Below are 1056387 nucleotides of genomic sequence, written 5' to 3'. Positions count from 1 at the left end.
TTTGTGAAGTGACACAGCAAGTCCTAGTTGGTTTCTTTTATTTGCAGATCCTGATTGCCTCTGTTCCATCAACTGTCTTTTATGCTTGCTATCAAAATTAAGTGTGTTAGCTTTCATCATACATGGTGGTCCATGAAGCATATTGGACATTCCACACAGAAACCTAAAAAGATGAGCATGCAGATTCTTTTTGAATTATATTCCTTGAAATAAGAATTAAAAATGGTTGTCAGTATTTACATGTACCCCAAGATGATTTGCAAATCAATAGAATACGCTGTTATTACTGAAAAGTGCAAGTAGCTGGGCATATAAACATTTGTCGGTGGTTTCTCTAGCTGGTTGAAGAATGCCAAACAGTTTTTAAGTGGGATGGTTTCTTTGAAAAGGACGTGATCGATTTCCTTCCCCAATCCTTCCTCAGCCTGAACTTGTTTAGATTACATTAGATTTACTTTTATTCCAATTGATCCGTAGAGAGGAGGTCCTCCAGGATGTAGAACATGTCAGAAAAACAATAATACATGACAAATATTAACATCTGAAACAAATAAGCTAATATACCTTCCACAGGTCCCAAGTGGAATGATAGTCATTTTTTTAATGAACACTATATGAAATAATCATTTTACAAACACTCATTTACTAAGATTGCATTAATGCACTGAATTTAAAATTAAAAAATGTTTTTTTCTATTTATAAGGTAGTAAACATATAATAGAACTAAAACAATACTTATTTACAATGACCACATTACTGCAATGAAATGATGCAGAAGTTAGATTATACACACACACACACACACACACACACACACACACACACACACACACACAGAGAGAGAGAGAGAGAGAGAGAGAGAGAGAGAGAGAGAGAGAGAGTTGGTTCTACTGAGAAATTCATCAATGGAGTAGGAGGAGTTGGCCACCAATAAATCCTTTAAGCTTCTCTTAAACTGAATTTCATTGGTTGTTAAGTTTTTATGGCTGCTGGCAAGTTATTGAAAATGTGTGAATAATGCACACCTTTTTGTACAAGAGTAACCGACTTTAAATCCTTGTGAAGATTATTCTTATTTCTAGTATGGATTCCATGAATTGAGCTGTTGGTTTGAAAAAGTGATGTGTTTTTAATGACAAATTTCGCTAAGGAATAAATATATTGGGAAGCAGTAGTTAGTATCCCTAGTTCCCTAAACAGGTTTCTGCAGGATGTTCTTGAGTTCACACTACATATAACTCTTATTGCACATTTTTGTGCCCAGAAAACTTTAGCTTGGCTTGACCAATTACCCCAAAAAATAATACCATATGAAATTATGGAATGAAAATAAGCATAGTATGATAGCTTTTTCATTTTTATATCCCCTATGTCTGACACAATTCACATTGCAAATAAACATTTGTTAAGATGCTTCAGCAGTTCTGTGGTGTGCTCCTCCCAGTTGAATTTATGACACCCCTTACAAGTTCTGAAATGCATGTAGTGTGTTTTTTCAAAGTTTTGTGACAAAGAATTGGCTAGGAACCAGTGATTAATTTCCACAAATATTTTATTACCCGATATTTCTAAGACTACACTTGATTTGCTAATTATTGCAATGTTTGTATCATCGGCAAACAAAACAAACTTGACATCTGGTAATGTTACTGATGAAAGGTCGTTCCCAAAGACGGAACCTTGTGGGACCCCACATGTAAATAGTTCCCAGTTGGAACTCCTCTTCTTTCCTAATAACACCCTTTGTTTCCCTCCAGAGATATAAGATTTGAACCATTTTGCAGCATTTTCTGTAACAACATAATATTCTAATTTACTTAAAAGGATATTGTGATTTACACAGTCAAATGCCTTTGACAGATCACAAAATATACCAGTTGCCAGCAATTTTTTGTCTAATGAATTAAGTACATTTTCACTGTAAGTGTAATAGCCTTCTCAATATCAGAACCCTTTAGAAATCTGAACTGTGACTTTGACAGCATGTTATTTGTGATACGGTGGTTATAAAGCTAATTGTACATTACCTTTTCTAAATTTTTTGAGAATGCTGTCAAAACGGAAATTTGATGCTATTTCTTTATCTCCCTTCTTAAACAGTGGCTTAACTTTAGCACATTTCAACCATTCAGGAAATATTCCACTGATAAACGACTGATTACACAGATAGTTTAATATGTTACATAACTCAGAACCACATTCTTTAATTAACTTTGTTGATATTTCATCATGCCCACTAGATGTTTTTGATTTTAAAGATTTTATGGTGGACATTACTTCTGGTGTCCTGCTTCACTGTATCCCATATTGTCTTTATTTTGTTATCTGATATGACTATCTTTTCCTTGTAATATATTTGCTTTGATGTCTGTATTACAGTCTTTAATATTTTGCAGTATTTCTTGTAATGTGCTATAGCATCACCACCAGAGCTGTTTCAGGTTAACAGATACAGTTTTCTTTTTGTTTTACAAGCTACATATATTCCTTGAGTAATCCATGGCTTCTTTGTAGACTTTGCTCTAACCTTGGTTAGTTTTGAGGGAAAACTGTTCAAATAAGGTAAACACTTTATTAGCAAAAGTGTTATATTTTTCATTCATGGCATGAGCTCTGTAAATATCACTCCAGTGAATGTCACTGAGGTATGTCCCAAAATAATTTTTAGCTTATGGATTACCTTCTTGAGCTCAGATTTAACAGATTTTATATCCTCTTCAGTATTAACATATAACAGAAGGACTGCATGTTATGTCTGAGAGGTCTTTGACTATTGGTTTTGTAATGTAATTTTGTTCATTGGACTTTTCTATAAAGATACTATCAGTGGTTGTTTGTGAGCAATTGGCTACCCTAGTGGGGAACTTTACAGTGGGAATGAAGTGTTACTAATTCAAATAATTCTTATTGGGAGAGTCTTTAAGGAAATCTACATTGAAGTCACCAGCAACCACTATTTCTTTGTTTTTGGTTGTTAAATGGGCCAGTACAGCTTCAAGGTGGTTTAGGAACAGATTAAAGTTACCTGCAGGTTCTTGATATGCACTTAATATTATGAAGGAGTTTTAGTGAAATTCTACTTCTGTTGCACATGCTTCCATATGCTGTTCCATGCAAAATTTATGAATGTCTATGTTCTTAAATTCATGACAGTTCCTGATGAATGTGGCAACTTTTCCTTTCTCCATTCCTGCTCTACAGAAGTGAGATGCTAACCTAAATCCTGTGACACTTAAAAGTTCTATACCACTGGTCACATGATGTTCAGAGAGACAGATTACATCAGCTAGGTTTGAGGACTTAATTCATCTATGCAGACAATTAATTCAATAATTTTATTTCTCAGTCCTCAAATATTTTGATGAAATAAAGATAGATGAGTTAAAATTGGGTAGAGTTGAAATTTCTGCTGATTGTTGAAAATTATTAACTGACAGCTGTTTATGCTGATGTAATAAGCTAGAATTATGTTTTTTGGTTTCTTTCTCAAACTGAAGGTTTGTCTCAATCCTAACCTCTCTTAAAATTTGGTTTCTTTCTGTCCTCCCTACCCTAAAAAAGGGTCTTTTCTGAACCCTATAACCACAGGTATCTTATCACTCATGACAGTGCCTCCCCTCCTTTAACTTTCCTGCTATTTTCCCAGCCAGTTTACTCTTCCCTTTCCTGTTGAGGTGAAAGCCATGCCTAGTATAATCCCACCTATTGAGAGAATCAACAGGAACCACACCAATGTGTGACCTGGCACTCGACATAAGCAGCTGTTACAACTCCAAATAAACTCTCTTGACAGAAGACTTCAAATGAGGTCAGTCATGGTGCCCAAGAACAGATACAAACTCAACGCTAGTATGCTTCGATGCTGATGCAATCTTTGCCAGGTCACACTCCATACTGTACCCAGCATCTCTGTCAATACTATTACCTGGCCCACCCACTATAATCACAGAATCTTTCTTAGTGAAATCTTTGCAAAGTGATCCTAACTCCTCTGTCACCTGCTCCAGACCAGCACTAGGTTTAAAAAAGTTGGTGACCTTGTATTCTGATCCTAGTTCATCCTGCAAAAGTTGACCAACACCCCTTCCATGGGAACTACCTAACAACAACACTTTCTTTCTCTTTAATGATTTCCCTACATTCTTACTTATAATTTGCTGCTGAAAGTTTGTTGTACCCTGTCTACACCTGCAACTGCAGGCTCACCAGTTTCTTACTGAAGCAATAGGTCAAATCTATTTTACACATTCACCATGAAGCTGTCACACAAAGTTCTAGGCCTGTTCCTCTTGTTGCCACTTCCCACCTCTCTTTACCCTTCTCCCTCCTTAATCTGTCAAGATCTCCCCAGGCCCTGTCTAATTCAGTCTGAAGGGCGGCAATTTTCCCCTCCTGTTCTAGCCTCTTCCTGTCTCTACTAAATATCCTACAAAACCACTGATGAGTCTAATTTACTTTCCCTATTCCCATGCCACTACAGTCACCCACGTGGAAAAAACTACAGCATCCGTCACACCAAAGCCCCGACCTAACAATTCTACGGCAAGTCAAGCACTTTTCACTCATGGTAAACGTAATAATTTATTAAGATAAGTCAGTTAAATTACAGATAAACACGGAAATATGATTCCACAAATTTGGCCTGTACGCAACTGTATGTAAACAAGAACAACGGTCCAAAGTTTCTTTAACGACAACTTAAAAGTTTACGCTACTTTCCGGAAATGTGAGTTAAATAATGGAGAGGTACGCTATAGTTAAATTGCTAGAGAGCAAAGAACAATTAAACGAAATTCTTTAGATCTGCTCCGGCAAAACGTAAACAGAAAATACGACTGTAACCCGACTGTACAATCTTTTCGCGTTTTCTGCTATAGTACGTAAAGAAAAATGAAACCTTTAATGGTACGCTTAAAAAGCACACTAATGCACCTATTTACTACGCAATCAGTACTAAACTAATTGTTGTTATAAACATGTCTCATTAGAGAGCACTCGAATGCGTTAACATTAAAGGGCGCTTTACACGTTCCGATTGGTCTGTGCAGACTAGATTCACAGTGGCTGTCTGCACATTTTACGTTGCATGTAAGCGTCCTGATCGTAGGTACAGTTTTGGTTCTTTGGTTGATTCGAAGGAGGGGACCAAACAGATATGTGAGAGGTCCCACCTGAAGCGATTTAGGGAACTCACTGGAAACCTAAGTCAGCATGACCGGACGCGGGTTTGAACCGTCGTCCTCCCGAATGCGAGTCCAGTGTCCTAACCACTGCGCCACCTCGCTCGGTAGGTACAGTTTTGTTCACTCTGGAATTCATCGGGGAACAGTACAGAGGCTTTGGCAAAACTGGGTAAATTTTCTTATAAAGCAATCCTGCTGTCTACAGCTACTGTTTATTTCGCAAGTTGAAAAAAAAAAGGCTAAAACGCGCGTCACACTCACATGTTAATCTTTTAAAGGCCTTAAAATCTGAAAAAGACGGCTGGTTCTACTGTATAATAGTGAACGGGAAAGACATTTTTGGTACTTTTGCGACATTTCATACCATGCATACAGACATAATAGCGTAACGAGAAAATCAGTAAGTGCTTACGAGAGACTTTTAGTGACACTGCCATTTCTAGCAACTGGTAAAAGATATGCTGATCTTAAACTTTATGTTGTGGTGTCATCATTATTAAGTCACATCATTCCAGAAACATGTTGTGTTACATACACAGTATTATGGAAGCAATATTTGAAAGTGACAATAGAAGTTTAGCACAGCTCTTTATTATTTTCCAGTGTGGTTAAGTTTCTTAATCTCGTACAGTGAAGGAAAGTTGTCACATTTACAAATTAAATGTATTTACAAATTTATACGTATGGAATATAGGCCTATTAAAATGTGAGAGACATCTTCTTTCTCCAGTGTATTTAATTTTTGTACACTACGCACTGAAGATTGTCCTCCATCCAAAACACTAACTCTCGTTTGTCAGGGTGATTAACTGTTTCGTTGTTACGCATCTTCTATGTTCTGTGACAGTCAGTCTATTTTTAGATTACCGGTAACTGAAACAATGTGAAGTACAAAACTTATTAAACATTAATATTTTAAAATGATGAACAGTTTTAAGGAGTCAGTATGGTAGTAGGAAATATATTCTACTGCGATTTTTTTGTTGTCAACAAAAAAATGTTTATATTTTCAATTTCCAAACTCTGAGGAAGACTGGAGACACATCTATGTAGTTTGAAGAAAAATGGAATTTCCCACATGCTCTGGGGGCCATAGATGTAAAGCCTAGTTTACATGACGACATTAGGTTGCGCCACTCGTTGCGTGAAATGAGTTGCACGGAAATGGTTTCATATTTGACTGTAGACATGGCGAAACCAGTATATACTTCAGTTTCGTCGTTTTGTGAGTTCCTGAGTCGTGTCTGAAATGATAATTTTGGCAGCTGCACGTCGCACGAGTTGTGATGAAGTTAAAAGCTTGTTGCGCGGAATCGGTGCATAAGAAAAAATAAAAAACGTTTTTCGATTCGTGACTGACAGACATCAGCTCGGTTGCTCAGCATCCTTGCTGAAATAATTTGTAATGGAAGACCCAAGAAGTTTTTTTAATTATCTTAGAATGTCACCAGAACTGTTAACGTTTCTTCTAAATAGAGTTAATTATACGATAAGGAATAAAGATATTGTAATGCATGAAGCACTGTCGCTAGAACCGAAATTACATATCACATTACATGGATTACAATCGAGAACACTGGGCATGCTATAAGATGCGGTTTTAGTTGGTGATGACGCTTTTTCATTAACACCAATGATTATTAACAATAATAATTATTAACACTGACAGCAGTAATTGTTCGAAGCAGGCCGCATTAAGAAAAGAATAGTTTGCAAACTACTCTCTTGAAGATAAATGGCTCTGAGCACTATGGGACTTAGCTTCTGAGGTCATCAGTCCCCCAGAAATTAGAACTACTTAGGCCCAAACGTATCTAACCTAAGGACATCACACACATCCATGCCCGAGACAGGATTCGAACCTGCGCTCGTAGCGATCGCGCTGTTCCAGAATGAAGCGCCTAGAACCATTCGGTCACAAAGGCCGGCTTCTCTTGAAGATAGATCTGTACAGTGGTAATATTTCAAAATTCAAATATATGCGAATGGGGAGTAATGTGAGATATTTTAAATAGATGAATATTGAATAAAGAATGTAGCTTCTTGATTTGTGTACATTCCCTCCTGTCAACAATATTCCTTATTTTGTTTAAAAAAAAAAAAGGCCGGCCTAGGTGGCCGAGCGGTCCTAGGCGCTACAGTCTGGAACTGCGCGACTGCTACGGTCGCAGGTTCGAATCCTTCTTCAGGCATGGATGTGTGTGATGTCCTTAGGTTAGTTAGGTTTAAGTAGCTCTAAGTTCTAGGGGACTGATGACCTTAGAAGTAAGAATTACTTTTGCATGTATTTTTCTTAATTCAGTTGTATATGTGCTCCTAATTCAATAAATTTTTCCCTGCAGCTCAGATATTGTCTAACTATCTATGTTCTGATCGCAGCAGTATGTTGCTTATTTTTGTAATCATCATCACTTAAATCCCACAAATACCTCTGCAAAAGCATAGATATCCAAAAAGCGAACATTATTCTCCGTTCCCCACTTCATATTTCAGTTTGTTTACACTCTACGAACACACATAACCTCAAAACTCATACAACTAGTATTACCAGAGGACCAGGCGTGAGTCGTGCTTCGGTAGCTCAGATGGTAGAGCACTTGCCCACGAAAGGCAAAGGTCCCGAGTTTGAGACTCGGTCGGGCACACAGTTTTAATCTGCCAGGAAGTTTCATATCAGCGCACACTCCGCTGCAGAGTGAAAATCTCATTCCGGAGTATTACCTGAGTTGGAACACGCCGAAACTATTTAGTTTCACCAACGAGTTGCGCAGACGCGCGGCGCGCATGCGCAGTGGCGAGTAGCGCAGTTGCCTGCAACCTAGTGTCGTCCTGTGAATTAGGCTTAAGCCTGAAAGCATGTGTGTATTATTCCTCCACCGAATAACGGATCATTCTTTTGTAATTACAAAGGATATAACAGCATAATTTTGTTGGCTATTGTCAACGCTAACCACGAGCTCATAGTGGTTGATTTAGGAGTCAATGGTCGTATTTCTGACGGAGGTGTTCTAGAACATACAGAGTTCTACAAAAGGGTAAAGAACAATACGCTGAAAATTCGCAAACCTGAAACTATTGATGATCTGCCGCTTGTTTTTAGTTGAGAGGAGGCGTTTTCCTTGCAGACACATCGAATTTAACAGAAGAGTGACGTGCTTCAACTACTATTTGTCAAGGGCTCGCAGAGCTGTGGAAAACGCATTTTGGATTTTATTTGCAAGATTTAGGATTTTCCACACAGCAGTCGCTTTGAAACCAGAGCACACAGATGTTGTTGTGGTGGCATACTGTGTTCTGCACAATTTCTTGCGGCATAAGTGTGCTTCTGCTTATATTACACCAGAATATAGGGTAGATCTGTAGCCCAGGATACAAATCAGCTAGTGGGATTACAGATAGGGCACAACAGAAACTGTTCATTAGAGACCAAGTTCTTTCGACAAAATTTCGTTGCCTATTTCACAGCCAAAAACACTACAGAATGATTAAAGTACCGACAGTGCCTTCGAAATGTGTTGTAATTTACGTGCTGATGTGCGTTTTTGTTCAACTTATCTGAATAACTATTTATATGTACACAAATTTGTCACGCTGATTAAAATGAGCATATTTATAAAGTCTGCAACATTCTTTCACTTACCGTATTTTCTGTTGAGTCAGTGCCTGATGTCGATGGCCAAGGAAGTTTATGGTCCTGCAGAAAAGAAAGAAGCTCAAAATACCAAAACGTTGGTGTATGTATGTATTCACTGCCTGCCCCTGAACGACTTGTCTGCTGCACTTTTTAAAAAAATTCCATCCTAGACTATCCAGATTATTAATTTTCTTGACAACCACATCACGATTAACATTTGGCGGCCTGACAGGTTGCACGTTTTTTGTTTCTATGACTCTATTCTTTGCTTATAATTTTCCATGCAGATGGTTGTTGTTGTTGTTGTGGTCTTCAGTCCTGAGACTGGTTTAATGCGGCTCTCCATGCTACTCTATCCTGTGCAAGCTTCTTCATCTCCCAGTACTTACTGCAATCTACATCCTTCTGAATCTGCTTAGTGTATTCATCTCTTGGTCTCCCTCTATGCTTTTTACCCTCCATGCTGCCCTCCAATGCTAAATTTGTGATCCCCTGATGCCTCAGAACATGTCCTATCAACCGGTCCCTTCTTCTTGTCAAGTTGTGCCACAAACTCCTCTTCTCCCCAATTCTATTCAATATCTCCTCATTAGTTATGTATCTATCCACCTAATCTTCAGCATTCTTCTGTAGCACCACATTTCGAAAGCTTCTATTCTCTTCTTGTCCAAACTATTTATCGTCCATATTTCACTTCCATACATGGCTACACTCCATGCAAATACTTTCAGAAACGACTTCCTGAGACTTAAATCTATACTCGATGTTAACAAATTTCTCTTCTTCAGAAACGCTTTCCTTGCCATTGCCATTCTACATATTATATCTTCTCTACTTCGACCATCATCAGTTATTTTGCTCCCCAAATGGCAAAACTCCTTTACTACTTTATGTGTCTCATTTCCTAATCTAATTCCCTCAGCATCAGCCGACTTAATTCGACTACATTCCATTATCCTCGTTTTGCTTTCGTTGATTTTTATCTTATATCCTCCTTTCAAGACACTGTCCATTCCGTTCAACTGCTCTTCCAAGTCCTTTGCTGTCTCTGGCAGAATTACAATGTCATCGGCAAACCTGAACGTTTTTATTTCTTTTCCATGGACTTTAATACCTACACCGAATTTTTCTTTGGTTTCCTTTAGTGCTTGCTCAATATACAGATTAAATAACATTGGGGACAGGCTACAACCCTGTCTCACTCCCTCCCCAACCACTGCTTCCCTTTCATGCCCCTCGACTCTTATAATTGCCATCTGGTTTCTGTACAAATTGTAAATAGCCTTTCGCTCCCTGTATTTTACCCCTGCCACCTTTAGAATTTGAAAGAGGCTATTCCAGTCAACATTGTCAAAAGCTTTCTCTAAGTCTACAAATGCTAGAAATCTAGGTTTTCCCTTCCTTAATCTTTCTTCTAAGATGGTAGCGACCTGTAAAGTTCTATAAATTCTGTTACAAACTCTCGGGTGTAAATCCGCGAATCTCCAGAAACATCACTCATACTAAATTCTGCTTATCACAACACCGACCCAACAACGACACGGTGCTCGCCAAAGCAACAGTGGACTGAGCGGTTAGTCTGAGATGCCGCTTACAGGCTCAGACTTGTGTGTGTGCGTGATTTCAAACCCGGCTAGACTTTGCAAAGGCAACAGTGCAGACCAAGGCTTCTGTTGAACCAGTTTCACGCAACGACATGTCTGAGCAAACACGGTCTGTACAGAGAGATCTGATTACATATCGGTGCGTATAAAGAGAGCCTATCCTACGTGAGCGCACTGTTGCGAATGTGAGGCGGCGCGGCGACCATGCGAAAGTGTCAGACAGTTGCCAACTGTCGAACTGTCATACGGCGAAGTGGACGCGATCAGTTGCTTTGACAGTTTTGCGCGAAGGGACGTATTTTGTGGTCTTTATTTCGACCTACATTGGCAGAAATTTTGATTAGTGCTCTGCTTCGGACAAGAGAAATAAAAATTATAATAACCACATAATATCATACTGTGAGTGGGAGTAAGTTGTCAAAATAATTTATACTCTCAGTAAATACATATAACACACAGTTATTAAGCAGCGTTGTTTGCGTTTTTTTAATATATGATTTTTTCCAAAATACAAAAATCCTTCACTCTCCAAAAAAAAGGTACTTCAAACACGTACCTATAAAACATTTATCAAGCAGCATAGGTAACATTCTTTGTATATTGTTCAAAATACAGTTGTAAATTTTACCTCACTTGCTCAGCTGCTCGCTAGGAAGCATATATCTTTTTTAATCTGTCTTGTGCTGTTTTAGGTATATTTCGGTATAATACTGGAAAAAACCGATCTCAGCTTCATTTACTGATTCGAGATCATGGATGCTGTGTAATAAAGTTATAGCATTCACAGTATTTACTGCATGTTCTACAATAGTTTCGATAAGTTTTTGCACAATTCTGGATTTATCTTTTATAGAATCAAATGAACATTCAACGACCAATCTTGCTTGAGATAACCGAAAGTCTTTCTTGGAAAAGGCCCCACTAAATATTCCTTTAGAGAAAATGCTGGATCCCCTAGGAAAACAGGTAGGCTCTTGTCACTCGATCCTGACAAAATTATTCGTTAGGTATTTTGTCTTCCCTTATCTATTGCATGTCAAAAGGGGCGTTCATCGAAAATACCTACGCGGTGCCCTTTACAGTAGGAGTGTATATTCACCGTAACGAGCCTATAATTTGCATCAGTGACAGCTAATAATCCAGTGGAAGAGACGGATTTATAGCGATAACACTTGGAAACAGATTTACTCGGTTTTTTAATGTGAATGTGTTCCCCATCAGTACATCTGAGACTACCGTCTACTGAGCTCAGCGTGAGGAGAAAGGCGTGTGCATGTCAGTGTGTGTGTGTGTGTGTGTGTGTGTGTGTGTGTGTGTGTGTGTGTGTGTGTTTCTCCTACAAGCTTGAAAAAGGAAGTACATTCCGAAAGCTAGGCAAGCTCTGTAACTTTTGATTGTGTACCTACCGACGACGCAACACTGCTGCCTTTTTTGTGAGTCATCTCCTTTATTCCTAAATAATTCGTAATGAAAGGGATCTGTAATTTCCCACATTATTTTTCTTACTTTCCTTAAAAACTGGGTAACTTTTGCCACTTTCCTACAATCATGGAAGGTACCTGACATCAAAGATGAATTGTACACATTAGACAGTGTGAAATGTACCAAGTTGGAGCCTAATCCATCTGTTATACTTTCTGCTCCCAAGAATAACCATTTTTTTTCTCTTTTGCATTCTATATCTAATACAGCTGCATATACAGGGTGTTACAAAAAGGTACGGCCAAAATTTCAGGAAAAATTCTTCACACACAAATAAAGAAAAGATGTTATGTGGACATCTCTCCGGAAACGCTTAATTTCCATGTTAGAGCTCAATTTAGTTTCGTTAGTATGTACTGTACTTCCTCGATTCACCGCCAGTTGGCCCAATTGAAGGAAGGTAAAGTTGACTTCGGTGCTTGTGTTGACATGCGACTCATTGTTCTACAGTACTAGCATCAAGCACATCAGTACATAGCATCAACAGGTTAGTGTTCATCACGAACGTGGTTTTGCAGTCAGTGCAATGTTTACAAATGCGGAGTTGGCAGATGCCCATTTGATGTATGGATTAGCACAGGGCAATAGCCGTGGCCTGGTACGTATGTATCGAGACAAATTTCCAGAACGAAGGTGTCCCGACAGGAAGACGTTCGAAGCATTTGATCGGCGTCTTAGGTAGCACGGAACGTTCCAGCCTATGACTCGCGACTGGGGAAGACCTAGAACGTCGAGGACACCTGCAATGGACGAGGCAATTCTTCGTGCAGTTGACGATAACCCTAATGTCAGCGTCAGAGAAGTTGCTGCTGTACAAGGTAACGTTGACCACGTCACTGTATGGAGAGTGCTACGGGAGAACCAGTTGTTTGCGTACCATGTACAGCGTGTGCAGGCACTATCAGCAGCTGATAGGCCTCCACGGGTACACTTCTGCGAATGGTTCATCCAACAATGTGTCAATCCTCATTTCAGTGCAAATGTTCTCTTTACAGAGAACCTTCCAACGTGATCAAATTGTAAATTTTCACAATCAACATGTGTGGGCTGACGAGAATCCGCACGCAATTGTGTAATCACGTCATCAACACAGTTTTTCTGTGAACGTTTGGGCAGGCATTGTTGGTGATGTCTTGATTGGGCCCCATGTTCTCCCACCTACGCTCAATGGAGCACGTTATCATGATTTCATACGGGACACTCTACCTGTGCTGCTAGAACATGTGCCTTTACAAGTACGACACAACATGTGGTTCATGCACGATGGAGCTCCTGCACATTTCAGTCGAAGTGTTCGTACGCTTCTGAACAATAGTTTCGGTGACCGATGGATTGGTAGAGGCGGACCAATTCCATGGCCTCCACGCTCTCCTGACCTCAACCCTCTTGACTTTCATTTATGGGGGCATTTGAAAGCTCTTGTCTACGCAATCCCGGTACCGCCGGCCGAAGTGGCCGTGCGGTTAAAGGCGCAACCGCAAGACCGCTACGGTCGCAGGTTCGAATCCTGCCTCGGGCATGGATGTTTGTGATGTCCTTAGGTTAGTTCGGTTTAACTAGTTCTAAGTTCTAGGGGACTAATGACCTCAGCAGTTGAGTCCCATAGTGCTCAGAGCCATTTGAACCAATCCCGGTACCAAATGTAGAGACTCTTCGTGCTCGTATTGTGGACGGCTGTGATACAATAAGCCATTCTCCAGTGCTGCATCAGCGCATCAGGGATTCCGTGCGACGAAGGGTGGATGCATGTATCCTCGCTAACGGAGGACATTTTGAACATTTTCTGTAACAAAGTGTTTTAAGTCACGCTGGAACGTTCCGTTGCTGTGTGTTTCCATTCCATGATTAATGTGATTTGAAGAGAAGTAATAAAATGAGCTCTAACATGGAAAGTAAGCGTTTCAGAACACATGTTCACATAAAATATTTTCTTTCTTTGTGTGTGAGGGACGTTTCCTGAAAGTTTGGCCATACCTTTTTGTAACACCCTGTATTATACGTACAGGAGCATATAAAATTGTTGTTAATATTTATATTCTTGATTACAATGGTACAAGTGGTTTTGCTATAAGCCTGCATAATTAAAAGTTAGGGTAACTGAAGTTATGACAATGCCATATAACAGAAAAATATTTCGAGCTAGTCAACAGCATAGGAGCTACCATTACCAGTCATTCAAAAGCAGAAATTACCTACTTTCTGAGAACATATTTGAAATTATCCGAAATTAATTAACTTAGGGAATAACGGGCACCAAAAGTTCAGACCCTCAAAATTTAAATTGCCATTTTTGCAGGAATGTTTACAAGATTCTGAACTTTGACGATGTAATTTTATTTCTGTATTTTTACACCACCTCTCACTAATCAGTTCAGTCAGTAAGAATTATTTTGAATAATTCATAATCATGAAACATTTATTGTAAGATGGATGACATATTCATAAATAAGGGTTTTCAGATGATGAGTAATAATATTATTCCATATACTTTTGTGAATTATTAACCTGAAACATTGTTTATGAAGCAAACAATAGTAAAATGTTAGAGACCATGCAGAATAGTAAAATCTAACCTAGCCAAATTTCAAAGCATTAAGTAGTTTCAGAAATCATATCATGTTCTTATGCCAGTTTTTTAAGTAGCCACCCCTTCCGCAAAATAACAGGTAACATCTCTATGTTGGTTTGTGAAAGTCAGGAATCAGAAAACATTTTGGTAATATCTCCGTGTTGACAAAGTGAAAGTTGTGGTCAGGAAGTAAACACTAAACATCTATGTAGCCTAAAGTGGATGACCAATGAACAACCATTTTAGCTATGCCATGTATGTAATACAATTTTTTATAACCTACATGAGCGTGTGGAAACACACAAAATCGAGTTATAGGGCAAATAAATAAGTATTCATGCAATCACCTACAGAACTGCCAAAGAAGAATCACAGTCTGTTACTTCAGAGTCAGTTTTATGAACAGACTGGTGTTAGTGGAAGGGGCATGGCAGCATGTTCATGGTCCAGGACTCACTAGCTAGTACCTTTAGTATGTGCAGTGAAGATGAGCATAACTTTGTTTTATATTATATGTAAGCTGGATCAAATTGTGTGGAAAGTAAAGAAATTGTACAACAAGGACCAAACAAATGAGGCAGTACAGTTGTTAAGACACTGACCCAATATTTAGGAGGATAGTGTTTGCTCTGTCTGGCTACCCTGATTTAGGTTTTCCTAAATCATTTCATGCAAATGCCAAGATAGTTCCTTGATCAAGGTCATGGCTGGCCAGGTGTCATATCCTCATAAAAGGATACTTACATAATGTGTGTGCATATATATTTTTGAACTATTTATTTTGATTGTACAGTGACAAATTCTGTATGATTGTGAAATGATCCCTGGGCGAATCAATAAATAAACAATTAATGCATTAAGTAGTTACAACTGCAGGCACTTTCCTCATTCATTTACCATAAGACTGACAGCAATTAAAATGACTAGTAAATAAAACAAGCTGACAAATAATGATGTGTAGCTTGACTACACATATAAGCAAACAAAAAATTTGCGTTTGAGGGAGTCCTGTAGCGTATGTGCTACATTGCATGCTCTAATCTGATGCGAGTATATAAGCTCCGACACGCAGGCAAGGTATTAATGTGGCATTTGTGTCTTTATGATGTGCATGCGGTAAATACAGAAACACTGTTGTAAGCCAACATGGGTCATGACATACTTACTCGAGAAGCCTGCACTCATATCAGAGATGAAGCAAGATATTTGGTCATCTGTTTCTTGGCACACGATTAGCTGCATATGGGAGGAACAATGATGGGGTCAAGCTGAGATGTTTGAGGTCTCTGAATGACTTAGATGTTAAGCTAAGGAGGTAGATATGCTGATGACGGGGGAAATGAGACTCTGGGTTGGCTTACTGGTCTGCTTTTTTATTCCTTCTTCACATGTTAACAAGGAGCATGCAGAGGAGCACAGGGATTGGTTTACAGAAACACAGATGATGCTTACTAGATTCTCCAGTCAGTTAACAGAACCTCATCAACATATAAATTTGTTAAGATTCGGGTATACACAGTAATATATTGTATTACAGATCATGAGCTATGGAAGAGCCAGATTCTATTGTTCTCATTTTCTCATTAAACCCTAAGTTTCGAGAACTCATCACAATATAAATTGCATAAAGACATATGTACATTTAGACAAATGTATGATGATAACCAATAAATCTATCCCAGAGCTACATATAGGCAAGCTTTGCAAGTCCTTGGTGCCTGAAGTTAACTGAGTCTGACTGCTCACCTATATAGCATCTGCTGTAGGCTCATCCATCTGGGGCAGTGTTGCTGGATCTCTCGTATTCTCAAAAGTTGCTGAACCCCTGCCTTGCTTGTTCTTTAAGGACCTCTATATATGGCGTTTGAGGCTGTTTGCTAGTAGATGGTATAGGACTGCATTGCCTTTTGCCTCAACTTCGCAACTGGTGCACTTGAAGTCAGAGGTTTCTCAATGCGTATGACCTCTTAATGGACTGATGAAAGCAGCTTGCACTGTGCTACTCCACCTGAGTTACAGGAGTTAGAGCTAATATTCATACTTGAACGATTTTTCATTTTTTGTAGCAACCTTTCATGATTTGATCATTACAGTGTGAACTATGGTGATGTTAGTACTAAATGTATCCAGACAGGATAAACATGATGTAATTCTTTTCTTGGCTGCCAAAGGACAAACACCAGTAGACATCCATTGGAGAATGAAGAATATGTATGAGGTAGCATGTCTGTAAAAAACCACCTTTGTGTAATGATGCACCAAGTTGGGTGCTGATTGCGATTCAACACAAGATGCCGGTCGATCGGGGAGGCCAGCCACATTTGTTACGGACAACAACAACTCAAGTGAGAGACACTTGTGCACCTACCCTATAGCTGTGATCTGACCCCATGTGATTATCATGCCTTCAGTTCCCTAAAAAAAGGCCCTGAAATGTCAATGATTCCTGTTGGATGAGGATGTGCAGCAGGCAATTATGGACTTCTTCACATTGCAGAACATGGTGTTTTATCAAAGTGGTATAATCAGTCTGGTGCATTGGTGGATGATTGATTAAATGCTCACGGCAATTTTGCCTTACCAGTTGTGGACTGTACAGCCTTTGAACAGTAACATTTTGATCACCCCTTATAATATGATTTTTGACAAAATATTTACACTGATACAAACCAAAACACCAACCTGTTACACGTTAATGTTGAGGACTCTAAGGTGATATTCACCGTTATTTGTAAGGTTTAGCTTTGAAAGTAAAATAATATCTCAGAAAAATCTAAAATTTACAAAGCCCACCAGAAAATGGGAATGAAGTTTTGTCTCCTCTCAAAGTCAAGTGTGGGTATTGGCCTGAATAAAGCTGATAATATTAAGGACGATGACAACAAGAGCAATGAAGGTCTGCAGCATCTGGATATCAAGAAAAGAATGAGAACTGGGAGAGCATAATTGGTGCATCAGTGATCCACTGTTAGTTTACCACTGAGGTAGCACTATTACATTTCAAAAGCTACAGGCCTCAATAGCGTTAATACTTCAGTATATAACCGCAAAGTTGCCTAGTTTGAGATGTAATGATATTGAATTGTCCTAGTACTCTTTATAACTTTTGATACTGAAATGGAAATAATTGTCTTAACATTATAAATATAGCAGAAGTAGACTTTAGCAGCACTAGATGAAAGTGTATATTTCAGCGCTCAGCTAACAATTTTGTCCTTATAGCTGAGATCACTAACACACACTTGTCAGCTGGTACTCAGCTTGGAGTAGCTGTATCACATTCTGGCTATGTAAAATGTTTCATTGTCAATATTTTGACTGCAAATGGAGGAGAGGCGATGGCATGAAATTCATGATCAACACAGTTTTTATCAATATTCTGGATTGGATAACAAACTTCACTACAGTGTCTTATGGTGCCAGGGCATGTGGCCCTGCTGGCAGTGATCTGTGTGTCAGATAGAGATGTGAAGCTCAGTGACCCCATTAGTGCTATTCAAGAGGTGTAGGTTATGTGCTAAAAGCAGTTTTCAGCTTCTTCCTCCTCTCATTGTCATCAATACAAACAGTATACTACACTCACTGCTCTATCGCAGTCCTACATAGGAAAGTTACAGTGCTGCTCAGGAGATGTCAACTAGAAAGACTTCCACCAGGCTGTAAGCCATACAAATTAGAAAGAAATTAAGTTAAGTTTTACCTAGTATTTATACTTCACAGTAGTTTCTGTTACAAATTAGGGCTTGCTGGTTCTGATTACTACAAGATAATGTACAGGATGCAAAAAAAGATTGCTGACAACTTTCAAGGGGGTACAAGGGCACCTCGAGAAACAAATTAAAGATAGGAAACCATGCCTGGAAATGACACTATAGATCATCGAGGTTGTAGAGACCAATACTTGCCATAGGCCACTCGTTCAGCAGGAAGCACATGTTTAGCAGTCTCTACAATGTTGTGACAGGTTCAGTGCCAACTAATGTACTAAATACTATACAAGTATGGGTCATTGTAAGAATTTGCAATCATGGTACTTCAGTAAAAAAGTTCAGGTTTACTGCCGAAGAATCGATCTAGTGCTAAGCATTAGTGTCTTTACTCTAACAGTACTTTATGTAATACAGTTGGAAGATGTATCCCCACGTAGGTTCCCATCCTTAATTTGTTCCTCATGATACTCACTACAATTGTTAATAATTGTTTGGTATTTTTTTGTTACATCCTGTATATCTGAATGTTTTCTTAAGTTATTTAATAATGGTTTGTTTGAGTTTCATAAAGACACCAGACACCTAAAAATATTCTGCGTAGGCCTAACTGAGTGAAGTTAGCTCAAAACAAGAAAAGACATGGTAGATCATAAAATGAAAAGGCTACAACAGAAGAATGTTTTCTTGTCAGAGAATTCAATTCCCACCAGCAATATGTAATGTGTAATTTCTGACAGATATTAATACCAATATTGGTAAATCAAGATTTTGTCTTAATTTTCTTACTGTTTTCTGTGTAGATGTGAAATCATATTAACTCAAAAATTAGTCAGAAGTTGAATATTGAACTCTGCTGTAATTAAGGAGCTATTTGTTCACAATGAGGGACACAGAGAACTTCTGAGTAACTTTTTTAAATAGTTTACAAGCATGACATATCCTTTACAATTTTGTTTCTGCCATCTTATTTTTATAATCATGTTTGTTGTTTAAAACATTCTCATATATTCTAAGTGTATGTGTATTTGGGCTGACGACAAATGCGGTATTGTTATGAGATGATCACTTGTGAATAAATAAATAGGTCATTAAAATATGGTATCAGAAGGAACTGTGTACAGCTACAAACATTATTAATAGTCATAATGAACCTCATTGGCTGATGACAACAATATGGAAAAATTAACTGCTTCTATTTCCCATTTAGGAAGGAATTCGTTATCTGTCTCCAGTTAATGCAAGAATATGACACTGGTGATAGTTAACAGAAGTTTATTCATTGTGGTTTCATGACTTTGAGCTGTTAGCTGTAAGGAAAGATAACTGTGCTCAATCCAAAAGCTGGTTTGAAAACTTCAGTGTTTTATCAGGAACAGTTTTCATCAAGGTGCACACTGTCTTACTCAGCCGGTTACAGGGTGGCCTGTAGTTCAATATGCGCTCTAAACTATTGTGCAACTTTGTATTTTTGATACATGCAAATTATTGTCAGAAGTGAAGAGTGTCACTGAAAATCCTAGAACCAACTGGGGATTTAACAACTGGACCTTAGGTTTTGGAGGGTGTCATGTGACCACTAAATTATTGACCTGCTTGCTGCTAACAATATAGAAAATATTATTCTCACCAAGTGGAAATTCCATAAGTTGAATGGATATTCTTCCTTGAAAAATTTTATATCCTGTCAGTACATATTATTAATGGCTGAGACTGGAATGTGTATCAGAAACTACTGAAAAGAAATATAAGTAGACAAGCCATGTTTTTAGCCCCAGTGTGTTCTAAATACAAGTTAATTGCAAATATTTCATCAGTTCACTAACGTTCTTTCAGCAAATGTATCTTTCTAGATGCATGGCATTGATTTTACATATTGTTTTTCAAACTGAGGAAAAAAAGTTTGCATACACAGCTTGGGCCCATGTAGTAAATTTTTCTTGAAAAATCATAAAGAAACTTTCATATTAATATGTAATTTAATTACCAATCTCTTTAATATATGTAATGGTTGCATAGAAGAGTGTAATGGTAACAGACTAAATAAACCACAAGTTCTATCAAAGGTAATAAGGGTGTGTAGTACCAGTAGCTAAAGTGACAAACATAGGCTCCCTACACCTCACACATTCGCGCAGAACTGCGCATTTTAGGCTGCTTGGATTCCTTTTGACGCAAGCTTTCTTCTGACTTGAGTTTTCTATCATTCTGAGGATATTTATGAGTCATTTGGGATGACACATTTTGTATTGCAAGATGGCGTCAAGTGAAGTTGTATATGTTGGCAAAGTGAACACAAGTTACAGTGAAGTGGTGAAAAAGCAATTTTGTAGCGACTGTAACGGGGAAATTAGGGAGCTAAATGAGCGCTTAATAAGTCTACAGCTCATAATGGATCCATTAAGATGTGAAAATTCCCACTTATCAAATGAAAATTCTGTACTGCAAAAGCTACAAATACCACTAGTTCCTGATCTGCAAACAAGTAGGCCTAAACTGCAAGACTGGAAACAAGTAAGTGCTGTAAAAGTAAAAAATGTATCAACCACAGAAAATGAACAAATGTTTGTTGATAAAAACAAGTGTAGTGTACTCTCAATAAGTGGTCGCAGTGATTGCAGTACATTTAGGCCTACAGAACTTGATAACGAACATACTGGTAGTAGATGTAATTTTGAAAGAAACCCAATGAAAAGTGCGAAAATAAGATACAACACTAGATCCTCAGTAAAAAGGTATAATGAACATCCAAAAACTACCGTAATTAAGCATAAATAGCTCCCAAAAACTAATGAAAGAAAGACAGTTAATAAGGAAAATTGGAACAATTCAGAGTGGCAAAGCAGTCAGTGACTCCTTCAACGAACTCTATAATTCTGGTACTCCAAAGCACACACTAAGGTGCAATGTCACTATACTGTCAGACAGCTGTGGAAGAAATCTAGCTGAAATCCTAAATAACTCAAATAAACTTCTTCAACTGAGTAGTGTTGTGAAACTCGGCGCGAAAACAAAACAAACATCGTACAAGATACCAACTTGAAAGGTAATTGTATTATTGTCTGGTGCGAATGATATGTGGAGCAATGAAGCTGATATCTGCATTGAAGAAGCTCTGAAGAATTTCCTTGAAGAAAATAGGCAGAAAAACACGATTGTCGCTACTGCCCCGCATCAGTACGATCTGACCTATAACTCGTGTGTAAACAAGGAAATTAGAAAAACAAATATTAGAATTGAGGCACTATGTTCAAACTATGGAAATAGTTGAACTCTAGATATAGGAAAGTTGGACAGAGGTTAACACACTAGCTGCAGATTGTACTTGAATTATGCAGGTAAACGTTATTTGTGTGAAACATTAATTTAAATAATAAAGGAAAGGAAAGCCTTATGTATAAAAACAATTCGTTCATAAGTGAAAGTAGACCTACAGAAACCTTTTTTAGAGTAAAACAACTCTCACATTGCATACGTTAAGGCAAAGTACTTGACAACAACATAAAAAATGACAGTAAGCTCAAAATAATATCACAAAACGCCCAATACATTAGCAACAAAACTGGAGAAATTGACGACTTTCTAAGTGGAAGTAGTCCCTATATTTATCTTGTGAGTGAACTAGGGTGCAAAACTGAAGAAATGTGTAACATTAATTTAAGTAATTATAACACTGTCAGTATGTATTGTGGGAAACAACATAAAGGGAGTAGTGTCAAAAATAATGTCCAATATAAACAAATTGACTAGGTAGATCAATTTGCATGTGAGATGATTTTTGAAATAGCTGCAATACGAATAAAGCTTGGAAATAGCCGTTTAATAATAGCTAGCCTGTACCAATCCCCTGACAGTAAAATGGAAGAATGCTTTTGTCGTTTAAAGGAACTTCTTGATAAATTATCATCTCATAAAAAACAGACTATATGTTGTTGTTGTGGTCTTCAGTCCTGAGACTGGTTTGATGCAGCTCTCCATGCTACTCTATCCTGTGCAAGCTGCTTCATCTCCCAGCACCTACTGCAAACTACATCCTTCTGAATCTGCTTAGTGTATTCATCTCTTGGTCTCCCTCTACGATTTTTATCCTCCACGCTGCCCTCCAATACTAAATTGGTGATCCCTTGATGCCTCAGAACATGTCCCACCAACCGATCCCTTCTTCTGGTGAAGTTGTGCCACAAACTTCTCTTCTCCCCAATCCTATTCAATACTTCCTCATTAGTTATGTGATCTACCCATCTAATCTTCAGCATTCTTCTGTAGCACCACATTTAGAAAGCTTCTATTCTCTTCTTGTCCAAACTATTTATCGTCCATGTTTCACTTCCATACATGGCTACACTCCATACAAATACTTTCAGAAATGACTTCCTGGCACTTAAATCTATACTCGATGTTAACAAATTTCTCTTCTTCAGAAACGCTTTCCTTGCCATTGCCAGTCTACATTTTATATCCTCTCTACTTCGGCCATCATCAGTTATTTTCCTCCCCAAATAGCAAAACTCCTTTACTACTTTAAGTGTCTCATTTCCTAATCTAATTCCCTCAGCATCACCCGACTTAATTCGACTACATTCCATTATCCTTGTTTTGCTTTTGTTGATGTTCATCTTATGTCCTCCTTTCAAGACACTGTCCATTCCATTCAACTGCTCTTCCAAGTCCTATAGACTATAATAGCAGGCAAAGTGACCATTGACTCCTTGACTAATAGTATAAAGTATCTTAGATCTATTGATATGTTACAGTCCTATAATTACACCCGTGAGAATTCAACACCAACAAGAATAACACGTGTCTTTTAGACATGTAATGACCACATTATTACAAACTTAGCAAGGAAGAGCTTGTAGTTAGAACTGTTGAGAACCACATTTCAGATCATACTGCATTAGTCCTAGTGCTTTATTCAGACAAAGAAATAGTATTTCATGAGGATCTCTTTACCTATAAAAGAGAGCTAGACTATCACACATTAAAGGAACCCTGGACACATAAACTGGAATCAGGTAGACCTATATGAAACAGAAGATATTAATGAAAAGTGGGACAAATTTTGTACAACATTAACCCATTGCGTTAATCAAGTGTGCCCAGTGGTCAAAAAACTAAGGAAAGGTTGCAGTTCCCAGAATCTTAAACTTCCCACTAATGTGATGAAATTAAAGGAAAATATGAAATATTTATGTATGCTTTTTAGAGACATCAAACTGCAGTACTTCCAATCTAAATATAAGGCCTGTAGAGAAACCTTCAGGGAAGCACTTAAAGACATTAAAAGCACAGATGTATGCAGAACAGATGAGGCAATCCAGCAATGTTTGCAAAATGGCGTGGAGTATGGTAAACAAAGAAAGCAGGGGAAGTGAAAATCCAGTGCACAATAACATAATAATAAGAGGCAACGAAAAATTGCTGAGTGACCCAAAGGAAGTATGCGAGAGATTAATAGACCAATTTAGTAAGATGAGTAGGGAGGATGTGATTGACCCATCACAGGCACTAAATCCCAGTAATGCAGTAATTTATTTTTCCTGAGATGTGTTACAGAATTGGGAATTCTGAAAACCATTTCCAGCTTAAAAGCAAATACATACAGTGGCTGGGATGACAGCTCAGCCAAATTTCTAAGAGAATGCAGTGATGAATTAAAAAAGCCACTACAACATTTAATAATCAGCTTTTTCTCAGGGGTCATTTAATGACTTCTTTAAAAGTCACTCAAAATAAGACCGGTGCATAGAAAGGGAATAACTAGCGATAGGCTTATTATGTTAAAATCAGTACTTAATAAGTTGTTGGAAAAGCTACTTCTTGATCAACTTGAGTCATTTTTCTGCAAGTACAGTTAACTAAAAAGCTCTCAGCATCATTTCAGATGGGCAGATCTACAATAACACCTGTAGCTACATTTTTCCAAGCAGTATTGGGTAAACTTGATGATGGAAATAAAGTTATTGGCACCCTTTTAGACCTCTCCAAGACCTTTGACTCTGTGAATCATTCTGTTCTTCTATATAAATTTGAAACTTATGGTGTCAATGGAGTGGCATTAGAGTTGTTAAGATCCTACCTTGCTGACAGGAGACAATGTGTTAAACTGTATCATACAACTGGGGGATGTACACAAACAGTAAAATCATCTTAAAATTCTTAACTGTGGAATCTCTCAGGGAAATTTTATCAGGTCACTTTTGTTCATTGTGCACCAGTGACATGATAATTCTACAAAATTCAAACCTAGTAAATTATACTGACGATACCCCCTTCCTAAGCTGGGGCGCTATAAAACAGTTAGCAGTGCAAAATAATACAGAGAACATCAACCTCATCACAAAATACCTTACAAAAAACAAATTGGCACTAAGTAAGGACAAGACAATTCTCATGGAGTTTCTGCTAAATTATAAATCAAGACAAGTGGATATTGAGCCAGGGTTGTCAGTTGAAATGGATGATGCTTTCCAAATAAAAGAAGCAAAATGCGTATGGCAACAAACAAACTGCCTTCAGTTAGTTGCATTGATGGTACATACCTTCACGACCTTAAAGCAACTAAGGGAAAGACGGAAAATAGAAAAAAATGACGATAAATCCCTGGGTATTATAGTAGATGTTATGGCGTTAAGTCAAGTGCCGGCATGCCAGTCAGGAACAAAAGAGAAGAGATGACTGTGAGAAGAAGTCAGCCAATTGCGCGATGACCAGATCTCTCTCCAGGGTGACAACACAACAGTGGCGACAACTATGTGAAGAGGACATATGCGCCGTGACCGACTGGTGATGCCCAGTTCACTAGCAGCGTCAACTCTAGTCACTTCACTTGTACTCTCTATGTAGGACAGACTTGGGATTGTCTATACTGAAGAAGATTGTTTTATTTTGTATGTCGCCCTTTGCTTGTGACACACCTGTGTAACTGCAAAAGTTAAGTATTGTAATTTTCTTTTTGTAATAAACCTAATTAATACGACTGGTTTCATTGTTTGTCTAGTGATCCGAGTGTGCAGGCTTCCTTGACACTACATATTTGACGACACTACATATTTGGCCATGAGGAGGCGAATGTGACAACCTAGAGCCTGGCTGCCACAATGTTGTTTTGTTGTGTTCTGCTGGCGCCTTAATGCTACCTTGTCTTTTCTTTGCAGGGGTGTGTTTCCATGTTTTAACAGTGTCTCTTATAGTGTTTTCTCTATTCAGTGTTTTCAGGTGGGCGATGAAGAAATTATCTTTGCTTCTGTGCTTATTTTTCTTGCTTGCATTGTCTATTTGTCACATTTGCCTATTTCACAATGAGCAGCTCACCTCTCCCACCTCTGCTCAGGAACCTCAGCTGCAAGCGATAGATGCAACGCAGCTAACACAGACGTCTCAGTTTCAGACGCAGCAGACTGAGACCCTACTAAACACAGTACAGCAGCTCCGGGTAAACCAAGCCACTAACGCAGCGCCACAAGCAATAACTGTAGCTTCGAGTGCCACACCGCCTTTTCGCCTGTTTAACGAAAGAGAAGAAGAATGGCTCGAGTGGTTGCAACAGTACGAAGCCGATATCATTGCCCACAAAGTGTCAGTTACTGTGAAACTACATTACTTTTTGTCAATGGTGTGAAGTGCAGTCTTTCGCCTCATTCAGAAATTGTTCCCTAATGCCACTCCGAGTGATCTTTCCTATGACCAGGTTGTAGATTCACTCACTAATTATTATGACCAACAAGTGGATGTGGTGGCAGCTAGGTACCAATTCTTTCGTTGTAAGAAAAGGTCAGAACCAACTTATCTGTATGACGAGGAAATTAAAATTCAAATGTGCTTGTGGTGCTTTATATTCAGACGTTATGTTGCGTGATGTGATCGTGTACAATGCAACTGATGTCAAACTAAGAGAAGAGATTTTGAAACAGTCAGATCCATCATTTCAGCACGTAGTGCCTCACCAATTAGTCAGGCTGAGTCGTCCTTTGCTCACTACCCGCCCAGTAGGCAGCAATAGCACGCACATGCCAAGCTGTGCAAACAGTTCTCCACACAGGCAAATAGAATTTAGTCATGCCCTTGGTGCTATTCACGGCACAAACGCCAAGATTGACCGTCCAGACAAGCACAGTGTTATGCTTGGGTCAAGAAAGGCCACATGCAATTCGTATGCTTGTAACAGAACAAATATGAGCATTCTGCCCACTCACAAAAATTAGTCACAAGGCCCACATAATCAATGCAGTGTATTCAAAGCCTACGGCAGGCACTAGCAAAACTAGCAAGCAAACAGTTTCTTCAGTGCTATGCCAGTCCAGCAAACTTTTTGTTCATTTGCATGTTAGTGGAAAACATGTGAAATTTCAGTTGGACATGGGCACCTCAGTTACATTACTGAATCATAACACATTTCAACTGTTAGGCTCCACACGCCTGTCTAAAACTAGCACACACCTGACGAATTATAATGGACATGTCATTCCAGTTCTCGGAAAATGTACTTTGCCTGCCATGTATCACTCACATACATGAACTGTGGATTTCACTATGCTACAAGCACGCAATTGTGAGAACATATTTGGCCTTGATTCATTTGATTTGTTTGGCTTTAAAACTCAGGACAATGTGTTGTCAGTGTCCCCATTCAATGCCAAAGACAGTGTAGATAGCTTGCTGAAAGAATTCCCCGAACTTCATTCTGAAGGTTTAGGCAAGGCTAACAATTTTGTTGCACATATTACTATGAAATGCAATGCTCAGCCGAAATTTTGCCGCTCCAGAACTGTTCCCATTGCATTACAGTACAAAGTGGTTGATGAACTTAAAGAACTGCAAGATAGCGGAGCTATTGCGCCCATACAAGCTAGTCAATTGGCAAGTCCACTGGTTTTGGTCCCCAAACCTTCAGGTCACATTTGCCTCTGTGTTGACTTTGTCTACAGTCAACCCCAAACTCTGATTGATACTTATCCATTGCTGCACCCAGAGGATCTCATGGACAGATGTGGCGCTGGTCGCTACTTTTCAAAAATTGATTTGCATGACACATATTTTCAAATACCACTAGATGAAGAATCTCAAAACGTGTGTGTTGTGAACACTCATTTGGGCTTGCTTAATATTTGCGTTGGCCTTTTGGCAGTGCTTCCGCACCCACCATTTTCCAATGATATTTCGAACAGCTGGCTGCTCGAAACTGTTCAAATTATCTGGACGATATTGTCGTAGCAGGCCATACACCTTAAGAACACATTGCAAATTTGCGTGCTTTGTTTTGTATGCTATCTGCGGCAGGGCTAAAGTGTAGACTGGACAAGTGATTTTTTTAAACCTGAGTTGCAGTGTCTTGGTCATGTCATAAACAGTCAAGGTGTACATCCTCTTCAGTCACATTTGTTAGCCATATGAGACCTGCCAGTTCCTCACACTCTCACAGAGTTGCAGTCAGTCTTAGAGAAAACTCACTATTATATTCGGTTCATGCCGAATGTTGCACAAATCGTCGTAAGAACGTCTCCTTTGTTTGGACAGTGAGTGCCAAGAACCTTTTCAAAAGCTTAAAGATGCATTGCTCAGTGATCGACGCTTGGTTCACTTTGATCCTTAAAAACCAGTTGTGTTGCAAATTGACACCACTTCTTATGCAATCGGTGCAGTGCTTTTGCCCAGATTTGGTGATAAAGACAGGCCTATTGCTTTCGCACCTGTAGCGGCACCACCGTTTAAGATGGGATAAGGTTAGCTTTGATGCAATATTTCTGAGCGCACAAGTTACAGCCAGGTGCAGGCCTGTTGACAGTAACTTACGCTACCAGCGGTTGAGAAGTAGAATGGAGGCCACAGGGCCATAGACCCGCTGAAAAGAGTAAATGCAGCGGTTTGCATGGTACAAGTTACAGGCAGTAGGGGCACACTGGCCCAAACCAGGTATTATGAGTACATGACTCGGAGCAGTGCGTTAGAAAAACAGAGGTGCATAGCCTCGTACAACCAGGCGCCAGTTCACTAACAAGGCATTCAAGTGTGGCAACTCTCTTGGATGGCGGGGCGTGTCACACCACCGACTACACGCAGCAGCAGATGGGGCGCCAGTATTCCAGTCCACAGCAGGTCGCTGGTTCGAACCTCTGAGGCCAACGTGGGTTCCACAGCCAGCCAGCGGCGGGCCACACCACGGCTCGCTACTGTGGGCAGTCTTGTTGGCTCCCAACACATGCCGGAGGCATCCCGAGGTGAGCGCCACAGATTTGGCTTTCGGATCACAGGTGCTTGTTGTCACCATGATCCTAACCGTGACTGCGAATAGGCATGCAGGGGCCGTCCTGCAGCTTCCCGTGAGCGGCGCTGAGACAATGGGGATGGAGGCTGCTGAGTTGGCTGCCAGCGCATCCTGACATCGTCACAACTCAGCGGCCATACAAGGCCGACACACAGCACTGCACTGCACGGGTCGCTGAGGCAGCCATTCCTCGCCAAGCCGTTTCACAGACAGTGAAATGGTGTCCTCAACATTGCAGGACCTGGTGACGCAGACCGAGAGGAACGGGGGCACTGTAGCTGGAAATAATAAACCACATGGGAAACTCGAACGAGTTTTAATATGGTGCATCCTGACAGTTTCCATCCTCGTCCAACATACCGCTACATTTGGTGTCAGAATAGCAGGTGTCGTCTGTACAGTATGACATTCGAGCCCACCGCCTACATTACAGTCACAAAACGTGGTGAGTGTTGACTAATTTTTCTTTTTGACTGTTGGATGTTTTCTTTCTTTTCTTTTGTTTGTGTTTTGAGCATGGCTCCTGGCAGGCCATTTTAGATGTTTTGCGTAGGCATAGATTTTTTTTGTCAGGATAAGTGTTAGTGTGTTTGGGGCAGTAAGATGTTGTTTTTTGAGGCATTTGATTCCTTTGGTATTGGGGTATAATGATACTGAGTATGATGATACGGAGCTGTAGGAAGTCAGGTTATTCTTGTACTTAAACGTTTTGTTTCAGGACTAAATGGGAACGTAAGCAACACAATGGCAGAGTCAGGGATGCAAGGTGTGTCGGAACCAGAAGCGGTACGGATTTTGTTGTAAAAGGTAGCACAATTCACAGTGGACAATAAGCAGTTGAGAAGTGAATTAACATTTAGAAGTGAGAGGGAAATCGCATCGGATCAGTCGTTGCTGCCTAGGGTACCACAGCAGGAGATTGATCCACTTGCCACGAGTTTGATTATTCCGTTTTCTGGCAAGGCATCTGAGGATGTGCGTTCGTTTGTGGAGGACTTGTAAACTTCAGCTGTGATGAATGGTTGATCTGATGAACAGTTGTCACATGTAGCCAAGATTAGATTAACAGGTGAAGCGAAGACATATGTAAGGTGTTCTGAGGCCTTAATGAAGGCAGGACAGTTTAAACAGTTAAAGGAGTGGCTTTTACAGAGGTACAAGAAACAGAATAGCGCTCGGTACTTCAGGGAGAGGTTGAGTATAAAGACGATGAGGCAGAGGAAGACGGTAGAGAAATTTGCGGACAGGATACGAGAAATTAACGAGTATACTTACGAGTTGGGTCAGAGCGATGAAGCAAATGGTGTTCTGTTGCAGGAGGCCGAGCAAAGGGCAGCTGATGCATTTCTGAGGAGGTTACCGGCGCATATGTTGCGTCAAGTGCGTGAAGGGACGCCGAAAGATTTGTATTTGGCCATTCAGCTGGCAATTCAACATGAGGAAATAGACGTGGCAACGGGGGTACATGATAGACAAGCAGTGTTTACAGCGGGTATAAAATGTTATAAGTGTGGCCGTACAGGACATGTGCAGAGACAATGTACCCAGTCACCGAGGAATAGTGGAAGGGGTGGAAATCAGCAGCGTGAAGGATGGAGAAGTCGAGTTAGTAGAGGTGGACAATCGTTAAATGGCAGAGGGGGCCCAAGACCCACCTAAGGGAGCTCCTGTTTAATTTCAATGCTACAAATACGTATGCAGAGGTGGAGTGTTCAGTGGTAGGATCCATAGGAACTAAAAAGTTTAAGATTTTGTTGGACACAGGGGCACAAGTGTCAGTGGCCACTAAGTGTTTAATGGGACGAAGGAAGTTAGACCCACCACGTTACAGGTTGCGTGGAGTGGGGGATAAGGAGGTCACACCTTTGGGGTCAGTGACTGTTGACTTTGGCATAGGGAAAGTTCGATTTAATGCATGCATGGAGGCAGTACCATGGGTAAGCGAGGGCTACGACATGATCCTAGGAGTAGATTTCTTGCATCAACATCATACCAAAACTGACCTTGAACAAGGAACTGTGGAACTTGGTGGAATGTTATTTCAGATAGGGGAAACTGTTGTCTATGCAGAGCTGTCACGAGGGCCGTTCAATGCAATGAACAAACCAACTGAACTGCCTACATTAGCATTAAGGCTTAATTCGCATGAGTGTGTGTCTAGTGGGACCGGGAAGCCGCTTTGGGTAAGTGTAGAATTAGATCTACCTGTGGGTATGGTATGTGTTATCGAACCATTGGAGGATAATTAGGTTTTGGATCCATTAGCTCATTTTGTGAAATGTAGTGTTGTACGCATACAAGAGGGAAACGACGGGCGAGTAATCCCCATGAAAGTGGATAATTTTAGCGCTGTAGAAGCGAATTTGGGAAGAGTTTTAGTAGCGAATTTAGATGTACCGGATGACGAAGACTGGTGTTCGAGAGGTAGGCGCAGTGATTCACGACTAACTGCATTGCGAAACAAAGTTAAGCATTTGAAAGGAGGAGACAGAGAGCATATAGAAGAATTGTTGTGAGAATTTAAGGATTTGTTTCTTTTTTTTCCGTGAGGACCGTTACCAGCAACTCCATTAGTTGAACATAGGATACCAACAGGGAATGAAGCACCTGATTACCGTAAACCATACAGAATACCGAGGCATTTGCAGCCGATTGTGGAGGATTTCATTGATCAACAGCTTACAGACGCTATAATAAAGCATAGTAATAGTTCCAGAATGAGATTTTCACTCTGCAGCGGAGTGTTCGCTGATATGAAACTTCCTGGCAAATTAAAACTGTGTGCCGGACTCGGGACTAAGTTCGAGTCTCGGTCCGGCACACAGTTTTAATCTGCCAGGAAGTTTCATAGTAATAGTTGCTGGGTAGCGGGCATTGTCGTTATGCCTACAAAATGTATGGATGGAACTAAGAAATACAGGTTCTGTTGCGACTACCGATACCTTAATAATAAGGCAGTAACTGATGCATACCCCATTACAAACATATCACTTAGGACAGTGCCAGTACTTTTCTGCGATGGATTTGACAAGTGGTTATCATCAGTTAGAGGTCACTCCAGAGGATCGTCAAAAAACTGCTTTCTGTACTATGGGAGGCCATTACCAGTACATCAGAATGCCATTCGGGTTGAAAAACGCTCCGGCAATACTTCAGAGGTTGCTAGAGATTGTCTTGAGGGGTTTAAAAACCACGACAGTGTCTGGTCTATTTGGATGACATTATAGTGTTTTCAAGTAGTATGGAGAAACACAGACAGCGGCTAAGGAAGTCTTTAAGAGGTTAAGAGCAGCTCGTTTAACGTTGAGCCTGGAGGAGTGACATTTTGCATTGAAAGATGTGAAATATTTAGGTCGTATCATCAGTAAGGAGGGAGTGTGAACAGATCAGAGGTTGGTACAGGCTGTAATGGATTTTCGGGAGCCGAAAGCAGTTAAGGAAGTTTAATCATTCGTCGGAATTTGCAATTTATATCGAAAGTTCTTGAATGGCTTAGCAGCTATAGTACAGCCATTGACGCGATTTTTACGGAAGGGTGTGAAATTTGAGTGCACAGCAGAGTGTCAGAAAGCGTTTGACAAACTGAAAAAAGTGTTAACATCAAGTCCGGTTCTTGTGTTTCCAGATTTTGAAAAGGAGTTTATTCTAGCATGTGATGCATCGAATCAAACATTAGGGCGTGTTCTTAGCCAGGAAATTGATGGGAACGAACATCCTGTAGCCTGTGCGTCTAGGCAGCTGAATGCAGTAGAGGAATTTGTCAACAACAGAGAGGGAGACACGTAGTGTAATCTATGGAATCACATGTTTTAAATATTATTTATATGGGACTAGATTTCGGGTAGTGACAGATTATGCTGCTTTGAAGTGGTTGTTGGGGATGAAGGATCCGTCCACTAGACTCACTAGGTGGGCTGTGAGGCTTAGTGAATTCGACTACAATGTGGTGCACAAACTTGAAAAGAAGTACGGTACTGCGGATGTACTGAGTAGAAAGGTGGCAAAAGTAGAAGTCATAGGGTGTGACCTAGCAGTATGGCAAGAATTACGGGCCACTGACAATGATTGTAAATTGTATCGGACACAGCCACAATTTAATATGTATGATGGTCTTCTGTGCAGGGAAACGAAGTTCGGGCCAAGGGTAGTAGTGCCAGCGAAGCTGAGAGATGAGGTTTTAAAAGAAGCACATGGTCACGTGTTATCTGGTCATGGTGAGAGTAGAGCGACGAATAGAAGAATGGCGGAGAGGTATTGGTGGAGGGGTAGGAAAGTAGATGTGGACCAGAATGTCAAGAATTGTATACCATGTGCGCAGAGAGCAGATTTGAGTCGGAAACAGATACAGCTGCAACGAATGCTGGAAGTGTCATGTCCATTTTCTGTGTTGGGAATTGATGTCTTAGGACCTTTAGAACAATAGACCATTTTTCGAGGTATTTGGAGATGGTGGCTATGTCAAATCAACAGGCAGCAATAGTCCGACAACTGTTAGTAAATAACTGGATTTTGAAGTTTGGTGTACCGGAGACGATAATTACTGACCAAGGAACCAAATTCATGTCGGATTTAATGAAGGAACTGTGTAAATAGTTGAACATATAGAAGTTGAGGACAAGTGCGTTGCATCCACAGGCGAACGGAAGGACAGAACGAGTGCACAGAACAATCGGGAAGCTACTGAGCCTTTATGTGGGTTCTCATCACCGTCAGTGGAACGAGTATTTGAAGCATACTGTATGTGCATACAATGCAAAGGTCTATACAAATACTGGTTTGTCTCCGTATGAGGTAGTGTATGGGCGAAAAATGCCGTCACCGTTTGATTTAGTGATGCTACAGAAAGGAAGGACCGGTCAATCTGTATATCAGTTCGTGAGAACAATTTGGGATGTTTGGAAACGAGTACAAAAGGCGAATACGAAGGATTTGAAAAGGCAGGATGACGCAGTGAAGCAGAAAGGAAGTTTACCACAGTAAAGAGTAGGGCAATGGGTATTGCTATCCAACCCCTATATGCCAAAAGGGAAAACGATGAAGTTCGTCACGAGGTATCAAGAGCCATTCCAAGTAGTTGAAACCACATCCCCCATTAATGTTAAGCTTCAGCTGCCAACTAGAACAACGATAGCACACATTGGGCGGTTGTGGCCATTTAAGGGTTGTCCGGATGTGATTCCAGGCATGTCACAGGAAGGGAAGAGGAAGAAAGAGAGAGTGGAGAGAGGCGTTAAGCGCAGGGAAAACCAGGAAGATAGAGTACAGCATGATGTAGCGTATGCTTTGCGATCCAGAAATTAGTGGAGTATTTGTAGTTTTTTTTTTGTTTTCTTGTTTTGTTTCATTGGGTTGCGTAGATAAATTAGGCGTTGTATTTTCGTATCCCCCCATGAACCATGGACCTTGTCGTTGGTGGGGAGGCTTGCGTGCCTCAACGATACAGATAGCCATACCGTAGGTGCTACCACAGCGGAGGGGTATCTGTTGAGAGGCCAGACAAACGTGTGGTTCCTGAAGAGGGGCAGCAGCCTTTTCAGTAGTTGCAGGGGCAACAGTCTGGATGATTGACTGATCTGGCCTTGTAACACTAACCAAAATGGCCTTGCTGTTCTGGTACTGCGAACGGCTGAAAGCAAGGGGAAACTACAGCCGTAATTTTTATCGAGGGCATGCAGCTTCACTGTATGATTAAATGATGATGGCGTCCTCTTGGGTAAAATATTCCAGAGGTAAAATAGTCCCCCATTCGGATCTCCGTGCGGGGGCTACTCAGGAGGATGTTGTTATCAGGAGAGAGTAAACTGGCGTTCTACGGATCGGAGCATGGAATGTCAGATCCCTTAATCGGGCAGGTAGGTTAGAAAATCTAAAAAGGGAAATGGATAGGTTAAAGTTAGATATAGTGGGAATTAGTGAAGTTCGGTGGCAGGAGGAACAAGACTTCTGTTCACGTGACTACGGGGTTATAAACACAAAATCAAATAGGGGTAATGCAGGAGTAGGCTTAATAATGAATAGGAAAATAGGAATACGGGGAAGCTACTACAAACAGCATAGTGAACGCATTATTGTGGCCAAGATAGATACGAACCCCACACCTACTACAGTAGTACAAGTTTATATGCCAACTAGTTCTGCAGATGACGAAGAAATTGAAGAAATGTATGATGAGATAAAAGAAACTATTCAGATAGTGAAGGGTGACGAAAATTTAATAGTCATGGGTGACTGGAATTCGAGAGTAGGAAAAGGGAGAGAAGGAAACGTAGTGGGTGAATATGGAATGGGGGAGAGAAATGAAAGAGGAAGCCGTCTGGTAGAATTTTGCACAGAGCATAACTTAATCGTAGCTAACACTTGGTTTAAGAATCACGAAAGAAGGTTGTATACATGGAATAACCCTGGTGATACTAAAAGGTATCAGATAGATTATATAATGGTAAGACAGAGATTTAGGAACCAGGTTTTAAATTGTAAGACATTTCCAGGGGCAGATGTGAACTCTGACCACAATCTATTGGTTATGAACTGTAGATTAAAACGATTAAAACTGAAGAAACTACAAAAAGGTGGGAATTTAAGGAAATGGGACCTGGATAAACTGAAAGAACCAGAGGTTGTACAGAGTTTCAGGGAGAGCATAAGGAAACAATTGACAGGAATGGGGGAAAGAAATGCACTAGAAGAGGAATGGGTAGCTTTGAGGGATGAAATAGTGAAGGCAGCGGAGGATCAAATAAGTAAAAAGACGAGGACTGGTAGGAACCCTTGGGTAACAGAAGAAATATTGAATTTAATTGATGAAAGGAGAAAATATAAAAATGCAGTAAATGAAGCAGACAAAAAGGAATACAAACGTCTCAAAAATGATATTGACAGGAAGTGCAAAATGGCTAAGCAGGCATGGCTAGAGAACAAATGTAAGGATGTAGTGGCTTATCTCACTAGGGGTAAGATAGATACTGCCTACAGGAAAATTAAAGATACCTTTGGAGAAAGGAGAACCACTTGCATGAATATCAAGAGCTTTGATGGAAACCCAGTTCTAAGCAAAGAAAGGAAAGCAGAAAGGTGGAAAGAGTATATAGAGGGTCTATACAAGGGCGATGTACTTGAGGACAATATTATGGAAATGGAAGAGGATGTAGATGAAGATGAAATAGGAGATATGATACTGCGTGAAGAGTTTGACAGAGCACTGAAAGACCTGAGTCGAAACAAGGCCCCCGGAGTAGACAACATTCCATTAGAACTACTGACAGCCTTGGGGGAGCCAGTCCTGACAAAACTCTACCATCTGGTGAGCAAGTAGGTACTGGGAGATGAAGAAGCTTGCACAGGATAGAGTATCATGTAGAGCTGCATCAAACCAGTCTCAGGACTGAAGACTACAACAACAACAACATTTTCGTACGTTGTATGTGTTTCTGAGTATTGTGAGCCTGCTAGGGAAAGCAGTCTTTTTGAAGAGGGAGGAAGGGTGATGGTGATCCCTGTCGTCAGGTCACTGAAAAGGGGAGCGTTGAGCAAGTTTGTAGAAGTAAAAACTGAGGCAGTATTGCTGATCTCGGTAGTTAACAGCTGGTACGCCGAGATGACGAGGGAGGAATTACGGAGCTGCCATAGAGGGAAGGTAACGGTCTATCCAGCCAGGGTGATAAGCACCAATCCGGATACGTGCACGGTGCAGTTATTTTTAGCCAGGAAGGTAGGAATAGGCTGTCGAAGGGACATCATGGAGCCAAAAATTGAACTTGCAACGGGTTGGGATGTATTGGATCTTCTCCACCTACGAAAAGTTAATAGTAGTAACAAGTTGTTTTGAGCAGGAAGTATTTGCCGAAGCGAAACGTATAGAGCCCGAGGGCAGCTGAATTTTAATCAATGGAACTGCGTGTAACATAATAGGACCAACCTTCCATCTGCCAGCGTCAATTTCAGGAGTCACGCAATTGAAGGTTACACAGCCACAGCTGTACTGTCCAGAATCAACTTTAGAGCTTTTGCCAACGCAGAATCTGACGTTGCTAAATCTGGAGTCAGGTCTGTTGAGATCCATAAACCATTTCATTCCAGAGCAAGAGGGGTGCATATCAGCCGAATGGCTTGTGCAGCATGTTGCTCAGATTTAGGGAAAGACAACGACAAGTAGCGATCATTTTGAGCACCTCTGTGCCAAGTGCCATTGTAGCCTTAACTTTGTTGTGTGTTGTTTTCATTCTGATCAGGTGGAGAGCCAATTTCAAGAGGGAACCGACGGTAGTCCAAATCCCAGTGGATTGTATACCAAGGGCGTAAGATGGGTAGGTAAAGGGTTGATCGAGCATTAAGTGGAGTGGTCATCCAATAAGGGATTTTTACGTTTTGTCTCATATCATGTGTTTTAAGAGGACTAGACCACATCTAAGTTTTCTAATAGTAGTAGTAAATATGTCCTAAGTATGTGCCGACCCAGAGAAGTTTAAGAGTAGTTAGAGGTCGACCCGGGGACCGGGTCTTTCCGGAGGGGGCATAATGTAGTGGCACCACCGTTTAAGATGTGTAAAGGTTAGCTTTGGTGCAATATTTATGAGTGCACAAGATACAGCCAGGTGCAGACCTATTGACAGAAAGTTACGCTACCAGCGGTTGCAAAGTAGAATGGAAGCCACCGGGCCATAGACCCAGTTTGCATGGCGCAAGTTACAGGCAGAATGGGCACACTGGCCCAATCCGGGTGTTATGAGTGCATGACTCGGAGTGCTGTGTTAGCAAAACAGAGGTGTACAGCCGCATATAAACAGGTGCCGGTTCACTAACAAGGCATTCAAATGTGACAGCTCTCCTAGACAGAGGGGCGTATCACACCACTGGCTACACGTAGCAGCAGATGGGGCGCCAGCATTCCAGTCCACGGCAGGTCGCTGGTTCGACCCTCTGAGGCCAACCCAGGGTCCACAGCCATCCAGCAGCGGGCCACACCACGGCTCGCTACTGTGGGCAGTCTGGTTGGCTCCCAACACATGCTGGAGGCATCCAAATGTGAGGGCCGCAGATCTGGCTGTCCGATTGCAGGCGCTTGTTGACGCCGCGATCCTAACAGTGACGCGAAGAAGCAAGCAGCAGGCCACCCTGTGGCTTCCCACAAGTGGCAGTGAGACAATGGGGATGGAGGCCACTAAGTCGACTGCCAGCGCATCCTGACGTTGTCACAACTCCGAGGTTGTACAAGGTCGACACACAGCAGTGCACCGCATGGGTCGCTGAGGCAGCCATTCCGAGCCAAGCCATTTCACAGACAGTGAAGTGATGTCCTCAGCATTGTGGGACACAGTGAGGCAGACCAAGTGGAATGGGGGCACTGTAGCTGGAAATAATAAATCACTTGGGAAACTCGGATGAGTTTTAATACGGCGCATCCTGACAGTTTCCATCTTCGTCTAACATATCGCTACACATCTAAAGTGTTGTCCAAAGTTCATTGTAACTATTAACAAATAGAGAAAGGGGCATTGGCTATTGCGTGTGGTGTCACCAAATTCAACCATCAATCATATTGTAGAAAACTCTACTTAGTAACTGATCAGAAGCCATTGCAGCCCATGTATCATTCAATGAAGCCAGTTTCTATACGAACTGCCCAAAAATTGCAAAGATGGGCTTTGCTGTTGTCTCAATACCAATACACAGTAATGTATCGTCCGACAGCTAAACAAGGTAACGCGGAAGCACTTTCACGTCTTCCAATTGGCCCTTTGGCCCTGATACAGACTTTGACGCTTCTGCTGCAGCTTGTTGTCACATCGATGCTCACGATTCTGAATTGCTTCATTCCTTTCCTCTGAACTAAAGGGAAACTGCACAGGCCACGGAAGCTGATTCAGATTTCCACATTTTTGTAAAATACATTCGCAGATCTTGGCTCTGAGCACTATGGGACTTAACATCTGAGGTCATCAGTCCCCTAGAACTTAGAACTACTTAAACCTAACTAACCTAAGGTCGCGCGGTTCCAGACTGAAGCGCCTAGAACTGCTCAGCCACACCGGCCGGCGCAGGTCTTGGCTTCGTTCATTGCATAGCATAAAGAACTCTGTGGTGCTCCAATACTTTGCACATTGGCATAGCCTGCTGTATGTCAAGGTGTGATTTTTGTTCAAATTGATGTGAGTTGATCCCCAAAGCTTTACAAAAAGAAGTGTTGCAATTACTTCACCAAGGACACGAAACAATTAGTGCGACACTGTACTTGGCAGTGTATGGACACCCAAATAGAACAGTTGACATAACAATGTCACGCATGTGTGGAAAATCAGTCCGCTCTGCCACAAAAGTTCTCTGCATACTCTAAGTCGCAATCACCATGGCATATAGATTTTGTAGGACCTTTCTGGAACACTCGTTGGTAGATTGTGGTAGGCTCTTATAGCAAGTTTCCTTTTGCTGTGCCAATTAACTCGGCGACGTCAGGTAGAAGAGTTCAGGCGTTGCCCTCTGTTTTTAGCCTCGAAGGTTTGCCTGAACTCAGTGTCAGATAATGGCCGTCAGTTCACGTCAAATGAATTTGAAACATTCTGTGAACGCGATGGCATATGACATCTAACTAGTACACCGTTGTATCCAAAGTAAAACGGCAAAGTTGAAAGTTTTGTCACAACCCTCAAGCAGCAGATGGTCAAACTTTGCACCACACTCACCAGATATCAAACAATGCAATTGTTTCTCGCCTCCTATCGTTCGCATCCGCAAAACGGAACATCGCTGGAGCAATTGCTTCAGGGGCGACGCCAGCGGACACTGCCCCACCTGCTCCACTCTCCTAAGCAACCGGCACCATAGGAAGGCCGTAAGTATCACTTTGCTCCGCATGAGACTGTGTTTCTCAGGGTTTTTAGTGGTAGCAGATGGTGGACCCAAGGCGAAATCCTTCGTCGACTTGGAGCATGTACGTATTTCATTTCAGGCCCAGACGGATTACAGCGCCGACATCACAATGAAATTCGCCACTGTCATGTGCACTGTGATTCTTCTGTATTTCTTCACCCAGATTCACAGATCCTGAGGAGAGAGCGGCCACAGCAGCCGCCAGAGGGTATCATCACGACACTGTGGGACTATCCCATGGAGACGGAGCCTTGTCTCCTCCACCTCCTCTCGTCCTACCGATAGAGTTGGACCTGCACACGCTGTAACAGCTGACACCTTCTACATCTTCGTATGGGCCTCAGGAGCTGGACACGTACCCTTCTGGGCGTTTCCCAGGAGACGTTTCCACCAGAGCAAAGGCCGGATGGTGGGTTACGACCGGAAGTCTGACGTCCCCTGCAACAACAGCTTCCAGTACCTCAGAGCATCCACGCTGCTGCCTCCCCTCCCGTTGTCGTGCTAGTTATAAGACGACAGTCCGTTGCTTTGGGGGAGAGGGAGAGGTTGGTTGGTTGGTTTGGGGAAGGAGACGAGACAGCGTGGTCATCGGTCTCATCGGATTAGGGAAGGATGGGGAAGGAAGTCGGCCGTGCCCTTTCATAGGAAGCATCCCGGCATTTGCCTGGAGTGATTTAGGGAAATCACGGAAAACCTAAATCAGGATGGCCGGACGCGGGATTGAACCGTCGTCCTCCCGAATGCGAGTCCAGTGTCTAACCACTGCGCCACCTCGCTCAGTCGGAGAGGGAGAGGAGGAATGTTACAGTGTAAAGTCAAGTGCGGACACGCCAGTTGGGAACGAAAGAGAAGAGACGGCTGTGAGAAAAAGTCAGCGCATTGCACGCTGACCAGACCTCCCTCCAGGGTGACAATGTGAAAGCAGCAGCCCCTATGTGAAGAGGACATAAGCACTGCGACCGATGGGTGGCACCCAGTTCAATATCAGCACCAACACTAATCGCTTTGCTTGTACTCTCTATGTAGAACTGACTTGGGACTGGCTATACTGAAGAATATTGGATTATTTTGTATGTCGTCCTTTGCTTGCGACATATCTGTGTAATTGCAAAAGTTAGGTATTGTAATTTTCTTGTAGTAATAAAACTCATCAATATGACTGGTTTGATTGTTTGTCAACTGATATGAGTATGCAGGCTTCCTAGACACTACAGTAGATGAACATGTTACATGGAAGGAGCACATCAGTAATATGTGCAAAAAAATCTCCTGTGACACATTACTGCTAAAATGCCTTTCAAACATAATAGCACACCTGCCTTAAGACGAATCTTTTTTGCAATCATAGGCTTCCACCTGCAATATGGTATTGAGATTTGGTGTGGGGCAGAGTCCAGAAAAGAGCAGTTAGGATAGTAGCTGATATTAGTAAAGGTCAGTCCTGTAGAGAATACTTCATTAAGTATAATATACTAACAGTGTATTCATTGTATGTTCTCAGGACACTACTGTTTGTAAAAGAAAATCAGGAGCATAGTATAATCAATAGTGAAATCTATAATTATAATACAAGAAGTAGAGAGGATTATCACATAAAATGTAGTAATAAAAGAGCAACAGTTCATAGTCCATTTTCTGCTGGAAGACATTTTTATAACAGACTGCCAAATAATATAAAACTGTTAAATGGTAACATATTTAAGACAAAATTAAAGGAACTGTTAACTGATAAATGTTTGTACTTCATCAAGGTTTTTTAATGTTGTTGTGTATAATTTGTTTATTTCTAAAGTCTTATTAATGTTCATATATTTATAAACAAACTATGTCCACGACTGAGAAAGTTATTATGGACAAACAAACCATTTATTTATTTATTTATTATTTATTTATTGTTTATTATTTTGTAAATTTGATATTAATAGCAATTTTCACTTATATTCTGGTGAGTATTTTTATTGCCTGACTTTAAGTCCTAGTAGTGCTCCACAAGCTGTTCACAATGACATCTTAGTTAAGCATGATTTCATGCTACTTCAATTTTTATAACTTTACACAAAGCTTATTTATTTATCTTTCACCCACTGGCCGCTTTTTCTGTTGGATATGTCAAGATATACATCGATATGTTATAAGGTATTTGGTAACCACATAGAAAACTTAAAAGATTAGACAAGTAATTCAGTATAACCCAAAAGGGGCCTCAAATGTCGGGAAATACCCCAAAGTTGAATGACAAATGTTGAACATGTCACCAGACTATGTATGTCGTCGTACATGCCATGGTTGGGCTTGTTGATCCTTCTCTCGCCAATAGGGGCAGCGCTACACGTTGCTCCACTAGACTACTCTGTTTGCAAACATTCTTTCTAAATTTGGTTCGTTCTAAACATAAAAGTTACAAAGTTATTGTCCTCACCATAAGCAAGCAAAAGCTGTTCTCTTTTGTGTTTATTTCCTTTCGCCTCTTCATTTTTTGTTTACAGACTTTATACAGTAAAGAATATTTAGGTCATTTCCTGGTAGTGATGGAATTCGGAAGCCTATACTTATTTGATTGAGATGCATTGCGATGGTTTTTTTGCTGTACTGTACATTGCAGTTAACCAGTGGGGAGCACAAAACCAGTAAATAAAATAATAAATCTTACATCAATGTATGCACATAAGCAATGCAAAAAAACACTGCCTGTGAGGCACAAGACTTGAACCCTGAACCTCATGCACTGAAGTCATGCACATATGCCCAGAGCTACACCAAAGTGAATACTTGCCCTGGGTTGGGTTGATCAGGTGTTACAGACAGACAGGCTGCACCACTGTACGTGCAGTGAGGTACGTCATCTGGTAAGGTCACATGTTCAGTGTTTGTCACCCACTTTTGGGGTATTTCCAGACATTTGAGGCTGCATGTCTCTTATACTGAATTGCTTGTGTCAGAGTCATCTACATCACTTTGGGGGCTTCAAACGTTAATAAGAATCACCCTGTGTGTGTCTGTAAGTGTGTATATATATATATATATATATATATATATATATATATATATATATATATATATATATATATATATATAAAAACTGTGAGGATATAGAGTTTACACCATATAAGCAAAATTACACACATACCTACACGAAGTAGTATCAGACAGAGTTAAGAAAATACGTGCAGGTGTGCAAGGAAATATATATAGTTGGGTATCTGTAAAGTGGCCAGCACAACACCTTTACATGATTTTACATGGAAGTTGTAGAAGAAAATCTTATTAAAGGATTTGTATATTTGCATCTAAGAACTCCCTTACACTGTAACAACAGGCTGTGACTAGCTGACAACTTAGTCTTTGTTTGAAAGTAGATAGTGTGTTTAAGTTCTTTCTACTGCATGGAAGCTTCTTTTATAAAGTATGCATCTGGTTCTTTCAGGGTCTTTGTCACTTTAAGTCTATTTGTATTCATGTCGTAGCTGTCTTTACACCTAGTGCTATGAGTATGTATATTTTCGTTCATCAAAGCAGTACAGTTCATTTCTTAAAACAATTGTTCCATATAGGTAAAGAACAGACACTGTTCATATTTGTAATTTTTTGAATTTATTTCTTCAGGACTGCCTAGGTAATAGGTTTCCAATGCACCTAGTAACCATCTTTTACATTTTGAGCAGTCTACATATGTGTATATTATCTGGACTGCTCCACATATGTATACAGTAAAAAGTATGGATAAGTTAGATTATAACACATTTTTAATAAAGTATCCCAATCAACAGTTTGTGATGTTTTTCATGAGAAATATATTTGTGCTAATTATGGAGCATATTTTATCTATAATAACCTCCCATGCAATGAAACAGTCCATCTTTGGAGCGTGGTATATTATCATAGGATAGAACACAGGTGGAGTGATTGACTGAGTTCAGTGATGTTTATAGAATTCACTTTTAATACACACCATTTCATATAAGAACATATTTTGAAGCAGTATTGTACAGATAGAAAACCATTAGAAAACAATAATTTTACAGAAAACAATGATCCATAGTTACAAACCAGCACAATAGTAAACTAATTTAAATTTCAGGAGCACAAGACTCTTATCCTATGTGTCAGACTGATGTAAGAAGTGGGTACCAGACTTGTAAATACCTTAAACAACAAGTACAAGAGCAACCACTGAGATTAATTTTAAGAAAAGATGAGAAATCACTTAATCAAAAACCAAGGCAAACTACATCATACCAAAGTTTTCCCTTCAGGTTAGTTAATCTTGATAGTTCTGAAATATGCCTTAGTGAAAAGACTTAATAATGGCCAGTGGATGGGTTTACCAAATTTAAAAAATGAATAAGCTAAACATAAGCACTGTCTCTCAGTCTGCACAATCACATACATTTTAAAGAAAAAACAGACAACTCATGACATCTAGAAAACTTACAACCTTTTCTTAAAAGCAAATGTAGGAATTATTACTTTTAGGAAGAGCAAGACCACAGCTAAAGCAATTAACCTGTCCTGCAATTTTAGTCTACCAGGTATTTAGCAATGCTCAACAGGCAATATTTAACAGGGAGGCCACAAATATATTAGCAAATATCATAAGCTATAAACGCTGTTCCTTCCCTTATTTGTCAGTTGGTTTGGAAACCTGGTGGCACACCTTTACATCCACTCCTTTGATACCCACCTCCGTTCAAAGTACAGGAAATGACATCTCTGACTGCACCTGAAATGGACAAGTGTTAGGAACGTGCCATACACAGTAAACTCGCACTTCTAAGAACAAATAACGACCTCAAAACCAAGTCAGTCAGCACAGCACACATCAATGCCAAACTGCAACATCACCATAAGAAAGAGTGTAGCAAACCAGGATTGAACTGTGGTCAAGAACTGGTGTACATCCACGGAATTTGTATTATATGAAAGCATAACACAGGTCAGTGATCAATTAGTCCACACTATAGATGAACGTAAGACAGAAATAGTGGTGATGTGGCCATCCATACACAGTACCTGACTAACACTGTACAATGTAGATGCAATAACAACGCCTGATTTCCTCTTTGGCAGGATATGTCACGTGCAGTATATTTTCATCCACAGTCTGTTCATGCTTCAACTATACAACACCATGCAGCATGCAGCAGGTAACCTTCTCTTTGCATGGGCATTACAAGTTACTGTATAATGCCACACAACATCACGACAACCAGCAAGAGCTTCCAAATGCTAGCACACATGGCCACTGCTCACCCTGTGCTGGCCAGATAAACCACCCCTAGCGAGAGAGGTCACAAACACAGTTGGGGTAGGAAGTATGACCAACCTACTTGGCTAGTGCCAACCTAAGCTCATAGTGCTCTACACGACACACCATCAGTCCCAGAAACTTGCTGCAATGAACTTCTGAAATACATCAGCCCCAAACATTGATATCAAGATCATCTTCTTTGGATCCCTGATATGCTTGTACTCTCATGAAAGTTGTTTTACTGCCATTTATAAAGAGGTTGCACCCTTGAAAATCTTTATATGCACTTCCCATGATGAAACAACTCCTGAATTCAAGGTCTTCTGCACATTAACTGCTGACTACTAGAGATGTGTTGTCAGCATACATGACCAGTGATAGATGTACAGCTATTGGCACATCATTTACGTATAGAATAAATAGTAATGGTACCAGTATTGAACCTAGTGGTACACCATGCTTTGCTTCTTTGAATGCTGTATACATAGTTACCAGTCTGTTGCCTATTTTAAATTTAATATTCCCTATTGTTGTTGTTGTGGTCTTCAGTCCTGAGACTGGTTTGATGCAGCTCTCCACGCTACTCTATCCTGTGCAAGCTTCTTCATCTCCCAGTACCTACTGCAACCTACATCCTTCTGAATCTGCTTAGTGTATTCATCTCTTGGTCTCCCTCTACGATTTTTACCCTCCACACTGCCCTCCAGTACTAAATTTGTAATCTCTTGATGCCTCAGAACATGTTCTACCAACCGATCCCTTCTTCTAGTCAAGTTGTGCCACAAGCATTCTTCTGTAGCACCACATTTCGAAAGCTTCTATTCTCTTCTTGTCCAAACTATTTATCGTCCATGTTTCACTTCCATACATGGCTACACTCCATACATATACTTTCAGAAACGACTTCCTGACACTTAAATCTATGCTCGATGTTAACAAATTTCTCTTCTTCAGAAACGTTTTCCTTGGCATTGCCATTCTACATTTTATATCCTCTCTACTTCGACCATCCTCAGTTATTTTGCTCCCCAAATAGCAAAACTCCTTTACTACTTTAAGTGTCTCATTTCCTAATCTAATTCCCTCAGCATCACCCGACTTAATTCGACTACATTCCATTATCCTCGTTTTGCTTTTGTTGATATTCATCTTATATCCTCCTTTCAAGACAATGTCCATTCCATTCAACTGCTCTTCCAAGTCCTTTGCTGTCTCTGACAGAATTACAATGTCATCGGCGAACCTCAAAGTTTTTATTTCTTCTCCATGGATTTTAATACCTACTCCGAATTTTTCTTTTGTTTCCTTTACTGCTTGCTCAATATACAGATCGAATAACATTGGGGAGAGCCTACAACCTTGTCTCACTCCCTTCCCAACCACTGCTTCCCTTTCATGTCCCTCGACTCTTATAACTGCTATCTGGTTTCTGTACAAACTGTAAATAGCCTTTCGCTCCCTGTATTTTACTCCTGCCACCTTCAGAATTTGAAAGAGAGTATTCCAGTCAACATTCTCAAAAGCTTTCTCTAAGTCTACAAATGATAGAAACGTAGGTTTGCCTTTTCTTAATCTAGCTTCTAAAATAAGTCGTAGGGTCAGTATTGCCTCACGTGTCCCCATATTTCTATGGAATCCAAACTGATCTTCCCCAAGGTCGGCTTCTACCACTTTTTCCATTCGTCTGTAAAGAATTTGCGTTAGTATTTTGCAGCTGTGACTTATTAAACTGATAGTTCGGCAATTTTCACATCTGTCAACGCCTGCTTTCTTTGGGATTGGAATTATTATATTCTTCTTGAAGTCTGAGGGTATTTCGCCTGTCTCACACATTTTGCTCACCAGATGGTAGAGTTTTGTCAGGACTGGCTCTCCCAAGGCCGTCAGTAGTTCTAATGGAATGTTGTCTACTCCCGGGGCCTTGTTTCGACTCAGGTCTTTCAGTGCTCTGTCAAACTCTTCACGCAGTATCATATTTCCCATTTCATCTTCATCTACATCCTCTTCCATTTCCATAATATTGACCTCAAGTACATCGCACTTGTATAGACCCTCTATATACTCTTTCCACCTTTCTGCTTTCTCTCCTTTGCTTAGAACTGGGTTTCCATCTGAGCTCTTGATATTCATACAAGTGGCTCTCTTTTCTCCAAAGGTCTCTTTAATTTTCGTGTAGGCAGTATCTATCTTACCCCTAGTGAGATAAGCCTCTACAGCCTTACATTTGTCCTCTAGCCATCCCTGCTTAGCCATTTTGCACTTCCTGTCGATATCATTTTTGAGACGTTTGTATTCCTTTTTGTCTGCTTCATTTACTGCATTTTTATATTTTCTCCTTTCATCAATTAAATTCAGTATTTCTTCTGTCACCCAAGGATTTCTATTAGCCCTCATCTTTTTACCTACTTGATCCTCTGCTGCCTTCACTACTTCATCCCTCAAAGCTACCCATTCTTCTTCTACTGTATTTCTTTCCCCCATTCTTGTCAATTGTTTCCTTATGCTCTCCCTGAAACTCTGTACAACCTCTGTTTCTTTCAGTTTATCCAGGTCCCATCTCCTTAAATTCCCACCTTTTTGTAGTTTCTTCAGTTTTAATCTACAGTTCATAACCAACAGATTGTGGACAGAGTTCACATCTGCCCCTGGAAATGTCTTACAATTTAAAACCTGGTTCCTAAATCTCTGTCTTACCATTATATAATCTATCTGATACCTTTTAGTATCTCCAGGGTTCTTCCATGTATACAACCTTCTTTGATGATTCTTGAACCAAGTGTTAGCTATGATTAAGTTATGCTCTGCGCAAAATTCTACCAGGCGGGCTCCTCTTTCATTTCTTACCCCCAATCCGTATTCACCTACTACGTTTCCTTCTCTCCCTTTTCCTACTACCGAATTCCAGTCACCCATGACTATTAAATTTTCGTCTCCCTTCACTATCTAAATAATTTCTTTTATTTCATCATACATTTCTTCAATTTCTTCGTCATCTGCAGAGCTAGTTGGCATATAGACTTGTATTACTGTCGTAGGCGTGGGCTTCGTGTCTATTTTGACCACAACAATGCGTTCGCTGTGCTGTTTGTAGTAGCTTACCCGCATTCCTATTGTTTTGTTCATTATTAGACCTACTCCTGCATTACCCCTATTTGATTTTGTATTTATAACCCTGTATTCACCTGACCAATAGTCTTGTTCCTCCTGCCACCGAACTTCACTAACTCCCACTGTATCCAACTTTAACCAATCCATTTCCCTTTTTTCATTTTCTAACCTACCTGCCCGATTAAGGGATCTGACATTCCACGCTCCGATCCGTAGAACGACAGTTTTCTTTCTCCTGATAACGACGTCCTCCTGAGTAGTCCCCGCCCAGAGATCCGAATGGGGGACTATTTTACCTCCAGAATATTTTACCCAAGAGGACGACATCATCATTTATTCATACAGTAAAGCTGCATGCCCTCGAGAAAAATTACGGCCGTAGTTTCCCCTTGCTTTTAGCCGTTCGCAGTACTAGCACAGCAAGGCAGTTTTGGTTAGTGTTGCAAGGCCAGATCAGTCAATCATCCAGACTGTTGCCTCTGCAACTTCTGAAAAGGCTGCTGCCCCTCTTCAGGAACCACACGTTTGTCTGGCCTCTCAACAGATACCCCTCCGTTGTGGTTGCACCTACCGTACGGCTATCTGTATTGCTGAGCACACAAGCCTCCCCACCAATGGCAAGGCCTACTTTGAATAAATGTCAGTAGTTAGTGGGTACACTGAATGGGGCTGGGGTTTGTTTAATGTATACTTTTTTTCTGATGACTTAATTATTTAAATACAGATAATATTATGTAGTGAAGTGAATTAAATTAATTTGGTAAGCTAGCTAGCTACATTGTTAAGCTAGCTGGCTTAACAATTTCATTAATTAAAATAATTAATTCCTCTGTGTAAATTCATCTATATTTAATTAATTAACCAGTCAAAAAAGAGATACATTAAAAACACTTCAACTGTGCTCAACCTACCCACATACAATTATATGTATGAATTCACATCAATTCTGAGTGCACTAAACATTACAGGTTATTTCTAATACCATCTAATTAAAGTCCATATAGACTGAATTGAAATTTTAGTTGAAAAAATGGGCATTTGGATCACACTTCAATTAATTTATAAAAAATAATTTGATATTAATCTAGATCCAATGCTGACATCTAGTTCCCATTAAATGATGGAAACAGAAGTTATAAATAACATTGATATTTTACATGTTATTCATTTTGGTGCATGAAAGCCCATGTTACATGAGAATGTAATGCTAGATTATTGTGATATAAAACATGTTTAACATATATTTCAATTAATTAAAAATGAATTAATATCTTGTTTTAATTAATATTTTATATTTTATTCATTTTGGTGTATCAGATTCATTGTTGAATGGCCATACAAATCACTAATTAATTTCAAATATCTGTCTGTTTTATATTTTATCTCCATGTCTACTATTGAAATATTCACAATTGATAATGTTACATAAAAAATTTACTTGTACCTCACTAATCTCCTTAAAGAAATTAGTATTGCTGTCATTGTTCAGCTTCTTCAGTAAGGCTTCCATTTATATGTAACAAAAATTTATTAACAAAATTTAAAATCTGCATAGTACTGTATCACAATTTTCTAGAACTATTCTTTTATCATTCTGAAATGATAATTCCTTCTTAACTAGATTGTTGATTAAATTTTTAGTAGTTACATCTCCAGTTATTTGGTTGTATTCTAATTGTATCTTTTCTTTCAATTCATCCTTAGCTTTTCAGTATTCTTGTAGTTTAAAGTGAATCCCTTTGTTTTCATCCCTGCGTTTGTATCATTTTCCTCGAAGTAATAAGTTTTAGTTCCAGTTGAAGCCCAATCTGTTTTTCAGTAATTTCTTAATTCATCTATCCATTCACCTAGAAAACAACTTCTATCCACAGTATTTTCACCATTATGAATGTGTACTATACTTACTATATCAAAGTATATAATAGCTTTTCCTAGGTTATCTAATACATCATATCATTTGAGGCTCGCTTTAGATGTAGTGAATGCTGCTATAAAAATGTATGTAGATTTGCTACTACATAATAATCTTTGAAATTGTACTTCATCTGAACCATATTGTCATTAATAAAATTTATATCTGTATCATCTAATCGAACATCCAATAGTGTCTCATAAAATTATTGTAAATCTTTAAGTTTTCCCATTGTCCAAATTTCCCCTGTAATGAATTCAGATTATCTTAGCAACAACTCATTTTCTTGTGTCTAATTTTGTTCTGTCTAGATCTAAGTCAATATTTACTTTTCCTCTACATATTTTATATACATCTTACTAGTTTCAAACATATGGGGGCTTGTGTCTAATTTTATTTTCAGATAGGTATGAAAGTGACAGCACTATGCTTTCAGGTACCCTAGTTTCAACTACTTTTGAAAACCATTAGCTTTTATGTCTTTTAACAAAAATTTTGCATTTCTAATTCTAGCTGCTTTCAGGCAAATTTTATAAAAATATTTTCTATATAAGCGGAAGCAAAAAAAAGAGTTACCAACAGAAAGAAATATTCTACTACAGAACTTCTTGGAAATAAAAAAGACACATAAAGAAAAATTTGGCTTATGGCTACTTATAAAAAATTTAAATAACAATAATCTTATTACAAATATTGGAGGTATTAATCACATAAAAGGAGAAAATAATTAGAAGAGTTTATACTAGTTACAGAAACATTTTTCGACATTATGGTCACGAAAATAACAGCTTTTAGAGACTGTGATGGAGAAATGAAAAATAATAAATTTCGTGTAAAAAATCGGCTTATGGCAATTTAATACTTTTTTAGCATTTAAACTTCCTAAATTTAATTTGTCTAGATATGGAGTTAAAACACAAATTCCTTATATCTCGTAACTCCTTTAATACTGTATCCAGCTGAACATCAGCTGATGCTATTTTAAATGGGATAGCAATAGGATTTTTATATTTTTGCTAAATAATTTATATATCTTAATACCATTAATTGTTTGCACATTAGAATCTAGTAAATACAGAATTTATGTTTGTAGCTAATAAAATGCATATAAAATATGTAAAAGAAAAAAATAGATATTGACTTAGATCAAGACAGAACAAAAGTAGACTCAGGAGAGCGAGGTGTTGCTAAGATATGTCTGAATTCATTGCAGGGGAAATTTGGACAATGAGAAAACTTGAAGATTTATAACAATTTTATGAGACACTACTGGATGATCGATTAGATGATATAGATATTAATTTTATCAATGACAGTATGGTTCAGATGATTTCAAGGATTATTATGCAGGAACCAATCTACATATATTTTATAGCAGCATGCACTACATCATATGATATGTTAGATAAGCTAGGAAAAGCTATTATATGTTTTGCTATAGAGAGTGTAGAGTACACTGATAATGGTGAAAATACTGTGGAGAGAAGGTGCATGCTAGGTGAATGGAATGATGAGTTAAGATATTACACAATAACAGATTGGGCTTCAATTCGACCTAAAATTTATTACTTTGGGAAAAATGATAAAAATACAGGGATGAAAATAAAGGGATTCACTTTAAATTATAAGAATATTCAAAAGCTGAATGGCGAATCTATGATAAGATTAACAGAGGATGAAGTGAAGAAAAGGTATAGTTAGAATACAACCAAAGAACTAGAGATCTAACTACTAAGCCAGCCATGGTGGCCAAGTGGTTATAGGCGCTTCAGTCTGGAACCGCGCTACCACTACGGTCACAGGTTCAAATCATGCCTCGGGCATGGGTGTGTGTGATGTCCTTAGGTTAGTTAGGTTTAAGTAGTTCTACGTTCTAGGGGACTGATGACCTCAGCTGTTAAGTCCCATAGTGCTCAGAGCCATTTTTTTTGTAACTACTAAAGGTTTAATCAACAATTAAGTTAAGAAAGAATTCTCATTTCAGTGTGATAAAAGGATAGTTCTAGAAAATTATGATACAGTACCATACGGATTTTAAATTTTGTTAATAAATTTTTATTCTATATAAATGAAAGCCTCACTGAAGAAGCTCAACAATGGCAGCAACCCTAATATGTTTAAGAAGATCAGTGAACTACACGTAAAATTTTTATGTAACATTACCAGTTGTGAATATTTCAATACTAGACATGGAGATAAAATATGCTTGGAACTTAATAACTAATTTAAAATTACTATGCCAGACAGATAGTTGAAATTAATTAGTGATTCAGATTTTCAATTTTTTGAGGTTGGAAATATTAAACCAAGATATGCAGATATAAAGAAATAATGTAACTAAAAAGTAATGATAATGAATTTCATGATTTACAATTTTTGGTTTAATACTGATTTTTCACGATAATCTAGTGTTGGATGGCCATCCAACACTGAATTTTATACACCAAAATGAATAAGATATAAAGTTTTTGTTAAAACTAGTTACTAATTAATTTTGTTTAATAAATTCTAACATATGTTAAGCTTATTTTATATCGCAATAATTTAGTGTTACATGATCATGTAACAAGGACTTTGATGAACGAAATCAATAAAATGTAAAATATTAATGGTAATTATAATTTCTATTTCCATCATTAATGGTAACAAAATATGTATAATGGATGTAAATTAATATCATTATTTTTTAAAAATTAATTCTAGAGTGATCCAAGTGCCCATTACTTTCATCTAATATTTCCTTTCATTCTATATCAATTTTAATTGGGAATGAAAAAACTTCATATATTTTAAAGTAACTCTAGTGTGGCCAAAATGCCCATTATTTTTAACTAAAATTGTATTGCATTCTACATGGATTTCTGTTAGACAGTATTAGTAATAACATGTAATTTTTCAGTACAGTCCAAAGTGATGTGAATTTCTACATGTAGTAGTCTTTAGCCTGAAGGCAGTCTCTTTTTTTGACGAATTAATTAATTAGATACAGATAAACTGATATAGATTTAGTAATTAAATTTGTTAAATTAATGAAATTAATTAAGTAATTTAATTATTTTATTTATATAAATTTTTCTGTGTTTAATTTGCTTCATTCATCACAGACAGAGTATCCATTAAAAACACCCTCACTGCGCTCAGTGTGCCCACTTAGCACTATCTTGAGAATATTATTTTATCTGCTTCTTATGCCAAATTGTTTTAATGTTTGCAACAGAAGTTAAAACCCTTTGATAGGTCAAGGAACAGACTACAAACTGAATATTTTCCAATTCGTGACAAATTCATAACAATCACGCTCATATGCCAATACTAGTACAACATTTTAGGCAAAAGTAAAAATGCATGAAAAACACATAAGGCATTATCTAGCCTTGCTCAACTTTGTTTATGTATTATGTCTTATAATTATTAAGGTGCCTTTATTCTGTTCAATGCTAAGTGTGTGCGCACATTTCCAACAGTGCAACTATACAATTTTCTCGAAGAAGAGGATTCACATGAAGCCCCCATTATATGATGCACCTACAAAACTGGTAGCATGCTGAATTAAAGCAAGACAGACAATCAAACCAAATGTGAACTTTCGTCAACTAAGGTGTAACATATACAAATCGAAAATTACTATTTAAAGTAATATGAATATTACTCAGCAATAAACTATTACTGATGTACAGGTGGCTGTGAGGATCATACAGACACCTTTCATTGCTAAATGCCTGAATTAGGACGCTTAATGCCTGTTTGGAACAGGTCCATTCTATTTCAAGAACACAAAGAATTAGGACAAAGAATGCTGTTCACAAATAGCTTGTATAAAAGAAAGGCTACTGACAAAAAACATTTCTTTTGTTTCATTAGTGCATTTATGACAATTTACTTACTGAAAAATGCATAAAACCTCCAACACCAAAAATCTGAAGTTACGTACTAGCCACAGGAATCAACAACAACCGAAAAGTGTAGTATAGATTTTGACAAATATTATTGCTATGGTGTTTTAAAAACACAACTGAGGAGCCTGACATTTTTACAAGAAAGTGATTGGGTAACTTAGGCGTATCTTCTCAACAGACCACTAGAAACTGACACTGGACACTGATGAGCAAAAAATTCATAATTGGGAAACATAACCTCCATTCTAGTGGATTCTGATGTATATGACGTTTCCATTTTGAAGAGTCTGGGCATGTTAAACCACATCTTCTATTGTTAAAGTTGTAGGTCTATAAACAACTTTTTTATAAAATAAAGTATAAATGATGCATTTAAAATTAATTAAACTTCACATAACGACGTAAAATGTCTCTTAAGCAGGCTATTTCTGTTTTAGGAAACACCACCAAAATGTTTTGTTTTGAAATGTGAAATACAAAAGTTGAAACTGCTGTGGCGAGTGTCGACCACAGCCAAGCATAATCGCTGCTTTATATTCACCTCTACGCTGATTTCTTTGATTTGTCTCCCTTGTCTTATGTTTCGCTCCATAATTTGTGAAGTATCATGTTATATTGTGTTCTTATATTGAATAAATCAACTCATATCATTATGTGATTGACTGTTACTAGTGTAGTCTACATTGCTGCCATATGTAATGTCCACACTGGTAATAAGCTACCGGTTGCTGGCTGACAAAATATTGTCAAAGCTTGCTGATATTTTTCTCATCCGTATCAGTCAAGTGAAGAGTGTGTAGCAGCTTTAGGACAAAAAGGCTGCACCAACTTGCTGCTACAGTAAGATTGTATTAAGAGTGAAAGAAATTTTGCAAGTTTATATTTAGACAACTCAAGCAGCTAAGAAGAGAAACATTTACTCACTGCATAGATCAATTTGATAATTTTTGTGCGACTCTGATACAATTACACAGTGGCTACCACACATTTTTTTCGTTAATATGTATTTGAATAGGTAACAAACGTAAGTCTTCATTTGCAACTGGAACTATAAACTGTCTTAATGTACATGAATAATGAATACACGCAGTTTATTTAAACTGTTGTGTTATTGGAGGAAATGCTTTTATTTTACCATAAAATAGCAGTGCAATGATTACGATTTGTCCCCAAAAATCCATTGCGTTATGAAAGTATGAACGCACATAAACATGACAGTCCAAAACTCATGGAGCTGGGCGCCGCCAACATTGCTAGGTTAACTTAGCCAGCCATCCAAATAAAATGGAAGATAATACAGACTGTTGCTTCATCACATCTAGCCGCTGGTTGCACATTGTTCTGCACAGCAAAGGCATTTCCGCTTGTTAGTGTCTATCAATATTAATCCATTACTGAGGTGGCATGAGACGAGATTCCCTATGTTGTAAAGATACTAAAATGTTTGAACACATATTTCATTACCTATGTGGTCAATAATAACTGCCTGGCCACTTTGTTTGCATTTCATTGGATTGATCAAGATTGACTGTGACCATAGCTCAGTGCTGACCTATGTAAACTTTTCACAGCTCAGTATATGACAAAGAATACTTATGAAGCGAGGTAAGGTGACAGCCCCAACCACATTTCAACCATGAGTGTTATTGTGCAGCCCTTTGTGTCTATCTTGCAGAATCATGCTACTTTCACCTAAGCTATGGCGTTTTAAATCCACCAGTGCTTACTCTCATAGCAACAATCACAGTATTGCCAATGTCTGGTAGGACCCCAAGATCTGAATACTTATCCCCACCACAAGCGAGGCTCGCTGTGTTCTTCACTAAACACATCATAACTTCTTCACATTTATTCCTGCCATCTGAAAAGAAGTAATGGACTCCCTTCAATATTCTGTATCATCCTGCACCATTTGTCAGAGACAGCAACTGTTACAGAAGTGGGCTGACATTACCAAGCACTTTGTAATCACCCCGAACAACATTACATACCCTCTCAATCTTCGAAGTTTCATTTCGTTTCCACCTTCTCTTGAGAATGCTTCACTCTTGTCACGAAGTACATATCAAAGAGTAAAACACAGAAGTGCAGGTACAGGCCACTCGTTCACCTACTAAGAAATCTAGAAGACTGTCACACTGGATATGTGTACCTAATTTTACTCAAATAAGTTATTGACGAGTTGTGGGTAGCTGCTGTACATAATGAGCAAGGATTGTTCCCTAGCCTAATGCATTCATGGCCTTGTTGGTTGGGGCTACAGAAGGCCATGACTGTCATAAGACTGGATGGATGAGGAGATATGTTCAGGAGATGTGTCTAACTCAAAAACTGCTCAGCCTTTTTTACACTACATTAATAGCAAACAAATGCCATTATTGAAGTTTTTGAAAGTTATGTATGCTTCTTGAGTAAATACTCTGTTTTTATTGTTTACATACTGTAATAATTGTTTACCGACTGCTACATCATAGAAAATACATTTTAACAGTGGAAAAGACTTTTTAAAGTATAGATTGAAAATACAATGACTTCCCTAATTTTATTCGATACAACTATGGAAAATATACTGTGATTATCTTTCCTTCTGTAGAGTATCATGAATATGAAGCAAATAACTTTTTGTCAAACATTCCTAATCATAGTTTTTTCAGACTGCATACAACTTGAATCTTCCTAAGGAACTAAATATACACTCCTGGAAATGGAAAAAAGAACACATTGACACCGGTGTGTCAGACCCACCATACTTGCTCCGGACACTGCGAGAGGGCTGTACAAGCAATGATCACACGCACGGTACAGCGGACACACCAGGAACCGCGGTGTTGGCCGTCGAATGGCGCTAGCTGCGCAGCATTTGTGCACCGCCGCCGTCAGTGTCAGCCAGTTTGCCGTGGCATACGGAGCTCCATCGCAGTCTTTAACACTGGTAGCATGCCGCCACAGCATGGACGTGAACCGTATGTGCAGTTGACGGACTTTGAGCGAGGGCGCATAGTGGGCATGCGGGAGGCCGGGTGGACGTACCGCCGAATTGCTCAACACGTGGGGCGTGAGGTCTCCACAGCACATCGATGTTGTCGCCAGTGGTCGGCGGAAGGTGCACGTGCCCGTCGACCTGGGACCGGACCGCAGAAACGCACGGATGCACGCCAAGACCGTAGGATCCTACGCAGTGCCGTAGGGGACCGCACCGCCACTTCCCAGCAAATTAGGGACACTGTTGCTCCTGGGGTATCGGCGAGGACCATTCGCAACCGTCTCCATGAAGCTGGGCTACGGTCCCGCACACCGTTAGGTCGTCTTCCGCTCACGCCCCAACATCGTGCAGCCCGCCTCCAGTGGTGTCGCGACAGGCGTGAATGGAGGGACGAATGGAGACGTGTCGTCTTCAGCGATGAGAGTCGTTTCTGCCTAGGTGCCAATGATGGTCGTATGCGTGTTTGGCGCCGTGCAGGTGAGCGCCACAATCAGGACTGCATACGACCGAGGCACACAGGGCCAACACCCGGCATCATGGTGTGGGGAGCGATCTCCTACACTGGCCGTACACCACTGGTGATCGTCGAGGGGACACTGAATAGTGCACGGTACATCCAAACCGTCATCGAACCCATCGTTCTACCATTCCTAGACCGGCAAGGGAACTTGCTGTTCCAACAGGACAATGCACGTCCGCATGTATCCCGTGCCACCCAACGTGCTCTAGAAGGTGTAAGTCAACTACCCTGGCCAGCAAGATCTCCGGATCTGTCCCCCATTGAGCATGTTTGGGACTGGATGAAGCGTCGTCTCACGCGGTCTGCACGTCCAGCACGAACGCTGGTCCAACTGAGGCGCCAGGTGGAAACGGCATGGCAGGCCGTTCCACAGGACTACATCCAGCATCTCTACGATCGTCTCCATGGGAGAATAGCAGCCTGCATTGCTGCGAAAGGTGGATATACACTGTACTAGTGCCGACATTGTGCATGCCCTGTTGCCTGTGTCTATGTGCCTGTGGTTCTGTCAGTGTGATCATGTGATGTATCTGACCCCAGGAATGTGTCAATAAAGTTTTCCCTTCCTGGGACAATGAATTCACGGTGTTCTTATTTCAATTTCCAGGAGTGTAAATCAATCTTCGAGAATTCTATCTGTGTTTACTAAGTACTGCCACGTGTTTGTGGACATGGCTGTTGCTGGTACAGTGCTCACATGAATTTGTTGCTTTCGCAGAGAAGGTTGTGCTTGTACCACATGTTTCTAATAATTTTCTTAATCAGCAAGCACCACACTGTCAACCACACATGACAGTTCAGCACACGCATCTCCTACAGTAATCTTGCACAGTTGCATATGGCCATTGCGTTGGGCATGTCCTATACCACGAATCCACCAATGGGTGCTCACCAGATAATGTCACATTGTAACTCCACACCGCTCCCTTGTCATACACCAGCCCATAGCACTTTGGCCATAGAGAAATTCTTGCATATTATTCACAAAAATTACTATTTGTTTTTATTGATACTAGAATTCATTGTCGAGCTAACATGGGAAAAGATTTTCTGCAAAGTGAGGGTTGCATTGTAAAGATAGCTATCCTGGAAGAAATATTTATGCACACCTCAAATGTCTGTCATTACCTATGTAGTATTTGATGCTAATAATTTTCTATCTAGTTAATAATTTTGCTTGTTATTTTATTGGATTGTTCACTGTTAACTGCAGCCACTAATTCTCATATGTAAGATTTATCATTAAGTTTCTAACATCAGTAAGGGTACCACTCCTTGTGAAGTACATGGCTTTATTTGACACCGGTAATTCGTCCTGGTGTCTTTTGCAGAACCATGCCTCTTTCATCTATTATGGGAAGAGTAGCCCTGAAATTAATCCTACTTTAAACCAGTCAGAGTTTACAAAATATGGGTAATATGTCCAAAACACACACACACACACACACACACACACACACACACACACACATATATATATATATATATATATATATATATATATATATATATATATATATATATATATTATTGCCAACAACTAGTGTTCGTTTCTATTAGTTACTGAATTTGTACTCTTTCTGTGAACAACTGTGCTTGAGGATTTTTTACAAATGACGTCTACTTGTTACGATGATTGAGTGTAGTTCCTAATAATCATAGTCGAGTATTGCCTCCTTTTACTTTTCCTCTCTGTTAACTTGCACATCGTCAGTAGGCCTGACAGCGAAATGTGGATACACAGCTGGGCTGTGCTGTGCTGCACGTTCCTCTAAACTGATAAGGCACATCTTGAGCTCTGGCTGTGTACCTATACTGCTACACAGATGCAGTCGATTTCATTGAAGCGAAATGGTGTCGGCAGTAAGCCATATACCTGTCAAAACAACTTCATGATTTAAAAAATCGTCTTGTTTAACCTTAGGTCTGTAAGAGTTAACGAGAATCAATTAATGAAGCAAGCTCAAGCGATCACTTTTATTTACTTCAGCCACTAAAAATTTGACAGTGCCTCATGATAGAGAAGTTAACGACTTGGTTACTCGTTCTGGTAGCGTCCATTAGTATGCACTATGTATCTGAAGAAGGTACTCAGAGAAGTTTTCATACCACATGTGCTAAAAAAAATGATACATCTACAGTATAGTATGCTACAGTTTCGTGTTCCTCATTTCAAGCCCGTAATGTGGGAAAAATGGCATTCTGTATGCAAGTGTTAGATCTACTGTTAGTTTAATTTAATCTTCATAATTACTTAGGGAAGAATATGTAAGGGATAGCAGCATATGTCAAACTTGCTCACTGCAGTCTGTGCACTTATACAAGGGAATTGTTTTATCAAGATAGTAAATGCCCTTCTTAGTGTGTCTGCCAGTTCAGAGTCTTTAGCTGTCTTGTTAGATGAACCAACAAGTCATAGATGTGGTTGTTATCGCTGTTTTTAGTATAATAAGGATGTTCCTCAACCAGTAAGCATCCCATGTACTCAAGAACTGTTACAAGACAAGCATTTTATAATATACAAAAACTTTATAACCTACACTTTTCACCATCTTCGCAATGAAGCAACAGCTGCAGTTACATTGGCCCTGACAACTGTAATCTGAAAGGAAAAATTCAACTATTATTCACAATGTGTATTTAGAGCATAGGTGGGCAACTAGCAGCCCACAGAACAGATATGGTTATTTCAGTCTGGCCTGTGGAAGAAGTTTGTGTGAGATAAAGTGAGGCAGTCGCATTGTGCTCAACCCGGGATGCATTTTCATCGATTAGTGCCTGTGCTTGGTTCACCCAACGCCACCTAGAGCACTGTTGAGTTGGCGTAGGGTTGCCTTGGGTTCGTAGCTCATGACTCAGTCCAGTGAGAGTTTCACTTACTCCATGCATGTGCAATGCCATTTCACCACTGCTGGATTTTAGGAACAAAGAGAAATGCGTTTCCAGTGTGAGCATGAAGTTGTGGTCCACATGCTCATGTGAGAGGGGGAGACAGCTCAATACTTTGAAAGTATGTGGGGAGAAGTGCTGGGTGAGGGAAATAAAAGTGGCCCAGAAGAGTGCATAAGTTTGGGTTACCATTTCTGGCAGCATTCACGTAGGAGGACAAGACCTATAGTTACTTCCAACAGGGTGGAGCATCAGCCCATACAGCTGGCCGAACCTTGGACCACATTTATACGATCTTCACGCCTGAGAGAGTTGTTAGTAGAGCTATCCAAGTCACTAGATCTGTCAATGTGTGATTACTTTGTGCGGGAAGTCCTCAAGTCGAAGGCAGATCACAACAATCCTCACAGTCTTCAAGAACTGCAGTAGAACGTTTCGGAAGAGACTGCAGCATTTCCAGCAGTTCTGATCCGCCTTCACTAACTAGCTGATGAGGGCCCAGAAGGGCCAAAGGATGAATGGTGGTCACTTTCAACATATGCTATATTTAGGTTAGTACTGTATTTCCTTTTCTCTGCTGTGTTTCTTTGTGCCCTGGAACTCTGGGCCATTTTTATTTGCCCCACCCTGCACTTTTGCTTCTGCATCGGTATCAACAACACACACGCACACACGTATACATACTGCTTACTCACTATGTCTGTGCTCAGTTCGAGAACCTTTTTCCTCAGAAAAGGCTTTTCTTTTGCACCTTCTCCCCCGTTCTCTCATGACTTTGACCCGTTTCAATTTTCGCTACTAACTGGGATACACATTGTATACAAATCTGTCACTTAGATGCCCCTGTCACTCCTCTGAGAATGGTGCCCCAAGTTGCGGCTTTTGCCATTCGGGCCTGTCTGTATTATTCAGTGATACATCGCAGACATTGGTAGTAGGGGAGAAAGGCACGAAAATGACCTGCTACTCTGGAAATGTGCGAGCCTTAACTTGGGGAACAAACTACTAGTTATCTGTCGTCAATTGGGATGTAAAATTCTTCCTGTTTGTTAATTTGGTTCAAGTGTTTCCGCGTGCCTTTACTGACTTTATCTGCAAAATGTCTGGCATTAAGAAGAGAAAAATAGATTCTGAACACCACAAATTCCAGTACAAATGGACGGAGGATTATTTCTTTATCGTCTACAAAGATAACCCTATTTGCCTTTTGTGTAGTGAATCACTATCTGTTGCGAAGTAAATATAACATGAAAAGGCACTTATCTACTAGTATGAAGCACATTCCTCGACAATAGCTAGTGGGGGAATTGCAGAAGGCAAAATTAAAATATTAATTGCCGATCTGGACAAGAAATAGCAAATGTTTGCCAAACCGAGGGCACAATGTGACAGTTCGGTTAAAGCTAGTTTTACAGTAGGTATAAAAATTGCGAAATCATTAAAACACTTTGCTGAAGGCGGATTCGTAAAGGAGTGCCTCTGGACATTGCAGATGTACTGTGGCGGCGACTGAACATATCAGAACCCTGAAACTATTAAAAATGAAGATAATTTATAGTGAATTAGCAGAAACCAATTGCTTTTATAGGCGCTTATTTTTCCATGACGACATTTCAAGATATGTGGCATCCTGTCATCAGATATTTACATTTATTTCCGTACATGAACATTGTTCCCTTACCAAGTGCATTGCAGAATTTTGTTATCAAGGCTTTAAGGTAGCTATTGTAAAACGTCGCAAGTAAAGAAACAATTTTCACAACGTGTAAATAAATGTAAACATCAGAGAATGGGCTGAACATAAAATCAGTTCACTGTCAAAAACGTTGTTTTAAGGCATAATTTGCTGCCTGTCGTGTCGGGAGATGGGTGACGTTCATATATGTTTGTTACCACATAAACGTTAACGTCATGATACTATAGTTTTGACGTTACGTGCTACGAGTGCTGCTGTCGCGTCTTGTGACGAGGTGGCCTGTGATTTTGGGCAGGAGCCGAAGTCAGTGGCCTGCATTACTCTAAGATAGCAGTTCATTTGAAGATCTATAACTTATTATTAATTTTGGGGAGATTCGGCGTTGTCTCCAATCATCAAGTCCAGAAACTGAGATCACACCCTTTCTTTCACACCATAGTGTGTAGTTTTAACTACCCTAAAATTTTTTTGTGCTAATATATATAAACGTCCTAAACTCGTTTTCTCAGGGTATATAGTCTTTGAGTATGGAGAAAGCTAATGTTGTTTCTATTTAGTTTAAACTGAGGACCGATGCTTGGTTTTCCTGTCTGAAGCAGACTTGTAAGTAGTGAAATTACGTATCAGTGTGTAAACTGACATGTAGAAAGCTGTGCGTATGTTTCTCTTATAGATGTTTACAGCAAATCTTTCTTTGCTCAGTGCAAGAGTCTCATCAATTGAACACATGGAACCTAGATGGACATACAGTAAATAACTGTAAGATGTGGCTGTTAGATACAGCTTGTCAACTGGCGCGCAGCAAGCTGTGAGTCCATTTCTCTGATAGCTACACTCCTGGAAATTGAAATAAGAACACCGTGAATTCATTGTCCCAGGAAGGGAAAACTTTATTGACACATTCCTGGGGTCAGATACATCACATGATCACACTGACAGAACCACAGGCACATAGACACAGGCAACAGGGCATGCACAATGTCGGCACTAGTACAGTGTATATCCATCTTTCGCAGCAATGCAGGCTGCTATTCTCCCATGGAGACGATCGTAGAGATGCTGGATGTAGTCCTGTGGAACGGCCTGCCATGCCGTTTCCACCTGGCGCCTCAGTTGGACCAGCGTTCGTGCTGGACGTGCAGACCGCGTGAGACGACGCTTCATCCAGTCCCAAACATGCTCAATGGGGGACAGATCCGGAGATCTTGCTGGCCAGGGTAGTTGACTTACACCTTCTAGAGCACGTTGGGTGGCACGGGATACATGCGGACGTGCATTGTCCTGTTGGAACAGCAAGTTCCCTTGCTGGTCTAGGAATGGTAGAACGATGGGTTCGATGACGGTTTGGATGTACCGTGCACTATTCAGTGTCCCCTCGACGATCACCAGTGGTGTACGGCCAGTGTAGGAGATCGCTCCCCACACCATGATGCCGGGTGTTGGCCCTGTGTGCCTCGGTCGTATGCAGTCCTGATTGTGGCGCTCACCTGCACGGCGCCAAACACGCATACGACCATCATTGGCACCAAGGCAGAAGCGACTCTCATCGCTGAAGACGACACGTCTCCATTCGTCCCTCCATTCACGCCTGTCGCGACACCACTGGAGGCGGGCTGCACGATGTTGGGGCGTGAGCGGAAGACGACCTAACGGTGTGCGGGACCGTAGCCCAGCTTCATGGAGACGGTTGCGAATGGTCCTCGCCGATACCCCAGGAGCAACAGTGTCCCTAATTTGCTGGGAAGTGGCGGTGTGGTCCCCTACGGCACTGCGTAGGATCCTACGGTCTTGGCGTGCATCCGTGCATCGCTGCGGTCCGGTCCCAGGTCGACGGGCACGTGCACCTTCCGCCTACCACTGGCGACAACATCGATGTACTGTGGAGACCTCACGCCCCACGTGTTGAGCAATTCGGCGGTACGTCCACCCGACCTCCCGCATGCCCACTATACGCCCTCGCTCAAAGTCCGTCAACTGCACATACGGTTCACGTCCATGCTGTCGCGGCATGCTACCAGTGTTAAAGACTGCGATGGAGCTCCGTATGCCACGGCAAACTGGCTGACACTGACGGCGGCGGTGCACAAATGCTGCGCAGCTAGCGCCATTCGACGGCCAACACCGCGGTTCCTGGTGTGTCCGCTGTGCCGTGCGTGTGATCATTGCTTGTACAGCCCTCTCGCAGTGTCCGGAGCAAGTATGGTGGGTCTGACACACCGGTGTCAATGTGTTCTTTTTTCCATTTCCAGGAGTGTATTTACTACAGACTGTTCTTTGCTTAACGCAAGCATCTCGTCAGTTGAACACATGAGACCTAGACATGCACACAGACAATGAATAAATGCTAGGGCTTAAGTCAGTGTTATGTATTTCTTACATAAATCCATTATTATTCTTGTGACATCACAATTACATGATTCTGTACTGCACCGCATGCAAATTACAAAATTTGCTCGAAGGGTGTGGAGCTTACATGCAATTGCCCGACTTTGACATTAAGTGTGTGTGACATCGCTAGATCATTCAGATACAATTATGTTTACAACAAATAATGTTGGGAGCCCATGAGATTTGTACATGGTGCAGGCAGGCTGCAAATGACAGCATTCATGAATCTAAGTATAGAAAAAAATCATTCATAGAGGCGTCCACTTTTTTTTGGGTGGATAGGCCCCCTGCACTTATATACAATTTGCCTAGAGGACTAACATTTTACTGGATAAAGTTCCAAGGCGTCACGCTTCATTGTCAAAGTATTCCAAACTCACATAAATAAAATTTACCAGGGTTATAGCTGCTATAGACCCAACACAAGCGCCCCTGTTTGGGGTATAGATGTTCAACGATAGTGTAGTATATATGATGTTTTTTGGATATCCCCAACAGCAGTGCTGCATGCAGGTAGCACATGGGTATGTCGGATATCAGGTGTACATCAGCACACCCACATATCATGAATGTCACTGTTGTTTTTAAACTGGTCCATGTTGTTGAGAACAAATTTCGTTAGTGAGTAGATGTATTGTGAGGTTGTTGTAAGAAATCCCAATCTTTTAAAAAGATGCCTACAAGGTGTGCGACTATGAACCCCACACATTATCCTAACCACTTTCTTTTGTGCAGTGAATACTTTTTGTCTAAATGTTGGGGTAATATATATATATTAATAAATTTTGTTTCATATGTGCATTTCTTGTGCACTTGATACGTTCCACATCATAACAGCTACTGTACAGTGCGATTGATCAACGGAACATACAACCAACTAACTCACTAACATACATGTGAACTACAGCCCACTGCAATGAGATGTGCAAATTCAACAACTACGTGGTACTAAGTCTCTGCTGTGCTAGAAGCAAATTGAAGGTCTTGGCCCACACTGCAAGAAGCATGATGTCAGCTGCTTCAAGTCAACTCTCGTTCCCACAAAAAGCACAAATGCGATAACTACATGGTCTGTTGACTTCTGTGCAATGTCTTCTCTGTTCTGAAATCAAGTCCCTTTTAGTGTCTCTTTTTAGGGAAAAGTCAGAAGTCACTCGGTGCTTGGTCAGGGCAACAGGTAGACTGACAAACCACAACCATGTTGTATTTGGCCAAAAACTGTATTAATTGAGAGTGATGAGCAGGTGCATTAGCATGGTGAAGTTGCCAATTGTCCACTGCCAACAAGCTTGGCCATTTGTATCTCACTGTTTCACAAAGGCGATGCAGGACCGTTTGGTAGTACTCCTTATTGACATTAGTACCTTCTGGGGCGTACTTATGATGGACCACTCCACTGGAGTAAAAAAGGATGGTCAGCACAACTTTCACATTGCTGTGGACCTGCCTCCAATTTTTGGGTCTCACAGACGATGGATGTTTCTATTTCAGTGACTGAGACATTGTTTCTGGGTCATAGCCATAAACCCAACACTCATCACCAGTGATCACTATGACAGGAAAGTTTAGATAACTGTTCATAGTATCCAATATGTCCTGTGCAACTTATGAACAAATGTGGTTGAGAACCTCCTGAGGCCCAAATGGATTGCATGGATCCAGTACTAATTTTATCCTCATCTGCAAGTTCTGTGATTGTGCTTTGTCTATCCTGCATCGTCAATGCTCTTTCTTGACCACTAACAATCTCATTTGCAGGTGCTGAAAGCCTACCTAACATGCTACACTCTTCACTGATGAGTGGCCACCTTTCAAGTGTTTGTTCCACTCCTTTATCAATGTGGTACCCATTGCTTCACCCCCAAACAATTGTCGAATCTTGTGGATTGTTTCAACTTGACAGGTGCCAAGCTTAAACAAAAATTCAATGCAATAATGTTGTTCCACATTTTCTGTCATTTTTCTCGCAGCAAAAATTCCGACGACTACTACAATAAAAAGTAAGGTCAGATACTTTTGAACAACCCTCATATAATGGTGTGCATCTCGACCCTTGGCTGCACTCTGTTCACCCGGGATAGCGGTTAGGAGGACCACCATAGGTAGCTGCGCACAACTGTTGCTTATTACAGTGAGATAATACAAGTTATATTTCAAGACAGGTATCCTTATTTACAGAACATTAATAATACTGGGAGCAGGACTAGCCATATAAAGTCCATCACTCGGATTTCTGAACTGACAGTATAAATCTATCTTTTTCTGGAAGGCTCTGAGGAATAGATACAGTTGAAGTTTGAAAAATATATAGTAATTACATGTATTTACATATGTCTAATGGCGTTAGGAGTCAGCATAATTATTTTTTGATGTTAGGAGAGGTCATATGAGACCACTGTGGTACAGATATTACTCAGATTCGCTACCGAAGGCCACCTGAAAAATGTCTGCACAAGGCAGAAAGTGCAGGTCGTCGTTCGATCCTGAGAGAGGAAAAACCAAATGAAGCAGAAGTGAGGATGAAATGTCTGAGTGATATGGGGATAGATTAGTGACATGTGCTTGTTATGTTTAACAAATTTCAGAATGGTGTTTGGTACATGTAGTGCCAATGGACACTCAAAGGAAGAAATGAAGTTTACAGTATTTTGGTCAGTAAAGAATGTAACAAGAACGTGGTGAACATAGTATCAATCGGCACTTTCAACCTACCGAAGATCGAGAAGGAGATGTAGTGTTTGTCTGCATTGTGAAGCTACCTACTTGCTGCTGTGGGACGATCCACTTTGGAACAGCTTTTGGTTGTATAACGTCTCCTGGATAAACAATATATGAAATCATGATAAATTTTAATTAACGTCATTTACATTTTTATTATTTCTTTGTGAAATTGAAAGGCAAATATGTAAAAGTTATCGCAGCGTCCGGCGGAGAAAGAGACCGCCACAGACAATTAATTGGTCGCTGAAACTAAGATGATAAAATTTCATTGTGTTTTATATTTATAACCGAATTAAGGCCAATAATTTCTCCATTCTTCTTCACTTGCCGACGAGTGCAAACGCACGAAGCGCTGTATCTTTATAGTATCTGTATAGTAGTCGTGTTTTGTCTGTTGAAACATTAGCCGCAATTAGGGGCAAGATTCTGTAAAAATGTGTGTATCGTAGGAAACTTATATTTTAAAATATAATCGTATATGACAAAGTGTGATATTAATTTTGTAGATAGCTGCCCCAGCCATAATACCTATTTTTTTTGGACACGGAGCAGAACGATGGTTGGCGGAAGGTGCCGCAGCTACAAGCACAGAAATTAAATATTTCAGCAGTCCGTCTACAGCGCGGGAGAAAGAAAAGCAACAACAGGAAATAACATCAATCCATTTCTCTTTCAGTGAAATTAGCAGATGCGGAGGATAATATTTTATCCCGCTGTGAATTTTTTAGTTAGACATTGGGAAAGATGAGCAAAGACTGCACTCTGAATTTCACGTAAAATTTCAAAGCAAATAATTAATTTTGGTAAGATTCCTGGTGGGTTAGGTCTGATCTGACTATACAAAATTTAGACAGTTAGCTTTTGTGTCTCATGTTCTACGAGCAGCTTGGCAAAAATATTTCATCGTGCCAGAGAAATCCACTGCATATTTTTCAAGTGTAGCCTTATAACATAGAACATGGCTATAACTGTTGGCAAAAGTTTCAATAACCAAAATCAAGTGATATAATATAGCAAAGAATAGTAAACAGTTACAAATTAATTTACCATTTCTTTACAAATTCAGACCAGAGAATGCAAACAAATTCTGTATAATTCGCACTGATAGAAAATCCCACCACAGGGTTAACTTCATGTTGTTATTCATCTCTCCAAAGGTAATATCACAGAGTATGATTTAAAATCAAACTTCTATTGTTAGGTTGTCGCAAACTCTCTGAAATTCTTGTAAGATGCAACATAACATAATACACAAAATTAAAATCAAACAAAAGGAGAGACAGAGTAGTTGGTATACAATGAGACCAGCCTGGCTCTAGCAGGCTATTACCTTAAGCCGGGACCAGCCATTAGATGTATCAGGTGATGCAGCAACATCGCCAAAGCTGCCCACTTCTACATGATAGGATGTGCCAGATCGTCTTTCTTGAAAACAAATGTATTGTTTCTGACAACAAAGCATGAGTTAATTTGATATGTCGGTATTAGTATTATTATTTAATTCCTTGATGATTCAAGTTATTGTAAGGTGGAGGCAAATTTAAGCAATTTTTTAGTAGAATATGTTTTTATTTACGTATATACACCAAACATTGGTCTTTTATATGCCTTATGTTTAGCCTGAATTGTAATCAGATCTGTAGGTACAATTACATTCCTTGGCAGTCCTTCAGTAAATTCAGCTTCCACTGATTTTTTTATGCTTAAAATGTTTTCAGTATACAACCACAATGTTAGGGTGCCAGTGGCTGTTAGTTTATTTGAAATGGATTCTGCACATTCGTTTACATCTTCATAGACTTCAACAACTTCTTTACATTCTCCCTTATTTTTGGAGAAGTGCATTACAACTATCAGGTAATGTTTTATTGCCCTTATTTGAAGCGTCTTAACCTAATGAAAACGGAACATTTTGCTTTAATCCACTTAGTAGTTTCTCTTTAGCATGGGACAGAAACACATTTTTTATGAACACTATACTTTTATTTTTGCCGCATCTTTCTTTTGTTGCTCTGAAAACATGTGGCTATAGCTTATTACTTAAATCTTGAGAATTGTAAGAATGGTGGTGCTTCACACTATGATAAGTCAAAGTTAATTCTGTTGCAGTGATTTCGTTGTTTTCTGCAAAAGAATTGTTTTATCAAAAATTTAAAAGGAGACTAATTTTTCTTTTCTGTGATAATATTCGCTTTGTGTCTTTCTGATCGTAAATGTTTATTCATAGCCTTCACACCATCATGCTTAACAGTAAATGAGATACTGCATGTGCTGCACTTAAGCATACACTCATCACTATCAACTTTTTGTAACCATTCCTTATAATTTTTGTCCTACAACCATTCTTCACAGAAGGAATGTAGATATAATCTCTTCATTTCACTGTTATTGCTCTCTATTCTGAATTGTAAGAGGTAGTCTATTCACACATGATCCAAGCACTCCAGGAATTGCTGGTAAACTGATAACTGACAGTGAACGAACGAACACAAAAAATTGATGTTGCCATGACTTATCAGTATGCCTTTAATAATGCACAAGCCAAATATTACATATGCAACAATGAAAGTTATAGCGTTTTGTTACAAGTATAAATTAACATTGGAAGAAAAGTTTCTCTGGTTAGCGTCTGGAGATCTGGTAAGCTTACTCTCCTTCAGTGATAGAAGAAGATCTTAAGATCACAGAAGGAGACTTCCCTGAAAAAATTATAATGCAGTGTTTAAGAAGACAGAGTGCTCACAGCTGCAGGAGCAGAGGCTTAAGAATCTAATTTACACTGCTTACTGCTTATGCAACACAGCATGCCCTTGAGTGTCAGCTTAGGTGGCAGTCGCATATCCACCGATTCTGTAAGACACTGTGGAGTAATCTGTTGGAGTTAGCTCGCCAAACTCTTTTTCCCATCAGTAGAAACCATCGCTCAACTCTGTGATTCGTGCTGTTCATCCACAAAAGAAGAAATGTATGGGCCAGGTGTGACCGTTGTAGGTACAGAACTGTGTGTGTAGAAACAGACTGGTCCTGCAGTGATACTGGAAGCTGTAAGAAGACAAAGAATGGACTATTACTTCCTAAAAATGCACATCCTTTAACTGTTGGACCTTCAGACTGTGGGAAGACTAATCTTGTTCTATCACTGTTAACGTATCCTGAGGGGAATTGCTTCAAGCGTGTAAATATATTTTCAAAAACACTATTTGAGCTCAAATATCAGCTATTGCATAAGATTTTGTATGCTGTCGATGGAGTAACATACTAGACTTTCAGTTAAACTAGCGATTCTCCACTGTCTGGAAAAATAAAGCCAAACAGGATATTTATATTTAATGACATCACAGGGAAAAACCAGGATCAGATATCCAAACATTTTGATTTGGCTGCCATATGAAAGTTGATGTCTTCCTATTTGAATAAGATATACTCCAGGATTCTGAAGCAGTTGGTCAAGGATATGAGAACCTTATTATCGCCCACAAACAGGTAAATGTGAATTTAAAGCATATTTACCGATCGCATGTAGCAACCAACATGCCAGTCAATGAGTTTGTTACCATATGTGGGAATAACACACAGTACAACTTTCTGATTATTGAGTAAATGAGGAAAATCAGTGACGATCAATATAGACGAAAATTCCATGAGATTCTGCTTAAAGGATAGTGTACCAGTATGTGACTATGTCAGCATATTGTAGGATACAGGCAAATCCACATGTATGCAATGTCTTAATTCTGTGGCATGAAGCACAAGCCAAAAATACGTTTATAAGTCGACAGAAAAATCGAGGCTATAATCACAAATCTGAAAGGCTCTATTGAAAATATCGGCAAGACCCTGAAAAATCATACTACTGAAATGCAGACTTTGGGGATGGTATGTAAGTGATAACTGTAAAGGCTCATGAAACTGGGAAAAAATTAGAGATTAAAAAAAATCTTGCAGAAGTAAATGCTCAGGAAGAAGACAATGAAACCCTTCCGACATTAATCAGTGTAGTAAAACTGGAAAAGTCTTAAACATACGAAGAGAAAGCCCTCTATAAGAGTATATATGTTGGATACTATCTCAAAGTTGGTTTAGTATGCAGCAGCATGTTGACAAAAGTCTCATCAACACGGAGAAGGCTAATCATTGGAAATTAAGACTGTTAAAATTAGGAAGTTTTAGTGGGAAGAGTCTCTCTCTCTGAAATGTTTAAGCCACAAATACAAAGCATTAAACACCCCTCACATTAGGTAGATGAAACCACAAGGAAAGGAGAGGAAGAAGGAGAAGAAGAAGGCTATACTACCACCGATTTCATGAACCATAATAGTGCTCTCAAATAAGATATAACTTAGGGAGTCAGCTGCAATCAACCGTATGTGGTGGGAAAACATCCTATATGCTTAACAAAGCACACCATTCATGTTGGAGAGAAGGAATTGGACTGAACACCCAGTTTAGTTGAACTGATATTCCTGAAAACTTCGAACCGCAAAATGTTGCATTCATCAGTGTCAGTGGCAAAAAGTGCCATGAAGTAAGAAGGAGTCAGAAGGGGACATGTAAAAACGATGAGGGTTCTACCAGTGCCTAAGACATTTGCTGGATTATCACATTTCTAATTCCAGAGCTTGCAGGACAATCAGCAGTTGGATCACTAGCAAGAGGAGTACATACCGTAGTCAGACCAGTATAGAATTCACAGAACTCAGAGGAGGAACCATAGGGAACTAAAAGGCATAACAGGATGATCGAAGCCATCGCTATTGGTAAAACCATTCAAGAAAGAGATTGGACTGTTTATTAAAAAAAGTACCGTAACTATACTACTGGACAGACTGGTTATCGATACAGATCTGCTTAAATTAATCATACAACTCAAAATCCCAAGACTTTGTGGAATGTTTATGTGGAATACACTGATAAAGATGCTGTGGGAATGGAAAGAATGTGGGCTCGTAAATTTAGACATTTGCAGGAGGATCTCGAATGCACTGTGTTGCATATGTTAACAAAATGGAATAATGTGCTCCAGTTTCCTTCTTATGGGGGCTTGTGTCTGCCTGAAGAATTGCGCCGTTGCTTCACTCACATCCATGTGTTCTACATGTTTTAATGCTACCAGGACTTCAATTCAGACCTCTGTGGTCATATCTGCATAATTTTTCTCCTAAAACTGGCATAAAAACAAGCAGCATGCACGTTACTACATCAGTTGAGATTTAGATGTGATGCCACACACTCTGCTTTTAAGAAAACAGTTGTTTGTACACTAGTGGCCGTTAAAATTGCTACACCAGGAAGAAAAGCAGATGATAAACGGGTATTCATTGGACAAATATATTATACTAGAAGTGACATGTGATTACATTTTCATGCAGTTTGGGTGCATAGATCCTGAGAAATCAGTACCCAGAACAACCACCTCTGGCCATAATAACAGCCTTGATACGCCTGGGCATTGAGTCAAACCGAGCTTGGATGGAGTGTACAGGTACAGCTGGCCATGCAGCTTCAACACAATATCACAGTTCATTAAGAGTAGTGACTGGCGTATTGTGACGAGCCAGTTGATCAGCCACCATTGACCAGACGTTTTCAATTGGTGAGAGATCTGGAGAATGTGCTGGCCAGGGCAGCAGTCGAACATTTTCTGTGTCCAGAAAGGCCCATACAGGACGTGCAACATACGGTTGTGCATTATCCTGCTGAAATGTAGGGTTTCGCAGGAATTGAATGAAGAGTAGAGCCATAGGTCGTAACACATCTGAAATGTAGCGTACACTGTTCAAAGTGCCGTCAGTGCGAACAAGAGGTGACCGAGACATGTAACCAATGGCACCCCATACCATCGCGCTAGGTGATACACCAGTATGGCGATGACGAATACGTGGTTCCAATGTGCGTTCACCGCGATGTCGCCAAACACGGATGCGACCATCATGATGCTGTAAACAGAACCTGGATTCATCCGAAAAAACGACGTTTTGCCATTTGTGCACCCAGGTTCGTCACTGAGTACACCATCGCAGGCGCTCCTGTCTGTGATGCAGCGTAAAGGGTAACCGAAGCCATGATCTCCGAGCTGATAGTCCATGGTGCTGCAAACGTCGTCAAACTGCTCGTGCAGATGGTTGTTGTCTTGCAACCGTCCCCATCTGTTGACTCAGGGATCGAGACGTGGCTGCATGATCTGTTACAGCCATGTGGATAAGATGCCTGTCATCTTCACTGCTAGTGACACAAGGCCGTTGGGATCCAGCACGGCTCCTGAACCCACCGATTCCATATTCTGCTAACAGTCATTGGATCTCAAACAACGCGAGCAGCAATGTGGCGATATGATAAACCGCAATTGCGGTGTGTAGGGAAGCAGCCTACTCACGCTGTATAAAATTCACATCAGTTTTTCCATTGTGTGCCAGGCTAGTCCGCTGTAACTAGCTCTGACATCATAAATGTTGCGCAATACTTTAAAAATCAAGCAAATAACCTAAAATGTTTCTAGCATGTCAGGAGTAATACTAAATTAATATGTGTTGATTATCAGTTCGATAACTTTAACCATTTTCGAAATTTGGACTTTTTCTGTAAAAATCATTGGCGCAACAGAAAAGAGCTAGAGACTTAAAAATTTATATTTAGATTCCTTTTTCATAATTATTTAATACAAACAGTCTTTTGGATCTCACAAATTAAGATTTTAGTTAAAATTCATAATTTTCTGGTTTCTGTCTTAAAAATTAAGGAAGCAAGATAGATTAAGTAGGCTAATAAATAAGGCTAGGATGTTTATAGTTAAGTAGAATGGAGATCTGCTATAATTATAAAGATGTGAAAAGTTTCATTTGAATAACTATAAAACTATAGCGATAGCGTATCTCCAAAGGGCAAGTTCAGAGCTCGTCTACTGCGTGCAGTGTAATTATATTAATTCTCTCGCCCAAAATATTTAACTTAGCCACGTAAAACTTTTATTATGATTGCTTACCTGTGTGCTGAATGCACATTTAAATTGAGAGCTTCATCGGCCATCAGCAAAAGGAGCTATGATTTATTCAATAACTTAATGTGGTGCATTACTAGCCCAGCGGCTATTCGGGAGAGCCGATTTGATCAGGCGTTCCGTTAGCCGTCCGCACTGCAGTTTTATATATAAGAACGCTGCGCGAGGAAGCAAGGCCCCAGTTCTCTCCAGACGCTGAATAGCACGCCATCTGTGTCGGGAGTCGCGTCACGTCGGTATCATTGCTATAAACAGCCTCGGATGCCGTATTAAGTTACTCGGGATACGCGTAACCATGAAATCATTTTCGAGATAAGTGTTAATTCTGGGATGATTTTAATTATCTATCTTCAGTTTGCGTATGTAGTATTTTCATGTGCCGTCGCGGGACAGACATTCTACCATTATTTAGCGTCGCGTTTGATGAACCTAATCATCAAATTATGGCGAGCATTCATTTAAATATTTAAATTTGGACAGTTATAGTGGCATCAGCGCATTAGACTCTGAACTGCTCTGTTAGTTAGATTGTGTGGATTCTTTTTTTTTTCATCTGTGACTTTCAGAATATAGAGAAAGTTTTTTTTTCACGATCGTTTTTGATTATAAATCCCAGACAATCTCCTAATTCCTCAGAGCTATAAGCTGTAGCTATAAGTGTATTTCTCAGATGAAGTGGGCACTAGGAATTCTAATTACAGGCTTCATGCTTTGCTAATCACTTTCTGGTTGCCAATATTGTAGTTAGAGAGCCAGTGTTGAGAACGGCAAACAACAGCATAAATAATAGGAACATTTATAGAACGGTAAGTAAATTTCCTAACCGCCGCCCCACATATGGTGCATCGGCTGGGAAATGAAGTGTTTCTACATTCTACAAACATTTTATATAACAGCAATTAAATATTCCTATCAGCCGCCCCACGTATGGTGCATCGGCCGGGAATGGAAAGAAACTGAGTAAAGTGAAAGTGACTTTTAAATATTCGGATTCGCGAGTGAAATGCGACACGCAACTGAGTAATAGAACAGTGAAAGTGTTACGTGTGCATGTGGACGACGCAATTGGATTAACAATGCATCTGGATTGACGGAGCTGGCACCGAGTCTAGCGGCGCTGCCGGCATCGAGAGAAGCGAGTTTCGCCTCTCCGCAGTGGTCCGCCCGAGCAGCCGGAGCCGCACCTGCAGTTGCGGGCCACGCAAACACACAACAGCTGTCGGAGTGCAGTCTGCAGTTCAACGCGCTGCGTCGCATCAGTAATCGTGGTACACCGCGTAGGCAACGCCATACGTCATGCAGAAGGAACTAAGTTAAGTGAAAAGTTGTTAAAAATTTTACTAACCTGCACTAAAAGACTGTCGGCAATGGAACTGCCAGTAGAAACTGAGGTTAAACTTAAATCAGAACCTATGTCTGTTGAGGGAACTGTAAATCCAGCCAATGGTTCAAGTGTAAATATGCGTGAAAGTAGTAATGTTAAAGTGAAATATGAAGTATTGTCTCCTGACAGTAGTGTGGGAAGGGGCAATGATTCAATAACAGAGACCCCTGTAGTAAAGCAGAAAGCAGAAATTGTTAGTTTATTGAATGATAGTTTATCTGATGAATTAAAAACGAAACATCCATCAGAGGTGGTAGAGTTTAAACAGGAGAAGTTAAATATGACTGATCAATCAGAAGTTTCATTTAGTTTTGATGATTCTGGTGTTGGAGCTAGTTTTTCGTCACCTGAGTGTGAAAAGAAACCAACTAGTGAGCAACCCAAAGATACTGGGGCTATGGATTTAAATGTTATATTTCAAGCAATAGCTGCCAGTAATGCTAAAATGACAGCTGAATTAAAATCGGATATAATTGAGGTAAATAACAGGATTGTGGCCAGCCAGACCAATTTTAATAAACGGTTTGAGGTAATGGACAATAAATTAGAATCCAATAAAGCTGAATTAGAAACTTTCTTCAAGACTGGGTGCAGTAAGTTGAAAGAGGATCTAGATAGTTTGAATTATAAAATTGATTACAACCATGAGGATATTAAGAAAAAGGTTGCTCAAAAATTTTCTGAAATGTATAAAACAGTAAAATCCGATGTTGCTGAGGTTCGCAAAGACTTCCAAATGGAAGATGCGAAGCTGGAGCACAAGTTAACAGAAAAGATCGAGGCGGAGTCTGAACTGTGCTCAGATAGGTTTAAAGATGTTAATATAAAAGTAAACATATGTCAAGCAGAAGTAGATGCAATCAAATTTGATACTACTCATATTGTGCAAAGAGTAGATAATGTTGAAAAGAAAGTAGAAAATATTAGTACTAACATTGCTAACATTGAGAGTAAAGTAGCTTCAGTAACTTCTGGCAATAGTAGTATGCAACAAATTGTAGCTGCAAACGCCGCTTTTATCGGGTGTCGGCAGTTCTTGCGGTTCGATCCAGATAAAAATATCCACCCGCTAGATTTCTGGAACGATTTTGAAGATGTGATTCCACCAGCTTGGTCTGAACGAGAGAAAATCTCATTTATTGGAAGCCATTTAGCAGGTGACGCCATGCGTTGGTCATCTGATGTTATGTTGAAGTGTAAAACATTAGCGGAATTTAAAACAGCTTTCATTAATGAGTATTGGTCTAGTAATAAGCAAAATGAAGTATTGAGAGAATTTTGGAGTGGTAAACGCTTCAATGCAGGCAAGGAATCTATTAAAGAGTTTGCTAGGTCATGGATTTCACGTTTGTCACATTTGGCCGAAAAGCTAAATCCTGAAATGATAATACTAGGTCTTGAAGCCAAACTGCCATGGTATTGGCAAACTAGAATTATATCTGCCCCTAGAGACAATCTGGATCGTTTCATTGAATATTTGGAACGTGTAGAACGTGTTGCTGCCAATGAGGAGCAAGCACGTAATAACAGAAATGCTAATAACACTAGTAGTAATTTTAAGAACGAGCAGAATGGCAATGTAAACATCAGAACAGTAGGTGTTTGTCATCCTAAGAGAGGTAGGAATTGGAGAAATAATTATCAGAACCAACAATGGCATCCAAGTGATAATAATTTTGTTCCAAACTAAATTATGCATGTAAACAACAGTACCTAAAGCAATGCTGTGCCAGTTAACTATAATGAAAATAAAGGAAACAGTAGTAGGCCGAGGCAGGAAAACTAGTGCCCGTCTATGAGGACACTGGCGCTCACTAGGCGGTTACTTTTCCTAAGCCAGTAGTTACGGGAATTGGTAAGACAGATCAGAATACTCAGACTGAACATGTGGATGAAGAGTCGGTAGCGTCTAAGAGTACAGCAGAAATATTAGATCACTCACAGTATTTGATAGATGCCGTGTTAGAGACGCTTTCTAAGTGGGAAGAGAAAGAGAAGGCGCAGCAGTGTAACGATAGGGAGGAGCTACAAAATACTGAATTATCAGGTGAAGAAGCAGAAGAAATTCATGGTTATATTTACGATGAGGATGATGTACTCTTATCTAAAGTGCCTGTGCAGGATGTTGATAATGTAATAATAGATTTAGGACAGGAGATAAGTGAGAATGTAGAGGGTAGCCTGTTGCGGGTCGATGAAGCCAGTAGCTGTGGCCAGTTGTCACTTGAGAAGGAACCCGACGATAATGGTGAAAGTGGTTTAGCTGTAACTAGTGTTATGCCCGGTCTGGAGGCGCAGAATCGCTCAGACTACAGTAATTTGGGTCATGTTCAGCAAACTAAATGTAATGAAGTCGTGCGGTGTTTCGATTTGAAATTAATAGACCGACTGGAAAAGGCAGCTGAAAATGTAATTCAGGAAACCCCTACATACTATGACCTAAATGTAATGAAGACAGATGTCGATCACTTTAGTTGGAGACAAATGCCAAAGGAACTATTGGATGAGTTTGAGGAACCACCTGTACAAACTAGAATAAGCCACCCTATAATAATAGTGAATATGTTGGGTATCAATGTACGTTGTCTCTTAGACAGTGGAAGTGAGTGAGGTGAGTGCGATATCTCAGTCCTTCTTTGATGCATTACCTGGTAAAGACAAGCTTACAGTAATGAGGGTATCAGGACTAAGAATAATTTGTGCTACTGGCAAGGTGTCAAAAACGGTAAAGCAAGAAGCTTTGCTGCCCTTTAACATTAATGGTAATTTAATTTGTCATCCTTGCTTAATTGTAAACAATCTCAGTATTGAGGTTTTAATTGGCATAGATTTCTTGTCAAAATATCAGAGTGTTGTTGACTTTGAAAGAAGCCAGTTAAAAATGGTCTTGCCGATAACTGGAGTAATTACAGTACCTTTTAGTGATAAACATGTAGTAACTAATGATGAAACTTGGGAGCTGCCTATACGAGTTCTGAAAAATAGGAGGTATTGGGACGAAGGTGTTAATCTTAGTAAAAATAAGCTGAACACAGAAGAAGAAGAAGCAATTATTTTAGACAAAATAGAAGCTAAATTGCAGGAAATCGATAAAATTTCAGCTAATCAGAAGGAAGAACTGAGACAGGTTTTAAAAAGGCATCATAAGGTATTTTCAGATCGACCTGGCGTGGTCAAAGGTTATGAATGTCAATTAAAGGTGAAACCCGGCCAAGTGTTTTTCAGGAAGCCATACCAAATACATGTAGCTAGGAAGGAGGCAGTTCGAAAGGAGATACAGAGAATGCTAGAGTGGGGTGTGATTGAAAAAGCGGTCAGTGAGTACAATAATCCTCTTGTTGTTGTACCAAAAAGAGACGGGAGTGTCAGATTGGTCTTGGACGCTCGTTGGTTGAATGAAATAGTGGTTAGGGAAAGTGATAGACCGCAGAACATGGACGAGTTATTGCAAAAGTTCCGGGGAGTAAAATTCTTAACTTCTATGGACATCACGTGTGGATATTGGAATTTGCCACTGGCGGAAAGTTCAAGGAAGTACACAGCTTTCTTGTACGAAGGAGTTTCTTACCAATACCGTGTGGTACCTTTCGGGCTTAATATTTCTGTTTGTGCCTTCGTACGTGTGATGTGCCATGTTTTAGGACCAGCCTTAAGTAATAAAATAACAGTCTACGTAGATGATCTGTTAATAGCCACTCCTACCTGGGAAGAACACATAGCTTTATTAGTGGAAGTGTTAGAGGCTATTGAGAGAGGTGGCATGAAACTAAAGATTGAAAAGACAGAGTGCGTTAAAGGGGAAATAGGTTTCTTGGGATATATGATAAGTGGAAAAGGTATTCGGAGTGACCCAGGCAAGCTAGCAGTCATTGAAAAATTTGAGGCTCCCAGGAACAAAAAGCAGTTGAGATCGATGTTCGGTCTTTTCGGCTTCTATAGGCGTTTTGTTAGTGATCAGGTTTTTAATGCGCCCTGTCTTCACCTCCTGCAGAAAAAGAATACCCCTTGGGTTTGGACAGCAGAATGTCAACAGGCGTTTGAGGTGCTTAAACAATCTTTAATTAATAGTCCTATTTTACATCATCCTGATTTTGAAAAACCATTCTACATGTCTGTTGATGCTAGTGGCTATGGTATAGCTGTGGAGGTATTCCAAGTAGAAATAGAGAACGAACAAGAAGTGCACAAGACTATAGCTTTCGCAAGTCGATCTTTACAGGCAGCAGAGAGAAATTATGGCATCTCAGAACTAGAAGCATTGACAATTGTATTTGGGGTACAGAAGTTTGAGCAGTATCTATTAGGTCACAAGATAATTGTTTACAGTGACCATAAGGCGTCGACCTTTTTAAAGACCTGTAAGTTGTGGAATGCTCGTTTGATAAGATGGTCATTGTATCTCCAGCAGTTTGACCTTGAGGTTAGACATATTCAAGGGAAAGTCAATCTAGTAGCTGACGGGTTATCTAGAAGTGTGGAGCTCTGTGATGACGCGGGAATTACAGCAGCAGACCTAAGTGAAGTACGAATGTTTGCGTTGCACGAAGTAAAGGAAGAAAGTGCATTAAAGAGGGTGATTAAGAACTTGAGACGTGAGCAGAATGCAGATGACCAGCTGAAATTAGTGAAGAGCTATTTAGGAGATGCGAACTATCCAAAGGTTTCGCAATGCTATTGTCTGCATAAAGGTATTCTGTTTAGGAGGAAAAAGGTAGGTGTTTCTGAGTGGAAGCTGTGCTTTCCCTCACAACATGTAGACTTACTAATCGACTATGTACACCTGAGGTATGGGCATTACGGTACAAAGAAGTGCATTGCAAAATTAAAAGAGAAGGTTGTGTTTAACAACATGTACCGCCGTGTGGCCAAGCGTCTAGCATCTTGTGTAGTGTGCCAGTAAGTCCGTGCAGCTAACACCAGAATACAAGGGGATATGCATTCAGTAGAGCCAACTGAAACCCTAGAATTACTGGCTTGTGATTTGTTTGGCCCTCTTCCTGTTTCGAGAGGTGGTTGCACCCATGTTTTTGTTGTTGTGGATGGATTCAGTAAATATGTTAAGCTATACCCAATTAAAAGAGCAAATGCAAAAACATTGGTAGAAAAATTGGAAAAAGATTTCTTTGTGAACATTGGCGTTCCGAAGAATTTGCTGTCAGACAATGGGCCTCAGTTTACTTCTGATAGATTTAAAGAATGTCTGGCTAAGGTCGGAGTGAAACATCTGAAAATATCTGCGTATTTCCCCCAAGGAAATATGAGTGAACGTATTATGAGAGAATTGAATAGGCTTTGCAGGACTTATTGTGCTCGGAAGCACTCAAGTTGGGCAGAGCACATTAAGTATTTTGAGAATTTAATTAACAACTTAAGGCATGATGCAACTGGTTTTGCGCCTTGCGAATTGATGTTTGGCCAATAACAGCACAATGTGATTGCAGATATGGTAGAATTCCCTATTCTAACGCAAATATCTACAGACGAGAAGAAATTAAAGGCTAGGGCAAATATAAGAAAAAGAGCATTGGAAAGGAAGAAGCGTCATGACGCAAAAGCTGTACCCACCAGTTTTGAAATAGGTCAGTTAGTCCTTGTCAAAACCAAGATAAATCAAAGAAAATAAATGCAGAAACAAAGAAATTCATGTTCGTATACCAAGGACCTTTCAGGATCATAGGAAAACCACATGCCAATGTATATAGGCTAGAGTACCCTAAAAGTAAAAAGCTATTAGGTCTCAGGAACGTGATCGACCTAAAGAAATTCATAGGTAGTGAATGAATGCTGTAAGGAGGAGATTGTTCTGTAACCTCTACACAGTGTGGCAGCTGTGCAGTCCCAGCTGTGTGAGATCTTCTTTCCTTTTCAGGTCTCACTCATTCTTCATCTTTCCTATCCACAAAAATTTCGGCTTTTACTCTTAAACACATTAAATTTTCCATTATGGTTATCAAGCCAATAATAAACTAATGAATGCTGTAGGGAGGAGGTTGTTCTGTAACCTTTACACAGTGTGGCAGCTGTGCAGTCCCAGCTATGTGAGATCTTCTTTCCCATTTCAGAACTCACTCATTCTTCATCTTTCTTATCCACCTAAAATTGCGACCCCTTCTTTCCAATACAAAGATTTTCCGTTATGGTTATCAAGCCATGAGTTCTGTAACCATTCTATCCACCGATTAATGAAGAAAATACCTAATGTGACAAACCTAACAGTGACATAAACAACAGAGAAGTATGACGTAATTAAGATACAAATGTATTTGAGTAACAAGTATGTATAGAACCCTGGTAATATTGTAAGTACAAAGTGTTGTGTTATTGGAAATGGTCCACCAACAATATTTAAAAAAGATATACAAGTCGTTTATAAGCAGGATCTGAAGTGGCAGTGAAACCTATTGTATGCTGTAGAGCTAACTAATTAATAGTAAAAGAGATTGCTTAGTGTTATGAAAAATATGCAGATAAGTTGTAAAAATGAACTCACCTTGTGTAGCAAGGAATGGCAGTATAATAGAATTGAGTAGTGTTTGTGGTTGAGACGTGAAGGACATGTCCCTGAAGTATTTATAAGGTTGGAGCTGGCCATTATTTTGGTGTAGTGTGTGACAGGACACACCTACATGTATTGAGGTTATGAGTTTGGAGGCGTGAATGCGACCATAGGTACCCTTATGTTAGATGAGACAGAGCAGCTCATGGTGTCCTATAGGTTTAAGGAATTTAGCATTACGCTCGTCCATAATTACTTGATGCACTTTAGTGGTAGGTCGAGAGAGACTACCTGTGGTTTCAGCGTCCGATCGAGTGGAAATGGATTGCCACGTGAGCAAACTAATCAGCTGCAATACAATATAGATATGAAATAAATGTGCTGTCCTATGCTTTAAATGTTAATACAGTGAGTGTTAAATAAGTAAATACACTAGCAACATATTTGAGTAACATAATGGCAGATATGAAACATTATTTATAGCTCAGCATAAATACACTTCGATGAAGTAAGTACATAATTGCAGATGTGGAACTGACACAACAGCAGAGGACCAATAAGTGGATTTAGTAGTCAACTAAACGTAGTGCGTTTTGAACACTCAGAACTGTACTATTAACAAAAGTTACTCACATGTACAAAGAATCTGAGAAAACAACTACTAATCAAATATACTCATACTATCTCTAAGAATAAGGTAATCGAAGATGAGTCAGCTAAGTAAATAAAATACAAATGTATCAGGAATGTACCGAGCATTGGTTCAGTGTTCCGGCCCAGAAATAATAAATTGAAATTAAATAGGATTTATGATTGTATGCCTTGAGCAAAAATTTTCTCTAGTAAGTGACTAACGGCGTTTTGAGCCATTTGTTTACCGATTTTATGACAGTCAAGTAACCGTGAGAGTAAAATTAAAAAAGATCTGTTAACTTTGTTCCAGCAAAATATTGAAGGATAAAATGTATATATCCCCATTTCATTGTGTCCCACCCTTAGATAATAAGTGAACAGAGTCTGAGGGACTCTTTTTGTTTGTTCTACAGGACAAACCAGATAATGGCAGCCTGGTAGCTGCGTGAAAGCATGGAGTGACTTGGACACAACTCACAGTGACCCGACCCCTTTCCCCATGTAATTTAGAGTGAGCGTGAAGGATGCACACCATAGCAACTTCCCCTCCTCTACCCTTGTGAATGGAAGTGTAGAACACCAGCCAAAGCGGCTACAACCACGTGTGTAAAAATTATTTGTGAAATTTTCTTTCAGGTTTAGAAAAGACTGCTAAGATATAATCATCTGTTTATGTATCTTGAATAACTATTATTTTCTTTGAATTTGTGTACGTAAAAATGTATTTAATGGATTTAAGATTTTCATAATTTTACATATTTTATGTGTTTGTTTGCTAAGGCAATATGTATGCCACAGTGTTTCATTGATTTTGCTTAGATTTTGAGGGATAATGTTGCTTAAGAGGCAGTGAACATGCCAACGATTTAAATAATTAATGTAGGTAATCAGCTTTCTTTTAATATTTCTACATGTTTACATTTAAATTTTAATTTTCATAGGAAGTTAAGCTGTACTCTTGCTTCCCTTTTTGTAATTAAATTTTTTTTTCGTTCATTAACATTCAAAAACAAAAAAATTTAAGCAGAGGATGATGTAGGGAAGCAGCCTACTCACGCTGTATAAAATTCACATCAGTTTTTCCATTGTGTGCCAGGCTAGTCCGCTGTAACTAGCTCTGACATCATAAATGTTGCGCAATACTTTAAAAATCAAGCAAATAACCTAAAATGTTTCTAGCATGTCAGGAGTAATACTAAATTAATATGTGTTGATTATCAGTTCGATAACTTTAACCATTTTCGAAATTTGGACTTTTTCTGTAAAAATCATTGGCGCAACAGAAAAGAGCTAGAGACTTAAAAATTTATATTTAGTTTCCTTTTTCATAATTATTTAATAGAAACAGTCTTTTGGATCTCACAAATTAAGATTTTAGTTAAAATTCATAATTTTCTGGTTTTTGTCTTAAAAATTAAGGAAGCAAGACAGATTAAGTAGGCTAATAAATAAGGCTAGGATGCTTATAGTTAAGTAGAATGGAGATCCGCTATAATCATAAAGATGTGAAAAGTTTCATTTGAATAACTATAAAACTATAGCGATAGCGTATCTCCAAAGGGCAAGTTCAGAGCTCGTCTACTGCGTGCAGTGTAATTATATTAATTCTCTCGCCCAAAATATTTAACTTAGCCACGTAAAACTTTTATTATGAATACTTACCTGTGTGCTGAATGCACATTTAAATTGAGAGCTTCATCGGCCATCAGCAAAAGGAGCTATGATTTATTCAATAACTTAATGTGGTGCATTACTAGCCCAGCGGCTATTCGGGAGAGCCAATTTGATCAGGCGTTCCGTTAGCCGTCCGCACCGCGGTTTTATATATAAGAGCGCTGCGCGAGGAAGCAAGGCCCCAGTTCTCTCCAGACGCTGAATAGCACGCCATCTGTGTCGGGAGTCGCGTCGCGTCGGTATCATTGCTATAAACAGCCTCGGATGCCGTATTAAGTTACTCGGGATACGCGTAACCATGAAATCATTTTCGAGTGAAGTGTTAATTCTGGGATGATTTTAATTATCTATCTTCAGTTTGCGTATGTAGTATTTTCACGTGCTGTCGCGGGACAGACATTCTACCAATATTTAGCGTGGCGTTTGATGAACCTAATCATCAAATATTTAAATTTGGACAGTTATAGTGGCATCAGCGCATTAGACTCTGAACTGCTCTGTTAGTTAAATTGTGTGGATTCTTTTTTTTTTCATCTGTGACTTTCAGAATATAGAGAAAGTTCTTTTTTTTTTCACGATCGTTTTTGATTATAAATCCCAGACAATCTCCTAATTCCTCAGAGCTATAAGCTGTAGCTATAAGTGTATTTCTCAGATGAAGTGGGCACTAGGAATTCTAATTACAGGCTTCACGTTTTGCTAATCACTTTCTGGTTGCCAATATTGTAGTTAGAGAGCCAGTGTTGAGAACGGCAAACAACAGCATAAATAACAGGAACATTTATAGAACAGTAAGTAAATTTCCTAACCACCGCCCCACATATGGTGCATCGCCCGGGAAATGAAGTGTTTCTACATTCTACAAACATTTTATATAACAGCAATTAAATATTCCTATCAACCGCCCCACAGGTGGGGCATTCCTCCTGGCTCGTATGATCCATACAATGTATATTGTTCTACACATGATTAAATCAATTAATTAATACTGGGTTTCTTGAGGAAAGAAGTTTTGTTGAATATAACCGAGAAAATTTACAATCATATCAAGAAGTTCATATTTTATCTGTTAGCGAATTCTGTATCGAGCATAATATTGCAAGTAACCATTAATAAATACTATCTATGGATTCTTCTCAACAGTGAGACCAGGATACTAGATACCACATCACTGTTGCAGAAGCAACCAAAAAAGCATGCCAAATTTAAAAGAATGTAAAATCCCCATAATTGGCAGGGTTTTGTAGAAGTTCGAAATATAGTGCGTACTTCAATACGAGATGCTTTTAATAATTTCCAAAATGAAACTCTGTTTCGGAATCTGGCAGAAAACCCAAAGAGATTCTGGTCATACATAAATCAATGGTAGGTTTTGGAACATATACTGTGTTCAAACATTATGAAGTACCTCGAAGGAAACGATTTATTGACTCAAAGTCAGCACCGATTCAGAAAGAAGATATAGTTCTTGTGAAACACAACTAGTCATGAAGTAATGAGTGCTATAAATGGCGGATGTCAAATTGATCCCATCTTTTTAGATTTCCCAGAAGGCTTTCGAAACCATTCCTCATAAGCGTCTTCTAGCCAAACTGCGTGCCTATGGAATATCGCCTCAGTTGTGCGGCTGGATTCGTGATTTCCTGTTAGGAAGGTCACAGTTTGTAGTAATAGATGGAAAGTCATCGAGTAAAACAGAAGTAATATCCAGAGTTCCCCAAGGAAGTGTTATAGGCCCTCTATTGTTTCTGATCTATATTGATCACGTAGGAGACAATTTGAGTAGCCCTCTTAGATTTATTGCAGATGATGTTGTCATTTACCGTTTAGTAAAGTCATCAGGTGACCAAAACTAATTGCAAAATGATTTATATAAGATATCAGTATGGTGCAAAAAGTGGCAATTGACACAGAATAAAGAAATGTGTGAAGTTAATCACGTGAGTATCAAAAGAAGTCCGCCAAATTTCTATTACACGTTAAGTCACAGAAATCTGAAGGCTGTAAATTCAACTAAATACTTAGGGATTACAACTACAAATAACCTGAATTGGAACGATCACATAAATTGATTTATTGATCCGTTTTCATCTACAGCTACACAGTGTGCTAGAGATATTTGGATTTTTATGTTAATATTAACAGTTTATATACAATTATGCTGATGTACATAATAACTCACAGTAAAATATCAGTTAATGATGAACACTTACATAAATGTTTTACACTATATACAGAGAGATAATATACAAATGTTCTTCTGTCCATTGGGTTAACATAGAAAATTTATTTTTCTAGATATTCATTTACTGTGTAAAAGTAGTGATCAAGCAAGTACAACTTCAACTTAGATTTGAAATGACCAATGTTCTGTACGTGTTTAATGGTATCTGGCAAGGCACTGCATAGTTTGATACTAGGATGGATAAGACTGTTTTGAACTAACTTTTTGTTGGCACTTTGAACATGTACATCCAATTTTCGTCTTGTATCTTAGCTGTGTATTGTGTGAATTTGAGTGATGAGTGGTCTTTTTGTGTGTAAGTTTTGTTTTAAATACAAATGGAAGTGGTAGATAATCGCAAAACATATAGACCATTGTTTCAAAAAAGGATGATTTTGCCTCTTCCCTGTATATATATACAAGGGTGAGGCAAGATCATCCTTTTTTTAAACAGTAGTCTATATGATTTGCAATTATCTACCACTTCCACTCTTCTTATAATTTTTGGATTTTGAATGTTTTATGGCATCTCCAGAATTTCCCCAGAACATAATCCCATACCAGAGGTGAGATTGTACAACTGCATAATTTACAGACAGTAGAGTGTTGTAGCTGGTACAGTTTTTTAATGTAACCAGCGCTAAACAAGAAGCTAGTAATTTTTTGTTCATTTGCTCAATATGTGCTTTCCGTTTCAAGTTATCTTGCAGATGAAATCCAAGAAATTTGGTACAGGCTGTTTTGGTAATTGTCCACATAGCTCTAGATTGGGTGATATCAGATTTTTTGTTTGTGCTATGTGTATATATCCATAGTTTCAGTTTTTTCAGTGTTTATTATTCAGTCATTGTTATTTAAATAACACATTAACCTGTCAGTGGCTTCTCATCTGATTTTTAAAAGGTTTCTTCTGAGTTTCCTGTGATTAGAATGCTTGTATCATCAGCAAATTGAAACATCTTACTGCTCTCATTGCTTATGTTTAGGTCATTTACATAAAGTAAGAACAGAGCAGGACCCATTACTGATCCTTGTGGCACACCATATTTAACAGTCATTAGTTTGGAATTATATTTCCCATTGACATTATCCCTTTCCTGATCTATTTCTGCATATTGTTCCCTGCTTTTAACACAAGAGTTGAACCAGTTGTTAGCTGTTCCTCTGATGCCAATATTTTCTAGCTTGTGTAGCAATTTATCATGGGTTATGGTGCCAAATGCCTTTGACAAATCTGAAAATATGCCAGTGGTAAGTTTTGTTGTGGGTAGAGATAACCAAAGACCGTGATTCATTGGTAGAACACTTAGAAGGTGCAACAGATCTACTAAAGAGACTGCTTACACCACTCTTGTCCTCCCAATTCTGGAGTATTGCTGTGTGATGTGGGATCCACATCAGGTGGGACTGACAGATGACATAGAAAGAGCTCAAACAAGGGCAGCTCGTTTCGTATTATCTCGAAATAGGGGAGATAGTGCCACAGTCATGGTTTGTTAATTGAAGTGGCAATCATTAAAACAAAGGCATTTTTCGTTGTGATAGGATCTTCACAGGAAATTTCAATCACCAGTTTTCTCCTGTGATTGCGGAAACATTCTGTTGGCGTCCACCTACATAAGGAGAAATGATCATCACCATAAAATAAGAGAAATCAAGGCTTGCACAGAAAAATTTAAGTGCACGCTGTTCGAGAGTGGAACGGTTGAGAGACAGCTTGAAAGAGGTTCATTGAACCTTCTGCCAGGCACTTTATTTTGAATATCTGAGTAATCACGTAGATATCGATGCAGATGTAGATACAAGGGTTTTGAGGTGCTGAGAACACTGATACATCGCCCAGTAAATGTTCAGACATTAAATCATCTCTAGTTGAACATTGTTCACCAAGACAGGAATCTAGTCGATTTCTAAGGAGCGAAAATCATAATACATCGTCATCTGAATCAGCATCAGTATTATGGGTTTAAAGTATAAAATCAAGACACACACTAGTCAGGATGTGACTTCACAACAGAAGGACAGAGTGGAAACATGTCAGAGTAACGAGTTCCTTAAATTGATAGGACTGAAACCTTGCAATGACTTCACTGGATACAAAAACTCCAATTCAATATGACAAATGAATCAGGAATATGTCTGCCACAAACATTATGCTTGAGCTAAATTTTACACTAATGAAAAATGAGAATTCCCATCCAATATCAAGATAATTTAATAATCCCTGGCAACAATTTCCTTGGAGGGCACATTTATGAGGAATGTTGGGAGCACTCCACCAGGAACAAAGTGACTTACATGTAATGCATTTGCCTTTCTGTTTCAAGAAATATGATATGAATGCCATACAGGAACTGATTCTTATTTGAAGTGCTACAGGTAAGAAGGCATACATTCACCAAGCATAAGCCACAGAAAATAAAATTGCGTTGGATAAGCTAGTGAGGAAAGTGCCCCATGTATCTGTGTCAGATGAGGTGCATCTGAAACTCTTATGTGTACTGAATTTTGGAGTTTAGCTGCCATTAACTTTCCATTCCTGGGAATCTACAGGTATCTAGTTCTACTGACGACATCCATACAGTCTTGGTCAATATAGACATCTGTTCAAGTGGAACCACCTCATTTCATTATTCTGAGACAATAAACAGACAGGAGAGGGAATATGAAGAAGGATCCCAGCATATTCAACAACTGTAAATTACCCAATGCAAGAAATTCTGAATATTACCTGTATGATAATCTACATCTTTCAAGAAATAATAACAGTAGTGGTCTAATGTACAATATATCCTCCAGGTTTCACTATTCTTACTACGAGGACGTTAAATTTAAAGGATAAGTGCCAGTTACCGTGATCAACTGTTCAAAGCAAAATTAGAGTATAAAAAACAGAATTGATAGACATCCATATTGAATTTGAATCGTCAGACAATTACCCTGTCAAACAGTGAACATCGTCGAGAGTGTGTAAGGCTTCTATGAATAGTGTGGACAATTTGTGTTTGAAGATGTTGCATTTACTGTATTCACCAACTCTGGACGAGTATTAATGATGTCATCCACTGTCGCTGCTTTCCCCAAATCATTTAGAACAGTACAGAGTGCTAATGCTGGATGGACAGCAGCATGGTGGACTCGCTTTCACCACAGAAAACAGTGGGATTGCAGTGTGAATATATAACGACAGTGCTCTGAATCTATGATCATAAAGACAGCATAGTTCATCTCAGAGGCTATTGAAAAGTTTCATGGTTGCATACCAACTTCCAATGTACATCAGTAAGGAATGTTGAAATGTCCAACCGCCCATCTATTCAAAGACTCAGGAAAATGTATGACAGAGACACAAGTGATTACATCTGTGCTTTAGAAAATGTACAAATACTTTCAAGATCACTTGGTGAGTGGGGCAGCGACAGCTGTAGAAATCCAACTGAATAAATAAATAATCAAAACAGCACAACAGCTGCTATGAGAAGATTTATTAATCTCCTATTGGTTCACAACTAGTTTTGTGACTTTAAAGTCACATCCTCAGGTGTGAAACACTTGACCTATAGCAGGATAAAAAATATTTTTTTCAACCTTCGTAGGCTAAGCCATATGAAAAGGTTTTTAATTACATTGTAAATTACAAAAGAAAGACCGCAGACCATTTTTAGCCATGGAAGCCGTCTGTCAACTCACCCCTATACTTATGCTGATCATAGCATAAAAATGCAATCATACAAAACTTGACACTAAGCTAAATACGAGATGTAACCTAGAACAAATAGGTATACAAAGAACCCAAATAAATTTAACTTCTTAAGGGTACAGGGCACTTATAAATGTCGGAAAAATTGAAATATTTTTATGACTTTATTAAATTCTATAGTCTTTCCTGATTACATTGATATATACATTATAGGGTTTCAAATGAAAAATGATTTATATATACCGAATTTTAAAGTTACGGTCGTGAATGCCACCATGCCCATTTTATTTCTGTTACAGAAACCAGTATTATTTCGAAAAGAACTGTTAACTTTCTGTTTCCAGCGTTTATACGTATGATACATTGTATATGTTGGTGAGAATGCAGGTTTCTAGTGTATGTAAATGATTCTCTATGCTAGTATTTACTTTGTTTCGCTGAAGCAATTTGTTCATGTGTTATTGAATATTTGTTTCCCAAGTGCTACATATATTTGTGGATGTACATATCCTTTGGTGCACAATAAATAAGAACCACGCCACACATCAAGAAATTCAATAAAAGGAAATTCGGTGGTAACCAGTTCACAAACAAAGCAAGCCACACTGTTGAAAGTAACCCATGTGCTCCCACATGGCACACCTCCTGGTGATTCAAATTTTTGTGTTAACAATGACGCAGTTTGTAGTGGATTTGTTGTTGTTGATGAGGCCATCTTATCTTCTTTGATAAAGGAAGTGGCGAAATGTAAAAAATGTGATTGTTTATACTGTCTGGAAATAACTGAACAACAAAGTAGGAAGAAGGGTTTAGCGTCAAAATTAGTTCTTTTCTGTAGATTCTGCAATAAATCTACCTTTAAATTGACTTCGAACATTGTTCATAATCTTACAATGTTAATTTGAAGTTGGTGTAAGCAATGGTTCCAATAGGAAAAGGAAAAAAAGGCTGCTCAAACGTTTTGTGGTTTGATGGACCTTCCTCCTCCTCCCAGTAGGTTCAGCAAGTACATAAAAATGCCTTTAGGTGTCTTGACGGTTGTCTCTAAAGCATCTATGAAACGTGCAGTAGAAGAAACTGTAAATATCAGTGGAACCAGGGACACTGTTGTTGCACTTGATTTGACATGGCAACGTTGAGGACATCGTTCCTTGAATGGTGTTGTAAGTGCTACTTCTCTGGAGAAAGGAAAAGTTGTTGATGTTGAGTGCTTATCTAAGTACTGTCACACCTGCCATGGTAAAACTGAAGAACACATTGGCATCAGTGTTCTAAGAATTATGGTGGTTACAGCGGAGGTATGGAGTGTGATGGAGCTCTAAAAATATTTCAGTGTTCGGTGCCTGTTTATACCATTAGATATACGAAGTACCTAGGTAATGGGGATTCTAAAGCTTTCAATAAAATTAATGAGTTCAATGTTTATGGTGATACACTGCTAACAAAACTGGAGTGTTGTGGACATGTGAAAAAGAGGATGGGCGCTAAACTGAGGAAGCTACAAAGAAAAATGAAAGGAAAATTGCTATCTGGTGGAATATCTCTGTCTGGCCAAGGCAGATTGACAGAAACTGAAATAGACCTTCTTCAGAGTTATTATGGACAGGCCATTAGACGAACTGCAGCTCTGAATGATGTTATAGCAATGAGAAAAGGCCACCTACTTTCATATGTTGTCCACAGATGACCACCCAGTTCATGGACTTTACCCTAAAGGAGCAGATTCTTGGTGTGGTTATGAAAAAGCAAAAGAAAGTGGTCAAATATACCATCATAAGCATTCTCTTCCTGAGCGTGTTAGGAATGAAATAAAACCAATTTTTAGAGTCCTAAGTAACGCTGTTTTGCTAAGTAAATGTCTTCATGGGGCACTCAGAATACAAATGAAAGTTTCAACCATTGCTTATGGCAAAGATTACCCAAGAATGTTTTTGTAGGACTAAATACATTAAAAGTTGGTGTACTACATGCAGTGATATGTTTGAATGATCGAGTGAAAGGAAGGTTGGAAGTCCTGAGAAATTGTAGCATAAAATGTGCCTCTAATATAAAAGATCATTTGCTTGTGTGTGACAGACAATGGATGCATGAAGACGAAGGATTAGCTTTTCAAGTTACTAAAGAAGCAAGAAGTGCTGAAAGGAATGCCAAGAGGAAGCTTGAAGATGAAGATTTTTATCATTGTAATATACATAATAGTTGGAATTAAAGAGGTCTAGTACCTCAGCCATCAAGCCATGCATATCTGGTAAAAATTTGGTCTCCTGCAACAATTGAAGAAGAATTTTGGAAAAAATTGCATCAATTTCGTTTTAATTGTTTTAATAACCCTAATCAGGTTCAAAAATATTCGAAATACTTCGAATTTGTTTAGAAAGTGTGCTGCATTACCTAATGTCAACAAAAAAACCTGTAAAACATGTACATTATAAACAGTGCCTGAAAGAAATACGTGTTGATTTTTACATAATATTCAGCTGGAAAAGTACCCTGTATCCTTCCTTAACTTAACGATTTTTTTCAGATTATGTTCTAAAAGATAATTTTATTTATGAAAAATATCCTATAATGAATGATATTACATAGACATATAAAGACAGCATTTAAAACTCAGAGTAATAAGACATAAAATTTTGAAAATCACCAGTAGTATACTCGTGGATTGGAAATTGACTAAAACATCCCAAAACATGAAGTCACTTCATAGTTACTGTGTAGCTATGAAATCTAACCATACGTTTCACAACGGCTTCCTGTGAACATAAATCTTGGAGGAGCTGGATGGAGCACAGTGGCTGTATTCATCTTGTACCACTGGTTAGCACTTGTCGCTCAGCTGACGAACTGTCATCAGTTTCAGTTTCTAATGCAGTAACATCACATTTTCATTCACTTTCTGAGCTGCTAAATTCAATGTCAGACTCAGGCTGAGTGCAGTAATCCTTTTTTTGAAAGCACTCCCTAAACAAAAATATAGGAGAGAATCCGAAAGCAGGAGTTTTGTTGTCGAGTATCCAAAGCAGCACACAGTAAAGACAATATCTAGTGGCGAACATCTCAACCAAAACACTACAGCCAGGCTACAAATGTAACACCAGATGCTCTCTAGTTGCCGAATACGTAACTATCAGTGCTGAAACGGTTGTAAGTGGGGTTTTATTTTTTCGAAGGTCTCTTCTTAAGTTGCCCAAGTATACTGTCAAAATAATAAAGACGAGGTAGCTTAGGGTTTTGTGTTAAGGGCTTAAAGAAATTCTGGTGATAAATGATGATCACTCGGAAGAAATTGGGAACCTAGTCTAAGAACTTCAAATAATAAATAGTGCTTACACAAGCAGCACTGAGAAGACATACATGGAGGGCCTGGCACACAGAATAGTACATACTGAGAGTCTAAGAGTAATACATGGAAAATCAATCTCTTGCGCATGTGTGTAAAGATGCGCTCAGGTAAGCCAAGTTGTAGCTACAATAGTTATAAGACGCAGTACAGTGCTAGTATAATCCAAATTAAAATTAAAATTAAGGATACCTGCCAGCAATGAAGGTATGGAAGATATCTGTACAATAAAACATCTCTACAGAAATCATATTGATAAAATTATAGAAGTTCCACAAACACTAATGGTACACTGTGTGGACAGACTAATATTTACAGTGATTTATCTTTGGCGAAAAAGTAAATAGCAGGGGATCATATATCAACTATTAGTGAAGCTGCATCACTGGAGGAGACTGTCACATAATAAAATGAAAATAAAAATACTAATAAAAATGACATAACACGACTGTGTTGAGCCCAAGTGCCCATAAAAGACAAAATTCCAGCTAAGTTAACCATTGAGTATTATAATGAATTATATAGAAACCAACCACAAACTGTTTTGAATGGGGCTGTCACATACAAGAGGTCAGAGAGAATAAAATAACAGAAGTTACAAAAATTACCAAAATCAATAATTAGCAAAGCAGAGGCAAATACAAAATTAGTAAAGATTGTGAACTACAAAAAGCTTTTTCTGTAATCAAAAGTTACCAATAACACAGGGGGAAGGAATAGCCAGGATGGGAAATCAAGGTGAAGGTACCTGTCCACTAATACCAATTACGTTAAAGCAACAAATAACGACCAGGGTTCCTTTACAATTTCATTGTTTTCTTTATATCTGTTTGTTCTAGTTTATGTCTTGCATATAGTCCACTATATGGTTTGGAGGATTGCCTTTTTATGGTCTGAACAGCATATGGACAGGGGATATCTATGTTTTATTAAGGGGTAGCTTCAATGTCTAGAAGAGGTCTGTGGTCTTTCTTTTGTTATTTACAATACAATTAAAAATATCATCATGTAGTTTGGCCTGTGTGGGTTAGAGAAAAGTTTTTTACATCTTCTTCAGAACAGTTGTTTGGCACCTGAGAATACAAGTTTAAAAACATGAAGCCAATTGGAGATCAACAAATCTTCTCATGGCAGGCGTTGTTGTTGTTTATTTATTCAAATACTTTTAAGTAAGATTGTAACTAATGATACTGTCTTTTTCCAAATGTTTATTTAATTTATTCACATATTTCTATATCTCTTAGCTGCTTTTATCTGTCAGTAGTCATTGTATATTACCTATATTTCTCAAGGATTGGTGTTATAACTTCAGAAGTGTCTTTGATATGATTCAAGAAGCACCATCTTTTCCTCAGCTGCCTGTATCCAAGGTGCCATGTAGGCCTCCTTGTACACAGTAACAGGCAAACCACTTAATTCATGAACTAAGGTACACACCTTATCTGGAAAGTGAACTTTCTTCATGATCACTGCACTTATGTTGGACATGTATGTCACAGCCCTTTTTACGTACAGGCATGTGTAACTGCACTGCATCACGAAATGGTCATGGCCAGAAACACCCTGGCTGCAGAACACCAAATGCCTGCACTAATCCCCAACACTTCCCACAATAGCAGCACACAGTGGCCAGTACACATACGTCCATGATCGCTGAGGTGTGGGCAGTGCTCCACAATAACACCCATGAAGTACCAGCCTTTGGTGGTGCCGTATGCAGCAATAAAAATGATAAATGCGATAAAAACTGGGTCATAACAGATGTAACAAGGAAGAAGGAAGAGCTAAAAACTCCATATGATCATTTTTGGATAAAACCAATGTGAGGAAACTGTGATCTATACAGGAACAAGAAGATATCATATAATGAACTGCTAAAAGAAACCAAATCCATTTATTACCAAAACAAAATTACAGCTTCTAGTGATATCACAAAGACCATATGATTCTACATAATATAAATAAAGACAGCAAAGGAGTTGATACGAAAAACGATGGGAACATAACTAGCAAGTACGATGTTAAGAAAATGGATGAAAATGGAATCTCACAAGGACATAGCTAGAATTTTGTCGAAAGGGGGACCAGATTTGTTGAAGAAGACAATAAAAACACTCTTTTTATTTATATTGAAAAATATTTATTTATTTTTTAATTTTATCTTCATAATTTGCTTTCGGGAGGGCTCAGCATGATAACTTCCATTAATTGGCAAACAAATTAAAACTCTGGTATAATTTATTGGTCCCTAGGTAACAAAACACAGCTCTGTCCCCTAATATAAGGTTCAGTATCACAGAGCAGAAGAATCTTAATGTTGTACTGATTAACTTATAATGTTGAAAGGCTCAAACCTCTTTTGAAAATAACTGTCTTTCTTCTACTACAATCTTGTATTTAAGTTTCCAGCTTATCTGAAACCAAGTCAGAAGTCCTTCAGCTCGTCAAAGCATCTCAAGTTCCTCAGTTCCATCTCAAATTAACTACCATTTCATTAAACCTCTTCACTTTCCATAAGCGATCAAGAACATCTTTTTAAATTATCATTTCAACAGCCAACTTGAAACTATAGCAACCAAATTTATTTATGAATAAACTGGAATACATGAATACTATGAGCTACAGTATTGCGATCTGAACATTGGTTCATGCATTGATTTCAACTAGACTTGTAATGTGCACAATGTCACAAATGAGTCTCCATTTACCCATGATAATATGGTTATACAGTCTTTGATGTTGATAAACTGCTTTGTGATATACAACATACGTTATCCCTTAAATGGCGTTTATTTACAAATATGTTAGAGTTGTCAGTTGCGACAGATGGAACACTGTTCCACGGATATTACGAATAAGGCATTTCACTGTAGAACATTTTTCTTTTAGTAAAATTTTAAGATGTGATAGATCGCCATTCCTCAAGCGATCCATATCTATGCACAGATACTAGTACAAAATGACTATTGCTAACAGCCTTCCAATGTAAATATCGCTGAGCTATGCATATTGTCGAAATCTTACTCAAATCAACATTAGGAACAAACACCATCACCCCCAAATTGCTTCAGTTATTGTAATGTTACAACAAGAGCATAATTGATGAAAGGGATGTGGAAGGGAGCAAGGGTGGGAATTCAGGCTGCATTTGGCATGGATGAATTCAAGCAGCCTGCTGAAGAAATATTTTAGAAAAGACAAATTACAGAATCTACTGTCATCACAGACCCCTTCCGCTCTCCTCAAACCCCTTCCTGTCGTTCAGTACCAGAACTTGTTTTCATAACTGAGTACTGCCTAGGTGACGAGATTGGGAGATATATTGACATTTGGGCTACTAAAGATAGAATCCTGAGCAATTTTTTTTAAAAAGAAATGCAACCATCGCCGTTTGCGTGATATTTTTGTTTACAACGCAAATTTGGGAAACACATTAAAATCCAGGTGTATTTTTATCCACTGATTTTAGTTTAATGTTATTTGTAGTTACATTTACCACTCTGATACTTGTGAAATACTGAAACATTGCAGACCCAAAGTTCTAATAGTCTCCGAGTAACATGCTAACATTAAACTGCTATCGATAGGTAATTAGTGCACACATATTTTTAACTTACCATAATGCTAGTGCACGAATCAAGATTCATTTCCTCTTCAAACTTGTCCATAATTAGAAACTATTAGAACACACAGAACAAAAGCAATAAATGGCAGCACTGTATCAAAAATGGTTCAAACGGCTCTGAGCACTATGGGACTTAACAACTGAGATCATCAGTCCCCTAGAACTTAGAACTACTTAAACCTAACTAACATATGGACATCACACACATCCATGCCCGAGTCCGGAATCGAACCTGCGACCATAGCGGTCATGCTTTTCCCTACTGAAGTGCCTAGAACCATTCAGCCACACTAGCACTGTATCAACCAAGCAGTTCGTTTGAAACTATTAGTTTTGTAAAACTTCCTGGCAGATTAAAACCCTGTGCCAGAGCGAGACTCGAACTCGGGACCTTGCCTTTTGCGGGCAAATGCTTTACCAACTGAGCTACCCAAGTACAACTCACGACCTGTCCTCACAGTTCTACTTCAGCCAGTACCTCATCTCCTACCATCCAAACTTTACAGAAGCTCTCCTGCGAACCTTGCAGAACTAGCACTCCTGAAAGAAATGATACTGCGGAGACATGGCTTAGCCACAGCCTAGGGGATGTTTCCAGAATGAGATTTTCACTCTGCAGCGGAGTGTGCACTGATATGAAACATCCTGGCAGATTAAAACCGTGTGCCAGAGCGAGACTCGAACTCGGGAACTTTGCCTTTTGCGGGCAAATGCTCTACCAACTGAGCTACACAAGCACGACTCACAACCCGTCCTCACAGCTTTACTTCTGCCAGTACCTCGTCTACTATCTTCCAAACTTTACAGAAGCTCTCCTGCAAACCTTGCAGAACTAGCACTCCTGAAAGAAAGGATATTGCGGATTGCTTTCGTAGTTATCTAACCCACAGTGAAAGAAAATTGTTACTTGATTCAATAGGCTGACATCAAATACGAAATTAGACTCTTGTATCAGCATAAAGTAAAATGTAATTACAAATTTCACTAATTACTCTTACATGTGTCTATATATTCTATCAACAGACAATATGTTGACAGTCTAAGCCTAGTCATCATCTGGATATTAAGTCAGTGTCAGTCCACATAAACATGATCAGTAAAAGACAGTCTGTAGTCAGCAAATCGTTACATCAATGTATCAGCGATGTCTGCCATAAATTTTTCACTAAGCTTTCTGTATCAGTAACACTAACATCTGTGTATTACGATCAGTTATCAGAGCTCTATTGTGTTCAGTAACTATGTGTTCAAAGCAGCTTTGTGATATTCATCAGTCAGAATTCAGTTGTGGAAGTGCAATCTAAAATGATTGTCTCTGTCAAAATGCTTCATAGTCTATTGGAAGTATCTACCTGTGATTAACATTCCATATAAAATCTTATAGACAAGCCTGGGAACTGTGTTGCCATGAGTGATAATAAATGTGAAAACTGGCCAAGTTAACTAAATTTGTGTTGCATCTGTTCCTTAAAAACTTTCTACCTAAAACCATATTTCAGCAAGCTAAGGATATCTGGCAAATGGCTAGCAAGTGCCATCAGTAAATCATAGGCGAGTCATGTTCCACTAGGGTAGTTGGAAAGGACTTACAGAAGACTAAAAAACATCCATAAAGAAATGGAGACTATATTCAAAACTAAAAGAAAAATCTGTAAATTAAGTTGATGTACATAATTTATGACGAAAATAAAAATTAGTATTCATAACAGTAGGAAGTGTCTTACATAACTTTCAGAATGACTCCAATATGTATGTAGGTGTGACCTGAAAATAAAATTAATGCGTGACACATTGCTTAAGCTATGAATGTTTATTTTGACTATAATTTGATACTTCCAGACAAATAAAAATATAATGCATATCTATTATTTATTTGTTTGGCAGAGAAGTGCTACTCCTCTCTTTATCCAGTGGGATTGAGGAAGTTCACTTGGTAATAACATAGCTAGCACAAAATTTGTTGATAGCCCATTTGTCATAATTATTCCTCGACGTTCAGGTGTTCTGTAGAGTGGACATACGTAAAAGTTTCTCCATGTTAACTTAGAGATCTCTGCAATTTTAATCCAAATTATTGGCATCTCTTCCTGTATTTGTTTCGGATATTGATCTGCCAGCTGGTTCCTGCAACATTAATTTGATACATTCATTGCTCTCATGTAGTGGAGTATGTGAGACAAATGTTCCATAAAATTTCGCAGCCACATACATTTCACTTCTTCCTCAAATATTTCGGCTATATACTGTCCAGCCATCTTCAGAGTGAGCAGAAGCGACTGACACTCCTGCAATTGCCCTGTCTTTTTAAACCCTCAGACCTTGTCACTGCGCATGTGACGACAGATATACAGTGTGCCAGAGACTTTGATCAGCGGCAAAGAGACACAACTTATGCATGAAATTAGATCTATGACTGCACAGTCGACGAACACAGTGATACTGTTGTATAACTGTGAGCTACACTGACGCGATGTCTTTGTGAATTTATTACAGAAAGCGTTGGATTCCATGACTTGTCCAAGCTGAAGTTGCTATCTCTATAAATTAAATTCATCACCAACTGAATTTCAATTGCTTCTTTCACTACTGAGTCCCAGAAAGATGAAATCGAGGCTAAAATTTCGACGTTATCATACACCATAGAGTGCCCAGTGTCAATACAGTGCTCTGCCACCGCCAGTCTGTTAGGTTGTAAGAACTGGATATACCTGTGGTGCACTGTGCAGCTCTCATGGATTGCACGTGTCGTCTGTCCAGTGTATGAATGGCCACACTGACAGGGCTTTCGAAGTACAAATCATCTTTAATGGAACCTAGGAATGCTGCTGTCTTTGGTGGAGGGTGAAAAATCCTAGCTCTTTGTGTTTGCTAAGGATGCGTCCTATTTTTTATGATAGGTTTCCCACATATGGCAGAAAAGCCACAGATTTAAAACTTTACTTATGGCCACTGTTGGTGTCATTCATAGTGCCACACATATCTGCTGTGGAGAGTACCCATTGGCTTCAAAAAGTCTTCTCAACTGTAGAGGCTCGTCCTCCAGACTGCTGTCGTCAACAATGATATGTGCTCTGTGTACCAGATTTCTGAGTACACTCATCGTCTGCAAAGGATGGTGGCAGCTATGAACATAAACATAAATCAGTATGGGTTGGTTTCTGATATACTACACGTCCCAAAGGGCCATCATCTTTGTGTTGTACCAAAACATCCAAAATTGGAAAGCACCCATCTTTTTCGATTTCCATCACGAACTGTATTTGTCTGTGAATGGAATTGAGATCATTTAAAAATTCTTTAATTTATTGTCACCACGGAACTGTACTACAAACGTGTCATTGACATACCTCCAAAATACTGTGGGATTCAAACTAGTAGATTTCAGTTCATTTCCCTCGAAGTCTTCGATAAAAAATTTGGCCACCAAGGGCGACAAAGGACTACCCAAGGTGACAACATCAGTCTGTTCATAAAATTCGTTATTGAATTAAAAATATGTCGAGGTCAAAACATATTCAAACAAAGCTGAAAACTCTTTATCAAAGGTTTTGCCAGTGAGAAATGATGATTCTGAAAGAGGAACACTAATGCATCTGAACTGTTCAGTTTGAGTGATTCTACACTTGAGAAGAGTTTTTGAAGCCAATGGGTACTCTCCGCAACAGGTATAAAAGGCCCTACGAATGGGACCAACAGTGGGCATAAGGAATGCAGAAGACACACAAAGTTTTAAGTCCGTGGCTTTTCTGTCATACGTGGAAGCCTACCATGAGAAATGGGATGGATCCCCAGAAAACACCAAGTGAAAGTGATTTTCACCCTCTGCTAGAGACAGTAGCACTCCTGAGTTCCATTAAAGAAGATTTAGTGCTTTGGAAGCATGGCATTTACAAGATCCCCTTTGAGTGTGGCCGTTCATACATCAGATGGACAACATATATGCTCCACAAGAGACGTACAGTGCAGCACAGGTATACCCAGCTCTTACAACCTAATAAACTGTCGCTGGCAGAGCACTGTATTGACACTAGTCTATGGTGTATGATAACGTCAAAATTTTAGCCTTGACTTCATCTTTCTGGGATTCAGTAGTGAAAGAAGGAATTGAAATTTTTTTGGTAACGAATTTAATTAATAGAGAAAACGACTTCAGTTAGGACAAATCATGGAATCCGGCACTTTCTGTAATAAACGCACAAAGACATTACGACAGTGAGCTTTACAGTGATACAACAATATCACCATGTGAAATGACTGTGCAGCAATAAATCTATTTTCATGCATATGTTGTACCTCTTTGCCGCTGATCAACGTCTCTGGCACCTTGTTCATTTATTTATTTATTTAGATTTTTTTACGTGTAGTCATCAATATGATGGCTTTTGCAAACATCACGTACAGTTACAAACATAAAATACATTTAGATCTTAGCTTTACAGGTAATAGTTAAACAGTAAATTGATGCTTGTCAAAATACATTACATCTTAGACATATTAATTCAGCCAATTTTTTTGTACATTATTTCACAGCTCTTAAACTTAACCATTTAAAATTCTTTGAGTGAATAGTGACACTTTTCAATTAAGAATTCTTTTAGTTTTGATTTGAATTGCTTTTTATTACTGTATTTCTTGGACTCTGGCAGTTTATAATACCGTATCAGTCCATTAGTATACGGGCTCTGGTCCATCATTTTTAATCTTGTTCTGTGTCGGTAGTAATTTTCTTTGGACCTGGTGTTGTGGTTACATAAATCACTACATTTAGTTACTTCAGTTTTCTGTGAGACAAAAAAGTAATTAATTTATAAAGATACAAAGAGTATATGGTGAAGTAGTTGTGTTGTCTCAAAACATCATGGCAAAAGTCTTTGTAGCCTAATCCATGTATAATCCTTAACCCTCTTTTTTGTAGCAATAGTACTCTGTTAAGGTGAATGTCTGCAGCACAACCTTCAATTTCTATACAGTAGCTAAGATTGGGATGGATACAGTTTTAAGCATGTGGGTGGGCACCATTTTGGACAGTTGGCTAAGAAGGTACAGCCCATTTGCTGACTTTTTTACATTCAGCGTTAATGTGGCTAATCCACCAGAGGTTTGAGTACAGATGGCTTCCTAGAAATTTACATTTGTTAGCTTCCTCTGCCACTATGCTGACTACCTCATTTATGCATGAGTAGTGTGAGCTGCCAGTTGTAAATATTAGCATCTGGAATTTATTTACATTGACCTTTAATCCTTGTACATGAAAATATGGATTTAATTCTAGTATCCCATTACTTGCTGAAAATCTCAGTTCCTCACAATCTTTACCATGAAATAAAAATTAGACGTCGTCAGCATAATTTACAATGTGCGAGTTAATGGGATGTACAACGTCATTAATATATGCTAAAAATAGGAAAGGTCCAAGAATAGAGCCTTTAGGGACCCCTGTGTCACTGTTTCACTTGTGGATTTAAAATTTAAGATGTTATTGTCAATTCGATGTGTAAGTTTGGTACACTGTTTCGTATTCACCAGATAGGTGGATAGAACTTTCATTGATGCATCACTGATATTGTACGCCTGCAGTTTTTTAAGAGAAGCTCATGGTTTACTGAGTCAAAAGCTTTGCTCAGCTCAAGGAATATTCTGGCTGAGTGCACACCTCATTCTATATTCTATACTTCATGGAAGAAACTGGTAATAGCATTGGCCGTGCTTAGGTCTTTCCTAAACCCATACTGCGATTCAGTAAGCATTTTGTGTCTTGAGAAAAATGTAGAGTTGGGATAGGATAACTCTTTCAAATATTTTACTGAAGGTAGAGGTTAGTGATATCGGTCTAAGAGGTGTGACTGGAAAGTTATAAGAATGGATCCGCTACTGCTTACTGGTTTGGTGTGCAGGTGCATAGAGGATAGGGAGTGATTCATTGCCTTGTGCTTGAACGCCCTCTGACAGGAAACTGTGTTTCCTTTATTCAGTTCATTGTGGCAGCTGGTTGAGTGCGGGTCTGTTAGGGCTTGTTGCCGGATTCTGTCAGTGTGAATAAAAACGGAGCAAGAAGTTTGTGTGAAATTTTGTTTTAAAACCCAGAAATCAGCTGCTGAGACCTATGAACTATTAAAACAGCTTTTGGATATAATTATATGAGCCAGTCAAATATTTTCGTCTGTTCAACAGATTTAAAAATGGCCACGAATCATTTGAAGATGAACCATGGTCTGGCCATCCTTCCACCTCCAAAACGAATAAAAATGTAGTGAAAGTTTGTGACTTAGTGTGCTCTGATCATAGACTTACAATTAGTGAGATGTCTAATGAACTTAATTTAAGTTTCTATGCAGTTCAGTCAATTTTAACTGAAGATCTTAGTTGGGTGCTACACCATGTCACTGCTCCGGTTCATCATGCCATCTCCATCGTTGAATTTTTGGCCAAATTCAAAATTCCTGTGCTTCCACAACTGCCATATTTCCCTGAATTGGGCCCTGCGGACTTCTACCTGTTTCCTAAAATGAAATTTTCACTGAAAGGGAAGCGATTTGACTCGACTGAAGACATCCAGGCAAATACGGAGAGCATCCATAACAAAAAAATTCCAGGAATGTTTCCAAAAGTGTAAACACCGTTGGAGTCAGTGTGCTCAGTCAGAAGGGGACTATTTTGAAGGAGATGCATCACAGTAGCATGTAAGTACTACCATTGTAAATTACAAGCCCATTCTTAAAACTTTCCTTCACTCCTTGCATAATTAGAAACTACTTCTTTATTTCCCTTCTTATGGATTGGCTGAATTACACTTATTTTTAAGGCATTTGGGTATATGTTTTCATTAATACTACAGTTGATAAGATAGGTAAGAGGTGTAGTTATTTAATTTGCACATTTCTTTAACACCACACTTGGGATACCATCCCATCCAGATGAGTGCTTGTTCTTCAGCTTTTGTATTGTGTTAAATGTTTCCTGTTCATTAACCTCCATAAATTCGAGCTCTATACCATCCGTGACATCATTTGGTGTGCCAGCCTGTAGATCTATAATAGGAGCTGGTTGGTCAAAAGGAGAGATAAAATGCTTATTGAATAAATCACATACTTCATTTGGATCTTTCACTAGATGGCCCTCATATCTAATTTTCACTGGTTCACTTTGTCCCTTGCTGGTGGCTTTACAATGTTTATTGATTAGTCTCCAGGATGTCTTACCTATGGTGGTTGAGTGCTCTATTGCATCATCGTTTATCTGTTTCCTCTAGTGTAAAAGGTCTGTCTTAAAAGTTCTGTGGCCACATGTGCAATGGGGTGGCCCGCAGGTTTAAAAGGACTGAGTAATTGCTGAAGTGTTAGTCATCTTTGTTCACTCTGAAGATGGTTGAACGATATACAGCTAAAATATTAGAAGAGGGAGTGAAATTTATGCCGCTGCACGCCTGAAATTTTATGGAACACTCATTACATGATGAAAATATGAAGATGCACAAATCAGACAAATGTTTGTCTCTGCCTTCTCCTTTCTTTCCGTGACAATACAAACACTACAGTATACTGCTCTACCTTTGGCTTATGCTCACCTTCAGATGACAGTTACATGTCAGGAACATTATCCACAGGCTGAAGGAAGACAATGGAGAACAAATTTTGTTGAAACTTTACCAAAAAAGGAAGACATCATTCTTGCCTTCAAAGCCCATTACTCAGTAATGGAATTTACTATTTTTAGAGTGTCTTTTGAAAGTTGAGGAAATGGAAATGAATGAATTTAGCCAATAGTGTTTGGATTAGTAAATTGTTTTCATTCATGGCAAGATATCTTAATGTCCTAGATGAAATTCCAAACTTCCATTCAGTACATGATGTGGTGTCACCGCCAGACACCACACTTGCTAGGTGGTAGCTTTAAATCGGCCGCGTGTCGCCACTGTGTGATCACAGACCGAGCGCCACCACAAGGCAGGTCTCGAGAGACTGACTAGCACTTGCCCCAGTTGTACGGACGACGTAGCTAGCGACTACACTGATGAAGCCTCGCTCCTTTGCCGAGCAGATAGTTACAGACCTATCTCTTGCCTGCGTGAACTAAACGCGTGCCTTTCGGCTACTTCCGTGGCGTGGCTGTCTTGCTACGCCACAACACATGATAACCAGGTGAACTGGTTCAATGCTTAGGGCATTGTACTTGGAATTAGTCAAAATTGAAGTGCTATTCCGCAGTTGGTAATCCTGATTTATGTTTTCCACAGTTTTTCTTAATGTCTTATGGTGAATTATGGAGTGGATTCTTAGAAAACAATATAGTACATTATCGTACTTATATGCAGAAAACATAGCCATAATATTGTTTTTAACATATTTTAATGCAGTTGAAGTAAATTATGCATTACAGTTTCACATATGACTTTTAAAGACATTCACGAAAGATTGTAACTGGGACCTCTTGCTTTAATGTAAGGATTAGTCAGTTTTACAATTACAGTAACTTGCTCAGTGAAAAATATGCCTTAAGCTACTGGAACATGTTTTTTTCTTCATATATACAATGATTTCTACTTCATAATTTATTTGATATTTACGTTGTAATTTGTTTTTTAACTATTATTATTTTGCTATTAGAAAAACATTTTTAAACACGACATTGCTTTAAAAAAATGCTACCCACCTCAAGCAAGGTGGCATACAGAAATTGAGAGACAACAGTATGTAGAAATAAAAATGTTTATTTTATATTGTGGAAATCTGGAATGTGAAGGCAGACTGGAGATAGGCAAACGTCTCTATAGAGTAATGCAAATGTTTGAAAAGCCATGCGACAATCTTAGAAACAGGGATCAAATACTTGCAATTGTAATCAAATTAATTGTTGAGATTATTTTATTGTAAAGGAACAGAGAAGCGATTTTTGTCTGTGTTGTGTCCATTGAAATTTAAGTAGTGTTTTGAGGATAAGAAAGAGATTACTCAAAAGCGCTGGATATTTAGATGTCTATGATGATGATAAAGTTTTTCAAAATAGTGGCTGGTGAAATTACAGGAATGACTCAGTGTAAAAGACTACAATCAACAGTGAAAATCAGTGAAAATGAAAATAATAGACTATTAAGGATAAATGGACACACCAAAAAATATGTTTCATGAAGGGACATGATGTAAAATAGAACAACCTGTGAAAATTGCACGTTATTTCTTTAGAACATTGAGAAAGTTGGAATGGAGAGAATACAGTCAGTTCCACAAGAAACAGTATGCATAATGTTAAATGTAACATCTGCAGCAACATCTCTGGTAGTACCTGTAATCAATGAACTTTTACACATTGTATAGATAAACAGGGTGGGACTTGAATGTTTTGTTTCGTCAGTTACAGTTTTGGCTATTTGCACTAATTAGCGGCGAATTTAAACGCGTAAAAATGAACAACATTTATCAAAAATGTCTTCTGAGCTCCATTAGAGAACTCCTTGGTTCAAACAAGGCAAACTAGGTGCTTCAAGAGGATAATGGTCCAAAACATCGCAGCCGTCTCTGTACAGTGCAGAAGTAAGACAATTGGGTGTCCTTGATGTGTTCGCCTGCAATTCCTCCAGATGCAAATCCTATCAAAAGTGTTTGGTCATATATTAAGGTGAAGCTTAAAGGAAAGCCAATATATACTTTGAAGCAGCTGTCATATAAAATCAGGTTGATTTGGATACTGTTACTGTGAGAATATGCAGAAAATCTCATGGAAGGCATGCCAAAAAGGTGCCAAGCTATAATTGATAACAGCTGAAATTGGATATCAGGTAATTCTGCAATTAGTAATAACACGTCTTTTCATGTAAATATATGCTCATAATAGTGTCTTTTATTTCATACAGATAATGGTATACACTTTCTTGTGGACCTGTCTGTATACAGGGTGCTCCATTGATAGTGACCGGGCCAAATATCTCTCGAAATAAGCATCAAACGAAAAAACTACAAGGAATGAAACACGTCTAGCTTGAAGGGGTAGCCGGCCAGCGTGGCCGAGCGGTTCTAGGCGCTACAGTCTGGAACCGCGCGACCGCTACAGTCGCAGGTTCGAATCCTGCCTCGGGCATGGATGTGTGTGACGTCCAGGTTAGTTAGGTTTAAGTAGTTCTAAGTTCTAGGGGACTGATGACCTCAGATGTTAAGTCCCATAGTGCTCAGAGCCATTTGAACCATTTTGAAGGGGTAAACCAGATGGCGTTATGGTTGGCACGCTAGATGGCGCTGCCATAGGTAAAATGGATATCAACTGCGTTTTTTAAAAGAGGAACCCCCATTTTTTATTACATATTCGTGTACTACGTAAAGAAATATGAAAGTTTTAATTGGACCACTTTTTTCGCTTTGTGACAGATGGCGCTGTAATAGTCACAAACGTATAAGTACATGGTATTACGTAACATTCCGCCAGTGCGGACGGTATTTGCTTCGTGATACATCACCCGTGTTAAAATGGACCGTTTACCACTATTGTAATCAAAATGCCCAACAGGCGTGTACTATGTATGCTGCTCGGTATCCTGGACGACATCATCCAAGTGTCTGGACCGCTCGCCAGATAGTTACGTTATTAAAGGAAACATGAAGTGTTCAGCCACATGAGAAACGTCATCCACGACCTGCAACAAATGATGATGCCCAAGTAGGTGTTTTAGCTGCTGTCAAGGCTAATCCGCACATCAGTAGCAGACAAATTGCGCGAGAATCGCGAATCTGAGAAACGTCGGCGTTGAGAATGCTACATCAACATCGATTGCACCCGTACTATATTTCTGTGCATCAGGAATTGAATGGCGACGACTTTGAACAGTTCTGCCACTGGGCACAAGAGAATTTACGGAACGATGACAGATTTTTTGCACGCGTTCTATTTAGTGACGAAGCGTCATTCACCAACAGCGGTAACGTAAACCGGCATAATATGCACTATTGGGCAACGGAAAATCCACGATGGCTAAGACAAGTGGAACATCAGCGACCTTGGCGGGTGAATGTATGGTGCGACATTATGGGAGGAAGGATAATTGGTCCCCATTTTATCGATGGCAATCTAAATGGTGCAATGTATGCTGATTTCCTTCGTAATGTGCTACCGATGTTGCTACAAGATGTTTCACTGCATGACAGAATGGCAATGTTCTTCCAACATGATGGATGTCCGGCACATAGCTCGCGTTTGGTCGAAGCGGTACTGTATAGCATATTTCATAACAGGTGGATTGGTCGTCGAAGCGCCATACCATGGCCTGCACGTTCACCAGATCTCACGTCCCCGGATTTCTTTCTGTGGGGAAAGTTGAAGGATATTTGCTATCGTGATCCACCGACTACGCCTGACAACATGCGTCAGCGCATTGTCAATGCATGTGCGAACATTACGGAAGGCGAACTACTCTCTGTTGAGAGGAATGTCGTTACACGTATTGTCAAATGCATTGAGGTTGACGGACATCGTTTTGAGCGTTAATGTGATAATTTCAGGTAATCACGCTGTAACAGCATGTGTTCTCAGAAATGATAAGTTCACAAAGTACATGTATCACATTGGAACAACCGAAATAAAATGTTCAAACGTACCTACGTTCTGTATTTTAATTTAAAAACCCTACCTGTTACCAACAGTTCGTCTAAAATTGTGAGCCATATGTTTGTGACTATTACAGCGCCGTCTGTCACAAAGAGAAAAAAGTGGTCTAACTAAAACATTCATATTTCTTTACGTACTGCACGAATATGTAATAAAAAATGGGGGTTCCAATTAAAAAAAACACAGTTGATATCCGTTTTTACCTCTGGCCGCGCCATCTAGCGGGCCAACCATAGCGCCATCTGATTTCCCCCTTAAAGCTAGACAAGTTTCGTTCTTTCTACCGTAGTTTTTTCGTTTGACGCTTATTTCGTGAGATATTTGGCCCGGTCACGATCAGTGGACCACCCTGTACATTAAATGTTCAATTGTGCATATTGGAGTAAACAAAAATGCAAGGCACATTATGAGTCAAGTACAGAGAATCACACACAGTTTTAGAACTACGTTATTTCATAGGTCTTACTATTGAATTTTAAGCCAAGTGGGGAATAAGCCATTACACGGAACTACTCTGTTTTTAAGAACATTAAAAATGATTAACTGGTGTGTTAAGGGCAGTTACTGGCAGCAGACTCTCAGTGTGCTGTACTGTAACATATGATACACTAGTGGTCATTAAAATTACTACACCAAGAAGAAGTGCAGATGATAAACGGGTATTCTTTGGACAGTTATATTATACTAGAATTGAGATGTGATTACATTTTCACACAATTTGGGTGCATAGATCCTGAGAAATCAGTACCCAGAACAACCACCTCTGGCCGTAATAATGGCCTCGAAACGCCTGGGCATTCAGTCAAACCGACCTTTATCAAAGTCGGAAACGTCATGGTACGCATTTCTCCTCCTTACACGAGGCATCACAACAACGTTTCACCAGACAACGCCGGTCAACTGCTGTTTGTGTATGAGAAATCGGTTGGAAACTTTCCTCATGTCAGCTCCTTGTAAGTGTCGCCACCGGCGCCAACCTTGTGTGAATGCTCTGAAAAGCTAATCATTTGCATATCACAGCATCTTCTCCCTGTCGGTGAAATTTCGCGTGGTGTAGCAATTTTAATGGCCAGTAGTGTATAAATGCATCATTATTGATTAGTTTTGCTACTGGTAGCTCGAGGCAGTAAATTGTTGAACTGACAATGAGGAAATTACGTATCACTTTTTAAAGAAGTCATGTTCAGCATCTGTATGCTTATACCAAGCTATTTAACCTGGCAAGAGGAAAAAATTAATTCATTCAAAATTTACTCATGGTTGTCAAAGACCCATTGGCACAATGGAGTTGCACCAGTAAATGAGACAGATGAATCTGAGAGTACATTTTCAATGTCACTGACATATGAATGATGGACAATCTCAAGATTTGCCACACTAATGATAACCCAGAAGAATCACGTGGTGGAGTACACTGCAATCTGCAGTAAAGTGATAGTTGCCATGTACACAATGTGCAGATACAAAATTTTAATGAGTGGTTTCTCAGGTTTCAATTAAAGGCCTGTTCCTCAGATACACAGCAGGACAGCAGGATAGTGAATTCTTATGTATGGATTTAATGAGCATAGGGCAGAGACTGACACACTCCTGTGTCAACACATTTCATGTGATAGAAACTGCACTGTGGTGCTATAGACTGAAGATGATCTTTGAAGGGGAGGTAGTAAGCAGCAAACAATAAGACTACTGGATGCACCCATTTCCACATCTCCATCTACGCGGAAACTCTGCAAATTACATTCAAGTGGCTGGCAGAGGGTTCATCGAACCACCTTCACTATAATCCTCTATTATTCCACTCTTGAACACCCATAATTTTCTCTTCTAGCTCTGATTCCCCATATTTTATTCTGATGATTGCTTCTTACTATGTAGGATGGCGTCAACAAAATATTTTCAGAGGAGAAAATTGGTGATGGAAATTTCGTGAGAAGATCCCGCTACACTGAGAACACCTTTGTTGTATTGATGTCCACCCCAAAACCTGTATCATGTCTATGACACTCTCTCCTCAATTTCTTGATAATACAAAATGTACTGCCCTGCTTTGAAATTTCTCGACGTGCTTTGTTAATCCTATCTGGCAAGGATTGCAGACTGTGCAGCACTACTCCAAAAGAGTATGGTCAAGCGTAGTGCAGGCAGTCTCTTTAACAGATCTGTTGCATCTTTTAAGTGTTCTGCCGATAAAATACAGTCATTAGTTAGCCTTCCTCACAACAATGTCTTTGTGTTCTTTCCAATTTAAATTGTTTGTAATTGTAATTTCTAGGTATTTACTTGTATTTATTGCTTTTTGATTTGATTGATTTATCGTGTAACCTAAGTTCAACGGATTTCTTTTAGAATGAGATTTTCACTCTGCAGCAGAGTGTGCGCTAATATGAAACTTACTGGCAGATTAAAACTGTGTGCCGCACCGAGACTCAAATTCGGGACCTTTGCCTTTCACGGGCAAGTGCTCTACCAACTGAGCTACCCAAACACGACTCACGACCCGTCCTCACAGCTTTACTTCTGCCTGCACTTTGTCTCCTACCTTCCAAACTTTACAGAAGCTCTCCTGCGAACCTTGCAGAACTAGCACTCCTGAAAGAAAGGATATTGCGGACACATGGCTCAGCCACAGCCTAGGGGATGTTTCAAGAATGAGATTTTCACTCTGCAGCAGAGTGTGCGCTGATATGAAACTTCCTGGCAGATTAAAACTGTGTACCGGACCCAGACTCGAACTCGGGAGCTTTGCCTTTCACGGGCAAGTGCTCTACCAACTGAGCTACCCAAGAACTACCCAAGCACTTTCTTTTAGCACTCACGTGGATGACGTCACACTTTTCATTACTTAGGTTCAATTGCCAATTTTGGCTCCATAAAGATATCGTATATAAATCGTACTGCAATTTGTTTTGATCTTCCGATGACTGAACTAGATGACAAACAACAGCATCATCTGCAAACAACCTAAGATGTCTGCTCAGATTGTCTCCTAAGTCATTTACATAGATAAGGAGTAGCAGAGGGCTAGAACACTACCTTGGGTTTGCCAGAAATCACTTCTGTTTTACTCAGTGACTTTCCTTCAATTACTACAAACTGTGTCCTCTGGGACAGGAAATCACGTATTCACTCACATAACTGAGATGATGTTCCATAAGTACACAATTTGATTAAAAGCTGCTTGTGAGATCTAGAAATATGGAATCAATTTGAAACCTCTTATTGATAGCGCTCAACACTTCCTGTGAGTAGAGAGCTAGTTGTGCTTCACAAGGATGATGTTTTCTGAATCTGTGTTGACTGTGTGTCAATTAACAGTTCTCTTCAAGGTACTGGTAATTCATAATGTTCAGGTACAATATATGTTCCAAAATCCTGCAGCATATCGATGTTAATGATAGGGGCCTGTAATTTAGTGGATTACTTCTATAGCCTTTCTTGAATATTTATGTGACCTGTGCAACTTTCCAGTCTTTGGTAATGAGTCACAACACCAAATACACCTCAGTTGTATAGCTTGACTCGCTTGACATCTGTGAAGACTCTTCTTCATGGTGGGATTTAGTGAACATCATGTGTAAATGAATGAATGAATGGATGAATCACAACACCAAATGACCCTAACACAAAAACACAGCAATTACATGTAGATATATGCCAAAAAAGTTGGCTAAAGCTTGGGTGCTGACATTCGCCACTTCTGAATTACAATAGAAATACTACAGTGCAATTAGTCAAGTGTTCTGGTGACCTGTTTTGCAAGTTCAACCATTCTACAATGTAATATCAATAGTTAATTAATGAAAAGGAAACCATTCAGTTCCAGCTGAGGTTAACAAATCCAAGAACTAAGGAATTTTATAATGTGCTGAAATAATAAAGCATGTATTTTCCAAAGAATAGCATAACATACTGAACAGGTTACTAGATTTAATCATCAGTTATGATTCACATTTTCAAGTTTTTGTTTATTTCAGATGTCATTCCTGAGATTTTTATTAGAATAAAATTATTCATTTTCTGTTTGCTTGTTTAATTTTATATGTGTGAAGTGGTGGTTAGTTTCTAATTTAATATGCAAGAGGTTTGTTTTTGTATATTGTGACATTATAATGTTTTCAAAGTTTAACAGAAATACATAAAATGTACCAGTCCAAATCACGTTAATTTCAATTTTCGAAGATGCTAAAAATTCTTTTTGTCCTACATAATATACCACTCTCTCAATTAAATCTGTCGAGGGTGTGTTATATTTAACATTAATATATGTCAAGGGGACCCAAAGCTGTGTGCAAATGTGGGCTGTGCCCCCTGTCCGCCTAGCTTTCAGAGAAAGGAAAGATACAGGGTGTAAACGGTATAAGGCGCCAAAATTATACCGATGGCACATCTCGCAATGCTTGACAAAAATGTCTAGTAACATGTTTGCGTATTCCCTACGGTTGTCCCAGAAAAAAACAGTTCGTCTCAGGATAATGGTTTTGGAAAAGTAGATACTTGGCCGTTCTCGTACGTAAGCAATCGGTTCCTGTTATTGCCCGCTGCGCGTGTTGACATCGCGAGCGTAAATCGTAAACACATAGGCAACTGCGGCCTGAGTGGCTGCGTCATTTTAATACACCGAGCGACGACAGTAGGCGAGTAACCTGTGCAGGTGTTATTGCAACTCTGTTAACTGTTAAGATGGAAAGGAGACTTACTATAGGTGAACTATGCATTTAATTTATGGCGAGGCAAAAGGTGTTGCGAGGGCAGCTGTACGAATTTATCGAGAACGCTTCCCACAACGACGACTTCCTGCACGAAAGACATTTGCTGCTGTCCACCAAAGGTTTGTGTCATTGTTATTCTCTACTTGTATGCGATTATTATGCATTTACATCTTAATACAGTACAGTTGTTATCTGCACCTTTGTAAATTTTCGTCCGTATGCGAAACGTATCTTCTGATATGCTTTCCGTTTTTGTTACATCATGACAGAATACAACTGACGAGTACGTATTTAATTTCCTTAGATTGAGAGATACTGGCTCTTTACTGCCCCGCGCAGAAGGCAGAGGCCCACAACGCGCCGATCGTACATTGCAAGCTGAGGGAAGAATTCTGGACCGCATCCAGGAGGATCCTTCTCAGAGTACTAGAAGCATCGCCCGCCACGTGGGTATATCGTACACTTTGTAAGAGGAGCGTCTGCGGCCTCACCACATTCAACGCGTACAAACATTGGAAGAACAAGGTTTCCCTCCACGACGTGAATTCTCAGAGTGGTTTTTGTTACACAGTGCGCAGTATGATTTTGTCAACAAAATACTCGTCACAGGTGAAGCGTGTTTCACTCGCGACGGAATAACTAATTTCCATAACATGCACACGTGGAGTGTACACAATCCTCGCCACGTAGTGGCAACACATTTTCAGCGACGATTTTCCGTAAATGTGAGGGCGGGTATGCTCGATAATTACATTATTGGGCCCTATGTTTTACCTGCACGTTTGACTGGTAACTATTACCGAACGTTTCTAGAGGAAACATTGTTACCACCGATGTTAGAAGACATTCCGTTAGGCATACGTCATAACATGTGGATCCTCCACGATGGTGCTCCACCCCACATTGGTCACAGAGTACGCAGATTTTTGGATAGTCGATTTACAGGACGATGGATCGGGCGTTCGGGTCCACGTCGATGGCCAGCACGCAGCCCTGATTTAAATCCACTGGATTTTTACTTTTGGGACCATATGAAAGAACTTGTTTACGCCGAGCCAGTAAATAATGTGGACGAATTGACGCAGAAGATTTTAGATGCTCCTAATACCATAAAGGCCAATGTGCATGTGTGTGAACGAGTGCAATGAAACTGGGTTCGCCGTAATGAAGCATGTGTAGAAGCGAATGGTGGTCATTTCGAACATTTATTGTGGTATTGGTGTAAGAGGAAACGAAGTACAGGGTAATGGGTTTTCTTTTCGTTACGATGTTGTTGTACAGAAGGAAAATAATGTGAATTTAGTATTCGTTATGGCATTGCCGTAAAAAGGTGAAACAGTTGATTGTAAATAATGCACAACTATCTACTTGGTGATTGATTGAATTTGTACTAATGGAAATACATTGTGTTTGATATTAGCTTGTCATTACTACTACGACCTTCGTTATCAACTTGTTGAGAAACAGACTGGTTGTATTCAATTCACGTAAAGCGAATTACACATTCTTCACAACCCAAAAACCGTTTACATTCCTTTTTTCGGTACCACCTGATTATCACACCACGTCGTTGTACACGTCCAATGATTTCAATCCTCTGGTCGGCTCGTTGCCTTTCTCTGGCCGCCCCGTCATTGTAGGCAATAAGCTCGGTACTCCGTGTACTGTCGGTTGACTACGTAAACAGAAATGCGTATACTATCTATCCTACGAACATTAGCTTTTAATAATACAAAAATAAAGTACATGATGCAAGAAAATGTCATTAGACTTTTTGTCAAGCACACAGAGATGTACCATCCATATAATTTTGGCGCCTTATACCGTTTACACCCTGTATAGTGCAGTCAGGCGTTTTTCCCTAAAGGAAGTGATTTAAAAGTCAATATTATGCCAGTTTTGAACAGGGTATGAAGTGAAATTTTTTATTACTATTTACAAGCCATCATTTGCCTTCCAAATTATTAAAAATACTCCATATTGTTTGGGTACCTTTGATATACACTCCTGGAAATGGAAAAAAGAACACATTGACACCGGTGTGTCAGACCCACCATACTTGCTCCGGACACTGCGAGAGGGCTGTACAAGCAATGATCACACGCACGGCACAGCGGACACACCAGGAACCGCGGTGTTGGCCGTCGAATGGCGCTAGCTGCGCAGCATTTGTGCACCGCCGCCGTCAGTGTCAGCCAGTTTGCCGTGGCATACGGAGCTCCATCGCAGTCTTTAACACTGGTAGCATGCCGCGACAGCGTGGACGTGAACCGTATGTGCAGTTGACGGACTTTGAGCGAGGGCGTATAGTGGGCATGCGGGAGGCCGGGTGGACGTACCGCCGAATTGCTCAACACGTGGGGCGTGAGGTCTCCACAGTACATCGATGTTGTCGCCAGTGGTCGGCGGAAGGTGCACGTGCCCGTCGACCTGGGACCGGACCGCAGCGACGCACGGATGCACGCCAAGACCGTAGGATCCTACGCAGTGCCGTAGGGGACCGCACCGCCACTTCCCAGCAAATTAGGGACACTGTTGCTCCTGGGGTATCGGCGAGGACCATTCGCAACCGTTTCCATGAAGCTGGGCAACGGTCCCGCACACCATTAGGCCGTCTTCCGCTCACGCCCCAACATCGTGCAGCCCGCCTCCAGTGGTGTCGCGACAGGCGTGAATGGAGGGACGAATGGAGACGTGTCGTCTTCAGCGATGAGAGTCGCTTCTGCCTTGGTGCCAATGATGGTCGTATGCGTGTTTGGCGCCGTGCAGGTGAGCGCCACAATCAGGACTGCATACGCCCAAGGCACACAGGGCCAACACCCGGCATCATGGTGTGGGGAGCGATCTCCTACACTGGCCGTACACCACTGGTGATCGTCGAGGGGACACTGAATAGTGCACGGTACATCCAAACCGTCATCGAACCCATCGTTCTACCATTCCTAGACCGGCAAGGGAACTTGCTGTTCCAACAGGACAATGCACGTCCGCATGTATCCCGTGCCACCCAACGTGCTCTAGAAGGTGTAAGTCAACTACCCTGGCCAGCAAGATCTCCGGATCTGTCCCCCATTGAGCATGTTTGGGACTGGATGAAGCGTCGTCTCATGCGGTCTGCACGTCCAGCACGAACGCTGGTCCAACTGAGGCGCCAGGTGGAAATGGCATGGCAAGCCGTTCCACAGGACTACATCCAGCATCTCTACGATCGTCTCCATGGGAGAATAGCAGGCTGCATTGCTGCGAAAGGTGGATATACAGTGTACTAGTGCCGACATTGTGCATGCTCTGTTGCCTGTGTCTATGTGCCTGTGGTTCTGTCAGTGTGATCATGTGATGTATCTGACCCCAGGAATGTGTCAATAAAGTTTCCCCTTCCTGGGACAATGAATTCACGGTGTTCTTATTTCAATTTCCAGGAGTGTATATTGTTCTTTTGGTTCACATTAAATCAAACGATGGGTACTCCATGTTGGAATATTGACAACATAAGGAAAAGGTAGTTTGCTTCTGACTGTAAAAGTGGCACATTTGGGTATAGACAATAACAACAAAAGACTATTACACATTTAGCTTTCAGCCAAAGCCTCCTTCAAGAAAGAAAACAGATACACATTCATTCACACAAGCAAGCACTTGTCACACACACATGACCACCTTCTCTTGCAGCTCACACCGGAATGCAACTATCAGGTAGAACGAAATCAGCAATATGAAGTGGGCAGAGAAGTGGAATGCAGAGAGAGATATGAGTGCTGTCTTGTGGAATGTGCAGGGTCTAGACCACGAACAGACAGTGAGGGGGAGGGGGGAGGGAAAATGGAGAGCAAAAAAGAAGACGAGAAGGGAAGGGGAAAAATGGGAATGTGAATTGCTTGAGAGCAGCACACAGAGAGGGTAAATGGTTCAAATGGCTCTGAGCACTATGGGACTCAACATCTTAGGTCATAAGCCCCCTAGAACTTAGAACTACTTAAACCTAACTAACCTAAGGACATCACACACACCCATGCCCGAGGCAGGATTCGAACCTGCGACCGTAGCAGTCTCGCGGTTCCGGACTGCAGCGCCAGAACTGCACGGCCACCGTGGCCGGCAGAGAGAGGGTAAGGGGATGAGAATAGGGAGGAGGTCATAGTCAGAGGGTGTGGAAGCTTTTGAAACTGTTGGATGGAGGATGCAGGGGTATTAGGTTACAGTAAGTTGAGACCGGGATAATCTCAAGAACAGAGAATCTGTTGTAAAGATAAATCCCATATGTGTAGTTCAGAAAAGATGGTAGTGGAGGGGAGTATCCAAATGGTATTCACAGGTGTCCCGGCATCTGGTGGGATAGGTTAAGCCTGTGACGGGGCTGGAATAGGAAGTGTTGGATGGATGGATTGGACAGGTCTTGCACCTCAGTCTTTCACAGGGATATAATCCCTGTGGCAAGGGATTGGGATTGGAAGTGGCATGGGGATGGAATAGGCTGTTGTGGGTGTTGGGTGGATGTCAGAACAAAACTTCAGGAGGGGTGGGATGGATTTTGGGCAGGATGTCTGTAGTTTCAGGGCATGATGATAGATAATCAAAGCCCTGACAAAGGATATGGTTGAGTTGTTCTAGTCTGGCGTGGTACTGGGTGACAAAGGGGGCACTCCTTTGTAGCTGGTTCTTGGGGGTGGTGGGTATGTGGGGAAATGGCATGGTTGATTTGTTTGCAAACTAGGTCTGGGGTATAGTGTCTGTCTGTGAAGGCCTTAGTGAGAGCTTCAGCATGCTGCACCAGGGAGTTTCTGCCACTACAGATACTCTGTCCCCAGATGGCCATGTTTTATGGTAGGGTGTGGAAGGGATGACAGCTGTCAAAATGCTGGTACTGTTTGTTGGTTTAATATGGACAGAGGTGTAGATGGAGCCATCAGAGAGGAGGAGGTGAACTTTGGGTTGAGGTTCTAACATTATGAAGGAATGATGATCAGGTCTCTTGGCCCTGGTCCAGATCACCAAGAAATCATCAATGAACCTGAATCAGGCTAAGGATTTGGCATTTTGGGAGGCTAGGAAGGTCTCCTCCAGATGCTTGAAAAACAGGTTGGCATATGAGGGTGCCATTCAGGTGCATATGGTTGTGCTGAATATTTGTTTGTATACCTTAACAGGGCAGTAGGTTTGGAGTTTGAAAGATGCTGGGAAAGATAGTGTTCAACAGAAGTAAGACTATGGGCATGAGGGATGTTGGTGCAGGGAAGTGGCATCAACAGTGTTGAGTAGGGAACCAGAAGGTAAAGGGGTTGGGAGGGTGGAGAGTAGGTGAAGGAAGTGGTTGGCGTCTTTGACATCAGGCTAGATTACAGGCAACTCATTGGAGGCGTTGGTCAATGAGGGCCAAAGTTCTTTCAGTTGGAGCCCAGTAACCAGCAACAATGGGGTCCCAGGATTGTTGGGTTTGTGGATTTTGTGAAGCATGTAGAAGTTGTGTCTGTCAGTGGGTGTCATGATAGTGTGGAGGGAAATGGATTCAAGGGGTTTAAGCAGGGATTGGAGATTATGTTGGGCATCTGGGATGGGAACACTCTGGCAGAATTTATAGGTGAAGCAGTCAGATAACTGGCAGAGGCTTCCACCAGGCAGTCACTGTGATCATGACGATGGTGGTGGAAAATTTGCCTGCAGGTGGAATGATTAGGTCAGGTGTTTTCTTGAGGTTGTGTATGGCTGGCCCTTCTTCTTCAGATAGGTTGCTGTTCTGAGGAAGGGACTTGGGCAAGGAAGATGAGGCCAAGTTGAAGGTAAGGCATTCCTGGAAGGTGACCAGGGTATGGTTGGTGGGGGGGATGAAGATTGGTCGTGGTATGAACTCAAAAGGCAGGGTTCAAAGCTGGGATCAGGCTGGATTTGGCTGGCAGGACTGGTGGCAAAGAAGTGTTTCCATTGCAGGGATCAGGAAAAGGAGAATAGGTTTCTTACAAATCCACTATGGTTAATTTGGGGTTAGGGCTAAAAGAGAGGTCTTTGAATAGAACTGAAGCTTCTGTGGGGATGAGGGTTTTGCTGGAAAGGTTAGCAATAGTGTTCTGGGGATGTTTCAGATCTGAATTTGGTGGAGTTTTGGTACGGGGTTTGGTGGGATGTGACAAGTTGAAAAGGTCATCTAGGCAGGAGCTGGGTGCTATGAGGGGTTGACAAGGAGGAAAACTGTGGGTAGGATAGGCTTTGGATAGTGGTGGTGTGAAGTGGCAGTAGGATGTCAGCAGATTGGATAACTTATGGAGGTAGTGTCTGGAAAGCTCCTCCAGTTGCTGGAGAACAAGGGATACAGTTTCAGAGATGTGATGTATTTAGCAGGATTGCGCATTACCAGAAACTTGTGGAGTGAACAGAGATGGTTCTGGAATGGCTGTGCCATAAATATGTGTTTTTGCAGTATCAGGTTTGTGAGGGCCAGGGACTGGTGGGATCTGAAAAGATGAAGGTCCTTGTGAAAGTAAGGGTGGGGCACAGAGAAAGGAATTTCTATGGTTAGGCTATTGGGAAAAAGGGAGGGGGGGTTGCTTGCGTGCTTCCATGGTTTAGGCATAATTGAAACAGGATGTGGCAATGCGTTTTAGCCAGGGAAAGGGGTACTTTTTTGAACTGGTGCAGAAAGATGGAACAGGGGTCCACTTTGAATGATGCGGAAATGGGCAAATGACAGTGTTTGACAGTTGTGAGGGGAGCTGGATAACAGAAAAGAGACATAAAAGAACATAAATACACATTAAAAAAAGACCAACAGATACGTAAAAATACGCAAAAATGAGCGAAACTACATAAAAATACGCACAAATACGTTAAAAAATGTACAGAAACGTGGGAGAAAAGGAATGGATGTGGTACAGGATTATGCATGTGTTGGAATAAGAGAAGAAAGTGGGAAAGGGGATTAGTTATGTCAAGGGTCACAAGTTTTTGAGGCATGGGTAGGTGTGAAAAATAAAATTCAGACCTATGTAAGGATGAGAGAGGAAGAGGGATCAATAGCAATAATTATAATTTTAAGAATCTGGGGTCTCAGATGCTTCATCAACAATACATGTGGTCATGTAACCATGTGTTGTGTGTGCATTAGATCATTGTCACAGGGTGGCTCATAAATATTTGTGGTTTTCAAGGTGGGGAATAAACACAAGAAAGAAGAGAAAGAATGGATACTGAGAAGGTTAACACTATAGAGAATAGCAACAAATGAAGTGATCACAGGCCATCCTGTGGTACAACATGTAGCTGAACATAAAATGCATGGGTTCAATGGCAACTTCACAACCTGGGCCATCTGTATTCTCTGCTCCACCACCAGCTTTTGTGAACTGCACATATGTGAGCTATCCTTACAACACATTCTCCACTCCCGAAATTATCCTGGCCTTCAGCCTTTGGTAACTCACTATCTCTACACCCTCCACCCAACAGCTTCCCCCTCTGTCCTATCATCTCCCCCCTATTCTCGTCCTCTCACCCTCATTGTTAACCAATCACAGCCAATGCACCTGCCCATCTTCCCCATTTCCTGCTCCTCTCCTTTTTTGCCATCTGTTTCCTCTCCCCTCCCTTTCCCCTCTCTGCCTGCAACGCCATTATACTGTACCTGTTGGCAATCTAGTCTCTGCACAGTCTGCCAGACAGCACTCTTATCTCCCCCCACCCATACTCTGCCATCCATTCCCCTTCCCTGCCCCCTCCAGACTGCTGTTTCCATTCTACATGACAGTAGCATTCTGGTCAGTGCTGCCAGAGATGGCAGTCACATGTGTGTGAGATGTGCTTGTTTGTGTGAATGAATGTGTATGCATTTCCTTTCCTGAAAGAGGCTTTTGCCAAAAGCTAAATGTGTTTCTATTTCTTCATTAGATATGTCTGCATCTCAATGTGTTATCTTTACAGTGAGTAGTACACTATCTTTTCCTTATTTTCTTTCATACAAACATGCAGTTGTACACACTATACACATTTACCAACAATTTAATTGAAACACTTAAACAATACTTCTATTTTGACTCAATGATTAACCTTTTAGAAGAATAAAAGAATAGACTGTTACATGTAAATTAGTATTACACAAATGAGAGCTGGCATAAGCAATTTTAACTTAGTTCATAATATTTCTTTTAAAGTTTAATTAATTTTGTCTTTATTTTAAAAATTTTCAGAATTTTTGTGAGAAACAGTGGTCTGTGGAAATGTTCTATGCCTTTAGATTCATAAGATTAAATTACTGACTGTAGGTGAGTAAGTAGTCTGGAGTGGGCAGTTGTACAAAAGGGTCTGACACAAGAATCAAAACTGTGAGGTAATGAGAAATGCATGGACCACAGCAGTGAGATTTATTTAAATGAAGGAACTGTCAAAACTATCAAGGCAACACTAAGGGATTAATACACTAAAGGGCCACAGAAACTGGTACACCTGCGTAATATCGTGTAGGGCCCCCACGAGCATGTAGAAGTGCTGCAACATGACGTATCAGGGACTTCACTAATGTCTGAAGTATTGCTGGAGGGAACTGACACCATGAATCCTGCAGGGCTGTCCATTAATCCATATGAGAGCGAGGGGCTGGAGATCTCTTCTGAACAGCATGTTGTAAGGCATCCCTGATATTCTCTACAATGTTAATGTCTGGGGAGTTTGGCGGCCAGAAGAAGCGTTTAAATTCAGAAGAGTGTTCCTGGAGCCACTCTGTAGCAATTCTGGACATGTGAGGTGCCACATTGTCCTGCTGGAATTGCTCAAGTCTGTTGGAATGCACAATGGACATGAATGGATGCAGGTGATCAGACAGGATGCTTAAATATGTGTCACCTATCAGAGTCATATCTAGATATGTTATGTGTCGCATATCACTCCAACTGCAAGTGACCCACACCATTAAAGAGCCTCCACCAGCTTGAACAGTCCCCTGCTGACATGCAGGATCCATGGATTCATGAGGTTGTCTCCATACTCACACATGTCCATCCACTTGATATAATTTGAAATGAAAGTCATACAACCAGGTAACATGTTTCTAGTCATCAACAGTCCAATTTCGGTGTTGGTGGGCCTAGGTAAGGCATAAAGCTTTGTGTAATGTCGTCATTAAGGGTACACGAGTGGGCCTTCATCTCCTAAAGCCGATATCGATGATGTTTCATTGAATGGTTCACAAGCTGACATTTGTTGATGGCCCAGCATTGAAATCTGCAGCAATTTGTGGATGGTTGCAATTCTGTCATGTTGAATGATTCTCTTCAGTTGTTATTTCTCCCGTTCTTGCAGGGTCTTTTTCCAGCCATAGCGATATCAGAGATTTGATGTTATACCAGATGAAATGGCTGTACAGGAAAATCCTCACTTCATCGTTACCCCAGAGACGCTGTGTCCTGCACCAAATATAACACCATATTCAGACTCACTTAAATCTTGATAACCTGCCATTGCAGTAGCAGTAGCCAATTTAACAACTGTGCCAGACACTTGTTGTCGTATATAAGAATTGCCGACTGCATCGCCATATTCTGCCTGTTTATACATCACTGTATTTGAATACACATGCCTATGCCAGTTTCTTTGGCACTTCAGTGGAGACTGATGTTGTGAAATTGAATTAAGAAGTAGAAATTGATCTGAACTGTGAAACGTTATGGATGTTGGGAATGCATGAATCCCAATATTTGAATTTGTGTTAATGAGAGAATAACTGTTTAAGTTGAATACAGAAGTAAAGTGATTTATGGGAACTATAGCAATAGGAACATTAAATTGAAACTAAACTCTGTCCAAACAGGCCTTGGAATGCCCGATAGTACTGACCAACTGTCTTGTAATCCTCAGCCTTCCGGCATCACTGGATGTGATATGGAGGGACATATGGTCAGCACATCACTCTCTTGGCTGTTGTCAGTTTTCATGACCGGAGCCACTACTTCTCAATCAAGTAGCTCTTCAATTTTCCTGAAAAGGGCTGAGTGCACCCCGCATGCTAACAGCACTTGGCAGGCTGACAGTCACCCAGCCAAGTCCTAGGGAAGCCCAACAGTACTTAACTTTGGTGATCTGACAGGAACCAGTGTTACCACTGCAGGAAAGCCATTGGCAATATGAACATTATGTACGCCAATTATGATGAAGGCCTATGTCAGATCAGTGAGTGCAAATTTTTAGCAACTGTGCTGTGTGAATAGGCTACTTACAATAAAACAGGAAAAGTGTTGTTTTACTTTAGTTTCAAGAATTACATCACTAACTGAAATAGAAATTATCAGAACACTGATATTTGGACAGATATTTATTACTAGGCCATGGATGAGTTTATTACTGAGCATGGATAATCCAAATTTATTTACTCTGCTGGCTATTACAATTGCAAGAGCATGAAGGTGACATGCATTATGATTTCAGCACATCAAAAAAGTGGCTATAGTAATACCACCTATGTTCTGTTTGTAAGGGAAGATTAAGGAGTGAGTGTCTCTCTCCAAAATCATATTTGAAAGTGTTTTGCTTGTAAGATGATTGTGTTATGTCTCACGTAGGAAGAAGAAGCTTCTATCAACACACATCAAAATTCAGCAACAGTAGGAGTGTGGCCTATTGAGACTGCAGCTTGTCATTCCTTGACATCACTGCTTACGCTGGCCAGAATCCTACGATTTTCGTGCAAATGTAGAATCAGTGGTTCCAGAAGGATCATATCCAGTATTACGCAGGGTTTCAATGGCCCTGCATTACTAATGTTTGATAGGAGAGACATACTGTTTGCTCAACAATGCAGTATCACACTGCCATGTCACACATCATGAGTCAAGAAACAAGACGGTTTGCAGCAAGATGAGTATCCACTGGGCACCATGGATTGTATCACAGTGCCTGTTACAGCAGCTACCCTTGATGTGGCAGCAGAAAGAGGTGCACCTGAGCTTGTGCACCCAATTACTGCACTGGACACACAGGAGTGACACCACAACATCTATTTGGAAGAGTGGCGTCTTTGCTGTATCCAGTGTTGTCTCTCTGCTGCCATGTTGGGAGAAGCCACAACAGTGGTTACCATGCTGACAGTCCACAGAGCTCCAGAGGTCACTGCGCTGTCAATGAGGATACTTGTCTTGCTGTAAACAAGTCCATTTCCTGACTCAACTTATGAGACATGGCTGTACATTCATGCACAGCTGAGTGAACAATCTGTCCACATTCTCAGGTACCAGTCACATGGAGCCATTGAGAACCTGCATTGCATTCAGTATGGCTCCCCTGAACTCATCTATTCCATTTTTGCATGACAGTCACAGAATCTGATAAATGTGAGTACCAATATTGTGAAATGAACCACATTCTTGATGGGCTTTCCTACTGTTGCTGAGCTCCGGCATGTGCTAGTAATCATTTTTCCTATTTACACAATGCATAACACAATCTTCTTACAAGCAACCAACAATAAAATGTGATTTCTGAATGAGAAATCCATTGAGTAATATTTTCTCATATACAGAATGTAAATTGGCTTATGTAGTGCAGTTGCAGTGAAATGTTAATCATTTACCTAGCCAAGCATATGCTACACATCATGCCAATTTGACATTTGTTATTTCCTGCCTTAATTGTATTACAATTTTAATGACCAGCAGTACATTGCAATACTGAATGACATGTTGGACTGTTACATGCAATACAACACTGTCAGAAATCTAAGTAGTCTTAACCATCTACTTATGGTGCTGCTACCTAGTATTTTCATTGTGAATACACAAGATATCATAAAATACCAAATATGGAATACTGATTTAACAAAGTAATCACCTGATACAATCCCAACGAGCACCATCCAAAAACAATCCATATGTATAGACACCATCATCTGGAGCCTCATTCACAGAATAAACTGAAAGAACTTCAAAGTCAAAGTCCAACATGCAAATGTGAATGCCATGTTTTCTGGCATAATTTAACTTAATTGCACTAAGAAAGGCTTGAGTGAAGAAGAATCCTGGTAACCAAAAAGATGATGGTATTCCTTTTTCACACCAGTCCTGTAACACCAGTGAAACAAAGTTTTCGGATTATACATTATACTGTAAAAGTACAGTAAATTTTTGTGGATAAAGTGTAAAAATCTCTTTTTAAGTACAACTTCCACAAGCTTCCAAATACATATAGCATTGTACAGTATTAAGAAACTCAGGATGGAAAAAAATACCTATATGAAGCTAGGTGACCGGTGACCAAATAGGGGGAATTTTGAGCAGCAGATAGGGATGAATGATTACCCACAGTCTACCATAGACAACTGTCATCTTTTCTTTTAGCTTTCAGTTTGGATACTCTACCTGTAATATCTTCTAGCTATATATCACAACATTCACCTGTTATGCCCCCTACCTATTTGCAAAGGTGCCAGCAGCTGTACAGTGTGTATCTCCACTTTTATTTTCTCTCCTTACCCTGTCCTACACCACCTGCTACTCCTTCACTTTCCTACCTTATCTGTGTTCAGCTGGTCCAACTGTCATCACTATTAGCAGCAACTGGGATGTAGCATTGGGAGAGAGAGTGGCTGTGTACATATGAGCTTTAAATGATGACAGCAACAAGAAAGTGCTTCCAAGGTCCATTCATAGATCCTTCTTTCCATCTGACCTATCATGTTGTTGTTGTTGTCTTCAGTCCTGAGACTGGTTTGATGCAGCTCTCCATGCTACTCTATCCTGTGAAAGCTGCTTCATCTCCCAGTACTTACTGCAACCTATATCCTTCTGAATCTGCTTAGTGTATTCATCTCTTGGACTTCCTCTACGATTTTTACCCTCCACACTGCCCTCCAATGCTAAATTTGTGATCCCTTCATGCCTCAGAACATGTCCTACCAACCGGTCCCTTCTTCTTGTCAAGTTGTGCCACAAACTCCTCTTCTTCCCAATTCTATTCAACACCTCCTCATTAGTTATGTGATCTACCCATCTAATCTTCAGCATTCTTCTGTAGCACCACATTTCGAAAGCTTCTATTCTCTTCTTGTCTAAACTATTTATCATCCATGTTTCAGTTCCATACATGGCTACACTCCATACAAATACTTTCAGAAACGACTTCCTGACACTTAAATCTATACTCGATGTTAACAAATTTCTCTTCTTCAGAAACTATTTCTTTGCCATTGCCAGTCTACATTTTATATCCTCTCTACTTCGGCCATCATCAGTTATTTTCCTCCCCAAATAGCAAAACTCCTTTACTACTTTAAGTGTCTCATTTCATAATCTAATTCCCTCAACATCACCTGACTTAATTCGACTACATTCCATTATCCTTGTTTTGCTTTTGTTGATGTTCATCTTATATCCTCCTTTCAAGACACTGTCCATTTCGTTCAACTGCTCTTCCAAGTCCTTTGCTGTCTCTGACAGAATTACAATGTCATCGGCAAACCTGAACGTTTTTATTTCTTTTCCATGGACTTTAATACCTACACCGAATTTTTCTTTTGTTTCCTTTACTGCTTGCTTAATATACAGATTAAATAACATTGGGGACAGGCTACAACCCTGTCTCACTCCCTCCCCAACCACTGCTTCCCTTTCATGCCCCTCGACTCTTATAACTGCCATCTGGTTTCTGTACAAATTGTAAATAGCCTTTCGCTCCCTGTATTTTACCCCTGCCACCTTCAGAATTTGAAAGAGAGTATTACAGTCAACATTGTCAAAAGCTTTCTCTACAAATGCTAGAAATGTAGCTTTGCCTTTCCTTAATCTATTTTCTAAGATAAGTCATAGGGTCAGTATTGCCTCACGTGTTCCAACATTTCTGTGGAATCCAAACTGATCTTCACCGAGGTCGGCTTCTACCAGTTTTCCCATTCATCTGTAAAGAATTTGTGTTAGTATTTTGCAGCCGTGACTTATTAAACTGATAGTTCGGTAATTTTCACATCTGTCAACACCTGCTTTCTTTGGGAGTGGAATTATTAGATTCTTCTTGAAGTCTGAGGGTATTTTGACTGTCTCATACATCTTGCTCACCAGATGGTAGATTTTTGTCAGGACTGGCTCTCCCAAGGCCGTCAGTAGTTCCAATGGAATGTTGTCTACTCCCGGGGCCTTGTTTCTACTGAGGTCTTTCCATGCTCTGTCAAACTCTTCACGCAGTATCGTATCTCCCATTTAATCTTCATCTACATCCTCTTCCATTTCCATAATATTGTCCTCAAGTACATTGCCCTTGTATAGACCCTCTATATACTCCTTCCATCTTTCTGCTTTCCCTTCTTTGCTTAGGACTGGGTTTCCATCTGAGCTCTTGATATTCATACAAGTGGCTCTCTTTTCTCCAAAGGTTTCTTTAATTTTCCTGTAGGCAGTATCTATCTTACCCATAGTAAGATAAGCCTCTACATCCTTACATTTGTCCTCTAGCCATCTCTGCTTAACCATTTTACACTTCCTGTCGATCTCATTTTTGAGACGTTTGTATTCCTTTTTGCCTGCTTCATTTACTGTGTTTTTATATTTTCTCCTTTCATCAATTAAATTCGATATTTCTTCTGTTACCCAAGGATTTCTACTAGCCCTCATCTTTTTACCTACTCGATCTTCTGCTGCCTTCACTACTTCATCCCTCAGAGCTACCCATTCATCTTCTACTGTATTTCTTTTCCCCATTCCTGTCAATTGTTTCCTTATGCTCTCCCTGAAACTCTGTACAACCTCTGGGTTAGTCAGTTTGTCCAGGTCCATCTCCTTAAATTCCCACCTTTTTGCAGTTTCTTCAGTTTTAATCTACAGTTCATAACCAATAGATTGTGGTCAGAGTCCACATCTGCCCCTGGAAATTTCTTACAATTTAAAACCTGGTTCCTAAATCTCTGTCTTACCATTATATAATCTATCTGATACCTTCTAGTATCTCCAGGATTCTTCCATGTATACAACCTTCTTTTATGATTCTTGAACCAAGTGTTAGCTATGATTAAGTTATGTGCTGTGCAAAATTCTACCAGACGGCTTCCTCTTTCATTTCTCTCCCCCAATCCATATTCACCCACTATGTTTCCTTCTCTCCCTTTTCCTGCTCTCGAATTACAGTCACCCATGACTATTAAATTTTCATCTCTCTTCACTACCTGAATAATTTCTTTTATCTCATCATACATCTCATCAATTTCTTCATCATGTGCAGAGCTAGTTGGCATATAAACTTGTACTACTGTAGTAGGTGTGGGCTTCATGTCTATCTTGGCCACAATAATGTGTTCACTATGCTGTTGGTAGTAGCTTACCCGCACTCCTATTTTTTTATTCATTATTAAACCTACTCCTGCATTACCCCAATTTTATTTTGTATTTATAACCCTGTATTCACGTGACCAAAAGTCTTGTTCCTCCTGCCACCCAACTTCACTAACTCCCACTATATCTAACTTCAACCTATCCATTTCCCTTTTTAAATTTTCTAACCTACCTGCCCGATTAAGAGATCTGACATTCCACGCTCCGATCCGTAGAATGCCAGTTTTCTTTCTCCTGATAACGACGTCCTCCTGAGTAGTCCCCGCCCGGAGATCCGAATGGGGGACTATTTTACCTCTGGAATATTTTGCCCAAGAGGACGCCATCATCATTTAACCATACAGTAATGCTGCATGCCCTCGGGAAAAATTATGGCTGTAGTTGTCCCTTGCTTTCAGCCGTTCGTAGTACCAGCTCAGCAACATTTTGGTTAGTGTTGCAAGGCCAGATCAGTCAATCATCCCCTGCAACTACTGAAAAGGCTGCTGCCCCTCTTCAGGAACCACATGTTTGGTTGGCCTTTCAACATATACCCCTCTGTTGTGGTTGCACCTACGGTACGGCCATCTGTATCGCTGAGGCACGCAAGCCTCCCCACCAACAGCAAGGTCCATGGTTCATGGGGGGAGGTGACCTATCATATTGTGGAAAATAAGGGATTTTACAATGAGAAATGTAATACAGGATGATGATATGTTGAAAGCATAATCACATTAGGTAGATAAGCTATAAAAGTGGTTGTTAATAATTATTGTTTCATGACAAAATGCTATGAAAATGTGTAAAAAGAACTGTTACAACCCTTCTGCATTGACATGGAATATAGTTAAGCTAAATGTATTGAATCTAATTAAAGGCTACAACAAATTTGGTCCTGTGACAAAAAGTGCCATTCTTTATTGTATCTCCTCTATCTCACCTATCAGTCCTACCTGATAAGGTTCCAAGACTGATGAGCAATACCCAAGAATCAATCAGATAAGTGCCTTCTAAGGCACTTCTTTTGTGGATGAGTTACATTTCTTTAAGATTCTTCCTATGAATCTCAGTTTGGCATTTGCTCCTCTTACTATTTGTTGTATGTGACCATTCCACTGAAGGTTGCTCCAGACAGTTACTCATAAGTATTTTATGGTAATGCTGCTTCCAGAAATTTGTCGTCAAAAGTGCATTTGTATATAAGTGGATTTGTTTTCCTGTGTATGCACAATCAGTTGTACATTAGTGGATTTCTTTTTCTACATATGCACAATATGTTACATTTATTTATGTTTAGGGTCATTGCCAGAGCCTGCACCATTAATGTATCCTCTGCAGGTCTTTCTGTGAACTGATACTGGCTTCTGGCATTGCTGATTTCTTACAGACAACCATATCATCTATGAACAGTCTTGAGGAGCTTCCAACACTATCTAACAGATCATTTCTGTACATTGTAAACAGTAACAGTACTGTCACACTCCCTTGGAGTACTCTGGAAATTATCTTTGCATCTGTCAATCTTATTTCATTAAGTGTGGCATGTTGAGTTCTGTCTGTAAGGAACTCTTGAATTCAGTGGTAAATCTGGCCTTATACATGGTGAACTCATATTTTATTTCAATAAACAACAGAGTGGGGTGGCGTCAAATGACTTCCTGAAGTCAAGGAACATGACATCAACCCAAGTGCCACTGTCTACAGCACTATGGATCTCATGGAGGAACAGAGTGAACTGAGATTTGCAACATCTCTGTTTGCCAAATCCATGACAATTTTTGTAGAGGAGATTTTCATTCTCCAAAAATGTTACAATTCTTGAATATAAAATATGTTACATAATTTTACAATAGATTGAGGATATATGCCTATAGTTATGTGCATCTGTCCTATGACCCTTTATGCAAACAGGAATAACATGTGCTTTTTCTAGTCACTATGCACTCTTCATTGCTCCAGCAAACTATGCTAAATTACTGCCAGAAGGGTAGCAAATTCTTTTGGATAATGTTTGTAGAATATTACAGGTATCTCATCTGGTTCTGATGCCTTTCCAGTACTAAACAATTATAGTTGATTTTCTATTCCATGATCAGTTATCTACCATTTTGACATTCATATGATGATTGAAAGGAGGGGCTGTATTATGATCGACCAAACTCTCTTAGGCTTTGTTATGTCCGCACTATAACACAAAAAATATTCCGTGATAACCAAATTTATTTGACCTTCCGTCACTCAAAACAAAACTTAAGTTCGACTACACAACACTTTGCTTGCTGTAGCGCCAAGGAGAAAACAGAGTCACTAGTAGAGAATACAAGTCCAAACCACAGCCAACCAGTCGATACCGACGTGTCTCAAGTTTCCAGCCAGGGTGCCCACAGTACAGTTCGGTCGTCGTGAATCCAGCAGCCGGGTAGTAACACAGCCATCGGCGAAGATTGAACAGGTTAAATGGGCTCAGGGAGCTTGCTTAAATCCGCAGGTCCGGCCAATCAGAGTGTTGGTAGATGGCACCTTTATACGGTAGCTCACTCTGGTGGCAAGGGCAGCGTCGCCAGGGTAATCCATATCGATAGTGGTGTGTACGCTGCCCCTAACCTCGCGACGACACATTCACTTGTGCCAGTTGTTGACATCGTACTCGCTGTGTGCTGAGCATGTTGTAGCACACCACGCCAAGTTGATGGCTGCTGTGCGGCGGCCGATATGACAGGCTTTTAGTTAGATTGGATAAAAACTAGATTTATCTTTGTATTGGACAATATGACATGTATTTATGTTCTTTAGTAATTACTATGGTGTTGAGATTTATATTTTATGTATTCTATGTTTAATGAGTAAATTATCTCCTCAAGGTAATATTCAGACTGTTCATTCACAATAATGTCAGACAAATCCATGTCTCTGGCACCAGTTTTGATAGCATGAGACTCTCAATCTATACCTGGCAAGTTGAAGCCATCCCCTATTCTAACATCTTGATTTGGAAAGGTTAATGACATTATGCATGTTCTCTCTGAAGTGTTCTATCACTAGAGGTCCTGAATGAGACAGTCTATAAAAGCATCTGATTGCCATTTCTGACTGACCTTAGATGCTTAACTCCACCCAGACTAGTTCACTTTCAGGATCCATGTTAACCTTGCTAGATATTATGTAATTTTTTACTGCAGCAAATATGCCACTACCACCGGATACAACCTATTCTGATGATAAATATTCCAATCTGAACTTAGGATTTCGCTGCTGTTCCTTTCCGGTTTCAACAAGCTTTCTGTTCCTAACAATAATTCTGGAATATTTCCTTGGATGCTCCAGTAGTTTACTGTTATCATGGACTCAACATCAGCACTGGAAAAAATGAAAGAAATGTTTACAATCTTTTCATATTTAATAGCTAACTCATTGGCTTCAGACCAAAAACTGGATAACCTGAGGGAATCTTTACTCTGCTCCTTCAGTTCATTTATGTCCTAACCAGAATTGATGAAAGTTGTATCATCTGCATAAAGGACAGATTTGCATGGTATATTGCTGGGCATGTCATTTATGGATATTATGTACAGTAGTGGCCCAAGTGCTAGTCCTTGGGGAATGCCTCTAGTAAAATTCAGAAAGTGTGGCTTTTGATCATTGTAGCTTATGATTGGTATCTTGTAACTGAGATAGGGTGTAATGAGGGAGCATTCATCTGCAGCCATTCACACACTCGCCTTTCAGATGGTGCAAGCCATGCCTTCCATGTTGGACTTCTGCACTGTGAATGTTGCAACGGACAGTTATAGAGCCTCATTTCCTAATGCTTTGGTGCCATTCTCATCTGCTTCGACAGACTGCTTGCTTGCACCTTACACAGTGCCGTTTGTGTCAACTGCGCCAGCCCAGCATCCATGTCATATGAGTGATACAAGGGACTCACATATGGAATGAGCTGCACCTTCGTTGCCACCATCAGGCCGCTTACCGACCCTGCCCGCACCATCTGAGGACAACCCAGCAATGTGGTTTGCACTATTGGAGAACTTGTTTGAACTGTACCGCATTACTGATGACGATTCAGAATTCCTGTGCCTCATGACTCAAACGCGTGGCCACACAGACCTGATCTGCAACCTACTTCTGATGCCGCCGCTAACTTCAAAGTATGATTTCGCAAAACAGACTATCATCAATCACCTTTCGCGTTCCCCACAAGAGGTTATTCTGCGAATACTGCACAAGGAACATCTCAGTGCCTGCACCCTATCTGAGCTTTGGCACCAGCTGTGCCTCTTGAGCAGATAATGCCTGACGAAACCCTGTGGTCGGTGTGGTTATCAAACCTGCCTGCAGATCTCCAGGTTCATCTCCTCCCCCACGCCCTGGAATCCATCAGTTTGCACCTGCAGATGGCTGACCAGTTTTAGTCACTCACACACCAGTGCTACCAGCAGGAGATCATGCCACAGATTGGTACTCCTGCACTGGTACCTCTCCCAGCTGCAGGCAGCGGCAGGCTGCGCTCGGCCTCCCAGATTGCAGCGCCACCTGGCACTCGGCATGCACACACTCCGCCCACTGAGCCGCTGTATATTGCACCTGCACCTACTACCCTGCAGTACAAAACTGAACACGTAGAGGATGATCGACCACCTCCTCTTCCAACGTACCCTCACTGTTGGTACCACACCATATTTGGCGACTACACAAGGAAGTGCCGTCCCCCTATGCAAGCATCCGAAAAGCCAATCATCCGATATGCGCCAACCCCTTGCTACATTCCATCCATGTCTCTGTCCTGTCAAATGGCTGCCTTTAGGTCAAAGACTGTTCTTTGAGCTGCAACTTCTTTGTGGACACTGTGGCTGATGTCTCAGTCATACCTAAATTGATGGTCACATGCCCCCTCACATGCACACGCTCTCTCCTGTGAGCCGTGAACTCATCAATACTCGAGACCTGCGGCTCTGTCGAGCTTCAACTCTGCCTCTCTAAAGGAATCTCCCACCCCTGGATTTTCCATGTGGCGGACATCAGAACCAATCCTGGGAATTGACTTCTTATCATCTTTAAACGTCATTTGAGGTTCTCTGTTTCACCACACCTGTAACTCTCACATCCCATGTGACTGTGCTCTACCACCTGCTCCGAGTGTAAACGCCATTAACTGGTTAGTGCATCAGTGAGTGGCTCATGCGAGCAGGTCATGTGCAACTGTGAATCACGTCCTGGCAGAAAGTGCCAAGACATGTGCCCTCCGCTGTGAGAATGCCGTTTTGCAATATCGCATTGCACCCAACAGGACGAGCTTGTGCAATTACAGCGTACATCTAATCACACCATTCAGCAGTGCCAACACCCGAGCCTGCATCTGCCACACCTGACAGGTCTGCTGACAACAGCACATAGGTTAGCAACACCATACCTATCTCATGAGACTCCAGTCGCAACCACACAGTGTTACCACTGCCTCCCCCACCCCCATCAAATGGTGTGTCCCATCTCTCACTTGTTTCACAAACTGACACACACACTCTCATGAAAATCCAGCTGTTGAACATTTAGTTTCCAACGTCATGAACGGAACTGTTCACCACATCATCACATCTGAGGGCCCATCTATTCGTCTCAAGGCTCGTCGCCTTAACCCAGCTCTGACCACGCCCGTGCCACCACGTGAGCGCCTGCCCAGTGTGTTGATAAACATTTCCCCCCTCTTGAACCTCCTCACAAGGCTTGCTCCATAGCTCCATGTGTGTCAGCAGCGTCGCCACCGTTGAGCGCGCCTCTCTCGCACACTACAGACAATAGTCAGCATCTATGCACACCACTCGTGCCCGCCTCATGCTCAGTACTCTCAAATTCCATCCGCGCTAGCCGAACATAACAAAAACGTGACTTTTTCGCTGCCATTCCCCTCTTGAGCAGACAACTATGCTGCTTCCAAGCCATGTGCCCCTAATAAATCAACCGACACCACACCCTGCCTGTGCGCAGTCGTTGAACATTCAGTTTCCAACGTCATGAACGGAACTGTTCACCACATCATCACATCTGAGGGCCCATCTATTCGTCTCAAGGCTCGTCGCCTTAACCCACTCAAGTTATGCTCGGCTCGCCAGAAAATATAGGAACTTCTTGAGGCGGGAATTTTACATCCCTCCGATAATAACTGGTTGTCACCCATACACCTCACTCCTAAACAGGACGGCTCCTTTTGTATGTGTGGCGATTACAGATGCTTGAATGCTAGAACTGTGCTGGTCAAATATCCTATATGAAACAGTTCCAACTTCACTCAGCTACTCGTGGGTGCTATAATTTCCAGCGCACTAGATTGCAAACACGCTTATCACCAAATCCCAGTTGTACCCAAAGACATTTTGAAAAAGGCAATTAGCACCTCTTTCGTGTTGTATGAGTACCAGTTCATGCTATTTGGGTTAAAAAACACCACCCAGATGTGACAACGCATTATTGACTCTCTCTTACTCCAGCTTGACTTCTATTTAGTACATCTCAATGATATACTGATCTGCAGCAAATCTGCACAAGATCATGAACACCACATGACGATAGTAAAGGACGCTCCCTCATCAAATGGAATGGAGATCAGCACTGACAAACTGCAACTGCACCAACAATCTGTCCAATTCTTGGGGTACACAGTCTCGGCCACCAGTATACACACCCCTGAACCTAAGGCGCAATCAGTCTTATACATGCCACTCCCTACCACATACAAAGAGCTCCTTAGGTTCCTGGGAACGATAAACTACTACTGTCGTCATTTGCCTGCAGCAGCCGACAAATAGGTAGAGGAAGTGTGTTTACTTTCATCAGAGTAAGTAAGGACTTATGAAGTAAGTGTTGCATATGCTTTTGTAAACAGTCAATGTTTTAATTTCTCATCTTTTTCATTTTTTGTCCTCATTTGCTCAATTTAACTCTGTTTGAAATTAATTTTTTCCACCCTTTGCCAAACCTAAAATTTTGCTCCCTAGTCTTGCCTAGTGTTAGAAATGGCCCTGGTTGCAAGGATAACTTCTATCAATGTAATTCAGAAAAGCTGGTGCTGGAGGTAAGGATCTAGGTGGCATGGGTTGTGTACCAGCATTTCAACTTGAACATACTGTACTCAGCAGCACGTTTCACCACTGGGTGGTACCGCACACTTGCTGTTGTCTCCCTCCAATTCATTCATTTTTGTGTGACAATAGACAATCGGTTCAGTATAAGTCTTCCTGACATATTCTGTGTGCAAAGAATATCCATACAAACTTCAATGTAAGGACGGTGGAACTGCTATTAAATGGAGTTAAAATATGTTAATTCAGTAATTACAAACAGACACAATTCAAAACGAAACAGGGACATAACAGAGGAATATGGAGCCAGATATAATTATGAGCTGTGTAATTAATATGTAGTGGTGGTGCTCCAAGACTAAATTTCACAAAGTATGAGGACAAATAGTGCATATAAATTTTTATCCTCACGGACATAACAGAGGAATATGGAACCAGATATAATTATGAGCTGTGTAATTAATATATAGTGGTGGTGCTCCAAGACTAAATTTCACAAAGTATGAGGACAAATAGTGCATATAAATTTTTACCCTCAGGGACATAACAGAGGAATATGGAGCCAGATATAATTATGAGCTGTGTAATTAATATATAGTGGTGGTGCTCCAAGACTAAATTTCACAAAGTATGAGGACAAATAGTGCATATAAATTTTTACCCTCAGGGACATAACAGAGGAATATGGAGCCAGATATAATTATGAGCTGTGTAATTAATATATAGTGGTGGTGCTCCAAGACTAAATTTCACAAAGTATGAGGACAAATAGTGCATATAAATTTTTACCCTCTTAGTGTTGCATGTCATTAATATGAATGGAAACAATGAACAAAAACCAATATCATCATGAAAATTTCCCTAACATAAATAACTGAATAATCTTCTGAGTAATGATTACTTACTTTAAAAAAATTTACACGTTTTTGCAGATCTGAGATGTAGCTACCTAGTAGTTTCACACTGGGATATGATGCTTTAATCCAGAGAGAAGGAACTCGATTCTCCACCAAGGAAAGGATAACATCTTCAAATGTAGAAGTGAGGGATGATAAACCATTAACACAATCTAGAAGTGTATGAAGACTAGTTTTAATGGTGTTTAACAGAGTATTGAAACGTCCAACTTCTTGATTCAGTACTGAATTCATGGTTTCTTGATAGAGTGCTGGATACTTATCATATATATATTTCTCATCAAATTTATCTGGTATCTGTAAAGCAAAGAAATTCATTAGCATTAATCAAGAACATATATATCTGAAAGTTATTTATTTAATATCAATGAATAAGAAACATGAACTAAAAATACAAATTATTGCACTGTTATTTCCTCAATAATTGTGATTTATCTGCGTTTGGGTGTATAGGTTGTTCATATAAAAATAAGATGAAACTGGTTTGAATGGCTTCATATACCTCTAGGTTAAAATATTTGACAGTTATTTGTCATATTAAGTGTTAGTGGATGTTCCAGAACTCTCTTCAAAACATTTAGAGCTGTAGTAAGAGGGTTTGTTTACATGAGATGTGTAAGTGATAAATACATGGAGTGTTTGTACTGTGACATAAATGAAAACTATGAGTCTAAGAGCAGCAAATTATTGACCAACAAGTGTTTCAGTGAAGATGGTTTATAGTCATAAATATTATCCAAGATTCCATTTGCTTTCTCTAATAGAAGTTCTGGTGTTTTATCAATGATGATAATGTTACTGTTATCAACAAAGAGAACTTTTCCTCCATCTCTTATAATACCTCAAAAAGTCATTATATAAAGGTTGATTATAATTAGAGTTCCAGTTTCAAAATGCTGTAAAAAATGAACCACTGATTTGAATGACATCAAATTTGAATGGAATATTATCAAAGAAGGGGGAAATGTTATCAAAAAATGTTTTACAACTAGCTGGCACTGTAAGTGACAGAATATGCAAAATAAAAGACAAGCAATATGCAGCTGTGCCTCAGATTGTGTCAGAGACAGTCAGCATGACTGTCTCAATGTAGGATCACGCACTGCTGGTAAGGCTCTTTTAATAGAGTGGTGCCTGTGTGCTAGTAACTCTGCAGAAATTCTACACATGGATACAGAAAAAGGCATTGCTCCAATGTTTGCAAAAGGCGTGGAGAAACTGATATTAAAATTTAGAAGATAGGTTCCTTTAAAGTGCAGTCTACCAGAGCAAGGAAAATAGGTGATCGAACATCAGTAGGAGATGTGATGACAGCATTACAGGAGGTTTTGAGTGGAAGTGTGCAAACATGCATTGCATGGGGAATTACCCAAACTTTGGATATACCTGTGAGCAAAGTGCATAAAATTCTACAAAACATCCTGCATTGATATCCATGCAAGATTTCCCATGTTCAGGAATTGCTGCATGCTAACCAGCCAGTAAGACAAACATCTGTTCTAAAGTGTCTTGCTTGCATGGAAGCAGACTATGAATGGCAACGGAACATTCTATTGAGAGATGAAGCCCATTTTGATCTCCAAGGACATGTCAATACCCAGAACTGCAGAATACAGTATGGGTGTAGTAACACTGTTCACGTTTACGTCGCACTTCACTTAGCATAGACCGGGACTGTGTCCTAGGCATGCCCGATGTTAACTCACTGGACACGGCCCATGCTGCATGAGTTGTTGTTGTTGTTACGCCGGCAGAGGTCGCGTCCGAATCCTCGCATGCCCTCTGGTGGACGGGACTCTACTTGCGGCAACTACCGTCCATGACACGCCGTGCCGATGTGTGCCTCCCGTGATCTTTCCAGTGGCTACTGCAACGGGCAATGGAAAATCCACTTGCACATCAACTGTTGTTGCTTTATTCTGTGAAGATAATTGTGTGGTGTGGGTTGACAACCCTGTTTGTAATTGGGCAGTATTTTTTCAAGGAGATGGGTCCTGTGGGTTCTGTTACCTTTATCATCACTGGCAAATGCTATGAGACTCTTTTGTATACAAATCTCATCCAGATGCTTCAGTACTGTGAATGTGTGGCTAGGATCATTTTTCTGCAAGATGATACTCTTCTGCACATTGGACAGCCAGTGAAGCAGATGCTGCAGAGGCATTTTGGAAATGCTAGAATTATCAGCCATCATTTCCCTACAACCTGGGCCTCCAGATCACCTGACCTTAATCCAGTTGACTTCTGCTTGTGGGGTTATCTGAAAGATGCTGTGTTCAGTGCTCCAGTTACAAACATAGCTTAACTGCAGGCATTCACTGTGCAACACATTCTTAATATGACCCTTGACATACTTTGATCTGTTATGGAACACACTTTGTCTCAGTTTCAACTTGTGGCAGAAAATGTTGGACAGTATATTAAACATGTATTGTACCAGTGTCATGACAATTAAAAATCAATTTCATTCTTAATTTTTGTGTTTTTTGGTCTCAGGACAGTTAAAGGCTGATGTCAGTGTTACTTTTAATGTGGTTTTCAGTCTCAGGAGAATTAAAGACTGATTTTTTCCCATCTGATGTGTTACAACCCTGCTGTGGTGGATGGGCTTACCTAGCTAACAGTGCCACAAATGTTGTGTATACATGCACATTGCACAGTGTGGTTGTTTTAATGTACAACACACACCATAGTAATTGTATTGTTATTCATCTGTCATTTGTAGGCAAACCCATTTATGTTATGATTCTTACAGCACTATCTAAAGGGAAAGTTTTAATTTTTTGTTTGTTTTCATAACACTTACACCTTCTTTGATAATATTCTCTTCAAATTTAACATCATTCTGGACAGTGGTTCTTTTGTTACAGTGTTATGAAAATGGAACTTCAATTACACACACCAAAAAAAGTTGTGCATCACCTCAGTTCCAAGAGTTTAAGAACCTGTACAGAAAACTGGAATAGAGGTCAACATAAACATCATGTCCACCCTTTTTATTGCTCATGAAAACCACACATTGCATGTTGTACCACCATACAGCAAGACCTTCAGAGGTGGTTGTCCTGATTGCTGCACACACTGGTACTTTTAATACCCAGTAGCACCTCCTCTTGCATTGATACATGCCTGTATTCATTGTGGCATACTATCCACAAGTTCATCAAGCCACTGTTGGTCCAGATTGTCCTACTCCTCAATGGCAATTCAGCATAGATCCGTCAGAGTGACTGGTGGGTCATCCATAAACGGCTATTTTCAATCTACCCCAGGCATGTTTGATAGGGTTCATGTTTGGAGAACACGCTGGCCACTCTAGTCAAGTGATGTCATTATCCTGAAGGAAGTCATTCACAAGATGTGCACGATGGGGGTGCGAATTTTTGTCCATGAAGTTGAATGCCTCTCCAATATGATGCTAATATGGTTGCACTATCGGTCAGAGGATGGCATTCATGTATTGTACAGCCATTACAGTGCCTTCCATGACCACCAGCAGCATACATCCGCCCCACATAATGCCACCCCAAAACAGCAGGGAACCTCCACCTTGCTGCACTCGCTGGATAGTGTGTCTAAGGCATTCAGTCTGACTGGATTGCCTCCAAACACATCACAATGATTGTCTGGTTGAAGGCATATGTGACACTTATTGGTGAAGTGAACATGATGCCAATCCTGAGCTGTCCTTTTGGCATGTTGTCGGGCCCATATGTACTGCACTGCATGGTGCCATGGTTGCAAAGATGGACCTCACGATGGACATCAGGAGTGAAGTTGTGCATCATGCAGCCTATTTCCCACAGTTTGAGTCATAACACAATGTCCTGTGGCTGAACGAAAAACATTATTCAACATGGTGGCTTTGCTGTCAGGGTTCCTCCGAGCCACAATCTGTAGGTAGCAGTCATCCAGTGCAGTAGTAGTCCTTGGGCGGCCTGAGCAAGGCATGTCATTGACAGTTTGTGTCTCTCTGTATCTCCTCCATGTCCAAACAACATCATGTTGGTTCACTCCAAGATACTTGGACACTTCCCTTGTTGAGAGCCACCCCTTCCTGGCACAAAGTAACAATGCAGATGTGATCAAACTTCAGTATTGACTGTCTATGCATGGTTGAACTACAGACAACACGAGCCGTGTACCTCCTTCCTGGTGGAATGACTGGAACTGATTGGCTTTTGGATCCCCTTCATCTAATAAGTGCTGCTCATAGATAGTTGTTTACATCTTTGGGTGGTTTGAACTGTCTGTACTGAATTACTCAGTTAAACTTACAAAATGACCTATACAGAGGCTTCCTATATGTTTGGTGTCATAAATCATTTGGTCATTATCTTTAATTACTAAATCATTTTGTTCCCTGACAAACACTCCTAAAAATGGATTCTAACTATGCTCCATACTCTTTTGATTTTATTTTCAAAATTATTAAACTCTGAAATGAGAGGCATACCTTTAATTTTTTAAATAACTCTTCTCATTAAAGAAAAATATTTTACATAAAATGTACATATTTCTTGATACTTTAATCCATTTTGTTATAGTAAAGCATTAAATTTAGGATTTACATTTACTGCCGCATACACCTCTATCCAGCAGCTCTATCCAGCTGATGGCTTGCAGATTCCTTCCAAAGATGTCTATTGTGAGGCCATTACTAGTCTGATTGCTTTTATAACACATGACTTATAGTTGTTGCATTGTCCTCAGTTGCCAGAGACACTGGTCATGTATGTGTGTGCTTGCCATCTGGCCGAAAGTTCATATATTTAGCAGTAGTTTGGTGTGACTGTCTGCAGCTCAGTGTCTCCTCTATATGGTGAGTAGCTATCTATCTTTTTTGTAACATTGTAATTATTCCATCCTGCATTTTCCATTGTTTCACATCTATCATTTTCCATTTGTGATTATTTTTCACATGCATGACATCTCCTCCTTTCTCCATATGCTTCTACTGTAGGAAGTTTCTAATTTATAATCTTCAGAATTTAAAATTTCCGTTCCTGTACTTAAATAGTGCTCATATAGGCAAAGAAAGAATGTCAAGTAAATATCCATTTACTGTTAGGCCACATTATTTGGTTGGTTGTATCCACAGTCCTACAATATTTTTGAAATGACTAAATTTTCTATCTGAATTGCAATTTCTGCCATTTTGCCATTCTCAAGTGACAGCTCCTTATGAAGTTCATCAATGCATAATTGACATCAGGACAGAGTACTCTTAAAAGGGACAATGTGTATTTACACACTTCACAGTGAGCTGTCATTTGAGGATTGCAAACAGGTGTAAATCATGATTGTTAATAAATTCATTTATTGATGGTACTGATGGAAAATGTTGTCATTTACACTTATTGTTTTACTTAGCCAGTGATGGCATTGATGGCCAAAATCAACATTGACAGCCAAATCGTATTAGAAACAATGAGAAAAATGATTGTCTTTGTCTTTCTGTTCCAACAGTTGTCTTCTCTCATGTGCTCTGGACTCAAGTGTTCTCTTAGTATTGTGTATGTACTAATTGAATTCATATAAATAAAGTGTCTAATTCATGGCAACAGTATCCAAAGATTATTCCATGTACTCACCAGTATCAAATTATGACAAGTTAAATTGCAGCTGCTCAACTAATTGAAGAGGTATTAGGGGGTATCAAAAGCAAGGAACATGTGACAGGTGTATACCTAGACCTGGAAAAAGCCTTTGATTGTGTAAATGTTGAGATCCTATTAAACAAGCTATGGAACATGTGCATTAGAGGTGTTGCTTATGACCTAATAAAGTGTTATATGAGCAGTGGAAAACAGTTTGTTCTGCTTAAAACGGAAAGTGGTGTCTACAAATCAGAGATCACTTACATAAAATATGGCTTGCCCCAGGTCTCTGTGTTGGGCCCCCTTCTGTTCTTGATATTAAATACTGTACTATAAATTTCAAAACTGTTCTGTATGCCAATAACATGTCCGTTATGTGTAAAAAGGTATCATATAATAATGTGTAATAATGTAACAAAAGAAATTGTTCAGTTTTGTAATGAAAGCCACTTAAATGTAAGTGCCAGTAAAACATGTTTGATGGAGTTTAACAAAGGAATTTTGAACAATGAAATTAAATTATAACTTGGCAAAGAATTGGTAAAGAAAGAGTCTAGTGTAAAATTCCTTGGTCTAACAATCCAAAGCAACCTGAAATGGGACACATTTATTGACTCCCTAGCAACTAAGTTGTCAAAAAATATTTTTGCAATCAGTACTATTAGCAAGTTCTGTAAAGACATTATAGTCCTAAAGACTGCATACCATGCTCTTTTCTCCTCTCACTTGAAATATGGTACTGAAATTTGGGGGGCAACAACCAAAGTTAATCTATATAAGCTACTCATTCTTCAAAAAAGGGGTGTGAGAATAATCTGTGGAGCAAAATATAGGGAATCTTGTCGCAACTTGTTTCCAAAAACAGGGGTGTTGACTGTTATAAACACATGCATCCTAAAAGCCATATTGCTTGTGAAAAGGCTGCACCAAAACACTTATTCGGATTTCCACCAGTACAATACTAGAAATAAAGAAAGATTTTACATCAGCAGCCACAGAACAGCACTTTATGAAAAGGGGCCTCAATACACAGGTATAAAATTAGCTAATGCACTGCCTAGTGCAGTCATGACTTTTCCTACAGTTAAACTGAAACATCAGCTTAAGAAATTTTTAGTAAACCACCCTTTCTACACATTAGAAGAGTACCATAATTATATGAAGAACAACAAATGCTTTGTGAAATTATGTAAATAGAAATCAGTAAACATCTTACTGTAATTTTGTTGTAAATTAATGTTGTATTCAGAAGAATGTGTCTTGTGCATTGTACAAATAACTGCAATCATTACTGTTTCTTTGTACATGTGTAGGGTACCATTCGATGTTGAATAAAGCTATTATTATTATTATTAAATAACAAAATTATGAACTTTGTTCCTCAAGCCCCTCATATACTGGTCCTGGTAGTAAATATACTTCCCAATTTCTCTATTACTGTCTTTCCACAACCTATGAATGTGGAGGTCATGCTTCATGTATTCACATACCCAGATAGCATAACTCAGACAACTTCAATGTTAGCTTTCACCACAGTCCCACCTACAGACTTAACTGCTGCAACTTGAAGAGGTATTTGGGATAAGTGGACATACAAAACATCAGATTACGAGAGACCTTTGAGAGAAATTGTCAGAATAACTAAAGGAAGACCATGAAGAAATAAATATAAAGTCTATGGCCTTTCTACTATATGTGGGAAATATATCTTCAAAAATTGCCAAAATAATGAAGACAAATAAAGTGGGTATGATCGTCCACCCACAGCCAAGATAGTAGCTCTTCTGGGATCTGTAAAACGTGATCTGCTATTAAGAAAGGTGGGTATTTAATGAAATTAACTCTTGGTGTGGTGAAAATTACATCAGACAAACAGTTCACACTGTACAATAACTGTCTACAAATATCAGAGACATACCCACCTTCTACATCCCAACAAATCATGGCTTAGCACTGTATTTCTGCTGGCTGTTAGTTACTTAGTTAGCTAGTTTCATCTACCATGAATCATGCTTCACAATAAATTTTAATGATGTGGAGTGAGTCACTTACATTCACATTTCAAATTAATTTATAAATATGACTACATGCTGACCGTTTGTAAGTTTTATTTTGTTTTTTAAATATACAGATGTGAGTCAATAATTCCTGCCAATCACCTTTTATAGATTACAATAATAGAAATTATTCTACGGAACAGATGGAGTTGTCAAGGAGAAACTTATTAATTTTATCTTCAAATTTCACTTTGCTCTGTCTGAGACAATTTGTGCCACTAGGTAAGTGACTAAAATTTTTTTGACAGCATTGTGCACCCCTTTTTGTGTAAAAGACAACCTTAATGTGGAGTAATGATTTTTTTTTCATTCTGCTGCTGTAGTTATGAACATCATTGTTTCTTCTGAACTGTAGTGTATTGTTTACAACAAACTTCATGAGAGTATAAATCTACTGTGAGGCAGTAGTCAGAACGCACAACTCCTTAAACAGATGTCTACAAGATGATTAAGGGTGAGCACCACATATTATACTTACAGCACATTTTTGAGCAATGAAAACTTTTTTCTTAAAAATGAGTTACAGTAGAACTTTATTCCATATGACATTATTGAATGACAATAAGCAAAATATGTCAACATACTGATTTGTCTCCCCCCAACATTTGCAATGATTCTAAGTGCAAATTTGGCTGAACTAAGTTGTTACTTACCATATAATAGCGATGCTGAGTCACAGATAGTCACAATAAAAAGACTGTCAGAAAATAAGCTTTTGGCGAACAAAGCTTTAGCATATTCCATCCTGGATTTTCCGTAGTTTAATGTGGTTTGAACTAAGCTGTTTTAGGAGTTTGAAAGAGTGTTATTTCCATTATAAATTCTCATCAATATAAACACCTAATAATTTTGGAGTTTCCAACCTATTTATAATTTTCTCACCATGCGTTATGTTTATCATTGGTGCAGTACTCCTAGCTGGTCGGAATTGAACATGTTACGTCTTTTTAAAATGGAGGGTGTGAACATTTGTCAAAAATCAGTCAGTGTTACTTTTGAGAACATTGTTTACCATTTCTTTTGTGTCTGTATGTACACTTGGATTGATTAGAGTACTAGTTTCCTCTCCAAAAAGAACTTGTATATTAGATGTAAGATTGTTTCCATGGATTATGGGGAAAGGCAAGATACTTGTGACAGACTCATCCTCTTGGTGAAAGGAAGCTGTAGAAATACAATTAACAAACAATTTGCTCAACTGAAATGAGGGTTTCCAAATGAACAGATCATGGATAGCACTCATTTCATGCCTGCACTTTAAAAGGAATTATTGTTATGTGTCTTTGTTGCCTGAATACCAATGTATGTCATTTATTTTAATAATTTCTGTGTTTTATTCTCAGATACATAAAGTTTTATCAGGATTCAGGTACCCTGTTTTGAAAGAAGTCAAAATAACAGAATAGCCCCACAGAATGTTTAAATATGCACAGAAAAATAAGGATAGCATATTTCATCTTTTTTTTATGGGTGTTGCAATCTATATCAACCAGTCACTCAGTTGCTCCATTAATAGGTTGGACCTGAAGTATCTGTGTAATCAACAGAAATTTGAAGCTACTCGTATAGTCATTGATAGTTGTAAGCTAGTAATAATATCCTTATACAGGTCATCTAAGGGTATCACCTTTGTGTTTCTAGAAAATTCGACATGCTGTTATATGTAGTTAGAGAGACAAAATAGTATTTGAATTTATAATTGATAATGATCACAATATGTTAAGTAAAGAAAGATTAAAGGAAGATAATATTAGGCCTAATGAAGAGTTAGAGTTTGAGAGTAGTAATGAGGAAGAGGACCATGCATTGCAAATTTTGGTGATAAGAATCTCAGTAAATTAGCTAACTATGCCTACTTTCATTCACTGCTTTCAAATGGCATCATACTGGGGTAATTCATCATTGAGGAGAAAAGTATTCATTGCTCAAAAACGTGTAATCAGAATAATTGCTGGAGCCCACCCACGGTCATCCTGCAGACATCTACACTCCTGGAAATGGAAAAAAGAACACATTGACACCGGTGTGTCAGACCCACCATACTTGCTCCGGACACTGCGAGAGGGCTGTACAAGCAATGATCACACGCACGGCACAGCGGACACACCAGGAACCGCGGTGTTGGCCGTCGAATGGCGCTAGCTGCGCAGCATTTGTGCACCGCCGCCGTCAGTGTCAGCCAGTTTGCCGTGGCATATGGAGCTCCATCGCAGTCTATAACACTGGTAGCATGCCGCGACAGCGTGGACGTGAACCGTATGTGCAGTTGACGGACTTTGAGCGAGGGCGTATAGTGGGCATGCGGGAGGCCGGGTGGACGTACCGCCGAATTGCTCAACACGTGGGGCGTGAGGTCTCCACAGTACATCGATGTTGTCGCCAGTGGTCGGCGGAAGGTGCACGTGCCCGTCGACCTGGGACCGGACCGCAGCGACGCACGGATGTGCGCCAAGACCGTAGGATCCTACGCAGTGCCGTAGGGGACCGCACCGCCACTTCCCAGCAAATTAGGGACACTGTTGCTCCTGGGGTATCGGCGAGGACCATTCGCAACCGTCTCCATGAAGCTGGGCTACGGTCCCGCACACCGTTAGGCCGTCTCCCGCTCACGCCCCAACATCGTGCAGCCCGCCTCCAGTGGTGTCGCGACAGGTGTGAATGGAGGGACGAATGGAGACGTGTCGCCTTCAGCGATGAGAGTCGCTTCTGCCTTGGTGCCAATGATGGTCGTATGCGTGTTTGGCGCCGTGCAGGTGAGCGCCACAATCAGGACTGCATACAACCGAGGCACACAGGGCCAACACCCGGCATCATGGTGTGGGGAGCGATCTCCTACACTGGCCGTACACCACTGGTGATCGTCGAGGGGACACTGAATAGTGCACGGTACATCCAAACCGTCATCGAACCCATCGTTCTACCATTCCTAGACCGGCAAGGGAACTTGCTGTTCCAACAGGACACTGCACGTCCGCATGTATCCCGTGCCACCCAACGTCCTGTAGAAGGTGTAAGTCAACTACCTTGGCCAGCAAGATCTCCGGATCTGTCCCGCATTGAGCATGTTTGGGACTGGATGAAGCGTCGTCTCACGCGGTCTGCACGTCCAGCACGAACGCTGGTCCAACTGAGGCGCCAGGTGGAAATGGCATGGCAAGCCGTTCCACAGGACTACATCCAGCATCTCTACGATCGTCTCCATGGGAGAATAGCAGCCTGCATTGCTGCGAAAGGTGGATGTACACTGTACTAGTGCCGACATTGTGCATGCTCTGTTGCCTGTGTCTATGTGCCTGTGGTTCTGTCAGTGTGATCATGTGATGTATCTGACCCCAGGAATGTGTCAATAAAGTTTCCCCTTCCTGGGACAATGAATTCACGGTGTTCTTATTTCAATTTCCAGGAGTGTATTTAAGGATTCAGGGATCCTCACAGTAACCTCACAGTATATATATTCACTTATGCAATTTGTTGTTAATAATCCAACCCAGTTCAAAAGTAATAGCAGTGTGCATAGCTGTAACACGAGGAGAAAGGATGATCTTCACTATGCAGGGTTAAATCTGACTTTGGCACAGAAAGGGGTAAATTATGCTGCCACAAAAGTCTTTGGTCACTTACCAAACAGCATCAAAAGCCTGACAGATAGCCAACTAACATTTGAAAATAAATTAAAAGAATTTCTAGATGACAACTCCTTCTACTCATTGGCTGAATTTTTAGATATAAATTAAGGGAAAAAAACTTAAACATTAGTGTCATGCAATATTTTGTGTAATGTAATATCTTGTACAGACATCTTTTATTAACCTGACACGTTCCACATCATTACGAAGTGTCGTATTCATGATCTATGGAACAAGTATTAATCTAACCTAATCTCATGCTATCAGTCATTTGACCATGTCTGATAATTATTTTGGTAAGCAGGATGATAGTTTTTCCAGGGAAAGGATTAATGAGGATTTGTTGTATAAAGAAGATCTCATGGTAAGTAAAAATGAACTGTGTGGCATCCTATAGGAACAGCAAGTGTACAAGGGATACATGATAAGTGTTTACTGGGTAGTGGTAGTGATTTGAATGTCATTTCACAGGCATTTTTTGAATCTATTAAGAACACAGGGGGTATAGTAGTGATGCATGTTTCTGTAATAAACATTATTGGTGCTACTGGTAAGCTATCAAAAAGTGTGAAACAAGACGTACTATTAACTGTGGAATTGGCAGGACAGCTGTTGGAGATAAATTTCTTGGTAATTCAAACTCTCAGCATTCATGTAATATTTGGGACTAATTTCTTGTGCAAATGGTGTGTAAATATTGATTTTGGTAGTGGTAAGTTTAGTTTTAATTGCAACAGAAGTAGGCATGTAGTATCATTTCTGGAAGGTATGGACAAGTGTGTGCAAACTGAAATAGATTTGCCATTAAGAGTTTTGACCACAGAGGAGGTTGCTGAGGAAGAAGAGAAGGAGAGAGTAAGGTTGGAAATAATAAAGGGAGTTTTAATTGTAATTTCTATAAACATCAAACAATGTGCAGTTTCAGTTCCTGTTATTGTGAGGATATACACTACTGGACATTAAAATTGCTACACCATGAAGATGACATGCTACAGACGTGAAATTTAACTGACAGGAAGAAGATGCTGTGATATGTAAGCGATCAGCTTTTCAGAGTATTCACACAAGGTTGGCACAGGTGGCGACACCTACAATGTCCTGAAATGAGGAAAGTTTCCAACCTATTTCTCATACACAAACAGCAGTTGACAGGCATTGCCTGGTAAAACGTTGTTGTGATGCCTCGTGTAAGGAGAAGAAATGCATACCATCATGTTTCCGACTTTGATAATGATCGGATTGTAGCCTATCGCGTTTGCGGTTTATCATACTGTGACATTGCTGCTCACGTTGGTCAAGATCCAATGACTGTTAGCAGAATATGGAATTGGTGGTTTCAGGAGGGTAATATGGAACGCTATGCTAAATTCCCAATGGCGTTGTATCACTAGCAGTCGAGATGACAGGCATCTTATCCACATGGCAGTAACGGATCGTGCAGTCACATCTCGATGCCTGAGTCAACAAATGGGGATGTTTGCAAGACAATAACAACCTGCACGAACAGTTTGATGACGTTTGCAGGAGCATGGACTATCAGCTCGGAGACCTTGGCTGTGGTTACCCTTGATGCTGCATCACAGCCAGGAGCGTCTGCGATGGTGTACTCAACGACAAACCTGGGTGCACGAATGGCAAAACGTCATTTTTTCGGATGAATCCAGGTTCTGTTTACAGCATCATGATGGTTGCATCCGTGTTTGGTGACATCGCGGTGAATGCACACTGGAAGTGTGTATTCGTGATCGCCATACTGGCGTATCACCCGGCATGATGGTATGGGGTGCCATTGGTTACACGTTCGGTCACCTCTTGTTCGCATTGATGGCACTTTGAACAGTGGACGTTATATTTAAGATGTGTTATGACCCGTGGCTCTACCCTTTATTCAATCCCTGCGAAACCCTACATTTCAGCAGGATAATGCACGACCACATGTTGCAGGTCCTGTACGGGCCTTTCTGGATACAGAAAATGTTAGACTGCTGCCCTGGCCAGCACATTTCCCAGATCTCTCACCAATTGAAAATGTCTGGTCCATGGTGGCTGAGCAACTGGCTCATCACAATACGCCAGTCACTACTCTTGATGAACTGCGGTATCATGTTGAAGCTGCATGGGCAGCTGTACGTGTACACGCCATCCAAAATCTGTTTGACTCAATGCCCAGGTGTATAAGGCCATTATTACGGCCAGAGGTGCACACAAATTGCGTGAAAATGTAATCACATCTCAGTTCTAGTATAATATATTTGTCCAATGAATACCCATTCATCATCTGCATCTTGGTGTAGCTATTTTAATGGCCAGTAGTGTATAAGGGTCCGATTTTTGGTCTCGAGTTTCAGATGAAGAACTTGTATTTGTTAGATCAACAACAATGCATCCACTTAACTGTGAAATAAGTGGAACAGTCCATGTGTTAAAACCATGACAGTGTTTGTTCAGTTTATTTGAAAGACTGTGAAATGTGTGGTTCAGTTTTTACTGCTCATAAATATTCAACAGTAAACTATTGTAGAATTATGATGACATATGCCTGCAAATTATTAATGAGGCTTATCAAAAGTTAACCAATAGTGCACTGGCCATATTAACTGTGTATATTGGGGGTTTGTGAATAGTGAAAATAAATGCAAATGTGTACCTGTCGTCTACATCATTTAAAGTAGTCAGTCTTGATCTTCCACTCTCCATTTTTCAGCCAGTGCAGCAATGCAGTACATCGACACCAAAGACAATCAAGAAAGAAATAAAGCAGGAGAATATCACATAATCAATTGAAGAAGTAGGAATAGTAATCCATCACAGATTATTCCAAAAACTGGCTGTAAACCACTGGCTAATACGCAGATGTCTTCCTTCTCTGAGGTCTCTCAGTCTTGTCCTAAGAATGGTAAAACTGCTAAAGCCATCAGATAGTGTAGATATATATGAAATATCTTGTAACATACTAAAGAAAGTAATAGATTGTATTGAGTATCCCTTAACATATTGTATAAACAAGTGCATAGCTGAGGAATATTTTTCTGATGAGCTAAAAGTGTCTAGGTTAGTTCCAATACATAAAAAAGGAGATACTGACTCATCTTCAAGTTACACGCCAATTTCTATAGTCCTGGCTTTTCCTAAAGTACAGGAATGTGTAATTTACCAACAATTATATGTTTACTTTGAAAATATAGGAATAATTAATGAATCACAGTATGGTTTTAGGAAAAATTTGTCAATGGTTGATGCTATAGACTCTGTAGTCAAATAAATACATCAAGTGTTTGAGGATAAAAGCTTTTCTCAAGCCACTTTTTGTGGTCTAAGTAAAGCGTTTGACTGTGCAGGGCACAACCCTGTCTGGAAAAAAATGAATTCCTTGGTATTGAAGGCAACAGCCTTAAACTTTTAAAATTGTATCTACAGAACTTATCTGTGTTGGCAAGGAAACGTTGAGAATAGAACAAGTTAAGGTTGGTGTTCCTCAAAGATCCATATGGGGCTCTTTTTTGTTCCTAATAATGATCAATGATCTGCCATCTTTTATAAAGTCTAGTTCAGTTCTATATACATATGATACAACCTTTCTTCATTGTAGTAATAATCTCAGCAGCCTTAAAAGTTGCGTAGACAATGGAACAAGCTTCCAACTAGTTTAAAGCAAATGTCTTCTTATTGAATGACAACAAAACTTAGCATATGGTTTTTAGTCTGAAAGACAAGCTTCATCAGATGATCATAGTTATTTTAAGTTCTTGTGGGTATATTTAGACAATAAATTATCTAGTGGTCAACATGTACAATGTATTAGTGTTAAGCTGGCGAGAGTAATTTTTCTGTTAAGCTGACTTATGGACTGTGTACTCAAAAAGTCTGTCTGAACATCCTGTTTTTCTTCCTTCCAAAGCATACTAACATATGGTACTATTTTATGGGGGAGCTCTAGTTGTAGGCATAAAAGAGATGTTAGGGTATTTACTCATTTTTCTTACAAGGCACACTGTAAACTATTGTTTTGTGAACAAAAGATCATGACTAATACAGTTATAAATATACTACATTTTTATTTACACATAAAAGAAGTTACCAGATGCAAAATACAGAGAAAATGTCCATTGTTAGAGAACAAGAGGCAACAGATGCAATTATACCCCATACCACAGACTCTCAAAATCACTGAACAGTTATGAACTCATGGGCCACAAATTATTTAATAAGATTCCACAATCTGTATGAGAATTACCCGTACAGGCATTCAAACAAATGCTGTATGACTGACTAGTTACCTATCCATTCTATGACATAAATGAATTTTTCAACTGTAATATAATATTGTTATTTCTCTTAAATTATCAATTGTGTTGTATAACATGTGTTACATTGTCTGTTGATGTAATGGGCGGATGGCAATAAAATTATTATTACAATATTAGTGGTCTGAAAAATAAGGTAGAAGAGCTTCTTGTCTGTTTGAAAAATTTAGAGAATTCTGAAAAGATAGACATCCTGCACCTATCTCAGCACCACATAACCACAGGGTTAGATAAGCTACATTTAAATAATTACACTCTAACAGCTTACTCATGCAGAACAAATATGGGAAAAGGAGGGGTTGATACATATGGTAATACAGAATACAAGTTCAAAAATATTGAGACAAGTAGATTTTATGGTGATCTGCACATAGAAGCGAGTACCGAAAAATAGTTCACTTTCAATTGCAGTGGTATACAGATACCTACTGGGAAATTTTGAACTGTTTATGAGGAGTCTTGATTTCTTACTGTGATATCTGTCAGACAGAAGCAAGCAGTTAATAATCTGTGAAGAATTCAATGGAGATTTTCTAAGTGATTCTGATAGGAATAATGAGCTGGAAACCTTAATTGGATACTACAGTTCAATCTCAGTAATAAAAGCTTCCAACATGGGGGGATGAAGACTGAGGGAGTCAAACTAATAATGCTTTCCTTGGTAAGGTTCAAAGCAAGAAAATAACTGTTTAGCTGGTAAACAAATGTTCTCTCTGATCATAACACATAATTAGTCAGGATTAATAACATAGTGCTTTTCTGTATGGAAACTCATGAATAAAAATCATTTAGAATAATTGACGACTTCAGCAAAAATGTTTTTGAGAATAGTTCACAAGAGATGACCTGGGATGAAATTTATAATGAACCAAATGCTAACATAAAATTTAATGTATTCAATGATAAATTCATATCATTATCTGAAAATAAGTTTCCACATAGGCCAATCAAAAGGACATTAAACAGCAATGTAAGAGACCATGGATCACTAGAGGGATTACAGTATGATGTGTAAGAAAAAGAGAAATGTGTCTTTTGCAAGAACAAGTAGAGATCCTGCAGAAGCTGGACAACATGAAAACTACTCAGAATTACTAATAAAGATTAATAGAATATCATTGAACATGCACATAATCTCAGAAATCAGTAATTCCAACAACAGGCTTAGTGCTATATAGAATGTAGTGAAAGCAGAGATGGAACAGACAGTCATAGAACAGGATAATATCACTACTGAACTGAATGGAAGGGCTATAAATGAGAGTCACAGGTAGCAAATCTATTTAATAATCGTTACTTAAATACTGTAGAAAGCAAGGGGCAAAGGGTTCAAGAAAAAAAAACCAGCAGTATGCTGAAAAAAATAACTCTCATAAAATTCAGTTCTATGAATGTATCACCAACTTCTCTTTCTGAAATTAAAAAATTGTACATTCTCTCAAACACAAAAGCTCATCTGATTTGATCGTGTCTTCAATACACTGATGTATGTAATGCATCACTAATTCAAAGCATTTTTCCAGAGAGAGAGAGAGAGAGAGAGAGAGAGAGAGAGAGAGAGAGAGAGAGAGAGAGAGAAACATACTTTGTTAAACTTCTCTTTAAGAAAAGTGATAAGAGAGACATCAGTAGCTACAGACCTTTTTCACTACTGACAGGATGAGATGTATTCTAGAATAGTATCTCATCTTAGCAACAATAAGTCATAGTCTGGGTTTTTAGAAGAGTTGCTCTACTGAGAATGCCATTTACATGTTCACACATCAATTTTTACCAGAATTAAATAATAAAATAGTCATGGTTGGTATTTTCTCTGACTTACCCATGACGTTTGACCACGTGACTCACAATGTTCTCCTAGATAAATTGAAGCTTTGTGGGATTGATGGTATAGCAAACTAATGGATGGTTGGTATTTTCTGTGACTTACCCATGGCTTTTGACCACATAACTCACAATATTCTTCTAGATAAATTGAAGCTTTGTGGTATTGATGGTATAGAAAACCAATGGATAATGCCGTATATAACCAAAAGAGTGCAGAAAGTTTTATTTAGAAATTTAGCCAATATAATCTGGGGACACAAATCTGACCAGGAAGAAATCACATATGGGACTCCCTAAGGCCCAGTCTTGGTTCCACTATTGTTCCTCATATATATGAATGAACTTCAACCTAATATACAACAAACAGCACAAGTTCTTTTTGCTGATGACACTGGTATTGTAATCAATATAAGCATACATTCATAAATGTAAGTAATTGTAAACAATGTTCATAAAAGTAGTATTGACTAGTTTTCTGTGAATGATCTCATGCTCAATTTTAAAAAGGCACAACATATTCAGTTCTGTGCATCAACGTAAAGTATAACACATGGTGAGGAAATAGAGTAGAAACTTCAGAAGTCTTAGGTGTCCATATTGATGAAAATTTAAACTGGAAAAAGTATATTTTGGAATCCCTGAATATAGGTCAGCCACATTTCCACTTAGTATTATTGCAAATCATGGGGAAAGAAAAATCAGTATGTATACATATTTTTCATATTCTCATTCAATAATGTGTTCCAGAATAATATTCTGGGGCAACTCATCTTTTAGGAAGAAAGTTTTCAAATATGTGCTGTATGAATAATATATCATGCTCACTTATGATCGTCTTGTAGACATCTGTTTAAAGAGTTGGGCATTCTGGCTACTGCTTCACAGTACATTTATTCCCTCATGAAGTTTGTTGTAAATGATACACTACTGTTCAAAAGAAACAATGGTGTACATAATTACAGTACCAGGACATTTAGTACTCCATGTTATGGTTGTTTTTTAGCACAGAAAAGAGTGCACAGCTCTACAACAAACTGAAAACGTTTCTCCTTGACAAGATCCTCCATTCCATAGCAGAGTTTGTATTTCTGTAATGTGTAAAAGGTGGTTGGTAGGAATTACCAACTCACATCTGCATATTTAAAAAAAAAAAAAATAAAATAAAAAACTTACAAATGTTCATCATGTAGCCATATTTATGCATTAATCTGCGATATGAATGTTAAATGACTTGTTCCACATGATTACAATTTATCATGCAAAATGGTCCACGGAACATGAAACTTACTATCTGTAACTGACAGTCTGGTGCCAACTATCTTATCTCTGACATCTGATTTTACTGCACAGTATATCACTTCGTCAAGTGATTTTTATTCAGTTGTAGACTCACCTTGATGATGCAATGCGACTATCAGCTGAAATATCAAAAGAAGAAATACTATTGTTCCAGCAACATCCTGAAAGACCATGGAATAATACTTCTAATGATGTGTGATGCATTAAAGAATCTGTTAGTAAGGATAATAATAACAAGTTATAAAAATTTAATTACCACGTCAGAAAGGTAGAGTTTTGTGATTTTTTTTCCGCTCAGATTTAGGTACACATCTTGAGCCTGGGTACACACTGAAATTAGCATCTTACAGCAGCATAGCATACCAAAATAAAATGGTGAAGCCTATTTATAAAGTGGAATTGGTTCGATGCATTTCAAGGGGAATCACACTGCATGAATTCATCCTGTGGTAATTGAAGTGTGCCATAAAAATGCACCATCATATAACATAGTTATTAGGTGAAGCAGATGCTTCCTGTATGGTCAAAGAATAAAAAGGCAGATTACCTTTCTGCAAATAATTAGAAACTGCAAGACAAATGGAACCCTTAGTTCTTGAAGACCAGTATATCACAACTGAGACAATAGAGTAAAAAATGAAAACCACTCATAACTCAGTTCTTAGCTCTTGCATGAGATGTTGAACATGACAATGTTTGTAGCCCACTGGGTTCCACAACTGTTCATACACATTCAAAAAGGACCCTCCCACCCCCTCCCCTATCCCAACCGCCCTGCCAACTTGAGGCACCAGTTAAAATGTTGTAGATGTGTCAGGCCTCCCAGATGGACTTCTTCAGACACTTGATCACCATGGATGAGTACCACATATGCCAATGTGACTCCGAGACACTGGAGCCCTGCAAGCAGTGGAAATGTGGATTCACCACTGTGAAAAAATGTAAAAGGCCTAACATGTGGAGTGGTATTTGGGATTGCTGTGGTGAAATGTTAACAGATTATGATCACCTGAGCAAACTGTCACCAGAGTTGTCAAGATAAAGTGTCAGAGAGAATTATAAAAGGAGATGTTGTTGATTCGCAACAACACACAACCCATTCTGACATGATGCAGTCACACAAGCTGCTTCTCAATATTAGATTAGATTCAGTTTTCGTTCCATAGACCCAAAAAAACGAGATGAATCTCGTGGGTGTGGAACGTGTCAGAAAGCATAACATAAAAATATAAAACATTTGAATATAATACTCACTACCCAGATCATTTGTCAGGAGATCGGCAAAATAAGTGAATAAAATGCCGTAAACTGGAACAGCTAATATTTATAGAATTAATACACTGTCAGAATGAAACATTGTTATGCACTATTAATAACTTTATCATACACAAAATCCCTAATCTTGACTGTTGTGACATTTTTACTTAACCTTGCTTAACAGTCTCTGTTAAGATATTCATCTATACAGGGTGTTACAAAAAGGTACCACCAAACTTTCAGGAAACATTCCTCACACACAAATAAAGAAAACATCTTATGTGCACATGTGTCCGGAAATGCTTAATTTCCATGTTAGAGCTCATTTTAGTTTTGTCAGTATGTACTGCTCAGTGGAGCACGTTATCATGATTTCATACGGGATACTCTACCTGTGCTGCTAGAACATGTGCCTTTACAAGTACGACACAACATGTGGTTCATGCACGATGGAGGTCCTGCACATTTCAGTTGAAGTGTTCGTACGCTTCTCAACAACAGATTTGGTGACCGATAGATTGGTAGAGGTGGACCAATTCCATGGCCTCTACACTCCCCTGACCTCAACCCTCTTGACTTTCATTTATGGGGGCATTTGAAAGCTCTTGTCTATGCAACCCCGGTACCAAATGTAGAGGCTCTTTGTGCTCGTATTTTGGATGGCTGTGATACAATACGCCATTCTCCAGGGCTGCATCAGCGCATCAGGGATTCTATGCGATGGAGGGTGGATGCATGTATCCTCGCTAACGGAGGACATTTTGAACATTTCCTGTAACAAAGTGTTTGAAGTCACGCTGGTACATTCTGTTGCTGTGTGTTTCCATTCCATGATTAATGTGATTTGAAGAGAAGTAATGAAATGAGCTCTAACATGGAAAGTAAGCGTCCACATAACATATTTTCTTTCTTTGTGTGTGAGGAATGTTTCCTGAAGGTTTGGCCATACCTTTTTGTAACACCCTGTAGAGTAGAAGGAGTTGCCTATCAAAAAGCCTTTCAAGCTTTGTTTAAACCATGCTTTATCTGAAACCAAGTTTTTAATGGTTGCTGGCAATTTATTGAAAATGTGTGTTCCTGAATATTGGGCCCCTTGTTGGATCAAGGTAAGTGTTTTTAGGTCTTTATGTAGATTGTTCTTATTCTTGATATTGATACTATGTATTGAGATATTGGTTGGAAATAGAGATATATTACTTGCAAACAGATTTCATTAAGGAATAAATATACTGCGAACTAGTGGTTAGACTACAAAGTTCCTTGAACGGGTTTCTACATGATGTTCTTGAATTTACACCACAAATGATTCTTATCACACGCTTTTGCACCATAAAAACTTTTGCTCAGTTTGATGATTTACCCCAGAATATGATCCCGTATGACATAACAGAATGAAAGTAAGCAAAGTATGCAAGTTTTTTTATATTTATATATCCTACATGTAACATCATTCTTGCTGCAAATACAGACTTGTTTAGATGCTTAAGCAATTCTTTGGTATGCCCTTCCCAACTGAATTTATTATCGAGTTGTAATACCAGAAATTTAACACTGTCAACCTCTTTTATCTGCATGTCTTCATATGTTACACACATGCTAGAAGGAAATCTCGTACAGGTTCTGAACTGCATATAGTGGGTCTTCTCAAAGTTTAATGACGCTGAATTAGCTTTAAACCACTTATTAACGTCAGTGAAAATTTTGATTAGCAGCTATTTCTAAATCTGTACTTGACTTGTTACTTTTTGCAATATTTGTATCATCAGCAAACAAAAAAAACTTAGTATCTGGCAATGTAACAGACGAGAGGTCATTAATGTATACAAGAAAAAGCAATGGGCCCAAGATGGAACCCTTGGGAACAACACATGTAATTAATTCCCAATCAGATGAAGACTGACTGCTTACTGCACAAATAAAATTTTTCCCTATGCTTTGTATTCTCCAGTGACGTCTTCCTGTTTCCTTGGATGAAGAAATCCTTATTTGGCAGGTGTTGCCTGAATGATGGAAGGTAATTTTCAATGTATACTTCTACAGTCAAGGTCTGAACCAAGTCATACATTGGTGGGAAAATGAGTTGCATTCAAAGATAAATATGTTGAGAAGGACTAACACCATTACTAAGTTTCATAGAAACTACTAGATCTTTTCAAGGCAATAATTAATGTCATTAGCAATAGTTACTTTTCCTTTGAGGATATCACATAAAAAGAAATCGACAACACTAACACAAGTACTTTAATCATGCTGTCTTGTGCTATCCTGTTCCTGTGTCATTAATGGGAATTCTCTGTATTTCAGACTTCCACCTCTTTCAGATTAATTGCTAACAGTTCTATGGTTGGAATGCAGGGTGAAGAAATGCCCATCTTTGTACCTCCAGAATATCATCATTACTTCATTCTCATCAGGTTTGATGTTGACCTCCACCTCACTGATAGCTGGTTCAGGACTATTGTTCACATTAAACATTTTAGTCATGCACTAAACAGTCTCACCACCTGTAGAATTCTCACTGCCTGAATGTTAAGATCTTGTCAGTGACATGACTGATTAACCCTGAGATTCTGATTTTGTTACAAAACAGATCTCTCATGTCTTGTCATCAAGTACTTATAATACTCCTCATCTATCTGATGACCAACCATGAAAGATTCAATCTTTACATCACACAATACCATTAATGTGTTGAACAGCTGAACCAGGCTTTTGCCGGAGCTTGCACTTCCATTTATCATGCTTCCAAAGTAGTATTCTGCTGTCCACTCAATATCTGTAGTTTTCTTGTCTGTCCCTTTGTTATTCCCAGTACCAAATCAATAGGCTCATAAGTCATTTCCCTGCAGAAGATCCTAGTGCAAGATCTGTCCTCTGCATCTGCCCATTGCTTTCTATTATGTCACTGACAGGGGCAGGCACCCCCTGTCCCATCAGACACACAACTGACTATGAAAAGAACCATACAATTTATAATTGTGCTCTGAGGCTACTATGTAAGTGCAATCTCAAATGAAATATATGCATTGATATATAGCCATTAACTATTTACTGCCAAGATCCAACTGAATTCTTAATTGTGTAATATGCTCCCAATATAATGCCTTCTTTACGCCTTCCTCCTCATAATATTAATTTTCGTCAGTTGTACTGGCAGGAATGCTCACTGTCCCCCCTGCAGTCAGCCTCTGTTAGTAATTGTCTTCCACCTGAGTCTGTCTTTATTCTTGTTCTCACCCAATTCCAGTCTCTTGTTGCCTTGTCAGGTTAATTCTCCAACTGACACTTTTCTACTCAGTCTGACCTCAAACATTCTATTCATATCTGTGCACTTTATTTTTAATTGTTCAATTTGTTATTGCTTTCACTATTTTCTGGCCTACATTTCATTGCCTCTTCTCCTTTTATCTACTTTCAGATAAATGCTAACAGAATGAAAACTTCTGTATATCTTTTACTTACATTTATTATACCTAGAGGAAAAAATCTTGTAATTAGTGCTGCATATTATTTGTTAATACCTTCTGCAATATATGCATCAGCATGTGATCCACCATGTGTAAGTCTTTATATTTCACACTTAACAAGTTACCATATGCAGATCGTAGGCTTTGAATGAAATGCCTGGATTCATTAATTCCACATATAATTCCAGCATTAGAATGAAGACCAAGTATTTCAGTTGTTGATTGAGTAGGAAGTGCCTGCAACAAATTCAATAAGTGCAAAAATTCTTACAGTATAGCTATCACGGTAAAGCATTTATTAAAATGTATGTGCCATATACTGACCATAATGTGCTCGATGCAAGAACTGTATGTTGTATCTATAGGGAGCCTGTATTTTTTATTTGTTGAGGAGAATGTGTAATGTTGACTGTATACAACACTGCTGTTGATGAAATCTAAAAGTATGGTGTTAAGTGTTCTTTGGTCCCATTCATCCAGTATATGTCCACCATAGTTACACTCTCCTACTAAGTACCTGATGGCTTCGTAAGGAACATCAACTGATTGATTTATGTGTACCTAGAAGACAAGACCAACTATTAATTTAGCACAGTTCAAGAAAAAGGATGAATACTAATAAACCACAAAGCTTGTAAAACACTGAAGAAATATACAACATAAACCGTATGTAACTATTCAGCTGATCTGTGTATATTTACAGATGTATATGTTGGATAAATGATCAAGTAATAACATGGCAATTAATTAATAAATTTACTTATCTATCAGGTTCCATGGGACTATACGAGCCACAGCTTCGTGGTCAGTCAAAAAGTCACTGCATTGTTTACAGAATGCTGATTAGAAAATTTTTGGATGAAATAATTGCTAAAACACAAAAATATTCTGAGAAAGGATATGAATGAATAATGCATTACAGAGAAAAATTCTGAACAACTGTATCTCTTGTACAGACTAGAAGGAGTGTGTTATGAGGAAACCTTCCATCTTGGATTTAAATACTTGGCATTTGTCACTAATTTTTTTCATCACTGCTGGAAACCTGTGGAACAGTTAATACCTTTCTATATGATGCTTCAGAAAGTGTTATCGAAGAGCTTATTAGTTTTTGATCAATTTGAAATATGGCAAGGTAGAATCATTCTCCTTGTTATTATTGCATTCCTACAGATAAATTATTTTTTCCTTATTTTTTATTGTGTCCAACCAAATAGACAGTGCTTATATTATGTATACAGTACCCAAAATTCACGAATTACTACTCATACAATACAATACGTAACTTTAGTATTTATGTTATAATTTCCAGTCTGCTAGGTCTTGTGGTACATTTATTTCTGTGAAAACACATTTATTTAAGACAAATTCATAATTAGCATGTAATCATCAAAAAAGTATGGGCTAATAACAGTTTCTGCCCAGAACAACCTGACTCAGTGGATAGCAATAATTATCCTTTTTCACTAAGCGGTTTCATTTTTCCAGAAACTCATTGACTTAGAAGATATTCATAACTAAAATTTGGCTAGAGTCAAAAGCACTTTCATCATTTGAGCCATTCTGCTTGTTTAAATCTCAGATTTGACTTTATACTTTTGTTACCCAAATTTTTCTGAACCTGATAACGCCTTTGGTTATTTACTTATGCCATTAATTAAGACTTTGGCTATGTTAACAAAATTCCAAACATGGTAATTTTCCATGAGAGTAGGGAATCCACGACAGCAGTATATAGTGTATTAATCAAATAGTACACTGAACTTTAATACTTTCCTAATTGACTATCATTTAGTTAAATCAGATTATTGTTGGATTAAACAGAAACTCTAATGCTAATTCTGACCTATAAAATTTTGTAAACTAATATTTAATTATCAAGATAACAATATATCATTGTGCCAGTCTATATAGGCATATACCCTACCACACTAAAAAAAATCCTCATTTTGTGATTACCAACCACTGAATCAACATTTCTAAGTCAGTTCTAAAGATTACTATCTATTTTTGTAAGAGTTTGGGCTTGGTAATCAGCACAGAAACATTGGCAACATTATCACATAATAAGATATATATCACAGCTAAGGCACATTTTTGTTGTCAGCTGAACATGTGCACTGAGAATTTTCTGAAAAGAAGAAACAAAACTGATCTGGAAACATAATCTTAAGTACTAATACAATATGTTGCCAGAGGTCTTAAAATTATGACTGGAAATACATGAGACTCAGAACTAAGTATACTGACAATGAAGACATTAAGTTAATTTGTTACAAGCAAAAACCTTATGTACTGATACCATATGCCAAGACAAACTGTCCACCAAGAAAAAGTTAAGGTTCTACACCGATGTTTGTGATAAGATTTGATTGCACATTTATTTTATGAGAAGTTGGATATTAGTGTTATAAAATGAGACATTGGAATAATGCAGTGTGAAGTGGTAGGAGTAAATAGATTAAGAGTCTTGAGTAGCACTTGATGATTCCAGTAATATAACAGTCTAAAACAAAAAATAATAAGAAAGTGAATTTTATAACAGTTTATGAATGAAATGTGAAGAAAATTTGAATATTTGTGCTAAATGATTATCAATGGCTGTATTTAAAATGTTAACTGTACATATTAGAATCAGATGTGCTTGGCCACAAATGGACTTTTGACTAGAGTAGTGGTCACTTGACTTACTGAGCTGAGTGCATGGAGAGGTTTTGTGAGGTCTTTTGCTGGTGGGCACCAATCTGCTAATATCTCCTTCTTTTTGAAACAACATTATATTTTAGAACCTTGAACATAATTTGCCTGCAAACTGCTCTACATGCACTGTTAGATGTATAACAAATTTAATATGTTCTTGGTGTTATAATAATGAACCAAGTCCAGTGGCTTATTGATATACTAAGATCTCTTCTATTTCATTTTATATCTTTGTATCAATGTACCCTGTGTTGAGCCAGTGCTTGAGATAATCTTATATATTGCAAATAAATCAACTGTCTTGCAATACAAGGGATTTATATTTGTCAGAATTGCCTTGATTCCAAATACATGTTATTGACTGACTAAATTTCATAGGTCACTTGTTTAAAATTAAAACTTGGACATAAATGCAATGGTGGACAATTGCTCCCCTCAGTGGGTGAGCCATCCACAAACATTTAGGTTTTTCACTAGTCCCCTTCAGTGGGAAAGTAGCTTTAGATTGTTGTTTCCTCTGCAATTTGCTAGGCAAAAAAGGAATTTGTTAGAAAGTGGATGTTACACTCCCAGTATGTTGCAACATCATGACTTACCTTGAGTTTTCTACTGTTAATTACTATGAGTGGTTCTGTGACTAGTAATCAACCAGTCAACAACCTGTTGAAAATCCATGGCTCATGTTAGATAGTAAAGTATATCATGAACCTAATTGGGCCTACATATTACTAACATCTTTAATGTGAGTAGTGGAACACACGTGTACTAGTATTGCTGATGATATTCTGTTGCTTCCTTTAACTGATGTCTGACGAACAACTATATTTACTGTCATTGGTTCAGGAGCTTTGAGTATTGGACAGTTATGTGCACAGTGTTATGAGTGAACTAAGTGAATGTTAGAATTGTATTATGTGTACTAAGTGAATTACTGTGAATCCTTAGTTATGAACTAGCTACATAATTTACCACTGAGTTATGATATTTCTTCCTAATGTCAAATTATAAGATTGGTTAGCTTGCTCGCTCAGAAACGTTGCTATGAAGGAAATGGTACTGGTCAGATCATATGAGAGTTGCTTGTTACCGGAAAAGTCATAAGGGCTGGTCTTTGCTTCATTGGGTTATGATAAAAATAAACCCATTAATTAGTGAAAGTAAAATCCATGGTGTTGTGCCTGTTACATTATTCATTAATTAGAGATCCTAAACATCTTTCAGTAAGAAACTCAGAAGTAATGGAGCTACTGAGGAAATAAGAATCTACAACCAAGTGAGTAATCTAGTAATCTTACACATGGTGCCACATCATTTTGTAGGTGGGTGCAGGAAGGGCACAGTATGTATTGGAATAGAACATGTGCCAGTGTAAAAAGCTTGTTATGAAGGAAATAGTACTGCTTTGATCACACAAAAGCACTTGTTAAGTGATAATTAAAGTTCCGTTAGTTGTTAGAAATTGGGTTATGATAAAAATAAACTCTGGCACTGTATGAATGTTGCAGGTTCTTCTGAGTAAGTCAATATTGCCAACAAAAAGCCCCATGATGGAATATATGTACATGGATGGACGAGTAAAATTCTGAGATACTTGAACAACAGCCTACATGAAGTTTGCAAAATGATACTCAGATCAGTCTTACCACCCTTTTCTGCTATAAGAATGTTCTTGGTGAGAGCATAGTGTTGCCCAAAATATAGCACCACAGAAGATAATAGGGTAAAATTAAACCAAGTAAGAGAGCCTTCTATTATAACTTCAAGTTGAACAAATATATTTCCAGGAAGTCACAACACATGAAAGTCACAGATCAAGTAAACAGATTAAGACGTGTGTACACTATAACCTCCAAATCATAAATGAGTCAAAGTCTAGCGTCTGCTGGCTGGCTGGCTGCTTAGGTGGCTGCTGCTGCATGGCTGGCAGACAGCGCCGTATGTAGAGGATGCGCGTAACTGCGCGGCGGAACTTTGAAAGATCGGCGAGTCACGACACTTTCCCCCCTTGGAAGTTTTTGCACAGGTCTTGATGGAGGTGGCCTGTAGATTACTAACATCGATAGGTGTTGTTTGACTGGCCGTAAAGTCTCGAGGAGGAGGCTTCCCGTACGGGCGGAAGTGTCCCCGATGATAACGGGTCGAGATGACAGGAGACATGGGGGTCGAATCTGCTGGGGCCCCGTGCATCAATCTGCCCGTTGCGGCAAGTCTGGTTGTTATAACATGAGACGTGGGCGATGTGTCTGTGTCTGTAGGAGAAGGAGGCGAGTAGAGTTGCTCCGACAGATGATGGTCATCTGGTTCCTGCATGGGCACGTCTCCTGGTGGTGTCAGTTCTTGTGCTGGCACCGATATGATGCTGAGAGAACTGCGTTGTGAGTAATGAGAGATTCCAGTATCCCGAGCATCAGGTAGAGGCAAAGGTGGTGTAGCGGCATCCAGAACAGGCGTTGCTGGCACACGAGGCCGAAGCTGGTCCGAATGACGCACTGCAACACCTGTGTCCGTCGGGACTTCATACAGGTGTTGGCCACACTCTCGTAAGATGTGACCAGGACTCAATTTTGGCCGTCTGCCCTATACCCGTACCCATACAAGGTTGTTGGCGGTGAACCGGCCAAGCGAAGACACCTGCAGCTGTGAGGTGGAAGGCTGCAGAAGATGAAGTAGCGTGCGGGGCTATTGGCCATGTAAGAGCTCAGCCGGGCTGTGCTTGCCCATGGGGGTGAAACGGTAAGAAGCCAGAAATTGGAGAAGCACATCATCAGCACCAGAAGAAGTCAGGAATTTCCTCATCTGAGCCTTAAATGTACGAACCAGTCATTCAGCCTCACTGTTTGATTGTGGATAGAACGGAGGGGTCGTGACATGCATGACACCATGACGGGTGCAAAAACCGGAAGAAGCAGATTGCGGACTATTATCAGTAACAAGAGTAGAGGGAAGGCCTTCCAAAGAGAAAATGTGAGCTAGAGCATTGGTGGTTGCTGCGGTGGTAGGCGATGTGTAACGGCAATGAAAGGAAAGTTAGAGAAGGCGTCAATAACGAGAAGCCAATAAGTACCTAAAAAAGGTCCCGTGAAGTCAGCATGAATACACTCCCAGGGCTTCTCAGACGAAGGCCACGGTGACAAAGATGGCATCGGGGTGGTGGCCTGTGACACACAAGAGCTGCAGGCAGTGACCATATGTGTGATTTCAGAGTCGATGCTGGGCCAGTACACATGACAGCGCACCAGAGATTTTGTTCGAGAGAGACCCCAGTGCCCTTGGTGAAGGAGATGCAAGACCGAAGCACGCAAAGATGCAGATACCACAACATGCGGCAAAGCATTTTCGGTGGAAAGGAGAATAACACCATCCCTAGCCATGAGGCGGTAACGCAAAGAGTAGTAGTTCCGCAACGGATCAGAAGTCTTAGCGGATGGACGATCTGGCCAACCCTTCTGAATACAGCGTAACACCCAGGAGAGGGTGGGGTCAGAACCCGTAGCAGCCGCCAGCCAGTCCCTGGTGGTGGAAAACCCATCCACAACTCGCTTCTCGGCAACGTCCAGGTGGAAATACAAAAGTTCATCCCTATCGAATGCCAGATCAGAACCCATGGGAAGGCGAAACAGTGCATCAGCATTTGCGTGTTGAGCCGTCGGCCGGAAATGAATCTCATAATTGAAATGAGACACATAAAGAGCCCAACGTTGGAGGTGGTGTGCAGCCTTGTCGGGAAGTGACGTTGATGGAAGAAAGAAGGAAACAAGTGGTTTGTGATCCGTAACAAGATGAAACTTGGATCCATAGAGAAAAACACCAAACTTATGAAGGGCATAAATAATGGCCAAAGCTTCTTTTTCAATTTGAGAATACTTTTGTTGGGCACCCGTGAGTGTTTTGGAGGCATAAGAAATGGGTTTTTCAGAACTGTCAGAAAAACGGTGCACAAGGACTGCACCGACCCCGTATTGAGAGGCGTCCATGGCAAGAACAAGATGTTGGCCAGGTTGATAAGTAGCCAGGCACGGGGCCTATTTCAGCATAGTCTTCAATTTCTGGAAAGCTGCATCGCATGACGGGACCAGTGAAAAGGCACGTTTTTGTGCAACAGGCCATGCAACAGCTGAGCCACTGAAGCAGCAGACGGTGAAAACTTGTGATAGTATGCTATTTTCCCCAAGAAGGCCTGCAGTTCCTTAACAGATGTAGCACGAGGAAGGGCATCGATCGCAGCGACAGTTTGCTGAAATGGACGAATACCATCCCGAGAGAGTTGAAACCCTAAGTGCGTGATAGATGCCTGAAAAAATTTTGATTTCTGAAGATTACAATTAAGACCATCAGTCTGTAAGACATGAAAAAGCGTGTGGAGATTTTGAAGATGTTCATCAGTGGTAGAGCCAGTGACAAAAATGTCATTCTGGTAATTTATACACCCAGGGACAGTGAGCAATAATTGTTCCAAGAATCGCTGAAAGAGATCAGGGGCTCTGGCAACCCCGAATGGCAATCGTTGGTATTGATAGAGGCCGAAAGACGTGTTAAGGACCAGAATCTGCCGGGAAGCAGTGTCAAGAGGAAGTTGATGATAAGCTTCTGACAGGTCAAGTTTAGAAAAATACTGGCCTCCAGCAAGTTTAGTGAACAATTCTTCAGGTCAAGGCATAGAGTAGGTGTTGATAAGGCATTGAGCATTTGCAGTGGCTTTGAAATTGCCACAGAGACGAATATCACCATTTGGCTTAGCAACGATGACAGCAGAGGACCACTCACTGTAAGTGACAGGAAGCAAGACCCCTGAAGCAGTGAAACGATCTAGTTCCCATTTGACCTGATCACGAAGGGCCACAGGAATGGGCTGAGCCCAAAAAAACTTAGGCCAAGCAATGGGTTTGAGCCTGATATGAACTTCAAAGTTGTTTGCATGGCCTAACCCAGGAGAAAAAAGGGACGAAAATGTCATCGACAAGGAATCCAATTGAGCATAAGGAATAGCATCAGAGACAATATTGACAGAGTCATCTATGGAGAACCCAAAAATGCAAAAGGCAATGAAACCAAAGAGATTCTCCGTGTTACTATGGTCGACCACAAATATGGGAGCAGTGTGAATGACAGATTTGTAAGATACTTCAGCATCAAATTGTCCCAAGACAGAAATCTTCTGTTTATTTTAAGTCTGTAATTGCCTAGTAACAGGTGACAGGATTGGAGAACCCAACTGAAGATACGTCTGAGAATTGATGACAGTGGCAGCAGAACCAGTATCCACCTGCATGCGAACATCTCAACCAAGTATTCTGACAGTGAGGAATAACTTTCCTGAAAGAGAAGAAGTACAATTGACAGACAACACAGAATCAGAATCAGCATCATGTTCATGAACATCATGTATGCAGTCAGATTTGCACACGGATGACACATGACCCTTTTTTTTTTTTGCATTTGTGACACATGGCCCAATGTTGTGGACAATCTTCTCGTGAATGTTTCGTAAAACACAGCGGACATGAAGGAAGTTGCCGTGGATTTTGCTGCAGTTTCTTAGAGGTTTGTTTACAGTTAGGCCGAGGCTGCACTTAGGGGCATACTGCGGCCACGTCGGCTGGCGGGGACACGCCACACGCTTCGTCAACATCGCACAGAGGTTGTATTTCCCCGACATCGCCCCATTGCCTCTATTTGCGCTCCAGCAGCATGAGAAATTTCAAAAGACTGAGTGACGGATAGGACTTCATCTAGAGTCAGATTTGCCAACTGAAGGGCACGTTGCCTAACTTCTTTGTCGGGCGCCGATTGGATAATAGCATCCCGTACCATGGAATCAGTGTAGGATTCTTTGTGAACTTCCGTAACAAATTGACACTTTCTACTGAGGCCGTGAAGTTCAGCAACCAAAGCATGATAGGATTGATTTGGTTGTTTTTGACAACGATAAAAGGCAACACAAGAGGCTACCACATGCGTTTGCTTTTGAAAAATAGACGGACAGAAGTGAGCACATTTCAGCAAAGGAAGATGCAGGATCTTTCAAAGGAGCCAATTGCGACAACAACCGATACATTTGAGGTGAAATCCATGAAAGGAACAGAGACTTACATGTTTGTTCGTCCATGACATGAAATGCCAAGAAGTGCTGTCGAAGATGTTTTTCATAATCAGACCAGTCTTCCGCCGTCTCGTTGTAAGGAGGAAAAGTAGGTAGAGACAACGACGAGAGATGCCCTGCATTTGATGCCGCAACAAAATCATGAATCGCATTTGTGAGAAGCGTTTGCTGTTCTATGAGACCTTGCAATAGTTGCTCTAAAGTAGCCATGAAAACATGTGGGTCAACGATGGGAAAGAAAAATCCCATCCTTATCACCAATTGTTATAACTTCAAGTTGAACAAATATATTTCAAGGAAGATGCAATACATGAAAGTCACAGGTCAAGTAAACAGAGTAAGACGTGTGTACACTTTAACAGTCAAATCATAACTGAGTCGAAGTCTAGCGGCCGCTGGCTGGCTAGCCGCTTAGGTGGCGCTGCTGCTGCATGGCTGGCAGACAGCGCTGCATGTAGAGGACGCACGTAACTGCGCGGCGGCACTTTGAAAGATCGACGAGTCACAACACCTTCATGTTTCAGTGTCAAAGACAAAGGAAACAATTCTTGTAGTGAAGATAACAGCATCAAGTTTCTGTACAAAGACTTGAATGTGTTACTTCCAAGAATGTCTTCCATTTATCCTCATTCCTGAGAATTTAAAATAGTCAACTCCACTGTCTGTTTGGCCAGCTTGTAAAAATAAAATTTAGCTTTTACAAGAGTTCCAGGTCAGAAACTGTATGCATTGCATTTTGTTTTAGCTACATCATTTATATTATGTCATATGTCTTTTACAATAACATTTGTATCATCAGTAAAGAGAAAAAATTTTCTAATCAGCTGCCATGTTCAGTGGCAGATCATGTATATAGAAAAGCAACAGTTTAGAATTGAGCCCTGTGGCACCCCATGCTAAATGATCCCAGTCAGATCAAAAACATTTTCCGTGTTTACTGACACTTGGGAAAATGTTCTGCTTCTTAATTTCCAGATGTGAAGTGAATCATTAATGAGCTTTTTCCCTACTCACATAATGTTCCAACATATGCATAAGTGCTGCATGGTTAACACACTCAAATGCTCTTCTTAAATGAAAGAGAGTACTTATTGCCTTCATCCTATCATTGTGCCCTGCAAGTGCCTCACACATTAAAGAATAAATAAAAAAGTCTGTTGAAGTTCCTTTCCTGAGGCCAAACTGTGTGTCTGATAACAAATTATGGGCACTGAGATGTGCTAGTACTTTCCTACACATTCCTTTCTCAAAAACTTTTGACAATGCAAGTAGCAATGAAAATGCCCAGTAACTGACTATTTAATCTCTTTCAACCTTTTTATTAAGTGGTTTCACTAATGACTGTTTCAGGTGTGATATGTGGAGCATCCACATTATTCCCTGATACATCTTTTACAATTGACCATACAGTTTTAAACTTCTTCTGAGAGCATTCTATTCTCTTGGAGAATGGACTGTTTCAGTCTGTCTGATGACATTCCGTAGCACTTTTTGGTACTGTTTGCAGTCAGATTCTGTTGCTGGGGTCTGACTATCCTTTCTATTATGGTACAGCACCTGCTTCCTCGTACACAATATTCTAAAGCCATTATTTATACCAATCAGTTGTTTCTTAGTATTGCTTGTCTCCCTGCAATTTTTTAAGGGTAAAGAGCTATCAAAGAATGTGACAGAGATTTGAAGAAATTAATTATATGTATCATTCAAGTTATGTCTTTTGCAGAATTTGTTCTAAGTTTCAGATCAGGACTTCAACAATTACAAAGATATTTCTTACAAGGGAAACTCCATGTCACACTCCCCTCAGGTTTAGTGGTAAAGTAGCTTAGTGGATAGCTCATCAAAAGCTGAACACAGATCAAGCATGAAAAAAAGAAGAAGATGCACCAAACTGTGAAAAATGAAGAAAAATAGAAACCGTGAACAGTTTAAGCTCAAGATGTGCAAAATCGAGCAACTTGCAAGAATGATGGCTTTGTGGTTGTGTGGTCATGGTGTTGGACTACAAAACAAGAGCTCTGTGTTCAAATCTCCATATATATATATATATATATATATATATGGTTATAATAAAGGGAAACATTCCACGTAGGAAAAATATATCTAAAAACAAAGATGATGTGACTTACCAAATGAAAGTGCTGGCAGGTCGACAGATACGCAAACAAACACAAACATACACACAAAATTCAAGCTTTCGCAACCAACTGTTGCCTCATCAGGAAAGAGGGAAGGAGAGGGAAAGATGAAAGGATGTGGGTTTTAAGGGAGAGGGTAAGGAGTCATTCCAATCCCGGGAGCGGAAAGACTTACCTTAGGGGGGAAAAAAGGAAAAAAGGACGGGTATCTCTGCCCAAACTCTTTGTCTTTAAATACGTCTGCTTGTGTCTGTATATGTGTGGATGGATATGTGTGTGTGTGCGAGTGTATACCCGTCCTTTTTTCCCCCTAAGGTAAGTCCTTCCACTCCCGGGATTGGAATGACTCCTTACCCTCTCCCTTAAATCCCACATCCTTCCGTCTTTCCCTCTCCTTCCCTCTTTCCTGATGAGGCAACAGTTTGTTGCGAAAGCTTGAATTTTGTGTGTATGTTTGTGTATCTGTCGACCTGCCAGCACTTTCATTTGGTAAGTCACATCATCTTTGGTTTTTTATATATATATATATATATATATGGCACAAGACGGATTTGGAACCAGCTCTTCCCTGTTGCAGTTAAAGACTGTGGCCAACCATGACACCAGAGACTTCCAGTGTAACTAATTGTTGCACATCTTAATATTGAACTTGTCACTGTTTCTATTTTGATTATTTTTCCCACAGTTCAGAGTTCAGTAAATGTTCTTCCTATTTTCATGCTTGATCTGTGTTCACTTTTTGATGGGCTATGCAATAGGCCATCTTACCACTAAATCTAAAGGGGGTGCAATCAGGAGTTTCCCATGTTATTAGTTCCAGGGTACTCTACTATTACTGTAAAGTATTTTCAATCCTATATGTAAAGGAATTTGTTGTTACCTGTTTAATATCATCTGACATCTTGCTGTGGAACTGTCACTTCAAAACAAGACTAAGGGAAAGAAATTCATAAATAATTTCAGTTGTTGCTGTGCGAAAGATGACTGGCCTGGCTTGCAAAAGAGTCATCATTTGGACTGCATAGTATAGTAAACCAAAAGCAGCACAATGTAGAAAAAAAAAGCTCCATTAACAACTGCACCAAAATGATTTTTTTTTTTTTTAAAAAATCCAAAACATAAAATCATTTGTAAAATAGTGAAATATTTATAAATTTAGGAAAGCTGTACCCATGAAAAAAAAAGTGAGTGTCATAGTGGGGACAATAGGTATATGTAGGTAAGTTGTTGAATATCAGCTTTCACAAGTCAAATATTTTTCCTATTGGAGGTGTAGGGAAAGAGGAAAAATCATGGGAATAGTAAAGCTCAACGTATGTTATCAGAATTACTACCTCAAAAAAATATGCAAAAGATGAAATGGGAAGATTAAGCGAATGTCAGAGATGTGTCGTGGAAAGTAAATCTTTTATAACTTGGAAGTTTCTGCCCTCTTTAATAACATGAAATATTAATATCCTTTTTATTTATATTGCAAAACTAAAACTAGTTTTGCCAAAATTACTGGTTAAAATGAAAGCTTTAAAAATTTCTGTAATATGAGGAAATCATTCTCGGACTTCTTGCAGTATCAATTCTTCATCTACACCCTCCATACGTACTCCGCAAATCATGATACAGTCTGGGGCAGAGAGTACCCTGTACCACTACTCGTCATTTCCTATCCTGTCCCACTTTCAAATAGAATGAGGGAAAAATGACTATCTATATGTAGAATCATTCTGCTGTCAGCTTCAAACACTGGTTCTTTAAATTTTCTCAATATCTACATCTACATCAACATAAATACTCTGCAACACACCATATGGTGTGTGGCAGAGGGTACCTCATACCACAACTAGCATCTTCTCTCCCTGTTCCACTCCCAAACAGAATGAGGGAAAAATGACTTCCTATATGCCTCTGTATGAGCCCTAATCTCTCTTATCGTATCTTTGTGGTCTTTCCACGAAATGTAAGTTGCCAGCAGTAAAATTGTACTGCAGTCAGCCTCAAATGCTGGTTCTCTAAATTTCCTCAGTAGTGATTCACAAAAAGAACGCCTCCTTTCCTCTAGAGACTCCCCCCAAGTTCTTGAAGCATTTCCGTAACACTCGCATGATGATCAAACCTACCAGTAACAAATCTAGCAGCCCACCTCTGAATTGCTTCTATGTCCTCCCTCAATCCAACCTGATAGGGATCTCAAACGCTCGAGCAGTACTCAAGAATAGGTCATATTAGTGTTTTATAAGCGGTCTCCTTTACAGATGAACCACATCTTCCCAAAATCCTACCAATGAACCAAAGACGACTATCCGCCTTTCCCACAACTGCCATTACATGCTTGTCCCACTTCATATTGCTCTGCAGTGTTATGCCCAAATATTTAATCGATGTGACTGCGTCAAGTGCTACACTACTAATGGAGTATTCAAACATTATGGGATTCTTTTTCCTATTCATCTGCATTAATTTATGTTTATCTATATTTAGAGTTAGCTGTCATTCTTCACACCAATCACAAATCCTGTCCAAGTCATCTTGTATCCTCCTACAGTCACTCAAAGACGACACCTTCCCGTACACCACAGCATCATCAGCAAACAGCCGCACATTGCTATCCACCCTATCCAAAAGATCATTTATGTAGACAGAAAACAACAGCAGACCTACCACACTTCCCTGAGGCACTCCACATGATACCCTCACCTCTGATGAACACTCACCATCGAGGACAACGTACTGGGTTCTATTGCTTAAGAAGTCTTCGAGCCACTCACATATTTGGGAACCAATCCCATATGCTCATACCTTAGTTAGGAGTCTGCAGTGGGACACCGAGTCAAATGCTTTCTGGAAGTCAAGGAATATGGCATCCATCTGATACCCTTCATCCATGGTTTGCAAGATATCATGTGAAAAAAGGGTGAGTTGGGTTTTCAGGAATGATGCTTTCTAAAGCCATGCTGATGCATGGACAGCAACTTCTCTGTCTCAAGGAAATTCATTATATTCGAACTCAGAATATGTTCGAGAATCCTGCAGCAAACCAATGTTAAGGGTATTGGTCTGTAATTTTGAGGAATCGTCCTTCTACCCTTCTTATATACATCCGTCACCTGCGCTTTTTTCCAGTCGCTCGGGACTTTAACTTGGGCAAGAGATTGGCGATAAATGCAAGCTAAGTAAGAAGCCAATGCAGTAGAGTACTCTCTGTAAAACCGAATTGGAATCCCATCAGGACCTGGCGATTTATTTATTTTCAACCCATTCAGCTGCTTCACAATCCCAGGGATGTCTATCACTATGTCCTCCATACGGGAATCTGTACGAGACTCAAACGGCAGTATGTTTGTACAGTCCTCCTGCATGAAAGATTTCTCAAATGCTAAATTTAAAATTTCAGCTTTCGTTTTGCTGTCTTCCGTTGCCAGGCCAGACTGATCAGTGAGTGACTGGATGGAAGCCTTTGACCCACTTACCGATTTTATGTAAGACCAGAATTTCCTTGGGTTTTCAGCAAGATCTTTTGCTAAGGTATGACGGTGGTAGTGGTTGAATGCTTCGCACATTGCTGTTTTTACAGCAGCATGAATCTCTACTAACTTTTGCCTGTCCTCATTCTCCCAATCTTTCTTGTACCGCGAGTGCAACTGTCTTTGCTTCCTGATGATTCTCTGAATTGTGCTGTTAAACCACGGTGGGTGTTTTCCGTCTGTAACCCACTTTTTCGGCACATACTTGTCCAATGCGTGATTTACAATGTGTTTAAAATTTGCCCATAATTCTTCCACGTCCATCATGCCGGATGTAAATGAAGTCGATTCATTTACTAAGTGGGATGCTAACAACTGCTTATCTGCTCTTTCTAGTAAGAATACTCTCCTAGCCTTCTTGACAGACTTTTTAACTTTTGTAACCATAGTCATAATGACAACATCATGATCACTAATCCTTGTCTCAACACTGACACCATCTATGAAGTCTGGTATGTTCATGGCTACCAGATCTAACATATTTCCATTATGCATTGGCTGTCGATTTAGCTGCTCAAGACAGTTTTCAGACAATGTGTTCAAAAGTAATTCACACAACAGCTTCTCTGTAACACCTGTAATGAATCCATAGACATCCCAGCTATACTAGGTAGGTTGAGGTCGCCTCTGACTAATATAGCATGATCTGGGTACTTCTGCAATACAGAATGTAGACTCCCTCTGAATGATTCTAGAGCTGTCATGGTGGAACCTGGTGGCCGGTAATAATACCCAACAATTAACTTTATTTCCCCTAGCCCTGTTAAACGTGTCCAGATAACTTCACAATCACACTCTATTTCGACCTCAGTAGACACAATATTTTTGTCAACTGCAGTGTCTAATCTGTCTTTCCAATACACGTTCCAACCCTCACTAAATATTTCAGAACTTCCTATCTCAGGGTTCAGCCAGGTCTCAGTCCTGAGAATAATTTACGTGCCACATGCTTCCTGTAGGGTAGTAAATTCAGGAACTTTATTCTGAACACTCTGAAAATTTACTGCTAATATCTTGATAGCTGATGTGTCTTTACACTGAGTGCATTCTGATTTCCCCACGTGCACGTCGACTGATGAGTGTTCATCAGTGTGTGTGTGTGTGTGTGTGTGTGTGTGTGTGTGTGTGTGTGTGTGTGTGTGTTTGGAGCTTATGGGAGCTCAACAGTGAGGTTATCAGTGCCCTTACACTCATTAAAACAAGTGAGTGTGAAGATAATCTCTAAAATTGTTGCATAGGGCTATGGTCTATGTGAAAATGAGTAAGGAAAACCTCATTCTGTTGATGTGGCTGGAGGGAGGTATGCCACAGACACTTTGTGAGCTTTACTAGATGGAGCTTATTGCTTGTCACTTCCATCCTTTCATCCCCCCACCAATGCAAAGACTCTGGATCTCAACAGTGAGGCTATATCATGCAGTGGATTTTCACACTGAAATAACTGAGGATCATGACACACCTCTTTCACTGCTAGATACACCCTTTCATTCCCCATAATACTCATGTGCCCTGGTACCCAGCAGACAGGCACCTCTTTCCCCAGTTGTTGTAGTTGGAGAAGGACATCCTGGATATTCTGGACTACTTTATCTGCTGGATACAAATGTTGCAGAGCGAAGGACACTCAGAGTATTGGAACAGACAAGAAATTTAGCAGTTGAAGCTGATCTCAGCTGCTCTAGTGCTCACAGTTTCATATATAATTCTGTGTGAAAGACAATAAAGTCTTGAGGCAGTTGGATCTTTAGGACATGATGTGGGAAAACAGCAGAGCAACAAACAGGTTCCCCATGTTTAGACCCATCCATAGAGACAGCTATATAATTGCTCATATAGAATGGTAGAGAATATTGCATTAAAAACAGAAGCAAGACTGCAGTCTCTCCTGTTGTGCACTAAATCAAAAACCACCCTGGGCCTCTGCAGTAACAGTGATAGCAGATAGTTAAAACCCTGGTTTTGTGGCTGTATTTTCTCCACACCAGGTGACTCCAGCATATGCTGCACTCAGATCCCAAATGGCACTGTTGCTCATGGGTGATTAGAGAATAGGCATTCCAGAGATGGACGAGCATCAGTATGGCATGCAAGTGATTTCTGAACTGTGAGGAACTTATGTACCTGATGCACCACAAGGAGCTGCCACTGGACAGTGAGTGTCAGATCCTGAGCTTCAGTGCAGAGACTGGTTATGGGCCTGGTCCTGTAAGCTTCTGTGGCTAGCCTAATCCCCTCATGGCAGATAATATCAATAATCTTTAGGTTAAGATGGCCTCTCTGACCCATACACTGCGCACCCATAGTCCAGCCATGAATGCAAAAAAGACATATAAAACTAAAGAAGACATGCCCTATCTGCTCCCCAAGACCTGTGGCTTAGACACTTGATGATTTGCAGTGCCTTCTGGGCCCTGGCTTTCAGGTCTCACAGGTGCAGTAATCACGGCAGTTTTAGACTCAAAAGTGAAGCCCAGAAAACTCACTGAGTCTTAAATGTGGAATGGTGCCCCTCATCTGCAAGTTAGGTAAATTAAAAATATGACAAGAATGATTAAAATGAACACACACACACTTGTCTGCAGAAAACAGAAAACCCATCTTTGCCACCCTCTCCCCTAACCTCTGCACTGTAAATTGCAACTGATGGCTCTCAGTTGCAATACTGGAGGAGGAACAGAAAACAAAAAAAATTGTACGCAAATAAGAAGCACTGTGCAGGACTTCTTAATGTAGACATGATGCTGTTGATGGTCATGGAAAAGTGGGTAACACTTAAAAGACTGCACTGAGGAACAACAGTCTCCTGCTCAAACTGATCTGACAGCATGTCACCAACTTGAGACCTAAAAAAGAACTTAGACAGGAGGGACCATATGAAAATGGGGAGCTGGGTGTGAAAGCCCCATTGATGGACTTATGCTAGAGTATTGTGTCTTTAAGTAGTGTCACACACCCTACTGATACTGAAAAATATACTGAGACAGTGCTGTTTATGTAGGCAAGTCTGCTGAACAGCCACCTCTAGTAGGGCCAGGTTGTCGACAGTGGACCAAAATCTCCAGAATCCACAGTGGAATTGGCTAAGGAGCTGCCTGGTCTCTAACAACCAGACCAGGTGACAGTTAACCATGTGCTCCAGGGTCTTTGCTACACAGCTCATAAAGTCAATGTTTCGGTAACTACTGGGACATGTGTGGCCCATTCCTTATTTCTGGAGAGGTATCATGATTGCCTCTCTCTATGATTTGGGGTAGTTGTCTGTCTGCCATATAAGATTAAAACATTCAAGGAAGATTTCCTTTGATGCCACTGGCAAATGTCAAAGCATGTGGTAACTGGAATGCTTGCCATGACCGTTTCTTGCTCTCCTTAATTACACCTTGAGCCTTGGCTCTTGTGACATGAAATGCTGTGATGTTCTCAGCTGTTGGGTAGCACTTCAACTGCCAGAGCCACATGCCTGGCACAGATAGCACTCACTAGTCCACCAATGTACATCTTGACTCCTAAGATGGCCTGAGGACTTTGAGATGGATAAGTCAGCAGCATGATGGGTCACCATGTAATGTGGTCCACCCATTCCTGGACACTGTCATGGTGTTCAAATACTGCCAACTGGCTGAACAATGTCCAGTTAGCCCTGCTGACCATCTATTTTGGTGGCTTCGCTCAAGCTAATGCTCCATGCAGTGGGTGAATGCGGAATGGGAAGTGGTCAGTGGAATGAAAGTCATCAATGACTTCCCACTGAATGGAGTCTACGAAGGCTGGAGAGCTTAAGGAGAGGTTGTTGGCTGAGAATAACCCAGTAGCAGCACAGAAATGAGTAGGAGTACCAGTGTTTAGGGTGCACAAATCTGGATATGTCATTAGGCTCTCCAAAACCCAACCCCAAGGGCAAGTGGAGGTCGAGCCCCACATGACATGTTGAGTGTTGAAGTCTTTCAGGAGTAGAAATTGGTGAGAAACTTGTTCCATAAGATCTGTGAGAGCCACAAAGTCTACTGCATCAGACAGAGGTAAATACAGTGATCAAAATGTGATCCTCCAACATGTGTGAATTTTAATTGCAACTGCTTACTTGTCAGTAGCCAGGGGGAGCAGAGGAGTGGTATGCATTACTTACAAACACAACTACCCTCCCTTGGCTATGTTTCCAGTCAGGTCATCCTTTCAGTGAAGTGTATAGCTCTGTAGCACAGGGGTGTCAGTCGATTTAAAAATGTATTTCCCCTAACAGGCACAGGGGGCGTTCCTGTGCCAGCAGTTTCATCTACTCCACACAAGTCCTGCAATATGGGAACCATGTATCATGGGGGTTATATATTCACCCTGTCTTTCTGCTGGGAAGGGGGCCCATAATGGGTGGGGACTCAACCTTGGAGCGAGATGATTGCCCCAGTCTGACATCAAAGTCCTTTAGCTCTACTGAAGAGTCAAGAGAGACATAAGTAAGGATGACATTGAAATTGTTGGACTGTTTGCTTCCAAATTCTGTCAGTGGTGGACGCTTGGCCTCTGGGTAGGCTTCGGAGCCACAACTGCAACAGTGATAGTGGCACAACTGGACGGTGGACCACACTGTGCCTTGGGGGAGCAGGGACCTCTGCAGTGTTAGTGACCACAGACTTGTATGATGTTTTGGGAGGAAGTGTAGGCTGTGAAGTAACTGCAGCAGCGCCTGACAAATGCAGGTGATAGTGCTAATACTAAATGTCTTCATTTGCGTAGCAGCATTGGTTTTCTGTACTGGTTGTTTAATGACTGCAGCAAATTAGGTAGTGAATGTCAGGACTGCATGGTCTTATAATTCTTCTTGGCCTCACCATAGGGAATCTGTCTTGTGATTTTAATTTCCTGGATCTCCCATTCTTCAAGGAAGAGAAGTGAAGTCTCTTCTCCCAACAGGGTGAGCCCCAGAGCAATTCACACACTTTGGAGGAGATAAACATCTGATTCCTTTGAAGATGGTATTATTACATTTACCCCAAGTGGTTTCTTCCTTACATCCAAGAATGGTATGCTCAAAGCTCTGGCATTTAAAACAGTGCACTGGATTGGAGACATAAACCACATGGTTAAGCAAAGAAAACCTGCCTTAATATGTTCTGGGAGTTTTGTGCTGTTAAAAGTGATGATGAATGAGTCAGATTTAATCAGATCACCTTCTACCCTTTTCATAATATTCTGCATAACTTATTGGCCCATTCAACTTTCAGGTCTTCTTTGGGGATGTCCGTCAGGTCTCTGCATATCACAACACCTTTACTGTAGTTTAATGTGGTGTGGAGCTCAGTGTCAATGGCATATTCCCCAAGGGTGTCAGCCTTCTGCAGGTTTGTCACTTGTTGGGAACTTAATGTTTTCACAAACAGTGTCCCATTTCATAAATGCTTAACTGAATTTAAAGTATGTGCAATCCCCTCTAAATCCTTTTGTATTTAAAAATGTGACACTTTTTCAAAACTTCTTTCTTTCCTTTTAACCAATAAAAGCACACAAACCCTCTTATTTGAATAGATGTTGGTACCCACTGGAGATCCACATACTCCACTGGGAGGTGGAAGAGAAAACTTTGTAGGATCCATGTCAGCCCCACGAGCAGCTAAAGAAATAAAGTCCACCGAGACAGCGCATCACAACCTTACATAAGACTTATACAACTGCAGTGCAGCAGGTTCCCCTGTACTTGCCCGCTAATGACTGTTCCACCTCAATAGTTACGCATCTCATCACTGTGCAGCACATGTTGAGACTGAGGGGGTTTTAATAGAGGTTTTTACCATCCTCATGATTCAGGCAGTCAAGCTTAGATACCCATTCCATGTGACGCACAATATTCCACTGCCATGTCATTCAGTGGTCACTGTAGCACGTCCAGAGCTTATGATGACAGCGGACTGTCAACACTTACTACTCCCCAGTGCAGGTTGCCAAGCCTCCACTCAGCAAATGAATGCTGAGCCCCTGAGGGCAATTCCCTTTTGTGTTCCCAAAACATCTCTGAAATACTTGTGTGTTGTTCAAACCTACCAGTAACAAATTTGGCAGCCCACTTCTGAATTACTTCAATGTCTTCCTTTAATCCAATCTGGTGTGAATCCCAAACACTCAAGCATTACTCAAGAATGGGTCACATGAGCAACAACAATACTGCCATACAAGTCTGGTGTGGCAGTAGAAGATAGCAAAATGAAAGCTGAAGTTCTAAATTTCACATTTAAGATATTGTTCATGTGGGAGAATAATGAAAACATACCATCATTTGACCATTAAACAGACTCCCATATGGACAACATAGTTATAAGCATACCTGGCTCAGAGAAACAACTGAAAGAGTTGAAAACAAATAAGTTGCAACAACCAGATAGAATCTCAATTAAAGTTTATAAAGAGTAGTCTGCCACATTGGTCCCTTGCTTACCTTGCATTTATCATAAATCTCTTGCCCATTGCAAAGCCCCATGTGGCTGGAAAAAAATGTGGGTGACTCCTGCATATAAGAAGGGTAAAAGAACGGACCTGTAAAATTACAGACCAATATCCTTAACATTGGTTTTCTGCAGAATTCTTGAGCATATTCTCTGTTTGAATTCAATAAATTTTATTGAGTACAAGAAGCTTATGACTGTGAATCAGCATAGTTTTAGAAAGCATCTCTCACTTGAAATGAAGCTTGACCTTTTCTCACATGATACACTGCGAACTATGGATGAAGGGCAACATTCAGATTCCATACTTGAGTGGGTTAGAGACTTCTTAAGTAATAGAACACAGTATGTTGTCCTTGGCAGTGAGCATTCATCAGAGACAAGGGTATCATTCAGAGTGTCCCTGGGAACTGTGATAGGACTCCTATTATTTTCTATATACATATATTCTCTTGCAGGCAGGGTAGGTAGCAATCTCTGGTTGTTTGCTGATGATTCTGGGATCTACGGGAAGGCGTCAAAGTTGAGTGGCTGTAGGAGGATCCAAGATGACTTAGATGAAAACCAAATAACTTCATTGTCACACTCAGATTCAACCTCAATAGAGACAATATTTTTGTTGACTGTAATGAACACTCCCCCACTAATAGCATCTAATTTGTCATTTTGATATACATTCCATGACTCACTAAATATTACACAGCTTTCTACTTCATGTTTCAGTCAACTCTCAGTCCCAATAGTAATTTGAGTGCAAGAACATCCCTGGGAGGCAATAAATTCAGGAATGTTGTTATGAATACTTCAACAATTTACTGACATAACAGCATGGACTTCAAGGTTAGTGCCACTGTAAAAGGCAGTGTGAAACTCAAAAATGTTTTAGAAGGTGTAGATAAGTGTAACAACAAATTTTCTAAAAACAATATTGTTGTTATTATTGCTGGTTCAAATGACATTTACTGCAATGAATCATTTAACATGCTAACTCAGCTAGGTATAAAACTGCAACAGTTAAGAAAATCCAAAATAATAGTAGGAAATTTCCCAAAACAATATGATCTCCCTGACTGGTCATGTGTAAAGATGGAGATCAGAAAAGTTAATTCCAGATTGTTTAGTATTTGTAAGAAGTACAATAATGTCAGTGTCCTAGATATTAGCAATTATGACAGAGACATATTTGCCACTCATGGTTTGGATATGAACAGAATGAGTAAACAGAAATTTACAAATGAGCTTATAAACTTGCTAAGCTCTAAATCAGAAGCAAACTCTGTAGGCACAATAGCACTCAGCTGGCCAGATCAGGGAAACTTGTGAAGGGCCCAGAAGGGAACATCCAAATTGTAGATGAGCGTCCACCTAATTTACAAAATGCAGCTTGTACCTTGAGATGTGAAGCAAAATATCCCAAAATTGACCAAGATAATTGTGAAAGGGAACATCTTGAGTACTTACTAAATAATGCAGAATCTGATTTAGGTTTACCAGAGCTGAATACTAAACACCTTTGTTTCTTTCACATCAATATACAATCAATATGAAACAATTTGCCTGAATTAGTAATAATTTTAGAAGAGTTACATTGTTATGTTCTGTGTCTTAATGAGCACTGGCTCACAAAAAATGAAAGCCAGTTGTACATTCCCGATGGCTACAAAATAGTCTGGTTATTTTAGATCCATTATGCAGAAAGGAGGTGTAGCTATACTTGTAAGAGATTATGTTAAACTTAAATTCAGTATAATAGATATTAAGCATTTAACTCAAGAAGGAGAATTTGAAACTGCTGCTGTTAAGTTCCAAGAATGCCTGGTTATTGTGATTTCCATATACTGCACTCCCAGTACTGACTCAAAAGTTACAGTGGACCATTTAGAAAAATTGTTATTGTTTCTACTCAGATATAAGACATATAAAATTTTTATCTTTGGAGATATTAATATAGATGTGAATGTGCATAACTGTCAAACTAGCCTCCTGTTAGATGTATTGAAATCATATAATTTCTTCTGTCTCAACAGTATACCCACAAGACAAAATGCATGCCTAGATAATGTTATCTCAAATGTCTGCAGAAATAATGTTGTCTTGGATGTTGTGATACCTATGCTGTCTGACCATGATGGCATATTTCTAAAATTAACTGAGCTTGGCAAAGGTCAAGAGCAAACAATAGAACCTAGGGCAGTGAGACAGCTAAACCATATAAACATAATAAATATGACACATAGAATTATGAGTGTAGACTGGAATGTCACTGCAATTCAAACTGACTCATTTACTGGAACATTTCATTGCTTCAAATATACAGTTGTAAATATCTTTAATGAGTGCTGCCCATTTAAAACAAAACCAAATTGGTTACATACCAAGAAGCAGAACAGAACTTCCAGCAGCTGGTGTACACCTTATCTCCATAAATTAAGGGTCTTACTATATGCTTATGATAAACTAAAAAAGATGTACAGGAAGGAGATTGCTGAAGCTAAAATAAGACCAATGGTGATTACACTTTTAATTCCAGCAACAAATGCAAAGCAGCATGGAGTGTAATTAAAGCAGAAACTAGGACTACCACAGAAAAATTACCCATTCCCTTAAGTGCAGAAGAGCTTAACAATTACTTTATAAATGTTGGAAAATTTTCTATGAGCGATGAAGTTAAGGCAAGTAATAATCACAGAAATTCAGATAGACTACCCGTTTTATGGAAAGATTGATCTAACACTGGTTTGAAACTTTTCAGTGGAAAACTGTTGACCCCAAGGAAATAATAGGTGTTGTCTCCAATATGAGCAACTCTAGAACAGGGGATGTCTATGGTCTGACCAATTTTATCCTTAAAAATATTGTAAATACAATCTGTCACCCTATGAGTTTCCTTATAAATCTTATGTTCACAAAAGGAGTATTTCCAGACAGCTTGAAGTTAACCGCCATATTGCCTGTGCATAAAAATGGAGACAGAAACACACCCAAAAACTATAGGCCTATTGCAATAGTCCCAATAATATAAAAAATTATTGAAGCTGTAGTAAAAAACCAACTGAATGATTTTTTGCAAGTAATAACCTCTTAAACAAGGCTCAGTATGGGTTTCAAAATGGATTGTCTACAATTAAGGCCACTCAAAATGTTGTGTTGTCTGCTCTGCATAGCTTTGAAGATAGACAATATACCTATACCACCTTGCTGGATCTTAGCAAGGCCTTTGACACTGTTTCGCATAATATTTTAATAAACAAAATAGAACATTATGGAATAAAAGGCAATGAACTGGCATTTTTTGCAAGTAATAACCTCTTAAACAAGGCTCAGTATGGGTTTCAAAATGGATTGTCTACAATTAAGGCCACTCAAAATGTTGTGTTGTCTGCTCTGCATAGCTTTGAAGATAGACAATATACCTATACCACCTTGCTGGATCTTAGCAAGGCCTTTGACACTGTTTCGCATAATATTTTAATAAACAAAATAGAACATTATGGAATAAAAGGCAATGAACTGGCATTTTTGAGATCATATTTATCTAACAGAAAACAGATGGTGGTCATAAATCCAAACAAAAAATCTGCTTTTCAAAATGTTGTGTATGGGGTCCCACAAGGTACTGTGCTGGGACCCTTCCTGCTTGTTATATATGTAAATGACTTGCCAACTATGGTGCCATGTAAAGTAGTGATCTATGCAGATGACATCACTTTCATCACATCTCATAGAGATGAAAAGGTTGTGATACAAATGAATGAACTAATGATGGAAGAGGTTAGTGAGTGGTTCAGGGACAACAGATTAAAGCTAAATGATGATAAAACAGAACACATACTTTTCTCCCTTAGGAAGCTTGATACTGACCTGCACAAACTCAAGGAAAAGTCAGTGAAATTGTTAGGCATCCATCTTGACAGTAAGTTATGTTGGAATACCCAGACAGAAAAAGTTTGTAATAAGGTATCAAGAATAGTGTACCTGATAAGAAAATTAAAAAGCTGTGTCAATCAAGACCACCTCCTTATGGTCTATTATGCATTTTTCACACACATTTGAACTGTGGGATAATACTCAGGGGGAACTCTGCTGGAGCTAAGAATGTCTTCCTGTGGCAGAAGAAACTAGTAAGGTGCATTTTTGGTCTACAAAACACAACTTCCTGCAAAGAATACTTTACAGAATACAAAATACTTACTGTTCCCAGCTTGTACATACTGCGAGTTCTTTTCTACGCCAAAGAGAATGCTCTTATTATATATAAAAACAAAGATGAGGTGACTTACCGAACAAAAGCGCTGGCAGGTCAATAGATACACAAACAAACACAAACATACACACAAAATTCAAGCTTTCGCAACAAACTGTTGCCTCATCAGGAAAGAGGGAAGGAGAGGGGAAGACTAAAGGAAGTGGGTTTTAAGGGAGAGGGTAAGGAGTCATTCCAATCCCGGGAGCGGAAAGACTTACCTTAGGGGGAAAAAAGGACAGGTATACACTAGTACACACGCACATATCCATCCACACATACAGACACAAGCAGACATATTTAAAGACAAAGAGTTTGGGCAGAGATGTCAGTCGAGGCAGAAGTGTAGAGGCAAAGAAGTTGTTGAAATACAGGTGAGGTATGAGTGGCGGCAACTTGAAATTAGCGGAGATTGAGGCCTGGCGGATGACAAGAAGAGAGGATATACTGAAGGGCAAGTTCCCATCTCCGGAGTTCGGATAGGTTGGTGTTGGTGGGAAGTATCCAGATAACCCGGACGGTGTAACACTGTGCCAAGATGTGCTGGCTGTGCACCAAGGCATGTTTAGCCACAGGGTGATCCTCATTACCAACAAACACTGTCTGCCTGTGTCCATTCATGCGAATGGACAGTTTGTTGCTGGTCATTCCCACATAGAATGCATCACAGTGTAGGCAGGTCAGTTGGTAAATCACGTGGGTGCTTTCACACGTGGCTCTGCCTCTGATCGTGTACACCTTCCGGGTTACAGGACTGGAGTAGGTGGTGGTGGGAGGGTGCATGGGACAGGTTTTGCATCGGGGGCGGTTACAAGGATAGGAGCCAGAGGGTAGGGAAGGTGGTTTGGGGATTTCATAGGGATGAACTAACAGGCTACGAAGGTTAGGTGGACGGCGGAAAGACACTCTTGGTGGAGTGGGGAGGATTTCATGAAGGATGGATCTCATTTCAGGGCAGGATTTGAGGAAGTCGTATCCCTGCTGGAGAGCCACATTCAGAGTCTGGTCCAGTCCCGGAAAGTATCCTGTCACAAGTGGGGCACTTTTGTGGTTCTTCTGTGGGGGATTCTGGGTTTGAGGGGACGAGGAAGTGGCTCTGGTTATTTGCTTCTGTACCAGGTCGGGAGGGTAGTTGCGGGATGCGAAAGCTGTTTTCAGGTTGTTGGTGTAATGATTCAGGGATTCCGGACTGGAGCAGATTCGTTTGCCACGAAGACCTAGGCTGTAGGGAAGGGACTGTTTGATGTGGAATGGGTGGCAGCTGTCATAATGGAGGTACTGTTGCGTGTTGGTGGGTTTGATGTGGACGGACGTGTGAAGTTGGCCATTGGACAGGTGGAGGTCAACGTCAAGGAAAGTGGCATGGGATTTGGAGTAGGACCAGGTGAAACTGATGGAACCAAAGGAGTTGAGGTTGGAGAGGAAATTCTGGAGTTCTTCTTCACTGTGAGTCCAGATCATGAAGATGTCATCAATAAATCTGTACCAAACTTTGGGTTGGCAGACTTGGGTAACCAAGAAGGCTTCCTCTAAGCGACCCATGAATAGGTTGGCGTACGAGGGGGCCATCCTGGTGCCCATGGCTGTTCCCTTTAATTGTTGGTATGTCTGGCCCTCAAAAGTGAAGAAGTTGTGGGTCAGGATGAAGTTGGCTAAGGTGATGAGGAAAGAGGTTTTAGGTAGGGTGGCAGGTGATCGGCGTGAAAGGAAATGCTCCATCGCAGCGAGGCCCTGGACGTGCGGAATATTTGTGTATAAGGACATGGCATCAATGGTTACAAGGATGGTTTCCGGGGGTAACAGATTGGGTAAGGATTCCAGGCGTTCAAGGAAGTGGTTGGTGTCCTTGATGAAGGATGGGAGACTGCATGTAATGGGTTGAAGGTGTTGATCTACGTAGGCAGAGATACGTTCTGTGGGGGCTTGGTAACCAGCTACAATGGGGCGGCCGGGATGATTGGGTTTGTGGATTTTAGGAAGAAGGTAGAAGGTAGGGGTGCGGGGTGTCGGTGGGGTCAGGAGGTTGATGGAGTCAGGTGAAAGGTTTTGCAGGGGGCCTAAGGTTCTGAGGATTCCTTGAAGCTCCGCCTGGACATCGGGAATGGGGTTACCTTGGCAAACTTTGTATGTGGTGTTGTCTGAAAGCTGACGCAGTCCCTCAGCCACATACTCCCGACGATCAAGTACCACGGTCGTGGAACCCTTGTCCGCCGGAAGAATGACGATGGATCGGTCAGCCTTCAGATCACGGATAGCCTGAGCTTCAGCAGTGGTGATGTTGGGTGTAGGATTAAGGTTTTTTAAGAAGGATTGAGATGCAAGGCTGGAAGTCAGAAATTCCTGGAAGGTTTGGAGAGGGTGATTTTGAGGAAGAGGAGGTGGGTCCCGCTGTGACGGAGGACGGAACTGTTCCAGGCAGGGTTCAATTTGGATGGTGTCTTGAGGAGTCGGATCATTAGGAGTAGGATTAGGATCATTTTTCTTCGTGGCAAGTGATACTTCCAGCAGAGAGTACGAGTGAAGGACAGTAAATCTTTGACGAGGGCTGTTTGGTTGAATATGGGAGTGGGGCTGAAGGTGAGGCCTTTGGATAGGACAGAGGTTTCGGATTGGGAGAGAGGTTTGGAGGAAAGGTTAACTACTGAATTAGGGTGTTGTGGTTCCAGATTGTGTTGATCGGAATTTTGAGGTTTTGGAGGGAGTGGAGCTGGAAGTGGGAGATTGAGTAGATGGGAGAGACTGGGTTTGTGTGCAATGAGAGGAGGTTGAGGTTTGCTGGAAAGGTTGTGAAGGGTGAGTGAGTTGCCTTTCCGGAGGTGGGAAACCAGGAGATTGGATAGTTTTTTGAGGTGGAGGGTGGCATGCTGTTCTAATTTACGGTTGGCCTGTAGGAGGATGCTCTGAACAGCCGGTGTGGATGTGGGAGAGGAAAGATTAAGGACTTTTATTAAGGATAGGAGTTGACGGGTGTGTTCATTGGCTGAGTTGATGTGTAGGTGAAGGATTAGGTGGGTGAGGGCAATGGATTGTTCAGTTTGGAACTGGTATAGGGACTGATGGAAGGAAGGGTTGCAGCCAGAGATGGGAACTTTGAGTGTGAGGCCTTTGGGGGTAATGCCAAATGTCAGACAAGCCTGAGAAAATAAAATATGCGAGCGTAATCTGGCTAGGGCGAAGGCATGTTTGCGGAGGGAATGTAAATAAAACTTAATGGGGTCATTGTGGGGGTGTTGTGAGGGTGACATGGTATTAGAAGGTGGAAAGTGTAACATGAGGTGAAATGAAAATGAAAATAAAAATATATGGGGAGAGATAAAGGTGAGCCGGAAAGAAACTGGAGATCTGGAATGAAAAAAGGCGAAAAGGTGTTGGTTACAGATGGGCTATGTTGGACTTGGGTTGGTAGACAACGATGTGCATAAAGGTTAGGTGGTTGTGTTGCCGCCAAAACACGTTAAAGGACGGAGAAATTCGGGAAAATTTCGAAAAAACTGCGTGTAGTATATTAAATGGAGTGGTATTGTGGTGGCAGATTATGAAAATGAGGCTAACAATTGTCTGACGAAGAAATAATGGCGTTAAAACCTGTGGGAAGCGGCTAAAAATGATCAGTGATGTGGGAAAAACGGAAATGGAAATAAAGCGAAAGTTATTAGAACTGGCCGAAATGCTCTTATATATGAAACTTGGGCTAATGCCCATACTTATGAAACCAGGAACAGAAACTTGATAAATGTCCCCTGAACTAGACTATCCAAGACAAAAAACAATTTTACACACATTGGCAAGGTGTTTCTGAACAAAATACCACAACGTAATAATGAACTACCACACAATAAATTTAAAATGGTGATGGAATCATGGCTAAAAAGAAAAGCTTTCTATAATGTTCAGGAATTTTTATGTAATACTATAAATGATTTAACTGTAATGTGAACTAAATTATGCATATTATAAAGTGGATAATATAAAAGTGGAAATTGAAATTTATGTAAGTTTAATATATAACATTGTATTCTGTTGCCCACAAAGAAATAACTTGTACTTGACAATGTCTTATGCAACAGCAATGTTGTCTTCAGACAAATAAAAGGAATTGATTGATTGATAAAATTTTGACAGTCAAAGTGTCTTTACCCTGAATGCAGTCTGACTTCATTATTTGTATATCAACTGGTAGGTGTTCATCAGATTACCTCAAACTACTGCCTAGCATAACAAACCTCTGTTCACTCTAGAAGTACTCTGCTACCCAAGTAGCTGATTCCTTTGTGTAGTGTTCCCCTGACGTATCAAAGGGGTCCTACAATTCCTCATCCAATAACACGTCTCCAGAAATCTGCAGCCAAGACTGCCACCTCTGCAGCCAAGACTGTCACCAGAGTCAATGAAGCCTTTCAGTGAGGCCATCCACTTGGCTCAAAACCAAACACCTGATAAGATCAGGAAACAATGCTACAAACTGCTAGCTGCACTTGCATTCAGCAGAGACCAGTAGCCTTCATCGACTTCAACAGCTGCCTGTATGAACTGAGGAGGGCCTCAGAATCAATGTGACTGGCATAAGTGAAGCTAATGTGAATCACAACATGCAGAAGACTACACCTTGCAAGCCTCTTCCACATCTTACACGAGGACCCCTTTCAGACACATCAAGTGCAAAGTGGCTTTCTTTCCATCCTTGAATGCTATCTCTCCAAGGGGCTCCATCATGCACCTAATGTTGGAGCTCCCAATAACCAGAAAACCTCTACCAATGTATGCCTGATTGGGTGTTGCTGAAGGAACAGCCATTTCTTCACTTGCAGGACATATAGGTGAGACCAGGTGGCCAGTCCCCATCTTAGCCCTCTGCCTCGGGCAACACAAACATGTTACCATGAGCCACTCACCCTGCTGTGAGGGCAGATCCACTGCACTGGGTACACTAGGAAGTGTCTTTGCAGCAGAGCCCATGTGATGGACCAGATTCACTGGTATCAATATTATCTGGTGCAGCAGCCTGAAGGTTGCTGACCATAGCCAAATGTGCATTCAGCTGTTAGCAAACTGTGGCCAACTCCTCCTGGATCTGCACACAGCATGCAGCCATCCAACCCATGGTAGGAAGGCTAACTTAAGAAGACAGACAGAAAGATAGATATGCAACCTGCTACTTTCCTGATGTGTCACCAATGGATGCTGATGCCTTAATGAGCTATGTAGCTGGCTGATCAGAAGAAATGAGTACTGTGCTACAGGCTGCCTGAATGTACAAATACAGATAAAAACATGATATTAAACTGATTCAGTAGAAAAAAACACATTGAATTTAACAAATATTCTGCTAGAAAACACAGGAAAAGCTAAATATGTGACTTGCTGCACTAGAGATATCAACAGGTGACAGCTGAGGGCATGACTGACTGGCTTACTAAACAAATGGATGCTTGTCTACAAAAAAGAACAAATGAGCAACTACAGAGCTACAGCCTGAATGAATTTACACTTACAAAGCATGAAATTAAACCTCTTAAATAGAAAAGATGTATGGAATTTAAGAGGTAGATTACTAGGAAAACACAGGAAAAGTTAAATACATAACTTACTTCTCTGGAGATGTGAGTCTGGGTAAAAACTCAATCTGTAACTGATTGCCACCATTAGCTTTATCAGAAGCAACTGGGTTTTATCCAGAATCAAAGCAGCAAGAAGTTCAAGAAAGTTTTATACAAGTGCAGTCACAAAAAACTTCAGTCTCATGAGCAAATCTTGTAGTAAGTTGCAAAATTTTTAGAATTGTTGGTAGTATGTGAATAGCTACGTGCACCAACATAAGGTGCACTGTGAAACCTCAGAGAGTGACTGGATTACGATTGAGAGTATGATTTCCAAAACAGATGCATAAAGCAGCAGTCTGTATAGTCTATTGTTAAAAATTTTTAAAATATGCATTTACTACACTGCAGCACTAAAGAAACTGGTATAGGCATGCATATTCAAATACAGAGGTATGTAAACAGGCAGAATATGGCACTGCAGTTGGCAATGCCTATATAAGACAGCAAATGTCTGGTGCAGTTGTTAGATCAGTTGCTGCTGCTTCAATGGCAGGTTATCAAGGTGTAACTGAGTTTGAACATAGTGTTATAGTCAGCAAATGAGTGATGGGTCACAGCATCTCCTAGGTAGTGATAAAGTGTGGATTTTCTGGTACAACAATTTCATGAGTGTATCATGAATATCAGGACTCCAGTTAAACATCAAATCTCCAACATTGCTGCAGCCGGAAAATGATCCTGCAAGAGTGGGACCAATGACGACTGAAGAGAACCATTCAACATGACAGAAGTCCAACCATTCTGCAAATTGATGAAGATTTCAATGTTGGGAATTCAACAAGTGTCAGGGTGTGAAACATTCAACAAAACATCATTCATATAGGCTTTTGGAGCTGAAGGTCCATTCGAGTACCCTTGCTGACTGCACAACACAAAGCTTTATGCCTTGCCTGAGCCCGTCAAACTAACATTGAACTGTTGATGACTGGAAACATGTTGCCTGGACGGATGAGTCTCATTTCAAATTTTATTGAACAGATGGATGTGTACGAGTATGGAGACAACCTCAGGAATCCATGGACCCTGAATGTCAGCAGGGGACTGTTCAAGCTTGTCAAGGCTCTGTAATGGTGTGAGGCGTGTGTGGTTGGAGTGCTATGGGACTCCTGATAAGTCTAGAAATGACTTTGATAGGTGACTTGTATGTAAGCATCCTGTCTGATCACCTGCATCTATTCATATCCATTGTGCATTCTGATGGACTTGAACAATTCCAGCAGGACAATGCGGCACCCCACACATCCAGAATTGCTGCAGAGTGTCTCCAGGAACACTCTTCCACTGCCCATCAAACTCTCCAGACATGAACGTTATTGAGGATATCGGGAATGCCTTACAACGTGCTGTTCAGAAGAGATATCCACCCCCTCATAATCTTCGGGATTTATGGGCAGTCATGCAGGATTCATGGCATCAATTCCCTACAGCACTACTTCAGACATTAGTTGAGCCCATGCCATGTCATGTTGCGGTACTTCTGCATGCTCGCGGGAGCCCTACACGATATTAGGGAGGTGTACCAGTTTCTTTGGCTCTTCAGCGTATATGTAGACAAGGTGCCTCCATTGCCATGTTCCATGCATTATTCAGTAAATGTGAACCAAAGAATATGAACATATCCATCTGATGATCTGCTATTATTTTAAAAGAAGTTGTTTAGTGGCAAGGTGTGTGTGTGTGTGTGTGTGTGTGTGCGTGTGTGTGTGTGTGTGTGTGTGTGTGTGTGTGTGTTTGTCAAACAAGATACACAAAGATTTCAGTCAGTGGTAGGATTTTTTTCTGCCACTTATCACTTTTTTCCCTCTGCAAATTATTTGTACACATGAAAAATGCCATGAAACAATGTCTTCATGCTAAGAGTATTTTTAATTGGTACATAGTACCTTGTCTTACTTAGGAACTGAAGGCCCAGCATTTGGAGTCCTCTCACATGATGCTTGACAGTTGCAATCCTGACACCTTAGCACTGATAGTCATTCTCATGTGGTTCTACCAATTTAATCTAGAGACCAATTGTCAGTCATTATCTGAATCATTATTTACAAAACTCCACCAACAAAATCCATAATGTACCAGGTGATCAAAAAATCAGTATAAATTTGAAAACTGAATAAATCATGGAATAATGTAGGTAGAGAGGCACAAATTGACACACATGCTTGGAATGACATGGGGTTTTATTATAACCAAAAAAATACAAAAGTTCAAAAAATGTCCAACAGGTGGTGCTTCATCTGATCAGAATGGCAATAATTAGCATAACAAAGTAAGACAAAGCAAAGATGATGTTCTTTACAGGAAATGCTCAATATGTCCACCATCATTCCTCAACAATAGCTGTAGTCGAGGAATAATGATGTGAACAGCACTGTAAAGCATGTCCGGAGTTATGGTGAGGCATTGGCGTCGGATGTTGTCTTTTAGCATTCCTAGAGATGTCGGTCAATCATGATACACTTGCGACTTCAGGTAATCCCAAAGCCAATAATTGCATGGACTGAAGTCTGGGGACCTGGGAGGCCAAGCATGACAAAAGTGGCGGCTGAGCACATGATCATCACCAAATGACTTGCGCAAGAGATCTTTCACACATCTAGCGATATGGGGTGGAGCACCATCCTGCATAAACATTGTACATTCCAGCAGGTGTTTATCAGCCAGGCTGCGGATGATGCGATTCTGTAACATATCGTCGTACCTCTCACCCATCACGGTAGCAGTTACAAAACCAGAATCATGCATTTCCTCGAAGAAAAGAGGCCTGATAACAGTAGATGTGATAAATACAACCCATACCGTGACTTTCTTGTGCAATGGAGTTTCAACGACAGTTCTAGGATTTTCGGTAGCCCAAATTCTGCAGTTGTGGGCATTAACAGACCCTCGGAGCATGAAATGAGCTTCGTCAGTCCACAACACGTTACTCAACCAATCGTCATCTTCCGCCATCTTTTGAAACACCCACACCGCAAATGCCCTCTGCTTCACTAACTTGCCAGGTAACAGTTCATGATGCTGATGGATTTTGTACAGATAGCATCAGAGGGTATGCGTAAGTGCCAACCAAACAGTAGTGTATGGAATGCCGGTGCGATGAGCGACTACACAAGTGCTGACGTCCCCATGCATAAACGAACCTGCTACCATCTCCATTTCTTCCTGAACTGTCTCAGCAGCATTACGCCTCGTGCTCAGTCAGCCCCTATGGGGTCTATCATCTAAACAACCCGTGGCTTCGAACTTTGAAATCATTCTCGCCACAGTTGCATTTGTCAATGGACCTTGACCCATTCGAATCCCCTTCCTATGGCGATAGGATCATAATGCTGAACTAGCACATTCCCAATTGTGATAATACAGCTTAACTAAAAGTGCCTTTTCAGGTAATGTCAGCACGCTGCGACTGCTGGTGCATCTCATTCTCTCTCTCATTACAGTTCCTTTTATACACGATTGTCATGCGCAGTCACTGACGTTTTGCTGTCCAGCGCCGTCTGTTGGACATTTTGTGAACTTTGTATTTTTCTTTTTTGGTTCCAATAAAACCCCATGTCATTCCAAGCATATGTGTCAATTTTTACCTCTCTATCTCCATTATTCCGTGGCTTATTAAGTTTTCAAATTTATACTGACTTTTTGATCACCCGGTAAATAAACAAAAGAATATGGAGCCTTTTATTTGCTATAAGTGACCAAACTATCATAACTGCATTTGCAGAAGTTAGGATAGTGGGTACAATTTGCTGAGCTGGAGCATACTTCTATAAAAATGTTGAATCAATTTAAGAGAATTGATTGAATTTGTGGCTTCATGGGATCACATTCTACAATGAGAATGCACCATGCAACATACCAGTGAAAAGAGTGGCATGAATGAGAAAAGTTAAGATCACATTTAACTATCCCAGATGAGACAAACCATTTATGACTTACCACGAAATAATGTGATAAAGACTGGTATTGGGAAATATGTGGCTCAGATTAGATATTTGCCTCACTATTGTCATAGAGGTTGATCCAGATACATTGGCTTTAATACCCTCCAGTTGCTTAACTGTGTAATATACATCAGCTGTCAGCGACCTTACAGTCTAATTTACCAGACATTAGCTAGTCATTCTGAATAATGAATAACATATAGTGCAGCTGATTGCATTACATAAAATAAATGATATCAGGTGATGTCACAATTAAATGATGTAGTTGACCATGCATGGTTTAATCACTCAGAAGCTCTTTGAAATAAGTGAAAGTGGTGGTCCTGTGTAAAATTATTTAAATAATTAATAATACAATAAATCTCTCAGTGAAGCTAGGTATAGTGTTTTAATCAGAAAATATATCAGATTCTCCAATACTAACTGTACATAGAGCTCAACTCAACAGCATATCTCAACTACAGAGTTTTGGCTAAAAGCCACATCACATGATTATTTTCAGAGTCGCAACAATTGTTATAGTATCTAAAGCAACTGCATGCCATCTAAGTTAAACCAGCACTTGAAAACTGTTCTTACAACTCCCCAAATGTGACTGCATCTTTACCAGTGTAGCATGAACTCCCTCTTTCACATGGTCCCCTGGTTCCCAGCTGGCCTCCAGACACCCCATCAGTACCACTCAGTGCCAATAAGACAGTTGACAGCATACAGGACCATGCCAATGGAGGCTACAGTCTGCCTCCCTTCTTAACTCTAAGTCTTAATAAAATTGAATGCATCATAAAATGGAATTCTTAATAAAATGAATCACCTAATTTTGCCTTATACTGTTACAATAAAACTGTTTACATTATATGATGTTCAGTTCTTTCTGGTTTGAGTGGTACCAGACAACACATATTTCATGCAATAATTTCATATAAATAATTAATAATGTACTTCCACATAGTATGGTATTAAAGAAATGCATGGATGATTGATGACAAAAGTATCATGCTGAATTCACTGTGTTCATGTGGAGGGCATGATGATCTGTCATTCGTCTGCAATAAATCTATGTTATAACTAATACTTTAATGATTCTGGCTGTGTAGCATTCACAACCAATAGCTAGAGTGCAACACTATGGTGTGATATGATATCTGAAGAGATCACATGTAATGCTTACTTATGATTAAACTTTATGTGATTCTCACATGATTTGCTTCCATTCAAAAGCTAATTTACAAAAAAATGGCTCAAATGGCTCTGAGCACTATGGGACTTAACTTCTGAGGTCATCAGTCCCCTAGAACTCAGAACTACTTAAACCTAACTAACCTAAGGACATCACACACATCCATGCCCGAGGCAGGATTCGAACCTGCAACCATAGCGGTCTCGCGGTTCCAAACTGTAGCGCCTAGAACCGCTAATTTACATATTATCAGAGATATCACAGGTATTAGTATTACAATAGAAGCATTATGGCTGCTTAGTGATTTTGCTGTACTCACATTAGTTTTATGATGAACAGTTGAATTACTATTTAGTCTTTAATGTTTGAATATTCCTTCACTTTTTAAAGTAACAAAAGTCTCAGTTCTTATTGCTGTCCAAGCATCCTGCCTGCCACTGGTCCCTTAATGAGCATGGAATTGCCCTCCTTGTATCTGCATTGACCAGTCATTTATATCAACTCCCTAACCACCACTGGGTTAGGAATTCCCCAGTGCTGCTCAATCTGGGTGGCTGGACCATCACCACCACTGCCAAACAATACTTTCATGCCCTCAAGAATTTAAGATCTAAATGTAGATGGCTGGGCCTTCTACCAATACATATTATCTTACAACCTGTTCACTATTTTATGACGAAGCTTCACCAAAACATCTAATATCCACTTTTTATCTAAAAAGTGAAAGAAACATTCAGTCAGAATTGTTTTGAATCCCACGAATGACCATGCCTGTTAACAAAATATTCTTTAGAAATCTTATCAAGGGTCTTCCATAAGCCACTTGAAAAAATGAAGAATTTGAATTATTTCTGCATAACTCAGAAGATGATCCACAGATGTGTTTTATTTATCTATTTATTTACTTTTGAGGTGGAGAAGATGGAGGTCTGTAGTAAATTTTAGGATACTTTGGAGACATTTATCAATAATACTGTATTAGAATAGTCTTGTACTATAATGAAAAACAAGGCAAAGTTCATGAGAAAGTTATAAACATAAAACACAATCAGACATGAACATTACATATGGTAAGACAACAAAAGATTGTGTTAAAAATGAATAAATTAAATGGAAAAATGATATAGTTTTTCTAAAGATGTCCCTTGTGTGTATTTCTAACTTAATTGTGGCTTACATTTATGGTGCATAAATCAGTGCCAGTGAGTTACTTTAATATTGCTAATTATTTAGTTTGTAATAACCTGAAGCTGTCTGATTGAAATATTCAGATCTGATTCATTGAAATTATATGGTCTGTTCCATCCAATAGCACCATATTTCCGCCTTTCTTGTATAACAGCATGGAAAAAACATAATGAATATAAAAGTCTTCTGAACTCTTTGTCCTTTCCCTTGCATCCATTGAAGAACTCTGGTTCCTTAATTATTCCTGATATGAATGAATGAAGTAATTTTTCCTTCAGTACTGCTGGAGTCTCATTGACAATCTTTACACTCTTCTGCAGAATTGCTTGTGAAAACTGTAAACATTGAAAAATAATTTTATCAAATTTTAAATATGTGATAGATCATTTGTAATCGAAACTGTGTTAATGAATCATAACAGTTTTGTTTTATGTAGCTGCTATTTTGTTCATGTACAACACAAAGAAAGTAGGCATATGAAGCATTTAAACTTAGCTATGAGAAGTATATGAACACTGACAGATGGTATAGGGATGCAACAGGGTTATAGTAACCACTGTACTTGACTTTTGGCTGTGATTCAGTTTGTGAATGCTGAAAACATTAAAACATACAATCTTTGTGAAATATTTGAGATCTGGGGTTCAATCTATATGTTAATTAACATGCATCTTATATCTACAGACTCATAACACATGCAATGTCATATAATTTGTCGGACTTCCTACATTATGTACAGGGTGTCTCTCCTAAAAATCATCAGGCATATTTTTTCTGACATTTGAGGAGATATTTGCAATTATTTTTTTGCATCATATAGTTGGAGTGAGCCCATACAAATAGTGAACATCACATCTTTGATGTGATGCCCAGTGTCAGTGGAAAGTTTTGGTTTGTTTACTGCTACAAGGAAAATGATTTTTAAAGAGGAATTTTATGTGCCCATTTGAAAGAGCAGTCCCATTTTATCAGTATGTATTAACAGGGACAGTAAAACGTGAGGAATAAACAGTATTCCAGAAGCAGCTCAATAGTACTGCTACATGGCAGTAGCAGTCAGTGTGGGACATGTTTTTTTGATGCAGAACTATTGTAAATTCTCCAGCTGTTATCAGTGATGTTAAAGAGTCAAATTTAACTATGTTTCACACATGTTATAGATAGTTTTAGAAAAACTGAAATATTTAGGATTAGGTGCTCCAGGCTAAAGCAGCTAAAAGAGTCCAACTACTAATTCAGAATCTCTGAAAAAGTTTAATTCAAAGTTGACAGTAATCATGATTGCCTACACATGACTGGATCAACACATCAACTGGAGGGCTGAGGATGTGTTACGTAAGAATGAATCACCAGTTAACTACAGTAACAATTCTATTCTTCGCTGTTGGATCATTGAAAAAATACTGAATCTAACAAATTGAATTGATTTATAAAACTGGGAACTGAAGTATGACAAGTGTTAAATAATAACCTCATCTGGAAGAAAGAAAATAAATTTGTGTCATCACATTTTGCAAAATAAAAAATGGGTCCAGGAATATAAGTGGCAATTTAACCCTCTTCCATATTTGCCCTAAAGGTGAAAGGAGGTTCTGCAGAACCACTAACACTTAATATTTCTAAGTTTGTGTTTATAAGGTTTTCAGACAGGGACAAAAATCATTTTCAGACTATCTTAAAACTTCTTCACAAAAAGAAGCTTATCTTATTTGCTTCTCCATTTCCTAATGTTATGATGAATTAAGCTTAAGTAACTTTTCAGAAACTTCTTAAGGAATTTGTTGGAGCCTTTCCATCACTGCAGTCTCTTTTAAAACTGTATGCCTGAATACTGATTACTATCTAAAAAGAATGTCCTTGTGTATTAGTAATTATGGGGGTCATGTTTTGCATGATGATGGCACCTATATATTCAGTACAAGGGACTTAGCTACATGCGCCTTTGTCTCTTATTTATATTTATAGAGTAAGTACTAATCACCCACTCCCAAATTAGCAAAAGTCACAGCAATATTATTGCACATTTTTTCAGTCAGTGCAACTTGTCAAAGTCTATATTTCTTGATCATATTGAGCACCACACTTTAAGTGGCATTAATTTTAATGATTAATGGAAACTAACTCAGCTATATTATTACACATTTGTTGGGCTATGACCAGTTTCATTCTTAAAACATCTTCAGGTTGCCAGCTTTAGTCTTGGCTGTTGAACCACAACATTAGATTAGATTAGATTAGATTTACTTCATTCCACTTGATCCGTAGTGAGGAGGCCCTCCAGGATGTGGAACATGTCAGAAAAACAACAATACATGACAAATATTTACAACTAAAACAAATAAGCTAATGTACCATTCCACAGGTCCCAAGTGGAATGATTGTCATTTTTTTAATGAACACTATATGAAAGAGTCATTTTACAAATACTAATGCACTGAATTTAAAATAAAAAAGTTTTTTATTTATTTATAAGGTAATAAACATGTAATACAACTACTATAATACTTATTTACAATGAACACATTACTGCACTGAAATGGTGCAGAAGTTAGATCGCTGGCAGGTCGACAGACACACAAACAAACACAAACATACACACAAAATTCAAGCTTTTGCAACAAACTGTTGCCTCATCAGGAAAGAGGGAAGGAGAGGGGAAGACGAAAGGAAGTGGGTTTTAAGGGAGAGGGTAAGGAGTCATTCCAATCCCAGGAGCGGAAAGACTTACCTTAGGGGGAAAAAGGACAGGTATACACTCGCACATATCCATCCACACATACAGACACAAGCAGGCGTATTTGGTCTTTAAGTATGCCTGCTTGTGTCTGTATGTGTGGATATATATATATATATATATATATATATATATATATATATATATATATATATATATATATATATATATATATAAAAAAACAAAGATGATGTGACTTACCGAACGAAAGCGCTGGCAGGTCGATAGACACACAAACAAACACAAACATACACACAAAATTCAAGCTTTTGCAACAAACTGTTGCCTCATCAGGAAAGAGGGAAGGAGAGGGAAAGATGAAAGGATGTGGGTTTTAAGGGAGAGGGTAAGGAGTCATTCCAATCCCAGGAGCGGAAGTTGGTTTTACTGAGAAATTCATCAATGGAGTAGAAGGAGTGTGTGTGTGTCTATATATATATATATACAAATCAGTTGGTTTTACTGAGAAATTCATCAATGGAGTAGAAGGAGTTGGCCACCAATAAATCCTTTAGGCTTCTCTTAAACTGAATTTCATTGGTTGTTAAGCTATTTATGGCTGCTGGCAAGTTATTGATAATGTGTGGACTCCTCATTTTTCTTGGCCAAGAAGACAGGAAATTATCTTATTTCACAACATGTTATTTTAGCCTTCATACAATGATTGAAAGGAGGAAACAATTTTAAGAAAAACATGTTTTGCACTTTTCCCTGTCATATTCCATGTTGGTGTCATTATAATCACTGGTTGTGTCTGGATGGATGGCTTTGATTTGCTTACTGATTTAGCATAAGATGAAAACTTCTTAAGATTTTCTGTCAGATGGGTAGCTAGAATTTTACATTCAATTGAGTTTCAGTATTGGTTCTGCTATGGAAGGATACTGTCGTCAGAGTGTGACTTGCTTGAAGATATTTGAGAATTCTAACCTTCAAATTTAAGTTGTGTCTTTATGTAATTACATCATAAGCATCAATAAAATATTATATTGCTCATATGGTAAGTGATAATGTGACTGAGACCTTATGATTCTAATGTACTGCTTTTCATATGCACTGAACCACGTGAATTTTTAATGTCAACATTATGTCTATCCTTTATAGACAGAACAATGTCAGGTTATGGGAAAACTGTGAGAGTCGCTTACATTAGGGGCTTCATTTTCATTCTACCAGTTTTCTTTTTTTTCTGAATGTGCTTAACTTTTGGTCACTAGAGTGTTTTGTATGGTTTCTGACACCAGCTTTGTAGCATTCATGCCAGTCTACTATAACTCAGTTTCACCTTCATCTAGACACAGGTTTTCTCTCTTATCTCAAGTAACAAACCAATATTACTGTTCAGTAAAACACTCAAGAGTATGCAGAACTGTTCCCTTTTTAATTTTGTATATTACCTTCATCCATTTCTCATAGCCGTTTTTCCCCATTAAAGTCACATTTAATGAGAAATTAGTTGTGCCTGAAGAGAACAAATTCTTTCTTCTGTTCAGAAATTGTCTTATATTTTCTGCATTGCTTATATAGTTCCATGGAAGAGGCTCAATGTGACCCCTGTCAAAATTTCAAGTGACTCAGTGAAAAATCAACAACAAAAATTGTATGAGTCACTTGTAAAGTAATTAACCTATGGCAGCAGCCACTTGCTGGGCAAGAGCCCTGTCAAGGAGATCAATTTACTTGCCAGTATAGACTGTATAACTACATTGACTTATGCCAATTATGGTTTATGGTAGAATGTGTGGGAGTCACTGTGATTGCAAGTCACATGTAAAGTTGACAGAGCCACTTACTATTTAGGTATGGCCTTCATCATCACCATATAATAAAATTAAACAACTACAGCCATCATTTGCTGTTATTCTACCGCATTGGAACCGGTTTTGGTGACTCAATACACCATCTTCTGGCCTTAACTGACACTTAAGAGGGTCAAACTCCAATTGTATAAATGATTCCATCAGTAACCAACATCTATGAACTGGCTTGTGTCTGCAACTATCAACTACCAATGTGACAAAAGGTTCATGAAACAGTTAGCCTCTTTGATGTCTGTGATGAGAAAATTGAAATTAAAAGCATTCTGCAAGATAAAATCAATCTGCATTCATAATGTACCAAAAGTAGTTATGGAGGAACCATTGTCAGATGACAGGCAGAATGATGCGAGTGGTTGATATTTGTAGAGGGGTCCATAAAAATACATAAGTCTGAACTGGTGTTCACAAGGAATTCCTGTCTGGATTTTCTGACAGTTGTGTACAGGTCCTGAGAGGCTGTTTGGCAAGAGGATGCATCTATGTCTCGATGCTGTTTGCTTTCAGATATGCACAAGGTGATACATATTTTCTTGCTAGATCCTCAAACATTCTGTGGAACCAAAAAGTCACAGATGACTGATCTGTATCGCTGGATGTCAGCAAATTGACTCCTAAATGAGTACTGGAACACTGGGGATATTGCTTGTACAGAAGCTTGCACCGTAATGAGTGAGCAGCTCCCTCAGTTGTGCAGCTACAGAATCTACCTTATTGGATGGGCATTCATAGTCTGATTCTATAATATTGGGAGGTCGTACAGTGTTGCTGTGTGTTGTCACTGCAGTGCTGATGGATGGCGGAGAGAGTGCATTATGAATGCAATCAACTATCTCTGCTACAGTGTCCAATATTACCTCAGCCTGAGTTGTGATTACTGTCCACACTTATGCCAGAAGTCAGCCAGCCCAGAGCATTATGAGTAGAGTACAGAAAGTTCCCATGTTTGATATGCTTCAAAGATGTCACAGGAATTGAGGTTTTCTATCTTGTTGGGTAAATACTTGCTATATCTGCTGCTTCTCAGATGTGGAACTACATTGATTCGGCTCAGATTTAAACTTGAGGTAACTATCAGTTTCTGGACATGCCACAATAATGTCTTCTACCTTAGCAGTGTAGTGATGATCTAGGTGACTCACCACCAGAGAAAATTTCATAAATTCAGCTATGATTTCCAAACAGGGAAACCTTGCTTCCACTTGTTCAGTACATAGAGTTGATTTATGAGACCAAAATGAAAATCTACAGTGAGGCATGAAACTGCAGGTTTTTCACTCCCTTCTGTTTCTAATTGACCTCGCAGCATTAAAAATATATGGTCATAACTGCACTAAAATATACAGTCAATAACTAATGGTTCACTAATCACATCGGGGTCAATGAGACAGTTATGAGAACAGTTGGATGAACGTCCTGAAGCATATGCATTCATTATAATTAAGCAGAATTAGTTACTGACTACAATTATGGAATTAACACAATAACATTCAGAATACGTTACACATACTACCTACATACTGTTTTGCAATGTATTTTTGTCCATAATGAACATCTCAGTTAAATGGTAAGCTGTTAACCAACAAATCATGAATCTTAAAAGCCCCAGTAAAGTTTTCAGAACAGTAATCACACTTATTTATACACAACTTCAATCAACCCCCAAAGTAAAGTCTGTCTTTCAAAAAACATTGATAACAACATCTGACACTGTATTTCACAACATCTCTGGTGGCTAGGTTGCAAACACTGTATGAACAGTGATTAGTTTTCAGTTTTGCAACAGCCACCAATTATCTTGTTGACTGAAACGGATCTTTTCCTACAGTCTACTGAAGTGCAGCCAGTAGGACTGTGGTTAAGTCAAACTCTGTTCTACAACCTTTCTTCCAGAGGGCCTGGCCCAGTGGCACAATAAGAGAGCCTCTGTGAATTGTGGAAGGTGTGGTGAGGTAAACTGAAGATCTGAGTAATTCTGTAAGGTGCATGTGGATTGCATAACTCTCTCTGCACTATCTATGACAGGTTTTAGACCTTGTCTGGCACACAATTTCAACTGTTTGTTAGTACCTGTTTAGGCTACTTCAAATTTTGAAAAATGAAATCAGTGTGATTGCATGACTGCAGTATTTGGAATCAGGTGGTCAAATATTTTTTAAACACATTATAGATAATACAGTGATGCAATTCTGTACAAAAATGAAGGCATTTGCTGAAAAGCAATTTCCACAAAATCTTGTGGCAGAATCATATTATGTCAGTGGATCATCTATATTTTTCAGAAATGGTTTGTTAGTAGTTATTCATACACAAATAACATTAAGCAGTCATATGGCATTAATCAATATGTGTGAGTTAACTAGTATAAAAGTTACAGCTTCTCCTTGTGCTTGGATAAGGTATTATTAGCATTTTGTCAACCTAGGAAGGGTACACACATGTACAGAGTACACAGAAATTAAACCCAAAAATTGGAAACACGTAGAGACCCATCAAGTATGAGGTAAACAGCTTTGCAGCACATAACATATTATGTGGTTTCCAATAATATTCACTGATGCAAGAGTACCTTTTTTGTTGAGTAGCTTGTGAGCCATAATCTAAAACTGTGTTTTGTATTTTCACTGCTTATGTTTTCCCATATATTTTCCAAAGTGTTCATCCATGGAACTGCTAAGTGGCAGTTCTGTAAACACACCCATTCTCCTCCTTCCTGAGCAAATGTAAGCAAATTTTTTACAGCATCTTCCTGAAAAATAAAGTGTAGAATCAATTTTAGAACACAGAGATGAATATTTTTGTTAAACTTATTGTTTGTGTGTTCTTTGCTAATAAGCATAATGTGTGGAGCTTTGTAGATAATTGTTGGTATTGTTTTGCCTTGAGATTTATGTCAGCACATCAGGTAATCATAATGAATTTTCACTGCTCCTGCAGAGTTTCAAATCAGCTAATGACTGACCAATCGAATAACCAAACTATCATCTTAACAGAAAATAATAAAAAAAGAGAAAAACAATAATTTTGTAGTAGTATAAAATGTATTTCATTAGACAGTTGACTTTACCAAACCAACATAAATGAATAATTTCTCGATTGGAAGTAAATTACGGCAAACAAAAAGGCTGCATTTAATTGGTGGAAGAATAATAATTTATAATGAATAGGTATTCAATGTACACACAGAGATATTCAGTGGTCATAAGTATGTGTGTAGTAACTTTCTTGGATGATGTCTGTTAAAATCACTAGCTATGATTTGTATTTGCGGGCAAAGCTCCTGGTCATTCTTGCATTCGACATTGAGAAAATATATCAAGACATGGTTTCTATTGGCTCCTGAAATAACACTAAAACGATCTCTTTGACACCTGCAGTCTTCTTCTGCCATCTCTTTCAGAACTCATTCAACTCTATAATACAAATGTTGGAAATACGGAAGTGTCCGATCTAACCCATCGGCTTTGACCCATGACGTCACAAATATAGCGGAAACGACAATTCCAATATGGCGGATATAGAAACGTTGCATACGTATCACAAAGACGAAAACACATAGAAAAACAACACACACAAAGGTTTCACAAGAACAATCTGCTAACATTGATAGCAAACAAAGATAATAATAAACAAGTGGTACTCAAGGCCAGGCAGGGGGGGGGGCTGCGCCCCCCCCTGACGCCCCCCGCCAAAAAAAAAACTCCCAACCTAACCTCGTATTCAGGGCTACGCTACAGATCAATGTGTAGGTCAATCAAAAGATAAAAAAAAGAAACAAATAAAAAAAAAAAAAAAAAGAAAAAAACAATATTGATTCATTAGACATAACGAGTAGCGACAAAACATATAGACCATAAAGATTGAACAATCTAATGGCAAACTGATAAAAGCCTCATAGACGATGTTAAAACAAAAAGTACAGTAAAAAGGTAAACTATATATTACAGGCCCTAAAACTCCTACTAAGGTAACGTCAACGAGGCAACATCTACAAACACGCCACACTCACAAACCAAACTCCGCGCCGTAATGACGTCACACACCACAACACCCTTACATCACGGGTCAATGCCGACGCGTGAGATCGGATGTTTCTGTTGACCCCAAATGTTCATCTCTGTCGATTTTAGCTTTCTTCATAATGTTTCTCTGATATTTGGAAGAGTGTTTCAGTCTTTTCTTTGAATCACTATTGGAACAAGCCTCTTCATCCATTTTCACAAGAATACTGAAATCAGCAATACCAATTTATTCTATGCAGTGGTATCACACATTACTGTAACACCAACAGCTGAGAGGAAAAATAACCAAATTCCTGGACTTTGGGTGTTTCTGTACGTTGTTCAAACTTTCTACCTCTGTTTGCATGGCAGGAAATGATTGGAGGGTACCACAGGTGAATGCCTCTGATGTATGAGCCTTGCAAACACATCACAGATAAATTCAAAGTTCAGTAAATTTCTTACAGTTCTTCTTAAATCCATTGTGATCCACTTACCTACACTCTTAGATTAGCATTTATGAGCAAAGTAATATGACAGGATGTGATTTGGTCTGAGTAAGAAGAGTACATCTTGAGGTGAACTTTCCTCATGGACTAGATACATATTCCAGGCTAGGTTCTACACAGTTATTTGCTTCAATGGCAATGTTCTTTCATTTAAAAATTCAAAAAAATGACTCAAACCTTCAGTCAGTAACTAGGAATCATATATGTTTCCAAACTCCACAGAGATTCACTTCCATAGCCTGCAGAACTAGCTCATAAGTGAGAATTACATGTCATTTACCATATCCACAGGCTGCAGAATTTGCACAAATGGGTGCTACCTACTGTCTGAAGTAGCTAGTGTCTGTACCATTATGATGTTACCAGATGTGTGATCATTTTGGGTTCATCTCAGAAAGTGTAATAATAAAGGAAGTGTATGGAAGGCAGGATAAAGTATTGTACTACTTTAAAAAAAATATATTCAGTTTTCCTTAATCATGTTTGACTTATCCACAACTTTTGCCAAGTAGTAGACAGATATTAAGCGTGCTTATTCAAGCCATGCTGGAACAGGATGGTAGATCCACAACTGTTCAGATATTAACCGTTAGATATTAAGCAGTGAGCAGTGAAAAGTTTCATGCAGTCGAGTAGTACAGTTTGCTTAATAACATACCTGTCCTTCTCCAAGTGATACTACATGTAACTTAGAAGTGTAATCCTTTCCCTTAGCAAATTTATCTAGTTCCTCTGTGGGGTCAGTACCAGGTGACAGGATAAACAGTAGTGGTGATGTGATGTCTGAATCTTCAAATGATTTTTCCAGATCAAATGTTGGTGGTGTTACATACTTTCTGCCCATTAGATTTTCAATAAATAAAGCAACTGCATCTATTACCTGTGGAATAATAGTAAATATATTTTATATAGAGTAATTTACTTCTCATGTGGCACTAATCACAATGTTCACTTGAGTGATTAGGATCTATGGCAACATCAAAAAACAGAGAGAGTAATTAATTTTCATGAAGCATGACGTGCAATGGAAATTATATTTATACTCAGTCTTTTCAAAATAAGTGTTAAGGAAACTAAATAATACAAGTTTGAGGTGTGTGGATTGTTGAATTATGATAGACTGCTTCTGTATGAATATTTCAGTATTATGACCTCAGTTTTCGTGTGACACTACTGTTGCATGTTCTCTGTGCCATAGCCCCAATCTACAATGCAGTTCATGCATTTCAAAACCTAAATTTTCTGCCATATTTCTATACTTATTTGTAGACAAGCCCATTCATTTTCAGAGACTTAAAAACTTGGTTTAAAGTAATAGTCCTCTTTACTGAAAACTTATCCATTACAGTGTTTTGGCAATCTAACTGTACACTGAACATCTTGTAGCAATCATTATTTTCTTTCATTTTCTGTATATACTTCTATTAAATATGAAAATCACAATCGTTTAAAACTCCTGAAATACTGTGAACTGAAATGATCTTGACGGACCTAATTAGTGCAACACTGGCATGTGTTGCGCAAATGTCCTGTTTATTGCCTTGCTGTAGAACAATCAAACAGAACTTTTATGTCCACACACAGTTCCTTGCAGCAATGCTCACTATCAGATTCTGATAATGTTATTTCAAAGAATTTGTAGAGGAACACTGCCAAAGTTTAAATCCCATCGATATAAATCCGCCTTTTGTTGGCTTCTCTATTCAGAAATGGAACACACACACATTGCCATCTCAGAGTTTGTCCTCACAATGGACTACCAAGTCTTTTAAGGCTACAGTCAGTTTCCTCTAATCTTCCTGAAAGATTACTGCAGGCACAGTTATATTTATTTAGGCTCATGGATCCTAGTTGATGATTTTCAGCTGTGTACTGGGTGCATCGTTCAATTTTACAAGCAGATTAAGGAAAAAATAACATCTATATTCTGACCTCATTTACCAATTTACATGATATCAAGGCTTAATTCTAGTGAATACAAAATGTACTGATAATAGAATAATAGGTCAGATTCTAAAGACATTGAAAAGATGATTATTTGTGTTTTTAACATTTATTGAGAAGTGACATCTTAAATTTAGTTTAATTAAGAACATTCACTCATATAGGATGTAAATTTATATGGAGATCCACTTTTTACTTGTTTCACCATTTATGCAATTCTGATTACATTACTGTGCAATGTTTGCAGATCACATTCTACCTCCACATTTTCTGCCTTAAATGATTCTACTTCTGCTCTGGTCTCTCTAATAGCAGTGATTGTTTTGGATTGTTATGGCAAACACAGAGCTGCAGCTATTGTAGCATTTTGTCACTTTGGTTTTCTGTGTTGCATCCATTGTTCTCCTATTCTGTCAATCTATTGATTTTTATCTATCATTCTGAGTTGGTTAAGAACCCCTAATTATGTTGACTTAGTAGGTTTATGCTGTGTTGTCACCCAACATGAAACCAAACTCGTATGCGTAACTGTACTTCTACAGTATTCTATTGAGGAAAAAAATTGTAATTATGTTATGAAAACTGATGATTGTTTACACTATTAATAATATTTGATGACATTTCTCATTCTTCTACATTTGAATATTCAATATTTCCCTATGCTATGTCAAAGGTTTGGAAATTGGATCTGTCATGCTTCCTTGTGCTATGTCATTTCATTATCTTGACTCTGCTGGGTAATGAACACTGACATGCATTACATTGACTTTGTATATGGTTCAGGAAGCTGGTATGTATTAATGAACATGGACTGAATATTATTAGCTTATGTGAATGTTTATGAAGATTTACATTTGAAACTTCCTGGCAGATTAAAACTGTGTGCCCGACCGAGACTCGAACTCGGGACCTTTGCCTTTCGCGGGCAAGTGCTCTACCAACTGAGCTACCGAAGCACGACTCACGCCCGGTACTCACAGCTTTACTTCTGCCAGTACCTCGTCTCCTACCTTCCAAACTTTACAGAAGCTCTCCTGCGAAACTTGCAGAACTAGCACTCCTGAAAGAAAGGATATAGCGGAGACATGGCTTAGCCACAGCCTGGGGGATGTTTCCAGAATGAGATTTTCACTCTGCAGCGGAGTGTGCGCTGATATGAAACTTCCTGGCAGATTAAAACTGTGTGCCCGACCGAGACTCGAACTCGTCCCGAGTTCGAGTCTCGGTCGGGCACACAGTTTTAATCTGCCAGGAAGTTTCATATCAGCGCACACTCCGCTGCAGAGTGAAAATCTCATTCTGGAAACATCCCCCAGGCTGTGGCTAAGCCATGTCTCCGCTATATCCTTTCTTTCAGGAGTGCTAGTTCTGCAAGTTTCGCAGGAGAGCTTCTGTAAAGTTTGGAAGGTAGGAGACGAGGTACTGGCAGAAGTAAAGCTGTGAGTACTCTTGACTCTGCTGGGTAATGAACACTGACATGCATTACATTGACTTTGTATATGGTTCAGGAAGCTGGTATGTATTAATGAACTCGTCCCGAGTTCGAGTCTCGGTCGGGCACACAGTTTTAATCTGCCAGGAAGTTTCATATCAGCGCACACTCCGCTGCAGAGTGAAAATCTCATTCAAGATTTACATTTTATTTCAATTTGTACTTACTTGTAATTTTCAGTATTTTAATAAATGCTGATATGATTTGTCTGTACACTTAGTTACATGATGTGCACCATTTGCTTTTGTCTTTTTTTAAGTTTTTTAAAAATTTTCTCATGGAATATTATACTCCTTTTACCATTATTGGGGAGCAAGGAAGGAACTGATAAGGATCAAGGGAGATAGGGGGGAGGAGGGTGCTTGGGAACTGGTAGCTGGTAGGAGGATAGGAAGAAAGAGAATATGATCTGACAGTTTTAATATCTACACCAAAAACAGGTATCTGCCACTGCCAGAGTTAAGTGGAGAAGAGCCTCAGGCAGAATGAGGAGCAGGAAATGTGCAGCACACTTCAACCAAGGAATGTACAAAGTGTTAGGAATAAGGAAATGCTGCTGCTAGGTAGTAGCCATGGGCGAGGTGTAGGCCCTCAGTTACAGGGAAATTTAGGGGGCAGCGTACCAGGCCACCAGCATCTTCAAGCCTAATGCAGGGCTAAATCATGTGACAGAGGACTTAGGGTCTTTATGTAGGGACTTTACACAAGACCATGTAGTGATAGTGGGTTGGACTGGTAACAGTTTGGACAGGAGTGGGACGTATGACAAAAGGTGGTGAAAAATACTGAAACAATCACTCACGAGACAGATTTTAACACTATAAATATCACATATACCAGATGTCACAAAGGAAAACAAACAGTTGGAAACAGTAACATGAGGTATTTCACAGGCTTAACAATCCTCCATCAAAACATGCAATCAATAAAAATTAAAATACAATTATTACAAATTGAGCTCCGATATTTGAACTGCACAGTAGTTTGTGTTACTGAGCACTGATGCAGAGACACAGAAATCCAACATGCAGTATTAACCTTGTATGAAAGGGTAACCTCTTACTGCAGAACAGCTTCAAGGGATGGAGGATTGTGCATTTATATCAGAAAAGCAACACAGTGCAAATCAATACATGACCTCAGTACATTAAGTGGAGACAAACACTTTGAAATATCAGTTACTGAATTAACAAGGCTTAATATCACCAAGAAATTAATAATTTTGTGTGCGTATAGATCTCCCAGTGGTAGTGTGCACACCTTTTTCGATAAATTAACAGAAGTTTTAGATAAAGTCTCAAGTACAAACATCAACACAATTCTGTGTGGAAACATTAATGTCAACACTAATATCATAAATGAATCCAGCAGCACCCTCTTAAATATCCTTTTGCATGTCCCTATTGGTCAATAGTGCAACAAGGGTTACTACAATAACTACATCAGTATTTGACTATGTGGCTACAAATATGGACAGGGAAAAATGTGATGTAGCTGTAAAAGATCTCAGACTATCAGACCATCTCCCTCAAATAACCACAGTAAAATCAGGCATCAAATCATTCCCTAAACTACAAGCCTACAAATGACTTCTATCAGAAATCAAAATAAAAGATTTTTCTAAAGAAATAGCAAAACAAACTTGGATGAAGTGTATAAGGATAGCAATGTGAATATGAAATTCTCTAAATTCTCCACATTATTTAAACTGAACTTTGAAAAGGCATTTCCAAAAATATGCATGTCTGTATCAAAATCTCACAAAGAGAGATGGATAACGGCAGGTATTAACACTTAAAAATAACCTCGGTTCCATGAAACAGTGTCACAGTGACCCAGAACTCTTAAATTTCTATCATGGATAGGAAAAAATCTATACAAAGATGCTAATTGCTGCAAAGAAATATTTAATGACAAAATAATATATAATGCAGAGAATAAAAGCAAAGAAGTCTGGGATGTTATAAAAAAGGAAATGGGGAGAGTCAAAAAAACACAGAATAATATACTGCCAAGGGAGGGGGATAAAATCATAAATGATCCACATCACTTAGCAAACTATGTAAATGAGAATTTTTCAAGTATTGAAGAGAAGTTACAGCACAAATTCCCTGAAAAAAATATAACACCTGTAAATAATGTTGCACTAAATACAATTATGTTACTTCGAACCACAGAGAATGAAGTCAATAAAACTGTTCAAAAACTAAAAATAAGTAGTCAGTTGGCTTAGATGAAGTACCAATGTGTGTACTGAAACAATGCATAGGGATTATACAAGGCCCCTTAACAAATATAATAAATTAATGTTTCAAATCAGGGACATTTCCAGAGCAGTTAAAACAGGAAAGAGTTGTACCTTTGCTTAAGAAAGGTAATGCAGAAGACATTGAAATTTAGCAGCCCATTTCCTGCTGTCACCATTCTCAAAAATAATAGAAGCAATTATGAAAGGCAGATTAAGGAATTACCCGAATAAATTTGATCTTTTAAGCAAATCACAGTTTGGTTTCTGAAGTGGTAAAAATCAGAGTCAGCCATAGTAGAATTTACAAAGGTTGTACTTGATGTTCTTGATAAAGACGAGCGTGTCACAGGCATATTTTTTGATCTTCCTAAGGCCTTTGACACAGCTAATGACTGGTTTCGATCATACCCAGCAGATTGGGTACAAAGAGTAGAGATAACACGTACTTCAAATAGATCTAAACATTTAGTAAAACACTTATCAGAACAAAAATACATTAATATAGGGGTTCCGCAAGGTAGCATATTAGGACCAATGCTATTCCTGATGTACATCAATTACTTTCCCAGTAGTGTTACTCATGGTGAAAAAAGTCTCTTTGCTGATGACAGCACTATTATAGTCACTGAATAAACAAGAGAACTCCTTCCAGAGAAAGCAAATGAAGCTTTCAAGGAAGTTTATGATTGGTCAATGAGCAATAAAATGACACTGAACATAAAGAAAACTAATGCCGTGAATTTCAGTTTGAATAGAGAAAATGGCAATGTTAAATTAAATGTAAATGGTGCCTCTATAGACTGTGAAACAAATGTAAAATTTCTAGGAATGAATATTGATTCAAAGTTATAGTGGTGTTAACACACAAAGGTACTTGCAAATAGAATTTCATCAGCATGTTATGCCCTTAAAGTCCTATCATCAGTGTGTAGCATGCAGTGTCTTTCAGTTACATATTATTCATATGTACACTCAATTCTTAGCTATGGCATTCTTTTTTGAGGAACAAATGCACAAAATATGAACACGATTTTCAAACTCCAGAAAAGAGCCATAAGAATAATAGCCAGAAATACAATAAATTACCAAAAGAGATTAAAGAAACTGCCGAAATACACTTATTTAAAAAGGCAGCTAAAAAGCACCTGTTATGGAATACATTTTCTACATTGAAGGATTACCTAGAAAAAACAAAGTAGGGGCTTGGTTAAAAAATTATACAAAGAAATATTAATAATGACTATAAAACATCCAACATTCCACATACCACCTTCACACTATGTTTCTTTCCTTCATTTTTTCTTTTCTAGGAAAACTACCCCCAAGCTATGCATAGCACAATACTAACACCTCTTCCTCTTTCTGAGCTCAACAGGGATGCTGACTCAATTTTTCACGATAGCAAATGGTTAGTTGTAGTACAGAAAATGGCCCAGAGATCACCAATGTGTGTGTGTGTGTGTGTGTGTGTGTGTGTGTGTGTGTGTGTGTGTGTGTGTGTGTGTAGTGAGTGAAGTGTTATGAAACAATGTGTGTATAGTGTGTGCAGTGACTGGCAGTGAGATTTTAGTGAACAGTGTGGGATTACATTATGTAATATGTTATTTGTAAAAAAAAGAATTTTATACCAGGAGTAAATATAATGATTGTCTCCAAGTAGAAGTCTGTAAGTGTATGTGTATACAAAGTAGTTTATTTTAAATTGGTCTAAACTTGTAAATACTTTGACATGTCCTATATCCTTGTAAAAAGGGATCTATGGATAAATAAAGCTACTACTACTACTACTACTACTACTACTACTTGCTTGCTACATTGCTTTAGTGTTACTGAATATGTTTCAGAACATTTTCTCTGCAACTGACTGCATTTCACATGCTTTACTGAGGCTGATATTTATAGCAACTTCAATTCATTCTTTGTTCTAGCATAGCTTAGTGATTGAACTCTATTATGTGTGTTTGATCATGAGTGCAACCCACACCAAAATGATGTCTGTGTAGTTATTATTGGAGCTAATGATGTATATAAAAACGAGTCAAAAATGTAGTCAGAGCACTGCACCAAACGTTGGAAAGAATTGGACAACAAAAAACGATCATCATTAGCATTCCACACAGACATGACTTAATAAAAAGTTCATGTGTAAATACCGAAATAAGTTTCACAAACAGAAAGTTTCAGAAAATTTGTAAAGCATTTAAACCTGTCAAGTTCTTAGACATTAGCTCCAAAGAAAGACGCTTCTTTACTGGCCATGGAATGCACAGAAACTGCTGAGGAAAACATGTACTTGCTAATGCATTGTTAACAGAAACATCCAAAAAATATGAAAACACCACACCACCAATCGCACTAAAAGCACCCATGTCTAATGAAGTGTACTATTGGAAGAAAAAGAAACAGCTGCATCAAAAAATTCCCTTGCAATTAATGAAGAAGCAGATAGGAAAACTTCACCTACAAAATCACAAGAAACTAGCGGCGAATTATTACACAGTCAAAATTTGGATGCCGTTATTCAAACAACAGCTCAACAAGGAAAGTCTACGAGATCACAACATACTCCCACAACATCATATTCGTCATTGGAGAGTCACGTTTCTTCTGGGAGTACAGTCTCAAGCAGTAAGATCTCAACACCTCTGAGAAGATCGTCAAGAAAAACAAAAAAAGTATCAGCTAATAACGAAGGTTTTTTATGGTCAAATCCCATCTTTCGCAAGAGGACACAGCAGACATAAATCTTCCTCACATAGAGCAACGTGACAACCTTAACATATACTGTCACAATGTACAAGGATTGAAAAATAAAGTGAACTTGAAATTCTTACAAGTGATACTAATGTTTTGTCAGACATGCACTTACTGTGTATTAGTGAACGCTGGCTAAAAGAGTCAGAATTACCTTATCAATATACAAAACTTCAGATTAGTCCACCACTATTCTAGGAAAAATTACAAAGGTGGTGGAACTTGTATATACATAAGAAATAGCATTAGCTGTGAACCTTTCCATCCCTGCGAAGTGTATTCCTTAGAAAAAGATATTGAAATAGCTGGGGTAGTACTTGCCGACCTAAATATGTATATAATGTGTGTATATAGATCACCTAGTGACAACGTTTCAGTCTTCCTCAGAAACTTTGCACTATTGCTAGAAAAAGCTTGTCACAACAACTCAAAAAATATAATAATATGTGGTGATCTCAACATTGAGTTCCTCGAGGAATCTGCTCAAAAGTCCCAATTAGTAAATTTAATGATATCATTCAACTTAAATATGAAAGTTATATGTCCTACGAGATTAAACAGGTGTCTTGATCAGGTTGCTACTAACATTGATTGCACTGTAAAAGTTATAGATTTTGGTTTTTCAGATCACAGTGCACTAACAATATATTTTAATCCACCACTCAATGTACTCGCAACAGGAGAAACAGTTATTAAATGTAGAAGTTATGGTGATAGCAACATAAACAACTTTGTACTTAGCTTAGAGAAAGAAGACTGGAAAAGTGTATTTACTTCCTCAACGACAAATGAAAACTATGACAATTTTCTGCAGATATTTAAATATTACTTTAATTGCCATTTCCCAGAGAAAACAAAGACTATCACTAACAAAAAACAGAATGCTTGGGTCACAAAAGGTATTAAAACTTCATCAGAAAAGATGAGGCTGCTGCACAGACTTAGCAAACTGGACAGTGGCAAATCCAAAGAGTTCAAGGTATACTATAAAAATTACAAAAACACATACAGGAGAGTTATCAAATGGGCTAAAAAAGCTCATAATGATAAAACAATTAGGTGCTCTTCAAACAAATGTAAGACCATCTGGGGTATAATAAATGAACAGACTGGTAGAAAGTTAAGGATAGAGCATAAAATCACACTAAATATAAAGGACAAAAGACTGAAAATGCACATAAAATTGCCAATAAATTCAACAGCTATTTTTCAGAAATTTCCACAAATCACCTAACCAACTCTTCAAATACTGTTCACTCTCCTCCCACAAATCTCCTGACTAACTCTTCAAACACTGCACACTCTTGTCTCAAAAATAATACTCCTCTGAACTCCTTTTTCCTATCTCCTACAACACCTTATGAAACTGAAGATATTATTAAAAAAAAAGAGTCAAAAAGATTTGTTCTGCAGGGCATGATCTGATACCCTGCTTCTAACTTCATAAGTGTTCAAATTACATCAGTGGACCCCTGTCAAATATCGTAAACACCTCATTTCTAGAGGGAAAATTTCCAAATCAGCTAAAACTTGCTAGAATTATACCTCTCTACAAGAAGAGAGAGAAAACGGACATGACAAACTATAGGGCAATTGCTATACTATCTGCCTTCTCAAAAATATTTGAATACTGTATGTTAACAAGATTAGAAATATGTTTAAATTCTAACAACATAATCACATCTCCCCAATATGGATTTCGGAAGAATAGGTCCACCACACATGCTCTGTATGCATTTCTAGAAAAGTGCTCAAGTTTTGTTGACCATAAACAACCTGCTGTTGGTATATTTCTTGATCAGTCCAAGGCCTTTGACATGGTCGACCACAAGCTGCTGCTTATGAAACTCCATAAGTATGGGATTAGAGGTGTAGCCCACAATTGGTTCCATAGCTACCTTAGTCAAAGAAAGCAATGTGTAGAAATAAGAAAATCAGAGACATTCAGGCACTGCAGGTCAGATATACCACACACAACAAATGGTGTCCCTCAGGGATCTGTCCTTGGCCCTGTTCTTTTAACATTGTTCATAAATGATCTACCATAACGCATACCAAATGCCAGCTCCTTTCCGTATGCGGATGACACAAATATCCTGATAACCAGTAGAGGTGACACATTGCAAGATGCAGTTAATGAAACTACTTGTCATTTACAATCGTGGTTTGAAGCAAATAGACTACTCAAAAAACTTCATTTCATTTCATTTCATTTTATTATCTTCCTGTATATCATTTACATGATGTAGGAATTGTCACAACAAAGTTATCATACTAGTACAAGTACTACAGACATAATAATGGAATATCACTTTCAAGACATTTTTTAAAAGTACAAGTTTAGACATACAAATTAAAATTTTTGGAAATAAATTTACACACAATCAAAGTACTCATCTACATCATAGAAAGTTTTGCTTAAAAGGTAATTTTTAACTTCAGTCTTAAATTTTACTTCATCTATTATTGCCTTCATGTACACTGGCAGAGCATTGTAGAGTTTTATTCCAAAATAACTTACATGCTTTTCGGTTTGTGTTGTCCTTACCCTTTCTACATACAAATTCTTACGAGTTCTAGTATTATAATTATGGCAGTCCTCATTTGTACGTAGATTTTTCATATGTGCTCTTGTACACAGAATGCTTTTAAAAATATACAGTGCTGGTATTGTGAGTATTTGCAGTTCTTTGAAAAGGGGCCTACAATGAGTTCTTGGAGAGTTATGTGTTATGATTCGTACAGCCCTTTTCTGAAATTTGAAGATATCTGTTAAGCTCGATTTAGTTTTACCCCAGAACACTATGCCATAAGACACGATGGACTGAAAGTAAGCAAAATACACTAGTCTAGTACAGTCTGTGCTGCATACTCTAGATAATATCCTCAATGCAAAACATGCCGAATTGAGCCTGTGGGATAAGCACTTCATCCACACCTGTGTCAATAATAAAAACAGTTGCGCAACAAATTATAAAGCCCCTGCTACATATTGCCAATTTGTCTTTCAGCGAAGGTGTGTTTCCTGAGAGGTTGAAAATCTCTAAGGTTAGACCTCTGTTTAAAAAAGGAGATCCATACGAGGTAGAAAATTATAGACCAATCTCCCTTCTCCAATCATTTTCAAAAAACTGTAAGTATGAACTTCCATACTAGACAAAATCTAACCCCCATCAATGCAGTTATAGTTATCAGCAAAGATGACATTACAAACAGGCAGGACACCAAATTTCTTGGACTTACCATCAGTAACACACTAAATTGGAAACCACATATTGAGGCATTGTCACAAAAGCTTAGTAAAACCTGCTATCTATTACAATCATTAAAAGACACAGCCAGTGTAGATACCTTGAAGCTGGTGTACCATGCCATGTTTGAGTCTGTCTTGAGCTATGGCCTAATCTTCTGGTGAAAGAGCTCTGATTCTCTCACAATTTTCAAGTTACAAAAGCAAGTAGTAAGAATAATGAAATGTAAAAAGAGAACTGAACACTGTAAACCACTATTTCAACAGCTAAAAATCCTGCCACTGCCATGCCTCTATATATTGGAACTAGCTTGTTTTACAGTACAGCACTTGGACGCGCTCAACAGAAATGCAGACCGCCACACACATGACACCAGAAACAAAACACAGTTACAAATTATAGCCCACAACACAAAATTATATGCGAATTAAAATATACAACCACCTCCCAACAGACATAAAAACAAGCAAAAACCCACAAATAATGAGAATTAAACTAAAGGAACTGCTACTAAATCACTGTTTCTATTCCATACATGAATTTTTTGAAACAAAATTTTAATTACTTGGAATAAGCTGTTTATTCAGTGGAAGATATTTCTACTTTGTAAGATAATTTAATTATTGTATTTTATCTATATTCTGTCTGTATCTCATATATGCATTCTGCTATGTGAACTATGTACCACAATATTTTAATTACTTGTAATAAGCTGTGTATTCACTTGTAGATATTTCTACTTAGTAAGATAATTTAATTATTGTTTGTTACTCATATTCTGTCTGTATCTCTTATATGTATTCTGCTATGTGCAGTTTGAACCACCGTCATCTCTCATCACACACCACTTTTTTTATATTTTGTCTCATATATCCTATATGTATTTTGCTATGTAAGTTATGTGCCACTACTGTCATCTCTCATCATATACTATCTTAACACAATTTTTCAAATTGACTTATCCTATATCATGATGTGCTTAGCTGTACAAATTGTATGATCTACAGGACCAATAATAAATCAATCAATCGATCAATCAGCCCTCGTAAAAACTGTCAGTAACATAGATTATACCATGATTAAAGATGCTATTACTCAAAATGTGTCAGATCCTGGTGTACATGAACAGATTCTTAGGTATCCTGATCCAAGCTTGCAACATGTTTTGGAATTAGTGAAGTATCAGAACTGATATGGTAGTGCAGTGGTAGACTTTGTTTCTGCTCCTGTCTGTGTCATTCAGAGTCATGGTAGTTACATTTAATGTAATGGTAATGATGTTGGGCTTGTCGTTCACATTCTGAGACATGCAGCATCATAAACAAAACCAGTGTTCTACACAGTGCGCAAGTGGCAGACATGCCCCTGTCATGATGCTAAGCTCTACCATTGTGGCAAGCATGTTCACTTTCAATCTCTTTGCAGAACCACAAGCAAAACAAGCACTCTGCATGTTTTACAATGTCTCAGTCAATTGATGTAAATGCAATTTTTTCAAAGCCAGATAGTGATTCTAGTGTTGATTGCTGCAAGTCAAGTGCAACAGCAAATAGGTAACACACTTCTTCCATTCAGTGTCAGGCTGATAAATTGTTTATCACCTATGACTCTTTTCAAAAGTAGCACATATGAACTGTTAGGCAATACCAAGCTATGTAACTCGCAACTCTTTCCGCTTGCAGTGGGCATGACATCCTTGTACTAGGTACTTGCAGCCTACCAGCCACATTTCATAACATTACAAAAATGGTCTCACTCACAGTGTTGTGCTTACGTGAAAGTGAAAATATTTTTGGTGTGTCTCTTTTGATCTGTTTGGTTTGCACATCCAAGATGATGATCTCTCTGTGAACCCTCTGTAGCTACAGACAGGGTACCTGAACTTTAGCTCAACTTTATGCTGAGTTTAGTGACATTTTTCAAGATGATATAGGCAAAGCTAACAATTTTGAAGGTCACATTACCATGAAAGACAATGCACAGACATGGTTTTGCTGAGTGTGACCCATTCCCCACACTATCAAAGATAAAGTGGCACAGGAACCCTTAACCTGGCAGGACAATGGTGTGATTTCCTCTGTAGCAGCCAGTCAAATTATCCTTATGTGCAGATTTCAAGGCAAATATAATTCCACAGACTGTGACTGATGTTTTTGCCTTGCTATGGCCTGAGAAACACATGGACAAGCTTGGTGCAAATCTCTTCTTTTCCAAGACTGATATTTGTGACGCTTTTTTGCAGCTTTCTTTGGATGAACAGTCCCAACAAGTTTTGTGATTAACAACCAAATGAGTTATTTAAGTTTTTGCAGTTGCCCTTCATCACTGCATCAGCATTTGCTTTTTTTCGGTGTTAACTATTGCAGTTGATTGCTACAGTTCCTTCTTTGAACTATTTTGATGAAATGATAGTTTTGGGTTGTTCTCCCAAAGAACATCTTTCGTCTCAGGAAATTGTTCAAGTACTCTTAGATGCTGGGTTAAAGTGTAATAAAGCCAAGAACTCTTCCTTCCAGACTGAGACTGAATATTTAGGACATATTATCAACAGCAGAGTATCCACCCTTTGCAGTCACACATAACTGCCATCCAGGATCTCCCAGCTCCTCAGATCATCACTGAATTCCAGGCTGTATTGGGTAACCTGATGTATTACACTCAGTTCATTCCAAATACTTTGCAGATTGCAACTCAACTGCATCATCTTCAGTGAATGAATGTTCTGCTTGGGTGGACTAGGGGGTGAAAATCTGCATTTCAGAAATTGAAATATGCTTTATTGAGTGATTACTGTTTTGTATGTTTTGATCCCGCTAAGCCAGTCATGCTGGCGGTTGACACACCGTCTTACAGGGTTGGCACTGTTCAATCACACAGAGTTGAATTGTTGGGCAGACCATTTGCCTCTGCATGTGAACTTCTAACCAAAGCACACTGCACTTATTCATAGGTTGAGAAGGAAGCTCTTGTTATCTTATATGTCATTACCAATACTGGTATGGCACAAAATTTTACTTGGTGATGGACCACAGGCCACTCACCTCACTGTGCAGCCCTTCAAAGCTGTCTGCACATGGCACAAAAGTTGCAGCATTTGTCATTGTTTCTTTCCAATTATCAATATAAAATTGTGTAATGACCAAGCATTCAAATACATACACTCTTTCTTGCCTACCAGGGCAGTCACACTGTGTAATGAAATTTCCTATGCTATGACCAACTGCATCACATTTTGAGTATGTCAAATACATTTTGAGTTTGACTAAAAATTATTTTTTTAAAATTAGTATTTCATGTTTTAGTTGTGAACAGCAGTTAATTGTCTTCCCTTTGGACTTTAAACTTTCAGAATCATCAATATATTTATGATTTTTACTGATGAAAAACTACGAATTTTCTATTTGATATCATAGGAGTCATTTATACAACTTAATTTTTTAATTGTTATTTTTTGCAGTAGAATGTGATACTTTCAAACTTACAAGGAGTCCAAAAATCATCTTATGTATAAGTGATTTGTTTCATGGACTGACCTGGCTTGGGTGGAATATTTTTAACACAATTAATTTTTGAAAGTGAGAAAGCCTTGTTTCCCAAGGTGCTGGTAACTTCTCAGTCTGTGGCTGCAAGTGGTTCATATATATTTTCCATTCCTCTTGCCTTGTTTCCACACTTTCTGAAAATCCTGCAAACACAATAATGAATTAGGGTCTAAAATGTTAGGAGACCTTACATTGAAAAGATACTTAATGTTTATTTTAACATTTTGATTATTTAAATGTTACTGCAGGACTTTTAGTTCCATATTTCTGTCTCAACAGATATTGTTACAACATATTGTTGTCATTATGCCCTAAAACCATTACTTCCAAAATGTAAACTTACATCTGTTCTGAAACTAGTTACGAGTTTGAAGAATATGATCAGTGGTAAGTGTTAAAGTTGACAGATATTATGCTCCTAGAAGGTAAGGAGTTTGTGTAAAAGGAGAGGAATCTAAAAGGTGGAGCTTAGCCTAACTGAGAGGCAGATCTGTCATGAGTGGAGACAGATGAGTGTACTGACTTGTTGTAGGCCAGATTCTAAGGCAGTCTGTCCAGGACAGAATAAACTTAGGAGGCATACATGTATGGAGTTTGATATTTCTTAAATGGGGAATTAGAAAATGAGTAACCAAACATCAGTTGCTGAGGGAGCAGGGAGGAGAATGAAAATTGTAAATCATGAAATACTGGTTACAGAGGATATGCACATAGCAAATGATGCAGACATAGTGATTACTATTGTAATCTCATGTTGCAGTATGTGAGTCACAGCTTTTGATCTATTACTCAATACATGGTATCGAGTATTCCACTATCTTTGAACCACACTCTACATTTATTATTCGTATTGAATGTAGTACGGAAGAATTGTAGATTATAGACCTACTAATGTTAAACACACTATTTCATCAACAAAAACACAAACTTTTACTATTTGTAATAATGTATTTTTGAGTTTGTAAGCAGTTAACATGAAGTTGTCAAATCTTTAGGAATATTAATGAAATTTTGAATTGCAGTTATTTTCATATGTCATTATCTTTTTGAAGTTCCGGAATATCAGCACACAAATATCAACTGCTTATAAAGGTATAATATAAATTATGAAGTAATTTGCTAAAGTAAAATATGCATTTCTCAAGTGAGATTACACGTAACTGTTGGTAACTGAAATAATAATGCTTTTTATAGGAAGCTAAATATTTAGGACTATAGATCTACAGTTCATATTTTATGAAATTTAACTTTGGAAATCTGGGTATTTTAGAAAACTATATATGAAGAGTACGTTTATGTTTTCCCATGAGTGTACTATCATGTATAAACAAATTTGTTCTAGTTTTTCTACATTGTAAATTACATAAAATTCTCTTTGCAGTAGTACCTAAATTGACTACATTGTTGAGGTTTTACATAATTAATTGTTATTGAGACCTGCAGGGCAATTGATAGTTGTTAGAGTTACACAAAGAAAGCAGTTCCATACAGTGCAGCTATAAGAGTCTTGTAATGGTAGTAAGCTGCATGGAATAAATGAAGAACTTATCAACTAAGGGGTGGCAGACTTTTTTCATTTCAAAAGAAAGATACCTTCTGTGAAATGGATAAAGGATCCAGCATTTTTCAAGAACAATAGCAACAAGGTTTCTGTAGTGGACAGTATATACACTGTGTGATGAAACTGACCTGGATTTCATAGTCTCTCCTCAATAACACCAAACTGGATCACCTCAAAGATGAAAGTTTACAAAATGTGGAATGATGGTCATTCAAAAGTGTACCCAACATCAACATTTAGATTTAATTATCATACACCTTTATTCCTTGCAAAGTTTAGTTGTCAAGCACAGCAACCAGATTTTACTCTATGAACAGATTGTTAACACACTTATACAAGTGGTGAATCTGAATGTTCTAGTGTGAAACAAAAACAATGTTTCTATTTATACAAAAATATCACAGTTCTCACTTAGTGCAGTTCCAGTTAAAGGCAATTACACTCCAGTGGTTCAGATAAGTGAGTCCATCATATGAGCTGTGAGTCTAATAACGGCTCAATTTGATAATAATGATAGTTCACAGTACTTGTGGATCACATTACAGTTCAGTTAAAAAGCTCCATTAATTTAGATTACATGTATTATTTGACAGTACCTACACACTAATATTAATGAGTTTCACAGTTGTCAGAACATGTATTTTCACTTATAGGATGTGCATAATAGTAGCACAAGTCAATAATGAATGGGCATCTGACATAGATGTTACTCATTACCTCTCAAACCATGGAATAACTTTTTCAGATCTGAGAAGTACACTCAGTAACTTCATGACAGGGAAGTGAGTGCTTTTTCTGTGAAGTAAGCAATGAAAAAGACTGTGATGTACGATGAAGGTGACACTGGCAGTGCTGAAACCTTCACTGGGATGTGGCAGAAGTGTTGTCAGCTAACAGTGAAAGGTGTTGTTGCAGCAACATGCCTAGAATATGGAAAGGTGATGGAGATTGAATGTTTGATAAAATACTGCCATGAATGCAAAGGAAGCAACCAGGATCATGTTTGTGTTCTGAATTTCTGGGTTCAATTCTGAAATGGAATCAGAGGAACCTTTCAGAATCCTTTGAAGGTCATAAGAGATTTGTGCTGCACATTTTGTGAAGCATTTTAGAGACGAAGGCTTGAAAATGTGTGCAAATGTGTTCAAAACTACATTATGTAAGCCAGAAAACAATATGGTCCACAACACTGAGTCCAGTTAGTATGACATACATATTTTTTTTTATTACAGTCTCTATTTCCAGAGATCTTCTATAGTTTGTCTGCTTTACTCTTTCATATTATCTGATAATTCAAAAAGTAATGTGTGAGAATGCCAAGTCATAATTCATGTCCACATTTTCATTCTCATGCAGCCATAAAAAAACTTAATTATGTCTAATAAAATCAGATATATACATATATGAGGTGATTTTTTCCACCCTGTACAAACTCTGGGGATTGATCAATGAGAGGATACAGAACAACAAAGATTTAATGAACTTATGTTGGAAATTCATGGTTTTCATGCTAGAGACCATTTTATCTCATTATACATTGTTACAGAGACTGCGGCCCAATACAGACTGTACCATACAGCCACACTTACAGTATGAGTTGAAAATGGTTCCCATGTGCCTCAATACACGCTTGTATGTGCCATAACTTGTTCTGTTACACACATTCACATTGGCCAGGCTGCATCTTAACAACGTCAAAGGCAGCATCAGTACGCTGCTCTAGTGTTTCCACATCTGGAATGGGCTCTGCATACACAATACTTTTGAGATGGCCCATAACCAGAAATTGCATGGGTTGTGATCCAGTGAAAGAGCAAGCCACACAACTGGACCCCCTCTTCTGATCCATCGACCAGGGAAAGCCCGATTGAGATGCGTCCAGATGTTAACCACAAATGGGGCTAGAACACTGTCACGTAACAGCCACATAATCCTTCAAATCATCAATGGAACTTTTTCCAGAAGGGGAGGCAAAGTCACCTGCAAGAAACACTGACTGTTCTGGCCTGCTAGGTGACTTGGACGGAAGACTGGTCCCAAGACACAGCTGACAATTATCCCGGCCCACACATCCCGGATGCACCAATGCTGATGATTCCCTGGTAGTGTACTATGGGAGTTCTGCATACTATCCCAGCTATTATTGTTATGAAAGTTGAAGATACCACTCTGCATAAAGGTGGTCTCATATGGAAATACAATAGGTGACACAAATCATGGTATCGTGGTTGCCTAGTGAAGAAACTAGTGACAAAACTGGTTCTCATGTGGAAATTCTGTCACTAGTAAGTTCTGTAAATGCTATAAGTGATAAGGGTATTAACAATTGTCATGAAGAATGTTCCATACAGTCATGTGGATTACCCTGAACTGGCAGCCCAATTGCCTGCTACCAACATGGCGCTAATAACATTTTCCTCCAAGTCTGTTGTCTGAACATTTTGAGTACATCCTTCATGATTTCCTGTTTCCTGCAATGACCCTTGATCAGTTCTATTAGAAGTATCACTCTGGGTCTCTAAATATTTGAGCTTCCCCCTTGAGGCTCTTGATGGACTTGACCTAACATCCAGTTGGTTTGTAGATGTACTTAGTCAGTGTCTAGCTCTTGGTAACATAAACCAATTGCCAACAAACTTATGTTCTCCAGTCCTATAACATGTTTTAGGGGGCACAATAACATGTGCTAATGACAAAATAGTATTAACTCATGCAAGGGAAACATAAGAACACAACAAAGTGTATTTTCTAACAGGGCAGTCAACTCAAAAAGTTGTATAGTATATCTTTCCTCAATAGTACTCTAATGACAACTTTTGACATGTGAAAACAGCAGAAACATGGGTGTGGCCATACACTGAGAAAGCTTTAAGTTCATTTTTAAAAGATTTCCCAGTGTCCAATTCAGTTCTTTTAACTACTATTTTGTTCATTAAACACTAAACACTGATTTAAGGTGAAAAACTGAAAATCAAGTTCTTGTGGGGATTCACAAGCAAGTGACCTCAAAGACAGATTTCCATAGTTAAACAAAAGTGATGCCATTTGTTTGCCACTCAGATGGCATCACCAAAGTTGCATCTGGAAACAATCCCATGCAGTCACCTTGCAGTACATGGGAGGGGGTACATTGCACCAGTACTAGTCATTTCATTTCCTGTTAAACTGGCAAATTGAGCAAGAGAAAAATGACTCTCTATATGCCTCCATACAAGCTCTAATGTTTCTTATCTTATGATAGTGGTCCTTACGCAAAACAGGCATTGGTGGAAGTGGGATCATTCTGCAGTAAGCTTCAAATGCTAGTTCTCTAAATATTCACAGCAGTGTTCCTCAAAAATAATGTTACCTTTCCCCCAGGGTTTCCCATTTCATATCCTGAAGTATCTCTGTGACACCTGCACAATGATCGAACCTACCAGTGACAAATCTAGCAGCCCAGCTTTGTATTACTTTGATGTCTTCCTTTAATATTACCTTGTGAGGACCCAAAATAATCAAGCAGTACTCAAGAATGGGTCACACTAGCATTCCACACTTAGTCTGCTTTGCAGATGAACCACACTTTCCTAAAATTTGTCCAATAAACCAAAGATAACTATTTTTCTTTTCTACTACACTCCTTACATGCTCATTTCATTTCATATTGCTTTGCAATGTTACACATAAATATTTAATCAATCTGTGTCAAGTAATACAGTAATAATACTGTATTCAAACATTACTAGGTTGCTTTTCCTACTCATCTGCATTAATGTACACTTTTCTATATTTAGAGCTAGCTGCCATCCATCACATCAAGTAGAAATTTTGTCCAAGACACCTTGTGGCTTCCTACTGCCACTCAACAATGACTCCTAATGATACCCATGCCTCTTAGGAACATTTGTCATTGACATCAACAGGTCAACATACTGCTTCATATTACTTAAGAAGTCTTCATGCTCCTCACATATTAGGGAACCTATTCCATATGCCTGCACCTTCATTAACAGTCTGCAGTGTGGCATGATGTGAAATACTTTTTGGAAATATAGGATTATGAAATCTACCTGTTGCCCTTCATCACTAGTTTGCAGGATATCAGGCGAGAAAAGGGCAAGCTGAGTTCCATGCAAGTGATGCTTTCTAAATGTGTGGTGATTTGTGGGCAAAAGGCTTCCTGGCTCAAATAGATTTTTATTATTCAAATTGAGAACATGTTCAGGAATTCTGCAGCAAACTGATGTTAAGTGTATTGGTCTATTATTCCTGTGGGCACAATTGAATGACATCACTTGTAGCCATGTCACAAAAGCTAAAGTCACTCAAACATTTTGTTGACACTTTCCTTCCCCCTCCAATGATTAGCATTACAAGCAAAACAAGCAGCCACCATCTTGATGTCAAGGGTTCCTAAGCTATTATATTTGGTGTTTTTAACATTTTTTTCTGCTTTTTATGAAGATATGTGGTTTCATTGATGCACTGCATTAATGATATCTGCAAAATGCATCATTTTGACTATAGTTTGTTGAGCTACAGTGTCTGGAAGTAAAAATTTGGTATATAAAACGTTCATGAGCATGTGGCGGTCATCGACCACCGGAAGAGAGCAGAGTGGTATCTCTGTGCACTGACACGCTCTTAGGATGCAGGTCTTGCTGCCCGCCTTTGTGCAGTGGTGTTTACGTTTCGACTGGTGACACTTGTGAGGCTTGTTTATGTGTGTATATGTGTAATTGTGCAGTTAGAAAAAAGAGTTTCATACAAGTGGTGTTCAGGTTATTATGGCAGCTAAGCTACCTCTAATTTAGTGTGTGTTACCCCCACCTATTCCCAGTGTGGTTCCCCAGGGTGTCTCACAGGTGATAGACGTGATTACTAACAGTACCTGTCACCGTTTGAACACCACGGAAGGCCCCCCAGTACGCAACAAGGCTCGACGCCTTTATGCCACCAAATTACAGCATGCAAAAACCGCTGTACAGGAGCTGTTAGATTCAGGTATTGTCCATCCATCCAACAGCAATTGGTCCTTGCCTATCCATCTAGTGCCCAAGAAGGATGGTTCTTTTCATCTGTGCGGATGACAACATTCAACAGTTACTGAATAGCGAGTCCACCTCATTCTCAATTGAGCTCTGCCGAATTCCAGGTTCGGCCTTACCAGTCCTCTCTGACATCTCCACAGGTACTGCCCACCCCCTAGTACTGCGCCGTAAGTTATTTGCCGTAATCCACGACCTAGCACATCCCAGTATTCAGGCTACCACATGCCTCACAAAAGAGTGATTCGTTTGGACTGGGGTTAGAGCAGACAGCAAAAACTGGACACGGGCATGCATACCTTGCCAATGCGCTAAGGTCGGCCATCACACCCCACCGTTGGGTTCGTTTGAGGTACCGAAAGGCAGGTTCCGTCACGTCCATCTTGACCTGGTTGGACCGCTCCCTCCTTCCAAGGGTTTCCAATGCATTTTATCTATCATCAACCGTGTTAGTCGGTGGGTGGAGGCGATTCCAATAACAGACATTACCACTGACTCTGTCGCATGGGCCTTCATCGCCTTGTGGATCGCGCGGTTCGGTTGCCCATCTTGGGCCACATCGGACCAAGGACGACAATTTGAAGCTGTGCTCTTTGGAAAATTATATGATCTATGCAGTGCAAACAAATTATGTACAACCGCCTACCACCCGCAAAGCAATGAGTTGGTCGAGTGCTGGCATCGCACATTGAAAGCAGCGCTGATGTGCCACATCAGATCTTGGTCCGAAGCCCTCTGCTGGGTACTACTAGGTGTCCGTTCGGCTTACAAAGACGATTTGCAAGCCTCCCTAGCGGAATCGTTGTACGGGGAACCCCTTGTCCTCCCATTACAATTCGTTGATGATTCCAATCCTCCCCCACAGTCAGAACTTCTGACGCTTATAGAACGCATCCGACACTTCGCCGCGAATGTACACCCCCTGCCCCCACGAGCACACACGGTCCCTCGTGTCTTCGTGCACAAAGACCTACACGTTTGCGATTATGTGATGCTGCATAATGATACGGTACGACCCGCAGTACACCCGCCCTACTTGGGCCCACACAAAGTGATAAGCCACTCGCTGCAGACCTTTGACATTCTGTGCAACGGTAGTATACAAACAGTGTCCATCTCGCACCTTAAACCAGCTTGGTGCCTCAACGATGAGGCAACTTCAGAATACAACTTCCACCCTGACCACACTCTTGTGCCACCTTCCATCTCTAATACCTCAAACGCGGCGAACCAACCCCCCCACCCCCTCCAGTACCCGTGACACATGTGATGATGCATGTGATGATGCATGTGTCACCAGTGGTTCGTGTTCTCCCCCCAGCTCAGAGGCTGCAGGAAAGGTCACGTGTGAAGGTTTCACCCCTCCCTCCCCTCACCTTAGTGTTTCTGTCGACTGGCTGACGCAGACCGATGACACCAGCATCGCCGTTTTCCACGTAGACGTGTCACCTTTTCTCTGTCTCTCCAGCTATGAGATGGGACACTGTTTGTCCTGCACGTTCCCCCCTCCACACACACACACACACACACACACACACACACACACACACACACACACACACACATTGGACGATTCAGCCGCCCGGGTTACACTCCTACGCATGTTTGCAGTACCGACAGATGCGGAGGAGGCGGTACTCACCGCTTTGATAGACGAGGACAGCCACCTCTGCATTCGCCTGCCATGACTGCAAACCATGCCCCTGCATCGCCGGGCCGCTTGATCCCAGTTTCCCATTTCGGCCGCCCGCTACGCCCACCGGCATGGCACCGCGACTTCATCACAATGGACCGATCACCACGCCAACCTACATCACCTCCTCTCGCCGTGCTCCGCTTGGAAGGGGGGAGCTCTGTGGTGGTCATCGATCACCGGAATAGAGCAGAGTGGTATCTCTGTGCTCTGACATGCTCTTAGGACGCGGGTCTTGGCGCACGCCTATCTGCAGTGGTGTTTACGTTTCGACTGGTGACGCTGGCAAGGCTTGTTTATGTGTGTATATGTGTAACTGTGCAGTTATAATAAATATGAGTTTCATAGAAGTGGTGTTCAGCTTATTATGGCAGCTAAGCGACCTGATTCCCATAAGTGCATAACGGTTAATTCATGTGGTGAAAGTATGTGTTTTGACTTTTGGTGCATGGATAAGATTTGTGAGTGAGTAAGCAAGTATTATTTAAATAACTAGAGATAGGTGGTTTCTAACTGCACAGCAGTTTACTTAATTTTTCAAATGATGATAATTAATGCACTGTGGGCAGTATATTGGCATCTAGTATAATGGCATCTTCAGCACTCTTAAAGACTTGCCCAGAGGTTTTGAGAAAGGAAGTTATAAGGTTTCTGGTAATAGTATAATTTCAGATTGAGTGTAGCTATTAGTAAAGACATTAACTATATTACAATGTCTTTTAGTGTATTTAAAAGAAGCATAATTCCAAAATTCGTTATAGAATAATTTTCATATTTTGTCATAGCTAAGTGATGTGTGGTACAAGAATGAAAATACCATCTTTCAAATGAGATTTGAGGGCATTGTGAACAGCATCTAACACATCACATAAGAATGCAAAAATTGCAATTTTGAGGATGTGAAGTAAATATTGGAGGGATGACACATAATCACCAGATCTCAAATATCAAACTGCAACTTTTAATTTCACTCAAACAATAACTGCATCTCTAAAGTGAGTATCAGATTTTTTAATATAGCTTGATGTGTGGATGAACATTTTTTTGAAACTTATTTCTGTTATCTGAAAGGGGTTCAGGAATGGATTTTTGTTCATGAGTGCTACCTCCTTCATAAGTATCTTTGTTGCCGCTGTGTTATTTCTATGTGAAATACAGTTCCAAATTTAAAATTATTCTTTTCCTTGTTCTTACTGGATTCTAGGCACAGCTCAAATGTCATAACCTGAATGACAAAACCAATGTCTTTTTGAATAATCTCAGTTGATGCCATATTGTAAGCTGCACAACTAGAATTTTGCAAGGGGCATGAGGAAACAGCATCATGTGGCACCACTGCCATATCAGACATCTGTGACCTGCTGTGGCATCATTTTAGTTGTACATTGAAACAAAGCTTAATGTTAACAACCTTGATCTTCCTGATGCAATTAACAATGATGACAATGCAATTATTTCACATAACAATTATGTAGAAATGTATGTTTTGAATGAAGCAGATGATGTTGATGAACAAAAATATTGTCTTGTTTTGAAAGATGAGTATTTGTCAGAGGAAAGTGAAAGTGTTGTATTTAAACAGTCAAACGCATATGGTTTGCCAACATTATTCAAAATTTGTGGGACACAAAGAAACTGTTTGGGAGAAAATATCTGAATTTTATAAAAAATTACTGCTTAACTGGTGGGAAAAGCATCAGAACAAATTTTGTAGTTAGTTTAAAAGTAGTTCAAAAGTAGTCAACGGCCTTGCCGCAGTTGTAACACCGTGTCCTGTCAGACTACAAAAGTTAAGTGCTGTCGGACTGGGCTAACACTTGGATGGGTCACCATCCGGTCTGCCGTGTGCTGTTGGTAAGCGGGATGCACTCAGCGCTTGTGAGGCAAACTGAGGAGCTACTTGATTGAGAAGTGGCAACTCCAGTCTCGGAAATTGACCTATGGCCGGGGAGCGGTGTGCGGACCACATGCCCCTCCATATCCGCATCCAGTGACGCCTGTGGGCTGAGGATGACACGGTGGCCAGTTGATATCTTTGAGCTTTCATGGCCTGTGTGGGAGGAGTTAGTTCAAAAGTACATTTTGATAATGTAGCAAATGATTATGTTTCCTGTGAAATGTTTTTCCTTTCTGATGAGAAAATTCTTAATTTTGAGTTGTCAGTTTCATTATGGGAAAAAGTTGCTAGTGTATGTGAAAGTACAGATATGTTTGTCTGTTCAAAAGTTACACAATTTTATTTTGAGGTATATTTCAAAGAGAGACTTGCAGTAAAACATACAAATAAAGTTATGTATAATTATGGGGTTTTAATGGAGAAGGAATCACAGAATACGTAAATTAAGATGGTCAAAAACCTGCCAGATAGATTAATATGTGACAGAGAAACAACAGTGATGTATACAAATATGTCTCAAAAGGAGAACTGGAAGACTTTTTTCTTTGCTTCATTTGCTTTACGAACTTTCTATTTTTGCTGTATTATGCTTTGAGGTAAGTTTTACACTGGACTGTGAATAAATTATGGCTATTTGATACTTCAGATTATATTGAACTAGAATTTATGCCATACTGTAATATTTAATGCTTTTGTCTATTATATGGCATTACATGATGACAGACATTACTTTTGGTTCATAGGATTTTTGTAATGGACTGTGCTGCACTAATGGTGACTTAATTATATGAGAATTATGCCATATTTCATATTTTGACATCTTTTATGAAAAGCTTATGTGGAAAACAGTTTTCAAATAATGATATGAAATTGTCACAGAATAGATTAAATTTTTTGTCAATATTTGATGCATTATAAATTTCATCCCAGGTTATCTCTTTTAAACCATTCTTTAAAACATTTGTCGTGGAGTTATTAATTATTCTGATTTCCTCTGAGGGGTATCTATACTACAATGCACTATGTTATTTATCTTAATTAGCTGTGAGCTATGATGAGAGAGAGAATTTGTTAATGAGTATAGAGTCATTTTCTTGCTTTGAGCTTCATAAAAGAAAACATCAGTTAGGGTCCTATCATCTTTATTAACCCATGTTGGAAAGTTAATTACTCAGATCTAATTATAGGGTCCAAATAGGGATACAGATAATTTTGTCTATCAGAATCCTTTAGAAAATCTACATTGAAATCACCAGAGCCTTTTGACTGCTTGCTACTTTCTGACAGACAACATACTAAAGAATCCATATTCCTTATAAACAATTCAAATTTCCCAGTGGGGATCTATATACAGTTACAATCTACAGTAAAGTATTTTTCAGTATCAGTGATCACTAAAAAATCTATTGGTCTCAATGTTTTTGAACTTGTGTTCTGACTTAATATACGGGGTGATTCAAAAAGAATACCACAACTTTAAAAATGTGTATTTAATGAAAGAAACATAATATAACCTTCTGTTATACATCATTACAAAGAGTATTTAAAAAGGTTGTTTTTCACTCAAAAACAAGTTCAGAGATGTTTAATATGGCCCCCTCCAGACACACGAGCAACATCAACCCGATACTCCAACTCGTTCCACACTCTCTGTAGCATATCAGGCGTAACAGTTTGGATAGCTGCTGTTATTTCTCGTTTCAAATCATCAATGGTAGCTGGGAGAGGTGGCCGAAACACCATATCCATAACATACCCCCATAAGAAAAAATCGCAGGGAGTAAGATCAGGGCTTCTTGGAGGCCAGTGATGAAGTGCTCTGTCACGAGCTGCCTCGGGTAGTTTGGTTTTCAGCTTAGTCAACAGCGCCTCAAGCGAACAAATGTACAACTAAATGAAACTTTATAGCTCCCTTAATTCGCCGACAGATACTGCTTAGCTCTGCCTTTTGTTGTTGCAGAGTTTTAAATTCCTAAAGTTATGGTATTCTTTTTGAATCACCCTGTATATAACAACTCCTCCTTTTCTCATGTTACAGCTACATGAGTAAGATGCTATGGTGAAATCTTTTATACTTAACTTTCCTAGCCCTATAGTTAAGGGGTGCTCAGATGGACACAGGATGCCCACCTTTTCAGAGGCCTCTAAATTTCACAAATAGACTAGAAGCTCTTCTATCTTATTACTACTCCTCCAATATGCTGTGCACTCTTAAACATTTTACGGCACTCTTTGTTTTAAATTGTTTCACAGCACGGTGCTAAAATCCTGATTGTAAGCTACCCCTCTGACCCTAGCCACCTCAGGTATCTTGTTTTGCATGATGATGTCCCATTGTACATTTTCTGCAAGAAACTGAGCCACCCTATCTCTCCCTCTTTTAACAGGTGTAGGCTGTATTGAGTGTATACCATATCCCAACTGTAACAACAGGCACTGCACCCTGTAACATCATAGATTATGGGTCGACCTACGACAGCATTTGCACAACTTGTGTACGGGCCGCTAGACACCGCCACGAGTGCTAAGAGTGCATTGCGGTCGCAGGCGTGCGTGTTGCGCACGGGCCGCGAGGTGCCGCCACGAGCGCAACCGTATATAAGCTCCAACGGAGTTCGGCCAGCTCTCATTTTGTTGGCATCTCATTTTGTTGGCATAACATTTTTGCCTATTCTCTTATTTGCTTAGTTGCTTAGCTTTTATTCGTTTATGGCTCATGTTATTGTGCTCTCTTTCAGCCATTCAGATTGTTCTGATTTACTCCTAATTTAGAAGTGCTCATTTTGGCATTTCACTTTTGCATATTTCTCATTTTGTTAATAATATGCTCCTTATCTTTTTACAGTTAAATTGGTTAACAAAGTCTCATGTACTGTTTGTTCATTTCAGCCTGTTCATATTTTGATGTTCTTTAAATACTGTAATAATTATCGGAAGCATTTCTTCCCTTAAACTTATGTAAAGTATTCTCGATGTAGGATTTGTTCTGTGACACAAGTGTAAGGTTTTGAATATAAATTATATACAAAACTGTGCTTTAAAAGGAATTTATTTTTCAGTTTGTACTACATCAGACAACAATTTTGTGATATGAGGGAGGAATTTGAGGGGCAAACCCATGGAAATAGTCTTAAGTGATCCCCTTTAAAAATAAAGATTTGTGTGACACTGAAAGACGTGACACTGTAGCACCGAAAATTTTTATACGTCACACTAGAGGCACCGGAGGGATTTTGCTTAAGCCTATATCTAAAGTAAGTTCACAATTTATTCGATAGCCGGCTGGTGTGGCCGTGCGGTTAAAGGCTCTTCAGTCTGGAACTGCGTGACCGCTACAGTCACAGGTTCGAATCCTGCCTCGGGCATGGATGTGTGTGATGTCCTTAGGTTAGTTATGTTTAAGTAGTTCTAAGTTCTAGGGGACTGATGACCACTGATGTTAAGTCCCATAGTGCTCAGAGCCATTTGAACCATTTTTTTATTCAATAAAATAGGAGTTATATGTATATTTTTATTTTTCTGGTAAAAACTGGCATTCTTCTAATCTATGTCTGTTTTCTTTCTCATGTAAACGAGTGTATGAGCAATTGTAATTATAAATGGATTCTTCAAAGTTGATGGTTTAGCTGGTCAAACGAGGTATTTGGTGAGCAACGTACTTTATTTTGTCCTAGTGGTTTATCTACCTGTAGAACACCCAAGTGTAGTGAATAGTTTCCAACTGATACTTAGTGAACAAATTTCTTTTCCTATGGTATGTAGCATAGCGGGTAGTGCTGTAGATAAGTGGAACCACGGCTAAGTGTAGTCAAAACAGGTCACTGCGTAAGCATGAGGGACATGTGTCCCTGAATATTTATCCGTATTTCGTGTGATGACTAGCCTAAGATTTGAAATTGACATGTGTAATCATGGATTTAAAGGAAGTAGGTGAAGAACAATTGGAGACTAGTGAGACTGAGGAATTAAAAATTGCTGAAAATCTTCCCAGTATACAAAAGCCGCTATATTTTTTCAAGTAGGTGAGATGAATAAAAAACAGGAAGCCGTGTCAATACGAGTAGATGACATACATAAGTCAGGAATCAGTGTCGGCACAAGTAGGCAAAATGTCTTGTAAGATAGGGCAAATTTCTCAAAATCAAACACAAATGGCTCAAGAAATAATAAATCTCAGACAGAAACACGAGGATGCGGTCAGAGACTTAAATTAGGATGTAAAACAGTTAAAAGGAAATTGTCATTAAAGCATACGGAAATATCTGTAGAAATATTCTCTGGTAAAGGAAGCCATAAGTTCCATCTCAAAAGAACAAGAAAGACAATCGATAGATCCAACTGCTCGGATTTCTTAAGTAAAAATGCAAATTACTCAGGAATTATCTCAATGGCGAAGGGGAGTAAATGAGCAATTAAACAAATTTAGTAATGAGCTTACTGATATCAAAGAGGTAGTCAAGAGTGATGTTTCCATGCCAACACATGGAGAGAACGTAGTAGATGCTAGTACACAAAAGCAGGGGCAAGCCACCGAAGTAAATTCTGAGGTAACTCGGGATCATTACTGGGGGCTATGACACCTTATGTAAATGTCATTATGGAGGAAAACATTATCAAACAGAGGAGGGGTCAGTCATTCTCACCTGACATGAGTGGGGTGCATCCAGTAGTATTTATTCGTTCTTTTCATGGCATGTTACCCACAAAATGGATGGAATTACAAAAGATGCATTACGTAAGTGGATTCATGTTAAATTATGCGGCCTTGTGGGCCACTGAAGTCATTGAAAAATGTTCCAGATATGACGAGTTTGAAAAAAGGTTTCTCGCGAAATATTGGTCTTTAGGGGTACAGCAACAACTTCGTGAGGCTATATTAAACCCTGAGCAGTTTAGTTATAGCAAAGGAATGCTCCAAAAGTATTTCGAGAAGTATCTGAATAAAACAAAATACTGGGATGAGCCAATTTCGCATAAAGATTTGTTGTGCATTCTTAAGAGTAAGATGCCTATTGATATACGCGAAAAATTAATTCACGCCCCAGACGCAAACATTGATGAGTTTATGCCCATCCTAGATGCAATTGATTTGATGCAGGAGGATGTGCGGGCAAGATCTCTAAATCAGTCAGTTGTGGAGGAATGGAAATATTCAGCGTCGCAAGCTGGCTGGCAGAGAACCCAGCTCGGTGTACCAAAGCCAAGACAATAACAACGCGTGCGGCTACTGTAGAACAGGCCGGTGGGAACAAGGTACTGTGGATAGGAGGCAGGAACATAGGTTCACTCCAGGGTACTACAATAATAACGAAATAACACAAAACAGAAATCCAGGGGGACAAAATACCCGGACACAAAACCCAATAAATCAAAACTGGTGACAGCATCTGCCACCAATAGTAATTGATCAAGTAAATGATACCGAAATGCGGCCGATTTCTCAGCCAGCGGAAAACAAATTACTGCCGCATTAAGTCCCGAAGTGCAGGCGGGTGGGCGAGATAGGGATGATTCTGATTTAAGATTAAAAATGTTAAGGTACAATGATGGCACTGACATGAGAAATGAATTGTATAACGAGGACACTAAATACAGTACCAATCATCTGGCAGTTATAAAACCTGCCGTTAAAATATTAATCGAAGGTATATCAGTGAACGCAATATTTGATACTGGGTCTGATATTAATGTGATTTCTATGGACTTATTTAGACAGATCACTAAAGCAAAATGGGTGCCAATATTGCCAGTTAGCAATTGTAAGGTTTTGGGAGCGATTGGAGGGAGAAGTAGAAGCGTGAAAATACAAGCCCAATTAGAGATAGAATTTGGAAATGTAGCAATTGAATGCATGTTCCTCATAATTGATGCGCTGATAGTGGACTGTATTTTAGGGTTTTATTTTTTGCAAGAAAAGGACACAAAGATCGACTTTTCTAACGGGATATGTAAGTTGAATATCAAACAGAAAATCATCTCTCTAAAATTACTGAGGATAACCGACACACATGGAAGGTTTTGCCCCGGTATACAAATAGTTCATTTCAAGAAATAAAACTACAGGCTCAGGGAATCAGGTTCAAGAAATAAAATCTGACCAACATGAACAAATGTTAAAAATAGTCTCTGAATCTGCTCAGCTGTCCTCAGAGCAACGTTCTGAATTGTTTAAGGTTCTCGTGAAATACAAACAAGTATTTGAAGAAAAACCTGGTGCAATTAGGGGATATGAATATAGGATGAATGTCATGCCACATAAAACCTTCTGTCATAGTTCGTACCAAGTACCATGGACAAAAAGAAACACAGTTAGTAATGAAATTCAAAAGATGCTTGCATGGAACATCATAGAACCATCTGACAGTCCCTATTCAAGCCTTTTACTTGCTGTAGACAAACCAAATGGACAAGTACGACTAGTTCTTGATGCAAGAGAAATCAATAAAATTATAATACCGGTGAGAACAGGGCCTGAGAGTATAGATGAATTGGTACAGAGATATCATGGCATAAAATATTTTTCTAGCCTCGATATCCGACATTCCTACTGGCAAATTCCTATTGCGGTAGAATCTAGGAAATATACAGCCTTCATTCATGCAGGAAGAAGTTACCAATTCAAAGTTTTACCATTCGGTTTAAATACAAGCTTAGGTGTCTTTATTGCGGCACTTGCTGTTGGGTAGGGAACTTGTGAGTAAGATATCACTGGTTGTAGACGACATTTTAATCAGCGCAAATAGTTGGGAGGAAAATATGGAAATACTGGAGAATGTATTAAATAAGTTTTTGCATGCTGGTATTACAGCTAATTTGTGTAAATCGAAGTTTGCACTAGAGAAAATTAAATTTTTGGGCCATATGATTGATTCGTATGGTATCCTACCAGATAGTGAAAAATTGAATGCCATAGCGAACTTTCCAGTGCCCAGAACAAAATGGCAATTAAAAGCTTTTCTGGGACTGGTGTCATTCTATCGCCGATATATTCCAAATCAAATACTAAATGCGGAGCTGTTGTTGCATCTTCTCAAAAAGAATACGTACTGGAATTGGTCTCCGGAATGCCAGTCGGATTTTGAAAAAATCAAAGAGGCTTCATTAAATGCAAAATCACTCTGTCATCCTGATATGAGCATTGAATTTTGTTTGTATGCAGACGCATCCAATGTGGGATTAGGATCATGTCTGTTCCAAGTTCAAAATATTGATGGACAACCCACCTTTTGCACAATTGCATTTGCGAGTAGGACTTTAACCTCATGTGAACGGTTTTACTATACTACAGAATTGGAACTACTTACCATTCTGTGGTCATTCTGAAAATTTCATTATTATTTACCTGGTGCACATACCAAAGTGTATTGTGATCATGAGGCGCTAAGCTTTTTGCATAGTTGCAAACTCCTACATGCATGGCTTGGCAGGTGGTATCTTGCTTTGCAAGAATACAGTTACGAGATAGTGTGCATCAGTGGTAAGGACAATATTGTTGCTGACACCCTATCTCAGATGCCCCAAGGACTAAACGAATATTCTCCATCCTCAGATCTAACATTGGAATTTAACATGTTTCTAATGAAAGATGAGGCAAATAGACAGTATTTTGTTGACTTAGGTAAAAATACAGCAGCATTGCAAGATGCCGACCCTCGGTGGAACTCGGTTAAACAGGAGCTATTGAGAGGTCATGATCCAAAAATCATCAACCATTACAGACTTGAAAAACAGGTGCTATTTTATAGGAAGAATCCTGCATCTGAAAAGTGGTATGTATGCCGGTTGATTGTCTAGACTGATTAATATGGTATACCCATAACACCTGGAGGCACTTTGGGGTTATTAAGTGTGATAATAAAATTGGGACATGTTATTTCCCCAATCTTAGAAAGTCCAGAACTTGATTCACACTTGTGTAATTTGTGAAAAGGCAAAAGCCATAAATATATGTAGAAAAGGTGAACTACACCCAGTTTTACCAGACTCTCCATTGCAGATTTTAGCAGTCAATGTTTGTGAGCCATTCCCAGTAGCCAGGGGTAGTGCAAAATTCTTTGTGGCATTTTTTGATGTTTTTACAAAGTACCTCAGAATTAATGTTCTTAAGTCAGCAAAAAACTCTTCCACATTTACCTCATCCATGTGGAAAAGGTGTTTGGCCACTCTACAAATTAGGCAAATACTTGTGTCCAAATATCATCCGGAAGTGAGCCCTGTAGAAGGGTATTTCGTGAGTTTAATAGATTTGTAAGGACATATTGCCATAACAACCATACTGCTCGGGTCAGTTATGTAAAAACCTTTCAGGAAATTGTAAATAATCTTACGCATTCGGCAACAAATCACACTCCAAAGAGCTCATGTTCAAAGGCCCGAACAAAATGAGTGGACAGAAATTTGGCTGAAATGTGCAAATCAGAGCATCTTCGACGAAAAGATCAGGCAGGTGACCATTTTTTTATGTCACCAAGCACAATTGAGGAAGAAATATTTTGATAATAGACTAACTGGGAAAAGAACATTCTTAGTCGGTGATAAAGTCCTGATTAGAAGTCAAGTGAAATTGTCAGTATTGTCAAAAAGGAATAAAAAGTGGCAGCTATTATATACTGGACCTTTTTTAATAGAGAATATACCCCATCCTGGCGTGTATCTATTAGTGTATCCCAGTACCCTTAAACAAAAGGGGCTACATCCTCATCAAGACATTAAAAAGTATATAGATTAAAAAAAAACCAGGATGACTGTACAGATAACCATCTTGGACTGAACATTGTATGTTGCTACTAATAAATTTGCTTTTTCACTGTTTTATTCAAAATTTTCAGCAATACACGTTAACTGTCTAAAGATGTCTCCTACACTCACCTAAAAATTGATTATATTATGTGATATGTGAAAGTACAGGAAGTTATAATGAAATAATGTAATATCGAGGTAACACATTTTCTATATAAAATTTAAGTGAGTCAAGTAGAATTTTGTAAAGATGCTTCCGGTAAAATGTTGATAAAACAAATATTTCTAATGCAAAGGAATGAGGATAATGTAGTGTAAGGAACAACATAGAATGTTTTTTTTTCTTTAATATAAGTACTAAATAAATATAAGACCAACTGTAAAATTGTTCCTACTATAACAGGACAATTAGGTCACAAATAGTGGAAACATAGCATGAGACAAAATCTTATGAGAGTTATGGTTCTCTATATGCAAATTAATACAAGAAAAGACTCGGAAGAGTGAAGTCCTTTCAACTTGTAATTCATGAAAGATAAGTTACTTGCACTCATTCAGGAATACTTTTCTCTCCTTTTTTTTCTTTTAATATATACAAATATGTACTATTTTGTATATATATATATATATATATATATCATTTGAGGCTAGACATGTGATGGGGAAAAAAAAAAAAAAAAACGGAGTCATGTGAATATAAACTTGAGTACAAGAACAATGTTGACTATAGCTAATAGTCGCATAGCTAATAGTCGCACGAAATTCATAGCACCTACTTACATTCTGAGTAGTGGTAAGTCCAAAAAGGGCAAAGAAACAAGGAAATATGCATAATATACCTAAAATGCAAAAATTATTTTTGTCTCTAAACAAAAGAAAATACCTTAGTCATAGGACAGGTAAATGATGTACCCTATCAACGATGAGTGATTAACCACTGCTTGACCTGAGGACCTTAAGAAAAAGAGCAATATTCAAAATTTCTAAGTGCTATTGGACTACTATGTACTCAAAATATGTCAATAGCCAGTAAATTGGAAAGGATAAGGATATACAAATGTTACCTTATATATTTGAAATGTATGTCTGTTGAACATCATTACTCGAAGGACTCGGATAATTTGAGGCCTTTCGAGCCAACCTGACATATATTCTTTTTGAAAAATAACTTCTCGATGCAAAAGGTTGGATATGTATATGTGTGTGTGCTATATATTTCTATACAGATTTTTAAAGTAGTACCTTCAAAGTTAACGAAGTACACTACAGAAACATTTCATCTACATAAACGATTTCCAGACGTTTCCATGTACAGTAGATGTCACACTGTATATACAATGAATTTTCAAACAGTGTAAATGCGTGTTAATAATTACCACTTTTGTAGTTAAATAAAACCTGTAAAATAAGTAAATATTTACACCAAAGCATCAACTGAAATATTGTACAATACCTTCTCTTCAATAGAGGTAGAAGAATATATAATAAAATGTTTTGTATTACTGTCATTATACTTTTGAAATATGACTAAAATGTTTTGTATTTATATCATTATATGTGATAATCAATGATTATTTTGTGAACCACTGAATGTAAAGGTGGTAGAAACAAGGATAGTAATTTGAAAATTTAAAGTAAAATTTTGCGATCGGAGTAAACTGACAAAATGTGTCAGGCATTTAATAAATTAACCGCCTTCCACATTGGGGGCCATGTAACATCATAGATTAAGGGTTGACCTGCAACAGCAATCGCACAACTTGTGTACGGGCCACTAGACGCCGCCGCGAGCACTAAGAGTGCATTGTGGTTGCAGGCGCGCGTGTTGTGCACGGGCCGCGAGGTGCCGTCACGAGTGCAACCGTATATACGTGCTGACGGAGTTCGGCCAACTCTCATTTTGTTGGCATCTCATTTTGTTGGCATCACATTTTTGCCTATTCTCTTATTTGCTTAGTTGCTTAGCTTTTATTCGTTTATGGCTCATGTTATTGTGCTCTCTTTCAGCCATTCTGATTGTTTTGATTTACTCCTAATTGAGACGTGCTCATTTGGGCATTTCGCTTTTGCATATTTCTCATTTTGTTAATAATATGCTCCTTAGCTTTTTACGGTTAAATTGATTAACAAAGTCTCATGTACTGTTTGTTCATTTCAGCCTGTTCATATTTTGATGTTCTTTAAATACTGTAATAATTATCGGAAGCATTTCTTCCCTTAAACTTGTGTAAAGTATTCTTGATGTAGGATTTGTTCTGTGACACAGGTGTAAGGTTTTGAATATAAATTATATGCAAAACTGTGCTTTAAAAGGAATTTATTTTTTCAGTTTGTACTACGACTACAATTTTGTGATATAAGGGGGAATTTGAGGGGCGAACCCATGGAAATAGTTTTAAGTGATCCCCTTTAAAAATAAAAATTTGTATGACACTGAAAGACGTGACACTGCAGGCACTGAAAATTTTTATACGTCACAACACTTATGAGATTTCATTCCAGTCAATATCAGCATACTCAACTAAGTTTTCACATGGCTAACTGCAGTGTTAACCCAAGGCTGGTCATGATACTGTAGGTCCTACACAAAACTCACACCTATGTGTGAAGTTGCTTCTCCTGTTTCATTGAGATCACTCATAATTAATTCTGTTATATCTGTCTTTAGCCAGGCAGTTACCACCTCTATGTAATATGATCACCTGATCCTCATTGTCAAAATCTTTACACAAATTCCCTATATCCTCTGTCACCTGGCTAATGTTAGCAATTAGCTTCATGACTATACTGATTAGATATTGCATTCCTAATTTTTCCTGGTCTGTCTGGCTTATGCCTCTTCCATGGCTACTACCTGTCAGCAAGACTATTTCTTCCCACTCTCTTTTGGTACCAACCAACATTTAGTTTCTTCACTAGAAGTTTACTGCACCTAATTGTCATCTACAGCTGAATGAGACCCACCTCCTCCTACCTCAGATAATACATAAAACGTATTATTTAAGGTAAGCTCAAATGCAGATATCAAAGCTAAAGAGCTGGTCCTCTGTTACCCATTACATTTACCTTTACCCAGTACCAAGAGTCTTTTTCCTCCTTTGATCCACCTAGTTCAAATCTCATGCAGTCTAATTCACCATAAAGGGCACAAATCTTTGTCACCTGTCCAGTAATTCTCTTGTCTTTTTCACAGAGCCTATATTTCCATGGGAGATCCTTACTGGGTTCCTGATTCAATCGCCCTCTAAAACCCCCCAACAGAATTCCAACCCAAAATCTACACATATTCCCTATCTGACTACCCTACAGCAACATCCATAATTTTCATGCATTGCAACACAAACTGAACCCTTAAAAAAAGAATTACAGCAATTAACGCTACAGAAATTTTTGTCATTTATGAACTGCAAAAGTTAGATCTACAGTTTAGCATTTCAGGTGTATGATATAACGTAAAAAATTAATTATTTCTGCTTAAAACAAGAACTCAGCACACACTTAGCTGCATTATCTGTTAATTAACTTATTCACGAAAAATGTAGCTTCTAATCACCACTTATCATGAGTTATATTACATATTGATAACAGACAATGTTGATTATCAGCAGAATATAACCTACTACCTTCGATATAATTTTACATGATAGTATAAATACTTCAGATCATGAAGTCTGCAATTGCTCAAATTTAGGAGATATAAAGGAATACAGTTAATTTACTCCATGAAAGTCATCTATTTGTAGCTATTAACACAGGCTCACCAGCAGAAAGGCACCGGAGCTGTTTAAAGACAGATTGTATGATTTAGCCGCTCAACATTCATTATTTCGTTATGCATACTGTATCTTTTATGCCCTGGGTTTCATTCCACACTAATTCATAGGAAAAAAGAGACATAGGGCATGGTGTTTAAGCAAGAATTCCAGCAAAGAAGGTTAAGGTAGATGACTAATCCCAAGAGACATGAAACAAGAAACAATAAAGATGAAAACTTATTAAATTATTTTATGTTCCTGTATTTCATACATAACTCATGCAGTTAAACAATTTTCTTTGGAAAAGATAAAGCAGACTGTCACTCTTTAAGGGGAGACCTTTAACCAATAAAGGCTGTTGTGACTCAGTTCAGCTTGTGTCAACACAATTATGACAAGTAAAAATTGTTTCTTTTCTGTTACATGCATATTCTGGCAGTATCTCAAGCACAAATATTTTGTATAAAATTCTGGGTGTGTGTGTACTGTAACAGTCTTGAATCTCATATTGAAGTGTGTGATATAGTTTTTAATGTATTGGTGGATACACAGTATTGAGTATTGAACTATCTTATGACCACATTTCACATTTATTATTCATTATTTAATATTGTTTGGAATAATAGTAGAATAAATACCTACTGATGCTAAACAAATCATGCCATCCCAAAAACTACAAACTTTAGTAATCTGTAATAATTTTTTGAGTTTATAATCATCTATAACAAAATTTTCAAATCTAAAGGAATATTAACTCAACTCTGTAGTGCAGCTCTTTGCACATAAAATTACTGATTTTAAAATTCCAGAATTTGGCTTAGAATTATCATGTATGTTTTATAATATATAACATAAGAACTGATTGTTTACAGTTCATATTTTATCAAATTTAACTTTTCAAAAACTCTGTATTTTAGAGAAATTTATATGAACAATATGTTTATGCTTTCATCTGAGCATACTGTCATGTACAAATAAATCTGAACATGTTTTTCTCCATTACAAATTAAACAAATTATTGTTTTTAATAATATGTAAAATTGATTTCATAAGTGATCACAGCTGAGGGTACAGGGCAGTTGGTAGTTGTTAATGTTAAACAAAGGAAGCACTTCAGTAAAATACCAGTTTTAAAAGTTTTTTCACGTCTGTTTTACTTATTTCAGTTACATATTTGGTCACACAGAGGCAGAGGTACATCATAAGGAAAACTCTTGAGTTGATGAGGCTTAAGGTTTGAGTATAATTTCACTAATTATTAATTGAACTTGTACCCACACCAGGAAACAGATACATATAGGCAACACTATCCTTGAACACTTTCACTATGTTTGTTACTATTCATGCAATGTTTAGTTTGAAATATTTACAGCACAGAAATAAATTTATTTCTGCTCATGTGAATAATGGAAACAGATCAGCTGAAAGTGGCAATGCTCAAGAAAAAAATTAAAACACATGGAAGCTGTTTGAAATTCGATTGATATGCAAATATAGGCCTATATTTCAATGAGTTTGTGTTGTATTCTTTGCTGTGTATATACTGAAGAATCATATTCTCTGTTTATTTATGATAGCACTGGTGAACCTATAATACTTTATGAAGCATGAAAACGGCAAGCACAACTGTGCAATTCTATAAATACATTGTTTATAAGATGTTTCTAGAGTATTTTATAATGCAGTGCCATATGCATGTTTAACCAAAAGTCACTTGTATTGTCTTGAGAACAGCCACATTATGTGATATTCATAGCAACAACATAATGACTATTTTCAGCACACATCACTTATTGGAGCACAGTTTCTGTATGCAGATGTGAATATTTGTGTTTTATGTAAAGTTCATTCAATGTCATCCACATATGACTCAGAATCATATTTTCAGGTTTTTGTAGGTGTGCTTGCATTCTTACTCAGATTCTAGTGAACTGCTTGTGACAGTTTGCCTTCTTTATTTCTTCGTTTGCTGTCCTTGGTGTTGACATACTGCTTTGTGATACTGGCTGAAGAAAGGGGTGTGGAAGTACAATACTAACTACTTTAAATAATGTAGCCAACAGGTCCACAGTTGCGTTTTGCAGTATTTTACATTCACTGTTCACAACCCCCCAATAATGCAGTTATATATTGCCAGTGCACTATTGTTTTAACTTTCCATACACCTCATTAATAGTTTGCAGGCAAGCCTCCACATACTGCTACAATAGTTTACTATTGAACATCTACGAGCAGTAAAAACCTAACCACAAAGTTCACAGTTCTTGAAGAATAGAAATGTATGTACGGAGCAGACACTGTTGTTGTTTTAACACATGGCCTAATTGTGTGACACTTATTTCACAGTTAAGTTGAGGCATTGTTGTTCTTCTAATCAACACAGGTTTCTTGCCAGAAACTCGGCCATGGACTGACTGTCTTGTGACCAAAATTGGGCCCATGTATATCCTCACAATAATAGGTACACATTGGTGAAAGTTAAATTTACAGAAATTACAATTATAACTCTACTCATTAAATTAACTGAATACATCAAAAAGTTCATCCCTTTTAATAGTTTCTTATACTACAAGGTTTAGCCAAATTTGTTTAAATGATGAAATTAACATGTATGATTATGCAAACAATACTTTTGACAAAACTGTTAATTACTTTGGAATTAATTAAGGGCTGGCTTTGCTAACATGTTTTGCAATAGAGCCAAATAAATACTTTAAGAATACTATTAATTGTTCCTTCAACTATTTATAATTAGTACTGAATTTATATTTGTTTGTATGTCAACAATAGAATTTAAGTTATTGAACAGTTACTGATTTCACCCTATACCTAATGATACCAGCTAGTCACAGTCAAATTAAATTAGAAAATTAATTACATACATAAAACAAAGCAAAAAATTAGCTCTGGTGTTATATTCCTTAAGACTAAGGGCCAAACTTTCTTTTTTATGAAAATGCAGATTATATCATACTCCTGTATGTTAATGGTAATTAGTTAGAGGTGAAAAAAATGAATTTTAAGAAGGCAGATGGCAAAACAAGAGGGGAAGTAAAATTATGCTGACTTGCTTTGTCACATGCTGTAGTTTGATATGTTAACTCTGATATGGTGTTGACTCACTACAGACCACTAATTTGTAACTTAAGTTATGTGAGATTTTAATGAATGCATGGGTTACTATTTTGTCAGTAAAGCTGACTCTCAGTTGAGATGCAAATACCCCGGACTGGGCATTTTGTAAGTGTGGACAGAGCAACAGAAATTCAGTATGGTGGAAAGCTTATTGCAACTACTCTTTGTAATCAGTCAGTGAGTCAGGTTATATTTTATAATAAATTATGAGACAGAATTTCTGGTTGTAACTTACTTTCAGGAGGCATAATATTTAGCATTGCTGTCAGACAATTATAAAAGTGTGGCAGTGAAATTAGAGAACTAAACTACAATCAGTCAAAATGACTAGTGATATCTTTGGCTTTTGTAGCCTTTAATCTCAGCTCTCTGTTCTTCCAATTGGTCGGCAGCTATCAAATTGTGTTTATTACACATTTCCTGTTAAATTTTTCAATAAATTACTGCACCTTTCTCCTCTTCTCTCAGTATATACATTGTTTTTATTGTGGTTAATACTGTCACAGAACTAAAAGTGACAGAGCTATCCTAGCTTTCAGAGCTATTGTTTCTTCTTACAGAAGGAGAGAGGGATTTGTTGGTGAAGGTTAAGAAGAAAAGGTGTGTCACTCAGACCTTAGAATGAGAGGGACACACCTATAGTGAGAACTGGCTAGTAATTTTATCTCATAATCTAATGTCTCTTTGATTTAATCTTCCTCTAAAGCAAAGGTATATTTTCTGAAAGATTTAAATGACTGAATACTGAACCATTGATTAACAATAGCTTTTCAATAACTTCCCAGTTTGGCTTCTGTAGAGAATCCTTATCAGGGAAAGATCTCACTAGCTCATTTTGGTAGGTTTATGCCCTAGCGGGGGTCTCTGATAGCAAAAGTAAAAATATGTTACTAAAGGAACTAGAATATTGTGGAGTTGAAGGTATGCATGAATGGAGACATATCTCAATCTTAGAAAACAGAGGGCTGTGTCAAGAAATGATGCCATGGAAATAATACAGTATGAGGAAACACTAAATATGGTGTCTCAAAGTTCAGTACTGAATGCACTTCTGTTCTTAATGTGCATAAATAATTTACCAGTAACATTGGAGAAATCTTCAAAAATGGGCTATGAGTAAAATTTACTGATAATGGGCCCACATACATTGCTACAAGACACATCCAGGATAACAAAGGCACAAGCTTGCTTGTGGTTCACAGCTAACAGATTAAATATTTATTTTACGAATACTCATACTACATAAGTTCAGACAAATAGTAATGACTATCTGCTTCCCCCCCCCCCCCCCCCCCCCTCCAATGAACCATGGACCTTGCCATGGATGGGGAGGATTGCACACCTCAGCGATACAGATAGCCGTACCATAGGTGCAACCACAATAGAGGGGTATCTCTTGCGAGACCACACAAACGTGTGGGTGTGGTTCCTGAAGAGGGGCAGCACCTTTCTCAGTAGTTGCAGGGGCAATAGTCTGGATGATTGACTGATCTGGCTTTGTAACATGAACCAAAACGGCCTTGCTGTGCTGGTACTGCCAACAGCTGAAATCAAGGGGAAACTACAGCCGTAATTTTTCCCGAGGGCATGCAGCTTTACGATATGATTAAATAATAATGGCGTCCTCTTGGGTAAAATATTCCGGAGGTAAAATAGTCCCCCATTCAGATCTCCAGGAGGGAACTACTCAGGAGGGTGTTGTTATCAGGAGAAAGAAAATTGGCGTTCTATGTATGGGAGTGTGGAATGTGAGATCCCTTAATCGGGCAGGTAGGTTGGAAAATTTAAAAAGGGAAATGGATAGGTTAAAGTTAGATATAGTGGGAATTACTGAAATTCGTTGGCAGGAGGAACAATACTTCTGGTTGGGTGAATACAGGGTTGTAAATAGGGGTACTGCAGGAGTAGGTTTAATAAAGGATAAAAAAATAGGAGTGCAGATAAGCTACTACAAACAGCATAGTGAAAGCATTATTGTAGCAAAGATAGAGATGAAGCCAATGCTTACCCCAGTAGTACAAGTTTATATGCCAACCAGCTCTGCAGATGATGAAGATATTGATGAAGTGTATGATGAGATGAAAGAAATTATTTAGATAGTGAAGAGAGATGAAACTTTAATAGTCACGGTTGATTGGAATTCAATAGTAGGGAAATGAAGAGAAGTAAAAGTAGTAGATGAATATGGAATGGGGACAGTGAATGAAAGAGGAACCCGCCTGGTAGAATTTTGCACTGAGCATAATTTAATCATAGCTAACACTTGGTTCAAGAATCATGAAAGAAGGTTGTAACATGGAAGTGAGCTGGAGACACTGGAAGGTTTCAGATAGATTATATAATGGTAAGACAGAGATTTAGGAACCAGGTTTTAAATTGTAAGATATTTCCAGGGGCAGATGTTGACTGACTACAATCTATTGGTTATGAACTGTAGATTAAAACTGAAGAAACTGCAAAAAGGTGGGAATTTGAGGAGATGGGACCTGGATAAACTGAAAGAACCAGAGGTTGTAGAGGGTTTCAGAGAGCATTAGGGAAGGATTGACAAGAAATACAGTAGAAGAAGAATGAGTAGCTTTGAGAGATGAAATAGTGAAGGCAGCAGAGGATCAAGTAGGTAAAAAGACAAGGGCTAGTAGAAATCCTTGGGTAACAGAAGAAATATTGAATTTAATTGATGAAAGAAGAAAATATAAAAATGCAGTAAATGAAACATGCAAAAAGGAATACAAACGTCTCAAAATTGAGATCGACAGGAAGTGCAAAATGGCTAAGCAGTGATGGCTAGAGGACAAATGCAATGATGTAGAGCCATATATCATTAGGGGTAAGATATGTACTGCCTACAGGAAAATTAAAGACGCCTTTGGAGAAACGAAAACCACTTGTATGGATATCAAGAGCTCAGATGGAAACCCAGTTCTAAGCACAGAAGGGAAAGCAGAAAGGTGGAAGGTGTATATAGAGGGTCTGTACAAGGGTGATGTACTTGAGGACAATATTATGGGAATGGAAGAGGATGTACATGAAGATTAAATGGGAGATATGATACTGTGTGAAGACATTGATAGAGCACTAAAAGACCTAATTCAAAACAAGGTTCTGGGCGTAGACAACATTCCATTAGAACTATTGATAGCCTTGGGAGAGCCAGCCCTGACGAAACTCCACCATCTGGTGAGCAAGATGTATGAAACAGGCAAAATACCCTCAGACTTCAAGAAGAATATAATAATTCCAATCCTAAAGAAAATAGGTGAAAATTAGCAAACAATCAGTTTAATAAGTCATGGCTGCAAAATACTAACACGAATCCTTTACAGATGAATGGAAAAACTGGTAGAAGCTGACCTTGGGGAAGATCAGTTTGGATTCCATAGAAATGTTGGAACACATGAGGCAATACTGACCTTACGACTTATCTCAAAAGATACATTAAGGAAAGGTAAACTACTGACCCTTCGACTTATCTTAGAAGATAAATTAAGGAAAGGTAAACCTACATTTCTAGTATTTGTAGACTTAGAGAAAGCTTTTGACAGTGTTGACTGGAATACTCTCTTTCAAATTCTGAAGGTGGCAGGGGTCAACTACAAGGAGCAAAAGGCTATTTACAATTTGTACAGAAACCAGATGGCAGTCATAAGGGTCGAGGAGCATGAAAGGGAAGCAGTGGTTGGGAAAGGAGTGAGACAGGATTGTAGCCTATCCCTGATGTTATTCACTCTGTATATTGAGCAAGCAGTAGAGGAAACAAAAGAAAAATTCAGAACAGGAATTAAAATCCATGGAGAAGAAATAAAAATTTTGAGGTTTGCCGATGACATCGTAATTGGAACACGTGAGGCAATACTAACCTTACGACTTATCTTAGAAGAAAGATTAAGAAAAGGCAAACCTACGTTTCTAGCATTTGTAGACTTAGAGAAAGCTTTTGACAATGTTGACTGGAATACTCTCTTTCACATTCTAGAGGTGGCAGGGGTAAAATACAGGGAGCGAAAGGCTATTTACAATTTGTACAGAAACCAGATGGCAGTTATAAGAGTCGAGGGGCATGAAAGGGAAGCAGTGGTTGGGAAAGGAGTGAGACAGGGTTGTAGCCTCTCCCCGATGTTATTCAATCTGTATATTGAGCAAGCAGTAAAGGAAACAAAAGAAAAATTCGGAGTAGGTATTAAAATTCATTGAGAAGAAGTAAAAACTTTGAGGTTCGCCGATGACATTGTAATTCTGTTAGAGACAGCAAAGGACTTGGAAGAGCAGTTGAATGGAATGGACAGAAGATGAACATCAACAAAAGCAAAACGAGGATAATGGAATGTAGTCAAATTAAATCGGGTGATGCTGAGGGAATTAGATTAGGAAATGAGACACTTAAAGTAGTAAACGAGTTTTGCTATTTATGGAGTAAAATAACTGATGATGGTTGAAGTAGAGAGGATATAAAATATAGACTGGCAATGGCAAGGAAATCATTTCTGAAGAAGAGAAATTTGTCAACATCGAGTATAGATTTAAGTGTCAGGAAGTCGTTTCTGAAAGTATTTGTATGGAAGTGAAACATGGACGATAAATAGTTTGGACAAGAAGAGAATAGAAGCTTTCAAAATGTGGTGTTACAGAAGAATGCTGAAGATTAGATGGGTAGATCACATAACTAATGAGGAGGTATTGAACAGAATTGGGGAGAAGAGGAGTTTGTGGCGCAGCTTGACAAGAAGAAGGGACCGGTTGGTATGACATGTTCTGAGGCATCAAGGGATCAAATATAGCATTTGAGGGCAGTGTGGAGGGTAAAAATCGTAGAGGGAGACCAAGAGATGAATACACTAAGCAGATTCAGAAGGATGTAGGTTGCAGTAGGTACTGGGAGATGAAGAAGCTTGCACAGGATAGAGTAGCATGGAGAGCTGTATCAAACCAGTCTCAGGACTGAAGACCACAACAACAACAACAACAATCGTAATTCTGTCAGAGAGAGCAAAGGACCTAGAAGAGCACTTGAATGGAATGGTCAGTGTCTTGAAAGGAGGATATAAGAGGAATATCAACAAAAGCAAAAGGAGGATAATGGATTGTAGTCAAACTAAATCAGATGATGCTGAGTGAATTAGATTAGGAAATGAGACACTTAAAGTAGTAAATGAGTTTTGCTATTTGGGGATAAAAATAACTGATGATGGTCGAAGTAGAGAGGATATAAAATGTAGACTGGCAATGGAAAGGAAAACATTTCTGAAGAAAAGAAATTTGTTAACATCAAGTATAGATTTAAGTGTCAGGAAGTGGTTTCTGAAAGTATTTGTATGGAATGTAGTCATGTATGGAAGTGAAATATGGATGGTAAATAGTATGGACAAGAATGGAATAGAAGCTTTCAAAATGTTGTGATACAGAAGAATGCTGAAGATCAGATGGGTGGATCACATAAGTAATAAAGAGGTACTGAATAGAATTGAGGAGAAGAGAAATTTGTGGCTCAACTTGGCTAGAAGAAGGGATCAGTTGGTATGACATGCTCTGAGGCATCAAGGGATTATCAATTTAGTATTGGAGGGCAGCATGGAGGCTAAAAGTTGTAGAGGGAGACCAAGAGATTAATACACTAAGCTGATTCAGAAGGATGTAGGTTGCAGTAGGTACTGGGAGATGAAGAAGCTTGCACAGGATAGAGTAGCATGGAGAGGTGCATCATAACAGTCTCTGGACTGAAGACCACAAGAACAACAACAACAACAACAACAACTGATACCATAAGTAGAGATTAATGAGTACCAACTAAATGAAACTCCTTGTGTGGAATTCCAAAGTAACCAGATGGAAAACAAACTACAATAGTACCTAACATGGATAAGGGAGAAAAGAAGTGGAGGTGTGCCTGCTTTGCTTTTGGAAATCTCTCTCATTGTTTTGACCTGTGCATGAGATTGTTACTGTATTTTGCATACTTTGGGATGGTGTGGATAGAGGGAGGAGAGGTGGCAGACACAAAAAGACGTTGCGGTGTGTACTCAGTAGCTTGAAGGAAGGCAGCTGGCCGACTGATTAGGAGTGCCAGAGCTTGTGAGAAGCAGTGCAAAGCAACACAGAGATGCGAATTTGGAGGGGTGATACTACTACAGAGAGGAAACAGCTGGGGGGACAGTGTGGTGACAGTGAGTTACTAGAGACTGAGGCCAGGAAGGTTGTGGAAGTGATATATGTGTTGCAAGAAAAACCCCCATCTTTGTAGTTTTGGAAAAGCTGGTGATGGAGGGAAGCACCTCCTAGATGGTCTGTGTTCTGAAACAGGCATCAAAATTTGATATTGAAACCTGGTAGTCAAGGGAAGGCAGGATTTGGTTACGGTTGTGGACGGGGTCATAATCAATTACTATTGGTTGCCCTTTACAGTTACACACAATTTATTTTGAAACAATAATTCCAGAATCCTCAATAAATAAAAAATACCACACATTATTAATGAGGGAATAAACAGCTGTGTAAATAATAGTGTTTTCAGTGAGTTACAGTTTAGCAAATCACCATTAAATACAGATGCAACAAATAATGTTTTAAAATCAAGCCACTGTGATCTGGGTTGAAGGCCCTACACGTCAGGAATGGCAATAAATTAAGAATTGTTTAAGAACTCGCTGCAATTTACAACTTACAGGTATTGAAATATTAAGGTAAGTCGCACCAAACACATCGGAAGGCATCAGTCACCAGGAATGGCAGTAATAAGGTTGAAACTTCCTGGCAGATTAAAACTGTGTGCCGGACCGAGACTCAAACTCGGGACCTTTGCCTTTCACGGGCAAGTGCTCTACCATCTGAGCTACCAAAGCGCGACACATGACCCATCCAGAATACAGTGTTTAGAGCGCCCGGAATGAGAAAGGAATCATTATCTCTCGAGTAGAAGAATCACCAACTGGCTTACAATCAAGAAAGTTGTCAAAACTACATGCCTTACCAGACAGCAGTGGCAAGGTAAGGAAATGCACACTGCCGTTACATACACTAACCCCCAGGGCAGGTAATTGGGGTGTTAGCAGCCACCAGGCAAGAAAAATTACCACTGGTTGAACTTAACAAATTGTAACAAGTTGAATGCAGTAAATAGTAATAAAAAGTTGAGGAAAGCAAATCAGATCCACCTTCCCCAAGCACTCCACTCACTGTTCTTTGCCTTGGCGACACTACAAGCAGCAACACATACCCAAGTCACTGGAGAATCGCGAGAAGTCACAATGGTGGAGGTTTCTGTAATTGAATTGAAATGCACTCATCTTAAAGCTTGCTGGATCCGGTTTACAATGAAGCCGTGCACCCTCGTGACCTCAGCCCTTCCATCTAGAAGTCCATGCGTGCCGCCAGCAGTCTTGGCGTGTTCCTGCACTGCTCGGACCTGGCTTCTCCTCAGCCCCAACTGAACTCGCAGACTCAGACGACCCAGCAAAACAATGATGTTGCCCCAAAGATAGGGCAACAGTTACTATATATCAATAACTGCCGCTACTGCCACTAGTGGACAGGCAATGCTTGTGAAACCAAGTGGCAACAGTCAACACGAGAAGAAGACAAACCACCGCAATCATGCCAACTAAACAATACCGTCTGGCCTCTGACGGAGGGCAGAAACCTACAAACAGCACCAACACGAGCTGCAGCACAGCTAAACCTCCCCCTCCCAAGGACAAACCCACCTGGGGGAAAGGGCGGGGGGGGGGGGGGGGGGTGATAGGAGACCCAACTAGCTGGGCCTAAATTCTGCATAATCTTACAAGGACCCAGAAAACAAGGAGTAATTTTACCAAGGTTGCCAACACATACCTCCCTCTCGGGAAAATTATGGACATACACCTGATCTCCTAGCTTACCCCTGAAGGCTTGTCAATTATCATTATACGAGGTGTGGCTAGAAAAAAACTGGACTGATGCTGGAAAAACATTTATTTACAATTATTTACAATTTCATGTTATCTCCTTCAATGTACTCTCCTCCTCGGTCTCTACACCGCTCCATACGAATTTTCCACTGTTCATAGCAACGCTGCAGATCATTTTCGGTAAGTCCATACATTACTTCCATCGCTTTTTCTTTTACTGCTTCAACAGTCTCAAATCTAGTTCCTTTCAAAGCTGACTTGACTTTAGGGAAAAGAAAAAAGTCACAGGGGGCCAAATCAGGTGAGTAGGGTGGATGATCTAAGATGGGAATGTTGTGTTTTGCCAAAAACGTCTTCACTGACAACGCACTGTGAGCTGGGGCATTGTCTTGGTGAAGGATCCATGACTTTTTTCTCCACAAATCGTTCCGTTTTCTCCGTACTCGCTCACGTAGGGTAGCCAGGACGCTAATGTAGTAATGCTGATTCACTGTTTGTCCCTCTGGTACCCAATCAATGTGCACAATCCCTTTGATGTCAAAAAAAACAATCATTATTGCCTTGAATTTCGGTTTTGACATTCGTGCTTTTTTTTGTCGTGGAGAACCAGGAGTTTTCCAATGCATCGATTGGCGTTTAGTTTCGGGATCGTAAGTAAAAAACCACGATTCATCGCAAGTAATAACATTTTGTAAGAAGGTGGGATCACTTTCAATGTTTTCCAGGATGTCAGAACAAATCATTCTTCGGCGTTCCTTCTGTTCAATTGTGAGACACTTTGGAACCATTTTTGAACACACTTTGTTCATGTTGAAACTTTCATGAAGAATCTGCCTAACACTTTCCTTGTCAACTCCTGTTAACTCAGACACTGCTCTGATTGTCAAACGGTTATCTTGTCGAACAAGTTTACCGATTTTTTCAATGTTTGCATCAGTTTTTGCTGACAATGGTCTGCCAGTGCGAGTGTCATCACTGGTGTCTTCGCGGCCATCTTTAAATCGTTTAAACCACTCAAACACTTGTGTTCGCGATAAACAATCATCGCTGTACACTTGTTGTAACATTACAAACGTTTCACTTGCAGATTTTCCTAGTTTGAAACAAAATTTGATGGTAACACGCTGTTCTTTCTGTACACTCAACATTTTCCGACGCACAGACAAAGCGTCAACTACTTAAAACAGACGCCACGGGCAGACTGAGTGCAGGAGGCAGATGAAACTCGAGCAGTAGGCGGAGCGAGAGTCACGTGACAGGCCACGCGACTTTCAGCCTTATTGCATTCGTTTTATTGTTTCACCAGTACTAGTCCGGTTTTTTTCTAGCCACACCTCGTAATGACCAGCTTGTCTGTTGTGGGCCTCACGTGATTCCAGTTTTCTTTGATGACCTGAGGGGTGATCTCCGCAGAAATTAGGTCTTGAATTCCACATAAGTTCGAAAGGGGGGAATTAACAGTATAAGCAAACGTCAAGGAAACCAGAGTAGCCTTCAAAGCCTTATGGCTGGCGGTATTTTAAGGCAAAGCCAAGCCAAGGCAGACTAGAATCCCACTTACTGGGAGACTTCTGATGAAAGATAATCAGTGTGGTTTTAAGGTTACGATTGACCCTCTCCTCAAAGGACCCCTGCAGATAATACAGAGTGGTAGTTACATGCTTAACACCACTTTGAAAACAGAATGCCTTGAAGGGAGCCGAAATAAAGGCCAGCGCATTATCACTAACGATTTGCTTAGGAGGTCCAAAAACACTAAATACGTTAGTTAAGTGAGCAATTATGGTGGCAGCAGTCACATTATGACACGGAAGAAGCCAGGTAACCCTAAAAACACATCAATAATAACTAATACATACCGATGGCCTCTTTTGGTGTGAGGTAAGGGCCGAACATAATCAATATAGAATTCGTCCATGGGGCAAGATTCACGCTCAGAACTAAGGAATCCCTCTTGAAGAGCGTTATTTGGTTTGGCCACATGACACAATTGACACAAAGAAACCATTTCTCTAACATCTTGGTCAATAGACGGCCAAGTAAAATGCTTCTTAATCTTCTGCAAGGTGTTATAGGGTCCTAAATGCCCACTAATCAATGAGTTGTGAAAATAACGGAATACGGGGCATACTAGGGTGCCTGGCAGACAGATCTAAATCTCCTTGGTACCTCCCACCCTTTTACACAAAATGCCATTCCTGATAATGTATTCATTCAAATGCTCCCCCACACAAAGCCTTTTCTTAACAGTTCGCCAAGTGGGGTCCTGATCCGGATGGTCTTCAATGTCACTGAACAAATGAAGACTACCACCTAACATGACACAACTAAGATTGCCTTCCAAAGCTTCTTGGGTGCCCTCACTAAATGGTTGTTCAGCAAACATATGGCTGAGAACACTCGCGAGCACATTCTCAGTGCCTCTAATGTGCTTAACCTTGAACTGAAACGCTGAAATGCATACTGCCCACCTCATGATACGACCAGTTTTACGCAGCCTGACTAGCACCCAGCTTAAGGCTTGATTGTCAGCCTTTAGCTGAAATACTCTATGTTTGTTATAAAACTGGTACTTATCCATTGTGAACAAGACAGCCAATGTCTCACATTTGTAAACAGAATATTTAGGCTCGATGCTGGTTAACTGACGAGACATGTATGCTAGTGGTTGCCTTTGACCCTCGAACTCCTGAAGGAGGACTTCCCCCATTAGATGCATCGGTTTCAACTATAAATTTATTATTAAAATCAGGCACTCCGAGAACTGGAGGACTACCTATAGCCGCCTTGATGTGCTCAAACATGGCCTCTTGAGCAAGTCCACACTCAAAACGGACCCATTTTCGGCACAGTTCATTTAAAGGAGCTGCCAACTGAGCAAGTTAGGGACAAAACACCTAAAATAATTCGCCATCCCTATGAACTAGGAAATCCTTCACTTATCAGTGGGCAGCGGAAGGGCTCTTAAGGCTTTAGTCCGCTCTTGATCAATGCGAATACTCTCGCCCGATACTAGGTGACTTAAGAAGGATACCTGCTGCCTGGTTAATGTCACCTTATTGGGTTTAACAGTCAAATTGGTCCCCTGCAACCTAGCAAAACCTTGCTGGATGTATTCCAAATGCTCTTGAAATGAACGACTATAAATTACCAAATCGTTCAGGTAATTGTAAACACAGAATAATTTCAAGTCTCCAAGAATATTATCCAGCAAACGAGAAAGGATGTTGCACCAGTAGCCAAACCAAAGAGGGCCGTATTAAACTCAAACAGATTACAATCAGTACAAAATGCTGTAATGTGCTTCCATTCTTTGGCTAAGGGAATCTGACAATGGGCTTGATTTAGATCGAGCACAGTAAATGAACTAGCCCTGGCAAACCAAGTAAAAGAGTTATGAAGATCAGGTAAAGGAACCAACTCGAGGACAACTTTCTTATTTAGGTGACAGTAGTCAACAACAGTCCGAAAGTACCACCCCTGATCCTTAGGGATGAGGAATATAGGGGGGGGGGGGCATAAGTGGATGTAGGAGGCCTAATAACTCCATGCTCAAGCATTTTGGAGATCTTTCCCCTTAGTATCTTCATCTTAGGCAGTGAGAGACGATATGGGGACTGCCTGATGGGAACATGGTTAGAGAGATGAATATGGTATTAAAGAACATTAGTAATGCCCAGTATATCACAGAGAAGCTCTGGGAATCTCTCCAACAAACCCCTAGTTCGAGGCCTACTGGGAAGAAACATGTGTGAGATCAAACTCACTAAGCTTAGCATCAACAGCCAGCATCTTGATGCACCTTACATTTAATACACTCACAGAACCAAAATTTCTGACCAGAAGTGAACTTAAAGAAAAAGGTGTACCCAGAATAATCAAAGACAAGACCAGTTTTACCGTTAAAATCACATCCCAAAATCAAATCAACCAGCAGATCCTTAATCAAGGCCAAAGACAAGTGCCACGAGAAATCCCCAACCAAGATACTCACTTGGACCTAACCATGCAGAGGCAACAGCTGTCCGTTGGCAACCCGACATCTCTGCACCGAAGAAGGGCCTGGCCTGTCTCGCAAGATGACAAAATTCAAGAAACCATTCCAAGCTCAACGATGAAAAGGAGCTACCAGAATCCAAAAGGGCTCAAATAGGTTTGCCACCTACTCGAGAACAAATATAAGGCAGTGGGGATGATGATCAAGCAGCGACATGGGCACACCAGGGTTTAAAGGCTTGACCCCAGGGTTGCTGCCCAGCCGGGTGTCATTTATTGGCTCTGGGTGTCCAAGGCTGAATGCAAGTGTGAACTAAATGCCCTGTTCGACCACACCTGAAACAACACCACAATTCCCCTTTAACAGACTCAGCTTATGTTGGTAATCCAGAGTTCCCCTCAGTAACACCAATGGGCTGAATTTTAACTTCATGGTGTCTATTGTCCAAGAGTGGCAATGCAGATATCGCTTCAACGGCAGCATGAAGTTCTTCCCAAGTGGAGGGATGTCCATAAAAAACAAAATGTGACTTATCCGCTGCGCACATTCCCCTCAGGACAACTGCAACTAACTCCTTTTCTGGCAAGTTGACTAACAAGGCCAAACAGGCCGTCTTAACTCTTTCCACATAATGATGCAACTCATCCCTATCTTGCTGCATCTGCCAAATATAGTCACACTCGAGTTGTTTACAAACTCCCGTGGTCAATAGTTCCAGGAGTTTCACAAATTTTGCATCCATGATACACTGCTAATCTATTACCCCCCCCCCCCCCCCCCAGTTGTTGTCATGGGATTCAACAGAAGCTCAGCTGTGACTAAAATGGAACTGCTGAGACTGGGCCAACCAACCTGGGGCCATCAACAGTGGATTGCTAAGTGTGGACATAGAGACAAACAATGAGCAAATAGATAAGTGGAGATCATGTTACAGATAAATAAGTCCAACGAGTAATCCAGAGAGAGAAAACTTGACACATAGTGAAGCAGAAGTCAAGAACAACAGTGTATTGTTACAAGTGAAATGTTAGCAAGGTGAATACACCACTGTGTCTGGTGCGGTGGAAATTAAAGAGTGTTTGTGAGCTCTGACTGGTCAAGAGAATGATGCATGGCACTACCAGTAAGCTCCATGAGCTCTCCCAGATACAATGGCTCGGCCTACCAGCAAATGTCAAGTTTCATGCTACTCAGCAGGCTTTCAAAGTTTTCAGATATGTCTCATAACAGTTTTGGTGGAATTCATAACTTGTCTAACACATATCACATAGTGAATATTACATTATGCATCCTTATCATTTATTGTGTGTATCCTTTGGGTGGTGCCATATCATGAATATCTTCAGAAAGTCATCCAACCATAACTTAATTTGAGTTTGGTACACCTGGACTCCTTGATTGTGCTTGCTCACTGTCATCAGTTGTCTATTACCATAAGTTGCAAACATGCTTCAGCAGTAACTACTGGTGGAGTATGGTGTGTGGGAGAAATTTGAGAGCTTTGATTAACTGCCTGGCTCATGAGAATGGTAGAAATATTCATAGAAGACACCCAACTTCATTGCTAGCTATGTGCTGAAATAGTTAAAAGGTGATACTGAAACATTTGCTAGTGAGCAATCTCTATGATACTTACCACTGTTCAGTTGTATTAAAATGCACGGGGCTCTGCTTAGGTGGACTGTACAGCTCCCTTATTACCTCGACACTAACACTGATCCTAGCCCAATATCTAGTATTAAACTGAAAGATTCTCTCTCTAAAATTGATTGCTCACAGATAAACAGTAATAGAAAAAAGGCAATACCTGCAAAATACGGTGCTTGGCTTATGAAACAAATCTTTTGCCATAGCTCTTGTGGAAGCCATTCCTCACATGGATTCAACATTTCGTTCTCACAGCCCCCTGAAGAGAGCAAAAGAGCTAATTCTTCAGGATAAAGCTGATTGTTAGACCTGTAGTACATAAAACGACAATATAAGGCCACAATTACCCTATAGTGGAAAATATAGAAGGAGAAAAAGTTTTAAAATGTATTTTATTCTACATTTAGATGTAAGTGAGATCATAAAATCTAAGTACAAATTTCTACTCACATCATAATTGTTGTACAGATCAGGAATGAGAACAGCAGTTTATCTTTCGCAAACAATGAGCGGCAGACCTTAGTGTACAGGTTATATGTAAAGGACTCTCGAATATATTTTAAATGCTCTTCATGCGACACAAATGCCAGACTGCAAAGGAGTCAAAAGGTTTTAGTATTTGAAGAAGTATTTCTACAGAACATAATATGGGACACTAAAATATTATGAGAACGGAAACAATGGTACTATTAAATCTCCAACAACAGTATTGTTTAGATTTCTGGTCAGTATATGCATAGAGTAAAACTAATAAACAACTTCAGAGATTCATTTTTAGATTGAAACCACCTTTTATCAAAAAATGTTAAGTGCAGAGTTTAAATTAAAAGTAAAAATTTTAAAAAGTGCAACGTAAGGAGAAAAACAGAAATATACCAAGTACTTTGTTACAAAATTAACTCATTGGATAGTCATGTAATCCCATCTCAGTCATTGCCATGTCTGCTCATGTGTTGTACTTATAAAATGGATCAATTACATTCATAGAGGTTTCATGAAGGTGCCTTGCTTACATATACAGAAAATAAGGAGAAAATCATGTTTTGACATGCATATCACTCTGTAGTTAACAAGGCACAAAACAGGAAAGGAAGATTGCTCAATACCCAGGAGGAAACAGAGGATTTCAATATCAAAACACTACATTCAAAATGGATTTTAAATGAACGAAGTAAATTTAGCCAAAATTTTTATTTCAAAATTTTTGAAGAGTAGGCTTCTTTATGATGTCATGTGCTCTATGTGTCCCCAGACCATATGAGGTAGTGCCTTGTTAATTATATGCTTTACATGACACCCAAGAGCTGATGTGACAGCTCCCACCTGTCTGTATGCTCTGCAGCTGTACAGGACATGGCAGAGACGATCCTCTGTCATTCAATTATACATTCACATTTTACTACCCTTTGCTGGCAAAATACTTGTATCTCTGTTTACTATGGTTTTACTTATGCTTGGGTCCTTCTGCAGTTTTATATACTCTCTAATTAAAGCACTGAACAGCCATAATCATTCCATTTTTGGGAAAAGTGGACCCATGATGCCAGTAATCATTTAGCTTAGTTTCTTTAAATACTGAAAACTGTAGTTGATTAGTGTACTTCAAAAAATGAAACTTAATGATTATGTTACAGTTTTTTAAACATAAAAAATTGTAATTTCCCCACATTTAAGCAAGGCATGATCATGTACCATTTACAAACGTTACTGTTCCATTTTATAGGGATGCTGCATGAGCAGTCATTACAGTTGATGTCAGGTGACTGATATAGGTTCTATGTGATTGTTTGACTTGCTACTTTTATAACAAGATACTGAGTATATTTTTATATATCTCTTTATTTTGTAGCGGTTAATTTTTCTATATAATAGTAACATTGTGTTTTGCCTTTTCTGCATTTCTTTTAGCTCTGATGATGGCTCATAAGAGTCAAGATTGGCAAATTTTTGTAAGTCAATACAATGCAGTGAATACAACTATGAGTTAAAAACAAGTAGGTCACATGCTCCAATTTAAGGATGTCAAATTTCTGAGACGCCCCAAGACATCAAAAGATACTGAATATCTGGAAGGAGATGTTCTAATTAAAATTGTAGGTAGAATCATGCCACTGACCTTATAATTTCTTAACGAAAGGTGTGACTGGACTATTGGTATCCAAATGAGAACATTATGAACACATCATGAAAATTTCACTAATATTTAATAAAATGTGTTTAAAACTAAAAAGAGAGCCAAATGATACACTGCTCACTTTCAATACAACATACCGTATCATGAAGATGCATATGGGAGACATGATGTATGAATTTTCTTATGATATTGGTAAATAGTTTTAATGTACACCAACATTCCTAATGTGATGAATATAAAAAGGTAGCATACTAGGGGTTTGCATTTAACAGCACTTTTGAACATATCTAGTGCCTCACATAGCTGCTTAGTAAATTTCTGTCAGTGCCTGTAGTGACCACTATCAGACCTCCTCCAGTCAAGCATCTGTTTTAGGACAAGTGGCTTATTTGGTTGGCCTGATCAAAAGGTAAAGCAGAAGACATACAAGATGATTGACCCATTTCTCTGCTATCATCATTCTCAAAAATAATAGACTCAGTTATGAAATACAGATTAATGAATTACTTGAATAAACATAACCATCCAAATGAATCCCATATTGGGTTCCGAAGTTGTAGAAGTACAGAATGAGCCATAGGTACATTCATAAAAGTGGTAATTGAGGCTCTTGACAAGGATGAGGATGTTGTAGGCATATTTGTAGATTTTTTAAAGGCTTTTGATGCTGTTGCACATTTAGATGTGGCTAAAAACTGGTTTCAAGCATAGCTGGCAGATAGGGTACAAAGAGTGGAGATAACAGAAACATTAAAAAAGGCCAAACTTTTAGTGAAACACTAACCAGAAACAAACTACACACATCATAAAAAGTTTTGCATTGTATCGGTTCCCAGAACTCCTGAAAAAAGACATTGACTGAGGATATTGTATCACAGAAACAGTCTCTTTGGCTGTTGAGAGATGTCACTACACCCGCCCAAAGATGTAAACAACCATGCATGAGCAGCACCTATTAAATGGGGGGGGGGGGGGTCTGACAGCTGATCAATTACTGTCATTCTGCCAGGAAGGAGGTACATGGCTTGTGTTGTCTGTAGTTCAACCATGCCTAGATGATCAGTACCACACTTTGATCACATCCACATTGTTATTTTGTGCCAGGAAGGGCTCTCAACAAGGGAAGTGTCCAGGCATATTGGAGTGAACAAAAGCGATGTTGTTCGAGCATGGAGGAGATACAGAGACACAGGAACTGTCGATGACATGCCTCATTCAGGTTGCCCAAGGGCTACTACTGCAGTGGATGACCGCTACCTACAGATTATGGCTCAGAGGAACACTGGCACCATGTTGAATAGTACTTTTCATGCAGCCACAGGATGTCATGTTATGACTCAAATTGTGTGCAATAGGCTGCATGATGTCCAACTTCACTCCTTACATCCATGGACAGGTCCATCTTTGCAACCACAAAACCATGCAGTGTGGTACAGATGGACTCAACAATATGCCGAATGAACTGCTCAGGATTGCCATAATGTTCTCTTCACCAATGAGTGTTGCATATGCCTTCAACCACACAATCATCGGACATGTGTTTGGAGGCAACCCAGTAAGGTTGAAAGCCTTAGGCACACTGTCCAGTGTGTACAGCATGGCGAAGGTTCTCTGCTGTTTTGGGGTGGCATTATGTGTGGGGCCACAGTTCCACAATTTGTGTCATCCATGCAATTCACAGATGAGACCACCTTAACATGGAGTTTTTATCTTCAACTTTCATGACAGTCATCTGTGTGATAGTATACAGAACCCCCATGGTATGCTGACAATGAGTTATGAGCATCAGTGCAGCCAGAATGTATGAGCTGGGATAACTGTCAACTATATTTTTGGACCTGTCTTCCTTCCATATTGCCTAACAGGTTGGAACTAACAGCGTTAATCATGGGTGACTTTGCCTCCCCTGATGGATGAAGTGCCATTGATGATACAAAGGGTTATGTAGCTGTTAAATTATGGTGCTCCAGCCCAATTCATCCATAATGTCCGGATGCATCCCAGTCATGTCTTCCCTGATCAGTAGATGAGATGAGGGGATCCAATTGCATGGCCTGCTCATTCACCGAATCTCAACCCATGTAATTTCGGGTTATGGGGCTATCTAAAAAGTACTGTGTATGCAGAGCCCATTCCAGATGTGGAGACAATGGAGCAATGTATTCATGCTGCCTTTGACAGTAATTCAATATGGTGTGGGGTGTCGAGTGCAGAGTCATGTCGCTCCCAAAAAAGAATAAAATATACAGTGAAATCTTGTAAGAAGTGTCAAAAACATGTAGTTAAAGGAATTCTGTGTGTTAAATGCAACTTAGTGTTACATGAAAAATGCGCCAGAGTATGTTCAAAATTCATTAGCGACAATATACAATGGTCATATGCCAACTGTTTAGAACAAGAAAACAAGTGTTTATCATTGGCAGTGAAGTCAAAAGATGAAATTATAAACAAACAAATGTTTTATTCCACTGTTGAGCATATTTACATGCAATTGTTCAAATGGTTCAAATGGCTCTAAGCACTATGGGACTTAACATCGGAGGTCATGAGTCCTGTAGACTTAGAATTACTCAAATCTAACTAACCTAAGGATATCACACACATCCATGCCTGAGGCAGGATTTGAAACTGTGACCATAGCAGCAGCACAGTTCTGGACTGAAGCACCTAGAACTGCTTGACCACAGCGGCCGACCATGCAGTTGTTGTCATCAGTGTTGACATAATAATAATAACAATAATAATAATATAAACATCTACATGACAAATGTTATTAACTACAATATAATAATCCAAGATGGATACAATACATATTTTTGCAAATGTCAGTAACAACAAGAAGTTTCCTAATAGATTAATTACAAGATAAATGAACTACATAGTTCAGTGAATGACAAATAAATAATCAAACAGATATTTAACAATAAGCACACGAAACAGAAATTAGATAGTTCCACAGTGTGGCATATGTACAGTTTGCAGTTAATTTATAGTTCATTCTCATAAGGAAAATGGGTCATTTATCATATATTCAAGGAACTCTTGAGGAGAGTAAATTACCTTGCTTTTGATAAAAGTGCTGCTAAGTGATATAGACACTCTGGAAAGTGAATTATGACTACTGAGAGAAGAAAATACAGACCTGAAGCGTCAAGAAAATTGTAGTAGCATCAAAACACCAGTTGTTGAAGAGCATACACAAGAAAATGAGAGAAACATTAATAATGGTCAAAGCAGCAAAAATGGCTGGAGTGATACACTTCTGAAATCCTCAAAAGAATGTGTAATGCTTTTGGAACAAGCTGAAGAGCTTAATTAGGGAATAAATATAAATGGAAAAAGTGACATACAATAAAGAGTTTACAAGCAGCTCAGTAGTGATACGAATCCTCTCAAAGAAGAGTTCCTCACTAATGGAGCCCGATTGCTGAAAAACATTGAAGTAGTACCAAACACAAAAATTGATGTTTGTCCAGGAATCAAGTCTCAAGAAATGAATAACATCTGAATAGCTTATTAAGCTTGGAAGAAACTTCAAGAGGTGAATCCAGCTGGAACTACAAATCTGTTTTCCTACATGTGGGGATGAATTCTTTTTGAAGCTGTAGTGAGGAAGAAATTGTCCATACTAGAAACATGATTCAAATGGCAAGACACCTCTAAAAAGCTTCTCGGATTGTAATAAGTGACATAATATATAGAAGGTCAGTGAGTGAAATATACAAGCAAGAATAAATTCTTGTATCAAAGAGCATTGCAACAGGTTAGGAGCTGTATTTATAGATCCTAATAAATCCTTGAGTAATAAATATCTGGGGAAAGATGGTTTACATCTTAAAAAATTGGGTTTGAAAACATTTAGCAGAATGTTTGCTGATACTTGTCAAATCATAAGAAACAAGGGAAACTAAAAAGTGCTGATGGGGATGTTAAAGAATCTAAATGACTTCCAACCAATAGTAAACATAAAATTGTAAACGGAGCTGAGTGTACATATGTCAGGCACTGCAATGAAAATGTATTAAATACTGAATACTCTGGTGACAAAATCTCTTTAATAGATAAGCTTGAAATTTTTTGGCCAAGATTAAAAATGTTAAAGTAATTTGCTTAAATGAACACCTGGCTTAGTGAAGGTACAATAAAAATCTCAAGTAAAATTGAAAACTTTAAGGTAACGACCATATTTTGTGGGAATAATAAATCAGGTGGAGGTTCATGCATACTTATTCATTCAGATTTAAATTACCATGTAAGACATGACTAACTGTTTAAATGACGAGTGTATTTTTGAGGGTTGCTGTGTCAAATTCAAGAACCTAAACGTTGTTATAATTTTGATATATAGAATCCCAGGGAAAGTCACAACTGAGTATTTCATATGTAAATTTCAGTTTTTGCTAGAACACCTTAGTAAAGAAAAAAATGAAGAAAATTGTAATTTCTGCTAATTTCAATATCAATGTGTTGAGTGAAAACGGCAGAGCATCAAAATTCATTGACTTAATAAAAAATAAAGTTTCAAATTAAATTTTGCAGAATCAATGAGCAAAATGGTCAGTCAGCTATATGCATTGACAATATTTTAACGAATTATGTTTTTAAAGATGTACACACATTTTGCTTAGAGTTAGGAATTTCTGATCATTCAGCATTATTCATTGAGTTACCCAGATCAAGTAAGGAAGTTCACTGTAAAAAGGTCTATTTAAAATGAAACTTTAATCAGGAAAACATCATTTCATTTCATGACAAGCTGAATGAGACAGACTGGCACTCTGACAAAAATATTTCAAGTACTGCAATTATGAAGCATTCTTAAGTAGTTTTTTTAAATGTTTCCACCTAAAACTTGTCTTAATAAAGTGACAAAAAATTAAAATGGATCACTAAATATAAAAAATCTCTATTGCTAAGAAAAGGCAGCTACATAATGAACTAAGATATAATAAAAGCACTGACTTTGATGAATATGTTAGATGACACAAAATTATGTTTAAGAAAGTTGTGTAGGCAACAAAGTAAATGGCAGATAATAGTTTAATTTGAAGACATGAGAATAAATCAAAGGGAGTGTGGTCATTTGTGAAATCTGAATTAGGTATTACAGTGTCTAGTCATGAAAGTTGTAAAATCAAGCTTGAAGACAAGGTTATTGTGAATCCAACTCAAATTTAAGATACTTCAATGAATTATTCATTAATGTAGTGAAATCAAATGTCAGTGTTGCAGATTATGACAATAAAGTATGTACTTTCAGACTTGATAAAGTCTTGGAATGCTTCACAAAATTTAAAGCGGTGTCAGCGACAGAAGTAGAAAACATTATATTACCACTGAAAAACTAAAATTCTTCAGGTTAGGCTGGGATAGCCCCAAAAAATCTCAAATTTGTATGTAAAATAATAGGACACTCATTATCTACAATAATAAACGAGTCTTACCAGCATTGATGTTTCCCAGAGGTGCTAAAGTACACAGAAGTAAGACCGCTGTTCAACAAAGGGTCAAGACAGGATATGGGAAATTATTATCCCATATCTCTTCTCCCAGTCCTGTCAAAAGTATTTGAAAAAACTGCTACCATCCAGATTCAAAATTTTATTGAAAAATATCAGATTATTTTGAAAACTCAATTTGGCTTCCAATGTGGAAAAAGCATTACACATGCAATAAATGAATTTGTTAATAAGATTAACACATCATTAGACAATATGAATAAAGTCACAGGGACCTTTTGTGATCTCACAAAAGCTTTTGACTCAGTAAATCATGCCCTTCTTATCAACAAACTTGTCAAGTATGGAATTAGAGTTAGTGCTTTGTAGTGGCTTACTTCGCACCTGAGTAACAGAAAGTAAAGTGTGGTTGTCTCTACAAATACTGCAAATTACTTTTACAAATGGAAGACAGTAATACAATGTGTCCCTCAAGGTTCTACCCGAGGCCCTTTTTGTTTCTGTTTTACATTAATGCCCCATTGGTCTTATTTGCAGATGACACAACTGCATTAACAGAAGAACAGGAACCACAAGCTGTTCCTATCAGCATCATCAATACAATATATTATTTAGAAACTTGGTTTCATCTCACTTGATTAACCCTAAACATCCCAAAAGTCCATGTGATCCAGTTCAGAACAAAACAGTCAACATCCCACGAAATTAAAATAAATCACATAAATCAAAATCTAGAAGAAGTGGATTCTGCAAAATTTTTAGGATTAAACCAGGACAAGAATTTAAATTGGAATAAACGTGTTGAATATCTATTAAAAATTTTATGTAGCTTTGCTTTTGCAGTGCAAATATTGGCTAATGTCACTGACCTGGACACAAGGAAAATTGCATACCATATCTACTTCCATTCAGTTATAAGATATAGTATCGCTTTTTGGGGAAATTTAAGCAACTTAATGTGACTACTGAAATTATTGAAAAGAATTGTTAGAAACGTATGCTGCACATCCTAGAAAATCATGTCACCCACAACTTAAAAATCTGAAATTATTAACAGTGTCCTCCCTATTTATCTATTATATTATAATTTTTTATGTAGCAATTTAGAATTATACAAGGAGAATTGCTTTGATCACACTTATAACACAAGAAATAAAGAAAAGTTTATGCTGCCTGCTCAATGTATAACATTGTATGCTCAAACACCCCGGTATAAGGGAATGAGAATTTACAACAAACTAAAAGCCAAGAACATTCTGATGCATGATTCTCTACTTCAGCAATGCTACTACTCAGCTGATGAATTCATGAATGATGAACTGAATATTTGAGCAGGATTTAGTTTATCAATTGTCCTATTATGTAAATATGCGAAGGTATCTTTTCACAAAAAGCTACATTAATGTTTAAAACATCTTATTAACCATAGTTTTATATCAATGAAATTGTATGAACCATATTTTGACATGGCTCCTGCACTCTAATAAAATTATTAGCTTATGTATGATACAAAATGAAAAATCACAGTTCACAAGACACTGTTGGGATGCCGCCAGGCTGATGTGAATATGCAAGGCAGAACATGATATGGCATGTACACACATGCATTGAGGCACATTGAAACCATTTTCAACACATACTGTAACTGTGGCTGCATGGTACAGCGTGTATTAGACTGCAGTCTCTGTAACAATGTTTGTTCGAATAAATGGTCTCTAGCATGGAAACCATGCATTTATGACATAAGCTCATTAGAACTTTTTTGTTCTGTATTCTTTCATCGATCAGTCGCTAGAGTTTCTGCACAGTGGAAAAAAATCACCATGTATTTATATCACAGTTTATGATGATTTTGTTATTACAGATAAAAATAACATTTATTTTGCAACAAAGAAAATAATATATCATGTACGTATGTAGCCTTTTTAGATCACGGTAAATATGAATTAAATCTTTTTGGGTGTTCGGCTGTTTCATTATGAATCACTAAAATAATTTATCATCAATTCTCTACTGACAGGCTAAGCTACTGGGTTCTGGGCATATAGTTACACACACACACACACACACACACACACACACACAGATATATATATATATAGAGGGAAACATTTCACAATGGAAAAATATATCTAAAAACTAAGATGATGTGACTTACCAAACGAAAGTGCTGGCACGTCGATAGACACACAAACAAACAAAAACATACACACAAAATTCAAGCTTTCACATCAAACTGTTGCCTCATCAGGAAAGAGGGAAGGAGAGGGAAAGACGAAAGGAAGTGGGTTTTAAGGGAGAGGGTAAGGAGTCATTCCAATCCCGGGAGCGGAAAGACTTACCTTAGGGGGAAAAAAGGATGGGTATACACTCGCACACACACACATATCCATCCACACATATATAGACACAAGCAGACATATTTAAAGACAAAGAGTTTGGGCAGAGATGTCAGTCGAGGCGGAAGTGCAGAGGCAAAGATGATGTTGAATGACAGGTGAGGTGTGAGTGGCGGCTACTTGAAATTAGCGGAGATTGAGGCCTGGTGGGTAACAGGAAGAGAGGATATATTGAAGAGCAAGTTCCCATCTCCGGAGTTCGGATAGGTTGGTGTTGGTGGGAAGTATCCAGATAACCCGGACGGTGTAACACTGTGCCAAGATGTGCTGGCCGTGCACCAAGGCATGTTTAGCCACAGGGTGATCCTTATTAACAACAAACACTGTCTGCCTGTGTCCATTCATGTGAATGGACAGTTTGTTGCTGGTCATTCCCACATAGAATGCATCACAGTGTAGGCAGGTCAGTTGGTAAATCACGTGGGTGCTTTCACACGTGACTCTGCCTTTGATCATGTACACCTTCCGGGTTACAGGACTGGAGTAGGTGGTGGTAGGAGGGTGCATGGGACAGGTTTTACACTGGGGGCAGTTACAAGGATAGGAGCCAGAGGGTAGGGAAGGTGGTTTGGGGATTTCATAGGGATGAACTAACAGGTTACGAAGGTTAGGTGGACGGCAGAAAGACACTCTTGGTGGAGTGGGGAGGATTTCATGAAGGATGGATCTCATTTCAGGGCAGGATTTGAGGAAGTCGTATCCCTGCTGGAGAGCCACATTCAGAGTCTGGTCCAGTCCTGGAGAGTATCCTGCCACAAGTGGGGCACTTTTGTGGTTCTTCTTGTGGGGGACAATTGTTAGCCTCATTTTCATAATCTGCCACCACAAAACCACTCTTTTTAATACATTTACACGCTGTTTTTTCGAAATTTTCCCGAATCTCTCCATTCTTTAACGTGTTTTGGCGGCAACACAACCACCTAACCTTTGTGCACATCGTTGTCTACCAACCCAAGTTCACCACAGGATCAACATAGCATAGCTTTATCCAACACTTTTTCGCCTTTTTTCACAACAGATCTCCAGTTACTATCTCCAGTTATTTTCATTATCATTTCAACCTCATGTTACACTTTCCACCTTCTAATACCATGTCACCCTCACAACATCCCCACAATGACCCCATTAAGTTTTATTTACATTCCCTCTGCAAACATGCCTTCACCGTAGCCATATTACGCTCGCATATTTTATTTTCTCAGGCTTATCTGACATTTGGCATTACCCCCAAAGGCCTCACACTTAAAGTTACCATCTCTGGCTGCAACCCTTCTTTCCATCAGTCCCTATACCAGTCCCAAACTGAACAATCCATTGCCCTCACCCACCTAATCCTTCACCTACACATCAACTCAGCTAATGAACACACCCGTCAACTCCTATCCTTAATAAAAGTCCTCAATCTTTCCTCTCCCACATCCACACCGGCTGTTCAGAGCATCCTCCTACAGACCAACCGCAAATTAGAACAGCATGCCACCCTTCACCTCAAAAAACTATCCAATCTCCTGGTTTCCCACCTCCGGAAAGGCAACTCACTCACCCTTCACAATCTTTCCAGCAAATCTCAACCTCCTCTCATTGCACACAAACCCAGTCTCTCCCATCTACTCAACCTCCCACTCCCAGCTCCACTCCCTCCAAAACCTCAAAATTCCAATCAACACAATCTGGAACCACAACACCCTAATTCAATAGTTAACCTTTCCTCCAAACCTCTCTCCCAATCCGAAACCTCTGTCCTATCCAAAGGCGTCACCTTCAGCCCCACTCCCAGATTCAACCAAACAGCCCTCGTCAAAGATTTACTGTCCTACACTCGTACTCTCTGCTGGAAGTATCACTTTGCCATGAAGAAAAATGATCCTAATCCTACTCCTAATGATCCAACTCCCCAAGACACTATCCAAATCGAACCCTGCCTGGAACAGTTCCGTCCTCCGTCACAGCGGGACCCACCTCCTCTTCCTCAAAATCACCCTCTCCAAACCTTCCAGGAATTTCTGACTTCCGGCCTTGCCTCTCAATCCTTCTTAAAAAACCTTAATCCTACTCCCAACATCACCACTGCTGAAGCCCAGGCTATCCGTGATCTGAGGGCTGACCGGTCCATCGTCATTCTTCCGGCGGACAAGGGTTCCACGACCGTGGTACTTGATCGTCGGGAGTATGTGGTTGAGGGACTGCGTCAGCTTTCAGACAACACCACATACAAAGTTTGCCAAGGTAATCCCATTCCTGATGTCCAGGCAGAGCTTCAAGGAATCCTCAGAACCTTAGGCCCCCTACAAAACCTTTCACCTGACTCCATCAACCTCCTGACCCCACCGACACCCCACACCCCTACCTTCTACCTTCTTCCTAAAATTCACAAACCCAATCATCCCAGTCGCCCCATTGTAGCTGGTCACCAAGCCCCCACAGAACGTATCTCTGCCTACGTAGATCAACACCTTCAACCCATTACATGCAGTCTCCCATCGTTCATCAAAGACACCAACCACTTTCTCGAACGCCTGGAATCCTTACCCAATCCGTTACCCCCGGAAACCATCCTTGTAATCATTGATGCCACTTCCTTATACACAAATATCCCGCACGTCCAGGGCCTCACTGCAATGGAGCAGTTCCTTTCACGCCAATCACCTGCCACCCTACCTAAAACCTCTTTCCTCATTACCTTAGCCAGCTTCATCCTGACCCACAACTTCTTCACTTTTGAAGGCCAGACATACCAACAATTAAAGGGAACAGCCATGGGTACCAGGATGGCCCCCTCGTATGCCAACCTATTCATGGGTCGCTTAGAGGAAGCCTTCTTGGTTACCCAAGCCTGCCAACCCAAAGTTTGGTACAGATTTATCGATGACATCTTCATGATCTGGACTCGCAGTGAAGAAGAACTCCAGATTTTCCTCTCCAACCTCAACTCCTTTGGTTCCATCAGATTCACCTGGTCCTACTCCAAATCCCATGCCACTTTCCTTGATGTTGACCTCCACCTGTCCAATGGCCAGCTTCACACGTCCGTCCACATCAAACCCACCAACAAGCAACAGTACCTCCATTATTACAGCTGCCGTCCACATCAAACGGTCCCTTCCCTACAGCCTAGGTCTTCGTGGCAAACGAATCTGCTCCAGTCCGGAATCCCTGAACCATTACACCAACAACCTGACAACAGCTTTCGCATCCTGCAACTACCCTTCCGACCTGGTACAGAAGCAAATAACCAGAGCCACTTCCTCATCCCCTCAAACCCAGAATCCCCCACAGAAGAACCACAAAAGTGCCCCACTTGTGACAGGATACTTTCCGGGACTGGACCAGACTCTGAATGTGGCTCTCCAGCAGGGATACGACTTCCTCAAATCCTGCCCTGAGATCCATCCTTCATGAAATCCTCCCCACTCCACCAAGAGTGTCTTTCTGCCATCCACCTTACCTTCGTAACCTGTTAGTTCATCCCTATGAAATCCCCAAACCACCTTCCCTACCCTCTGGCTCCTATCCTTGTAACCGCCCCTGGTGTAAAACCTGTCCCATGCACCCTTCTACCACCACCTACTCCAGTCCTGTAACCCGGAAGGTGTACACGATCAAAGGCAGAGCCACGTGTGAAAGCACCCACGTGATTTACCAACTGACCTGCCTACACTGTGATGCATTCTATGTGGGAATGACCAGCAACAAACTGTCCATTCACATGAGTGGACACAGGCAGACAGTGTTTGTTGGTAATGAGGATCACCCTGTGGCTAAACATGCTTTGGTGCACGGCCAGCACATCTTGGCACAGTGTTACACCGTCCGGGTTATCTGGATACTTCCCACCAACACCAACCTATCCAAACTCTGGAGATGGGAACTTGCTCTTCAATATATCCTCTCTTCCCATTACCCACCAGGCCTCAATCTCCGCTAATTTCAAGTAGCCGCCACTCACACCTCACCTGTCATTCAACATCATCTTTGCCTCTGCACTTCCGCCTCGGCTGACATCTCTGCCCAAACTCTTTGTCTTTAAATATGTCTGCTTGTGTCTATATATGTGTGGATGGATATGTGTGTGTGTGCGAGTGTATACCCGTCCTTTTTCCCCCTAAGGTAAGTCTTTCTGCTCCCGGGATTGGAATGACTCCTTACCCTCTCCCTTAATACCCACTTCCTTTCGTCTTTCCCTCTCCTTCCATCTTTCCTGATGAGGCAACAGTTTGTTGTGAAAGTTTGAATTTTGTGTGTATGTTTGTGTTTGTTTGTGTGTCTATCGACGTGCCAGCGCTTTCGTTTGGTAAGTCACATCATCTTTGGTTTTTTTTATATATATATATATATATATATATATATATATATATATATATATATATATATATATATATATATATATATATATATATATATATATGTTGGGTGACAACAGATATCACATCCTCGTATGTAAGATGCCTGTGGAGGGTATAGTGTGGAAGGTTATTGCCTGTGCTATTGTCACAGATGAATGGTAGACAACAGTAAATCAGCAGCTCGTACTCAGGGGCAACATTTTCCTGGAACAAGATGACAGTGCTGCTAGCCCATTCTCTTTTGGCCACTTTTTTTATACTATTGAACTCAGGTCTTGTGGAGCTGCTGCTAGTGAACACGCATGACCTACTGCACTGGAATTCTTGGCAGTCAGACTATTGATGAGCTGTAGCCATCCTCACTGTTACTGCGACTGGAGAATTTAACTATCTCAGTAGCAATATTATTTTCTGCAACTGCATCCATGGCTGCCAAGCTAGCATATGTGCACCTCGAGAACTGATAGTGGCCACAGTCCACATGGTGTTTGGCAATGAACTGAATGGAATTTTTAATGTATGACTGTGTGGGGCCTATCAGGCTGTGTAACTTGTCGGTCAGATGATAAAATCTTCTTGGGTTGACAGCCAGTTCAATGCGTCATTCTCTGGCAATGTTTCAGCACGTTTCTTACTTGCCATCTTCAGGCAAAGCATCAGAATCGGTGAGGCAGTGCGTGGTGATGTGCACTCGTGCATGATTGTCTCAACTGGCCCAATGATGCAGAGCAGCCCATAGTCCAGCAGGTATAAGGACGTGGATGAGATGTGAATGTGACACTTTGCCTGAAGTTGGCAAGTAAGAAACTTGCTGAAACTTTGCCAGAGAATGACGAATTGACTTGGCTGTCAACCCAAGAAGATTTTATCATCAAAATTTGTTAAGAAAGCTTGCAATCTCATCTTGTTGGTCAGATGTTTTGCCATATGGTAATGGTTGAGATGATCCAATTGAGGAGTATCGTAAGAGGCCCTGCTTATTTCTGCACCACAGTTCGACCTGGCAAAGTGAATGGCTCTTGTTGCTGAGTCAGCAAAATGGCATCCTAAGGAGGATATCACATGACACCTGTAGGTGGCCTGGTGCAGAAGCATGCATTCAATAAGAAAAAAGGGATGTGCTATGGTGGAGCAGATGCTGGAACACATATAGAAATTCAGTGAGGAGTGATGTAGTGAAGTCATGACAATAAGAGTATCAGTCTCTAGTATTGTGGTTCTGTCTTTAGGTTGTCTAATCTGTATTTACTATAGGTGGGAAACCACCTGACCACTTGAACTCCCAGTGCATCAGTTGCAGCAGTTGTTTAATATTAGGATATAGTAATTAAGTTAATAAGCAGCCAATGAAGATTGTAGTTCATACTGGACTATAATAAGAAGAATCAGAGTACATTGTACATATATGCGTAACCATGAAACGTGTTGTTAAGAATTTTTTCAGATATGTAAACAGATGACTATCCAGTAGACCAGACCTCTCAAAGAGGAGAGCAATGGTGGACCTAGTTCTGTGTGAAAAAGCACATGGGTCTTGTGATTGAATCAGCAGAATGATATCATAAAGAGGATATTGCAAGACACCTCAGCAACTATGTGGCCTGATGCAAGAACATGGTTTCAGCAATCTGACACTGCAGAAGACACATCCCAGGTGCCCTACAAGTAAGATTTACTACACATTACAGCACCAGCAGGGCTTCTGGAGGCATTGACATCATGATCACTCAACAACTACACCAAGAATGCTTACCTCATTATGATGTAGAGGCTAGAAGCACTGCTGCTTTAGAAATACTAGCTGACCTGGCTTGCATAAATATTATGTAATTCAGATAGAGACTATGCCATCATCAGAAGCTACTAGTCATGAGGACAGATCCACAATGGTTGATTCGAAATGAGTCAACAAGCATACTCCGCCAGACTCTTTCTATACTAGCTGCTGATTAGTGCTAAGTCTGGATGCTGCAGGCTTGTGTCTTTCTACTGGTGGTTCACCCACTGAGTGACTGTCATCTGCTGCTGGTCACCTTCCTGGTGGACTGGGGTTAGAGCCTGGGAAATGTAGCTGCCCAGCCGTCACTGCCTGAGGGGGAAGACATTATCACTGTTCACAGCCCTGTGCAGGAACGTGCCACAATTTCGACAACTGCCATCCACTCTGGGGGCCACAGTTTGCCTCCACCATCCCTGATGTATTTCAAGCCAAGCATTGTAAACAGGCCAACTGCTGTGACTGGCTCTCCTGTTTATGTTACCACCTCTGCTACCATACTGACTACAGCACTCTCCTGGCTGCCACCACCATCGCATTAGATAACATGTCACATGCTGTTCGTATGATGGGCTGCTGCAGACACTGGTGTGCTTCAGTTGTCCAGTGCTGCCCTGTGTAATGGTGAGCATTAGCTGCTGCTTCAGCACTGTCTTTGCTGCTGTACCTGGTATCAAATAAAGCAATTATTCAATGAGTACTAGTTCCATGATGGACAACCATCTGTCACCTACCACCACACCAAGCAGCCACATCCCAGGAGGGAGGGGGGGGGGGTCTGCAACTGCAGACATCCTGACTTATCACAGCTAGCAACACCACTCACTGTAGCACTCAGGCAACCCTGATCATGACATTTAATAACAGGTGTGGTTGCCGATATCTACAGCTGTATCTAGGACCCTATCTCCAGCCCCAGCTTGCATTGTCAAAATGCAGTAGGATGAATGCAGCTTTTTTTCATATTTTTTTATTTCATTGCAAGCGTTACGGCAAGTCTGTTGGTCTTCTACCAGAGTCTTAATCGTATTTTTATGTGCAGTATGGGGAAACTAAACACAGGTGGTGTTCTGAGGAGTGTTAAAAATCTATATTAGTCTGCTCTATTTGGAACAGTCAGTGTATTTTGTTGTGAGGAAGGAGTATGGCTCATTGTTTCTAAGTGTCTGAATCATGAACAGCCATCTGGGAAATGAAGTTAAATAATAGCAACAAGTATTATGTTGGTATTACATTTTAGTTGCTCGTATTCATTCTATTTTGTTTTCTTGTTATCTGTTTTCTGTGGAACTGATAGAAGGGCAACCATGTGAGGGTTGAAAACACAGGGAGCTACACTTCAGGGTGCATTGTGTGCTTTGGCAGTTGAGTTAGCTCAGATGAGGGCAAATAATGCAGTCAAATTTAAGAATATGAAGGCTATGGAGGGGAAGAGGCCAGTGCCCAGTGTATCTGTCCACACTTATGTGGAGATGAGCCAGAAAATATGGGACATGTGTTGGATTAGACACAAGGAAGAAATATTAGGAATATGAGAAGGCTTGAGAGATTAAATAAGAGTAGTAGTTGTGTGTAAGTAGAAAGTCAGGGGAGGGAAGTTAATGCTACAGACTTAAGTAATGCAGAAAGTAGTAACAGTGTGGAAGTTAAGGGAAGTAATGTGGGTTTATTGGCTCCAATATCTTGTGGAAATTCACAGTCTGAATCCGTTTTAGCGCCATACAAAGTGAAAGTGTGCTGTATTAAAGTAAATGAGTGTGAAAAGGAAGATTGACGATACTGATTTAGGTTCTGTAGTATCTACCCCAATGGGAGACAATGAGTGCTGTTTACAGGCCTTAGAATCTGGGCAAGGTGTGACCCTGGCTGGGCATGTACACTCTAATACTTATGCCAATGATTTTTGAGTCAAGCATAGTGTAGCTAAAGATGGTAATTTTGTTGTCTGCAAAGGATGCACACAAAGCTTCTGATAATGTAGTTATGTTGTAAATGTTGTGGATAAAAAGTGTTGGAGAAGAATTATTTTTACAGTCTGCAGGTACAGTACCACCTGTGAAGACACCACTCCCACAGAGGATGGAAAGATTTAGAAGAATAAAGAGGAAAAGTACTCATTTGAATAGTGACTGGGGTCACTATTTTTCAGTGCTGTGGCATAAGATAGTAGCAGTACCATAGCTGTTGCAGAAAGGGCCATGGAAGCCAGTGAGCACAGGGCTGACCAAAACACCAGAATATCAGATGCAGCAATACCATCAAGCTGTTTCCACAGTGGAGGGCAGTGGCCAGTAGCCACAATGCCAGAGACAGAGCAGAAACACAGAGCAACAGTGGCAAAGATAGGTAATTTGATAAACCTTCTGCTGCTGCCTTGTTTTGCTTTATGTGATTGGAAGCAGTGCCTCAGCAGAACAAGTTGCCACCAAACCTGTGGAACTATCAATGATTTTTAGCCAAAGCAGTCACAGTCTGGTGGCACCATCTACAAAGAGAGGAGTGCATTTGGTGATGGGGTGGCATATTTCTGCAAGCAGCCACCATGAGACCCCACCACCTAAGAGCCTACGGGTGATTCTAAGTCCACTGCCATGAACTTGGAACCTTCCACCTGGTGGGCCACCTCTGGGGTCACTGCAACCAAGTCAGCCATCTGCCATGGACTGTTTCCTGCACTTTTGCAGGCAAACTGACACTCTGTCACATCTGGGGGTTGTCTTCCCCTACAAGAAACATGATAGGTTCCTATGTCTACTGGCATGTCCACGCTGATTTCAGAGTCAGGCTAAGATGATACATGTGCCACCACAGACATCGCATGTCAGTGTTATAGCGTGGTCTTCAGAAGGCCACTGGCTGCCCATTGCATTAGCAGTGCCATGCTCGCTGGTGTGAGCACACATCAAAGAGGCATTGCTACCACAAAACAATGCTAGAGTGCTGTAGCATGTTTTCTAATAAAATTTATGACTATTAATGGCTTAAATAATGTAAATATATTATAATAATTAATATTTTAAGTTAAATAATATACTCAATGCAGTGTAGGTGAAATTTCTTATGTGCACACATATAGCACCATCTGCAGCTAGCTTTTCTTAGTGCTAGAACCTGTACTTTCAGGGAGTTGGCTTTTACTATATGTCATATGCATACCCTTCTAATCCAGACGCCATACTTGTGTTTTATTGTATACAAGACAATTTTTACATTGACAAGAGCCTTATGTTAATGGATCACTATACTTGGCATCTAATCTTCACACCTGAAATACTATGTTGCTGGAGTCTTAAGTTGTGGCTTGTGTTAATTTGTGTTCTTAAGATGGATGTTTCATGTGAAAAGAGCTATTTGGCTTCATTCATTGTACCTTACCAGCATGTGATGTAGCAAAAGCATACACTTATCTTACAATTTTTTGTTTTGTTTAAAATATTTTTGGAACCACTAATGTAATGTTTAGGGTCTGTTACTCCTTCTGAAGAAGATAATTTTAAAATTGTTGAACTCTAGGTCAAGAGTTCCAATAAACCTTTATTTGCAACTGGTTGGCTGATTTTTTCAACCTCTTCAAGTTTACTGTCATGCAGTTACTGAACTTACAGCCATGTTTAAGATTTTTTTTTGATCAAGTCGAATGATATGTAGTAATGATTGCCATTCCAAATCAGCAAGTCACTACAGTATCACAGCCTGAGGTAAAATAATCATCGGCAACAGTCTAATAACTTCATGTTTGATTCAACAAAGCAGTCATGTCAGTTATTACAGGGGCAGAAACTATGGACTAGCCCATTGCACCCACAAGCTAATGGTAGATCTGAGCATGTACAACTTACTATTGGTAGATTGTTGAGTTACTACTTCTACAGCCATCACAATAATTATGATGTTTGCTTACCATTTGTCATTGCAGTATATAACCCAAAAGGGCACACCTGCACTGGGTTTTTCCCATATGAGGTAATGTATGGGAGAAAGATGCCTTTGCCATGCAGTACATCCAAACCAAGGACTGGGAGGAACAAAGAGCAAATTCAGAATTTCACAAAGATATTAAGGGAAGTAAGGGAAGATGTACAGAGGGAAAACACCAAATATCTGGAACATTTAGAAAAACTAGGAAAACATGCAGAGAATATAGAGTAGGGTAGTGTGTGTTGCTGTCAGATCCATATATCCCAAAGGGGAATACCAAGAAGTTTATTACTCTGTGCCAAGGGGCATACCAGGTCATCAAGATAGTGCCACCAGCAAATGCCAAGCTACAATTGCCAACTCAAATGACTATGGTTCATGTTGGATGCCCATGACCTTTTGAAGGCACTCCAGATTCATTGCCACATGCGTCAACACTGACCACTAAAAAAGGAGCAAGGAAAGGTAGGGATAATGAGAATCAAAAGGATCTTGTGCAAGCTACATGTGTGATACCATATGGGTTGAGATCTCGTGCATAAGAAAGAAGGATATGGAGTACGATGAAATTTAGTTTAGTATAAGTTGTGGTCTAAGATTATTTTGGGGTAGTAATGTTAATTATGGTAACTTATGGAAGAGGTAGGGAGGACAGTTTGTACTTGCTGTACAGTGTGATTTCCTTGCTAGAAAGACTTTGGGGGAGAAACTGTAAATATTGTGTTTTATGTTGGTGTGTCATCACCTTCAAAGGTGTTTTTGTTTGTTATCTATTCACATGTGAAGTTGTGTGGGGGAATGTAACATGTTTCAAATGGGGTTGGCTATCTTAGTTGCTTCAGGATTTCATAGCTCACGTTTCAAATGCTCTTTCTGTCATGTCAGTATTTTGGATAGTTATTCTTGCATCCAACATAAGCTTGCCTGTGACATTTCATGTAATCACCACTATGAGAATTTACTTCCTTAGCCACAGCGCCATTCAGCTATGTTGCTTGCTTGAGTGCTCACCTCATTCAAGGAGTTGCAACAGCTTGTGTCTATCTTGATGCACCATCAGAGGTTCCTTTATGCTGAATTGTGCCTGGTTATCAACACATTCTGTTCTGTCTATGGCACTGTCAGTGAAGATCTTTAAAATTTTCTGGCTGTACCAAATATAGTACTCTGCTGTGCAACATTCCCCCAGCCTTTAACAAATCTGCCACAGATTTCTCTAAGCTGCCTCTGAAATAGTCTTGATGGACATGTGCAGAATACAATTTATACAGTTTTTCTGATTCTGGACTCAATCTGTCTAGTTCAGACAACATAGTTCCTCAGTCATGTTCTTAATTCTCCAAGCTTATTTTTGAAACTCATATGAGGAACTCACATTCTTAAAAGGTCACATTCCATGCACATTAATATTTACAAACTAATACAATCACTTTCACATACTACTCACAACCGTTCTAGAATTCACAATCTAATGTACTCTTCCATGGCTAACAGGTAATTAAATACTCTTATTCTTTCTTAAATATTCTTACTTCTATTAATAAACCTGTCTACTGTTATTTGGTGCACAGGTGGTTCAGAAGCAGGTACAGGTTTCTCCTTTTGATAGATACTGAGCACAAAGGGGTGAATAGAACCAGCACAGCACTAGGAGCTTTGACACTTGTGATCAGTACAGCCTGGCATTGCTCCTCGCGATAAAATTGTATGAGTTGAAACATGTGCTCCACATGGCTCATTCCTTTTGTGATGGTATGAATTTGTGTATGGAGTGTAGGAGGTCTGATTTATGAAGATTAGCTTCTTGGCTGACCACACATCTTGTGACTTTTCTGGCCAATATAACACAGGTTGCATCAGATTTATGACAGTCATCCCAGTGACAGTAGCTGGGAGGCAGAATATCATACTCACTATGCCACAGGTTGTAACATTAATTAGCATCCTGCTATCTTGCAACTCCATCCATTTCATCCCTCTTGGTTTCCCTTGTTCATAACAATCACCACTTCTGGAGTGAATACTGAGTAAACCCTTGCATGCCTACTTTTTGAAAGTAAGTGTAAGGTGCAGCACTTCTCATGACATTCAGCTGCTTCTGTCTTAACCTGAAACAGTTGTACTCTACTTGAGTATGTACTAGTATGAACCATTCTAGCTGGGCAGACTGTAGGACTCTCTCTTTGGCAACCCTGTTGCTATTCCACTAATACTATTGTTGTGTTGATAGTTCGTATTGACCACGAAACTTGATATCTGTGAATTCCCATTCCCATGCTATCATATATTTAAACACAATGAATCATACTTCTTGCCTACAACAAAATGCACTGCTTGTTCCAAACAGTACAAATTAACATACACACTCAGTTAGGTAGTTAATTTCATGTTGCATAGATCATTTACATTATAAATTGTAATGGTGTGGAATAAGTGATTTTACATTCCCATCATAAATTAATTGTAAATATGGCTAAATGCTCAACATTTATAAATTCTTTTAACATACATATGTAAATTAGTAGGTCATACCCACCACCTTTTACACATTACAATAACAGAAATTCTTCTGTGGAATAGAAGGAGTTGCCAAGGATGAACTTTCTTGGCATGTTTTCAAATTTCACATTGTTGGCTGTCAGACATTTTATATTCCCAGATAAGAGATCAAAAATTTGAGTTACAGCTCTGTGGATTTCTTTGTGTGATAAAGACAATTTTAATGTGTAGTAATGAATGTCAATTTTCCTTCTGGTATTGTAATTATGTACATCATTGAACTGAAATTGATTATTTGCAAAGAACTTCATGAGGGAATAAAAATACTGTGAAATGATAGTCAGAATGCCCAACTTCTTAAACAGATGCCTTCAAGATGGTCGAGCACCACATATTACTCTTGCAGCACGTTTTTGAGCTATGAAGACTTTCTTTCCTAGAGATGAGTTACAACATGATTCCAGATGACATTACTGAATGAAGAAAGGCAACATAACTCAGTAAGCTGATTTGTCTCTCCCCAAGATTTGTAATGCTTCTAAGTGTAAATTGGCTGATCTAAATAATTGTAGGAGTTCCAAAATGTGCTATTTCCAGTTTACATTCCTATCAATATGAACACCTAATTTTTTTCAAATTTCCATCCTGTTTATTATTTCCTCACCAAGTGTTACACTTATCATTGGTGTAATGCTTCTACATGTGTAGACAGAACATGTTGTGACCTTTTAAAACTGAGAGTAAGACCATACACAGAAACTCAGTCAGTGATACTTCAAAGAACATTGTTTACCACTTCTCCTGTTCCTGTGTGTATACTTGGACTGATTACAATACTAGAATTGCCTGCAAAAAGAACTAATTCTGTTTAATGTATATTATAAGCAAAATCATTTCCAGAGATGAGAAACGATAGTGGAACTAAAATTGAACCTTGGGGAACCCCATAAGAGGTTTCACACCAGTCGAGATAACAACTTCAACAGTATTAGTTGAATTACTTAGCACAATTTTCTGCATTCTTTTGGTTAGATATGAATGCATCCATTGATTGGCTATACCATCAATCCCATAAAATTTAAATTTCTCAAGGAGAATACTGTAACTCACACGGTCAAATGCCTTAGATAGGTCACAGAAAACAGCAACAAGTGCTACTTTATTATTTACTGCTTGCAAAATTTGGTGAATGCATATGTAAATGGGAATCTTGATAGAGAAATTCTTCTGAAATCCAAACTGTAATGTGCTGTTGCCTTAACTGAAATCTTGTTTCATGTATTTGTTTCACTTCTTATAGGGAATTAGTAATTTTTTAGCTCATAACTTAAAGGACAATCAGCAGGATTAGTTTAAACCAACCAAAATGCAGCCTCAATGTGAATACTGTTTTCAATCACAGGCTGAGGCTCTAAATGTACCTCAAATAATATTCTCTCCTGTAGAGCCTGTCTCATCTGTGGAAAGTACAGGATCTGCTATTACTCACCCACCGCCTGCAAGTGGCATCTCAGTGGAAGATCTAGGCACCTGGCCAGGTTATTCGGGAACCAGGGAGGACTCAGGGTGTTAGACTGATCCCCTAACCAACAAGTATGAGGTGCTATCTTTCACTGAAACTGAAACTGAGCTAGTGGGACTCACTTTACCTGTTCTGTGGAAACCTGTTTTTTATGGTGTCAAGAGGAGGCAACACAATTTATTAAACATTGGAAGTTCAAATGTACAGTGAATGATGGTACCCCTTATGGAATTGCCAGCAGGAGGACTATACCAGAGACTTTGAAGGTTGTGTGACAAACTAGGCTGTGATATCCTGGACTCACGTCATAGAACTGAAAACTGTAGGGTCCCTCTAAATGAGTCAGGTGTGCACTACACATCAGAAGCTGCTACTCAAGTAGATGATTGTGTGTGGAGTTCACAAAGGGGTGCATCCAATTCAGATGATGACAGCTGTAGGAAACTGAGAACAATTAGAACCCAGAAGTTTCAGTGTAAGATCAAAAGAAATGCCTCCCACAGGCGAGAGTATTAAAATCCTAGTGGTTAAATGCCAAACAATTTGCAAAAAAGTGTCACAGTTTGAAGTACTCCTGAAAAGCAGTGAAGCTCACATGATACTACTTACAGAAAGCTGACTGAAACCTGAAGTTCACAGCAGTGAGATTTTTGGGGGAAATTTAATTGTATATTGATAGGATAGGCTAAAGGGAAATGGAGGTAGTGTATTTGTTGCAGTATCCAAGAAATGCAGATCCACTGAGTTAAAAATTGAAGCTGCATGTGAAAGTGTTTGCTCAAGACTCAGTATCAGAGATGGGTGTAAAATGATAACTGGATAATTCTGTTGCCCAACTGACTCATCTTCTAATATAACTGAAAACTTTAGAGAAAATGTCAGATTGCTTGTACATAAGTTCCTCAATAATACTATAAAAATTGGTGGAGACATTAATCATCCTACACTCAAATGGGAAAATTACAGTTTGTTAGTGGTGGTCATGTAAAGTCATGCTATGAAACATTACTAAATGCCTTATTTGAAAACTACCTAGAACAGATATTTCAGAACCCCACTCATGTTGGACATATATTGGATCTAAAGGCAACAAACAGACCTGACCTCTTTGAGGATGTCCATAATGAAACTGGTATCAGTGACCATGATGCAGTTGTGGCAACAATGATTACCAAAGTACAAAGGACAAGTAAAACAAGCAGAAAAATACATATGTTCAGTAAACTAGGTAAAAAGTCAGTAATGTCATATCTCAATGAGGAACTTAAAATTTTCAACTCAGTGGAGGAACAATAGAGGAACTATGGCTAAAGTTTAGAGGAATAGTTGACCATGCACTAGACAGATGTGTACCCTGTATAACAGTTCATGATGGAAGGGACACTCCATGGTATACAGTTAGTGTAAGGAAACTTCTAAAGGAACAGAGACTACTGCACAATATGTTTAAAAGAAAGCATAGGGCTATAGTTAGAGATATGCTAAATGAAATTAATTTGGCTCACAAGAGAGCCTTCAATGGCCATTGCAGCAGAATATTATCAAATGATCTTTTACAATACCCAAAGAAATTCTGGTTGTATGTGCTGTTATTAGCACCAAAGTTAGTGTCCAGTTCTTGGCAAATGAGACAGGAATTGAAATTGAGGGTAGCAAAGTTTAAATGCTTAACTCTATTTTCAAATGTTCCTTTACAACAAAAAACCAAGGACAATTGCTCTAGTTTCATCCTTGTCACACTGAAAAGATGAGTAAAATAAGTGTTGGTGTCTGTGGTGTTGAGAAGCAGCTGAAATAATTAAAAGTGAACAAAGCTCTAGGGCCAAATGGAATTCTTATCAGATTCTATACTGTATTTGTGGCTGAGTTAGTTCCTTTTCTAACTATAATCTATCATGGATACCTCACTCAATAAACTATGCCTAGTAGTTGGAAGAAAGGACAGGTCACACTTGTCTACAAGAAGGGTAGTAAAAGTGATCCGCAAAACTAATGTCCAGTATCCTTAACCTCAAATTGTTGTAGAATCTTAGAACATTCTCTAAGCTCAAACATAATGAGGTACCTTGAACAGAATGTCAACCAGCATGGGTTCTGGAAATATAAATCATGTTATATAGTGAAACCTTTGGATCAAGGCAGTCAGGTACATGCAGTATTTCTTGATTTCCAAAGTTCTTTTGACTCATTACCACATCTACACTATGTGATCAAAAGTATCTGGACACCCCCAGAAACATATGTTTTTCATATTAGGTGCATTGTGCTGCCACCTACTGCCAGGTACTCCAAATCAGCAACTTCAGTCATCATTAGACATTGTGAGGGAGCAGAATGGGGCTCTGTGGAACTCACAAACTTTGAATGTGGTCAGGTGATTGGGTGTCATTTGTGTCATATGTCTGTACACGAGATTTCCACACTCCCTAGGTCTGTTGTTTCCTATGTGATATTGAAGTGGAAATGTGAAGGGACATGTACAGCACAAAAGTGTACAGGCTGATCTTGTCTGTTGACTGACAGAAAACACCAACAGTTGAAGAGGGTCATAATGTGTTAAAGGCCGACATCTATCCAGACCATCACACAGGAATTCCAAACTGCAGCAGGATCCACTGCAAGTATTATGACAGTTAGGTGGGAGGTAAAAAAACTTGGATTTCATGGTCAAGTGGCTGCTCATAAGCCATACTTCATGCCGGTAAATTCCAAACGGTGTTGGAGCATAAACATTGGATGTTTGAACAGTGGGAAAATGTTGTGTGGAATGACAAATCACAGTACACAATGTGACAATCCAGTGACAGGGTGTGTGTATGGTGAATGCTCAGTGAACATCATCTGCCAACATGTGTAGTGGCAACAGTAAAATTCAGAGGTGGTGAAGTTATGGTGTGCTCGTGTTTTTCATGGAGGGGAATTGCACCCCTTGTTGTTTTGCATGGCACTATCACAGTACAGGACTACATTGATGTTTAAAGCACCTTCTTGCTTCCCACTGTTGAAGAGCAATTCAAGGATGGCAATTGCATCTTTCAACACTATCTAGCACCTGTTCATAATGCACAGCCTGTGGCAGAGTGGTTACATGACAGTAACATCCCTGTAAGGGACTGGCCTGCACAGAGTCCTGACCTGAATCCTATAGAACACCTTTGGGATGTTTTGGAATGCCAACTTTGTGCCAGGCCTCACTGACCAACATTGATATGTCTCCTCAGTGCAGCACTCCATGAAGAATAGGCTGTCATTCCCAAAGAAATCTTCCAGCACTTGATGGAACGTATGCCTGTGAGAGTGGAAGCGGTCATCAAGGCTAATGGCGGGCCAACAACATATTGAATTCCAGCATTACTGATGGAAGATGCCACAAACTTGTAAGTCATTTTCAACCAGGTGTTTGGATACATTTGAGCACATGGTGTACGTTTATTGTCAAAAGTTTGACCATATGAAGTATCAAGTGAAGTTTGTGACTGGATTGAGGACATTTTGGTACTGAGGATGCAGCAGGTTATCTTGAATGGAGAGTCATCACTAGATGTAGAAGTAACTTTGGGTGCACTCCAGGTAAATGTGTTGGGACCCTTTCTGTTCATGTTGTATATTAATGACCTTGCAGTAATATTAATAGTAACCTCAGACTTTTGCTGATGATGCATTTATCTGTAATAAAGTACTGTCCAACAGAAGCTGCATAAATATTCAGTCAGATCTTGATAAGATTTAAAATTAGTGCACAGATTGGCAACTTGCTTTAAATGCTCAAAAATGTAAAATTGTGCACTTCACAGAATGAAAAAACAAAGGATCCTATGACTATAATATCAATGAGTCCCAGCTAGAATCAGCCAACTCATGCAGATACCTGGGTGTAACACTTTATTGGGATATGAAATGGAATGATCACATAGCCTTAGTTGTGGGTAAAACAGGGTTGGAGATCAGTTTTCTGGAAGAATACTGGGGCAGTGCAGTTAGTATACAAAGAAGATTGCTTACAAATCACCCATGTGTCCCATTACAGAATATTGCTCAAGTGTGTGGAACCCATACCAAATAGGTCTAACAGGGGATATTGAACATACAGTATATAGAGAAGTGCAACAGGAATGGTCACAGGTTTGTTTGACCTGTGGGAGGATTTCACAAAGATTCTGAAGAAACTGAACTGTTAGACTCTTGAAAATAGATGCAAACTATCATGAGAAAGTCTCTTTACATAGTTTCAACAACCAGCTTTAAATGATGACTCTGAGAATGTACTATAACCTCTATGTATTGCTCATGTAGGGATGTTGAAGACAAGATTATATTAATTAGAGCATGCACAGAGGCATTCAAACAATCATGTTTCCCATGCTCTGTATGTGAATGGAATGGGAAGAAACCCTTATAACCAGTAAAATGGGAAGTAACCTCTTCCATGGAATTCATGGTTTTTCAGAGCAGAGATGTAGATGTAGATGTTAAGGATATTACCATTGATGAGGTGAGATACTATTTAAGAATACATCACATTCTCAAATATTTTGGAAAATTATGTCATCAGTGGAACAGATTGGTCATTATTATGATCTCTCCTATCACCATTCTTAAACAGAAGTTTGACAACAGCATATTTTAGTCTCTCTGGGAAAATGCCATGAGGTAGTGATTCATTACATATTTTGGGTAAGACCAGGCTTATTATATGGGAAAAAATCTTTAGTACTCTGTTGAAACACTGTCAAAAGCAGATGAGCTTTTACTTGTTAGAGCATACATCATTTTCATAATTTCAGAAGGATATGTTGGTGTTGTGATTAATTTTTCAATAAAATGTGCTTTTTCTCTGGAACTATTTGTCCCTATACGTTCTACTATATTTAAGCAATGATTATTAAATGTATTTGCTACCTGCGACTCATCAATTAGGGTCCTATTGTATTTATCCATAACTGTTGGAAAGTTTATTGCTGAGCTCAGATTTTAGGATCCAAATAAGGTTTCCAGGTGATATTTCTTATTAGGATCCTTAAGAAAATCTACACTGAAATCACCAGAGACTATTAACTGATTGCTGCTTTCTGACACATAACATAGTAAGGAATCCAGATTCCTCACAAACATTTCAAAATTTCCCACTAGGAATCTATATAGAGTGACAATTAAAAGAGAACTGTTTTTCAGTATTAATTTACAAGCACACACTGCTATGAGCTGATCACTATGAAATCTACTGGTCTCAGTGTCTTTGAACTTGTCTAACAACTCCTCCTTTTCCCATATTAGTTCTGCATGAATAAGCTGCTGCAGTGTAATCTTTTATATGTAACCTCTTTAAGCCTGTGGTTACTTTTTTTTGTGCATTATTAAGAGTTTTGTGGGGCTCTTCTGTTCTTTTGACTTATTTCAAAACAAGGTGCCTCAATTGTGACTACAATCTAAAAAAGGTACCTCTCTGACACAAGTAACTACAGGGATCTTCCTTTGTATGATGGTGCCCCCTCCTACCCTTATATCACCTCCAAGAAGGTCAGAAAACTTATCTTTCTCTCTCCTGTTCAGGTGTAGGCCATGTCTAGTATATCTCCATCTCTCAATTGTAGCAACAGGCACTACACTCATTAAAGGTTTCATTTCAGTCAGCATCAGCTTGCTCAGCTCAGTGTTCACATGGCTCACAACTGCGTTAACACAGTGTTGGGCATGGCACTGTAGGACCTCCACAGGACAAACCTATATGTACAGTTGCTACTCATGTTTTATTCAGTTCACTCCTAATTTGTCCGTAGCCACACAGTTCCCTACTTCACCTAATGTGATCACCTGATCCTCTTTGTGAAAATCTTTAAACAAATCCCCTATGTCCTCTGTCACCTTGCTAGGCACTTGGCTTCACAATACTTGTGACCATGTACTGCATTCCTAACTTGTCCTGGACCATCTGGCCTACAACGCTGTCATGGCTACTACCTAGCAGCAAGACTCTCTTCTTCACTCTCTTTTCTTGTACTGACATGCCCTGAGTTTCTTTGTTAAAAGATTGCTGTACCCTACTGTGATGCTGCACTGGATGAGGCACTTTTCCTCCTACTACAGGTAACAAGTTGAGATTTGACAACACTATAGGCTCAAATGTAGATGAATTTGAAGAGCTGTTTCTCTTTTACCCATTGCTTGTTATCTTTACCCACTTTCCATGATGTTTCTCCTTGGTCAATCTATCTACTTAAAATTTCATGTGCTCTAATTCAGCCTGAAGTGCACAAATCTTTGCCACCTGTTCAGCAAGTCTCTTCTCTGTTTTGCAGTGCCTACAGTTCCATAGGAGAACCTCTTTGATTTCCCCATCCAGTTCCCCACTACCGTGGGGAATGTTCTGTGTTCACTTCCCTCTCAGTTTCAAAAAAAAGGGTACACATTCAAGTTACTATTATAGTCATCCAGCTTGGCAATACCCTATGCTCTATCATTATCTCATAAAATGGCATCAATAAAGAAAAAAAGGTCTTCACAACACAACAGCCCACAGTAACAAAATAAACATGTAGTGTAACCTGAATATATCCAAACAGTGACCAAAAATAAACTATTTCACATATTGTCAACAAAACTTTGAAAAAACTCGTGTCATTCAGTTTTTCCACGCTGTGGTCAAGTGCATATGGCATTTTTTGTGTTCCTATATTATTGACTTTCAATCTCTTTCCTTTCTTCTTGAACTTAAAATACTGCACTGGTGATGACACTGCTACTAGTGTAAAGCACCTTCTATTTAAGCTAATGGCATTTCCATGCTTTCTTCCTGGTTTATGCACTATCTAGCAAATCTTTCTTCCTGGTTCATGCACTATCTTATACTAAAATTAACTTAATTTCAGAGACAAAAGTGTCACTCTACTTGACAGATCTTTTAATCCCAGTAACCACTTCATTGTGGCATGGCCTGTAACTACCATAAATTTTCTTCCATAGAGATAACAACAAGCATATATAATACTGTAGATGACATCTCTTCCACAGTAGAGTAATTTCATTCTGGTTTATTTAACTGCCTTAATGCATACACCGCTGGGTGTTCTTTACCATCCAATACTGGACTATTAATGCTTGTTTTAACTTATCAAATGTGGTCTTACAGTCAGTACTAATCTAAACTCTGTCTGAACATGCCTCAGAAAGCCTAGTGGTACTGACCGACCTCTCTGCCATCCTCTGTCAATAGGCATCACTGGATTCGGATATGGTGCGGCGTGTTGTCAGTACACCTCTCTCCTAGTCGTAGTCAGTTTTTGTGACTGGAGGCGCTAATCCTCAATCAAGCAGCTCGCCAATTGGCCTCACAAGGGCAGAGTGCACCTCACTTGCCAACAGCACTCTGCAGAGTGGGTGGTCACCCATCCAACTGTTAGTCAGATGTGAGAGTGTTAACTTCGGTGATCTGATGGGAACCAGTTTTACCACTGAGGCAAGGCTGTTGGTTTGATAGTCAGTAGACAACTGAATCTTTGCTCTTTTCTTTAGAAAATGGTTTAATGTCTCAGCAATTTTCACAAACCTTCAATGGATTTGCTGTAATAATTACAAAGACAGAGGAATGTTTGAAGCTGTTTTGTTGTCTCTAGTGGCAAGAAACCCTGTACTGCAGAAATTAAGTGCAGATCAATTTTCACACATTCTTGACTAATTATGTGTCCCAGATAATTCACCTTCATGGCTACACTGTGCCATTTATCCATACTCAGTGTCAAGCATGCTGTATATAGCCTCCAATTCTTGTAAATGTTATTCCATGTTTTTGGTAAACACAATTTTGTCATTGGAATAAATCTGTCAAATTTTTGAGACCAAAGAGCTTTTTATGATATTGGTAAGTGACTACATGGGGCCATAAACATGGTACTGGGCTGGTCTTCTTCCAGTTAGTGAGAGCCATATTTTAAACCCAGCATGGAAAAGTATTTACACTAACCTATGTTGTCCAATGTCTCCCTATGTTTGGAAAAGGACATGCACTGATTATATTTCTTGCAGTCAGATACCTGTAGTCACTGTGAAACCTGTGGAGACAGTTATTACCAGTGCAAAGCATGGGCTATCAATATGTTCAATACTGCCATCATCTAACTGCTGGTCAATAAATTCCTTGGTTATTGGTTGCAGGTGTTTTGCAGCTCTTTATGGTTTCCTGTGTACTGCAGCTTTAATTTCTATTGTTATTCTATATTGCATGACTTATGCCACTCCTAATGGCCCCCAGGATACAACAAATTCATAAATATTAGTAACAAAGCCTCTACCACTGCTCTATTTCTTCATTCCAAATGCTTCATTTTTTCGTCTGATGCAGATTCATGCACTGATGGTTTGCTAGTGGCAAAGGTCTTCACCATTTTATTGCTTTTTTTTTTTTTTTTTTTTTTTTTTTGCATGGAGACACCAACTGGTGTCTTTTGCAAACGTCATAGCATTTTTTTACAAGTTTAGTACAGTCATATATACATATGTGATTACATATACATGATATAAATGTACCATTGTACCTAATAAGGCGCAATATTGGGTGTTGCATCGTACCTATTACAAATATTCAGATTTTACACAACTTTATATATATATATATATATATATATATATATATATATATATATATATATATATATATATATATATACGATTGAATATAATAGAGGGAAACATTCCACGTGGGAAAAATATATCTAAAAGCACAGATGATGTGACTTACCGAACGAGAGTGCTGGCAGGTCGATAGACACACAAACAAACACAAACATACACACAAAATTCAAGCTTTTGCAACAAACTGTTGCCTCATCAGGAAAGAGGGAAGGAGAGGGAAAGACGACAGGATGTGGGTTTTAAGGGAGAGGGTAAGGAGTCATTCCAATCTCAGGAACGGAAAGACTTACCTTAGGGGGAAAAAAGGGACAAGTATACACTCGCACACACACATATCCATCCACACATACACATTTGTAAAGGCAAAGAGTTTGGGCCAAACTCTTTGCCTTTACAAATGTCTGCTTATGTCTGTGTATGTGCGGATGGATATGTGTGTGTGTGCGAGTGTATACCTGTCCTTTTTTCCTTTTTTCCCATAGGTAAGTCTTTCCGTTCCTGGGATTGGAATGACTCCTTACCCTCTCCCTTAAAACCCACATCCTTTCGTCTTTCCCTCTCCTTCCCTCTTTCCTGATGAGGCAACAGTTTGTTGCGAAAGCTTGAATTTTGTGTGTATGTTTGTGTTTGTTTGTGTGCCTATCGACCTGCCAGCACTTTCGTTCAGTAAGTCACATCATCTGTGCTTTTAGATATATTTTCCCCACGTGGAATGTTTCCCTCTATTATATTCAATCATTAATTTGAACCCAACAACTACTTTTGTTATTGTCACTGTTGCATTTCGAAATATTCCCTGTCATCTTATTTTCTCTTTCTTTTTTTGCAAGTAGTTTCACTTTGTATTCACCTTCTCCTCTTTACCGAATCTACCGTACAATTTTATCCCGCCTATATATACTCACTAATACGTAACCCACATCCAAACCACAACCAAAAAAATTTTTTTTTCCGCTTTCAACAATACTGCTGCCACAAAATCCACCGTTCCCAGTTCACAAACAGTTCCTTTCAGCTATTAAACAGTCATTTCGTCCAGTTGCAATAACTTTTGCTTTTTTTCCATTTCCGTTTTTCCCACGTCACTGATCTTTTTTAGCCGCTTCCCACAGGTTTTAACATCAGTATTTCTCCGTCAGACAATTGTTAGCCCCATTTTCACAATCTGCCACCACAAAACCATTACATTTACACGCAGTTTTTTCTAAATTTTCGCAAATTGCTCCACCCTTTAACGTGTTTTGGCGGCAACACAACCACATAACCTTTGTGCACATGGTTGTCTACCAACCCAAGTTCACCACAGGACCAACATAGCCCAGCTATAACCAACACTTTTTCGCCTTTTTTCACACCAGATCTCCAGTTACTTTCTAGTTCACCTTATCTCTCGCCATATACACTCCTGGAAATTGAAAAAAGAACACATTGACACTGGTGTGTCAGACCCACCATACTTGCTCCGGACACTGCGAGAGGGCTGTACAAGCAATGATCACACGCACGGCACAGCGGACACACCAGGAACCGCGGTGTTGGCCGTCGAATGGCGCTAGCTGCGCAGCATTTGTGCACCGCCGCCGTCAGTGTCAGCCAGTTTGCCGTGGCATACGGAGCTCCATCGCAGTCTTTAACACTGGTAGCATGCTGCGACAGCGTGGACGTGAACCGTATGTGCAGTTGACGGACTGTGAGCGAGGGCGTATAGTGGGCATGCGGGAGGCCGGGTGGACGTACCGCCGAATTGCTCAACAAGTGGGGCGTGAGGTCTCCACAGTACATCGATGTTGTCGCCAGTGGTCGGCAGGAGGTGCACGTGCCCGTCGACCTGGGACCAGACCGCAGCGACGCACGGATGCACGCCAAGACCGTAGGATCCTACGCAGTGCCGTAGGGGACCGCACCGCCACTTCCCAGCAAATTAGGGACACTGTTGCTCCTGGGGTATCGGCGAGGACCATTTGCAACCGTCTCCATGAAGCTGGGCTACGGTCCCGCACACCGTTAGGCCGTCTTCCGCTCACGCCCCAACATCGTGCAGCCCGCCTCCAGTGGTGTCGCGACAGGCGTGAATGGAGGGACGAATGGAGAGGTGTCGTCTTCAGCGATGAGAGTCGCTTCTGCCTTGGTGCCAATGATGGTCGTATGCATGTTTGGCGCCGTGCAGGTGAGCGCCACAATCAGGACTGCATACGACCGAGGCACACAGGGCCAACACCCGGCATCATGGTGTGGGGAGCGATCTCCTACATTGGCTGTACACCACTGGTGATTGTCGAGGGGACACTGAATAGTGCACGGTACATCCAAACCGTCATCAAACCCATCGTTCTACCATTCCTAGACCGGCAAGGGAACTTGCTGTTCCAACAGGACAATGCACGTCCGCATGTATCCCGTGCCACCCAACGTGCTCTAGAAGGTGTAGGTCAACTACCCTGGCCAGCAAGATCTCCAGATCTGTCCCCCATTGAGCATGTTTGGGACTGGATGAAGCGTCGTCTCACGCGGTCTGCACGTCCAGCACGAACGCTGGTCCAACTGAGGCGCCAGGTGGAAATGGCATGGCAAGCCGTTCCACAGGAGTACATCCAACATCTCTACGATCGTCTCCATGGGAGAATAGCAGCCTGCATTGCTGCGAAAGGTGGATATACACTGTACTAGTGCCGACATTGTGCATGCTCTGTTGCCTGTGTCTATGTGCCTGTGGTTCTGTCAGTGTGATCATGTGATGTATCTGACCCCAGGAATGTGTCAATAAAGTTTCCCCTTCCTGGGACAATGAATTCACGGTGTTCTTATTTCAATTTCCAGGAGTGTATTTTTATTTTCATTTTCATTTCAGCCTCATGTTACACTTTCCACCTTCTAATACCATGTCACCCTCACAACATCCCCACAACGACCCCATTAAGTTTTATTTACATTCCCTCTGCAAACATGCCTTCACCCTAGCCAGATTACGCTCCCATATTTTATTTTCCCAGGCTTGTCTGACATTTGGCATTACCCCCAAAGGCCTCACACTTAAAGTTCCCATCTCTGGCTGTAATCCTTCTTTCCATCAGTCCCCACACCAGTTCCAAACTGAACAATCCATTGCCCTCACCCACCTAATCCTTCACCCACACATCAACTCAGCCAATGAACACATCCATCAACTCCTATCCTTAATAAAAGTCCTCAATTTTTCCTCTCCCACATCCACACCGGCTGTTCAGAGCATCCTCCTACAGGCCAATCGCAAACCAGAACGGCATGCCACCCTCCACCTCAAAAAACTATCCAATCTCCTGGTTTCCCACCTCCAGAAAGGCAACTCACTCACCCTTCACAACCTTTCCAGCAAACCTCAACCTCCTCTCATTGCACACAGACCCAGTCTCTCCCATCTACTCAATCTCCCACTTCCAGCTCCACTCGCCCCAAAACCTCAAAATTCCAATCAACACAATCTGGAACCACAACACCCTAATTCAGTAGTTAATCTTTCCTGCGAACCTCTCTCCCAATCCAAAACCTCTGTCCTATCCAAAGGCCTCACTTTCAGCCCCACTCCCAGATTCAACCAAACAGCCCTTGTCAAAGATTTACTGTCCTACACCCATACTCTCTGCTGGAAATACCACTTTGCCATGAAGAAAAATGATCCTAATCCTACTCCTAATGGTCCAACTCCCCAAGACACTATCCAAATTGAACCCTGCCTGGAACAGTTCCGTCCTCCGTCACAGCGGGACCCACCTCCTCTTCCTCAAAATCACCCTCTCCAAACTTTCCAGGAATTTCTGACTTCCAGCCTTGCCTCTCAATCCTTCTTAAAAAACCTTAATCCTACTCCCAACATCACCACTGCTGAAGCCCAGGCTATCCATGATCTGAAGGCTGACCGATCCATCATCATTCTTCCGGCGGACAAGGGTTCCACAACCGTGGTACTTGATCGTCGGGAGTATGTGGCTGAGGGACTGCGTCAGCTTTCAGATAACACTACATACAAAGTTTGCCAAGGTAATCCCATTCCTGATGTCCACGTGGAGCTTCAAGGAATCCTCAGAACCTTAGGCCCCCTACAAAACTTTTCACCTGACTCCATCAACCTCCTGATCCCACCTACACCCCGCACCCCTACCTTCTACTTTCTTCCTAAAATTCACAAACCCAATCATCCCGGCCATGCCATTGTAGCTGGCTACCAAGCCCCCACAGAACGTATCTCTGCCTACGTAGATCAACACCTTCAACCCATCACATGCAGTCTCCCATCCTTCATCAAAGACACCAACCACTTTCTCGAACGCCTGGAATCCCTACCCAGCCTGTTACCCCCAGAAACCATCCTTGTAACCATTGATTCCACTTCCTTATACACAAATATTCCGCACGTCCAGGGCCTCGCTGCAATGGAGCACTTCCTTTCACGCCGATCACCTGCCACCCTACCAAAAACCTCTTTCCTCATTACCTTAGCCAGCTTCATCCTGACCCACAACTTCTTCACTTTCGAAGGCCAGACATACCAACAATTAAAGGGAACAGCCATGGGCACCAGGATGGCCCCCTCATACACCAACCTATTCATGGGTCGCTTAGAGGAAGCCTTCTTGGTTACCCAGGCCTGCCAACCCAAAGTTTGGTACAGATTTATTGATGACATCTTCATGATCTGGACTCACAGTGAAGAAGAACTCCAGAACTTCCTCTCCAACCTCAACTCCTTTGGTTCCATCAGATTCACCTGGTCCTACTCAAAATCCCATGTCACTTTCCTTGACATTGACCTCCACCTGTCCAATGGCCAGCATCACACGTCCGTCCACATCAAACCCACCAACAAGCAACAGTACCTCCATTATGACAGCTGCCACCCATTCCACACCAAACGGTCCCTTCCCTACAGCCTAGGTCTTCGTGGCAAACGAATCTGCTCCAGTCCGGAATCCCTGAACCATTACACCAACAACCTGAAAACAGCTTTCGCATCCCGCAACTACCCTCCCGACCTGGTACAGAAGCAAATAACCAGAGCCACTTCCTCATCCCCCCAAACCCAGAACCTCCCAGAGAAGAATCCCAAAAGTGCCCCACTTGTGACAGGATACTTTCCGGGACTGGATCAGACTCTGAATGTGGCTCTCCAGCAGGGATATGACTTCCTCAAGTCCTGCCCTGAAATGAGATCCATCCTTCATGAAATCCTCCCCACTCCACCAAGAGTGTCTTTCCGCCGTCCACCTAACCTTCGTAACCTCTTGGTTCATCCCTATGAAATCCCCAAACCACCTTCCCTACCCTCTGGCTCCTACCCTTGTAACCACCCCCGATGTAAAACCTGTCCCATGCACCCTCCCACCACCACCTACTCCAGTCCTGTAACTCGGAAGGTGTACACGATCAAAGGCAGAGCCACGTGTGAAAGCACCCATGTGATTTACCAACTGACCTGCCTACACTGTGAAGCTTTCTATGTGGGAATGACCAGCAACAAACTGTCCATTTGTATGAATGGACACAGGCAGACAGTGTTTGTTGGTAATGAGGATCACCCTGTGGGTAAACATGCCTTGGTGCACGGCCAGCACATCTTGGCGCAGTGTTACACCGTCCGGGTTATCTGGATACTTCCCACTAACACCAACCTGTCAGAACTCCGGAGATGGGAACTTGCCCTTCAGTATATCCTCTCTTCTCGTTATCCGCCAGGCCTCAATCTCTGCTAATTTCAATTAGCCACCGCTCATACCTCACCTGTCTTTCAACAACATCTTTGCCTCTTTACTTCTGCCCAACTGACATCTCTGCCCAAACTCTTTGCCTTTGGCCCAAACTCTTTGCCATTACAAATGTCTGCTTGTGTCTGTGTATGTGCGGATGGATATGTGTGTGTGTCCTTTTTTCCCTTTTTCCCCCTAAGGTAAGTCTTTCCGCTCCTGGGATTGGAATGACTCCTTACCCTCTCCCTTAAAACCCACATCCTTTTGTCTTTCCCTCTCCTTCCCTCTTTTCTGATGAGGCAACAGTTTGTTGCGAAAGCTTGAATTTTGTGTGTATGTTTGTGTGTTTGTTTGTGTTTAATATTAATATTCACTTAAAGAATATAAACACTTGTCAATCAAGAAATATTTCAGTTTCTCTTTGAATTAGTTCCCTTTGTGGCACCTTATAGAGCTCAGTAATCTGTTGTACCATATTTGACCACTAATGCATGGACTATGGTGTTCTTTTTAATTTTGTTCTTTGTCTGTAGTAGCAGTCTTTATTTCTTGTATTATAGGCATGCATATCAGAGCACTTTGTTGCTTTGTTTTGATGTCTCACAAAAAATATAATTAATTTGTAAAGATACAGTGAGTAGACTGTGAGGTATTTATGATGAACAAAGATTTCCCTGTATGGATCTCTATACCCTAATCCATGGATAATTCTGATTGCTCTTTCCTGTAGGGTTAATATTCTGTTCATATGTATGTCGGCAGCACAACCCCATATCTCTATCCCATAATTAATCTGTGCAAAAATGGTTCCATAATAAATTGTTTTTAATGTCTGATGTGGGACTACTTTTGATAACTGGCTGATTAGATGTAATGAACTGCTGATTTTATTGCATAAAAATTTGATATGGTTTACCCATCTTAGATTTTCATCTAGGTGAATACCTAGAAATCTGCAGCCTTCTGTGTCCACTACTTCCATTCCACCTATGTTACTGATAGAGGTTTGGTGTGAGTTTGTAAGTTTGAATGGCAATAACTGAGATTTACTGATATTAACTTTCAAACCTTGATCTTGGAAATAAGTAGTTATTTGACGTAGGCCCTCAGTTGCTACCACCGTTAACTCATCATTTTGTTTACCAATAAATAACAGTGAGGTATCGTCTGCATAGGTTACCAATTGGGAGTTGAAAGGTTGCTCTATATCATTTATGTACGCTAGGAAAAGGAAAGGGCCCAAAATTGAGCCCTGGGGTATGCCTTGCGTGACTGTCTCATATTTGGACTGGAAATTAATGATCTGATTATTGATTTTGTAAGTCAGCTTTGTATACTCCAGAATGAGATTTTCACTCTGCAGCGGAGTGTGCGCTGATATGAAACTTCCTGGCAGATTAAAACTGTGTGCCCGACCGAGACTCGAACTCGGGACCTTTGCCTTTCGCGGGCAGGTGCTCTACCATCTGAGCTACCGAAGCACGACTCACGCCCGGTACTCACAGCTTTACTTCTGCCAGTATCTCGTCTCCTGCCTTCCAAACTTTACAGAAGCTCTCCTGCGAACCTTGCAGAACTAGCACTCCTGAAAGAAAGGATATAGCGGAGACATGGCTTAGCCACAGCCTGGGGGATGTTTCCAGAATGAGATTTTCACTCTGCAGCGGAGTGTGCGCTGATATGAAACTTCCTGGCAGATTAAAACTGTGTGCCCGACCGAGACTCGAACTCGGGACCTTTGCCTTTCGCGGGCAGGTGCTCTACCATCTGAGCTACCGAGGCACGACTCACGCCCGGTACTCACAGCTTTACTTCTGCCAGTATCTCGTCTCTTGCCTTCCAAACTTTACAGAAGCTCTCCTGCGAAGCTTGCAGAACTAGCACTCCTGAAAGAAAGGATATAGCGGAGACATGGCTTAGCCACAGCCTGGGGGATGTTTCCAGAATGAGATTTTCACTCTGCAGCGGAGTGTGCGCTGATATGAAACTTCCTGGCAGATTAAAACTGTGTGCCCGACCGAGACTCGAACTCGGGACCTTTGCCTTTCGCGGGCAAGTGCTCTACCATCTGAGCTACCGAAGCACGACTCCGCTGCAGAGTGAAAATCTCATTCTGGAAACATCCCCCAGGCTGTGGCTAAGCCATGTCTCCGCTATATCCTTTCTTTCAGGAGTGCTAGTTCTGCAAGGTTCGCAGGAGAGCTTCTGTAAAGTTTGGAAGGCAGGAGACGAGATACTGGCAGAAGTAAAGCTGTGAGTACCGGGCGTGAGTCGTGCTTCGGTAGCTCAGATGGTAGAGCACCTGCCCGCGAAAGGCAAAGGTCCCGAGTTCGAGTCTCGGTCGGGCACACAGTTTTAATCTGCCAGGAAGTTTCATATCAGCGCACACTCCACTGCAGAGTGAAAATCTCATTCTGGAAACATCCCCTAGGCTGTGGCTAAGCCATGTCTCCGCTATATCCTTTCTTTCAGGAGTGCTAGTTCTGCAAGGTTCGCAGGAGAGCTTCTGTAAAGTTTGGAAGGCAGGAGACGAGATACTGGCAGAAGTAAAGCTGTGAGTACCGGGCGTGAGTCGTGCTTCGGTAGCTCAGATGGTAGAGCACCTGCCTGCGAAAGGCAAAGGTCCCGAGTTCGAGTCTCGGTCGGGCACACAGTTTTAATCTGCCAGGAAGTTTCATATCAGCGCACACTCTGCTGCAGAGTGAAAATCTCATTCTGGAAACATCCCCCAGGCTGTGGCTAAGCCATGTCTCCGCTATATCCTTTCTTTCAGGAGTGCTAGTTCTGCAAGGTTCGCAGGAGAGCTTCTGTAAAGTTTGGAAGGCAGGAGACGAGATACTGGCAGAAGTAAAGCTGTGAGTACCGGGCGTGAGTCGTGCTTCGGTAGCTCAGATGGTAGAGCACCTGCCCGCGAAAGGCAAAGGTCCCGAGTTCGAGTCTCGGTCGGGCACACAGTTTTAATCTGCCAGGAAGTTTCATATCAGCGCACACTCCGCTGCAGAGTGAAAATCTCATTCTGGAAACATCCCCCAGGCTGTGGCTAAGCCATGTCTCCGCTATATCCTTTCTTTCAGGAGTGCTAGTTCTGCAAGGTTCGCAGGAGAGCTTCTGTAAAGTTTGGAAGGCAGGAGACGAGATACTGGCAGAAGTAAAGCTGTGAGTACCGGGCATGAGTCGTGCTTCGGTAGCTCAGATGGTAGAGCACCTGCCCGCGAAAGGCAAAGGTCCCGAGTTCGAGTCTCGGTCGGGCACACAGTTTTAATCTGCCAGGAAGTTTCAGCTTTGTATACTGCTTGCGGTTAAATAAATATGTAGCCAGCAATTGCAGGGATGCAGCATTTACGTTGTATGACTCAAGTTTACTTAAAAGTAACTCATGGTTTACCGAGTCAAAGGCTTTAGTGAGGTCTAGAAATATGCCAGCTGTTTGCATTCCTTGATCAAGGGCACCATATGTTTTGTGAAGAAATTCCGTAATGGCTGTGATAGTACTATGATCCTTTCGGAATCCATGTTGTGTGTCAGCTAGGAACTTATTTTTCAAGAAATAGTCACTAAGTTGTGTCAGCAGCACAACTTCAAATACTTTGCTGAAGACAGGTATTAATGATATGGGCCTGAAACGTGAAACCTCTTCCTTGGATCCTTTTTTATGCACTGGTTGTACTGTGCTCCATTTCAATACATTTGGAAATATATGTTCTCTAATACTGCAGTTTACCAGGTGGGTGATTATTTTAACTAATTCCTTATTACATTTTTTAATCACAATACTACTCAAACCACCCCATCCAGATGAGTACTTATTCTTTAGGTTATTTATTATCCTGCCTATTTCTTTTTCACTTACTTGTTTGAATTCAAAAGGTGGCTCTTCAAAGGGGCAGAGCTTTACCTCACTACTCACAGTTGTGTTATTAACTGGACTAACAGCTACAGATATAAAGCATTTATTGAAAACATTGCAGACTTTATTAGGATCTTTAATTGTGTTTCCTTCATGTCTTATATTTACAATTTCAGTTTCTGGCTTCGGTGTGGCTTTGCAGAATGAGGTCTTGGCTATATTGTCTGACTGAGCTATTTCACTGCTGTATATCTGTTTTCTTAGATTTGAAAGGTCTTTCTTAAAGATTTTCTTGGCTTCATTGTGCTTGGCCTTAAAAACCTGCAGGTTTGTTGACTTGTGTAACACATCCAGGTCCTGGATGTTTTGCCTGAGTTTTATCATATTTGCTGGAAGTATCAGTCTGTTGGTTTTTGCACTTTGGTTATGGGTGAACACTCTTTGTATTTTTTTAACAGGGCAGCATCTGTCAAAGTGTCTTAGCATAGTATCACAGAATTTGGCCCATTTATTTTCAGATCCTTCAGTCTGGTAAACCAGATCCCAGTCCTCTATAGCTAATTTATTTCTTAGGGCAAGGATGTTACCCTCTTTTAGGATTCTTTTATTTGCGGTAACTTTCGTCATTTTTGGGATGCTTGTGTTTACATACTCTACAAGCTGGCATTTGTGGTGAGAGTAGTAAAAATCCATATTCCAGCACCTAACACTGTCTTTAATATGTTTACATAGTATAACGTAATCAATTCTGCTAGATGTGGACTTTGTTACCCTGGTATCACTATTTACTACATTTACGAGATTATATGGGTTAAGAGTATCTATTAACCTCATATTACACAAACTGGAAGATTTTGCCTCAATATTCAGATCACCAAGTATAGTTAGGTCACTGGGACCACAACGTCCCACTACTCTACTAAATATGTCTATGAAGCTAACTACATCAGCCTTTGGTGGATGATAAATCCCAATAACTTTATGTTTTCTCATAACCTCTCTACACTCTTTGGTGTGGACTTCGATGCCTGTCACTTCAATCAAGCCTTCTTTGTTGTACTGGTCTAGATAGTTTAATTTCTTGTACTCAAGATTCTCACTAATGTAAACTGCCACACCACCACTCTTATGTTGCTGTCTACAAGAACTATTTGCTACGGAGTAGCCCTCTAGTTTACAGTAAATAATTTCATCAGATTTTAATCCATGCTCAGTTAGCACTACTATATGAGGTGACTGTTCATTTACAAAAACCTGTAATATATTAAGCTTATTTCTAAGGTACTGTATGTTTAGGTGCATGAGCCTTAGTGGTATTTTTAACTGGTCACTCTGATTATCTTCCTTTAAAATGCACTGAGTTGGTTCACTAACAGTTGGCTTTAAATGTAATAGTTCCCCTTCCTGTAATATACTAAGCACTTCACTTGCTCCCTATGCTTCTGGTACTATGCAGTGATTTTTTTCAGTTTGTGTCTTCAAACCTGGATCGTATCTTTGTCTGGTGTTTATATTCCTCTCACTATTGTCACACTGGTATATAAGCTGGACAGTTTTACTTACATCTTTTTCCATGTTTTCTTTCTGCTTACTCGGTACCATAAAAAATCCTCACTTAGTGTAGCAGGTCTCCTAGTCCTCAGGCATCTGTCTTGATTGGAAGCTGCTTCTGCTGTTGATCTCCCAGGCCTCAGGTACCTCTTCTGTGTGGTTGCTGTTGCTGGTGGCTACTGTGCTCCCCGACTTGGTGACTGCCCTTCTTTGTTAGCTGCTGTGGCTAATGACCTTTGTATATTTTCCTCACATGCATTTTCATTGCCTTGAGGTAGTATTATGGGGTCTGCTGTTCTGAATGCTGTTGCTGATGATGACAGCTCTGCTGATGATTGTGGTGATTCTGCTGCTATTGGTTTATCTGACACTGCTGCTGAGAATATCTGAGCCTTTGCTGCTGCTACTGGTGTTTGTTGTAGCTCTACTGCAGATAATGATGGTTCCACTGTTACAGACAACTCTTGTTTTGGCGGAATTGGGATTGGAAACACTTCCATTACAGATGACTCATTAATAAATTTAAGTATTTCGGCACTAATAATCTTTTTCCCTTTTACGTTCATGTGGAGACCATGTCTTGTGAAGTGCTCTCTGTGAACACTGTTTATCTCTACGAAGGTCGTATTCTGGAAACCTCGACACATTTTCTCAAATAGCCTGTTCGCTGTAACAATCTCGATGTTTACGCACGAGTTTTCCATCAGATCGTGTCTCCTGGGGATGTTAACAATGTAGAAATGCACCCGAGGCATCCTTTTGATTGCTTCCTTTAGGATTCTCGTTGCACGCCAAGTTTCATTACAGTAAACATCATTTGCGCCTCCTATTATGATGCAGCTGTTACCCGTCGTTAATATGTTGTCACTGTTTTTCAGAATTTCGCGTAATGGCGCGCCTGGTTTGATGATGCCTGTTACATTAAGGTCTGGGTGATTTCTTCTCATAATTTCCGTAACTCCTCTCCCATGACTATCTGCAAAAATATATGTCTGTTGCTTGTATCCTTGCTTATGCATAACGTGGTTGTTTACTTTTTTTTCTTTACGAATATTTACCTTGTGTTTTTCTCCGTTTAATCCACTTGTATATTTTTGTGTGGATAGTTTGTTCATATTTTTATCCATAGATGCACTATTAACACTTTCTTTTCTTGTGTTTAATTCACGACCTATCCATAACATTCTCTTCTAGGATATCTAAGTCGGCACAGAGTAAACCCTTTGGCAGACTTAACTCGTGCATGCCAAAATTATCTATGCTCGCCAGAATTACCATTAGTTTCCTGTACACATAGTATGCTTTAATGTACAAAACATTTATAGGTGAATATACATGAAATAACCTTACTTTTAAAGGAAGCTGTCAAACAGAAAATGGCTGTGTTGTCTATAATGTACTGATATAAGATTCTGATATAGTATCAGTACAATTTAAGAAACATACATATATAGTGAGCTTTAAGAAATGTGTTTAGCATTGTTGCTGCAACATAATATTTAGAAAGGATATGGTGACTTTTCTGATGCTTTCTTTTTCAAAAGTTATGCACTAAGTAACCATTTTGTATGACAGTGTGGCAACAGAAAGGGGTTATGGAAAGTAGAGCTCAGATGTATAGCATTTAGCTGTAACAGTACATGTAGTTGGGAATTATGGATTAAATGGATATACATAGCATTTAGTCGTAATGGTATGTGTAGTTGGGGATTATGGATTAAATGAAAATGCATGCAGATAAATGTGCCTAAGCCAACATGCTGAAAATAAATATAAAAGTGATAAAACTTTTGGCTACAGGAACAGTATTTTCTAACAAATTTGAAAATGATTTGAAAGAGGATATTCTAACATTTGAAGAGATATGATGTTTGGTTTATGGATGTTAGATGTAAGAAATTTTGCTTTCTATGTTTGCATAACGAAACAGATTGCCCCATAATCTCAATGTAGAAGAAGCCATGACATGCAAAAAGTGGCAGGTGTCCTTTCAAGAAAGATTACTGACTCTGAGGGAAATGATGAAAGTTCCAAGCAAAACTTCAAGGTTTCAAGGTCTAGCCAAAGAGCCTATGAGTTGATGAGTAGGCTATTTTTTTAAAAAAAAAAAAAAAAAAAAAAAAAAAAAATATTAACCAAAGCAAAGGAGAATAAATCCAGAACTACAGCTTCACCTGTGAAAAGGAAATATTTTTCAGACTCTGTGTGGAAACCACCACAGAAACTGATTCAAGAAATAGAGGAATGATATTGTGAGTTGTGTGAGGAATGTTGAATATAAAAAATGATCACTTGCAGGAAATGCATAATGTGGATTCATGGAAAGTGTGGAGAAAAGGAGTGTAAAAGTCATTTAGTAATTCCTGAAAATAGTGATGTTAGAACTAAAATATGGAAGTTTTGCTTAAAGTTAGACTAGTATACATCTTCAAGCTTAGGGAGAGGATGCTACAATTTATGCACCAACTGATACAAATTAGGAAACCAGAGTTCTAATTTGTACCACTTAGAAATGCTTAGAAAATTTAGAGCAGAATTCTCAGAATTTCCATCGTTTGAATCAGATACCAAGGACAACAACTTATAGTTGAGGATGGCAATGTTTAAATAATTTTGTAACTTAGTACTCAAAAGTGGTACAATTTAGGCAACTCTCCCCTAATACTTGGCTTGTTAGGTCAATACCCACACTTACTCAGGCTAGTTTTACCATACCTCTTGGTACTTTTTAATGCAGATTGGTCTTAAGTGCATATACCTGCAGTTTATTTGGTACCACCTTCAAAATTGCTGACTCTTGCAGTGATGTAGAACTTGCAGCAGTCATGCGCAGTTCAAACAATGTCACACTGAGTTTGATTTTATACTGCAAAAAATCAATTTTTGTGTGATGCTTACCCAGAAATTTAAGCCCTTTGCCAAGCAGTGTTATTCCTAGTTATGTCACATCATTCATACCCCACAGAATCTATAATGTGGAGATTCAGTTCTTCCTACCTAAGAGCTCCAGACCAACAATTATAAAATAAGCCCCTGTATCTACCAAAAATTGATGTTCCACTCCACTTACTGCGTCAAAAAAGCAGAATTCCATCTTTGGATGCATTTTTGCAGTATTCTGTGTTACTAGAAATGCCATCTCATGGTTGAGGCATTTCCTTTGTTGTTTAACAAACTCCTGTCATTACATTGTCTATCCTGTTTTCTACTTCGACACTCACACAGCTGGTGCCTACTTCCTCACAATTGTAACATTTGGATTGGCAGCATTGCTTCTTAATGTGACCTGCATGCCAACACCTATAACACTTTACCTCCAAGGAGAACACAGTTCAGTCATCTCATCCTTTGGTAAAAATGTCGATTTCCTCAAGCTTTGTGACAACACTGATACTATCAGCTAAATCATGTATGTTTTCTATTCTTACCTTTCTCAATATGTCAGCTGGAGGTCCCTACAAAAATACATTCAATGCTCTGTTTTCTCCCTCCTGCAGAATAACTGTCTGTTTCCATATGCTGCATCAGTTCATAGGTTTGCATGTTAATTTTTCTAATTCTATCTGAAAATGCTTCTGCTGATTTATTGCACTTTTGTAACTAACCATGTAGACCATTCCCAAAAAAACCTCACACTGTTCTGCTTGTGGTACTATTGGTAATGTATTTAGCTAGCTGTTCAAATGTCTATGCTTGTTTTCATCCTTTGTGATACATGGAACATGACTGCACAACACCTAACAGCTGCAAGCTAGTCACATACAAGCACATCTGATCTGACAAACGACCTAATTTAGTGGCAGCCTTCAAATAATTAATAAATCCTTGGTTGATTTCCCTGAAAATGGAGTCATTAAACTAGCTGCTACAGGATCTGATGAAGGGAGAAATACATATGACAAGGTTTTTGCCTCTGCTGGTTTGGAATGTACACAGCCACTATTGTCTTGTTAAGTGTCTACCTGTTTGCATCACAGCATTACTTTCTAACAGTGTGGCTACTTGCCCCATCAAAAGCCGAACTGCTTCATGTATCACTGCTGCATGCACTTCTGGCATTTGTGTAGACTCCATTTGATAAATGTAAGAATTATGATGGGATGTGGGTGCAATTACACATCCAAAGACACTAGAAAACTAATCTTTATGCATTATTATGGCCCACTGAGATTTAGTACACTGCCATGTTTCATGGCTAACCCTTCTACAAGTATCACACACAACTGGCATTGCCTTTGTGCATGGAAATTCATCATACCCAGACAAATTACAATATTGGCATCTAACACGCCATACAAATGCACTTGAATTGTGGAAGGTCAGCAGGTTCCTGTGGCTTCATAAAAGTCACTTTCATACTGCAGTGAATATTCTATTTAATATTCATGGCTGAATACACAAAACAAATTCTAACCAAAGATGCACTCACCAACTCACAGAACTGGATTGATAGCACTGCCAGTCAAATGGTGAGTGGCAACAGGGCAATCCAATGGCCAATCGGAGTGCGTGGTGCAAAGTTTCTGTAGTTTAAAAATGATGCTTTGTTGACCTACACAACATTAGTAAGTTTGGTTCCTACTGGCATCAGCTATCCAGGGTTAAAATTTCATGACACAATTTTTCTCCACCCTGTATACTGTCTAATTCAAACAGGCATTGTACAATCATCACTATGCACTAAACATGATGGGAGATCCATGACAGTTGAAACAAGCTGAGTCAACAAGCTGCCTTCAACAGACTGCTGCCTTCACTAAGTCTGAATTGCTGCTGGCTTGGTGTCTTTCCACCAATGGGTCTTCCACTAGGTAACTCATCTGCTGCTGTTCACCTACTTGTGTACTGAGCCTGGGCCATAAAGCTGCTCAACTGTCACTGTCTGAATGGATTAAAACTGTCACTATTCACCACTCTGTACAGGCACATGCCACTGCCACTGTACATGCTGGGGGCTGTAGGTCAGCCATCTTGTGTAAGAACCTCTGATACTTTGCTGACTGCACCTATCTGCTGGTAACTGCAATACCTGAGAGAACATGCCATGCACTATCTGTACAAAGAGCAGCTGCTGACACCTGCATACCAGGGCCACTGCTCCTGCAGTGTCTTCACAGCTTTAGTTGTTGTGGAATAAAGGGAAAAGGGATTATTCAGTAGTACTATTTACATGTTTCACTACCTCCTGACAGCGGCCAACACATGACTGCAGCCATACCCTGTGTGGTAAACAGTAGACATTCTGACCTATCACTGCCAGCCACTCCACCCACCTTCACAGCCATGCACCCCTAACAGCTACATTATGTACCTTCTGTAACCATTTACAGAGTGACCTAGGAAGAATGGTTAATATTCAGGGATATGACAGAAACAATCATTCTAAGCGAAATAGTCTAGTAAACATGGGCTCTAAAATCAATACCTTAAGAGCTATGTGTGAGCTTTGCTAATGTGAAACACACATCTTCTACTGAATCAGTGCTTATAGTCCTCAAGGCATGCACTTTAGAGCTGATGTTTAATGGACATTTTTTACTTGTTTTGGTCCATACAACCTCTCAAAATGAAAAAAGCAAAGAGCTCGCCGTAGAAGAGTTTTGTTTCATAGTAATTAAGACGAAGAACTGGTATAGCTATTAATGTACACATTTTAGACCACATGTTTATGCTTCAAATGATCATTCCTGTCATATCCCTGAATACTGACCATTCCATCTGGGATACCCTGTGTTCTTGATTGGACTGGAACTTTCAAGGTAAGCTCTTTGACTGTCAGCAGTGATTCTAAAACCTGTAATTAGAGCTTGTGACTACCTTTATCTTCTAGCTGTGGGGTCACTTCTCAATTCTTTGTATATGGAATGATTCAGAAAATCACTCATTTTGAATTCATACACTGTACTGTCCATGATTACTGTGAGATTTCTGTTGTATTCCTGTAAAATAAAAACCTCTTTACTGTTCCTGTAGCTAATTAGGGCAACTCTTTTTTCATTTCAGGTTGAGACAGTTTCTGGAGTGACACTGTGAATGATTGTATGATGTCTTTTGTATGAATACACTTGCAACCAATTTGGTCTTCCCTCTTCCATGTAATGTGAATTTGACTCATTACATTTTTGTGTCAAACAAAATGATACACAACAGTATGCTAAGTGAGAAAATAATGGCTGTCCACATTATAACCAACAACATACCACCTGTAAAGCACCTGGTCAAAAAGCTGTAGTCTGGAAGATCTGTGTTGGTCTAGTGCCTAGCAATCTACGTACCTTTTAGGTTCTGCATCTTCAAAGTGCAACCACATCATCGGCGTCTATAAATCATGTCTGATCTTACCTACAGGACAGCTAACAGCACATTTTCCGCCAGCATATGAATTCTGAGAATGATTTTGCTACAAAAAATAATACTCTGAGAAAGTTGTTACACTCATAAATAAATCATGAAGAAATCTAGTGTAAGCTTAATATATTGAAACTTCAAGTGATGCCCTTGCAGAATGATATCTGACAGGATTTTACTTCTCTCCTAACTGTTAGAACTCATAACTTCATCAGGTCCTAATTTTCCTCTGGCTTTAAACATCACCTTGGACTCATCTATCTCTTTGGAAAAAGAAGTCTCTGCTGCTGCAAAATAAGCAGTATTTTTGCTTAAGACACAGTTCCTTTCTATCTGCCAGCCTTTGAACTTTCTAAGCACCACAACTTCACCTGCACCCCAATGACGTGCATTATCTCAGGCACCACTGTCCCAGTCGGTGACAATGCTGGAGCCCACTCACTCCTGGTACTCATGAATTTTGTTGATCAACTGAATTAAAACTATTCATCTCATGATTCAGTACTCAGATCATGTTGCTGTATTCATCAAAATTATTACAGTACAAATCTCTATACAACTAGATATGCTTATACTTGCTCCATTCTTTCTTTCGTTATTTTAATGTACCCCACCATGGGTAAGAAGTACAGTGAGTGTGGATATTGGGCACACATAACACTACCATGTCTGAGAGTGGTGTACCATTGAATAAAAAAACTGTTAGGCAGCACATATGTAGTCACCTAGCAGATAATCTGTGTTGGCATATTCCCCACAGTGTGAGACAACTGGTTTCTTTTCTTTGGCATGATCACAATAAATTTACAATTTTTTGACACTTAACTGATTCACTCAATGCATAGGCAAGTTTTCACATTTGAAGATAATACTTGCTTTTCTAAAATAAAGGCTTAATCACACTGGTAGTGCAATGCACTGCTTATGCAGCTTCTGAAACATCTAAGCTAAGATAAGAGAGCAACAGGTAGTTGTTCTCCTGTTCCTTTGTCTGTTTTGTTTACACTGTACCACATAGTTCATTGTTTAGCCAGCACAAAAACCTGTCATCTAATAATGTAAATATATTTGTCCATCTGCATTATGCTACAGCCAACCAGTACCTTCAGTATGAAAACGCAACATTTATTCACTCTTGAACTAAGTCATAATGAAAGTTCTTATACTTTTCTGGCAATCCATTGTCATCTCATAGAATCGAGTGTAATACCAGTAGTTTGCATATTCCCAACACAATATTTTTACTTCATAACTTGGTGTTTTCATCAGGTGTTTCCTAAGACAGGTCACTTTTCTGACGAATTGTTTATGCCTGGGAGGTGCCTGGTGTTCACTATGCCATCCTCACAAATTGTGGCTCTTTCTTGTGGTGGTCTCCATCTCCAGGCATTCCTTCTTCTGCCAGTGCCCATTATGGGTGCCTTGATGCTGTAGACATTCTTCATGCTGTTTGCAACCACTGCAACTTTCACTTGTGGCCATGTCATCTTGCTGGCATTTTGAATTCTGTGTACGCCTGTAAGGTGTGCTACCAGTGGCATCGGGCTGCTGTTGGCATTGCATATTATGTCTGTGCATGCTGCAGCAATCTCTTGTGGTGCTAGCAGCCTTCTGGTGTTCCTTATTATGTCTACTCCCAGGTTATGGGGTGCCCAAAGTTTCATATGGTTGATGTTGTTCTTTGTCTTGTTTGTGACCAGTGAGACTGTCTCCCAAGGAGGTAGTTATTGCCTGGTGCTTTGTATGAGGTCTGGTCATGTTAATTATATTACGGTTCATTACCAGAGAAGGGAACTTCTTTCTGGGGTTACTGTAATAGTTCAAAAGCTCTAAAACAAAATGATTGTACCGCATTGCTGGCTTGGAGGCCACATCCAGGGAAGTTCGGCCACCAAGTGTGAGTCTTATTTCAGTTGACGCCACATTGGGCAACTCGTGTGCCAGTGATGAGGATGAAATGATGATGAAGGCAACACAACACCCAGTCCACGAGCAGAGATAATCTCCAACCTGGCCGGGAATTGAACCTGGGCCCACTGCATGGGAGGCAAGCATGTTGCCATTCAGCTAAGCAGGCGAACTCCAAAGCTGTATTCCACACCATACTAAGTTAGTATTTTGTTGATCAGGTTCCCCACCATCTTGATTTCAGTAGATTCATTGATTACACTATTTCAGAATCTAAGGGTTAAAGCCAGGATCCCGGTTTTGTCACAATTTAAGGTGCTTTTAAGTTCCAAGCTATGTTCTGTTATTGATGATATAGTGGTCTGCCATAGCATGATGCATCTTTCGCTCTTTGGTGTTCCTTACATCTTATGTCCACTGTTCTGGTGATTTGACCAATGTAAGACATACCAAATTCACAAGTTATATGGTAAACACCAGGTTTTCTTAACTCTCAGTCATTCTAGACTGTTCCACAAGGGCCCTGATATTGCTGGATGGGCAGAACTCACTTTTGATTTTGTGTGTCTTCAGGATTTTGCTGACCTTAGCAGAGATTGGCCCTGCATATGGTAGAAAGGCATCCTTCATGGTCTTTTCTAGTTGTTACTCTTCCATTGTACCAGGTCTGGCAGGATGGAATGCTTTGTGGATGTCCCTGGTTCAATATCCATTGTTCGTGAACATTTTTAGATGTTCTAACTCTGTTTTCAAACTGTCTTGGCCAGAGATTTTCTTGGCTTGATGTACAAGTGTTTTGAGCACCAAAGTCTTCTGTGCTGCAAGACAGAAGCTGTCAGCCTGTAGTTATAAGCTGACGTGTTGATCTACACGCACTGTGGCCAAATGTGCCATGTGGCTTATACTACGGCATTCAGGAATGGGAGTTGAACACCATTCTCTAGTTCCATGATGATCCTAATCTTGGGAGTTCTTTAGTTCATATGGTCCAGGAACTCATCCAGTCTTTTCTGTCTGTGTGGTCAGATGAAAAATATTTCATCAACATATCTGAATAGACATGTTGACAGATAGGCAGCAGTTGTAAGGGTATCATCTTCAGATTTCCCCATAAACAGATTTGTCACTGCTGAGATAAGAGGCTACCCATCACTGCACATACAGTCTGCTCATAGAACTGGCTTCCACATAGGAAGTAAGTAAATGTTAAAATATTCTTAAAGAAACTCAGAAGAGCTCCATCAACTCTCTCACAGATCAAATTGAATGCATCCTGAAGTGGTACCGTGGTGAATAGAGAAACAATGTCAAAGATGACCATGATGTCTGAGCTCAAGAGTCATGTGTTTATGAGGCATTCAAGAAGTCTGAGTGTAGCAGATGTGATGGACATACTTTCCCGCATATGATGCTAACATCTTATTAAGGCACATGACTGTAGGGTAGGTAGCTGCTTCAATATTGCTCATGATTGGACAAAGTGGTACACCCTCTTTACAGATCTTGGGTAATCCATATAGTCTGGGTAGTGCTGGAGCCTTAGCTTTCAGTTGCTTGACAACTTTCTCAGGCCATCCTGTTCCTTAAGAATGGCCTTGGTTTTTCTGTTCACTCTATTGGTGGTGTCCTTCTCTAGTGGACTGTAAGCAGGCTGCTATAAAAGTTGACAGATCTTTTGGTCATAGTTGGTCTTCTGCAATATTATCAATAGCAGAAAATTGTCTGATAAAACCAGGAGCTCAGCTCAAGCTTCCAGATTCTGGGATTGTGTCATCAATGAATCTGTTGAAATCAAGATGGCAGAGCACCTGCTCAGCCTGAAAGCAGCATGTTAGCTCAGTACCACATGGAATCTAGATTTGGAAATATTACAGAAACACCAGAAAAAAACATGATACCAGCTCAGTATGACACGGAATCCAGCTTTTGGACTACTACAGAAACATTGGAAATAAGTTCACTTTCTGGTAATGAACTTCAGACAGCGAAGTGTCTAATTGATGGGTTCAGACCTCATACAGAGCAGAAGGTGGCAACTACCTCCTCAGGAGACAGATAGGGAAAAACAAGATAGCTGGAAACATCAACCACTTGAAGCCTCAGGCACCACACGACCTGGGAGCAGACATAATAGGGAACAGCAGACAGTGAATACTGCAGCATGCACAGATATAATACGCAACTCCAATAGCTGCCTGATGCCACATGTTGTGTCTTTCATATGTGCATACTGAATTCAAAGTGCCAGGAGGATGAAAGTTTTGATTCTCATAATGTGATTGTTTATCACACTTATCATACTGGTGAAGTAGTGATAATGACTTTGGTAGATTATATTATTATTCTGATAAGACGTTGACTCTACACACTTGTAGGAGACTTAGGGCAGTGTTTTCATTTTGTTTGACTGACGTGGTGTATGTGAAAATATCTCTGTACCTGGTGATTGTTCTGTTTGTTATCATCAATAGAGGTGACCTTGAACCACAAAAGAGCCCCATAGTATAAACAAAACACATTGATCTTGCCAAAGTCCAAGAAGTGATTCTTCTTGGAGTTGAAGCTCTCTGGTTTGCCCTGGGACAGTCACATTGTGTGTCTATGTGACTCAGTAGCTGTGTGTGGCTCGACTGTGTGATTGTGCAACATAGGGCAGCAAAGACATAAGGCCCACCACAGGTAGCCCACTGTGCCTGCCCACTGCTCCCTAGCTTTGCTAGGTATGGCAGGTATATTTATATAGACTGGATATGGCTGATAATATTAATAAAGCTGAGAGTGGTATATAACTGTGACCACATCCAGTCATGCTGCAGTCTGGCTCTGGCTGCTGCAAAGGCAACTGCATTGAACACAGCTACTGAGCTATGGCCTGCTATGGGTGCATTACTGTGCTACTGTATTCAACAGTATTCTGAACATTGAAGCTAATGGTGGTGCTCAACTAGGTGTGGCAAAGAATAAACTGAAAGGAGTTGCCTCTAGAAAGTTGCCACTAGAGAAAGTAGTGAGGTCATGAACAGCAAAAAGAACATCTACAGCATTACAATAGAGCTAGGAACATGCCTGGCAGATGCTGACCTAATATGGAGCAGCATGGGATGGCCACCACTGGAGAAGAGAGTCAGAACAGGCATAGATGGAACAGGGAACTCCTGGAGAAATACACCACTGCAAGAAACAGCCACAGGAGGTGTGGACAGCATCGTGAACACCAGGCACTGCCCAGGCATGAATATGGGATCCAGTCAACATTGTGACCAGTCTCAGGAAACACCTCATGAAGACACCAAGTTATGACATTGAAATGTTATGTTGGGAAGATGGAGAACACCAGCAGTACATCCAATTATATGAGTCAAAATGGTTTAAGGAACACTCCACAAATATGAGGCTATCTGTGTGCTTCTGGCCTCAGTCCTGTTGAACTGATCTGGAATACTTTCAAGTGAGATATGCGCAACTTGGACACAGTTCTCACCAATCTCTATGAATAATGGGGGACAGTTGAGCAATTATGGATTAGGCCATTTGCTTAACACTGTCAATGTCTCATGGATTACGTGACACAATGCATCATTGTTGTCAAAATTCAACAGATATATTACACTCTTTGAAAACAGTTTGAAAGCATTCTTTGTCACTGATTTAAATGTATTTGGGTTTGCATGCTTGAGATACACAATCAGAATTCACATTTCGTCATCAGAGATGAAAAACAAATTAAAATTTGGAGTGTTTGGTAGATGATTAAGAAGAGACAGCACAAGTCTTCAGGGACCCCATAGTTAATATGTTTCTAGGTCCCATGTACCATGGATTCACATGTTGCTACCAGAGTGTTAAACAACCAAGTAAATTAAAAAAATTCACAACAGATAAATCATATTTTACACATTATCACAATGGACTGATAATTATGTATCTCATATAGTTCAGTGTTATTCACATAATAGCTTAAATGTAAATAAGAGAAATTACAGATACATACTTCTTTCCATGAGATGAAATGTACAGATTTATGAACCACTCCAGTGAAAACTGGTACATGTATTCAATATTTGGAAGATCACAAATGCAATAGTAAAGGAGAGCTGCATGATGAGCAACAGGTTGGTAACTCTGCCTGAAATTATCAATTCTTTTCTGAGTCTCCTTAGCTGCTATTTGTTTCACTGTAATTTCTTCAGACAGCACCTGGAACAACATCATACAAAATGATGAGGCATGAAATCAATGGCCTCTAGAGCAATAAACACTAAAAATAAAGTACAAATCGAGTACTCGCTAAAATTTTTTTATTTCAAAATCGTAGTGTATTACAGGTCATGAGGCTTACTCACACACATTATCTCACACAAATAAAATTATACATTAATAGGCAGAAGCAGCCACCAGATGCTACATCTGTGGAAAAAAATAGCATCTGCTTAGAATGAATCCACTACTCTCTAATCTCTCTTTTCTACTTCTGTTTTTATCACTAATACTTCAAGCAAAACATTTATGTGACTTTACACAGACTGCACATACTAGCAAAGTCAAGATCTGCTTCATATAAACATTATAGTTATATGGAATTTATATCTTTCAGTTGAAATACACACAATACACAGAATAATTTCCTAGGTACAGCTGAGTATATATGAGACACTTGCCACAACTAACAAAAGAAGCTATGGAAGTGAGACAGACTAGAGCCTACCGGGTGTTGTTACATCACAGTCATCTGCCTGCTAGTACAATTAGAACTGCTGCTGTGATGTCAGGTAGTTACCATATCATTGGGCAGCCAAGGGACTGGAGCTGGAATACCAATGCTGCAGCAGGAAGGCAGATCCACTGCAACATTTGTTACCTCATTACTTCACATCCAAGCCATGGTTTTGTTGTGGCTTACATGATAGAAACTGATGTAACAAAACAAGGCCAGGCCAAGTCCATATAAATTATCATATTTTTTTAGTCAAAGGTAGCACAGTCTGTCAGCTACCAGTACTGAGTGGGGACCTATGAGGGACTATGAGCCTACAAGTCTACATAGATCTATCAGTCGTTATCTCTGGACTCTGCCACTGCTAGCTGCGGCCCTTCTACTGACACCAAGTACAATGCTGTCAACTTACCACCCTCCGTCTGGTGGGCCATCTGGGAGAATAATTCAGCTGCTACCAGCTCTTACCCTGATGGTTCACAGCTCAAGCCCTGACTGTTCATCCATTCAGTGGCCATCCCCTAAGCAGGCAGACTCCTTGCTGCCTGGCTCTGCTTGTGTGGGCAGTCACCACTGCTGCTGTGAGCCATCTCATTCACCCTAGGTTCATCACATGATACTGCACATGCTACATCATGCACTGCTGGCCAGTCACTAGTCCGCATTACATGCCACCTCTCACTGCTGCAGTCATTGTCATGGCAGAATTGGTGCCATTGTTACCTCCATCTGCATGGCACTGCAAGCTGTCAAGCTGACAGCTGACAGCAGCCTCTACTTGCAGACTATACACAACTTACACACTTGGGATGCCAACCCTCTGAGTATCATCATGATGGTTGTAGTTGATTAAGCATAAGCAGATGCTTTAACACAGATGTTTGTATGACAACATGTTGAACAGTTACCAGATATCCACTCATCACGCCATTGCTACCACATCTAGGGTAGTGGACCATTGGCATCCTAACATCGCCCAAGCCACTCGCATTACCCAACATGGGGGTCTACCACTGCAGTCTCTGTCTACATTTTGATGGCAAAAGAAATTTGCCGGCCACCATCCCTGGGGAAGATGGCTTTACCATTACTGGGAGTGCAATGTTTTTGTGCTTTTGTTTGATTGCAAGGGTCATGGTGAGCCAATGGGTTTCGGTCTAGTGTTTCTTTCCACTATAGGGAAAGTACAGGGTGTTTCAAAAATGACCGGTATATTTGAAACAGCAATAAAAACTAAACGAGCAGCGATAGAAATACACCGTTTGTTGCAATATGCTTGGGACAACAGTACATTTTCAGGCAGACAAACTTTCGAAATTACAGTAGTTACAATTTTCAACAACAGATGGCGCTGCGATCTGGGAAACTCTATAGTACGATATTTTCCACATATCCACCATGCGTAGCAATAATATGGCGTAGTATCTGAATGAAATTACCCGAAACCTTTGACAACGTGTCTGGCGGAATGGCTTCACATGCAGATGAGATGTACTGCTTCAGCTGTTCAATTGTTTCTGGATTCTGGCGGTACACCTGGTCTTTCAAGTGTCCCCACAGAAAGAAGTCACAGGGGTTCATGTCTGGCGAATAGGGAGGCCAATCCACGCCGCCTCCTGTATGTTTCGGATAGCCCAAAGCAATCACACGATCATCGAAATATTCATTCAGGAAATTAAAGACGTCGGCCGTGCGATGTGGCCGGGCACCATCTTGCATAAACCACGAGGTGTTCGCAGTGTCATCTAAGGCAGTTTGTACCGCCACAAATTCATGAAGAATGTCCAGATAGTGTGATGCAGTAATTGTTTCGGATCTGAAAAATGGGCCAATGATTCCTTTGGAAGAAATGGCGGCCCAGACCAGTACTTTTTGAGGATGCAGGGACGATGGGACTGCAACATGGGGCTTTTTGGTTCCCCATATGCACCAGTTCTGTTTATTGACGAAGCCGTCCAGGTAAAAATAAGCTTCGTCAGTAAACCAAATGCTGCCCACATGCATATCGCCGTCATCAATCCTGTGCACTATATCGTTAGCGAATGTCTCTTGTGCAGCAATGGTAGTGGCGCTGAGGGGTTGCCACGTTTGAATTTTGTATGGATAGAGGTGTAAACTCTGGCGCATGAGACGATACGTGGACATTGGCATCATTTGGACCACAGCTGCAACACGGCGAACGGAAACCCGAGGCCGCTGTTGGATCACCTGCTGCACTAGCTGCGCGTTGCCCTCTGTGGTTGCCGTACGCGCTCGCCCTACCATTCCAGCATGTTCATCCGTCATGTTCCCAGTCCACTGAAATTTTTCAAACAGATCCTTTATTGTATTGCTTTTCGGTCCTTTGGTTACATTAAACCTCCGTTGAAAACTTCGTCTTGTTGCAACAACACTGTGTTCTAGGTGGTGGAATTCCAACACCAGAAAAATCCTCTGTTCTAAGGAATAAACCATGTTGTCTACAGCACACTTGCACATTGTGAACAGCACACACTTACAGCAGAAAGACGACGTACAGAATGGTGCACCCACAGACTGCGTTGTCTTCTATATCTTTCACATCACTTGCAGCTCCATCTGTTGTTGAAAATTGTAACTACTGAAATTTTGAAAGTTTGTCCGCCTGAAAATGTACTGTTGTCCCAAGCATATTGCAACAAACGGTGTATTTCTATCGCTGCTCGTTTATTTTTTATTGCCGTTTCAAATATACCGGTCATTTTTGAAACACCCTGTGTGTGCAGACAGTGTTCTGGAAATTGTAGAATATGTGCATTCCTTTGTTCAATTTGAATGGGCAACATATTTGGTTTTGAGGAACGAGTGTGGCTCATTGTGTTTAACCGCTTTAAGTTGTAGTCATAAATATCCATGCAGACAGAAGTTTAATTTACAATGATGATGAGGTCCCATACTCCGAGGAGTGTAGAGGATGATGCATGAGACCAGAACTGCTGTACTAGGCAAGGACCTAGTGGAGGTGGTTTGCCATTGCCTTATTTACAATAACAAGTGTTATATTAATAGTATATTTAAGTGTGGCCGGCCGGGGTGGCCGAACAGTTCTAGGCGCTACAGTCTGGAACCGCACTACTGCTACAGTCACAGGTTCGAATCCTGCCTCGGGCATGGATATGTGTGATGTCCTTAGGTTAGTTAGGTTTAAGTAGTTCTAAGTTTTAGGGGACTGATGACCTCAGAAGTGAAGTCCCATAGTGCTCAGAGCCATAGCCATTTAAGTGTGCTCATCACCATTTTATTATGTTCTGTTGTCATTTGTTGGGTTTTTGCGAAGTTATCAGAGGGTCAAACACGTCATTTTAAATACCACAGGGAGCTACACTGAATAAAATGTTGAAACTTTTTGCAGTCAAAGTGGCTCAGTTGCAAGCAGATAGTGGAAATATATCTAAGAAAATAAAAGCTGTGGAAGCAGACCAAGTGGATATAGCAAAGGGAGTAAAAGTTGCGAAGGAAAGGAAACTGAAGAAACAGAGAAAATGTGAGTGGAATCTAGTTCTTGATGGGCTTAAATCACTAAGTATCTACCTTCAGCAACAGAGTGCTAAGATTTTGAGGAAGCATGAGAGAGTAAGATAAATGAGTGTTCATACATAAGCTGAACGCAAGTTGAAGGAAGTTAGTAGGGTGACTTTAATTGATATGAAAAGTTTAACATTGTGGAAGTTAAGAACACCAATGAACAATTATCAGGTCTGATATCTTGTGAAAATATGGGATCTAGCTGAAGTGTCAGAGGAAGTGATTGTGTGCTGTGCTGAAGTAAATGAGTGTGGGAGTAGCAACATGCATGATATTGATTTATGTGCAATAATATTTATGCCATTGAGTGATATCTGCATCTATACCTTCATATATACTCTGCAAGCCATCATACAATGCATAGCAGGGGTGGTTAACATGTACCACTACTAGTCATTTCTTTTCATGTTCCATTCACAAACAGAGCAAGGGAATAATGACTGACTAAAAGCCTCCACATGAGACCTAATTTCTCTCATCATATCTTCATGGTTCTTATGTGAAATGTGCATTGGTGCCAGTAGAATGGATCCACATTAGGGCTCAAATGCTGATTCTCTGAATCTCTGCAATAGTGCCTTGTGAAAAGAGCATCATCATCTCTTCAGGGAATACTCAAATGCTGATTGAGTCTACTGGCAACAAATCTAGCTGCATGTCTCTGAATTGCTTCAATGTCTTCCTTACTTCTTGCCTGTTGGGGATCCCAAACACTTGAGCAGTATTCAAGAATGGGCTGCACTTGTATGCTGTATGTGGTCTTCTTTACAGATGAATCACACTTTCCTAAACTACTCCCAAGAAACTGAAGTCCGCAACTTGCCTTCCTTATTACAGTCCTTTCCATTTCATATCTCTTTGTATTCACATTCTATCTGGACTTAGTGACTTATTTATTTTCAGCTCTAACAGTTGCTTCTCTGTGCCAGGGATGCCTATTTCTATAATAGTTCTTATCAAGGGGCTGTGGAGCATGGTCCAAATGTGCAGGGATGTGCATGTGCCAATGATTTTTGTGTCATGAAGAGTGCCACTACAGACAGTGATACTACAGAGGATACACAGGAAGTTTTTAATGATGTTATTTATATTGTGTATTTTCTGAATAATCAAGTAGTACAGGATAACTTTTTTCTGAATGATGCAGATTCTTTGCCACCTGTTATCGTGCTGCTTCCTTAGAAGTAAGGAGGGAGGAAGGATAGAAAGAGGAAAACTACTTGTAAGGCTACAGATTCAGCAGAAAAGTCTGAGTCATTGCAGGAATGTGTGCTTGAGGATTAGAATAAAGTCAGCAATACCTGCAGTGTTATGGGTACTGAGGGTAAGAAAAAATGTCAGGTAATGGTTCGCCAGCAGTGCACAGTTGAACTTGTGGAGAAATTGTTGCAGCTGAAGAAGACCGTTACAAATGCTACATTGTTGCAAAGATCCATTACCTTGAAAGTAGAGCCAACTAAACTGCATATAACATCATTAAGATTCAGTTCACACACCAAAATGAAGCCGTTTTCGTAAAAAAAAACCTTACAAGATGACATGACACTGCAAGACATAACAAGACATAGTTAGTTTTTAATTAGTGTCAAAAAGAATGGAAGAAATGAAACTACTGACCTGTGTATTTTCAGTGTTAATAGCAGACACAGAATTTGTAAGAGCATAGTCTCAAAGATGTATTTACTGAGGAAACATAAGGGTAACTTTTGTCTCAGAGACAAAGTTCTGGATGATGTGCCAAAGCAGTGAGTAAAGAAACCATCTGATAGACAACGGGAAATGTCAAGCACAAGAAGCAGATGAGTGGAACCATTTGCAGTGAAATGATTTGTTAAAGAAATTTCATAAGAAGGAAGAGCCTTGGTAATTTTATTTTGCTAGTTTATTATATGACAGTTCAGCAGAGTGACGTTTGTGTGTGGAAACTAGAGAAATGGATTGGCTTATCTGTAGCAAGTAATAATTAGTTAAGTAAGAATTAGAAAAGAACAGACCTGATAAACAATGAAAAATGCTAAACACAAGAAGAAATTGAGCAGGATGATTTGCCTTTATGTGACTGCTGAGAAATTGGTTGAGAGAGAAGAAGTCAATGACACTATTGTATAAGTCTGTAAGTGATGGTACAGTGCAACCATATATTGTAGAGAAACAAAAAAAAGTCCAGTAGAGTGCTTATAGAAAATACCTTTCAAAGATAAGAAAAGCCAATGAACATTGATGTTTAAACTCTAGTAGTGTAAGAATGGAAACTGAATGCATTTTATATAATTGTCACCTTGTAAAATATGTATTGAGGCATTATAGAACTACCAGGAGATGGATCCAGAGGACTAGATCTCCTGAAGGAGGGAGACACATTGCATTGCAAAATACTTTGCTGTGCATAGTTGAGTAAATCTGAGATACCTGCCACAGCTACACAATTGAGTCAGACCAGAATTGACCAGATACTGTTATGAGAGGGTCTGCCTGCTAATTCAACGAGAACTGCTGCTGTGATTCCAGGCAATTATCACCATACTTCAGGTGCTGCCAGCTTTTATATTGGTGGTCCACAGCTCAAGCTCAGACCATTCAGTCATTTGGCTACCATCCCCTGAGCAGACAAACTCCTTGCTACCTGGCTCTGCTTGTGTTGGCAGTCCCTAGTGCTGCAGTGGGCCATCTTATTCACCCTAGGTTAAGGACATGATTCTGTGCACCTCAGAATGCTATGTCATGGGCTGGTGGGCAGTCACTAGTCTGCATTATCTGGCAACTCCCCCTGTTGCACTTAGATTCATGGTAGAATCGTTGCTGTTTTTACTTCTGGCTGCATGACACCACAAACTGTCAGACTGACAGCAGACAGCAGCATCTACTTGCAGGCCATAGACAGGTTACACACTTAGAGTGTTAACCACTCTGAGTATCATTGTGATTACTGTAGTTGATGAACAATATATGCATGTTTTAACAAAGATATTTCTATGCCAACATGTCAAGAGACATAAATGATGTAGGCTACAAATGACAGATTAATCATAATATGACAGCTATGGTTTGAGATGAACGTTACTCCATTCATACAGTTCCATCATCCTATCAAGATATCCATGCTTTGAGGTGTTGGAATGACACATGCCCACTTTGAAATGTTGGAATGACGTTGGTGTACAAAAAACACTCATAGCAATTACCAGTGATGGTGGAGGTAACAAGATAAACAGAGCTCACCTCCCCCCCCCTCCCCCCCCCCCCCCAAAAAAGTATTGCCTCACAATAAACAATGCCATCAACCTGCACCACAGACATTCACCTTTGTAGACTGAAATGATAATGGTTGATGTGCAGGTGGATTTTCCCTTGTCCATATTCTGCAGCAGTTCTGCACATTGGCATGCTCTTGGAGATAGAGATGGGCTTTGTCTATCCACAGAACATTCCAAGACCATTCATTGTCCACCTCCATGTGAATAAGAAATTCCAGAGTCAACATTTATCTTGCTGGCATTTCAGCAGGAAGCAACTCCTGAACATAGGGTTTTATTGACTAAGCTCATAGACATGTCCAACGTTTGGGCAAATCCCCAGGTACTGCATGTTTGCATATCACTGCTCAATCCCTCCTGAAATGCTGTGGTCACATCTTCAACAGATGTAGGATCAGCTACTTTTCTCTCTATGTCACATTGCACTTCAAAAGAAACTGTCTTTTTGAATTTTGTAAGCTTTCCTCTAGATTCTTAGCAGACCTTGGACCAATGCCTTTTTTCATATCCTTGAGTGTCCAGAACTTCTGCAGGGTTACTGGTGCACAGTCACCATTCTTGTAAAAGAGCTTTACCCGCAGTGCGTGATCCTTCATAGAGACTATCATTTTAGGCATCTCGGATACAAACTGAAAAACAGCCAGTGCCATACATCTGTTGGTGTGCATATTCTGATGTCTACAGTGGTCAAATTTCCGCATTTTTTTTTTTTTTTTAGATCTATGACATTTTCCCCTGAATCGATAATATGCTCTTCAAACTTGTCATCATTCTGAGCAGTGGCTCTCTTTCTACAGTGTACTGAAACTGAAACTTTAATCATGGACACTATGTACAAAATATGTCATACATCATAATTAATTATAAGAAACATAAAATTTGTGTGTGAATATGAAACCAAAGCCCTTAATTTACTGCAAATGCAGAAGAGAAACAAAGTTACAACTGTTAAGATAAAACTGTAGCTCAACAGAAAATAAAGACAAATGATTTACACACGTGTATCAGGAAAACTGTTGCACACTACAATTGCCTATACAAGGTGTACATAAAGTCTGGGAACACTTTCAATTATTTATTGCATAAGAACTAAACATTGTATAGATGTCATACATATTGCACTTTGAAGAGAAACTCTGAAAATGTTTTTTACAAACATTCAATATGCAAACCATGAGTGTGCCAGCAGATGTCAATATGGTAACTGAATTCTTGTCATACTTGTCCCAGCATGGCAACGTCGACTGTGGCAGTCACTTCCTGTATTCTCTCCTGGAGTTATGCTACATCACATTGTAGAGGCAATACATACACCAGATCTTTAATGTGTCCCAACAGAAAAAAAGTAACACAGAGTGAGATCTGGTGATTGGGCCGGCCATTTCATGAAACAGCTGTCCTCTTCTGTAGCATGGCCGATCCATAAATGCAGCAGCTCTGTCTTCAGGTACCCACAAACTTCACGATGAAAATGGGGTGGAGCCCCATCCTGCTGAAAGATGAACAGAGATTCCGATTGCATTTGAGGCATCAGCCATAGCTCCAACATGCCCAAGTAGGAATTTCCAATGACAGTGCTCTCAATGAAGAAGAATGGCCCATACAGTTTTCAATGTTACAAGGCACAAAAAACATTTACCTTTGGGGAATCACACTCAAATTTATTGCATTCATGTGGATGTTTTGTACCCCAGATTTGACAATTATGCCTGTTCACTTTCCCCTTGGTGTGAAAAGTGGCTTCGTTGCTAAAAATTAAATGATCAACAATGCCATCCCCATCTTCATTCAATTGTTGCAACTGCAAACAAAACTCAAAATGCTTGTCTTTGTAGTTGTCATTGAGCATCTGCACTAGTTCCAGTTGGAATGGTTTCATAGACAACTTCTGTTGCAGAGTTTTCCACACTGTCATTGGAGCCATTTCGAGTTCACAGGATACACGACACACTAATTTCTTTGTACTCCTTATGAATGTCTCTTGTATGCGCTCCACATTCACTTCACTCACACTGGGACATCTGCTTCTGTTTGCCGGGCACAAGCAACCCATTATAACCAATTTGTTGTGCCAGTGGTAAATGGCCTTCCTTGTTGTTGGCTTCTTACCATACTTTGTTCTGCTGAACAGCTGTAGCACACATATTTTTGTAGAACTCCAACACACAAAAAGCTCACTCCGTACCTGAACTAGGTTTGCAACTATCTCTGACTATTGGCAAATTACAACTACACTGTGGCAGCATACATGAAAAAAAAGCTTTCAGGGTTTCTCTTCAAAAGGACATATGTATGATATATGTACAATGAAAGTGTTCCCGGACTTTATGTACACCCTGTACTGGGTGAAAACTTATATTGGTAGGCCACTCAACTTCATATAAAGACATGCACCTGACTGCGCCATATAAAATTTCAATTTTTTCAGTGCTGACTGACTGCAATATAAAACTTCAGTTTCTCTAGTGAATCTTGGTCACTTTCCTGAACAACTGACTATATTCTGCCCCAAACATCACAGGCTCAGTTGTATCAACTCTCAGATATACACTCCATCCACGTGACATGAAGGGGTGTGAGGCCACCAGACCAGTCTCCCAATTGTTGGTGGTTTTCATGACCTGGAGCTGCTACTACTTGGTCAAGCAGCTCCTCACTTAGCATCATGAGGCTGAGTGCACTCTGTCCCTGTTCTCCCACCAAGGCAAAATCCCTGGCCAGCCATTATGGCTGAGCAGTTCTAGGTGCTTCAGTCCGGAACTGCACTGCTGCTGCAGTGGCAGGTTCAAATCCTGCCTCGAGCATGGGTGTGTGATGTCCTTAGGTTAGTTTGGTTTAAGTAGTTCTAAGTCTAGGGGATAGATGACCTCATATGTTAAGTCCCATAGTTCTTAGAGCCATTTGAACCATTTAAACCAAAATCCCTGGTAATAATGGGAATCAAATGCAGATCCCCAATGTGCCAGTAAACTGACAGATATAATCAAGTGTCAAAAGAAAATTAGATTGAGAAAACTAATAAAATGTGAGACAGAATTATTGTTCAGTTCTATCTTCAAGAGGCAAAAATGTTTAGTACTACTAATAGACACATATAAAAATAAAATTGATAATACAGTCCTAGTTTTGGAACTATTAGCTCCTTCATCAACCAGCAATGAAGAATAGATTAAAGAAAACTAAAAAGCAAGGGCACATCAGTCAGACACCAGGATTAGAGGAACCCCACTGACATCAGAGACAAAACATTAGTAAGAAATGAACCAGTTGCCATACAATGATGATAAGGACACAGTGAGAAGTCAAGATAGATTAAGGGAAAGCAAAATGAATAGTACAGTTAGGAACTAGCATAGCAGAAAGAAGAGAGAAAGATGGGAGGCAGGAGATGAAAAACTAAAAGCAATAAAGAAAATAAATGAGATGTAGTAAATATTGTAATCTAAAGAGGGAATGTAGGACATAAGCAATAAAGAAAGTAAATGTGATTTAATAAAAGTATTATCGAAGGAGGGGATATGGGGCATGTTAATGGTAAGTAAGTCCATAAGGGTACCAGAATTTGGGACTGCATTGGAGGGAAAGTTCCCATCTCAAGAGTTCAAGGAAAAAATAGTGTGGGAGGATCAAAAATAGCCCTGTGGTGTAGCAGGCCTTCATGTCCCTGACTCATGTTGTACAGCATGTTCAACAACTGGGTGTTGGCTGACCCATATTAGATGGTTCTTCTATGGTCAATTATGTACTAAGCCCATTTATTATTGATCATGCCAACGTAAAATGTCTTGCAGAGGACACAAGTTAGTTCACTAATGTACCATCTCTGACCTCCTACACTCTCTGATGCCTCCCCCTTTGTCTTCCCTACCCCTATCAACACTACAGGAGGATTCCTCTCATCATGGGTTCTGGGTGACTTGTTCTTAATTTTTAATACTTCCAACCTAACCCATACTTCTCCCCAAAGAAGTAACTAACAGTTTTAAAAGCCAGGATTATTTCATCATAATAGACTGTATTTGTACAACTATTGTATATAACATGAGCACACAAAATTTACCTGTTCTCAAGTATATAGTATTTTATATAATCTCATGACATACTGTATTGTTTACAACTGGCTGATTATTATGGTATATTTCCTTTTGATTAAAGCCTTATTAATTAAGTGAAATTGTTTACTGAATTTGTTACACCAGTTTGTAATGATAAAATCTGAGCAAGTTAATCAGCAATTTTGAGCTGACTGACACCATTCATTAGAAATATTTGATTTCATTCTTTTCAGTAACCTGTTTCAGTTTTCCAATACTAATTAACTGAAATAATATTAGTAATTCAAGATTAGCCACACCCAAAATTGCTACTGGTTTTCGAACCATTATGCTTTTTAGATTCCATGATTTGACTTTATATTTTTATCACCCTCATATTTTGAACCAGATACAGCCCTTCATTGTTCAATTTGTCACTCATTAAGAACCTACATGTATTAGCAAAATTTCAGACATGACAATCATATATGCAAGTCAGTAATGTACCACAGAGGCATACAGTGTACTACTAAAATAGTACTGTGAACTTTAATACTTTTCTAAACAGCCATCTTGTAGTTAAGTTCAGTCGCCACTTGATCTTAAGGGTCATCTACTCTATTAAATTTTCACCCTACTGTTTTATAGACAGTAATGTAATTGTCAATATTATATATCATCATGCCAGATTTTATATACCAGACCCACTGCAAAAAAAGTCAATCTGCTTCCAGCAATTAACATCTCTACATCACTCATTGATTAATCAACATGTAGTTGTTTATCTTTGTGAAGTTCTTCTATAAAAATCAGTCTATGAGTGACTTCCATTATTGTTTCTATCAGTGATCTGAAAGTTTATTGTGTTGAAGGACTGTAGAATCAAAAACTAACCTTCTGATTTTTGGCTTTTGGAATTCATATGTGAAGGTGCTCTGTAAACATTTTCCCGTTGTCATACAGATTCATAGGATATTGAAAGTGTCTGGCTGTGACTATATTTCTATGTGAGATTTGAGATCCCATCATATTGCTGAAAGTTGTACAAGGTGTACAACTTTGTTTCGCCTTTTGCCAATAGGTGGCGACAACGGTAAGTAGCGGTCAAAAGAAACAGATCACAGACATCAGACAGTTAGCTTGGACCTCAGTCAACATAGCCTCATTCAAACATTAGTCAATTTGTTTCTGCATCGTAAAGTTGTTCTTCAATTGAAAATGTCAGTTTACTAGCCTAATTCTCGTCATTTGCAGGTGGTGTTACTGTTTTGTTTCAATATGAAGAAAACATCACCTGAGTCTCATCAAATGCTCTCAAGTACATATGGTAAGGACGCTATTAGTAAAAGAACGAGTCGTGAGTGGTTTCAATGCTTCAAGAATGGTGATTTTAATGTCATAGACCGGCACAGAGGTTGAAAAAAAGAATGTTTTCGAAGATGCAGAATTGGAGATATTGCTGAGTTAAGACTCCTGTCAAACTCAAGAAGAATTGGCACAATCAGTGGGAATGACACAGCAAGCCATTTCAGAACATGTCAAGGCTATGGGCATGATTCAGAAAGAAGGAACTTGGGTCTCGTGTGAGCTGAAACCAAGAGACATTGAACAGTGTTTTTGTGTTTGTGAACACTTCCTTCCGAGGCAAAAACAAAATGGATTTCTGCATTGCATTGTGACCAGGGACGAAAAATTATGATAACCCTAAACACAAAAGATCATGGGAATATCCCAACCATGCTTCCACGTCGATGCCCAAACCGTGTAGTCATGGCTCCAAGATCACGCTCTGCATTTGGTGGGACCAGCTCAGTGTCATGTACTATGAGGTGTTAAAACCAAGTGAAACAATCACAGGTGCTTGTTATTGAATGCAATTATTGTGTTTGAGCAGAGCATTAAAAGACAAGTGGCCACAATACAGTGAGGGGCATGATAAAGTGATTTTACAGCACGACAACACTCGAACCCACATTGCAAAAGAGATCAAAACATACTTGGAAATGTTAAAGTGAGAAGTCATACCCCACCCACCGTATTCTCCAGACATTTCTCCCTCTGACTATCACCTGTTTAGATCAATGGCGCATGGCCTGGCTGACCAACACTTCTGACCTCATGAAGAAGTCACAGATTGGATCGATTTGTGGATTGCTTCAAAAGATGAACAATTTTTTTGACATGGGATTCATACACTGCCCAAAAGATGGGAAAAAGTAGTGGCCAGTGATGGAAAATACTTTGAATGATACATGTGTAACCACTGTAATTCATTAAAGCCTCAAATGTTGGGGAAAAAACTGCAGAAGCAAAGTTGTACACCTTGTAATAAAACTGGAAACAAGTCAGATTAACTGAATACTTTGTTGAGTAGATTATTTGAGAATTTTTTGTAGTCCAATTTCATGGTAATGCAACAGACTTTCGATGAAGAGATAATGAGAGCATTCAGGAGATCACAGGTAATAATATTTCAGCTGCAGCAAGCCTTGAAGAAACTAAAATAAACCAATACTTATTAGATTTATACCTTGGATGAGTCCAATATTTTTATAGCTCTTTCATCTTCCAATATGTTACCACTGCTCTGTGACAGAGCAATTAAAATATCATCTTCAACTTGCTTTAGTGATTCTCGATGAGAAGTGCTTTCAACAATCAGATTTTGGCGTGTCTCTTCCAACTCTGGCCTGCAATATCAAGGCATTTCAGGAAACCATAAAATAAACATTTTGGATTTCAAGCAAACAGTAAGTAGAAGCAACTAAATCAACCAAAAAAAGTAAGAAAAATGTAATAAAATATGTAAATAACATCACATGAAACTTGAATTAATTAACATATTTTCTAAAGAATTCTGAACTGCTGTTTTGCTATCCAGTGATTTACAGGAATGAAATTTCCTAAGACTGGACTGTAAGAAATAATATGTCTAAAACATTTTAATAAGAAATTAACAGGGACACTACTTAGTAGTGTGCAATAAGTCAAGAATTTGGGTCAGATGGAAAGCATGCTCAGATAGTCAAAGCAGGTAAGGTGACCACATGCATAAAGTGGGAAACACAAGTCTGATTCCCAGTCTACCACAAATTTTCAACTTTTGTCATTGAATTATTCCAAGGCTAAAGCACAGCTGACATTTGTACATTCCTCGAAATACTGATATCTACAGCCACTGTATCAAAAACAGTGGAGTCCATTCTGCCTGACATTTCCGATAGAACAGACAAAATATACATATGGCATATTTTAATAACAACTCTCTTTCAGATGTAGATAATGAAATTTGAGGCAAGCTAAAAAGATAGACGAATGTGAAATTTATCAGAAGATGAAAGTGAAAAAAAAAAAAAAAAAATCATAAGTATGTAGTAAGTATAAACATAGTACAGCTGTAATATGTGCTAGATTCACAAAAATCAAATTTAAGCACCCTGTGAGAAAGTGCATGGTGTTATGGCTAACTTCTTATGTACAAGTGAAAGTGAAATAATTTAAATTAATTAAACAAACACTGTTTCTGCCTTGTTTCACAAATTTTATTATTGTTACTGCACAACCTAAGTTTCACACTATAAGCTGATTTTCAAGTACATTACTGATTCCAAACAATGATAATGCACAGATAAACATAATGATAAGGAAAAGACAGTCATTCCAACTTCTTAATGTATAGATACATAGCTTAATGTAAAATTATCTCAAAGACCATTTTTAACAAATTACTTATGGAATTAGACAATTCAGCAACACACTAACATGACTAAACATACCTGGGAATAAAGTTATGCATCAACCAAGAACTTTTTATCTACTGGTGGATTGAGGCCCAAAGTTTAACCTCTATCCTGGAGTTGTGATATCATCTAAAAGAGGTGAATAATTAATGGGGTTTGCTTGATTAATAATAGGTGTGATGATGTAGACATCTGCTAAGAATGAAGTTGGTCACTGAGTGGTGTTTTGGTTCTGAGGCATCAATGAACATCTTTCTTTAACTTTTCTCACTTCTCATCTTATTGAACTATAAAGTATTTAGTACATATCGATGTGACTGAATAATAAATGTTGTTTTAAACAAAGAAATACATGATTAATTTATTAAGATGGCCACAGATATATGTATGTAGCTACTAAAATACCTTTTATTTGTTTCTCTTTTATACACAATTCTATGAGATACTGGACTCCAGATGATAACAGCTATGGACTCTGAGCAATAGGAGCAGTGGCATACCAGAACTTATAAAAGATGGTGGTTGTTATGTGTAAAGATGGACTTGAGGAAAGGACTAAAAAGTAGATTCAGTTATATGCCCTTAGTGAAATATAATTAACATAAAGTGGAAAGGAAAAAATATCTACAACAAATATGAACTGTGAAAAAGATGTTTCTGTTTTGTTTATGAAAACCATTTTCAATACTGAAAAAAACTAGTGTCTATTCCTACAGATATGCATACATGACAAACTGCAGCTGTTGTAATATTACAAAATTGTGAATACTTTTGACATCAGCTGTATTATGCATGAAAATCATACCTATTGGTATAGTTGTGCCAGATTGGGACTTCACATCTACATCTACATGATTACTCTGTTATTCACAACAAAGTGCCTGGCTGAGGGTTCAATGAACCACCTTCAAGCTGTCTCTCTACCGTTCCACTCTCGAATGGCACACGGGAAAAACGGCACTTAAATTTTTCTGAATGAGCTCTGATTTCTCTTATTTCATTGTGATCATCATTTCTCCCTATGTAGGTGGGTGGAAACAGAATGTTTTCGCAAATTGGAGGAGAAAACTGCTGATTGAAATTTCATGAGAAGATCCCGTCGCAACGAAAAACACCTTTGTTTTAATGATTGCCACTTCAATTCACATATCATGTCTGTGACACTATCTCCCCTATTTCATGATAATACAAAATGAGCTGTCCTTCTTTGTACTTTTTTGATGTCATCCATCAGTCCCACCTAATCTGGATCCAATACTGAACGGCAACACTCCAGAATAGGGCAGACAAGCGTGGTGTAAGCAGTCTCTTTAGTAGACCTGTTGCACCTTCTAAGTGTTCTACTAATGAATCGCAGTCTTTGGTTTGATCTACCCACAATATTATCTACGTGATCATTCCAATTTAGGTTATTTGTAATTGTAATCCCTAAGTATTTAGCTGAATTTCCAGCCTTCTAGTACTCATGTGAATAACTTCACACTTTTCTTTATTCAAGGTCAATCGCCACTTTTTGCGCTGTACAGATAGCTTATCTAAATCATTTTGCAAGTCGTTTTGATCATCTTATGACTTTACAAGATGGTAAATGACATCATCATCTGCAAACAATCTAAGATGGCTACTCAGACAGTGTCCTATGTCGTTAATATAGATCAGGAACAATAGAAGTCCTATAACACTTCCTTGGGGAACGCTGGATGTTACTTCTGTTTTACTTGATGACTTTCCATCTATTATTATAGACTGTGACCTTTCTGACAGAAAATTACAAATCCAGTCGCATAACTGAGGTGATACACCTTAGACACGCAGTTTGGTTAGAAGACACTTGTGAGGAACGGTGTCGAAAGCCTTCTGGAAATCTAAAAATATGGAACACAGATTACCTGCTTATTGGGAGTGGTCACCTTAAAGATCTCAGCTGTACATGCACACTTCCAGGACTGATCAAAACCTCCATATGTCACAGAGTCTACTCCCCCATTGCTCACGGCTTACCTGGATTTCCACAACAACGTTAGTGAGACAAATGTGTTCAACATAAGTATTACCAGCATTTTGCCCATCTAGGCTGCCATACTTATTATTAAAATGTCTGTTCCTTCGGATGTGCATCCATGTCTGAAGGAATAGACATTTGTGACAATCTGCAGCTATTGCAATATTACAAAATTTTTTCACAATTTCAAATACTTTTGACATCAGCTGTATCAGGCATAGAAATCATACCAATTGGTGACACAAAATAATTTGTGATGGACTGCAACTTGAACCCAGATTTCATACTTATTTTAAGTGGTTGCCTTAACCATCTCAGCTATTCATGCATGCTTGTGGAAGAACAGATATTGTAATAACAACTATTACAGCCTAGACATAGAAAATGGTAATACTTAAGCTGAACATCCCTGCTGAGAGAATTCAGATAAGAGGTGCAAGCAATAGGAGTGTAGATACTGTGATGTATGGAAGTTTCAGTCAGTCCTGGAAGTGTGCACATCTAGCCAAGATGGTTAAGGTGATCACTCGCCATAAGCGAGCACATCACCAGCACGTATGGTTACCATGTGTAATACAGCTGATGTTAAAATATTTGCAATTGTAATGAAAATGGTAAAGAAAGAACACCAAATTAATAAAATTTTTTAAAAGTTCAAGTTCTACGTATGTCTATGTATGCATGAAATTTGCTGTGGGTGTTTTTAAATTTTGTTACGTCTGTTTTATATCAAAATGTTTAGCCTGGCCACATTTTGTCCTGTTTAATGTGTTAAGACATAACACATGTAATGAGTGTTTGTTATATTTCTAAATTGAATATGTTTACCAAGAAACTTATAATTATTATATTGCTTATGTGTTATGTAATTCTCATAGATACAGTTTTCAAAACAGAACCTTTCCTGACAGCTTGTGATAAATGTTACCAATATTCACTGTACTCAATGTTTTAGTAGATAAATTTTTTTCATTGGATTATCCAGCATAGCACTATCTATCTGTAGAAGCGAGTGGAGGTAATGACATACAGCAAGGTGGGATAGCTCCACTTGCTACAATTCTACTCCTTAAATTGATAGTTTTATTTTTATTTTTCCTTTGTTCATTTAATGCTTATACCAGAGAAATTCCAATTCATATCAAGTTTCCTACAACTTCATTATTCACTCAGTAATATTCTGATTAATAATGACAACAACATAATTTGTTTACCTAGAAATATTTTTCAAATCTTCATGATTTACAACACCTATAGATCATGTACATGAAAAAAGTAAAAAATGCTAAAATCTTCTTGTTTTAAGAATGATCTAGTTCATTTGAAAGCCCTAATTCTCCTCTTTTCCTCAAACATTTAATTTTTTCAGAAACGCAGCATTTCAAAAGTTAAATGTATACAAAATTTTTGTGCCATAGAAATTTGCAATCTTAAAATGTACCACAATTATTTCCAAAATAAAGGACCACAGTTTTACATCCCTAATTTTTCTGTTTATGAAAATGTAGACTTTCACTAAAATAAACTGTTAATTTGTTAATAAGTCCAATTAGAAAATTTAATTTTTTCTAAATTTTTTCATGAATTTTGGGAAACCCATGCACATTAAGTTTCCCTCCTTATGACAACTGATTCCCTATTCTGTGTTAACTGACAAGGAGAACATGTCAAGTGCCATCACGCAATTTACCAGGAACTTTACTCGCTGGAAGAGCAATCAAAATAAGGAAAGTCTAAGCTCATCCATAGATATTCAACCGTTTGTGAGAAATGACAGTCAAAGTTTTCAAGGTATTTTCTAGGTACTTTATGTGCCTTTTACTGCACAATATCCTCAAAAAGAAAGGTGGCTCAGTGCTAAGCATTGTGGTATCTTAATTTTGAAATCCTGTTATTTTTATTTCTTCTATTTTATTTTTATTCTTTTTATTTATTTACCCATGTCCATAGGAGATCACTACATGAATGATTATTATTAAATTAGGGGATATGAGAGCTTTATAGTAAATGTAAAATTACAGCTTGATTTCACAAAAAGTGTTACATATTTATTATATAATGTATATGTGTATGGTATATTGAGGAGTTACAATCTTTTCAAATTCTCATGTTCTGATATTTCATTTTCATATCCGTTCTTATTTTAAGTCTTCTTTTTATTCATATGTTTGTTTTTAATGAACATTTGGTTCATTCCCTTGGATGATACTGATCATAGAAACATTTGAAATACAGAATCATGAACATCACAAGTATTGCAAGATCACGTTTGGTACAGTGACATTTCTTCACATGAATTTCACTCAAGAAAGAAACATCATTAACATTGTTGAAGATTTCACAAGCTGAACATAATTTCTTAGTAAACCATGAATAATGGACGACTCCTCCGAAATCTGGTACCTTCAATTGATTATGAATCAAGATATGCTACAGGAATTTCACTGAAAACAATTCCAATTTTTTAATTCATTCATATGATGTAAAATTATTAGATGGAATGGACTCGGTTATAACAGGACATACTACAAAAAATTTGTGTAGCAATTTTCTGCAAACATGGGTACATAAATGAAAAACAAAAATAAAAACAATAATTGGGTTGCGAAGATGGGGTGCAAAATTAAGAAGCCATGATGCTAACTACTGTGCCACCATTTTGTCAGAGGGTATCTCATGGTAAAAGGCAGATAAAGTACCTGGAGAAATTCCTAGAAAACTTTGACTGTCATTTTCTCAGAAACGGCCAAATATCTACAGATACCCCTTTACTGCTGAACGAAATTTCTGGGAAATCAAGTTATGCCACTTGCAATGTTCTCTTTGTGAGTGTAAAAAATTGGGATTATTTATAAGCAGGAGATCAAAGATATTGCCATGCATTCTCTATCTGCTCAAGATAATTTTCATGTAAGGTATTTAGAGCAATATAACTGAAATTCCCTCTTCCTGTCACCCACCCTAATGTCTTAAGTCTTCCAGTCTAGATTAGATTAACACTTGTTCCATAGATCATGAATACATCACTTCATAATGATGTGGAATGTGTCAGGTTAATAAAAGATGTCTGTACAAGATATTACATTACACAAAATATTGCATGGCACTAATGTTTAAGTTGGTTTTTTTTCCCTTAATTTATATCTAAAAATTCAGCCAATGAGTAGAAATTCTTTTAATTTATTTTTAAATGTTGGTTGGCTATCTGTCAGGCTTTTGATGCTGTGTGGTAGGTGACCAAAGACTTTTGTGGCAGCATAATTTACCCCTTTCTGTGCCAAAGTCAGATTTAACCCTGCATAGTGAAGATCATCCTTTCTCCTGGTGTTATAACTATGCACACTGCTATTACTTTTGAACTGGGTTGGATTATTAACAACAAACTTCATAAGTGAATATATATACTGCGAGGTTACTGTGAGGATCCCTAGATCCTTAAATAGATGTCTACAGGATGACCGTGGGTGGGCTCCAGCAATTATTCTGATTACACGTTTTTGAGCAATGAATACTTTTCTACTCAACGATGAATTACCCCAGTATGATGCCATACCAAAACAGTGAATGAAAGTAGGCATAGTAAGCTAATTTACTGAGATTCTTATCACCAAAATTTGCAATAACCCTAATAGCATACGTAGCTGAACTCAGACGTTTCAGCAGACCATCAATGTGTAGCATCCAGTTTAGCCTCTCATCAATGGACACACCTAAAATTTTTGAAAATTCTACCTTAGCTACAGACTTCTGTTCAAGGTCTATATTTATTACTGGAGTTGTGCCATTTGCTGTACGGAACTGTATATACTGTGTTTTATCAAAATTTAAAGAGAGTCCGTTTGTTGAGAACCACTTAATAGTTTTGTGAAAAACATCATTTACAATTACATCACTTAGTTCTTGGTTTTTGGATGTTATTACTATACTTGTACTGTCAACAAAAACTTTTCATCTTCATCAATGTGGAATGGTAAGTCATTAATGTACACTCCTGAAAACTGAAATAAGAACACCGTGAATTCATTGTCCCAGGAAGGGAAAACTTTATTGACACATTCCTGGGGTCAGATACATCACATGATCACACTGACAGAACCACAGGCACATAGACACAGGCAACAGAGCATGCACAATGTCGGCACTAGTACAGTGTATATACACCTTTCGCAGCAATGCAGGCTGCTATTCTCCCATGGAGATGATCGTAGAGATGCTGGATATAGTCCTGTGGAACGGCTTGCCATGCCATTTCCACCTGGCACCTCAGTTTGACCAGCGTTCGTGCTGGACATGCAGACCGCGTGAGAAGACGCTTCATCCAGTCCCAAACATGCTCAATGGGGGACAGATCCGGAGATCTTGCTGGCCAGGGTAGTTGACTTACACCTTCTAGAGCACGTTGGGTGGCACGGGATACATGCGGACGTGCATTGTCCTGTTGGAACAGCAAGTTCCCTTGCCGGTCTAGGAATGGTAGAACGATGGGTTTGATGACGGTTTGGATGTACCGTGCAATATTCAGTGTCCCCTCGACGATCACCAGTGGTGTACGGCCAGTGTAGGAGATCGCTCCCCACACCATGATGCCGGGTGTTGGCCCTGTGTGCCTCGGTCGTATGCAGTCCTGATTGTGGCGCTCACCTGCACGGCGCCAAACACGCATACGACCATCATTGGCACCAAGGCAGAAGCGACTCTCATCGCTGAAGACGACACGTCTCCATTTGTCCCTCCATTCACGCCTGTCGCAACATCACTGGAGGCGGGCTCCACGATGTTGGGGCGTGAGCGGAAGACGGCCTAACGGTGTGCGGGACCGTAGCCCAGCTTCATGGAGACGGTTGCGAATGGTCCTCGCCGATACCCCAGGAGCAACAGTGTCCCTAATTTGCTGGGAAGTGGCGGTGCGGTCCCCTACGGCACTGCGTAGGATCCTACGGTCTTGGCGTGCATCCGTGCGTCGCTGCGGTCCGGTCCCAGGTCGACGGGCACGTGAACCTTCCGCCGACCACTGGTGACAACATCGATGTACTGTGGAGACCTCACGCCCCACGTGTTGAGCAATTCGGCGGTACGTCCACCCGGCCTCCCGCATGCCCACTATACGCCCTCGCACAAAGTCCGTCAACTGCACATACGGTTCACGTCCACGCTGTCGCGGCATGCTACCAGTGTTAAAGACTGCGATGGAGCTCCGTATGCCACGGCTAACTGGCTGACACTGACGGCGGCGGTGCACAAATGCTGCGCAGCTAGCGCCATTCGACGGCCAACACCGCGGTTCCTGCTGTGTCCGCTGTGCCGTGCGCGTGATCATTGCTTGTACAGCCCTCTCGCAGTGTCCGGAGCAAGTATGGTGGGTCTGACACACCGGTGTCAATGTGTTCTTTTTTCCATTTCCAGGAGTGTATATCAAGAACAGTAAAGGACCTAAGACCGAACCCTGTGGGACCCCATACTTGATAGCCCCTCAGTTTGAGGAATCAGCTGTTGTTTTAACATTACATGAACAGCTAGAGAGCTGAAATCTCATAGTAATATTACAATATGCTCAGAAAATTCATGGGTGATGCTCTCCACCAAAATGAATACATATTTTGAAAGTATTATGGGAGGATTTTTCAGTCCTAAAAATACTAAATGTGCATGTCACACACGTTTTGCTAGTCTAGTTACTGATTCCTACATTTAGTGTGCATGAGACCTATTGTGCAGGAAAGCTGTGGGAACAGGGGGTGGAGGCGATCCTACAATTCTCCAACTGTCAGCAAAGGTGAAGAAATATGTATCCTAGATCATCACAGAAGCATCTGAGTCTCTGGTTCAAGATCATAGTCAGCTTCAAACAAAAAGACTGTGATCAATTCTGGGAATGATGGTTAAAATCTCTTACTCAGCTTCCAGCCTACACACAATGCTAACTGTCTTCACCAATTCAGCAAGTTGCCTGTAGAAACTAAGGCTGGCATCTATACTCAGACAACAGTAATCATGAACCATGATTTACATCTGGATGCACCTAACTAACACAATAGCCACTGGCAGAGCCTTCTCCCTATCTCAGAGAAGACCTCCTGGCTAGCTTATTGAATGGATGCTGGCCTGCCTATCAGACCTGCTTGCTATTACTGCCTAATGTTGGAGTTCACAATGACCAATAAGCACACTCTTTGCTTTTGTCCAAACCTGCAAGGAAACTGGTCCCACTTGCAACAAATGAAGAGCCCATTGATGGTTCACAGATTAGATTAGATTAGATTAGATTAGATTAATTCTAGTTCCATGGATCATGAATACGATATTTCGTAATGATGTGGAACGAGTCGAATTTTCCAATACATGACATAATTAGGTTAATTTAACAACATACTTAAGTTAATATAACAACTTTATTTTTTGTGTTTTTTGTTTTTCTTTATTTTTTATTTTTATTTTTTTATTTTTTTTATTTTTTTTAATATTTTTGTTTTTTTTTTCTTTTTTTTCTTAATTTATATCTAAAAATTCCTCTATGGAGTAGAAGGAGTTGTCATTCAGAAATTCTTTTAATTTCTTCTTAAATACTTGCTTGTTATCTGTCAGACTTTTGATACTATTTGGTAAGTGACCAAATACTTTAGTGCCAGTATAATTCACCCCTTTCTGTGCCAAAGTTAGATTTAATCTTGAATAGTGAAGGTCGTCCTTTCTCCTAGTATTGTAGTTATGCACACTGCTATTACTTTTGAATTGGGTTTGGTTGTTAATAACAAATTTCATAAGAGAGTATATATACTGAGAAGCTACTGTGAATATCCCTAGATCCTTAAATAAATGTCTGCAGGATGATCTTGGGTGGACTCCAGCTATTATTCTGATTACACGCTTTTGTGCAATAAATACTTTATTCCTCAGTGATGAATTACCCCAAAATATGATGCCATATGAAAGCAATGAGTGAAAATAGGCGTAGTAAGCTAATTTACTAAGATGTTTATCACCAAAATTTGCAATGACCCTTATTGCATAAGTAGCTGAACTCAAACGTTTCAGCAGATCATCAATGTGTTTCTTCCAATTTAATCTCTCATCAATGGACATAACTAAAAATTTGGAATATTCTACCTTAGCTATATGCTTCTGATTAAGGTCTATATTTATTAATGGCGTCATACCATTCACTGTACGGAACTGTATGTACTGTGTCTTATCATGCTCAGAAGCTGAACAGATAAATACGATACAGAATTAGCAAATACAGTTGTATCATTTCTGAATAACTACATAAATTCAGCTTCAGTTATGTTACATGACTACACATCAACAGAGTTTGTGTCTATTTTACAGACTGCATTAAATTTAAATAGATACATGTCCTATGCAACTAGCAGTTCCTTAAATTGGTATAGTGACCAAATTTTGTTATACGTGTAAAATAACTAACCTTCTTGACACCCCAATATATACAAAAAATGAACCAGTAATTGGCCAATTGATTTACTATTTAATTTAACAAGGAAATCATTTGCAGTTTAGTCGCTGTGTTCCACAAAGAACAGAATTGACTATTTTTCTCAAGAGGCTGTCATTCGTTTCCAGACTGACACTGTTTAGCAGGCCATTGTACAGTTTTATTCAACTATATACATACATACAAAAGCATGGTAAGTTTTATTATTGTTAAAGTATGAGATAATGGATACAATGTTATGCCTGCAGTACTCTTTGTGATAGTGAATAGCATTCATATAAATCCCTTTAAAAATCATATATATTTCTACTTGTGCAATGTAATTTTATGAATTATTCTATATTGTGAGTTAATAGATTAGATATAATAGTAATAATAATAATAATAATAATAATAATAATAATAATATGCAAATGAGGGTTATCCCTGCAAAACATCCTTCACTCCAGTAATTATTGTGGCATGAATGTTCTGTAATCCACTATCTCCTCACCCTATTCACAACAGTTTCCTCTTCCTCCATCCTATCACCCCACCCCAAAGTCATATTGTGACATCACCATCAGCAGCTCCCCACTGGCTCTGACAATCAAGCTTCACATGACTAACCTGTGCTCATGCAACCCCTCCCTCCCTCATTCCTAGCCAGCAAACCAGCTGTCTCCTTCTGACGTGCTACTGACTCGCCCCAAACTCCTCTCCCTGCCTCCCAGCTCTCTCTCCCTTTATCTACCCCACCTAACACAATCTCTGGATACATATGTACGAGTGCGCTTTCTGTGTGTATTTGTATATTATCTTGAGAAAGGATCACTCGAAAAGCTAGCACGTTTTCCTTCTTTGCATGTGCCCCTACCAATGAGCCAATGCTTCTGCTTTTTGGCAAGTAGTTTCCTTTTGCATATTTAGTAATTCCAGATAAATATACCTAGTTATATGTAACTGCTGTTGGCAGAGGAGTGCAAACTAGTAGAGGTATATTTTACTTCTCCTGGAACTTCACATTCAGTAATTTGTAGAAAAATGAATCCTGATAATATGTATGAAGCAAAAATGTCAGTAACAAACCCATAAAATGCATTATGTAGTCATTCTAAACAAGATGATGCACATTTGGAAGGATGGTGATTCTAATCCCCATCTGCTCATTTACAATTAGATTTTCCATATGTCTACCAAATCAATGGAGGCATTTTTTCCTGTGAAAAAAATCATTCTTTTTCCATCCTCATTCTTCCTGAAACTGAGCGTTTTCTCTGTTTCTAATGACCTTGTCATCAACTGGATATTAAACTCTAATCCTCCATTCTCTTATGCCACATAGTACATCTCATATTCCTTGTTTAATGAATCCCTCAGGCTGCAGAGCATATGTGATGTTTCCAAGCTTCCTGGCTGATTAAAACTGTTTGCTACACTGTAATTGCCTTCCATAGACAATTTTCTTATTTACTGAGTGTTTGAAACACTTGTCTACCTCAAACAACTCTTACACATAACCAACCAATACTAAGTAAATACCCAGACTGTTCCTAAGAAGATGCCATATGCCATCACTTACCACATTTTCTAACAGTTATTAGCAATCTGAAATTAACATCCTATACAGTCATACTACCACTCATCTGCCATTCATGGCGTTTTTAATATTGAGTTATCTCATTAGTTTGTAGTTCAAGTATCCAGTGTAGCTGGATCCATATTACTTCTACATTACGTCAGGTTTAGAGACCTCAGAAATTAAGCCAAATCCATTTAGATGGTGACTCAAACACTGAGGAAGTGAATGTCAGTATACAACAATAAAAGTAGGAATGACATGATACAGAGTTTATGGAAATGGTGCCAAAAACTTGACTTTTCATAATTTCTAGTATTTGCAAAAGAACTATATAAGAATTCTCAGTAACTGACTTCAATGAGATCATAGGCAAAGCCGAGGGCTTACACAACAACCATGTTTAACTATCTCAATTTGAAAAAAATATATGCAAAAATCCAGTTGGTAAAAACAATTTACGTTATTACGTATCTTCAAAGAACTACGGAAAATTATGCACCTCTTTATATTTCATGCCCACAGATGTGGTAAGCACTGAAATATAAATGCTATTAGTCTTAATGGCATGTAATTATTTCATTTCTTGTATAACTACTGCAGATATCTATGGTGTTGAAGAGTTCCCCATCATATACATATTAAACAAAAAATGAAACCTTAAAAAATTCTTCTCATAATGAAGAGAAATTTGGTTTCATTGTGTATATAAATTGTAGTTTCAGTACATGGGGTGAATATTCAGGGTAGTTAATTAGACAAGAGTTTAGTTAATACTTTATCCCACTATTGTCAAAATGAAGAAATTTCTTGGTCTTTTATGTACCATTATGACTCTTCAGCATTGAAATGTAATGAAAAAAGTATTATAAAAATTAATCAAAATCTATAAGAGTGTAGATAATAAGTAGTGTAGCATAGTGGCAAGTTATTTACTGACCTTTCACTTTTCACAACAATTGCCAAAAGTTGATCCTCCAGTCCTTCAACAGTAAGAACAAAATTGATAATTGTGACTTTGCTGTATATTTCTGGAGAAAAATGTGGGGTCCTTAAACTGGTTGTCATGTAAAAGCGAAATCCTGTGTTGTATTCTATCATCTTTCTTCCAAAACTTATATACAAGAGATCACCTGTGGGAAAAAATACATAATTATTAGTATTATCCGAAATGGCTATTCACTGCTCAAATGGATATTCTTTGTTTATTTAGCTAGGCATTATACAATATATTTACACCTGATCCAACACACTTTTATTAGTGTGTTAGGAGTTCTGCTTATTTTTCCTGTCTAGAGTAAGACAGTCTTGTTCTACAGTTATGAATAGTGCTGTTTGACCTATAATTTTCCATATTTTCTTGATATGCACTACACTCTGTAATATGAACTCACAATTCACAATTAGAATAAAAATAATTCTCTACAGAGAGCCCAGTTATTGATTTTCATTATGATTCTTGCTGCTCTCTTTTGCATTTTGAAAAATGTTAATAAATTATGAAGACTAAGTCTCTAAAAAAAGTATGGCATAGTTGAGGACTGAATGCACACATAGCTAAAGCATACAGTTCCACGACATGCATAATTGCACACCAGTGTAAAGACTCAAACCGCATAGCATGCTGTAAATATCCTTTTTGACAGTCTCGTAACATGTTCCCCCATTTCAGATGGCTGTTAATTTGTAGCTCTAAGAATTTTGTGTTGGGTTCATCATCTATGGAGGTGTTGTGTAGCTTTAAATTTAATGGATTGTGTGTCATATTTATTCTAAAGCACATACTATATGTTTTCTTCATGTGGACAATTAATTTATTCTATAATGACAATTTCTAGTCATATCCCAGTGATTTACCAACATTTTGTAACACTAGTGCTAGTGTCTAAATGGTGATTAATATACTACTGTCATCATTGAACAGCACTTTCTTTCCACGTCAGTTGTTATCTTGGTAACATTGCCTGACATATTGTGGAAAGGAATTAATATATACCAGTGCTAGTAACAATAATGGACAATGTGCTCTTCCTTAAGTTACTCCAAGACTAGTACAGTATTTATGTAACAAAGTTTATCCATAGCTGTAGATTTACTGGAGATATATGATATCTCTATACACTTTACTCTGCTTTCTCGGTATGAATGAAACCATTTACTGGATACTTCCCTCCCCTCTAGTTTCTATAAACATAATTCTCCATTAATGAGTAAAAGTATAAGCAAAATATTACTCATTTTCTTACTTTTAACATGTAACTTGCTGTGAAATGTATAGCATATTGTAATATGGCAGACCAAGAGGCACTATATTGAAATGTCCAATAAAGTATATACTAAACAACTTGATACACATTCTGATTAATCACACAAATATTCAAAATCGTATTTTATCTGTTGGTTTATGTTATAATTACTTGTAAAATTTGTTTCTCTATCAGATATGTAATGGATCAGCTCATTAGTTATGTACATTACTGAATTTAATGTTGAACCAAAATTTTTATGAAGACACATACACCACTCAAAACTACATATTGTAATACACTGAAAATGTTAGTGAACCTAAAAATGAAATAATTATTGTATTATGTAAGACAAAATGACTAAATATTGGATGAAATAATTATTGTATTATTTAAGACTAAATGACTAAATATTGTCAAAACTGCATATTTTACAGCTTTTGGATGAAATCATTGAATACGTTATTATTTTGAATAGTAAATGTCTTTTTACAGCTCACATTGTACATCATAGTGGTCCCTCATTACATTGAAATTCATTGTTGCGATTGAGGAGCTTATTACAAAAGCTGGCCAAGTCCAAAACTGGGATTTTTTCAGGAATTAAAAAATTAATAAATAAACTTTCTGCTCCTTAAACTGAAGCATTAAAAGCACCCAAGCCCAATGCAAGGTCCTCCTCTCCCCTCTCCCTCCCCCTCCCTCCCACCACTGAGAGAAAGTAATAACTGTAGAGTACACAATTTGGTCGGGGTTGGGGCATATGATGTAGGTGGTGACCTGGAAAAGATAGCTTCCCTGACTCATGGCACCAACGTGCCCTTTGTTAAGCTATTCCGGCATCATAATCGACCACAACTTGATGGAGCTATGAGGCGAATCAATGTGGGGTAAGGGATGGCTCTGAGGACAGCCAACTTTGCTCATGTTTCTCTGGTGCCTGTCAGGACTATATAAACAGATGGGGTTTCACTAGGCATGTCATACACCTAAACAGGACTGGGAAGGGAAGATCAGTACAGCTGTGGATCTTGGGCCACACATGGTCAAATACCTGTTGTCATAGGTGGGAAAAACCAGGTTCCCCTGCCTAAAGAATTTCTCCAGCAGTTTAAAAAATACTGAAACACTCACAAGACAGATTTTAACACTTCAGAGATCACACATACCATATGTCAAAAAGAAAAACAGATCATTGGAAAGAGTAACACGGGGCATTTCACAGACTTCACAATCCTCCATCAAAACATGCAATCAATAAAAAATAAAATACAGCTATAAGAAGTTGAGCTCCAATCATTGAACTGCACAGTAGTTGGTGTTACTGAGCACTGGTGCCAAGACACAAAAATCCAACATGTAGTATTATCATTGTATGAAAGGGCAAACTCTTGCTGCAGAACAGCTTCAAGGGGTCAAGAATCAAGAATCTTTATTCACCATAAATCATTTTATAGTGATATGGCTTTTGTCAATTCGATACAAGATAATGTATATACAATGCACAGTAGTGCAATGTGTAGCATTAAACATTAGTTCCACAAAGTTTATGCAGTACATAATAATACTATTAAAAATAACAGTTTTTAAAAGTTAATATAATAATCTGGTAAATCAAAGTATTCTTTAAAATTATAAAAAGGATGATCTGTTAAACAGTTGTACCACTTATGTTTAAAACTAATTATATCCATGGTCCAAGCAAAGACTGATAACTTATTAAAAATTCTGAGTGAGTTTACTTGGTGAAAAATTCCAGTCATTGCTAACCTGTGGCTAGGCATATTTAACTTAAACTTAGCCCTAATATTGTGGTCATGAACTTCCCCCCTGACAACAAGTTTTGTCATATTATTTCCAGTGTGAAGTCCTGCAACATATACACATATAGATTTACAACAGTAAGTATTTTAAGCCTGGTGAAGAGTGGACGATAATGTTCCAAATGACCTGTCTTACAAATTAAATGCAATACTTTCTTTTGTATTTTTAAAATGTTATTGACATAGGGAGAATCTCCCCATATAATAGGGCCATATGATATATGCGATTGGAAAAGTTCAAAGTATGTCATCTGAAGGTAATCCATGCTTACCATGTCCCTTAGTTTCAAAAAGAGGTATGATACCCGAGATATCTTTTTGCACACATGATTGATATGTTCTTGCCAATTAAGTTTGGAGTCAATGTGAATACCTAGAAGTTTTACTGATTTAGTTTCTACATCCTTTGTCATGTCTAGTATTAGCTGTTGTGTTTTAGCGGGATTACATAAAAGTTTATTAGCATTAAATCAGTCCAAAGCTATGTCAAGAGATTGTTTTGTGATGTGATTGAGTTCAGAGATGTTCTGCTGAGAGGTAAACAGCGTAGTATCATCTGCATAACATATGACAGGATGTGGTATGTTCTAAGGCAGGTCATTTATTGCAACAACAAAAAAGAAGAGTCCGAGGATAGATCCTTGGAGAACACCTGTGTCTATCTCGAGCAAGGAAGAATGAATATTCCTGACTGAAACAAATTGTTCCTGTTGTTCAAGTAAGAAGTGATGATGGCTAACGTGTTCTCTTGCAACCCATAGTATTCCAATTTCTTTAGTAGAATGTCAACGGGTATGCAATCAAATGCCTTGCTTAAGTCACATGATACAAGTGATACTTTGTTTTTGTTTTCAGTAGCACATAATGTTCAATCAATGATTTCTAAAACAGCAGCAGTTGTGTTTTTTCCCTTGCAAAATCCAAACTGAAACTTACAAAGTAAGCCATGATCTTCCAAGTAGGTATTTAGCTGGTTGTGCATTAGTGCCTCATATATTTTTGACAATATAGGCACAATTGAAATTGGTCGATAGCTTTCAGCCAGTTTTTACTCCTCTTTTTATAAACTGGGATGACTTTAGATATCTTGAGTGTATTAGGAAAAACTCCAAATATGAAGTGTATTGTTTTTTTAATAATGTAACTGGACAACCAGTGGCAATCCATTTTTTGAATCTAAAAATGTGCCAACAGTTGGAGGATCATGCATTATGTCAGAAAAGGAACACAGTTCAAATCAAGACATGACCTCAGTACATTAAGTGAAGACAAACACTTTGAAACATCAGCTATTGAATTAGCAGGGCTTCATATCACCAAGAAATTAATCACTTTGTGTGTGTATAGATCTACCAATGGTAGTGTGGATTCTTTTTTTCAATAAATCAACAGACGTTCTAGATAAAGTATCAAACATAAAGTTTACACAATTTTCCTGTGGGGACATTAACATTAATATCATAAATGAATCTAGCAGCACCCTCATAAATATCCTTCAAAGTTTTGGTATGTCCCTATTGGTCAATTGTGCAACAACGGTTGCTACAATGACTACATCAGTATTTGACCATGTGGCCACAAATATGGACAGGGAAACTGTAAAAAATCTTGGACTATCAGACCATCTCTTTTGAATAACAACAGTAAAATCAGGCATCGAATCATTTCCCAAACTACAAGCCTACAAACGACATCTATCAGAAATCAAAATAAAAGATTTTCTACAGAACTAGCAAAACAAAGCTGGGATGAAGTGTATAAGGAAACCAATGTGCACATGAAATTCTTTAAATTCTCGACATTATTTAAATTGAACTTTGAAAAGGCATTTCCAAAAGTAAGCATGTCTGTTAAAAACATCTCACCAAAACAGATGGATAACAGAAGGTATTCAGAAGTCCTCCCAAACACTTAAATACCTCAGTTCCATGAAAAAGAGTCACAGTGATCCAGAATTTTTAACTTTCTATCATAGATACAAAAACATCTATAGGAAGGTGCTGATTTCTGCAAAAAGTCATTTAATGACAAAATAACATGTAATGCAGAGAATAAAATCAAAGCAGTCTTGGATGTTACAAAAAAAAAAAGGAAACAGGGAGAGGCAAACAAATGCAAAATAGCATCCTCCTTAGGGGGGGGATAATGATCCACAACACATAGAAAACTATGTAAACATGCATTTTTCAAGTACTGCAGAGAAGTTACAGAAGAAGTTCCCCAAAACAAATATAACACCTGAGGATAATGTTGCACAAAATACAATTCTGTTACTTCCAACCACAGAGAATGAAGTCAATAAAACTGTTCAAAAACTAAAAAATAAAAAGTTAGTGGGTTTAGATGAAGAACCAATGTGTGTATTGAAACAATGCATAGAGATTATACAAGGCCCATTAACAAATATAATAAGTGAATCCTTCACATCAGGGACATTACCAGAGCAGTTAAAACAGGCAAGAATTGTACCTTTGCTTAAGATGTTGAGTTTTGTGGAAATGGTCCTCAGTTTATGATAAATACGGATTATAATAATCTGCTGTCAAAAGAGAAAACTAATGTATCAGGATGTGTTACATAATTATGGTAACTGTAAATCACAAATGTCAATTTACTATGAAACACATTAGGGGATGCACAAGACAGGCTACTTATGAAAAGTCTCAGAAATATACTTTTGCATGTGTCCAAAACTGCTCAAAAATATATCTTCTTCCAGTAAATATATACAGTAATGAAATTAAGTACAGTTGGTTTTGGACAAGGGTGTTGTTGATGTGGTCTTCAGTCCAAAGCGTGGTTTGGTGTAGCTCTCCATGCTGTTCAACACTGTGCAAGTCTCTTCATCTCTGAATAGCTACTGCAACCTACATCCATCTGAATCTGCTTACTGTGTTCATCTCTCAGTCTCCCTCTATCACTTCCCTCCAATAATAAACTGCTGATCCCCTGATGTCTCAGAATTTGTGCTATCATATGACTCCTTCTTTTCTTAAGTTGTCCCAAAATGTCTTGTCTCCCCAATTCCAAACAGTACCTCCTCACTAGTTAGATGGTCTACCCATCAGATCTTCAGCATTCATCTGTAGCACCACATTTCTAATGCTTCTGTTCTCTTCTTCTGTAAGCTGTTTATTGTCCATTTTTCACTTCCCTGAAGGGCTGCACTCCAGACAAATACCTTCAGAAAAGACTTCCTAACACTTGGTTCTATACTCAATGTTAACAAACTTCTCGTCTTCAGAAACACTTTTCTAGCCATCACTAGACTACATTATATATTCTCTATACTTTGGCCATTATCAGTTATTTTTCTGCCCAAATGCAAAACATATCTACTACTACAAGTGTCTCATTTCCTAATCTAATTCCCTCAGCATCACCTGATATAATTCACCTACATTCCATTAGCCTTGTCTTGCTGTTGTTGATGCTCATCTTATCTCCTCCTTTCAATATGCTGTCCATTCGTTCAACTGCTCTTTCAAGGCTTTTGCTGTGTCTGACAGAATTACAACGTCATTGGCAAACCTCAAGGTTTTTTATCTTCTCCATGAACTTTAATTCCTACTTGAAAATTTTCTTTGGTTTCCTTTAATGCTTGTTCAATGTACATATTGAGTGACTGACATTGAGAATAGGCTACAACCCTTTCTCACTCCCTTCTCAACTACTGCTTGCCTTTCATACCCATTGCCTCTTAGAACTGTTATCTGATTTCGCTGATTTCTTTACAACTTGTAAATATCCTTTCACTCCATCTATTTTATCCCTGCTATCTACAGAATTTCAAAAAGAGTATTCCAGGAAAAACTGTCAAAAGCTTTCTGTAAGTTTACAAATGCTGTAAATGAAGGTTTGCCTTTCCTTAAACTATTTCCTAAGATACATCTTATAGCCAGTATTGCCTTGCATGTTCCTACATTTCCTCAAAGTCCATACCCATCTTGCCTGAGATCATCTTCTACTAGCGTTCAGATTCTTCTGTTAAGAATTTGTGTTAACATTTTGCAACCATGATTTATTAATCTGACAGTTACATAATTCTCATATTTGTCAGCAAACTGGAATTATTACATTTTCCTTGAAGTCTGAGCATATTTCAACTTTCTCATAAATCTTGTACACTAGATGGAAGAATTTTCTCATGACTGGCTCTCACAAGGCTATCAGTAGTTCTGGCAAAATGTTATCTATTCCAGGGATCTTGTTACAACTTAGGTCTTTCAGTTCTCTGTCAAATTATTCTTGCAGTATTATGTCTTCCATCTCATCTTCATCTATGTCCTCTTCCATTTCTATAATATTGCCTTCAATTTCATTTCTCTTGTCTAGACCCTCTATATATTCCTTTCACTTTCCGGCTTTCCCTTCTTTGTTTAGCATTGGTTTTCCATCTGAGCTCTTCGTATTCATACAGCTGTTGCTCTTTTCTCCAAAAGTCTCTTTAATTTTCCCGTAGGTTTTATCTATTTTTCTCCAAGTGGAATATGTTTTAAATCCTTACATTTGTCCTCAAGCAAACTTGCTTAGCCATTTTACACTTCCTGTCAATCTCATTTTTTAGATTTTTGTATTTCCGTTTGCCTGCTTCATTTGGTGAATTTTTACGTTTTCTTTCCATCAGTTAAATTCAGTATCTCCCATGTTATCCAAGGATTTCTTCTGGGCCTTATCTTTTTACTTATGTGATCCTTTGCTGCCTTCATGATTTCATCTCATAAAGCTACCCATTCACAGTCTACTGTATTTCCTTTCCCCTGTTCTAGTCAATCATTGCCTAGTGCTCCCTCTGAAACACTCTACAACCTCTGGTTTTTTCAACTTTATTCAGGTCCCATATCCTTAATTTTCTACCTTTTTTACAATTTCTTCAGTTTTAATCTACAGTTCACAAGCAATAAATTGTGATCAGAGTCCACATCCGGTTCTGAGAATGTCTTGCAATTTAAAACTTACGTCTATGTACATAGTGGGTTCATGTACCCAGTTTCACTACTGGTCATTTTCTTTCCTGCTCCACTCACAAATAGAGCGAGGGAAAAATGACTATCTATGTGCCTTAGTATGAGCCCTAATTTTTCATATCTTATCTTTGTGGTTCTTACGCACAAGGTATGTTGGTGGGAGCAGAACTGTGTGGTAGCCAGCTTCAAATCCTGATTCTCTAAATTCACTTAATAGTGTTTCTTGGAAAGAAGATTGCCATCCCTCCATGGATTCCCGCCCCCCCCCCTTTTTTTTTTGACCTACCAGTAACAAATCTAGCAGCCTGCCTCTGAATTGCTTCAGTGTCTTTGTTCAACCTGATCTGTTACGGATCCCAAACGCCCGAGCAGTGCTCAAGAATAGGTTGCACCAGCATCCTACGTGCAGTCTTCTTTACAGGTGAATAACTATTTTCTAAAATTTTCTCAACTGAATTTGACCATTTGCCTTCCTTACCACAGTTCTCACATGCTCATTCCATTTCATACTTCTTTGCAACATGTAAGCCAGATACTTAAATTACTTGACTTTGTCAAGCAATGCACTAATAACATTGCTCTAAAATCTTTGTCTTACGATTATATAATCAGTCTGAAACCTTCTGGAATCTCCAGTTCTCTCCCATATAGACAAGATTCTTTCATTCTTAAACCAAGTGTTAGTGATGATTAAATTATGCTCTGTGTAAAATTATACCAGACCGCTTCTTCTTCCGTACCTTTCACCCAGTCCACATTCACCTACCATTTTTGCTTCACTTCCTTTTCCTGCTCTCAAATTCTGGTTAAATTTTTGTCTCCCTTAGCTATCTAAGTAATTTCTTTTATCTCATCAAACATCTCTTCTATCTCTTCACCATATGTGAAGCTGGTAGGCATACAAACTTGTACTACTGTGGTAGGTGTGGGCTTCATGTCTATCTTGGCTACAATAATGCAGTCACTATGCTGTTCATAGTAGCTTACCCATGTTCCTATTTCCTTATTCATTATTAAACCCATTCATCCATTACATCTATGTGACACTGTATTTATAGCCTTGTATACACCTGATGGAATGCCCTGTTCTTCCAGTCACATAACTTCACTCATTTCCACTACATATAACTTCAACCTATACATTTTCGTTTTTAAATTTTGTAACCTACCTGCCCAATTAAGGGATCTAACAGTCCACATTCCTGTCCATACAATGCTACTTTTGTTTCTCCTTATGACAATGTCCTCCTGAGTAGACCCCACCTGGAGGTGCAAATGGGGGACTATTTTACCTCAGGAATATTTTACACATGCGGTTGCCACCATCATTTAACCAAACAGTAGAGCTGCATGCCCTCAGGAAAAATTACAGCTGCAGTTTCCCCTCGGTTTCTGCCATTCACAGTAACAGCAGAGCAAATCTGTTTTGGTTGGTGTTACAAGGCCAGATCAGTCAATCATCAGACTGTTGACACTGCAGTTACTGAAAAGGCTGCTGCCCCTCTACAGTTAGTTTTTTGTGGCATTAGCAAATGTTCAAAAACACTCATTATATCACTGTACACAGATGCATTTACACAATCAATAAAAGATTATGTGAAACTGATACAAATAGTATTGTTGAATGTTGGAATCTATAATTTCATATCAAACATATCTGGCACAATGGTTTTTGTAATTGTAAATTTATTAAAATTATAACTTCCACAATATGTATACTAACTTTGATTGTCAAAAATGTTATTAATATTTAGGCACTGTAGCCTGGAATATCAGCGTCAGTATCAGTGTTATGTAATCAGTTGTCAGTGGTTGTTAATCAGTGTCAGTGTATTAAAAAAAAATCAGTAAATCTCACTAAAAATTAAAAAAATGTAAACTGTGTTTTCATGTTTTCATTAATAATTCATAAAAATACCCCAAACAATTGAAACATTAGATATATTCATTTATAGCTATGAGCAACTCAGCCCCCTTTGTTGACGGATGAAAGTTAAGTGTAATAACTATTTACTGTATTTGACTAGTATTCAATTTGATTTATGCTTAATACACTTCATACTGATCGTTTGATAGAAACACAACACAGAGCTATAATTTTCATGTTCATATAAGAATTGACAGTCAAAAGTAATGTTAAAAAATTATGGAACTGAAAAAGATATGCACATTCTTTGTGAATGACTATTTCCTTGCTTAAAAATTTACTTGTACTTTGAAGTAGTTTAGGTCAGTCTTCTTTGTTCACTGTCTTTTTACAATGATCAGATTCCATGCCTGAAGCATAGTTCTAAAATATCACAAATTCCTCACTTTTCTTGCTACATATCAAAATATCATTGCAGACTCTACTGAGGAACGATTTTCTTTAAAACTTTGGTACTTAAATTCTGTTCTAATTTATTTTTCCATATAGCTGCTCAACAAGACTTCAGTAGTAATCAACAATTGTTGTTTCAACCTCTTCTAAGTAAACAGTAATAAAACCCCTATTAACATACAAGCGAATACTGGCCCTAATCTTTCTGGCAGATGAAATCTATTTCGCCTTCCAACTACACAAATTAAAGAAGTGTTGCATCACGCCAGTTCCTAGAACTCCTGAAGATAGACATTGACTGTGGATATTATATCACAGACACAGTCCCTTTGACAGTCCAGCGATGTCACTAAACCTGCCCAGAGATGTAAACAACAATGCATGAGCAGTGCTTATCAGCTGGAGGGAGTCCAACAGCCAGTCAGTTCCAGTCATTCCACCAGGAAGGATGTACATGGCTAATGTTGTCTGTAGTTCAATCATGCTTAAACAGTCAATACCGCAGTTCAATTGCATCCAGATTGTTACTTTGTGCCAAGAAGGGCTCTCAACAAGGGAACTGTCCAGGTGTCTCAGAGTGAACGAAAGCAATGTTGTGATTCTTCAGTTTCTCCTGGGATACTTGTTGCTCGAACAGTCCATGGGTATACTGCCGGTTCATAGTGTCCAACGGGCACAATATTTCGGCGATCAGACATATCGCCATCGTCAGGTGTGCTGATGGACAGAGCTCCTGAGGGCAGGCGGAGCTCAGTCCGTCAGCACACCTGACGATGGTGATACGTCTGATCCCCGAAATATTGTGCCTGTTGGATACTATGAAGCGGCAGTATAGCCATGGACTGTTTGAGCAAAGCAGTGTTGTTTGGACATGGAGGAGATACAGAGACACAGGAACTGTTGATTACATGCCTCGCTCATGCTGCCCAAGGGCTACTACTGCAATGGATGACTGCTACCTACAGCTTATGGCTTGGAGGAACCCCAACAGTAACGCCACCATGCTGAATAATGCTTTTCATGCAGATACAGGACATCGTGTTATGACTCTAACTGTACGCAATAGGCTGCATGATGCGCATCTTCACTCCTGATGTCCAAGGCAAGGTCCATCTTTGCAACCACAACACCATGCAGGGCGGTATGGATGGGACCAACAACATGCTGAATGGACCGCTCAGGACTGGCATCACGTTCTCTTCATCAATGAATGTAGCATATGCCTCCAACCAGACAATTCTCGGACACATGTTTGGAGGCAACCCGAACAGGTTGAATGCCTTAGATACACTGTCCAGCGAATGCAGCAAGGTGGAGGTTCCCTGCTGTTTTGGGGTGGCATTATGTGGGGCTGACATATGCTGCTGGTTGTCATGGAAGGCACCATAACAGCTGTACAATATATGAATGCTATCCTCTGACCAATAGTGTAACCATATCAGCAGCATACTGGTGAGGAATTCGTCTTCATGGATGAAAATTTGTGCCCCAATAGTGCGCACCTCGTGAATGACTTCCTTCAGGATAATGACATGGCTCAACTAGAATGGCCAGCATGTTCTCCAGATGTGAACCCTATTGAACATGCCTGAGATAGATTGAAAAGGGCTGATTATGGACGACATGACCCACCAACCACTCTGAGGGATCTACGCTGAATTGCCATTGAGGAGTGGGACAATCTAGACCAACAGTGCCTTGATGAACTTATGGGTAGTATGCCATGATGAATACAGGCATGCTTCAATGCAAGAGGATGTGCTGCTGGGTATTAGAGGTACCAGTGTGTACAACAATCTGGACCACCACCTCTGAATTTCTCACTGTATGGAGGTACAACACGCAATTTGTGGTTTTCATGAGCAATAGAAAGACCAGAAATGATGTTTATGTTGATCTCTATTAAAATTTTCTGTATAGGTTCTGGATCCCTCAGAACCGAGGTGATGCAAAGCTTATTTTGATGTGTGTTTTATTTTGTTTGGGGTTTGATTGTGTCATGAATTGATGGAAACAGGGTTCAGGAGCACAATGCCACACAAAACTGCTCCAGTCTTTTTAAAATGAGTCAAATTTTGCAAATAAATGCATTTTTGCATTTACTTTAGGTCGCAATTCAAGAGATGAGCCACACAACCAGTACAAGGCTTTGTCAAGGTAACTCCACATATGAAATGTGCTACATACTTATTTTCTCATATACCAATAGTGTAATATATTTCTTCACAAAAACTGCTGATTAACGACTAAGTTACTGTACACTTTGTTAGTGTTAGCATCTGTGCTTGTAATTTTGGGGTGCCTTATATTTGAATCCTGTTCAAAAGAAGTAGCCACATTTGAATTCAATTGTAAATTAATTAATGTTTGAAAATAAAGGAGGAAACGCCCTATAAACCTTAATCAACTTTAGATGAATTTCTATTGGGAATATCTCACTTCAATTAATGAAGGTTTCAATAATTTTGATTTTCAGTTGGCAGAAACACACACAACATAACTACATTAACCCACAAGCGGGCATGCTTATGTATCAACTACAAATATGAATGATTTTCACCATTCCACTGTTGTTTCACAATTATTAGCACTTACCCATTACTTCAGTATTGTTTCAGCTAACACAGTTATAAATTGTGTTGGCATAAATTCAAGTGACCAACAGTAATGTAAAATAAACAGTGAGCTTGGTGAGAAAAATTTATGATCCGCGCAAGAAAATGACCCAGATTACAAACTAGCAGGACAATCCCACAAAGAAACAATTTTCTACAAGATGATGATAATTAAATAAGTAGTTGGCTGGGATATCATGCAAACTGTGCTGTTCAATGCTTTGAGTAGGTCGTTATGGTGTGGTAACACCCATTCATGGCAACAGAGTCATGAAATGAAAGTTTATTTCATTATTGTTTAATTAAACAGTGTTTTTGATCATATTATGTAAGTTTACTTTATTTTTGCTTAAGTAAACAAAGATAAAATAGTGATTTTGCTGATACATATTTAGCTTGGTGACGTAGAGACTGCCCTTCTCTACATGTGTACAAAGTGCTTTGCAATCCTGCTTGTGTAATGAAAAATGACATGTAAATTTGAGAGTTAAAAGGTCATATAAATAAAACTGTGTCCTGAGCATCTGGGTCACATAGTGACACCACTCCCATTGTGCTAACTTGATCAACAGGTGGAGGTGCGTCTGCAGTTGAAAGTCCCCTGTGTAGTGGATGATGTAGGTGAGGCCTCGGAGTGTCTTTGTTAATCATTAGAGCCACTCTGTAGTCGATTCAGCTTTCCATGAGATGAGGGAGTCATGAGTGACTACAGAGTGGTCTCTGAGTTCTTTTGTGGTGTGGACTGCTTGCCACTTTCCTCCTCCTTCTGCTCCATGAATTGAGTCAGCTTGAAGATTGTGCCCAAGCTGCAAGCTCAGATGTCACAGCTGGTGGCATGTCTCTTCCTTTTCAGAATTAAGGGCAGCTAGAAATGCAGCCGTTTCTCATACCATGACAGCTCTGAAGGGCATAGTTGCCTCCTCAGCTGCATCAGACAGCACAGTGTACATGTCTGTGGGTGGCAGCCCATGCCTCTCATCCACTGTTGGCTGGCCTCCCCCACAACTCTCACTGGCAGGATATTGTGGCCATTTCTGGTCAGCAGATGTCATTGTTGTCTGGTCATCTCTGGGTTGTGCTGTCTTCGGATTTAGCATTTTTTGGCACCTTTCCCTTTGGTGCTAGTTCTTCTTCATCTCATTCTTCTTGTCAGTGGTACCACTGTGTCCTGTGAAGGCCAGGTAGCCATGCCAGTTTGCGACATGTGGCCCATCAAAGTCAGCACACATCACTTTCTCTTCTTTTCTTTTGACACAGGCATGACGGTCATGGGCGCCTGAGCATACCATGCATCTCAGGGCACTGCAGCAGTACTTTGCCACACTGCTCTTATAGTGGTACAGCCTCCCCCAGAACTCATATGAAATGTCCGATATCACCTTTCTCTCTTTATATGCATCCGGATAGTTATCGGACAATTCAGTGCTTTCTAAGGCCTTGTACATGTGTCTTTATATGTAGCATTCTGTCCAATTCAATAAAAAACTTGATATTCATTGTGAAGGCATGTGGAATGTCCTGGAAGAGTGTGCGTTTTCGTAATTATCGGTGGATTATTGTCATTGATAAAATTATGTACATATACTATAATTTAAGTAACTAATCAAGAAATTGAAGTAATAAGTCCTTAGAAATAAATAACTAGAGACTGTAGAGATGTTAGCATGAAAAATCAATGCTTCTAATTAAAAAAACACTAATCTAAAAATCCAGTAACAGAAGACCTCACTATCTTGAGAATCAGCTTAAAAGTTATTACCAGGCTATGTATTTTCATTTGTTATTTATTTTTATGTCTTCCTCTGTAATTCATATTCTTTGTAATTACATTTCTAATTAACTCTCCAATTGTTTACATCTCACAGTTTTTCAATTTCCAGAATTTGAGGCCTTATTTGTGCATTTTATGTATGTAATCGGATAAAGTATGAGCTCTCTACTACCATTGAATGTTAGTAACCAAATCCACATTGTAATTAATTATGTAACTAAAATAATACAAGAGACATTAATGTAATTAAAGTTCAGAATGATTTTCTAATGGAAAACTAAAGATATTACTATACAAGATTGTCATTCAATATTGTATTTTATACGTTATTCGGCTGTAACATCAGTTTCTTTACTAAATTTTAGTTGTAACATCAAAATTGTACAAAATTATAATTCTTTATTGTGGAAGTTACTGTTAAAATTCTATATAAAGTGATGCAGTGATGCTGCGACAAGTCAGCTTTGAAGTTACTTTTGGAAATCAAAGGGATCAGTGAAATCTGTTTGTTTTGTTTACATGACGAGTGTGCAGTTCAGATGTCAATTAATGTGAATAAATTTTGTGAAGCATGAAAATGTCACATTCATTCATCAGTGGACCAGACAGAAGAAACTTAAGTTAAGTAACATTCAACATGAATCATCACACTCTCTTCCTGGCACTTGAAACACTGGAGCTTTGGGTCCAGGCCCAGAGGGAGAGCTTCTGCTTAGATCATGAAGCCTAGAAGTTCCTGCAGCGCAAAGATGTCATCTGCCATTTGCACAGCTATGACAAGCAGCACTGGCTCCTTCCTGTCTGTCCACTTAAACAACTTTACAGTCACATCCCCAAAACCAGCATGCTGCAGTCCTTCTTTGACTGCCACCTCATTGCAGATACAAGGCAGTCCATTGAGAAGCACCTCGGCTGTCTTCTCTTGCTGCTTTTGCAGCATTGTCTTCTTCACAGGGGCTTCCACAATGTGGGTGAGTATAGCACACTTGGGTGCACTGTAGTCAGCAAATTTTGCTGCTTCCACCTCGATCACAGCATCAGAGTCAACAGACTCAAAGCGGACTTCTCGTTTGCAGTAGCTAACATTCTTGTAATACATCTGTGTCCACCCTGTAACTCTGCAGTTGATGGACAGAGGGGGGAAGGGAGGGGGGGGGGGAGAGCGGACACATGTAAGGTCTTCTATCTTTTGTGTGTCGACACACTTGCTGAGTGGTATGACTGATGGCCCCTTCACTGCTGGAGCTTTCTTCTAGCTATCTTTTCTGCCCACATTGTGGTGCTACAATGATGACAATTTTCTTCATATTGTGAGAATGGCATTATGAACATTTGCTTCAGAATATGCTGCAGAATATGTCAGTCCAAACAGCTAGGCCACAACAGCATCAATGCAGTCACCTCATTGGCCCAGGCTAGACCAATGGATAAGAAAGAAGACAAAGCCAGTTATAGACCTCCACCTACAAAGTGCAAAGTAAATGGTATTTTGGGGGACACGGAGGTCTTTGGTTCGGTCTGAAGTTTGCAATACGCGTGTTTTGAATTTCTGTAGTGTCTTTCTTGTGTTTTGTGCAATTACGCAAAGTTAATAAAAGTGCCTGATTGCAATTTGTTGGTGTTCTCTGTGCTCAGTCAGCCACTACAGCCAGAAAACCCACATTGGTGCCCCCGAGTTGCAAAAATATGTTGCATTCGCTCACTGTGTACCACCGGTTTTGTGCCAATAGACAATGTTGCAACCACCAATTTTTCTGGCAGCGCGGGACACTGCGACTGCAGAATGGACATTTGACTGTCAAGCGCAATGCTTTACCCTGTGTGCTACTAATACACCAGGAATGTTGTTATCTCCGATGTTTGCTTTGACTGGCCAGACGATCCTAACCTCTGCTGGCACACCACACCAGGCCCTGTACACATCGGCGCGGACACCTTCTGTGGCATTGTACACTCGATAGAATGCTCCTCCAGCACAATATCCTGGGAACCCCTCATCCACATTTCTATCCCACAACATGGTCCACGCAGCTGTCCAGTTTCGGGGTCCACATGTATGGCCGCGTCCTCCTCAGTGCGGTCTTCCGTTTGATGTGCCCCCCTCTGTGCCAGTCGAAGAGATCCTCGTGCCTGCCATGCCAGGCCATGTATATGCCTACCTGCCCTGCCGCCCCACGCACACCTCGAGCGACGCACCTGCCATGGTTTCACCCTATCACTCTGTGCTCAATCGTGATTTCGCGCCTCTGCTAGAGATTTCGTCTGCATTGGCCGATGATCCTCGTGCGCCTGCCATGCCGTGCTCGTCGTGTAGCTGTACAGATTTCCTGCCTACAAGGACTGGATATCACGCCTCATCTGCACAACTTATGGACATCTAGCACAACACATTGCCCATCACTGAGGCACAGCACGCATCAGTGAACAACATGAAGAATCCCCGTATGATTCGTGCCTTTCCTACACCCCCGCAAGCACTGGCCCCTGATTGTTTTCTGAAGCTGCCGCCATTACAACTGGACAATCCAGTGACGTGGTTTACCTTGGTGGACAACATGTTGGACATACATGGTATTGCGGATGACAGCACTCGTTTTGTGTGTTTAGTGAATAACCTGGATGACCACCCTGATCTCATCAGTGACTTTTCGGTGAACCCACCCTGGAGCAACAAATATGCCTCTGACTGTGCACTTCTCATCAAATGCCTTTCTCTTCCACCAGCAGATATGATGCACAACATTATTTATGACGAGACTTTAGGTGACAGAACCCCCTGACAGCTGTAGTGACGCTTGTATTTACAGTTCAGTACCAAGATCTTGCAGAACTTAGTGCTCTGGGCTTTGTGATTGGTAAAACTGCTGCAAGAACTACAATTACATTTGCTTCCATATACCACAGCATCACTCAAGGATAAACTACACCTGGCAGACCAGGCATACGCCATTATCCAGCACCGCCACCTCCCTCTGCACAGCACAGTGTGTAATAATGCCGTGGTTGGTAATCCTGTGAGTATACTTCCACCGTCAGGTGATAGTGGCCGGGCACATGCATTTTGCGGACAGCACATGGAACAGCAGCCAACTAGCGGCCAAGATTTGGAACCATGAGCAGGCTGGAAACAGCCTCTCCCCACCCCCAACTGGGCTAGTGCCTGCCCGCCCCGCCTTCCTCTCGCCTGACTCTTCGGCTGGCAGGACGAGTACAGATGACTCACGCATATGCTGGTTCAACTACACTTACAGGGACTCTGCTCGCAACTGCTGCCCACCCTGCACATACCCAAATGCCGCATGTGGGCCGCAGTAGGCGCCACAGCTCGCGGATGCATGCAAGGGCGACCACAGACGTTGCATTTTGCCAGATCCCCCACCTCATAAGGACGTCTGTACACCTTGGATTTAGGTTTGCGCCAGTATTTTCTCGTCAATACTGGAGAAGATGTTAGTGTCACACCCCCCCACATTCACCATAAAGGACACGACACCAGCCAAACTGTTCCTGTGAGCAGCAAATAAATTGTCACTTCGTGTCAACAGTTTGGCCGGGTTACCTATCGAACTCATACCTGGCAAACAGTTCACTTGGTCCTTCTATGTGGCTGATGCAGAAGACCCAGTGTTAGCCACTGACTTCCTTTTCCATTTTGGACTGTCTCCAGACCTCCAGTCGGCCACATTATTGCACCACGCCTCGTCCACTCATATTGTGTGCTCAGTCGCCCCCCTTTCCCCTAAGCTCCCAGATGATTTCGACTCGGCTTTCATCGAGTGCCCTTCACTGGTGGACAGCCTCGCAACTCCCATCACCCAGCTTCAGTCTGAGTGCTCAGAGTTGATGATCCCCGCTCTTGCAAAGCCGAACTGAACCACGCCATATCGTTGGCTACACAAGCCCTTACCGAGGCACGATGCCCCATACAACACCTGTCAATGCTGCCACCCTCCGACACCGGTGACTCACCACGTCGGACTTTGATGTTGCTGCCCCCCGACACCGGAGAAGCAGCTGGCGGAACTTTGTCACCGCTGACACAGACAGCTTCTCCAGCACATCAGGTTTGTGACTCTCGTGTGCTACCCACTCCCGTTCGCGATGCCCCCCCGAGCGAGTGTGCCAGCCCAGCTGAATGCTATCACAAATGGCACGACACACAAAATTGATACAACAGACAGGCTACAAGTGTGTCATAAAGCGCGCTGACTGACGCCACATAAACTATGACTCACTAAGTCCGCAGTGGAGGAACTTCTGTGGGCAGGTATTGTTCATCCATTGGACAGTAACTGGTCTTCGCCCACACATTAAGTTCCCAAAAAAGATGGCACAGTGTACCTCTGTGGTGACCATCACCGCCTCAATGTGTGGACTGTCTTAGGCAATTATCTGATACCTTATATACAAGAGTTCATGCAAGTACTTAGGGGGGCATGCATCTTCAGTGTCTTGGACTGCCGCAAGGCATATTTACAGATACCTATAGAACAGAGTGACATACCAAAGACAGCGTTGATCACACTTCTTGGCCTTTACGAATTTTGTTACATGCCTGACGGTCTCTGGTCACGCCCACTTTCTATGATACATAAGTTGCTCTCAGACATCTGACCCGTCAGTCGGCAAGACTCACCGGAGGAGAAACAACCCTCTGAAGATGTCCAGCGCAGCTCTGGACGAAGCGTTAGGAGCTGAAGAGTTTCATGGATCACGACCTTACACCCCGGAAGGTTTACCAGAAAATATGTCATCCGGTCGTGAAAGCTTTCATACTATGATCAGAAGACTCTACGGGGAGAAATTCTCAAAATCAGTTAGACGCCTGGAAATTTTACGTAAGAAGAGAGCGCATTTAATTTGTACTTTAACTTTCTTGTTGCGTTGTAGGGATTCGTCTACCATACTGAATTTTCTAAAGTTGAAGAGGATGTTCCAGACAGCCCATGTTCATCGGAAATTTGATTATACAGAAGCAGCACTACTTCGAGAGAGGATACATTATACAAGACGAGAGATGGATTCTATTGACCGTAAGTTACTGCAGTTACATTTACGATCGATAGTTAAGTTTTATCTCTGACAAAGGTTATCTCTGCATATCATGTGTAACTCTGGTCACGCCCACTTTCTACGATACATAAGTCGCTCTCAGACGTCCGACCCGTCAGTCGGAAAGACTCACCGGAGGAGAAACACCCCTCTGAAGATGTCCAGCGCAGCTCTGGACGAAATGTTAGGAGCTGAAGAGATTCATGGACCACGACCTTACACCCCGGAAGGTTTACCAGAAGATATGTCATCCGGTCGTGAAAGCTTTCATACTATGATCAGAAGACTCTACGGGGAGCAATTCTCAAAATCAGTTAGACGCCTGGAAATTTTATGTAAGAAGAGAGCGCATTTAATTTGTACTTTAACTTTCTTGTTGCATTGTAGGGATTCGTCTACCATATCGAATTTTCTAAAGTTGAAGAGGATGTTCCAGACAGCCCGTGTTCATCGGGTATTTGATTATACAGAAGCAGCACTACTTCGAGAGATGATACATTATACAAGACGAGAGATGGATTCTGTTGACCGTAAGTTACTGCAGTTACATTTACGATCGATAGTTAAGTTTTATCTCTGACAAAGGTTATCTCTGCATATCACGTGTAACTCTGGTCACGCCCACTTTCTACGATACATAAGTCGCTCTCAGACGTCCGACCCGTCAGTCGGCAAGACTCACCGGAGGAGCAACACCCTTCTGAAGATGTCCAGCGCAGCTCTGGATAAACGTTAGGAGCTGAAGAGTTTCATGGACCACGACCTTACACTGCGGAAGGTTTACCAGAAGATATATCATCCGGTCATCAAAGGTTTCAAATTTATTATTATCTTTTAAATGAAAATATGATTAAAATTTCTTGACTTATTCCACATCCACGTGAACCATCTCACTTGGGATCTTTGGAAGATACAGTATAACAGCCACTTTACTTTGTTAGTATTTACTGTGTGTTCTTGTTTTTTGACATGTTTTACATCCTAGAGTTTCCCCTCACCATGGATCTGTGGAAACAAACACAATTTAAAAAAAATTTTTTAAAATGTACCATGAAGGAATTATCCAAATGGGATGGAAAATCATAGACATTATGTACATTTAAAAGCAAACACACGATTACAATTTCAGAAAAATTGAATGATTTATTCAAGAGAAAGAGCTTCACAAATTGAGAAAGTCAATAATTTATTTGCTGGTCCACCTCTGGTCCTTATGCAATCAGTTATTTGGCTTTTCACTGATTGAGAGAGTTTCTGGATGCTCTTCTAGGGCATATCATGCCAAATTCTATCCAGGTGGATCAGTACATCATCAAAATCCCTAGAGGGTTGGAGGGCCCTGCCTACAATGCTCCAAATGTTCCGAATTGCATAGAGATTCAGTGACCTTGCTGGCCAACGTAGTGTTTGGCAAGCCCAAAAACAAGCAGTATGGCAGGTGACAGCCAGGTTGGCATCCCACTGTCCGGGGAATCACCACACACGTCTTCAGCCTGGAATGTCATTGACTGTAGTACATCTACATCTACATCTACATTTATACTCCGCAAGCCACCCAACAGTGTGTGGCGGAGGGCACTTTACGTGCCACTGTCATTACCTGCCTTTCCTGTTCCACTCGCATATGGTTCACGGGAAGAACGACTGCCGGAAAGCCTCCATGCTCACTCGAATCTCTCTAATTTTACATTCGTGATCTCCTCGGGAGGTATAAATAGGGGGAAGTAACATGTTCGATACCTCATCCAGAAACGCACCCTCTTGAAACCAGGACAGCAAGCTACACCGCGATGCAGAGCGCCCCTCTTGAAGAGTCTGCCACTTGAGTTTTGGTCCAAATAGTTTTTGTGTTGCTCAAAATTAATGTGTTTTCCCTAAAGCATGTGCTTACTTCTGTGACTCTCTCCTGCAGGTCATCTTCATTCACAGCATTAACAACAGGCTAGTGTCAGTGGCAAACTTGATTGTATCTGCTGCTGATATATGAGGTGTGTTCAAAAAGTGAGTTGACTTTATATTTTTATGAAAAAATATTTATTTATTCATCAATATTAATGTTGTTCCCTTCAAAGTAATCCTTCTCAGATACAATACAGTTGTGCAATTGCTTCTTCCAATCCTCGAAGCACTTCTCACAACCACTTCTTAGAACAGCCTTGAGAACTTCCAGTGACGCAATTTGTAATTTGTAATTTATTTGCATGAAACATGTAATTGCATGCATAGCAACTGGTAGTACAAAACAACAGTATACAATCCAATTTTACTTTATAATAGGAACTTCAGAATGTAGTCAAAATTATTTGACATAATAATACTTTAGATTTTAGTTTCTATAGTAGGCTATAGAAGCACTGCTCAATGAGCCACGACATTAGATGTTTTTTGAATATCTCTCCAGTTATTACCTTCAATTCATTTGGCAGTGCATTGAAGCATTTTGCTCCATTAATATATGGACTGTTTGCAGTTTTTTGCAGTCTTCTGCGTATCATGTGGTAATTTTGTACTTGCCTTTTATTGTGATCATGAATTTCTACATTATGACAAGTTATATTTCTTATCTTCTGCAGTTAATACTATTGTTTCAAACATATACATTGAATAGATAGTCAGAATTTTAAATTCTATAAACAATCCCTTACATGATGATCTAGCATCTTTTTTGCCTAATATTCTTGAGGCTCTTTTCTGGAGTTTAAATACTTGTTCTACATAAGTTTTGGAAGCCCCGCCCCACAATGCAAGACCATATGTTAGAAATGGATGTATTAAACCAAAATACATCATCCTCATTGTTTGGGTATTGGCATATGGAGCTATTCTTCTTAAAACATATAGGCTAGATGATAACCTTGCACATACAATGTCAATTTGTTGTGTCCAGAGTAGTTTTGCTATCTATGCATATACCTAGGAATTTACACTCACTGCAGATTTTCCCTACAATATTACTATCTTGAGAATCAATACAAGTTTGCAAATCACCAACATTGAAGGGGATTATATTTGTTTTTTGTAAGTTGACTTTTAAAATGTAATTTTCAAACTTTTCCCTTGCAATATCTATAAATTTTTTTACCTCTATGCTCAGATTAAGAATATCATTTCTCCAACAAAGGCCTGAACTGTCATCTGCATACATTCTAGTGAAGATATCTTTGGGAAGGCATTGACGTAACAAATAAAAAGGTAGGGTCCAATTATCGATCCCTGAGGCACACCAAATTTAATATTCATGACCCTTGATGTATATCTTTTTAATGTTTCTCCATTATTGTCTGAGATTGAGGTACACTGTCTTCTGTTTTTTAAATATGATGTGATGAGGTGCAATCGTTTTCCACTTATGCCATCTCTGGCCAGTTTTGACAGAAGTACCTTATAATCAACCCTATCAAAAGCCTTTGATAGGTGTATGAAAACTCCAGCTACTTGCATGCCTTCATCAATTTTGTCAAGAGCTTTCAGCATAAATTGAAGTGTTGCAGTCAGGGTTTTATGACCACTTCTGAAACCGCACTGAAAATCTCCCAGGATGTTGTGCTTATTATAATGCTCTAGCATATATTTCAAAATTATTTTTTCAATTAACTTGCAAAAACGGAAGTTAAAGAGAGTTGTCTGTAATTTTCTACTATTTGTTCATCACCTTTTTTTGTAGAGACGTTTAAAAATGGCTAATTTTAATATGTCAGGGAACACTCCTTTCAAGACACTATTTATAAGATGTTCCACACTGTTTAAGTAAAAATGGAGAAATTTCATCCCAGGTAGCGGATTTTTTGTTTTTACATTCTCTGGTGAGCTGCAGAATATCCTTGATTTCAAGTTCATGGAGTTGATTAGCTTCAGAATTGTCCTCAGCAAGACTTCCAACAGGTACTTTATCTGTGGTACAAAAGTCAGATTCTATGATATCTATCAAATAGTCTTTGAATATGTTACTGATCTCTTGAGGATTGGTGACATCATTATTGTTATTAGATGACTGTATGTTGATATTACCTTTTAGTTTTGTTTTACTGTCTCTTATTTTATTTACTATTGATCAGCAGTTCTTGGGGATACAATCTGAATTTTGTATTTTCGAGTTAATCTTTTGAGCCTTCAATCTTTTGACTTGCTTGCAAAACTGGTACTTGTATTTTTTGTATTTATCCCTGTGCTCATTGTATTGTTTTTGGTCTCTCTTTGTATCATATAGATTTCTTCCAATTTTTCTTTCAGTTCTTTGGTAGAATTATCAAATTCCATGGGACTTGAATGTATAGCCTTATTCTTATTAATATTTATCTTTCTGATGGGAATAGTATTATCTATATGATAAGATAATGTATCTAGAAAGGCATCCCACTTATTATTCACTCCTTCGGCTTGAAATACTAGATGCTAAGATTCATGACCAAGGCTCTCTCTCAGTTTGGCAATGTTAATAACAGAGAGATTTCTTTTGTAGTTATAAATTTTCTTTGGTTTTATAAAAGGATCTCCCTTTAGCACTAATAGTTTGCCTAGATGGTCAGAGATGTGACCATTTACAACAGCAGCTATGGCAGTATTTTCACAATTAGTAATAACATGGTCTATTGAGGTTATACTAGTTGGAGTGATTCTAGTGGGTATGTGTCTCAACAGATATTTTGTGCCATAAGAATAGATACAGTCTTTGAAGTGTTTGCTTTCTTGGGAATCTTGTAACATGTTGACATTAATATTCCCTAATAATATAACATTTATATTCTCTTGCTTGGACATTAATTTACATAATACTGTATCGAGGGAATTAAGAAATAATTCAAAATTTCCATTTGTTGATCTATACAATGCTAAGATAAAGCACACAACATACAAGAATTTTAACTTAATTGCTACAATTTCACAGTGCAAATCAGTGCAATACTCATTTACCCAAGAGAAATTTTTGAAAGATTCTACTAAGTTATTTGTTCTCAGGTAGATAGCCACTTCTCCACCTTTATGCTTAGAATGACAGTAAAAATCAGTGCAGTTTTAATTTCCTCAATTGTTGAAAATCTTCGTCCTTTCATAGGTCTTTTCAGTTTTGGGAACAGGAATCGTGGCAGGGGGCCAAATCTGGTGAATATGGTGGCTGAAGCATGATTGTTGTGTTGTTTTTGGCTAAAAAATCTCTCAGAAGCAGTGATGAATGATCAGGTGAATTGTCGTGATGCAAAAGCCATGAATTGTTTTTTCACAATTCCAGACTTTTTTGCATATTGCTTCTTGCAAATGGCGCATAATGTCCAGGTAATACTTCTTATTGACCATACAACCTTGAGGCAAAAATTGAAAAAAAAAATTTAAAAAAATAATAATACAGTGAGCAATACTTTGACGTTTGATCGAACTTGGCGTGCTTCTTTTGGTCTTGGCTCTCCAGGATGCTTCCATTGGGACGATTGCACTTTGGCTTCACCTTCATAACCGTAAACTCATGTTATGTGACCAGTTATGATCCTTTTGAGAAAATCAGTGTCGTCACTGACGTCATTGAAGAGCTACTGAGTGATGCTCATGCGATCGTTCTTCTGATCAAAATTGAATAGTTCTGGAACAAATTTCTCTGACACACGTATCATGCCCAAAACATCCAAAAAAATTGCATTACATGAGCTAACTGATATGCCAACATCCTCAGCAACTTCTCTTATGGTAATTCAATTATTTTCCAAAATAGTTTTCTTCACAGCTTTGATGTTATCTCCTGTTGTTGATGTGCTGAGCTGCCCAGAGTGAGGTTTGTCATTTGTGTCTTCTTGGCTATCTTGGAAGAGCTTGTACCACTTGTAAACATTTTTTTTTTTTTTACTTAGAGCAGACTCAATGTATCCCACTGTCAACATTCCAAGTGTTTTAGAGCACTTGATTCCATTTTTCACACAAAATGTGATGCAAATTGTATGATCCATTTTCTGTAATAATCAAAAATTGCCGAGCACACTAAAATACATCAAACCTTTCTATCTGTCTAAAGTAAATGAAATATGCTTTACACTTAAAACTGTGAACATATGTTCAGGACATGTGTATTAACACAAAAAAAAAATAAAAAAAAAAAAAAAAAAAAAAAAAAAAAAAAAAAAAAATCAATAGTTAAATGTACATTGCCCGAACAATTTGAAAAGTCTTCTTATTTTTTGAACAGCCCTCATATGGTTGGCTTGTCATTTATAAATGTTAAGAACATCAATGGACCCATTACGGAGCCCTGTGATACACCATATATGACTCCCTGGTATGCTGATGTATTAACTCTACCTGTACGTTATACAACTATCCTATGATACCAATTAGAAATGCAGGTTATGAATCAGTCATATGCTACTCTACAAATACTATAGCAATATAGACACAGACGTGAGGAAGCTTATGTGCCTTCCCATTGCCCCCTCGCCCCTCAACTCCAATCCACTATGGCATACCCACAGCCCTTTAAACATCTAGTCGTGCTGTCAAAAACCCCCCACTGCATTAGCTTTCTTATGAAGTTTGTTGGCACATCAGTCACAATTCAAAAACAACAGCAGCATACATGAATATAATACTAGAAGGAAAAATGATCTAAACTGTCCATCACTCACCCTGTGTGTGGCACAGAAAAGAGTGATGTAATCAGCCATATGAATCTTTTATCATCTAGCAAGTGATTTAATGGCTGATAAAATTAGCTCCAACCATAAACTGAATTGATGTCTCCTTCACAGTTCCTCCTACACTATTCAACATCAGAGCATAGTCAAGAGTAAGTAGTTGAGTGCACATAATAAAAACACACACACACACACACACACACACACACACACACACACACACACAACCTTAATAAATCGTGTAAGTGGTCAGCATGGTGCCATATTTTCCACTGGGAAGATGAACTGTAATTGTAAAACTGTACCATATTTTAGCGAGAGACAACAATTTTGATCCACAGAACGCGCAGCTGACTAACTAACGTACTCCTTCAGTAAGTTGATCAAACTTCAGTTATATTAATTACATCTGGGATGGCACTGAGTGAGTTGTGTGTTTCTCGAATGCTGCTATGTCCAAGTTCTATGAGTTATTGTAGGCAACTGAGTAGGCTTGGATTTATTTATTTATTTAGACAGGGATCAAGTTAAAATGATATAAGATTTGTCATAAAACAATGAAAACAAATAGCTCAAAACTGTACACATATACAGAATATACGCTATTACCTACACTATTATGAGGATTGAACAGTTTCCTTCTCCAATAATTTTAATGTCTTGTGGAATGAATAGCATGTTTAGTCTTTTTTGTGATAAGACTGCTACATGCTAATGGGTAGTTGCAGAAACATCTCAATTACAAAGGTATAAATGACCATAGAATTGAATAAGAAATTCAACACATTCTGTGCATTAGATGTGAAGAGCAGACTTTGTTTCTAAAGTGAGAATTAGACATACTTAATTTAGGAGATGGCTCAAGTTTAAGCCCCCAAAAAATGCAAACCTAGCACAATAAAAAAGCAGAACTAACTCATAAAACTACTTTACTACTTCAGTCAAATCCTTTTTAATAGCATTCTAGAACATATGCTGAATTCAAACAAAAACTTACCCTGAAAAAATTATTTGATTCATGGTAACCAGTAAAAATGTCATAAACACCTGTCACTCAAATCCAAACTTTTGTAATTCATATATAATGTCATAACAGCAATAGACAGTGGTAATTTGTCTGGACCCACACATGTTCTATCAAGACATATTGGGCACAGAATTACCTCAAAATCATTTGGACAGTTCATAGATCAACATGCCATGTGTGGGCGAGCATTGTCCTGTAGAAAAATATCACCACAGTATTGTCACAACAGGTAACCCATAAGGACGCAGGATGTTTGTGAAATACCACTGTGCCAATAGAGTTTCCACAGTCACTGTCAGCTATGATCTGAAGTCAGAGCCTATGTCTCCCCACATCAAGAAACTAGGAGTAACAGCACTGCACTTCTCTAAAACAATGGAAGAAATGGACCCATCCACACATCACTGAAAGAACACAATAATACCATTCATCAGCAGTCAGAGCTTCCCAGTGACAACACCACTACAAATGCAGCAGTTTGTGTTGTGTTGACAGTGACAGCCCTACACTTGAGGTGGTAATTCCACAGCTGGTTGCTGTTAGTCTCCTAACTATGGTGCTGTGAGACACAGAATGTTGCAGAGAGACTATTACTTGTTGTAAGAAGGCAGGTGCAGATGTGAAGGAGTTACAGTGTGCTAGTTACATAATACTGCTATCCTCCCTTGTGGTTATCAGTTGTGGTTCTTCAGAACACTGACAATGATTATCCTGCCCTCATGTTCACAAGAGTTCCAAAATCATGCCACTGCCACATCCAAATTTCCCATAAATCTGGACATTGCATGATTTGACATGGAAGGCTCTCTATGTGGCACCTTTTGAACTCTGAAGGTGCTGATAATACTGTCATACATGAGTACACTAGATTTCCATGTCCTACACAGTAATTACTCAATCACTCAACAGCTGACACTGTCCATGCTTCTTATACACAACACTAAACTCAAACTGTACTAATGCACTCTGGTGACCTTTGTACCTGTCCCAGAGAGTTGCGAATCTAATCATTCACATACCCACCAATTGTGCATAGATGTATGAGGTTACATTGCTCTCAGAACTAGACTTATGGGTGCTTCACATTTTTTGTAAGGCAGTATAAATCAGTTTTCCCATAAACTTGACAAGTATGAGTACTTTTCAACGTATAAAGAGTTGAAAGTATCCATTTCGTGAAACACAGAAATGTCTTGGCCTCTGACAGTAGAATAGGGCATCAAATCTTAATCCTGGATTAATTAGTCAAATCTGGAGTCAGCCATGTCAAACCATTTCCTGGGATTACACAATATGAAATGGAAAGAGGACATACATTGAGTTGTAAGCAAAGTAAATAGCAGGTTTTCGATTTATTTATAGGATAATAAGTAGTCACTATCTGTTCACAAATGAAGAATGAGATATTTTTCTTTCTTTCTAAAGTGTGGAATCTGTATACAGCCAGAATACCAGAGGCATTTAACACATACAAAGAAGGGCACTGTCAATGGGCACCTGTCAGTTTGCCTCCTAAAATGTGTAACATATAAACTGATGAGCCAAAATATTATGACCACCTGCTTAATACCTTGTTTGTCCATCTTTGGAATGAAATACATCACTGATGAAAAGAATGTCTCCCATAGTATAATACTGCTACCACCAGCCTGCATCCATGGTGTGCTGCACGTTTTGAGCTACTGTTCACCTCAATGATGGTGTTTGTGGATGCAACTATTGACCTAGTGTAGCAAACATGTGATTCATCTAAAGAGCCAACATGTTTCCATTAATTGACAGTCGAATTGTGATGGTGCATAATTTATGATGTCATTGGGTCAAAATGTAGGCATAGTCTGCTGTGGAGCTCCATGTTCAACAATATACAATGAACACTATGCTCCGGAACACCATTGTGTGCAGCAGTAATGGGCTCTTTCAGCATAGATGCCACATACCACCATCTATCCTACTTTACAGAGCAGACAAGCCTCCAAACTCCATGTTCTGTGAAGAATCATGAATGTCCAATCATTTAGCACCTAGTGGTAGTTTTACTGTCCTTCTACTTCTTTCCATAGATGTTTAAAACAGTAGTATGTGAACATTTGACCAGATTCAACATTTTTCAAATACTCATTCGCAGGCTTTGCATAATAATAATCTGCCCTTTGTTGAAGTCACTTATCTCATTGGATTTCCCCATTTGCATCCCATATCTTTGCTAGGGTGATCCACTGTCTATGTCTGCCCCACTCACATACTTTTGTTACCATATCACATGCCCACCACCAGGCAACATCCAGTGTCACGGTGGGCAGTAGTCATAATATTTTGGCTTCACAGTATATAATGTACGACAAACAGAAACTTAGAAAATTCTAAGAATTAGCTTCTAGAGTGGAAGGTAAATATATTTACAGCCTCATGTGTAACACTCTGACAAAGTTAGTGAAGAAAAAAGTTGATTAACACTGAGTAAATTCAGTAAATTAACAAATCTTCTTTTTAAATTCCATTCACAAATCGAGTAAGAAGACTGTAGTATGTATTGTAAGTGGTTCATTTTTCCATATTCTGTGACATGTGGAGCTCTGATTGGTTGCTGTTCAGCAGGTATAATGTAGTCGAATGATTCCTTTAGTTTCTGTATCTAATGCATGATCAAATCAATTTAGTGTTGTTGTTTGGAGACTAGTATTGCTGCAATTACATGTATGTAATTGTGGATATCCATTTATACGTTTACAAGTTACATGGCATAGAAACTTTCATTTTTATGTGCAACAAGAATATCTGCAAATGACCATATGTCCCAGCTGATGGTATTTTACTGTAAAAGGTGCCCTCTGCCATGAATTTATTAGTGACTAACAAATTATTAGTGTAAATCCACATATTTCAGAGAAGAGAGGCACTTTATGGATGCACAGGTGTTTTATCACACATTTGAAGTACTTAAATTGGTGCATATATGTACCTTTCTGTCTGTGAGCTTTAGTAGTTGTTTTAATTTTTTTTAAAAGCTAATTGTTCATTACCTGTGAACTAGAACTAAATAATAACAATACCTTTTCTGATCATTTGCTTTCTTAATATAGGTTCCAAGGGTGTTTCCAATTCTTCACTCACATTTTCAAATAGAACAGGCTTCCCAAACCTGACACAGTCCTCAAGGATTTTTGTATATTGCCTATCAGAAAATTTTACTTTTACCAGACCATTCTTTGTTTCCATAGATTTAATCCAAGAGTTTGCTTGTCCTTGTGGATCTACCATTAGTGACCACCTACAAATTTTAAAATATTATCATAATGTTGTCAAAATGGAGTATAAATTCATTAAGAAATATTTATGATAAACTGGTTTATACCACTGACAGCAATAATCATTTAAAAACATAATTTGATACAATAATTAATTCCACATGCATACAAAAGTATTTAAGGTTAATCTATTAAAAAGTAACTACTTTTTATTTCATTGCATGCATACAAAATCTACTGGAAAGAGAACTGAAGAAAATATATCATGCTCTTATAAACCATAATTTTGTTCTAATGTTGTAGCAAAGATCTTGTAGAATGTAAATACTTTTGGACTAAAGCAGACCACTCACCAAAGAGAAGAAGTACCGAGTTGTCTATAAACACACACAAAAGAAAGAAAACTTGCTAGCTTTTGGAGTTGTCTTTTGACAAGCTATAGTGAAACACAGACACAGACACACAGACACACACACACACACACACACACACACACACACACACACACACGCACAGGCATACACATGAATATGCCCTTACTTGGTGCCAACTGAACTTCAAGTGGCAATGCTATATTTCAGCAGATGGACTGGTTGTGATGGGGATAGTGTTGGGTGTGGCAATTAGAAGGAGCATGAGGTGGGAGTGAGGAACTGGGACTGAGGTTGGGTGGCTAGCAGTTCAGAGGGAGGTGACTGATTTACCAGCTAGGATTTGGTGAGAGAGGGCTGGCAGGTATATGGCCTGGGTTGACTGTAGTGGCTAGTGGGAAATGGTATACACTGAAGGCAATGTGGAGACATGAACTGGGAGGGGGTGACAGGACTAAAGATGGGGAGATTGTTGAGCGGACGGTGCAGAGACAGGATTGCCTGAGACTGAGGACAGGATGATTACATGGTCTAGATAGTTCAGAGAAGTTGATGCTGGAGGAAAGGATCCACGTGGCTGGGGCTGTGAAGCAGCCATTGAAATTGAGTATTTTGTTCTCAACTGGTGGCCATTCATCCTACTGGAGAACTGGTTGATAGTCATACCAAAACAAAAAGCTGTGCAGTGTTTGCATCATAGTTGGTATAACACATGGCTGCTTTCACAGGTGGCCTAGAACCTGATGGGGAAGGAGAAGCCTGTGACACGACTGAATTAGTAGATACCAACTGGGTGGATTGGCCAGATTTTTCACCTTGACCTGTCAGAGGGATATGGTCCCTCCAGCAGAGGGTTGGGAGTAGGAGTGGTATAGGAATGGACTAGACTGTTGTGTCAGTTGGTTGTGTAATGGAGCACCAATTTAGGAGGGTTAAAGGATATTTGGTGGGATGTCCCTCATTTCAGGGCAGGATGAGAGATAATCAAAGCCCTGATGAAAGAAAAGGGTCAGTTGTTTCAGTCCAGTGTGATGTTGGATGACAACCAGGGCGCTCCTTTTAAGCTGGTTCTTGGGAGTGTTGGAAGGATAGGGGTATATGAGGATATAGCACAAGAGATCTGTTTGTGGACTAGGCTTGTGAGGTATTGCTTGTTTGTGAAGACCTTTCTGAGTCCTTCAGCATAATGGGCAAGGAAATTATCAATACTGCAGATAAGTCATCCACACCTGGCTAATCTGTGTGGGAGGGAGCTTTTGGTGTGGAAGGGATGACAGCTGTCAAAATGAAGGTGCTGTTGATTGCTATTAGGTTTAATGTGGACAGAGGCATGGTTGGAGCCATCAGAGAGATGGAGGTCAATGCCCAGGAAGGTGGTGCATTGAGTATAGTAGGAGCATGTGAAGTGGATGAAAGAAAAGGTGTTGAGGTTGTGAGGGAATGTGGCTAGGGTGGCTATATCATACAGATAACATCAATCAGCCTGAAGTAGGCTAGGGGATGGGTGTTTTGACAGTCTAAGAAGGTTTCTTCTTGATGACTCATGAACAGGTTGGCATAGGAGGGTGCCATGCAGGTGCACATGGCTGCTCCATGGATTTACTTGTAAACCTTCCATTGAAAGGAAAAGTAATCATGGGTCTGGATATAGTTGGTAAGGTGTATAAAGAATGAGGTTGTGGGTTTGGAATTTGAAGGATGCAAGACAGGTAGGGTTTGATAGGGGCAAGGCCATAGTCATGAGGGATGTTAGTGTAAAGGGAGATGGCTTCAGAAGCGACAAGTAGGAATCCAGAAGGTAAAGGAGTGGGGATGGTGGAAAGTTAATGAAGTATGTGGTTAGTATCTTTGATATGGGAGGCTAGGATTTGGGCAACTGGTTGGAGCTGCTGGGCAACAAGAGTGGAATTTCATTCAGTGGAAAGCACAGTAGCCAGCCACACAGTGGTGTTCAGGATTGTTGGGCTAGTGGATTTAAGCAAACATGCAGAAGCTGAGTGTGTGGGGTGTAGTTGGGATGAGGAGGGAGATGGAATCAGGTGAGAGGTTCTGGGAAGGGCCTATGGATTTCAGTAGATATTGAGGTTATGATTGACTTTTAGGATGGGGCCACTCTGACAGATCTTGAAAATGGAAGAGTCAGTTTGTTGGAAGAGGCCTTCCATCATATAGTTAGTGCAGCTAATAACAGTGGCTGAGTCTTTGTCTACAGAGAGGATGACTACGTTTGGATCTGTTTTCAGGTTGTGTATGGCTATATTTTCTTCTTCCAAAAGGTTTCTGATCTTAGGAAGAGATTTGAGGAAGGATGGTAAGCCCAAGTTCTAGTTAAGAAATTCCTGGATGCTGACTAGGATGCACTTATTAGGAAGAGGTGGGGAATGAAGGCCATAGTTTTCGATGATGGTATGAACTGGAGCAGCCCAGGGTAGCCACACAATCTGAGGTGCCTTGTCATGGTCCCAGCCCCCCCCTCCCCCCCCCCCCCCCCATCAGAGGTTTGAGTCCTCCCTTGGGTATGAGTGTGTTTTGTCCTTTGCGTAAGTGAGGTTAAAGTTAGATTATGTAGTGCATAAGCTTAGGGACTGATGGCCTCAATAGTTTGGTCCCATAAGACCTTACTACAAATTTCCAAAAAATATGAACTGGAGAGGCAAGTTTTGATGTAGGGATTAGATTGGCTTTGTTTGGAGGGATTGGTGGCAAGGAAATGTTGGCACTGTAGAGATTGGGAGAAGGAGATTAGTTCTTACACAAGTGAAACATGGTTAAAGTTTTGTGTAGGAGGTACATCCCACCAAAGAACCTTTGCACCCCTCCTGAAGTAGTGTTTCATTACCCGCCCACCCTACAAAACATCCTATTCCACTCCTATGCCACCTCCACTCCCAAACCCTGTGGCAAGGGGGTACAAGATCTGATTAATTCACACAATCAGCACTTCCTACTCCAGTTCTGTAACACGCTTATCCTACCCCATCAGAAGTCAGGCAAATTGTGAAAGCAACCATATCATATACCAACTCTGCTGCAAATGTTGCTCAGATTTTTATGTTGGTATGACTAACAACTAGCTGTCCACCAGGATGAATGGCCACCATCAAACTGTTGTTAAGAACAAAGTTGAACATCCAGTGACACAACTTGCAGGTCAGCACAACATGCACAATTTCAAAGGCTGTTTCACAACCCAAGCCACCTGGATCCTCCCCTACACTGACAGCTTCTCTGAACTATGAAGATGGGAGCTATACTCTGCTCCCATAATTATCACGGCCTCAATGTCAGGTAACCCATTTTCCCCACACACTCCACACAACAGTTTCCCCTTTCTCTGTCCCATTGCCCCTTCCCTATTTATATCCCCACATTCACTTCAGTGTGTGCCATTTCCCACTGGTTGCTGCTGTCATGCCAGCCCATATACTTGTCACCCGTCCCTAACACATTCCTAGCCGGTAGAGTGGTCTCCTCTCTGTGTCTGCTAGCCACTCACCACCAGTTCATCTCCCTGCCTCCCACCTCCTTCTCCAATTGCCTGTAACACCCCATACTAACCCCACCTCAAGTAGACCACCTTCTGCAAAGTACTACTGGTACTGTTAGTTCAGCCACCAGCATGGAAGAACATAAGTGTGTGTATGCGTATGTATGTTTGTATGTATATGTGTGTGTGAGTGTGTGTGTGTGTGTGTGTGTGTGTGTGTGTGTGCTTTTTACTCTAGCTCATTAAAGTGTAACTCCAAGAGCTAGCATGTTTTGTTTCTTTTGTGTATGCCTATTGCCAATTCAACACTTCTGCTTTTCAGGGAATAATTTTGTTTAATATCGTGCACAATATAGGTAATTTCTAAGTGGTTATATTTGTTTTATATATTAATTGTACCTATACTGATGGCATAATTTATAATAAATAAAACTAAGAGCCAATTGTGTAAGTATGTTTTAAGAGTAAGGTTAATATAAGTATGATGCCACAGGTAGATATGTATAATCAATAAGCAATGTTAAAAATGCAACTAAATGTCATTGATAGAGTCATAGAAATCTCTCTAGTTAATATGCTACTTTTAAATTCACTGACTGAAAAGGATGAGGGTCTCAGAGAAGATACCAGATTTTCTGTAAAGACAATCATTTAAGTAACAGTAGTATCACACACAGGAGTATTTCCTGGAGGAGATGCTACATGGTAGATTGGGAAGATACTGACAGAGTGCCTCAACAGCTCATGTTTATGTTTTTTAACCAGAGGAATAGCTCAGGAATGGAAAAAGAAACTAACCATCCATACAAGTATGTGATCATCATAAATGGTGTTTTGCTCATCTCAGAAGAGTGATGTTTTTGTGGATATGAATTCCTGTTCAGAATGATACTCACCTGCTTAATGCTTCATGATTCTTTATTAATAATGGAACATATATAAGAGAATAGGTTTAGTCATGAAATATACGCTGACAGAAAAAAAATTGCAACACCAAAAATAATTAACATAGAGTAATGAAATTTTGGGAATACATTCATCTGGTTAATGCTGTTTGTGGCTGACACTGGAGTTGCTGTCCAAGGATTTCCCATATGTGCTTGACTGGAGGCAGATATGGTGATTGAGCAGCCCAAGGCATCATGTTGACGCTCTGGGGAGCATGTTGGGTTACAACACTGATATGAGTGCAGGTGTTATCCTGCTGGAAAATACTCCCTGGAATGCTGTTCATGAATGGCAGCATGACAGATCAGACCACCTGGTTGACATACAGTTTTGCAATCAGAACATGTGGGATAACAATGAGAGTGCTCCTGCTGCAATATGAAGTCACACTCCATACCATAACTCCAGGTGTAAGTCCAGTGTGTCTAGAACACAACTGGCCTCCTTCTAACCAACACACGGCCATCACTGGCACCAAGGCAGAATCAGCTTTTTATCAGACATCCACCCTAACCTCCAATGAGGTCTCACTTGATACCCCTAATATTACAAATGGTGGTGGTTTGGGACCGGCTGCTGTGGCTGGGTGGTTCTACGTGCTTCAGTCTGGAACCACGCTGTTGCTACGGTCATGGGTTTGAATCCTACCTCAGGCGCTGGCCGCGGTGGTCTCGCGGGTCTGGGCGCTCAGTCCAGAACCGCGCGACTGCTACGGTCACAGGTTCGAATCCTGCCTCGCGCATGGATGTGTGTGATGTCCTTAGGTTAGTTAGGTTTAAGTAGTTCTAAGTTCTAGGGGACTGATAACCACCGATGTCAAGTCCCATAGTGCTCAGAGCCATTTGAACCATTTGAACCTACCTCAGGCATGGCTGTGTGTGATGTCCTTCAGGTAGTTAGGTTTAAGTAGTTCTAAGTCTAGGGGACTGACGACCTTAGATGTTAAGTCCCATAGTGCTTAGAGCCATTTTGGTGGTTTGGGGTCAGTGGAACGCATACTACAGGTATCTGACTCAGATCTGTCCTTGAAGTGGACAATTTGCAACACTTCCATTGTCTCACTGTGATGCTAATTGCTGCTCAAATTATTGCTGCAGATGCAGTGCAATGTGCAAGAGGTATACACTGAACACAATGGTCTTCCCTCTTGGTAGTGCCATGTGACGGTGTGGAGCCCAGTCTTTATGTGACTGGACATTCTTTTGACCCCCATGGCCAACAATCATGTACTGTGGCTTCATTCCTGCCAAGTCTTTCTGCAGTACCACAGAAGGAAAATCCAGCTCCTCATTTCCATAATACATGACCTTGTTCACACTCAGTGAAGTGCTGATAATGGCATTTGTCACCTGAAAGGTATTCTTTACTAACATCAACTGACCATGTCAATCTCAAAGTTAAGTAATGCTCACAACTGTTATAGTTTGTAGTTAAAGCAAACATGATTTGTATCCTCATAGTGGCACTACTAGCAACACTGTTACATGACTGGTGTGAAATTTGAATAGACATAATCTTTCAGATGTAGCAACATGCCTATCAACTTTAATTTATGTAAGACTGATCCATTCTGGTGTTGCAGATTTTTTTCTGTCAGTGTAGGACTGGTAAGAAGAGTATTTTTACAAAAATAATGATAAAATTTAATGGCTCATTTTTATCAGCCTTCTTAAAAACTAATGTCAACACTGTTTATATCAAAAAAATTTCTTGTTACATTGATAAATGGATGTTTTAATAATGAATTACATTGGCCAATAGTGAAAATGTAAATAGGGTGAAATAATTGTTTGTTAACTATATTGACCATGCTGATAATTAAAAAATGATGAAAACTCGAATTAACTTTCATTTTCAATTCAAAGGGGGTGCATTTAATTATAATTATGATTTATTAGCATTCATTGTCAATACTCTCCCATATAGACTTCAAAATCCCACTGATGGTGGATTAGTTGGCGCTTGTGGCAACAATGGGAGGATGAAGAGAGAAGTGGAGCATGTTTTCATTTAAGTGTAGTTTCGGTCTGTTACATGTTGTGTTCTGTTCATGTTACTGAAGTGTAGTTAGCAAATGTGGTCATTGTAAATCCTGTGAGTCAATATGCCTTGTAACTGTGTAAACAGTGCTGACAGTTTTTCCTACATTTGTGGACAGGCTACATCAAAATCACAAAGGAGACCAATAATGCCATATATTAGGAACACATACAAACTATACTTTGGCTGTGAAATCAGGGACCAAGACAAGCCCTGAGATCCTCATTTATGTTGCATATCTTGTGTCTGGAGTCCTTATTTGTGGCTGAATTGTGAAAAACCTTCAATGGGCTTTGCCTCACCCATGATCATCCTCTCAAATGCTGTCAATCTCTTTGGGTGATGAAACATGTTTGTGCCTCTTAAGTCTAGTGAATGTGAATGATAGGTAATTTTGTGGGACAACTCCATTAACACATAGTATTTCCAAGAAGAAATAGTCTTCCTTGACATACTGTAACATACCATTGGCCATGCAACCACTGACCTACAGAGATGGACTCTCTGTTCCAGTCCACCTAATTGTGATAGTGATGAGTGCAGTAGTGAACTAATGCTGCACTGTCACTTTCAAAACCCACTGCTTTGAAAGATCCTGATTTTGTGTGTAATGGCAAGTGTACAGAAGTACACAAAATAACATAGAGTGAACTTCATAACCTAGTGAGAGATCTGGAATTGCCAAAAGGTAAAGCTGAACTGTTGCTGTCAAGCCTAAAACAGTGGAATTGCCTTGATAAGATGCTAAATGAGATTGCATTCCTTAACTGCAATATGCCATTCCTTCAGTTCTTTGAAAGTGAAAAGACGTTGGTATTTTATAGTGATGTACAGGAACTAATAGCATCTATGGGCATTTGCTTGAGTATATCAATGACCTTTCATCAGTAACATTACAAGATGCCAAATTCATTTTGTTTGCCGATGGTACAAACATTGCAATTAAATAGCAAATCAAGTGTAGTCTTAGAAAGATCAGCTAATAAAATATTTGTGGACATTAATCACTGGTTCCTAGTCAATTCTTTGTCACTAAACTTTGAAAAAACACACTACATGCAGTTCAGAACTTGTAAGGAGTGTCCCACGAGTATACGCCTAACATACGATGACAAGCAGATAGAAGAAGAGGACAGTGTTAAATTCTTGGGATTACAGCTTGATAATAAATTCAGCTGGGAAAAGCACACCACAGAACTGCTAAAGCATCTTAACAAATGTCTATTTGCAATGCGAATTGTGTCACACATGGGGGATATAAAAATGAAAGAGCTGGCGCACTATGCTTACTATCATTCCATAATGTCATATAGGATTATTTTTTGGGGTAATTCATCAAGCCAAGATAAAGTTTTCCGCACACAAAAACGTGCAGTAAGAGTTATATGTGGTGTGAACTCAAGATCATCCTGCAGAAGCCTGTTTAGGGAACTAGGGATACTAACTACTGTTTCCCAATATATTTATTCTTTAATGAAATTTGTCATTAAAAATATATCACTTTTTTCAAACCAACAGCTCAATTCATGGAATCAATAATAGAAATAAGAATAATCTTCACAAGGATTTAAAGTCACTTAGTCTTGTATAAAAAGGTGTGCATTATTCAGGAACACACATTTTCAATAACTTGCCAGCAGCCATGTGTTCATTGTAAATAAGTATTATAGTAGAATGAGATTTTCACTCTGCAGCGGAGTGTGCGCTGATATGAAACTTCCTGGCAGATTAAAACTGTGTGCCCGACCGAGACTCGAACTCGGGACCTTTGCCTTTCACGGGCAAGTGCTCTGCCATCTGAGCTACCGAAGCACGACTCACGCCCGGTACTCACAGGTTTACTTCTGCCAGTATCCGTCTCCTACCTTCCAAACTTTACAGAAGCTCTCCTGCGAACCTTGCAGAACTAGCACTCCTGAAAGAAAGGATACAGTGCACACTCCGCTGCAGAGTGAAAATCTCATTCTGGAAACATCCCCCAGGCTGTGGCTAAGCCATGTCTCCGCGGTATCCTTTCTTTCAGGAGTGCTAGTTCTGCAAGGTTCGCAGGAGAGCTTCTGTAAAGTTTGGAAGGTAGGAGACGGATACTGGGAGAAGTAAAGCTGTGAGTACCGGGCGTGAGTCGTGCTTCGGTAGCTCAGATGGCAGAGCACTTGCCCGCGAAAGGCAAAGGTCCCGAGTTCGAGTCTCGGTCGGGCACACAGTTTTAATCTGCCAGGAAGTTTCAAGTATTATAGTAGTTGTATTACACATTTATTACCTTATAAATAAATAAAAAAAACTTTTTTATTTTAAATTCAGTGCATTAGTATTTGTAAAATGATCCTTTCATATAGTGTTCATTAAAAAATTATGATCATTCCACTTGGGACCTGTGAAATGATACATTAGCTTATTTGTTTGAGTTGTAAATATTTGTCATGTATTATTGTTTTTCTGACATGTTCTACATCCTGAAGGACCTCCTCACTATGGATCAATTGGAACGAAAGTAAATCTAATGTAACCCAATCTAATGACCATGAAAGTGATTAGTTGAAGTTGTTCATTGACTCCTCCAAAGTAAATCTCAAGTGTGTGTTGCTCAGTAATGCCAATGTATTACCACTGAGTCCAATTGGATATTCACCTAACATTAAAAAAAAACCTATGATATGTTCAAACAATTGTTATTACAATTGAACTATGAGTAGTTTAAATGAGAGATTTCCAGGGACCTGAATATCATAGGCATATTACTCGGGCAAAAACATGGCTATACCAGATTCTATTGCTTCCTGTGCCTCTGGGATAGCTGCACCAAATCACTTCATTATAAAAAGAAAGATTGGCTTAAGCATTAATCACTTTGAAGTGGGATCCCACAATGTTATGCATGAAACACTTGTTGAATCCAAGAACATAATTCTCCCTGCTCTTCATCTAAAATTAGGCCTCATGAAAAACTTTGTTAAGGCAATGGACAGAAATGGGGAAGCATTTCTCTATTTGCATGAGAAATTTCCAACATTTTTGTGAGGCAAAAATAAAAGAGGGGATTTTCATGGGTCCCCAGATATGCAATCTGTACAAAGATGAGCATCTCAAAATCATCCTGACAGATGATGAAAAGTTAACTTCGGATGCTTTTGTTCAAGTGTCAACAAACTTTCTAGAAAATAAGAGGGCAGAAAAATATAAGGATCTTGGGGAAAATCTTCAACACTCCTATAATAGATCTACATCTGTATACAGAAGCATTTAAGATTAATCCATTATCAAAGTAAATATTTTTACCTATCTATTTATCTTATGCTTAAATGTCAGGAAAGACTATGGGAAGAGAACTGAAGAAAATTTATGACATATTTATAATTTATAAAAACCATGTTTTTAAATGATAATTAAATTGACACCCTAGCTGCAAAGAGGCATTGATATACATTGTTGGGGACATGTTGGGAATGTGTGCCCCAGTTAATTATCATTTCATTCTAGAGAAGCTGCATAGTCACCAATGTACCTACTCTTTCAGGAACAGATACTACCTTCATAACCATGTTTTTGTTCTATGAAGTGTTCAGTATATTTATATTCTAAACATTTACACTTGTTTACAAAAATGTTGCCTTAGAATATCATTGTACTTAAAACTTGAAAGGGATACTGCAGAAACTGAAACCCACTTTTAGAGCAAATGACTACAAAACAGAACAATATATAGCATTATACACTACTGGCCATTAAAATTGCTGCACCATGAAGATGAAGTGCTACAGACGCAAAATTTAACCGACAGGAAGAAGATGCAGTGATATGCAGATGAGTAGCTTTTACAGAGCATTCAAACAAGGTTGGCGCAGGTGGTAACACCTACAATGTGCTGACATGAGGAAAGTTTCCAACCAATTTCTCATACACAAATAGCAGTTGACTGGTGTTGCCTGGTGAAATGTTGTTGTGATGCCTCGTGTAAGGAGGAGAAATGCGTACCATCACGTTTCCAACTTTGATAAAGATCGGATTGTAGCCTATCGTGATTGCGGTTTATCGTATCGCGACATTGCTGCTTGAGCTGGTCGAGATCCAATGACTGTTAGTAGAATATGGAATCGGTGGTTTCAGGAGGGTAGTATGGAATGTCATGCTGGATCCCAACGGCCTTGTATCACTAGCAGTCGAGATGACAGGCATCTTATCCGCATGGCTGTAACAGATTGTGCAGCCACGTCTCGGTCCCTGAGTCAACAGATGGGGACGTTTGCAAGACAACAACCATCTGCACAAACAGTTCGATGATGTTTGCAGCAGCAGGGACTACCAGCTTGAAGACCATGCTGCGGTTACCCTTGATGCTGCATCACAGACAGGAGCACCTGCGATGGTGTACTCAGTGATGAACCTGGGTGCACAAATGGCAAAACGTCATGTTTTTGGATCATGATGATCGCATTCGTGTTTGGTGACATCGCGGTGAACACACATTGGGAGCATGTATTCGTCATGGCCATACTGGCGTATCACCCAGCGTGATGGTATGGGGTGCCATTGGTTACACATCTCCATCACCTCTTGTTCGCATTGACGGCACTTTGAACAGTGGACGTTACATTTCAGATGTGTTACGGCCCGTGGCTCTACCCTTCATTCGATCCCTGAGGAACCCTACATTTCAGCAGGATAATGCACTACTACATGTTGCAGGTCCTGTAATGGCCTTTCTGAATACAGAAAATGTTCAACTTCGGCCCTGGCCAGCACATTCTCCAGATCTCTCACCAATTGAAAATGTCTGGTCAATGGTGGCCGAGCAACTGGCTCATCACAATACGCCAGTCACTACTCTTGATGACCTGTGGTATTGTGTTGAAGCTGCATGGGCAGCTGTATCTGTACACACCATCCAAGCTCTGTTTGACTCAATGCCCAGGCATATCAAGGCCATTATTATGGCCAGACGTGGTTGTTCTGGGTACTGATTTCTCAGGATCTATGCACCAAAATTGCGTGAAAATGTAATCACATGTCAGTTCTAGCATAATACATTTGTCCAATGAATACCCGTTTATCATGTGTATTTCTTCTTGGTGTAGCAATTTTAATGTCCAGTAGTGTAGCATTACAAAATAAAACTACAAGAAAGTGCATGACAGAAAAAAATCACATCATCCTCCAGTTGTATCTGCATAATGTCCATGAATCAGTGGGAAAAGTTCTTTGCAAGGGGGTATCAAGCTGATCTGTCACAGCAGCAAGGTGCTGTGGAAAGATATGCACATATGGAGTCTACAAAGTAAACTGCATATTTAGAATATTATATGAAGAGTGCAGTTGCACTTGGTGGGGTGAGTGCTGGTGATGAATGGGATAGGAGGCCCAGTGGAAATACTACTGATGGTAAACTTCAGTACATGCTTTGCTGTGGCTCAGTAGGCAAACCGTGTCGTCTGTTGACCAGGGCTAGTGCCGACATACAGGTGACGGCTTCCACCCTGGTAAGAGGATGCTGCTAGGCACCCTGTGTCACTGACAGCAGGTCCATGGATGACAAGTGGTCTCCATAGGCCATGGCTGTGGTGTCAATGATGTGCTACTTCTCCATCAGTAATGGGATCTGAAGTGGTCCCATGGCCGGGCAAATGTACACCACAATGGAGCGTGGAGACTGCTGTGTGCAGAATCTGACCTGCTGACCTCTGACAGGGGTTGGCCAGTGGCTGGTACTGAGGAACTAAATCCTGTAGAGAACTCAGTCTTGATGGCAGCAGGTGAAGATGGTAGGTGGATAGTAAGTCTCATGAGGAACTCAATGCTGGTGGTTACAGGTACAGCCTGATCTTGAACCTATAATTGCCACTGGTGATGCCCACTTTTCTTACTGTCCATCATGGCCCTGACATGCAGAACACAAATGCTAAGTATGATTACAACAACATAATAAATCGGTGATAGCGGAACATCACCGTGACTTTTGACAACCTATCAGGTTCCAGGATGCCTGAGTACTGGCGAAAGAATTGTGGATGCGAAAACACAAAATACGGGAGGCGATCGAAGTTATTAAGCAGCCTGACAACATCAACAGAGAAAATGGCTACAAACTCCCAGCATCCCGGCTGCCGGCCATCCCAGTCCAATGGGCTGTGAGTGGTCATGGGGCAGAAGTTGCATGGGACATGGACGTATCTGCACAAACAGCTGTAGAGCAACTGTCAGTCCACTTCCACACACACCAGGAGGAAAACTTGCTGACCAGAAGCCGAACGCTGATTGGTGGACAGCTACCAATCGTTGACGACATGGACATCCACGAATAGCTTCTTTCCTTCCATCTTCCCTTATGCCTTGACTAGCCAATCGTATTAGAGGGCGAATTAAAAGTTTTACAACAGTGATGACAGACATCGATAGTCTGTAATAAATAGAAGCACCTATTTGCATGCAAAACCAGTCGTGCCCTGAGGAAGGCCGTTGCAATTCGGCCGAAACATCAGTTTTAGTTTATTATTGTTGTTAGTTTTTAGCAATGACATGGCATAATACCCAGAATAATTTTGATCACAACTGTTATAGGTTTGACACAAGGGACAGAAATCCCACACAAACTGCACTGTGTACAAGGCACAAGTTCTAACAACTTACATCTATAGTTATCCTGATGCTATAATGAATTGACTGGTTCCTAACTTTTACAAAAGTAACTTTATTATTATCATGCTCCCTAATCTTTGACCCAATGATTGTCACCACAAAATAACAAAATTTCTCCCATTCACCCCAGATGATGATATTGTAGGCTGTGGTTCAGATGTTACACTGTGAGGGAGAGGGGAGTGGGGTTGGCTGACGCTCTGCTGTTGTCTGCAACAATGACAGCCCCCCTGACACCACTTCGAAGAGTGCAGTTGCACTAGGTGGGGTGAATGGTGGTGGTGATGGGCCAGAGGCCCAGTGGAAACACTACTAATAGTAAGGAATGCTTTATTCAACTTCTGTACATGTTTTGTTATGGCTCAGTGAGTCAAAACATGCCTCTTCCTCTTGACCATTACCTGTGCTGACATACAGGTGCCGACTTCTGCCATTGTGAGAGGATGCTGCAAAGGCAGCCTGTGTTGCTGACTGCTGGCCCGTGGTGGCCAGTAATCTCTGTAGGTCATAACTGTGACATCAGTGGCATGTTGCTCCTCCATCAATGATAGCAAATTGAGCAGACCCTCACCCTACACACATTCACAGTGACAGCACATTGAGACTACTGTTCATGGGATTCAGCTTGCTGCCCTCTGGCAGGAGCTGGCCCAGTGGCTGGTGTTGAGGTACTAACTCTTGTGGGTTACTCAGTGCTGGTGGCAGTAGGCGCAGATGCCAGATTGGCAGTGCTGTGACGCTAAGTTCTATTAGGAACTTTGTGCTGGTGGTGAGAGGCACAGCCTGGTCCTGGACCCATGGCTCCTGCTGATGATGGACACTCATCTTGCTGGCTGGTGTGGTCCTGGCATCATGGTTGTGCTAATAGACTCTAGCAAAAGGAACTGCCTCTTCCTCAAAATTCAGACATATTTATGTTGTTCCAAGGCACATTTGTTTCATTAAAACCTGATATCCAGTCTCCTTGTCCACAACAAGAGACTTGACCTTGTGTGGTGACATTGTACCACCTGCTACAACTTTTACTGCTGTGTGGTGCAATTTTCCACTGAGTGCAGCTAGCCTCATCTCACAGTCCCATTATGTACATGTTCTACTGATGTGCATATAGCCACACTGTGGCTACTAGCCTGAAGCTACTACTGCAATGCTTCATGGTTGCTCTCTCACTATTTCTTATTTTTGTTGCTAAAAGACTGGGTAGCAACACTATATATAGGTTGGAGATGTGGTAAATCATATTAGCACATACCTAATGGAAGAAAAAAGCATATATTACTCTGACAACACAACAACAGTGGCATAATATTCCAAAACAGCATAACTGCACAAAGCTCATGAACTAGTTAGGCAGATGCCCTCCTTCCCTCCGTTATGAGAAAGATATGAGAGCTATTTGAAATTGTGAAGCAGCTTGCCCACACAAATGCTGATGATGAGCTCAAATTGACACCATCTCAGCAGCCAGAAATAGCCAGGTTACAGACTGACAGCATTCACAAGGCTGCTCCATTAGACAAGATAATACAAATAGCTACTAAAGGCAGATAACATACCGAATGGTCTTTACTACCATAGGGCACCTTGAGAGCAAAATACTATGTCAGTGTATTGACTTTCTCTTCATTCACACAAAAGAGTCAATATGTATTAAAATAAAAACTATTACTAATAAAAGTTATTAGTCTCTACCTTCCCACTCCTACCAGCCAATGAAAAAATATCAATGTTTTCTGACTAACTGACTCTATGAGAAAGATGAAATTACATTACATAAGACCTGAAAGAGGCATTGGAATTGTACCACATTCATCATTCTGATGAAGCCCACTTACAATAATGGCCAAAACATTGATTTTATAAAGAACATGTTGATGAACTCACACACCCAGAAATTTCTTACTGAAGGATGGTAATACATTACTATTCTTAACTGTAGGAAGCACATACAATGCAGACCCTCTTGGATCAGAAGAGAATGACTTAGTGCATAAAATTATTTTAATGTGAAACTTTGGAGAAATAATCTGCACTTACCAAGGCATATGACTTAATTGTGTTAATTGCTTTTAATCCTCCCCACTAGACATGAAAAGAGAAATTTCCAATAATGTGTATGTACTTTGCATTGATTTTGTGTATTTATTAGTCTCTGTTGGGCATATTTAGTCTATTATCTGAACTTGTACTGCTTGTTTCCTCCTACACTTCCTGACAAAAATATATATAGCACCCAGAAGGGGAGGAAGAAAGAATATGAAACATCATGGGTTGCAAGCATACATGATTTTGTTTCAGTAATAACATTATTGAGTCAAACAAACAACTTTATAGTATGAGTCCACTTATCAGTATGATGTTGAACACCCTCTGGCCAGGATGGATGCACTGATTCAGTTTGGAAGGGTGTCATAAACCTATTAAATCCTCTCCTGAGGAAAACTGGCCCAAAACTGTTGTAATTGGTCCTTGATATTCTGGCTAGCGGCACTGGAAAGGACTTGACATCTAAGCTGATCCTACATGTGCTCAATTAGGAGCAAGGTTGTGCTATCAATTCAATGAGATTACCAAACAGCCAGGTGCATGTTTGCATAAGTGTTTTCACTGCAGTTCAGTTACTGTAATGGTGGAAGCTGCGAAATTAACAGACCAATGGGAAAAGTTTTCATGTTTTTATGAGGCAGTTTCACATAAATCAGTAGGTATTTTACAAAAGTAGTAAGCTCACAATTGAGAGTAAATTTTGACATGTTTTGAAATTTGACAAGCAGTTTCCTCACACCATAACTATTTTGAAAGAAGACAAAACCTTGGTGGCTGATGGGTGTGTGAAATTGTGTGCTAAGGGCCTGAGCCAATTTAGCAGTAGAGAGGTTGAAAACTTTGTAAATTTAAGACAAACATTGATTCAAATAGGAAAAAATACAGCTCAGGGGTTATTAAAAATGTTGTGCTGTCCCACGCAACAGTAGCTAGGAAAGTTGAAAACTTAGCTGATAAAGTATCCAGTGAAGTGCTTCCTGAAATAGTGCATGCAATTCAGTCTGTTATCTGTGCAAAAGCAACTGATTTATAGACAGACAATGTGTTTCATTATGTGTCTGTCACAACACACTACACAAATTCCAACTGGTGTTTGAATAAATATATATTAATGTGCTTGGCATTTCCCAAACACCCAAAGAGTGGAACAATAATTTTGAAGTGAGATGGAAGATCGACTGGAAACTGTAGGCGTTTCTCATGAGGACATTGTCAAAAAAGTTTTTGTCATAGACCAGGCCAGTAATATTGGTAAGGCTCTTAACATTTATATAAACATTCCTTATGCACAGCTCATACTGCAAACATGATATTGATGCATATTCTGAATGAACAGCTTTTGAAATAAAATTTCCCAGATATATTAACCATTGTTAATTCAGTTAAGCTATGGTTTACTACTTCAAGAGAAGAGGTTTCTCTGCCAGACTAAATTAATCTTTAAAGCAGTATGATTTCACATTGAAATAGTTATTTTGCCATGCTTCAACCAGTACATTCTCAGATTGAGTCAGTGAGGGCTGTTTTAGATACCAAACATACCCCTAATTAAAGGCTAGGCTATGATCACCACACAACTGGAGAGTTTACAGTATTTCTTAAACCATTTACGGAATCCACAGTTACGTGATCTAGAGTATGGGTAATCAACCTTGTTTACCCACTGTCCACTTTTTTTGATCCCTGATAGTAGTAAAATTTTCTAACCACCCATCAGTTCCCAAGTAACGATATTTTATAAAGTAGGGTTACTTTACTTTAATTTATAAAGCAGAGACACAGCAAGTTAAAACACATAATAATTAGATGTATAATGGAATGATGATAGTGAAAATTTGTGTTGGACTGGGACTCAAACCCAGATTTCCTGTTTATTATGAGTGATAACCTTAGCATTAAGCCATCCAATCATGACTCATAGCCAGACCCAAACTTATATATCATCAACCATGTGTCTAAAAACTGTAGTTGTATATCCATTGTGTGTACTCCTCAAGAGGGGAGACATTTTACTTGAAAGTCACTCATCCAGAGTCGGCGGATAAATACAAAATTGCAGTGCCTGTATTATTCAAAATTATGATGCAATATTCCTTCATATATGCATGTATGTGTGTGTGTGTGTGTGTGTGTGTGTGTGTGTGTGTGTGTGTGTGTGTGTGAGTGTGTGTGTGTGTGTGTGTGTGTGTGTGTGTAAGGGATGTGCTGAGGAAGTGGAGATGGTGAATGCATGTGAGGAATATTCCTTGAATTGCACTACAAAGAACATAGAATTCAGAGCTACATGCTTTAATGAGTGAAACACAAATATTTGTTACCTTTTTGTAGTATCAACAATTACTCCATTTTCTGTTGAGAAGTCATCCCTTGGTAGTCCACAGATATTCCAAGTTTGCACCTTGACTTCAGAACTCAGAACATTCATTATACTGAAATCATCTGAACATGGTACTTTCAGCGTCTTTATGAAGCAGTGCCAGTCTTTTATGCATTTACTCCTAGAATAATAGACTTAAGTAAAACACTTGTACTTACAGTGTCATGTGCACTCAACTGATTTCTGATATTCCTTTTGCCTCTGAAACTTACAATTGTGTTAATTACAATCTGTCAATAATACTGTTGAATAAGGTGATACAGGTAACAGTGAATGAGACAAAATTCTCTTTACATCATAACTTAGTATTTGTTGTAATGAAAATTAGGAAATTACACAAATGGATATGGGTATGCCAGCTGATAATGTTTAAAATGTAGATACTTACTACTGGGTAAGTATTTATTTTCAAGAAGCAGAACTGGAAATGTGTTATGATAAAAAGTTGTTTTTGTGCTTTTGAATTTCTGTTTACCCCGTGTGGAGTTTGCTGGTCTCCCGGGGTGGACCAAAACTAGCAACTGCTGCCTTGTAGTATGATATTGGCTTATCAAAGGCTAAAGGAAGAAAACCTTGATTAAAAATTACCTGGTCCTCCGGGTTGGGGGTTGTGCAGTGGGCCAGCTCCTCACTCACATAAAAACATAAAAATGCTAAAAAACCTAATAATATGCCTCGGAAAAATTGGAACTTTGGACGACGAACTGGCGATGAGAAACGGAAAATGACGTTTGGATGCTGGAATGTGCAAGGTATTTCCACTAAAATAAATTTACTACATGCAGAACTTGACATGTTCAACATGGATGTTGTCGTACTCTCTGAAACAAAGAAGAAAGGCCAAGGAGAAGAAGAACTGGATAATTATGTACATATCTGGAGTGGGGTATCAAAAGCAGTAAGAGCCAAGGCAGGAGTCTCCATTATGATAAAGAAATCATGGAAAGAAAGAATCAAAAATTGGACATTCATCAATCAACATGTTATAACTGTTGAAATGACGTTATTTGCTAGGGAAGTTGGGATTATGGTCGTATATGGACCCACAAACGACACAAAAGATAAGGAGAAAGATACATTCTGGGCCACCCTCAGGGAGACTATTAAACAAATCCCAAGAAGAAAGGAACTGATTATCATGGGAGATCTGAATGGAAGGATAGGAATTAGAGAATCCTGTAGAATAGTAGGAAAATATGGAGAGGACGAATATAATGACAATGGGGAACGATTGATTGCAATTTGTGAACAATTTGATCTAAAAATTACCAACACATTTTTCAAACATAAGGACATTCATAAATACACTTGGCAACAGAACACTAAAGAACTTCATTCTATATTAGATTATATTATCATTAGGCAAAAAAGTAGTTTTAAGGCAGTAGACGTCAGATCTTATAGAGGAGCCCAGTGTGGATCAGACCACTATTTAGTAAAAATGAAGTCTTTCTGGTCATGGAAGAATGCAAAGAATGATACAAGTAACATAAATAAAATGAACCAGACTGAGAAAGATGAAATTTTACCTTTTAATATTGACAGCCTACAAGACAAAAGTAGCAGAGCACTCTTTGCGGCCAGGATGGAAAGGAAACTGGTTGAATCATTTGAAGGAAGAACAGAGGAAATATATGACTATATAAAAGCTAATGTGAAAATAATAGCAACAGAGGTGTTGGGTAAAAAAGATAGCAACCACAACCGTGCAGCAGAGTGATGGTCAGAGGAACTAGAGGTCCTTGTTAGAGCAAAACAAAATGCGTTCCTTCAGTGGTTGAATGATAAATCAGAAGAAACAAGATCAATATACAAGGAAAAGAAGAATGAAGTGATGAAAAAAATAAGGATAGCAAAAAATGAAGCATGGGAAAGAACATGTGCCAAGGTGAATAGCAAATTAGGATTTGGGAGAGCAAAAGAAGCATGGTCAGTATTAAAAGGGCTTCGACAGGATACAAAAAGCAAAACTAATCTCCAACTGATAACACAGAAGGAATGGGAAGAGTATTTCCAAAAATTATTAAATGAGGACAGAGAAGAATATCTAGAAGACGGAACAGTGGAAGAAAAAGGACATGAAGATGATGAGATCCAAATTTTAGAAAGTTAAGTACTTCAGGCATTGAGAACAGGAAAGTATGGTAAATATCAATCTGGAGCGTCTGAAATATGGTGGTGACAAAATTGTGAAACTGATAACACAGCTCTTCAACAAAATGATACATGGAGATTCAATACCCAATGAGATGAAGCTAGGTTACATTAATACAATATTTAAGAAAGGGGATCGGAAAATTTGTTCAAACTATCGAAGAATTTGTCTTACAAACACATTAATGAGAATTTTTGCGAAAGTAATTAAAAACAAACTGGAAAAAAATTTTATAACCCAAGAAGAACAATGTGGATTCATGGCTGGGAGATCATGTGTAGACCATATTTTCACATTATGACAGATTTTGGAGAAACATAGGGAAAAATCAAAAAATTTAGGATTAATTTTCATAGATCTAGAAAAAGTGTATGATACTGTTCCAAGAAAATTACTTTGGAGAGCACTACATATGGTAAAGATAAACCCTTCCTTGATTAAAATAATACAACAGATGTATAAAGATAACATTTGCCTAGTGAAAGTTGGTAATAAACTTTCACAGAAATTTAGAACAAGCAAAGGCCTTTTACAGGGCTGTCCCATGTCACCATCATTATTTAAAATCTATACAGATATTAGCCTTAGAACATGGTCTCGTAAATGTAATAGTATGGGATTAGAAATAAGAGACGGCGTTTACCTAAATCATTTATTGTTTGCTGATGATCAAGTAGGCGTAGCACAAGATGGGGAAGATGCTAACTATATGTGCAATCAACTAGCAGTAGCATACAAAACTTGGGGTTTGAAGATTAATTACCAAAAAACAGAATACTTGACTAATGATTCAGATGAGCTATACATTGAAGGAAAGAAAATCAAAAAGATAAACACTTTCTGTTATTTGGGATCCATTTTATAAATCGAGGGAAAGTCAGAGTCAGAAAGCAATAAAAGAATTAGTAGCGGATGGAGGGTCATTGGGATGCTTAACTCAGTCTTATGGAGCAGGAATGTAATGAGCAGAACTAAAAAATTAATATACAAATCCATATTAGAGAGTGTGGTTCTGTATGGAACGGAGACCTGGACAATTAACATGAAGCACATTAAAAAATTACAAGCTCTAGAGATGGACTTCTGGAGAAGATCAGCAAGAATCTCCAAGAAAGAAAAGATAAGGAACACCAAAATAATAAGGAGAATGGAAATAAAAGAAAGAATATATGACGTAATGGATAGGAAGAAATTACAGTGGTACGGGCATGTACGGCGAATGGAGAAAATCAGAATACCAAAATTGATACTGGAGTGGGAACTGGAGGGGATAAGAAGAAGAGGACGACCTATGACCACCTGGCTCCAAAATGTACAGCACACAATGAGGAGAATGGGCGCAGAGGAAGAGGACACACAAGATTGAAACACCTGGAGGAATATTTTGAAAATATAGTTTAAGAACGTTTATTGTTTGTAATTTCCAAGTTAATTATTATGTTGGGGATAAGCCTGTGTAATGAGGAAAAGCTCAAAATAATAATAATAATAATTTCTGTTTACTCTCTGTACATCTAGCATAGTAATTATTGGATCTTTATAAAACCATAGTATTGGAGAAACAAGTTTAGTGGTTCCCTGGTCCCAGAGCATTATCTGTTACTGCCAATTTAACTGTATTTTCCAGACAACAATTGCCTTGGATGACTGAAGCTACATTTTAATGCTTATTTTTGTAGTTCCTAGAGTACTTCAGCACACTTGGCATGCAAAAGTAATATTATCATGTCAGGATTGATTCCATATGAATAACTGTACCTGACAACCATGACATAATCCAGGACAGAAAGAAGGTCAACATAGGTCACAATTTCATCTGTATTTTATTGCAGATCTAGATCAACACCACATGATGAAATTTTAAAAACAGTGTCATGTCTGCCAAGTTAAGGTTAAATGCAATTAAATGTTTATAATATGCTTGTTAGCAAATTTTTATAAAAACATAACTTGCATACATTGATGTTAAAACTACATTACAAACTGTACAATCTAGAAATACTGGATAGATCCCTTAGATTTTTAATTATACAGTTTGTATACATACGGCTGAGTCTGCTTGTTTAAATTCATACACTGCTCCCAGTAATGATTGCATAATCTACAGACACCTGAAAAAAGGTCCCTTCTCCTTCCTAGAAATCCAGGCCAATCTTTATAATATAGTCCTTTACCTGTATTTCTATCTTGAGCTGTGGGAAACCCCCAAAATCCTCTTCCTCAAACCTAATAAATCTGCCACTAACACCTACTACTATCATCTCATCAGCCTCACCTACACATATCTGACATATCCACAAATACCTACAGCAAAACCTACCTAATCTAGTACATCAGTGTGGATTCCACCCCAGTTTCTCCTCCAATGACCAATTCGTGTGCCTTACTCATCTTCTATCCCACCAAATCAACAACCACAAATCCATCATTTTTGTCTCCCTTGATCTCAAAGAAGCCTATGACCGTGTCCAACATTCTGGCCTCCTCTTTAAACTCCAGACCAATACATGCCTCATCGCATCCTTTCCCTTTAACACCTACCTTATATCATCATCACAACACCAACTTCCATATCTTCCATTTCACTGCAAATGTGCCCCTAGGTCTTGTCCTCTCTCCTTTCCTGTATGTCCTCTACACCACTAAAATGCCAAAGAGCCCTTCTTCTGATCACCTCCTCCAGCGTGCCAATGAAACCACCTTCATTGCTCTCTACCCTATCCTCCAGAAATCCCAATGATTCCACCAGCTCCATCTCAATCAGTTCACCTCCTGTTGCTCCTCAAAATAAACCCTACCAAAACCCAGGCAATAATTACAGGCCAAACCTCCCAGACTTCCACCACAGTGACTTTTATCTTACCATTTGACTAACACTCTAAAATTCCTTTGACTAACTCTTGACTGCCAACTGCCATGGAAGCCCAGTCTACTAACCATTCAACAGAAAGTAAACAACGGACTAAAATTACTAAAACTACTAACCAGACAAAGATAGGAGCTGCACCCTATCACAGCCCTCCACACCTACAAAGTCTTGATCTGACCCATCCTCCGCTACGCAAATGTGGCAAAGACTTCCCCTCCTCACTCCTTCCATCATACCCTACAGATCCTTCAATGCCATGCACTCTGCCTAGCCTTTGGGATTCTCTTATCCTCCCTCACCCACATCCTCTACTAACTTATAAAATTCTCCTCTCTACTCTTCTATCTTGAACTCCTCCAAAAGTCCCACATTATCTATAGACTTGGCACTAACCATCCCTTAGTTCCTCCCCTGCTCACTGATCCTAGTACTCTGCCACACCTCTACCATAACATTCCCACAACACTACACCTCCATGTCATCTCCCAATGAAACTTCAGTTATCTTCCCTTACCTGACCACAAAATCCATGCTGATATATACCCATCCTACCAAATCTGAAAGATCCCTACTATCCTCCTCTTGTTAAGGCTCCCTTCCCCTCCATTCCTCTCCACACATTTCCTACGCCTTGGTCTGGAACTGCATCCCTCTTCCAAATAACAAATGACACAAACCACCTCCTATGCATTTCTTTATGTAATAATTTACCAACAGCCGTATGTATTGTAGAAATTTATTTTATGAACTTCTTATGTGCTACCAGTATCGGCATTACATTGATGCTATCTTCAGGCCCCACATGTCATAGTCATAAAAATGCTATACATGGAAGGAGCCATATAACTGGATCCATGAATCAAATCATTATGCAACAACTCTTGGTGGCCAGGTAACCTTCATAGAGGTGAGAAGGACAGATTTTTGGATTTTTTTGAGGAGATGGAGGTTGGCATCATAGATCTCCTTAAGCCTGGCCACCAAGAGCTGTTGCATAACGTTCTGATTCACGAATCCAGTTATATGGCTCCTTCCGTGTATAGCGTTTTTACGACTATGACATATGGGGCCTTAAGATGGCATCAATGTAATGCCGAAACTGGTAGCACATAAGAAGTTCATAAAATAAATTTCTTCAATACGTATGGCTGTTGGTAAATTATTGCATCAAGAAATACATGCCAACTGTTGTCCCACGGTCCATAATGGATCAACAAAGACCTCCTACACACTACCCTTGAGTGCTATGTTCCCATGGCACCGTTATCCCTAGCAGTCTACATCCACTCAGCACTTCACTCATCTAAGTAACTATTTTAATCAGTCAACACATTGGCCTGTTACATTTTAACTTATGCAACTGTCTGTTTCTATATATTCATGTACTACATTCATTTTTCATTCATCTGTGACTATATTTTAAGTAATCAACAAATCAGTCTTTTATATTTTAACTTATACAACTGTTGATCTGTCATTTTACAGTGGAAAATATTCATATTCGTCAATGGTTATAACTGGTTTTTGTAATATGTTTTTAAAATTTTTAGTTTCACATGACTGAAGAGAGGCTGTCATTCATCAACCAAGTGCAACAGGCATGGGAAGTCCATCCCACAAACTGACATCTGGCATCTGTACAACACAATGGATGAATGTTTGCATACTGAATTCACCAATTTGGCAGTTACACCAATTATTCATGTAGCAGCATTTCACATTTGCAGTGGCTTACCTCACACTTACATTAACCTGTGATCCTGCAATATTAATCACTTAAATATGTCACCTACACAAATGTACTCCTGGAATTTCATTACTCTACATTAATTATTTTTTGGTGTTGCAATTTTTTCTGACAGTGTAATTACTTCATGCATCCAACTATCAGCAGCTCGTTATCACATGGGATGTTATTGAGTGCTAATGTGCTACAACACACTGTAAATATCATACTAAAATTATGTCATCTCTCTTCAACTGTGAGCCAGAAATCACACTAAAATTAGATCAATTCCCTTCGAACATGAGCCGGAAGTCACATTAAAATTACACTGTAACTCTTCAAACACAAGCTGGAAATCTTACTAAGGTTATGCCATTTCTCTATGAATGCATGCTGGTATGGAAATAAAATGAGTGAAAACATGTTCTGCAGTGCTCTCTCTGCAATAACTAGAAACCATGTCAAGTACTGAAATTATGGTCATTCGTGCTATGAGCAGCTCAGAGAAGGGACACAGCTGTCTGTTTTCAGCTGATGTGATGTACTTACTTCCAAAACTATGAGTGCTATGTTTCTTACAGTGTCAGGTCAGTATTTTTCTTTAGAAGAATGTGTAATGTATTGTGCGGGTATAGCACATGCTGGATTTGTGAGGAGCAGTTGATGTAATGGTGTTGTGGCCAAGCGGTCAATCACACAGACTGGCAATTCTTCAGCTCAGGATCAAATCCCACTGCTACCATCAGTTTGTTTTCTGCCACTGACAGAATGTCGCCCCTTACTGATTGACACCTCCTACCAACTGCCCAATATCTAGCCTCCCACATCAAAGGTACCAATCACTAGCTTCATCAACTCTCCACTGTCGTCAACCCTTTATCTCCTGGGTCTCTACTAGTCACTATTGATGCCAGTTCCCTATACACCAACACTGCTCTTAGCCATGGTCTTGCCTCTGTTGAACACTACCGCTCCCCATGTCCTTTGTACTCAAAACCCACTATCTCATTCCTCATACACCTTACTAACTTTATCCTAACACACAGCTGCTTCTCCTTTGAAGGCAACATATAGAAACAAATCCATAGCACAGTCATGGGCAGTTGCATGGCACTCTTCTATGCCAACCTGTTCATGGGCCATCTATATTAAACCTTCCTAGCCTCATAAAGCCCCAGGCCCCTGGTCCAGTTAAAGTTCATAGGTGATATTCTCATGATCTGGTCTCAGGTTCTTGACGCCCTATCATCATTGCTTCACAACTTCAACACATTATCTCCCATCTGCTTTGCCTGGTCTTCATCAACACAGCATGGTACCTTCCTGGATATTGACCTCCTCATCTCTGATGGCTGCATCCACACCTCTGTCCACATCATACCCACCAATCACTGACACCACCTGCACTTGAACAGCTGCCTTAACTTTCACACAAAAATATCTCTCCCACACAGCCTGGTCACTAGGAGTAGGGTATCTGCCATGATGAAAACTCCCTTACCCAGTATGCTGAAGGGTGCCAAAGGCCACCAGAGACAGGCATTATTTTAAAGATCTAATCTGCAAACAGATTTCCCATGCCAAATACCAATACAGCCCAGTTCCTCCCATGACCCAGGTGCAAAGAAGCATTCCCTTCATCATCCAATACCACTCCAGCCTGGAACAACTGAACCACATTGTTCATCATGGCTTTGACTATCTACCATCACACCCTGACATGAGGGACATCCTACCCAAGATCATTCCCAACCCTCCTAAAGTGGTGTTTTATCCCCAACCAATCTCCACATCATCTTAGTCCTTCCCTATGCCAGTCCCATATGATCCTGTAGTAGACACAAATGTGAGGTCTGAAAAATCCACCCAGTCAGCACTTCCTATCCCAAGTCTGTCATAGGCTTATTTTACGCCATCAGAAACTGGGCCACCTCTGAAATCACCCATGTCATAAACCAGCTCTGCTCCAATCATTACACAGCTTTTAATATTGGCTGGACTACCAAACAGATGTCCACCAGGAAGAATGGCCACCACCAAACTAGACCACCCTGTGGCCTAAATTGCACCAGAACATAACATTCCTGATTACAACATCTGCTTCACAAACTGCGCTATTTGGATCCCCGTCTACACCACTAGCTTTTGTGAAATGTACAGATGAGAGTTGGCCTTACAATGCAACCTACAGTAAGCTACTGTCCCCATATCCTCCACCTATAGTGGAGACAGATCTCCTCGGGAGGACGACGGTTCAATCCCGTCTCCGGCCATCCTGATATAGGTTTTCCGTGATTTCCCTAAATCGTTTCAGGCAAATGCCGGGATGGTTCCTTTGAAAGGGCACGGCCGATTTCCTTCCCAATCCTTCCCTAACCCGAGCTTGCGCTCCGTCTCTAATGACCTCGTTGTCGACGGGACGTTAAACACTACCTACCATCACCACCACCACAGATCTCCTTTCCTATCAAATCCTCCCATTTCTCTACCCCTCACTGTCACCCTGTGCAGCTCTGTATCAATGCATGCAATCTGTCTTTTCCCCTTTTCTGCTCCTCTACTTCGCCACTTCCAATCTCTCCCCACTCCTCCATAGAATCCAAATGCTGCATGTAGCAGCATAATCCTGCTACCATCAGTCCCTGCACACTTTGCCAGGCAGCACTCACTTCTCTCCCCACAACCAGACTGCTATCAATTCCCCTTCCCCACTTCACTCCTGACAGCTGCTTCCATTTCAGGTAGTATTGTTCTGTCTGGAGATAGCAGTCACATTGCATGAGGTGAATATGTGTGCATGTTTTGTTTCGGAAGAAAGCTTTGGTTGAAAGCTCAATTTGTAACAGTATTTCTATTGTGTCTGTCTGCAACTCAGCATGTTGCCTTTAGATGAATAGCAATCTGTTCTTTTAATACACTACTGGCCATTAAAATTGCTGCACCAAGAAGATGATGTGCTACAGATGCAAAATTTAACCGACAGGAAGAAGATGCTGTGATATGCAAATGATTAGCTTTTCAGAGCATTCACACAAGGTTGGGGTTGGTGGCGACTCCTACAACGTGCTGACATGAGGAAAGTTTCCAACCAATTTCTCATACACAAACAGCAGATGACTGGCTTTGCCTGGTGAAACGTTATTTTGATGCCTTGTGTAAGGAGGAGAAATGCGTACCACGTTTCCGACTTTGATAAAGGTCGGATTGTAGCCTATTGTGATTGTGGTTTATTGTATCATGACATTGCTGCTCGAGTTGGTCGAGATCCAATGACTGTTAGCAGAATATGGAATTGGTTGTTTCAGGAGGGTAATACAGAATGCCATGCTGGATCCCAACGGCCTCGTATCACTAGCAGTTGAGATGACAGGCATCTTATCCGCATGGCAGTAACGGATCGTGCAGCCATGTCTCGATCCCTGAGTCAACAAATGGGGACGTTTGCAAGACAACAACCATGGTTACCCTTGATGCTGCATCACAGACAGGAGTGCCTGCGATGGTGTACTCAATGACGAACCAGGGTGCACGAATGGCAAAACGTCATTTTTTCGGATGAATCCAGGTTCTGTTTACAGCATCATGATGGTTGCATCTGTGTTTGGCAATATCATGGTGAAAGCACATTGGAAGCGTGTATTTGTCATCACCATACTGGCATATAACCCGCTGTGATGATTTAGGGTGCCATTGGTTATAAGTCTCGGTCACCTCTTGTTCGCATTGACAGCACTTTGAACAGCGGACATTACATTTCAGATGTGTTACGACCCATAGCTCTACCCTTCATTCAATCCCTGCGAATCCCTACATTTCAGCAGGATAGTGCATGATCGCATGTTGCAGGTCCTGTACGGGCCTTTGTGGATACAGAAAATGTTCGACTGCTGCCCTGGCCAGCACATTCTCCAGATCTCTCACCAATTGAAAATGTCTGATCAATGGTGGCCGAGCAACTGGCTCGTCACAATACTCCAGTCACTACTCTTGATGAACTGTGGTATCGTGTTGAAGCTGCATGGGCAGCTGTACCTGTACGCGCCATCCAAGCTCTGTTTGACTCAATGCCCAGGCGTATCAAGGCCATTATTATGGTCAGACGTGGTTGTTCTGGGTACTGATTTCTCAGGATCTATGCACCCAAATTGCGTGAAAATGTAATCACATGTCAGTTTTAGTATAATGTATTTATCCAATGAATACCCATTTATCATCTGCATTTCTTCTTGGTGTAGCAATTTTAATGGCCAGTAGTGTAATATTGTTGATATTCCAAGCTGGATTTCCATTGTTTGATATTTCAAGTCTTGTGAGATAGGATACTGCTGATCCACATGTGTATGATGTCTCTGTACCATTTATTGGTAGTACACTACACTACACATCCTCCGAGAATCTCTCAATTAAGGTCATTTTTCCTAGATTTTACAGTTTTCACAAATTTTAGACTAACAGATACTTCTCAATTATTAATTGAAACCGTGATCTGTTTTATATGAGTACATCTTTGTATACTTAACTAAACTCGATCCAAACAGGCCTCGGAAGGCCTAACAGTACTGACTGACGGCCATGCCATCCTCTGCCGATACTCATCACTGGATGCGGATATGGAGAGGCATGTAGTTGGCACACGTCTCTCCTGATCCTTGTCAATTTTCATGACTGGAGACACTACTTCTGGGTCAAGTAGCTCCTCAACTTGCCTCACAAGGGCTGAATGCATTCCAATTGCCAACAGCACTCAGAAGACCAGAAAGTCACCCATCTGAGTGTAAGCCAAAGCTGAAAGTGCTTAACTTTGCAGATCTGATGGGAACCAGTGTTACCACTGTGGAAAAGCTGTTGGCACCTCTTCATATGTTGCTAATAATTCCAACATTTTTTTACAGTTTTTTCTGCAGTAATATATATGTCAAATCTTGTAAATAATCTTCACTGTGTTGTTATCTGAAGGTTTGCAGAATATGACACCACTGTGGACAGATTTCACAATGTCAATTATATTTGAGGCACCTATGCTGCGTGAAAAGAAGAGAAGCACCCAGAAGGGAAGGAAGAAACAACATGACATTTCATGGGTTGAGATGGCATGTGTTATTTCAGTCACTAAAAAACTGAGTCAAATTGTCAAAGAACTTGGCAGTATGAGCCCACTTATCAGAATGATAATGACCTTCTCTGGCCTGGATGTATGCATTGATGCAGTTGGAAAGAGTGTCATAAGGCTGTCTTATCCTCTCCTGAGGCAAGTTGACCCACAACTACTGTAATTGGTCTTTGATATCCTGTATGCAGGTACTGGAAGGGACTTTACATCCGAGTTGAATCCACACATGTTCAACCAGGGACACATTGGATGATTTGTGTAGTTCAAAAATGGTGTCACAGTACTGTCACATTAAAAATAGCACATGAAAATGCACCATATATGTGACATACACTTGTGCTATCAGAGTTGCCCAATCACTACTATCCCTATCCTGAAGTCACACCTCATGGGTTCTAACAAAATGGCACCAGGAGTAATACCACTGTGCCTCTCCAAAACACTGGAAGAATGGACCTCTAACCAAGTCATCACCATACTTGCTGAGGTTAGTACTCTGGGGTAGTGCAGCACCATGATTCATAATTGATCAAAATATGATGTCATTCATCAGCAGTCCATGCTTCCACATTGTGGTACAACTCCATTTGTGTTGTTCTGTGAACAGTAGCCTACACAGAAGACAATTCTCTAGTCTGGTTGCTGCTAGTCTCTGAGCAATGGACACAGACTGTTGCAGGGTAGTCCATTACTTGTCCTTGGATGGTAAGTGCAGATACGAAGGGTGCTTGGTGCACAGTACAGTGATTCTCCCTTGTGGTGATCAGACGTGGTCACCCAGACCCCCGAAGGTGAGTATGCGTGCCCTCATGTTTCCATGCAGTCCAACACCAGGCAATGGCATAAATTTTCTCTTTCTCCTATCACTCATTGTACTTTATGAATTAAAACATTAAGAAATGCACAGTTACGTATGTACAGTACACTGTACATACATACAACACATTAAAATTAATGTGACACAGGTGGGCTCATTACAGTACAGATCTTACTACACAGCGAGCTGCAGTATATGCACCAGCATTAAGCCAATGCTGTAAAATGTGTAGTGTATTGTTACAAAGGCATATTGTATTTTAGTGAACACTTAGTAGGCATAACAGTAAAGGTATTAATATGGATGGTATGCACATACAACTGATTGTTAGATGGTACCAATTAGTCAAGGGTCAACAAAGAAAAGCCAAGTGCACTTCTCCAAACCAAATTGTACTCGTCCATCTGCAGTAGAAATGCATCAGCAGTCTGAGGCCAAGGCTATTTCTGCACATTATGAATGAAAACCCTAAGTGGGATGGTTTTACCTGTGTTTTACAAGGTGTGTCCAAAAAATCATGAAATATATTTTTTTGTTGCATCACTATTGGTTGCAGCATGCTCAGATTGGTTGGTTAAGGACGGGTGGGCCCCCAACTTTACAGTGCACCAAAGCTCAGTCTACTCCAGGAAGTGATAGCAAGCTGAATAAGGGCGCCCCTGTTTTGTGACCTCATCATGACACGCGACTGTCAAGTGACATTGGCTGAGCATGTTTTGCACAAAGCTCGATAAAAAACCTTCTGAGACACACAAAATGTTAAAGCAAGCCTATGGGAAGTCTGTGATGAGTTACATGCAAGTTGCAAGGTGAATGAAGAAGTTTAAGGATGACAAGGAAAAGGTGAGGAATGACCCTTGCTCTGGAAGACCATCAACAAACAGAAACAAAGACAATGTGAATTGTGTTTGTGAATTGTTTAATTTTGACTGCTAATTAAGTGTTCAGTTCTCAGCTGCCTCATTGAACATTCCAAAAAGTTCTGTGTCCAGCATTGTTATGGAGGAGCTTCACACGAGGAAGGTATATGCGAAGCTGGTGCTGAAAATTCTATTGGACAAACAAAAGGCCAATTGAGTGTTGATCATGAGTGAACTGTTGGAATGTGTGGACACTGAAATGGATTATTTGGACAGCTTTATTACTGGTGATGACACATGGACTTTTGTGTATGATCTGGAAATGAAGCACCAAAGTTCAGAACGGCACACCCTCAGTGTCTCCAAAAGTGAAGAAGGCAAATATGAGCAAATCCACGGTGAAAATGAGGCTGCTTGTCTTCTTTGACAGCAAGAGTGTGGTTCACAAAGAGTTTTTACCTCAAAGGCAGACTGTTAACGCTACTTACTACATAAATGTCCTGGAAAGATTAAGAAAAAGGGTCCTCTGAGTGCAAAATGGTGACGTTGCTGCCTGGTTGTTGCTTCATGACAACACGCCCAGCCATACGTCTCTACATGTCCTTGAGTACCTGAAAAACCACAATGCGACAATGCTACCACAGACACCCTACAGTCCCAAACTCTCCCTGCTGGAATTCTTTCTGTTCCTGAGGATTAAAACCACAATAAAAGGTCGCCTGTTTGAGACCACTGAAGATGTCCAAAAGGCTGTGACAATTCTTAAATGCGGTTCCAGTCAAGGCCTTCCAGGGGGCTTACCAATCATGGTTGAAGCACTGTAAAAAGTGTGTAGATGCTAAAGGTAACTACTTTGAAGAATTTTAAAGCTTAGTACATATAACGTCAATAAATATTAAAAAAATATATATTTAATGACTTTTTGGACAAATCTTGTACATGGAAAATTGAAAGTAAGCTCAAAATGTAACACATTCAGATGTGCATAAAATGTACATGAGGGTCAATATACAACAATTGGTTTTTACTCTTCTCTTTCATTTTCTTAAGACCAGGTCAAAGTACATGTAACCTTGAAATACCAGGGCTTGAATTAATGGGAGAAAAAAAATGTCAAGCACCCAGAAGATGTGGTTGGATGTCAGTGCCGCTTCTTACTCATACACACCATTGGCAGGTGTGTAAATGATTATAGTTGCAATTTTCATTGATAAGATAGAATTGCCACCAGTGTGCTGCAGTATTGTTACCGGTTCTCGTAGTGTATGTAAGAGGCATGAGCAGTGTCAGATGTTGAGTGATCACTGTGAATGATGTGGAGATGCCACATAATTGTGTGAGACAGCTTCATCAGCACTTAACAGACTTTGAAGAGTGCCTAACTGTGGATCTCCATTTGGCTGGTTGGTGAAATTATGCAAAAGAAATCCGTTGGAATTCGATTACTCGATAAATAGTACAATTCTCAAGGCTGTCAATTCAACTAGGTACCTGGGTGTTAAAATTACGAACAACTTCAGTTGGAAAGACCACATAGATAATATTGTGGGGAAGGTGAGCCAAAGGTTGAGTTTCACTGGCAGGACACTTAGAAGATGCAACAAGTCCACTAAAGAGACAGCTTACACTACACTCGTTCATCCTCTGATAGAATATTGCTGCGCGGTATGGGATCCTTACCAGGTGGGATTGACGGAGGACATCGAAAGGGTGCAAAAAAAGGGCAGCTCGTTTTGTACTATCATGTAATAGGGGAGAGAGTGTGGCAGATATGATACGCGAGTTGGGATGGAGGTCATTAAAGCAAAGACATTTTTCGTTGCGGCGAGATCTATTTACGAAATTTCAGTCACCAACTTTCTCTTCCGAATGCGAAAATATTTTGTTGAGGCCACCCTACATAGGTAGGAATGATCATCAAAATAAAATAAGACAAATCAGAGCTCGAACAGAAAGGTTTAGGTGTTCGTTTTTCCCGCGCGCTGTTCGGGAGTGGAATGGTAGGGAGATAGTATGATTGTGGTTCGATGAACCCTCTGCCAAGCACTTAAATGTGAATTGCAGAGTAATCATGTAGATGTAGATGTAGATGCAGATATGTGGGGCATTTGGATGTAATAGTGGACTAGTAGTGGATTTCATTGGCATATAATGGCAGGTATACTCATCATCAAGGTTCTGGTCAATCACATCTGATGCTCACAATGGAGGACCACCACACTGTGCAACAGACAGATCATAACTCCCACCATCTGAGAAGAGGTAATGGGCTCCCTGCAATATTTCGTGTCATTATTTCTTATGTAGCTGTTACGGACCCCACAGCACACTTCCAGCTAAAACAGTAAATCACTGGGAAGGGGGAAAAAAGAAACAAAATGAAACTTCATGGGTTGAGAAGGTGTGTGATATTACTTCAGTGATTACAAAATCAAATCAATTTTCCAATGAACTTGGCAGTATGAGCTCAGTTATCAGTAAGGTCTTGCCCTGCACTGACATGGATGCTTGCACATATTTGACTGACCTGCTTGTCATAAAGCCATTATTTTATCCCCTCAGGCTAGCTGGTCCACAGCTGTTGTAGCTGATCCTTGACATTCTTGATACTGTTACTGGGATGGTGTTGACATACAAACTTAATTGTCTAAGTATTTATTTTAATATTTACATTATACTTTTCACTCTGTTTATTCTACACTGAAGTGCCAAAGAAGCTGGTATAGGTATGCGTCTTCAAATATAGAGATATGTAAACAGGCAGAATATGGCGCTGCAGTCAGCAATGCGTACGTAAGATGATAAGTGTCTGGCACAGTTGTTAGATTGGTTACTGCTCCTACAATGGCAGGTTATCAAGATTTAAGAGTTGGAATGTGGTGCTATAGTCGGCACATGAGGGATAGAACACAGCATCTCCAAGGTAGCAATCAAGTGCGGATTTTCCCATATGACCATTTCATGAGTGTACCGTGAATATCAGGAAACTGGTAAAACATCAGACCTCCAACGTCACTGCGGCCAGAAAAAGATCGTGCCAAAATGGTAACAACAACAACTGAAGAGAATCACTCAATGTGACAAAAGTGCAACCCTTCTGCAAATTGCTGCAGATTTCAATGCTGGGCCATCAACAAGAGTCAACGTGCAAACCATTCAACAAAACATCATCAATATAAGCTTTCAGAGCTGAAGATCTGCTTGTGTATCCTTGATGACTGCATGACACAGAGCTCTATGCCCCACCTTGGCCCATCAACACTGACATTGGACTGTTGATGACTGGAAACATGTTGTCCAGTCAGACAAGTCTTGTATCAAATTGTATTGAGCGAATGAACGTGTACAGGTATGGAGACAACCTCATGATTCCATGGACCCTACATGTGAACATGGAAGTGTTAAAGCAGGTGGAGACTCTGTAATGGTGTAGAGCATGTGCAGTTGGAGTGATATGAGACCCCTGATACATCTAGATATGACTCTGACACGTGACATATATGTAAGCATCATATCTGATCACCTGCATCCATCCATGTCCATTGTGCATTCCGACGGACTTGGGCAATTTCAGCAGGAAAATGTGACACCCAACACATCCAGAATTGCTACAGAGTGGCTCAAGGAACACTCTTCTGAGTTTAAACACTGCCGCTGGCCACCAAACTGCCCAGAGATGAACATTATTGAGCATATTTGGGATGCATTGCGACATGTTGTTCAGAAGAGATCTCCACCCACTCATACTCTTATGGATTTATGGACAGCCCTGCAGGATTCATGATGTCAGTTCCCTCCAGAACTACTTCAGACATTAGCTGAGTCCATACCAAGTTGTGTTGTGGCACTTCTGTGTGCTTGCGGGGGCCCTACATGATATTACGCAGGTATACCAGTTTCTTTGGTTAGCAGTGTAAATACTGCATACATTGTTTTGCATTTATTAATAAAAATATCGTTTTGTATTAGATATTTATTTTCATTTTCAGTATTCAGGACTGCTTGATGCTGGCTCACCTCCATTGTCTGAGATAACTGTCATGTCATCAATCTATATTGTAAGTCATCTTCGGGTTAGCCATCTAAGAATGATGAAGATGTTCTCCACTCCATCTTATATAGTGTGTTAATAGTATTTTTGTGCATGCATCACAGTCACAGGGCCAGAAGAACCACACTGCCCAGTGGCAATGCCTTCTCTGATGGAGCTACTAGGATCAGCTGTTTTCAGCATTGCCGATCACTGCAAGCATTGGAGTATTCTGTCACCTTCATCGGGAGCAAATCTTGGAGATGATGGGAATCCACACATTGTCCAGCTGGTAGCCACTGTCACAATTCAGCAGATTTTCCATGTTGCATATTTCAATTGATTCTTTTGTAATAGTTCCAAACAGATGTTGCTGTGGTCAAAATTAATGTTTTGTCATACTCCATTGAATGGCCATGGGAAATGCAATGTTCTGCAGTTGGACTTCCTGGACTGCACAAGGTGAGTGCAATGTTTATGTTCTGTGCAATGTTCTTCCACTGTGTGTCTTGTTTGTCCTATATAGGCCATACCACAGTGTCAAGGTATTTTGTAAATTCCCACCCTCTGCAATAACATGTTATCCTTGACTGATCCCAGCAGGTCCAAAGCCGTAGATGGTGGGCAGAAAATCACTTTCACCTGAAAATTATTAAGGATTCATGTTATTTTGAAGGAAATATTTCCGCCGGATGGAAGAAAAGCTAGGTACTTTTGTGATGGTCCGCCCGGTTTATTTCTTCATTTGTTGACCTTGGTGTCCACATACTTCACTGTGATACTGGCTGAAAAAAGGGGTGTGGAAGTACAACACTGACTACTTTAAATGATGTAGCTGACAGGTGCACAGTTGCGTTTCACAGTAGTTAACTTTCACTGGTCACAACCCCCCAATTAATACACAGTCATATATGGCCAGTGCACTGCTGTTTTAACTTTCCATGAGCCTCATTAATAGTTTGCAGGTGCCCATCCACATACTAATGCAATAGTTTACTATTGAACCTCTATTAGTAGATACAACCTAATCACAAAGTTCACAGTTATTGAAGAATAGAAAAGTATGTATGGAGCAGACACTGTCATTATTTTAACACATGGCCTAATTGTGTAGCACTTATTTCACAGTTGAAGCATTGTTGTTGTTCTAACCAACACAGGTTTCTCGCCTGAAACTCAGCTGTGCACTGACTGTCTCAGGACCAAAAATCAGAACCTTATATATCCTCACAATAATAGGTGCTGAAACTACAGATCATTCAAAGTTAAATTAACAGAAATTACAATTAAAATTTCACTCATTAAAGTAACTGAATACATTGAAAAACTGGTTCTGTTTAACAGTTTCTTCTACCACAAGAGTTTTGCTGAATTATTTCTTTAAACCATGAAATTAACAAATATAGTTATGCAAACAATACTTTTGACAACACTGTTATTTACTTTGAAATTAATTAAGAGCTGGCTTTGCTGACACGTTTTCGAATAGAGCCAAATATATCCTTTAAGAACACTATTAGTGGTTCCTCCAAATGTTTATAATTAGTAAACAATTTTTTTGTTTATATGTCAACAATAGAATTTAAGTTATGAAACAATTACTGATTTCCCCCTATAACAAAAGATACTAAGTAGGAATAGTTGAAATAAATTAGAAAATCAATTACACACATAAAACTAAGCACAAAATTAGATCTGGTGCTATATTCTTTAAAACTGAGGGCCAACCTTTCTCTTTTATGAAAATGCAGATTATACTCACATATGTTAATCTTAATTAGTCAGACATGAAGAAATGAATTTTAAGGAGGCAGATGGCAAAACAAGAGGGGAAGTGTGATTCATCACACTTTCCTGACACATTCTCCTCTTTAATCACTTCCCTGATCTTGGTCTTAACTGAGAATACCCTATTAATTTGCTGGGTAAAGCATCCTTTGTCTGAATGTTGTCCTTAAATGTGCAAACTCTGTAGGTAAACTCTCTGCATCCAACACTGTATGGGCCCTGTGTACAAAGGTTTTAAGCACACTCATGTGTGGCAGCTTGAAGAGTGCAGGTACAAATTAGTGTGAGTTGGCTCACGATAAACAGAATGTCCCTGAGAGCTGTCACTGTTCTGGCTAACCAAAACATTCAGGAATGTGAGACAACCATCTTTCTCTAATTCCATAGCAAATCAAATGTTCTCAGGAATGGAGTTAAGATTATGTAAAACTCCATTAACTTATCTTTTCCATGGGGTCACTCTATGAAAGTTCATCCACATACCTCCTAAAACCAGTAGGTTTAAGAACCAGTGATTCATGTGCTCTTTCCACAAAATTATCAATAAAAATTATCCACCAGGGGAGACAATGGGCTGTCCATGGAGGTGCCATCAGTCTGTTCAAAATATTGTTAAGAAAGAGCATGCCAGAACAAAGCAGTGATGCCTGACTGAAACTGTTTACCAATTTGTGCTAAAGCATCAGCAGGAGGTACCTTTTTAGAAAGACATACCATATCAAAGGTCACTAAAGATCTGAACTGCTTAGGTGGAGAGTCCCCAGTCTGTTGATAAAATCATAGGAAAGTAAAATGTTTGGATAGTTAATATGTGCTTTCTTGCTTATAGCCTTGGTTGCCAAATGTTCACAGCATACATGGAACTCAGATGATTTTATCAACAGACTGTAGACTCTCCAACTAAGCAGGGTGGATATTTTAGAGAGTTCTGATGTAGTATCACTCTCTACAAAGATACCTCTTGCTGATTTCTTGGCACTAATTGGTAAACAGATTCAATCAGGCATCTCTTCTTTGTTTTGGCATGATCTTACCTCAATCTATATTACAGGGTGACATTTTAGGACAATATGTATAAAACCATCATAACATCTGAGCGGTTTGGATTAAGACATTCAAATTGCATGGTTGGCCACAAGGTATGAGCATGCATGTGCCACAACTGGTTCATTTTGATGGGTTCATCAATAACCAAAATTGGTGCTTTTTGGGGACTGAGAATCCACATTTTGTGATAGAGAAGTCTCTTCAACCTCAATGGGTGACTGTGTGGAGCACAGTGTCCAGTCATGGAATAATTGTGCAATATTCCTTGATGGTACATGAAAGCTCTGGAAGGTGATTTCATCCCCATTATCCAAAGTGACCCTGATTTCAACAAGATGTGGTTCATGTGAGACAGAGAACATTCCCATTAAAGCAGGGGAGTGTTTGATGTCCTGTAGGGGCACTTTGTGGACCACATGCTGGCCCTGGGGTACCCCAAAACCATTGCTGAGCTGAAAACAACCATTCAGGAGGTCATCAACAGCATTGATGTTCCGACATTTCAGCCAGTCATGCAAAATTTTGCTATTCATCTGTGCCAAATTATTGCCAATGGTGGCAGGCATATAGAACATGTCATTATCCTAATCCAATTATCTGCAGTGATGTTTAAACATTGAATAAAGAGTGTGCACATTGTAGTTTGTAACTAATTTACTTTTTTTCATATAGCTCAGTAATTGTCACCCTGTATGTTTAATCAAGAATACTTTGAACAGACTGATGGCATTGCCATGTCCAGCCATTTGCTTCCCCTGGTGGCTAACTTTCTTGGAGGATTTTGAGGGCAGAACACTTGAACCAGTGGTTCTTAAACCAACTGTTTTTTGTGTGTGGCCCCATGGAGAAGATAAGTTAATGGACTTGAACTTGGCAGGGCAGGGACACTCAGACTGAGCAAATGACTGCTTGTTGCAAAATCTGCACAAAAATGAGTAACCTCCATGGAGTGGCCATGACCATATGGACAATGGCAGTACATTCATATTGATTTCACAGGCCTATTCTGGAACAGGTGATGGTTGTTGCTTACAGCAAGTTTGCTTTTGTTGCCCCATGGTATCCACCAAAACTGCAATTACAGTACCGGATTTGTTGTCTACCTCGTTCCCCCCCCACCACACACACACACACACTCAAATGGCAAAGCTGAATGGTTAGTTTGAACATTCAAACATCACATGGAGAAACTCCATTCCTTCCACACATGGGAGCATCTACTGAAAATTTTTCTGTCCTCCTACTGCTCCTTTCCATGTGATAAGAAGTCAAGGCTGCAGAATGATAAATGGTGCACAATACTGGACACGATACAAAGGTGCTGCACAATGTGTCTGAAGGAAGAATGCTTGATTTATTGGCAGCGTTAGAAATTTAGAGTTGTGAAAAAAAAAAAACTGGTCTTGTACTGAATGAACAGGGAGAATTTAATCAGGGATATGTCTTTAATATTTTTGATGACCTTCTTTAATTGCATTTGGCTGGTGTGTGCTGGAGAATGTGCTGTCTCAAAGACTGCAATCTGCATTTCAATCTTCCTTCTTCCACATTTGTCTTCTCTGTGGTCACGTGTTGGGAGGTGGCATTTCCTCTACATTGGCAATTTTTCAAATTTTTGTTATTTTGAATGCTTTTTTAAATGGCTGTTTATCCTTACTTATATGCTTAAATTTAAAATGTACTCCTTAGATTTTAATATGACTTAAATATTTGGCCTTTTGTTTGTAACTCTTCTCTTTTATGTCGTAATGACTTTATTAGTACAACTTCAATGTTAGACTGTCAGATAGACTTGTCATTTTGCTCCTGTTCTTAAAGCTTATGTTTACCCTTTAATACTATAATAATATTTCTTTTACATAATTAATTTTGTAACTGTGCATACTGCAGAGTACAACTTTTGTAACATTGCAAACATACCAGTTTCATTTGGCAATTCTTGACTAACCTCCACAAGCACTCAAAGCTGTTAGTCTGATTTTGACTTTTAATAGGTCACAAATAAGTTTGGCCTACTATATGCACCTGTGTTTATTGTTATTCATGTTCTCACTTATAAAAATTTATATCTTTGGCATAGCCAGTACTTTATTGAAGTTGTCTCATACACTGGTAAGCTAAAACGTTATGACCACTGCCAATTGCAAAGTTGGATGCTACCTGGTGGCATTGAGAGCATGTGATGCAGTAACAAAAGTATGTAAGAAGAGCAGACATGGTCTGGGACTCACCCTAGAGCAGATTATTGTAGCAAACTCATGTTGATGCAATCAAATTTGTATGATATAAATCCTATGAAATCCATCTGGGTCACTATTAGACACCATCACTATACAAAAAATCAGTGGCCTACTATTTACATGAATTATATGACCTGTGCATAGACATACACTGAAGAAGCAAAGTAACTGGAGTAACTGGTATACCTGCCTAATATCATGTAGGGGCCCGGTGCACATGCACAAGTGCCACAACAAGATATGACAGGGATTTGACTATTGTCTAAGTAGTTCTGACACCATTAATCCTTCAGGGCTGTCCATAAATCCATTAGAGTATGAGGGGTGGAGATCTCTTCTGAACAGCATGTTGCAATGCATCCCAGATATGCTCAATAATGTTCATGTGGCCGGCCGAAGTGGCCGTGCGGTTAAAGGCGCTGCAGTCTGGAACCGCAAGACCGCTACGGTCGCAGGTTCGAATCCTGCCTCGGGCATGGATGTTTGTGATGTCCTTAGGTTAGTTAGGTTTAACTAGTTCTAAGTTCTAGGGGACTAATGACCTCAGCAGTTGAGTCCCATAGTGCTCAGAGCCATTTGAACCATTTGAATGTTCATGTCTGGGGAGTTTGGTGGGCAGCGGAAGTGTTTAAACTCAGAGAAGTGGTCCTTGAGCCACTCTGTAGTAATTCTGTACATGTAGGGTGTCACATTGTCCTGCTGGAATTGCCCAAGTCTGAGACAATAGTGAGTAGAAAAAGTACGTCGGCTAACACAAATCCCAATAACATGTGGGTGGATGAATTGGTGAGGATGATAAAAGAAAGTATGGCGAAACAGGAAGAAAGTGTGGCGAAACAAGAAGAATATAATACGAAATTAAACTCAAAACTTGAGTACTTTATGCGTGAAGTAGACACAAAATTGAACGCAAAACATGAGAGCATCATGACCAGAGTAAATGTGAGATTTGAAGAGAATAAGGCGCTACTTGAAGAGCTTCGAAAGGACGTTGTAAACGCGGTCAACGAAAAATTTGAAGTAGTAGGTAGTAGATTAAGTGCTGTCAAAAAAGAACAGAGAACAGTTCATGTCAGAATGAAAAAACGAGGAGAAAAATTAGAAAAGGAACTCCAAACATTAACAGAAAGATGTAACAGCGAAAAGAAAAAGGTGATAAAACAGATAAAAGTCATTGAAGTAACTCAAGAAAAGACAGATGCAAACACTAGGGCAATCGTGGAACTTGAGGGAAAAGTAGGAGTGATAGAAGTGCAAAATAGGGAGGAAATAAAGAATGTGAAAGAAGAGTTAGAAAAAACTCGCGGAAAAGGTTGCAGATAGTACAATATCAGAGAGAAGTGAGAACGCTGCGATGCTGAATGCAATTGATAATGAAGAAATCAAATTATTAAGAAGATTTCAGGAAGGCCAATGCGAGGTCAACAGGTGACAACGTGATGCTACAAATGAGGTATACAAGCGTGTGTCTCACGTAGAGAATCTTCTCGCATCCGGAACCGAAAAGGGAAACCACGTGCGCAAAGGCATGCAAAACAGTAGTGAGGGATGTGATTCCAAACATGAAGAGGACTACAAAGAAACTAGCAAGAGTAGGGATGTAGGGAAATGTCGGGAAGGACACAGAAACACATGCATAGGTTCATACATGCATGATGGTACACGAATTTCAGCACGAGTTTCTCTCGTCCTATTGGTCCGCAAAACTGGGTAAAGCATAAGATAATGATGTTACTAAATTTAAACCAATCTGGTTTTGTGAGTCCTGCCAGACGGTTCGAACATGTGCTGCAGAGCATCCAGTTTCTGTACAACCTGTACAGTCCAGGTGAACTGATAAAGCTGTGTATAATGAAACTTCCAACTCAGCTGCGCCATATCGTACTAGCCGGATGATGTAAGGATGATATAGAATCATTTAAACTACCCTTACAGGAATTAGGGTATGACATCAGTGGGTGGGAACAGGAAAAGGCACAGTTCACAGGATGAGACAATGTAGGACATAAGCAGAAAACAAGTTGCAGCTGCAGTAAAACGTGGAGGCATACAGGCTCACGAATAGGCAAGTACTCAGACTCTAATTACCAACCATATAAAGGTAATTGGGGGAACAGAAATGAATATGGTAAATATACAAACGAATGGCATAATGACAATCACAATGCACACGATTACCACAACAGAGGAAAATACGATCACAGTAACTGTCCGACCTCACCACGAAATAGTGGTGAAAAATATGGGCAGGCACCAGCGAATAGGAAAAGGGACCCAATTCCCGTTGATGCAAAAATCAGACTGGCTGACCCACGAAAAAAAAAAAAAAACACCAGAAATGGAGGGAAAACAACAGTTATGACCAATGCAGATTCAGGGAGATGATATTAGTCCACACAGAAAGTTGCAAAGTACATTACATAGGTCAGGAAGATATTACGGAAACATTACTTCAGGAACACATGGATAACAGGATTTCAGCCGTTAGGCCGGTGATTGCCATCTCAGTGAAAGCGGTATCACTGGACTGCGTAATTGACCCCGGGAGTCCGATCTCGATTGTTAGTGAGACTGCATTCCAAAAATGCGGGGAGGCCGAAGCTTGGCCAACATCACTGTTGTGAAGGATGAAGTTGAAAGGGGCAACATACAGTAAAAGTGTAGAAGTCAAGTGGCAGACTAGGATAATTTTCCAATGTAAGAGTGAGGAGTTAGAGGAAAACTTTTTCATTGTGCCCTTAATGAACAGTGAAGCAATTTTAGGGGTAGACTTCATGAATGCCCACCGGGCTATTGTAGACTTGGGTGGAGGTATCATGTCTCTAAACACAGAGGGGAACCCTGTTGAATTTAAGGTCAATAATTGGCTCACAAGTGATGAGTCTGATGATTCTCACTTACCTGGAAGTGCATCAGGAACCATAGACCTTCATCAGCTGTATTAGTGGACTGAGCTTACCGCTATCCGCACACGGAAGGGATGGGGTTTTCAGAAAAATAATCGAATAAAGCATGCACAGCATAGAAGATATGCCAGAGGACGCCCGATTAAGATTGCTAGAGGTCTTAAGGAATAACGAGAGAATGTTTTTGGATGCACCGGGTGCGATAAAAGGCTTTGAAAACAAGTTCCAAGTAGGGGAGCACAAAAAGCTTTTCGTGACATCATACCCCATTCCGTTAGCACATAAAGAAAAAGTGAAGGCAGAGGTCATGAAGATGCTCAAACAGGATGTAGTCGAACAAGCCATGAGTTCGTACAACTCACCGCCTTTAGTGGTGCCGAAAAAGATGAATCAGTGAGATTGATGCTGGATTCTGAGCAAATAAACATGATTATTAAAGCAGAAACACACAGACTGGATAGCATGCAAGAATTATTGCAACATTTCATGGAGCGAAGGTATTAACTTCTGTTGATCTGAGAGGCAGTTACTGGAAAATCGTGTTGTATCCAGAGTGTAGGCAGTATACTGCATTTTTGTGTTATGGGAACTGCTACCAATTTAAATGGCTTCCGTTCAGACTGAATGTTTCGGCAGCAGCTTTCACATGAGGCCTGAACAGCATCCTTCCTGAGGACCTACATGAGAGAATTACATTATACATTGACGACATGCTAATAGTGGAAAAATGTTAGGAAGAACACAATGAGATGTTGAACCATTTATTAGATGCTTTTGAACTAGCCAGTATAACAGTGAACCTAGATAAATCTCAGTTTGGGCATAAGAGAATAAAGTTTCTAGGTCACATAGTTTTGGTGGAAAGACAACTCTGACACAAGGAGATCATAGACATAGTTTTGAAGAACATCAAGCACACTGCCGAAATGAGGCAGAAGACATACCAAAAGAAAGTACGAAAAATCGACTTCTATACTGAACAAGAGGTGTGGTATCCGTTACACAAGCTATCAAACAAGGGGAAAAGGATCTGCAAAACATTCCTTAGCCTTTACGGTGGACCTTACTGAGTGTGCTGTACCCCTCACCCCAATGATATCAATGTCTAGAACCTACGGACAAAGAAATTGAGAGGGCTGCATCATCAACGTGAAGACCCTCATAGAATAGCAGACAGTGTATCAATGGACATTTTTTTGTAATATAGGTCAATAGCGTTATGTTGTATATTAAATATCACTCATAGATTTTGTCTCCCTAGTATTATATTGTGCCGGCCAGAGTGGCCATGTGGTTCTAGGAGCTACAGTCTGGAACCGAGCGACCGCTATGGTCGCACGTTCGAATCCTGCCTTGGGCATGGATGTGTGTGACTTCCTTAGGTTAGTTAGGTTTAATTAGTTCTAAGTTCTAGGTGACTGATGACCTCAGAAGTTAAGTTGCATAGTGCTCAGAGCCATTTGAACCATATTATATTGTATAATGTCAACAAGGCAATGCAAGTCGTCTATGCTAGAGTCAAAAGGGTAAGAACAAGATTTACCAGGAAGATTTGATTGTAAAAGAAAAGATATACATTTTGTGGGAAAAATATATGTTGCAGCAAATAAGTCTTCAACAGTGAGAAGAGGAATGAAGCAAGACGCCACATGATGCGTGCCAGGGGCATGGAAAGGAAAAACAAAAATAAGGAAGCCAAATTATGATTGTACAATGCATGTTAGACATTGAAAAGGGTACTTTGGGGTTATGGGAGTTCTGTGTTTGTATTTGTTAATGTAGCATTGATGTAGTCTGTAATCATTTAATATGCATGGTAGAAATTCTGTATGTTCTGGGTATTACGTGAGAAAGTAGCTTGAAATGAATAGCTATGCATGCAGAAAATGTGATGTCACCAGAGGCATCAAGGGATCACAAATTTAGCATTGGAGGGCAGCATGGAGGGTAAAAATCGTAGAGGGAGACCAAGAGATGAATACACTAAGCAGATTCAGAAGGATGTAGGTTGCAGTAGGTACTGGGAGATGAAGAAGCTTGCACAGGATAGAGTAGCATGGAGAGCTGCATCAAACCAGTCTCAGGACTGAAGACCACAACAACAACAACAGTCAAGATTGCCTGTGTGTGTTGTTTATATGTGTAAAAGAATATGAAATTTTAGGCGTGAACGATGTGAGAGTGTAAAGAAATGAGTGGGTTCTTCTCATATCTTATTTACCATTAAGTAAAAACACTTCAAGTGTCGTAAAAAAAGTCCCTGTGGTAAAGCTACTGAGGGAATGAGTAAGAAATGAGACTATTGTAAATTAGTGATAGAGTATTTGTTTACGTAATAGTCGGCTGAATCACAAGCCAAGAGAAATATAATTTGAAAGTTAACGTCCATAAGGCATAATATGAAGAATCATTCAGAAGACATAAATGTTAGAAAATTATTACGAAGGATGTATTGAGAACATTGTTCCCCTGAGCACAGATTCGTGTCAAGAAACAGCTTGCAGCTGGGAAAAGTGGAGGCTGCAGGTGAAGGAGGTTAGCAGTTGACGATGGGACTAGCGTGAAGCATCTGGAATTCCCCAATTGACAGACGCTGCCTGCAGCCGGTGGAGATGACAACATGGGCCCTCCCCACCACCCGGCAGAAGCAGCAGACATTCCAGGCAGTTGAGCAGCAGCACGAGCGAGCTGAGTGCCCATACTGACAGGTGACACGACCACCTACACTGAGGGAGTCACGCAGAAATATCAATTGGTTATGGGCAGTCTGTATAGACAACTCGTAAAGCAACACAATGCCAGATTGGTAGCCATTGCCAAATACAAAACTGAAGACTGCAGCGACCGCAAGAGGTGAGCTTGCCTACCCGAGGTCAGGTGCTGCAATGTGGCAGGATGGACGTGAGAAGAGGGACGAGTGCACGCAAGGGGCGTGGCCCCCTTGGCGGCATGTCAGCAACACCACCACACCCACGATGTCTGCAGTACTAAATCAAGAGACATGTCAGACCCACCACCAGAGTCGAGCATGGCGGGACTGCAGAAGGAAGAAAGGGGAATGACGCTACCAACGGGGTGACGTCATGAGTAGTGGCTGTCAGCACAACACTTGCTGATAAGGCCACACTACTATAACATGCCAGCTACGTGAGTCCGGCCATTCGTGATGCGGCAAGAGGCAATGACAGCTGGGATGAGTTCATCCTGTGCTGGAGGTCGACGCTCACCTAACACAGAAATGCGTGCAGCCATGTCCTGTTGTGGCTGTAAACATGGGGCACCACAGGTCCTGTTGGGCTGCTGCCAAATCGTGAGGGAGAGGCCAGAGGAAAGGAATTGATCTGCATGAAAGATGGACAGCCTACAGTCCCTAACATCTGCACAACAAGTTTCCTCCCCCCGCCCATCAAGTAGCCCAACACGGATGTCCTCCGAATGCCCCAAGCCCAATAGTGAAGTGTATAAGAGTGCTCGAAAGTGCCACATATTTAACAAAGGAAGATCGTGTGTTTTTTTACAGTGGACCTGATGTTTTACGCATATTATCTTTATGTAATTTTTCAAAAATGTACATATGTTAATGACAGAGACTGATTTCTTAAAATCTGTGATTGTTGTAGCGAAAAGGAGAATCTATTTTCAAACTGATCTTTAGTTTTCTAACTAAAGGAAATACAGACCAATGTTAGAGAAAGGACTATATCCCATTAATCCGAAGTTCAGTAATGAACCTTAAAAGAATTTTAACAACTTTATATGTTAATCTCAGAAATTTCAATCATATTTGTTTACCGATTTAAAAAAAAAAAGGGAGAATATTTATGAGGTGCCAAAATAAGTTGGGGAATGTTGTATTAAGTGAACATTCTTAAGTTTCTCATGTAATTAGGTTAAATTTTTCAAGTTTAAAGATTTTATGTTTTCCTCTATATTGTAGATTATTTCAAGTGAGGACACACTTACAAACAGATATTAATAATTTTAGTGCCCATAAGTTGATTATCGATTTGTATACATGTTTTATGAGAAGTATATATTTGTGCATGAGCATGTGAAAGATTCTTGAGATTTCAAATGTTTAAAATGTAGAAAATTATCATGCCTTTGGTAACAATTTCAAAATTGCACTCACTTACATAACATTTAGAATGGAATGCTTGGTCTAGGCAATAGATGAAATGACTTGTGTTCACCTTAAATGCTAAGTCAAATCATGTATGTTTTGCACAATGATGTTTGAGAAGGACATGAGCCTGTATGTTACTGCAATAGGGTTTTGTTGATATTCACTGAAGGAGGATAATATGTTAATAGTTAATAACTTCCATATATTATGTTCGATATATGAGATGATTAGGATTTTGTGTAGTTAAAGTTAGTGGTCAATCATATATTTACATGATGCACCTCTTGCCATTTTTTTCTCAGAAGGGGAAGGCTATGTAACGGCTCCATGTGAGCTGCTACATGGCTTGATACAAGAGCCACATGCTTAAAACACACCTGGGTGCCCGTCCGACACTCTGGGAATTTTTATCCGGAATTATGTTACATTATCACTCTTAGTATAGCCTGCAAATGTGAATGCGAATCGTCTGCTGACGTATGCAAGGGTTGTATGCTGTGGGTTCTGCGAATGTGGAGATGCAGTTTAACCAACCATTGTATTAAGTAGAGTGGGACTGCACTGGACCAGAGAGACATAAGCTCCCAGCTCATCAGCAGGCCCCTTTAGGTCGGCAAATAGCCGCTGTGCAGACTCTCTGAATGTGTGACCCCGGAGGAGGGGAGACAGTTAGGCATTCTCTGCTGAAACTCTGGTGAGTATAGACGCTCTGTGTGATGGCTCCTAGAGTCATCACAGTTAGAATAGATAGTCAGGTTGCATAAAATTTCTATTTTTCTTTTTTTTTGGTATCACTGATGATGGGCCAACATTCCATATAACCATACTATTAAGTAAAATTGTGATTGAGGAGTTATTTTCATGATTTTATTAAATAAAATGTTGTTGTTATATAAAATTCTTAACTTGGTCTCACAGCAACGTCTTATTTCCATTACCATTCCAGTTAAGTTATTCAAACTTTCAACTTAAAGTTAACTAATAATCAGAAATTTTGTAGTGATATTTGGACATGCAAACAGTCATAGGTGTCTTTCACAAAACATACAGGTTCTATTTTCAAGTTGAGGATGCCTGCCAACACTTTGCGGAAAACATTTCAGTCAACATTTCAATGTCGGTGTTGACAAGCCCCGGTGAGGCATAAACCTTCGCGTTGTGCTGTCACCAAGGTACATGAGTGAGCCTTGGGATCCAAAAGCCATATAGATTGATGTCAGAGATTTGATTTCTGATATTCACAGTACATTCGTGAAATTGTCTTACAGGAAAATCCCCACTTCATCACTACCTCAGAGACACTGTGTCCCATTGCTCATGCATCGAATATAACACCACATTCAAACTCGCTTAAATCTTGATAACCTGCCACTGTAGCAGCAGTAACCAATGTAACAACTGTGCTAGATGCTTGTTATCTTATATAGTCATTGCCAACCACAGTGCCATTTTCTGCCTGCTTAAATATCTCTGTATTTGAATATGCATGTCTATACCATTTTCTTTGACACTTCCATGTATAATGTCACATACCTCCACAAACCTACCAGCAGACTGTTGGATCCCAGATACGCAGAATCAGTCATGTATTTTTTTCTAAAGATGGACAATCAGGTTATTTAGCAGGTGGTCATAATGTTTCGGCTCATCAGTGTATATGAGAAAGGTATGAGTTTCACAGTTATTACTTTGCTATTTTTGTTATGCTGTGAAACTGATTATGACTCACATTCTTCTGATATTGGCTTTTCTTGTCTTATTTAGAACCAAGATATGTGGATGATGCACCGTAAACTTACTGTATACTTTGAGACTATGTCTTTACCATTGCTGGCGTGTCATTACTTTTTGTATGTTACTTTATCATGTATATGTGTGTCCTAGAAGACTGTTTAAGTCGGTTTGCCTAAAGGAACTTTCTTTTTCTGCTTTTTCTTTCAGAGCTGAGGATAGTTTTATGATCAACTGAAACTAGTTATCAGATTTAACATTGTATATTATTTTCAACCTACACACAATTAAAAATTTTTGTATTATATAGAATTGAACTGACTATGGAGCTTCATAGTACACAATTTTTAACAACTCACAGTGCAAGTCTGTAAGTGGTTGTAATTACTCTGTTAATATATTTGATTTCAGTGTATTGTTTCCTATTCATCTATATTTATTTTAATATTTTCGAGCGTTTCCGTTGAATTACACACACTCGCTACTTCTTCTTTAACTTGGGATTAATCACACTGTCAAATGCTTTAGAAAGGACCATAAAATTTCACAAGTCTTCTGCTGCATGTCAGGGTAGTTCGACACATGTTGAACCACATTTACTGTTATCACTTTTTTACTTTCCTTCTCTGAAACCATGTTTAGTGAGTATAACATGTTGAATATAATACAACATTGCAGTGTCTGCGTTGATACAAATTACAATGCAATGTTCCTTTGGACAAGAATGCATGTCTGACAAATTGTACCGCATTGACTACAGTCTTTATGAAATACATGAAATGTATTCACAGTTGTGAATGTGGACAACCTTCAGCCTTATAATGAAAAGATGACAATGAAAATTTGCACCAGACCAGGATTACCAGCTTGCTGCTAGCAGCCACTTTACCATTAGGCTTCTGAGCACAACCAATGGCCAGGACAAACTTCTGTATATCTTCTACCATGTGTCTACAACCTGTACTTATGCATTCATTATGTATATTCCTGTATGGGGGAGACATTTTACTTGAAAGTCACTTGCCAGGTGTTAAAGGATAAACACAATACCGTGCTGCAGTGGCTGCATTATCATTCCATTATACAGCTGATGGTTATCCATATTGGCAACTGCAAATACATTTCATGTATTTTATTATGGTTGTCTGAAGAAACATTGCATTGTAATTTAGAATGACACAGGCACTGCAATAATAGTTGTATCTTCCAATACTGGGCAGGTGACTTTCAAGTAAAATGTCTTCCCTGTAAGGCATATACATAATGGATGTACAAGTACAGGTTATAGACAAATGTTTGACAACATATGGAAATTTGGATTTGGCTATGGATCATGCTCAGAGAGCCTAATGCTAAGGCAAGCATTCACAGTATACAGGAAATCTGGATTTAAGTCCTAGACTGGTACAAATTTTCACGGTTCTCATTCCATTATACAGCTGATGGTTGTCAATGTATGGAACCATGAATACATTTCTTGTATTTTGAATTTATTTGTGTAACTTACAATTGTATTGTTTATTGTTGTTTCATGTGATTTACAAAAGTAGTGGTTGGCGATAGTGGTCTGTAGTTTCTTAAGATGCCAATAGCCATGAAGATAAAGCTTTCTTTAAGCTGAATGTTAGTTTGAACTCCTCAGTGCTTTACTAGATATGATCCTACTGACCAACCCATCCTGTTATAGGGGGAACTACACCTTAATATGGACTTCAGATCACTGTTCCAAAAAGCAATATCATACATAAAGAAATAAATTAGTATAATTATTACAAATAGAATCAAAACCAAAAGCAGAAGCTCTCACCTGAATGAAGCTGTGAATGGAGACAAATAAGCTATTACCCCACAAGCCATAAGTAAATCTCCTGCCAGTGAATTGTAGTCCCTTTGCAGAGCTTCTGCGGCTGCTGACCACCGTGCTTTCTCTCCTCCCAGGCCACCTAAATAAGTAAAAAAAAAAAAAATAAAATAAAGAGCTATATTTTTATGAACCATTAATATTGATGTTATTAAAGAAAGACTACTAGAGTCATACATGTACTGAAAGGACAAAACAAAAAATTTGAATGTAAGGGAGAAACTATGCCTATAATTCTTGAAACAACAAGAATATTAACCCTTTCAGGACAGAGTGCATTTCCCCAAAGCAGAGCAATTCGGCAGTGCTGTTCGGGTTCCATAACCCTTAGGTTTCTTTCGCCTCTTATAAAATCTACTGTTTTTGCCTTATCGGTGTAATTGTTTTTTTTTTTCAAATAAAGCTTAAAACAGGCTCTTTAATAGCATACTATTTTCATTATTCCATATCACACACTTTTTGACCTGGTGGTGGTGTTAAAATAGAAAAAAATTAAAAATTTGATTCTTTTTAACTTTCTTTTTTTTTTAGTTGAGAGGTGATGCATTGAATTAGACATATTAAAATCATTTGTATCTTATTCTTTAAGGTTTTAGCTTTAAAACGACATAAAAAATACAATTTTATCTCTTATGGGACATCCATGGGAAGAAAATAAAAAGTCCATTTTGAGGGATAAAAAATTTGATTTATGTCAATAAACTACAAAATTTCACAAAATTTGCTTAAAACAAACTTTACAACTTTGGCATATCGATTTTTCAATAGGCAACCATATTTTACAAAGTCCATTTGGTACTTTGCTACTTTGTGATACCTGTTGAAGCATTCAGACACATAAAGAGTAGGGTTGGACGGACAAGTTTCGTGAAAATAGGGGGACTGTTTTCGCCCTGCTGGCTTGGAGTGATCACTGCAAAACGACACAGTCACCCTGTTTTCCAGTATAAATTCTTGTGATAGCATGGTACAGGCCGTCCATCCTGTGTAGGTCACCATGCTCAGAGCGTGGCCTCTTCCTCAATGGGATTGGTTGAGCCCTGACATCACCCACAAGCTCCTTTATGAGACTCCTCCAAAACTGGAAATGACTCTTTTGTGTCTCTCCTCTTTTCTTTGCTATGAAGACATACAGCAAGTAAGCTTTGATGATCCCCACCTGAAATTAGCCAGAACAATTACCCTTTTGTCAAAATAAAAATTTAGTAAGTAGGCCAAGGCCTATTAGAAAAGTGAATATCGTACCTCGAATAACCAGAAGAAAATTTACCTCCACCATTTGAGGGATTTTCTGGCAAAATGGTATGATTCACAGTAGTGATCGGCCCCTGTCTATGACTCCCATACTTGCTGTGTAGTCACAAATCATTGATGGCTTCTGGATCACCTCTTCACTGCCTCCCCCCTTTTTCTGGGTGATTTCTTGCATAGCATCTTTGTGATGAGTAGATTCCATGATAACCAGCCTTTTGTCTTTCTACGCTAGAATAACTGTCACTGGATTCTAGAACGCCTTCACATCACCCTTTTCGACTTTTGACAGCTTTTTTCCCTTTACTGGCAAGTAAAAAAATATATGGTAAATTTTGTACAGTCCTATTTTGCAAAATATTTCGTGAAATAAGCTAATTACCTCGACTGGTAAACCTTTCCGGTTTGCCATTATTGTCCCGGTTAGATGAGTTTTTTCTTTCTTCAATTCCTCTGCCAACTGTAAGCTTGTAGAATACCTGTCAGTGTACATGGGCCTCCCCTGAGCTGGGCAATCTTGCTGTAGTCGAACTGACAAATGAAGGATGATTCGGGACATAAAGGGAAGTTCAGGGCTCACCAAGGACTCCATTGTAGGAGAGCCATAGTAGGGCTCATATGTCGAAATGTATCCTGTTTCGGAACTGGCCAGGATGTAGACTCGTAGGCCCCACTTTTTCAGTTTCTAAGGATTATAGCATTTGAACGCAATTCTACCCTTGAAACCGACAGTAGACTCATCCACTGTAATTTTTTCTCCTGGTTAAAAGTGCTATTCACTCTTGCTGTCAATGAAATCGGCAACATTCTTCACTTTTTGGGTTCAAGTAGCTAATTTTGATAAGCCCCAAGGAGCCGGAGGACAAATGTGAAAGGCCCGGGAAAATTGCAAAAATCAGTCACAGCGAAATACTTCTGGAGAAAAGTCCTGCTTTGTTGTCCAATCAGTAGAAAAGTCACTTTCTTCATTCATCACTTTCTTCACTTTCTTCATTCATCGCCATGTTGAGAAAGGTAGCCAAAAAAGCTTTTATTTCCATCAAACTCACATCAGGGCAACCTTTCCACTGTGAATGGGATTTCAGGGGGCTCATTTTTTCAATCTTATGGCGGCTGTATTGGTTTGTCTCGGCCATGAAACTCCTACAATTTGTCACTGCTTCATAAATGTTTTCCCTTTGTGGCACAAAATCGATGTCATTAGGAAGCCCCCCTTTTCCTGTAATATCTGTCCATACACTACCGCCCTGAGGAGCACTACTATTCGCGCCACTGCCGTCGTTGAAATCACCACCATCCTCTTCATTTTCTTCAATGTTTTCTTCATTTTATTCTTCATTGTCTTCTTCATTTCTCTCTTCATCTTGCTCTTCATTTTCCTCTTCATCATCTTTTTTGTCATTATCACTACTTCCTGACCACTCACTCTCGCCATCATCTTCATCTACATTCCACTCTTCATTACTGTCATTCAGCAAACTCTCAATGTCCTTATTAGATATGTAGCCACTAACACGAAAATCACCACTTCATTTGGAAGACAATAAATAACTGAAGCGCAAACATAAACATGACTGCAGGTGTCACGTGAACTCCCTAGCAACAGTGCGACCAATTAGCAGAGCAGTGAGGGAAAGACTGGGGGGAGAGGGGTTGGACACGTGCCAATCACCCACACTCCGCATGTAGTTCACATTTTTCCAAACAGAATGCGCCCCGTCATGTGTCAATACACTAGGCCAGTCCCTAGATACAGCGCTGAGTGTGTGACGTGACAATTGGTCACGTATACGGGACTCATGTCTTGAAAGGGTTAATGGAATTTAACTGTTACTTATACTTTCTGTCATTCCACACAAAGCATATGTCAATGCTTTAAACATAATATGTCTTCAATTTACATTTTTGTTACATACCCCTAAACATGAGAAATTTTTATTATTTAAATTTTTCAAACAGGCCATCCTTTCTGTCTGACACCTTTCTGCAGACATGACAGCAATCAACCATTTCATTCTGCAATAGGCCAAACTGTTGTAAGCAAAGCCACTTTGCTGATCAAACCTTGCTGCAGGATCAACTGACTTGTAAGATAGAGGATTCTTGGAGACATGGTTGAATAACATCTGCCTCTTCTGTTCTGAGCTGCTGATTAGAGCAGGTCCTAAGTAACTTAGTCCTAGTTTCCAGTCTGACTATATCCCTAAGTGAATCGACAGTTATTTCTTATATATATATATATATATATACGACACACAGTACATGCTTTGGTTTTCAGTATTCACACAGAGGAAGATTATTCCTTCAGCACACAATCACTTGCGTGTGTAGTAATAATCCACTGTACTTATATTTACAACCACCACTGTCAGTCTAAAAATTTTCACAGGTTTCATACCTTACTTAATTATCAGTCTTCATCATCATCTTTCATGAGGTAAAAAAAATATATATATATAATGTCTACATCAAAATCAAACACTGACGCAAAATGATGTTACATTTTTCGTTAACATCAGAGACATAACTGGGGGTCCTCAACTAATTGTTGTACACATAAAATGCCAAAGCAGTGGCATGAAAACGATATGTATATTTAATGCTTCTATAAAGGACTGGTACATAAAAATTCCTACATTTTGTCTACAACAGTCATATAAATATAAAATGGATGAAGTGCAACACTTAATTTACTTGTTCTTCCTATCTGTCAGCACTCAGCTCATAAAATACTTTATGTCTGTGTAACTTCCTCCTTCTCGTATATCTTATTTTCATTCCTTTTGTGATTTTTATTTAGAATTGCTTTTCAGTTTCTCAGTGATTGTTACAGACAGATTTGATAATGAGGTAAATGTATTGTGGAACTATTGTTAGTATATGCAATTGCTTAGGCAGTCATCTTCATGAGGCTTGAATACGTAGTCAACATATAATAATTACTGAACTGTTTCAGGCTGTGACGGAATATTACTCAATATTAATCACTTGAAATAGTCAGCAGGAACAAACATTCTCACCACTAAAATCAAAATAAAGAACTTAAAGCAGTTAAGACGACTTGCAGCAAAGCCCTGTTCAAAAAGATGGATTAAATTAAATTGATTGTACCCACTGATCAATAAAATGAATTTGCAAGAAATATACACCATTTAAAATTTGCTATTGTAATGTGGTCAATTGCATCATGTTAATTATTATAAAGTAAACATTGCAAAAATTTTAGTAAAAGGTTTATAAATAATAGTAATATATAATTTTTTGTATGTTTTACTGAATCTATTATCCGATTAAATTTTGTTGCTCTTAAGTATTTCATTGCAGTATCAAAACAAGCAAATCTTTCTTAGATAAAATAGCTACATGTGTGTATGGGATGCCAGTAAAATCTTTATTAGTGTAGATGCACATGACTGATTGTATAACAGAGCAAGGTGGGTCTATTCTACTTCTTATTTTTCTAGTCCCAGGATCAGTATTGTATTTTTCCTTTTCTGGTGTATTTTGATTAGTAGTAAACATATGATAGTTGCTGAAAACAGTGAATTCTTTAGTCACACTGCCTTTAATTAATATTTAGAAATTTGTCTTGGAGAGTCTAAATTTTTATGAAATTGAATACTCAAACCTGGCAAGTCACTAGATAGAGTCCAGGCAGGACAGTGTCACACTGTTCATGTTTTAATGTTAAAAAATTTATCGAAGCAGGAAACAAAATGAAGCAGGAAATATCATTTGCTTTCATTTACATACCATATATGATATGGTCTGGAGGCATTTGCTGCTTTGACAGTGCATGGGCACTGTCAACATGTACCACTATCCTTTTGAAGATTTCCTGAGAGTGACGAATGGTGTGATAAGTAAAACACCTTGATATTTCTTTATAGCTATTTTTATTTCTGTGATATTATTATAGAGACCTGTGTCGAAGAGTTGATATCTAGATTGTAGATTGTAGGCTGAATTTTATTGGTCCTGTTGTCTACATAGCAGCTTATGCATAAGACATTGGACAAGTCAAGTTATAAATATACAGGCTGAAAGTCATTTCAAGGCATACATATTTAAGTTTAAAATAATACACTTTACACGTAAGTATTTATATAACACATTTCATAAATATAAATATTCTTCAATGGAGTAAAAGCAGTGATGCTGTAAATATGACTTTAGAGATTTTCCGAATGTATTGACCTTAGTGAGAGCTTTTATGTTTTCAGGAAGTTTGTTATAAAGCTTAACTCCCATGTGAAAAGTACCTTTTTGTCACAGTGCTGTGCTGAGTTGAGTCATATGTAAGTTTCTGTTTTGTCTGGTAAAGTGCTCATGTATATCAGAGTTTTTTTGCAATCTCCGGTCCTTGCCTATTACATTTAATTTAAAGAACAAAAGGGTTTCCATAATGTATACACATGGTAATGGAGGAATACCAGATTTCTTAAACAGGGGTTTACAAGAGTCTCTAGGCTTGCACCCAAACAAGATTCTAATGGCCCTTTTTGTAGTTTAAAAGTGCTATTAGCTGTTTTAGAGTTTCCCCAGAAGGTGACCCCATATCTAAGACAAGAATGAAAGTACGCATGATATGCATTCAATACTGTTTTCTCACTACAGGATGATTTTAATGAACAAAGAAGGTAACATGTTTTGCTCAGTTCTGCATTGAGATATTCAATATGCTTCTTCCATCTGATGTTACTCTGCAGCCAAAGTCCTAAGAATTTGGTTTCAGTACAGTTACCAACTGGTTCGTCATTGATAGAGACTGATGGGATAAACATGTCCATGTTAGGAACATTGTGGAATTTTAGAGCAACAGTTTTCTTACTGTTTATTACAAGCTGATTACTCTGTGCCCAGCTGCTAAGTTGTTTCATGACCGTGTTTACTGTCTGCTGTAACTGTTCATCGTCGTCTCCTTTTAGTAGAATTGTGGTGTCATCTGCAAATATGATTGTTTTGTGTGCATCAATATTTAAGCTTAGATCATTTATGTACAGAAGGTAGATAAGTAATCTTTGTATATGTATAACATAAAATTTATTCCAAAACTCTCAATGTATACCACACAATAAATAAAAAAGTTCATTAAAACTAACCACAGTGCCACCTAACCCAGTCTAGACATCTTAAGCCAGTACTTCCATAAATAGAGGTTACAACCTAACTCCAACAAAACAGAAGTTCATGTTTTCACCTGTCCAATACATTGGTGCACAGGGCCCCTGCTGTCCATTTTGAGGGATACAAACCTCATCATAACATGCATCCCAATACCTTTGAATAACATTTGACAGGGCTCTATTTTTTTTAAAGAACACTTGATGTGAAAATCTGCTAGGCTTAAGGGCAGATATAACATTCTTCAGGTATTGACACTTGGACTGGTATACTCAGCAACAGAGTACTTTGCTTCTGTATGGCTTAATAGCCCATATGTGAAACATATGTATTTACAACTTAATGAAAACATGCACATTGTTTGTGGGTCAATATGATCTACTCTCACATACTGGTTATCTATCTAGAGTCACATTCTACCTCCTAATATCAGATTGCAGACTGTGCTGCTAGGTGAATACCCAAGGATTGTTGATAACCACAACCATCCAATATTGAATGGTGTATTTTTTGTGAAGCAAAAAAGATTAAGACCAACAACAAAACTGTCCTCCACAATGTTGACACTACCCAGCATCTAGGAGAAACTCCCTGTATTTCACCAGCCTTGGGCAATCTGGAATAGTCTGAACCACATTTGAACAAGCCATTGAAGTTGTGCAGACATTCACCACAAGTGGAACAAATCATCATTGCTATCTGGTGACTGTGGTGCTGAAGAACAGACAGTTGCCCATGCACTGTCAACATGTACCTCTACCCTTTGGAAGTTTTCCTGAGAGTGATGAGTAGTGTGATAAGTAAAACACCTTGATATTTCTTTAAAGCTAGTTTTATTTGTGTTATATTATTGTAGAGACCTGTGTCAAAGAGTTGATATCTAGTAGATAAGTAATCTCGATATATGTATAACATAAAAATTATTCCAAATCTCTCAATGTATACCACACAATAAATAAAAAAAGTTCATTAAAATTTATTTTTCTGGCTACTGGAGATAATAATAGCCTGCTTTGTGTTCTTGTGCAATCATTCTCTTTAAGGAAATAGTCATTGTTTACTATATGCAAATCAGGTGATGGTGAAATTTTCTATGAGCAACTAGTTGTTTTCCTACATTAATAAAACTTATTTGAAACTCTTCTTCCTTTTCTACTCAACATTCACTTTTTCCAAAAACTTCATATCTCAAAAGTTATTTGTGTTCAAAATTTTTGCACTTTAGAAATTTCTGGTCATAAATTGTGATTACTTCCAAAATTCAGTACCATAATTCTGTAGCCCAAATTTTTCTGATTCCAAAAATGCTTACTTTCATTAAAGTAACTTGTAGTCTGTTAATTATTCAAATCATAAAATTTCACTTTCTCAAACTTTTGATGGGAATTGGGAATCCCTGTGTATCCTAAAATCAACCTCATACAGTAGCACCTATTATTTTTGCCATTTTCTATTTATATCTCTGTGCGTGGTCAATATTCCCTGTTAGTCCTATTTGGCAGAGGTCCCACACACTTGAGCTGTACACTGAAGTAGCAAAAGCCATAGGCTATCTCCTAAAATCATGTAGGACCACCTTTTGCCTGGTATAATGCAACAGGTTGAGGTTGCATGGATCAACAAGTCACTGGAAGTGCCCTATAGAAATATTTACCCATGCTGCCCCTCTCTGCCCTCAATTGTGAAATATATAAGATTTTGTACACGAAATGACATCTCAATATTTTCCCATAAATGTTCAATAGGATCATGTCAGGTGATCTGTATGGCCAAATTATTCATTCAGATTGTCTAGAATGTCCTTCAAATCAATCATGAACCATTGTAGCACTTGCATCCTTCATCTGTTGACATAGCCCATTAATGGAAAATTTTGCCCACTGATAATCATACACAAACTTTGTAGCTCTCTGTCATTAAGTGAAGGCTGTTGTCCACTGCGTTGTTCAGGGTGAGAGGTAATGTCTGAAATTCAGTATTCTTGGCACACTTTTGACATTATTGATTCCCTACTGATTTCTGAAATGGAATGTCCCATGTGTCTCACTCCAACTACCATTTAGTGTTCAAAGTCAGTTAATTCCCTTCATTTGGCTGCAATCATTTCCTTAATCTTTTCACATGAAACACTTTGTGTACATGATAATACTGCCATCTGTATAAGTGCACAATGCTATCCTATGACTCTTGTCACCTCAGTCTATTCTAGTATGTGTCACATGAGTGATTTGTAAGTAATCTCCTTTGTAGACTGATTGCAGTTCTCCAGCATTCAACCAACAAACCAAAAACCACTATCTGCTTTACCCATGACTGAAACTATGTGATCGTTCCATTTTATAACCCTACAAAGTGTTATACCCAGGTATTTAATGTGTTTACTGATTTCAGCTGTGACGCATTGATATTACGATCATAGAAAACTATGATTTTATAATTTTGCGAAAGGCATAATTTATGTTTCTGAACACTTAAAGCAAGTTATCAGTCTTTGCACCACTTTGAAATCTTATAAAGACCTAACTGAATATTGGAGCTTCTTCAGACAGTACTTCAATATGGATAACTGAATTATCTGCAAAAAGTCATGTTGTCCACAAGGTCAATTAATATACAGCATGAACAGCCAGGGTCCCAACACAATTCCATGGGTCATACCCAGAGTTACTTTTGCATCTGTTGATGACTCTCCAACTGTGGTGCTGAGTCACATGCTTTTCAGAAATCAACAACTACTGCATCTGCCTGACTGCTTTGACCAAAAGCTTTCAGTGCATCTCACGAAAAAAGTGCAAGTTTGTTTTGCATGTCAGTGATTTTGGAATCCATGTTATCTGGTGTGGAAAAGGTCATTGTGTTTGAGATATCTCATTACGTATTATAGTTAAAGGTGGGGCTAACTCATCCACAAATTGAGTATAGAACCTGTTAGGGATTCCATTAAGGCCTGGAGCCTCATTAAATGTTAACAATTTTAGCTGTTTCTCAACACCACTAATACACTTATTTACTCATCTTTTCAGTAGTACAAGGATTAAAATGGGGCAATTCCACTGGGATTTTTTTGCAAAAAGCATAAGCAATTGGAGTTCAGGATTTTACTTTTGCTTTGCTGTGCTCAGTTTCAATTCCTGTCGCATCTGTGACTGCACACTAACTTTGGTGTTGATAACATATGGTCTGAATTTCTTTGGGTTTTGTAAAAGATCATCTGGCAATATCTCACCAAGGCAATCTTAAAGGCTTCCCCTGTCGCTCTCTAGACAGCCGAAGGCATTTCGTTCAGCATCTCTCTGACTACAGCCCCATGCTTTGTTTCAAGCCTCTTGCACAGTAGTAACTGTTTATTTAGAAGTGCCTTTACAGTGGCTGTATACCATGGACAGTCCCTTTCACTAAGAACTGCTCTATTGGGTACATATCTGTCCATATCCGTCCAGTTAACAAATTTACATCACTGTTTATTCTGTCTCTGTTCCTTCTAATTTTCATGATTTTTATACTAACATGTAATTTCAACAAAATATATTTTCTGACATTATGTATATCTGTAAATAGGGTGAACAAAGAGTCCCGAACAAGAGTCACTCAGTTTCTGTTTAGCTACCAAAAAGTAAACCTTATATTATAAGTCATTCAGATGCTGTAATTCATTTTGTAAGTATCATGGAATTTGCAATTTCTGTTCCACAGTTATATGATAATATCATGTAGGCAGTCTATATTTAGCTCTCAAAATGAATGGTTCATGTCTGAAGCATGTAAATTAATGTGTTATTCTGCCACTAAACTTTGTAATATAGTACTTATTTGTGTAACATATAATAGGTATGCCTGACGTATAGGCACAAAACGTATTAGTTGATAAACAATCAATCTCATGTGAATTTTACATTAAAGTCACTGGTAATCAATTATTTGGATTTGATTCCTCATCAAACATTGGAATAAAGTCAGACTAACATAATGTTAATGACACTGTAGCATCAAAACTATATTTTGACACTACTAAGTGAAACAGCAGCACGGCCAGAATGGACACAAGTGTGCTGCAGATACCAGTGGGTGAGAAGTGGACCAAATCACCATTGCATCAGATTTTTTAGCAATACCATCTGTCAGTTTCAACATTGTGGGCCAGGGACAAGTGCTTGCAGTACTGACAATGCAGCACAAGGGTGGGCCAAGCATGGCAGTTGCCACAACTTCTGGTTGCTATCTTGTTTTGGTGTATGCTGTTAGAAGCAGTGCCTCAGCACAAGTGGTCACAGAAACTGTATAAATACCCATCATTTTCAGTAGAGGTATTTACAGTCTGGCAGCACCTACTGTGACAGAGGAGGTCCATGTTAGGTGAGGGTGATGTTTTTGCAAGCTGCTGCCACAAGTCTTGGACTCCACCCTTGATCATCCATCTCCTGGTTTTGGGCCCACTTTGAGGAACATGGCACCTTCCTACTGGTGGACCACCTTGGACTGACTTCAGCTGTAGATGGACTTCTGACTCAAAGGGCAGCTGTTTTTGAAAAGGGCAGAGCAGTTGCCCAACACCCTGTATTGTTGCTGTATGCCTCTGCTTGCAAGTGCGGGGAGCTGTCTTCTCCTACAGGAACCACAGTTGATTTCCATATCTGCAGGCACACCTTGTCTGACTTCTAAGGTCAGCCCAAGATAGTGCACGAGCTGCCACAGGCATCCCGCAGCAGCTGTTGCATCAAAACCACTGGCTAGACTGCATGTCACACATGACAAGGGATGCGAATCACTACAGAAACTTGCTATGAGTGCTGTAGCTTCTTTTCTAGTAAAATGTGTAACTGTTAATGCTTCAGATACTACCAGTCAGCATCCTGATGTCAACCCACAACCTAGAATCAACCCTGCCACATTAAATGCCATCCATCTGTGACTTGTACATTTTAGCATCAGAAACAACTCTGAGACAGACATCATCAGCCAGATCCAGCATCACATAGCAGCCACTGTGGTCAGCAGTGATAATTCCAGCGGGGTGAGTGGATGAACTGTTTTGTTTCCTTTTCCTACTTTTGTGTACAGAGGATGATTTCTAGGCAGGAGTGTAATTGTAACATGAGAGTAGGGTAGTAGTATATTTAAGGGGTTTCTGGACCAAAGAGCATATTTTTTTAAAAATTCCTTGATGTAAAATGGTTCAAATGGCTCTGAGCACTATGGGGCTTAACTGCTGTGGTCATCGGTCCCCGAGAACTTAGAACTACTTAAACGTAACTAACCTAAGGACAACACACACATCCATGCCTGAGGCAGGATTTGAACCTGGGACCATAGCGGTCACGCGGCTCGAGACTGTAGAGTCTAGAACCGCTCAGCCACTCCGGCCGGCCTCCTTGATGTAAATCAAGATTTTAGATTTGCTGTACACCTTACAAAAATATGTCTGTACCAAAGAAAGAAATTTCCATTTTATTCAAAAAATTAAAAAAAACCTAATAATTTTTTTTCTTTATATACAAGTTCTCCCATATTGTTCTTATCTATGCCAAAAAATGAAATTCTCATTTATTTAAAAATATAAAAAATACAATAAATTTTTGTAATTAATAACTGTCTTTTCACGGGATAATGATATTCTCTTTGTGGCTAATTGACAATCAAGGTCTAGGACAGCTTTCATCACTGGTTGAATATTAGCAACTTTCATAATCTCTTCGTATGAAAAAATAGTTATCTATTAATGTATTACTATATTATACAGTTCTTTTAGAAATGCTTGCAAATGAAACAAAATTATAAGTGTTAAATAATATGTTTGTATTTTTTTTACTGTGATTTATTAGCAGTCACCACTAATTATTATTTACTTTCTTTTGCATGCAGAAGAGATACTTTTGATTCAAAATTTGCAGGAAACTTTTGAGAATTTGACATTACATTACATTAGCCATATTTTTTGGATTATGTAGCACTAAAATGTAGGGAATGTGAAGAGAAATCGAAGATGTGTATTTTAAATAAGCAAAATACAACCAAATTATTAGAAATTATAAAATATAATCATATCACAGTACTAATATTAATTATACAATGATCTAAAACCTTAAGAGTTTATGTCCATGTCCTTACCACTGGAGTAGAAAGAATAAACTGCCTGGCAAAAAACTGAAGTACCCACAAGGATAGCAAGAAAGAAAATGAAACTTCACACATCAAGAGAGTGTATGATTTGATTTCTGTTATTACAGTATTGAGAGAAATTCACAAAGAAGTTTGTAGCATGAGTCCACTTATGAGTATCACAATGCAGCCTCTGGCCTGCACTTCTCCTGAGTCAAGGTGCCATACAACTATTGTAACTGGTCCTTGATGACCTGGATACTGGCAAAGGATGAAGTCAATGCCCAAGTTGTTACCACATACACTCTATCACAGACATATCTGGGGATCTTGCTGTCCATGTGAGTACTCAAAATCAGGCAGACCAATTATAGAGACATGTAGCATGTGCTAATAAGTATTGTCCGGTTGAAAAATGGCACCATAGTTCTGTCACATGAGAGATAAGATGTAAGAGTGCAGAATGTCCATACATTCCTCCAGGCGCTGTCAGCCATGTTCTGAAGTCTTAATTGATGGCTCCCCACATGATCACTCCCGATGTAACACCACTGTGCCTTTCCAAAACAGTGGAAGATGGGGGCCTCTCCCCAGGTTGCTCCCTTTCTCACTAAAGATGGTCATACAGGATAGTGCAGCACCATGATTCATCACTGAACAAAATGTAACATCATTCATCAGCAATCTACGTTTTGTGGTCACAGCAGGACAAAACACAGGTGTTTGTTTAGTGGTATTAACAGCAGCATACTCATAGGGCCATAGTTCCATAGTATGGCTGCTGCCAGTCTCTGATAAATTGTGTGGGATGACACAGAATGCTGTTGGGAGACCATTACTAGTTGTCAGATGGCAGGTGCAGATATGAAGAGTTGTGACATGCTTAGTGCACAATACAGTGATCCTACCTTGTGTTGGTGAACCAGAACCTTGATGATGAGTATGCCTACCCTCTCATTCCCTTGCAGTCCAATGTCCGTCACATTTGAATGCCCCTCAAATCTGGGAAACTTCATGATTTGGCCCATGAGGCCCCTTTCAATGTCTACCAAGTACTGATAACACACATGCTGACAAGCACTTCCTGATGAAAAATGGCACGATGATATAGTCACATGAGATCTGGTAACTTATTTATTTTCTACTCTTCCAACTGTTTCACTATGCCAGGGATGCTTATTACTATGTCATCCACAGGGGACACTGTGTGATGGTTAAATGATAGAATGTTTGCATGCTTCTCCTGCATAAACAAATTCTTAAATGCTAAATTTAAAACTTCAGCTTTCATTTTGTTATTGTCAACAGCCCAACAAGGCAGGTCAACAAGAGACTGGATAGAAGTATTAGACAAGCTTACCATTTTACATAGAACCAGAATTTTCTTGGCCAGATCTTTTGCTAACGTATGATGGCAGTAGTTGTTGAACGCTCCATGTGTAGATCTTTTCACAGATGCGTAAATCTCTACTAACCTTTGCTGTCTTCACTTGTGCAGTCTCTTTGTAGCTGAGAATGCAACAGCCTTTTCTTGCCCAGCATTTTCCGAATTTTGTAGCTAAACCATGGTGGGTCCTGTGCATCCTTAATCCACTTACTAGGCACATACTTGTCCATATCTGTTTAATCTGTTCAAACATTGCCCATAATTTCTCTATGTCCATCATACTGGAACTAAATGATGACAGTTAATTGTCTAAGTGAGATGTTGACAACTGCTTACCTGCTCTTTCTAGCAGAAACACTTTCCTATCCTTCGTGACTGATTTATTAACTGTCATAACCATAGTTGCTATAATGACATCATGATGACTAATCCCCATCTCTATACTGATGTCACTGATGATACCCAGCCTATTTGTAGCTGCAACATCTAAGATATTTCCATTGTGTGTGGGCTGTTGAACTAACTGCTCAAAAAGTTTTCAGAAAACATGATCAAAAATGCTTCATAAGACTGTCTGTTCGTATCGCCTCCAATGAACCCATACACCTCCCATTCTATACCTGATAGGTTAAAATCACCTCCACCTAGTATTGCATGTTCTAGGTATTTATGCAATACGATTGTAGATTTTCTTTGAATGACTCTAGAACTATCACAGCAGAATTGGGTGGTCCACAAACAAATTGAACAATTAACTTGGTTTCACCTAGACCTGTTATATGTGACCAGATAACTTCAGTGTAACATTTAATTTTGTCCTCAACAGAGACAACATTTTGGTAAACAGTAATGAACTCTCTTTCTCCTATGACATCCAATCTGTTTTTCCAATATATGTTCCATGACTCATTAAATATCCCAGAGCTTTCTCCTTTGGGTTTCAGCCCGCTCTCAAACCCAAGAACAATTTAAGCATGAGAACTTTTCTAGAGGGTCGTAAATTTGGGAACTTTGTTATGAATACTTCACAATTTCCTGATAGAATTTTGACTGTAGTAGTGTCTATACTCTGAGCATGGTCTGATTTTTCTATCTGCATATTGAGCAGTGAGTGTTCATAAGAGTACCTCAAGCTCTCACCTAGCCTAAAATGCCTCCCATTTCACTCGACAAGTAGTCTGCTAAAGTAGCTTCTTCCTTTATCTAGTGCACCCCTGATCTGTTAAGGGGAGACCTGCAATTCCTCACCTGATAACACAGGTCCAAAAGGAGCTGAGAAAGAATGCAAGGGCCTCTTCTGCCAGAATTTTTGTGACATATTTGCACATTTGCTTTAAGAAAATCTGCATGAGATGTTCTGCCTCACCATTGGATTGTGGATGAAATGGAGGTGGCTTCACATGGTGGATGACATAGGAGGAACAAAAATCTTAAAATGATTGAGATAAAGATTGAGGAACCATCATACTGGGTAGGCATTCAACAGAAAAAAATTGCTGACACCACCTTGACTCTTGTGTTGGCTGTGGCAGATGTGCAATGAGCAACATCAGGAAACTTCAAAAAGGCATCAACAACCAACAACCCCAAAGTGTCTAAGTAATTTCCAGCAAAGTTAATATGGAATCTTTCCCAAGTCAGCAAGGGTGCTGCCAAGGGTAAAAACACTGCACTGTGCCACCTGTTGATTTGAACACTTGTGGCAAGACACAACCAGACACTCCACCTCATGATCATTACCAGGCCAGAGCATGCACTGATGTACCAATTATTTTTTAGTGTGAGAGGCTCCACAGTGACCTTGATGTGACAGGTTGAGAACCATACACAGCAGTGCTCAAATCACTATACAGTGGATACCCCCTTCCACCGACAAGAGAATGACACAATCCAACAGGGAAAGGCAATGACAGAAAGCATAGAAGTTCTGCAATCTTTCAGATGCACAGTCCAGTGGACGATCAGCCCACCTGCGTAGCATCATGTGCACAACTTGTTTTAGCTCTGGGTCTGCAGATGTGGCTGATGCAATTCTGAAGCTGGTAATGGGGCAACCATCAATAGTCTCTCTAGCTTCCATATCAAGTTAAAAATACAACTGTCTTTCATGACCAAACAATGGATCAGGCCCCATGCTTAGCTGAGACAATGCATTTGCATTTGCCTGCTGTGACATAGAGCAGAAATGGATCTTGTAATTATGTCACGACAAATATAAGGTCCAACACTGAAGGTCATGAGCAACTCTGTCAGGTAAAGCAACTACAGGCTAAAGCGAGGAAACAAAGATTTATGAACTGTGACTAGGTGGAATTTTATACCATCTAAGATTACATGAAATTTTTGTTTGAGATAAAAGAGTACAAGGGCTTCTATTTTGACTTGTGAATAGTGCTGCTGAGCTCTGTTGAGCATTGTGGATGCAGAAGTGATGGGTTGCTTAGAGCCATCCACATGATAATGGACCAGAACTGCCCCAACCATGTACTGGGACTGGGACACATCTATGGTAAATATGAATTGTTTATCAAGTTAGAAGGCCAAAAGACGAGACAGAGAGGGTAATCTGTTTTTAAGCTGCACAAATGCATGCTGACAGGCCAGAAACCACTTGAAAGAAAAGTTTCTATGAAGCAGCTGGTGCAGAGGGTGAGCCAGAGTGGCTGCACTTGGAAGAAACCTGTGAGAGTAAGGTATTTTACCATGTAACATCTTTAGTTTCCCCAAATTGGTCAGATGAGGCAAAATTGAAATAGCATTGACATGCTGATCCAGGGGTCAAACACCCTGGATGGAAAGTTCGTGACTGAAATACACAATAGAGGGTTGAAGAAAATGGTGACTTAGTAAGATTATACTATTTGCAAAAAAGTAAACAAAGAACAGTTGTTATGTAAGTATTCTTCTGTTGTAGCACCCATTACTACAATATCATCAAGATAGTTGATGCAGCAAGGAATCTGTGCCGTAAGTTGATCCACAAAGCATTGGAAAATAGCTGGGGCACTAGCTACACCCAACATTAAAATACTGATAATGATAAAGACCAAAAGGCATGTCCATGAGAAGCCATTGTTTCAATGCATAATCTAATTGATCCTGCAGGTATGCATTACCTAAGTCAGTTTTGGAGAAGAATTGGTCCCTGGCCACCTTTGAAAGTAGTTCATCAGTTTGAGGCATAGAGTATGTGCCAATAACAGATTGTGCTCTGGTATTAACTTTAAAGTCTCCACAGAGTCATAGCTGGCTTGATGGCTTTCTGACAAGCACCACTTACTTGTTGAAAACTGTTGGACAACACCTAGTGATGTCAACTGATCCAAATTGGACTTAACTTGTAAGGTCACAGGTATGATCTGTGCCTGAAAAAATGCAGCCAAGCTGGAGGTTTCAGCATTTTATCTCCTGTGAAGTTTTTCACACAGCATAACCCCTCAAAAAACAAATGCAATAATTTGGAACACAATGAATCTAAGTTCTGATAAGGAGCTTTATGCCCTACAAGATGTACAGTGTCAGTAATAGAAAACTCAAAAGCAACAAAAAGTCTAACTCAATCAAATTCTTAATATGAGGATCATTAACAACCAAATATATGTTAGGAAAGACTACAAATTTGTAAGCCATGGTGCCAGTAGATTGAACAAGAACAGGAATATACCATTCGTTGTCCCTTACCAGGTGTTCGAGAGGAGCCAATTGTGAGGAGCCCAGCCTTGCATATGTTTGAGAGTTGAGGAGCAAAACAGCCACTCCTGTGTCCACTTGGAGTGACAATTGTTTGTTCAGCACAGACACTTCAATAAAGAGTTTAATCTGACCTGCAGGCAACAATGCAATAGAATGAATGTCAATGTCCATTTGTTCAGAGGAAGGCTGAGAATGATAAACTGATACAGTGTGGTCATTCTTGTGACACTTGTGGCACACTGCCTACCACCTGGGGTATGCAGCCACCTAATGTTGCATAAAACAAGATGGCCTTGATGGAAGTGCTGCATGGTGCCTTTTTGTTGTCATCAGTGGGATTGTCTGTTGCAGATAGGTTTCCTGAACAGCAGTAGCTTTCTCTTTGCTCATCAAGGCTGTTGCTGTGCACCAGTGGTTCACTATCAAAATGGGGATGTTCCTCCCCAGTTTGATTTTTTTGGCCTGTAGTGCAGGAGACAGAAATGTTTAAAATTTCTTCCAAGGATGGATCCTCACATTGAATGGCTCTCTGATGAACTTCCTTATTAGCTGCTAGACAGAAGACCACATCTCTAACCATGGAGTCTGCATAGGATTCCTTGGAGGTTTTAGCAAAAAAGCAACACATATGTCTCAAACCCTACAGTTCTGCTGCCCTATCCCAATAAAACTGATGTGGCTGCTTGCAGCTCTGATAAAATTATACACAAGTGGCAATGCCACAGGTGCTCTAGTGATAATAAGAAGACAACAAACTGCACATAACATCAAAAAGAGTGAGGGTGATTCCTGCAAAGAGTCTAAGTGATACAACAACTGGTACATGCAAGGAAGAATGAATGACAAAAACAAAGTATTTCAAGTGTCTGCAGCCATCACCCTAAATGCAAGGACGTGCTGGTGGAGACATATTTAATAAGCTTCCCAATCTTTAGAAGAGTCATTATATGGCAGGAGTGGCAGTGAGTGAACCTCAGACAGTAGAGCCTGAACACTCAACATAGCCATGAGTTTTTCTAAAGTGGCTTTAGTAGGCTGCTGCTGCTGGAGAAATGATTGATTCACTGCCTCCCTGGAGAAGTTAACGAAAAAACAGTCAGTGAAGCTGAGTACACAAAAGTTTCACCTGTTCGCACTTGTGTTATAACTCTGAACACAATAAAAGCCACAGTTACAAGAAATCACAGCATGACAGCATACACATAAGTAGTATAACACAGTTTAGTGTAATATTCAAGACTGCTGGTGGGAGTCAGTGCATGGAAATATAAAAGAGCATTTGCCCACTAGGAGCCACTGGCTATTGGCTGCAGGTGATTGAGGCACTGGCCATGGTTGGTGTCTCTGGTGAGGGCCTGGAGCACGTGAATGGCATGCTACTCAAATTTGTGATGCCCACCGTGGTAGTCGTGGTGGAGGTGTAGTAATGTGCAGGTTACTACGTAAATTGTTCTCTTTGAAATTGCAGTAGTTAAAATTAACAAGAAATAAAAACTCAAAAATGTTTTTATCATCATAGTACTAACCAATTAACTTCTCAGCTCTCATGAGCTTGTTGGTAGATGCTGCAACCTCATTCTCCAGCACTTTTTTTCTTTGATTTGCCTCATTTAATTTTGCATTAAGTTCTGCTAACTGTTCTTCTAGCTTCCTAACTTGTGCACGTTTCTCTTCTAGAAGAGCAATGGTTGCATTGTATTCTCTTTCTGCAACTTGTAATTTGGCTTTCTTGGGTGCAACTTCCTGAAAAATTGTTTGTGATTAAAATTGATTAACAGTTGTCATCTGTTACTGAATACAGAGAGTTAACATTAGCTACATAACAATTTTTGAAAATGAATATGATTAATTTGAAAAAATTACAGTAAAGTACATTAGGGAAGTGATCATTGGCACAATTTCTTAACACATTTGTAAGACATACACATCTGTAAGACATATATTGCCTTGTACAATGAGTCAATTTATGTCTATGTCATTTATCACAGTAACAGTTCTTTGACTGCCTGCACCATAGAATGTGTTACACTGTTTCCAATATAATAAAATAGGAAACTTTAATATAAGGATTTAAAAACAGAATGAATAAAGCATTCAAAAAACTTGATATCTGGGCACCCAAAGTAAAACGGAAAACTCACATTTCAATAATCCGGTGTTTCCTACAGACAAAAGAACTTATAACAACAGAAATACACCTGTTCAACAAACTATAATTCTTCCAGCTTTGTACATAAATGCCCTCTGACAGCTACTCAGTGCTGTGTCTGTGACCTGGAATGTATGCTATGGTACATGATTTGACACCCTTACATAAGTTTATAGCTCATACATAAGCTTATAGCTCATACAATATAGATAATATTTAGGAACAAGGACTAGTAAAATTCATTGTCAGTTTTTACTGAATAAATATAGGTCACTGATTCCCTTTTTTGTTCATTAATAATCCATTAAAAGTTATGCCAGCTGTTAATATTCCTCCCTATATCAAAGAGAGAAAGCCACAGTTTTTATTGATACCATGTTTTGTATTTTAATCCAAAAACTTTAGAGGTTGTCTGAACTATTACAAATATCAGGTGTATTTTGCAATGGATATTTTGAAATTTTATTTGTTAAAATTCTAATTATGTGCATGGTTTCAGTTCATAAAGTGCCTGGACATCTGTGATTCATATGAACCAGATGTAAGCAAATGTAAGTTATTACACAACAGGCTGAAATATTTATCTCTAATTGTACTATATAACATGAGTGGTGTGCCCCTTTATGATGATCTCAAATGGACATCAATCACTATAAAATGAAGGGAAACTTTTAACTAAAACTATAAGCAAAATAAAAAAAAGTCAAATTTCCAATCAATGAGTTCAGATGTCACAATATCTGGAAGCTCTGTGAGGAAGACATCTGCAGCAGACTTCAGGTTTATGTGAACCACTCAAGAAGTTCAAATACTCTCTCTAATGGTAATCTTGTTGGAAAGAAAGAATTTCCCCATGTAGTGACAATGCGAATAGTTCTACTACTCATCTATTTATCTCATCATAGTAACATAGCAAGTTTCCCATGGAAACTTTTCACCACTGAGGAAAAATGTGATGATTATACCTATTGCCAGATAATTCTCTGCTTGTTTCCATGTACTAGCTTGACAGACAGTCCAATGAACATTCTGTTAACTTCCTATTGGAATAGACTGTGACTGTAACTGCCTGTAAATTAAAGCTGATGACAAGAAGCTGGACATGATATTCCTCACTGTGAATTACAACAATGCCTTTGTTACCTCTGTGATGCATGACACCATTCATCTTGTGCAGGATATAGTCCCTAACTACTGTAGCATTAGGAGTGTACTGGAATCAGAAGAAAAGAAGACTTACCAGTATGGAAAACGGGAACACATGTACACTGTACAAGGTACAAAGGTTGACTGGAACATTAACATGGCGGCTTGTCAGACCAGTTAGAGTTCAAAGATCATGCTTCATGTGGTTGATGTGACCTATCGACGCCACACCAGTATCAGAAACCTACATTGCTCCACATGACTCCTAAACCGGTTTCAATGTCTCTGTAAAACTGGGGTCATTTTACTGGTCATGTCAATCCTTTTTTTCTCTACCTTACTTCTTGGGAGGGCAGGGGGCCTATGACAGGACCAAGGCTCTGCTATGTTCACGTAGTAGTAGGTCACAGTAGTTATGCAGATACGACGAGGCGTACATGAGATAGACTAGCCTGAAGAGCCATAATCAAACCAGGCTTTGCACTGAAGACCAAAACAACAATGATGTAGGTGTGGCTAGACACACTCATAAAAATTAGAAAATTTTATGCCTTCACTGAGATATTTACTATACAATGATCCTACTTAATACAGCCTCATGATACTACTACTACTACTAATATAGAAATGGTGCTGCAGTATTGTGTCTGGATGCCAATAATCTATGTCACTTAATCTACAAAGTATTAAGCTTACGAAAGTAATATAAAACGATATACACACAAATTTTTTAAATAATTGAGTGATCAAAATTTGGCATTCAGTGTGATGTGTCTACATATGACCATACCTATATGCTAAATTATATGCTGTACATTATATTTCAAAGCCTCTGAAACTTATAAATTTACTTTAATAATTCATAAACTGTCAGTCAGAAGAGCTGTTATTATCTTGACTGAATGGATGGACATGTAATCTAAAAACAATTTGTGTGAAACCTCCACACAGCTATTCGCATAGTAGCCACTGATGTGTAGTGCATCACTGAGTGAATTGGAAGCTTCCTACAGTTTTCAGTCATATGGCACAGGTCTTGGAAGTTGAAACCTAACATGCCTTAAAACTTCTGAAATATCTAGTTGAAGCCTTCACAAGATTCAGAACTACTGACCCATGATCTGTCCCGGAGTAATGCTGTAAATTTTGATCTTCATTGTAATTTAGTGATCAAGGCTGGTCTTCTCCATCTTCTCTATCAGTCAATGGAATGATCTGAGTATGACTTCAGAGTATAGATGACAGGTATCATTTCTTCCAGTGTGTGCAACAGTCTTCAGCTGGTTGCATTCTGTTTCTCTATGGCAGCCAGAACAACTTCTTAAATGTGTAGAAAGCCACTGTATGAACACACAAAGTGCACATGATGATCTGTCTTATTCTTTGATGCCATTTCCATGATGGCTACCATTATTTGCCTTATATGTAAACTGTTGATGATAAATGCACACTTTTCTTCTTGATATGTGACTCAGCAGACTTCCCAACACTTTAAGTGTCAGACTTGTCGATAATGGGGTGGGTGTAGTAGCCTAAGTTCTTCCCAATCACTGTCTCCCCTGTGCCGGGTACCTGGACCTACCACTGACCCACCACTCACAACCAAGTTGATGAGATTTTCATTTTTTTCAATTTATTGCTCGTAACATAATTTTACATGCATGTGTGTTTTAAACTAAGTATAAAGTTTTTACAATTACAATTTTTTTTAGTTTACATTATTTATTATTACATTATAATTCATGATAAATTCAAGTTATAAGGGCATTTTTGGATAAGCCACTGCTTGACTCACTTTTTAAAAGTATCCCCTGTCAATATCTTAACTTCATTTGGTAATAAATTATATAAAAAAAACCTCCTTTGACATAGGAGCTTTTCGCTGTTAGAGTTAATCTTCTGTTAAACATATGAAAGTCTTTTCTATTCTTTGTTATATAGTTGTGAATATTCACATTCATATGCACATTCCTTTTTGTAGTCTTAGTGTCTTCTTTCACTAACATTATAGTTTCTAGTATATACATGGCATAAACTGTGAGACTATCGCTTCTAAATGATGGGGGTTTGCAAGAAATTCCTGGTTTTACTTTTGGTATGATCCTCAAGCTTGCTTCTACAGTATGAAAACCCTTTTCATTTAGTTTGGCATGTCCCATCCCACACTACTATCCCATGACAAGAAAGGGTACACTAATCCGTAATACACAGTCCTTAGGGTTTCAGAATTAATATATGGTGATAATCTTCTTAATACGTATAGCCTTGGTGCTACTTTTTACAGACATAATCAGCTTGCTGCTTCCATGAAAGTCAATCACCTATGCATAAACCCAAGAATTTAGATCTGTACAGGTTTTTGGTAGACTTTCATCAATCACAGTATTCTTTCTGTTTGGGCCACTTGGTTTAAAATAAATAATATTAGTTTTTTCTATGTTAACTTTTAGGTTGTCTCTTTCGAAGCGGGCTCTTGGATGTTCAATAAAGTTATGTATCTCTTCAACTAGGCTGGTCTCACTTTCAGCATTGCAGACACCAGATGTATCATCTGCATACATAATGATCATTTGAAACTTCCTGGCAGATTAAAACTGTGTGACGGACTGAGACTCGAACTCGGGACCTTTGCCTTTCACGGGCAAGTGCTCTACCGCCTGAGCTTAGGTAGCTCAGGTGGTAGAGCACTTGCCCGCAAAGGCAAAGGTCCTGAGTTCGAGTCTCGATCTGGCACACAGTTTTAATCTGCCAGGAAGTTTCATATCAGTGCACACTCCGCTATAGAGTGAAAATTTCATTATATAATGATCATTTCCTTATTGTCAAGAGAGCTTTACATAGCATATGAGTAAGACTGGGCCTATAATGGATCCCTGAGATATACAAATTGTTTAACCCTTCTAATACCAAGTATTTTTTGTTATACTGAGTACCATTGGGGTCTTTAGTGACCCCAACCGAATTTATTTGTTATTAAGGATAGTTTTAATAATGGTAGAATAAAATCACGTTCCTTATTTTTTCCACAGTCTAAAACATGATATCAGTGACATTACATTAAATTAAAATGCATTTTTTTAATTATTTATTTCTGTAAAATTAACAAATGATACTCATGAAACTACAAACATTTTTGATTAAATTCAGAATTGACATTTATGATACATTACACTTACAAAAATAAATTGCAGAGTGGTTTTTAAACACAGAACATTCACATTTTGAATATTTATCAGTGAATTTTCTATCCTCAGGCCTTTTACAAAACGGACACCTTCCTCTTTTTTTTTGTCTGTAGTGTTGATGGAAGTACTGGAGAAATAATTTGGTCTGGCCTTCTTCCGACGAGCTGCTATCCTAATTCTATGAGAAATGCCCATCTCTTGTAATTGGTCCTTTCTGCCCAGTGTGGTTTAAGATTTAGCCATATGATAAATGCATTCAGTGCACTGATATCAATCATGTTGTAAAATAATACCATTGGCCACCTTCTGCTCATCCTCTTTGTAGTGTATGTTCTAACCAGCTTGTCCATGGTATCTACTCCTGATTTTGCTTTATTATAATCCAGAATCACTACTGGCTTGCATTCTTCATGATCTTCCACTTCCTTCCTTGAATGCATTGTACTGAGCAAAGTTACAACTTTTCCCTTTTTTGGACAGTATGAAACATTTGAAACATGCTCTTGGAATCCAAAAATAGTTGAATATTTGATTTGAATTTTGGTCTGAGTGAAAGCTTGTGGTAGTTCTCTTTTATTTTTTCCAATTTTTCCTAAGAGTGTGAGACTGATTTTCAGAAGTTCTCTAGCCAAACTAAGGCTAGTGAAAATTTGTCAGTTCTTACATTTCTGGCACTGTTTTCTAAGTCTTTCACCATATCTAAAGCAACTCTCTCGCCTTGACCAACTTCACGAGATTCATTTTCTTGTTGACCAGTGTAAACTTGGAGATTGAAAACATACAGCCCATAATTTTAATCCACATTTTCCTGGTTTTGAAGGAATATATTGCCGAAATGGACATCTACAACGAAATGCCACAAGTTGTTCATCAATTGTTATGTTGCTGTGAGGAACATATGCTTCTTGAAATGTGTGTACCCACATTTCAAATATTTCTCTAATGGGAGCCAGCTTGTCAGAAGCACAGTTGTGATGTCTCACATCTGCGTCATCAAATCAGATGCACCTAGAAATCTTCATAAAGCAATTTTTAGCCATTGCTTCACTAAAAATGGGTCTACCATCCTCTTTGTTCCACAGATGTGTAACTACTTCATTATGGGCCTTGTAAGCACCTGCTAGGATCAAGACAATGATAAAGCACTTCAGTTCAATTACATCTACTGGTTTCCATTTACGGCTTTACTCGCATTATGTTCCATCTCTCTTCTCTTCCACAAGCTCTTCTCAACTTGTGTTTGTGCCACAATTCTTCTTTGTTTTTAGACCTACACAAACTAAAAAATAAATAAATAAATTTAAAAAATACAAAGGGTATATTTTGGCGTTAGACCCTGATGCACATTTACAAAAATACAATGTGTACTTACATATAACAGTCAGAAATATGTGTTACTTCCTGTTCAGGCTGGACATCTGCACTGTCCAAATCTTCTTCTGAACTTCCGTCTGATTGAAGAATATTCTCTTCTAAGACATGAATTTCTCCGTCACTGCCTGAGACATCAAAAACTATACCACTGATATCACTATTTGATTCTCTAGATAGAGGATTATCCTGCAGTAATGTTTCGAGCATTTCATCTTTGAATAGGTGACAAGACATTTTCCACTAAATGCAACACACACAATAGTAGTCTCCACTTGTATGGAACAAATAACTGTCGGCTTATAAAGTATCGGCAACAATCACACGTTACAACAATATTTACAAGAATAAAACAAAGGAAATACAGCAACAGTTATGGATTCAATGCAGTGTTATTGTGTAGTAATACCGCAAGAGAGAAATGGGGTCACATTTAACCCCAATGGTATTCTGTGGTTCTCTCTTGATTTTCTGCAAAACTAAATATTTTCAAAAAGTTATATAAACATATTATGAACCCATTACTTAATTCAGGAAAAATCCGAATTTTTCATAATTTTTAGGAATTGAAAATAAGGTATATCTTACAGAAAATTATGGCCTAGGGTCATTATAGACCCCACGGTATTAGGAGGGATATTTTTTATATTTGACCTTCTCCTCTCCAGTATTTCTCCATTAGAGTATATAATCTCTGTGCACTGCTGTCTACCCTTTAAATATGTTTCTAGCAATTGCATGTTTTCAAAGACTCAACTCTTCGCAATTTTGGATAGGAGCATGTCATGATGTATGCTATCAAAAGTCCTTGAGAGGTCCAGAAATACTCCTGCTGCTTAGGATTCTTAATTTCTTTTTTCAAGTATATGATGGACAAATTGCACTGCTGCTGACGTGGTACTTCAACCTCTTCTGAAACCATGCTAGAAATCACTTAATGTGTCAGCATTGTTGTAATGTTCCAGGATTTTTTATATGTTATTTTCTCTGTGAGTTTGCTGAAAGTTGAGATTATTGTAATGGGTCTGTAGTTCTGTACATGCTTTATTTCCCCCTTTTTGTATATTGGTTTAACTACAGCCAGTTTCAACTTATCAGGGAACGCACTGTTTTTGAGAACACAGTTTAATAAATGAACTAGTGGTTCCATTAGTTGATGTTTGCATTTTGTGACGACACTCATCTGCTTTGTTTCTTCATCGGTTGTCCTCCGTGTTGACATACTGCATTGCTACACTGGCTGAAAAGTGGAGTTTGTTATTTGGACATGGACTATTGTAAATAATGTAGCCGACAGATGCACAATTGTGTTCCACAGTTTTTTACTTTCACTTTTCACAATCCCCCAATAATACACGGCTATATATGGCCAGTCCACTATTGTTATAACTTCCCATAAGCCTCATTAATAGTTAGCAGGTGAACATCCACATACTGCTACAAGAGTTCCCTGTTGAACATCAATGAGCAGTAAAAACATAACCACATAGTTCACAGTTCTTTCGGAATAATCAGGTAATAATCAGGTAAGTACAGAACAGACACTGTCATTGTTTTAACACACAGCATAATTGTGTTACACTTATTTCACAGTTAAGTTGATGCATTGTTGTTGTTCTAACCAGCACAGGTTCCTTGTCTGAAACTCGGCCATGGATTGACTGACTTATGATCAAAACTCGGGCCCTTAAATATCATCACAATAATAGGTGCTGAAACTACACATTGTTTGAATTTGAATTTACAGAAATTACAATTAAAACTTAACTCATTAAATTAACTGAATACATAGAAAAATTTCTTCTTTTTAACAGTTCCTTCTACTACAAGAGTTAGGCTAAATTATTTGTTTAAATCATGAAATTAATAAATATCATGAGGCAAACAATACTTTTGACAAAACTGTTAATTACTTTGGAGTTAATTAAGGGCTGGCTTTGCTAACATGTTTTCGAATAGCACCAAATAGATACTTTAAGATTACTAGTAGTTATTCCTTCAAATCTTTATAATTAGTACAGAATTTATATTTGTTTGTAAGTCAACAATAGAATTTAAATTATGAAACTATTACTGATTTCACCCTATAATGAAAGATACTAACTAGGAATAGTCAAAATAAACTAGAAAATCAAATGCATACATAAAACTAAGCACAAATTCGATCTGGTGTTATATTCTTTAAAACTGAGGTCCAACCTTTCTCTTTTATGGAAATGCAGACAATATTCACGTATACTAATGGTAATTAGTTAAAACTGAAAAAATGAATTTTAAAGAGGCAGATGTCAAAAACAAGAGGGCAAGTAAAAATATCCCAGCTTACTTCATCACAATTTCTTCAATAGAAGGAAGAGATTTGTATTGTATTGTATTGTATTGTATTTTTATTGATTCAGGCAATCATAGTAGTGTACAGCTGTACATATGATACTGGATAGGTCAAGAGAGCTATTTACAAGTAATTTTTACAAATTGATTTTTACATTATTTTGTAGCAAGGAAATTATCTATCTTAAACAAAACCGTTAATACAAATCATAGAAATGTAAGGTTGTACATACAATATTGGATAGGTCAAGGGAACATATTTGCAGGTAATATTTAATAAATTGATTTTACATTATTTTGCAATGAGGAAGTTAGCTATCTTTAACAAAACAGTAAATACAAATGTTGTATGGTAAAATACAAACAGCCAATACAAATGTAATAGCAAAGTAGTCCAGTGTATTTCATAGACATGCACAGTATATAATTTTCAGGCCTAATTGAATATTTATCATATTTTTTACATTTTTAACTCCTTTCAAAAAAATGATCAACTGCATAAAAGCAATGGTCCAAGAGATATTTTTTTAACTTATGTGTGAAGGCTCTTGGGTTCTTTGTTGCTTTGATTTCATTGGGTAAATTATTATACATTTCTATCCCAACATTTAAAACTCTTTTTTGGTAGCAGGTAGTTCTGGACTGAATCATATGTAGGTCAGATTGCTGCCTTGTTGCATAGTTATGAATATCTCCATTGAATTTTAGTGTGCAGTCATTGTTTAACAGGTATGACTTGACAAATGAGACGATATTATAAATGTAAGCAGAGGGCAGTGTCATAATGCCATTTGTTTTGAAATGTTGTCTGCATGATTCGTTATGTCTTAGATTACATATTATGCGTATTGCCTTTTTTTGCATTTTGAAAATATATCTACCTCCAGGTGAGTTCCCCCAAAATATGATTCCATACTGTAATGTAGAATGGAAGTAAGCATAATATACACGTATGAGAACAGATTTTGTGACTGATTTTTTGAGTATCCTTAAAATGTAACACACAGTTGAGAGCTTTTTTGAGATATAATTTGTGTGAGTCTCCCACTCAAGATTTTCTGCAAGCCATATGCCAAGAAACTTGACAGAGTCCACACACATAAGCTCTTTGTTATTTAGAATCACATCAGGCATTTCTTGTTTTTGGGATGAGAGTCTGAAGTTGATGTACATTGTTTTCTGTATGTTTATAATCAGTTTGTTCTCGTTGAACCATTTGCTGAGTGACGACATAAGCGGTTTAATTTTTTGGTTGTGGTCCTCTGTATTAGTACCTGTTATTAGTATACTTGTGTCATCAGCAAATAGTGTGGTATATCCTGCAGCAAGCTTTGTGCTTATATCATCAATGTATAGCAGAAACAGTATGGGTCCCAGGATTGAGCCTTGTGGCACACCATATCTAATAGGCATTGTGTCAGAGGAGTGGACAGTAGATTGATGGGTGGTTGTATTCTTTTTTTCAAAATTAATTTCAACTTTTGAAATCTGTTTGAGAGGTAAGATTCTAACCATTTGTTTGCAATTCCTCTTATACCTTTATTTGCTAACTTCTTAAGGAGTATGGTATGGTCAATCACATCAAAGGCTTTGGATAAATCTAAAAAGATACCAGTAGTGATTTCCTTATTATCCAGTGCTTTTAAGGTTTTGTTGAGATACTCATAAATAGCTGTGGTAGTTGTCTTTTGCTTTCTAAAACCATGCTGGTGTTATCTAATCCTGCTGATTTTTTGTTTCTAAGGCTATCAGTAAGTTGCAGGATGTCATATGTGCTTACTGTGGGTAGTGCACTGCAGTTACGTTTGTTACTGGACTCAAATGTGTGCTGTATATCCTGTTACATAGTGACATCATTTTTGATAGTATCTATGAAGTAATTATTAAAAGTATTGCTGACTAGAGGGGGATCAGAGATTTCTTCATTATTCACAGTTAATTGTACATTACTAATTTTAGTTTCTGTTTCATTGTTTCTGATTTTATTTACAATTGACAAGGAAGTCTTTGAAATGTTATCTGAACCTTGTATCTATTGATTGGTTCTTTCTGATTTTAATCTCCTGACTTCTTTGTGGTTCTTACATTTGTACTGCTTGTAGAGTTCTTTATGTAACTCTAAGTTAGTCTGCGTAAGCTATACATGTTTTCCATTTTTACTTTCAGATCTTTTGTTTTAAAATCTAATGGCACAGGTTTTGATTTTGAAGACTGATTTTTCTGGATACTCACTTTTTGTAATGGCATGGCTCTATTTAAGTGCTCAGTCAGAATTTCTGTGAACATGTTTCATTTATTGCTGATCCCAATGCTAGTCATAACTGATTCCCATGATTCCTGGTTTAAACTATGTCTTATTGTAACAATGTTGTTTCCAGATAATCTTCACCTGTGCTCATACATTTTCCTTGGTTTGAATTTGGGATAACATTTTAGCACAAGTGTTTGGCCTAAATGATCTGAGGTGTCACCATTTTGATGTCAGTTAAGATGATGTGGTTTTAATTTGTGATAACATGATCAATTGAACTACTATGTGTGTTAGCTTTTCTGATGAGTACTGATCCAAGAAGATCTTTAGCTCCGTAAGACAGGATACAATCTGTAAAACATTTGCTTTTCTGACCATCATGTAGAGTGTTAATGTTCGGATCTCCCAGAATGACAAGATTTACACTTCTACAACCTGACATTAATTTACTTAAAACTCCATCAAATTGTTTCAGAAAAGCATCAAAATTTCCACAGAGTCGGGGGGGGGGGGGGGGGGGGGGTCTATATACACCTATGACATAGAAAAGGACAGTGCTAAATGTGAGTTTAAGAACTGTAATTTCGAAATATTTGTCAACACAGAAATTGCCTGCCACATATATTTTTCCATGGTGATTAAGAACTTATATTTTCTTGAGTAGATGGCAACAGCATAACTTTTATTATGTGTTCTGCAGTAGAATGTAGTTATGTTGTAGCCTTCTAGTTTACAATATTGATGTTGTCCACTGTTTTCTGGTGTTCTGTAACTATTACTATAAGTGGAGATAGTTTTGTGGTAAATTATTCAAAAGCTTTTATTTTGTTTCCTGCACATTATAGTCCAAAAGTGATAAGTTATTTTTGTGAGGACTGAAGTCTGTGTGAGGCACATATGAAACACATACACATGCATCTGGTGTTGTACTGGTGGAAGATTTTATTGTTCTAAAAAAATGTCACTCTTATCCTGCTGATGTCTTGTTTTACTGACCTGGCATTTCATGGTTGATTCTACCAAGTAGTCATTACTTTTGTCCTTGAGAGGGATGGCCTCTGTAGCACAGCACTGCACATTTAATTTGCTGTTCACTACTCCTTGGGTCCATGTTATAACTAAGTCCTTCCCTAGACTGTTGAGATGTAAGCCATGAGATGTGTGGAATCTTCCTCCTATGCAGCTTATGTCCACAAACGTAACATTTTTTAATCTCATGCACATATTTAGGATCTTCTTATTTGTGCTTAACATTCTTTGTTTACACATAACCAGACTGGCAAGACATGTCAATAAGGAACAGAGAAGACGATCACATTTGAGCTGCTGAGCTTGTGAAGTCTTCTTTTGGGTGAGATAAATTGGTCTTTCATCTCGTTTTTTGCTACATCATTTGTTCTCACTAAGAACATGAAAAAGTTGTTATTAGTTTGTTGCTGTTTTCATGTCATGGTTCATGGAAGTCACTGCCGGAAATTTTGTGCCTGGTTCCACTATGCTAGCTATTTTGTGATTGCTGCTGGACTGAAATTCAGCTGCTAAGTTCTGCCCTTGACTATCTGCAAATTGGTTTATTTTACACATTTTTGCTGGTTGATGATAACTGTTTTTAGGCCTGCTGATACTTGGGTGTTGCATGGTGGCACTGTTTGTTTTGTCTTTTCTGTCCATATTAGTTGATAATCCATCTTGAGGAACATTGATTTTGATTCACTGTCAGTGGCTACACCCATTTTTCCTGTGGTTGAAAGCGACTATGTTGTTCTTTGTTTCTGATGTCCTTTTTCTTCCTATGTGGTTTGACACAGCTCATTGAGATTTCACAGCCTACAGTTGAAAGCACTTCAAAAAGGTTTATGTGCACAAAGATTGTGTCACTGGCACATTTACTGTGTACACGATATTGCAGTTCTTGCATGCTGTTTTTATAAGTGACTTTAGTCCTCTTTTTGCTAGGAGGCACAATGCTTTGTGTGCTTGTCAAGTATTCAGCTCACTTTTTCCAAGCTGAAAATTCTCACTGAAGGGATCCTGTATTTTCTGGGGAAGAGGCATGGCCCATGCGAGCGGATAGGATTGAGGTACCTGTGACATATCCCGTATGTGAGCTAGTAGTTCATGCAACATCCGCATTTTCAACAGCTTCCAGTTGCTTGACAGCTGTCAGGGAAACAGCTGTTTATGAATAGACTTAACTTATCCCATAGCCAAGACCAGAATTGACAATAAACCTGCATTGTGGCTAGGGCAATTATTTCTTAACATTAAACAAATAATTTTAAATTCACACACTGATTCTCTTTTAATCTTACGATTTGTTTTGACACCAGGATCAAACAAATAATTTTAAATTTACATACTGATTCTCTTTTAATATTATGATCTGTTTTGACACCAGGATTAATGGTTCCCTTTAGGAGCTAAAGCTACAGTACCCAAGAATGTGGTTTTTATCACAACAAGAGAAAAACCTAGGGATTAAATTTATTAAGATCCTGAAGCAGTAAGAGCTTTATGCCTTGAACTGCAATTATTTGTTTTAGTGACAATTCTGTTAAATGATGAAACAACTCTGTAGAAGTTAACTTAAAATATTTTCATATTTATTAACACCAGAATCATTATGATGATCAGTCACCACATCACCTCCATAACAACATATTTGACAGAGTGGTATAATATTTGCAATATACTTTCAATATTTAGTTCTTCGTAATTAATAACATGATATTTACAATTTGATACTCATCTGCAGACTCACAATGTAATTTTAGATTTTGGATGACCTAGACATGTTATCAAGTTGGTTACTTAGCGTGACTCAATCAACTAAATGATGTTGAGGTTGTCAATGACTACTGCATGCTATCTGAATTGTTGTCCTGCTAAAAACAAAACAAGACAATGAAGTTTCTAAATCATACCTGATCCTGTCCTGAGCTAATGTGTTTTTTTTTTTTTTTTTTTTTTTTTTTTTTGCCAATGTTAATTCTGATTTTGGTTGTACAGTACAAAATTCTTGATCTCCATATAAATATGCTATACACTGAAGTATTTATGAAATTATAGTTTTTTCTAAAATGCTTGCAGTAGTGTTACACGTCTTTGCAACCTATTATGTAAGTGAACTACAGTATGGAGTTTTAATATCATATAGATTTTACTTTACAAATAGATGCTGTGTCTATGAAAAATGTCATCTGTTTTATTTGTTTTATATCATTTATAACTAATGCCATGTGGACCTGATTACTTTCTAAATTTAATTTACGCAATGCCAAATTTTATTTGTCATCCAACAAATTAAGGAGCACTATTATATTTCAAGAACACATTCAATTTCTGTGAAAAGAACTTAATAATAGTACAAAATCTCAATGTAAACAAACTTTGTGATGTGGCATTCTTGAAATTTGACATTTTTATTTCATGATTGTATCAAACTACTGTTCTTGCCACTTTTATTCTCAGATTTTGTACATACAAAAAAGACAAAAGCTTACTTAGATTCTTACTGTTTGCAAAACCAGATGTTATGGTAGTCTTCAGTTTGAACAAATAGCTTCTAGAACATTCTGGAAAACATGATTTGTTATATAGTACTGAATGCAAACCAAATTAGACAGTCTGCAGTCAGTTGATAAGCAGGCATCAATCTGGAGTCAATCATACTGCTTTGAGTGCTTTTAGTATGTCTTTTGTTATATTTAATTATGTCTTGTGAACCAAGTTTCTTGTAATTTAAATATGTGATGAGAAACCAATGAAATAAAAATGTGGAAGTTAAAATTCATCTACATGCCTCAGTCTTTATACTAAAAACCCAGATGAATCTTACTATGATCAGCCCTATTAATTGTAATCATCTCCTAGATGCCAACACCAAATGAACTGGGTTGTTATACTGCACTACTACTTACATACAACGATCAAAGTAAAAATACATTATTACATTTTAATTACTGGCATGAGAGAGAGAAAATCAGAGCATACAATATTATAATATGCAAAACAGAAAGTCTACTTAACTCTGAAATGGATAATTTTTGATAATATAGTTGGAGATAAAATTGTGATCTATTGCAGATTATCGTGTAATGAAACAGCCAAGACCACAAATAATCATTTATTTAAAATACTGATACATTTTGGTCTTTATGGTGATCATCTTCAGATCTATGGCACCATATAGCTGAAGTCAGCAGCGCACAGAACAGCTCCATTACGGCACGGTTGCATCATGCAACTGTTCTTAGTACTGCTCAATTCTGCCAAATGGTGCCATAGATTTGAAGATGGCCAGCATAAATGCTTAAGCCAATCATCATTTTAAATATATGATTATTTGCAATCTTGACTATTTCATTAAGTGATATGAAATGGATGATCAGTTAAAAGTAAAAATTGTAAGTGCTACTTTATATTATTTCTACTTCTGGGAGAATTCACAACAGTGACGAAAAATGGCTAAAAAATGAAATTTTCCAAATTGAACAAGAGGCACACTGACAAGTTCACCTAGCGAAAGTAGACTTTTTTGAATCAAAACATCCAAGCTATAAAACTGTGGTACTAGATTTTGGAAATAGACGATACCTAAGATTTTAATTCTCTGGAACATGAGAACTATGACTGTCTGTAAGTTTTGAAACAGTATGTTTTTGGAAAAGTAAGATGTTATAAGGTAAGAGAAGAATGTGGGCCACATAAGGACCTATATAAATATATAAACAAATAACTATTTGCATTCTAAAAATTTCACCTTCACGTCTTTTCTCTGAATTTGAAATTATGGATATTTTCTCACAAAAATTATTTCCAGGTAAACTACTTATGCTATTGTCATCAGTAATTAGGTAATTACAAAATAAATAACGAAGTTCTATGATCAACTTGAATAAGTAAAAAGCCATTTTATGTAATTTTCAAATATGTATCATTATTATGAAAATGAATGTTGCTACTCACCATATAGCGGAGGTGCTGAGTCAGTCACACTTCCTGAGTCTGCAGTTGTTTGTGTGAGTTATGTTTGCATCGTGAGAGAGAGAAAGAAAGAGAGAGAGAGAGAGAGAGAGAGAGAGAGGGTGTGTGTGTGTGTGTGTGTGTGTGTGTGTGTGTGTGTGTGTGTGTGTGAGAGAGAGAGAGAGAGAGAGAGAGAGAGAGGGAGAGAGAGAGAGCATGTGTGTGTGTGTGTGTGTGTGTGTGTGTGTGTGTGTGTGTGTGTGTGTGTGTGTGTGTGAGAGAGAGAGAGAGAGAGAGAGAGAGAGAGAGAGAGAGAGAGAGAGAGAGAGAGCATGTGTGTGTGTGTGATCTATTGTTGACGAAGGCCTTACTGGCCAAAAGCTTTATTTGTGACAGTTCTTTTGTTGTGCCTATCTGTGATTCAGCATCTCTGCTACATGGTGAGTAGCAACTTTCCTTTTTATAATATTGGTACATTCCATCCTGGATTTTCCATTGTCATACATGTATCATTTATAAAAAAAAATCAAATAAAGAAATAAAGTTATAGGGATATTGGGAGTGGTCCAAGGACAAGTAGGATGCTTCCATCTTGTTCTATTACAAAACGAAGATCATATATGACTATACTAACTGGAACATGAGTTCACAGTTATGCACATAATACACTGTTATGCCATACCATTAGACTTCATAAATATTTATGTCTGTATCATAATTGTAAAGTTTTGAACACTTTTTCAGTACAAACTGCTCAATGAATAGAAAAAGATGGAATAAAGGCACTAATGTAGATGTGTATAGACTGAAATTAAAGGTAAATGATTTTCTGCATGAGATATTGCTACCAAAATTTGTGGTATATATAAATGTAGCTCACTTCCATGAATGAAATGTGTCTGCATAACACCTCTCTGTTAGAAAAGATCTTCCGCTGATAAAATCTGTACTGTGCAGAAACTTAGTTTACACTTTCAAATACAGTACACATAATATTTTATGTGACAATCTTAAAAACTCAAAAATATGCAGTTTATCATGACACATGCATTTTGATGGAAACAGTGAAAAATGATGACAAAATAAAATGGACAGCATATTTAATTGGTATACAAAGTGCTAGAACCTAAAATGTAGAAGTTAATTTAATGACACACATGCTCTTGCTCATATATAAAGGAAAAAACTGGAGGTTACTATGCAATATTGCAGTGCCTGTGTTGTTCAGAAGTACAATGCAAAGTTCTTTCAGACATACAAGCATATTGAAAGGAACAGATACTGTGGCAACTACAGCCATTATTAAACACATGAAATTATTCACAGTTGTGAATATGGACAACCATCAGCTGTATAATGGAATCATGACAATGAAAATTTGTGCCTAACTGGTGCTCGAACGCAGATTTCCTGCATATCGTGAGTAGTTACCTTAACATTAGGCTATCCAAGCACATGTCATAACCACACCTAAACTTTCATATATCATCAACCATGTGTCTACAATCTGCACTCATACATCCATTATGTATCTTCTCATACAGGGGAGAGATTTCAATTGAAGTTCATTTGCCTGGTATCAGCAGATAAAAACGATATTGCATTGTCTGTGTTGTCATTCCATTATATGGTTGATGGTTGTCCATATCTGCAAGTGTGAATACATTTCATGTATTTCATAATGAGTGTAATTGCCACAGTGCATATTCTTTCAGACATGCATGCATGGCCAAAGGAAAATTGCATGATATTTCTGTACAACAGAGGCATTGTGATATTGTATTAACCACCGGCACTGGGCAATCAACTTTCAATTAAAAAGTCTCCCCTGTGAGGGAATATGCATAGTGGATGCACAAGTGCAGGTTGTAAACTCATGATTGGTGACATATGGAAGTTTGGATCTGTACATGACATGTGCTTGGATAGCCTAATGATATGGCAACTGCTTGTGGTAAGGAGAAAATCTGGATTCAAGCCCCGGTCCAGCACAAATTTACATTGTCATCATTCAATTATACAATTGATGGATGCATGTTCATGAAACAAATCCTTTCAGGCTCTCTTTATTTGAAAAGGTTTTTACTGTCCAAATTATCAGCTGGACTGCTGACACTTGTCATTGAGGCATTGCCTAGGTGTAGCTACAGAGGACCGACAGTGATCACCAGTTCTGAGAGTGAGCTCCCTGCCACCGTTGGATAAGCAGCTGCAGCAGCAAGTCGTATACTCCTAGCTCACTCATTTGTTACATAGTTTAATTCTTAATTTCTTTGCGTGTTTTTGGTACTTGCATTGTTTAATTCATAAATTTCGTGCGTATTATAGTATTTGAGTTGTAGCATTGCGTTTTAGTACCTGAATAGTGTAAATTCGCGTAGTCGTTTGTCTTCTGTTTTTGTTTTGAACGGCCAGTGTTGGTTGGTCACAATCAGTGTGCTCCCTGCCACTGTTGGATAAGCAGCTGCAGCAGCAAGTCGTATACTCCTGCCTCACTCATTTGTTACATAGTTTAATTCTTAATTTCTTTGCGTGTTTTTGGTACTTGCATAGTTTAATTCATAAATTTCGGGCGTATTATAGTATTTGAGAGTTGTAGCATCGCGTTTTAGTACCTGAATAGTGTAAATTCGCGTAGTCGTTTGTCTTCTGTTTTTGTTTTGAACGGCCAGTGTCGGTTGGTCACAGTCAGTGTGCTCCCTGCCGCAGTTGGATAAGCAGCTGCAGCAGCAAGTCTTATACTCCTAGCTCACTCATTTGTTACATAGTTTAATTCTTAATTTCTTTGCGTGTTTTTGGTACTTGCATTGTTTAATTCATAACTTTTGGGCGTATTATAGTATTTGAGAGTTGTAGCATCGCGTTTTAGTACCTGAATAGTGTAAAATCGCATAGTCTCCTTCCGCCGCCGAGCAGTGTCAGCAGTGCGCAAGTAGCAGCATTACTGCATTTACTAGGCAATCTTGTATTTTAATAACCGTTTAAATTTTGTCAATTTGTTTGTGCTCTCTGTAGATTAGTTCAGACGTTCTTTGCAAAACAGTTTTTAGCATGGATAGGGACTGCAACTGCTGTGTTCGGACGCAGCCTGAGTTGGCATCCCTTCGCTCCCAGCTTCAGGCAGTGTTGGCTTCGGTCACACAGCTTGAGGCTGTTGCCAATGGGCATCACTGTGGGGGTCCGGATGGGGGTTTGTCAGGGATGGCCAGCTCGTCCCACGCATCCCCCGATCGGACTACGACTGTGGTTGCCCGGGATACTGCCCGCATTGAGGCTGATCCCTCACCTGTGGTAGAGTGGGAGGTCGTCTCAAGGTGTGGCAGGGGGCAAAAGACATTCCGGAGGGCTGAATGGAAGGCCTCTCCAGTTTGTCTGACGAACCGGTTTCCGGCTCTGTCTCAGGCTGATACTGATCTTCGGCCTGACATGGCTGCTTGTCCTGTTCCAGAGGTTGCCCCTCAGTCTGCAAGATCCGGGCGGTCGCAGAGGGTGGGCTTACTGGTAGTTGGGAGCTCCAACGTCAGGCGTGTAATGGGGCCCCTTAGGGAAATGGCAGCAAGAGAGGGGAAGAAAACCAATGTGCACTCCGTGTGCATACAGGGGGGAGTCATTCCAGATGTGGAAAGAGTCCTTCCGGATACCATGAAGGGTACGGGGTGCACCCATCTGCAGGTGGTCGCTCATGTTGGCACCAATGATGTGTGTCACTATGGATCGGAGGAAATCCTCTCTGGCTTCCGGCGGCTATCTGATTTGGTGAAGACTGCCAGTCTCGTTATCGGGATGAAAGCAGAGCTCACCATCTGCAGCATCGTAGACAGGACTGACTGCGGACCTTTGGTACAGAGCTGAGTGGAGGGTCTGAATCAGAGGCTGAGATGGTTCTGCGACCGTGTGGGCTACAGATTCCTCGACTTGCGCCATAGGGTGGTGGGGTTTCAGGTTCCGCTGGATAGGTCAGGAGTCCACTACACGCAACAAGCGGCTACACGGGTAGCAGGGGTTGTGTGGCATGGGCTGGGCGGATTTTTAGGTTAGATGGCCTTGAGCAAGTACAGAAAGGGCAACAGCCTCAACGGGTGCGGGGCAAAGTCAGGACATGTGGGGACCAAGCAGCAATCAGTATTGTAATTGTCAACTGTCGAAGCTGCATTGGTAAAGTACCAGAACTTCAAGCGCTGATAGAAAGCACCGAAGCTGAAATCGTTATAGGTACAGAAAGCTGGCTTAAGCCAGAGATAAATTCTGCCAAAATTTTTACAAAGGTACAGACAGTGTTTAGAAAGGATAGATTGCATGCAACCGGTGGTGGAGTGTTCGTCGCTGTTAGTAGTAGTTCCTGTGAATTATTATGGGTGGAGGTTACACTCAACAACCGAGCTAGGTTAATAATTGGCTCCTTTTACCGACCTCCCGACTCAGCAGCATTAGTGGCAGAACAACTGAGAGAAAATTTCGAATACATTTCACATAAATTTTCCCAGCATGTTATAGTCTTAGGTGGAGATTTCAATTTACCAGATATAGACTGGGACACTCAGATGTTTAGGACGGGTGGTAGGGACAGAGCATCGAGTGACATTATACTGAGTGCACTATCTGAAAATTACCTCGAGCAATTCAACAGAGAACCGACTCGTGGAGATAACATCTTGGACCTACTGATAACAAACAGACCCAAACGTTTCGACTCTTTAAGTGCAGAACAGGGAATCAGTGATCATAAGGCCGTTGGAGCATCCCTGAATATGGAAGTTAATAGGAATATAAAAAAAGGGAGGAAGGTTCATCTGTTTAGCAAGAGTAATAGAAGGCAGATTTCAGACTACCTAACAGATCAAAACGAAAATTTCTGTTCTGACACTGACAATGTTGAGTGTTTATGGAAAAAGTTCAAGGCAATCATAAAATGCGTTTTAGACAGGTACGTGCCGAGTAAAACTGTGAGGGATGGGAAAAACCCACCGTGGTACAACAACAAAGTTAGGAAACTACTGCGAAAGCAAAGAGAGCTTCACTCCAAGTTTAAACGCAGCCAAAACCTCTCATACAAACAGAAGCTAAATGATGTCAAAGTTAGCGTAAGGAGGGCTATGCGTGAAGCATTCAGTGAATTCGAAAGTAAAATTCTATGTACCGACTTGACAGAAAATCCTAGGAAGTTCTGGTCTTACGTTAAATCAGTAAGTGGCTCGAAACACCATATCCAGACACTTCAGGATGATGATGGATTGAAACAGAGGATGACACGCGTAAAGCTGAAATACTAAACACCTTTTTCCAAAGCTGTTTCACAGAGGAAGACCACACTGCAGTTCCTTCTCTAAATCCTCGCACAAACGAAAAAATGGCTGACATTGAAATAAGTGTCCAAGGAATAGAAAAGCAACTGGAATCACTCAATAGAGGAAAGTCCACTGGACCTGACGGGATACCAATTCGATTCTACACAGAGTACGTGAAAGAACTTGCCCCTCCTCTAACAGCCGTGTACCGCAAGTCTCTAGAGGAACGGAGGGTTCCAAATGATTGGAAAAGAGCACAGGTAGTCCCAGTCTTCAAGAAAGGTCATTGAGCAGATGCGCAAAACTATAGACCTATATCTCTGACGTCGATCTGTTGTAGAATTTTAGAACATGTTTTTTGCTCGAGTATCATGTCGTTTTTGGAAACCCAGAATCTACTATGTAGGAATCAACATGGATTCCGGAAACAGCGATCGTGTGAGACCCAACTCGCTTTATTTGTTCATGAGACCCAGAAAATATTAGATACAGGCTCCCAGGTAGATGCTATTTTTCTTGACTTCCGGAAGGCGTTCGATACAGTTCCGCACTGTCGCCTGATTAACAAAGTAAGAGCCTACGGAATATCAAACCAACTGTGTGGCTGGATTGAAGAGTTCTTAGCAAACAGAACACAGCATGTTGTTATGAATGGAGAGACGTCTACAGACGTTAAAGTAACCTCTGGTGTGCCACAGGGGAGTGTTATGGGACCATTGCTTTTCACAATATATATAAATGACCTAGTAGATAGTGTCGGAAGTTCCATGCGGCTTTTCGCGGATGATGCTGTAGTATACAGAGAAGTTGCAGCATTAGAAAACTGTAGCGAAATGCAGGAAGATCTGCAGCGGATAGGCACTTGGTGCAGGGAGTGGCAACTGTCCCTTAACATAGACAAATGTAATGTATTACGAATACATAGAAAGAAGGATCCTTTATTGTATGGTTATACGATAGCGGAACAAACACTGGTAGCAGTTACTTCTGTAAAATATCTGGGAGTATGCGTGCGGAACGATTTGAAGTGGAATGATCATATAAAATTAATTGTTGGTAAGGCGGGTACCAGGTTGAGATTCATTGGGAGAGTGCTTAGAAAATGTAGTCCATCAACAAAGGAGGTGGCTTACAAAACACTCGTTCGAACTATACTTGAGTATTGCTCATCAGTGTGGGATCCGTACCAGGTCGGGTTGACGGAGGAGATAGAAAAGATCCAAAGAAGAGTGGCGCGTTTCGTCACAGGGTTATTTGGTAAACGTGATAGCGTTACGGAGATGTTTAATAAACTCAAGTGGCAGACTCTGCAAGAGAGGCGCTCTGCATCGCGGTGTAGCTTGCTGTCCAGGTTTCGAGAGGATGCGTTTCTGGATGAGGTATCGAATATATTGCTTCCCCCTACTTATACCTCCCGAGGAGATCACGAATGTAAAATTAGAGAGATTAGAGCGCGCACGGAGGCTTTCAGACAGTCGTTCTTCCCGCGAACCATACGCGACTGGAACAGGAAAGGGAGGTAATGACAGTGGCACGTAAAGTGCCCTCCGCCACACACCGTTGGGTGGCTTGCGGAGTATCAATGTAGATGTAGATGTAGAATCCTATAAACAGCAATATTTGCTGAAAGTTGTTATTTGTAAATACCTAAGCTGAATGTAATCTGGAATTATAGAACTTTAGAAACGTGGCAGAATCCACTTTAGGCTACAGACAGTGAATTAATTCTCAATACAACAGTTTATGCAGGTAATACAAAGAAAAACAAACACATCTTGACTGCCAATAGTGAGTATTTCATTATGGTAAAGCGACTAATAACTACAATTTCATTTCTGTGGATACAAATCAGTAATGTGGCCAAACTAGACTCAATATTTCACAAGTTCAACATCATTAAATTTTCAACCAATTTCACCCAGGAATTGTTGAAATATTTCTAAGACCAGAAATAATAATAAAAATTAGAGTCTTAGAGTGAGCATTCAGATATAATAAAGAATCCATAAACTGCAATTTCCGCCAAATTCGCTTATGCTGCTTTGAAGTGAAATTTTGTTGTTATGTAAGTTATACTTCGCGAAAATCTCTCTCTACACAAAGCACAAATCTAATAATACCTAAAGACAGCCTTCGGAAACTTCATTCTCTTCACATTCCGTGTGTTCAGTTTTTGGGTATGGTTGAATTTAAACTTTTTAGTAGTAGAGCCCACTTTGTGTTGGTTAAGGAGAAAGTGTAGCTGGAAGAATTCTTGTGCAGTCTGCATTGTTTCTAGATTTCCCCCTAGTTTCTCTTCTGTGATGACATGTACTGTTGCCAGTTTCCCTCACTCCCATTCCCCAACCCCTACAGTCTAAGCAAATTGCCTTATGTATCATGTGGCAATAAATTCTAATTTGATGGGATATTCAAAAAATGGTGTTAAATTAGGAAACTGAATCCAGCTAAGTTCTGCTAATTGTAAAATGTCGAGAAATTCAAAAAAATCCAAGAGGAAGCATTGTTCTACTTTCTGAAATATCTAGAATGGCTGATACTGGGTTACTGGTGCAGTCTGCATTGTTGTCAGTTTTACCTCAGCACTATGACATCATAACAATGACGCAGCCCTATGAAATTGAAATTCAAGATAGTGATACAATACAGCGTACCTGAGGGTATCGGTGGAGCCTGCATGGTCCTCAGATCCCCCCCCCCCCCCCCCCCCAATCCCATGACATCGTAATCCAAGGTGAATGACCCTGAGATACTGGTGCAGCCTGTATTTTTGTGAGTTTTTATGTGTGTTGTAAGTTTAGAATCACTTCTTTACCAGGAAATTAAAAAAAGATTTGGATTTAATATGATGTTACAGTTCAGGTGCTGTCAGTCAAGTGAGACCATGCACTGTGAGCACCATAATGGGTAGAGTGTTAGGCATGGTGTGTCCCCAGCTGTACTGCTGTCACTGCCACTACTCTACAACCATCGCCCTGGGCCAGACCATGCTGGGTTGGGCTACCACAGCAGGCCACTACCTGCATGCCCCAGCTTTCCCAACATGACTGGATATTCTCTCCTGCCACAGCCTGCAACCATCCAGTGCTGTGACATTTCGCAGTGATAGGAGCCACCACCCTTCCACTGGCCCACTCTGACTTCCCCTCATCCTGTTATGGTCGTGTTCAGGACATCTGCATTTTAATGGCAGCACTAATCACCACACCCTCATTCCTGAACATGAGATTAAGATTTCTACAGGTCCAAACGCATTCTATTAGTAGCTTAGACAAATCATTTTTTCTCCCAGGAAACTACAACCAACATAGGTTGCCGTTAATAGCCAGGAAAAAGATGTTTGTTTTCCCTGCAGATCAAAGCTCACCTCCTATTCATATGCAAGGCCAGGGATTCCTTAAGTTCTCTTCTCATGGAACACTTTGAGAAAGCTGGTACTCTAATGCAACAACTTCTTCGTGTTGAAACTTAATAAAGTTTTAGAAACGAGAAAAACTTGTTTCATTTTGAGATTACTTCAATTTAAAATCATAACTAATAACGCAGAAATAATAATAATGTTTTTAAAAATAATATGCTTCATTAAAAGGTCGAAAACATAAACCAGGTTATTAACAGGGTTTATGACACACTTCTCCACATCCCACAGAACACCAATCTTCCCCAGAACACAGTTCGGGAATCCCTGCCGTAGACAACGATTTTTCTCATAGACAAGCTGAAATCTGTGTTGGATGCTACTCATAAATGGCCTACTTTCCTGTAACGTGGAGAACCACCCAGACATATTATTCACTTAGCAAGAAAGCCACAGACGTGCTATTCAGGCGGTAACCAGTCTGAAATTGCCTGCTGTTTATAGCTGACCTTCTTTCAGTGACATGAAAATCCATTTAGCAGCCGTGAATATATTTTTCACTCAGGAAAACAGCACTCAGTGACGTAAGAATTGGCTGGGCTCTTCTATCCTAGCAAAGGTTCTAGCATTAGGTTCCCACAGAGAACTACCACAAATCGCTCACACACTTTGTTTTATGAGGTTACCTACACTGCGTCATGAAAGTAAAATACAGGGTGGTCCATTGATAGTGACCGGGCCAAATATCTCACGAAATAAGCATCAAATGAAAAAAATACAAAGAACGAGACTCGCCTAGCTTGAAGGAGGAACCCAGATGGCGCTATGGTTGGCCCGCTAGATGGCGCTGCCATAGGTCAAACGGATATCAACTGCGTTTTTTTTCTGAAAGGAACCCTCATTTTTTTATTACATATTCGTGTAGTACGTAAAGAAATATTAATATTTTAGTTGGACCACTTTTTTCGCTTTGTAATAGATGGCGCTGTAATAGTCACAAACGTAAAAGTACGTGGTATCACGTAACATTCCGCCAGTGCGTACGGTATTTGCTTCGTGATACATTACCCGTGTTAAAATGGACCGGTTACCGATTACGGAAAAGGTCGATATCGTGTTGATGTATGCCTATTGTGATCAAAATGCCCAACGAGCGTGGGCTATGTATGCTGCTCGGTATCCTGGACGACATCATCCAAGTTTCCGGACCGTTCGCCGTATAGTTACGTTATTTAAGGAAACAGGAAGTGTTGAGCTACATGTGAAACGTCAACCGAGACCTGCAACAAATGATGATGCCCAAGTAGGTGTTTTAGCTGCTGTCGCGGCCAATCCGCACATCAGTAGCAGACAGCAGAGAATCGGGAATCTCAAAAACGTCGGTGTTGAAAATGCTACATCAGCATCGATTGCACCTGTACCATATTTCTATGCACCAGGAATTGCATGGCGTCGACTTTGAACGACGTGTACAGTTCTGCCACTGGGCACAAGAGAAATTACGGGACGATGACAGATTTTTTGCACGCGTTCTATTTAGCGACGAAGCGTCATTCACCAACAGCGGTAACTTAAACCGGCATAATATGCACTATTGGGCAACAGAAAATCCACGATGGCTGCGACAAGTGGAATATCAGCGGACTTGGCGGGTTTATGTATGGTGCGGCATTATGGGAGGAAGGATAATTGGCCCCCATTTTATCGATGGCGATCTAAATGGTGCTGTGTGTGCCGATTTCCTACGTAATGTTCTACCGATGTTACTACAAGATGTTTCGCTGCACGACAGAATGGCGATGTACTTCCAACATGATGGACGTCCGGCTCATAGCTCGCGTGCGGTTGAAGCGGTATTGAATAGCATATTTCATGACAGGTCGATTGGTCGTCGAAGCACCATACCATGGCCCGCACGTTCACCGGATCTGACGTTCCCGGATTTCATTCTGTGGGCAAAGTTGAAGGATATTTGCTATTGTGATCCACCGACAACGTCTGACAACATGCGTCAGGGCATTGTCAGTGCCTGTGCGAACATTACAGAAGGCGAACTACTTGCTGTTGAGAGGAATGTCGTTACACATTTTGCCAAATGCATTGAGGTTGACGTACATCATTTTGAGCATTTACTGCATTAATATGGCATGTACACGTAATCATGCTGTAACAGCATGCGTTCTCAGAAATGATAAGTTCACAAAGGTACATGTATCTCATTGGAACAACCGAAATAAAATGTTCAAACGTACCTACGTTCTGTATTTTAATTTAAAGAACCTACCTGTTACCAACTGTTCGTCTAAAACTGTGAGCCATATGTTTGTGACTATTGCAGCGCCATCTATCACAAAGCGAAAAAAGTGGTCCAACTAAGACATTCATATTTCTTTACGTACTACACGAATATGTAATAAAAAATGAGGGTTCCTATTTAAACAAACGCAGTTGATATCCGTTTGACCTATGGCAGCGCCATCTAGCGGGGCCATCATAGCGCCATCTGGTTTCCCCCTTCAATCTAGACAAGTTTCGATCTTTGTAGTTTTTTCGTTTGACGCTTTTTTCGTGAGATATTTGGCCTGGTCACGATCAATGGACCACCCTATATATATACCAACTATAAAGAGCGATTTCAGTTAGCACTGAGCTGGCAATGGATAAAAATGATGTGTCAAGTTGCACCACAGCAGTCGTCATCATACGAGTATTGTCATTGTTCTTGCATATATGATTGTGCAATCTACAGTGTGCACATGGCTTAACTCGTTCTGTTTTTATTTCCAAATGATGTGTGTTATACCCAGAAGAAGACGTCTCAACAGGAGTACATAACATATTCAACAGGAATTTCATCCTAAATTCGAGTGGAAAAAAATGCATCAGTGTCAGAATGTTGCAGCATTAGAAAACTGTAGCAAAATGCAGGAAGATCTGCAGCGGATAGGCACTTGGTGCAGGGAGTGGCAACTGTCCCTTAACATAGACAAATGTAATGTATTACGAATACATAGAAAGAAGGATCCTTTATTGTATGGTTATACGATAGCGGAACAAACACTGGTAGCAGTTACTTCTGTAAAATATCTGGGAGTATGCGTGCGGAACGATTTGAAGTGGAATGATCATATAAAATTAATTGTTGGTAAGGCGGGTACCAGGTTGAGATTCATTGGGAGAGTGCTTAGAAAATGTAGTCCATCAACAAAGGAGGTGGCTTACAAAACACTCTTTCGACCTATACTTGAGTATTGCTCATCAGTGTGGGATCCGTACCAGATCGGTTTGACGGAGGAGATAGAGAAGATCCAAAGAAGAGCGGCGCGTTTCGTCACAGGGTTATTTGGTAACCGTGATAGCATTACGGAGATGTTTAATAAACTCAAGTGGCAGACTCTGCAAGAGAGGCACTCTGCATCGTGGTGTAGATTGCTCGCCAGGTTTCGAGAGGGTGCGTTTCTGGATGAAGTATCAAATATATTGCTTCCCCCTACTTATACCTCCCGAGGAGATCGCGAATGTAAAATTAGAGAGATTAGAGTGCGCACGGAGGCTTTCAGACAGTTGTTCTTCCTGCGAACCATACGCGACTGGAACAGGAAAGGGAGGTAATGACAGTGGCACGTAAAGTGCCCTCCACCACACACCGTTGGGTGGCTTGCGGAGTATAAATGTAGATGTAGATGTAGATCCTCAAGTTCTTTTTTTATTGTGTTTAAATGTCAACAGTTATCGTAAGTGGAGTATTTAAAATATTGAACTAAAACTGCTGGAAAATGAAGTTTCCTTAAATATGTATTCTAAAATATTACTGTGTAAATGACTCATTTGTACATTCTCTCATTCACACATCGTGTTCTGGAAGTTCTGTAATAAAGGACAGTCAATTATGATTAGTGCTAACATAACAGAGGTGATAATCATGGGAATTATGTCTATATTAATTTATTACTGTACGTGTTTGCAGAAGAGCGGCTACATTGAAAAGGATGTTCCTTCCCAAACACTACTCGGTTGTTGTTTTCATGTAATATTTAATGCCAAAAATTTGTGAAATTTTGCACAAATCAATATCAGCTCTTTATACACTTCTAGAGTTAGAGCCTATATAATAGGAACAAATTCTTTCATGCTACACAATAATTGAGACCACTATGTGAAAGTATTGTGATAAACAACTCTTACTTACTTTTCTAATTTGTGCGTGGAAACTCACCTTCTTGACAGCATCATACATGTCCATAGCCATGACCCATTTACACAAACCTTCAGCAGCACTAGATGCTTTGGCTACAATGTGTGGCTTAAAATCTTTATTAGGGAGATATTCTGTACGAATCTTCTTCATTATAGGTAAAGGTATGTTATCTTTATCAAAATCCTTGAGGCTTTGAAGGAAATACATATCTCCCAACAGTTTTTTGCTAGGTCCCCAAAAATCAATTATCTGAAAATCATTGACACAAAGTTATCATTTTCCATTACTTTTTCTTGTTTAAATATAATTATGGCAAGTCATAAGAAATTTAAAGTTGCAATCTCATATAAAGTATAAGAGAAGTCACATGTCAAAATGTTAATTGTATATGATGTGTGAATAATATTTAACCCAACAAGATAAATAACTGATAAATAAATCAGCACAGAGGACAGCAGTATCTCAGTGCAATACAACAATAAATAATTGTTAATATTGTCACAAACATACAATCATAATTTTTAGGAGATGTGAGTTTTTCTCTGGTGGTGAGAAATGAAATGCACGTATTGATTCCATGAAATTTTATCACTTTATTCAGCCTAAGTGATCACAAGACCTGAGATACACATGTTAGCACAGATAATGCAAAGCAAACAAGACAATGGTCAAGTATAAAACAAAAGATATTACACATATATAACGATCTTAGTCCTCTATTTTGCTTGCTCATATCAACTGCAGCAGGCTGATGTTGCCACAGAGCACCCACCTTCCCCTCCACCAGCGCACAGCTCAGGAGACATGGTAGGTGGATTTGTCCCTAAAAACAAACATACTCTTGCTGGGAAAGGGGAGGGGGGGGGGGGGAGGCGTGTAGCATTTGGCCATAGCAAGAACTGTGAGGTGTGCCATTGTCATTGTATAGTGATGTTATTAAGACATCATATTCCTCATTTAAGAGTAAGCAGTTGGGAGAAACAATCTTGTCAGTTGAAGAGGAGGTAGATGTAGAATCTGCCAATTGTTGTGGTAGGTGATTTTCATTTTCCTGTTCCCACAGCACCCAAGCTGGCTTGAGGCAGTGAACAAAAACAGTTGTTTATTTGTTCTTAAGCAAGGTAGAGAATGTGTGGTTCCCCCACAGAAGCACCTTGTGAGCGCCTGAATATGACTGCTGAAGGGTTATTCATATGGTATCATTGTCGAGCATCACATGGCTACTGTCCTTCGTGGCCCTATGTACAAAAACCTGCTGTATACCACGAGCTTGGGGATGTGAACTACAGCTACAGGTTGTATGTCGTTTGACTTTAGATACAAGAAACAGTATTTCAGAGACTGTCAAAGGTGGTGACAGTAGGAGAAAGCTCTTGAGAACAGTTAAGCATTTGTCATACAGTATTTTGGCTAAAGATTATTTCAAATCTACCTTGTATGACATGGGAACTCCCATCAAAACCCATAATAGAGCTTCAGTCCAAAGTGAATCTTGGAATATCTGTGTTGCTTTTAGTGCAGGATTCCAGTGTTTAACTGAACTGTTGCTTTGGGAGTGGAATGCTGTAATGTGGAAATGTTGCACACTGCACACTTTTTACACAATACTTCAAAATGATGTGACTCAAAATTCTACCTTTAGACAACAGTAATTGATGACAGGCAGTGAAATAAAGCATTCCACATGTGAATGAAGGCCAAGGCAGTAAATTTGGCTGATATGTCCTACAAAAGTATCTGAAATGACAGGGCATAATGTTCCAATTCAGCTTGCAGATCATGTAAACCAAAGGGTGATGGTTAGTAATAATTTTGGGGTCACATTCCCTGATATCCTCTCTCAAGTACTTCACTGCTTCAAACAGGGCCAAAAGTTTGCAGTCATAGGCTTACCATAACTACTAGTCAGATTACATGAAAAGAAATGCAGGGGATGCTGATGTTCATTAACAGTCTGTTGCAAAAGTACTTCAATATCTCTCTCACTCATGAATGCCTTAATGGATAAATGGGACCAAGGGGAAGGGTGAGCAAGAGTGATGGCATTTTGTAAGCACTATTTGACAACCTCAGTTGTGTGTAGCATTTCTATTGTCCATTTTAAAGGCTATTTTCCCTTAGTATTTCTACCTCCCAGACTAGTGGTTAAGCATGCCTTGATTCTTGTAGCTTGCAGTATATGTCACCAGTAAAAATTAGTCGTCCCCAGAAACCTTCTGAGTTCTTAAAAGATTGTAGGTCATAGACTCTCTTTAATGAGTTCAGCTCTCTCTGCCATAGGCCTAATCCCATCCTGTGTCACTGAATGTCCAAAGAATGCCACCAACTCTGACATAACTGACATTTGACCTCATTCACAACAGTACATAACTTGTCCAATGTGCTAAACACCTCATGAGTATGATCCTCAAGTTGTTGAGACGAAGAGCAAAAAGTCAATAAATCATCTAGGTAATAGAAACAGAAAGGAAGTATGCCAAAACATGAATCACTAAAGCTCTACCAGGTCTGTACAGCATTTTTTGAACTGAAAAGCATGTACAAGAACTCAAACAAACCAAAAGGATTGATTATTGCCATCTTTGAAATGTTCTTCTTAGGCATAGGTATCAGTAAATAAACGTTTTCACAGTGTGTCACGCTAAGGACTAAAGCACCAGGCAACGAATGAGCAAAGTCCTTTATGTTCAGGATAGAATAACTTTGCAATTTGCTTCATGTGCTCAATGTTCTGTAGTTCCCGCACAACCTATAAGTACCATCGTTTTTGGTACTAAGCGGTTTGGGGAAGTCCATGCACTATCCAAAGGATGTACTATGCCCTTCTTTAATAATTCATCTACAGCTATTTTTGCGAACTGAGCAGGGAATAGTCACCACACTTTATGGAAGACAGCTTGTTCCTCAGTAGTGTATTTCCCTTAATATTTCCGTTAATATCATGGTGAGTATTGGTTCAAGTTGCATGAATCACACTTGAGTTGGGGTGATTATCACTGAGTGCACAATCACTGTCCTGTAAGTGTTCCTTCAGATCTGATGGAATATCATTGTTCAGAAGAGTTTGTGTAGCCACTGATGATTCTAGTTGACCAGTGCACTTCTGGATGTGTACTGCTCTGTGCAACCATTTCATGCCCTAACTGCTTCTAGTATGCACTGCATCCAAGTCCAATAGATTTTGTATGAGCATCTTCTTCAAATTTTTTAATTTTTTTATCATCCTTGGAACTGTCTTTGAAGTATTTTATCCTACTTCATCAGCTTACCATGGTTTGCAAAACACAACTGAAATGTTGACTGATGGTTGAATGGTAACTCTTACTGATGATAGTAGATCTTTCATCTCTACAAGTTTGTTGCACTTGTCACACAAAGTGTCATGTGAATACAAATTTTCTTTCTATAGTGCCAGAGAATCCCTTGTAGTATCTACATATAACAAATGTATGGTAGTCATCTGCTCGGCTTCTGAGAATATTAATTTTTGAAGTTAATTTATCAAAGCTGTTGAGGGTTCTGTTTACTGTGGAGAAAAAGAAACTGGAGTTCTGCCAACGATATCTGGAATGGAATCACCCGTTTCTCTCTTGAAAAGTAGACCTTCTCTAAAATCAGGACAGAAAAAGGTAAGAACACAGAAATTCAACTCCTAACATAGGTTGGTTAATGTCAGCTATCATAAAAGTGAATATAAATATAAATATTTTGCCAAGAACTATGTCAATAGTGCAGGGAGTGGAAGCATACATTATTACTGGTGAATCATTCACAGCCCAGAGCTGTAGCAGATATCTTGAAGTGTGCAACTGACAGTTTTTCTTGGGATTGTGCATATTTCTAAGCTGGAGTCCACTATAAAATGTTGGCATGTATTCTTGTTAAGAGCATAGAGAGGGTCACTGTCTTCTGAAGGATGAAGCAAACTAGTTTGGTTTATGTTAATAGGGTCTAGGCATACTTTCTAGACTCCATGATCAGTGATGCCCATAGAAGATCACAAGTGGAATTGGGTACTGACATGGTGAGATGCATTTGAACATGATGGTGCTGAAATATGAGTGAAACCAACAACAATATGTGCTCTGTTAGTTGTTATTGTAACAGTGAGTGGCAGTAGCTGGTCCATTAAATGCAGCTGATCATTTCGAATCTTGGGAGCTGGGAGGCATTGATCTCTTTTGGGCACATCATGATTCACTGGCTGCATCCAGCATTATTTAGTTGCTGAATGCTGTTTCATAGTGCAATATGGATACTGTAGGTTGTGACAAAGCGAACTGGGATATTTTTACTTCCCCTATTTTTTTTCCATCCCCCTTCTTAAAATTCATTTTTTCATTTTTGAACTAATTATGATTAACATATGTGTGTATAATCTACATTTCCATAAAATAGAAAAGTTGGCCCTCAGTATTAAAGAATATACCACCAGATCTAATTTGATGCTTAGTTTTATGTATGTAATTGATTCTGACTTTTTCTGGTTAGTATCCTCTGATATAGGGTGAAACCAGTAATTGTTTTGTAACTTAAATACTATTGTTGACTTATAAACAAATATAAATTCTGTGCTAATTATAAACATTTGGAGGAACAACTGATAGCATTCTTTAAGTATTTATTTGGCTCTATTCAAAAATATGTTAGCAAAGCCTGCTCTTAATTAATTCCAAAGTAATTACTAGCTTTGCAAAAGTATTGTTTGCATAACTGTATCAGTTAACTTCATCATTTAAACAAATAATATGGCTTAGCCCTTGTAGTAGCAGAAACTGTTAAAAAGACACAATTTTTTGATGGTTTCAACTAATTGACTGAGTTAAGTTTCAATTGTAATATCTGTACATTAAACATTGACCAATGTATAGTTTCAGTGCCTTTTTATTGTGAGGATATATGAGGGCCCAATTTTTGATCCCAAGACAGGCAGTCCACAACCGAGTTTCAAACAAGAAACCTGTGTTGGTTAGAACAACAACAGTGCATCAACTTGACCATGAAATAAGTGTAACAAAAAACAGTCCATGTGTTAAATCAATGACAGTGTCTGTTTAATTTATTTGAAAGACAGTGAACTGTGTGGTTAGGTTTTACTGCTCATGTTCAACAGTAAACTATTGTAGCAGTGTGCTGATGTATGACTGCAAACTATTAATGAGGCTTATCAAAAATTTGCCAATACTTAACTGGACATATTACTGTGTAATATTGGGGGGTGTGAACAGTGAAAGTAAATAACTATGAAATACAACTGTGAATCTGTCAGCTACATCATTCATAGTAGTCAGTGTTGAACTTCCACCCCCTATTTTTCAGCCACTATAGCAATGCAGTACATCGACACCGAGGACAATTAATTAAGAAATAAAGCAGGTGAACGTAACAAGGTGAGGCTTGCCATTGGCTCCCAGGTAATAAGAGCATCCATCTTGAAGTGAAAAAACATGTTTTGTGATCTGTAGTTTGACATCTTGCATGAATACTTTATTCCTAAGTAAGGAAGTGTGAATAACATGAGGCAATTTGCTCGCCCATGCTGCCCACAATGTATTATCTGACAATGACTTTGGATCCACTATGTTTCATGAATAGTGCCAGAAATATGATTTTGTCCTACCAATTAATTGTTCTGATTAAATTCCCAAATGAACTTGTTTTTCAGATGATATGAATAGTCTTTGCAATAAAGCTACCTTAGCTGTTTAAAACTGGCAAAAGTCAGATGGTGACAGAATTACAGTGTTGATGATAGATGCATAATCTCTGATATTACACAGTAATACAGCATATTTTGCCATATCATCAATGATGTTATGAATGAAAAGCACCAATTCTACAATGCTGAATCAAGTTGTTGTGGTTGTTCAGGCAGAAACTGTGGCACTTTATGTAATGTGCTGCATGAAAAATATGGGAAATGTGTCTGTATGGCACCAAATAATTTGATCTGGAAATGTAGTCCATTGTAACACCAATGATTGGCTGTGATATAGTCCAGAAACGTTCATGTGTGACCTGGTTGGCCACGTTTCACAAGGCAAAGAAATGAGTTCATCACCTCAATATTGGTGTCCAAGCAGAACTGGAATTCTGGGGGGTGTGGTCAAAATGATGTACTTGAACACAAAAATTTAATGCAGGTCCAGGAACACCAGTTTGTATTGATATATTTTGCTCATCTTTCATTAAAAAAAAGTCCATTGTGTTTGAGAATACCAACAGGCTGCATGCGTCCACTCATGCAGAACACACAGATGTATTGTTTGTACATGGGTAGCATAATGGTAGTAACTATGTGACTGTGACAGAAAAGCAGAGACATTTCCCTCATCAACAAACTCCCTGTGCCAAGGTATTTCCCAGGGTTTGGTACCATAATGGCAGTGCCTGTCCAGCTGTGAAAGAATACCAGAGACATTTCCCTCATCGACAAATCTGTAACATAACAGATCACTCATCCACTGTACCAGACAAATATGCCAGTATCTGAATAACACATCTGATCTATGGTGGCCTGACAGATCACCTGGCCTAATCTTATTAGATTTCTGGTTATGAGCCTGGTTAAATAGAGATGTATATGCTGTGAAAGCTGATACATGTGAAGAACTTGTTACTTGCATTACTGGAGCTGTCACCCACATTAAAGATTGCCAAGATGATGTTCAATGTGCAGCACAACACACCAACCAGCATGTTGACAAGTGCATTGAGATGGGTGGCGGCTCTTTGAACACCTCTTGTAGGATGTATCTGTCATCTGTCTCACCATTATTCTGTCCACCACAGCACCTACCTAACATTTTGGTAAGTAGCATTCACATTTGTCTTCATAATAACTCTTGGATAGGTGTTGTCTTCAACATGCTCCAGTTCTGTAACAACTGAAAACTAGGGACATGTTCATAGGACTTTTTTTGGTTTATTTTCACATGTAGAATCACCTCACAAATTATGTGATGTTCCTCTTGAACCACCCTGTAAAATGTTCTTAGAGCTCAGTTTTTCTTGGTCTTATTGACCTCCGTAGATCAATGCCACAAGACATATACATCTGAAATGCTCACTACTGCATCCAAATTAAACTAATGGCAGAGTTCAATAAATGACAGTAATTTTTTATTGAATACACAGATACCAGGAACAACCTTTGTATAATCTAATAATGAAACACTGAATGCAGCATATGAACAACAGAGCAATTTTCAATATGAATGATCTTCACAACTAAGAAATGTGAAAAGAGTAAATATAAAAACAGGCCATATTTTAAAAAGAATTTTTAAAATACAACTACATTAACAGAAGAGACTAAAATGATAAATCTCAGGATATTGTGATTAATTACCTGGGTGAACCAGTAAATCACAGAACCCACTAAAATATCTATCTAACCATTTGGATAGAACACCTGACATAACTATTCTACAATCATTTCATTGTCACCTAAAGGAGAGAAAAGTTTAGTTGATAAAACAAGTGCAGCCCCTTGCCATGATATACAACAAATTCAGTTAAGGAATGGTCTCTCAAAATCTGTACACAACAATCCCCACAACTTGATGAGTCAGCTACTCAGACAAAGACTCCATGTGCCACACATCAGTAGCCTGTCTGGAAGTGCAACAGAGTTACTTTATCTCTTCAAATTTATGAATAAAGGAAGTAAATGGTTTATACCACAACTTGTTGCCCCTCAGCTTCAGCCAAACCTTTTTTGGATTAATGCATTTGCCTGAAATAAACAACAAGGCTACAAAACTAGCACATAGTGCAATGGGTGTCCTCTCATTTGTTTCATCTGAATCCTAATTTCTCCTATTTTTCTGTGTTTTGTATAGGGGATTTTCGTAATTGAAATCTGCTTAAACTTATTTTTGAGTACATCTTTTCTAGGCTTATATGATGTTCTTAGCTCATAAATATGTTCATCTACCATCCCAGAAATATGATACCCTCCACTTCTCTTAGATCTGTGTCCCTAATGTTAACACTAAAATACTATGCATTATTTATGATGCTTCTTAGGAATTTTGTATAATTTGCTTTGTTTCCATATACAAACATAGACACCATATCTGCAGTGATGACAATTCCCTTGCCCAGTAACCCAAAAGTCTCACAACAGCCTTCACAGCTGCAAAGGAGCACACCCTTCATTACACTTTATCATCATGAACTGGAGCAACTAAACCATATTCTTTACCACAGCCTTGACTATCTACAGTCTTGTCCAGAAATGAGAGACTACCTACCCACAATCCTTCCCACCACTCCTAACGTGGTATTCCATTGTCTACCCAACCTACACAATGTCCTGATCCATCCTTATGCCCCTCCCACACCCAACCCCTTGCTACAGGAGTCATATCACTGTGGAAGATCCAAGTGCAGGCCCTGTGCAAGTTGCCCACTTAGCACATCCAGTGACATGCTTACCCTACCCCATCAGAGGTAGGACCACCTGTGAAAACAGCCTTGTAATATATCAGTTCAGCTGCAGTTTATGCACTTTTTTTAACTACATAGATGGGAGTTATTCTTGCAACACATCTTTTATTTGTGTATTCCTCCTGGCCTTAAACTCCACTAAGCAACACCGTCCACACCCTCTACCCCAAAGTGTGTGTGTGTGTGTGTGTGTGTGTGTGTGTGTGTGTGTGTGTTTGTGTGTGTGTGTGTGCGCGCACGCACGTTCTAACTCATTAAGGAATTCGACTGCAAAGTAGCAAAGTTTTCATCTCTTTTTGTGTGTCTGTCAACTACTCAGTGTCCCCACTATTTGGTGAGTTGTCTCCTTTACTCCTAAATTATTTGTATTTTATTTCTACATTTTGTTTCTGGTTTCATTAAAATAATTTATAATGCTGGGCACACTATTTCTTATTCCAAAGCAATGCAATTTATCTAAGAAACCACTATGACAAACCAAGTCAATAGCCATGGAAAGATGTAAAATACAATGCAGACTTTTTTTCTCGTATTTCAAGAACCTGATTACATATTGTATGAAAAATGCTTCTGGATTCTTAGTGGATCACCCATGTTCTACCATCTCACTAGGTGACTGTCAGGAAAGACATCAACATTTCAGAAGTAGCTTAGGAAAAATAAGTGCCAAATAGTATTCTAATAAAGAGGACACACAAAATTAAATGGACAAGAAATAACAGAAAATAAAAATAACATACCTTCCTGCCTGTAGCTGCATCATTAATTCGATCTGGTTTAATATCTTTCATGACACATACAGCTGCCATAACTAACTTGACAGTGTCTGGTGGATTTTTCATTGATTTGACAAGGGTGATATCTGTTGGTTTCAATGTGTTTAATGCTGCAATGGCATCTGAAAACAAATTAAATGTCAATGGCAGTTTCTTTAAAAGTGTAATACTTGAAAGTTAACATCTTTCTGTTTAGTGTGGTTATCAATAGGATTGTTTATTTTCACAGCTTTGGTAATATCTATTACAAGATTAATGCTCAGTTATAATTATTATTCTCAAGTTGAGTATTACAATATAAGTAAAAATGAAATAAAATAACAATTAATTACATAATAAGTCTCTTAATATTATGTGTTAGAAAAATGTTTCACTGATCGTTTACAAGATAATAACTACCAGCATCTGAACCAGTTCCAGCAAAAACACCAAAAATATCTCCAGTACAAACAACATTTCAGTAAATTACCCTACTATGGCTATTTTAATTCACTGCTTTCATATGGGATCATATTCTGGGGTAATTCATCATTAACAGAAAAGTATTCATTGCACAAAAGTGAGTAATCAGAATAATAGCTGGAGCCCTCCCAGTATCACATTGCAGACGTTTATTTGAGAAACTCAGGATATCCACAGTACCTTCACAATACATATATTCACTTATGAAACTTGTTATTAATAACCCATCTCAGCTAAAAAAAAAATTAGTGAAGTGCATAGCTACAGCACTAGAAGAAAGGATGACATTCACTATTCTAGGATAAATATGACTTAGGCATAGAAAATGGTGGATTATGCTGCCAAAAAAATCATTGGTCATTTGCCAAATAACATTAAAAGCCAACATTTTAAAAAAATTAAAAGAATTTCTGGATGACAATTCCTTCTACTCAACAGATGAATCTTTAGATACAAAGTAGTAACTGTAAAAAAAGAAGAAAAAAAAAGTCAATCTGACACATTCCACATCATTACAAAATGTCATATTTATGATCTATGGAACAACAGCAGGTAAGCAGGTATAGCAGTACCATAACAAGCTATAAAAGAAAATTCACCAGTAACAGTAGCAGCAACCGTAATGGGCACAACTGTACCATCAAAAGGAGAGAAGAGAGGTACAGTAGAAGAAGTAGTGTCAAGTGTTTAGGGCAGGCATAAAACAGAGCTTCCTCTCTGTTTAAATAATTTTTTAATCAAAATCTGCAAGAGGAAGAAGCCCATGGCATAAATAGTGCAAAAGAATTTATAGTCCCTCATCAAAACGTTCAGTCTAAAACCAAAAAAAGTTTTGATCTTAAAATTTGGTACTGAACATTGAAGGAGTACATGATAAAGAAATTATTATAAATACTTTTAGACTAAAGAATAGGTTTGATATCTTTTCTTTGAGTGAACATTGCACCACTGAGAGTGAACTTACAGTTGCTAAATTGGGTAACTATAACGTAGCAAATAGTTACTACAGAAAACTACACTTATGAGATGGTGTGGCAATCTATGTTAACCAGTCACTCAGTTGCGCTGTTGTTAGATTGGATCTAGATTTTACTGAGTAAAGAACAGTACTTTAAACGTGCTGGTACAACTACTGAAAATTTTAAGTTAGTAATAATATCCTAAAAACAAAGATGAGGTGACTTACCGAACAAAAGCGCTGGCAGGTCGATAGACACACAAACAAACACAAACATACACACAAAATTCAAGCTTTCGCAACAAACTGTTGCCTCATCAGGAAAGAGGGAAGGAGAGGGGAAGACGAAAGGAAGTGGGTTTTAAGGGAGAGGGTAAGGAGTCATTCCAATCCCGGGAGCGGAAAGACTTACCTTAGGGGGAAAAAAGGACAGGTATACACTCGCACACACGCACATATCCATCCACACATACAGACACAAGCAGGTAAGCTTGTGTCTGTATGTGTGGATGGATATGTGCGTGTGTGCGAGTGTATACCTGTCCTTTTTTCCCCCTAAGGTAAGTCTTTCCGCTCCCGGGATTGGAATGACTCCTTACCCTCTCCCTTAAAACCCACTTCCTTTCGTCTTCCCCTCTCCTTCCCTCTTTCCTGATGAGGCAACAGTTTGTTGCGAAAGCTTGAATTTTGTGTGTATGTTTGTGTTTGTTTGTGTGTCTATCGACCTGCCAGCGCTTTTGTTCGGTAAGTCACCTCATCTTTGTTTTTATATATAATTTTTCCCACGTGGAATGTTTCCTTCCATTACATTAATAATATCCTAAGTGTTTTTAGAAAAACAGGATATGATGGTTAAAGATTTTGATGAAATAACACACAAATGTAGTGTTGCTGAACAGAAAAATCTACTAAGCCACTGCAATTTACACTCTATCAGAAATAGGCCCGCAATCCACCTCTGTGCTGAGATTGCTAAGACACACCTGTGTGGTGACACTTTACATGGGATTAAGGCAGTTCAAATCCTGATGGTAGAAAATTTTCACTTCCAGTATTTGGCCAGCGAGGGGAAGAGTGGAGGTGGTGTAAAGTTCCTGATCACAAGACTTTGTGTCAACAATCCAGTTTAAATATGAAATCTCTCGGCCGTGTCTGACGAAATGAGCACATGTGACACTGTCGATTGTGATCCGCCCATCAGATGGGGACGTTAAGCTCTTTAGCCCCTTGGTGCTATTCAGGAGGAGTAGGCTATGTACTGGCGTAGGGTTTCACCCTCTCCCTTCGTTCATCATCATCATCATCACACCTCAACACTGTCACAAGGAAGCCACACAACTGACAACACCTTACCCTGTATTACAAGTACTGGCCATCAGGGAATGCAAATCTACATAGAATCAGTAACTCCTGCATGCCACATGTGTGATACCATCACAGCATATACCAATCACACATAAAGTTTTGTAATTGAACATTTAAAGTCTGATAGTGCTGTGACCACTTTTAATACGCCAGTAGTGGAAAAAGGGAAACACCATCTGGGTCACTTTTTATATTTATTTAGATTACTGGTTTTGACTCTAGCAAGAGTCATCTTCAGCTCCAAATTTAATTACCATGAATCACAGTTAATCATCAGGATTAAGATTTAGTTAACTCTCAAATCCCCACACTGGTGATGAACTGAAGTTCATAGTAATTGGATTTATGACTGAAAATTATCTCTGGCAAGAGTCAAAACTGCTAGTCTGAACAAATATAAAAAGTGACCCTGATGTTGTCTTAGGGAAGAGTTCAGGGGAGTGGGGACTAAGGGAGGGAGGGATAAGCAGACTTAAATCAAAAAGGTTTTATCAAATATATGTGTAGCATACCCTCTAGAATTGGGATAGCTTGAGCGAGATCTGCTTCACATTCATTTTTAAGCTCTTGAGCAGCAGCTGCTTGGGTATTTGCAATTTTCTCATCTTCTCGTACCTGTGCTGATGCTTTTTCAACCTGTGATGTTTCCCTTTCTATAACCAACATCATTTCTGCAGTTTCATTAGCTGCTGAAACAAGTTTTGGCCTTAGAGTAGAGAGTTCTTGCTGCAGTGCACATACCTGTAGGTATATGAAATACATGCTACTTAGAAGGAAAAATCATTGAAGCTGTATTTCTAAAAGATAGTGTTAGAAATGTGTTAACCCATCTTTCATAAAGGTAAAATGTCCAGAGGGAAAGACACCACATATATAATTAAGATCAGGCTGGCCAATGAGTCCTTCAGTGCAGATGCACACCACACTCAGACTCTTACAGGAATCTATGAAAATCCGTGAGTAATGAGGATGGTGGGCAGGGGCACAACGTCAGTACTGTGTGGATAAGTTGAGAATTTGGGTCTGACAGAAGATGTGATATGGTACTCCATGCAGTTGCAATGATTACTGCGTCCGGATGGCTTAGTGGTCAGAGCATCTGCCTAGTGAGCAGGAGACCTGGGTTTGAATCCCAGTCTGGCACAAATTTTCAACTTACCCCATTGATGCAAGCAGCTAAATCTCATGATTCTTTTGTATATTTATAAATCGAGATCATAATGTACTAATAAAGTTCTTCAAAACAAGGCCAAAACACATTTCATTTAATTAATAGTATATACATTGTTTCACTGAGAACCCACAGTTGGATCAATTAAAATGAATGCATCTTGATCATCTGTGCTGCGAAAAGTTTTTAGTAGTATGGTTAACAAAATATTGAAATTAAAGTTGTTCTTTATCATAATGCAGAACATGGTATACTGTAAGGCACATCTTTTATTAGCTAACAGGGCTGTATGGTGTGTTTCTTTTTGACCAGAGTAATCCAACTGGTTAATACAAGGTCTGTTATGAGTTTACCATTTGAATTCATCTCTAAACACTAGTATACTGATGGTAAGTTCTGTGAATACAAATTCTTCTATGAAGTTGTATGTATATATATATATGATGAAATCACCACTGCCATAACTACAAAAATGTATTTTACTCCACAAAAAGTAGATAAGTGAAATATTTAAAGAGAGGTATTAATGCATTCATGTGAAACCCAATTTATAAAACTTGAAGCATTAACATTCACTACACTTTGTATATACCAGACAACAATAAATGGAAAATTTTTATGTCAATGATCATTACTTACTTGTTCTGCAGCAAACAACAACTTCTCAAGACCAATCATGTATCTCTGTTTAACTTTCAATATTTCATACTGTTTAATGTTAATTAAATCCTTAAATAATGTTACTAGCTCAACATATGCTGTGGAGGTAATGTATATCTTCTGTCCTGTTGACTCATAAAACTGAGTAGTTAACTCTCTGTGGGACAACAGGAGAACATGTATTAGTCAAATAAGTTACTCACAGCAGCAGATTTTTTGGCTATTCCTACAAGATGATTCATACACAATAATAAGGTCAGACTTCTATGAATATACTGCTACAAACATACATTAACATGACATTTGTGTCTTCTGAATACATAACCATGAAGTTTGCAAAATTGTTCAGTGGAACATTGACATATAGCTAACAATGCTGCATCACCCTTCACCTCCTCACATCTCATGTATTCTGCTTTGAATGAGATTTTTTTATAGGATGGCTAATTGTCTAAAGAAAACAATGGGAACAGTGTTGTATGCATCCAAACCCACTAAATACCTGTGATTACATTAACTGACTTTAGGGTGAACTTTCCTCAAAACAGCACTGCAAATAACTGCAGGCAGTGATAAAGATACATAGAAATAAATACTGCACATCTAACTCATCCACAGTTTTTGTATATTTAATTAAAATATATAAAACTTCCAATACACAAAAATGAATATCTTTTAACCATACACATTAAATATATATGCTTTAGTGATACATGATAACAGTATTTTCTTGTACAATTAATAACAGCAAGAACGAAGTAGGAATGGATATGAAAAATGGAGCTCAGGGATAGGTTTTGAACATAATCAAGAATCATACTCATCAACTTTTTAACTAATCTCAGAAAAAAACAGAACAATAGTTTTGTGAATCCATATACCATCAATAGAAAACGTTTGAAATCTACCAAGCAATGACAGAGTCACAGAAAAGTTAGTTATGTGGGGATTATCATATTATTACACAAATCATTCTCTCCACAGATTACAAGAATTTCTTAGTTCTGGCATTGCCCCTCAGTCCTCTGTGAGATCACATCACCAATACCCAAAATCTTACTCAAGTTGAATCCAATGCTATCTGTGACCTGAAGACAGACTGTTCTACTATTGTTCTCCCTGGAAATTGAGGCTTCATTGCAGTTGTATATGGGCATGACAAGTATGTGGCAGAGAGGCTTCATCAACTCTTGGATTCCTCAATACACTGTTCCTAATGACCCTATTCATTCCATTCAGACTGAGTTGCAGAATATCTTAATTACATTCAACAAAAACTTCTTCACACCTGGTACTTCATTGTGAGCTGGTGCAATTCTGTGTTACTTCTAAATGGAACTGCAAAATACAGAAATTTGATAGGCATATTACTTGCATCATTTGAAAAGGAAAAGTTAGTACCTTGTAGTAATATGAGTTTATTTTAGAATTCACAAATTAAGTAGATGATTCACTTAGCTCACAAAAGACATGAAAGTCATGAAAGAAAAGTTTTCCAAGTTGACTGTTACAATTATATTTCTGTGTGCATTCATAGAAAGAGCATGGAAATGTTTAGAAGTGGATACATTTAACTGAGAATATTTATACAGCTCAAATGTAAATAGTTTTGGAATCGTAATCTTGGTAGCACTGTGGAATGCAAAGGCCAATTGATGATATAGCAGAAAATTGATTGTGGATCAGCAATTTGATCACAAAACTTACCGGTACTGCAAAAATGGGTCTGTTGAACAATAACCACTGACTTTTAGCGATCTGAAGTTGCACATATGACAAATAATATTGAAAAACCAGTTAATTCAATGTTAATTTACATCATACCATTTATGCCATACAGAGTTTATTTTTAGATTGTCTTTACATTTCATTGCTTCAGTAATGTTACAAGCACATCAATTCACTTCACTTTTGATGCATTGAATCATGCAGTCACCAAAGAAATAAGCTAAATAATCAAGTTCTTCAGTTGAGTCTGAAAACTAAGAGACTACACCAACTTCTTCTTGGAACATTGGCAGTTGTGGCTGATCATCTAGTTTCAGTTTCCTTTGAGATATGCACATGACCAAATACTACACACAGTGACTGTAATGTTCTCTGAATAGAGAGAGAATGATTAGATCAGCACTTAGAAATCGCAAATGGAAATGAAGAAATAAATGTTACTCACAATACAAAACAGGAGAATGAACTATATGCCTTACAGACAAGTGAAACACATACATTCCTGATTCATCATTCTTAATTTCATCTGGAGAGTATGAAATTCTCTGTCAGTATCTTTAATTTCTGATCCTCGATCTTCATATAAAATGTCCATAACTGCTGCCTCTGTCAGCAGGCTACACACTATTTCTACCTACATAAACACTTGTGAATGAACTATATATGAGTCTCTCTTTGTACATCTGTCAGTTACTTCTAGTCTAAGAAAATTCATAAATGTAGCCCTCTGACAACAGAAGAAGGAACTACCTGCACATTCTATGAGGGCATGACTTCAGTGACTAGTTAAATGGCCATCAGCTACAGAAGCTGTCCAGAACACCAGGTCAAGTACACACATATGGCATAAGTACACCATGCTAAAAAAGTTAAAATCTTACAGTCTTCACAAGAACAACAGCTTTCACAGACATTCTTACCCCTCATGACCCATATACCCCTAATGGAAAAGGAATTCCTTAAGACCTAGAAGCTGGTTTCTCTATTTTGTTATAGATTTATCAATGACATCTTTGTGGTCTAAAGCTATGGCAACAGCTTAAGTCTTTTTTAAAAGTCATATTCACCTCATGCTTTTCAAATCCAAAACCACTTACCATTTCATTGACCTCCATGATATTGTAGGTCACATCCAAACTTAAATCTATATAAAAGTAACCAACAAATAACAGTGTCAACAATTTGACAGCTACCACTCATTTTATATCAAATGCTCTCTTTGCTACAGCCTAGGCATGTCAAACTTTTCAACTCCAATACTAAATCTCTCAGCATCTACATCCATGACCTCCACCTGGCTTCCCTCTCCTGCAGTGACTTTGCAGATCTTGTCCACAAAGTTTCCTACATTCAACCTCTGACAAATGCAGCTCACACTTTCAAGAAACTCAGAAGTGTCCCCCTAGTTATCCAGTACCAGTGACATCTTCAATGCCTCAGTGCGTAAGTATGCCCAGGGTATGACTTTTTTAAACTAAGCCCTGAAATGAAAAGCTCATATCTCCCTGATATCATTGCATCTACTGTCATCTTATTGCTCTTCTAACAACCATAACATCCCTGTTAAACTGTATGCCAGACCATTATCTCTATCTCAAGATCCCCACCCATGAAATTCTTCATGCTGTAAAATCTGTCTCATGCATCCACTCACAAGAATTTATTCTAGTAACATCACTGTTAAATCCTACAATAACAAGGCAGACTACTATGTGAAAGCACAGATTAGGGGAAGTAGGTACTACTTCCTGTCCATACTGTTTGTGCTGCCGACTCTTGAATGCATAAACCATGGAGCTGTATGCAGTAGCCTGGGATAGATTTGGCATGTCATTCGCTGGTAGGGATTGTGCAATAACAAGTCAACAGAATAAATGATACATGATATACACAATTTTTATGACATTCATTGCAGATCTATGTTAAAGTAAGTTTGACTCTTAAAGTAGCTTTTAGATAGTTCATTTTTGTTGTAAATTTTAAAGCCATTGCAAATATAGTTACAAACTTGAAACTTGAAGAGCATGGATATTGTACCATAGAGACATCAGCCTAAAGGCCATTTAAGAATATGTGTATAATATTCTAACTTATTAAGGAAAATGTGATTTTCTACTATAAAACATGATAGGCTAAGTAACCATTAAAACTGGAATATAATTTAGAAATTTCAGCACCACTTTCAATTACAGAATTAGTAATGCTGCACCAAATTTTAAAGTTACATCTATAATATCTTAGGCTGCAGTGAATATCAAACACATTGTGTGGGAGAAAAAAGTTTTGATTTAGGAACATATTTATTTTGGGTGTGTCAAAGTGATGGTGTTGTGAAGGTACTCTTTGATAGTGTTAAATCCAAGTTGCATGTTGAAGATCCATAGCAGAGCCTGTTTATCCCAAATATTTTTACCTGCCAAGGCATGTGAAGGTACTCTTTGACAGTGTCAAACCAAAGTTGCTTCTTGGAGGTCCTTAGCAAAGCCTGTTTACCCCAAGTGCTTTTACCTGCCAAGGCATTAGTTAAGGAGCCTAAATTTCTGCAGAATGGGGAATGAGATACCTATAAAAGTTAACCATTCCCAGGAATTTGGTAGGGTGTAGTGTCTAGTGGAGGAGTTCCGTATGTTCTTGAGTTGGTCGGATACCATCTCATGTCACTGTGTTTCCCAGAACATAATCTCTTCCTTGTGTATCTGGCATTTGTCCTTGTTTGTCACTGTTCCATATCAATCCAGTGCTCAGAAGGCAAGCTGCAAGCTCATATTGCTTGGGTAAAGAAGAAAAAACTCTTAGATTGTCAAAGTATGCAAAACAGAATAGAAGGTGATTGAGATCCTTATTGATTAAATGTTGCCAAGTTTGGGCACTGTTCTTGTGTTCAGTGCCCTGTATTCTTCTCACATCCCATATGTGCCATCCCTCTTAGGTACAAAGTGGATGGGTAAGGTGTGCACAGTATTTGATAGTCACACAATACCATTATTTAATAGTTTTTCAACAGCTGTTTTTGCGAAAAATAACTCCGCTGGAACTAGACGTCATGCTTTCTGGAAGTCTGGAAATCCTTCAGCGTTGTTTACTCTGTGGATGGTTCCATCCTAATGCTATGTTGTGTTGGGAGTGTAGAAACACTAGATGAAACAGAAGGAACACTGGGAGAGTGAGAAGCTTCCCTGACCTGTATATGCTCTGTACCTACTGGATGAAGTCCATGGTTGGAAAGAGTAGTAATAATCACCAAAGATTCCAACTGGGTGATGCATTTGTGACTGTTACTTGAGGCCTCTTTATGTAACCATTTTATGTCCTTGTTATAGCCAGTGTTCACAGTACCCAGCACCAACAACTTCTGAGACAATTCCTCATCTATTCTTCAGCTTCCTTTGAAGTGTGTAAGATAGCACAGAGATGAGGACTGAGAGGTGAAGGATGCTTTGTGTCAGAAATTGCATGACTCATTGACTCTCGAGTGGATGCACCACGTTTTACAATGCAAGTAGGCGAGTGGCATATTTTGTGAACATGGAAAGAATAATTGCCTTTATGTTACCAAAGTAAATATGCATGAGCAAAATCACAATTTAATCTTAGTTAAATTAAATAACAATGAAATAAACTTACATTGTGTGAGCTAAATCATTGTTTAAATAAATGATAATAAAATGAACTTTCATTATATCACTATGATTCCACGTACAAGTGTTACCTCACAGTAATGACACACTCATAGCATTAAAGAGTGCAACTGCATCAGATCACAGCCAACCACTTATTTGATTACTTATTATCTTGTAGATAACTACCTCATTATGCGACTGTTCTGCTAGCTTGGAATCTGGGTCATTTTCTTGCATGGGTCATACATTTTTTTCTCACCCAGCTCAATGTTTATTTTATGCTACTGCTGCCCACTTGGACATAAGAGAGCACACTACAGCATTGTTTTAGTTGAAACAGTAATGAAAGAATAGGCAGGGGCTCACAGATGTAAGGGAACAATGAAATGGTACAAGACAATATTATTTGTGGTTGGTGCACTTTATACATAGGTGCGCCCACTTATGGGTTAACAGTGACAGGTGATACTTGACCTCAGCTAGTTTGCTTTGTTTGTCATGCAAAGTTCTGTGTAACACCAAATTTTCATTCTCTAATTTTGAATGTTCAGTTTTCTGCTCTCACATAGCCTGCTGCTTAGTTAGTGAATGGGATAAGTCTTGAAGTTTTTTAATCAATGATGCAGAGGAATCTTTCAACATTGATGGAGTATGGACCAGTGATTTTCTGATAACACCAGGAATACACCAGTGCAAAGGTGGAAATGGTGGAAAAAGTTGGTGACCAACAGCGGTTCATTGATGTCTGCAACCATGAATGTTTATATAAATAGTGTGCTCTGTCCTAAGTTGAAAGTGCAACTGGTGGTGCCATACATCTTAATAGGTGCATCATTCACCATCTGGAGCTGTAGAAGAGATCCTGAAGTTGAAAGCCTGGAAGATGTTTCAGGATTGTACTTATTTCAGAGCCTGAGTTGATGAGAAGATACTGAACTGTTTTTCTGTCAAGAAAATGTAAATGGCCATTATTCTCTGTCCCATGAGGCAAACTGGTTTGGTTGACGTGCATAGGGTTTAGGCAAACTTGCTTATTTGCATGACCTGTGACACCAATTGGAGTTCACAACCATCATTTGGGTGCATCTTTGGTGTGGTGCATTTGTGAGTAGCTGCTCCAAAACATGAATGGAACCAGCACCAACATGTGATTTATCAGCTGTTGCTGGAATTTTGAGTGAAATTAGTAGTGGACTGATTTCTGACAGGCAGTTCATCATGAGGCATCCTGGGAGCTGAATGGCATTGACCTCCATCAAATGTGTCATGTTTCTCCAGCCATGTTTGGCTCATATCAGTTATCAATGCTGCCTCATTGTGTAATACAGCTGCTGCTGTTGTAGACCCCTGGCGAATCCTGGGTGATAATGGGACCCATATTGCAGTGCAAAAATTCAGTCAGCAATTTGTAATTTGTTATGACACAAGTCATCAACATTAGTAATCACAGGGACTTGGATTTAAGGGGGTAACTTGCTTATCCATGTCACTCTTTCAGCAGACACCCTAATGCTCTTTCCATTTTGCAAGATATCATTATATACGCATCATGTCATAACATACGGTAAGGTCCAGTATAAGGGGATTGTAGAGGAGCCCGGACAGTGTCTGTGTGCAGCATGATGTGTGAACAATCTGCCACTGCTTTGTCCATGAAGATTGGATGTATGCTCTGGTGGTACACAGGTGACTGCCTCATTCCTGCACATGGTCATGAATCTGCTGCACCAACAGCAGTAACTCCATTGCTGTTGGTAGTGGTACAGTTGTGAAATAGTGTGCCAGAATCCTCAACAGCTCCCTGTAAACCATCTCTGATACTGATGCGCCTATATCCACCTTATACACAGTCTGTAAACCTAGAAGTAATAGTGGTAGCACCTCTGTTCAACCCTTTCAGTGACACAAGAGGGCTGGCTTCAGTGCTCTGTGCCACATTACAATCATTCTGTTGCTCACTAGATTATAAGTTCATATGTGATGGTACTAAAACCCATACAGTCTAGTCAGTTTGCTGAACAGATTATATTCAGATTGTCAGCCCTGGTCTGTTGTAATATTCAGTGGGCTTCCAAAATGTGCTAACCAATGTGCAATGAATGTCTTCACTATTGTCTTGGTTGCTATGTCTGTGACTGGTATAGTCTTTGTCCAACCTGATGTCCTGCTTTATAATGCTGACATTGAGAGCATAAATGAGTCCCGTTCCTCTCATCCTTTTTGATTGATGGCCACACAAAGTGCTCATTTAGAGACTTGATAGTGGCATTTGTCCCTGGGTGTGCTAGGTTTTGGATACTGTCAAATGCCCCTTTGCGGAATCACTGAGTAATGTATGGCCATAGCCTCCATCATGAGACATCATGCCATATCTTGACTTAGCTTCCTGGCACATCTGTTTGCTCCAGTCACAATCCTATGGGCCAGTCTGTTAGCAAGTAGTGCAGCTCTTGATCTGTCTCTTGTGCTGTGGTGAGGTCATCATAATTTAAAATGCTGACTATACTCTGTACTCATGGAAATAGTTGACAACTTTGTTCTCTGTGCCTCTAATATGCAGTATGTCTGTGTTGACCTAGCTGACTAATTCTATGTGCCAGAACTGCCATGGCAAACAATTATTGTTGATGTGGAAGGATGACATGATGGGTTTATGGTCTGTGAACACGAACACTGTCAGTGGCTAGGCTTTAATGTAAGGGCCAAAATGTCTCACAATGTTGTATATTGCTGACAACACCCTACTGTAGGCACTCCATTTTGCCTGTCCATGTAAAACACTGTCAACAGTTCGCAAGTTCTGTCATATATATCTGTACTAAAACCTGTCATTTCTTATTCACGGTGCCTCATCTGCAATGTGATCCTCACCCTGGGCACCACATGAACAGTTACCTACCTGTAAATTCTATTCTGCACCTGGTGTCTCATAGCAGAAACTTCATTGAATTGCTGTAAAACTGGCTTTATGAGAAATTATCTAATACAACACACCACAAAATTTTAAATTAATGAGATCTGTTTCACATTTATTGTCACTAGCAGCCGTTTCCCTGTTGTTCTGCTGATTTACGTGTTTGAAATCTACTGTATATTGCACACATACCCTCCTCCCCCTGTCTCTCTGTCCACTTCATCCTCCCACCTCTGTCTGTCCATCAGCCGCTCCTCACTTCCTCTGTCTCTCCATCTCCCCCTCCCCCTCTCTTTGTCCATTTTTTCTTTCACTCTCCCTGTCTGTCCCCTCCTCACACCTGTCTCTATCCATCTCTTCCACCTCCCTCTCATTGTAAGCCTCCTCCTCAAGCCCTCTCCCTATATCCAACTCCTGTTCCCCTCTTACTCTGTCCATTCTTCCTGCCTCATTTCTCTGTCCATGTCCTCTTGTCTCCCTCCCACTATCTATCTCCTCCTGCCAACTGCTCTCTGTTCGTCTCCTCATCCCCACATCTCCCTAATCTTCTCCCCCTTCTCCCCCTACCTCATTCACCCTACCTACCTCCTCATGCCTCCTTCTCCTTATTCATCTCCTCCTCCTCCTTTCCTTATCCTTTTCTGCCTCCCTCTCTCAGTCATCCCCTTCTCTGCCCCCCTCTCTCAATCATCCCCTTCAACCCCTCCTCTCAGTCCATTTACTCCTATATCCATCACAAACTTCTCCCAGAAGTGTCCATCTGCATGTGCAGCCACAATAAAAAAGGTTGATTTGTGAGCTGATACAAAAACAGCAACAACAACACATCTGTCATGCAGGACAGTCTATATGTAAGGTGCTTGAAAATGGTGTTGGCTGCCGTACCAAAAAGATTGATAATGGAGGACAGTACTATTCCATCACAAGGTGCTTCTCGTGCAGACCAGCCTACACATTGGGGGCCAGAAAAACAAATTCTTGCCTCTGACATGCTGGCTGCCCTGCAACGCAGATCAATAAAGTAGGAAGATACCTTTCACACACATTATTGGCAGCACTTCTGGAACTCACATTTCGTTATGGTGTTCAACTCCTTCACAGATTCTGTTTTTATCTCATTAATGTTGGTAAAATGGCATCCCCTCATGGTTCTCTTCAGCTTCACAACCACAAAGAAGTCACTGTGGGCTGTGTTCAGCAAATATGGTGGATGAGGCAACAGAGAAATTTTTTTCTGGTCAAAAAACTATGAACAAGTATTGAGGTGTGAGGTGGAGCATTATCATGATATAATTTGTATTCCTTATCGACTGTACAACTATAAGACAGGAAATCATTATGCACCAGAAGTGAGATGTGCATTCACATGTGGTTGAACATGTCAAATTTTATTGGTCTTGGGTCTTCAGGCAGTTTCCATTTGGATGATTGGGCCTTGGTTTCAAAGTCATACCAGTATACCCATGTTTCTTCACCTGTTACAACATTGTTTAGAAGTTGTGGATCATTGTTGAATTCATTCAGCAATTCCTGAGTGATATCAATGTGACATCATTTTTGGTTGAAATTCGATAATTTCATAACAAACTTTGGTGCTACATGTTTCACATCCAAAACATGCAAAAAATTGGTTGACATGAGTCAAAAAATATGCTGACATTATCAGCAACCTCTCTAATGGAGATTTGGTAATTTTATAGAATCATGTTCTTTATGTCTTCCGTGTTTTTGTCAGTAATTGATGTTCTTGGGTGACCAGGGTGGTCATTGTCTTCAGCATCTTCTTGACCCTCTTCAGAACATTTATTCTTCTTGTAAAGTTCCACTGAGTCTACTCAAAATATGTATATGCTTTTTGACTGTCAACAATTAACTAAATATTGAAAACAGCTGAAAATACAAACACACATCAGGAACCAACAAGATTAAAAAATTAAAAATAGGATGTATAATGCCTGAAAAATTACAGTAGTTCCCATTACTTTTTGATAACACATTATCACAAAAGTAATGAGGTAGCAATGTGCACATATACAGATAGTGGTAGTATCATGTAAACAGGATATAAAAGGGCAGAGCATAGGTGGAGCTGTCATTTGTACTCAGGTGAGTCTTGTCAAAAGTTTTCTAATGTAATTATGGTCGCACAACAGGAATTAACAGACTTCAAATGTGGAATGCTAGTTGGAGCTAGACAGAAGGGGCAATCAATTTCAGAAATCATTAGGAAATTCAGTATTTTGAGACACAGTGTCAAGAATGTGCTAAGAATACCAAATTTTAGCCATTACCTCTCACATTAAACAATGCAGTAGCTGATGGCATTCACTTAACAACAGAGAGCAGTGGAATTTGTGTAGAGTTGTCAGTGCCAACACACATGCAACACTGCATGAAATAACAGCAAAAATCAATGTGGGATCTATGATGAATGCATCTGTTAGGACATTGTGGCAAAATTTGGTGTTAATGAGGCATGGCAGCAGATGACCAATGTGAGTGTCTTTGCTAATAGCATGACATTGCCTTCAGTGCCTCTACTGGATTCATGACCATATCAATTGGACCCTAGATGAGTGTAAAACTGTGGCATGGTCAGATAAGTCCCAATGTCAGGTGGTAAGAGCTGATGATCGGGTTCAAGTGTGGCACATACTCCACAAAGCCATGGACCCAAGTTGTCAAAAAGGCACTGTGTGAGCAGGTGGTGCCTCTACAATGATTTTGGCTTTGTTTACATGACATGGAACAAGTCACTGAAATGATTATGTTCAGTTACTTGGAGATCATTTGCAGCCCTTCATGGAATTCATGTTCCCTAACAATGATGGAATATTTATGGATAACAATACACCATGTCACAAGGTCACAATTGTTCACTATTGGTTTGAAGAACTTTTTGGACAGTTTGAGTGAATGATTTGGCCACCCAGACTGCCTAACATGAATGGTACTGAATATTTATCAGGCATAATCAAGAAGTCAGTTCATGCACAAAATCCTGCACCAGCAACACCTTCACAATTACAGATTGTTATAGAGACAGCAGGGTTCAGTATTTCTTGAGGGGACTTCCAACAACTTTTTGAGTCCATCCCATATTGAGTTGCTACACTACACAGGGAAAAAGGAGGTCTGACATGATATTAGAATGTATCCCATGACTTTTCTCAACACTGTGAATTACAGCAACAAGTAACCAGTTTCATCCCTCCCATTAAATGTTTTTCACAGGCAACCACTTTAAGCATCCTATGACAGGGGCAGATTATCAACAGTGCACTTTCACATGTGTTGTCTCACAAGTCAGTATCAAAGTTGGTTTTTGTTAAACAGTCATTGAACAGGATAAACTTTCTTGATCATTTATAGAAATAAATGCATAACCAGTGAAAGGAAAGCTGGAGTTTTAAATTTTGCATTTAAAACACTGTTCATGCAGGAGGAGCCTACAGACATACCATACTTTGAGTGCTGCATAGGCTCCTGAGTGGAGGATACAGAAATAGGCATCCCGGGCATTGAAAGAAACTGAAAGAGTGGAAAACAAATAAGATGCTTGGTCCAGATGGAATACCGGTTCACCTTTAAGAAGTAACTGGTCCCTTACTAAGCTTGCATTCACGATGAATCTTGATGAATCTCTCACTCGCCTCAAAATTCCAAGTGTCTGGAAAAAAAGGGGAGGTGGTCACCTGTATATAAGAAGGGTAAAAGAATGGATCTGCAAAATTATACAGTGGACTGTTGAAGAACTGAGCACATTTTAAGCTTGAATATAACAAATTTCCTTCAGACAGAAAAGCTTCTGTCCACAACTTGGTAGAGATTTAGAAATCATTGATCATGCAAAATTCAGCTTGCCCTTTTCTTGCAAATGTTCTGTGAACCATAGGTGAAGGGCAATAGGCAGAATCCATACTTCTAGATATCTAGAAAGCATTTGACACAATATCCCACTGCAGACTGTTAACAATTGTTCAATCATGTGGAATGTGATATTTCAGTGCCTGTGTTGTTAATAAGTACTAAGCAATGTTCATTCAGACATGCATGTGTGTCTGAAGAAACAAGTACTGTGGCAACTACAGCCATCATGAAATACTGAAATGTATTCACAACTGTCAATCTGGATGACCATCAGCTGTATAATGGAATGCCAAAAATGAAAATTTATGCCTGGCTGAGACTCAGATCTGGATTTCCTGCTTTATGCAAGTTGTTGCCTTAACCACTTTTGATATCCATCCACAGCTGATGGCCAGACACAAACTTCCATCATCATCTTTCATGCATTACAACCTGCTCTCATACACATTATGTAATTCTCGTGCAGGAAGAGGACATTTTAATTGAAAGTAGCTGCCTGGTATTGGTGGATAAATACAATATTACAGTGCCCACATAGTAAAGAAGTACTCTGCAACATTCTTTTGGACATGCATGAGCAATGCACAGATAGCCAAAGTGTTTAAGGTGACCGCCCGCATGAATTGGGAAATTTGGGTATGAGATCAGGTCTGGCATCAATTTTCATTGTTGTCATTCCATTAAATACCTGATGGTTTTTCCATATTCACAACTGGGAATACATATCAAATTCATACAGAATAGGTTCCCAGATTATGAGTGGCTCAAAGAGTGCATTTTTCTAGATGGCAAGTGTTCATCAGAGACAAGGTTACAGTGGGGAGTGCCCAGGGAAGTATGATAAGGCCGCTCTTGTTCTCTATATACATAAACAATCTGATAGATAAGGCAAGCAGCAGTCTGTGAGAGTTTGCTGATGATGTTTCAGTGTACAGGAAAGTGTCACCCTTGAGAGAATGTATGAGGATAGAGGATGTTAGACAGACTTTCTATTTGGTGTGATGAATGGCAGCTTGCTCTGAATGTAGAAAAATGTAAGTTCAGGGAGATCAGTAGGAAAAACAATTCTATGATGTTCAGATACAGTATTAGTAGTGTGCTGCTTGACAGAACCATGTCAACTAAATATCTATGAGTAATGTTGTAAGCAGTATGAAATGAGCACATAAAGTCAGTAGCAGGGGAGGTGATTTGTTGACTTTGGTGTATTGGGAGAATTTTAGGAAAGTGTAGCTCATTTATAAAGGAGTCTGCATATGGAACATTAGTGTGACTCAGTCTCTTGAGTACTGCTCAAGTGTTTGGGAGTCCCACTAAGTCAGTTTAAAGGAAGACATGAAAGCAACCCAGAGGTGTGCTGCTAAATTTGTTACCAACAGGTCTGATAGACTTGTGAGTATTATAGATATTCTACTGGAGCTCAAATGGGAATTGCTGGATCGAAGATGACATTCTTTGCATAAAACAGTACTGAGAAAATTTAAAGGCACTTGTGGCTGACTGCAGAATAATTCTACTGCTGCCAATATTGAATTTGTGTAAGGATCATGTAGACACAGCAAAAGATATAAGTGCTTGTACAGAGGCATACAGACAGTCATTTCTTCCTTCCTCCATTTACAAGTAGAAAAGAACAGTGAGCTACTAACAGTGGTACTAAGTACCCTCCACCATGCATTTTATGGAGCTTTGCAGTGTATGTATGAAGATGTAGAAAGGATCTAAAATTTCTGCTCTGAGTCATAGAATGCTAAATTCATTTCTTTTTTTCTGGTGAGGCCATTCTCTTCAGTAGTTCCCACCTGTAGCTCCAACAAGGGTACCATGTTATCTCCAGAATATTTTATTATTGGAAAAATATAACTGCTGTAGTTTCCTCTTGCTGTCAGCTGTTCACAGTATGAGTAAATGATGCCTAATGTAACATGGTCAGGACAATCGATCTTCCAGACTGTTGCCCTTGTAACTACTGAAAAGGCTGCTGTCACTCTTCAGGAAACATTAGTCAGTCTCATCTCCACATAGTTACCCCTCCAATGTAGTTACACATAGAGTATGTTTATCCCCAAAGTACCCAAAGTACCCAAACCCCCCCTGGGATAATGACCTAAGTTTATTTTGGAGGGTGGGCAGTGTGTGTGTGGTTGGAAAGGTCCAAAGTGTGTAAATTCAATATCATTTTCACTACATCATCAGCAATCAGTTCCTAGACTCAGTCATGATTTTAAGGTATTTGGGAGTTGCTGTTGAGAGTTGATTAAAGTGGAATGACCACATAAATCAATTGATGGGGGACAAGGTAGATGCCAACCTTTCGGAAGAATCCTAAAGTAGAGTATTTCTACATCTATATCTACAGTCCGTGAACCACTGCAAACTGCATGGCAGAGGGTGCATCCCACTGTACTGATTATTAGGGGTTTTTTCTCATTCCATTCACATATGGAGAGTGAGAAAAATGATTATTTAAATGCCTTGTACATGCTGTAGTTGACCTAACCTCATCCTCATGATTCCTATAGGAGTGATGTGTAGGGGTTGCAGAATATTCCTGGAATCATCATTTAAAGTGGGTTCTTGGAATTTTGCTTGCAGACTTTCTCAGGATAGTTTCTGCCTGTCTTCAAGTCTGACAGTTCAGTTCTTTCAACATCTCAGTGACACTCTCGTTTGGGTCAAATAAACCTGTGACTGTTCATAATGCCCTTTTCTGTATACATTCAGTGTCCCCTGCCAGAACTACTTGGTACAGATGCCACACACTTGAGCAATATTCTAGGGTGGGTCACACAAGCTATTTCTGAATGATCTCTTTTGTAGATTGATTGTATTTCTCTAGTGTTACCTGTAAACTGAAGCCCACTACCTGCTTTATCCATGACTGAGCTTATGCAATCATTTTACTTCATGTCATGCAAAAGATACACACAGGTATTTGCATGAGTTTACTCATTTCATTTGTGACTAGATGATATTATAATCATTGGGAACTATGTTTTTTTCATTTTGTGAACTGCACAATTCTGAACATTTAAAGCAAACTGCTATTCATTGCGCCACTTTGAAATCTTGTCAAGGTCTGAGTGAATATTCAAACAGCTCCTTCCAGGTTGTATTTTTCTGTAGATAACTGCATCATCTCCAACAAGTCTGAGGTTCCTATTATTATTGTACACTTCCTAGGGTATACACAAATCTGCCAGTGGCTCTCCTTCCAAAATAACATGCTGCATCCTCCATACCAAGAAATTCTCAATTCATTCATATTTTTCATCTGATATCCCACATATTTGTACTTTTTATAATAAGTGTAGATGTAGTACTCAGTCAATTGCTTTTCAGAAATCAAGAACTACTGTATTTACCTGACTGACTTGATCAATGGCTTTCAAGTTGTCATGTGAGAAAAGTGAGAGTTGGGTTTCACGTGATCTATGTTTTCAAACTCCATATTGGTTGGCATGGAGAAGGTTGTTCTGTTTGAGATATTCCATTATATTTTCACTCACAATACATTTTAAGATTCTACAGTAAATGGATGTCAATGATGCTGAAAGGTAGTTTTGTGGATCACTTCTGCTACTCTTACTGAAGATAGGTGTGACCTGTGCTTTCTTCTAACTACTGGGTACAGTTTTTTGTTTGAGAGATATATTTCAGATTGTAGTTAACAGAGGGGCTAACACAGCTGTTAACTGAGTACAAAATCAGACAGAGGTGCCATCAGGTCCTGGGACTGTAAGTGGGAATTTCAAGCATACCCAGTAAAACACTTGCTACAGCCCATGTATTTGTCTTTTGTGTGAGGGCAGGCATTGCCATCCAGAAAACTTGTGTTCACTATCCAGGTCGGTTGCAGTTTATGACCTGTGACTGTTCCTGTAGTATGGAGGAATGGGATGTGTCATTGAAATTGCCATGATGAGACTGTAATCTCAGCAACTGCATTTTCCAAAACAGTGTCTGCATAACCTTACATGATCATGGCAGTCTCTCATCAATTTTTTGTTGGGAAGAAGGGGTGCTTAGATTCAATGAATGAGTGCCTTGACTCATGATGGTAGCGATGGACTTGCTACTCTTCCCCTGTAATGATCTGTATTAGGAAACCATCCCTTTTCTCCCATAAAAGCTGAGGTGCTGCAGATAGTATGTTCTGAATGTGAAGACAAAGACTGCTGAGACATTACAGTTACTCAATATTCATGGATTCAGTAGATAAACCTTTTCATTGTAATGAAAAATGTGTGTTGCAAAACTATTCACTGAAAGTAGAGAGTGCTAAGCCAAAGGTATAGCCACTGACCTCAGTTTATAACTCCACAAAATATTAACACAGTTGTTGCAGAAAGTCATGCAATGTGATTTTAACAAATGTGAAACTCACAAGATATCTTCAAAAGTATGACCACCAGTGTGAACGTATGCTACTCAACAAAGGATCATTACCTAGTATGTGATAAAAATGTATAGTATGTCCTGAAAGGTATCAGAGGTAATGTCAGTTTGACTGATGAGTTCTATACATGATCTACTTAAAAGAAAAGATGTCCAGATATGTGAGCTCAGGTAATCTCAGTGAACATGACATGCAGTCACCTTAACTAATTTTCAATTCCCATCTGTAATAGTCAGGTGATCCCTTTACAGCAGCACTGAAGTAGTGTGGCATCATATGACAATGCAAACAAATTGTGTGCACCATATGCTAGGGTATACACCCTATATTTTGACATATTATTATTTATTTATGTACTTATTCAATTATCATTTTACAATGATATTAGATTTGTCATCATAATACAATGAAAATAAATAGCTCAAAAATATATATACACCTAGAATATACACTGCAGAGCCAAAGGGACTGATACACCAGCCTAATATCACACAGGCCCCCCACGAGCAAGCAGATGTGCTGCAATACGGTGTGGCATGAACTCAACTAATGTCTGAAGTAGTGCTGGAGGAAACTGACACAATGAATCCTAAAACTTCCTGGCAGATTAAAACTGTGTGCCAGACCGAGACTCGAACTCGGGACCTTTGCCTTTCATGGGCAAGTGCTTTACCAACTGAGCTACCCAAGCACGACTCACAGCTTTACTTCTGCCAGTACCTCGTCGCCTATTTTCCAAACGTTACAGAAGCTCTCCTGCATTTCAGTTTTAATTTGCCAGGAAGTTGCATTTCAGCACACTATCCACTGCCCACAAATCCGTAAGAGTATGAGGGGGTGGAGATCTCTTCTGAACAGAGTATTGCAAGACATTTAAATTCAGAAGAATGATCCTGGAGCCACTCTGTAGCAATTCTGGATGTACGGGGTGTTGCACTGTCCTGCTGGAATTGCCCAAGTCCATGGCAATGCACAATGGACATGAATGGATGCAGGTGATCAGACAGGATGCTTACAGATGTTTCACCTGTCAGAGTCATATCTAGACATACAAGGTGTCCCATATCACTCCAACTGCACATGCCCCACACCATTACAGAGCCTCCACCAGCTAGAACAGTCCCCTGCTGACATTTAGGGCCCATGGATTCATGAGACTGTCTCCATACCTGTACATGTCCATCCGCTTGGTACAATTTGAAACAAGACTAGTCCAACTAGGCAACATGTTTCCAGTCATCAACAGTTCAATGTCGGTGTTGACAGGCCCAGGAAAGGCATAAAGCTTTGTATCATGCAGTCATCAAGGATACTTGAACGGGCGTTTGACCCCAAAAGCCCATATCAATGATGTTTTATGTGCTGACACTTGTTGATGGCCCAGCATTGAAATCTGTAGCAATTTGTGGAAGGGCTGCACATCTGTCACATTGAATGATTCTCTTCACTTGTCATTGGTCCTGTTCTTGCAGGATCTTTTTCAGGTCATGGAGATGTATGAGATTTGATATATTTACAGCATTTCCTGATATTCACGGTACACTCGTGGAATGGTTGTACAGGAAAATTTGTGCTTCATCACCTCGGAGATGCTATGTCCCATTGCTCGTGCACCAACTATGACACCATGTTCAGACTCACTTAAATCTTGATAACCTGCCATTGTAGCAGCAGTAACCAATCTAGCAACTGTGCCAGACACGTGTCTTACATAGGCGTTGCCTACCACAGTGCCATATTCTGCCTGTTTACATATCTCTAAAATTGAATATGCGTGCCTGTACCAAATTCTTTGGCGCTTCACTGTCTAAGCATGCACCATTAGTATTAGATGTGTTGACAGCTGTGGCCTTAATGAAAGAACTGTCCTGGCATTTGCCTGAACTGATATGAGAAAGCCACAGAAAACTTAAATCAGGGTGGCTGGACAGAGCAGACTTCATCCTCCCAAATATTCTCTCAGTTTCTCAATTTCTGCACTGCCTAACTTGGTTGTAATAGATCTTAGTTGAGTGCCTTATGCACAATGGCCACCTGTACAACAGATCCATCATTTGGGCCCTGGACTGAGCAGGGGCCAAACTGTTGACCACCAAGCAGAAACCAGGTCACACTGTCAGCTGCGAGGAGCCACATCATTGAAGATAGCACACAGAGTATTCTGCCATGAGCAACCCATTGAAGTACATGCACAGACCTGAGAAGTCAGTCTTCAGTGAGTAAACCAGCAAGCTAGGTGCTGGCAGCAATAACTCTTCCACAATCAGAGGCTTTCTCTGGTGCATCCAGGAAGACACATCATGGTCCACCACTGCTATGCCACCAAGTCGTCCTCCCAGGGGCACCACTACACTCTGAACAACAACCAATCAATGTGAGATCCTAAGATGCCATGTCAACAGTCTGGATCTGTAAATTATACTAGTGTCTGATTTTGGTTGCACCAAACTCAAAAATCTCTGACCTATTGTGGTCATTGACTACCAGTAATTGATGTCTAATGAAAGAAAACATAATTGACATACTTGTTCATTTTCTGAATTATGTTGACAGCCTAGTTCAAACTGTCTTAATTACCTTTCAATACTGGCTTTCCACAAGGCTAGTTAGTAGAGATATTAGTTGATGTTAAATTACAACTGGTCTTGGGTCAAAAGTTATTTTTATGTATAGACATTTAGCAAGAATTTATTTGTTATTGTTGTAATACAGCCACCAGCCAGTTATTGATTCTTATTTCAGTCTTCAGCCAAGGGTACCACCACTAAACGGAATTTGTGTTTACTCACAGGAAACAAACTTTGTTTCTTTAGATTCTGAAAATTGTTCTTGCCTACTGATCACAGATATAGTAGTGGTGACGGGGATCTTCCCACTTTTGCAATGTGACCAGCATGTTTAGTTAACACCAACAGGCAGAGAGTGTGTGTTTAGGTTTTGTTTTCTTACTCTGGTGATTTGTATTTTTATTGGCAATGTTGCAACCTGTGGATGCATCCCAGCAGGTCATGCTGCTGCTATAACAGATGCAGATCATGATGGATCAGATTATGCAGACCAATCAGGCCTTGATGGAACACCTAGAAGTTCTCTTGGCCTTGGTACCAGATGACTCCCACTGCCTGTCAAGTTTCGACATGTTGGTGAAGAGTTTCTGGACAGCACCACCACTTTTTCAGTTGTTTGACAAGAAAACAGAACCATGGGCAAATTGAGTCATGCACATGGAAAAACATTTCATTGTACTTGACATAACAGTTAACACTCAGTGACACTCAGCAGTGGCATACCGTTTGGCCCATGTGGGTCCCAACAGCTCTCACCTGTTGCAACAGCTTCACCCAGAGGTAAAACTGCATGCCATCCCCTATAAGTACTTGAAAGTAAGCCTGTCAGACTATTTCAATTCTCAGGTCCACTTGGGAGCTGCATGGTACAAGTTCTGTAGCTGTCATAAGACTACTGAGCAGTCCTACAGGACTGGATTACTCACCTTCAAGGATTAGCCAGGGTCTGTCAATTCCTTTGTCCTAACCCTGAATGTAAGCAATCATATGCAGTTCTTTAGTTCATGATATTATTCTCATGCATGCACCAGATGATATCCAATGAACTGATTTCATGAAGTTACAGGGTCCCTCATTGGGCACTTGTCTTCCTATTATAAGGGCACTTCAGCAATCATTGCAGTTGACTGCCTCCATGAAAGACCCTTCATCAATATATGCCACCCGACTGGCATGTTGATCCACCCCATCCCTCAAGTCTGTCTGCACGTTCAGAAGCCACTGTCACCCCTAAGGACTTTTCAGCTGGTCAGTACCTCAACCCATACCATCTTGTCACAACTGTTTCTTTCAGCACCCCCGCCAACAATGCCCCCACAAGCAAATCAAGTGCAATGCCTGTGACAAGGAGGAACATAAAGGAGAAGTGTGTCAGTTGTCCAACATAATGACAACGAATGCTACTCACCTTGATACTTCCAACTCTGGAAAGAAGGACAAGCCTCAAAGTTGCCCAGATGTTTCCTTGGTGCAGTCAGTATTTCCACATACCCAAAAGGTCATTGCTCTTACTTTGAGGATTAATGAGGTCCCAATTATATTTCAGCTTGATCAGAGCATTAACTGACCATTTGAAATTTCATGAATTGGTTACCCAGTTCCACTCTACCTTTGACAAGCCTATGATGAGTGTTGTGAGATTTGAGACTCATATCACCCTACTGCTCATGGCTACACCCAAGTTTTATAAGGCCTAAAAAGTCCCACATACACTTTAGGATAACTTGTGTGTTAAGCTACAGCACTTGCAAGAGAAGAACATCCTCATGCCTATCCCCAGTAGTTGAATGGTCTCCAAAAGTGTCCTCATGGAGAAACCCAACAGAGTGCAGCAGATCTGTGGAGATTTTAGGCGCACAATTAATGATCAGTCTGTAGTGGATGCCTATCTGATCACCAAAGTCAAGGATATATCATCTCACATTTATCTGGGGGATGACTCTTTGCCAGAATAGATCTCATAAATGTTTACCTCCAGTTACTGTTGGACAGAGGCTCCCAACATCTTTTGGTAACCAACAGCCCCTTTGGTATTTTTCAATATATAAAACTGCCTTTTGGCATAACCAGTGCATAAGTTATATTTCAGAGGTACCTGGAGCAGCTCACAAGGAAGATCCCCAGAGTGGAGAACTACCTTGATGACATAATTGTTGCAGGCAAAACTGACCATATGCTGGATAACCTGTGCTCTTCTTCATGGTGGTGCACCATGATAACATCAAGTGTAATAAAGATAAGTATTTTTTTATTCACCAAGTAGAATATCTTGCAAATTCTTTTCAGTGCAACATGAATCTCCCCTCTGCCACAAAATCTCCTTCTGACAATAGTCAACTGAAGTCTGTTCTTGAGACTGCTCCACAAGACTGTGAAGTCTGAGAAGGTCTTCCAAGCTTTGAAATGGCATTGTTGTACCACTTGTTTGGTGGCATATGAACCATCCCAACAATTGATCTCGACAATAGGTGCATTGGATTATGGAGCAGGACACTCCTTTTTCAAATCATAGATGGTGTAGCACATCCTATTCCCTTTGTTTCCAACACCCTGTCACTATCCCAAAGAAACTACAGTCAAATAGAGAAAGAGGTCCTAACGATACTTTTTTGTGTTAAAATTTTCATGGATACATCAATGGTCACCAGTTCACTCTCCTTACAGATCATAAATCTCTCTTCCCCGTTGTCAAAATTTTTCTTCCAGTGCCTATGAAGATGGTACACCATTTCCATTGATGGGCTCTTTTCCTCTCCAGTTATCAGTATGAGACTCAATACCACTCTAGCACTCATCATGCTAATGGCAATGTACTTTGTAGGTTACCTCTGTGGCTGGACCTGGCCTTTGACATAGAACCTGAAGTCTATTTCCATTTGGACATGGCACCTGAGGAAGTGGTGTCCATCTTGGCACTGAATGCTATGCTCATTGCTCAATACACAGCAGAAGATCCACTTCTGTGTGAGGTACTAAGCCAGATACGGGTGAGGTCATTGGCCGACTGGAAACAGCTCCAGCATCTGGAGGCTCAAGCATATTGATACTGGTGTCATGATCTCTCAGTCCTCAGTGGGGTCTTCCTCATTTCTGAAGATAATGGGTGAACCCGAGCCATTGTACCTGCCACTCTCTAATTAAATGGCTGGAGCAACAACATGTCTATTGATGTCACATGGATGCAAACATCACCACTACAGTTACGGCTTGTCATACTTGCCAAACCAAGCAAGCAGTATCACCCCAGAGGAATTTTTCCTGGCTGGAGGTGTCAGACCTCTGGCCCCTTAACCACTTTGATTTCTTGGACCCCTTTTCAGGCCATACATGATTGATTCTGGCGAACACTGGTGTAGGTATTCCATAAGTCTGTCAAATGACAAATTCTTCTGCTTGTGAAATCATCCACATGTTTTCCCTCATTTTTTTCTATCAAAGGCCTACCAGAGACCATTGTCACTAACAATGGTAAACAATTTTCATCCACAGAGTTCACCTCCTTTTGCAAAAATAATAGTATTGCACTAATATATATAGCTCCATTTGATCCTGGCTGAACATTTTGTTCACACATTTGAGACTCAAATGTCTAAGTTGAGTGTACATCAACTTATTGAAGTAGCATTGCCCCTCTTTTTGGTTTCTTATCAATCTACTCTGCAAGGCAGTTCATCTCCAACTAAATGTCTGCTTGGACACCCACACTGCTCTCTGCTTTCCTTACTGATTCCCATGCAAATAAATCCTCCCACTGAGTGACAAAAGTGGCACTGTTTTTCTGTCCATGACATTGTGTGAACTCTGATTTTCCCTAATGGACATCAGTGGTGGACTCCCAGATGTGTCTCTCACTTGGTGGTCTGAGAGATGGTCAAAGTCACTCTCCTTAATGTCAAAGTGTGTCGAAAACATATCAATCAGTTGTGACCTCACCATGGAGACTGTTCAGGATCCACTAATTCCTCACCCTCTTTGTTCACTGATGTGACCTCTCTACTTCAGCTTGATCAAATCCAGTTGCTTGCCCTGGGGACTTCCACTTCTTCCACGACACTGGCAGATGCTCCACCTACACTGATGGAAGTGGAATCCATCTCTTCAGTGGCACCTGAAGCCATTGTAGATACGGAGGTCCCCTAAGAGGTCAAGATGTGCTGTACTTTCTCCTCTTCTATCGGAGGTAGGCATAATATATCTTGGCCATGTGTCTATGTGCACTGGCAATCTGCACAACAGATCCATCAGGTGCATCCCAGACTGAGTAGAGGCCAGCCTGTTAGCTGCCAATAAGGTTCCAGGATGTGCTAGATATGCACATAGAATAGTTTATTGCGCATAAACACATGACTGAAAACAGTGCAAAAAGTATTCTGTTGTGGAAAGCCCATTCAAGGCCACACACAGACCACATACGTTAGTGTCTGCCAAGTAAGCCACTGGGCCCAGTGCTGAGAGCAACCATTCTTCCACAACCAAGGGCTTACTTTGGTGCATCCAGGAAGACACATCACAGTCCACCTCCGAAATTCTGCTGAGCCATCCTCCTAGGGCCAATACTATGCTACAGACCATTACCAGCCAATGTGTGGCTTACAACACTATATCAACAGTTTGTATCTGTAAATTGTAGTGGTTGTTGACTTTGGTTGCATCAAACTCTAGAATCTCTCACCTGTTGTGGACATTGACTTTCAGTGATTGACATCTAACTCCAGAAAACACAATTGACATACTTGCTTATTTTTTGAATTACATTGACAACCTAATTCAAGCTTACTCAAGTACTTTTCAATACTGGTCTTCCAACAGACTAGTTAGTGGAGGTATTAACTGTTGTTCTATTAGAATTGGACTTCTGTTAAGAGTTATTTTGCTGTCTGGGCATTTAGATAGAATTTATTCATTAATGTTGTAATTTGGCCATTAATCAAGTATTGTTTCTTGTTTCGGCCTTCAGGCAAGGTTATCACCACTAAAAAGGAATTTGTATTTACTGGCAGAAAAAAAACTTTGCTTCTATGTACTGAGAACTGTTCTTGTCTGCTGACCATGAATATAGCAAGCTGGTATCTATTGAACAAGGTTATTTGATATAACACTGTCTTTCTCTTCATAGCTGCCTGCATTGAGGACACCCTCTGATAACTCCAGAGCCATGAACTTGCTGCTATGCCCCTTGCACTAATTATAGACCATTCAGAAAATGGACTCTATGCCTGCACACACAGGGCACACATCCCCAATGTACATTTTCATGTCCTCTGCTCATTTCACATGAGAAACTGAGTCAGCATCCCTCTTCCCCATGATGAGTAAGATGGTGAACACAGGAGAATGACAAGCCATGACTAGAACACAATATAGATTTTGACTTATTATTTTCGTGCAGAAGTATCACAGTATTGTAATGAGACATGGTGTTGTGGTTATTCTTTTCCATTATTAATCACTACTCTGAATCATCCAAGCATTTTTTTTCCTTTTTTAAATAAGTATTACCTATAAAGAACATTTTAGCTGCCTTGTTAAACAGACATATTCTGGCAATCTTTTTCATCCCCTTTGTTCAACTTACTACACAATTTTATTTTCTGATAGAAAAGGTTATTTTTAGTTTTTTTGCGTGTTTTCACTGGTAAATGTAAGTCCAAGCTCGCTTTTGTTCCATGATTATGTATAGAACTATTAGTAAAATACATGGTAATGTTTTCCATGATATATGCAACAAACTGGTAGATGTACTCACTTGGTGCAGCAAGGATACCTAGTTTTCTAAACATTATTTTAGAATGAGCCCAACTACTATTCTTAATATTCTTATGCTAATTTTCTGTAATTTAAAAACTATATACACTTTTGTGCCTTTGAACCGCTGAATAGAATCCCGTAGCTAAGTATTAAATCTCCATAGGAATAGTATGTCACCTCCTCTTACCTGAATACTGTTTTTCCCCCAAAACTAACCTAGATTAGATTAAAGTCTGCTAAGACGCCATGGATTATTCATGGAATAAAGGTACCCTGTAAAACAAAAAAGAAACTGCTTCTGTCAGTCAAAAACAGCTCTGATGTTGATGCTATAGCTCATTACAAGATATACTTGAAAATATAAAACTAGTAACACTGACATCAAAGCAAATGCCTTATGAGAAAATAATAACCACATCAGATAACAAAATAAAGGCAATGTGGCATTTAGCATAAGATCAGACTTGTAGAAAGAGACATCGAAAGGAGCAAATAGCATTAAGAAAAAATGATACACTGGTCACAGTTGGATGCATTGTTGCAAAATCTTTCCACAAGTATTTCATAACTATTTCTGAAAATATGGGCTTTAAGTTTCAGTAGAAGCTGTCATGAAATATCTCATAGCAGTCATTACAAATAAATTCAGTCATATGAATATGACCCACACTACACCAGTAGAAGTAATGTCACCAAAAAATCTTTAAAATAAAAAAATCTAGCGATTGTGATAAAACACCGACAAAGTTAATTGAAGTATGTGCTTCTGAGTTTAGTAACATATTAAGTTATCCACGTAACCAGTCATTTATCTGTGAAACTTTTCCTGAATAGATGAAATACTCTGAAGGTAAGCCTTTGTTTAAGAAAGGTGATAAATACCACCAAAATTTCATTCAATTTCATTTTTGTAAGTATTCTCAAAAATTTTAGAAAGGTAATATACAACAGGCTTCTTCTCCATCTGATAACAAATGAAACATTCTCAGAGGCACAGTTCAGATTTTTAAGGGGTTCTGATACTGAAAAGACTGTCTACACTAACAGCAAGAATGTACTTAATTCGTTAGAAAATAAATTACTGGCGTAACAGTAAAAGCTGCAAAGTGCTTCAAATCCTATATCTCTGACAGGAAACAAAGGGTATCAATACGCAAGGGATGTGTATTAAACTATCAGGCATCAGCCAACAGGGAACTAATTACAACTAGTGTCCCCGAAGGTTCTATCATTGGAGCTCTTAATTTTCTTGTGTATGTCAAAGATCTTCCATTTGTAACTTTACCAGATGCTGAGATTCATTTGTTGACAAATGAAGCAAGCAGCACAATAAATAGCAAATCAAGAATACTCTTAGAAAGATCAGCAAATTAAATTTTCATGGACTTTAATAAATGGTTCCTAGACAATTATTTGTCACTTAACTTTGAAAAAATACACTACGGAATTTTAGAACTTGTAAAATGTTTCCCACGAATATATATACCAAAAATATGATGATACTGTTAAATTCTTGGGATTATAGCTTGGTAATACATTCAACTGGGAGGAGCATACTCCAGAAGTGTCTTATCAAATCTTTGTTTGCAATGTGCATTTTGTCAGATATAAAAATAAATAGACTAGCACACTTAGCTTATTTGCATTCCATAACATCACATGGGATAATTTTTTGGGGTAACTCATAAAGCCAAACCAAAGCTATCTTAGTCCAAGAATGTGTTATAAGACTTATTGGTAGTATGAGCTCAAGACCATCTTGCAGAAGGCTGTTCAGTGAACTAGGGGTACCATTTACTATTATCCAGTATATTTGTTCCTTAACAAAATTTGTCATCAAAAATGTAGTTCTTTGTCTAGCAAAAAAGCCAGGTCATGGAATCAATATCAGAAATAAGGATAATCTTCACAAAGATTTAAAGTAATTTTCTTTGGTCCAGGAGGTGTCCATTATCAGGAACACACATTTTCGATAACTTTCCAACAGCCACTAAATGTTTAATTACTAATGAAGTTCATTTTAAGAGGAGCCTAAATGACTTAATGGTGGCCAACTCCTTGCTCTCCATTGATGAATTTCTTACATGGTGCTGCTATCCCTCACCATGTCCACCCCATGCCTCCTCCTTAACTGCAACACCACCCCAGCAGATTTCTGCTCATGGAAGATGTAGTTGCAGTCAGGCCACAGCACCTGAAGACAGTGCCCATGTGCGCAAGGGAGTTGTGCTTGTGTGAATGGGTGTTCGAGTTTTCTATTTCAGAAGAATGACTTTGTTTGAAATCTAAATTACCTTAGAAGTCTTTTTTGCTTTGCCTGTCTGCAGCTCAACACTTCCTCTATGTGCTGAGTAGCAAACTGTACCTTCTGGACCTTCCTGTGCCACACATACTTTGTTGAACCTCATCCTTAATGAACCCTCCACCCCTTTTCTCTGTATTCTGCCATGCAGATACTGATCTCACCTAATCCAGCTACAAATGCTGCTCCTTCTCTTCACACATATCCACCCACTGACTTACATCCCACTATTGTTGTCTTTTTATTCATTTTTCTCTTTGATCTCATCATGTTTTCATGTTAATTTTAGTTTCTTTCACTATAGGCTTTACAACCTCAGGTTTCAAAACGTTCCTCTATCCCTAGCCACAACTCAGTTCGACACATTGTTCAACTGTTGTTGGCTATCACATGAAATTCCCTCCCTCCAAAATGTCCTGACCATCAAATTGCCTATCTCCAGCACCAAAACCCACTTCCACAATGACCTCTGACTGTTCAAATTCTGTCAGTCCATACCCCTCACAAACCTAGTCCTGCAAAACCATATAAATCAGGACCAAACATTCTTGCAATACCTTCTCTCAATCTATAAAATTCTCCCAATCTGCAGGCCCAAAATCCCACATACCATATCCCAAACTGAAACTCCTGCCCGCCAGGAACTAGAACAGCATTCAGAATGCCATTTAAAAAAATCTCCAACCTGTTTACCTCCTACTCATATCTTGGACTAAAACTAGCCATAACCTCTGCAACAGCCTCTATCAAACTTACCCTGCATCCCATCTTAGCTGCCAAATCCTGCCTTGCAGACCTACTACATTTACCACACCCCCAGAAACTGGAAGACAGTCACGAACCTGTCCTCCAAAAACCTCAGTCCCACAGAAGTATCAGTCCTTTCCAAAGGCCTTTCATTTTGCCCCAATACCAAATTTAATTACGCTATGCTTCTTAAAGACCTTCTCTTCTTCTCCTGGTCCATACAGTGGAAACACTTTTAGACCGCCAATCCTATGTATCAGACCTAACCTAAACAAACATTGAACACTGCCTGATTCAGTTCACTCCTCCGTCCATCTATGATTCTCCCAACTGCCCCCAAATAACCACCTGTTAACTTTCCAGAATTTGCTGACCTGAAATCGTACCTCACCACCATTTCCCAACCTCCTCAATGTGGAAAACAAACTTGCATCTGGAAAAAGAACTGTAATGCACCACTTAAAAACTGAGCTTGACTTTATTATCACAGCTGCTGAGAAGGCCTCCACCACTGTGTTTATAAACCACAGGGATTATCTGGCAGAGGGACTCTTGTCAGCTGTCAGATATGTCTACCTACAAACTCTGCCACAGCGACCCCATTTCAGAAATCCAGCAGCATCTGCAGTCCCTCCTCAAATCCTTAGGCCATTACAGAATCTCTCTCCTGAGTCTCTTTCCTCACCCTCATTATTTCCTGTGCGTGCTTCCTAAAGTCAATAAATGCAACCATCCTGGATGCCCACTGTGGCTAGTTACCATGCTCCTACAGACAGAACCTCTGCTGTCATGGAGCAACACCTTCGGCCTATTAGCTATAATCTATCTTACTATATACTTTAAAAAAAGCAAAAAGAAAGAAAAGAAAAAAACAAGAATTTCCTTCGTCAATTCTCCACAGTTCCTTTTCTTTTACCACTCAGTTCCCTGCTCATCACCGCCCTCTAACTAACATACTCAATATCCATGGCCTTGATACTATTGAGCACTAACTTTCCTAACAACCAACTGACTCCAGACCTACAACCACTTCCTGGTCAACATATCAAACTGTATCCTCACCCACAGTTACTTCTCCTTTGAAGGTATCACCTATGAACAAATCTGTAATACAGCAGTTTGCACTCACATGGCACCACCATCCTATGCCAACCTATTCAAGGACCATCTAGAGCAATCCTTCCTAACCACCCAGAATCCCAAACCCTCTCCTGGTTCAGATTCACTGATGATACCATTGCAATCTGGACTGAGGTTGGGGACACCCTATCCACATTCCTCCAGAACCTCAATACCTTCTCCCACATTCAATTTACCTTGTTGGGTCAACCAACAAGCCACATTCCTTGAAGTTGACTACCACCTCCAGGATGGCCACATCAGTACCTCAGTCCACCCACCAACTGCAGACAACATCTGCACTTCAAAGCTGCCACCCATTCTATACTAAAAAGTCCCTCCGATACAGCCTAAGTACCAATAGTCTTTGTATCTGTAGTGGTGAATAGTTCCTCCCCAGATATTCCAAGGGCCTCACTGAGGCCTTCACAGACTGAAATCACCCTCCCAGCCTCTTCCAGAAACAGTTCCCATGTGCCTCGTCTCTCCACTCACTTACCATCTCCCACATATCCATTTCCCGACAACAAAGGAAACACTTCTCTCGTGACTCAGTATTGTAAAATGAGGTGAATCCAATCCAAAATGGCAGGTTTTTCAAGATGTTAATATCACAACCCTGATATAGATATATTCATGTATTATATCTAAAAACAAAGATGATGAGACTTACCAAACAAAAGCGCTGACAGATCGATAGACACTCAAACAAACACAAACATACACACAAAATTCAAGCTTTCACAACAAACGGTTGCTTCATCAGGAAAGAGGGAAGGAGAGGGAAAGACGAAAGGATGTGGGTTTTAAGGGAGAGGGTAAGGAGTCATTCCAATCCCGGGAGCAGAAAGACTTACCTTAGCGGGAAAAAAGGACAGGTATACACTCGCACACACACACATATCCATCCGCACATACACAGACACAAGCAGACAAATGTCTGAAAGCTTGAATTTTGTGTGTATGTTTGTGTGTCTATCGACCTGTCAGCGCTTTTGTTTGGTAAGTCTCATCATCTTTGTTTTTAGATATATTTTTCCCACGTGGAATGTTTCCCTCTATTATATTCATGTATTATGTTATTTTTAGTTCATAATTGCAGTTATTATTTTAAGTTAACTGTTGATCAGTTTTATCTTCTCAGTTTGGGTGAATCCAATCACCATTGCATTTTTTATGCAAGAGTGGAATCAGACTTCCAGCGGAGTGAATCCGATCACTATCTTGATTTTAAAAAAATATATTGCTGTATTTGCAACAAAATTTTACAATTTCTAGACTAAACAATTTTTAAAAGGATATTAAACTTGAGATTTTTGCTATAAAAACACTTGCACTCACGAAATTTGACAAACAGATACACCTGTACAATGTCCCTAACATCATTATTCCTCAAAGGAAACCCCCATTTCGCACAACACAATAATTCTTTAACCAGGCTTTTTCCTTAATATTGGTTAATGCTGGTTGGCTGCCTATTTTGTATTTGTACCTCTCCTTCAGTTTGTCATTTAATGTGATGCTTAATTTTCCTGATTTGACACCTTTCACCACATTTAGAAGAAATTCTGGTTTTTAGATAGACTTCTGTGTTGGTCCCAGAACCCTTTGGTATACTTGCATGATCGGATTCACCCTACAAAAATGCAATTTTTTAATTAGGCATGCATAGTGACTAAGCAGCATTAGCAATGATAAAAAAAATGAAACTTTATCACTTAAGATGTTCATATGCAAGCAATATAATTGCAACTTACCAGTTACACTTTGGAAGTAACAGCCACCAGCAGAAGTTTTGTTGTGTTGACTACACGAGTGTAGCACAAGAATCACACACCCACTGACAACGTGATTTGCTGGTTGCACACACTCCAACACACCATTGTTGTTGATAGATCAGTCAAGAATTCATGGCAGTGGTCAGCTGCAATGTAATTGTTAAAATGCTATGCTCAGTTGTTCAAACGTGGAAAAACTGGTAAATGATTGACACCACCTGATTGGATTCACTTCATTTTGCAGTACCACCAGGCCTGTAGAAATTAAATCGCATTCTCCACCAGGGCTTTAACAATCCATGTTATACCCTGAAATGACAAATATCCTCACCGCTGTTTTCCTCATCCCTCACACAGTGGTATTCTGCCACTCACCAAGCCTATACAATCTCCTTGTCGGTCCCTACTCCACCTCTGCTCCCAGCTGCTTCTTCATGGCTCATATCTCTGCAAGAGACCTAGATCCAAGCCCTGTCCTTGACATCCTCCCACTATCACCTTCTCTAGCCCATTCACAGACATCTCCTGCCCTATACCCCATCAAAGTTAGGCCATCTGTGAAAGCAACCATGTGATCTACTAACTGAGCTGCAACCACTGTGCCACTTTCTATGTGGTCATGACAACTAATAAGCTGGTTATCAACAACCAAGCTGGCCAAGAGACAACTGGACCACCCAGTTGCTGAACATGCCCAACATGATGTGCTTCACTCTAACCCAGATAAGACTGAATTAGTTTTTGTTTGCATTTTAATGAATACTTTAATTAATCACTTAATTATAATAAAAGTTAGGCGTATGTAATGTTCTTGCACTTTTTATTTGCATAGTTTTTTAAAAATACCCCATCCTTCTGGAACGACTTCAGCTCTATATAGATGCACTTAACACAATCTTACTATTTAAGGGACAAATCAATACTGTCATACTTTTTGTATGGATCAGTATGAAACAAGAAACATGAAGTGGTACATTGCATTTAATGCACAGTGTTGTAGATTTTTCTAACATTGTTGACAGTGTAGTTGTTTCTTCTTTCTCAAAACAGGATCTAGTGACAGATCCATTCTTCCAGCTTGCCATATCTAAAATCAGTTTTTGCAGTTCTAGATGCTTTCTCTTTGCATAGCAGTATGGCAGTTTGATTCCAGAATTGCAGTGGTGATTCTTTGATAAAATGCCATGTGGACCAATTTACCACCCTTTACCAGCCTCCTCCCTCTACAGCTGCCACATGTTATGCTTGGCTACATAAGAAAAGTATGTAATAAATAGGAATTACCATTTCTTAACCCTGATATCTACTCTACAGTCTGAAATATTTTGGTCAGCTCTATCAATTCCACCCATAAACTTGTTGTAATGGTAAATGACTCCTGGTTGTTGAATTAATAACCATCTTTTCTGCTGATGTGAATATTGCTTGACTTGATGAGTTGGATTTATGGTATTTAAGTTTGTTGCCACTGTCACAATGCTGTTGTCATTCCATGAAGCCACTAACATCTCGGCTGAACTGTCAGATCTCAAGTCAGCTGTCCCTTGGGTTTTGTTTTTAGTTCATCTCCATTACTTTTTGCAGTTATTTACTCCTCACTACTGAAATTTATTTCCTTATAATGGTATAAGAGTCATCCTATTGCAAAAATGTAGCTTATAAAGCAAATCTTAGCACATAGGTTTTTGTGTGGGTATTTATGTAACAATAGTAACATAAATTTGGGTTCCCAACTTAAGTATAACAAACAATGAAATTTCATCCATCCTGATTGATGATCATATGATTATGAGCTTACAGACATTTTAGTGACTCATGTTGGCACAGTATGCTATTGTTGCTAAAATAAAGTATAAGCACATGTGTACATATATTACAGCAAAAGAGAAATGGCAGAAAACATTGTATCTGATTTTTATATACATACAACTAGTGACCTTCTAGAAGGATGCACTTCAACAGACAGTCACTGAGGTTATATTACGCATGAAAATACACATACTACACTTCACTATATTAATATGACATTCTGAGGGACTGTGTGAGCAGTTATTTCTCTAATACTTATGTGCACAGAAAACTTATACTTACCTACCAACTACAAGGTCAGGTAGATAATCACTTTTTAGCAAACCACATTTTCTCATGCACAAAGAATAATGCATACTTAACAATGAAAGCTAAATGTTGTTTTGAACAATGGTATGTACCAGTTAGATGCAATGCATACTAATGACATCAGCTGGAAGGTAGAATAAGGAATTAGTATAAGAAGTTTCGAGCTCCTCTACAAAAATCATTCTTGAAGGACAACAGTTGTATCTCAGTTAAAAGTTGCTTCACTGCCTGCACCATCTTGATGCTCCCTAGCAACATCAGTTTTTTTCTGAATTGTAGTTGTTGGGACTCTACCTATAATGTACCCCTTGTTGCTGCAGTGCCCCTGGTTTTACCCTCATTAGTCTGTGTCCTCCACCACCTTTTACTTCACTGCTCCTGCACCAGCACTACACATGCCATTTATCACAGCAACGCACCTACTAGTCCTTTCCCCTTCTCTACTTCTTTCATCTCCCCTCCCCCTTCCCCCACCCTCTCAGAACAGCCTCCCAACATTGCACCTAGCAGTCCTATCCTATCTACGCCATGTCCCTACACACTTCCAAAGGCAGCACAGCAGCCCCCTATTTCACCCCTTTCACTCATCCCAGCAGATCACTGCTCACATCAGACATAATCATAAAGTGGACATTTGTGTGTGTCTTGTGCTTGTGTGAATGTGTGTGTGTTTTTTTTCTACTGTAGAAAAAGGACTATGTCCAAAAGGTTAAATATTTAACAGTCTTTTTCATAGTGCCATCTGTGACTCAATATCTCCCTTATGTGATGTTTAGCAGTATATACTTTCCATATTTTTGAATGATTTCTTGAAGCTTTCAGCTGCCATTTTCTTTATTTCCTGTACAGTCTTAGGCCATTTTCAGGTATTTTATGGATGATTTTTTGGTAACTGATTATGTCATATACGTTGTTGCTCCTATGACATTATGTTTGCTCATAAATTAGTTTGAGGTGTTCACACTATTTTAGGAGCACAGTAAAATAGCGTGAACACCTCAAACTAATTTATGAGCATAACAATGATGTATATGACATAATCTATTACCAAAAAAGCATCCATAAAATACTTGAAAATGGCTAAGGCCAAAATTGTATAATTGTACCAGAAATAAAGTAAATGGCAGCTGAAGGCTTCAAGAAATCATTCAAAAAATTCATCGCAGTTGTGGACCCTATCGCATTGAAAATTACTTTCCATATAATTGTTATAAATTTACCTTGGTGTCTGATACTTGTTCTGCCAATTGCCTTCGTCACATTGTATAGTTAAGCAATGTTACTGACAATACAGAGTGTTTATAAATGAATATAAGGGTTATAACACTTTATAATATTTATTATATTAAAGTTACAGTTATAAATGATATGTCAAATGAAAGAGCAACTCAAACAGTTTTACCAAAAACCTTATAAATGTTCAATGTGAGCACCATTTGTCACATGGCACACATCAGGTATATAGCCGAGTTCTTCACAAATGTTGATAAGTGTGTCTTCAGTGAATGTAGCAATAGCTGCTTCGATCCAGTTTCTTAATTCAGGGAGGTCTGGTGGTAGCGGAGGCATGTACACATGATCCTTGATGATGCCCCAAAGGAAAAAATTGTATGGCATTAGGTCGGGTGAATGTGGAGACCATGCAACGCAAGCCCTGTCATTGGGCCCCTTGCGGCCTATCCACCGCTTGGGTACAGTGCAGTTCAACCAGTCTAGCAGATTGCGGTGAAAACATCGCACACTGTGCATGAGCACTGGTGCCAAACACAACTGTCTGTTCATTTGACATATCATCTATAACTGTAAGTTTAATGTAATAAATATCATAAAGTGTTAAAACCCCGATATTCATTTATAAACACTCTGTATTATAAACTATTTTCTTTGCGTACCTTGTTGTTACATGGAAATATTTTGATGCCACTACTAAGGAGCTCTTAATATCATCTGAGATCTTCACATCTTGTATGTAATGATGAGCAACTTTGTCCAGTGCATCTTCAGGCCAGACCTAGTGAGATTTTGAGAAAATTAATTAGTTCACAAATGAGATTAGGAAAGGTAGATAACATGACCTACATGAACAACTGCATAGACTATATTTTCATAAACTAAACAATTTATAAAGTAAATGTTAGTACTGATAGTGCCAATTAATATTTACGTAAGTGGTGATTAACAACTGTGCCGCTGATATGAATGTTTTTAATGGCTTACAGTTGCAATTACAAGTAAAGTATGTTTATAATTTTAAAAAAGGCTCAGGATGTCTTAATGAAATACAACATGATGGTGAATAGATCATTTGTTTGGCACCATACAGCAAAACTATTCAAAATTATTCTTATGATATTTATAAATGCCAACACCTGATTCCCTCCTTACTTTCCAGTGACCCTTATCCAGCCAATGCCAGGCCAGGACTGCTGTGGCAGTTCCCCACTTTCGCAGAGAACCTATCATACCTGTAGATAGGCTACTGCTGTCATGGGGTCACCACACCCCAGAATATTTCAAAGATACTGCCAGCTTGCAACCCCTCTCTTACCCAGGGAGTAATCCGTGCAGCCCTATATGCATCTACTGTAATACCATGGTAAGGTGTGGCATTGTTTTTCAAACTGTTTGCACCATGTGTACCTGAGGAAGGATGTGGAAACTAGCCTGGTATTTACGTAGGTAGATGTGGAAAACTACCTAAAAAGCGAATCCAGGCTGGCCAGCATATTGGCACCCAACATTAATCTGTAAGGCACATTCATTCTGGGGGTGTCACACCTCACCATGTCCCGCAAGCTAGCTCTTTAATGTGCTCAGCTATCTGAGTATGTTAACATTCAATAATCCCTAACGAGATAATAGTATTGAGAACTATAAAATGTACACAAGGAAAATAATGTTAATGTCTTGTTGCTACACTATTTATAACTCAATTTTAAAAACCAATAAAAATATACATTATTAGACACACATTGCAAAAGTTACCTCAAGTTCTAGTAATGGATTTGTAAACATATTTCTGTCTTCAAACATATTTTTATTCTGTTTTCCTTGTGAAATAAGGCTAATATGTCTATAAGCAATTATTTTCTTCTCAAAGTAACCATTTGCATAAATTAAAAGAAATATGCAATGTGGATGTATGCAACATGCTATTATTCCAGATTTCCTACATACACACATCAAAGAAAGTGCTGCATCAGCCCAGTTCCTAGCACTCCTGACAACAGTTGTTGACAATTGATATAGTATCAGAGACACAGTCTCTTTGACTGTTCAAAGTTGTCACTAAACCTGTCCAAAGATGTAAACAACCATGCATGAGCAGTACCTATTAGACAGAGAGTGTCCAACAGACGATCAGTTCCAGTCATTCCACCAGCAAGGAGGTACATGGCTCATGTTGTCTGTAGTTCAACCACGCCTAGATGGTGAATACCATGGTTCAATTGTGTCAATTGTGTCAAGGGAAGTACCCAGGTGTCTCGGAGTGAACCAAAGTGATGTTGTTCTGGCATGGAGGAGACAGAGAGAGACAAGAACTGTCAATGTCATGCCTTGCTCAGGCCGCCCAAGGGCTATTACTGCAGTGGATGACTGCTACATATGAATTATGGCTCGGAGGAACCTTGACAGCAATGGCACCATGTTGAGTAATGCTTTTCATGCATCCACAGGACATAATGTTATGTCTCAAACTGTATGCAATAGACTTCATGATGCACAAATTCACTCCTGATGTCTATGGCGAGGTCCATCTTTGCAACCATAACACCATGAAGTGCAGTACAGATGGGCACAATGGCATGCCGAATGGACTGCTCAGGACTAGCATCACATTCTCTTCACTAATGAGAGTCGCATATGCCTTCAACCAGACAATTGTCAGAGGCATGTTTGGAGGCAACCTGGTCAGCCTTAGACACACTGTCCAGTGAGTGCAGCAAGGTGGAGGTCCCCTGCTGTTTTGGGGTGGCATTATGTGGGACCAACATACGCTGCTGGTGGTCATGGAAGGTGCTGTAATGGCTGTACGATACATTAATTCCATCCTCCGACCGATAGTGCAACGATATCAGTAGCAGATTGGCGAGGCATTGTCTTCATGGACGACAATTCGGGCCCCCATCATGCACATCTTGTGAATGGCTTCCTTCAGGGTAATGACATCGCATGACTAGAGTGGCCAGAATGTTCTCCACACATGAACCCTATTGAACATGCCTGGAATAGATTGAAAAGGGCTGTTTATGGATGACGTGATCCTCCAACCACTCTGAGGGATCTATGCTGAATCACCATTAAGGAGTGGGACAATCTGGACCAGCAGTGCCTTGATGAACTTGTCGATAGGCCTACATCAATGCAAGAGGAAATGCTACTGGGTATTATAGGTACCGGTGTGTACAGCAGTCTGGACTGCCATCTCTGAAGGTCTCATTGTATGGTGGTACAACATGCAATGTGTGGTTTTCATGAGCAATACAAAGGGCAGAAATGATGTTTCTCTTGATCTCTATTCCAATTTTCTGTACAGGTTCCATAACTCTCGGAACTGAGGTGATGCAAGACTTTTTTTGTGTGTGTGCATTAGGGAGATTTTAATTTGTAGTCACTTGAAGTGCAAGTAAAAAGAAGTAAATATCATTTACTGCCAATTTGTTGCCAGGAAACTCAGTTCATACCAGTTGTCAATGCTGATTTAAAATGTAAATTTAAAAATAATAGCAAAGTAGTAAGTGCTAACTCTGCCATTATTAGTCTCAAGCCCTGCACCCCATTCAGAATGTGATAAGGAGGGAGATAAGAAAGGATAACAAGAACATGGGTCTGTCAGGTTCAAGATGACCAGTCCCAAAACAGACACTTGCCTATGGTTATAGGGAGAAACTGGTCAGTGGTCTCAAAGACAGAAGAGGAAGCTGAAATCCCTGTAATAATGAAAATGGAAGAATCTAGGGAAGTAAACTGTAAAGGAATCAGTTTTGAACTAACAATTCAAACTTGTCTTCAAATTAATGTCTACTGCATACAATTAAAATTTCAGTAGCATGATGGAAAGTCCTTCAAAAGAATGCAGTTCTTCACGTGATGTACAGTCCATCACAACCTAGCATGACCGGAAATCCCAGCATCTACAGTCAGTTGGATCATTGCCGGAATATTTTAAAACTTAAATTAAAAAAGAAAACTGATATTAGCTACTTTAATTCAAAAACTGATAAACAGAAAGGACTGGATATGTGGATTCACACATGATGGAATGTCATTGTCACATCCCTCATGTTGAAAGATTCTCCTCTGTAGTTCAAATGCTGGCATTCACACATGCCGTCAATGGAACATTGTCGACACATCATGTCACATCAGTGTCATGTCAGTGTATCTCAGGAAGAATGTTTTGGCAGGCCATTGATGGAGTCATATGACATTTCCTTGTTGCTGCCACAAGTAGCAATTCTGTATTTGTTGTGTTTAGTTCAGCATAACGGCCCATGTAGACATATCTTATGCAAACCATCAGCTTCTGCTGTGGTGATATTGGATGCCTAAATCTTGCAATTTCTCTTCATAATTTCTATTTTAATCTTGCTTAATAGGTAGAAAACTATTGTTTAAAAATTCTGAAAGATTTTTATAGAATAATGACTCTTTCAGCTCCTTACAAAGAATGAGGAACTCTCATTCACAGTCTCAATTTTTTCACATTTTTCTAACACAGAGTCTTTTAGCTCACTGTTCTTGTTCCTCATCATCAAGAGCAACAGAAATCATTGCAAGCTGGTTTAAACTAAATTTCACAATTTTATGACAATCTACCACAATTTATGAAATGTGGCTATTTTATGAACCAGCTGTAACATCACGATTTTCTTTCAAAACTAACATACCATGTAGTGTGAATGCTCAGGAATTCCTCTGACCACCAACACTCAAAAACGTGACAGTTATGGGATGGTGACGTTCTGACAAATGTGAAGCCACCGGTTCTTCTATGGAATAGAAGAAGTTGTTGAGGGGAAACTTTTTCAGGCTGTTTTCAGATTTTACTTGGCTGTCTGTCAGACATTTTGTATCAATGGCTAAGTGATCAAAAATTTTTGTTGCAGCATTGTGCACCACTTTCTGTGCTAAAGACAACCTGGGTAAGGAATATCATTTTTGCTTTCGGTATTGTAGCAATATGCATCATTGCTGATTTTGAAATGTAGCAGATTTTTACAATAAATTTCAAGGGAAATAAATATGTTGTGTAGTAGTTGTCCAAATGATTGACTCCTTAAGCAGATGTCTACGTGATGATCATGGGAGAGCACCACATATTATTCTTGCAGCACATGTTCAGCAATGAAGACTTTCTTTCTTAAAGAAGAGTTACTCCAGAATATTATTCCATATATCATTATTGAATGAAAATATGCAAAATATGTCACTTTACTGATTTGTCTCTTCCCAAGATTTGCAGTGTGCAAATGTGGGTGAACTATGTTGTTTTAGGAATTTCAAAATGTTCTTTTATAATTTAAATACTCATCAGTATGGACACCTAAGAATTTTGAAGTTTCCGCTCCATTTTTTACTTCCTCGCCATGTGTTACATTCATCACTGGTGTACTAGTACCTGTAGATGTGAAGAACTGGATATTTTGTGTCTTTTTAAAATTGAAAGTGAGGTCATTCATAGAAAATCAGTCAGTGATACCTTACATTTTTGCCATCTCTTCTGTTTCTGTATGTATGCTTGGATTGACTGCATTGCTAGAGTAATCTGCGAAAAGAACTAATTCTGCTTGTTGCATATTAGGTGAAAGGTTGATGAGAAAAGATAGTGATTTCTTCCCAGTCAGAATTACATCCTGATGATGAGAAAAGATAGTGATTTCTTCCCAGTCAGAATTACATCCTGAGGCTATATTGGTTGAATTACTAAATACAATAGTCTGCATTCTTTTGGTTAGATATGACATTACTCATTGATTGGCTACACTGTCAGTCCCATAAAACTTCAATTTATCTAGGAGAATACTGTGAGTCACACAGTCAGATGCCTTAGACAGGTTGCAGAAAATACCAACCAGCATTATTTTATTATTTGATACTTGTAAAATTTGGTGGATGAACTTGTAAGTGGTTCTCAGTAGAGCAACTTTTCTGAAAACCAAACTATAATTTGTAGAGGATATTTTTGTTGCTTAAGTCAGAAGCTACTCTAGAATATATTGTCTTCTCAAAAATTTTGGAAAATGACATCAGCAATGAAACAGATGGGCAGTTATAAACATCTAACTTTAACAATGGCATATTTCAGTATATCTGGGAAACTACCTTGAGTTAGTGATTCACTACATATTTCAGATAGGACTGGGCTTATTACACTGAAGCACCAAAGAAACTGGTGTAGGCATGCATATTCAAATATAGAGATATGTAAACAGGTAGAATATGGCACTGTGGTCAGGAACACCTATATAACACAACAAGTGTCTAGAGCAGTTGATAGATTGTTTACTGCTGCTATGATGGCAGGTTATCAAAATTTAAGTGAGTTTGAATGTGGTCTTATAGTTGGTGTGCGAGTGATGGGACACAATATCTCTCAGGTAGTGATGAAGTGGGGATTTTCCTGCATGACCATTTCACGAGTGTACCGGGAACATCAGGAAATCTGGTAGAACATCATATCTCCAATATCGCTGAGGCCAGAAAAATATCCTGCAAGAATAGGACCAACAAGGACTGAAGAGAAACATTCAACATGACAGAAGTGCAACCCTTCGGCAAATTGCTGCAGATTTCAATTCTGGGCAATCAACAAGTATCAGCGTGTGAAACATTCAACAAAACATCATCAATATGAGCTTTTGGAGCTGGAGGCCCACTCATGTACCCTTGATGACTGCACAACACAAAGCTTTATGCCTTGTCTGAGCCCATCAACACCAGCATTGGACTGTTGATGACTGAAAACATGTTGCCTGTTTGGGCAAGTCTCGTTTCAAATTGCATCGAGCCGATGGACAGGTATGGAGACAACCTAATGAATCCATGGGCCCTGCATGTTAACAGGGGACTGTTATAGCTGGTGGAGGCTCTGTAATGGTGTGGGGCGTATGCAGTTGGAATGATATGGGACTCCTGATACAACTCGATACGACTCTGACAGATGACACATACATAAGCATCCTGTCTGATCACTTCCATCCATTCATGTCCATTTTGCATTCCAATGGACTTGGGCAATTCTAGCAAGACAATGAAAGGCCCCACATGTCCATAATTGCTGCAGGGTGGCTCCAGGAACCTTCTTCTGAGTTTAAAAACTTCCACTGACCACCAAACTCTCCAGGCATGAACATTATTGAGCATATCTGGGATGCCTTACAACATGCTGTTCAGAAGAGATCTCCACCCCCTCATATTCTTATGTATTTATAGACAGCCCTGCAGGACTCATGGTTTCAATTCCATCCAGCACTACTTTGAATATTAGTCAAGTTCATGTCATGTCATGTTGCGGCACTTCTGTGTGCTTGCGGGGTCCCTACACAATGTTAGGCAGGTGTACCAGTTTCTTTGGCTCTACGGTGTATATGGGAACACATCTTTAGTACTTTATTGGAATCACTATAAGAACCACGTGAGCTTTTACTTTTGAGACAATTTCAGAAGAAGTTTTTGATTCATATATATGATTGAATTTTATGATAATTAATTTTTCAACGTTCTGTTGTGGCTTTACTCTTGAACAGTTTGTCCTTATGCTTCCTACTATCCTTAGGAAATGATTATTAGACATGTTTGTTACCTGTAACTCATCATCTGCAGTTATTCAGTCACCATTTTTAATTATTCAGTTTACCCACTTAATCTTTAGCAGTCTGCTGTAACACCACATTTCTGATGCTTCTTTTCTATTCTTCTCTATGTTGTTATCATTTATGTTTCACTTCCATACAAGGCTGCACTCCAGACAAATACTTCCAGGAAAGATTCATAACACTGTGTATTCTGTTCAACTTATATTCCATACTTTTGTCATTTCTGACAGAATTGCAATGTCATCTTGAAATCCACAAACTTTAATTCCCTTTCCAAGTATCTATTTGATGTTCTCTACTATTTTCTCTGTGCACAGACTGAGTAACATCTGAGGTAGGCCACCACCCTGTCACACTCTCTTCTCATCAACTGCTTCCCTTCCATGTCCTTCATCTCCTTTAACTACAGTCTTTCACTTATCAAAATTTATCCCTCCTACCTTCAGAATTTAAAATAGTGTATTCAAGTCAACACTCTAAAATTATCTTTTAAATCTACAACAGCTATAAATGCAGCTTTGCCTTTCTTCAGTCTTTCTTCTATGATCAGTTTTAGGGTCTGTACTGCCTCACATGTTCTTACATTTCTCCAGGACTCAAACTTATCTTTCCTGAGCTCAGCTTCTACCAATTTTTCCATTCTTCTGGAAATAATTTGTTTCAGTATTTTGCAGTCATTACTTATTAAGCTGATGGTTCTGTGAAATGCCTCTACAGAAGAAAGTTCCTAGCAATGAATCATAAATGAGACATATTAGAAGTACCAGAAAGAAAAGTTACGAGGAAATTTTTAATCAAATAAGTGGCAAAGTGCCCTAGGAATTAATAATCAGTGATGAATTATGCAAAACAGAAAAATAATTGAAGTGATTATGAGAAAAAGGCAATTATTTTATATTTGTACAGAATTAATTACAAATAGCTAACAAAACAGGGTTTTGAGTGTCTCTGGGACAAGAAATTGAAAGCAAGCTGGATCAAAGAAACTAAAACAGATTTATTACTACATATTGTAATACAAAAAACAACAGAAAGGAATGTTTTCAGAAGTAACTTCATAAAACTGAAATTATTTCAAGGTAATAAACAGTAAGAGAATAGGTGTGTAATGTTATGAAGAAAGGAATAATGGGCACAATCAAAAGATGACAGAATATTCAGAGAAAAGCAAACAGTAACTTAATTGACATGTTGTATCCAACTGACCAAAGAGAGAGAGAGAGAGGGGGGGGGGGGGGGGGGGTGATAGAGAGAGAGAGGGAGATGTGAGAAAGGAATGGCAGCTAACTCTAAATGTAGAGAAATGCAAGTTAACGCAGATGAGTAGGGAAAACAAACCTCTAATATTCAGCTATAGCTCACGCAGTCTGTCCAGTCACAACTGATAAATGAAGCAGACCTAGTTATAAAGTGTAGTAGTAACAATAGTGTCTTGCGTGATACAGTCATCTCATTTAAATACCTGAATGTAACACCGCAAAGCAATATGAAATAGATCAAGCATGTAAGGGTTGTGGTAGGGAAGGTGAACGTTCGACTTTGGTTTATTGGGAGAATTTTGGGAAAGTGTGAGTCATCTGCAAAGGAGAGCACATACAGGATCCTAGTGCAACATATTCTTGAGTGCTGCTCAAGTGTTTGGGATCTGTACCAGGTTGGTTTAAAGTAAGACATTGAAGCAATGAAAGGCAGACAGCTAGATTCATTACTGATAGGTTTGAACAACATGCAAGTGTTATGGAGACGCTTCAGGAATGCAAATGGGAATCCCTGGAAGTAAGGCAACATTCTTTTCAAGTAACATTATGGAGAAAATTTTGAGAAGTCTCATTTGAAGCTAATTGCAGAAAAATTCTATTAACACTAACATACTTTTCAAGTAAGAAACGTGAAAATAAGAAATGAGAAATTGGGGCTCATATGGAGACTCACAAACAAACATTTTTCTGTCATTGCAAGTAGAACAAGAAAGGAAATTTCATTCTGGAAACACCCCCCAGACTGTGGCCTAGCCATGTCTCTACACTATCCTTTCTTCCAGGAGTTGTAGTTCTGCAAGTTCGGAAGGTAGGTGATGAGGTACTGATAGAATTAAAGCTGTGAGGGGGAGTCATGAGTCGTGCCTAAGTAGCTCAGTTGGTAGAGCACTTGCCCACGAAAGGCAAACGTCCCAAGTTCGAGTCTCGGTCCGGCAGATAGTTTTAATCTGCAAGGAAGTTTCAAGAAAGGAAATGACTTGCGGTGGTGATGGGTACCCTTTGCCATGAACTGTATGGTGCCTTGGAGGGTACATATATAGATGTAGATATGAACGGTGTCTACTTAATAGCTACAGATACAGGTACCACTGGAGTGAACAAGAATAGTGTAATTCAGATTTATACATTGCTGTAAAATAAAAATTGTAAGTGTGTGTCTGTGACCAATACATCATGAGTTTAATAGGTAAACTTTGTTTGTTTGTGTGTGTGTGTGTGTGTGTGTGTGTGTGTGTGTGTGTGTGTGTGTGTGTGTGTGTGTATTTTTTTTTTTTTGTTTCTTTTTTTAATTTTACAATAGACTATTAATATGGAGGAAGAATTGACAGTAAATAAAAAGGGAAACACACATGTACTGAATGAAGTAAAAGTCACTTTAAATCCAAAATAGGAGAGACACTCAATCCAGGAAAGGAAACAAATACTTAGTTATCGACTATTGCTAGACAACTACAGTAAAATTTTCTTAGTCTGCATTTCTTTTGAGTTTACTTTTCATAGATTTCTCTTTCCCTTTAAAGCATGTTTTATCTTTATACAATCTTCATCACCATTCCATGCTTTTCCCCCTCCCTCTCTTCTTCTTCAATCACAACATGTACACCTCCCTCCCTCCCTCCCACTCTGTTTCTGTTCTGCCACATTCCTTTGTGTGATTGTCTTTTCCTTGTATTTTCTTAAATTTTTTGTACCCTTATATAACATACTATCCCTTACTTTCAGTTCACTTTTACTACTATGGACCTTTTGTCTTGCAGAGTCTAAGATTTGTAGTGATTTTTCTTTTTCTCCAGGAAAGCACACATGTTTGTTTCAGTTGTGCACATGTCAGTTCTACTATTGTTTCCCCAGTTTCAGCTATAGGCAAGTAACCACAATTGCTCAATTTCACATAAGAAGAATAATTAATGTGCTGTACAGAAACTTATTTTATCTCTCCATAATACTGATGCTTCATGATTACTGTATGTAAGATGATATGTGAAACATGATAAGGGTAAGTAGGTTTTAAATTAGTGTAAATAACAATTACATGCAAAACCTAATATTTTGGGTCAAGTAGAGCTATAAAGATTGGGGAAGAAGTTTTCCTGTGTTAGATAAAGGTAGTCAAGTGGTACCATTTGCTCTGATCTTCTGTTCAAAGGCTGGTTAGATGCAGTTTTCCATGATACTCCAACCTATGCAAGACTCTTCATCTTATAATAACTAATGCAATCTACATCCTTCCGAATCTGCTAACTCTGTTCATCTCTTGGTCTCCCTTTATGATTTTTAGCCCCCCTCCCCCCCTCTACACACACACACACACATACACACACACACACACACACACACACACACACACACACACACACTCTTCCCTCCAATTCTAAATTGACAATTCCTTGATGTTTCAGAATGTGTCCTATCCACTGATCCCTTTTTCTTGCCAGGTTCTACCACAAATTTCTTTTCTTCCAAGTTCCACTCAGTATCACCCCATTATTTACATGATCTACCCATCTAATCTTCAGTATTCTTCTGTAGCACCATGTTCCAAAAGCCTCTATTCTCTTCATGTCTAAACCATTTATCGACAATGCTTCTCTTCTCTACACTCCATACCAAGACTTTCAGAAAAGATTTCCTAACACTTAAATTTGTATTCAATGTTAACAAATTTCTCTTCTTCAGAAATGTTTTTCTTTCCATTGCCAGTATACATGTTATATCCTTCCTACTTCAGCTATCATCAATTATTTTGCTGCCAAAATAGCAAAACTCATCTACTACTTTAAGTGTCTCATTTCCTAATCTAATTCTCTTAGCATCACCTGATTTAATTTGATTACATTCCATTTTCCCTATTTGGCTTTCGTTGATGTTCACCTTATATCCTCCTTTCAAGACACTGCCAATTCCTTTGGTGCCTCTGCTGAATTACAATGTATTCAGCAAAACCTCAAAGCTTTTATTTCTTCTCCCTGGACTTTATTTCCTGCTCCAAACATTTTTGGTTTCCTTTACTGCTTACTCAAAATTCAGAATGAAAAACACCAGGGATAAGCTACTACCCCATCTCACTCCCTTCTCAATCACTGATTCCTTTTCAAGCCTCCCTCAGCTCTTGTAACTGCCATCTGGTTTCTGTAAAAGTTCTAAATAGCCTTTTTGTTCCTCTATTTTTACCCCTGCTACCTTCAGAATTTCAAACAGATTATTCCAGTCAATAATATCAAAAGCTCACACTTCAGGGGAAAGCAAATGATATCTCCCATAACCTGTAAGTCTTTGTATCTTAGCTCTTCTCTAGAATTTGCCTGTGTCTGCATAAAAACGGAATGGGAATTTGTGGGTCCACCTTGATACAAGCACTTTATTTGTTCTCCCAAAAATAGCGCCATGTATGAAATATGAAAAGTAAAAAAATTAATGATATGCAACTGATAGTGGTAAGCTATTGCCAAACTATTTTTGAAGAGAATAAACAATGTATCTGTGACAGGACAGACCCATGAATTCCACATTGTCAGTTTGTATAGAATATTTAAATGAATCAATAAATGAATTGTAATTTGTAAACCATGAATTATTTGCACAGAAGCTACAAAGGGTTTTTGGATAACAGTTCATAGTTTAAAACATAATCTAATGAAAAGAGCAGTACTAGAGCCTTATCTCCCAGGAGGAAGCAGTGCCAGCACTAATGAGGTGTTTAGTTTAATATTTCTCACACATTCCTGTCAATAAATAAATAATATTTGTGTGTTTGTCTATACTGATTACTAATCTGGTTACATTTCCTTGCATTAGCTTATGTGTGGGCTGATTTCTGGAATAGCTTCACACTGCCATTAGCATTCCTGTTTCCTGATTTACCATTGTACACAGTACTCGACCAGCCAGCAGAGCCATAGCCACCCAGGGGAGAGCAGCACCACCACCAGCAGTTTTCTGTGTTTGTACAGAGCATTTACTGTAGTGTTTTCTCACAGACTACTGGATAGGGACTGAGCATTATGTATGTAGATGCAGAAAGAGCCAGCTGCAGTTTGTGAATACTTGAGTATGCTGTCAGCTACAGTCAGCTGTCTGCTGACTTAGGGTGTAGAGGAGGTGGGAAAACTGGCACATTACATGGGACATCTCAGCTCTTGCCTGTTTTGTTTATGTGCTCTACTGCTGCAGTACCTTCCAATGTACCCAAGTGGGGAAACCACATTCACCACAAAGCAAAAAGCAGGTTGTAACATGTTTGCATTTCTTGAGGTGGAATGTGAATGTGGGAACTGTACATCTGGCCTTGCCCATTTGCCCTGTGTGTGGACAACTGGCCACTCCTTCAGCAGAGTTTGTGGTGGCACAAAGGAGAGGGGGGCGAGGATTATGGTAGTAATTGAGAGCTCTCATATTAGGCTCATTATGGAGCCCCTTATGGAAATAGCCTCAAGGGCCTGAAACAAGTTCAATGTGTGCTCAGTATCTATGCCAGGGGCACACATCTGATATGTGGAGGAGGACCTCACTGCAGCTATCAGTGCAGTCATCTTCAGTTTTTGGCTCATGTTGCCACCTGTGATGCCTGTGGTTGGTTGGTTGGTTGGTGCCATTTCAAAGGAATCATCCTGGCGTTTACCTGAAGCAATTTAGGGAAATCATGTAAAACTTAAATCAGAATGGCTGGGCAAGGGTTTGAACTTTTGTCCTCCTGAATGCAAGTCCAGCATGCTAACCACTGCACCACCTTGCTTGGTAATGATACCTGTCACTTGCGTGCTGAGGTGACCTTCAGTTCTTACTAATGACTGACACAAGAGGTGAAGACTGCAGGCTCATCTGTGGGGTGCAAGCACAGATTACTATTTGCAGTATCATACCCAGAATTGTTTGGGGTCCTTCCATTTGGAGCTGAGTGGAGGTTCTCAACCAGAGGCACTGTCATGTCCGCAGACTTTCGGTCCCGTGTTATGGGGTGGATAATTGTAGGAGTCACCTTGATAGATCAGGGTCACACTATGCTGAGGTAGCAGCTAGTTGGGTAGCAGAGTATCCAATGTCTGAATTTTAAATGTTTTTCCACAGCAATCACAATGTTGTCCCTGAATTTAACTTCTTCCAAGAAAGCTACCATGTTCAGTTATAGATGAAACTGAGATCTGGATGAAACCCAAAGCTATAAAATAATGAACAAGGTGTGGAACATATACTGAAAAGATGGATTATACATCATTGGAGAGGGGAGGGGGCTAGCATTCATGATAATTAACAAAATATTGTGTCTATTGAGATCAAAAGTGAGTCTGACAGTGAAGTTATCTTGATGTGAGTAACTGGCCTAAGTGAACTCAAGTTAATCATCAGGTGTGGCTGCAATTTGCAAAAAACTGAAGACACTGTTGGCCATAGTAAAAAATCTACAGGCTGATGTCTTGGGGTGTAGCAGTGGTAGAGAAACCAGTGTATTGCATGGAATCCCTCAGATGTCATTTGCTTCACCCATGGGCTCTGCTGCCAAGGTACCTAACAACATGCCCAGCACAGGGCCCCACATACACAATGGAGTAAGTGACATGTTGTAATGTGTCCTCCTCAAGGTGGATTGCCAGTGGGAGGACTGGCCATAAAGGCTCACTCATTCACCTTGTGAGTGGATGAATGGCCTTTCCTTCAGCAGGCTCTAAGCAGGCACTTAGGCAGACAGGTTTGCTAGGTATCAGGAGTTCCAGTCTGAGACACATTATGGAGCCCCTTAGGGAGACAGCATCAAATAATACAGTTGTAATTTTAAATTTCCAATGTATTAGTAACAAAGTTCTTTTATTTAATATCCTTTAGGAAAACTGTTGTACTCGAATTGTACTGAGAACTGAGAGTCATATGAAACTGGATGGAGGACATTCTGCAATATTTATATGAATATCAAAAAGACAGGTTATATGCCACAGGAGAAGAAGTGTTCATTGCAACTGCCAAAAATATTGTGTCAATTGAGGTCAAATTTAAGTCTGAGTGTTATGTTATCTGGATGCAACTAACCAGCCCACAAGGACTAAAGTTAATCATCAGATATTTTTAGCAGCCATCTGATTCTGCTGTAAGTGTTGTTGAATCGTTCAAGGAAACTCTACACTCAGTAGCACAGAAGTACCTCAGTCATGCAGTATTAGTAGGAGGTGGCTTTAACCTGCCAAGAGTAGACTAGGATATGTATGGATTCATTGCAGTTGGTACGGATAGACAGTAGTGTGAAGTAGTTCTGAACACTGTTTATAAAAACTGTCTTGAGCAGCTACTTTAACAACCCAAATGCAATGGAATTATTTTAGACCTTGTAGCTACAAACAAGCCTGAAATTATCAACAGTGTTGGTATCGAGACAGGGAGTAGTGATGATGGTTACTAAAGTTAATAAATCCATCAAGAAGTTGAGAAGTGTCTGTGAGCTGGAAAGAGCATCCTACATATACAATGAATGGCCATCATTTGGTTACAGTGTGATGGACACAGGAACTAAGAGCAAAATTTATAAAGATTGTGAATTTTTCTGTAGGAAGTGTGCGTTGAGTAATTGAGTTAAGGATGGAAAAGGCCCACTGTTCCTTACCAACATAATTTAGAAAATGGTAAGGAAGCAGAAGTTGTTGCGCTATTGGTTCCAAAAGGAATGTGAAAATGTTGATAGGCACAAGTTAGTAGAAATTAGTGCATCTATAAAAAGACTGATGTGAGAGCATACAAGAACTTCCACCATCATATCTTAGTGAAAAATATTCCCAGGAACCCAAAGAAATTCTTGCTCTACGTAAATTCACTATGCTGGTTGAAGGCTTCTGTCCAGTCTCTTGATGGCCAGTCTTGTGTTGCAACATAAGACAGCAAAAGGAAAGCTGAAGTTTTATATTTGTTGCAGAAAAGTTCTGGTAGAACATAGATACTTTTGGAATAAAGGGGACCATGCAGTGAAAAGTAGAAACACAGTTTTTGATAGGCACACAGGAAAAGAAAAAAACTCTGTCATTTTTGGAGTAATCCTTTTTTGAGCTGGAGTAAGAATCTCTCTCTCTCTCTCTCTCTCTCTCTCTCTCTCTCTCTCACACACACACACACACACACACACACACACACACACACACACACATATATATATATATTTACATGAACATGTACGCGTACACTCACTTATACCCCTACATAGTGCTGCCAGGATGAACTGTTAGTCCAGCCAGTGCCATGAAGGGGCATAGGTTTCCATATGCATGCATGTGTATGTGCGTTTGTGTTTTCTATGTGTATTTTACTCTAACTTTAGAAAGTATTACTCTGAAAGCTAGCAAGTTTTTTTTTCTTCTTGTGTGTTCCTATTGACAACTCAGCACTTCTGACTTTTGATGAGTGTGCTCCTTTAATCCAATATAAGTATCATATTTTGCATTATTCATGCAGGAGGATCATACAGATGTACCATTGTCTGACAATCATGCAGACTCTTTTATGGAGGACATAGAAGCTGTACTGAGACGCAACTTAAAGAGATGAAAACAGATAATTTGCCACATGTGTATGTAATTCCAATTCAGTTTTAAAGAGAGTACTCTTTGCAATTGGAACTTACTTAACTTGCACTTATCATGCATCTCTCAGGCAGTGTGAAGTCCCAAGTGACTGGAGAGAATAGCAGGTGATAGCTGTATATTGGAAGGGTAAAAGAACAAATCTCAAGATTACAGACCAATATCATTAACATAAGTTTACTGCAGAATTCTTGAGTACATCCTAAATCTGTATATTATAAATTTCCATCAGACTGAGAATCTTCCATCCAGAAATCAGCATGAGCTTAGAAAGTATCACTCATGTGAAACTCTGGCTTTTTCTTGCATGGTATCCTACAAACGATGGATGAAGACCAACATGTACATTCCAAACTCCTAGATTTCTGGAAAGTGTTTGAAATTGTGCTACACGGCAGAACATTAATGAGGGTCTGAGCATACGGAAAGGCTCAAAGACTTCTTAAGAAATACAAGCCAGTACATTGTCGTGGATGACTAGTTTTCATCAGAGACAAGGTATTGTCAGGAATGCCCCCGGGAAATGCAATAGGACTGCTCTTGTTCTCTATACACATAAATAATCTGATGGATAATGTGAGGAGCAATCTGTAACTGTTTGCTGACAATTTTATTGTGTGCACAAGAGTGTCATTGTTGACTGGCTGTAGGAGAATACAGGATGATATAGAATTTCTATTTGGTGTGATGAATGGCAGCTTGCTCTAAATGTAGAAAAGTTTAAGCTAATGGAGATAAGTAGAAAAAATGATCCTCTAGTGCTCAAATATAGTACTTTGCTGCTTGACATAGTCATGCCAGTTTCATATCTAGGTGTAGCACTGCAAAGCTGTATGAAATTGAAAGAGTATGTAAGGTCAGTAGTAGGAAAGGCAAGTGGTCAACTTTGTTTATTGGGAGAATTTCAGGAAAGTGTAACTCATCTATGAAGGAACCTTTGTATGGAACAGTTGCACAACTCTTTCTTGGGTACTACTCAAGTGTTTGCGATTCCTACCAAGTTGGTTTAAGGGAAGACATTGAAGTAATTCAGAGGGAGGCTGCTAGATTTGTTACTTGCAGTTTCAGTCAACAAGAGAGTATTACAAAAATTCTGCATGAACTCAAGTGAGAATCCCTGGAGGGAGTATGAAGTTTCTTTTTGTGAAATACTATTGTAAAATTTAGAGAGCTGGCATTTGCAGCTGACTGCAGAATGAGTCTACTCTACTAATATACATTTCACATAAGAACAGCAAACGCAAGATAGAGATTAGTCTTCATGTAGAAACATATAGATGTAGATGAAGGGGAAATAGTTGCCAATATCTTCAACAATCATTTTCTAACAGCAGCAGATCAAATTTTATGTAAAGGGCCTATGAATGAAGCCATGAACCTTCTACAAGAAGCAGTGCAGAGAAAAATTAGCCAGATGTATGTACCCTACATCCCAGCAGGTGAGATTGAGAAGGTGATATGCCAAATAAAAAACAAAAATTCCACTGTTATGGACAATATATCTATCAAAGTACTGAAACATTGCCACAAATATATTCTTAAAGTTCTGTGTCACATATTTAATGAATCTCTAAATCAAGGTACTGTCCCTAATAGACTAAAATTTGCAGTTGTTAAACCACTCTTCAAAAAGGGCAATAATGCAGAGGTTTCTAACTACCGCCCAATTTCATTGCTAAGAAGTCTTTCAAAAATCCTTGAGAAACTTATGTACAATAGAATCACGGCTCACCTTAATAAATATAACATCCTTAATAAAAATCAGTTTGGATTCCAAGAGAGTGTTTCAACTGAACAAGCCATTTTCTCATTTGTCAACCAACTCCTTGAATCAATAAACAAGAAAATGTCACCAGTTGGAATCTTTTGTGATCTGTCAAAAGCATTTGACTGTGTAGTACACATGATCTACTAAGAAAGGCTGAGCATTATGGCTTAAAAGATAAAGTAGGGAAGTGGCTTGAGTCATATCTAGATGACAGAAATCAGAAGGTAGTATAAAAAAATTGTGCAAAGGTGCCTGCCAGCTCTGATTGGGGTACATTTAAATGTGGAGTGCCACAGGGCTCGGTGCTTGGTCCCTTACTTTCCTTAATGAACTCCCATGGTGTGTGACCCAAGAAGCACTCTTCACCCTATTTGCAGATGACACAACTACCATGATTGACAAGGTACCCAACTGCAGTCTAGAGAACACTGTGATCACTATATTCCAAGAAATTCTAGATTGGTTCACTGCAAATGGTCTGTCCCTCAATGTTAATAAGACTCATTTCATACAGTTTCAAACAGTAAACAAAAAATTGGAAAATGTTGAAACAAAATGTGGAGACAAAGAAATAATGAAAGTTGTATCTTCCAAAGTTTTGAGTTTACATATTGATAACAAACTGAACTGGCCTGTCCACATCACTGACCTATGTAAAAGACTGAATTCAGCAGCATTTGTCATTCGCTCAATTACATCTGTTTGTGACATGGAAACAATCAAAACTGCATATGTTGGTTATTTCCATTCACTTATGACATATGGCATCATATTTTGGGGAAATCAACCACAAGAAAATAAAGTCTTTGTTGCACAGGAGAGAGTTATCAGGATTATGAGTAGAAGGCATCCTAGATCTTCTTGCAGAAATTTATTCAAACAGCTGGGGATCCTCACCATGCCTTGTCAATACATCTTGTCACTAATGTGCTTTGTGAACAAAAATTATTCAATTTACAAAATGAATAGTGCAAACCATGATCACAATACAAAAAGAAAACATGATTTTCACAATGATTTAAAAAATCTCAGCATGGCACAGAATTGTACATGGTACATGTACATACCTTCATTATTCAAGTAGAAAAGTGTTCAATAAACTTCCTGTCCACATCAAATCAGTCATTGGGGATCTTACTAAACTCAAAACAGAGCTAAAACTCTAATTCTTTCTATTCTTTACAGGAATTCTTTGGTAATGTGTAATACTTCTTGAATTTGTATTTACTTTCATGCATTTCTAATAAAACTGATTATTTAGATTAGAATATCACTTGTTGGCATAATATGTTTTAGATGAATTACTTTAAATTTGTTGATGCAATCATCTATGTCATTACTGTACTATTATCTGCATTGTTATCTGAAATTTTGTGTGTAATTATTTGACATGTGGATGTCCTTTTTCATGTATCTGTTTATATATGTTAAATTGCTTGCCTCATGATCATGTACATGTGGCTATTACTGCAATAACCTGACACGTTCTACATCACAGCAATACATTCACGTCAAGGATCCATGGAAGTCGAAAATAAATAAATAAAATAAAAATAAATAGTTGTTTTTCCATGACTCTGTTTGTGAATGGAGCAGGGAAAGGAATGACTTATAGTGGTACAAGATACTTTCCACTATGCTTCCTGTTGTGACTTGTGGAATATGTATGTGGATGTACAAGACAGATAAATGGATGATCTAATGATACATTCCTTAAATAATTATTGAGTCTTCAGGAAGCCAGTCAAGAAGAAAACAATTAACAGGGAATTCATTGTACACTTTTCTTTAGCAAGCTGAAAAACTGCAATGTTAGTACTAAAACAAATATACATCTGAATGGAAGAAATCTATTACTAAGATACTCTCACATATACAACTGGAAAAGGACCAAAAGAAGATGGCAGCAAGGGTGTGGGGTTTTTGACAGTTAGTGATAATGAATCTCTTCTTCCTGGAGTGCCCTGATATACAGATCACTACACTTTAGATACAAACTGTTAGAGGAACAAGTCATTTACATTTATCACTAATACAATAATGAAATGCCTGGACAGATTTCAGAGACCACATTTTAATATAAACTGGGAAGTTTACTTACAAAACATACTGAAGTTGGCAAGAAGTCAGAATATCATGAATACAGTCTGTAGATCAAGAAGTAAATCAAATTGCACTGTTTATTATTATGAACATAAGTAATATTGCTAACACAACACAACACATTGTATATCACTTATTAATGACATTACAATACCCCTTAAACTGACATAAGTCTATTTACATAGAAATCATGAACAACTCATACAAATTCCATGATATTAGTGGAATTTTCTAACTTGGAGCTATGTTTAATTATGGTTAGTTAAAGAGGTCAGAACATGTATCAAATACAGCACTAATTTATCCTCAATGAATGATAAGGTCCTTATTCATTTCAGACTTTATATTATAAAAACAGAATTTGGAGCATTACATAAAAATACTGACTTCTTTTGCACAACTAGTGCAAAATGCATTTTAAATAAAGTCTTCTGAAAACAATATTCTGTTCTTCAACCATATTTATGTTTCTCAACCTTTTATAGTCATCAAGAGATCCATGGTAACTACAGTGGCCATAACATTGAATTGTAGCAATAACAACATTGAGTGGGAACAGTTTCTGGATAGGCAAGACTTTCCCATGTAAATCGACTGAGGGGTGGAACTTCTTTTGGGGAGTTGGTGAGGATGCTCTCTGGACTTTAATAATGATATTACTTGTGCTAATGTTCTTGTCTGAATATATGAATAGTTAATATGTATTTAAATGGTGTTGCTCACACTTAGTTCCAACTGTTTATGCCAGTTAATTGCACCAATGACCCCATAATCAAGGTTTATGTTTTTTGATACTGGGACATTTGCTCTCAATGGCACGTTCATAGCATTACTTCTTCAGATGGAAGAATCAAACAGCAAACTTCACAGCATCATTATTTCATCAACTCAACGAGCCTCATATCAGAGAGGAAATGAGGCAGTGAGTACTAATTTTGTGGACCATAGTGTTAATGGCAGACCGATATGTGAACAAAGCAATGGAGAGTGATTGTGTTAAAGTGTGTATCAGGGTCCTATGTACAATGACCCCTGCAGATACACATGTATGGGTCAGTTTTACAATCAGCCAGTGTTACTGCAAGAGACAACTCCACTGGATTCTACTGCAACAAATTCTACCATGTCAGTTTATTACCCGACATTTCTTCCCGCTTCACTTTATACTCCGAAATCATTGGAGTGGCATGATGTGTACTCTAGTCACTCAACCATGGTAGTATTAACTTCACAGTCACATGAAATATGCATTGGGTGCTCAACCACACTACAAGCATGCCAGGATCTATTGTCATATGAATCAATGCCTCTCCAGTGAGTGGGAATAATTCCAAAGTTACCAGCATTCCAACCCAGCCACCCACAGACATGGTTTCAAATAATTAAATTCAGTTTACAAAGTTATGTAGTGGTGGATGATATGCATAAAACTGTAGCAGTGCTGAACAATTTAGCAAACATTCTCGTATCATCAGTGACATTACTGGTACTCCACCTACTTCAAGTTTGATATGATAAAAAAGGCATTATTGTAACATCTGTTGCAGACACATGAACAATAAATACACAAGGTGTTCTATGAAGAGGAAATTAGAAGCACAGCACCTACACAACTATGGCAGCACACGAGGCACACAGTTGAACCAACACATTTTCGGATGACACCTTATGGAGAATATGGTTGCTCAAGCTTCTACCATCAGTGCAAGCCACATTTATTTCAAAAGAGGACGGGGCTTAGGTATAAAATTACTCTTGGGTGATAGACCCCATGCAGTGCTGCAATTACATAAGGAAGCGGATTCACATGTAAGAAATAGTACTAAAACTATGCAGGGGGTCATGTTGTCACAGCAAGAGAAGAGTGGGTCTGGAGAAGTAGAAACAATTACGAACTTTTGCAAGGCTAGCAGTGCACAATGTGAAGGATCATGTGATCCACAGAGAGGATGTGGAATGCCAATTAACCAAGCTTTAGTGGAAGCAGATGACTGCTTCCAACAGAAGACTGTAGACCCCAGCTTCTTGAAGTCACTTCACTTCAAATCAACACCTTTTGTGATGGTGTCTCATCACTGAAGGACATGAGAAATTTGGAGCAACAGCATGTAAATGTATTTACCATTGTAATTTCACATATCACTAACAACATACTACTATCAGTGCAATGAAGAAGAAAAATCAAGAGGAGTGCATTGTACAGGGTGTGAAGGAAGGGATAACATTTGTTTTCTCAGTTTAAGAACCCAAGAATTTATGTGCAGGATAGTGTATCTGGTCACCACTTCCTGGTAGACTCTCATTCTGCAGTAAGCACTGTACTACGGGAACATTTCTTCTCAGGTAGTAAACCAATAAAGACCTTGCTATATACTATTAACAACACCCTACCGTCATTGCAGAACACATCACCTCACAGTAGATTTTCAATTGCAGCATACTTTCAACTGGGATTTCAAGTAGGAGATGTTTCTGTACCAATTATAGGGACACATATTCTTTGTCACCACACACTTTCACTAGACTTAGCAAATGGAAAAATTTGTTGTTCTATTATTGGGCATTCAGTGCAGAGGCACAGGGACAATTTAGGTGCAACAGCATGGGGAGATAAAAGAAAACGGTTGACGAAAATTATAGTTGATACAGAAGAGATCACCAAGACTCACCAAATTACAGGAGGTGGTACAGTAGAAACCAATACTACATCAAGAAAATTCAGATTTACAGGAAGGAATAAGGAATTCTCAAGAATAGTTGGATAGTATATGTAAGAGACTAGCAGCCTTGCAACATCAGGAGCAACATCCTCAACCTCAGGTGGAGCAGCATATTGACACACTAGGTAGGAAAAGACAAAATACATAGATCAGTGGTAATGCCATCAAGATTTTACCTGGGTATGTTGGAAAAGTAAACATGTGATCAATATAAAATGCAGACAAAATGTGTTTGGAGGTGTTGTTCAAGGGACAAAGCATTATATTGACACATCAAAAGGTTCCATGGTCTATACTGAGGCAAGGAGACTTGGACTTGATATACAATGGTCAGCTAACCAAATTGTAAATGAACTTTTGCACTTAAGCATAGTTTGGCCTTCTACTAGTAACTGGGCACTCCCAATACATTTAGTACTTAAGGAAGACAGATTATAGATGACTTAACTCCAGTATTATACCAAATACTGTAGGTATCCTATTCCCAACTTAAAGGATTTTTAATATGCCCTGACAGGTGTAAATATGTGAGACCTTAACTTTTCCTGGCGAATTGAATGTTCAAATAACTTACGGGTTTCCTGCCGGGTGACGTCATTGACGATAGCACCCGGCAGCAAACCCATAAGTTATTTGAGATGCAAATATGTTTAGCATGTTGGATTACAAAAGGGTCTTTCATCTAATTTCAATGGCAGTGGAAGCCATTCCAAAAATGGCCATTGTCATGCTCCTTGGCCTTTTTGATTTTGTGTAAGTGCCTTATGGGTTAAGAAATGCAACCTAGACATGGCAGCAATGTATGAACTCAACATTAAAAGAGTTCCCATTCTGTTTTTGTTACTTGGATGATATATTGCTGTTCTCAAAATCAACTGCAGATTGTGAAACACATTTAAAATTATTTTTGATACTCTGAAGATATATGATGTCATGGTCAATGAAGAGAAGTGTCAACTTCAGAAAAATTAGGTAACCTTTTAGATCATTCTGTAACTACATAGATCCACAGGTGATAGGATGAAAACTATACACTCCATACATACCTAGACCTACAACCTTCAAAGAGCTGTGATCATATCAGAGAACAGTCAACTTTTAGAGGAGACATTTGCCTCAGGCAGTGCGGTTGCAGAGACCTTTGACAGATGCCTTGGTGAGGAAAGATAATCATGGGAACCGTGTGCTGAAGTGAACAGATGATATGCAATAGACTTTTGAGAAGTTCAAATACACTTAGAGCAGGCAGTTACGTTAGCTCATTCAGTGGAGGGTGCCCCTTTAACTGTGGGAGCAGACATGAGTGATGTTGCAATTGGAGCAGTTTTACATCAGATAATAAATGGAAAACCTAACCCACTGAGATTCTTTTAAAAGAACTAACAGCAGCTCAATGAAAGTGGTTGGTGTTTGACAGGGAACTCTCATGATTTATGATGCAGTCAGGTACTTCAAGGCAGAATCAGAGGATGTGAATTCACAGTATTGATGGACCAGCATCCCCTGGTGGAAGCAATAAAGAATCCTTGTAAAGAGTGTCCAGCTTGACACTTTCGGCATTTGGATTTGATGTGCCAATTCTTGATGGATGTGCTACACATAATACAGCCCCCCCCCATGTAGGGGGGATTTAAATACATCTTATTTGCCACTGACAGAGTGACAAAATGGGTGGAAACCACTCTGTTACCCAACACCAAGGCTGATTCAAAAGTGAAAGCATTCTTTTAGGTGCGGATGGTTCACTTTGGATGCCCAACAGTCATTACAACTGACCAAGACCAACAATTTGAGGTGGTACTTTTCATGAACCTTTGTAAAATGTGTGGAGTAAAACAATTCAGAACCACCACTTATAATCCCCAAAGCAATGGGCTGGTAGAGCGGTGGCAGCACACTTGAAAGATGGCATTAACGTGTCACTGGGGCAAGTGTCATGAATCTCTCCCTTGGATGCTATTAGGAGTCAGAGCAGCATTCAAAAAAGACAAGCATCATTACGAGAAATTCTGTATGGACAAGCTCTGAGCCTTCTGGCATAGCTCACCAAACCAGCAGCCTTGCCAGATTACAAAGTTGCCAGAATTAGTACAATGTATGAAACTTCATATTTCCAATATTCACACTCGTTCCTCAAGATTACACAGTGTTTCATGAGTTTTTATACACAAAGAGCTCAAGAACTGTTATTTTGTGATGTTTAGGGATATTACAGAGAGGCCAGTGCTCCAACTGCCATATATGGGTTGATATAGGATGATATGCCAAGATGACAGAACTTTTGACATTGTACTAAATGGAAAACCATCTATAGTCTTGGTACATAGGCTGAACCCAGCAAAGATACAGCAAGATGGGGACGTAATACAAGGTTCACAGGCTACTTCTGACATGCAGGGTACCTTCAGGGATTCACACTACACACAACAGCAACTGTCATCTCCAGATCATGCACACACTGTGGAGCCTGCTGATATGATTCAGACAAGCTATGGACATTTAGATAGTTAATTCTTATTTTCTTATGCCTTGTTATTGATATTATCTCTTTGTGCACTTCATGTTTTTTTGTGTATGTTTCCATGCTTCTGGATTTTTAACAGACTACATGTTTACTACTCCACCTCTGCTGCTTTCCATAGTTCTCCACACTGCAAGGGGGAAGGGGGGCTATGTTTCTACTACAGTAGCATTAACTTTGAATTCTGGAAATTAAAAAGTTGAGCAGGATTGATTTTTGGACAGGTAAGACTCTCCTGTGTAAATCGAATTATGTGTGGAATTTCTTTGATGATCTCTAGGCTTTAATGTTGATCTCATTTGTGCTAATGTGCTTGATCAGAATGATTAATAATAAAGTAGTTACTGGGTGTTTGAATGGTATTCATCGTACTTAGTTCCAACCATATATGCCAGTTAACTACAGGTCTGTTATTCATAGGAATGTTTTCCAAGTTGTTGATCAAGATAAATTATGTTTCTCAATGTTTAGCTAATCTTAATGGACAATTTCATCAAATTGTAATCAGGCACTGTTACCCTCTACTAACACAATTACATTAATGATATTGGAATCTCTCTACTATCTGATGATACTTTTCTCTAACATGAGAAAAATTTAAGGAACATCGAAAATACAAATAGGTACAAAAACTTTTTTTAAATTTTTAAAGAAAAAAACTGATTATGAATTTATATTGCTATAGTGTCTGAATCACTTATCTTGGCTTGATTTAGATTAGTAAACTTCATAATTGGTATAGTAAGAAAAAAATTAGTAGTAAATAAGGTGTGACTAGTTTGTCAAATGGAACTTTACTGGTTCTCAGGTAATGCACATTCAAGGCATTGTAGTACAATAATTGAGTGTGGGCATGTGTGTGTGTGTGTGTGTGTGTGTGTGTGTGTGTGTGTGTGTGTATGTGACTGATTATAAACATTTTGTTGAATGTGAGCCTGATATATTATAAACACACAAACTGCATGAGGCATAAAGAATTCCAAGGAACTGTATTTTGTTAACAAAGACGTTTTCATAGTACTCAAGTATGTGAAGAGCATAAGAACCACTGACTATTTCAGAGATTATCTAACTACACAGTGATTTAATAATTGTTATATATATATATATATATATATATATATATATATATATATATATATATATATATATATATATATATATGAAGTGCTATCTATCTACAGTAAAATTTGTAAATACTATATTTACTGCTACTAGATTTTGAAAGCGGTTTTAACTACATATCCAAGAAAATAGAGTACTGATGGTTCCTGAACCATTTTCAATAGGAAACAGATCACAACAAATAAGAAAAAGACAATATTTGGCTGATATCAGCTGCAGGCTTCAAATTTGGTGTATTAATACTTCTAAGTTTACTTCATCTATATTGCTTATCAAGAACTGCTGTTTATTTATAAAATGTGCCCTTACATCTGAATCCATCCAATAACTATCAAATTTTTAATTACTTATTCTTCTATAGTTTAGTCGCTATTTACCCTGACTCAGAATTCATCTTATATTTATGGGTAAACCACACTAGACTTGCTCACTAAAACACATTTAGTATGGTCCTGTTTACTATGTGTAAAACATTAAATGAAAATACTATTATGTCAATGACAACTTGTACACACACCCCTAATTGTAACCTGCATCTATTAAGGAAACATGAATAAACCTTGATATACAGTTCTGGTACAATAAATATACTCTCTGCCATGCACTTTATACTGATTTGCAGAATATATATTAAGATCTATTGCTGCAATCTTAGTCTGTCTACTTCAGGATTATGCATGACACTATCCAGGTCTCTTCACTATGTAATTTGTTGTCATTAATTCATTCTCAATGCTATGAAAAACATTTTGCAGAGGACCAACAAACTTTATTTTAGATTAATGACAAGTGTTATACACTTTTAAGATTTTGTACTCACAGACTTAAGAGTACTCAGTTATTTTCATGATGCTATTTTATAATCTAGCACAAGAGTACTTTACAAGAGGACACTACAAACATGCTACAAAGTCTAATATTGCTGGTGAACATAATAACTGTAATACCTGTTTGCTACTGTTGCACTGTCAGTGATAAGATATATAGAAGTATTTTTAAATTTGCACAGCTGCAGCTATGTGAAACCAGATTTCATATACATTTCACTACTTTGGTGATTATATATGTTGCATAATTTTATGAAGTAAAATACTGCTAAATGCAAGCTGAAAATCTACTGTAATATGTATGTCAAATATTTGTAACAGATTTCAACAATTTCTTTTGTGGAAACTTTCTATAGGTCTAGCTAAAGGAACTGTAAAAAGGTATAGCAAATATAATCATTACTTACTACACTTAAGGAAAAAGCATCAATCTGTTAAGCCACAAATTTCTATTGTTATATATGTGGCACCAAATATATAAGTAGTAGATACAAATTATGTGAAGTTTTCTGAGAGTGTTTGGTTACATTAACCTGTAAGTGCTGTAAACCTACATATCAAACATGAAAAAATCAGTGCACTTAGATAATGGAACATGCTTAGCAATCCCACCTCTAAGTCATACACCTGATCATTCAGCTTCATCGGTTTGTATGGCTACAGGAGAAATATGTATTGAAATATTTTGACTCATTGTCATATACATACAATCATGAAACTGTTATTAGATGCTTACTCATCTGAAGAGGGAAACTGAATATATCTTTTTGCCCCTTGAGTAGATTGTTAAATAACGTTTATTTAGATTTTCAGTATATCACAAATAAATGACTACAAAATTATCACTGCATCTCAGAAAGACACAGATATTAGAAATTATTATTTCCTCACATTATTGACACATCTTCATAGTTTGGAAATGTAAATCAATTTGTCAATAGCTGTGAAATGAATATGTCAATCAAGTAACTTTCAGGTTCTCAACAGATAAGTATGCATGTACACAATCATTTTTCTTCTAAATGCATTTCAGAGAAATATTGTGACGATAGATATACTTATCAGTTACTTAATTTAAACTTTTTCAGCAACCAAATTTGGAGAACTAGAAGAGGCTCTTTATTTGTCTTACAAAAACCATATGTTTAAGTTGACACTAAATGGAATATTGTATTAACAAATGGAAGAAGCTCTAAAATACTCAAAAAATTCATGTTTCTATGAAATTATGTAGACAGCTGATAAGACTGTTACTTTTATTCTACCCTTTATCATACTTTAATTCTACATGCTACAAATCTGTCAATGAATTATATTTTCTTCAATAAAACTTTTCTGGGTACGCATCCGTGTCATCATGTTGTTTTACAAGCCACTGTTTTGTTTGTTGTTCCAAGTGGCCTTTGCCAGGGAGGTATATTTATTACTCAGTACTGCATTCAGATCTTAGTCAGTGTAACTTCATCCAATTTCCAGTTTCAGTTTGTCAAGTAAGTCATTGAATTTTTTCGATTGTGTGGTGTGAATTGGGGGTGGGGACGAAAATTGGAAATTTATTTGAATTTATTCACCTTCAAACATTTTATGTGTTACTGGTGTGATTATTTACATATAAAGCTAAGATACATAATGCACAAAAGAAGTTCACAATATTTACATAAGTAACACATTGTTATATATAGTCGTTGATGTTGTGGTCTTCAGTCCTGAGACTGGTTTGATGCAGCTCTCCATGCTACTCTATCCTGTGCAAGCTGCTTCATCTCCCAGTAACTACCGCAACCTACATCCTTCTGAATCTGCTTAGTGTATTAACCCTGTATTCTCCTGTTCCTCCTGCCACCAAACTTCACTAATTCCCACTATATCTAACTTTAACCTATCCATTCCCCTTTTTAAATTTCCTAACCTACCTGTCTGATTAAGGGATCTGACATTCCACGCTACGATCCATAGAACGCCAGTTTTCTTTCTCCTGTTAACGACGTCCTCTTGAGTAGTCCCCGCCCGGAGATCCGAATGGGGGACTATTTTACCTCCGGAATATTTTACCCAAGAGGACGCCATCATCATTTAACCATACAGTAAAGCTGCATGCCCTCAGAAAAAATTATGGCTGTAGTTTCCCCTTGCTTTCAGCCGTTTGCAGTATTAGCACAGCAAGGCTGTTTTGGTTAGTGTGGAAATTATATATACAGGAAACTTGTAACCAGTCAGTTATTATAGCTTCATGTCACTTAAATCTGATTCTTCATTCTCTTTTATGGAGTAGTGTGCTTCCTTCTTAAACGACTCTGCTAGAACATTCTTAAATGTATTATAGGGAACAGAATGGGCAGCTTTTGGGAGCCTATTCAAAAATCTGGGGCCCAGATATTTGTGGCTGTTGTGAACCTCAGCTAGTCTACCGTAAGGTATATCAATTGACTGTCCAGTTTTTTTTGTTGGGATTATGTTTAGACATCTTAAGGTTAATTATTTAAATTCTCTTTAACACTGAGAAGCAACTATACATGTAGAGGCTTGGGATTGTCATAATATTGAGCTCTTTGAAGTGATGTTTACAGGATTCATTTGAAGTCAGTGCTGCTATACATCTGGTTGCCTTTTTTTGCCACTTGAATATGATTTTTGAGCTGGGGCAAATACCCCATAGAAGAGTTCTATAGGTAAGGTGGGAATGGAAAAATGTGAAATATGCATATACTAGTAGGGTTTTGCTTACAATATTCCTTACTTTGTACAGCAGATAAATTACTCTAGAAAGTTTTGAGCACAATTTTTCTGTATGACTCACCCAGCTGACTTTCTGATCTATGTAGAAACCTAATAGTTTGATTATTTTTTGATGTTCATTGGAGACACTTAAACTGAAAACAATATCTTCAGTATTATTGTTCTTAATTTGTAAATAATTGGCCAGGAACCAGTTTTAAATATACTATTGGAAACAGTGTCAAAAGCTTCCCTCAAATCTAGACGAGTTGCACAGTAGGTTTTCTAAGTCTCAAAAGATTCATATATTTTTCTGATAATAGTCTCATCTGCTTTGACAGTGGAAAGATGAGATCTGAAACCATATTGTGAGTAGATAAGTAAATTATTTTGATCAAAGTGTTGGTTCATCTGTTTGTGCATACAATAGTCTATAATTTTTGATATGATTGGTATGATTGAGATGGGACAATACTTCTCAGGTGATGCTATATCAGCTCTCTCATGGATAGGTGTTACAATAGTAATTTTTAGGCAATCTGGAAAGATTCCTTCATGTAGCATTTTGGTGATGATTTTGGTTAGTGGCAATAGAATTTCTATTTTTATATTTTTTATTAGATGATTTGAAAGTATGTAGAAGTTTCTAAGTTTGGCAATTGCTTTGCTAACCTGTCTGTAGGATACAGGAGTCCAGCAGAACTTGCCTGCTATCTAAAGCTGGAAGTAAAACTACAGCTTTATTTGCTTCTTTGGTGAGATTTTTATTTGAGCTAGGACTTGTAAAGTGTGCATGTAAGGTGTTTGGTTGGATTGGAATGTTGCTGTGTTCATTTCTGGAGCTTATCTTTGGTCTGCTAACTTTCCATGCTGAAAGTTGCATATTATATTATCTAAGCAAGCACTGAGCCTGGTGGGTTTGTCATTTAGAAAGTATAAGTTATTGTCTGGCTGGTTGGACACACAAAATTCTTGACTAATGTCATCTGACTGTCCCAGGTGAAATGCATCAGATGACTGAAGGTGCACCTCCCTTGTGTGTGTCACCATAAAAATGCTGAGGTTCCGTCTTCTTCTTCTTCTTCTTTTTAGTTTCACCTGACTTTAGAGTACTTTAAATCAACCAATTTTTAATTTTCCATGCCTTTCTATTAGCCCAGTATTGTTTCATTCTTTCTATCTTGCTTTACTTTCTTCTTCAGAGATTTAGATCATTTTTTTGGTTTTCATTTTGACTTGGAACCACTCTTTCTTGTTCTTGTCTGTGGCCTCTCTCTCTCTCTCTCTCTCTCTCTCTCTCTCTCTCTCTCTCTCTCTCTCTCTCTCTCTTCCTGTAAGCATATTTTCTTTGATTTGGCATTCTCTTAAGACCTTCACCATTTGTTTAAACCAATTTGGTTGGGTATTTTGTTGCTTAAATAGTCTAATTCATTTTTGTTTACCTAGTTTGGTTCATTCTGAGAATGCTTCCATAAAAATAAATTCCCTTTCTCTTTATTGAGTTAGAGTTTTTTTGTGGATTGTTAAAGGTTTCATTTCTAATGTGGATTAGGTTGTTGTTGTGGAATCTGAGATCAAGGATTGTTCATAATAGCTTCCTTTCTCTGATTTCTGGCTCATGTTTGGTGATGGACAGTGTTTCAGATGTATACAGGGCTTCCAGTTTGATTACTGTGTTGTAATGCCTTATTTTTGCATTCTTCAAGTGGGAATTTTTGTTATATGTATTATTTGTGAAGTGTAAGGCCAATTTAACTTTACTTCTTCTAGACTCCATTGCCTTTTGCTCAAGGACATTCCAGCTGATCTATTCTCCAAGATACTTGAATTCTTTGATGACCTTAAATTTTTTGTTCTCTTACTTTAAAATGTTTTGGTGGTCTTTTTATGTTTGTCATTGCTTTAGTCTTTCCAAAGGAGATTTTGAGATGTATTTTTGAAGCTTGTTTTTATAGTTCAAGTGTGCATTCTCTGGCTTCTTCCCACGTTTCAGATAACAGGGACATATCATCTGAAAAGGCTAGACAATTGACTTTGATGCCCTTTTTTTGTTCCTAGTTGGATTCTACTATGAACCTTCATTTTCCACTCTCTGACTATTTTTTAGGGCACAGTTGAATAGCAGTGGGGAGAGTCCATCTTATTGCCATACAACAATTTTCATCTCAAAGTGGTTGGAGAGTTCTCTCATCAATTTCACTTGGAGTACGTATTTGCAAGGGTTTCTCTGATTAAGTTTGTGGTTTTGTTGTCTAGGTTTAATTCTTTTAGTAATTAAAAGACACTTACACAGTAGCTTTCTGCAATGGGCTTTACCAGAAAAATAAATACACACACATTCATTCACACATTCAAGCACACCTCATGCACACATGACCACTATCTCTGGCAGCTCAGACCAGAATGCCAGTGTACCAGTTGCCAGAGATGGTTGTATGTGTGTATGTGAGGTGTGCTTACTTTTGTGAGTAAATGTGTTTGTGTTTATTTTTCTGATGAAGGCTGTGGCCAAAAGCTAATGTGTAAGTATCTTTTCGTTCCACCTGTCTGCAAATCAAGGTGTCATCTTTACAAGAAGTGGGAGTCTACCTTTTCCTTAACTGTTGATATTCCAGCCTGGAGTTTCAATTGTTAATTCTTTTAGTATGAAGATGAGGGCTTCCTGGTCTATTGAGTCATATAGTTTTTTGAAAGTCAATGAAAGTGATAACACATGATTGTTCTTCGATTTTTGGTATGCCATGACATTTACAGATTTTTTATGGGCAGAATCTTCCTTTCATGAAACAAGTTTGGTATTCTCCAAGTTATGATGTAATTGAGGTTTTGCTCTGTTTTGTAGGAATCTAGAGAATATCTTTTATGTTATGTGTAGGAATGAGATCCCCCTGTAACTGCTGTCTCTTTGAACCCTTTTTTATGTAGTGAATGGATAAGTGCCATCTTGTTATTGAGTTATAGGTGCTTACAAATGGAGGTTTTAATTTGTACTTTAAACTACCTGTATATAACCAACAAGATTTCTTCAAATAAGATTTGGAGGGAGTCTATGGCCCTTTTCTTTTTTCCCAAAATTCAGCTGTGATGTGGTTTTCTTCTGAGGCCTTATAGTCTTTGAGATTTGAAACAAAAGACTGTGTTTCCTCAGCAGTTGGTGATTCAAAGTAAGGGTTGGTTATTGATGTGGTCTAAAATTTCATTCTTCTATTGGTTCTAAACAGTTGATTAGGTTTCTGAAATATTCTTCTGTTGTTGTGGGCAATATTGTCATGGAGTTGTAGTGTTGGTGTTCTGTATTTCATTACTTTTTGATTTAAAGTCTTATAAAAGTTCCTTGCGTTGGTTTTGATGAAGTATTGATTACTTTGAAGGAGGAGTTGGACTTCTTGGGCTTTCTTTTTTCTTTTGAGATTTTTGCTCACTTCTTTTCTTTTGTTTAAGAATTTCTGTCTGTTATGTTCATTTTTCTGTGATTACCACTGTTGCCATGCTTTTCTTCTGAGCACAAGGAGTCTGTCACATTTTTTCATACACCATGCATATTTTTGGCATTGATTATGGGAGCTAATTGTCAGCTTTACTTATTAGGCTTTCTTTTATTTAATCCCAGTTTTGGTTTTTCATGTCTTCAATTGTGAGGGAAAACTCCTTAGAGTTAGTTATCTTTTCTGGATCATAGTTTCTTCTTTTTGGTTGTTGGTTTTGTTTTTCCTTTTGGGGATTCAAATGTTCAAATGTGTGTGAAATCCTGTGGGACCAAACTGCTGAGGTCGTCGGTCCCTAGACTTACACACTACTTAAACTAACTTCTGCTAAGAACCACGTACATGCGCGCATGTCTGAAGGAGGACTCGAACCTCCGACGGGAGCGGTTTTGGGGGTTTTAACATCTGTTATTGATATTCATTTTATCTTATATTGGGTGTTATGGTAAAATGAGAGGCAAGTTAATACAGTGACATAATATTTTTGCTCCAGCAATGGCCACTAGCAGCTGACACTGAAGCATATTACTGTTCCATCTTGTCCTTCATTTACTGATACCAGTCAGTAGGAATTAAAATATGAACTAATATTAAGAAAAGATGTCAGTCCCCACCCTTCCACACCTACACCCAGTTGAAAATAATGTTTAAATACATTCTTAATAAACTGAATCCAGAAGCAGGATGAAATTACCAGTTCACTAAATAAGATCTGAAGATGGTACTTGGTCAGTAGTAAATTCACTATACTAATGATGATCACTTGCGCCAGTGGACAAAAGTTTGTAAAACAACATGACATTTTGATCACATACCTGGAAACCTTTTATTGGGAATGATAATGACCATCACAGCCTACAATATCACAGGAAGCATTTCCTAGTATATCACAAATTCTGCCTTCATATTTTTTTTTATTGCTATGGGATGATTATGAGTATTTTCTACTGCTGTAGTATTCATAATTCTCTCACTAAATAAAATATGGTGCTCTGAGAAACTGCTCTATTGTGGCTAAAACTTTTACATGTGAAATTACAGATCTGGCTGACTAGCTCTATTCACCGAGGAAATGTTAGTAATAACTTCCTTTATGCATGTCTGTAGCCGATAGCTTGGCTGTTGAAATAAGAAAAAGGAGAATTGTTTTGAGTTATAAATCTTTAGATATGGAGATTTTTGGTATAATCTTTACAACCAAGTTCTTTCAGCTCTGAGACACTGATAATATCTTTCTTTGTGATTAGAGCAGGAAAAGTGTTTAGTCATTGAAAGAAGATGAAAGAGAACTTTTATTGAGTTATAGGTGCTTACAAATGGAGGTTTTAATTTGTACTTTAAACTACCTGTATATAACCAACAAATTATTTCAGCTGTGAGATAAAGATCGAAAAAGTCTATTCTCACAAAAAAATTTCAATACTGATGTGTCTGTCACTGTCAAGAAGAAGAAGAAATAGATATACCAATAAAAATAATAAATTTTTGAAACTTACATATACAGTTATATTATAGATAGATAGACTATTATTTTTATCTTTTACTTATTCAAATGTGTTTAAAGAATTATTTTTTGTGTGGTTGGTGGACACTATTTTTGATTATCTGAAATGCTCAGTAAAAGCACATAAAGTAAATAGCCCTGGAGAATTAGTCACCCCAAGATAATAGGAACCATTTGCTCACTGAGCACTGCCCTGTACTGAGATCCGGAATATCTGTTGTATTTCAAGATGTTCTACTCGACTGCTTCTACCTTGGTGATTCTACACTATCCTGTTTCAAGAATAATGACTAAGAGAACAGACTTGCTATTGGAGTATAATGGAGGGTGAAGTAAAATAGCAACTACTTTTCATGTCAGCTTCATACTGAAGAAAGGCAAGACTATTATTACACTCTTACCATAGTATTTTGGAAATGTAATGTTTGGGCAATTTCTTTGTTTAAACATTACTGTACATCTGCAAATATGTTTCAAAAAGAAATATTTTTTAATCTTTTTATGATTGTTTGTATTTTACTAGAAAAAAATTTCATCTTTTTGTATTATAGAACAATAAGAAGTTTCAGCTCATTTATATAATGTATATATTATCATATATTTCTGGAATTAATAACTTGAGTGTGAAATATATTTTCTTACTGCTACTCCAAGCATTCTCATTAACAGCAAAAGGCTGCTCAGTGGGAAACCACAAGCGTTAGTAAAAGCACTATAAGAAGAAACATACCTGAAACCAATTAACTGTACAACAGTTTATAACTGAAGGATAAAGATGTAGCCACTTGCGAAATGATGAGCTGGCAGGACTGATGCATAATATGAGGTGTAATTTCTGTCTACACTGATTGACAAAGAAGGAGAATACTGAAAGTGCACTGATATCTAGATTGCTATTCCCTCCTTGGGCAGAAAGTCGCACAAGCTGAAAATATCATAAAATACAAAATAAGATTTTGTTTGTATAGTAATGCTTTTGCATTGTAACAGAAACACATATGTATTAACACCATTTGTTTTTTAAAGTGCGTAACAGGCTGTTTTTGTTTTCAAATAACTTAAATGGCCCTTCTGTTGAAATAATAATTGACTGATTAAAGGACTATGCTATATTTGTTCATCAAAAAGTACATATAATAATTTTTGGCTCTTAATTTTACTTCTCTTTTAAAAAAAGAAGACAGTGCAGAAGTAGCAGATACCAAAGCATACATTGAATTGATACATAGGATGCTCAAAATAGAGGAAAAATTCAGGCAAATGTTACTGATCATTGCTGTGGAACTTCATGACAGATGTAGACACCAGACATCCTCAATTAAAAGAGAATGCTGCTGAACCTGTAAGGTACACAGTGATCAGCCACAACATTATGAAGGCTGACCTGCTCTCGACATAAATCCATACAGGCAATAGCAACATTAACTGGCAAAGAATGACTGCTAGTTAGACACATTCAGGATGCGTGTAGTAGCAGAGAGCATGCTGTCCATGTGTAGAAAAGGGGGAAGTGCACGATCTATCTGAGTTTGACTTAGGGCAGATTGTGACGGTAGGAGGATTGGCATGAAAATTTCAGAAACTGCACAACTTGTCAGGTGTTCAAGGAGTGCTATGGTGAATGTCTTCAATATGTTGTGAAATGAAGGTGAAATCAGGACCACATGTTGTGGGGTTGGGTGGCTGCTCCTCATTACAGATGTTGGATGTCATTGGCTGGGCAGACTGGTAAAATAGGACATTCAGTGAACTGTAGTGGAACTAAAATCAGACTTCAATGCTGGGCAGAGAACAAGTGTGTCTGAACACACAGCGCATCAAATACTCACAACAATGGGCCTCTGCACCTGACAATTCTGTATGTGCCAATGTTAACATCATGACTTCAGCAACTACAACTGAAATGGGCACATGATCATTGCCACTGAACACTGGTGCAGTAGCAGAGTGTTACATGGTCTGATAAATCCTGATATTTTCTTCATTGTGCCAATTGAGAGGGCACGAATCCATAGTCTTCCAGGGGAACAGCTCCTTGACACAAGTACTGTGGGACGGAGACAAGCTGGTGCTTGCTACATCTTGCTCTGGGGAACAGTCACATAGGGCATCTACAGATCCAGTTTAGCTCATGCAAGGCACCATGAGACCAAGGAGTATTGAACACTGGTTGCAGACCATGTACACCCCTTCATGACGATAATGTTTCTCAATGGCAGTGGCATTTTTCAACAAGGTAATGTGCTATATCACAAAGCTGTCAATGTGATGGAGTGGTTCAGAGGACACAGTGGAGAGTTCCAATTGATATGCTGGCCACCCAACTCGCCAGACCTGAACCCAATCAAACACATCTGGGATGTGATTGAACACAGCATCAGAGCTCATCGCCACCTCCCTGGAATTTATGGGATTTAGGTGACTTGTGCATGTAGATATGGTGCCAACTCCCTACAGTGACCTACCAAGGTCTCATTGCTGCGATGCCATGATGCATGGCTGCTGTTTCCTTGCCAAAGGTGCACATACTGGCTATTTGATAGGTAGTCATAAAGTTCTGACTGATCAGTGTATAACACAAGTATTCATTGGGATGGACTAGAGTTACTACGCATTTTTAAGAATATTTATGTAACTATTGTAAATTTCATTTAACCATCTTGTATGTTCAGTCATGGACAGATGCAAAGTGATTAACAGCTAATTACACATAACACCATTAAATAGGACCTTTCGTCATAATTAAGCTGCATTGTGACCCAATTAAACAGTGTTATACAATTAAATATTACATGATAACAATAAAAAAGAGATGTACTGATTTTGCTATTGTTGCATTACAACATTCAGGGGAGCAAAAGAAATGTAAGTTATAAGTCATAGAGGTGTAGGGCCAGGGGTAATGGGTAGGGAGTTACTGCTTCAAACAGCAATATGTATTCATTTATGATAAGCTTAAATTTATCAGCAGCACCCCTTTCCAGATATACTGATTCTCTTCAATTACATATGAAATGCAATCTCAAGTACTTATAAAATGATGCCAGAGTCATCCACCTACATTTAACTGTAGTGGTGCGATGCATATAATGGGAGAACCTCTGCATCTAAGTGTTAAATGTGTAGGAAGGAACATTCTCAGTACAATGAGAATTTTGGCCAACCATGAAATGTGTCTGGATAACATAATAGTAAGTAGTCTGTTTACAAAAAGCAGGTACAAATCTTGATATGGACACAAATTTTCAAATGTTACTACAGATGGACACTGAGTACATTTCATTTTGCTGTAAGAATGATTCAACATTATGAAAGTTTCATTCTTTATTATACCAAAAGAGTTATATAAATGTTTTGGCATATCACTCAAACTGTTATAATCTGCTGCAAGGAATAGGGCATCACACATGGAGAGAGAATCTATGACCCTCCTTAAGTCATATAAGTTTCTTCCTTAAGATAGGTTATCAATTACAATTTGACAGATATCAGTCAGTCCAATGGTAAAATTTTGGTATTCTCATAACTGTTTTAATTCTTTCCTGTTGTTGTTTACAGTTACACTGCAAAATGGTTTATCCAATAAGTAAGCAAAAGCTGTCCTCAGTGCAGAGAGCTCTTTGAAGATTGCACAGTATTACTGAAGATAATATTCCTGTGCCTTCCTCTGACCATTAAACAAATTTACTTTGACAGTTACAGAGATGCCTACAGTTTAACTAGAAGAATGTGTGGGATAATGGAAAATGTGTTAAGACATTAAGGAATAACTTCATTGCTCTAGAGAGAGTCATCAAGGCTAAAATTGCAGGGAAAGGCAGAGACTGGAATATGCAAGAGAAATAATTGAGGATTTTGTTTGTAACTGTTGCTCTTAGGTGAAGAGAATGATACAAGAGAATAAATTGTAGCAGGCTGCTTCAAATCTGTTGAATCAAACCTGTTGAAAGAATGATGAGAAAACAAAAAATGTTTAATACTTAGTCCTATAAATGGTGCTGGCATTTTTACATTTATAGTTTACTGCTAAAGGTAAATGCGCTTGGGATTGAGCCCCAACCTTTGGATAGATAGTGTGGCAGTACCCCTAAAATACTTAGCCTTTGAGCCATGTATATATGTCTCCTCTTAATGACTAAGTAGCTCATTCAGATTAGCAATATGGCAGTTCATCAGGTAACACATAGTGAAATAATGTAAATTGTGTTGATCCTCAAACATTTTAATGGAAAGAGTGTTATAAGATACTTATTACATTTCACAAGACAAATGTGAGTTTTCATGCTTACAAAAATGAGATATTTAATGCTAATATGTAGATGTAAACAACAGAATTATTGTAAACCACAGATTTTCATAGGTTTATAGCTGTGAATCATTTATTGACATTACAACCAGATGTGAATATTTTGCAACAGATATTTCAGTGAGACTGCTGGTCACCATCATCAGATGCTACCAATGCTGGTTAGATATCAAGAGGGTATTCCATGCTTATATACTATTGTCAGGTCCTTCCCTGTGATGTGTTCTGTATTTGATACAGTCCCAGTTTCTGGTAAATGTCCTCTACATGGTTTGTAGCCAGTGCATGTACTTGGACACTTAATGCTCTGTATTCATTTCATGCTAGCAGGTCTACGTCTTCTTTGTACAGTACATTTGAGTACCTGACTGTGGAAGTTCTGTGTTTAGAAATGTGTCAGTGTTGTCTTGTATGTTATGGTGAAGGAAATAGAAACAAACTGTAATGATTAAGGCTAAATGAGATTACAGTCCTCCGAATTCTTTGAACTACACATAGTCAACAAACTGATCTCTACACACCCTTTGCTTGCGGAACAAAATTTGCTTCAGTGGGTGATAAGGATGTGGGCAAAGCTGCAAACTTGGGCTATTTCCTCTTGACCATGTCTCATGAAATAAAATTAAGATGAAAAAAAGACATTGCTACACAAAAACAATGGATGAGACTCATGCATGCAGCCCACCTTCATGTAAAAATTTATTCATCAGCTGGGTACCCTACCATGCCATCACAGTGCATTCTTCCTCCTGTCTCTTATGTTGCCAAGAATTTTAGACTGTACAAAATCAACAAAGCATATCACAACCATAATACAGAAAATAAGAATGACTTGTATGGAGAGCTGAAATGCCTCAGCTTAGTACAGAAGGGAGTTCACTGCTGCAGCATAAAGGCTAATAATTTTTTGCCACCCAACACCAAATCTAGTATTACTGAGATAACTACATTAATAAAACATCTAAAACAGTACCTTCTTGAAGCAGGTATTTATTTCTTATTTGAATTGTATAATGCTGTATGAGTGTTTAAGGCATGGTAAAATGTTAAACACTTAATATGAATTATGTGGTTAACAACTACTTGTCTTTATAACTGAAACTATTCTATGTACACACCAGTGTGTAAGAATAACATGTATGGACTCATTGTAAAAGTATGACATGTTCTACATCCTTGTGACCTATGAAACAAAAACTAAAATAAATAAATAAAAATGGAGAAGCAGAGGAGTCCAAAGCTATCAGCCTATCACCTATAATCCTTACGCTATGGCGGCAGCTACAAAAACTTCTAGGAAGCTGAAGAAGCACAGGGTGAAAGGGATGTCATATTTGGCTTATGCTGTTGCAGTGTCTACCAAAATTTACAGTACACTGAAGAAGCATAGGGTGAAAGGTATGCCACACTGACCCATAAGCATCTGGTAATCTGGGCAATATCAGGGATAACTTCAGATTACAAAAATCTGAAATTTGCTGCATACTCTACAAATGTGGCATAGCCTATATCAGACAGACAACTAGCATCACTAATACCTGATGTTAAGAACACCAAATATAATTGAGGCTACTGTAAGCCACCATATGGTTCATGTCAGAGGGTCCTTGTAAAACTAATAGTCATGTACTTTCCCATTCCACTCTAAAACAGAACAGAGGAAAAATCATTGTCTTTATGCCTCCATATAAGCACTAATTTCTATTATCTTATCTTTTTGTTCCTTATGCAAAATGTACATTGGGTGCATTAGAATCCTTCTGCAGTCAACTTCTACTGCCATTTCTCTTAATTTTCTCAATAGTGTTTTATGAAAAGAACATCATATTCTCTCCAAGAATCCCCATTTGAGTTCATGAAAGACTTCTGTAATACATGTGAGTTGACTGAACCTACCAGCAACAAATCTAGAAGCCTGCCTCTGAATTACTTCAATGTCTTCCTTTAATCTGACCTGGTGGGGATCACAGATACTCAAGCAGTACTTGACAAATAGGTCATATTAGGGTTCTATGTGTAGTCTTCTTGCATGAGACTATCCTCTTGCATGTCTCCTCTAAATGAGCGACATGTTCCTAAAACTCTCCCAACAAACTGAAGTCAATGATCTGCTTTCCCTACTACCATTTCATTTCATGTAGTTTTGCAGCATTATGCCTAGATATTTAATCAATGTGAGTGTTTCGAACGGTACACTACTAATGATGTATTTGTGCTTCACAGGATTGTTTTTCTTGCTCATCTGCACTTGACTTACATTCAGAACAAGCTACCATTCATCACACTAACTAGAAATTTTGTGTAAGTCATCTTGTATCCTCCTACATTCACCCAACAATAAAACTTTCCAATGCAACACAGCACCATCAGCAAACAGTAGCAGATTGCTTCTCATTCTGTCCATCAAATCGTTTATGTATATAAAAAATAAGAGTGGTCCCACCACACTTCACTGGGTCACTCCTGATAATAGCCATGTCTCTGAGGGACACTCACCATCAAGGACAATTTAATGGGTTCTATTACTCAAGAAGTCTACAAGCTACTCACATATCTGGTAACCTGCACTGTATGTTTGAAGCCTCAGTAACAATCAGCAGTGGGGCACCATAGCAAATGTCTTCTGGAAATGTAGGAATACTAAATCAACCTGTTGCCCTTCATCCATGGTTTGCAGAAATATCATGCATGAGTGAAACTATGACATGATATGCGGTACTTTGAAGATCAGCTTATTGCTCAGATCCCAAACTTGAGAGTGTGTAATAAAAGAGTCTCTAGAAACCACATTTGCAGGGAACTTAAACAGAGAAGTGTGATACCAATTTGGCAGGGCTTAGGAGCCTGCTCTCAGCCTACTATTGTAACAGAAGAGTGGATGGTGGGTGGGGATGCAGAAGGCTCTGGAGCTCTCACATTTTGCAAGCTTGCAACAGGACCAGACTATGAACAGGACACTTAACAGCGCAAGAATGGACTGGCACTCATATTCCTCTCTTCCTAGCAACTGCAATAGGAGCAAATATTATATAGAAACTAGGGAAACTCCGGAGTGAACTCAACAGTAAATATCTGTACTCAAAATGCCAGCTACATCAATGGAAATCCAGGAACTTCAGATATATTAGCCATGGGCTCATAGGGGGTGCTTACAAATATTAGGGAGTGCACTGGATACTGAAGAAAATGGAAACTAAAAAACTAAAGTATATACACATGGAGTACCTTCTTGATTGCACAGTAGAATCAGCACCACCTGATGATGGAAATGAGCTGTGACTGTTATGTTCTTAATAAAATAACTAAATTCTTGAAATGAGTTATGGAGTTTTAGGAATAATATTGTCTAGATAACTTAAAGTATTTACTTCTTTATCACTTTACTCAAATTTTTGCACCTGCTCCAATCATTACATCCAAAGCTAAAACTTATGAAACAAAGTTCAGTGTCACTTGCAATAAAACATACACTTTATGGGATGTAGACAGTACTGTTCGTAAACCCTGAAATACTGAGCCAGCAAGACAGTAAAATAATGATTGTATGACTGAAAATTATTTGCACAAAATTATTTTTTACTGTAGGGCAATGAAGAAGAATGGTGTTTAAAAGTTGAAAATGTTCTACAGGAACACAGCATTCCATAAGGACAAAGTTGTAGGTTTCAGTAATATTGTACAAGAAAATGTAAGCATATCATTGCAGATTAAAATTAAATTTCAAAGGAAACTGGAGACTGTTACTCAGTTTACCTCCAAGATTTCCTGTTTCTCATTAACAGAGAATATGTTTGGAACTTCACCAGAATCCAAAAGGAGTTCTATGTCACCTAAAAATACCTCCTCTTTAATTTGTGCTTCAGTAATCAGAAAAGCTGTCTCCAAACTTCTGCCACCACAGTTTTTGAGTAGGTTCCTTAGATCATCTCTCCACTGATGCAGATCTTAAAAAAGTGAAGTACATATTGTGAACATAGTGCATCACATGTGGTTTTAGGTAGCATAAATACTGTAAATACCTCATTAATTTACAAAGAGAATACCCACATGGGTTAAGCAATGGTAAACATATGTAGCATAAGACTGAACTCCACAGACAAACTAAGATACTGATAGACATGGTTAGCTGTTTTGATATGACTAACCTTTGGTCTTCAGTGGCTCACTGTCAACTGATTTGTTACTCAAATATTTTTTTTTATGCCACATCAGCTCCAAAGGTTAAAACTGTGACAGTATGAACAGTATTTATAAATTTTTAGTTATGAACTTCATAAAATAAGTTTACACAACTATAATTTTTTTGTTTGTATGCAGGTACATGTCTGTGGTGCTGGTACACAACAAAATCTTCATACCACAAGATGAGTCAAACCAAAATGGCACAGCCTGTATCCACTTCATAAATGATTTGTGGAACTTTTGCATGGATATTTTGTTGTGTACCAGGTCTGAAGACATTCACTTGCAAACAAACCAGGAATTAGTTACATAACTTTATTTTCTGAACTGATAGTTGAAACTTTATGATTAGCCTTGTAAGAGGACAATATTGTGCAAAATAATAATAATAATAATAATAATAATAATAATAATAATAGCAGTGGACTATAAAATAAAAATTGATACATCAGTCCTCTTACTGTATAGTAAATGCCAACTGGTGATAGCAAGAAAATAATTTCTGAGAAAGAGAAATCGGTGTGGAGGGTAGAAATTGTTGAGGGTGACCAAGGCACTAACACACTTAACATGTTAAAATTTATATAGGTTGCAGCAGTCATACAATGATGAAGAGACTTGCATAGGCTAGACTGTTGTGGAGAGTTGCATCAAACCAGTCTTCAGAATGAAGACCAAAATATACGGCATAAAATTTAGTTAGTTTATTACTTTTTTATTTATCCACAGATCATTTTACACACATTTCAGACATCTAATTAACATAACAATAAAGCACAAATAAAAGATCAACAAAAAAAGACAAGTTATTCTTCAATTTCTCCCAGTGTATTTCTTGCTCGAACAGTCCACGGGTGTACTGGGGTGTACTGCCCGTTGGACACTATGGACCAGCAGTCACCTGTGGACTGTTTTGGGGAAAAGAAAGAAAAATTAACTCATTTTGAGATGCAAATTTTGGCAGGCATAGTGTAAAATGTCCTTGGTTTTCCAGCACTGTTAAAATAGAAAGAAAGATTCCAGCTTTTGACAATTATTTTGACTACTGCCATTAGGATCAACTTGCAATATGTTGACCCTGATCAGTACATTGGTAATAATAATCAAAACTGTGAACTTTTACTTTAATTTGACATAGTGAGGAGACAGACAACATATTACACGGGCATGTTCTCATGAGAAAGTTTGTTGTTATACTTTGAAATTTAATTCCACAGTTTTTTATACGCTGTGTATAGTGTACAATTGTTCATTCATGGGATAGGACACCTCCTCCCACTGGGAAAATAACTGCCTAGACTGCTCTTGGGGTTAAAATTTCATCCGGGAAAAATTTCCTCCCCTTTCCATTGATGTCTTCATCATCACCTTTATTGTCAGTCTTCACCTTCATTGCCACTCATCATCTTTGTTACCTGTTATTGATTCAGTTTCATCACTTGGTTTTCCATGCCTTCATCAAGGCTTTTTGTCTTCCAGATTCAATGTTGCTGCCCTTATAATCTATGATAAACCAGCCCATAACTACAACATACAGAATCCTATACTCCCACTTGTAGTTCACTTCCACCTCCAGTTATGCCTTTATTCCTTTTGAATATGCCCACCTGTTCTCCCCACTTTTCCCACCTTGCCCACTACTCCACAATGTGGCTCCACTGGCCTTTCTATCTACACTTATTGAACCTCGGAACCTACCAGACTTCTCCTTTATAGAATGTATCCCTCCAGTGCATGTTGCAGCTCCATTGCCATTGCCACTGCCATTGCCACTGCGACAGCTGCTGTTGCCGTCACCACCACCACCATCATACTGCCACCACCACCACCACAAGCACCATCATCACCACTTCAACTGTTTCCAGTCAGAAACATTGCCAGCCTTAACTGTTACTCCATTGCCACCAAGATCATCATCACAAATAGGCCTGGGAGCAGAAGCACCATCTGAAACTATTGCAGCCACAACCATACGGCCACCACCACCACCACATGCACCATCATCACCACTTCAACTGTTCCAGTCAGAAACATTTCCAGCCTTAGCTGTTACTCCATTGCCACCAAGATCATCATCACAAATAGATCTGGGAGCAGAAGCACCATCTGAAACTACTGCAGCCACAACCAAATCTGCACTAGCTTCATATGCAACAGCTGTGACCACACCAGCTACATCATCAACAGCTTCAACTCCAGTAGTTGCAGGTAAGATATCCAGCCATGTGAAAATTTATGCCATTCTCAGTCAATATTCTGATACAATTTCCCCCAAAACATCCCCACCATCAACCCATGCATGCCAGAAAGCCAAAAACCCCCACAGAAGCCCAACACTTAATTTGGACTCCACTCCCACCTTTTCCAACACATTCCTTCAGTTTATCATGCCCAGATATTAAAGTCCTTAATCTTAAAAATCTAACTCTAAAAATGAAAAAATAAGTTCCAAACCTCAACATGTCACAACTCATAACCCTCAAAGACTCCATAATCATAAAATAAAGTCATCTATCCCTGATCTCTTTTCGCACATGCTACCCAAATTTCCTGCCTTAACTTTCAGCCCTCATATTTACTTGCTCCCCCTTAACCAACCATATCCCAGACCCACAAAACTATGCCCTGTGACTGTATCAAATGGTTATTGGTAGTGTAGTTGCTCTTCCAAACAGCATCCCATGTGATCAAATCTGTTGTGCCATTACCTGTCGTTACTTGTGCTTTAGGTGCATGGGCTATGCATTTCTCTGTTGAAAAGGAACAGCATGATGCAGTCAGAGGATCAAGTTGCACATGTCAGCTTTCATGCCCTGCAGCTAATTCACTGCAAATAATAACCTGTAGGTTTGAGCCTGCAGTCAAATAGTCCATGCACTGCCTAGAAATGTGAGTTAATAAAATACACAGAAATACAAATGAAAAGTTAAATGCATAATTTAACAACAAGAGTCCTATTTTATTGTCTGTAATTGATGTAGACTACAGGGAATTCTATTTAATAATGTTTATTCAAGAAAGGACATCCTAAATAAATGGGAAGTGGTCTTACAATATTTAATTAACGTACAGACAGAAAATACCCTTATCAAATACAGCAAAGTTTCATTGAGAGCATTATGAGAATGGCAGCAAAATCCCCAAACTAAATTGTAATCAAAGAAACACAAGAAATAAGTCCATTTTGTCATCACAATACTTGAAAAATGCACCAGCTCAAAACAGTTCAGAGTTCAACATGTGATACATAGAATAGTAACTCATACTCTGTCTATCCTCAGTTCAATAATTTGGCGGAAAAGTTCAAGTTCTAGTCTGGAGCCTCTAGAAATAAAGTTCCTTCAGAAGTTAAAGTGTGGCAGTGGCTGTTCACTATCCAGAAACAAACACCTCCATGATCTAATATCACTCATTACCACAGGAAAGTCTGCTTCCTTCCAGATCTCACATAATGTGCCCAGAATTGCTCCCTTGAGCTCTTCACTTGAAAGTCCCAGTCTCCACATGATTTCCATAGTGTTCTGCTACTGTCTCTCTTTCCATTGGCTGAAAGCCATCCCCTCCAGAAATACATTATTCTTATGTTCTTCAGACATCATTTGACCAATTACCAGACTAATCTGACATATTATTACAATATTTAAATAAATAAAAATTATAAACATTCATTCACTCACATTCAGACCTTTCACAATAAAAATAAGTATAGGTTTTTCCATAAAAATGAGCCAGTATTCTTGTGCAAGTGCACTCACAATAAATGACAACAGACTTGCTAAATATTGTTTGAACAATGATATAGACCTGCTTGTCAGAAGTGCCTTTTGGCACTCTTTTACAAAGGTAATGTCAGCTAATAAATGTGACTGACCAGTTCTTAGATTACCTCATATTTTGTAGCCAATTATGGCTGGTGCTGGTGGCCCCTCAGTTTTTCACATGAAACCATGATCATACATTCATCATATGTATGATCATGGTATTTTGTGATAAACTGAGAAGCTGCCAGCAGCAGCCATAGGGGCCTAAAAATATCTGAGGATGGTTTTAACATGAGCTGAAACTAGGGATAATAAACAAATATTATTGCAATCTTGACTGTTGTTTTATTAAAACTTTCCTTCAAACTCGTAAGATAACTGCATTCTAAATTCATCAACATCCTAGTTGCATAATATAAAACACTTCTCCCTACAATTATTATCTTAATCATAATACAAAATTGTTATCAAAATTTTACATACAAATCTACTCAAAACCTTTCCAAAATAACATGCATCAAAGAATTAATCCTTCTAATCTTCTAAAAACTTAACTCATACTTTGCATGTAACTACATGTTTTACTCCCACAGGCAATTTAATTTTTAATGAGGTCTGATAACCTCTATGCACTAAATTTTATGCAAACAGCAATAACAATTAAACTCCACATATTACATGAGAAACCCATCCAAAATACTACAAGTAACACATTTAAATAACCACTTGGAATTTCTCTCACATCTTACGTACAGTACAGTTCATACCTCTATTTCGAAAATAAAGAAATTAATTATGTTCTACTGATCTTCATGCACCAAGAGTTGTGCAGACAATATACACTCCCTCCAAGTATTACATTTTGGCCCCTACTTTATCACATACATCCTAAGTTTACCAAATTACTCCTTACACAAAATGGAGAAAAACCGAAATTCTTAAAACTACACCTGATATATACTTATTTACACACTTATAAATACACATGCCATTCTAATTTTAGAAGGTGCAAACCTCCCAGCATTGCCTTTTATAACATTTTTCCTCACCAGTGTTAGTATCTTTTTAATTCCACTCTCTTATTTTTTTAACCTCTCTAACTTGAGGCCTTTTTCCTCATTCACCAACAGACTCTTACATTTACAAACCGAATTTGTAACTACTGCTGGAACATCATTTTTAGATCTGAGAAATGAACACTTTCTTTCTTCATCAGCATTGGTTATTGCACTTATGGGCCACAAATTTTTAATTTCATACCTCTCTAAACACTGTCCACTCAAAAGATCACTTTCAATATCTCTTCCTTTCTCTTCCATACCTATTGTACACAATATAGCGTCAGACCAACCTTCAAGTTCATTATCATTATCAAACAATTCATTAAACACTTCATTTACTCTGGTTTCATCTTTCCTCCCTTCAAGACTTCTTGTTACTTTATATTTCTCCTGTGTCCACCAGCAAGGTAGTGATAACTTCAAAATATTCCCATACCATTTCCAATCATATCTTCCTTGTCATACCATACAGTACTAACATCATCTCCTAAAACAAATACTTCCCCCATTACCCACTTCTATATTCTCCCACTCCACCTCCAGATCATTTGTAGGCTTTAAATCACGCTCAAAATCCTTCATTTCATCATCCTTGTAAGCACCAAATATACTGTTTCCTTTGTCTGAAGTAATGATATCAGCAGCTGCAACAATCTCACAATTTAAAACCTCATCTCCCATACACAAAACCTTGCTTATTTCCACCACATCACTACAGACTTTATCACAACTAACTCCATTAACATCCACTGATAACTCATAAGATTCAGTACTTAAATCATCCATTACATTCATCGATACATTATAGAAATCACCAACAATAACTTCATAAACCTTGACCAATACATCATATAAACTGCTGCTAGTGCATCACTTCACCTTAGAATTCACAGTATTCTCAAATTCTGCCAATTTGCAACTACATCTTTCTTCGTAACATATTCTCCCTTCTCAGATTTCCCCAACACTTTGCATTCTGATTGACTGCTAATGCATTACTGTCACACTATCCATCTACATCCACTCAAAATTCATGTTTTCATTCCAGGTCATCAGTTCACTTTCACCAGTAGAAATAAATGCACAAATTCCTTCCTCCAAGATATCTAGATCAGTAACTCAAAATTCATGTTTTCATTCCAGGTCATCAGTTCACTTTCATCAGTAGAAATAAGTGCACAAATTCCTTCCTCCAAGATATCTAGATCAGTAACTTCAACCTTTGCAACTTCAGGTTACTGCTGGTCAGACAAACTCTTGGTGCTGGTAGTATCAGTGAGCGAGCTGATTCCTGTGTAGAATGGCGAAGGCGTGCATCTATCTGAGTTTGACAGAGGGCACATTGTGGTGGGCCGGAGACTTGGCATGAATATTTTGGAAACTGCACTATTTGTCAGGTGTTTGAGGAGTAATGTCATGAATGTCTTCCACACATGGCAAAACCGAGGTGAAACCACGTCCAGGCATCGTGAGATTGGGCATACACCCCTCTTTACATATGTCAGACATAGTAGACTGGGCAGACTGGTAAAACAGGATGTAAGGTAACAGGGGATAATATGGAGCTCTTTCAAGTAGTTCATAATTTAAATTTAAAGCACAGCAACAGAGATAATACGCTGGGCAAAATTGACCGGAAAATACTTGTTTTGTGTTTTGATGGGCGTTATAGTTCCGTTGCATAGTGTTTTGGTTTTCTTTTAATAGCAACAAATTATAAAAGTGTGGCGATAAATGTGTAAAATTATATAATGTATTTCATTTAAGTATTTAAATATTATAAAATACTGTAAACGAATTGTGGCCATGTTTAGCGATTATTTTGACTACTGTGGTGTCATGTGACCCAACTCAGGACTGTGGACATGAGCGGGAAAATCGAGGTCTTTGTGCGTTGTCTGTTGTGGTGGCGATTTGGGAGCCGCAAAGTGCTGCAATTGCAAGCATGGACGCTAGTGTATGCGAAGGAACAAAGTGGACATGTGTGGGTGTGAGACAAACAGTGTACGAATTGCACCGATTATTATTTGTGAACTTAAAAATGCATGGGCACAACATTAAAGTGTTTCTTTTGAATAAATAAGTTTCAACGTGAACTTGTATAGTTCAATTCACTGCTGTTCAATAGCCAGCCAATATCTGACTCAATAATAGGGGCGCAAAAGCAACCGTTTACTACCAACCCCCTTTGCAGATGAGCCACATGAAAAATAGGTAGTAAACGAGCCCGAGTTCAGTTGCAAGGACATGCAGCAAACTGTGGTGAAACTAACATCAGACTTCAATGCCGGACAGAGTACAAGTGTGTCTGAACACTCCTAACAGTTTGCCTCTGTAGCTGATGACCCATGCATGAGGCGATATTGACACTACGACATCAGCAACTATGACTGAAATGGCCACGTGACTGTCAGCAAGGATGCTGGCACAGTGGCAGAGCATTGCATGGTCTGATGAATCCCAGTACCATCTTCATCATACTGATGGTAGGGTGTGAATCCATCATTTTCCAGGAGAACAGCTCCTTGATACCTGTACTGTGGGATGGAGACAAGCTGGCAGTGGCACCATTATGCTCTGGGGAACATTCAAATGGGCATTCATGGATCCAGTGGAGCTTGTGCAAGGCACAATGATAGCCAAAGAGTAACGTACACACATTTCAGACTACATGCACCACTTTATGACAATCATGTTTCCCAATAGCAGAGGCATTTTTCAACAAGAGAATGTGCCACAAGCGTGATGTAGTGATCCAAGAAACACAGTGACAAGTTCCAATTGATGTGCTGGCCTCCCAACTCATTAGATATGAACCCGATCAATCACATCTGGGGTGGGATTGAATGTGGCATCAGAGCTCGTCAATTCCTCTTCGGAATTTACGGGAATTAGATGACTTGTGTATGCAGATGTGGTGCCACCTCCCTCCAGTGACCTACCAAGACCTCACTGCTTCTATCTCATGATACATCACCACTGTTATCTGTGTCAAAGGTAGACATACCAGCTATTAGGTAGGTGGTCATAATGTTCTGGCTGATCAGTGCAGACACTGCAGCTGCTGTAAGAAATGTAAAAAGGTACACCATGAATGGGAGGAAATTACAAAAAAATTAAGTAATAAATATTGTAAAATCTTATAAGCCTTCTCACAGTCTGGATATACAGGTTGAACTTAAATGAAACTAATGAACTGCAGAGAAAGATTCCTGACTGTAAATGAAGGAAAAAAAGTCCTATGAATATTTGTCTGGAGATGCATTGTTACCATGATATATGGCACTGGCTAATGAATGTTCCTCTGATATGTGCCATGTTTTCCTGGTTTGCAGGCTACGTGACTGACACAACATACTGCAAGCAGCAGACTGGTCTGGTATTCATGTCCAAAACAAGCAAAGATGGTGCTTGTGTATGGTCAAGCAGATAGAACTGGTCAAGAGGTAAAACCCTGTCCTCCAAATCTGGTGTATGCACTGTCAACCATCTCCCTGCACTTTCATCTGTCTGAAAGGACCCACAACCCACAATCACACAAATGTAAAAAAAAGGCTTGAGATGTTAAGTGATGTCATTGGTGTCTGTGAGGGTACTTGGTTTAGCGTAGCTGTGCTGCCTCTCAACCATTTCTATCTGCTTGGCCATACACAAACACCATCTCTGCTTGTTCCCAACATGAATACCAGACCATTCTGCTGCTTACAGAACTTTCATTCATGAGTGCCATCTGCTGTGACAACGATGCATTTCCAGGCACATATTCATAGGACCTTTTTTCCTCCATTTCCAGTCAGGAATCCATCACTGCAGTTTGTCACTTTTATTAATGTTCACACAGTGTATGAGATGGCCACTAACATTCTAAAGAAAATTATCCATAGTGTTGCTGAACCGTTTACTATGGTAATTAATAAGTGTCTCTTTGCTGGTGTATTTCCTGTCTTTCTGAAACATGCAAGAACAGTACCAGATTATAAAAAGAGTGACCCACGCTTGGTAGCAAGCTTCTGACCAATATCAATAATTTCAGTCTTTGCTAAAGTCGTTTAGACTACAATGAAAGGCCAAATCTCAAATTACTTTCAGTTTAATGAACTGTTATTAGATGCACAGCACATTTTCCAAATAGGCAAATCTACAACAGTAGTAGCACTAGATCTGTTTACTAGAATAAAGCACAGTTATAAAGAAAAAGTATTCTTAGCAATGACACTCTGTGATTTCAGTCAGGCATTTGACTGCATTCCTCATAAGGTCCTTCTAAATAAATTCAGTCAGTATGGAATTGGAGGCACTGTTTCAGTAACCCTCAAGTCTTATCTGGAAAACAGAACGCCGATCATTTCAATCCAAGGAGCACAATAATGTGAACAGAAGTCGGAATATGGTGTGCCACAGGGATTGGTAATGAGCCCCCTCCTTTTCCTAGTTTTTGTAAATCACTTAAGCTCTCATGGACATTTCTTGCAATTTACAGATGACAACTTTGTACTACAGAGGCAGCAATGTCAGCAAGAGTCAAGAAGAGGCAGATGCATGCCATGTTTGATGTGACGAAAGAATGGTTTATTATAAATAAAATGAAAACCAATGAAGAAGAGATGCAAAAATTGACAGGTTGCCTCACTGACAAAGGATACCTAAACAGTGCAGGGGTTGTGAAACTTCTAGGGTTCATGGTGGACAGTAAACTCTTTGGGAAGATCACACTGCACATGTGTGTGCCAAACAGTCATGAGTCATATACCTCCTGAGAAAATTGAAGCATGTGATAACTGATCACTGTCTCCAAACAGTATACTATTCATTGTTCCACAGCACTTGTCTATGGTCTGTTGCTGAAAGGAAGTACTATTACACCAAAACTAAAGAAAATCAATAAGGATCATAACAATGAGTATAAGAAATAAGCGCTGCAGGACATTATTCACAAATTGGGAATAATGACTGTTTATAGTCATCATGTATTTTTGTGCTGCCTTCACATTATGGAAAATGTACATTCGTTCAACAGGAGGCATGACACACATTGCCACAACAACCACAACAAAGAGAGCATAAACATACCAACCTCTAGTCTATCAAAAACAAGAAATAGCTTCCAGAATGAGATTTTCACTCTGCAGCGGAGTGTGCGCTGATATGAAACTTCCTGGCAGATTAAAACTGTGTGCCCGACCGAGACTCGAACTCGGGACCTTTGCCTTTCGCGGGCAAGTGCTCTACCAACTGAGCTACCGAAGCACGACTCACGCCCGGTACTCACAGCTTTACTTCTGCCAGTATCTCGTCTCCTACCTTCCAAACTTTACAGAAGCTCTCCTGCGAAACTTGCAGAACTAGCACTCCTGAAAGAAAGGATATAGCGGAGACATGGCTTAGCCACAGCCTGGGGGATGTTTCCAGAATGAGATTTTCACTCTGCAGCGGAGTGTGCGCTGATATGAAACTTCCTGGCAGATTAAAACTGTGTGCCCGGCCGAGACTCGAACTCGGGACCTTTGCCTTTCGCGGGCAAGTGCTCTACCAACTGAGCTACCGAAGCACGACTCACGCCCGGTACTCACAGCTTTACTTCTGCCAGTATCTCGTCTCCTACCTTCCAGAGCACTTGCCCGCGAAAGGCAAAGGTCCCGAGTTCGAGTCTCGGTCGGGCACACAGTTTTAATCTGCCAGGAAGTTTCAAGAAATAGCTTGCTGAACATTACCCCGAGAATGTTCAGATCACAACCAGTGGAAGTGCAAGTCATACCTCTGGATAAGTTCAAGTACAAATTTCAAGAGACTTGAAATTACGTCCACTCTAATTCATCCAGGAATTTTTTTACTGTGAAGAAAATGTATGGATTTACTGAACTTTCCCCAAACTAGGGGCTCTTTCAGAGAACCCAAATGTCAATAGCAGATTAAATGTATATGGAGTAAAATTCTTAATTCATTAAATGCCCCATTCTCACATTCTACTACTCTACCTGACAAATTGTTGACAATATTCAATGTGCCTTTCTGTGACTTAGCATCTCCACTAAATGGTGAGTACCAACTATTCTTTTCATTATATTGTTACATTCTATCCTGAATTTTTCCATCATTCAACAAATTGTTAACTGATTTAGTGGTCACTTCCTTAAGTGTATTGTACCTCAGCACACAATTCTTAACATTCCTACCCAGCATGTCCCTTATCTTTTACAACTTTTTCCCAAAATCTTTTCCCACTGTATCAACTCTGGTGTTAGTTGAAAGAAACCTCTTCAGAAATTTTGCCCGCATCAGCCATTATAACTTCTCATTTTGTACTAATAACCCCTCCAATATCTAATTTAATTTTTTCCACGTCAGAATTTACAGTTTCAATATTTGAATTGAGGTCAGTTCCTCCACTAATATCATACTTATCAATACTACTACATTCAAAATTAGGGTACTTGGCCTACTAGCATTATCTGAACCACACAGACTGGGTGGTTGCTTAGTCGTTGTAAGCTCCATCACTGATCATGACCCTGCAGTTACACACATATTAATGCAATTGGCACATGTAATAACTCGTCAGACATGCTGGCTGCTTCTGATGAACTGCTGCTGCCCCTAAATGTGTATATACTGCTGAAAACAAAGCTGAGGAATGAAACTGCAACTAGTGGCCCCTCGTTGCTGTGGCCACTGCTGCTGCTTGCATGCAGTCAGTCTTCACTGTTGCTGACCACTGCAGACTCAAACTCAGCACACCTTTGCATAGCCTTCTTCTTCTTTCTTGTAGTTTCATGCCTAATTTCCCCACACCTAACTTTTGCTATCAATCATTGTGCAAGCAACTGCTGCAATATCTTATACTCTGAGCCCCAATACAAACTGCATATCATGTAATAGATTTGAGAGATAGATTACAAAATAACTACAGTTGTAATTCTAAAGGAACTGCCTCAGTTGTGATGGTACCAAATGGTTACTGCGAGTGTAGTTGCTCTTCCAAACAACATCCCATATGAACAAACCAGTTGCATTTAAAGTATTTAAAAGTTGTTGATTCAGAGGTCACTGTGAAAATGTTTATTTGCTGTGAAATATTAACATCTGTAGTTTTAAATATACTGAAATATTGATGTGTCATTGGATGCATTTCATTTTTCATCACGTGGACATTTCGGGAATTTTTTTTCCTTTAGGTAGCCCCAAAGAAAAAAAGTCATGCGGATTGAGGTCTGGACTATTGGGGGGCCAATTTTGTCCGTCATTGAAGCAACCTGGAAAGCAGGGTGAAATTATCCTCATGTTGAAATGCTCATGTAAAAGCTCCAACACAGTGTTTTCAGAATGTGGCCTTGCTCTATCTTGCATGAACCACTGTGTGGTGAAGGGCAAGACAGTAGCAAGAAGCTATGGAATTTAATGGAGCTCAGAAGACTTATTATTCAAGCTTGCGGTGAAATTACGGAAGACATGGGCCGTAGGGTAATCACTAAATTCAGTGTTCGTTTGAAGGAAGTTAGGAAACAAAATGGTGGATATATTGAGCATGTGCTGAGTTAGAACAAATCTCCATGGACGGCCCTTCATTGTAGTATATGTTCCTGTCAGATCATATTGACAGTAAAGTTTATATTATTAAAAAAAAATGGTAACACATTTCGTGCACCACCCTGTATTTACAATAACTGTTTAATTCATGATTGCAAAGAGCCATTCACCTCCCCCCAATGCTAAGTCAGCCACCCAGACCAACGTTGCCCTAACTTTGAGTCCCTACCCCTCTGCAGCACCTATAACCAGTCCCATCCCACCTACTCTTACAAATACAAAACTAACCTCTCTTCAGACAAAACTGAACTGACCATCCTCTCTACTCTATTAGCACAGCGCATTACCCAAAATCTCCCTACATTCTCTTTCCACTACTGAAGACATCATACACCTCACTATCACAGTTCCTAAAAATTTCCACCCATTTGAGTGCCCCATATCCTCAATCAAGTTACCTGGACTGTTCAGTCTATGTTCCATTAAAATGTGAGTACCATATATTCATAAATCCACTCCCATTTTCCGTTTTCTTGACTAGACACCCCCAGCTATTACCTTCCACTCAGCCCTATGCAACATATCCAACCAAACTATACCCAATCCCTTCTCACATCACTGACAAATTCTTCCATCCACCTGAACCCCCACAAATCACACCTAACAATTTTTATCCATAACTATACTTTCAATGACAGCTCTCTATCATCATCCTTCATCCACTCTCCACCAACATCTCATCTCCTTCATGCTTTGCCTAGAGCTAGTCATGAAGAAGGACTAATGTCAGCTACATTTTCAGCCAATCTTCCTACCAGTCAGCTTATAAAACAAAGTCAAATCCACAGGATCAGAAGCACAATGTATTTAATGATATTATTGTGCATCACCACTGAAATTTTTTTGTTTCAAAAACCTGTATGCTGAAGTGGAGGCTACATCATTGCTGCCAGCGCGCCCCTGCATTCAGGAATGAAACTATAATAAAGAAAAAAATGCACAATTTTATTTTTTCTTTATGGAAGCTGTTCAATATGTTGGTTACTGTGATCATAACTGAAAATAGATGGATCTATCATGGACTATTTTACACTCACAAGAATCTTAGGAGATAGGAGTAAACCTTTAGCAATTACAGTGATCTTATCAAATAGTTTAATGTGAATATTTACTGGAATTTTAAAAAATAGGCTCTTCACATCATCCTAGTGTGTGTGTGTGTGTGTGTGTGTGTGTGTGTGTGTGTGTGTGTGTGTGTGTGTGTGTGTGTGTGTGTATACGCGTGCGTGCGTGCGTGCATGTGTGTGGTGAGTGTCCTCTACCTCGAGAAAGGATATATTCCAAAAGCTAGCTAGTTTTCTTTCTTTTTTTTTCCTTGTGTGCCTGTCAACATCTCCACGCTTCTGCTTACTGTTGAATGGTGTCCTTTACTACTAGAGTATTTACATTTTACCAGAACTTTTGTACTATAGTTTAAATATATTATGATCTTTAAACTGAAATAAAGAATGTTACATATAACCTATCAACCTCAAAAAGGGTCTAGAAATAATTGAAAATGCCAAAGATGTAACAAACTAAACCTGCCTATGAAATTTTCACTCCATTCTCAAAGATTTTCAAGAAAGTTCATTTATGAAAATAGGCGCAGTGTTTAATGCTGAAAATCAATAATTATTCTGCTGATTTGGAAAAAATTGCTTCCTTTCTGAAAAATGTTGCAAATTCATGTGTAGAAAATGTGTATGAAAGAGAAATATCATTTTAAGATGTATTTTGGGGCTAACAGTGATTATAAAGCATGACTGCATAAAACAAAGTCATCAACATTCCTTAAAAGAAGTAACTTGTCTATATATGCATACTTAATCTACTGCCAAAAGAATATTATTTATCCATAATAATTTCAGGCATAATGCAGCGCTAAATAATTAACAAAAATTAATATTTAAATGAAAAATGCATATAATCATAATTCTGAGTAATACAAATACAGTTAAATATAATAATGTTAGCAACAATTTTTTGCATGGTTCAAAATGCCCCTTCCAATCATTCCATTAGGGGATTAAAATCATGAAAAAGTAAACTGGTATGTTATCAGGACAATAATACATTAGATGAACTATGGACATTATTCACCAAATAGTTGCAAATGAGTTTAACAGAAAAGACAATAAAACTGCAAGTATGATTTTACTGTAGTGTTCATATAGTACCACTCAAGTGGCAAAGAAAATGAGTCTTTAATTATCAATCATCTATTGTTAATTGAAAAAATAACAGTGAGTGATTTGTTCATTTATAAATTGAATATATATTTTCTCAGGTACAGAACCTACATCTACATTTATATAGATACTCCACAAGCCACAATATGGTGTGTGGCAGAGGGTGCCCTTTACCACTATTAGTCATTTCCTTTCCTGTTCTACTCACAAATAGAGCAAGGGGGAAAACACCAGCCACCATATGGTGTGTGGCAGGGGGTACCACTACTACCACTACGAGTTGTGACGGGTCACCCACTTTTATTTCTTCGTTAATCATCCTCGGTGTTGATGTACTGGCTGAAGTGTGGAAGTGCAGTACTGTCTACTGTAAATGATGAAGCTGACAGATGCACAGTTGCGTTTCACAGTCTTTTACCTTCACTGTTCACAACCCCCCAATATTATATGGCCAGTGCACTATTGTTTAACTTTTGATAAGACTCTTTAATAGGTTGCCAACGAACATCCACATACTGTTACAATAGTTTACTGTTGAACATCTACGAGCAGTAAAAAAAAATAACCACATAAGGCAGAGTTCTTTCGGAATAATCAGGTACATATGGAACTGATAATGCCGTTGTTTTAACACACAACCTTACTGTGTTACACTTATTTCACAGTTAAGTTGATGCATTGTTGTTGTTCTAACCAACACAGGTTTCTTGTCTGAAACTTGGCCGTGGACTGACTGTCTCGGGACCAAAAATTGAGCCCTTATACATCCTCACAATAATGGGTGCTGAAACTACACACTGCCCAAAGTTTAATTTACAGAAATTACAATTACAAATTAACTCATTAAATTAACTGAATACATTGAAAAATTTGCTCCTCATAACAGTTTCTTCTAGTACAAGGTTTAGGCCAAATATAACATATATCGTTACACAAACAATACTTTTAACAAAACTGTAAATTACTTTGGAATTAATTAATGGCTGGCTTTGCTAACATGTTTTCAAATAGATCCTTTAAGAACATTATCAGTGGTTCCTCTAAATGTTTATAATTAGTACAGAATTTATATTTGTTTATATGTCAACAACAGAATTTAAATCACAAGACAATTACTGATCATCTAGCTGTAAAACACCAGGAAATGAAGACAACAGAAGAGATTCTAGCCAATGACCTGTCTGCATTAGATAATTACTTCAAAATTTGGAGACTCCAACCCAGTGTGAGTAAAACAGAAGTGTGTTGCTTTCATCTAAATAACCGGTTGGCGAACGTAAAACTGGAAGTAAGCTTCAGAGACAGAATTCTTTGTCATAATTGGAACCCAAAATATCTTGGTGTCATCCTGGATCATACACTATGCTTCAAACAACACCTTCTTAACTTAGCTCAAAAGTTGAGGACTCGAAACAACATCCTCCATAAGCTATGCAGAACTACCTGGGGATCTTCAGCAACCACCCTGCTATCTTCAGCTCTGGGCTTGGTGTACTCAAGTGCTGAGTATAGTGCACCTGTTTGGATGAACAGTCATCATACAAGGCTTGTTGACTTGTTGATACACAGCTGAATACAACAACGCACATAATACCTGGCACAATCAAATCTACTTCAGTTTATTGGCTTCCACTGTTAACTGGTATAACACCTCCTGATCTACGCAGGAATTCTAACCTTTTAAATTGCGAGAGACTGAAATCATGCCATCCAACTCTGTGCGATGCTGCTGACATGGTTGCTAAGGATTTCAAACCTCTTGAAGAATGGAAATATCAGTGGGAAGCAGTGACAGATGTCCACCTGCATAACATCTTCTCAGGTGCTAAACTTCCAAGTAGATTCGACCTACCACACAAGACCTGGACTACTCTCAACAGAATCCGTACTGGCCATGGCCGATGCAGGGATGCTCTCTTTAAGTGGAAGAAGCTGCCTGATCCCGCCTGTGACTGCGGGGCTCCTTACCAGACTGTTCACCACATTGTCAGTGAATGCAGGATTCAAGCCTATGACGGCACCAAAGAGGACTTCCTCCTAGCAACTCCAGACACAGTGTGCTGGATTGAAGGACTGGATATTCAGTTGTAAAGACAAACTTAAGTTTCTTGTGTATCAATATCTATATGTAATTCAATTTCATGATATGTCTGTATTAGCCATACGCTAAATAAATAAATTACTGATTTCGTCCTATAACGAAAGACACTAACCAGGAATAGTTAATATAAATTCTAAAATCAATTACATACATAAAACTAGGCAAAAAATTAGATCTGATGTTATATTCTTTAAAACTAAGGGCCAACCTTTCTCTTTTATGAAAATGTAGATTAAATTCACGTATGTTAATGATAATTAGTTAAAAGTGAAAAAATGAATTTTAAGGAGGCACATGGCAAAACAAGAGGGGAAGTAAAAATATCCCAGCTTGGTTCATCACATAGTCGCTTCCTTTCCTGTTCTACTCACAAATAAAGTAAGGGAAGAATGACTGTCTATATGCCTCCGAATGAGCCCTAATTTCTCATGTCATATCTTTGTAGTCCTCTTGCGCTATGTATGTTGGCGGCAGTAGAATCATTCTGCAATGAGCTTCAAATACCAATTCTCTAATTTCTCTCAATAATGTTCCTCAAAAATAATGTTGCCTTCCCTCCAGGAATTCCCATTTGAGTTCCCAAAGCATAAGGCTGTCTAACTGCACTGATAACAAAAAGTACTTCCACTTAACAATATAATTAATTGATATTATCTAACAGAGGTTGATAATTTCTAAAATCTTGTTGAAGATACATATGTGAGCCCTGTAATTTCAGTAACACTTACTGGCTTAACCGGTAACTAATTTTACATCATAATCATCTCTCGAGATAGATGAAATAACATGCATCAGGATATACTTAGCTATTGTGGTATAACAATGATAGTTGACTACACAAAATCTATACTTCACAGATAATGGTATCATTTATATTGACAATGACCCTAAAGTGTCTAAACAAGTGACAAATTTAAACAAATTAATAATAAAATGATTTGCTTCTGTCTGGTGGCAAATTGCCTTAAGCTCCTCCACCCCTGCCCACCACCTGACTCCTGTAAATTATACTACTAAATTAACATGAAACAAACAATTAATACTCCATTTAAACATACCATAAGTTTCAGTTATATCAGGTTGAAAGATAAGACTTCCTGACAAAGCTGCTGCAAGTCTTGTAAGCGACTGTCTTCCTGAACCTCCAACACCAATGAGTAAACCATGGGAGAAAGGGGTAATAAGAATCCTGCAAATTCTGGAAAGGTGTTCCAATGCAAACCTGAAAGTAAGATCAGAGATTGTAAGTTTTCTGACTCATAAAATGATATTCAGACTGTCTTATTACTATTCTCAGCACATTATGAATTGTACTAATGATATACACTGCACAAATTTTTAAGTTATATGCCTCTGTCCACATTTATTATCATCATAAACACTGTGATGACCAGATCCAGTTCCACATTAATTCATTACATACAAGTAGGTACTGCCACTTTTCTACACATGAAAATAGCATTTATGACGTAATCACATGATGAAGTCACAGGATTTTTTTAAACACAATATCAACAGCACTCCATGCCTATGGACATGTTCAAATAAGTTCAGGGTGTCCAATTTTTACATGGTGTTATGAACTCAAACTCTCATGAATAAGTTACATCGGTATTACCTAATGGCTTGTCAGACATGGACTGACTATTTTAGACTGGTTGGTGTATGAACATATTGTGATTTCTTATGTTACATTTTGGTATGGAAAATGGCTAGGTTAGATTTTGATAGTTCAAATGGACGATATATCATGATGGTAATCTTATTTACAATAATATGTGATGCTTTTAGGGAAATAAATGATATTGAGGAACCATGTTATATTTCTGCATTGCGAATGACCCATTTACAAGTACAATTGCCATAGTTAGATTTATAAACATTTATTTTAGCTAATTCTTAATTAATGGCTTGACTACTTAGTGTAGGGTGTCATTCTGTGCAAGAAATTTAGAGCAACAAAAGCATGATGGAAAAAACTGGAATCTGACAAACACAATGGCAAAATTTGCAATGGAGAATCTAGGTACATTTGAACATAAACATTAATTATAATTCAAGTTATAATATGGCTGCAGAATATACTTTTTGCTCTCTGCATTAAAATTGGTGATTACAACTAACATTCTGAATTCAGGTTTTAGTTTAGTGTTCTCCATCATGTACAGTTCTTCTCGAAGTCAATTTCTTCTCTGCTACAAAAATATGCTTTAATTCAAATGAAACAAGTGCCAGTTCACATGCAACAAGGAAACTTTCTTCCCTATGTGTATTTTGATGTCTGTGTTTGTCCATTTGGTGCCGGTGTTGGAATGGCGTTCCTCACTGAACAAAACAGGCGATCACTGTGGGTATGCTAGCTGTGGAGGGTAAAACGGATGGGTAAAGCATGGAAACTATAATTTAAACAGGCTCAGTGAAGCAGATACTCTACATTCAGTACCTGAGATTATAAGGAGGATGCTAAATAACGTTTCCCTGGTGTATGGTATCAATTCTGCCTACTTGTTATCCATAGGTGTCACGGGAGACTGCAATGCTGTTCACTTTATAGACTCACCATTTATGTTTTCATGGGTTGTGTGCCTATCTGGTAGCACTGTGGCCAGCTGTTAAGTTCCGATAACAAAATACCATGAACATAAACATAATACAGACTGAAAATTATATGACTGCTCTTGTCATGTGGACAGCTTGGCATCAGTGTGGGAAGTGTCAGGGTTTGTGGACACTTAATGTAGCATGTTTTAGGGGGAAATCTCACATACTGTGGCAAAGAGGCCCATGGCAGAGAAAGCTCTTGCTCTTGGAAGCATACAGTTTGGAATGCAGCTTTTTCTGGGTGATGTGTTGTCTGCTACAGTTTGAGACCATATGCTAGGGAAGACAGGTGTACGGTACCCCCCTTGGAGTAAGGAGAAGGCAGGTTGCAGGATGAAGTGGCCACTTCCAGCATCAATCAGTGAACTGTTGTGGACAGCAGCATGGTGCCTGTGTATCTGGGACCACTGGAAATGACAGAGACCATAGCAGCCAGAGGGGCATCTCGTCATGAGCTCAGGTTGAGGGTAACACTCTGCCTTCAGGCATGGTGGGGGAGTGGCTGTGCACCATGGTCAGCAGGTGTAGTCAGGCATTTTGTGGTGTGGAGCAGTGCCTAGTAGAGGGTGCAGTAGTGTCCTGGTGCTCGGACAGGTCATGCACGGCGATCTGTGCACAGTGGACCCAACATGAGTGGCATAATGCACTCCATACTGTGCTGCTGCTGCCACCTCTTCCTGGTACACTGCATCACTCTTGTGGCAGAGGCATGTGTAGGTATCTCGGGGGTAGTGACAGGTGTCTCAGTACTGAATGTATGTTGTAGGCACCTCATGACTCCAGGGACACACCAGAGAATGTGTCTAGCAGCAGGGGCAATGTGGTAGGTGTCGTGCGTGAGTGGCTCTGCTGGGGAAGGTGGTTGGGAGATTGAACATGTACACCAGCTTCAATCTATTGATGGATATTGTGGTGGCAGGGCCATGGAGATGTGCAGAACAGGTATTCTCCCCAAGCTTGAGCACAAGCAGTGGGCACAAGTACTGCGGGCAGAGAGGCAGCTGGCAGGTATCTACCCGGAGCATGATGTGTTAACATGTGCAGAGATCACAGTGAATGAGGGATTTGCACTTGCCTTCATGTGCTCTGGACACAGGTACTCTGTGCAGTTTTGCAGCTGCTGTCTGAAGGCTGGGTTGCAAGTGGTGGCCAGCAGGAGCAGTAGCTTGATGAAGATGCCCAGGATGGTGAGGGACTGCCCAAACATGATTTTGGTGGCAAACACACAATAGTTGGTTTATGGGCCACCCGCAAGCCTAGGAGAACTAGCATCAGGGTGGTAGACCAAGATACAAACTGACAGGTAAGGGCAGCTTTTAGGAACCTGTGAAATCTCTTGACTATGCTGTTTGTGGCAGTGTGGTAACCAGCTGTAAAATGGATGAGTATACCAAACGTTTTGGTGAGTGATTTAAACAGGCAAGGTGTGAACTGTTGTCCACAGTCTATTGTCACATGGCGGGGGCATAGCGGGGGAATAGCTTCCAGCCATGGAGTGAATCTGTTGATTATGGTGAGCATGTTCCAGTGTTGGTTTGATGATGGAATTGGACCTACAGTGTCAATATGGACATGGGAAAAATGATAGTTCTCTGGGTGAAAGAAGTGATAGGGGCATGCATCTGATGGGTTACCTGGGAATGCTGGCACAGAAGGTAGTTGTGGGCTCAGATGATGCAATCCCACTGGATACTGGACCATATGAAACACTCCTGCATGAGGGCAACAGATGCACAGATGCAGTGGTGGGACAGGTCGTGGAGATGTTTGAATGCTGTCTTGCAGGAGTCAAAGAGAAGGTAGGGATGGATGTGCTCCATGGAGTCACCTGAATGGTTGGAATTAATGTGGAAGTCGAACCAGACATGTAAGTCCGTACTGGAAACTGTTTGTGGTTTGAGGCTTTGAGCAGTCTGGAGGTCGCTGCATGGTATTACAGCTCAGGAAGGGTTGCATGGGTGGTGGACAGAGCAGTGTGGTCAAGGGGAACAGTGAAGGCACAAGAGTAGGTGAGGCAATTTGCAATGATATTTTTGATGCCTGCCATGCGTTCTCTGTTGGTTGTGAACTGTGCTATGCATTCCTGCTTATGGAATTCCCTAAATGAAATTGTGTACCTCTCCTTTGACAATTCTTTTGAAAACACCCTGTCATAAGGGGGCTGTGATCTGTGAAAACCATGAAGTGATATCCATCCACCAGGTCGCAGAAGTATTTCACTGCTGTGGCACAGAGAGCTTCATGGAAAAGAACAACAGCATCTGCCAGGAACCTTATTGAAGGACAGAAGGGCTTGTGTCAGTAACGATCACGAATGGGGTAGTCGGATGGGGGTGGACCAGGAGGGCAGCATGTGTGTGGTCATGTTTTGCTTGTTCAAGACTCTCCACCATATGCACTATCCAGGGAATGGACCTGATACCTTTAGCATGCTTGTCATGGAGTGCAGCAATGAGTGATGCATGTTTGCTGCACTCTGCGAGTAGCACCAGAAAAATTTTACTTCCCGAGGACATGCAGATTTCTTCGAAACTTGTAGAGCGTAGGAGCTTGGCAATGGCTCAGACCTCTTTTACCAGTAGGCAGGAGCCCATGGATGTTATCCCATGTTGAGGGAAGTCAATATCTCAATCACAGAAGATGCAATTCTGCAGGTTGATTATAACTCTCACCTTTTGGCGGTGGGAAAATATCTACTGGAGGCACTGGTGGTGCTCCGTGAGATTATGCAAATAGATGGAGATATCATCCATGTAGGTAAAACAATTGAAGGCACTGCATAGGATACTGCCAAGAAAGCGTTGCCAGTCTGGGTGGCGTTGCGGAGCCAGAAGGTCATAAACACACTTTTGAAAAGACCAAAGGGGTTTATTATTACCTTCTTCTCCACAGCCTATGGGGTGACTGGAATCTGCGTAAAGACTTTCGTGCACTCTACCTACCTGAATATGGTTGTGCCAGACAGATTGTGACTGTAGCTGTGGAAGAGAGGCACTGGGTAATGGTCAGGGATCATACCGGCGCCGAGAGCCTTAAAGTTACTACACAGGTGCAAAGTGCCACCTGGTTTTGGGATGAGATGTAGGGCAGAGGCCCATAGACTTTTTGAAGGACAGAGCACAAGAGTGGTGATCACTGCCTCAATTTGGTCTGCACAGCTCTTGCTTACCCAGTGGAAGGCAGTGAGGGTGGCAGAAGGGGCCCAGAATCACTGCAACATAGTGCAATGTACTATGGTGTACCTTCTGGAGGGGTGATGGAAGGGCTAATGAGGAGAGGAAATTCTGGAAGGAGATCAGGTCAGCAAAATTGTAGGAATAGGACACTTGCTTGATGGCAGAATGGATGACAGTATGTGCTCTACAAGGAATAGAATTGCAAGACATGCCGTTGATGACAGGGCTATTCATCGGATCAAGGAAGAAGACAGAGTGGGCGATGAAGTTGGCACCAATGATAGGATCCTTCATGTTGGTCACAGTAGATTCATGAAAAATCTCCATCAAAGCTGAGGTCAATGGACCTGGTGTGGGAACAATAGGTTGTGATTATGGAGCCATTTGTCATGGTGAGGAGGAGGGGCAAGGAGGTACCAGAGGAAGGTAACAGTTTTCAGGGATAGACAGAGAGTTTATAGCCAATTTCAAACAGGTAAGTTGATGGAGAGGAGGATTTCAGATGATCATTCATGAACAGACATGACCTCACCGATCATACAGGTTATACACTAAGGTGACAAAAGTGATGGGATACTTCTTAATATTGTGTCTGACCTCATTTTTCCCAGTGTAGTGCAGCAGCTTGATGTTACATGGACTCAACAAGTCATTGGAAGTCCCCTGCAGAAATGCTGAGCCAAGATGCCTCTATAGCATCCATAAATGCAAAAGTGCTGCTCATTCAAGATTTTGTGCACAAATGGACCTCTCGATTGTGTCCCATAAATGTTTGTGGGATTCATGTTGGGTGATCTGGGAGGCCAAATCATTTGTTCAAATTCTCCAAAGTGTTCCCAGCAACATGGTCCACTGTCGTAAATAAAAATTCCACCGTTGTTTGGGAACATGAAGTCCATGAATGGCTGAAAATAGTCTCTAAGTAGCTGAACATAACCATTTCCAGTCAATGATCAGTTAGACCAGAGAACCCAATCCAGTCATCTAAACACAGCCCACACCATTATGGAGCCACAACCAGCTTCCACAGTGCATTATTGACACCTAGGATCCAGGGTTTCATGGATTGTGCACCATACTCAAACCATACCATCAGTTCTTACTAAGTGGAATCAGGTCTCATCTGACCAAGCCTCCATTTTCCAATCCAACTGATTTGTTCATTATCACAGGAGAGGTGCTGCAGGCGATGTCGTGCTGTTAGCAAAGGCACATGCATTGGTCATCCGCTGCCATAGCCCATTAACGCCAGATTCTGCCACATTGTCCAAGCAGTTACGATCATCACACATTCCACATTGATTTCTGTGGTTATTTCACCCAGTGTTGCTTGTCTGTTAGCACTGACCACTCTACGTAAACATAACTACTCTCAGTCATTAAGTGAAGGCCATCAGCCACTGTTGTCCATGATGAGAAGTAATGCCTGAGATTTGGTATTCTTGACACAGTCTTGACACTGTGGGTCTTGGAATATTCAATTCCCTGATGATTTCTGAAATTGAATGTCCCTTGCAACTAGCACCAACTACCATTCTGTGTTCAGAGTCTTTTAATTTCTGTTGTGTGGCTATAATCACATTGGACACCTTTTCACATGGGTCATCTCAGTATAAATGACAGCTCGCTGTAAGTTGCACTATGCCTGTGGAGGGTTCTTAGGACATGGAGGTTGTGGGTGCTGATACAGGCTGTAGATGTAGGGACTAAGAGGGTAGTTACAAGAAAATAAAACAAAGAAGGTGATATCACTAAATTTGAAACAAGGCTAGTAGCTTTGGGTTATAGGCAGATATTTGGAGTAGATTACAGGGAAAGCTACAGCCCAATGATTGGACAAAGCAGCTTGAGGATTCTGGTAGCAAGTGCAGTACTAAGGGGGTGGAAAATCAAACACATTGATGTAGAAGCTACTTATCTAGATAGCCTCATAAGTGGCACCATTTTCTTGGAGCAACCAAATTTTTTCAGGTTGGGGTATAAAGTGTACTTATTGAATAAGAGTATGTTTGGGTTTCACCTGGCAGATAAGGATTGGAATCATTTTTTATGCTCTACGATGATAAAGTTAGACTTGAAACTGTGTGAAAAAAATACTTGTGCATTCTTCTGTAATAATTTAATCATTGGGGTTCATGTTGATGATTTCAACATTCAAGAATGTTTTCAAATGTCACATTAACATGAAATGTTGTTTATTCTAGGACTTGAGATTGAACGGTCTCAAGGACATGTGAAGTTAACCCAAAGTAACTACATTCAGTAGACACTCATAGAATTTAAAATGCATGATAGCAAGCTACACCATGTAATGAGAACCTTATTGCTAAAGACAAGAATGACAAGCATTTGACCAGAACTACTACCAATAGGTAGTGGATTGTTTCCTATATATCTCTATATGTACTTATTGCTGAAGACAAGAATGAGAAGCATTTGACCAAAACTTCTACCAATAGGGAGTGGATTGTTTCCTATATATCTCCACATGTACTTGATCTGATATTGCCTTTTTGTGAGAAGGTTGGGTCAATTCAGTTTTACACAGTGTTTCTCACTGGGCCAGAGTAAAAAAGGTGTTTTGCTACATGCAACAATGTAAAGATTTGAGTTTCTGTACTGAGCCAATTGTTCTGATACTAGTGCATCTAGTGATGCTGACTGGGAAAATGATTGAGCTGATAGTAAGTCTGTAATAGGACATGCAATTTTGTTAGCTGGAGCAGCAATAAGCTGGGAGAGTAGAAAAAAATCCATTGTAGTGACCTCCACAGTAGAAGCTGAATACATTGCCATGTTTGAGACACATAAAGAGTTGGAATGGTTTGTAGAGTTTCTAAATGAGATAAAGTGCTCGGAATTTGTTATACTGTCCCTGTAAGTCAATGCTGACTACACACATGCCACTGAGATTACCAAGAAAATGAATATATAAGAAAGGACCAACATTTTAGGCTGCACTATCATAATGTCAGGCAAACTGTCTTTGATAGTTTTCTTAAGTATGTGTCGACTGATGAGAGTGTCGCAGACATTTTAACTAAAGATCTCAGCAGTATTAAAACTGAGATATTCAGAGATATGTTAGGATTAAAATAAGTATTATCTTCTGTCAGACAAACCGCCAGCTAAATTTTGTCTCATTTGTGTTCTTATGTTTAATACTGGATTTTAGTAGCATGAGACTATTAAGTTATTCTCTCATATAGACACTGAGGGAAAGTGTTGCAATTCTGTCTGGCAATGCAGTGGCCATCATTTGAATTCAGAGCTACTTCCAGTGTACTTGGACACTAAAGAGATTTCTGCATGATGTTTCTCTTTTCTTTGTGTGCTCTTTGGCACACCTGTGTAGTTTGTGCCAAAAACATCTCAGTGCAAAAACTATAATGTGATGGTAGTGCCATTCTGCACAGAGTATGAGTGGGTTTATCTGCAATATATTTATTAAATCGAATATGTGTGCGTTGTAATTCAACCATCATCCTCATCCACTTCTCAATAACGTCACATACTTTAAAATTACAACACAATATTACTTACTTTGTCTTGAAATTATTTACTTTAACCTGAATGGCAATATGGTGACGTATTTTGTGAACACCAGTACATTATTACAGCAACTTATTTTATTTTTTACTTTAAAGTGACAAAAACGACTATAATAAATGAAAAGCACTAGTTTGCTTTTGTTCTACAGTATGCAAAAGCAAGCTATTGCTTTTCATTTATTATAATATTGTTCTACCTAGAACCAACACACAATTCAGTTAAAATGACTATAATTTATTTTCTACTGCTGGTATATTGAAAGGCTTTTTGCATTCTTATCTTCATACATCCTTCAGCCAAAAATGATTTTGCCATTATTTATACAAATTTTATCAACATTACTAGATCCAAATGTAGATCAGACCTTTTTAATAAAACTTTTAACTTCCATAGGAGTAAATGTTTTCGCTTCCATCCTCTGTTACGCTATTATTCTACATTTTTATTTTGTATTTTATTTTTTTAATTCTTAGAGATCAACAAAGAACCATGTCAAGATAACTATATATTTCTCTTTTCCTTCTGCTTCCTCCAAAACTCCTTCATTTTCTCAGAATTACCTCTTTTCCTCTCATCTTACCATTTGACATCAGTTGTTTTTGCATTTGTTTCAGTTTCCTGAAATCCTTTCAATTTCTTGACTTCTATTTTGAATTTGTCTCCAATTAGTAAGGTTTCCTGTTCAATCTGCTTTTCTTCTATGTCCTTTTTTGTCTTGCCTCCTCAACCAGTTTGTTAGTGTGCTTTGGAAGAATGTGTTGATCTGCCTTCCATCATTCTCTCTAGATGTCCTTAAGAGTGAAACATATTTTTTCATGATCTCATCTGTTATTTTAAGGCAGAATGAGCATGTTGCCTCATTTGGTCTCAAAATCCAATTGTAATCTTTGTTCTTTTTCTATTCTGACATACAAACTTTCAATTACTGAAACAACATATTTTGAATTACCTGTGAATTGAAGATAGTAGAAGAGCACTTTTTTCTTACAATCTATGGATAGAATAGTAGGCAAAAAATGATTTAGTAAAGTAAGGATGGGATCACCCAGCTGGGGAGGCACTACTTGCCACATATTGTGTTCAGTGTAGTTTCTTGGGTTTGCAATGACTCTAATCCCCTGCACCTCCATGTAGTTTTGCAATACCGTGTGAAATGCTGTTCTTATTATTCAAATCAATTGCAAACAGAGATCTCCAGCTAACAAAATCTCTGAACATGCTGCATGTTACAACTACTCTTGAACATACTGTATACCCTGAAAATTGCTGTCTGCACATTTGAATTGAAAATTACTTTTCAAAATTGTTTAATTCACTATCAACTTCAAAAATTTTACAGACAGTGAATACTGAGTATCTAGCAACAGTTTTTTTTTTACTATAGCATCCTTCATCTTCCTAACCTACACATTTTTCATCACAAAATTGTATGCATTAGAGGTTACTTATTGCAATTCTTTTACCTTATAGTTAGTTACACAAGTCCTTCTATTTCCTCCAACAATATCATCAACTCTGTCCACAATGTTATATATTACTTTTAAACATTCAGTTTCAATATCTTCAAAAGTATCATTATTTACATTAGCCCTTTAACTAACCTCAATTTTTTAACGCCAACAATAGCTGTTTCCTTTGAATTCAGAATAATACCATTACTATCATTACAGGAATAAGTTTATACCACTTCTATTAAATCATCTTGATCAACAACAGTGACTTCCATCTCCTTATTACAGTGGTTTTCAATTACGTTTTCACTCAATAGCTTGTCAGTAATGAAAGTGTCTAATTTTGAACCAGAGTGTTTAGCCATTTATTCTAAGATTTTTTTTTAAACAAACTTTTACAGAAAATCTTATCATCTAAGAATTTAACATACCTATTGATATCTAGCTTCAAGCTGCTAATTCCATTCTTAAATTCCTTTTTAATACCACAACCACTTTTATTCATTTTACCCTTAAACTGACAATGTTCTTGTTCTGTTTGTCCAGTTTTACATTTAAACTGTTCATGAACTCCCCTAACATTGACCTAATGTCACTGGCCCAGTACTTCTCTTGTGACCTTGGTTTTCTTCATTCATTCTCTCAATTACTACCAAACACTTGAAAACACTTCAATTCACTTCAGTTTATTATCATCCCTTTTATCAAGTACATCATATAGGGGTTGTCATACAGAAATCATGAGTGAGAGCAATTTATATATTTAATAACTATAGGAAATAACATTATTTTTTAACTTAGGCTTTGCAGACTTGCAAAAATTTGTTGTCTTCCCCCGCATCTCGTGGTCGTGCGGTAGCGTTCTCGCTTCCCACGCTCGGGTTCCCGGGTTCGATTCCCGGCGGGGTCAGGGATTTTCTCTGCCTCGTGATGGCTGGGTGTTGTGTGCTGTCCTTAGGTTAGTTAGGTTTCAGTAGTTCTAAGTTCTAGGGGACTGATGACCATAGATGTTAAGTCCCATAGTGCTCAGAGCCATTTTTTTTGTTGTTGTCTTCCTTAGACATATAGGCTAAATAACAATAGTTCATAGGAATAAATATTTTGGTATAGGACTCTTGAATGAATGTGTCTGTGAAAATCTTGCTTGTTTATGGTTTCATAGATTTGTACTTTGCTGCTGAGAGTAGAGAATTCTGGATGTGACTTAAGAAAACTAATAGATTCATAAATGGAGAAACCAGGGAGGGACAAAATTTTAAATTCCTTAAATAGTTCTCTAAATGGCTGCCTGTGCCCAACACCCTTATGCATACAAATGGTTCTCTTTTGGAGGTTAAAACAGTTTTTTGTAAATGCCTTTTTCCCCAGAATATCATACCATACCTCATAAGGCTATGTATATAAGAGCAGTAGGCACATAATTTTGTTTCAAATTGTAGTATTCTTAATGTTTTCTTAACATACAACAGCATATATTATGTTTTTTATTAAATTGTGGACAGCAGTACAGCAATCGCAGACCACACAATTAATGGGTCAACATTCGTTCATACTCGCCCCTATGCAAAAGTACCTTTAGTCCAAAGTACCGCAAACGTGCAGCACCAAAGGGCACAGAGAACACATGGAAATACACCAGTGCTAGTTAACTGCTTTTACTCTATGGACATCTGCATCATTCTGTGATCTTTCCAGCCACAGTACATGTGAGCTGAGCACAACGCGCCCTCCCCACTATCGGGTATACAAACTGGACAGCTGCCACTCATTTACTAAATTTCTCATGCCCACGAATTAAATGGCTTCTGTGAGACAAGAGAACATTTTCACACTCAGGTGGACATGCGCCCATTGTCTCCTGTGGCCATGAATCTGTACTGCATGCTTGATCACCGAGTAGCATATACCCTCCAGGATTTGTGGTCAAGCCACTAACTGTGGTCATGCAAGCACCCATGCGAACATTTTCAGTGTAATTATCATAGCTTTTTGGTGTATGTATATTGCTGTGAATAAATGTGTTGTGCTTAACCACATGTATTTAATTACTGTCATCCATGCCTACAGCTTGGGCTTAGTGCATGTGCACAGCAGTAAGCCAGCCCACAGTATGACAGATCTGAAAGTGGCAAAGAACCACACTTGCTTACTTCAGTGGTGACCCCAACATGATTTTTTGTAGTCAAAAACACATGGTGATGGACTCGATCGGCTTGAGTGACCAGGAATTGTGAGCTGACTCACTTTCAAATGTTTCTGTGCTCACCCGTAGTCTTGTGCGGACAATATTTGGACCTCAATTGTTTAGTCAATTTGTGTGTGTTTTCTTTGCATGTGTCTTGGTACTTTTAGTGTATCCCTTTGACATTTGAACTTAGTGTGGTAGTACAATAGCGGCTATGGAGGTTCTCCAAAGACAACTAGAAGAGCTGTCAGTGCATAATTGGTTGCTGAAAAGTGAACTGCAGGCACAGCTCATGTGCACAGACTCTGTGCAACCAGAGCCAACCCATGAAAATTCGTGTGCACAAAATAGCGCCACACCACCGCCCTCCACCACTGCTGGAGAGACAACCAGTGCTGGATGTGTGTTGGTTAGGCTGCCCCCTTTTGACCCTGTGATCCATTCATGTGGTTTAGCCCAGTGGTGGCAGCTTTTCTAAATAACAATATCACATGCAACCACATTAAATTTCAACATACGGTGAGCCAGCTGGACCAGAATTATGTGGTTGAAGTATGGGACATAATAATTGCCCCACCAATGCATTCCGGCAACAAGTGGCTTAAGGATGAGTTGATAAGCCAAATTTTGTCACCCGAGGAGCAGCAAGTACAGAAACTGCTGCACCAACAACAATGTAGTAACTGGACGCCTTCACAGTGTAATGTGCAATAAGTAGTTTGGACCATATATATTCACAAATGTATGATCTTATCCTTTCTTCAGTCTTATTTGAAATGTTTTAAACTCCAACTGTAGAATAGTATATGACATGCTCACACAGTTAACCCTGTGACTAGAAAAAAAAAATTCATAAAATTACTGTACTGCAAAAAGATATATTTTTTACGTGAATGTTATTATAATTGTTGTATTGTGCTGTTGAGTAAATTTCATTTTCGGTCAGTTATTTTTGATTTAATGTTCTATGGTCTATGTTTCGATCTTAGTATGAATACATCTTTACTGATGTACTTTGGAACAATGTTAACTAGGTGCAGGAATTAAGGAAGAAGAAATGTAAAGTTTACTGGAGTCGCATACCAATGGAATGTATTTCACTCAGCAAACATTGTAAATTTATGGCAGCAAGGCATCTAGGACTATTAAATATGAAAATTACATATGAATCTGTTTTGTCGTCTACATTATTCTACAGTCATATATAGGGCTTCCAGACCTACAACAGAAGCCAGTTTACAGACAGAAGAAATTCAAGCAGTGGATTTAAGGAAATCCTCAAGATACAAGATGAGTATTTTTCTTTAAAACTACCACTAGACCTGGCTAACAGTATTTAATTACTCCATGACAATTATTACAATTAACAATCATCCAATGTGTGTAACAAAGGCGGTCATTAAAACAGTTCCTGTGCCACCTACGAAGCCTTGCACAGTCTGCCGTGGTTCCAGATTTGATGTTGCACACTATCTGGGTGTGCAGCCTCCCAACCCATGTGCAAGCAGTGATAGCCACACAGAACAACATGCAGCCATAGACCATAGTGGAACTGGCAGACAGGGTGAATAATGCACTGGCAATGGCACCAAGCACAGCATCTGCAGCCACCTACGAGCCCTTACCCCCAACAGCCACCTTAACTCCACGGTAACACGTGCCTCCCTCCCCCAGGCCTGCCAACAGACACCATCCTTCAGCACATCATGCAAAACTTGGCCACCTAGGTGGCAGCACTTAGCACACAGATTTTCCATTTGATGCACTTATGGCAAGAGGGCAGCAGGCATCACAGTGGCAGCAGACCAGGCTATGGGTGACATGGCTCACACAGCTGGCACTGCAGCGAGAATCACTCTAACAATATCCCACTGATGTCAGGGCACACTCCAAGTGGCATCTGCTAGTATCATGCCCATTTCGGCAGCGAAGTGACCAAGTGCTGCAACCCTTGCTCGCATCCAAATGCCAGATGTGACTGGGACTAGATGCACCTGGCTGCAATGTTGTATCAAAGCGTCTGTTAATTGCAGAACAGTGTGGGGGTGTGAGGCACCTGATACACACTGGATCGGATTTATTGATTTTTTTCCAAAATCATGTTAAAAGATCATAGGAAGGCTGAAACACTGTGCCTCACTGCAGCAAACAAATCTACCATAAAAACATACGGCACTCATTATGGGAATGTGGATCATGGACTGCAGCATATATTTGTGTGGAGGTTCACTGTGGTCGATGTCAATGAGTTGATCCTGGGTGCAGATCTCCTTGGACACTACCAGTTACTTGAGAATATTGCAAAGGTCGAGTTGATCGACACTACAATGAGTCTGAAGATAGTGGAAAGCAACAGTAGGCCGCCTCCTTCACTGTTAAATTCGTGGCATGCTCCAGACCATTCACAGATGTTCTAAGCAAATTTTTGGAGCTAACTCGCCGTCTGGGTAGGCACAGGACATCAGTTTTTCAATGCTCCACTATGTCATCACCAATCCCAGTCCCCCAATCTTGTACCGCCCACATCGCCTCACACCTGACAGGCTCACAGTCACAAAGGCTGAATTCGAGGCAATTTTACAACAAGGTGTCATCCGACCATCAAGCAGCCTTTGATCTTCTGCCTCACATTTAGCGCCCCAAAAAGACAATTTGTGGCCCCAAGCACCAAATTCAAGGACAGTACCAGACAGATATTCAGGGTCACATCTGCTGGACTTCAGCCATGTCTTGGCACGTGTGACTGTATTTAGTTAAATCAACTGCATGAAGATACCTGTGGCACCTGAGGAGATAGAAAAACCATGATTACCACTCCCTTCGGGCTTTGCGAGAACATGTTCGTGACATTTGGCCTTAGGAATCTTGCCCAGACTTGGTAGCATTTCCTGAATGGATTTCCATGCTGCTTTGCATTTCTGAAAGACGTCCTTGTGTTCTCGAAGATGCCCAAACTCCACCCTAGCTACCTAAAAACCGTTTTCCTGTGTCTCAGCAAGGCTGGCACAGTGATAAATCCATTGAAATATGTATTTGGGGTCAGTGAGGTCTGTCTCCTTGGTCTCCTAATCACCTCTACTGAATCCACACCTCTGCTGGACAAAGTGAGGTGACCCTGAACGTGCCACACCCAGAAACTCACAAAGGCCTACATCGTTAAATCACAGTAAGACTCAGTTTTTAAAGTTTCTAACACACAATTCAACAAAACCTGACATTTTAATTTCACAGAACGGGCATATGATTAGTGAGACTGAACAGTTCAGAATTCTACGTGTTCAGATAGATAGTAAGCTGTCGTGGAATGCCCATGTTCCGGATCTTGTTCAAAGACTTAATACTGCCATTTATACTATTCGAACGGTATCAGAAGTGAGTGATACTTCGACATGAAAATTAGTCTACTTTGCGTATTTTCATTTGCTTATGTCATATGGTATTATATTTTGGGGTAACTCTTCCCATTCTACAAGGATATTTTTGGCTCAGAAACGGGCGGTTGGGGCAATAAGTGGTGTGAGTTCACGAACCTCTTGTTGTCCTCTGCTCACGAGTCTGGGTATTTTGACATTGGCCTCTCAATATGTTGCTGTCATTTCTTGTTACCAATATTAGTTTATTCCCAAGAATAAGCAGCTTTCACTAGGTTAATACTAGGCAGAAATCAAACCTGCATTGGGATCGGACTTCCTTAACTCTTGTGCAAAAAAGTGTGCAGTATACCGCTGCATCCATTTTCAATAAGCTGCCACTCGAATTCAAAAATCATAGCAGTAATCCACGCACTTTCAAATTGAAACTGAAGAGTTTACTCATGGGTCTCTCCTTCTATTCTGTCGAGGAGTTCCTTGAAAAATTAAGCTGATTCTTATTGTATTGCTGACAGCGTTTACTTAAACTTATGGACTGACTTTTTTGAGGTTCATGAACATTTATTTTTATCTGTTATTACTTTTATGTTGTAATTTCATGTACTGACACATTCCATGAGCTTGGAGATTTGCTCCTCAGTTTGGTCCTACGGAACTTGACATGTAAATAAATAAATAAAGTTATTTCTGGATAGTCAACTTCTACCAGCCCTGTCTATGTAACATTTCTACAGTGCTCAAACCCCTGACTGCAGCAAAACATGATCCCGTGGTGAAAGAAAGGGCTCCCATTACCTGGACTCATGAACTGGAGCAAAGTTTTAGTGTCTAAATGTTGCCTTGCTGAAGCGGCACTGCTCACACATCCAATACATGATGTAAAGTTAGCCATTGCTGTGGACCCCAGCCAGACAGCTATCAGCACAGCACTTCAACAACACATTGAAAGTAGCTGGCAGTTACTCAGCTTCTTCTCGCAGAAGTTGTAGGCAGGGTGGCACGCTTGGAGCATATACGATTATGAACTGCTTACCGTGTAGCAGGTGGTGTAACAGTTCTGTTTGTAGATAGCCCCTTTACTATCTTCATTGAGCATATACCTATAACACCTGCCCATTGGCACCTTTCTCAACATGACATGCAGCTTCACACATGTCCATGCTGACATTGTATTCCTGCCTCCTTTGTCCCAAGGCAAGTGCTGCCTCCTTACAATGGTTGTCTGTTTCACTCACTGGCTACAGGCAACACTCAAAGCCAACATCACCACTGAGATGGTCGCTACTGCTTTTGTTGACACCTGGGTGGTGTGATTTGACTGCCTCAGGCACGTAACTATGGACCATAGCCACCAGTTTGACTGTGTGCTGTTCAAACATGTCACCCAGTTGTGTGGTGCACAGTTACACAGCATAACAAGCTACCATCTGCTGTCTAACGGTGTGGTTGAGTGGCTCCATTGGGTGCTGAAGGCATCCCTGATGTACCACAACACCATCTTGATGGAAGCACTACTGCTCATACTCCTTGGCCTGCGAGTGACTCTGAAGGAAGAGATTGTCATCTCACCTGTAGGCCTCATCTACGGGCAGTCGCTCACCATCCCTGGAGGATTCATGAAAGAAGTACTGCCGCCACACGACACTTCAACCCTGCCCCTAGCAGAATGCCTACTTAGTCACACAGCCGTCCTTTGACCATACCTGCCAACATGGCACAGCACTGACAAAGTCTTTGTACAGACAGACTAACAGCACTGCATATGTGTGATCCTGTGCACAGATGTAGTACAGCCATAACTGCAGCCACTATACTCAGGACCACATCACATGATAACTCATGGTGGGACAACATTGGAGATTGAGTATAATGGTAGACCACCTAAGGTCTCGATCAACAGGGTCAAACTGCCATAAGTCTTGACACATCCCACCACTGCACACTTCTTTGATCTGGTAGAGGACTGGGTAACAGATGATGCTCTACATACAACTGGCCAGGCAAAGGCTGCCCCAGCAGTTGCCGGTGGCTCACGCACACTGCCAGTTGCCACTCAACAGCCACATGTGCCCCAGCCTACCCGTACGCACCCAGACAGCCTCCCAGACCACACCCCACACAGCCGCACTAGTCAGCCTCACCACTGCAACCAGCAGACTACGCCATGTGTGCCAGTTACCATGTTTGCTTCAAATGCACATGCTGCATCATAATGACAATACATTGCAGACAGCAGCCCACACACACACCACCCGCTGCCTGCCAGGTATGTCCACCACAGCTCCAGAAGCCATCTTCGAGCCCCAATGACACCGCGTTCACACATGTTAAGCTCCCTGCAGTCTCCAGTGCCATGAGTGCAGGGCCCACATCAAGTGCCACAACATGCTTCTGCTCTGGGTTTGTCAAAAAAAAAAAAAAAAGAAAAAAAAAAAAAAGAAAAAAAAGAAAAAAAAAATACAAATGAACTCGGTGTTATGAACAGGGCATCTTCACCAATGCTTCATTTTTTATCCTTCGTAGCAGTTAACAAGAGCTTGTTCATGCACCAGTGTTCTCCAAACCAATATATACAAAGTAGATCTGCAGCCACTCATCGCTACAGACAGTTCCTGAACAGTGCCACTAGGTACTGCTGTTCTAGCAGGCCACAAGGGAACACAGCCCTTCATACCCCATCAGCCATTCATTATGTCACACACACTACCTTTGTGCTTGCACTGATGTCACTGACTATCACCACTGTGCCCACGTTGCATGCAAAACATAAATATATGCTGACTGCAGACGGCACATTTTCACCTCTCGCACCTACCAAGCTCTGCTCCCCAATGGCGGTCTGTGTGGCAGCCTTGGACAGCAGCACAGTAATTGCATATGACACAGCCAATGGGCTAACATTTGTCCACATGTGCCCCCATGCAAAAGCAGTGTTAGCACAAAGTACGGCACAACGCACCACCAACAGACATGCAGGACACAAAGAGAGACACCAGTATGAGCTAGCCACTGTTACTCAGTGGACGTCTGCATCATTCTGTGATCTTGCTAGCCTCAGACTATGTGGGTTGAGCCAAACACACACTCCCTACCATAATGTATGCAAATTGAACAGCTGTCACATGTTCACTATGTTTCTCATGCCTGGAAATTAAATGGCATCTATGTGTCAAAAGAACATTCACACACTCAGCTGGACATGTGTCCATTGTCTCCTGCAGCCATGGATCTGTACCACACGCTTGATCACTGAGGAGTATGTACTATCCAGGATCAGTGGTCGAACCATTAACCGCAGTCTCGTGATCACCCATGGGGTCATTATCATAAGTTTTTGGTGTATGTATATTGCTGAGAATATATGTGTTATGTGTAACCATGTGTATTTAATTATGGTCACACATGCCTACAGCTTGGGCTTAGGGCATGGGTGTTGCAGTAAGTTGGCCCACAGTACAACAGGTTTAATAGTAGCAAAGGACCACGCTTCCTTCCTTCACAATAATTCAACATGTTTTTCTTGTCTTAAATTGTCATCCAACCATACACATAAAAACTTTTTGAAAGATGGTTCAAATGGCTCTGAGCACTATGGGACTTAACTTCTGAGATCAACAGTCCCCTAGAACTTAGAACTACTTAAACCTAACTAACCTAAGGACATCACACATATCCATGCCCAAAGCAGGATTCGAACCTGCGACTGTAGCGGTCGCGCAGCTCCAGACTGTAGCACCTAGAACCACTCAGCCACACCGGCTGGCTTTGAAAGATGTTTGTTCTGCTACACAGTTCCCTATCTCTAGTCAGATGCTATTTTTTACTTTGTTCCTTATGTGCCTACAGTTCATCCATGTGGTTTTTTTGACATTTATAATTAAACAGTTTGTTTGTTGCTACAGTTATCTTTTCTTGCAAGTCAGCGTCACTCTGTCTGTTGATAAAGAGGGTTGTATTGTCTGAAAAAAGTAGTGATTTGGCTCTTGTTAGATGATTTGGAAAGTCTTTAATAAAAACCAAGATACAGGAGGCCTAAAACAGAATCTGAGTGTGGCCTCAGTTGCCTGAGACTGCAGTCACATGCATGTGACTTGCATTTGTGTGAGTGTGCGTATGTTTGTGTTTGCCGTCTAATTCTGACAAAGGCGTCACTGGCTGAAGGCTATGATTTGTGACAGTCTTTTTGTAGTGCCTATCTGCAACTCAGCATATCACTATAGGGTGAATAGCAACTTTTCTTTTCACACTATTGTTACTTATGAATGTGTAACTGGGTACAAAAGATGGTTCTTTCATTTATGGGAACTTTTATGCTTGTTACTTTTGAGTCCCACAAGTTCTTGTAAGATTTTGAGCAATGTTAATACAGCAGTCATTAAATATATTAACAATATTTGGAGAGTCTTCAACAACTTTTCCTTCCTTATTTATAAGGGGATTTTTGTTTGTCACTTTGGATTTACCTATGTTGCAGGTTATGATCTTCCAAATGGTTTTGGTTTTATTGTTGCCTTTTCTGATAATTAAGTCATTATTCACCTTTTTTGCTGCATGTATAACCTTTCCATAGACTTTTCTGTAGTATCTGAGATGTGGTTTTAGTGCTGCATTGCAGTTGCAATACTGACGAGACTTCTAAGAGTGCCGGCAGAATTCTTAATTCTTGCAGTTAGCTATGAATTACATTTGGGGTATTGTTTATTTTTCTAAAGGGGAAGGCAACATCAAAGCATTATTTACATTCTGTGATAAACGAATCATATTTAATATCTACAGTTTTGTTTTGGTCTGTGTCCCATTTAACCCTTTGCAACAGCTTACGAAAAATCATAAGGCTACTTTCTTTAATAGATCTTGTTTCTATACATTTTACACTGGGACATTTTTTTTCTAATCATGTTTTTTATTTGAAGCTTAATTGCCATTATCATAACTACTGGTATGTCTGTTAATGAACACCTGATCAGTTATTGTCTTGCAGCCACCTCCATACCTGGTGATACCTGCTAATGTAACTTTATGATTATATGACATAATGAGATTTAATAACTGGTCCTTTTATGCACTGTTATAATTACTGAAACTGATGTTGGAATCACGCAGCACAAGTGGGCATTTTGACCTATTTGTCAGTTCATTTCTTAGATCTATATATATATATTTTTTTTTAAATAAGGAAATATTTCCAGAGAATGACCTGTATAAACAGACAATTATAAGGCCACAGTCCGTCAGTTCACAGACACAGTATCCAAATACTTTTTATATATGCTTACTATTGCTTAACTTCACTTCTTTAGTGTTAAGATTTTCTCTAACATAAATATGCACACCTCCACATCTGTGCTTTTCTCTGCAGAGATTACTTATGATTTTAAAATTTGGAACAGTTGTTGTGCATATCTGAGAGTCTCGTAACCAGTGCTCACTTGTGCAAACCACAGAAATTCGACTTAAACTGTCAGTTAACAAAACTTCTACTTCACCTAGCTTATTACATAAACCCTTTACATTTTGATATAAGACCATTAATTGCTTATGAGTGGACACGTTAGAGAAGTTATTACATGTCCTAGAACTTTTTTCCTGATGCTGTTTAGCACTAAAAATTTTTTTAGGTAATTTGGCTGCTTCACACTTTTTCTGACTGGTAGGGCTGAAATTACTGGTGCTGCTGCTGCCACTGGGGTGGCTGGTGCTGATACTGGAGTGTTAACTGAAGTCAGTTGCACTGTTTGCTGTGTTGATATAGGAATAACTTGTGCTGTTGTTGGTGCTGTTTTTAAACCAGGTACCATACTACTGTTATCACTGGGAATGTTGCAGTTACTGGAGAGCCCATTGCTGAAACAGACAAAGGTTCTTATGATGCCAGTGTCGACTGTCTAGATGCTGGATTAATTGTTGCTTTTCCTGCTCGTCGCAGAGCATTCATGTACTTTGACACCATAATGAGTCATGGGGAGGAATAATCAGAATGTCCATCTGATTATTCCTCCCCATGACTCATTATGGTGTCGAAGTACTTGAATGCTCTGTGACTTGGCATTTTGGTGGCATTACCAGCCTATTGTAATCCCCTAATGAAACATTTTGTGTTTTAACAACTGCATCTTCATCTTCACTTGTATCTATCACCTCATCTACTGTTTCTATTTATATCTATGTTTGTGTCTCACTGTTCCATGAAAAGTTAATCATCTCAGCTCTGGATGGGTCTACAACCCTATCCCTATTATACTCCGTGCTGTTGAAATTGTTTGTTTTTCCCTCCCCCTGGTCTAACCTAATTTTGCCTCTGGTTCTCATTCACAAGATTAGCAAATACACTGATTGGAAAACTGTGCCAATAAGTATGTGTCACACTGTCCTGACACAACACACATAGATAGTCAACCTTCCAAAATATGCACCGCTGATACCAGTACCATTAAAACATCTACCATATGTGGTGCATAAACCAGCAAACACACACATGAAAAATAAAACAATGAGCTGAAAAGTAGAAACAACTCATCGCTGATATCAGTACCGTTAAAATATCAACCATATGTGGAGCAGAAACCACCAAACAAACACATGAAAAATAAAACAATGAGCTGAGAAGTAGACAATGGATTAGCAAATTCAGGCCAGCAACAGTAAATGAAATAAGATGGTCTGCATGTGGACATATCTTCACTTAGATAGTGTATAGCACCTGTAAACTTATCAACATGTTCTGTGTGAGAACAAGTGGTTGCAAATACAGTCAGCAGGAGGCACATATGCCTAAGCTAAATTAGTAACTGAAACTAAACTAAAGTTTGATGACTGATTCCCTACAGCTTGGGTAAGAAAATGTACAGAAACTTTTTACTTCTTTTGTTTTATAAACATGTTTGAGTACCCAATATTTATTTAAGGTAATAAAGATAAATCTTGCTAGTAAAACAAATACCAGAAGAAGAAAAGACAACCACAGATTCTGGAGTGTAATTGTTGTGCAATCAAAAAGCAATTTTTAATTAATAATGCATTTATGGAAATTTAATACTTACTTAAATAAAACAATATTCAATTTATTGGTTTGATCTTTGTTGTACTGGTCAAGAGCTGTCATTGCAACATTCAAAAATTTATCAAAATTTAAAACTTCTTCATATTTTTTCTCTCCATCAACACAGTTTACAAATATTAGATTTCTTAGACATTCTTCTGTTACCTGTAATTACAAAATTTTGGTTTTTCAGTGTGGCTGCTTATTTATAGACTGATTAAAATATTAGTTACTAGTATTATGGGGAGCTGACTGTTGTAATTGATAAATAATAATGTACTGTAACAGGTGACATAACACAGTTTTCTACCATTCTTTTTTATCTTTTTCCATGTAAAGAAACATCTAGTTATAAATGGAAGCTACCATATTTGTGTGTGCATAAGTATGCTTGTATCTGCTGCTACTTAGTTATCAAAATTGTTTCCAATATGCTTCAGCTTGTGATAAAATCTTAGTGAAAATATTCCTAATGGGTGGCAGACCAGCTTGTATAGCTTACTGTGCAGTTTTATAACATGTGACACAGTGCATGTGGCAGACCAGAATTTCAGCTTATCATCAGATTAATTACAATTGGCCATATCCTGACTCCACTACCATGTTGCAGGGCAATTGTGACAGGACTGGTACATCAGTTAACACCATGCCATAATGATATAATCACAATGCAAAAATAGAAACAAATTTTGTAGCTGACCACTGGTACTCTTAATATACTGATTTCACAATGGACTTCTTGGATCCCTGAAATATTTCTTCATAGACTACGGCTTGCTCTTACACGTATGCCCTTACCAGTACTTAATGTTTGTTAACTGTATAATTAAAACTGCTTGTTTCTAAAATTTGAGATGCCTCTTGTGTTTGGATTTGTCTACTTACATGGCTGAGTTTAGTTAGTTAGGTAGTCATGTCTACAGGCTGGTATAGCATAGGTTCACAGTTCCTCCTATCTTGGTGCTTGGAAGTAACATTTTATTTAAGGGCATGTATTGTTTTTTTTTCTGGTGGTTGTCACAGTTTTGCAATCCATGCAGTCTTTTGGTCTTGACTGGGACTGAAGTAGCAAGTTAGATTATTGGCAGCCTATACAAGCTGGGTCTCGTGTTTTTAGTTATTTGACTAGGGTTAATTTGGTTCCTTCCACAATATTTAAGTGATTGCAGTTCAGTATAATTCATATGTGAATGATTTCTAGTTAGTCATCTTACATGACCAGACTTCAGGTATTGCAACATGACTGTGAATTTGATAGTCCTCACCATCTAGCTCATAGAGTTCTTCTTCCTGAGTGAATAAAATCATGAAAACAAATCTCTACTCATTTCCACACATTGTTGACACCCTAGACTCCCTGAAAGGGACAAAGCGTTTCTCAATTATAGATATGTAGACAGGGTACCAGTAAATCGATGTTGACGGGCTGCCCAGGAAAAGATTACCTTGATAACATCAATGAGTTCAAAGTTATGCTGTTTGTACTATGTAATGTTTCGGCCACCTGTGAGTATATGATGGACAACCTCCTCTTACACCTTCAACCAGGTTTTTCCAACTTGGATGCCTGCCTGGGGACAACCAGGTAGCATGGGCACATGTGAGCAAATGGCTGACGTACGGACAGAGTTGTAATCTGACCATAGGACCATAGAGTGTGTGTAACGGTCAAGAACAGGTGGCCAGGTGCAGTCAAGCAGATCACGCATCCACAGTACGTGAGAAATCGGGGTGTTTCGTGAGAAGGCTACACTATCTGTTCCTGCCTGCAGGCATGCTGAGCAGGACAGTACCAAAGGCATGGTAAGATAGGCTGCTGCCAATGGTACAGGTGCAGAGGGGATACAAAATCTGACCAGTTAAAAAAATACAGTTTAAAAAATTAACTTGGAGAAGTACGTGAGTTCTCCTACCTCTTGTGTTCCTATCTTCTGCCAACAAGGAGAACCCTTCCATTGGCTGGCCACTGTAAATGCATCCTGTCATCACAGCACCATGTCTACAATGACGTTTTGTCCAAGCAGCATGATGAAGAAACAACTACTGCAGATCAGACGTCTATTGGTAAAGTGCACTTGGCAACAGTGCACTTGGTGCACAAGCCTACAACCTAAACAACTTGCACATGTCCAGCAATTCAGCTTTTGCTTCAACTTTGCTATGGTATAATAGGATCTCAAAAGTTGGCAAGCTGATGCTAAAGCAAATATGCTATTTGACTGAAGTCATCCAACTTTTGCAAGCTAGGGACTGGAGCAAGACTGCTTGAGCTAGAATGCTTAAAGATATTTAATGCAATACTAAGTGTGATGGAAAATGGATCTCACATATATAAGAACATCTCATCTGACTGTACCTTCGTGTCACGAAACATCTTAAATGAAAGCTCAGTCTCTTACGCTACAAAAGTTCAGTTGATTTTAGTGTCAAGCACAGCAGATACATTGGCACAGCACAGCTAGTTAAAATAATAGCTGCCTTCAAGTTAAGAGGATAAAAATGGACTCCCATTTGGATATTTTGAAGGATTTTCAAAGTACAGGTTAAGGGATGCTTATTCAAATGCCAAAAAAGCTTTGCCAGGAACAGCAGTATCTTGGATGATAGCAGACTGTAATCTCTAACATCTTGGCCATAGGATATGTCAAAGCTGTTAAACCTGACTTGAGTGTCTTAATCAATACTTGTTATTGTCTCTGCTCGTAACTAACGAAATTTTTCTTCTATTTCTGATAAGTAATGTATGTACTGTTAATAATTTAGAAAGAACAAATAAATTCGCTTCATTATTGCTATTATTATTATTGTTTGCATGTGACCTCAGATGGATCACAAAGTGCTTCTAGATTCGTTTTCCTGATCTTCCTTACGGCTACTTTTCTTTCTTCAGTTCAGTTCGTTCCTAGTTTTCTTGGAACATCGTTCTACCCAAAAGTTTATCTCTTGACGGAACAGATTCCTGTTTGAAATATGGCTCAAAAGTTCCTACAACCTTCCTCTGTAACGGTGCAAAAGCGTGGTGCCCTGCTATGTCGCCTTCTGGCTCGGCGTCGCTTCAGACGCACATCCCCTATTATTACCATTTCACCCCTCGTTTTGATGCCTTTGCAATGGTGGTCAGCACCGAGACGCCTAGTGTTTAAAGCATGCAGTTTTTTTTTTATGGTGCCTGAGGATAACATTTCAGACGCACCCCCGGTCAGAATCGACACCAAAATGCCTCAGAAAGTGGCATAAAAGGCGTCAGTGAAATTACCCTTTTCCTTGGGGTGCTTATTCCCACACATTTCGCAGTCAAAAACGACAGTTGGCACTATGATGAGCAACGGGACGCCATTGTTGACAACCCTTGACACTGCTGGCACTGTCCGGATGATTCAACCCTAATGTAAGGACATCATGGGTCAGCAACCCCAGTGGACGTGATTGCACCCCTCTGGAGCGTAGAGTGACGTCAGTTATTGCTCTGGTGTATAGGGTGGAAGCACTATGGTCCTTCAAAACCACTCGACGAAATTTTATTGTGATCGGAAACAGCAAAGCGTGCTTATGCTTTTTCAGCTCTCCTCTTTCATTCCACCCAGTGAAGTGATCATGGTACAATATTGAGAGATGTGCGAATAAAATAGAAGAGGTCGCTCTAGCACTTCCCAATTTGGCAACAACCTCAGTACCACCTGCCTGCCTTTGTTGAGCACTTTAAAAATGTACCTGTACAGAGATAATGTGCGATGAGAGACCTACGTGCCCTTGACATCCCTCCAGTTTCCCATGTCTGCTGGCAGGCTTAGGAGCAGCAGCGCAGCATGTCTATAGGTGCCCAGGAGTCTCATCACAGTTTGTCTCTGTACAGGTACATTTTTAAAGCGTCTCAAGAAAAGCACGCAGTTGGCACTGAGGGTGTTGCCAAATTGGAAGGTCTTAGAGGGACCTTTGCCATTTTGTTCATGCATCTATCAATGTTGTACCACTGCACAATAACGCCACAAGAGGGCTGAAAAAGCACATCCATCCTTTGCTGCTTCAGATCCTTTTAAAATTTCGTTGAATGGCTTTGAACGGGCCGTAGTGGCTCCACCCTATACACCAGAGCAGTAGCTGCAGTTGCTCTGCACTCCAGAGAGGTGCATTCACGTTCAATGAGGTTGCTGACCCATAATGTCCTTAGAGCAGGGTTGAATCATCCGGCTGGTGTCAAATATTGTCAAGAACAGCGTGCGGCTGCTCATCACACTGTGAACTGTCGATTTTCACCGCAAATCTGTGTGAAACAAGGCCCCAAAGAAAAGGTGGTTTCATTGATGCCATTTGTGGCAGCCCCTGAAGTCTTTTCGTGTCGATTCCGAGTGGCAATGTGTCTGAAATGTCTTCCTCAGCCACCCACAAGAAAACAGAACGATTTAAAGGCTGCGTATCATGGTTGCGACTTCCACTCCAAATGTGTCAAAAGAAGGTATAAAATGTGGTTAAGTGTGTGTGTGTGTGTGTGTGGCGGGGAGGGGGGGGGGCGGGGGAGGGGGGGATGGATGGGTGTGTGCGCTTCTGTAGATATGCACTTTTGGTTGTAGATGTCATGCATTCTCCTGCACCCTTTCTTGAGTTTTTAATCGAACTCCTAATGCTTGTCTTACCAGGGAAGTGTTAAACCCTCTTTTTCCGTACTTGTTGTTAAATTTCTGAATGTTAAATTTAGTGCAGATCTACACTGAAGTATTTTTTCTTCTGTTTTAAGAAAAGGGGCTTGTTGGCCAGATTTCCCAGAACATTCTTTGAGGACGTCTGCCTTATTACTGTGATTTCACTGTCCACCAAAACAAACAAATACTGTGAAGGTCCAATGATACTGACCGGCCACCATGTCATCCTCAGCCCTTAAAGTTGGATGCAGATACAGAGGGGCATGTGGTCAATGTGGTCAGCACACCACTCTCCCCCGCCATTGTCACTTTTCATGACTGGTGCCATTTGCCATTACTTCTCAATCAAGTAGCTCCTCAATTGGCCTCACAAGGGCTGCATGCACCCCACTTGCTAACAGCACTCAGCAGAGCCAGATGGTAACCCATCCAAGCAAGGGCGTACCCATGATCTGAACTGGGAGGGATGCGGGGGGGGGGGGGGGGGGCAGGTCATAATAGTCTCAGGAAACAAGGACTCGAGACAACATACAGCGCTTCTTATTAAATACAACAGTAAACCAGTGAAAAACTGCTTTCAATAAACATTTTAAATACATGAATGTACTTGTACAATCCGAGAAAACATGCAGCATTTCTTATTAAATAAAACAATAAACTAGTGAAAAACTGCGAATATCTTCTAGGGGGGGGGCCGCTGCCCCCCCCCCCCCCTGCCCCTCGCTGGGTACGCCCATGCATCCAAGTGCTAGCCAAGTCTGACAGCACTTAACTGAAGGGGAACCAGTGTTACCACTGTGGCAAGGCCATTGGCTTCATTGTTCACTAATATCGCTAAATCGTCTACAAGAGCTAAGGAAGAGAGAGAGTCATCTTTATTTGCCCCAACACAATAGGCTTCCAGAGTCTTTAATGTTTTAATTCTTTTTCCCATTCCTTAACGATTTTGTCTAAGATGATATTGAAGTGAGCAGTGACAGTTTATTTACTTAGCGAACACCTGTTTCAATTTCAAATGGTTCTGATATTTCACTCTAAATTTTACTTTCGACGTTGAGTACTCGTATGTTTGGCTAGTGAAGCTTACCGTCTTTGAGTCTAGTCCCTACTCTTTTAGGATATCAAACAGAGACTACTCGTGGTCAATCAAAGCTCTTCTTCTTGAAGTAGATGAAAGTGTGTGTGACTGACAAGAGAACATTCCCAAGTGTAAATGAATGATGTTGATGAACGTTGCCAAGTTTGCAGAGAGGGTAAAATAGCGCAATACATAATTTTTTTACTCGTGCCCAATTTCACTTCAAAGTGGGCAAACATACCCCATTAGCTAATTTGGTGCATTAGGTTTGGAAGCGAATATCTTTGAAATGACGATATATAAAAAATGTTCCTCATATAAAAGTTGATATGTAACACTAGGCTGCATTTTAAAACTTTGTGTCATATGATTTGTTTCAAGTAGCTACTCTTGAATCAATTTTTTCATGCTGATTCTAGAAATTGCTACCGTTTTTCTCTATCACGTCAGGTTTTTGCACAAAACAGGAAGTAATATTTTGGCGATTTTCACTTCTGAGCCCACAAATATATTCTCACACCATTTCACTCAAAGTAAGTTTTTAATCAAACAAAACACATTCAAAAAATAAAATACATTTAAAAAATACTCCTCAAAACTCCCCTAATTTGTTTCTTCACTACAAGAAATCAAGAATGACCCACACATTTTTAAACTTCCTCTTCTTTCATTTCCTTGCAGATCCTTGTGTATGATAACATCCAACAGTAGTCGGTCAACGAAGCTGCTGTCCAATGCCGCTAGTACTTCCTCTCAATATCTCAGTGAAAACGTTCACTCTGCTCTTCAACATAATGTCCCCAATTTCTGGAAAGGAATCGATATGTGAGTGTAGAAAGTGGACTTTCACACTCATTTAATAAACCACCTTTCTGAAACCAAGCAACTTTTTTCAACTATTGCTTGTAATTAGGATTTTTGTTATTCCATAGAACTCAGTAAGTGATCACAAGGCGATCATGCACATTTTTCTCTTTTCTTTATTGTCTTCTCAGAATCTTCATCTTTCGTCAGTTTCTTTATTAATAGAAGTGCATTAACTCGTTCTCTGAGAATAGATGAACTAATTCTTTCTCGCTATGTCTGTACAATGAGTATTGTGTTCCCGATTCCAGAAAGTTCTTACTTTTTAACCAGGAACCAAGTAGTTCCGCACATTCCTTAGGCAAATTCAAATCTCGTATGAGAGCATTAAGTTCAGTCTGAGAGAACAGCTATGGAGTCGCATTCAGGCTGGTGGACATCACTATCGACTTCTGTAATTGCATCAACTTCGGTTTCTTCATCATCTTCTGCCACATTCTCTACAACAGGTGGAGGAAGACAAGCAATCAGATCTTCTCCGTGTGAAAACTGGTCTAATGGTTGAATCAATGCTTGGCTACATAATTTGTCTCTTATTTTTCGAACTGCACTCCTGAACATTAACTAAGCAGAAGTAACAGTCATTTTGGTGACTTTTACGCTACCTCCACACCGTTGGAATCGGAAATGGGATTCATGTTTTCTTTTATTTTGTCCACAATCTTAACTTTCCCAGACAATAAAGGCAAACTGTCTCTGGCACCCATGCCTTATGCTGGACACCAAGATTCATTTTAAAATAAGCACCGTAAGCTTTTTACACAAAGTCTGTTTAGTCACTGTATAAGTCCGAAAATGTAACAGAAAATATTTTGATTCTTCATGCACCGACATATTGACATGGTAGTAAATATCATCAGTAGGCGAGGTGTTTCATTAATACTGGCTTAAATATATACAATTATCACGCTATAGCACTGGTAATCCAAGCATGTGAGACAAGCAACGGTTTCAGGGCCACACAACAATTAAAAGGTGTAACAACCTAAAGGTGTACAGGGCTATACTGAGAAATTTCCCTCCAACAACACACATAGCGTACTGGCACAGCAATACAGGGTATCAAAAAGAATCATCCGATTTGGAACATCTATATTTCTAAACCTAGTAAATATCTACAATGAATTTTATTTTTTGATGAACAGGAAATTAAAAAAACCTTTTTTCATACCTTTTCATAGGTGTCCAATACGTCCCCCTTCAGATCGATGGCATATGTCAATGCAGTATTCAAATTTTTCCTGCACTGTGGTGAGTATGTCTTGAGTTATAGCTCCCACAGCTGCTGTTATACAGTATCTCAGTTCATTCATTGTAGTTGGTAATGGAGCCATATAAACAGAATCTTTTATAACCCCCCCCCCTCCCAAGAAATAATCACATACAGTTAGGTCCGGTGACCCTGGAGGCCAGTAACATTTGGTCCAGTAAGACTGATCCATCATTCAGAAATCGTTTGATTTAAAAATTCCTGCACTTCCAGGTGCCAGTGTGGCAGTGCCCCATCCTATTGGTAAATGAAGTTGTTCGAATCAGCCTCCAACTGTGGGAAAAGAAAGTTCTCATGCATATGGAGATATGTGCTTCCTGTAACAGTGTTCTTGGAAAAGGAAAATGGACCATACACCTTTTCCCATGAAATTGCACAAAAAACATAAAATTATGGAGAGTCTTACTCGTGTTGTACAACTTCATGTGCTTCTTCTGTACATCATATTCTCACATTATGACAGTTCACCTTTCCATTTAAATGAAATGTTGCCTTGTCGCTAAACTAAGTGTGGAAGCAGAAGACTCATCCTCCATCTTGCCAAGCACGAATTTACACACCTCCACACATTGTTGTATGTCACGAGCTTGCAGTACCTGAATTTTGTTCGGTTTCATGTGTAAAGGTTGATGCAACACACATACATCAGGGGGATGTTGAGCTGTCGAACTGCACAGTGAACTGATTTTTGAGGACTCCTTGTTAAACTGAAACTATGGTAGATGTGTTCGATACCTGTGCCAGACACTCAGGGATATCCCTATGATTTGCCTTTACACAAGCAACCTATTTCTCGGAATTGTTCATGCCGTCGTCTAACACTCTGTGCTGTTGGAGGATCCACACCATACCTAGTACGAAAGCCACGCTGAACAGTTAATACTGACCTCCACTGGGCAAAACATAGAACACAAAATGCTTTCTGTTGTCCTGATACCATTTTTACTAGAAATGAACTGGGCGCACACTGCTGCTACCTAGCGAGAACCATTTGAAACTCGAGAGTTAGCTCTTTCTAACAGTATGTTGTTCATCCACATATCTCAAATGACATAATACTTCTGATTTTTTAAAATTGGATGATTCTTTTTTTAAATTGGATGATTCTTATTGATACGCCCCATATATCTTTGAAGTCAAATTGCGGCAAAACTGTACAAATTGCGACAAAACTGTACATGATAGGAAAAAAATTAAAACAGATTTGGAATCAGCGTAAAAAGCTGCATAAGTTTTCAGTCATCTGATACCATGCAGACTATTGTAAGCAATGCTCTTGAAAACTGCGTAACTGGATTTTGCTCTAATTTCAAATTTTTCAAAATACCTCACCATCATTAATTAGTTTTGAAAAATGAAAACTTTTGTTACAACGTAAGTTAAAGAAGCTTTCAAGCTACATACAATCATGCGTAATGAAGTAGGCATCTGAAATACCATTTCTGGAAAATAAGTAGTACACAATGTGCTATCAGAGTATTTTCAACATAAATATTTAAAATATCTAAACATTCATTATTAGTCTACTTTTTGCTTTACTTCTATTTGTTTGACATTATAAACTGCTATTTCATGTCATACATTTTTTGTTTTGTTTTTTAGTTTATTGCTTTGCTTTTTACTTTATTGTTTTATATATGTGTATTTTGTTCACTTAAAGTAATAAATAATTCATTATTGTGATATAAAACCTTTACAATAATGATAATCTGTCGTAAATGGTTAAGCATAACGTTTTGTTACTCCATGCACATAAAATGAACGAAATTTCTTCACATAATATACATGACAGAGAACACACATAAAAAAACTCAACAGGATTTCAAATTGTCACAGGTGACTCTCTAAATATCCTTAGTTGTATCAGGCATATTTCAGTGCATTGGTAAACCTTGGCGATGAGAGCTGATTATGTACTGCTGACTGCAGCTTCATTAAAGCGTTTCTTAAGTGGAGACTGATATCAACTCATTCAACAGAATAAGATATGACAATCTTCTCACAAAGTTTTACCAATACTGAAAGCCATATACATTTCACAACTGTGACATGAAGCCCTTTGGGATTACCAGATGAACAAGTCCCTTGTCCTCAGGTATTATGGCGGAAATGGTTTTTTCTCACTGACCATCTACCTTTTTAATAGTTATAAAAAAACTAACTGTGAATTTCGTCAGAGAATTCGAGAATCTCGTTTTGAAACCACAAATGTCCTTGTGATAGCATCTAAATTTGTTAACAAACGTCTGATCAGATCAAAGGATATTTGAAAGAGGTTTTTTTTCCAGTGAGTGTGAAAAATCTGTTTTATTGTTAGATCATTGGGGCTGTCAGTGTGAAAGAACCATACAGACCATCTTACTTGAGGACAAGGAAATTGTTCATCTGGTGATTCCAAAGAGCTTGACAGCACAGTTGTGTGATTTACAGGGTGGTTATAAATAAAGTTAAACTTTCAAACCGCTGTAGAAATAACACCACTGATCAGAATGAACTCAAATTAATATTATAGGAGAAGGGGGGGGGGACGTATGGCAGAAGAAAAATAAATATTCATAAATAAAAAATAGTAGCAAAGTCATATCATATTGGAAGCGAAAAATCTGTTTTTAACTGTCATGAGGCCCAAAACCGCACAAAAAGCATCACTCATATCGGTTTTTAATTGTCCTGAGGCCACAAACTGCATAAAAAGCATCAACCACATCTGTTTTTAATCGTCCTGAAGCTAAAAGCTACATAAAAAGCATCGATCTCATCGGTTTTTGATTTTCTGAAGCCGAAAACCGCATAAAAAGTATGATTCAAAACCAAATCGGATTACTAATTTCTGTGTGACGGGCGCAGAATATGTTCAGTGTGCTGTCCACCGTTTTCTGTTCATCTGGTGATTCCAAAGGGCTTGACAGCACAGTTGTGAAATGTACAGGGTGCTTATAATTAAGGTTAAACATTCAAACCGCTGTAGCAATAACACCACTGCTCAGAATGACATCAAATCACAACCGAATATTATTGGGGAAGGGAGATAACATACGGCAGATGAAAAATAAATAGTTACAAAATGTAGCAATAGATGGCGCTCTAAGCATCATAATTTAATAGTGGTCGACTAGGTCAAAAAGCGCATAAAAAGCATCAACAACATTGGTTTTTAATTGTCCTGAGGCCAAAAACTACACAAAAAGAATCGATCACATCAGTTTTTAATTGTCCTGAGGCCAAAAACCGCATAAAAAATATCAATCAAAAACAAATCAGATTACTAATTTCGTTGTGACTGGCTTTCCACAACTGATTGAAATGTTTCCGTGGTCATATTCAGAATGTGTTACTCTGTGCTTCCCTTCAATGCAGCTAAGTTTGCAGTCAGAACACTGAACACAACATCTTTCAGATAGCCCCACAGCCAGAAGTCACACAGATTGAGATCAGGTGATAGGGATGGCCAGGCTGTAGGGAAATGGGGGCTGATAATTCTAGCATTTCCGAAGTGACACTTCAGCAGCTGCTTAACTCGATTTGCAATGTGCCGAGGTGCGCCATCTTGCGTAAAAAAGATCATATCCACACATCCACGCTGTTGGAGAGCTGGAATGTTGTGGTTGTGCAAAAGACTTTCATAGAAGTTACCAGTGACGGTACAGGTAACAGAACCGGAAGCACCTGACTCTTAGAAAAAATATGGCCCTACAATAAATGATGCTGTAGACCCGCATCACACAGTGACCTTTTCAGGATAAAGTGGTACTGGTTCATTTGAGTGTGAACTTTCCGTTGCTCATATTCGACAATTCTGTGTATTGGTATATCCTCTCAGATGGAAGTGGGCTTCATCTATTAACTAAATCTTCCATGGCCAGTCATTGTCCACTTCCATGTGAGAAATAAGTTCTAAAGCAAAGGTCTCCCTTGTTGGCAGGTCAACAGGAAGCAACTCATGCACATGGGTAATTTTGAATGGATAGCAAAGAAGGAGGTTTTGTAGGATTTTACACACAGTGCTCATGGGTATGTCCAATGTTCACACTACACGTTTGCACACCACCACTCGTCTCCTCCTGCATTGCTGTGGCCACTGCTTCCACTGACATAGAATTAATTCGTTTCTTCCCTCTATCGGGTTGCACACCAAAAGAACCCGTCTTTTCGAATTTCTGATTCGTTTTCTCCAGACCCATGGCAGTCATCGGACCAACGCCTTTTTTCATACCCTTCAGTGTCTGGAACTACTACAGAGTGATGTATACACAGTCTTCATTCTTGTAATACAGCTCTACATACAGAGTGTAATCCTGCATTGAGACAGTCATGGCGAACATTGCAGACACGAAAGAAGGAAAAGCTGTGTACCCGGCATGTTTATACCAACTTCAGTGGGACGAACGCATTACAGTTGTTTTCATTTATGTATTCATACAGCGTCATATATTAATTAGTTTTCACACTATTTTTTTCCTCTGCCATATATGATCCCCCATCTCCAATAATACTCTGTTGCAATTTGATGTCATTCTGACCAGTGGTGTTATTTCTACAGCGTTTTGAAAGTTTAACTTTAATTATAATCACCCTGTATATGGCTTTCAGTGTTGGTAGAACTTTGTGAGAACATTTTCAGATCTAGTTCAGTTAAATGATTATGATGTCAATCTCCACTTGAGAAACAACTAAAGCAATGTGAAGTCACTAGTACATAATCAGTTCTCTTCTTCAAGTTGTACCAATGTACTGAAATATGCCTGTATGTTGAAAATTGTAGATTCAAATTGAAGAAATTGGAAAAAGGTAGGAAATTAAGGAGTTGGAACTCGAATGAGTTGAAAGAACCAGAGAGCATTATGCAATGGTTTACTAGAACAGGGGAAAGGACTACAGAAGGTGACTATACATCCCACTTTGGGAGGAACAGTCCCAATTTCAGACTATTTGTCCTGTTGTCCCCAGCCAGAGGAAAAATGTCCCGCTTCTGCAAACTGACCAAATATTAATAGATTAGACATACCCACTACTGCCTATATTCATTACATTCGAAACGACTGCAGTTTTATAGCAGGAAGTTTTTGACTGCCTCTCAGATTCTGAAGAAGCAGGGGTAAAATACAGGGACGGTAAGGTTATACAAAAGTTGTACAGAAACCAGACACCAGTAATATAAGTTGAAGGCCATGTAAGGCAACTAGTGAAGAAGGAAGTGAGACAGGATTCTAGCCTACCCCTGAAGTTATTCAATCTGCACAATGAACAAGCAGTAAAGGAAACAAGTTGAGGGAAAAGAAATAAAAACTTTGAGGTTTGCTGATGACATTGTAAGTCTGTCAGAGACAGCAAAGGTCTTATAAGAGCTGTTGAATCGAATGGGCATTGTCTTTAATGGAGGATATGAGACGAACATCAACAAAAGCAATATGAGGACAAAAGAATATTATCGAATTGCAGGCAAAGTGAGGGAATTAGATTAGAAGGCGAGGCACTTAAGTAGTAGATGAGTTTTGGTATTTGAGTAGCAAAATAACTGATGATGGTCGAAATAGAGAGGATGTAAAATGTAGACTGGTAATGGCAGGAAAAGCATTTCTGAAGAATAGAAATATGTTATCACTGAATATTGATTTAAGTGTTACTAAGTCTTTTCTAAAAGTATTTGACAGGAGTGTTTCCATGTATGAAAATGAAAATGGATTATACACAGTTTAAACAAAAAGAGAATAGAAGCTTTGTAAATGTCATGCTACAGAAGAATGTTGAAGATTAGATGGGTAGATCATGTAACTAATGAGGAGGTAATTGTAAAGGACAAGGGTTATTTTTAGGAAATATGGTGCAAAATTGTGATTTAGTGTGTTTCAGTGCACGATGCGCCAGCCTCATGGCAGACGGCGCATGAAGGCTGGCTGGCACGTTATGCAGGTGACACAGTTTTGCAACGAGCGTCGGTATACGTGTACGTGCGCAGCAGCCATCAACAGCCAGAATGCAGCATTAGCAGAATTACGCAGGCGTGGGCCGCGTGTGGCGCGGTTGCATTAGCCAGCTCATCGAGAACTTTCTAAAAAACACGGCGCCGTGTAACCGGCGGATTCAGCAGTGGTCTGCACTATTTAAAGGCATTAGAGGTGGGTGACAGCATTTGGTTTGACCGATTGGGCGTTCGGTTGCTGTCACGTTGTTGTCATCAGTGACGCTGTCTCCGGGGACCGGCTGGAGGAGGGCGTTGCCTGCTGCTGCACCGGCGTCTCCCGGCATCATCACGAACTGCCGCACCTGCAACAGGTGAGCCTGGCCAGGCCTCGTGCTGCTAAACTCCTACCACCTGCGCAGCCGCTGACCGAGCACGGCGTCGCGTTCCCTGGGCTGCGTGCATCAGCACGTCTCCATCACGACACAAGCGGTGGGGCTGAGCTACCGAAAAAAGTATTAGAAGAACCAACAATAAAGAGGAAGATTGCTAAAACAGCCACCTTCTTCTACCCAGCCACGCCCTACAACCCCGACCACGTCACCCGCTCCGGTCATCCTATTACATACAGAATAAAACTGGAGAGCTAAGAAATTTGTGACACAACTTAGCCAAATGAACGGATCGGTTAATAGGACACTTTCTGAGACATCAAGGGATCACCAGTTGAGTGCTGGACGGAAATGTGGGGGTAAAAATCATAGAGGGAGACCAAGATTTGAATACAGTAAGCAGATTCAGAAGGATGTAGGTTGCAATAGTTATTCAGAGGTGAAGAGGCTCACCCAGGATAGAGTACATCTACATCTACATGTATACTCCGCAAATCACATTCAAGTTCCTGACAGAGGGTTCCTCGAACCACCTTCACAATTTTCTACTATTCCAATCTCGTATAGCGCGCGAAAAGAATGAACACCTATATCTTTCCGTACGAGCTCTGATTTTATTTTTTCGAGGTGGTCGTTCCTCCCCATGTAGGTTGGTGTCAACAAAATATTTTCGAATACGGAGTACAAAGTTGGTGATTGGAATTTCGTGAGAAGATTCCGTCACAACGAAAACCGCCTTTCTTTTAATGATTTCCAGCCCAAATCCTGTATCATTTCTGTGACACTCTCTCCCATATTTCACGATAATACAAAACGTACTGCCTTTCTTTGAACTTTTTCGATGTACTCCGTCAGTCCTATCTGGTAAGGATCCCACACCGCGCAGCAGTATTCTAAAAGAGGACAGACAAGCGTAGTGTAGTCAGTCTCCTTAGTAGGTCTGTTAAATTTTCAAAGTGTCCTGCCAATAAAACGCAGTCTGTGGTTAGCCTTCCCCACAACATTTCCTATGTGTTCCTTCCAATTTAAGTTGTTTGTAATTGTAATACCTAGATATTGTTTGAATTTACGTTTAGACTGATTTATCGTGTAATCGAAGTTTAACGAGTTCCTTTTAGCACTCATGTGGATGACCTCACACTTTTCGTTATTTAGGGTCAACTGCCACTTTTCGCACCATTCGGATATCTTTTCTAAATCGTTTTTCAGTGTGTTATGATCTTCTGATGACTTTATTAGCCGATAAACGACAGTGTCATCGGCAAACAACCGAAGACGGCTGCTCAGATTGTCTCCAAAATCGTTTATATAGATAAGGAACGGCAAAGGGCCTATAACACTACCTTGCGGAATGTCAGAAATCACTTATGTTTTACTCGACGACTTTCCGTCAGTTACTACGAACTGTGGCCTCTCTGACGGGAAATCACAAATTCAGTCACATAACTGAGACGATATTCCATAAACACGCAATTTCACTACGAGCCGCTTATGTAGTTCAGTGTCAAAAGCCTACCGGAAATCCAGAAATAAGGAATCGATCTGAAATCCCTTGTCAATAGCACTCAACACTTCATGTGAATAAAGAGCTAGTTGTGCCTCATACGAACGATGTTTTCTAAACCTGTGTTGACTGTGTGTCAATAGACCGTTTTCTTCGAGGTAATTCATAATGTTCTAACCCAATATATGTTCTAAAATCCTGCTGCATATCGACGTTAACGATATGGGCCTGTAATTTAGTGAATTACTCCTACTACCTTTCTTGAATATTGGTGTGACCTGTGCAACTTTCCAGTCTTTGGGTATGGATCTTTTGTCGAGCGAACGGTTGTATATTATTGTTAAGTATGGAGCTAATGCATCAGTATACTCCGAAAGGAACCTAATTGGTATACAGTCTGGACCAGAAGACTTGCTTTTATTAAGTGATTTAAGTTGCTTCACTACTCCGAGGATATTTACTTCTACGTTACTCATTTTGGCAGCTGTTCTCGATTCGATTTCTGGAATATTTAATTCATCTTCTTTTGTGAAGGCATTTCTGAAGGCTATGTTTAGTAATTCTGCTTTGGCAGCACTGTATTCGATAGTATCTCAATTGCTACCGTGTAGAGAAGGCATTGATTGTTTCTTGCCGTTAACATACTTCACATACGACCAGAATCTCTTTCGATTTTCTGCCAGTTCTCAAGACAAAGTTTCGTTGTGGAAACTGTTATAGGCGTCTCGCATTGAAGTCCGCGCTAAATTTCGAGCTTCTGTAAAAGATCGCCAATCTTGGGGGGTTTGCGTCTGTTTAAATTTGGTGTTTCTTTCGTTGTTTTTGCAACAGTGTTGTAACCCGCTTTGTGTACCAAGGAGGATCAGCTCTGGCGTTTGTTAATTTATTTGGTATGTTGTTGTTGTTGTGGTCTTCAGTCCTGAGACTGGTTTGATGCAGTTCTCCATGCTACTCTATCCTGTGCAAGCTTCTTCATCTCCCAGTACCTACTGCAACCTACATCCTTCTGAATCTGCTTAGTGTATTCATCTCTTGGTCTCCCCCTATGATTTTTACCCTCCACGCTGCCCTCCAATACTAAATTGGTGATACCTCGATGCCTCAGAACATGTTCTACCAACCGATCCCTTCTTCTGGTCAAGTTGTGCCACAAACTTCTCTCCTCCCAATCCTATTCAATACTTCCTCATTAGTTATGTGATCTACCCATCTAATCTTCAGCATTCTTCTGTAGCACCACATTTCAAAAGCTTCTATTCTCTTCTTGTCCAAACTATTTACCGTCCATGTTTCACTTCCATACATGGCTACACTCCATACAAATACTTTCAGAAATAACTTCCTGACACTTAAATCTATACTCGATGTTAACAAATTTCTCTTCTTCAGAAACGCTTTCCTTGCCATTGCCAGTCTACATTTTATATCCTCTCTACTTCGTCCATCATCAGTTATTTTGCTCCCCAAATAGCAAAACTCCTTTACTACTTTAAGTGTCTCATTTCCTAATCTAATACCCTCAGCATCACCCGACTTAACTCGACTACATTCCATCATCCTCGTTTTGCTTTTGTTGATGTTCATCTTATATCCTCCCTTCAAGACACCATCCATTCCGTTCAACTGCTCTTCCAAGTCCTTTGCTGTCTCTGCCAGAATTACAATGTCATCGGCGAACCTCAAAGTTTTTATTTCTTCTCCATGGATTTTAATACCTACTCCAAATTTTTCTTTTGTTTCCTTTACTGCTTGCTCAATATAGAGATTGAATAACATCGGGGAGAGGCTACAACCCTGTCTTACTCCCTTCCCAACCACTGCTTCCCTTTCATGTCCCTCAACTCTTATAACTGCCATCTGGTTTCTGTACAAGTTGTAAATAGCCTTTCGCTCCCTGTATTTTACCCCTGCCACCTTTAGAATTTGAAAGAGAGTATTCCAGTCAACATTGTCAAAAGCTTTCTCTAAGTCTACAAATGCTAGAAACGTAGGTTTGCCTTTCCTTAATCTTTCTTCTAAGATAAGTCGTAAGGTCAGTATTGCCTCACGTGTTCCAGTATTTCTACGGAATCCAAACTGATCTTCCCCGAGGTCAGCTTCTACTAGTTTTTCCATTCGTCTGTAAAGAATTCGTGTTAGTACTTTGCAGCTGTGGCTTATTAAACTGATTGTTCGGTAATTTTCACATCTGTCAACACCTGCTTTCTTTGGGATTGGAATTATTATATTCTTCTTGAAGTCTGAGGGTATTTCGCCTGTTTCATACATCTTGCTCACCAGATGGTAGAGTTTTGTCAGGACTGGCTCTCCCAAGGCCGTCAGTAGTTCCAATGGAATGTTGTCTACTCCGGGGGCCTTGTTTCGACTCACGTCCTTCAGTGCTCTGTCAAACTCTTCACGCAGTATCGTATCTCCCATTTCATCTTCATCTACATCCTCTTCCATTTCCATAATATTGTCCTCAAGTGCATCGCCCTAGTATAGACCCTCTATATACTCCTTCCACCTTTCTGCTTTCCCTTCTTTGCTTAGAACTGGATTTCCATCTGCGCTCTTGATGTTCATACATGCGGTTCTCTTATCTCCAAAGGTCTCTTTAATTTTCCTGTAGGCAGTATCTATCTTACCCCTAGTGAGATAAGCCTCTACATCCTTACATTTGTCCTCTAGCCATCCCTGCTTAGCCATTTTGCACTTCCTGTCGATCTCATTTTTGAGACGTTTATATTCCTTTTTGCCTGCTTCATTTACTGCATTTTTATATTTTCTCCTTTCATCAATTAAATTCAATATTTCTTCTGTTACCCGAGGATTTCTACTAACCCTCTTCTTTTTACCTACTTGATCGTCTGCTGCCTTCACTACTTCATCCCTCAGAGCTACCCATTCTTCTTCTACTGTATTTCTTTCCCCCATTCCTATCAATTGTTCCCTTATGCTCTCCCTGAAACTCTGTACAACCTCTGGTTCTTTCAGTTTATCCAGGTCCCATCTCCTTAAATTCCCACCTTTTTGCAGTTTCTTCAGTTTTAATCTACAGGTCATAACCAATAGATTGTGGTCAGAGTCCACATCTGCCCCTGGAAACGTCTTACAATTTAAAACCTGGTTCCTAAATCTCTGTCTTACCATTATATAATCTATCTGATACCTTTTAGTATCTCCAGGGTTCTTCCATGTATACAACCTTCTATCATGATTCTTAAACCAAGTGTTAGCTATGATTAAGTTGTGCTCTGTGCAAAATTCTATCAGGCGGCTTCCTCTTTCATTTCTTAGCCCCAATCCATATTCACCTACTACGTTTCCTTCTCTCCCTTTTCCTACACTCGAATTCCAGTCACCCATGACTATTAAATTTTGGTCTCCCTTCACTATCTGAATAATTTCTTTTATTTCATCATACATTTCTTCAATTTCTTCGTCATCTGCAGAGCTAGTTGGCATATAAACTTGTACTACTGTAGTAGGTGTGGGCTTCGTATCTATCTTGGCCACAAGAATGCGTTCACTATGCTGTTTGTAGTAGCTTACCCGCATTCCTATTTTCCTATTCATTATTAAACCTACTCCTGCATTACCCCTATTGGACTTTGTGTTTATAACCCTGTAGTCACCTGACCAGAAGTCTTGTTCCTCCTGCCACCGAAGTTCACTAATTCCCACTATATCTAACTTTAACCTATCCATTTCCCTTTTTAAATTTTCTAACCTACCTGCCCGATTAAGGGATCTGACATTCCACGCTCCGATCCGTAGAACGCCAGTTTTCTTTCTCCTGATAACGACATCCTCTTGAGTAGTCCCCGCCCGGAGATCCGAATGGGGGACTATTTTACCTCCGGAATATTTTACCCAAGAGGACGCCATCATCATTTAATCATACAGTAAAGCTGCATGCCCTCGGGAAAAATTACGGCCGTAGTTTCCCCTTGCTTTCAGCCGTTCGCAGTACCAGCACAGCAAAGCCGTTTTGGTTATTGTTACAAGGCCAGATCAGTCAATCATCCAGACTGTTGCCCTTGCAACTACTGAAAAGGCTGCTGCCCCTCTTCAGGAACCACACGTTTGTCTGGCCTCTCAACAGATACCCCTCCGTTGTGGTTGTACCTACGGTGCGGCTATCTGTATCGCTGAGGCACACAAGCCTCCCCACCAACGGCAAGGTCCATGGTTCATGGGGGGAAGTTATTTGGTATAACTCTCTCAATTGCTGCCGATACTATTTCTTTGAATTTAAGCCACATCTGGTCGACACTTATATTATTAATTTGGAATGAGTGGAGATTGTCTCTTAGGAAGGCGTCAAGAGAATTTTTATCTGCTTTTTTGAATAGGTTTATTTTTCGAGGATTTGGGGATTATCATATTAAATCTCGCTACGACGACCCTGTGTTCACTAATCCCTGAATCGGTTTTGATGCTTGTTATTAACTCAGGATTATTTGTTGCTAAGAGATCAAGTGTGTTTTCACAACCGTTTACTATTCGCGTGGGCTCATGAACTAACTGTTCGAAATAATTTTCAGAGAATGCGTTTAGCGCAATTTCGGATGATATTTTATGTATACCTCCGGAATTAAACATGTATTTTCACTAACATATCAAGGGTAAATGAAAGTCACCACCAACTATTATCGTAAGAGTCGGGTACATGTTTGAAATCAAACTCAAGTTTTCTTTGAACCTTTCAGCAACTGTATTATCTGAATTGGGAGGTCGGTAAAGCATCCTCTTATTATTTTATTCCGGTTGCCAACACTGACATCTGCCCATACTAACTCACAGGAAGTATCTACTTTAATTTCGCGACAAGATAAACTACTTCTGACAGCAACAAACACGCCACCACCGACTGTGTTTAGCCTATTCTTTCGGAACACCGTTAGGTTCTATTTCGGCTGAACTTATATCCGGCTTTTGTCAGCTTTCAGTGCCTATAACGACCTGAGTATCAGTGCTTTCTATTATCACTTGGAGCTCTGGTACTTTCTCAACACAGCTACGACAATTTATAATTGTTATACCAATGGTTCCTGTATCTACGTTCTTCCTGTGTTCAGCCTTCACCCTTTGTGACTGAAGCCCTTCGTGTGTTTTCCCGAGACCTTCTAACCTAAAAAGCCGACCAGTCCACTCCACACAGCCCCTGCTACCCGTGTAGCCACCTCTTGCGTATAGTGAACACCTGACCTATTCAGCGGAACCCGAAACCCAACCACCCTTTGGGGCAAATCGAGGAATCTACAGCCTACATGGTCGCAGAACCGTCTGAGCCTCTGATTCAGACCCTCCACTCGGCTCTGTACCAGAAGTCCGCAATCGGTCCTGTCGACTATGCTGCAAATGGTCAGCTCTGCTTTCATCTTGGAAGAAAGACTGGCAGCCTTTACCACTTTTGTCAGCCACTCGAAACCAGAGAGAATCTCTTCCGATCCAAAGTGACACACATCATTGGTACCAACGTGAGCAACCACCTGCAGTTGGTTGCACCTTGTGTTTTTCGTGGCATCTGGGAGGACCCTTTCCACATCTGGAATGACTCTACCTGGTATGCACACGAAGAGTGCACATTGGTTTTCTTACCCTTCTTGTCAGCCAAGCAACTAAGGGGCCCCATAACGCGCCTAACGTTGGAGCTCCCAACTACCAATAATCCCTCCCTCTGCAATTGCCCAGATCTTGCAGGCTGTGCGGTTTCCTCTGAAGCGAAGAACCGCATCAAACCAGTCTTCAGACTGAAGACAACAACAACAACATGTTGAAAATAGTCTGATAGTACATTGTGTACAACTTGTATTTAATAAAATGATATTTCAGAATTCTGCTTTATTGCATATGGATACATGTAGCTTGAAAGCGTCTTTAATTTATGTTGCAACAAAAACTTTCGTATTTCAAAATTAATTAATGATGGTGGGGTATTTTGCAAAATTTCAGATTATTAGATAATTCGATTATACAGTTTTCAACAATGTTGATTACATATTAACTTCTATATGAGAAACATTTTTTGTACATCACCATTTGAAAGATATTTGCCCCAAACCCAATATACCTAGTTACCTTCTATGGTGTGTTTTAACCCTCAAAAATGAAACTAGGTGTAAACAAAAAAATATGTATTGCACTAATCTGCCCCATCTACACATCTGTCAAGTTTCATCAAGGTCGTTTATTGATATTTGGGGCATGTTCCCATGTGAGCTGTTATGGGTAGCCTTATGACTTTAGTACTTTTTGTGTTGAAGATCTAATATTAATAATAGTAGTATTAATAATAATTATTATTGTTATTATTATTATTCAGCATCGAATAATGCAATCATTAGAAATAATACAATTTCAGGACATCATACAGATTATTATTCTGAATGTGTCAGTTTCTAAGTTACAAAGTAAAGATTTGTTTGTGTTAATAAATTTTACAGTTTTGTTCATTTTACATCTGGTAATATATAAATAGCAATGTTATAAACACTATTGTTAACAACATTAGAACAGTTGTGAGTTACTTAAAACTATGAACTTTACACACTTACAAAACACTTTTCGTAAAGATAAAGTATTCATCTAGGGAATAAAAAGGGTTTTCAATTAGAATTCTTTTTAGCTGGACTTTTAATTTGTTAGTAGAAAGAGCTGTGAATCTTTTTAGTAGGTTTAAGATCCCTTATAGACACGAGTTCCCGAGCAAAAAATTCAATTTTTATTTGCCAATCTTATGTTCATGCTGTGATTGTGTTCGTTGAAGTAAACATGCCGGAAAAATCTTGCATGTCAACTGAAGGAGAGAAATACCACTGTGATTAAAAAGTTTCCAGTGGTGTTGAGCCACAGTCATAGAACAGTTTTGAAAGGCTAACCACCATTTTATTGTATATTACTGCATTTTTCTTCTGTAAAATCTAGATTTTGGTTTTCACACCATTGTTAAGTGCAATGTTATTAGACTATTAACATCATTTTGCTGTGTACTGTGTAGGATGATAAATACTCAGGTCAACACATCTGCTTGTAATTATGTAGTCTTTCATGTCAACTTTCTTGTGGAATGGGTGGATGAGTGCATATCTTCTGGCAGTTTTTCTGTGTTCCTAATATCTAAGATTTGTAGTAGCTTGATTTAGTCCAATAACCCTGCAGTGATACTATTTTTCTAAGATGTCCTGTTGTTTATGAGTCTGGACAGTGGGCTCAATATTAATATATTGAGCTCATTGGTCTGGATATATTCGCAAGATTTCTTTGGTGGGTGATTTTAAAGAGACGTCTATCCATGCCTTCTAGAAAACCAAAGTACTTTTTTGAAAGGAGCACGGCCACAGTACCTCTCATGACATATATACAAATAAAGGCACATAGTCTTCTTAAAAAGTCTTGAAGGTGGTTTTGGAAAGTTGTGTAGTCAGAGAAGTGTTGCAACTGCTCCCTAAAGTTGTGATTTTTCAGAGTGAGTTTACCATTCTGCTTTCTGAAACATACATTTTATGGTGTGTATGCAGGAATCTTCCCATTGAACACTGTATAAAAGCCACATGTGTTGTGTTCCCTAAACTTATTTTCAATAATGTAATATTACTGTCTCCTGTTTCCCCTCTTTCTATATCTGATTAATGTTGAAACCTGTTTTCTGAACTCAAAAAATGTATTTCTTAGTCTCAGGTCATATTTTGTTGTTTAGTCTCAGGTGATTGTTTACTGTCATACTTCTGAAAGGCTCTCTTTCGTACTTCCGAAATGTCTTCACGTTCATAGTCCCACCAAGGTTGTTCCTGTTCGGTGAAATAGTTTTCTGGCATTTTGTGCAATCTTGGTTTGGAACTGTTCCCAGCTTTCTTTTGTCCATTCCTCTTTTATATTAGTTTGTTGTATCCTTTTTGTGTAAATTTTCTGAAGGTATGTACTCATGCAATGTGCTCTTTTGGGGTAAATTTAACTTTGGCAGAGAAAAGATAGTGATCTGAGTCGAGGTTTACACCTCTGTGAATTGAACATCATGAATTTCTCTCTGAGAATGGTATGTTATAGCAATGTGATGGACCTGACACTCATCAAGCAATTGTATAGGTTACCTCCAGATCATTTCTTTTCCAAAATTTTTCCTTGTGGAGGTCAACATGACTTTAAAATAGTGTTGTTGATGCAACACAGATAATCTTCCCCCATTTCTGTTCATGAATTTATGTGCTGGGAAATTGCTAACAGTTTTTCAGTATACTTTACTACACTAAATTGTGCAATGTCATTGCCTAGTATGATTCTTCTATTGGTTCTTTGTTATACAACATACCAAAACCAATGCACACTAGCTCGATAAACAATATAACACCATACTAATTTTTTTAGAAAGTTTATACCAGAAGTGATTTCTTTATTACAATGATACATTTAGATTGTTGTCTGGAATATTTATGTAAATATACTGGTTGTTCAACTAAATAATATATTTCAATTATTAGAATAGCTAAACCTACATAGAAAAAAATGTAGAAATGCAGTTCTACAGGGCTAAGGGGGGAACACAGATTTGGTAGTTCTACCATAGGTGAAGGAACACCATGGTACAGCTCGGGTGCTGAGGTGTGGGCAAATGGGCAAAAGTGATCCTGCACAACAGAGCAGTGATGGAACAGCCTGCCTTAAATCTACAACATTGGCTATTTTTGGAGACATCTGAAGAACACATAAGATGTCTGACAACCACGTTGCAGTGTGTTCAAACTGCACTCTTCCAGCTGAATCAAAAAGTACCTCTTCACTACCCAAGAAATAAAAATCTTGGAGCACTAGGTTAATGGTGACGGCATGTGTCCCAATCCAGAGAACATAAGAAATGTCACTGAGTTTCCAACTCCTCAGCATATTCTCTATGTGAGAAGATTCCTCAGAGTGTGCTCAATACTGGCGATTCATAAAGTTCTGCTCTGTCAAGGAACGTCCATTGCAAGAACTGCTGCAGGGAGATGCCAAATATTTCTGGAATGAGGGGCAAGACAGAACTTTCCTTGTCCTAAAGGTTGAACTAACGTATTCTCTAGTCCTAGAATTGTATAATTAGAATGATGAGACAAAACTTCACACTGAAGCTAAGTGGTATGGAACAGACGCAGTTCTATTGCAAATCCAGAAAGTGCTGATAGGTTATGTTGCCAGAGTACTCTCCAAATCCAAAAGGATCTACTCTTCAACTGAAAAAGAGTGCCTTTCACCTGTTTGGGGCATCAACATGTTCTGGCCATATTTTTTTGGCAGACCATTCACCACTGTGATAAACCACCATTCTCTATTTTAAAGAAAGGAAACGAACCACCACAGCCATATAAGCAAAGAAACTTATTTCAAATGACTAGTTTTGGCATTACCCTTACTCCATCTGCAGGTCCTGATAACCAAAGAACAATTTATGTGGCTACAAGCCTAAGAGTGATGTCTAAGTTAATATAAAAATAATATACTGTAAAAGGACAAAAACCACAAATGGAACAACAACAATGACACTGTGAGTGCAGGGTGTCAAGTCCATGATTTCTTTTTAAATTTTTAACTGTAGCAAGAATCCTAGAATATGTGAAAGTATATGAAAGTAAAAGCACATAATAGAAGCTGTATCATAGTCACCATACATGTAATTACTGTCATATGTGTAAAAATGCTGAACATTCAAAAGACATTTGGCTCACTTTAAAATTGTACCAGCGTAATACAATACATACAATGCAGTCTCCTACAACTTTATATTTAACAAAGGCGCAGAATATCAGACATCCAACTGATCAGTTGGATCATATATATATATATATATATATATATATATATATATATATATATATATATATAGGGTGATTCAAAAAGAATACCACAACTTTAAAAATGTGTATTTAATGAAAGAAACATAATATAACCTTCTGTTATACATCATTACAAAGAGTATTTAAAAAGGTTTTTTTTCACTCAAAAACAAGTTCAGAGATGTTCAGTATGGCCCCCTCCAGACACTCGAGCAATATCAACCCGATACTCCAACTCGTTCCACACTCTCTGTAGCATATCAGGCGTAACAGTTTGGATAGCTGCTGTTATTTCCCGTTTCAAATCATCAATGGTGGCTGGGAGAGGTGGCCGAAACACCATATCCTTAACATACCCCCATAAGAAAAAATCGCAGGGGGTAAGATCAGGGCTTCTTGGAGGCCAGTGATGAAGTGCTCTGTCACGGGCTGCCTGGCGCCCGATCCATCGCCTCGGGTAGTTGACGTTCAGGTAGTTACAGACAGATAACTGCCAATGTGGTGGCGCTCCATCCTGCTGAAATATGAATTGTTGTGCTTCTTGTTCGAGCTGAGGGAACAGCCAATTCTCTAACATCTCCAGATACTGTAGTCCTGTTACAGTAGCACCTTCGAAGAAAAAGGGACCAAAAACTTTATTGGCTGAAATGGCACAGAAAACGTTCACCTTAGGCGAGTCACGTTCATACTGAGTTGTTTCCCGCGGATTCTCAGTGCCCCATATACAGACATTGTGACGGTTGACTTTCCCATTAGTGTGGAAAGTTGCTTCATCACTAAACACAATCTTTGAAACGAAAGATTCATCTGTTTCCATTTGAGCAAGGATAAAATCACAGAAATCGATTCTTTTAATCTTATCAGCTGCAGACAGTGCTTGAACCAATTTCAGACGATAAGGTTTCATAACTAACCTTTTTCGTAGGACTCTCCATACAATTGATTGTGGAATTTGCAGCTCTCTACTAGCTCTGCGAGTCGATTTTCCTGGGCTGCGAACAAATGCTTGCTGGATGCGTGCTACATTTTCATCACTCGTTCTCGGCCGTCCAGAACTTTTCCCTTTACACAAACACCCATTCTCTGTAAACTGTTTATACCAACGTTTAATACACCACCTATCAGGAGGTTTAACACCATACTTCGTTCGAAATGCACGCTGAACAACTGTCGTCGATTCACTTCTGCCGTACTCAATAACACAAAAAGTTTTCTGTTGAGCGGTCGCCATCTTAGCATCAACTGACACTGACGCCTAGTCAACAGCGCCTCAAGCGAACAAATGTACAACTAAATGAAACTTTATAGCTCCCTTAATTCGCCGACAGATAGTGCTTAGCTCTGCCTTTTGTCGTTGCAGAGTTTTAAATTCCTAAAGTTGTGGTATTCTTTTTGAATCACCCTGTATATGTGTGTGTGTTTGTGTGTGTGTGTGTGTGTGTGTGTGTGTGTGTGTGTGTGTGTGTGTGTGGCGGTTATCGACCGCAAGCAATCGACTGACTCATCTTTGAACTAAGTTCATTGAAAAAATTGTTTAGAGTGTGTTCGCCATGTTGTCGAATCAAGCAACTATGGATTTTCAATGTCACTTCGTGTGTCTATTTCTAGCAACAATAAAAATATTCAATTGATTTAGTGGTATGTTTCGGTTTTACAACCTCTATACGACCTAACTACCACACTGGTGACTCTGAACTTTCGTTTTTTCGTGTGCTTCTAATACAACTCTGTGTATAAACAACGTGGCCAATCAACAACGCGATTGTGCCTACGATTCCGCTGTCCTGTGTAAGTGCGAGTGAATCCTCACGAACAGCTCCAGGACAACTACCGTTTACGCTGCATCCTAAGCTTGCGTCTCTTACTAACTATTATGCTCCACAGTCGCAGCTTGCAACAGACTCTTGTGTTGTGACAATGCCACCCAACAGTGTTAGCGTGAAACAACACATCGACAACGCATCACATGCTGTGTATTCTGTGTTACCTACATCGTTCGGCACACAGCCCACGCAATATGATCAGATCGCCTGCTTGTTTATTCCGGCGGCACAGGCTGACCTTGCCACGCCTACCGCGACTTACGCTGATCGTATTTCGGACCGTTCCGTGTTTTCAGCAGCATCGTCTGTTTCATTCGCACCGGCAACACACCACGCGTCTTCTGTGCGAACCGGGTCGCGTCTCTTCGCAGCTTCAGTTTCCACGCCAGACGTCGCATCTCGCTCCGAGCCGGATACCAGTTTGCGGGAACCCGCCTTGTCTCCAGTCGCACAGCTGTCGAAGCCCCCAAGACTGCCACCATTCAATCGTGACAATCCTGTCACTTGGTTTGCTCTAGTCGAGCATTTGTTTCAACTTAGTGGTGTTATCTTGGACGATGCACGTTACTCCAGTTTGATTACTCATCTACACGATGAGCTCGAGCTGGTGAGTGATATAATTAATTCACCACCACCTCCGCCACGCTATATATATTATTGTGCAACGTTTAGCACGCACTATGGATGAGGCGCTGCAGCAATTCATCCATGTCGAGCAAATTCGACACAGATCACTGTCTCAGCTGTGGCGCCGACTACGCTCAATGGTCGACCAGCAAACCCTGTCGGACACTGCTCTGTGGGCCATTTGGTCAGTGAAGTTACCATATGACATCCAAATGCAACTGCTCGCCCTCTCGACGGCACCTTTGGACCAGCGCCTACGGATCGCTGACAGCACGCATCGGCTATATTCGCACAGACACCTCGTCCCTGCAAGCCGTGTTCACACGGCGCCAACGAGTGGCACACCTGCAAGTGTCAGTGATTCACCATCGCCGCCTAGGAGCGGCCGCGCGAACTCCCACGCATCACACCTGGGAGCCACACGGGAAAACTACTAGTGCTGCCCGCCCCCACCACGGCTAGCACTCCCACCACTGGCGCCCTGAACAGCCCCGCGACGGAGGCGGGGACTCCTTGCCCGGTTTCCCCTCCCACTCATCAGCTGTGCTGGTTCCATGCAACATACGGCGACGCCGCCCGCAAATGCCGACAGCCGTGCGAGGCGGAAAACTACAGGCGCGAGCCGCTTTAAGGCCGGCTCCCACTAGAGCGCGGCAGCGCGTCGTGCGGCAACGGCAGCGGCAAGCGTTTTCCGCTTTGACGCGGAGGCTCGCGGAATTGGCATTCCCATCTGGAAGCGGCAGACGCTAGCGGTAGCCAATGACGGACAGCCACTGAGGTACGGGGAGGGACCCACTGAAACGCCCGGTGCGTTTGATTAACTATATCTTACACCTACATGAAGGAAAGACGAAGTTGGGTTAAGACATACGAATTTTTCATTTTCTGTACAACGTACTGTTTCACATATTTCATTATTCATGTTTTCTCATTTAAACATAAACAGATTTCATGACTACCGTTCATGATTGTTCACTATCTCCTAACACATTGAAACAATGTACGACAAAAGAGATTATTCAGATAGTTAAACGAGACAAAAATTTAAAATCTGATACGGTAGCAGGTACAGGAAAACACTAAGAACACAAAGGCTTGGGGGAAGGGATGAAAGTGGAAGCCACTGATAGAATTTCGCACAGAGCATAATGTAATCATCGCCAGCACCTTGCTTAAGAATCATGAAAGAATAATACATATTTGGAACAAAGTTTTCGAAACCAGATTTTAAATAATAAGACATTTCCCAGTGCAGGCGCAAACCTACAATACTTTATTGGCTACGAGCTGCAGTTTACAAATAAAGAGACAGTAAATGGTAACAAATTAAGGAAATGGAACTTGAATAAGTCAAGACCTACAGTTTTTCGATAATCTTAAAGTTACCATAATGCAACGACTGACTGAAACAGGGAAAGGAATCCGCTAGAATACGAATGGATATCTTTGAGAGAAGAAGTTGTGTATACAGCAGAGTATGTGAACGAGATGAAGGTACAGTAGAAATCGTTAAATAAAACGTGATATATTAAATTTGACAAGAGGGAAAAATATAAAAATGCAGCAAATAAAGTAGGCCATGGGAAATGTCTAAACATGAAGTTGACAGAAAGTCCAAAATTGCAACGCAATTTTGCACTTGGAAAACATAGGGGAATGAAACTGAGAAAGAACAAAGAAAACTTTGCTCAAAGGAGAAGCAAATGTCAAGAACTCATTTGGCAAGCCAGAACTTAGCAAATAAGAGAAGGCTAGAAAGTGGAAGGAATTTGTAGAGAGGAGAGGGGGAGTGGTTGTACAAATTAACATAAGCACAGATTCCTGTGAGATGTCTGAACACGCAAGGCAATACTGATCCTACCACTTGGCTAAGTGGACACACTGAAGAACTGCGAAACTGTGTTTATAGCATTTGCTTGTTTGGAGAAAGGTTTTGACAATCTTAATTAAAACATTCTTTGAAGCTCTGGAGATGTCATAGATAAAAGACAGGGCCAGAAGATTATCTACAACTTGTACAGAAACCAAACTGCATTTCTAAGACTTCAATGACTTGAAAGGGAAGCAGTAATTGAGAAGGCAGAAGTAGAGAGGATATAAAATGAAGACTGTGAATAGCAAGAAAAGCGTTCTGAAAAAGAAAATTTGTTCACATCGAATATAAATTCTAATGATTGGGTACTATTTTACAAAGGTATTTGTGTGGAGTGCTGTATTTGTGAGGAGTGCAGCCTTGTATGTAAGTGAAATGTGGGGGATGAACAGTTCTGTCAAGAAGACAATGGACGCTTTCAAAATGTGGTGATCAATAAGAATGCTGAAGATTAGATATGAGGATCATGTAACTAAAGAAGAGGTACGGAATTAAACAGAGGAGGAAGAGGAAATTACGGCACAACTTTGACTACAAGAGGGGTAAATTGACAGGACATATTATGAGGCGTCAAAGAGTGAGGACAAAGGGGCTGGGTGATATATTCTGATAATAATCATCTGTTGAAATGCTATTCTACTATTTTATCTATTAATGTAAGCAGTGAATTTACTCTTCCATGCACTCCTCCACAAAACATTTAAACCAAAACTGAAATCAGCTGAACACCAAATCTTTCAATCACCGTCTGACAACTACTGCATTCAGTTTCAACTTTCTATAACTATCACTGGCTAGCCACACACACATACAGATATAAGGAGAACAGAAATAAACAAACATTAGTTTTAAGCATATAATTCTTTAGGTTGGCAACATGTACATAAACAAACCAAAAATGGAAGGGACATGAGGTGAACACACTGTAGTTACGACTTCAAATCAGTGTTTTCGGTAAAATGTCTACTGCTAGTGACAGAAGAAAAAAGAGCGAACGTGAAAATGTGCTTATGTTCCATAATCTAAGTTTTAGTTCAACCTCCAGCTTGTAATCAGGTGAGGGGAAAAGCAGATGTCTGCTAAAAACTCGATTCACTGTAAGTAATCAGTTATTCACGTAAAAATAGATGTGAACTGTTTCATAATCTGCAAGTATCACATATCAAAACAAAACTTATAATCATTCTAGATTCCACCGAAGATGCCTTAAAGTAAAAGGCGAAATGCGTCTTGAACCAATAAAGTACACTGGATAAATAAAAAAAAAAAAGTTTGTTACTTACGAAAGGAAATAATCAATAGCTGTAGATACTTAGCAAATGACATCTTATGACGTACCAGCAAATTAGTCTCGGTTTAACTTCTCATTCCACATGCTATTAAATGCCGTTTAAAACAATTCATCTATCCCTTCTGAAAAACTGTAGTTATCTCGGTAGATAAACAGATTTTGGATATTTATCATGCGACGAAATACATTACTGTTTACAAGTTATCGTTTGCAAAAAAACGCGTTTCGATTTCTTTAACCGTTTACGAAATTTGCAGTTGATACAACCACATGGTTTACGACGAGCAGGACGAAGTATCGGTCGCGTCGCGAGCGACCCGCACGCGGTCACCGCACAGCCCGTCCGCCGACATATCATTCAATATCTCTAGAACGGTGATAGCTATCGTTATGCTCTCAGCTTTAAAAACAATTTGGATATGTTGACTAAATTTCATATGCAATAATGTATTACCTAAAATGAACTGTACGCAAAGTCCACGCAATGCGTTTTTACCTCTGCACACTCATTAAAATTTCGTGTAAAGGTTTACGTAAATGGGATACAGCAAGTAACCACGACGAATAACGAAAAGAAATTTGGTCCTTTATCGAGAGGAGACATCAGGCTGTAACATGCCCAAGAATCAAATTTTTCTACCAAATAGTTTCCGTGGAATCGGATGATAAGTATTTCATAGCTGCCGCCGCGTCCGCGCCAGCGGTTCGGCGAAAGTTCGTGTGGCCCGGGGTTCCGTACCTGACGTCACGCTCAGCGCGTTCTGTGATTGGCGGCCCGCACCTGGAGCGCGGCACGCCGCAGCGGAAGCGGTTCGACATGGTCAAACCGCGACGCAGAGCCCGCCGCGCCTTGCCGCTGACGCCGTTTCCATGGCAACCACGCCGCTGACGCGCGGTTTTGACGCGCAGCAGCCCTAGTGGGAACCAGCCTTTAGGCGCCTCGTCTCGCGCCGCCTCTTCAGGACGTCTCCAACACACGAAACATTCTACACACGACGCCAGCTGCGCACCCGGCCGTCTGTACATTCTCGACGAATGCTCCAAACTCCACTTTCTCATGGATGCAGGTGCGGACTCCTGGGTTCTGCCACGAACACTTGTTCCGTCGAGCTTGCTACCTACTGTTTCCACGCTCCGCGCGGCGATTAATTCCAATATCAGCGTTCACTGAACAGTCGAGATTCAGCTTCAGCTCGCACCCGACGTGCTGTTCGTGTGGACGTTTAACGTTGCGGATATCGACGAGCCGCTGATCGGTATTGGTTTCCTCCGACATATGGACTTTCTCCAGACCTACAGTCTGCAGCACTGGTGCACCATGCTTCCGGCACACGCATCCCTGGCTCCTTCGCGCCACGTGCTACAACTCTGCCTCTCAGTTATGATTCACTCATCAACGCTTCTGCCGATTGCTCCAACCTGTCGGCTCAACTCGTCACCTTCATCGCCGAAGTCAACCGCCAATGTCGTGAAATAGATGCTATTCGTAACGACAACAACAGATTACGACAAATTGATTGCGGACGCATCACACGAGCTGGTGCGCTCACGCAGCGTGATTGCCAACCTGTCATCTACGTACGCTCTCCAGTCATCTGTGGTCACTCACACCGCCAACCACACGCACGTTTCCGCACCTGCCACGGACTCTACTGATGAACTCCAGCTCGAGTTAGTCCCTCGCTCTCATATCGAGCGACTGGCTCACGTCGAGCCGACACACGACCCCACCTCATCACAGGTCACAGCCACGGACCGCAGATCTCTTCCTGCGACGGCACTTCGCACGAAGGCCTCCACCGACCATGCCCACGCAGCTCCTGTTAAGGCCGGTTCCCACTAGAGCGCGGCAGCGCGTCGTGCGGCAATGGCAGCGGCAAGCGTTTTCCGCTTTGACGTGGCGGCTCGCGGAATTGGCGTTCCCATCTGGAAGCGGCAGACGCTAGCAGTAGCCAATGACGGACGGACACTGAGGTACGTGGCGGGACCCACTGAAACGCCCGGTGCGTTTGATTAACTATATCTTACACCTACATGAAGGAAAGACGAAGTTGGGTGAAGACATACCAATTTTTCATTTTCTGTACAATGTACTCTTTCACATATTTCATTATTCATGTTTTCTCATTTCACCATAAACAGATTTCATGACTACCGTTCATGATTGTTCACTATCTCCTCACACACTGAAACAATGTACGACAAAAGAGATTATTCAGATAGTTAAGCGAGACAAAAATTTAAAATGTGATATGTAGCAGGTACAGGAAAACAGTAAGAACACAGAGGCTTGGGGGAAAGGATGAAAGTGGAAGCCACCTGATAGAATTTCCCGCAGAGCATAATGTAATCATCACCAGCACCTTGCTTAAGAATCACGAAAGAATAATACATATTTGAAACAAAGTTTTCGAAACCAGATTTTAAATTATAAGACATTTCCCGGTGCAGACGCAAACCTGCAATAATTTATTGGTTACGAGCTGTGGTTTACAACTAAAGAGACAGTAAACGGTGGCAAATTAAGGAAATAGAACTTGAATAAGTCAAGACCCACAGTTATTCAATAATCTTAAAGTTACCGTAATGCAACGACTGACTGAAACAGAGGAAGGAATCCGCTAGAATACGAATGGATATCTCTGAGAGAAGAAGTGGTCATTGCAGCAGAGTATGTGAACGGGAAGAAGGTGAGTAGAAATCGTTAGATAAAACATGATATATTAAATTTGATATGAGGGAAAAATATAAAAATGCAGCAAATAAAGTAGGCCATAGGAAATAGAAATGTCTAAACATGACGTTGACAGAAAGTCCAAAACTGCAATGCGATTTTGCTCTTGGAAAACATAAGGGAATGAAAATGAGAAAGAACAAAGAAAACTTTGCTCAAAGGAGAAGCAACTGTCAAGAACTCATTTGGTAAGTCAGAACTAAGCAAATAAGAGAAGGCTAGAAAGTGGAAGGAATATGTAGAGAGGAGAGGGGGAAGGGTTGTAGAAACTAACATAAGCACGATGTTAGATTTCTGTGAGATGTCTGAACACGCAAGGTAATACTGATCCTACCACTTAGCTAAGTAGACACACTGAAGAACTGCGAAACTGTGTTTATAGCATTTGCATGTTAAGAGAGAGATATTGACAATCTTCATTAAAACATTCTTTGAAGCTCTGGAGATGTCATCGATAAAACACAGGGCCACAAGATTATCTACAACTTGTACCGAAACCAAACTGCATTTCTAAGACTTCAATGACTTGAAAGGGAAGCAGTAATTGAGAAGGCAGAAGTAGAGAGGATATAAAATGAAGTCAGTGAATAGCAAGAAAAGCGTTCTGAAAAAGAAAATTTGTTCACATCGAATATAAATTCTAATGATTGGGTACTATTTTACAAAGGTATTTGTGTGGAGTGCAGCCTTGTATGTAAGTGAAATGTGGATGATGAACAATTCTGTCAAGAAGACAATGGACACTTTCAAAACGTGGTGATCAATAAGAATGCTGAAGATTAGATATAAGGATCGTGTAACTAAATAAGAGGTACGGAATTAAATAGAGGAGGGAGAGGAAATTATGGCACAACTTTGACTACAAGAGGGGTAAGTTGACACGACATACACTCCTGGAAATTGAAATAAGAACACCGTGAATTCATTGTCCCAGGAAGGGGAAACTTTATTGACACATTCCTGGGGTCAGATACATCACATGATCACACTGACAGAACCACAGGCACATAGACACAGGCAACAGAGCATGCACAATGTCGGCACTAGTACAGTGTATATCCACCTTTCGCAGCAATGCAGGCTGCTATTCTCCCATGGAGACGATCGTAGAGATGCTGGATGTAGTCCTGTGGAACGGCTTCCCATGCCATTTCCACCTGGCGCCTCAGTTGGACCAGCGTTCGTGCTGGACGTGCAGACCGCGTGAGACGACGCTTCATCCAGTCCCAAACATGCTCAATGGGGGACAGATCCGGAGATCTTGCTGGCCAGGGTAGTTGACTTACACCTTCTAGAGCACGTTGGGTGGCACGGGATACATGCGGACGTGCATTGTCCTGTTGGAACAGCAAGTTCTCTTGCTGGTCTAGGAATGGTAGAACGATGGGTTCGATGACGGTTTGGATGTACCGTGCACTATTCAGTGTCCCCTCGACGATCACCAGTGGTGTACGGCCAGTGTAGGAGATCGCTCCCCACACCATGATGCCGGGTGTTGGCCCTGTGTGCCTCGGTTGTATGCAGTCCTGATTGTGGCGCTCACCTGCACGGCGCCAAACACGCATACGACCATCATTGGCACCAAGGCAGAAGCGACTCTCATCGCTGAAGACGACACGTCTCCATTCGTCCCTCCATTCACGCCTGTCGCGACACCACTGGAGGCGGGCTGCACGATGTTGGGGCGTGAGCGGAAGACGGCCTAACGGTGTGCGGGACCGTAGTCCAGCCTCATGGAGACGGTTGCGAATGGTCCTCGCCGATACCCCAGGAGCAACAGTGTCCCTAATTTGCTGGGAAGTGGCGGTGCGGTCCCCTACGGCACTGCGTAGGATCCTACGGTCTTGGCGTGCATCCGTGCGTCGCTGCGGTCCGGTCCCAGGTCGACGGTCACGTGCACCTTCCGCCGACCACTGACGACAACATCGATGTACTGTGGAGACCTCACGCCCCACGTGTTGAGCAATTCGGCGGTACGTCCACCTGGCCTCCCGCATGCCCACTATACGCCCTCGCTCAAAGTCCGTCAACTGCACATACGGTTCACGTCCACGCTGTCGCGGCATGCTACCAGTGTTAAAGACTGCGATGGAGCTCCGTATGCCACGGCAAACTGGCTGACACTGATGGCGGCGGTGCACAAATGCTGCGCAGCTAGCGCCATTCGACGGCCAACACCGCGGTTCCTGGTGTGTCCGCTGTGCCGTGCGTGTGATCATTGCTTGTACAGCCCTCTCGCAGTGTCCGGAGCAAGTATGGTGGGTCTGACACACCGGTGTCAATGTGTTCTTTTTTCCATTTCCAGGAGTGTATTATGAGGCATCAAAGATTGAGGACAAAAGGGGTTGGTTGATAGTATTCTGATAATAATCATCTTTTGAAATGCTATTCTACTATTTTATCTATTAATGTAAGCAGTGAATTTACTCTTCCATGCACTGCTCCACAAAGCATTTAAACCAAAACTGAAATCAGCTGAACACCAAATCTTTCAACCACTGTCTGACAACTACTGCATTCACTTTCAACTTTCTATAACTATCACTGGCTAGCCACACACACATACAGATATAAGGAGAACAGAAATAAACAAACATTAGTTTTCAGCATATAATTCTTTAGGTTGGCAACATGTACATAAACAAACCAAACAGGAAGGGACTTGAGGTGAACACACCGTAGTTACGACTTCAAATCAGTGCCTTCGGTAAAATGTCTACAGCTAGTGACAGAAGGAAAAAAAAGAACATAAAAATGTGCTTATGTTCCTTAGTCTAGGTTTTATTTCAACCTCCAGCATGTGCCCAGGTCAGGGGAAAGCAGATGTCCGCCAAAAACTCGATTCACTGTAAGTAATCAGTTATTCGCGTAAAAAATGGCTGGTTCAAATGGCTCTGAGCACTATGGGACTCAACTGCTGAGGTCATTAGTCTCCTAGAACTTAGAACTAGTTAAACCTAACTAACCTAAGGACATCACAAACATCCATGCCCGAGGCAGGATTCGAACCTGCGACCGTAGCAGTCTTGCGGTTCCAGACTGCAGCGCCTTTAACCGCCCGGCCACTTCGGCCGGCCACGTAAAAAAGATGTGAACTATTTTATGATCTGCAAGTATCACATATCAAAACAAAACTGAATCATTCTAGATTCCACCGAAGATGCCTTACAGTAAAAGGCGAAACGCATCTTGAACCAATAAAGTACACTGGATAAAGAAAAAAACGTTTGTTACTTCCAAAGGAAATAAACAATAGCTGTAGATACTTAGCAAATTACATCTTATGACATACCAGTAAATTAGTCTCGGTTGAACTTCTCAATCCACATGCTATTAAATGCCGTTTAAAAAAATTCATCTATCCCTTCCGAAAATCTGTAGTTTCTTTCATATCTTGGTAGATAAACAGATTTAGGATGTTTATCATGTGACAAAATACATGAATTTTTACAAGTTATCGTTTGCAAAAAAACACTTTTCGATTTCTTGAACCGTTTACGAAATTTGCAGTTGATACAACCACATGGTTTACGAGCAGAAGGACGAAGTATCGGTGACGTCGCGAGCGACCCGCATGCGGTCACCGCCCAGCCAGTCCGCCGACATATCATTCAATATCTCGAGAACGGTGATAGCTATCATTCTGCTCTCAGCTTTAAAAACAATTTCGATATGTTGACTAAATTTCATACGCAATAATGTATTACCTAAAATGAACTGTACGCAAAGTCCACGCAATGCGTTTTTACCTCTGCACACTCATTAAAATTTCGTGTAAAGGTTTACGTAAATGCGATACAGCAAGTAACCACGACGAATAACGAAAAGAAATTCGGTCCTTTATCGAGAGAAGATATCAGGCTGTAACATGCCCAAGAATCAAATTTCTCTACCGAATAGTTTCCTTGGAATCGGATGATAAGTATATCATGGCTGCCGCCGCGTCCGCGCCAGCGGTTCGGCGAAAGTTCGTGTGGCCCGGGATTCCGTACCTGGCGTCACGCTCAGCGCGTTCTGTGATTGGTGGCGCGCACCTGGAGCGCGGCACGCGGCAGCGGAAGCGGTTCGACATGGGCAAACCGCGACGCAGAGCCCACTGCGCCGTGCCGCTGACGCTGTTTCCATGGCAACCACGCCGCTGACGCGCGGTTTTGACGCGCAGCAGCCCTAGTGGGAACCGGCCTTTACGACGCCGACTACGCGGCTCCCGCAGCCACCACCACAGGTCAGTGACTCTTCAACTGTCAGGGCCGCGGGAAATTCGACATCCTCCCATCGCCCCCACGTCGCGGTGATTTCGAACAGCACGTGCCACAGACTGAATACTACCGAAGGCCCGCCAGTTCGTCACAAAGCCAGGCGCCTGTCGGCCCACAAACTTCGCCAGGCAGAAGCTATCATACAGGACCTATTAGACGCCGGTATCGTCTGTCCGTCCACCAGCAACTGGTCCTCTCCAATTCACTTGGCTTCCAAGATAGACTGTTCGTTCCGCTTATGTGGAGATTACTGCAAATTAAATGCATGCACCATCATTGACAATTATCCGATTCCGCATATTCAGGACTTTGCACAACAACTACATGGTGCACGCGTTTTCAGCGTTATTGACTGTAAAAAAGCGTACCATCAGATCCATATGCACACTGATGACATCTCAAAAACGGCTATTATCACCCCCTTCGGCCTCTATGAATATTGTACCATGCCGTACGCCCTCAAAAACGCCGCGCAGACCTGGCAACGCTTCATTGACTCACTCCTTCTCCCACTGCCTTTTTGCTACGCATATCTCGATGACGTCCTTGTTTTCTCAGCGTCCGAAACATAACATGAAGAACATTTATCACGTTTGTTACAAATTCTCTCAGACAAAGGCGTTGCGATTAACGAGGATAAAACCCAGCTCCGCCGCTCTCATGTGACGTTTCTGGGTCATGAGGTCACCCCCGACGGCATACGGTCTACATCCGAGCGTGTCGTCATTATTTACGGACTGCCACTTCCAGACGTCCATCGTTTCTTAGGAATGGCGAAGTTTTTCCACCGACACATCCCGCTCGCAGCTTCACTCCAGGCACCACTCGCAGACGCGTTGGCAGGCAAGAACACTTCTGGCGCATGCAAAGTAGTCTGGTCCGAGGATATGACACGCGCGTTCGACAATCTCAAGTCCTCCCTGACCAACGCGGTTATACTCGCGCACCCACTTCCTGACGCGCGCATCTCTATTATTACGGACACACGCGACGCCTGGATCGGCGCCGTGCTTCAGCAACACGCCGGTTATACCTCGCAACCACTCCGATTCATCTCTAAAAAACTGTCTGCTTCGCAACGCAAGTGGTCCGCGTTTGACAGAGAGTTACTGGCCGTTTACGAAGCTGTCAGACACTATCGCGAAGATATCGAAGGTCGCGAGGTCACTATTTTCACCGATCACCGTCCGCTCGCAGATACCATTCGTAATCCTGCTACCGACCTCCCACCGCGTACGTTCCGACACATGGATCTCATATGTCAGTACACGATGGACGTCCGCTATATAAAAAGTGGAGACAACGTCGTCGTAGACTATATGTCATGCATAAACGCCATTGCTTCGCCGTTTGACATGGGTAATCTGGCGCGCCTTCAACAAGATCCCAGCATACAGGACTTATTACAGGACACCAACACATCTCTTACCTTTGAGAACCGCCACCTTCCGGAGTCTGACGTCCCAGCCATATGTGACGCTTCCACCAGTACACAGCGCCCGATCGTACCTGCCTCGCTCCGTCGAGCAGTTTTTGATACCCACCACGACCTATCCCACCCTGGCATTCAGGCTACGACACGCCCTGTAACCGAACGTTTTGTATGGCCTAACGTCAAGCGTGACTGCCGTGACTGGGGCCGTGCTTGCACACCCTGTCAGCGCAGTAAAGTCGGACATCACGCCCAGCCGCCACTCGGACATTTCGTTGTTCCTAAGGGTCACTTTCGCCACGTCCACCTCGACATCGTCGGTCCCCTCCCCCCTTCTGAGGGCTACTTGTATATGATCGACCATACCAACAGATGGGTGGAAGCTGTACCGCTTATTGACATTTCAGCTGCCTCAGTGGCTCACACCTTTGTCCAAACGTGGCTCGCCCGCTTCGGCTGCCCATCCACGATTACTACGCACCAGGGCCAGCACTTTGAGTCCAGTCTTTGCCAACTAAGTGGTGTCAATAAATTCCATACAACCGCTTATCATCCACAAGTTAACGGTTTAGTCGAACGCTGGCACAGAACACTAAAAACAGCCCTCATGTGCCATGCAGAAAAGTGGTCGGGGGCCCTTCCCTGGGTGCTTTTAGGCATGCGATCAGCCTTCAAAGAGGACCTGAAAGCATCATTAGCGGAAGTGCTCTACGGCGAGCCCCTTCTTCTTCCTTGTGAATTCGTCAAGGGTTCACATCCCCTTCCATCGGACGAGCTCCCCAATTTGGTTGAGCGTGTTCGCACGTGCATTTCACGCATCTGTGTACCCCCTCCACATGCACACACGGTTCCACGCGTTTTCGCACACAAAGACTTGGCTCAATGCGATCGGAATCTATAACTAGTGTCACAGGAATGGTTCAAAATATAGTAAGAAGAGTCAGTCTTCTTGAACTTAAGTCGGCATTGTGCCTTTTCTATTTAATTCCGAAGCAATTAATGTGTTATATCGTCAATAAGAAGGTCCAAGGGATGCAGTACACCTGAAGTGAAGCATCGGAATCTATAACTAGTGTCACAGGAATGGTTCAAAACATAGACCGTAAGAATAGTCAGTCTTCTTGTACTTATGTCGGCAATGTGCCTTTTGTATTTAATTCCGATGCAATTTCTGTGTTTCATCGTCAATAAGAAGGTCCAAGGGATACAGTAAACCTGAAGTGAGGCATACCCCCCCCCCCCCTAAGGTCGAGTGATTGTGTCTCACCCGCACCGTCGCCAGCAACTCACCTATCGCCAGCTCCTCCGTCAAGCATCTACATCATGGTCGACATCTCCATGGTTGGTTGGTTGGTTGGTTTGGGGGATTGAAGGGACCAGGCTGCTACAGTCATCGGTCCCTATCTCCATGTATACAGCCGACAATCTAGCAGTCCAGGTCCGTGAGGGTTCCCTTTTCATCCTCCACGCTCCTCCCCGCTCTCTCGACGATTCACATCCCACTGTTACACTACTCAGGCATCTCTCCCTTCCTCCCGAAGCCGATGTCGATAGCATTACATCATTCATCGACACGCAGTTTTAGATTTAACAAAGGGGCAGAAAACCAGTCATCCAACTGATCAGTTGGATAATGTCATATATATATATATATATATATATATATATATATATATATATATATATGTGTGTGTGTGTGTGTGTGTGTGTGTGTGTGTCAGTTATCAACCGCAAGCAATCGACTGACTCATCTTCGAACTAACTTCATTGAAAAATTGTGTAGAGTGTGTTCGCCATGTTGTCGAATCAAGTGACTGTGGATTTTCAATGTATCACTTCGTGTATCTATTTCTAGCAACAATAAGAGTATTCAATCGATTAAGTGGTATGTTTCGGTTCTACAACCTCTATACGACCTAACTACCACATGTGTGTATGTATAGAAGGTCATAAAAGTGATATAAGAAATTAAAATCAGCAACAAAGAACCAAAATGGTGCAGGTTAAGCATAAGCCAAATATAAATACACAACCGCATATATCAATATGATGTTTCAGACAGATGTCCTCCAAGGAACAAAATTAACAACCTGATCAAAAACCACTGGTAAACATAAAAACCCATAGAATATTGTGGATGCTCGAATTGTGAGTGTCATATGCATTATTTTGTCAATATATAATAAGCACAATCTTGTAACAGTAAGAAGACTAAAACTAAATATCCAAAGAACATCTTCATGTATCTCATATAATAAACATGGCCTATGAAATATTAATTAAACAATGTCACAATCAATCTGTCTGCAACAGTATATAGATAGTGTGGTACCAATATACCTAATTGTCCATAATTACGTTGTATCAAACATATAGATGATTGGTCAGGTGTACAACAGCACATTGTAGAAGAAAAATTTCAGTAACAATAAAATATAAAATAATTTGGATGTTCCAGTCAAACTCACATGTTATATACAATTATGAAACCACTAAAAGAATAAAAGAGAAAGAAAATTATGTAAAAATGCCACTTACATCACATATGAATCGGTTATTTGTGAAAGGGCTCATGTCACTTTTTTTTCAAATACGAGTTTATCATGAAAATGGATTGTGCCAACATTCGCGCACCGTTTACTTACGAAAAGTCTCTTCTCACACCAATACTTTTCAAGATACAGCCATTGCAAGTCTGTGTCTAGTTATGAAATGGGTCATGTCAACGACAAGAGCCCTTTCTTAAATAAAGTATGATTGACAGCAGTTGTCTGGTAACCAGCTGTTTCTATTTACTAGTCTGTGTAGTTTACACTTCTGTTCCTCTCTCTTCAGTGTGATTGTTACTGTTGTAGGTTAGTATCAAGTGATATCTTTAAACTAAAATTAATTTAAGAGTTGTTTAGAAGATTTCATGTGCTCATAAAAAATGTCAGAGAGAGATAATGACGTCGTGGAAGGTACTAGTAAACATAAAAGAGGAGTTCGCAAGATCGAGAACTACAAAGTAAATCGTAGAAAAGAAGCAATAATCCGTGGTGATGAGTGTATTAATTACAAAGGAAATGTTCTCAGGCACGAAAAACAGGAACACTATGGTCGCAAGTTGATTTATTTATTTTGAAATACCTTGCAGCTAGACAGTTCTGTAGGTTTATGTTGTAGGTTATGCTTCAATTTATTGCGTTTTGTTGTTCTATGTGAGCCCTAACTTAGCCTACATCTTCAAGTCTTACATTTTTAAACTGAATTTGAATAAATGGGACTAACTTATTCCGCATTTTGTAGGTGCGGAACGAAATGTTTCACAAGTTTTCTGAGGAGGACCAAATTGACATTGTTAGCAGATGCAGAAGCTTTGCAAGCAAAGATGAGCAATACTTATTTTAGCACTCATTAATAGAAGCCCTTCCAGTGGAAAGTAGAAGGTCTAGGTTGAAACCTAACCCCACATATGACAAAGAAAAGGAGTTTACTAAGCCTACGCATACTGTTGAACATGTGAGCACATTTACATTTCATGTTATGGCTGGTGAACAACGAGTTAAGGTTTGCAAAAAAGCATTTCTGAGTTTTTATGCCATAGGGGATAAAGAAGTTAGAAGACAAAAAGAGTTAATTTTAAAAGCTGAGTCGCCTAGAGATTTGAGAGGACAACATAAGAACCATAAGACTTTTCCACAAGATTATACTGATCAACTCAAAGACCACATTAAGACATTTTCCCTAAAAACTAGACATTACTCATCGAAAGAAATACAATATTTGGATGCAAGGCTTAAAACAAAGAAAATGTGCATGTTTTTAGAAAAATATCATGGTCATGATGTAAAATATAGTTTTTATTATAAGGTATTCAATGAACGTTTTAACTGCCAGTTTGGATGGCCCCAAATTGACACTTGCTGTGAGTATGAGATGCTTAATACACGAATCAAAAACTCTCAGCTTAATGATATAGCAAAACGAGTAGCTGCTGCACAGTTACACATGCATGAAAGGTGGGGTAACAAATTTTATACTTCATTATGTGAAACAAAACAAACTGTGCAGAACATGATAATGCTGTGCTTCTGTGTTTTGACTACATGGCAAACATTTCTTTGCCCTTAATTCCAGTTCAGTTACCTCTTGCAGCTGTCAGTTTATCCATTTTGTATCCACAACAGCCATTTTGACACAGCATCCTTTTACTTGTACCACCAAGGCGATGCAAGAAAGGGCAGCATTTAAATTTGCTCTTTTAAAATGAAGTGTATCAATGATAATGTTGATGAATTGTACCTGTACAATAATAACTGTACACGTTAAAACAAAAATCACACAATGACTAGGTTCCTACTTTCTCTTACAGACAGTAGAAGATTCAGAAAGAATGTGTGCAGACTGCCCATAAGGGGCCACTCTTATCTGCCCTGTGACAGAGTCCTTGGCCTTGTCAAATGAAAATTAAGGAAATGTGACCGATATTACACAATAAAAGAAGTATGTGAAATGATATTAATACATACAGTACAGGGAAAGTTTATGTTGATTTGATAGAAACAAAAAATATTTTAGATTTTCAAATATGGTGCCCTCAGTTCTATAAAAAATGTGCTCTTTCAGATGAAACCAAATCTGAAAAGAAGGAAAAAGATAATATTTTACTATTTATAACGACCATGAATACTCGTTCCATCAATCAAGTAAAGGAAAAGTAACAGTATCAACTTGTATTAGTGGAATCCTCTACAACACATTAAAGCTAGCTATCCTGACACAATCATGCATTTCTCTACCCATACACAGAAAGCGTACATCTTCCTAAAAATAAAATGGATGATATAAAGAAGCTTGTTCAGTTGGTCCCTGAAGAACATGGTTTCTTTTATGACAAGGTGAAATTTAATGATATGAGACCTTAATGTTAATTTGTGTTTGGTAAAAACCCATTCTTATGCATCTGTTATAGCCAATCTCGGTTGTGTATACATTACGCTCGTCCATAATTACTTGATGCACTTTAGTGGTAGGTCGAGAGAGACTACCTGTAGTTTCAGCGTCCGATCGAGTGGAAATGGATTGCCACGTGAGCAAACTGATCAGCTGCAATACACTATAGATATGGAATATGTGTGCTACCCTATGCTTTAAATGTTAATAGAGTGAGTGTTAAATAAGTACATACACTAGCAACATAATTGAGTAACCTAACGGCAGACGTGAAACATTATTTACAGCTCAGCATAAATACACTTCAAAGTAAGTAAGTACATAATTGCAGATGTGGAACCGACACAACAGCAGAGGACCAATAAGTGGATTTAGTAGTCAACTAAGCGTAGTGTGTTTTGAACACTCAGAACTGTACTATTACCAAAAGTTACTCACATGTACAAAGAAGCCGAGAAAAAAACTACTAATCAAATATACTCATACTATCTCTAAGAATAAGGTAATCAAAGATGAGTCAGCTAAGTGAATAAAATACAAAAGTATCAAGAATGTACCGAGCATTGGTTCAGTGTTCTAGCCCAGAAATAATAAATTGAGATTAAATATGATTCATGATTGTATGCCTTGAGCATTAAATTTCTCTAGTATGTGACTAACGGCGTTTTGAGCCATTTGTTTACCGATTTTATGACAATTAAGTAACCACGAGAGTAATATTGAAAAAGTTCTGTTAACTTTGTTCCAGCGAAATATTGAAGGATAAAATGTATATATCCCCATTTCATTGTGACCCACCCTTAGATGTTAAGTGAACAGAGTCTGAGGCACTCTTTTTGTTTGTTCTACAGGACAAACCAGATAATGGCAGCCTGATAGCTGCGTGAAAGCGTGGTGTGACTTGGACACAACTCACAGTGACCCCTCCCCTTTCCCCATGTAATTTAGAGTGAACGTGAAGGACGCACACCATAGCAACTACCCCTCCTCTACCCTTGTGAATGGAAGTGTAGAACGCCAGCCAAAGCGGCTACAACCACGTGTGTAAAAATTATTTGTGAAATTTTCTTTCAGGTTTAGAAAAGACTGCTAAGAGATAATCATCTGTTTATGTATCATGTTATTTTCTTTGAATTTGTGTATGTAAAAATGTATTTAATGGAGTTAAGATTTTCATAATTTTACATATGTGATATGCCAAAGTGTTTCATTGACTTTGCTTAAATTTTGAGTACTAATATTGCTTAAGAGGCAGTGAACATGCCCACAATTTAAATAATTAGTGTAGGTAATCAGTTTTCTTTTAGTGTTTCTACATGTTTACATTCCAATTTTAAATTTTCATAGGAAGTTAAGGTGTACTCTTGTTTCCCTTTTTGTAATTAAATTTTTTTTCATTCATTAAAATTCAAAAAAATTTTAAGTAGAGGGTGATGTAGGGAAGCAGCCTACTCACGCTGTAGTAAATTCAGATCAGTCTTTCCATTGTGTGCCAGCCAGTCTGCTGTAACTAGCTCTGACGTCATAAATGTTGCGCAATATTTTAAAAATCAAGCAAATAACCTAAAACGGTTCTAGCATGTCAGGAGTAATACTAAATCAACATGTGTTGAATGTCAGTTTGATAACTTTAACCATTTTCGAAATTTGGACGTTTTTCTGTAAAAATCATTGGCGCAACAGAAAAGAGCTAGAGAGTTAAAATTTTATATTTAGATTCATCTTTCATAATAATTTAATAAAAACAGTACTTTGGATTTCACAAATTAAAATTTTAGTGGAAATTCATGATTTTCTGGTTTTCATCTTAAAACTTAAGGAAGCAAGATAGATTATGTAGGCTAATAAATAAGGCTACGATGTTTATATTTAAGTAGAATGGAGATCCGCTATCACCATAAGGATGTGAGAAGTTTCATTTGAATACCTATAAAACTATAGCGATAGCATATCTCCAAAGGGCCAGTTCAGAGCTCGTCTACTGCGTGCAGTGTAATTAAATTAATTCTCTCGCCCAAAATATTTAACTTAGCCACATCAAAATTTTATTATGATTACTTGCCCATGTGCTGAATGCACATTTAAATTAAGAGCTTCATCGGTCATCAGCGAGAGAAGCTATGATTTATTGGGTAACTTAAAGTGGTGCATTACTAGCCCAGCGGCTAGTCGGGAGAGCCGATTTGATCAGGCGTTCCCTTAGTCGTCCGCACCACGGCTTTATATATAAGAACGCTGCGCGAGGAAGGAAGGCCCTATTTCTCTCCAGACGCTGAATAGCACGCCATCTGTGTCGGGAGTCGCGTAGCGTCGGTATCATTGCTATAAACAGCCTCGGATGCCGTATTAAGTTACTCGGGATACGTGTAACCATGAAATCATTTGCGAGTGAAGTGTTAATTCTGGGTTGACTTTAATTATCGATCTTCAGTTTGCGTATTGTCGTATTTTCATGTGCCGTCGCGGGACAAACATTCTACCATTAGTTAGCGTGGCGTTTGATGAACCTAATCATCAAATTATGGCGAGCATTCATTTAAATATTCAATTTGGACAATTATAGTTGCATCAGCGCATTAGACTCTGAACTGCTCTGTTAGTTAGGTTGTGTGGATTCTTTTGTTTTTCATCTGTGACTTTCAGAATATACTCAACTGTTTTAGAAAATCGTTTTTGATTATAAATCCCAGACAATCTCCTAATTCCTCAGAGCTATAAGCTGTAACTATAAGTGTATTCTCAGATGAAGTGGGCACTAGGAATTCTAATTACAGGCTTCACGTTTTGCTAATCACTTTCTGGTTGCCAATATTGTAGTTAGAGAGCCAGTGTTGAGAACGGCGAAAGACAGCATAAATAACATTCTAAATAATGGGAAATGCAGTGATTCAAACATATTCAAACATATTTATATACAACAACAATATTATTCTACCTGCCGCCCCACAATAGTTTCAATCCTTCACCCTAGGAAATGAACGAACCTGTCCTGAAATGAAAGAGAAGCTAATGTTGAAGAGTTATTAAGCAAACCATTGAATGAAAAGTTTGATAAAATTTAAAAGTCTGTGACAAGCACTACACGAAGAATGATAGACTAAAAAATCGAAAACTAGACAGGCTACCAATTGACTCGTAGTTAGTAACAAGTCAGCTTTACAATGAGCTAAAAAGATTGGTGGGTGTGACTTAGCGTATGCCAGGTAAGAACAAATTGAAAGTCAAATAAAAAGCTGGTGAACGTGAATTAATATTCACCAGGTAAGTAAAAATATAATGTAACATACGAGACCGATTGAGGCTGTCATTAAATAAAATAAAAACCACTTTCATAATACCAAAGAATGAACGTCAGGTTGTAGTTCAAGCTTTACTAAAATATCAGATCACATATGAAAGTATCCAGAATGAGACATATCGGTTAGCAGGATAGTGCATGCAATGTAATGAATGGTGGTAGGTAATCTGTCAAGTAATCACGGTTGTTGATGTGAAGTTAGAGCTGTATATCAGTTTAACTAGTCATACTAATACAAGAGAAATATATCCTAGAACTGCAAAACATAAGGCGCTAAATGCAAATTGTGCATGCTAATACATATGTGAAAATAAAAGTATGTTTGTGGAACCAAGTAACCATGAAGGCTACAACGATCGTACATACATACATATAAATGTAACAACCAAAACCAATGAAGAAGAACAATGTGATCGAACTTACCTGAAGATATTTCAAACTATAACATTACATATGAAAAGGCATTTACATAGTTTAAAGCATAGCCATCTTAAAATGACAACGTAAACTCAACACCAATAAATAGCACATAAAACTGTGCTGGTGGCACCTATTTAGTACTGCATCACAGTAAAAGAGAACACCAAAATACACATTGAACTATATTGGATCGAGTAAATTACAAAAGGATCAACTATCTCACAGAAAAATCAACAGAGAGGAATCTCACTTAACCAATTCACTGTAAAAAGTAACAATACACTACTATATTCATAATGAAAAAGAATCACAATGAGAGTGGTCAAACTGTCCAGAAAATACAGTCACAAAACGTAACTACAAACAAGGAGTTTGCTAGGGAGGAATAATGCAGCTGTGTGATACCATATTACACCAACACATATCAAAATAAAGAAAAAATACAACATATGCAAGTGAATATCATATGAATGCTAAATACATGGAACCCAAGTTATTATAAATCGATTACACTAAACGTCACTAAAACTGAGTCAAATGCTCTCCATATGAAGAAGAGAGAAACATGGAAGCCTCTGACCAGCAACGAGCTACCAATATCGAAACACACCAGCTTCAGGCCTAATTTTCACGATAATCGAACATCATATCCATGTCAAATCTGAGCTAAATTCTTTGCTTCCAACAATGCTCTTAGTTCCTTATGTGTTTCAGTGGTACTTTTCTCTTGTATTAGTATAACTGGTTTAATTGACATATAGCTCCAAGTTGTATTTCAGTAACCATAGTTTTTTGACATATTATGTACTATCATTCCCTCCATAACCTATACCATCATGCTAGCAGATTTGTCTCATTGTAGTTTCAATTTGTAACCCTGTATATCTTCATAAAAGATCTGACATGTTAGTAACAGCTTTGATTATAACTTGATAGTCATTCTTTGAGGTTATAGGCCGTTCTGTCAAAGCTTTTTTGATTTTATGTAATGACAGCCTTAACATGTCTTTTATTTAAGATTCTGGTTTTACTTACATGGCAAATGTTAATTAATGTTCACAGATATTTTATCAATTTTTTATTTGACATACCATTATTTCCTACCTGGTATACATTACATCAAGTTCACCAGCTTTCTTAGGTCGTATGGCTGACTTTCACCAACTAGCAGTCAGTTGGTAGCGTGTCCAGGTTTCGATTTTTTAGTCAACCAGTCTTCATTTTGCGTTTGTCACAGAGTGTTAAATTTTATAACACTACGCGTTTTTTGTTACTCCATGGTACTTTTCATGTTGGTTTCATAAGATTCTAAGTCCAAATTGTGTTTCTTTTTCCTTTATGGTTCCCTGTACATTACATCATCATATATGATGTAAGCGGCCATTTTTTGCAGTTTTATTCTTGTGCAATTTTCGCAATTGTATGTAAAGTGTGATTTTGACAGGAAGTTCCCAAATTCTTTTAAATTTTATTGTTATCTACACGTTTCTTGGAGAGAGTGCTGTTGTACATATGACTGATCGTTTGTAAGAGTTCAAGGGATATCAGATAGTGTACTACTACAAAATGGTCCCCAATACTGATACAATACAATTATGGAAAGCTAGAATAATTGGTACCAAACTACCTACATACTGTCGCAGGTATATTGAGGGTGATACTGTTTAACTAATTATACCTGGAATATGTGTATTAACTGAGGATGAGGGCCAGTCGGTGTGGCCAAGCGGTTCTAGGCGCTTCAGTCTGGAACCGTGAGATGGCTACAGTCACAGGTTCAAATCCTGCCTCGGGCATGGATGTGTGTGATGTCCTTAGGTTAGTTAAGTTCAAGTAGTTCTAAGTTCTAGGGGACTGATGACCTCAGATGTTAAGTGTCATAGTGCTCAGAGCCATTTGAACCATTTTGAGGATGAGGTATTTGAAGATGTTGTTTGGACATAAATTTTTAGTTTTCTTAGCATTAAAAGTTGGTGTTTATTACATATAGACAAAATAGTACATATGACACTCATGACTGGAGGGTTGTAGGATGTTTTAATGAAAGAAGTCGATTCATAACGACAGATGTTGAGATGTGAGGTGATACGGATCCAGCATTAATGGAAACTGAAGCACTATTGCCTGTTGCTCAGCCTGCAGAACTGTCAGAAATAAAGTTATTTGGTCAGTGGAGTTGTGGCAATGTTCAAGTTTCAGATCTGTCACTACAGGATTACATTGCTGACAAGGAGAAGGATGCAAATATCTTCTGCATTCTGCCTAGTGTATGCAGCAAGATATTCCATAAGACGCAATGCCCAGCTGTGAAAGGCTTAACATATTCACTAATGATGCATGGCTGCAACTATGGGAAGAAGTTAATGGCCATGCACATTGTAAAGTATGTATTTGAGATCATTCACCATCCTATGGTAGAGAATCCACAGCAGGGTTTAATATCAGCTGTAATTAATTCAGGTCCACAGGAAGACTTTGCACGTGTTGGTAGAGCAAAAACTGTGCATTGTCAAGCAGCTGAATTGTCTCCATTAAGGAGATTGCACCAGGGGATCTGATTGCTGCATACTGGAGAGAGAAAGCAGCTTTCAGGAATATTAAAACTATTTCAGAACGTGTTGCTGATGAACCTATTAATGTAGCGATGGGAAATACCATCTTCTATGCTATGAAGAAGAAAAATGAATACAATATGTGCTGGATGTTCATCGTTCTGGTAGTTTGAATTCGCACACCCATCTGCCCAACAGCAAATTTGGGTTGCGCTGGCTTGCAACTCGCCTCTATGTTGTTGGTGGAGTGCCCTCTGTGAGAAGCGTGGAATGCTTGGGGCAAGCAAATAGCAGCAGTTGGCTCTGGGATTTGCTTATCATAAGATCCCCTGATTGTGTGCTGCCAATGTGGGGTACAACAGTATGGCATTACAGTGTGGAGTGTTAAATGTTCTTTTTTTTTTTTGAGAAAACGGTCTTGGCCAGCAAATAATGAAATGCGGATTCCGCCTATTTCTTTCAACTAACCATCTAAATAAACTGTTTTATTGTTGCCTGTGGGACTGATAATGCAAATGTGAACATTACGTGTTGAAATAAGGTTTTTTTTTGTAGTTGACTGGTAATTTATACTATTTGTTGACAAGAGGTCTTAACGTCATTGTAGCAGTCAATCCGATTTGTCCAGGCACATCTTCTAATGAGATGCATACAGATGCATTTACTACATAGCGATCCATTACTGAAGCCTTTAGTTTCACTGTGTCTCTGAGGGTTCACCTTTAACATAAAATCGGGGTCAGTAGTGCACGTTGGTCTGGTTGTATTACGAACAGCCTATATTGGGAACTAGATAAACTGCTAGACAGACAGCACAACACAAAAAATACTGCTGAGTGCTATGGGTTTTGTGCAGCACCGATCAGCATGGAACAAGGTTAGTATTGACTGAGTCTGATGCAGAAGGTATCACAAAGTGTGGCCCTTTTAGCTGTTCCATCATTATCGTGTCGCTTGCTGCTACAGGCCTGGTTTGCTGAAATTACAGAAGTTCTGATTTGTTTATGTTTTCTATTTTGCTGACTGTGGTAGGAGTTGACAGTGTTGCTTTACAGCCTTACATGGAATGGGGTTGCACACATCTTTAAAGTGTGTGTTGACTGTGCAAAGGTCTATCCAATTTTGCTAGATTATTGAAGCATTTGTGTCTGGCCCGACACAGGCAATGCAGTGGAAGTTTTTACTGTAATCATAACATTGGTTAAGATATTAATGCTATAAGGATTATAGGGATGAAACATTAAGAGTGTGGTGTCTGTGTGATTCTAAGTGAAACCAAGGCATTAAGGTTAAGTATGCCAGAGTGCTGTGCTGGTCAGTGTGTATTCAAATTCTAAGTAAAAAAAATAGAGTAGGTTTAGAATCACTGGTGCCTCAAATGGCCTCCTCTTAATCTTAGAAGTGGTGCACCATGATAATTCAAGTTACTGTGTTTACTTTCTTGGTTTAAGATAAGTTAAATCAGAGGTAAGGCCGTTAAGCAATAATTCAACAAATGCCAATGTGATAAGGAATACCACTCAATCCATGATAATAAGATTGCACCACTGCTTTGACACCAATGGTCGTCACATCAAACACCTTCTGTAAATGGACTTTCATGCCACATTTGTGACCTTCGTTGACCTTCATAGACCTTACTGTTACACATCAATGGATTCATCTCGATAGCTGCTATCAGAAATTAAGTACCAAACTACAGCAACCCATTTAAAAAAAAAAACAAGGTTGACCTTCATATCTCTGACACGACTCCACCTAGCAACAAACAATCAACGTCACATTATGGGCCCCATTGTCCCATTCAACATTTATCCCACATACTTTTCAGCTCTTATCATACTTTCAGAGTTATTCTTGGTGGCAATAGTTAATGAGTCACCCTGTATGTATATTACTATAAATTACCACACACACGCACAAACACACACACACACAAACACACAAACACACACACACACACACACACACACACACACACACACAAACACATACACACACACACACACACACACACACACACACACACACATATATATATATATATAGGGTGATTATAAACTGTCAAAAAGCTGCAGAAATAACCCCACTGGTCACAGTGCATAAAATCCTACGAAACATCCTTCTTTGCTATCCATTCAAAATTACCCATGTGCTCGAGTTGCTTCCTGTTGACCTTGCTTTAGAATTTGTTGCTCACATGGAAGTGGACAATGGTTTTCTGTGGAGGATTTTGTGGACAGACAAAGCCCACTTCCATCTGACAGGATATGTCAATACACAGAATTTTCGAGTATGGGCAACAGAAAATCCGCATGCAAATCAACCAGTACCACTTCATCCTGAAAAGGTCACTGTGTGGTGCAGTTTTAAGACATCATTTATCGTAGGACCAAATTTTTTGCAAAGAGACAGGTGCTTTCAGTCTTGTTACCTGTACTGTCACTGGTAAGCACTATATGTATCTTTTACGCAACCACGTCATTCCAGCTCACCAATAGCATGGATGTGTGCATGGGATTATATTTATACAAGATAGCGCACCTCCGCACATTGCAAATCCAGTTAGGCAGCTGCTGAGGCGTTACTTCGGAAATGCTAGAATTATCAGCCCCCGTTTCCCTACAGCCTGGCTGTCCCCATCACCTGATCTTAATCTGTGTGAGTTTCGGCTCTGGGGCTATACATTGCACAACACATTCTGAAAGTGACCCCAGAAACACTTCGATCACTTGTGAAACATGCTTTTTGTTGATTTCAACTTGTTGCAGGAAAAAGATTTTGCGCCAGTCAAATGGAAATTAATAATCTGATCTGATTTTCATTTATGCTTTTTATGAGGTTTTTGACCCCAGGACAATTAAAAACCGTTTTTTCCCATATGATGTGATATGACCTTGCCATGGTGGATGGGCTTACGTAACTAACAGTATCACACCTGTACGCCCATGCACACTGAGTAGTACAGTTCGTTTAATGTTAAACATACGCCATAGGCACTATTGTATGATTCATTTGTCATTTGTAGTTGACCACTATTAAATTATGATGTTTACAGCGCCATCTATTGCAACATTTTCCAATTATTTATTTTTCTTCTGCTACATGTTTTCCCCCTTCCCCAACAATATTTCTTTACAAGTTATCTTTAATTATAATCACCCTATATATATATATATATATATATATATATATATATATATATATATATATATATATACGGGTTGGCAGGAGAGCTTCTGTAAAGTTTGGAAGGTAGGAGGCGAGGTACTGGCGGAAGAGAAGCTGTGAGGAAGGGATGTGAGTTACGCTTGGGTAGCTCAATTGGTAGAGCACTGCGACAGGCAAAGGTCCCGAGTCTGGCACACAGTTTTAATCTGCCAGGAAGTTTGAACTTTCGTATGATTTCTTCCATTTCGATAATGAGATGTACCAGCAGCCAGATGGTTGTTTATCAGACATGCTAGCAGATATTTTCGTGAATTTTTTCAAGGAAATCATTTTTGAAGGACATGCAGAACTGAACCATATCATAAAATTTATTACCAGTATGTAGATGACATGACAATGCTGTATGATGAAAACAATGAAAGTTTAAGTAAGATCATGGAGATGTTCAGTAGCACACATCCTAAAATGGAGTTCACCTATTAACAACAAGTAAGGAACAAAACAGATTTTTTTGACATTTCTGTCCTGAATAATAATGGCTTTCATGGTTTCGCCATTTCTAGGAAACTGACAACATCAGATACCATCACTCCATATGACTCAATTTATTTCAGTAGATATAAGTGTCCGTTTTTCTACTGACTAGAAGATATATGTTAGTATGAAATTCAAAGGTACCATGTCTGATAAGATTGCACAGATGTTTTGCAAGCTAAGCATCAGCATTGGCTTTAGGAATTCTAGCGCGCTTCCCTTGTTGCTACGACACTTACAGAGATCAAGTGTACATAAGATGAGTTGTAGCAGTTGTAAGTCTATACATGTGGGTGTGACTATTGGATTTTTTAGTGACAGGTCCAGAGAACTTACCAATGGTTGGGTGGTTGGTTGTTTTGGGGAAGGAGACCAGACAGCGAGGTCATCGGTCTCATCGGATTAGGGAAGGACGGGGAAGGAAGTCGGCTGTGCCCTTTGAAAGGAACCATCCTGGAATTTGCCTGGAGCGATTTGGGGAAATCACGGAAAACCTAAACCAGGATGGCTGGACGCGGGATTGAACCGTAGTCCTCCCAAATGCGAGTCCAGTGTCTAACCACTGCACCACCTTGCTCGCTCCGAGCTTACCAATCTACATACTATTACACATTCGACGTTTAAGGAACACTTAAGGACATCTAAACATGGAACTGGTGATATTGAAGACTGCCTATAAGTTCTGCATTTTGTCAATAAAGTGGTCAGTATGAATATCAAAGAAAAAATTGAAGTTTATATATATTCAGAAAATGTACCAACATTTTTACTGAATGAACAGAGAGAATCTAAGAACAAATATTTATTTGACATTTTCTGTAATTATTTACTTTGATGGGAATATGAGCAACGGTTGCTCTTGGGCCACTTTGTGGTTTTAGTCTTCGTTCATTGTCTACATTTGGACATACACTTGGTTATCGTTTTTTATGGCTGGGAAATCTATACACCCGTTCAAACGGGTATGATATTTACCAATACGCCGCAGCATTGGATAAAATATCGAACTTTTTCGAAGAATCACGTGACATTTTACTCGTTCAGCCCCAGTGCAAGGGATGCGCAAGAGACTACGAACTGGCCACAACAATAAGTTATGGCTCTAATTAAAATCTGAAAAATTCGTGAAACACTTGAGGAAGCAGCATTAAATCCTACCTCCGCACAAACCTCTATTGTGCTTGTACAAATTCACGAGTTCTCATAAAGAGCTGATATGTACAAACATATAAACATTTATCCCGATTTTTAAGTAAAGACAGCAGACAAGGACGAAAATGTTGCCCTCCAAAAATGGTACTTTACTGAAAGCATGTGAAATATTTTGTTTATTAGAGGCAGTAATGATTTACCAAGTAGGTAGCAAATGAGCAGTTCAATCCCCATACTCGTTTTAGAATAACACGCAAAAACGGTACCATATTTTAATTAGTTTTAAAGCAAGATGACAACATTCAGATGAAACAATGAAGACAATTAATTGAAAATTAAATGCCGAACTTACGAAATATATCATAGTACAGTGACTAAGTTTTATCACGAGAATGTATTACAGCGGCAAGACCCAAATACCATGAGACGTCACTAATTCCCGGAACGTGCGAAAGCTCGAGAATTAGACACATACATGATTGCAGTCTTTCATGTATTTAGTAGTTGCTGTTGTTACACATGACCTGCACCCTATAAGGAATTTCAGTTCGTGTTTCATAGTTACCTTTATTATTAAAATCCATTCTGCTTTGGAAACGGTATGGATCGTTGTGATAGTGGAAACAAAACTCATTAGATCGCAGGCCGATCACAAGATCGGGAAGAACCCGAGATTTCCTGAACTGTGACGTCAACTGTTTGAACAATTCCAGTCGTGTTGAAGCAGCCATAGCCTGTGTGTGTAGAGTGTCGTTTGATTACTGTCTTAGCTCCGGACTTTACTGCTATAGTTGTCGTGTCATTTCAGGTAAGGTAGTATGACAACTGTGTAACTTATATGGTGCTAGATTGTTTCCTGTTTACCGAATTATAAGTTGCTTAATTGGTATCCTAGTGGTGGCTGTCCTTTCAGTCCCTCTCTTTTTTAATGCACGTGTTAGACCACCCATGGTTCTAGTGTCGTCCCACTTTTTTACATCAGGACGAGACTGTACGTTGTCTGTTTTACTTCATTTAATTTTTGTTTTAACGTTTACAGTGTGGCTGTATTTGTTCTTTACTGGTTCTGATCTTGTTGTCTTGTAAATTACTCTTATTTTTTACTTCAGGTACTACCAGCTGGGACTTGCATTATTACTAAATATTCTTGAATGTTCAGGACTACGTTAACAGCCGACGCATTATTAACTGGCGACAGTATGTTATCGACGTATATGTGTTATAACGTCAAACGAAGTTGACACTCGGCGCGGTGTGTGAGGGGAGCGAAACGTGCGATTGTATGTGGTAAATGCATTTCATATCACCCGCCACAGACATACAGTGCAGACTGCAGAGTGTCAACTTAGTTTGCGGATACAATACACACTTTCCTTTGTGGCGTCTTTGAATACTTTCTTCGTAGGCAAATTATTTGCAAGTAGTGACAAGAATCTGTATAGTATGCGCTCTTGATATATGGAAAGTAACATTTGACTGTTATTCTGGCGTTACCCATATAGCTGGTAACGTTTTTATGTTATTTGTACTTCTGAGGAATTGTAGGTAACTTCTGATGGGTTCTGGGGTTATCCTTGTATATGTTCAAATTTTTATTGTGTTATTTTCTCATGAGCAATCTAAGACAGTTCATATTATAACGTATGGATTCTACGGTACGTGGCCCTAGGAATGGAGATACTCTTTCAAGTTTATAGCGGTGAGTACAATGAGAGTAAATGTTTTATTGTTTTTTTTAGCCTAGATAGGCGCCGAGTTGTGCACATGTATCCCCCACTTGTTCAGGTTTTCGTACACTATCAGTGCCTTTGTCTTGTGTGTTATAATGACTTAGTATGCCCACGCTTTATCGTAGGTCACTAGCATCGGGTTAGGTTCAAGTGAATTAAAGTTATCTTCGTTACATACGGTGTTAACTGCGTTTAGTAGATTCTCCAAATAGTTCTATTTATTTAATTTCCCCTTCACAGTTTTCGACCTGGTATTATTCAAGATTAGTGCCACCGTTTTTACGGTCATATGGGTTCCATGCTTTCTAATTTAACGTCACTACTGGTACAGAATTTTATGTACTTCTTATCAGTGCCGAGTGTGCTTGATAAGTTTTAGTTATGTTTTAAACTATGTAAATGCATTTTCATATGGTATGCTTTTAAACGCTTAAGTTTCATATCGTTGTTCTTCATTGGTTTTGGCTGTTAAGTTTTTATGTTATGGTTATGGTCTCTTTGTAGCCCTCATGGTTCCTTTGTTCCACATACCTAATTTTAACAACATGTACATTAACCTGCATAATTTACTTAGCATTTAATGTGTTACAATGGTATTTTTTGTGTTAGTTTTATTGATTAAATTGACATTAACTCTTGTTGTTAGCTCTCCATGCTACTTTATCCTGTGCGAGCCTCTTTATCTCTGAGTAGTTATTGCAACGTACATCCTTCTAAATCTGTTTAGCGTATTCATCTCTTGGCCTCCCACTGTGATTTTTACTCTCCATGCATCCCTCCAGTACAAATTAGTCACCGTATGATGCCTCAGAATGAGTTCTACCAACTGATCCCTTCTTCTAGTCAAGTTGTGCCACAAATTCCTCTTCTCCCCAATTCTGTTCAGTATCTCCTCGTTAATTGTGTGATATAGCCGTCTAATCATCATCCTTGTGTAGCACCAGATTTCAAAATCTTCTCTTCTATTGCCTAAACTGTTGATTGTCCATATTTCACTTCCATATGTGGTTACACACCGTGTAAATACTTTCAGAAGGGATTTTGCCACTTATATTTATACTCAGTGTTAACAAATTTCTCATCTTCAGAAATGTTTTCCTTGCCATTGTCATTCTACAATTTCTTTTCTCTTGACCATCATCAGTTATTTTGCTGTCCAAATAGCAAAACTCGTCTATTACTTTGTGCTCATTTTCTAATCTAATTCCCTCAGCATCACCTTCATTTAGGCTAATTTGATAAATAGGTAATTTTCACACGTGTCGGCACCTGCTATCTTTGAAATTTGCAGTCTGAGGGTATTTCACCTGTCTCATACATCTTGCTCACCAGATCGAAGAGTTTTGTGTTGGGTGGCTCTCCCAAGGTTATCAGTAGTCCTAATGGAATATTGTCTACTCCTAGGGCCTTCGTTCGATATAGGTCTTTCAGTGCTGTGTCAAATTCTTCATGCAGTATCCTATCTCCCATCTCATCTTCATCTGCATCTTCGTCCATTTCCATAATATTTCCTTCAAGTACATGTCCCTTGTATAGACCCTCTAATGCGCCTTTCTGCTTTCTCTCATTTGCTTAGGACTGGTTTTTCATTTGTGCTCTTGATATTCATACAGGTGGTTCTCTTTCCACAAGGTTCTTCTAATTTTCCTGCAGGCAGCATCTATCTTACCCCCTAGTGATATATGCTTCTACATCCTTAAATTTGCTCTCTAGCCATTTTGCTCTTCCTGTCAATCTCATTTTTGAGATGTTTGTCTTGTCATCTCAAAACAAATATTATACAAAATTTCTCAACTTAAGACAAAGCTACAGCCACATAACCAAATGGCATTGCAAACTTTACTCAGCCTATATAGCTCAAATGAAGCCCACTGTATCAAATACACATTTGCAGTTCTGAAAAATGAAATCAGACATTTCCCTTGACCTATACAGCTCAAACACAGGAAAGACACGGGAAAGAGACACATTAAAAAAGATAAAAACAGAAGAACACCTACATAACTCACAAATCATCACCAAAACAACTACCCCAATAACTTGAATACCCAAAAACAGCCATATTCACTAGATCTATTAAAACACAACCAAAATACCATAAATATATAACAGAAAAAAATCACTACTACTATAGAATAAAACCAAAATAAAAATCACCAACAAAAGCATATGACATAATCACCTAGGTGCCCCCCTCCCTTCCGCCCGCCCGCGCGCGCGTGCCCGCGCGCGCGCGCGCGCGCGCTCACACACACACACACACACGAACCAACTCAAAAAATTCATGCCATAACGATGTCATATACAATACCATTACTATGTCACAGGTAAAAGCAGATGAGTGGCATCCGATGCTTGCAATGATCCCCTCATCCACTTCGTTGCCTGTACTATCCCACAAAAGGACCGATGGCCCTCGTAGCCAGGTCCCTTGAATCCCACAAACCAACCAACCAACTACCCCACAACCTGTTTGCTCTCATTGTGGTTTCACTTTGTTTCTATGGATATCTTGATTTATGATTTGACTAGTTAGTAGTAGCTTCAGCTATAAGTTGATATTAATCCTTTGGGATTATAGGCTGCTCTGTCAAAATATTTTTGATTATTGACAGCTGTAATCAGTCTTTCATTTGTCATTCAATTTTTACTTACTTGGAAAATGTCAATTCATATTCATTGATATTTTATTTGACATGCTATTAGTTCTTAACATGGCGTACATTGTCACTCTCACCAGTGCTTTTAGCTCCGTGTATGGGCTAACTTGTCACAGACTGTGTCCAAGTTTGGATTTTTTATTCCAACATTCTTTGTATAATGTTTGTTACAGATTAAACTTTATCATATTATGCGTTGTCATGTTTGTGTAAATAATTCCTTAATATTAGCTTCTCCTTCCTTTCAGGACAAATTTGTCACTTTCCTAGTATGAAGGACAGGAATTCGTGTCAATTTACTTGTGACCACTCTTATGCTACATGTTTCTATTATTGATTTACCCTCTTCATACACTTTTTTTTGTTATGCCATATTATTTTTTGTGTTGGTTTCATAGGATTAAACGTCCAAATTGCGTTTTTTACTTATTTTTCCCTATTATGTTAAATAATCATATATTACGTAAGTGGCATCCCCCCCCCCCTCTTCCGGTTTGATTCCTGTACTGTTGTCATAATTGTTCATAACTTGCCAAAATCTTTTACATTTTATTGCTAACACCTTTCTTCCAGAGTTTGTTGTTGTACATATGACTGGTCATTTACATGTGCTGTGTATAGTAGAAGTTTATGGGGTACCAGGTAGTGTACTACAATTTGGTCCTCAGTACTGATTTATTGTAGTTATTGGTAGCTAGGTATATTGGTACTACACTCTGTGTATTGTTGCAGGTATGTTGACCAGTACATTGTTTAACTAATACTACATAGGATAAGTTCGTTACATAAGAATAAGGTACATGAAAATATTTTTTGGACATGTATTTTTAGTTTCAAACCATTAAGAGTTTGTGTTTATGTATTGACAAAATGTGCATATGACACTCATGATTCCAGCATTCACAATTATCTATGGGTTTTTATGTTTGCCAGCAGTTTTTGATCAGGTTGTTAATTTTGTTCCTTGTAGATCATCTGCCAAAAACATCATATTTACATATAGTATTGTGCATTTTTATTTGGCTAGCGATTAGCCTTTTGCATTTTGGTCCTTGTTGCTATCTTTCATTCCTTGCATCATTTTCAAGACCTGCTACATATGTTTCTTGTATGTTGGATCATTTGCGATACTTTGCTCCTCTGTTAAATTTAAAATTGTTGGAGGTCAAGTAGTATTAGACTGGTACAATTTTAAAGTGGGCCAAATGGTACTTGAATATTCTACCTTTTTTCACATATGGAAATAACTACATGTATGGTAACTGATAGTTTTTGTTGTGTGCTTTTATGTTCATATACTTTCATGCATTTTACAATACTAAGTATGGTTAAAAATATTTAAAAAGAAATCATATATGTTACAAATTACACAGTGAATGTATATGTATTATTCCAGTTACGGTTTTAGTGCTTTTATGTTACATTATTTTTGCATTAATTCAGCTATCACACTTGGACTTTGCAGCTATATAAATTGTTGTTTGGTAAACAGCACCTGAAGATGGTACAAATGTGGCACCAAAACAAGTCATTTGAAATAAATTTAATTTGTGGGCTGTGGTGGTTAGTTTTCTATTTATATCAGCCACTGTTCCACCTCTGTGAGAACGATGAACTTCAACAACTATTCTTTGTGTTAGCTGACTGATCTGATGGGGCAGAAGTGGTTACTTGTCATCCCAGCTCATTTACAGCTGGCTGTCTCAACGTGTTTCCATGATTCTCCGACATGTCACCTGTGATTCATGAGGACTCCAAACAAAATCAGATGCAGGACTCTACTGATCTGTTAGACACTGAGACACCTGCCAGTTTCACAGACAAAGGGCTTCACAGAGCACTTAAGTGATGGCAGACATGATGTATGTTTTATGTTGAGCAGAGACTGGGCTACAATACTGCTCCGTGTGACATTTGCATAATAATAGCATAGCGAAGCACAACACTTCAGGCTTCACACCAGTTCTTGCGCTCCATGGTTGTGAGGCAAAAATGATGGATCCACTGGTACTGTTTCCACTGTCTTGTCCTCAGGAAGAGTATGTGAAACATGTCATCACCAGAACCTAGCTGGCTGACATACAAATTCAGGACACCCAGGGAAAAGACTAGCTATAACACTAGTCACTGGCCAGTTAGCTACAGCCTTGGAAGGCTCGATATGGATTTTAATGCATGTGTAGATAGTGGAAGTATCGAAAGAGTTACTTAAGTGCTACTCTGTGCTCTAAGACATCCTTTGCTTGTCAGATGTCACATATAAAGTTGAGGATTATGACAGTCATCAAAAAAAGAGAAGTGCAGAGATGTCCCCATCCTCCAAAGCCCTACAACAGCTCTGAGGTGCCAATCAATGATAAGGGCTCCAGGTGAGGAGCTAAGTTTGATGCTCTTTATATTGAAGAGGATATGCCAGAATGAAAATAATGTGAGTCCCTGAGATGCTCACTATTCAGGGTGCTGAAGTTGGGTGCAGTGAGAACCTCTGAAATGGTGGGGAGATCGTTCTTCAGGAAGAGAGCAATGTAGTTAGCTGTGCTTGATTGCCTTGTGGCACAGGAGTTAGCATTGCTGATTGGCATGCTCTAGGTTGCCAGGTCAAACTGAGTCACCAGTAGATATTTGTTATTTAGTTTGCGTCAGCTTTGGAAAGTCCTCTAAACTTATGATGTCTGCATGTTCTAGAGTATTGTGTGTTTGTGTAAATAGCAGCACCCACTGCCCACAAGTTCTGTTCTGGCTGTACATTGTTGTCTGTAATAAACATGCTTTCGGTTTTAAGGTGGCATCTTGAAGTGTTAAAATAGTAAGTACAAAAATAGCCAAATTGAGATAAGATGAAATAGTAATTGCAGGTATGACATTTGTACAGGGGAAGTTTAGGGGTTGAAAGTACACAATGTTTACCGTCCTCGGCATTAAGTTCATAGTATTGTCATATAATGAAATGATATGCATCCAGAGACCTTTTCAAGTATCAAACATCTATAGTATATATGAAAACTGAATGATGAATGCAAATTTTTGCCTAGGCCAGGATTCAAATCCAGATCTGTTGCTCACAAGGCAGATGTGCTGACCACTATGCCACCCAGGCACATTGGCTTTTCACAACTGAATGGGCTACCCTGGCACACCTCTCCCCTCAGTCTACTGTGCCAGGGTGGGGTAGTGGTTAGTGCAGTGAGCAGGAGACCCTGGTAAGAGTCCCAGCCTTGATATAAATTTTCATTTGTTGCTTCTGCCTTCATGCCAACTGTCATCTAAGGTTGCTTTTAGCTAATAATAGCAATGCTCATTGTAGATGTGGTCATAAGTAAGAGTGTAACCAGTGATTCACATAGAATAACAATTTACAAAAAGCTGTGTGGATGGATTCAAAGTTCGCTATTGGCTTAATTCCATGCCAAGTGGGCTAGAGTTTCCTGCATGACATCAGATATTTTGATCAAATTTTATATGGATAGTCACCCATGTTCCCAATGAACATTGGTAAAGTTTCATTATCATTAATTAAATTCTTCTGGAAATATAGTCATGTGTTTGACCCTTTAGTGCAGCTATCAACAATGCATCTGTGAGTTTTTGGGAGCTTTGAGATGTAATACATCTGGTAATTTTTTTTTGAGAGAAACAAAACTAGGTCATCTTTTATAACTTTCTACACTTGCTTAAGGAAAAAAAAAATTGAGTGATTTCCTTATGGATAATGTGAAGCAAAGTTAGCTGAAAAATACACACTTGAAAAAGTGTGAGGTTTAGCTTTTTATATCTTCAGAAGGAATTGTGGGGTACATCTAAAACCTTGCTCACAACTTACCAATACAGGGTTGTAGAACATAAAATTTCATTCTCCTACTGCTTTCCAATAATTGAAAAATTGAGGGCAAAGTTGATAATTACACAAAAAATGGCTATTTGTGGCCCACTTCTACAAAAGTCGTCTGCAAACTCTTAAATCATTTCCATGCGAAAGGGCATGTTCTAAATGCCTAAAAAAACTGTACTTGGTTGCACAGTGCGTGTGTGTAAGGCTCTAAAAAATTGTGGCAAGGTGAAGGTGCATTGAAAATGGGCCCATATCTGGTACTCAAGTTAAATTGGACATCTGTTGTTATGTTCTACATTTGTTTAGTACTCCCAGGGGAAGTCAGTCAACTCTTGATGACTAGGAAGTTAGATAAAGTCCAAATAACATAAAAACTTCACAAAAAGTATGTCCTTTTGTCACGACTGATCATGATATATTTAGTCTGTTTTTCTGCAACTACTACAGAATCAAATTGTTTATAAGCTTCATAATAGTTTACAGCAATCTTCCTGACATTTTTTTGGAGTGGAGTCATGTCAGAGAAAATTATTAATGTCATTTTATTGTGTAATGCTATTGATGTGCCAGTTTAATTGTGGTTTAAGGTATAGCATACGTTGTGTTGAGCATACGTTGTGTACGTTGTGTTGAGCATATGTTGTGGATAATGTGGAATGTTACAGTACACAAGAAAAATCGTGTAAATATGTTACGGCCCATGGTGGCTTAACAACTGCTGATTCCTTTTAAAATGAGGAAATAACCATTCCCATTGCCATAGGAACCACACCCGACAGCTGTGAAACATCAACAATGGCTGAGTTTATCTGTCATAGATTTCCAAACCTTATATGGGTTTCTTTACATAGGTTCCCAAGCTGGTGATAAATTTGTACAAGTGTCAGAGGCCAAAGCTAGAAGAGGTCTCTTGTAGGATTTTTATTTATTTATGTATTTATCGTATCCAAGATATCACTTTTGTCTTTTAGGATCATAAGCTTATCTTCACTTCAGACTCCATAAATTTTTTTACAGGTTTCAAAATTTGCTGTAGAATGTCATGAGGAAAACCAAACTGCTGACCAGATGATGTCACTGTGGGATTGTTTGGGAAGAAATTTTGATAAAATAGAACCCAAAAAATTACATTTTTCGAGTGTGATTACCTCAATTTATTAGCACCACAAAAAAGAGAATTGTTCTATTTTGGCTTCAGTATTCCATTTCATTTTTTATACAAAGGACATTGCAGAGCTGAATACTGTAGACACATCAATAAAAAAAAAGATTACCTATATGCAGTTTTTTCGACTCGTGCTCATTTCTTGGTCATCAGGACTTTCGATACTGTTCTCCAGAGAGTACTAGACAATTGTAGAACATACTGAAAGCTGTCAGATTGGAGTACCAGCAGAATAAGGGCCCATTTTCAATGCACGTCCGCCTTGTTCTTTTTCAGAGCCTTACATTCTTGCATTGCAGAACCAAATATAATGTTTAGGTGACTCAGCACATGGTCTTTCTAATGAAAACAGTTCAAAATAGTTTGCAGAAGATCTTTTTTATTGCTGTAAAAGTGGGCCAAAAACAGCCAGTTTGGCATTTTTAAAAAGTCAGTTTCGTCCTCAGTTTTTAAACTACTGTAAAGCAATACGAGAATGAAATTTTAAATACAAATAGCTTCTGTTGGTAAGTTAGCATCTGCAAAGTTCCAGGTGTATCCTACAGTTCCAGAGGTATAAGAAACTAAGCTTCATATTTTTTTCGGCCGACTTCGTATCAAATTATCCATTTGCAAATCGCTCAGTAGCTCTGTTTATTATTTCACCTAAGGGAGTGCTAAAAGCTGTAAAAGATGGTGTACTTATGTTCCTTTCAAGAAAATACTGCCAAAGATATTACCTCAAAGTTGCCAAAACTTCATGGGTACACTATTGGTTACTGGAATGTTCGCACAAAATTTTTGTAAAATCCATGGTGGTCATGTGGGAACTTTTTCTGGAATTAGACTATTTGACATGGAATGGCCCTACTTTTGTAATTTGTATCAGTAATTAATTTCTGCAGTGATCGTTGACAGCTGCGTGGAGTGGCCATGCTGTTTGCATGCTTGGGCACTTAGGTGTTTGCGTGCTTGGGCGCTTAGGTGTTTGCGTGCTTGGGCGCTTAGGTGTTTGCGTACTTGGGCGCTTAGGTGTTTGCGTGCTTGGGCGCTTAGGTGTTTGCGTGCTTGGGCACTTAGGTGTTTGCGTGCTTGGGCGCTTAGGTGTTTGCGTGCTTGGGCGCTTAGGTGTTTGCGTGCTTGGGCGCTTAGGTGTTTGCGTGCTTGTTGTTAACATAAGTTCGTTTAGTGTGTGTAAGTCTAGGGACCAATGACCTCAGCAGTTTGGTCCCGTAGGAAATAACACACATTTTATTTTTTTTTATTTTGAACACTGATAAAGAAGAGAATTTCATAGAACCTGTGAAACCTGTAGAGCCCTGAAATTCTATAACAACATAACTTGTTTTATATACAAATTAAGGATAATTTTCATAATTTGTTGACTGCATAGTTCTACGTAGCACCACAAATGACAGTGTGTGTTGTAGCAATAATTTTTATTTGAAGTGGCCCACTTTTCTTTCTACAGGGGAAGGAAGTTTAAATAAAAGGGAAGAGTGTAGCATTCATGCTGGAGGCCATAGTTCGTGGTTTCCAAATGATCAGCTCAATAATGGCACAGATTTAGTACCAAATGGCAAGCTGAAGTACTTGATTTGGATTACTGAATCGAGGAAATACCAGTTGTTGCCAATAATGGCACATACTTATCAAAAGGCAAGATTATTGAAATACTTTATTTTCTTAATTCAATCAGGATATAACAATTCTTAGTTTTGTTTGTTCCATCTGTTCTTAGAAGCTTTGTTTTTGTACAGCTGATGTGGTGAAAACAGGAAAGAGGGCAGAAGTTAGAGATTCCTTATGTTTGGCTTATAGTGAGTACTAGGTTGATGATTTTTGACTTTGTCTTCTTGATTGATGGTTCATCAAACACCAGCAATAAGGAGCAAGAGAGAACAACATAGTTGAAAGGGAAACAATGGAAAGACAAGGGTAAAAAATATTATATAGTGTTATAAAAAACTTGTAGTAATTCAGTAATTATGATAATGGATTATGTTGTTACTATTACTAATATTACTATTATGATTTGTTATTTATATTGTTATTGCAAATAATAAAGTTAATGACAGGATGTTCCAAGCAAAGCATGCTTGTCTTTTTCTTGTAAATATTGAAGGAATCCTACAGAGTGGCTGAAAAGGTGCTGAAATACAAGCCAGATTAATGAAGTTACAATCTTCTGGGTCTGTCTTCTTTCTACTAAAGTGATTGACGTTTTGGCCACTCTGCTGGGATCTTCCTCAGGATCTTCTGGTGTCCACTACTGGTAGAACACATGCATGAGTGTTCTAGCAGTAGTGGACACCAGAATATCCTGAGGAAGATCTGGTCAAAATGTTGATCATTTAAGTAGAACTATGACTTGGCCTAGTAACCCAGAAGATTTTAACTTCAGTGATAATGGCCATGAAAGCCTGCAGAATTAGATTAATCACGCTTGGACCTGACCCAACTCGTGCTGACCGAAATGTCATAACAAGTTAACCATTGCAAACAGGCAGGATACTTTTGAAGGTTTAGCGGATGGGAGATCATAGTAGACAGTGAGAATTCATCTACAGACATGTGAGAAATGTTAGAAGAAGACTGATCTGAAATGTGACTGAATCAAGAAGAAAAATTTCGAGACTATTGTCTAAAAGTGGATAGGAAAAACATTAAGCTGTATCAGAAAATGTTATGCATACCCTCTCTGTTACATTATGGGGGTGAAGACTGCTATGAAAAAACTGGCAGCAGATAGAATCGTCAAGTGTTGTAAGAGGAAAGTGTTCCAAAAGGGGAATACAACAGAACATGAAATAAAGGAGTCAACATGGGGGCATATAAACAGTTTTCCTTGTGTAATAACATTATGCAAGGAAAGAAACAAGCAGAAAACAATTTGATGACAAACTGAGCATTGCCAAGATGCACAAACTGCACTGGGAATGGATCATGGGAAGTAAATGTCTCCTTGAAATGGGCAACATTAAGGCAATAAGCTGCACTGATACATTTCAGCCTAAAAAAGATAACTGTGAATTGTGCAAACTCTATGCAAGTTGTTCTTGGAAGGAAAAAGCAAAGTTGGCAGACAAATAGACCTCACATTGCAAACAAAGCTATTGTCAGGAACCTGAAAGAAAAACAGTCGCTTCAATCTTAGACAAGACTGTTATCAATTGTCGCATGCTTCTCATTCTGCAGTAAGCCTTTATTACTACAAACAGTAATATTCCACCTTCAGTTTCACAGTTGACATGGAAAACAAGGAAGGACAATGCTGTTTTGCATGATAAAATTCTCTCTCATGGTCCAAATGAAACAACCAGCGTTTTTACCTTTTCACATGTGGAAGATGATAAAGGTGGCAAAACATTGAAACTGTACTTGGACAGCTGTGTATAGCAAAATAGGAAACACCTATTTTCTGTGTTTGTCATTGCATCTATTAAGTCTAGAATATCAATCACACATTGCTTTCTAGAATAGGGGTGATCCCAGAATGAAGGTGACTCAGTGCATGCTCTGATCGAAAGAAGAACCAATCTGTGTACATTCTGGATCAGTATGTCACCTTAATTATATCACAGGCAAGCCATACATAGTTAATGAAATGAGTCAGGACATGTATATGATTTCAAGAAAGTGGATCAGAAGCAACAGTGGATGTACACCACCAGTAAAAATAAGAGATTGTGGAGTCAAGTATGGGAAACAGCTGTCTTATGAGGATAACCATATGAAGTGTACTTACAGTATACTTACCAGGAAGAAGCAAAGTGTATCTTTTGACCAGAAGCGACCCAGAGGAAGGCAACTCTCATTGTGAGACATTCTTGAATTGGCATATCATAGGTTCCTGCCAGTCAACAAACGGAAGTTGACTCTCTTGTTCTTACGTGATAGCAAGTGGATCCCAGCTGAATATCAGTTTTATCAAAGCCTAGTTTCAACAACAAACCAGTACACCAGAAATGCAGATGGTGATGTATCAAGGTAAAGATAAATGTGAAGCAGATATTTTTTCCTGCTTGTTATTTGGACAATTAAACAACCATACAAACATTTTTGTATTTCTTAGAAAGAAGTCGCTAATAGTCTGTACTGCAGAAGTAAGAAAATAGTTGAAAAACTTAAAGGGATCATCACACACAAACTTTAGAATTAAGAATCTTAATTTGGAACTCAACCAAGGTAGGTAAAACAGAAAAAGAAGAATAAAAAGGACGACATGTGGAAATACTACGAAGTATTCAATGAACTGTGGATGAAGCCCGACCAACAGGCATTACATACATAGATCAAAAATGATAGTGCATTGAGAATGGCTAGTGTCTAGCTGAAATCTGGATCTGCCAGTAAAATTTAGAAAGGACGACTGATAGCTGAACTCCATTATTTACAAGAAAAATAGCTCATAAATGTTTAAAAGAATCAGGAACCATAGACAGAAAACAACTTACTTAACAAAAAATTGAAAGTTTTCTAAGATATCTTGACCATATATAAAATAAATCTTGTGTGTTCAAAAATTTAGATGTAGTGAATCTATTTTACATCCACTCCAAAAACAAAGTTCTGTCTACTGCTTGTATGTAAGAATGCTGATAAAATAGATAAGCCAAAACATTATGACCACTGCCAACTGTGACGTTACATGCCACCTGGTGTCATTGCAGGCATGTGATGCAGTAAAGTATGTAAGCGGAGAGGATGTGTACAGGAATCACCCTAGCAAGATACAGGCTGCAGAGGGGACATTCATGAAGATAAGCAACTTTGACAAAGGGCAAATGATTATTAACGCAGAGCCTGTGAACGAGTATCTTGAAGGTGTCAAAGCCGGTTGAATGTCAACATGCTACTGTGTGAGCATCTAGGGAAAGAGGTATGAATACAGTGAAACTACCACTAGGTGCCAATTGTTGCATGTCCATGACTCTTCACAGAACTTGACGTTGGAAGGCTTGTCTGATCTGTAAAGTAGGATAGACAGTGTTCTGTGGCATCTCTGCCGAAAGAGCACAATGATGGTGCATGCACAAATATTTCAGAACACACTATTCATTGCACATTGGTGAATGTGGAGCTCCATAGCAGACCACTCTTACTTCTTCATGTGTTGACCCAACGACATAGTCTGTTAATATCGCAGTGGGCACAGGACCATCGGGATTTGACCATTTATCAGTGAAAATGTGTGGGCTATTTGGGTGATTCACATATTTTGTTAGGCTAGGTCACTGGTCATCTCCACAAATGTCATCATCGAGGTAAATGGTGGCTTGAAACGTGCAGCACGCCATGAATGCAGGCTGGTGGGAGCAGTATGGGAAGCATTGTTCCGCACTTGCTTGGGACCTGTGGCAGTAATGAAAGACACGCTGACAGCTGTTAACTATTTGTCTCTCTTCATGCTTGATGTCTTCTTCGACGGCAATGTCATCTTTCAACAGTCTAAATGTCCATATCTCAGAATCAGAACCATGCTGCAGTGGATTAAGGAGCAATATAGTGAACTCATGTTGATGTCTTGGTGATCAAATTTGCCTGATGTAAATCCTATGGAACCCATCTGGTTCACTATTGGGTGGCTTCACTGCATATGCAAATCAGCAGTTGGTTATTTATGTGAATTACATGTCCTGTGTGTAGACATCTAGTGTAGACATGTAATACCATCTGCCTCCACAAACCTACCAGCAAACTGCCAGATTCCTGTTGGGCAGACTCAGTGATGTACAGGGTGATTGTAATTATGGTTAAACTTTCAAACCACTGTAGTAATAACACCACTGGTCAGGAAGACGTCAGATTGCAACAGAATATATCTGAGGAGAGGGAAAACGGATGGCAGAAGAAAAATAGTTACAAAATGTAGCAATAGGTGGTGCTGTGAGCATCATAATTTAATAGTGGTAGACTACAAATCACAAATGAATCATACAACAATGCCTAAGGTGTACATTTGACATTAAACTGTACTACTCAGTGTGTATGGGTGTAAAGGTGTGATACTGTTAGTTACATAAGCCCATCCACCGTGGCAAGGTCAGATCACATTGGATGGTAAAAATCAGTTTTGTAATTGTCCTGAGGCCAAAAACCGCATAAAAAGCATCAATCACGTTTTTAATTTTCCTGAGGCAAAAATGCATAAAAAGCATCAAACTCAAATCGAATTATCAATTTCCATGTGGCTGGTGCAAACCATTTTCAATATGCTGTCCACTGTTTCCTGCGACAAGTTGAAATCAAGAAACAGCATGTTCCACAACTGATAGAAGTGTTTTCGGAATCACGTTCAGAATGTTTGCACAATGTGTGCCTTCAATGCAGCTAAGTTTGGACTAGGAATACTGAACACATCATCTTTCAGATAGCCCACAGCCAGAAGTCACATGGATTAAGATCAGGTGATTGGGACGGCTAGGCTGTAGGGAAATTGCGGCTGATAATTCTAGTAATTCCAAAATGGCACTTCAGCAGCTGTTTAACTGGATTTACAATGTGCAGAGGTGTGCCATCTTGCGTAAAAATGATCACATCCACATTGTTGGTGAGCTGGAATGACATGGTTGTGCAAAAGACACTCGCAGTGCTTACCAGTGATGGTACAGGTAACAGGACTGGAAGCACCTGTCTCTTCGAAAAAAATGTGGCCATACGGTAAATGGTGCCATAAACCTGCACCACACAGTGACCTTTTCAGGATGAAGTGGTACTGGTTTATTTGCATGTGAATTTTCCGTTGCCCATATTTGACAATTCTGTGTATTGACATATCCTGTCAAATGGAAGTGGGCTCCGTCTGTCCACAGTATCTTCCATGGCGAATCATTGTCCATGTGAGCAAGAAATTCTAAAGCAAAGGTCTCTCTTGCTGGCAGGTCAACACGAAGCAACTCGTGCACATGGGTAACTTTGAATGGATAGCAAAGAAAGATATTTCGTAGGATTCTATGTGCCATGCTCACAGGTATGTCCAATGTTTGGGCAATTCTCCATGCACTACACGTTTGCAAACCACCAGTCGTCTCCTCCTGCATTGCTGTGGCCACTGCTTCCACTGATGTCGAATCAATTCGTTTCCTCCCTCTACCAGGTTGCACACCAAAAGAACCCATATTTTCGAATTTACGAATTATTTTCTCCAGACTCATGGCAGTCATTGGACCAACACCTTTTTTCAAACCCTAAAGCATCTGGAACTTCCACAGAACGATGTGTGCACAGTCCTCATTCTTTTAATACAGCTTCACAAGCAGAGTGCAATCCTGCATTGGCACAGTCATGTGCCAAGCCCACGGAGGGGTGATTACCTGAGCTGCAACCTTCCCAAATTGCCGACTGGTCCCTCTGTCAGGTGTTTGGGAGGTGTGAACAATCGTACAAGGCAGATGTGTCCCCTTGTGAAGAGAGCCCCCAGTTGGAAGGAGCGCACCATTGGAGGTGCTGGCAATCGTGGGGTACTTTCTCGCAATGAGTCAATCATCTTCCCAATCAACGTCTATGAAACATAAACTTACTGATGCTAATGATTCAAAGACCCTTGCCACATCACCATGGTTCCTCGTGGTCTCACGTACTGAAGATGGTCAGTCCTTCGCCACGGAAAATCCGTTTATTATTCAGAAGCATGTTGATTCAGCTGCTGGCCCTGTAAAATCCTGCTCTCATTGACAGAATGGCACTTGGCTTTTGGAGACTACTTCTGTTTCTGAAGTACGACAACTGCTTGCTGCCTTGCTTCTCCATGGCTACTCTGTTTGTGTCAAGGCCCATAGAACTCTGACTTCTTCTCGTGGTGTAATTTACACCAGGCTGTTCGACAGTCTAACCAAGGCCAAAATCCAATCTTACCTCTTTGATCAGGGTGTCATTGCTGTCCATTGTGCAATTAAAAAGGTAGGTTCCTCCTCAGTGCCCACCCACACTCTTTTCCTCACTTTTGATAGGGTGGTACTGTCGTCAAAGCTTAAAGCAGGCTATGATATTATCACAGTCTGGCCGTACATTCCAAACCCGATACGCTGCTACCTGTGTCATCGTTTCAACCGTACTAGAACGTCTTGTCAACACCCAGTCTGTGATAGGGGTGCACACGAGGATGATTGTGCACCTCTTCTCCCCACTGTATCAACTGCAATGGCGGCCATGCCGCTTCCTCTCGGGATTGTCCTGTATATCTTGATGAGCTGGCTGTCCAAGAGATCTGGGTAAGGGAAAGAGTGCCTTACCTAGTCATTAACAAGTCACTGGCTAGCTGCAAACCCTGTGCTCTCCTGTCTGGCACCTATAGTTCTGTTATTGTTACCCTTCGGTCCATGAAGGACATGGCCACACAGACATGTGACCTCAAATTCAGCTCTGAGGTTGTAAAATTGCGCAGTGTCAAGGTAGCATCGCCATACCCCGTCCAGCTGTGCAACAAACCATCAAACTCTCGCCTGAAGGGGAGAAACCACCAGCTACACGACCGGTAGGCCGGAAAGGACAGTAGTAGTACTCCCGTGTGGACTACCTCTGTCCCTCCAACCAAATAACACCAGAGTCTTCCTCTAACTGGAAAGGCTCGAAGAAATCCATCAAAGGCAAATGATCTCCTTCGCCAACTCAAAGATCCTCTTCAACCATGTCGCCATGTGGTACCTTAGCCCGGCCGGCCTCTGTATCACTGGTGCACACCGCCAACCGTTTTTCAGTGTTGGACTCCATGGACTGACCGCACAAGCAAGCCTATGGTTCTGTGGACACCTTGTAGCAGGATCCTCCTGCTTCTGTGCCCTGTAGTAGCGACTTTACACCAGCTGTCACTAAGCAGCCACTGAGTTTTGACACCCCTACATTTCTTCATCATGACTCTCCTCCAATGGAACATTCGCGGCCTTCAGTCCCACAAACAATATTTACAGCTGCTTTTAGCATCGCAGCATCCCCTTGTACTTCGCCATCAGGAAACAAAATTGCGCCCTCACGACCGCTTTGAGCTTTCACATTACTTATTGATTCATTTTGCCCTTCCCCCTAAGGGTGGCATTCCATCTCATGTGGGCATCATGCTGCTCATACGGAATGGCATTCATAGTCAGCCCATCTCCCTGACTACCCATCTTCAAGCTGTTGCAGTTCGCCTTTTCCTTCTCCACCTGACTTTTTCCCTGTGTACCATTTATGTCCTTTTGTCATTCGATATCACCAGGGCAGACTTACTTCAGCTTATTGGGCAGCTACCTCCCCCATTTTTGAAAACTCGATGACCCCTTTGGGGTTCTCCCAGACCTGTCAGGGAGGTGTCCTCTTGGTTGACCTTCTTAACAAACTTAACCTCTTCTGCCTTATCACTGGAGCACCTACTTTCCTTCCCAACTCTTCACATGCCTCTTCCCATTTGGATCTATCCTGCACTGCCCAACTTGCCCATCATATTGAGTGGTCCATTCTGACACTTGCTTGAGCAACCATTTCCTGTGTGCTATCGGTTTGCTGACTCCTACCCTATCCGCATGCAAGCCCAAATGGCAGCTTTACTCCTCCCTGGCGACCTTCGAAGAACAAGAGTTCCCCAGTTGTGGTGACCAGGTGGAATATCTCACAAATGTTATTGTTACTGCTGCAGAACGTTCCATTACTCTCACTTCCTCTTTACCACGTTGTGTCTCAGTGCTTTGGTGGACTGAGGCATGCACACAATTTTCACACAGAGACTTGCTCTCTGTGCTTTTAACAGTCATCCTATGATGGCAAACTGCGTTCATTATAAACAGATGCATGCAAAGTGTCATCACATTCTTCAAGATAGCAAAAGGACTAGCTGGATTTCATTCACTAGTTCTTTTTACAGTTCCACCCCTTCCTCTGTTGTGGGGGCCAACCTCTGACAGCTCTCTGGGACTAAGATCCATTCCCCAATTTCCAGCCTGACAGTAGCAGACAATGTTATAGTGGACCCTATTGCTATCTCCAACACCTTGGGCCGCCATTTTGCGGAAGTTTAGAGCTCTTCCCACTATCACCCTGCCTCCCTTTTTAGGAAAGAAAGCAGAGGCGGCTCGGGCGGTACCCTTCTCTTCTCAGTCATGAGTGTTACAATGCCACCTTTACTATGCTCTGTTCATCCCGATCCTCTGCGCCAGGGCCAGACACCATCCACATTCAGATGTTGCAGCACCTTTCTCTTGCAGGCAAGCACTTTCTGCTTGACACATACAACCACCAACCACGTCTGGGCAGAGGGCACATTTCCCAGACACTGGCTTGAAGCCACTGTCATACCCATACCTAAGCCTGGTAAGGACAAAAACCTACATTCTAGCTACCACCCCATCTCTCTAACCAGCTGCGTTTGCAAGGCGATGGAACATATGATTGTTGCCCAGCTGGTATGGTGGCTCGAGTCTTGTAATTTACTGACGAATGCACATTGTGGATTTCGAGTGAGATGTGCTGCAGTTGACCATCTCGTTACTTTGTTCACCCATGTCTGTGGTAATACCAGACTGTGGCCATGTTTTTTGATCTGGAGAAGGGTTACGACACCTGCTGGAGAACTTGTATCCTCCGTACTATTTACATGTGAGGCTTCTGTGGCCGCCTGCCCCGTTTCCTTCAGGAATTTTTAAAAGATCGTGTTATCAAGGTGCATGTGGGTTCTGCTATGTCGGACACCTTTATCCAGGAGAACGGTGTGCCTTAGGGTTCTGTCCTGAGTGTCGTCCTCTTTGCTATCGCCATTAACCCTATTGTGGCCTGTCTCCCACCAGGCATCTCCGGCTCCCGTTTTGTTGACGATTTTGCGATCTGTTGCAGTTCTCCACGGACCTGTCTCACTGAGCAGTGTCTTCAACAATGTCATTATAGTGTTTACTCCTGGAGCATCAACAATGGCTTTCGGTTTTCCACTGTCAGAACAGTTTGTATGACTTTCTGGTGACGCAAGTGGTTTCTCCCACCATCTTTACATCTTGGCCTGTTGCCCTTCAGTTCACTGAAACCCTTTGATGATTCTGTTGCTCATCAGCATAGAGCATGTCCCTCTTCTCTGTTACCTCCTGGTGTCCGATTTTGGCACTTTGCACGGTGGCTTAACTTCACACTACCTGCAAGTTTCCCAGTGGGTATGAACCTTTCACCACCTTGGCTTCGTGAAGTGGCCCATGTTAACCCTGGCCTACATTCGCTTCCTAAGGACACTACTCCAGCCTCGGTCTATCACCTTCATTTTCACGACCTCAGCATGGAACTTCGCGATAGTACCTTTGTATATACTGATGGCTCTCTGACTGACTGACTCTGTGTGTGTGTGTGTGTGTGTGTGTGTGTGTGTGTGTGTGGGCGCGCGCGCGCCGAAAGCTCAGATGGATAGAAGTCTTTTTATTGTGGCTCTTTGCAACTCAACATCTACTGTATATGGTGAGTATGAATCTATTCTTTTCATAAATTGTTGTAATTGGAAGTTTCGGTGATACGTGGAATATTACATAGGTGATTAAGCATATAGTACTTTGTATAAAACAGGCAAGAAAGAGTTGAAGTCACTAAGAAGGATGAAATACTCATTCATGCCACTCAGAAAAATATGTTAAAGATTTAGAACTCTAAGTCTTAATCCTAGGACCAATCATATTCTTGCATTTTGTCATTTCATGCTTTCTGTTAAAGTATTTAAATTGCAGGTAAAGACATCTGTGGAGGTAAAAATATGGCTGTAGAGAGTGCTATCAAAACTTTAATAAAAGTCTTAAAAGTGAATGGTTATCTGAAACAAGACATCAAGAACAACATGAATAATGCAGCGAGTGTCATTAGAATATTATTTTCCATGAATGAAAGACATGCTAAATTACAATACCCAAAGGAAATAACGTATCACGGAGTGAGGTTAGGGGATGCCAAATGAACATAGCACATAAGGAAGAAGACAGCCACCACATTGACAAGTGGAACATGTGAAGGATAAAATCAAAGACCAGGTAGAACCCCTGGCATACCTTTTCAACAAATGCTTCAAGAACAACTCTGTCCCAGAACAATGAAGGGAGACACAACTGTGTTCTGCAAAGGCAGGAAAGTTGACCCAAACTCCTCTATAGGAATTACTCTGGTGAGTGTCATGTTTAAACTCTTCTCTAAACTCCTAATGACAGTGCATTGATACTTGTGTTAGAGCTCAGCTGTGACATACAGAATGCAACTAATATGGACATACCTGAGGGTGAAAAACATCAAGAAACCAGATAATGTTAAGTTCACAAGAAATAGCTACACCTATGTAGTTGTGTAGGAATCTTTCATCATAGAAGATACTGGACAATGGTTCAATTTTCCAGAGAGGCAAGCATGCAAAACAGACCTCAAGGAGGGACAGAACAATGCAAGGGGGGTATTGAAGGAAACTGTGGAAACAAATGCGAGGAATTCAGGTACCTGGAAAGGACCGAACTTCCAACTCTGCCACCTGTGCACACATTTTTCAACCAATGGTTTCCACTGGAAGATCTCCCAGAAAGGGATCATATAATGAGTACATGGAGGACTGCATCTGTAAACTACACAAACTATACCCCAGATAGCATTAAGTGAAGTTTGAAAATGGAACTCTGCCTCTATGCACATTAACAAAAGACTGATGAAAACATAACTCTAATGTAACTGTATGTGCACAACTTGTTTAATGAAGTTATTATTTTAATTGGCAGATATGCAAATATTTATTAATAATAGGGATGCCTACAGATTAGTTGCAGCTCTCCATGCTACTCTATCCTGTGCAAGCTTTTTCATCTCCCAATACCTACTGCAACCTACACCCTTCTGAATCTGCTTAGTGTATTCATCTCTTGGTCTCCCTCTACGATTTTTACCCTCCACGCTGCCCTCCAATACTAAATTGGTGATCCCTTGATGCCTCAGAGCATGTCCTACCAACCGATCCCTTCTTCTGGTCAAGTTGTGCCACAAACTTCTCTTCTCCCCAATCCTATTCAATACTTCCTCATTAGTTATGTGATCTACCCATCTAATCTTCAGCATTCTTCTGTAGCACCACATTTCGAAAGCTTCTATTCTCTTCTTGTCCAAACTATTTATCGTCCATGTTTCACTTCCATACATGGCTACACTCCATACAAATACTTTCAGAAAGTAGCTCTCAATAAATGCAGATAAAACATTTGCAATGCACCTATATCCTACAGAAATAACTGTACAAAGCAGCTACAAACTGTGTGCCACCAAATTCCTTCGACCATGAATGCAAGATGAACGTGTGAACTGTATAAACAATAAATTAAGTGTGGTGCCATGTATTACATAAAATCTGACAGGATACACAACATATTGTAAAAAGAAGTATACTGTACACAGGTGGAATCATTGTTAAGGTACATAATTATATTTTGAGGGAACTTCTTTGCAAGTAGAATATACAGAAAACTAAGGACAATTGAAAATACATCTTATAGAAACAAATGTAAACCACTGTTTAAAGAAGGTACAAATTCTCAGGCTGATTTACTTATATTTCTTGGACTTCAGAGCATTTGTGAAAATCATTATACAAGTAGATAAGAGACCAGAGCCTTTGCACAAACCAGGATGTTCACATATGCAACACTAGGCAAAAATCTAAAACATTCACACACAAAAGCAAATAGGAATTAAGCTTTACAGTAGATTAACAGACAGTATTAAAGCAACACAAAGTATTACACTGTACCTTCTAAACTTACAGTACAGGTGAAAGTTTAAGTGTTGTGTGTTAAATATTTCTTGTATTATTGCTAGAAAATCTACTCTGTGTGTGGGTGGGGGTCACAAAATTGTAAAAGTCATATACCTACTCATTTAACAAATTACGGTCTTATAAAAACAAAATTATCAGTTTTTGGTAATATAATGTAATTGGATAGATAAAAATCTACTCACCAAGTGGCAGCAAGAGAAAATACATTCAAAAAAGTGGCAGACAGGTTGAAGGGGGAGGAAGAGGGATGATGGGGAAGGACTGGAGAGGTTTAGGAAAAGTGGTAGTGTTCGGAAGAGTCACTCAGAGCCCTGCGGTGGGGAAGACTCACTGGACAGGATGAAAAGGAAAGACCGTTGGCCACTATTCTCCTGAGGAGTTGAAACATCTTACTGCTAGAATAGGCAAAGTTTCCACTGTGTATATGCAAGACGGTAGCATTCAGAAAGTGATATGAGGAGGGCAAAATACAATCACTGTATTCAAAACTACTGCTGTGAAAGGGTTAAGTGACACATTTAAGCCATTTGTAGTGCTGTTTGTCATTCTTAATTTATTAAATATGTATTCCTAAAGCCATAAAGAAGTGTGTATGATGGATAACATGACTTGTCCTATACCTCATTGCACCTATGTATAGATAAACTGAGGACCAGTCAGTAACCTTCCGTACTATACTACATATTCATTATTTGCGCAAAATCTTGTTTGTTGCCTGCAAAAACCGCAGCTATCACAAGGTTCCTGGAAATTTTAAATCAGTCAAGCACTTTCTTCATGACATATTATAGTAGTCTCTATGCTGTCAGTAAATATTACCGGACTATTATATCTAAAATATCACTGTCAGGTAAATTAAATGTAGTTTCCCATGTAACAAAAAATTAAAACTTGTGGAGTAATACGAATGGCTAGTATTGTTAGAACAGAAAAAATTATACCAGTTTGTATTGTTACATTTAGGAATTTTGTGTAATAGTAGTAGATCTGTGGGTGCATATGTAAAGCAAACATTAATGGACAAGTCACTCTGAGTGACCTCTATCAGATGATTGGCATCTTTAAGAATATCTGAATATCTACACATGATATCTACAAATAGGTAATGGAAAAACACACACACACACACACACACACACACACACACACACACACACACAAACATTAAATACCTGTCCTGAATTGTCTTTCAAATTGTCAAAGGTCTCTTTAAATCGTTCATTAAAGTTTTCTCCCATGCAAGACACAATTTTTTCAAACAGCCATGTCCGATCCTTCTGATCCACAAGACGATCATAGTAAACACGAAGAACTTCATGCACCCATAACCTGCAGAAAGCAATCACATATTGTAATTTTTAATTTAAATTAATGAGCCACGGAAAAATTGTTTTTATTTAATAGATTTCATTGATACATGTATATTATTCTTATGAAGAACTGCATCTGCTGTTTGCACTGTCTGTATTTCAAATAAAACTTGGGATAGCAAGTCAGATTTCAGGAAGTTCAGGTATAACTATTTAACAGGTAAGTTTTTATTGGTGTGATGTTAGACAGCCATCTCTGTAGAGGTTCTATGAAAAAACTTAAAAAAATGTTTTCAGTTGATGAATGCTTGTATTTCACACATTCTGCACTGAAGAAGTATGTTTCCACTAGAGTATCCAAACCTTAGATGTGAGTTTGTTATACAAAATCCATAATAATAAAATTATGATTAATTGTAATGGGCAACATTACAAAGCAGAAATAGTGACTGGACTTAAACACTGTGACCAAACCACAATTTTCCACAAGCACGTGTGATAGCAGGACTCAAAATGATCAGGTTATTGAAATATTTAGAAATTATTTTTAAAAGAAAGTCGTGTGAGCAAATTGTGGTACTGGAAGTATATTTAAGAAATTCAATATGTGGCGTAGAGCGCCATAAAAATCGATATTTGTTCTGCGCGTAAGTGTGCTATCTTTGAGGAGAGGGCTTTGGAGAGCATGTTGGACGCTAACGGCAGTTAGCCTCCGGACTTGTATCTGTGTAGACGCTAAGTGTGAATAAATCTGTATATGAGAGAATTCTAGTTGTTTACCTACAACTATACCATATTCCCTCAAATATCTTTAGTGATGCCTACAATTAAGTCATTTTGATGCAACATTTCTGCTTCTTTGGCAAGATGCCAGCCATGTGACAAGTGTAGTTATAGTGTTTGTCAAAAAGTAAGTCTTAGATCATATTTTTTAGTTGTATTTTTGTTTTCCCATTCTGAATACCTTTCGCACTATATCAAGTGAACATTGTGGTGGTCCTGGTGGGGGCTATCAAGAGATGGAATGACACTAGGCATGGTCTGCAGCTCAACAGGTTTGGGAAAGGGAGGCTGATTAGTGAGAGTATGGTGGGTAGGAGTGGGGCCACACATGGTTAAAGACCTGGTGTTATCGGTAGGAGAAATAGGTCTTCTTTCAGGATAAACCATAACAGACTTCCATCCTTTAAAAGTATCCCAAGCAACTTAGACTTGGGCACCATGTATGTGGAAAATAAAATGTACCACACTGAGTGTGCAATCACCATGGAAATTTGCTCAGAATTATCTATTATTCATCAAAACGTGCAGGACATTAAAAATAAAGATCACCTTGAATTAGTCTTTGAACAGCATTGTAGTGTGCATTACAGTGCTCAGGTAGAGAGATAAGTTGCAGCATATAGTGCTGTCATCATATGACTGTGCAAGTTACTACTATAATAGGTTTCTCTTAAATGGTTTAAAGCTAGAGAAGATATGATTACAATTAATGTAGATAAACATTTTGAATTGTCAGCCATTGAAGTAACAGAAGCTAATTATTCTGTGTGTTTACCTCTCACCTGGTGGTAATGTGGGCACTTTCTTCAACAAATTAACTATGGTCCTGTAAAGGGTATCTGCCCCCAAAACTAGCATAATAATATGTGGAGACATGAATATCAACACAGGTGTTGAGGGTGAAATTAGTAATAACTTCGTAAAGATGGTGAGCACTTTTGTTGTGGCCCAAATAGTACACACTGCTAGGAAGAATTCAAAAAGTTCAGCTTCAATTTTGGACCTGGCATTTATGGAAATTGACAGAGAAAATTGTAAAGTACTTATAAGAGATCTTGGTATTTTGGATCATTTCTGTCAGATGATAAAGCTTAAGACAGGATCAGTGAAACCTGTAAAACTACAGGCCTACAAAAGGATTTTGTTTTTTTCCCCAGATCAGATCTGTGCTTTTTCTAGAGGACTAGCATATCAAAGCTGGAACACATTGAATATGGAAAGCAATGTAGATGACAAGTTCTCAAAATTTAGCACATTGTGTAATTTTTGAGGTGACATTTCGAAAAGTAGCCATTTCAACTGCAGCCACTATGAAAAATAGATGGATAACTGCGGGTATTAGAAAGTCTTCAGACTTTTAAATTTCTCGGGTCTCTGCAGAAACAATGTGCTAATCCGCAGGTAATTTACTACTGCTGCTGCTGCTGCTGCTGCTGCTACTACTACTGCTGCTGCTACTACTACTACTACTTAAATAAAGACATATGCAGAAGGGCACTGCTCGTGGCAAAAAGATCATTGACTAATAAATACATAATGCAGAAAACAAAAGCAAAGTGGTGTAGGGTGTTGTAAAACAAGAAATTGGGAAATGGTAGACACAATTATAACAACATATAAATCAAAGATGGGATAGGATAATAGAAAGATTTCAGGGATTTTGTAAATGATTACAGTATTTCTCTGATCTTACAGAGAAGCTGCAATAAGCCGTTCCTAAAAGACATGTAGCACCCTCATGAAGATGTTTCCTGCAACAGAATTTGCAAGCCCAACGGTCTTCCCAAACAATGGTTGTATGTCTGGCATGTTGGAGGTCAGTTATTCAAAGGCTTCTGGCACCCCACACGATTTTGACCGGAACTTGAGTCCTCAAGATGCCACACTTCACTGATCAGGTGGCCCAAGAGAGAACTGGTCCAAGACATTCTGGCTACCATAGCAGAAAATAGAATTATGCAGAAACAGTGGGTGATGAGGAACTCACTTGCTAAACGTCTGTTAAGAGAACGCCAATGGGAAACACACGCCTTTTCAGAGTGACAGGGCATCTGAGACTGTGGAAATGAAGTTGAGTCATGCCAGCTCAGCCATGATTTTGCCTAGAAAAAGCCAAAGACTTGACTGAAGTGCACCAAGCATCTGCCTACATTACATCTTGGGGAACAAATAGTGAATGAACCAGATACAAATTCGAATTACTGGCGGATACATCTACCTAAGCCGCTTCGCCCCCGCCCAGTCTTATGGCGCAGTTTAACATCATCCTCATGCGGGTATAGTTTACAGCAGCGTTGAAACATGGGGGGAACAATATTATGGAAACAGACACAACATATTGCTATGTCTAATATGGTGTAGGAAACCTGTTGGCATTCAAAACCGCTTCCAGTCATCTCAGAATGGATAAATACATGTCCTGTGTTCTTTCCAAGGGGAAAGTATTCCTTCCTTTCTTCAAAACAGTGACAAGTTCAATTAATGAATCTGGAGGTGATGATGATGATGATGATGAGCGTATGGCAGTGGTGGCCAGGAGACCCCTCGTGGGGCGGTTCGGCTGCGATACCACAAGTTCTTTAACGCTACTTTGGCGACTCGCGGGTGAATGAGGATGAAATGATGATGAAAGAGACACAACACCCAGTCATCTTGAGGCAGAAAAAATCCCCTACCCCGCCGGGAAGCGAGAACGCTACCGCAAGACCACGAGCCAAGGACAATCTGGAGGTGGATTGTGACCACACATACTTCTCTCCAAAGTAGACCACAAAGGCTCATTAGTACTAAGATCTTGTGACTGTGGTGGCCATGGGAGATGCAACAGTTCGTCCTCGTGCACACAAAACCGGTTCTGAACGATATGAACTGTGTGAACAGGGGCCATGTCGTCATGGAACACGGTATCGTCACTGGGGAACAAACTTTGTACCATATGGTGGTCCTTATCAGCCAAAATGGTCACATTACCCTTGGCTCTAATGGAACCTTGCAGAGTTACCACAGGGCGCATGGACCCCTTAATATGGCAACCCAAAACATCACCAAACCTCTGCCATATTTCTCTTGGAACGTAGACTCGGCCAGAAGTTGGAAACACTGTGAAACAACTCATATGACCAAATGACTTTCTTCCATTGCTCCATAGTCAGTTTTTTTGACTTCAGCGCCACGTTCTCGTTACAGGCATTTGTGTCACTGGTCTTAGAACTCCAGCTTGCCCTGAAATTCACTTCTTATGGAGCTCTCATGTTGATTAGGTACTGACAGGGTTCGTGAGTGTAACATTCTGTTCTGCACTGACTTTTACATCTGTCATCCACTTACGTTTCATCATAATCCTCATCAATGACAATCTGTCACGATGACTCAACACACATTTTCGGCCGCATAAATCTTCGATACAGTGCATCTTGTAACATGAAGTATTTCCTCTGTCTTGTTTATGGAAGCAGTTACCTTACAGGCACCAAGCGCAAATTGTCCACATTCGAATTCCCTTAGCTCTGACGTAATGCGCTCACAACTACACAGAACCCTGTTCTGACCATCACGGAAACTAGATATGCACTGAGGGCATTGCAGAGGTGCCGTTCATGGTCAAATACAACAGCACAACTTGTAGGCTTGGCCAGAATCTGCATTTATGTTCAAGCTTGCATTTTTCGTAGTGTTTTCATGTTTTTTCTAACCTCTGTAGTGGCTGTCAAGGTTCCCTGGTCTACAGAGAACATAATGTCTGTCAATCTGCTTTCTGAACCTCAAAGCTTGGTTGTGCTCTGTGCACAATACGTCGATCCTCCCATGTGATGGTCAATCAGAGCCTTAATAACAAGAATGCCTCCCTCACATTCCCATGATACCACAGTTCCTTGAAATATGAAGGCATCATGTCATCTAGCCATGCACATTGGCCTCCTTTCCCCCTCACCTCTCCTCTCCTCCCCTCCCCCTTCCCTTGTAGCCAATCACAGCATAGTAATAAAATGAGACAACCAATCAGAATCCAAGATGGTGGAACCAGTGCAATTGCTCTAGCAATAAAATTAAAAAGAAAGAAATAAAACAAGCCACACTTTCCTTTCTCTTCACCATCTCCTCCTCCTTTCCAGCCAACCATGGTGTATTATTACAATGAAATGTAAAAATAATAATTTCAAGTAAAATAGTAAAGATATTTGCAACAACCCCCAACACATATGCACATTTGTATGTCAAATACTATATCCTCAGCAGCAAATTTCGATACTTTTATACTTTACTCGCTTTCGTACTCAAACATTGCACTGTCTTACCAGTAAATTTCCTACCTCCGCCCTCTCTCTCTGTTTCCATACTCCAACAACCTCTCTCTGTTTTCATAGTTCAATAATATTTAAGTGAAACAGTGTACTCTCATTAATGTATAATACAGAGGGAATGGGAAAGAAATGAAAACTCAGACAAAAAATAGTCTACATAAAGAATTGATTAGATTCCAAAGAAAGTTAGATGCACACTTGGATGACTGTATATTTATATGCAACAGGAAATATCTAGAGTTTAATGTGTACAATATTTTTTACATTTCTTATCAGTCTACAAAGAATTCTAGTATGCTTCCAATCAGTCTGTTATACTGAAAGAGATTTACTTTAGAATGTCATCCATTGTAAACAGTGGGTTGTTATAATTTGTGTAAATATTTGAGATATCTCGACAAGCTAACAAAGTGTTGACGGCTGTAACTGTCTTAATAAAATCGAAATGGCACTGAACTGCACATTGTGGATGAACTGTATAAACTTTATATAACAGGAGCAATATACCTTTAATGTGTTAATCAACCAGTTTGTTGGATTGAAACAAACACTTCAGTGTAATAAATGCATTCATACTTATCCTACACTTCAAAAGCAATAAAGTGTTCAGAATGTGTAAGGCACTCCATCTGAAGAACTGAAAGAGGATTACGGTTAATGAAGTAAAGATCCACGCAGTGGACACCTAATTAAAAAACCTATTCCTTATGTTTCTGATCTAGACTGCCATAAAACGTGAAGGAACTGTTAATCAGGACTCAGGGAGAAGTCGTAGTCTAATTCACAATCGATTTATTGATATTAAACAAGGCAAGACAACAAAATTATTAAAGAAACATCATACAAAAATATTTATGAAAAGCCTTACTAAAATGGGATCTATGGTGGACAAAGTGATCTGCTGGGAATCGACATACGACACTAACCAGAACACTACTCGCTTTATCTCACTTCATACATGTGAATCCACGTTATGGTATCAAACTATGCCACCACCAAGCATCTATATTTTACCATACAGAAAAAAAGGAAAAATATGGTTCGAAAGAACAGGGTGCTGAGAAATAGATATTATAGCCCTACATTGCAGCAGCGAATACTTTACCATCCTACTGGTCAAGGCGGCACACTACGATGTGTTCGGCGACTGAAATCATTGACGGCAGAAATCTGTTATGAAATGCAAGTACGCAGTCTCGCGTTCAATTAATTCAGAATGCAGGTACTTCCCTAAGAGCCTCTGAAACCCCGACGGATTCCAGTGTGCAGGTGAACCCGTTTGCTGGTCTGCCAAACCAATTTGACTCCGTGCCACAACTGTGCGTGTCAGAATACGTCAAATGTTTGGACGGCTGACTCGAGACAAATAAGTACACCCATGCGTCACTCGTTGTGACCGTGATGATATAAGCAGTACCTCTGACGGTTCAGAAGGTGACTGGCACAGGCTCTAAGTCGCACCTTAGCAAAGGACACAAGTCTCACCGTTTTGGTAGAGACCTGCAGTTCTTTACTATGTTGCCCCCTCAGCTCGGTTCCAAAAGCACATTTATCTTTTTTTGACCTCCCCCAATTTCGCACAAGCCAATCACAAGCTGGAGCCCGGCATTCTAAGATCAGTGAATGGTCTTTGCACTGCAAACCGATTTGACCAATTAGAGACTTAAAGTTAATTGGCAGAAAACGCAAAAAATTCGGCTTAGTGGCCTCATTCCCACATGTTTGCCGCGTCTTTTGCTAACACAATACAGGGTGGAACCACAGCCCTCCATAAACAGCTTGTTACCTCCCCTGTTGCATCCATTTCAAAGTTTGCAAAGAACGGCCATAAACTAGCATTGACAAAACATGTTTTGAAACAGTCTGCACGTCTGGGCGCCAGTTTTCCTTCCCACAGACATTTGCAGAACGTTTACATTTCTTTTGGCGGCTAGCTCGCTAACAAGGCCTACAATGCGCTGTCGGCGACTTTTCGGCACTAGGCCGTATACCTGGACGTCTGCCCCTGTCTGTGGCGTCAAGCTTAATGTGTTTCTGCACAATACGACCGCGGCACAGGCCCATCTGGAAATGTCTCTTCATCATTCTCCAAAAAAAAAACGCGCTTTGTCGCCCCCAACAACGGCTTTCTTTTACTGCACTCCTTTAAGTCAGCACCCTGTTCCTTTGAATGCAGGTAAAGCTTGCCGTATTTCTTTCCCTAGAGCAAGCAAACAAGACCATAAACTGCTGCCCACCATTTCATCACCATGTATGAAGTCAAATCGCTGTAGATCGTATCCCCTACACCAAATCAGAAGTGAGAGTGCCCTGCAATCTCTCAGAACATTCACTTCTGAAAAAAACGTATGGACTGAATCCAAATTCAGTTACTTTGTGTGTTAGAACTAAACACTCTTGTGAATTAAATAGGGATCAACAACAATCTTCCTTTAGATATCAAATATCAATATTTCTAATATTTCCTCTGAATGACACAATATGAAAAGGAAGTGAAATTTTTATGTATAAATAGTTCTGTGGTAGTCGTGAACATTAGTTTGTATCACTATTTTCGAAATTAACTGTGTCCATTTTGTTCAGTCTTTCATGATATATTGTGCGCACTGTGCCGTTGTTGAGAATGTTAAGTTCATTACACTGATAGCAGAGAATCTTGGTGGTAGATATGTCTTGCAGTCCTTCAGATAGACCAATACTGCCATTCATAATTCGGTGCTAATGCAGCTTGGACTCAAGGTTGTTTGATGCTCAGCTTCTTCAATGCTGACAGTTCTTCCACCATCACCCACATGCTTTAAGTTATGTAACACAGAAGCAGAAGAATCGCTGTTTTCTTTTATCATACCAAGTAATTGACGAGCAAAATATAAATTTTATTAGTATTAGTAATAGTGCGTATTAAACTTACAATTTTCTAATTCGATGAGGCATGGACAGAGAACAGCAACCTCAGCAACAGTGCCAATGACTTTACGTCTACTAGCAGTCGTCTCGTATTCATACATATTTTCTTGCTGAGTGAGCAACAATCAACAAGTTCTGACAAGCAGAAGTACTTAGTCAGCGAGTCAATACTTACACAATTGTCAAGCATGTTACATATTGCTGACTCGAAAAAATGCAAGTTTTTTTAACTGGCATTAGTATAGCTGTGAACATTTTAAAATCTCATGGAACAGTAGATACATGCTGATATTTATCTATATATGCTGCAAATAATATGACATATGCTTAGTAACTTCTCACTTCAAAATCATCAGCTCAAGAACGCAGTGTCAGTGATTCTCTCTCGTCTCCACAAATTATGATTTGCTTGTTCTATTGAACATTCAATGTGAAATGTCTTTGATATTTATTCGAAAAAAATCTGAACTCCATCACAGCATATTTTACAACACTCAGTTGGTGCGAGTGTTCTGTCTTTGTTGTGTGAGTGTGGTAGCACTGCATGCCACTTGAGACATCTACTGAAAGCTGTTGTTTTAACAGCGTAGTGCCGGCACGTAGCGTGACAGTTTAAAAACATAACTGTTGGGAGACTGTGTTTTCTGCGTGAAACGCAAACTCATACTATTTACATTAAGCAAATAACTGCTTATTTTTTGTGAATGGCTAGATTTCATTGCAGAAATAAATTTCAGCACTTTCACTTTTGCATATTAGAAAGTAATTTTGATATGTAAAAATCGTCTGAGAAAAGCTTTAAGTGCTTCATGTCTAGTAGTATGATGTTTGATACTATTGTCGAGCATTTGAAATTACACATCAACATACAGACAAATGTTCTGACTTTCTATGCAGCTTGAGTATGGATGGATGAGCACGTTAACTTGTCCATAGTGTAAAGTATGACGGATTTGCTCTGTTCTTTCATAGTACTGGGTGAATCACCTAAAACTTGCACCACAAATGTTGTAGAAATGGAAAATATTATTGATGCATGTTCTTCAGAGAATGGATTTGCAGTCAGGGGCTCCTACTGTTATCCAATAAACAGGTTGTAATAATGACATTTTCACTCTGCAGCAGAGTGTGCGCTGATATGAAACTTCCTGGCAGATTAAAACTGTGTGCCGGACCGAGGCTCGAACTCAGGACCTTTGCTCTACCACGAGTCTCGGTCCGGCACACAGTTTTAATCTGCCAGGAAGTTTCATATCAGCGCACACTCCACTGCAGAGTGAAAATGTCATTCTGGAAACATCCGCTAGGCTGTGGCTAAGCCATGTCTCCGCAATATCCTTTCTTTCAGGAGTGCTAGTTCTGCAAGGTTCGCAGGAGAGCTTCTGTAAAGTTTGGAAGGTAGGCGACGAGGTACTGGAAGAAGTGAAGCTGTGAGGACGGGGCGTGAGTCGTGCTTGGGTAGCTCAGATGGTAGAGCACTTGCCCGCGAAAGGCAAAGGTCCCGAGTTCGAGTCTCAGTCCGGCACACAGTTTTAATCTGCCAGGAAGTTCCAGATTGTAGTGATACTTAGAAAGTGTATTTTTTGTGTAGACATACATGTTTTTAAATGGAAAGTGCCTAGTGATAGTAACAAACTAAAAATAGAGGAAATTAGAATATCAGGGGTGTTCATTTCAGGGGTGTTCATTGCAGGATTCTAGCATAAGTCAATTAGGAGATATCATTTTTTGAAATGTTACTACACTGGCACTTGTACAATAGCTTTAGTACCACACATTAAAGAATGACGCAAGTGCATACACTAGTTATGAAGATTCTGACCAGTAACGAGACAAATGACCATCACAGGTTGTGTTCAAACTGACACCGACAGTGGCAATACACGCTTCCAGTCCGGTATGGAACAACTGCTGCACACATTCTAGAATTTCAGCAGAGGTGTCCGACCAGGCTGCAGTAGTATGTCGTTGCTTATCAACAGGCGTAATTTGTATGTCCTTTTAGATAACGTCTTTCAGGTTTCACCACGGAAAAATGTATGTAGGTGTGAAATCAGGGAACCAGCCGGCCAACGTACAGGTCTTCTGCATCCAATACAACGATTTGGAAACAATTTGTGGAGACATGCTGAAGTACTTTGTGCACTGTGGGCTGGACAGCCATCATGTCAGTACCACAGGTTTCTCCTTGTCTGCAGAGGAACGTCTTCTAGCATCCATGGAAGATAATCTGTTGGGAGGTTGTGACACTTGTGGACATTCAGTGTTCATATATGAAGACAGGCATAGGTGCTGATGGTTTACTATCCCACACTGTACGTTTACACTATGTGGACACTGACATTTCACCTGTCAACAGATCAATAGTGCATAGTTCGGCCGTTTACCTGGCCATGACTGGTAAATGTGGGTTCATCACTAAACATGATACATCTGGAGTATCCTTTCTTAATGCCCATGTGTAGAAGTTAACACGATTCTCATAATCATTTCCATGCAGCTGATGATGGAGAGAGATATGATAGGGATGGAACGTATGTCAATGGAGAATGCATAGGACACTTGCTTGTCTCATGCCGCTTCCTCATGAGATTGCACAGGAGCTAACATTCGGATCAAGTGCAACAGCAACAAGAACATTAATTTCCCCCTCTTCTGTCGTCACTTGTTTCCTTCTGTTACGTTGTCTAGGTGTCACAGTACAACTTTCACTTAACTGGTTGAAGAGTTGACAAATAAGTGCCGAGATTGTTGACGTCTGTTGCAATATCTTTGCTTCATATACCGTACAAGAACGAACTGCGTTCGTCTTACACTCCCCAAGCACTATGAGCTCGTCAACTTATTCTGCGTTGGTAATTCCAGTCGCCCACTCACTACCTACTGCTTGGACTGGCTCACATTAACTGACATTGAAATATCTCAAAAACAACACATTGGATCCATGAAATTTATTAATTAATTAAATTTCTTCATCTCAAAAGGAGGACATACAATGCCCCACCCCACATATGATGGTGGGGGTGATGGGAATTTTGAAACCTTAAATGAGAATTCCCATTTTTTGTTGTAGGTTCGGATTACATGGAGAACTACAAAAGTTGTGTTCGGAACTTTTTTCCGTTACGTGACAGATCGCGCTATAATCGGAAAAAATCAAAGTGGGTAGAAAATCGTATGTTTCAAAAGGCTATCCAGTGACACTTGAATTAACCGCTCACGTTCACGTGGCAAGGGTACGACAGGTAACTGATTAATAGCTTTTAATGGGACTGGACTGCCAGTTATAACTCGTCGTTAGCTACACAGCCACAGTGGCACGTTTAGCATTTCCCTTTTCAGTTTGTTGGAGGAATGCAACGTTGAGAATGGGTTTCCCATTAAAAGTTATGAAATAATTGCCTGTCCTACAATCGAAGCATGGAGATGATAGGTGTTGGGGGGTTAATTCAAGTGTCACTGAATAGCATTTTTAAAAATACGATTTTCCACCCATTTTGATATTTTCAATTGCAGCGCTATCTCTCGCAAAACGAAAAAAAAAGTGTTTCAGACAAAACCTATGTATTTTTTTCTGTAGAATCTGAATCTGCATTAAGAAATGGGTGTTTCAAGATTTCAAAGTCGCATCCTCCGTCCCCACACACGTGATAAGGTGGGCGATCGAGTATGATATCACGGGATGTCCCCCTCCGATATGAACAAGGTCTTCAGAAAAACTGAACAACCTATATACACAACATTATCTTTAAAAGAAATTTCCTTAGAGTTTCGCTAGAATTGATCAACAGCGCTGTTTTATCGATAACTAAAACGCTCTACTTGAAAAATTCCAGCAGTCTTTGCATTAAGTTGCTGTGCAGTGTTAGTGATCTGTTCTTCTTCTTTTAAAGTTTTCTCAGACTAATACGTTGCAAAAGTCTTTGCGAAGAGGATGTTTCATACATGCGCTCATGGTGAATTCTATATAACTACAATAGCATACACAGTTTTTTTATAAGGGAAAAGAACACAGATATCATACACACTTCATCCCTTTTTTACATATCGTCGAATATATATATATATTTTAATGAGAACGAAATTTAATGCCTATATCAAATGCTGTAAACTCATACATACTTCCATGCAGTGACTTGCAACCTGCATTGGTATACTGGGGCATAACGCTTTCTGTGGGATTCAGAGCTTGTCAAGTCAGTTCCAGTAAACTGTATAGCGTTGCCAGCTCAGTCTCAGGTCGAGTGGACACACTGTATGGCATAACCACTACACGTTAAATTCTTGAAAGTCCGTTTCTGCATGTGAGTGGATTCTGCTTCATTGGCAACTTTGATTGTTTGTGTGAAGGTGCTTGCATTCATTTTGTGATCTGTCTGAAGTAGTCAGAGTATTTCCAGTAAACATGCCTGTAATTTTGAACAAGTTATCCCAGAGCGGAAGCCATTCTGTAGGGGATAATATTACTTTAGTGTCACAATAGTGTGGGTTTTCAAAAACTTGAATTCGTGATTAGACAACATTCTGACACTGACGCATTTTCTTCCACTCGAATTTAGGATGAAATTCCTGTTGAATATGGTATGTACTCCTGTTGAGACGTCTTCTTCTGGGTATAACACACATCATTTGGAAATAAAAACAGAACGAGTTAAGCCATGTGCACACTGTAGATTGCACAATCATATATGCAAGAACAATGACAATACTCATATGATGACGACTGCTGTGGTGCAACTTGACACATCATTTTTATCCATTGCCAGCTCAGTGCTAACTGAAATCGCTCTTTATAGTTGGTATATATATATATATATATATATATAGGGTGGTCCATTGATCGTGACCGAGCCAAACATCTCACGAAAAAAGCGTCAGACGAAAAACTACAAAGATCGAAACTTGTCTAGCTTGAAGGGGGAGACCGGATGGCGCTATGATGGGCCTGCTAGATGGCGCTGCCATAGGTCAAACGGATATCAACTGTGTTTTTTTAAAATAGGAACCCTCATTTTTTATTACATATTCGTGTAGTACGTAAAGAAATACGAATGTTTTAGTTGGACCACTTTTTTCGCTTTGTGATAGATGGCGCTGTAATAGTCACAAACATATGGCTCACAGTTTTAGACGAACAGTTGGTAACAGGTAGGTTCTTTAAATTAAATTAAAATACAGAACGTAGGTACGTTTGAACATTTTATTTCGGTTGTTCCAATGTGATACATGTGCCTTTGTGATCTTATCATTTCTGAGAACGCATGCTGTTACAGCATGATTCTGCATGTGAGTGGATTCTGCTTCATTGACAACTTTGATTGTTTGTGTGAAGGTGCCTGCATTCATTTTGTGATCTGTCTGAAGTAGTCAGGTGTACATGCCATATTAATGCAGTAAATGCTCAAAATGATGTACGTCAACCTCAATGCATTTGGCAAAATGTGTAACGACATTCCTCTCAACAGCAAGGAGTTCGCCTTCCGTAATGTTCGCACATGCACTGACAATGCGCTGACGCATGTTGTCAGGCGTTGTCGGTGGATCACAATAGCAAATATCCTTCAACTTTGCCCACAGAAAGAAATCCGGGAACGTCAGATCCGGTGAACGTGCGGGCCATGGTATGGTGCTTCGACGACCAATCGACCTGTCATGAAATATGCTTTTCAATACCGCTTCAACCGCACGCGAGCTATGAGCCGGACGTCCATCATGTTGGAAGTACATCGCCATTCTGTCGTGCAGCGAAACATCTTGTAGTAACATCGGTAGAACATTACGTAGGAAATCGGCAGACACTGACCATTTAGATTGCCATCGATAAAATGGGGGCCAATTATTCTTCCTCCCATAATGCCGCACCATACATAAACCCGCCAAGTCCGCTAATATTCCACTTGTCGCAGCCATCGTGGATTTTCCGTTGCCCAATAGTGCATATTATGCTGGTTTACGTTACCGCTGTTGGTGGATGACGCTTCGTCGCTAAATAGAACGCGTGCAAAAAATCTGTCATCGTCCCGTAATTTCTCTTGTGCCCAGTGGCAGAACTGTACACGACGTTCAAAGTCGTCGCCATGCAATTCCTGGTGCATAGAAATATGGTACAGGTGCAATCGATGCTGATGTAGCATTCTCAATACCGACGTTTTTGAGATTCCTGATTCTCTGCTGTCTGCTACTGATGTGCGGATTGGCCGCGACAGCAGCTGAAACACTTACGTGGGCATCATCATTTGTTGCAGGTCGTGGTTGACGTTTCACATGTAGCTGAACACTTCCTGTTTCCTTAAATAACGTAACTATCCGGCGAACGGTCCGGACACTTGGATGATGTCGTCCAGGATACCGAGCAGCATACATAGCCCACGCTCGTTGGGCATTTTGATCACAATAGGCATACATCAACACGATATCGACCTTTTCCGTAATCGGTAATCGGTCCATTTTAACACGGGTAATGTATCACGAAGCAAATACCGTACGCACTGGCGGAATGTTACGTGATACCACGTACTTTTACGTTTGTGACTATTACAGCGCCATCTATTACAGAACGAAAAAAGTGGTCCAACTAAAATATTCATATTTCTTTACGTACTACACGAATATGTAATAAAAAAATGAGGGTTCCTTTAAGAAAAAAAAACGCGGTTGATATCCGTTTGACCTATGGCAGCGCCATCTAGCGGGCCAACCATAGCGCCATCTGGTTTCCTCCTTCAAGCTAGGCGAGTCTCGTTCTTTGTAATTTTTTTATTTGATGCTTATTTCGTGAGATATTTGGCCCGGTCACTACAAATGGACCACCCTGTATTTTACTTTCATGACGCAGTGTAGGTAACCTCATAAAACAAAGTGTGTGACCGATTTGTGGTAGTTCTCTGTGGGAACCTAATGCTAGAACCTTTGCTAGGATAGAAGAGCCCAGCCAATTCTTACGTCACTGAGTGCTGTTTTCCTGAGGGAAAAATATATTCACGTCTCCTAAATGGATTTTCATGTCACTGAAAGGTCAGCTATAAACAGCAGGCAATTTCAGACTGGTTACCGCCTGAATAGCACGTCTGTGGCTTTCTTGCTAAGTGAATAATATGTCTGGGTGGTTCTCTACGTTACAGGAAAGTAGGCCATTTATGAGTAGCATCTAACACAGATTTCAGCTTGTCGATGAGAAAAATCGTTGTCTACGGCAGGGATTCCCGAACTGTGTTCTGGGGAAGATTGGTGTTCTGTGGGATGTGGAGAAGTGTGTCATAAAAACTTGTTAATAACCTGGTTTATGTTTTCGACCTTTTAATGAAGCATATTATTTTTAAAAACATTATTATTATTTCTGCGTTATTAGTTATGATTTAAAATTGAAGTAATCTCAAAATGAAACAAGTTTTTCTCGTTTCTAAAACTTTATTAAGTTTCAACACAAAGAAGTTGTTGCATTAGAGTACCAACTTTCTCAAAGTGTTCCATGAGAAGAGAAGTTAAGGAATCCCTGGCCTTGCATATGAATAGGAGGTGAGCTTTGATCTGCAGGGAAAACAGACATCTTTTTCCTGGCTATTAACAGCAACCTATGTTGGTTGTAGTTTCCTGGGAGAAAAAATGATTTGTCTAAGCTACTAATAGAATGCATTTGGACCTGTAGAAATCTTAATCTCATGTTCAGGAATGAGGGTGTGGTGATTAGTGCTGCCATTAAAATGCAGGTGTCCTGAACACGACCATAGCAGGACGAGGGGAAGTCAGAGTGGGCCAGCGGAAGGGTAGTGGCTCCTATCACTGCGAAATGGCACAGCACTGGATGGTTGCAGACTGTGGCAGGGGAGAATATCCAGTCATGTTGGGAAAGCTGGGGCATGCAGGTAGTGGCCTGCTGTGGTGGCCCGACCCAGCATGGTCTGGCCCAGAGCGATGGTTGTAGAGTAGTGGCAGTGACAGCAGTACAGCTGGGGACACACCATGCCTAACACTCTGCCCATTATGGTGCTCACAGTGCATGGTCTCATGTGACTGACAGCACCTGAACTGTAACATGATATTAAATTCAAATCTTTTTTTAATTTCCTGGTAAAGAAGTGATTCTAAACTTACAACACACATGAAAACTCACAAAAATACAGGTTGCACCAGTATCTCAGGGTCATTCACCTTGGATTATGGTGTCATGGGATTGGTGGGGGGGGGGGGATCTGAGGACCATGCAGGCTCCACCAATACCCTCAGGTACGCTGTATTGTATCACTATCTTGAATTTCAGTTTCATAGGGCTGCGTCATTGTTATGATGTCATAGTGCTGAAGTAAAACTGACAACAATGCAGACTGCACCAGTAACCCAGTATCAGCCATTCTAGACATTTCAGTAAAATAGAACAACGCTTCCTCTTGGATTTTTTGAATTTCTCGCCATTTTACAATTAGGAGAACTTAGCTGGATTCAGTTTCCTAATTGAACGCCATTTTTTGAATATCCCATCAATTCTGAATTTATTGCCACATGATACATAAAGCAATTTGCTTAGACTGTATGGGTTGGGGAATTAGAGTGAGGGAAACTGGCAACAGTACATGTCATCACAGAAGAGAAACTAGGGGGAAATCTAGAAACAATGCAGACTGCACAAGAATTCTTCCAGCTACACTTTCTCCTTAACCAACACAAAGTGGGCTCTACTACTAAAAAGTTTAAATTCAACCATACCCAAAAATTGAACACATGGAATGTGAAGAGAATGAAGTTTCCGAAGGCTGTATTTAGGTATTATTAGATTTGTGCTATGTGTAGAGAGAGATTTTCGCGAAGTATAACTTACATAACAACAAAATTTCACTTCAAAGCAGCATAAGCGAATTTGGCGGAAATTGCAGTTCATGGATTTTTTATTATATCTGAATGCTCACTCTGAGACTCTAATTTTTATTATTATTTCTGGTCTTAGAAATATTTCAACAATTCCTGGGTGAACTTGGTTGAAAATTTAATGATGTTGAACTTGTGAAATATTGAGTCCAGTTTGGCAACATTACTGATTTGTATCCACAGAAATGAAATTGTAGTTATTAGTCGCTTTACCATAATGAAATACTCACTATTGGCAATCAAGATGTGTTTGTTTTTCTTTGTGTTACCTGCATAAACTGTTGTATTGAGAATTAATTCACTGTCTGTAGCCTAAAGTGGATCCTGCCACGTTTCTAAAGTTCTATCATTCCAGATTACATACAGCTTAGGTATTTACAAATAACTACTTTCAGCAAATATTGCTGTTTATAGGATTATATTGCTATGCTCTGATAAGCAAAAAATCCACATTATTGATCTATTAATCCCTGAGAAGTTGGCAGGCAGTCAAATTTACTACATAATGCAACATTTAACATGACAAGCCAGTAAATCACAAACTGCAAAATGTTGGTGTATCTGTGTATAAAATATGTATTATTTTTGCCACAATATCATTATTAATATCTTCAGTAGAGAGAATGAACAGAAAAGGTCTCAGGATAGAGCCCTGTGGTACATCATGTTTAATTATTGTTTACTGGACAATTATCTTGATTTTTTAATGACATTTTCTTTAATTTCATCATGTATTTATGTTACTGTTTGCTGTGTGTCTTCTAAGTAAGACTTCATTCGTTTGTTTGGTATGTTTCTGATACCTTATAGGGCTAATTTTTTGATCACAGTGTCATGGTAATTAGTGCCAAATATATTTGACAGGTCCAGGAAACTATCAGTAGAGTCTCACTTGCCAAACAGTACCTTAAGATGAGATTCTAAATGCTTATTCATGCTTAGATTACAACCAGGACTTCCCATTTTTTTCTCTTGTGCTACAATATTATAAAGTTTCAGGTACATTCTGACAGTGGCGACATGTAATGAGGTGCTACATGGATATTTACCTGGTGAAAAATTGCTTGTTGTCTGCTGATTCTTTCCTAATGAGGGAACACCCTTGGATTACTCGTGAAAAGTCACGCAGATTGAAAATATAATGAGAATTTGCTGGTGTTGGGCGCAGAGTTTTCATTACTGATGTATAGACACTTAGAGTAGCTTGAACGATGTTTTGAACAGTGGACATAACATCCGCAGAAAAACCATTTTTCTGAAAAGTTTCAATATATTTTTAGAAAGAAACACATACAGTATTCTACAGAGTTCACAAAAATTTTACTAAAAGAGTAATTTTCCAGTATATGTCAGATGTATGTATACCTTCAGATTTGTCATTAATGTTGATGAAAATATTTTTGTCACAGTTTCATCAGAAAAATTGTTCATGAAGTATACATTTAGATGATGAAGTAACCGTTTGGTTACACACTGATGGATACCCGCTGGAAGTCTCATGGCAGCAAAAAATAAAATATTTTGCAAGAATATTTTTCCTCCAGTTCTTAAGTCATACCTAAACAGATAAACAGTATTATCAACACTTTTGACACTTATCAGTTTGTGATAAAGTAAGCTTCTTCATTGATAAAATTCATTATAATACATTCCAGCATTGTATTAATGTATGAAGACATAGTGGAGGAAAATTCTTAGATATTCTAAAATTGTTAAAAGCTACTGGCACCATATGCCAAATATGTAAGGAAAACCACATAGTGTAGTTGGCTGGGAGACCCTGATGGGTATGTTCAGCCATTTAATTAGAAATTGGTTTCTTTCTTTTGCAAACAATTACACCATTCCTTTCCAAAGTATGAGAGTTGTTGTTTTTGACAACATTTATAGTGTAGAAACAACAGTCAAGCTAAAAGTACTTTACAATGGATTACATACACTCTCAACCACAATAAAACATTTATGTCAATGGTTACCATCCTTTGATCCTCATACCATGATGGTAAGTGGTTGCAGTGAACAGAACAGGTGACGTTTGTGGCGCCATAACACCAGTTCCGTTCACTACCATCACCTGCCATCATGGTATACGGATCTGAGGATAGTCACATACTGACTGAAACTGGTAACCATTGAAATAAATGCATAATTACAGTTGATAGCGTTTGTAATCCATCCTTAAACTAGGAGAATTTTGTATTAAGAGTATGAATTAAGTGTATGTCACATTAATGGGTGCAAGTCATGTTTGTGTTGTATGAAGTGCATAATAATGTAGTACACACTAATTGTATAGTACAGGAAAATTGTAAAATTCTTAAGCTAGGAGGAACACTGATATAGTTTATATTACTGTAGTCAGCAGCTATAGAATAGAGCTGTAAAATTCATAAAAGCTAGTACCACTATCTCAGATATCAAAATCTTAAATATTAAAATGTATTGTTTTATAGGGGTTAAGCCACTTCGTTTGATAAAAATCAAGCAGAGATCAAGCAGAGAGTGCTTGAAAATTCTAGCTGCATTTATTTTGTTTGAGTGACCATACTTGCTAATATGTGTAAAAGAATATCCAATATTTACTTCACCTCTGATACCATAATGGCGACTTTCTCCCTGTACTGCAAGTTATCCTTTATTACTTTTGATATAGATTCCAGAAACATATGGTACCTGTACTGATTGACAACTGTCAGTTCTCTCAATTTTATAAAGAGAGAATGACAGTGGTCTACAGAAACGTCCTTTTACGCTATATAAAGAATTTATTTATTTATTTTGAAAAGGCTTATTATACGATGAGAATACCTCCACACAAGTTGGCCATAAGAAGTATATGACTGGGATAGTCCAAAGTATGTGACAAGAACATTATAACTTTTACCATATTTGTTTGTTTCCCCATGAATTAAGTTATTCAGGACATGTTTTCGCAAACATGGCTAATATGTTCCTCCTAGCAGAGTTTTGTATTGTTGTGTGCACGTTAAACTTTTACAGATTTAGTTTATAAATTCTTGGACTATCCCAAAATGTAAGCTTTTAGTTTTGTTTGGATTGCAGAGGAATGATGTCCCGAGATGCGAAATGTACTTTTATATCATCTGAATAGCATATGACTGACTGAGCTACAGAATGCAGCATTTCACTCATTGCAGTAACAGAGAAGAAGGATCCAAGAATATAACCCTGTGGAGCTCTAATGACAATTACAGCTGATGGGGAATGTCTGTTTTTGACTGAGACAGGCTGGGTTCTGTCACACAAATAGGAGACAATTGGTGCCTGTGTGGAGTTATGTATACCATACCTGTAGAACTCCAGCTTTTTAGTACCATGTCAGATGGAATACATTAAATGCTTTGCTTAGATCACACTCTACAAGTGACACCAAGTCCACAGAAAAGACATGAGAGTTGTTGTTTTTGACAACATTTCTAGTGTAGAAACTGCAGTCAGGCTAAAAGTATTTTAAAATGGATTACATACTCTCTCAACCACAATAAAACATTTATGTAAATGGTTACCAGTTTTGGTAAGTGTGTGACCATCCTTTGAGCCTTATACCATGATGGTATAAGTTTTTTATATTCATTTCAGATTTCTTCTGGTTTTGATGTATGCCTGTACTAGCCAACATTAGTGAATTCTATATGAAACCTCATTTATATTTCTCTGCAACATATTGTATTCAGCATTCCTAATTTGGATTTTTAGTTCCTCCAGTATGTGTGTCACACATTGACAAAATACTGGAGGGTCTTTTGAAAACATGAACATAAGAATGACAACAAACTCATTTTCCTATGCATATGGTGTCTGATAATACAAACATATCACTAAAACATTGAACAAAATAAAAAAAATCAAAACTAAAACTAAATTTTGAATGATTTATTGTTATATTCTCTCTTATTATTATTATATATATATACCTTTCATTTCATTTGCTTCGAGTCTGCAGGGAGTTCTCACCTGTAAGTCACTCAATTAATACAACTTTATAAGTTGAAATTACCTAACAAATGAAAACTGTGTCCTGGACTTTTATCTATACCTGAAACATCTTCCGTATCAGGCAATTTTCTTATCATCTTAGGTACTCCAGTGCAAAGCGTTTTATAGTCCTCTTCATACGCCATACCATAGATTTAGTCTCACAGTGTCTCTCACCTACTTTCAGTACTGTACAGAAGTTCTCTTGCATAATTTTCTGGATGAGCACTACTGGATCAGCACAAAGGATATGTCAGAGGAAATTTTTGTAACAATTTGCGAAACGCATTAGCTATGTTGCGGCATCGATGGCCAAAATCGATATATCGACATATAACATACCACTTACAACAATGAAAGAGTGTAATGATTATTGTTTTTATCTTTCTATTTCGTTATTATCTTGCTGTGTACTCTTATGACTTAAGTGTTTGCACCTTATTGTATGTGGATTTATGTTAATATAGTCAACAATTCATGGCAACAGTATCCAGATGTTATTTTACATACTCATACGAAGACCCCAGGTTGGTGACCCACGACAACTGTAGTATTTATATGAACTAAGAAAACACGCAGCGCTACTTTCCCAGTGAGGCAGTGGTTACCACGAACCATCAAAGATTATTGGGACACTTCGCCAGATTGTGCTTCTCTTAAGTTGTATAGCGCTTCAAACAATATGGAGCCACCCAAGTCCTAAGCTGCTAGTGTACATGGACGTGTAGATGCCGCGTGATGACATTCCAGATTGTCTCCCAAGGATCTGATTGAATTATCTCCAACGGAGGAGCAACAGAGATTAATACCTACTATGTTAAAGATACTACATTAGAGTCTTGCATACGGAAGCAATATCTTATGCTTACTTTCGATGTGAGCTTCCTCGCTGCTTTTTGAGGTAACGAACCCGTCCTTACTTCTCGGTGGAGCTCGGTCAGCCGAACCACACCGGAAGCTTTCCAAGTTTTCTACAGTGCTACGGCCGATCGATGGGGCTACACCCGACGATACACCTGGACTGGTTCAGTTAGTGCCATACAGACACTTTTCCAGCAATGTTTTTGCTGTTCAGCGGGTGTTAACAAAGGTCTCTCAGTTCCTACCAGAACAAGAACAAACGTGGTTCGCCATTGTAGAATCGGTGTTCTTGACTCACTAAGTTATTGACTATAGTGAGAAAAATTCCGCATTACTATATCACGTAGGAGAGCATGCTTCTATCATCAGCAATGTTATCATATCACCACCTGCTTTGAACAAATTTTGAGACAGCTAAGATGGCATCATTTCAAAGACTGTGCAAATCACCTGAGCAACAAATTCGACTGTTTTCTCAGAGCAGTTGAACGGATGGACATCCTCGCAGTTTTGGCGCCATATATGATCTCTAGTATATTCTGCATTATTACCAGACAATACACTGTGGGCTGTATGGGCAAGTAAATTACCTCACAGGATGCAAGTGTCCTTAATTTGTAACGAAGGACTCACATAAGAGGTTACATTACAGACAGCAGACCATGTTTACGCGTTACAAGATGGATATCCTTGCTACCCAGTAGCCACCAGCAGAACATGTACTTGGCATCAGTTCTGTGCTACTGCATGGCAGGCTGCTGCCAAGGATTGTTGATCTCATCCCGTGTTCCACAACATGGCGCCTACAGAGCTGCAGCAGCCATTTTGCCCTCCAACATGGCTAACAGTGGCCGAGCAGGACCAAATACATCTGAAGACTCTCGATGCTCACACCACAGGTCAGCACAGCACCTCGTGCTGACCGAGGTTCACCACAATCACCAGACAACAACAAACCAACGAGTGCTACTTACCACTCTTGGTGGTACCAGTGGCCAACAGATCATGGGATGGTGATGGTTCCATGTATGCTTCAAAGCGGCTGTGCATAAGTGGTATCCTCCATACAAGCACGCAAATGCCACTCACGATCTTCATTATGCTACAGAAATTGCGATATTATGAAAGTAAAAAACGTCAACTACGTGGATCAAACTGCTTTGCTTCCAGCATCTCACCCCTAGGACTACCTCTACATACTTGACAGTAGTATGAACTAATTATTTCTAGCCAACTCACGTTCTCAGATCAGCACAATACGAAACACCACTACTCTTCCTCACGTTGCAGATATCTTACCTTAATTCAAGGTGACAAATGGTTCAGTTATTAGGATGTATGCTAGATTGACTTTGGAAATGTCCAAACTTTCACATGGACTTTCATGAAAATGGAGATGAATGAATCACTGTTAGGGGCAGATTTTTTGAGCCATTTTCTCTTTTATCCCAGTTCGAGAGGAGTGCTGTTCAACAGAAAATCCGGTGAAAGCATTCAGGATAAGAATTGGAGACCTTTAGTGTAGCAGACTGTTTCCCAACATGTAGAAGCATTCAAACCCACTGTGTGCAAGCTTCAGCAGTTATGACCCTCAGTTTACCATCAACTGGCTGCAACTAATAAATTGTACATTGACATCAAAAGGGAAATGTCTTACATTGCAAAAGAAATATCCCTTGTTATCTGAGACCCTGTGTGGCCAACACACAAACAGGCAGAGCATAAACGTCAGTTTTCATCGATAAAAGCATCATCTATTACCAACACTAATCTAAACCATAACAGGACTTCAACCTCATGGGCATTTGGGGAAACATGAAGAACCTTCAGATGAAATTAAAAAACTTCATTAACAATCGCAGGGACGACAATGGATATAGGTACAATGATGAGTTGCTCACCTGGGATTTATCAAATTTGGACCTAATGGCCCCTAAAGGTGTTGAGAACACACGCCAATTCTGAAGAGAATCTGCAAAGCATTCAGCACTGTGTTACACAGATGGAATCATCGTGGAGTATAATGTCAACCCTCTAAACAATGTTCCTTCTACAGCAGTAACACATAAGTTAGTGACAGTGCAATCAGTACTGAGCCTCCCACATGTGTATGTTCAGTGCTTCCCAACCCACCCACCATTGTATTAAGGGAGATGCAGTGCATAAGATTTAAACTAAAGAGGGCCCTTCCACGGCGGCGGTTACTTCCTGATAATTTACAGATAGCAAAAGCTGTCATACACGGAGGGCATCACACGTCCTTCCAACAGTGCATCGGCCTTCCCAGTTCATTTAGTTCATAAAAAGGAGAAGAGAAGGTACTTTCCGGATGTGTGAAGATTACAGAGCTCACAATGATCAAACTATTGTTGACCCAACATTGGTGAGCGTCTGCAAGTGTATGTGCATGCGCTGTGTCAGCTGTACTACCTGTTGGGAGGTGTACCACCATGCCACTTGCTGCCGACCACTGTAACTGCTGGTGCTTCCCGGTCAAGGGCGTCAGGTGAGCAGCTGCTTCAAAACCTGCTCCTTTTCTTTTCCCCTTTGGTGTGCCTGTAAGAGTGCATATCGGCCAAATAACATACTTCATCCACCGTTTTGACAGAGGCTGAGTGCATTCCACGATGCGTCCTACACTTCACAACGCATTACCTCCCCACCATCACATCATGCATCTTCGCTACGGTATCCTCAAGTTATGACTATCTATAGGTGAGTGTGTGAAGTTTTTAAAAGCACCATGAAAGTGCATCGATGGAAAAAGGGAATTTCCCACAGCTGACGGTAGTTTTGCACCATATTCTAACCTTATTTCAAATTTAAATACGCCAATTTTAGTATTTTTTTCTGATGAGACAATTTTATCTAAATACTGCACAGGCGTATTGTAATTATTTAATAAAATTATTTTATTATATCTTCATGTATCTTGTTCTGCTATGATTTGTATATTACTGCATGGCATTTTCTACGTCTTTTGATCTCTCTTCTTCACATAATTAACTTTTACGAAAGAAACATGTCTCTGGGCAAATATTCGCATCTCAACTGTTGTGTTAAACGAGTGCACCGACTGATAAGAATTAGAAGCCAATATCTACCCAATAGAACTTGTAAAGAGTTTAGATATCCGATATTGGTGTCATGCTGCCTAATTGCCTAAAAGACAGAGTGCTTAAATAGAAGTAATTGACTTTGTTTGTATGGAAGTGGTCTTTGTTTACTAATTACTATCTTTGCAATTGCTTATCTTCTTGAATACTTAATTGTGGTCACAAATTCAAAGTAAGATTAGATTCCTCCTTCTTTCATCTATGATTGTGTACCAGGAACAAGTTTTTCAAGTTATCCTACTTAGATGTTACCTTCGTAGTATATGGGTTTGTTGACATTATATGTCTTTCCACTGCATGGTAACGATCAATTTATCTTTCTTGCCCTTCGTAATTTTTCTTGGACGTCTTGAATATTTCGTTGAGGATTTGTTTTTAATTTCTTCCATTAGATTTTACATGTGCATGAGGTGTGTAAAGTCCAAAATTTACGAGTTACAGAGACGTGAGTTTACCATTCATATGCCTCTTTCATTGGGAGAACAAATATAGCCTGTGTGAGCTACGACATCTTGTGGCTAAATGTCTCTGGTTACAGCAGATGTGATGCTGATTGTTGTGGGCGCCCAGCACGGCAGTTGTGGTTGTCGGTCAGAGTTGGCCAGTTGTTAAGATAAAGGTGCCATAATATGTGTTCGGCCATGTGCACGAAGATTGTTTAATGTTAGCGTGAGTGTAGGAATTGTCGTCCCAGAATGAATCATTTCAGACCGCAAGGTGTTATTCTAATCTTGTGGCATGATTTTGTTATTTTGAGTTCATAACTATCGTCTGCAAAGGCATTAATAATGAATAGTTGCATCTTACTCTGTTGTAGTTTCATAAATTGATTCACCGTCAATGAAATATTATTAACTAGTCAGCAGTTAAAAGGGAGAAGTATGCCCTGATATGGCTAGGTGTCAATGGAACACTAGTCGAGAAAGAGGTGTGCACCTAAGGGATGCCTCTCCTTGCGAGAGCGCACGACAGCTAGTCATAAGGAGCACAGATGTAAACATACCTTTTTAGATACTACTAGTCCCCCACACAGTAAGATACTAAAATAGTGCACAATTAAGTCGAAACCGCCAGTTCAGTGTGTAATCGATAATTTTTATATAAACTGACTGATATAATTATCAAGTCATTCGACTCGTAGAATAATAGATAAAATGATATATTAATTCATTGTCATGCATGATTACCTTAGGAAATACGCTTTCTACAGCCACTGTTTACTCACGCTTTATCCTAGTTAGTCCTGCTCCAGATCCAAAGGCTTTTAACGTAACTGACTGAGGAAAGATGGCGACTTCGTCATCTCGCCCTAAATGGTTTCTTTTGGGTATTATATGCCTTTCATATTTTTGGAAGCGTTTTCTCAGCAAAATAATCCACAAATGTTCCGTAACGTTTTGTAAGGCGTGTAGACCAACAGAAAATATTGCAACTCTGCCTTTACACTGTGTCATTAATTTCTGGATCATGGCCCATCAGATATAGCGAAAAATTATAAAAGACAATGCATTAGAGTGTAGTGGGATAAAAATACGTGTCTGCTTTATTACAAGTAAAAGAGGGAATAATGAGTTGCTCCGGTGTAGCAAATACGATACCCCCCAAAACAACACTTTGTCGCCTTTTGAAGAAAACTGATGATGTAAGAATCGGAATGCCTTACATATTGGTGGGTGTGCCGGCGCTCGTATGTAGGGGAGACTGGGGCAAGTTGGCGATGTTAACGATTAAACATTTTTAATAAATTCATTTTTTTGAAGAAAATATTTTTTCATTGCAAATATCATTAGACTGGTTTTTATTGCAATGTTCGTAATTATACACTCCCGGAAATTGAAATAAGAACACCGTGAATTCATTGTCCCAGGAAGGGGAAACTTTATTGACACATTCCTGGGGTCAGATACATCACATGATCACACTGACAGAACCACAGGCACATAGACACAGGCAACAGAGCATGCACAATGTCGGCACTAGTACAGTGTATATCCACCTTTCGCAGCAATGCAGGCTGCTATTCTCCAATGGAGACGATCGTAGAGATGCTGGATGTAGTCCTGTGGAACGGCTTGCCATGCCATTTCCACCTGGCGCCTCAGTTGGACCAGCGTTCGTGCTGGACGTGCAGACCGCGTGAGACGACGCTTCATCCAGTCCCAAACATGCTCAATGGGGGACAGATCCGGAGATCTTGCTGGCCAGGGTAGTTGACTTACACCTTCTAGAGCACGTTGGGTGGCACGGGATACATGCGGACGTGCATTGTCCTGTTGGAACAGCAAGTTCCCTTGCCGGTCTAGGAATGGTAGAACGATGGGTTCGATGACGGTTTGGATGTACCGTGCACTATTCAGTGTCCCCTCGACGATCACCAGTGGTGTACGGCCAGTGTAGGAGATCGCTCCCCACACCATGATGCCGGGTGTTGGCCCTGTGTGCCTTGGTCGTATGCAGTCCTGATTGTGGCGCTCACCTGCACGGCGCCAAACACGCATACGACCATCATTGGCACCAAGGCAGAAGCGACTCTCATCGCTGAAGACGACACGTCTCCATTCGTCCCTCCATTCACGCCTGTCGCGACACCACAGGAGGCGGGCTGCACGATGTTGGGGCGTGAGCGGAAGACGGCCTAACGGTGTGCGGGACCGTAGCCCAGCTTCATGGAGACGGTTGCGAATGGTCCTCGCCGATACCCCAGGAGCAACAGTGTCCCTAATTTGCTGGGAAGTGGCGGTGCGGTCCCCTACGCCACTGTGTAGGATCCTACGGTCTTGGCGTGCATCCGTGCGTCGCTGCGGTCCGGTCCCAGGTCGACGGGCACGTGCACCTTCCGCCGACCACTGGCGACAACATCGATGTACTGTGGAGACCTCACGCCCCACGTGTTGAGCAATTCGGCGGTACGTCCACCCGGCCTCCCGCATGCCCACTATACGCCCTCGCTCAAAGTACGTCAACTGCACATACGGTTCACGTCCACGCTGTCGCGGCATGCTACCAGTGTTAAAGACTGCGATGGAGCTCCGTATGCCACGGCAAACTGGCTGACACTGACGGCGGCGGTGCACAAATGCTGCGCAGCTAGCGCCATTCGACGGCCAACACCGCGGTTCCTGGTGTGTCCGCTGTGCCGTGCGTGTGATCATTGCTTGTACAGCCCTCTCGCAGTGTCCGGAGCAAGTATGGTGCGTCTGACACACCGGTGTCAATGTGTTCTTTTTTCCATTTCCAGGAGTGTATATCATTTTATTCTAATGTTATCCGAATTTTTTTGTTAATTTTAGAAAGTAATGCAAAACTGTCATGTTGCCCCAGAACTGGGGCAAGATGACTTTGACCACGGGGCAAAATATCACTTAATAAAACTGCTATACATTTTTATTATTATAAATATTAATACATTATTGTACATACATTAACAAAAGTCACATAAAAATTTCCCTTCTTCACAATTTGAGCAGTCTTCGTGCCACCATCTACAGCACTCATAGCACTGTATCCAGTCTTCTGATGGAGGGTCTTCATATGTCTCATCACATCCAGGACACTGAACTAAACTTTCTTGGGGAGCATTGGTTGATTTTACCGAAATTCTGGGTTTTTTATTTCCATCAGAAGAGGAAAACGCTAGATTCTTAGTAAAACTTCTATTTCTTGTATCACGAGCCTGTCGTCTATGTTCCTATAGAAGTTCTTCTTTCATCTTTTGTGCTTCTTTCTGCTCTAAACTGTCTTTCATAGGCGTGCTTGTTAAAACATTTGCACATTGTTTGTGAGTTCTACGTTTCCTCATGTTTGGTTTTTCTTTTGGCACTGGTTTTAGGTCAAAAATACTTCTGCATAATTTTGGTTTATCCAGATGGGCACTACTTGAAGGTCCTGCTTCTTCATTCAGCTTTTTTGAGGACAAGACATAGGTTCTTCACTCCGAACTGCAGGATTTTCATGTTCAGTAGGACTGTCTGAAGCAAGAGCATGGTCTGTGACGTCTGCTACAGCAAAATCATCTTCATCAGACACAAGAGGATCATAAGGCTCGATTTCACATTTTCTGAATCCCTTCACGGCATTCCCAATGGTAGCTGCTTTGAAATAGGCAGTGCTCAGTAGCCCACCAACATTTTTGTCAGTAATCGCCTGCCCTGGATGAGTGACCATAAAGTTATCACAAGCTTGGCTATAATAGCTCTATAAAGGTCCAAAACATGAAACGTCCAGTGGTTGTAGGCGATGGGTAGTGTGAGGTGGAAATCCAACCATAATTATATTATGTTCCCTGCAAAATTTGATGGCCTCCAGCGTTATGTGAGATTTATGGTTGTCAACCAGCAACAAAACTGGTGATTCAGAAGTCGGCTTAACATGAGAATTAAAATGCTGCAAAAACATCACAAATGTATCTCCATTGCTCCATCCATTGTCACTACAGTGTCCAGTTGTTCCTGGTGGTGCTCTTTCCACAAGCTCAGGTCGCATCCGTTTTGGTCTACAGGAGGGATGATGGAACATTAGGAAACAGCGTTTGTCGTAAGCCCACGCATACAGACCGATATCTTCATGCATCAAGTTGTCATCCGTTGTACAAACGCATAGGGGTCCTATGTACATTGGTAAAAAGAACCTATGGTATCACACGTGCAGATGGGAACTGGATCATCTGAAACCAGTGTTCAAGCAGAATGGTTATACCGACAATCAGATCCATCGTGCCCTACAGACCTGACCTCCGCGGGAACCAACAGTAAATACAAGCAAATCGGTGCCGTTACTACCTTTCGTGGAATGCATATCTTCAAAAATAGGAAGAATTTTAAAGAGATTTGGCTCACTGAAGTATGATTTGGGTTTGAGGAAGCCCGGTGTCTACAGAATTCACTGCCATTGAGGGGAAAGCCTATATTGGACAAACGATTCGTTCGGTCCAGGATCGATGCGTGGAGCACCATTGCCACCGTTCCAGATAGAAAAATCTGCCGTTGCAGAAAATCATCTTACTAAAGGACATAAACTGTTGTATGATGAGACGTAAGTGGTTGCCCCTCCGTCGCGTTATTGGGACTGTGTAGTGAAAGAATCTGTTGAAATCCGGCTCTGAAAACATTACAAACAGAGATAAGTGGTACCCTTTAAAGTAAGAGTTGGAACCCTGTTTTGTTTGACATTAAAAAACAATGGTCTTTGTTTCGGACATCAAAAGGGGTCAACAATTTTCGATTTAGATTTATCGATTCCGCTAGTTTTCACAACCGGTGCGCTGTCATGCTTTCGAGGGCAGCTACGTTCGCGCATGCGCGGTGAACTTGCTGCGGTTTGGTTTCAGTTTCCGACGAGTTAGTGCGACGGCTTACTCACTGGCAGATGGCGGCCACGTGGACCGCCGAAGTATTGTGTCAAGATTACATTACCTTCCGGCTGGAGACCCGATATGAATATAATTTGACGAGTGGTTTGTTAATACAGAGCCTCAATTGATAAGGATTGTGAAGATTTTGGAGAGGCTTGAAAGAAGAAAAAATGATGGTACTTGCACAGACGCAGAAAGTAGTAACATCGTAGTAGTTATGGGGAATATTGATGGATTGTCAGCTCCAATATCTTGTAAGAATGGGGGGTCTGAATTGTCTGTGGTGCCGGATGAAGTATGTGTGTGCTGCACTAAAGTAGGTAAGTGTGTGGATAGCAACATGGGTGAGAAAGTGCAGTAGTGTCCACCGCACTGGGTGACATTGGGTGTTGTTTAGGCATGATCAAGGATTTTCGTGTCGTACTCATTAGAACTGCAGGCGGTGATTTTGTTGCAGATACTATGGAGGATGCCTGGTAAGCTATCGATAAATTTGATTGTATTGCAGATGTTGTGGATAACAAAGTGGTATTGATTTTATTTTAACGGGGAAGCTAAAACAGCTTAGGTCTAACCCACCAATGCCCGCACCGTAACTGAGTTTAATGTGCGGTATCGCTCCCTGTATATCTAGTAAAGCCAACCAATGCCCTTGACTAGTGCACGGAGTCCCTTTACCAGTATTTGCTGGACACAATTTCTTCAGGTCTAGTTGTCCTGAAGATTCTGTATCTTTTGCTTTCCAATGCCATGCATTCGAAGATTAGGTATGATGCAGTTTCTTCACCCTCATCACAGATCCTACATTTAGGGTCTTCTTCCACTATATCCATTGTATGCAGGTGTTTTTTGAAATTCCCATCGCCTGTCATGACTCCAGTCATGAGTTTGATCTCTTTCCTGTTCAATCCCAGGGTTACAGAGCTTCTTTTAAAACATGGCTTGGGCATCATTTGTTTATGGATCTTGGTCCAATATTATATGTGCTGTTTCCCAAGCCAGTTCCGTAGTTCTAGTTTGATCATAGCCTTGGTAATTGTCAGGACAGGTTCCGATCCAATAAATGGAGTCATTGCCCCCTTCCTGTCCAATCTGTCGGCTTGTTCATTGCCACAGATCCCTGAGTGGCCAGGGATCCATACTAGGTTTACCCTATTGCTTCCCCCTAGCTCCACCAGGGCCCTGTGGCATTCTGCAACAAAAAAATGGTTCAAATGGCTCTGAGTATTATGGGACTTAACATCTGAGGTCATCAGTCCCCTAGAACTTAGAACTACTCAAACCTAACTAACCTAAGGACATGACACACATCCACGCCCGAGGCAGGATTCGAACCTGCGACCGTAGCAGTCGCGTGGTTCCGGACTGAAGCGCCTAGAACCGCTCGGCCACCGCGGCCGGCCATTCTGCAACAATCTTAGATCTTGTTGCAGAAGCTGACAATGATTTCAGGGCTGCCTGGCTGCCTGAATAGATGTAGATACTACGGTCATTGTAACTAAGTGGTATAGACGCATTTGTTCCCGAAGAACGCAGCTTTGTCGCCACCAGTGCTGGTGCCACCTCCTCAGAAGAGGGGAGAGAGTAAGTGAAGAAAGAGGAAACGCGTTTGTATTGTGAGTGATTTGGTCAACAAAGCTAAATCTCTTCAGGAGTGGGTGCCTGAAGATCATGAGGTTCGCAAAAGTGATGACGCTTGCAGTGTAATATGTACTAAAGGTAAAGTGGAGTGTCATGCTAAAGCACACCTGCTGCGATGCATGGTGGAATTTGAGGTGACATTGCTGCAGCTGAGGAAACTGTCACCTGTGATAAGCAGCCACAACGCTGATGTGTTGTGAAGGACAAACAAATTACACTCTAGGTCAAATCCCTTCGGTTCAGTTCGTGTGGTGTAGTACCGCCAGCTGCAAGGAAATGTAACATTGCAAGAAGGATTCAATCTGTGATTAGCATTGGAATGACAGAAATATGGAGAACTAACCGTCAACATACTGTGCGTGGTAGACCCGTATGTGGTTTATGTGTGAGCGTAGTTTTAGGGGAGAATTTTCTGGGAAAACAAAAGGGAAAGTTTTTGTCGCAGTGACAAAATTCCAAATCATGTGCCAAGGCAGCAGGTAAAGAAACCACTGGGCAGACGAATAGAAATGCTGGACATAAGAGATCAGTGAAGTAAGACTATTTACTGTGAAAGATGATTTGTTAATGAGTTTTCAAGTAGCATTTTTAGTTAGTTTTTTGGCAATGACGTTGGAGGGTTTGTTGTTTTCTGTGTATATATGTTGTGATTAAGAGTACGAATACTTTTTTCAGGGAGTAGGTTGTTTAATGGATTATGTAGATATTTTGGGTATTCTGAATGATTGGATGTTGTGCTATAATGCACCAAAGAGATTAATAAACTAGTGCCCTCCAGCGATTTTTTGTGTGATGATTAATAAGGGTAAGTCAGGCAGCACTTGCTGGCCAAGACACAGCAGCAACAGGGAAGTAAACGACTTTGTGACATTTTATGAGTTCCTAACCAGGAGCGAATTATATAGTTTCATTTGGGCGCTTTTGTAGTTTAGTTTTTGAATTTCTGTCCGTTAATTTAATATTTAATAGGCACAGTTCTCGCAATTTCGCTTGTGTCGGAAAGTAACCGATTTTGTGACATTTTACAAGGTCCTAACCAGGAGCGAATTATTTAGTCGCACCTGTGTGCTTTGGTAGTTTAGTTTTTGAATCTCTGCATTCTAATCTATTTTATAAGATACAGTTCCTGCGTTTTCGTCAACGTCTACAGTAGAGTTTCGTATTATATGTCAATAGCCGTTTGTCTGAGTAGTGTAGTTTTCCACCATCTTTAGTATGGATAGCGACTGTGACTGTTGTGTGCAGATGTGAGCTGAGTTGGTGATTGGTCTCAGCTCCAGGCTGTGTTGGCTTTGGTTACAAAGGTTGAGAATGCAGTGGATGGGCATTACTGTTGTGGACTGGCCATGGGGATCCAATGGACGTCCAGCACGACCCTGAGTCCTCGTATTGGTCTGCATTGGTGGCCAATCAAGTTACTGCTCGCATTGAGGTTGACTCCTCATCCATGACTGAGCGGGAGGTCGCCTCGATGTGTGGCTGGCTGTGGGAGACTTCCTGGAGGGGTGGGGGGGGGGGGGGGGGGGGGGCAACTGTAAGGCCTCCCTGGTTAGTCTGACAAACAGGTTCCAGGTGTTACCTGTGTCTGACACTGTCCCACAGCCAAATTCAGTTGCTTGTCCTGTTTCAGAGGAAACTTCTCGGCCTGAAAGGTGCAGGTAGTCACAGAGGATGGGATTACTGGTAGCTGGGAGGTCCAATGTTAGCTGCATTATGGGATCCCTTAGGGACATGGCTACCAAGAAGGGGAAGAAAGCTATTCTGCTCTCCGTCGCTTTGGATTGGAAGAGATTCTCTCTGGTTTCGATTGGCTATCAGAAGTGGTAAAGAGTGCCAGACTTCCTTGCGAGATGAAAGCAGAGCTCATGATTTGCAGCTTGGTCAACAGGACCTATTGCGAGCCTCTGGTACAGTGATGAGTGGAGTGTCTGAATCAGTGGCTCAGACTGTTCTGCGACCGTGTAGGCTGCTCACTCCTCGACTTGCGCCGTAGGGTCGTGGGGTTTTGGGTTCTGCTAAATAGGTCAGGAGACCATTTCAAGCAGGAGACTGCTACATGGCTATCGGGGGCTGTGTGGCGTGGACTGGGCGGTTTTCTAGCTTAGAAGGCCTTGGGGAAACACAGAAGAGGCTTCAGTCTCAAAGGGTGCAGGTCGAACACAGGAAGAACGTAGATCTGGGAACCATCGGCATAAGAGTTGTAAATTGTCGTAGTCGTGTTGCGTAGGTACCAGAGCTCCAAAAGGTTGTACAAAGAACTGATCCTCAAATCGTTACAGGCACTGAAAGCTGGATATAAGTTCAGCAGAAATTTTTGCGAAGGATTTAACGGTGTTCAGAAAGGATAGGCTAAATACAGTTGACGGCTGCGTGTCTGTTGCTGTACGATGGTTCAAATGGCTCTGAGCATTACGGGACTTAACTTCGGAGGTCATTAGTCCCCTAGAACTTAGAACTACTTAAATCTAACTAACCTAAGGACAACACATACATCCATGCTCGAGGCAGGATTCGAACCTGCGATTGTAGCGCCTGGAACCGCTCGGCCACTGTTGCTGTAAGAAGTAGTTTACCTTGTAGCGATATTGAAGTAGATAGCTGCTGTGAGCTAGTATCAGATAAGTCATTCTTGGCAACCGGAATGAAATAACAATTGGATCCTTTTACTGACCTCCCAACTCAGACGATGCAGTTGTGAAAGGTTCAAAGAAAACTTGAGGCTGATTTCAAACACATACCCGACTCATAAAGCTATGTTTGGTGGTGGCTTTAATTTAGCCTGGATATGATGGTGGAAATACGTGTCTGAATCCGGAGGTACGCATGAAACTTCATCCGAAATTGTGTTAAACGCATTCTCTGAAAATTATTTCCAGCACTTAGTTCATGAGCGCACTCGAATAGTAAACGGTTGTGAAAGCACACTTGACCTGTTAGCAAGAAATACTCCTGAGCTAATAACAAGCATCAGAACGGATAGAAAGATTAGTAGACACAGGGTTGTCGTAGCGAGACTGAATACCGTAAATCTCAAATGCTCCAAAAATAAACGAAAGGTTTATCTATTCAGCAAAGGAGATAAAAATTTGCTTGACGCGTGCCTGAGAGACTACCTCCACACCTTCGAAATTAACAATGCAAGTGTAAACCAGATGTGGGTTGACCTTAAAGAAATATTATCGACAGCAGTTGAGAGATTTATACCAAATAAATTAACGAAAGGTGGAGCTGATTCCCAATGGTATAAAAAGAGGTCGGAACATGCCACATACCTGAGATTGGCGATGTTTTACAAAAACCAGCAATTTAGCGCGGACTTTAATGCGATGTGCTTATAATAGTTTTCACAAAGAAACTTTGCCTCGAAACATAGCACAAAATCCAAAGAGATTCTGGTCGTATGCAAAGTATGCTAGCGGCAAGACACAATCAATGGCTTTTCTGCGTGATAGCAATGGAAATACTATCTATGGATGACAATGCTGTTAAAGCAAAGTTACTAATCACAGTCTTCCGAAATTCCTTCACCAAAGAAGACGAAGTAAATATTCCATAATTCGAATCAAGATCAGCTGCCAGCATGAGTAACTTAGAAGTAGATATTCTCGCAGTAATGGATCTGCTTAGATCACTTCATAAAAGCAAGTCTTCCAGTCCAGATTGTATACCAATTAGGCCACTTTCAGAGTAAGCTGATGCAATACCTCCATACTTAACAATCATATACAACCGCTCCCTCGACGATAGGTCCATACCCAAAAACTAGAAAGTTACACAGGTCACGGCAGTACTCAAGAAAGGCAATATGTGCAATCCACTAAATTACAGACCCATATCAGTAACGTCGATATGCAGCAGGATTTTGGAACATATATTGTGTTCGAACATTATGAGTTACCTCGAATAAAACGGTCTCTTGACATATAATCAACATGGATTTAGAAAAAATCTGCATATGAAACACAACGAACTCTTTGCTCACACTAAGTGTTGAGTGCTATCGACAAAGGATTTTAAATTGACTCCGTACTTATAGATTTCCTGAAGGCTTTTCACACTATATTTCACAAGGAGCTTGTAATCAAACTGCGTTCTTGTGGAATATCATCTCAGCGACTGGATTCTTGATTTCCTGTCAGAGAAGTTACTGTTCTTAGTAACTGATGGAAAGTCATCGAGAAAACAGAAGTGATATCTCCAGAATGAGATTTTCACTCTGCAGCGGAGTGTGCGCTGATATGAAACTTCCTGGCAGATTAAAACTGTGTGCCGGACCGAGACTCGAACTCGGGACATTTGGCTTTCGCGGGCAAGTGCTCTACCAACTGAGATACCCAAGCACGACTCACGCCCCGTCCTCACAGCTTTGCGTCTGCCAGTACCTCGTCTCCTACCTTCCAAACATAACAGAAGCTCCCCTGCGAACCTTGCAGAACTAGCACTACTGAAAGAAAGGAGAGCACTTGCCCGCGAAAGGGATAGGTCCCGAGTTCGAGTCTCGGTCTGGCACACAGTTTTAATCTGCCAGGTAGTTTCAGAGGTGATATCTGTCGTTCCCCAAGATAGTGTTGTAGACCCTGTGTTGTTCCGTATCTATGAGGTTCATTCAGATGAAGCCTGGTTAGTGCGTCTACCTTTGCTTTACACATAAGATGGCACCACGTAACAGCGGGTATGGTGGTGCCATCTATTGGTAGAGGCACTGAAGCGTGCGCAACGTTTGATGTTGCATAGTGCCAGCGTCGTTTCACGCCGAAGAGAAGATGGTCACACAAGTTATCGTCCACCACCAAACACGCAGGCGAGTAAGCAGGAACAACGAGGAGTGATTCGATTTTTGGCGGCGGAGGGAGTAGGAGGCCGTGAAATGTATCGATGGATGAAGGCTGTGTGCGTTGAGTACAGTCTGAGTCGTTCAAGTGTTGTGGAATGGAGCAAACGATTGCTTGCGGGCCGCGAGTCACTGAAGACGATGCTCGTGCTGGAGAGGCTCATCGTGTGATCACACCGGAAATGATTGCGGAAGTGAATGCTTAAGTCTTGGACAACCACAGAATCACTGTGGACGAGATCCATCGGTTACTGGGTTTTAGCGTGGGCACCGCCCACACCATAATGCATCAACACTTGAACTTTCAAGAACTCTGTGCGCAATGGGTTCCCCACCAGCATCCACCGTACAGTCCCGACCTTTCACCGTGTGACTTTCATGTGTTTGGACGCATAAAACAAGCTATTCGCGGACATCAATTTGCACCGGACGACGAAGTGTGTGACTGGGTCCAGGCCTGGATCGGACAGCAGCCTACTAGCTTCTTCAAGGATGGAATCGACCGGTTAATGTCGCAATGGGATTAATGTGACTACAGTTTTGGCAACTATTTTTGAGTGTGTGTACATTTTTCAGTTAATAAAATCGTTACCGTTACTTTACACTAGCGACCGGGTTTCATTTGAATGCCCCCTTATATATAAACGATTTAGTAGACAATCTGACCATCCGTGTTAGATTGTTTTGCGGATGATACTGTCGTTTATCGTCTACTAAAGTCTACAGATCAAAATCAATTGCAAAACGATTTAAAGAAGACATCTGTATGGTGTGAAAATTGGCAACTGACCCTAAATAATGAAAAATGTGAGGTCATCCACATGAGTGCGAAAATGAAGCCTTTAATCTTCGGTTACGCGATAAATCAAGCAAATCTAAAAGCTGTAAATTCAACAGAATACCTAGGAATCACAATTACGAACAATTAAAATTGGGAAGAACACATAGAAAATGTTGTGGGGAAGGCGAACCAAGGACTGCGTTTTATTGGCAGAACATTTAGAAGATGCAAGAGAGCTTCTAAAGAGACTGCCTACACTACACTTTTCGTCCTCTTTTAGAGTAATGCTCGGTGGTGTAGGATCCTTACCAGATAGGGTTAACGGAGTACATCAGGAAAGTTAAAAGAAGGGCAGCACGTTTTACATTACCGAGAAATAGGGGAGAGAGTGTCATGGACATGATATAGGATTTGGCGTGGACACAATTAAAACAAAGGTGTTTCTCGTTGCTGCGGGATTTTCTCATGAAAATTCAATCACAAACTTTCTGCTCCAAATGCAAAAATATTTTGTTGACGCCGACCTACATAGGGAGAAACGATCATCGCAATAAAATAAGGGAAATCAGAACTCGCATAGAAAGATGAAGTTGTTCGTTTTTTCCGCACACTGTTCGAGAGGGGAATAACAGGTAATTACTGTGAAGATGGTTCTATGAACTCTCTGCCAGGCTCTTAAATGTGATTTGCAGAGTAGTCATGTAGATGGAGATGTAGTTATATGGTACGTTGAAAAACCTGGACAACCAGGAGTCAGTTTTAACAGTTGTGTTCTGTTCTGTGTGATTTTGTGGTGAATTTATAAAGATAACTTACTGTTAATTGGTTGTTAAGAGCGGAGACGAGAGCAATGAATCTGGTAACACTGCACTGTTAGTTTGTAAACGCATACTCAAAGAAGCTGTTGGTCATGGCTTAATGTATAAAGCCAGTGGGCTAATACCACAGCTTAAGTGCACAGTCAATGAACCTTGTGTTTTAAACTGACTAGTCTTAAGAAATATGTACTGTATACAATATTCGGTTTGGGAATGTATGTTGAATCTTTGTACAGTTACCATGAACTAAGATCCAGAGACCGCATTTGCGAGAGAAGGAGATGTCTAGCACTGCTGACCAAAACTCTGTTGTATCAGGTGCGGCAGTGCCACCGGTCGATTTCCACACGGCCGTTCATGTCAGACGCCAGCAACGCATAACTTCGACAGAGCAGAATCCGCCAACTACAGGCCTACAGCTGGCCCTAAGACCATCGCTGTGGACATAGTGCCTTCCAGGTAGTGATCAACCTCCAGGGCCATTCAGCCACAGCCAGCCTTCTGCCCGGCAGTGCAGCCCCCAACCACCTATGCCTGGATGGGCGTAATGGCGTTGTATGTCTCTACTCACCAAGGCGGAAACCGCAACTGAGGGCTGTCTTGCCTACTTTGAGCTACAGAGCCGTGCCCGGGCGGTACACACGCTACTGTGATTCTGCATGTCAGAATTGAAATCCAGCCGCTGGCATCATAACAAGCCACTGGTCGATTGTTTTGCTTCAGTGCTGTCACACTCACTGTCTTCAGGATGCGCCCAAGTATGCCACAGCAGGGCATAGCTATGAGTGTTGTAGTTAGTTCTTCAATAAAACGTACGGTTAATGATGATATCATTATGAGCGAGCGTTGGTTATCATCCTGACAACAACCCACAGTCTCAACTCAACCCTATCACTGCAGAAGTCATCCATCCTGAGCCTCTACAATTTATACAATTACGTACGATACAATACAAGGCCATTCTATTAATACATGATGATGATGAAGTCCCATACTCCTTGACAGAGCGTAAGGGACGATGCGGGAGACCCGCATCACTGTACTAGGCAAGGTCCTTGCGCAGGTGGCTTGCCATTGCCTTCCTCCGACCGTAATGGGGATGAATGATGATGATGAAGACACAACAACACTCAGTCATCTCGAGGCACGTGAAAATCCTTGACTTCGAAGGGAATCGAACCCGGGACCCCGCGCTCGAGAAGTGAGAATGCTACCGCGAGACCACGAGCTGCGGACCTACTAATACATACAAAGGAGAAAACCCATAACAATAATTTGAATGAAAATGGTTAGGTGTTGACATAGATATCCTCTAAGACATCGTTCGAATTAATATAAGTTATGATATCAACGTTTATATCAATATAAACAAAAGTTAAATGCTGTTCGTTGGTAAGCGCATTAGTTGAGAACTGCTGGTCCGATTTGGCTTTTTTTTATTTTTTAAAAATGTTCGTAATAGGACGAAAAAGAATTTTAGGGAAAGAAGAATTGAAGACTTTGCTCGAGAAACTGAAAAAATCGGGAAAAACTGAAACTGCTTTCTTTCTATGTGATTTTTGTATGAATTCAAGGCCATAACTCTCGATTCGAACGATGAATATGTGTAGTTCTTTTTTTGTATCTTGGAAAAGTTTTCAGAAGAACAACATATTTAATTGATTCTTTCTTTTTTGTTTTGTTTGTTATGCTTCCAGGATGGAAATGACTCAACTGGTTATTTTCAATTTTTAAAAAAAATGGAAGATCTGTAGAAAACTCTGAAAAAAACGCATTCCAGCAAAAGTAAAACAAAATTAAATTTGTTTTTATTTTCGCGTTGTTTCGCGATCTGTACAACAAATGTAGTGATTGTAGTTCTATTCCAATTCAAATTTATTTCGCTACTGCGTCGAAAATGTCGTTTGGCAGCTGATTACCAAGTTGCGCATAACGGCAATCGGTTACATAGTGCCGGAAAATTGATCAGTTGTTTATTTTCAGTTGAACAGTGGTTGTTTATAAGTTCATCGCAATCGTTTCATGAAATGAATTAGGATTCGTCGTTTTATCCCAAACAAGTTTACAGATTTACCAACGAAATAGAGTTCTGAAGTGACAAACGGTTATACAGTGGCAACAAAGTGAATCAATTGTCCATTTTCAGTTGAATCGTGGTTATTCGCTTCGCACATTACGTGCGACACAACTGAATTGAACTTATACATTTTAATCGCACAGCAATGACGCCAATAAGCAGAAATTTAGGTCGCAAAACTTGCAATGCTACAAACCAATCGAATTTTCGGTCTAGTCGAACTGCAAAGCAACACGAAGAGCGAAGTGAAATTGAACGGAATCGGTAAACTCGTTCAGCACGTGCAGGAGAAGAAGTGAAAATGCAAATGAAGACGATTTGCTCCGATTGAGATATCATTGATCAGTAGAAACCAATCGCGCGACAATGGATTTGAACACTCGTGCAAGAATACAAACAAATGTTGTGTTACTGCATTCCGTTATAACGCGACAATTGACTGCAGTGCAGACCAATCCGTTGCTATTGGATCGATGACCGTTGTGTGCCCACATTCTAAAGCATTAAAATACAGAATCGAAACCCCTCCACTGCGCTGCACAAGTGTCAAAGTCAAATTGGCTCCATTGGTCCCTCCACCAGAGCCACTGGCGATCATTGGTTTTTCGAACAGAAACAAATTCCACATATTTCCTACCGCAAATCCTCAAATAGAACAGCTGCTTCCAAATGACACTATTTGTCGCAGCAGAATTCATCCCGCATGTAAAGTTTCTCATTGGCGTACTTCTGAATGTACTCCTCCTCAAATTGAATATCCGTGGCCAGAATCGTTAGTAAATACAGTGATACCTCTAAGGTAAATTTTTTCATTTTCACTTTGTTTACACGTTTGCAGTAGCTTTTCACAAATTCACAAAACTATCACAACCAAATGTATTGTCATTTGGACAGGAAAATGCCTGTAAGGTCAGCTAGTTATAAATATATACATGTACAGTATGTGACTGCTATAACAGTGAGAAATGCAGCACGTTAAAACGATTTAACATTATGACAAATCAATGCTCATTTGGTGAACGGTTAATATCAACTTTTAACACGAATTCATCCGACATCGCTATGTTGAGGAAATGTTCTACAGAAAATTTCGCCGGCTGCTGTGACCGGGCGGTTCTAGGCGCTTCAGTCCGGAACCGCGCTGGTGCTACGGTCGCAGGTTCGAATCCTGCCTCGGGCATGGATGTGTGTGATGTCCATAGGTTAGTTAGGTTTAAGTAGTTATAAGTTTAGGGGACTGATGACCTCAGATGTTAAGTCCCATATCGCTTAGAGCCATTTCAACCATTTGAGAAAATTTCACAAAATCTATTACAGTAATTACGAGACAAAGTTGTAACTTAACGAACGTGTCAAGAATATGACGGATTGTTGTAGTTAAATGTGGTTATGATCAGCCTCTACATTCATAGCTCATGGAATGTAATTCAAGAGTTCCCACTACGACAGATGAAAATTCAGGACAGTTGCGAGCCTATTACCAGAACTTGACGGTACCGAATGGATTAAAGGGGATTACAATATTTTATTATTCGTAAATTTGGAAAAGACTTGTGTGTGTGCTTAAGGGTAAGGGACTGCAGACGTGGTGCAGTTAGCATTTCTCTTATTCACGCAGACTTACAGCTGCAGGTGTTTGGGGATGTATTCTGTCATTGTAGATTTGTTATAGTCTTGATTGTGTATCGAACACGGAACGAAATGTACTTTCGGGCACGTGCTTGAGGTATTACCTAAGTCCCATTATTTGTAACAACGTATAATTGCTAAGTAATCTTTCACATTTACTGATTGGAAAACAATGAACACTCTTTCCTTGGATATTAAGCAATTTTGTACTTTCAGACTGATGTCAAACGCGACATGTGAATTATCTTTTTCATAGAGACCAATTTTGAAGTTCAGTCAGACATCTTCCTTACGTTATCCACGTGACATTAACTAAGGCTGAGCTCTGAGTATAATATCTGCTCACAAAATTCAGAGTCAGAAAGTTGTCTGGTACTATGAAGCTTCAAAGTATTCAAATGACCTGAACTACATTCCACCTGATTTGTATGCAGCACACTTAACGTAACTTTTTTGCAGGTCCTCTAACCCTTTTAAGTAATCGTTTGACTATACAAAATGGTTACCACAAGGGACTGCTCCAGACCAATGCTCTGTACGCCTGTCAGTCCAGATGCTAATTAATACCACGATAACACAAATAAGGAGTCAAGTTATTAGAGAAGACATAGCCTTTAACACTAATGGACTAATAGTTATGAGATGTTTGGACAACATAGTTATTGATTAACAGCGATTAGTATAAATTGACTTAGTATTAAGAAAACAGTCGTAACCACGTTTTTTATTTATTTAGTACCGACCAGTTTCAGGCCATCGCAGGGACCATCTTCAGGGCGAACATATGGTCGACTGCTGGTGGCGTCACGTCTACCAAGGTGTGGCCAAAAACCAAGTTTCAACTTCAAATTACATTAAGAAAATTTTTGTACTGAATTAGGACCCAGGAGTCCTGTCCAGGAGCTATTGTCCCTGTTAACCAACAACGAAATGTCCTAAATATCGTTGGGGATAAAATTTCCGTCTGTTCGTAAAGCATATGAACCAGCGTCATCTTTCTGGGACTGTGTTATTAAGGAGGCCATACATATTCGCACGGCGAACAATCTTATCAACAGGGATGCAGGTTTTCAACTGAGCGCCGCCTGGAATCCAGCACTGGCTGCCATTAAACCAAAAACAGGGAAAACAAGAACTTCCGTTTCCTCAAATGACGCAACGCGTAGCTGAGATTTAGTTCAGACTTTAACTGCAGGAGCGTCCGGCAGCACAGTTATTGCCCATAGCGCACGCACAGATGGCCTTTCTGCAGCTCCCAGTAGGGGGCACCAGGAGCGCCGCTTTCCTCCAGCTATGAGCGTCTTCCCGCGCACGCGTATTGCCTGCTCCCGTCATGATAAATTCCAACGCCGCCGCGCGATTGTCTGATACCTCTTCCTATCGTCCCATCTGCGTCACCTCCGTGTTCAGTAAGCTCTTCGATGCCATCCTCTCTCACCGTCTTCACCGCCACCTTAACCAGCACCACCTCCTTCCACTTACCCAATGTGGCTTCCGGCCTTCCTTCTCCGCCGCCGACCAGCTCCTTAACCATACTAGTCATCTTTCCGCCCAACTTAACTCCCGCTATCTTTGTTTTCCTTGATCTCCAGAACGCCTATGACCGTGTCTGGCATCCCGGGCTTCTCTTCAAACTCCAGACCTATGCTCTCCCCATCAACTTCGTCCGTCTCGTTGCTTCCTTCTTCTCCCATCGTCCCTCCTATGTGACTATCCACAATTCCAACTCCCGTACTTTCTATCCCTCTGCCGGCGTGCCCCAAGGTTCTGTCCTTTCCCCTCTCCTTTATCTCCTGTACACTGCTGATATGCCCAAACCTCCCCCACCTGTTCATCTTCTCCAGTTTGCTGATGACACCGCCTTCCTCGCCCTTTATCCTACCCTTCAACAGTCCCAACGTACCCTCCAAACCCACCTTGACCAATTCACCGCTTGGTGCAACCAGTGGTTCCTCCATATCAATCCCTCTGAGACCCAAGCGATCATCATAGGCCGCACCATCCGCTCCTTCCGCCTCCATGATTTCTACCTCACCATTTATGGCCGTCCTATCCACCTCACTCCTACCCTCAAATACCTTGGCCTCACACTCGACCGCCACCTCACCTGGACTCCCCATCTCCTTACCATCCAAAACAAAGCTCACAACCGCCTCCGCCTCCTGAAACTCCTGTCCGGCCGGACGTGGGGTCTGCATCCTTCCACCATCCTTCAAACCTATAAATCCTTGATCCGCCCCATCCTCTGTTATGCCATCGTAGCATGGATCTCCGCTCCTCCCCGGTTCTATGAAGCCCTCCAAATCCTCAAACGCCATGCACTCCGCCTCGCCTTCCGCATCCGCCTTCCGTCCCCCACGCGCCTCCTCTACGACCTCGTCCCCTTCCCCCACCTTCTGCTTTTCCTTGAACATATCCGCACACTGTACATTGTCCGCCACCTTGATCCCCCTCACCCCCTGGTGTCTCCCTTCCTGTCCACCCCTGACCCATTGCCGTGCCTTTACCGCTGTGTGCCACCCTCTCTCCATCTCCACACCCTCCATCTCCTTTCCCAACGGAACTTCCACCGTCTACCCCTCCCAGGTGATGAGTTTTGCCCTGACATCTACCCTTCCTACCAACTCTAACCCCATCTTGCTGCCTCCTCCTCAGGGCTCCCTCTCCCCCCTTTCTCCTCCTGAGTGGCTTCCCCGTCCTACTCCCCCTCCCTCTCTTGTGCCCCCTTTCAGTGTCTCTGCACTCCCTCCTGCCTTGTCTTCCCTCTTCATCTCCTGCCCCACGTGTCTCCTGCCTCTTAGTGTACCCGCTGATGCTCTTCCTCTCTTCATCCCGCCGCTTCCCCTGGTGCCCCTTGCTCTGCCCTCCTTTTCCATCCTCTCTGACCTTTCCCTCAGCAGGTCCCACCTGGCAGTTTTATTCTTCATCGTGTGTGCTAAAGTGGGTATTAAGTGTGTTGTTCTGGTGTGTTTTTAATACTGTGGCCGACTTTTAACCTGTGCATGTCCATTCAGTGTCTTCTCTGTGTTTTAAGAATCGCCAACTGCGTTTTTTAACTTTCTGGTGACATTTTTAACGGTCCCCCATGAACGTCTCCATGTCAGTCTGTTTTTACGTCCATTCTCTCCCTTTACTCAGCTTTATGTTCCCCTTTTTTATCGCCTTATGCATGTAACATTTTATTCTTATTTTAATTGCCATGTCACTCGGCTGAAGAGCGGCGGATTGTGCCGCTGACAGCCCTCCTCTGCCCATATGGGGCAGGGGAATGAAACCACAATTTAAAAAAAAAAACAAAAAAACGCGCCTTGCAGCAGTGACAGCAGCAGCTACCACCACCTGATGATGTCGAGCAGTTGAATCGAAGAAATATTGTGCGATTTACACAATACGATCTGGCGGCAAACCCGAGAAACGTATTTGCAACATTTATTCTGATATAAAATGCGTAGACAACTGTGTTGTGACCCCCACTGCTCATGAGGTATATGGCGTGACGAATATTGAACTATGTAGGCAAAATTTTCTTGAAAAAGTAGATTGATGAAGAAGTTCTGTTTAGCTTGTTGTCATACAGGTCGCTGCAAGCCTATTTATCGGTCGTTATTTCTTATTTGAGCTTGTAGGATTGTTCTTGCTGTGACTTACTGAATTAGCACAGTTGAGAATTTATGAGGAACGTTGTTTAAGTCTTACAAAACGGAGCATGAAATGGAAAAGAAGTCTAAAATTTGTGACATGTTGTTCTCTTTGGATTTCATACAGAGTTGCAGGCAGCACAGGCAACTGGAAACATCTGTGCCGCGTTCGGGGTAAGTGCATCGAAGAAATCACATAATAAAATGGTTTTCTCATTTCAAGTAGAATCATTTGCCACATTCAAGAAGACCAAAGGATATTTTTGAAGGACGTTTTCATAGTTTACATTTACGGTTCACCTGATTATCGGCGAATCGGACGAACTTTGATCATTTAACCTTCGTGAGACACTTACATTTAGTGGGCAATACTGGGGTAAAAAGAAAGGAAAATTAGGATTGAATATCCCTTCGATAGCGAGGTCATTAGGGACGAAGCAGAAGGTATGATCGAGAAAGGTCGGGAAGGAAATCAAATGTGCCCTTTCACAGGAAATATCCCAGCGTTTGTCTTAATATATTTATGGAAAAAACGGAAAACATAAACCGGGTAGCCAGGTGGGAATTTGATACACTCGTGTTAACCTCATGAAAAGAAAATAATAGTTGTCCTTAACAAAAAATATCTGAAGGAAAGACCGGTGTGAATCCACACAACGTTATGTTATGCATCTGGTGGCAATAGAAAGGTGCTTTGTGTAACTAACAGCATCCAGAGGGTGTATCCATCACAGTTGCAAACAATTAAAAACATTTTGCGGGCGCCATATATGAAAACTGACCAAGGAAAGTGTTGCTATTGTATAAGAACGCCCATCTGCACTCTGCCGATTTCACAAAAGAACCTATCCAGATGTTCGGCTGGTAGGCCATACCTAATATGGCGCCCTTTTTTGTTCCTTATCGAACAACCATCAAGAAAATTTATTCTCGGGCGAAAGTGCCCTTTATACACTCCTGGAAATTGAAATAAGAACACCGTGAATTCATTGTCCCAGGAAGGGGAAACTTTATTGACACATTCCTGGGGTTAGATACATCACATGATCACACTGACAGAACCACAGGCACATAGACACAGCAACAGAGCATGCGCAATGTCGGCACTAGTACAGTGTATATCCACCTTTCGCAGCAATGCAGGCTGCTATTCTCCCAAGGAGACGATCGTAGAGATGCTGGATGTAGTCCTGTGGAACGGCTTGCCATGCCATTTCCACCTGGCGCCTCAGTTGGACCAGCGTTCGTGCTGGACGTGCAGACCGCGTGAGACGACGCTTCATCCAGTCCCAAACATGCTCAATGGGGGACAGATCCGGAGATCTTGCTGGCCAGGGTAGTTGACTTACACCTTCTAGAGCACGTTGGGTGGCACGGGATACATGCGGACGTGCATTGTCCTGTTGGAACAGCAAGTTCCCTTGCCGGTCTAGGAATGGTAGAACAATGGGTTCGATGACGGTTTGGATGTACCGTGCACTATTCAGTGTCCCCTCGACGATCACCAGTGGTGTACGGCCAGTGTAGGAGATCGCTCCCCACACCATGATGCCGGGTGTTGGCCCTGTGTGCCTCGGTCGTATGCAGTCCTGATTGTGGCGCTCACCTGCATGGCGCCAAACACGCATACGACCATCATTAGCACCAAGGCAGAAGCGACTCTCATCGCTGAAGACGACACGTCTCCATTCGTCCCTTCATTCACGCCTGTCGCGACACCACTGGAGGCGGGCTGCACGATGTTGGGGCGTGAGCGGAAGACGGCCTAACGGTGTGCAGGACCGTAGCCCAGCTTCATGGAGACGGTTGCGAATGGTCCTCGCCGATACCCCAGGAGCAACAGTGTCCCTAATTTGCTGGGAAGTGGTGGTGCGGTCGCCTACGGCACTGCGTAGGATCCTACGGTCTTGGCGTGCATCCGTGCGTCGCTGCGGTCCGGTCCCAGGTCGACGGGCACGTGCACCTTCCGCCGACCACTGGCGACAACATCGATGTACTGTGGAGACCTCACGCCCCACGTGTTGAGCAATTCGGCGGTACGTCCACCTGGCCTCCCGCATGCCCACTATACGCCCTCGCTCAAAGTCCGTCAACTGCACATACGGTTCACATCCACGCTGTCGCGGCATGCTACCAGTGTTAAAGACTGCGATGGAGCTCCGTATGCCACGGCAAACTGGCTGACACTGACGGTGGCGGTGCACAAATGCTGCGCAGCTAGCGCCATTCGACGGGCAATACCGCGGTTCCTGGTGTGTCCACTGTGCCATGCGTGTGATCATTGCTTGTACAGCCCTCTCGCAGTGTCCGGAGCAAGTATGGTGGGTCTGACACACCGGTGTCAATGTGTTCTTTTTTCCATTTCCGGGAGTGTACTTGGATTGACGACATATTTGTCTCTGAGCCAGTAGCTTTTAACAGCCGTGGATTACAAACACAGCCTAGGTTCATCACTGTTTTAGTTTCTGTGAGAGAATCTATTGTTGATGATTAATTTCTCTCTTATGCTTTTCTGCTGTTTTCAATAAACCAATGAGAAGCACTATAAAAATCTGCACCTTCCTATTAAGAATGACTTACAACTTACCATGAAAACCTTATGGCAAAAGGTAATTTAACTAAAACATACAATATCTGTAATACGAGCCTGCCCAAAGTTTTATGCAGTGCTAAGATATTACGCTCTATTGACCTCAGTATGGTCTGTGCCCACATGTATTACTGTGTCCTTCCCAGTATAGAGGCCTCTGTGGTAGAACTCTATGATGGGTGATGGAAGCAGATTGGCACAGGTCGGAAGACCAATGGTCCACCACCAACGTTAGGTAATGATGGACTGCTGAGTGGATACCTGATAGTTGCTCTAAGTGTTGTTATAAACACATCATTGATAAGACACGCATTTATTGCCCATCAACTACAACAGTCGTGATGATACTCGGGGAAGCCAACGCCCCCAGGACGTAACAAGCCTACAGATTACGAGGAGGTGCTGCCGTCAGCGGGTGGCCTGACAGAGGACGCTGAGTTCACAGCATCAGACTTTTCGCCAGCTTGGCCCGTCCTTGTTTTGCTACAGCATTGGTTTCCATCATGTAAGCCACAACTTCCATGGCTTGGATGTGAAGCAATCTGGCCATCAACGCTGCACTGTCTATGTCTTTCTGCTGCATCACTAATGTTTCAACTCTAGTCCCTTTGTTGCCTACAATACGACAATTGCCTGGTGTCGAGGTGGCATTTCTTGCTATATCAGCAGGCATCCCTCAAGTAATAGCGTCCGATTTACACCGATCTGATCCGCTTTCATAGCTACTTGTGTTAGCCGTGGCACGTGTCTCAATTTCACGCAGCTACACCAGTAAATTATTTTGTGATGTAACACCTAGAACCATTTCGGGACTACCACCAAAATATGTAAACCTGGCAGTGAGAGCAGATACAAAAGGAAACCCAGTTGACAGATTATTCGGTGCCTCACGTAGATCAATAACATTGTGTATTAACAAAAAATTAAAATTTATGTCGATGTAAGCAGCAAAAAACATCTTTCAATAAGGATGCAATAACGCAGTTTCTTAAATTGTTTTGCTACAGTCGCAAGTTCGAATCCTGCCTCGGGCATGGATGAGTGTGATGTCCTTAGGTTAGTTAGGTTTAAGTAGTTCTAAGTCTAGGGGACTGATGACCTCCGCTGTTAAGTCCCATAGTGCTCAGAGCCATTTGAACCATTTGGAGGCCGGCCAGAGTGGCCGAGCGGTTCTAGACGCTACAGTTTGGAACCGCACGACCGCTACGGTGGCAGGTTCGAATCCTGCCTCGGGCATGGGTGTGTGTGATGTCCTTAGGTTAGTTGGGTTTAAGTAGTTCTAAGTTCTAGGGGACTGATGACCTCAGAAGTTAAGTCCCATAGTGCTCAGAGCCATCTGAACCATTTGGAAAAATTAAGATTTCCTTACTGATTTTCGATCGTGAAGCTCGTAGCTCGGTAAGGGAAGAAGTAAATAGCTGACAAACTGTCTAGTTCTCCGGCAAGATTGTAACCAATAGGTAATGCATTTTCACCTTCACGAAGTGGCCATATTACCGCTTAGCTAGTGAGCCAGTACTGCTTGCAGTACACTCTCATTATCACAGTGACTGATAATATGGATAACTTGCAACAGAAGATATGAGATTAGCTGTAGACTCTTTATGGTACGACCCTCCTGGCATCAAATTATAAATTTAAAAACCCAATGTCACAACTTGAGCAAGAATCTTTCAGATTATTTATTGGGAACGGCAAGAAAATTTCGCGTGAATTTAGCTGAATAATTCTGAACCACTCCAGGAAGCAAATTGACGGCCACATTGTTGCCAAGCGTGTTTTACAGTGCTGCGAGTTCTCAGTCAGACTAGCAACAGGAAGAACAAGTTTGCTCAGCTGTCTGTTTCTTGAGCTGACGAACACTCGAGAAGCTCGCACTTTGAAGGCACGGCGGCGTCGGCTGCCACCGCATTGACTAGCAGCCGAAATACCCATAGCACAGGCCAATGAGTTTCATTTACATTCCTGTACATATGATTTGTTTTTGAAGTGTAGTTACGTATAACATCCAGATGCAGCGACTGCAATTAGAACACTATAAATAAACAACAGGGGGAATAATTTGGGTAGCCCTTTTCTTCAGTAGCTGTCGTAGCTATTTTTGATTTTCTGTGTTTAACATGCTGGAAAGTGAAAAGCTTATTCACCAGAAGTAATTTTTTAGCATCTTCAGATGCTATTAACTTTAAGCGTACATATCCTTATTTTTAATGTTATATAATAAAAAACAGTTTCCCTTAAGAATACTTTCATTGGCATCAACTTTAGCACATAACAACACAAATGACAATATAAAACTGATTAAAAAACATGAACACACAAAACGAAATTTCATAAACTGTGATTAACGTACAGTTCCTAGCCAGGAAAGCATTCTGTGCAAGGAAATCTTGCACGGTGACCGAACAATAGAACTCAAAAAGCCGTGAAGAAAATGAAACAAGTGAATGATGCAGCGCAAGTTCGATTCCAGCCTCTGATGACATGAAAGGAGAAGCAGATGTGATGAGAATGTGGAACAAGTAACACAAAACGCTGACAGTAAAGCCTAGAATATGTCATTCTTATGCAAAACCGTCATACAGCCTATAAAAACCAAAGGAACAAAAAGCATCATCTACTCACAATGATTAAAATATAACTGCTGGTGATGCTTTGTCAATAGAATCGAAAAGCGCCTGATTAATGAACTTTTCAGTTTTCAGGCAGCTGAAGAGAGAGAGAGAGAAACCAAAATAACGGGAAGAAGTTCACCTAGGTGAGTGTGGGACAGAATTTGTATGCAGCTGCTTGCAGCTGACGTATCTTCTTTCAGTTTATTTGCTGGTTGATTCACACTAACGACCCCTCTAGGCTATCAGAACATTCATATGAAAATTATCAAAGTGTAACTGTCAGAACACAGTGCTCCGTTAGGTATAATAGTACTTGTGGATGTAAGTGACCCAGTGGACAACGCTAACTGTAATTTGATTTCATCTTGGAGACTATTCGAAAGGATTAATAACGCTTTCGAGATAGCCACTGCACACATCAAGTTGCCTCCTGCTACTGCCGCTCATTGGTTCTGCACTTATTTCTTACCGTATTTTAACTTGACATGTAGAAAATATTGATGCTGGACTATGATTCCTTTCAGTGGTATTTGTGTCCGTCGGGACCACACAGTACCATCGTGGCAATCACAAGATTCCAAACTCCTCAAAGTCTCCATGAAAGGCATGTATCTGGGTTCGAATTCTGGTCCAGCACAAAAATTTCCATCATGCCATTTCAAGATGTAGCATGCACGCACCACACTCCCAGCCATACAAGGAACTTTTCACGATATCATTTCATGTTCATACACGCTACTCCTATATGCTGGTGAAAAAGGATTCGATAGTTAACATCTCTTCATTCGTAGCCAACAATGATGATATTTGTGGGTTGTGCTCCGTCAGCACAGAACTTTTCGTACTTTATTTCCACTTCAAACACACACACAACTTGGTGTTGGTGGAATAAACTGATATTTGTTGTCTATTCGTGACTAGAAAACGACGGCGATTGGTGCCGGTTTCGAATGTGGCTAAAGAAAAAATATCGTAATTTAAATTTTAATCATCTCGCTACTGGTGAAAAATTTCGTTATCTAACAATTGACTGGGCTTAGTTAACAGTCTGTTAGTTGCTGTGTTCGAATCTGGATCCAACACAAAACGTTATGCCACGTTATTTCAAGTTTAAAAAAGTGTAAATTTTGTTACTTGTGAATGAAACGGTATTTAAGATATTTCATGGTTGGTTAACAGGGACTATAGTTGTTGATCAGGGGTGCAGGTCCTAGTCCAGTACAAAAATTTTCTAAATGTAATTTGAAGTTGATTGATTGTGCACTAGTTCTTCCCCAGAGATCCCCAGATGTAGCTAGGTGGCCAAAGCATTAATTTTGTTTGTCCTAAATTAAGAGTAGAGGGAGTCTTATGATTTTTTACCACGGTGTCGGACGGCAAGTGGTCACCGGCCAGTTCAACTTTAATTCCAACACTCCACAGCTGGATAAAACTCAAACCCCCGAATCTAACGAACACCAATTAGACTTTATCATAGTTTGGGATGACGAGTCTTACCCTCTTGTAATTTTTGTCTGTCTGAATTCCCTATGTCCATAAATCCATTCCAAAGGTAGATCGTTATCCGTGGAGTGTTTTCGCGCTAAATTCCCATACAGAATTGACGAAATCCACCTGTCCTTTGTGTATACATAAGCGTATAGCATACATAAGGGTAGCAGTATGTCAATTTTTTGTACGTATTGAATACGGAGTCAACTTTTTAATAAACAAGCAGATCTCTGAACGTAGGTTGATAACAGTTATTTAAGATTACTCCACCTCCCCCTTCCTTCATAGAATATTGGTACTACATCAACACTCTACCAAAGAAAATGCGAACTGAAGGAAAGTAAACAGCTTCGTCACTGCATGGTCACGGCGGATCTTCGCGTCTCCGATGTGTTTGTTTCTTTCTCCTTTTGTCTGGCCAATTAGACAATGTAGGGCTTAAATGTTTAACGAGTCAGGATACCGGACGATCCTTACAAGTGCAATGAACAATTTATCCGCCCACGAGGCGACATACGGGAAGTGACACCTTTCTCTGTGCGCTAGCTTAGATAGAATTCCCCACTGTTTTTCGTCACAACAACGCTCAGAATTGACTAATTAAGAGGATAATATGGTACATTTATGCTCACTTTATCATCAATGGTTAACATTGACGCACCTCCCTTTCATGTACTGATTCTACTCGGGTTTACATCAGGGAATACAGAGCCGTATCATAGGTCAAATTAACATACCCCTTGTTCAATCCGAGAATATGTTAAGGGTTCTTCACTTTATTTGTCAGGCAGTATAGTGTTATGTTGATTAACCTGGATTTACCATTACCAGAACAGTCGAGTACTCAACCGTCATCAGGTAAGGTGATACTGTCGTTGTGTGATGCCAGATCATGTTCATAAATGCCAAACTGTCGCAGCAACATACCACCGAAATTTCCTGACGACGTTACACGAGGCTATAAAGACAAAGCACCGCGTGATCTGACCAAGATGGTGTGTTTGCTCCATGACAATGATATAGCTCATTATGCGCAGCACACAGCCACAGATGTTGTGTTTTGGGCTATCAAATTTTTCCACACCTGCTGTGTTCCTTAATATGGCATCCAGTGGCTTCTCCCTTGTTCCTCGAATGAAGAAACTATTGCATGGTAAGCGCTTTCAGAATGCCCCTGAGGTGATTTTCGAGGTGACACATTTCCCGAAAAGCCAAACTTCAGATCTGTATAACTACAGTCAAAGCGAAGTCGAGGGAAAGATGTGTTGCATTGTAGGGTGAATACGAAGGTTGGAACTTAAACAGTGGCACCTATTTATTTACAGCTGGTACAAAATAGATAATCGTTTCAAAGTTTTACTGACCTTCAGAGTAGTCACCAGCTTTGTATGTAACCCGCTGCCAGCAATGTCGAGGTCGTAGGATACTCTAAGCAGCGCCAGTTGTATTGACAGTTCGAGCGGCGCGGTCTATTGCCCGACGAATTTGTAGCAGTTCCGAAGCGAATGCCGTGAAGTGTTCCCTTCAGTTTAGAAATCAGGTTGAGCTCACGAGGGCTTAAGTCAGGGGAGGGCTGTAGGTGGTATAGCACATAGCAGCCTAATCAGTCAAACAACTCAGTAACACCTTGCACTGTACGTGCTTGAGCATTGTACTGCAAAATGATGGTCAGGTTCTGTAGACAGTGTCATCACTTCTGTCTGTAAGCTGGTCGTAGGTTGTGTTCCAAAAATGAATAGTGTATCTATTTTGTACGAGCTGTAAATAAATAGTTGCCACTATTAAAGTTCCAACCCTCGTATATAGAGAAAGAATAACATCGTCATGAGAATTCATCGTCGCAGCTGGATTTTTCTTGAGGCGACAATTCAAACTTTATGACTACGCCTCACATGACTGAGTAGATATTCCCAGTACTTCTTTTGTGCCAAATAGGCTTTATAGTGTAAAGGCGTATTTATGTAAACAACGTGATACTTTTTATTAATAGGATGTTCGTGTAGTAGTCATCTATGTGAAGAGGGTCTGTAAATAGTACACTGTTTAAAAGAATTAAGGTAATAGGTGTGTCAACGCACGGTATGTTAAATGTATTTTCATACAAGCTGTTACTGTGTTCTTATTCCGTGGTCTGAGATCTTCGCTTTCAATGTAGGCAACAACTAAAATCATTCGCCATCAGTTGGCCGTGTCAAGTGGCCCCTTAGAAGGAAGTCCGTACCGCTGTCTCAGTGTTTTCTGGTGAGTTACACGTATGGCAGTTGTCATCTGTGGACATTGTATTCAACCGAGCACATGCAAAGCGACATCTTAATGCAGTGCAAGTTGCAAGGGCAGTCTGTTTGATCGAGAAAGAGTGGACTTTCGGTTGTGTTGCTACAGATGCCATTGTTTCTCCATGGGTCATCCTTAGGTTGTGGACACGCTACAGATCAGTACATCAAGCGAGTTGGACAAGGTCAACAACGCACTACAACCCCACGGGAAGATCGATATCCAACCATCTCTGCGTTGCGGCGTCGTAGGGCACTACAGGGCGATCTCAGGAGAGCCACCGAAGCCGCTGTGTTCGATCATACTGTAATGAACAGGTTGCGAGAAAGGATATCACGACCCACAGTCCTGTTCGAGTACCTCGCTTGACACAACATCTTGCAACTCGCCTTCAGTTCTGCCGTTCCCATGTCAACTGACAACTTAGTCACAGGCTAAATTTGTTGTTCACTGACGAGAGCAAATGTCCTCTGACGCAAGGTGATGGCAGTGCTCCATGGTGAGCGGTACGTGCCAAGGTTCCAAGGTGTTGTGGGGAGGCTTCAGTGTCGACAGCCACACGGATCTTGTCGTTGTCCATGGTCACCTCGAAGCCAGGCAGTACACCGAACAGGTTCTATTGGACCACGTGGTGGCTGCTGCATATGGTGGTGGAGCAGAATTCCTCTAATGTCAGGGCCTATGTAGGGTGCGCCAGCAGAAATATCTTGCGAAGCCTGGGCATTGAAGTAATGAAATGGTCAACGCTGAACATGCTTGACAGACGTGTTAGTGGTCGTCCTGTTCCGCCACAGACTCTCCAAGAACTCTCATGGGCTCTCAGGGGTGAGCTCTGTAGACTTATTCGGAGCATGACATGTAGAAGTCAGGCAGATATAAACACTCAAGGAGGGCTTGCACGTTACTGAAGCTCTGATAGTCCAAAAAATAGCTCTCCAGATGACAGGATGAACGATTGTTTCCACTTTGTTTACTACGCCTGTCGGGCATTTCAGTTCTTTTTGTGTAAACGATCGAGAATGCAACAATGTTTTGTTGTGTACTTTGCTGTGGCCTTCTCCACCAGACATCACGGCGCCTAGAGTATCAGCAACCAAACTGATAGCCTGCAGCCGCGGGTTGCCCGCTCGCAGGCACACCGAAGCACTACACAACCGACAGGCAATATTGATGAACGGCCACGACAACAACAACAACAACAACAACACAGCAAAGACACCAGCGGCTAGCAGGGGCCACTACCGGCCCACATAAACATAAGGAAGAGGTTGCCGCAGATCCCGGAACTATTTTCACACGTAAAACCACGTGATTGAAAATACGAGTAGTTCCGAGGTACTTATCCGCCGAAGCGCTATAAAGGCCGGCGCTCGGTCGCACATCGGCAGTTCATCGACCGCCAGCAGACGTGGATAGCTGCCGCCCCGGCAGCCCGGCTTGGATCTTCTCGCTGATCTTTGGATTAGGCTTGGTATATCGGAAAAGTCTCTGGCGGAGACTAGTAGGAAATTGTTTCAGTTGTTTTCTACACTATTCTTGTATGTAGTTGTGATTCGAAGACGGATCACTATTTTGTGTTGGTGCTGTACTTGGAGAATTTGTTTTGGTTCATTGAACAGTCCAATAAATTGTTATCGGGCTTTGATCGTTAGTTTCTTCTGCTTATGCAGAAATATCATACTTAATTTGTGAAAAATAAATGTATGATTTGGTAACATACCAAGTCCTCAGTTATTGCACAGTGGAGTATGGCAGACACTCGAATTCATGTTCCCCTAATTCTTTTGAGCAGTATATTAAGACCTGACGCTAAAACTACAAAGAAATGTAAATTTTTGTATATATCGTACGTTTTTGTATGTCGGTGCTGTGGTCACCTGAGTGAAAGAGTGACCAAGTAATCCCAAGGACCAAGTATAAGTAAACTATTTTCGAGCGCATTGCGGCAGAGACCTCGCGCCATGCTCTCGACCGTCACGTCCCGCGAGATCCAGCAGAGCGAGCTGTTTGGGCACGCAGTGAGCGAGGGCACCGAGGCGGCCACCATCTACTGTGGTCTGCAGTATGTCTTTCTTAAATCCGACCCTTGCCGTCGCTCCCGTCACTAGCCCCTTTGCATTCCTTCCCTTCATTTCTCCTGTACCATTGTACCAAGACAATGTACTTTTGCATATACGTGTGTTTGTGTCCACTGAAGAAGGTAATAAAATTGGAAACTAAAGTAGCATATTTTTTAAAGGTGTTATTTGTGTCGCTATTGGCCTTCACTATATAGTTTGTGGGTATGTTCCATTGTTTTTATCCAACCTAAGATTTCTAATACTGTATGAAATAATTCTATTTCAGATGACAGTGGTAAATATTTGTTAACTACCACTCTTCCTATTGGTTGGTGTATTTCCAGCCTTCCTCAAAATTTTGTAAATAGGCTTACACATTGTATGGGGAATACAGAATAACGAATATGCTTACTATCAAAGCTGGTAGCAATACTTGTTCTGGAGGAAACTTAGCACGAATATTTTTCAAGTACAAACGTTCCAATTTGTGGTTTTTCATTTTGGTGGTCAAGTAGAATACTGGAACTTTGATTTTGACTCACACTACTATTTTGAAAATACTTCAGGATTTCTTAATTGGTTAGAAATACCTATAATTAATTAATATGAATTGCTTAGAACTATAAGACGAAATAAAGCTTCACATGCAGTTATTTTTTACTGTACCTGCTTTTACTCAGGACAGAAATAATCTTCGTTTTCTCAGCATTTAACTTATGCTGTTATTGGGCTATAATTCATTTCTTCCCGCATTTTATCATTTGAAATGGTACTCAGTTCTTCTAATACACAGCTTGACAAAAAAAAAGTGAAGCACCAAGAAGACATGCTCGGATGTGAGTGTAACTTAGCACACCTACACACCGTCGGCAAGTATGTAAATGATAAGTCCTGAAATACTCTGTGACAGGTAGAATGGCTCGCTACCAGAACGGATTAGTGTTGTTCGTGTTTAGTGTTGTTAACAGGCCTGGTAAGATAAATGAGGAGCCGTAGACCACTTTAGAATTTTTTTTACAGGAGAGGCAGAAAACTGAAAACCATATTAGCAAAATACCCGCGCAAGTGAAATTTTTGGTCTGCTCACTTTTATATCAAACAAAAGACTTTCATGACGAAAAAGCGGCAAAAATCAATAGTTAAACCGTAAAAATGGGTTAAAAGCTGAACTTGGCCGGCTTTGATACTAACTACTGGATCTGTCCGCTACTGAAACTAAACCAAAGTGTATCCACGTACTTCTTAGATGGATTTTTACTGCAATTTCTTAAAAAATTGTTAACAATCCGTTCCTTATGCACGTTTGTTTTAAGAATAACCCTATTGTCAGTTAATATAAAATAAACACACAACATTGAAAAAGTGGAAGTGTTTGAACCAAAAAAAAAAAATTATTGAACGGTCAATCCGAAACATTTACCAACAGAGTCAACCAAATAAAAGGAAGTTGTATAACATGGATTTTTAACACTAGTTGCTCTTGACTAAAGAAGAGAAATGCTCAACATGTTTCAAACATTTGCTACGTAGCAACAGAGAACGAAGCACATGGGCTGAGCATTAAATCTTCATCTTCTTCCACATTCTCACATTCGCAGTATTCTTTTTCCTCTGCCACACCACAAGTTTCTTTTTCAGTGATGTTGTGATAACATTGCAGTCTCTCAGTTTCACACCATTTTTCACCAAAATGTCTCTCTAGCAATTTTTTTACATCTGCAGTCTGTTTGGGGTTCGCAGAACACCGAAGAGGTATTAGCGAAGGACTCATCGGACCAAGGGATTTGCCTTTCTTTGTAACAGCGAAAAACCTGCCAACGTCTGTATTATAAGGTCTCTCTCTCTCTCTCTCTTATTTTGCTAACTTTTCTTTGGATGGGTGTCGCGTAGCGAGTCCCGTGTTATGATTGGCTACTGATGGAGTCGGCCACTTTTCAAACAACAGCGAACTGAACTTGGCCTCAGTTTTAAACAACTTTTTAAATCATTTTGTCGCTTTTTGACACTAGGTGAGGGTACCATCCGATTCAGCGCGGAAAATACTATAAGAAAACGACGATAACAGAAAATCGAAAAAAATAGACTAGGCTCTTAAAATAAGGGGCGTGAACAGAGTCAGATGTTGACAAATCACTGTGAAGGACACGGAGGTTCCGCGCAGTCTTCTGAGGCAGCGTTATCAGCACCTGATCGAGTCTGAAACGGGGTCTCCATTTGACCGGCTGGGTGAATCGTGCGTTATCGATTTGTGGCGCATTCGGATGTGACGCTCGCCCGATGCTGAACGGTATGGGAACTTAAGGACAGGCATATTCGTCGTCTAGGTCAGATATTCTTGTCTAACGATAAGAAAAAAACTTAAAATTTAATTCCAAAAATGATTGATCTGTTGCCAACCCAACCCGATGAAGTAACGTCATGCTTTATTGCGCGGCCCCCAGTGACCAGTTATAATTTATTGATGCATTCTGAAACACCTGTACTCTGCAGCCAAGATAATTTTCTCTACCTTTTTTTTATCGAAATTTGGTCTGTTCGACAGATGCCAGGATTCTTGGGAGAAACTATTATGATCCTTATTCGAAGCGAGGGAAAAGATGGTCGGCAGCCATGTAGTTATCCCAGTATAAACCATACATGCTCGCAGCGCAGAAAGGTCTTAAGGGATGGGAAACACCGACCATGATTTAATAGCCGTGTTAGAAAACTGCTACGTAAAAAAGAGAACTTCATCTCAGATTCAAGAGAAGTAAAAACCTAGCTGATAAACAGAAGCTGAACGTAGCGAACAAGAGCGTAAGGAGTGCAATGAGAGAAGCGTTCAATGACTTTGAAAGTAAAACTATGTCAACCGATGTGAGTAGAAACCCCAAGAGAGTTTGGTCGTATGTAAAATCAGTAAGTGCGTGAATATCATCTATTTATCGACTCAGTGATCATAGTGGCACCGAAACGGAAGATAACAGAGAGAAGGCCGAAATACTGAATTCGTCTTCTGAAATTGTTTCACCCCGGGAGATCGTGTAACATGGATCCTCCTTTCAATCATAGCACGAATGTCGAAATGGCAAATATAGAGATAAATGACAGTGGAGTAGAAAAACAGCTACAATCGTTTAGTAGTGGAAAGGCGCCAGGATCGGATGAGATCTCTATAAGATTCTATAAAAGATGATGCGAAAGAACTAGCTCCCATTTAGCAGTAATGTATAGTATATCGGTTGAGCAACGAAGGGTACCTTGCGACAGGAAGAAGGTGCAGGCCATTCTTGTTTATAAGCAGGCTCGTAGGAAAGATGCACACAATTACAGACTTTTATCGTCGACGTCAGTCTGTCGTAGAATTATGGAACATGTTTTACGCTCAAGAATTATGACGTTTTTGGAGAATGAAAATCTCCTCTATAAAAATGAACATGGATTTCCTCCAAGAGATCCGCAGCGCCGTAGACAACGGCTCTCAGGTTGATGCCGTCCGTATTCCCTTACTTCAGCAAGGCACTTGACACCGTCCCGAGCAACCGTTTAGTGAAAACCGTTTAGTGAGAAAAATACAAGCTTATCAAGTATCGGAGTAGGTTTCCGGCTGGATTCAAGACTTCCTTGGAGATAGACCTCAACATGATTTGGTTGTATTGGTTAAAAACAGTCTTGGTTGCAATTTTAGTTTCTTTTTATTTTTCAACGACGCGTTTCGCCTTATTTAGGCATCTTCAGGTTATCTTTTCTAGATGGACGCGAGAGGCACCAAGATCTGCATAACGCGTTCCCGTTCACAGGAGCGAGTAACAGTAAGATGGGGGGGGGGGGGGGGGGGGGGGGTCAGGTAGCAAGCATAATGCGCCACAGCGCCGTGTGCCAGTACTGAAGCCTCAACATGTCTCTTTTAATGGAACAAAATCGACAGGTGTAATTTCCGGAGTACCTCAAGAAAGTGTGATAGGACCGTTACTGTTTACAATGTATATATGATCTAGTAGAAAGCGTCAGAGGCTCTTTAAGGCTGTTCGCAGATGATGCGGTTGTCTATGAGAAAGTAGCAACGCCACAAGATAGTAACGATTTGCAGAATGACCTCCAGAGAATTGCTGACTGGTTCAGGCTCTGGCAGTTGACCCTGAGCGTAAATAAATGTAATATGTTGCGCATACAGAGGAAAGGAAATCCACTACTGTACAGCTATACTACTGATGACAAAGCGCTGAAACAGCATACACCGTAAAATATCTTGGAGTAACTATACAGAGCGACCTTCAGTGGAATGACCACATAAAACAAATATTGGGAAAAACAGATGCCAGACCTAGATTCACAGGAAGAATCCTAAGTAAATGTAACTCATCCATGAACGAAGTGGCTTGCAAGGCCCTTGTTCGGCCAATTCTTGAGTATTGTCATTCTCTCTGGGATCCCTACCAGGTAGAAGTGATAGAAGAGATAGAGAAGATTAAATGAAGAGTGCCGTGTTTCGTCACGGGATCATTTATCCGGCGCGATAGCGTAAGGAGAAGGTCAACAAATTCCATTTGGCAGACGTTACAAGAGAGACGCTGTGCGTCATGGAGAGATTTACTAGTGAAATTTCGAGAGAGCACTTTCCAGGAAGAGTCGGACAGGATGTTACTTCCCCCCTACATACGTCTCGCGTAATGACCATCACACACCATTTGGTGGCTTGCGGAGTATGATTTAGATGTAGATATATGAAAGCATGGAAAGTTAGCATCTACTTTATAAGTAAAAAAACATCTAATACTCTACATAGTTTAAAGTGGTTGGCACTTTGTGATGTAATTGTCACAGTAGACTTGTTAATTTCATAAAGATAATGAATATATTTAGTTTTGTTAGCTCTTGACAACGTTTATATAACACATACCTTACAGCACAGACTTTAGATGAAAATGATCAAAAAATGATATTCAGTGGTTAAAATGGTATTGACCAGGGATTTGTACGCTTATTCTCGTTCTTCATGACAGTAATTTCAAACTTTATATTGCCAAGTTTGTGAATCATTTGTTAATTAACCTGCCGCATATTTCTTATTTTATATTTTGCGAGGGATACAATGCACAGCTTTACTAACATATTTTGTTAAATATCATAAAGTTTATGATGTGCTAATAGGTTTTATGTGAGACAACAACGTTTTCAGATTATTAGCATGACTAAAATTGGGTAAAACTAAGGAACAGAAAGCTTTGTTACAAAGCTGTTACGCTCTGAAATGATTTGTAGCCATTAAATTGTGATTTTTCATGTTTCATTACCGTCTGGAGAAGTATATAGGATAGCACATACACTGTGAACAAAACGATACATATTGGTATCATATATAATGTTATCAAATTAGTTATACGTATTAATTTTATGTGCAAATGAAGAGGTAAAAAGTTGCAACTTACTTTAAGAGAAATAAACCTACTCAGAACATAATACTCCAGTCTTCTGAAGCTACACATTGTAATTCTATCCATTCCACACATCCATTCTGTGACAGTATTGTCAAAAAATTCATTAACTGAATGATGGATGTGCTCATATTCATAGTGGCTCTACGGTCCTCTTATCATGAACAATGATGCTGAGCAGTTAGACCAATATCAAATATTTCCGAGAATTTTTACTTCTGAGGAGATCGTTGATGTTGTCTGTAAGTAGTAGTTTCTACCAGCTGGGTCACATTATGGAGTTGCTTCACTGATTTCAGTGTACCCCTCAATTCAGGCAATTTTTTTTTAAATTAGCAGGTATTTTTATCAAAGGTGCCATCACACCTTCAATCTGTCATGAACACAGTTTTAGAATGTGTCATGTTATTAATTTCAGATTTTATACATAGCCAATGTCTCATCACAAGAGCTACCCTTAATGAGCTGGGTTTTAATTTTATCCAATAGTTGTCGCAAACTGTTGTGAATGTTTGAGGGTTAATCCGTGGGTTCCATCTGCATGCTTTGCCAAGCTAGAGAAATAAACACATCTACAGGCAGACGTCTATACGTCTATATAAGTTTCATACAACTTGTCTGAGGCAGATGTCCCACAAATTGTCACCTACAACTGTTATGCCTCAACAGCCGTTCACACTATCAGCACATAGCTCACCTTAAAATTGATCTTGGTATCTGAGAGAATAACCCAAAATCCTCATTTACTGTGAGGTTCAATGTTCCGCCAGCTCCCTGAATGCTGATTACAGTAGCACGTCCAGGGTCTACAATTATAGAGGCCTAGTCAGCCCCAGCTCAAGAATCCTGGGTTCATTATATTTTATCCCAGTCGAGACTGGTTGGATTCCCCTGAGGTTGTTCCCATTAGGCACTAACCACGGGAACAAGTCGCTTAGAGAATGCTGTGAATGTGGGGATCATTATTCTTAAAATATTAGCGAAAAATTTGTTCCAGTGATTATATTGTCTTACTTACCAATGTCCCTGATCAAAATATTGCCTCAGGAGTTCTATTGGTGTTGGCGCTCCATGCTGCGCCTTTAATGGCATGTTCAAATTATCAATCAATGTTACACAAAGTTTGCCTTTTTGGGGACCATATAGTCCATTCTTCCCTTTATTTAATTTAGAAAGGATCTGCTCCTGAAAAAAGGGCAGATTAAAAACATTTATTGTTTCTTTATTGCATTTAGCAGATGTTACATATACAAACAACAAAACTGTACTTCTGCCTTCACACTGCTATACACCTACCTGCAAGGAATTTCAGCCAAAATGGGTATACATTAGGAGTTAATATCATGTATTATTCTGGAGGCAAAACATCATATGAACAGGCGCTCCACCATTAATATTGCATGGGATATAGCTATTTGCAATTTATTATTCTCGAAAAATTAACAGACCAAATTACGAGGTGAAAACTTAGTGTAACAACCAGTGAAACTTGATTCTTATTGTGATATCGCCAGTTAGAATAATCTGGAAGACGTTCTCACAGAAATTAATGCTCTTTTCGTTATTTTATCAGAAGAAATAGTGCATTATACAATCATACAAGCCGGCCGCGGTGGTCTAGCGGTTCAGGCGCTCAGTCCGGAACCGCGGGACCGCTACGGTCGCAGGTTCGAATCCTGCCTCGGGCATGGATGTGTGTGATGTCCTTAGGTTAGTTAGGTTTAAGTAGTTCTAAGTTCTAGGGGACTGATGACCACAGATGTTAAGTCCCATAGTGCTCAGAGCCATTTGAACCATTTGAACCAATCATACAAAGATAAAGTCTAAATAGTTATACAGACAAACGTTTAGTTTCTAATATGCGACACAATCATAAATTATATACTTTTCACACACCTTAAATCTCCTACTTTTTATGCGCACAGTGGGTTTTTTCCCAGCATGTCCGTCTCGATAGCGGAGTGGTCAGCGCGACGGAATGACATACTAATGGGCCCGTGTTCGATTCCCACCTGGGATGGCGATTTTTCTACGCTCAGCGACTAGGTGTTGTGTTGTTATCATCATCTAATCCCCATCGACGCGCAAGTCGCCGACGTGGCGTCAGCTAAAAAGACTTGCACAAGGCGACCGGTCTGCCCGACGGGAGGCCCTAGCCACACGGCATTATTATTTTTATTTCGTAGCATACCAGCAGTAAGTGCATCATTAGTCAGTAGTGATAAATCTATGTTATGTTTCGTTTCGAGTTGTTACCTAAAAATTTTACTGCGTCACATCTAATTCAATTCCTCAAACACAAGTGGATGAGTTAAACATTTGGAAGAAGGTGTACCGAAATATGAAAAAACGGCAGAACAGGAACAGTGAGCGGTCCAAGTGTAACAAGAGCACTATAAAGAAATATGGCGTAGCATCGGCATCGTGGTTGAGTAATGACTGGTTGAATGCTAAGTAGGCCAGCGGTGTTCGAAGCTCCTTAAAGCCAATTTTTTTTCTTTCTTTTCCTTCTGCAGTTCGATGTATTCAAATTTGTGCCTGTGTCGAAGTGTAACGTCCGTTACACACAGTTCACACCCGTTTATTTGTTGTTTTCATTTCTATGAGACATCTATGTGCCATCTCACCTACTCTCTCTATTCATCACATTTACTTTCGACGGTAACGTATTCTTACCACATGACTCATGTTCTATAGCCAATGTATAGCATGACAACTGCCAAGACTACAGAAAGAGAACAAGCATTTCAATGACAGGGCGGACAGTTCATAATCTTTTGAAAAAATAAACAAAAATAAATGGCAGGAAGGAGTTTCACTCCAATACCGCGGACCACTTAACCACGACGCCGTCAGACTTCCAGTATCCTCGATATTGCACTAGTTAATCTTGGACCGTTCACTGTTTCTATTTTGCTTTTTTTTCAGTCCAGTACACCTTCCTCCTGTTTTCATACTTGATCTGTGTTCAGTTTTTGACGGGCTATCCACTGAGCCATCTCACAACTTAATCAGAGGCGGGTGCGATGCGGGGTTTCCATTGTGACAAAAACTGAGTTCAACGGCTCCACAAGCGAGGGCGTAGCTCGCAGGTAGTATGGTTAGTTTGTCAACTTTATTTTGACGCATGCGTGGAATACTCACTACGTAATGTATACTGCCGAACGGAGGACGGTTTGGTCAGTCTTCGATGACACACCTGACGATGACTGACAGGTGCTCGAATGAAATACACAATGTGATCAAAAGTGTCCGGACACCTGGCTGAAAATTACTTACAAGTTCGTGGCGTCCTCCATCGGCAATGCTGGAATTTAATATGGAGTTGGCCGACTCTTAGCCTTGATGACAGCTTCCGCTCTCGCAAGCATACATTCAATCATATGCTGGAAGGATCCTTGTGGAATGGCAGTCCATTCTTCACGGATTGCTTCACTGAGGAGAGGTATCGATGACGGTCAGTGAGGCCTGGCACGAAGTCGGCGTTCCAAAACATCCCAGCGGTGTTCTATAGGATTCAGGTTAGTACTCCGCAGGCCAGTCCATTACAGGGATGTTATTGTCGTGTAACCACTCCGCCACAGGCCGTGCAATATGAACAGGTGCTCGATCGTGTTGAAAGATGCAATCGCCATCCCCAAATTGCTCTTCAACAGTGGGAAGCGAGAATGTGCTTAAAACACCAATGTAGGCCTGAGCTCTGATAGTGCCGCGCAAAACAACAAGGGGTGCAAGTCCCCTCCATGAAAACCACCACTACACCGTAACACCACCGCCTCCGAGTTTTACTGTTGGCGCTATACACGCTGGCTGGCAGATGACGTTCACCGGACATTCGCCATACCCACACCCTGCCAACGGATAGCCACATTGTATACCGTGATTCGTCACTCCACACAACGTTTTTCCACTGTTCAATCATCCAATGTTTACACTCCTTACACCAAGCGAGGCGTCGTTTGGCATTTACTTGCGTGATGTGTGGCTTAAGAGCAGCTGCTCTACCATGAAATCCAAGTTTTCTCATCTCCCGCGTAACTGTCACAGTACTTTTGGCGGCGTCCGATATTTTTGATCACATAGTGTATCGTGGAGTTAGAAAACTTACAAATAACTTGGCAGTATGAGCCCTCTTATCAGTATGACATTGCATCCCCTCTGACCTGAATGCATTCACTGATCTGGTTGGGACGGGTGTTATAAAGTCGTTATATTCTGTTTGTTGAGGCACGTTGGCCAACAACTATCGTTCCTGATATCCCAGACATCGGCACTGTGACATATTTGTCGTCCGAACTGCTCTCACATGTGTTCTCTCAGGGGCAGATCTATGGATCTTGATGGTCATGGAAGTAACTCAACTTCACACAGATCGCTCATAGAGACAGGCCATGTACGAAAGAACATTATGCTGTTGAAAAATGTTACTACAATACTGCTTCATGAGAGATAACACACGACTAGGCAGAATGTCTGTGACGTACCATTGTGCTCACCGAGTTCCCTCAGAAACTGCCAGCTGTGATCTGAAATATTACTTAATGGCACCCAGCCCCATGACAGCAAGAGTACCAATGTTGTGCCTCTCCCCAGCACACCATCATACACTCTGATGATGATCATCTGAGGCAGCACACCATTGTTATTCGTGGCTGAACACATTGCAAGACCACGGATGCAAAGACCTGGTCATGGCACCACTCCAAGCACTTTTGTGTTAATGTAGTAACAGCAGCCTAAACTGGAGGGGGGAGGGGGGCAGTTGCTGCTGGTCACTAGCCAATGATGTGGGATGACACATAATGTTACAGGGAGTTCATTACCTGTTCTTGGATGACAGGCACAAATGGTAAAGACTTACAGAATACTTCGTCTATAGTACGGCTGTCCTCCCTTGCTGTGGTCAGATGTGGTAGTCTGGAACCTCCATGATGAGTATGTCTGCACTTGCTTTCCCATACAGGACCATTGTCACATGCGAATGTCCCACAAATCTGGATACTGCATGACTGACCAGCCGGCCATATGGAGTCCTACAGTGAGTCCCCACCCCTTTTCTAAATAAGTGAGATGCTGCTAACTCTGCCTCGTGCAAGTATACAGCATCTATGTGTCCTTCACAATGATGATTCAACATCTGATCATGTTCATGCCATTTGTATACCACATAAGTCCTCGTAACAACATTGTACATAATCAACAATAATAGACACTGGTGGGTGTTCTACCTGTTACAGAGAAATGCAGCTCTAATCATTTACATACTTGCTGATGGTGTATATGTGTATGAAGTTTCACTGACATACAACTATGTCTTCTGAGTGCTTCACTCTAGTTAACAGGCAATGTATTCTAAGAAATAAGTCAAACATTTGTAAGCATCTTAATAGCCACACTAAACACATCTCATTGCCAGGTAAAGTAGATATATGTTGTTGTTTTGGCCTTCAGTCTGAGGACTGGTTTCATGTAGTTCTCCATCCTACTCTATCCCACGCAAGCCTCTTCATCTCCAAATAACTACTGCAACCTACATCCTTCTGAATCTGCTTACTGTATTCACCTCTTGGTCTCCCTCAACAATTTTTATCCTCCACACTTCCCACCAACACCAAATTGGTGATCCGTTGATGTCTCACATATCTACAGGTAAAATAGTTGCTGCAATATTGTCTGAATACAAAGTGTTGTCAACTAAAATGTGGCGCTCTTTGATCTGTATGCTACAAGCACCACACACTGAGGGTCCTATCCTTGGGTTAAGAATTCATGTATCATGAAACTACTTCCTGTAGGTAGATAGCTGAGAAAAACATCATCTTGTCTGTGTCACTTGTGATCACGTTGTTGGCATTACTAGCTGCAGCTTATTTTTTTTTCCTGTCAGCCATTTTTCTTCCCATTGATGCATGATTCTGTAAATCAAAAGCGAGGTGATAGCATGAAAGACGATGGCACAGTCAACCATTTAATTGTGATCAACGCCTCACTGGCTGCTACATCTGCTAATTCGTATCCCTGAATCTCCATGAGTCTTCATACCCAGCAGACTGATACCTCCTTCCTCAAGATATTCTGGACTCCTGTATATGTTAAAAGTGTTGGAGAGACTGAAGGGCAGTTACAGATTCGCAGGAGATGAGGCGTTTTGCATTCAGTACACATCTCATCTGCTCCAGTGCCCTCAAGGTTTCCTGTAATCCATCATCATGCACAATGAAAACGCAGTATCTAGGTAGCCTGATCTTGAGGACACGATAATGGAAAACCACAAAGCATACGAAAGAATCCCCTTCCTTAGGCCCATCTGTGGATACAGCTAAACAGTTGCGCCGCTCGTTTAAAATTTCTTAAAACATTGTATTACAACAGATACTGACGGAAAAAATAGCAACACCAAAAAATTATTTATGTAGAGTAATTAAAATTCAGGATTACATTTGTATGATTAACATTGCAAGACCAAAAGTTAATGTAAGCGCGACATAAGCAATCACAAATGTGAAATTCTGGTACATCACTAACCAGTGTAACCACCAGAATGTTGAATGCAAGCACGCAGACGTGCATGCATTGTGTTATAAAGGTGCCAGATGTCAGTCTGTGGGATGGAGATCTATGCCTGTTGGACTTGTTTGGTCAGTAGAGGGACGTTTATTGCTGTTTGTGGACGACGCTGGAGTTTCGTCAGATGATGTCCCATATGTGCTCGACTGGAGGCAGATATGGTCATCGAGCAGGCCAAGGTAGCATGTCGACACTATGTAGAGCATGTTGGGTTACAACAGCGGTATTTGATCGAGCGTCAGCCTGTTAGAAAGCACCCTGTGGAATGTTGTTCATAAATGGCAGCACAACAAGTCGAATCACTAGATTTCCGTACAAATCCGCAGTCAGCGTGCATGGGATAACCACAAGAATGCTCCAGCTGTCATACGAAATTGCACCCCAGACCATAACTCCAGGTGTAGGTCCAGTGTGTGTAACACGCAGATGGGTTGGTTGCAGGCCTCCTTCTAACCGATACACGGCTATCGATGGCACTGGGGCTGAACCAGCTTTCATCAGGAAACACTACAAACCTCCACCCTCCCTTCTAACGACCTCTCGCTTGAAAAGTGAAGTCGCAAATGGCGGTGGTTTGGGATTAGTAGAATGCACGCTAGAGGGCGTCTGGCTAGGAGCTCTCCTTGAAGTAACCGAATTGTAACAGTTCGTTGTGTCCCTGTGATGCCAACTGCTGCTCAGACTGCTGCTACAGATGCAGTATGTTGCACCAGAGCCGTACATTGAACATGAGGGTCTTCCATCTCAGCAGTGCCATGTGGCCGTTCAGACTATGGTCTTCTTGCGACCGTACATTCTCGTGACCATCCCTGCCAGGAATCATGTGGAGTGTCTACATTCCTGCCAAGTCTCTCTGCAGTATCGCAGAAGGAACATTCAGCTTATTGTAGCCCTACTGAGCGAGGAAGCTGGACTCGCATTTAGGAGGACGTCGTTCAAATCCACGTCTGACCATCCTGATTTAGGTTTTCCGTCATCTCCCTAAATCGCTTCAGGTAAATGCTGGGATGGTTCTTGTGAAAGGGCACGACCGACTTTCTTCCCTAATCCGATGGGACTGATGACCTCGCTCTTTCGTCTCCTTCCCCTAATCAACCAACAAACCTATTGTAGCCCTATTACATGACTTTGTGGCGCGAAATTTGATTAGACGTCATCTTTCAGATGTAGAAACACGCCTACCAACTTTCATTTATGTATCACAACTTCTCTTGGTGTTGCTATTTTCTTTCCAGTCAGTGTATGAAGGAGTGCATTATTTCCTGTAACTCATTAACTTAAACATTACTCTGTGCCTCTTTAGTAACCAGCGTGGCAATTGGTTCCAAACCTGGGTTTGAATTTGTAGTGATCCCACATCAAGCAAATGCTCCACGTGGGTTTGAAATGGTCTCATTGCTCACGGACGATTTCTATTGTCCCAGAGTAGGGAGAGCCAGTTTGGCACATTGGTGAATTTGTAAGACCAAGGGTCTTAAATGCTCGCTGTATTGTGATGGCTTACTTGCTGCGGCTTAGGTAGCAGCCATGGAAGAGGTGTGGGCTGGATCTTGCAGGAAAAATTAGGCCACAGGTACCAACTCACAAGTATTTTCAAGCCCACTGCATGTCTTAGCCAAGTGATAGAGGATGTAGGATCATTGTGCAAGTGTTCTACAAAGCAGGATCATGTTGTGGTAGTGGGTGGAGCGGGAAACAGTATCGATAGGGATCATGGCTACAAAAATGAGTGTAACCTGGTAATAATAGCATCTGCAACGAACCATACAAATGTTGGGTTGGTTCCTCCTATCATGCAGTATGACTGGCCCCAATTGAACAGCTCTGTCACGAGGGTCAATATGGGGTAAGATCAGCTGCTTTGAGCGGCTACTTTGTCAGGAATAGGTTTGGTTTCTGTTGATAGTGGGACTTGACAAGACATGGCCTGCATATCAATAGGAAAGGAAAGGGTAAATTGGGTGGGATGACAGCAAAATCTTTAAGGGAAGGCAATAAAACTCATGGGAGTACTTTCTCTGGCTAAGATCAGTGTCCAATCATCCTACGTTGATAGAAATTAAGCTTAATGAGAAGTTCAGACAGGCAGGTACCAGAGATGTCAAAAAAACCACAAGATTCTCATAAGAGTACAGTGAAACGTAATGTTGGTACGTCAAAAGATTCATATAAAAGCACAGTGAAAAATAATGTTAATATATTGCATCAAAATATCAGGGGATTAAAAAACAAAGTAGATGAGCTTCTTGTTTGTTTAGAAGATTTAAAAACTGAGGGTGGATAGATGTACTATGCCTGTCTGAACATCGTATAGTCACAGGTATGGAAATGGTAAATGTAGGTGGATATAAGCTTTCAGCACATGGACACTGTGGAGAGAGGAGGGGTTTGCATATATGTTAAAATCAGTCATAGTATGAAAAATTTGGAAACTAAGAAATTTTGTGTAGAGCAACATATAGAAGCATGTGCATGTGAGCTTAAACTAAATAAAGGCACTTTTATAATCGTAACCATGTATAGGTCCCCATTGGGAAATTTTCAACTATTTTTGAGAAACTTGGATTCTTTGTTGTGCTATCTGTCAGACAGAGGAAAGCAAATTATTGTTTTTGGGGATCTCAATGTAGATTTTCTGAAAGAGTCCAATTGAGAGCTTGAACTTGAAGTATTACTTGGTTCTTTCAATTTGACAACAGTTATTGATTTTCCTACTCAGGTGGTACAGCAAAGTAGCACACTGATAGATAATGTTTTCATAGACCAAGATAAATTTAATCAAATAAAAACTTTTCCTGTCAAGAATCGTCTGTCTGATCATGATGCACAGCTAGTTACAGTATATGATATAGCTCCATACAGTAATGCAAAACAGTCCTCCAAAATAGTGCATTCAGTTAACAATTTAACACTCCAAAATTTTAGGGAAAGCTTGCAACAGTTAGAGTGGGATGAGGTGAACAGGGAACATTATGCTAATTTAAAATGTAACCTATTTCATGATACCTTTGTGAGTATATTTGAAAACAGTTTCCCTAAGAAAACAATGAAATATAATTGTAAGAAACCATGTAAAAAGCCATGGCCTACTAAAGGGATACAAATATCTTGTACACAGAAAAGGGAAATGTATCTTATAGCTAGGATGAGTAATGATCCCAAAACAGTGAAACATTATAAAAACTACTGCACTATATTAAAAAAGTTATTAAAAAGTCCAGAAGTATGTGCATTATGTCTCAGATTAGCACATCTGATAACAAAATTAAAACAATTTGGAATATTGTGGAAAGGAAAACAGGGCAACGGAGACCACAGGAAGACTGTATTTCTATCAAACACAATGAAAAGTTTGCTAACAAAAAGTCAGAAGTAGAAAATATTTTTAATAATCATTTTTAAGTGTAGAGAAAATAGGATCTAGCTATTCAGTAGAAAATGCAAGGCAGTATATGGAAAAGGCAGTACCTATGCAATTTGATAAAATTGAAATTCAACCCACCTCTCCTACTGAAATTAGGAAACTAATAAATTCAATCAAAAGTAAAAGCTCACATGGAGTTGATGGCATTTCCAACAGAGTACTAAAAGCTTGTTCCCAACAAATAAGTAGGGTTCTCAGCCATATATCTAGTAGCTCACTGAAACAGGGGATTTTTCAAGATAGACTGAAATGCACTATTGTTAAACCATTCCATAAAAGAGGGGATAGATTTGATGCTAACAACTACTACCCAATCTCACTTCTCACAGCTTTATCCAAAATTCTTGAAAAAGTAATGTATTCAAGTGTAGCATCACATATTTGTAAAAATGAAATACTAACAAAATGTCAGTTTGGTTTTCAGAAAGGCTTTTCAACAGAAAATGCTATATATGCTTTCACTGATCGAATATTAAATGCATTGAATAACTGAACATCATGCATTGGGATACTTTGTGATCTCTCAAAGGCTTTTGACTGTGTGAATTATGAAATTCCTCTAGATAAGCTTAAGTATTGTGGCATGAGTGGGACAGAGCACAAATGGTTTAATTCATATTTAACTGGGATAATGCAGAAAGTTCAATTAACAGTACAGATAGTCTGCAAAAACCAGCAGAGTTCTCTAACTGGGGAGGTATCAAGAATGGTGTCCCACAGGGTTCAGTATTGGGTCACTTATTGTTCTTAATATATATTAACGACTTGCCACTCTATATTCATGAAGATGCAAAGCTAGTTCTTTTACCTGATGATACAAGTATAGTAATCACACCCAAAAAGCAAGAATCAGCTGACGAAATTGCAAAAATATGTCTTTCAGAACATTATTAAGTGGTTCTCTGCAAATGGACACTCACTAAATTTTGAGAAAACACAGTTTATACAATTCTATACAGAAAATGGCATTAAACCATTGATAAATATAAACTATGAACGGAAGTCTGTTGCTAAAGCAGAATACTCAAAATTTCTGGGTGTGTGCATTGACGAGAAATTGAATTGGCAGAAACACATCGATAATCTGCTGAAACAGTTAAGTTCAGCTACTTATGCTGTTAGGGTTATTGCAAATTTTGGTGATAAACATATCAGTAAATTAGCCTACTATACCCATTTTAATTCACTGCTTTCATATGGCATTATATTTTGGGGAAATTCGTCATTAACAGAGAAAGCATTCATTGCACAAAAGTGTGTAGTCAGAATAATAGCTGGAGCCCACCCAAGATCTCCTTGCAGACATTTATTTAAAGAACTAGGGATATTCACAGTACCTTCGCAGTACAAATATTCACTTATGAAATTTGTCATTAATAACCCATCCCAATTCAAAAATAACAGCGAAGTGCATAGCTACAACACTAGAAGAAAGGATGATATTCACTGTTCCGGATTAAACTCACTTTGGCACAGAAAGGGATGAAGTATGCTGCCACAAAAATCTTTGATCATTTGCCAAATAATATTAAAAGTCTGACAGGCAGTCAACCAACATTTAAAAGCAAATTAAAGGAATTTCTGAATGACAACTCCTTCTACTCAATAGATAAATTCTTAGATATGAAGTAGTAACTGTAAAAAAAATAAAAATAAAAAATAATTATTTTGTGCAAAAAAAATCTTAAAGTGACACGTTCCACATCATTACGAAATGTCGCATTCATGATCTATGGAACAAGGATTAATGTATGTATGTATGTATGTATGTATGCATGTATGCAGCTCCCCAGACTCAGTGCAGAGATTGGGTGTGGGGCTGGTCGTGCAGTCACCTGTGGTCAGCCTGATCCCTCTTGACGGCTAGTTTCAATGAGCTTGAGGTAAGTAGGTCTCCTTGATCGATACAGTGAGCATCAGACTGAGTATTTCACTCTGCAGACGAGTGCGAACTGTTTTGAAACTTCCTGCCAGATTAAAAGAACTCCCTCTTGCATTGATGCATGCCTGTATTTTTCGTGGCATACTATCCACAAGTTCTTCAAGGCACTGTCCATCCAGACTGTCCCACTCCTCAACGGCAATTCGGCGTAGATCCTTCAGAGTGGTTGGTGGGCCATGTCATTCATAAACAGCCCTTTTCAATCTATGCCAGACATGTTTGATAGGGTTCATGTTTGGAGAACATGCTGGCCACTCTAGTGGAGCAATGACGTTATCCTGGAGGAAGCCATGTGCATGATGGGGGCACGAATTGTCGTCCATGAAGACGAATGACTCGCCAATATGTTGCCGATATGATAGCACTATCGGTCAGAGGATTTCATTCACATATCGTGCAGCCGTTACAGCACCTTCCATGACCACCAGCGACGTACGTCGGTCCCACATAATGCTACCCCAAAACAGTAGGGAACCTCCAACTTGCTGCACTCGCTGGACAGTGTGTCTAAGCGTTCAACCTGACTGAGTTGCCTCCAAACACATCTCGAACGATTGTCTGGTTGAAGGGATATGCTACGCTCACCGGTGAAGAGAACGTGATGCCAGTCCTTAGCGGATACATTCTGGATGTTGTTGGGCCCATGTGTACCGCGTTGCATGGTGTCGTGGTTGCAAAGATGGACCTCGCCATGGACGTTGGGAGTGAAATTGCGCATCATGCAGCCTATTGCGCACAGTTTGAGTCGTAACACGACGTCCTGTGGCTGCACGAAAAGTATTATTCAACATGGTCGCGTTGCTGTCAGGGTTCCTCCGAGCCATAATCCGTAGGTAGCGGTAATATACTACGATAGTAGCCCTTGGGCGGCCTGAGAGAGGCTTGTCATCGACATTACTGTCTCTCTGTATCTCCTCCATGCCCGAACAACAACTTTGGTTCACTCCGAGACGCGTGGACACTTCCCTTGTTGAGAGGCCTTCCTGGCACAAAGTAGCAAAGCGGACGCTATCGAATCGCGGCATTGACCACCTACACATGGTTGAACTACAGACAGCACTAGCCGTGTACCTCCTTTCTGGTGGAATGGCTTGAACTGATCGGCTGTCGGACCTCCTCCGTCTAACAGGCACTGCTTATATCCACAGTCAGGGTTTTCACCATTCCAGATTACAGCCATTGCGGGTCGCATGCCGGTCAGCAACCAGCCACTGCATGTCTGCACCAGAGCTCATCGCCATATATGTGAATGTATATGCTCCTTAAGACACCCCGTCATGCTACTTCTCTTTATAGACACGTAACAGTGTAAAGTAGCCATGGCCTCGATAAAATATGGAAGGGAGTGAAGTGATATAACAGCTTGTTGACGTTTGTGAAACGAAAGTTCTAGGGATAAAAAAAACTTGAAAATGTGAAATTGAGATGTCCAAGACAACAGTTTCTACATCTACTCAGCTCCAGAGTACCTATCCACTGGTGTGGTGCCGTAATCAATTAGGCATGAAAGCATTTATCGATACACTTTAGGGACCGATTATCAGCGTCATAACACATCAGTACGCTCATATGAAAGTGTAACAGAGATGTTCTGAGAACTCATATTTGTACTTACAAGGAAAGTATACCAGCTTGAATGTTTCCACAAGATTTCTAATCATTTCTGATTAATGTCTGTATGGTAATTTCAACAAGCTCACTACTAATTTATGGCTCCATCAGTGTGAGCTTGTGTTTTGTCTCTAATGATTTAAAAGCAGCATGTGTATTAAACTTCAATCCATGTTCCTATAAACGAAAAGTGAATTTGCGTTCGTGATAGTATTGCATTTTTAAATGACTCTCCACGTAAATCATACTGAACAACTATGTTTCTCTCCAAGCTGCTTGCAAGAACACAAGGTGGAGCAAAAAAATGAAATATAAGCACTGCATAGACACCAGACGTTTTTCTCACAACATAGATTGACGTTGTTGAAACAGAACACATAACGTAAGTCCAACCACACTGTGCACTATAAACCTCTGCGATGCTATAGGTACACTTAAGTTGTTGGCAATGTCAAGTTCAGTTCTTTCTGTAAACACACAGTTCTTTGTAGATGCCATAATTAAGTGCCATCGTCGAGATATTACCAGTAAAGTGGAATCGCTTGTATTGAAATCGGAAAACGTGATTTGATGCGACGAACGTACATCTCCTGTAGCTACCTTAAAGACAAGGGAGATCAGGGCGCTATGGAAACGTACAGTAATTCTCCCATTGCTACATTCGTGTGTACAAAAACGAAAGGGAGTGACTATCAGTGATACCTTCCTTCGATGGCTTTTAGATCATGTAGAAGCGTTTTGAAATGGTATGAAGCAGGAATTTACAATAGCACTGAGACATATGCACCCCGACCACCTTGATGCTTACAGTGGCGACACAGTACTCGGAAAATGTATGGTTAGCCCAACGAAAAGTGAGGTTGAAAAATTCATAACGGATGTATGCAACATGAGGATGGAGATCAACTGAAATGAAGAAAGACAACTATCCAAAGAACAGAAGAGAAAGTAGAAATAGACATTATAGTGCAAACATACAGCAACTCAGACGATCCTTCATCGAAATTAGCAAACTTCTTGTCAAAATATGTTCCTATAAAAATCGTAAGGGAGAAGTGCTTAGACTGAATAGGGAAGTTGCATTTCTCTGCGGGATATGCAACTATAAGCGCAGTACAGATATGTGATGTTTCCACATGATTTCTTTATCATTTCCGATGAATACAGCGTGCTTCCTTCAACAAGGGTGTTTGTGCGCTAAGTCTTTTACTGGCCAAGGTTGTTAACACTCATGATAGTGAAGGATTAGTGTTATAAGCTACACAGCACTCCAGATAACAGCTTAGAATAGTTGACTGATCAGACTTGTTACCACAGTCAATTACAAGTATGCTTATGTGGGAAAAAGTGCTATAATAGTTCATACAGTCGTGTGGTCGGCATGGTGTCGTTGGCAGTGTACTACTAGTACATTCATTCCATAGATTCAAACTATAGATCCCAACAGGAATTTAGTAAGGTAGTAGCAGTAAAATCATACTACAGATTCAAGTAATTTCCCCATTAGCTGCAGCAGTAGAGAACTAATAATAGGTTCATAACTGTACAACAATGACCCCGCACTTTTTGATAGAAGGTAATATCATTCTTTAACTGACACTGATCTTTGATGTAACGGAAATTTAATATCGATGTATGCAAAACATTTAACCCCAGTCATTCTTCCTATAAAGAGAAAATCATCTACTGTCCATGGTAACATTGCATTTTAAAAGTTTTTTAGCGATTCTTCACATTTTTTACGTTGCAAATTAGGCATTTAACATTTCCAGTGGATTTTTAAATGACCACAGCTGAGAAATCTGAAGGTGTGAGCAACATGTGAACAGTCATCATAATTGTAATCGATATCTGGGGTAGTGGGACTTGTTTTTGTGTGCTTTACGATTTTATAAGATTCCTGAATCATTTTCTGATGATGCCATTACGATTTTTGCGACAAGGATGATTATGCAGGAAGTCTTTTGTTAGTTACAGTGCTAAGTATGGGGAAATGTGATGTGTGTGCAGACTTGTAGATATTATAAAAGCCTGCTGAGTTGAAGGACAGTAAAATTTGTTCGACAGTAGTTAAATATTTGCGATACTCATTGAACTTAAAGTTAATCTAGTTGTGGGGAGTTTGATTTTAAGAAAGGTGCTCTGGAATAATTCGGATGAAGTTAGAACTTTGAACGTTTCATATAAAGTGGTAATATGTCGCACAGTAGAGACTACATAAAATCCATATATTATAGATAAGTTCAATAAATGGCATTCACATTACAGAGAAATTGTAAATAATAATCCAATGTTTCAAAAAAAGGTGAAACAAACTGCCAAATGTTACAGTGAAATCGTAACAAATTATCCTATTTTTCAATAAAACTATTAATAAAATACTCCACATTACAGTAAAATTGTAGCAAATTACCCCATGTTACTGCAAAAAGTGTAGTAAAATACCCCATGTTACAGTGAAATTGTTGCAAAATGATCTATGTTACAGCGAAATTGTAACAAATTGCCCCATGTTACAGAAACAAATTGCACCAAGTTAGTCCACGTGCCAGCAACAACTGCAACAAAGTACCCTGTCTTACGTTGAAACTGTAACAAATTGCCCAATATATAACTATATTATAGCAAAATTTACTGGCTGCCTCAAGCATTACAATCCCTTGAGACCATCAGAGTAGACCACAAACCCAACATGAAAGGTAGGTACAAGTTCCTCATCACTCACATACCATTCGTGCTGATATAGAGGATGTTAATACATGCAACAACATAAGTTTCACAATATTCGGTGCTGCTACCAGAAATCTCTTACTGCCAACACAGTCATACCCTACTGATTTTTTCCTGATGGCATAGAGTATAATAGTTGCAGGATCTATTTATAGCTCACGTAGTCTGCACACACGTCATATCACATCACATCTTCTGACACCTGCTACCACAGAAGACCTGCACAAGTGCCCTTGTTGAAGGACTCGTAATGACATTTTTCTAAAAACGATTTAGAAATCGTATTGAAGAGAGTAAACCCACAAAAAGAACTCCCACTAGTCCACTAGTCGATTACAGTTACGATACCCTATAACTTATCACTCAAATTTTCAAACTCCGCAAGGATCACCATTTAAAATGTACTGGAAATGTTAGATGTCTTATGTCTAACATAAAACATTTACTATTTATGTGCATATCACTTAAAATCATTTAAAAATGCAGTGCTAGACTACATTACATCATTTTCTATTTATCAAAAGAATGACTGGAGGTTAACATTTCATATGCATTGATGCCAAATTTTCATCACACTAAGGCATACGTATATAAAAAAATCAGTGTTAGTTAAAGAACAGCACTGCTGGCTATCACAAAGCGTGTGGTTGTTGCAGTACAGGCAATTGAGAATCAATAATATGAACCTACTTCTACTCTCACCGCTACTACATCTAGTGTAGAAATTACTTTAATCAATAGTATCAATCTAGTGCTACTACCTTACTGAATTAGCCTTGGGATGTAGTGTCACTATAAGTTCTTATATCATCTCATTCCAGGTCGGATCTATATACTCTATAAGTTGTCACATGGAGCATAGAGAGACACGCAAGTGGAGCGATGGCAGAATAACTATGAGTTTCCATACGAGCTCTGATATCCCCTGTCTTAATGGTCATTAAATCTCAGATGTTGCCCCATTTTAGTACAAACGATTCCACTCTGCTGGTAATATTTCGACAATGGCAGTTCACCACGGCATCCAGAAAAAGCTGTGTGTTCGCAGAAAGAAGTGAACTTGAGAGTGTTGACTAATTATTGTACCCATAACAACCTCGACCCTTGTCCTGTAGAGTGTGGTGGAGCTACTTTAGGTGTTCTATGTCGAGTACCCCCACCTACGTTGCGACAAAAAGTCTGATGTCTATACATTGCTTAGATTTTATTTATTTGCGGCACCTAGTGTACATCCAAGCAGCTTGGAGAGAAACATAGCTGATTACGATTTACGTGAAGAATTATTGTAAAGAATGCATGTACGCGAACATAGCTGATTACGATTTGCGTGAAGAATTATTGTAAAGAATGCAATGCTGCCACGAACACAAAATCACCTTCTGTTTATAGGAACATGGATTGAAACTTGACATACAACCTGCTTTGAAATAGTTAGAGACAAAACGCAAGCTCACATTGACAAGGTTATAAATCAGCAGTGAGGTTGTTGAAGTTACCACAGAGATATTGATCGGAAATGATTAGAATTCTTATGGAAACGTTCGAGTTGGCGTAATGTACTCGTTAGTACAAATATGAGTTCCCAGAACAACTCTATTTCATATGAGGGTACTGATCTGCAATGATGCTAGTACTGAGTCCCTAAAGTCGACAGATAAATGATTTCATGCCTACTTGATGATGGCACCACACTAGTGGATATGAGCTCTAGAGCTGAGTAGATGTAGAAACTGTTGTCTTGGATATCACATTTTCAAGCTTTTTCCTGAGAACTTTCATTGCCCAGACATTAACAAGCCATTAAAGCGCTGCACATCTTTTCAGGTTTAACCGGGGTCATAGCTACTATACACTCTTTGGTGTCTATAATGAGTAGTAGCATATTGGGGCATCTTAAATGAAGTAGACATTCGTGCCTTTTGCGATGTGCTCTGGTGCAGGCATGCAGTGGCCTTCTACCAATGTGCATCACTTCTAACAGCAATCATATGAGGAATTATGCGTAGGGTAGCAATGAAAGTGGAGGGATGAACTTTGTAACCTCCGGCTGAAGCCATTTCGGATTTGTGAATCGCTGGAGCACAGGGCCCCTCCTGACTGCGACATTCATCCCTCGTCTGCCAGATAGAATTGCGCCTGGTGCAAATGGTAGCAGAATATTTTGTCCCAGAAAAGTGTCTACATCTACATCTACATTTATACTCCGCAAGCCACCCAACGGTGCGTGGCGGAGGGCACTTTACATGCCACTGTCATTACCTCCCTTTCCTGTTCCAGTCGCGTATGGTTCGCGGGAAGAACGACAGCCTGAAAGCCTCCGTGCGCGCTCGAATCTCTCTAATTTTACATTCGTGATCTCCTCGGGAGGTATAAGTAGGGGGAAGTAATATATTCGGTACCTCATCCAGAAACGCACCCTCTCGAAACCTGGACAGCAAGCTACACCGCGATGCAGAGCGCCTCTCTTGCAGAGTCTGCCACTTGAGTTTGCTAAACATCTCCGTAACGCTATCACGCTTACCAAATAACCCTGTGACGAAACGCCCCGCTCTTCTTTGGATCTTCTCTACCTCCTCCGTCAAACCGACCTGGTACGGATCCCACACTGATGAGCAATACTCAAGTATAGGTCGAACGAGTGTTTTGTAACCCACCTCCTTTGTTGATGGACTACATTTTCTAAGGACTCTCCCAATGAATCTCAACCGGGCACCCGCCTTACCAACAATTAATTTTATATGATCATTCCACTTCAAATCTTTCCGTACGCATACTCCCAGATATTTTACAGAAGTAACTGCTACCAGTGTTTGTTCCGCTATCATATAATCATACAATAAAGGATCCTTCTTTCTATGTATTCGCAATACATTACATTTGTCTATGTTAAGGGTTAGTTGCCACTCCCTGCACCAAGTGCCTATCCGCTGCAGATCTTCCTGCAATTCGCTGCAATTTTATAATGCAGCAACTTCTCTGTATACTACAGCATCATCCGCGAAAAGCCGCATGGAACTTCAGACACTATCTACTAGGTCATTTATATATATTGTGAAAAGCAATTGTCCCATAACACTCCCCTGTGGCACGCCAGAGGTTACTTTAACGTCTGTAGACGTCTCTCCATTGAGAACAACATGCTGTGTTCTGTTTGCTAAAACTCTTCAATCCAGCCACACAGCTGGTCTGATATTCCGTAGGCTCTTACTTTGTTTATTAGGTGACAGTGCGGAACTGTATCGAACGCCTTCCGGAAGTCAAGGAAAATGGCATCTACCTGGGAGCCTATATCTAATATTTTCTGGGTCTCATGAACAAATAAAGCGAGTTGGGTCTCACACGATCGCTGTTTCCGGAATCCATGTTGATTCCTACAGAGTAGATTCTGGGTTTCCAGAAATGACATGATACGCGAGCAAAAAACATGTTCTAAAATTCTACAACAGATCGATGTCACACAAATAGGTTACCGAGCTCTACTGTCTCAGAAAGTAGAGGTGTCAATAATCATCAGTGATATTACAGCTACTGCTGCAGTAGCGTAAAAGTGCAATTCGCTACCTAAAGTCGAACGTTTGCTTCAGTCAGGTACAACTATTTAAAGGTATGTTGGATGATGGATGTGGCCCCCCTGTTAACTTTGACTGGCCAGTGTTCAAAGGTGCAGTAGGCAGAAATAAAGAATCTCTAGCAGTTAGGCAAAGCACATGACATGCCATATGCTTAAAGGTCACGTAATAAATTATAATGTTGAATTCTTTGCGACGGTTTGTGTGATGTTAGATTTATTCTTGATATTTCCCGTTTATGGATATACCGGGTGATCAAAAAGTCAGTATAAATTTGAAAACTGGACAAATCACGGAATAATGTAGATAGAGAGGTACAAATTGACACACATGCTTGGAATGACATTGGGTTTTATTAGAACCAAAAAAAATACAAACGTTCAAAAAATGTCCGACAGATGGCGCTTCATATGATCGGAATAGCAATAATTAGCATAATAAAGTAAGACAAAGCAAAGATGATGTTCTTTACAGGAAATGCTCGATATGTCCACCATCATTCGTCACCAATAGCTGTAGTCGAGGGATAATATTGTGAACAGCACTGTAAAGCATATCCGGAGTTATGGTGAGGCGTTGGCGTCGGATGTTGTCTTTCAGCAAAATGTCCAAATATCTGTGAAATCTTACGGGACTTAGCTGCTAAAGTCATCAGTCCCTAAGCTTACACACTAAGTAACGTAAATTATTCTAAGGGCAAACACACACACACACATGCCCGAGGAAGGACTCGAACTTCCGCCGGGACCAGCCGCACAGTCCATCACTGCTGCGCCTGTCTTTCAGCATCCCTAGAGATGTCGGTCGATCACGATACACTTGCGACTTCAGGTAGCCCCAAAGCCAATAATCGCACGGACTGAGGTCTGGGGGCCTGGGAGGTCAAGCATTGCGAAAGTGGCGGCTGAGCACACGATCATCACCAAACGACGCGCGCAAGAGATCTTTCACGCGTCTAGCAATATGGTGTTTATCCTGAATAAACATCGTACGTTCCAGCAGGTGTTTATCAGCCAGGCTGGCGATGATGCGATTCTGTAACATATCGGCGTACCTCTCACCCGACACGGTAGCAGTTTTGCTGTCCAGCGCCATCTGTCGGACATTTTGTGAACTTTGTTTTTTTTTTTTTTTTTTTGTTTCTAATAAAACCCCATGTTATTCCAAGCATGTGTGTCAATTTTTACCTCTCTATCTACAGAAACTGTGTTGACAAAATGCTACGTAAAAGGGAAACATCAGGGGTTCAGAAAATTGTAGTTGCAGGGGAATAGTGTTGCCATTAATGGTGGTTTGTTAGATAGCAAGACGGATTTCCGCCTTCTAGCTACGTCCACTGATACGCCTGATAATACAACGTATTCCACATGAGTGTGAACTGATGTGGAATACGTTGTATTATCCGAAAGTGTCACTAAGGGCACTGCCCACTCAAAATGTAACTTACATTAATGCCACCCCCAACTCTGAACTTCTGCATTCATTAGACAAATTTATCGAATCACAGCAGAGGAAAATATCAATGGAGCAGATGTTACATGTTCAAAATTTTCAAGAAAATCGTCAGCACAAGTTTATATCGATAAGCATTTCAGTTAGCAGTTGTGGCGTGTTTGTACTAGGTATTTGCATATTTTATTTCTCTAATAAACGCAGATATACAGAACTTACAGGGACACAAATGCATCAGTTGCCAGTCAAATGGCTATCCGGCATTGGCTGGGGAAACTTACTGGAAGAAAAAACACTTCATTTAAGGCATTACGTTAAGGATTGCTTTGTAATAATGTTCTGAAAACCGCACTTTAAGATAAGCTCATGTTATTTGTGGATAGGGGAGAAACAGCTCGTTGTTAAAGCTGGACGTTGCCAGCAGCACAGTATAGAATTTCGGGGTTAAGAGTAATTGTCCTAAAAGACTGCTCTTCAAAGACTGGAGAAAATCTCCCAAAAAAGTTCCGCCCGCCTATCGTAAAATGTTTTGAAATTTTATTCCAGCCACTGGCAGGCAGTAGAGGTCAGCTCAGACAGATGTTCTAATTAAGCAGTCCACTGAGCAGTACTGCTGACATTACGTCAAACGCACTGACTGGCCAGGTTTACAGCATCACCCGCGGGCGAAGTGCATAGAACAACTAACAGTGCAACACAGTGTCACCAAGAGTGAAGTAACATCTTGTGATTCAGAGGACTTGAGTGCTGCTGAATACTCACACGTAGCAAATATAGCCATGCCTAGTAACCAGCGCTCGATGCAGAGCCTTCGAGTGAGCGAAAAACAACTGACTGGACGAGTGACGAGGAACAAATTCACTCAACCCTCCAGTAATACTACTCCAAGAGCGTAGCAGTAAGTGTGTAAACAATCGAGCCTAGAGACTCAGTGTTTACAGTCATGCCGCCATTCTGTCTGCATCTTGAACTGGAGAGAATGACGATCTGTTGAGTTTCAGAGAAACCACGACTAACACATTGGTGATGCAGATCTGCTGACTGGCTGTATACTGATCAACATGTCAATTTCCAGGCTGAAGCACTCCACACCCGTATCATAGCAGTTGCTGTACACTTGGAAACTTCAACAATGTGAGTAGCTGGTATGTGCCAACCTCCACACTATTAAGAGGCTTCGGTTAATGGACTGCAAGCTTTCTACAGTCCAGCCCAGGAAGAGGTGCCCTCGCAGTTATCACACCCAGGAAGCATGACAGGGGATCACAAGTAAGTACATGGGTGCATAGCCAGCTAAACTCCAGAGTCCCTGAGTGGGCCACACCTGCTTCTTCGCCTCCTTGTAGGATACACAGCTTTGCGGTCGCAGCCACCCGTGAGCTAGGGCAACAGACGTCACAGGCACATTGGCATCAGATCATTGCACAACCAGCTGCATTTTCACACACCTTAGGGGCCTAGAGGATGGCCATCGCACTGTATATTACTGCTGGACCCATTGTCTCACTGTGTGCCTCGTTGTAAATCTCTCCAACGCTATTTCTCTCACCCATCCTGACGTGTAGCGGTCCTGAGTAGGACAGGTCGCTACATAAGTTTAAAATGGTTAGAAATTCAAAGAATCGTTCGTTTTCGCTATTCCTGTGACATTATCGTTTCCTGAGTTTATGTCCAGTTGTCTTAGTTTTAAATGTTTTCCCATCCCTCTAATGCTATAGATTAACAAATTACCTCCACCCGCCGGCCGGTGTGGCCGAGCGGCTCTAGGCGCTACAGTCTGGAACTGCGCGACCGCTACGGTCACAGGTTCGAATCCTGCCTCGGGTATGGATGTGTGTGATGTCCTTCGGTTAGTTAGGTTTAAGTAGTTCTACGTTCTAGGGGACTGATGACCTCAGCAGTTAAGTCCCATAGTACTCAGAGCCATTTGAACCATTTTTTTACCTCCACCCAACTTCTATTATGATTCAATCATCACTTTCCACCATAGTTGTCAGCTAACTTATGCTGTGAAGTAGGAACAGAATACGAATACCTAAATCTTTATTTAAAGAAATATCACGCTAGCGGCGTCTCCTCCATGGTCTCTGGACACACAGATCATGAGTTCACCGCCGATAAGGCTCTGTGCTGCTGGTGCCGCCACAGTCAGAGCCACAGCCACAGTCACAATCACAATCACTAGCTACCTCGTCGCACTGGAGAGAACCACACAGACACACCATGTGATTCGGCTGCTGAACATGAAGTGCAGGGTTGTAGTTCCGATTCCCACTGCTGGTATGCAGTTTATGATGGTGGTGCAGTTACAGGCCATATGACTTAAGTATTAACTGTGGGGAAATCCGAAAAGGTAAAAAGCACACTTCAGCTCGAATGGAAAATTGGTGTAAGATTCAAAATTCTCATCAGTTTAAATTAACAGTAGCTCACACATATATTCTATTAAAATATTCCAAAAAAATCAAAAACACATTTTCCCGTCTGTGAGTAGGACTTACACAAAGTAATGTTGCACACTATCCTGTTAAGACATATCACAAAAATGGGCAGAAAATAATAAAAACAAGCAGTAAGCTGCCTTTCTCATAGCGAAGTCCCCATTCTATTAATCAGATGAGTGAATTTACATAAACCAGATATGTATCAAGCTCACTCAGAACGAAAGATGTTTATACGACGTGACGAGTCGATATGTAACTAGAAAAATGGTAAAAATACATATATCTAAGCGAATGGGGATTGATAAACTACGGTATAACCGGATGAACTTGGCCTTATTTTCCCTAGACTGAGACTGTGACTGAAACTGAATGGCTTTCCAAAGCATCAAATCTACGAAGTTCCTCGTGCTCCTGCTTTTAGGGACAATTTTCATCTGTTAACACCCACAACTGCTCTGTTAGAGCAGTAACAGAGTCTGTAGTAGTAGCAGCGTATGAGTCTACCATTTTGAATACATTCTCATATTCTACTTAATACCCAGGAATACAAATAAGCAACTAATGCAACCAAATACTAAAAGGAAACACTACAAATTAACTTTTTCGGCGTATCATCGCCCATTTACACTCCGAAAAATAGCGAGCCAAATGACCAACACGTCGACACACACAAAATGTGGCTGCTACAGCGTTAATGAGTGGCAACTCGTGCCCCACAGGATTGCTAAACTTGTGTGTGGGTGACGAGAGTCACGCAACAATGACTTCTCCCACCAAACCGTAGCATTTAGACATTGGACTAACAAACCTCGCACAACCTGTAATGTTGGGAAGTACACTGATGAGCCAAAACATTATGACCGCCAGCTTAATGGCTTGTTTGTCCGTCTTTGGAATGAAATACAGCACTGATTTTACGTATCAGGAATCCAACAGTTCGTTGGTAGGTTTGTGAAGGTACGTGCCATTGGATGTCTACACACAGGTCGTGTAATTCGCCTAAGTAATGGACCGCTGATTTGCGTACGCGATGATGGAGTTCAATAGCGACCGAGATGGGTTTCATAGAACCATTTGGTAACCGAGACATCAATATGAGCCCACCATAATGCTCCTCAAACCAATGTAGCACGGTTATGGTTCCGAGACACGGAAATTACACTGCTGAGCCGGCCGCGGTGGTCTCGCGGTTCTAGGCGGGCAGTCCGGAACCGTGCGACTGCTACGGTCGCAGGTTCGAATCCTGCCTCGGGCATGGATGAGTGTGATGTCCTTAGGTTAGTTAGGTTTAAGTAGTTCTAAGTTCTAGGGGACTGATGGCCACAGCAGTTGAGTCCCATAGTGCTCAGAGCCATTTGAACCATTTTTTACACTGCTGAAAGATGACATTGCCATTGTGGAAGACAGCAAGCATGAAGGGATGCAGGTGATTTGCAGCTGTCAGCGTGTCTTCGATTACTACCACAGACCCCATGCAAGTGCATGAGAATGTCTCCCACAGCATAATGCTGCTTCCATGAGCCGGCATAAGTGGTGCGCAGCACGTTTCTAGTCGCTATCCACCTCGATGACGGCATTTGTGGAGACGTCCATCGACGTAGTATAGCAAAAATGTGATTCACAAAAAGAGTCAACACGTTTCCATCGATCGATGGTCCTGTGCCCGCTGCAATCGTAATTATGTCGTTGTGTCAACATGTGAACATGAAGGGATGGTCTGCTGCAGAGCTCCATGCTCGACAATGTGCAATGAACGGTGGCCCCAAAACACTTGTGCGTGCACTAGCATTGTGCTTTTTTGGTAGAGATGCCATAAATCACCATCTATCCTACTTTACAGAGCACACAAGCATCTGAACCCCATGTTCTGTGAAGAATCGTCGAGTCCAACCATTTAGCTCATAATGGTAGTTTCACTGTCCTATCTCTTTCTGTAGATGGCCACGACAGTAGCACGTGAACATTCCACCAGCTTCGCCGTTTTCCAGACACTCGTTCACAGGCTCTGTGTAGTAATATCTGCCCTTCGTCAAAGTGGTTTATCTTAATGGATTTCCCCATTTTCAGACCGTATATTAGCCAGGGTGATCCCTCATCCGTGTCTGCCCCACCTGCATATTTTTTACCGCATCACGTGCCCGCAGCATCACCAGGCGGCATCCAACGTCGTGGTGGGCAGCGGTCATATTGCTTTTGCTTATCAGTGTATAATGACCACTTACTGACACCAAGGGTTGTGACCCAGCCTGTTCAGCTCCGCTATGCGTCAGGATGCGTGAGAGAAATGGCGGGAAAGAGTGCCAATTTATGCTGGGGTATGCAGTGAAATAGTAGTATTAACAAGTGTTTATATCCAGTGGCAATGTATAGTGTGATGGATGTCCTCTAGGCCACCCAGCGCACATGTAGGCACAGTTAGTTGCAGAATTTGCTGATGTCGATGGCGCCTGTGGCGTCCATTGGCCTAGGTCATGGACAGCTGCTGCCATGGAGCTGTGTGGCCGGCAAGCAGGCGAAGAAATGGGGGTGGCCTGCTCAGGGCCCCCAGAGTTTGACTGGCTGTGAACCCATGCACTCACCTATGGTCCCCCTGTCATGCATTTGGGGGCGATAACTAATATTAGATACTGTATTCAATGCTGAGAAGCAATGGCACTAGTCACCCACAAGAGGTTGGCCAAGACAATGACCAATGACATGCAAGTGGCTAAGAGGCCGTGAGGGTGCACAATCCCTAGGCTAAGTTGTAGACTGTTTAGAGTCCATCAGAGGGCTGAGACTGGCACATACCACCTACTTACATTGTTGAAGTTCCTGAGTTTAGCACCTGCTATGCTACAGGTGTGGAGTACCTCAGCCTGGTACTTGACATGTTTCTCAGCAGACAGGCAGACAGCAGATCTTCATCACCGAAGTGATAGTCCCTGTTTCTCTGAAACTCAACAGACCATCATTCTCTCTGGTTCGAGATGTGGATGGAATGGCAGCACGACTGAGTACCCTGAGCCTCCAAGCTTCATTATTTATACATTTATAGTAACACTTCTGATGTATTTCAGTGTGCCATCCCCCTGCATGCAATCACCTCGCTGTTGAGCTCAAGCATCTTGCGTTGGTGGGAGCATAAGTGGCTGGAAGTGACCAATAATAAGCTTCATTTACTGAAGACCACAACGCAGGTGTGGCGTACTTCCTTCCAGCCACGTAGACGGGATGAGTTCTCCTCACTTGCCTTTGCATAGGCTGCAGCCCTAAGAGCATGGCTTCTTGCTCCGGCGAGAGGACGCTAAAATGTGTGGTGCTTGTGGCATACTGATCACTGTGCGACACGTTTTATTGGACAGCGTTTTATTTTCTAACCAGCGGGCCGTGGCTGACTTGCCGGCGTATCTGCCATCTCTTTTAGGTAATAATCAACCGAATGTAGTTAGAGTTTCAAAGTTTTATGAATTGCCCAATGTTTTTACTAAGATTTTAGGGAGAGTGTTTTAATTTGTTCACAGGATGACTGGCTCGCCCATATTTTACATAAGTGGCCAGCCAATGACAATTTCCTGTGGCGTTCTTTTAGTTCCTTTCTTGTTTTACTCACGTTTTAGTCTCTTGTATATCATATTTAGTCTTCTCCCGTTATCTTTGCATGTATGACCACATTTTACTTATTTTCTCCGCATTCGTTTCTTTTAATGTGTGTCAGGGCGCTGATAAACTCGGTGTTGAGCGCCCATAAGCACCAACACACACGCACAATTACACACACACACACACACACACACACACAAACACACACACACACACACACACCGCTTCTGATGTAGTCTTAATGGGGGACGAGTGGATTTGCTCCACATTACTTGCCCCATCAGCTATTCCAGGCTTGTCCAGGGCTCTGCATCGAGCACGGGTTGTTAGGCACAGCCATATTGGCAACATGTGAGGTTTTGTCTGCATGAAATTGCTCTGCATTACAAGATATTAGCTCACCCTTGGTGACAATGTGTTGCAGTGTTAGCTGTTCTATGTACGTTGCCTGTGGGTGGTGTCACCAAACCGCCTGGCCAGTTTTTTGATGTAATTTCAATAGCATTGCCCAGTGGCACATTGGGCCAAGCGAGTTCTGCAGCCTGACAGCAGCTGGAATAAAATTTCAAAAAAAATTTTCAAATTGTGTGCCCAACTTTCATAGGTCACAGCGCTTAGCACAGGTGAAATGGTCACCTTGCAAACTGTTGCTATATGCCTCAGGTCAATCACAATGGATTTTGAAGTCGTAGGCCTGCACCCATATTCCCAGATCATCCATCTTGGATTGTGGCATCATAGCGCTGTGCCTGTATTCCAACGTCCTCCATCTTGATTTGTGACATCATAAAGGTGCATTGTTATTTCAAAAGCACTCCATTTTTTGTTGTGACATCATATGGCTGCACCCTTATTCCCAAGTCCTCTATATCGGATCATGGCATCACCAGGCTGCACTTCTGTTCCACATTTTAAAAATTTCTCTACAGTAGGACAGTGCATCGCCTTAGATTTTATGAGTTTCTTGCTATTTTACACTTAAGTTAACTGCGCTACTTCCAAAGTGCTGTCATAGGAGTGGGCACTACTGGGCAGTTTTGGATTTCTGGCAATATTCTGAATTTCCCTACAGCCTGTGCCAGGGGTGTGGAGAATGGAAGAAATCTGTACGAATGCGAAACATCATCTATGATGTCATAGGGTAGGGAGGAATACAGAGGGCAAGGAGTTGGGCTACAATGCAGACTAAACTTGAATGTCCACACACCCACTACTGTCAGGACCTCACGAAATCCCTGTCTGCTTCCCCAGATCTGCGGTTTAGGTTTTAAGCGCCTTGAGGATTCTTGCCTTCAGTTTCCTTAGGTACAGTAACCACAGCAGTTCTGAATAAAGTTGACTGCAGCTTTAAAGTGTAGAATAATGTCTCTCATTTGGAAACCAACTAAATTGAAAGTAGGGTGAAAATGGTTAAAATCAATACACACAAACCTATCAGTAGAATATTTAGAATCTCTCCTTGTAGCCCACTCCCTCAACCTGTTAACTGTGAATTATAATGGACGAATTGCTTTTGCAGGGTTGGAGGAGGAACAAAAGATAGAAAAATCGTTCATAAATGAGGGGAATTGTAGGGGATCCCTCATTGTGGACACAATACTTTTCATGGATAGTAAAAGATGGTAATACCTTACACATTTTTGCGAGGCATACAATTATCGTTCTGATAACCAGCGATCACCACTTCACTAACCCACTCCTTTTTTTTTTTTTAAAAAAAAAAGGAAAAGAAAAGAAAAGGTCATAATAAGGAGTACCAAATGAATATGGGAAAATGGAGGCCGAAGACCCACTGATGGGGCTATCTTAGGATATTGTGCCTCCTGGTAGCGTTGTACACCACATATACATCCAAAAATATCCCTGAGTAAAGCTTTCGACTTACGAAAGCCCGCTGTATCGCCGCCTCCATCGATACCTCTGAACCCACATCTGACAGTGGGTAAGGGACTGCTTGGTCTCCAGTGTCCAGACCATGCGACAGTTAACCATTAGCTCAAGTTACTTTCTACACGGCTTGTTAAGGCGATGCATCTATAGCTACTACGGCACGTTGGGTTTTTTCTGGCTCGAGAAGAGGCATCAAAAATGTTTGCCGCCATAGGTTGATTCCTATCATAAGTGGCAAACAATACTATATTTTGTTAAGCCGTGATCAGACGCACTCTCATGATTTTTGAACAGTATCAATTCCAACTCCCGCCTGGAGAAGGCCTACACATTTTTTAGTAATTGTAAAGACGGATTTCAAATATCTAATTAGAATTTATATCTGCCTCATTGTACGCATCACTATACTCAGCTTCCTGTCTAAAATTTCCAAACAGCTAGAAAATCATGATTGTTCATACACATATGTAGCAGGATTGTAAAGTTGGAAAGAGCCGAGAAACAGTGAATTATTTTACAAATGTTTCTAATAACTGTTTTGCATCACAGAATTTCATTGAGATTTCGTATTTCTGGCAGGTTCTGATTCAAGTATCTTACATTAGAAACATTTGAAGCCTAATTCACTGTTTTTCGGCTCTTTACAACTTGTGTCTGTAAACAATCCTGCTACATACGTGTATGAACAACATGCTTTTATAGCGGTTTGGAAATTTTATGTCTTGCAATAATACCCACTTTTCATTTTATTTTTATTTATCTATCACATTCCATGGTGCCATTTGACCCAGAGGTACTTGGTCATAGTAAAAGTCAGTACACAGTTTACAAAACTCTCATTTAAAATTTATAAACAAAAGAATTAAAGAATTAAGAAAAAATAAATGGTGAGGCGTATATGAATAAATAACACATCACATTACAGTGGAAATTTCTCAACTACTACGAGGAACGCCTTTACAGAATAAAAGGAGTGTATTACGAGGAAATCTTTTACCTTGGATTGAATACTTGGGGTTTGTAAGTCAATTTATCAGTTATACTGGAAACGCTATCCAAGTGCATATCACATATCTGTGTGGTGTTCACTAAATTAACGTTGTAGTTTCATCTGAAGGAGACAATGTAGTCAATAACAAATCCCATGATGGAATATATGCGCTGTGATGTCAGAGTTAAAATTCCGAGATGCCCGAGCAACAGCTTACAGGAAGTTAAAAAAATGGCACCGCAGGTCAGTCTGACCACCCTTTGTTGAGTTAAGGATATTCTTGGTCAGTGGACATTCTTGTCCCAAAATGTGAAACTATATGAGATAACTGAGAAATAGTAAGCGAAGGAAACAAACCTTTGTGCTTCAGCGTCAGAGATAGTGGAGGTCGTTCTTATAGTGAAGATATCAGCATTCAGGTTGCACTCGATTTTGAATGTGATAGTTCATAGAAACCATTCCACCTAACATCAGCTCTAAGAAATTAACATGGGCGACTTAAATGCCTGTTAGACCACTTTGCTCCAAGAATATTTCACTTTTACAGGAGTTAAATCTCAGAAAATACATGCATTGCATTTTGTTGAAGTTTAGCATTAATCCGTTCTCTGTATCCCATGTGCTGATATCAGCAACTGTCCTATTAGCTACATCATTTATGTTACTGTCCAATTCTTTTACAGTATTATTTGTGTCATTAGTAAAGAGAAAATTTTTGAGCCATTTATCAAGTTTAGTGCCAGGTTATCAACAGCAACAGGCCAAGTACAGAACTGTATGGCATCTACCACTTTACATGGCCCCAGTCATATTCAAACCCCTCCCTGTTTGCTGACATTGAAGGATAACTTTCTTCTTAACACTCTCCAGATATGAAGAGAACTTATGCAAGAGTATTTTATGGGTCACACAATCAATGCTTTTGTTAAATCAAAGAAAAAAACTACTGTCCTCGACATATCGTTTAGCACTGATAGATTCTGTTGTTTGATTTTATTCTGTAGGTTTTGGTAATACTGTTACTGCCTTGTAATTTGCTAGTGCTATTTTTGGTTGTATCGTTTTTCATTATCCCTTTCTCAGGTCTTTCAGTAATCATAAATACATTACAATAGAATGTCAGAAAAGTATTCCTGACCAATTTAAGTAGTGATTTTAATATTTGTTTTCATTCATATCGTGATGAGAACTTATCAGTTCTTGTTGCTGCAGAAAATGCAGTACAACATCAGAAAGGGTTTCCTTATCAATTTAAGTACTTATCTTAAAGATATTTGTTTCCATTCATATTGTGATGGGAACTTATCACTTCATGCTGCTGCAGAAAATGTGAATAAATACTAATTACTAAGAGTTTACTTAAGATTTTCATACCTGCACATCATTTGCTGTTATTTGTGACGTAAATATAACAGATGCTGGGGTGTACTTGTCTTGCGATAATCTATTTAGCAGATTTTGATAATATAAACTCTTTCCTGTTCCAGAATGGCCAACCAGGAGCATGGGTACCCCATTACGCATGTGAAGCTCCATTACATATTGCGACCTGAAATACAAATTAACTGAAATGATTTAAAGTAACTCAAAAATATAAATTTTGAAATATCCCATGAGTAGCATAATTAGCTGATCAAACTTATGTAGTTTTGCGTTGGTAATAATTCAGCAGGAGGAGGATAATACATTATTATAACCAAACTAATTTTTGTATGTGAAAAGCAAGAAGGAAGATTAGAGTTTAACGTCACATTTTGCATGAAAGTGTTTAATTGCAAGTGTTGGATTTAAAAATGGTTTTGATGATTAAGAAAAATTAATGAGTCAACATTTCTTGTTCATCACTAAATAAAACTAGCTCATACAGTAAAACTGACAATTAAAAAAAATACTGATATTCAGATGAACTGGCACAAATTATAGAAAACCTGCTCTGTTCTACTAATAATATAAAAGTATTCATAATTAAAGATGGAGCAGGAAAAGGTAGTCTATAATTTTCTGTAGAAGTAAAAAGGTTCATAAATCTGTATGTCTACATGCTAAAAAGATAGAAGGCACTTGGAATATGTGTAAATTTCAATTGGAAGTTGTGAGAAAAGATAAATTCGTCTACATTGCCACACAAAATTCTGTTTCATCCAGGATCATTAATACTTCCATTGTCACTTCAACTGCAGAATGTTAACAAAGTCATTAAAGTACGCCAGCTACATAGAAGGCGCTTGGAATATGTGTAAAGCTGCAATGGACGCTGTGAGAAAATATAAATTCGTCCATCTCAATACATAAAATTCTGATTAATCCAGGATAATTAATCATTAAATTTTCACCATAGACTGTTGAAACAACGTTGAAGATGCAGACATATCAATGAGGATTCTGCTTGCTGCTCAGTTGTCAGCAGAGCCTGTATTTTACTGGGATATTATTACACCTCTTGACCTTAAAAAATATAGTGATATGCTTTAAGTTCATAATTATTATCTGGTACTGAATATCAAATTACATTGCTAAAAGAACAATTAATTAGATATGTAGATCATGAAGTTCCAGTTTTGAATAATTTTTTAAAATATCATGTTTTCCTGACTTTCTGAATATATGAAATGCTGTCTCAGTATTCAGAATGGATGGCTAACAAATCCTACAGAGCTACTAATCAGAAAAAAACCAGAACCGTCACAACTGTTGACATCTCATGCAATTAATAACAAGAACTGGGAGTTAACACAAATTTTTTAATGAATTTTTTAATGAACAACCAGTCTCTTTGCTATCAATGTTATTGAAAGTTTTCTCAAATAAAACTGCATAGCTGACTGGCAGAGAACCATTTTACAGTCTAAAAGAATTTGAGGTGATATAAAACATGGATTTTAGTTTTTAAAACTTTAGCTGCACTCATTGAATTGCCTGTAACAGGAGATAACAACCGTTTAGGACCCTTGTGTGGCACTGTCAAAACCTGAAAAATCTAATTTTTATAACTTAATATTTAAAAGATGCTCAACAAAGAACAAATTAAAATTCTATAACCTTTTTAATTTGATATTTATATTATTAGAAATTAGCATCAAATGAAATATTTTTAGTAAGTTAATGAAAATGCGTTTAAAGTATAGGGTATCCCACATAAAAACGGTATGCCTCACATACCGGTTAATCATCTCTAGTCGAGTTGCTTATGAAGTAGCAACAATGTCTCGACAGTTGGCTACCGCATTTTATCAGAAAGTTGAGTGTAGGTGTGTGTTCTTGTGTCAATTGTTGTGAGAACCTGGTGTCGTTGAGTTGTTACACGAATGAGGCACTCTGCATTAGAACAGAAAAATTATGTTATGGAGTGTTATACAAAAACAGGCTGCATCAAGAAATGTAAAGAAATAGTTAAAGTGAAGTATCCTGGTGGGAAACTCCCCATGACAACGCTATTCAAGATGTGTACAAGAAATGGTGCGTTGTAGGATCCGTTCAGATTGTGCAGAGGAATAGGAGACTGCCAGTGAGGACCAGTGTTGCCAGCGTATTGGATTTTCCACTAAAACTGGTGGTTTCTACCTTCCTTTTAGTGGCGAAATATTGCTTCTAGTGGCTGGTGGATTTCATAGTGGTTTATTAGAATTCTGTGTCAGTCACTGAAAATGCGATCTCTCAACCACTAAGCTATTTATATGTTTCGAAATATGTTATTTCTGCTTTATTTGATTTCAGAAGTACTTAACTTGTGCTGTGGAGACAACATTGATCATTACAGTGTGACATCAAACGAACCCTCACACTCCGTAGACTACATGCAGGGTTTCCCTGTAGAAAGAACAGTAATTAGCAGCACCTAGTTGTAGTTTATTTCACGAGCGAACGCGGCTTGCGCAAGTGCAGGGAGTGCACTAACCGGTTTGAAGCTATGGGTGCTCACTTATTTCATTGTCATTGGGAATAAACACTGAGCGCTTGTTGGCCCACAATGGATGCGTCACGTCAGATGAGCAGAGACAGTAGCTCGCTTGTCGTCGACCGTGATGTGCACTATACAATTGAAGGGGTCGGAGAGATATAGTCATAAGCCACATCGAACTAGTTTTGAGATACAGCGTGTTTTAAGTTCCATGGAGGTCTGAAAATATTTAATACAAACTAGAAACCTTATTTCTACTGCAAATACTTGCTTAATACTTGCGAAGCATGTTGTTAAATAGTCAACTCTCTGCATGCTATAAGATATTAATTTTAGAACGATTATAATTAAGATGTAGTCTACGGTGGCTTATGACTATATCTCCCAAAAAATTGTTTAAAGCATAAAGTATGAATTTGTAAGGATTTATTTTAACTACTCTTACACAGCAAGCAGAATATATAACTTTTACACATTAATATACACATATCAGGTATCTGAGATGCATAAATTACTTTTTCATTGATACAGTTACATCAAGGAAGTTCGTCTACCTCATCATTGTACACGTTATTTCCAGTACATGACCGAAAGAAATCTTGATTTGCTGTATGGCATAAGAGACGGTACTCCAATTTTTTTCTGGTTAATTGGTAATGGCTTTCTGTACTTTATTGGCAGCTGATATGGATTTGGTTCAACTAGCCTTCCTTTCTTTTTGACACGAATATCCACTGAACCTATGTCTGAATAAGAATGCTTTACACTTAGCTAGAAGGGATCTTCAGACTCAAACTTCACTGAAATGGTGGGGATCTCCAGACGTGGATTCTGTATGTTTTGAGATCAATGTCTTCAAGCTTTCCATACTTCTTAAGTCTTCTCTTTCCATTTTAGTTACAATGAAATGTTTTGGACTCGCAGATTTTATTACTTCTGGCCATTCATCTGGAGTGTACACTGTTGGACGTCTCGTTCTTGCATACCGTTCAATGCGACCAAAATCACGATCGCATGGTAGCATGGTGTGACCTACCACAGGGAATATGCTGGACAGAATCAAATCTTTTGGTAGCAACAAGGGACCTTTCTCAACCAATAATAGTTCGATTTTTTGCCTGACCCTTGCAGTTGTCTGTGATTATGTGGAGATGTTTTGTCTGAGGATTAGTTATCTCCAAGTACTTCAATAAGCAGCTCCCAACCTCATCTGAACCCCTTCCTCCATCTTTCTCGGTCCACAGAAACATATAACCCTTATTTGATCCACAGTCGTTTTCCTCTTGTAAAATGCTGGACCAGCTGTTACTTTAGGTGTGGGGAACGTTTGCTGCATGTACATTGCTATCACATGATGCTCTTTCGAATTTTCTTTAGCCAGAGCAGTTAAAGACGCAATCATATTTTGTTCTTAGTCAACCTTTTTGAGATGCAGTTCATATTGTTGTTCCTTTTTTGTGACTTCTTCTGCACATAATTCTGGGTTATTTATTGCAATTAGAAATCCATCACATTTTGAACAGGTGTCACTTTTTGGTAGTTTGAAGCCTATGTTAAATTCAGATACGAAAATTTCTCTGAATTTACTTTCAGATACTGCAGGAATCTGCTTTTCCTTGCAGTATTCTGAGTATTTTTCTCGAAATAAGGAAGCAATTGTGAGATCACAATCCAAATACACTTTATTTGGGTTCTGCTGGCTACTGTAATGACTGTTATACTTCGGTATGACGTTGAGAAATTCTCTAACACTTTGTACATCTTCGTCTTGCAATTTATGTGGGTAGTTTCCATGTTTTAGTGAAAGAAAAAAAAGATGAGCTTATATCCTCTTCCTAATAGAAATATTTGTTTAGTACTCAGTTTGCGTACATCCCTAACTTACAGCACAGAGTAACATACAAACTTCTTCCATCTTCTTTTGGCTCTGCAAATCCGTGCCTTATTTGATGTTGCAAATTCCTCACTCTTCGTGCATGTATCTGTAAGCCATGAACCCGTAGGAAAGCTTCCTTGCAGATCATGACTTCTGTTCTGCATACCCTCACATTGTAAGAAAATGTAACATTCCTGGATGGTATTTTCTTGGAAGTCTTTTTTGGATAGCTTTGAAAGAAATTATGACAAATATAACAAAATGAAATAAAGATACAAAATATTAAACCATTTGCATTTAAATTGTGAACAAAGCTGCACTTTTTCGGTTCCATTTTCATACAGCTCATTAGGTAAGTATTCTGGGCATTAATGTTTCCTATGTCCCAAATTGAATGAAAAATGTTTTCTTCCCCTCCAAGCAGTTTTGTGAAGCATTTATTTAAACTAGTACAGGGACTTCCTATAGTAGCAGCCTGAACAGCCTTGTGGGTTTTTAAAGAATTATACTGCTGACCAATATTTCGTCGACTTCCTGCTTTATTTTTCTTCCACTGATCAATATTTCGCTTTCTTTTCCGTGAAGGCTTTGGTTTTTCGGGTGATTCTTCATGTATTCTACTTATTTCAAGCTATAATATGAAGAGCAAAGTAGTCTAAGAGTTTGCGTGAGATATAGTCATAAGCCACACAAAACATTAAATTTCGCTAAAGTCACATTAATGAGAAAATATTTTTTACACATCTTTTGCCTTTGAAACTACATTATTGCACCATTAAGTAGTAATATAAACGTGCCCATCAAGTTTCATCATTAACACACAGGATGGCTGTCAAACGGGTAGGCAATGTTGAGAGAAACAAAGTCACAAGCCATAGAAAATTAATCACCAGGAATAAACCGTTTTATATGCTTAGCGAATCATCATCTGAGCTGGAACTGCTGGTCGATGGATGCCAAGATTCATCACTGTTAGGATCCAAGGGTAAAGCTCTTCACTTCCACTACTGTATGTGTCAAATATGCGTTGAAGACCCGAAGATGCTTCAGACGTTCCTGACCCACCTGCCATCTTGCCGTGGCTTGTGACTATGTATCTTCTGAAACTACCACCAGATGGCACAGCATAGAAGTGCACATCGTCGTAGTTTGCCATCTGTTGCAGTAACACGGAACTTTTTCAACACATTGTGAAGAAGACATTGTTAAGAATGCCGCAACATGAAAAACTCAATTTCGTGAAAGTTGTGGCTTATGACTATATCTCTCCGAGTCCTTCAATTGTGTTCCTCAGTGTATATACCTATTTCACGACTTCAATAACTATGCCAAAACCACAATGTACGCAAAAGTTTCAGGATTCTTGGCTTCGAGACCCACATTTAAAATATTTGGCTTCAAGTTATTGAAAGTACTAAGGGTCAGGTAGCGAAGTGCAAATTTTTTGGTACAGCTTTAAGGAGTCACTATGGAGATTTGAAGTCTCGTGGGATGTCAAAGAAGCATCTACAAACTAAAAAGCTAAGCAACCTTTTTTTTTAATTAATTAATCATTCATTGATTGGTTTTACATCTTTGACCACTCTTTGGCGAGGTAAATTGTTGCAGATTGTAACTTTGCAGCCCAAAAGTGCTTTTTAAGTCAGAGCCCACTGGAAAAAAGGAAGAAGCAAGACTTGCATTATTCACAGACATGCATACTAATATGCATATAGCCGACCATTTGGGAGAGGTAATTTATCACAGTCATGGAAAAGATATCGAAAAAGTTCAGCTGCACCGAAATAAGTGCACCTCAGTTATAAAAAAAGGTATTAGCACCGCATTTCACTGACGTTCTAACACACAATTGCAAAGATCAATCATTTAGCTTATTATTTGATGTATCTACTGATACTGCTGTACATAAATACTTGGGGTTCATAATAGTTTATTACAGTAAATTACACCAAAAACAGTATCTACATACTTTGACCTTGTTGAACTGTACGAGTGTTAAGTTCAAGCTATTGTCTCTGCTGTAAAGAAGACACTTCAGCGGTATGTGGTTGTATGCATGCATGCACGTCCAATCGTATCCACTCGTCCGGGCCACTTTTATTTGCCCCACTCTGTACAAATCGCCTGGTCCGAGACAGTCGGTCGTTAAATGCTCTTTCATAGTTTGTTAAACTTCTTCCTTCATAAAGACGCATTAAATTTTCAAATATACCAAATGCCCCATCTCCAACAATTACGCACATCATCGGTACTCGTTTGTTTGATATGGAGCTTTTCTCTGATATTCATAAATTTTTAATAACGATATTATCATGTAAAACTGATTGTATGAAAATAGATGAGTCACTAAATTTTCCGTATGCTCCAGTATCTACATGAATGAATCTATAATCCGCAGCCCATAAAGCATGCAAAACGATGGAAAAATAATTTTATAATTATAGTAAAGTACGTTTGTTATGAGACAAAACGCATAACGTATCCTACGTCTATCTCCTTCGGTTGATTGGTCATGACTGACTGTCAGCTATCTGACTAAATTGGCTGCTCAGAATTACGACTGCCTAGAGCATCATAGCCCAAAGTGCTGAGGCCGTCTGCCTACAACTACTACTATATTTCATTTGCTAACCTATACATTAGGTAAAGCTTTGCTCAACAGGAGAATAGTTTGAGCACTGCAGCGGTTTACTACGCATCGTGGTGTGTCCCTGACTTCCTCTCACCTGTGAACAGACTTATCAAGCCAGTTAGAGGAAGATCTACATTTAAACACGCACTCCAAAGTATGGTGCAACTTGACTTGACATTATTGTCACTGTCTTAGGTGAAAGAAGTTTTTTAGTCTGGAATTTAAGCCACTGAGCCACAAAGGCACGTTTCTAGGCAAACCATTCACAAGTTATTTATCAAACAGGAACTGCACTGAGACAAAGGAACACATTCTAATTCTTTACAAGAAGCAAACAAGGAAAATACGCCTATGTTATTCGTTATTTAATTTACAGATAATTTATTGACGAATAAATTTGTTTGAATGCTCTACTTCTTCAAATAATTATCCAAACAGAAATCAGTTCGAATAATACCCACCTCTTACCACCACTACACCTTATGTTTCCTTTCTCTTTCTGTTCATATTATCAGATGTAACATGTCTACTAGTTTATTTGCTTGATTTACTCGTAAAAGGCTACAGTGTAGCTAGATTTAATTTATTTTTGTTAATTATAAACGAGGTTGACAATTATAGTCTGTTATCATAGTCCTCATCGTAAATCTGTTTAATTTGATCCGTTCAAAATATGTCTAAATGTCAGTGCGAGGCCGGCCGAAGTGGCCGAGCGGCTCTAGGCGCTACAGTCTGGAACCGCGCGACCGCTACGGTCGCAGGTTCGAATCCTGCCTCGGGCATGGATGTGTGTGATGTCCTTAGATTAGTTAGGTTTAACTAGTTCTAAGTTCTAGGGGACTGATGACCAAAGAAGTTAAGTCCCATAGTGCTCAGAGCCAATTTTTTGTCAGTGCGATTTTAGCAGCTGACTGAAAGCGAGCATTAATTCATCTGCTATTATTTCACAGAAATGTTCAGTTCCACAACTGAAACAATGATCTCCAATAACATTCAATATTCGGTTATCACTTTAATTTTCGTAATAATGTGGTAGCTAGGTGAGGTGTGCTGCAAATCACTGACTAACTAGAAACCTGTCACGTCTGCAAAGACATTTAGTCGGAAATTAAAAAAAATAGATATATAGAGATAACTTATATTTCCACTTGTGAATACCAATGTCAGTGATGTAGCAGATTCCAAATCATCCCTATAATTCTCCATGTCAACTAAGGTGTTTCTCATGTCTAGAGATCTGGTGAACGTGTCTTCCACATGCTAGATGCACACGCCACAATCGATCTTCCCTGAACTAAATAAAGGTGTAAAATGTGCAGTAGCAGTCAACCGAACAATTTACATGGGAGGGAATAACAGTCAAGCGCAAGCGCACCTCCATATTCAATCTCAAATTGTCACGTGATCACGAAAGCTATCCAACACATACTAAGTATTAGTTCACTGTTTGGTAGCGTAGAAGACAACACGTTAATTCATCTACATTCCTACTCTCTACCAGGCCTCTCCATTCTTAGAGCTCCTACCGTTAAAGGGAAACGTGAATCATCCCGCACAGGTCACCGGCGCTGCAAACCGAGCCTGCACAGATAGAATCAATCATCCAAAGAAATGTTAACGATCGCGGTCTCAGCTGAACGACATTCAACAATGAGCGAATAATGGAAACACACACTGTTGATGGCTATGACTCAGGATATAGAAATATCAGTACCATTCTTATGACTTGACATTCTCTTCCCTTTGCTATCACAGTACTACACGTCAAATCTCTACCTTCCTTATGAATGCACATAGACACACACTGTTGATGGCTATGGCTCAGGATATAGAAATATCAGTACCATTCTTATGACTTGACATTCTCTTCCCTTTGCTATCACAGTACTACACGTCAAATCTGTACCTTCCTTATGAATGAACATAGTCATTTCCTTTGCACATGTCGGAACACAAACACATACTTTGTAAGTCTGATGCTCAAGGCGAACCTATCACGCACCCCATACTACAAAGTATAATACTTCGTCAATAACTGATTACCTACGATACAAAATAATACTGAGAGAAAATCAGCACCTTTATTTAGTTGAGAGAAGATCGATTGTGGCGTGTGTATCTGGCATGTGGAAGACACATTTACCAGTTCTCTAGACATGAGAAACACCTTAGTTGACCTTGTAAATTATAGGGACGATTTGGAATCTGCTACATCACTGACATCGGTATTCATGAGTGGAAATATCAGTTTTCTCTATTTTTTTGAGTTTCCGAGAAAATGTCCTCACAGACATGACAGGTTTCTAGTTAGTCAGTGGTTGACAGCACGCCCTACCTAGCTAAAGGTCGTATTTAACGATATGTAGGGGCATTTTGCAGGGTTTAATTGTCGGTGCAATATGGCGATCTGTGTATAATAGGTTTTACATCTGAAAGTCTCGACTACAGAAAGAAAGAAAAAGCAGATGGTGCTTCAATACCGGTGGCATCAGTAATTCAGCGGGTAAATTCGATAAGAACCAATCATGATGCTCGAATTATTCACAAGACATCCTTTGTGCTGGGTTATGGGAGTATCTATATAGCGGCGGGAACGTTTGTATGTGTTGAAAGCAGGAAGGGTAGCACGTGAGTGGATCACTAGGAAGAGTGCATTCGAAGTTATTCTTCGCTACTTTCGTAAACAGGTTCTGATAGGGAAAGAATTTCCGTGCATACAAGCTGAGACATCACGAAAACTCCCACAAAAGCGCCACTTTTCTGGGGCACTAGAGTTCGACTTGGTTATTATTTCAGATAGCTATGTGGCTTCAGTGTAACATTTAGAATGTTGCTAGATGCATTTGCAATGGTATGCAGCAACATGCGGCGATGCGTCAGCCACACTTCACGTATGGTCCGTTAGAATCGCTAGGGAGAAAGTAGTTTGTGCTATTCTGGAATGGATTTCTGCAGCGTCACCCGGCTATTAGCTCTTCACCTAACCGCAGGTAGGGGGGGGGGGCTAGTGGTGAACACACGCTGGAGCAGCCCACATTGGAGCGTCTGACCTTTGTAAATAGGTCTTTGCTCCCGTCCGGACACATCATCAATGGCGTCTAGGTGATCACATATTTCGAGAGGAATTTCTCAGGTGTTGACATGAAAGGGATGCCGCCACCTCATGTGTGCATGACCTGAATGGGCGCCTGTGTGTGGTTTGACAGCTGACGGCTGCGTCACTTCGCGAGGCTGTCGGTAGACTCCTGTGCGGTCTAGTGGACAGGGGGCAGTGTATGTTGTTTGCGTGTCTGTTGCATTATTTTGCGAGCAGGTCTGTAGGCTGCGCTATGACTTATTTGGACAGTTTACGAGTTGTTTTCGTGTCTGCACATCTGTGCAGAGCAGGAGCAGTTTGCAGGTCTGTACTGAAATTATTTCGGTATTTCTAGCACTGAAGAGTTGCTCCATCCAGTCTAGCGAATGGCTCTGTACAGGAAGGATGGGTAATAATAACAGCACATCTATCTATCACTGAAGAACAGGGGAGTAGCTATCTGCCAGTCTACAACTGAATAGCTGCTGGGAGGAACGTAAGTATGTGTAATAGCATTAGAACAGTGACGCACTGCTCCAATGTGGCTGTTTTTTTTTTCTTTATTGTATTTCATTTCCCCATCTGGGAAGGCTGCGAGCAGCATAGGCACTGCTCTTCAGCCGAGAGACATTAAGTATGTAACAGGAAGACATTTGGAACAATAGAATGGAGAAAATACAGTGTAACATAGATATAAAAAAGGGGGAGATAATGGAAGACAGCATATAAAATGGTGTGAGTGTAAAAATGGAGATAAAAATCTAAAAAAGTATTTTGCACAAAAAACCACACACTATAAGGATTAAAAGATCACAAACCAAAGTACGGCTGGAGCATAAAAGTTGCATAATCATTAAGATAGAGACGCGATAGGTGGCGTAGCACAGAACAATCAGACAGCAAAACTATGTACAAGTCCAGCACACAATTAAAACCACAGCACCTGACGTCACTGCAGAATGGCACCAAACACAATACTGACATAGCACAATGATGACGAAGAACGAACTGGGAGGATCTGCCAGGGGTAGGGATAAGAGGGAGAAAGGAAGAAAGGGGGGGAAGGGGCAGTGCTAGAGGTGGGGAGAGAAGGGGAGACAGGGTGGGGGGTCATGCTGAAGGGAGCTGGGGAGGGAAGGATGGGAGAGGAAAACAGCCAAGGAGGGAGTGCAGAGACTCAGGGGGGGGGGAGAAAGAAAAACCGCTCTGGTGGTAGGAGGGGAGGGAAAGAAGGGGCCCTGGGGAGGTGAGGGGGAAACAAGACCAGGCTACAGTTGGTAGGAAGGGTAGATGTTACGATGAAGTTTATTATCTGGGAGGGGGAGGTGCTGGAATTTGCCCTAATGAAGGATATGGAGGGTGTGGATGTGGAGAGAGGAGAGGATATAGTGATTGAGGCGTGGCAATGGGTGGAGTGTGGAGAGGAAGGAGGACACCATTGGGTGGAGAGGATCAAGCCTGCGGATAGTGTAAAGGATGCGGATACGTTGGAGGAAAAGGAGCAGGTGGTGGAAGGGGACGAGATTGTACAGGAGCCGTGTGGGGGATGGAATGCGGATAGGGTAGGCAAGGTGGAGTGTGTAGCGTTCAAGGACTTGGATGGCCTTATAAAAACGGGAGGGGGGGGGGGGGGGTTGCGCAGATCCAAACAACGCTGGCATAACAGAGGACAGGACGGATGAGGTATTTGTAGGTGTGGAGGATAGTGGAAGGATGTGTGACTGGGACTCCCTGCCTCTACATAAAGGACTCATGTAGTAACGTCGTTTGGGAATTGTAGACTTATACCCACTCACAAGATGCAAGTCGCATTGTTGGCAACAGGGGAAATATGTCGTACGACATTTTTTACGAATGTAGTGCTTTTTATCTTAATTGAACACGGCGTCTCAAGACCAGTCACCTCCTGTCTAGTCCAGCGCCATCTACAAAGTGTATTGTGTACCTGAAGCTAGCTGGGAAACCGCCACTCATGCAGCCTTAAGCTTTGAGTTCAGGTCATCCAACACCCTCATGACCAGGAGCGATTCTAGAAGTCGGTCAAGGGGGGAGGCTAATCGGGGGGGGGGGGGGGGGGGTGTTGGGGGAATGGAATGTGGCTTAACAAAAGGAGAGTTGGGGTCCTCTACCGACAAATTGGTAAAATTTGGTGCTGCTTAAAGTAGTTTTTGGTAACTGTTTTGGAGTTCAGGGTAAAAAATGTGTATTAACAAATAATAAGACGCCTATTTTAAGTTAAATGATATTTATTGGTTTAGGTAGTAAGCTATTTTCCACTCTTATTATTATGTTAAATAATTACATAATTACAAAAAAAGTGATTGAATCTGTCGGAGTAATATATTCGCTGATTTCTGAAGTTATTTTATCCAGTGTAATATGATACTCCATGGGGGCGGGGGGATAGCCCCCATAGCCTCCCCCACCCTGCCACCACCCCTGCTAATGACCATTCGCACCAATGGCCATGGCACAATGTGGTGTGACTAGGACTAACTGCAGTTCCACCCCCTACATAGACTGCTCAGTTCAAAATATCCAAAAAGGGAATGTTGTTTTGTCTATACACCTCGAATTACTCATGGGAAATGTACATTCCTGCCGTTTATACGAGTTATTTTTTAAGACAGAAGCGATCGGACCATACACGCGTTTTCACGGCGCTAGAGAATCGTTACTTGATGTGAAAATCCTACAATAATATGGCATTTGATGTATTCCCTGTAAGTATTTATCTCATCAAGCAAGAAAATATCTTTTCTTGTCTGCTTAATATCTGCTACATCCTGCATCACAGGACTAGAATATCATTTTTAGCTCGTGGCGGAGTGCTCTACCTCTGTCACAGATTGCTTCCTCACTTTTGAACTCTCTTAAAGTAAACAAATGTCTCATCGCATACGAAATCTCTCGGGGTAACAGCGCTGAGACGTTGTAAATATCAGGTTCACACTAAATATCACTTTGTAAATTGAGTAACGTAGCTGATTTTATTACGATGATCGTTTCTCCCTGTATAGGTGGGAGATTCAAATTGCGAAAAAAGATCTCACCGCAACGAAAAGACACCTGATTACCGCTCCAACTATCGAATCACCCTTGCTTCCATCGGCCTGGCGGAACGTCACTGATATCAAACTCATAGGCTAATTACTAAATGGATCATGAGAGTCCTTTGCATGGTGAGTAATTATTTTTTCTTTTGCTGCTGTCGGATTATACTAGGAAGGTAACCGTTACGGACGCTTCCATGACATCTCTGGAGACTTTCCACAGGCCAGATTTGGTAGTCACTTCCTCCGATACCAAAATGGATGGCAACCGTCGTCAAATAACTGCAGACATCCAACGCTATTTGCGTTCTGTCTCTGGGTTGTCTTGTCATGCTGATGGAAGTAAGTCACTTAGAATTCTGTCAGTCTGTGAGGCAGTGGGATGTTTCACTCTCTTCTCCACTCCCGCGATGCCTGCGCCACCGGACCTAACCTAACCTAACCTAACCTAACCTAACCTTCTATGTGAACAGCTGCCACCACCGCCGCTGGGTGTGTGTTGACTTTACGCATTATCTTCACCGTTTTAATGTACCTGACATGCCAATGAAAGACCAAATCACAAATTTCATATATTTGCTGAGGTTTCTGGGCTTCATATTGGTTCGAAATTGCTCTGGTTATCACGCCTAGGGAAAACAAAGGCAAGGTTCTTGAAAATACTGAACATTTTAAATTGCTGTAGTCACAGGTCTTGGAGAGCAGAAAGGGCGCATTTGCTTTAGTTTTAAAAAACAATTACATGATCATGGGTAGTTTATGGACGCATGGTTTATGAATCAGTGAGACCTAGTTACCTCGTGACTATTGATGCTATCCACCAGCGAGGTGTTAGGCTGGGCACAGATGCCTATACGACCAGCCTTATACCTTGCCTTTGCGAGAAGGTTCCAAGCCGCTACTTACCATCTGGCGGAAGCTTCTTATCATGCGTCAAGCTTACAGGTCCTCTGCTGTTCCAGATTCAGTGACGTACCAAACAGTTGCTCGCCCTCTCTTGGTAGAAATTTTATGAATCGTCTACGAGTAGTGAACCCTTTTCAGCTCTGTACAAAGTACCACGTTGTGGCGTTTGGTGTGGGTCAAATACCAACACTGACTCGGCCGTGGCGTTGCTCCTACCAGCCAGTAAAGCTACATGAAGTCCTTCTCAACGCGATCGGCTAGGACGCTGGCCAATGACACATGATTTTTTACTCTGGCAGGGAGACTCTCTAATGTGTGGTACTTGTGGCTTAAAGATTTCAGTATTCCACAATTTAACTGATTGTGTTTTATATTTAGATAAGAGGGCATAGGTTATGTTATGAGTTGATCTTCCGTCCATTTTAGCTGACAGTGAGATGTAGGATGTACTATTTTTAAGATTTCGAGGGATGACTGACTAATAAGTAGGTTTTAATGTGTTATCAGTGTAGCTGGCTCTTGTTTTTTTCACTTTTATGTAATTACCCAGCCATTCTTTTTAAAACTTTTATCTTGTAGTTGGGTTAGATTTAAAATAGATATCTTAACGTTGTCAAAGTTGCAAATTTTACAGTCTTTATGGCTGGGTATGCCTGGACGGGTAAATGTTAATGAAAATGGGTGACAGTGATCGCGATTTTAAGTAAAATTAAATTTTAGGTATTTTCACTTTTAACTTCCTTCGCAACATTCTTCTCAGACTAATATAGCAAGGATGTTAATATCACTGGTGACCGACCTAACTCCACTAAAGAACCCTCTCTCTCTCTCTCCCACACACACACACACACACACACATGCACACACACACACACACACACACACACACACACACACACACACACACACTTTCAACATGCACAAATGCAATACGGCAGCGAACTTCATTCTCTTATCTCCACCCATGGACACGTCCATCGTGATGTTGTATGCGGAACCATGACTAGTCTGAAAATCGTTCTGGCACTAGTCTGACAGAGACGTGGTGTCGCTTCTGTATTCATTACTGTCACTGAGGTTAGGGCACCTCACTTCACTGTCGCATCAAGGGTAGCTGCAGCAATGATCCCAGCGCTGACTCGCTGTGGTGTTCCAGACGTCGTCTCACTGCCTGCATATACTTGTTTGCCTTCAAAGAAGCCCATTTCCTGACCCGAGGTAAGTGACGTGATTAAATGACCGCTCACAATACAGTTAACAATATTCTTGTCTTTTGGGGTGCTAGCTGTGTCGAGCTACTGAGATCCAGCATGGTTCTGAGATCCGCCCTCCTGAATCCGTAGACTCCATATTTGCATAAAAGTCGTGGAATTCGGTCAAATGTGGACGGAAACGTCGTATAATGGTAAACAGTAGAATCGGTAGGTTGTATTGCCCGCATTGCCACATCCCGACACCTACTACTAGACGTTTCTCTTTGTGACATGAGGTATAACACGATCTTCTGACAAAGGCCCACCATTCAAATGTAATTTCTGAATGAGAAACTCGCGGGTTAATATTTCATTATGAGAACTCCTATCTGATTAGTGCGGTTGCGTTGAAATGATAATTACTGGCCTACCTGAGCATGTAGTAGAATTCATGGCAAACTGACTTTGACTGCATTGTACTGAAATTTTAATTTTAATTTTAATGTATTTAGACATGGACAGTTTATACATACCTTAAAAGGAATCCTGAGTAATCATCTTGCCATGGCACTGTATCACACACTATGTGAGATTCAATCCTTATAAACTGTAAAGTAAAAGTGCCGTCAGTTGCCTGTGACAGATACGATTAAGAACGTAATGACAAAAAGCGAAAAGGTCATTAATGCTCTACACAATGGCCTAATGACCTACTGAGCTTTAGCACGCCTGTATTTCAAATATATTTGTCTCTGATATGGCTCAGCATCCGGCACTTCTCTCCATTGTCTCGATATATACCAATAAAAGGCATTTCGGAACTGTCTCGGAGCTTTCTGCTCCATCACAATAAAGGTACTATAGATGGGAAAGAAAGAACACTCTCTGACAACACGATGCCGATATATTAGCATGAAATTTAGCTTGAGACACTCTCAGATCATACAGGACAAAGTACTTGAAGACCTTTAAAACAATACCTGTCACGTCTAGACTTTAGGTTAATAGGAGCATCCCACAACTCATAGCTGACATAACCACACATATTGCTAACACTAGACTGGAGAATCGGTTTCGTTGCTTTCACTCTACTTACCTAAGTACCATTTTGGAGATAGATATTATGCTGGGTCTTGCGTCTGAGGAAGGTCGTCCACAGCTTATGCCAGCAGAGTAACTGTCAAATTGTGATACCATGCAAATAATATTCAACGATCGATGTACGAGGGAGAACGGTTGTGGCTACGGATTTTATTAGCTTGCTAGTCAACAGTTGTATAACTATGGGTGCTGGGTGCAGTTTTCATTGTTGTCAAATTTCCCCTCCTCTCTTTGATGTCATGTACTGCTGTCAGCGTTCCTCCCTCCCCCTCCTCCCTTCTGACATAGGTGAGTTGTCAAATGTACAAAACTGTGCGAAACTGAAAAATGGATGAGAAATCGAAAATAGGTGTGAAATTCAAAATAGCCGAATTGCCCTATGCACAGAACGCTAGTAAATTCAAGTAAATGGCAGTAGATTAAAAATTACGAGATGGGCAATTATCCTACATGTTGGAAATCCATCTTGACCGAGCTGGAATGCTGGTGCAGCCTGCGTGGTTGTCAGATTTCCTGGTTTCCCCAACCCCATGAAATCAGAACTCAAGATTGCGGAGCCTGAGATTCTGTTCCAACCTTCAAGTTTTTCACATTTCCTGAGTTTGTCCCAACGCTATGACGACAGAATTCAGGATGCCAGACCCTAGGATATTGGTGCAGTCTGCTTGGTTATCAGATTTCATGGCTTTTTCCCCTGCAGGTACCATCCTGCTTGCTGTTTACACCCAGAACAAAAGATGTTTTTCCTCATGCAGGTCCAAGCCTACATGCTATTCATAACTGGGACAAAAGATGTTTCTTCCAGCCAAACCGAAACCTGTATCTCATTCCAACTCGGGAATTTACGTACAAGGACTGCTATTTCTAATCATGACAAAAGATGTTTCTTCCGTTACCGGTTTTTGCAGGAACTCACGTAAAGATGTAAACATATTTTTTCCCCTACAGTTAGTAACCACTCTGAACCTGTCTACTGTACAGGGTGTCTCTCCTAAAAGCTGCCAGGCGCATTTTCTATGGCGCTTCAGCAGATATTTCTGATTTCGTTTTCGCATTTTGTAGCTGGAGTCAGCCCAAACAAATAGTGCACATCATGTGTTTCATGATCCTCTGTGTCGACACACTGGATCGGTGTATTACCTGCTACAAACAAAATTATTTTTAAGCAAAATTTTAGATGACCATTCGATAGAGAGGCCCCATATTAGTGTAATGCGATGTTTCTTTACCGATGTGCATTGTAGAGTACTCCAGCAGTGACTGCACTGCCCCGACCCACACTGACTGCTAGCGCCATACATGCTGTGCTACTGAGTAGCTGTTGGAGTGAATTTTATCTTACATCTGTAAACGAATATCGGAGTGGACTAATCTGGGAGCTCTATCGAATGATCCGATTTAAAAATAATTTTGTTTGAAATGGGAAACAAACCGATCCGAAGCTTTCTGTTGGCACTGGATGTAGCATGAAAGACGTGACAAGTAGTAATTGTTTGGAATGATTCCAGATACACGATGCAAAAATAAAACTGCATATATCTGCTGAAGCACCAGAGAAAATGTGCCTGACGACTCGTTGAAGAAACACCCAGTATGTAGCTGACTTACTTGAGGCAACATGAAACTCCACTTTAGTAGATGTAAATATGTTTTCCCCCAGCAGGTAGAAAGCTATCATTCAATCAGACACGTATGTAGTTGCAGGGCTGTTTATAGCAGCCATGGTTGTCAAACTTCCCACCTCTGTTTAAGCCTTCGTGGTTTCCAGGTCACTTGTCCCAAGTTCAAAAAATGTGCAAAATCCTAAGCTTAAAATTGTAGAAATTCAAAAATCATTGGTTGTCCTAACACTTTACAGTTCACGCACACCACATTTAAGTCCACCGTTGCTACGCATAGTGGATGCTGGGATAGGATTTCAACAATTGTGTCTTTGTTTAAAAAAAGGAAACCACACCGGCAAGTGCTCATCTCACATATCATGAAGTCTGTAAGTACTCTCTTAGTATTGCTGTGCTTGCTCAGGCAAGCATCAGGAGCATGTGCTGAAGTGCCATTGGATTGGACCGAGCGATCAGTTTCCCAGCAGACAAAGGATGCCAGGGCCTGGGGCCGATAGCGTGCCACAGGTGCTGCACCGAGCCACTGGTCCACAGCGTAGCCACACCACCATTAGCAGCTGTGGAAGACGCAGGACGTCTTTCATCGAGCCACCAGTAGGCCTGCATGCTAAGGCTTTGTGCCGCCGGCACTTGACCTTCCGAGCCACAAGCACCATCCATCAGTGACAGCTCTATGCACTGTGGCGCCGTGCGCATACCGCAGATTAGATGGTCTAACGTGAAGTGGAAGACAGAAGTTCCTATCACCACCAGTAGTATGCTACTGTAATGGCGCTGTAGCAGCCACCACAACCCCTCTAGCATTACAGACCACATGACCTGAGTAAAAACAGTGGGTGAAATTTGAAAATTCACTTAAGTTTCAAATGAGCTCATCTGGGTGGGGGGTGGGCTGTCAGTGGTACAACATTTCGCTGCTCACCCAAGAGCATTAAAAATGTAATAAAGACAAGACCAAATGACACTTCACATATTGTTAAAAATAATAATTGCGATGAAATGTGGTAGCACCTACACAAACAGCCACAAGATAGTTGCTTTCTTTTTAAATTAAAATCAAAGGGCCAGAAGCTAAAAGACAAAAATATATATATTTTAAGAACTCATCGCAGAAAGAGGAAATTATCCTAGGAAAAAGCGCTACACTTTCACTCAAAATACGGAGGACCTGCAACAGGAACAAAAGGATTTGAGGAAAAGGGAATACGTTCCATCGCAATCGGGAGGACGACGGTTCAATCCCGCGTCCGGCCATCCTGATTTACGTTTTCCGTGGTTTCCCTAAGTCACTCCAGGCAAATGCCGGGATGGTTCCTTTGAAAGGGCACGGCCGACTTCCTTCCCCATCCTTCCCTAATCCGATGAGACCGATGACCTCGCTGTCTGGTCTCCTTCCCCAAACAACCCAACCCAATACGTTCCATACTAGAGTCAGCCATGGCGTGTCAGACTTCATGTGAGCCCAATGTGAGGTTCGACCTGTCTCAGCTTTGCTTCGTCCTTCTCGGAAATACTCGGTATAACACGACATTTCATTTAGCATTGCGATGCGGCATTTTGTGGTGGGAACGACAGTCTTCAGCTCGTGTGGCTGTTCGCACAGAATGAGGCAACTTGTGATATATCGTCTTAAGCCTTTAAAAATGAATGGAAGAATGAGAATTCTCAATATACAGCCTATTAAGCAGTCGCATAATCGACAGACGCCAAAAATTTTCTTTGGAGTGACACTACATCATCCTGAAGAAAGAATTTAAAGACTTAGTTGACGATCAAAGACTAAAAATTACAAAGATCGACAGACAAGATGCATATTTTGGAAAACATCGAGAATCACTTGGTGCTAAATTTACAGGCATGAAGAATGTGATGAAACTGGTTGTACGAATAGTAAATTTTCTGAAGTCGCACGCGTTATTACAGTGTCAGTTGCAACAGTTTTCGATTAAATTAATCGAAGAGTGTGGAGACTTTACATATTACTGCCAACTACGTTGGCTAAGTCGACACTCATGCCTAGAACTCTTTAGCAATTAAATACCCGCTATTGTCGAATTTGTGAAACAAAAAGTGAATCAGGAACGAAAGTAGTATACCCAGAATGTATTGCAGAACTCACATTTTAAGTGGACATGACTGCACACTAACCATTGCAAGACACTACAAGGTGAGGAAGAGGACACTATATATCTTATATACGTTTTCGAGCTGTTTATGATACCGTATGTCGTTTCATTAGAAAGAGCGCCTGTGGATGTGTTGATGGAACGAATGAATCTGCAGTGTAATTCCCATATAAAAGACAAATTCTTTTGCGTTCAAATATCTACAGTGTTTTCTTGAGAAAATTAATGACGCTGCAAGCGAGATAAAATATTTCGTTCAACGTATCTGTGCCGATGGCTTTTTTCGATTCTGAAACAAAAGAAATCATGATTACGCGCCAAGCTGAGGGCGAAAATATCTGAAATTGTTTGAGTCTGCCGTATGCCGACGGATTGTACCAGATAACAAGTATATCAAGTCTTCAGAGCGCCAACAATAGTTAAATAAGTTATCCATGTTGTTGAGAAATAGGATATATAAAACCAAGCCATACGCAGTGTGGCTACACCTCTCCATGCTCAGACAACGTGGCGTGGCTTGGGGGAAGTGTGTTGCTAGTCGAGAGAGCTATGACACTTGTGGCTGGCTCTGAGCACTATGGGACTTAACTACTGTGGTCAACAGTCCCCTAGAACTTAGAACTACTTAAACCTAACTAACCTAAGGACATCACACACATCCATGCCCGAGGGAGGATTCGAACCTGCGACCGTAGCAGTCGCGCGGTTCCGGACTGCGCGCCTAGAACCGCTAGACCACCGCGGCCGGCTATGACACTTGTGCCAGCACATAGGCCTCATGCTGAAATCTTGACTGTCACTATTATTTACGGTTGAAGGGTGTGAGCAAAAAGAAATATAGTGGTCTCTTAGGTAGGAAACTATGGAGATGGAGATAGGTGTTGGGGTGGATAGTGGGAAGTCAGAAGGAGAGAAGACAGATGATGAGAAAGAGTTTGTTGTGGAGGTAGCATAGCGATACCAAGAGGAAAGATGGGGTGAGATGTGGAGGGAAAAGGAGAGGGAAGTCCTGATGTAGAGTGGGATAGGTTGGGAAGAGTTAGAGTTGGTAATTGGAGCAGAACTCATTGTCTGGGAGAAGGAGTTGGTTTAAGTTTTGTTGGGAGAGAATACGGGCTGTGGGTAGGAGTAGGAACAGTGGCGTACATGTGTAAAAGCTTAGCAGAGTACTAGGGTTGGTGATTACAGGGGAAACAATAGGGTTATTGGAATCTGGTGTGCAGATTGTGTAAGATATGTGGAGGTTTTCGATGTGGCAAGGAGTGGTGGGAATATGGTTAGATGATAGAAGCTCCATTTGGGAGTAGGTACACAGGTATGGAAAGTGAAGTGGGGTGCATGATGTTCTAGGATTTGGAGGGACTTATAGAATTCATGCAACATTCGCATAGGAGAGGGTGGGTCAGACGAAGACTAATAATGGTATAAGGTTCCCTCTGTCATACATCATCTGTTGGCTACCAGAGTATGCATATAGATAGACGTAGAAGATTTTGCAGGTGTCACGATTGCAGGAGGGTGCAATCACCAAGTTCGGCCAGTTAGTAATTTTCGTCAATTCTGGGCTTTCTGTTAAATGGCTAGTAGGTGAGGGTTCTATGTTAGTTGCCATTTGAGGGTTAGTCGAAGGTACTTTAGTGAAATGGTTAACAGTATAGGATGTTGGTAAATGTTAAGGTAAAAGTCATGGAGATGGAAGGTGTGGGTGGTTCATCCTGTAATTATTTCCTGGATTTTGAAGGGGTTCATTGAAGGAGTCGTTGGTTGCAGCAGCAGGTAAATTGATTGAGTTGGATTGGGAGGGATCTTTGGCATTTCTCGACTGTAGCATAGAGCGAGAGGAAAGCTGTGTCATGAACATACTGAAGGACGTGGATTGGCAGAGGTGGTTTGGGCATATCCAGGGTGTAGAGGAGATGAAGGAGAGGGAAGAGAACAGAGTGTAGGGGTACATTTGCTGTGAGATGGAAGATATGGGAATTAGTAGTGCTTATAGTGTCAGAGGGTGGACGATTAGAAAGGACAGACAGAATAAGGTAGACATAGTTAATTGGAAGTGCATCAGTCTGGAGACTGAAGAGGAGACAGGAACGTTCTACACTGTCGTAGCACTTACTTGGCTATTCTGTCAAACATTTACCGATCTTACATTAACCCACGTATATACACTGCATCTGAGAACCGAGTATATTTCTGTGATGTGACCAGACGAATTACGATTATCAAAAACGCAGCAAACACTGTTAAAGAGAATAGAGAGACATGTTATGTGGTCATACACCTCTAATGTTCACCATTTCAACACGACACGTAGCCAACCGTCCTATCTCCAAGCACCAGGCACCTACTTTCGGATAAGAAGCAAAATTATCTGGTCGAGAACAGTCTAGCGAGCCAGAGCACTCCTGCGCTTCACAATAGCGCACGTCTCCCTGTAATTAGATTCTGAAGACAATAGAGGAATTCGGTGCGCCACCGCTGCCACCAGCCAGAGGGCGAGAGGCGCCGGTCGCATGAATGCTGCCGACCTGTGCAGACATCTGAGCGCGCCCGCAGCTCCAGTCACATGTTGTTGTTCTGCCCGAGGCTTTTTCAGATTGCAAGACGCTCAATAGCATTTGGATCATGAAAGGTTAATACACCACATGAGAGTATAACGGAGATGCTCTCACAACATTAATCGGGAAGGGGAAACGTCTGTAGTCCTGAAAAACTGCTAGGAGATGACATAGCTCCACAGAGGGATGTGCATTCGTTAGGAACTTCTAGTGACACAGAGTAACACCAGGCAGGTTAAATGACTTTAAGAAGACCAAATCAGTTGCCAGAATACTGCGAGACTTTCGTACACAATACAGCATGACATGAATCGGACGTCCCTTTCATAGGTTGAAACTGAGTGAAACGTATGATGATTTTAAATGGTAGGTTGTTATACACATTTCTTGAGCGAAATACATCCAGATGGAAACCTATCCTGCTGAATCCTATAGATGCGTACAAGACAAGCATTTAGAACTCACAGTGCTGATGCTGCGGTGATTTAACGACATCCAACACTCATTAGGTCTACGTTTTAAAGTAAAATCAGCAGAGAAGTACTAGACTGATGCACACTAAGCGTTTCAATCACAACGTAGCCGAAGTTAATTGACAGAGAGCACTTAAGTTACTGAAGCACATCGTCGTTTGCACATCGCTTCATTTGCGAGTAGAATAGGGATGGGATTGACTATAAATGATACAAGTTAGCCTGTACAATACCCTGTATGAAGGCTTGTATTTTCTTTGGAAATAAAAACTTATACTGAAACTGGGACGAACGTACCTAAGACCACCTTTACGCTTACAAAGACCTCGTACTATTCGAAGAAGCATGGTTAACACAATGAAAAGCGATGTGAAAGATTAAGGATGAAAGTATGCGATTATCAGATTCGAGATCAACCGAAACTAAGAAAGACAACTGTGCAAATCGACAGAATTGGAAATGGACAAGACGGCATATCGTATACAGACAGTAAATTTGACGTCTAAATCAGCGACTTTCATGTCAAAATCATCTCATATGAAAAATTCCGAGAGAGACGTGCTGGGATTGTGAGAGGTAGTTGTATTGGTCTGTAGGATACGCATTTGTTAGTGTGCCATAAACATCTGATGTTTCCACAGGATTTCTAAATCATTTCAGACAAATACAGGTGTGTCTCCTTCATCAAGGGCGTTGATAAATGAACGCTGACCAAGGTTGCATACATTCATGATAGTGAGGGTCTTGTCTTACATTTACATTGCACTCCACACTGCTTAGGATTGCAAACAAATCAAACATCCTACAACAGATTCGTCTAGGTTTCTGGTGGTATCTGGCATTGCATGTTTGCACAACTCCCACAAACTGCAGCTATACACCTGGCATCCAACAGCATCCTAGATGCGTTCGGATGTGATGACTGCCTTAGCAAAGACATCAACGTGAGTGCTCCTCAGACCACTGCAGCATGATTGAGTCTTCTACCACAGTCAGTTCTAATGGTGTTTGTGTTGGACAATGCACTGTAATACTTCTTAGAAACATGTGGTCAGTGTGACGCAGATTGTGGAGTACTAGTGACTGTTTTTGTGGTAGTACATTCATTCCGTAGATACAAACAGTAGGTCTACAGTATGGTGGTAGAAGGAGATTCACACTATAGACTTAATTACGTTCCCAACTAGCTATAGTAGTAGTAATAGATTCATATCATAGGATCTCAACTAGCTGTACCACAAGTACCACACACTTTTGGATGGATGACAGTATTATCCTTTAACGGAAACTGGTTTTCGCTGTAGGTACACCTAGGTGTGACAGTAATTTGACATCAATGTAGACGAAAGGTTAAGCTCCAATTATCTTTCCTATAAAGAGAAGGCAACATAACGTCCCGGCTAGAACATAAGTGAATCGTCATATGAATTAGTATATTCCTAAACGCCGATAGTTGAGGATTCCGTAGGTGGGGGATAGGTGCGAAAGGACCTCATCTTCCGAATCGATTTTCTGGTTACTGAAAGTTCTATTTGCAAGCTTACACGCTTCCAAAGGATTTATAGATCACCTTCCAACGAGTGCCAGTACGATTCCTTCAACCAGGGCGCTTTAGTTATAGATCTTTTGCTGACCATGATAATGAGATGTGATGGTAAACGACCTTGGTATGCCTGCTTGGAGTATTGCTACAAGGCTACCTGGTTGTAGGACGTTGAGAATGTTCGACTGTGGTGAAATATTACCGACAATCGTCGAAATTAGAGTCATTACAGGCTGTGGGGAATATGTTTTACAAAGGCCACTCTGAAATATCGGACTACGTGTATTTTATCTGAAGTGGGAATATGGTAGGGAAATGGGACAACTTGTGCACTGCACAATGGATACTACGTAACACTTCAAACTACACATTTCCATTTCAGGAAAAGTTGTAGCAAAATGCGACTAAAACTGTAAATTCTATGAAGTGCCATCAGAGGCCAACAACCTCCAGACGGAAAAAAGAAATCCACACAGTCGGATATAAGTACTAACCAATTCCTCTCTCTCAGTGTTTACTATTGTTTTCCTTGTGTGTGTGTGTGTGTGTGTGTGTGTGTGAGTGTGTGTGTTTGTGTGTGTGTGTGTGTGTGTGTGTGTGTGTGTGTGTGTGTGTCTGTGTCTGTGTCTGTGTATTTTTATTTCATGGTTTTGCTTTATTTCTCTCTCAGCATGACAGCTCCCTGATGTAGGTGATGAAGTGCTGATTCATCTGAGCAGTAGCAGAAATCAGTAGAGCAGGCAGAGATGCTCCCTGATGGAGCCCCCAGCACATTTCAGTGGAAATCAATTCATCACAGAGAACTGTTTTCAAACTTTGAAGTTCCACTATATTCAACACATGCACAACTCTCCAGCATCAGCTAAGTCATTGCAGAATGCTGTTGTTCTACACGTCTTATTAATTAACCGCCGGCCGCGGTGGTCTAGCGGGTCTAGGCGCGCAGTCCGGAACCGCGCGACTGCTACGGTCGCAGGTTCGAATCTTGCCTCGGGCATGGATGTGTGTGATGTCCTTAGGTTAGTTAGGTTTAAGTAGTTCTAAGTTCTAGGGGACTGATGACCACAGTAGTTAAGTCCCAAAGTGCTCAGAGCCATTTGAACCATTATATTAACCCTCAACAGATCATTGCATTTTAATGTCAGTTTAGAATCTGACATGACGTCGAAGTTATAGCAGAAACACTGGTAGAATTTTTTTTCTTTATTGTTATTTCACTCCCCAAAAGGGGTGGGCTGGCAGCAGCACAATACGCCACTCTTCAGCCAAGAGAGTTACAGAGAACACATAGGAAAATGAGAAAATAGCACATAACATAGAATGGTATAAAGTGATGAACGAGAACAAAAATAGATGAGTAGAAACGGTAGATTTAAACACAACATAAACGAGAGCCATACACACATGTGGAGAATAAACACTGTGAGCCGACACAAAAACAAAGAAACATCACAGTGTGAACACAAATGAATGATGCTGGCGACACTGCTGGTGCTGGTAAAACGTCTACTGCACACAGCACTAGAGTAACAGTGACACCACAACGAAAACGTTAAAAATCACTGCACTCAAGGGGACCTACCACCAAGTGAAGGGTGGAGGGGGGGGGGGAAGGGGGAGAGACGGTAGGGGGAAACCAGGAAAGGGTAGGAGGGGGCCAGTGGAGGGGAGAAGGAAAGGAGCTGGAAGCCAAGGGGGGAGGGTGAAAAGGAAAAAAGAAGGTGTTTGGCAGGGAAAAAAGAGGAAGAAGGGAAGGGGACAGGGAAGGAGAGAGGGAGCCCTGAGTAGGGGGGGGGGGGAAGAAGGAGGGATTAGATATAGTAGGAGGGGTAGATAGAAGACACGGGGACATCATCTGGGAGGGGGAGTTGGCGGAAGCCATCTTGGGCGAGGGTATGGAGCATGTCGAGATGGAGACCAGGCGGGACACTGTGGTACAGGCGCAGCAGTGGGCTAGGGCGGGAGAGGATGGGGGAAACCAAAGGAAGGGGGGGATCCAGTTTATGGGAGACAGATAGGATCTGCATTCGTTTTAGGAACTGGAGTAGATGGGGGAAGGGAATCAGATCATGAAGGATCTGTGTGGGGGATGGGAGACGGACGCGATAAGCGAAGCAGAGTGCATGGTGCTCAAGGGTTTGGAGGGATTTGTGGTAGGTTTGGGGGGGGGGGATAGAGATCCAAGCAGGGTGGGCATAACATAGGATGGGGAGGATGAGGGACTTATAGGTATGTAGGATAGTGGAAGGGTCTAATCCCCATGTTCGACCAAAGAGGAGTTTGAGGAGACAGAGACTGTTATGTGCCTTGGCTTGGACTGTGAGGAGATGGGGGGTCCGGGAAAGCAGTGGTCGAGAGTGATGCCAAGATACTTGAGAGTGGGAGTGAGGGCAATGGGGCGGCCATAGATAGTAAGGTAGAAATCTAGGAAGCGGAAGGAGGGGGTGGTGCAGCCTACAATGATTGCTTGGGTCTTGGAAGGATTGATCTTAAGGAGCTATCAGTTGCACCATGTGGTGAACAGGTCAAGGTGGAACAGGAGGAGGCGCTGGGAACGTTGGAGGGAGGGGGCAAGAGCAAGGAACGTGGTGTCATAGGCATATTGCAGGAGATGGACAGGTGGTGGGGGCTGTGGCATGTCCGCCATGTATAAGAGGGAGAGAAGAGGGGAAAGGATGGAGCCTTGGGGCACGGCAGCCGAGAGGTAGAAGGTGTAAGAGTTGGAGTTGTGGATGGTAGCATAGGAGGGGCGGTGAGAGAGGAATTAGGCTGTCAGGCGAACATAGTTGATGGGGAGGGCGTAAGTCTCGAGTTTGAAGAGGAGGCTGGGATGCCATACACGGTTGTAGGTGTGTTCAAGGTCAAGGGACACAAAGATGGCAGAGTGATGGGAATTGAGATGAGTGGAAAGGGGGTGTGTCAGGTGGAGGAGGAGATCATCAGCAGAGAAGGAAGGTTGGAAGCCACATTGGGTCAAGGGAAGGAGGTGGAGGTGGTAGTGAATGCAGTGGGTAAGGACGGACTCTAGGGCCTTGCTGAAGACCGACATGAGACTCATATGGCGATAGGAGGAGGTGTCAGAACGGGGATTGACAGGTTTGAGAAACATAAGGATCTGGGAAGTCTTCCACAGGTCGGGGTAGAAGCCAGTGGAGAGGATAACATTATAGAGGGTGGCTAGGACAGTAAGGAAGAAGAGGGGGGCATCTTTGAGGTGGCGGTATGTAATACAATCGTGACCGGGAGCCATGTTTCGTTTGGTACGTAGTGGGGTGATGATGTCTTGTGTGACGATGGGGTGTTGAGATTGGATGGTGGTGTGGCCCCCAAGTACTGGAAGCTAGTAGCAAGTGGGGGGAGAGAGGTGTCAGTGCGGTCCTGAAAATCAGGGAAGAGGGAGTAATCAAATTGGGGATCGTCAGGGATGGAAAGAACTTCAGACAGGTGGGAGGCAAAATGATTGGCCTTACTGGACTTGACCGGGAAAGGGTGGTCATTGTGTAGGAGAGGATAGTGGGGAGAAGGTTTCATGCCAGTAAGGCGGTGGAAGGCTGAATAGAACTTGGAGGAGTTAATAGGCAGTGAAGCATTAACACGGGTGTATGTCTGGGACCAGGCCCGGCGTTTTTTGGCCACGAGCAAGTTTCTAATATGGTGTTGGGTTGTTGGTGGCAGAGGAGTGTGTCCTGGTCCCAGGTACGGAGGAAGGAGCAGTAAACGCCACAGGATTCGTGGAGGAGGAGTTCGGCCTGTGGTGGTAAGGTAGGACGGTGAGGGTGGATGGCCATGGTGGGGACATGCGCCTCGACGGCCTCCGACAAAGTTCAGTGGAGAAAGGAAGCGACATGGGTGATGTCATGAGGGTGTTGGTAGGTGAGAGGGTGGCATCCGACCTGGGTATCTACACTCCTGGAAATGGGAAAAAGAATACATTGACACCGGTGTGTCAGACCCACCATACTTGCTCCGGACACTGCGAGAGGGCTGTACAAGCAATGATCACACGCACGGCACAGCGGACACACCAGGAACCGCGGTGTTGGCCGTCGAATGGCACTAGCTGCGCAGCATTTGTGCACCGCCGCCGTCAGTGTCAGCCAGTTTGCCGTGGCATACGGAGCTCCATCGCAGTCTTTAACACTGGTAGCATGCCGCGACAGCGTGGACGTGAACCGTATGTGCAGTTGACGGACCTTGAGCGAGGGCGTATAGTGGGCATGCGGGAGGCCGGGTGGACGTACCACCGAATTGCTCAACACGTGGGGCGTGAGGTCTCCACAGTACGTCGATGTTGTCGCCAGTGGTCGGCGGAAGGTGGACGTGCCCGTCGACCTGGGACCGGACCGCAGCGACGCACGGATGCACGCCAAGACCGTAGGATCCTACGCAGTGCCGTAGGGGACCGCACCGCCACTTCCCAGCAAATTAGGGACACTGTTGCTCCTGGGGTATCGGCGAGGACCATTCGCAACCGTCTCCATGAAGCTGGGCTACGGTCCCGCACACCGTTAGGCCGTCTTCCGCTCACGTCCCAACATCGTGCAGCCCGCCTCCAGTGGTGTCGCGACAGGCGTGAAAGGAGGGACGAATGGAGACGTGTCGTCTTCAGCGATGAGAGTCGTTTCTGCCTTGGTGCCAATGATGGTCGTATGCGTGTTTGGCGCCGTGCAGGTGAGCGCCACAATCAGGACTGCATACGACCGAGGCACACAGGGCCAACACCCGGCATCATGGTGTGGGGAGCGATCTCCTACACTGGCCGTACACCACTGGTGATCGTCGAGGGGATACTGAATAGTGCACGGTACATCCAAACCGTCATCGAACCCATCGTACTACCATTCCTAGACCGGCAAGGGAACTTGCTGTTCCAACAGGACAATGCACGTCCGCATGTATCCCGTGCCACCCAACGAGCTCTAGAAGGTGTAAGTCAACTACCCTGGCCAGCAAGATCTCCGGATCTGTCCCCCATTGAGCATGTTTGGGACTGGATGAAGCGTCGTCTCACGCGGTCTGCACGTCCAGCACGAACGCTGGTCCAACTGAGGTGCCAGGTGGAAATGGCATGGCAAGCCGTTCCACAGGACTACATCCAGCATCTCTACGATCGTCTCCATGGGAGGATAGCAGCCTGCATTGCTGCGAAAGGTGGATATACACTGTACTAGTGCCGACATTGTGCATGCTCTGTTGCCTGTGTCTATGTGCCTGTGGTTCTGTCAGTGTGATCATGTGATGTATCTGACCCCAGGAATGTGTCAATAAAGTTTCCCCTTCCTGGGACAATGAATTCACGGTGTTCTTATTTCAATTTTCAGGAGTGTATGTTATCCTGGTAGGTATTGGGATACCTACATTGGAATAATAATGGACGAGTCTTGGGGGTGGGTCTGGGTCATGGGCAGATTGAGGGCGAGGTCTGCCTGATATGGTGAGCAGGACGGGAAGGTGATCGCTACCTATAGGGTGAAGGACATGCGCAGTAATGCGCCCAAGGAGGTTTGGGGAGGTAAGGACTACGTCAGGAGTGGTATTGGATTCTGGGCGGGTATGTTGAGGGAGAGGGAGGAGGTCACCTTGGAAGGTGGCAATAAACTGATGCCACCGCCGTAACTGTGCTTGTGTGCGGCTGTGGATGTTGAGGTCGGCGGCAGTCACGTAGGAGGAGAATGTGTGGTCCATGTGGGCGAGGAAATCATATGGCATCGTGGTATTAGGGCGGATATAAATGGTGGCACAGGTGACGGTAAGGCCAGGGAAGAAGAGACTGAGGATCAGGTGTTCGGTAGGATAATTGAAGAGAGGTTAAGGTCGAATAGGGAGATGTCGGAGGTGGCCAATGGCAACTCCGCCACGCGCAGCTGGAAGGGAATTGTCGGTGCGGTGAAGGGTACACAGGGAGGTGCTAATCTTGGTGGGGAGGGGGCAGATGTTGGTGAACAGAATACGGTGCTGCTGTCGCGCCATAGTAGGGAGGCTAGACGAGGGTGTCGAGACGGGAGAAAGCAAAGTGGGCGAGGTTGTGGGAGAAGGTGGCGTAGGTATTGAGGTGAAAGACGGATCTGGCGGCAAGGGAGATCACTGGTAGAAAATGTCTAACTGGATACAAATGTGCAGTTCCCCAATATAGAGTAAGATGAGCCCTGCTGAAAGCTGAAAAAAATTGAAGATTTCGTGACAATCGACTACCTCCATTCCTTAAAAGACATCATAGTCGCCGTTTACTGTATGAAATACTTATTATTACGATTGCAATTTCAGCCTTAGGGCCATATTCAAGTAACACTGCAAAAGTTACATTCTGTCAAAATACAAGACCATCTGACATGCGTACATGTCGTCGTCAAAATGCAGGCTTTTGAAAGCGAGAGTCCCACAAGATCCGATGAGTACGACACTGTCAATGTTACCATCGTTCTAATAATCTATCACAAATAAAGCTCAGGTGCACTGACAATTCAGCACATATTTAACAACATTTTACGATGTTATAAGTGTCGTATTCATCGGATCTTGCGGGACTCTCGCATTCAAAAGGTTGCAATCGTAATAATAAATATTTCATACAGTCAACGGCGACTATGATGTCTTGTAAGAAATATTATATGACTGTGAATCCCAAAAATTAGAAGTCATTCACACTCCATTCCCTCGAGGCATGAACCCCTTCAGCAACAACAATAAATCCATCACCGATTTATTTGAAGGTGATAAGATGAAGTTAACATCTCAGGACTCGACATAACGAGTAAATTTAAAGCATCCAAGTGTCGTGAATCTGTGCAGTTTTTATGCTGCAATATGGATCGCTATGAAGAGATTCAAGCTCATGTTAGATTGCTCTTCAATGACGCTGTCAAGTATGTATTAGAAAAGAAAGTTCGTGATGTGATGCATGTATACAGGGTTTTTCCGCAAGAGCATGCAAAAATTTAAAAGGACATAGAGGATACTCCACTGAACAATTGGAGGTAGGCAACCTGGGTTCGGGAACCCACCTTACGGAGATAATAGGAATAAAATCACATTAATGTGTATTTTTCTATTTACATTAGTTAAAGTTGATTGCAAATAGCATCACTGACACAATGAACATACCATTTGTACTGCATCTTACAAAATGTGGTGAAACTGACGGCCATCAACCTCAATGAAAATATGACATTGGCGAAAAAGATTCTGATGCACCCTGATAAATATCCCTGGTATCTCCGTATCCAGTGAGGTTTCATACACAAGTGACTGTGGAGATCCCCATAGGAAACAATCAAGAGGATTCGTGTCAGGTGACCTCACAGGCCATGAAATAGGATCCGTCATTATTGCTATGTCGTTGTTATGACGACCAGCCATGCTGACAACTACTATTTTAGTGCCGCAACTGCCAGGTTAGGCTTCAACCATACACACTGCTAAAAGCAGGTCCAATCCTACTAGCCTAGCTACTTCTTCCCTCTGTACACTCTTTGACATAAAACTCGACCGGCGGCCGGCCGCTTCAGAGGCTAAGTCCGCGCCGATCGCGACATGGGACTAAAAAACTGGCCAACTCGCTAATTCTCTAAGTCCGGTTATCTGCACAATCTGGCAACACTGTAGACTGCGCACTTCCTGGACGAAAACTTGTCCCATGATAGAGAAACCCTAGGCTGATTACGCCTGTGGTCTAGCGGTAGCGTGCGTTGTTTATGTTCATAATGTCAGTGGATCAAGAGCAGCTAGCATAAAATATTTTTATAGCCTCTTCTGTCTGAATGGTGAAGACGTGAATGTAATGATAGCGCAGATTCAATCTATTTCGCTTTCTGACACACCGATATAAAAATTTCATCCAGTAACAATTTTGCGCCAGATTTACTGCAGACTGTCCTCCTCTGGACGCCGCATGCGGCAAAGCTCCGGGATCCACTGGCTGGCTACCGGCAGCGGCCGTGGCGACAGCAGCGGCGCTGCACTTCCCCGTTCTTTATCGAAAGCGCCTGCTACCGCTCATCGCTTTTGATGATTTAAAACGCTTCATTATTAAATGTTGCTCCACAGAAAATTTCTACAATTTCCATTCACGCTCAAAAGCAATGGAGACAGACGCCCTGATTAGTAGGCGGGTATTATATTACATTAATCGGCAAGAGGTGAGTATGGCTCGAAATTAATTTTATAGACTGGGACGAAATTAAACCACCTCGCTACATTCGATGAATTTATAAATGCTTCATACCTCGTTTCTTTTCCTTTCAAACTCAATTATTTGTGCTACCTTTGGTCAATGTTCGGATGTTTTCGTCAAGCCAGAGTGAGCGTCTGTGGTGTAAAGTGTATTACAGTTCTTGTTTCATTCCTTATGGTAAGTCTATGCGATAAACTGTGTGAATACCTTGCAATGCATGCTCTGTATCAGTGCAGGAACACTGCACATTTGGAGTTCCATGTATGGGTTCATGAAGTATTTAATGTTGATCGGAAGTGATAGTTAAGGTCATCAGATTTAAACCAGAAAAATTTGTCGTTTTGGAGGTTTCAGTGAACGGAAAGGAATTGCTAACGCCGGTGTTACAAAACGTCTACAGTTAAATGCTATTGCAAAAATTTAGAAGAAGGGAACTATATTAATCAACATGTGCACTTCATAAACAACCTCCTGACATGTTAGACCTATATGACGAGCATGTTTGAACTAGAAATAATATGACGAAGAGTTCAGCGCTCACTGGGAATAGAGCCCCACACATATCGTTGTTGACTACACACAAAGAGACGTCAGCTACCGAATTTTTCTTCACCAGCTGCTCAGAATAACATCTTGAACTTACAGTCATCTCGCAAATAGTTCTGTGCCTCACTGGGAGTTAAAAACGTCAGATATCGTTAGTGTTGACAACGAATGAAAATACATTAAAAATCAAAATTATTATCCACCAGCAGATAGGTGTTCTCATGTTAGAGCTTGATAATACATAATTAAATCTTTAGTACCGGGCCAGGATTCGATCCCATTCGCGCGTAATATGTGGAGATGTTGAGGAATCTGCAGTTTTGAACAAACAACAAATTGTAGCTGAGCAGTATTCTCACGAAGGGATCAAATTCCGCGTTAAGGGCGGTCTGAGTTGCATTCCCAGTTCAGAACCAATTTTATCGACGTACAGAAGCTCAGATAAAAGATGGAATAAGTGTCCTGTGACCATACATAGCGTTTGTTTCGTCGCTTGAAATAAATAACTAGTATAAGAAAGGTTACTGGTGATAGAGTTTCTACACGTCCCCACTCCAGACTTTATTGTGGTTCAACCTACCGTCTACTTGGTAGAGAAGGAATATCATCTTTAATGAGAATTTTCAGACCACACTGCCATTATATCTTCTTCACTTGGTGTAGCCAGGAGAGAATGGAATCTGTCTCTCCCTATCTAAAAACATTGACAGAAGTGGGAATCGAACCCAGACCACAGGTATAACAGCCTACCATCCGTCCAACAGACAACGAAATCCTCCTCTCTGCGACTCCTTTGCCGACCGAAGTGGCCGTGCGGTTAAAGGCGCTGCAGTCTGGAACCGCAAGACCGCTACGGTCGCAGGTTCGAATCCTGCCTCGGGCATGGATGTTTGTGATGTCCTTAGGTTAGTTAGGTTTAACTAGTTCTAAGTTCTAGGGGACTAATGACCTCAGCAGTTGAGTCCCATAGTGCTCAGAGCCAGCCAGCCTGCGACTCATTTTTCTATCATAACGACGTTGCGCCACACTGGATGAGAATTCTGACACACAGACTCCCTGAAGTAATTTGCAGCACGTTCAGTAAATTCATTTACTTGGTTGACCGAATCACCATGAACTAGCTGCCTCGGCTACCCAGTGCATACATTCGACTCTATTTTGTAATCACCGAGACAAAATCACGTAACTGCCACTTACACAGAACTGCCAACAGTGTAGGATGGAGAAGTTCAAATAGGAAGTGTTCCTTTCCACTTGAGGTATTCTATTGCGCTATCTATTGGTAGAAAACGTCGATCAGTCCAAAAGAAAAGCTGTAACTGTTTGTCTCTCAGAAGTCAAGACCTGGCCATAAGCATAATCTCACAGTGCTGAGGAATCCAAAAGTTCTGGGGGAATAGTTGTCGAGCTCTGGAGCTGTTATAGCTACGTGTCAGCTAGTAGCGTAGATAAGATGTCGCGAGTTCGAATACATTCAGTGCTACATTTTTTAAAACGCAATTCTGCTGTCTGCTGAAGTTATCAATCTAATGGAACTTTGAACATAATTCCCTTCACTTCTCAACCCAAAGTAGTCGCATGTGGAAAAAGGGCTAACTACTGTGACATTTTGTTCTATTCAGGTTTAATAAACAGCAGGCAGCAGATGCATCTCGAAGATGTGTAGGGAGAGCGCATCGGGCCACAATATGTCAGAAAAGTATTTTCTACATTAGCTGTCGTGTGGTAGTGGGATTTTATTCTTCTTCAAACTTTGTTTGACAGCTTTAACTCAGAACAAGTTTTCTACATGCATGTAATCAATAAATTGCATGTGCATTGTCAGACTGTCATAGGTAACATCAGAGAATTCGCATATATCGTTGATGATTAATTTCTCTCTTATGTTTACTATCGTTTTAACAACACTAAAGGAAACCTTACGAAAATTGTGCACTGTATTATAAGAAATGAAATAAAACTAACCACGATAACCTTACAACGAAAGTCTGTTTTAATAAAACCGAGTATCAGTACACAAGCGTGCCTCTATCGACATGAACTGGTAAAATACTACTCACTTAGATTTTGATTGGGTCTGTGTTTAATTGGTATGCTGTGTCATACTCAAGAGGTATGCAAATGTGGCATTTCATAAATATAGTTACGTATTCCTAGAAACCCAAAATTCGCTTGTCAGCAGCGGAAAGAGGCGTTACCTGTTGTGCAGCATTGTAAGTTTTTCAACATTGCACTATGAGCCGAAAGTATTTTCTTGCGATTTCCTTATTGATGTTTGATCCGACTGCTTGTAGCTCTTTCACAGAAGGGATAAAAACGTTGCAGTCAGTGAGACTGGAACTGCGAACCATAACAGACGCTTTTTCACAGGTCAGCATGTTCCCATGGAGCTGGCGAAGAGGTATGGGTGTGAGCTTCCTCTTACGATGGCAATAGTGCCTAGAACTCGTAAACCGCTATTTAAAGGTCGAGATTAGTTGCGATTTCCACCTGCAACGACTTTCCTGGTCTGAAAACCGTAAATTTGCAATATTTTGTTACATTTCAAGCGATAATAACTCAGATTATTCAATGGAAATGACAGGTAAAATCAAGTGAACTTTGAGGCTTAATTCCGTGCACACCAGGAAGTAACTCGTCGATCACAGAGTTGCCAAACATACGTTGCCTTGTTGCCAAATCTCAGTTACAGTACCAGCAGGAAAAAGACGAACCGATGTGATCCTACAGCGGGCTGGGAAGTGACCATAGCTGGTGTCTCCAAGTCGCGGCTGCTACGGCCTGGAATATGTAATGCGTCTGATTCGCATTTCTGTAACTAGGTTTGGGGACTGGAGCGTAGCTACTAATAATATTCAGAACTGACTGCAAAATCTAAGCATCATAAATCAGTAACTCTCATTGTTGTTTTTAGATTTCTTTCGTAAGTGTACTCAAAACTAAGAAACTGATTCACAGGCGTTTTCGTGCCTCGCCGATAGTCGAGCACAACAAACAAATAAAAAAAAAAAAGAATGTGTATGTGTGAGTGTGTGTGTGTGTGTGTGTGTGTGAGAGAGAGAGAGAGAGAGAGAGTGAGAGAGAAAAAAAAAGAATGAGAGAGAGTGTAAAAAATTGTTGTAAAGAAATTGAATCATGGTATTTAAAGAAACCTTTCATTAAAATGACACGTTCCACATCATTACGAAATGTCGTATTCATGATCTATGGAACAAGAATTAATCTAATGTAATCTAATTTAATCTAATCACATCATATTGATGACTAGCCATGAAGAGTCATGAATTACCGAAATTTTTGCCAATACCAGTAACCAAATCTAAACTTGAAAATAAAAGACGACAAGTGTTGTAATAAACCGTGACTCCTATCAAGACCCTTTCGTCCCTGTTATCTAACCACGAAAGATGTCTGATATACCTCCATTCTGAAGTAACAAAGTGTGGATGCATTTAAAGATGAAGTGCATGATGTGAAGTTCTGTGACGGAGATACGAAGCCGGCCGGTGTGACCGAGCGCTTCTAGGCGCTTCAGTCTGCAACCACGCGACCGCTACGGTCGCAGGTTCGAATCCTGCCTCGGGCATGGATGTGTGTGATGTTCTTAGGTTAGTTAGGTTTAAGTAGTTCTAAGTTCCAGGAGACTGATGACCTCAGATGTTAAGTCCCATAGTGCTCAGAGCCATTTGGAGATACGAACCCAACACGTAATCGGATTGTTCACTAAGAAAAATCAAATGTTACGTATCGGTTTTCCTTACGAGCCGCTAGGTGTCTGAATCTAAAATAAGGACACAAACTTTTGTGCCTAAGCGACAATCGAACTGCACACCTACTGTGCATCCACGAATATAGCTTAAGTATCAGTTGCTTACTCACGAACAGTAAGATGTGTGCGTGTTTGACCAGAAATAACGACACCTGTTGCGATTGTTGGCAACACATGAACAGACATTAAAAATGCGCGTTACTTTTCACTAGCAGGTGGGCGTGCACTTGATAAAGCTTGAAATGAAATTATGAATATTTTTGTACTGGATCAGGGTTCAGACCCACATACTTACCTTTGGAGGAGACCTAGAGATGATTGCAGTCTTGGGAAAAGGAACGAAATGATTGAACTATACTGTTCCGAGAGATTCCGATCCTCGAAAGAGGAGATACGAATTCGATTCACAGTCCAGCACCAAATGTTTCAACGTCTCTAGTTCAATCAAGTACAAGTAAAATAAGAGCCCTGTCCCTTTAAATAGCTATCGGTTCATCAAATAAAATAAAATTTTCTAATGCAAGTAAGTTTACTGGCGATTGTGTTTCTGTTTACCATGACTTCCGCTATATCATTTCCCAACGTAAATGGGCTCTGCCCAGTTGGTAATGAAGGAACGCGATGTCTAATGCGGATTCTGGATTATAACGTCTTTCTCTTGAGGTTACCAGAGGTAAAGTAAATCTGTTTGTGCCTCTTAAAAGTAAATGCCTGAACCCACGCATTGCACCTGTGATAGTTCGCTCCACCAGACCATTGTGGCCACATTTCCAAGCCCCAGGAGTGTGCTGTAACGGATGATGTGCTTAGCTTACAAAATTAGTCACGGTGGAAAAAATGCGAGTCTATTAAATGGTGAAGTAGAAGCAAGCTTCTGACGCAGAGATTATGCTATTCTCATGTCAACAGGATGTAAAGACTTTTCTAGGCATCATAGGCTGGATGTGAAGCCATTTTGATTTTTCACAAATTCAGCAAATTTCTTAGTTCGAGAAAATCCACTGTGAAGTGTGAAGTTGCCGGATAATTCGATTATTGCTGTCATTATTACTATCATTTTATTCATACCGCTGCTGGTACACAAGTGCTTGAAGATCATTTCATGCCTTTTGGTCGCTATAAATGTAGTTTCCCAAGAATGGGTTCTTTCCCTGTCTACGGAATCCTTTTCATGTTAATATCAAACATTAGCAATTACTCGTAGATTACATTCAAACTAAACTAATTGACGAAGACGTTACTCGATAACAAAAACGCGCTGACTTTCTTCATTTACTTGCGCTATCGAGTTCTGACAAACCAAAAGGCAAGAGATCTTACTGCCTTCCGATATACGATGCTGTCAGTTCTTCCACATGATTTGGTCGACATGACCTGTTTCAAGTTGTGTATGACAGACAATGTTTTAGAAAATCTATTGTTTCCATTTGAAATAAACAGAAGTATTTTCATTCTAAGCTGTCCAAGTACAAAATTTTCGCAATATTAGTTCAAATTTAATATTCGCTTCTATAATGTAGGAAAATATTTCACAGTTGCAAAACTCGCATCCGAAACATTGACATTACACTTAGTCGCTGACCATAAATTCTAGCTCAGAGTGACACCAGTTTAAATAACCTAATGTAGCGAAGACTGTTTGCCAGGGCTCTTTCTCACCGGAAAATACGCAGTTCACTCCTTGGGCTCCATAAGTACACTGTAACAGTTATTTCTGTGTGAAATTTGTCAGTAAGCTTTTGCTTTCCAACCGGCGAAATACGGCAGAGTACGTCCGGTAAACAATTCACAAACCACGATTTAGTGCCGATAAGACGATTTCTTAAAACATTGTCGAAACTGAGGGAATTTAGTTTGTGCTTAAATCGTCTTAAGCAGCAACGTTCACAGATATCTCAAATAGGAAAAAGCTCATTATCCAGGTTCGAAGGTTGTAAAACAAACTTCCCACAGTTTGTGTCAGGTTGATCTTTTCGTCTGATAACACTGATTAAGTATTTTGTCTAAGAGGTAGTGTTCCTGTAGCTGTGGGAATCGTTGGTTGAAAACGAGTTTAACACCAATGGGTACAGTGTTGCTAAATATTCAAAATTATTATCAACCTAAGTCTGAGTTCGTCCACAAACTGAGGCGTATTTATAATATAGAAGCTAGACTGTGTATCCTTGTCTTTCTTGAGTGGTCATTGGAAGGCGTTTACACACACCTATACAACACTGTGAATTCTTCAAACGCTATGGTTAACGTTGCTCTCATAAACTACTTTTCTGTTTTTAATTCTTCTGGGTCTTCAGCGTGCAACATGTGTTGTAGATACAGTCTTAGACCAAAAAATTGACCGCCGAGTCGTTCACGTAAGGTGGACAATACAGTCGTGCTCCTCTCAGAATTATATGTCTGGCAATATGCTCGATCTGGAAACATGTAGACTGCAGCACTTCCCAGAGGAAGTCTTGACTCCAGTCTTAGTACATTACTCTTGACTACGACCGTAGTCTTGAGGTAAAACGCGAGACCAGCTAATATGATATTGTAGATTCGCTTGATTTACACTCAGAGCTTCAGCACCGAGAGGATAGGGGCGATAAAAAATTTGTTGATATGTGCTTTCGGTCGCCAGACGTCATATTAGCTGGTCTCGCGTTTTACCTCAAGACTACGGTCGTGTTCCAGCAGCGGTATGAATAAAATGTTAGTAACAATGACAGTAATAATCGAATTACCCCGCAACTTCACACTTCACAGTTGATTTTCTTAAACTAAGAAATTTGCTGAATTTGTGAAAAATCAAAATGGCTTCACATCCAGCCTATGATGCCTAGAAAAGTCTTTACATGCTGCTGACATGAGAATAGCATAATCTCTGCGTCAGAAGCTTGCTTCTACTTCACCATTTAATAGACTCGCATTTTTTCCACCATGACTAATTTTGTAAGCTAAGCACACCATCCGTTACAGCACACTCCTGGGGCTTGGAAATGTGGCCACAATGGTCTGGTGGAGCGAACTATCACAGGTGCAATGCGTGGGTTCAGGCATTTACTTTTAAGAGGCACAAACAGATTTACTTTACCTCTGGTAACCTCAAGAGAAAGACGTTATAATCCAGAATCTGCATTAGACATCAGGTTCCTTCATTATCAACTGGGCAGAGCCGATTTACGTTGGGAAATGACATAGCGGAAGTCATGGTAAACAGAAATACAATCGCCAGTAAACTTACTTGCACTAGAAAATTTTATTTTATTTGATGAACCGATAGCCATTTAAAGGGACAGGGCTCTTATTTTACTTGTACTTGATTGAACTAGAGACGTTGAAAAATTTGGTGCTGGACTGTGATTCGAATTCGTATCTCCTCTTTCGAGGATCGGAATCTCTCGGAACAGTATAGTTCGATCATTTCGTTCCTTTTCCCAAGACTGCAATCATCTCTAGGTCTCCTCCAAAGGTAAGTATGTGGGTCTGAACCCTGATCCAGTACAAAAATATTCATAATTTCATTTCAAGCTTTACCAAGTGCACGCCCGCCTGCTAGTGAAAATTAACGCGCATTTTTAATGTCTGTTCATGTGTTGCCAACAATCGCAACAGGTGTCGTTATTTCTGGTCAAACACGCACACATCTTACTGTTCGTGAGTAAGCAACTGATACTTAAGCTATATTCGTGGATGCACAGTAGGTGTGCAGTTCGAATGTCGCTTAGGCACAAAAGTTTGTGTCCTTATTTTAGATTCAGACACCTAGCGGCTCGTAAGGAAAACCGATACGTAACATTTGATTCTTCTTAGTGAACAATCCGATTACGTGTTGGGTTCGTATCTCCAAATGGCTCTGAGCACTATGGGACTTAACATCTGAGGTCATCAGTCCCCTAGAACTTAGAACTACTTAAACCTAACTGACCTAAGAACATCACACACATCCATGCCCGAGGCAGGATTCGAACCTGCGACCGCAGCGGTCGCGTGGCTCCAGACTGAAGCGCCTAGAAGCGCTCGGTCACACCGGCCGGCTTCGTATCTCCGTCACAGAACTTCACATCATGCACTTCATCTTTAAATGCATGCACACTTTGTTACTTCAGAATGAAGGTATATCAGACATCTATCGTGGTTAGATAACAGGGACGAAAGGGTCTTGATAGGAGTCAAGGTTTATTACAAAACTTGTCGTGTTTTATTTTCAAGTTTAGATTTGGTTACTGGTATTGGCAAAAATTTCGGTAATTCATGACTCTTCATGGCTAGTCATCAATATGATGTGGTTAGATTAGATTAGATTACATTAAATTAATTCTTGTTCCATAGGTCATGAATACGACATTTCGTAATGATGTGGAACGTGTCATTTTAATGAAAGGTTTCTTTAAATACCATGATTCAATTTCTTTACAACAATTTTTTACACTCTCTCTCATTCTTGTTTTTTCTCTCTCTCTCACTCTCTCTCTCTCTCTCTCTCTCTCACACACACACACACACACACACACACTCACACATACACATTCTTTTTTATTTTTATTTGTTTGTTGTGCTCGACTATCGGCGAGGCACGAAAAGGCCTGTGAATCAGTTTCTTAGTTTTGAGTACACTTACGAAAGAAATCTAAAAACAACAATGAGAGTTACTGATTTATGATGCTTAGATTTTGCAGTCAGTTCTGAATATTATTAGTAGCTACGCTCCAGTCCCCAAACCTAGTTACAGAAATGCGAATCAGACGCATTACATATTCCAGGCCGTAGCAGCCGCGACTTGGAGACACCAGCTATGGTCACTTCCCAGCCCGCTGTAGGATCACATCGGTTCGTCTTCTTCCTGCTGGTACTGTAACTGAGATTTGGCAACAAGGCAACGTATGTTTGGCAACTCTGTGATCGACGAGTTACTTCCTGGTGTGCACGGAATTAAGCCTCAAAGTTCACTTGATTTTACCTGTCATTTCCATTGAATAATCTGAGTTATTATCGCTTGAAATGTAACAAAATATTGCAAATTTACGGTTTTCAGGCCAGGAAAGTCGTTGCAGGTGGAAATCGCAACTAATCTCGACCTTTAAATAGCGGTTTACGAGTTCTAGGCACTATTGCCATCGTAAGAGGAAGCTCAGACCCATACCTTTTCGCCAGCTCCATGGTAACGTGCTGACCTGTGAAAAAGGGTCTGTTATGGTTCGCAGTTCCAGTCTCACTGACTGCAACGTTTTTATCCCTTCTGTGAAAGAGCTACGAGCAGTCGGATCAAACATCAATAAGGAAATCGCAAGAAAATACTTTCGGCTCATAGTGCAATGTTGAAAAACTTACAATGCTGCACAACAGGTAACGCCTCTTTCCGCTGCTGACAAGCGAATTTTGGGTTTCTAGGAATACGTAACTATATTTATGAAATGCCACATTTGCATACCTCTTGAGTATGACACAGCATACCAATTAAACACAGACCCAATCAAAATCTAAGTGAGTAGTATTTTACCAGTTCATGTCGATAGAGGCACGCTTGTGTACTGATACTCGGTTTTATTAAAACAGACTTTCGTTGTAAGGTTATCGTGGTTAGTTTTATTTCATTTCTTATAATACAGTGCACAATTTTCGTAAGGTTTCCTTTAGTGTTGTTAAAACAATAGTAAACATGAGAGAGAAATTAATCATCAACGATATCTGCGAATTCTCTGATGTTACCTATGGCAGTCTGACAATGCACATGCAATTTATTGATTACATGCATGTAGAAAACTTGTTCTGAGGTAAAGCTGTCAAACAAAGTTTGAAGAAGAATAAAATCCCACTACCACACGACAGCTAATGTAGAAAATACTTTTCTGACATATTGTGGCACGATGCGCTCTCCCTACACATCTTCGAGATGCATCTGCTGCCTGCTGTTTATTAAACCTGAATAGAACAAAATGTCACAGTAGTTAGCCCTTTTTCCACATGCGACTACTTTGGGTTGAGAAGTGAAGGGAATTATGTTCAAAGTTCCATTAGATTGATAACTTCAGCAGACAGCAGAATTGCGTTTTAAAAAATGTAGCAATGAATGTATTCGAACTCGCGACATCTTATCTACGCTACTAGCTGACACGTAGCTATAACAGCTCCAGAGCTCGACAACTATTCCCGCAGAACTTTTGGATTCCTCAGCACTGTGAGATTATGCATATGGCCAGGTCTTGACTTCTGAGAGACAAACAGTTACAGCTTTTCTTTTGGACTGATCGACGTTTTCTACCAATAGATAGCGCAATAGAATACCTCAAGTGGAAAGGAACACTTCCTATTTGAATTTCTCCATCCTACACTGTTGGCAGTTCTGTGTAGGTGGCAGTTACGTGATTTTATCTCGGTGATTACAAAATCGAGTCAAATGTATGCACTGGGTAGCCGAGGCAGCTAGTTTATGGTGATTCGGTCAACCAAGTAAATGAATTTACTGAACGTGCTGCAAATTACTACAGGGAGTCTGTGTGTCAGAATTCTCATCCAGTGTGGCGCAACGTCGTTATGATAGAAAAATGAGTCGGAGAGACGAGGATTTCGTTGTCTGTTGGACGGATGGTAGGCTGTAATACCTGTGGTCTGGGTTCGATTCCCACTTCTGTCAATGATTTTAGATAGGGAGAGACAGATTCCATTCTCTCCTGGCTACACCAAGTGAAGAAGATGTAATGGCAGTGCGGTCTGAAAATTCTCATTAAAGATGATATTCCTTCTCTACCAAGTAGACGGTAGGTTGAACCACAATAAAGTCTGGAGTGGGGACGTGTAGAAACTCTATTGCCAGTAACCTTTCTTATACTAGTTATTTATTTCAAGCGACGAAACAAACGCTATGTATGGTCACAGGACACTTATTCCATCTTTTATCTGAGCTTCTGTACGTCGATAAAACTGGTTCTGAACTGGGAATGCAACTCAGACCGCCCTTAACGCGGAATTTGATCCCTTCGTGACAATACTGCTCAGCTACAATTTGTTGTTTGTTCAAAACTGCAGATTCCTCAACATCTCCACATATTACGCGTGAATGGGATCGAATCCTGGCCCGGTACTAAAGATTTAATTATGTATTATCAAGAAATAGCATGAGAACACCTATCTGCTGGTGGATAATAATTTTGATTTTTAATGTATTTTCATTCGTTGTCAACACTAACGATATCTGACGTTTTTAACTCCCAGTGAGGCACAGAACTATTTGCGAGATGACTGTAAGTTCAAGATGTTATTCTGAGCAGCTGGTGAAGAAAAATTCGGTAGCTGACGTCTCTTTGTGTGTAGTCAATAACGATATGCGTGGGGCTCTATTCCCAATGAACTCTTCGTCATATTATTTCTAGTTCAAACATGCTCAAATGTCACTGCTGGTGCAACAAACCCATATTTAACGTTCGTTTTCTGTAGAATATAACAGCGATAGGTGCCGGGTTGGTGCCTGGGAAGGAAAAAATTAATGTTTCGTCTCGTCATTTCAGTTAAAACACCTAGCTACTGCCGCGAAAATCCGATATGTCACATTTGACTGTGCTTCGATAGCAATCCGATTAGGTTCTGGGTTCGAATCCGTGTCCAACACAAAGCTTTACCTCACCGCATTTCAAGTAAGTTACTTGTGAAGAAACAATATATAACATCTCTCGTAGTTCGTTAACATGGACGATAGATGCCGGGTAGGAATGCGGGTCTGTTAAAAATGCTTGCGTTATGCAATTTAAAGTTAATATTTGCTAACTGATACTGTCTAAAATCGAGGTATATCACTCTGCTACTTAGTATATAATAGAGCATACAGATTTCAAGGAGGAAACGTATGAAGACGCAGACTTCCTCGTTATCAATATGTGCGGCATATCTTTCGTGTTAACGAAAGTAATATCCCGCTTTACCTCTTCTTACGTCTCAAATGAAACGAATGCCTTGAGGAATCGAATATTTGTTGACTGCGTCTCTTCTTGCTTCCATCCTTACCAACATATTTCTTCATTCTCGTGGTAATCATGACATTCTATGTGTATGCTGCAAAAGATTGCACGTGGACAAATTCGACATCGAGGTGCAAAGCGTTTGGTATCTCACATTATATTCAATTCGAATAAGCTTCCGATGTATTTTTACTTCGTTTGTATTTTTAGATGATTGTGAACGTTACTGAAAATTATCTCACACGCTTTATGTTGAATGAGAAACATTGAATGACCCGTTTTGCTTTCCCTACTTTGAAATGATATAATGTCGGCGTCAACAGCCTTCTTCCACGCCGGAAGCTGAAACTTGTATCATTCTGGATTAATGATAATTGAATGTCTTAAATGTATACATAGCCCACAAGGCGACGTCAGAAACCATCAGGGGAGAACGCCGCATAAAAACCAAACGTGCGTGCGCGTCTCCACTCTTTGAAGAACCGTATCGGACAATCACGACAAGCATTTCGCTGAAGAGCTGCCTCGTAAGAGAGCCGAGAAATGGCAGCGTCGTAGCAAGTATTTGTCAACACTCTGAAAGTGCATTTACTTCCGGGTGTAGGCCGGCATTACCTCGCTAATTTCACTTGACATTCGTTTTCCACATCGGAAGACTCGTACGATATAATCCACTGTAAGATGAGACACTTAGAAAGTATATTTAATTTCTGGACTCCAAGAACGGCGTTCTTCACATGAGTAACACCTGTTTGTGTGTTTTAAGGTTGCGTTTTGAGGCTCAGGCAACATCACAGTGACTATAGTCCGTCTGTTGTCGCCAGTGTGTCGTTAGCTCAGAGGTTATTCGTCGTATTGTGGCTTTTCTAACGCGGGACATTCTGAATCGCAATACTCCCCTGTCATTATTAGTTCCGGGACGTGACTATTTTCCTCGGACAAAGACCAATGCTGTGAATTGGATTCGCGGACATGCCATTCACTACCTATTTGGACAAACTGTGGACTCTGTACTCGATTTTTGGACATACCTCAACGACCGTCATTATGTCGTTGTCCGTCACCCAAAATACAGACAATTTTTCTCGAACTTCCTTGGGAGTGCTTTCCACGACCCGCCTCGCAGCTGGAATGTGTTAAGCCAAGAGTGAAGAAGGTTTCCTGTTTGAACCAATGAACATTTCTGAACTATTGGACGGAACACACCAATTTCGAGAAGACGTGACTCAACATAGTACCAGCGGGGCGCAGAAGGCGTCTGATCAATTTAAAAAAAAAAAAAAAAAAAAAAAAAATAATGAAAATAAAAATAAAATTCAGAATAAGGAAGATTTTGTTTTGTTTTTAAAGATAGCTCTAACCTTGAATTCCCATATTTCCCCTGCTATATAGGCATCTCTCTGGGGTAGGTTTAGTCAGGAGCCAACGCCTGAAGTGGACCAGATTTTTTTTTTTTTTGTTGTAGGATGAAAAGTGGCGGTGGCACTTAGTTCCTTTTTTTAGTGCCATTTTCCTTAGGGGCTTTAAAATAAGAGAGAAAAAAGGGGTAATCGGAAAAAAAAGTAAAAGAAAACAAGCAAAATTGAAAAAAAAGAGGTTCCCTTGTGCGTTGCGGTGCTCGTACTGTATGACATAGCAGTTCCAATCTCGGTGGAAGCCGCTGACTGAAACCTTGTATTTTCCATTTTATTTAATGGAGTTGCAAACTGCTAGTAAAAATTCCTTATACGTAATCTGAAGTATGCCTTTAAACATCAATCTTCGTCCGATTTCGACTTAGTAAATTAAGTTAATATTATGGATGTCTGCTTTGCAAATGCCAAGGTGCTTCACTGTAACATAGATCCTGAAAAGATTCAAACCGACTGTCAACGATATAAATTAGAGATTTGTTCGTCATATAGGTCTAACATGTCAGGAGGTTGTTTATGAAGTGCACATGTTGATTAATATAGTTCCCTTCTTCTAAATTTTTGCAATAGCGTTTAACTGTAGACGTTTTCTAACACCGGCGTTAGCAATTCCTTCCCGTTCACAGAAACCTCCAAAACGACAAATTTTTCTCGTTTAAATCTGATGAAATTAACTTTCACTTCCGATCAACATTATATACTTCATGAACCCATACATGGAACTCCAAATGTGCAGTGTTCCTGCACTGATACAGAGCATGCATTGCAAGGTGTTCACACAGTTTATCGCATAGACTTACCATAAGGAATGAAACAAGAACTGTAATACACTTTACACCACAGACGCTCACTCTGGCTTGACGAAAACATCCGAACATTGACCAAAAGTTGCACAAATAATTGAGTTTGAAAGGAAAAGAAACGAGGTATGAAGCATTTATAAATTCATCGAATGTGCGAGGTGGTTTAATTTCGTCCCAGTCTATAAAATTAATTTTGAGCCATACTCACCTCTTGTCGATTAATGTAATATAATACCCGCCCACTAATCAGGGCGTCTGTCTCCGTTGCTTTTGAGCGTGAATGGAAATTGTAGAAATTTTCTGTGGAGCAACATTTAATAACGAAGCGTTTTAAATAATCAAAAGCGATGAGTGGTGGCAGGCGCTTTCGATAAAGAACGGGGAAGTGCAGCGCCGCTGCTGTCGCCACGGCCGCTGCCGGTAGCCAGCCAGTGGATCCCGGAGCTTTGCCGCATACGGCGTCCAGAGGAGGACAGTCTGCAGTAAATCTGGCGCAAAATTGTTACTGGATGAAATTTTTATATCGGTGTGTCAGAAAGCGAAATAGATTGAATCTGCGCTACCATTATATTCACGTCTTCACCATTCAGACAGAAGAGGCTATAAAAATATTTTATGCTAACTGCTCTCGATCCACTGACATTATGAACAGAAACAACGCACGCTACCGCTAGACCACAGGCGTAATCAGTCTGGGGTTTCTCTATCAGGAGGCAAGTTTTCGTCCAGGAAGTGCGCAGTCTACAGTGTTGCCAGATTGTGCAGATAACCGGACTTAGAGAATTAGCGAGTTGGCCAGTTTTTTTGTCCCATGTCGCGATCGGCGCGGACTTAGCCTCTGAAGCGGCCGGCCGCCGGTCCAGTTTTATGTCCAAGGGTGTACATGTGGAGAAGAGGAAGATATTAACGAAAGGGTACCGACATGATAGTTTCTAGGGGAGGAGGGCAAGGCGAAATCTGTGGTACACAGTATTTCTAATATTTTAGAAGAGAAATGGCGACTTGTAAGTAGGCATAAAAATTCCAGCTCTGACCCTGTTCAAAACCTGTGTATATCGGCTTTCAAACCATTTCCATGAAAGAAAAACAGTTGACTACACTATTCTGCATTCATTAAGAGCTATGGCCATTTCTTCATCTTTGCTACTTTGAAACACACCTCTTCTAATGATCAACTGCACGTAACTTTTAAGGTATGCGTTTTAGAGCACATGTTTGCTGGACATTTTTTTCTTAATTTGGTCCATACTACCAGTTCCCAAAATATGGGAAGCAGAGAACTTGCAGTAGAAGAGATTTGTGTCACAGTATCGAAGATGACAAATCGCACGTAGCTCTTAAGGTATGCATTTTAGACCACACGTTTACTGAGACTTTTTTTGCTTCTAGTATCGTGTACTTTCAACTGTATGCGTTTATGTCAATAATTATTTTGACTCCAACACTGGAAACAAACCGAAGCTCTCCGTCGACATTTGGGTGTCGTATGAGACGTGATGAGCACTATTTGTTTGGGCTGACTCCGGCTACACAATGCAAAAATTAAATTGCATTTATCTTGCTGAAATATCACAGAAAGAGACATGACGACATATATATATATATATATATATATATATATATATATATATATAGGTCGTCATGTCTCTTTCTGTGATATTTCATGATATTTCAGCAATATATATATCGTCAGGTCTCTTTCTCTGATATTTCAACAAGATAATATATATATATATATATATATATATATATATATATATATATATATATATATACAGGGTGGTCCATTGTTAGTGACGGGGCCAAATATCTTACGAAGAAAGCGTCAAACGAAAAAACTACAAAGAACGAAACTCGTCAAGCTTGAAGGGGGAAACCAGATGGCGCTATGGTCGGCCCGCTAGATGGCGCTGCCATAGGTCAAACGGGTATCAACTGCGTTTTTTTCAATAGGAACCCCCATTTTTACTACATATTCGTGTAGTACGTAAAGAAATATGAATGTTTTAGGTGGACCACTTTTTTCGCTTTGTGATAGATGGCGCTGTAATAGTCACATACGTATAATTACGTGGTATCACGTAACATTCCGCCAGTGCGGACGGTATTTGCTTCGTGATACATTACCCGTTTTAAAATGGACCGTTTACCAATTGCGGAAAAGGTCGATATCGTGTTGATGTATGGCTATTGTGATCAAAATGTCCAATGGGCGTGTGCTATGTATGCTGCTCGGTATCCTGGACGACATCATCCAAGTGTCCGCACCGTTCGCCGGATAGTTACGTTATTTAAGGAAACAGGAAGTGTTCAGCCACATGTGAAACGTCACCCACAACCTGCAACAAATGATGATGCCCAAGTAGGTGTTTTAGCTGCTGTCGCGGCTAATTCGCGCATCAGTAGCAGACAAATTGTGTGAGAATCGGGAATCTCAAAAACGTCGTTGTTGAGAATGCTACATCAACAGCGACTGCATCCGTACCATATTCCTAGCACCAGGAATTGCATGGCGACGACTTTGAACGTCGTGTACAGTTCTGCCACTGGGCACAAGAGAAATTACGGGACGATGACAGATTTTTTGCACGCGTTGTTTTTAGCGACGAAGCGTCATTTACCAACAGCGGTAACGTAAACCGGCATAACATGCACTATTGGGCAACGGAAAATCCACGATGGCTGCGACAAGTGGAACATCAGCGACCTTGGCGGGTTAGTGTATGGTGCGGCATTATGGGAGGAAGGATAATTGGCCCCCATTTTATCGACGGCAGTCTAAATGGTGCAATGTATGCTGATTTCCTACGTAATGTTCTACCGATGTTACTACAAGATGTTTCACTGCATGACAGAATGGCGACGTACCTGCAACATGACGGACGTCCGGCACATAGCTCGCATGCGGTTGAAGCGGTATTGAATATTTCATGACAGGTAGATTGGTCGTCGAACTACCATACCGTCGCCCGCACCTTCACCGAACTGACGACCCTGGATTTCTTTCTGTGGGGAAAGTTGAAGGATATTTGCTATCGTGATCCACCGACAACGCCTGACAACATGCGTCAGCGCATTGTCAATGCATGCGCGAACATTAGGGAAGGCCAACTACTCGCTGTTGAGAGGAATGTCGTTACACGTATTGCCAAATGCATTGTGGTTTTGAGCATTTATTGCATTAATGTGGTGTTTACAGGTAATCACGCTGTAACAGCATGCGTTCTCAGAAATGGTAAGTTCACAAAGGTACATGTATAACATTGGAACAACCGAAATGATCAAACGTACCTATGTTCTGTGTTTTAATTTAAAAAACCGACCTGTTACCAACTGTTCGTCTAAAATTGTGAGCCATATGTTTGTGACTATTACAACGCCATCTATCACAAAGCGAAAAAAGTGGTCTGTAACACCATAGCTCTAATGCTGTACTGATTTATTTTGCTTTTGTTTCATTTAATGTTACATCGCTGAGCTTCTGTAAATGTGTTTGTTTGAATCAATAACACAAAACTGTATACCCCTTTCTTTGTAAGAACTTTGATGTCATGAATTGATTCTATGCAATGTAGTATATCTGTCATTTAATTTCTTTGTCCCCTATTTGGGGGGAACAACTGTAATTTATGTGTAAATAATTTTTTGTAGAAATGCTAATATGTGCAAAGGCTCTGTTTTGTTTAAAATATTTCTTCTCTGTTATGTAAACTGCTGATCCTCACTTAGGGTTCTTAGTTAGTTTGTATGTAAAAGTTGTTGTGGTTCCCCTTGGGAACGGAACTGTGTAGCGCGCGCAAATTGTGGTTGGCCTAGGTAGAAAAGGTGGAACAAGCTCAGTCGGGGATGAGCTACGAGTCGGGGACGAGCCACCAAACTGTGCACTGCCACGTAAAGGATGCATATTGTGCTGGTTCCGAGAGAGGCTTTTTCTGCTACTTTCCAATGCCTCGGATGGATGGATAAATAGCTGGAACTATTCTGGAATTTGTATCTATCATCGCCACCAAGAACTGACAGAGTCCAGCAATTCTACCTGCAATTCCACCTACCAACATGCAGTTGCCACCACATTGCGAAATCATTACATCGGAATGATACAATGATGTACAGTGAAGGATCAGCTTAATGGATGTGTTAGTGTGCTCAAATATAAGGTAATTTATATCTGAATTTATGTACCTACCTTGATTTTTCTCCTCATCATAACACCTCTCAGGTTCCTCTCCGTTTGAACTAAAGTGATTTCCTAGTGTCCTTACTGAAAGTACATTAAAGCCCAGTGTTTTGCTAATTGATGCCTCTTGAACATAGTAAAAAGAAAGTTAAAGTTAATGTGGGAAGAGAGTGGATTAAAGTTAATGATGCTTGCTGACAATGATTTTCCCAGTAAAACTGCTTAATAATGTGTTGTTGTCAACTTCAAATTAAAAGTTCTCAACACTGAGGCTTATAAAGGTTTGCTTAGTGAATGATTACATTACTGGCTGTTGTAAATCGCATAAGGTCAGTATCTTACATATATGTTAATTTTGTGTCTCACGGTAGTAAAAGTGGAAAACTGCAGTTGTGAAACGTTCTATACTCATGTTTGCTAAGTGTTTGTCTCTCTTGTGTATTAGAAGTGCATATTAATAGTATAACAGGATCCACAGTTTGTCTATTGTGTTAATGCTCAGTAATAAGTAACGGAAAGACCACTAATTAAGGAAAACCATAATATCTTTATTCAAATGTTAGTGAGAAGCAACCTGTTAGTGGATTCCAATTAACTTTCATTTTAAATAGTAAAGTATTTAACTGAGAGAGAGTTCTCCTATGTACAATTTATAATCCTGCAGCGAATGTTAATAGTAATGATATAAAGACCATTCAGTTTGAACAAGTCCTGAAAGTAATAGAGTGTTTCGGTATCTGTTATATTTTTGCTAATAGTTTGTGCTGCTCCAGTTGTTAGCTTCAATCTTAACGTAAACGTATGTATGTGTCAGAGTTCATTGCACTCGCGTGTGGCCAAGTATAGGTTGTGTTTATCCATTAGAGTTACTAATAACTATTTTCTTGAACGAGAATGTTAATCATTCTCTTGCCTAGTTAGGCTGGCGACCGTTTCAGTTAAACAGTGCAGATAGGCAAAATTTTGTTTGTTACTGTTCAAATATTTACGTAATTCTGATTTTCATTTCCGATAAGCCACCTTAGTTAGGTACAACACGGTCAACATAACAAAATTCCTCTCAGAGGGTAACACTGCTCTCTTGCTTTAACATGATAGTTTTATTTCACGACCTGCTTCCAACTTTAAGGTTATAGTATAACAGTAGCGGACAGAAGTGTTATAGGTCCAACTAAAACATTCATTATTTCTTTACGTACTACACGAATATGTAATAAAAAATGGGGGTTCCTATTTAAAAAAAACACAGTTGATATCCGTTTGACCTATGGCAGCGCCATCTAGAGGGCCAACCATAGCGCCATCTGGTTTCCCCCTTCAAGCTAGACAAGTTTCGTTCTTTGTAGTTTTTTCGTTTGATGCTTATTTCGTGTGATATTTTTCCCGGTCACCACCCTGTATATGAGTCGTCAGGTCTCTTTCTCTGATATTTCAGCAAGGTAATTGCAATTAAATTTTTGCATTGAGTAGCCGGAGTCAGCCCAAACAAATAGTGCTTATCACGTCTCATACGACACCCAAATGTCGACGGAGAGCCTCGGTTTGTTTCCAGTTGGAGTCAAAATTATTTTTAAAGCGAAATTTTAGTGGCCCATTCGATAAAGCGGTCCCAGAGTAGTATAGTGCGTTACTTCGTTTATCGATATGTGTTAACAAGGACAGTAAAACCCGAAGAATAGCCAGTGACAGCGCTGCCCTGGCCCTCGCTGACTGATACTGCCAAGCTGCAGCGCGACTGAGTCGTTGCTGGATTGCTGTTTATTCTTCTTGTGTTACTATCGCTGTTAATATAATTCGATGAAAAGGATAGCGGATTATACTAATTTGGAAACGCTCTGTCAAATGGGTACGTAAAATTCTAATTTAAAAATAATTTTTTTTTGTAATGGGAAACAAATCGAGGCTATACCAGCATGGCGACGGAACGTCAGCGTCGCTACACGAGTACTTGAAATATACACCAAGAACAGTAAAATTAGTTCCAGACTAGCTACACTAATTCTGATTACATCTTTGAGCTCTTAATAAAAGGACGATTTCAATAAAATTTTCACCATCAATGTAATACCAATATATTATTGATGTTTATGGTAAAAATATTCACGATTACACACGTCTTTCATAGCAAATGACATGCTATCTGAAAGACAATGAAGCTAGTTATCAAATGAGAATAAGTGACATAATGTTAAACAAAAGCTGAATTTAATGTAAAGGACAAAATCGTATTATTATGGTCATGTAGCTAAGCAAAACGCTCTCCACAATTACTCAAGCAGCTTAGCCTCTGCAGGAATTATTTATGCTGCTTTCTTTCATTGTTATGTGCATTGGTAACAAAATTTGGTAATGCAACGCTAAAAGAGCGCCATTTTGCTCAAGCAGTAATTCAGGAGCATACGAAAATAACTTGTGGACTTGATTAGATTCATGCAATTCCGACTTGCAACTTAAAAGTAGTTACCTGAAAGACATGATTTCACTGATTTCAGGTATGTATAAAATTAGTCTGTGAAATGATGGAATACAAATTTGCTGTAACGATGTCTTGTTTGTTTAACATGAAATATGTTTCAAATTTGTAAAAAGTTTGAAATGGTGGTCTAGAAGTTAAGAGCTGACAAGACTACAATGGCAGCCCTGTGACAGAGTTGAGGAGAGAGCAAGCAGAGCATGTTTAGAGGTCTTTTGTCGCTGTCCTTGGTCTGGGTAAGAGCTTGTGTGGCCAGCGAGTCAGTTATAAGAACGTGGTGAGTAGACACTTTGCACACAGTCGTTTCAGTGCATCAGTTTCCAAGTCTGTAATGGATTTTCATTGTGAGTTAGTGTGAACAATTGTATTGAACTTTATTTTGAGGATCAGTTATTCAGTAGAGTGCAGTGAATTGGTTAGATGTGGGTAAATTGCATAGATTAACGAATCACTGCACTGGACAATGCCACTGGCACAAATTAAACTTTGTCTATGTACACTCTGCTTGCTTTAAGCGCACTTGATATTCGAAATCATATTGCATTCTTGTATGTATTATCACTCTTGCCCACCTCCATAGCTGAGTGGTCACTGTAGATGGCTGCCATGTGGTGGACTCAGTTTTAGTTACTGGGACTTTCATGGATTTTTCTTTGGTGAGAGGACTGGACTGGGGTGCACCCACCCTCGTGATGCCAACTGAGGAGCAACCTGATTGAAAGCTAGCAAAAGAATGGTTCAAATGGCTCTGAGCACTATGGGGCTTAACATTCAGGTCATCAGTCCCCTAGAACTTAGAACTACTTAAACCTAACTAACCTAAGGACATCACACACACCGATGCCCGAGGCATGATTCGAACCTGCGACCGTAGCGGTCACGCAGTTCCAGACTGAAGCGCCTAGAGCCGCTCGGCCACCAGCGGCCGGCTGAGAGCTAGCTGCTCCAAGGTGTAAACGTCGACAACAGCTGGAAGAGCGGTGTGCTGATCCCCTGCCCCTACATACCGCATCTGCATGACGCCGTGTGATAGAGGATGACATGTGAACCAGTTGACATCTAGAATTTGATCGCAGAGTTTCGTTTTCATTCCATTATCAGTCTTTGTAAGCCCACCACTCCAAATAACTTGTTTTCTTGACTTAAATGAAACTGAAATTGAACCTATAGGGGTTGGATAAAAATATGGAAACACCACGATAAATGCTAACTCGAACATAAATGCAGATGCTAGCTGAGTCTGCAGGTTGCTCTGTTGTATCTGACCATGAACGGAATCTGTACAATGTCCTCAATACGTTCTAAGTGTCAGTGTTCTGTATAGTTGTGTGCGCATTATGTTGGAGCTAATCGAATAAAAACTTGGATAAATTGTTGGTGCTCGTATGGTGACTACGTCCATAACCAAGGTAGCTGAAGTGTTTTGTTGTTAAAGAGGTATCGTATCGAAAAATTGCCGCATACAGAAAGCGAAGGAACATCATCAGCTAAGTCACAATGTGGATGAAAGTGTGTGTTGAGTGATCGTGTCGGACGGGCACTGACGAGGATTCTGACGAAAAGTAAGAGAGCGAGAGCTGCAAAAGTCTCTGCAGAATTCCATGTCCCTCTCGAAAACCCTGTCGGCATCAAAACAACACTAAGGGAGCTCCATTATCAGGAAACTGCAGGGCGAGCTGGAATTCCAAAACCACTCATCGCTGATGCAATGACTGTAACAAGAAAACCAGGTACCGAAGCCATAAAACATGGACTATGGTGCAATGGAAGAAAATAATTTGGTCTGTTGAGTCTTGTTTCATACTGTTTCCAACCTCTGGCCGAGTCTACGTCGCAAGAGCGAAACATAGCTGGGATTCTGTGATGAATTTGGCTTCCATACCATGGTATTTCATGGGCCCTATGATTACCCTGCAAGGTCGCATTACTGACATGGATTGTGTGATCACTTTAGCTGATCAGGCTCAACCCATAGTACAATGTTTGTTCCATAATGGTAATGCTGGTTTCCGAGACGTCAGAGACCCTGTTCACATCTTGCATTGTCCAGAAATAGATTACTGAGGACGAGGGTGAATTGTTACATGTACCCTGCCCATCATAGTCATCACATATCAGAGTTATTGAGCCTTTGTGCTCAACTTCTGGGTGTGCAGTCGCTATCCAGCTCCATCCTCATTCCTTGAACGTGCCACTATTTTTCAGGAAGAATAGTACAAGATTTCTTTGAAACCATGCTTGACCTGTATTTATGCACTGAGAAACGATAGAAAGCTGTTTTGAATGCCAACGGTTTCGTACACCATATCTGGAATGGTAATGTGTTGTGGGTTCGGTGTTCCCGTATTTTTGTCGACCTCCTTAATTGCATTGTCAGGGTACTACTTGTCCTAAAGCACTATTCCCATTTCATCTCATTTAGCGTTTCATATTTTATTTGCGATTTTCAATGTATTCAGTTCTTTAAGTGGGCGTATTATTATTTAAGGAATTTCTTAAGGACACAATACAACAGCGCACAGCCAACTCCTACATTAGCAGATGAACCACTAAATTTATTAAATGGTTGTATGCTTGCTCATCGATTGTTAGGTAGTGGCAAAGTGTTTCATCTGATGATGAACTTCACTTCATTTTTGTTGCTATACACCAACCGGTACTTAGCAGTTGGTTAGATTTCGCAGAAAATAAAGCACCAGCAGAAAATGTGACGTTGCAATCATACTACGTTTGAGCGGTGTTAAGACTTTTCTCTCAGATGCCACAAAAGAAATTCAAAAAAATATCCCCATTACAGTCACGTACACCCAACAGATATACATAAGATGCAACTCTCATACAGTATGTCTGGAGGAAAGAGCACATTCAGATTAGGCGGCTGAACAATCCCCTCAGAGTCACTCACTCAACTATGCTGCTTCACTCTTTGATCACTACTTCGGTATAGTTTGTCATGAACAAATCAGTCTGTGAAAGACAATTCAGATAATCAGGTGCGTTGTGCACATCTCAGCAAGATATTAGTCTTGTTCTGAAAAACCAGAAGTTTGCATATATATCCTCCGCAGTGTGTTTAAATAGGAGAACAGTGTAATGTTGTTACTTTAATTTGCTATGAAAGCGGTGCTGATAGACAATAAAAGCGGGTTAAAAGCTTTGAGCTGTCTGGGGAAGTTAACCTTGCATTACTGCGCAACTGTTTCACCAGGTATCCAGTCTAGCTTACCAAATTCCCAACCAGACTAACATTAATTATAATCTTTTAATAGTCATACGACAACCGGTGATATATATATATATATATAAAAAGAGAATTTAAATAAAAAGAAATAAATCAGTTTATATTTGGAAATTTATTTTAACATTGATCATTGAAATTTCAGCATCTTAAACTTGATTCATAACTAAACTAGTGCCTTATTTAAGATTGTGAAAATGTGAGATTGTAATCTTACGGAACACATCAAATATGGAGCCAAGATTGGGAGACTGCACACACCGCATTCATAAAATAACACACGAAGAACGTTGAAACATATGCAAGAGGAAATTAACCACAACCAACCGATTCAATTTTCACCCAAAGAAGTTACGTTCGTAGCACAATCCTGTCCATCATGTAATTACCACACACTGGTATACTAAATTCATACTAATTCTCTGTGAAATCTTCCCGAAAAGAATAGCTGAGGGCTATTTTGATGATTACACCACATGCTTCACGTGGTCAACTTGGTTTACACAAAGAGTGTAACTCCACAATAATTTTGATAATTAAAATAAATTAGATCGAAAAGCAATTTACAAAAGAAAAACCTCGAACTGGTTACTATCGTCTTACTATTAACCTGGTGGGTCAAACAATTGTATAAGCACGTGGTACTGGTCTCACAAAGTACACCCCACGTGGGTTGAACATAAAGAAAAGTTGCTATAGTGAAAAATATTGTCAAGACGAGACATAATAGTCTCACGCACATTCGCATTTAAGATTGATGAACTTAGTTAGAGTTACTGATCAACACGTGGTTCCACTTTACTCACAAAGTAGTGACAAAGCAACTACCGGAATGTATTCTGAACTTCACACTCGAATTACACTGCGTTGCAATTTAAGATAACATTAGATATTTTAGAGCTAAACCTGAAATAAAGGTGATTAAATTTTCAGTTAGGCTGAACTTAATAAATCCATTGTCCTACGGACTTAGCAGACACGAGCTTAGCCGGAGATCTTACCACTTCAGACGCTCGCCGCGGACAGACTGACCCGGGCTTCTACCTGAGGGGTGCCTCACAAATACAAACGGAAGTGACCAGAGAGGCGGCTTCCTATACCAACATGACAAGGGACGGACAGGACCATACTAAGAATAGAAACCTCTCTGCTTTTAGAAAGCGTAGCTACCTGTTCCGACGTTGGTCCTACTGTTCTCTAGCAGACAGGCTTGTCTGCTACCCTCAAGCATGCAACTAGAAATACATTTGCTCATTCATCCTCTCACACAGAAGGGAAGGGGGAAGACAGTATCTTATCATATACAGTATATAAAAGGAAGCGGATGTAGGTTCTGTATGAGACTGTGTGGCATGAATTACATATAAACTGTGTTTTAAAGTGTAGTAGTGTGACAGATCGTTCCTGTTTATGTATAAAAGTAACACGTTCCATTACTCAGTCTCCCCCCTGATAATCAGAAACGCCACAGTAAATTTAGAAGAGGAATTTATGCCGTGAATGACAACAGATTTAAGAAATTAACATGAAAGGAATCCAACAGAGACCTTTCTACAGTCACTCTTTGATCCCAATAGCGCGTATCACGCTTATGACTCTAGAAGCAAAGAAGATATCAACTTTAGCCTACAATACTGAATATGATAGACAGGTATCCAGTTCAGTGGCTACATGATTTTTAATGGCCGCACTTCAGAAATTAAGTTTCTGTTGGATTACGTGCCCTTGTTTAGACAAAAGTAAGATATTTCCTGTTGCAGGGGTCGTTTTACAGTTGTGAAGAGTTCCTGATTCATAATGTATAATATTTATGTGCTTGTAGGACTTATATGCATCCTGAGATCTTTGTCTGAAAGTATGTGTATTTATCGTTGTGAGTGTATTTAAATATTGTATTTCATCTGTAAGTGAATCTGCTTAACATTAACATCTGTAAGTGTGTAAGTGAATAATACTACCTATTTACGTAACCCATAGACTGCTGTATTGCAATAGCAAGAAGAAGTTAATAAAATTTATGTGGTCAGTATCTTACGAACTGTTTCGAAGAAGGATAAATGTTGTATTGGAAGGTAATACTAAGAATTAATGTTATGGTACAACCACAAAGTTTGGCGTAAATGGCACACTCCACTTGGCTTTCGATTGACCTATTGATAATTGCTCAGTCAGCATTAGAAACCCTGTAGTTATCTGTGGTGTGCAGTTCATGGTGTAGTCCAATTTTCTTCATGCACAAAACATAGACCACATTTCAATCAAACAAGTTTCCTAATACCATTTGAAATTCGAAGGGAGACATACCGTCTCCTGTTCGCTCTTGAGTGAGCAGGTGGCCGCTCTTCAGCGGGGTCTGAGCAGGCACATGTGGATGGGGTTTGCTAGTTATCAGGAGCTTCAACGCGATTTGTGCAGCACTTTAGGAAGATAGCATTCAGGGATGGAAAGAATGCCAATGTGAACTCGGTTTGCACACCAGAAGGCCTCATCTGGGATGTGGAGGCGACCTTGCCTGCAGCTACTGAACGTGCAGGGCGCAGTCTTCTGCAAATTGTGGCTCACGTCGGACCCACGACGCCTGTTGCATGGGTTCTGAAGCTATCCTCAGTTTATACAGCAGCTCGAGGAGGTGGTGAAAGCTGCTTGCCTCACATGCAGGTTGCTAGCAGAACTTGCAGCATTGTTCCCAGAGTTGACTGGGGTTCTTCGGTTTGGAGCCGAATGGAGGGTCAATCAAAGACGTCGTTGACTCTGTGACGGTCTTTGTTGCAGATTTCTAGACCTGCGTTGTCAGGTGAGAATTGTAGGCTCCCCTTGATAGGTCAGGTGTGCTCTACACAAAGATAGTAGCTACTCAGGTAGCACAAGAGACGGTATCTAACAGTTACAGCTGGGTAGATCTTTTCTAAACAGCATCCCATACGAGCAAACCAGTTGCGTCCTCAGCTGCAGTTACTCGTACTTTAGATACCTTGGCTATGCACGGCTCTGTTTAAAAAGAATAGCTCGATAGGGTCAAGCTGTGCATGTCTGCTTTCATGCCCTGCAGCTAATTCGCTGCAAATAACAACCTGTACCTGTGATCCTGTAGTCAAATAGTCTATGTATTGGCTGTTGGCTGTTGATGTTGTTGTCGTGGTCTTCAGTACTGAGACTGGTTTGATGCAGCTCTCCCGCCACTCTATCCTGTGTAAGCCTCTTCATCTTCCAGTACCTACTGCAACCTACATCCTTCTGAATCTGCTTAGTGTATTCCTCTCTTGGTCGCCCTCTACGATTGTTACCCTCCACGCTGCCCTCCAATACTAAATTGGTGATCCCTTGATGCCTCAGAACATGTCCTACCAACCTAGCCCTTCTTCTAGTAAAGTTGTGACACAAATTTTTCTTCTCCCCAATTCTATTCAATGCCTCCTCATTAGCTACGTGATCTACCTATCTAATCTTCAGCATTCTTCTGTAGCATCACATTTCGAAAGCTTCTATTCTCTTTTAGCCGGCAGGTGTGGCCGTGCGGTTCTAGGCGCGTCAGTCTGGAACCGCGTGACCGCTACGGTCGCAGGTTCGAATCCTGCCTCGGGCATGGGGGTGTGTGATGTCCTTAGGTTAGTTAGGTTTAAGTAGTTCTAAGTTCTAGGGGACTGATGACCATAGATGTTGAGTCCCATAGTGCTCAGAGCCATTTGAGCCATTTTTATTCTCTTTTTCTCTAAACTATTTATTACTCACGTTTCACTTCCATACATGACTACACTCCATACAAATACTTTCAGAAACTACTTCCTGACACTTAAATCTATACTCAATGTTAACAAACTTCTGTCCTTCAGAAATGCTTTTCTTGCCATTGCCAGTCTACATTTTATAACCTCTCTACTTCGACCATCATCAGTTACTTTGCTCCCCGAATATCAAAACTCATCTACTACTTTAAGTGTCACATTTCCTAATCTAATTTCCTCAGCGTCACCCGACTTAATTCGACTACATTCCATTAATCTCACTTAGCTTTTGTTGATGTTCATCTTATATCATCCTTTCAAGACACTGTCCATTCCATTCAACTGCTCTTCCTGGTCCTTTGTTGTCTCTTACAGGATTAAAATTTCATCGGCGAACCTCAAAGTTTTTATTTCTTCTCCATGGATTTTAATTCCTACTCCAAATATTTCTTATGTTTCCTTTACTGCTTACTCAACATACAGATTGAATAACATCGGGGATGGGCTACAACCCTGTCTCATTCCCTTCCCAACTACTGCTTCCTTTTCATACCCCTCGACTCTTATAACTGCACTCTGGTTTATGTACAAATTGTAAATAGCCTTTCGCTCCCTGTATTTTACCCCCGCCACCTTCAGAATTTGAAAGAGAGTATTCCAGTCAACATGGTCAAAAGCTTTCTGTAAGTCTCCAAATGCTATAAACGTAGGTTTGCCTTTCCTTAATCTATCTTCTAAGTCGTAAGGTCAGTATTGCCTCACGTTTTCAGTATGTTATGTTATGTTATGTGGTTTATTAATCTCATTACATACAATTTTCAAATCATTTGATTTGATGTACAGGAGGCATGTCAAGGTTTACAAAAGAAACTTTTTTCACTTTTTTAAGAGAACTACAAAAGTTTACATTATATTTTACATTTCTAAGTTACAGCTACACATGTACATAAAATAATAAATGTATTACAATCCCTGTGTTCAGATTGTGAAGCTGTCCTCAATGAATTCATCGACAGAATAATAACACTTTTCCACCAGGAGAGTAAAGAGCAATCTTTTCAGTGAACCAATCTCCATTTTAAATATATTACTGCCTTTTATTTTATTGAAAATTTTTAACCCCATATACTCTGGCGTTTGGGCATAAAGTTTTAAACGATGTGTTGGAAGTTTGAAGTTATCTCTGTGGCGAGTGCTGTAGTTGTGGTCAAAACGGAAATTGTCTAGTGTATGTTGATTTCTATATAGGAACACCACCATCTCATATATGTAAAGTGAGGGGATAGATAGTACTTTTAAATTTTTTAACAGTGGTCGACAGGATTCCCGTTTTTTTGCAACACACATGTTTCTAATTACTTTCTTTTGTAATACTAGGAGCCTAGTGACATTTGCTGAATTTCCCCAGAAGATTATGCCATAACGAATAACTGACTCAAAGTAGCAGTGATAAACTATCTTTCTGGTATCTATGTTTGTGGCACCTGACAAAATACACATTGCAAATGCTACGTTGTTCAGTTGATTTGCTAAGTAATCTATGTGTACCTTCCAATTTAAATTTTTGTCAAGATTTAGGCCTAAGAACTTCACGTGGTTTGCTTCTGTGATATCCTGATCATTGCAAGTTATCTTTATTTCACTCCTTTCTACTGATTTAGCTTCAAATTGCATCATTTTGGTTTTAGTTACATTTAGTTTTAGTCCATTTTGATAGAACCAAGATTCAAGTTTTTCTAAAGTGTTTTTGGCTTTTTCTGGAATATTTTCAGATACCTCACTTTCAATTAGAACTGATGTATCATCAGCAAATAAGACTGAATGAACATCAATAGCAAGTGGTAGGTCATTTACGTAAAAAAGAAACAGATAGGGACCCAATATCGAACCTTGTGGGACTCCTTGGGGAACTGTTTTCCAGTCTGATGAATAATTGGTTCCATTTGAAGTTAAAATTACTCTTTGTTTCCTACCTGACAGGTAAGAGCTAAACCATTTTAAAGCAGTGTCTCTGATTCCATACATCTGTAATTTGTGGAGGAGTAATGCATGGTTCACTGAATCAAAAGCTTTAGTCAGATCACAGAATATACCTGTGACCTTTCTACCTTTATCTAACGTGGAGCATATTTTTTGGATAAACTCATTTATAGCGTTCGCAGTGCCTTTACCCTGTTGGAATCCGAACTGGTTTTTAAAAATTATATCATTTACAGTAAGAAAGTTATTAATTTGTTTTGCTGCAATCTTTTCAAACACTTTAGAGAAGACCGGCAAGAGAGAGATAGGGCGGTAATTCCCCATATCTTCTGTCGATCCTTTCTTGAATAGAGGTTTGATCTCACCATATTTCAATACCTCTGGAAAGCATCCCTGTTCATAAGATTGATTTATAATAGTTGACAGTGGTTGGGAAATAATATCATACACATACTTGATTACAGATGTTGTTATTTCATCCCACCCATGTGAGGTTTTGTTTTTTAGAGACAATATTTCCTTTTCCACATCCCTTTGGGTTATTTTTTCAAATTGTTTAAAAGATGTGTTCTGGCTGTTTTCCAAATTTGTGATGCCCTGATAGAATGTCATATCCACATCCGATCTTACTACGTTTAGGAAGAATTCATTGAAACAACTTGACATCTGAACAGGGTTTACTATGAAACTTCCTGGCAGATTAAAACTGTGTGCTATATTTTCATGTCTAATTTTCAAAATCTCATGAATTTTTACTTTGGCTCCTAGTTCAGACTGAACAACTGACCACACTGCTTTTGTCTTATTTCTGTGTTCTCGTATGAATTTATTATTTGCCATTTTTTTAGCTGCCGCTACAACTTTCCTAAATACAGCTTTATACTGTTTGACATAAATGACAAAATCTGGATTTCTGTTTGATTTTAACTCATTGTGGAGCTCTCTCTTTCTGGCACTAGAGATCTTTATTCCTGTTGTAATCCATTTGAGTTTACCATTAACCTTCTTTTGCTTATATCTACGAGGAAATGATTCATTAAATACCTCTAAGAAACAATTTAAGAAAAGTCATAGTTAATCGAGCTTGAACTATTGTAGTCTACAGGCCAGCTTATTATACTTAATTTACTGCGGAATAAATCCATTTTACTTTTACTGAGATCCCTTTTTATACACACTTCTGGAGACTTTAGGTTATTTGCTTTTGGGAGCTCAATAAACAGAGCTGAGTGATCTGAAATACCCAAGTCTAAGCAGTATATGTGCTTATTTCCACTGTCAAATATGTAGTTAGTAATAATATTATCAATGCAGGTCACTGATCTGCTGTTTTCCCTAGTGCCTTCAGAAAAATTTAGCTTGAAACCAGATTTCTGAATTAAGTCACGAAATTTTGTGGAATCATTGCTTTCAACTAAGACATTTAAGTTGAAGTCTGCTGCTATAACAACATTTTTCTTACTTTCTTTCTGGAGTTTTTCCAGGAGGCATTCGAATTTGGTTAAAAACACTTTTGTTACCGCACATCCAGGAATTCTGTAGATTGCTATAACCAATGTATTCAGATCACTCAGCTCTACAGAGCAACTTTCAAACACGCTCTCTTCATTTAAATAATTAAAACTATCTCTTACTGTATAACTTATGGAAGAATTGACAAGAATGCAGGAGCCTCCACGAGATTTGCTTATTCTACAAAAGCTAGCAGCTACCTTAAAATTATTAATACTATTTAGTACTTTTATACTATCTTCTGTTAACCAGTGTTCATTTAGGCAGATTATTTTAATATTTACGGATTCTGAAAGCAGAATTTTTAGTTCGTCGATTTTTGAGAATTTACGATTTGGTAGTTCTGCCCCTAAGCCATTTATATTCAAGTGCATCAATAGATCATTTTTTCTTTTAGTTATTTCGCGTGCATCCTTTGTTTGGTACCTAAACTTTTTATTTTCAGTTTGAATTTTTTCTTTGTCACCCCTATCACAATGAATTAGTTTCCCTTGCTTCTTAGGACTTTACACACGTCTATGAACATTTTACTAAGGTTCACAGAGCCTAATCTATTCAAGTGCAGGCCGTCTTTTCCCAGACACTTGCAGTTTAAGAATTTGTTTGGGTCAATGAATACTGCACCGAGTCTGTTGCACTGTTCCCTAATGCCGGTATTTATTCTGTTGATGTAAGCATCACTTACCGATCTTCGATGAATGATTCCACTAATTGCCAGCCTGGCTGTTGGGTATACAGTTTTCACCGATCTAATCAGATTCCGCGTTTCATTCACGATTTCTTCCTCACTGTTACTGCGGATGGAGTTTGTGCCCACGTGGATTAGGACACCTCTGTAATCGTCGGTACTTAAAGTTTTGTTACCAGTTTCGCCCGTGTTTCTTTTCGTGGACAATACATTCTTAAAGTGTTTGTTGAGCTGATGCGATCGGATTCCAGGTCGAACATCGACCTTGCAGTCCGGCACAATAACATTTTTTAATATAGAATCATCTATTAACAGAAAATCGTTTTTGTCATCTTCTTTGTTCGTTGCACTTTTACGTTTGCCCTTCTTATTATAGGAAACTGTTTTCCATTTATACTTATCACTTGTTTCACTGACAGAGTTCTCTGTTGTATTATTTGCCGTATTACACAAATGCGGATGTTTGCCACTTTGTTCAGTAATGGGTTGATTTCTACACACGCAGGATTTTCTTTCAATAACCAGTTCAGAATTTTCTTGTTTCAATGCTAAAATTTCCGCCTTCAGCGCTTCAATGTCACTTTGAAGCAATTTAATAATTTCTTCTTTTGAGTTCACGGTACTTACGAGTTCGGCCGTCTCCATACGCAAACAATGTGGACACGACCATGGAAACTCGTCTTTTATGAGTTTTAAATTCACTTTCGCGCATTTTTCATGAAACCAGTAGTTACACTTCACACAAAAGATGCCTTTCATGACGCGTTTCGAACATTCCCTACACGATGAACTATTTAATTTAACCTTTTTTGAGGACTGAGATGTGTCACAACACTCTTCTATCGGCGCCATCTTATTTCTACGGAATTCAAACTGATCTTCCCCGAGGTCGGATTCTACCAGTTTTTCCATTTGTCTGTAAAGAATTCGCGTTAGTGTTTTGCAGCCGTGACTTATTAAACTGATAGTTCGGTAATTTTCACATCTGTCAACACCTGCTTTCTTTGGGATTGGAATTATTAAATTCCTCTTGAAGTCTGAGGGTATTTCGCCTGTCTCATAGATCTTGCTCACCAGATGGCAGAGTTTTTTCAGGGCTGGCTGTCCCAAGGCCGTCAGTAGTTCTAATGGAATGTTGTCTACTTCTGGGTCCTTGTTTCGACTTACGTCTCTCAGTGCTGTGTCAAACTCTTCACGCAGTATCATATCTCCAATTTCATCTTCATCAACATCATCTTCCATTTCCATAATATTGTCCTCAAGTACATCGCCCTTGTATAGACCCTCTATATACTCTTTCCACTTTTCTGCTTTTCCTTCTTTGTTTAGAACTGGTTTTCCATCTGAGCTCTTGATCGTCATACAAGTGGATCTCTTTTCTTCGAAGGTCTTTTTAATTTTCCTGTAGGCAGTATCTACTTACCCCTAGTGAGATATGCCTCTACATCCTTACATTTGTCCTCTAGCCATTCCTGCTAAGCCATTTTGCACTTCCTGTCGATCTCACTTTCGAGACGTTTGTATTCCTTTTTGCCTGCTTCATTTACTGCATTTTTATATTTTCTGCTTTCATCAATTAAATTCAGTATTTCTTCTATTACCTAATGATTACTACTAGACCTCGTCTTTTTATCTCTTTTTACCTACTTGATCCTCTGCTGCCTTCACTGTTTCATCCCTCAAAGCTACCCATTCTTCTTCTACTGTATTTCTTTCCCCCATTCCTGTCAATCGTTCCCTTATGCTCTCCCTAAAACTCTCTACAACCCCTGGTCCTGTCAGTTTATCCAGGTCAAATCTCGTTAAATTCCCACCTTTCTGCAGTTTCTTCAGTTTTAATCTAAAGTTCATAAGCAATAGGTTGAGGTCAGAGTCCACATCTGCCCCCTGAAAATGTCTTACAATTTAAAACCAAGTTCCTAAATCTCTGTCTTACTATTAAATAATCTATCTGAAACCTTCCAGCCGCGCGGGATTAGTTGAGCGGTCTAAGGCGCTGCAGTCATGGACAGTGCGGCTGGTACCGGCGGAGGTTCGAGTCCTCCCTCGGGCATGGGTGTGTGTGTTTGTACTTAGGATAATTTATGTTAAGTAGTGTGTAAGCTTAGGGACTGATGACCTTAGCAGTTAAGTCCCCTAAGATTTCACACACATTTGAACATTCTTTTTGAAACCTTCCACTATCCCCAGGCCCTTCCATGCATATAACCTTCTTTCCTGATTCTTGAACCAAGTGTTAGCTATGATTAAGTTATGCTCTGTGCAAAATTCTACCAGGCGGCTTCCTCTTTCATTTCTTAGCCCCATTCCATATTCACCTACTACTTTTTCTTCTCTTCCTTTTCCTACTATCGAATTCCTGTCACCCATGACTATTAAATTTTCGTCTCCCTTCACTATGTAAATAATTTCTTTTATCTCATCATACATTTCATCAATCTCTTCGTCATCCGCAGAGCTAGATGGCATATAAACTTGTACTACTGTGGTAGGTGTGGGCTTCGTGTCTATCTTGGCCACAATAATGCGTTCACTATGCTGTTTGTAGTAGCTTACCCGCACTCCTACCTATTTTTTTATTTATTATTAAAGCTACTCCAGCATTACCCCTATTTGATTTTGTATTTATAGCCCTGTATTCACCTTATCAGAAGTCTTGTTCCTCCTGCCACCGAACTTCACTAATTCCCACTAACTCTAACTTTGACCTATCCATTTCCCTTTTTAAATTTTCTAACCTACCTGCCCGATTAAGGGAACTGACATTCCACACTCCGATCCGTAGAACGTCAGTTTTTTTCCCCTGATAACGACGTCCTCCTGAGTAGTCCCCGCCCAGAGATCCGAATGGGGGACTACTTTACCTCCGGTACATTTTACCCAAGAGGACGCCATCATCATTTAACCATACAGTAAAGCTGCATGCCCTCGGGAAAAATTACGGCTGTAGTTTCCCAGCCGTACGCAGTATTAGCACAGCAAGGCCATTTTGGTTAGTGTTACAAGGCCAGATCAGTCAATCATCCAGACAGTTGCCCCTGCAACTACTGAAAAGGCTGCTGCCCCTCTTCAGGAACCACATGTTTGTCTGGCCTCTCAACAAATACCCCTCCGTTTGGTTGCACCTACGGTACGGCTATCTGTATCGCTGAGGCACGCAAGCCTCCCCACCAACGGCAAGGTCCATGGTTCATGAGGGGGGGAGTGGGGGTATTGACTAGAATTGTGAATTAATAAATTGCACAGAAATATAAGATTAAATATAACTGATTAACTGAATAACAAAGGTGCTGTTCTAAAGTTTGTAACTGATGTAGGTGACAGAGAATGACACTGAATAACGTTTGTTCAAGTAAGGACATCTCACATTAATGGGAAGTGGTCCTACGGTATTCAGTTAATGTACAGACAAGGAATACACTTATCAAATGCAATAAAGTTACGTTGAAAATTTGAAGAGAATGATAGCAAAACTACCAAACTTAACTGTAATCGCCGGCCGCTGGTGGCCGAGCGGTTCTGGCGCTACAGTCTGGAACCGCGCGACCGCTACGGTTGCAGGTTCGAATCCTGCCTCGGGCATGGATGTGTGTGTTGTCCTTAGGTTAGTTAGGTTTAAGTAGTTCTGAGTTCTAGGGGACTTATGACCTCAGCAGTTGAGTCCCATAGTGCTCAGAGCCATTTGAACCATTTTTAACTGTAATCAAAGATGCGCAGAAACTAAGTCCATTTCATGATCATAATAATGAAATAGTCAGCTGCTCAAACCAGCTCTGAGTGCTACATGATGATTTATCAAATAACACCCACGAATCAAAGAACAGTAACTCGTACTCTGTCTATCCTCAGTTCCTTAACACAAGTGAAATAAGTTAGAGTCCTATTGTGGAGCACTTTTAGATCTCTAGAAATATACAGTCCCTTCAGGAATGTGATAGTGGCCGTTCACTGCCCAGAATCAAACATCTCCATGACTGAACGACGCACGTTTACTGCAGGCAGGTCTGCCCACAGAGTATTTAGAATTGCTGCCTTGAGTTCTTTACTCGAAAAAACCCAGTCACAATTTGACTCCTGTAGTGCACTGCTGCTTTCTGCTTTTCCACTGACTGAAGGCCATGGCCATCCCGACCAAAAACACATCGTTTTTACATGCTACAGAAATGATCTGATTCAAATTGTCCACTTTCCCACACTAAACTAACATATTATGACAATATTTACATCAAAGATATGTCATAAACATTCAGTTACGTTCAGATAATTTCCAACAAATATGAGTAATAGTTGGTTCATAAACAAATAAGACAATATTGTTGCACAAGTGGGTCCACATTAAATGAGTGCACATTATCGATAAATATTATTTTAAAAATTTATTTATTCTTAACTGAAGCGATTTTTAGGTTCTCTTTTCAATTGTAGTGTCCGATAACAAATGCTATTGACCACTTTTAAATTGGCATAGATTTTTTATAGCTATTGCAGTCAACATTTGAATAAAGTTACTGGAAAAATTGTAAAGTGTTCATTAAATAGATATACAAGTGTGACAAAATGTGAGGTATTCACGCTGCATTCATTTGCGATGTGTTGTTGTGGAGATGTTCTGACAAATATTTGCACAATGAAACAGATATAAAAGACGTCGTAAATCAATAAATAAAATAGATACAGGTACGTAGCATTCAGGGATAATAGGTATAGGGTAAAGCTGCCATCAGAGATACCATTTATTAAATTCGTACAAAGCGATTAAAAGTTTTTAATTCAGAGGTTCATTGTTTATTCATTGTGAAATATTAACTTCTTTAGTTTTAAAGATAGTGAAATATTGTTGTGTCATTGGGTGACCTCATTAATCTGCGATCGCCGATGTATCCAGATTTGTAGTAATATTTGACAGTAAATTATCATACACCCTCAAAGAGCTTTAAGAAGCCATCTTTCAGCTTGCCTGACACTCTGACATATCTTGTAACATTGTCTCTTGCACAAAGGCCATGGTAGCGACAGACATCAAAATTCCCTGTATTGGGATTTTCCCTATTTGCTACGACGCTGGTTCTCTTTGCACCTGGACTCGCTTGTAGCAGTCACCTAGCCAGAGCCGAGCGGTCTGAGGCGCTACAGTTATGGACTGTGCGGCTGGTCTCGGCGGAGGTTCGAGTCCTCCCTCGGGCATGGGGGTATGTGTTTGTCCATAGGTAATTTAAGTAGTGTGTAAGCTTAGGGACTGATGACCTTAGCAGTTAAGTCCCATAAGATTTCACACACATTTGAACACTTTTGAACCTAGCCAGAGGCCGGAACTGCCGCCGAGCGCGCTGAGAACTGGGCCTGCTAGCGTTCAGCTGTACAACAAATTCATCTTACCTCGCACCAATACTGGTAAACTCGTCTAAAAACGGATAACGTCACAGAGAGTACTTGTGGGATACACATGGGGACTTTTTAGGCTAGGAGGTAGTTTGAAGCACTTCGATAAACACTCACTAGTCGATTTGCAAGCAGCGAAATCAGACCCCGTACAAAATTTTATCAGTAAATTGTCAAAGTATTCGTAACAAAGTTCCTGAATTTACTGCCCCCTGGAAAGTTCTCACGCTCAAATTTTTCATGGGATTCAGAGTTGGCTAAAACCCGAAGCAGAAAGCTATGGAATATTTAGCGATTCATGGAATGTATATTTAAAACACACGTTAGACGCCATAGCTGGGGTAGTGTTCACTACAGCTGAGAAAAATATTAACTCTATTGAGGTGGAAAATGAATGCGACAGGAAGGTTATCTGGTCGCATATAACAGGTGTAGGTGAAACCAAGTTAATTGTTGGATGGTTTCACTGTCCTCGCGATTCCGCTGTGACAGTTCTAAAGTCATTCAAGGAAAGTGTACGGTCAGTAGCGCGAAAATACCCCGAGCATGTAATACTAGTTGGAGACGACTTTAGGCTGCAGAGTATAGCCTGAAACATCTATGGATTCATTGCAGGGGGTTCAGACAGATAGTCTTGCGAAGTACTTTTGAATACGTTTTTAGAAAACTACCTCGGGCAGCTAGTTCTTCAGCTGGTACGCAATGAAAGTATCTTACACTTTGCAGCTACAAGCGGGCTGAATCTCATCGACGGCCTCAGTGTAGGAGCAGGGATTAGTAATCATGATGTCATCATAGCGAATATGGCTACAAGACTTAATAAATCAGTCAAGAAGGCTAGGAAAGTGTATCTGTTAGAAACAGTGGCTAAGCAGTTGTTAGCATCTCACTTAGAGCTGACATAATTTAGATCCAGCATGGCGGATGTAGCGGAATTATGAACAAAATAGAAACAGCTTGTAAACCATGCTCTGGAGAGGTATTCGCCTAGTAAGTGGGTAAAGGACGGAAAAGACCCACTGTGGTTTAACAATGAAATGCTGCGGTAGCTAAGGATTTTGCACTCTCGGTCCAAAAGAGAAGACGTAAATGAAGGCAGGTGAAAGATAGTAGAAATTCGTGCGTCTGTGAAAATATCTATGAGCGAAGCATACAGATACTATAGGTAGGAGCAAATAAAACTGGCCCGGACGAGTGGATGTGATTAGACGTGTATGTCCGCATATAACTACACCATGTGCACACTCGCCACGTGATCATCAGCGGTTCAGAGAGTAATGTGGACTGTGTCAGTGTGAGTGGAGCAGTGCGAAGGGGACGATGGTACTCACAGTGAAGCAGTGGGTGTTCGTTGTGGAAAGTTAACGGGACAATAGAGTTGTGTAAATGGTGTGGTCAGCTGTTTGCTGAGAGTTCAGTGGTGTCAAGTGCTAGCTAGGAGTGTCGTGGAACACATACCGAAAACGGCGTCAGACAGAATCTGTTTCGTAGAAGTCAAAAAACACTCCGAAACATCCCCGCGCTCCAGAAGAGGTGCCTGCATTTCACCAGAAAATGCTTCAGAGTTCCACCAAATCAAACTGACGGCTGTCGCAAGAGACCGGAGTATCAGTCAATCATACGGACGAATACTCCACCTAAACCTGCACATGCATCCCCAGTGAGTATTTGTTGTCCATGCATTAAAACCAGCGGATGTTCCTGAGCGCCGGCTGATGTGGCCGAGCGGTTCTAGGCGCTTCAGTCTGGAACCGCGCTGCTGTACGGTCGCAAGTTCGAATCCTGCCTCGGGCATGGAGGTGTGTTATGTTCTTAGGTTAGTTAGGTTTAAGTAGTTGTAAGATTAGGGGACTGATGACCTCAGATGTTAAGTCCCATAGCGCTTAGACTCATTTTCTTTGTTCCTCAGCGCCTCCAGTTTTGTGAGTGGCTGTTCACAGTGATAATAATGAATGGCTTGAACATGAATCTGTTCTTTTTGTCTGGTGAAGCCTGGTTTCATCTGAGTGGTTATGTCAACTCGCAGGATTACAGATTCTGGGCAGCTGAGAATCCGGATAACTTTCACGAAACACCATTGCACCATCAAAAGGATAGGCTTTGGTGCACAGTGTCTGTACGCCGCATTAGTGGTCCCATCTTCTTTCATCAGACGCTGACTTTGGTGCGTTACATTGCTAACGTTTTGAAACCATTTGTGACAGCATTAATGGAGGAAGAAAAACCTACATTTACTTCCAACAGGATGGAGCACCTGCCTATAACAGCCGGCCGAACCTTGGAGCACATTTACACAATCTTCATGCGTGACAGAGCTAGTTAGCAGAGGTCAATCTGGCCCTAGCCATAGCTGGCAACCCAGGTCACATGAGCTGTCCTGTCAGCGTGCGATTACTTTGTGTGGGGCCCCCTCAAGTCTAAGGTGTAACGCAACAACCCTCATAGTCATCAAGAGCTACAGAAGAGCATTTCGGATGAGATTACTGAAATTCCAACATTCCAGCTTCAACAACTTGCTAACCAGGGCCCAAAAGTGCCAAGAGATGAATGATGGTCACTTTCAGCATCCGCTATAGTCTGTACTATCGTCATAGCTTAGCAAAAGATCTAGCTAATAGCCAAGAACCCGAGAAAATTATGGTTCTATGTAAAGTCGTTAGAGGACTCTAAGACTTCCATCCAGTCACTCGTTGACCGTTCTGGTGTGGCAGTAGAAGACAGCAGAACTAATGCCGAAATTTTAAATGTTCTGCTTAAGAAATCGTTGATGCAGAAGGATCGCAGAAACATACTCTTGTTTGACTCTTGCACAGAGTCCCGTATGGATGACGTAGTAACAAGCAGCCCTGGCGCAGAGACACAGTTCAAAGAGCTGAAAACAAATAAGTCGCCAGTTCCGGATGGAAACCCAATTCGGTTTTTAGAATAGTACACTAGGGCATTGGCCCCATACTTACCTTGCATTTATCGTGAATCTCACGCCCATCGCAAAGTCCTAAGCGACTGGAAAAAAAGCACCGGTGACTCTTGTATACAGTATAAGAAGGTTAAATGAACGGGCCTGCAAAATAACAGACCAATGCCCTTAACATCGGTTTGCTGTAGAATTCTTGAACATACGCAGTTTTAATACAATAAATTTCCTTGGGACCGAGAAGCGTATGTCCACGAATCAGCACGGTTTTAGAAAGCATAGCTCATGCGATACTCAGCTTGCTCTTTTCTCACATGATACATTGCGAACTATTTATGAAGGACAACAGGCAGATTCCATATTTATAAATTTCCGAAAAGCATTTGACACGCTACCCCACTGCAGACTGTTAACGAAGGTACGAGAATATAGCATAGATTCCCAGATATGTGAGTGACTCGAAAACTTCTTAAGTTATGGATCCCAGTATGTAGTCCTCGATGGCGAGCGCTCATCAGAGACAAGGGTATCGTCAGGAATGACCCAGGGAAGTGTGATAGGACCGCTGTTTTTTCTATAAGCATAAATGGGTGGAATGGGAGAGAAAATGACTAGTAGTGGTACAGGGTACCCTCCGCCACACACCGTACGGTGGCTCCTGGTATATGTACGTAGATGTAGATATCCAGTGAGGTGCCTTAATATCCAAACAACGAAATTCCTCAGCGATTTAAAATGAAAAAAAAGAGAGTAAAGCTGGTTATGTTATACAAGATTATACGGGGGTTACCTGGAAAGTAAACAATGCTACGAATGCGAACCGTTACGTATGTGTTTGAAGTCTCCTGAGTGAACGGGTCAAGTTTCCGTCACTTCCGACAGATAGCGTAGCTGCAGGACAGTTTCAAAATGGCGTCTGTAGGTGATGTACGTTACAAGCAACGTGGCGTCATTGAATTTCTCACTGCAGAGTTTCTTTAACTGTGGGGAACATTCACAAACGCTTGTGCAAAGTCTACGGAGCATTTGCTGTCGACGGAGGTGCATATAGTCGCTGGGCATGGAGGGTGAGGTCATCAGAAGGCGGTTCGGTGGAGCTCCACAATTTGCAGAGGTCAGGGAGACCATCCAAGGCTGTCACACCTGCTACACCTGACCTAGCCCCCTCGAACTTCCACTTGTTTGGGCTACTAAGGAATGCCATTCGTGGAAGACATTTTGAGGACGATGAGGAGGTGATTTACACAGTGAAGCACTGGCTCCGCCACCAGGACAAGGACAGGTACCGACAGGGCATACACGCCCTTCTTTCGCGCTGGAGGAAGGCTGTAGAACGGGATGAAGATTATGTGGAAAAATAGGGTGTGTAGATAAAACACCATTCTTTCATGTGTATAGTTCTCATTATGTTGGATAAAGAACTGTTGAAGAAAAAAATGTGGTGCATTGCTTTCTGGGCAACCCTCATATTATATTATGTATATGATTTATTCCTGAACAAATGACTGTGTGCTACTGTTATTACAAGAGTTCTGCTTAACATCACAGAATACATGTATGTCAAATTTTGGGGACTCAACTGGAAGACAATGCCTCTAACTTTCTATGTATCATGTAGAGGCACAGCATTAAAACAAATGTGAATGAAGCATTCTCGTTCAAGCAAAAATTTTTTAATTTCAGAAAACGTTGATAATTTTAAAAATTCCTTCTAAAACGAGATTTATCAATTTTCAAATAATCTACAGTTATTCTGTTTCCAACAGCAAATAGTTACTTACCTAACAGAGTCAACTGTTGGAACCAAGATGGGGTGTACATTTGTCATCTCTTCTGCCTCCATGCCTCTGAGTAGTTCTGGCCAGTATACCCAGGTTCCTTTTTCTTTAAAGGTGTACATGTGATCATAAATAAGGCCTTTGGAAGGAACTGCCACGTCCACCTTGTCTAGAGATCGTGGTACCTGATTCTCATGAGACATTCCTGAAATTAAATAGTATGTTTGTTCATGACACAAATAGTTTTCATTAAAACTAAGTAACTAATAACAGGAAATACTTTTATTGATACAGTACTTATTTCAGTGGTGAGATAATGGTTCACAGTTTATGCCAGAACACTATAATAGATTACGTAATGTCTGTGGTATTCTACTGTTTATTGGCCAATTACAGGTAGATTGCTGTTACCAGTTCTCTAAAAAGAGTCATGCTGGTCAGTGCAAGAGGTATGGAAGTCGCCTGAATTGCTCTGTAATTATCATGTCGCAGGCAGGTGCTGCGTATTTGACAATAATATCTGCGCGTACAAGGCAAAAATGGGATGTTCTTCTGGAAGCTCGTGACACGCTGAGATTACTCGGAAGTAACATCAAAATGACGTGTGCTTGTCTAGCAGCACATTTCCTGTAAGCCGAGCATGACACTGATACCAGACCGTGCGGTTCTAGGCGCTGCAGTCTGGAACCGCGAGACCGCTACGGTCGCAGGTTCGAATCCTGCCTCGGGCATGGGTGTGTGTGCTGTCCTTAGGTCAGTTACGTTTAACTAGTTCTATGTTATAGGGGACTAATGACCTCAGAAGTTGGGTCCCATATTGCTCAGAGCCATTTGAACCATTTTGAACACTGATACCAGCTTCTCCAGTGGTTAAGTGGGCAATCGGAAATCACAACACATTCGAAAGTTGAGACAAGAAATATTTGAGACAAGCGAGGAATATAAATGTCATTGCTGGTTCCAGAATCTGATACGAATGCGAAGATGAAATAAATATTAGCATGTAGCAGGACATGAACCTACTTCCTTCCACTCCAAAATTCGATATTCTAACCACAAGACCCCACTGCACATATGTAACACTCAGAAACATTATCATTCATCTTATGATCTCCTGAAGGCTTGACTTTATTAATCGAATTTTAATTATAAGAAATCATACCAAGGGTGCCATGTTTGTGATAAATCTTCAATGCACCGTTCCCTTGAAATGGTATACTTCTATAAAACGCAAACTATAATACAGAAACTGCGAAATATGCTGAAATTAATGTAGTATCTCCAAAGCTGTTAGTTTCCATGGTCACATCAAGTGATATGTGATTTTGACGTCACTCCTCAGTAAACCGAGTGTGTCACGAATTTCTCCCTTCTCGTGCATCCCCATCTCCATGGGTTTACTACCTAAGACTCCGTAAAGTACACGGATGAGCCAAAAGTTCATGATCACTGCTTAACAGTGTGCTGGTACATCTTTGGAACACACTACAATTGCGATTCTTCGAAGCATGGATTCGACGGCACGTGGTGGATTTCCAGAAATATGTGGCGATGGAACTAGTCGAATGTCAAAAACAATCACTGAAGAATTGAGGCGTGGAATATCTTTGTTTTACTAGCTCTGTATTCCCGCCTTTTAGTTTCTGGCATTCTGTTTATCTATTGCATTGTCTCGTGCTTCATGTATCAACCAGTGAGTTATTGTAAAGTGTGTCATCTAAATAAGAAGAAGTACTTACTGCACATATTGTTGATCAACGTTTCCCACAAGGGGTGACCAAGAAGAAAGCCATGGATCACGAGAAGCATGGTAAGGGTGAAGTTAAAACTTTAGGCACAACAGATGCCGTCTTGTCGGGACAGTTACTACGATATCCAGAGCGGCTACTACTGCGGTTTCTGAAGTGCTTGCAATCAACAGGCATTAGCGGGAAAATTCGTGTAATATGCAGCATGCGGACAATTTACCGATACGCCGCACTGCGTCTTCTGCGCCGTGAAATAAAATAGTAATTCCTCAGTACATGCCACAGCAGCCATATCTGTGTTTCAAACTACTTAAACTTTCGTTTGCTGCCTACGCTCTATATGATGACAGTTTACATTTTGTCCTTACCATTAGTGCATTTGACACTTAAACTTGTTACTCAAGACACAAACCAATTAAAGGCATTAGCTGCCAATGGCCGGTGATTGATATCAGTGGGGCAAGTTGAAAATTTGTACTCAACCAGGATTGGAACCCGGGTCTCCTTCTTACTAGGCAGATGCTCTGACCACAATGCCACAGCCGCATGGACTATGCTAGCTCTCCTCTTGTCAAACCCAATTTCTCAGCTTATTCCACACACTACTTACATGCCGGCCGGTGTGGCCGTGCGGTTCTAGGCGCGTCAGTCTGGAACCGCGTGTCTGCTACGGTCGCAGGTTCGAATCCTGCCTCGGGCATGGATGTGTGTGATGTCCTTAGGTTAGTTAGGTTTAAGTAATTCTAAGTTCTAGGGGACTGATGACCACAGATGTTGAGTCCCATAGTGCTCAGAGCCATTTGAACACTACTTATATAGTCACGTCAGAAAGAACAGACACCACAAATATATCATCTGTTATTGTCAGACATTATTCATAACATGCCCAGTGTGTGCTATACCACACACCTTAAAGACTACATGCTTCACCGTGTTCGAAAATCAAGGACCACATGTATTCAACAAGCGTTAAAAAGCGAGTGTATAGGTGATGGAGCCCCATCGGAATTCTGGCACCATCTACGTTCGTTAGTGACTGAATCTGAAATTTCAGACGCAACATTAACACAAATGTAGGTCTGTCAGTTGCCTTTCGCTATTAAAACTACTGTGATGTCTAAAAACAACGAAGACTTGGGTTCTTAGTTGCATGTGGCTGATCAAATGCATAATATTTTGTAAAATGACAATTTAACTGGGAGCTCTGAAACTGGTAATAGTGTAGCCATAGGACAACAGCTACCGCTGGCTGAGCAAATTCGCACACTTCAGCTGTATAGGGAGAGAGTGGCCAACCGGACGATACGGCGGCCATTTTTCTGCCAGACTGCGGACGGGACTTCCGAATGGCCAGTAGTGTAGTAGAGGAGTATACACTCACAGAATCAAAACCACAAGACAATATGGCGAAATCATTCGTTAAATGCCTTTCTTTACAGCTATAATATACTCATAGTAGCCTACTACGTACAGCACAGGAAAATTTGATCTGAGGTCATTAGTCCCCTAGAACTTACAACTAGTTAAACCTAACTAACCTAAGGACATCACAAACATCCATGCCCGAGGCAGGATTCGAACCTGCGACCGTAGCGGTCTTGCGGTTCCAGACTGCAGCGTCTTTAACCGCACGGCCACTTCGGCCGGCTGCATTTATCTCCTTTAAAGTTCGTTTACTAGACGTATTGCAATGAAAGTGACGCAAATAAAAAAAATATAGTATATAGCATTTGTTTCGTATCGGAAGTGCATAAGATTTAACTACCTGTATTACGTCAGATGATTGAAAGTCGTAAGCAGTTGTTTACTTGTGACATGCAAAAAGTGTGAGACGTATTAGTACTTCTGGTCACGTCTTCAAACTTTTTGCATGTTACAAGTTAACAACTGCTTACGATATACTGAATACCTCTCGTAGATAACAAACGAAAAAGATTACAAAAATCAGGTAATGTTAAATGTAGGCTACTGTAATAACGACCAAATATAACAAGAAAACTACCGTATCCCTTCTACCCCACAGTAAGTAGGCCTATTAAAAACTGTCTTCAAGAGTACCTATAATTATTTACTACGAATAATGTTTCAGCAACCACGACAACTGCGGAAAACGTGCTTACAACTTGCCTGGGTCAACAGTCAGGCGGTAATACTGAAACCAAAATAATGCCTCTATTGGAACAACCAAATGCAGCACAACCTGGCATCGTTTACAAACGTCTGCAGAACGAATTACAGATGTCAAAAACAATACTGTACAATTACTAACGTGTTTAAGTCAAACATGTAGGGCTACCGACTTCATCACAAAACGATTCATTATTTCAACTCGTATTTAAGATCGCAAACGTTAATTACGTACTAAAAACGATATACAACTAAATCGAACATGCATGCACAACGCATAATAAGTCTCTCAATAATTCAAGTACCTTTCAATCGTTTCCAAAACTCCTCTCAACTTCAATTCAACTGAAAAGCACGGCGAACATAGGAAGCGCGAGAGACGTTTGGCAGAAAAATGGCGCCAAAGCTAATCAACCAATCACGGGCAACTTCACTTATGGCCACTCTCTGTGTATACAGGCTCTCTAACTTCAGCACGACTTGAGTGCTCTCTGGCTGAAATTCAAAGAATCTCCAGCAGAAGGGCTGACTCATGACAGACAGCAGGCCAGCTGCCGACGGGACGCACGCCGCGATTCTGGGTCTAGCTGCACAATCCGGATAATGACTGCAATTTTTATTTTTCAAGCTGTATTGCGACTGTTAGTGCCTGCCATCTTATTACTTTATGCAGGCCGTAGAGCTCCACACGGATCTCATAGCGGCATAGCCAGTACCCATGGCCACCACAGCGAAGCAAAATTGCGCTCCACCGTTGAGGCCATGGGCACTGTCGCCCATGCAGCACCATGTGGAGATTGGGCTGGGTAGGTTGTAGTACATTTCTAGATTCATCATTTAAATCGGGTTCTTTCAAGGGTCTGTCAGTTCAGTTTCTTCAGCATCTCTGTGACACTTTCCCATGGGTTAAAAAAAACTTACTGTTCGTGCTGCCCTTCTCTGTACACATCAGGCATGAAGGAATGAAAGTTGTCTGAAATAATGCCCATGTAGTCCAAAACTTTCATGGTGCCTTCGATTGCTATCACAGATCTTATGGAAGCGCAGGTGAATGTCCCCCATAGTATAATACTGCCCCAACCGACATATCCCTGTGGCATGGTGAATGTTTCAAGCAGCACTTCGCCAGGCAAGGTCTATCCAGACACGACCACCGAATTAGTGTAGCAAGAAACTTGATTGATCTGACGAAGCGACACGTTTCCATTAATCCACCTTCCAATCTCGATAATCCGGTGACCACTGCAATCGTAAATCACAATGTTTTTAGGTCAACGTAGGAACACGTTGAGGTTGTCGGGTGAAGAGCCCCATGTTCAACAACGTGCGCTGAACGGCTTTCTTCGAAACACGTGTACGTGCATCAGCTTTTTACTCTGCCACCTATACTGATTTATAGAGCAGGCAAGTTTCCAACCTCTAATTTCTATGATGAAGCGTGGACGGCCACACGGTGACGCGTACTCGTGGTTTCACTGTCTAGAAACCACTCTTCATGGATGTTCACCACAATAGCACATGGACAGCCGACCAGCTTCGCCGTTTCCGAGTTGCTCCTTCCCAGGCCCCTGGCCATAACAATCTGCCCTTTGTCAAAGTTAATTATTTCTGTGTGTTTATGTTGTCGATGGATAGATTGTCTCTGCTCTGCTTATGTATTTTCCTTCCGCGTCGTATGCGCACAACGCCACCAGATGGCATTCAGTCTAGCGGTGGGCAATGACGTAATGTTTCGTCTCATCTGTGTATCTCTAGGTGGTATTTTTGCAGTTTTTATTGTTTTGTTAGAAAGTCAGCACTCAGAAACATAACGATGTGTTAGATAAAACAGTTACGGAAAGTAGGAGTACCATCGCGAAAACGACAGAAATTAGTGCTTCTGTATCGAGGCAAAATACACGTAAGCTAGCGAGACACGACATTTTGAAGTCTATGGACCATGTCAGTTATAAAGTCATTGGTTTGTGGGGCGCTCTTGAGGTATTGCAAACGCTTGTAAATATTTTTCATCAGTGCCTGACACTGTGTAAAGCCTTTGTCAAAGCACTATTGTGATAGTCTAGACAGCAACAGTAGCAGCAATAGTACAAGGTAAGATCACGTTGTTTAAAGAATATATCAGGTAAAACTCTTTGATTTGTACAGAAACAGTCCTTTTTTCTACTTATATATGTTCCTTAAAATAACCTGAAATGAAAGAAAGAATTAAGCTTGCTTCTCTAGAACTCTGCATACTAGAATTTTGGTCATTCAAAGCACTTATGGGAAGAGAACAGATAAACTTTACGCAGGCTGCAGTAAGTAATGGCATTTTTTTCAGGAGCTGTCTGTGAGGCGTTAGGTGTACCCATTCCGTATCAGGGTGTAGGAACTGCCACAAATGCTATAAGAGGTACGATCATATTTTCGCAAAGTACTACACATGTGGTTGGATAGATAAGTTCACCAGCCACCATTATATTGCTTTTACTCTTCATTGCATTTATAAGTGGGAACCGTAGTATAGGAACCTTTCCAGTACAACATTCCCAGGACATGAAGCTCTTTCTGGCAAGAATATTGATGAAGAAATGTAGGTGTTGACACTGATACTGGTCTATCAGACAGTGTCGTTACGTCATGGATGACGGAACAAATGTAAAAAAAAGCTGTACAGGTTTTCAGCAGATCATCTTGTCTCGCGTATTACGAAGCACAGTGAAAACTACACAATGGGCCACGAACACTTCATAGGTTGGCATCACGCAGAGCCGTCGTCAATACCTGAACTATTCACGTCCAGCTGTTTATAAACATACACACAATCAGTGAATCATTAGGAACTGGAATTTTTCCTAAATATCTCGAACTTCTAAGAATCTTATCACTTTTCAAGAAAGACGATCCTGAAAATATTGATAACCGTAGACTATTTTCGCTACTGTCCTACCGAGCGAGGTGGCGCTGTGGTTAGCACACTGGACTCGCATTCGGGAGGACGACGGTTCAATCCCGTCTCCGGCCATCCTGATTTAGGTTTTCCGTGATTTCCCTAAATCGTTTCAGGCAAATGCCGGGATGGTTCCTTTGAAAGGGCACGGCCGATTTCCTTCCCAATCCTTCCCTAACCCGGGCTTGCGCTCCGTCTCTAATGACCTCGTTGTCGACGGGACGTTAAACACTAACCACCACCACCACCGCTACTGTCATCTTTGTCGAAAATTCCTGAATCTTTCATGAAGGAAAGGTTGACAAGTTTCTTAAACAGTCTCCACATTCTCGTTGAACCCCATTATCGATTCAGAACATCTAAAACACAGAAAATGCAATTGTAGGCTTCATCGGTATGCATGCGACGGCTCATACCTCGGGTACTATTGGTGATAAAAAGGTAGAGTCAAACTGTTACACATAGACCTTGGGCTAGGGACCAATTACATACCAAACAAAAGGGTCGTCTTTGTGTCATTATCATATAGTATAGAGTCAAAGTATGGATATTACACGCTTCATCTTGCTTAGTCAAATGAAGCAAATCGGCTGGTTATTTTTGAATCTGATGTGGTCTACTGTGGGATGATGGGTCTTATGAAGCTACCATTAGTTCATGGGCGGTTCCAGGGAAAACACCAGAAAAGGGATTATTCGCTATATTTTCGCCGTCACCAGCTGACCAACAGCCAGCCGCGGATTCCAAAATGGCAATGCACAGTAAATGGCTGAAATTTTTACAATATGTTCCTAAGATTCCGGTCTCGAACAGCCTTGAAAATTTTCTTGATATCTTTATCCGTTTCCATGATACAGATGTTCACTGTTACCCTAATTTTACAAGTAAAATCCGGAATGAGACAAAAGAAATCTAAATAATAAATTATCGCACAAAATTGCTCAGATTTGAACGACGTATTCTCTAGGCATTTATCTTGAAGAACAATCTTCCCGTTCCTAAAAATCTTTATCCGTTATCGATAAACACCCCAAAAACTTGTTTTTGATTACTAAACCCCAGCGACGGATTCCTAGACGGTTATGCACAGCAAGTGAACGTAATTTTTACGATGTATTCCTAAGATACCGATCTCGAATAGTCTTGAAAATTTTCGCCCTATCTTTTTCCGTTTCCGTGATACAAAGGCTCAAGGTTACCGTACTTATAGACGTAGAATACGCACGTAAAGGCCGGTGTGAGGGGAAACCGTAGTTTATAAAGTCATATAGCACGAAGAAATATGCTGTGAAGTGTCTCCAATATTACCTGGGACCCCCATGTCGTAGTACTGAAGCATATGCAAAATTTTGTGCTCTTAAAATCCGGTCTGGGGTGGAAAATTAGTTTTGCATTATTTCAGTCATTATTTCAGTTTCATGTAAGTAAGCCATCTAAATTTTACTGATCAATAGACTTATTTTCATATGAATTACATGCCCTACTGCAACAGGGAAAAGAAGGGAATCAGCGGAAAAATGCTTCTAATCGGAGCACAAAAAATGCGAATATGCTCCTGCTTATTTAACAGACTGACTGAAAAGTGATATACTAACTGCCTCATTCTAGCTTCCACAGCACTTTTATAAATATTTTATCAAAAATTTTAGCATGCAAACATATTCGCGCTTTTCTATGGTTGATTGGGTGATGTGGGGGAAGGGGTCAAACAGCGAGGTCATCGGTCCCATCGGATAGGTTGGGAAGGAAGTCGGCTATGCCCTTTCGAAGAAACCATTTCCAGTCAAGATGGCCCAAATGGGAGCCTACTGTGCTAACAATTGCGTCACCTCGCTCAGTGCTTTCTTATGCTGAAACTAAAGAAGACAGTATCAGTAGTAATGCGACGGACAAGCAATAAATACTGGAAGCTAGTACAGAATGATTGTGTTATACAGGTACAAAGAGCGAAGGAGACAATGGCAGTGTGAGAGAAAGAGAGGGACACAGTGGCATTGGAACATAGTTGACAGAGACAGTAACAGTGCAACGAAAAGAGTGAAGGAGACACTGTCAGACTGGGGCGGGGGGGGGGGGGGGGGGGGGGGGGGAGTGGAGGAACAAACAAAAAGAGAAAGTTGAAATGGGTGAAAGGCAATGATAATAAGAGACAAAGCATATGACAATGACAATAAGGAAGAGAGAGATAGTAATAGTGAGAAGAGACAGCAGCAGTACGAAGGAAGGAATGAGATAGCGGTAAGAGAGAGTAAGAGGAAGACAGTGACAGGAGAAAGTAGTTGTAGGACCGAATGAAGGGGACTGGGACTGTGACACAGGAGACAATTACAGAGAGACACAAAGAGATAACGACAATGAGTTGTACAAAATTGTTAAGGCTTTCGTGGCCACTTGTTGACAAACTGCCTATTGGCTTCTGTCTCGGGTTCTTCGACCGACGTTCATTTAATGATTTTTCTGACGTTTCGCCACCACGAGTGGCTGGCATTGTCAAAGTTTCACCCTCCATTGCCGGTGGTGAACTGGAGCCGAGCTCGCGTCCGCAGACATAAAAAACGTGAATATGTTCGCACGCCAAAATTTTTGGGAAAATTTGGTGCTGAGGAAGGTTGAATGAGACACCTGGTACCCCACTTTTCAGTCAGAGTCTTTTAAATAATCAGGAACATATCTGCATTTTTTATGCTTCGAGAAGAGTATTTTTGAGTGGGTGAAGTACATCTTAGAAACATTTGAAGGAGGACAACAAGCAGCCCGGTGCAGTTTTAATTTATCAAAGACGTTTAAGGCACGTAAACATAGGCTTCCACGACCGTTATTATTGTCCATAAAATTCTTCTTGGCTGCCATTTGTAACAGCGCTACGGGATGACAGATGTCTCATAGCAACCCACACAAACGCGCGAGAGACCAAGGCTGCCGTAGATGCATGGAGTACTCGCACGCCTCAGCCAGCACTAAGCACCAGGTTAACAGCACTTCTGCCGGCAGTTTCTCAGTCGCCTATTTTTCACCAATGGCAAACGCCAGGCAACGACGTCTATTTCCACGAATAACGAGAAACAAAACAAACAAGTCTGAAGGACGTCTAACACCCCTCCTCTTCGTCGTCAATAGCCTATCAAATTACGAGAACAGCTTCTTCCTCTATTTTATAAGAAGTGTGGTTTTTCTCATTCAGCAGTAAGCAAAACTACTTGAGGAAGAGCATTTGCAACAAGGATCGAAATGTCAGAGGAATCCTACGTATTGACAATGCGATCACATACCCTGCAGAATTTTATGGACATTTGATACAGCACATCATGCCGTCCTTTTAAACAAATTGGATGCAATAGGAGTAGAAGTTATACTCAATGTATGCTTCAGATACTACTTGACCAAGTATTTATAAAAAAAAACGCAGATGTTCAGAATATATTTAAAATGGTTAACAAATAGTTAACTAATTCCAGAAACCTGAAAAGATATGTTCCACAAGGAAGTATCTTAGGGCTAATCCTGTTTTGATATACATTAATGGTTTCCCAGATACTATCTGCTATGGCACAAAAATATTTTTAGCAGATGACATTAACACAATAACCACGACAAAAACTTCGGTATAGCTGCAGAAAAAAGCAAACTTAGCAGTAACTGATAGTCATATATGGACGAATACTAATAAATTATTACTTAATACAAAAAAGGCAAATAGCATCAACTTTGCATTATCAGAATCAGATGGCTTCACAGATAGCGAAGGAATAACTAGAACGTACTGTAAAATTTCATTTCCTTTTTGCACTTATGTGTTAGTTCTGTTCAGTAGGACCATTTTCGGTGGCAGGGGAAAGCGGTTTTTTGTTCAGCCTCGAGGTGTGAGTCGACCTTTCCCTAATCCTGCTAAATAGTAGTATGAGAGTTAATGAGACAGATATCAAGGGCACGTAATATTACTGTGACAGACTGTGTTTTCGAACTCTCATTGTTGAGAAAATACTGAAAATGTGAGCGGGAAGTAAACCTTCAGAAGCACTGTAAGTGGGGTAGGAAACAGCTAGTTAAACTGCCCACATTTGCTCCCGGTTCTGATTGTCTGAAGGCCTACATGTCACATAATTTCTTGAAGTGGTTTGGAGCTCCTGAAATCAAGGAGTTTGCCAGTAGCCCTCGCAGTGTTTAGAGGTCGTGTTCTCTCTGGGACAGAGATGTTTTGGTACGATATTTCAGAATTCAAAAAATGATCCTTCGTGAGTAACAGAGTTGTTTCTTGCAGTGTAGAAAACTGAGAGATAACAGACATATGTTTAAGTGCACAGACGTGAATTTCGGGCTACATAATTCCGGTTTTCTAGGCGACTGATGATCTTTTAGCGAGTGTGCAGATATTCAGTTGGCGGATACATCAGAGCAGGTTCTGGAACCTTGTAGCTAACTGGAAAATGATGTTTTAGTGAACGAGACAGACTTCGGGAGGTGTTCTTAGAAGCAAATAAATCATATCTTTTCCGTGGAAATTTGAATTTGGTGTTCTTGTGTGTCCTCTGTTTTGATTTAAAACTGATACTTTGTTTTGTTTTTGAATATATTATTGGTGGGAGAGACAAAAATAAGTTTCAGACTACGTTGCGACTGTTTGCGGTGCACGTTGTCCAATCCAGTAGTGGGACCTAAGAGAAGTCTGAAAGTAGTTGGATTGTTGCAGGGTTATGAAACAAGATGGTTTAGAATATATGTGTACTTGTGAGAGCTGCTGATACTTATGTCATATACACAGTAAGTGTTGTAGTACATATGTGTCAGTTAAACGAAGGATGGAAATAGTTATTAATATAGCCTATTTATACTATAACACACAGGCCATTTACATGTTTGCAATCAGGTGCTTATTTCTATAGAAAAAAATTCCTCTGCTTTATAGAAGGGATTGTGAAGAAGTTATTTTCGGTATTTGAAAACAATGGACATCGTTACTGTGTATCAGAAGCTTTAATGGTTACCCTGTTGGGAGTTTTTAACTATATACTGGGTGATCAAGAAGTCAGTATAAATTTGAAAACTGAATAAATCATGGAATAATGTAGATAGAGAGGTACAAATTGACACACATGCCTGGAATGACATGAGGTTTTATTAGAACCGAAAAATACAAACGTTCAAGAAATGTCCGACAGATGGCGCTTCATCTGATCAGAATAGCAACAATTAGCATAGCAAAGTAAGACAAAGCAAAGACGATGTTCTTTACAGGAAATGCTCAATATGTCCACCATCATTCCTAAACAATAGCTGTAGTCGAGGAATAATGTTGTGAACAGCACTGTAAAACATGTCCGGAGCTATGGTGAGACATTGGCGTCGGATGTTGTCTTTCAGCATCCCTAAAGATGTCGCTCGATCACGATGCACTTGCGACTTCAGGTAACCCCAAAGCCAATAATCGCACGGACTGAGGTCTGGGGACCTGGGAGGCCAAGCATGACGAAAGTGGCGGCTGAGCACACAATAATCACCAAACGACGCGCGCAAGAGATCTTTCACGCGTCTAGCAATATGGGGTGTTTTTTTTTTTTTGTAATAAAATCCCATGCCATTCCAAGCATGTGTGTTAATTTTTACCTCTCTATCTACATTATTTCGTGTTTTATTCAGTTTTCAAATTAATACTGACTTTTTGAATACCCGGTATTTGCCAGATGTACCTGGCAACATGTTGCTGTGGCTCAGTCTGGATAAATGCAGAAGAAAGAAAAGAGAAAACATATCCTAATTCCCTTCTCCCCCAAGTATCTGTCCATCTCCTCCTTCCCCTCTCTTTGTTCATCTCCTTCTTCTTCTCCCTCTCACTGCACATCACCTCCTCCAATCTCTCTGCCCATATTCTTCTCATCCCTCTCTCTCCATCTTCTCTTGCCTCCTCTGTCCATCTCCTCTTTTGTACCCAATATGTCAATTTCCTCCCACCCCCGTGTCCATGCCTCTTCCCCCTCTCTCTATGGGTCTTGTCTATTGTTATTGCAAACTCAGATTCTGTAGTCTAAATGTTTAAAAGAGTATCATTTAAAATTTGAAGCAAACTGGTCAAGAACGTTTCGATATTTTAGGTAATAACATTTCACTTATGTTGTTGTGGTCTTCAGTCCAGAGACTGGTTTGATGCAGCTCTCCATGTTACTCTACCCTGTGCAAGCATCTTCATCTCCCAGTACCTACTGCAGCCTACATCCTTCTAAATCTGTCTAGTGTATTCATTTCTTGGTCTACACACATCAAAAAAAGTTTTGCATCACTTCCGTTCCGAGACTTCCGGAACTTGTACAGAAAATTGGAATAGAGATCAACATAAAAATCATTTTCGCCCTTTTTATTGCTCATGAAAATCACACATTGCATGTTGTACCACCATACAGCGAGACCTTCACAGGTAGAGGTCCAGATTGCTGTACGCACCGGTACCTCTGATACCAAGTAGTACGTCCTCTCGCATTGATGCATGCCTGTATTCATCGTGGCCGGTCCAGACTGTCCCACTCCTCAACGGCGATTCGGCGCAGATCCCTCACAGTGGTTGGTGGGTCACGTCGTCCATAAACAGCCCTTTTCAATCTATCCCTGACATGTTTGATAGGGTTCATGTCTGGAGAACATGTTGGCCACTCTAGTGGTGCAATTTCGTTATCCTAAAGGAAGTCATTCACAAGATGTGCACGATGGGGCCACGAATAATCGTCCATGAAGGCGAATGCCTCGTCAATATGCTGCCGAAATGGTTGCAGTATCGGTCGGAGGATGGCATTCACGTATCGTTAGGCCGTTACGGCGCCTTCCGTGACCACCTGCGGCGTACCTCGGCCTCACGTAATGCCACGTCAAAAGAGAATTATACCTCCACCTCGCTGTACTCGCTGGACAATGTGTCTAAGGGGTTCAGCCTGACAGCATTGCCTCCAAACACGTCTCCGATGATTTTCTGGTTGAAACCATTTGCGACACTCATCGGTGAAGAGAACGTGATGCCAGTCCTGAGCGGTCCATTCAGCATGTTGTTGGGCCCATCTGTACCGCGCTGAATGGTGTCGTGGCTGCAAAGATGGGCCCCGTCATGGACGTCAGGAGTGATGTTGCTCATCATGCAGCCTATTGTACACGATGCACGAAAAGCATTATTCAACATGGTGGCGTTGTTGTCAGGGTTCCTCCGAGCCATAATCCGTAGGTAGCGGTCATCTACTGCAGTAGTAGCCCTTGGGCGGCCTGAGCGAGGCATGTCATCGACAGTTCCTGTCTCTGTGTATATCCTCCATGTACGAACAAGACTGTTTTGGTTCACTCCGAGACGTCTGGAGACTTCCCTTGTTGAGAGCCCTTCCTGGAACAAAGTAACAATGCGCATGCGATCGAACCGCGGTATTGACTGTCTAGGCATGGTTGAACTACAGATAACACGAGTCGTGTACCTCCTTCCTGGTGGAATGACTGGAACTGATCGGCTGTCGCACCCCCTCCGTCTAATAGGTGTTGCTAATGCATGGTTGTTTACATCTTTGGGCGGGTTTAGTGACATCTATGAACAGTCAAGGGGTCTGTGTCTGTGATACAATATCCACAGTCAACGTCTGTCTTCAGGAGTTCTGGGAACTGGGGTGAAGCTTTTTTTTATATAAGTATATAGCATGTATTCATCCAAACGTTTGTTAGAGTAATGTCTAAAAATTTGAAGTAAGTTAGTCAGCTACTTCTTGAATTTCTATTTTCCCTTTCGTATATTGGATATATATTTAAATACTGTATATATTAAAAGTATGTATGACCTCCTGTCTGCCTGAACGTTCCTAGGAATATTGTGTAAAATTTTAAATAAATCTGACCAGAGCCTTTCGAGATTTTTGATAACAATGATTCCCCTTTATATGTTACATATATATTTATACATTACAAACATATAACTTAACTCCATTTGAATTTTAATTAGAGTATTGTCTAAAAATTTGAAGTAAATTGGTTTAAGAAGTTTTCGAGATTTTTGGTAACACTGTTTCTGTTAGATATTAAATACTTATTTGTTGTTGTGGACTTCAGTCCAAAGGTTGGCTTGATGTAGCTCTGCATGCTACTCTAATCTATGCAAGCCTCTTTATCTGTGAATAACTACTGCAACCTACACCCTACTGAATCTGCTATCTGTATTCGTCTCTTGGTTTCCCTCTCCGATTTTTACTCCTTCACATTTCCCTCCAGTACTAATTGCTGATCATTTGATTTCTCAGAATATATCCTACGAATTGATCCCTCCTTCTAGTCAGGTTGTGCCATAAATTTCTTTGCTCCCCAGTTCTATTCAGTACTTCCGTATTCATTATGTGATCTACCCACCTGATCTTCAGTGTTCTTCTGTTGCCCCATATTTCAAAAGCTTCTATTCTCGTCTTGTCTAAATTGTTCATTCTCCATATTTCACTTCTATACATGGTTACACTCCATACAAGGACTTTCAGAACAGACTTCCTGACACTTAAATCTATAATTGATATTAACAAATTACTCATCTTCAGAAATGATTTTCTTGCCATTACCAGTCTACATTTTACATCCTTTCTACTTCAGCCATCATTAGTTATTTTGCTGCTCAAATAGCAAAAATCATCTTCTGCTTTAAGTGTCTCGTTTCCAAATCTTTACATAATATTACATTTTATTGATACTTGTTCCATAGATCATGAATGCAACATTTCATAATGTTGCGGAACATGTCAGCTTAACATAAGTTTTCTTTACATGATATAGTTTTTTTCCTATTCATATTTAAAAATTCTCCCAATTTTTCTACAGATCGTACTTTATATCTAAAAATTCATCTCCTGAGTAGAAGGAGTTGTCATTCAGAAATTCTTTTAATTTCTTTTTAAATGCTGGCTGGCTATCTGTCAGACTCTTAATGCAATGTGGTGCATGACCGAAGACTTTTGTGGTAGCATAAGTTAGATTTAACACAGAATTGTGAAGATAATCCTTACTTCTAATGTTGGAGCTATGCACTTTCCTATTATTTTTGAATTGGCATTGGTTATTAATAACAAATTTTATTAATGAATATATATATATATATATATATATATATATATATACATACATATATATATATATATATATATATATATATATATATATATATATATATATATAAAATTCTAAGGTACTGTGAATATCCCAAGTTCCTTAAATACATGCGTATGAGGTGATATTAAGTGGGCTCCAGCTATTATTCTGATTACAGGCTTTTGTCCAATGAATACTTTTTTGCTTAGTAACGAATTACCCCAAAATACGATGCCACATGAAAATAGGCATAGTAGGCTAATTTTCTGATATGTTTATCACCAAAATTTGCAATAACCTTTATATAATATGTAGCTGAACCTAAACGTTTCAGCAGATCATCAATATATTTCTTCCAATTCAATTTCCCATCATTGTCTGCACCCAGAAATTTGGAATATCCTGCCATATTAGCAGACTTCGGTTCAAAGTCTATATTTATCAATGGTGTTGTGCCATTTACTGTACAGAACTGTATGCACTGTATTTTCTCAAAATTTAGTGAGAGTCCATTTGCAGAGAACCACTTAATACATTTCTGAAAAACATTATTTACAATTTCCTTAGCTAATTATTGTTTGTTGAGTGTGATTACTGTACTCGTATCATCAGCAAAAAGAGGATCCTGCCGATTTTTGCAGATTATCTGTGCTCTTAATTTCAACCTCCTGCATTCTTCCAGTTAAATATGAATCAAACATTTTGTGCACTGTCCCACTCATACCACAAGACTTAAGCTTATGTAGAAGAAGTTTACAATTCATATGGTAAAAAGCCTTTGAGAGATCACAAACTCTCAGTGGCTGAGGTTCGGTTATTGAGAGTACAGGGCGTTTCAAAAAGAAAGAGCAGATTTCAAACATTTATTTCTCAAAAACTACAAATGATAGAAACACAATTCAAACGTTTCTTGTCAGAGAAAGGTTCAAAGTTTTTCAATGGTCCGCGCAGAAGTTCCATGCAAATCCGCAGTGGCGCTGGCGTTTGTTTGTAGGAAAATGGCGACGACACCACAGGAACGATCATTTTGTGTGCTGCAATTTGCAAAGTTAGAGTCCATTGTTGGTGTGCAACGTGCATTCCGCCGTCAATTCAACAAACAGCCGCCTCGTCATAAGCAAATTTATGAGTGGCATCACAGATTCGTAGAAGATGGTTGCATCTGCAAGCGAAAAAGCACGGGTCGTCCACGCACATCGGATGAAAATGTCGAGCGTGTCCGTGCAGCTTACGAAAGGAGCCCTAGAAAATCCACGACACGGGCAAGTCACGAACTAAACATGTCTAAAACAACGGTATGGCGCGTTCTGAGTAAGCGTCTGCACATGAAGCCGTACAAACTGCAGTTATTGCAAGCATTGCGTCCTGACGACCACAACAAAAGGTTCGAATTTTCAACTGCAATTCTACAGGACATGGAAGAGGACAATTTTGCCGAACGATTAATTTTTTCAGATGAATCAACGTTTCACATTTCTGGTAAAGTTAATCGGCATAACGTACGAATTTGGGCGAGTGAAACTCCGAGGGACGTTATTCAACATGAAAGAGACTCACCAAAGGTTAACGTCTTTTGTGCAATTTCGGTAAACAAAGTTTATGGACCTTTCTTTTTCATGGAGAAAACTATCACAGGAACCATTTACCTGGACATGTTAGAAAACTGGCTATTTCCTCAACTTCAGGAAGATTCAAATCACTTCATCTTCATGCAAGATGGCGCCCCACCACACTTCTCTGAACCTGTACGACGGTACCTAAATAACACCATTCCAGGACGGTGGATTGGAAGAGCAGGAGCACAAGATCAATGTCATCGTCTGTGGCCTCCCAGGTCACCAGACCTTACTCCCTGCGATTTTTATTTGTGGGGGTACATAAAGGACTGTGTTTATGTCCCACCTATGCCCGCTACTCTTCAAGAGGTACGACATCGAATTGTTGCGGCCGTGAATTCGGTAACTAAAGACCAGTTGCGTCGTGTGTGGCAAGAAATGAGATACCGGTTTGATATTTGTCGTGTAACAAATGGTGCTCATATTGAGGTACAGTTTTGATATTTGTTGTGTAACATTTGGTACTCATATTGAGTGAAGGACCGTTGGAATTGTGTTTCTATCATTTGTAGTTTTTGAGAAATAAATGTTTGAAATCTGCTCTTTCTTTTTGAAACGCCCTGTATTTAATATTTGATCAGTGGAAGCATATATAGAATTTCCTGTTGAAAAGGCTTTCTGGAAACCAAGCTGACATTTTGTTAGTACTTCATTTTTACAAATGTGGGAAGCTACTCTTGAATAGAACACTTTCTCAAGAATTTTGGACAAAGGTGTCAGAAGTGAGATTTGGCGGTAGTTGTTAGCATCAGACCTATCCTCTTTTTAATGCAATGTTTTAACAACAGCATATTTCAGTCTATCCAAAAAATGCAGTTTTTTACTGAGCTATTAGAAGTGAGGCTGAGAATCCTACTTATCTGTTGGAAACAAGATTTCAGTACTCTGTTGGAAATGCCATCAATTGCACATTTTGTGCACTGTCCCACTCATACCACAAGACTTAAGCTTATGTAGAAGAAGTTTACAATTCATATGGTAAAAAGCCTTTGAGAGATCACAAACTCTCAGTGGCTGAGGTTCGGTTATTGAGAGTATTTAATATTTGATCAGTGGAAGCATATATAGAATTTCCTGTTGAAAAGGCTTTCTGGAAACCAAGCTGACATTTTGTTAGTACTTCATTTTTACAAATGTGGGAAGCTACTCTTGAACAGAACACTTTCTCAAGAATTTTGGACAAAGGTGTCAGAAGTGAGATTTGGCGGTAGTTGTTAGCATCAGACCTATCCTCTTTTTAATGCAATGTTTTAACAACAGCATATTTCAGTCTATCCAAAAAATGCAGTGTTTTACTGAGCTATTAGAAGTGAGGCTGAGAATCCTACTTATCTGTTGGAAACAAGATTTCAGTACTCTGTTGGAAATGCCATCAATTGCACATTTTGTGCACTGTCCCACTCATACCACAAGACTTAAGCTTATGTAGAAGAAGTTTACAATTCATATGGTAAAAAGCCCTTGAGAGATCACAAACTCTCAGTGGCTGAGGTTCGGTTATTGAGAGTATTTAATATTTGATCAGTGGAAGCATATATAGAATTTCCTGTTGAAAAGGCTTTCTGGAAACCAAGCTGACATTTTGTTAGTACTTCATTTTTACAAATGTGGGAAGCTACTCTTGAATAGAACACTTTCTCAAGAATTTTGGACAAAGGTGTCAGAAGTGAGATTTGGCGGTAGTTGTTAGCATCAGACCTATCCTCTTTTTAATGCAATGTTTTAACAACAGCAATTTTCAGTCTATCCAAAAAATACAGTATTTTACTGAGCTATTAGAAGTGAGGCTGAGAATCCTACTTATCTGTTGGAAACAAGATTTCAGTACTCTGTTGGAAATGCCATCAGTTCTATGTGAGCTTTTCCTTTTGAGTGAATTTATATTTTCCTAATTTCAGTAGGAGAGGTGAGTTGAATTTCAATTTTATCAAAGTGCATAGAAAATGATTATCAAAAATATTTTCTACTTTCGATTGTTTCTTAACAAACTTTTCACTGAGTTTGATAGAAATGCTGTCTTACTGTTTTCTCAGTTCCCTGTTTTCCTTATAACAATATTCCAAAATTATTTTAATTTTATTATCAGAGGTGCTAATCTCAGACATAAAGCACATGCTTCTAGGCTTTCTAGTAACTTCTCTTAATATAGTGCAGTAGTATTTATAATATTTGACAGTTTCTGGATCATTTCTAGCTATAAGATACATTTCCCTTTGGTGTTTACAAGATATTTTATCCCCTTAGTAAGCCATGGCATTTAGATGATTTCCTACAATTATGTTTCATTGTTCCCATTGGGAAACTGTTTTCAAATATACTCACAAAGGTATCATGAAATAGGTTAAATTTTAAATGAGCATCAGGTTTCCTGATACTTCATCCCAGTCTGATGCAAGCTATCCCTAAAATTTGCAATTGTTAAATCGTTAACTGACTGCACTTTTTTGGAGGACTGTTTTTCATTACTGTATAAAGCTATGTGATATGCTGCAACTAGCTGTGCATCATGATCAGAAAGACCATTCTTAACAGGAAAAGTTTTTATTTGATTAAATTTATCTTGGTCTATAAAAATATTATCTATCTCTGTACTTATTTCCTGTACTACACAAGTTGGAATATCAATAACTGGTATCAAATTGAAAGAACCAACTAATACTTCAAGGTCATTCTTTCTATCAGATTCTGTCAGAAAATCTAAACTGAAATCCACACAAACACTAATTTGCTTCTCTCTGTCTGACAGACAGCACAACAAAGAGTCCAAGTTTTTCAGAAGTAGCTGAAAATTTCTCAGTGGAGACCTATACATACCTGGAATTATAAAACTATCATTATGTACCTTGTGCTCGCAGGCACATACTTCCATACTTTGCTCCACACAAAATTTTTTAGTTTCCAAATAAGTTTTCACATATATGGCATCTCCTCGTTTCTCCATTGTGTCTCTACTTACATGTGCTGAAAACTTATATCCACCTACATTTACATTTTCCATGTCTGTGACTAGATGTTGAGACACGCATAGTACATCTATTCTACCCTCATTTTCTAAATCTTCTAAAGAAACAAGATCATGTACTTTGTTTTTTAATTCCCTGATATTCTGATGCAATATACTAACATTATTTTTCACTGCACTTTTATGAGAATCTAGTGATGCACTAACATTATTATTCCCTGTACTTTTGTGAGACTCTTGTGATATTTTAACATCTCTATTACTTGTCTGTAAGAGATTCTCGTTAAGCTTAATTTCATTCAATGTTGAATCATTGGACACTGGTCTTAGCCTAAAAAAGAGGTACTACCACGAGTTTCAGTGCCCCCTTAAATATTTTGCTATCATCCAGCCAGTTTACCCTTCTCTTTCCTATTGAGATGCAGGCCATGACTTATGAAATCCCACTTACCAATAGATTCGACAGAAAGCAAACCTGACAAAGCAGCCGCCTGAAGCCACTGATCTAACCGCATATTGACCCTCCAGACAGAGCTGTTCAATTGTAGCTGATCACACCACACGAAAGCATGAACGAACACAACATTTCTACAGTTCGTTAAAGGTGCTATTTTTACGATGTCACAGTTAACATTGTAGTCCTGACCCCTATCAATGCTGTTTCCCGCTCCTCTCACTACCAATACATGATCATGCTTTGTAAAACCATTGCATGATGATCCTGCATTTTCCATTACTTGGGTAAGAAATGAACTGGGCTCGAAAATCTTGTGACTTGGTACCTGTACCTAATTTTTCCTGTAAGATGAGGCCCATACTTCTTCCATGCCTGCTACCTAACAACAGAACTCTCTTCCGACTTTCCACTTTTCTTGAAACAGTTGGTTTCCTGTTACATATCAACTATACTTCCATCTACCTGAGCCTCTTCCTTAGTTAACTGTGGTAGTACGGCGAGTCCATTGCTTGTGCCAATGATGAAACTTTCAGTTACTGCTCTCTCTCTGCGAATCCTCTTCCTAGCTACCACTTTCCACCTGTCATCAGTTCAGTCTTAAGGGTTCTAATCTCCCTTACTGGTTCAGCTATTTACCTATCACTTGAACATACTTTGCAATACCTTTGAAGAGACCCATTTAATTCCCCAATTCCCATGCCATTACATCCCCCCCCCCCCAATTGAAGCCACTTGCCACAAAAGCTGTATAGTGCCCCATAACTAACTTTTCTATGGTAGCTCAAACACTTCTCGCTCAAGGTTGTTTATGGTCTTTTACAACAATTTATCTAGACGATAAAAGTTATATCCTATTAACTACAGATCACAAGAGTCGATAAAGTTACATAGAGCAGTAATTTATGTGTATACTTTCGATAGAGTAACTTAATGCACTTAAAATAACGTTAAAACTCAGAACTTGTATACCAGAAAAATTAGGCCTAAGATCGCGTATGCGTAATACGGACTTTGAAAAGAAATAAAAGGTACAACTTAAAACCTGTAATTCCACGATCAGATGTGACACTACTCATATGTAACGAAACCAACCTAAATTCTTCATTTAATGTTAACGCAGCCGTCTTAAATTTGTATGAAAACCTATGTCTGGCCCCCCCTGCGGGTTCAGGGGTTTGAATAGGCCCGCGGTATTCCTGCCTGTCGTAAGAGGCGACTAAAAGGAGTCTCTACTGTTTCGGCCTTTAATGTGACGGTCCCCTACTGGGTTTGACCACTACCTCTCCAAATTTTCCGTTAGTGCGTACCATTTGGGGAAGGACACCTTACGTGGTGCATCTTAAATCCATCTTGCCCTAAGATCTGGCACACCTGATATTTTCATGGAGTTGCACTTACATCGAGCTTCCGGCCACATCCACTGCAGTGTGTTCCGGGTAGCATACATTCCCTCCATTGTGCACTTCCATCTTTGCCATCATGATGTACATGGATATTTCGACACCTGGCATCCAGCATGGTAGCCAGTCCGTTGTGGTGGGGTCGTCATGTACCCTCTTGGTGGTAGCCCCCTAACAACACAGGGATCGCACTGCTGATGCCTGAGCTGCTACCTCCCCATGTATGCCGAGGAGTAGATGCCTATCCCTTTGGGGCATCGGGACTCCCGGCAAAGGCCATCCTGCCAGGTGCTGTTTGCTGCAGCTGGGTGCAGCCTGTGGGGAGAGCCCCTGGTCAGAGTGGGTGGCATCAGGGCAGATGACCCGCAATGAAGCGTGGTACATCATCTCTCGCTGGTGGGCTTCCACCAGCAGTCTCTAAGCGATCGAGGTCTAACCCCAACGCCAAGAAATATGATCCGGGATCATTTCCCTCCCTGGCCACTCCATGGGAGGAACACTTGGCTAAAGACAGCAGTGGAGATTATTCACCCTGGTACCTTGTCTGTACGCGGGTTGAAGGTGAATCTTTTATCCAAACCAAGTCTCAGTTTTTTGTGGAGCATTTAGAGGACAAGTTCGGGGAGGTGGAGGGCTTGTCCAAAATGCGCTCTGGGTCAGTACTCATCAAAACAGCATCCTCTGCCCAGTCACGGAGGTTGCTTGCTTGTGACAAGTTGGGGGATGTTTCAGTTGGTATCACGCCCCATAAGAGTCTCAACATGGTACAGGGTATTATATTCCACAGGGATCTTCATCTGCAGTCCGACGATGAACTACACGCCAACCTAGAACGACGAGGTGTTCACTTCGTCCGGAGCGTCCATTGGGGTCCGAGGGATAATCAGGTAGCCACTGGTGCCTTCATCGTGGCCTTCGAGGGTGATGTCTTACCCGAAAAGGTTAAGGTGATGGTCTACCATTGTGATGTGAAGCCATATATCCCTCCTCCGTTGCGGTGTTTTAAATGCTGGAAGTTCGGGCACATGTCATCCCACTGTACTTCCGGCATCACGTGTCGAGATTGTGGACGTCCTTCGCATCCCAATACTCCATGTGCCCCGCCTCCTATCTGTGTTAACTGCAGAGAACACCATTCCCCCTGCTCGCCGGACTGTAGGATATTCCAGAAAGAAAGGAAGATAATGGAATATAAGACCCTGGACCGCCTGACATACCAAGAGGCTAGGTGGAAATATGAGCGGCTACATCCTGTGCCGTTGCCATCAACTTATGCCGCAGCTGCAACACTGGTACGATCCTCTTCTGTGTCGTCATGTACTGTTGCCTCTCAGCTATGTCAGAATGCGCCAGCCCCCTTGGTTGTGGAGGGCACTTATCCCTCTGTTGCTGCTGCCCCATCTACTTCAGGAGGAACGCCACCCCAACCATTGGGGACATTAGTTTCCCCTTCCCAGCCGGAGAGGCGTGAGACTTTATCAGCTACTCTAGCCAGGAAGGGGTCCCTTGGGGCCCTCCCATTCCAGGCTTTGCCCAGTGCCAAAGCGGACACCTGCAAATTTTTGAAACAACCACCGGTCGCTGGTCGTAGGGCTTCATGGTCGTGGTCCGTCCCTGAGACTGACCCAGTGGGGCCCTCCCAGCCAGACCCACCAAAGGCACAGCGTGCAAAGCAGCCGAAGAAAAAGGCTCCCAAGCCTGACATTCTACATCTACATCTACATTTATACTCCGCAAACCACCCAACGGTGTGTGGCGGAGGGCACTTTACGTGCCACTGTCGTTACCTCCCTTTCCTGTTCCAGTCGCGTATGGTTCGCGGGAAGAACGACTGTCTGAAAGCCTCCATGCGCGCTCTAATCTCTCTAATTTTACATTCGTGATCTCCTCGGGAGGTATAAGTAGGGGGAAGCAATATATTCGATACCTCATCCAGAAACGCACCCTCTCGAAACCTGGCGAGCAAGCTACACCGCGATGCAGAGCGCCTCTCTTGCAGAGTCTGCCACTTGAGTTCGTTAAACATCTCCGTAACGATATCACGGTTACCAAATAATCCTGTGACGAAACGCGCCGCTCTTCTTTGGATCTTCTCTATCTCCTCCGTCAACCCGATCTGGTACGGATCCCACACTGATGAGCAATACTCAAGTATAGGTCGAACGAGTGTTTTGTAAGCCACCTCCTTTGTTGATGGACTACATTTTCTAAGGACTCTCCCAATGAATCTCAACCTGGTACCCGCCTTACCAACAATTAATTTTATATGACCATTCCACTTCAAATCGTTCTGCACGCATACTCCCAGATATTTTACAGAAGTAACTGCTACCAGTGTTTGTTCCGCTATCATATAATCATACAATAAAGGATCCTTCTTTCTATGTATTCGCAATACATTACATTTGTCTATGTTAAGGGTCAGTTGCCACTCCCTGCACCAAGTGCCTATCCGCTGCAGATCTTCCTGCATTTCGTTACAATTTTCTAATGCTGCAACTTCTCTGTATACTACAGCATCATCCGCGAAAAGCCGCAAGGGACTTCCGACACTATCTACTAGGTCATTTATATATATTGTGAAAAGCAATGGTCCCATAACATTCCCCTGTGGCACGCCAGAGGTTACTTTAACGTCTGTAGACGTCTCTCCATTGATAACAACATGCTGTGTTCTGTTTGTTAAAAACTCTTCAATCCAGCCACACAGCTGGTCTGATATTCCGTAGGCTCTTTCTTTGTTTATCAGGCGACAGTGCGGAACTGTATTGAACGCCTTCCGGAAGTCAAGAAAAATAGCATCTACCTGGGAGCCTGTATCTAATATTTTCTGGGTCTCATGAACACGATCGCTGTTCGCGGAATCCATGTTGATTCCTACATAGTAGATTCTGGGTTTCCAAAAACATCATACTCGAGCAAAAAACATGTTCTAAAATTCTACAACAGATCGACGTCAGAGATATAGGTCTATAGTTTTGCGCATCTGCTCGACGACCCTTCTTGAAGACTGGGACTACCTGTGCTCTTTTCCAATCATTTGGAACCTTCCGTTCCTCTAGAGACTTACGGTACACGGCTGTTAGAAGGGGGGCAAGTTCTTTCGCGTACTCTGTGTAGAATCGAATTGGTATCCCGTCAGGTCCAGTGGACTTTCCTCTGTTGAGTGATTCCAGTTGTTTTTCTATTCCTTGGACACTTATTTCGATGTCAGCCATTTTTTCGTTTGTGCGAGGATTTAGAGAAGGAACTGCAGTGCGGTCTTCCTCTGTGAAACAGCTTTGGAAAAAGGTGTTTAGTATTTCAGCTTTACGCGTGTCTTCCTCTGTTTCAATGCCATCATCATCCTGGAGTGTCTGGATATGCTGTTTCGAGCCACTTACTGATTTAACGTGAGACCAGAACTTCCTAGGATTTTCTGTCAAGTCGTTACATAGAATTTTACTTTCGAATTCACTGAACGCTTCACGCATAGCCCTCCTTACGCTAACTTTGACATCGTTTAGCTTCTGTTTGTCTGAGAGGTTTTGGCTGCGTTTAAACTTGAAGTGAAGCTCTGTTTACTTTCGCAGTAGTTTCCTAACTTTGTTGTTGTACCACGGTGGGTTTTTCCCGTCTCTCACAGTTTTACTCGGCACGTACCTGTTTAAAACGCATTGCGGTGGCACCTGTCCCACCGCAACCTTCCAACTCTGCATCTGAGGATGAGGTGGAGATTCTGGCGTCTGCTGAGGACCTCGATCTCGCTGGTCCCTCAGACACTATTGATAGCACCAGCACAGGTGCTCAATCCGAGGCAGCAGGTGACCCAGCGGCGTAATCTGCCTTCCCAGTCCCGTCACGGCTTTCTCAGACATGGACAATGTCATCCTCCAGTGGAACTGCAGCGGTTTCTTCCACCATCTAGCTGAGCTCCGACAACTTATCAGCCTTCGCCCTTTCTTCTGCATTGCTCTTCAGGAAACTTTGTTTCCAGCTATGCGAACCCCTGCCCTCCGTGGCTATTGGGGTTATTATAAGAACCGGGCAGCTTATGAAAGGATGTCTGGTGGCATCTGCATCTATGTCCTTAACTCTCTTCACAGCGAGTCTGTCTCTCTACAAACAGCTTTAGGGGCTGTCGCTGTTTGGGGTTGGACGCCACAGGCTGTTACCGTCTGCAGCCTTTACCTGCCACCAAATGGCGATGCCGCGCAGCATGTCCTGGCTGCGCTGATACCCCAATTGCCGCCACCTTTCTTGTTACTGGGCGACTTCAATGCCCATAACCCTCTGTGGGGTGGGTCAGTGGCAACAGGTCGAGGCGCCACCGTTGAGCATTTATTGGCGCAGCTCGATCTCTCGATTTTAAATGATGGTGCATTCACACACTTCAGTGTGGTGCGTGGCACATACTCCGTTGTTGACCTTTCGATCTGTAGCCGTAGCCTCTTACCGTCTGTCCAATGGAGTGTGGTTCACTCAGTCACCACCAGCATCGTTACTGCCGCAGAACCTGCCATTTCCAGTTCTTCTGGGTCCCCTCGGGGGCGGACTGCGCCTTGGTGGTCGCCTGAGATCGCTGAAGCGATTAAAGATCGCCGGCGGGCGCTCCAGCGTCACAAGCGACATCTCTCCATCGTACACCTTATCGCCTTCAAACGGCGGCGTGCACAAGCCCTCCGCCTTATCCGCCAACGCAAGCAGGAGTGCTGGGAGCGGTATGTGTCCACCATTGGCCTCCATGTCACTCAATCGCAGGTCTGGGCCAAGATTCGACGCCTCTATGGCTATTGGACCCCTGTCAGCGTGCCTGTGCTCTCACTGAATGGAGCAGTTTGTACTAATTCCAACGTAATTGCCAATCGCTTGGCAGAGCATTTTGCTCTGAGTTCCGGTTCTGCCAATTACCCAGTGGCCTTCCGCTCCCTTAAAGAGCGGATGGAACGTCGGAGCATTTCGTTTCGCACCCACCATCCAGAATCGTACAATGTTCCATTCAGTGAGTGGGAATTTCGCAGTGCCCTAGCCGCTTGCCCTGATACCGCTCCTGGGCTAGATCGCATCCACTGTCAGATGCTGAAACGCCTTTCAGTGGACTGCCAGCGACAGCTCCTCAACCTTGACAACCGTATTTGGGTCGAGGATGAGTTTCCGTCGCAATGGCGGGAAAGTATTGTTATCCCCATTCTGAAACCAGGCAAGAACCCTTTGGAGGTGGACAGCTACCGTCCCATTAGCCTCACCAACGTTCATTGCAAGTTACTTGAACGGATGGTGAGCCGGCGCTTGAATTGGGTACTGGAGTCTTGGGGCCTTCTGGCTCCATCTCAGGGTGGGTTCCGTAAAGGCCGCTCCGCCGCCGACAATCTGGTGAGCCTGGAGTCGGCCATCCGTACTGCCTTTGCCCGCCGTCAGCACCTGGTCGCTGTCTTTTTCGACATGCGGAAGGCGTACGATACGACATGGCGTCATCACATCCTTTCTACGCTTCATGGATAGGGTCTTCGGGGCCCTCTGCCGATCTTTATCAGAAATTTTCTGTCGTATCGTACCTTCCCCGTGGAAGTCGTGGCCTCCCGTAGTTCCTCCCGAGTTCAGGAGAATGGTATGCTACAGGTATATGTTTTAAGTGTCTGCCTATTTTTAATAGCCATTAACGGGCTCGCTGCGGCGGTGAGAACGTCTGTCTCAGCGTCCTTGTATGCTGACGACTTCTGCCTTTACTACAGCTCTATTGGCATTGCAACTGCTGAACGTTAGCTACAGGGCGCTATCCATAAGGCGCAGTCTTGCGCTGTAGCTCATGGGTTCCAGTTTTCAGCGGCCAAGACCTGCGTAATGCATTTCTGCCGGCGACGCACTGTCCACCCGGAGCTGCGGCTTCATCTTGACGGCGAGCTTCTTGCAGTGGTAGAGTCACATTGGTTTTTGGGGGTCGTTTTTGATGCTCAGTTGACTTGGCTGCCTCATATTCGGCAGCTTAAACAGATGTGTTGGCGGCATCTAAATGCTCTACGATGCTTGAGCCACACCCGCTGGGGCGCCGACCGATCTACCCTCTTACAGCTCTACCAGGCGTTAATCCAGTCTCGTCTGGATTATGGGAGCCTGGCTTATGGCTCAGCATCCCCATCTGCATTGCGGGTGCTGGACCCAATCCTCCACAGCGGGATACGCCTTGCCACTGGTGCTTTCTGGACCAGCCCTGTGGACAGCATACTTGTGGAGGCGGGTGTCCCTCCACTGCGGTTACGGCGCCAACGATTGCTGGCCGCTTATGCTGCCCATGTTTTCAGCTTGCCTGGGCATCCTAACTATCGTCTACTATTCCCACAGTCGCACGTCCATCTTCCAGAACGTCGGCCCAGGGCTGGATGTACGATCGCGGTCCGCATCAGAGGGCTTCTCTCCGGGCTTGGGGCTTTACCTCTTCCGCCTCCTTTCCGGGCTCCTCTGCGTACACCCCTGTGGTGTGTGCCTCGCCCTCGCCCTCAGCTGGAACTGACACAGGGCCCGAAGGACTCAGTCCCTCCGGAGGCCTTCCGCCGCCGCTTTCTTTCCATCCTCACAACGTATCAGGGCTCTGGCATTGTTTACACTTACGGCTCGATGGTCGCTGGTCGTGTCGGTTATGCGCTAACTCTAGGGGACCATTCTGAACAACGTTCATTGCCAGTTGGCTGCAGCGTTTACACTGCTGAGCTGGTCGCCATCTTTTATACCACAGAGTATATCCGCTCCTGCTCAGGTGAGTCCTTCGTGATATGTAGCGATTCCCTGAGCGGTTTATGAGCTCTCGACCAGTGTTTCCCTCATTCTCGTCTGGTGATGGCTATCCAGGAGTCCCTGCATACTCTTGCCCGTTGCGGCCGCTCTGTGGTCTTTGTTTGGACCCCAGGCCATGTTGGGATACCCGCCAATGAAAATGTTGACCGCCTGGCAAAAGAGGCCACCAGTACACCATCTCTGGACATTGGCCTCCCGGAGACTGATTTGAGGCCAGTCTTACGCCGCAAAGTTATCTCGCTTTGGGACGCTGAATGGCGCGGTCTGGCCACCCCTAACAAACCCCGTGCCGTCAAGGAGACGACGACTGTGTGGCACTCCTCCTTGCGCTCCTGCCGACTGCGCATTTGGCACACACGGATGACCCACGGCCACTTATTGCGCCGTGAGGACCCACCTCTATGTCGCTGCGGCTCCGTTTTGTCTGTGGTCCACATTTTGTTGCAGTGTCGCCTTTTAGCTGTGCTCAGGCAGACGTTTGCGCTGCCTGACACGCACACTGCCCTTTTAATAGATGACTCTGCCATGGTGTACTTAGTTTTGCGTTTTATTCGGGCAGGTTTTTTTTATTATTTAATCTGAGTGTTTGTTTTTTAGTGGTGATTCTGGCTTTTGGCCTCCGATTTTAAACTGAGTTTTTAATGTGTTCTCGGTGGTTGGCTTTTCCTTTTTTTTTTCTCTATGGTCGGTCAACCACCGTCACACTCTGTGTGATTTTAATTTGTTTTGTCTGATCTCTGTCTGAGTCTTTCTTGTCCTGTGTCGTCTGACGTCTTTTCTGTTGTTCGTTTTTTATTCTCAGTGGGTGATTTTAGTTTTTTGGAAAAAGGGACCGATGACCATCGCAGCCTGGTCTCTTTAACCCCCACAAACCACCACCTATGTCTGGAGCATGCGGAAACTGGCCCTTAAGATTTTTTTCCGAGAAATACGCTGAAACAAATGAAACCTTCAACAGATAATATGAAACAGACACTGTTTAACTTCCCTACCTCGTAATAGTAACTTAATTGACAATTATTACAGAATTAACTACTTATCTTCACTAGCTCACTACTCAAGCGTGTGCAGTCTTTTACAAGGCTCCAACATTCTGTTGAATCCCCTCTGTCTAATTCCCTCAGAATAGCCTGATTTAATTCAATTATACTCTATTATGCTTGTTTTGCATTTGTTGATGTTCATCTTACATCCTCCTTTCGAGACCCTGTCCATTCTGTTCAACTGATTTTCCAGGTCCTTTGCTGTCTCTGAGAAAATTACACTGTCATCGGCAAACTTCAAAGTTTTTATTTCTTTTCCCTGTACTTTAATTCCCATTGCACATTTTTCTTTTGTTTCCTGTATTGCTTGTTCAATGTACATATTGAATAACATCGGCGATAGGCTACAACCCTGTCTTAGTCCCTTCTCAACCACTGCTTCCTTTTCGTGTCCCTCGACTCTTACAACTGGCGTCTGGTTTCTGTACAGGACAACGCACGAACATAAGACACACAGTACACATAAATCGCCTGAACACACAGAACGAACTACATGCCATAATACGCGACCCGGAAAGGTGGACTGAACTCACAAACTAACGGACGAAATCTCGAAGATCCAACAAATAGAATACTTGCGCAACAGACCCTACCGATGGCAAGTCGATCCAAACAGACATCACGATGCCCAGGAGGACACAGATATGACTAGCACCACGAGTGATGAAGAAGAAACAGATACAGACCAGGGTACCAACACAGATATTGAAGCGTCCAGCGCGGATGATCCATAGTGTCAACCACGTAAACTTCAAAGAACAGAGTGGAACAACCGACAAGAGGAGCAAAAGTCACACACAATCCTAAAAACAGATTGCACCTTATATGTAAATAGTTAACAGCATCTCCAAGTCTAATAAGAACTTAAAGCTAGGTACCTCTTCAAGGGACCTACGCCTTCCGTTAAGAGGCAGCGCACAGTCTGGATGGAAGGATCTTAATTGTGGTCCCTCTCTTTTGAGCCCAACCCGACGGATACCTATGGTAGATCGGGGAAAACCACCGTTCAGGCTGTGTTGCTGACAGGCCCGGAAGGTGCTAACTGCCACACCACGTATCACTGTAAGTCTCATTGGCTCAGTGTGAATTGTTTGTACAACCAACCTACACAGCCTATACCTCAACCTCCACTACACTAATAACTTCTGATCTGAAGCTTAAAGTTAGGCACCTCTTCAAAGTACCTACGCCCCCTGGTAAGAGGCGGTGCACGGCCTGGATGGAAGGATCTTAATTGTGGTTCCTCTCTTTTGAGCCCAACCCGACGGATACCTATGGTAGATCGGGGAAAACCACCGTTCAGGTCGTGTTGTCGGCGGGGCCGGGAGGTGCTTGCGCCTGATGTACTCTACCAGGAGCCTTGTAGGCTCGACACAAACCGTTAGCGTCATTACCTTATTACTTTTACCACAAGTACCCTTTCATTAGCAACTTTGAGTCAAGCACAAAATCAGTTACCTCTCTATTGGATATCGTAAATAGCTTAGCAGGCTGAACATGGAGGTCTTAGTCTTAGTTTCTAGCTTTAACGTACCCTAATCTCTTCTAGTTAAGCTAGTTTTTAGGATGGTAAATGCAAAGGCATGGTGAGCGACGGCCAGCGTCTTGAGGGTCATTCCAAGACCCGGGCCGCCGCCCAAAACCAGGTGACGGGCAATATTATACTTATCCCTTCTCTATTCAATTCTCTTCCTTCCTTCTTTCTAAATATTTAATTTCGTTTTGTTTACTAATATCTTACTTGATTTTGTATCAGTTATAAGTTTTTTCTAATGCTGCACAAAAAAAAGATATCAAATGGATCTAAACAAATAGAGCCCGCCTCCACGTGGCGGGACACGGGCAACGGTGTGAGTGGGGACGGGAGCCGGTATGGCGTTACTTTCAGTCACTCCGGACCCCGGACCCAGTCACAGCGGCTAAGTGGCAACATACGACCCACCATAAGAAATTAGATGGTGGGTCATAAAATATAAGTAGCTAGTGAAAAAAAAAAGTGTACAGGTTGTAAATAGCCTTTCGCTACCTGTATTTTACCCCCGCTACACTCAGAATTTCAAAGAGAGTATGTCAGGCAACAAAGTAAAAAGATTTTTCTGAGTCTACAAATGCTATAAACGTAGGTTTGCCTTTTTAACCTATCTTGTACGATAAATTGTAGGGTCAGTATTGCCTTGTGTGTTCCTATATTTCTCCAGACTCCAAACTGATCTCCTTGAGGTCGGCTTCTACCATTCTTCTGTAAAGAATTCGTTTCAGTATTTTGCAAACTTGTCTTACTAAATTAGTAGTTCAGTAATATTCACACCTATTATCACTTGCTTTCTTTGGAATTGGAATTAATACACACTTTTTGAAATCTGAGGGGATTTGGCCTGTCTCTTATACCTTGCTCACCAGATGGAAGAGTTTCGTCATGGCTACCTCTCCCAAGGGTATCAGAAGTTGTAACGGAATGTCGTCTGCTCCCAGAGCCTTGTTTCGACCTAGGTCTTTCGGGCGTCTGTTAAATTCTTCTCGCAGTATCATATCTCTGATTTCATCCGCATCTATGTCCTCTTCCATTTCTATAATACTGTCCTCAAGTACATTTCCCTTGTATAGACTCTCTGTGCACTCCTTCACCTTTCAGCTTTCTCTTCTTTGCTTAGTACTGATTTTCCAGTTGTGCTCTTGGTATTCGTACAGGTACAGCACAACTAACTGACGAAATAATAACTGCCATAGAGAACGAGGAGTATGTTACTCTACTGTTCCTTGACCTAGGAAAAGCTTTTGATTGTGTTAACATCACTATATTACATGATGAGCTGTCTGTCTGGGTATTAGAGGAACTGGTTATGAGTTAGTAAAATCGTATATGAGTAATCGAAAACAATTTTTATTGCTCAAAACAAACACTGGGTCTTTCAAATTCAAAATTACTGATATCAAATATGAAGTGCCTCAAGGATGTGTCTTACGACTCATTCCTTTCTTGATTTATATTAATGATATATGGTACTACACTCCTAACTCTACAAAAAGTGTTGTATGCAGCTAATACCCCAATAGTGTGCAGACACAAAACCTATGATAGTCTGGAATTGCTGTGCAACAGTGTAACCAATAAAATACTCCAGTATTTCAATTAAAAACATCTAAATTTAAGTGATTCAAAGACTGCAATAATGGAATTTAGCACCAGGAAACAAATATAAATTGGTATGAAATTATCAGTAGGAAATGACATTGGAAGAAAGGAAATAATGTACAAAGTTCCTGGGAATAACAATTCAGGGCAACCTCAAGCCTTTGAGCTGTCAAAAAACATATTTGCCTTAAACATAATTAGCAAATATTGTAAGAATATCTGTGTACTAAAAACTGCTAATCATTCATTTATTACTTTCAACAAATTTGAACTATGAGGTATAAAGATAGGGTGCAACAATACAGTCAATCATAAGCACATTATTAACACTACAGAAAAAGTTATCATCATTATTTGTGGTGCCAAACCTAAAGAATCATGTTTGAACTTGTTTCCAAAAATAGGTGTCCATGCCATTATAAGTGTATGTACACTGAAAGTAATATCGCTTGTCGAAACAATAAATCCAAACTTCAACTGTGACCTACACCAGCATGAACAAGGAAATAATTCAGATACCAAATAAATAGCCACACTACAGCTTTACATGAAAAAATACATTTCATGCTGGACTGAAGCCATCCAATGCCCTACGAAAAAGTCTCTCACCCTATCCTACAAGCAAATTAAAGGAACACCTAAAATTTTTGAAGTAGAAAATCAATTTTAATCAATAGATGAACACTTTATCTACATGAGAAGTGGTTTATACGTCATCTCAAAGTTTCAAGTAATTCACAAGTGAAGTAATGATTATAAAAATACTTGTAACACTGTTACTGGTATATAAACAAATGTAAAATTTCTTGGTACACATATTTTTCGTTTTTAATTTGTAAACTGACGTTTTCAGAAGAATAATCTGCATGTTGGTCTGAAACTATTATTTCTAGGGATTGTACATGATTATTTGATGTTGAAAAAAATTGCTATTATTATTATTAATAAACATTGACAGGTTGAAAGAATTTGAAAGAAGTCATTATATTGCATTAAGTTGCTTTTGTCTGATGCAAACGTTTTTTTGTACTGGCGATCCACCCATTTGCCCTCTAGGCATTAGCAACTGTATTTAAAAAGCGAAATGTTAAGTGGCTCATTAGTCTGCATATCATCATCCTAAAAATTATTAGAGTTGATCAACAACTAAAGGCATCCCCTACATCGATCAAATGGGAAGGATGTCATACATTTAACAAATACCATCTTCTACATGTGTAACTAAAACTTAAAACTCATATGTGGCTCTGTTTATCATGAATACATACATGTAATATTACAACAAAATAGGGCTGTATACATCTTAGAATAAAGACATGCACACTGTAGTCAATGTCTTACAAAGAAAACATATTTCTTTTTTCGTCATTCTTTACCCATCTTCTGTGGTTCCTTAGTTGTTTCAAAATTCATGGGGGTATCTTCTGCCTTTCAACTAGATGAGAGACAGTTTGTTCTACACCATAAGCGTTTCGCTACTTTTATTTATGAAGCATCTTCAGTGGCCTGTAACACAAGTTCTTTATATATGCTGTGATAAATGCATTGTGTAGTAGTTGCAAGTACGTTGTGATCTTAAGTTTTCTCATGTTTTTCTCTTGTTTTTCAGGTAAGAAACAACTTTTACAATACAATTTTCATGAAGTTAAGTTAAGGTTTAAGGTAACTTACAACTTCCAACATTGCTGGGCAATGTGCGTGCTCTTGGTGATATGTTCACTTGGTCCCTATACTTCAGATGGCCGATTCTGACGTTTTCATTCACTTTCACTGCAACACTTTTCACTTGCACTTTTCATTGTGTGTTGAACTCGTGTGTATATGTTTTGTTATGTGTGAATAACTCGTGTGTGTGGGTTGTTAAGAGCAAATATGCTGTTCCTTATAAGAGCAGATTTGTGTGTGTGTGTGTGTGTGTGTGTGTGTGTGTGTGTGTGTGTGTGTGTGTGTGTGTGTGTGTGTGACAAAGAGATATAGAGAAAGGGTGGAGAGATTCATTAATTATTTATTCTTGTTAAGTTTCGCATTTCTGTCTGTTACAGTTTTAGTGGCTAACAGGACCAGTGAGTTATTGCTTATATTGATTTTCTCATTAAATGTTTTCTTTTTCATTGAAATGACTCTCTGAATGTCAGGATTTTATTGTTGTAATTGTTTACTCTAATAATTCTTATGTCCTGTTCCATGCTGGATAGTTCATGTCCATGTTTTATCAAGTGTTCAGCAATGGTAGGATGGCTATTTTAATACTTCCTGCTTCTCATATATTTTTACATCCAGTTTTGAAATTCTTTCCTGCCATCCTCCGAAAAAACTATTTCACATTCTTAGCATTCTAACTGGTATATAACCTGCATTCATCTTTGTCTAGTTTGTAAATTGTTGTTTATAAATGTGAGTGGAGTATGGTTCATGTTCTGTAAGCAATTTGTAATCCCTGTTTCTTTAGTATATTTGTTGTCCTTTTTTTTGTTTATTTATTTATTTATTGTTCCGTGGGACCACATTTGGGAGAAGTCTCCATGGTCACGGAACGAGTCAATACATGAAATTATAACACGATTATAGAAACAGATAAAATGAAATATAAGAAACATATTCAGGTGACAAGTCGTTAGTTTAAATAAAGAAAATCAAGAATGTAACACTGGAATTTGCTTAATTTTTTATGTCTTCCAGGAGCTCCTCGACAGAATAGAAGGAGTGAGCCATGAGGAAACTCTTCAGTTTAGACTTAAAAGTGTTTGGGCTACTGCTAAGATTTTTGAGTTCTTGTGGTAGCTTATTGAAAATGGATGCAGCAGAATACTGCACTCCTTTCTGCACAAGAGTCAAGGAAGTGCATTCTACATGCAGATTTGATTTCTGCCTAGTATTAACTGAGTGAAAGCTGCTAACTCTTGGGAATAAGCTAATATTGCTAACAACAAATGACATTAAAGAAAATACATACTGTGAGGGCAATGTCAAAATTCCCAGACTATTGAATAGGTGTCGACAAGAGGTTTTCGAACTTACACCATACATAGCTCGAACAGCCCGTTTTTGAGCCAAAAATACCCTTTTTGAATCACAAGAATTACCCCAAAAAATAATACCATATGACATAAGCGTATGAAAATATGCGAAGTATACTACTTTTCGTGTTGAAATGTCACTTATTTCAGATACTGTTCTAATGGTAAATAAAGCGGCATTTAGTTTCTGAACAAGATCCTGAACATGGGCTTTCCACAACAGCTTACTATCTATCCGTATGCCTAGGAACTTGAACTGTTCCGTCTCGCTTATAACATGCCCATTCTGTCTGATTAAAATGTCAGTTCTTGTTGAATTGTGGGTTAGAAACTGTAAAAACTGAGTCTTACTGTGATTTAGCATCAAGTTATTTTCCACAAGCCACGAACTTATATCATGAAATACATTATTTGATAATGTTTCAATATTACACACAAGATCCTTCACTACCAAGGTGGTGTCATCAGCAAACAGAAATATTTTTGAATCACCTGTAATACTGGAAGGCATATCATTTACATAAATAAGGAACAGCAGTGGCCCCAGCACCGACCCTTGGGGAACGCCCCATTTAACAGTGCCCCATTGGGAGTGAACATCATTACCACTCTCAATATTGCGGAGGATTACCTTCTGCTTTCTGTTCTTAAAGTAGGAGGCGAACCAATTGTAAGCTACTCCCCTTACTCCATAATGTTCCAACTTCTGCAGTAATATTTTGTGGTCAACACAGTCAAAAGCCTTCGTTAAATCAAAGAAAACACCTAACGTTCGCAACCTTTTATTTAATCCGTCCAAAACCTCACAGAGAAAAGAGACTATAGCATTTTCAGTTGTTAAGCCATTTCTAAAACCAAACTGTACATTTGACAGCAAATTATGTGAATTTAAATGCTGCAGTAACCTTGTATATACAACCTTCTCGATAACTTTAGCAAACACCGATGGCATAGAAATAGGTCTATAATTGTCAACATTATCCCTGTCTCCCTTTTTATAAAGTGGCTTCACTACCGAGTACTTTAATCGGTCAGGAAACCGACCACTCCTAAAGGAAAAGTTACAGATATGGCTAAGTACTGAGCTAACATACGTGGAACAATACTTCAGTATTCTGCTAGATACCCCGTCATATCCATGAGAGTTCTTGGTCTTTAGTGATTTAATTATTAACTCAATCTCCCTCTTGTCAGTATCATAGAGGAGCATTTCAGGTAACAGTCTCGGAACACTTTTTTCTAAGAGCGCTATATGATTCCCTGTTGGGACTAGGTTTCTATTTAGTTCACCTGCTATATTCAGAAAGTGATTATTAAGTACTGTACATATATGCGACTTATCAGTAACACGGACATCCCCACTACGCACTGATTCTATATTCTCGACCTGTCTCTGCAGACCAGCCACTTCCTTTACGACTGACCATATGGTTTTAATTTTATCCTGAGACTTAGCTATTCTATCTGCATACCACATACTTTTTGCCTTCCTAATAACTTTTTTAAGCACCTTACAATACTGTTTGTAATGGGCTGCTGCATTTAGATTTTGACTGTTTCTAACGTTTTGATATAATTGCCACTTTGTTCTACAAGATATTCTTATCCCTTTAGTCAGCCACCCAGGCTGCCTGTTTGTGCTAGTACCCTGTTTTGAACGTTCTAACGGAAAGCAACTTTCAAAGAGCACGAGAAAAGTCTTGAGGAAAGCATTATATTTATCGTCTACTGTATCAGCACTATAAACATCTTGCCACTCTTGTTCCTTGATAAGGTTTACAAAAGTCTGTACAGCAACTGCATCAGCTTTCCTAAAAAGTTGGTAACTATATTTAACATGTGTTGCAGCACAAAAATCTTTTAGACTTAAAATTTGTGCATCATGATCTGAAAGGCCATTCACCTTTTTGCTAACAGAATGCCCTTCTAATAATGACGAATGAACAAAAATATTGTCTATGGTTGTTCTACTGTTCCCTTGCACTCTCGTTGGAAAGAATACGGTTTGCATAAGATTATATGAATTAAGGAGGTCTACCAGCATCCTTTTCCTTGCACAATCACTTATACAATTAATATTGAAGTCACCACATATAACTAACTTTTTGTATTTCCTATAAAGTGAACCAAGAACCTCCTCTAGCTTTAGCAAAAATGTTGTGAAATCGGAGTCTGGGGATCTATAAATAACAACAGTAAGAAGTTTAGCTCCACTAAATTTAACCACACCTGCACAACATTCAAACACCTCTTCAGTGCAGTACTTTGAAACATCAATTGACTCAAATGGGATACCGTTTTTCACATACATGGCTACTCCCCCACACCGCAAAGAGCTCCTAGAAAAGCTGCCAGCCAACCTGTATCCTGGTAAAGGAAGCCTCTGAATTATCTCCTTATTTAAGAAGTGTTCAGATATACCAATAATTTCAGAGTCAACATCTATAAGCAGTTCACTAACTTTATCTCTAATACCTTGTATATTTTGATGAAATATACTAATTCCCTCATTAATCGGATACCCAAGCTTTGTAGAAAGTGGTTTCTTTGTTAGAGAGACTTCCCTTAAGCAGGAATACCTATCAGCTGACTTCAATCTAAAAAAGGTACAGCTCTAACACCCACAACTACCGGAATTTTCCCATGAGTGATCCCACCACCCCCACCTATGCTGTCGCCTATAAGTTTTGCCAACCTCCCCTTCGCATACCTGTTGAGGTGCAGGCCATGTCTAGTGAAACCCGTCCTACTGATAGACTCCACCGACACCACTGAAATGTAACTCATGCCTTCTGTCATCAGCGCACCCCCAAGTCTCATGTTATTACGCCTGACGGCTGTATTAAGATGAGGCCGATCGTGACGCTGAAACAGTTCCACGAAATGCACATTCGTGTTGCCAGTCTGAGTGGCTATCTTTTCCAGGTCACCATCTATGTCATACTCCCCATCCCTATCAATACTATTACCAGCCCCACCCACAATCACTACCTGATCCTCTTTAGTAAAATCCCTACATAACCCCCCTATGTTAAAAGTCACCTGAGCCAATCCTGCATTAGGCTTCACAATGCTGGTGACCTGGTACTCACTCCCCAAAACTTCCTGCAACTGCTGGCCTACACCTCTACCATGAGAACTACCTAACAGCAGAACCTTCTTCTTTCTCTTAGACTTTGCAACTGTCCTAGCCACCGTAACTGCTGAGGTCTGCTGCATACTTCCTACATCTACAGCTACTAGAGATTCCTCTCCACTAGACTCTGACAGTTGGTCATATCTATTACAAACACCAATAGTAAAACTATCTGAAAATCTCCTTCTCCTAGCAGATCTCTTGCCAACAGCCAGCTCCCATTCCCCAACCCCCTTCTCCCTCCTCATCCTATCTAGCTCCTCCTGTGCGTTTTTCAACTGCACCTGAAGGGCACAGATCTTACGCTCCTGCTCCTCTATCAACTTACTCTTGCTACATAACCTGCAGTTCCAGGAGAGGATCTCACCAGAATGCCCACTGGCTTCCCCACTGCATTCCCCCCAGTGAAAATACTTCGAACAAGTCTCACTCCGCAATCCACTACTCACGAACCTACGGCAAAGCCCACACTTCTCACTCATGGTAAAATTTTACAATTATTGAAACAAGAAAACAACTTTATCTAAGTTCCGCTACTACAATAAGAAGATGTTAAAAACTGACTACAATTATCACAAACTTGCTCTACAAGGGAAGTAACTACTATTATTGACAGTATTAATCAACAACAAATGAGAATATAACAAAATACTAACACAGAAAGAAAATCAAACGTCTAATGACAGTAACAAAACTGAAAGCAGTTCGCAAAAATTTCTTCGGAAGTTATTTCACCGGAAAACACCAAGAACACCGGTTGAAGACTACTAAAGTTCCTAAATAAACTACTATACACAAACATTAATTAGTACTTAGCTTTCGATGCGCCGCTACAGCTGCAACTGGTCAGCGCGGAATGTAAACACGGGTAAGAGGTTAAGTTGCTCGATACGAGACACTCACAAATATCAGGCCACAACACAAGAAATGCAGAGGTGAATGAAGAAACCACTAATAAGTCACTTATATAGTAAATATTATCACAAAAACGGTTAAAAATATATATCTGAAACCTAAAAATAGATGAAAACTTAGAGAGCGATCTCACACGCAGTCACGCGCTTATGACCTGTGTGCTAGTTTGTGTTTGTATGTTAAACTGTAGCATTTCCTTCTGTTAGTCATGTCATGAGTGTACTGTTTTGTGTTTCTGTGTGTGCTTTAGTGTCTGTATTGTTGGTGGGGTTTCGTGGTGTTTGTGTTATCTGTTTGTTTAGCTGTTTATTTAGCTGTGTTTTGATTTTGTGGTTGAGTTTTTGTGCCATATAGGTGTTATAACAATGGTTTGTGGGTATGAGTTGTAGTGTTTGTAATTATTTTTCAAAACACATACACACCCACCCACCCATTCATGAAACGAAGCCTCTAACACAAAGAATAGCACATTCACACGTAACAAAACACGTGCAAACACATAAAACAAATAATCAAATATCAAACCACACGCACAAACACAAACAAAAGACAAAATGATAAGCACACAGCGACAGTTGGCAACACTGCATATAACAGGCATGCCCCCCCCCCCCCACACACACACAAAACGAAAAGTGTTAAGTGAAGTGTAGCAATGGATGTGGTAAAAACGACAAAAATCGTACATCTGGCATGCGAACAGAGAGTAAACACATCTCCAGCAGCTACACATGGACTAGCAAAGTTGGAAATCGTGTTACACCAAATGATAATTTAACCTCACGTAACGTACTTGTAACTAATATATAATGCACGTATTATATACATAAAAACAAACATGTGTTATAGGCCACTGAAGATGCTTCACAAATAAAAGAAGCAAAACGTGTATGATGGGAAACAAACTGCCTTTCATTTAGTTGGAAAGACGGAACATACCTCCATCATATTTGTTTTTGTGTTCATTGAGAATGAAATTAACTTTTTATTTCAAATAAAAACATCTTGAAGTGAGAATGTTACTGAAACTTCCTGGCAGATTAAAACTGTGTGCCGGACCGAGACTCGAACTCAGGACCTTTGCCTTTCGCGCTCAAGTACTCTACAATTTGAGCTCCACAAGCACGACTCTCGCCCCGTCCTCATAGCTTTACTTCTGCCAGTACCTCGTCTCCTACCTTCCAAACTTTACAGAGGCTCTCCTGCGAACCTTGCAGAACTAGCACTCCTGAAAGAAAGGCAAAGGTCCCGAGTTCGAGTCTCTGTCTGGCACACAGTTTTAATCTGCCAAGAAGTTTCATATCAGCTCACACACCGCTGCAGAGTGAAAATCTCATTCTGGAAACATCCCCCAGGCTGTGGCTGAGCCATGTCTCCGCAATATTCTTTCTTTCAGGTGTGCTAGTTCTGCAAGTTTTGCAGGAGAGCTTCGGTAAAGTTTGGAAGGTAGGAGGCGAGGTACTGGCAGAAGTAAAGCTGTGAGGAGGGGGCGTGAGTCGAGCTTGGGTAGCTCAGATGGTAGAACACTTGCCCGCAAAAAGCAAAGGTCCCGAGTTCGAGTCGCGTTCTGGCACACACTTTTGATCTGCCAGGAAGTTTCATATCAGTGCACATTCCGGTTTGTTATCGAGCTTTAAGGAATGTATTTCATTAGACTGCGACTATCATTTTATAATGACTATGGTTTTGGAATTTAATTTTGTCTATTTCTGTGAGTGTTGACCCTGTAGCTATTTCTTTTGTAAAAGAGAAAAACAAACAACCTAAAGTCATAAATCATGACACACATGAAGTTACATCTACAGAAGCCTAACTGTACTCCACATGGAAAATTATGGTAGAAAACAATACTGCTACACGAAGAAAAGTTTTCTGAACACAAGTTTTAGTGCATTTAAAATTGGTTGCGACTTTTGACGTTTGGTTCGCCAGAGGGGACGTGACGCCGTTGCCCAGGTAACAACAACAGCGAGCCAGCTTTTCCTGCCACGCTGCCAGCGGTTCGATTGATAAAGCGCCCTGTTGGCATGCCGGGGGTAAACAGTACAATGTAGTGCTGCACTTCAGTTGCTTTTGTGTTCGTAAGCTCTCTTTGTGAAGTGTTATTTTTTGTCCTTGAAGTGCTCTTCAATGCTCAGGTGTTGTGAACGAGTGTTTTTCTGTTGGTTTTGCGTTTATAATAACTGCTGCATGACTGAACGCGAGATTCACAGTAAAACAGGTCGTCCAAGAACACGTTCACCGGTTGCGAAGATAGCGAGCTGTGGAAAGGGAATTCCGATCCGTGGCCAATGTTGCGAATTTGTGTGCTCTGTGAGCACCTATTTTGAACTCGAGTGCAATAACGGAGTCGGATTTTTGACGTTACAAGAGTGGTAGACAGAACATCTGCTGCTCGTAACATTCATCGATCAACGGTGCTGAGATTTGGCAAGGAGAAGGAAAGCAAGGAAGATGTGAGTGAAGAAGCAACACCAGGTCATTCTTTATCAGAAACTCCAGGCAAGAAATGATGTTGTGACAGAAGGGTAACGAAGATGGACGCATTCCAGCAGGATACAGTTTGGAGATGTGTACGCTTATTATCAGTGCAAAGAATATCCTACCTTGAATAAACTTCTTTCCAGCCTCAAAGAAGCAGAGCAGTTCAGTGAGAGTAGGTCGTTATTTTGAAACTGTTCACACGAGCTTGGTTTCCGGCACGAAAAGTTTTCGTCTCGGACATTTATCGTGGAGAGAAGCAACATAGTGGCGTGGTGAGCCAGTTATTTGTGAGCAGCGAGGAATTTTTCGTTCGGAGACATTGTGTGGTTGGACGAGACGTGGGTTAATGTGTGTCACACGTTGACAAAGGGGTGGACAGATCGCACAATACAAGGGACGACGAAAGCGCCGATAGGCAACGGTGGCAGGATGATCGTTCTCCATGCTCGCTCTGCTCGTGGTTACATTCCAAACAGTTTATTGGTTTCATGGATTGGTTTTCTGATGTTCTGCTACAGAATATTCCTTCAAATACTACAACAGTAATGGACAATGCGCCATACTACTCCGTTGTGATAGATAAAGCTCCGATAATACAGTGGAGGAAAGCAGATATTTTGCTCTGGGTGCAAAGAAACGTTCCATCGGATAAAGTTGAACTTGGCAAGAATAAGGCAGAGTTAATGCAACTTGCAGCACTTAAAAAGCCAAAAACCCCACGTTATCAGGTCGGCGAACTGGCTACCGACAAAGGGCATAATGTTATTAGGTTTCCTCCGTATCACACACATGTAAACCCTATTGGGAATATATGGGCGCAGGTGAAAGGTAGTGTGGCAAAAAACAACAAGTCGTTTACACTCAGTGAGATTGAAACACTGAGAAAAGAAGCCATTGCAAGTGATACCCCTCAGGACTGATTTCCAGTTGTCAGCCATATGAAGAAAGTAGTTGAGGAGACGTGCATACGTGAAGGACTGCTGGAAGAACAGATTGAAGAGCTGGTAAATTCATTCGGCGCCAGTACCAGTTCTGAGAAAGAGTACAGTGATGAATCTTTCTTGGGGTAGCTCCACTTACACCATAACTGTGAGTATGTATAAAATATCATTGATTTAACTGTTCTGTTCATTATTGACGTTTCTTTACCGCCAAATAACGTTTGTCTGGCCGCTGACGCGCTGGTACACGCTGGCTACTACCCTTCCCCTACTCGCCCTGTTGGGTACTGTCAAAAGTCGCAACTAATTTTAAACGCACTATAAATGAAGAAACAGAGTTCAAAAGCCACAACCTTACCAGTGAATTCATAATTTTATACATATTTTTTAATGAAACAGTTAGTAGTTGCTATCACCTCATAACATAATATCACAAAATAACTGTTTTTCAAGTGTCATTGACATTTAAATTAGAATGTAACATCTTGTCATCATCTTAGAAATAGCAGCACCTTTGTATATGTGTAAATGTGACATATTTGTGTTTAGGTATTCTTTGTGTTGTTTGAATTTTGTTTACAAATGTGATGTGAGGCTAAAAGATTTGTATCTATATGACTATGCCTACTTGTACGGTACCTACTAGAAACGTAAGTAATTTTTTAGTTTTATCTTAGCTTCATAAAAATTATTATCACCCTGTAATGTACCTAGATGCTCTTAACAGGACCAGTAGTAACCTAAACTGGAAAGAATTATTTAAACTGATCAGGTACCTGAAGATGAGCCCTACATGCTAGAAATGTGTTGTGTACTGAAATACATATCACGATTTATGAATGAAGATGCTTTGTTTTTTAGTGCTGGAATTAATACAAAATTTATCTTTATTCATCATTATTCAAGATTCACTTTTATGAATGAAGCTGATTAATTTTTTCCGTACCAACTGAGAGCTTAATGTAAATTGGTTGCAGTTGTGAAATCAAAGAGAATGAAAGTGTCAGATTCATTTACAATGGATATTATTTCACTGGTGTCATTTCTAAAGAAATTATACGTTTTGTACAGAGTGTAATAGGAAATTTTAAGAGGCAGAGGTGCAAGTATCAATAACAGGACGGTAAAATTTATTTTGAATTAGAATATTTTGGGATACTGTTAGTAATTTATCCAACCAAGAAAACTCTAAAAAGTTAGATAATTTGGAAACTGATAATTAATATGCAATCACTTATATTTATGAAGGTAAGACTAAGGTGTTGTAGAACTGAAGACAGTAAGGATTCCAAAAAGTATGACAAGGTTTGATTAAGAGTTACTTACAGAAAGGAAAATAATTCATAATAGATTGAATGTGTAGAAAGCAAGTAATGCAAGGAGCTAGAGTATTTGAAAAGGGAAATGAAAAAGCTGAAACAGGATGTTGTGGTGGTTATTGAAGTGAAATAGAAAAAAGATAGAGATATTTAGACAGACTGACATAGTGCAAAATCATCAGTATCAATAAATGGTATTACAAGAGTGCAGTTCATTAAGAGTAGGAAAGTAGGGCACGGAATGAGGCTCTGTGAACGTGGTCAGCGACACTGTTATTCTCAACAAAATAGGAACCAAATCGCACATAAAAGGTGTGTTGCAGGTATACTTGGAGGTGTAGCAAGATACAGATAGCATAAGGGAACTGAACAGGTAATTCAGAATGTGGAGGGAGACGAAAATCCAATAATCATGAGACTTTATGCTGTAGTATAGTAAGCAGTAGAAGGCAAAATTTTGAGCGCAAACGGTTTGTAGTGCAAATGAGAACAGGGAAAGCCACCTTGAGGTCTCCAATAATTGTCTGCCAATGTGAAAAAACTCACTGTTAAAAAATTCCACAATGAATAAGTATATTTGGAAGAGTCAAGAAGAAACATTCAAATATCAGCTGAATTACATCATAGTGAGACAGATGTTATGAAATCTGATATTGTGCTGTAATACATATTCAGGAGCAGATACAGGCTCTCACCATAGTTAAGTAAGGACGAAGAATAAGTAGAACTTCAAGAGAATCATCAGGATGAGTCAATATACAAGGCAGCTGGATACTGAAACAGTGAGACATGACAATGTGTTTTCGAAATTTTCGAAGGTTGTAGGTACTGTAATACTCAGTTCCATAATAAGTAGATCAGTTGTGGCATGGACATCTTGAAGAAGACTAGTCACAGAAGTTGTACAGTCAAATATAGTTGTAAGAAAGTTAGATGTGAGAAAACAACAGGTAACATCAAATAATCGAAAAGGGAAAAAATACAGAAATGTTAAGAAAATCAAAGTAGTATAACAAATCTAAAGTGAAATAGCAGCATGGAAAGTTTGAAGAAAACGAAAGAGAAATGATTGTTGGAAGAACTGGTTCAATATATACAAAAACAAATTAGAATCCATTGTTAAACATAGAGGAATTAAGTGTTAAACACAGAGGAGAGATCGGATAGGCGGAAATATAACATTGAGGGCTTCTGTCTCATAATACAACGTATGATAGTCATAACTTGAAAGTCATTATTTGAAAGAAGAGATTTAGAAGACCTGGGATCGAATAAGGCCAAAAGGAAAGATAACAGCTGTGTAGAATTTCTAAAGCTATTGGGAAAAATGGTAACCAAACGATTATTTATGCTGTTGTGTAGAACGTATGAGATTTTAGGTATACTGTGGCGCTTCCAGCAATATATTGCTTACACAATTCTGAAAGAAACAAGGGCTGGTAAATATGAGAATTAGCACACAATCAGCTAAATGATTGTTGTCCCCAATAATATACAGAAAACTGCAATAACAAACGAAAACTGAAGATCTGTTAGTTGAATATTGGTTTAGGTTATGCAAGTTAATGGCACCTGAGGGGCAGGTATGACACTGTACCTGATAGTCAAGCAAGACTTAAGAACAAATAAGACACATTCACAGCATTCACCAATGTAAATTTCTTCAAAATGTTTGTAATCCCTAGTAAAATGGAAACATGGTATTGAGAAAGAAAGGTGATATATAATGTGTGCAAGAACCATGGTCACCCAATAAAAATGCAAACCAAGACAGCAGTTCAATGATTAAGAAGCGTTTAAGGCAGGGAGGTAGAGTATCTCCTCTACTCTTCAATCTGTATAGGCTCTAATGAAGAAGCTGTGGAGGAAAACCAAGAAAGTTTCAGAAGTGGAATTTAAATTCAGATCGAAAGGATGTCTATCACAAGATCTGTTGAAATACTGAATTACACTATGAGAATGATGAAGAGTTGCAGGACTTCTTAAGTGCCATCTCTGAAGCCCTCATTGTCAATGGGATGTTAAACACTATTCTCCTTCCCACTTTATTAAGTGGAAAAAAAAGTCTACTGAGTGTAGAGGACACATTGACAGTATACTAAAGAGAGAAAAAAGGTATGAAGTGTAGGAGAAATGAGATGAATGGCAAATGTAACATCGAAATGGAGGACCATGTAGTGAGCAAGGTGAATAAGTTTTGATTCCTTGGCAGCAAGATAAAGGACGATGGACAAAGCAAGGGGGATGATGGAAGCTGACTGAAGTCTACTAATATCAAACCTAGGTTATAACTTAAGAAAGATATTTCTGAGACTGTGCATGTGGAACTCAGTATTGCGTAGAAGTGAATTACAGACTCTGCAAGAACTAGAATACAAGAGAATCACTACATTTGAGATGTGGTGTCATAGAAAGATTCTGAAAAAAAATTGGCTGATTAGATACATAATGAGGATGATTTCCACAGAACACGAGTAGGAAATGATATCGAGAAAATAACAACTAGCAGGGACAAGATGATAATGCATGTGTTGTATATAGCACAGAATAATTTCCATGAAAGTATAGGAACCTCTATAAGACAAAAATTGTAGATGAGACAGATAAAATATAACATCAAAAAGGTGAGAGTGTTGAGCACGGAGGCCCATTTGAGATGAATAAATTGATACAGGACAGATAACGGTGTTTCACCATATCAAATCAGACATAAGACTAATCACCAAAAACATAATGAAACCATATAAAAAATCGATGGTGATAGGCAGTGACAGTTCATTCTATCAACCATAGATAACATAACCTCAGATTAAAGTACCAACACCCTTTACACATTTTAGACATGAAGATACCATTGAAACACTTGACAAGCAACATAGAACGATTTATGAGAGGTAATATTTAACTTGATGGTGCATTCAGCTTTACACCAAGTGTAGGCATAAAGTATGGAATTAATTACATTCTTTCAAGCTGTCAGTATTTCACACTGTCTGTTTGTTTGTTGGCTTGGATGCTTAGTATAGTATTTTAGTGAACATGTGTTTTCTACAGCTATAAGCTTGGTCAGCTTATTTTTCCTAATTTGTCTTATTTAAGCCTGTCATGAGATGTCAATTGTATCTTTAGCATTCTTGTTGTAACTATTTAGGCATGAAAGTGGCATTGGGGTACACACTTAATTCTAGAGTTCACAATCATGTTCTAGGAAGCTATTTTGACGATGTGTGTGTGTGTGTGTGTGTGTGTGTGTGTTTGGAGAAAAACATTCTGGATGTAATCTCTGCACTTTTTATATTGCTGCAGGATTTTTGCAGACACTAGCAGAGTGAAAAGAACTTCACAACAATTGTCAAGAATCATAGAACAATTTACACATGGGAACTGTTTAATTTAAGAATCTATTATGTTTTGCATGAGGCATGGTACATTAGTCAAACAACGGATGCAATTGCTTTCATCTGTTGGCAACAAAAAACAACACCTGTTTTTATTTAACAATTGGAAGTTTGCCGATATGTAGCTGACGTGAAACTGATCTTCTGCAGTTACGTATTTCTGATTTGTTAATTACAGTATGTAAGCAAACAATGGTTTTTAACTGTTTAAGGACAGTTCTTTTATTCTCGTTTTCATAATCCATTGCGATTTTTATATAGTTTCCAGTGAAAGTTATGAAAGTCAGATGCAGTTTGTTGACAAGACAGAATAGTATTTGACATGCAAAATTTTTCTAGCAATGTTTGAAAACAGATTGGGCAGTACTTTTCTTTTTAAAAAAAATATAGTGTCACCCTACACTTGTGACTGGCAGTTTCGTTTTAATGTCCACTAAAATACTACACTGTGATTGGGTGATGATATTGGTTGGAGATGGGATTGGGAGAAGGAAACCGGGTAGGGGGGGGGGGGTAGTGTAGTTTTTTTTAATGTGGGAAATCTTATGGGACTTAACTGCTAAGGTCATCAGTTCCTAAGCTTACACACTACTTAACCTAAATTATCCTAAGGACAAACACACACACCCATGCCTGAGGGAGGACTCGAACCTCCGCCGGGACCAGCCGCACAGTCCAGGACTGCAGCGCCTGAGACCGCTCGGCTAATCCCGCGCGGCTGTAGGTTTTCACGTGATAATTATGATGTCATTAATAAAGGGTTAGGTGCGTTGCTTACCATTGGAAAGGTGTCTGTTGATACAGCTGCCCTTCATTTCGACCATGTATTTTTCGCATCAATTACAGAAAGCTCTTTGCCTTTATTTCGAGATGCATGTTGATCGATTTTGATAATAATCTTTGCTATATCGGATTGCAGTTTTACTTCCGGTCCTTAGAGAGGGTAGCTTGGCCATTGTACAGATATGGCATGGTTGTACCACATGAGCATGCAGAATTTGAAGGGAAGAAGGAGAGACAGTTCTAAGAAGCAGTCAGTCCGTCGTGGCGCTGTACACTTTTATGTATGAAGTGCCTGTACTGTGAGTCTGTGTCAGCTGAGCCAGAAGAGGCTGTTTGAAAGTTGTTTGTATCTGACAAGCTGCTCAGTTGTAGAGAGGGAGTGCATAATATTGGTATTGGTAGTGAAAGTGGCTACTCTATTATATCTTTATGGAGCGATCTATATTTTTGAACTAATTACGACAAGTATATGTGCTTCTCTTTTTATTCTGCCCACCAATATGAGGTACTGTGTTATTGTCTTCCTGACGGTTTGGCGTGTTATGTAGAGGCAGTGTGACTGATTAGGCTCTCCTATGTAATGTCTAGCAGAGTGACAATTAGACTGAGGTAAATATATAGCATATTGATTATGTTCCTGTTATATGTTTAAACCATGATCATGAATTTTTAGGATGCAGATATTGCTTGAGATACACCAGAATATCTTCAAAGTAATGACAGATTGTACTGTTACACCATATTTGTACTGGTGGATGTTTAGAGATGCTTGGATATAGTCAGATGCAACATGATACGATTACTAGATGAACACACTGGGTTATTAACAGGTGCAGCATACGCCATCTTGGATTTTGACATCATTATACCCGCATGTAAGCAACCTATATCAGTATTTGCACTTGATGTCAGTTTTATAGCAAGGATTAATACTATATATGAGTGAAAAGTGGCCGGAGCTGTCAAATTTAGACAATTATCTTCTAATGTTATTTTATTACTTATAATTTATTTCATCAAACTTTGAAGCTCTTTTGTCTCTGCTTCTGTCACTATTGTATGTATATACATTTCCTCTTCATCATGCAGATTCTATTAAATATTACTCTTAACAGAACTGTTAACTTCTGTACAATCGGTTGCACCAAATAGTTCAACCATATTTTTTGCTTATTTATAAATGATTTCAGCCTTTATAGTATATTTATTGGAATCTGTGTCATGTAACACAATTATTCTCCTAGTTTTTGTGTTGGTAATATTATTACAGTGAAAACTATGTGCTATGTCCTGAAACCCCCCCCCCCCCCCCCCCCAATGAACCATAGACCTTGCCATTGGTGGGGAGGCTTGCGTGCTTCGGCGATACAGATAGTCATACCGTAGGTGCAACCACAACGGAGGGGTATCTGTTGAGAGGCCAGACAAACGTGTGGTTCCTGAAGAGGGGCAGCAGCCTTTTCAGTAGTTGCAGGGGCAACAGTCTGGATGATTGACTGATCTGGCCTTGTACCACTATCCAAAACGGCCTTGCTGTGCTGGTACTGTGTACGGCTGAAAGCAAGGGGAAACAATAGCCGTTATTTTCCCTGAGGGCATACACCTTTACTGTATGGTCAAATGATGATGGAGTCCTCTTGCGTAAAATATTCCGGAGGTAAGATAGTCCCCCATTCGGATCTCCGGGCGGGTACTACTCAGGAGGACGTTGTTATCAGGAGAAAGAAAACTGGCGTTCTATGGGTCAGAGCGTGGAATGTAGATCCCTTAATCGGGTAAAAAGGGAAATGGATAGGTTAAAGTTAGATATAGTGGGAATTAGTGAAGTTCGGTGGCAGGAGGAACAAGACTTTTGGTCAGGTGAATACAGGGTTATAAATACAAAATCAAATAGGGGTAATGCAAGAGTAGGCTTAATAATGAATTAAAAAAATAGGAGTGCGGGTAAGCTACTACAAACTGCATAGTGAACGCATTATTGTGGCCAAGATAGACACGAAACCCACGCGTATAACAATAGTACAAGTTTATATGCCAACTAGCTCTGCGGATGACGAAGAAATTGAAGAAATGTATGATGAGATAAAAGAAATTATTCAGATAGTGAAGGGAGACGAAAATTTAATAGTCATGGGTGAATGGAATTCGATAGTAGGAAAACGAAGAGAAGGAAATGTAGTAGGTGAATATAGATTGGGGGTAAGAAATGAAAGAGGAAACCGCCTGGTAGAATTTTGTACAGAGCATAACTTAATCATAGCTAACACTTGGTTCAAGAATCATAAAAGAAGGTTGTATACATGGAAGAAGCCTGGAGATACTGAGGGGTTTCAGATAGATTATTTAACGGTAGGACAGAGATTTAGGAAACAGGTTTTAAATTGTAAGACATTTCCAGGGACAGATTTGGACTCATCTATTGGTTATGAACTGTAGATTAAAACTGTAGAAACTGCAAGAAGGTAGGAATTTAAGGAGATGGGACCTGGATAAAGTGACTAAACCAGAGGTTGTACAGAGTTCCAGGGAGAGCATAAGGGAACAATTGACAAGAATGGGGGGAAAGAAATACAGAAGAAGAAGAATGGGTAGCTTTCAGGGATGATGTAGTGAAGGCAGCAGAGGATCAAGTATGTAAAAAGACGAGGGCTAGTAGGAATCCTTGGGTGACAAAAGAAATATTGAATTTAATTGATGAAAAGAGAAAATATAAAAATGCAGTAAATGAAGCAGGCAAAAAGGAATACGAACGTCTCAAAAATGAGATCGACAGGTAGTGCAAAATGGCTAAGCAGGCATGGCTAGAGAACAAATGTAAGAATGTAGAGGTTCATCTCACTACAGGTAAGATAGACACTGCCTACAGGAAAATTAAAGAGATCTTTGGAGAAAAGAGAACCACTTGTATGAATATCAAGAGCTCAGATGAAAACCCAGTTCTAAGCAAAGAAGGGAAAGCAGAAAGGTGGAAGGAGTATGTAGAGGGTCTATACAAGGGCGAGGTACTTGAGAACAATATTATGGAAATGGAAGACGATGTAGATGAAGATGAAATGGGAGATATGATACTGCGTGAAGAGTTTGACAGAGCACTGAAAGACCTAAGTCGAAACAAGGCCCCAGGAATAGACAACATTCCATTAGAACTACTGACAGCCTTGGAAAGCCAGTCCTGACAAAACTCTACCATCTGGTGACCAAGACGTATGAGACAGGCGAAATACCCTCAAACTTCAAGAAGAATATAATAATTCCATTCCCAAAGAAAGCAGGTGTTGACAGATGTGAAAATTACCGAACTATCAGTTTAATAAGTCACGGCTGCAAAATACTAACGCGAATTCTTTATAGACAAATGGAAAAACTGGTAGAAACCGACCTCGGGAAAGATCAGTTTGGATTCCGTAGAAATATTGGAACATGTGAGGCAATACTGACCCTACGACTTATCTTAGAACCTAGATTAAGAAAAGGCAAACCTACGTTTCTAGCATATGTAGACTTAGAGAAAGCTTTTGACAATGTTGACTAGACTACTCTCTTTCAAATTCTGAAGGTGGTAGGGGTGAAATGCAGGGAGCGAAAGGCTATTTACAATTTGTACAGAAACCAGATGGCAGTTATAAAAGTCGAGTGGCATGAAAGGGAAGTAGTGGTTTGGAAGGGAGTGAGACAGGGTTGTAGCCTCTCCCTGATGTTATTCGATCTGTATGTCGGGCAAGCAATAAAGGAAAAAAAGAAAAATTCGGAGTAGGTATTAAAATCCATGGAGAAGAAATAAAAACTTTAAGGTTCGCCGATGGCATTGTAATTCTGTCAGAAACAGCAAAGGACTTGGAAGAGCAGTTGAACCGAATGTACAGTGTCTTGAAAGGAGGATATAAGATGAACATCAACAAAAGCAAAACGAGGATAATGGAATGTAGTCGAGTCAACTCGGGTGATGCTGAGGGAATTAGATTTGGAAATTAGACACTTAAAGTAGTAAAGGAGTTTTGCTATTAGGGGAGCAAAATAACTGATTATGGTCGAAGTAGAGGGGATGTAAAACGTAGACTGGCAGTGGCAAGAGAAGCATTTCTGAAGAAGAGAAATTTGTTAACGCCGAGTATAGATTTAAGTGTCAGGAAGTCGTTTCTGAAAGTGTTTGTATGGATTGTGGCCATGTATGGAAGTGAAACATGGACGGTAAATAGTTCGGACAAGAAGAGAATAGAAGCTTCCGAAATGTGGTGCTACAGAAGAATGCTGAAGATTAGATGGGTAGATAACATAACTAATGAGGAGGTGCTGAATACAATTGGGGAAAAGAGGAGTTTGTGGCACAACTTGACTAGAAGAAGGGACCTGTTGGTAGGATATGTTCTGAGGCGGCAGGGGGTCACCAATTTAGTATTGGAGGGCAGCGTGGAGGGTAAAAATCGTAGAGGGAGACCAAGAGGTAAATACATTAAGCATATTCAGAAGGATGTAGGCTGCAGTAGGTACTGAGAGATGAAGCAGCTTGCACAGGATAGAGTAGCATGTAGAGCTGCATCAAATAAGTCTCTGGACTGAAGACCACAACAACGACATGTCCTGAATTAAATTTTCTGTCATTACTATATAAATAAGTTATTCATACAGCACAAATGCTCCATCTAAGTGTATTTTTAACACAGTTTTATCACAGATTGTTGTAGTTTTAAATTTGATTTAATAATGCTTGACATTTCTTACAATCGAATGCTAATGACATACCTGATCTGGTTCTTTCATTTTTTATAGTATTTTCTGTAGTATTTCTATATATATAAAAGAAGATATTGAACATTTTTATTCATGTCTGTATTTAACGTTATGTATTTCGTTAACCAATAAGCGTCTTTAGCTTTGAGTATTCTGTACGTTTTTCTCAATTTATTTCAAGGGGGCATATTTATGTTTTTATTTCTGTAATATACTACATAGTAGACTCTCCTACTTTAGCGCAGTCAGTAATTTTGATTAATTTTTTCCTGGAACATTTATGTAATCTAACAGAAGTTGCAGTTTTTCCATCAGGTTTGTAATTGTTTTTGAGACTGCAACTCTACTGAAAATTTATCTAAGTTGTGAATCATTCTTCATTTTGATTGTTTTTTTTCGAAAAATCTAAACTTAACTCTGCACCTTTTTAAAACATGAATCTGGCACATGATGACTGATTCTGTTACTTCGTTTGCTTCTAAGTACATCAAATATTGAATAACACACGTCTTTAGTAGAATAAGACTGTATTATAAATTCATTTTCTCTTACATCTCTTTTCCAGTATTCCAAAATTGCTCCTGTTGACCATTTTTCGAGAGTTAACATCCCATCACATTCATTTCATTATTAAGGCTATTGTTTAATCATTTTCATCATCACAAACTAATATAATCCTAATTTAGTATAATACCATGCCAGATCCAGTCCATTCAATTTTGTACATTTGTTTTAAATTTCTCAAACATTTCTGTTTAAAATGTTGCATCACTTTTTAAATTATAAATAATGACAGTGTCCAAGATTCTAATCGATGGCCATACAAGTTTAAAATGCCTATAGTCTTCAACAGTTATAGCAGTTTCTTGTAGTCTCTTTAAAATATGTTTGTGTTATGCTAATTCCTCATAAGAAACCGCCATAGGCCTATCATAAAATCTACAATTTTCGTCTTAAACATTCTTACATTCTTCAAAATATACATTTGCCTTCAGGTTGTTACAAAATATATATTTCCGTAGCCAAGTTTCTTTCCATGCAAATTTATATCACTTCCAGATGGCTTCTGCATAATCATTGAAACAGAATTTAATAATGTATAAATTAAATTACAGTAACTGTGTCAACACCTTGATACTTATCAATTAAATGAGTAAGACCTAATATTTTTCTCATGTTTTCTTTTTTTAAAGTTTTAATAGTTATTTCTCAGAGATTTTCAAACCCCTTATCGGATGCGTATCATTTGGTTTGTTGCACAAATGCTGAAGTTCAGTTTCTATTTTTCTCTTCATTTTTGTAAGTTAGTTTTCTATAAATGTCCATCTCAAATGTGACATATCTTAAATTAAACGGACAGTTCTTCATATTTTTCTAGAAGTTTTATTGCTTTTATGTTTAATCAAATCTTCAGTTGCTACTATTTATTTAGAAATCATTTCAGGATTCAATTTCTGAATTAAGACTTCTGTAACTTACACAACATTTATAATGTTCACTACTGTGATGTACATAACATTAAGCTGTTAATATTTCTTTCCTGAATGCCCATCAACGTAAGGATGACATTTATCTATTTGATTTGTTTAATATTCCAAACCTCCACATGCTGAGAAGGGTACCTTGAAGAAAGTGTTAAAGATTTGGTGGAACACAATATTTGATACATGGCTTTTAAAGGTTGGCAGCTATGGTAGTAAGAGAACGTGAGTTATGTGAGAGAGCTGAGTCTCGCCAATGTTAGGTCACACGTCTCTACTGTAGTAGGAAGACTGCTAATTGAATAACATTCATGACATTATGAGGAAGGCATCTGGGTCTGTAACTAATGCCATCAGGTCAAATTCATCAGTAACTTGTCTTTTGACACAAGTGATATCTCTGATTTGTTAGTGAAAGACTGTTAATTACAAGACCTACCAGTACTCGATAGATTACAGATTACTGAACAGAACATTGGCTATCTTTGACAGAAATGTCTTAAGAAACAAGGTTCAAACACGAAAAATATCGACTAATGTCACAGACTGATCCATAGTGTAGTTACAGATCTGATTTTTAGCTGGTACTCAGCTATAGGTTACCACAATAGTCAGAAATTTGATTATCTCCGTTTTTGTGGAGCCCAGAATCACTTATGAAAGTTTATTTTTGTAAAATGCGTAATTATGATCGTCAAACAGTTGTTCAGGTGCCCGTATTTTAGAGTCTGATAATTGACAGAAATATGGTCATTACATGGGCATATAATAAAAAATATTACCCGTGTGCTACTATGCTTCAACTGTACTGTGTATCACCATAATTTAGAGAAAAATGTTATTTACAATAATTAAGAAAATACACTGAAGCGCCAAAGAAACTAGTATAGGCGTCCATACTCAAATGCAGAGATATGCAAACAGGCAGAACACGGCGCTGCCGTCGGCGACGGCTATATAGGACAACACGTATCTGGTGCAGTTAGAGCGTTACAGCTGCGACAATGGTAGGTTATTAAGATTTAAGTGAATTTGAACGTGATATTACAGTCGGCGCACGAGCGCTGTGACACAGCATCTCCGAGGTAGCGACGATGTGGGGATTTTCCCAAACGACAATTTCACATGTCTACCATGAACATCAGGAATCCGGTAAAACATCAAATCTCCGACATCGCTGCGGCCAGAAAAAATCCTGTAACAACGGGGCCAACGACGACTGAAGGGAATCGCTCACCATGACAGAAGTGCAACCCTTCCGCAAATTGCTGTGTATTTCAATACTGGGCCATCAACAAGCGTCAGTGTGTGAATCATTATCGAGATGGGCTTTTGGAGTCTAAGGCTCACTTGTGTACCCTTGATGACTGCACGACACGAAGTGTTACGCCATGCCTGGGTCCGTCAACACCGACATTGGACTGTTGATGACTGGAAAAATGTTGTCTGGTCGGACGAGTCCTTGTATCAAGCGGATGGACGAGTATTGGTATGGAGACAACCTCATGAATCCATGGCCCCTGCATGTCAGCAGGGGGACTGTTCAAGCTGGTGGAGGCTCTGTAATGGTGTGGGGCGTATGCGGTTGGAATGATATTGGACCCCTAATACGTCTCGATACGGCTTTTACAGGTGACACGTACGTAAGCATCCTTTCTGATCACCTGCATCCATCCATGTCCTTTGTGCGTTAAGACAGACTTGGGCAATTCCAGCAGGATGGTTCAAATGGCTCTGAGCACTATGCGACTTAAATTCTGAGGTCATCAGTCGCCTAGAACTTAGAACTAATTAAACCTAACTAACCTAAAGACATCACACATATTCATGCCCGAGGCAGGATTCGAACCTGCGACCGCAGCGGTCGCCCGGTTCCAGACTGTAGCGCCTAGAACCGCACGGCCACTCCGGCCGGCAATTCCAGCCACAACCCATACGTCCAGAATTGCTTGTCACAGAGTGATGTACTTCTGGCATGTGAGAGACTGTTTGTTTACTCTTTGGACAGTGTATCTTTGACATGTTGTATTGTAAGTTCTGTGACTATGAAGTAAAGTCTTGTCAGACTGCTAATCGCTGCTCTACTGTGATTCAAGACATAAGAATTTGGTGCCGAAACCCGGGAGACAATTTCCAATATTGCCGTTGTGAACCACGAATTCTGGACGCACGTCACGCGGCAATAGGTCTACTAGGAGGGGGCTTACTGCAGCGATTTGTCATACCATGCAACAAGCTCTTCGATGACAACCGCCTGCATACACAGTTAAGTTCAATTGAATTATCACGCTACATGTTTTGTAGTGCCATCTGTAAAGGCAACTGATTACGTTGTTGCCGTTCTGTACTGCTATTGTAGCTGTTCGATTAGCGCTTTAACGAATTATCGGATCCTACGCTACGCCTGTAGGTTGTTTATGACTGGTGTTGCCATCTAACGACCATCAATTGAACTACTTCGACTAGCGATCCAAAGTTACCGCTTTACTAGGACCATCTGATCGCTAGCCGACACTACTTTAAACTTTCTAGTAATCGGACGGAGTGGACATGCCAGACCACAAACCAGAACCACAGTTAGACCCTATAAAGAGAAAACGTGTGAGAGAAAGAGCAAACATTACGCGATTCGTAGTGGAAGCTGCAAGGTTGTCAGACACATCGGAAATAGCGGATTATAAATATTAAAATGACAGATTGCGAAGCGTTCTGAACTGCCTCGTTAAATTAGATGAGGATATTCACGAGTTGTTAGACGATGACGAATACGAAGAAGATGTTCTTAAATGCAAAGATTATATAGACACCGCGAAACTCACAATTTCTCGATTGTCTCACGAAGTAGAGAAACAGCTTGCGAAATCGGTAGCAGACATAAATATTCCCGACAATCCGCCGGTACAATCTGTAACAATGAGTGTTCCCACAGCTTCAGTAAAGCTTCCGCCGATCAAGCTTGATCCTTTTCCAGGCAATCTCGAGACATGGGCACGATTCTGGGAGCAGTTTGAGCAGCCGGTTGACAACGATCCGACGGTAACTAAAATTAATAAACATATCTTTCTTCGCGGCTATCTCTCGGGAGAACCAAAGCATTTAGTGGATGGTATTGCGGTGACGGCCCAGACATACGCAGAAACGAAGAAGATTCTCCAAGCCGGCCGTGGTGGTCTAGCGGTTCAGGCGCTCAGTCCGGAACCGCGCGACTGCTACGGTCGCAGGTTCGAATCCTGCCTCGGGCATGGATGTGTGTGATGTCCTTAGGTTAGTTAGGTTTAAGTAGTTCTAAGTTCTAGGGGACTGATGACCACAGATGTTAAGTCCCATAGTGCTCAGAGCCATTTGAACCATTTGATTCTCCAAGCGCGTTATGGCAACAAGGATCGAGTAATTCAAGCCCACTTAGATTATCTCGAAGCCATAAAACCAATTCAGCTGCCCACCCCAGAGGAACTTAATTCAATATTCATTAAATGCCAGCGACGTATTCAAGCTCTCCGGGCACTTGGGGAAGACGTGAACGGTTACGGCCGAGTCCTCGCGCCGAAAATTTTACGCTCTTTTCCGGATGACATATACCGCTGCTGGTAATTCACGCCAAGCGTACGGGAATATCCGAATGGGACATTTTGCAACTGATGGAGTTTCTGAACGAGGAAGTCGACGGGGCGCTTACCATGCAGAAGATACGCAGTGAATTTTGTAGCACTTCTAGTAACCTTCCCACAGCGTCCACACTTCACGTACACTCGACATCTAAAAGATCGACTCCGAAGGATACCAGCGTAAAGGAGCCATTCTGCGTCTTTTGCGAATCTTGCGGTCATTGGACGCAAGACTGTAAGAAGATCGTACGCGTTAATGATTGAATAGATAAATGGAAACTAGCAAACAGATGCTTTCTTTGTCTTCAACGTGGGCACAAAGTGTCAAATTGCAAAAAGAAAGAAAAGGCTCGGTGTGTTAACTGTAAAAGACTGCATCATAAGTGCACTTGTGAGGAACGAAAGGATATTAGGAGTCTTGCGGTCAGACATACGTTACTTTCGTGGGAAAGGTATCTGTCGCTCCCCACGGATACACGCACCTTCTGACAGCTCAAGTATGCGTCCCAGGACCTACAGGACAACGCCATGTCTACTGGACGCAGGTAGTCAGTCCAGCTTCATAGCAAAATCGCTGATTGATGATCTGAAACTGCAAACGGTAGACCGACAAGAACTAACCGTTTGTTCCTTTGAATCAAACCCTACACGCGCACGCCACCGCAGGCTTGTTCAGTTTAATATGAAGGGGCTTTGGCAGAATTCTTCAGTTCCACTTACTGCCTTCGAAAGTACTCACGTTATTTCTCACTAGCCTTCGGTTCCACAACATATAAAGAGTTTACTAGATGCCCGTAAGATTATGCTAGCAGATCCGAAAACCGATTCAACAGAAGATCTTCCGGTGGAGATTCTTGTAGGAGGCGATTTTTATTGGAAGACAGTGAAGCACAATTCACCCATACGCATCTCTGAAACATTAGTGTTAGTTCCTTCTCTATTTGGCTGGATTCTTAGTGGTAACAAGTCACAAGCCTGTGTGCATACAACCGTGGTAAATTTTGCTCAGACTGACCGATCTCCTCTGCACTCGGACAGTGATTTCAGACGCTTTTGGGACTTGGAAACTATAGGGATTACTGCCGATCAGGATCTACCAGTGAACAACAAGGATACGAGACTTCTTGAATAGTTTGGAGCATCTTTCTCTATAAAGGATCATCGACCAGTGGTTACACCTCCCAAAAGACAACATACAGTGTTTTCGAGTAACAGACCGATCGCGGAAAAACGATTCAAGCACCTTAGGGAAAGATTTCAACGTCAAGAGACCTTTAAGCAAATGTATTTCGATCTTATGCTAGACTACATTACGAAGGGACAAGTGGAGGTCGCTCCCTCTCCACTCTCAGGAAAGGAGCTATTTTGTCTCCCTCATCATGCAGTGAGGAAGGAGAAATACGGCACCACTAAGTGGAGAACAGTCTTTGACGCCTCATCTCACGAAAACAATGCACCTTCTCTGAGTGAGGTATTAGAAGTAGGACCGAACCTATTACCAGAGATTCTGGAAATTTTACTGCGTTTCAGACTATATTCTACGGCTATCGTCGCGGACATCACACAAGCTTTCCTTCAATTAATCTTGAACGAAAAGGGCAAAGACTTGACCAGATTCTTCTGGTTCAAAACTAGCCAGGATCAAACAGGAAATCTTCAAACGACGGACGAACTAACAGAATACCGTTTTAACAGACTCCCATTCGGCCTGACCTGCAGTCCATTTTTACTTTCTGCAACACTAAGAGAACTTGCCGACAAGTGTATGACAGCATTTCCCACCGTAGCCCCACTTGTAAACAAGAATGCATACATGGACGACTTTGTGATCTCAGTAGAAGGTGATAATTTGGTGATAACTATATACTATGAACTTGTAACTCTAATGAAATTGATCAGTCTCCCATTATCAAAATGGGATACCAACTGTGAACAACTCGAAACTATCTGGAGGGCAGAAGGGCGAGAACTCCATACCCAGACTCAAGTTTTAGGCGTAGACTGGACCACCGCAGGTGACTACTTCTGTATCGATCCTAGCGAAATCATCAGAAGGTTCTCACAAGAGCCAGCCATCAAACGGTTCCTTTTACAATGTCCGGCTAAATTCTATGACCCACTCGGACTGTTTTCCCCTGTTTCTCTTGTTGGGAAATTGCTATTCCAGGACACATTGTGCCGAGTAATTGGCTGGGATGAACTTACGATGGAGCACTTTGATATCTAGCTTACCTTCATTGTCACATATACGTGTCCCTAGATGGATAGCTACAGCTCATGGAAGAGACTCTCAGCTGCACATATTCTGTGACGCCTCGGAAAAGGCATATGGAGCAGCTTTGTACTTTCGTACTGTCTTAGATGATGACGTCGTAACCCATTTAGCCTGCAGCAGGAGCAGACTTGCTCCTATTAAGTAGGTGACATTGCCTCGACTCGAACTTTTAGCGGCAGTAGTTGGGACCAGACCATTGTGTTACTTTTCCGCGCACCAGACTTTAAAATTGCCCATGCGATATTATGGACGGATTCTACAATAAGACTAAGTTGTATTCGCTGTGATTCTAACAGATGGAAGACCTTCGTATGTAATCGTGTAACTGAGATACAAACGCACACGACTCCCACGCAATGGAAACACTGCTCAGGATCAGACAATCCTGCTGACTACCTCTCATTTGGACTCCTCGGCTACCAAATGAATTCTCTGGATATCTGGTGGCATGGGCCGCCATGGCTTACACGCCCTCCTGAATGCTGGCCAAACGATACTCCAACGATGGTACGACTTCCTTCCGAAGAAAAGAGGAAGAAAACCCAGAGCCAAGTCTTGTCGATATCTACGCCAACCAGCCTTCTGAAGTTATTTAAATTCAGCTCATGCTGCAAGCTCATTCGTATCACAGCATGGACTCTCAGCTATCAACACAGCATTCGTCAGAAGAATAAATCTTCAAGAGAACTTACAACCACCGAATTATCAGCTGCCAAAATGTATTGGATTCGAGTGGGCCAGAGAGATTCCTTCCCCAGCGAATTAAATGCACTTCAGAATAACTTACCACTGCGAAGAGAGTCAAAATTCGCAAGGTACAATTCTTTCGTAGAAGATGGACTGATATGTCTAGGATGTCGACTGCAGTGCACTAGCCTAAATAGGGAACAAAAACATCTTGTACTCCTTGACAGTTCCCACCACTTCACACAATTGGTTATTCGAGAGACACACATCAGTAGGAGGACAAGGGTGGTGCCACCCCACTCTCCATTGTTGCCAAATTTATTCAAGATGGCGGCGATGACGTCATCCAAGATGGCGGCACGTAGAGTTGGCATCAGTGCATGACGTCATCCAAGATGGCATATTTTGGCGGGAAAATAGGCCAATTGTACTACGTCCACTAACCTAACTTCAAGAAAAAATGGCGGGAAGTTTGAATTTTGGTGGGAGAATAGTCCAATTGTGCTACGTCCACTAACCTAACCTCAAGAAAAAATGGCGGGAATTTTGAATTTTGGCGGGAAAATAGCCCAATTGTGCTACGTCCACTAACCTAAGCCTCCAGAAGAAAAAATGGCGGGAAGTTTGAATTCCAACAGGATAATGCATGCAAAGAGTGTACCTGTCTTTTTTATTATCATTATTAGGGATTATCATTCGTTAACATTCATTATTATTTATTATTATTTATTATCATTCATTATCTTTTATCATCATTTATTATTATTTATTATCATTTATTATTATTTATTATTATTGACCTGCCTCCACTAGAAAATTCCCTACAAATTCAAATTCCAACACGATAATGGCTGCAAAACCATAGTTTTGTTTATTATTATTCATTATTATTTATTAACATTCATTAGCATTCATTGTAATTTATTATCGTTCATTATCATTTATTATCATTCATTATCATTTATTATTATAGGCCTACCTCCACTAGAAAATTGCGCCAAATTCAAATTCCAACACGATATTCTCTCGAAAACTGTACCTCTATGTATTATTATCATTTTTTATTTATTCAAGATGTCCGATTTTCTCGGTGAGAAAGCCATTCTCCTTACACCCATAACAAAAATCTATCACAAGCTCAAATCCCCAACACCATAATTGATCACATGTACGAGCTTTCTCCGTCACTTATCATTTTTCACTGGTAGTCTATCATAATCGCGTCAAATAATAAACCGCACTTACAAGGGGAGGCCGCCAATTGTGAAATTCAGATTCGATTCATACTCCGCATAATAAAAGCTCATGGCCAGAGGTGTAGTGTGGCAAAGCACCAAGATGCACTTCTCAGCCGTTGTCGAGAAAACCGAGTTAAAAGAAACCGTTGCGGTGAAATACTCTCTACGATTAATAATTTTCGACAGCGTTGTGGCGCAGCAGTAAGCGCTCGGGTTTGTAATCCGAAGGTCGCCGGATCGAATCTCGCGCCATGCAACCTTTTTTTTTTTAGTATTTGTTTTTTGTAATTCAAATGTATATATATATATATATATATATATATATATATATATATATAAAATTCCCGGCAATCAGTTGCAACAATTATGCATATAATAAGTTGTTGAAAGTCGTTTGTCGTGGAAAAACTGGCGACTTCGAACATCATTATGTTTTCCACAAATAAAATTGTATTTCACAAATTTTATTAATTGTCTTCATAATGTTTACCACGTATAGTTAACGGAAGACGTAGAAACGATATTCCGAAACGAATACGTATAGCGTAAGTAAAACGTTCGAATTAGAATAGAGACCCCACGAACACAAATTTGCTGTGGCAGGTATGAAATATAAACTCCGTTACTCGCTCGTTACACTTGATGGACAGATGTTGAATGGGCCGAAACGAGCCGCAACAGCGTAGTTGCATGCTAACTTCGAAAGAAGGTAGATGCGGTCCCTAGCGCAACTTATAACATCGTTGAAAATCAGTGCGGACGTGAGAGTGTTGGTACACCCTGTTAAACAAACGGAAAAATGGAGGCGGATCGCTCTCCAATTGTACCGCCTCCATATATATATATATATATATATATATATATATATATATATATATATATATTTGAATTACAAAAAACTAATCATGAAAAATAGTTGCATGGCGCGAGATTCGATCTGGCGACCTTCGGATTACGAACCCAAGCGCTTACCTCTGCGCTACGACGCTGTAGGAAATTACTAATCGTAGAGAGTATTTCACCGCAACGGTTTCTTTTAACTGTCGATTTTCTCGACAACGGCTGAGAAGTGCATCTTGGTGCTTTGCCACATTACACCTCTGGCCATGAGCTTTTATTATGCGCAGTATGAATCGAATCTGAATTTCACAATTGGCGGCCTCCCCTTGTTAGAGTAACGTAATTGACGTCCTTTGATTTTGCAAGGGGGAAGGGACTGAAGACTTTATTTCAAGCAGTACGGTCATCACTTGTTCTCCAACACAGTTAGCACACACATCTTTGATATCGCGCCGGCCGGAGTGGCCGTGCAGTTCTAGGCGCTACAGTCTGGAACCGAGCGACCGCTACGGTCGCAGGTTCGAATCCTGCCTCGGGCATGGATGTATGTGACGTCCTTAGGTTAGTTAGGTTTAATTAGTTCTAAGTTCTAGACGACTGATGACCTCAGAAGTTAAGTCGCATAGTGCTCAGAGCCAGCCATTTTGAACCATTTGATATCACAGTGCGGTCACCACGACATCCGCACTCCAACTGAATTAGTTCAAATCTTCGCCACCCCCTGGCCAGTGCACGGAGACACTGCCTACGCCTGTCACATGAGGTGGCTGGCCACTAGCGCGGGGGGGGGGGGGGGGGGCGAGCTCAGAGATCTCTCCCACGTCGTAAACATGTTTTCGCTGGACACGCTGGAACTTGTCGAGTTTGACGTCACAGTGGCCCCTTGTTCGCTCATCACGTGTATTCGTGGCCTCCACATGTTTCCCGTCCGATCTCCCTTCTAACAGCTTTATCCGAAATTTTTGAGAAAATAATGTATTCAAGAGTAGCTTCACATATCTGTAACAATGAAGTACTAACAAAATGTCAGTTTGGTTTCCAGAAAGGTTTTTCAACAGAAAATGCCATATATGCTTTCACCAGTCAAATTTTGAATGATCTGAATAACCGAACACCACCCATTGGGATTTTTTGTGATCTCTCAAAGGCTTTTGATTGTGTAAATCATGAAATTCTGCTAGACAAGCTCAAGTATTGTGGCATGAGTGGGACAGTGCACAAATGGTTTAATTCGTACCTAACTGGAAGAGTGCAGAAAGTTGAAATAAGTAGTTCTCGTAACATGCAAAGATCAGCACATTCCTCAAACTGGGGAACTATCAAGAATGGGGTTCCACAAGGGTCAGTCTTGGGTCCTTTGTTGTTCTTATTATATATTAATGACTTGCCATTCTATATTCATGAAGAGGCAAAGTTAGTTCTCTTTGCTGATGATACAAGTATAGTAATCACACCTAACAAACAAGAATTAACTGATGAAATTGTCAATATTGTCTTTCAGAAAATTACTAAGTGGTTCTTTGTAAACGGACTCTCACTGAATTTTGATAAGACACAGTACATACAGTTCCGTACAGGGAATGGTATGACGCCATTAATAAATATAGACCTTAATCAGAAGCATATAGCTAAGGTAGAATATTCCAAATTTTTAGGTGTGTCCATTGATGAGAGATTAAATTGGAAGAAACACATTGATGATCTGCTGAAACGTTTGAGTTCAGCTACTTATGCAATAAGGGTCATTGCAAATTTTGGTGATAAACATCTTAGTAAATTAGCTTACTACGCCTATTTTCACTCATTGCTTTCATATGGCATCATATTTTGGGGTAATTCATCACTGAGGAATAAAGCGTGTAAGCACAGAAGCGTGTAATCAGAATAATAGCTGGAGTCCACCCAAGATCATCCTGCAGACATTTATTTAAGGATCTAGGGATATTCACAGTAGCTTCTCAGTATATATACTCTCTTATGAAATTTGTTATTAACAACCTAACCCAATTCAAAAGTAATAGCAGTGTGCATAACTACAATACTAGGAGAAAGGATGATCTTCACTATTCAAGATTAAATCTAACTTTGGCACAGAAAGGGGTGAATTATACTGGCACTAAAGCCTTTGGTCACTTACCAAATAGTATCAAAAGTCTGACAGATAACCAACAAGTATTTAAGAAGAAATTAAAAGAATTTCTGAATGACAACTCCTTCTACTCCAAAGAGGAATTTTTAGATATAAATTAAGAAAAAAAAAATTTAAAAATAAAAAAAAATTTAAAAAATAAAAATAAAAAATAAAGAAAAACAAAAAACACAAAAAATAAAGTTGTTATATTAACTTAAGTATGTTGTTAAATTAACCTAATTATGTCATGTATTGGAAAATTCGACTCGTTCCACATCATGACGAAATATCGTATTCATGATCCATGGAACTAGTATTAATCTAATCTAATCTAATCTAATCTAATCAGAGCTGAATCGCACAACGGTTGGCCGTTTCCCTGCAACACTTTCGGCGCCACGTTCAAATGTGTCGATGCCGACCGCTCACTGTCTACCACGTGTCCCTGTGCGAGCCAGAACGCAGTGCTACACTTTTGGCGGCAAAGTTTGCTCGACAGTGGAATCCGCCATCACTATATAATAGCACGTTTGGACCACACTAGAACACCCGCTAATTGACTTGCAATCGCGCGCGAGTAATAACTGTACAATCGCTGCGCCGCCGCCCCGCTTACGTCACACACCCTCTATACACGCGACGGACATAGCCTTCTGTAAATACCTGGAAAATTACTCTTTAATTCAGACATTACGGTCATGCAGGTGTGTTGCAACTGACTTCTCCATACTCACACAGCGAAACTCCAGAGCGCAGCTGATGTACGCCCAGCCAGCTGAGCCCACTCCCTGGCCGGTTGACGCCAAGCACACACCCACGGCCAGCGCCCCAGCTAGGCGGCGAGCAGCGCCTCAGGGCCCCGCCACAAACGGTCAGCCGCGCCCGCGAGCAGTTAACGCTGGACACGATGGAACCTGTCGACTGCGTGCCGGACAATGGATACATTTGGCGCCATAGTTTCACCGACAGTGGAATCCACCATGACCGTATAACAGCGCGTTTGCTCGTCGCGAGAACGCTCGCTAATTCACACTCACCACCCCGCTATATTAAATAATCCAATTTACAATTTCATATACGTATGCAAACGTGTTCAACTCCCTAATTTCAACTACTTTTCGAGGACCAGATCGCCACCTCCTCCTCCTCCTAGGAACCAGCGCCAAGTTTCAAATCTGCCAATAAACAAAGCTCACTTGCGCTTCCGCCACCTACCTAAGAAAATTGTTTCAAACTAAGCCACCAGCACTCAACCACTCCCTACACGTTTCTGGTAAAACGGATCCCCCTGCAATAAGTCTATGGATGGAGGAGCGAATATACTTTATTTAGGAATGGAGTATATCTATCACACCGACATGTCCCACCCACATCATACAGACCTGCAATACACTCCTATATAACTCATTTACAATGCTCTACACACACGCTTGCTAATTGTAAACAGTTAAAAATAACTTATAGCACAGCCTACAGACATGTGAACCGCTCATAAATAATGCAAAACATTTACCTCCAAATAGCCAAACAACTGCTAATTTTCGGAAATAATTTCAGTTCATAGGCTGATGGAAGGAGGAACGAGTGTACTTTATTTATTTGCAACATATCTTTTTGAAACTTTTACTTCTCATAGGTTTCGATATGTAAGGCTGACATAAGGCAGTTTCTGAACTCCAGTAGTGCACTACACTTGGCAACACAACAACACCCATCAAGATATTCATTCCAATCCAGACCTGTAACTCCTCTACAGATAAATTCGTCCAGTTATTTGTCTACTCACTCACATTCTGACCAGATTGCCGTTATTGCCCAAAAACAGCTCAGACTGCGCTGTGCTGCTCGGGGAATTAAGGAAGGACTGCACTCTATTTATTTGGAACCCTTTTATTTAGTCGTGGAGTAGATTTGTCACAAAACATCCGCACTGATCCCACTGTGGTCATCTGACACAGGCCACAAACACGTAAACAACTCCTAATTTCACCACACAATACCAAACAGCTCTTAAATAATGCCGTACATAATATCAGCAGACGAGCTCTGTACTCTTAAACTCTCCAAATAAAGCACCGCACAGTCCACAGACATGCTCGCAAAATAGTGCAACAGACGCGCCCAAACACCACCAGCTGCCAAACCGACCAAAAGTCTCTGCTCGGCCTCCCCCAAACATGACCTCAACACAGTCGCACTCGCACCTATCACCAGAGAAACTGACATTACCTATGCGCCTAAGATTACGCTCCAAGGCAGGCGTCGCGCGCGTGCCGTCGGCAGGGAAGGGGATTCTAGAGTCTCCAGCCAAGTTCAGCTTCCGAGTGCTCGTGATGGCCGACACATGTGAAAGCTGCATTGTTCTTCTCATGTATACCGCCGGCGTTTCAGCTCTGGACCTGGCTTCACGTCTATTCTCAGAATAGCTCATAGCTCGTTGGCACACTCGATTAACACGGCCGGGAAAACATTTACTATTCGCATGCAACCGAGATGGTGACGGAAAACCAATCACTCTGACCTGCGCTGCAGGCACGTGTAATCATTGAGAACACTCTATTTTTTTTTTTGATCAACTTATTTAACCATACAGTGTATCTATCACGCGATCACAAAACACCAATCCCAGATGTGCCCTGGGCCATGTTGCACAGCCCACAGACACGCGCCCAATCATAATTTCAGTACACACTATAACAAACTGCTACTAAATAATACATCAGACAGATGTGTAGATACGCTAAGTACTCGTAAACTCTCCTAATAACGCATAGCAGAGCCTGCAGAACCACTCGCAAAATAACTCAGCAGACGTGCGCAGGTACCCCCACTCTGCACCCTGCCCACAGGATCGTGAAGTCACCCATCCGTCTGATTTCAGAGCTCGCACAGCCCCTGCTCGGCTTTCGCAAGGGTGAGTTGGCGCGGTCAACGTGCTCGTCAGCAGTCAAAGCACACACATACATCCGTCCAGGACCGCGATCCCGAGCCGCGACCACCGAACGCGGGTGAAAGTCAACGTTATATCAACGTAGCATAATTCCAAAGCGCAGCCTCCATACGCTAGACACAACATAGCAGCACATGTCTTTACCTCCTATGACACTGTAGCACACTGCACATTGCTCCTCACACGACATTACACGGCCCTTTAACTAAACATAACTACACATCCCTGCTCTCGCCTCATCGCGTGACCAGCCATCTAGAAACCTTCTCAATATTATTCCTACTTTACAACATTTAAAGAAAAAAAAAAGATCTAATTTACACCTCCCACCGCACCTATCCTCACACCCGTCCCGCCATCAACATACCCAAACGTCCTCAACCCTATCTTGACACTCATATATCACCCCACAAAGCATGCCTATCAATCAATTTACCATTCTCATCCCCTCTTTTCGAATTACAAACGTAGTCTCTATCTAAACACCAATCAACTCGTCTTTCTCGCACTTTCAACAGTAAAATTAATTTTACACACACCCAGAAATACCAAACGCAATTAAAGAGTCAAACATTTATACAGAGCATCAAGCACATACGACAATATTCAAAGCCCGCTTCATATTTACCACCTCCACCTTCAATTAAATATTATTACCATTGCCCCAACATTCTCCCAGCGCTCGATTTGTACTTATTTTTCCGCTCTTAACTATTGTCACTAGCGGTCGAATACCACTATCTATAGATTGCATAAATTTCCACATAAAAAAATCTCGTCCTGCCGTTTAGAGACTCCTATATCCAAACACATAGCATCATTCAACTATCACTTGCTCTTATCTAATAACTCATCCATGAGGTCTGGGGGCAAGATCATTTCTTTCTTTCTTTCTTTCTTTTCTTTCAGCACCAGAGCTATTTTTTTTACAGTGCTAGCTAAACTGAGCCATCAACTTAACGTCGCCATTCGCGAAACATATCTTCAAATGCGTAAACACATTTACTCAATTACACAGCGGTCCCATTGAGGAAATGACCTTCAATATTACAGTTGTTAATCCAATAACCGCCCAAACAAGTACTAAATGCTCAAACTAATCCCATAGCGCCTTACAAAGCGAGTGTCCCAGCCAGCGAACCCGACGTCATTCGCCCTTTGCTCACAATTTCCACTCACATACGTAATACCATACTCACTCCTGCCAAAACTCACTTAATAATAAGAAAGCATTCTCCCTTTCCAAGCATATATGAGTGTGCATTTATCTTCACCCATCTGATCTGTGCAATTTAAGCTGGAGAAAGACATATCTATTACCTTCTGCAACCTGTCTATAAACAGAACGATCTCAGTTACTACAACAAGACCTTGTTTTGACCATTCGCCGGAAATGCGCGCAATGTTGTACGCCTCAAACTAGGTACAAGTACAACAGATCCTAAACACCCTATCATCTTTATCCTCTACCACCAAACAGTGAAAAAGTCACGAAGGCACCAATCCGATTCACCTCCAGCGCGGACAAACGCAGTTCACAATACTCCCCCCGAATAACTCAGAGTGCAGCCATCCAAGAATTGCTAACAGCTCGCCAAATCCAACACCTCAAACTACAAATGCCTATATGAACAAGATCGTATTAAATATACACACACGCTGCAGAGACCCCTTTAAAGTTTGATCACCCATACTCTAAGTGAATGCGAAGCTGCCTCTGGCCCTTGTTCAAACAGTGTTTTCTAACACGCTTTTGCACACTGCCGAGCATTTCGTCTTTCTGCCGTGACATCGAAGTCATCGGCTGATTCTAAAAAGACATTAATACGGACTGATGCACCGTCTCTCACAGGAAACTATACCTTCCACCTTATAAATCATATTCTTACAGTCGACAGCATAACATTGAATGCACATGCACGCCTCGCGGAAGGCTCCCAGGACCGGCGGTAGAGTAGTGTTAATGTTCGAATGTGGATCCGTAGCGAGTTATATGGTGAGCAGCATTCACGTCTAAACTTACTCACATCTGTGTTAAATCATAACAGAGGGCGTAGGGGATGATCGATTGAGACAGAGCTGCAACTAGGTACGATTCAAACGCGATTCTAGAGAAGGACAAGTTGCTGAAGGTAGATTTTTTTCCCAGTATTCTATTTGGGTGGTTTAGTCACGTGATACAGCCAGCATTCTAGTCGTATGCGGCTACGTGTGCGGTATGTGGTTTAAAGCGCTGTCTACTTGCGATCGTTGACGGTGAACCCGTCGGTCATCAGAGGACTTCCACCTCATGTGTGATGAAGGTTGACACATTCCTCTAAATGCACTTTGATTTACGCGATCCCCACCCTATCGCATCGAGCCTTCAGCGTCATAACTAAGTTAGCTGTGGGTATGTGTGAGGGGCTGCAATCATTGTGTACACACTTACCCAACAGACAGGTGTTTACAGAGTCGGTGACGGGATCACTTTTAATTTTCACATGTTGGACGCTGCTGTCATACGTATCTGTTTGCTTGTAGGATGTACCGGCTGCTAATAACTATCATTTTTTATATAGACCTAATTGAGTAATAGTATTATTTATGACTCGTGATCTGGTGTGATCATTGGGCACTAGACGTGTCCGCAGGGCTATATTGGGCTTGCATCATAGAAAGGAAAAATTTTACGATTGGGGTAGAGACAGCTCAGCGTAAGGTGACCGAGAAGAAGGATGTATGTCTGACAGGACGGAAAAGTAAGCGATCTAAGGTTATTGCCAGTTTTTAAGTGCTGAACGTTCTAGTCTTAGGAGTGTGTGTGTGTTTATGTTCTCTCTCTCACTCTCTCTCTCTTTCCTACCGGAACCTTCGATGCACCGATCATGGACTCTAGAACAATACTTTATACATGATAGATTGGATGATTTGCTTAAAAACCTATCCAACTACGTTGTGTATAAATATCGCTCCGTTCTTGTTCTTCTTAACTGTATGCTATTAAATTAAGGCACTTTGAGATCTGTTACTATAGGTCGATATGGTGTGCTAAGCTCCAAGACTTGGTTACATTTCGAGAAATGTGGTGCACTTGTTGGGTTTAGGACTAGGAAAGCTCTATTCAGTCAAGAGACGTGGAGTGAAGCTGTATCGTCCGCTCGGTTGAGGAATAATTGGGTAGCGATGCTGCGGGGTAGGTAGGTCTTTTAACGTAAGAGGACTAGATAGCTCTGTGACTGCCATACGCAAAGAGATTGATTGAGTACTATGGGCGAGGTCTTAGAAATATGTATAGCGTTGTCTGGTATAATTTGATCATCTTTATGTGTTCGAGAATTAAGTGCTGAGTAGTCATCTATGACCGGTCGGAATGATACTTGCGAAGTAGAGGATGTATGGTTTAGCTATTATACTGAAAATAAGAAAACAAGCTGTCACATGATTGTCCAGTGTTGGACTTACTGTAAAATTTTTCGCGATATCAGCTGTGATGGATAATATTACAGTAGATCGGTGGTGTCTTATCCATCGCATCTGTGCATTGGGTACGACATAATGATTGACTGACAATGGATGCTTGAGTTGGGGGAGAAATTTTGGTTGATGGACCTCAACTTCCAGGGTTGCTAGCACCGAAAACGGTGATCCTGTACTTGTGTGAAAAAATGACCAATCACTAGAAGTTGAACGCAGAGTTATAAACTATTCGGTCACTGCGACATATGAGTTTAAATGTGTTGTTGTTGTGGTCTTCAGTCCTGAGACTGGTTTGATGCAGCTCTCCATCCTACTCTATCCTGTGCAAGCTTTTTCATTTCCCAGTACCTATTGCAACCTACATCCTTCTGAATATGCTTAGTGTATTCATCCCTAGGTCTCCCTCTACGATTTTTACCCTCCACGCTGCCCTCCAATACTAAACTGGTGCTCCATTGATGCCTCAGAACATGTCCTACCAACCGATCCCTTCTTCTAGTCAAGTTGTGCCACAAACGTCTCTTCTCCCCAATCCTATTCAATACTTCCTCATTAGTTATGTGATCTACCCATCTAACCTTCAGCATTCTTCTGTAGCACCACATTTCGAAAGCTTCTATTCTCTTCTTGTCCAAACTATTTATCGTCCATGTTTCACTTCCATACATGGCTACACTCCATACAAATACTTTCAGAAACGACTTCCTGACACTTAAACCTATACTCGATGTTAACAAATTTCTCTTCTTGAGAAATGCTTTCCTTGCCATTACCAGTCTACGTTTTATATCCTCTCTACTTCGACCATCATCAGTTATTTTGCTCCCCAAATAGCAAAACTCCTTTACTACTTTAAGAGTCTCATTTCCCAACCTAATTCCCTCAGCATCAGCCGACTTAATTCGACTACATTCCATTATCTTTGTTTTGCTTTTGTTGATGTTCATCTTATATCCTCCTTTCAAGACACTATCCATTCCGTTCAACTGCTCTTCCAAGTCATTTGCAGTCTCTGACAGAATTACAATGTCATCTGCGAACCTCAAAGTTTTTATTTCTTCTCCATGTATTTTAATATCTACTCCGAATTTTTCTTTTGTTTCCTTTACTGCTCGCTCAATATACAGATTGAACAACATTGGGGAGAGGCTACAACCCTGTCTCACTCCCTTCCCAACCACTGATTCCCTTTGATGTCCCTCGACTCTCATAACTGCCATCTGGTTTCTGTACAAATTGTAAATAGGTTTTCGCTCCCTGTATTTTACCCCTGCCACCTTCAGAATTTGAAAGAGAGTATTCCAGTCAACATTGTCAAAAGCTTTCTCTAGGTCTACAAATGCTAGGAATGTAGGTTTGCCTTTTCTTAATCTAGGTTCTAAGATAAGTCGTAGGGTCAGTATTGCCTCACGTGTTCCAATATTTCTACGGAATCCAAACTGATCTTCCCCGAGGTCGGCTTCTACTAGTTTTTCCATTCGTCTGTAAAGAATTCGTGTTAGTATTTTGCAGCTGTGACTTATTAAACTGATAGTTCGGTAATTTTCACATCTGTCAACAACTGCTTTCTTTGGGATGGGAATTATTATATTCTTCTTGAAGTCTGAGGGTATTTCGCCTGTCTCATACATCTTGCTCACCAGGTGGTAGAGTTTTGTCAGGACTGGCTCTCCCAAGGCTGTCAGTAGTTCTAATGGAATGTGGTCTACTCCCGGAGCTTTGTTGCGACTCAGGTCTTTCAGTGCTCTGTCAAACTCTTCACGTAGTATCATATCTCCCATTTCATCTTCATCTACATCCTCCTCCATTTCCATAATATTGTCCTCAAGAACACCGCCCTTGTATAGATCCTCTATATACTCCTTCCACCTTTCTGCTTTCCCTTCTTTGGTTAGAACTGGGTTTCCATCTGAGCTCTTGATATTCATACAAGTGGCTCTCTTTTCTCCAAAGGTCTCTTTAATTTTCCTGTAGGCAGTATCTATCTTACCCGTAGTGAGATAAGCCTCTACATACTTACATTTGTCCTCTAGCCATGCCTGCTTAGCCATTTTGCACTTCCTGACGATCTCATTTTTGAGACGTTTGTATTCCTTTTTGTCTGCTTCACTTACTGCATTTTTGTATTTTCTCCTTTCATCAATTAAATTTAATATTTCTTCTGTTACCCAAGGATTTCTACTAGCCCTCGTCTTTTTACCTACTTTCTCAAATGGTTCAAATGGCTCTGAGCACTATGGGACTTAACATCTATGGTCATCAGTCCCCCAGAACTTAGAACTACATAAACCTAACTAACCTAAGGACAGCACACAACACCCAGTCATCACGAGGCAGAGAAAATCCCTGACCCCGCCGGGAATCGAACTCGGGAACCCGGGCGCGGGAAGCGAGAACACTACCACACGACCACGAGCTGCGGACACCTTCTTGCTCCTCTGCTGCCTTCACCACTTCATCCCTGAAAGCTACCCATTCTTCTTCTACTGTATTTCTTTCCCCCATTCCTGTCAATTGTTCCCTTACGGTCTCCCTGAAACTTTGTACAACCTCTGGTTCTTTCAGTTTATCCAGGTCCCATCTCTTTAAATTCCCACCTTTTTGCAGTTTCTTCAGTTTTAATCTACAGTTCATAACCAATAGATTGTTGTGAGAGTCCACATCTGCCACTGGAAATGTCTTACAATTTAAAACCTAGTTCCTAAATCTCTGTCTTACCATTATATAATCTATCTGAAACCTGTCAGTATCTCCAGGCTTCTTCCATGTATCCAATCTTCTTGATTCTTGAACCAAGTGTTAGCTATGATTAGGTTGTGCTCTGTGCAAAATTCTACCAGGCGGCTTCCTCTTTCGTTTCTTACCCCCAATCCATATTCACCTACTACGTCTATTTCTCTCCCTTTCCCTACCGACGAATTCCAGTCACCCATGACTATTAAATTTTCATCTCCCTTCACTATCTGAATAATTTCTTTTATTTCATCATACATTTCATCAATTTCTTCATCATCTGCAGAGCTAGTTGGCATATAAACTTGTACTAGTGTGGTAGGCGTGGGCTTTGTATCTATCTTGGCCACAATAGTGCGTTCACTATGCTGTTTGTAGTAGCTTACCCGCATTCCTATTTTCCTATTCATTATTAAACCTACTCCTGCATTACCCCTATTTGATTTTGTATTTATAACCTTGTACTCACTTGATCTTGTTCCTCCTGCCACCGAACTTCACTAATTCCCACTATATCTGACTTTAACCTATCCAGTTACCTTTTTAAATTTTCTAACCTACCTGCCCGATTAAGGGATCTCACATTCCACGCTCCGATCCATATAATGCCAGTTTTCTTTCTCCTGATAACGAGTTTAAATGTAGAGGTGGTCAATCACTTTCGAGGGAAGTGGCTACAACGCCAGCAGGCTCTTCTATTTTCCTTGTGTTGTGGGAGTCCTTTGTTTAATATCATTCAATGTTATGCTATCGACTGTAAGAATATAATTTATAAGGTGGAAGGAATAGTTTTCTGTCAGAGACCGTGCATCAGTCCGTGTTAATGTCTGTTTAGAATCAGCCGATGACTTCGAAGTCACGGCAGAAAGACGAAATGCTCGGCAGGGTGCAAAAGCGTGTTAGAAAACACTGTTTGAACAAGGGCCAGAGGCAGTTTCTCATTCACTTAGAGTATGGATGATCAAACTTTAAACGGGTCTCTGCAGCGTGTGTGTATATTTAATATGATCTTGTTCATATAGGCATTTGTAGTTTGAGGTGTTGGATTTGGCGAGCTGTTAGCAATTCTTGGATGGCTGCACTCTGAGTTATTCGGGGGGAGTATTGTGAATTGCGTTTGTCCGCGCTGGAGGTGGATCGGATTGGTGCCTTCGTGACTTTTTCACTGTTTGATGGTAGAGGGTAAAGATGACAGGGTGTTGAGGATCTGTTGTACTTGTACCTAGTTTGAGGCGTACAACATTGCGCGCATTTCCGGCGAATGGTCAAAACAAGGTCCTGTTGTAGTAACTGAGATCATTCTGTTTATAGACAGGTTGCAGAAGGTAATTGATATGTCTTCATCCAACTTAAATTGCACAAATCAGATAGGTGAAGATAAATGCACACTCATATATGCTTGGAAAGGGAGAATGCTTTCTTATTATTAAGTGAGTTTTGGCAGGAGTGAATATGGTATTACGTATGTGAGTGGAAATTGTGAGCAAAGGGCGAATGACGTCGGGTTCGCTGGCTGGGACACTCGCTTTGTAAGGCGCTATGGGATTAGTTTGAGCATTTAGTACTTGTTTGGGCGGTTATTGGATTAACAACTGTAATATTGAAGGTCATTTCCTCAATGGGACCGCTGTGTAATTGAGTAAATGTGTTTACGTATTTGAAGATATGTTTCGCGAATGGTGATGTTAAGTTGATGGCTCAGTTTAGCTAGCACTGTAAAAAAAATAGCTGTCTGCTGCTGAAAGAAAGAAAAGAAAGAAAGAAAGGGATGATCTTGCCCCCAGACCTCATGGATGAGTTATTAGATAAGAGAAAGTGATAGTTGAATGATGCTATGTGTTTGGATATAGGAGTCTATAAAGGCAGGACGAGATTTTTTTATGTGGAAATTTATGCAGTCTACAGATAGTGGTATCTGACCGCTAGTGACAATAGTTAAGAGCGAAAAAATAGGTACAAATCGAGCGCTGGCAGAATGTTGGGGCAATGGTAATAATATTTAATTGAAGGTGGAGGTGGTAAATATGAACCGGGCTTTGAATATTGTTGTATGTGCTTGATGCTCTGTATAAAAGTTTGACTCATTAATTGCGTTTGGTATTTCTGGGTGTGTGTAAAATTAATTTTACTGTTGAAAGTGCGAGAAAGACGAGTTGATTGGTGTTTAGATACAGACTACGTTTGTAATTCGAAAAGAGGGGATGAGAATGGTAAATTGATTGATAGGCATGCTTTGTGGGGTGATATATGAGTGTCAAGATAGGGTTGAGGACATTTGCGTATGTTGATGGTGGGACGGGTGTGAGGATAGGTGCGGTGGGAGGTGTAAATTAGATCTTATTTTTTTAAAAAAATGTTGTAAAGTAGGAATAATATTGAGAAGGTTTCTAGATGGCTGGTCACGCGACGAGGCGAGAGCAGGGATGTGTAGTTATGTTTAGTTAAAGGGCCGTGTAATGTCGTGTGAGGAGCAATGCACAGTGTGCTACAGTGTCATAGGAGGTAAAGGCATGTGCTGCTATGATGTGTCTAGCGTATGGAGGCTGCGCTTTGGAATTATGCTACGTTGATATAAAGCTGACTTTCACCCGCGTTCGGTGGTCGCGGCTCGGGATCGCGGTCCTGGACGGACGTATGTGTGTGCTTTGACCGCTGACGAGCACGTTGACCACGCCAACTCACCCTTGCGAAAGCCGAGCAGGGGCTGTGCGAGCTCTGAAATCAGACGGATGGGTGACTTCACGATCCTGTGGGCAGGGTGCAGAGTGGGGGTACCTGCGCACGTCTGCTGAGTTATTTTGCGAGCGGTTCTGCAGGCTCTGCTATGCATTATTAGGAGAGTTTACGAGTACTTAGCGTATCTACACATCTGTGTGATGTATTATTTAGTAGCAGTTTGCTATAGTGTGTAATGAAATTATGATTGGGTGCGTGTCTGTGGGCTGTGCAATATGGCCCAGGACACATCTGGGATTGGTGTTTTGTGATCACGTGATAGATACACTGTATGGTTAAATAAGTTGATCAAAAAAAAAAAAAAATAGAGTGTTCCCAATTCTTACACGTGCCTGCAGCGCAGATCAGAGTGATTGGTTTTCCGTCACCATCTCGGTTGCATGCGAATAGTAAATGTTTTCCCGGCCGTGTTAATCGAGTGTGCCAACGAGCTATGAGCTATTCTGAGAATAGACGTGAAGCCAGGTCCAGAGCTGAAACGCCGGCGGTATACATGAGAAGAACAATGCAGCTTTCACATGTGTCGGCTGTCACGAGCACTCGGAAGCTGAACTTGGCTGGAGACTCTAGAATCCCCTTCCCTGCCGACGGCACGCGCGCGACGCCTGCCTTGGAGCGTAATCTTAGGCGCATAGGTAATATCAGTTTCTCTGGTGATAGGTGCGAGTGCGACTGTGTTGAGGTCATGTTTGGGGGAGGCCGAGCAGAGACTTTTGGTCGGATTGGCAGCTGGTGGTGTTTGGGCGCGTCTGTTCCACTATTTTGCGAGCATGTCTGTGGATTGCGCGGTGCTTTATTTGGAGAGTTTAAGAGTAGAGAGCTCGTCTGCTGGTAATGTGTACTCCATTATTTAAGAGCTGTTTGGTATTGTGTGGTGAAATTAGGAGTTGTTTACGTGTTTGTGGCCTGTTTCAGATGACCACAGTGGGATCAGTGCGGATGTTTTGTGACAAATCTACTCCACGACTAAATAAAAGGGTTCCAAATAAATAGAGTGCAGTCCTTCCTTAATTCCCCGAGCAGCACAGCGCAGTCTGAGCTGTTTTTGGGCAATAACGGCAATCTGGTCAGAATGTGAGTGAGTAGACAAATAACTGGACAAATTTATCTGTAGAGGAGTTACAGGTCTGGATTGGAATGAATATCTTGATGGGTGTTGTTGTGTTGCCAAGTGTAGTGCACTACTGGAGTTCAGAAACTGCCTTATGTCAGCCTTACATATCGAAACCTATGAGAAGTAAAAGTTTCAAAAAGATATGTTGCAAATAAATAAAGTACACTCGTTCCTCCTTCCATCAGCCTATGAACTGAAATTATTTCCGAAAATTAGCAGTTGTTTGGCTATTTGGAGGTAAATGTTTTGCATTATTTATGAGCGGTTCACATGTCTGTAGGCTGTGCTATAAGTTATTTTTAACTGTTTACAATTAGCAAGCGTGTGTGTAGAACATTGTAAATGAGTTATATAGGAGTGTATTGCAGGTCTGTATGATGTGGGTGGGACATGTCGGTGTGATAGATATACTCCATTCCTAAATAAAGTATATTCGCTCCTCCATCCATGGACTTATTGCAGGGTGAGTCCGTTTTACCAGAAACGTGTAGGGAGAGGTTGAGTGCTGGTGGCTTAGTTTGAAACAATTTTCTTAGGTAGGTGGCGGAAGCGCAAGTGAGCTTTGTTTATTGGCAGATTTGAAACTTGGCGCTGGTTCCTAGGAGGAGGAGGAGGTGGCGATCTGGTCCTCGAAAAGTAGTTGAAATTAGGGAGTTGAACACGTTTGCATACGTATATGAAATTGTAAATTGGATTATTTAATATAGCGGGGTGGTGAGAGTGAATTAGCGAGCGTTCTCGCGACGAGCAAACGCGCTGTTATACGGTCATGGTGGATTCCACTTTCGGTGAAACTCTGGCGCCAAACGTATCCTTTGTCCGGCACGCGGTCGACAGGTTCCATCGTGTCCAGCGTTAACTGCTCGCGGGCGCGGCTGACCGTTTGTGGCGGGGCCCTGAGGCGCTGCTCGGCGCCTGGCTGTCGTGCTGGCCGTGGGGGTGTGCTCGACGTCAGCTGGCCAGGGAGTGGGCTCAGCTGGCTGGGCGTACATCAGCTGCGCTCTAGAGTTTCGCTGTGTGAGTATGGAGAAGTCAGTTGGAACACACCTGCATGACCGTAATGTCTGAAATAAAGAGAATTTTTCCAGGTATTTACAGAAGGCTATGTCCGTCACGTGTATGGAGGGTGTGTGACGTAAGCGGGGCGGCGGCGGAGCGATTGTATAGTTATTACTCTCACGCAAGAGCAAGTCAATTAGCGGGTGTTCTAGTGTGGTCCAAACGTTCTATTATATAGTGATGGCGGATTCCACTGTCGAGCAAGCTTTGCCGGCAAAAGTGTAGCACTGCGTTCTCGCTCGCACAGGGACATGTGGTGGACGGTGAGCAGTCGGCATCGACAGGTTTGAACGTGGTGCCGAAAGTGTTTCAGGGAAACGGCCGACCGTTGTGCGATTCAGCTCTGAGGGAGACAATTTTGGCGGGAGACGTGTGAAGGCGACGAATACACGTGGTGAGTGGACAAGGGGCCGCTGTGACGCCAAACTCGACAAGTTCCAGCGTGTCCAGCGGAAACATGTTTACGACTTGGGAGCGATCGCTGGGCTCGCCCTCCGCGCTAGGGGCCAGCTGCCTCACGTGACAGGCGTAGGCAGTGTCACCGCGCGCTGGCCAGGGGGTGGCGAGGATTTGATCTAAATCAGCTGGAGCGCGGACGTCGTGGTGACCGCACTGCGATATCAAATGGTTCAAAATGGCTGGCTCTGAGCACTATGCGACTTAACTTCTGAGGTCATCAGTCACCTAGAACTTAGAACTAATTAAACCTAACTAACCTAAGGACATCACATACATCTATGCCCGAGGCAGGATTCGAACCTGCGACCGTAGCGGTCGCTCGGTTCCAGACTGTAGCGCCTAGAACCACACGGCCACTCCGGCCGGCGCGATATCAAAGATGTGTGTGCTGACTGTGTTGGAGAACAAGTGATGACCGTACTGCTTGAAATAAAGTCTTTAGTCCCTTACCCCCTGCAGAATCAAAGGACGTGAATTACGTTACTATAAGTGCGGTTTATTATTTGACGCGATTATGATAGGCTACCAGAGAAAAAAGATAAGTGACGGAGAAAGCTCGTACATGTGATCAATTATGGTGTTGAGGATTTGAACTTGTGAAAGATTTTTGTTATGGATGTAAGGAGAATGGCTTTCTCACCGAGAAAATCGGACATCTTGAATAAATAAAAAATGATAATAATACATAGAAGTACAATTTTCGTGAGAATATCGTGTTGGAATTTGATTTTTCGCAATTTTCTAGTGGAGGTAGGCCTATAATAATAAATGATAATGAATGGTAATAAATGATAATGAATGATATTAAATGACAATGAATGATAATGAATGTTAATAAATGATAATGAATAATAATAAACAAAAGTAAGGTTTTGCAGCCATTATCGTGTAGGAATTTGAATTTGGAGGGAATTTTCTAGTGGAGGCAGATCAATATTAATAAATAACAAATGATAATAAATGATACTGAATGATAATGAATGATAATAAATGACAATGAATGATAATGAATGCTAATAAATGATAATGAATGATAATGAATAATAAACAAAAGGAAGGTTTTGCAGCCATTATCATGTTGGAATTTGTATTTGGAGGGAATTTTGTAGTGGAAGCAGGTCAATAATAATAAATAATAATAAATGAAAATAAATAATAATGAATGATAATAAATAATAGTAAATTATATTCAATAATAATGAATAATAATAATAATAAAAACAAGTACGGTCTTTGCATGCATTATCCGGTTGGAATTCAAACCTGCTGCCATTTTTGCTTCTGGAGGCTTAGGTTAGTGGACGTAGCACAATTGGCCTATTTTGTCCGCCAAAATTAAAAATTCCCGCCATTTTTTCTTGAGGTTAGGTTAGTGGACATGGCACAATTGGCCTATTTTTTCACCAAAATCCGCCATTTTGTATTACGTCATGCGCTGTTGTTAAGTCTACATGCTGCCATCTTGGATGACGTCATCGCAGCCATCTTGAATAAATTTGGCAACAATGGAGAGTGGGGTGGCACCACCCTTGTCCCCCTACTCACATCTGCCTCCATCACTTTGGTGTACGTTCTGTACTATCCGAACTGCGAACCGAATTTTGGATCATTGGAGCTCCTCAGGCCATCAAAGGAATCCTACACTCATACCTCGCGTGCTGGATCTTGAAGAATCCACGAATGCAACAGCCACCTGAACGAATTTCGCCTGCCAAACCATTTGCTGTAACGGGAATAGACTTTGCTGGCCCACTATTCATCAGAGTGGGAAAGGAAATGCACAAGTCATATATCACTCTTTTCACATGTGCTACCACACGAGCTGTACACCTCGAACTCTGTACAGACTTGTCAACGGACAAGTTTCTTATGGCACTTCAGCGATTCGCCGGAAGACGCGGTCTACTCCACACGATATATATAGATAACGCGAAAACATTCCACGCCACGAATATGGAACTAGCTCAACTTTGGAAGGCATTAACCACCAGAAAAACTTATCAGTTCCTCTCCCACCACGATATTACTGCGAAATTAATTGCCTCCCTGGCTGCTTGGTGGAGAGGACGTTGGGAAAGAATGGTGGGCACTATAAAGCGTTGCCTCCGGAAGGTATTGGGACTCGCAAAGCTCACTGAGGAACAACTGAACACCACCTTGATCAGCATTGAAGCCGCAGTGAACTCCAGGCTCATCACACCAGGAGATGATTCTGATGCACTCACACCTTCCCATTTTCTGACGGGAGAAAAACTTACAACTATTCCGAAGGGGACCAGAACCTTCAGCGAGCACGAATTTGACAAAGGAATTCCGACTGAGACAGCAACTCTGTGACAGTTTTTGGAACCGTTGGATTAAAGAATACCTATTGGAGCTCCAGAACTACCATGAAGCTAAACGCCCATCAGGACAAGTCATCCCCTTTCGCCCTGGCGACATCGTGCTGATCCAAGAGGACCTTCGTCCGTGACATGTGTGGAAGAAGGCCATGATAGAACAGGTACTACCAGAAAGAGACGGCAGGGTAAGGACGATAATACTCCGGACACCAGAAGGTCATATCATTAGTCGTCCTGTGCAGCTGGCCCTACCTTTGGAAGTCGACCAGGGTGGGGAGGATGTCACAGAGTGATGTACTTCTAGCAAGTGAGAGACTGTTTGTTTACTCTTAGGACAGTGTATCTTTGACATGGTGTATTGTATGATCTGTGACTATGGAATAAAGTGTTGTCAGACTGCTAATCGCTGCTCTACTGTGATTCACAACATTGCTACAGAGTGGTTCCAGTAACCCTCCTCTGAGTTTAAACACTTCCGCTAGCCACCAAACTCCCAAGACATGGACAGTATTGAGCATATCTGGGATGCCTTGCAACGTGCTGTTCAGAAGAGATCTCCATCCCCTCGTACTCTTACGGATTTGTGGACTGCTCTGTAGGATTCATGGTGTCAGTTCCCTCCAGCACTACTTGAGACGTTAATCGAGTCCGTGCTACATCGCGTTGAGGCACGTCTGTGTGCTCGTGGGGGCCCTACACAATTTAGGTAGTTGTACCAGTTTCTTTGGCTCTTCAGCTTAAGTGCAATTAAGTGCCATGTTTGATACTGCTTCACCAACTCACAACCAAAATGTAATTCTCTCACTATTTTTTGTCCATAATTGAGAGACGAGTTGGGCCAAGCACCCTTCAACTAAATGGCACTATTCTGCTGCTCTATTGCTTGCTTATGGACAGACTGGATGTGCGAGGTGTCAATGCTAGCAGGCGCCTAGAAATCGGTCAACAGTTGTTTCAGTACAGGTATATTTTTAAAGTGCTCAACGAAGATGTGCAGGTGGTACTGAGGGTGTGGCCAAACTCAGGGATCTTAGGGGGACCCTTTGCAATTTCATTCACACGTATATCATACGCCCTCTCCCCCTCCAGGATAACAGCGTAGGAGGGTGTCAAATAAGAGGCCTCAAAATCATAAACACCCTTTGTTGCTCTGGATAACGTTCAAATTTCGTTGACTGGTTTTGAACGATCTCCATATACCAAACCACAAAATTGTGGTCCCACTACGGTCCAAAGGGGTCAGATCATTGTAATGGGGTTTCAGCACTACGACGTCAGTAGAGAAGGGCTGTATCATCCAGGAGGTTGTCAGCTGTGTTAAAGGTAGTCAAGAACGTCATTCTGTTGCACATAGCATTGCAAACTGGCGTTCTCGCCTGCGGAATGTGTGTAATTGAACGCCCATGGTAAGGGGTGTGTGAAGAGCTACCTATTGCGTGACATGTTCACAGTAATGTTTGGCAGAATTTTGTGAAATTTGATGCTAATGTGACATCATTGACCCATCTTACAGCCCACATGAACTTATGAGCTCTGATTTTTTTCGTATGTGTCGACAGCTTGCTGTTTCAAGCGTCGACGAACCCAAGGGTGCCACACTTTTGCACCTTTACAGAGGAAGGCTATAGAAAGCTTTGAGCCTAATTTCATACGTCAACATCACAAGAGGAAAAAAGTGATGGGATTTCAAACAAGTGACCCTTTGAAACTTCCTGGCGGATTAATACTGTGTGCCGGACCGAGACTCGAACTAATGACCTTTGCCTTTTGCGGGCAAGTGCTCTACCATCTGAGCTACCCAAGCACGACTCACGCCCCGTCCTCACAGCTTTACTTCCGCCAGTACCTCGTCTCCTCCTTTCCAAAGTAATCTGCCAGGAAGTTTCATATCAGCACACACTCCGCTGCAGAGTAAAAATCTCATTCTGTAAGTGACCCTTTAATCGTTTTGCTCAGTGTATGTAATTTGCTACGGATCTGGAAATTAATAAGTAGTCCGCTGCACCTGCAAACTAATGGTAGAATAGAGCATGTGCATCATTCTGTTGGTAGGATGTTGAGTTGATAAGTGAACTCGTATCATAATGATTGGAATACATACTTGTCATTTGTCGTAACAGCATACAACTCTATGGCTCACACTCGTACTGGGCTATGCCCTTATGAAGTGGTGTATGGGGAGGAAGATTCATATGGTTAGAACAAAAATTTCCAAATATGGGGAACTGGTTTAAAACCTCGCCAAGACACTAAGGGAAATATGGAAATGTGACGAGGGGGCAAACACGAAGACCTGGGAACACAAAGAGTTGGTACAAAAACACACAGGCAATTACTTCAGTATAGTGTAGGACAGTGGGTGATGCTATAAAGCCCATATACCTGAAAGGGGAAACAAACAAGTTCATTATGAGGAAACAGTGACCATACCAGATAACAGAGGCAACATCACCAATCAGTGTCAAGCTTCAGTTGCCATCTAGAATGACGATAATTCATGTCAGGCGCCTACGACCATTTGACAGAGCCCCAGACTCATTACTACAAGTTTCCACAGCCATTGCTAGGAAGAAGATGGATGGAAGTAATAAGGGAATGGTCCAGGGCGACATGTCGAAGCATACACTGAAATTATTCACACATGAAGAATACACCAAAGAAATGCACGGTCAAAATCTTAGCTGCTAAGGCGCACTGTTAGTACCTTTTTTTTACATGATAAAGTTACACATTTTTGCCACATGAAGAACCGCTTAGAGCAAAGGTTACTACAGCCATTTCTGCTCGGCGCGCGAGTCGGCGAATAAGCAGACGCAGCCACAAGAAAAGTAGCGTTGCCAAAAGCGAAGGCCAAAGTGCACACACGCATATTTTAAGCGTTTAAACCACACCAACGATGTCTCAAATCATTAACTTTGTGAAACTTGCGGTTCAGACATAATTGTTAAACAAGTGACTAGCAGAAGAATGAAAATCAAGGTATGCATGATGTTACCTGATAGACAACTTCCATTAGTCGGAACTTTAATTTGTTGACATGAGATGTTTTATAACAATTCCTGTAACACGTTTCTTACAATAATTTTTAATAACGTATATTTTACCAGCAATAAGCGGTTCCTTCTTTATTCGCTGTAGTCGTCACAAAAATGTGAAATGTCCATTGGATGACGAAAACAAACACGTTCCTTGCACAAGGCACATCGGTTAAAAGAAACATTAATGCATGAAATCACTTTACAGTAGTTAATATTTTTATATAGACAGTACTAGGATGTAGTAAGAAATAGTCGTGTATATCATTCTGGATAATGTACTGTGTACTGGGAATGCTTGATCAAATTCGTAAGATGTGGTGATGCAAACTGACAATACAAAAAGACTAAAATTTAAGACCACTGTTCGTTGATAAACCTGAAATGGTAAAGAGCTGTCAGAAATATTGTTCGACAATTTTCTGAAAAATGCATTACACGGTTAAAAAATTTCTTTATGCAGGTTCAGACTCACTCTGTTAATTCCTTGTAGTACCTGAATTATATACACATCAAAAGAAGTTTTGCATCACCTCGGTTCCCAGAGTTCTGGAACCTGTACAGAAAATTGGAATAGAGATCAACATAAACATCGTTTCCGCCATTTCTATTGCTCATGAAAATCACACATTGCATGTTGTACCACCATACAGTGAAACCTTCAGAGGCCGTGGTCCAGATTGCTGTAGACACCGGTATGTCTAATAACCAGTAGCACGTCCTGTTGCAATGATGCATTCCTATCTTCGACGTGGCATACTATCCACAATTTCATCAAGGCACTGTTGGTCCAGATTGTCCCACTCCTCAACGGCGATTCGGCATGGATCTCTCAGAGTGGTTGGTGGGTCAAATCGTCAATAAACAGCCCCTTTTGGTCTATCCCAGGTATGTTCGATAGCGTTCATGTCTGGAGAACATGCTGGAAACTCTAGTCGAGCGATGTAGTTATCTTGAAGGAAGTCATTCACAAGAAGTGCACGATGGGGGAGCAAATTGTGGTCCATGAAGACGAATGCCTCGCCAATATGCTGGCGATGTGATTGCACTATCGGTCGCAGGGTGGCATTCAGGTATCGTATAGCCGGTACGGCGCCTTCCAGGACCACGAGCGGCGTACGTTCGCCCGACATCACGCCGCCCCAAAACGGCAGGGAACCTCGCCCTTACTGCACTTGCTGGACATTGTGTCTAAGGCGTTCAGCCTGGCCGGGTTGCCTCCAAACACGTCTCCGACTATTTTCTGGTTGAAGGCATATGCAACACTCATCGGTGAAGAGATCGTGATGCTAATCCTGAGCGGTCCATTCGGCATGTTGTTGGGCCCATCTGTACCGCGCTGCCATGGTGTCGTGGCTGCAAACATGGGCATCGTCATAGACGTCGGGAGTGAAGTAGCACATCATGCAGTCTATTGTGCACAGTTTGAGTCGTAACACGACGTACTGTGGCTGCACGAAAAGCATTATTCAACATGGTGGCGTTGCTGTCAGGGTCCCCCCAAGCTATAATCTGTAGGTAGCGGTCATCCACTGTAGCAGTAGCCCTTGGGCGGCTTGATCGAGGCATGTCATCGACAGTTTCTGTCTCTCTGTATATGCTACATGTCCGAGCAACATCGCTTTGGGTCACTCAGAGACGCGTGGCCACTTCCCTTGTTGAGAGCCCTTCCTGTCACCAAGTAACAATGCGGACGCGATCAAACCGCGGTATTGACTGTCTAGGCGTGGTTGAACTACAGACAACACGAACCGTGTGCCTCCTTCCTGGTGGAATAACTGGAACTAATCGGCTGTTGGACCCCCTCCGTCTAACAGGTGATGCTAATGCATGGTTGTTTAAATCTTTGGGCGGGTTTTGTGACATATCTGAACAGTCGAACGTACTGTGTCTCTGATACAATATCCACGGTCAACGTCTATCTTCAGGATTTAAGCGCAGTCAAAGAATGCAACAAAAGCATTGACTTTTTTCTGCAACTGGGAAGGAACTTTTCAGATGGAATATTGAAAATTATTCTCTCCCATTTTTCGAAATTTTTCTACGTCGATTACAATGTTTTTGGAACTATTGTTGTTGTTGCGGTCTTCAGTTCAGAGACCGGTTTAATGCAGCTCTCTATGCTACTCTAACCTGTGCAGTCCTCTTCATCCCCAAATAACTACTGCAGCCTACATCCTTATGAATCTGCGTAGTGTATTCATCTCTTGGTCTCCCTCTACGATTTTTACCCTCCACGCTGCCCTCCAATGCTAAATTGGTGATCCCTTGATGCCTCAGAACGTGTCCTACCAACCGATCCTTTCTTCTAGTAAAGTTGTGCCATAAATTCCTCTTCTCCCAATTCTATTCAGTACCTCTTCGATCTACTCATCTAATCTTCAGCATTATTCTGTAGCACCACATTTCGAAAGCTTCTATTCTCTTCTTGTCCAAACTATTTATCGTCCATGTTTCACATCCATACATGGCTCCACTCCATACAAATACTTTCAGAAACGACTTCCTGACACTTAAACCTATACTCGATGTTAACAAATTTCTCTTCTTCAGAAACACTTTCCTTGCCATTGCCAGTCTACATTTTATAGCCTCTCTACTTCGACCATCATCAGTTATTTATCTCCCCAAATAGCAAAACTCATGTACTACCTTAAGTGTCTCATTCCCTAATCTGATTCCCTCAGCGTCACCTAATTTAAGACTTTCTGACACTTAAATCTATACTCGAAGTTAACAAATTTCTCTTCTTCAGAAACGCTTTCCTTGCCATTGCCAGTCTACATTTTATAACCTCTCTACTTCGACCATCATTAGTTATTTTTCTCCCCAAATAGCAAAACTCATGTACTACCTTACGTGTCTCATTCCCTAATCTGATTCCCTCAGCGTCACCTAATTTAATTAGACTACATTCCGTTATCCTCGTTGTGATTTTGTTGATGTTCTTAGTATATCCTCCTTTCAAGACACTCTCAATTCCGTTCAACTGCTCTTCCAGGTCTTTTGCTGTCTCTGACAGAATTACAATGTTGTCAGCAAAACTCACTGTTTCTGTTTCTTCTCCATGGATTTTAATTCCTTCTCCAAAATTTTTCTTTTGTTTCCTTTTCTGCTTGCTCAATATACAGATTGAATATCAGGGATAGACTGCAGCCCTGTCTCACTCCCTTCCCAACCACTGCTTCCCTTTCATGCCCCTCGACTCTTATAACTGCCATCTGCTTTCTGTACAAATTGTAAATAGCGTTTTGCTCCTTGCCACCTTCTGAATTTGAAAGAGAGTACTCCAGCCAATGTTGTCAAAAGCTTTCTCTAATTCTACAAATCCTAGAAATGTAGGTTTGCCTCTCCTTTATATATCTTCTAAGATAAGTCGTAGGGTCAGTATTGCCTCGCGTGTTCCAACATTTCACGGAATCCGAAGTGATATTCCCCAAGGCCGATTTCTTCCAGTTTTTCCATTCGTCTGTAAAGAAATCGTGTCAGTATTTTGCAGTCGTGACTTATTAAGCTAGTAATTCGGTAATTTACACATCTGTCAACACTTGCTTTCTTTGGGATTGGAATTATTATATTTTTCTTGGAGTCTGATACATCTTGCTGTCCAGATGGTAGAGTTTTGTCGGGGCTGGCTCTTCCAAGGCTATCAGTACTTCTAATGGAATGTTGGCTACTCCCCGGGCCTTGTTTCGACTTAGGTCTTTCAGTGCCCTGTCAAATTTTTCACGCAGTATCATATCTCCCATTTCATTTTGTCCTATGTCCTCTTACATTTCCACAATATAGCCCTCAAGTACATCGCTCTTGTATAGACCCTCTATATACTCCTTCCACCTTTCTGCTTTTCCTTCTTTGGTTAGAACTGGTTTTCCATCCGTGCTCTTGATATTCATACAAGTGTTTCCCTTTTTCCAAAGGTCTCTTTAATTTTCCTGTAGGCATTATATATCAATGGAGTATGAGGAAACAATGATTTTGTCCACAGCAACGTCTTTCTGGGACTCCATTATTAAAGAATCCGTAGAAATACGACTGGCGGAAAATCTGTTAAACCGTGACAGCGGCTACCAGCTGGACAGTGCATGGAATCCCATCATCCCCACGATTTGCTCAAATCGAAGACGACAGAGTGCGTCGACGTCCGAGGCAAACAGCAACGCAGAGGGCGACTGAGTTCCGCTATTCCTCCAGCGAGGGCGTGCCGGCGGGCAGTGTTGGTTCAACTATCAAGTTTTCGACGCATGCGCAGAATAGTTACAGTACGCTATATATTGCGGAGCGGAGGACATTATCGCCAGTCTGCGACGGCTCACCTGAAGATGACTGGCAGGTGCCCAGTTGAAATATCGTGCGAAGTATTGAATGACGACCGGCTGCAAGCCCGAAATTTGTTTGAACAGTATATATCTTACTCCTAGCGATATACGCCTCTACAGCCTTACATTTGTCCCATAGCCACCCCTGCTTAATCATTTCTCACTTCCTGTCGGTCTCATTTTTGAGATGTTTGTATTCCTTTTTGCCTGCTTCATTTACTGCATTTTTGTATTTTCTCCTTTCATCAATTAAATTCAGTATGTCTTCTGTTACCCAAGGATTTCTACTTGCCCTCGTCTTTTTACCTACTTGATCTTCTGCTGCCTTCACTATTTCATATCTCAAAGCTACCCATTCTTCTTTTACTGTATTTCTCTGCCCCGTATTTGTAAGTCGTTTCCTAATACTCTCTCTGAAGCTCTCTACAAGCTCTGGTTCCTTCTGTTTATCCAGGTTCCATCTCCTTAAATCCCCACCTTTTTGCAGTTTCTTCAGTTTTAATCTACAGTTCATAACCAATAGATTATGGTCAGAGTCCACATCTGCCCTTGGAAATGTGTTACAATTCAAAACCTGGTTCCTAAATCTCTGTCTTACTATTATATAATCTATCTGAAACCTTCCAGTGTTGCCGGCCGCGGTGGCCGTGCGGTTCTAGGCGCTGCAGTCTGGAACCGCGCGACTGCTACGGTCGCAGGTTCGAATCCTGCCTCGGGCATGGATGTGTGTGATGTCCTTAGGTTAGTTAGGTTTAAGTAGTTCTAAGTTCTAGGGGACTGATGGCCTAAGATGTTCTGACCGGAAGTCTTGTTCCTCCTGCCACCGCACTTCACTAATTCCCACTATATCTAACTTCAAACTATCCATTTCCCTTTTTAAATTTTCTAACCTACGTTCATGATTAAGGGATAAGATGTCCTACGTTCTGATCCGTAGAACGCCAGTTTTCTTTCTCCTGATAACGACGTCCTCCTGAGTAGTACCCGCCCGGATTTTGGAACTAAAAGGTCCTTTCTAAAATTGTGGTCCAAATTTGCTTGATGAGAGATACAAAGCTACGGAGTACTCTAATGATAATTATCACTGGCATTGTTGCATACGAATGTGTCATAGCATTCTTTGACTGCACGATCTCCTCTGTATATTTTTCGCTCAAAATGATAAAGTATGCAGAATGAGACTTTCACTCTGCAGCGGAGTGTGCGCTGATATGAAACTTTCCTGGCAGATTAATACTGTGTGCCGGACCGAGACTCGAACTCGGGACCTTTGCCTTTTTGGGGCAAGTGCTCTACCAACTGAGCTACCCAAGGACGACTCACGCCCCGTCCTCACAGCTTTACTTCCGCCAGTACCTCGTCTCCTACCTTCCAAACTTTACAGAAGCTCTCCTGCGAACTTTGCAGAACTAGCACTCCTGAAAGAAAGGATATTGCGGAGACATGACTTAGCTATAGCCTTGGGGATGTTTCCAGAATGAGATTTTCACTCTGCAGCGGAGTGTGCGCTGATATGAAACTTCCTGGCAGATTAATACTGTGTGCCGGACCGAGACTCGAACTCGGGACCTTTCCTCAGTTTGTAGAGCACTTGCCCGCGAAAGGCAAAGTTCTCGAGTTCGAGTCTCGGTCCGGCACACAGTTTTAATCTGCCAGGAAGTTCGATAAAGTATGGTTTGCATAAAACCTGACTGGTTGGCTTCATACATAGATAGCATTCTAGGTGGAAAGAAGAAGCTTCGTCTTCACATCAGCTATGAATTGCTTCATGGTATTACCTATAATGACATCTCCTCTGCATGTCTACTTGAAGTAAACGAAGTAATTTTGTGGATTTCTTTTCCATATAATTTCTTGATTCTGTCTAAACTGGTCGAAGAAGTCTGAAAATCAGAATATTAATCTTACTTGCAATTCAGAGGGCCCAGTCTCGAAGATCTCCCTCGGTAAGGGTGCACTGATTCTCATGGGTAGTTGTAAGGCATTGAATATAGTTCGTATTTCACACTTCTGTGATTTTCATTTTGGCGCCTGTTTCGTACTTGATGTAGATCTTTCTTCCATTTATACAGTTCATGTACAGATTTTACGAAATTAAACAGGCTTTTAGTGTACATGTTTTCTTTAGTCTACGAAGGTACTGTAATTTTGTTCTGGACTTCATTTAACACAAAAATTTTCATTCAAACCACAATCGAGAATGTTATTTCCTGTTTCTTCTAACGTTTCCACAATTTATAACGAAATGTCGACATCATTTGAATGAATGTCCAAGAAATTAACTGCGAAATAACACACATGTGGGTCTACAGGACAAGTAGGTGATTTCGATTGCATACTATGTTCTTCATATTTACTCTTTGCAAGGTTAAAAACATTAACAGCATCGCACATTATTGCGAATCTCTGACACATACACGAAGACGGATGCCATTAGCAGGCATATACTAAGAAACCAAAGAGGATTAATTAAGTTTTGTCTCAATTGTTGACGCTTAGCTATACAGCAAAAGCAACTGCTAATTAATACTGACATTAAATGAGCTGCAAATCTGAATGAACAGTAACTGTGAACAATTGTGTCAAAAAAAACTGTCTACCCAAATTGCAATTCGCTTTACAACTTACGATCGCGAAGCTGAACAGAATGCCGTTTATGCATTTTCACGAGGTTATGTGGGGTTCTTATGGAAATCCCAAAGACGCTGCACGAAGCAGTAAAAAACCATGGTACCACTAGCTGAAATCGATGTGGGCACCAAACTACAGGAAAGGAAAGCAGTATTAGATATAGATGTCAAGTGTTTTAGATGTTGCCATACAGGTTACATGAAGCATAATTTCTCGGAACAGCAGTGACACGCCAATAAATGTTTGGGACATTATGAACGGAATTGTACGAACAAAGAGTTGCAGAGAGAGGAAAGGTGTCCACTGTACAACGCTGCCAGAAAGGCTTAGCACAGGTTGCCTCTGTGTGGAATCGGTAGCAGACTTTTTCCTGACGGGTTACATGAAAGGGAAGTTGTGCAAATATTTATAAGATACTGGTGCTCAAGTATCTGTAGCAAGTAGGAATATACTTAGTACAGTAGAACTGAATCCACTAAAATGGATTTTAAGCGGAGTAGGTAGAGCTCATTTTGACTGACTTGGGTTAGCAGTGTTCGGATTCTGAGAGGAGGAACTAACTTCTGGGTTAATGTAGAGATTCTCCGTGCGGCTGATAGTGGCTATGAAGTTATACAAAGTTTATATTTCCTGATTGCAAACCATGCTAACGGTATCTCCTCGGTTTTACAGGTGGAAATCATTACTCTCGCAAGGTCTCCTAAGGTCAACTTGAGAGATATCATACCGAAAGGTACTGGAAAATTAATTTGGTTTGATGTACGAGTTGTTCTACTAGTTAACTATCTGTGTATATTTGAACCTATGTCTGAGACTGAAGAAATAGATAAAGCACGAGCTTTTACACAGAACAGTTTGTCCCATCTTTGGGAAATTGATGGTAGCAGAGTTGTGTTTGTAAGCATTGGTAACTTTAGTTCTGAATAGGTGAAGCTATCACAAGGTACTCTTGTAACCAGCTCAGACCTATTGGATGAAGATAAATTAGACAAGAATTTCACATCAGTCTGTGCAATCCCAGAGCAGCCTTTCAATTTGACCACATCTAGTGGGACAGGACAAAGAGGAAATACAGAGACTATTAGAAGAATAGGATGAGTTATTTCATCCTCCTGGACCATGGCCTGCCAAGCCACTACCTCAACATCGTATTCCCACTTGGAGTGAGACACCAGGACCATTGTCAGGGAGGGGCGGGGGCAGTGGGGTAAATGTACCTCAGGCCTTACTAAAGAGAAATCAAACGCAAGTTTACAAAATGCAGTAATGATTTTGAATAAAAAGCCAGAGTGCTGGACGCCCTCACTTACGCCATGAGATACTTCAGAAAGATCATATATATATATATATATATATATATATATATATATATATATATATATATATATATACATGGTGTTCTTTTGAACTGAATACACTGAAATATCTCGAGAACTACACATTGGACCAAAAAAGGTTATAATTTCAATTTGTTTGTATCGGGGGGGGGGGGGGGGGCATCCAATGATACCACTCGACTCCCCACCCCACCCAGTGCACTGTTGGGGGGGGGGGGGGGGAGGGGAGGGGCAACTTTGAAATCTTCAGTGGGAACCCACACGTTTTACTGCAGATTACGATCCCTCAGCAAAATCTACATACGTTTTGTCTGAAGCATTTTATTCGTTTCGCCACATATGGCGCTGTAATCGGAGGAATAGAAATGGTATACAGTTGTAATTTACAAAATGAAACTCAGTGCCCCTAAATATCTAATGAAACGTGGGAGCCCACCTCCATGCTGCGAGGGTAGGACAGGTCACTACTTCATTACTTCCAGTTGGGAACTCCATTTGCAAAGTTGTTTTCCTCCGACATATCGAACAGGGGACTACTCGACCTGTCATTGTGGCCGAGGTTCGAGGTGAAAGCTACTCTACTTTTCCAATTATAGCAAGTATTCAAATGTAGTACTATCAACTTCCAAACACTTAGTGATCCGGTTTTCAAATGGCCGTACACAGGACAGAAGCATATTTGCGGGAATGTCAGCAGAGGCGTATTGAATGTCAGCACAGGTGTTTCTGATGCTGTCCACCACGTCTTCACGGCGTGTTGGCACTTACTGGTACACATTATCTTGAAATAGCCCCACAGAAAGAAATCCGGCGACGTCAAATCCGGCGACCTAGCGGACCAGTTAATGTGACCATCTCTGCCGATCCATCGACCAGTGTAAACATGGTCAAATATGAGCCGTGCTTCAATTGCGTAATGCACTGGGCAAACGCCACTCTGAAACCAATTACATTATCAAACGTCCAGGGCAACATTCTGCAATAGTACAGGAAGTTCCTGTTCCAAAAACGTACGATATTTGCGTCTATTCGACGTGCCGTCGATAAAATACGGACCAATAAGTTTTTTCCCAATGATGCAACACCATACGTTAACCGACCAAGGAAGGACGTTGATGGTCACCTTGCCGTAACCAGTTGGGATTGTCTACGTTCCAGTAATGCACGTTATGCTCGTTGACACTGCCATGGTTTGTAAATGAAGACTCACAGGAAAATAGTACCTCGGCAAAGAATGTGAGGTCGTTTGCATTTGTTGACGTGCCCATTCACAAAACAGTACGCAATAATGGAAATCTATGCCATGAAGTTCTTGATACAGTAACAGTATAGATGATCCTCACGACGATGCATTATTGTGACAATACTATCTACTGACATACCGGAATCGCGGTGTAATTGCCGGGCGCTTACCCGTGTTTTCTGCACTGTCGCTGGTACACGTTGTTTCATTAGCTTCTCCTGTAATACGTTTGCTTCGTTTCCGTCTGCCGGTCTGTGCGCTGCTATTAGACACAAAGGCGTTCACAACCTTGTAGAGAGTGAGTTTTCTGTGGAAAACGCTCGACATACAAGGCAACAGCTACCTCAACATTTCTACTACATTCTCCGTTAATCAGAATCAATTTAACTTTTTCTTCTGTGGTTGAAACATTCATCGTCCACTTGCGCGTCTGTTCTCCAAATGATAGGTAGGTGTGCAGGCAATAAACACTGCGAAAGTTTTGTAAATTCTTAAGCCGCTCTCTGTTTTACATTTGCGCGATACATTGGCTCTGGTCGCTGCGTACTGCCTGTTACGATACGTCATAGTTCGCTACATGGTCATGGTGGCGCATCGACTAGTCCCCCGTTCGATATGTTGGAGAATACAACGTTACGAATGGGGTTTCCATTGTGGTCAGTTACGACTGTGTACCCATTTCTATTCCTCTGATTACAGCGCCATCTGTGGCGAAACGAAGGAAATGCCTCAGACAATAAAAAAAGCTGGTTCCCATTGAAGATTTCAAAGTTGTCCCACGCACTAGGGTGGTATCATTGGATGTCCCCCTCCGAACAAAAAAATTTGAATTATAACTTTTTTGCTCCGATGTGTAGTTTTCGAGATATTTCAATGTCTTCACTTAAAATGAACACCCTGTATAACTAATGGTGCAAAATACTATGGTTCTGCATGTAAGGCGCGAACAGTACATCACACTATGTATAGCAAAGAACATTATTATTAAAGACGTCAGAGTGTTGTAACATCTACGAACGTATTTTGATTTATGTCAGTTGATTCCAGATTTTAATGGAACTATAAGTGCTGGTTGATGATAAAGTGCAGCTATTTACAGAGGTCCAGTGTTGGTTGTAATTATGGTATGGCAGCGAAATTTGGTAGATATTCTAATATGTTAATGTGGAACCGATTTTCATTGGAAAAAATTATTTCTAATTTTGGCCACCAGGCTTAAATACGGCGCTGTGAATGCAAGAAAGACGTATAGAAACATTTCCAAATGTAATAGTTTAGGAACAGGACGTGAGCAGAAAAGGTGAAACAAGTGAGAAAGGCATAATATCGATCTTATTATAAATCGCCGATTACTCAGTTTGTCCAATATGAGTACAAAAGACGTCATCGAAATGCTGCATCTACAAAACAATGTGATAAACAGTTGCTGGCTAGTAATTTTAGTGGAATCGGAGTAACATGTTCATGTATGCTGCCTTTAGTTTAGGTAGAGACTGAATGTGTCCCTTGTAAATGCGTATTTTCAGACATCCCCAGAGACAAAAATCACTTGATTCAAATAAGGTGATCTTGCAGGCCTTGCATTTGGAAGACCCCTAAGATTAACACGTTCGTGGAAGGTTGCATTAAGTAGTTGCCTCACCGGGCGAGCAAAATGAGAGGTTACCCCATTGCATGTAAACATGGGTTTCCACACATTTGCTGTACGGTACAAGGAGGTCTCGATAGCGTTGAAAAAGTCACGGTACACCTGTCAGTCCCTCTGGGTATATTCTCTTCAAAGAAGAAAACACCGAGGATAATGATGCTTGTGAATCCACACCACACAATCGCATACAGTGAGTGCAGTGGCTCTTTGTGCTCAACATGCGGGTTAATAGCACCCAAAAGTCAGCAGTTTTGTATACTCACCTCACTACGTAGTGTAAAATGTGCCTGGTCACTCTACAGACTATTGCACAGCCACAGGTCAAATTTGATCTATGCCAGAAGCTAAAGGGCAAATACAGAATGTTCCTGCGCATCATGAGGTTTCAAGTGTTGCACCATACGGATCGTGTACGGGTGCCAGTGTAAAATAGAGCGGAAAACCTACCATATACTTGATAATGGGATATACAATTCTCGTGATTCTGCACGAGCAACAGCACTACCGGAGGCATGTGCTGCATAGCCAGTTGCCGCCACAGAAACCTCATAAATATCTTCCACTGGGATAGGACGCGCCGGCCGGTGTGGCCGAGCAGTTCTAGGCGCTTCAGTCTGGAACCATGCGACCACTACGGTCGCAGGTTCGAATCCTGCGTCGGGCATGGCTGTATGTGATGTCCTTAGGTTAGTTAGGTTTAAGTAGTTCTAAGTTCTAGGGGACTGATGACCTCAGATGTTAAGTCTCATAGTGCTCAGAGCCATTTGAACCACTATTTGGGATAGGACGCCTTCGCCTTCCCCTTCCAGATGTCACACCAAGCTCACCAGTGTTTTAGAATTTTATTATCATCTTCTTTAAACCATTTAATGACATCTGGAAAGACTTTTCAGTCCGTGACTAACTCAGTGCACCACCGTAATTTCTGCCACTCACAAATACAAAAAATGGTTCAAATGGCTCTGAGCACTATGGGACTCAACATCTATGGTCATCAGTCCCCTAGACTTAGAACTACTTAAACCTAACTAACCTAAGGACATACCACAACACCCAGTCATCTCACAAATACACAAGAACCAAAGAAACTGGTACACCTGACTAATATCGAGTAGGACCCACGATGTAGCATTGACTCGACTAATGTCTGAGGTATTGCTGGAGGGGATTGACACCAAGAATCCTGCAGGCCTATCCATAAACCCGTAAGAGTACGAGGGGGTGAACAGCATGTTGCAAGGCATCCCAAGTATGCTCAATAATGTTCATGTTTGGCGAGTTTGGTGGCCAGCGGAAGTGTCTGAGCTCAGAAGGCTGTGCCTGCAGCCACTCTGTAGAAATTCTGAATGTGTGGGCTGTCGCATTGTCCTGCTAAAATTTCCCAATGCACAATGGACATGAATGGATGCAGGTGATCAGACAGGATGCTTACGTACGTGTTGTAACAACAACAACGCTGTAATATTGTACATATAATAATTTTGTCTTCTGATTTTCGATAAATTAGTGTAATCGATGTTCTGATTTCATTTCTTTTTTGTTTCATGCCATTATGTTAAAGAAACTGTAAACAATTTTCGATGTGAATATTAATGTTTATGTCAAATTTCAAGCAATATTATAACAGAATTGAAATGTAAGAAACGTTGAAACTATTGTAAGATGTTAAAATTGTAATTGTGCGTCTGGTCCATACATAGGCAATGTATTAGGATATGTAGAATGCAAAACCTCGGGTGAATACCCTGTCTGTAGGGGAGCGGTAAAAGGTGGATGGCAGGCGAGCGCGGGAAAATGCACACTGGCACTGCACGGCATAACGGGCTCAGCAGTAGTAGTCGGAGTTGGGCATTGGTCTGAGCAACACGTCCTGGATCGAGGAGGCTCTCCTGGAAGACGTAGTTTCATTGAGCCTCGGATATGCCGTTCCGACGCCTATACAGCATGGCAAAATTCCATAGGCACTAAATGGGAAAGTATTGCGACGCTATGAAGAAGTAAAGTGCCGATACATCAAGAGCCATTGCTGTGGTTGTATGTGTGCTCTGTGCCTCGCCATCTCGCCGCCCGCCAACCGCCACATCGATACAAACGGGTTGAAACTTTTAGTACTGTGTTCGTGTGGACCAGTGTTACTTTTGTTCCATACTGTTCAATAACAACCTAAATTTTACCAGAACTGTCCTATCATTTAATTATCCTTACAACTAACCTAGACAGGGTCCTTTCCAAATGCTGTGCAATCCGAGTGTCCCGAAATGAAGAATTAAAGTTTATGTTAATAATAATCACCGGCAGACCTAGCTATGTTAGAATGATGTTTAAAGAACTTTTTTGTTAATGAACCAATAGACGAATAACAAGGTCTGACAAAGTTGGAAGATAATTTTGATATTGATTTAGTAATGAAGCTTAATTATTTCGAGACAGATATAATGGTATTTAAATGAGCAGGAAATACGACAAAAAGAGTAGTAAATCATATATTGGAAATCTTGAGGGCATCATGATTTCAGTAATTAATTGTTTTAATACAGTGATCATAACAGTTTCAGGGTCCCTCCCCCCTTCTTTTTTTCATTTGAATTCTGAAGTGTTCTAAACTGATTTGACCAGCAAAGTCAAAGCCAAAATAGAAACCAAAATAAATCAGTGTTTTACCTTTATCAAAATTGACATTGTGTGTGTGTTTCGAAAGTGCTATTTCTGGGGTAACCTATGCCCGATTTTAATCAGATCAGTGGACAGTTCGAAGTTTTGTAGTAAACATTATAGTGTAATGTTATGTATTTGTGGTTTATCCATATTAGTACAGAAAGTGAAATTATCAGTTCAGTAGATTTCCTGGTTCTAAAATTTACCATATTACACAGTGTTATTACGTGTGGTTTTGCATGAACGTACATCAACTTGTACAGGGAAGAAACTCAGTTAATGCCTAATTAGGCTGGCGACCGTATTATTAACAAATTGGTAGCATCTTCTGTGCTGTTTCTTGTCCGTCCTGACGTGTAGTTGCATTTCGGACTTGCTTGACGTACCATTGTTATTACAAAGAGAGTGTAAGTCTGATTTGCCACCATTCAGGTACACGCGGTAAATATTTATACAAAAATCCTTTCTCATAAGGTGAAGCCCGTCAGCTTACCATAGTACAGGCTTTAATGAGTATCGTGTGCCCACAAGCGCAGCGTTACAGTGTCACCTATCAGAGTCGTATCTAGACGTATCAGAGGTCCCATATCACTCCAACTGCATACGCCCCAAATCATTACAGAGCCTCCATCAGCTTGAACAGTCCCCTGTTGATATGCAGGGTCCATGGATTCATTAGGTTGTCTCCATACCCGTACGCGTTGATCCGCTCGATACAATTTGAAACGAGACTCGTCCGACCAGACAACATGTTTCCAGATATCAAATGGTTCAAATGGCTCTAAGCACTATGGAAATTAACATCTGAGGTCATCAGTCCCCTAGACTTAGAACTACTTAAACCTAACTAACCTAAGCCCATCACAAACACCGATGCCCAAGGCAGGATTCGAACCTGCGACCGGAGCAGCAGCGCGGTTCCGGACTAGAGCGCCTAGAACCTCTCGGCCAAAGCGGCCAGCTTCCAGATATCAACAGTGTTGGTGTTGACAGGCCTAGGTGAGGCGTAAAGCTTTGTGTCACACGAGTGGGCCTTGGGCTGCGAAAGCCCATATCGTTGATGTTTCGTTGAATGGTTCGCACTCTGACACTTGCTGATGGGCTGGACATGCCTGCAGCAATTTGCGAAAATGTTGCATTTCTGTCACGTGAACGATTCTGTTCAGTCGTTGTTGGTCTCATTCTTCCAGGAGCTTTTTCCGGCCTCAGCGATATTGGAGATTTGATGTTTGACTGGATTCCTGATATTCAAGGTACATTCATGAACTGGTCGTATTGTAAAATCCCCACTTCATTGCTACCTCGGAGATGCTGTGTCCCATCGTTCGTGCGCCGAGTATAACACCACGTTCAAACTCACTTAAATCTTGATAACCTGCCATGGTAGCAGCAGTAACGGATCTAACAACTGCGCCAGACAATTGTTGCCCTATATAGGCGTTGTCGACCGTAGCGCCAAATTCTGCCTGTTTACCTATCTCTGTGTCTGAATACAAGTGTCTATTCCTGTTTCTTTGGTGGTCCAGTGTAAAACAGCTTCACGACACATCGTCTCTCTTCACGATGTTAATACTGCTCACTCACGTTATGGCTTGTCAAAAGACATTGTGGATGGCATACCATTGTACAGACAGTGTACAGCGCCAGAGTACCCCCTGGTGGCCACAACTGGAACTAATTTGTTTTCCAGCGTAAATGGGTTCCACATTAACACATTAGCCAATCTACCAAGTTTTGCTGCCACAGGATAATTACATCCTTCACTGGACCTCTGTGAGTAGCTGTACTTTAGTTATAACGACCCAGTATCAGTCTAGTACCCAAAGACGGAAAATCTTAAAAGAAAATATTGGAGTGCTCTTTCAACAGATAATGGAAATGAGGTGATCTGCATGGACAGATGCTGTGCGTCCAGTTGCTAAGCAACTGCCAGGATTTCAAAGGGTGGTTGTATTTGCTTTAAACTTCGACTGTAGAGGCACATGTTGAACTGAAGACAATTCAGAAGTATTTGAAATCATTTCAGTATGTCTTTACGTCTTCAATGTGATACAATTTATTAGCTACAGTAAACATACATAACGTTATGCTTTAAGTAAGAGCAGCCACAATACATGTTGAAAGTGCCAATATTGAGAGTCTCGTAGATGAATTAAATAAATTAATAAATAAGTGGGATACTATTTACTCAGAAAGTTGCAAGACAGTAGAAAACATTGGATTATCAATTAACTTCAGTGTAATGAATCGTGGCACAGAGAATCTAAAGGGCAAAAGAAAATTTTTTGTAGATGAATCGACAGAAGCAGATTGAAACCTGAGCCCAGAGGACGGTTTTAAACTATATATTCTCAATGTCATTCGAAATACAGGTGCTATAACTATGCTGCCATAGACAACATGATCAACACATTTAGGCTATTATGCAATTATATAAGCCTGGACGATTGTACACTTTCAGAGTGCATAAAACACATGGTATCTTTCTACAACATAGAAGTTAATAAGCAGGTTTTGAAAGAAGAAATTTACAGTTAAAACAAATCGTGATACTAATTGTGAGTCTGAGCCATATGCGCCTGTGTACCTCGTCGATGCTACTCATAAGCGCAATTTTAATAACAAAGACTATTTCCAAATGTAATGGTAGCCTTATGGAATTTCAGCACTTTTCCTGTTACTGTTACCGAAGCAGAGCAGTCATTCAGTTTTCCTGCAAGAGTTAAGAACAAATTGTTTGACAACTACAATGTTGCAAGAGCAGCTTGTTGGATTAGCTATGATCACAGAGTCAGCGTTAGCACACATATTAGATTATACCACGATTTAAAAGATTAACATCTAAACAACCTAAAAAGAACGTATAATTTGTAAAGTATTGAATTTATAGATTAAAAGTTTCTTAAAAATGTGTTGTTTTATTTTTTGACAGTAAAATTTTCTGACTTAATCTAAAAAACCAAAGTTTAAAATAAAATATTTAGAGTAGGGGGCTAAGAACGGTTACCTGTGAGTCACCTGTCTAGAAGAAACCTTTTAGAGTTCCACAGCATTTGAAAGCTGTCAAGGAAAGGTTCATAGATCAAAAACTTCAGGACGACACCGTAGAAGACAGAAAGAGCCCCTGGTATGCACCCATTGTCATTGTACCAAATAAATCATCAGACATGTGTAAACCATATGGCTTTGTTGGGAATACCATTATTTAGAACAGAAAGCGGTCACAGGTGTCTTCTCTGTGTCTAATATAACAGAGAACTTTGACTACTTATAATAGTGTCGTTATTTTTTAGCCATGGGACTATGAACTGGGTAACATCAATTACAGGTAGTATCTGAAGATTGTATAAAAACTGTATTTTCTACAACAACTGGTAATTGTCACCACCGTTGCATGATTCTGGGCTGAAAAACCCACCAGAAACTTTCCACCGCCTGCTAGATGATGTATTGCCAGGATTAAAATAAAAAACAATGCACGATCTATGTAAATGACATGATTGTGTTCTCCAAGGATATCAAGGAGCGTATAATGCATATACGTGAAGTTGTTGACAGTTCACGTGCTGCAGGACTGAGAATCAGTCTGTAAGTATGCGATTCCGTTTTGCAACATGTCCATTATTTGGCCAATAGTATCAGCCAGAAAAGTGTATCGCCGATCCATGTGTTGTTGATGCCTGCAAAAAGTTTATGACACTCATGACAGAAAAGGAACTGCAGTCATATTGAGGCCCAGGGAGCTCTATAAAAAATGTATTCCAAAATCTGCTGAAACTATAACACTATTCAGCCAATTGTCGAAAACCAGGTTAACACTTTAATGATCTCGACATTGTGAAACAACATTTGTAAAACTGAAAGATTTATTGACCTCTAGTCGAGTTCTCAGTTTTCCAGGTTACCAAAAACAGTTTGCACTGTTGTGAGATGCTAGCAATTTTGTCTTGAGGTGCTTTTTAAGCCAACAAGTGGAAAGACAGTCCATATAATGGCATATGCATCGAGACAACTGGGTACAGAAAAAATATTGTGCAACTACCGAGAAAGAAATGTCCATACTAATATATGGAACAACTTATTTCCATTGTTATTTGTACAGACGACCCTTCAAAGTAATAACTGACCACGCAGCAGTGAAATGGTTCAAGGGTTTAAAGATCCAATAGTCGGTTCACTAGATCGAAATGGTGACTGAATGTAGACGATTCTCAAGTAGTGCTGGCCGCGGTGGTCTAGCGGTTCTAGGCGCTCAGTCCGGAACCGCGCGACTGCTACGGTCGCAGGTTCGAATCCTGCCTCGGGCATGGATGTGCGTGATGTCCTTAGGTTAATTAGGTTTAAGTAGTTCTAAGTTCTGGGGGACTGATGACCACAGATGTTAAGTCCCATAGTGCTCAGAGCCATTTGAACTATTTTTTTTTTCTCAAGTAATACATCTACTGCGTAAATCACATTGGAATAGTGAAAGTCTCAGTCGAAAATTTATGCTATGGAATTAATCCAGAGTAAACACAGAGGAATGGAAAGAAGTACGAAGCACTGATGCAGATTCCACTGGCTCGCCACGCAGCCACAGTTCAACATAGTAGACAGAGTGCTGTACAGAGAGATAAGATGTGGGCTACATATAGTGGTACCAGTGAAGTTGGAAAATGAGGTGTTGAGGCAGACTCATTATTCAATTTTAGGTGGACACAGTGGCCACAGAGCCACAGAACATCTACATCTACATCTACATCCTACATCCATACTCCGCAAGCCACCTGACGATGTGTGGCGGAGGGTACCTTGAGTACCTCTATCGGTTCTCTCTTCTGTTCCAGTCTCGTATTGTTCGTGGGGCTCTAATCTCTCTGATTTTATCCTCATGGTCTCTTCCCGAGATGTACGTAGGAGGGAGCAATATATTGCTTGACTCCTCGGTGAAGGTATGTTCTCGAAACTTCAACGAAAGCCCGTACAGAGCTACTGAGCATCTCTCCTGCAGAGTCTTCCACTAGAGTTTATCTATCATCTCCGTAACACTTCCGCAATTACTAAATGATCCTGTAACGAAGCGCGCTGCTCTCCGTTGTATCTACTCTATCTCTTCTATCGACCCTATCTGGTACGGATCCCACACTGTTGAGCAGTATTCAAGCAGTGGGCGAACAAGCGTACTGTAACCTACTTCCTTTGTTTTCGGATTGCATTTTCTTAGGATTCTTCCAATGAATCCCAGTCTGGCATCTGCTTTAATGACGATCAACTTTATATGATCATTCCATTTTAAATCACTCCTAATGCGTACTTCCAGATAATTTATGGAATTAACTGCTTCCAGTTGTTGACCTGTTATATTGTAGCTAAATGATAAGGGATCTTTCTTTCTATGTATTCGCAGCACATTACACTTGTCTACATTGAGATTCAATTGCCATTCCCTGCACCATGCGTCAATTCGCTGCAGATCTTCCTGCATTTCAGTACAATTTTCTATTGTTACAACCTCTCGATATACCACAGCATCATCCGCAAAAAGCCTCAGTGAACTTCCGATGTTATTCACAAGGTAATTTATGTATATTGTGAATAGCAACGGTTCTACGACACTCCCCTGCGGCACGCCTGGAATCACTCTTACTTCGGAAGACTTCTCTCCGTTGAGAATGACATGCTGCGTTCTGTTATCTAGGAACTCTTCAATCAAATCACACAATTGGTCTGATAGTCCATATGCTCTTACTTTGTTCATTAAACGACTGTGGGGAACTGTATCGAACGCGTTGCGGAAGTCAAGAAACACTGCATCTACCTGGGAACCCGTGTCTATGGCCCTTTGAGTCTCGTGGACGATTAGCGCGAGCTATGTTTCACACGATCGTCTTTTTCGAAACCCATGCTGATTCCTACAGAGTAGATTTCTAGTCTCCAGAAAAGTCATTATACTCGAACATAATACATGTTCCAAAATTCTACAACTGATCGACGTTAGAGATATAGGTCTATAGTTCTGCACATCTGTTCGACGTCCCTTCTTGAAAACGGGGATGACCTGTGCCCTTTTCCAATCCTTTGGAACGCTACGCTCTTCTAGAGACCTACGGTACACCGCTGCAAGAAGGGGGGCAAGTTCCTTTGCGTACTCTGTGTAAAATCGAACTGGTATCCCATCAGGTCCAGCGGCCTTTCCTCTTTTGAGCGATTTTAATTGTTTCTCTATCCCTCTGTCGTCTATTTCGATATCTACCATTCTGTCATCTGTGCGACAATCTAGAGAAGGAACTACAGTGCAGTCTTCCTCTGCGAAACAGCTTTGGAAAAAGACATTTAGTATTTCGGCCTTTAGTCTGTCATCCCCTGTTTCAGTACCATTTTGGTCACAGAGTGTCTGGACATTTTGTTTTGATCCACCTACCGCTTTGACATAAGACCAAAATTTCTTAGGAGTTTATGCCAAGTCAGTACATAGAACTTTACTTTCGAATTCATTGAACGCCTCTCGCATCGCGCTCCTCACACTACATTTCGCTTCGCGTAATTTTTGTGAGCAAAACGAGGATAATGGGATGTAGTCGAATTAAGTTGGGTGATGCTGAGGGAATTACATTAGGAAATGAGACACTTAAAGTAGTAAAGGAGTTTTGCTATTTGGGGAGCAAAATAACTGATGATGGTCGAAGTAGAGAGGTTATAAAATGTAGACTGGCAATGGGAAGGAAAGCGTTTCTGAAGAAGAGAAATTTGTTAACATCAAGTATTGATTTAAGTGTCAGGAAGTCGTTTCTGAAAGTATTTGTATGGAGTGTAGCCATGTATGGAAGTGAAACATGGATAATAAATGGTTTAGACAAGAAGAGAAGAGAAGGTTTCGAAATGTGGTGCTACAGAAGAATGCTGAAGATTAGATGGGTAGATCACATAACTAATGAGGAGGTATTGAATAGAATTGGAGAGAAGAGGAGTTTGTAGCACAACTTGCGCAGAAGAAGGGACATGTTCTGAGACATCAAGGGATCACTAATTTAGTACTGGAGGGCAGCGTGGAGGGTAAAAATCATAGAGGGAGACCAAGAGATGAATACACTAAGAAGATTCAGAAGGATGTAGGCTGCAGTAGGAACTGGGAGATGAAAAAGCTTGCACAGGACAGAGTAGCATGGAGAGCTGCATCTAACCAGTCTCAGGACTGAAGACCACAACAACAACAACAATTTTTGTTTGTCTGCAAGGCTTTGGCTATATTTATGTTTGCTGTGAAGTTCCCTTTGCTTCCGCAACAGTTTTCTAACTCGGTTGTTGTACCACGGTGGCTCTTTTCCATCTCTTTCGATCTTGCTTGGCACATACTCATCTAATGCATATTGCACGATTGTTTTGAACTTTGTCCACTGATCCTCAACACTATCAGTATTTGAGACCAAACTTTTGTGTTGTGCCGTCAAGTACCCTGAAATCTGCTTTTTGTCACTTTTTGTCACAGCGTTGCTCAAAATGACTGGCAGATGACACGGAAACACGATGTCGATCATCATGTGCCAAATCGTGTCCCATGCACACAAAGAGTAGAACTCTGTCTTCCAGTCATTAAATGTTTACATTGCAGACGTTATCAGAGCCAGATAAACGATTTCACATGACCGTCATGGATGTAATCAGACCAATTGTTCAAATACCAGCAGGAAAACGTTACTTGTTAACGATAATTGATAATTTTTCACGTTTTTTGTCCATGGTAGCAATACTTAACCAGCAGGCAGAAACAGTGGCACAAGCGATATTTAAGCAATGTATACTAAAGTATGGAACAGATGAGACAGTGATAAAGGACTAAAAACTGAATTTTGTCTACGATTTAATGCAGCAGCTGTGCAAATTATTACATATGACACATTGGACCATTGAGTTATACCCACATGCAAATAGACATATTGAGGGAGTCCATCGTACACTAGCAAAAATATTGAGTTGCAATGTTAACAGTCATCATCATTAAACTTCCTGACAGATTAAAGTTGTGTGCTACACTAAGACTCGAACTCAGGACCTTTTTCTTTTGTGGGCAAGTGCTCTACACGACCCAGAACTCATCCTCACAGCTTTACTTCTGCCAGTACGTCGTCTCCACATTTTCAATCTGCAAGGGAGTTCCATATCAGCGCACCCTCCACTGAAGAGTGAAAATTTCATTCCTTTCATCAAAATGATTTTGATGTCTTACACCTACGTATAGTCACAGCATATAATTAAAAAATCTCTGAATGTACAAGGTTATCCCCGAACGAGGTTGTTTTTGGTTAGAAGATGCTCTTTTTGAGCAAAGTAAAGATCCCTCCACGAAAATATATTACGTAAGTAAAAAAAATTCTTCGTTAAGGTTAAAATATAATGATGATCACAAAATCTTGGGAAAGACAGGAATGTACCCATAATAAAGAGCAGTATTACACAAATATCAAATCGAACAATGAGTGATACTAACCAACACTATGTACCAACGGGGAAGACTAATAAATTTCTTACATTTCACCAAGGACATTGTGAAGTAATACAAATCATGTCAAGTGTTAGTCAACCTGCACCATGGTAGTTCAAATAAGTCATGTCTGCCCTTTTAATTGGCTCCATAGGTGCTGCCTCCATTTGCGGCAGCATCCTCAGAAAGGGGGAGATGGCGCCTGCGAAAAAAGGAAACGAAGGGAAAATCTAGACAAGAAAAGTAGAACTCCCCAACCACTATACTACCACATCCCTATGCACTTAGGCTAACAGGAGTATTGTAAGATAACTGGGGGTGTAATGTGTTTACGAATTTTGTGTGTCTATGTACTAATCATTAGGGTTATATGTTTGTATATATGTTATGGTAATGTTTACATTTAGGAAGTACTGAAATATAGAGAGTGCTATTTTTATGAAAGAGGCTCTTGGGTGAGCAAAAAGGAATTATCTTGTTCATGTAATAGACTCAAGAAATCTTTGCGCTAAAGCTTTGTTTGCAATGTTGTTAATGATGGTAGTAGAACCTTAGCACATAGGCTGGAACGAAAACATTGATGCTACATGGTACGAGATGTTAATTTTTTGTGAAGAGCTCACTTTCAATAGAAGTAGTTGTTTACTCTGAACAGGCTTAACAGCAAGAAGGTCGGCATTGTGTATATGTGTCTATATACAGTCGTAGGCGTTTAGCTTTAAGGGAAACGACTATTTGCTAACTCAGTTAACTTCAGTAAGACGAAGGGTAATAATAACCAGGAATTTCCCACACACTGCTCTCTATTCAGGAGTTCTTGCATTGCCAAACTGGGTGGATCTTCATCTCCCTGCACAACTGGTATACACTGTCCTCAGGTCATGTGTGTTCATCTTGTTTCATTCCCAGAAATCTGCTACAAAATGTCCTCTAGAAATGGTCACAGACAAAACCAAATTCTTCTGAAAAGTAGGTCTGTACTGTTTATAATATGTAGCAAACCCAGCAGTTGTTATTTCTACAGTTTATGAGCAAGGACGTTAGAGTGTCACACAGTGCATAGAGCTACAGGGTTAAGGGATATTGTTCAGTGGCACCCGATATCACTACCATTGGAAATACCATCTTATATATCACCCAAAACATAAATTTACCTAACCAACCTGGCATTACTTGAATAACACTGTAGACCCAACTCCGCTCGACTCGCTACATCATATTTTAACTGTGTAAAATGGTCGCATATCAAGGGAGTACCTTTTAGACCACGTAAAAAGGTGCCATTCCGAACATAAGCATCAACTCACAACTATGGGAACCTCAACCTCAGCCTCCTGTATGATTCTGGGTGAAATAGATATTGGTTACTAACAGCTGAAGCCGAAAGCAGCACAGAAACAATTCCTGTCGATTTTCAACCTACATCTACATCTACATGATTACTCTGCAATTCACATTTAAGTGCTTGGCAGAGGGTTCATCGAACCACAATCATACTATCTCCCTACCATTCCACTCCCGAACAGCGTGCGGGAAAAACGAACACCTAAACCTTTCTGTTAGAGCTCTGATTTCTCTTATTTTATTTTGATGATCATTCCTACCCATTTAGGTTGGGCTCAACAAAATATTTTCGCATTCGGAAGAGAAACTTGGTGACTGAAATTTCGTAAATAGATCTCGCCGCGACGAAAAACGTCTTTGCTTTAATGACTTCCATTCCAACTCGCGTATCATATCTACCACATTCTCTCTCCTATTACGTCATAATACAAAACGAGCTGCCCTTTATTGCACCCTTTCGATGTCCTACATCAATCTCACCTGGTAAGGATCCCACACCGCGCAGCAATATTCTAACAGAGGACGAACGAGTGTAGTGTAAGCTGTCTCTTTAGTGGACTTGTTGCATCTTCTAAGTGTCCTGCCAATGAAACGCAACCTTTGGCTCACCTTCCCCACAATATTATCTATGTGGTCTTTCCAGCTGAAGATGTTCGTAATTTTTACACCCAGGTACTTAGTTGAATTGACAGCCTTGAGAATTGTACTATTTATCGAGTAATCGAATTCCAACGGGTTTCTTTTGGAACTAATGTGGCTCACCTCACACTTTTCGTTATTTAGCGTCAACTGATACCTGACGCACCATACAGCAATCTTTTCTAAATCGCTTTGCAACTGATATTGGTCTTCGGATGACCTTACTAGACGGTAAATTACAGCATCATCTGCGAACAACCTAAGAGAACTGCTCAGATTGTCACCCAGGTCATTTATATGGATCAGGAACAACAGAGGTCTCAGGACGCTTCCCTGGGGAACACCTGATCTCACTTCAGTTTTACTCGATGATTTGCCGTCTATTACTACGAACTGCGACCTTCCTGACAGGAAATCACGAATCCAGTCGCACAACTGAGACGATACCCCATAGGCCCGCAGCTTGATTAGAAGTCGCTTGTAAAGAACGGTGTCAAAAGCTTTCCGGAAATCTAGAAATACGGAATCAACTTGAGATCCCCTGTCGATAGCGTTGCACAAGAACGATGTTTTCTGAAACCATGCTGATTACGTATCTATAGATCGTTCCCTTCGAGGTGATTCATAATGTTTGAATACAGTGTATGCTCCAAAACCCTACTGGAAACCGACGTCAATGATATAGGTCTGTAGTTCGATGGATTACTCCTACTACCCTTCTTAAACACTGGTGCGACCTGCGCAATTTTCCTATCTGCAGGTACAGATCTATCGGTGAGCGAGCGGTTGTATATGATTGCTAAGTAGGGAGCTATTGTATCAGCGTAATCTGAAAGGAACCTAATCGGTATACAATCTGGACCTGAAGAGTTGCCCGTATCAAGCGATTTGAGTTGCTTCGCAACCCCTAAGGTATCTACTTCTAAGAAACTCATGCTAGCAGCTGTTCGTGTTTCAAATTCTGGAATATTTTGTTCTTCTTCCCTGGTGAATGAATTTCGGAAAACTGCGTTCAATAACTCCGCTCTAGCGGCACAGTCGTCGGTAACAGTACCATCGGCACTGCGCAGTGAAGGTATTGACTGCGTCTTGCCGCTTGTGTACTTTACATACGACCAGAATTTCTTCGGATTTTCTACCAAATTTCGAGACAATGTTTCGTTGTGGAACATATTAAAGGCATCTCGCATTGAAGTCCGTGCCAAATTTCGCGCATCTGTAAATTTTAGCCAATCTTCGGGATTTCGCGTTCTTCTGAAATTCGCATGCTTTTTCCGTTGCCTGCGAAGCAGCGTTCGGACCTGTTTTCTGTACCATGGGGGATCAGTTCCATCTCTTACCAATTTATGTGGTATGAATCTCTCAATTGCTGTTGCTACTATATCTTTGAATTTGAGCCACATCTCGTCTACATTTGCATAGTCAGTTCCGAAGAAACGGTATTGAGCCTAGCTACAACGACCTTGTGATCACTAATCCCTGTATCAGTCATGATGCTCTCTATTAGCTCTGGATTGTTTGTGGCTAAGAGGTCAAGTGTGTTTTCGCAATCATTTACAATTCGCGTGGGTTCGTGGGCTAACTGCTCTAAATAATTTTCGGAGAAAGCATTTAGGACAACCTCGGAAGATGTTTTCCGCCTACCACCGGTTTGAACAAGTATTTTTGCCAACATATCGAGGGAAGGTTGAAGTCCCCACCAACTATAACCGTGTGAGTGGGGTATTTATTTGTTACGAGACTCAAATTTTCTCTGAACTGTTCAGCAACTATATCATAGGAGTCTGGGGGTCGGTAGAAGGAGCCAATTATTAGCTTAGTTCGGCTGTTAAGTATAACCTCCACCCATACCAATTCGCACGGAGTATCTACTTCGGCTTCACTACAAGATAAACCACTACTGACAGACACAAACACTCCACCACCAATTCTGCCTAATCTATCTTTCCTGAACACCGTCTGAGACTTCGTAAAAATTTCTGCAGAACTTATTTCAGGCTTTAGCCACCTTTCTATACCTATAACGATTTCAGCTTCTGTACTTTCTATTAGCGCTTGAAGCTCAGGGACTTTCCCAGCACAACTACAACAATTTACAGCTACAATTCCGACTGTTCATTGATCCAAGCACGTCCTGTATTTGCCATGCACTCTTTGAGATTGCAACCCACCCCGTACTTTCCCGAGGCCTTCTAACCTAAAAAACCGCCCAGTCCACGCCACACAGCCTCCGCTATCCGTGCAGCCGCCAGCTGAGTGTAGTGAACTCTTGACCTGTTCAGCGGAACCCGAAACCCCACCACCCTATGGCGCAAGTCAAGGAATCTGCAGCCAACACGGTCGCAAAACCGTCTGAGCCTCTGATTCAGACCCTCCACCCGGCTCTGCACCAAAGGTCCGCAGTCGCTTCTGTCAACGATGCTGCAGATGGTGAGCTCTGCCTTCATCTTGTAAGCAAGACCGGCAGCCTTCACCAAATCAGATAGCCGCTGGAATCCAGAGAGAATTTCCTCAGATCCAAAGCGACACACGTCATTATTGCCGACATGTGCCACCACCTGCAGCTGGCTGCACCCTTTGCTCTTCATGGCATCCGGAAGGACCCTTTCCACATCAGGAATGACTCCACCCGGAATGCACATAGAGTGCACACTGGATTTCTTCCCCTCCTTAGCCGCCATATCCATAAGGGGCCCCATTACGCGCCTAACATTGGAGCTCCCAACAACCCATAAGCGCACCCTCTGCGATTGCCCGGACCTTGAAGGCTGAGAATCGTCCTCTGAAACAGGGCAGGCAGCTGCATCTGGCTCAGCCAGGGACAGTACCTGAAACCTGTTTGTCAGACGCACTGGGGAGACTTTCTGATCAGCCTCCGGGGACGTCTTTCTCTGCCTGCCACGCCTTGGAACGACATCCCAATCAACCACAGGCGAGGGCTCAGCCCCACTGCGGGCAGCAACTGGGGCAACCACAGCGGCAGACCGATCTGAGGACAGACGGGACGAGGTTGACATCCCCGTGATACCCAAGTCCGGCTCCCCACAGTGGTGCCCATTGGCAACAGCTTCAAGCTGCGCGACCAAAGTCAGCGCCGCCTGCAGCTGTGAGCGAAGGGATGCCAACTCAGACCTCATCTGAACACAGCAATCACAGTCCCTGTCCATTCTAATCGATGTTGAACAACAGTTACTGAAACACGAGTCCGTGCCTAGATAACGCAAGGGAAACACGCAAAGAATGTATGAACTAACCTGTACAAATGCCTAACGACTGCGCTACAATCTGCCTGAATTTACGATTACAGTAACTAAAACTCGAAATTACACCTCCTATACGAAACTATGTAACAAGTAAGTGAGCTAGGAGTATACGACTTGCTGCTGGCAGCTGCTTATCCAACGGCGGCAGGGAGCACACTGGCTGTGACCAACCGACACTGGCCGTTCAAAACGAAAGCAGAAGACAAACGATTACGCGAATTTACACTATTCAGGTACTAAAGCGCGATGCTACAACTCTCAAATACTATAATACGCCAGAAATTTATGAATTAAACAATGCAAGTACCCAAAAACACTCAAAGAAATTAAGAATTATACTATGTAACAAATAAGTGAGCTAGGAGTGTACGACTTGCTGCTGGCAGCTGCTCATCCAACGGCGGCAGGGAGCACCTACAGGTTCAAACCATTAATGACAGCATCAGCGAGAAACAGTTTGGGAAAGGGTAGAATCAATAGTGAACAAAAAATCTATGTGTGAGACAAGTGCTAGTGAGGTCGAAAAATAAGTTTAAACAATGTAAAGGACCAAGTGTCACAATGAATGAAGTTGGAAACACAAAGTGTAAACACTTGTAAATAAAACAGTGCTCATGTTACGGTTAGTTTTCAACAGAAATCCAGAGACGAGATTTTTTTAGGAAGAAGCCACTCTAACAGAATGGATTGTGACAGGGTTTGGATACAAGAACAGCACACCAGGAAGTGGACATAGACGACTGCCAGCTACCTGTCTGCATGCTCAGCACCGCAACAGAATTCGCCGTTCCCGTACCGTCAGACTTCCATGTGTCAGAGTTCTGAGGCTAGTCTTCGGAAAGCCACTCCAACTTGATTGACTTCTGCATGATGACAGCTACTTCAGCCATTGTTTCCATTCCAGAACATTTCCGCGGTAACACAGAAACGCTGCGCTTCTATGAAGTCAGTCCCGAGCAACTACATTAAAACCCCTCCCCATACCGGCTATCGTGTGTGGAACAGCTGGGTAGCAATGTGACTTCCAGCCTGTGTTGTTCACCGCTGTATTGATCACATGGCTACATTTCCCGTCGCTGGGCTTCAAACCTCTGTGCGCCGTGTGAGCATTCAGGTGAATGGGCATCAGCATTCAAGGAACCTTCAAGGATCCATCTACCCCTACTCCTGGACAGGTATCGACGAAGGTCTCCCATGTCCTGCACTACTGGGCGTGGTGTAGTAGATAGCTGCTCCTGGATGATAGGACATGGGTCGGGAAATGTAAGCCTTCCCTTGTGCTGTAGCTGCAATACATCACAGGCTCAGTGCTACTACCTACCGACACTAAACTGGAACACTGTGACGTTTGCTAGCCTCGCTCATCATCGCCACTAGCAGATACCGAGACAATGATACCAAACGATTAGGAACAAGAAGAACTGGGATCGTCGGATGATTATCGGCAAAGCAGATTTATACATAATCATAGTACCAAAAGAGGGCGTTAGAAAATTCTTCTCCTGTACCAGATCGTTTGCTTATCGAAAAATTACCCTACTTCATTACGTACATTTTTATCAATTTACCAGATTATATGAATCAGGAAGAATATACACATTAGTTTAAAACTGAAAACGGAAGAAAATATCTTATGGTCCACAATATCGGCCAATGAATTCCTTGATATACTGAAGAGCCAAAGAAACTGGCACAGGCATGCGTACTTAAATACATAGATGTGTAAACGGGAAGAATACGGCGCTGCGATCAGCAACGCCTATATAAGACAACAAGTGTCTGGCGCAGTTGTTAGATCGGTTACTTCTGCTAGAAAGGCAGCTTAACAAGATGTAAGTGAGTTTGAACGTGGTGTTACATTCGGTGCACGAGCGATGAGACACAGCATTTCCAAGGTAGCGATGAAATAGGGATTTTCCCGTACGACCGTTCCCTAGTGTATCGTGAATATCAGGAATCCAGTAAAACATCAAATCTGCGACATTGCTGAGGCCGGAAAAATATCCTGCAAAAACAGGACCAACGACGACTTAAGAGAATCGTTCAATGTGACGGAAGTGTAACCTTTTTTCAAACTGCTGCAGATATCAAATTTGGACCATCAAGTGTCAGCGTGCGAACTATTCAACGTAACATCAACGATATGGGCTTTCGCAGCCCAAGGCCCACTCGTGTGACACAAAGCTTTACGCCTCACCTAGGCCTGTCAACACCAACATTGGACTGTTGATGACTGGAAACATGTTGCCTAGTCGGACGAGTGTCGTTTCAAATTATATCGAGCGGATCGATGCGTGCGGGTATGGAGACAACCTAATGAATCCATGGACCCTGCATGTCAACAGGGGACTGTTCAAGCTGGTGGAGGCTCTGTAATGGTACGGGGCGTATGCAGTTGGAGTGATATTATTGGATCCCTGATATGTCTAGATACGGCCGTGACAAGTGACACGTACTTAAGCATCCTGTCTGATCACCTGCAGCCATTTATGTCCATTGTGCATTATGACGGAGATGGGCAATTCCAGAAGGACAATGCGGCACCCCACACATCCAGAATTGTTACAGAGTGGCTCCAGGAACAATCTTCTGAGTTTAAACACTTCCGCTGGCCACCAAACACCACATACATTAACATTATTGAGCATATATGGGATGCGTTGCAGCGAGCTGTTCAGAAGAGATCTCCACCCCCTAACACTCTTACGGATTTATGGACAGCTCTGCAGGATTCATGGTGTCTGTTCCCTCCAGCACTACTTCAGACGTTAGCCGAATCCAGGCCACACGGGGGCCGTACACGATATTAGTCAGGTGTTCCAGTTTCTTTGGCCCTTCATTGTATATGGACTGTAACCTCATTATGTAAATCATGGTAATTTATATAATTATAGTTAATTACAAACATGCAACTTAGTGTGTAGACTTAAAGCAGACCATAATTAGTATTAATCGCTAATTTGAGCTCTATTTGACGTCTCCTCCCTCTCCATAAGATCTCATTCAACGAAATACGAATATATGAAGTAAACATCACTTACGAAAGACTGGTATTTCATACTATTGACAAATGTTGACAGTAGCTCATTGAGTTAGAGTGAAGATGGTGAAATTTGGTATTGCATCATTATCGTTGTTAGTTACAAATTCTCTAGAAGCACTAATTCTGCTCTTTGCATATATTTTTTAGTTAGTGAAATAAAATGTGACAGCACCCTACTTATTATATGAAAGATAGTTTTATGCTCAAATGTGTGGTGTACAGGCATCTCTCAAGAAAAAATTTATTCATGCAACACTGTAAACATATCGGTCCTCTTGTGCAACCATCAGGTCTTAATTTCCGGCCTTGAAATAAACGAGTATTTTGATTACTCACCATAGAGGAGTAGCATTTTTCATGTGTGTTTGTTCATGTGTTTCTATTTCACATAACTAACTGGAATACAATCCAGAATGCCGGCAGAAAGCCACGCTGACAGCCATACATAGTTAGTGTCCTTCATCCATGAGTATGCAGTACAAATGAAATCAGTTTTCAATATTTGGTGCACAAGGCAACATTAAGAAAGTATTTTGAACAGTATTAAATCGGTCTTCAATTTTTCTACACATATAAAACTCCATAAAAGTGAAGCCATTGAGTACAGACAACCTATATGTACCTTAAAACAATGAAACAAAGAATGTGAAACTAAATTAGAGTCGATATAAATTTGGTTCAATTGTGAGGAAATCCAACAGGATGTAGAATGTGTCAGAAAAAACTAGAATATACAGTAAACAATTACAAAGAAAAACAAATTTGCTCATGTACCTTCCATACATTTCAAGTGAAACGATTCTCACCGATGAGAAATAAGTCAAAAACATCTTTAACATATTTTCTGTTGAACTGTAATAAATAACTTGTCACAAAACGTGTAAATGTTTAGTTTTAATTTCTCTTTGAAGAAAACTCAGCTATTGCAGAACATCATCAGGAAAAATATAGAATTTTGTTTAATAAAACAGTTATTATTACACACACAGAATGTTTATGGTATAATGTCACTGAGAAAGCAACAAAATTTAGCATACATGCAATAATTTTAATGAAAGAAAGGATGGAACACGACTTTATCTGTTCCAGTGAAGGAGCAGAGTTACAGAATTTGGAAATTCAATTTTTAGCTAGGTGCACCACTCAGATCTGATCACAGCCAAACATACACGACCTTCTGGCAAAGGAAAGTTCTGTGAAAAGACTAGGCGATTTTAATAATTTGATGTGTGCTGTTCATAATATTTTATTACGTTAGAATGTATTATGTTACTGAAGTAATATATTTAATACTTTTAAAATAAGTTTATCACCTTTCCAAATATTTTTATAAAATTCATCAAACTTTTCACGGCTTTGTGTATCCAAGGTACCTCCAATGCCCCAGACAACGGCATACATAAATGCTGCTTGAAACCATGACTTTAGGTATTCATGGTCTTCATTCAGTGATACAGCTTCATTCAGCAACATTTCTATTAATGATAATGTTGACCTGAAGTAAAGAAAAATTAAATTAAATTATTTTAGACGATTTGCAGACTCTCATGATCACTATCATTCCAGATTTATAGGTAACAGGTAGCTCTTGCAGGCAATGATGCAGGTAGTGACAAGTTGTTCTCAGCAATGTACTTCTGGATGTATTTACTGGCCTTAGATATGAGGTGATTCACATTAAATAATATCAAAATTCCAGATCAGATGTGAAACCTCATTCTTCACCTGACACCCTTTCTTTATTATTTATTAAATTTTTTGTGAGTCTTATTTTTACTTTATAGGACCATTTTCATATGATTATAGAACATGTTAGTACATTAGGTGTATGTTAAATAAAAATACTGAAAATTAATATCATTACATGAGATGTTGATTTCAAATTACTGATAATGCTTATGGAATGAGAAAGTAACACTAACTCTCTGTTAGGTCACATCTTAACAATTATCTGGGATGATCTGAAATAAACATTGTAATCCTACAATTAGAATTACTAAACCAGGTAACTCTCCTGGGTTCTAATTACAACAAAAAATTATAGAAGTTTATGAATTACTAAATTACAGTAACGACAATCAAGAAGTACTGTTGTTAAAGAAGAAACTTGCCAAACTAAAATCTTTTGAAATGGTGTTCTAAATGTGGACTCAGTGCCTTCAGTTCTTTCTGATGTTTGTTGAAAATTTATCTCTCAGAGCGCAACACACTTCTTAGAACAAAAAATAAGTTCGTGCTCCACACATAAAGAGTTTTCTTGTCTTGTATATTTTCTGAGTTGACATAGATTTTCCTTTCAGTATAGGAAGAACCCCTATTTCCTTTCTTCACCTTTCTCCTCAAGCCTCTTCCTCCTCTCTTTCCCTCTCTCCCTCCCTCCCTATATGTGGCAGTAAAGCAAGTAAGTCAAATTTCACGTCTGTCGTCATAATTAACAATGCTGCCAGTTTTGGAGGATTGACCCACCATTTTTAGGTTTTAAACATCAACAATTACATTCACGTAGCAAAGGATAAGCTAGCAGTTCCAAATTTTTCTTGGCCCATCGCACAACAAAAGCTTAGCATCAAAAGCCACTACACTTAGTGTCCAGTACAGCATGCTGTAGTGGCTTCCTAAACCTAATAAACAACTACGTTTTTAAACTTTCTTTAGTTATGAAGACCATCATTTACTTAGGAATTTGTCATAGATTATCCAGGTTGGCTTTTTCATCATTTCTGTAGAACAGGAATTTCGGCACTGGAAAGAAAGCATAGTAATTTTCAAACATTGCCTCTATACAGTCATCTTTCTTGGGTTGGAAGCTCCTCTTAACATTTTCCGTGTTTGTGATTTAAAACTGTGGATTATTTTAAACTATATCTTATGCAAAACAATATTTATTGCCTTCTATTGATCCAGACATGCGTTGACACCTATGTGTCATCTTCTGGGATCACATTTATTTCTGAAAATTACACAGCTAGAGGAAACGCATTATTACAGATCGGTTTTTTGTGCCTTTTTTTTCGCTTTGACAGTATGTCTTATTTTCCGTCCTGTTGTGCATCTCTGGTGCATATTTCTTTCTACTGCTGTTGTGTGTACTGTTTTCATACAAATATTTTAAATAATTTTGCGTTCAAATTCACTTCACCCATCTCCATTTCGAGACATGAGTGTCTGCTCAAATCAAGTTTTGTGAAAAATATATGTGAAGTGAAGCTGAGAATGAAATTATATAAAACACCGGTGTGAAAACAGTGCACACGAAAGGAGTAGAAAGAGAGATCCTCCAGGGATCCACAATAGGATGGAAAATATGACATGTTGCCAAAATGACAAAGAAAGCGCACAGATGACCAATATGTAAAAGTGCATTTTCACTAGCAATGTAATTTGCAGAAATAAATTTGACGCACAGAAGTGGACAAATAAGTGTCGGAACATGTCTGGGCGAATAAAAAGAAATAGATAATGTTTTGCACCAGGCATATTTCAAAATAAATCCCAAATAATTAGTTATATGTTTAGAAATACAGTTTGTTTTTCTCTGTGTTGCAGTGAAAGTCAGTCATCTGTATTAAGTACTTTACACTGATAAGCCAAAATATTATGACCAGTGTCTACCGTGTCGTTGGATTTCGTCTCGTGGGGCACGTGACGCGGTAACAGAAGCATGTAAAGCAAGTAAACACGGACGTGGTATTACCATAGCGAAGATATGGGCTGAAAATGGAGAAATGCATTGAAATAAATGACTTTGAAAAAAGGGCAGATTATTAATACGTAGAGCCTGTGAACGAGTATATTGAAAACAGCGGTGCTGGTCGAGTTTCAAGTGATACTGTCGTGAGCACATATGGAAAGAGTTAAGGACATTGAAACTACCACCAGGTGCTAAATGGTTGGACGTCCACGACTCTTCACAGAACATGGAGTTTGGAGGCTTGTCTGCGCTGAAAATTAGGATAGATAGTAACCTGTACCATCTCTGCCGAAAGAGCACAATGCTGGCGGACGTAGAAGTGTTCTGGAGCACACTATTCATGGTATATTGATGAACATGGTGCTCCACAGCAGACTACGCCTATGTGTTCACATCTTGACCGAACGACATCATTAATTGCAATTGGAGTGGGCATGGCACCACTGGAATTCGGCCACAGATCAACACAAACGTGTCGGCTCTTCAGCTGAATCACATTTTTGCTACACTAGGTCAATGGTGGTCTCCACAAACGCCGGCATCGAGGTTAATGGCGGCTCTAAACGAGCAGCACGCCACGGACGCAGGCTGGTGGGAGCAATTCTATGCTATGGGGAATATTCTCCTGCACTAGCATGGGACCTGTGGTAGCAATCCAAGACACGCTGACAGCTACGAACCACCTGCATCCCTTCATGTTTTATGTCTTCCACGACAGCAGAGTCATCTTCCAGTAGTGTAATTGTCAGCGTCTCGGAGCCAGAACCGTGTTATAGTGGTTTGAGCAGCATTATAGTGAACTCACATTGATGTCTCAGTGACCAAATTCACTTGTTGTGAATCCTATGGATGCTATTTGGGTCGCTAACGGGCTCTATCACTACGTACGCAAATCAGCGGCGTGTTATTTACGCGAATTACATGATATGTGCATAGGCATCTAAAGCCACACACCTCCACAAACCTACCAACAAACTGTCGGATCCCTGATACGCAGAATCAGTGGTGTATTTCGTTCCAAAGACGGGCAAACAAGCTATTAAGTAGATCGTCATAATGTTTTGGCTCATCAGCGTGTATCCCATCCTCATAGCTGAAGACTGAGGAAACTAAACAAAAATAAGACAGAATATTGGTAGAAATATTTATCGGTAGTAAATTTTATTCACAGTTAATTTCTGTGGAATATTTATGTAAAAAATTCAGTCACTTGTTAATTTATAATAGCAATATTTAATATGTTTCTAAATATTATTCTGATAATCATACAACCTCAGGATATATCTTTATAGTCAAAGATCATGTAATTTAATGTTGAACATCAAATGACACAGTTATCTCCAGATACGTATCTATTATGTTCTCACTACAGAAAATTCCATTTTCAAGTCCTTTTAGCCATGGTATTAAGCACATATTTGACACAAAAAAGAAATAATTCTTACTTCACCAAGGTGCGAGGATCTTCAAGTATTAACTGTTTGCAGTTATTCTGAACAAAATTTAAGCAGGGAGGAAACAACCACTGAATAATATCCGCAAGCAGAGCCTGATTTCCAGCCATCCATACTTTGTCATCACTGAGGAGCCATGAACTAATAAGCATATTCCACGTAACCACAGCTTCCTCAAAATAAATTATGCCACAGCGAGATATAGTAGAAGGAGAAGTCTGTAACAGAAATTGATTACAATTTTAATAGGACATAGATGTGATTTGGATCTAACAATTTTATTGTATAGTATTATATGCTTATTGGTCCATAATTATAATAAAGCACAGTAATATTAGTCAGGTCAAAAATATTATGGTACTTCATATTAAAAAAGAAAAATATATACATTACTATGTTACGTCTTTAATTGCGTCCTAATACATAATTGAGAAAAAGTAACTGTTTTTACATTTTTATAAATTATTGAGGAGAATAGACACAGTGGTTTATTAGGAACATGTACAGTTTGCCATTAAATACTGAGTAGGGAATAATTTTTATGTCTTCTGATTTAGTGTTGTATAACTTGATGTTATAGTTGATTGCACTTTTCTGGCATAATAGTGTTCTGGAAAATGTTTGGTGTGCATTTGACTGTCATGTTGTATATTAATTTTGTTCATTCTTGTTGTGTATTACTTCTTCGGTTTCTGCGAAGGAATCCTTAGTGAACAAGATGGTTAAAAAGATTAATGTGGAATGGAACATTAAGAACACTAAGCTCAGTTACATAAAACTTTCTCAGGCTTTCAGAAAAACAGTTGACAGAAAATTGTTAAATATAAGAACGACAGAAAAAGAGAAAGAAAGTAACAAGACTAAAAACAATCTACGAATATATAAGTATAACACAATGCAGGTTATTTAGAAAAAAAACAGATAATTAGTAAGCCAATAGAACGTATGCTGCTAAATGAAAGAATGGTGCACAGTGATGCCATACCAACGAGCAGGAAGCGTGGTTGTACCCAACGGCAAGTTTTCACTGTGAATTCATTTCACATTGGTGTACATGAAGAATATTAGTGAGTCATGATGCTGTTCCCCTATGTTCATATTTGCATGGAACAGTATTTTATACACAATAAATAAATAACAGTTACTGATGTTGTACGCTACGCAGGAGGTAACGGCTCCTTTTCTAGTTACACCCCTCCAGCTGTCATTTACATACGTGAGGAATAATATGAATTTTTAAAGTCATATTTCATAACTTTATCTCTTATAGAAAAATGATCATAAAATACGCCGTCATGAAAAACGAATGATCGTAGAACAACGAAAGTCAGTGGGGAAATTTGTAAGGACATGTGGAAGAAAAATAACGAATAAACCATTGAAAGAAACGCATTTTAACTTCCACATGAGAGGCAGAGACAACGGTGGACAGTAAAACGTTCATCTGTCGTGACACAGCTCGCGCACTGCTTGAAGATCGCTCACTGCGTCCGACATTCTTAGCCATGGCAAAAGTAAATTACTTAACAATTTGTTGCGCAATTGGCTGTTGGTGTCTCCCAGGAGAAATTCATAAATCGCCAGTTAATTCGAACTTCCGAATTATGTTCGTCAACCCTGGTGCGGAAAGAGGTTTTCACCATATTACTTCAGCGCGTCGATACATGACTGTTGCTGCCGTTTCGATAAAACAGCTTTATGAGGAAAGTCTCCTGTGCATTAAATCTTGTGATTCAACTCTGTACGTTATGGGATAGTAAAAATTCTGATTCTGATTATGCACTGCTCACCTTGCCGGGACCCATGTGGATTGTCTGCAGCTGTAATGGATACTGATGCTTGTGTTTCAACCCCACCGTACCAGTACCGGCGCCCAACGGTAAGCCATGAGATTAATACTACTAACAACACAAATTCTGCAGCGCACAGTCCCATTAAATTGGGTACCCATGCTGTAAATAAGTTTCCTTCCACATCGGCTCAAGCAGCGAAAGTTTAAATATCACCACTCTGTATGTAAACAAAGGTGCTTGATATTATTGTAACCTGAGAAAACATGTAATTTAGTTAACAATTGTTTACTTATAAAACTACAGCTTTATAGGATCAGGGACAGTGATTTATAATGGTTCATCTTTTATATCTGATTCTTTTGTGTGTAAGATCTTTATCACTGAAAATTTCTATTCATTAAGACTAATTGGCAGGTGTCACTATCATTTTAATTGATAGCGATTTTCCTAATGAAATCTGGATAGTATTGTGGTCATACATAGAAAAGATCAAATACCAGTCCTATTTTTATTTAAGTGGGCTAATACTGAATGATTCAAAAATATTTGTAATGGAGTTGATTTGAAATTCGTAACAAAAACTGAGTGAGATATGAATAACCAGGACCAATCAAAAGGCCCAAACAAAAGCATCTGCTTGGGGCACCAGGCTGACAGGGACGCCAGAGCCGTCCCTGGTGCAAGAATTGTCACATAGTGTATGATAATTAGCAGCAAAAACAACCTATATTCAAGATCACTAGATTTAAGTTTAATTTGTATTTCCTTACTAAGAGCTCAAGGAACAGCAACCAATGTACGTGTGAAGGACGAAAGGGAAGGAGCACCAAATTATATGTCGCTTGTGGGGAAAACTAATGATGGGAATGGGAAGTGAGGAGGGGGACTCAAAACGCTATGTCGCTTGTGTGGCAAAGATTTCTCGGCTCGTCCCTGGGAATAACTTCATACATTTACACGTATACTCTGCAAAAATGTCTGAAGGGCATTTTGAGATGACATAATAGATATGTATCAGGAGATAACTGTGTCATTTAATGTTCAACATTAAATTACATGATTTTTGACTATAAAGATATATCCTGAGGTTGTGTGATTATGAGCATAATATTTAGAAACATATTAAATATTGCTATCATAAATTAACAAGTGACTGAATTTTTTACATAAATATTCCACAGAAATTAACTGTGAATAAAATTTACTACCGATGCCATATACTGTTGTGCAAAAAATAAGGATGAAAGTAACTTCCTATGAAACTTGGACCACACGTAGAACCGCTGCAGTACAATACAGAAGGTAACTGAAAGAAATATGCAGTGAGACGAACAGATACACTAAGCGATCAAAAGTATCCGGAGACCTGGCTGAAAAGGACAAGTTCGTGGCTCCCTCCCTTGGTAATTCTGGAATTCAATATGGTTTTGGACCACCCTTAGCCTCGATGACAGCTTCCACTTTCACAGGCATACGTTCAATCAGGTGCTGGAAGTTTTCTTGGGGAATGGCCCATTCTTCACTGAGTGCTGCACTGAGGAGAGATATCGATGACGGTCGGTGAGGCCTGGCAAGAAGTCGGCGCTCCAAAACACCCCAAAGTTGTCCTATAGGGTTCAGGTCAGGATTCTGTGCAAGCCAGTCCATTACATGGATGTTATTGTCGTATAACCACTCCGCCACAGGCCGTGCATTATGAACAGGTGCTCGATCGTGTTGAAAGTTGCAATCGCCATCCTCGAATTGCTCTTCAACTGTGAGAAGCAAGAAGGTGCTTAAAACATCAATGTAGGCCTGTGCTGTGATGGCGCCAGGCAAAACAACAAGGGCTGCAAGCCACTCTATGAAAAACACGACCACACCATAACACCACTGCCACCGGACATTCGCCATACCTACACCCTGCCATCGGATCGCCACATTGTGTACCGTGATTCGTCACTCCACACAACGTTTTTCCACTGTCCAATCGTCCAATGTTTACGCCTCTTAACCAAGCGAAGCGTCGTTTGGCATTTACTGCCGTGTGGCTTATGAGCAGCCGCTCGACCATGAATTCCAAGTTTTCTCACCTGCCGCCTAACTGTCATAGCACTTGCAGTGGATCCTGATGCAGTTTGGCATTCCTGTGTGATGGTCTGGATAGATGTCTGCCTATTACACATAACGACATTCTTCAACTGTCGGCGGTCTCTGTTAGCCAACAGACGAGGTCGGCGTCTAGGCTTTTGTGCTGTACGTGTCCCTTCACGTGGACCTAGAGATGTTTAGGAGTGTGGAAATCTCGCGCACTGACGTATGACACAAGTGACACCCAATCACCTGACCACGTTGGAAGTCCGTGAGTTCTGCAGAGAGCCCCTTCTGCTCTCTCACGATGTCTAATGACTACTGAGGTCGCTGATATGGAGTATTTGGCAGTAGGTGGCAGCACAATGCAACTAATATGAAAAACATATGTTTTTGGGGGCGTCCGGGTACTTTTGATCACATAGGGCATGAATCTTTTATTCAAAGAAGTCACCGTGATTTACGATGGTCCCTTGGACAATATAAAACACGGGACATGGGTTTTAATCGGCTATGTGATCACCACAGACGGCAACATATACTCTACATCGTGCCCCCATTGCTGGCTACAAGGCGGGTAAGGACTGCTTGTGGTAGGGCGTTCCATTCCTTCACCACCGCCATTGGTAACTATTGGATGCTCGTTGGTGCATGTGAAAGTGCTGCAATGCGCCTTTCCAATTACCCCCCCCCCCCCCCCCCCCCACATGTGCTCAATGCAATTTAAGTAGGAGAATCGGCAGTCCTGTCCATTTGTAGAACATACTTTCAGACCAAGAGCAATTCCACCTGAGCTGTTCAATGTCATCCTCATCCATAAATATGAAGTCAGGACCGAGTGGTCTGATGAAAAGATGCACTCGTGGAAGGAGTACAATGTCACAGTAACTTAGACTGGCAATTGTACTGTGTTCAAGAATTTGCAGGTCAGTACCCCCATGCAATTTATGCCCTCCCACACTATAACACCCTGATCACCAAAACGATGATGTTCAACAATGATGCTGGGAGCATTACGTATTGCCACCTCTCACCTTATGAGGATTTGTCCAAAATCACTAGTCAGATTGAACCTTCTCTCAGCCAGGAAGAACCCATGACCCCACTCCTCGTTGTTCCAGATACTATGCTCCTGGGACCATCTCAAAAAAATGTGTTCAAATGTGTGTAAAATCATATGGGACTTAACTGCTAAGGTCATCAGTCCCTAAGCTTACACACTACTTAACCTAAATTATCCAAGGACAAACACACACACACCCATGCCCGAGGGAGGACTCAAACCTCCGCCGGGACCAGCCACACAGTCCATGACTGCAGCGCCTGAGACCGCTCGGCTAATCCCGCGCGGCGGACTATCTCAAACGGTGCCTTAGATGTATGGGTGCCAACGGTACACAGTGTACTGGTTACCAGGCAGAGAGGCCACCTCCATGCAGTCACTGTGCCACTTCAGAGAGTTTGATTGTATGTTTTTCAGTCCTGTTAAATGTGGGTGCAATTGCACCCGTTGTATGATGTGGGTGCTATTTGTACAATTTACAGTGATCGATCATCTCCTCTTCTTTGGGCAGCAGTGCCTGTGTTTCAGAATGCTCCCCATGCAAGGGAAACAGTTCTGTGAGCAATAGCAAACTCTTGGGCTATACTCGTCATATTTCGTCCTTCCTATACTTTCCTGATGATTCTTCTCCATGTGAAGTTCAAATGGTTCAAATGGCTCTGAGCACTATGGAACTCAACATCTGAGGTCATCAGTCCCCTAGAACTTAGCACTACTTAAACCTAACTAACCTAAGGACATCACACACATCCATGCCCGAGGCAGGATTCGAACCTGCGACCGTAGCGGTCGCGCGGTTCCAGACTGAAGCGCCTAGAACCACTCGTCCACAGCGGCCGGCCCCATGTGAAGTCATCCAAATGTTGTCTCCAGGTCATGCTGTAACAAAGAACTCCACCAAAGAGCACAGTAACTGCTCGCTGATTGACACATATTCTCTTTTCCCCTTCCTTCACCTGTCTCATGTTGCAGAGCCAGTCCCATCTGGCGCTATAGTCACACTGACCTCACCTCATGTGATGTCCAGCTTTCTGTGTGCTACTGGAAGACCTCTGACAACATTCTCTCGCACTTTCATTCATTTACAGCAAGTTATTGGTACGCTATGTTACTATATCTCTATGGTCCTTAAGTTTTACAGAGCAGTGTAGAGCTTATTAGAGTTAGTAGTTATTAGAGGTCCATTCACATATGGAGTGCGGAAGTAATGGATGCCTGAATGCCTTTGTGCACACAGTAATTTGTTTAACCGCGTATTCACTCTCTCTATGCCAGCGACACCTCGAAGACTGCAGTATAACCCTAGATTCCTGACTTAATACTAGTTTTTGACACTTTATATATAGCCTTTTGTGGGATAGTTCCCATCTATCCATAAGAGTCTGCTAATTCAGATTGATCAGCATGTCTGTAATCGTCTCCCATGAGTCAAACGACCCAAAGGTCATTTACATTACCGTCCTTTGAATATTTGCACATTTATTCTCTCTATTAGTCCTATTTGGTACGCACATCACTTACTTGAGAACTACTGTGAGATGGGAAGCATGAAGACTTTCATTCATTTGAGCAATAGTGTTAGACGGGGAGCCTGAATACTTGGTCTGAAGCATTTTCCCAGGATCCTACCTATGAACTGAAATCTGTCATTTACTTTACCTACAACTGAAGCTGCGTACTCATCTCTTCTCATAGCCGAGAAAATTACTGCTCTCACGCATTTATATGAGGTGACTGGTTCTATCTATGACTCGCTGATATTACAGCCATAGGGTTCTACGTTTTTGCACTTTGAGATGTGTGCAAGTGTATATTTCTGAAGATTCAAAGCGAGTTGCCAACCTTAGCACCACTTTGAATTCACGTCAAAATTTAATTAAATGTTTGTGTAGCCATTTCTTCACACACTACTTCATTATAAGCAGCTGCATCGTCTGCAAGAAGTCTGAAGTTATTATTAAAGGTTATCTACCAGGTCATTAATAAACGATACGAGCAGTAAGTGTTCCAATGCATTTCCCAGGGCACGCCTGAAGTTATTTCCAGATCTATAAATGGCTTTCTACTCTAGATAACTTGCTGTGCCATCTCACTGAAAAACCCACAATCCAGTCAAAAATTTCGTTTGATACCCAGTAAGGTCATACTTTCTTTAATAAGGATTGGTATAACACCAAGTAAAAGACTTTTTCGAACTGCATTTGTAGTTCTTTGCTTATCCATTGAGCTGTTGGTATGTACCTGGTGAGTGTGCGCAGATCTTTACTTGGATGAGTGTTTTCAGACATATTTTTCGATCTGTTCAAGACTTTGAGAGTGTTGAGCATGATATTCTACTGAATAATTTAAGCTCATTAGGAATATAAAGTTGTACTTTATGACTGTTTCTGATCATAATGTGTAAGTAAGGTACATAGAGGAGAGAACACAAGCCTCAAATAAAGCTATAATTTTATTGAAACACTCATTAGATCCAAAATAAATTAAGATAGTAAGATAGCACATTATGACCAATACTTATCCTAACAAACGCAAATGATTTTTCGAGTAGTGTTACAGACAATCTTGATGAGAAATTTCTGCATGCTAATGACAACATTATTATCAGTAAAAAATAAAGAAAACTCCTTGCAGAAAACAAATCAAACTCTCAAGGAATGTAATTAACTTAGACTGAACATTAAAGAACCAGTGTCACGAATTTAAGTTTGAAGAGGAAAAAATGACATTGTTGAATGAAAATGTAGATGGTATCTCTATTGAATGCACAACAAAGACATCATTTCTAGGAATGAATATTGAGTGCAGTGTATGGCGATGCTGCAGTTGATAGGAGTACAGCTGGGCGATGGGTAGAGAAAGTTACAGCCTCAGGAAATGCAGAAACAGAGCTCCATGGTCAGCCACGCTCGGGACATCCTGTCACAGCCTCTGCTCGAGACATGCCGAATCGTGCGGATGCCATTCGTGCCGACCGGCGCATCATAACTCGACAATTAGCTTTACAGTCGTCGGTACGGAAGTGCGTCTGCAATGACGGAGACTCTCGGATATTCAAAGAGTTGCTCACGATGGGTTCCTCGAATGGTACGCTTTACAGGACAGAAGCTTTTACCAGCAAGGAATACATGTTCTTCCGCGACGTTGGCGTACGCCCATAAAACAAGATGGTGACTACGTAGAAAAATAGGACATGGACAAGATATGTTGACGTATATTGACAAAATTCTGAGTCTTTACAATGATGTTCCGAGGGAAAAAAATGTGGGGCATTGCTTATTGAACGACCCTCGTAAAATCAGACAATTAATTTTCTAAGAAACTAAGGTGTTTCAGGAAATTCATGACGTTTGGCTGGCTTAGAACAGTTTATTAATTTTAAATAACCTAGTGGAATGCCGCCAGCTGACATCTGCCGTTATTTCTACAGGAACACACCCTGCCATTTTCAAGATAGTTATAATTTTTATCAAACTTCTACACAGGAATTCTCTACTTATGGTGGTATGATGACTCAGATTCTCTTACATATCTTTTGTATGAATCTTTCATAAAATTAACGTTAAAGTCTCTTTCAATCATTATTTATTTTGTTTGATCTGCTAGGTGGTAATGTAATTACCCAAATCCTTCCAGAAATATCGGATTATTTATCAGTGAGAAACTATGTACTCAGATAAGTGTAAATAACATTTCTGACAACAACTGTTCACAAGCACAGTTTTGCAATCTTTAATTCAAGCAGAACCTACCGTTTTCAGTAAATTTGATCTTGATGTTATTTTTAATGTATGGAAAAACTTCTCTTTTCTCCACATTTTCCCAACAGAAATTGATTTCTAATCTATAGTCCCCTGTGTGTAACATATGGATTCTTACTTTATTTGGTCCTCATACAGAAATATTGCACAACATCCGTTCCACACTTCAGATCATATAAACAGATAAAAAGTTCACAAAGTTTTATTTTTGTTTAAATCCTGTAACATACTGATTCATCATGATAAGCAAATTCGAACTAATTGTTTTTGTGTGTGTAACTTCATTGATCTTCCTTTGTCAATTTGTAGCTGCCCTTCTTGAAACTGAGCCTCACATAACAAGGCAGGCATTCTGCAAGATATGACAAGCGATCCTGAAATATTCTGTCAAATTTTATTTGAAGCTATTGATTTCCTTTGTTTAAATATTCGATAATGCTCCCTGCCTTCTATCCAACAATTATTTCATCATTGGCAAAGTGTCCAGTAATGATCCTTCTCTCTTCACTGTAGTGGGTAGAAGGAACATCACCAACATTTATTATTCTCAGTGATACTAGAGAATCTGAAAATATCTCATTCCAGTTATTAGGAGTTTATTTCAAGCCATTGTAGTGTCTTTGATTCCTTCAGTTTAATTCATGGAAATTTCTGCTTGCAGATCTCTATATAAAGACGATGAATTTACGTTCGGGCGGCGCCACTATTTTTCTCGGCTTTGTACAGCAGAAACCAACAGTTCAGCGGCAGCCGTTGGAAGTAGTCAAGGGGCGCTAGACCATCAGTATATCAGTTGCAGCATTGGGACAGTTTATGCAGCGTGAAACGGACAAGGCCAAGCTTGCTATACTGCAAAGCTGCGGTAAAATGGAGCCCTTGCAGGACGACCCAAGCATTTTCCTCACAACCAGGTAACGGATTTTTTGTCCATAGTGCGCCTAGAAACAGCATTTCAACAGAAAAGTGGGCCATGACCAGTACGAATAACCTTTAATTTATCATAGTATCAGGAGTATAGGAGCGCCTATCGGAGTGAGAGGGACAGAGGATGACAGGGCAATATGGGACAGCATGCAGCCTTTACAAATTTGGGCCACAACCACTGCACCATCTGCTAGTACCAAGTTCTCCTCCTAGGACTTGGTATTTCTTCCCCAGTGGGCTGCCTCCTGGCCCATCTCAACAGCAAAACAAAGCCAGGACGGACAGCTACCCACCCTTCTATGCTGGTGTGCGCCTCTAGGCGCTATATTCCGTCACTCGCAATGACAGGTTCCACCACTGGAGGCCAGTAACCCCTACAAGCAACTGGGCAGCCTTCAGTGCTGTTAATTCTATTGGAAGTGGCTGTGTTCTACTAACGGCATAAGCTTCTGGCATTCCTGGTCGCCAATGTCACGGCTCAATAGCCACCAACTCGTTGCTGCCATGCGCTGTCCTCTCCATGTGCTGTGAGGGGGTTATGGCTGCAGGCTTCACCGATACACAATGAGTATAATCACACGAGTGTTAATAAAATGTCTTAACTTTTCATATTATTTGTCAAGCTACCAACGGCCTGCTCCCTCGCGTAATCACACTGCAATGACCCAACTCCGGACAGAAGTACTCATGCACCGTGTCATGTGTCAGAAGTGGTGGTGCCGACTCCTGGGGGCATCATAAGGTCCGACTGCCATGCAGAACGATGTCACAGCTGTAGCTTGCACTGTCATCTACACTGCGGTGAGTGCGTAAACTGTTGATTCTCTTTGTCTGTGTGAAGGTGATGGGGCCTAGGCAGAAAGTACACTGAAACTAGAAAGTTAAGTTGATCAAACCGGTGCAACTGGCTGATATATTGCAGTTCCGTGTGAACTGTAGGGAGCACTATTTGCAGCCACTGTGGTGTTCTCAGTGCAATCTTTTAATGCATAATGCACCTTATGCAGACTCACTTTCGGCAGAATGTTTTACATGCCACTGTTAAGACTATTTTTCTAGGCAGTCGAAAGAATCTAGGTATAGAGTTAAAGTGGTTGTCCACTAATTTCAAGTGTGTAAATAGTCTAAACTGATGAAGAGTCGTTCCTTTTTGTGTATGGAGGGTAAAGGGTTCTACAGTGGCGGAATCCAGGATGCAGGGTTTTGTCCAGGTGGGCAGGATGCAGTCTCCACTTAATGAGGTGGTACAGCTGAGAGTGCGGACAAGACGGGATTACTAGGTTAAATTACGGTTAAGGATGAGCAGTTAGCAGTAGTCGGTCAGTCTGAATCCCAGACAGATCCAGCCACAGCCAACCTAACTACTCCATTTTCTGATAAGTCAGCTGAGGATGTAATGTCTTGAAACTTCCTGGCAGATGAAAACTGTGTGCCGGACCGAGATTCGAACTGAGGTAATGTCTTATTTGGATGACCTAGAATCACTGGAAAGATTGGAGGTTGCTCAGATGATCAGTAACAGTAAGTAAAGAAATTACGGTTGGCTGAGGAGGCAATGACGTTTGTCTCGTGAACAAAATGGTTAAGGGACGAATATGCATTTAAGCAGTTAAGGGAAGGTCTCCTACATTGGTATAAAGAAAACTGTGTGAAATATTTATGCTAGCAGTTGAGTAGTGTGACGAAGGGAGACAGTGGTTCAGTTTAAGGCTTCACAGACGGAAATGTATGATTAATGTTCAAATTTGCGGGCGAATGACGAGGCAAATAACATTATACTAGAAGATGCCAAACATAGGGCTGTTGACACCTTCTTGAGGGGCTTTTCATCTGATATGTCTGCACATGCTTCAGTGAGTAGCCAAAAGAACTGTTCAGTGCTGTCAGGTTGGCTACGGAGTTTGAGGAAACTGATATGGACGGTTACTGATGTCAGTTTGGCTAGGGAGCTTAGGGAAACTGATATCAAGTGGGAAGCGTTTTATACGTGTGGACGACCAGTGTGCGTTCAGAGCAACGTAAGCAGGCTCAATGGGGTATAAATGGTGAAGATGGACACCATCAGATGGGTTATAGGAATACTGGTGGGCATAGACAGGACAGAAATGGAAAAGGGTTAAATGCACAAGGGAACCTAAATCCACTGAGCAGCGTTCAAATTAAGTTTTGATGCTACAGGTACTCATGCAGAGCTGTAATGTGATTTAGTGTATAGGGTGAGAGACAGGAAGCGTAAGTTTTTTCAGATGCATGTGTCAGTGGAAAGTCAGGATCTCATATGTCCAAAGTGGTTAAACCCACCATGCTACAGGTTGCATGATATGGGAGGCAATGACATAAAAGTATTATGGTTAGCGTTATTGAATTTTGAGGTTGACGTGGTTCAGTTTGAACAATGTGTGGAAGCAGTACCTCATGTGAGAGAAGATTACTGTATGATAGGATTGGACTTGCTGTTGAAACATCATGCCAGAATTTACATTTAGCACATACGGTGGAACTTAGAGGGACGGCATTCTGGTTAGGGAAAACTGTTGCCATCGAAGTACCGTTGGAAGGTTTGTCTAACTAGAGGGATGAATCGATTAAACTGTGTACAAAAGCGGTAATGCTTGTTCAAATGATATTCTGTTGGAGGGCATCGGCAAGTTGGGAAGTAATTTCTTTACTTACTGTTACTGATCATCTGAGCAACCTCCAATCTTTCCAGTGATTCTAGGTCATCCAAATAAGACATTACCTCAGTTCGAATCTCGGTCCGGCACACAGTTTTCATCTGCCAGGAAGTTGGGAAGTTTAGGTAAGTGTAGGACCTAAGTTAACTGTTGGTATGTTAGGTGGAACTCACAATAACAATACATCTAGGGCGAACTGTTGCCAGTGCCATATTGTTGCAACAATCATCTGCCTAAAGGAATGATTCGATTAAACCGTGTACAAAACAGCTCAACCTTGTTTCAGATGATATTGTGCCATAGGGTACCATTAAGTTGCTTTGGGTGGGTGTAGGACCTAAGTTAACTGTTGATATGTTATGTATAATAGAGTCACTAGACACGATACATCATGTTGTTTTGTAAGAACGAGCATTGTATGCATACAAGAGCGAGATGTTGGGACAATGGTGCCTGTGAGTACAAATAAATTTGGTGCCCATGAAGTAAAACTAAGAAGGGGACTATTGGTAGCGCATCTGGACATCCTAGAGGAGGATTATTTGGGCGCATCAGATGTGGACCATAATCAGAGGCAGGCCACTAATATAACTGCATCTGGATGGACCAGAAAAACAGGAAATGGAGAAATTGATAGTAGAATTTGAGGATTTTTTTTACCCTTGGATCCTTTGCCAGTAACATCTGTGACACAACACTGAATTCCAAAACTGAATGAAGCACCAGTATGTTGGAAAATGTGTCATATACCTTGGCATTAACAGCCATTTCTTCTATACTTGCAGACTATAGTTGAAATGTCATGAGGGATGCCGAAGATGAGGGTTGCAACAGAAAAAAACCCAGAAACGCTCAATGCTCAAGTGAATAATTAAATAGGTAAGAGAGCAAAGACAGATATTCTGTACACACATGTATGTATCTATGAACCAAGAGCTAACACAAAAATTCTGATGTCATATTCTTGTTCTTCAGCCTCAATTTGGTAGGATGTGATTGTTTTTGTAAAGGAGAGAGACAACTTTAATTTTTTTGTAGTCCTGTGTTACTTAGTTTTGGTAGTGCCACCTTTGATTTCACTATTGTTTGTTTTCATCTGTGAAAGTATCAGCTTCAGCTGATCCTTTCTCATCTTTGATTCTTTCATGTGTATATAACAGGATGAACTAAAACCACAATTAATCTAGATTCTGTACTTTGATTTATTATTGACGCTTCAGATGCAATGTTCAGCTACAATACTGCAGTTACATTAACATTTTCTCAAATCAGTAACATCCATTTTAACTCCAAGGAAATATAAGGAAAACATGTATTGCTTTAGCTTGCTGATTCTAATTCAACTTTTGTGTATGTATTAATGATCAACTGATGTGATACTGTGTGCATCTGTCTTTAAACTCTTTTGTCTTTTCAGTGAATAAGTGTTTTGATGTTGAAACTATTAGGACCATATAGAAATCTTTTAGTTTCAGTATTCTTGTTTTCATTCTCCCATTGTCTAACTTTGTATGTACAACCCACTTACCTTATCTCTTATTTTCATGAAGAAGTAGTCCTTTTTAAAAGATATCTGTTGCTCTACGGTACAATTTCGATCCCATGTCATGTCTTATCAGATCGTAACTTCGTTATTTGTTTGCCATTAGATAATTTGATGTCCACTAGTGCTCTGTGTTTGTGGCTTTTTTGCTGTTTAGAAAAGAATTTTTTCAGTTTTCTCATTTCTGTATAAAGATGCATTATGACATGGCCTGGAAAGCATGCCCTTTTGGTTGAACTTAAAACAGAAGTAATTGTCTTTAGAGTACGCCCCCGGTAGCTGAATGGTCAGCGTAACGGATTGTCAATCCTCTGGGCCTGGGTTCGATTCCCGGCTGGGACGGGGAATTTTCTCCGCCAAGGGACTGGGTATTGTGCAGTCCTCATCATCATCCTGTCATCCTCATCGACTGCAGGTCGCCGAAGTAGCGTCAAATTGAGAGACAGGCGCCCGGCGAACGGCCTGCCCGATAGGGGGCCCTAGTCATACGATTAAATAAACAAATCGTCTTTAGAGAACGCGAACAGCTTAATAATGCAAAATTTTTAACCTGCCCTTTTTTGCCACATATCAAACACTCAGCTGTAGACTTTCCTCTTAACTTTTTGTTTGTTTTGAAATGAGAACATTTTCGGATATACTTCATCTTTCTGTTTCATCTAATCTGGCTTCTTCCCAACACACTCACTGAAAAAATTATTAAGATTTTTATCATTTGCTTGATTAGAAAGATGTAATTTCGTCAATAACATTCCTGAAATAATTTGCATTTTACCATCAGCTCAAAAGGTAAAGTGCAACAATGTTATCATCAGGTAAAACTGATATTCCCCCGAAATTTGTGGAAGCAAAGCCGATAAACTCAAAATTACCTATGATTAGTTCCTAAAAAAAAAAACAGAAACAAGAACGAAGTTTCATGTGGAAAAATATTCAATGGCATCATTTTGGGTGACAGTCAAGGCCGCAAACTGCTAGGTTTCAGAATGAAGAGGCACACATCGAATGTTTACGTTATGTTTAGTACCAGGTCAATGCAAGTTTCATGTTGAAAACCATTTACCACAACACCCCCAAAATATGCCCTTCTGATATCCTGGTAATTTGCAACAGTAACAAATGATATTTCCCACAACAACAGCAAACATCTGTTGAATACTTTATGGAAGAAACTACCTTACACTGTTTCTAAGAACGTTCATTTAGTGCCATTTAGACATGACGTTAAAAAAGTCATGTGTGAAGAAATAATTAAGTTAAATAAAATACGCAGGTCTATGAACTGTGTTCAAAAAATGCAAATGTTCAAGTATGGTAATTAAAACAAGTGAATTTCGCAGAGAATATTGTACGCGAAATGGGTATCACTTAAACAGTCTTGGCAGAAAATAAGTCGCTAACTTTCTATTAGAAACCATGAAGAAGAAAAAAACTACAGTACTAAGGTACCCCATAATGTCACTTGGTCATAGAGAAAAAAAAACACAATTTGCAGTGATAGTGTTACAACTCTCAATCTGTGAGTAAGGACAACTTGATATATAAGGGCAAAAATTATATAAATTATACTGATAACGCAACTGGATGCAGCACGCGTAACACTCGTAATAATTGTAGGAAACACAAGGCAGACCATTCTACAGCAAACAAAAACGTCAACGTCACGACTAGTTAAAAAATCCTCGAGCTCGGCGACGCTTCAAATAGCAAGGTGCAGACTCCTGTGAAAAACAGGCCAGGGCTCAGAAGTTCATGTGTGGCCTAAGGTGGGTTAATGATGTCACATTAGCACCAAAATTCACCATAATTCTGCCACACGCCTCCCTGACCGTGACACTCGGTGGGAAAGTCGTCGCACCCCTCGTACCCGCATTTCACCCCTTCATATGACGCCTGTGCAACGGATGTCAGAACTGCGATTCCCAGCGTTTAAATCACCTGGTTATTTTATTTTATGGGTGGCTGAGGAAAACATTTCAGACACACCGGCGCTCGTTATCGATACGAAAAGGTCTCAAAGCGTGGCATAAAGTGCGTCAGTGAAACGACCCGTTCCCTTGGGTCGTTGATTTCCACACATCTCACGGTCGAAAACGGCATTTCGCTGTGCGATGAGTAAGAGAACGAGGTTTTTGACAACTTTTGTCACTGCTGTCTCTCCCAGACAATTCAACCCTTCTCTAAGGACATATAGGCCCTGCAACCACACTGAACGTGATATCGCACCCCTTTTGAGAGTAGCGTAGTAGTTATTTTGCTGTGGTATGTAGGGGGAACCACCAGAGACCGTTCAAACCATTCGACGAAATTAGAAAGTGATCTGAAGCATCAAAGGGTATTTATGCTTTTTAAGCCCTCTTGGTCCACACCCTCTAATGGCGTGATCACAGGGAGGAGCGACACTTACACATCTATGAGCAAAACGGCGAAGACACCAGATTTGACAACATCCTCACTGCCATCCGGACACTGTTGTTGAGCATTTTAAAAATGTACCTGTATAGAGACTGCCGGTAACTGATTACTAGGCGCTTGTGAGACAGGAATCCCTTTCGACACCCCTTAGAACTCGCATGCAGACAGAAGGTGCTATTTCAGCGATACAGTGATGCGCAACTCAGGGTTGTCGAAATGGTTGCCTGACACAGCAGTGTCTAGTGATTAGTGACATGCTGTCTCTGTACACGTACAGTTTTTCAGTTCTCAACAAAGGTGCGCAGGTGGCACCGACGTGTTGCGAAACTGGGTGGTCTTAGAGGAACCCTTGCCATTTTACTCACTCATGTGTCGATGTCTCACCCCCCTATGACCACGCCTCAGGAGGGCACGATAAAGGCGGGCTGAAGAAGCTTAAACATCCGTTGATGCTTCTGATTATTTTGAAATTTTTTCAGATGGTTTTCAAAGGTCCCTAGTGGATACACCCTGTGGACCAGAGCAGAAATTGCCCTCGCACTGCACTGCAAAGGGATGGGTCGTGTATCTGAAATGTTTACCTCGGCCACCAATAAGGAAACCGAGTGTTTTCAATGCTGCGCGAAACAGTTTGACCTCCAACCCAGAGGCGTCAAAAGAACCGTTGAAATATGTGTAAGAGCGGATATGACGACCTTCTGATCGTGTGACGTGTCCACGGTGGCATTGGACAGAATTCTGGTGAAATTTCGTGCCAATGGTATAAAAGTAACCGACCTTACACTTCAGATGAACTTCCAAGCTGTGGCCTTCTTTTCGCACGTGTCGACACCACTCTGTTTGAAGCGTCGTCGAGTCCAATGGTGACGTCCCAGGGCGCCACGCTTTCGCACTGTTACAAAGGTAGGTTGTAGACACCTTTGAGCCACATTTCAAACTTCAATTACGCGGTTTCGAGAATAGTGACACTTTCTGATGCGCACTGTACAATGTAACAGATGCAAGTAATAGAACTAGCACTAGTTAACTGCAAGTGGAGGAAAGACAAGTCAAATATTATAGGTATATGCAGACCTCCCTGTGGTAACTTCGATATTTTCTTGTAAGTTATTAATGCACTGCTTCTTGACATAGACTGCACTAAAGATAACTGGGTTAACATCACTCTAACTGGAGGTATAAAAAATTGACATGCTACCTACTAACTCCAGGATGAAGAAAATTGTGGTAATCGTAGATCACTTTAATTTAACTTTCCTGACAAATGAGCCCTCTAGACAGGTCAATAGCAGCAAATCTTTGCACTGTCAACATTATAACTAACATGTTTCCCTCAGTTCTGAAGCTTCCCATTTGCTGTTCATATGCTGATAGAAGCTGAAAACTATTGACATTGCAAAAAGATAAAATATGTCACAAAAAGAACCACCCATCATGGCAATGTTGGGAATTTCAACATAGCTAAAACCTTTACAGCATTATGTAAGAAACTGCATTAATTTCACTGGACTGGTGTCAATATTTTGTAATTGCTTCAGAGTCTCATACCAAGAAATTACCTTTCCAGGAAATTGGTGAAATCGTTAAGTGAAAACAACAAGAGAAAAACATTGATATTTCCAATGTGCAACGCCAAAGGCTGGCAATAATCGTTGACTGAAGATGGAATTTAAGAACTACTGGTGATTGTTACAATGACCTACTAGTAGAAACTAGAAGTAAATACGTAGCCATGGCGTTAAGAAACTTGAGTAACACTGGAGGGGGATGGGTTGTTTTGATGGAGGAGACCAGATATCGTGGTCATCGGTCTCGTCGGATTAGGGAAGGACGGGGAAGGAAGTCGGCCATGCCCTTTCAAAGGAATCATCCCGGCATTTGCCTGGAGCGATTTAGGAAAACCACGGAAAACCTAAATCAGGATGGTCGGATGCAGGATTGAACCATCGTCCTCCCGAATGTGAGTCCAGTACGGTAACCACTGCGTCCCTTCGCTCGGTGAGTAACACTAGATAGCTGCTTGGAAAGCTATAAATAGCATCATGGATTGCAATGACAAATCAACCATGGACCTTATCAGTAACTATAAACTATCATCAGGTGCCAGGTATTTAAATGAGTAATTTTCTTTTGTTGAAAATTCATCAAAGATAATTTCAAAACTCTCCAGTACAGATATAATGCCAGTCCAATTAAACAGAGTTTGTATTTGGTCCCAGATAACAACAAGGTGAGGAAATACGTAGTAAGGTCACTAAAAAATTCAATATCGACAGGCCATGTTGAGTTGGCTTGCCTATCAACACATTAAAAGGGTGTATAGACAACATATCTGATGTCATGCCCACAGTAGTAGATGATGTAACTATGTCAATTAGTTTTCTAACCAATCTAAAAATACCACAAGTAACACTGATTTACGTGAAAGGTGATAAACACAAAATTTGAAACTATTGACCCACGTCAATCGTACCAGCATTTTATGTGGTAATTGAAAAAGTCATTTACACACAACTAATGACATTCCCGAGTCAACATAATCTACCATCTGAAAATCAGAATGGCTTTATGAAAACGTGTCAACATTACTAGCCACAGTAAAGTTAACAGACGAAATAAAACTATCAAAGAGAACAATGAATATGTCACTGCAGTGTTTCCCAATATCGAAAATCCTTAGATCATATCAATAGCACCATGCTTCTGGACAAGCTATGGAACCTGGGTATTAAAGAATTTCCTATGAATTTATGAAATCGTATATGAGCGATAGGATGTAATTAATGTTGCTCAAAACAAACAGTGGGTCATTCAAATCCAAAATTACTAATATGAAATATGAAGATACGGAGACTTCAATGTTGGAACCCCTTCTTCTCTTAATTTATATTAAGGTAAAATATTGTTTTCCTAACTCTAAAAAAAGATTATATGACATTCTGAGCAGCATGAAGTTTATGACAGTCTGGAGGTGCTGTGGAACAGTTTTACACATGAAATAGTCAAGTATTTCAATGAAAGCAATCGAAATGTTAGTGCTTAACAGACAGCAGTAATTGCATGTAACGCCAGGAAACAGACACAATTTAGTACGAAATTATTCAAAGGGAACGACGTTGTGAAACAGGAAAAATGGACAACATTCTTTGGAATAATAATCAAGGACAACGTCAAGTGAGACATGCTTATAGATTTCTTAGCCTTTTTCTTGTTTATGTCATTTTCAATAGTGTCATACTGAGGAGCAAGTCTTCATGTTCACAGTACAAGACAGTACACGAAATTACAATAGAAGAGTAGTAACACATATAATGAAACATATACGACTCCTATGCAAACGACGGGCCATAAGTTTAAATAAACGTAATCAACAACATAAGACAGGAATTAGCTTAGTTTTTCAGTTTTTCCACGAGTCAGCGATGAGGAAACTCTTCAGTTTAGACTTGTAAGGGCGTAGTATACTGCTAAGAGTTTTGAATTCTTGAGGAAACTTATTGAAAATGGATGCAGAAGAATACTGCACGCCTTTCTGCACAAGAGTCAAGGAGGTACATTCCAAATAGAGATTGGATGTCCGCCTAGTATTAACTGAGTGAAAGCTGCTAACTCTAGTGAATAAGCTTATATTGTTAACAACAGTGTCAGAATTTCCTGATAGAGGTGAGAAGAGGTTCCCGAGCTTACACCACATATTCCTCGAATGGCCCGTTTCTGGCCATGTGTCGTAAGGGAATGAAAACAAGTAAACTGCTTTTCATGTTCAACTATCACACATTTCACGCACTGTTCTAACAGTAAGTAAAGTAGTGCTTAGTTCTGTTAACTGCAAAAAGTCAGAGTGCATGATTTTTAATTTAAAATAGAACTTCTTTCTGAAGACGCAACATGTGTCAATTCCTTGAATGTAAATTAGTGTGATGTTATTACCTTAATTTAAACAAGTAAAAATTGCGTGAATTAAAATACAGAGAATACCTCTATTATCATAGGACAAGAAACAGTAGATAAAACTAAGTACCATATTATTGAATGTCGTGATTAATTATCAGGTATGAGCTTATAAAGCATATATTATTTAGTAAAATTCGACTAGGTATACAAGATCTTCCAGCTGATGTATTTAAATAAGCAATATAAGGCTTTCCCATCATGGACGAATATTCATTAACTCTATTAAAAGATCGTAATTTCAGTAAAAAAAACCATTCTATTTTAGTGTATATTAATGTAGTTACTGCTCTGTTTTTGATGTTGTCTATTGCTGTAATGGCATAATGAAATTATTGTTATTATTATTATTATTATTCTTTGTACTTAAAATTTGGCAAATAAATGCATAATTACTCAATAATTGTGAGACTTGTTTTTATAATGTGTGGTACTTTCATTTGGCTGTGATCCTATACATTGATAAAATACTGAGAGTGTAGGATTTTGAAAGTGGCTGTGCACCAGCAGATGGAAAACCACCTTAAAAACCATCCAAAGGCTGGCTGGCAAACCTGGACTCAATACTAATACGCCAGGCAGATTCTTGCTGGGGACCGGCATGCCTTCCCCCTTGGGAAGCAGCGTGCTAGACCATGCGGCTATCCAGGCGATCTAGTGAAGCATACTTACATAGAACTACGTCCTCTATATCCAGTGAGGGAGTCGTTGACTGTCCGGTGTGGCTTCGACTAAATCACTATTTAAAATACATGATTTAAAAGTAGTAGCTCTCTACTGTAGAGCTTTGTCTTAAAAGAACTAATAGTATGTCTTTTATTTTATTATTTTGCAATGTTCATTTCATCTTCAACTTTTCTTAATTTTTAATGTGTTTTATTCTGCCTATAACATCGCGATTTCTAGAAATAAATACGCTGCTTTGCGGTCTTCATATATTCACTCTTTTACTGTGTATTTTATATCACCCTAGTGTATTCGTTCATATAGTATGCTTTCTCCTTTAGCATCTCATTCACCAGTCTGCCTTTGTCTTTTAATATTTGCAGTTTCGCCATTACTGTGTGTCCTTTTACAGTATTCCTCCATCTCATGGTTTATCTTAATACGTTAGTATTGGGCCTGTGCTACATTGATAATATTTCCTTAAAGCTTTCTTGCCTTGTCACTCATGTTTGTTAAATTTAAATATTCACCCACAAGTGCTTCTTGTGCCTCTTTATGCTATTGTAAATAGTTTGCTATGTTTACCGGAGCCTGCAGGCACTTTATTAGCCACATGACTTTAATGGCACACTTTTTACTCGCTCCCCTCTCCCACTTTAAAAACATTTTAGTTAATATGTTTACTCTAGTAATGAATATATTCTTCTGATATCACACACGCTACTCCCTGCAGTTACATGCATACAGGGCATGTATGAGCGCCACCTACCGGAGGCGACCTGAAACTAACGCTTCTACCCTTCAGCCAGTCACTAGTTCTGTACATGAAACATTTATTCTCTGTAGGATGCGAAGCAACATTTCTCATTTTTATTTAGTGTTTTTTATATATATATATATATATATATATATATATATATATATATATATATATATATATATATATAAATCTTCCAAGTGACACACTACACAGTGTTGGATTCAATGTCAAATGTGTGATATTTAAAAATTTTTTTAGACAAACCTCTGCAATAGAGAGCTGTTACTTTTAAATTACGTATTTGAAATGGTGATTAAGTGAATGAAATGTACATGTACTAAACAGCCAATGACTCCCACAGTGGTTATAGATAATGTATTTCTACATGATTATGCTTCGCTAAAATTATTTTTAATCGTTTCCTAATAATTTTGTTTATTTTAATGATGCCATATACTATATGTTCTACATAAAATGTCATAACATTTGTTAATAGGTTCAATACCTTCTGAAGAAGACAGTTTTAAAACTGTCGAAACCATGGTCAAGTTTTATTAAACCTGTATTTTGGAAGTGATTAACTTTTATTCCCAGTACACTGAAAATAATGAGATCACGTAGAATTACGACAACCGTGTGAACCAAATTCCTACAGAATTTATGGCTACCGATTGATTTGAAAAGTTCTTTGATGTGCCTGTTCGCATTTTATAAAGAGTTGTACGGCATTTAACAACTCAGCATAGATATTCCATGGTTGCCTCTGCTCTGCATATGTTGAAGTATAAAACTCTTTGATAAATTCTCAGAATACGAAAACGTATTGTGTTAATGATATACCTATAGGTCTACATTTGAAGCAGTTATATACATGCATATTAAGTTTCTCCTCCTACAGTTTCCACTCACAGAAATTAAATAAATAATAACCTTAAAAAAGAGCAGTAGGAATACTAATAGTAATAAATAAAACAAAATTTGAAATATTCACCTCAGACAGGTCAACTACTTCAAAAATTATTGACATATTTTCTGTCAGTTCAAGAGCTTCGCCAGACGTTAAACAAAGCTTCTTGTTATCGTCGAGTACAGTGTTCAAATTTTCTACCCATCTCGAATCTATTGGTCCATCAAAAACAATCCACCTCCTTTTTGAAGCATCATTAGCACAGAGTCTCCTGCAAAAAAGTAACTTCTGTAACACAGTTATTTACTAACTGATGTTTTTTTCACTGTTTTACCAGTGCTGGAGCATTGTGTAAGTTACAGATTAAGACTGACGCTGGGAAATTTTCAATATTTAATAACAAAATACAAAGAATACTGCGTGTTCATAATTGGAATGTATTAAATCCAAAAATATTGTTGACACTGGTAAAGGGGAAATTACAACTGTTACATAGGAAAAAATGCATAAAGATGTTTTGAATAAAATATCTCAAGCATTTAATTTAGCATACACATTATAGTGGTCCCTATTTATCAACTTCCACAAGGTATGGCTCTGACTCCTTTATCTGTTTCAATGGACAACTAACTGATCAGTGTAATATTTTAGCTCACTCAAACAACCACTTGGCGACCTCCAACGATCATGAAGTTTTCGCCTAGAAGCTTGTTTAATTTGTTAAGTCAATATGAAAAAGCACCAAGTGCTGTCTATATGAATTACTTCTACTATCGTTATCATTATTATTATTTGATAAATTTATTTTGATGCGTCTGTATCTTTATAATGATATATGCTTGGTTTTCCTATTTTGTAAAGAAAAATGCATTTGTATTTCATGGCTGATTTTACAGTTATTGTTTTGAGTAGCTTCTGCTGTTGATGTGGAGGGATTGCTGTGATGTGGTATTCCTAAACTAAGAAAACAGCAACATCTTCTTCTGGAAGGTGATTAAACAAATTAGTGTAACAGTTTTACACCTCTCATTGACTACATTTGTTATCAAATCATTGGAGCCAAACAACATTGACAAGTGTTGAACACTTTCTTCTACAACCTAAAATTGCTAAAACTAAGAAAGAAAGAAAGAAAGACCAGTGGGGATGATTAAGAAATGTTTCCTTTTTTGGCAAAAAGAATGAATACCTATTAGAAGTGTTGATCGCAGTGATGGTAAATTAATAAAACTCAATGATGAAACGATATGTTTACAGAAATATTTGGCTAGAACTGCAGACAAGAGAAAAGAGATTTTTTTGTATAAATAATGGACAAACTCCTTGATATACAGTAGCTCATTCAGATTGTTTACAACAAATATAACAGGTCAGGATAAGAATTTCATATAGTACATATCTCTGGTCACGAAAACTGACAACGACTGCGAGAGCAGTGTGCTGACCACACGTTCCTCCATGTCTGCGTTCAGTGACACCCGTAGGATAAGGATGACACGGCGGTCGGTCAGTACCGTTAGGTCTTCTGAGACCTGCTTGGATGGAGTTTAGTTTAGTTCAGTTATAGCACATATCAAAGGTGGAGTATCGCATAGGAAAAATGATTTGCTAATGCTTCAATGTCAACAAGGACAACTGATCTCTATGTTGGTCCATGTCAACGTGAACCCCACCATCAGCTCTTACCAGGCTGACATCGAGACTCTTGTGACCAGGCCAAGGTTTTGTAGTCGTCTAGAGTCCAAACAATGTTCTCACGAACCCAGTTGAGGCACTGCAAGCGATGTTGTGCTGTTGCCAAAGGCACTTGCGTCGATCGTTTGCTGCCATCGTCCGTTAACGACAAATTCCGTCGCACTATCCTAATGCATACGTTTGTTGTACCCCCCCGTTGATTTCTGCCGTTGTTTCACGCAGTGCTGCTTGTGCATTAACACTGAAAACGCTACGCAGACACCGCCGCTCTCGGTCGTTAAGTGAAGGGCGTCAGTAACTGCATTTCCCGTGGTGAGAAGTAATACCTGAATTCTGGTATTCTCGGCGTACTCATGACACTGTTGATCTCGCGATAGTGAATTCCCTAACGATTTCCGAAATGGAATGTCCCATGCGTCTAGCGCCAAATACCATTACGCGTTGAAAGTCTGTTAATACTCGTTATGTGGCCATAATCACGCCATAAACCATTTCACAAGAATACCCTAAGTACAAATGAATGCTCCGCACAATGCACTGTCCTTTTATACCTTGTGTACACGATACTACCGCCATCTGAATATGTGCATATCGCTATCCAATGATTTTCGTCACCTCAGTGTATAGGTTATAAATCGTGATATATCTGCAATAGACGACATACGAGTAGAGCAGATTAAGAACTTCGGTCTTGTGCGTTAGCTACTTGATTTAATGAACAATTGGGTCCAGGTTTGCAAGATCCCCAAAGTCTCGCAGAAGGCTGTCCCTAACCCAGGCAAAGATCGCATGGGTCCCAAAAATTACAGGCCCCTTTTCTTGTTCTGTCTCCTCTAAAAAGTCCTGGAGAGGCTGTTCTTATATCACAGCCAGTTGGTTTCAGAGAAGGAAAAATGTGTACATCACAGCTCTTCAACTTCACACAGCACATCAAGTATGGATTCGAGGAATGGCACGTCACAGGCGATGTGTTCATTGACCTCTCTGTGGCTTGCAATACTCTTAATCATCAGTTTCTTCTAACAAAAGTATGACATCAAAGACTTCAATTTCATGTTCATCATCATTGCACCCCTACCCAGAATTTACAGGAATTAAGTGACTAGTGTATGTAGGTGTGGTACCAACCCCCTCCAATGACCTACCAAGTCCTCATTGCTTCCAGGCCATGATGTGTTGTCGCTGTTATATGTGCCAAAGGTGGAAGTACTGCCTATTATGCAGGTGGTCAAAATGTTCAAGCTCATCAGTGATGTTCTTCTGTAGTACATTAACGTCATTAGAAAATATTATGGGTTTTTGAAGAATCCTTCAATATCACTGGTAGGTCATTTATGTTCAGAGTTAACTGTTCAGTCGATTATTTATCTTACAATAGTTTTCTGGTGAGATTCTGTGTGCCAGTTTAACATTTAAGGTGGTATTGGATACAAGACAGTAGTATGGCTGGCGACTCTAGCCCACTTTGTTTACAAATTATAGGGTTTTTTAACTTGTTTACATCATGTGACCAAGGTCATTGACCTCCATGACCAAAGCCACTTTATCAATAATGTCTTCAAACCATGCTGCCCTGCTGGCCGGTGTGGCCGTGCGGTTCTAGGCACTTCACTCTGGAACCGCGTGACCGCTGCGGTCGCAGGTTCGAATCCTGCCTAGAGCATGGATGTGTGTGATGTCCTTAGGTTAGTTAGGTTTAGGTAGTTCTAAGTTCTAGGGGACTGATGACCACAGATGTTAAGTCCCATAGTGCTCAGAGCCATTTGAACCATGCTGCCTTCCCTCCCTTCCGCATCCCTTCCCCATCCTCATCTCCCTCTCTCCAGTATATCACAACGTAATATTAAACTGAAAGAACCAATCAAATATTCAACTATGCGAGTGAGAAAATTAAAAACGAAAAACAAGAAAATTAAAGATGGCAGTGAATGGTAAACTTCAACATCAACACTCCCTCCCTCCTTCTCTCTCTCTCTCTCTCTCTCTCTCTCTCTCTGATACACACACACACACACACACACACACACACACACATACACACAAACACTACATAACATATCGCCTCCCTCACTTCTCCTCCAATCACACGTAGCATTTCAGTCACCACTAAAATGAAAGGGGCAATTAAAATGTAGCTCCATCTGGGCTGTGCTCAAAAGTATCTGAACGAACTGTATTATTTATTTAAAAAAAACACACGTAAATAAGGATATGAATGGCGTAAAATGACAAAAAATTGTCTACTATGTTTTTATTACTGGCTTCAAAACATATTTTGTGGATGGGTTACTAGCCACATCAGTAAATTACATTGAAATCCTTATATCAGTTGCTATGCCATATTACAAAGAATATATAATGTACTCTCTATAAACGTTTGCTTATGCAGTGTAATTGAGGCATTCGTTATATGTATTTGTTGAAAAAGAGTTTTATTTTAAATACTATTCAGCAGAACTTCGAAAACACAAAATAAAATCAACTTCTGCTTTTATGCTACTGTTGAATGTCGATGATGCTTGTTAAATGTCACAATATTCTATGTCTGGAGAATTGCATCAATAACATAAACTTGTGCAATGTTAACATCAACCTGATGTTGAAAACATGATTGTGAACTCTAAAGTAAGAACCTGAAGACTATTTTCATGTATAAACGCATGTGGCCTGCTAAACATGCAAGTAAACTTCTTATGGAAGATGAGAATAAGTATAAAATGTACTCTCCATAAGTAGTTAAAAACCAGTGTTTACTTAGACAATACAAAGAGGTTGAAAAATCAGCGAGCCAGCTGCAATAGAAAGTTTATTTAGCCCTTGAACTGTTTCGATATTTATAAAAATAGTGAGTGTTTTCAAGATATGAGGAAACCAAGGTGAAACCATGTCCAGACGTTGTGGAGTCGGGCAGCCACTCCTCATCACAGATGTGATGTAGCAAGGCCCACTCTTTCTGAAGAAGATATTTTTATAAATACTGTAACTTATGTCAAGGGCTATATAAACCTTTGGTTTGCAACTGGTTGGCTGATTTTCTTCAATCTATTCAAATTTTTAAAATTGCTGAATTGCAGCCATGTTTAAGATTTTACAAAATATATTTAACACATTAGTAATACGTCGTTCTTGAAGATGAGTTTTACTTTGAAGTTAACATTTTCATGTTAAACTTCAAATATATACTTATAAGAATGTTTATTATAATAATTACTGCTTTTGACATTGAAAATACACTACTATCCATTCACAGTATCTCGAAACAGACATTTTGTATGTCATTTACCATGTAAACTGTTTCATACACAACTTCTGAGTTGCGCTACAGTCCCCACTAAGTATACAATTGAAAATATCATACAGCATACATTATTTATCACAGTATGTAAAACGATATTGACAAGTGGAAGACTTTGCTTCAACAATTTCATATAAGCTTTCAAAATTAAAAACTAGCTATGTGTAGTTGACATTAACTTTCATTTCATACTTTCCATTACATGAAATAAGATTCTGTGTTAAAAAAAGTGTAATGCACCACTTTACATAGAAAAATGCTTTTTTCGTATGTATAATGTAAGAACTGTGAGTCTACATACTTGAATATGGCTGGAAACACTCCAGGGAGCTTTAGAAAGCCTGAGTCCCCAAAAATCTGTGGGATTGTCATTGATTTAGGGTTAATAACTTCATAATCTATTTCTTCCACAATATCACCACCTCTCTGAAGTTTAGGAAAAGCATTGGCGACAACCTGAAAGTGTAATACAGAATTCTTACGTTGAACTTGCTAGACTGATGAACCTTTAACTACAGCTGTTTTTTTAGTAAAAACTGAAACTGAGCTTGTAATTTTTCTGTTATGTAACAACCATAGCTAATTTCACTTTATTAGTTAACTCTTATGATCAGACCTGTGTTTCTTCTATATTTTTATTGCTTCATTTTTGCACTTACGTTTTCTGTTTATTTCAACTATGTATTAATTTTTTAAAATACAGTACATTGTTTGTTTAATACATTCAACAGAATATGATAAAGTATAGATATGCTAATCATCATATTGATTATAAATGAGATTAAAACAGTCATCATTAGGGTTATGTGTGTGAAATATTATATGTGCCCTGCCAGTGGTCTAACAGAACCCATGTTTATTTCATCCGCTTATTGCTTACCAAAAGGCCTGTTGGGTAAGAAGATTTCTCACCTTACAAGTAGTATGATAATCTTAGACTGAGAACACAGTGTCACAATTCCTGCTCAAGGCTCTGCACTAGGGTGAACTCCATTATTGTTCTTATTCATGAACATTAATTCTATGTTGATCTTATTTGGAGATGATATTTACTAATTTAAAGTAATGCTGTTAAAAAAAGAAATTTAAAATACTAGAAGATTAAATTCAGTGAAAATAACAGCCACATGAAAGAAACAAATGTTGTTTAATAGATTTTCCGAAATCTGTACAATCATTTCAGTTATAATATGCTGACATTTCCACTAAAATTAATACTGTTACAATATTTTGTGGGAAATATTTGGTATATGTGACTACCTTCCTCCAAACAGATATGCTGTCTATGACCTACAAAATTAAAATATTAGCTTCAACAGTTGCAGATAAGAAAACTATATCTACTTCAGATGAAGATCTGAACTGATAATAACCACTTTTTCTATTGTCAATAAATATGCAATCATATTCCACCTGCAATAACTGAATGCTAAGGAATTTTGTTTCCTGATGTAGTTGTGGCAAGTGTGAACGATCTCTATCAGTACAGTTTCGATTTTAGCTCTTTAACAGTAAAGCAAAGTAACATATTGTGAAATAGTAAGAAGCTGTTAACTATCCACACTTATTTTCAAATATTAATAAGCCTTTATTTTGCAAGTTCTTCATTTTCCATTACATATCTGTTGCCGCTGTTATTGTATTGATTGTGATAGTAATTTTCAAAAAACAGTTATTTACTGTTATTAAAAAACAAATTCATATACTGTATTAGTGGCTTTTCAGTTTGTACTGTAACAATCTATTTAATAATCTTTTTTAATTTCATTTACTTGTCCTTTGTCTAAGATAACTCATCACAAACTGAATATTTAGCATTCAAAAGAAAGAAATGAAATAAAACAGACAAAGTTGTCACAGTAAGAAATTATAGATCGTGTGCGTGTGTGTGTGTGTGTGTGTGTGTGTGTGTGTGTGTGTGTGTGTGTATGCACGCGCTCTGTGGCAGAAGGGTCATAAGGCACATTTTACCACGTTTTTGGCAAGTATTTGACATTTTGCTTTTGTAATGTCTAGATGCAGTCAAGCCAGATAGATTCATGTCTTTCGTGCTTGGTCAATGCTCACAAAAATGTGAATTTTTTCTCATTGCAAACAGAACATTTTTAAAGTGGAATTTTATTGTGTATTCGGTAGAGTGGTTCCAGATTAGTATACACGGATACTGGTTTTAAAAGTATGTCCTCTAACACTAATCATATCTCAAAATAATTATTTGCCCTGTCTTCTATGGTATCTTATCCCTTCTCATGTGGCAGTGTGCACTGTGCTGTCTGTATGCTATTATTATGGAACAGTACTCTTCAGTCACTGCTGGAATAATGGTTGTTCTTCTTGGTTTCAGTCCTTTGTCTCAACGGAAATGGATTCATATGCTGCACAGAACACCGTTTGAAGCACGTCCAGCATGGTGGGATTGTTCCAATAGACAGTGTCTTTCAATGTGCCCCACAAAAGGTAGTCATAAGGAGCCAGATTGGGAGGATATAGAGGCAAATCCATTCCTGCACCAGTAAATTTGCAATAATCCAACGAGATGACTATTCACGAGGTATTCATCAACAATGTGACGCACCTGCTAGGTGCGTTGTGGTCTAGCCTCATCTTATATGAACTACTCGGTTCCTGGTTGACCCTCCATCGCTATCTGAGTGGTAACAAATTGCTCCAATGTTGTAACGTGATGTTAACTAGAGATTGTTTCCCGCATTAAAAAAAAACCGATCACGGCCAGCCTCGGGCATGTGGTAACAGTGCAGTTGTACAGGGCTCCACGCCTTTAGGGGCCCTGTGCAAAGAGTTAGAAGGTAATTTTAAAACTATCACATGTAATGTTGGTTTCACAAATATAGAGAATAAAAGTAAGGTGTTTCTGAAACAACTTTAGTTTTAATACGAATATAATGTAATTGATGTATATATCTACTGTGACGCGACTATGTGTCACAGAAAACTATTTCTGCATCGGAGTCGAGGGAACCAAGGACTATGATAGGGATGCGCGAAAGTAATATCTATTGTTAACATATGGCTATTGCTCATTCGTAAATTAAGAAATGCACGATTCATTGTCTCTCAGCGCCCCTCCGTGCCCTTGCAACTCATTGTTCTAGTTAACAATCAAGCAGTACATTCATGGGTCAGCGTGTGTCTCTCACAGAACAATTCAGTCCGTGTCCGGTTGGCACCGTTCCACGTGTTGCCTGTGCGTTCTATGTGAAGATACAGTATTTTACCTGTGCTTTCAAGTTTAAAGTGCCAACAGGGAAATGCCTCGTGAGGGAGACATATTTAGGAAATACTGTTCAAGTGTTCAGGCGTTCACAAGAAAAAGAAAAAGCTACATTATAAACAATTTTTGAACTCACAAAAAGGTGCTCTCCACAGTTTCTTCGAGCAACATCTTCACAAACTGAGAACAAAACTGAAGTATGCTTAAATGGCGACGGAATTAACAGTAGCTTCTCATCATGTGGTGCTTGAGATAGAAATGAAAATGAAGTATTGGAATGCGAACCTCCTGCTGTGCCACATTTAGGTAGGCTTACAAGTAGCATTCGTGAAATGGTCACAAATCCGGACCCAGGCGCTTGTTCTAATACGTTAACATCCTCCATAACAGACGGATTTGTACAGAAAGACCCTACTGAAATTGTAAATCCCTTAAATGAGAGCAGAAGAACATTTTCAACTATTTTTATCTAAGAACTTCACTCAATGGAGAAGAAAAGGATGAAAAATGACTTGTGTATTCGAACTCTATCGACAAAATTTTTTGTTACTGTTTTAAAATTATCGATTTCCTTCAAACAAGTTGTCAAGTGGTGGACTCATGCAGAAGAGCTCCACAGAGAAGTTTTGCACAGGGCCCAGAGACAGCTCTGGGGCCAATAACGCCTCTGCTGCATACCACATCCCCAGCAGATATTTCGCTTCACACAAATGGGCATTTTCGGGAAGCCGAAAATCGACAGTTTTGTTTATTCACGACTCCATTTATCTGTGAACTCGGTGCAGGCAACGTCAAATCTTTCATTAGCAATCACTGTGAGAAACTGGTTCGCTAATTCAGGCCTTTGTTGCACATCTAGTACAGGCATTGCTTGTTAGCTTTGGATTTTGAATGGAAACATGTATAGGCTCTGTCTCAGTATTTTCTGCGAGCAGGAACGCTTCGAACCACTCTCTGCTGAAATTCTTCAGACAAATGTCTTTCCATTTTGCTGAATAATTCCAAAAACCGTGGAGACAATTTCGTAAGTGACTACAGTTTGCCTGGGGCCGACATTCCCTGATATATGATCAGCCACGCTGACTATCCGTTGGAATTGGTGAAAGGCTTGCGAATGGTTTCCACATCGGATCCTTATGGATCATTAAATCTTGTTTGAAAACTGTACCTAGTTGCCACAGGACTGTGTTTCACCTTGCGGTTTTATAGTACCAGAAGACACATTGCTCAGTGGAATAAATGATTTAAACCTTTTCCTTCCATCCTTCCATACGCTGACTTCCTTTCACGTTTCAGCGGTGGAGCTGATCTATCTAAGCTGACTCGCAGTATTTCTGCGCACTACACACTGCAATTATAGCGGCGTCTATTTCCCTACTGCCTTATAACTTTTTTAAATCCTTACAGCTTTCACAATAAACATAGTGTTTGGTGCACTTGTCTATCGAGCTTAGTTTTGGAGATATTTAATTTTGAAATCAGAAACTCTTCACTGTACACTCTGTGTTAGTCAATGCGAGATAAATAAATAAATGGTTCAGGGCTATCTAGTAAAATAATTTTTTTGTACACGATTTTGTCTTGATACAAAATACGATGACTGATGTTTTCACTACTTGCGAAACATACACAAAAATACATATACACTCTCAGCTTTAAATATTTTATTGTCTTTGAATAACGTTCTTGTTCCATAGCAGTCTTCCACACAGAAAATATATTTCTTCCTAAAGAAAATTATTCTGTTTGAGAATGCTGTGAAAATTGACAAACATATCAAATCTTTGAATACTTGCAGTTTGTTTTCTACATCTACATGTACATACATACTCCGCAAGTCACTATATGGCGCATGGCGGAAGGTACTAGGTACCACTACTAGTTATTTCCTTTACTGTTTCAAATACAGCGCGGGGAAAACGACAGTCGTTAAGCGCCAGTACGAGTCCTAATTTCTCTCATCTTATTTTCCTGGTTCTTACGCGAAATGTACATTGGCCGCAGTAGAATCGTTTTGCAGTTGGCTTCAAATGCCGTTCCTCTAAATTTTCGTAATAGCGCCTTTTACATTGGAACCAATTTTAAAGTTCATAATATCAGGTTTTTCGGAAATTTACATGCTGCGGGTGTGTCAAGTTTAAGGTAACTAGGTTATGTGATCGTCTCCTAAGTGTTAAGTATCACAAAATCGCATAGCAAATAGAGAAAGTGCATGGATTATTTCTCTCGGATCCATTTATGTCAAAATTTAGCTGTTGTACTTAATCGCGTTATAAGGAAAAGAACAACGTTATTGTCCTAGGAATGAAGAGACACTGAGCAGCACACTCGAGAGACTGTGAGGAGTATGAACAAATATCAAAATGAAGTCATCCTGGGAGACTGGCCTTCCACTATTAAGACTACTGTAAACTACATTTGCCTAATATGTCATTTTGTAAGGTCCACAAACTATGTGAAAGTATTCAATGATGTAAACTATTTGTACCATGAGACTTTTTCATGTTTCAAAAGGTAGCTTTAATTTCAAATTAGAACCACTAAATACTTTATACCCTGCTGCAAAGTCTCAATACAAATACCGGTGAGTTTGATTTTATTTTTAATTTGAAGCTGGCACTAAAAAAATTACAAAGCAGCTCACACTCTGCAACACAGTGACGTATTCAGACTGCAAACTGCTATATTACCGGAATTTTAAACTATTATTCGGCTGAATGGTAAGGAATTTCATGCAGGGACGTTAATTTACGGTGTGAAAGTCGTATCTGTATCTGTGATTGGTTCTAAATTGTTCAAAATTTGGTAGTGATTACCTTTAATAACATTCAGAGTCCAAAAACACCTTGGTATCAGTTACAAGCCTGTTTTGCTATTAGCTCTCATGCATTTAAAATAATAAAGTTTGAGTTCTAAATCATTATGCCTGATGATTTTTATTTTCTTCTTATTTTAAACATTTGATATATTAGATCCATTATTTTTGTAGGTCATGGGCAAATGTTAACTGAGTTCTGAAAATCTAGGGTAGAATATTTAACATACCCAAAATAATTAGTTCTCTATCAGTACAGATCTGTGAAGTGATACTTTGCTTTTTGCTAGTGAAGTAAAGTACCACACTTACTTTGTTCACAATGTAAAATCTTGTTGGTCTCACAACGGAAGGCCATACAAACTTCGTGATATAACCCCAGTCTCATTGTTTGTTTTATAATCACAATGAAATAAATGACTAAACTGAAAAGACAGTTTGTGTACAGGTATATCAGCTACTAAAAATTAATTTTGAAATTTAAATTTTTGGTCATATAATAATACTTAAAATTCATGTTTCTACCTTCTTAAAGTTAGAATTTTTGCAAAGAATTAATGTAATGCTTCTATGACAGTGTACTTCAGGATTATGGTAATATTTGATAGTGCTGCTGCAGTTCTTAATTGTAGGTCATCCTTCATGGGATATATTACTTTGAATCTAACTGTAAACCATAAATACCCCCAGTCTTAATTTAATTTATACTGAACTGTCTTCGGGGAAAAAAGATTCACATAGTTTCAGTAATTTATGTATGGTGGATTAAACATTGCTTTTTCCCACATATTCTCCCTTAATATCATGATCTAACAATATTTACCTTTATGAGACACAATATATAGCAGGTGCCCTTCTAAGAGTCGCCAAGCGCATATTCCCTGATGTTTCGGCAGAAATTTGCAATTTAATTTGTGCAAGGTGTAGTATGAGTCAGACCAAAAAAAAAAAAAACCGCTGCTTATCACGTCTTTCATCTGAGACGAAATGTCGAAGGAAAGCATCAGTTTGTATCCCGTTACAAACAAAATGATTTTCAAAGCGGAATCTTACGTGCCCAATCGGCAGAGTGTTCTCAGATTAATCTAGTGCGGTATTTTTTATCGATATATATTAACGGGGACAGTAACACACATAGAATAGGGTAGTGAGGCAGTGAGCCTTGACCAGCCGGTGGTGAAGTATCAGTGCAGCAGCAGTGCAGTAGGGAGTCGCATATTTAGCTTTCATATTTGTTTTGAAGTTTGATTCTTAATTTCTTTCCGAGTGTTTGTGCGCTTGCATATTTAATTACATAAAATTCTTGCGTATTCTCGTATTTGAGAGGAGTAATATTGCTTATTGATAGCTGTATAGTATAAATTCGCGGAGTCGTTAGTCAGTTTTTGTTTTGGACAGCCAGTGCTTTCTGTTTATTTCGTAGAGTCAGTTAGCAGCAGACAGAGGCCAGTGCAGTTTCATCTGTGCTTGCAGAGTGACGTGTGCGAGCAGCAGTAGCAGAGACTAGTCGTATATTCAGTTTTTCATATTAGTTCCGCAGGTTTAATTCAAATTACTTTGTGTGTTTGTGTGCTTGCGTGGTGAAATTTTTCGGATCTTTGCGTATTTTCGAATTAAAAAGGGGTAGTATCAAATTTTAATAACGGTAGTAGACCGAGCGAGGTGACGCAGTGGTAGCACACTGGACTCGCATTGGGGAGGACGAGGGTTCAATCCCGCGTCCGGCCATCCTGATTTAGGTTTTCCGTGATTTCCCTAAATCGCTCCAGGCAAATGCTGGGATGGTTCCTTTGAAAGGGCACGGCCGTCTTCCTTTCCCATCCTTCCCTAATCCGATGAGACCGATTACCTCGCTGTTTGGTCTCTTCCCCCAAACAATTCAATCCAATCCAACTAATAACGGTAGAGTGTAACATCGCGTAGGTGGTTGTCGTTTGTACTAAGACAGGGATAGGATCGCATTGTAATATCTGTATAGTGGCGTAGTCGTGGTCATTTGATTGCTTGGTTCGTAAGTAATTGTTCATATATCGCAGCTCAATCTGGCGCTAGTGACGCAACTGTGCAGTCGCATATTGCTGCTTTATTTGTCGCAACTCTATACGTCCAGATCTTAGCAGTAGGGTGTGTGCGTGCTGTGTGCAGGCGCAGGAGAAACTGGCCGCGGTTCGCCAGCAGCTGAGCGTGCTGTTGGCCACGTTCGTTCAGCCGCCTTCAGGTTGCTGCCTCGAGGTGCAGCGACGGCGGAGGGTCTGGCGCGTCGCTTGAGACACCCCAGGTGTCGCTTGCTGCGTCCGCTTACTCAACCGCCGAGGCACCTTCTAGTGTTCCCTGCGCGTTGGGACCGCCCTCACCTCAGGGTGAGTGGCAGACTGCAACGCCTCGCCCGTTCATCCTGTCAGTGGGTAGGTGTCCGCTCCTTCAGCAGGGCCCGAACAGGCACACGGGGGCAAAGGCTTGCTGGTTATTGGGAGATCCAACATTAGGCGGGTGATGGAGCCCCTTAGGGAAATAGCGTACAGGGCTGGAAAGAATTCCAACGTGCACTCGGTTTGTCTGCCGGCGGGCCTCATCCAAGATGTGGAGGCGGCCTTGCTGCGGCTATCGAGCCTACGGGGTTCAGTCGTCTGCAAGTAGTTGCTCACGTCGGCACCAATGATGCCTGTAGCTTGGGTTCTGAGGCGATCCTCAGTTCGTACAGGCGGCTGGCGGATTTGGTGAAGACCGCTGGCCTCGCCGGGGTGCAAGCAGATTTCTCTATTTGCAGCATCGTTCTCAGAGTGGATCGGGGTCCTTTGGTTTGGAGCCGAGTGGAGGGTCACAACCAGAGGCTTCGTCGACTCTGTGACGGTCTTGGCTGCAGATTCCTAGACTTGCGCTATTGGGTGGGGTATTGTAGGACGCCCCTAGATAGGTCAGGAGTGCACTACACAATGGAAGCGGCTACTCGGGTAGAAGAATACTTGTGGCGTGCACATGGAGGTTTTTTAGGCTAGGCAGTAGTGCGAGGTGCCCTAATGAACACTCACCAGCCGACGTGCAGGCAGGGAAATCAGGACGCGCTCAGTGTAAAGACACTTCAGCTATCAAAATATTAGCAGAAAATTTTCAGAGTGTTCGGAATAAAGTTCCTGAATTTACTGCCCTCCAGGAAGCGTGTGGCTCGCAAATTATTGTCGGGACTGAGACTTGGCTGAATCCTGAGATAGGAAGTTCTGAAATATTTAGTGAGGGTTGGAACGTGTATCGGAAAGACTGATTAGACATCGCAGAAGGTGGTGTCTTCATTGTAGTTGACAAAAATATTGTGTCTACTGAGGTGGAAGTAGAGAGTGATTGTGAAGTTATCTGGACACGTTTAACAGGGCTAGGAGAAATGAAGTTAATGGTTGGGTGTTATTACCGGCCACCAGGCTCCACCGTGACAGTTCTAGAATAATTCAAAGGGAGTCTACACTCTGTATTGCAGAAGTACCCGGATCATGCTATATTAGTCGGAGGCGACTTCAACCTACCTAATATAGACTGGGATGTCTATGGATTCATTACAGGTGGTACAGACAAGCCGTCGTGTGAATTACTTCTGAACACATTATCCAAAAACTGTCTTGAGCAGCTAAATCGACAGCCAGTGCGTAATGGAAATAGTTTAGATCTGGTAGCCACGAACAGACTAGACCTCATCAACGGTGTCAGTGTTGAGACAGGGATTAAAGATCATGATGTTGTCATTACGACTATGGTTACGAAAGTTAAAAAGTCGGTCAAGAAGGCTAGGAGAATATTCTTACTAGAAAGAGCAGATAAGCAGTTGTTAGCATCCCACTTAGTAAATGAATCGACTTCATTTACTTCCGGTACGATGGACGTTGAAGAATTATGGGCAAATTTTAAACACATTGTAAATCACGCATTGGACAAGTATGTGCCGAAAAAGTGGGTTACGGATGGAAAAGACGCACCGTGGTTTAACAGCGCAATTCGGAGAATGCTCAGGAAGCAAACACAGTTGCACTCACGGTACAAGAAAGATCGGGAGAATGAGGACAGGCAAAAATTAGTAGAGATTCGTGCTGCTGTAAAAAGAGCGATGCGCGAAACGTACAACCACTACCACCGTCATACCCTAGCAAAAGATCTTGCTGAAGACCCAAGGAAATTCTGGTCTTACGTAAAATCGGTAAGCGGGTCGAAGGCTTACATCCAGTCACTCACTGATCAGCCTGGCCTGGCATCGGAAGACAGCAAAACGAAAGCTGAAATTTTAAATTTAGTATTTGAGAAATCTTTCACGCAGGAGGATCGTACAAACATACCGCCGTTTGAGTCTCCTACAGATTCCCGTATGGAGGACATAGTGATAGACATCCCTGGGGTTGTGAAGCAGCTGAATGGGTTGAAAATAAATAAATCACCAGGTCCTGATGGGATTCCAATTCGGTTTTACAGAGAGTACTCTACTGCATTGGCTCCTTACTTAGCTTGCATTTATCGCGAATCTCTTGCCCAACGCAAAGTCCCGAGCGACTGGAAAAAAGCCCAGGTGACGCCTGTATATAAGAAGGGTAGAAGGACGGATCCTCAAAATTACAGATCAATATCCTTAACATCGGTTTGTTGCAGGATTCTCGAACATATTCTCAGTTCGAATATAATGAATTTCCTTGAAACAGAGAAGTTGCTGTCCATGCATCAGCACGGCTTTAGAAAGCATTGCTCCTGCGAAACGCAATTCGCAATTTTTTCACATGATATCTTGCGAACCATGGATGAAGGGTATCAGACAGATGCCATATTCCTTGACTTCCGGAAGGCGTTTGACTCGGTGCCCCACTGCAGACACCTAAGGTACGAGCATATGGGGATTGGTTCCCAAATATGTGAGTGGCTCGAAGACTTCTTGATTAATAGAACCCAGTACGTTGTCCTCGATGGTGAGTGTTCATCGAAGGTGAGGGTATCATCTGGAGTGCCCCAGGGAAGTGTGGTAGGTCCGCTGTTGTTTTCAATCTACATAAATGATCTTTTGGATAGGGTGGATAGCAATGTGCGGCTGTTTGCTGATGATGCTGTGGTGTACGGGAAGGTGTCGTCGTTGAGTGACTGTAGGAGGATACAAGATGACATGGACAGGATTTGTGATTGGTGTAAAGAATGGCAGCTAACTCTAAATATAGATAATTGTAAATTAGTGCAGATAAATAGGAAAAAGAATCCCGTAATGTTTGAATACTCCATTAGTAGTGTAGCGCTTGACACAGTCACGTCGATTAAATATTTGGGTGTAACATTGCAGAGCGATATGAAGTGGGACAAGTATGTAATGGCAGTTGTGGGGAAGGCGGATAGTCGTCTTCGGTTCATTGGTAGAATTTTGGGAAGATGTGGTTCATCTGTAAAGGAAACCGCTTATAAAACACTTATACGACCTATTCTTGAGTACTGCTCGAGCGTTTGGGATCCCTATCAGGTCGGATTTGGGGAGGACATAGAAGCAATTCAGAGGCGGGCTGCTGGAGTTGTTACTAGTAGGTTTGATCATCACGCGAGTGTTACGGAAATGCTTCAGGAACTCGGGTGGGAATCTCTGGAGGAAAGGAGGCGTTCTTTGCGTGAATCGCTACTGAGGAAATTTAGAGAACCTGCATTTGAGGCTGACTGCAGTAAAATTTTACTGCCGCCAACTTATATTTCGCGGAAAGACTACAAATACAAGATAAGAGAGATTAGGGCTCGTACAGAGGCATATAGGCAGTCATTTTTCCCTCGTTCTGTTTGGGAGTGGAGCAGCGAGAGAAGATGCTAGTTGTGTTACGAGGTACCCTCCGCCACGCACCGTATGGTGGATTGCGGAGTACGTATGTAGATGTAGGCGGAGGTAAAAGTACTCTAATTTTGCTTTTACTAAATATTTAAGAGAAACTTGGAACAAAATTATATTAATTACGCATGCAACACATAGTTTGATATATTGGTAACATTGTGTGGAAGTTTCTGTGCCATCCAATAATTATTATAGGAATAATAAAAGTTTTCCTAAAACATACATTAGCGTTCTGTTGCCCATGCTGTGGGGTAAAAGTATACAGGCCTGGGGAAACAGTGTGCAGTGCGACTTTTACCCCAACCACAAAAAATAGAAAGATTGAAACGTCCCCTTAGAAAAATTATACATGACTGTGCTTAAACTGACACACAATATTTTTAGCGCAACGCAGTCTGACTTTCAATAATCCCTACAAAAGAATGGTCCTGTCTAACATTAACCTATACCTTTCACAAATCACTTACCTCACAAAAATATTCGTTACTGGAACTATTGCACTACAGCGAGCGCCACTACTACCAGCTAAATAAAAGATTCAAACTACTGAAGGCACTAACTACTGATAGGCATAGTTAGCAAATGAAAGATTTCGATAGAGAACAAACAATGTATTTACCTTAACAGTGTTCAAAAGTCATAATATATATAGCAGTTCATGACATCCATTCTTACAAATGTACTGTTTCAGATGGACACACGTCCAGATCATACGCTCTCAAAAATCTGCCATCTCACTTCCCCACATCCACCACTGCTGGCGGCTCACCTCCAACTGCGCTAAGCTACGCGCTGTTACCATCCAGCTGCCCAACACTACAATAGCGAATATTACAACAATGCCAACCAGCCACAGACTGCTCATAGCACAGTCAGTGATTTTCATACAGAGCGCTACGTGGCGTTACCAATAAAAGAACCTAAACAGCTTACTTACAAGAGTTGCAAATAAATACGTGGAAAACCAAATTTGGTACTCTTTATCTAAAAATGCACATATACATAATATTATTATAACTAAGAACAGCCTTTTACGCATTGTAATTTCACGAACTGAACCTAGTTGACCAGCAAGGGTTACTCCGCCTAACTTTGAATGCTGACGTAACTAAGACGGACAATGAAACAAAATACATATTCCTCTTGTAGAATAACGGAAAGTAACATAAAACAGCCATTTTGAAATTAAGATACTTTAACACGATGAAACGGAAATGGGAATGGTTGCCTATCCAAACCCGCATTTCCACGAAAATTTCAGTAAACTGGTAAGCCGGACAGATCGTCGGCAAAACTAATTTAGACACAAACCTTCCAGAGCATTTATGAATTGGTCTTGATAGTCTTTTAAAAATGTCTTTAATTTCGATATAACCGCCTTTAAAAATCTGCATCGTAACGATGACTGAAGCAATGAAGCACTTTTAATAGGTAAAGGTGAAGCAAAGTTTTAGTGTTCCGTGGACTTTTACAACTTCTGTCCTTATAGCAGAACTATCTTCTACATCAGCTTCGTCCTCTGAAAAATTTGTGACCAGGTCAGAGCTATTGTTTGCAGAAATATCTTTGCCTCTGATTCCGACGAAGACAAAGCAAGAGTTTGTTTCTTTGAAGGTTTTTTAACAGTAGAAAATGTCTACTTCTTTCTACTACTTCTAGCAAAGTTTTCTTTTCAGCATATTCCGCCTCCCATATTGCCTTATGAGGCCTTGAAGTTAACCACTCTGGCGAACACCCCTTCCTACGTTTCCGTTTTTTTTTCTTTTTTTTTTTTTAAGTTTGGGAAGCGGAATTATTCGCCTGGTGATACCAAGGGTGCAACTGATGAAGCATTGGCAGAAAAGGAGGATGTGCTGGGAGAGGAACTACCTCTGCAGTTAGCTGATGAAAGATGAGCAGACGACTCACTAACGATGGGAGATCCTGGTTCAGAAGTAATAAACTGTGGATCCTGCTGGGCATTATTTCCGGCGTCGTGCTCCTTGTCTTCTAGAGTGATTTCCTTATCCTTGGTGATTCACCCTCTTCATTTCCACCAATGACTATGAATTGTCGTTCATCAACTCGTAAGAGCCATTGTCAAAATTTCTATTATTCACTTCTGACGCCGCAAAATAGGCATCTGAAAATTTGTTTCGATTGACAGAAAAAATTCTCATGGCACTGAAACCTGTTTCCACATTTTCAACAGTAACCGCCTTTTCAAATGCCACTTTCATCCGTTCAGCTACGTTATACAAGCTCAAGACTTGCCTGGGATGACGCACCTTCCACGAATCTACTGCCGTTTCGTAAAATGCCTTGACAGACCTGGAAACGTTGCCGTCAAGTGGCTGTGTCTTGGCTGCTATGAGGTGAAAAATCTTAGCATACGTTTGTGGCTATTTTTGGCGAAGGAAATAACCTCCAAGCTTGTGTGGGAGATATTGTTATCCAAGATTAATAAAATGGGTTTGTTACCTTTGAGGTTCGTAAACTTTTTGAAATGATTAAGCCATATAATAAACTCTATTACTGTTATGTAGCCTTTATCGGATATAGCCATAACACATCCCTTTGACCTTTATTTATCACTAAGGGATAACGTCTCTTCCGTGCAGAAATGAAGGGTAGCACATGGTGTGCAACAGTGACTATTTGCTTCTGTTCTGCAGCCACTAATTTTCCCCCCTTCTCTCTTTCGTGTAGGAGCTACATGTTAAAGGAGTTTATTAGGGACAGTCTGAACGCCTGTCGTGTCCATGTTGTAAACACGATCGGGAGGAAACCCATATTTCTAGAAGACTGCTTCCAGATTGTCAAATTATTTCTTTCATTGTGTCTTGTTAAGCCCCATCATGCGTGCTACGTACTTTTCCAGGTCGTTCTGTGGGACAATTTATTTCTTTTCATAAACTCACGGGTGAATTCTCTACCAGAAAGTCGTTTCTCAACTGGAAACCTATGACTGGTGCAGTTTTTTTTCGGTGAATTCAAAAAGTAAATGTAATTATTTGAGGGTAAGGCCGAAAAAATGCAACGCAGCACTATTGCTTGCTCTTCCTCCAATGAAAAAGTTTCTGATAGTCGGCGGAGCTTCTCACTATCTTTGCCAGTTTTACGACGTTTTCGTGAGGCAGCCTCTGGAAAGCTAATAGCTTTGGCTGCTTGCCGAATTGAGCTCCCATTTCCATTTAGGCCAACAACTTGGTGGTAGAACTGCTCAATTAAAGGCTGTCGAGTTGATGTTCTCGGTCGGTTTCTGGAAAACAATGTTTTCATGGACACATGTGATTGTATTAGAAGTGTGTGAGACCTCAACTTTTCCCGTCGAATTGAATGTTCAAATAACTTACGGATTTTCTGCCGAGTGACGTCGTCGACCAAGGCCGATATTTCGACAGGAGCACACCCCGCCATTCTCAAGGCATATCTGCAAGGAGGAAGCAATGTGCAAGGGAATTTTATACCTCTGCTCACTAGGGTTGCGCATCATATTAATTCTCCTGCCGCCAATCGCATCAAGCAACGTGCTGGTTTAGCTCTAGTTCGTGAAAGGATCCACTATACTCGCCGTCAATTAGATTTTGTTTCTAAGGAATTATTTCAGCTTCATTTAATGATGGCGTCTAATGTTTCTGTATTTTCTTGGGATTGGGTGGACGGTGCCTCTTGGTCGCAGTCTGACTGGGAAATTCAATCTGTAACTGCTCGTCATTCGGCGAAGTTTGAACGTTTCCTTGGCTCAGTGTTTAATTCTAATTTTAATTCTCGACGTTCTGTGACCAATCTCACTGAGAAAACGTTTGACGACGCAGCTTTGTCTGTGCTGGGGAAAGGTTTGAATTTCGCTCCGACGCCTAAGAGTTTGCCAGTCGTTGATTTTATTAGTTCTATTGAACAGGCTGTTTATAAACTACCTTCTGAGGTTGCGGAAGATGTTAGGAGGGAAGCTTGCCGTGTGTTGACTGGGGCCCGTCCGCCCAAGTGCATCATTACAGCAGCTGAGGCGGCTGCTTTACGTTCACACAGAATGGATCCTGATATTGTTATTTTACCTGCGGACAAGGGGAATGCCACCGTTTTGTTGAACAAGCACGATTACATTCAAAAGAATCAGTGTCTACTTTCTGATTCGGCGTATCGCAAAATCGGTGCTGACTCTACTAAGAGTGTTGAGAGAAAGACTAATAACCTCCCGAAGAAAAGTTCTTTGTCACAGGAGACTATCAAGATTCTTAATTCTTACTGTGCTGTACCACCTAGATTATATGGCCTCCCTAAGGTCCATAAAGAGGCTGTCCCGTTGAGGCCTATTGTTTCTAATATTGGTGCTCCGACATATCGTGCAGCTAAACATCTTGCTAGTTTGTTGAGCCCACTAGTAGGTAGGTGTGAACACCACATTAAAAACTCTGCAGATTTCTTACGTCGATTGCAGGGGTTGCGTTTGAATGACTCTGATATTTTGGTCAATTTTGATGTGGTTTCTCTTTTCAGTCGCGTTCCTCTCTCTGATTCGTTGCAGCTAATTGAGGTTAAGTTTGGTGTCGAGTTAACAAATTTGTTTAGACATGTGCTGACTTCCACTTACTTTTTATTCATTGGTCAGTACTACGAATAGACTGATGGAGTTGCAATGGGAAGCCCGTCGTCACTTATTGTGGCCAATTTGTTTATGGAAGACTTTGAGGAACGTGCATTGGAGTCAGCGACCTTGAAACCGGCGTGTTTTTTCAGATATGTAGACGATACTTTTGTTGTTTGGCCTCATGGTAGTGAGAATTTAAACCGGTTTTTGGAGCACATGAATTCAATCCACCCTAATATTCAGCTCAGCATGGAGGTGGAAAAGAATGGATGCCTTCCCTTCCTTGATGTGTTGGTCAGAAGGAAGACTGATAGTACGTTGGGATATTCTGTTTGTAGGAAGCCTACTCACACTGACTTGTATCTGCGAGCTGATAGTTGTCACCATCCAGCTCAGCGTGCAGGAGTACTTTGTACCTTGGTTCACAGGGCCCTCGTTATCTCAGACCCTGAAAGTTTGGCAGCTGAGCTGTCACATCTCGAAGCCACCTTTCGTCAGAATGGTTATAGTGAGAGGCAGATCAAACGTGCGTTGCGCTATCAGCCTTCTGTGCAACGGGTGGGTGACGATAGCAACGAAGTGGCACCTAAGTCTACGGCCTTTTTGCCTTACGCAGGAAGCATTTCCAACGGGACTGGCCGTATTTTGCGGAAATATGATGTGAAATGTGTTTTTCGACCACATTCTAAGATTAAGGCCCTGTTGGCTTCCGTAAAAGATGATCTTGGTTTGCGTAAGGCTGGTGTCTATAGTATTCCTTGCAGTTGTGGCATGTCATAGTTCTATTGCCGAATTATATGATTTTTAAATGGATTTAGGCTCACCTAACACTCAATGAAAACTATACGAATTTTACGTGTAAAACGTACAAAAGTGAATTACCGCAATTTCTCTAGCTGTAAGCGTCCGATTACCACGAGGTACCAGAACAGAAATGAGAAAAGGATGACGTGTGCGCTGCCTGGTGGTAGAGTAGTGCCTTAGGGGCCTGAAAGCTTGATGCGTAGTCTTTCCCCATGTGTACTCTCACACCCACCTACCCTAAACAGTATTCCAGCAACAACAGCACCGATATGCTAACTGCTAACTCCAAGCAGCATCACTGTTCGTTCGCTGCTAGAGTACCGATTATTCTTCGTATTTAACTGTCCTCATTCATACATATCGATAAAACAAATATCACACTAGAGTAAGCTGGGACCACCCTATCGAATGGATACATAAAATTCCGCTTTAAAAATAATTTTGTATGTAACGGGAAATAAACTAACGATTTTCGTTGATACTGAACATCGCAAGAGCAGTGTTTGTTTGCGATGACTACTACTGCTATAGATGGGGAAAACGCAATGGCAAACATTTGGGGTAACTCCATAAAAAATGCGCCTGATGCCTGTTAGGAGGTACACTAGGTGATCAAAAGTATCCGGACACCCCCAGAAACATACGTTTTTCACATTAGGTGCATTGAGCTGCCACCTACTGCCAGGTACTCCATATCAGCGACCTCAGTAGTTATCAGACGTCGTGAGAGAGCAGAAAGGGGAGCTCCGCGGAACTCATGGACTTCGAACGTGGTCATGTGATTGGGTGTCACTTGCGTCATACGTCTGTACACGAGATTTCCACACTCCTAAACATCCCTAGGTCCCCTGTTTCCGATGTCATAGTGACGTGGAAACGTGAATGGACACGCACAACACAAAAGCGTATAGGCCGACATAGTCTAATGACCGACAGAGACCGCCGACAGTCGAAGAGGGTCGTAATGTGTAATAGGCAGACATCTATCCAGACCATCACACAGGAATTCCAAACTGCATCAAGATCCACTGCGCGTGCTATGAAAGTTAGGTGGGAGGTGAGAAAACTTCTATTTCATGGTCGAGCGGCTGCTCATAAGCCACACGTCACGCCGGTAAATGCCAAACGACGCCTCGCTTGGTGTAAGGAGCGTAAACACAGGGCGATTGAACAGCCGATGGCAGGGTGTGGGTATGGTGAATGTCTGGTGAACGTTATCTGCCAGCGTGTGTAGTGCGAATAGTAAAATTCGGAGGCGGTGGTGTTATGGTATGGTCGTGTTTTTCTTGGAGGGGACTTCAACCCCTGTTGTTTTTGGTGGTACTATCACAGCACAGGCCAACATTGATGTTGTAAGCACCTTCTTGCTTCCCACTGTTGAAGAGCAATTCGGGGATGGAGATATCATCTTCCAACACGATCGAGCACTTGTTCATAGTGCACGGCCTGTGGCAGAGTGGTTCCACGACAATAACATCCCTTTAATGGACTATCCTGCACAGAGTCGTGACCTGAATTCTACAGAACACCTGTTTTGGAACACATGTTTTGGAACGCCGTCTTCGTGCCAGGCCTCACCGACCATCATCGATAGCTCTCTTCAGTGCAGCACTCCGTGAAGAATGGGCTGCCGTTCCCCAAGAAATCTTCCAGCTCCTGATTGAACGTATGCCTGCGAGAGTGGAAGCTGTCATCAAGGTGGGCCAACACCATATTGAATGCCAGCATTACCTATGGAGGGAGCCACGAACTTATAAGTCATTTTCAGCCAGGTGTCCGGATACTTTTGATCATATAGTGTACGCCAGTGTTTGGGGACAATGACTTGCGAAGGTAGGTGTTGGATCTGAAATCAGAGACTAAGTAACAAAATGTGTGCTTCTGTATCTTTGTGGTAAGTTATTTCTTCAGTCTGTTCATGGTATCTGGCTTAGTCCCACGTGTAGTTTTCGCTGTGTGATACCTACGATAATAATGTGATTTAATTTCATTATAACAGTACACAAGTGTTACTGTGGCTACTGCTCTGCACGGAATTTTCCACATTGGTGATCCATGCCAAGCATGCTGAATTCGGTAACGCCCAGTGCCATATTCCCGCCAAATTAGACATATGTTATTAGGATATTTCCCCCAACCAAATACTGTTTTTAGTGGACTACAAGATATGATTATGTTCTCCTCCCACACAGATGGATGGCCATGTGGAATATTTGCAACGAATTAGTGTGGTCCAGCCCTTTCGATCTTAATGTCTTCACCAATGAGACAGATCAAACTACCTCGGTACAAAACTGAACCAGATCTTGTGTGTAATTCTATTTGCAAGATTATGTCCCATACGCATTCCATTGTAATTCCATGCCAGAAATTCAGCAGATGAACCTGTTTCTTCTCCCAAGTGGAACATGACCAGCCATGTCACATGATGGTACGCATTTCTCCTCCTTACACGAGGCATCAAAACAACGTTTCACCAGGCAACGCCGGTCAACTGCTGTTTGTGTATGAGAAATCGGTTGGAAACATTTCTCATGTCAGCCCGTTGTAGGTGTCGCCACTGGCGCCAACCTTGTATGAATGGTCTGCAAAGCTAATCATTTGCATATCACAGCATCTTCTTCCTGTCGGTTAAATTTCGCGTCTGTAGCACGTCATCTTCGTGGTGTAGCAATTTTAATGGCCAGTAGTGTAACTAATGCCGTGGTGGGTAAAGTTTTTTGGGGCAAGAAGCAGTAAATCTCGGAGATGCAACATGCATTTGACACTATCGAAGACTGCGTTCACAGGTGCCTTAATTTGTCGTACCGTTTACCTTCAGTACCACTGTCCACAATGGCGGACGCCAGAGGAATCACAATCGGGGCAGTCCTGTCACAAACAGCAAATGGCAAACAACAACCGCTCCGAATCTTTTCATGGAAACTCATTGTCTCAAAACAGATGTGGTCAGCTTACGATCGAGAGCCTTTGGTTCTGTACGAAGGCATTAAACATTTACTTGAGGACATTGCGGGATGCCTGATAACTACAGTACATTCACTGACCACCAACATGCGATACGCAACCCGAGTAAGAACTGCACTCCACACTGCTTCCGTTATATGGATTACAGTGGCAATTCACTACACAAATTTGTCACGTTAACGTTGTCAACAATGTGGTTGGTGACTTTCTGTCTCGAATTCACACACTGAGAGCCACAGTACATTTTATTGAAATGGTGAAGGAACAGAAAAACATCACAAGATTACATCAATCTCGATAGACGGCAACATTGACATTAGAAAGAAGGATCCTTTATTGTATGATTATATGATAGCGGAACAAACACTGGTAGCAGTTACTTCTGTAAAATATCTGGGAGTATGCGTGCGGAACGATTTGAAGTGGAATGATCATATAAAATTAATTGTTGGTAAGGCGGGTACCAGGTTGAGATTCATTGGGAGAGTGCTTAGAAAATGTAGTCCATCAACAAAGGAGGTGGCTTACAAAACACTCGTTCGACCTATACTTGAGTATTGCCCATCAGTGTGGGATCCGTACCAGATCGGTTTGACGGAGGAGATAGAGAAGATCCAAAGAAGAGCGGCGCGTTTCGTCACAGGGTTATTTGGTAACCGTGATAGCGTTACGGAGATGTTTAATAAACTCAAGTGGCAGACTCTGCAAGAGAGGCGCTCTGCATCGCGGTGTAGCTTGCTCGCCAGGTTTCGAGAGGGTGCGTTTCTGGATGAGGTATCGAATATATTGCTTCCACCTACTTATACCACCCGAGGAGATCACGAATGTAAAATTAGAGAGATTAGAGCGCGAACGGAGGCTTTCAGACAGTCGTTCTTCCCGCGAACCATACGCGACTGGAACAGGAAAGGGAGGTAATGACAGTGGCACGTAAAGTGCCCTCCGCCACACACCGTTGGGTGGCTTGCGGAGTATAAATGTAGATGTAGATGAACTGCGGAACCAGTTCCGATTCCTGGCACAGACTTGCACCTATGGTGTGATATTTCACAATGCAGAGTATGTCTGCTGGTTCCATTAAAGTTCCGCAGAGCTATTTTCGATAACCTATAGTTTGTCACATCCTGATATCCATTCTAGCACCAAATTGGTCATGGAGCCTTTCATGGTCTCCGATATTAAAGTCGAATGCAGGAAGTGGACCCATACTTGCATCAACTGCCAGTGCTGCAAGACAGATAATACTAAATTCCTAAAGGAAGACTTCAGCACATCCGCCTGGCTCCAGTGGAACTACCACATGTGGATCGCACATTTCGGCTTCCCCACATCAATAACAACTGATACAGCTGACAGTTCAAGTCCCACCTGTTCACAGAGTTACGCAAATTGTGTGGTGTCCAAATATAGCATACCATCCTGGAGGTAATGCCCTCGTCAATCATTGGTACAGGACTCTTAAATCTCTTCTCATGTGCCATTGCACACAAAGTACAAAAATAGTTCAATTGGCTCTGAGCACTATGGGACTTAACTTCAAGGTCATCAGTCCCCTAGAACTTAGAACTACTTAAACCTAACTAACCTAAGGACATCACACACATCCATGCCCGAGGCAGGATTCGAACCTGCGACCGTAGCGGTCACACGCTTCCAGTCTGTAGCGCCTAGAACCGCTCGCCACCCCGGCCGGCCACAAAGGACAGAAGCCCTGCCATGGATATTGCTTTGGTGTGTGTATTCCCTATGAAGAAGATTTGTAATCATTGGCAGAAATTTTGTACAGTGAATGCCTCGGTCTGCCAGCTGACTCCGCTCCCAGCTGATAGTCAGCTACCAGCAGTAATAAAAATGGTGAAATAACGTATCTCCCACGTCCATGTACACCATAGTCATGCAGTAACTATCTGTATACAAGGCATTGAAGGATTGTGGGCGTGTCATGCTGCGTGATGACACCATGTAGGTAGCCCTACAATACCTGTACTCCAGACTTCGTAAGGTGCTACAGTGTGGTGATCACTCATTCACAGTACTACCGAGAGGCAAGCCCTCAACAGTTTCCTTTCAAAGGCTGAAGCCAACATGAATGCGTCAGGATCAAGAGAAGGACTAGCTGTTCCATAAGAGGACCTGCTATCTAACACCGACACATTAGCTATGGATTTCAGCTCTGCTCTTCTCCCCCAGCGGGAAGGAACAATGAGCTGCCGTCATCCTTGTTTCCCGCTCTCGCTAGGGCTGGGACCTACAGACCCTGTCTTACGTGACTCATTGGAATAAGGGCACCACTGACTCCACCTTACCTACCAAAGGTACTCCATTTTGAAGCGGGGGGTGTGCTCTGTGGGGACAATGACCTGCATAGGTCGACGGTACATCTGAAATCAGAGACAAGGGATCAAAGCATTTGAATTGATGCCTTTGTTTTAAGTTGTTTGTTCGGGCTGTTCGTCGTATATGGCTCAACCTTACATGTATATTTTGACGCCTGATATTCATGCAAATAAAGTGGTTTAATTTCGTCACAACAGTATGCAAGTGATCTTGTGCCAACTTACACTGAAGCAATTTCTCATATTTATATAATTTAAAATTTTAATTTAACGAATATATTTTAAAAGTTAATCGACTATCATGATACAACATTTTACATATTAGTGTTCTAACATTTATTTTATAATACAGTTGAATATGACTGCAGCTTGTCAGTGGGTAGTATGCTACATGTTTAGCTCCTTGTTTGGAGAAACATAAAGTGTGTTTCAAACATTCTAAGTATCTTTGAGAGGGCATGTTTATTATTTGTCATAAGAGATCTTTTATGGACTGTAACAACAGTTACTCATGCAAACCTTTGCCTATGAGACTACTGTCAAAACTGCTGCCCTCATCAGGAGCCATAGATTAATCTGGCCTCTCCACAAATATCTCTCCACTGTGGATGGACCTACTGTGTGGCTATCTGTCCCATTCAGGCATGCAGCCCAACCCACCTTGGATATGTCCATGGTAACAGAAGTTAAAAAATTAAATGAAGAAACTATTGCAGAAAGTGGAAGACTGATTTCTTCACCTCAGAAAGACAGAAATTAAATCGAAATGTTTTTATGGTAATATTCGAAAGAATACTGGAAGTCAGACATCAATGAAAGAATTGTATTTAAATTACGGTATATTTGGTAGAAATTAATATATGCATAATGTCCACTGCTAATGTTTATAAATTACTTTGTCGCCAAGTTTCATGGAAAACTAAAATAATTAAAGAAAAATTTTGGAAGTATTAAAGACTTTTTAGACTATTGAGAATCCACATAATGTAAAAAACTTAATATCACCATAAAACAGAAAAAAATATATTTCAAGGGTAATGACCTAATAGATACTAACCTTAAGTGCACTAGTTTTACCACAGAAAGCATTACCAACCAAAATAATGCCATTATATATGGGAAAGATTTCAAGAAACTGAATAATTTTATTTACAAATTGAGATTCTGGTTGATATTTCAGCTTCAGAATTTCCTGTAACAATAAGAAGTATTAAATGTTAAAACATAAAATAAAGAGATTTCTTTATGAAATTTTATTTGCAAATCATGTACATATTTCATGACAAACCTTGTGGACTATCTCTTGAAAATCAGGTGCTATCCTTAATTGATTGTTTTGTTGAAATACATCTGATAATATATCAGAAAAAAGAGTTCTATCATGTGGAACTAATTTCGGTGCATTTAATTTTATTATTGTCTGCATTAGTAGTAGCTCCTCATTTTCATTTGGTAGCTGTAATTTCAATTTTCCAGCAGCCCGTAGGACAGATTTTATTGCCCGCATACCTTGAAAAAAGTAAATAACATAATTCCATGCAAACTTTTTAAGAATGAAAAGAAGTACTGTAACATACTGTATTTGGCAAAGTTATAACATAATAGCCTAGAGCTACACAGCCTGCTGTGACTACACTTCTGTTAACATTTTTCCCCTTCTTCATAGTCATCCAAATATGGCTATTCACATAATGTATTTGTAGTATATGTACAAGCGTATCTAAACGCTATTCAACCTATTTCTCCTGTTAATTCATAACGGGAAACTATTAATTGATACTAATGAGTAATTGAAGCTATCATAATGATGCATATGGACAGACTTTGAATGAGCTAAGGAATCATATTAGACATGTCGACTCCTACTACTAGAAGGCTAAGACTCAAACTTTACTACAACGTGTTCTAATTTTTCTGAAACTAGTTAACTAATTAGTACTGAAGTTAGGAAACACCCAAAAGACTATTGGTTTTTATGTCCTTTGCCTGTCAGATTTCCAAGCTTGACAGTAAACTTTTGTAGCTAAAATTTTTCTAAATGGAATGACACCTTCTGTTAATTAACTAAGCCATTATGCTAGAACTTGTCGAAATTAACATAAATGAATATAGGTGTAAATATGGCTGTCATACACATAAACTGGTAATTCACAGAGTAGAAACACAAAATAGTTGTGCAACCTTTCGCACATTACTGAATATTTATTTTGTAAACTAAATTATTACTTGAACATACAGCTTAGTCTATTTAGAAAATCTAACCCAGAAGTTTCTCAAACCATTATGTGCTTCCTTAAATACTAAAATTTTCGTACAACAGTCTTTATGTGGCCAGCCCCAACCAAAAATCTGCAGTTCGCATGCTGATCTTGACATGATAACATCTGTGACAGTCTTGGCGCAGAAAGCTCGATGGTGACACCTGTTTAACACTTTTGGTACAAAAATACCTATCTGTAGTCTTTATTCACATGCTCAGTATATGTGTGTGACTTACCTAATATATTAAATGGAACTAGTGACTGGTATTAACGTTTATGAGTTTTCCTATCAAGTTAATGTGTGAATAATTGGACTCTCGTTATGTGTTATGTACGTCAAAGTGTTATGTTGGAGAAACTTAACTTCCATTTATTTTTGTGACATATGAAGATGAACTCTGTCTACTGCCTGCATAAACTGGAGCCACTGTAATAACGTTATTGTTGTGTCATAAATCTATTACGAATAAGTGCTGCGAATATTTTGTTGTTGAGATGCACTGTGAAGGCGACTGCCTGTGAAAATTATTTTTTCTAGCATTTATAACTGGTCACTATATAGAGTAATAATAAATACGAGAAAAACTTAACTAAACGATGTGTGGTGTACATTACTGGAATATTTCCTGTAACACCAGTTTTACAGCAATGTAAAAAACATATTTGATGAGGCACTGAAGGCAGAATAAGGATTTGCAAGAAGGAGACCTCACAAAATGGACATTGGTATTATTTTATGCATCTGGGGATCCTCTCTGTCAATGAGGTAAATAAAACGGCCTTGGAATGGCAGCTGTGCTAGCACATATTACTGCTGCACTATAAATTATATTTACTATCAAGTGCGGTTAATTTTAATACTTCAGTCAGTTCCAATTTAGATGCAATCTCTGGGCAATGTGTGTATCATCATGTTCAGTAATGTTGCAGTTGCATTAATGTCACATGAAAAGACCAGCTGTTCTTACAAGACTTCTTTTCCAAAATGTGTGGGACCATTCATTTATGTTTCAAATGGAATAAAATTTAAATGCACACATCACATTACTATATGCAGTCATGACAAGCTCCCATTTATATGAAATCTCTGGTTAACGTGAGTATTATCATGTTCAGTAATGCTACAGTTACGTTACTGTCACATGAAAAGACCAGTTGTTCTTGCAAGATTTTTTTTCCAAAATTGGGGGGACCATTCATTTATGTTACAAATGGAGTAAAATTTAAATTCACACGTAACATTACTATGTGCAGCCATGACAAGTTCTTTGAAAGATTACTTACTGAACTAAAAAAGGTGCCATTTAGAGGCAAATCAATCAGACAGTATATGTTTACTAGTCATCTTTTTTAACTAACTGAAATTCTAACCTGAGTCTAATTATGTGAAGACAAAACTATAAACGAAAAGCTACAGATAAATTCAGTATTACCCTCATTAACATATTCCTAGTTTCACACTCTCACAGTTCATGAACAGCACAACAAAGATAATTATAGTGCCTTCATCAGAAAGTGACCATGTGCTTCAAGTCTAGATAGAGAATTTTATGATACATCCTTAAGAAGCCAGTCCTCAAGTGTAATGCCTCCACACCAAATCCAGACCACAGATCCAAGTACAAGTACATGCACTTGTCAGTGTACCTGTGGACGGAAAAGCTACACTTCTATATCTACATCCTCCTACATACTTCGCTAGCTACTGCATAGTTTATAGAGGAGGGTACCCTGAACCCTTACTAGTCATTCCCTTCCTTGCTCCATTCGCAAATCAAGCGAGGAAAACATGGCTATGTACTTTCATATGAGTACTAATTTCTCTCATCTTGTCTCCCGGATCGTTATGTGAAATACACGTTAGCGGCAGTAGAAACGTTCTGCAGTCAGCTGCAAAAACTGGTTCTCTAAATTTCCCCAATAGCGTTTCGTGAAAAGAACGTCGTCATCCCTCCAAGGTCTCCTATTTGAGTTGATGAAGCATCTCCATAACACTCATTAGTTGATCGTGTCTACCGGTAACAAATCTAGCAACATGCCTCGGAACTGCTTCCACGTCTTCGTTCAATCGAACCTGGTGGCGATCCCATACACTAGAGCAGTACTCAAGAATGGGTCACACAAGTGTTCTATACTAGGTATTGTTTGTTGATGAGCTACACTTTCGTAGAATTCTTCCAACAAACCGAAGTCAACTATTGGTATTATCTACTGTCGTCCTTAGTTGTACACTCCATTCCACATCGCTTTGCAACGTTACGCCTAAAAAGTTTGTTTTATCCACTTACTTGCGTTTACTTACACTATTCTACATTTAGTGTAAGCTACTATTCATCATAGCAAACGAAAATTCTGTGTAAGTTATCCTGCATTCTTCGATGGTCAGTCACTGATGATACTTTCTCAACTACTACTGTGTCAACAGCAAACAGTCACAGGTTACTACTCACTCTGTCCGTCAGATCATTTACGTATGTAAACAACGAGAGTAGTCCTGTCACACTTCGCTGAGGCCCCCCTACAATACCTTTGTCTTTGAAGAATGCTCGCTATCGGGGACAACGTACTAAGATATTCTACTTAAGAAGTATTCGGGCGACTCAAATATATGGGAACTTGGAACCTCACCCATCCACCACTAAACGCCAAGGCTCCCACAGGAACTTCTGTACTGCAGTGAAACTTAAATGGATACTGATCATATTTGGCCCTGGAGAGACCTGTCTGCATCTGCTTACAAGAAATTGGTTTTAAAGTCACCGACGCAGCAGCATTTAGGCGCTAACACACCTAAAGCAAGGACGATCTTCCTGGGGACAGGGCTAATGGTACGATGGCTGTTTTCGTCGTTGACAATGTCACTCCTCTTCTGTCCCTCGTACCATGTCGTACAAGCAGTTGCAGTGGAAATTCTCACACCAGCTAAATTCACAGAGCGTTTTTAATATCCTCCACCTCATGATCCGTTGGATGCAGATGCGCTTCTGGTCTCTCCACCACCCATTCCTCCTCATGGGTGACTTCAATGCACACAGTTTGCTGTGGGGATAGGATATGGGGATAGGATATCTTATGCTCCAGGGATGAATTATCGAGGGCTTCGTCCGGTTGGAGAGAACGCAATTTTATACAGCTACAAGGTCGTCTAAAGCCATAGAGTGTTTTTCTCCTCAGCTATTGTAGACAGGTTTGGATTCCACTGACCAATTTCCGGTGTGGATTCACCTGCTGACTCGGACGATGGTCAGCAAGAGACGACAAAGATGGATGCTTCGAAGTGCAAATTGGTAGCAATATAGCAGATCATCTTCGAATAACAGAAATGTGCCCAGGAGATGGTGGACCATATTACCTTGAATGATCCGTCAAGCTGCTGCCGATTCCATTCCCCAATCTTGCAACCACATCAGACGACGGCCTGTTCCATTATGGAACAAAGAATGTAGCTCAGCAATCAGATCCACGAACACAATTTTGCGGAAATTCAAACACCATCCAACTGCAGAAAATCATCGTGCCTTCAGCTCTGCGAGATCACAAGCGAGTCGAGTGACAAAAGGACGGAAGAGAAACTCCTGGAAGGAATTTACGACTTCCATTACTGAGTCCACTTCTACTGTATAAGTTTTGAAACCAATAAGAAGAATTTCATTGAAGTGTGGTATACCTTCGCTTACGACTTTATTTAGAAGTGGAGTCTTGGTGGATGTGCCTAAAGACATGGCTTAGGTTTTAGCTCTACGCTTGTATATGGAGTGGCACCACACTCTCTCTCCTCCGAAGAAGTAGTTCAAAGCAGCTAGTGATGGTGACGGTCTTCTGGGTCTATGAAGGGATTATTGTCTTCCATGTCCTCCCTCATGGTGCAACCTACAACTCGGAAGTGCATTACACTACCCTCACGGAATTAAAGGAACGACCTCAGCGTGTTTTGCAGGGCCTCACAAGACCTCACACAAGTCTGCGCACCCGAGAGGATTTCACAGAGCCTCACTGAACTGTTCTTTCTCACCCACCCTACTGCAAGACGTTGGCTCCGACTTGACCAGTAGAGTGATACCGTGTGGGCATACAGGCCGTTCCAGTAAGGGGGCGTTAGGCTGTCACATTGAACGGAGATTATGCTCATAAACAGAGGTTTGTAGCCAACAGTGTGGGGAACAATATGGTGTACTGGAATTCTGAATAAAACCAACCTTCTTTCAGAAAACATGTGTTTTATTACTTATTGAACCCATCGATTATAATTCTGACTTCAGATTCATTTCTCCTGTAGCTCCTCTACATATCCCTTCCATCTTCCAGCTTTCTCTTCTTTACTTAGTACTGGCTTTATAGCTGAGATCATGATATTCATCCAGCTGCTTCTCTTTTCTCCAAAGACCTCTTTGATGTTCCTGTAGGTGGTATCTGTCTTTCCCTAGTTATACATTTCTGCTTAGCCATTTTGCACCTTCTGCAAGTCTCCTTGATTGTACATTTGTATTCCTTTTCACCTGCTTCATTTGCTGCATTTTCGTGTTTTCTCCTTACATTAATTAAGTTGATTATCTCCTGTGAATCCAGAATTTGTAGTATGCCTAGTCTTTTTACCTATGTGATCCTCTGCTGCCTTCACTATTCCATCCCTTAAATCTACCCGTTCGTATTCTACTGTACTTCCTTCCCCTGTTTCAGTTCATCGTTGCCTAATGCTCCCTTTGAAGCTCTCAGCAACGACTGGCTCTTTCAACTTATCCAGGTACCATCTCCTTAATTTCCCACGTCTTTGCATGTTCTTCAATTTTAACCTACATGTCCGAAAGAGCACACACCATATCCATATAAGTATATAGTTCTGGCAATACTGGCAATGACCTTCTTCTTCTGTGCGGATGCACACATATTACCCGAACTCTTCCCCGACTTGGTAAGAATGTCTTCCACGAGTAATGACTGTGTTGGGTAGGGACACTACGAATGTAGTGTGTGGACATATAAGGTGAGAATGTGGGTCTCGTGGGAGGCGTGCGCGAGATAGTCCTTGTAGTCGCACTATCTTCTGTGCCCTCGGTGGCTCAGATGGACAGAGCGTCTGCCATGTAAGCAGGAAATCCCGGTTTCGAGAACCGGTCGGGGCACACATTTTCACCTGTCCACGTAGATATATACAACGCCCGTCAGCAGCTGAAGGTATTAATATATAATTCTAATTTCCTTCTAGACCACTGCGGGTCATCAATGGTGTCTGTTCTTTCGGACATGTCCGAAAGAACGGACACCTTATCCATATAAGTATATCAATTACACAGTGTCGGCGATTGCTGCGCGAACACCGTTTCCACGTGCGTGTACACCGTCTTCTTTCTACCACGCAAACATTTGGGGTTACATTCGTCTGGTATGAGATGTTCCCGAGAGGGGGGGGGGGGGAGGCGAGAGGGAGTGCACTGGGGGCCGAACCGCACAATAGCCCTGGGTTCGGTGTGGGGCGACGGTGGGGTGGGTGGACTGTTGTGGCCTGTTGTGGGGTTGTGAACCACTGAGGGCTAGGGCGGGGTGAAGCCTCTTCGTCGTCTCTAGGTCCATGATTTAATACATACATACATACTGCCCATAACTAATAAGTTAAGGTCAGACTCCGCAATTCTTCTGACAATGTCATACAGCTTAAAATATGGTTCTGATATTTCTGTATTACAATTATATGATCAATATGAATCGTTCCAGTGCCTCCAGGTCCCTTCTAGGTACAAAGCCTTCTTTTATGATTCTCAAACGGCTTGTTAGCGACCACTAAATTATTCTGTGTGCAGAATTCTATCAGTTGACTTCCTCTTTCATTACTTTCCCCAAGTAGACCTTATCCTACTGATTTTCTTTCTCTTCCTCTTTCTACCACCGAATTCCAGTCACCCATCAGAATTAAGCTTATATATCTCTTAAATATCTGAATAATTTCTTTCATCTGATCATACATTGTTTCAGTCTCTTCATCATCTGGGGAGATAGTTGGTACATACATATTTTTACTATTGTGGTGGGTATTGGCTTGGTGTCTGTCTTGGCTATGTGTTCGCTATGTAACTCATAGTAGCTTATCCGAATTTCCATTTTCTTATTCATTATTAGGCCTACTCCTGCATGTCTCTATTTAGTTTAGTATTTATAAATCCTGGACCCGTTCATCCTGCCACCGAATTTCTCCAATCTTCACTATATCTGTCTTCAACCTCCCCTCTCCCCTTTATAGATTTTTTAACATAACGACCCGACTGAAGGATCTAGCATTCCAAGCTCCGATCCACAGAATGGCAGTTTTGTTTTTCCTCATTACGACGTACTCTTGTGTAGTTCCCACCCAGGAATCCCAATCGGGGAAAATTTTGATTACGGAATATTTTACACGAGACTATATCATCGCCATTTAACGACGCAGGAATAAAAAATGGATATATAGGCTTTGATATTTATCGAAATCCGACCACGACCGATCTTGTTACACACAGGCAGTCATGTCACCCAATGAAATATAAATCCGTTACATTCCGATGCATTTTAAACCGTATGAATGAAGTTCCTCTTACTAGTGAATCTCGAGTGGCTGAATGTGAAGTTATGTAGTATACAGCGTATCAAAACGGTTAAGATCCAGAATTTGTTAACGCAATTAATAGAAGTATATTGAAAAAGAAAAATCTTTCTTCTCATAGCGGATCAGAGGCAGATTTTACAAGGCTTAGATCAGCCGAGCACACAAAGGAACGTTCTATTTTTTTGTAGAATACCATATCTGGGTGCAATATTCGAAAAAAGTGGCAAACGTATGAGATGTAAAAACAATATTCTAGCATATTATACTTTTTCGAGTATCAGGTATAAGGAAAAAGTTGTGGTAAATAAATATAATGATGCATGTGTACGTTGCATTACATGAAATGATTGCCCTAAGAAATATATAATTTGTTCATTTTACTGAATACATTGAAACATCCAATTATACCACACTCAACCCCCCCCCCCCCCCCCCCCCCCACCTCACCCCGCGAGTCGGTGGCTGGGGACAACTTTAAAATCTTCAATGGGAAACCTTGTTTTTAATGCAGTTTAAGCTTCTGTGGCAAAATCTAGATACGTTATGTTTGTAGCATTTTCTTCGTTTCGACACAGATGGCGCCGTAATCGGAGGAATAGAAATGGGTGCACAATAGTAATTTACATCCTGCTCAACGGCCCTTTAATATCCAATGGCCCGCGGGACCCCACCTCCATGCTGCGAGGGTAGGACAGGCCAATAGTTCATAACTTCTAATTGGGAACCCCATTTGCAACGTTGTATTCCTCCGATACATCGGACAATTGATTACTCGATGCGGCACTGTAGCCGTGGCTCGAGGTGAACGCTACTCTACTTTTCCAATAAGAGTAAGTGATCAAACGTACTATCGCGAACTTCAATATACTTAGTGATTCACTTTTCAAATAACCGTACACAGAACAGAAGCATGTCTGCGGGAATGTCAGCACAGGCGTTTCTGATGCAGTAGAACATGTCTTCACGCCATGTTGGCACTTGCTGGTACACCTCATCTTTTAAATATCCCCACAGAAAGAAATCCGGCGACGTCTAATCCGGCGACTTAGTGGGCCAACTGATAGGGCCACCTTTGTCTATCCACCGAGCAAAGTAAACACGGTCAAATACCTCCAGTGTTTCAGTTGTGTAATGGGCTGGGCAACCGCCATGCTGAAGCCACACAAGCTATCGAACGTCCAGGGCAACATCCTGCGATAGTACTGGTAGTTCATGTTCCAAAAACGTTAGACATTTGCTTCCATTTAACGTGCCGTCGATAAAATACGGAGCAATGAGTTTGCTCCCCATGATGCAACACGATACGTTAACCGACGAAGGACGTTCATGGTCAACTTGCCGTAACCAGTGGGGACTGTTTACACTCCAGTAATGCATGTTATGCCGGTTTCCATTTAAGATTCCAAAGTTGTCTCCCGCCACCAACGCACGGGCCGGGGTGGCGGGTCGAGTGTGGGTATCGCTGGATGTCGCCCTCCGAGCCAAACAAATTGGAATTATGATTTGCTCGCTATGGTATTGACAATATTCACTCAATAGTAAATTTTGACTAACAGCAATGAGTATGCCTATGATCTTGTAACGTTGTCAATACATTTCAGACATTTCTTTATTGATTTTAATTTCCACAAAATGTGGTGACACTGTACTTTGCTTTTTACCATGTAGGTTGCACCTGTTGATGCGGGTTTTGGCTGCGAAGTGGTTGTGGTTTCAATGAAAAACAGTTTTACCAGCGGTTAGCGGAATTCTTCCTAACATCATACAGTAGAGCTGCATGTCCTCAGGGAAAGGAACAGCTGTAGTTTCCCCTTGATTTCAGCCGTTCACGGTACCGGTACAGCAAGACCATGTTGGTTGATGTTGCAAGACCAGATCAGTCAATCATGCAACCTGCTACCCCATTGTGGTTGCATCTACTGCACAGCTATCGGTATTATTGAGGCACACAAACCACCCCACCTCGGCAATGTCTGTGGTTCACGCAGTAGGCAAAATACATATGAAAATCTTTTTTTCTGAATTGAAAAATAAGATGCCAAGGTGGTTGCCGAGAACTACAATGCTAGAGTCAGAAATGGCTACAACTAAAGTTATGAAAATTATGTTTCGTGAAAAACATTCCCTTCCGTATGTAAGTGTTACTCCAGAAACGTCTGGAAGAAAGAACAAAAAGTCAGCTTAATGGTGGAATGCAGGGATAGAAGAAGTCTGGTTGTTTTGCCCTTGAGGCATATCTTCCACCAAACAGTGTTGATTGAGAATGGACGATAATCAAGGAGGAAATGCCCATTGGAGAAAAGGTAATGACGTGTACAACGGATGTAAAATCCTAGCATACCAACCCAAATGTGGAATATTGTTAACCAGTGGCATAGAACCATGAATGCTGTCAAAGGCTGCCGTAGGAAGCTAAACTTCTCAACAAATCAAAAATATCTGGAAGCATACCTTAGGAAACAGCAAATGCTATATTTGAAACTGAATAATAGATTCCATTCTCCTGCCTCTTAAAAGAAGAGTAAGATGCATAGATCTTGACAAGAAGTTAAAAGACGTTATTAGAAAATATAAATACTGGGGACATTTACAAAGATATTAAAATCTCTCGCTTTCTTACAACAAACTTAACGAGAAACTGAAATTCATAAAATAAGACAAGAAGTATAATAGTTTGGTGCAGTAAAGTTATAGAAAGAAATGTACTACGTGCACAGCCAGTTCTAAGCCTGGATAAGTTGTGAAGGTATTTTCTTATTTAAAAACAATATGCAGAGCCTCAGCACTGTTGCGGTCGGAAAACCCACTGCTAAAATATTTGTGGTGGGAAACACTATGTAGACGTCACTAGTCGCAAAGTCCATAGTTGTAAACACGACAGCACTGTGGGACACTTAATCAGGCCCCTCCAATCAAGCCTGTCTATGTTGAACGACCTTGCCAGTAGCTACGATCCCGCTGCCAGTGCCCTCAGCGTCATTGAGGTGCACAAACCCTTCTACCTGGCACCGAGGGTTCTTACAGTAAGGCGATGTTACCTGGGTGGGTTCTGAAAGGAGACTAATACATCTTTTCTAACGAACTGATATTACATTAACATTTATTGAATATAACTGCAAATGCAATATGTACAAATTTCTTATAATGGTTGAAACTTCAGGAAATAGAGTAGGAGAGAATATAATAAAACTACGATCTTGTAAAACAGAAGAACTCATATCAGAATTGTTTGTAAGTGTAAACACATCGTTATACCAACTGCGACTAAGAAATTTAGAAACTGATACAAGCGTCCACTTTCTAGAAATTACAGGTAACAAATACAAAGTTTGTATTATGACTAAATGTTTCTCTGAGACCCAAATTCCAGGAACCTTCTGTTGCTATTGTTGAACAGGTTGGGCTCTGTAAGAAGAATGTGTGCTGGCAGTATTGCTTGGGAGACTGGAATAAGAGCGAAACTACACATTGAGAGCTACCAGACGTCCATTGACATATATCTGTGGCAAACCTCAGGAAAGACGGTGGTAGTGGATTTCATATATATAACTGCTGAAGTGAAATTTGTTCATTCAGCAGACATACTAACCATCGAAATTTACATGATCATTCTGCAATTAACACTTAAAAGCTTGGCAAAATGTTCATAGAACCCCTTTCAGAATATTTATCGACCATTCCCTTCTCGAATAGCACGTGGAAAAAATGAACAACAAAATTATCCGTGTGAGCTCTGATTCAGAGGAGAAAGTTGGTGAGTGAAATTGCCTGAAAAGATCTCATTGCAATGAAAAACACCTTTGTTTTAATGACTGCCACCACAATTCGCATATCATATCCGTGATAATGTCCCATCTATTCTGTAATTATACAATCACTTTACTTTCAGAGTGAAAGGAACTTACTGTTACACTGATGACATATTACAAAAATGCAAACGAAAGCAAGAACAGACAAACTTTGTGGTCCTAGCTTACGAACCAGCAAGATTCAACCATGAAAAATCACGACGTTAAGAAAGCTGTGATAACATATGGTGATAAACGTATTTGAAAAACTAATTTTTCAGATAATCTCATTATTTAAGTTAATAAGAATGAGCAAGCTGCTCCAGCTTTGCACGGGTAGGACTAAGTATCTACAGCTGGACGACTTGTCTATTGTAGAGGTAATAGATTACACACAAAAAATTTCATTGTGAATCAGTCTGTCCATTAGTGTGTCAAAATCCACACAATGTTTTTTTTTTCAGATTAGTCTTCACATACAGACAGAAAAACGTCGCAGGAGACTTTAATTTTAATATGTACAGATTCATCAAAAATTATGTCTGACCTCAAGAAGAAAAAAGGGCTTAGGAACTTTTTGTTTATGAAAGAAAAGAAATATACACAGATAGCTAAGAAATTAGTAATCCCAAAACTAGATTCCAGGAAAGTACTACATAAATAAAACGAACCTTATCATCCTGTAAATAATAACACGGAATTCCATAGTTGTAAAATTAACAAACAGCATAAAAAGAAATAAAAATATTCCTGAGACCTCCTGACCAATTATACTATGCAGAATATCTGTAAATTTGCACTGGAGAAAAATGTATGAACTATCAGAAGGAGAATTATAAGCGTCAGTAAACATCAGGAGTTCATAAGCAACAGTAGATGGTAATCGCACTTTACAGTTCATAAACAACAATTTGTTGACATGTAAAAAAGGACTACAGAGAAAATAATAAAACTTCTGGACATTAAGTGATGTTAGCTTTCAATTATTTCTTAAGTAACAGACTCAACAATGAAAAAGAGATGTAAGGATCACCTGAAAGTTGGGTGCCATCCATCTGGAAGAGAATTTTTGACATCCAAATGTCGGGAGAAACGTACATAATACTTTAAATAGTTATAGCTTAAAATTTTTGTTCTGGAATATTCAATAAACCTAAAAAATTAGGACAAATAGAAATATGTATGAGAGAGTACATGAACGTTTTGTGACAGATTATGTAACAGGAAACTGAATAAATGTTAAGAATTTATAGGTTTATGTAGATTGTTGCAGTCATGCGGGATGAAGGGGATTATACAGGAGAGACTAACATGGCGAACTGCTTCAAACCAGTCTTTGGGCTAAAGAACTCAACAAAAAGAGGCTGGGACATTTTTGAAGATATAAAATTCAGGGTGGTGCAGGAGAATATATGTATATAACAAAATGAAAGGTAGCACACGATGGACAACGATAAACAGGACAGAAAAGGGTTTTTGAGGAGGCTGGGTCTCTACACATGACTTATTTCACAGATAAATAGTTTTTATCATATTCTGCATTGCTTTTACCTCAAATTACCAGGGGAATAGCTCATGGGGTAATGGTTGGATGTTGAAATATTAACAAATTCTACAACACCTACAATATAAAAATAAATTTCCAATGAGAACAAAATTTAAGATTTAATCTTAGGAGTCAATAGTCCACTTAAGTATAGCAGCCATCAATATGCTAATAGAGTATGTAATTACAAACATATTTTCAGTCGGAAATAAATATAGCACTAGAGCACCACTCTCATCAAATGCATCAAATATTAGAATAAAATGATAGAGACTGAAATAATGTATCTAAATTTATGGAAAATAAAACTAATAAACTTATTTAATTAAGGTCCTATATCTTAAAACCTGTCTAACACATGTAACTGAGATAATTCTATAACAGATAAAAATGTTTAATTACTCTTACCATAATCATAATGGTTCTGAGAAGACAGGAGCTCAGAACATAACCTATACGTAGTCACAATTTTCTCTGAAAGCATTCTAGCAGCCAAAAAGCCATGGGAGTAGAGACATATTTCAGTCACCAATACTCTGTCCGGTAATGTCATTGCGATAGTACGAAACAGTATCTGAAAGTAGTAATATGTGCCATGTCTGTGTTACAATGAAAACAATTTAATGAACATGTTTTATATTTAATCAAATATTTATTAATTACATGTTGAAAATTGTGTGTTATACACTAAGCGTATATTAATATAACTGCTCTATATAATAAACAGAATGATTATATGACTGGTCAGTTATGTGCACAATATGCACATTCCATAATACAGGGGAATATAACATTATTTGTACAGCTAGCACACCAAACTGTAACATATATTAATGCAACTGTTATACTATATGTCTGGCATTGTCTGTTGCATATTGTAACGGCCTGATAGAAGCACAACTATGATTTTTGTAAATCTTATTATAGAGTATGCTTATTGCGTTGGAAGATGATAGTGTGCCAGTATGGCCTAGAATTTATAGAAGAAACCCTGGAGTATTGAAACAACCACATTTAAAGAAAAGGAACTCCACTAGAAAAGAAATAGCCTTAAGGAACTGGAAAATAAAAGGTCAGTCATAAATCATCATTTTTGATTAAATTAGCTACATTAAAAATATACTGAAAATATCAATAATTACAGAATGGTACCATCATCACCAGGTTGGTGCTGATTAAGATCGAAACAAAAATAAGTCTCACAACATTTTTTGTGTAACTGAAAAAAATTTCTTTTTTATTTCTACAGTTTCTCACTAAAAGAGAGAGTGAGTGTGGAATGTGGAAGTTACACCAGTGTAAAGAACATAAATCACAATTGTAATCATTAATGAAAACATATAAAGACCAACAGTGATTACTAATGTTACTACTCAGCAACAGAAGTAACAAAATGTAATACGTTACTCAAGGAAAGAAAATAGAAATCAGCATATTATGTTATGGAGACAGCAGTGAGAGCACTAATGATGAATCAGTTAAATCAGACTAGGGCTTTTTTCCTCATTTTTTGTTTTAGATACATATCAAATATAGAGTTTTTTCATCAATTCGAACAAGATTCAATCATCACACCAATGCTGAAGTAAATGAATTAGAGTCTAGTACTCAAAAGTACTCAAAAGACACTCACGAAGTTCCATAACATAAATTACCATTTTAATTGTTTTCACAGTTTAGTTGGCAGGAAAGTCATAATTGACAACATACAAATATAATGAACAAAATGTGTGCAGAAGCACAATTGATTGTAAAATCATAGTGACATGTTAATTCATAATTATTTTATTTTTACTCTGTTAGATCACATGATGATGGAACACATCATTCTATTGAATGAACAGTGACAAAAAACTGATTAATAATGATAATAATAATAACAATAATATTAATAAACGAAAGAACTTAGCTATGATAATTTCAAATGAGTAATGGAATATTTAAGAATGTCCATAGAAAAATGTTCCAAGGATTGGTGCATCAGGTAGCAGTACACATTCCTTTTAATAAAAGCAATACATTCCAAGCCATTACTTAACAGGGGTATACCCTCAAATTACTGCAGTGTCTGTAAAAGACTCTATGGCTAGGGTAACATACTATGTGCTGCCTGTAAACAAGCTGCCAGTCTAGTCATGAAGAAGTTTATCATTCTGTGTGAGTATGTATTTGATATCGGAAGTGTCAATGAGGTTCTGAAATGAAAACTAGCTGGAAACCTAGCGACAGCAAATTCAATCAGTTACATCCATACATAGGTCCTGAGATATCATGTTGGATAATTATAAGATGAATTTGGTATGATAAGAGTTTTCAGAACCTATGCTTGCAAACATGGCAGTCACTTAGTTTCATACATTGATACAGTAATAAATGAAAGAAATGTGAGAAAGTGATAGCAGATATTTAACAATGGAGAAACAATTAGGTCTGATGAAAGGCAACATGTATATCTATCATTCCTTACAAACGATTAAATAATCTAAGAACAATTTTACAGTATACAGCGTACTAAATAATGGGACACATTTTATCACCTGCATGTATGTATTACAGTCAAATGTGTCAAAGAGTGCCTAAAAATAGTATTAAGATCTGGAAATAAAGTTGGAAATAAATGTAAATTATTGTATGTTTCATATGCATTTGTATGTCTGTGCTGTATTCAACCTACGAAATGTACAACTAGTTTAATATATATGTATATTCCTGACATTTGTCAGTCTGAGGACGATCTGCAAAGTATGATAATTGAAGAAAACTTCCCAAGACAAGACTGCTAAAAAAGCATTATATTGGATGACCGATTTCGGCAGAACTGTAAGTTGGCAGAATAAATGAAGGGCACCTTACATAAGAGTTCATACATCATAACGGGAAGGTGAGTGTGACACCTAACTTACTTCAGCAGTAATGAGCAGATTTGCCTATAAGTATGTAATGCAATAGGGATGACACTCAATCAACGGTATTAACACACCAATCCTATATAATGGATGTCAATGAGCAGAAGGTGAAGCAAACAGCAAGAGGAAACGTTTTGTGTGGAAGGTGGAAGCCAGCAAGGGCAGATGCAGAGGCCGCACCCCAGGAGGCACTATTGAAAGTTCCTAAGGGAGCGCGCCCCGCAGCGAGAGTCATCGACCGGACAGGTGATGCATACTGCAGGGCGAATAATGGGCTACCAGAAGTACGACAGGAAGAAGCTTTAGAAAATTGTGTTTCAGCATTCCAAATGGATACAAACAAAACCAGTGACGCATTCGATCACGTGAACTGCAAGTGGTACACGCGTGATAGACACATGCAACTTTTTAGGCGTCTGGAGCAGGCATCAAATTGGCGGAAACGCACCAGGAAGGAGTAAAGTGAAAAGATTTCGACGCAGTTCAATGGCAGGACCGTTGCGATTCGTAGAGAGAGTTTCCACAAAATAAGAGGAATGCTCCTATTGGACGAAAAAAGCCGTGACGTGGAGAACGAAAGAACCCAGGTGGGGAGAGAGTTTGTCTATGAGAAAGACGAGAGCGAAATTTTTGTGGATTCTTCTCTGAACTGGCGTCAAGTGCAGAACAGAGTGCATAATGATCTGTATGACGCAGAGGAGAAAGTTCTGTGAACACTACGTTCACAGCAGCTGAGCTCCACCTAGAAATTAGCTGTAGCATCGTTGAGCTCCAACTGTGGAGAAATGAACCAGCCAGGCAGTTAATTGTTCTGGCGAGAAATGAGAGGGGATTATAATATGCACGCTGCTCCCGCGTGTATATCGCCATAGTCTGAGACTAGCGTTGAGTTCATGTTTTCTCGCATATCGAGAAACATAGGGAGAGTTTCTGCTGGAAAATTCAGCAAAGGCTTAATTAGATTTTATAGGAATTTCAGTGGGCGAGAGCAGCCATGCAGATGACAAGTCATAGCAGCTAAGGTGAATACCATGTGCAGAGGCGTAAACTTGTTGGTTCACCAGTTTGTGTCAACTGTAAACTAGAGCGACCTTGGGTAAACTTTTGCTCGACTTGTCACAAAAATAACCATTCTCTGTAGACTTTATTGTCATCCTAAAAATAGTACCGAACTTTGAACCGTAACCGGATGATTTATCGTAGTACTGGCCATCTTATAACGTAATCGTAAGAATAATTTCGTTAACAAGCTTCTGGTTAAAATTTAATATCATTGTGTCTAGGATTATTTAACTTTCTGAGAGTTACAATTTAATACTGTTGTGTTTAGGATTAGTTCACTTTCAGAGGCTGAGATGCGTCATTTTGACAACTGTCTTAACATTGTCAGATTGTAAACTGTGTAAAAGCATCTATTTCCGTGACAAAATTGCAATATTAAACAATGTCATTACAGATTACACTGTTGTGTTCAGTCATAGAATAAGAAACCACCCAACCATAACCTTACAGAGCTATGCTGTCGTCACCAGATCTAAAAGGGGAGGAATAGACATTGGCGTGAAAATATTTTACGATAATGGTATTACAACTTGATAAGCTGTCTTGTCACATGACCCATGGAATTATAACATACCTTGCGATTTAAAATTTTTAAAATATATTGTCCATCGGTGTTGCAAGTCAGTCCACATTATATTTGCACTTCCCATTACCATGAAAATCACTACATATTGGTATGTCAGATGTGAAGGTATTATGAATTCTGCTGGTTAGAGGTGTTCATGTTCACCACCAGATGACAACTGACAGAAAATTGGTGTAAACACAACGAAGATAATGTACATCCTCCAAGTGGCACAGTAACAGTTGAATGAATTATTGTTTTGTTTTGCTTTTGTTCTATATTTTCGATATCATTACCTCCATTTATATTATTTTTTTTTGTATAAATTCTGAGTACAAGTCAACATTATTTTAATTCCATTTCATGAGATAGATCATGAAGATCGTTGTTTCACTCATATCGCCCTTGAGAACAGATAAATCAGGCGATGTAGTATGCAATATAGATAATATATGGTAATACCATGGTTAAAATGATATAAGGTTGCTACTTTTCTAATTGTGATCTGTTTATGATAATGTGTGTACTGCATTTTTTCTGGAAAATAAAAAAACAAAAGTATATTGTCTAGCCATTATGATACGAAATTCGAAATACAACTATGGACATTCAGATGTAAATTATAAATATGACATAGAGCACACCTGAATATCAACATCCTGCCTGAAGAATTTATTTTTAAATTTCTATCTACATTTAGCATATTACAAGCACAGTTCTTGCTCCCTAACATGTGTCATACATATTTTATCCTATAAAACTATCAAAGGTGCATAGATTAATTATACATAAATTTTTATATTTCTCTGTGTTTGACTGTATACTAATGTAAATAAAAGTTGTCCTTAATTATGTATTACCAATTAAATGGAATTATGTAACTATGTTTTATGCTATATACAAGACGACAATCCAGTGAACTGACACAGTGCCAGCTGGTAGACATACATGGTGGTCATTGTGTTTACAACACTTCTCTGTCAGTTGCCAAATAGTGACGAATATGAACACTTGTAACTGGTAGAATGTAGTTGCGTTTATGTTTGTAGATCATACTTTAATATTTGACATTCCAACGTGTAGTGATGTTCATGGTAGTGGAAAGTGCATATGCAATGTGACGCGACTTGCAACACTAATGGACAATATATTGTAAAATTTTTAAATGACATACGTTATAATTCTACAAGTTACATAACTAGATAGTTTATCAAGCTGTAATATCATAATTGTAAAATATTTTCATGTCAGCTTCTGTTCATCCTTTTGCAGATCTGATGATAACAGCATAATTCTGTCGAAACCAGTCATTCAATAAAATGTTTTTTAGTGTACTTGGTTAGTGAAGTTTTCTTCAGTTATCAATTTAATATATATCTGTCATGAATAGCTTCCTGAACAACTTGTTGAGGACAATTTCCTGAAAAAGCTTCCATAATAATTTTACAAGATTAATCTTGGGATGGAAGCTCTTCTGTCTGTGTATGCTTACAAATAAATTTGTAACCCACCTTGAGCAAACGCAGTTCTGTTCTCTTACCATGACATGTTTAACTGAAGTTATAGAATCATCAATGTGTTTTTTCTTTTAGTTTTCTTTCTGTTAAGTAACGGGGAAATTCGTCTTTACTTTCTGGACATATATAAATTTCTGTTTTTAGGAAGTCTTCTCAAATTTGGAAACGGAAAAAGCCTTTTATATAAATATTATTACACATGCTATGGTATTTGTGTTCTTTTATGTTTTGCATTACAGTTTTTTTTCATAGTTTTTCATCTACAACCATAGAGATCTTAATGTAGAGAGTTGCTGACATTGAAAAATTACGATTGGGAAAGATATAGTTGGCATTATTTTATTCTCTCTCTCTCTCTCTCTCTCTCTCTCTCTCTCTCTCTCTATATATATATATATATATATATATATATATATATATATATATATATATATATATGTGTGTGTGTGTGTGTGTGTGTGTGTGTTTTTATCTACTCTATACAATGTCACGTACTTTACTGGTTTCCCACTACATTCAGTATGAAAAGTAGAACATTTTAAGCTTTCGCTGTCACTGTTTACAAGCTACAAAACCCAGTGATGATGCTAAGCCAAGAGCAAATTTCACGCGATATTTTGTCTCGTCATTTTGGTAGTAATTACTTTGATAAAAACAGTTTTAGAAAACGCTTCAAATGATCACATTTGTCTGATTTTGCAGTTAATTACTCATAGGGTTAATAACATTATCTATTCAGAGCAGTTCTTGAAAAGGAAGATTACAGTAACATTATCTGTTGGAGACCATTCTTGAAAGGAATATTAAAGTTTAATATCAAGTAAATGAAGAGGTTATTAGATATGAAGCAAAATCCAGATTACGATATAGCAGTGCCTGTGTTATTCTGATGACAGTGCACTGCGTCGACCACAGCCGTTACGACACACGTCAGTTACCTGCCGATACCGGGCATGCGACTTTCAAGCACAACGTCTGTACGGGAATACACATAATGCATGTGCGTGTATAGATCGTAGAAGTATGATGGACGACATATGGAAGCTTGGGTCTCGCCGTGAGTCGTGCACGGGTAGCCAAATGGTAAGGCGACCAGTCGTGATAAGTAGGAAATTCGGGTTCGGGTTCCGGTCCGGCACAAATTTTCATAGTCGTCAATTCTACAGCTGATGGTAATCATTATTCGCAATTGCGAATTCATCTGATGCAAAATTCAGATTGGTCAGGTATAAGATAGGAAATCTGCTATGGCCTTTTCAGCAGGACCACCAACACAATTGCATTAAGTGAGCTAGGGAAAAATTTAGTGTATAAATCTGAATGTTTTGAACTTGTATTCATACCATAGTCTTCCAAAATGTGAGTTTGATGTTTGAAGCAACCCTTGGAAGCCGCAACTATTTCTCGAGACATTAGAAGATACAGTCAGCCTAATTTATTAGAGTGTTGCCAACATTACCAAATCCTTCTGTGTTCAATATGGGCCAATTCGCCACAGTCGTAAAACCCAACTGAACATTCTACTTCCTCCTATAACTTGCTACAATGTACCCTATTGACTGAGTGTGTACAGCTAATATTGAATGGACATGTGTGAAATGGTATGTAAATTACTGAAACGAAAAAGAGTGAATTAGGAGAGGTTACTGAAGAGTTTTTAAATATAAAACAGGACAGTAACATCCACCTGTGATAACGGGATACAGTGAAGCACCAAGTTCGAGTCCACACACCGTCCTGCGCTATTCCATCTTTAAGGAAATTGGTGCATAGCAATCTAATAACTGTTGTATGGTAAAATACGAAAACCTTCCATGTTCTATTAGGCAGTTTTATTGGCTAATTTACTCGTATTTAAACGGTGCCACTAATTACGTTCAGCTGAACTTATTCACAGACGAATGCACTAAGGACCAAAGAACTGACAGACATTATTGCTGTGACTAAGACGTTTCTTGATGAAGAGTCAGCCGGCCGATGTGGCCGAGCGGTTCTAGGCGTTTCAGTCTGGAACCGCGCGACCGCTACGGTCGCAGGTTCGAATCCTGCCTCGGGCATGGATGTGTGTGATGTCCTTAGGTTAGTTAGGTTTAAGTAGTTCTAAGTTCTAGTGGACTGATGACCTTAGATGTTAAGTCCCATAGTGCTCAGAGCCATTTTGATGAAGAGTCACATAAGACAGAGTCCCTGGCTGACGCAACATGAAGAAGCACTTGGACGGGTTCTCATCTCTAAGCTTTGAAACATTTTCTGCACTGCTACTTCTGGTAGATGGCTATGTTATGGAATATTACACCTTTGAGGGAGCTCTTTTGGTACAAAAATGAGACCATCAATTTAGCAGAACCGGGGGAATATGTGAAAGAGTACACACGTGTTTCATATTTTTGAGCAAAATATTAAGGCAGGTATGATAATGTGACAGAACGACCTTTCTTAATTTTCGATGATAGTTATTTGTATAAAGGTCAATTAGCAATTCTGACTGTATGCAGCTTATCAGAAGCGATAAACATGGCTTTGTAAAAAACAAAAAAAACAAAAATGATTCAAATGGCTCTGAGCACTATGGGACTTAACATCTGAGGTCATCAGTCCCCTAGAACTTAGAACGACTTAAACCTAACGAACCTAAGGACATCACACACATACATACCCGAGGCAGGATTTGAACCTGCGACCATAGCGGTCGCGTGGTTCCAGACTGAAGCGCCTAGAGCCTCTCTGCCACAACGTCCGGCGCTTTGTAAAAGATGACAGACAGAAGGTTTTATGATGCAGCACACAGCAGAAGGGACTGCGACTGGCAGACACGCATTTTTTGAAACTTATTTCGCCAATAGCCTCAGGGAAGTCGGCCGGTGTGGCCGAGCGGTTCTAGGCGCTTTAGTCTGGAACCGCGCGACCGCTACGGTCGCAGGTTCGAATCCTGCCTCGGGCATGGATGTGTGTGATGTCCTTAGGTTAGTTAGGTTTAAGTAGCTCTAAGTTCTAGGGGACTGATGACCTCAGATGTTAAGTCCCATAGTGCTCAGAGCCATTTGAAGCAGTTTTAGTCTCAGGGAAGCTGCATTATTAGTACAATCATTTGACAGGGTGTTTCACGAAAGCAGCTTACGAGCCGTAGCCTGCTTCACGATATCCCAGCCGCAGATGTACCGTTATGCCAAGGAGGTCAGAATAAAGACTGTTACCTCCTCGACCCATGTACAGGCACTACAAATGGCTGCACACTACAGTAACCTGCCACATATATCTAGCATGGCTAAGCATACGACGTGCTGGCGTGTCGTCTTGACAACAATTTTAGAATCGCTAATAAACAAATGATCACGTTAGTAACGCTAAAAGGGAGGATTCAGATTCTTAGTGTTCTTTTGATTGTGGTGATCTGCAACTGGTTTTGGCCGGTTAAACATTATCAGTACCCTTTGTCTATCAATTGTTGTAGTAAGTTATAGAATTTTACTCTGCCTCACAAGTACTGAGGAAAGCTTCTGTGGAACATACTTGACATTACGAAGGACTTCAACAAATAATGGAACACATTTTTTTCTGAAAGTGGATTGGTTTTTTTCAGGATTCCAATACACAATATTATTCCTCATTCTTTTGGCTACAAAATCCTATTTTTCAACATAATCTGCGTTCAATGCGATCGTCTTACGCCACCTTATTGAGAGGGCCTTTATGCCCGCTTGGTACCACTCTACTGATCGAAGTCTGAGGCTACGTCTTGTTGCATCAATAACCTCCCCATCATCCGCATACTGCTTCCCGTGGAGTGCATCCTTCTTTGGACCGAACAGATAGAAGTCGGAAGATGGGGGATCCGGGCTGTTGAGTGAATGATTATAACAATCCAGTGACGTTTTGTGGTCTCCTCTCAGGTGTGTAGACGTATGTGAGGCCTTGAGTTGTCACGGAGAAGGAGAAGTTCACTTGCATTTTTGTGACGACGAACACACTGAAGTCACATCCAGTGAGTGTCCACACGTTCCAACAACGCAGGAGGCACAGTTGTGTGTGGGAGATGGACAGGCTTGCGCGACCTTGTTGCGAGGACAACAGACGCCTTGCCCAAGCTCCGGCGAATAGCTGCGATGCTCCGGTTTTCCACTAAAAGAAACTCAATGACAGCTCTCTGCTTCAATCGAACCTCCGTTACAGGAGCCATTTTGAAGGCTACGGATAGCACCGCCAGCTATCGGAACTTCATGAAATTCTAGAGACTGAAGCGGGAATATTCCACGACGTTCCACAATAAACTGGCAGAGAAAAAAAATGTGTTGGCTTAATTATTGAACGTCCTTCGTATTTTGATTCCTTCTCTCTGCTTTGGTACCAAGCACAAGTGTGTTTCAGGAAGTGCTTCTTCTCTAATGTAATGCTTTATGAAGGTGCAATAGCTTCTACTTTATTTCAATGCCTTTTTTACAGGGTAGTTTTACTTTTATTTGGCTACCACAACAATCATTTACAGATTTACGCAGCTGATATAACCATTTGTGCAATTGAAAGTGAGTGTCACGTGTGTATTTTGCTACGTCAACTAGCAGGTAGGTGTCACAGTGCTCCAGCCCACGTACCACATGCCCGTACACAAGACAAAGGTAAGTTTGTTTGGGATGTTTTCTCTTTCTACTGGCAAAAGAGGTGGATTTTGTTAAGCATATTTATTAACAACAAGGTAATTAACAACAAAGTAAATCTAATTATGTAACCCAACGTAGATTTGCGATCTACACATCACTTATGAAATCTACATCCTCAAAACAATCTAAGAAATTAATATTTTCAGTCCTTCCGTGAGTTAACTACAAACCTTTTGTTAAATATAAAGTATCACTACTCGCAAAGTATACTTGAAGTGAGTATCGTTGTAACAATTTTGAAATCTACTTTTACAGTTTGCACAGCAGCCGATATCTGGTCATGTTCCTGAGCTAATGTACTGGAGTTTGCAGAGTACTTTGGTGGAGCTAATTGTCTGGTAGCTATCGAGAGATGCTGGGTTTTGCCTGCCTTAAGGATTGGGATGATCATACTACTATCTCGCTATTGCGAAGGCAAGACACCTTCGTGTCAAATGCTATTGAAAACCCTGATTAGACGTAGCCTTTGAGTAACATTCAGGTGTTGTATTATGAATAGAATCATGGCCTGAGGCCTTATTGTGAGATAAGGTAAGAGTCTGAAGCTGTTCTGTCAGCGAAAGATTCATTATATAATTCGTCATGGCAAGGGGTGTAACGTAGGCGATGTCTTCAACTAGTCATTTATGCCTTATAAAGTTAGCTGCGTAAGAGGAAGGAGCTGATGCTGTAACAAACTAGGTCACAAGATTTTCAGCAAGAACCGACACATTGGAACAAAAACTACCCCTAAGGACAAGATCTGGAACAGTTATTGATCTTAGCTGGCGGAGAAGACTACGGAGCTTCACCCACACCTGGAAGGATTTTTGTACCGGCTTTTTGTACTGGATCAGGATTCGGACCCAAATACTTACCTTTGGAGGAGACCTAGAGAAGATTGCAGTCTTGGGAAAAGGAACGAAATGATTGAACTATACTATTCTGAGAGATTCAGATCCTCGAAAGAGGAGATACGAATTCGAATCGCAGTCCAGCATCAAATTTTTCAACGTCTCTAGTTCAATTAAGTACAAGTAAAATAAGAGCCCTGTTCCTTTAAATGGCTGTCGGTTCATCAAATAAAATAAAATTTTCTAATGTAAGTAAGTTTACTGGCGACAGTAGGATTTGGGTGAACTTTAGACTGCCAGAGCTAAAGGACAATATGTATAAATTTTGATGAAAATTTTGTTGAAATGATGTTTTAGAAAAGGGAAAATCGGTTATTATGACGTAAAAACTGCCGTAATGACGAAGAAAACCTGATTCATTAACAATGGAATGAACGCAACACCGAGCGAGGTGGCGCAGTGGTTATCACACTGGACACACATTCGAGAGGACGACTGTTCAAACCCGTGTCCGGCCATCCTGATCTAGATTTTTCGTAATTTCCCTAAATCGCTTCAGGCAAATGCCGGGATGGTTCCTTTGAAAGCGCGTGGCCGACTTCCCCATCCTTCCTTAATCCTGTTTTGTCCCCTCCACAGAATCAACCAACGACCCAAACGCAACAGCCTCCTGATCGGCTACAACTAACGCGCCCACTACGCCGTTCGTGTTCTACTAATTCTTCGCGCCAACATTACAAACGCTTGTCACGTTTGAATATACACACAAATAGAAGAGTAATTCTTAGAAGCACTGGAAAGAGAGTTTAAACAACTTATAACTATCTGTGGTGAGAAAGTCTTTTAGTAGCTTCAGTGTTAATAGACATTGTCGGCGTATCGTTTTCCCATGTCGACAAACTAAATATCGTGATCATCAAGCGCCGACTGTACTCGATGCTGTAAACGTAGCTGTGCTCTTGAACGTTGACGTATCAGGATGCAGTAAAAATGTCTGTAGCTTTCTGTTTGGTTACTGTCGTCGCTCTTTACGGCGAGGAGCTAAAGTGCTGATCACGAATTCCAAGCTGTTTACCAGCATCACTAAAGGTAAATTTGAATCGTTAAACACATATTTTTATTAAACACGTAATTCGTGGACTATTTATCATACCAAAAACGAAAAAATTAACATAACACGTCTTTTACTTAGAAGTCTGCGTGTGGTATACCACAAACCAATTCAGCGGTGGGTGGCGAGTAGTAAACAGCACACAAACAACACATTAAGTGTCTGATCCACATTTCGTTACAGCACTAAAGGTAGTTCACTTGATAACGCCATTTAATTCACACCCTACATATGGATCAGTGCATATTAATTTGAGTGCGACAGGTAACAGCAACCAACACGTGTAAGCGTTCAGTTCACAGTACGTTGCACCGCAAGAAGTAATTCATTTGAAAAAGCCTCCTCATTCACAGACAATGTGTGGCTTCCTGCGTATCAATTTTACTGTGAAGAGCAATAGCAGCTAATATACGAAACAAGTAATAACAATCAGCTCCCAAAACGCACTTCGGTTCCTTAATCATATTTTACAACACCACAGAAAACAGTTCATTTAGGATGAGTTTCATGCAGTAGGTTGCCGTCCGTATGTCACTTCAGAGGAAACTTGTAGACAGAGCACACGTTGCGTGCAAACGTTGAAACCATAGTTAACTGCACCGTGGAAAAAAGCCCACCTAAAAAGAGTGCTTTTATCTGATAGTCTGTTCCTAGCACTTCACGTAATAATTCAAGACAGATAGAGGACTGCAATTCGATAGTAGGAAAAGGAAGAGAAGGAAAAATAGTCGAAGAATATGGACAGCGGGAAAGGAATGGAAGAGGAAGAAGTCTGGTAGAATTCTTCACAGGGCATAATTTTAATCACCGCTACCACTTGGTTTAAGAATCATGCAAGAAGGCTGTATAAATGGATGAGGCCTGGGGACGCTGGAAAGTTTTGGATTGGTTATATAATGGAAATACAGAGATTACGAAACCAGATTTTAGGCTTAAGACACATCCAGGGACAGATGTGGACTCGGACCACAATTTATTGCTTATGAATTGTAGATCGAAACTGAAGAAATTATAAAGAAGAAAAATAGGAAATTGAGGAGATGGGCCTGGAGAAGTTGAAAGTACCAGAAGTTGTTGGGGTTTCAGAGGGAGTATTACACAACGGTTGAATAGAACAGGGGAAAGGAACACAGTAGAAGACGAATGGGTAGTTTTGAGAGACGAAACAGAGAAGGCAGCAGAGGATCAAATATGTAAAACGACAAGGCCAAGTAGAAATCCGTGGATAACACAGGAGGTATTGAATTTAATTGTTGAAAGGAGAAAATATAAAAACGTAGCAAAGGAAGCAGTCAAAAGAGGAATACAAACGTTTAAAACTGAGATTGATAGGAAGGGCAAAATAGCTAAGTAAGAATCGCTAGAGGACATATGTAACGATTTAGCAGCATCTTTCAGTATGGGAAAAATCAGACACCACCTACAGTAAAATTAAAGACGCTTTTGGAAAAAAGAGAAGCAACTGTATGAATATCAGTACCTCATATGGAAAACCACATCTAAGCAAGGAAGGGATAGATGAAAGATGGAAGGAGTATATAGTAGGTCAATAAAAGGGAGATGAACTTGAAAGTAATATTATAGCAATGGCAGGGGACGTAGATCAGGATGAGATTGAAGATACGATCCTAAAAGACCTTAGTCGAAACAAGACACCGGGAGTAAACGACATTCCATCAGAACTGCTGACAGCCTTAGGAGAGCTAGCCATTCCGGAACTCTTTCATCTGATGTGCAAGAAGTGTGAGACAGGCAAAATACCCTCAGTCGTCAATAAGAATGTAGTAATTCCACACGCGAGGCAGTACCGACACTACCACTTAACAGATGGGTTAAGGAAAGGTAAATATACGTTTGTACCATCTGTAGACTTAGAGAAAGCTTTCGACAATGTTGACTGGAATACTCTCTTTGAAATTCTGAAGGTAACAGGGGTAAAATACGGCGAGCGAAAGGCTGTTTGCTACTTGTATAGCAAGCAGACGGCAGTTATTAGAGTCGTGAAAGGAAAACACTGGTTGAGAAGGGAGTGAGACAGGGTTGTAGCCTATCCCAGATGTTATTCAACCTGTATATTGAGCAAGTGGTGAAGAAAACGAAAGAAAAGTTGGGAATAGGAATTAAAAGTCAGGGAGAGGAAACAAAATCCTTGAGGTTTTGCGGATGACATTGTAATTCCGTCGCGACAGCAAAAGAGTTGGAAGAGCACGGAATGGACAGTGTCTTGAAAGGATGGTATAAGATGAACATCAACAAAAGCAAAACAAGGGTAATGGAATATAGTCGAATTAAATCAGTTGAAATCAGGTAATTAGATTAGGAAACCAGACACTTAAAGCAGTAGATAGGTTTTGTCATTTGGACAGCAAAATAAATTATGATGGCCAGGACAGAGAGGATATAATATATAGACTGGCAATGGCAAGGAAAGCGTTTCTGAAGAGGAGAAATTTGTTAACATCAAATATAGACTTACGTGTTACGAAGTCTTTTCTGAAGGTATCTGCTCAGAGTGTAGCCATGTATGGATGTAAAATTGTGCTACAAAAAAATGATGAAGACTGGCAGATCATGTAACTAATGAAGAGGTACTGAATAGAATTGTGCAGACAACAGATTTGTGCCACAACCAGACTAAAGGAAGGAATCACTGATATGACGCATTATGAGACATCAAGGGATCACCAATTTAATGTTGGAGGGAAGCGTGTGTGGTAAAAATTGTAGAGGGAGACCAAGAGATGAATACAGTCAGCAGATTCAGAATGGTGTAGGTTGCAGTAGTCATTTGGAGATGAAGAGGCTTGCACAGGTTAGGGTAGCATGGAGAGCTGCATCAATCCAGTCTTTGGACTGAAGTCCACAAAAATTAGAAAACACATTTTATTTACCACGAGTCATATTCTACCGCACATCTAAGTAAATGAATATTCTCTCATATCAAAAGTATCCGGACACCCCCAAATCCGTACGTTTTTCGTATTAGATCCATTGTGCTGCCACCTACTGCCAGGTACTCCATATCAGCAACCTCAGTAGTCATTAGACAGCAGAATGGGGAGCTCCGCAGAACTCAACGGACTTCGAACGTGGACACATGAATGGGTGTCACTTGTGTCATACGTCTGTACGCGAGATTTCCACACTCCTAAACATCCCTAGGTCCACTGTTTCCGATGTGATAATGAAGTGGAAACGTGAAGGGACACGTACAGCACAAAAGCGTACAGGCCGACATCGTCTGTTGACCGACAGAGACCGCCGACAGTTGATGAGGGTCTTAATGTGTAATAGGCAGACATCTATCCAGAATATCACACAGGAAATCCAAATTGCAACAGGATCCACTGCAAGTACTATGACAGTTACACGGGAGGTTAGAAAACTTGGATTCCATGGTCGAGCGGCTGCTCATGAGCCACAAATCACGCCGGTAAACGCAAAAACGACGCCTCGCTTGGTGTAAGGAGCGTAAAGATTGGACGAGTAAACAGTGGAAAAACGTTGTGTGGAGTAACGAATCACGGTACACAATGTGGCGATTCCAGCACCGGAATGAACGTATTCCTGCGACAGTGGAAGCTATCATCAAGGCTAAGGGTGGACCAACACCATATTGAATTTCAGCATTACCGATGGAGGGCCTCACGAACTTGTAAGTGATTTTCAGCTATGTGTTCGGATAGTTTTGATCAAATAGTGTACTTAGGTTTCGCGCACCATGCTCCGCTCATTCACAACAATGAGTCTCCTCACCTCCATCCACAGTGTTTTAGTACCGCTTCACATAACGAAGTATCGAAATATTGAGCTCGTACCTCTTACAAAATATTAAATACACTCCTGGAAATTGAA

The 1056387-nt window shown here is 40.0% G+C and overlaps 1 protein-coding gene and 3 non-coding genes across 4 annotated transcripts; 1 reads left to right on the top strand and 3 right to left on the bottom strand.

Annotated features, from left to right (window-relative positions):
* Positions 1-98603: 98603 nt before the first annotated feature.
* LOC126470685 (dynein axonemal heavy chain 7-like) lies at positions 98604-860928 on the bottom strand. The gene is made up of 36 exons (XM_050098686.1): positions 860838-860928; positions 853801-854002; positions 778623-778797; positions 748065-748231; positions 703230-703422; positions 702914-703119; positions 684877-685033; positions 605069-605232; positions 582751-582914; positions 564586-564776; positions 557257-557451; positions 522020-522138; positions 487197-487374; positions 485899-486127; positions 482566-482723; positions 473390-473620; positions 444659-444875; positions 425528-425663; positions 392257-392436; positions 374222-374439; positions 343674-343866; positions 330514-330673; positions 316430-316635; positions 278864-278885; positions 260842-260957; positions 260552-260700; positions 221049-221200; positions 206485-206706; positions 203886-204065; positions 196822-197100; positions 160077-160290; positions 159784-159995; positions 136281-136589; positions 124839-125068; positions 120372-120385; positions 98604-98848 (listed from the first exon to the last, which is right to left on the bottom strand). Exons 1-36 carry the CDS (start codon positions 860926-860928, stop codon positions 98604-98606), a joined length of 6474 nt encoding a protein of 2157 aa, XP_049954643.1.
* On the top strand, positions 486459-486531 carry Trnat-agu (transfer RNA threonine (anticodon AGU)). The gene has a single exon. It is a non-coding gene; the product is annotated as a tRNA-Thr (tRNA).
* On the bottom strand, positions 575311-575385 carry Trnas-cga (transfer RNA serine (anticodon CGA)). The gene has a single exon. It is a non-coding gene; the product is annotated as a tRNA-Ser (tRNA).
* An 84553-nt stretch (positions 860929-945481) lies between the features above and the next one.
* On the bottom strand, positions 945482-945558 carry Trnaf-aaa (transfer RNA phenylalanine (anticodon AAA)). Its single transcript has one exon. It is a non-coding gene; the product is annotated as a tRNA-Phe (tRNA).
* Positions 945559-1056387: the final 110829 nt, after the last annotated feature.

Source organism: Schistocerca serialis, chromosome 3 (genome assembly GCF_023864345.2).
Source record: "Schistocerca serialis cubense isolate TAMUIC-IGC-003099 chromosome 3, iqSchSeri2.2, whole genome shotgun sequence".
Taxonomy (NCBI): Eukaryota; Metazoa; Arthropoda; class Insecta; order Orthoptera; family Acrididae; genus Schistocerca; species Schistocerca serialis.
The sequence above is the reverse complement of the archived record's forward strand: the minus strand, read 5'-3'. Positions and strand labels throughout refer to the sequence as shown.

What these genes read in the sequence shown, in the direction of transcription:
- LOC126470685 (XM_050098686.1), bottom strand. Translation starts at nt 860,928, where the DNA reads ATGTGGAGACTGTTTAAGAAACTTGTCAACCTTTCCTTCATGAAAGAT. An exon ending in TATTTTGATCAGGGACATTG is followed by an intron (nt 703,423 to 748,064) that starts GTAAGTAAGACA and finishes TTATCTGTTTAG; the next exon opens with GTATGACTTAAGAACTGGAG. An exon ending in TGATGCATATATTGCAGAAG is followed by an intron (nt 136,590 to 159,783) that starts GTATTAACAAAT and finishes TTTGCTTTACAG; the next exon opens with ATACCAGATAAATTTGATGA.